Raw genomic sequence first — 1016629 nt, forward strand, 5'->3', positions numbered from 1 at the left:
GAACAATATACTGACGCCCCCCTTTTTTTAGTCCCCTGATGCCCAAAAAGCCTGCCCAATTAGACACAAGGAATGTGCCTTTCCTCCCCTGCCTGGAACCTTGTTTCCTGCAAAATCAAAATGCCCAGGCTCAAACTCTGGAATTCATGTGCTGGAAACCAGCTTAGTCAGCAAGTTTAAGCCTTTCACATTCATTGTTCCCACCTGGAAGTGACTCACTCCTTCCACTTGCCGATGGCCTATCCCCACCAATGTGAACCCCCCCATATATCTCCAAACCATTTCCATGTAATGAACACACCCCATGGCTGTACAACCTCCCTCAAATATTCCCCAAACAGCACTCTTGCCTCTCCCTCCCACCCAACACAACACCTCAGCTCCCCTCATTGAGACACCCATTAACCAATGTGCCCCTATGTGAAGCCTCCTATACCCCACTCCTACCCTTACAATATCTGTTCGACCCCGCTCATTTATCAGACATTAACTTCAACAACAAGACTTTAACCTACAATGCTGACTTCCATGTCAGAACTCTGCCCAAGCCCCCAGTGTCACTTTACCCGCAAGGGCATATCAAGCCTCCTGAACTTTCGATCACCCGGGACCCTCTTTCTGGGAAGGCGGCCCCTGGACGGATCTCACCTTCCCCTCATGGGACCATGTTTCCCTCTGCCTGCACTTGCTCCGTGAGATGTTGAAGAGCCTGCAATGCTTCCATGCCAGAGGTGATCCTGTAGTCCACTTCCTTTACCTCAAATATCAAGGCGAACGGGTAAGCCCATACTGTACCTGATCCCTTTTTCGTTCAGCTATGCTGTGAGCGGCCAGCATTCCCTCTGTCTAGACAAAGTCAAATTGGACAGGTCTTGATAAATGCAAATCTAAATATAGCGAAAGGTAGGAGGGTGGAAAAAGTCAGGAGGGTGGAAAAATTGATTAATGCAAATCACGTCCCCATCATAATGTATGTCGGGGAGGCATTGTGCTCTGTCCAGCACAGTAGAATTCTATACTTAGTGATGGAAAAAGACCACTACTGACCTGATATTTTTACCCCCACCTCCTCCTCTAGCATGATGTGCACTGTTGAACCTGACCTCTTTACCATCCTCTGCTGTAAACAGGACATTAACAATCCCTTTTTCCTTCAGTTCCATGCCGAGCACCGTTTCCCCTCTCTGCTCCTTAAGGCCCAGAACCCTCAGATTATTCCGCGCCTCCATGTTTTCCAGGTCATCCAGTTTCAACCTAACTTCTTCCTCCTTGGTCTCCAAACCAACAGCTGGGCATTGTATCTAATTTCCAATAAATCTGCACTGATTTGATTGTTTTCCATACCCTCTACCTTGTTTTCCAAGGAATCCACTCTACCCTTCAGATCTGATATAGAGGTCTGAATGTCTCCTCGCAGTGCCGTAAGTTCCTTCAATATTCCCTGAATGTCTTCCTTTGGAGCCACTGAGGGATCCCCCTTCAAACCTGCAAGTCGGGCCAAGTCCCCGTTACCACTCGCCATTACGAGTGGGTCTCTGAGGAACTGTTGTAGAGCCTGAATACTCTGAGAGCCTCTCCCCTCGAGTGTTCCATGGAACAGAACAGTACCACCACAGAGAATCAGGCCTGAGTGACTCACCCCGTCCAGGAGCCTCTCCCCCTCAGGGCCTCATCCACCCTTGTCTGATCCTCCTGTAAATTCTGTGCCACCAGAGCCGTTCCCCAGAACTCTTTCCGGATATACACAGCCTGGGGCCTTACTCCAAGATACCTTCCTCTCTGTCTCCATTTTATCTCTGAAGACTTCGATCTGGAGTCTTAGGGCCTAGGAGGCCTTTTCCCTTCCACCTGACTTCCTTCAGAGCCAACATCTTGAATAGGCCCATGTGGGCTCTGCTCTCCCAGCAACAAAGACCCTTGCTGTTGCCCTTCCCCACCAATATTCCACCACTGAATGGCTCTGGCTGACTCAACTCTTTTCTTTTGTCCTCTGTGCCGTGTTCGCGACCTGGTCCACTCCAACCTCTTTTCTCCCTTCAGAGCGGACCAGATGCCAACTTCACAATCTGGGTTTCCAGGCCCCTATGCTGGCCAATGAACTAGGATCCGGGTGTGCCAAGAGCCCTCACCAGACACATGCCTTGCGCTCCATATGAAACAATCTGGGCACAGTCCCAGTGACACCGGCCTCCGGGCCCCTTTGTTGCCCTTGCACGAAGATCCGTATGTGCCAGCAGCCCCTGGCACACCAACCTCGCCCTCTGATGGCGACGGCCCTTCCTCTGCCCAGTCTCTCCCAGACCACTGCTCCACTGCTCTGTGCCATCTCCACTGTTCTTGCACGTCCTAGGCCGGTACCAAAGTCCTCACACTACATAGACCAGGCTCATTCTGGGGGTCAAACACTGTATAGTCATTTTCTGGAGCAGGCTCAATCTCGCTGATAACGCCACACAGGCTCTTACGACACAGACCTCCAGGCCCCTGTGTCGCCCGTGTGCGATGATTTTTATGCACCAGGAGCCTCCTCAGGACACCCGCCTCACTCTCTGGACGCAATCCCCGAAACGCGGGCCTCTCAACCCCCGCGTCAACCAGTCACAAAGGCGCGTATCTGTCAGCAGCAGCAGCCCTCCAGACGCCAGCCTCGCACTCCATCGGCGTCAGGCCTTCCGCTGCACTTTCTCTCCCAGGCCACAGCACATCTCTTCCGTGCCGTCCCGTGCTACACGACTGTTCTTCCCAACCCTGCTCGGGTGCCAATATCCTGTCGCTGCCAATCCAGGCTAAATCCGGGTGTCAAGCGAATTAAAATTGCCTTCAGGAGCAGGTATTCTACAGAGCTCAGCTTCAAGCGTACATCTTGGGCCGCACCCATAGCGGTCTCGGACTCTCCTTTTTTTAATTGCAAAAATGTGTTGTGTACCAATGTCGACCTGTGGCCATGAAAGAAGGATACTAAAAAAAACACAGCCTAATGGAAAGGGTTATTAAATCCCCCATCAAATGTGGCCCTTGGAAGGCGACAGGACCCAAGGCTGCAGCATTATCTGAACAACCATCCTCGGGCACTGATTAAGAATTCCAGCAGGTGATGCATTGAATGCAGGTCTGGTTTGAATGTGCCACTTCAAAATCACAGGATCTATCTGTTTATTTAAATTCCCTTAACTCTTAGCTGATAAGGGAAAGCATAAGGATATTAGAGGCTGACATATAGGTTGGCATGACAGAGGACAGCATTTCATGCCTCTCTGTCACTGTAAAAATGTTGCTGGATGATCTCCCTGACACCGAAGAGAAGTGTGATGACTTGGGAACCAGGTCACAGCACGACAACCCGCACATACATGGAATCCTTGAAAATGCCACCCAAGGCAACACAGAACTGTTTGTTGAAGACCTTATGAGGAAACCTTTGCACATCCTTTGTACACCCACCCCCCCACAGTTTACTGTTGAGAATGTGCAACATGCCTTGATTTTCAGGCCTAGGCCTAGGCCTGTTCGTTCCTCTTACCCTATTATAGTATACCAAGCTCTGCATCCAACATGATGGCTGCTTCCTCTTCGTCGTATCTCTAACACATGCCATATGGTAGATTGAATCCAATATTCCACAGCCTGCACCCTGGATATCAGTCTGCACCCTCCATACCAGCGCTGTAGTGGCATAGGGCAGGTTCAAAGGGCATGTGCATTCCTGACTGCTGCTGGAACGCAAAGGTACTGCAGGCAGAGGTGTTTTTTTAAATCTTCTGCACCTTTGATAATTGCATGCCTTAGTCAGTCTAGTGGCACATAACTCTCTAAATATGTCATGTCTTGTTATGGCATGGTGACTACTAATAGCACACAATTATACAGCCACAGCAATTTTATTTCACACTAGTGGCAGCTCTTTGAGCCAAACCCCTGGAGTGGAAGTGCAGAACTGAAAGGCTAGCCTTGTCCCAGGAGACTATGGATTAGGCCTACCAGCAACACTGAATCAAGGAACAGCTCGGGGCCCTGATAGCCACATTAAGCTGCTTATGAGCTTCACTGACAAAGACCTTGCCTCCCTGTCCCAAAACTCTTTTTGCCATGCGCCTTTGATCGCACCTCCAAATCAACCAGCTCACCAACCTACCACCTCAGGAAGCTTCTAGAAGCCTGGCTCAATGATGTAGAGACCCCAAAGACAAAAAGCCAAAGGTACTGCAAAGAGGCCCTGTCCACCGTTACACTTTTGGCACCATTGTGACTTTTAGGTCCCCCTTCTCTACAAGACCATATGATTGAATTATTCGTATTACTGCCAAGTCTCCTGCCCGAACACCCCTGCTTCTCAACCCAAGGTTCACAGTCTTCTGTTTCACTCTTTTATTCTGGAATTTTATTTATTAATGTATTAATAAAAATCACAGGGGAAGCAATGCATTTTTTGGCACAAAAAGGCTTACAGAATTTACATTGATAACAGACGGGAGGACATGGATCCTTTACAATGGGGTGAGAGACTGTGACTTGAAGACCAGATGTTGCAGGGCAAGGGGAAACCTAAACCAGGGACAAGGACGGGGCAGAATGACATAGGAACGTGATGGTGGAGAAAGTGCTGAATTAGGGATGAAGGGGTGATGGAAAAGTACTGTAGGGTTTACTTTACTAATTTTGTTTGGGTTCTTTATATCCTGCGCTCGACCAAGATATGAACTAATAGATTATCACCAACATTGCTTGGCAGTGGTACATGTTAGGGATGCCCACTTTCCCCTACATTGGTTGCCCTGACTGTTGAACCATTTGCTTTGCTAACTTATTCAAAAGAGGGCCATAGGGAGTATACAGTTATTTGGTGTCCCAGAACTAAACTCCTGATATGCTAATGAGGTTCTTTTGTACATCCAATACTTTAATGAAACCCTGCTTCACATTATGCCTGGTGAACAGAAATGTGGAAGTTATTCTGGGTTTAATATTGATTGGACCAAATGAGAATTCTTCCCTCAGACCACATCCACCATACCCTGGTTCGTCTCTCCTCCTTGTTTCCTCTTTGCCACTTCTCCCGTGGTTCACCCCCCCGCCCTGCCATCCTAACTCGTCTCTCCTCCTTGTTTCCTCTTTGCCACTTTCACTGGTGGTTCACCCTCCTCCCCCACTATCCCTACTCATCTCTCCTTCTTTTTCCTCTTTGCCACCTTCTTCGGCGGTTCACCCCCGACCCCCGCCTTCTCGGCACTCTCTCCTTTTGGTTTGGTGCTCCGTTTTGTTGTACTTTCTCACCCATAGCCTTCCTTTTATCCATCTTGTGATCGCGCTCATCCGCTTGCCTTCTGTGGCTGACTCCCCCCTGATTTGTTTTCCTCCTTCCGCCAACCTGCCCTGTCTCCCTGATGTGCCCCTTGTTCCTTTCGTAGCTGCTGCCTCTGCTCTTGCTTTCTCCCCCTTGCTTACCTGCACCCACTGAGACTTAATTTGCAGCCTGGGCATCTTCGTGCTCTCTACCCCCCTCCAGCCTACTGACCTCGGCCCGCTTCCTTGTGCTGTGTTCTTCACTGCCTTACCTACCCTTGGCTTACCTCTGTAGCCTTGCTTTGGTTGCATTAAATACCTGCAACCGCCAACTGTCTCTGGATCCTGGCTTGTATGTATTGAATTTCCTGCAACCACCGTTTTGACTCTGGATTCTTGCTGTGCTTTGCATTGACTTACCTATAACAATGGATCGACTTTGAAACCTTGCCATGCTTTTGCCTTTCTGTGTGCCTAATGTAGCCTCTCAATCCCTGAAGCAAGGCTTTTCCATTCTGTAGTCACTGACCTGCCTTTGTCTCAATTGCCTGATGTAGCCCCACAATCCCTGAGGTGTGGCTTTCCTAGGCTGTAGTCCTTTTTACCTGCTTTTCCCCAATTGCATGACTGGGTTCTCCTTATGCAGTTTAGCTACTTTTTCCTGCACGCATTAACTGTTCGCATTCTGTATCTTTTACCTTCTCCCCCTCCTGCACTCCACCTCTCCCCAGTTTTATGTCTCAGCACTTGCAAGTTATGAATGGTCTCACGACGACCTAGTCAGAGTGCTTTTGTTTGTTTGCTCCCCTTCTTCTCCTCCTTGCACCTTTCCCCCTCCCCCGCTTCCCTGCTCTTATGCTAGTTCTAGGTCAAATTACCTTTTTTTTTCCCGACTTCAAATAAAATCGATTTAGAAAGATAGCTCTGTGACCGCACGGAGAGGTCTTTCTAAATCGAGGGCACGCAGGGGCTGACAGGCTCACCAGGACCCGGAAGAGAACGTGTGTGTAAATCTGTGTGAGAGAGTTGGTGTGTGTATTTTCGTTTGGCGGAATCTTGGGAGGGGGCAGGGCTGAGAGAAAAAAAGCAAATGTAATCAAACGCTGCCATTGACAATGCTTTAAAATGCTGGTTGTGCGAGCAAAAGAAAATCGATCATTGGAAATTGGTATTTTTCTCCTGAGACCTTTAAAATTAGGTCTTTTCACACAGAACCATCTTGCCCTTTCCAAATGTTTCAAGACCTTTTAAGAACGTTTTCGTTTGTTTTATCCTCTTCTCACCTTTCCACCCCACCTTATCTTGATGCACCTTGAAACACAATTCTGCTGTATAGTGTGCATAACAAATAACCAATTTATAAATACATTTGTCAACGGCTCATATCATGTATTTGGGAATTTAAATAGTTTGCACATAGAAATTATTTCATTCTCCCAACCTAAATTCTTACCTGACCCTCTTAGACAAATCATGTTCAATACACCCCCTTTATGGGAAGCCGTTCAGGTCAAAATTACACCTTTGAGAATGTGAAATTCTGTGACTATATAACCCTGTTTGTCTTACTGACAAAGATTTTGCATTCTTTTTTAAATGTCCAAATATGACCAGCATAATAGTGCTAGGATCAACAGGCAACTAGAAGCCAAGGTATAAAGTAAATGTCTTATTAGAAACGGAAAATAAGGGATTAAGTTTAACTTGAGTTCTTAAAGCAAAATACAAGTTGGCCAGGCTTTTCCTAGGATCCTGGTCATCAGTCCATCCCTCTATTCATTAAGCAACCCATCTTGACCATTCCTCTATTCATTAAGCAACCCATCTTTCTCGGCAGGAAAAGAGGCAATCACGGTTTTTGGGGTTAGAGTGCTCCACATGTCTTTCTTTGCCTTGTGTAGAGTCTTTCTTTTCTGAGTCCTCAGGATGTCTCTGTGGTTCGCTTCATCTTCAGTAACACCTGGTAACACCATACCTTGTGATTTGGATTTCCTGTATGTGGATTAGGCATCAGACTCTTAAACAAGTGTGGAACCATGGGGTTTTCAGGGATTAGCCCCCTTTCCGGAGCAGCCTGGACCTTATCTGGGTTTTCTCCTCCCACAATTTAGGAGTGTCTTCAGGAACATAGGTCTTCGCCAGCTCTCTCTCTTTCTGGCCCTTTTCTTGGGTTCTTTGTCACTTCCTGTAATCTCGTTTATGGTCTTCTCCTCCACCTTCGTCCATCCCACCTAGTCATTCCAGCATGCTCTATGTTCCTCCTCCTCCTTCTTCTCTATTCCCCTCTCCCCTTTCATTTGAACACTTGCGCCTTCACTTTGTGTCTCTTCTATTGCTCTTGGTCTCTCTCACCTCCACTCTTTTATTTATTATTATTAAATATAGTACGCGTACCACATGACCCGCGGATTTAAGGGCACAGACAACATGTAATGAAAGAACAACAGAACAGTACTAAATATAAAACATAGCCCATAAGATTCTGGACACCTTATCTGAACAGCAAAGTCTTCAGATTTTTTCTAAATACTGTGCTCGCTCTTACCTCCCTAAGGTCAAGAGGAATAGCATTACACACCCTAGGGCTGCCCTAAAGAATGCACAGTTCTTCACCTAAGTCAACTTGCCGACTGGAATTTTGAGTTGACTGGCATTATTTGATCTCAGGGCCCTGAAGCTCACTTTGCTCATCAGTACTTCACTCAAGTATAGAGGACAAGCCCAGTAAGGCATTTATATGTAATCAGCAGTAGGTGAAAGTTAATTCTTGCCTCTATGGGCAACCAGTGTAAATTACACCCGACATCAGATATATGGTCTCTTCTGTGTGGGCCTGTGATAGCTCTTACAGCACTATTCTGAAGAGTTTGCAACCTTGAACATTCTGTTTTTGCTATACCCACAAACAAACTGCAACAATAATCAATTTTGGAGCCAATTATAGCTCTTGCCACAGTTTCAGAATTAGCTTTGGAAATAAAAGGCCGAAGCTGCACTAGAAACTTAATATAATATGCTGTAGATGAAACTAGGCCATTCACCTGAGCCCTCATATTCAGTTTCTGGTCCAAATGGACACTTAGAGTTTTAACTTTTTCTTTAGCTTGGATGTTACATCCTGCCACTTGAAAGTTGGTATTGTTTGTTCCTAATTTACGTCCATATATTTTATTAATGATCTTCTCGTCATCTTTGCGCTTCCAGAGAAAGGGATGACACATTGCGTGTCATCCGCATAATTGGCAAAAGCAACAGTATTTTCTTCCACTAAACTAAACAGTGGCACAGTAAACAATATAATAAAGAGAGGGAGATAAACAGCCCCCCTGTGGTACACCAAATGTCAAATGTACCGGTTGAGCTTCAGCAGTCTTACTGCACGCTCTACGCCATCTGTTACTCAGAAATGAGTTAACCCGTTGAGCTGCACTGTCTGAGAAAACTGCATCTTTCCTAAGCCTGGTGACCAATATATCATGGTCCACCAGGTCAAAGGAGGCCGACAGCCCCAATAGCATGAGTAATGCCCTTTGTCCCTTATGCATAATTTGTAACAATCTAGATTTCAAATCTAAAAGGGCCGTTTCCATGCATGGTTCTCCCTAAAGCCTGACTGCCACTTATTAAATATCCCACTGCTTTTTAGATGGGTCCCTACTTGACTATATGCTACACGAACCAACATCTTTGTAAGAAAAGGACTATTTGTAATAGGTCAATAATTTGTTGGTGTATCTGGACATAGGATAGGTTTTTTTTATTAGGGGCATAATCCAGACATTCTTAATGCAAGTTGGCACATGATTTTCTCTAAAAGAGGTATTAATGAATTTACACAAAATTCCAATCAGCAAGGGAGAGCTTGCTTTTATTACCATAGCGGGGCATACATCCCCTCTGTAGAATGTAGGTTTTAGATTATTAATAAGTACGGTAAATTCTGGTTCTGAAATGGGTTTAAAATAAAACTGATTTTCAGCAGTCTGGGCCATGAATGTTACAGAAACTGCGCTACTTATCACCGGACCGGTGATCTTTTTATTCATCGCAATATTGAGTTTTATACAATTAAGTTTCCTACACATTTCTTCCTGTATGAATGTGCACCAAGCAACATCCTTAGTAACGATATCCGATTTAGTCAGTCCTAAATTTTCTAATTCCTTCAAAATTTTAAAGAGTTCATTGGACTCCGATTGAGCCTTATCTATCCTAGCATTGAAGGTCATTTTTTTGCCAATATGACTGCCCTTTTAAACTTTTTAGCTGCTGTCATATACACCTCTTTACTAAGGCCACTAGGCAAAGACTTCCGTAAGTGTAAACACTTAGATTTAGCAGCCTTAAGAATTTGCAGGTTTAGAGAGAACCAATAATTCCCCTGTCTCTCTAGCACCTGCTTATTTTTCAGTGGTGCCAGGATATTTGTGGCTTGTTGTAATGTTTGCTGATAGGCACAAACAATATAATTCGCCAAGTCCAGTTCCTTCACCTTCTCTGCCAAGGGTCTCGACCAGGGCTACAATGCATCTGGGGTAAGTTTTTTCAGATTCTTTGATAATGTTGTTGTTTTTTTTACCTCCTTTTTCTTTAAGGTCCCTTCACACACACAATGGTAAAATGTATGAGATGGTGGTCGGACCAAGGAAACAGAAAGGTCAGAGGATCAGTAATAACAGTGTTATATGTGGCAACCCAATCTAAAGTATTCCCCTTAATATGCGTAGGCATATTAATATGTTATGAAAAACCAAGATCCTCCGGTGCATCATCCATACGTTGAGCATGAGGGTCATTACTATTGCCCAGCCAGAGATTAAAATCCCCCCTAACCAGGACTTTACTATTCAATTTCAAGGTAGGAAGTATGGCATTATTCAATAGAGTTGGAAAATCTGGCATGGGGGATAGGGGGGGGGGTCTATAAACCAGAATTGTATTATAATTAGTTTCTGCATTTGTCATGATTTTAATCTGTAACACCTCACTGTCACTATTTCCAGGTATCTCAGTCCTCCATAGGTCAAGAGTGTGTTTGTAAATAAAAAAAACCCCACCCCCTTTGCTCTCAGGTCTGTCCTGTCGTAAGATATCATAGCCACGTGGCATAGCAAGAACCAGTGTCATTCCTGCTGCGGCATGACACCAGGTCTCCGTAAGCGCACAAATATCTATATCATGATCCATAATGCACGTGGCTACATTGGAAGCATGTTTCATGAAAGATCTCGTATTAAATAGACGAACTTTCAGGAGGGTGTTCTACAATTAGTCTTGGGCTGTAGTTCTATATTGTCTGATATACATATTTGTGAATAATTAGTAACAACGCAGTCAGGGACATTCTGTATCCTATCATCATCCTTCATTATAAGTGAGGCTGAATGATTTGATTCATTCGTGTCAATTACTTCTTTATTAAAAACATCGGTTTTGCTCTCCCTCCTTAACCTTTGCTCTCCCTTCTCTCTGCCTTTCTTCCTCACCCCGCCACACAGTAGTCTCTGCCACACTCTCTGTGCTCCTGACTCCCACACTTACAATTTTACTCTTTTATCCCCATACTGGAAATGCAGGGGGATGTATAATTGATTAAGGACTCTCAAGTGTGTACACTGTGTGAGCTTTCATTGTGATTGGGAGCAGGGTTTAGGGACTACAGATTCACCAGGTGACACTAATTGGCTAGTGGACCATATTGTCGCTCCACTAACTGAAGCTATATTACCTTTGCCTGCCATTTTTATTCATACTGCTCACCACTGCCTGTACATTCCAGACTCCTACTCCTCTTTGAAATGGGTAAGAATTCAGGTCTATGATAGATTTGGGAACCTGCAAATGAAAGCAAGCAGGGCCTGCAACTGAGTGGGCAAGCAACATATATGGACTTTCATCTTTCAATAAATCAGCTTTCTTCAATAGTGTTATATGTTCTGCTGTGACCCTCTGATGTAGGTTCGCGAATTACCAGAATATTTCTGCTATTTTCTATTGAAATCTCACTGGACATCCTCCTTCCCTATGGTCAAGGGGTTTCAGGGTTATCATGAAGGGTTACACTAGGAAGGTCTTGGGGGGGCCAGGCAGGATCTGCCATGTATCCCATCCAAAGTCTACAAAATGGAGCGGGTGTTGATCCACGACCTCAAGGGTCCCTCTAATCCCATAGTGTAACCTTCACCATAGGACTTTGTCACATGCCAACCACACTTTCCACAAAGACCCTCCATACAGGATGGTCGATCTTGTAAGGCTTCTCAGGAGGACCCCTCCCTTACAGATGTACAGGTAGTCTTTCAGGGATCCCCATATAAATTCCAGGGGCCATTCGCAGACATCCAAACTCCCATTCTTTGACCAGCCAGATTCGCCAGCTTTCAGGTATGTGTTGTCCAAGTTGATATTTTCTGAAACTGGCATGGTGGTTGCTTTCCTCCTCCAGACTTGATCCACCCTATGTGACAAAGTCAAAAGGTTGGTCCCAGCCTACGTTGTCCTGCAAACTGGGCATTTTGGCTTCTTTGACTGGGAATGTCTCATGTTCGATCTCTATTTGTGCCTTTGATTAAGTCTCTTTTTCTCTGTATACATATATGATGTGGACCATCCTTTCCCTCATTATGTGATCATGAAGAAATAGTCAGCTTGAATAGTCATGAAGTGTGGTTACAGCTTGGCCTGACACCGAGACCGGGATTCAGTAGTCACCCCCTATTGCCCCCTCAGCCAGCATATCCAGGTGTACCTCAGGATGTTCCTCTAGCTCCTACCCTTCCAACCACTCACATTTTGCAGGTGACTTTGATCACAAACATACTTCTACATCCTGTCCCCTTTCCTTCATACTTTTGGGAGTTCCCAACTGGACAGGGATAGGACTGCAGCCTTAGCCAGCAAAGCGCTCCCTTCCCCTTTAAGACCTTTCCAGCGATGGGGGTGAGGGTGAGGCGCTGCTGAGCGGCAACTTGAATGGCTGCCTGATTCTGTGCTCAGGCCCCGGCGACATCCTTATTGCTAATTAATCCTTTCTGGAGCCTGACTACCGAATTGGAGTGGTTGCATTGCATGGTGCTTGCAGCCCAGCACCTTAAATCTGGATCCTGTGGTGTGTGAGCTCCTATGGGAGCATAATGATGAAGTGACCTGCTGGGCGGGCACGGCGCTCAAAAGTACCCCACTGGCACATTCGTGGAGGCGGCCGCCACAGTGAGTGGGCCTGCAGCTCCTGGGCCCTTTGAGGGGGAAGGGCAGGCTAGTCTGCAGCCTGCGCTCGCCACACTATAATGATGAGGTATACGGACCCTGTGCTCCTTGGAGGTGCAAGAGTCCTGCATCCTGACTGCTCTCTTCCCTGAGCTACATGGTGGGGCTAAGGCTTGTGGGCTTGGAATTTTGCGACAGAGAGCGACCTGGAGCACCCATATTGGAGGCTAGCTACATTGATGGTGAAATAAAGTAAATTACAATTCCATAAATTCGGATTCATCTGGTGCAGTCAACGGTTTGTCTTCCCGACAGGCCTGGGTGACCAGAAAGCTTACAGAGGGCCCATAGGCCTCTAAAACCAGCCCCAGGTTTTCTACTTATTACATTTGAAGGCGATGCTCCTGCGGGTCCGCTGTGTACAATTGCAGTGAGGAGGACTCCTGTACCCTGGCGGCATGACATATTGCTAATTTCACACTGTGGGCTGGGGCTTTATATAATCCTTGCTGCCATGCACCGCAGCTGGGGACCACATGGAGGCGTTTCATAACTTGGCAGCTGGTAGGTGGGCAGAGGTGCCCAGTGGTCCCCATAAACAGCCATCCGAACTTGCATGTGCCATATTAAGTGGGAAGGTGCTGCTCCTGCTGGCTAGTGGTGTGCTATTGCAGTGTGAGGTCCACTGTGGGACGGCTTCTTGTGTTCCATCGGTGTTGATGGCCGGCCGGGTGCAGGAATGACGAAGGGCACAGGCAAGCAAAAAAGTCCAAGAGATACCTACTCCAGTTCTCCGCTGGGGGCCCTGAGGCCGACGACACATGAGTAGTGCTGAGGTGCAGCCGCCAGTGGAACCAACATTCGCAGACCCTCTTCTTAACTGCTATGCAGTCTGGCTTTGCCGCAGTTGGATGATATCTCTGCTAACGTTACCTCTCTGCGCTCCAAATTAGAGAAAGAAAGTGGTTGGATTATGGAGGCGGAAGCCGGGATTAGCAGCATGGAGAATAAAGTGGTACAACGCAACTGGGACATGATATGATATGGCATTTATAACGCGCCTATACACAAGTGTTTCAAGGCACGACGAGGCGGGGGGGGGGGGAGAACAAGGGGAGACAGACAACGATCCTACTAGGCCAGGTGTCATTCAGATCGTGCAAGTGCAAGGGTAGAGGGGAGGGGACAAGTGCAAGGGGGCAAGAGAGAGGGGAAGTGCAGTACAGGGTTAGTAGAATAACAAAAATAAATAATAAGGGCCAGCTGTTGGCAAGTGCAAGGTAAGTGCAGACAAGTGCTGGGAAGGGGGGTTGTAGGGATACAGAGACAGTCCCACAGTGCTGGGGTTGCCAGAGAGGCAGTGCATGGGAGAGTGGCTGGGCCAAGGACCGAAGTTCGGTGAGTGGCCCAGTTGCCGATTCAGTGCAGTTTCAGTAATTCTAGCAGGGGAGAGGGGGAGAGAAAGCAGAGGCAAAGAGGAAGGTTTTGAGGTGCTTCCGGAACCGGAGATGGTTCTCCTCAAGTTTCAGGGAGGCAGGAAGGCTGTTCCAGAGGGAGGCCCAACTATGCAGACATCACATCAATGACGACGGACCTGGCTGCGATCCTGAGTAAATGCGACAACTTGGAATCACGCTCTCTGCAAAATAACGTCTGCATAGTTGGGTAGCCCCACTGATGCATCACATACATCGAAGCCTCAATTCTGCTTCCCCATGTAGGGGTCTCTGGCGGATCCCTTCCCAAGGGGGTGCTCTGATCCTGGCCCCTCCAATGCTGGTGAATGAACATATGCACCACCTTCACTCAATCTTTTCTTGCAGGGTCCGGTCCCATGTTGAAAGGGGTGCTGGTTTGTGATTTGCTGGGGTGTCTGGCTGCATTTTGAAATCAGTTGTTGCTCGCATTGCTTCCTAAGAGATCTCAGTAGTTCTGGGTTTTGGGAATCGTTATCAAGTTGGGGGTGGCAGAAGGTGTGGCCAGTGGCAGAGTGATGCAGATGTGAGCCTGTAGAGCTCTGCGGCTGGCGCAATACAATCCTGCAGCCATCCTACACAAATTGAACTTTTCCTTAATTTAATGGGATACAGAACATATGGAGAGCCAGATCGCCGCTAGGAAATCCAGAAATGAGTGCAGAGACGAACAAGGAAGTTTGCATAGCAGGCAGGCTGCTGGGACGGTGTCGGCCATCTTGGCAGAAACGAGAGGAGACCTGAAATGGTGCCTGTTGGCACTGCACCATTCAGTAAGACCTCTTGCACACTGAAGGCACTGGCAGCAGAGAAGTGAACGGAGTCACCGCATCACACAGCGTGCAACAATTGAACCGATTCCAGCACACGCAGGGGAGAGCAGTGTATCGCGAGTTGGAGCAGAAGCTGCAGGTGGGGAAACAGCCTTGTGTAATACAGTAGGTGTGTGGGCTGGTCTCAGAGCAGGGAGCAAGCCCCAGTGGTGCAAGAGAGTCCGGGACAGGAAACAAAACATTTAAAATAACTGTTGCATGGCCCGGGGGCATAGCAGCAGAGAGGCAAAAGAGGCTTGTTCTCCACAGCTTGTTTGCATGTCAGGATAAGATAGGGGCCTGAGAGCTGGGCCTGCACCTGATGTCAAGGGTCTGAGGGCACAGATTGGGACAAGCACAGAGAGAAGTACATCTTGTATCCCCATAAAACAAAAGAGGATGGTGGATGAGTGTGGATTGGCCATCAAATATGTGCACAAGTTACATGTGTGCCCGCGCACGGACCAAGGAGTGAGACCCCAGCCCATGAGAGCGTGCAGCGACTGGATCTATAGAAGCAGGATCAGGCTGGGAGTGGAACACATAATGAAGCCCACAGCATTGGACCTGACCACGGGAGGGCAAGACTGATCCATAACTGTTGGGGGTGTATACCCCTAAAGAGGAGCAATGGTGAAGGGGCAGCAGAAGATAGAGATGTATGTAGGGGCATAAACCAAAGCAGCACAAGCCAAACTATGGACCAGCAGGAGGATGACACCGGTACCGTGCCGGCAGTAGGGGTGGTCACTATGGAGAGTCTTATGGCCGCAATGCAGGACTCGAGGAAAGCGCTGGAGACCAAGATTCAAGAGGTGGAGGTGGATATATCGTTGGTGCGAGCGGACCTGAAGAAGGTTAACAACAGAGTGTCAGAGGCGGAACAACAGGTCAGTAATTTGAAGGACACAGTGGCGTTGCTGAGAAATCAGGTTAAAGGCTTAGCACGCACGATGAAAGTTCTTGAAGACAGAGCGGAAGACGCAGAAGGCCACACCCGGAGATGCAATATCAGACTGGTGGGAGTAACTGAAAGAGAGGAGAATAATTGTACAGAAAAATATGTGTAGAAACTGCTACTGGAAACCTTGTGCCCATGGCGCCTTTCTAAATTGTTCATGGTAGAAAGGGCACATAGGGTGCCAGGTAGGCCACAGGGCAATAGTAGCCTAACTCCTAAACTTCTGAGATCGGGATGTGATCCTGCGGGAGGCATGGCGAGTCAGCAGTATACAGTAAGGGCATGCAAGAGGTGCAGAAATAAAGATGGTCCTTTGATGCGGTGAAACAGAACCTTTGTGAAAGCAATTTGAAATACATGATGTTTTTCCCGACAAATTGAAAGTGCTGGCAGATGGGAACTCATACATCTTTCTTTTGGCGTCGGATGCCTGGTCATGGTTGGAGTCTACGAAGCCCACGGGAGGAAGCTCGGAAGATCAGGGTGAAGGAGACGACTTACCGGGGCGAAAGGAATAGCTCAACTGACAATCCATGCATAGGTGAAGGGAGAGATGGGAGGCAGATTGTTATCGTGACAAGAATTATGCTAATGGATAGGACACTGGAGTGCAAGTGTTTTGGTGGCCGAGCCAAAGTAAGGCCACACCCCTGACCACAGTTCCATCGACCGTAGAGGATTGCTACTGTAGGGGCAGATGGTCTGGGTAGTTATACTACAATCTTCAAAGGCAACCCGCTGCATGGGTAAGCAGCAATTGAGCGAGGACAGTTTCTGCTACATATGTATTTTGGGGAAGTTAAAAGTTGTGGGGGCTGGGGGAAGAGGGAATTGCAAGGGAGAGAAAATGGGATGTATCCCAGTCTCCACAAATGTTAAAACATTAGGAGTAGTCCTGGATGATTTAACTATCTATGAAGCCCCACATATCTTACATCTGGTCTACATGCGGCTTTATCATCAAACGCATACATTATATTCGCCCCTTCATTACCACCGTCATTAACGAGTGTGGAAGAGTTTGGGTGGGGTGTTTGGGGGTAGGGGTTGGGGCGGAGGAAGGGAACAAATGGTTACATTCATCACAACAGTCCGATTGAATGTAAGATCAGGACTCTTCCAATCATGGCATGGACACAGAGGTTATTCAGGGTGGAGGACAATACACTATGGAACTGAGCAGGATTGGGGGTCAGGCAGATGTTCTAAGGCTCATGGATGGTGATTAGAATTGGGACATGGAATGTCCGGGGCTTGGGCAGCAGAGCTAAAAGGTCAAAGGTCCGGAAGTTCTTGCAAGTTCTTGCAACGACATAATATCCAGATGACACTTGCAGGAAACACACTTAACAAGACCGTATTTAGAGGAGGTGCATAGGAAATGTGGGGGGCATGGTGGTGGGATCCACATAGTCATCATACTCTAGGGGAGTTCTTATTTGGATAGGGGCAGGATCCATATGCAGATTGAAATGACCAAAGGGGATTTGGAAGGGCAAACCTTTATGGTAAGGGAGAGATTGGACGGACAGAGCATCTGTATAGTAAACTCCTATGCGCTTAACACGGACAACGAAGAATATGTTTGCTCGGTAGAGGTGCTGTCGGGTGGGGGGGGTTAGGGCTGATATTTTTATTTGCGGTGGGGACTTATAATACCTTTTCCCCATCTTACCACATAGGATATCCAAAACACTGCACCCCCCCTTTCTGACACAAACACTTTTGCACACCACGAAAGACAACGGACAAACACCAGAGCCGTCTACCTGACTTGTCTCAACACAAGGGTCAGGCAATTGACCAGAACCACACACACACCTGACGGCCCTTTCCCTTCCCCACAAGGATAAAAGCTGGAGCTTGAGAGCACAAGACGAGGAAGGCAGCGAGAGAGCTAACTCAGCACGGCAGTTCAAGAGGAGACAGACGGCACGAATTGAGAGGGTGACAAGGAGAGAAACAACCTTGCCCTTTCCAAGTCAGTCCAGTGAAACCTCTGTAGAAGGAATTGTAAACCGTGAGCAATAGCCAGCGTGTGTTGCAGCAGATGTCAACGGTACATGGCTCCTCCTCCGCTGATAACCAAGCCAGGGAGAGATGCTCGCCACCGTCGTACCGGCCTGGACTTCAAAGGACAAGAAAAGCCAAGTGGTTCATCACAGCTGGTGAGTTGAGGGGAGAGCTGATAAGAAACCGAACTGTGTTGAACAAAAGTAGCAAACGGCTAATTTAAGAAAGTCCAAAGAACTGTTAATTGGATACGAGAGGGGAAAACCAGCTACACAGGAGTCAGACACCACTTGGGTGTTCACTTGAGAAACACTGGGCGATTACCCTATGGTTAAAACTACTGTTACCCAAAGGTCTTGGGAACGGCACGAGAAAGTGGTGAAAGTGGTCATACAGGGGTCTAGTAAAATCCTCAGTACAGTCGAAAGTCTTTGACTGGCAGATGATTGTGAAGCTAAGGGAAGTGAATCCTGCATCATAAGAACTGTTAAAGAAGTTGTGTAACTGGCAAAGCTGACAAGAGTGAACCCGGCTGAGGGTTGTCCACAGTGAACTGTGTAAAAAGACATTAAGATTTGTCAATGTCATAGAGGAGATTGTGTTGAAAGCCATAGTGAACCCGGCAGAGGAAGGCTAATATTCAAGAGGGGTCTGAGCCTGGATGAGGGGGAACACCAAGGGTGAAAAGTCATCACTCAAAGTTTGTTAAAACACAGAAAGGAACTTTTTGGTTTATTATTTTAGGAAACACATCAGGTCATTGAAGGCAAGAGACTTTTTCATAGGAAAGAGATTTGGTGACCGAAGGTCCTGATATTTCAGAGCGGAATTGCAGTCTCATGCTGGGAAGGCTTGAGTGTGTGCTGAGCTCTGGAGTCTCGCCTTGTCCCATGTTCAAAACGTGAAATGACCCAGCTCTCGCTGAAGCTTTTCTACAAGCAATTCTGTAAGGAAAGGGCTTAGAAAAAGGAGGTCCTTTCTTCTTGAAACAAAGATTAGTTTATAGAAGTGAGACATCTACGGAAGGGTTAACCAGAACACAGTAATACCCAAGAGTCACCGAAAGGTTGTACTGGAGATCGCGCAATCAAAAACCCAGGCGCATATTAGTGGGAAGTTTTACTGGCTAGGTATCCACGCTGATATAAAAACCTACATACAGGGAGGCTGCTGTTCTGTGCCGATGAAAATGGCCGCCTGAGCGTAGAGCTCTGCACTCCACAAGATCCTGAAGACACAATCCTGCGGATTTAGGGACCATAGAAGCCAGTGATTGAAACGGCCGACTATCGGGACTTCTCTGCCCATAGAACATGACTTACCCAACAGACACCTGCGCAGCAGCCATGGGATCGGTCACGCACCAAAAGTGAGGCAGAAAATTCTGAAGCAGTTGCGGGCCGCCCGGGAGGCTAAACGCTGTCGACAAGTGCGCTGAGAACAGCAAGGGCTGAGCGACTCTCCGGGGGATCCCTGGGTCGCAGGGAAAATTCACCCATATCATCTGGCAACACGCAGATAACTGCTGGCATGCTGGCGCAGGGAGACGGCAGCCTCGGGCAGACCTGAGGGGAAAAAACACCAAAAAACAGGTACGTGGTTGGGCCCGCCCCTTCTCATACAAACTCCAGCACCGGTGTGGCTGACACGTGGTGAGTGTCCTGCCTCACGGTTGCCAGTCATTTGGTCGAAAACAATTGGCTGACTGGACAACCGGTCGAATCAATTTGGTCGAAAACCAAATGGTCGAATTTTTATTTTTTTTATTTTTACCCCCTTTTTTTTGGGGGGGGGGGGTCCCCCCAACCCCTTTTTTTTTCTTTCTTTTTTTTTTTTCTACACGAAAAACCCACAAAACACATATATAAATAAAAAAAAAAAATTCGACCATTTGGTTTTCGACCAAATGACGTCGACCAAATTGCAGTCGACCAGTTTGTAGTCGACCAAATGACTGGACACCCTGCCTCACGATAAGGTGGCAGGCACTGTACACTGTGCCCCGCCATAACTTTAAACAGCTGCAGGCAATCTTGGCTGGATCCACTGACTCATGACCACGGTACTTGCGGTATAGCGCAAGTAACCACATCTGGGGGAAACATCCACCGTCACCACAGCTTTAACTGCAAAACGAGGAAAAGAGCCTTGGGTGCAATACTGACAACCCACACTATTGTAAGGTCAGCACTGCCACAAGAAATAATACAGTTCCAGAATCAGCAGAAATCCTTACCTGGTAAAAATGACCCACAATGGCTCAAAAGGAGGGGAAAAGGAACCCATGGATGCGTACACAAACATGCCATGACCTGATGAAGAAGCTGCGGGCTCACAAGACCCCCTTAATACTACACAGGTGCTTACAGAAAAAGGCATGGATCCATACATGGTGGCAATGCAGGCAGAGTTTGCGGCAGTGAACAATAAGCTAGACGACATAGGCTGCAACATAGCCTCAATAAGAGCGGACCTACACAAAGAAAGTGCCCAAATTACTACAGCAGAAAATAGGGTGGGTGATCTTGAAGATGCAGTAACAGTACACAGAAAAGACATTGATGAACGTAAAGGTGGTCCATGTAAAATGCGAGGATTTGAAGTCCTGATCCTGCTGCAACAACATCAGGGTGGTGGGTATGGCTGAGAAACCCCTCAACGTACCCATGGAAACATTCTTAGAGGAGGCGCTGCGAACAATATTCCCGAGGCACAATTTTCAGCCCAGTTCCTCATGGAGAGAGTGCATAGGTCCCTGGTTCCACCACCCAAACCTGGAGCCCCACCAACGACATTCATCAACCGACTGTTGAACTACAGGGACCGGATACTCCGGCTGGCACGCGAAAAAGGATTTTGATTCAAACAGAATTCACATTTACCCAGACTTCTCCACGGGAGTACAAGCAGCCAGGTGTAATTTTGACCAAGTCAAGAAAGCCCTCTGAGAACGAAAGATTCCATATGCCATGATGTGTCCGACCATATTGAGGGTGCAACCAGCCGGCAGAGCCCACTTTTTTGAATCCCCTGAAGATGCTATCGCCTATATTGAACAGAATATCCTGACACCACCGGGCAACGGTTAACACCAGCGAGGATCTTTCGTTTATCCTTTATGATCACTATGGAACAACCCTGTCAGACATGACCTAAGAAGGTCCTTCAGATTCAAATAAGCACATAGTGCGGTTCGCCCATGTTAAATGTTGACTTCTACCAGTTGAGGCCGCACGTTTCCTCCAACTGTTTCAGAACTGGGTGTTCAAGAAGGGGTATACGCTGTCATGTTGGAGGGATGGTAGGGGAGGGACGTGGGAACAGGGAAGGGAAAAAAGGAAAAGATGATAGTCAATCATGGAGTAGCTGTACTAGTTTGGATCTCGTTTTGGAATCGCACTTCAACACAAGTCTTACCGGGATGATGGTGAGCCTGAACCATACGTTTAGACTCCTCACATGGAACATTAGGGGATTGAGCAATCCCATTAAAGCACAGAAAATACAAGCCTATGCTAAAAGACATACTATTCGGGTCTTGATGTTACAAGAAACTCATGCTCAGCATAAGGTGATGGACTCCTTTGCCCGTAACTGGGACCCTTGAGACTCGGAACAGACTATTCAATACAGTCAAGGGGTGTCATGACCCTCATACACCATTCCTTAGGTTTTCAGGTGACCAAGTCCAAAATGGACACAATAGGAAGACAATGGGGAGATACGTGATCATATGGGGGACAATACAGGGACAATCCATTATCCTGATCAACACATACAGACCGAACATTGATGACCTAGACATTTACCTACAAATAATACAATTCATGATCCTGCTGGACAGCGCCAGAGTAATATGGGTTGGGGACTTCAAGACCATACTTAATACACAATTGGACAGAACCTCCAAGGTCCCCCGTGCACACACCAAGGCCGCACACACTATCCTACAATTCATGAAATACGTGCCCCTTCTTTATGCCTTGAGGGAGACACATGCCCGGGGGGAGAAGTTACCTTACACTCTTCGGTTTACAACTCAGGCTCACACATAGACTACTGGCTGTACTCACCTGAATATGTCCCATACACAAAAGAATGCACAATGTTCCCACGTACTATATCTGACCATTCCACGGTGCTACTAGAGATTCAATTAGCCCACCCAGATCATGGCCCGAAGTTGTTGAGGATGCTAACAGTGCTTCTACCTGACACCATGATACTTGAGCCATTAAGGGTAGACCTTAATTAATACTTTGCCCGCAACGAGGGATATGTGGGGTCCACAGCCACAGTGTGGGAATCCTTTAAGGTATGGCTGCAGGGCCATAAATTGTCACTGGCACACAGGACATTAAAAGCTATAAGGCCAGAATTACAATGCATTGAAAACCAATTACGGACATTGGAAAACGTACATGCTCTCACACCCAGGGAGGCATCGCTTGCTCCACTACAGGTGCAACTAGATGAATTCAACAGATTGGCGGACAGAGCGATCCTATTTATCACCACCCCTGCTAGAGCCAGGAGATATGGGCAAGGAGACAAGGCGAGTAAGCTATTGGACAAGCTGATTAAATCTGAAGGCAACAATCACCCTATTACCAGTGTATACGGGAGGGATGGGGAAACACGCACGGAAGAAAAGGAGATCAATGAAGTGTTTCTGGAGTTTTACTCATCTCTGTTTAAAAATAGGAACACTGTCACAGAACACAAACTCACCCAGTACATAAACTCGGTCCCTCTCCCCAAACTCAGACCCGAGGCCAGTGAGGCATTGGAGCTCCCCCTGACAATGGAAGAGATAGGACAGATGATAAAGTATCTTGCCGCAGGGAAGGCCCTTGACAGAACTTGCCCCCAAGATATTAGCGGTATGGGAAGAAGCTATTGCAAATAGAACACTGCCTCCATCATTAAGGGAAGTAATAATCTTGGTTCTGCTGAAACCAAACAAACCTCTGCACGAGGCCTCATCTTATTGACCCCTCTCATTAATGAATGCAGACACAAAAGTGTTCGCCAAAGCCATAGCAAATAGACTATTACCCACATTACCCAACTGGTGCATCCTGACCAATCCGGGTTTGTCCCAACCAGATCCACCTCTCTTAACTTTCGTCGACTATTCGCAATAATTTCCCAGCTGGATCCCAGGAGCTGGGTGGTCACAATCTCCCTCGACGCTGAGAAGGCGTTCGATTCAGTGTCATGGAAATACATGTTAGCGCTGCTGAGATGCCTCGGTTTGGTATCCAGTTCCTAGGCTTTTTCCAACTTCTATAAAAAGACCCTTGTGCCATTGTCAGGACTAATCGCACCATTTCTCCCAGATTCCCGCTGCAGAGGTACACACGGCAAGACTGCCCTTTGTCCCCTCTCACTTTTGCTCTCACCATACAATACATGGCAGCATTAATACATCACAGACACTCTACTCGTGGGGTTAGCATAAGGGGCCCTCCTCAACTCATCGCGCCATACGCAGATGACACACTGCTATACATTAGGGATCCAGAGGTCAACCTAGCCCCCATCATGCAAGACATAAATGAATTTACCAGGTATTCGGGATACAGGATCAATCCCGACAAATTTGAGGTAATACCACTGACATGTGGGGCGGCACAGATGGACTCTACGATGGGCTTTCGTTTGGTCCCCCTGTTCCGTCCGATACTTAGGGGTGATCGCATCTATAGACAACTGTACTCTGTACTCAACCGATTATGAACCATATATAACCCAACTCAAAACAAAATTTAAACTATGGAACAAACTACCAATCTCGACCTATGGCTGAACAGAATTACTGAAAATGAATGAATTACTTTACCTCTTTACTAACATACCAATTTGGCCGGAGAACGCTTTCTTCACTAAGCTTAGCTCGATGGCGTCCACTTTTGTCTGGGATTGGGGGGCATACAAAATGAGCTGGACAAAATTATCTGAGAGATGCGACACAGGTGGACCTGCCGCCTCAGACCTCAAACTCTATTACAATGCAGCCCAGGCCCAATTCGCAAGATAGTGGTTTACTGACACTGGGAAGCATGCTCACCTATGAGTTGAAAAATATGCAGCCTCCCCCACTGATATACGCTCGGTACTATTCACAAGGGCATATGGTAAGACCACTGAAGTAGTACGATAATGGCTTGGTCCGGAATATTTAGAAGGGTGGGAGTCACTGACCCATACAGCAGTACTTCCCTTCTTTAGCAATACCCTGGTGTTTCCCCCCACATACAAATTAACATTACAAAGCACATGGGACCCCCAAAAACAATTGACTATTGGGGATATGTTCCCGAATGGATCATTTGTGTCACTAGAAGAGGTCCAGGCCAAGGTGGGACATGGATCCATCAAAGCACTGCAGTATCACGGGATGAGGGCGGCATTCAGACGTATATGACCCGCTTTTCCCTCAACCTGAATCTCACCCATTCATAAACAATATTATGTCACTGAATGGGATTACCTGTGGCACCTCTACACTGTACCAAGCAGTACAGTACCATACCCCTTTGGGTAATAACATGAAAGCGACATGGGAAAGAGACCTGGGTATGCCACTGGATGATTAACAATGGTCTAGGTACTGTCAACTCACGGAAACTGTCTCCCTCAATGCAAACCCGAGACTAATACAATTTAAGGTCCTGAATCACCCACATCTCACCCCCCAAAAAACGGCAAAGCTCAGTAGGAGTAGGTCGGACAGATCCCAAAAGCGCTAGGCGGCAGCAGCAGCTGACTCATTCCATATGTACTGGGCCTGCGCACCTATCCTCCAGTTTTGGGAAAAGTTAGTGGACACCCTTGGTGACATATTAGACATCCCCATCTCCCCCACTTCACTGAAATATTTGCTGGGTGATATTGGGAAGATATCTATCAAAGTGCAAAGATTATTTAATATAGCATGTGTAGTTGCAAAACGCAATTTACTGAGAAATTGGTAGGCTACGACTGCCACAATCACACAAGCATGTCTGAGAGATCTGACACATATCAATGAGTGTGAAGAAGGATTTGTTACGCTGGTCTCGCCCACAAATATACCCAAAGACATATGGCCCCCATTTCACTTATACTTAGCTGAACAGCGAGAAACTGCCCACTCGGGCACTAGAGCTCACACACCATGTTCATTATAATGATAATAATATAAATAATATAATATAAAATAAAGTTTTTAAAAAAACCTACATCCAAACAATTTGCCAAAAGACCAGCATGCATATCCCATAACCTGCCCCTCTAAATCCGTTGCCGATCATAGAAGTTCCCTTTTCAACAATTGGTATGGACATAATCGGACCTCTAGAAACATACAGGTTAGGTAAAAAGTATGTCCTTGTGATTGTGGATTATGTGACCTAATAATCCGAGGTAGTCCCAATGCGAAATAATATCTCCCAGCAGATCCTTTAAGCACCTTCTATTATACTTCTCCAGGGTCGGCTTTCCCAAGGAAATATTGACAGACCAGAGTTCGAATTTATGAGTAAGCTTATGGCCGAAGTCAAAGAGCTACTCCATATAACCACCTTGCGAACATTTGTGTACATCCACAAACCGATGGCTTGGTGGAAAGATTCAATAAAACCCTGAAGCTAATTTTCCAAAAATTGGTAGACAAGGACGGGAAAGACTGGGACCGACTGATAACTTGGGCCCTAATTGCAGTGAGGAAAACCGCCCACGCTTCCACAGGTTTCTCTCCTTTCGCGCTGCTCTACGGTATGGAGCCCTGAGATGTCCTAGACATGCTACGGGAAACCTGGGAAGAATGAGAGGAGTCCCCCATTCCCATCTCGCAAACCGCCACCAGAATAAGAGAACATATGAAATTGGTTTGAGACTTAATTTCTATGCATATGGAAAAGGCCCAGAGCCAACAAAAATCTGCTTATGATAAAAATGTGAATTTAAGATCATTCTGCAGAGGACAAAAAGTATTGGTCCTTTTATCCACCTCAGAAATTAAACTGGTCTCCAAATGGAACGGGCCTTATGAGATAGTAGTAGAACAAACGGGAACCTGCTCTTATAAAGTAGACCAACTGGACAGAAAGCATAAGGTTCATTTGTTTCATGTAAATCTCTTGAAAGAGTGGAAAGAGAACCCATCAGCCACCCATGCCAAAGTACTAGCGTGTCTGGTTCCAGAAGAGATAGATAACTTTGAGTTCATTCCTCCGATGCTATCTATCCAACAGGAAGATTTAAACAACGTAGTGGTCTCATTTCCCGATGTATTCTCAGAAAAACCAGGAACAGTAAGAGGCACATATATTTGAACACCTAATGGTAAAGTGGTTCATTTAAAACCATATCGACCCCCAGAGGCCCATAAACAGATAGTGATTGAGGAAGTCAACAAAATGTTGAAAGCCAATTTTATTGAACCATCTTCAAGTCCCTGATCCTCTCCCATCATGTTGGTCACTAAACCTGACCGTCTTTGGAGATTCTGCATAGACTTCCATCAAGTTAAAGGATAGTTCCGGGACTTTTTTTTTATTGTCCCTACGGTTCGGCCATGTGTTTTTAAGCATAAATCGGTAGATCGTAGAAAACTTTCCTATGGACCTTACCCGACTTTTCGTCCATTAACGCACTCGAAATCAGCCGCCATTTTCTGATAATCCTATCATTTCCCCCCATCGCCCTGGCTCACCTGCTTTTGCGGCACTAAATCAAATCCCCCGCCCCTGAAACAGACTTTATCAAAACATTCATATTCCCCGCCTCTATCCGTGACGTGACTGTGCTGCGTAGGCAAACGCGCCCAGGCGTCTTCTACGCGACTCCACACAGAACCCGGAAACCAACACAGATTAGCTCACAACACAGCGCGCCACAATTCGGAATATGAAACTGTACTTTTAAATCAAACCGCAAGATTGTAAATTTGGTAAAGTACATTTATTTGACATCAAATGTTTAGAGAATATTCAGCGATTTGCATTTTTATTTGCTCACGTTCCAAAAAGTTCGTTTTGAGGCACGCGATGTTCCTTTGCTGTACACAGGGTCTTAGATCATCTCACAATACAGCGCCACAATTCGGGATATGAAACTGTGGTTTAAAAGCAAACGGCAAGATTGTCCATTTGGCAAAGTACATTTATTGGACATCAAATGTTTAGAGAATATTCTGCGATTTGCATTTTTCTTTGCTCTCGATCCAAAATAGTTCGTCTTGAGGCAAGCGATGTTCGTGTGCAGTACACAGGGTGTTGGTTTACGATAAAATAAGCTCTTCGGTCGCACTGATAATCGCATGGCTGTTCCAACAACGAGGCACTAGGCCACCACAACGGTCTGTATGTTGCATCTAGCCGTTAGTACCGCGTAAGGGCATACTTGTACTTGGCGATCGTCCCATAAAATGGTCAGGGTGGTAACGTTGTTCACGCGGAGAAGCAACTGGCGGTTATAAAAGCCATCCGCCGGTGTCTGGTACTCGTGACACATACAATAATGAAGGATGTACCTGTTTTAAAAACATAAAAAATGAAATTAGTCTCACCATCAGATCTTTATTAAAATTATTCATTTTATATATTAGGTCGGGAAATTATTTCATAGCTAGGACAGTGCAACTGGGTATTATACGTCAAGGGGGGGCTGTAGGATACTGAGACAGTCCCCCAGTGCAGGGGTTGACAGGGAGGCAGTGCAGGTGGAGAGTGGAAGGGCCCAGGACCGAGGTCGCAGACAGTGGACCAGTTGTAGCAGGGGAGAGGGAGAGAGAAAGCAGAAGCAAAGAGGAAGGTTTTGAGGTGCTTCCGTAAAAGGAGATGGTTCTCCTCAAGATAGTGCGCGGTACAAAACAATATGCCACATAGAACGAACAAGTACAACTTAACCCGTCTTTAAAGCTACTGTATAGTAATTAAATTGCGGTATAAACTCATCTAAAGAGTTACTTACATTATATTTGCATTTTCCATTGTGTCTGTGCGTAGGGCAGCCCCGAAATACCACTCCTTCTATGCCGACGTTATTTCTTCTAATGAACGAACATTAAATGGCTTTCGTTTCTGAAATTATATTCATTATCGTTTCTTACGTTATTGCCCCACACCCCCAAAAAGAAGTCTTTCGGGATGGTCCCGGCCTGTCAAGGTCAAATAACAATAGAACCTTATACTGAGTCGTGGGCCATTCCGGCACCCGAGAAAAAAATCAAAGCAGCTGACCTTCACTTTGAACGAGCACACATTCCTAGTTAGCTACATTCAGTGTAAGGCCATCTCACAGAGCAATCACTTTTATTTACACAATACATAGCTACACATATTCAATGGGCCTGCGACATGAGGAGACTCGAGAGAACAGACAATCAAATTACAATCATTTAAACCGTGATGTGTATTTCTCAATGAGCTCTTCTTTAGGTGGACATGGAACAGAGGCAATGTTGGGTGGCAATGCAGTTGTCCCCTGCACAGGTTCGTTCACAACTCCATGTATGTGCCTATCTAGGACATCAACAATAAGTCTCTCAATAAAGTCATATTGCATATCCTCAAACACTGGTTTGATAACCCATTGTTTACTTCTTTTAGTGAAGGCCTTATTGTAGCGAAGCGTCCCTAAAGTTCCGGTCGTCCTACTTTGTTGACGGCTAACATTATGGTTATGTGCCAAGACTGCTAGAAGAGTCCGATTTATCATGCCCTCCATGCCAAAATGCAATCGTTTTGGCCTGTACTTTAGGCACATATTGTGGAACACCTCCAAATCTCCTGTGTGGCAGAATTCCGTGAGTCCCCTCAAATCTCTTGTTATAGTTTTATCAAATACAATCTTTTCAATGGCTTTGTGAGTGGGTGATGAAGGAATCAACCACTTCTTCTTCCGTGCCTCCTCTGTGGACAAATGGCCATGTTCACAATTTGTGGAAATGTTGGTTTGTGGTCCAGCGGTGAACGTTGCTACAGTGTAGCATTACTGACCGCCATTTTTCCAGTAGAATTTCCAACGACCCTCCACATGTTTTTGAGCTCCACCAAAGATGGTTGCTGATTGACTTGGACCACTGTGAAATACCATGCATATCTTTTTTTTTACCTGCAGCCGACATTTTTTTATTGATTGTTTTTGCAAGATGCCAAACGTCAAATTGGTGATTTACATTTTTGTACTCTTCTCTCATTGTCTTGGCAATTGAAACGTGTCTGTCCGTGGCTATCAGGTCGATCACCATTCCCCGCGATTGTAGTTCTTGCAATGATGCTACAAAGCCAACTTTCTCCATGGCCACTGAGGATGTACTTTGTGACACCTGCACGACCACCGAACTCACAATTTTCTTACTTTCCATGTCCTGAAAGTGGTAGGTGCAGTACTTGGCTGAAAATCCTGGGCTGTCGCACTGTCCATCACCGGCTAGCCTGAACCGTTTGCCCGCGAATGTACTATCAATAGACATTTTTTCCATTCTCCAAGCTTCGCTAATGGCTGGAAATAGATAATCGGTTTGGTATTTGTAGAACTGAGTTTTCGCAATGAAATGGATTCCCACAAACTGAAAGAAAGACTCTAACTTTTTAAAACTTGAACCACTAAAAAGTGCAGCCGCTGCACAAAGTAGATTGCCTGCTGGCAGTTGCCCCAGCATGGGTTGTGCAGACCATGAGAAAGGATGATATTTTGTACAGGTGGCATGTATTTTAAGGTTAGTGCCTCGAATTGCACGAGTCACATTAATCAATGGCTCCCCACATACTTCCCCACCAACCGAATGCCCACATTTCATCCGAATAATAATATCAATCAAACAACTATCGAATACAATGAATTTGGCCTCTTTCCTTATACTGTCACTCTGCATCCCAGCTGGTTCGGCCTGTAACGTTGAGGACATGTCACTCACATGAAAGGTAGAATCTCTGATATCGTCTTCCGCTATGTTCAGTGATATTGATGGTGTTTCATTGTCGTCCACTTCATTCTCTTCCATTGCAACATCTGTTCCTTCTCCGGCGATGGGTGAATAAAACAATTTCTTCAACTTTCTCGCGGTCTTAGTTTTTGCAGGTGTGGATTCTGTGAATTGATCTCCGACTGCATCCGAACTACCAGGAGTACATTCACTATCAATGGCTGGATGTGGTATAGCTCCGTTGTCAATCACTTCATATTCTTCCCATTGGCACGATGCATCTCCAGTCTCAAGTCCCTGCCAAAAGGTTTGACAAGCAACATCTCTCGTTCGCTTCACTGTCTGTGTAGATCTAGTTCGTACACCCACTCGCAACTAGAGGACAGATTGGAAAAGGGATGTTCAGTTTAAACACAACTTACAGTATTGAACTATTAACAGTGAAAAACAACATAATATAGTGACCAGGACACTAACCTTCTTTTGCTTTCTTTTCTTTGAAACTTTCTTGCCTCGAACTTCAACATCGGGACGCTGTTGCTCCGACTCGTGTCTGCATGTCTCCACTTCCTCTTGCGCTGCAATGACTATATTTTCATGATAAGCACATCCATCACGCACTGACGCTCCATCGACTCCCTGAAACATAGAACTTTCATTAGTATGTATAATGATATTGAAAACACAAAATGTACTTGGGGACCAATACCCACGTACATCTCAATAGCAAAACACGAATGAACGCTTTGTGTAGAACATTCAAACGATAATTATTCACGCATTGTTGATCTAGTTAGATGGAACTGTCAAGATCCATACCTCGGGCTCCTCATAGACTTCCATTGATGATATTATTGAAGATGATGCTTCAGTAACTCCCTGAAACACAGTAATTGCATTAGTATGGTTTTCTATTTTGTTAAAAAGAACATACACTTTGTGCAGGCGTCAACGGCTCATCTAAATAGACCTGCACAAATGATCAGTTGTCTAAAATAAATAATGGATATCTAAATATGATTCGATTTGCTCGATCGTTGGAAGTGTCACCACCCAGAGATCTGCATCAACTACTAGGGGTGATGTTCTTGTAGAAGAAGCTCCGTCATCTCCCTGAAACATAGTACTTGCGTTAATAAAGAAGGAAGTATAGCGGATGTAATCACGTCATATGATTTTGCTTGATCGAACTGTCAGTATCCATACCTCGAAATGCATAAGAACATCAAGGGACGATGTAACTGCGGTGCACACTTCTGCAAGCTGTTGCGCCGACCCGTAACTGCATGCTCCCCCTTCTTCTTGGACTAATGCTCCATCGTCTCCCTGAAACATAGGACTTTCATTAGTAATGAACACAATATTGAAAAAAGAAGACACATAGGAGGGCGACGACAGAAGGACATATCAATGGCTAAAAACGAAAGAAACATTGTGTGTAACAATCACGCTACAAGAATGCAAGATCTGATGATCTCCATCGATGGAACTGTCCGGAAACGTACCTCGAGCATCTGAGTGACATCAACGGTTGTCGTCAATGCGTTGGACTCCTCAGCATCTCCCTGAAAGACAGTACTTGCATTATTTTGGATAACAATAATTATAACTGAAAACAAAGACTAGAGGACGAGTACAAGGGTGTACCATTAGGTAAAATAATCACACGATAAATTAAAACTATTGATTTACATGCCTAAAACAAGTCAGTGGCAGAATAGCTAAGTAAGATTACCCGATAGGCACTTGAAGTGGCTGATGACTGCAATAACGACACGGATGGAGAATCTTCCGCCTTCATATTGAGTGGATACATAAATGGGGAAATTATTGTTAGCTAATGCTATACACTACCGCAAGGCCGAGAGATAAATACGTAAACTTGACTCACCAGTGGAGGGATGTGGACGAATAGAGTGGGAATAGCGGTTGAGAGCAATTTTCGCTTCGCTCGCGGTGTGTTCTTCTTTATTAGCAATGATGTGGAGTACATGTCAGAGGTAAAGTGCCTGCTGCAGATGCGGTATCGATCACCCCTCTTGTCCGCAAAGACTTCTAGGACTCTACTTTCAAGCTCAGACGGTGGATATCCGCAATATCGGACCCATTCTCTTATCTGATCTATTGTCTTAGGGAAAACATGCATTATAGTACCTTCAGATTTACTATGAGTCTTCGAAGGGCAACCTCCAATGGAACAGGCAGGCATTGTGGAAAGTTCTGAAAAGTAAAGATCAACAATTCTCTATGAATACCAATGTGTTAAAAAATGAAATGACACATAAAAGGTTCAATGCAAGGTTCGTTTTGGTTCTTGGAACTATACACGTTATTCACATGCGGATAAGTATTTGAATAACTTTAAAAAAATAGAAAAATAATTTCACTAAACTCAGAACATGTGACTAGTTCCTTGCATGTACTGTCTTGAACGAAAAGAAATTGGACGCAAAATGATTATTGTACATGGCCTTACCTTGACGAACAAACAGTTAGATGCAGGGATCAGAGTAGTTTCTTGTCGTAGAACAGGGAGCAGTTCACAGGTTGCAAACTGACGAGTTTCCTCGAAGTGGTCACGGAAGTTCACAGAGACGAAGAGCAGATAACCAGCACCTTCACGGGTTGACTAGCAAAGCGCAAAGAAGTTCTCATTAGAAATATGAAGTGGGTTATAAAGAATTCGAAACCGGGGTGTGTTTGTGAATGAATGGCGTGTATATGTCGTGGCATTATGCGGTTTGCAGGGGGGCGTCCAGCGTGAGGGGGGATGCTTGGCAGGAGACACGGGGTCTGGAGGTAGACATGGGAACAACAACCCATGCTCTATAGACCACTTTGAAGTGTACATGGTCTTTGGCACCTCTTGGCCTTTATCGCTCCCTGACAGCTCCACTTGCCAGCACAAGTACCCCGGTGCGAACTGCCTTTGATAGGGCGGGGGGTGGATTGGGGCGGTGGTCGTGCAGACAAGACACAGGAAGACTCGTGAATGGAGACACACTTATGTGGATTGCAGGGGGGCGTCCAGCGTGAGGGGGGATGCTTGGCAGGAGACACGGGGTCTGGAGGTAGACATGGGAACAACAACCCATGCTCTATAGACCACTTTGAAGTGTACATGGTCTTTGGCACCTCTTGGCCTTTATCGCTCCCTAACAGCTCCACTTGCCAGCACAAGTACCCCGGTGCGAACTGCCTTTGATAGGGCGGGGGGTGGATTGGGACGGTGGTCGTGCAGACAAGACACAGGAAGACTCGTGAATGGAGACACACTTATGTGGATTGCAGGGGGGCATCCAGCATGAGGGGGGATGCTTGGCAGGAGACACAGGGTCTGGAGGTAGACATGGGAACAACAACCCATGCTCTATAGACCACTTTGAAGTGTACATGGTCTTTGGCACCTCTTGGCCTTTATCGCTCCCTGACAGCTCCACTTGCCAGCGCAAGTACCCCGGTGCGAACTGCCTTTGATAGGGCGGGGGGGTGGATTGGGGCGGTGGTCGTGCAGACAAGACTCGTTTGCCGCAAGGCCTCACCAAGGGGAGGCCATCTAACTGCATGTAAGAGGCAGGCTGCAGGATCTAGTACATGGAAGGCAGGGGGGTGAGTTTATAAATACCTCACCCTCCCAGGAGAATATATGGGTGCAGTTCACCCTGGAGACCCTGGATGCCTAGGCAGTTAGTCAGCAGCAGGCTGGCCTGTGGTGGCAAGGCGGCACGGGTCAGAGGGGGTCATCTCTGTACCCGGTGCCCAAAAGGATGATTTATTATGATCAACTATATTGATTATTTACCTATAACCATGTTTTGTATCAATAAAATCCAACGGCCTTTTATTGCCAACGCTTGAACAAAGTGGTGTGGTAAGTATTTTTGGGGGAGGAGGCAAGGCCGGGAGGCTTGATGCCAACCCGCAAAATAACATATGTATGTCTGCTGCATATGGGTTCAACGGTTATGTGGATTGAAGGTGGGCGGCCAGCGTGAGGGAGGATGCTGGCCGGAGACATGTGGTGTGACAAGACAAGGCACAGGAAGACTATTCAATGGAGACACACTAGATTCATTTAAAAAATCAAAACAACCATTGTTAAAATATATGTTGGGTTTTATTTTAGATCTTAATTTCAATTGAACATAAATAATAAACATTACACATTGTAAAGTTTGCAGCACATCCAGGGAAAATCCGCGGTATTGTCCACTGTCGCTGGGGAAATGTTGTCTAATGGCAAGTACCGCACAGGCAGGTATTACTCTCCGAACGCGGTGTCCGAGCCTCCCGTGAAGCCACCAAGTGAAGCAACGATAGGCCACCAGCCTGTACCACCTGTGAAAAAGAAAGATGCAAACTGTATTAAAATGACAAAACTTTCTTATCACTGTCGATTCAGGTAAAAAATGTCATTCTGCTTTGAAAAAAATTCTATCTAGAAAATGCACAATATGGAACCAATTTACATGCATTCGAATGATATGTAGATGTAATTTTATATGTGGGAGACGACCATGAAATAGTAGTGGCATCACTGACATCACAACCAGAGTATACTTACTTGTTACTCGGATTACGCGGACGAACAGTGCCGCGAAGTTCGTGCATAAGCACCATCATCATCCTCAACACGGTCCGTGAGAGGCAGGCTTCCCTGAACTCTGGCAGCTCGGTGATGCATTGCGGACTTGGCTCGCCTTCCGAAATGTAGGCCAAGCACCCGGAATTTTCACAGCAGCAGCAGTTCTCCTCCTCAGTTGGCATTAGCTCGCACCGATTGCACGTGCACCAGGTGGAGACGCCGTCCATGCGACATGGTCCAGGCTCTTCATCCGTTGACTGGTCCTCCCAACCGCCGTCCGAATCCCCATCGTTTTCGCGTGCTTGCCTTTCCAGTAGTTCTTCCTCGGTGTACTCGGGCTCGTACATATACGGCATTATTGTAGCCATTGTGTGGTAAAGAAAGTAAAATAATTTACAGAGATGGTACAGGTGTTCACAAGGCCTAGAAGCGGCGAAGGTAGCTGACCAGAGCACAGAAACGAGTCACAGAATACTCAAAGTAACACAGAGAGAGTAATGGAATCAAAAATCTGCTGCTGTGTGTTGTGAAACAGTGTGTTTATACTTATTGAGGAAAGAGGTGTCCTGCCATTTCCATGGCGACACTTCATTAGCTGAGGCGCAGCGATTGTTGACAGGAAACGTGCTTTGGCGTTGGGAAATGGGCGGTACGCGTCTGCTGATGTCAGGCTCAGGGGCGGGGGATTTGATTTAGTGCCGCAAAAGCAGGTGAGCCAGGGCGATGGGGGAAATGATAGGATTATCAGAAAATGGCGGCTGATTTCGAGTGCGGTAATGGACGAAAAGTCGGGTAAGGTCCATAGGAAAGTTTTCTACGATCTACCGATTTATGCTTAAAAACACATGGCCGAACCGTAGGGACAATAAAAAAAAAGTCCCGGAACTATCCTTTAATGCCATCTCAGACTTTGGTGTGTAGTCCATGCCTCGCATCAATGTCCTAATTGATAAACTCAGAGCAGCCACCTTTCTATCTAGCCTAGATTTAACCAAAGGGTACTGGCAAGTCCCCGTGTATGGGCCAGATAAGGAACAAAAATGCGTTCTCAATGCATCTGGGACTATTTCAATTTAAAGTCCTACCTTTTGGTTTACACAGTGCGCCAGCCACTTTCCAACGTCTCACGAATAACATTTTACAACCCTACTCTGATTTCTGTGGAACTTACATTGACAATATCGTCCTTTATAGTAAAACCTGGGAGGACCATCTCTTCCATCTTTATACCATCATGAAAGTCCTCAGAAACACTGGACTAACTGCAAATCCAACTAAGTGCAGATTGACCCAGTCAGCCGTAAAATACCTAGGCTCCTTCGTATGGAATGGAAGTGTACAACCCCAACAAGAGAAGGTAAAAGCTGTTTTAGATACACCAACCCCCAAGACCAAGAGATACCTTGGATCTTTTCTCGGGTTAATAGTATATTACTGTAGGTTTATACCTGTCTTTTCATATAAAACAGCTCGGCTAACAGATAAACTTAAATGTCGAACCCCAGAAACTACATTGGAATGACAAGGATAAGATATGCTCCAACACCTTGAAACAGACTCTGTTGCAGAACCCAATCCTAAAGGTAGTCAATTTCTGTAAAGAATTGTTTTACAAATGGATGCATCCCTTACAGGGTTAGGAGCAGTCCTATCCCAGGTTTGTGATGGGCGGGAACACCCCATATTATTCACCAGCCATAAACTATTCCCACGCAAGAAAAAATACTCTGTGTTGGAACTAGATTCCCTGGCCATCAAGTGGGGCATAATCCATCTTAGATACTACCTATTAGGGTGAAAGTTCACACTCATCACAGATCATTCACCCCTAGTTTGGATTAGCCAACGCAAAGACTCCAACCCTCGGGTCATGCAATGGTTTCTAGACCTACAACCCTATTCTTTCATGGTGGAACAATGAAAAGGAAAAATCAGGGAAATGAGGAGGGGTATGTGAGAAACCTGAAGATGTCTACCTGACTTGTCCCCGGGGATCTGACATTCATGTGGCCAGTACACGGCCATCACTATTGGATCCAGGTCCTGGGGGTGGACCAGTGAGCGAGGATCACCTAGATGGGGGGGGTCCTTGGGGAGTTGAAGTGGGACACTGACAGGTGAGATGCAGTATCCCCCTTCTTATATTACCTTTTACCCATCCTACCATATAGGATATCCAAACACTGTACACCCCCCACCAGAGCCGTCCCAACACAAGGATCATTCAAAGTCAGGCAATTGATCAGAACCACACACACCTGATGGCCTTTTCCCTTCCCCACAAGAATAAAAGGTGGGGCATGAAAGCACAAGACAAGCAAGGCTGGCATGACAAGAGAGCTAACTCAGCACAGCAGTTCAAGAGGAGGAGAAAGACGGCACAAATCGAGAGAGTGACAAGGAGAGAAATAACCCTGCCCTTTCCAAGCTAGGCCTGTGAAACCTCCGCAGAAGGAATCGTAAGACTGTGAACAATAGCCAGCGTGTGTTGCAGCAGATGTTAACGGTACACAGGCCCCTTCTCCACTGATAACCAAGCCGGGGAGAGACGCTCACCATCATGGTACCAGCCTTGACTTCAAAAGACAAAAAAAGCCAAGCGGTTCATCACACCCGGTGAGTCGAGGGGCGAGCTGATAAGAAACCGAGCTGGGTGGAACAGAAGTAGCAAATGGCTAATTGAAGAAAGTACAAAGAACTATTGATTTGATTTGAGATGGGAAAACCAGCTACAGAGGAGCGAGACACCATGTGGGTGTTCACTTGAGAAACTCTGGGTGATTACCCTATGGTTAAAACTACTGTTACCAGAAGGCATTGGGAATGGCACAAGAAAGGGGGTCAAAGTGGTCATTCATGGGTCTAGTAAAATCCTCGATACAGTAAAAAGTCTTTGACCGACAGATGATTGTGAAGCTAAGGGAAGTGAATCCTGCATCGTAAGAACTGTTCAAGAAGTTGTGTAACTGGCAAAGTTGACAAGAGTGAACCCGGCTGAGGGTTGTCCACAGTGAACTGTTTAAAAAGACATTAAGATTTATGAATGTCACAGAAGAGATTGTGCTGAAAGCCATAGGGAACCTGGTAGAGGGAGGCTAACATTCGAGAGGGGTCTGAGCCCGGAAGAGGGGGAACCCCAAAGGTGAAAAGTCATCACCCAAAGTTTGTTATAACGCAGAAAGGAACTTTTTGGTTTATTATTTTTGGAAACACATCAGGTCCTAGAAGGCAAGATGCAATAATGGACCAATAGGATAGGGGATGACACATCAAATACATGTATCTTTTTATATATACCAATAAATGTCACAATGTAAATTTCAATTTGATTTTATTATCAAACACAATTATATAAATTCTTTAAAAAATGTTCAAAACCATCACCATCAATAATTAACAGGTGAGCCTTATGGGCCGGTACATGCCCACAGAAATCACACCTTGGGTAGAAGGGTTTGAGAGGTACCATGGTCACCAATCAGTGCACTCACGTTTTCTCATATCCACGCAGGAGCAGTGCCACCAATTGTCACTGCCCACAGCTTGTCCGCAGGGGGAGAGACCTGACGGGGGTGATCAAATTCCTGGTAGGGCTGTAACCGTGCCCCAATGCCTCCGCAGAGACCAAGTGAGCGTAACATACGTTTGATCATCAAAAGGCAATATTAAAGATGCCGGGACAACTTTATTTGGAGTGGTGTGACTCACCCTACTTAGTTGAATGGGAATTATTGAACCTCCCGTTGCGGTCCTGATGAAGGTTGCGTTACCAAGTAGACATGATTTTTGAAGTCCTAATAGACAACCTAGATTGTTGAGAATGACCAAGAGGTCATAGAGATAGGTGTGAAATGTGTCAGTTTTAAGAGAAAGTGAAATTGAATGGATGGTAGGAATGAATGTGTGTGAGTTGAATTTTGAAAAATAGTTTTGAATTTTTTTATAATTAATTTATAGAATTGTGTTTGATAACAAAAAATCAAATTGAAATTTACATTGACATTTATTGGTATATATAAAAAGATAAATGTATTTGATGTGTCATCCCCTATCATATTGGTCATGATTATTGCATGTTCTCAGAGTATCTAGCCTGGAGGACCAGGGATCTAAACCAGGCACCCCTTTGTTTATAGACCTAGAAGGCAAGAGACTTTTTCATAGGAAAGAGACTTGGCCACCGAAGGTCCTGATATTTGAGAGTGGAATTGCAGTTTCATGCTGGGAAGGCTTGAATGTGTGCTGCGCTCCGGAGTCTCGCCTTGTCCCATGCTGAAAACGTGGGGAAAGGAGACCCTGACTAACGCATCCTGACATTTATTGTGAACACTTCTTTCTTTCCTGTGATTCCCATCCCACACTCTTTGTTTGTATTTAGCGTAAGGATTGGCAATAGGTTTTTCTTAATATAGGCCTTTTTATTTGACAAGACACCACTAAGACTGTATTATTATTATTTGATGGTCAGAGCTTGATCCCATTTTAGATTTAGGTTTAGATAAGGCGTTTTTCCAACCTGCATATACAGTTTAATAAACCCCCTTGAACTTTGATCACTTGTGTCTGTCTATTCTTGATAGCATGCCTTCCTTACAGGACCATGTGGGAAACAAGAAGAGGCGCTTGAATCTCCAAGGTGGTAGGGGTACGAGGATGCCGTCAGAATCCTTGAAGGAATCTGAACAGATTAGGCATCTGGAGAATGAGCTGGGCATGGGACACAAAGTAGGGACAGAACTGGCAGAGGCCCTTCTTAACAAACAGGAGCATCAGAAAACGTTAACCCGGTTCGACAGGAACAAGTATAGGGAAAGGATACATGGAGAAGGGGATAAGGCTGGGCACCTATTAGCCTGCTTAATTTGGAAGGAATCACCAATTGGAGCCATTGTGCAGGTATTAGATGCTTCGGGGCGTGGACAGTCACACAGCAACACATCAACGAGGTGTTTCCGGCTTACTATACAAAGCTATATGCCATTGAGGGCACATACACGGAGGAGAAGGCAGTGGATTTGCTAGAGATAACACAAATACCTCCGCTGTCACAACATCAGACGGAGGAATTGTAAGCCCCCATAGAGGATGAGGAAATTGGGAGGGCTCCCCGTTCAATGCAAAGGGGTAAACCCCCATGCACAGGCGGACTGCTGGTGGAATTGTACCTAGCGTATGCACATATTGATCCCCCTGTTGAAACTAGTGTATGAGGCAGCCTAGTAAAAGGGAGCTCTTCCTGGGACCATGAGGGAAGGTGTGAATTACAGTGTTGACGAAACCCAGAAAAGACCTGCACTACTGTGACTCAGATAGACCGATTTCCCTCATCAATGTGGATGCCAAGATTCTTGGGAAAGTGCTGGCCTCGAGACTGAACACTGTTGTTCCGGACCTCATACAACTGGATCAATGTGGGTTTGTGGGAGCCGGAAACACCTCGATGAATATAAGGATGTTACATTGTATAATGTAACAGGTGCAGGGTTCAAAGGGCGAACTTGCTATAATGTTTCAACTAAGGCCTTTGATTCTGTGGAGTGGCCTTGGTGATTTTGAGTATTGCAGGCATTTGGGTTGGGATCCAGTGCACAGAGATGGATTCATCTATTGTATAGGGAACATGTAGCATGAATTAAGGCAGGGGGGTTGGATCTCTTCACAATGGCCATTGGAAAGGGGAATGAGACGGGGCAGCCCGGTTTCCCCGTTGCTGTTCGTCAATGGCTTTAGAATTTATGGCCGGGTATTTTAGACACTACATATCTGACGTGGGGATTAGGTTCTGAGGTATTATCCATTATTTTTATTTGTTTATTGGTAGATTTTGTCAGTCCAGTATAAATTATTCAGAATACATTAATTTCCGTGCAAGTCAACCAATATACTTAACAAAACAGTACAATACAAACAATTACCCAGTGCCTACTCGTGCAATTTGTATGGCATTAGCCTCTATTCATTCTCACAGTGCTTCTATTTAAGCTAAAGTAGCCAGTTTGGCAATTGACCGTTCAGTAGGAGAGTTTGAGTCTGATATATGCTTTATGGCTGAGGTTGGGGTGACGGGGCAAATCTAACAGTGTCCGGAAGACAGGTTCATGGTAGTCTATCATCTGAGGGGTAATAGTGAGAGTTAACAAGTACTTTCCATGTCTCGAAGTTCAGTGCTACTCCTCCCCCCCTGCATGTCTGTCACCCTGTTCCATGCAGTGGTCTTAGAATCGCACCAATGTATACATACCCTGTACCATGTCTCGAACTGTGGAACCTTCTGTGATTTCCGTGCCATTGCTATACATCTCTTGGCCAGTATGCATGCTAGGTCCATGAATTTATTGACATGTTTATGATTTCTGAGACTGGGATCTATGCCCAGGAGACATTCAAGTGGGTTCCAGCAATATCTATTAATCCCAGCACGTTCGCAGATCGGTTTAATCCCAGACCAAAAACACAGTATCACCACACACTCCCAAAACATATGCATTAAATGAGCATCGTCATGACCACACCAGGTGCAGTTAGTGGGTGTGTCCTTTTTACATTTAGCCACTCTAGCAAGGGTTATGTACATAAGGTGAAGCACGTTGACCCATATGAGCCTAAATCTGGCTTTTTATGGTATGTTCTTGACTAATCCCAATGCCAGAGTCCACTGCTTGTCCATAATATTTAGATTCAGGTCAAACTCCCAGAGTGCTTTTAGTTTAGTGAGTTTGGCGCTGGCACCATCTAATAAGCATTAATACCACCTAGACACGGGCCTCCAGCCATCTTCTAATTCGTACATCAATGTCAGGAATGCATTAGGCTGTGGTTCAGCTGGCCACTCGCACCAATTGCATCTAGCAGTTCTTGCTATCCTCATGTACCTCAGGAATTGCCCCCCCAGTAGCCACTCTCGCTGTATGAGGCCAGTCAGTTCTCTAAATGTTCCACTTTCCTATATGTTAACCCAGGTAGTTATACCAACCTTTTCCCAATATCGGACAGCTGTTTGGTCATCTAGGTTGGTACATGTGCCTGCCAGTAGTGGAAGACTGGGAGAGGAAGGGTGCTGAAGTCGAAGTAGCTTAAGTACTGTAGTCCAAATCAGCCTTTCTACACGCAACGCCAGGGACTGGGCTTTGTTCCAGCTTTCTGGGGACCATAAGGCCTCTCTGAGCAAGGTGAGTCTCATTAGTGTGCTAAGCAGCTCGTGTTCAGACGTGAAGTCATCTGATAGCCATTTTGTTATGAAGCTTAGCTGAGCAGCCAAGTAATAATATTCCAAGCACGGGAGTTGTACTCCTCCCTCTTTGTAGGGGAGAGATAAGATATTAATCGCTAGCCTGTGCCTTTTAGGGCCCAATAGGAAGGTTCACAGTATGCTTTCCAGATCTCTAAAGAAGGAGGCTTCTATATAATAAAGAACGCTGGTGAAGCTATATAGAAATCTGGGAAGGATAATCATTTTGGTTATAGCAACCCTCCCCATGAGGGAAAGAGGCAGTCTGGACCAGAATGTCATTGATTTCTTGACACCCTCCACCATCCATCGTGTATTGAGCGCATGCATTTCCTCAGGGAGATGTGTGATTTGTATGCTCAGGTATCTAATGTCACGCAGTTCCCACTTTAAGCACACCTGCGGCAGTGAAGCCACGTCCATCCCACGTAATCCCGCCAGAGAGAAAAGGTATAACTTTTGTTTGTTGAATGAAATTCCTGGAAGTCTGGCAAAGTCATCTAGCACCGCTAGTATTATAGGGAGGTTATGCTGCGGTTGACACAAGTATTTGTATTTGTATTTGTTTATTTGTAGTGCGCACCTTGCCCAGGGGCATCTGGGCGCATGTTTAAGAAGCAGTTACAAGTTACAACAAATAGATACAGTATACATTTACACATATTTACATAATGTTATGAATAACAAGAGACGAGAGGAAACAGTTGCAAGTTACAGCAAATAGATACAATATGTATTTTGCACACAATTTACACATATTCTGATCAGTCTATAGTCAGAGCCCGTATGGTGATGGGATTGTCAGCTGTAGGATTATACGGCGGAGGCTAAAGCATCCTGTTCGTGTAGCCACCGTTTAGTTTTGGCTTTGAAGGAATGGCAATATGGAACGTTTCTCAGCGCATTGGGCAGGGTGTTCCACAGCTTAGCTGCAAGAACAGGGAAGCTCGAACCCCCGGCTGTCAGTAGCTTGAAACTGGGAATAGCCAGTGTGTGTGCCTGAGAAGATTTCAGTGGTCTGGATGCTGTGTGTTGTGTGAAGCGTGAGGATAGGTAGGCAGGGGCTGCGTTGTTCTGGGCCTTGTGGGTTAGAACGAGTGCTTTGAGAGATATGCGATGAGAGATAGGTAGCCAATGCAAATTACGTCTGGTGTTGGAGATGTGAGAGCGCCTGGGTATGTTGAAAGCTGCCCTTATGGCATTATTCTGCGTGACCTGGAGTTTGTCAAGGTTTCTTTGACTAGTCCCTAAGTAGAGGGCGTTGCAATAGTCGATTTTGGACATGATGAGGGTTCTGGCGAGAGTCAGTTGCCCGTTGTCAGAAAGGGGCGACAAGCTGTAATCAGTTTACAGGTATAGGAAGACGCTGAGACAACTGCATTAGTTTGTCGATTGAGGGATAAGGTAGAGTCAAGATATATTCCAAGAGTTTTTGTAATTTTTGTAACGTTAGAGACTTTAATATCGTTCCCGTCAATAATGAAGGAATTGTATTTGGGGTCCAGTTTGGTGAGTTTAAATTGAGAAACTAGGATGATTAGATCTGTTTTTTCGTCATTAAGGCAAAGCCCATGATGAGCCATCGAGGCCTGAATGGCAGTGTAAACTGTGTTGAGAGCTTTGGTGTTAGTTACATAGTCACCAGTGATAGGGATGAGTTTCTGGGTGTCATCCGCATAATTCATGTAGGAGACACCCAGATAGTCAAGAATATCAAAAAGTGGTTTAGTAAACAGATTATAGAGTGTGGGAGATACACAGGATCCTTGTGGGACTCTGCACGGGACGTGGGCTGGGTCAGCTGCAGCTAGGGGAGAAAAGACCCTCATGGTTCTATTTGCTAAGAAGGAGCTGATCCATGATATAGCTGCGTCAGAGAAGTGGGCAGCAATCTTGAGGTGGTGGCAGAGGATTTGATGATCGACCAGATCAAAGGCTGCTGACAGATCAAGGAGGAGCAGGAGTGCCTGTTTGCCCTTGTCTTTCAGATCGTCGATTTGGGTTTTTAAATCTATTAAGGCTGTTTCCATGCCGTGTCTAGGACGGAACCTGGATTGTCTAAGCCTTAATAGATTGATGTTTTCAAGGTAGTCCTGGATTTGGAGATAGGCCACTCGGTCAAGAATTTTGAGAAGGTAAGGCACCCTGGTGATGGGCCTGTAGTTAGAGGGATTATTGAGATCATGATTAGGTTTTTTGATTAAGGGGTTGACCCAGGTATCCTTGAGGTTGTCAGGTACAGTTCCTGATTTGAAGGATGCATTAATGAACGAGGTGATTAATGGGGCGAGATCATGTGCAGATTCCATTGACTGGTGCTGGGCAAGCGTCACCTTGGCAATTGGAGGGCTTGAGCTTCGTAATGATATTTTCAACTTCCTTGATGGTAAGGGGTGAAAAGCTGAAAGGTTTGAAGGAGTGTATAGGTGAGGGAGTTTTTAATGATGAGTGGTTACAAGTTGAGTCAGCAAGGTAGCTTTTTTTTCATTAATTTTGGCTTGGAGCAAGGCAATTTTGTCAAGCAATGCTTTATGAATATTAGAGCACCACTCAGTGTCAGGGGGGCACGTGTCAAGCGAAGCAACTGGAGACTCAAGTTCCTTGAGGATCTTGAAGAGTTCCTTGGTGTTTGATTGGGCTTGAATGATCCTTTTATTGTAGACTTCCTTTTTTGCGGCTAGGATACCTTCTTTGTAAGTCGGGGAGGCTGAGGTAAGGTTATTTTTGTTGATTAGAGAAGGTGACCTTTTCCAGTGAGCCTCAGCTTTTCTTTTTTCTTTCCGCAGGTCGCGTAAGTGAGGGGTGAACCAGGAATTTAGGTGGAGCCGCGGTTTTTGTTTGCAGAGTTTGATGGGGGCGATGGTATTGAGGGCTATCAGCGTGGCGCGGTTATATGTGTCTACTAGTGCTGTAGGGTCAGAGCACGAGGAAGACGCCGAATTCAGTAAAGGAAGAATAAGAGGGAGTAGTTTCTCAACCGTGATATCCTTTTTGTTGCGTGTGTAAGTAGGAGGGGCAAGGTTAGGTTTAACTATGGGTGACGGGAGTTAATGGAGAAAGATATTTTGTGGTGATCAGACCATGCGCAAGGAGACACAGAGTTTACGTGGAGTGCGCAGTTCATGTCTGAAACCCAGTCGAGAGTGCGACCCTTGATATGGGTGGGCTCACTGACATTTTGGGTAAGGCCGAAGTCGGCAAGAACATTTTCTAAGTCAGTGGCTTTGGGGTCATTTTTATCCTGGTAACCTAGATTGAAGTTACCCAAAATAATAATTTGAGAGTTAGGCTTAATGCTAGTAGCTAGAATAGATAAGATGTCTTCAAGAAATGAGGAGGTAGGTCCCGGAGGCCTGTAGATAAGATGTACTGTGGCTGTGTGATTGGGTGAGATCGGCAGTTTAATAGACAGTAGTTTCGCTAAAGGCAGTTTAAGGCTGTTGGCATCTCTGAGGTTAAGTGAGCTCTTAAATATGAAGGCTTATCCACCGCCCTTAGTTTGGTTGGTATCCCTGTCGCACCTGATGATTGAATAGTTGTGGGGTATGGCTAGGGTCAGGGTAGGGCCGGAGGCAGCATGTATAATAGCACGTCAATAGCACGTCATCCGCGTACAGGGAGACCAAGTGTGTGGTCCCGCAATATTTATTCCGGCCACCCAATACTCCTGTGTTAAGTATGCGGCTATTGGCTCCAGGGCTAATATATAGAACATCGGCGAGAGTGGGCATCCTTGCCGCGTTCCCCTCTGAATGGTCCACTGTCCCGAAATTTGCACGGCCGGAGCATACTCTGGCGGTGGGGGAGATGTACAGCAATTTAACCCAGCGAATGAAGGTCGCACCGAACCCGAAACCCTGTAGTGCTGCGTCTATCCACTCCCAATATACAGAGTTGAATGCCTTGATGGCATCTAGTGACGCCACCACACAATGTTCAGTGCTGGTGCTGGTTTGGTCGATGATATGTTGTAATCTGCGAAGATTTAAGGCGCTGTTGCAGCCGGGTACAAACCCATTCTGGTCAGTGTGGAACAGATTTGCAATGCACCGGCGGAGTCGTGCGGCCAACATAGTAGTAAGCAGTTTTATGTCATAGTTAAGCATGGTCAGAGGGAGATAAGAGTCGTATTCCTCAGCCGGCTTTCCAAGTTTGAGGATGGGAACCACAAAGGTTTCCCGTATGGTGCTTGGGAGTATGCCGGTATCAAAAGCTTACTCAAAAACCTTTAAGAGTATGTGAGCTAGGGTAGATTGGTAGGTTTTGTAGAATTCTGCCGGGAGGCTGTCGCATCTGGCGATTTAGGTTATCCCTCTGGCTGGCAGTGAGCTTTGGGAAGTTGATTGTGGCAATGACCTCAGAGATTTGTTTGGTGGGTATTTGTGTATTGGGGCTATATAATTTAGCAGAATAATTTGCAAATATCTCATTAATAACAATCTGTGCCCTCCACAGGGCCCCGCATTCGTCCTATGGTAGCGTGGTTGGCAGTTTAGGGTGTTCCCGTCTGCATAGCCAGGCTAACAACTTCCCAGACTTGCCCCCCTCCATATGTGTTCTGGCTGTTTGGGTGGTGTAGTGGAATTTGGCCAATCTCTGCCTTGCCGCTTGACATGGTGTACCTGTGTCCAGCTTCTCAAGTTCGGTAACCTTGGCTTCCAGGATCTCAAGTGCCCCGCTCAGTTTTTTGCAGATATCTCCAGCACCCGCAATTATCTCACCCCTAGTGACCACTTTCAGTGTTTCCCATATGATCCCCCCAGCAACTTACACTACCAATACAAATGGGTATAGGAGCCACAACTCCCCTCTCCCCCCAGCCCTATCACTTTGCTGCAGATGGATGCTATCCATGTGCCCCCAATAAACAAGATTTAGTGGGCATTGGTGATAACTGATGTATAGTAAGGATGGCCAGAAATGTTCCCCTGTGCTGGAGATGATTGAATGCCAGTTGTCCATATCCTTGTAAGGGACATTGTGCCAAAATGGGCCTTTGCCAACAGTAAACCGTGACAGGGGTCCTCACTTTGATAATATGTGTATACAACAGCTATGTGAGGTACTGCACATTGATCCAAAACTTCACTGCTCAAGAAGGCCACAGAGTACAGGAAAAACAGAGAGACTAAATCATGATATCAAAGAAAAACTGGGCAAAGTGCATGCAGAGACTGGCCTCACATGGGTACAAGCCCTTCCACGTGTGCTCCTGAGCATATTGGCTGCCCATGGGGAAGCTGGGGTTGTCGCCTTTTGAAATAACAATGGGGCATCCTCTCCCACTAACTGCTGCACCCCCCAACTTCCCCCCGCCACCCCATGGCCTCATTTATTTGTAATGATGAAACAGTGATGGAACAAGTAAAGGCTCTCTCTAAGACCATGGGCCTCATTACGACCCAGGCGGAGGACCATGGTGCTATTAGCACCATGGTCCATGCCGGTGTCCGCCATGGCGGAATGGGGAATTACCACCCCATTCCGGGGTTGGCAGGGCGGTAATTCCCTATGCCGCCATGGCCCTTCCCCATTCCCATTTTTGCCCCATAGGGCTCAATGGGAATGGGGAAGGCGTTAAGTACGGTGCCGCAAATTGCGGCACTGTAATTACCACCGAGGTCCCTTTGCGGCACCCTACTTTAACTGCTGGTCTACACCAGCCGTTAAGGTCGGGTCCCGCAAAGGGACCTCGTAATTAGGCGCTAATAGGTTAACGGCGCCGCAGCCTTTTAGGGCGCCGTTAACCCATTAGCGCCTGGGTCGTAATGAGGCCCCATATCAGTTTTGCATTCTCAAATGAAAGCAGCATTTCCCGATCTACCATCAGAGCCACTGCATGATGTACAGCCTGGGGACATGGTATATGCCCAGAACTGGTCCAGAATGAATGCCTTGCAAAAAGATGGCTAGGTCCCAGAAAGGTGCTGCAGACAATTAATTCCGCTGCCAAGGTGACTGGTGAACGGATGTGCCTCCACTGCACCCATCTGAAGAAAGCCACTGACCCTGAACTGTATGCATTGCTGATTGCGACTTCAGAGGCCTCACCAGACTTGTCACATGGAACTGAACAACCCAAGTATAATCTGCATAGCTGCAAGGGTAAAGTGGGGGGACTGGACAACAAGTCCCCTGGCCATCTCCAGTGCTATGGTAGACATTTTCATCCAGTGTGCAACTGTCACTGGCTAGGACGCTATTGATGGTTCCATGGAACTCTAACAAATTAATAAATAACGCTACATTTTTTACGGAAAAATACTGATTTTTTATTGGGGGTGGGAGGGTCCCGGGTGGGAGGGTCCCCCAAGCCCTGTTTTCCTTTGTTTATAACCCCACTCCAACCCCCTCCCCACCACCCATATATATATATATTTAATACAAATTCGGTATTTTTCAGTAATAATGATTCGTTCAATTTTTTTCCTCATTACCTATTCGCTAATATCACTGGATGCCGCTATTGACCAAAACCCATGGGCTCGTAATACATTTTCATCCACCATCAAGTTTTTCAAACCTATAGCAAAGGAGCCATGCCATGAACATTTTGTACGTTACCTCACTTATCATGCATGCAAGTCAGGATGTTACAGGTGTGAGGTTTATGTGTACCGAGCTGTGGCAGGATTACAGAGGAGAGAGTGTTATAATGTAGTCTTGTCTTATGTCACTGGCCTGGAGTGCTTGATGTTAGAATGTTGATGCATGAATGCAGCTCAGGAGAATGTTGGTGTATCTGTGAGTGAATGTTCTGTGAGTGTCAGTTGGGGGCCTGAGCTGGAGTGAGAAGGATGGCCGGTGGGTTTTCTGCTCTACAGTTATGTCTTGTCTCCTGTCTACTGTAAATACCTTCAAGAGAAACTGGATGATGTACATTTGTAACTATGGGCGTCATTACGACTTGGGCGGTAAGGGATACCGGGCACCGTCAAGGAGACCAGTGCCGATAATCCCTTACCGCCCAATTCCGAGGTCCCTTAGCGGGAACCGTAAAGGACATGTGGTCTGACCGCATGTCCTTTACGGGACCCGTTAAGGGACCTTGGAGCTAATAACGGGCCCACAATTAGCGGGCCCGTTATTAGCGCCTTCCCCCTTCCCATTGAGCCCTCTGGGGGCTCAAATGGGAATGGGGAATGGCATTTTGTGATGCTGGAAATGCATCGGAGGGACAGGGCCTCCGTATCCTTGTCCTTTACTGCTTTTTATCATGTGTTCTGTTGTGTTTTCCACGCAGGAGTTCATGTGGGACTCCTGGCGTGCAGCTCTCTTTCTTTTGGTTTGGTGAACGGACCCGTGGGATACCCTTATGGCACCCATGGGTGGGGGTACAACCCTGTGCCCCTAGTGTATGTTTTTGGGCACCTGTGGGTGGCCCGCAGAGCAGGGTATGGGCTGGTGGCAGCTCCATGCTGAATTTGACAGGTGCGCGGAGTATCCTCCATTTTGGGATACCCCGGCCCTGCCATTGGGATCAGTTGATTCCTGATGGAAAACAAGATGGCCCCGGTGGCCTCTTGCTTTCTATTACCCATTACCTTGTTTTCCCAAAGTCCTGGGAAGCCCTGACTCTGTCCCTTCCCCCTGACTGGCTGTTGGGTGGAAATGCCATATATGGTGTTGTTGTGAAGGCCCGGCCAGACTAGCTGGAGCCTTCCCGGTGATGTATGTTGTGGGTACCTCCTGTGGGTGGGACCTGGGTGAATAGAGTGTGTGACGAATATGCATTTTGTGTTGTGGGTGTCTAGTATCTGGTGGTTGACACAATGACTGAGACAACCCTGCCCGAAACCGGTATGAATGCAGCTTGGAGTGTTGAATGGCTCGGTACTTGTCCCAATACACATAACTTGTTGTGAGTGTCTGGAGAGAAGTGAATGGCCTGAATACCTCGTGTGCCTGATTGGCTGCCTGCCTGCATGAATGCCCGTAGTCGTGATTGGATGCTTGAGTGTGACCCAGCGGAATGAATGGGAGATCAACAGTATATCTGGGGACCTCTCACTGCTAGGAATCGTGTTCAGAAGCTGAAGTCCACTACAACGAGTAACTGGAGAAACTGACGCTTGACCTTGAAACCCCCGCTGGACAAGAAGGAGTGCTGTGGCTCTCCCTCGCAATCTGAAGGCTGCTGTGTTTCCAAGGACTGACCCAGAGAGGACCTGGTAAGGTGCCCTCTTCCCGAGCTACAAGGGACCATCGTGCACAGCTGATCTTTGCCAACGCTCCCTGGTAGACAGACCTTCGACAGGCTGCCGACCCGATACGGGGACTGCTGCGGAACTCCAAGGAGAACACTCGGACTGTTGTCCGCCACTGTCGACGACCGCCGTCGCAGACCGAAGCCGCCGTGCTCCCGTTTGCCTAAGAACTTCAATTGATCATCGGACGCTCTCGTCTGCATCGTCATCCGCTTGTCTCCCGCTGGAGAAGGCCCGACCGTCGACGCGCCGAGGAGCATCCACCGGTGGGTTTCCCGCCACCCAAAGACCACAGAGACGCCGACGACTCGACGCCCTTGCTGGGCCACAGTTCTTCATCATCTCTTTGCGGTCCAGAACTATCGTCACCGAGGTGCCCCGCACGCCTCTTCCTTGCAGGACGCCAACGCTCTGTCGTCGACGAGCACCGCTAGGAACGAAGTTGCCACTTCCCTGCCGTAGTTCACCCTGTTCACTGTCGGACTTTCAACGACCCGTGACTCCTGTCTTAAAGGGAGTGCACTCAAGAAGGGCCGTTGATTCCCCGACACCGAACGCCAAGTTCCCCGACACCTCTCGACGATCCGTGGCTCCAGCCTGAAAGTGAGGCACTCAAGAAGGATCGATCGACGCATCGTCGGAGAACTCTACTCCACCAGGTACATTGGGGGGGTAAAACCTTAATAGGAAGAAGTAAGACTATCGAACATTATATGGACTGGGCTTGTGCTATATATCTTTATTTACGTGTTGCCCGGGTGGGGGGGATCTCCACACAGAACTGTGCCTAGGGGTAGGGGGTCAGCATTCTGCCTATTGTTTCAACCATCTTATGTTCCTGCCTATCTCTATTGCTGGTTTCATCGTTATTAATCTGTGTGACATTTTAACCATACAGTTGATGCACTTTAATGAGATTCGATAACATTAGTGGTACCACTTTAGAATTGTATATATTTATCATTATTGACTTCCGAGTACAAAGTGCGTTATTGTGATCGTGTACATACCTTTGAATATTAATTATATAAAGACTGTGTTTTCAGTAATACAGTGTGTGGACATTCCTTTGTGGGGGTTCGGAGACTACACTGTACTTAAGAACCAGCCTACATCACCTCCTGAGAAGCCAGGCCTTGATTGCTCGACCACGTACCAATAATAGAGAATCTTGTCTGGGGTCCTCTGTGCCTCTCCTCTACCATATAGAGAGCGGAAGTGCAGACACCCCCTACCAATCTTTTCACATTTGGAATTGGGATTTACCAGGTCTGCCTAGGTCGAAATGTCCCGGTAAGTCCCCACTCCACCAGACCGGGACCCGCACACGATTTTGGAGGCAGCCATGGCGCTATGGCTACCACAAAGTTGTAATGAGGCCCTATGTAAATAAAGCTGCCTGGATCAAACACAATGGGCCTCATTACACGTTAGGCGGTAGCCATGGTGCTATTAGCGCCATGGCTACCCCCTCACCGCATTCCGGGTCCGTGTTCCAGGAATGGGGACTTACCAGGTCATTCCGACCTTGGAGGGACCGGTAAGTCCCCATTCCGTGGACCATTCCCCATTCCCATTTGAGCCCCCATAGGGCTCAATGGGAATGGGCTTTGATTCTTACTTTTACCATCGGGTAGTGTGCAGCTGTGCCTTTCTAAAGTGTATGCGAGCTCAACTGGAACTTTTGAAGAAAGGACCTAGGAACGTCAAAATACGTGCAGCCATTTTGGAAAACAGGTCGGATCACCATGACAACATTAATATTGCTACGGAGTGTGAACGAAACAAAACGTCATTACACATTTAGCAATGCCACGAGCGGCTAAAGGGATACCGTGAAAATATTACAAACAACATGGAGCGGAATTAAATGGAACACAGCACGGGCACCGGTGTTAAAGCTTTGTGGATGCAATATTTTAATGAAGATTTATGATGGATTATGAATGGTTCCAACGGAGGTATCGTGTTTAATAAAGTGCAACTGACATTGAAACAAGAGAAAAGTAATGAAATGCACATTAGAATAAATGGAAAAGGCATGGTTTTAAATATCAGCAGATGATGTTGATTGATAATTATTTTTGTTACAGGAAATTACATTAATGTTGCTGCTCACAAGTTTTTGAATATATGTGGTAAATTATACATTTAAAGCGTGTGGTTTGGCCAGCCAGCATGTTTTTAGTGATTTGCAGCACTTTGTTTAAATGAAAAAAAGGATGACAATGAATTTGGTAAATTACTCAATATAGTTTTCATTGCAAAGACAATGGGATTTTGTGAATTCATAATGCATTTGGTAAATTGTACAATAAGTTTTGAATGCAAGGATAACATGATTTTGTGAGTTGATATTGCGAATGTTTCGGTTTTTTTTGTTACAATGCAAATTGGTGAGGTATGTTGGAGAAAAAAATGTCTGTGATGTTAATAAGGTCATACTTGAACTCAAGGGAGGTGACACCCTCAGTTATGTATTATACATTGCATGAATAATGATTTTGGATATCAATGATATACTATACAGGAGTATTTGAACAACCTGAAAGTTATGTTGGGCCGTTGTTTTGTCGAGTGTGTGTAGTGTAGTGGCCCAATGTAGAGTGGATATTGTCCTCTTTAGTACAACTTGTGCACCAATGTTTATACTTGAAGTCAGGTTGCACGTTATAATGGCTATTTGGTACACTCTCTTAGGCGGTATATTTGAAATAGGTGAACTTGTATGCTCAAATTAGAGGTATATATTGTAAAAGTATGTTAGTAACTGGTATACTCAAAAAGAGGTATGGCAAGTGGATTTCTTTTTTTTTTAGTACTATTCCAAACAGGTTTGGGGTTCCAAGGTTTAAAGGAAAAAAATACCAAACAAATATGTTTGAGGTTTCAGGTCAAATGGAAAAATGTTTATTGCATGCTGATGTGTAGATTGGATTACAAAAGAAAATGTACACATGTGTAAACTCCTGCAGGTTGTATTTAGTTTGTTTAGGTTTTCGAAGTTTAGCTCATATTTTAAGTTGCAGTGCTACCAGGAGCACGATATATATGTTTAAATATTGTTTCTTTGTGAGCGAGTCTGGTGTTGTGGTTTGGTTGTGTTTGATTGACGCATGCATGAATTCACTGGTAAGGATATACGTGGCGCAGGTGAGATGTTTGTGCTCTCCTGTTGTTGAGAAGTTGCACTGTATGTGTGTGCTTCGTTCCACTGTCACCGTATACGCATTTCTGCACTGAGCGAATGATGCGGTGTGCATGTGTTCGATGCTGAATTGGTTGGAAGTTGGGTTGCTTTTGATATGGTTGTGATCTGTGGGGTGGTGAGTGGTGATAAGTAGGAGCCGGTTGTAGCTGATTGAGTTTTGGTTGTGAGAGTGGAAGGAGCGTGATCAATGCATCCCTCCTGTAAACGTTGTCTGGGTATGGCAACACCCCTCTCCTGCATGTTAGTCTGTGGATTCCCAGGACTAAGTTCCGTTGGCTCTGCTCACTGTTTGTGTTGCATCTGGGTCCGTAGTGTGTCGACCCGTGGTCCCCCCCCTCCTGTATATTTGGAATGTTCTCCATTGGTTTGGTTTGCGCCAGAGCGTGGCAGACTCTGTGTCCGGATGTGGCGGGTTCGGACGGAAGGATGTTGTTGTGTCGGAAGTTTTGTGTCGTGAGAAAGGGAGATGTTGAGTCTGGTATGAAAGGAAGATGTTGTGATGGTGTGTCAGGGTATGAAAGGGAGATGTTATAATGTAGTCCTGTTTTATGTCACTGGCCTGGAGTGCTTGATAGAATGTTGATGCATGAATGCAGCTCAGGAGAATGTTGGGTGTATCTGTGAGTGAATGTTCTGTGAGTGTCAGTTGGGGGCCTGAACTGGAGTGAGAAGGATGGCAGGTGGGTTTTCTGCTCTACAGTTATGTCTTGTCTCCTGTCTACACCTTCAAGAGAAACTGGACGATGTATATTTGTAACTATGTAAATAAAGCTACCTGGATCAAACACAATGACTCCACAGCAGGTCTGTGTCTCGAGTCCAGCTTTACTACATCCAAATATACTACTTTATTACAGAGAGCTGGAACATGCCCGTAGAGAAGAAAAGGAGAAGGGGGACAATAGCGATTTGTTGGGAGATCAGTGTGAAATTTTGGTAGATGACCTTCTGGATCCAACTGCTAAGTATCCAATATTACATGAAGACACTAAGATATTGAGACCAGAGTGTGACTGTGTTGGTGAGGTGTTTGTTAACAGCTGTAGAGAAAGAAGTAGTGCGAAGGCATGGCCACTGGCAGGAGTTAGCAGAACATCACAAATGCATTGTGTGCACTGGTTATTGTGTGGTCATAGTCCCTGCTGTTGCTCAATGGACATGTATGATCTCAAGTGATGGGGTGCCTAGGAGAGATGAGGTGTGGCAGTCAAGGATCAGTCTACCCCTACTGAAAAGCATTTCTTTCCTACCTTGAAACTATTGCCATTGTGTGAACTTCTCCATCTCGAGGAACAACTAGACAACCCAGGTGTTTTAACGTTCCCAACTGACAAATATAGGTACACAAATAATTACCATACATAAAAACTGCATAAAGGTACTAGAACAGTGGTTGTGCATCGCCCCTATCTCCAATCTAGTTCGAGTGGGATTTTCACACTTAATATTCCGTGCCTTATAGTGAAATTACACAATGGGACATCTTAGCTTTATCCTGGCTGTATTTCTGGCATTTTGCCAGCAGCTTGCTTATGTTTAGAAAATGCAGTTTTTAACATCACTCAAATAGCATCAACCACAGCAATCATTTCAGATTACCTGGTCTATGTAAATGGCACAAAATACATATCACAGGACCTACCCTTAGTTTCTACACCATTGGGAGTTGCAGCATGGTTGGCCCCTCTAGGCGCTACCTTTTGGTTCACTTATTCAAATTCTACAATCCCTTTCCAAACAAGCCCCGGAGTGGCCCTTTTGTGTTACCAGTTTGGGAAAGGCTCTACTCGTGTGGGAATGTATCCATGCTGTAATGTGACTGCCCTGAAGCAACTGGGTAGATCTTTAGGACAAATTAGATGTGGGCAACAAACACAAACCTCCTGTCCTGAAAATAGTGGGTACCCAAGGCAGATGTATGTTCATCTTGGAGGTAATTTTTGGGTAACTGACTCTGGGGTTATTATGAATTCCACTGCTGACTGTGCCAGGAACAGGTCGAGACAGCTGTCATTAATGAGAGGCACACCAGCAGGGCCAATCATCATTTCTGCGGCTGTAGGCTGAGGGTACCCCAAATTGAGCAACACAGGGTGTTGCATATGTGGGAAATTAGCATTTAAAGAGTTGCCCTCCAATTGCTCAGGTACATGCACGATAGGAACATTGCGCCCAGCTATTAGCATTTATGCTCCTGTTAGCCGCCAGAAAAGGTCAATAAATCCTTTGGTGGAAAGTGGCGCTGGGTGCCATACATTCGTAAGAGCATCTTTTCATTCATCTTGGAAACATTTCTGCAGGTCTTGAAATATTTACCAATGTAACAGTTCATTCCGTTGCTATTGCAGGAAGAGATACATTTGGTGTCTGCTTATGCCTTTCAGTTCTGGATGGCCCTTGATTACCTGTTAGCAGAGAAAGGAGGTGTAGGTCATGCAATCAATGCGACGTGTTGGCTTTTGCTTGATAAGTCAGGAGAGATAATCACTGATTTATCTCGAATCCAAAAACAAGCAGCTTTGTTTCATGACTTTTCAGTTGATCAGGCAGTGGATAGGAATTCTATAACAGGAGGGTTCAGCTCCATATTGGGTACTGGATGGGGACAATGGATAATAAAGGAAGTATGACTAGTTATAGCAATCATTTTAGTTGTAGTGCTTCCAAAAACGTGTGTGAAAGGTACGAATCACGGGCCGATCTCACACTCAATGCCTCTGATTGAGGAGGAATTTCTCAGACTATACAATATTGACATATCTTGTTTGCAATAACAAACAGGTTGGAATGTTAGCATCTAGGCACTACAGTTGAACTGAAGCACAGCCATTTTATGTTTAGAAGCACAATTAGGTAGCTAAACAGTTTGCTCTGTGGAGCTTCTGCTGCTCATGTAACAGATGTGCTGATGGGTGGAGAACCATGGCACCTTGATTTACTGTGAAATGTAAAAGGGATAGGTTGTAGGTACATCCAGTCTGAGGAATTCCCAAGGAGAGGCACAAGGAGATGTTTGTGGTACCAACTTCTGTTAAGCGAGGAGACAGGCTGACCTGGCTGCATGGGGCCTTCTGACATGGCAAGTCTGGTTCTGATGAACATGCAGGATTCCTGTAATTTTCCTGCTATCCACATATAACGATGCATTTAGCTAAATATATTACATGCATATATGACGTCATTTGTGACGGGCGCTTCAAGCACACACCCATTTGATTTCTATCTATAACTACAGTTGTAGCTGTTCAAATAAAATGAGAAATTATAACGATTCCAGTGCACTGGTGTGGACATTATGATTTTTTCCATCCTGTGCGAGATGCAGGTGTCTTTTGGAAGAGTCAGTGGCCAGAGGCATTTACTCCTGGTTTGACCCGTTCACTTTTCATTTGTAACGTTTGTTACTTTTTTGATACATACAAGATGCGCTGGGGCAGTAACTCTTTTTTCCACCGCTTTTTGTTTTTCTCACGTGCCTTTTTAATGCACAATTCCGTTTTGAGTACCATATAACCAAAATGGCCATGCCATGCGTTTTTCGCCCCGTCCTTATCTCATCTTGATCTTTGGTCTTCTTCCAGCACTCTCAGGTCAGAAAATGCCTTATAAATTACGCGCTTCCCAAGGAAAACCCTTCAGCTTCCCGGGCAAAGCAGTGGTGTGAGCATCTGGCAGGACGTGGGAGCTGGGACTCTCTGGTCCCAATCCACACTCAGACCTCCGGTATGTCTGTTGCAGGGTAGATGTGTAACAAGAGGCTGGACAGCCATGGGCATTTTTAATGGTGCATAACCTTACCATTAGTGGGCTGGGTGCAACCATTACTCGAATTTAGGGTAAAAGGAAAAGCCCTGCAGCTTTTCTTTAGATCATTGTTTCGAGGCAAGACCTCTCCCAAGAGTTGCAGACTAGTGAAGACCCAAAGACGACCATTGAAGACATCCAGCATTTCCTCCAGCCAAGTCTGTTGAAGCCCTGATTCTCTGGATCGATTTCCTGAAGACCCTCGTTGGTGCTTCGACCCATTGACTGGTAGGACCAACCAGTCCAGGTGCCTGCAAAAAGATCCTGCCTGTTGGAACCTTCAGAGGTGTCCCCAAACGATCCTGTGGATGGACTATCTCCAGCTGGGGCATTATCAGTGCAACAATCCCTGTTCTGAGTTTCATCTTAGGCCACAGACTGGTGAAATGAGAAGTTCTAAGAACAGTCTTCCTGTAGCTGCGGCTCTACATCACAAAGAGGGGCTTTTTTGGAGCCGTTTTTTGCCATCACTATGTCAGTCGCCTGCTACAGCCTGACCGCAGTGTGCTTCACTGCTGCATGCTTCCACCGTGTCCTGGGGGTCTCCTGTCACTGTGCCACTGTGGTGGTCTGCATTTCGAGGATGTCCATCTCTAAAGCATCAGGAACAGTCTCAACGGAGCTCCAACCACTGTCTATCCTGACCCAATCTCAAACCCCAAAATAACCACTACATCTGCAGCCCCTGAACTGCCTTCAATGGATCCACTGATCGAAGAAGGCCCAGTGAATCTATCCTTGGGTGGTTTCTAGTGGAATCTGAGTAAAGGGGGGGAGCTTAGTTTGGTATGCCCAAAAATAATGTGTAAAAGAAAACTGACGCCTGAAGTGCGGACTGAAGACTGGCCAAGTGAAAGGATATGCATTGGGAGCCACTGCAGTTATAACAGTTCAAGAGTAAACATGGCGCAACAGATTTTGTGCTTAACTGTATTGATGCAGCAAAAGCACAACATGGAAACTGATGATCTATGGATGCAGAGGAGAAAAGTGTTCAACTTTCCTCTGTAACCAAGCATGGTTGTTGTCCCATAGATAATATCTTTAGAGTAATGAGATAACTATCCATGCTGTGAAAGTTTGAGCTTTACAATGGTGTGTATGTTGTGTGTGTTTATAATAATAATGTTCTAAGGGACTCTTATGCAGTTCTGGTAAAGATTAGCATTACTTGTCTGTGGCTCATCTTGCCAGCTGGCAGAGGACATTCAAATATATCTCGAGAATCCTAATAAAACTGCACTGGCTAACCCTGCAGGCCTATATCAACTTTAAAGCATGCATTATCACCATGACCTTGATAACTGGCAAATCCACCAGCTTAACTGGGAGAGAAACATCATTTTCTAGCAGACAGTGTAAACTAGGGACGTAATTTGGGGGTTGCTGCTGCGACCTCTGGCATGGCCTTTTGCGACCCCTATTGAAATGGGGAGCATTTTATTTTTAACAACTTTTTTATATAGTGTATTTATTATTGTTCAATATGAGAATTGGATTTGAGAATTCTGTTGTACTGTTGTATGAATTTATACAAAGCCAGTGTTTTGCTAAAAGTGTATAATTAAATTTTAAAACATTAAAAACCGAACCTCCATGGTTGCCCGGGCTGCGGGTGCCACCTGGTCTCATGCTTTAAAGAGTTCTTTAACTTCAGTGGGTTGCTTAGCAACCACAAAAAGTTAGGGAACTCTTGAAAGCACGAGTCTGTGCTTTCACTCAGCATGTCTCGTTCTAGGGCCTATCCCATCACTCACCCCCAGAAGGGCCCTCGCAGCCGTCAGCCTATGAGCACAGCCGTCCCTTCCCCAGGCAAGACCCGCAGCAGCGCAGCAGCTGGCAAAGGGGCATTGGGATTCCTGGAAAGACGTTTATCTGAGTCTAAAAGTGCAGAGAGGCGGCTGGCAGCAGCAAAGTAAGACTTTGAATGGCTCTACCTCCCCCTCCCCACTCCCCCGCTTGGGGTTTGTTTCACCTGGTCGTCTTTGCATGAGGCTGCTGCAGCAGGGAGTATGGGTGGGAGTGGATTAAATAGGACGGTGCATTTAAACTGAATTTGGGTGCCCTTCCACCCACTCCAGGTTGAAGTTGGAGCCTTTAATGGACCATGTGACTCATTTTCTGAACCAGAAAATATGACATTTGCACAATAAAAGATGTTCGCCACATGTGCAGTTCGGCTGAAAAGGGGGTACAATGCTTCAAGAAAGATAGGCCAACCCCAGTGGTTAAGGTGCAGGAACATGAGGCCATGAGAGAATTTCTAATTTTTGCTTTCCCCAAATGTGTGATCATGGACAAATCCCACCTCCCTCTGTGCCTCGTTTGTTATACATGGCCGAAATAAGAGTGCAGAAACAACATGGACATTTCCAAGAGTATTATTGCTGTGAAAAAAACATATGTACTATACCACCCTTGTACATGTGCAGCTTCTCAAAGCAGCCAACCACGTAGAGAGCGCTATACAAATATTTCCACTCTCTCGTTTATTCACGTGTTTCCCATCGTATAGTTGTGATCTACGGGGCCCTGAAAGTCAATGGGGGTCATTACGAGTTTGGAGGTAGCCATGGAGCTATTAGCGCCATGGCTGCCTCCAAACCCGGGTCCGGTCTCACTGAATGGGGATTTACCGGGACATTCCGACCTATGCGGACCCGGTAAGTCCCCATTCAGTCAGTAAACCATTCCCCATTCCCATTTGAACCCCCATAGGGCTCAATGGGAATGGGGAAGGCGCTAATAACGGTCCTGCAAATTGCGGGCCCGTTATTAGCTCCAAGGTCCCTTAACGGGTCCCGCAAAGAACGGCTGGTCAGACCAGCCGTTCCTGCTGGGACCCGCTAAGGGACCTCGGAATATGACAGTAGGGGCTTAACGGCACCACCATCCTTAACGGTGCCATTAAGCCCCTACCGCCATACTCGTAATGACCCCCAATATATTGTAGCATGTGTATAGCTTTTTATTGCAGTGTTGCAGAGACGCGCTTGAATTATCGAGCGCTGATGCAGAGTGAAGCACAGCATTTACTTTGCACCCTATGGATGGGGCTATGCGTGTGATTCTGAAATCCACGGTCATAAGTTTGTAATATTTGCGCCGTATAGTCAGGACCTATATGGATGTAAGCTTTGATTGATGATTTATGTAGTGACTTTGTGCTTCTTTGCACCATGCAAATTAGTTTTCTATAGAGTGCTGAAAACTACTGCACCAAGCATCTTAGCCCTCCAGTCTGACCATATAGACTGGCAGTACCTATATGGGGCCTCATTACGAGACTGGAGGTAGCCATGGAGGCTGCCTCCGTTCCGGGCTCCATTACTGGGTTCCTGCAATGGGGACTTACCGGGTTACTCCGACATAGGAGGACCCGGTAATTCCTCCTTGCAGGAACCCATTCCCATTCCCATTTGAGCCCCCATAGGGCTCAATGGGAATGGGGAGGGAGGTAATAACGGGCAGATTACACCTGGCCCGTTATTGCCTCCCTCTTCCCCTCGCGGGATCTGGAAAGCACGCCTGGTTTTACCAGGCGTGCGATCCGGGTCCCGCGATGGCAAGCTTGTAATCGGCGCTCCCGGAATGAAGGAGGCCGGTGCTGTACCGGCCCCCTTCATTCCGGGAGCGCCAGCCTTATAATGAGGCCCATGGTCTTGAAAGCTAATGTACTTCCCTCCCGCCCCATAGGCGGTACCTATGTGGCTAGAAAAAGGCACACACCATGCTATCCATTCACTTCGGTTCTCCGTTTTGTGAATAATTCTAAAATCCCAGAAGATACTGAATTCTTTCATGCATCCAGTGCTTAATTTGTGGGGGTATATGCCAGGGCTCAGACTTGGCACTTATTTTTTAGCCCCAACACATATTGTCTCAGCCTTAGTTCGAGTTTGATGTTGAGTTTTGGTAACTTTATTTTTTTTTAACTGTCAGTCATCAATAGTCATAAAACAAGCATCAGTGTGCACGGTCCAATCTCTGCATTCTGGGCCAGCTCATTGTAATTCATGAAGCCGATGACCCACTGTGGCTAGGCACTAACAATACGTTGGAAGGTGACAATACTGGTCACCCCAATACACTGCTCCAGTCAGCCTACATGACATTGGTGACGCTCCAATACTGTAAGTTCCACAGGTGGATTGACAACAGGAACAATCAGCAGCCCCAACACAGGGGTAATCCCAAGGATACGGCCATTGCAAAGGAGTGCCTGTTCTGAGTGCCAATCTACACAAGAAAATTGTGCTGCAATGTTTGCTAGGAAGGTTCACCAGTTTAATAATTCAGCCTGCATTTGGCCATGAATTTACCATGGGAGGATTTTATAATTATAATTGGCTACTTATAACGCGCTTAATACCAAGAGGTTTCTCAATGCGGACTCTGGGATGGAACCTGTGTTGCTCTACATCGTCTTGCTTCCAAGGCGAGCACCTTGCTCCTGAGCTATCCTCCCGAGCCTTGCATGTTTGCCCTATTTTAAGTGGATATCTATAAGTGCTACTTAGCAAAATGTTAACAATGATTATGTGTTTAAACCAGCACTTAAACATGTGTTTTGTTTCAGGACACAACTAGTATGTTATGTTTTATGTTATGTTGATTGGTATTTGTAAATCACATATATATAGTCAGGCATCTATCAGTCCCAATGAGCGAGTGCAAGTTTCAGCTTTAATTCCAAATATGTTGACATTATGGGGTGGTGGCAACAGTGGTGGGGAGCTGCCCGCCCAATGCATCTCAGGCGTGCTTGAAAATATTTGCCCCCTGACATTTTTTTTAACGAATTAAGCACTGCATGCATCCCTTGGTTGTAATCACCCTTTTGTTCTGGCTCAGTTTCTAAGGATTGAATTTGTTTCATTTCATGCAACAGCCACATGTTTTTTCTTTCCATTGCATGGCATCATTTGGCCTTGGACGTCTGCTTCCATTCACAGTAATTTGGTAAAATGAGCCTATACACACTGATATTAATGCTACATCTGGTGATCCATTCTTGTATGAAATGTATGATATGCATTACTCACCGAAATAACATTTCTGAGGATTGTATCTGCTTACATTCACATGGTGTGCATATAGTCCGACATCTAGTGGAAATCGCAGAGTATTGCATTTTTCTTTCGAAGATCGAAAGGGAAGTCGACATGGCCGTGACTGTAACACTATCCCTAACATGACGTGTAGTGAACCCAAAATCCCTTACGCGTCGAGGTCCCACCAGTTGTTTTTTCTGCTATGAGGGAGCCGTATAGAGTGCTTGAGCGAGTACAGAAAAGAGACGGTGTAAAAAGCCTATGTTCCTTCTACTCTACAAGGGGAGGAAGGGTGGGCGCATGTGAATCTAAGCAGATACCATCAGAAATGCTATTACGGTGAGTAATGCATGTCTTCTGATGCTTGTGTGAATCTGCTTACAATCACATGCTGTGCATAGACTAGCAAGCAGTACCCAGAGATGGTGGTGGGATGTGTGAAGGAACAGTAGCAAAGAGATGTCTTAGCACCGCTTGTCCCACCTGAGAATCAGACCTAGAGTGTGTATCCAGGCAGTAGTGTTGTGTAAAGGTGTGTAGAGAACTGCAGGTTGCTGCTTTGCAAATGGAATCTAGAGGAACATTTGCAAGGAATTCTATGGTAGCCCCTGCGCACAGAGTAGAGTGTGCTCTAGGCGTGAAGGGTAGATCTCTCTTGGCAAGAGTGTAACACAGTGTGATGCAGTTTACGTTCCACTTAGAAATTGCTGATTTAGAGACAAGGTCCCCTTCTCTACCAGCTGCCACTGAGATGAAGAACTGGTTTGTTTTTCTTAGTGTTTTTTGCTTTTCTGATAGTAGATAACCACTCTCCTTACATCCAGTGTGTGGAGGCTTCTTTCCGCCACGTTAGTGGGGTTCTGGAAAAAGGTTGGTAGTTCTATGGACTGGTTTACAGCGAAATTTGAGATGAATTTGGGCGCAAAGCAAGGGCGTGTGCACAAAACCACCTTGTCTTTGTGAATTGTGACAAATGGGTCCTGAACTGAAAGGGCCTTCAGTTCACTAACTCTCCTTATAGAGGTGATCGCCACCAGAAAGGCGGTCTTGTAGGTGAGTGCTTCAAGGCTATCCTTGTGCATTGGTTCAAAGGGAGGTCCCATTAGTCTGGTAAGAACAACATTCAGGTCCCACCCGGGAGCTCGATTGGAAATAGGGGGATGATGTCTTTTTACCCCTTCCATAACGGCTTTAATTACAGGAATTTTCCACCATGAAACCTTGCTCTGGGACTTGGTGTACGCCGAAAGCGTGGCTAAGTGGACTTTAAGAGAATAGAAAACCAGTCCTGAATCTAACCGGTGGGTTAGGTAAAGGACTATATCTTTAGGTGAGCAATAAATAGGATTGACGCCCTTGACATTACACCAGATAACAAAGCACTTCCATTTGCTGGAGTAGCAATGTCTGGTAGCAGGTTTCCGTGCCTCTCTGAGTACGTCCATGCATTCTTTAGGGAGCTGAATGTGGCCAACCTCTATGACCTCAGGAGCCAGGCTACTACGTTAAGAGTTTGAGGACATGGGTGTAGTGCCTCTCCCTGATCTTGAGACAGCATGTTCTACGGGCACAGCAGTTTCCTGGGAGGGGAGAATGACATTGCCATGAGATGGGAGAACCAAGGTTGGCGGGCCCACATTGGGGCCACCAGGATTATCATGACTGGTTTTTGGTGTATCTTGTGCACTATTCTGTTGAGCAGGGGAATCGGGGGAGGGGGGGGGAAGGCGCAGACAAATCTTCCAGACCATGTTATCCAAAGACTGTTCCCCTTGGAGCAGTTCTGTGGGTACCTGGAGGCGTAATCTGGGTATGGGGCGTTCTCCAGAGTGGCGTATAATTCGATATATGGGAAGCCCCATTCTGTGAAGACGCTGAGTAAAATGTCCTCCTGTAGTCACCACTTGTGCTCTACGGGTAGGGGGAAGTCTCTGCTGAATACATCTGCCAGAAGATTGAGTTCCCCTGGAACATGTTGTGAAAGAAGGAACAATTTGTGTTTGAGTGCCCACTTCCAAATGTTCTGGGACAGTTTGGACAGCCCTAGAGAGTGAGTGCCCCGCCTGTTTGTTTAAGTAGTACATGGCTGTAGTACTGTCCGTGAGGACTAGAACTGTTTTCCACTGGAGGTGTGTTTGGAAGGCATTTAGGGCCATGAACACTGCTAGTAGTTTTAACAGGTTGATGTGATTGGTGCTACTGCTGGTGACCATACGCCTTGCGCCTTCTGTTGAAGGAGGTGAGCTCCCCACCCCATCAAAGATGCGTCCATGGTGAAAGTGGATTCTACTGCGAGGGTGGTGAAAGTTTTCCCCTGCATAGGGTTTTGCCTGATCACCACTGTAGAGACTGAACGAGGGCTGCCGAGACAACACCCAGATTGCCCCACTGGCCACTGGCCTGACACCATTGGCGCGAGAGCCACTCATGCATGGGGCGCATGTGCAGGCGAGCGTGTGGAACAAGGTAGACGGAGGAAGCCATCGTTTCCATCAGTCGCACTGCTTTGCGTACGGTCAATTGGTGACTGGCTGCATAGTGAGGGATCTGACCAGCATATTTTGGACCCTCTCGTTTGAGGGTTAGACGAGCCCATCTTCTGTCTGAATTAGAGCCCCCAGAAACTGTTTGACTTGGCTGGGGGTTAGACTGGATTTTTTTCTTGTTGATAGAGAATCCTAGGTTGAAGAGGAGGTCTACTGTCTTCTGGGTATTTGTCTGGCATGTCCCGAACGAATCCCCTGTTATGAGCCAGACATCGAGATAAGGATAGACCGTTGATGGACTGCCTGCGCAGGTGAGCCGCTACTACTGCCAGTACCTTTGTGAACACCCTTCGGGCTGAGGCAATGCCGAAGGGGAGAACCTTGAACGGATAGTGGGTGTCCTCTAACATGAACCTGAGGTACTTTCTTTGCGCTGGCAACACCGAAATATGAAAGTATGCATCTTTCATGTCCAATGTGGCCATGTAATCCACCTGCTGCAGCAGTGGGATTACCTCCTGAAGTGTTGTCATCCTGAACTTTTGAGGTTTGACATACTTGTTTGCAGGGTGCAGGTCTAAAACAGGGCGCATGATGAGATCCTTTTTTTGGTACAAGGAAGTACACTGAATAAATACCCTTGTTTACCTGGAGAAGGGGGACGACTTTGAGGGTGCCCTTTTCCAGCAGGACCTGAACTACTTCTAGCAGAATGCGCAGGTGTTTTGGAGACAGGCGTCTGCTTCTCGGTGGGTGGTAGCGAGTTGGTCGGAGAAACTTGATACAATACCCCTGGGCAACAGTCTTTAGTACCCACTGACCTGAAGTCCTCCTAGGCTTGGATGAATGAAGACAAGCGACTCCCAACCGGGGAAGCGTGGGAGGGGACGTGAACCGGCAAGTCACTTTGAGGTGGAGGCCGGGGAGCCTCTAGGAGTGGAGTTTCTGCCTCTACCCTTGCCCCTACGAGAGCCTCTTTGCTGGTATTGGAAGTTACCAGAGGATCTTTGACTGGAGGAACAGAAATTATTTCCTAAGCCATATTGCCCCTGGGGCGAGCGGGAGAAGGATTGGCCACGAAAGGACCGGCGTGAGTTAAAGCCTTCACGGTGGTGAAGGGCTTATCCGTGATCTGGCTAAGTGATTTCAGGGTCTTGTGTTCTTTCTTTGCCTTCTCTAGGACGTCTTCCACCACTTTCCCGAAAAGATTTGAATCCTTCACTGGCTTATTAATTAGAGAGGCCTGAGTTTCGGGTTTGAACCCAGAGTTTTTTTTAACCAGGCATGTCTTTTAAGCAGGGTACCCTGCGCAAGGGTGCATCCAGCGGTCTGAGCTGAGTCCAGAGTGTTCTTTAGTATGTTTTGGGTTACTTGCTGCCTTCAGCCATGACCGCCAGCAGGTGTGATCGGGTGGGCTCTGGAACGTTCTGAAGACCATCCTGCACTAGGCCCCACTGGACATCCCTGTAACTTGGCAGTAGCGTGGTGGAACTTGCGATCCTTGTGGAGTAGGCCGCAGAGGCAGTGACCCACTTTCCCAGGGCGTAATGCTTCTTGCAGTCTTTGTCTGGAGGGGATTCTGAGGACAGAGGTACACCCTTTTCTGAGTGGTCATCACAACTAAGGAGTCAGGTGTGGCATGACACCTGATGTAGAGGGGGTCTGAGGGTGATGGGCGAAATAATTTCTCCACCCGGGGGTTAACTACCTGTGTAAGAGATGGGGACAGCAAAGAAGGGGCCAGGTGCTTCTTGATAGAATTCAGTAAAGGGATAGCTTGGCTAGTTGGAGTCTTCTCCTTGAGGATATCCTCCACGAAGTCAGAGTCTGGAGCGGCTTTGTGTGGTGCAATTTTAAAATGGTCAGATGCTCTTTTTAAAATGGAATTGAACAACATCTGATCGTCCACAGGTGACGACTCTCTTTGGGAAGGGGTAGCATGGTCCCAGTCTGGGTACTGATCAGCTGGGTCCTAATCAAAAGTGTTAACCTCTTTATAAGACTCTTCCTGGTTTGAATGATCTGGGACTTGCAAGATGTCTTCTTGGTGTCCCTGTGCAGAGGAGGGGAGTCTGAAATTTGGAGGAGATGGGACAAGAGTCCACTAACTAGTCTCTTGGGTATAATATACTGGTCTGAAAAGACAATGAACTGGGACATTTTGTCCATGTATTGCTCAAATCCTTCTCTAGTCCATAGAGAAGAAGCTTTATGGTCAGGAAGAGAAAAGAGTTCCTCAAAAGTGGGAGACGTTCCTAATAAGGCCTTAGAGAGAGGCTGGGGGCTTCAGAATAGTCCTCTTGATGAGAGGGGGTGCCCTTGTACTCCCTGGCCACCAAAATGACTTCCGAAAGGTTTTCGCAAAGTTTCAGAGGCTGTATAGAGGGTTTCGATGCACCTGAAGGCGCAGTGTGGTCCTTTGGCGCTTGTGTGCCCTTGGATGGCGAGTCAGCGACAGAGGATTTTTAAGAGGGAACGCCCGTTCCAGAAGGATGCCCAGTCACATGCTGCAGATGCGGTTGCATGGAGGGCGCGAACTGCGAGGTTCGGCAGGTGCAGCTGAAACTCGACGATCCTGCGGGCGTTGAGCGCTTCTTCGACGACTCCATCGAAGAGGCCTTAGGGGTTGTGTGCTCATGTACACATGGTGCATGGCTGACCTTGTTGCCGGGGTGTGATTTCCCCATAGCAGTGCCGGTGGCCTGTCTATCGGGGCCAGGGATGGGCATCTTAGAGTACACGTCGCCTGAGTCGATGTGGCTGACGGGGGAAAAGACCTTCGGCCTGCATAGCGTACGCCGCCCACCTTTTAGTCTGCCTGTATTTCAATGTTTTTCAGTCGAAAAAGCTTACAGGCCTTGCATGAGTGCTCATCATGGTTGCAAGGAAGACACTGATTGCATCAGCGATGGGTGCCCTTCCAAGGAAACCTGCCGTTACACGACAGGCAAAATTTAAAGGGAGTCCTCTCCAAAGCAGAGGGTAGCGGCAGCCAGACCAAGAACCGAAAGAGAGGGGTGAAGGAAATACAATCTCAGAGAGGAATAAAACCCAGGGCCCCACTCTCCCTACTGTAAAGGCATGGACGGAGGGCCGAAGCCACGCGGTTGACAGTCAACGAGCAGTTGAACAGTCGGCGAGCAGATGTAGATGTTGTCGGCGGCAGGAAACCCACAAAGCAGTCGTCGAAGATCGAAGTGGCTAGACGACCGTAGGCCGTGGAAATAAACTTTAGCAATATAAACTCTTACGAGCTCTGCATAAGCGACCAACTAGATTGTTTGAAAAAAACAATCTGGTGGGACCTCGACGCGTGAGGGATTTTGGGTACACTTCACGTCACGTTGGGGATAGTGTTACAGTCACGCCCATGTCGATCTTCGAAAGAAAGATGCAATCCACGATTTACACTAGATGTCGGATTATACGCACAGCATGTTATTCTAAGCAGATTCACAAACATCAGAAATCATATTACAGTGATATCATAACCATATTTTTCCTAGTGTACTGAGCAACAATGCTATGTGATGCCACTTCCTGTTTTGTCAACGGGTGAAAGGTTGTGTTCCATCACTTCACACGATATCACTTCGGGTGGGGTCAAATGACATCACTTCCTGTTATGTCATCAGGGGGTCAAGGGTCGTGTGATGTCACTTCCGCTACCTCTGGCATTTTGGTGAAATGACGTCCCTGTATGGAATGATTGAATAGTTTATCACCGCCAACATTGTTTGCCACGTACTATCATCTGTGTTCAGTGTACATCTCTGTTGCTGTGTACATCGCTTTACAGCTTTTCTAAGCTGGATTCACACACCATAAAAACCTAAAATGAAAATCACTCTGCAGTGTGACTGGGTAAAGCAGCCTACACACAAGAACTTGGGGTGAACAGAAAAAGACAATCCAACATTTGTGGTTTTTTTTAAAATTATATGTACCATACATACAAAAACGTATACAGTGAAAACGCAGAATAGTATCACAGTGAAAAGAGAATACTGAAGATGCCTTTGCTTAGCCAGTGTGGCAGAAATAATGGCTAATACACACAGCAAACTTGTATGTCTGTCTGTACAGCAACAACATTGTTATCGTAGCAGAATGAAAGTGGGCCTTGCCCTATGCTCAAGAATAAATAAATAAGAAATGTTAAATCTTGGTCAGCCCCACATAACAAAAACACTGAGCAACTGACAATACAAAAATAATTAATTTGGAAATATCAACAGAATTCAGAGAAAAGGAAACATTCATAGGCCTGATACTGCCGGCCGTTTTAAATTATTGCACCAAGTGAACTAGAGCATAGTAACTCCAAAACATCCATCATGGCTGCCAACGTATGGTCTTTGGTAAAATGTATCTTTTCTGAAAGTGGAAATAAGTCCAAAGTCACTGTACTCCCCCTCCCCTCTACCCCTAAACAATCTGGGATTGCAAGTTACGCTATGTTTAAATCAATTGTTTTGGTAAAACAATTTTTCTTTATAAATGACAAAATGTAGGTAAACGGCAATACTGTTAGGTATAATTCTCTTGATGCCAAATTATTCAAAGTCACATCTTAATGCAAATTTGATTATTGGTGCACTGGGATTTGCATAGCTTTGTTCGGTATTGAATTAGCTTCCATGGAGTAACTAGTCTGCTTGTCTTCATGTTTTTTTTTCCAACAGCTGCAGCAATAGAAAAATAAACGAAATATGTAGTACAAATTGCAATACAAACATAGGCCCAAAGGAAAGAAAAATACAGTTAGATATTTGCTTCCCAAAGGACGAGTATCTGTGATATCCTCAAAATAAACCAATTTCTTTGTGAGAAAGAAAGACAATGGGTAGCGATTCGTACAGTGTCCTGTTTTCAAAAAGATGATCAAGAATTAGTATTGTAATGGGAATAATTTGGCCAAAATTCTTCAACGCTGAATAGGTAAGGTAAGTGAACTTTCCTTTGCAAATGTCATGAAATATTACCTTACCCATGTGAAGTGAAAGCACTATGTGATCTTTCTTGATTAAAATAAATACATGTTTTTCAGTTCTGGGTTTGAAGGCAACCCTAGCAGACAAACCAGCAGCATGCTAAGGTTGTCATACTGCCCCAAGAACATAGTCTGCAAAGACGCTTACTGCAATATAATGGTGATTACTTCAACCTTTTCCTATGGAAGCCAAACTTAATATTCATTCCATGTTTTTGCCTAAAAATGTTTGTCTTTTTTTAAAACGGCACAGATTTTGACATTTCTGTCAAGGAATTACTGCTGGAATTCAACTTGTCATAAGAAAATGTTTTTAGACCTGTGGGGTAGGCCAATATTTTTCTTGGCTTTGAGCTTTGTGGAGGTGGTGGTGGCGGTGGACCTTTCCGAGAGAATAACGGCCCATGACTATTTGCGCCGGTGGGTACTGTGTTATCTTTTTTCATGTCAACACCACCTTTTGTGCCTTCTGGGTCAACATAGGAAAGAGAGCCTCCCTCGAGCGGCCGTGCCATCTCTTTTATGCTCAAACAATTTTGTCCTGTGGCATGCGCCACATGCAGAGGAGTGGTTGTTTTGATCACTTTGTAGGGGGTTGGTTGATCCTGTAGCACTGGAGTCGACATAGGTCGGGTACAGAAATCACTGGTCCGCTGAAAGGAGTTTTGCTCAAGAATATTTAAATCTGGCACACTGCCAGAAGGTCTTTCAGGGTAGGGCATTAGGTTAAATCTTGGAAGCTCTGTACTTCGACCTTGAGACTCCTGCAAATCTAAGATTTCAGAGAGCGATGAGGATTTCTGGAGAACCCGTTCCAAATCTGGTTCAACAGGACTAGGTTTTGCATCAGGACAAGATTGCATTTTGCATTCCCATTTGGATATGTTATCATATTGGGAAATGTTGGATGGATGACTTCTACCCTCTTGATCACGAAGAGGAAGACATGATAAAGATCCCAGCAGCAGACGATGATTGGAAGAAAGGCCTTTAAGTGGTAACAAGGAAATATCTGTACTTTTTAGCCCAGGCATTTGATTGGTGAAAGGGCGACTCAATTGTGATGGAAGGCTCAAAGGAAGAGATGGGGCAGGTCTTTTTTCCTGCTGGTCAACATTTCTATCAATTGGACAGACATCCAGAGATTTCAATTCTTCATGTGATGCTGAAAAAACTGTCTGGACTGGAATGTGTGGAATGGTGTCCGAAACGGCGTTGTAACGTTTGTTGTGCACTTCAGTTTGAGCGACATTGCATGTTGTGGCGTCACTGCCAGCAGTGCTCTCCATTGTCAAGTTAGACTGATGTCCCCGAGATAGCTCCTGGGAGGCGTCTGGCCCGATAGGGGTAGAAACATTCCGGATTGATAAACTAATAGGTTCAAATGAGAGCAAAGTATTTTTCAACACAGTTGGGCTGCTTTCCGCATTATGTGTAGAAGTGTCCAGGTGTAAAGTACTCCCGCTGCCACCTGACAACAATTTAGTGTTTTCAATTTTCGGTTCAATGTTATGATCTGTTGATGGAGCCTTGTTATGCACGGTGCATTCCTGAATATGTTCCTTTGGTGACCGATTTGGGCTTTCTCCCGAGGCAGAGATGCTTCCCTTTTGGGGAAGCTCTTGGTTTTCCATGCTGGGTAGAGGGAACATTGTGATAGGAGGCTTGTCTGCATGTCCGGATGCAGGCGAGGAAGGACCATTCTGATGTGATGTACTTACAGTACCCTTATCCAATAGAGCAGCCGAAAATGTGATTGTATTTGGACTAGTGGGATTTCCATCTGGAGAAGACTGCTTAGTATTGTCCCATATTTCAATCTTGCCATCCTCGTTGTTATCAAGAACTCCAATGACAGGCTTCGCTGGGAGGAGATTTATTGACTTTTCTTGGCCCAATATTTTTTGCGGGAATTCTTCGGGTTTTGCTGTGATGGAAATATAAGCAAGAAAGAAATACTGGTTTACTACTAGTTCTGTCATAAGGCACTCAAATAACGTTTACAATAAAGGCATTGAAAGAGTTCATTGCACACTATTCAGGGATGGCACACTATTCTGTTATTTCTCGTTTTTTAATGTCATACATTTGATGCGTTAACCCAGTGCAGACATTGATAATCGGTGAATCATTCTGACCAGTCTACATATCATTTGTCTCTGTTGTTAATAAACATCGGGCCATTTTCTGCAAACATGGTGCCAGATGGCCAAGTTTCAAACACAGCCGTCCTGTGACTCACAGCTTTGCCCTATGCCTCAAGAAGACATTGATGCCACGCGCAATGAGGCACAGGAATATGGAAAAAGCAGTCGCAGAGCGTGTGCCTCAGCATGCACATCAGCAAATGCGGACATGGAAGCCTACGAAGGTGAGCAGTCGTCTGTACTCTCCTTCACTTTTGCAGTGCACGAAAGTCTTGCATTGCATGCACAAACTTTGCTGATTGCTGGCTCCACTGCCACACTGCCGGCACCTGAACACAAGTGGGCCTGTTTTCCACGGACCAATTCCTCTTTGCATGACCGTCTACAAGCCACTGATTGCTGCATTTGTGAGGCGCAAGGAAGTGGGGAAATGCCCAGGCCCTTTCCTTACCATGTGAATATTGGAATCCAGTGTTAATTGCGGATTGCTATATTTATTTTGTCCATCGCGAATCCTGGTTTTGCACGTGGAGAACCAGCTTGCACTTAACTGCAATCAAGACAGTTGAATCATATAGGCGCATTGCCATACTCATCAAGACCAACAATCGACTGCCCAATATGTGTATGTATGGGATTGATAAAGCGTCAACCAAGCTAGGAAGCAAAAGAGTTCTGTACCTAGGGAAAGGGGCCACGGGATTACAGGAAAGGCGCAGGGGTAGCAGAGGTAGTTTGAGTGGGTAGCGAGAGCAGGAGAGAGGCAACTCCAAAGGGGGACATTTAGCGATGAGTGAAGCAATCAACTGTTGGCGAGATGTTCTTTGAAGCGTAGGGTCTTTGGGTCCCTCATGAAGTGTAAAATGAAGGGGGGCAGTCTTATCTGTTTTTTATAACTTGTTACAGATACAGGGTGCATTGTAGGGGGAGTCCTGAGAGAAGAGTGCTGGATTGGTCCATGGGGAAGATGACAATCTTTCTTATATGTTATTTGAGTTCTTTGGCTTTTTGAGACGGATCCCTAGGTGCGGCACACCTTTGGCTCCAGAAGGCAGAGCTTTGAAGGAGTTTGAAGTTATAGACTGTGAGCGATCATCCTTGCAATCTTTCATTAAAGCAAAAACAGGAGTGTGGAAGCCAGGTTCTGGGCCCAGGAGTAGCAACGGGGAGAAAAAATAGTCCACAGAGGATCTATTTGCATCTTGTATTTCATTGCTTTGGCGCTTCTCTGAATAGTATAGGGTCCAAAAGTGTCTCATGATTTGGGATAACAAATAAGGTGTGCATTTGTATCTAGGATCCATAGTTTGTTAGACCAAATTCTATGGTGTTTAAAAAGGTACTAAGGCATTTTGGGAATCATTTTAAAGTGTAAAATCTCTCATATTAGTTCCCAGAATGAGAACATCTCCATGGTGTCGATTTCGACATTGAGATCCACAGTATCTTTATCACCTGAGAATTATATCTGTGCATGGTTATCAGGTCTAAACATGCAGAAATATAGCGTCAATCCTGGGTAGTCATCCTACTGCATCTGCACGTTTATAGAAATGTTGCAGGTTTTCCAGGCTAGAACATGGTTTGCTGTATGAGCATATTTGCACATCTTGAAACTGAGAGCATAGTGAGATAGCACATTTGAGAACCATCTGATATGTTGCAACCCATATGAGTGCATGTGAGTTGAACTATAAAGAAAAACATAGGGACAAACCACGTGTGTCTGCATCTAGTGTAAAAACAGGTTTTGCTCTTTCATGCTTGTTTATAGACCATCTTGGGACTTTTTCTTATTATTTACAATTTGAGATTGCAAATAGGAGCCTCAGATTGTTATTACAGCTGTGCTGCCTGAGCTTTCCGTGTTTTTAAAGTGTTTTTAAGATTGGGATTTCAACACTAGCTTGGGAACAGTGCGTGCATCTATGTGCAAAGAGACACCAGTTTGTGATGGAGCTCATTTTAGAATATTCATTCTTTACTCAAGCAGCCGTGGCAAGACTTTCCACCTGGCAAGATGTTCTTTTTGGAGTCAGATGACATTCAATCAGTTGTCAGTATACAATCACCTGAGGTCATTAGGGATTTGTATTACCAAATATTTGTTTTCTGCTGTTATATGATTATTCAATATTAATACATCTGGAGATATGAGAGGGATGTGGACATTTTCAGAATTGGCCATTGGGACAAAGTTATATAACCCTCCTTTGTCCGTGGACAGGCCCTGAGGACCATAGAGGACCACCTGCTATGGGATGTACACCCTTTAGGAGAAGAATTAGGGGATTCCCAAGACCCCTTCACCCACTCGGTCCTCATATGTCATGATATCCAAAGATTATGTTGCCCAAATCCTTACCGTATGCATTTGAAAAAAAATAACTTTCCCACGTAGCATGAACTTTAGGGATCAGTGCTGCATACACAGTGGCACTGCACTCCAGAGCATAATTACCAGAGAGTCTGGGTGCCATGCAGCAGAGTAACGGGCCATGGTTCCTTTTATGCTTAACCCTTGAATACTGTCATGGAAGCACTAGTTGATACAAGTACTCACAGGAAAATATTGTGAGTGGCAAATAATGATCCCTACCAGATTAGGGAAAACACCTGAGTGAGAACAAGAATAAACTGGTAAAAGCCAATCATACTCTGAGGGAAAAGTTGAAATAGGAAATAGCAAATCAAAAACTTTATTGTCCAATCTAACTAATCAAGAACACTATAGAAGGCACAGACCTTGTCGAGGAGTAGTACATGCTGGAGAGCTGGAGTGGGAAGGAGACTGAATGCTGTCTGGCAATTCTAAACCAGAACCTTTTTCCATCTATGGCAGAGGGTGCAACAAAGGTTAGCTACGGGCTGGAAGAACACCAAGAAGTGGCTGCTCCACTGGTATGGTAGACTAACTAACCAGAGGGGGTGAAACTATCTGGCATTATGATAGTGATGGGTTCATCCACCCCAGGAAGGCAACCATTAGGTGGAGGGTGATAATATCAAAGCCAGACAAAAATAAGCCTACGCTGGGCAAAATCTCTGCTTGGTAAGAGTGTTTTGTGAGGATTTGGTACTGGCCCAGGAAGGTGAGAATATCTGAGCCTCACAATTACCCTTAGCAAAGGGGAGAGATGCATTTTCTGGTTGAAGGTTGCCAAGTAGCAAGCAAGTTGATATATACCTGGGTGTGAGATTGCCAGGAAACGTGCTGGATGCTATATCCAAAGGTAAGGCCCTTGAGACGATTAGTTGGCCCACCCTGAAACCCTTTGCCATGGTGAACTTATTTCGAGATTTGTGACTGGTAGAAAGTATAGGCATTAGTTACAAGCATCTGACAAAATAAGTAAAGGTGTTGAACTTTCATGTCTTATTCTGTTGTGTTCTGCTGATCATACGTCACTGTTCAGTTTACAGCCATAAATTGGGCTTACAAATGCAATATTTAGGTAAGCGCTGGCAGCATTACCATCAATTAAGGAACAATAAGGAACAGGAAAACATTGTCACTGTGCAACATGACCTTGAGTTTAACAGATGTTGCTTACTTTGGCTTCCAGGAGCCTAATTATAATTGCACAAAGGAAAGGATGCAGTGGGCACCCAGGTCTTGTGCCATTGTGCAAATGAAACATTTCGATGTATATCCATTTTGAGTCTAGTATTCAATGCTAGCAGCTTATTGATAAAACAGCCAGAAAAGCAGTATATCTTCAAAACCTTTAATGTATACAACATATAACCTCCAGACCAAAGACACTGAGGCAGGGGGGCAGCCAGAGGAGCACCACCCCTTCTATAACAACCCATGACAATCAGGATAAGGGGGTAGCTACAAAACCTTTGAGGCAGCCTCGTATGGGGGCACTCGTAATCATATAGCGCTATCTAAGTGCCTTTGCCAGTCCCAACCACCCAGTTTATGAATTAACACCTTTCCTTTAAGTGGCAACATTCCGAATGCACTGATAAGTGGGGAAGCACATTTCATCCGTCAGCACACCTAGCAGAGGACCCATTCATGAGAACGAAATTAACAAACAAATAGAAGGAAAGGAGATGTATGCTGGGAATTTGCGTGAGGGACAGAATAAACACACATTGTTCTCTCACTCCTGCTACCATCATGGGGACTAGTGTTGCCATTTCCCTGAAACGATTGCTTCACGCGAACAACGAACAGCCTCCCCCTGCTTACCAAAGATTTCACTCGGAGACCCAGTTCAAAACTGTCAATGCCAGCAGGGCCCCTACAGTAGAATCCAAGATGGTGCATACCTTAAAATAAACTCAGGCCAACCCCTTTCTAGGCCGCATGTACATGGCCCACTCACATAGCAGCATATCCCACACTATACGGGTATTACATGGGGGCATTACATGTCCCCAAGCAAGAGGAGGACAGACTATCAAAAACAGCTGGCACAACCAAACTCTGTGGGTTGTTCGAGAATGAGCAGAGTAAGCGGTTTGTAGAAGATTAGCAAGCAAGCGCTGTAATGAGAGGAGATTTGGGAGGAGAGTGCTGAAGGTTGGAGGTAGAGAGTTATACTGAGGAGGTTGGAGGGATAAAGTTCCACCTGGAGAGAATTACTCTGAGGAGGTTGGAGTGAAAATTATCACCATCTGGGTGGAGTTATGTTGAGGTGGTTCGGGGGAAAAATTTACAGCAATGGAGGAGACTTGAATTGTTAACATCAGGAGAAAGGATAATTGCAGAGGTTGGACGGAAAGAATTGAGGTGAAAAAGGAAAGAACCATTATCATCCGGGGAGGAGGACAATGAAAAGCTATGAGGGAGACAGAGTTGGGAAGACAGATGAGGCCCCTAATGGCCGAAACGACCTGGTAGGTTTCGGTGGACCAGGTCTGTTCAGGGCAGGCTTCAGAGGTGGCGAGAGGTACGAGATGGTGCAATCACACAGATAGACAGGGAGGATATGACAATGGTAGTAAGGACTGGAGTGTTCTGCAGACCAGGACAATAGAACAGGAAGCGTTACTGACTGTCTGATCAGAATAGCCTCTCTGGAAAAATTGTTCCAAACAATTGTAGCAAGAGATTTTATTGCAGCTTCTCCTAATGATTCCTTGTATTAGGTCGGGCATATTTTTTGGGGGGGGGGGTGTATTTCTTTCATGCCAGCACTATGTCGTAATGCCTTAGTTGAAATAATGCTTGAGTAATGGCTGTATCTTGGCCACACATAGTTGAATTTTTTAAAATTGTCTAATTGCTTGGAGGAAGTGCTCTGCTCTACCTGGGAACCAAAATCAGGGTGCTTCAAGATGCCGGGACAGTTCAGGAGCGAGTGTTTCTTGGATCCCTCCTCCGCCCACGCAGCTGCTCTATGAGACACTGAGATGGCTGGGGGGTGAGGGGCTGGGTTTGAATGTAGCCTGAGGTGGAACGCACTGGGGACCCAGAGACAGAACAGAAGATGGCAAGGACTCCAGGGGCCTCCCTACTGCTGTGACATACATGTGAGGGCTTAGTTTCCTCATGTGGCGGGCTGTCTGAGGGGAAGTCTTTCAGCAAGGGATTGAGGAGGTGGAGGTTTGTGGGTGGAGCTTGTTGGGGCCCTGCTTGGCTTGGCATCTGGCGGACTGTGCTGGCTGTTCTCTGCGCCTTAGAGGGAGACGCCGACCACAGTGCTGAGGAATGCAGCCCCATGTTGGGAGTTGTGGGCTGGCTAGGCATGGACTGATATGCTGCACCGAAAGAGGTGCTTTGCAGTGTGTCCTCTGTCCAGTATTTTGAGTCTGAATAACTAACAGGAGGCCCTTTTAGATACCCTTGGCAGTTAGACTTTTTTTTATCAGGTTTCATGACCTTCTGATTCTCAGTGCCTGCAGTGAGCTTGCCTGAAAAACTTGAACGTGACCGTTGTGGCTTCTGCCAGTCTTTAGATCCAGATTCTCAGATTAATCAGAGATTGATTAGCGCTGTCATCAGTCGCTCAGACTACTACCTGATCCTCTCCTCCAGCTATCTCTATAGCCAGGGGGGTCGGTACATGAAGCTAGTACAAGGGCAGAGACAAACAATGTGCAGCAATCAAATTGGACACATTTATGAATGCACAAACCGCAATGGTGAAACAAGACAGAGGTAGTGTGGGTGCAACCGTCGACTGATGAAGATGAGATTACACCTGGCGGACTTACTTTCAACTGGTCACAGTCTTTGCTGGGGGAGAAGTCAAAGGAATAGTTCAATCTAAAATGTTATTGTCGCAGAAGATGGGCAATAATCAAAAACATATATTAAACGTCTCTTTAAAGAAAGTTCCTATGTAAACTTTTGAGCAAACGAGGCTCAAAGGGTTTACATGGGAGCATCCATTTTGTCATTTCAAGCAGCCTCCTCTGGTCATGTTAAAGGAATAGTTCACTCTAAAATGTTATTGTCCCAAAAGATGGGCAATAATTAAAAACATATATTAAAAGTCTTTTTAAAGAAAGTTCCTATGTAAACTTTTGAGCAAACGAGGCTCAAAGTGTTAACATGGGAGCATCCATTTTGTCATTTGAAGCAGCCTCCTCTGTTCATGTTAAGCTCTGCCTTGGTGGCACTAATCAAGCAGCAAAAGCCTCCTGCTGGGAGCTTTTGCTTGCTGCAGCCAGAGCAGAGCTGACCATAGAGGAGGCTGCCTTCACTTTCATTTTACGTTTTCGGTGCTCCCCAAGTCCAGGGAAGCACAGAAAACATAAAATTAAAGGCAGAGCAATTATAAATACTTCGCCGGCTGCCAGCAGAGTTTTCATAATTGCTGCCACTTTCTTTTCTAGTTTCCCGTGTGGGAAACTAGAAAATAAATTTGCAGCAATTATGAAACCTCTGCCGGATGCCGGCTAAGTATTCATAATTGCCTCGAATGGCCTACAAGCAAATGCACAGCAATTACAAATACAACGTTGTTGTATTTATAATTGCGTGGCTTCACCTTTAAGTCTCCTGGGCTCCCCCAACCCGGGGGACCACAGGAGACTTAAAGCTGAAGCCACCGCAAACATAAATACAACACTGTTGTATTTAAGAATGCTGCGGTTTTCTATCTAAGTTTCCCGGGCCTGAGAAACTTAGAAAGAAAACCGCAGCATTTCTTTTTTTTTTTAAACTTTATTTATTCAACTTGACAACCCATTGAGGAGACAACAAAAGCATAACACAGAACTGATCAGAAAAGGTACATCACGGCATCAGCCGGCAATTCAGACGTAGCAGATTCCACAATACAATGCAACATTATTACACAAAACCTTTACAGCGGATACTGAAGGGAGGCTTACGCCAGGATTTGAGAGGGAGGCAAATCCCGCAAAGAGCTACCGAGAAGAGTGGGAAGGAGGGGGGGATCCTGAGTCTGAGCTGGGGGACAGAGCGGACATGTATTCGTGAAATCGTCTCCAGATATCCCTAGGTCTGGAGTGAGGGTGTTGCATAGCCCCCAGGCCTCCTCTGTGTCGTGTGCCCAAGTGACTGCCCGGAGCCATTGGGAGTGTGTGGGCGCATTGGGGCGAAGCCAGTGCAACAAAATACAGCGCACTGCCAGCAACATACATAGTCCAGCCAATTTCCTGGTGTCACGTTTCAGACCGGGTAGCTCATGAAAGAGGCAGCGCATGGGAGATGGATCTATGGAACAGTCTAGTATGTCTGACATGGAAGTGCATATGTCCTGCCAGTATTGTGTAAGGTGTGGGCAGTGCCAGATCATATGAGCATAAGTAGCCTGGTCGCTTCCACATCTGGGGCAGTGAGGTGAATACTCTTGGAACATGCAGTGTAATTTAGCTGGTGTGTGGTGATACCTGTGTAGTATCTTGACCTGTACTAATTTAAACCTGGAATTGTAGGACACCTCCTGGGTACGCGAGCACATTCTGGACCAGCGCTCATCAGTGATCTCGACTCCGAGGTCTTCCTCCCATTTGAGTTTTAGCTTGACAAAAGAAGGGGCGGCTCTATTCTGCAGCAAGTTATAAAGTCTAGATACTTTCCCTCTGAAGGCATCGGAAGAGCACAGTTCAGTTATTATGGGGTCATCCGGAGGGATTGCAGGAAACTTGGGATATTTAGCTTTGAGACCCTCCGGAGCAAGGAATATTGCAGCCACGCTGATGGCTTACGTCTAAGGAGTGGAGGAAGGTCCAACCACTCCAGGAAGTTGCCCCGGTCAAATACATCTCGCAGGGCCAGGAAGCCGGCTTCCGACCAGCGGGAGACTATAGTTTGAGAAATATATGGGACATCAGGAAAAGAATTCCAGAGCGGGAGGTCATCATGGAACGGATTAGGTGTTGCAATCATTACCCATATTTTTGTGAGTGCAAGTGATGTGCTAACCACCGGGTCCGGTGAGTCGGGATCAGGTGGAACGGGTTTAAGAATTAGGGAACCAATCGTGCGTTCGCCAACCTTTGGTTTTTCAAGTCGGACATGAGGTGGGGGGATCCCTGTGCTGAACCAGAAGGAGGCGAATTGGGATTGAGCAACTACCCAGTATCTGAGGAAGTCGGAGGCGCCAAACCCGCCTAATTCTTTGAGAGTGGTGAGTGTAGTCAGTTTGAGCCGGACTGCACTGGAGTGCCATAGAAAGGTATTGGTAATGCTGGCCTCTTGAAGAAGCTGTCGCCCGGCCATAGTGGGATGTTTGTAAAGCGGTATAGGAGTTGGGGCAGTACAGCCATTTTAAGGATACCGATTCTACCAGCTAAGGAAATGGGGAGTCTAGCCCAACTTGCAGTTTTGATCGTTAGGTTTGCTAAGTAATTATCGGTGCGCAACTTCTGTACGTGCCGGGAGACCGCCACTCCCAGATAGGTGAAGGTGGAGTGGGACCACGTGAACCCCTGAAGGTCGGTGGGTGGTTGTGTGTTGTCCGTGAGTGGAAACAAGGTCGATTTAGAGTAGTTTACTTTGAGTCCGGACATCTGACCGAATCGGGTCACGTCATGTAGAATTGGAGCTAGGTTGGCTTCTGGGGAGCGGATGTAGTGCAAAGCATTGTCAGCGTATAAGGAAACAATATCAGCTTGCCCCGCTGTGCGTAAGCCCCTGTGAGAGTGTGATTGGCGCATCATGTCAGCAAAGGGTTCAATTGCTATAGCGAAAATTAATGGGGAAAAAGGACATCCCTGTCGCGTCCCCCTGGCTATCTGGAAGAGGGTGGAACACCTATCCTCGGTACGGACCCTGGCTACTAGGTTGGTGTAAAGGAGCCGGACCCAGGAATGAAAGTTGGGGCCAAACCTACATTTTACCATGACTCTCCGCAAGTACTCCCAGGACACCGAGTCAAATGCTTTCTGCATGTCCAGGGTGGCTGCTACCGCCTGTGTGTTTGGATTAATTCTACTGATCACATTGAAGAGCCGCCTAAGATTTAGGGATGTGGATCTACCTGGGACAAAACCTGACTGGTCGAGATGTATGATGTGAGGCATGAGTGGGGCTAGGCGGTTAGCCAGTAGCTTCGCAAATATTTTAACATCACAGTTTATTAGCGAAAGGGGCCAATATGAGCCACACTGGGTGGGGGGTTTGCCAGGTTTGAGGAGTACTGTTATCATGGCCTCACGGAGAGAGGGAGGTAGTGTGCCTACTTCGCAGGCGTCTTCACATACTGCTAGTAAATGTGGGGCCAGGATAGATTTATAACGTTTTAAAAGTCCATAGGGAGACCGTCAGGACCAGAGGCCTTGCCCGCAGCGAGTGCATCGATGGCTTCGGTTAGCTCTTCGACGGTGAAAGGTCTATCTAGGGAAGCGGAGGCGTCAAAGGATAGGGCCGTAAGAGGGAGTTCCTCTAGGTAAGCGTTGATTTCTGAGATATGAGGCTCATCGGCTTTAGAGTACAGAGATGTGTAAAATGCAAAGGAACTCTGTGTTGATGTGCTGCAATGAGGTAGCTAGAGTACCATTGACCCTTTCAATTGCCGGGATGTTGGGAGCGCCAAACTCGTGTCGAATTAGCCTGGCCAGTACTCGACCCGGCCGTTCGCCTTCCCCATACCGTCTAACTGCCCAGGGATTGTCGAGGAACTTAACTTCTCGCTCTGCAAGGCTGCAGAACCTATCCAGCTCCTGACCCAATGCTGCAAGCGCTGTGGAAGAGTGGTTCAGAGAATATTGGGATACCAGGTCGGCCAGGGACGATTCACAGGCAGCGATATCCTCTCGAATACGTTTTAGAATGCCACAACCTTTAGATATGGCTATACCCCTGACGTACGCTTTGACTTACTCCCATAGGGTGGCTAGTGAGGGTACTGAATCTTTGTTGACCTCGAAAAACTCCTCAATGGAGTACTCGAGTTCAGAAGTGAAGGTATGGTCTAGGAGGGCATAGGGCCTCATTTTCCATTGTCTCGCTTTTTCAGAGTCATGTCCCCAAATTAGAGAGACTACCACCGGGGAGTGATCGGACAGCGTTCTGGGGAGGATTGCCAGGTGGGACAGGTACCTTATTAGTATGTCGGACACTAGCCATCTATCTATTTTTGAATGTGAATCATGAACCGATGAGTAATAGGTGTACATGTGGGAGTTTGGGTACATCAAGCGCCAAGCGTCGACCACAGCCAGTCGGGCTAAAGTTGTGAGGATCGTGTAGGCTGCCTTTGAAAGCTGGCGGGGTCTGGAGCCCGACCCATATAGGGTAACATCTAAAATCGTGTTAAAGTCTCCAACCCATATGATCGGGGTCTGGGGGTAACTTTAGAGAATCGAGGCCAATTGCAGGTAAAATTCAGGGTCGTCTATGTTAGGCCCATATACATTCAAAATGGCTACCTCTTGATTTTGTAATTTACCAACAATGAGTACATATCTCCCAAGGGGGTCAACATGCGAATGGGAGCAACTGAATTTAAGGTTCCTATGGATTAGGGTGAGGATACCTCTGCTTTGAGTAGAGTAATTTGTGTAGTACCTCTGGGGTCCCCATTGTTTAGCGAATCTCTCGCATTGTTCGGAGCGAGCGTGGGTTTCTTGCAAGCATAGGACTTGGATACCATGACGCTCAGCGTAGAGTTGTATTTGTCACATCTTTCTGTAGTTGCCTAGACCCCTAACATTCCAGCTCATGAAGGTTATAGTGTTATCCGCCATCTGTGTGGAGTGGTGGTCTGAAGTTTGTACTGTGTGCTCGTGTTGGTCCACGCCTTCTCGGCTTAGGCCCATGCGTTACCCCATCCGGGGTGCTGTGTAGTATTAGTATGTCACATGTGTCCTCTCTAGTGGTTGCCAAGATTTTTCCAACATAACTCCCAATCCCCCCACGCCCGCCCACATCTCTCCCCCAACTTGAGGAATGAAACCCAATACCCAACAAATCGTCAACAAACAATTCGGCATCAGCGCCTGGGGGGCTGTTAGCAGTCCTAACCGTGGCGCGACGGACTGGAAGAGGGTGAGGATAGTACAAAATACAGTAGGAGTAGCAAGTGCGTTCAGCTTAGGTTACATGAGTGGAGGATTTATGGTAAAGACAGGTGGGTCCCTGCAACATGTTTATGCATTACCAATGATTCCAGCCATGACACATCATGCCTGCGAGCATTTCGCTGAGCCCGGCTCCCCTCCAGGGGCGCTGGCCCACTACAAGCCCAAGAGTGACCGTAGGGTATCAATAATAGTCAAACAAAGTGAGATTCTTCTCCTAGGGAAGGTCAAAGCACGGAGGGTGAATCCAACAGGAATAATCAGAAGTGCATTCACAGTAGGAGTGCGTCGTCCAGAACCTCTATGAGTGAGCCTGTGGCAGCAGTGGATTAGCCAGGGAAATGCTCATCGAGGAACCTAGAGGCCTCCTCCGGGATCGTAAAAAAGAAAGTTATGTTGGAGTGTTCAATGTGTAATTTTGCGGGAAACAGCATGGAGTACCTGACTCCTAAGTCTTGAAGTCTCTTTTTTACAGCTATAAACGATTGGCGCTCCCGTTGCACCGCCACTGAGTAGTCCGGGTAGAGGTGGATCCTATTTGCACCAAGGAGAAGTTCTCCCTTGATCCTGGCCGCTCGTAGGAGGGCATCGCGGTCCCGGAAATTCAGAATCCTGGCTATTATGGGTCGCGGTGGTGCGCCAGGTTTGGGTTTTGCGGCCAAGGAGCGGTGTGCTCTCTCAATGGCGAATTGTGAGGAGAGTTTAGCGGCATCAAGGAGTGTCATTAGGATGCGTTCCACATAGTCCTCCATGGGCTCTGAGATATTGTCCTCGGTATTCCAATAATGCGCAAATTGTTCCGTCTCGAGCGGGATTCAAGGTCATCATTTTTCTTCTCCACCGCTGTCACCCGGTTGGTGAGCATGGAGACTGCAGCGCGTAGAGAGCCCAGGTCGTCTTCGGCAATTCCCAATCTGGTTTCGACCTCAGCGACTCTTCCATCCGTTTTTTCGATATGGGCTTTAACGGAGGAGATGGTCCCATGCTTGTCATCTAGTTTTGTATGGAGCGTAGTGAAGCCATCCCGAATATATTCTAGCATCTTCTGCGAGTCATCTGAAGCCAATGGGGCAGAGGTAGTAGGTTGCCCCTCGTGGTCCTCTAGGACAAGCTTGGATGGCGGTTTAGTGAACATGTTTAATGAGCCTTGCTTTTTCCCAGCACCAGCACCCTTGGTCATGTTGAGGGTCGGGATCAGGGTCCGGAATCCCGGACGAAAGTAGGCACTCAGAGGTAGTGAGAGTCCCACAATAGCTTTTCGGCCCTGTGGGTCAGGGTCAGTGTCCAGTTTGCAGCAAGGTGCGCTTTGAGCTTTTCCTGTTAAGCTTAGTATGTGTCCCCGAATGTGCAGGAGTCAGACACGTGGGTGGGCGACACCTAAGGCAGAGTCGGTGGGGGATGAAGGCACTGATAGTCCAGAATAGCCGGGTCAGCTCCGTGTAAGGCAGGCGCTGGAGCCCAAGGGGGCGTGTGGTGAGTGACTGAGTCACCGCAGCATTGGTGCATAAGGTGCAGGCACAGTGGCCATGGATTAGAGTGGGTAGAGAGCGCTCTATCAGGGATGCCCCGGTTGGTCCTTCAGTGGAACGTTAGTATGTTGGGTATGAAGAGGTGGGGGGGGAGTGGAGACCCCCACAGTGTCCGGGGTGATATGGGCTTCAGGCCCTGAGTCGCTCCCTCAGGGGCGGTCGAGTTGTGGGTGGCTTAAGTAGCTGAGGTGGGAGAGCTGAATGACGCAGCTCCGCACACTGTCGGGGGAGGAGAGGGCCCCAGGCCAGTCCACGGCCGCAGGAGTAGGATCCCTGCTTTCGAGCCCGCTCCATGCCACCCGCCCTCCTTACCTTGATATCGGACCGTGGCCGGAGCGCCGCAGGAGGGGGGAGCGAGGGAGACGGCCCGCACTGTGGCGCGGGGCAGCAGCGGCGGCTCCGGTCGTTCACAGCTCTGGTTCCGAATGAGAGGGGGAGCACAGGTCAGAGGCTCCGGGCACCATCCCGCGATGGTACAGTGCAGTTGCAGGTCCTCCGGGAGATTTGTTGGGCTGCGCGGTTGTTCAGCACGGGATGCGTGCTTCGATGCCCCTCCCCCACACAGGCCGCCCGCGTCGGGGGCTTGGGTGGCTTCACTGGTCTGAGCTCCACGGAGCTCTGTCCCAGGGCAAAAGCAGCCGTCAGCCGCGCCTCGTAGTCGGTGGTGATAGCGAGGTTCTCAGGGGGTCTCCGGAACCCAAATTTGGCTAGAGTGTAGAATACAGTTCAATCTTGCAGCCACGGCAACAATGGATGTTCCAAATGTATTTTACGAGGTTATATAGAAGGATATGGGCCCTCGTAGTCCGGGGCTATGCACTCAGGCGGCCATCTTGCTTCGGCGCAACAGCGCCCCCCAACCGCAGCATTTTTAAATACAACAATGATGTATTTATGTTTGAGGTGGCTTCAGCTTTGAGTCTCCTGGGCTCCCCCGACTGGGGGAGGCTCAAAGTGAAAGCCGCTGCAGACATAAATACAATGCAGTTGTATTTAAAAATGCTGCGGTTTTCTTTCTAAGTTTCCGGGGCTCTGAGGAGCCCGGGAAACTTAGAAAGAAAACCACAGTATTTTTAAATACAAAAACGTTGTATTTATGCTTGTGGTGGCTTCAGCTTTGTGTCTCCTGGGCTCCCCCGATCTGGGGAAGCCCAGGAGACTCAAAGCTGAAGCCATTGCAAACATAAATTCAGCGTTATAAATGCTGTGGGTTTTTTTCTAAGTTAGAAAGAAAACTGCAGCTTTTATTTTGCAGTTCTTTGAAAAAATAATGAAATTAAAAGCACTTAACAGCAGCAGCTTGTTTTAATCTCTGCTCTCAGGCAATAATGAAGCAAAAGCCACCTGCTGGTAGCTTTTGTTTATTACAGCTGGCTGGCTTTTGCTTCATTAGTGCCGCAAGGGCAAAGATTAACACAAGCACAGGAGGCTCATCAATTTCACAAAATGGATGCCTCCTAGTGCTTGAAATTTTTGAGTTTGAGCCTCATTTGCTCAAAACTTTACATAGGGACTTGGTTTAAAAATATTTTATATATATATTTTTGATTATGGGCCATCTTTTTAGCCAATAATATTTTAGAGTGAACTATCCCTTTATGCTTGGTAGTGACAGAGGTGTCTTTCATTCAGCAGGATCTTCAAAATGCTTGAGTAGACATGTGGAGGTGGAGGAACTTGTGTCATTCATGAAAGATGCTGTTAAGCTCTTGCAAACACAAGTACACACATCCATGCTACAGACTTGCCCATTGGAGGAGCGGGTTGTGGATGCTGAGAGTCAATTCAGACAACAATCTCAGAGCGATCGTTTACCCGATAAATGTGAGCGGCAGAGTTCTGAGTTCTTCTTGAAAAAGCTTCTAGAACCGGGATCACTTTCTAGTTGCTTCATGTTTAAAAGGTGCTTTGAACCACAGTTTAAAAGGAAGTTGCGTGCGCTCTCAGTGGAATACATATTCCAGCTAAATGAAAGATCGTGCAAGGTAGCCACTCCCATTATTTTCTATCTCCACAAGAAGTATCGGACCAAGCGGAAAGATTAGCCTCTAGCTCCAATGTTCGTAAGTACCAACTATCACTTGCTTGTGCCTCAGCAGGTTCAGGGACATGGACCCCATATCCTCGATAAAAAAAAGACAGAGGGTCATATCGAGACTTTATATATATATATATATATGTATATGTATATATATGTATATGTATATATATATATAGTATAAAGTAAAATTGATGTACAGCCAGGAGGTCCAGTAACTGAGTACCTGTCAGTACATTGATGTGTGTGAGATCATACATGGGTTATGTATTACATGGGATAATGATCTTTTCTGATGATCTTTACATGTGTTATTGAAGTACACATTGCCTGTTTCTCTTTGAGGTTTTTAACCTCAAGATGTGCACGAGTGGCGTTGCATGACATTTGTTGTGGTTTAAGTTGTATGTTGTTGGTCACTGATTTGAGGGCAACATCAGGATTGGAGAGGGGTGATATGGTTGAGTTCAGGATAAAAAGACTAACAGGGGTGGACCTTTGAGTATCTTTAATGTGGGTGTAATGTTGCAAGGTAGCCCTGTCAGGAAAGAGGGGTGGTGGATTGTGATTGTGATTGGGCAGAGAGGGGAGTTATGGCAGAGAGCCCTGTTGGCTCTACAGCAACACTGTATGTAGGTGCAATCACGCCAGATGGTTATATTGTGGGGAATGCGTTCAGATGGCACTCCTACAGGAAACACCCCTGATGCATGAGGACTGTATGAAACTAGCTAAGAGTTGGCAGTGTAAGGTATTCTCTTTGTGCTTTTCTTGTGGTGTAGGATACGTACTTATTTGGATATTGGCAGGGGTATTTTAGACTCTTTAAAGTATAGGCACCCAATGCGGCAAGGTAATTCATCTAGGTGAGCTAAACTGTTGTTGGAGACAAACATGAAATATCTATGTCAAATAAGACACCCAGAGGGCAGCCATTATTCATTTTATAACCCTGATCATATAATAAGTTCTCTCATTGATTTGATATTGATTAACAATGTGGCTAGCTTGCAGAATTGAGATGTTAGGTTTTGGGGAGAATCCTCTCTGATCATGTGCCCTCTACGTTTATCTGGGAGATGCAAGACTATAGGTCATTCTTTCTGAATAGGAGACTGAATGTGACTATGCTACGTGAACTCGATTTGAGAATGTCCCTGGGGCATAAGGTGGAGAAGCGTATTAATAACTTTGAACAACAGGGTATTGGAGTGATTTGGGAAGACCTAAATGTGTGTATTCGAGGGGAGTGTTTTGTGTCAGAAGTAAGAACATTTTTAGTACATTCCTTGGAAAAACTAGAGCGTGAACTGACCGATAAGTGCAAAATTACGAAAACATCTGAACACAAAGAGGGCAATGTGAGAAGACCCATGCACAAACGGTAGTGGCATTAGCAAAGTTGGAGTACACGAGGTATTTCATGCGATATCACGTGGAGGATAAACCAGGGAGAAATCTTGGCATGGTTGATAAAGGAAAATATGGGGCACACCTTCATCACAGAACTTAACAGGAGAGATGGAGTATTACAGTTTACTCAGACATGATTAATGGCATATTACATGGTTTTTATAAGGATTTCTAACTTTAGGAGGTGGCAATTGATTTGGACCAAATTTAGGATTATTTAGCAAAAGGCCACCTACAGGTCCTTGATCAAACAACGTCAGAATCATTGGATACTCTGATTACCATTGGTGAGATAAAACATTCCATTCAGTCCCTCAGAGCCGAGTATGGATTGGCTCCCTTTAGAGTACTATAAGGAATATGCAGGAGTATTGGCACCAATATTAGTTTATCAGGATGTATACAATAAGGGTGAATTGCCATCATCAATGAGACGGGCCATGATTACAGTCTTGCAGAATCTGGGAAAAGATGGTTTCATTACAATGTCTTGTAGGCCTCTCATTGTTAAGCACAGATACCAACATTTGAAGTGGGCTCTTAATGCAAAATGTTCAACGACTGATATAGGGGTTGGTTCACTATGACTAGGATGTTGTTTTACCAGGTAGGTATACACCAATAAATGCACCTAAATTATTTGCAAAATTGGAATTTAAAGATATGTGTGGCCCTTTAGCGGTGGAGAGTCTCAATGCCGAAAAGGAGTTTAATTCCTGGAACTGGGAATTTATTTTCACTACAATGCAGAAGTTGGGGTTTGGGCCAGTGTTGGTGAATTGGGTGAGGTTATTATATTCCAAACCGACAGTGAGGGTGAGAATTGGCAAGGCATATTCGATGCAATGGGACGCGGGGCACGTATCAGCGGTGTCATCTTTCACTTGTCCTTTTCGCATTCGCAATAAAACCACTGGTGTGTAGGTCCAGGATCCGAGTACCGAGGGTCTGCAACTTGCAGGGATTTTGGAATTCATTTTACTTTATGCAGTTAAAAGTTTGCTGTATGTTACGGACCTCGAGAATATCTTCACAGTGATGTTAAAAGAGTTAAGAGAATTTTAGGATGACGTCTGGGATATGCATAAACTGGGCTAAGCCCTACACATTTTCAGTGGTGAAGAATCGTATGAGACCTAATTTGACTTTCCAGTTCTGTTATTACATCAACAGTCTTTTTTTCGATGGTTTGTGCTTTTGAATGTTTATTATGAAAAAACAGCACATTTATTTTGTTTTGGGGCGGTTCCCCCCAAAACCCCTCCCCTATTGTTTTTTTTACCTATTCCTGACCCCTACCCCTTATATGCCCTTTCTTTCCCACCCCCTATACTTTTTGATTTGTTTTTTCATTAAACATTTTTCAAAAGAAAAACCATAGAAAAAATGACCGTTGATGTAACAACGTTGAACCGACTTCTTGAATAACACGGTCCTGCATATGTTTAAGTAGCTTGAAATTGAGATTTATCATTTGGTTTAGGGTAATTTATGCTGCAATATTTATGCCAAAGTTGAGACAATAAATGCTTTTGTGGAATTCTGTATTAAACTTCCTATATCGCTGATGGGTAAGGTTCCTCTTGCAAAAATAATTATAATACCCCGATCACCATATGTATATCAGTGTATTCCATTGTTGATTCCACCTAAGCATTTTAAGATTATGGACCACATTTTGGTAAGATTGATAGAGGGAAGGGTGAAGGAACAACAGAGTGAGCTTGACTACCCTTAAATTACCATTGGAGGGGTGGGAGTTCCTAGTTTTGAATGATACTATACTGCAGCACAGTTAAAATATGCAGGGGATTGATTGGGTCCAGAGGAGAGGAGGGAATTAGTGCAGTGGTGTTAAACTGCTTTATCGTTGAAATGCTAGCTTGAGGGAGTACACATGTAAAGGGGGCTGAGTTAATCAGAAATACCTCACGGATATGGAAGAGGATACATAAAAGGATGCATCTGTTGGGTTGTCGATAATGGTCTTAATGGAAAAGAAGGGTTTGCGTTGTGCGTGCCAAATTGGTGACTGGGGTGACAACAATGTTGCAATTTAGCATTTATCTAGTGTAGTTAATAAGGATGGATGATTGTTACTATAGTGTTACTAGGTGTATAGTTAATATATTTTAGATTCAATGCATGTTGCAACATAATGACAAGTTTGCTGATACAATATAAACATAATGTAGATGCGTGGCATGCCATGTAGTGCCTACAGATGGGAAGCTAGGGGTTTATACGTGAGAAAGTAGATTTGCGGATGGAGAATCCATTGCGAGGGGATGCAGTAGTCTTAAACATACATGCATAGCAATACATACAGAAGGGTCTTTTAGGGAAATGTGTTTGGGACAGTTGGGGGACACAGTACATGGTGAATACACACATCTGTATACTGTGGGCCTCCTCATAGCTATGGATTGTGTAGGCCCAGAAACCTGGGGTGGCGAGATAAGCTCTGTGGGACCTGGGAAGCTGGTTGATCGAGGTTGAAGGCTGGGGGAAGGCAGCTAACTGCATTCGGGCAGCTGCGATAACATAAACTGATCAGCAGCAGCCAGGCATGGGTTCTATTACTTGGTACTATTGTGGAGAGGAGATGCAATATTTTTAAGTACACAGGAGTTGTTATTCAATGATCAATGATGAGACCGGCCACCTGGTAGGGTCAGTTTGGTGCCAGGTAATTAACCCGGTGCAAGGGGTGTATAAGGGAAGTGTGGACAAATGGTTTATGGGTTTCGATCAGGTTCTCATGATGTGGCCAGAGGCGATACGTGCTGAAATGCTAGTTGTATAGTTTAGCATGAAGCAAGGATGCCAGCAAGTCTGGGCAGATGTGATGCTTATCGTCAGTTCAAAGGGAACTTGTTCGTTTCTCTCTCTCCTCATATTATTGAAGTATCCTTGGTAGAGCCATGTGCATCCCAACTGGGGTTAGAGGTCCCCAATCATAAATTAGGATTGCTGTGCGAATGTGTAACCATGTGATGATGTCATAACCTGCTACGGAAAGATCTTGAAAAGGGTGTGCTGTAAATATGAGATAGTGTAAATGTGTGTTGAAAGGGGATGGTGGTTAAATAAATGTATCCAATGAGAGTGTGGGAACCGAGGGGGGTTCGATTTTTTTTGTATAGAGTTGACCAATCATGTTTGGGGGATGACTTTGTGACAAAATCTCTGGGAGTATGCGAACTGTTGTAAAATGTATAGAATGTGAAATCTTTGTGTGTTTCGGAGAGAATCTGGTTCTTTCGGTCTCTAAAGAGTCGTCTAGCCCTTCCTGGCCATTTGTACAATAAACTTGCTTCACCGACAAACGTGTAGTCACTTCTTAAGAGGTGGGCCTATTTTGGGTTAAGGAGATCGGAGGCCCACCCCCACACATCTACGGATGTCATATGACGCAAATGGGAACTGGTCGATTGGATTAGAACTGTATGGGGCTATACCGAGGCGGGGTGCCAGCATACGGGAGATGGTGTGGTGCGTGGCTGCAGTTTTATGGGTATGTTCGGACTGTTTGAACATTTGAGTAGCAGGGATTTGATATTCTTACAGGGCAGTTTCTTGCGTATGGTAAAGGGTGATTGTTAGCATTAAAAAACTGGCCAGATTTTCCTGCTGTATCCCCTGTTACATTCTTTTTTATTGCAAACCCTTCTACTGTTGGGGAGTGGAACAATATTAGGACTTTATATAGGGCTTTGATATACTTCCATGGCTCTACTAGCCTAGACTTTGATTGAGAACATGAACGTGGCTGTGACCTTTCAGACGGAGAAAGTGAGAAAATATATTCTTATGTGGGGCAGGTTTCCTCAAATGGCAGTTTTAAAATGAGTAAATTCAGGACATTGCATGGGGTGCATCGTACACTGCGTACTGTAAGTAAATTAAAATGTGAACGATCCCCTAAGTTAGGGGTCTGAAACCTGCGGCTCTCCAGATCCTTTAGACTTCGACTACCATGACTTTTTACCATTGAGGCAGAAACAATGTTCTTCAAATGGAATGTAAAAGAGGGACTAAATAGATATCAAACTGCACACAATGGGATGATTTGTGTATGTTCAAGAATTGAGGAATGGAAGTGGGTGGCAGCCGAGTTGGCACTTTTAACTGAATGAAGACTAAGAGGTGAAATATCAAAGGACGGAAACATATTAAAACAGTTTTTAGTGGCTGTTGCGTGGGGACAGGGGTTTGGAGAGGGACACTATAAAGAAGGTGGGCCCAGTCCATCAATGGGCTCCTGAAAATGTCCTCTTGAGGTTACAGGACTGGCGGTATCCCCACAAATGTCCTCCTGTAGAAATAGGGAGATACATAGGGAGATACATTTGTATTCTGAGACGGTATGGGTATCCTATTATCTTTGGTTGAAATAGGTTTCCTGTATTATGCCATTTTCCCTTTTTTTGTTGTTGGTTATGAGATTTCTTGTATTCTATTTTTTAATTTATTTTTTCTTCTCGTTACTGCTTTGTGCTTGTACTGCATCGATGAACTAAAACTTAGTGCTCATTAAAAAGTAAGTTAACTCAATAATGTCATATGAAACAAACCACCTTGAGGCGCCGGTAAGCGAAAAGGCTGGAGAGGGATCCTGAACTTTAACATGGCCGATTCAACTATAAGATAAGGAGTGAAGATGTAGAGATTGTTTAAAGCGCTCTGATGGGGAGCAAGCTGGTTACATTGTATATCCTGGTACTCTAAACTCTCTTTCAACCCTGCTGCTTTTGCAATAGAATGGGATAGTCTCTAATGCGAGATCCACATACCTTGTGCATGGCTAGTGTCTTCAATTTGTTGGAGATGAACAGGGACTTCTCAAACAATGGCACGCGTGTAATACAGATTATTAGTACAATGGGAACTAGTGGAGTGGATGATTCAGTCGTGCATGTTTTTTACTACATAGGAAGGAGGGTCATGTACAGTGTAAAGCAGGAAAGAGTTTATGCATGTTTATATGTTGACACTTTATGTGAAGACATTTAATGAAGTTATAACTTTGACAGTTACCTGGAATTGGGAGATCAAGCTTCATTTTACGCAGTTCAGCCATGGACAATTGCAGCTGGTCAATCACCACATCGTCTTCATAGCTGACAGACCTTGCAATCTTCTCCTGCAGGAACTCCCGCAGCTGCTCCAACGACATTTTCACCAAGTGTTCTGAGAAAAGATTAAGAAGCAGAAAATTCTAAATTCTTTAGATAATGCATACTCAGGTAGGGTGAAAGGCTGCCGTAGATTCGTGGACTGGATTTAAAACAAAGCAAAGTCATTTGCTTGTGATCAGGCCCGCCGTTTGACGTTATTGGTGTATGGTGGGTTCACCAAGGGAGGTAGCTGCCGCCACAATCCAGGTGATGTCGGGCCGGAAGGAAGCAAGGGGAAGATTGTCCCTGGCTAACCCCATCATGTGATGTACAGAAGGTAGGTACTCGTCAGAGTGCCAGTGTGGATACTACCTAAGGAGACACACCTCAGTCTTTTGACATCAGAGAGAGGCTGGCAGGTGGGGCTAAAACCCTATAAAATGCAGGCACCTTTGCTAGACGGTGGAAAGGAAGAGCAGGAAAAGCTCATTCAGAACTATCCTATTGAGGTGAACATAAAGAGTTGGAGGCGGTAGTGCAGCATGGACAGAAGACGGGAAGTGAGCTGCTGGGGCCTGGGGAAAAACAGACTCTGGAGCTGTGCAGTTAAGAGAGCCAGATGGCTGTGGAAAGGAAGACCCGGGGGCTGGGGAGAGAAGGAGAGGAGAGTGATCCAGAATGTTTGGAGCGGAAGGACTCGGAAGCCTTGAAGGAAAAAGACCAAGATGGCTAGGAATATTTATCGCGCAAAGAGAAGTGAGCAAGAAAAGAAAAGGAGATAGAGAATTGAAGGAGGAGTTGTTGAAAGAGGTTAGAGGAGGGGAAAAAACATCCAGGAGAAGGAGGTAGTGAAGATATGTGGAAGAACATCAAGGAGAAGGTGAGAATGAGAAATGTACAGAAGGGGTAAAACATTGTTAAGGAGAAGGATGAGGAAGATTTTACTTCAGGGAAGTGGATGATCAGTAGTGAGAAAAAGAAGGCGGTGGACCCTAAAACACCAAGGATACACATAGGAGGGGCAGAGGAACAAGTTTGTGGGGAGGCATTGAGGACAGGCAAATCGAAGCTTAGAAGGAAGACAAGAGAGAGGACAGCCCACTAGAGACTCTTTAAGGAACATGACTGGAAGCAAGATGCCAAGGGGGAAATAGGTGTTGGAACAGGTAGGGGAGTTGTTAGAGGCTTACCGAGAACTCTGTCGCTCTAGGCTGAACCCTTTAGGACAGCCTCTTGACTTCCTGTGGGTATGCACCTTGTTGGCACGTCCGCCCCTCACAATTTATAGGAACTGCCAACAATAATCAGTCTAGAGCTTCTCTGGGAAGTCAGAAGAAGGGGACCCTTCAAACCAGAGACTGAGAGCCAAGCAAGAGAGACCCCCAAGAGGACCTTAGAAGAGTATGGGAACACTTTAAACCCAGGAGAAAGAACCAAGGAGAAGAGACCCCTAGAGAAGGGGATGTGTGGGAACCACTTAAACTAGAGACTTTAACCTACCAGTAATTGTCTTAACTTGCTTAGGAGAGACCTGGCACCAGAACTACAAAGTACTGGAAGAATGTTTTATTTGGCTACTGCAGCAAGCCAGAAGGACCCGGAGAAGAGGACATGTTTGACTGCAGTTTTAATTTAAATTAAAAGAGAACACCTCCCTGATCCGACTACAAAAAAGGGAGTTCTCTTCCTAACCAAACTTAACTAAGGTGCTTGTCTATAGTCAAAGTTAAAATGGTCTTCGGTTCAAACCTACCCACGAAACTGACTCTACAACTTAGCAAAAACATAAAAGAAATAGGTTCAGTGCCCTGCACTCTTGGTTCTTTGCAAAAGTATCTCTGACTGTCCCAGGTAACCCTTTCCCTTGTCTCATTCTCTCGTTTTTCTCTGGTGTCTGTGACCTCTTGCCTGCTTGTTTTTTCTTCTCTCTCTTCTGCGTCCCTGGACTCAGCGTATGTTTGCAGACTCCTGGCCCACCACGTCCTGTGCGTGGTTGTGCATCCAGGTTCAGTTTGCTCCGTGCTGCCTCTGCTTTTCCGGCCTTGTGCGCTTCCTTCCTCCTTGGCGTACGGCCTCTCCCTCTGGGGTCCTTCTTCTATGCTGAGGCAGGCTTTTCTGGTCAGGGTGGCTCCTCCCCTGGATGACGTTCTCACGTCTGAGATTTGCCTCAGCGTTGGGTTTCTCCTCCTCCATTCAAGGACTGTTGACCCTATATTCTTTCTCTGGTATTCAGAAGGGACCTATTGTTCACCACAGTTTGCCAAGCATGTGGAAAGTTCAGCATTACCTTGAGCCAAACAGATAGATGTATTGTCAGCATTTCTGGCTCCCATGTAGGCAGATAATACCTTGCATCCATGGAATTCCTCATGCGAATGGGAGTCCTTGTCCCCTAAAGGTGAATCACTCCCAGTGAGGTCCCACTTTCCCAAACCCATAGAGAGGGATTTGCTGAGCAGGCTCACCTACCTAGCCTCAAACAGGGTGGCTCCCCCTAGGGAAGAAGGGTTGAAGTATCCCGATTCATCAGAATGCTCTTTAACTTTCCAGAGAACTCCAACCTGTAATGCAGTATGATGGTCTGCTGTGTCACATGAAAGTTATCTGCCTAAGAAGGGATTTTGAAAAGTGAGACATTTAAGTATGTGTAACTGTTTATCCCTTCTCCTGAGTGGCCTTTAGTGAATACCAGTGGACCGGGTGTAGATAAATCTATGGGCCTCATTACAAGCTTGGTGGTAATGCCGCTGAATTACCGCCAAATGGAATTACTGTTACCACCACTTGGCCCTGTGGGTTTACTAGGAGATTACAAGTGGTGTAAGGTGGTGTTAATTCCCATTTTATGAACTCCATTGGAGATTTCTGGCCGTATTACCTCTGGCAGAATTACCGGGTGGTAATTCCACTGATTTTTGTAGGATCCACCTCCAGCATCAAGGTGGAGGTAAATCCTCCACTTTACCTCAATACGAGTTTGGCGTTTCTGTTACATCCATTTTTCCTGCACCGGCAAAATGGAGGTAACGGAATTACCTCCACTTTTTGCCTGCATCGCCAGACTCGTAAAGAACCTATAATTCTGAATCCTTACCTTCTCATAGACTTGCTCGAGAATCAAAAATACAAAAGGGGCTTAAATCTTTTGTCCTACATTTGAATGCTTAAATTGTTATATCTTTTACAGGGATTTCCTGAATATAGAAATGGCTTTCTAAATCTTTTCAGGCTAATGCAACAAAATTATCTAGTGAGGCAGGCTGATCCTGCATCCCAAAAGGGCATGGTGCTATATAATCCTCCCAATAAGCACCTTGATATAGATAGAGGGTGTGGTTATTCCCCCACCTAAGTGTTCAGGAGAGCAGGTAGTAAATAGCACACCTCATCATTAATGTCTGTTCTGAGTGTTCCCTTAGTATTGATTGCTGCTACTTCATTTGATGGTCTCTTGGCATATTAATCAACAATGTTCTAGCTGCACACACATTTGTAATTTGCAGATATGAGCACGTATGCATTGCAGAAGTGGAGAGTCCCGAAGGATGTTGGAAAAGGACTATTAAATATTGATAGTCAATTTACTGAGAGGCATCTTGAATCCTTAAGTTCTCCTACAATGGGAAAGCATGCTTTGGAAATGGACTTGAGCATGTTCTCTTTGTTAGCCTGATGCTCTGTTTGAATGTTCGGTTAGGGGGTTCCAAAGTGATGAAGGGAATGTTGTTTCCGGAAGAGGGTGTTTTGTATCGATGATGAAGTTCAGTGTCATTCCAGATGCCTTTTTTCTCCACCCCTAATCTCATTACCTCCGAACATTTAATGTTGGAGTCAGTAAGAAGATTAGATTTTTTAGGGAACTGAAAAGCTGAAATGTTGGAAAATGTAAAAGTTATTCTGGACTAACAATCAGAATAGGAGTGTTGGACTGCCAGTAGGTAAACTAAAAGGGGTCAGGTTTATGATGCAGAAAAGTCATATTATGTGTCAGGATAATTGAAAGATGTCAACAACAAAACTGACAAGGTAGAGTTGAACTTCTCCAATGTTTTCAAACCAGATGTGGCCTCCACCTTGAAGTTCTGAAGGATGCTATCAAAGAAATAGATAATGAGGATATGCTGTAGTAGCCCTTGATGATGGCGTGTACACATTTGATTTCTATAGATCAAGATACTTTGGGATTAAATGCAATTAAAATCTTCAGATTGAAGCTAAATAACCCAAAGGTTTTGTTGCCAACGACTGTACGATTTTGAAGTTGAGAGTTTAGCAATAGCATCAGTTCTGAGTACTTTTTTTTTAAGTAAAGTGTGCTTGTAAGTGAGAAATTGTGTATATGAGTTTGGGAAGCCAAAACCACCTTTTATTGCTTCAGGATGATGAGTCCCTAAAAGGTAGCATTCCTCTCTGGAATAAAGAACATCAGAAGCAGATACTGAGACCCACTTGTTAAGTAAGAGTGGCAGACATGTGATCCTCTCTCTACTACTATCTCCTCATCTGAGTATCATGTGCAAATTGTCCCAAGACCAGTTAGTCTATCTCGACATGAAGATACAAGTGACTCTTCCATGATTCCCCTGCACCACCTTTGTATTTAACCAAGAGGCAAGTTGAAATTTTGTTGGGTGAGTTTAGGGGGTAAACGCTTTATGTACAAAAAAAAACACAGTTGGCATTTGGCTTCCAGATCAAACCTGGAAAGCACCCAATCATGTATCAAATGATGAGTAATCCAGCAATGCTCAATGAATTAAGGACCATGCGTAAGCAATATAAGAAATGCAACACTTCTTCCTACCGCACCAGCAGTCTTGATCACCTCCTTAAAAATCAGGCAAAGTACAAGGCCATGCTGGTATGCAAAGTATGCTGGTTTTGAATACTCACAATGCACGGACCTTGAAAAGAAGAATGTTTACCACTACAGGTAGACATCTTGGATTGGACTAAACAGTTGATAACTGCACTACCTGCATGCACCCAAACCAAGCCTGCATGAGAGGTCAAGCTGAAGCAGCTGGCCTCAAGACCAGGTCTAACTCCTGGGACTGCAAACTGGACAAAGACTCATACCACGTCTCCCCCAATGCCATGAGCAGCCAGATGATTGAAACAAACATCATTGAGGAAGTATCATGATTCTCTACCATCACTCAAATATTCACAGCTAGCCAACATGTGTAAGTGCTTTTGGTATGTTAAACTTGGCTTGGCTTCCAGACCTTGCTGCATATGCCTGGAATGATCTGAAAGTGTTGACAATGTAAGACAGCTCTTCCGATCTGCATTCTTTTTAGAATTGAGGTAGCCACTATGCTTTTTTTTTTACATCAAAATCTACATTTTGCAGAATCTCTTCTGCACAACTTTGTTTCCAGTCTTGCAGCCCAAGGGTAAGTACAAGACGTAGGTGCTACCATTGATCACAACTGACATATGTGATCATTTGTGGTCTTTAAAAGTCTGTTTGCTCCAGTCCTAATTTGGACTTTGGTGAAATTTACCACTTGTGACTGACCCACTTGTACCTGGCTCCATATCATGAATGTATTCCTGAAGCTCTTTAGTGCTTTCATGCTTCCTGAGCTTCCATTGCTTAGCACGTTCTTGTTTCCTGTGTGCAGGAGACCCTTATTCGTGTACCAGTACAGCTTGGCTGTGTTATATAATTTTCTGACCTACCACTCATTTACAGTTAAGCCCTGTTTCTTGAGCTTACTTGAAGCATAACTCTTTCTTGAAAGGTTATTCTGTTTCCTGTTCTAGATCCCATTTTCTTTACCTTCCCTGAGGAAGCGGGAGCTAAAATGTAAAGGGTTTTGTACTTTGTCTTGTGCCCTTGTACCCTTGTTTTTCAGGTGCGGTGTGCAGTTTTGTTTGCTTGCTATACAATTGCCTAGGTTTCCTGTTCTGTACTATTACAGACTTCCTAATTTGCTCCTTGTCCAACATTAACATGCATGAAGTTGTACATATTTTGCTGTTACAAACATTGGTGTCCATGTATGGATAACAGGGTCTGGGTGTGCAGCTTCCATCTCAGGTGGTGTATCTTCTTGTTTGGAAATATTGTCTTCAGGTTACCTTTTATAACACCACTAGTTGTCAGCTTCACAAAGCATGTACTCTTTTGTGCCGTATAAGTGGACGTAGGGCATAATGTATTTGTGGATGAGAAGTTTACTGAGCTTTAGTGTGATGGTAAAGGACCTTATGAGTGTTTACTCCATATGGTTTTTAGTTTTTCCATAATAACAACCTTTTCTTGTAAAACATGGCAGTAATTTTCTATGTTGTACTGATTTGTGAGATATCATTCAGTGTGCCGAAAGGGAGGGAACAAGATAAGACCAAGATCAGTGTTGAAATAAGGAATTTATTAGAGGTTCTATAGGAGATAATGGGATTCGGACAGGGCAAGTGTTGGAAAAACTCACAATGAAAGGGGAATCGGACTCCAAAAATAAATTTCCTTTAAAGTACATTGTCAGCAAAAATCATAACGAAATCTATATAAAATATATACAACAAGATAAATTGGTCATAATTGATGAATACCTATTAAAAACCAAAAACATGCATCAGCAAGACAGCTTAAAATATTAAGATCGAATAAACCGAGAAAAGCTGAGGAAATTGGTAACATACACAATAACACCCGAGAGAGAAGCAGTTTATTAAAAACAACATGGCACCAAGCACTCCTAAAATCCCATAACAAAATATAAAAGGAGGAATCATTTCCCCCCTTGCTTGGACAGAGGACAAAAAAACAAAACATGCATTCCACAATCTTGCATATTGGGACAGTAAAAACATTTGCTTGAAGAATTACGATACTATTTAGATATGAATAGTATCAGTGGGAGGACTGTCAGCCTAAACTTAATGAAAAGCATTGTTTTTATGTGATTAACTAGGTGACAGATGCTGTGCTTCACTAGACTGTTTGATCAGCAGATAGTTAAACGAGAGGGCACCCCACAAGCTTATAGATGGAAAATGTCTCACTGCCCATTCGTTATACCTATTCAGGATAATATTGCATGCACTATCTGGAATAACTAAATCAGCATTCCAAAAGTAAATCAAGTCCAAATCAGTGGGACAGGAGTTAAACCCATTCTACAAGTTCCAATAAAATCCTCTTGTAGAAAGCTAAATCACTCCCTCAAAATAATAGCTGTCTTATGCAAACTTCATAAATATTAGCGTGCAGGCCCACTTCTAAACATAAAGCAGCGATAGGGGTGCTCTCTGGGAGCGATAATCATTATTTTTAAAGTACCCTTAAACCATGGAAAAATATGTAATCGACACGTAGCACAATATAAAATTGCAGTTTGGAATGGGGATTTGAAGACTTCTATGGTTGGTAATATTGCTGTATATCTAAATCTATATGCAAAAAAAGGGTTTCCCCAATTTTCTGTTTAGAAATACTCCTACGCTCGACTTGCCCTGACCATGAGCCATTGGCTACCAGTCTTATCCCCAAGTAGTAAATGGATTAACCTGTTTAATTACATCTCCATTGTACTTATGTATCACATTGACAGACCTGGGAATGTGGCAGATCACTGAGACTGTTTTAGACATGTTAACAGTAGGCTTCGGTCCATACAAAATTAATGAAAAACTTCTATTGGTTTCTTAATGCCATAAAAAAGATTCTAAAAATAGAACCACATTGTCAGCATAAAGTATTATCACAATTGTGGAGCCACCAATTGTAGGGGCATCACATCCAATTCTTGAATGAGCAGTGATAAGGCATTGATATATAATAAGAGTAGCAGACATGAGAGAACGCACCCTTGCCTTACACCCATGTTTACCCGAAAAGGATCTGTGCATTGCCCCCTCCGCCATACCCAGTGCTGATTATGTAAGTCCTTGGCTCGCAATGACGGGGGGAAAAAGCTCTAGTAAAATGGTATGAAACTTGTAGTGTCTTGATTCTCTATGCACCATTGCTTAGTGAAAGTCAAAACGCAGTAATATCCAGGCATTTGGCACTATCTGATCCTACATGACTATCCAATTGATGACTCTGGCCTTTGTCTTCGGGTTCCAGGGTGCCCAAACACTTGTCAGTTGAGTATGAGGATTGAGGCCTCTGTGGCCAGCACATCCTGGAATTCAGAAACGCCCAAATAAATTCTCTAGGGGACATGGGAGCTGGTTGTGCCTCCTCTTGGGTTCAGGTTAATTTGTCACAGGTTTCTGAGCCAAGCTCAGTAAGTACCCTATCCAATGAGAATCTCCATGCTCTAGTAACCTTGGTCGCCAGGACACTTCCTCTCAGACTGTCATGATGCCTACTCCCGGAGAACCAGTCCAGGACCAGCGTCCCCGGAAGCAGACATAATGTTCCCGGGGAAAAGGCCAGCAACCCCTAGTAGGGGCCCTTGGACACTGTCCTGGCGCCTTTGGCGCCAGGCTCATTTTGGACCTCAGTCCTGGCGCCATAGGCACCAGGCTCATAAAGGGAGTGTTTATGTGAACTTACCTGATGCAGACCGTGCTGCCAGATCCAGACCTCTTTGAGGCCTGAAAGGGACTATTTTACCTGTGGGACTATTTTGCCACTCGGGCGTGGCCGGGGAAGAATACGTACCTGGAACTATTTTGGGGGCTATTTAAGCCACGCCCAGACAGCAGCTCACGCTTCGCGTTGTTCTGCACCTAGCAGCTGGACGCTCACCGTGTCTGCTCCTGCATCCTGACTCCAGCCACGCCCGCCTCCATCCTGGAACACCTGAAAGGATAGAAGAGAAGGAAAAAGGTGAACAGAAGAACATTACCTGCTTCTACCCAGAGTCCGGAGTCATCACGCCGGCGATCCTAAGGGAAGACATTTATTTTAAAGACGCATCGCGTTGCTCGCTGCAGCGCCGCGTTCCACTCACCTGTTCACGAGGCATCTCCGTGCTCCTTAGCTACCATCTGCACGATCCGTCGCATACCTGCGCCTAAGGGGGAAGAGAAGAACAAAAGGAACATATTGAGGAAAGCCGGATTTTGGCCATAGAACTTACCTGATTATTGTTGGGAGAATCTTTCCTCATCTCGGGTCGGCGCCGCTTCTTCGGCAGTACCGTACCCCGGCCCCTATGGGGGAAAAAGACACACGCATTATTGGGTGAATATAAGGACATTAAAGGAACCACCCATCATAAACATACCTGAGTTTACCTTCAGCGAATTGTTTCCTCTATGCGAAATCTTCACTCAGCACCTATGATAAAAGGGATAAGAGACGGACTACTGAATATAAAGGCAAATAGAAAAGGAGGCCAACTCTTGAACTTTTACAACAGTATACTTACGGCACCTTGCCAGGAAAGTCAAGTAAGCTTGGATCCTCACCAATCCGAACACCAGTGAAGTAACTGGATATAATCGCACCCCTGCACCAGAAGCAGGATGGAGAGCTCGTCCTTTCAAACCTTAAGGTGAGAGTTAACGGGGAATTTCGGAGGTGGTCTGAGGAGAGTGAAAGAGGGAAGTGGGAGGCCGACGCGCTACTCCGCAGGTAGTTAATCCCCTTTCTCCATCTGCAGAAGGATTCTCCTGCGAGTCAGACAAGCGAGATTTGGGGGTCCTGTCCAGTCGGTCTTCCGAGTTCTGCGCATCACCTTAGAAGAGGCCGCAGCAGGACAGACCTGGTCAGCGTCCCTGTGGGAGTCAGGTGAGCGTTACACAGACCCCTCCACCCCCCTCACATTGGTATGCTCCCTCGCTCCTGGTGAGATTGCACCATCTCATTCTTCCTCCCACCAACCTCAGAATCTGCCCCGAAACCACCTAGTCTGTGGGAACTTCCCTCATTTCTCTCTCTTGAGTTCTCCTCTCACCTCCCCAGGTATAGCAGAGGTATCGCCCCTTCCAAGTCTTCTTTCTTTGCCTGGGCTGCCCCCTTCTACCGATGATATTTCTCCTTCGACTGCTCTCCACTCTGTCTCTAGATAGTCTCAATGCTCCTCCAACCTCCTAACAATTCCCCGCCTTCTGATGATAACTCCCCTTTTCCATGGTGTAAACTTCTCCTTCAACCTCCTTGATTTACTTCCTTCAACCTCCTCCCATCTATCTATCACTTTTCCTCTGATGGTCTGACTGCTCCAATTTCCAACTACCCTCCCCCAGATCGAAGGTGTTCCTGTGACTACCCCCTTGGTGATTCTGTATGTGAGCAGGAGGGTTGTTGTCAAGCATATCCTTCTGACTATCCCCTTCGTTATTCTGCAGTGCAGGGTTGTTTGCTACTTGCATGGACATATTTAAAATTGAATCATATTCATGGGTAAAGATACTGACTGGCTTGTTCAATGTTGTAGGACTTTCAGCTAAGGCACTTATTGTACCATTATACTAAAGGAGAGACCAAGATGGCATTGTCCAATATCACTCCTCAATGCCTCGTCTACAGTTTATGGGAAAGTGCGAGATCATAGACTGTCTGATTGGGCGGTTTCTAAATATATTTTAGCACCCAGGCATGTCAGGTTTAGAGAACGTTTGAGCATGTAGGAACAAAATCCAGCAAATTAATCCGGGAAATCAGAGTGCACTCTAAAGTGTAAACTTTACAGATTATTAAAAGAAATGCTAACGCTTAATCTAAATAAGAGTTGTAGTTCGTGAGCAACAAATCAAGTATATTATCACTTATTAAAAATTCAGTTTTTATTGAGTTTTCGAAATCACAATATGCGCAAGCACCAACTGATCCAACAAGCGGATCAACAACAATATAACCGCGGCTCCCAAATACAGTCTTTTTGATGAGAGGGGCGCAAACCGCTGCTGTTTGATGTCAGAGAGTGGTTATTCCCGGACACACGGTGTACGGGCACTCCAGCACCTGTGTTTGCCTAACGGGTGGTCACTTTAGTCGCTAGCGGTTGCCAGGGTTATTTGCCTCTTAGCCAGGCCGTTTTGGCACAGGTCTGACATGACAGCTAACATGGGTGCCCGAAAATGCAGAATCTCACTGTGTGAGGCGTGTGGCTTAATGTCGCCTCGTGGAGCAAGCCTTCTGTGGTATTTTGGCGGTGCGGGGGACGCTCTCCTGGGCCTCACCAAAGCGAGGGCCCTGAGCCTGCGACGCATGCCTCTCCTCTCCCTGTGGTGCAGTTGGATGCCGCCTCAAGCTCAACTTTCGCTTTCAGGCACCCAGCGGCAATGCAATCAATGCTTCTTGGGACCTCCTGGAGCAACTTTCTTTGGAGTTTCCGGCGTCAGGCTCTCGCTTGGTTTGCTGTCCTCGCCCGATATCACAGGGTCACTTTGGGGGCGGGGGAGCAAATGGGTGCACATTTGCTACTTTAGTGGTCAGGCTTGCGGAGGAGCTCTATCTCGCGTCCTCCATCTACGCGCCCCCTGGTGGCCACGATATTATCACTTTTAAGTAAATTCATTGAAATAATACAGCATTTGTTTAAGAAAATTCAACCCGACATGACACGATTTGTGTAACAAAATGATTTTAGTAAATCATCATTCTACTGTAAGCGAAAAACAATTACTTGTATACATTGTAAGTCACCTTTTTAACATTTAGCATACTGTAATGCACCCTTAACAAAGGGTAATTATTCAAACAAAGAATGTTTCAAACAAAGAATGTTACAGGAGTATCTATGTTGCATTCGTAAACTAAAATTAATCTCATCTGTTTGTTAAGGGTGCATTACAGTATGCTAAATGTTAAAAAGGTGAATTTCAATGTTTGTTTGTTTGTTTTATTTGCTTTTATAGCACGCTGAACCCAGGGGTAGCTAGGCGCTTGGTCTTGTGTGAAGGTTACATACATGTACAGTTACATAAAATACAGAAGTTTACAGTTACATAATATACAGAAGTGTACAGGTATGTTTGATGATGCTGGTTACAGACAGGATTTAGATACAGTATTAAAGTCATTTACAAAATTAAATAGTAGGAACACTGAAGGTGCAGGTTAGGATTTGAACTATATACAGGTATATACAAGTTGATGGCTGAAGAAATGAGTATAAGGTTATGTGAGAGGGATTGAGATTGAAGAAATTAGTATAATGTTATGTGAGAGGGATTGAGGAGAAGAACCATGCTTTGACTTTGAAACGGAAGGCAAGGAAGGAGTGTTCATCTCTCAGTGATGGGGGCATAGAGTTCCATGTTTTTGCTGCTAATACTGGGAAACTGGTGCTGCCTGATTTCTGGAGTCTGTATTTGGGGATGTTGAGGCAATGCCGTAGTTGGTTCTGGTGGGTCTGAAGGATGTCCGGGTGCAGAATTTGTCGACAAGGCATTTGTGAGTGATCATGTGGGTCCTGAAGGTGATTCTGTCTTTTATTGGGAGCCAGTTGGCAGTCTGTCTTGCATGGGAGATGTGGTCCGTACATGGGATGTTGAGGGCTGCCCTAAGGGTGTTATTTTGTAAAATTTGAAGTTTGTGGATGTTTTGCTTGCTAGTGCCTAGACATAGGGAGTTGCAACAGTCGAGTTTCGAAAGTATCAGGGCTCTTGCCAATATGATACAACTTTGAATGGATAGAAATGTATAGGTGTAATTGTTTTTCTCTTACAGTAGAATGATGATTTACTAAAATCATTTTGTTACACAAATCATGTCGTGTCAGGATGAATTTCCTTAAACAAATGCTGTACTTAAAAGAGATAATAGGGGGCGCTGCTGTGCAACTGGGAAATGGCTGCCTGACTCGGCAGCTCCGTTTTGGGCCATTTCCTTTATTACTAGATGTCCTGAAAGGTGCCACCATCCTTTGAGAAAACCAGACTCAGAGATACTGTAAGGGTCTGGTGCAGTGGCAATCTCACTCTGGAGCCCAGCCGACGTTTAGGGTGCAAGGAAGTCATATTCCTGAACTGCCGGTGAGATCAGAGGACGCGGCTCGGTTGTGTGCAGAGAACCGCCCCTGCCCCTATGGGAGTCTGACACTGTACAGCGGACCACACGACCGGCACCAGGATTTTGAACAACGGTCCCCGCAGCACATGTGAGGGGGACCGAAACTTGCTGAGACGCCGTAGCGCAGCATTTCCGAGGCGCTCCACCTTTATAGACGCGTGATACGGCTACCCGCCGGGCGGCAGCGGGAGACGGGGCCCGCTCCAGATCACACTCCCGGATGACCCGGCCTGCTTCATCCTGCTTGGGTTGAGACAACGCCATATTCTGCAGCAGCCAAGACTACAGAAGGTACGTGCAGCGCCCTGGGGCTGCAGGAGATGACATTGTGGATCCAGTGATTCCCACCCTCACATGTTCACGCTAGTCTGGGCGGCCTTACATACCATTAGTTGGGCACCCGAACCCTGTGTCTCCTGTGGCCCTGAGGACGGGGCGTGCACAGGACCCAGCATTTAACAGTGACTTTTCAGTGCTTAATCATCAGCCTTGCGCAAATTCCTTTCTGCAGCCACCAGAGGGTTCTACTAATGTGAACTCGGAACGGAGCGGAGGAGGTGGAGAGACTTGCCAGGACTCCAACGTGTGTTGGCGGATTCCTTGTGCACAGAAACCTACAACTGTACCCGCCTTGCACAGATTGAAGCGACGGTAGCACAGGCAATAATCCGAAAGTGGCATTGACGCCCATAGGGCTTCAGTGGCCATAGGTGCTGCACCCGGCCCCCCTGGTCGCTGCTCTATCTTCAGAGGAGGTGGTTGTCCCCTCAGAGGACTCCCTCACCTGCTTTACTCCCTAGATAAGACACCTCCCGGCCTGCCTGGAATTCACCCTGTGGAAGCAACCTTGGGTTCCTGTAACCTGAATACTTCTGGACTGGGTGGTAGAGGGGCTCTTGTGGGGGACTGAGGATACAGTGGTGGTGCTCCATTTACGGGGGAGGATACAACCCATTCTGTACCACACAGGGCGCAACGATCAAGACACCAAATTAGGGGTGAGTTGTGTCATCCAAGCCTGGTCCGTGGAGGCGACTATCCCACAATGTCTTTTCTGCATATCTGTTCAGTTGTATGTGGAGTAGGGCTTGCTGAAGGCATAGTATGAAACAGGGTTCGGAGTGCCACTGTTGCAGCTGCAAATCTTCGCTTCTTTGTGTATCTATGCAATAGTGTTTTGTAAAAGTATGCAATGAGCTGCCAGTTGCCACCTTGTAAATAATATTAAGCAGAACGTTGGAAGGCTAGTGTGGCTCCTCTACCCACGGCAGAGTGTGTCTTAGTGGTTAGTTAGTAGGGGTTTTGAGCCAGTGTATAGCACTTCCAAAAGCATCTTACAAACCATCTCGCAATGCTCGACTTAGTGACAGGATTGCCTTCCATCCCGCTGCAAAAGAAATGAAAAACTGAGCATTTTTGCGAGTTTTATTTGTTCTGTCCAGATAGGACAAGACAGCCCTTCAACTAGCGCGTTTAAAGACTTTATAGCTTGCGATTCCTGATTTTGAAAGAAAGCTGGGAGTTTAGTAGTTTGGTTGACATGAAAACTGGATATGCATTTGGATGAAAATTGTGGATGGGTTTTTAAAACCACCCTGTCCTTGTGCATCAGCACAAATGTTTGTACCACTGACCGGGCCTATAATTCGCTCCCTCTTCTATGGAAGTGATTGGAACTAAAAGGTCTACCTTGAATGTGACATGTTTCAGTGAACTTCACAGTGCTGACCATGAATAGGTTCAAATGGTGCTTTCATTAGTATGTGTAGGACTGTGTTTAAATCCCAGCTCAAATAGACCTGGCTGTCTATTCGATTGGTTAGTGACTGGGTCTCACTACCTCAACAAATGCCTTGACAGCTGGTACCTGCCACCATGGAACATTTTATTTGATGTGGCATATGCCACAAGGGCTGCTAAATGTACTTTAAGAATTGAACACCAACCCTCAGTCAAGAAGGTGCACTAAGTACATAACATCTTTAGGTGTACAGTCTATAGGATCAACCTCTTGTTTTCCGCACCAAACATCATTTTCCCACATATTGCAATAGCAATAGCATGTGCGACTGCTCAGTTTGCGTACCTCTTTCAGAATCTTTTTGCACCTTGGTGGGAGGCTGAAGTGTGTGAATTCTATAACCTCAGGAGCTATGCTTCCAAATTGAGCCTTTGTGGGTCTGGATGAGTTAAATGCTGGTGCTACTGTGCTAGCAATGCATGCATTGGGGTCAGCTTGATGGGAGGTACCACCGCAATGCACAGAATGTGTGGATACCACATTTGTCCACTTGTCTTGCAGACGTTGCTGCAATTAGTTTTAGAATCATGCTCTACTTTTGGAGCTTTTGCACCATTTTGTGGATTAGAGGTGTTGGTGGAAAAAGAGTAGAAAGTGTCCCAGACCAAATGTTCCATATAGCATTGCCTAGAGACCCCTGCTCTGGGTAACTCAAGGCAAAGATGGGGCATTTTGAGTTTGCGGTTATTGCGAACAGATCTATATTTTGTGTGCCTCTTCCTGCTAAAATTGGTTTAATTGCTTTTGTGTTGAGATAAGATTTGTGTTCTTGCTGACTAGATCTTCTCAGACTGTGCGAGACATTTGTCTACTCATGGACAGGTTGGATGGCTGACTATGCAAAACAAGGCCAGATTTAAATCTCTTCTCTTGTTTCACAAATCTATCAACGGTAAGGTACCACTGTATCTATCCTCCTCTATCCAATTCTACAAGCCTTCTTGTAATCTCTGCTCTGCCCTCTTAACTATCTTTGTGGCACCTCGTCATTCCTGTGCTCCTTCTCTCTTCTTGCTCCACTTGCATGGAATTCTCTTCCCACGGACATCTGAGTAACAGTCCACATGGATTTCCTAAAACCAAACTAAAAGCCTACCAGCTCGCCTCAAAGTTACCCTCCTAGCCTACCTCTCGTCTGCCTGCTAGCTAACATTTTCCCTCGCCTCCAACCTGCCTCTGTCCCTCACTTCCTCTTCCTCCAGTGTAGCACTTCACCCATTATGGTGACATCCCGAGCACAGCTAGCTGTACCGCCTAACAACACTTAGAAATGTCCAATGTCCATTGTCCTTAATCTATGTATGTCTACTTATGTAATTTCATCAGTGACTATTCCATGTATTCGCCTCTACAACCTGGTCAGAATGGCCCTCAAACTCACCCCATTGTAAGAAGCTCACTGTTTCCTGTCAAATCTGATTTCTTATTTACTGTACATTCTTTTGTGATCAAAAGAGCATTGTTCCTCTTGTAGATAAATAAATAAATAATGGGACATGCTGGGTTTGCAACCATATTTTCCAAGGGATGCTACACTGCCATCTTTTGTGATTTTGTTAAGAACCCATGGGAGGGCAAGAGGAAGTCCCTGGAGGATTGCAGTCCTTCTCCCCCCTTGTCCCTCCCGACTGCACCCCTGTAAACAGGTGACATGCCTCACAGCCAATCTCAGGAGCTTTGGGAAAACAGAGAGAAGAAATATAATTAGCAATTGACCCACTAGAAGGTTCCAAAGTTACCCTCCCTTTCGTACCTCACAGGGCTGACATGGGTAGGGTTAAAGATGCCAGGAATCTAAGTGGGTGTTCCTTCCGTTAAGGTGATTATAGTCCATATACTAGAAAGCCTACCAGGGTCAAAGTCCAACGCCCAGGAGTGTAAGCAGGTCCAAGAAGTAACCCTCAAAACAAAGCATGCAGGGAACTGACCCGGGGGTGGAACCAGGACATAGTGCTAAGGAGATACAAAATCCATGGAGAGTAAAAGTAGGAATCCAGGGTTTGATCCAGCGGAATTAATCCAAAAGAAAGTCAACAAAGTAAAGTGTTAAAAGGGTCCAAATACCAAGGAAGCCGCAAGCAAGGGGAGCAGATAGCAGATAAGATCCAGCCAAGAGATACCTCTTGCAATGCTGTCATCTTGAACTGTTGTGGTCTAAAGAATTTGTTTTCTGGATGTAAGTGGAGGAATGGACTCATGTGCCTGTTTTTTGGGGTACGAGGAAGTAAGTTGAGTATATGCGCAAGTTCCCTTTCTAGTGGAGGTACACCTTCTATAGCCCCCTATTGTATAAGTGCTGCAACCTCCTTTGTCAAGAGAATGATATGTTCTGGTTAAATGTGGTTGCTTCTTGGTTGTACACTCTAAGGCTTGTTTTCGAACTCCACACAATATTCCTGTGTTATTATGTCTAGCACCCATTTGTCTGATGTGATGCCCTCCCATGCATGGATGTAGTTTTGTATGCAGCATCCCACTGGGGTTGCAAGGGAGGGAAGTTAGTACTGGTAGTCACTGTTTTCGTGTGGTGCAACGTGCGTGGCCAATTCAGGAGCATCGTTTTAGCAGAATACGCATTATAAGAATGTATTGAGCCACTGGTTTTGGCTCCACAAGTTTGTCATCAATAAAAACTCTCTCTGCAGATTCCTGCTGCAGAGCTATATGAAAGCATGCTTCAGCCTGATTGAGTAATGCCCTATATGTTGTCTGATCTTCCATTGGGCAATTGGAGGGTGGAGGCTCCACGACCTCTGGAGAATCCATAGGATACTCTTGTAAAACTCATCATCAGGTGTAAGCCCCTGGGTAATGCTGTGTGTCTGAGGCTCTAGGTGTTCTTCAACGAGAGACTATTGGATTTTCCTACTTACTGACATTGGGTGTCTTGTCCCACACAAGACATCTTTTCTGGCCTCTCTTTCTTCCACAAACAGTTTTAAATTAGCACCAGTCTGTAGCCAAACCTGTTATTTGCCACAAAGAGGTGCCTTGCTCCATATTATACATTTCCTCATTGTCTTGATCCCCACTCTCTTGCAATGTCTTCCTAACTGTAGCCCTTTTCTTCCTCCTCCTACTTTGGGTGTTTACTCCTCCCCGCTGGGGTGAATATACCGTTGTGCCCTTAGCTGGGGTGTATTCCTTAAAATGTGGGACTGAGAGGGAAATGTAAGAAAGTTGAAAAAATGTGTTTTAAAGGGATCGCTCTCTGTACTAGGCATTTCAGTTTTTCTAGAAGTACTCTACTGAGGAGATTTGTATGGGATATTTGTCATGGCCATAAGAGTGTGTATGGCAACGGATTCCAATAATGTGGTGTTGTTCAGCAGTCTTAAGGGCTTACAGGTCCAAGATACAGGAGATGGTAGGTGGTGTCGGGTCAGCGTTGTTGGAAGACTTGGTGACCTCAGATGGGGAGAAGCAGAGACTTGCTTTCAGCAGCGAGTGGGCTCAACTGGCTCAACACAGTGACATGCTACTGCAGGGACAATGGCTTGGAGCTTGAAGTGACTGTTAACCAGGCAGGTTATAAACAGCCATCAAGTTGGGGATGTTAGAATGATTGCTGGGTCACAGATTCAGAGACAGCAGAGCTGCGCTCAAGATGTGTGAGGCAGCATTCAACCAAATCAAAGATGAATCCAGCGGTTCTCTTGCAGCCGGATGGATGCCGTCAACGGTGCCAAAACCAGAACAAGGCGATTCAGAGAGAGATGCAGAGAAACCCAGAGGTCACTTCCTCTGATCTGAGGGTGCTGGGAGACTCTTCCCAGGGTCTCAAGTGCCAAGGTGAGTCCTTTCTTCTGTCCTTCCCAACCAGGAAGGTCTGTAGAGAGCACTTGCAGTGTTCTGTCACCCCAGTGTGCAGGGTTCTGGGTACCAGTATCTCAGTGGCAATAGGCTGGACTTCACAAACAGGGCCTTGGGTTGGTTAGGGAGAACAGCATTCCTGTTCCTTGGAGCTTTCAGTCTTCACCTCCCTGACGGTGAAGTTTGGAATAGACTGTACTCACAATCAGGTTGCAGTGGATCCTTCAAGCAGTGTCCAAAAGTGAATCCCTAAGGGGAGGGTCTCCCCCTTACACGGTCAAAATGCAACAGCAGATTGGTCCACAGCAAGCCTATTGTTAATGGTCCAATCCTGCCTGCTAAAATAAGTGTAATTTGCTTGCTGTTCTACCCAGTGTGCCTTGTCTGCAGGAAGTGAAGAGTAGGGAAGTGGGTTTGGGAGCCCTAGCAAAATTTGAGATGATGATACCATTCTGTGGACTGAAGTTCTCTCCTGGGCAATTCTAATTTTACCCCTTTCCTCTGTCTGCCCAATTCAAAACAACCCCTGAAACCAGCACCCTTGTGGGAGGTGGCCACCTACCACTGGGTGTTCCTGTTACCTGGATGATACGATATCTCTTCTCAGAGGGATAAAAACAAAGACTTCCCGGTTGGGACCCACCCAAAAGGGTTGCGTTTGGTACAGCCAGCCCAAACAGCTTAAAACACACTAGGCCCTCTTGTGAATCAGTCACGTCCACCAAGTTGGTAAAAAAAAGACATCAAATGCTTGCAGCTATATAATTGTGTAATCTCCTTAGCCACCATGTCAAAATCAGACATGGCTTATATTTACTTTTTAACTGCCATGATACTGCCGGGTATTTTGTACCAGAAGTGCATACAGTGGACTTCCGCACTTGCCTGTTGGAACTTTGGGTTTCAGCAGCTTTGTTCAAGAATGGACATTGGGCATTTTAACTGCTCTGTTACTACTGCATGACAGCTGCTTGGGATGTCAGGTGACTGTCACAGCAATGTTTGCATCTATGCCTTTGATCAAGAAGCATTATGACAGCGAGGTTTGATTAGCAGACCTCACTTTCAGAAACAGAATTACCTGCATCACTTCAGAAGTAAAAATCAAAAAGGCTAAGGCTAGTTCACCCCTGCAGACTCCTTCATAGAGCCTAAGTATACTTAAGAATTGTGTGGAGATGGATCTGAAAGAAGAGCAGAGCATTTCTGCAATCCCCCAGTACCATTTGCCTCTCCAATTCTGTTGTTTTTTAGCTGCAATGGGGACGTGGCCGCAGAAATTCTGGGGCATGACTTCACAGTGCTGACCATGAACCACCCGCTTCCCAGGGCTTGCAGTCTTAAACAAATGGGTTGTGCAGGGAGATTATGGAGAAAGGGGGATAAAGTATAGGTGTGATGCTGCCATCCTGCCTCACCTCTCTAGGCAAGCTGACTATGGCAGTGGGACTGTGGAAGTGGACAGGACAGGAGGTATGGGGTACACCTGACAGGTTTGGCCACTGGAAAGTAAGGCACAGGATGAGGATGAAAGAGTACTATGCCTTGGTCTAATGAAGGCCCTCACTCTGGGAGTCCCTATTATGACATGACCAGTGGGAAAAATAATTTCAGATCCCAGACCTTTAAGAAAATAAAAGAAGCACAAAATAACAAACTGTCCCATGTCACATCTATCTCCATCACCAAACTTAAGAATATGGAAAGTTTATTGTTTTTTTCAGTTATCTTTTGATCATGACTTCTGGGGAAATGCCACAACTTGTAATACTCTTAATTGCTAGAGAGAGGGAACATAGGGAACTGGGTGTACATTAGGACAGGGTGTACACTAGAAGCCACACCTTGCATGTCTTACTTTTGTGCAGCCTGATGATGGTGTAAGCCATGCCGGTGAGCACACGCTCTCCTTCTAGGATATAGATGTCCCACAGCCGCAGCGTCAGCGTGAAGGGAGTCTGAAATAGAAAAAAAGAGCAGGGGGAGTCGAGGAGTTAGTCAGGAGGGTCACACTGCATTGTATTGTATTCCCTCATTCATGTATAACTCAGATCTCAGCCTTGGCCCACCCACACATGAAAGACACATCTAATAGCCTTCATTAGGCAAAGGGAAGGTGGTATACATACTGTTTCTCTTCAAGCAGCAAAAAAGGTATTTACTGAAATACCTTTAAGTACACGACCCTCGCAGAAATGTTCAGATCGTGTTAATTCTCACGTCATGGCAGTTGCAGGTTGCAGTGCCATTACCAGGGCCTTAGCATTGTGCAGTAATATTGGTTAACACATATTAATAACAAACCAGAGCCATTAATAATCCAAAACAAAAAGAATAAGTCAGTTACCTGCTGGTGTTTGTTCCTCCCAAGAAAAGCGTGTTTTTCAGTCTAATGAGGTTCACTCAAGGGTTTGTATTGCCAGTATAGCAAGCTGCTCAGAAATCATTTATAGGGGGAGGAGGTGTTCAGACACAATGACCAGGCCTGCTATATCAGGCTGATCCAACAGTATTCACAAGTATGGATGTTGCTATTCAAATAAAGTGGGCATATCATAATAAGAAGTATCAAAGTGCAATGCTCGCTCTAAAAAGGCAAGTCTGAACAATTGCCCTATTGCTGCCTCCAACCCTAAGAGACGGAGAGTTGTTAATTTCAGGAATAGATTAAAAACTTACATAACAGAGGAGTCCAGTAATAATAAAAGAATCAGTTCCAGGATTATGTGTCATAAATGTAAATAAAAGGCACTCCCCCCCCCCCCAAATTCACATAAGACTGTTTCAACCAGGGGTTAGTTACCAGAAGGAACACAAACACAATTATTTGTAAATGAAAGCTGACACCACATTGGCCTTACATAGCATGGGAAATTACTTATGATATGATCGTTTATTTATATAGCGCCTATACACAATGTGTTTCAAAGCGCTTCAAGGCAAGGGAGGGAACAAGGGAAAATACAACCACATTCTTACAGGCCATGAACAGTAAGGATGTTAAATTAACTATCGTATTCGGCCTGACGATATTTCAGATAGTGCAAGAGCTAAGACATAGATAAGGAAGGGAGTGGGATAGTGGGAAGGAAATGGAAACAGACAGGCGACTACCATACTAGGCCTGACAACATTTCTGGTAGAGCCGGAGAAAAAAAAAGGTGAGGGAGAGGGGTGCAGAAAGGGAGGAGAGGAACAAAACAAGCGAATATCATACTAGGCCTGACAACATTTCAGATAGTGCTGGAGGGGTGGTGGGGAGGAAAAAAACAGTAATGGGAGGGTGGAGGAAACAGACGAGGTTGCTATCATATTAGGTTCAGGGACAATTCTGATAGAGTAAATGCATAGAAGAAAGTAAGGGGAGGATATAGGAAAAGGGAGAAGGGAAAGGAGGAGAGAAAAGAGAGTAAGCAGTCAAAAAGAGTGGAGAAGCAAGAGTGGAGAGCGAATACAATTGCAGAAGTCAGTAGTAACACATAATGTTGCAAGCCAGGATACAAGATGAAGATGGGAACCGCATGATTCAGGGTCACCATGAGTACAAGATGCAAAGGAAGTCCAGCATGAGAGTTGAGAAAGAGTGACGCACCGTGAATGAAGTCCATAAAAGTCAAATCCAGCATTAAAGTCAAGACTGAGGGCCTCATCACGAGTTTGGCGGTAATGCAGGGGTTTTCCCGTCAAGCATTATTAGTGCTCACGCCAAGCCCCCTGGAGGATAGTCCGCCAGATCACGAGTTTGCGTGCACGCGCACAGGGACATGGCGGTAGCGCAAATAGCGCTTGACGGGAAAAAGGCCCAAGAACCCGTTAATCCAGCGCACCGTGCATCTTCCGCCATACCGCGCCAATAGCGCGCGCTATAAGCGCGCAGGAAACGCATCACCGCCGGAACGGGAAACAAAGTGGTGGCCATTTTGGAAACCACAATCCGTCGAATATCACAGCCCCTGCAAGCCATCCACCCCTGCGAAGAGTGAATTATGTCATAGGAGCGCACTAAGGGCATGTCAGCCCTAGACAGGGTCAGGAAACCAAAATTCAGTGACCTGGAGCTGGCCCTACTGGTGGAGGAGGCAGAGATCCACCATGATGAACTACAGCAGCGCAAGACAAGTGGGCAGCATCGTGCACAGATCTGGCAGAACATCAGCTAGAGGGTGTCTGCAATGGGGCGCGTGCCCTGGGATGGCGAGGAGTGCAAGCAGGGGCACTGGAGGAGGGCCACCACCACCCAAACTCACACCCTGGGAGGAGAAGATGACTGCCCTAATCGACATGGGCACCATAGAGGGAATAGTTGGAGCGAAGGCTGGCACTGGTATCCAGCCGACTACAGGTGAGTCCCACCCCAAATGCATACATCTGAAAGGACCACACATGCAGACCCTGAGTGAATGAATGTGCATGAAATGTGTGTGAGGCACTGCAGACACCCATTACTGAGCCCTTGAACCACTGAACCATAGTGCCCCCTAGAATCCCCTGCATGTGCACTGCATCAATACAAGGGGCAGGGGACAGACATCCATTGCCATGGGACAGCTACGTAGTGTGAGAGAGTGCATGAATAAAGCAACAGGACCATGTGCATGGTGCATACCCATCCCACATGTGATGATGGCACACAGACATTTCCATGCAATCTTCCTCTACACTCTCATATTCCACCAATAACTACATGGGGATTGAACAAAATGCAAGTGCCATGCATAATCGCTACTACCTACAATCCCACTTGATGGTATGAACTGCCTGATACTAATGTAGGTTGCCCTGAACTCAATCCACACCCTGTGTACCCCACAGGCACACAGCGATCTTCATGGGATGACAGTGAGGAGGCCACTCCATCAAAGCGCCCAAGGCAGCGTACCTTGACCAGCACAACCACCCCGCAAAGGGGTCCCCCGGAAGCAAACCGACACCGGACCCATCCCACATCACCACACCGCAGCCCAACCAGACCGCTGCAGCACCCACATGGCCGCAGGGTGTCAGCGCCTAGCTCATCCCAAGCCACCATGCAGATTTCCGATGCAGAGGGAGTCACCTGTGGGTCAGAGCCCAATGTGGGACAGACACCTCCAGCTGCGCCTCAGGCAGTACAGTTGCATTCCCCCAGAAGCAGCGACGCCGAAGGGATGGGCACACCACAGGGGAGCCCAGTGTCAGTCACACAGGGAGCACAAACCCCACGTATGCATGTGCGTTGTGTCCGCACGCCAGAGCCTGATGTAGACACACCATCATATGGCACCCCAGAAGACCAGCACTCAGACCACAGCAGCCCCAGCCAAGCTGCCAACATGTCCCCATGCAGCCCCCCTTCCCCCAAAACAGCGCACAACTGCCAGGCCGGTACCTGCTGCACCAGGGGTACCTTTTGTCATGGGAGCAGCTGTGATGGGACGTCTGGACATAATTGAGGCCAAACAGGCAAAAGTGGAGTACATGGCCAAAGTGCACAGCCGGCACATCAAGGCCATCAGCACGTCCATGCGGCATGGCTGCAAGTACATTGACCGAGAGAACGCACGCACACAGAGAGTGGTGGAGCAATGCACATCAGCCCTGACAGGTTTTGGCCAAAGGGTACGGGAGTTGTGGGAGGCAGTATATGCACTAGCTGAGCAGACAAGGGAATCGAACAACCTTCTCCGTCAGCATCTGCAGGCAACCGGGTCAGTCCCATCAACCTCCACTACACCCACGGAGGGATCCCTTGAGCCTTCACGTAGGCGCCGTTCATTACGACACCTGAGATCCCACACACCAGAGGAGCCAGGACATGGAAAGCGCCCGCGACCATCATAGATGGACAGGGCATTGTTGTGGATGCACTGAGAACATGCACCTACCTGCACTGTTGTGGGGAGTTAACTGGGGGGAGGGAGGGATTGTGTGCTGGGTGTTCATTGGGGGAGGGGGGGATTGTGTGCTGGGTGTTCACTGGGGGGAGGGAGGATTGTGTGCTGGGTGTTCACTGGGGGGAGGGGGGACTGTGTGCAGGGTGTTCACTGGGGGGAGGGGGGTTTGACAATCTTTGAATAAATCATGTTTAAAATTCATACAAAGCATGGACAGTTGTGATTGTGATTAAGTGCTCTTTAATGTCCAAGTGAAATGTGCAAAATGTAGCCATCACCCGTATCAAAAATAATTCTCAATCAAGCCCTGTCTGCCCAACCTCCCCTCCCTCACCCCATTCCTGTGTGCACGTGCAACAGCTTCTGGCACATCATCATCTTCACTCCCATCCTCAGGTGGCTGCACATGAGCATCGGGGGGCAGTGGCACATTCCTGCGACAGCAAATGTTGTGCAGCATGGCACATGTAGGTACACTTTTTCAGGTGCATACATAACGGCCCCTCCCGTACGGTCTAGGCACCGGAAGCGTGCCTTCAGCAGTCCGAATGCCCTCTCCACGCAGATGCGTGTACGTCCATGGGCAATGTTGTATGCCCGCTCAGCTGCAGTGTGTGGAAGACGCACAGGGGTCATGAGCCATGTGTACTGGGGATATCCAGAATCACCTGCAGGGGAGAGAAAGCAGGTATGGGGACAAGGCAGGTTCAGTGGGTGCACAAGGCTCAGTCATCAGTGATATTGTCAGCAGGATCAAGTTTGTGTTGAAGAGGTCATGCTATCTCATTGCAATGTTGACATCCACCCTTTCACTTGCAGGACATGCATGGTGTGAGGTTGCCATACAGCTGTGTATCTATGTATATGTGAGTTGTTATGTGCATCACACTCATGTATTACATGTGGCCTACTTAGCATTTGGTCACTTACATTGTGGAGTGTGCGGTGCTAGTGGCAGCATTGAATCAATGGAGTACTTACAACTTGCAATGCCTCTGTTTCTAAATGTAATAGTACTCTGTCCCGTGTCACTGGAGGAGGGGACCCTTCTATCTGCTAATGCATGTGACATGTGGTTAGCCCATGTGTCATTGGCATTCCCTTTGGCTGCTGTTGCATTTGCTGGTTGGCACTATTATGTACAGTTCTCCAGGCATGTGATTGGCCAATCAGGGGTCAGTGTTTGAGGGATGTACATTGTTCTTAATCATACTAGTTTTGTGTAGTGCTTTTGTGGATGTGCCTACTTTCGTGTAACATTGGCATGACTGTTGGGTGGCCAGGGTGGGATGTATGTGCTGTGTCAGGGTGGGAAGCTATAATGTAACACACACAGGAGGCTTTGTGGTAGTTGGGCTTCCATATGTGACTGTACTGCCACATGTCTTTGCCATCCAGACTGGGTATGTTCTGCTGTGTTGGACTTGTCCAAGGGTTCTCATGCAAGGTACATGCATGGGAATGTTGCAGTCCTGGTGCTGCCTATTGGCATGTAGGGATTTCACTGTGTATGACCAGCCCCATCAGATGTAATTCAACATGCATTACGGACTACATTTGTACTCACCCAGCATCCATGTGTTTTGGCCTCAGTGCCTTCCCATGTACGCTGGTAGGGTACAGTTGCGCAGGACCATGGAGTCGTGGGTGGATCCTGGGTAGCGGGCACAGCAGTGGCTGAAGGTGAGGTCAGGGCTACATGTCATCTGCACATTCAGGGAATGGTAGTTTTTCCGGTTTCTGTAGGCTGCCTCATGTGCCTGGGGTGGTACAAGTGCTAAATGTGTGCAGTCCAGGGCTGCTATAACATTCCGAACTTGGGCAATGGCATGGAATTGACCCTTCAGCTGGTTCACCTGTGCCTGTGTGGCTGGCAATGCAATGTGCTCATTCACATGGATCAACAGTGCATCCAGCACCTGTCCCAGCATGGCACTGAACGTGGACTGGGCCATGCCGTGCATCATGGCAACGGTGTGTTGGTAGCTGCCAGCTGCCAGTCCTGAGGAATAGCACGGACACAAGCTTCACAAGCCGATGTCATCCTGGATTGTGTCCAGCAAGTGGGTGATGGTTGCCCTGTCCAGCCTATATTCCGTCACCAACTGGCCATCAGTCAGGGCCCAGGGTGTTGGCCTGACCCTGGGGAGGGCTGGCCGCCTTGCTGGTGCTGCTCTCCTCCTCCTTCTCCTCATCTCCACCACCCCCTGCACTCCCAGTCCCCTGGCCTGGTTGGCTGGCCTCTGTAGCTCCAGGCGCAGCAGGTAGATGTCCACATCAAGGCTCCCGGCTCCTAATGGCAGCATGGTGTTTGGAAGTGTGTGTTGTGCATGGGTGGGTCCTTTGTAGGCCTCTGATTTGCATTGGTTACACCTGGGCCCTTATTGCTGTCTCCTCCCTGCTCCTGCTGGTGTACTGGTGTTGGGGAGGGTGTGTTGTGCATGGGTGTGTCCTTTGTAGGCCTCTGATTTGCATGGGTTTCACCTGGGCCCTTATTGCTGTGCCCTGTGTTCTTTTAACTCCAGCATATTGCTAGGGGTATTTTCGGTGGATCATTCGCCGCTTTTCTGGCGCTAATAGCGCCTACGCCAGACTTGTGATTAGCGCGAATGGAAACTGGCGCTTTTACAGCCGCCGCTTTTACCACCGGCTGTAATGGCGCAGGCAGTATTTGTACTTGTGATCCGACGCACCTTTAAATCCGGCGCTGATAGCGTTACCGCCAGGTTTAAGGGTTACCGCCAAACTCGTGATGAGGCCCTATATCTTTCCCCATCAACCTGAAAAGATGAAATTCATGCAGTCACACTGTTCGTGTAAAGCCCCATTTTCTACAGAGACATGATGTGCATATGTATGCTCACTTATTTTGCAAAGGAAATACAATAATCCACTTTAAAGTTATCGGGTCTGATTCATGGAAGTGCTTTATAATGGCGCAGTCCCATAGGAAAACATTCCTTGAATCAGGCCCATAATAATAGTTCCATTTAGCCCATTTCCGCTTAACGAAAAACAATTAAATCCCAAATAACTTAAGGCTTCTTTTCGTTTACTGTATTTTCGTCAGAAATAAATCTTTGGCTTTCATAGCTATTACAGATTGAGATGGTTTATATTAGCACAGACAAATCAAAGTTATAAAAAAGCTGTGAAACATTTAACTGTTAGATGGATTGTTCCCTACTAAAAAGGTATTATTAGAGTGGCATTGGCACCGCATGTGTCCTCATATTTTGAGGAATTCATATGACTATTGTTTTGCAATTTTTAAAGACTGCACATTTAAGTTTTACTGTTATTTGCCATTATGCTTAGTTACCACATTATTGTCGGTTTACATTATGCGGAGCTGGCACATGATAGACTGCTTCCATTATACCCAGCACAATATGGCCAATATATGCTATGTCTGGTCATCATATCATATCCAGTTAGCAAACATTTGCTAGTACCCATCATGCCAATATATCACTGCATTGCTACTTTCTTTTATGTCCATTTAGAATATCTTTTCCAATTTCTAGTATGCCCATTTAGCACACACTTGCAAGTTTCTATTATGAAAAGTTAGCATTTCATTGTAATTTTCAAATTTTGCCTATTTAGCAAGTTTTGATCAAGCTCACAAAGCACATCACTCAGCACCTACCAAATATATCTAGTATAAAATGTCTATGTTAATATATCCACTTAGCATATTTTTGTGAACTTTTATTTTGATTACTTAGCACATCTTTGCTAGATTACACAAAGGAAATATGTATTGTGAGGGGTCAGTAATGCAAGGCGGATAACTGTTTGATGATTTATCTACATATGTCGCCCTCTGAAACACCTGTGTATCAGCCCGATATAGATAAAATATATCATAAAATATATAATTTTATTCTTAAAAGAAATATGTTCAACAATGCCTCACTATCCCTACTCTGTCGAGGATGTGCCTACCTAACCAAAGCTAAGGGGTAACACTCTAACACAGGATATCTGGCCCTCACACTAAGCAACAAATACACAAAGACATTATATGACATTACATGACAATGCCTCACCTATAAAGCACTCAACGGCCTTGCCCCTCCCTATCTCACTAACAAATTTACACTAAGACAGAACACTAGAACCACTAGATCCTCTAATACACTACAACTGACTGTGCCCAAATTCTCCCTCAAAAGAGCTGGTGGTTCCAGCTTCCCAGCTCTGGCTTCACAACTTTGGAATACCATTCCACTGGATATCAAATCTACACCCACCTTCCAGCCTTTCAGAACTAAGGTCATCACCTGGTTACTCAGCAATTAACCTACCATGATTGAATGCATACCCTCTGCAAGAATGTATTTTGCACTATGTCAGAATATTATTGGCTATGCACTAATTGCTATCTTGTCAAGTATACCTTTGCTTCATCACTGTACAATTGTGCCCTACCTTGCCTGTAACTCGAAGCTTAAGCGCCCATATACCCTTGGGTCAGGTGCGCTATACAAATTAATAAACAAACAAACAAACGACATACATGAACAACATTCACAGTATCTGGATAACCTTATGTCCTGGGTGATTTCCCTTCCCCGGGATTCAAGGTTAATTCTGTTAGTGTTCAGCCAAAGAAAGAAACATCTCAAATCAGTCCTTGATGTTCCCAAGTTAATGTTAACCAACGTTCCACTGATAACAAATCTTTTCTCCTTGGTGAAATATCCACTTTCCACTTCCACCAAATAGCACCAAAGGTAATCCTCAGCCAGGCTGCTTTGTCACCTCTTCAAGACTTGCACAGTTTACATCGTTCTTGGTTAACAATTAGTATTTTCTTAGTTATAGTTTAGAATTCACAATGGTATATTTGTCAGCATGACTTTAGTGCTGCTGCTTCAACTTCAACAACTTCATTACTTGATTCATGATGAGAACAGTCACCTTTGTCTCACAGTACTCCACTTTGGTTAGACTACTAGAATGTTGCATCTACTGACAGTCAGATATACCTCCACAGCTTCAGTACTTTGGAATACTACCACAGCTTCAATGATTTGTATTTCTCGATCGGTTTTGACCAGATACACTTCAAAGCGCTTCACCAACATGAAGCAGCCAAGGCACTCTTCCTCTGAATAACTCTCTTCAAAAGGGGCAGCCTCTTTGCCTCTCTTGTCTGTCTGTCACAATAACAAACTGGGTTTGCCTTTAAGACTTACTTCCCTGTATCTTCCACAGTCTCCAGCACTACAGGTTGTGTCAACTTCAAAATAGTCTTTAGAAGCAGCCAGTTGAACTGTTATTAACTTCACAGTACAGTTAGATTGTTTCTTAACTTTAAGAAAGGCTGGTTTCACTGTTAATATGCCGAGACTCTTGGCTTGGGCAATCCATATTCTATTCAGAAATATATTCACTTTACTTTTTATATATGAAAGGTATGCCACGTTAGAACAAAGAATAGAGTTCAGTCTTTCTTTAGGAATCATAATTAGGCACACAACCACTCTTTGAAGTATTTGTCAGAGTTTAAAGTTTGGTATGAAGTTGTATTCCTGTAAAAGTAAAGGATAGTGTTCAGTCCTCCTTTGGGAATCACAGTTAGGCACACACGACCACTTCTTAATGTAGTTTTCACTAGTTAAAGGTTGCAATGATCATGTTGTCAAGGGTAGGTATTCAGAAATTATCGTTTGTAACGTTCACTACTCTCAATTAGGGACACACAACCAATCCTTAATGTAGTAATAGTCTTTTAAAGATTGAACAATGGGTTTAACATTGTTAGCTTCTCCCGCGGATAAAATGGCTTTCATGTTATACATTGATGCTACATTTCCATTGTTCTGGTATCTCGGCTTCAACAAACAAATTCTACTTGCTTTAAGTCTTACGCAAGTAAACGGGGAACTGGATACTGTTACTGGCAATGTTCGCACAAGGTGTTCGAACACTGTGCTTCACTCACCGGCTTCTTTGACACTTGATCTGTGGGCCACACTGCTTCCATGCCTTCTGTTAGAAGTTCTGCTGCTTCTGGCTTCTTAGGGACCCACACCCTTCCTCTGTGAAGGGGTCTCCGATCCGGCCAGACCTTTCCAGTGCCCTCTTGCACCTGAGACCCACGGCTTGACAACTGCTCCTCGCTCGGTCTCCAGCACGTTCTCTATGTGGCAACCAGGTTCATATAGGGAAAGGCTGCTCTCCTGTACTCCTTCCGCTGCGCATCCTCTGCACTTCAGAGTTTGGGGAAACAGGACCCTCTCAGAACAAGCAGGTGAAATCTGCTGTCTCCACGTTCCGGGGTCTCTCTTGTTCTCCCACTTCTGCTTGGTTTGCCAGCCTCATGCCTTCTTCCTTCTGCTACTACTGCTTCAACTCGCATTCCAGTCACAGTTCCATATCCTTTCAATTTCCTGCACCTGAGGTTGCCTTTTATGCCTTCCATGTTCTCTCATGTGTGTGCTGTTAGGCTTAATTAACTCACTACTGCAACTGCATGCCTCTTCAGCCCTCCTCCTCGTCCCAATACTTGAGATTTTGGGACTTCAACTTCTCCAGTTTGTCAACTAGCTATTAAAAGTATGGTATTATGGGGAAGGTTACACGGGAGGGGGGGTTCCCAGTCTTCCTGGTCTGTCCCCCCGCCCCTCCAGGTGATCCTCCTGCAGTACACCACCCCCAGGGTCAGGATAAGGGAGCGTCTGTCTGGCTCTCCCTGGCCACATGAGGAGGGTCCCAGATCTTGTTTCTCAGAGGAATCATCACTGATTCGTCACAGTATTCTTCACATTAGTCACATGCTACATGCCACAAGGAGCCTCATAGTGTGTGGCAAGATGGTAGGAAACTGAACAATTTTGGGGAGGGAGCGTTTGGTTCTGGAAAAGTAAAAATTGACCATTTCACAGTTGGTAGAAAATGGAGAGTTCAACAGTAGTTGGCACTGAGGTAAGGATAGGTTTTTCCTCCACAAGCCTTTTATTTGATTGTTAAGCTGCAGGGACGATTGGTTCTGGTTTAGTTAATGTTCCTAGAGGGTGCAGGTTTGGTGAACTTTTAAGTCAGGAAATAAGCACCTAGTCAATGCAAACATATGGACAATTAATGCATCACAGAACTATGGCCTTTTGGTGACCGGTAGCTAAAGCTAGAGTGGCATGTTCGCATTATTGCCACTAAGCACATCAATGTCCACTCACACACCATGTTCAGTTTGCATATAATTACCAGTATAAATAATACCAAGCTAGATACTTCCCATTTTGTAAGCCTATCACACCATTACCAGTTTCAATTTCATCCAGGTGACATACAATTGCAGGTTTACATTATGACAAGTTACCACAGCACATTATGCTCACTTAGCACACCAATGTCTGTTTATTTTACTCGATGCCCAGTTTGCACCTCATTGCCAGTTAACATAGTGTCAAGGTAGCACATCACATTAGGCTCACTTGGCACATTATAGCCAATTTCCATTTTCCAACTTTGCACATTATAGGCAGTTCTAACACGCCTAGTGTGACAGGGCTACTTATTCAGCCCTGTCAAGGGGGGAAGCCTGACCCCCATCATCTCCCAGAGTGCCAGAGAGGCAGTCCCTCTTCCAGCTGCTTCTTACCTGGAACGTTGGCGACGGGTCGAGGCCACAATGCAGAGAGCTGGAGCATTCGGCAGAGCACCAGGGGGAAAGTAGGGCCGGCACCACTACGTTGAAGCAACGGCAGTACGCAGAGAAAATGTTGGCGGCACCAGTGCCACAGCGGGATGCAGAGGCCTGGACAACACCGCCCGCAGCAGAGGGAGAGGTGCTGCGTAGAAGACACAAGGCAGCATACCAGGATCTTAAAGAGCAGGGTCCAAGGCGCAATGTCAGCTGGACTCTGTGCATGAGAAGAACCACCCCCTCCAACCCACCAACGATTTTTATATGAAATAAAGGCCCCCAGGATGGCCTTATCAAAGAAACAACACCCACTAAACCACCACGGAACATTTTATGTTAAAAGAACCACTAGCACACCAGGTGGCCTAATATTGAAAGTCCTACAGTTAGGTCTTAAAGAAAAGGGAGCAGCGTTCCTGGTGAGCCTCCATATTGCCCAGTCAGGAAAGCAGCAAGTTCATGAAAAGGGTGCAGGACCACCAAGCTTTTCTTAAGCCCTCCACAATCCCTTCCCAGTCAAACCCTCTGGGGACAGGTAAGTGATTGGTAAGATAAATTGGCCAATCCTAGGAGGGGGAGGATTATTTAAGAACGCGTGTGGGAATAGTCTAGTGTGGGTTAGTTGGGTGAGGGCAGGAGGAAGAGGAAGACGTTGCAGAGACTAGTGCAGGAGATTGCAAAGGAGTATAGAGATTATTATAGAGGGGTCTCTGGAGTGATTGTGCATGAGAGTAATGAGCGCATGTAGTAGCGGTAGAGTAAGAGGAGAGAGGCGGTAGTAATAATTGGAAGAGAAGATAATGGTAGCGGGAGTAGCAGAGTTGTAGTGGAGGGAGAGGTGGTCATAATAATAAGTAGTGGAAGAAGTGGCCATAAAGAGTGAGACTAGAGAGAGAGGAGGTAGTAGAGAAGCAGTAGAAGTAGAGAAGAGGTGGTATTAGGGACAGGTAGTAGTGGAACAGGAGTAGTGGTAAGAGGGAAGAGGTGGTAGTAGCATCAGAGAGGTACTAGTAATAAGGAGACAGAGCAGTAGGAAGGAGGAAAGAACAGCAAAAGACATAAACAAACTGAGAAGATCACATTTGTTCTGGAAAGACAAGAGAGAACAATGATTAGGTTCTCAAAAAGATATGGTAGCTGTGCCATTTCAGGCACCCTAGAAGTGTGTCGCTCCCAAGCACGGGTGGCAGCCTTGTATGGGGCAGAAGGGTGTTTTCCAATCAGTTCCATAAAGAGAACAGAGACAAAATAAAAAAATAAAAACACTGTTGGTGCTTTCTTATAACGCCCCTGATGTCTCTAGACTAGAATTGGAAATTAGGGGAACCGAGACAGACATTGGGCCTCATGATGAGTCCGGCTGTAGCTGTAGTTGTAAAAACGGCACAGCTGCGGCCAGAGTCATTTTGTTTCCAGCACCTGGCAATGGGGACTTACTGGGCATTACGGCCATGGCGGTCCCTACGGAAGGGTGCCAGAAAAAAGAAAATCCCCATTCCCATTCGAGTCCCATTGGAGGATGGATGCACCACCAGTGTGCAACAGTGCTGGTGCATCCGTCAAGGTCACAAGCACCCGCTCGCAGGACTCGTAGTTTGCCGGTACGGAAACAACGGTACCGGCAAGCTTACCACTACCATTGTTTCATGACCGGCAAACTTGTAATGAGGCCCATTAAGTTAAAACGTTTATTTTATTGGATTAGAGTTTGGTGCTCCCTGGCCCTAGGTAGGTTATAGGACAGCAGTGAAAGATGGTATTAGTACACCGGGGTTGTCGGCAGTGGTGACTGGTTAAAATTTAAATTGAGGGGTCCTTAATATTTTTCACAAATATGGGGGAGCAGCTGAGCCTAGCGAGGGGACCTGAACCAACCAAGGGAGTTTTCTGGAGTTTTTTTCCTCCGAAAAGAACATTTTTAAAGTAATGGGTTAACATTGTGCAATTTACAGCACACTTTGGGCCTCATTACGAATCAGGCGTTAAGGGGTTAATGGCGCCGTAAACGGCGCCGACCCTTAACACCTGATTACAAGGTCCGTTAGCGCCATGGTGATATTAACGCCTGCTTTTTGCAGGCGTTAAAATCCATGGCGCTAAGGGACGATGGTGCTAATTATGCCACCGTAATTTACGGTGGCGTAATTAGCGCCTTCCCCACTCCCATTATGCCCTATGGGGCAAAAATGGGAATGGGGAAGGGTAAAATAGGAAATGGGGATTTACCGCCCCACTCACCTTGGAATGGTGCGGTAAATCCGCCATCCACCATGGTGTAAACATAGTTTACACCATGGTGGTAAGGGTACGACCCAGGCGGTAACTTACCGCCTGGGTCGTAATGAGGCCCTTGTGTTTAAATAAATGGGTAAATAAACACACAGTTTGCAATTGGTTTTGTAGAGTAAAACATGGTAAAATACAATAAAATAGATATAAGTCCCCAACAATACACCAGAGGATTTTCCAACACATTTTAAAACATATTTTCATGCTGTCTGTGCCAATACATGCCAATGCTGTCTGTACCAATACATGCTAGTACTTCTGTATAAGAACATACTCACATTTGCCTTGCCAACAATGTCAGTAATGATGCTATAAGAAACCTTGTCCATTCTGGCTCCCAAATATATGCCAATATCCCCACGTAAGAACATACCATTGTTGGCTTTGCAGTAACAAAATGCCATGCCACGATGAGAAACCATGATGCGAGAAAACAAATGCCATGCAACAGTAAGAAATCATGCTCAGACTGGCTCCACCAAAGTAGGCCAGTATGGCCACATAAGAACACTTGTGTTGGCTTTGCCCTTAATGCTAATAAAAATACCATGCTGGAGCAAGAAAATACATTTAAAGTGGCTGCACCTATAGAGACCAGTAAGGCCCCATAAGACCAATTGCCAAGTTGGCTTGACCCTAGATTCCAGTAATGAAAAATAAGCCATTCCATGTTAAGAAATCATGTTGAGATTAGCTGCACCAATTTAGTGCAGTAAAGCCACATCAGATTTCTCATGTTGGCTACCTTTGATTTTATATTCATTTTTAAAGTCAAACCCTGAATATATGATGAATGCACTTTAAATATGGTGACCTAACCTAGTAACAATGTGTTTATATCCTACTTGAAATGTTTACGAAGGTAACTGTTGCTAAAATGTTTTACTGATTCTTGAATGCCTTTTGGCTATGGTTTACAACTGTCATGTGTTATACACATCCAATAATACAACAAAGTGCAACATCACTGTCTTCAGACCCCTCTACACAGCCCTATATCAAACCGTAGTCTCTGCCTTTGCCCATGTCTGCAAATCTCCCCACCACGCATCTATGCAGGAACCTGTCGCAGTTTTCCAAGCCATGGCGATCCTGCGCTTGGCTAGGGTGCAGATTAGGTCCTTCATCCTGGCAAGAGGCACCATATTCCTTTACCTCCTCCCCTGCGTGTAAACATACCCAATAGGCAGGCTTCGGGGGGCCATGTTCGCATTTCCACCTCACCCCTGGCCGCTCTATCTGCAATTGAAGACCAAAATCGTTTAATCACCGGGCAAGTCCAGAACATGTGTAATATGTCTGTGCTGTCCCGTTGCTTCTGGGACAACCCTGTTCGTTCACCCCCCTGAACTGGGATATTCTGTGGGGAGAAAGGTACGCGCGGTGAGTGAGGTGCAGTTGCGTGAGCTTGTATCTAGCATTTCTAGAGACTTTTTTGGTGTAAGGTAATACCCTTGGCCATTCCACATCATGGAAAGTCCTATTCAGATCTGTTTCTCAACTCGCTCATACCCCCAGGTCGCCTGCACAGCGCCTACTCAGGAGCAATTCATATAAACTAGATACAACATGACCTCCTTTCGACATGTTATACCTGGCCTCTAATGCTGGGTCACGCTCTATGCCATCTCTGAATTCCGGCAATCTGGTTTCAATCTTCCAGCCTAGTCCCATGTATGTTAAGAATTGCCCTATGTGTATACCGGAGTCCTGTGTCAGCATCGTGAAATCATCACCTTACCATCCCAGAGTAAGTCCCCCAGCGTGGCCACCCCCTTGCCATCACAATGTTCCTTGATGCCCTTTCCTATGTCTGATCGCCCCCCCCAGCCAATACTGCCAAGGGGAAATGAGGGAAGTATGGGGTCTTTATTGCCGATAAGCTTCCAGGCTCTGTGCCACATTTTTTTGCCTACAACCAAAAGGTGTGGCAGTTGGGGTAGGCATGTCTTGCGTGCCTAAAGCACCTCCTTCAAGTAATAAGGTCCCACTCAAGCCAGACAGGCAGTCAGGGATGATGCAGGAGGAAGAAGAGGAGGAGTACAACGGGAGATTGAAGAAAAGTTGAGTGTCATCTGCGTAACACTGGAAGTGAGCAGAGAAGGCAGAGATCAGGTGAGCAAAAGGAGCAAGGTAGATGTTGAATAGCCAAGGCGAGAGGACAGAGCCCTGGGGAACACCACAAGTTGAGAGAGAGGAGGAGGAGGAGAAAGAGCCCATGATAACCTGGGAGGGCCGGTCATTGAGGAAGGACGTCAACCAATCCAGTGCCCGGTCTGAGAAACCAAGGGTATCTTGGAGCTGCTTTATGAGGATAGAGTGGTTGACCATTTCAAAGGCGGAAGAGTGGTCAAGGAGAATGAGAACAGAGGGCGATTTAGAGTCAAGATTTGCAAGCAATTCTTCACGGGTGTTCAGGAGAGCAGTTTCCATGCCTCTGGATGATCGGAATCCAGATTGATGGTCATGTAAACAACCAACAAGTTCAGTGTGTTGGGTCAGTTGGGGGAAGACCAACTTCTCCAAGAGTTTCCCAAGGAAGGGTGCAGTAGAGATAGGGCGGTAGTTGGCCAGACACAAGGGGGTCGTCAGAGGGCTTTTTTAGAAGGTGGTGCGCAAGGGAGTGCTTGAAAGAGGAAAGGAAAGAGCCGCAGGCTAGAGAGTGGTTGCAGAAGTCAGCAACAGCGGGTGCGAGGGAGGAAATATTGTCCTTGATGGTATTGGATGTACAGGAAGATACCTGTTTGGAAGAGACCTTCATGGAGCGGACTACTCTAGTGACCGCATCCGCTGTGGTAGAAGAGAAGGGGGAGAGAGTGGGCGGGTTTAGGAGGGGGCAAGGGAGGCAGGAGGTCAGTGAGCGGAGTGGAGGAGGGCGAGGAAGAGAGAGAGAGAGACGTCAAAATGTCCTAAGTTTTAAATGTAAGATGGGTGGCCAGTGTAGTACAGAGGGCTTGAGAAGGAAGAGACAAGGTAGATACTGCAGATGGATTGGCTAGTTCCTTGCATATTTTGAAGAGTTCAGCCATGTTGTAAGTGGCTCCAGAGATGCGGGCCTGGATGTGGATCCTCTTTTTGGAGCAGATGGAGAGACATTATTGCCTTTGGAGCAGGCGACAGGCCAGTTTATCCGAGGATGAGCCCAGGGTCTGCCACTTCCGTTCAGAATCTCTACACTCGCGTTTCAGAGCGGCTAGATAGGAGTCGTACCAAGTGTTATGCTTGGAGGCAGGTTTCAGGCGTATCCTCATGACAGGGGCAAGAATGTCAAGAGTGTTAGTAATAGCGAGATGAAGATTGTCAATAACAGAGTCAGTGGGAGTGTCAACAGGCAGGGAAGGACAGGGGATGAAGGTAGAGGCAAACGCAGCAACTGACACTCGCTTTATCGGTCAGATGAACGTGAAGGTGACTGGCAGTGCTGGGGGAGGCTCGGTCAGGGGGCCGAGAGGTCCAAGGTGGGAAGAGAGGAGTTAGTGGTCAGACCAGGAGAGAGGGGTAGAGAGAGGGTTGAAGAATGGAAAATCAGTGTGAATGAAGGCATCAAGAGTGTGTCTGGCAGAGTGGGTAGGGCCAGAATGGAGAACAGTGAGGGAGAGAGAAGTACAGAGATCACAGAAGAGTGTGGAGGCAGGGACAGTAGAGTCAAGGTGGATGTTGAAGTCTCCAAGGAGGAGGAGGTTAGAGGAAGAAGTCAGAAGAGAGGAGGTAAAGTCGGCCCATTCCGAAAGGAAGAGAGAGATGTTACAACTTGCCTGCCTATATCTACTGGGACATAGTGGTCTTTTATCCTGGCTGCTTGGCCAACATCTCATGTGGTTTCACTGAATCCTCCTCTAGTTCCTTCCACTACTCCTCTATGTTGATGGGAAACTGATTCAAGTAGCAGTATCTATTGTCCATGGGCTCTTCTTGCATTTTGAGACACATGTTGTGGCCCATCTTCCCATCTTTCCACATGCATAGTATTTTGGTAGCAGTCTTTCCACTCAACGTGGTAGAAGCTGTTGACTTGTTTGTTAAGTCCACCACCCACATGTGGTGCTATCGCCCTTGTGCTATCAGATGTTACCCTAACCCCCACTCAGGAGGGATTTGTGGCTTCTATGGGGTGCCTCCATCACTCTCAATCCTGTGCCCTAGATTGGTTACTTTTTTGGATGGAACACACAACGTGACTGAATGTAGCTGGTATGTTTGGTATTATCCTGTGGCTTCTCCAGGGTGGGTCGATGTAGGTGCCACACTGCATGTTGGAAATATGGATGTAGTGAAAAGTTTTAGGGTGAAATAATCATTAAGTTCCTTCACCATCATGCCTTTGATCCACTTGTTAAAACCTGCTGTTTTCTATACAACAGCTGCCTTGGTGTTTCCATTGACTGTAGGTTAGATACAGTCACTAGGAGGGATCCACTGGGTCATGGTCAACTCACTACAAAATTCCAATTTTCAGGTTATCGCATCTAGTCTCTCCATCTGGGCCCAACAGCCGTTAGCTACCTGGCCACTAGTGGAGAAATGAAGTGGCCCTAATGCTCTTTCTCCATATCCCAGTTGTTATTATAACTTGGTCAAAGTTGAATAAAAAGGTACCCGGATCCGCCCCTTTGCAGTACTTTTGTAGGTCTGATAGCAGTGGGTGTGGTGTTCAGCAGGACTGGGCTATGGCCTCCTTCAGTTCTCTGATAACCTTCCGGCCAGGGACCATTTCCTGAAGAAGGCTCTCTATGGACAACTCTGGCTTGGGCATGGCTTGGGTCTTGAGAACTTCCTGGTTCTGTGGGTTAGATGCATTTTTTTGGACTGGGGCTGAGATTTCCCAGAATGTCTACTTTCTCTGACATGGTTAGAGCCTTGTTACTACATCTGGTTGAACTAGGTAGGAGGTTACTCATTGACCATTTTCCTGGTCAGTCACGATAGCTTGACTCCATTATATCTGGTGGGAAAAGGAGAAAATGTTGTATAGATGTTCCTTCTTGGGTTCTATGTGTGCTTAGTAGGACTTAAAGATAATCTTAAGAAGAGGTGATCAGCTAAACTATAAAGTAGGGTGAAGGATGAAACCTGGGTTTGGCTCGGATGGGGCAACGGGTGGTAATTTTCTGTCTTTGACCTGCCACTCTTTTTCCTTCAGGTAGGGGAAGAGAAAAAGAGGGGCCTTGTTTAGCTGAGCCAGATTCCAAAGTGTCAAATGTGGAGGCTCGGGTTAACCATTTGGTCAAGGTCTGTGATCCCATTTCTGAAACCCGGTGTCATGACCATTGGATCAGCAGACCAGGTAGAGCCAAATATGAATTTCATTTCTCCTTTTATTATTCTGCTTCCAAAGAACTCGGGGCTAGATCTTAACTAAGTCTGCATGTGAGTGTTAATATTTGGACACATTTTTCAAGTTCTATGGTCCTCAGTCCTACCTCCCCTACCCCTGCTTCTTCTCAAAACAGGTCTGCCTTTACAGCAGAAAAAAAATTCTCTTACAGTCTCTGTGATATACAGCATCCTGCACTTTGTTCTTGGGTTTCACGGTGCCTTGTCGGGATGCTTTAGTGGTCTTCCTAGACTTTCAGTTTACGTGGCACCACTACCGCTGGTGCCTCTGGTCATCTTGACATGGGTCAGGCGTGAGACATTTTCAAGGTAGCTGTATCCAGTGGACTTTTAGTGTTCCTCTCCTGTGGCAGTGGACGGCCTTGACTAACAGACTGAGGTTCGTGGCTGCAATCTCTGGCCTTTCCTCCATTGAATGATCCTTTCCAATGTATATACCTGGGAAGTGCCTCTTGGTTCCTCTTCTCTCCACCTTCCAACCTCCCTTTTCTCCTCATCTCTGTTTCTCTCCCTTTCCTATACCTCCTCAGCTGCTCACACCCTTTCTCCCCATCACCTCCTTTCCTCCTTTCACTCCCTCTCTTCCTCTCCTCCATTGGTCTCCCTCTTTGCTCCCATCAATTCCTCAACTCCCTCTCTATTGCCCCACATCTCTGCCATGCTCTATCCTGTCTCCCCTCCACCTCTGCAATTTCTTCTTTCTGCTGTCTTCTTTGTTCCTCTTCATCCGTTCTCTTCCTGTTCTCTACTTACTTTCTTCTAATGTATCACCTCGCTTGAACACCATACTCTAATCTGCTCTTGTACTACAATAGGATTCCTAACTACACTGTTTACCATATGCTCAGCTTTCTATTTGTATACTAGCAGGCTTGGGTATGGATTGTGCAACTCTCTGAGTTTGTTCAGTTGGTTTCATGTTGAGAGCATATCCTCTGATTGAGTAAGGCTTGCATGGACTACAGATTCCTCTGCTAGGATCACTCCTAACCCTTGTAGGTATAACAGTGCACCAGTATGCAGATGACATACTTGCATCTTAAAGTGAACTGTCCTCAGGACATCTCACACCTCAGGGATTTCCTCAAAGCCATCCAAACTTTGATTACAAACACTTGTGCGGGCCACGTGCTTGCTCAGCCTTGCTGTGGTAGCAGGATCGCTTATCCCCCTTAGGGGGGTCTTCGGCTTATCAGCCCTATATGGGCTACAGGCGCGTTCATCCCTGATTAGCTTATCATTTTGTTTAGCTCCTTCTGGAGTCGTCTGGCAATCAGCTCTCAGTGGTCTACAGGCTCATTCAGCCCTGCTGCATTTGCCGTTTCACTTGTCCTATTCAGGGTTTTTTGGCTTATCAGCCCTGTTGGCTTGCGGCTTGGTCACCCCCTTCTGGCCGTGCGTGGGCCTCTGCATGGTCTCCCTGCTCTCCACCCATCACTCGCACAGGTTTGCATACTTTCTCTCCACCAGCAGCGTTGCTTGAACAGTGAGATGGTCTCTTGGACCTTCACACATCTGCATACTCATGATGGTGGCAGACTGCGTGGTTGGTTTCTTGGTTCCTCCCTTTCGGCAGCAGGAGGATTTCGCACGGTGCTCCTTCAGTTCCTTCAGACTGTTTCCCTTCTTGATGTTCCCGGATCGGTCTGGACTCCTTCCTGTGCGGCAGCGGCCGTCTTCTGCAGGCTGCTGTGAGTTGCTCCACACTACACCAACTGTGCAGCTTCCCTCATGGGTTCCTCCTTCAGGAGAGTTAATTCATCCTCTGCACTTAAGGGAGATAAATTGAAGAATGGGGAGAATTGTTGGAAAGGGGTTTACACAAGATCCGAAGCAGGATGAAGACTGGTTGCAAGAGGGGGTAGGAATGTTGGAGGAGGTTAAAAAAAGCCAGGAGTAAGAGACTGGTTGGAGGAATTTGGAGTGTTGTTGGGAAAGGCCTAAATGAAGGAGGCATTGTTGTTGATTAATATAGGTGGGGAAAGGCGGTGCATTCAAGGAATGGGGTGGGCCAAAAAGGAAGAGGTTATACCCCACCAAGATGAGGAATGAGGCAAGAACAGGAAAGGAGGTGGAGAAACAGATGGTTAGTTTATAGGAAAAGAAGAGGAGCCAGGAAGGGAGCTCCTGAGCTGGGGCGAGACCCAGATCTGAAAGGGTCGAACTCAAGGTGGTTGGAGGAATGAGCTTGAGGCATGGTGGTGAGCAATGTATGTCAGGTCCAGAAATATAACAGGACAGGTGGCGAATTCCCTAGATGAGAGACCACCAAACCTGACCTTCCCACCTGGAGAACCAGAGATCTCCACCTGCGCCTAAGAACATGGGACTGAGCAAAGAGACAGCAAATGACAGTTCTGGCTGGGCTGATCATCCAGAAGGAAGGATGAGGGATTCCTTCCTCACCTCCTGGAAGAAGCCTCTCTCCTGTACTCTAGAGTCTTACCTGGGTATCAGGCAACATGTGGGCCCAGGTAAGCACTATTAAGGAAGGTACTGAGATAGGGATTTGGCCCTGCTCCAGGAAGCCCACACCTAAGAGACCTTTGAAAGAACGGTGTAAAGGTTGTCCACCCTCACACCTGGGGCCCGATGTGAATCCTTTAGGAGTTCAAATCTTAAATCCACATTTCTTGAAATTGGTTTCAGTTGTCCCTTTGCCCTGAAAATTAAGGGCCTTCTGTATGGTATTTTGCTTAATAAAACCTGTGGATACGATATTGTGGTCTAGAGTGGTGTGTGACCCTGATGACCATCTTGGCAGGACTGATTGGTGTCTATTAGCAAAGCAAGAGTTGAACCAGCTATTGACTGTGGCAGTGAATTTTATACTGGTCTACAGTAATTTGATTAACAAGGTGTGGTCTACTGTGTTGAATGGATAATTTCTTTGTAGCACGTTCTGCCAGCTCAGAGTTCCTTGTTGGCTTTAAAAGGCCAACAGCATACTCTGGGGAAACACTCTAAGGTCTACGTCTTTAACTGTTTCACCCTTGTGGATTGTCCCTCTTGTGATAAGTGTGAAGATAGGTTTGAAAACCTTCTATGAACCCTACTGCCACACATCTGAAATATCCTGCTTCTGAATGTTTCTTTGGATCTACGTTATAAAACCGAATCCCGAAAACTCATATTACAAAATTGCCAAGCCCACTTGTTCGCATTTTGCAATTCGAGTTTTGGGGTTTTGGTTGTTTACCCCACACTGGCCATGTAATGTATGGAGGGGACAACCCCACAACCCACGCAGTCCATAATAAAGAACTAGGTGAGCGGGCGACACCCCTGCAACCCCCACTCCCCTTGTTAGGTATTATGGGTTTTGATTTTTTATACCAGGTCGAAAGCACAGTAAACGAAATGAAACAAAATGTTGGGGTAAACACATTTCTTTGATACTGTACCCTAATCCTCCACACAACATACAAGGCTTGAAAAGAAAAGGGTGTTTTTGCTGGAATGTAGTTGTCCAGTGAGGGTATAATTTCAAGATGCACATGTAGACTTCCTTTCATCCCTTTTCAGAATAATGGCTATTTTTTTTATCATGATATCAAACTGAAATATGGATCAGTGAAGTTTTGTCTGCAGTGCTAGTCAGTCTGCTCTCTGCCCCTCTGCACTTGTTGCTGTGCCTCTACTTTGTTTGAGGATTTTTCTTCAATGGGGCCGTGTTAGGGGTAGGGTAGACTCCCTTTTTTAAAAAGAAATCCTGTGGCAAGGTAACGTTCGAAAGAATGCTGCATTAAGACAACCCGGCTCCTAAAATACACAAAGATGCGAGATACTTTTTCGACATCATAGGGGCCGGGCCTACGTGGCAACATTTAAACATGTCATACTAAAAAAACAAATTAAGAACGTGTTATGAGAATGTTGACACTGAAGCGCAGGGGCTGTTCTAGGCATACATAGAGAGATTCTGCAACTGCACAATGAAGAACTCTGGAATCATCAAAGAACTATGTGGGGAAACAGTCCTTACCCGGTCCAGAAAGCACTGCATGAACCATTTGGTGGTGTAAATTCCTGTGGACATCTGCTCTTTATCCTAAACAGAGACAGAAAATAAACGTACACTGCCATTTACCAAGTCTGTGCATCATTGTGGGGTAAACCAGAAAAGTTAATATGGCATACTATATGGACAACAAGATTGTGTATTATTTTTTGTTGATTGATAAGGCTCCAGCCACATTAGGTAGAATGCTTTGAGGATCCGCAAGAGAAAGAGCAGGAATGCACAGACAAAGGGGTGGGGGCAAATACAGGTCATTCACAGTTCTTGGGACATTCAGACCATGTAAGAGCAGGCACCAAGGTAGTGGGAGAAGCGCAGAACAGGAAAAGGCAGGAAACATATGCAAGTCTGCCAATCAGTAAGCGTAGTACATACAAGGGCCAGAGTCCAAGAAAAATAGAAGAAAAAGTGTTAAAAGGAATCCATGTAAGACGGGTTTGAGCCAGGGAGCTGGGGATTGTACTTGTCAATGGGATAGGAAGATTCCATTGGTGGTTTTCCCTTTGAGGGAGAATTCGTCAAATTATTTCCATCGCTTTTTACCACAAATGTATGTGGGGGTGGGTTAGGGTAATAAAGGTAGGGTAAATTCGGGAGGGTTTTCGGGGGTCTCCCCCTGCACACATTTACGCTAGAATGTCCTACATAAAACAAAATTCAATGAATTCCTCCTCGATGAAAAAAAAAGGATGAAATCATATAGAACCGTTCTCACTCAGGATGTAGTCCTTATCAGTCGGACAGGAGGATTAGGCACCTGGGTAGGCCAGTTTGAAGAGGTGTGCTTTTAACATTATATATTTCAGTTAGCTGGCCTCACAATTTATGCTCATAGGAAAAGTGCTCAAGAGGGTCAAACTACTTAGACTGAATGTGCAGAGACCAAGTCTATTTTTCTTGGAGGAGAGACATCTTAACTGCTTAGCTGTGGTGGATCTCAGCTCATGGCACAGGTTGTATGTGTCAACACAAAGTTGGGATAGTTGTATGTTTTAATGTATGATCTGGTGTACGAGGCACCATCACCAGTCAATGATACACAGGACCTTGAAGTCAGACTTTTCCTTTAAGGGATGCAGTTCACAACGTTCAATGGCGAGGAGATGCTATCACAGGGTTTTAGCCCCAATGTGAGCCAGGCTGCATTATTCTGAATAACTGGCAGAGTATATGGAGGGCCAAGTGCAGAGTGTTGCAACAGACCAGTCTTCTCAGGATGTGAAGATGGTAATGGAAGATTTAGATACCTCTATGAGTTGCCTATTGAAGGAAATCTCATTAAAAAGATTGTCTCAAGGTGTAAGGTCTGGCTAGGGTGATGGACGTCTGCATGCAATACTATCAGTGGCTGGATCTGTGCAGCCGCTTGCGTACAGATTAATGATCATTGTATGTAATATGGGCTACAATTGTGGTGTTTGGTTTTGCTGAATACATTTTATGCAGTGATCATTGCCAGTGCTGCTCCGAATCATCATTGACCAACTTAATGCCCAGGTTTTTCTGAAAGTGCCCCCTTTAGTTCAAACGTTTAAAATGATTTACGGTATCATTAGAACCATGTGTTGTATAATAGTACATTGATCTCATTTAACAAGGGCCCAATTGCAATGATTCAAATGAGGGCGGCAACGCCTAGGTGCAGAGTTTACAAACCACATTTGGGTCACACTGGAGTAGCATTGCTGCACAGCCACTATATCTATTTAGTGCCCACCAAAATAAATAAAGTAATAAAATGTTCATTCTCACCATGTGCTTTTTCAGCTTTGGGAAAAGTTTGCCCAAGATCAACTCGTGATGCGCTTGAAACCTCTGCAGCTTTGGGAACCCAGGAATGAAAAAGCCTTGCAATAGAGTAAAAGACAAGACAATGTCTTACCAAACTCCATAAAGATAAAGACATAAATCTGCTACAAAATGTAGTAACTAAACACATTACATGGTTAGCAATCATACTCCCTTTTCCCAGTCCATCGTACCCCTCTACTTCAACCGCAAGCAAATGCCATTTTCATCCATATATGTCATAAACGTCTGCATGCAGTGGCGTAGCACAGCATTGGGGGGCCCCTGGCGAGCCATGGCGAGTGCCTTCCCTCTCCCCTCCACCTCCAAGCTCCTTAAAGCACAGGGCACACCACACTCCGAGCCGGCCTGGACTTCCACCTCTCTGCAATGTCCACAATGATTATGCCGCTGCAAGGGCACAAACTACTCTTGTTATTTAATCAAAGCTTAAATGTTTCACATAGCGTAAAAAGAAGGGGGCAGTGCCTGGTCGCCAAATATATCAGCCACCATGAGTTGTTTTTATTGGAGGGTGTAGATATTTGCCACACGCATGCGATTGCCACCGAGTGTAGCAAGGGAGCCCGAACCAACGAAAACGGGTTTGGGGGGGATTCTTCCCCCTCCCCTGAGAACATGGTTTGAATAATGGGATAAAATGTTGCATTAAGCAGCACACTTTCTGCAAAAAATAGGGTAAAAGGCCAGACAGTTTGCCAACGGTTTTTTAGGGTAACTCATGAAAAAATACAAAAGATGCAAGTCACCAAATGTGCACAGGCACATTTCCCAATGCATTCTCATGCCTTTCCCTGAAATATATGCCAGTATAAAATACTTTTTCCTGCTGGCTTTGTCCATATATTTCCATGCTGGCTCCACCAACATTTGCCAGTATTCCCATATAAGAGCATACTCCCGTTCGCTTAGACATGGGTTTTTTATAGTATGATTACTGGCAATATGCACAAAGCTTGCTCTGTCAATGCATGCCAGTGCTCCTATGTACGAATATACTCCTTTTGGCTTGGCCACTAAAAACGACATGCCACACATGTTCAAATGTGCTCCAATGTATGCCAATCTAGACTCATAAGAGTCTTGCTTCATCATAGATGCTCAGTTAATAAAAAGTCATGCTAAAGTAAAATAGCTTCGCCGCTACACCAAAATGTCAGTCTAGAAACCATGCTTGCTTCACCAAAGACGCCCAGTAATACATGTCATGCTACAGTAAGAAATGGCTAGAGTGGCTGCACCAAAATGCTAGTCTAGCTATGTAATACCACATATGAACCTGGCTTTACCCGACAATACCAGTAAAGGCACTGTCCCCTTCTTTCTATGCCAGATGAATCATTGAAGCTTTGATTAAAAAACAGATGTACATCTTTCAGCTGGAGTAGTGCATGCCCCTGCAGCGGCATAATCATCATGGACATTGCACACATGTGGTGGTCTGGGATGGCCCAGAATGTGGCATGACCTGCACTTTGTTGAAGAGCTTACAGGGTGCCCCCCTCAGCATGGCTCACAGGGGGGCCCCTCAAATGTTGTGCTATGCCACTGCAGTGAGCCGAGCCACTTTGCAAACACCAACTCTCAGAGAAATCTCCTAAACCAGGGAAGTTATTCAAAGTCAGTAATGCAGTGGTCCTCATTTGCTCCTCCAGTGAGACACCTCCTCTCTATCTGTGTACTCCATACTTCCCTGAATTTATGCAAATTGGATTGTGCAGGGACTCCGTTTTTCACTTTGTTCCTGGATTCTGTGCCTGTACTGTGTCCAAGTGTAGAGAGCATGTTGCTTGGGGGTTCCAATATCTTGCCACACCTTGATTGGTCTTGTAACATGAAATAGGTGACCCACAGGGAGACACACTCTGCACTTTTTGACAAACTAGACAGAGTGTTCATGACGCTGTTCCAAACTGATCAGGTTAATCCAATTAGAGAAGGGTTTGTAGTGATTATGAACACTCAATATTCATGCAGAAATATTACATGCTATTTGTTTCATCCTTTGAACTGCTATCTGTTCTATTCCCACCCAATGAACGTGTACGTTCCATTTTGTATCTCATCCTCCCCAGTACTGCAGGTACTGCTAATCTTCACCCTGAGGTTTCCTCACAATCCTGACAGATGGGGCTTAAAGATCATAAGAGAGGTTCAACTTATTCGATCTTCTATCTGTTCCACCTTCCTTGTCTCATTGTCATCACAGTTATACCCAAACTCTTCAAGAATAAAACACTCTGATCTCGAGAAGTAGTTAAGGAAGTTATGGAACACCTAAAAGTGTGGGGATTCCCGGTGCTTCAGTCCCCCAAAAAATAATATGCATATTATTCTGGACGTGTCATTTATAAATAATTTTTCTCGTTGAAAGCCATCCACATGTTGAGAGTTTCCATAAGTCTTAGAGTCCCTTGAGAAGGGGTATGGTCAGCATCACTCCCATTCAGGATGGTAATTTTCACATCAGGATCATGAAGAACATTGTAAGATTGTAAGTCCCTTAGTCTCACAGTGGGAGTTAATTGTTTACAGTACAAATGTCTTCCCTTTAGTGTGAAAGATGCCCAGAGGGTCTTCACAAAGGTACTAGCTGTAGTGAACCGCAGGCTTTCCAGGATTCCCATTTTTGAAAAATGTGCACTATTCAAAAGTTGTGCAACACGCTGTTCAGTACTGGAAACTCAATAAACCTGAATACATCCGTCATGTCTCCAGTGTAGAGCAGTCAGTTCCTCAGCACAAGTGTTGACACTTCCGTACAGATGGCATTTTCTCACTCAGAGAGATCTGTAGCTATGCAATATAAGATCACAGCTTTCCAGGACAAAAAAGAAAATCAAGACATCATCAGGTTTCAACGGATTCTGAGTCTCATGGCATCCTGCATTCATGTGGGCCCTTTTAGGGAGGTTCAGGATACAGGAGATACAGTTTCAACTCTCTAGAAAATGGGGCCAACATTGAGATTCTCAACACATGCTGCAGAAGCCATGCCTGGCTGACAAAGACCCACTGACAACACACTCTTTAGGGAGTCATGTGCTGCAGGCATGGAGGAGAAGGTTGAAGGTCATTACGCTCTATATTAACTGTATGCACGAATCCCCATTGGCCCAGCATATTGTGCATTCACTTGAATATTGAAATCTCCAAGCACACTAATGTAATAATACTGATGCCAAATTGCAGCGGTGGAGTGTGAGCCGACAATTAAACACAGAGTTCTAATTTTTTTAATACCCTTTCGGCTTTTAGAAGGCATTTTAGGGGGTCAGCATATGTATACTTTTTTTTTAACATGTTTTTATTGAGTTTTAACAATTTACCATAAAACAAGGGAAAATAAAGACAACTTATGCACCCTTTTCCCTTAACTCACCCCCTCCTCCCTTTCCGGAAGGAGTCTCTGTGACGTTCTTTCATATCTTGGCTTATGGTTCTATTCAGTTTATTTGAACATATTGAGTATCCTTATTTTGTGTGGGCACCATTGTGCCATGTAGTCGCTCTGCAGATCAGTAAGGGCTGTGCCCCAATCTGTCCGGAATCTGTGATGCTCCCCCTGGATATTTTACGTGAGCCATTCAATTGCAACGAACAACCACACTCTTTGTAGCCATTCATAAATTGTTGGTGGGGTTCTTTGTTTCCAAATCTCGGCTATTGCAACCCAAGCCGCTAGTAGCAGACCCATGAAGTTCCGTTTCTGTATTTTGGTAATACGCTTCTTCCGCGGATCCCAGAGCCCACCCATCCACACCTCCTCCGCAAGCTTTCCCGCCACCAGGAACATCGCTTGCATTTGTGTTTTAACCTCTCCCCAGAATTGCTGTAAGGCTGGGCAGTCCCACCAGATTTGCCTCCAGTCTCCCACTCCTCCACACTCCCTCCAGCATTTATTCAAGGTCATTCCATACATTTCATGGAGTCTTTCCAGGGTGTAATGCCATTGCAATATAATCTTCATTCACATTTCTCTGGTCTGAATTGCTCTTGTGAGTTTGGGAATCACCCCCAATACATGTTCCCAGTGTTCTTTAGTTCAAGCTCCCCTGAGTGTTATTTCCCACTACCTCAAATAGCGCCATTTGACCTCTTGTGATGGGGCGATCTGGAACTTGTAGGTCTCTGAGATAAAAAAAAATTGTGCCTGTTTGTGTCATGAGGTATGTTTCAAACGGGGTCAGTTCCCTAGTCACCGCCTGCATGACTTGTGGGGATTGCAGCCAGTGGCGTAATTGTTCATACTTAAAACTGTCTTTCGTCGGCATTTCTATCTGTGCCACACAGTCTGTAAAGGATCTAAGTTCATGGGCCTGGTCCATGTCACCTATCATGTTACACCCGGCCCCTTCCCATTTATCAAACGTCCCCTTTTCCATGTCCGAAGGGAATTCCGGGTTTCTAAACATGGGCATTAATGGTGCAGGGTCTTTCGTTAATGTTTCTTCTTTTGTAGCTTTATCTCAAACTTCTAACGTTTTCATCACCTCGCTAATCTGTATAGTTTCCCTTTCCAGAGTATATGTCGGAGGGGGGGGGGGGGGTTGCTACTGCCTTATCTTGTGCGGCCCAGATCTTGTACCCGGGATCCATTCCTTAAGTACCCACAATTGGGCAACTTCGTAATACTTACGAAAATGAGGAAAGGCGCACTCCCCAACTGTCTCAGCGCGGCAAGGGTTGCTCTAGCTACTCATGGGGTCTTCTTCCCCCATCTGTATGCCATTATTATCTTGGATAAGGATTTAAAGTATGAAGGGGGAACTATTATTTGTAATGCTTGAAATAAATACAAAGCTCGGGGGAGGATGGACATTTTTATTGCTGTGATTCGACCCCACCATGAGGTTGACAGGGGGTTCCATCTCTCTATATCCCGTTTAACCTCCTCCAATTGTTGGGGGTAGTTTTCACCATAGAGTTTGTCTATCCTATCCGTTAATGTTATCCCCAAATACTTTACCCCCCTATCCGCTACCTTCAGTTGTAGTGCTGTGGCCTGTTGTGTAATTGCTCCTCTATTTCCGGCCAGTATGAGTATTTCAGATTTTTGTCTGTTCATTTTTAGCCCCGAGAGAGCCCCATATGTCTCTATCTCTCGCATGAGGAGTGGTAACGTTCTCTCCGGGTCTCCCACTGCCACTAGCATGTCATCCGCATATGCGGCCACTTTATGCGAGTAGCCCGCCATTTCTAGCCCTTTAAAGCCTTTAAATTCGGTATGCGCGCCAAAAGAGGTCCTAAAAAAAAAAAATCACTTATAGGAGTGAACGCTTGGGGTGACATAATTGGCCCGTATCATGTTGACAAACTTTTCCCCATCCCCATTTTCCCCATTATATGGAAGAGAAGCAACCGCTCTACACGGTCGAACGCTTTCTCCGCGTCAAAGGCCAATAATATGCCCAGTGTGTGAGTGATCCCTATTTTCTCTAGCAGGTGGATTATTCTCCTTACATTGTCGTGGGTCTGTCTATTAGGAACGAATCCTGACTGATCTTGATGGAGCCATTTCGGGAGGACCTGCAAGAGTTTATTGGCTAGGATTTTTGTATATAGTTTGGCGTCCAAATTGATCAATGCTATAGGGCGGCATGAACTGGGTAGCTTTGGGCTCTTTCCCGGTTTGTGGAAAACTAGCAATTTTGCCTCATTCATGGACTAGGTTATGTTACCTTTATCTTTGAAGGTATTAAAGAGTCCTGTAAGGACGGGAGCTAATACATCTGAATATGTTTTATAGAAGTGTGCGGTGTAGCCATCTTTTTGGGCAGTTCTCAAATTGCTTTTTTTACTTCTTCTAAAATGTCTCCGTCCAAATATTGTTTTTCCACTTCTAAGACTGTCGGGAGGGGAATGGTGCTTAAGCATGTTTCCTGGGCCTCCCCGTTGGGCACCGAGTTTTTATTTAGAATGGATATGTTCATGAAATGCTGATTTAATAAAGTATTATAAATGTATGTATTAAATGATTTTGTAATAGTCTGGCTTGTTGAGTGGTGTTCATTATCCAGAGGGAGTAGCAACATGGAAGCCACGAGATTCTGTAGTCTTGAAAATGTCGTGAGCCGTGCTATGGGGATGAATCTCGGGGCTATTTAAAATTTTCCCCAGTGTCTTTTCTGTGTTAATTGGTGGCTGATGAATATAGGGCCTGATAAAAGTCTTTAAATGTGTTCCCGATGTCTGGCGTCCGGGTCACTGAACCTTACCGTTTATTAGACTTTTTACCGTTTGCTTGTTTTGCTTCTCTTTTAGTTGTCTGGCTAATAGTTTGTCTGCTTTGTTTGCCTTGACATAATACCAGATTCAGATGTAGGAGGCTCCTCTCCACTCGTTTAGAGCGGATGGTTTCTAGCTGACCCTGGGCATGTCTCAATGCTTTCTTTAATTTAGTGAACTGTTTCAGGATCATTTCTTTCTGGATCGCAGTTAGTTTCTCTTCTAATTCAGTTTCCAATTGGCGGTTCTGTTCGTCCCTCATTGCCTTGATTGCTATGAGGTGTCCTCTGGTTACCGCCTTGAAGGCTTCCCAGAGGGTCTCCATTGACGTTTTGGGTAAATCATTCCGGGAGACGTACTCTACGATGCCTGCCCTGACGGTGTTTCCCAAGACCGGGTCCTGAATGATGTCTACTGGAAACGTCCACCTCCAAAATCATGTCTGTCGTTGGGAGAGCGATAGTTCTACCCAAAGCGGAGCGTGGTCAGAGAGTGAGATCGCCAGGAACCCGGGCGTAACCCATAAATAGTCTATTCTAGACATGGTGTTGTGAACGTGTGAGAAATTGGTATATCCTGGTTGTTGCCCCTTCAACCCCCGCCAAACATCTTTTAATGAGAGTATCCCCATGTTCTTCTCTCAGGGCTCTCGACTGAGCCCCCTGGCCTTGTGGGCGAGTGCCTGATCTGTCTACGTTAGGGTTCCATGCAAGGTTTTAATCCTCCCTCCCCCCCAGCATCACCACCCCGGTCGCAAAGTGTTCCAGTTCATCTAATACATCCCTGAGGAAGCCGTCTTGCCCCGTATTCGGGGCATATATTGCCCCAAGTGTCAGAGGGGATCCCTCAATTTGGGTGTTTACAAAGAGGTACCTCCCATGTTTATAGCTGTGTTGTGTATTGATACGTTAACGGAGTTATGGAAAGCAATCAGAACCCCTACCCTCTTTTCCTGCTCATTAGCCTGGATGATTAGGTTGTACCCTCTCAGTTGGAGCTTCCCTTTGTCCTTCCCCTTTACGTGGGTTTCTTGGAGCATTATGATCTCAAATTTCCCCTTTTGTAGTAGGTGTTCCACTTTTTTCCTTTTTACTGAGGAATTCAGTCCCCATACATTATACGTCAGGATATGTATCCCTTTCATCAATAGATATGTGTTATCCTTCTGACATTTCAGGACGTCGCGTGGGCGGGTTCCCGGTTTGCCAGTTTTACGTGGCCCAACTCAGTGACTTCCGTTTATTAGGATGTCCGTGTCTTCCTCCGAGGCGAGAATGTCTTTAAATACCTGTTGTACAGCATCTTTGAGGTTTTTGTCCTCCACAGACTCTACCATATTCTTGATCCTAATATTCGACCCCCGGGAGCAGTTTTATAAGTCCTCACACTGGAGTTCCAGGTTATGTGTCAGATGGACCAGGAGCTCCTGTGTCTCAGCATTTTGTTGTGCTTCCTCCTCAATGTTCTGCACAATCTTCTCCAGAGTGTCCGTTCTTTCCCCTAGGTTTACTACATCTGCTTTTATTTCCTGAACCGCCTGTTTCAAGTCATTTTTCATGGATTCAAATTGGGATTGTACCATGGCCATGAATTGTGCTTGGAGTTCCCCCAAACTAGGACTTCATATCTTCCTTCGTGGCCATCTCTGTTTGAGCCGTGTCGGGATCTGTTCGCGTGGGTTGGTCGCTCTGTATCTTCCCCCTTGGGTGTGCTGGGGGATTTGTACCCCACAGATGAACCAGACTGGATTCTTGTCTTGGATGTGGGGTCTGCGCTGCGGCCTGTGATTGTTTCCCCCTGGACTTTGACATGTGTGCCGCTGTTCGCAGTTTCGATCTCTTAATATGCTGTAAGTGGGCACTGGGTGTGTAACGATTGCATGCTAGAGTTGACACGTCTCCTGGTTGTGCTTTTCGCCTGGCTGGGGTTGGGGACTACAAGCCTGACGATTGTGTGGTTTCGCCGGGTAGTGAGTCTGACCCTCGATCTCTTCGGTCCCGCTGAGGATTCTTTGATCGCTGGTGAGCAGGGGATCTCGAAATGGGGAGGTTACCTTTGGCCTCTGTACCCTCTTTTGTTGTGCTGAGTCGCCCATAGGGCATGGATTTCACTGTCCAGCATCACCCGTATACACTTGCCCCGGGGGGGGTGCCATTGAATACATCTGACACCCCGCCTGGTTAGTCGCGGGAGGTATGTGGCCCTCACTGAAACGTATCTGGGCGACACGTGAGTGCCAATGTCTGCTCGAAAGGGCAGGCGCTTCGTGCTGCCTTCCCTATGCAGCACTGCCTATGTCGCAGGCTGCTTGTTTGGAGAAGTGGAGAAGGATATTAGGACCAGAGGAAGTCCCCTTACCGCGAGGCCGTCCTTGCTTCAGTACCTTCCGGGATCCGCAATGTGAGATGCTTTCTTTCCTCCCTTTTCCCTTTGCTCCGTGGAAACGTGCCGGCACTCCCGCGCAGACCGCGCAAGTCTAATCCTTCAGCACAGTGTGTCTGCTGTCAGACGCCGGTGAGAGTGTCTGCTCCTCCTCCTGCAGCGCCACCGGTGGTCCCGGCACTATTGGGAGGTTTCGTGTGTCTCCCCCTTTCCTGGGTATACTCTCCCGGTGCTGCTCGTTGTCGGGGGGTTGACCGTGGGCCGCCCGTCTCTGTTCCTCTCATCCACGGGGGATCTCGCAGAATGAGGTCTCCGTAGCTGGTTCGAACTTCGACCCTATGTCAATCTTGTTCCACCTGTTATCGGACCTGCTTGGTAAGCAGTGTTATGCCTGCCGATCCTGCACTGCTTTTGTCAGCTCCCATTCTCTCGCTGACTGTTGTGCCCTCTGGGGAGTGAGTCGCAGAGTTCTACCAGCGAGGTGGACAGGCAGCGAGGGCTCCCGCTCGGCTCAAACTTTCTGTCCTCTGTACACCACACACCGCCTCACTCAGCTACGTGGCAGTTTACTGTGTGCTCCACATATCCGCTTTACCTTCCTTCAGGGAATTTATGTAAGGAGCTCTGAATCGGCATCATTGTCAAGCTTTAATAGTGCGGCCTGGTGGGGGGGAGACGGAGTGGCGCTCAGATACGTCTTCCCCCCACGGCGGCCATCTTGTAATTGTATACTGGGTTTTTAACCAAAATCAATTGTATTTTATTTACCTTGGTTTTAACTGTTTTGCTCATGCCAATGGTTATATTTTGAAGATGTTTTAATCTATTTGTTGTATTTTACTTGTATGGCCTATTTGGACCAAAATAAAGTTAAAGGAAACGAAGAGGATTTTGCAGCCGCCATCATGTCCCTTTCACTTTCCTGAGTCATTCCCTTTATATTTAACTGACAGCAGATGCCTCAGTTTTGGTGGGACGCCCACAGTGGCATTGTAAAAGTGTATGGCCAATGGGAGCACATAACTGTGTTTGAAATGAAGTCTATCTTCATGGCCTTGAAGGTTTTTCTTCCTTTTTTGGCTGTGAAAGTGGTTCACTTTCAAACTAAAAACTCCACTGCTATGGTTTCATTTAAGAGACAGTGGGCACTCACTCCCCTTTGCTATGCTTGATGGCAAATGCATGTTAGCATTGAGCAATTACAAACACAATATTTCCAGTGGCTGTAAAGTTGTAGGGGGTGATCAATACAGAGGCAATAGGCAGAGTTATCCTCGCCACTCCCTCCTTTCCCGATAAGCTGACCCATGGCTTTTTTCATGCCAATTTTCTGTCGGTGGGTTTCTCTAAGACAGGCTGATTTGTTAAGAGACAAGTATTCTCATTCTTACACATCTGGGATGGCGAAGGTCAGTATTCCTTGTGATGCCTACCTGTTAGATTGTTCAGGTGCTCTATGCTTTCCCGCCAATGCCTTTGATTCACAATGTTCTACAGAATTACAGGCACATTGTGGACTCCTCAATGATGCTGGTTTCCCCGAACTGGCCGCACCAGATTTGATGCTACTGTTGTTGGACAGAGTTTTGTCGATCTTCCCATGATGAGAGGCCTTCTGTGATAAAGCGCAAGGGTTGATCCTGCATTGCTCCCCATCATTGGTTACGTTAGTAAATGAGGAGCTCATTTGAGGAGTCTGACATTCAATTTATATGTGCGGCCAAGAAGGATCCAACCAGAAATAAGTACGAAAACAAAAAAAAATGTGCTTTTGTCATTGGGCCCTAGATCACCCTCTGACAGCATCCCTAGACAAAATAATATCTTTTATTTCATATATGGCCAGCACTGGTATCAATGTTGGTTAATGTAAATACCATGGGTGATTGCACTGCAAAGTGTATAAAAAAAAGTGTTCAACCTAGCAAAAACATGTTAATGTTTGCCTTGACATTGCCACCTACAGAACTATGGGTTAGTTCCCTCCTTCTGGACTCACTCCTACCACCTTTGACTATCACTGTTCTTTCTGCTTATTACTCCAATGATGTCATCCTGATGCACAGTGCTTCTTAAAACCCTTTACTAACATCTGAATCCCTGACTGGAAAGTCAAATTTTGCTGTTTTTGCTTTTTGCTGGAAAGTCAAATCTTGCTGTTTTTGCTGGAAAGTCAAATCTTGCTGTTTTTGCTTTTTGCTAGAAAGTCAAATCTTGCTGTTTTTGCTAGAAAGTCAAATCTTGCTGTTTTTGCTTTTTGCTGGAAAGTCAAATCTTGCGGTTTTTGCTTTTTGCTGGAACATCAAATTTTGCGGTTTTTGCTTTTTGCTGGAAAATCAAATCTTGCTGTTTTTGCTTTTTGCTAGAAAGTCAAATCTTGCTGTTTTCCCTTTTTGATGGAAAGTCAAATCTTACTGTTTTTGCTAACTTCTCAGTATTTTGCTTGTATCCAGTTGCTTCTCTGTAACTTGCTAGCCCAGTGACCTCACCACTTTCTTTTGTCCCACATCTACCTGCCTTAGCCCACCCAGTTTCTCCATCTTCTCCTCGCTTCCACTCCCATGGCGCTTTCTGTTTCTCCTATCTTTTCCAACTGCTTCTCCATTGACTACCCTTCCCTTCTCACTAAGTCTGGCAGGAAGAAGTTCAAAAAGGATATCTTGGCCTCTAACCCTGGTCTTCCTATCGCTGACACCTACTCCAATACTTCCTCCAGACAAACCCTCACCGACATCCCCTTTGTCGTTCCTTCGCCAGATCTATGGACCCTTAATATGATCTCTGTGCTCTGTCCTATCTCCTCCTCTCCCATTAATGGGGCCACTCGCTGAGAAGTTCTCATGGCTTCCTTCGACTCCTCTAAAGTCATCATTAATGTCTACCTTAATGGCACTGTCCTGGTCCAAGGCCCTCAGGCCAATCGCCTCCTCTTTGATAGGCGCTTCCCTCACCTCATCAATTTCCTCTCATCTCCTGCTATCCCTTCCTCTCCCCCCTTGACTACCTTGCCCTCTCTATCTCCTCCTCCTCTGCCTCTAACTTTATCTTGCCTCTCACTTTATCTCAAAAACCCAGGACATCCTGCCCATCCTCTCTACCTCTCCCCCTTCTCTCCCCTCTCCGTCTGTGCTTGTTGACCCTCCTTCAGCCACCCCCCCACCCTCCTTCTCGTCCTTTCCTCTTTTATCCCCTGATAAGGTCGCTAGACAAGTCTGATCTATGAAAGCCTCATCAAAACAGGTTCATCCCTGTTCCTCTCAAACCATCAAGGACCACATTGACACCCTTGCTCCGGCCCTTGCTGATTATTGCAACCACTCCTTTACCTCAGGATCCTTCCCCTCCCCTCTGAAGCACTCCCGTGTGCATCCTCTTCTCAAGAAACCCACAGCTGATCCTACTTGTCCGGCTAACTATCACCCAATTTCCATTACTCCCTTTCTGAGCAAACTCCTGGAAAACTTGGCAATCTCTCAGCCTAACCTTCATTCAAATTCTGTTGGCTGTCTCCATGACCACCAGTCTGGTTTCAGAGTTGCCAGAAGCACGGAAACTGATCTCCTGAACATCCGTGAAGATCTGCTCTCCAACCTTGACTCTACCATTCCCTCTGTCCTCATACTCCTCGATCGCTCTTCTGCCTTCGACCCGGTCAACCATACCATCCCACTCAACCGTCTCCATGATAACCTGGGTATCACTGATCAGGCTGTGGCCTGGTTGACCTCTTTCTTCTCTGATCAACACTCACAGGTCCAACTTGGGTCCTTCCTATCATCTATCTTCGTCTCTACCTGTGGTGTTCCGCAGGGGGTCTAACCTATTGCCCTGGCTTTTCAACCAATACCTGGCAACTCTCACCCACAGCATTGCCATTTTCTGCTCAAATTTCCAGTGCTACGCTGAACTCATTTTCAGGCTGCCCTCAGCCAACTCCTCTCCCTCTCTCATCTCTGGTTGCCTAACTGCCATTCAAGATTGGTGTGCCGCCAATGATCTTTCTCTGAATGCCAGCAAGACCGAGATCCTCCTCATCGGCACACCTTCACCATCCTTTCCCCTCACTCTCTGGCCGGCCTCCCTTGGCCCTTCTCCTACCCCCACCTGCGAGGCTAAGAACCTCAGGGTCATCTTTGACGCCACACTTTCCTTCCCCGCCCACTTCTGTGATGTCTCTAAAAAGTCAAACTTCCTACTGCACCTCCTCAGAGGTACTGTGCCTTTCCTCTCCTTCCCCAGAAGCTCATGGTCTCCCAAGCTCTGGTTCTCTCTAGGTTGGACTATTGTAACAGCCTCTTTCTAAATCTACCTGCCTCTACTCTCTGCCCTCTGCAACTAATCCAGAACAGGACTGCAAGACTTGTCCTTGGCCTCAAGCCCTGGGATCGTATCTCTCCAGCTCTGAAATCTCTCCATTGGCTCCTGTAAAGACTGGTAGGGGGTGTCTGTACTTCCGCTCTCTATGTGGAAGAGGAGAGGCACAGAGGACCCCAGCCAAGATTCTCTATTATTGGTACGTGGTCGAGCAATCAAGGCCTAGCTTCTCAGGAGGTGATGCAGGCTGGTTCTTAAGTACAGTGTAGTCCCCGAACCCCCACAAAGGAATGTGCACACACTGTATTACTGAAAACACAGTCTTTATATAATTAATATTCAAAGGTATGTACACGATCACAATAACGCACTCGGAAGTAAATAATGATAAATATATACAATTCTAAAGTGGTACCACCAATGTTATTGAATCTCCTTAAAGTGCATCAACTGTACGGTTAAAATGTTACACAGATCAATAACAAGGAAACCAGCAATAGAGATAGGAAGGAATGCAAGATGGTTGAAACAGTAGGCAGAATGCTGACCCCTACCACGAGGCACAGTTCTGTGTGGAGATCCCCCCACCTGGGCAACCTGTAAATAAAGATATATAGCACAAGCCCAGTCCATATGTTCAATAGTCTCACTTCTTCCTATTAAGGTTTTACCCCCCCAATGTACCTGGTGGAGTAGAGTTCTCTGACGATGCGTCGACCGATCCTTCTTGAGTGACTCCCTTTAAGGCAGGAGCCACGGATCGTCGAGCGGTGTCGAGGAACTCGGCGTTTGGTATCGGGGAATCGACGGCCCTTCTTGAGTGCCCTCCCTTTCAAGCAGGAGTCAGGGGTCATCGAACGTCCGACGGTGAACAGGTTGAACTACGGCAGGGAAGCGACAGCGGGGCACCTCGATGACGATAGTTCTGGACCGCAAAGAGATGATGAAGAACTGTGGCCCAGCAAGGGCGTCGAGTCGTCGGCGTCTCTGTGGTCTTTAGGTGGCGGGAAACCCACCAGTGGATGCTCCTCAGCGCGTCGACGGTCAGGCCTTCTCCAGCGGGAGACAAGCGGGTGACGATGCAGACGAGAGCGTCCGATGATCAATGGAAGTTCTTAGGCAAACAGGAGCACGGCGGCTCCGGTCGGCGACGGCGGTCGGCGACAGTGGCGGACAACAGTCCGAGTGGTTTTCCTTGGAGTTCTGCAGCAGTCCCCATATCGGGTCGGCAGCCTGTCGAATGTTTGTCTACCAGGGAGCGTTGGCAAAGGGCAACAGCAATTCTTCTCATCCAGCAGGGCTTCAAGGTCAAGCGTCAGTTACTCCAGTTACTCGTCGTAGTGGACTTCAGCTTCTGAACACGATTCCTAGCAGTGAGAGGTCCCCAGATATACTGTTGATCACCCATTCATTCCGCTGGGTCACACTCAAGCATCCAATCACGACTAAGGGCATTCATGCAGGCAGGCAGCCAATCAGGCACACAAGGTATTCAGGCCATTCACTTCTCTCCAGACACTCACAACAAGTTATGTGTATTGGGACAAGTACCGAGCCATTCAACACTCCAAGCTGCATTCATACCAGTTTCGGGCAGGGCTGTCTCAGTCATTGTGTCAACCACCAGATACTAGACATCCACAGCACAGAATGCATATTCGTCACACACTCTATTCACCTGGGTCCCACCCACAGGAGGTACTCACAACATACATCTCCGGGAAGGCTCCAGCTAGTCTGGCCGGGCCTTCACAACAACACCATATATGGCATTTCCACCCAACAGCCAGTCAGGGGGAAGGGACAGAGTCAGGGCTTCCCAGGACTTTGGGAAAACAAGGTAATGGGTAATAGAAAGCAAGAGGCCACCGGGGCCATCTTGTTTTCCATCAGGAATCAACTGATCCCAATAGCAGGGCCGGGGTATCCCAAAATGGAGGATACTCCGCACACCTGTCAAATTCAGCATGGAGCTGCCACCAGCCCATACCCTGCTCTGCGTACAACATACACTAGGGGCACAGGGTTGTACCCCCATCCATGGGTGCCATAAGGGTATCCAATGGGTCCGTTCACCAAACCAAAAGAAAGAGAGCTGCACCGCCAGGAGTCCCACATGAACTCCTGAGCGGAAAACACGACAGAACACACGATAAAAAGCAGTAAAGGACAAGGATACGGAGGCCCTGTCCCTCCGATGCATTTCCACCATCACAGTGGATGCAAGGATTAAATTCAAAATCCTCTGCATTGTCCACAAGGCTTTCTGGGGCCTGGGTCCAAAATACCTTCTGCTATCCCTCTACAAATGCCTCCCCTCTCGAGCAGTTCGCTCCTCTACCTCTAACTCCCTCAGGGTCAATCGTTTTTCAAAAAACGAGTTGGGGTAAATCTCTGTCTTCGGCTGGGGTCTCCCTCTGGAACATACTCCCTGCCACTTTAAAACTTGATGAGAACCATCTCCAGTTCCTAAAGCACCTCAAGACCTTCCTCTTTGCTTCGGCCTTCGCTCCCCCTCCACCCTGCTGATCTGTTCTCTCTTGGCACCGTGCACCTGGCCATCCTCTGTCCTCTGGGCCCAGGTACCTGTTCACCCTGCCACCCTCCCGCACTGCCTCCGGGCAACCCCTTGTACTGCGGTCTGTATCTGTACCCATACAGATCCCCCACGCCCTTTTTTCTTCCAGTACTTATCAGACCTACCCTGTCTGCTGCCTTAAACCCAGCACTTGCCAATTGCTGGCTGCACTACCACGGTTTGTTGCCTTTATTATTTATTTATTATTTATCTGTTTCTCCTTTGCACCACACTCTCCACTTCTCCCCCTTCCATGCACTTTTCCCCTCCCCCCTCTCCCATGCACTTGCGCGTTATCAATGTCACTGGGCCTAGTAAGATCGTTGTTTTGTTCTCCCCTGTTCCCCTCCCTTGCCTTGTCGCGCTCTGAAACACTTGTGTACGAGCATGATAGAAATAAAATATCAATATCAATTCATAGTTTGCACTGCATAGAGCAAAAAGTGTACATTTCTCTCAACATGTATATGTACAGGAGACATTTACAATGCACTCTTAAGGAATCTCTGTGTTTTTAGCATTTGACAAAAACAGGCCGACTTTACTTGAAATCCAATGCATATATGCCAGCATTAAAATGACATGTGGGCGTGAATGCTATTTCTTTTTGCAGACTCAGCTTAAGGGGCACCTACAAATGGTTATTTCATTTGTGCCCCAACTCTGTCTGCAAAAACTAAACGAATGCCCAGTTTACAGGTGCACTCTTGTAAGGAGCTTTAAAAAGGTTTCCATGCTGATAAGGTCGTTCGATTAAGAGTTTTTTTATCCCCGGCATTCCTTAAATCTTGTATGATTTCCATTTGAACCAGGAAATTGACTTGCCTGTTTGAGCCCAGGACACAATTAGCCAGCTGAAAAGCATCTGCATAGTTTGAATGCGGACATGACTTTAGGTTTTTTCGCAGGTCAGGCCAACATTTTTGATTCTTATGGTAGTGTTTCTGATTTTGATACTTAGCATACTGACATTATGGCTGACAATGCGGAGCACGATGGAACAGTGTAATTATTTGATGAATCATCTGTGGAAACTGTGACACTGATTAATAACAAGAATACACTGCCTTCAGTTGGAAAATGTGACAAGGGCACTGATCATGTTAGCATTAACTTGTGTACATATGTTAAGTCAATAATACTGCAGACATTGGAGGGACCTCAACACATGTGTTTGGTTGGGGCCTCGAACAAAAGGGCACTTCAAATAAAAAGTCGCTTTTCTAACTATAAGAACTTAATAATGAATGGATCTGTAGTATTGAAGCTCCTGCACTTGTTGCCGCAGCTACGTATAAAACTCTGAAGGCATTGGTTGTGCCTGTGGAACAACTTGAGAATGTCGAGTTCACCACTTGTAATGTGGTATTTTGTACAGAATATATACTGGATTATGTTTTGAGTTATAGCAGGGACTTTAGGAAAGGGGGAAACCATTAAACAGCAATATGTTGGTGCCAGATGCGTCAAAACAACAGCATGCACTCACATTGAACATTTGCATCAAACACTGATTATGTACAAATATCAGCATCATAACACCTTAGTGGACAGCACTGATGACCTCTCAAACTCGGTAGGGTGTGGCTGGCTTCCCATGGCGCTACAGCCTAAGACCTTATCTCGACCCCGACAAGTGACATATTTTACTATTATGGAACACACGCGGACATGTCCATTGTAGCACGGCTGGGCTGAATGAAATAGGTAATACATTTGACATCATAACTTGGCAAGAAACCTGATCTACTTCAGCAATGGACTTTGAAGACCGTAATACTATACAGAAGCTTGATGAAAGGGTAGCCGTGTGAGGTCCACGGGTGGTTTAATAATTAGTGTGAAAAATGAACATACAATGGAGGAGGTAGAAACAGTTTGTAACAACATGTTGGTGAGCAAGATCACTGTTGGGGCCATTCTGGGGGATATAAATACTTTGATGATTAACATATATAATCCTCCAGAGAATACTGAAAGTAAGAAAGTAATCTCACCCATTATAGTGAAATTAGTCACTGATTGGGGGTTGAAAGAAGAAAAGCCCTCTATATTGGTACTCGGTGACTTCAACGCTAAAATACATGTGGATAATATCCTGCAGGACACGAATGCGGCCTATCAGATACATTCCGATACACTTTAAATTAACTCTGACAAAAAAGGCTAGACTTGGTTAGATTGTTTGAATAATTATGGCCAAATCATGTTAAATTGTAGGTGTAGTGAGGACATACCAGGAGAATACAGAACGGTAACTAACACCCCTGCCTCCACTTTGGGCCAAATCTTTATTGACATAGCTAATTATAACTATACCAATGTCACTAATATAGCACAACGTGAGGAAAGTGATCACTGCCCTATTACAGTTGAATGGACAGTTGTCAGACCAGCAATGGGGGTAAATTAAGACCAAGTTGGCACTGTTCATCTAACAAATCAGGCAAATCGTATAAAATTGGAATGCACCAAAGTTATGCAAAGCCAATGATTTTGGCTGATGAACATGAATGGTTGAGCCATGAAGTTACAAACATAGATGGGCATATAAATACACATGATGTTGAGGGACACAAAAAAAGTATTTGTCAATATGAACTCCTACTCAAGCAGTTGGTGGATCTAATTGAGGTGATGAGATACAATAAAGGGAAATACAACATTGGAAGACCTAACTCTTATCTCAAGGTGCAATTTGCTAAGAAAACCTTCAGGAAAGTCCTGTGAAAGAGAATTAGGGATATAAATAATACAAACACTATGATTAAGTTGTTTAATCAGAAAAGGGCAGGATATCAAAAATGGCTAAAAACATATCAGATCTGAACTAAAAGGTGCCAATCACTCATTGAGGCTATCAAACTAAATAAAACACACACATGTTGGGTCTTGGTTAATGAAGACAAGACAGGCAATAAGATTATACAGGGAGCCTCATGAGCAAGCTGGGTTTGTCACATTGTAAACACAATTGGCGCTAAGCCTGTGTCGAAGTGAGGAAACTGTTTGGATGGCTCCATATAGATATACAATTGGAGTGTGGCAGCCATTAGACAAAACATTAGTAGAGTTAGCAACTTCAGAGCACAGGATGGTGCATGTAATCACCTACTAAAGTTTAATGTTGAGATCTGAGGACACATACTACATACCTTCTTTAGGAATATAAGTATAGCTCAGCGGCAACGTGCTCGGCTTGCAAGCAAGACGACACAGAGCAACACAGGTTTGATCCCCGGGTCCGTGCTTAGAAACCTCTGGTTTTAAGCACGTTATAAATAACCAATCAATCATTTAATATATCAGAAAGCTGGAGACAAGAGTGTGATCGTACCAGTATATAAGCAGGATGAGCGGCCCGACCCCAAAAGTTCCAGCCAATTAGCCATTTTAGATGCTCCCGCAAAACATTTTGGTAAAGTTCTATTATCAGAACTGCAACAATGGGCCGAAAACTGTAAAATCATACATTTACCAAACCAGGTTTAGGAGGGGATCTACCATGATATATAACATCATGGCGTTGGTTATAGTGGTGGAACAGGCAAGAATTAAATATCAACAAGTTATATACACAACCTTTGTCGACTAAAGCTCAGTATTTAATACTGTGAACAGTAATATGTTGTGGTATAAAGTGCATAATTGGTATCATTGGGCTTCTTGAATCTGTTTATTGCCCTACATGAACATACTAAAATTAGGGTGAGATATACCCAGAAGGGCAAGACAAGTGACTGCATACCCCCGCATACAGGCCTTAAACAAGGGTGTGTTCTTGATCCTACACTTTTCAAACTCTACTTGGCTGACCTGAACACAGCATTTGAAGGGTTGCAGGTGTATCCACCTCGATTGATTACACTTTTAGACAGTACACCGGAGGGCCTACACACTCTTCTAGACGGAATAGTGACATACGCTGACATCAATCAGCTTGTATTAAATACTACAAAATCAAAAGTTAGTTCACTTCAGGAATAGGTTTAAGAAAATTACTAGCTACAAATGGTACCTCCAGGGTAGCAGAGTTGAAGAAGTTGACCACTACAAATACCCTGGTGTAATGATTGACTGCAATCTAACTTGGCATTAAAAAATGGAGAGCACAAGGCAAGCATTAAGACTTCACATGTTTGCGAAGCGTTACGCAGGCTACTCAGCCAACGCACCAAGAAATGTTTATTCAAGCAAGATCTTACCTTACCATATTATATGGGTCTGAGGTGTGGTCTTATGGCAAATCAAGAGAACTTTCCAAAATCGAGAGCTGTTGCCTAAAAACCATTACTTGTTTAGCCAAGCGCCTCCCTGTAGAATACATCAGTGTGGAATAATCTCTGCCCTCTGCACACTATATGGCCATACAGTGTAGGTACATGCAAGTGGCAGAAACAAATACATTAACGCTGCTTAATTATTTTGAGGACCCACTCTTGGAAAATATACACAAATACCACAATGAGCTACATAATTCAGCAAGCAAGATTTTGGAAGCAGATAGTCGAAACTAGTTCCTAAGGTAACTGTCACACGGAAAAAAGAATTAAGAAATGGGTAAAACGAGCCATTAAGATAATTGATTATGGACAACATGTGGTGGACCTAGCCACAAAAGTAGATAGTGGAGACTACATACAATACGTGCCCAAATTGGGACAACATCCTGTATATGTTATGCAATTCCCTAACCTTGACCTCAGAAGAGATTAAATGAGTGCCAAATCGGGGGCGGTATCTGGTGTTTGGCCAAAGACTGAAAGATCCTCAAGATAATGCAGATTTTGCAGTGCAGACTTCTTGGAAAGTACTCAATATCTCTTAACCAAATGTAGTGGTATGGAAGCACTTCGTAGGAAGTATCTGCCAGCACACCAGGGAGTGGAGAACACCAACATAAACAATGAGGAACTAAGGAACAGATACATGACTGGTAATGAGCCTCTTACTATCGAAATGCAAGAAAGCAACATTGACTCACTGACTTTAGAGGTGGCCATTCTTGATTGAATAACTGTAAAACCCACATGAAGATTTAGAACACAACATATTATTTTATTATCTTGATTATATGTATGGATATACTCAAATGTTTATATGTCAGAGTGCATGAAAGGATATTTTATTATGGCCATTTATCCACTATGCAAATACATAAATAAACTATAGATGAAGAGTACCTGAACCACAATGACAGTAATTATGTTTGTAGTCCACAAAGGAGCCAATATAGAAAATGGCCCGACCCTGTTCAGATCAGATGAACACAACGAAAAGAGCCTAAACATAATGGTAGTCAACACACCTATTGGAACTAGCACTACAGAAGTATTAACAAAATAAGTGCACTGCTCAAGAAGTATTAACAAAATAAGACACTGCTCAGGCATTCTCTTAAAGCGGTGGGCCAATACCTGTCCAGGACATCAACTAGGAAGCGTTTGCATCTGCTAGCCTAGATGGACTAAGTAGAAAGCCTTTAAGGTGACCACATAACATGTTCAGAGATGCCTTCCCATGCATCTCAACCGCTCAATAGCATGAAGGTTCAGGCTGCCAAGATTCAAGAGGAGGATGCCTTCTTCGGAACGAAAATCTCTTTGCAGAGAGAAACTTTCCAGTACACAGAAAGCAAGATCAAATAATTCTTGATACCAAAGCCTCTGGACTGTGTCTGAAGCCAAGATGATCATGACCGTCCCATACCTCTGAAGTCATTGCAGGTTAAGAGGAATTAGAGGAACTAGTCCGAATACATACACAAGAACGAGATGGTATTGCCCTGAAAATAGTGAGAAACAAAAGCTGAATGCCCATTTACCTCGCATTCGGCTTGCACGAAAAAAAGAATTGGATCCCATAATGCTGAACCTGGGGAGTATGGTTTCTGGGGGTGTCCCCCGCTCCCCATGTTCGCCATTATGGGCTTCGGTGGATGCAGGGGTGTCACACGCTTCCATGCCATTGGAAGCAGTGGGCAATAAAGAAAAAAAAGAAAAAGAAAAGAAACAGAAAACGGGACCCTGCAGCGGCAGTGCCGACCCACCTTAGTGGGTCGGAACTGAGGCTGTAGGGACAGAGGAAGAGTTGGTGGCACACTTCTGTGTGTACAGCAGAAAAGGTAAGTAGGGGAGGGGTAGGGTATGTAGGATGTTGGCAACCGTGATGTATGTGATCACTGTGCAGCTGGATTTTACGATTTTATATTTTGGGATTTGCAATTTCCCACTTTGCGGTAATCACGTATATCCGAATGAGATGCCAACTGATATCCAAAGCATCCCTAGAACACCCTTGGCAAGAAGCAGCAGAAATGTTCTTTTCATGCTGGACATGAAAATGTTAACCAAAAGGAGATTTCAATCCAAAAGGATGTCATCTTTCATCTCCCTGTGAAGCTCACACCTGGGACGAGTTGATATCTGCTGGCCTATCACGTCCACAATGGAATTCTGCTTCCCTATCAGGTCAGTGACTGGGAATGAATCCTTTGGAGTGTACATAATTCAGAACCAGATCAACAGTCTCTCCCTGACTCAAGTAAGCAATACCACATGCATTGTTGCGGGGTTGTCCCTGAGAAACTGAGTGAAATCTTCTCTATGAAAAAGGGTGATTTTACAGCTCCTGTCTGGCTGCTCCCAGTGTCTGCTCACTGAATAATCAAAATGCTTTCAAATAATCAGATTGTACGCAGGCATCCAACAAGCTTATGGTGAACTCAAGCGAGGACCAGTGCCAGATCCACTTTTAAGGAGATCACGAAGGGCCATGTCCTCAGCAGCGTTTCTGCCACCAGACATGGCATACAAAGGAATGTTGAAGCCGGGAAAAGAGTTTGGATGCAATAGATGATGTTTGATAGATGTACCTCCCGCAAAGTCTTTTGGATCAAGGAGGAGAGGGGGAAGGAATGTAGAAATTAATATCTCTTCTGCCGATTTAACAACCCCACTTCCGCCAACTTGTATTATCGTCCTGACAAGGAAATGAATGGACACTCGTCCTATGCACATTCTTTCTCTCATGACTGTGATGCCCATTTAAAGACCAATGGGATGGATGCCAGCTCAAAAGGACGTGAATTAAAATTGTAGTGTTCTCTCTCATTGAGAAACTGCAGGTACATATTGCGGTTCCAATGGATGGGTCTGGGGAATTGTGCATGTTGATGTTCTAGAGACACTCAAAGAACCCGGAGTATCTGGGCCAAGGTCCTCATCTTGAAAAACTTATTTGATCAAATATATTTGAACCAGATAATAAAGAAACAGCCAATGCAAAACATTATGAATAAAAAACACACAATAAGTACAATTATATTTGACGGCTGACTAGTTTCTTTCATTGCTGCTGCCTTCATCAGGAAGGTATCATTCTATTTTTAAGTTAATTATTTATACCTATTGTATACTTAATATATGCATTCCCACAGAGATCTGGTTCAAATATGTTTTATAGGAATTTCGTTCTTGTGATTGTGAATTATTGTACACAAACAGCACTGTGCAAGTTAATGATACATATTATGTGTAATCCTTCCTTATTTATTTGTTAAGTCACATAGTAATTCAGACATTAATTGTAGATTTGTGTGTCACAATATTTCCTATGTGTTATATAAGTTACTATATTTTTAAGGATGTATCTGTCTAAATAATAAACATTTAAGACATAGATTTGTTTGATACAGACACATTATTTGGGCTCAGCAATGATTTATTCTGCATTGATTACAGGTGACTTAAACTGACTGATATAACAAATAACCAAAATTAGCTTTGGGAAGGTTCTTTTTACGTACTTCAGAGAAGGACATAGGGCCTCATTACGACCCAGGCGTTAAGTTACCGCCTGGGTCGTACCTTTACCACCATGGCGTAAACTACGTTTACGCCATGGTGGTTGGCGGACTTACCGCCCCATTCCGAGGTTGGCGGGGCGGTAAGTCCCCAATCCCCATTTACCCTTCCCCATTCCCATTTTTGCCCCATAGGGCATAATGGGAGTGGGGAAGGCGTTAATTACGCCACCGTAAATTACGGTGGCGTAATTAACAACAAGGTCCCTTAGCGCCATGGGTTTTAACACCTGCTAAAAGCAGGTGTTAAATCCGCCATGGCGCTAAGGGACCTCGGAATCAGGCGGTAAGGGTCGGCGCTGTTTACGCCGCCGTAAACCCCTTACCGCCTGGGTCCTAATGAGGCCCATAGTCAGTGGCTGGGTGATTAGGTCCCATGTATATAGTCTCGGCCTCACAGTAAGTCCAGACAGAGAAGCTTGGATTATAGTGTTTGCTGTTTTCGGTATGTGGAGAAAGTAGTAAGAGGGCAAGAGAACATCCCCAATTTTGCAGAACATTCGGTGGCAGCAAAGTTCTTTACTGATGCATTTTTATGTTGTAGAAATAAAAACTTGCTATCCTTGCAAGCATTGTCTTTGGTCTTTTTCCCTAGAGGGTTGTATTTTTTCTGGTGTGAGCGTGCAGGGGTGTGCCTTCAAGACACTCAGGTTAACAGAAGATTAAACCAGGCCGAAATTCAATGGTTCAGACAGCAATACACTTACTGTGAGAAGAGGAGCAACAATCATTATTTTACTCACCAACTATAGCTTGGGAATTCAAAAAGTATAAAGAGACATGCCTATTGGGGATCCAGGTGATATAAGATGGCGGCAAAGCAATAATAGTCTCCTTATGGGCATCTAATGAATGCCAGGGGGTGAGCATTACTACAGGTCTCCAAACAATTGCTCATTTCAAGAGAAGACCCAGAATGTTGGGAGCGATGCCAATGTGGCCATGGATCCAGGCCTTCATAGGTCTGGAGGTTTTACTTGAGGAGATAGTTTTTCTACAGGGGTAACCCCCACGTTCTGGTGATATTCCCTCCTACTAAGTGAGGATAAATAATATGTATTTAAACAAAAGGAAGGAACATATAACAAACTACATCAACACAGTATATATCCTCAGACAGCAATTTCTTGTAGCAACCACGAAACAAATATGGGCTGCATTATGTGTTCTCAATAATCATCAAAAAGCAGTATTACCAAAAAATATCATTTTTAATATATTAATCTCTCTTCAGCACAAGAAATACACTCATTTGTTTAAAAAACATATACACATAACATAGTCATATACATCTTAAAATCATGCCACCTCACAGTGTACAGAATTAAATGCCAAAAATTTCATTAGCACAACACAACAATGGCAACTCAATTTTTCTCATTCCCCATTGTGTGAACCAGCCCAACTTATATAAGTTTCAGTCCTCCGTGTTTCAAAATAACCGGACATTCATCAGGGGCAGAAGTAATCCTGTGCTCCAGGTCGGTTCTTCCTACATATACACCAGGGTGCTATCTCCTCGGGTGTTAAAGCTGTTCTTAAGTTGGATACAGTCACAACTCAGTGGCATGGTCATCCATCATCTTTCTTTCCGATTTCCTAAACGAACTATCAGTACCTATTTAGGCGGTTATCAATACTCCAAAAAACACTACAGTAAAAGCCTGTATAGATAGGGTTTCTTCCTTCTAAAATTCCTCTTGCTCTTATCTATGCCAGCTGATAACCTGCAAACAGGCAGAGTACTACATCTCACGCCCGGGATAATGACTATTATGTAGATAAGAGCAAGAGGAATTTTAGAAGGAAGAAGCCCTATCTATACAGGCTTTTACTGTAGTGTTTTTCGGAGTATTGATAACCGCCTAAATAGGTACTGATAGTTCGTTTAGGAAATCGGAAAGAAAGATGATGGATGACCATGCCACTGAGTTGTGTCTGTATCCAACTAAAGAACAGCTTTAACACCCGAGGAGATAGCAACCTGGTGTATATGTAGGAAGAACCGACCTGGAGCACAGGATTACTTCTGCCCCTGATGAATGTCCGGTTATTTTGAAACACGGAGGACTGAAACTTATATAAGTTGGGCTGGTTCACACAATGGGGAATGAGAAAAATTGAGTTGCCATTGTTGTGTTGTGCTAATGAAATTTTTGGCATTTAATTCTGTACACTGAGGTGGCATGATTTTAAGATGTTTATGACTATGTTATGTTTATATGTTTTTTAAACAAATGAGTGTATTTCTTGTGCTAAAGAGAGATTAATATATTAAAAATGATATTTTTTGGTAATACTGCTTTTTGATGATTATTGAGAACACATAATGCAGCCCATATTTGTTTCGTGGTTGCTACAAGAAATTGCTGTCTGAGGATATATACTGTGTTGATGTAGTTTGTTATATGTTCCTTCCTTTTGTTTAAATACAGGTTTTACTTGAGGGCCACGATTATCAGCACTCGTCAGTGGAATTTGTATTTCAAATATTGGACAAAATAAACAAAACATTTGAATACTGAAGCCACACTATACAGACAATTTCATTTTTTCTCAACATCACATTTACTAAAAACATTGTGGGGCTCAGATATCTCTGCATTTAAAAATAAGCAACCCTTAAACTGTGGCTCTCTTTTTTTTAAAAGGCATATCTTTATATCAGTCTGTCAATATTTCACTAAAATCTAAGCAGGTTGAATCAAGGACCTCCATTCTTACCTTGTATTTCTGGACCAAGAAGGTTTTGCAATGAAGAGTGAAGAATTGGCTAATATTAGGAGGGTACTGAATACATTTATTTGGCAGTAAGACTTTCAGTATGATACTGTCCACGGATGCTGAAAAGGCTTTTGATGACCTGGAATGGAGCTTAAAGAAAATTGGATTTGGTTCATAGTGAATAAAGCTGAGGACTGGCTAGTAATGTCCAAGCAAGGAAAAAGGTCAGGCTTAATGTAATGGTAATTGTAATTGGTGATTTATAACATGCTTAATATCCAGTGTAGTGCCTGCTCCAGCAACGCCGCAGCAGGAAGGAGTCCTATGGGCATGTTTTTCCAACGCCACTACCTGTATCCAATTATCAGCAGGGAGACGGCATGAATATAATGAAAGAAGAAAAGTTCCCTCTAGTTCAAAAGGAAGAACATGAATTGGGAGTCTGAGGTCAGAAATGGATTGCCCATACTTACTTGAAGGACTATACGATTGAGAACACGTAATTCAAATAAAGGTCCTGAAGAAAATGCTGATACCCCTGATGTCATCGAAACCTGTCGACCACACTAGTTTTTGATATCCCAGAAGGAAACCGGGGATACGACATCAGGAATTCAATAACGGCTTATCGGAAATCCAACTTTGAAATTGTCGACACTCTCCAGATGTATCTGGTTCTTCTTTAACTGAATACAGAACTGGGACACTACTAGTTACCAGGCCAGATAAAAACTGATCTGATAAGACGGATCCAAAAACAATAAGTATACATTTTTTTAGCTTGTTTTTAGTTTTGTTGCACCACGCTATACCAACTGACCAATACAGACTGAACACACTTCTGTGCGGGTGAATAAAAAGAAAACGGCAATTGGCCGTAAGGAAATGCTTCCCCCTTGAAATGCTCATGAAGCAATAAGTCTGGCTCAACCACAGTTGTTATGTTTCTTAACCTTGTTGGAAGATCACACATTGCAAAGACAGGGATAGACCTTCTCACCCTTTCCTTTTAGATAGGTGGAGCACCAGCTGTGACCTAGGGACAGCACAACCCTTTAGAGATAGGGTGTGCTTCTCAGGGATAGTGCTAGTACACACACGAAAGGCTAATTTTTGAATAACTTCCAACACTCCGCTCTATAACTGTTCTTGTGTGATAAAGAGTTTCTAACCGCGGACCAGGGGATCGAACATGTGTTACTTCGCGTCGTCTTGTTACAAAGACAAGTGCCCCAGAGTTTTCGTCCCGAGACAATACATTGGTACAATTTGGAGTTATACATGATCTTATCGACAACATTTACAGAGTGGTAAATTTCATTGTAGACAAAACACTGGAAAACATGAACATTTTATTTTATTTGGGGGGTCTCCCCCGAAATCTCCCTTTTTTAACCCTTTTAAAGCCACCTCAGCCTCGGCCTGACCCATTTTAACCCTGTACCCCTGCACTCTTTTTATATGTATTTAAACTTTTTGGTGTTTTCCGGTGTTATTGTCCACTTGGTTATGTACCACTCTGTTTTGTTTCCGATAAAATGACTAGTTACCCAATTTGGCTATGCTCACTATTGCCGTTTGCATTGGCCATGGAGCTATTTGTTCAGGAATGAAGGCAGATATAGAACAAGCATGGCCTCTTTGCAAAGAATCTTGATTTTGATGGCAGGGACACAATAACACTATGATTATCGCGAAATTGGGGTGTTCCAGTAGATGTCTGGATTTTAAAAAAACAAGGTTAAATGTAATTTCCAGAATATAATGTAGGAGACAGTAGGGCTGGGCGATATGGACTAAAGTCATATCTCAATATTTTTGGGCTGAATGGCGACATACGATCTACATCACGATATTGTTTATGCGGGTTAAATGCTCCGTTATAAGCCACTAATTACATGTGAAGTGTCACAAACACCTTTATTTCTAAGACATTGATCAAAATAAAGTGCAAACTATGGGTTCCTCTTCCTGTTTGAGAATACACACAGCTGTGTAAATATCAAAATGTCAATACAAAATGTTAGTATATGTAATGTTTATATCTCGATGTTAATGATATTGGGCCTCATTACACGTTAGGCGGTAAAGGGTTTACCGGTACCGGTAAACCCTTACCGCCTTACTATGAGTTCCCTTTGCGGGACCCGACCTTAACGGCTGGTTTTTCCAGCCATTAAAGTAGGATGCCGCAAAGGTACCTCAGTGCTAATTACGGTACCGCAATTTGCGGTACCGTAATTAGCTCCTTCCCCATTCCCATTATGCCCTATGGGGGCAAAAATGGGAATGGGGAAGTGCCTTGGTGAATGGGGAATTACCGCCCCCGCTCACCTTTGAGTAGGGCGGTAATTCTGCCATCCATCAAGGCGGACACGGTAAAATACCGGCGGCAACCATGGCGCTAATAGCGTCATGGGTCATGGTTACCGCCTACCGTGTAATGAGGCCCCTTGTCTCATCCTATATCGATTTTGAAAATATATCGCTATATCTCCAAAACTCGATATATCGCCCAGCCCTATGAGACAGGAAATCATCTGAAACAGTTATTCCACTTTGGGTGGAAAAGAGATGGCACTACTGTGTTAAATGGCAATTATGGAATTTGACCCGGCTATGCAAACTAGGAATGGCCCTGCTGCGCTAATGGAATATAGCACTGTTGTGTTATGTGGGATTAACAGAATAGTGCCCTTCTGTGCAAACTGGTCCTCTTGGGATCTGATACTACTGTTCTCACTGGGCCCAATGTCAAGTTTGTGCTAGCACAACATTATGTAGTCTGCCCCTAGTGGAGAGTGTCCAAGATGTTTTAACAGGGCCTCATGACGTACATTCATGATGTGGTAACTCAGCATAATAAACTTTGCGCTTTTCAGTTGCATTCGATAAATCCTGGAGAAACACCCCAGGGAGAAAAATGGCCTCTTCGTTTTAAACTGAAAGGCACTGTTTTCCCCCTGCCAGTAGTGCCTTATTATGAGCAAGGATGGGAGGATGTTTGGGGTGGGGGAGGCTGAAGAGGTGGATTATATGGAACAAGAGGGTACTCCATACGAAACAGGAACTGAAGGGAGTAATCTAATATAGATTAACCTCAAGGTGTTCCCGTTGGATGAAGTTTAAGTGTAATTCAAAGCGCATTCAGCATGAAAACATGCAAACATGACTTAATCAACTAATTCATAGTGTACATGATATGAATGTAAATTATTAATGCAACGAATGGTGAAAAAAATGGACCCTAAAAATGGGAAAAAAAGTGATTTGTTTTTATTATTTGAAAAAGTCAAAGGAAATTGAATGCTTCACAAAATTCTAAGCAGACCAAACTAAAGAATATGCATGACCAAACATCACAATTACAAAAAACAGACAAACTCAATTATAACTCCAGTATAAATACACATGATTGCAATGACACAGAACGTTTGTGAATGATTTCTATGACCGAAAGAAAACTAATTGTCAGTGAACCAATTTCAGATGCTGCAATCAATCTTGCACTGAACCTGACTTGCCCTAACTAAGGTGAGTAGATTTCTCAAGGGTAGTGTTACTACAAAGAGTTATAAACACTGTAGTATTTCAAATAATAGCATTATTTTATAAATGTATTAACACTTTAGTATTTCAGATCACCTACATCCCACCAATTTTGTACTTATTGGCGCTGGGATTCAGGTGTGGTTAGAACTAAGTCTATTTGTTGGGACTAGAATGGACATAGAATGGACATATAATCGAAATGAAGTCAACGCCATTCGCCCTTGTAATCACAGGAGTTTACACTTGGTTCAAGATCAAAGTGAACAGCAGACTTGGCGTTTCGGCGGAATGTTGAGTTAGATGCCGCCTTCTTCCAGACAAGATGTCTCTTATCAGCCGATGGGTTGCTAACCAAAAAGGAGGCCTCCACTATGCGGGGGACTAATTTCTATTATCATGTAGATTGGCTAAAAAGGGATTTTTTGCAATTCACCCAGTGACAAGGAGCATCTCACAGAGTGTGAAGAGCCCATGCTACCATCATCATAGTACTTACAGGCTGCCAGTATCCCATCACCAGAAGAGACTAAATTACACATACGGGTGAAGAGACAACCACTTGCATAAATCAAGAAAGAAAGAAATCAATATAAAAGTGAGAAGTACAAAGTGCGGCTCTCAATTAAAGTACAAAGAGTGAATAAGAGGCCAAAGTGGAAAGTATACCCTACATAGCTAATGTTCCAAAAGCCCCATGTGTTGAAGAGGTGGCTTGGCATACAAATGCTCCCAACCCCACTCTGCCAGAATGCCTGTATTATTCCCCAATTGCTTTCTTCCTGTCCCCTAACAGTATTCAAAAACTCTGCACATTCTATGTTACACTGTTTTCTTTGTAAAAAAAACAAATACAAGACAAATATTTGGCAGTTATCAGGGGCTATTTTGAGGAATGGTAGACATATTTGAGCCATATTTATGGCTGTCAATTGACGTCTCAAAATAAGCCAAAATTCCTCATAATAGCGCTTAATCACTGACAAATATTTGTATTTACAAAAAATGGTTTAACATGGCTTTTTTAGTGTCTCTATTTGTGCAGCCAGACCCTCTTTTTTCCCCTCCCCCGAATGTTAGGTTTGAATAAGGCATGCAGAGACACCATCAAATGTATGTTACATCATTTTTTTGTAGGAGAAATTATTAGTCACTAAACATGTGCTACTTAAAGCAATTGTAGCTAATTGTGAGCCTTCGTATGTGACCATGAATTCATGCACCTGCAGAAATAAAGGTATCTCAACATTTTCCACCATTCCTCAAAATAGCCCCTCACTAGTGACAGACATTTTTTTTTTATTAAACAAGGATGCAACCTAAATTATTTGTGGCTATTTCAATCTACGTAGTTTTAGAATAAGACATGCACAGGCACAGCAAAATCGCAGTTCCATCCTTTTTTGTAAAAATAGCATATTTGTCAGTGGACATGGGCTGTTTAGAGAAATTGGAGCTAACATTTAGCCATTTCTACAATCACACATTCACTTTCCCCAAAAAATAAAAATGGCCTTGAAATTTGCCACACTTCTTCTAAAAAGCCCCCTACCACTGACAAATACCTTTACAAACAAAAACAATGTAACATTGTATTTGCAATATCTGCATTTATGCTTCCAGGCTGGTTGCGTGAGATAAGGGGGCAGTGGGTTTCTAAGGAGTTAGCAACAAGGTACTCAGTTGCACAGTATTGTTACACTTTTAAGGCCCTTCCTACTCCAGCGCATTGAGGCCCGGCCAACACTCCCTAGTCTCCACTTGAATGCCTGTGTAAAACTATGACTAAACCAGGTGATCTCACAAACATATTTTGTTGCACCCAAGTCTTCCAAATACATTTACAAAACTCAAAAGTCCTTATTTTGTCTGGTGCTGCTTTGCATTCTGATACAGTCTAGCTTCTTTTCAAAACGTCCTTTTTGCTTAAAATAGTTCTACAAGGATGTATATGTTTGATGGAGTGGTTTAGTATGATTTGTGTATAGAGTATTCTTGAAAGACAAAACACATGTTTCTACCAACTACACCCTGAAAGACCGTGGTCAAAATTCTATGTTTCGGACTGGGCTCAAATCCCTGCATTCATCACTGGACTGAAGTGTATGATCTTAGGCAAATCATTTGATCGCACAGTGACTTATCTGTGAAAAGTAGAGGTCCTTAGAACTGATTCTGTCCACATCATAATCTAGAAACAAGATGTCCCACTCATTCTATTGCTCCATAGCAATAATAGTAACCAGTCATAGAGCGCATGGAGACCATAAAAAAGGCTGTGGTGCATGGAATAAATCAACATAACATAACATATATTGCACATCACAAATTTTGTTTGCTTTTTGGATTACTCATGCCAATTTCTTTCCATGATACCATCAAGTATTGAAGCCTCACATAACATGTGACAAACTTCCTGTAGCATACTTTTCTACGATTTCATACTAATGTCAATACATATGCAAATTAGGGCCCCCGCATGTCCTTTGTCACAAAAGATCTCCCACATGTCTTGGATATTTATAAAAGGCATCATTCTGTACACAATATTGCTGGCATCCCTTCCAGGGGCATCTCACTGACATCTGTATTACAATTATAGTTGTTCATTAATAATGTGCTGAATACCAGGAGTGGTTTCTAAGTGCGGGACAGGGATTCGAACCTGTGTTGCTCTGCATTGTCTTGCTTCCAAGACAAACACGTTCCTCCTGAGTGAGCTATCCTTGTTCCCCCTATCTGTTGCTGGCTTTCTCAACAGAAGCATGCTGGCTACCCTTTTTGAGAGACTGTTCCCTCAACAGCCTGCCCAATGAGAACATTGTATATCACATGATGCTCCTACTCCAAAAAGTATGCAAGTAAATAAACGCATGTCTTTCATATTCACTGAAAAACACTGTTGCGCCCCATTATTTCCTGCAAAAAAGTATAAACACAGATTTTTTACATTTTGTGAAAACACTGGAAAAACATCACTGAAATTGGAAAAAAAAACACTGAAACCCAGAAACCCTAGGCATACTGCAATGTGGCCATGCTGTGTCAATCCCGTTTGATGAAATGTGGCCATTGCATGCTATGGAAACTGACCAAGACACGTGTATCTATTTGCACGTAAGGGCACATTGTTCTCCGAATGTGCAATACCACTATCGTTATCATTTAACTATATAATCCCCATGCTTGTTTATTGGGCTATACATGCATGTACTCTGCGCACTAGTTGCTCATTGATGCACATATGGTCTGATGCCATTGTTGCGTACACAGTTTGAGGTGATTATTTTATTTACATTCCAGGCCATTGATGCATGAACTGTTTGGTGCCATTGTTTTAAAAAACAATTTCATTTTCAAAGGAATTTATAAAAGGAGCCTTTGTTACTTACCTTCTTAGTCCAACAAGCTCCCAACTAAGTATTTTTGTCACTTATTAGGGCCCTCACACAATTTCTCTTCTGACTTAAAGCACTGACGAATGGGCACAGGGAATGGGGCTATGCCTTTTTAAGCAGCAGACTCCAGTGAACGACACAGCTATCAAAGACTTGCCTGCAGACCCTTACCATGCATTGCATGTCTCTGATTGGTCAGCAACTGAGCAAGTGCCCAAAACGCATCCTCTTCGTTCAAATACATCAGTAAGATGGCTGCAATCTGGCTCATTCCCTGGCAGTAGCTCACTTCCTGGAAACACACAAACAGAGTGGCCATTAAAGACATATGAAGTTAATGGACAGGGCTCTCATCAGAACAAAGAGGTGGTTTGTTATTAATAAGGCCGATCTTCCTACATCCAAACACATGGATGCCGCCTCCCAGAATAACAAATGGCAAGACAGCATTAGCAATGCCTTATGATTGCTGAGGACGTGTATGCTCCTCCCATTTGCACAGACATGCATAACATCCCAGCAGTTAAGGGGTTAATAATGAGGCAGTATGGAAAAGCTGTGTGTAATCCAGAAACCAGCCTTAGAGGAAAATAACAACCAAAATAAGCTCTTTTTGTATACTCTCATTCTTCTTAATTGCTGCATTTTAGAATTGCTTGTGGGCACGTGATGATAAAATGCATGCAGTTTATATTCCTCCACTCATTAACCTGCTGAGAAAGCGTTCGGACTTCTCTGTGACAATATAGTCAATGTCGTGTGTGTCTGCAGTGATGCTAATGATGGCTCCTACTTTTTTCCAGATTGTCTAGACATCAGTGCAATGATGCACATCTCAAGGAACACCCAGGAGCCGTAGGGTAAGTTTCCTGGTAAGATGCTTCCTCGTTTAGATCCCTTAGGATAAGTATTTCAGTAGGTGGGTCTACTGGGGCCATCTCCCAAGCAGACAAGTACAAACTGGCACTCTTAGACCTCTAGGTGGGGAAACACTATAACACGACATCCCTCTCGCTCATGACATCAACACACACATGCCGTTGGAAGCGGCAGATCAGACACCACACATCATCCTTCCTCAACAAACATCCAACCACACCAAGGATTGAAGGAGGGAACAAGTTTAAAGAACACAGGAGGAAAGGGAAATGGGAACAGAGCAGTCTCCACAACACGCTCGCAAGTGAGGACACACACATGCTCGCAAGTGAGGAAATGAAACCACGAGCTAAGGACAACCACCACACATCTCACAAGCATCACCAATGCACAGGTGCCCCCAGCCCAGGAGTAACACTTCAAAACAACTGGACCAACAGCAACGTACTCACAAGTGGTTCTGTCCCACAGGACCTCAAGCACCAACCCTTGATGTTAGTTACCTAACAAGCACCTGCTCTCACACAGACACCAAGCATGCACACTGAGGGTAGATAAACAGGGGAATGTGAAGTGGAGCCACAAGGACAGTAGTCACAAGTTGCTAAGAATGTCACTACATCTTTATCTAGTACCCATACTCAGGATGCCATCACGCAATCACACATCAAAGGCAGAGCGCCTGTCGCAGAAGACACCATTCCGTCCTCACCGGCACTTAAACACACTTGCACCTTTTTACAGAGAATATTCCGTCCTCACACATCCATGCACTTCCATCCTCAAAGATTTTTTGAACGGCCGAAATTCGGCCAAATCACGCATTCAGTGTTTTTAAAAAAAACATTTTGTGTAAACCTGAGAATAAGAAACTTCTCCATAGACAAGAAGGGTTCCGGCAGGCAGGGGCGTTGCTAGGGTGGGGGGGGGCTAAGGGGGCTATAGCCCCTGATCTTTTGGTTGTAGCCCCGGATAGAATCTCAGGAGCTACAGCCAAAAGACTAGCTAGCCCCCAGTCCCAACAGTTCCCACATCAGCTTAGCCCCGGGTCTTTTCCAGACCTAGCAACTCCCCTGCCGCCAGGGTGTATTTACGACTGAACAAGCCTTTCAGCTGACCCTGATCATATAGAAGTACATTTTTCAAAAGAAGATGCCATTGTACCTCCTGTTCATCGACCTTACAGCGACTTTTGACAGCATTAATCAGGACTTCGTGTCAGAAATGCTGCTGAAACAGAGTGTCCACCATATTTGTGTTCCTTATTTATTATTGATTTTGCCGCTACATTATTGACACGTCCTACAGACCATTAATAAAACTAGGTTGAATATATTATTTGAGGGTGATGTAGTTCTACTCTTTACATCAGCCCATGAGCTGAGAGAGAAAATAATTTAACAAATGTGTAAAGAAAAAGAACCAGTAATAAACCCAGAAAGACAAAAGTTATGTTTTGTTATAGCAAGAAGCTCCCCAATTCTCGTTGCGCTAAATGGAACCAACATAGGAAACATGCCCCACTTTTCTTATTTGGGGGTTCGTTTTAACTCCAGAGGTGATTGATGATCTCAATGGCTGAACAATCTTGAAAAGAAGAGCATGGGCAGCCCTAATCTTCTAAACAAGAATTGGAGGGAGTGTAGAAGAACCTACCTCAGGCGTTCACAAGGCACAATCTGTATCGACGGCCAGCTATGGTGCCGAGCATTGGGAACACTAGAGGAAAGCTCAGCTGGTAATACGTGAACATAAGTTCTTTAAAAAGGTTCAAAAAGTAGCTATGGAACCTCCAATTCAGCTGTGAAAATAGAGTGTGACAGTATGGTATTGATTATATTGCAGAACTTAAACCAGCCTTTCTATGGATACAACAGGAATTGATTGTTTACAAAGATTTCATGGAGCATGTTCCTTGCAATAATCGTATGAAACCATGGGAATGGTTCACACATGTTAAACGGATATTTTGCAAGATAGATCGTTGTTCCATATTGGGAAATCCAGAGATGATGGATGGCACCAAACTTCATCTTGTAAAGAAAGCTTATTTCGACTGGGTCCTAACTGACTGTCTAGACCGGCATAGCCACAAAGCCACTTTTAGAAAATAACTAAAGAAAAAATAAATATGGGCTTTGAGCCATACCTCGACTGGCCAAAATCACTTGGCGGGAGGAACTGGCTTGTCAGGTTTCGCTTTGGTATTTTAATGTTACATTCTTTCACTGGAACTTGGTCTGGACGGCTGGACCAATCTTGCCCAATGTGCGACTGTTGCTACGAAGACGAATGCCATTCTCTTTTCTTCTGTCCTATGCTCTGTGATATAAGATGCACTTGGTCTTTTCCCGTTTTGAAGTTTTCTAATATATGTACTGTGATAGAGGCCCTTGATTTTTCTAAACATTCCCTGAGAGTGCCCAGGGTTTTTGCTGTAATGAACTTTCTGATTAGAACATTGAATAGATGCTGTAAATGTTTATGATTATTAATTGGGCGCCTGTAAAAACTGCAACATTTTATTTGAACTTGTTTTTTTAATAATGATGTTATTGTTTTTGTGTTTTTATCATCATTTGGAAACCGAAACACAGTTGTTCTTATGTCTCATCTGATCCACTGCGCGCCTCACCACAGAGCTGTGGCCACATCATCAAGGAAATGAGATGTAACCACCTGCAAAATCCTGAAAGTTATTGCTGTTTTGGGTGGGGGGGGTTGACAGGGCCTTGCTAACAGTCTTCAGTAACCTGCTCCTCAGCAAACATTGTAAATTATACGCAGAGGAAAGTCACCTGTGGTGCTGGGTGCTTGTTAATGACCAAGTTACTTCATTAGATTTCTAATCTTTAGACATATATTCGGACACTGATGTGAATTAGAAACTATGCTGGAAGGAATGGATGAATGGGATCCTTGCCTCAGTTCTACCATTTATTGGCCTCTGTTGAGTGATACAATCAGGTGTAAGTGCCAGATTCCTAAGAGCAACAGGATTACCAATAATCACGCCTATTTCTGGTGTCGTCTTTCTGGTATTCTTTTCCCAGAATCTTCCTTTCTCGCAATAGCTCAAGGCACAGACTGGATTTGGAAACCATAAACAGTCCTCAAAGAGTACTGAAGTAACTTTAGCTTGGTTGTTTCAAGAATGCAAACTGTTGAAGAACACACCAACAAAATGAGCATCCTCACCTCCCTATGAATCTAAACAATAGCGCCTGCTTAAAAATGCAATGTGAACCAGGCTTCAGTTTGACATACATTCAACAGTGAAACACCCTCTACAATGTGGAACTAGTCACAAGACCCCAAGCAGTGTGGGTGAGGATACCCTCAAGGATCACCTTGTTAGCTAGCTTGTAGCAGGTCTAATGCACATGCCTTTTCAGTTGTAGATGCCACGTTGAGTCATTGCCTTTACATTACAAGGTCCATCAAAACCAGCAAAATGTGTTCCTTAATTCTGTACTCCTTGTTTATGCCAACATAGCAAATGAACACTCACTTTGGATCCAAACATTGGAAGCACACCTTGGCCTTCAAAGTAAATGGAGGGGAAAACAAAGACCCAGTAGACTTTGTGCTTTAATACATGTTTCTAATTCTCTTCCTTCTTTACTTTAGTTAATTTCTAATGCGCTCCATGGTACCCGAAGGCTTAGAGGCACACATATAATGGGGACAGACAGAACAACATAAATGTCCGGGGGTGTCAGTTAAAATTCTCTTAGTTGGTATGGGTGACTAGGAGAATAAAAACATTTTTAACTTCTTTTTAAATGTCTCCGTGGACTCTGTGTCTCTCAGATCCAGAGGGATAGTGTTCCAAGCCATAGGGGCTGCCATGCTAAATGCTCCCCTCTGGGCTTTGGTGGTTTTCCATCACTGCGTGTTCAGTAGGTGGGTGTTATTGGATCTCAGAGGCCTCTGGCTCTGTTTCTCCATCACCTCTTCCATCAGGTAGGTTGGCATGCGCCCCATGCAGCATTTGTGGATGATCAAAATCAATCTGAACTGGATACTTGCCTCCACCGGAAGCCGGTGTAGGCTATGGCTGTCATCGGACACATGATCACTACCCTGACTGTGCTGTTTTGAATTACATGCAGAAGATTAATCTCTGATTGTGGGGTTCCGATGAATAAGCTGCAGCAGTAATCGATCTTAGCACTGATTATGGCTCTGGCTATTGCTTCTGTGTTGTTTCATGAAATTAAAGGCTGAAGATGAGCCAATAGCTTTAGATAAGGGGTGGAAGATGAGATCAGATATCAGATTCTTCGCTTGAGGTTTGATGGTTAAGTTCTGATCTAAGATTATACCCAGAGTTTTGACTTTCCTTTGGGTCTCAAATTTGCAGTCTGCGCTCTTGAAGCTGTTAAAAGATGGTCTTAGCTTGGCTAATTTCTTGTGTGTTACCACCACCATAAATTCAGTTTTTTCGTTGTTCAATGCTAGGCCATTCTGTGCCATCCATACCTGGATGATATCATATACCTTATTGATCTCAATTTCATCCATGTTGTGTACCCCTCTGAGTGGTATTACACCTTGTGCACCATCTGCATAGTTAGAAAATGTGATGCCTTTATATTCTAACAGGTCAAAAGAAGGCACCATAAAGATGTTTTACAGGCAGGGGGATACACAGGCACCCTGTGGTACACCATGGACTGAAGCTACTGGTTCAGACTCTGCCTCCCCGATGGCTACACTGGTATGTCTATCACTTAGAAAGCATTCGACCCACTGCACCGCTTGCTCTCAAAAAGATGCAGTGTCCCCCAACCTGGTGGCCAAGATGGAGGGGCCCACCAGGTCAAAAGCCGCACAGAGATCAAGAATCATCAGCAGCAAGATTTGGTCTACATCCATTGCTTCCAACAGTTTAGATTTAAGGTTTAGAAGGGCTGTCTCCGTTCCATGATATTGTCTAAATCCCGACTGGTACTTGATCAATATCTGGTGACTGTTCAGGTGTATCGAGATTTGGTTATAGGCAACCCTATCAAGAATCTTTAAGAGAAATTGGGTGTTTGTGATTGGTCGGTAATTGGTAGGCGTGCGTGGGCATAGATCTGGCTTTTTAAGGATAGGTGGTATCCATGCTCTCTTTAGTCCTTCTGGCACATAATTGTGTGTGAACGAGGTGTTTACAAATTCTGGTTAGTGCTGGTATTAATGTGGGTGCACATTCTTTAATAATCAAAGCAGAACAGAGATCCCCCCTTACAACCGGTAGTTTTTAGTTGCCTGATGACCCCTGCGAGTTCTACTTCGGTGACCCGCGAAAATTTAAATTCCTGTTGTATGCTAGATTTACTAAGGATTTCCTTATGATCTGTTTCCTTAAGGTCTGTTCGAGTTTTAAGAGTGATTTATTTTTGCCTCAGTACTCTTTCTAATTTTTTCTAATTTGTCCGTCATTTCTGATTAATGAACACCATGCCTTATCTTTCACTAATGGATCTTTGCCAGGTCTGTTAGGGCATTCCTCTCAGTATCTCGAAAATCTCTCTGCTGTCAGAAGTGGCCTTTGATATTCCATTGCTAAACAAATCTTTCTTTGCCTGTATGATTGCGTGTTTATTGATCCTAGTCGATCTTTATATACTTCCAGGCTTGGAGAGTCCGGCCTCTTCCTCCAGTCATGGAAGTATTTGGCTTTCCTTGTTTTTAGTTCTTGAATGTCAGAATTAAACCATTTGTTGTTCTTGCGTTCCTCAGGGCAACATTTTTTCTTTGATGGTGCTACAGATTCTGTGATTTCCTTAAGTGAGGTGAGAAATAACATGGTCATCTCTTGTAGTGTGTCTACCCTCATGATTTCTTCAGTCAGTGTGGAAGCCCAAGGTTTAAGTTTATCAGATGTCAGTTTCTTCAGATTTCTTACCAGGATTGATACCCTGCTATGATCGTTTTTTTTTTTTACAAAACTTTCAGTTTTTATCTGAAGGTATATGCAAGGGTGGTCCGACCACAGACAGGGCAAGACTCCACTGGCGACAATGTTAACATTGTGGGCGGCAACCCAATCCAGTGTGTTTCCCTTGTCATGCATAGGGGTTGTAACTACTTGACTGAACCCCAAAGAGCTCAATGCAACCTCTAACGCGCTTGATATAGCATCAGAATAGTCATGGGAAGTCGGGTCCTGCTATTGGTGCTCTATATACCAATATTAAGTTAAGAGTTATTTCTGCGCTCATCGCTATTTTTACTGACATTAATTCAGTACCTGTTATGTCTTCTACCTCTACTTCCCAAATGTTTAACTCTGATTTAAAAATCAGTGCGAAAACCCCCTCTGCCCTCCTTTCTATCTTTACACAAGATGGAGTAACCTTCTAGCCAATCCTAAAGATGGGCCAGCTGCGGCATAGCTCCAAGTCTCTGTTAATGCACAAATATCTAGGTTTTGTTCCTGTATGTGTGCTGCCAATTCTGTCGCATGTTTGATGAGGGATCTAGTGTTTAGTAGCATAGTCTTAAGTGTGCAGGTGGGTTGCTTGCCTTTGTCTTCAGCGTTGTCACTAAGGGTGTTCTGGCCAACCTTGCTGCCCATTGTGCCACTTGTATTACCCCTTTTACTGTGTCTAGCTACGTGATGGCTGGTGGTGGTAGTGGGCATTTGTTTTCTTCCATAGCGGTCCGGCTCCTTTAACATCAGCATCCCTGATTCCACCTCCTGTGCACATGGTTCGTCCTCCCTGTGGGCCTGGTAAGCAACCTCACAGGAGAGCCCGATGACACTGGTAGGAGGGAGGGGCTGGTTTTGTTATAGATCCCTGTGGTAGTATTGGAATTTCTAGCCGCTTGCTAGTTGCGATCTTGTCTGTGGATGTTGACAGTAAACTAATATTATCTAACCTGGCCCTAACTGCATTGATTACCTCTAAAACCTCCATGATGCCCATATGGCTGATAGAATTAATTTACTGAGAGGTATAACGTAAGGTTACCTATTTCGGCTCTTCCCCACCCTTCACGGACTGCCACAGACCGCTTGGGTTCTCGCACCGGCGCTCTCACGTCTGATTTACAAATTTCTGCAGGTGCGGGAACTCAAGGGCTTCTGGGGATTGTGGTATGTGGTCTCCTTAAGGACTCTGCCTCGAAGCATGGTGCAATAACGGGCTGAACATTAGCTGGCAAACTTGCAAACTATCTAAAATTAATTACCCACCACTAATCTTGAGCACAATTTTGCAAATGTCAACAACTAAAAAAAACTTCTAAAAGCACAACAAAATCACAATAAATAAGGGGACTAAAATGATGAATCAGAAAATGGCTACAAAGTAACCGAACATACAGATGGACTTACTTATATAGTCGGTGAAGTATGTGCCGTTCTATCAGCAAATGCCAAAATCGAGCGGGCCCGGGGACACAGCTGCTTCTGGGGCTTGTGGTCTGTAGTCTCTTAAGGACTCTGTCACGAAGCACGGTGTAATTACGGGATAAAAATGACCTGGCAAACTTGCAAACTATCTAAAATGAATTACCCATCACTAGTCTTGAGCACAATTTTGCAAATGTCAACAACTAATAAAAACTCCTAAAAGTGCTAAAATCACAATAAATAAGCGGCCTAAAATGCTGAATCAGAAAATGGCTACAACCTGCCTGTAATAACAAAGTATCTTCTATCCTCATTCTTCTAGACCTATCAGCTGCTCTTGACACTTTCGATCACTCCATTCCCTGTTCCTCCCTTTCTTCCCTAGTTTATTCTCGTTATATTACACAGTGCTTGTTTATACATCTGGCGCAAGCCTTTGATTAAGTGGACAGAAGTAAATTATGGACCAAACTATCAAAGTGGGGATGCCCAGGAGACCTTCTAGAGGCTATCATGGACCTTCACTCAAATACAACTCTTCGAATAAGGTTGACTCAACAGGCATTACTATCGTCGTCAATACCAACCGCTGGAGGCCTGAAGCAAGGGTGCTTGTTGGCGCCATCCCTCTTTAACCTGTTCCTCTCAGACCTCCATGAAGCACTGAGCAAGACGAGCAGTTTCACCCGCTTCCATCGGTGGGGTGAAGATGGACCACCTACTACATGCAGACGATTTGGTCATCATAGACCAAAAGTACGTTGGCTTACAAAGACAACTAAAAGCCCTGGAACAATACCTGATTGTGAATGGCTTGAAGGTCAACGTGAAGAAATGCAAAAACGAAAACCTTTCAGAAGTACCATCTATGGTGTATTGGGGGGGGGGCTGTGCAAATGCCGCACTCCGAGCTCTCTCTCAAGAAGGCATGCTGAGGACCAAAATAAAATCACTGACGGCACAAGGAAGGCTGATCCAAAGGAGATTCAGGAACTTTTCCATCATTCCGGCCTTGACTTTTTATAAATCAAAAGTCGTACCCATAGTAATATATGGAGTCGAAGCCTTTTTGGCTCTTCTGGAGAGGATTTTGGATGTATAGGAGAGCATTTACTGGAAAAATGTGATTAACGTGCAGAAATGTGTCCCCATGGCGATAGTGAGACAAGAGTTGGGCTTAATCTTGCTCCGAGCACATGTAACTTGGAAAAACCTTGAACTCTACCGAAAAATAGTAGCAGCGGATCCAATAAGAGGCTATGAAACATTGAAAAAAGACCTACTGGCAGAAAGAGGAGGTGTATTACAGGAATGGACGAGAGGCTGTAGGAGCACATTGGATCAGTTAACAGTGTCAGAAGTACAGTTGGTCTCTAATCCTCACTCAGTGAAAATCAGGATCTGGCGCCAGGACTGGATCTTGATGCAAGAAAAAGCAATCAAAGCCAAATTATGCTTTCAAAAGGGAGTAATAAGGGGCCCTTATAACGTGCTTCCTAAATATCTGTCAAGATGCCCTAGCCATGTATTTAGAACGAAATTCATGAGATTCAGGCTTAATTTATACCATACTCAGGAGGTTTTGGCTTCAACAGACAAAGGCCCCAAGAGACACACTGGGTGCAGATTATGTAAATCGAAGGAGGAGAAAGAGACCTTAAAGCACCTGGTTTTATTCCGCAAATCCCTCACTCAGTTAAGAACAAGAGTATTGGGTGACTTCTTTGGAAAGCTGAAGACGTACTAGGCTGATGTCTGGTGGTCTGCCCTCCTGTCGGGAGAGAGAACCTCCTTAATAATTGCACTGGTGAACTTCCTGGATTGGACCTTTAAAGAAATAGACACTGTGGAAGTAAAGGAGGGCAGTGGGAAGGTTAGGTGATGTCAGAGAATGTTGCCATGAGGGCTGGCAGGCTAAGAGATGGGGTTTCTAGTGGAACTTCCTTATCTTAAAAGAAGTTTTAAAGCGCAGCTTGCGCCCAAATGCATCTTGTCGCTAAGCAAAAGAGAGGTCTGTCCAATCCAGGACCTAAAACAAAAAGGTCTTAAGCGCTCGTTGCAACAAAAAGTGTGGCTCAATACTGCGCAGAGCAAAAGGAAGCTGATTCCAGGCCTTCGCCGCCACTACTGAGAATGCACGACTGCCCATGTGAGCCCGCCTGACCCTGGGGGGCTGTATAGTTTTCAGATCCTGGCAACGCAGTGGCATGGCAGGTGTATACAACCCAAACTTCTTTTGAAGAAATTCAGCACCCACTCTGTAAAAGGCCTTGTCTACAATACAGAATGCCTAAAACCTAATGCGATGCTCCACTGGAAGCCAGTGAAGCTGCCTCAGGAACGGAGTCATGTGAACACCCCACGGGTTGCGAAGAATGTCTCTAGCCGCTGTGTTTTGAAGCAGCTGGAGATGCCGCAAGAGATGTTCAGGGAGAGCCAGGCACAGAGAGTTGCAATAGTTTTTTCAGCATTAGGTTTTAGCCAATTTTTTGACATCCACTCCCCAATGGCTAGTAGACAGTTTTTCAATTGATCAGCGGATTCAGATTTGGTAAGGTCCTGCCGCAGGATGATTTGGGTGTCATCAGCGTAGGAATAACATAACAGACCAAAAGCATGGATTATGGCCAAGAGGGGGCGGATATATATATTAAACAAAGTGGGAGACAGAGAAGAACCCTGGGGAAAACCACAGAAAAAAGCAAACTCCTGAGAATAAAAAGGAGGAAGAGAGACAGACTGGGAACGACCTGTCAGAAAGGAGGAAAACCATGTCCTTCCTTATGTCATGAGCATGGACCTATCTTGGAGGAGAGTTTCTATTGTTTTCCTTTTTCTCTTTTTTCTTTTTCTCCTTTTCCTTGTTTCACCTGTCTTACTTTCTTTCATTGTTTTAAACATACTTGAATTGGTTAAATGGAAGGTATAACACGTTTTTAACTTTAAAGTAATGATGCCTTATAAATAAAATAAAACATAAAATGATACAGAGCTTTCAGTCCTATCTATCTGATCGATCGTATTCTGTTTCAGGGGCTGGCAAACTTCCTTCCGCACGTTCCCTGCTTCATCATCTCTCTGAGGGTTCCATTCCTGGCGCTTTACTGTTATCCCTCTATACTATTCCTCTTTTCAATCTTATCAGCTCCTTCAATTTTTCTTGAGACTTTTACGCTGGTGCTACCCAAATATTTTGCTCCTTTTCCTCCTCCTCTGAATCCCTTCACTCCTCTGTTTCGTCGTGTCTCTCGGCAAACCAGTCCTGGATGGTCTCTCGCTTTCTCCATCTCAACCCATCCGAATCTGAAGTCCTTTACTTTCCTCATTCTTCCCCTTCCTCTCCTATCTGCTCTACTACTTTTGCTCCCCGCCCCCACATTTTCTTTCTTTTTCTTCTTGAGCTTGCAATCTTTGTGTCCCTTTTTGACCTCTCCCTCTCCTTTTCATCTCATATCACTAACACTTCGCTCATCACCTGTTTTCACCTGTATAGTCTTTGCCGGGTGCATCATACCTCATTCCCTTCTACTAAGCTACTCCTCGTCTCTCGTACCTTTTGTTATCTTAATTTGTGCTCTGCCTTAAAGCTTGGTCTCCCTTCCTGTCATCTGGCCCTCTTTGCTTTGTCCTTAATTCTGCTTTTTTTCTCCTTTTTTGACTCCCCATGCAGTTCTCTTACACTCCTTATCTTCTCTCTGCCTCTTTGTTCAATCTCAATCTACTTTTTCCTTTCTTTGCATTGTTTTTTTAAGTGTCTTCATGACCTTGCTCCTTCCTCTCTCGCTCTTCTCTAGCCTCCTTTTACCCCCCCACCTGTTCCCTTCGTTCTCAATATCTCTGTCTTCCCTCTGACCCCAGCCCCTTTGTGTTGCTTTCAATCTTTTACTTTACTGCCCACTAAGCACTGTAAAGCTGTGTGTTTCATAGACCACCTTCTTTCTCTCCCATGTAATACTTAATGATACTGTAGAAATGACCGAATACAAAAAAAAACGAGGTAGAAATTACAGAGTTTTTTAATCGAATTTGGTAAGGATTTTTGTATATTTTAAGTAAATAATCGATGGGAGGTTGGGTAAAGGTATTAGTTAAGGTAAGGGGAGTGAGGCGGTGGGGGGTGGAGTGGGTCTCCCTCTGTTTTTTTATCAAAAAATGCTGTGATTTCTCCTTTCGTTTTTTTCAATTATTTCATGCACAGCCATACTTAATATATAATTCTCTTGTTCCTGGTCATGACTTGTCATTTCCTTTCATTTTATTGTACCATTGTTTGTTTGTTAAGTGCTTTGGCGAATCTGCTCTATACATTAAATAAATACAAATGCAGCAAGACTGCACTCTGGATCATCTTCGTTAAATGGATCTCAGGGGAAATGTTAGACAGGCAGCTCTCACTCGAAGGGTAGCCTTCTGCTAATGAAAAACAAGATGTGATGTTCCAAATAAACAGTCAAGAGTTTACTTAATTCACATGTCAATATAATGGATGATGAGTAACATAGTCCACATCGGCAGAAGTCCAAGAGCATAACAGCATGTAGGCTCAAAACAAGCTGCCATCAGGAACATTTGCTCCAAATCAAACTCCTAAAATACAACCACAAAAGCTTTGGGCAAAATTGAAGTAACTTTACCTTTCATAAACATAACCATCATAGAATAGTTCAAACAGGAGCCTTTCTCAGATGACCACTCTAAAACACAAAAGTATGTACCTGTCCATAGGTCAATGCCATGCGTGGCTAGACATAACAGATATCCAACTAAACTGCTGTGGGTCACAAAAACACATTCATGCCCTACGGCACGTACTAACACAAAAGCACCCTATATATATATTGTAAACTCTGCAGAACATCCTCTGTAAGACCCCAATCGTGATGCCTCCTCAGGAAGCATAATTTTGGCCATAATTGGATGGAGGATCCGGGTGCAGGCCTATAACAGGGGGAATCAAGTGATCAAAGGACAGGTCCATGGCTGATAGATTAGCAGAGGCTCCCCTCACATTAAAAAGATTGAGTCTGTTACCTCATGACCCAGCTTCCACTTGTGGGTTGCCACCTCCTATCTGCTAAGAGGATCTGCTAGAACAGTCTCCTTCCCTACCATAGGAACAATTGAAACCTCATGTTCACAAATACAAAACCTGGTCGACATGGTTTCCCTCAACATAGATACAGCCACTACTGCACCTTTCCTTAAAATAACACATAGCATGGTAATCGTCAGTGAAATCTCAATGAACTTCCCTTGGATTCAAGTGAAAAATACAAAACCAGCAAGCGCTCTTCAGGCTCAGGGCTCAAGGTGTTTTATGTCACACTGCTGGTCTAGCTCCCTCCAGTGATTGCTCATCAAAGAGGAAGAGATGTATGCTCCCAGAGTATATGGTCTTAAGAGACTGCATACGAAAGACCACCGAGCCCCGTCCCATGCCACATACTAGCACGCAGGGGCTGACAGGCCCTTCTTCAACCTCCCGGAAGAAGCAAATCGTGGAAAGTAAGTGTGTGTGTTGTGTGTGTGTGTGTTGGTGCAGGGCACAATGTTTGTAGTGGGCAAGGGGATGAGGTGTGAAAGGGAGTTTCGGGGTTAAACACCTGCAATGAAAAGAAAGCCATTGCGAGAGAATGTGGGGACAGTTGGGGGAGTGGGTCCAAGAGGGTTCCGTGGTCTTACTCCCACCCCCACAATCGACATATCTGGTCCAAATAGGCCCAAAAAAAAGGCTTTTTTGGATGCAACCTTCCACAGGTGGGTTTCAGACATAGAACCATCCCCCAAACCGTACAAGGATACATCCATCACCACAGTTTGACGGGGATATGGATATCGAAAACACTTACTCTGAAGAAGTCTGGTGTGCTATGTCCATCATTAGCAGTCTCAGTGAATGCAAGCAGGTACAATGAGCAAGTCCTCAAAGATGCTTCAAAAGTATGACCTTTGCACCTTCAGAGACCACTGCAAAGAACATAACCTCAATTTCGTCTCTGGTACCTGCAGGATGCACTGGGTCACTTGCCCCAATAGGCAAATGAATGACAAGGCCTTTAAGGAAAGAGTCTGGATAACAAACGGACATGGTCTGAAGTGTGTCTCACAACCTCTTCGGGGAAGGGAATTCCTTGCACCCAAGGGTTGAGCTGTATCCTGTTGAATTTGGTGAGGCATGGCATCTTGTAATTCAAGGCAAATCCCAGGGAGTGAAGGAGTGAACTCATTCTGAGCAGATTTCTTGATACCAGTTCTGCCACCTTTGCCTTCAACAGCCAGTCATCCACATGCACGACTTCTGTGAAGAAGTTCCCTGTCTGAGGGAGGCTGCAATGTAGGCTGGATGCCATCGCCCCCTACGAAGTGTGGGTTCGAGGGGCAGTGCAGAAACAATCCCTGGCCTGCCTTATCATGCCCAGGTCAGTTGGAAGGGGCTCCTCGCAGAAAGACCATGCCTCTATCCCATCGTAGGTGGATAGAGTAGCAGAGAAGTTGGGCCTGGCAGTGAAATATGGTATGGACTTTGGGGATGGGGAGTAGATGAGGCCTATCAGGGTATAATTAAGGCACTACCCTTCAACCACGGAAAAGAGATATACATGGTACAAGAAGGGAACATGCTAGCTCAACCTTTATGCGATGTGTTTTCAAACCAGATTTGTAGGAAGTCACAGAGCTCGGAGTCGGCAGGGGAAAAGGGGTTTGGGCCATGTCACCCCCTAGCCCAAAGACAAAGCTCACCGGTCTTCCATCTCCCTTAATCTTGAAATTGCTGTCATCCAAAGTAATCATCAATCAGTCTGCTCTGTTTTTGCCCAACCAATTTTGGTATAGTAGGGCAGAAGCTGGACCATGCCCTATTTTGTCGAGATTATAGGGTTGATAGTTCAAGCAGAAAACATTGTGAAAGGTATTGTGCAGGCCTCTTAACAGCTGCTGATCTCCACCAACGTCTGCAAGAGAGCCAAGACAAACAAAGCGGCTGTACGATCAATCACTTGAAGTTGCACATGGAGATCAAGTGTTGGTGCTTTTCAAACACCCGATAATAAGCTACTGGCAAGATCACATGGGCCCAAGCAAGTTACAGAGGTCTGAACTACCATCTTCAAAAAGGTGACTGCCAAAAGACTTCCCAGTCTACCTCATTAACACACTCAAGGCTTTGAAGGATCCTGCAGATCCTGCTCTGATAGCCAGCAAAGAGTTCATTGTGGAGTGCAATCTCACTACCAACTCAAGAAAGACATTCTGTCAAGAAACCAAGGGGGACAACAAGTTAGTGACTTACATGACTGTTTGACCAATTTTAAAGATGTATTGGTCTGTACTTATCGATACCTCCTCATAATTCCAGATTTTAGCCAAACATTTGTTCTTCAGACAGACATCTCAAGGTTTGGGCTTGGCACATTCCTTGTGGAAGAACACAACAGGTGCAAGCAATCCTTTATGTAGATAAGCCACAAACGTTTCCCTAGATAAGGAATTATGCGGTTCTGGAACTGAAAATAAAGCAGCAAGAAGAAATGCGCATTGGCTGCCAGTTTCCGAGCGCATCATTTTTAAAACGCTAGCCATCACACACAAATGCCTCTCAAAGTCTGCACCTAGCTACCTATCACAGAAAATTATTAAAGAAAATTCTGCAAGGCCAACTCGCTTTTCGAAATCCCTTCGCCCCCAGATTTGGGCTAAAAAGAACACAGGTCCTAGTTTCCAAGCATTAACTACCAAGAACTGGAATGCCCTACCAACGGCGTTAAGATCGGAACAATCGTATTGGGTCTTCTGTGACAGTGGTGTCGCTAGGGAGGGCCTGGGGGGGCCAGGGCCCCCCTGTGAAACCCTGTGGCCCCCATGTGCCCCCCCTACCTAAGACGAGCAGTGACCATGTTCTCCCCTTACTTTTGTGTGTGCCCCCCTACTTTTGTCTTTGGCCCCCTCTGTGCCCCTCCTAAATTTGATTCCTGGCGACGCCACTGTTCTGTGAGCACCTCAAAACTCTACTGTACCACCACGATGCAACCTTGTAGAACTCGTTGGATGAAACTGTTACACTCTAATTATCTACTTTACGTTTCTTCTTGTGTTAAGTTTGCTAACAACGCATTGATGCCTATGGGTTTAGTGTGCTTTATAAATGAATAAATACGTAAACAAAAGTGTGTCATAGATGCACCCTGCAAGATCACATTTTCAGGTTGCACAACTACTTTAGTCAACAACCATGTACAACCTTTACCTAACTTGCCAGAAACAAGGAAACAAACACCTGGAACCTTCATTGGTGTCTGGCCTTACAACCATACAAGTTCACGGAAGGACGCTTACAAGCGAACAAGGACTTTGAGTAGACACTCACTATATCTAGTGAGTGTCTACTCAAAGTCCTTGTTCGCTTGTGGGTGGGTACACAGAGGAAGTGGGGAAGATATCTGATCAAGCCCACTTCCTGACTCTTGGTGTAAAGGGTGGACAGGACATGGGGGCTGTGGGCAATTCCCAGCTACTTGATTCAGTGACGGGGGCTGTGAGGGAAGGGTCTCCTTGCCCACCTGAACTTGCTCAAATCAGTTAGCAGGGGCTCAGCACAGAAAGAAAGACCGTACCTCTGTCCCCCGTTTCATCCAGAAATGTGAACCATGCAAGCTCAGCTGGAACCCCAGAATCCAAGGAAAGCTCTTGCAGACCACACCTCGCTTCTGGCTTGATAACGTTTGACTCACTCTGGAAGGTGGTGTGCCCTAACCTTGACTTCAAGGATAGTATGACAGATGGGAATAGATGCTACACTGCTGACATGGCAGGCCCAAGGACTGATAATGAAGGAGGGCCTTAGTGAGAATAAGGATGCACACCACTGTCCAGTGAAGCCACTGTGGGTTCCAGCATCAAATGTGAGCATGCTCTGCCTGAAACCCTACCCCTCAGCAGGCCAGCAGGAGTGGAAGCTGCAGTGTGGAAAGACTGCAAGATGGTTTTTGGTTCCGCCCCCACAGTGCTGACTTAAGGCTCTGGATTTGGGGTTTGGTGCTGCCATTTCTTGGAAGCCGAGGGGAAATAGAGGTATTTGGTAAGAGAGGACCTGCTGACTGATGTTGCTCTTGATTTTCTTCGCCAACTTTTTTTATTTATTTATTGGTTTGTAATGCGCCAAATGCCTGTAGGCATCGGGGCGCAGACATAAAGACAAGGTACAAACAACCACAGTAAGACAAGACATGTGATATGTTAGTCAGGTGCTACCTGGATGGGAGACTGGGTCAGTGCTTTCACTTGAATAACTGTCTTCACGTTTTTTCTGAAGACAGTGTAATTGGACTCCAGTCTAAGCCGTAACGGTAGGTTGTTCCATTTTTGTGCTGCCATCACATGGAACGCCTTACGCAGGCCATTTGAAAGCTTATAGGGTGGGAATGCTATCTGGCCCAAGTTCTCCTCAATCTCAAAGATCGCCTGGATACATATTGACTAACCTTATCCTTCAGGTAAGCAGAGGCTTTCCCAAAGAGACATCTATGGACTAGAGTCATAGTTTTAAACTGAATCCTGTCCTCCACAGAGAGCCAGTGGAGAGCCACTCTGTCGGCTGTGATATGTTCTCTTCGTGATTTTCTCTTCACTATTCTAACTGCGTTTTGTTGAATAATTTGTCATTTTGTTATGCATCCCTTATTTGCTCCTAGCAATAGTGCATTGCCATAATCCAGCCGGGACAGAATGGTGGCCCTTGGGATAGCTGCGCAGTTTTCTTCACTCAGGTATGGTTGGATGGCTTTGAGGAGCCGTAGATAGTACGAGCAGTTTTATTTAGGTACATAACCTGTGCTTCACCCCCATGGAAGCTTCCAAAAACAGGCCCATGGTTTTCACCTTCTCAGCCACAGAAATGACAGAATCTTTGATTTTAAACGATTCGTATTCCGGGCCTAGTTTTGCCCTGGCGTGATGAGATCCAAAGATGATCATCTCTGTTTTGCTTCCATTCAGACACATCCAGTTCTTTGCCATCCAGGCTTCGATGATGTTATATAGCACTGCCACCCTGGTGCTGTCGTTGATGTGACAGCCGCTCAGTTCCACCACCAGCTGGGTGTCATCTGCATCGTTTGTGAAATAGGCGCCAATATTATCGAGCGCTATGCAGAGACACCTCATGTAGATATTAAAAAGGAGTGGAGACAGACTAGCACCCTGTGGTACCTCGCAGTAGATGGGGATTTCTTGAGAGACTTCTTCTCTCCAATGAATTTTGGACTGTCTTTCTGTTAGAAATGAAGCTACCCATCTGGTAGCTTCTTTAGAGCAGTTTGCAACCTCATCCAGAGCCCATTGGAGCTGTTGATGGTGCAAGAGATCAAAAGCTTTGCGGAGATCTAATAGCACGAGTAGGCCCATTTTGCCTTTGTCCATGATACTTTGCATGTGCGTTTGCAGGTCCAGCATGGCTGTCTCTGTGCTGTGAGCCGCCCTGAAACCTGACTGTCTAGTGTGCAAAATGTCATTTGCCTCAACGTATGTTTGCAGCTGTGCCGTGGCCACTTTATCCAAGACTTTAAGAATAAAGTTGCAGTTGGCTATGGGGTGCATGTTTCCCGGATCCTTTTGGTCCAAGCCTGTTTTTTTCACTTAAGGCTTGATGGTAACTGTCTTAATGCTTTCTGGTGTAATGCTGTCTCTGAAGGACGCGTTCACTATCCCTGTGAGCAGTGGTGCAAATATTTCTTTATTATCCAAGATTATTTTGGGGGGAGTGGAGGGTATTTTCTGCACAGGTGGTTGGTTTCATGGCTGTCCGAAATTGTACCATATCCTCTATGGTGTTTGGGTGGAATTTACATTTTTGAGGTGATTCATTGATTTATCCGGGGGTTTCTGGGTCAAGCTGGTCTTTAGGAGTGGTTTGTGCTGTTGTTATTAATTCCCTTGCTGTCTTGATTTTATTAGCAAAAGCCTCATGTACCATATCACAGTCCTCCTGGGACGGAAGAAAGGGAGGTTATATGGCTTTTGGTTTTCCATTGAATTAAGGATTTGAAGTACCAGAACGAAACTGCGCTTGGGCTTGCACTGTTTTGAGTTGGATACCAACCTGCAGCAATAGGCAACCCTCCTTGTGTTTGGGAAGCAGAGTGGAACAGGGTTAGCATGCGAAATAGTGCTATGAAGAAGAGGCCTGAGATAAACTCCCCCCTTTCTGGGGTATTGAGCATGGTGAAAACCATGGGCGGTCCCTCGCATGCATCCATGTAATGGAGGGATTGCCAAAATGTCCAAGGATCAGTGTCGTAATCCAACTGAGACATCGTATGCGTCACTGGATTGGATCTAATGCCAACATTTGGAACCCTTGCTGCTTGCAAAGCTGGAACAATGAGGTATTTTGGCCTAGCATATCTGAGAAAAGGAACACCACGTCAGAAACACAGCAAGTGGCTCGCTCCCAATGGCATCGGTAGCATGCGTAAAAAAGCAACCAAGAGAAAAGTTCAAATGCTGCTCCGTATATACTTGGGATGTTACTTCCCGGGCCAGCTGATGCCATTCAGTTTTGACACAGCAAATTCTAAGCGTTTCTGAACCATCTAGTGGCTATTTAAAAAATCCAAATCGGGTCTGGGTTTGGAGGTATTTCTAGAGAGGAAGAGTCAATGGGAGGAAGGTATGCATCAGAATATAACCGTAATACATTAACATATCAGAGGCCAACGTTTCAAACTGCAAGCTTACAAGCCAGACCTACAAAGTTACTTGTTCCCTCCATTCTGCACATGCACACGTGGCACCATTTCTTACTCGCAAGAGTCATTTTTCAATAGCCAATGGCTTGTGGCGAGTGCAAATTTTGAGGCATTACCCTATCTCACATACCAATGTCATCCATACACTGTAGAAGCTTTAGAAGGTGTCACAAAGGTGAAGCAGCGTTAAGGTCCTCACAGTTCCACTATGCAAGTCTGACCACACTTGTAAAAAAAAAAAATGTTTTAAACACAAACACAAAATAATCACAAGAAATAAGCTACCTGCACCGTTCTGTGAATGTCCTGAAGCACTGAAGTCGGGGCACCACAGTAGAGATGGCGGGGTAGTTCAGAAGTCATGCTCATGACATCCTGGATTTCTCAGTTGAGACGAATACTAGTGCTGATGATTTTACTGGTTTTTGTGGGGGAGGGGCAGAGAAGCACTTGCCCAAGGGTACTGGGCAAAGACCACCAAACTAATACCGTAATGCAGCACAAACAGCCACCATAGGGTTACGCACCCTTGCGTAGGTCTTAAGTGATTGACCTAGAGAGGAAGTGCTCTCAAACCTCTTGCAAAGCCCACCTCCTCATCCAGCTGGTCAGAAAAGAGGCACAATGTGTGGCAATACTTACTGTGTTGTAGACAGAATAGGCGGAGAGCACATCGAACAACGCCTGCTGCCTGCAGGGAGAGAGAAGACAGTAAACGTTGGTGTGGCCGCCAAAAACCACAACATTGGACACAGAGAGCTGTACCCACCAGCAATGTGGTGGCAGATATATTCTCACTACGGAGTGAGGCTGCGCAAAGCGTATGAGGGGCATAACAAGGAGCGTGTAATGCCCAAGCCCACGTAAATCGGCGAAGAAAAGCGGCCTTTTTAAGTCAACCTCCTAAAAGCATCTATTGACCAACATGTAGCACGCACTGTTTGCTAAATAATGATGTCAAACGGACCATAGTAGGTACATTTCGGTGCATTTTCTTAACAGAATCAAAAGCTTCTGTGTCTAAGCCCCATTACCACTACCAGAAAGTAGGGCTCTACACGTGCTCATGCCTACATACCTTACATTCTGGGACTTGCAATGTGCCTGTCCCTGTGGGGATTGGTGCAATATAAGGGTACCATGGGTAGACCGTAGCCTGCATTTCTCAGAAAATGCCCACTTAGGAGATCAAATGGGTAACACACTAACACTTGCTTCTTAAATCGCCTGAATGCCCAGAGTCCTTTTAACCCCAGAAAAGAATATACAATCACCGTTACCATAATCATTATTATTATACTAAAACCATCCTGGGCTGGTAACACAAAACATTACACATGCTCTTAGTATTGCCTAGTTGAGAAGGATATTTTTTCTGGAATTATCTAATTTCGCTCGTTCCATATCCTCTATTGCTGCCTCATGCTTTGTATCCCAGAGCTGGTCCCTGCGTAAACTGCAAATGGTGTGACCGCCAAGCAGCCTGAACCCCATGCGGCCTCCCGCCTCCCAGGGAGCTCAGGAAATGCACAAACTGAAGAATCTTGAGTTCCAGAGGTTGTTTCCCCTTCTGTCACAACTCCACAGATTGGGAAACCCCACTGCATCGTTAACATTCACTGATGTTCCTGAATATAGTAAGCACACCACCGGGTCAATGCGTGAAGGAGGGGTGTGCAGGAGGGACATAGTGCATACACAGGCCCCCCTCCTCCTCCCTCAGAAAATGGGTTAAATGGCTTTGAGACAGTGTGTGCAGTCCAAAAGGGTGGGTGGTTGCCAATGAAAAGACCTAAAAGAACCCAAAGGCATGTGTAGCAAGGGCATACCATACAACCGTACTCCTTCTGTATGCACTGGACTGTGGAGGGTTCTCACCTATAGGGAAGCCCCCTCTCCTATCATCTCCACTGGATTTCACCAGGATAGAATGAATGCATTGAATTTGTGTCCAACCAGAAAGTAGTGTGGGCACCAAGGAGCAGAATCTCCCGCCATTTTAACATTGTCATGCAAGCAAACACACAAACTGTAAGGGTGGCTGCAGGAGGACTGGAGAGTGGTGCACTGACTTCACTCCATAGCGGTCACGGAACATGATGTGGTTGCGGAAGGTCCGGTTGACATCCAAGTCGATCTGCCTGATTTCGTCTGAAAATGTCTTGGCCTGATCTTTCATTCTCTGCAAGAAAGGAGCAAAGACACAGAGTCAAATACAGCGTATAGGGAAGAAAAAAACAACAGAGTAGAGTGAATGAGGAGAGCAAACTAGACTAGTGAGCAAGAGGAGAGATTACACCAGGAAGGGAAGTGAAAGAGCGCAATGGTGAGAGTGAGGAGGGAGAGAGAAAGGTAAACTAATGATCGAGAGAATGAGAGGGAGTGGGAGGTCCAGTCATCACACTGGGTAAATATTTTTACCATCTGGCACCCCCCTAACTAACATGTGAGGTGCACCAGCCTCTGTGGTCACTCTAGCAAATAACACAGAAGGCCAAGTGAGCTCTCTGATTCTTTCAATTGCTCAAATCGAAAAATGTAACATATATGTAAGAAGCTTCTTCGAAAGTTGATTTTAGAGGTGGGGCTCAGCTTATTTCCTTATAGAAAAAAAGCTCGACTTTACCTATATGGTGTGAGTTTACCCCAGGCTGAGGTGGTGTGCTGCCTATCTAAAGAGGGAATGTGGTAAGCATTTGATAAAAGACCCTGTTGCTAAAACAAATGTAAACAAAGCCCAGTAAAAGCTGCGAATATTCCCTTCTCTGGTTCAGGCAAGAGGCCATAACTGTCAATCTATTGAAAGGGCTTTTGGATTTTTTTGTGGATTTACAAAAATCATGCACATTGTATTTGAACAAGAAACGTGCATTTGTCAAACAAGATCAAAAAGCAGGTAAATTGGACACAGGCTCTGGGTTCTGTACATCTGAAAGTAGTACAACCATAAGGTATTTTTCAGACATCTCTAGCTGTGCTAACTCGGGCTTGAAGTAATAAACCAGTCATGGCTTTGATGCTCACAGCCGGTTGCATTCTGATAATGGGAACAACTGTTATTATATGTGCAGGAATATGGCTTTCACCCCCGGTAATGGCCTGCTGCTCGGGCCACGGTGTGGCCTGTGGGCCGTCACCGGCCATGGACGCCCCCCACACAGCGGGGGTGAAAGCCATTCGCACCCCGGGGTTTATCTACGGAGTAAATGTTTTATTTTTTCCTCTGGAGATTGGTGGCGCAAGAAACCAAGATGGCTGCCGGCAAAGGGAAAAGGTACTAAGACCCTTTTCAATTTTTATGGCAGCCGGAGTGGGAGTTGCGCTTGACCGGCACATAAATCTCTGGTCTTGCAGTTAAGTGGGGCGAGAGGGATGGGGTGGGGAAGAGGTTTGGTTTGGGTGGTTGGGAGGTAACAGAGAGAGGTTCCCTATTGGCTTTCCACATTTAAAAACAAAAATGACGCCACACGGGGGGAAGGGCAGGAGGGGAATGTATATTCTCGCCCACCGTTCCAGCCACCTGATAGCTCAGTGTCCTTCACCGGGTGCGAAAACCAAATGGCATGCCCTACAAACCCCAGAACTTGTATATTCAGCAGTTGCTTTGCATGGATTTTAATGTTCTATGGTAGAAGAGAAAACATGCATATGTTCGACTTCTGTCAGGACAATCTCTTTCATCGCACACAGTAAACTGAACAGCCATTAGTTGGCTAATATACATCTGCATTATGTGCAATGTTGTAAATCTACTGGTACTCTTTGATGCATTGACGTTTACACCTTTAACTGTGACAATTCCTGCAATGTATGTCGCGCCTAGAAACACTTGTGTACAGGCGCGTTATAAATGACATATCATAAGTGTGAATGTTAGACCGGGGGTGCATTGAGACACAAATCCCACCCCACTCCTGTTAACAATCTAATATTTCAAGACAACACATTGGGCCTCATTATACGGATGGCGGTAGGGATTTACCGGTACTGGTAAAATACCGGTACCGGTAAATCCTTACCGCCTTACTACGAGGTCCCTTTGCGAGTTGGGGGATTTAACGCCTGCTTTTTGCAGGCGTTAAAATCCAACCCGCTAAGGGACCTCGGAGCTAATTACGGCACCGCAAAATTGCGGTGCCGTAATTAGCTCCTTCCCCATTCCCATAGAGCCCTATGGGGCAGAAATGGGAATGGGGAAGGGCAATGGCGGAAGGGGGATTTACCGCCCCTCCAACCTTGGAATGGGGCGGTAAATCCCCTTTCCGCCAAGGCGGTGCCGGTATTTTACCAGCATGAGCCATGGCGCTAATAGCGCCATGGCTCACCAATCACAAAGTAAACCCCCTTCTTTTTCAAACTGCTTAGTTTATTTCCATAATGTTTTCCTATTAGACATGCAAAAAGTGTACTTATTGTCAGCACTTTGAGTCTTTTGACAGGTCACACAATAAACCGCTGCATGTTATTGTCAAACAATGACTAAATGTAGATGCCCTCATCAGACAGTTTCTTTAGTTATTTGCCTTAAAACACAGTAGTACAACTCAAAGGGTTTTTTTGGGCCCACAACACTTTGAGTTCCGAGTCAATGGAAGGAGGCAGGCTCTTGGATTTGTCTTTTAGCTATTTAGTCAGGAGTATACAATAGCCTCAATACAATAAATGCTTGTTCTTTAGTTGTGCAAAGCCCTGCCCTAGGTTCTTGCCTATACTGTGCAGTCGCCCCCCCCCCGTCTGGAAGACCTGGCAACACCACTGCTCCGAAATGGGAAGGGGACCCAATTGTGCCATGATGTGCCTGTGCACAGATATCCATGGCAACACGCCCCTGAACCGGTGAAACAACACTAAGACCGAGTATTTTTCTCCACCTTGTACCCATGTGACCAGATTGACAGCATATGCTTTGCTGCACAGGAAGCATAAGTCATCTGGGAGAGAAAGGTGATGAGGGAGAGGTTCCAAGCTGCTGTCAGAGAAGATGCTTATCCAGTAAAGGAGACAGAGTGGAGCCCGGATGAGGAGTAAAGAAAGGAGGGGTCACTGGTGCTCCCTCGCTTCAGCGGTACACAAACGCCTGGTGCAACTAAGAGAGGAAAAGCCCAATAGCAACCCTAGGGGGCGTGAAGCAATGATCACAGAGACGGATCCAGCCGGGATCAGCAAGAATAGCTCCCTTCAGATGCTATAAGTGGTATGAAAAATCAAGGAGCGCGGGCTCTGGCAATTGACGTGGCCTAGCAGGTGGCACTGGCCTAAATAGTGGTGGGCGTGCATTCCCGCAGAACACCAAATATACAGAAAGTCACAGAAAGCAACTGCTGGTTTTCAGTTCCAGAAGGTGTAACGATGCATTCCAGCCATGCCTATGTTTTAGAGGAGTTGGAATACTGTGTTACCAAGACAAATAGTGCAGATTGTTTTTAAAGCAAGAAACAACACAGGATCTTCAGATACCTTTTATACACTATTGTATGAAAGAAATTAAATGGAACAAGTTACTTACCTATAACTATTGTTCTCCAGCATGGGGTCTGGCATGGATTCACATGCTCATGAATACTCCCCGTGGTCAGGCAGAGAATCCTCGGTAAAAGAAGCAGTTTCACTTTCACATACAAACTGTATTTCTCCTTTAAACCAATCACTGTCCTTTGGATCATACTGCCCCCACCCAATGACAGCCCTCTCCCTAAGCCCCTCCTCTGGCAGCCATCTTCAGATTTGGTAAGCACGTAAAGTGGCAGTATGATCAAGAAGAGCTGCAGAGGGGTCGGAGGGAGGGTTCGCATGTGAATCCATGCCAGACCCATGCTGAGAACAACAGTTACAGGTAAATAACGTGTTCCTTCTCCAGCATGGGGTCTGGCAATGGATTCATATGCTCATGAATAACGAATACAAAGCAGTACAACATTACAAAACCACGGGAGGTGCCATGGCTCAACAGAAGCAATCAACTCTTACTTCTGGAACAGACTCATCTCAAGCAAACAGGTTGTGTAGCACTACCTGGACGACTCTGGTTCTACTGGATGATTCTGGACTCCTCCCTAGAATCCCTGTCGACACAGTAGAACTTCATGAAGGTGCGCGTGCACCTCCACAAAGAAGCCCTGCAGATGTCTAGCAGGGGTACGAAAGGAAGGACGTCGTCGCAGTGATCGCTCTGGTGGAGTGGGTTCTCGGACGGTCGGGCAGCGGTCGGTTCGCCCACCGATGACAGTGAATGATGCAACCGGAGAGCCACCTTGAAATGGAAGCCTTGAACAAGGCCTTCCCAAGGTTCACAGGACCAACGTTCACAAACCGTTGTGAAGTGTTCCGAAAACTCTTTGTGCGTGTCACGTAGAACTTGAAGGCACGAGCAACGTCCAGAGAGTGCGAGTTCCTTTCAACCGGTGACAAAGGCTTTGGGGAAAAAAACAGGTAACACCAAAGGCTTGTTGAGGTGGAATTCCGACAGAGCCTTCGGCATGAAAGAGGGGTCTGTCCGCAGCACCACCCTTGTTTTGTGGAAAGTCAGGTATGGGTGCTTGCAGGATAGGGCCTGAATCTCACCTACCCTCCTGGCAGAGGTGATGGCCACAAGAAATCCGTTTTCCACGAGAGGAACTGGAGAGGGGCCTGATTCATAGCCTCAAAGGGGGCCCCCATGAGCCTCATCAGCACCACATTGAGTTGCCACGCCGGGGTAGGAGCCTTTATCGGCGGGAAAGATAGAAAAAGTCCTTAACTAGTCGATGATACCAAAGTGAAGACCTTCCTGGAGACCTGGTGTAGCAGGAGATAGCCGCCAGATGTACCTTAAAGGAGGCGTGTGCCAGTCCGGCCTTGGCCAAGGATAGCAAGTATGGAAGAATCTGCAGGGTCTGTGACCCTCAGAGGGGTAATCTTCTGAGACCGGCACCACGTAGCGAAACGCTTCCACTTGTGACTGTAGCTCTTCAAAGTCGATGATGCCCTGGGCCTGACCTCCCTGCAGTCCACAGGCGACTCATATCCTCCAAACTCTAGGGCTGCGGGAGCCAAGCCCTCAGGTTCAGTGATCCTGGGTCGTGATGAAGGATTACACTTCCTTCTCTGGTGAGAAGATCTAGAACCACTGGCAGCTTGACCGAAGGCGACGCTGACAGGCTGAGAAGGTTTGTATACCAAATCTGCATTGGCACTGTCTGAGTGTGTTGATGACACGTAGCAGGAGAGGCAACAAAGTGTCCGGTCCAGTATTCTTCTGTCCGCGGAAGCTGCTGCGTCCCACAGTCTCCCAAGAAGGTGTGAGCAACAACTGATCTTATTAAACAGCTGAAGTTCCAACCCTCCTAAGGGAAGGGGATAAAACAAAAAAAGACACAGATGTTTATCTCCAGACTGGCATCAATCTGTAAAAGAAATACATTAATAATTGTTACTCAACCCTGCTTTCATTCCTGCATGCATTTCAATTATTTCTCACTGTGATCTCTCAAACCTGTGTTCCCTGTGCATACTGCTTAGAGGGTTTTTGGTGGCAGTTCTTGTGACTTTTCTGTCTTTAATTCAATTGTAATCCATAATGAATTATCTTCACAGTTCAATGTTTTTGAATGTTTTCTAGATTTCTTACTTCTTCACATTAGAAAAGTCTGAGAAAGTTCAAGCTCCCTTTTTCTTCAAACTAAAGTATTCTTCAATTTCTCTTTAAGGCAACTATACCTTGCTCAATGCTCTATTCCAGAGTGGAAAGTTGATTTCAGAACTCTGTAGTAATATTTAGTTGAATTGTTTCTTTAAAAGATTGTTCTGGATCTAAATTGAAAGTTAAATTGGATAGAAAACCGTTACAGTCCTTTTGCAGGATTTCCTTCTGTAGAAAACACTTTTTAATTTCTCAAGTCTATAGAGATGTCCTCTTTCTATTTTTAATCTTGCTGTTCCTGAAACACCTGATAGTTTTATTTGGTTTAGTATCAGCGTGTTTATATTTTGTAATTAAATCCATAGAATACTGAACTTAAACACTACTAAACTCATTCACATGTGTGCCTGACTTCTGGTTTGAAGACATTCTATCATTACGCATGTGCGCCACTTTATACTCTAACAGGCTTCCAATGCAACCTACAGTACACACGCGTCAGCATCTAAACACTGTAAAACAAAGCCAACCTTACAACAAAACTATCTTAAGAGCGCATGCGCCTGCCTGACCTCTCAAGACAAACAATAAATGCGAATGCGCGAAACGAACTAAACAAACTACGTAGTTTTACTTTAACGCACACGCGCGTAGACTTCCAAATGCTGGTCAACAGAATCTTTATAACGCATCAGCTCTAATCTCAGTCACTACCAAACACAAGCGTAAGTTTTAAAAAATGAACTTCCTAAACACCTTTAACTACGCAAGCCCGAATACTGATAATGACATTGTGATATCAGACAAAACGTTAGAGACTCTTACATTCTATTTTCAGTTTTTAGCTACGCAAGTTTTAACTTAAAGAATTTGTTTCACAAAGTTATTTTCTTCAGAACACTTGCTTAACTTAGCTAAATACCTAAACTAAATAGTCACTCTTAAAGGGAAAGTCACATACGATTACTGGTACAGTTAATTCCTTTTGCAAGAAAGGTTATCTCTACAATAATCCAAAGTAATTAAACGCTCCCACCGGGTGCTGCTGGTTGTCTTGTCCCACACAGAATTTGGGCAGTTTCTTCACCTTGGAGATTCAGGGGAAACACTTATTTTTACAGGCTTTACTTACTTCTTTGCGGAACTCTTGATAAACAGGACATTCCTGAATAAGACTGGACGATGAAAGGCAGTTTAGAATATTGCCAAGTCCACCAGGTGACTACCTGGGCCAATCAGAACTCTGCCCCTCTCCTCCATGTTTGATTGGGTTACCCTCACTCTGAATACTACAGTTAAGGCTGGAATAAAATTCTACAAGAAAACACATTCAAAAACCCTAACACAAATCCCCAACACGTTCGCACTCAGCACAATGCCAAACCTGACACAGAGGAAACGCGTACAGGAACATCCCGTCCCATAGGAAGGAGAATGCATCCCCCAAGCTCCTCGGTTGGTAGAATCTGCTAGCTGCTAGCAAACTTCTGCCATTTGGAGTTCGCCTCTGGCGCAAACTGATCAATCTGGGGCTTGCCCCACTTCACGAAAGTGCAGCCCACCTGGTCCTGGTGAGGTTCCCACTCGTGGCAGGAGTGCAATTCCCTGATGGGGAAGTCTGCGATGGTGTTCTTGACTCCCGCCAAGTGAAAAGGGGTGAGGAACATCTCTTGTCTGATGACCCAGCGCCACAAGTCCTGCGCTTCCTTGGAGAGCGCTGAGGATCGAGTGCCCCCCTGTTTCTTGATGTAGAACATGGTGGGGGTGTTGTCTGTGACAATCCTCATCACCTTGCCCTTGAGAGACGGGAGAAATGACTTAAGGGCCCAGAACATTGCCCGTAGCTCCAGGATGTTGATATGGAGATCCTTCTCCTCCGGCAGCCACAGGCCTGTGGTATGTAGATATCCGGTGTGGGATCCCGAGACCTCCAGGGAAGCACCGTGGTGACCGTCTCCTGGTATGGAGGGTTTTGAAATCCTGTGCCTCGGCCGATGTTGTAGCGGACGCCCCACCACCCTATCGCTCGACGGAACTCTTCGTCGAGCGGGATCTTGTCCACAAAGCTTCCGTACACCTGTATCCAGCAAGTTTCCAGGAATTCCTGAAGGGGTCACATGTGCAAGCTGTAGAGTCAGATGAGGTAGAAGCAGGACGAAATCATGCCGAGCAATGACTTCATGGTCCGCAACGTGGCTGGCTACATCGACAACGGCCACTGCACCTTCCCTTGAATGGCACTACCCTCACCTTAGAGGGTGACACCAGGCAGTAAACCGTATTGAGTCTGGCTCCTAGGAACAGGGCTTTCAGTAATGGTGTTAAGCAGGACTTGGATAGTTGATGGAGACTCCCAGATACGTCAGTAGCTGTACGGCCGCCTCCGTGTGTCTGACGGCCAACTCCTGTGAGCCGGCCTGGATGAGCCAGTCGTCAAGGTACAGGTATATGTGTATGCCCCGTAGACGTAGATGGCCGCTACCGGTGCCAGGCATTTTGTGAACACTCTGGGAAATTACTTTAATCCAAAAGGCAGAGCTTTAAACTGGTAGTACTGACCCTGCACCATGAAACGCAGAAACTTCTCGTGTTTCTTGTGAATGGGGGATGTGGAAATAGGCATCCTCCAGTTCCAACAACGTTAAGAAGTTTCCTTCCCCCAGCTGGCCAAGCACGTATTTCAACGTGACCATCCTGAACTTTTGGGACTTCCAAGTAGTTGTTGAGAGGTTGCAGGTCTAGGATGGGCCTCCAGCCCGCGGTCTTCTTTCTGACCAGAAAGTATCTGGAATAGACTCTGGAGCCCCGTAGCCATTGGGAACGAGCTCTATCGCCCCTTTTCGCAGCATGGCCTGTACCTCTTCCAGGATCTGAGGGATGTGCTGTTCCTGACAGGTAGTTGGATGGATCTGTGGACACCTGCTTTGAAACTCCAGGGTGTGCCCCTCGGCGAGAGAGTCCAGCACCCAACTGTTGGTGGTGATCTTCTTCCACTCGCCAGCAAATGTTCGTCAGCCGCCCTCCCACCAGGGTGCACGTGTGGGGGCCCGACATCCTGGCCGGTTCAGGCCTGTTTCGGTGCCGGCGTACTGCCGTGCGGGTGACACTGTCCTCCGTTACCGAAAGCCTGGGAATGGCCTCTTAAAGGTTTCCTGAGTTGTAGATCTGGAGGGCTGATGGCACAAAGAGGAGAAACCTTTGGCAGACATGCTCGACTTTCCCCTGGAGGAGCAAAAAGATGAGCGATGGTGCTGGAGAGTGCACAGGGAATGGGCCGTCTCCGTATCTGCCTTGATGGCCTGCAGTGACTCATCGACGACGTTCCCAAACAAGTTCTCTCAGTCGAAGGGCATGTCCAACACCTTCGCCTGCACCTTCTATGGAAATTTGTGGCCTTCATCCAGCCTTGCAGACTAAGGGAAACACTGTTCCCCATTTGCCAGAACCCTGTGTTGGCAACGTCCAACGCCACTGTAATGGCGTGATAAGACACTACTTACCCGTCCTGGGAATGAGCAATTTCCTCCATCTGTTAGTCGGGGAGGAACTCCAGAATAGGCTGCAGCTTTTACCACAGCTCCCTGTCGTACTTGGCTAGGATCACCGCCTTGATAGTTGACGCCATAGTGTAAATCAGCTTCCTTCCCATGGCGTCCATATTCTTCCCCTCGCTATCCAGGGGGACCGAAGACGACGAGGATGGGTTAGCTGACCTTGCGGCTGCCGAAATTACCGAATGCGGCGATGGTTGCAACCTCAGGCACTTGGATGCGCAGTCCGGCACTCGATACTTCTTCCCCAGCCTATCCTGTTTGGCTGGAGCCATGAAAGGGTTCTTCATGAGGGCCAGGCCCTCTTCCCACACGTCGGTGGGGACACCCTACGTGACGCATCCAAATGCGGAGACATGCCGTCTGCTGCGATGATATCCTTGTTGTCGTCCATAGTCATGGCCGTATCTGTCCCCGTACCCGTGTCTGGGTAAGGCATGACCCTGCTGGGAGCATGGGTCAGAAGCATTGGCGTTAGGCCACGCCGCCAATCTACTGTGCCTGTCTGTCAAATTCTTGGACAACCCGCGGCATATCTCGCACTCCACTTCCTTGTGGTCCGGGTGCAGGCAGTAGAGGCATTGCAGGTGCTTGTCTTCATCAAACACATTCTGTAGCCCGCACTTAGTGCAGCGCTTGAAGAGGGACCTTCCCTACATCTTCTCCTCTGTCATAGTCAGAGGGCACGAAGTAGGCCCGATGGCCTTCTGGAATCTTCAACGATCTTTGCCCTTCAGCGGCGCTGAAATTCACCAACAATGGATCCCAGCTGTCTACAGATGGAGAAGAGAGCACACAGGCTCTTTCAGAACAAAAATAGAACCGTTTTCCGTTGAAAACACGAAAAAACATAGAAGTAGCTCACAGAGCAAACGCGAGCACTCCCAACACTGGAGCTTGCAGTAAAAATCTGGCTGCCAGAGGAGGGGCTTAGGGAGAGGGCTGTCATTGGATGGGGGCAGTATGACCCAGAGGACAGTGATTGCTTAAAAGGAGAAATACAGTTTGTAAGTGAAAATGAAACTGTTTTTCTTTTACCAAGGATTCCTAGCCTGACGACCGGGAATATTCATGAGCATGTGAATCCATGCCAGACCCCATCCTGGAGAACTGAAGATTCTCTGTTGGTTTTTAAAAGCAAAAATAATTAGCAGTTTGTTTTGAAAGCATCGTATTGAAAATCTTTAAAAATTGAGACTAAGTTAACTTACCAAGTAAAACAATTTTCTTAAGCTAAAAACCATATTAATTGTGGCCTGCAAGTGACAAAGCAGGAACCCTAGTGGTGTAGATTACTCTCTGACGTGTTACTCGCCCGCCAACAGAACGCTGAGGACCTTGCTTTGTCTGCTGATGGCCGCAAAAAAATAAAATAAAAAGGTGAATGGATGTCTAGCAACCAAGACCCTGTAATCCATGGCTGTGTGCCCAGTGCTTAATTTGAAAGAAAATAAGTGCCACACATCGGGCAGGCAGCTCCCAGCCCGCTGACACCACCCATCCCTGCTCCATACAGTACCACATAGGTTGGTGTTTAGGCTGCAAATACCATGGTTCATTGAGGGCGATGGATGCATGGTGTTATTTACAGATACCAATCGACATAACATTGTGTCTTTAAATAATGTAAATATTTAAGTGCTTCTTTAAAACACATTGTTGTTAATATTTTGCTCTGATCCCATCAGTGGCAAGTGGATCTATCAATAGAAAATAAGAGCCAACATTCTTTACTTCTATGGTAAATTATTGGATAAATGCAGGCAAAATCATTCCTGAACTGATGAATGTGCCTGACCAACACTGCAGCAAGATCATCTCACTTGGTTTGGCACTCATGCTAGGCACTCCGCTTTGATATTGGCCTTTTCACTGACCACGCTAGGATTGCCAATAAGTGCTGTGGCTCAGAAATAAGTGCTAGGCCTGAGCCCTGGCAAGCCCCCCCACCACAAATGAAGCGCTGTGTGTGCCGCAGTCATTGGGGGTGAGTAGGGTGCGGACAAAAACGGCAGCACTTCTTCAGATAGACCTCAAAACAACTCCACCATATACATGTGGACTAGGATACAAAACCTAAGCACGATTCATATTTTAGCCACATGATGGCGATAGAAGACTGAGTATAACATTATGTTTTTAATAAGTCAGTAGCTGGAATCTGAGAGGAGCCAGGCAGAGCCCTGGCTCAAAAGCAGTTTGTTATGCCTGATGGGACTCTACCTCAGATAGCCCCGGCCCAATTAAAGCCCTGGCTATCACCTGATTGGAACTGAAGTCCACACGCTCAATACCATAGAGGGAAAAGTTGCAAAGCACTGCTACATTGTGGGCAGTGAATCGAACATTCACTTCCGCTGCAGAGGAAGGAAGCTGTGAACCTTGATGTGAGAAAGTGAAAGATTACTAAATTGTGGGAATTCAATTGTACATTCCTAAAACCCCTAAAGGAGAAGTTGTGAATTTGCAAGTGGAAAAAGTGAAACACTACTGCATTGTGGGAAGAGAAGTCTACACTCCCAATACTAATTACAGTGAGGATGTGAAATGCTGTTGCATTTTGGGAATTGAAGTCTACATTCCAAATACCCTTAAAGGAGAGGTTGGGAACCCTAAACTGAGGAGAATGAAAAACGATAAAGTTGTGGGAGTTGAAGTACAGAAACCAAACACCTCTATGGGTAGAGATGAACTAGTTACTCTTACCTTGTAACGTTCTTTCGATGGGATGTTCCTCCGACGTATTCCTTATCTTAGATAGAAATCCTTCAGCTTTGCTGGCCTCGGAAAATTTTTTCGCCAGAGGGCGCTGCGCGTCGATGATCGCCGAGTCGATGACCCTCGACGGCCTCCGTGCCGACGTCGACGTCATCCTGCCTATAAAGGCCGCGCGCAGCGTCCGTTGCTCAGTTCCGTTTTGTAGTCCCCAGTAATGTTTTTGGATTAGACTAATCACCTTGAAGGAGCATAGGCTGCAAACCCACAGGAAGTCATACTGCGGGGATGGATGGGAGGGTCGATAAGGAATACGTCGGAGGAACATCCCATCGAAAGAACGTTACAAGGTAAGAGTAACTAGTTCTTCGAAGGGATTGTGTCCTCCGACGTATTCCTTATCTTAGATAGACTCCCATAGCAGTGGTATTGTGACTGGAGGCGGGAGTAATAAAAGTTATGTTACCCTTCCAGAATGGACAGAGTGTAACACAGCCTTGCCGAATCTAGTTTCTTGACTAGAGGAGGAATCCAGGCTATAGAATTTGGTAAATGTATGTGCGGACGACCATGTGGCAGCCGCACATATATCTCGAATTGGCACCCCTCTTTGAAGGGCTGAGGATGTTGCGATACCCCTGGTAGAATGAGCCCTTAGATTTTGAGGAGGCTCCTTTCCTGCCAATTTGTAGCACTCCAGAATGGCTAAAATAATCCATCTGGAGATGGTTTGTTTTGTTATTGGAAGGCCCAACTTATGTCCTGCATAACCTACAAAGAGTTGGTCTGCTTGTCTGATCTTAGCCAATCTGCTGATATAGAAGCTCAAGGCTCGCTTAGGGTCCAGCCTGTGCAGTCTCTCTTCCTCCTTCCCCGGATGAGGAGGAGGGTAGAAAGAAGGTAATATAATCTTCTGAGTGATGTGAAACTCCGAGACTACCTTCGGGAGGAAGTTAGGCTTCACCTGAAGAACAACTTTGTCCTTGTAAAAGATTGTATGTGGAGGTTTACACGATAAGGCTTGCAACTCGCTAACCCTTCTAGCAGATGTCAATGCTATTAGCAAAACAGTTTTGAGGGTGAGAAGCTTCAATGAACAAGAGTGTAGTGGTTCAAAAGGGGCACCCTTTAGGAAGTTTAAAATTAGGTTTAAATCCCATAAGGGAACTTGAAAAGGTTTCGGGGGATAAACATTAGTTAATCCTTTTAGGTATTGTATTACCAATGGAATTTTGAAGTATGAAGGCTCCTCTGCAGTGCGCTTAAAGATTGATAGCGCTGCGAGATAGCCCTTAATTGTGCCAACCTGTAGGCCTGAATTAGCCAGGTAAAGTAAGAATGACAACACCATAGGTGTACCACAAGAAAAGGGTTCAATATTCTTTTCTCTGCACCAGCTGCAAAATTTGTTCCAACGGCAGCGGTATAGAGTTTTAGTTGCCGGCCTTCTGGCCGAAAGCAACACCTCCATAACATCATCCGGAAGGTCCCAATCCTTGTACCTCAACCTTTCAGACACCAAGCGTGAAGGTTGAGGGTCTTGATGGCTGGATGGAGAACCTGACCTTCCTTCTGCGAGAGAAGATCCTCTCTGTATGGCAGTCGAATTGGAGGGCAGATGGACATGTCTAGAAGGTCCGGGTACCACGTTCTCCTGGCCCAATCCGGGGCAATTAGGATCATGGTCTTCCGAAACCTTCTCAACCTCCTGATCATTTGAGGAATGACAGGGACCGGAGGGAACGTGTACAGAAGTGGGAACTCCCAGTCCACTACGAACGCATCTCCTAGAGCTCCTCTCGGGGGAAATTCCCTTGAGCAAAATCTGTCGCACTTCCTGTTGATACTGGTGGCGAACAGATCCACTTGAGGGGTTCCCCAAAGGGCGAAGATCTCTTGAAGGACTTCCTGAGCTATCTCCCACTCGTGAGAGACTGTGCTCTGCCTGCTCAGAGCGTCCGCTGTCAAGTTCTTCTCTCCGGCTAGGTGAATTGCCGATAGAGAGATTCCTTCCTGAATTTCCCAAAACCAGAGCTGCATCGCCTCTCTGCACAGTGGTAGTGAGCCTACGCCTCCTCTTTTGTTGAGGTAGTGCATGGCCACTGTATTGTCCGTCATTATTAGGACGTTTCTTCCCCGTACAGACGGCAGAAAAGCCTTCAGCACTAGTCTGATGGCTCTCAGCTCCAACAGGTTGATATGTAGTCTGGACTCCGATGGAGACCAACGACCGCTGATGGTCAAGTCGTTGGCGTGAGCTCCCCACCCCGTGAGTGAGGCATCCGTGACTACTGTTATCTCCGGCCATGGTTGCCAAAACATTTCTCCTTTCAGGATGTTCTCCCGACAGGCCCACCACTGAAGGTCTCGGGCTACTTTGACCGGGATCCGAAGGAGATCTGTCATCCTTTCTGAGAACTGTGACCACTGAGTTCTCAGTGCCCACTGGAGGGATCTCATTCTCAGGCGAGCCTCCGGCACGAGGAATATGCAGGATGCCATGAGGCCTAGCAACCTCAGAAAGTCGTAGGCTGGGAGATATTGGGCATTCTGAAATCTGATGACCATCTGCAGAATATCTCGAGCCCTCACCTCTGGTGGCAAGGCTTTTCCCAGGGAAGTGTCCAGGACTGCTCCAATGAATTGGAGTCTCTGTGATGGTATCATCTGTGACTTCTTTAAATTGAGGGAGAAGCCCAGCTTGTGAAGGAAGTGGCAAACATAATCTAGTTGTCTCTGAGCCTGTTCCGAAGATACAGCTCTGATCAACCAATCGTCTAGGTAAGGGTAGACATGAATCCCTTCCCTCCTTAGACTTGCAGCCACAACCGACATTAGCTTGGTAAAGACCCTCGGGGCGGAGGTTAGCCCAAATGGCAGAACTCGAAATTGATAATGAGAGCTGCCAATTGCGAACCTCAGGTATCTCCTGTGCCTGGGATGGATCGGCACATGGAAATAAGCGTCCTGGAGGTCTAGAGATACCAACCAGTCCTGAAGCTGGAGGGCCTGAAGGATCTGAGAGAGAGTCACCATCTTGAACTTGTCCTTTCGGAGGAATTTGTTCAATTCCCGTAAGTCTAAGATGGGTCTCAGTCCTCCGTCCTTCTTCGGTATTATGAAGTAGGGGGAGTACCAACCCTTGTTCCTTTCCGCTACAGGTACCAGTTCTATGGCACCTTTCTCTAGCAGGTCTAAAACCTCCTGCAAGAGGAGCGGATCTGGAAGCTTCAAAGGGTTGTTCCCCGGTGGATGACTCTGAGGGATATGTAGGAAAGGCAGGCAGTAACCTTGGGCTACTGTCTCCAGAGCCCAAGCATCTGACGTAATAGCCTGCCATTCCGTCAGATGGTGAGTTAACCTGCCCCCTACTGGTGTTCTGTGAGGGGAGACCTCAGAGTGGTTTTGAAGCGGCTGATGCAGTTGCCGAAGGTAAAGTGGCTCCTGCTCCTGCGGGTGCGGCTTTCTTTCCCCTACCCCGTCCACCACGGGTAAATCTTCCTTGGCCTCTTTGAGCCGGTCGTCCCCTGCCCCTTCCATATGAGGAATAGTAACGAAAGGACCGTCCTCTCCACGATGATCCCGAAGGACGAAAGGTATTCTGACGGATAGCAGCTCCCAATGACTTGGCTGCTGCCTTGGACGTTTGCAGTTTCTCCAAACTGTCATCCGCCTTCTTTCCAAAGAGGGTAGAACCGTCAAAGGGCATATTCAAAAGCCTGGTCTGCACGTCAGAGGCAAAACCAGACTTCCTCAACCACGCATGCCTGCGGATTGTGGTACTTGCCGCCATGGCCCTGCTGATACTGTCAGCAGAATCTAGGCCAGTTTGTAGGGTCTCGCACATCGCATCTTTACCATCCCTGATGATGTTTAAAAATGCGTCCCTTTCCTCTCCTTCTTGGAGGCAGTCAGCCGCTGATGAAGCGCACTCCCAAAGGGTGTGGCTGAACCTAGCGAGCGTACAGGTCGCGTTAATAGACTTTAACGCCATGCTACAGGCAGAAAAAACCTTCTTAGCCATGGCATCATATTTTTTGTCATCCCTATCCTGCGGAGCAGTGGGGTATGCAGATGTGCTGCCTGATGAGGTTGCAGCCTGTACAACCAAGCTCTCAGGAGTAGGGTGTTTTGACAAATATTCAGGGTCAGAACTAGCCACCCTGTATTTTGTTGACAGTTTTTTATTTACTGCCGGGATAATTTCTGGCGTTTCCCAGTTTGTCAAAATCCTTCTCTGTAGAGCAGAGTGAAATGGAACCACAGGATCCTCCTGTGGGCCCTTGTCCAGTATGTCAGTGAGGTCATCCTGCTGAAAGGCAGGAGAAGGTGCAGACCAACCCATAAATTCTATGATTCTAGACATCAGAGCTCTATATGGAGTCTCCGCATGTTCTCCTGGGTCTGGTTTGATAAATTCTGCTTCAGGAGAAGTGTCCAAGCCACTAGCTTCCTGAAGTGCATCCTGAAGATTTTTTAATCTTCCTTCCTCAGAGGCGAAAGTCTCTGGCTCTGGTGATGTGGTCCTCTGTAAATCAATATCTTGGTCTGAATCCTCCCTTTCCTCAAAAATCGAGGTTAAAGGGGGATACATTGGTTTTTGGAATGGTATAAACCCCATTTCCAATGCAGAAGGAGCCATCATCACAGGCCTTGAAAACGTCGATGTCGTCGACACCGACGTGAAAGTACTCGAAGGCGCCGTGAAAAGCGTCGAGAAATGTGTACTAGGCCTCGAAGAACTCGAAAGGATCGGAGTCTTGCTCGAGAACGACGTCGACGTTCTCGGCGTCGAGTCGGAGGTCTTTTGTCTAACCGTTGGCTGTGGAGTAGCCGTGGTTCTTTCCTTCACCGGCGTCGATATCGGCGTCGACGTCGGCGTCGACTCGATCGACTGATGCGCCGATGAATCCTTCGACAACGGCGTCGATGGCGCCGACCTCTGTTTCGAAGGAGTTTTCGACGATGGCGTCGATGATGCTTTATCTCCCGATGGCTCGAGGCGCTTTCGGGTTGACTTTTCCGCCGGGTACTGCGACTCGCGGCGTTTAGATTTTTTGGGTTTTTTACCCGGGGTATCACCCTCAGCTGTCTTCGAGGGGGACGAGGCCGCTTTCTCGAAGACGCTTAGCATCTTTTTCCTGAATTCCTCCCACTCAGCTTGCGAGCTGCGTTTTGTGGGGCAATGAACTCTCTCAGGAGAACTCGACGAAGATGACGAAGGGGATCTCCTACGTCTCTTCTTCGAGTGTCTCGATGTCGACGAGTGGTGGGAGCCACTTCGTGATCTAGATCGAGAGTGTTTTTTATGGTGAGGAGACGAACGTCTCGACTCTACCGAAGAAGCTTTCGAGGAAGTTAAAGTTGACCTACCTCTCTCGAGCTTCCCCCTACGCTCCTTCAAGGCTTTCGCCGTCATGGAAAGGCATTCCTCACACTCCGAACTCTGGTGCGTGATTCCCAGACACCACAAACAGACCCTGTGAGGGTCCGTCAACGACATTTTCTTCCCGCAGTCTCGGCACTTTTTGAAACCGGACCGAGGGGTCGTCGGGTCGGAGGAGGATGCCATCGATATCGAGGTAAATAGTAGTTATTATATACGTTATCTTGACGAGAACTGAGCAACGGTGTTCCGAGGCACAACGAAGCGCGGAAAAACGGAACTGAGCAACGGACGCTGCGCGCGGCCTTTATAGGCAGGATGACGTCGACGTCGGCACGGAGGCCGTCGAGGGTCATCGACTCGGCGATCATCGACGCGCAGCGCCCTCTGGCGAAAAAATTTTCCGAGGCCAGCAAAGCTGAAGGATTTCTATCTAAGATAAGGAATACGTCGGAGGACACAATCCCTTCGAAATATACCGCAAGAAAAGTGAAAAACTAGTATACATGTCAGAAGAAGTATCAATCCCATAGACCTGAAGAAACATACATTGAATCCAATTGCATGTCCTTAGGAAATGACTCTCGTTCAGAAAGAAACACCAACGACCAGGCTAACTAAATAACACAAGAGTACAAGGCAAAAAAGAACGTAACAATAATAATTCAAATGTATTCCAGGTCTTGTAGCATTATATTGAGTGACCCCTCTTAACCTTGGGAGTCCCCTCCACCCCAAATCAAGGAGCCCCACGACAATTTGCTTCCTTTTTTTTAGCGCTGGCCCTAGTGACGTCGAATATACAGCCACAGAAATCTCCCAACCCGTGTAAACAGTGAGCCAAGAACCAGGCCGTCGTATAGAAAGAGGGTTTACGTTACTTACCTATAACTATTGTTCTCCAGCATGGGCCTGGCATGGATTCACATGCTCACGTATTTTCCCTGTTGCCAGGCTGCGAATCCTCGGTAAAGGAAACAACAGTTTTACTTTCAAACTGTATTTCTCCTCTAAACCAATCATACTCTGAGTCATACTGCCCCCATCCAATGACAGTCCTCTCCTTAAACTCCACACTTGGTGGCCACCTTCAGATTTGGTAAGCACGTTACATGGCAGTATGACAAATAGGGAAAGGAGGGAGGGTTTGCATGTGAATCCATCCAGACCCAAGCTGGAGAACAATAGTTCTAGGTAAGTAACTTAAACCCTCTCCAGCATGGGTTCTGGCATGAATTCACATGCTCATGAATAACGATTACACAGCAGTACCTATACACAACCATGGGAGGTGGCAAGGCTCAACAGAAGCAATAAACACTCACCCTTGGAACAGACACACCTCAAACAGGTTGCGCAGCACCACTTGGCAGACTCTGGACTCCTCCCTGGAATCCCTGTCGACGCAGTAGAACCTCGTGAAGGTGTATGTAGACCTCCACATAGCTACCCTGTAGATGTTGAGCAGGGGTACACCAGAGAGAAAAGCTGTCATTGCTGCGATGGCTCTGGTGAAGTGGGCTTTTGGGCTGGCCTGGTAGCAGCCTGCTCACCTGTTGATGACAGTGCATGATGCAGCTGGAGAGCCACCTGGAGATGGAAGCCTTCATTAAGGCTAAAAGTCTGACCGTCAACCCCCCGGCGCTATTAGCGCCGGATCATGGGTTTGGCGGAAGGGTTATTGCCCATTCCCGATTGGGCCCATTCGGGAATTCGTCATTCCCCATTGGGCCCAATGGGGAAAATGTGTGCTATTACCGCCGGCGGATTTCCCGCCGGTGGTAATCACGCTGAAAATCGGCAATTTTGCCGTGGATTTCCCCCCAGCTAAAAGCTGGGGGGAAATCCGCCAAAGCCATGATCGGGCAGACCCTTAAATGTGGCGGTAATAGCGCTACCGCCACATTTAAGGGTTACCGCCAGACTCGTGATGAGGCCCATAGTCTAACCAGTGAGCTTCTTGAGAACCGAGAAGATGTGAAGTTTGAAGTGCAACTGTTTCTAATTAAACAAACATTGTATTATGTATTAGCGGTATACAACTAATGTTCACGGTGAGCCAGTTTATCAGCTCTCATCAACCAGTTCTGTAACACTACTGCTTGATTTGTGCTTGCACAGCTGTAATAAACAGTGTTACTTCTTGCCTGGCGTGTGCTACTTTTTGGACTACTACTGGCAACTTATTTATTACGAGCCTGGAGGACCCCTAATACAGATCAATGAATAATAATTGTACCTAATGACACATGCCACCTTCACTGTGGCAGAAAACAAAGCTTTAATTAGAAGAAAATAAAAAACTTTTAGGAGCTTACTTTTAAATGCACTCCTTCTGCATTTACTTTTGTCTCACAAACATGGAACACAGGCTAAATAACCGGTTCAACCCTCTTGTCACATTAAAGAATGCTTAGTAACATGACTAAAGCATAAACATCAGCACTTCTTGATAAGGGTGTACTTTGAAATCACATACACATTTTCGATTTTCAAAGCAATCTTACAGCAACATTTGTTAGGTTAATTTCCCTGCCCGCTTGAAATTGCTTGCAGTTTGGGAAACATAGATTTAAACAAATGCATGTGGCAAATTGCACCCCGTTTCCTTTTCACCCAAAAGTAGTGCAAAGGCCTTCTGCTATCAAGGTCACTTACTCACTCTCTGGAGAGAGTGTATATTGTTCACTGGAAATTACACGAGTTTCACTTTGCAAAACACTCTTCAGCCATGCACTAAAACCATGCAGCAGTGATATGCAACACCCCTCTGTTTTAAGGCCAGGGCTAGGGACTGGGGACAGTTTAGGAGTTTAATTTGGGGCCAAGGGCACCCTTTTATTAAATACAATGATGAAAGAGTGGTGACAATTGGAAATGTCATTTTAAGTTAAGTATACCTTTTATTAAAAGGTACGTTTTTGGGGGGGGCGTGGCTTGGAGCCATGGTGGACGGACAGGCTCTGTGAGAGCTCCCGGCCGCGGCCAAGCAGCCATCACCAATGCCCCAGTGATAGCGAGTTCACCGAGCAACTAAGCAGAGGGATCGACCGGCGAAGTATGCCGGCATAATGCGTCAAAGTTTCGCGGCTCACAGTGATGTGAAACTCATAGTTTGAAGAGGCCCTCCACGACGTGGGAAACGAAAGAGTACCTCCAGCAAAATGGCCGACATTAGCTCCGCAATCGATTAGAGCAGTTATCCGCCATGATCTGAGGAAGCAAGCACCCAGCCCATCCCGGCAGCCGGAAAGCCTTCCCCGGCCACCAGGGGCTGGAATACATTGACTGTGACCCCAGCCGCTCGCCTGCAATCCAGGAGCCTTGCCGACCCCCGTACAGGTCGGGGAACTGCTGCCGTCCGGGGGGGGCAGGCGCCCAGCCCAGCCCAGGAGCCAGAAAACTCTCACCAGCCTCCAGGGGCTGGAAAACATTGACTGTGGCCCCAGCTGCCCGCCGGCAACCCTCATCGCTCCCGGCATGCGCGCTTCCTCTCCATGCCCCAGGGACCCCTTTGAAGCTTCGGGGACCATGGCGATCATTCAGCGAGCCGTGGCGGACTAAAGAGTTGCGGAGCTGAACTCAGCGGAGGGACCCCAGCCTGATCCCACCTCGCCCAGAGGAACACGCTGAGGACTACCGCCACCCCCTGCAGCGGGGTACGTGCGTGCCGAGCGCCCCCCCACCCTGCTACACCGACGCCTACTCCCAAAATCTAAAAGCCGCGGAGAGGCCCCGGCAGTGCCTGCCAGAGTAAACCGCAGCAGGAAGCCCGCCGGCCACAACTGAGGAGGACCCTCTGACTCTGGCAAGGCGCGTGACAGGAGCCATTACCACAGGCCCAACCGATCGCCAGGGGGGCCACGCAGCTCCTCAATGCTCCCCCAACCTGAACCTTCCCAGAGACCAGCACCTCTGACCCAACAGATCCCGCCTGAACCTCCGTGCCTGAGAGGATTGGGCGATCTCAGTCTCCTCCCTGCGAGCCGTTTCCTCCTACCGCCCCCCCCCCGATCACCAGCAGTCCTGTAAGACCCGGGGGTCGGAGGCCTCCACCATCCAGCCACTTCTACAACGACTTAAGCCTGGAGCCGGTGAGGGTCCCACAGGTGTCCCGAGAAAACATCAAGACAGAGTCGGCCCAGCAGTACGAGCCTCTCTGCCCGCCCGCTCCTCCTCGAGGGGGCTGACACTGCCATGACGGGGCCGCAAGCGCCACCAAAGCTGAGGCCGCCCCCCCCCACCACAGTAACAAGCGGGCGAGAGCCGCAACTGAAGCCCAGCCAGAGGCACAGGTAGCACCGCCCGACCCAGCCCCGGGCCCCCTACCGCCAGTAAAACAGCACACCTGGGGTCCCGCAGGCCTGCCTGGCTCCCGCGGTCCTCAGCACCCATCTCCCTCCACACCTCGGCTCTGACAATCGTACCCCCCCCGCCCCAGGAGCCTGCTCCCTCCAGCGCCGCAGCACTTGGGACCTTTGCCGCTATACGGACCCCTCTCCCTCCCATGGGACTAAACACCTGGAGGCAAGGCGCACACCCACAGCGGCGGGCAAGCAACCCAGCCCCCTTGGGCCCCCACAGCAGCCAGAGCCACAACGTGGACACAAGGTAAAGCGGCACTTGCCACGCCAGAGCGTGTAAGGGGACCAAGCACAGGCAGCATAAACTCTGCGGGGCCCACACATCCACCCCAAAGAACACTGCACCCCGAACTCATTGGGGGGACTCCCTCGGCACCTGCAGAAGACTCGGTGCGCTGCCAGGTTGGGAGTTCCCGGGAGAGACCCAATGCAAGGCGCTCCGCCCCATCCTGAAGTGAAGCACCCTACCCGCCAGGAGTAAAGCCTTGTTCCCCTGGCCCCCACAGCCTGTGAATCCTGATATCACGCACTGACTGACCGCGGCAATATCCCTGTATCACGACCTGGCGACAAACGCAGCTAGCAAAACGGAAAGCCCTGAAGCCTATGGCAGAATGGCTTCGTGAAAAGAAGATAACATACCGGTGGGACTGCCCCACGGCCCTGACCTTTACCTGGGAGGGAAGAGCGCGACAGATCTCCTGCCGTAGAGAAGCAGAAAACTTCATGAACCCCGAAGCCAGGGAGGAGGAACCAAGCAGAGCAGAACCCGACCCCAGAGACTCCAGGTGCGAACCCTCGAACTCATGGTCCCGAGTCAAAAGCCGCCGCAGGGCGCACAGGCCCGCCTCCAAGAACAAGAACCAAAAGCCGAACAACCGATGAGATGAGCTACAGAACAACCCACGGACCTGCAGCGCCTCAACCCCCACTCATCCGAGCCCGGTGGGATGCCCTGCAGCCTGGGTCCCCACTGGGACCACAACACCAGGCAACAAGGTTCCCCTGACCTAACCAACAAAGGGGTTCTCCCCCACAAGAACAACCCCAGAGATCTAACGAAACCAGCACCCCAACCAAAAGAACTCAAACCCTAAATAAGGGAGAAAACCTCGCGTTTCACTGGAAACACTAGAGGCACAATCGCCTCCGATCTAGTTGGCTGCGTTGGCCCGGCCGTAGACCCCGTTGGCCGAAGGCTGGACCGTAAGACCAAGTTTTTGTTTAAGGTGGGAGAATGGAGTTGTGGAGATGGGAACTCTCCTCAAAGGGAAAGGGAACGGGAACCACAGAAACGTAAGTTAAGCTACGGGATACAAACACCAACAGGGGGGTTGCCTCAACTAGCAAATGCACTCAACCCAAATGGCTACGCCAGATAGGGAACTCACCATGTTGACCTGGAATGTGCATGGTCTGAACGCCCCAGGCAAGAGGAAATCGGTGGAGCAAAAACTCTCAGAATCATCTGCGGATGTAGTCTGTTTACAAGAAACGCACCCTTTAGCCGCCGATGAAAAGCGGATCTCCTTCCTCTGCTACCCAAGACGCTGTTTCGCTTCCTCCGGCCAAAAAAGAGAGGAGTGGCCATCCTCCTCAGCCGCAATCTGCCTCTGACCCAGATCACAATTAAAAGGGACCCGGATGGGCGTTACCTGCTACTGAAAGGCCTCCTCGTCGACCTCCCCATCACCTTAGCAGCAATCTACTGCCCGAACAGCGCCCAAGACCATTTTCTCCGCAAAATCTCCTACTAGTAATAGCGGCATTCTTCAAGGGTCAACTGTTAATCGGCGGAGACTATAACCTAACACCAGATCCGGACCTGGACAAAACACTCCCCCCACCAGGGAGGACTACATCAAAGCACTCCCCATGGCGTAGTTCTTGCCGGAAACCGGAACCATAGACGCCTGGAGACTGTTCAACAAGAAGGAGAGGGACTACTCATTTTTCTCGCACGTCCACCGAGGTCACTCACGAATCGACCTACTACTGACCTCCAGTGAGCTCTTCCCCTGTGTTGAGGCCATCCAAATTGGCCTGAGAGCTATCTCAGATCATGCTCCAATTGTTATGCGGCTATGGACCCTGGGAATGCCTGCAACGCCGAAATGACCCTGGAAACTGCAAGATCAAATCCTGGCGGACGTAGCTTGCAGAACAGAAATAGCCGAAGCTATTACAAACGACTTTGGGGAGAACTCTACCAACGGCATTCCAAAGGCAACCATCTGGGATGCCATGAAACCAGTGATCCGCGGGGTAGCGATCAACTGCTCATCGAGGCTCAAAAGATTCAACCAACTACAACAGGACAAGCTGGAGAAACGGGTCAAGGAGCGGGAGAGTTCCTTCAAAAAGCACCAGGCCAAAGCAACCGGCCGGGAACTCAAGAGAGCGAAATCTGAACTAGAAATGTACCTGGCGGAACGGTCAGCCAAGGCCCTGACCTACACAAAGCAATATTATTACTTGAACAGCAACAAAGAAAACCGCCTGCTGGTGCACAAGCTGTAAAGATTACACTCACGGAACAACATCCAATGCCTGACAGACCCGAATGGCACCCTACACTACACAAAGCCGGACATCCTCGAACTCATGGCACAGCACCACAGAGAAACCATGTCCGGACCCCCAACATCTAAACCGGCGCAACTGAGCTTTCTGGCACCCGCCCAAAGAGCGCCCCTATACCCTCAATTGGAAACACTGGAACACCCAATTACAGCAGAGGAAGTAGGGGAAACAATCCGAACACTAAAAAACATGGCGCCGGGACCGGACGGCTTCACAGCCCAATTTTACAAGAAATACACCAACATCTTGTCCCCACAGTTAGCACGTTTAATCAACTCATTCCTTGAGACGGGCTCCACAACCCTGTCAATGGAAGAATCAACGATGGTTCTCATTCCAAAACCAGGGAAAGACCGGACCCAGTGTGCCTGATACAGACCCATCACCCTGCAGAACAACGACGCCAAGCTGTTTGCAAAAATCCTAGCGAACAGGCTTGCACCAGCCCTCCCAAGCATAATACACCCGGACCAAGCAGGCTTTATCCCGGGCCGCAGCACATATGACAACATCAGGCGAACAATCCACACAAAAGAGTCTGCCAACAGAATGGGATTGGAACTGGTAGTCATGTCACTGGATGCCCACAAAGCGTTTGACATGCTGGACTGGGGCTACATCAAGGAAACACTTAGACAATTCGGATTCGGACCTAACTTTACCAAATGGATCTTATCTAACTACCAACATTCCTCCACACACCTCAGAGTAAACAGGATCAAGTCAGAGGAAATAACCATCATAAGAGGCACCAGGCAGGGCTGTCCCTTATCCCCTGTCATATTTGCACTCTATGGAACACTTTGCAGACAGAATACGAGCGAACCCAGCGATCCACGGCCTTGCGGTAGGAGGAGAGTCCGATAAAGTAGCTCTTTAAACTGACAATGTCCTCCTGCCCAACCAGACGAATGCATGCAAGCAATCTGGCAGGAATTAGAAATGTTTAAAGAAGAAGCAGGATTTTGTGTAAACTTTACAAAATCTGCAGTAATGAGCATCAACATGCAAAAAACACGCAAGGCTTCCCTGAACGTTAATTACCCAATCCCATGGGTTAACCAGCACCTCACCTACCTGGGGGTCCAAATGTCAAATAAAACTGAAAGAATCTACAAATCAAACTTCCGCCCACTATTCGCAGATCTCCGAAAGGACCTAGCCAGATGGCAAAAGCAAGAAATCTCATGGTTCGGAAGGATCACCGCCGTAAAAATGAACTCAGTCCCAAGACTGTTGTACCACTGCCTAGCCCTCCCAGTAACAGTCCAAAAGAAAGCCATCCAAAAGCTACAAGCAGACATCCTAAAATTCATCTGGGAAGGAAAGAAGCCGCGGATCCCAAAGCAAGTCATGCTCAGGGGCACCGTGACGGGCGGCCTAGAGGTCCCATACGTTAACAGATACTGCCTTGCGGCTCATCTATCCCACACCTTCGCGTGGAAACTACAGGGCCCTCGACTTCGCTGGCTGATACTGGAGGACAACTGGTGCCAGTCCCCTATAGAAAGCCTTCCACACATGAGAAGCCCGGGCTACCCAGCCAATGAGGGGCCACTGACAGCGACAAGAAACACAGTGACGAGCTGGAAGAAAGCAGCCCGCCAATGGAACCGCAGAACCACGACAGGCCCGCTCACCCCCATCTGGGACAACCCGGACTTCTCCCCAGGCATCATCCCGAACAATTTCAATAGGTGGAAAACGGGAGGCCTATGCGTCATTGCGGACTTCTTTGACAACAGCGACCCGCTGAACTTCGAATCCCGCAAGACCAAATTTCAGGTCCCGGAAACAGAAAGGTTTAGATACGCCCAGCTTAGGAACTGGCTATCAAGCGAAGCAGTCAAGCAAGGCGGAAGCAGAGCACTATCAGCCCTAGAGAGAACTCTCACGGCCGCCCCTTCCACCAAAGGGAAAGTGGCCACCTTGTACAAGCTGCTTGATACAATGGACCCAGACAAGAAGGAGCCCTACATGATAAAATGAGAAAAGGATTTCGGCAGAGAGATCGACTCGGCGGAATGGAATCGCATCTGGTCCCTTGCACACAAAAGCTCCAAATGCATAACCAACAAGGAAGGCGCCTTTAAGGTATGTTACAGATGGTACCGAACCTCGGAGATTCTCAACAAATGCAACCCTTCCATCCGCGGGCACTGTTGGAGAAGATGCTCGAATAAAGGCACACTATACCACCTATTGTGGGCCTGCCCCAAAGCAGCCCAATTCTGGAGGAATGTCCTCGACCAAATCAAACTAATCACAGGCCTCACAATTCCGTGGGACCCTGGAATCGTCCTGCTGGGGGCCACAGGCGAAGGGCAACTCCCGCTAACCAGCCGGCTAGCCGATCTTTGTTCGCACCTCCTAACGGCAGCAAAAATATCAATCGCCAGGGTATGGAAACACCCCGAGGGCCCTTCAATCCCAATGTGGTGGGCCAAATGCTGGGAGATAGTAGCAGCAGAAAAAAATCACGGCCACTCGCTTTAACAGAAGTAAATTCCACCAAATCTGGGCCCCCTTTCTAGACTACACGCAGCAGTTCCCGGGGGTGGCAAGACAGCCTCCAACCCTGCGATGGATGGAAAAGCTGGACTAACAGCACCCGACGGAGGCATCATGGACGCACATACCCCTGAGGATAAGCCGGAATCCAACACAGACAATCCTCCCACCTCCCTGACCGCAAGGCGATCTCAGGCCACGGATACGGCCCCCCACTCTAAGATACCGAGCAAGAAAGTGACTCCCGAAACAGCTTTCTGTGAAAACAGATGTTCCCTGTGTCTCCCCTCTCTCCCACTGTTTTCTTTTTTACTTTAGCTCTACTGTGTTACCAGTTCGACAAAACAAAGCTTCAATGTACCCTTGGACTCGATGATATGCCGGAAGTGTGTGTTTCATGCCTGTCCTTTTTTTTTTTTAAATTTAGTTTTTATTGACAATAGGCAGAAATAAGGTCGGGCCGGACAGCCGACCCGATCCATAAAAGCATCAGAAAGAATCACATTGTCAGCAACATTTTCAGTTACACTTTTCTTAACATCTTTTCCCAATTCGCCCCTCCCACCCCACCCCCCCAAACAATTAACAAGCCAAGTTTAGAGGAGTTACAAACTTATGAAATTTCGGGAAAAACACTTGCGAGCCATTCGGTTATTAAGAGTAGCACTTGAGACAGTGTGGTCCATATGAGAGATTGGTGAGCAGAGGCTGGGCCGGGTCTAAGAGGGGTATGTGGAGGCCTGCCGAATCTGCACAATTACAGTGGTCTGCATGTCCAACTATATAGCAGCGGCACAACACTTCTCCCAAGTTCTTCAGCTGCATGTGGGCCCAGAGTGGGTCCAGTGCGTACGATGCAACCAATCAACTACCAAACATAAACACAGCATAGAAGTAAAAAACAGGCGACGTTAGCCGCAGTAGATAACTCTGCAGGGTGCGGTGGGGCGAATGATACTAGTAATCAACAGATCAGGACCCCTCTGTTGTGGGCCAGCACAATGCCCCTTCTATAAGCGCATGGAGACACAATCGTCGTGCAAAAGGACTGCCGCCCATTCTTGTACAAAATCTGTCATGGTATCATTTGCTATTGCTGTAAGCTTTTCGTACGAGAATATCACCCTGAGCTTACGAAGCCATTCTTCCCTGGAGGGGGCCTGGCCGCTCTTCCATTTTTGGGCGAGCGCCAGCCTACCCGCTCGCAGCATGGCACCAATGACCTTGGGGTATACATTTGTTTCAGTCTCCGGCAAAGGGGTACCCAGCAAGACTTCCAGCGGGTGCAAGGATGGACCGAACCCCTCAATACCCTTGATCCAGCTGAGAAGTTCTGACCAGTAAACCTGTATAATTGGACAACCCCACCACATGTGAAACCAGGTTCCCCTCTGGTGGCAGCCCCTGGGGCAAAAAGGAGACACGTCTCGGAACATTTTAGACAGCAGGGATGGGGGGCGATGCCAAGAGTGAAGAATTTTGAAGCTGTGTTCCATGGCAGCCGTGTACAGAGAACCCGTGAAAATACCTTTAAAAACGGCCCTCCAGGTATGGTCATCCAATGGCATCCCCAGTCTCTCCTCCCATATGCGTTTAAAGGGCTGTCTGCCCTCTAGGTCGGACGTTATCAAAACCTTATAAAACTTGGACAGCGCACCCTTCCGTGATGTACTCTTGGCCAGGATGGATTCAAATGGGGTGAGGGGGCGGCTCAGCTGTTCAGACCATCGGGGTTGGGACAATATCCCCTTCAATCGTAAGTATTCAAAAATCGTGGGGGGCCTATCCACCAGGGCCTCGAGCAGGCCACCATACTCTATGAAGCCCTCCTCTCTTGACAGCTGGGAGACTCTTTCCAGGCCCAAGTCAGACCAGGATTGTGTGTCGCGGAAGCCCCTTGTGTCCAGGTCGATAGGGGGCCCCCAGAGTGAGGATAGCGGGGAAGGCCAGCTGGATAGGGGTTTGTTGGCTCTGCTAGGTTTCCATAACGCCCACAGGGCTGCCAAGGTAGGATGCATTTTTAGCTGGGGTGGGAGAACCTTAGGAGAGGCCCAGAAATAATCTCTAACCTTTTTCGGGTGGGCATGGATGTCTTCTACATACGTCCAGTATGTGCCCATGTCGTCTCGCATATGCTCCAACATCACCCTGAGCTGGGCTGCCTTATAATAGAGTCGGAAGTCGGGGAGGCCAAAACCACCATGTGTCTTTGGAAGGGTTAAGGTGGAGATTTTGATTCTAGGTCTCTTACCATTCCAAATGAAATGGAGGACACGGGACTGCAGTATCTCAAAGAAAGTCTCGGGTATCACTACAGGGAGCGCTGCGAAGAGATAGAGAAGGCGGGGCAGGACATTCATCTTGACTGTGACCATGCGACCCAGCCAGGAAAGCGTGAGGGGAGCCCATCTTTTGAGGTCGCTGCTGATCTGGGCAAGGATCCCCGGGAAATTGCACTGGTATAGCTGTGACAGGTCTCTGGGGATGGTAGTTCCCAGATACGTAGTGGATTCTCTTTCAATTCTGATCCCCAGAATATCGGGGTTGCTTCCAACGTCTAGATCGCTCTGGCCGATGGGCATGATGCTTGATTTGGAAGTGTTTATCCTCAACCCAGAGAAAGAGCCAAAGCTGTGTATGAGGTGGAACAGTCGAGGTAGGGATGTCTGAATATTGGTTAGGTAGCCCAAGATGTCGTCTGCAAATAGGGACAGTTTGAAGTCGCACTCTCCGCATCGTATACCCGTGATTTCCGGGTCGTTCCTGACCGCTATAGCTAGGGGTTCCATTGCCAAGGCATATAATAGGGGTGACAAGGGGCATCCTTGACGGGTGCCCCTGGTGAGGGAAAAGGGCTCCGAAGTGCCTCCGTTAACCAACACTCTCGCTGTGGGACTGTTGTAGAGTGCCGCTACCCACCCACAAAATTTGTCCCTGAGGCCCATCTTTCGGAGGACCTTGCCCATGTAAGGCCACTCGACCCGGTCGAATGCCTTTTCTGAGTCGAGTGAGAGAAGGTACCCTTCAACTCCCTGCCTGGATGACTCGTGCATAAGATCGAGGGTTTTTCTTATGTTATCGGACCCCTGGCGCCCCGGGATGAAGCCCACCTGATCCCCGTGTACTAGGGTAGGGAGGAACTTTGCCAGCCTATTCGCTAGGAGCTTAGCCAGAATTTTAACGTCCGTATTAAGGAGAGATATGGGGCGGTAGGATTGGCAATGCGCGGGGTCCTTGCCCTCTTTAGGCAGAACTACAATCACAGCTGACATCATTGTGGAAGGGAGGGTGCCTTGGTCTAGCACGGCATTGAACATCTTGGCCATGAATGGAGCAAGTGCTGATCTATAGGTTTTATAAAACTTGACTGTAAAGCCATCATCTCCCGGGGTGGTGCCACTCTTTAAAGAGGATATAGTGTCGACTATCTCCTCTGGGGAAATGGGATGTTCTAGTGCCTCGGCTTTCTCAGGGAGAAGGCCCGGTATGGGGAGAGAGTCTAGGAAATTGTCGATGTCTTTCCCATTCCCGGGATATTCCGAACAATACAATTTTTCGTAGTATAACCTAAATTGCTCTGCGATCTTGGCGTCCCTCACGGTAAGGTCCCCTTCCGGGGTGCGAATGGAGTTGACCCTCCTACTATTCCTAAGTTCCCGAAGTCTCCAGGCCAATATCTTGTCCGCCTTTTCCCCCTTTTCCATATATTTCTGTTTCAAAAAGGAAAGCTTCCTTTCCGTTTGTCCCACTTGAAGGTCGGCTAGCTTGGCCCGCAACCCCTGCAATTCCTCCCACTGCCCAGGGAACATCTGCGTTTTCAGCTTTCCCCCTGGTTGGATGGCCGCTATCTTGTCTTTCAGCTGTTTCTCCTCGTGCCCCCTCTCCCTCTTTCTCCTGGACCCAATACCAATAAGTGTGCCTCTGATAGTTGCCTTAAATGCCTCCCATACTCCCATGGTACCGACCTCTCCATTGTCATTCAGGGCGAAGTAATCTTCTATGGCTACCAGGATGGATTGGCGTATCTCCCTATCCTGCAAGAGGAGGTCGTTACACCTCCATCGGGTTTCAGCTGCCGGGGCGGGGGGAGGCCAAGCTTTATCATTACCATATCGTGGTCTGTCCAGGGGACGGTCTCCACTCCCGAGCTTGTGACCTCTCCCTGCAATGATGAGTCCACCAGAATATAATCTATGCGTGAAAAAACATCGTGAGGCTTGGAGTAGAAAGTGTAATCGGGGTTCCGGCCCTGTACATTGACATGTGTATCGCACAACCCCAGTACCCCATTCACTTCCTGAAAGGCCGTCGCCAACTTCCTATGGAGACGGGTGTTGGGACAGGGATTAGCTGACTTCCTGTCCCGCTCGGGGCAAAGCACCATGTTAAAGTCCCCTCCCACCAGTAGGGTGCCCTCGGAGAATGCCATTATTGTCCCTCTCATACCCTCCCAGAAGGTGTCTTGCGCCTCATTCGGGGCGTATATGCAAACCAGTGTGAACAAGCGGCCCCGCACCTCCCCTTTCACCATGAGATACCGACCCTCCGGGTCTGCTTTTGAGGCTTTAAACCTGAAGTGGGCCCCAGGGGACACCAACAGGGCAACTCCACGCTTCTTTGTTTGTGAAGAGGCCGTGAACAGGTGATCTATGGTTTTGGCCTTGAGCTTAGGCTCTTTACCTCGGACCCAATGAGTCTCTTGTACGAAGAGGAAATGTAGGTGTAGCTTCGCAAACTCCCTTAGGATCAGCGACCTCTTTGTAGGCGAGTTGAGCCCACGGACATTTAATGACCCCACTGTTAAGGATAGGAGTGGATCATCCATTAAAGAAGTTGTCAAGGCTCCTAACTCCTCTCCCTGAATCGCAAGCGTTATAGTTCCCACAATGCTTTTGCCGCCCACAGTAGGCTCGGGAGAGCCCCCGGGGCGCACGAGTAACCCAAAAACTTGGCGCGCTACAACAGTAACCCCAACACCCTAACCCTCCCTCGTCCCACCCCCCTCCCCCCTGATCGCCTGGTTGATTCGTGACATTGTCAGGACAATCCGAACCAGGCCACCGATGTCTCCCCCCTCCGGGCTCATAAACTTCTCTTGAATCATAACTCGAGCCCCCCCCCTGTTCCCGGATTCAATACAATTCACAACCTACTACATCCCCTTCCGTTCACCTAGTCAAGTGTCTCTTGCTTCGTGAGGCACCAGCGGCTCGTTTCCACCATTCGAAGAAGCTGGTGACGCTGGGGCCACTCTCCTGTACTTTCTTTGGCCTCGGACTCTGCGCCTTTCCTTCGGTGCTTTGTTCCCTTTCGGGCCTGTCGGGGATCGCACACAGTTCTGGTTCTCCGCCTCCACGCTAGGATTGTCTAATAGTTCACCCGACACTCTCTGGATATCGTCCTCAGTGATCAGTGCGTACTTGTAGCCCTCGAATTCAAAGGAGAGTGAAAAAGGATACCCCCACCTATACCTGACTCCTTTGGAGTGGAGCATCTTCGTCAGCGGAGCGCAGAGGCGGCGTCTTGCGAGGGTGAAGGCCGACAAGTCTTGGTATATCGAGATCCGGGCTCCTTCCCACTCCACCGGCCCTTTCTTGCGAGCCAGTTCGATGATCCTGTCTTTTTCCGAGAAGTAGTGAAAACGGACTAACACCGATCTGGGGCCTCTGGATGGTGCCCCTGCTCTGTGGGCCCTGTCGATGGTGGGTTCATTGGTGTTAGCCCCCTCAAATAGCACTCCTATTACCGCGTTGACGGCCCTGATGATGTCTGCTTGCGTTTCACCGTCGCGTTCTGGGAAACCAAGAAAACGTAGGTTGCAGCGACGTTCTCTAATCTCCAAATCGTCCATTTTTAGGGCGCATTTTTCTTCTCTTCTCTCGAGCTCCGACAAGCGCATGTCGAATTGGGTTTCAAAGACGTCGGCTGAGGCTGTGTTGGATTCCAGTGCCTGGACCCTATCGTCCAAATTATCCACTTTTTTATCTAGGGTGTCTAATCGTAATGTAATGTCCGCCCTGAAGCCCTTAATTTCTTCCAATAGGGCCGCCATTCCCCTGGTGACTGAGTTTGCATCCACCGGTTCCTATTGTGCCTGGGCCGCCATTGCGGGGGGCGTACGATGAAACTTCTGCAAGGATTCTCTCCAGTTCATAGGGCCTTGCCCCAGCGGACCCGGGATGCGGATCGCGACGTTAGGGGCAGGGGCCAGCGGCAGCCTCGGAGGTTAAAGCGGCGGCTCTGTTCTGGTAGGGTCGGGGGGCCAAGCAGCTTCCCTCTGTAGGTGGTGCGGAAGCTGTTCAGGCCAGGCCGTATTACTTGGATGATAGCCTCCCGTGATTCGTGTTCTCTGGGCCGCGCAACTGCCGCGCCAAGGGTTTAGCGGAGGCCCGCCCGCTTCCACCCGCGTTAGTCCTTTCGGTTATTGCTCGTGTTATGCGTTCGGTTCTGTGGGGGCCCACTTCCTGTGCCCCGACGGGGCTCGCCGGGTTCCGCTTGGTCCTGTGGGCGAGTCCCCGCCACTCCCGGCGCGGGCCCTGTCCCGGCCTTCCGTTTCACTATGCGTCTATCCTCTACTCTAGGGAGCGAGCCGCGAGTCACCCCCACCAGAAAGGCGGGGGGAGGAATCCGCCGGCCGGGGACGTCTAGGCCTCCTTCAGGCCGCGCTCGGGCTCGTCGTAGATTTCCGCGGAGCCGCGGTGCCGCGGGGAGGAGGGGCTTCCGTCCCGCGGGGATGCAGATGCTCAGAACTCTGGATCGGTTCCACCTCTGGAGCTCAAATTTGGGCTGGGGGTGCCCGACACCTTCCTACAGGCTTGGGTGGTGTCAGCTCCTCACTCCTGGGGCGTCAGGGGGGGGCTCAAGTCCCGCGATCTGTGCCCTGTCGAGGAGATGAGCGGAGATGCGTCAGTCCATCTCTGCGCCCCCTGGTGGATCCCTGTTCTTTTTTTTGCTGTTCAAAAATAATAATAAAAAGAAGTGTTGAAAAAAAAAAGTACGTTTTTGGTAATGGGTTTCAGTTGGGAATTTCGTTTTAGGGACAAGTATCTTTTGTTTTGAAGGCAAGATTTGGGAAGGATGTTGGTTATCAATTTCATTTTGGTGGCATGGATACCACAATTAATTTAATTGGCTATAACATTATTTCAGCTAAGAGTGAGGGTGAAAGTTTCAAATTCTTCCAAGCTCCCCGCTGCGTAAATATAGTTGGGAGTTAATTAAATTAATATACAGCCAAATATGCTAAGGGTCTGCACAATTTTCTCCCCACCCACTAATGGAAGGGAACCCACTAATTAAAGGGTATAGGTTAATTGAATAGATCCCCCTGCTGACATTTGGTTGGACAATCAACTTACTTTTGGAAATCTCTGGGCTTGGCACTCATGGAGACTGAGCAGGGCTTTGCTTTTAGGAAAAACAGGATTCTGGCCACCACTTCAGTCAATGGGATCCAACAGCAATCCTTCATCTATGGCTCCGGGGAAGTATCACAGCCTCTGGTTTTCTGGTCCCCCCAGCACTGACAATCTCCAGCCCTCTTCCAATATTTCCACTCAATATTTCCACTCAAATGATGTTTCAGCAGATGATTTTTTTAGGCAGCTGTCCCCTCTTCCATAGTGCAAGACCTTTTCACTCTCTATGTCCCTTCCATGGCAAATGAACATTAGGCAGTGATAAATTATGATCCTGCAACCAGGTTTGGACATTTACAGAAATCTTGCAACTCCCCTTTGACATTCACCTTTTTTTTTCCATGTCCAAGTTTAACACAAAAGTCACCACATGGCACATTTTTGTAATTTTCCAATAAAAGCCATTATATATAGATATTAATATGCCCCTCCTAATGACAGATCAGTAAAGCTTACTTTCATTTCGGCATCTCATTGCCCAAACGCGCGATGATTTTCCACCCTTTACACAAAAAGTATGATAGTTATGAACATGACATTTAATCTCCAGATACCTAATTTTATGACCCATCAGCTGGCCAATTCCTATATTCAGGAAATTTTTGGGGCAGCCAGAAACACATTTTGGCTTGCCATTGAAATTCTATAAACCGCATGTGGATAAACCTTAATTCAACAAAATCGCCTTAAAATTACCTTTAAATTACATATGAATGGATGCAGTGCGACTTATCGCTGCTGAGAAAGTCAATAGTTATGGTAGTCCATTACAACTAATGGGAAATCCAAACATGTTATACAAATTCAAAACCCCATTTCTCCATGTAAGTTTAATTTCTCTGCAAGCATGTGACAAGAGCCTCTTGGGCTGAATGTTGGTTTAAGGATGGGGTAAAAGCCACTAGCCTTTTGTTCATTGGAAGTTGATGGGCTGAGGAGATCCGTATCATGCAACAGACAGTTCATCTGTGCCCTGTGATGCCATGCCGACATCTAATCTTAGGTTGACCACAAGTTTGATCTCAAACTTCATATGCTTGGTCTGTGTTGATCTGGCCCTGTCATAAATACTTTGGTGTACATCAGCTTCACAGAGATTTCCCTTCCAGATAAGGAGCTAGGCAGGCCTTGAAAATATTCCCAACAGTAAGAAACATGGTCTATCTCGGGCCTACATGAGATTTACATGTCACCTATGGAAACAAAATAGCCTCTTCAATTATTGCCGGTATTTTGCATGTGAAGCATATTATACATTTTAATACATTGCATCTCCCTAACACACACCAAGTCTTTTCCCTGATATATTTTCTTTAGCAGGGGAAAAAAAATGTCATGTCTTGATTTAAAACTGTAAAACGCACATGCAAGGCCATTTTAGTTTTCAATATTTGAAAACTCTGCTTTTCATGTAGAATGGGCCTTTGATGTTCTCTTGCAAATGCAAATTAAAGACTGCTTTTTCAGTTTGACCTTTCCCTTTGTAATGAAAAATAGGCCTTTAGATTTCCAGTCCTTGCCCCTTCACATAGCATTTCCATTTGATCACAATTCTTCCTTGTGTTACTTGCAGAAACACACACAGTCTGAATTACTAGGCCCATTTTCAGTGTGGAAATTTTTGAAGGCTGGTAGGTCATTTTTTCAGTGGGTCTTTCAGTTATGTTTGTTTGGGCTGTGGTTAAACTCCACAGTCTAACATCATTATTTACTGAATCCCCACATGTAACAACCATCACAAACATTGTACAGAAAGCCAGTACTTAAGAGACACCTCAGATAGCACAGCGAGTAGAGCGCTTGCTTTGACATCTTGCAGAGCCTGCCAATGCAGGTTCGAATCCCAAAAGGGCCAAACTCAGCCTTTCATCCTTCCAGGGTCAATAAATGAGCAGCAGCGCTCAGATGCTTGAGGGTTTGTAGCACTATATAAATGCACAATTATTATTATTAGAAGGGGAGGCAAATGAAGGAACCAGAAGGCTATTGCATGCCACCACTAAGAGGAAACTGAAACACGTAAAAGAATACTGCTCTGGCCCCTCGGCAGAGCAGGTGCTGAAGGTAGCAGGGGAACTGGATACGCTGGAGTTACCACGTGCACTGGAGAAAGAGTAGGTGCCTGTGGAAACACTGCAGTATATGTAGTTTTGGCCCGACCGCTTCATAGAAATACAAGGCAGCATGGCACCCCGGGCCACAGGCTGTCTTGAATGGGGTTCTCACATTACTGGGACACAGTGCTTTAAATGGAAAAAAAGAAGTACAGGTACTCACGGTATAGGCTTTAAATGGGCCAGTGCTCAGACCTGGTAAGGTCCAAACATTGCTTGTGTGCCAGTGCTCTGCCAGATCTCCCTGACTCAGTTCTATGAAATTCACCCTGTCTCCCTATCCAGTCCGGTAGTTGTCAGTTTGTCTCACTTTCTATGCATGTCTTGCTCTTTGTCTCACTATTGATTTGTATCTCTTCCTACTAATTGTATTGTATTGTACCTTGTAACTTGGTTTCAAACCTGAGCATCCGAATGTAGCACTGCAGATTTACTGAGAGCAACATACCATGGGCAGGGGGTCATTTTCTTCCCTCTGCCCATTGCAGAGAGAGGGCTTCTCTCTTTAACATTGGTGTGTTAGCAGCCCCCCCATGCAAGTTTGATGGCTTTCACCATGAAGCAGAAATCATGGAAATGCATTCTTTGAACTTTGTAGTACAATCATAAATACCTCCTGCCATGTGTGACAATTTGTACAGCAAGTTAAAGGTTAAACTAGGTGTGTGCATGCAAATGATATGTTTTCAAAGCTAAAACCTGGCTAGTCAAATATGAAGGAAATACTGGGAATTGTATGTATCTGGAATTAATTAAATCTCATTATAGGTTATTAATGCTGATGACATTTCGGTAATTTGCGTGTTTATACAGGAACTTTCTTTATGTAAAAGTACCAGAAGGAGGCCTAAAATAATGTTAAATGAGAAAGGTTTTCCTGGCAGACCAAGATAAAATACATGCATTGACTGTCATTTATTGGAGATTTCTGCCTCTTAATTGCTCTCAATATTAAAAGGAATGTCTGTCATTTTTAGCACACATTTTGCTAAAATAAACGATGTATGCACTAAAGCCATATTATGAGAAATCCTATTGTTACATTTTACTGCAGAGATGATGTTTCCTTAACCAAGAGAATTTGAAATGCAAGAACAAAACTGAGTAGCATGCAGGTTTAATTTCTACTTTGCCTTGCATGCTGAAGAGGGAATCAGAGCCAATTGTGTGCATAGACTTCCAAGAATCACAACACATGAAGAGCACAAGATCTTCAGTTTAGTAGGGGCTTGTTAGAATATTATTCCATTTAATTGTCAGGCCAGGCAGTTTTTGTCCAAGCCCGAGCTGCTATCCAGGCTTGTTTTTAAGGAGATACACACTACACATTTACTTCAGGCATTCATTAATGTCCCCAAGGCTTTCGCTTTAAAGAGAATCTGCCAAATAATTTAGTTCACATAGACTCATAAAATGCATTAACTTGAGAGGCCAAATAGGGAGGCACTGAACTGCAGGTGTGCTGCGAACAGACATCTGCCTTGAATTGTGCAAGGTGAAATTGTATGGAAAATATGCACACCCAGAGACATTTCACTTGGATAGTGATAACATGAAGAGGGACTATTTAGGTAATGGATTGTCACTCCCTTCTGGTGGAGAACAGCTGAGAGTGCACACCAGAAAACAATTAATTTCACCTAGGGAAGAAAATCTCACATTAAATGTGCAATCACAAAATGTACTCTGCACAAGAAGAAAACCGAAAACATAACAATTTGTGAAATGTGTAATGAAACAGTTAAATATATGGCATCGATGGATATGTCAGATTCACTTATTGCAGTCATGCTCCCCCCAATATAATGTGATGGAGACTTGACTCTAATGAGAAATAATCGAAAGGAAAACAGCTTTTCAAGAGGTACAGATGGTTTACCAACCAGCAAAATGTTTTATGACCGTAAGAACCCTCAGTACCAAGTACGAAGGATGATGAGGGTAGAGGAAGAAAGGAGAAGATGGGCGGTCAGGTGGGAGAACTATAAGGCTAGAATGTAGAGTTGGAAGGCAACAGAGGATTGTTAAAGGCATGGATGTGAGGAGGAAGAATGTGCCTGCAACAGGGAGAAAGGGACAGAAGAATTTGAATAATAAATCTATGGACACCTAGCCATGCAGTACACGGATTCCACAGGTACAATTTTAGATTTCCCTTAAAAAGTGATTAACTGGGTCAACCAGAGTAAAACAAAATAAACCAGGTTACAATGGTCCAAACAAAAATGAGTGCTCTCTAGAGCACAGGGGAAACTACTTAATCTGTGTAAAAAACAAAGAAGAGAACAACCTTGTTGAACCAGTTAATGTGTGAATTTTTATTACACGGTTATGAGGAGCACCGTATAGGCAAACAAAAACATTTCTTAGTGTTGATTGATGACAAGTGGACACATCTCATGTGAATCCCTAGTCCCGGGTCCTGTTTTTTGTTGTTGCAAACAATGCTTTATACATGCAGTTAGTGGGCATCTACTTATTTGTTTTTCTCCAAATGTTTATTTGTTTTAGTTGTCAATTACAACTTTTTCAAGTGTTTCTACTTTTCTACATTTATACATTTGGGCACAGCCATAAGATAAAACACAATAGATCTTTTTTACACACAAATGCTAAAAATACCAGATATAAAATCTGATGCTAAAAGGAGGACGGAATCAAGTTAAACCAGGTGAAGAAAATTCAAGAGCAGAACAATATTGGATACAATATTACATACAAATTCCCTATAAACGCATACATTGATCTCTAAAATAACTTAGCGGATTAAAAATAGAATCATCTAAAACAACACGCATCATCATGAATTTTCAAGGCAAGAATAAACTTTACTACAGCAGTATTCAGAGAGACCGAATCAGCATTAAACATTTTGGATTTTTTTTGGGTTTTGGGCCATCTACTTATTACAAGGGCAACTGAACTACAAGTTCCTGTAACGCTCACCTAATTCCCGTAGAGGCGCCGGTCTTGACTGGGCTTATACCGTATCTTCAAAGGTGATGTGTGACACACGGCTGGCTCTTTGGGCTGGACCTCTGTGCACTGTATGTCTGGCTCGAAGGGTAAGATGTCTGCAGATAGAAAATGTGGGATTAATGAACTGGGTTATTGAATGTCTCTCTCTTCTTCCCTTTCTCTTCTCCTGTAGAACCCCAAAGGTTAACGCTCTCACCTTAGGTAAGTGAACGCCGAGCTCTCCATCTGCCTCGAGGCAGGGTGCTGTAACCAGTTTCTTCACTGGATAAGGGGAGCAGGCCTCTTGACTTCAGAGGACTGCTGTCCGTCGTTTACTGCACGAACGGTAAGTTTCGAGTAATTCTAATGTCTTTAAAGTCTTTAGTAATGATGTCTCTTGTTTTGCAGGGTTCCGGCGATGGCTGATGGCGGGCTGAAGTGAGTTGAAGATGGAGCCCGTGTGATGAATAGAAGCGCCTGGAAGCATGTAAGTAAGCGCTTGTTGCCTGCTTCACGATGCGCTCTAACTGTCTTTTTATTTTGCAGGTACAAGTTCGGGGCGGCTGCAGGGTGCCGGAATACCCACTGGGTTAGATGTGGAAAGGAATAATGGCACGTGAGTATTAAAGTTCCCCAATGTCTTTAAACGCACCTTGTTTTGTCTTTCAGATGCGGGATGCAGCGCCGAAGGCCTCCGGAGCGTGCGAAGAGTTGGTAAGCTTTTGTCTTTCAGATGCCGGAATGCAGTGTGAAGACCTCCGGAGCGCACGAAGAGTAGGTAAACCTTTGTCTTTCAGATGCCGGAATGCAGCGCGAGGCGTTGGTGACAGCCGATGGACCAGGTAAGTGAAGAGCTGTCACTGAAGACCGTAATGCTAACCTGTTCTTTCTTGTCTTTATAGGTGTTGCTGAAGACTGGATTCAGAATGGTAAGCCTTTTTCCTTAGGCCCAGGATCAGATGCAGAAGACACGATGAGCGTTCTGCTGCTGAGGATGCAGAATAACGCAAAGCAAGATTCATCCATCGGGTGTGGTTTAAATAGCCTCCTGTAGTGCTTAGGTGTCTCCTTCCACAACCACGCCTAGGTAAGAAAAGAGTTCCTGCTTTCCAGAAGAGTTCCAGTGTTCTGAATCTAGGGAGTGGCTCCTGCCCCACCCAACAGGAAAAGTAGTTCCAAACAGAAGAGGATCAGAGACTCAACTGGCAGGCAAGTAAGCAGCATGGTCTGCTGCAGGTAAGTCCACCCAAGCATTATGAGCCCGGCGCTTCCAGCGCTGGGACTGGGCATATTTATGAGCCTGGTGCCACTGGCGCCAGGACTGGGTCCAAAAGGTCCCAATTGGGACTGGTTGGCACTCGGAACCTGGGTTATGGATCTGCTTCCAAGGGAGTTGGGAAAACCCTGACCTTTTGGAAGCAGAGATCATGACAGTTCCATAATGTAAAGTGTTATTGATTAAAAAGCCAGCACTTGCTCAATGCTGACCACTTTGAAGTGCTGATTGCCACTTGTTAGAAATGTCTGCTTTACAAAATGAGGTAGTTTGGTATTGTGGCAAAATAAGACTTGGCTATACATTTAGAACTCTGTGTGGTAGCGTCCCAGCACTGCTCCGTTGTCACTGGGCGCTGAAGGTCCCAAGTCCCCCACTGATGTCCCCCTTGCATAAGACTCTGTGCCCCCCTTCCAGCCTCCCCGGAAGAGGAATACCCGAGACATCATCGGGTTCAGATTTAGGCTTCTAGCCCCAAGTGAAAAGATTTGCAGGTCATCTGACTGCTGAGTGGAGAGGACTGGGGTTCTGTTCCGCTCTTTCGTTCTAAATTGCTTGCAGGCGAGGCTGGGGATCGGCCTACCAAATGTGGGGAGCGGCCCATTGTGTCTGTGGTTGCCGAAGGGGGTCAGTTGGCCTGGAGTAGTCGTTATCCCTCTGGCATTTTGCCCACCCCACTGAGCTGGCATCCACAGTGTATCATGACTCGCCTTGGCCACAGAGCCGCTACGGTGGTGTGCTGGTAGGGGTGTGCCCGCAGCATGGTGCCTGAGTACTCCAGTGAACTGATGGAGTGTTGGGAGCTTTGGGGGAGCAACAACAGGTAGGCAGCAAAGGCCCCAGCACCGAACTCTGAGAAGGGGTCCCTTTCCTTCCAGACCATCAGAGATGCTGGATCACCTCACCACTGCAGGAGCAGTGGCAACTTCCATCATCTCAGGTAAGGCCAGAGCTGGTCTGTGATGCCCTTCAGAGCGATGTGTGACGAATCTACGTTATTTTCCTGATCAGATTCGAAATCTGCATTGTGCTCCTAATTTCAGCACAAGCTCTGTTAAATAATATTCATTTCACGATCTCTGCTATTTTTATGCAGAACTGCACTATTTGCCATGCCTCCATGCTGATCCACGAGGCTGACTACAGTCCAAGATGGCCGACGCCACCCTGATCCTGTGTGCATAGCCTCCATCTGGCCCGACGAGCTTGGATTGGCTGCTTTTCGGATTCATTTGGCCAATCCCATCGCCGGCAGGTGAACGCCAGCCCAACCCACTAAGGCCACCCAACAAGGCTGCCTGTCTGGAGCCTGTCCGGAGGCTTACGAGGCTTGAGGCACAGAACTTTGCCTAAATTCGGGTAAGCCGCTCATGACTCTAAAGCCTACCTTTGCCCCCATGCCTCTACCCAAACGTGATCTCGCCACGAGACCTCCCATGCATCGAAGTACCTCTGCTATTGACATTTCATTCTCCGAGGTAATTGTCATCTTACTTGCCAGCTCGTTTCTGCCAGTCATAGCTGCTTTACCGCTGTAATGCTTCGCTACGTGTAAACAACTTTATTACTTATTGCACTGACGAGAAACCAGGTGCCAGCATCCTCACATCATGCCATGAGCTTCACAGAGCCCCACAAACAGACCCACACACACTGTATCCCTGCCGTCATCTAAGTACCTGCTCACGCTCGCTTAATGCCAAGCTCGCAGCACCGCACTCATCTCATGCACATTACCCCGCCCCACAACTCAGTGACACGCCAATCTGCACCCTATCTGCAGATTCGTATTCCTGCATCGTCTTCCCAGCCGTCACAGCAACACAGCAACATTATGTTAGCAGCGCGCAATAGCACTCCACTGACTCACGTTACACAACCGTGCATGTGTTACTCGCCAGAACTAACTGTGCATCTGCTTCCTGATGTTTATTGACGAGAAATCAGAGGCTCTGAGAAAATTCAGTTGTATTTGCATTACTTTGTATTCAGTTGTATTTGATTATTGACAAAAAATCAGAGGCTCGGAGAACAATTCTGTCGTATTTGCATTACTTTGTATTACGCACCACTACCCCTCTTGACAGTGTTATAATCCTTCAAGCCCAGCCCCGATCCACTGCCAGCACAGCCCACCTAGCCTACCCAACCTTTAGATATGTTAACCTGGATCTTCATCATGATGTTTCCATTCTGCGTTATCCCACATGACATCCCATGTACTGGGTCACACTACCTACTCCAACCCAATGGCCTCAGCAGACTAGCTTGCCCAAGACATCATCCCATCCCCTGCCCTACCCATCTTACCCAACACTAACCCATTTCAACTACCATTCACCAAGCCGCTCAGCTTAGACATCATATCCAAAACCCAAAAAGGACTTCAGACCACCTCCCCTAGCACACCCACCCATAAGAACGCCACCACTAAGACTTCCCACCCCAGTACTGGCGCATTAAGACTCAACCGCCTCAGATCTAGAAATTACTTCCATCCGACCCTGCCAAAGCCAGACAGCAAAAACAGATCCAAACCCAAACCAGCCTCTCTACTCACACACCTTACTACCCAGAGACCAGACCTCCACCTGCCCCAACACCTCATCACCAGTCCACACCGCTGAAACAAAGGTGCACTTATCAATGCGAGATCCCTATTTGCCCACGCACTAGATATAGCCGACATCATCTCCAGCAACGACCTTGACTTCATAGCTATAACCGAGACTTGGCTCCACCCAGCCGCTGGCCCTGCATTAGCGCTAGCTATATCCAAGGACTACACAATCTACCACACAGACAGACAAACAACCAAAGGGCGAGGGGTAGCCATCATTGCTAAAAGCTCCCTCAACATAAGGTACATTCAAAACCAAGCTTTCCCATCCGCCGAACTACTCACCATCAAACTGTCCACATCCCATACAAGTACTATTACCACCCACCTTATCTATAGACCACCAGGCCCCATACTGTCCTTCAACGACGACATAGCTCTCTTACTCTCCAACAACACCAAACCCAACTCACGACTTCTCATTCTAGGCGATTTTAACTTAGGTCTTAATGACCAGAAATACGACAATGCAAACACCATAGCCAACATCATTTCCGAACTAGGTTTCACCCATCACATCTCACAACCCACCCACAATAAAGGCTGCATCCTTGACTGGATAGCGGATCTCAACTGCACCACCACCATCCTCTCCAATACACCATGTGCCTGGACCGACCACCACCTCATCACCTTCACCATCAATAAAGGCACCCAAACACCCGGCCCGGCTCCCAATGCACCTCCGACACTCACTAGAAATAGCAAAAACATCACAGTAGAGAAACTCCTCCCCTTACTCCAACCTTTCATCAACCTCTCACCCACCATCACCAACCCCACGGAATTAGCAGATCTCTACAACACAACCATCCTCAAGGCTATAAACACCATAGCACCTCTCAAACTCCGGAAAGCCAAACCACGTGCGCATCTCAACTCCTGGTTCACTCCTGAACTAAGAATACTCCGCAAATCTAAAAGACAAGCTGAACTTTCTTGGGAACAATTGCCCACCACCAACAACAAGACAGCATACACTCTTGCCTCCAACACCTACAAGACATTCATAATACAGACAAAAAAAAATGTACAATGAAAGAATCTGTAACGCCAAATCCAACACCAAAGAGCTTTTCAACATTCTCAGAGATCTCGAATCCCCCTCTCCCACTCCAGATACCTGTACCAAAGACATATCTTGGTGCACCAACATTCAAGATGCATTCCTAGGCAAAATTGCTATGTTACAAGTCAAAATTGTAACTAAGAAAGAAAGCCTCACCTTCTATGATAACACCGTCCCCCTCTCCCACTCACCTACAGCGGACGACGACAATCTATTTGAGTTCTCCTCCATATCCATCAAAGAGGTGGAAGATATAATTAACTCGCTGAAACCATTCAAGTGCCAAGGCAATATCTGGCCGGCGCCGATTATCAAAGAGGCAGCCAAACATCTTGCTCCCTTCATTACTTCACTGATTAACTCATCGTTTACATCTAGCAAAGTGACCAACAATTTGAAGGACTCCTGGGTTCTACCCCTACTAAAGAAGCCCACCCTCGACCCTAGTGTCCCAAACAACTACAGACCCATCACGACTGTCCCCTTCCTCCTCAAAATCCTTGACAGAGCTGCCTATCTACAGATACAGAACCACCTAGAGAAAAACAACCTATTAGGGCTCAGACAATCAGGTTTCACGAGACTAACTTGATTGACCTCAAGACACACATGGACAACATCAAAGACAATGGCAAACTTGCACGTCTCCTCCTCGACCTATCGGCGGCCTTCGACCTGGTCAACCATGACATCCTCTGTAAACACCTAACCTCAGCAGCCAAATTCTCTGACAAAGCCAATGCTTGGATCCAGTCCTTCTTGAATAACAGATCCATGAGGGTTTTTTCCCCCGACAGCCAAACCAGCCCCAGTCACATGTGGTGTCCCGCAGGGCTCCTGCGTCTCCCCCACGCTATATATGTATTCACTAAACCCCTATTCGACATACTGGACCTTTTGGGTGTCATCTACACAAACTACTCAGACAACACGCAAATACTTATCCCACTAACAGGCGACTACTCCACTGACAATGCAGTTCTCAGTAACATCTACTCCATTATCCAAGAATGGATGGCCAAGCACGGCCTCTGCCTCAACGACGATAAGACTGAGCTCCTACTCCTAGGCACCCAACCCAGACTCAAGAAATTGGACAAACTGTATCAGACATTCTCTATCGACGGGAACATCATCTCTGTATCCAACAATGTCAAAACCCTTGGGATTTACCTTGACTCTTCCCTCACTTTGACAGGACAGATTAACGCCATCTCATCTGCCACCGCTTACACCTGCAAGCTCATCAATGCCAGCAGACCATACCTCTCACCCTCCAATTGTATCACATTAGCCAGAGCGCTAGTCCTCTTCAAAGTTGACTACTGCAACGCTCTTTATCTGGGCACCAGCCAAAAAAACATCAACAAGCTGCAAGTTATTCAAAATAACGCCCTGCGAGCAGCTCTTAACATTGCCAAACATGAACACATATCTGACACCAGAAGATCCTGCAATTGGCTATCTATATCTCAGAGAATTGAATACAAAACGCTCTCGCTTACGCACAAGTGCATATCTAACCAAGCACCCACATACCTATCAGACAACTTCACATTCCACATCCCACCTCGCCCAACCAGATCAGCGCAAACACACAGTCTAAGCACCCCCAGATACAAACTCAAAAAAGCAGGCGACCCAAGCTTTCCAGTGCTTGCCTCCAAACTTTGGAACTCACTGCCCCTGTATCTCAGATCTGAACCCTCTTTTCATAGATTCAGACACAGCGCAAAATCATGGTTACTAACCAATGAAGCCTGAACTACTGTCACTATTCTACTAACTGTTCATACTGCCCACAACCTAGTAAACCGTGTATTATGACATGTTCCTGACCTTTTAAACCAAGTATTTTGACATAACCTATGCTTGCCATACCATGCATTAATCTGTACTTACCTGATAATGTACCAAATCTGCACTGTATTGTATTACTCTATAATCTTGTTCTCAATTTTAGGGCCAGGCGGCGCTATACAAATAATAAACTAAACTAAACTAAACTGGAGGTGGTCGGCCCCCTCCAGAGGAGTCAGTGCATCAGCCAAAGTGGTGGAGTGGCAGTGTGGTGGGTTTATCGGCCCAACCAACTTCAGGGGGGTGGGTTCATGACTCAACCTACCTATTACGTTTGGGGAAGCAACCATGTTCCTGTATTGAGGGGCTCTGGGGAACAGACCAAAGTGGAGTGGTGGTTCACCTGCTGCTATTGGCGAGCCTTGGAGGAGTGTCAGCTGCACCCCCTATCGTGGGTTGTACATGGGTGTTTGGAGGCCGAGGGGTCTTCGTGGGGGTGTGCCCCCCGCTCGCAGCTGCAAGATGCCAGTGGGGGTGACCCCATTCTCCAACAGCCCTTTGGATGGATGTGCCACGTGGATATGATATGATATTCTATTTGTATCGCGCTTGTACACAAGTGTTTCAGAGCGCGACTAGGCAAGGGAGGGGAACAAGGGAGAACACAGCACAACATAAAAACGATCTTACTAGGCCCAGTGACATTGAGAACGCGCAAGTGCATGGGAAACGGAAAAGGGAAAAAGTGCATGGAAGGGGGAGAGTGGAAAGTGCAGAAGCAGAGGAGAGCAGATAAATAAAATAAATAGAAAATTGAGGCAAACTGTGGTAGTGCAGCCAGCAAGTTGCAAGTGCTGTGTTTAAAGCAGCAGATTGGGTAAATCTGAATAAGTGCAGAAAAAGAAGAAAAATGGGGGGGGGCTGTATGGGTACAGATACATTCCCCAGTGCAAGGGGTGGCCAGGAGGCAGTGCAGGAAGGTGGCAGGGTGAGCAGGTACCTGGGCCGAGGGGACAGAGGGTGGCCAGGTGCACAGTGCCAAGAGAGCAGATCAGCAGGGGAGAAAGGGAGCGAAGGCAGAAGCAAAGAGGAAGGTTTTGAGGTGCTTCCCGAACCGGAGATGGTTCTCCTCAAGTTTTAGAGTGGCAGGGATCACTGTTGCAATTGGCTTGAACTAGGTCCTATATCCCGCTTCAGCATTCCTGTCGGTGGGGAGCGCTGGCTCAGGTTGTGGAGTACTTTGGATCAGAGTTGCTTCTTTGGAGGGGCAACATCTTCCTCCACTTGGTTGGACATTCTGAAACTCCAGGGGGGGCTTCTGTGATCCCTTCCACCGGTCCAGACCTGAAGCCTTGGAGAGGGTTCTGCCAAAAGCAGTATTTGGATTCTTGCAGTGTGCTGGTCCCCCTGGATGAGCTGGAAGGGTGCGTTACAGGGAATCCGATTCGGTATGACCCCTGTGGGACCGGAGGCACCTACCTCCTCCACAATGGTGGAACCGGAGGGGGATGCATGCCGACAAAAAGGGACATTGCTGCTTTGCTGGAGGAGATCATGGGAATTAGGTCTGACATTGGACACCGTTGTGACAAGTTGGACCGCAGAGTGGACACAATGGAGGATAGTATGCAAGGGTTGGAAACCAACCAGTCCTCGGTTGATATACTGGAAATGCAGATCAATACCAGATTGACGGCCATGGAGAGGAGGGAGCCCTCTAGATGGACGATTTTGAGAATAGGGAGAGGAACAACATTAGGTTTTTCAGATTTCCTGAAAATGAAGGTAGTGGTGGAGGATATTAGAGGAGCCATTGCGGACTTGGTGGAACCCCCCCGACCACTGTGGGTGGGGCAATGACCCAGATGAGGCCTTCCAGGGACAGGAGACAGGCCCCTGGCTTGAGGAAATTTAAGAAGTTGAACAACCGGCCGCCAATGGTCCCTGAGGCTCGAGCTGTTTTGATGTAGACTTTAATTATGAATTTGTTTATTAGGCGGCAGTCATGACCTAGGCTTCGAGCATTAGCCCTTAGTGGCTGGGTGTGAGTGGTTTGGGGTTTACGGGTGGCCTTAAGGGGATAGAAGGGGGCCCCAGTGGGATTTTAGGGGCCAGGGACGGTGGAGGGCTGGGGTCGGTGCTGCTCCCCTGTGGGGCCATACCTTTTGATTTGGTCGGGGGTCACGAGGGGGGGTTGAGGGGTGGGGGATTGGGGGAAGGATGCCTAAGAAGTGCTTTAGGTGGAGAATGGGGGCTCGGGAGGTGGACTTTGGGGTGTTATGTGCCCGGCATACAGGAGGTAATTGGTGGTGCAGCCTTTGATGTTGTGTTCTTCATCACGGGCTGGGCTCTGATGGGTGGGCAGAGCAGGGACAAGGGTTGGGGTTTGTTGTGGGGAGGGAGGACTGTTGGGAAGTTGTTATGCACTCTATGGTTAGGCCGACACTGAGGTTGGCAATGCCGAATCTTTTGCTATTGAACGACAACAGACTTTTGAATTACTAGGGAGAGCTTCTGTGCCTAAGGGTGAGCCCAAATGGCTGATGCGGATATTGCCTTGAGGGTGGGCTCTGTGAATGTGCGAGGCCTTAATTCCCTGTATAAAAGATCCATCACGCTGCGTGAGCTCAACTGCCTGAAATTGGACTGGATGCTCCTACAGGAGATCCACTTGCAGAAGGAGAGGGATCCCTCATTGAGGGCGAGGTCTGTGGACGCTACGTACCAGGCTTCGGATGTGTCCAAATAAAGGGTGTATCGATTGCGGTGGCCCATAAACTGAGTTTGGGAGCTCAAAGATCCAGGGGGGCGGCATATTTTCCTTAATGGATCATTCAAAGGGACGAGACTGATGGTGGGGTCCGTATATGCTCCTAACAATGGACAAGCAGCCTTCTGGGAATGGGTTAAGAGTAAGCTACAGCCATTTGTTGATGGTCTTCTGATTGTGGGCAGACACTTAACATGATCCTCAACCCGAGGATGAACAGAAAGTCTATGAGAGACGTGATGATATCGCAGTCGCAGATGGCGCAGGCCCGGTGGTTTCTCCAGACAAACAGTGAGCTGGGGGTGGTGGACTCAGTGAGTCCATTGGCGTTAGGGGCTTGCACGGGTCTTTGGATGTGCAATTACTCTCTTTTAAAAGATAGAGAGATCGCCCAGGGGCTGCTATCCAATATTCAAGAATACTTCAGCATTAATGGCAACAGGGAGGTCAGTATCCCGGGGGTGTGGAAAGGTTTTAAGGTCACAATTAGGGGCAAGCTGATACAGATCGGGCCTGGAAGAAAAGGTAAAGGGAGGCGGATTTGAGGTGAAAAATTGAGGGTTTCCGGGGATGTCTAATGTGCCACTGTCCCCGGCAGTGTCATCGAAGCTTAAGAGGTATAAGGCCTTAGTTCACCAGACAGAAAAGAAACTGATGTTTCAAAAACAAAAGTATCATGAGAAAGGGGAGAGAGTGGATAGGATTCTTGCCTGGAGGCTTCGGGAAAGGCAGTGGGCTAGGAGAGTGGCAGCCATCCGTCCTGGTGCTTGAGGGTCTGTCGAGGCCAATGACAAGATAGGGGGAAAATTCCACAAATACTATGCTCAGAGTACGGTGGGGATGGCTCCCAAAATTGACCAGTTTCTTGATGGTTTACCCATCAGGGGAGTGCTGTGTGAGAGGGTAGCTGTCTTTGAAACCCCTGTGTCGGAGGAAGAGGTGATTCGTACCATTATATCTGTGAAAGGGGGGTGCTGTTGCGCGGCTAAGAAAATGGCAGCTGCCTGAAAAGCTCTGCGACGGCACTAAGATCCTCTGAATTATCCTGCAACCAGCTGCCTCATTTTCCCCCTGGAACCTGTGCCAGGGATTCGTGATTATGGAAGGCAGCGCCAGAGCATGGTGTCGACTCAAAACAGAACCTCAGTGAGGCGAATGAAGACAAACACTGCAGTGAGCCACCGTCCCGGCCCCTGTGAGGCCTGGTGAGAGGGGAGCCGGCTCGGGACGGAGTTCGTGGGTGTGACAGGGACCTTCAGCAATGACCTGCCACTGATGTTGTGGCAGTGCATGAGGGGCGTGTAGTTCCGATTCCTCAAGGGCTGTGAGACAGTGATTCCCCAGGGGCGCTGAGACTGCCGTGTTGTGTGGTGCCCTTCCCCCGTGGTGAGATCTGGACTGACCGGTGTGGAACGTTAAGGGAGGCAGTTGTCGGCACAACTTTGCTGGAAGCGCCCAGATACATCTGAAGTGGACATACAACATCTGAGCCCACAGGTGAGGTTCCCTCCGGACACAAATGCACGGAGCGGGAGCCTCCTACATCGGGGCAGGAGCAGTAGACTATTGTCGGCATGGCCATGCCGCCCCAGCAGACCGCCACCTCCATGAATGGCTCCCCAGCTTCCCTGGGGAAGAGTTCAGCCTTGCCAGGAGAAAGCTGAATGCAGCGGCCGCCTGCATTCCGGAACTAGGTACCTTACAACCAGCACTCTGCAACACCCCACCACAAGATTAAAAGACACCCTTTAAATACAGAAAGTGAAATTTGGAACATTCCCCCTGCACAATTTATACTCTACAGTTCCTGGGCTGTCGGCTCAGTGCCCCTCATGGCCTCATTACATGAGGCCTCCCTGGAACTTGTAGACCTCCCAACTCGTGGCCTCTGTCTGTGCCTGCTGGGGGGTATCAAAATGTGACCGGTGGAGCAGATAAGACACTGCAGGATCCTGGGGCACAAGGCGGTGGATTCAATGTGGCTGGCACAGGACAATCTCATCAAAGGCCCTGCATTGCAGACAGAACAGAGAACAACTTGTAATCCATAAAGAAAGACGGCACAAAGCGCGTAGCTCAGAGCTGCAATAGAACTTGCACCACCTCATACTGCCTCTCTTAAGGCGACATTGCTGCCAATAAAGATGGCGCCACCCCAGTGGACAGTACACCGTATCCCCTGTGTGACCCCAAAGCAACATACTTGTTCTCCAGTGGGGGAGTGATCATAAACAAGGACCAACGTAGCCCTACGCCCATAGCTATATCCCGGGCTGACAAAGAATGTCATACCTGGGGTACACCCGACACGCAACACTGCAGCGACAATGGACATCGCCGGACCTCGGGCTGTTGACCATACCACCGCGCTGCTCAACTCCACACAGCGATCTGGACAAGAAGTGAGTTGCAGAGATGGCACTACAATGGTCAATCCCAAAAAACAGGCACACATTGACCAATTTGCACGGTTAGATCAACCACAGCCCTCTCCACCTCCATAGCAGATTCACGCACCAGCCCACATAGATATGACTGCCTTAAACCAGACCCTGCTGGCTTTGAAGAGTAGCACGGACAACCTGGGGCCAAAGTCGATGCCCTCACCTGCAAGGTCAATATCTCTGCCATACAAATCGATAAGTTATGCGGTCGAATGACAGAGGCAGAACAAAGCATAGGGGAGGGTGAAGAAAAAGTGGCCATACTATAGCGGGAAGTGGCAGAGCTCCAGCAAACTTTCAAGAAAGTGGTGGTGAAGAATGAAGACCTAGAAGGCCAATCCAGGTGAAACAATATTAATATCCTGGGAATACTGTGATCCACACCAATTCACAACATGGAGAAGTTTGTGGAGAAATTCCTGCTAGAGGTCCTGGCGGACCCCCCAATCACGAACATGTACATGGTGGAATGAGCACATTGATCACTAGCAACGAGACCCCCTCCTGGGACCCCGGAATGTCCCATCATCGCTAACATTTTTTGCTATTGTGACATGGACATTCTGCTCCACTCTGCCAGGGACAAGAAGGAGCTGCAGTGGGGGTCTGCCATAATTCAGCTCTTTCCGGACTTTAGCTCATCGGTTCAGGAAGAACGCAAGACCTTTCAGTCTGTAAAGAAAATCCTACGTAGAAAGGAGGTACAGTACTCAATGATATACCTGGCTAAAATCAGGGTGCAACACAACGGCTCGACGACCTTCTTCACCTTTCCGGAGGCAGCTGAACGCTTCGCTATGAATCTCCCGGATCTGGGGAGATCGCCTCGACACTCGCCCTGAAGGCACCCATGTATCCTTTCTTGAATCACTGCACAGCTGCCTCAATAGCTTACATCGAAGGTTCTGGGGAAAATGGACAGGACCACAGAACATTGCACAGCGGCTGTCACCACCCGGAGCGTACTGGGAGTTGTTGAAGGTTTGTTAATGAGGAATGTTTGGAAGGGGGCTATGGAGTTCAGTAGGTTTATGTTTCTGGCGTTGGTGTAAAAGGGTGGATACTATGGTTGGATATAGGGGAAGTTCATTTGAAATGGGAAAAGGGGGAGAGCTCTGAGTTCAGCGCAAGGGAGAGATTTCCGATCCACGAAATGTACCATGGTAACATACCGCCTATGGTCCATTATACAGACCAACTATGTTGGATCTATAATTCAAGCAACTCTGTTCTATTTTTTGCACCATGGGTACACCTAAAACAGGGAAGAAATCGGACAGCACATCGATAATGTCATGGAACATACCTAGGTTCACTAACCAGAAGACAGCCCGGTTAATAGTGAACTATAGCAAGAATCATAAAATAAACATACTATGCCTGCAGGAAACGCATCTGGCTTGGGAAGCGAACCTTCCTAGGCTGGCGGGCTGGGGTGTCCACAGATACTGTTCTTCTCACACCACACACTCTAGAGGGGTGGCTGTTTATATACACTGCTCCTTGGAATTCAAGTTGCATGAGCGGATTGGTGATGATGAGGGGCGATATATTTTATTAGCCGGGGAAGTCTCTGTATCAAAACTCCCGTTGATAAATTTATATGCACCAAATACTGACTCGCCTGATTTCTTTTTATCAGTGTGCCAATCATATCCACAAGTTCCCGGACTATGATATCATCTGGGTAGGCGATTTTAATATGACCATCACGTTAGAACTGGATAGGTCCTCCACAACACAATAATTTCTACCAAAAGCTGCCCAGGCATGGTCCGCTATCGCTATCACGAGTTGCATGATGTATGGTGAGAAAAGCACCCTACAGACAGGGTATACACCTTTTTCTCTGGCGTTTACAGTAGCTCTTCAAGAATCGATTACATTGTGACCACCCCCTCCATAGCCAGGAGTGTGGTGGAGGCTAATATACTGCCCAAACCCTTTCGGACTACTCCTCAGTGCTGACCCGCATTGCCGGTCTGACAGGCTCCCAAAACAGCTACAGTAGCGGTTCAGGGCCACGACTCTAGATGACGCTGCGTTCCATGGCAAAATTAGCCAAGACATACAGACCTACTTCCAAACTAATGTGGGCTTGTTACACAACCAGGGGGTGATCCAGGAGGCCTTTAAAGTATATTTCGGGGGATGTTGTATATATATCAAAAGAGGGGAGAGTGCTGAAAGCCCTGCCTAGGTCCATGCAGGCGTTGGAAAGAACCATTAAGGAATTCGAGATTCAACATGGGACTCAAGATACGGCTGAGGTGTGCAATGCCTTAAGAGTGCATAGAGAGGAACTGCATCAATTGGTAATTAGGAAGGAGAGATTTCTCAGAAACCCGATTGCTGAGAAAAGGTATGGAGAGGGCGACCACCACAGCAAGACACTAGCGTGGGGTGTTAAACGAGAACATCAAGTGATGTCCATTATGGAGGATGAGGAAACTGATGCCTCATTGAAGACCTTGTCGGGATCAACAGCACTTTCCATGAGTATTATGATTGGCTATATGCATCCCGCTCCAGCCTAAGGCACAATATTATAATGCAATACATATATGAGATAGCCCTGGGATGGTTAAACCCAAACTAAGGGGAGACTTTAAATGCAATTAAGAAATGGGGTGGGCACTGCTTTGTTTCTACTTATTCACTTTTCTGAAGTCAATTGCGGGGGCTCACCCTTGAGCCTAGGCACTAGGCTCTGAAACAATATCCATACAATAGGGCTGAACAACTTCCAACCCTGGGTGAGCTCACTCTCACTCCCCTCAACGGGTTTCAATTCATTCTCATTAGTAATTTGTATTTCTTCATTAAGTAATCCACCATTTCTGTTGTAATATTTCCAATATTTCAATTGTTTATTTATTCCTAACCAATCAGTGTTTCAAAATTATTGCCAATGCATTTCGGACATCCGTCCATCATCAGGGCTATCAACACTATTTGTTATCAATCAATAATATTTACAACACCATGACCCATTCCCAATGATTCACCCAAACGTGAAATCGTAAAGTAAATGCATGCACATACCCGGTTAAAGTTGTGTTCCATCATGGCGTTCACATCAATACAACAAGTCGAAAAAATATACAAAAAACATCCATTATAGATCATTGTTAAACCTCATTTCACAGTATAATATCATGATATACTTAACGCTTTTCTACCTGTTTGGCTTTTCGTCCCCAGAGTATATATTCACCTCTGTTGCCGGTATCCTTATCTAGCGCGTATCCTCTGAAACAGATATTTATATATATGTATAACTACTTCCTTATCTGTGGTCCCCCTCCTTCAGTATTCCCACTTAACCTCCTCTTCCGTTGTGCTTACCTTTACTCTCCTGCTCTTCGTACGCGACAGCTATTCCAAAAGCAGCTCTCGCCACTCGTACTAACATTTATCAACACTACTCATTCCCGCGCATGCGCGCCGCTGCGTGCAATGCCGTAATGTGTTTCACTAATCTCCTCCGCGCATGCGCGAATGTGTCTTTTCAACTCTTCAGAAATATTATACATATATCAGCTCGTATATTTATCTGTTATTTCACTGAGTTCACTGTTAGGCAGCGATTAGCTGCCTTACGTCCCACAGGGAAATTAACCCCTGCGGGATATACTGTGAACTCCAACATTAGACACATTATTACAATTGGCTCCATTATTAAGTAGTGTTAAACTGCCTTAAATTCCACAGGACATAAATTCCAGCATTTTTATCAGTCATGATTTTTCTTTGCATTTAACAAATCTTTCTTATGTAAGACAAAGTACAGTGGAAGGAAGGAGGACAATAGAACAACAAGCAGAACCTACCACATCTGCAAGAGAGTCTAGAGCAGCCCGGCCTTTTTTAGGACGAGAGACAGAAGGAAGAGAACGAGACGAGGGAAAAGAAAAAGGAAGCCAAAGAATAGAGACCCGGGGAGCGAGACAGAAGAAAAGTTAGTTGTGAACATATCATCCAGAATACTAACCAAAAGTGAAGAAATGTTACTTCAGAAAGGGCTCAGTTATGTACCTACGCATAGCACAACTTTATTTGAGACTAAGATTGATTTATTCAAATTGGTGAGAAAATTAAAATTAAAAGTGTTTTTTGATGAACTCGATACATCACAACTTAAAGAACAAGACCCAGAGGAACTACAAGAGTTTAGAAAGAAAAGTAATTTTATGCCACCCATAAATGTACCATCCATCGATATTTTTCATCGACAAGTACTCAAAGATCTTAAGAAAGTGTCATTCAAACGGAAGGGATATGGAAATTTGAAACCAAATGAGTTTAAGTTATTGAAAGATTTATATGGAGATAACAAGATAACTATACGCCCAGCGGATAAAGGAGGAGCACTTGTAATAATGAACAGTCAAGATTATCATGACGAATGCATGAATCAGCTCAGAAACACGGATGTATATTCTGAGCTAGATAATGACCCAACTATTGAGATAATGAAGAACTTAGAAGAACTTCTGGGGAAAGCAGAGGAATTAGAATGGATAAGTGCCAAAACACGATCTTTTCTCACAAATAAATATCCAAGAATACCGAACTTCTACACGCTACCTAAAATACATAAAAGTTTCACAAAACCACCAGGCAGACCGATAGTTTCTGGAGTAGACAGTGTACTACAACCATTGGGCCAATACATTGACCAGTTTTTGCAACCATTGATACAAAAGACAGATACCTACATTAAAGACACTAATCATTTTTTGGAAATATTGGAGAAAAATGTATTTACAGAAACCTCAATTATGTTTACAATTGACGTGAAGAGCCTTTACACTTCTATTCCACATAACCTGGGTCTAGAAGCAATAGAATGGTTACTTCTCCAAGAAGGTGATTTGAAAGCAATGAAGGAATTTATTTTGGTATTATTACAGTTCATATCTGAAAATTCATATTTTCAATATAGAAATAAATTTTTCATTCAGAAATCTGGGACAGCAATGGGGGCCTCAATGGCTCCCACATATGCAAATACTTTCATGCACAAATTCGAAAAGGAATATGTACTTGATCATGCAGTATGGAGAAATTATATAAAAATGTGGGTCAGATTTATAGATGATATCTTTGGAATATGGAATGGCCCAGAGGAATCTTTTAATGATTTTTTCACCTATCTCAACAACATTGATCAACGTATACAATTCACAAAAGAAACCTCAAGAACGCAAATTCACTTCCTAGATGTAGAAATACGTATTCACAACAATAATTTTTTGACCAGCATCTACAGAAAAGAAACAGATCGAAATAACTTACTTCATCGACTAAGTTTTCACCAACCGAGTCTAATTAGAAATTTGCCCTTCAGTCAAATGATGAGAGTAAAAAGGATTGTCAATGATCCAAGAACATGCGCGGTAGAAATTGAGAACATGGGGAGGAGGTTTGAAGCAAGAGGGTATAAACCAGCGGAGATAGAATTTGCTAAAAAACGAGTGATGGAACCTACAGTAAGTGGCACAAGGAGAGAGAAGAAGGAACCAAATATTGTATATGTGTCATGTTACTCAGTACAAAGCAACAAGGTAAAGAGTGTAATCAAGAAGAACTGGAGTACACTGACCAATGACATGCGAGTTGAACATTTGTTCAGGGAATTACCAACTTTTGCGTATAAGAGGAGTGCAAACTTGAGAGACAGATTGGTTAAAACGAGACCTGAAAAGAGAGCATTGGACACATTGAGAAAAGGAACTTATCCCTGCTTGCATTGCAGTAATTGTAATTTTATAACAAAAGGGGATACAGTTGATCACCCTCGTACAGGTGAAAAAATAAAACTTAAGGGATATGCGACATGTGATACCTCGAACATAATATACAGTATTAAATGCCCGTGTGGCATCTACTATGTTGGACAATCTAAGAGACCTGGCAAGTTGCGATGGAACGAACATAGATCGTGTATTCGGAATAACAATCCGAATTCGGCAGTAGCCAGACATTGGAACACAATGAAGCACAACATCAGCCAGATGAGGATTCAAGTCTTGGAGGACATTAGACAGAACAACGCACATGAGGATTTGGGAAGAAAATTGAATCAACGAGAATCGTTTTGGATCGACCGGCTTGACTCCCTGAGACCAGGGGGCATTAATGAGGAGTTGAATTTTATGTGTTTTCTATGATGAAAAATATGTGTGTTACATAAGAAAGATTTGTTAAATGCAAAGAAAAATCATGACTGATAAAAATGCTGGAATTTATGTCCTGTGGAATTTAAGGCAGTTTAACACTACTTAATAATGGAGCCAATTGTAATAATGTGTCTAATGTTGGAGTTCACAGTATATCCCGCAGGGGTTAATTTCCCTGTGGGACGTAAGGCAGCTAATCGCTGCCTAACAGTGAACTCAGTGAAATAACAGATAAATATACGAGCTGATATATGTATAATATTTCTGAAGAGTTGAAAAGACACATTCGCGCATGCGCGGAGGAGATTAGTGAAACACATTACGGCATTGCACGCAGCGGCGCGCATGCGCGGGAATGAGTAGTGTTGATAAATGTTAGTACGAGTGGCGAGAGCTGCTTTTGGAATAGCTGTCGCGTACGAAGAGCAGGAGAGTAAAGGTAAGCACAACGGAAGAGGAGGTTAAGTGGGAATACTGAAGGAGGGGGACCACAGATAAGGAAGTAGTTATACATATATATAAATATCTGTTTCAGAGGATACGCGCTAGATAAGGATACCGGCAACAGAGGTGAATATATACTCTGGGGACGAAAAGCCAAACAGGTAGAAAAGCGTTAAGTATATCATGATATTATACTGTGAAATGAGGTTTAACAATGATCTATAATGGATGTTTTTTGTATATTTTTTCGACTTGTTGTATTGATGTGAACGCCATGATGGAACACAACTTTAACCGGGTATGTGCATGCATTTACTTTACGATTTCACGTTTGGGTGAATCATTGGGAATGGGTCATGGTGTTGTAAATATTATTGATTGATAACAAATAGTGTTGATAGCCCTGATGATGGACGGATGTCCGAAATGCATTGGCAATAATTTTGAAACACTGATTGGTTAGGAATAAATAAACAATTGAAATATTGGAAATATTACAACAGAAATGGTGGATTACTTAATGAAGAAATACAAATTACTAATGAGAATGAATTGAAACCCGTTGAGGGGAGTGAGAGTGAGCTCACCCAGGGTTGGAAGTTGTTCAGCCCTATTGTATGGAGACTTTAAATGCACCCATAACGGACGAAGAGATCCGCAAACCAATACTCTCCCTCCCTTATTGAAAGGCCCCAGGTCTTGATGGAATAACGGACGGATTCTATAAAACGTATTTAGACTACATGCTCCCATATCTGCGCGAAATGTATGAAATTGCCTTGTCCACGGGTACCCTCATGGACTCTACAAGAACTGCCCTGGTAACATTGCTCCTTAAGCCAGAAAAGGATCCCCGAAGAGGCACATCATACAGGCCATTGTCTCTAATTAATACCGACAACAAAATACTTGCTAAAATACTGGCGGACCGACTTCTACCACACATGCCTGCACTAGTCCTCCCAGATCAGGTGGGCTTTATTCCCAGTTGGTCAACTCACAATAACCTGAGGTGACGGTTTACACTCATGCATAATGTCGACCTAGAAGTCCCTATGGCAGTGGCAGCATTGAATGCGGAGAAGGCATTCAACTCTGTCGAATGGCCATTTCTCTTCGAGATCCTTTGTCACTCCGGATTCGGCCTGACGTTCATACGCTGGATCTGCTTGTTGTATACTGCACCCAAGGCGGCAGTGTATACAAATGGGATGACATCAGAATAAATCTATCCAACGCGGGGTACACGTCAGGGGTGCCCCCTTTCACCGATCCTGTTTGCCCTTGCAGTGGAGCCTCTGGTTTGTCATACACAAGAATTCTACGCACACTGAGACATACGAATACACTTGCATCTTACTGTTTCCCTATATGCGGATGATATACTTACCCCCACTGACACAAGAGATAAACAGGTTCAGGGACCTCTCGGTATTAAGCTGGAATTGCTGTCCTTGACCCCATGCGTCCATCAGACAGATGTAGGAGAGGACTTCCGCTGGTGCCCACAGGGCATAAAGTATCTGGGTGTCCTTGTGGTTCCATGTCATTTCATCGTGGGATGTTTTTTCGTGGGTTTTTTTACCGTTCCCCCCCAAACCCTCATCCCCTTTATTTTTTTATATATTTCCGAACACCCATACCCAATTTATATATTTTTCTAACCCCCGCCCCAAAAAATGTGATGAGTTTTTTAAAATACCCGCGACAAAAACATCCCATGATTAAAGGAAGTCGTACCGTCCTTGTGCCTCTGTCATTGGCTGCTCTCTACAGGGAAAACTATGTAAGGGCTCTGGAACTATTGGAGCACAGAGTTGACTCGTGGATCCTCCTGCCCATCTCCCCGGCGGCCCGCATCACACTGGCTAAAATGGTTGTCCTGCCCAAACTGCTCTATAATTTCAATAACGTGCCCATCTGGCCCCCTATGCACTTTTGGTCTTGGGCCAAAAGCTTAATGATACGATTGGCCTGGGCTGGTAGGCAGGCCAGAATATCGTATGATACCCTCACGCTGCCATATGAGCGGGGGGGGGGGCTGGAATCCCGCTCACACATGAGAGTTTTCCAGATACACTTTCAGAAATTGGGTGTCCAGTTATTGGGGGATCTATTTCATGATGAGCAGTTCATAAAATGGAAAATCCTAAGAGCCAAAGGTGAATGGACCGCCGTGACCATGCTCCTGTACTTTAGGCTAAGAGAGGTACTGAGATCCAAATGGCTGTGTTCCCTCAAGCCCCCACCTCCCACCCAATTCTTCAATACGTGCTCAATATGTGCTCAATCCACTGTCCATTAAGAAAGTGGTGTCAACCATTTACAAGATGGTCAGGGGGATGAGGGTGGTGGGCGGGCGGACATATAGAAATACCTGGGAGAAGTCATTGGGGACTGTGATAAGTGAAGAGTACTGGAAACACATATGCATGCAGACACGCAACGTGTCCCTAAATAGCCGGTTTAAACTGATACACTATAAATTCCTACACCAAGCTTATTATTCTCCGACCCGGTTGTGCAGATTCTTCCCTGAGAGTTCTCCCTCCTATAGAAGATGTAATGGGGACTCTGCTGATTTCTATCATGTGGCCTGTTCATGTCCACATATCAGACCCTCCTGGGGGAAGATCGAGGAGGCAATGTCTGTGATGTTACTGACATCATGGAACTACACACCAGAGCAATGGCTACTGGCATTGGTCGGGGAGGGGCCTCACCCTGAAAGGAGGCTGTTGGGGATGGCCACGGTGACAGCTAGATACATGGTAGGTAGAGCATGGAGGAAACGTAATGCACCTTGTTTTTTGAGATGGCTGGAATTCATGAGTATATGCGAGCAAAGAGAAACTAGATATGCATCGACGCTCCCAAGCAGTAGCAGGCCGATTGATTAGTGGCCCCTATTCCGACAATATTACTCGGAGCTGAAGCAAAACATGCTAACAAAGGGGGAAACCATGTAATAAAGTGATCTAATCCAGTATAGGGAAGCTGCTCCACTAGTGAGGAGAATGTGAATTACGTGCAAAGGGGTATACAACAGGATGGAGCTTGCCCGCTGATTAACGCCACCCACTGAGCTTTAAATATAAGTGAACCTGGATAACGACGGAATGACTCATGACATGTGTATGAACTTAATGATGCTAGACAAAATAGAGTGAATAGACAATGATGTAATAGCCTATGCGCAGCACCAGGAGCCTGTTAGGGAGGAGGAATGGGGGAGTTTTTTTCTTGTTGTATGGTTTGGTGACTAATGTTTAACTGGTATGTAAACCGATAAAGAAAGTTTGAAGAAAAAGAAAATATCTGTGAAAGGGGGCACCTCCCTGGGTGATGACGGCTTTACAGTCTGTTTTTATTAAGCCTTCTGCCCCACCTTGGCGCCGTTCTTGGCAAAACTGTTCAATAGGGTTTTGGTGGGTGGTATCCTCCCCGACTCCATGCTCGGGGCAATTATTGTGGTAATTCCCAAAGAGGGGAAGAATCCTTCCCTCTGTACAGCCGACAGGCCCATCTCCTTATTGAATACAGACGTAAAGATCTTGGCGGAGCTGTTTGGCAACAGATTGGATCAGGTCCTGCCAACCCTTATTCACGGTGACCAGGTGGGTTTTGTCTGTGGTCGCCAGGGCTCTGAAAATAGGTGCAAAACGACTGACTTGATCCACTATGCCAAGGAGCATGACCTGGATGCCTGTCTGGTGTCAATCAACTCCGGGAAGGCCTTTGACCAGGTGGAGTGGGCATATATGCAGAGGGTGTTAGAGAAAATGGGATTTGAGGGTATTTTTCATCAGTGGGTAATGGCCCTTTTCTGGATCCCCGACAGTGAGGGTGTTGGTGAATGGACTGCTGCCAGCTCACAAGAGGTATGAAACAAGGGTGTCCCCTTTCCCTGCTGTTGTATGCCCTGGCTATGGAACCCCTGGCGATTGTTATCTGGGAGAACCAAACGATTAGAGGGATCCAATGCGGTTAGGTTGACTTTAAAATATCCCTGTTTGCATATGATATTTTGTGTTACCACGTGGATGTCCACCATTCCCTCCCCGAGTTGCATGGGCAGATGGCCTCCTTTGGCTCTTTTTCTGGTCTTAAAATAAACATTGCAAAATCTAGTGTCATGCCTTTTCGGCGCGCAGATTCAAGTGTACAGGACTGTGTGATGCTTATGGATATGAGGGTGGAGCTTGTAGAGATGACTTACTAGGGGATCTGCCTTCCTCAGCAGTTGTCAACGCTGTAAAATATTAATTATGTTCCCATGCTAGCTGCAATAAAATCGGACCTCGCTCAGTGGGTAACCCTTGCTCTCTCATGGTATGGTAGAATGGCGTCAGTGAAGATGAATGTTCTCCCATGCCTGTTGGATCTGTCCGGCACGCCTCTTCGAGTTTTTCTTTAAAGAGTGAATGCCATGGTAACCAAATTCATCTGGCAGGGTAAGACAACCAGAGTGAAGAGAGCCTCTTTCACACTCACTCTGGACTTCGGGGGATTTGGTTTCCGAGATTTCCAGTTATATTACAAGGCGGCCCAACTACGGGTTCTATTAGAGCATATGAGGGACGATCTGGGTACGTACTGAACTTATCTGGTGGATATGTACAAGCATCTGAAAAAAGTTAGGGACCTCTTCTGGTCTCCAATAAAGGCAGTACCCATAAAGATCATGTCCCACTGAGTTTGGGAGTATTGTGGACCTTATTGAAGAGGGGGGCAGGTGGGGGACAATGATAGATTGACATCCTGGCCGTCCCCGATTAGCTCTTTGGGGGGGCTCCCCTCTCAATCTGGGAAAGTGTGGCTTTCACCATTCACAGGAATGGTCAGACAGAGGGCTTGAAAGGGCAGGGCAATTGTTTGTGGAAGGTGTGTTCAAGACCTGTGTGGAGGTTGTATAGATATTCTGTTGCGAGATGATCAGTGTGTTTGAATACATTAGTTTCAAGGTCATTCTGGCGTACGCTAGATGGAGCGCGGATCTCGCGCGCCCCCTTACACCTTTTCAGAAAACGATTGACACTGCAGGGACCAGGAATGCAATACTTTTGAGGCCCTACAGGGTTCTGGTGACCGCAGATCTTACGGGGAGGCAAATGTTCAAGGAATATTGCGTGACACATTGTGGGGGGAAGTTTCAGAGGCAGTCTGGGAGAGAATTTATAAGGCTATGTTCCATGGTAACCTCTTTACTGCGACCATGGAGCATAACTTTAAGATGTTACATTACTCGCAACTGACCCCCTAAGACTCTCCAAAATGTATAGAGGAGTCTCACCAATATGGCCCTGAGCCAGTGGTCAAACAGTATCATTGTTTCACATGTGTTGGCTATGTACGCGAATCCAAATTTACTGGGCCGAGCTCCCGAGTTGGATAAACGATATAGTTGGAGTGCAGCTGGAGTTGGATCTACTACAAATGTTGATGGGTATTCTCGTGGGGGACAGAGAGGAATCACAGTTCTCCAGATTGTGGGAGGCAATTTTCTGGCCGGGCAGGGTGTCGTTAGTCCAGAAGTGGATGAGTGCAAGCGTCCCGACTAAGGTGGATTGGTTGAGCAAGCTCTGGGACATTTTTACAATTGAGAAGCTGATCGCGATGGTTAATGATTATATGGGGTATTTTCAACAGGAGTGGGGACTGTTCCTTATTAACTGCTGTTATAAGAAACCCGGCACATTGCTCTAGACATGGGTGGGCGCGGGTGGTGGCTTTTATATAGGAGTAATACCCTAATTGAGCCGTGAGCAGGGGAATGCCTTGGGGAGAATGTTGGTCTGTGTTCTATCATGGGAGCACCCCAGTGGGGGCACAGCAAAGAATCACGTGGTGGTGTTCTGGCTTCAATTTCCTTTTTGACCCACTTTTGGCACGGCGGGGGACAGGGGGGTAAGAGTGGATGTATATCAGGCCGTAGAGTGCACGTTGTTTTGTTGAGGGTGGGGGGAAGATACGTTCAAAAATTGGAGCGATTCTCAGGATTTATGAGCTGTTTGTATCGTTATGAAAAATTCTTATTAAATTACTTTTTCAAGTGTCCAATTCTTGAAACACTCCCTTAAAAATAGGTTGCCGTCTTACACAGACATGCTAACACTAACACTAAAACAGATTACCAATTTACGCGAACACAAATAAAGAAATGCACAATTCACCCCCCCACATTACAATTTTTCTAACATCACGACACATGAATTTGTAATGGGGTTCAATAAACTGCCACAGTTTAAACAATGCAATGTTCAGTGGAGTGGACTACCCAGGCAGGCACCGCAGCCAAAAGATGTCTGTTTTTAGCCTCTCTGCATCATGTAAAGGCCGTTCTAAAAGTCGAGTGTATCGATCACCAAGTGTCAGACAGCAAGTAAGGACTTGCCTACTAGTCTCCGGCCAAGTCTTCGGCCAAGTCTTCAAGTCCTTGCATCTGGCTGCAGGCCTATTCCTGGGCCGGTAACTGACAACGCAGCCAACGGATTAAACCTCAGCAATAACAGAAATCAGGTGATGGGGACGGTGTCAGCATTAGATATTTCTGCGGCTTCATCTATGCACATATATCCTAACTACGCTGTCATGGAGACTTCATTGGCAATAGGACTCTGATTTCTATTCCAGTCCCAAAATTCCAGTTTTGGGAGAAATAGTTTCTAAAGCGTACATTGATCTAAAGACATTCGCTTTTTTTTTGTTTTTATTGATTTAGTCGTAGAAACAACTTTTCAATATATTTCATTAAACAACGCTCATTAAAAAAATATGAAACATTCGCATTAAGGTGGTCCTTTCACATTGCGAAATACGTGTTGGCAAAGGTTCAATTAAAAATGAAATCAGTGTCAATCATGTTTCTTTCATTTTCATCCAAAAACATTTCCAAAAATCTGCAAACTGGATTATGGGACCCGATGTATGGGTTTGCTGAACAAACCTTTTAACCACTTACTCATATGGACATGATGTGGTTATTGCCCTTGAGAGTCATGTGATATCTGTGACCTTTTTGACCTCAATTACAGTTACCAGAAGCAGCTTCCTGGCCATCTAGGTCCCAGGCTGCAAGCCCCAATCAATACTAAACAATCAATGCTAAAAGCAGAGCTTCTATTTCACATTACAGACTGCCCGCTATGCGTGCCACTGTAGCCGTGCGTGGTGTTCGATCTCGGCTTTTCTCTATCTGTGCGAGGTTCATAGAGGTTACCTAACTAGTGCTTTCACCCAGTGTTTTAAGTGGGGTGGTAAATTGAGGGGGGGTTTGTTAGGGGGTGTGGCCTAAATCAGAGTGTTTAGCGCAGGTCCCCTAACAAGAGCCCACCCCCGCCATTGCATTCAAGGAGATGTGGTTAAAGAAATACCTACGGGGGTCGCTGACCCTCCAGGCAACCCTTTAACCACACAGCTCTTTACTGCGACCCTGGAGCATAACTTTAAGATGTTACATTGCTGGCACCCTGAGACTCTCCAAAATGTATAGCAGAGTCTCACTTATATACCCCCGAGCATGTGGTCAAACAGGATCCCCGTTTCACATGTGGTGGCTGTGGCCGTGGATCCGCCTCCTTGAATGCAATGGGCTGCCTGCTGCGTGATGTCTCTTCATAGCGAAACAGGAGGAGGGCTGGGTAAGCCAGGTTTGTTTCTGAGTTAAGAGCTAACATGCAGTCGAAGCCCTTTAACCAAGCAAGGTTAATGGGCTTCCTGCTGCATGTTAGCTCTTTACTCAGAAACAAAAGGAGAGGCTGGCCAACCCAGCCCTCCTCCTGTTTCTGAATAAAGAGACGCCACAGAGCAGCTTTAGCCGAGTTGCTGCTCGGTTACACGGCTGACATCATGTGGCAGCATTTCAGATTATTAAAATGAGAAATGGCAATGCCTTTTCTTTTTTCTAATCCAAAATACTGACACCTGCGGACAGTCGTGTAACCGTGCAGCGCTCGGTTAAATGGTTGCCTGAGAGGTCGGCTTGGCTGGGGCTAGTCAGGGTGACCCCCAGCAGCACCCTGGCTTGGAATCCCATATCAGAGACTGCCGGGGCTTGGCACCAACTGCACCGCCCCACTTAAAGCCCTGATCTCACCACTGCATTTTACTCTCACTCACCCCTTTCCTTCACACCACACTGTCACAATCTATTCTTGCTCTCCCTAATTCAGATTTGCACACCTCGCTCTGATCTTAATCCCCTTGAAAGGTCTGTAGAGAATTTACATGGGCTCCTGGAGGTGGAAGGCCCAGGGGCATAAAATGGGAGGTGGGAATTGCATTGGGAAGCTGACATAGGCAGCACCTAATAGGTGCCTGCCTATTAGCACCCAGGTGAGTAGGGCCAGCCACCAGGCTCCTGGGACAAAAGGGTCCCAGACTTCTGGGCGCCCCAGCCAGCAAGATGGTGACAGGGGCAGGTGACAGCCCGGGAGGCCCTGCCCCTGACACCCACATCAAAGGCCCTGCTCCCATCCGGGCAGATGGGAGAAATAGGGCCTTTGATACTTCAAAGGAGACTACCTGCCCTCAGGCCAATTTTGGCCTATATCTGAGATGGGCAAGGTAGCCCCCATTCATCTTTCCCCTCTCCCCAGCACTTGCAGGGGCAGTGCTCACCTCTGTCTGTCCTCTCAGTGAGAGGCGAAAAATATTTCAAAACCTCCCTCCCTCCGTCTAATTAGAGCAAGCCTAGGTAGCTCCTATTTAAACAACCCCAGCTATACTACCAACCAGAATAAAATAGAGAAATAGGACAGGCACCAATAAATCAAATTCTCAGAATAGAGCAGGCACCAATTGAAAAAATATAAAATGCACAGAAATGCTCAAAGAAAGAAGTTACCATAAGCCTCGCAGGAAGTAATTAAATAACCACATCACACGGGCAGGGGACCGAACTTAAGGTGAGTATGGTGAAAGCGGAAGCCCAGTAATCCACCATTAAAGAGGAAAAGACACAAAATAACCAAAAAGGAAAACGCCTCACAAAGTAGAAAAGTTTTAAGACAAGGAGAACTGGCCAAAAGGAGAAAGCCAGTTGCGAAGTATCAACTAGCTACTAACGCCTCGGAAGAGGCAAATAAAAATAGAGCCTTGGGAAACAATTTGAAGGAAACAGATCAAGGATCATGGAAAAATTAGAAACGCCTTTCATGGGGCCAATCCTAAAATAGGATTATATATGGAAAGGAAGGCTGTTATATGCCTCAAAATGGTGAAACATGCATAAAAAAACAGGAAAAGGGCAAACGCTTCACCAGGAAGCATGGAAAAATAATAACGCATCTCAAGGGGCCAATCCCAAAAGGGGATTATATATCAAAAGAAAGGCTAATAACGCTGTCACCAAAATAGTGAAAGACACGTAAAAGAAAGGAAAAAGGCAAACGCCTCACCAGGATGGCAAGTTGAAACAAATTTTGAAGGAAAATTCATGCAGTTGGCGAAGAAATGGAGTCATATTTTAAATAAAGATTGAAATTGAGAATGTCACTTGAAAGTAAAGAAGATAAACCGGACACAACTCACACGCTGGACACAACTCACACGCTGGACACAACTCACACGCTGGACACAACTCACACGCTGGGTTCACAGAATGACACAAGCTTTTGTACGATGGGCGGTAGGGATAAGCCTCGAGTTGGCCCTAAATGGGAGTAGGGTCCCCGCTCACCTGATCCCTTGTTCCCCAAAATATTTGTGTTGTTTTTCATTACGTTTTTGTTGGTTGGTTTTCTTTGCACATGGCTCATGATACAATAAAGCTTGTGGCCAACGTTGTTTCCACCCTATTTGGTTGCCAGGCCTCATCAATATGGTTACTGTCATTAATGTCATCTGTTACACCTTGCACCCCTTCCCCGCACTAAAACACTTCCAGGCTTATAGGCCTCAGGAGGTAGGAGTGCTCGAGGACTTCGGGCGTGGGGTGAATCTTAGCTTTGTTGCAAGCTGTTCCTGGTACCCCAGGTGAATATGGAGGCAAGTCCCCATTTTAATTTACTGGAAAATGGTCCATGCTATCACTATGCCACTGAACCGGAACGAATGTCCCTCACAATCCGAAGGCCAGACATTTATTGTTGCAATGGTGTCCATCTGTTTAATCTCATGGATCAAGCTCATGCAGAACACAAGAGCGTGTGGCATGTTACATTGCTGGCACCCTGAGACTCTCCAAAATGTATAGCAGAGTCTCACTGATATACCCCCGAGCATGTGGTCAAACAGGATCCTCGTTTCACATGTGGTGGCTGTGGCCGTGGATCCGCCTCCTTGAATGCAATGGGCTGCCTGCTGCGTGATGTCTCTTCATAGCGAAACAGGAGGAGGGCTGGGTAAGCCAGCAATGTAACAGCAGAACACAAGAGCGTGTGTCTTTCTGCTCCTCGTCCTCTATGCGGACTGTAGCCCCCCTTTCTCAGCCGCCATTTTGCACCTAAGTTGACATATATTTACCAGGGATGTTGCAAGACAAGCAGAGGGCCCAAATCACAATTCCATTACTAAACCCAAGTGAAGGGATTCGCTGTGACATCACATTCATTTGTATGAAAAAACGTTGTGTACGGTTCACAAAGGGAAGCAGAATGTGAGCTAGAACATGGCAATGTGGCCATCTCTTCTGTGTGGGCAGCACGCAAGTGGTTTCCATTTCATGGGCAAATCAATTCCGGTCGTGCCCGCTATGCACAAACCTGCATTCAGGCAGGAAGCTCCATTCCTGAACGTAAGCATAATAAAGGTACGGCTTCTCACAGTACCAGCGCCCGCCATGTTGGCAACTCCGAGGTGTGGTTCTGTTAGCACTCAGTGGCCGTTGAGTGGTTAGGATCCAGACAGGTGCCTTAAACATTATGCAAGAGTGGGTTCTGTCCTCATCACACCCATGCAGGCGGGTGACAGTAGGAAAGGGGGATAGCGAGAATCCGAGTACAGGTCACCGTGCATGAAGTGAGGCTTGCGCATGCCCACGCGCGAGAGGGCATGGTGGGCGAGGTGAGGAGACATGGCATGCGCGTCATGCTGGAGTATATTTGGGTTTGCCACCTCGCATCTCGCCTGCACAGATCTTTGACAACAGCATCATTGTTGACTCATTTTCTTTTTTACATGAAGGTTCAGAGATCAAGATTTCAGAAGCCGGATCTAAAAGAAGCAGCGGGCATCAGGGCCCTCCGCACCCAGTGTCCCCCCACACCAAGATGTGCCTTTCTTTACACATCCCCAAGCATACAGCGCTGATGTCACACATGTAGGCTGGTATGGCAGCAGTTGGCGTAGCTAGCTGTTGGTGCTAACCTCACCTCGCCATGCTCGTCTGGGCTACAGGCAGGGCCGGACTAACGCCCCCAGTGCCCTGCTGCACATGAGTCTTAAGAGGAAAGAGGGGCGCTCAGATCAATCTCTTGCAGCTTTCTTGATGTTGGCAGGCGACATGGAACGTTTGCTGTAGATAGTGCTCCAGGACGCCTTGCCTCAGCCCCTCTTAGCCTGATGGAGGGTTACTGATGAGTGCTGGGCTCCTGAACAGCAGGGTGCCGTAAACTGCAGGAGCTGGGAGAATGCCATTGCCTTGAAGAGTGCAGGGTGCTAAATTCATGACACATGGGGCCCTCCCATCACCTCTCCTGGTGTGACTGAGCCCACAGTAAGAGGTTGTTTAGCCCCAAGTCTTCAAGGAGAAAAAGCTGCCCAGCTGTCCAACTAACAATCAAGTTACTTAAAATGTCTTTCTGCTCCTCGTCCTCTATGCGGACTGTAGCCCCCCTTTCTCAGCCGCCATTTTGCACCTAAGTTGACATATATTTACCAGGGATGTTGCAAGACAAGCAGAGGGCCCAAATCACAATTCCATTACTAAACCCAAGTGAAGGGATTCGCTGTGACATCACATTCATTTGTATGAAAAAAAGTTGTGTACGGTTCACAAAGGGAAGCAGAATGTGTGCATCAATGATAAACTTAATGCATCTGGGTGAACAATGGCAACACATTCTGGCTCGTAGGAAGCAATAGCCTGCACAGAAAAGCACATCACAATTCACAAACGGTATACACATCTCTATGTGAGGAAACGCAATATGTGCCACAATGCATGTTGTCAGGGTGTGTGCAATGCACAGAAGGGTCATGGGGGATCCTTCTGCTAATTGTTTTAACTGTACCGGCATCGCTATGAACCGCATATGTGCCACTTGCATTGCTATCCTTCAAATGGTGATAGAAATGCTTTCTCATGTTGAAATGTACTCCCAGCACAAAAACACACATCTCCTGGTTATGGGGAGCTGCTTGGAGGCCTCCACTTTTTAATGCTAGTGGTTATTTCATGTAAGCTAGAAAAACATCAGCAGAGCTGGATTCAAGACACCTCGATTGGCAACATGCACTTGGCAACTTTCAGGTTTCCCCTACACCCACAAACCTAACCCAACCCTCGCTCTTTCAGAGCCATCAGAGTGCATGGGCACCATGCGAATGGCTGTGGTACGCGGTGTAAATGACAAATAGAATTTAGAGGAGTAGCTATCGACTCCCACAGAGGGGTTCAGAGTGACAAGGAGAGCGAAGCGTGAGATGTACATGTTGTTTGGAACCTTGAGGTGAAATGCTCCCCGTAGTTGAACGCTACCCATCTCAAACTTGATGCTGTGTAGGTCCCACTTGTCCCCTTTTCCCAACCCCTTCAATGTCCCTTGTGGACCAGCATTGCAGAGGATGTACGGAGAAGTCATGATGGACTATATAAAAAAAAAAAAAAATTAATCAAAGGGCTTCATTACTATTTTGGCAGAGTGGGAAAAAAGGGCGGTAACATCCTGGTATTTAGATCACTGCAACTTTACCACCAATTTACTGCATAGCCAAATTCCGAAGTTTGAGAAAAGTGAAGAAAATACCTCCAGCACTTTTTCTCCACTTTACCTCCAAAAAAGTGAGCATTTACAGCAGGCATAATGATTGCCAATGGTATACCGCCAGCAGTAAATCCTCGAAATCCAGCGGATCAAAACTGCCATTCTGCGACTCGTAATCCGGTGGATTTACTGAGCGTGGTGGAAATGGTACAGGAAAGTAAATACCACCAAACTTCTTATAAGTCTCCTAGTTCCCCCTCTACCTTCACCCCACAGCACCCTAAAAAGGGGAACACATGCTGTATTCCTCTGCTGGGGTTACTTTCACAATCCTCTATTAAAATGTCACATCGGGAAGCTACAGCATTTGCAATTAGAAATAGCTGCTAATGGCGTCCGATCAAATGACAGGCGACAATTCTCAACTCGGTAACCGAATGCTTGCGTCTCAATAAACCACATGAGGGCAGCACTGCCCCAGAAAAGCACAGAAAAGACAAGGAGTGAACGTTATCAACCTGAAGTATTTACCTGTAAAAAAAACATACGTTTTTTTCTGATATGACCGTTCAAAGCGTCATCTTGTCCAAGTCATGCCAATGGAAATCTCTTTTCTTATTCGGATAAAATGATTCAAGAGTCACCTTCGTGGTGGTGATCATGCGAATGGATTGCAACATGTAGGACCTGATTCACAGAACATGTTCCTATGGCATTGCGCCATATAAAACACTTCCGTGAATCAGGCCCAGTGTGTTGTGTCTGGTGGAGGGAGAACATTCGTGCGCATACTACCAGTGAGCAAAGGTCCCCTAGCCAGAGGCGTGCACGGGTCACTCTGTAACTTAGTGTGGGTGCAACGTGCAATACAGCGCAGTTTCCCCATGGCTGCTCATCCGCATGTTGTCATGTTATGTACGCATGAGCAGGCACCTACTGCCATCAGACACGTCAGATCTTCGGATCGGCAAAGAAGAGGACAGAGGACCGGTCACGAAAGGTACTACCAAGCAAGGCATGGACAGCGTTTCTTCTCCATCTGCTATGGTATTTTTGTGCAATCCAGTACCTATGCGCCATCTTAAGGCCACGTGTTTAAATATCCGCATCCCTGACGTTAGATCTAGCCTTCTGACGTCGCTACACTGCAGTGCAGGAAAATCCGCTTGAAGAGTTTCCGGGTACAGCGCGCAAACGGGCGAGCATCAGTTTACAACAAAAGAACCCCGCTGACCACCGATGAACTACAAAGGACATTGCAGGCCACCTGGACTCAATACCTTGTCCAGCTTTCCCGGGACCTCCTGCAGCCTTCTGGACCTGCAATAACATCCCATGGCTGCTAAAGAGGGGCCAGCCGAACACTGGAGCCCAAGCCCCTAGTCTAGGCGAACCCTAGCTGCTCCTGAAATAGGGTCCCAGATTAGCCCTGTTCAGGATTTGAGCCTTTTTCAGGGACGTAATTTCACTCAAATGCCACGGAAGTGATCACACGGACCCTGACCTCTGATAACATCCCAGGAAGTGATGTAATTTGACCCCACCCAAAGTGACATCACGGGAAGTGTTGGCACACAACCTTTCACCCCTTGACAAAACAAGAAGTAGCATCACATAGCATTGTTCCGCAGTACACTAAGAAAAATATGGTTACGATATCACTGTAATTTAATAAATATTTCACACAATAACGGATCATATGATAGGTCGTTTATAACGCACTTAATACCCAGAGGCTTCTAAGCGCGGACCCGGAGATCGAACCTGTGGTGCTCCGAGTTGTGTTGCTTCTAAGGCGAACATGTTGCCCCCTGAGCTATCCTCCCGAGACACCAAATGTAGCCTTAATATCAGTGTGTATTGGCCCATATTACCAAATTACTGTCAATGTAAGCAGACGTCCAACACAACAAACTGCACTATTGCACATCAGTTGGGCTAAACTGTAAACGGACAGAGCATCTCGAAGAGTCTAAACCCCAAAGCACAGAGTGTCTGGCCACAGACTGGAAACAACCAACTGGCCAACACAAGTCCAACCAGAAGACAATCAGAGGCTGCACCGATTCATGCTTTTACACTTGGACAATGCGTGCAGGGATTTTCTTGACAACAGTGCACTTTAAACCACTGCACAGCAAACCACTCCCACCAGTCACCCACAGCCTGAATATCCCCAACTGTTTTCACCACGGGCACCCCACCATCCACTGCAAGTCACTAAGGGCCCTCCCGGGCTTTAAGTGGGCCGGGGCCTGCTGGGCCTGGGCCCCGGCAGGCTCTGAAATTTCGTTTTGAGGTGGGGCTCTGCCGGGGCCCACTAATCTCCCCTAGAAGCCCCGGCCACTACACAAAAAGGCTTTTTTTCTACAGCCTGAAGCTCTCGCTCGTGTGCGAGTGCTTCAGGTTTCAGAAAAAAATGCCTTTCAGCCATAATGGTGGTGCCGCACCTACGAGGCCTCCCTTTAAGCAAGAGATGCCCGTGGGCCGGCGCCATCATTATAGAGAAAACATGAGACGCTGGAAGCAGAGGCTTTGCTTTCTAAATACTGAAGCTCCCACAGATTAGCGGGAGTTTCAGTATTTAGGAAAAATGCCTCTGCTTCCAGCGGCCTCAACGTTTCAGCCTCAATGGGGACGCTGTCCCTCCCAAGCGGGCGAGGGGCAGCGCCTCCATTAAGGCTGAATAGGCGAGGCGCTATCCCCTGCCAGGCAAGCCTATAGAAAATAAATGCAGAGATCAGCACCTTCTCCCCCAAGGTGAGAGGGTGCTGGTCTCTACAAAAGGCTGCCTGGCAGGGGTGCCAGTAGCCCATTGAGCCGAGGCTCGTCAGGGGGCGTGGCCTAACGGGCCAGTGGGACCATTGCTTTTAGGCCACGCCCCCTTGATGAGCCCCGGCTCATTTTGTAGTGCCACTTAAGGCACTGGGGCCCTCCCTCAACAGCTTTAAATGTCTGGCACCCACTCCCGCCCCACAACACCTTACACCTTCAATGCCTTGCTCCAACACCTTCATGTTTACACAGCGCCACCCTCTAGCATCTTAAGTCTCCAGGATTCTCCAACACCATCAACCTTAAGCAAACTAGCAATTTAAGTCTCTAGTACCCTCCTTCCACACCCTAACAGTGTGAGTCTTAATTACCCTCCTCAAACACCTTATATCTGCATTCAATGCATTTCAACTCTCTTACAACACATTATGTCTCAAACACTCTCTGTAAGTCACTAGTACAACATCTTAAGTCTACGGTACCAGCCTCCATAACACTGAGCCTCAAGCACACACTTCAAACCCTTCTTAAATCTTAACAACCTCAACACTGCAAGTCTCTGCTATCCGCCGCCAACATCTTCAAGTCTCGAGCACTCTCGGCCCTCATTACAACACCAGCGCTAAACCATGGTGCTATTAGCACCATGGTTGGTGCCGGTGTTGTAACGAGTCCGCCATGGTGAAATGGGGAAATACCGCCCCATTCCAAGGTTGACGGGGCGGTATTTCCCCATTTCACCATGGCCCTTCCCCATTCCCATTTTTGCCCCATAGGGCTCAATGGGAATGGGGAAGGCGGCAATTACGGTACCGCAAATTGCGGTACCGTAATTGCCTACGAGGTCCCTTTGTGGGTCCCTACTTTAACGGCTGGTCCAGACCAGCCGTTCAGGTCGGGTCCCGCAAAGGGACCTCGTAGTAAGGCGCTAAGTGGTTAACTGCGTTGCAGCCTTTTATGGCGCTGTTAACCACTTAGCGCCTGGATCGTAATGAGGCCCATTGAGTCTTAAGGACTTTCCCCAATACCTCTCTCAACTACCCTCCTACACCAGCTTCAGCCTCAAGCACATCCATCAAACTTTAAGACTCCAGCACCCCCAACACTTTTTGAATGAGAACAATCTCCAACATCTTAAGTTAAGACTCCAGCACCCTCGCCCAACAACTCACATCTCCAGCAGCCCTTACACACCGTAAGTCTCAGGCACGCTCGTTAAATGTATGAAGTCCCCTGCGCGCTTCTACCATACCTAAAGTATGCAGTAGCATCCGCCAACATCATTAAATTTACAGACCCGTGCCCCTCAGACCTCTTCAGTCTGGTGCACTCTCCTCCAAGCCATAAATCTTGCACACCCTCTCCCAACATCCCATGTGTCCCGTTTTTTTGTTAGATGAGAGATAGAGGGGAAGGATGTGTTACAAGTCACAGTAATTGCAGGTTTTTTACATTTTAAAATGTAAACACCAGCAGCAGCTCCATGACATCACCCCTAGAAAAGGTCAATTTTATTGTTTTCTTCTGTCCTTTATATCTTGCTTAATGCCAGCCTCCTCCAGCTTTTAAGCAGTGTAACAGGAACTGAACCTATGTTGCACTACGCATCCTCTTGTTTCCAAAGTAAGTGGTTGCCCCTGAGCTATCATTCCAAATATATTTTTTTGCTTGAGGAAGAAACAGATGGTTTACTTCAAAGGCGGAGGGCAACTTCATGTAAATTAATTATCTCACCATGCGTCTAGCTACAGTGTGCCTGTGATGCAGGTCTGGCAGATCTGGGTCCGGTCACAGTGTGCCCAGGCAAGATTGGTGGCAGAAGCCATTGGGGCACACCCCTCATCACAGGCCCAGTGGCTCACTGGAAGCGCAAATCAGAAAAGAAACACTGCTGAGATTTGAGTTGATGCTCTGCTTTCAAAAAGTACTACAGGCTGCTCTTGCCCATTCCCAGCTAGCCAGACCTAGCCCCCCTGCCATTCTGGTTGCTACAGTACTGGGTATGAGCTGCACAGACAGCCCTGCCTCTGAACCCGACCATGTAGGCATTCTTCACTAGTGGACTCCCAACCTGTTAGTGAAGGCGGCTTCATGGTTTTTCCTGCATCCCTGTTATTTCTCCAGCTAACGAGTACTAGATTCCAGGTGAAAAAAACAGTACCACATTTAGCTGCATTAACAACCACCTTTTTCAGGTGCAACACAGATATCTGCTCTTGGCACTGCCTCTTTGTCCAGTGGCCCAGAGGTTGCAAGGACCGGTCTAGGGGTAGCAGAGGGGGAGCCAGGTGTAGCAGGTGCTACCACTGGCAACCCCCAAAGGAGATCCCTGATTTTCATGCTTAGGCACCAAATAGGTTCTCTCAGTCTCTATCCTATCAGTGACTGCTATTGTACTACAAGCATCGAGCCATTTGCTCTTTGCAACCTGCAAGTGCGCACTGAAAGCAGAAACCGGGGGCCTTGACAAGGATAGAGACTTCACAGACTTGTATAGCAGACAAGCAATAGCTGCCCAATTGCCTCCTGTTTGTGATATGGTGAATGCTTCAATTGTTGTTTAACTCAATCTGTGATTTTACATTATTTGATAATAGCAATATAGTAGACATACATCACTTTACTGCCTTGATTTCTGAGTGTTTTGTTTTTTAACATTCTTTGATGAGACTTAATATATGTAAACAAGAAATACATTATTACCCTAGGACATCCCCTTTGTTAGCTTCTCCATAGGTTTCCCAGTTCCTGGATGAGTAGGGACACACCCACATGTACAAACAAATTGAGAATTATTTAGGCATTGCTCTGCACTGTTTCCAGTTACGAGCCAGTTGTCTAGGTAGGCGTATACCCGGATGCCATGTCTGCATTAATGTGCTGCAACCACAGAGTACTTTTTGAGTACACGTGGTATCGATGTTATCACAAAGGGAAGTACTTTGAACTGCTGGTGACAATGCCCCACTTTGAAGCGTAGGTACCGGCAGTGTTCTTGGAACATGGAAATATGCAAGCATGCATGTCCAAAGTTGCCATGTAGTCCTCTTGCTTTAATAACTGGAAGACCTCTTGCCCAGTGGCCATGCAAAATCATTGATGTTTGGCAAATCTGTTTGCAGGTATTAGATTTAAGACCCGTTTCTAAGCCTTTTCCTTTTTGGGTGCAAGTAAGTAGACTGAAAAGATACTTCCATTTTGCTCTTGCTGTGGCGCTCCCTTGATGGTCGCCTGTGTTAGAAGGCAGTCCACTTCTGCCCGCAGGAGCCTTAGCAGTCTTTTTGACTGCTGGCCGGCTATTGCAGGGTTCAGTTCTTTGTAATATGCTCGCCGAACCCACTGGTCACATGTTATGCCCCATGCATGGGTGTATAACATGTTTCCTCCCCCTACTGGGGAAGCAAGGGAGGGCACCTGAAACCTAGAGTCACAGTTTGGAGGAGGCACATTTTGTGGCAGTTTATCGCAAGCTGACTCTACCTCGTTGCTTGCTAGGGGCGATAATGGGTATAATGCTACTGACCTAACTATCTGGTTTTGTGGACTGGTGCAACCAAGCTTGGGATGTTTGACTGCCTTTTTGGGGTGTTTTAAAGCCATGAGCATCTTGGCCTTGAAACGTTTGTCTTGATGATGCGCTTCTTTGTAGAGAGGGGTTTCCAGTAAGCTGCCCCAGGACTTTAGTATCTGAGGTTCGTTTTTTGCTTTTTCGAGTGCCTCATTAACTTTGACTACCAACTAGGGTTTCCTCTTGTATTGGTTAGTTGATTAGGGTGGCCTGCATTTTAGGGCCGCAACCTGTGCATCCGCGCAACATACTGCAGCATTCACAACCTGCTGGTCAGTTGTCTCTACAGCATCTAGGCTACCCTTGATCGTAGCATTAGCTACACCTTCCTTAACTATGATCTGGACGGGTCTTGTACATTTTCTGGTGTGCCCTTGATCAGGGCCTGAATGTCACCCCACTGTGCAAATAAAGCCTTGGCATTGGCAACGCGTAGGGTGAATGTTTCTGTGGTGGCCATTATTGTCCAACTGTATGCTCTCCTTTTCAGGTGGAGCCTGTGAAGAGCAAGCCAGAGCGCCACATCTTTTTCTCTTTTTCTAACTGTTGTCACCACTAGGGAGTCTGGTGGAAACTGGCCATTCACAAAACCCAGGTGAGATGGATTTTCAATACGAACATTGACTGACCGACCTGTGGCAGGCTTTTGAAGAAGGACTAACTTGGTCTGTCTTTTGACAGTGTCTAAGAGAGAACGGCAGTGTGCAATTGGCCTTTGTTTTGGCGAGAGTCTCCACTAAGAAATGCCTTCCTTCTTTTTGCTCCTGCATCCTAATGGTGACCCTATGTGCTGCCCCTTTCATGAAAGGTGTCATAAAAAGAATTAAACTCAATTCAACGTAGATATCCACACCAGAGACAACCTCACAAGCAAAGCTCAACACAGAACACCAGCGGAAAGCAGCAGCAAGGCTCCCAAGTCAGAAAACTTCATTAAGAGAGCCTTTTAATATGAGCCAACAAAGGCTTGAATCTATCCAAGAAGCTTTTAGTTCCCTGCACACCACACCATCATTTATTTTGTGAGGAGCACCACTGCTACACCTCTCATTCTGGAACACGAGTCGTCAATGTAGTCGGTTATTCAGCCTTTCAATTTTAAATTCTTAGAGGTAGATTTCTAAGGCTGGGGGTATTTGAGTTAGGAGTGTCCCTGATTCTTAGGATGATCTGGTTGTATTTAGCATAATTAAAGAAAGCTTGTACTAAGCACATCAAAGCTCTAAGCAGGGGAGCGGGGGTGGACATGTATATGGTGAAGAGAAGTATAGAGGTTTGAGTGAGGTGCCCGGCTTTTGAGCTCGATAGGTTTTGAGGAGAAGGGTTAATGACTGTGTTCTACTGGTTAGGGAGAAAGTGAGCCAGGCTAGTGGTGTCTCTTGTATGTCCAGCTATTGCCATCTGATTATTAGAATTGTGTTGCACACTGTGTCAAAGGCTGAGGACAGGTGGAGAATGGGTATAGCCGCTCCGTTGTTGTCATATGCCAAATCAAAATGAGTGCTTCTGTGGTACACTGGAGTGGTCAAACACCCAGTCAGGATGGGTAAAGCAAGACGTTTTACTCAATGTAATGAAGCAGTTGTTGATATATGAAACAGATTAGGAGTTTTGCCCAAACACACTAGTAGTATGTCCAAGATGGGATGGTAGTTTAACGGATTTTCTGGGGTAAGGGATGTTTTTTTGTTGGCTGGTTTAAGCAAAACTTTTGAAAACTTTTGAATTCTTGCAGGGCATTTCCGGACTCTATAGATAGGTTGAATCGGGCAAGGTTTTACCCTAAGTAGCCCAGGGTAATCACGACGTGGACCCCTTGCTCACTGTGCCTTAGAGAGGGCCAGCTTCACCTCACTGAGGAGGTTCAACAAGGCCGAAACACATCTCTGGGGTTGCTGTTGGTACTCTTGAATTGGCTAGCATGTCGGTGCTGGACTGCCTTTGTGGGTGGTACCAGACTGATATGCAAACAGATATTTCTCCACTGTGACGGGTGCAGTGAGCTAAAACGTGGTTGTAGACCCTCCTGAGTGGAAGAAATTCCACAGAACAGGGTATCTGACCCATGTTAGTCTCAGTAGAGGGACCTTTTTTTGTTGGCTGGTTTTGTTGGCTCCTACATCCTTGCTTAATTTCCCTATTTGACCAGTTACACCTTGTTCAAGAATTAGGTTGCTGAGAACCACACTAAGCCCAATGTGAAGTGCTACATAACAACAGAAATTGTGGTATTTACATCATTGATTAGTGTTTACCACTCTCACGCTGATAACCAACCATCTGAGGGAACTTTCTGTGCATCACCAAAACGATTTCAAATCAAGGAGTGAGAAGTGCCTTTATTTCCCAAACGCTTGGATAGAGGCGATGTCCTCCATGAATAAACCGATCCGAGAAGAGATGTGATCTGTGATGTGATGCTTCCTGTCGTCTAGGAGCCCAAAACACTCCAGAATTTCACTAGCATTGCAAAGCATGGTAAAGAAGCAGTCAGTTATTTCTTCAAAATGATTAACAGACCTAAGATCTGCACTCTCAGAGGTCTTCATAGAAGGTTTGCAAGACTTCAAGGCACTTTCCCATCAGTCCTGTAGTCATTGCTGTGTCTCCAGCACAGGATGCAGATAAAGGTGGAGATTCCCTTCAAATTAATGACAGAGCCACCTGGATTTACTTGTCCCAGTTTCCACTGTGGTACTTAGGAGGCGTAGCTCTCATTTCCAGATCACCACTAGGCTGCAGACTAGTCTGCACACTATCACTCAAATCCTGTGAGTTACTCACAATCAAGTTACAAACTTCCCCCACAAGTACGATTACACTACACCTCATATACAGACCCCCAGGCCCCCCGGGGACCTTCGAGGAAGACATTACAGCACTCATCACTGAAAATTCCAAGCCACTAGCACAAACTATCATACTCGGCGACTTCAATTTAGGTTACAACGACGCTAAGGATGCACCAGGCACATCCTAAGCAAATGCCCTAACTGAGCATGGATTCGCTCAACTCAGTCTCTCACCGACTCACCAGTAAGGTAGAATTCTCGACTGGGTAGCAACTCTTAACTGCAGCACCACTTGTAAGGACCCCCAACCTCTTACATAGACAGATCATTACCTTATCCCACTTGTAATTCACATCAACCAGACCACGCCTAAGAAACACCTTCTGGCACCAGCCTGCCCAACCAGAAACAAGCATAACATCACTGCCGAAGCCCTATTACCCCTGGTCCTACCTACCCTTAACGCCCTACCGGACAACGCTGACCTTAACTTACTAGTTGACACCTTCAACAATTCCATGGCTACCGCCATTGATATCATTGCCCCTTTGAAACTACGTAAAAGCAAACCTATAAACCACCTGAACTGGTGGTACACTCCCGAACTCAAACTACTCAGGAAAAAGAAAAGCAAACTAGAATTACTATGGGAAACTAACCCTTCACCTGAAAACAAATCCAATCTCAAGAACATCGCCGCGTTATACAAAAATGAAATAATTTGCACCAAAAAAGATGCCTATAACGTCAGGATTGATCAGGCATGCTCTTCCACCAAAGAATTATTTAAAATTCTAAAGGAGCTAGAAGACCCCAACCCCCTCCAGACAACTGCTCAAAAGATAAACCCTGGTGCACCAGCATCCAGAATGCCCTCAACAATAAAATCACAGGGCTCCAGACTAAAATTGTGAACAAACGTCAACAAGTCCCCAGCAACAAAACCACTAACCCCACCTTAAGCCCACCAACATCTAACAAAGCCAACATAGGCTTCACCTTTAAGAAAGTGACCATCTTAGAAGTCCAAAAAATGATCACTTCCCTAAAACCTTCTAATTATAAAGGGGACAGCTGCCCTGCCCAAATAATAAAAGATGCTGCCAGAGACCTCTCCCCCTTTATCACTAAGCTAATCAACCTTTTGTTTGCCAACAATTCTGTCCCCAACAACCTAAAACAATCGTGGGTGCTCCCTCTCCTAAAAAAACAATCCCTACACTCAGCCATACCAACCAATTATAGACCCATCACCACTGTCCCGTTTCTGTTAAAAATCCTGGACAGAGTCGCCTACATCCAGATTCAGGAGTACCTGGAATCTAACCAACTGCTGGGTATACGTCAATCTGGCTTCAGACCTCAACATGGAACTGAAACCGCTCTGGTTGACCTCAAAAGCCAGATTGATGAAATCAAAGACAAAGGCAATGCAGCCATCCTACTTCTCTTAGACCTCTCAGCGGCCTTCGATTTAGTCGACCATGAAATCCTATGCAACCACCTTTCCATCGCAGCCCACTTCTCCTCCTCTGCCTCCGCATGGATACAATCTTTCCTGGCGAATAGAACCATGCGAGTCTTCTCCATAACAGCCGCTGCTGACCCGATCCCCATCACCTGCGGAGTCCCACAAGGCTCCTGTGTCTCCCCCACATTGTATAATATATTTACGAAGCCTCTATTTGACAAACTGGACCGTCTGAGTGTCACCTACACCAACTATGCAGATGACACCCAGATTCTCCTCACCATCTCAGGCAACTACAATGCGGACGTCACCCGGATCAACAAAATCTTCTCCATCATTCAGGCATGGATGGCCACTGACGGCCTCTGCCTGAATGATGAGAAGACGGAGCTTCTGCTGGTCGGCTCTCCTCATAACCTGTCTAAACTCAGTCCCAGCTACAAGAACATCATCATAGACGGTAACACCATCCCTATCGCTAAAAGTGTGAAAACCTTAGGTTTCCACCTTGATGCCAACACCAACCTCGCCAAACAAATCAACTCAACCGCCTCGGCCACTGCATATACAAGTAAGCTAATCAGGGCTAGCAGACCCTTCCTATCCCCCGACAGCTGCCTCACTCTGGCCAGAACACTCATTCAATCCAAACTAGACTATTGCAACAGCCTGTACCTAGGAGCCAACCAATCCATAACTAACAAACTCCAGGTTCTCCAGAACAATGCTCTGCGAGCAGCACTCAACATCCCAAGGCGTGAGCACATCTCTACAACCAGGAAAGCGTGTAAATGGCTCTCCATACAGCAAAAAATCGACCTCAAAACTATCTGCCTCACTTCCAAGGCCTTAAACAACCTAGCCCCACCGTACCTCTCCAACAAATTTACTTTAAAATCTTCATCCAGAATCACCAGAACATCCAACTCCTTAAGCCTACTAGTGCCCAGATTTGCCTTAAAAAGAGTAGGAGGCGCTAGCTTCACTGTGCTAGCCTCCCAACTTTGGAACACCTTACCACTCAAAATTAAAACCACTGAGTCCTTCCCGATCTTTAGGAAACTGGTTATTGGCTGGCTACTGAACAAAGAGTAGCTTTTACCCTAATCTCCAATATCTAACAGCCGCAACCACACCTGTATTATATGTAAATTGTCGTATTATGTAAATCTTTCTTTGTAAAATGATGTACCTTGTAAATGTTAATGCATATTTCATGACTGTAACCGTATCCTTAAAGCGCCCTTCTACCCACGGGTCCGGAGCGCTCTACAAATAAATTAAACAAACAAACTTAAGAAGGATTTATCACATTCCTTTGCTAGGGTCCTGGTGTATATCCCCTTCACATGCCTTCTACTCCTCCTTTGCCAGGCTATGATCTTGTTCCTCCTCCCACTATGATTGGAGACTCACCTCTACCTCGGGCTAGGTTTGACCTCTCGTTCCTTCCTGCACTCAATAGTTGCTGACCCGGTAGCCCCCTGTGCTTTCTCCTGGTTCCCAGTACATACAAAACCACGAGAACACTCCTTTGGTACTGGGCGCACACTTGTGGCAGAAATAAGAGATGGCAACATGCTGCATCTGAAAATCAGATGAAAAATACCGGATATCAGAACAATCTGTTCTTAAAAGCAACAAAATGTAGAAAGATCCGACTGCGCATTTTATTTTGCTGTGGCCAGCCATCCCTTCTTATGTGCTCATATTCTGTGACAAACACTACCCTAATGAAGCAGCATGTGGATCTGAAATACATTGGATTCCATAATGTGTGTCCTCATGCTATGTAAGAAGTGGATGTTCTTTCATTAAAGAAATGCAAATGGCACTCTACTTAACGCATGGCCTTCTTTGAACTTTCGTGAAGTATGCCGCTTGCCCTGACTCTGCCGCCAGGGTGCTTCCAGTAGCAAGGGAGAGTTCTCTATATACTGTATTTGGGAAAAAAAGTGCAGGAGTGGTAACTGGTGTGTACCAGACCCAGTTTGTTGAATACATATTATATCATTGGCTAACTCTTATTGAATAGAGTGGTGCCCATTTCTTGTTCTAGATTTTCCTAGTTACCTACCTCCTCCTGATGTCACTGTCCTACCACCACCCGATCACCTCCTCCAGCCACGACCCGAAGTCTTCCTCCTACCATCTCCTGGTGTTTCCTCTCTCCTCGTGTCTCCAGACTCCACTGCTCCTGTCTGTCTCTCTCCAAACTCCTTCCACAGTCTTTTTTTCTGAACAGCCAACTCACTCAGAGATCCTGCCATAACCCTGTTCCCTGAATGCCACGCCCCCTCTTCCTGGGTTGTCTTTTTTTTTATATCCTAGCAGGTTGTCCCTTTGGGCCAGTCTGGGTAATGGGCCTGGACATGTGCATCCTTATGAGTGCTGCCGTGTGGTTGGTTGTTTCCCCCCTCATCTGTATCATATGTTTGTAGTGTGGCATCCTAGCAGCACTAATACTGGCAATGTAAGAAGCTGGTCTACGGCCTTGATTGCTTGCCTGTGTCAGCCTTCACATGAATGCAGGAGTAGTGGACTACAACAGAGTCTGCAGCACAGCATCAGCATTAGGACTTGCGGGAAATGTTGTCAGTATATTGGAGTTAAGATAGTTTCTGGAAGTGGGCAGCGAAGAAGGCAATCACGACACAGAAGGCCCAGGAGGTGTGTGTGCAAGTGACAAGGAGGATCAGGATGTGAGCCGCTGCTATAGCAGTTGCTATAGTGAAGAGGACAGTTGCAGCACTCAGGGCGAATCCTAGCGGGCAGGATATGCACTACACTTTCGATCATCTCGTTTGGTCTGCCAGCCTTTCAGCCACTTCTCCAGCTCTCTGCAGGGTTGCTTTTGGGGCCTTTTTCTACCTATATGCGTACAATCTATTGAGTCAGTGGATGTTGTGCCAATACTGAAAGACTTTGTGGCACCCTGTGGATAGCTTTGCTGGCATGCTTGCATCATGTAGTGTACTTCGTCTAAATGTTAAAATATGATTAAATTGAGCATTTGGCAGCGGTTAAGGAAGTAATGAAGACAGCAATGGCTTAAAGGCATATAATCTGTGCTTCTGCCACTGTTTTGTACCCCTGTTTTGTGGACAATTCGGAAGTGATTTGAAACCGACTTGGCCCAAGTACATTTAAAAGTGACAATCAGTAGGCATTTCAGGATCTAGAGCTGCAATGACCTGTACCATTTTCTCTCATTTAGAGTGTGTGGCAGAAATTAGAGCATGCAGCCTCTGTCACTGACTCTTTGCTTGGCAGCATTCGCGTGCTTCTATTGCTTGAATGGTGGCATAATACAGAAAACCTTTGGGAAATTTCAAAAGTCTGTTCACTTGTTCCGCAGCATCCCCTACCACTGAATCTTACAACTGCGTTGATGGAACATTAACTGTTGGGAAGGGCAACCATTACCTTTGGAAACTTCTCTACTCCCCTTCTCTACTTTTCCTCTTCCTTTGAACTGCCCCTAATTTTTCTTTACCACAAGTGGCTCCGCTGTACCTCATCAAAGGTTGGATTCTGATAACAAAAGGAAGCCCAATTTAGTTCTGATTGACAAATACTTGTTCAAAGTTGTGGGAAAACTTGAGGCCTGCATGAACACCTGAGCATCTTCTATTAAAAAGAGACCTGTACCAATCTAGTGAAGGTCAATTTCAGCCATGCTAATGGTGGGAGAGGCCTTGTCAAAGCTCAAAAATGATACATCGGGCCTCATTACGAGTTTGGAGGTAGCCATGCCCTTAAACTCGGGTCCTGGTCGGGGTCCTGCAAAAGGGGACTTAATGGGCCATTCCGACCTTGGATGGCCCATTGATTCCCTTTCGCGGGACCCGGACCCGGTACGTCCCCATTCCCATTTGAGCCCCCATTGGGCTCAATGGGAATGGGGAGGATGGTAGCAGCGCTACCGTTCGTTGCTACCATCCTGGTCTGTTCGTGGGTGCCGCTCTGCACGCCTGGTCTGACCAGGCGTGCAGTGCGGCCCCGCGAGCAAACTCGTAATGTTGGGGCATGGCAACAATGGCACCGGTAGCACTACCGGCGCCATTGTTGCCTTACCGCAACATCCGTAATGAGGCCCATGGACTTTATTGCACATAAGCCAATTACACCAGCGTAAGACTCGTCCACCTTTCATGATATGCCCAATAATGCAACAGATTAACCTGTACCATCAAACACATTTTCTTGCTGTCAACATTTATAGGGCCAAGGGAAATACTTCAACCAAGGCTTTGAGCGTCAAAGAGCACCTCGCATAGATTTCAAAAAATCCAAACAGGTTTAAAATGAACCATTTGAAAAGAATTATATGATTAGATAACTTCAAGCTAAGCGCACTAACATAGATAAGAAATATTAACTTAAAAAGGAAAATATCTAATATTAAGATCTGTGGCTCCATATCTAGTGAGTCACAGAGCTGCCTTGTTGGTCTCCCTTTCCTCCAAAGGGGCGCTTATGGGACTGCCTTACAGAATCATACGGTGGGAGGTTACCCTTAGGAACAAATTTACAGAAATCCCTTACTCTTATTCACTCAATTATCTTGAAACTTACTGAGAAACTACCTCAAATTGACACTGTGTTGTCTGACTTAATGATTTCTGCATACACATCCTGCAGGTTGCAAATCCTTGTTAGCAGATCCTGTCCGTCTGCCACAACCCAAGCAAGGACCTGTCCTTGATAGATCTTACCAGCTCTACCAAAGTGGCCAATAGAGCCTCTAAATTAGGTAGGTACCCATATATCCGACTGTATGTCAATGGTAATGCCAAATTGGAGCCATCACCAGAGACTAGGGGCGATTACTTACTACTCAAAGCATTTTTATTCTAAGACTGGAAATTAGAGCAAATGCTTATGACAGAAATGCAGACAAATTACTTGAAATTCTCAGTACTAATGGAATTTGTACTTTAAATAGAAGAATCGAGTTGGATAGGGCAGTAGCCCTTCCTTTCATTTCCGGATCTGCAGAGGCCCTTATAGATTACATCAAAATTAACATGGAATCCTCACAAAGTTGTGAGATTTCAGGCAGTGCAGCATAATGTAATACAGCATAATGTATTACGTAATGTATTACGGCCAGGGATTGGCCGTAATACATTAGTTGCTCTATTCACATTTGGGGATGTTGGTCAATCCATTACTCTTTTGGTAGATCCCAGTGGTATGGATCCACTGGAGACCCAGGCTGATAGACAGTAGCAGATGGAATTAGGAGCTCCCCAATAATGTTCCTGCTAACAACATCCAGAGAGGCATCTAGCACATTGGAAAAAAATCCTAAATACTGCATCTACACAGAATTAAGTTTTCAGGTGGTACGAGAAATTAGGCAGGTGCATGGGCAAAATTTGCTCAAACAAAAGATCTGGTTATGTGGTTCATGAACCTTAGTGTGGGCATATCCTCAAAAAAGGATATTTTGATGAAGATTGCAATAGAGCTAAAACGACCATAAATGAGTGGCTTAAACGTAACTGATCCAACACGATGACAATGAGAAAGTCTAGGAAAGTTGACAAAGATTTGCTAGTAGTTAAAAGGTGCTTTTCATATGAATGGATGGAAAGTACTGTATGATACTGCACAGGCAGACAACTAGTACTGATTATGGAGAGTACCGAATAATATGTTGTGGGATTCAACTTTGTTTCATGTTGTTGCAACTCATCCCAAAGGGTAGACCCTTTTGTTTCATTGTATACTGCTGATCCTGGGAGTGCTGGCGATACCAGCTGCAGCATAAATCAACATTCACAATTGTTGCCCTTGTACCCCATTTTCATATTGAGGAGGTTTCAGTTGCCATACAGGTACAAGAGAAATGTCAAAGAAGGCTCTTTGCTATGGGGAGCAAGACTAACCCACGTTTAACAAAATATTAAACACAATCTAGTGATACCACATTCCTGGAAGAAAGTAGTAACATTGGGCCTCATTACAAATGTGGCGGAAAGGCAACAACGGCACTGGTAGTGCTACCGTGGCCATTGTTACCTCTCCGCCACATTACGAGTTCTGCTTGCACGTGCCGGACTGCACGCGTGGTCTGACCAGGCGTGCAGACTGGCACCTGCGAGCAGAACTTGTGATTGCACCGGCACCGTTATTAACGGTGCCGGTGCAACCATGCTCCCGACCCCCATTCTGCCCCATAGGGCAGAATGGGGATCGGGAGGCCGGCCATACCGGCACACGCGAATGGGCAATTACCGGCCCATTCATCTCGTAATGGGCCGGTAATGGCCCATTTGCGGGTGCCGGGGCCGGTAGCGAGTTTGGTGGTAGCCGTGCCTTTAATAAGGGCACGGCTACCGCCAAACTCGTAATGAGGCCCAATGTCTACTTCCAAGATGCCTGGCTAACGTACAAAACCGTTCAGCATAAAAAAGGGGCAAAGCAGGGCTCTTTTTTTGCACCCTTATTCTTCATAGTAAAGCTATGGACTGCTATTTCGAAGAAAACCCCAAGGAAGTACCAATAATTTGGCGACTGACCCACCCTGCTTCTTTTGCAAGAGGTTTTTTTGGTACTTGCTCAGTTGTTGTCCACTTCCGAATTGTTTTGTAAGAATCAAAAACTGACAGACAAATGCAGGACAGTCTAAGATAATGGTTTTAGGACAAAATAAAAAAAATACATTGAATATTATTAACTAGGCAAGTGGTTTGCAAATAAAAGTAAGTTGACTGCCCATAGGAAAAGGGCAGCACTATCTATGCAACAAAGTGTTGTTGAAATGTTAGCCTTTAGCGGACATCTGGATTACTCGTCGTTCAGGATAGCCAACATAGGTTTCAACGCAAATATACTATAGCAGTTTGATGAAGGAACTGTGGTTGGACCAAATGGTAAATCAGCCCACCTAGTTGATGGATATGAAGAAGAGATTGAAGGATAAAGACAAAGAGCACTAGTTCTGAAATTCAGAAACAATTCACCAAATCTCGAATGCCTCTTTAAAGACCATGATGATTTCGTATAAAATGGATGAATGTTGGCTTAATGACATAGAAAACACTACTATTGCCAACTCGTTGATGGGCAATACCATTCACACTATCTTGATCTTACCCTGAACACAGAGAAAAGAGTATTATTTTCTAGATTGCCTGCCACTTAACAACACTTCGTAGGGGGCAACACACCACAGATGGTGCCCCAGGTTCATAACAGCATGGATCAGGCTATTATGCCAGTTCCTTGTCTTTTGTGGCTTGTATACAAATCTTAGAACAAGCTGGAGGTTGCCCATATTTAGAATCCAAAAGAGACTTGCTCTCGGTGACCTGTCAAACATTATTAAAAAAAAGTTATTAACTTTAACAAGAAGGCTTTAAAGATTCGATCTAAAGTGATTCAAGGCTTCTAAATAATCATTGAATAATAAAGAGCTGAATGTTTATACTTATCCTCACCAGCTACAGAGTGTATATATGTGGTTTGTGGTCTTTGTATCTTAATTCACTATAGGTATATGGCTCAATGCTGATAGCAACATTTGTCAATCATATTGCTAAAATGCAAGTGACCGCCTCGCGATTTTGTTAACAACTAGTTTATGAGATTTTATTGTTATATTGTGTTGCTAATTATAAAACACTGGGCCTCGTTATGACCCTGCCGGTCCGGAAACAACGGTGGCGGTAAACCCGTCTCCACCATTGTCTCCGGACCGGCTGATTAAGAGTTCTGCAGGTGGGTGGTGTCACTCCCGCCAGGTCTGACCTGACGGTAGTAACGCCACCCGCCAGCAGACGTAAATGGAAACACCAGCACAGTTATTTATGGTGCCAGTGTTTCCATGGTCCCCATCCCCATGGAGTCCTATGGGGCTCCACGGGAATGGGGATTAAGGAATTCCACCTCTGGAATTACCGGGTCACCAGGGTTGTAATTCTCTGGTGATTCTGGCAATCACGTAGGCGGTAATTCACTACGAGTCCAGCAGCAGCCTGCTGGTTTTTCCGGCACGGCTACCGCCGGACTCGTAATGAGGCTCACTGAGTGCATTTTTCCTTCGTATATCAGACGCAAAGAATGCATTTCGATTATATAAGATAAAGGTATAGGAAGATAGTTTAGCTTTCTAGATAACACATCTTGCACTATATAGTTATGTACTTAGATGTTGGCAACAGATATTTCTACGAAATTGTTATATTTGCCATCTTAAGAGTTAAAGTTGCACAGTGCATTATAAACTATTTTACTTGTTATTCTTTCACCTTTATTCAAAGAGATGTTTTTATTACATTGTTTAATGTTTTTAGGTGTATTGTCCAGTTATTTGTCTATTCCTTTTGCACTTTAAGGCTACATGATTCATTAAGGTACTTAGTTCTATGTACTATGTACTTTAGGGGTCTGGTTTAGCTCTTACCTTTGCAACATAGATAACTGTGGAAGTGAGATTTTAAAATGCACCTATGTTTTGGTATTTTTGTATGAGTGATACTTTACATATGTAATTGTTTCATTGATTTGATATACGAAATACACATTGAGTGATAAGTTTTGGTGAGGCTTGCGCCTGCATCTTGTTGGAAATGAGTTTGGGAGGGGATGCACTACTAACTGCGAGGTTATGGGTCTCCTGGCAAGGCCCTTAACGAGGCAGTCACACTTTTGTCTGGCAAGTGACTTTCTCCAGCCTAGTGAGAGGCTAAGTGAGGGTTACCAGGGGATTCTATTTTTACTGGCTCCAAGGCCATCATCCTCCAGCTCTGGAAGGTGCCTGAGCCACTTAGTCACCTAATAGAAGTCTGTAGAATAAGGCAGATAATGTCATTGCATATCATCCCTTCTTCCTTTGTAAATGGAACAGTCATATTTGGAGGACTTCCCTAGGTAATTTGCATTCTTTCCCATTGAGGAGATCCTAATGACACTCCATAATCTGTTTAAGGGTACCAGCCAGTCAAGCAGGACTTTGCTCCAGTTTGTAGAGACCTCCACGTGGGCTTCCCTAAACCAGGCGTTGAGGTTATGTAGGTCCATCGCTAGGTTCATCTGTTCTGAAGGGATGTACGTTTAAAGAACGTTTTCCAAAAGATCGAATTACAAAATTATGGAGCCTACTTGCCCGCATTTTGTAATTTGATCTTTGGGGATTTTAACCGTTTGTCCCTGCACTGCCTTTAATGTATGCAGGGGACACCCCTGCTACCGCCGCAGCCCATGATACCGAACTGGGAGAATGTGGGACACCCCTGCTTCCCTGTTCAGTATTAAGGACTTCGATCTACTCTACTAGGCCGGATGCACACTAAACGTGCATTCAGCATTTTAGATGAAATCTTTTTGTCCATTTCCGTTCTGAAGGTCCTGGGAGGCTAGCCATCACTGCCTCATTTGTTTTTGACAGAGAATTGTAATTGGCCCTAAGCATGTACTTCTCTAGCCCACTGTTCACAGGTCTATGCTTAACATGTTCCGGGAACAACAGGTCTGAATGGAGGACAGCCTGGCAGCCTATTGGATTCAGAATGGACACAATCTCCTGTCTTTTCTGCTTGATATGGAGGTAATGACTTCTCCCGGGCTTCGCTTGGGGCGGTATCTCTGGTTCACCTTCTGTTTCAAAATCTTGGTATTCTAGCTTGTTCCACCCGTCTATGTTGGACCCTGCTTTTTCTTCTAGAACACAATAGCTTGTGTCCATGGGTTCAGACTGGGATATTGTCAGATATTAACAAGCTATATGACTGGGTTTTCCACAGGCACAACATTGGGCTATCCATTTCTCAGCCGCGATAGATGCTGGTTTCTTGGTTTCTCAGAGACTGGATGGTTTCCCCACTGGACTTGGGTGATGACCAGCTTTAGCGCCAACTCCAAGTAATCTGTGGTCCTGTGGCATTCCCCACCAAATAATTGGTCATCTATCCTGGCAGTCTCATGGGTGGACCTGTGTTTGCTGGTCTCCACTGTTATGACTGCTGTTCCCCAGTGGATGTGTTGATGGCTACCTCAAAGGTGTGTTTATGTAGCTGCCAAACAAGCAACTGTACCTGGGAAGACAAGGAGTTTATGAACTGTCCCAGAATCAGCTGCTCTTTCATTTCTTCAGTGTTTATTATCCAAGCAATGTTTCCTGCAGGAATAAAAGAAATTCAAACAATTGCTGCTCTCTCCCTAGTCTCTCAAGAATGGATTCTCTTAAATTGGTGTATATTGCTTGTCCATCGTCAATTAAGATTTGATAGGTGGCCTGAAGGTCTCCATCTAGGAGGGGTAAAACAATGAGGCTAGCTGGATTTTACTCATTTTGCTCCTTCAGTGATCCTCTCAAAGGTTTGGAAAAAGGCTTCAGAATGATCATCTGTGGTTGATCTCTGTAACAGGGACATGGGTGGGGCCAGTGTCTGAATCTGTAATTGGCCCCAGGAGAGCTAGGTGGCCTGTCATTTGCTTGTCTAGTATAGAGAGGTCATGGTTCCAACTGTTGCCACAGCCTAGTCTCTCTTTTGTCACATCAACAGGGAGATTGTGTTTTCCTGCTCCTTTGGCGTGGGTCCACTGGGGCCGAAAGCATTTAGCACTCCCTTTTCCACTCTAAAGAAGTTTACTGAAAATCTGTTTTTAGTCGGTTGATAGCCTGACATCTATTAGGTTCTTTCCCTGATCTCTGTCCAAAGTTGTTTTTGGAGATGAGTGTCTGAATCACTACCAGGACTCTCTTCGGGTGGGTTTAGTCCCTCTGTCTTCATCAGGTTTGCTCAGGGGGAAATATCCTCCCCAGGCTTGAAGGAAGCCTCTGGAAATCACTCCAGGATGGATTTAGATACTGTCATGGCTGTTCACTGCTCAGCCTTCACCTAGGACCGGATGGCCCCTTGTTTTGTTAGGACAGTTACAGGGTTGGCGTACCTTGACTAAGCCTGACACCATATGTCATATCAACAGTGAAAAACAGGCTACGGGTTGGAGGAGCTTTCATCTTAATGATTGCTATATAGAAAACCAAACAATTCAGTTACTTGGACAGAACTCATACCTAAATTCCCCTCTCCTAATTTCGCCTTAGAGGTTCGTGTTCTACCTTATGCAAAAGTCTTGGAAAAAATGTGTTCACATGATTAACAATCCTCAACAAATAGTTGTCCTCCCTGGAATGGTCAGCATACTCCTTTGAAATCTAATCAAATGTGGGTCCTTCTATCTCTCTTGCTATCTCTCTAGTGAGTACCTCTTGGCAGTCCCAAAGTTCTGGTTCACAAAACAGAAAGGATTTGCACTCTGAATGTCTCCTTCCCGTCTAAGGTTCCCAAGACTTCAGGACACTTTACATCAGTCACAATGTCTGCAGTTCCCTCTCTGATATTCCTCAAGCATGTTTCGGGTTGATGTTCACCTCTAAACACCTTGTGGGACCTGGAGATGTTGCTCTGTCTCTGCTACAAGCTGCAGATATAGGTGGAGTTTCTCGTACACTTGATCACAGAGACAACTTGGTTTGCTTGACTCAGTATCCACAGTGGAGCTTAAAGGGGCCTTATAGCCTCCCATTCCTACGGTCCTGCTTCATACCCACTTCACCTCATCCCTGCACCTCCCCAGGTCATGATCCTCCCAAATGCCACGCCATATGAGTGTTCGTCCTCCCACCTTGGGTTTAACCGCTTCTGATCGGGTCTCACCAATCCTCCCTGCCTTAGGCTAAGTGTGTTGCCTCAGTCCATCTTGCGCTCGCTAGCTACCATCTTGCTAGCCCTTTGTGCGTAACATTCTCCTTATGCCTTCCTCCTTACACCAATGGCTTTAAATGGACTGTGCTAGCAGGAACAGATCGCTGGAATTCTCAAACAAGCATTGGCAATACCAACGGTTTAGGCTTTAGAATTTGCATTGGTAAGGCACTTGCCAGCACTGCCGTAGTGGTATTAACTGGCCATTGATGGTAGCAGGTGAGAAAAGGGTGCAAGTTCCTGTGCATCTAATAGCAGTTCCTGGCAAATGCCTAATACCTTTACACACACCAAAACTCTTGGCTTTGCCAATGCAAATGCTTGTTTTAACAGGACTGCAGTAGAGGACATGTGTAGTACTTACAATTCAATTGGCTGAAGGCAGACCTTGTTCCAACAATTTTATCACATCAGAAGCTTGTGAGAGTGGACTGAGGGTATACGTGTTTAGCATAAGTAATACACAATGGTCATAACCTATTTCAAAGTATTTTGATTGCTTTGTGCTGGCGTTTACATGATGATTTGCCACATGCCACAAAAATAACTGTGTCAACAGTAATTAGAATAATTAAGATGGGCCATATCAAACAGAATTATTTAGAACTCATAATTCTATTGTGAGACTGCAGACACTTATAAAATGGCTTCCACACAGGTGTAGAGGTTCCTATTGAGCTCACAACCAGACAAGGACCTCACGTGAATGATTCACATGATGAATATCTTGTAGACACTTCAAAATGGCCACCAGACACCCTCAGTGTTTCGAAGGAACCTGTAACTAATCTAAGACATCACGTGAAAGGCTCAAGTCACCAATATGATCATTGAGACGTAGCTGTATGATAAAACTCGCTCAATGAGGCTCGCTTAACAGGAGTGAGGGGTACGGCACAAACAGGTAACTAGGAACGAAGTGTAAACCGAGATAGGTGATCATACAACGATTGTAGCAGTTAGATTGTTGCAATATAGACAGTTATGCAACAGTCATTCCTAACACAGATAGCTCACATTAGTATTGTTTTGTTTGTATTTTAGACCACGACCAAAACGGAAGTGATTCAGCATGCAAGGTGGTCATGTCACTTAACCGTGTGCCTTGTATCAACATACTTGAATACAAAGCAATTACCTGGTAAGAGGGATTAAGAAACTATGGAATTTAACATCAATTGAAGATGAGATTTGGGGTGTTAACCTTTAGAAGACAGTAGGTTGAATAGACCTCACTACGTAGGAATTATCTCCTAAAATGTTGAAGCTGGGATTCTTTTATTTTCACCCCTTGTCACTAGCTTTTCGACCTAATCTGAAGTTCACAAGTGGTTTTAAAAAGGAACAACACCACGTACTGTGATACAGAAGGACCAGTAAGTACTGGATTTCCTCGAAAATATGACTATTTAAAAAGAAAAAATGGTTTTAGAAAAAATCTTTTTACATACAATCTTTATGAAATGTTTGTCTATCAATGAAGTGGGAGATGTGTTGGACAGTGGAGTAAATATGTATGTTTGCTTTTTCTTCTAGGTGTAAAGCCTAATTGAAAGGTACTTGACACACCAGTACTACATGAAATACAGACTTCGTGGTAAGCAGGAGTCGAGTTATTAACTTACCAGATCATTGAAGTAAAGAGAATAAGTGGCACATCACTAATTTAGGCTGTTCTACATTGTGTTGCAGACAACTGAGAGACTAATTGTGAACCCATAACAAGAAACTCGAACTACTGAGAGAACATATGGCGAACAAAGTGTGAATAGTGTTCTGTGTTTAATATATTTGTTTCAATTATGGTAATGCTACTGCGCATAAAATCCCCTGAAGAATTTCCCATAACATTCTGAAAAGGTGTAAAGGGAATGAAACATGTTGGGTAATGTTACAAGCTATATGATATCAGCTTTACAATAATGTAATAAGTCCTTATGTGAACCACAGTGTAGTGGTTTTTCATCATTAACTGTATCTGGACAGAAAGTGTGTTACAGATGGTACTGTGACATGAAACCATCGTTAGCTAGGCTATGTTATCTATTTTTTTAATTTGGCCTAATATATTATTGATACACGAGTCACTTATGGGATGCACATGTCACTTTGGAGAAATTGAAAATAATGGGTCTCATTACGACCCTGGCGGTAGCTGTGCCGGTAAAAACGGCACGGCTGTCGCCGGAGTCATTTTTTTCCTGGCACCTGGCAATGGGGAATTACTGGGGCATTACAGCCCCGGCGGTCCCGGTAATTCCCCATAGGCAGGCGCTGGAAAAAAATTACTCCCCATTCCCATTCGAGCCCCATAGGACTCAATGGGAATGGGGAGGACGGAAGCACTGGCACCATTGATAATGGTGCCGGTGCTTACTTCAAAGCCTGCGAGCGGTTGCCGTTCCGCCTGCAAGGTCAGACCTGGCGGGAGGGATGGCACTCGTCTGCAGAACTCGGAGTATGCCGGTCCGGTAACAACATTGCCGGAAGCTTACCGGCACCGTTGTTACCAGACCGGCATACTCATATAATGAGGCCCTAGTCTTTAAAAAAGATGCCCTTCATCCACATTCGAACCCCGAATGGGGAGGTTGGATGCACCTGCACCGTTTATAACGGTGCCGTGCATCCGACATGCTGTGTTCGCGGGTGCCTTTCTGCCCGCCAGGTCCAACCTGGCGGGCAGAAAGGCATCCGCAAGCACAACTCATAGTTTTCTGGTCCAGGAACAACGGTACTGGCAAGCTTACTTGGTACACGGCAAACTTATAATTAGGCCCAATGTTTATATCAGAGGGGTCTATTATGTATTTGTAGTATAATTTTCAGGGACGACTCTTTCTTAATTATAGTGTAAAGTTTGATGGTAAGGCTTCATCAAAGCGAGCTCAAAGAGATCCCAGGAGGCAGTGTTTTGGGGCGGCAGGTGTAGGAACTGGTTGGGAAGGACCATAGGGATTAGCATGGCCACGGGCAGTCACTGGGTGGGCAAATAACCAAACACCTACAAGCTTCGTGTCCCTCCCCATATGCCATTTCTCCCTATCGGCACTCTGATGCAATAGCCCCGGCGTCATCTAATAGCCCAATTTAAAAACTTTGATCTGGGGATCCCCTCGGACCTGCACTACAGATTTCATTAAAACATAATGTGAAGCACAGTCTTCTGTCGCCATCTTCTTGTTAAAACTTGACATACACATGGGTTATATATCCTAACTCCGATTTATTGGGGAATGGGGTGATCTCAGTCTGAAGCAGTGCTGCCAGTTTGGCCCCACCCTACTCATCCCTAACAACTGCAATATACATCCGTGGATTACAGCCACTGGGTTGGTGGGTACCCACTCAACTGTTCATTATTTTACTGGTCCAAGTTTCATGTGATTTTCAGAATAAGACATTTATTTAATTTGGTAACTTAACTTAACTATTCTTTTAGAGAGGTTGGAATACCGTGTTATCAAGGCCAACAGTGCATCATTTTTTTGCTTAAAAAAACACATCTTCACAGTTAATACCTTTTGTACAAGGTGTTAACTCTGAAGATGCTGTGCTCTTTTTTGCTTTAAAATATAATCTGCACTGCCCATCTTGGTAACACGATACTCCACTCTGTTCAATTTTCTGAATCTGAAAACCTGCAGTTTGTTTCTATAACTTACTGTGTATGGGAGTTGGCAAGATAGCTCTGTGGGGTGAGCACTCATTGCTGAGATCTGTGTGTGATCTGTTGGTTCCAGGACTGAATACCAGCAAATCCCACTCAGCATTTCATCCTTTCGAGGCTGTTAAATAAGTGCCACCTTCTGCTGCATAATAAGAATGGTGTATAAAAATGTTCTATGTTCAGCGCTTTGACAAAAATCACTGTGCAATTAACACATTATTATAATAATATTATCTGGTGTGTTCTTTGGTGCACTCCCACCACTATTTAGGCCGGGCATTTGACACACCCCTTTTAACAGTCCCACCGAGATTTCCAATCCCACTTAAAACACTACGGCCTCTACCCAACGTTTCCCTCCTACCTCTTCCTCATATCTTCCTCTTACCACCTGCTGTGTCCCTCAAACACCTCCCGGTGTTTCCTTCCTACCACCTCCTGAATATTCCCCCATAACGCCTTGCGAAATATTCCCTTCTATCACCTCCAGATGTTTCTTCCTCCACTCTTATCAAGCCTCTCTCCAAATTCCTGCCACAGCCTCCCCCAACACCCACCTCTCCCATTCTAGCGACATCCCTTTTATGTTCTAGGGAGTCCTCCCTTTCGGCCGGTCTGCACCGGTGTATCCTTATTAGTGCTTTGGTGTGATTGGTTGCAGAGGAATTCCTTTACCACCACAAGTGCAGTCTATGCTTTAGTGTGTAATCCAAGCAGGCGCTGAACTGCACCTTTAAGAAGCCAGTCCCTCATCTTGGATTTCTTGTCTGCACGTGTTTGTGCATGCACAGAGGTATCCAGGAGCCTCAGCTGATCCTCAGCAGAACCGCGTTGCGAGCAGGAGCAGCAGTAAGGGCTGTTAGTGCTATAGAGCTATGATCATTTCTGGAGAGGTTGGGCCCTGCAATTAGTTGAGTCTGGTTTGTGAAGGGGGTGCACGTATCTGCATGAGGTCACAAGGCCCTTAAAGAGCCAGTAGCACTTTTGTCCAACATGTGACTATCTCCTGCTCAATAAAAGGGGCTTGGTGAGGATGACCAGAGGATCTTCCCTTTGTCACCTCCAGGGGCAATCATCCATTAGTTCGAGGAGGCCCTGGAGCCCCCTTGGTGACCCTACTAGAAATCCCCAGATTAATGCAGTGGACTTCAACCAAATATATATATTTATTAGATATAAACCAAAAAGCAAGATTAATGTTTCTGACATCAGAAAAAGATAACGGCCAACATCGTAAAACCATACAACCCTCAAATGTATTCCAACTAATTATCCAAGCGCACTTAGAAGCAGGAAACCTGCTTCTAAGTGCAGTTGTGAGGCATATCTGCAGAGAAGCACAAGCACATGTTGTGCATATAAGTGGGATACATCTTTACAACCAGAACTCCATATTTTTGCCGTTTACCAATACTGATGTGCATTGAGTGAGCAGTATCCCAATAAAACACATGGTGGCATGAAGTGACGATGGTGCACACTTTGAAGAGCTTCTCACCTCGTACTTTCCTTCATTCTCGGCCTTGAGAGTTTCGATATCCAGCAAGAGGGACCAGACCTGACCACGGACCTGGAGCGGGATCCCCTTGTACACCCTGCGGAACATCTGTAAAAGAGAGCAGGAACATGAGTGTTGCATGTGGCCTCTTCATGAGCACCCACAGGCACAAAGTCATCTCTGGCATTTTGATCCCGAGCAGCAGAAACAGAGAGATTGCATAACAGGATGTATCATACTATTAAACACTGATGTATTTTCAAACTTCCTTTTGACCCCTGGACCAGACTATCACATGAACACAGCCATCACACTGGAAGTGCTACTAAAGAAAAACAAGCACCTGCATTTCTTAAGACTTTTCCTTGTTGCCTGCAAACATTCTAGCTTGCTAATGTTGCCATTGATAATCATGAATTGGGAGAGGAGACAACTATCACACATCCTTTAAGTCCAATACCAATTAATACCGTCTTTTGGTTCTATGTGATCTGATCAAAAAGTTTTCACTGAAGAAGATTTAATCAATTCTTTTTTATTCTGGTCAATTTTTCTGCAAACATATGGGGGGGAAGACCCCCACAGCCACACCCCTTAAAAACCCTACATTAGTTATTCACCTAAACACACCCCCCACATAAATATTGGGCAAAAACTGTTGTAGAAAATTCAATTAATTCTTCTTCGAGGAAATCTTCTGCGGCCTATCCCCCATCTTTTATCTAATGAAAACAATAACGTTGCCTTACAAAAATGTTGTTGCAAACTGTTTATGTTGCAAACATGCAGATTCAAAGTATTATCTGTATACCAGTGGCACTGACCATGGCGTGGGCATATTTCATAATTTCCAATATATCGAAATTCAGAACATAATGGAACTCACAGCCACAAAACCCGACAAATGAGTCACATTAAACTATCACCCAGCCTGTCCGAGAAATGTCAACAAAGAAATGGCAGACTAGTGCCAGTTCACAAACGCAAGTTCCTATTCCCATATTTAAATTACACACCATTGACCACATGAAGGACGCCACTAAGATTGTCCAGCAAGTTAAGCACTCACCTCACAGGTGTGAGTATGACATACATACATTCAGATTCAAATCACAGCAGGGTAGAATCGGCTTGTCTTCTTTATAGGGTTAAAACATCATGTACAGTAAAATCAGCTAATGCTATTCCACCGCGTTTTGCCCCCCTGACTTTTTAATCTATATCTATCTGATTTAGGAGAATCTTTAGACCTTATTACGTTTGTGCCACCTAAAATTTCAAGTCAAAAAATCTCCTGGCTTTGTTACGCAGACAGTGTACTTTTACTGGATCAGACCCAAGTGGGTCTACAGCGTCTCTTATCCTGTTTTTATAATTATACTATTATGAATTAATTGAAAGTCAACTCGCAGAAGTTGATTGTAATGTGTTTTAATGACTCCAGACTAAGGTCTCCCAAAAATACTTGGACATTGGGTGATTGTAAACTGATGGTTGTTCAGAGTATAAGATGTCTGGGTTTTACTTTGACAAAAGTCTCTCATCGTGTATTATTATGCAATAAGCTGGTTCTCACGGGGTCTCCATTTGGGACACAGATTAATCTTATTGGGTGGAAATATTGTGGTTTTTCTTTGATTCCACTTATAAAGTTTTATGAATTGAAAGTTCTCTGAGCTGTTTTATATGGACTTGAAATTAGTTCCTTTTCAGACGATTTTGCTTTTCAAAAACTAGAAGGGAGAATTTGCCACAAAGCTTCGAACTTTTGCATACCAGTTGTTTTTATACAGTATGAATCACGGCTAATATCGATGTATCTGTGGCTATCTGGAAAGCCATCTCATAATATAGGAAAATAATCATGGGGAATGAAAATACTTTGTACCAGGTGTTACGTACGCAGATTAGGACGAGCTTTCCGGGCTGTTCCAGCAGTTTTAAGTGCAAATGCAATAATCTGCTGGAGAAACTGAATGCAAATAATTAGTTCCTTGTCGCTAAAACAAAGGAAGTAAAACAAATCTATAATAATGATTGGATTCGAACATGCGATTTAAGGGGTTCTTATTAACTGCTCCAAGTTATCAGTTCGGAGAATAAATGCTTGGGTACAGCTCCTGTGTGTATAAGATAAATGCCTTGAGGGATGCCTTCCAAGAACTTTTCTCGGGCTCAGGCTTAATCTTCTTCACATATCAGAAGACTCAGTGTGAATAATAATTGCAGATGTTGCCACCAAACAGTCCAATCATTGAAACATATTTGTATTCAATGTCCTGCATTACAGGTCCAAAGAGAACAGGTTTTTTTTTCAAAGTTTGTTCATGATGCTGCCTATTTGAATTAGCTTTCCTCTTCATACAAGATTCTTAGTGTCCGGCCAACGGCAGGGTTACTGCACTTTTAATTACAGTTGTTTCCTTTTTAACCAAATTGAAGTTAATTGATGAATTTTACCACCCATGATGTGTTTTACCTTTTTAAAATAATGAATGTTACAAAGGTCTTTTCAGAACCATTCTGTATAATACTACTAGCTTCTTTCTGATGTGTTTTTAATTTAATTTAAATTTGCTGGTTAAATGCTTTTATTATGCTTTGTTTCTTTTGTATACGTTTTTTTTTTATAAAGCAATACAGTAAAATTAAAAAGAAATATACACCGCCTTTTATTATAGCACTTAGAAGCAGGAGGAATCTGGCAACACGTGCAATATGAATTGATAACATTATTTTAATTCAGTAAATTTGGCGAGATTCTGAAGCGGACAAATCAGATGCATGCCGTTTGCTCTTTTCAATGACTTCCTGCAGTCATACACTTACTGCAGTGTTTCCTCAGATACTTCCAAACTAGAAATACATTGGCAGTGACAAAATAGGATTTGGAATGTGATAGTGCGGAGGCTAAAGGAGCAAGGCAGTTTAAAGACTGGCTCATGATATGAATCTGATGCTCCTGGTGAGGATGGCCATGAATGGGAATTCAAGGAGGCACTAAAATATTTGCCTAGAGCTCCAGCCCTTTAAGATGAGTAGCAACACCATGGAGATAGAGGGGATGCAGATTTTATTCATACATCAATAATACAGATGACACAAATAGTTTGGCAAAAGTTCATCTGTTTTAATGCAAGTCATTAAAACAGGGAGTACAACGAACATCAGCAATCGCTCGATACTCTGACTCTCACTCATTTATAAAAAAAACAGCATTTTTTATAGACCAAATGTATCACTACTGACGTTTAGACCTGCGTCACTACCAACGTCATCATACGTGGCAAACATCAGAAACTTATTAGGAAGCGGGATTGGTCCTAAGTGAATAACTAAGCATAGGTTCTATATCTGTATGGTGTAATGGAAAGCGGTAATAGAAAAGTTATCATCAGGTGGGGCAGCTAAGCCCTCCCCTCAAAATGGCCACTGTGAACATCACTAAATTTACGATGTCCCATTGGCTACAAAACTATAGGACCCCCAAACTACGTGGTCCCTTACAGTTGGTTGGCTGCTAACCCCTGTCAGTAATTTTCCACCTACGTGAGCAGCACACAGACCGAACAACCAGGTGCAGGTGAGCTCGTCTTGATACCAGCTTCCCACCAATTAAAAATGTGATCCATCATCACCTCAACAGTCCAGTGTCAATTAGTACTTTGAAGTTGAATCTGTACTGTTCTCTGAGAATTTTTAAGGAGTATGGGTACTATCCGGCTTCCGTTCGTAGGTGTGATATTCTCATCTGTCAAACTTTCTTCCATCACATGACTAGACCCCACAAATTGAGCCTTTTCGTGTATTTGATTTTATTCTTTAATAGCCCTCTGACGTCTCTTGTTTTTGCTTGACCTTCTTGAACAGGAGCTTCTGTTCTTTCACGTTAATTCTATCTAATTTCAGCCAATTCCAGTTTGATAAGACCTTTGCTCTCTTGGCTAGGTCAACTCCTTAGCTGAAATATATTCTGTTTAATTCAAATGCTTTTTCTAACTTCAACACTGAAATGAAGCCTTCCTTGTTGTTCAGTTCTGCTTTATACGTAGTGGAAACATTCATTCTTTATTTAATTCATATGTATCTATGAGGTATATAGGTGTATGTTGGCGCTTACCACGGTCTAATCTATTTAAGCATGTGGCTAGCTTCATGATCCCTTTGCTGCTTGCGTTTCATTGCATCTGTACACGTTTAAACTAACTAGGTTTCTTCATCAGGTTTGTGGCATGAGTCTCTTCATCTTGATCCCAAGATGTCACTTATCCTCAGTATTTCTTTGTTCTTTATAAATCATCTGCCTCTCTGGTCTAGTTATCCTTCTATATGGGTGTCAATTCAGCTTTGTATGATGTCACTATTCATCCTGGTCATTCAGTTTCTTTATTTCATCAGGAATCTTGTTCAAATGATCATCATATTGTCTTGGATGCACGTATAGTTTCCTTAATGGGTACTTTACCTCCCATATTCTCTTAGGTATAGGCACTCTTATGGGTACCGCCCACGCTCTTCTCTTTGCTGGGTTATCTGTTCAGTATACGTCACATACTTTGGTTCATATGTCTCAGGCAATGTAGACGGAGCAGGTGGAGTGGGGGTACTTGGCTCCTCCTCTACACTCGCCCCTCTGGGCGATTTATCCACCACTCTCACATCGTCTTCTATTCCTAGACATCCTGGTCTGAAGAAGTGCCGCTTAGGGACCCATATTTTTATGACTCCCTTCAGGCATCAAGCTGATTTCACACGCTCATCTTTGTTCCACGTCATGAGCATGCATTGTCCACTTGGACTGCAATAGATCCATCTTCCCACATATTTCTTATGACCCTTTGGATACAGGAACTTTGTCCCCTCTGGTGCGGGAATACTGGTCTTCACGAAATCTCTGATTTCCTCATCAGTCAGATCTTTAGGCTTCCATCCTTGTTCAACATCAATCATGATTTTCATCCCTATGGCTTTCTTTGCTGTCTTCTTACATTGTGAGATTATTATCTTGATCACACAGAATCCAAGCATTACTAATAATAATAAAGCTCCTAAGTGATCCAAACCAGCTGTCATCAGCAATGTCTTCAACCTCATTTATCATCTGGCCATGGAGCTTCGTCAGCATGTGTATGGCCTCTGTCAATGTTCCATTCTCTTCATCATGAGAAGGTATAAATGTGCAACAGGATTCTCTAATTTTGGCACAAACACCTCCAATTATAGCTGTGATCATGTCCAGGACATACCTGTTCTGGAGTGTCATCAATCTTAAAGCTCTCAGTTCTTCTCTGATGGCATTAAATCCCTTTATGGCAGTATTAATCGTCTGCAGTAATTCCCATCTGGTGATCTGAAGCCACTTGGTATTTGCTCCAACCTGGATCCTCGGCATGAAAATCATTGTGAACACTGATGAGGTCTGGCTGAACAGCCTCTGTTCATACGGAATGGAGTCGAAAGCTTCTATTGATTTGGCTGAAAAGTAAATCTCTCTCTCTTTATTTGTTGCATCAGCTCCACAGATCTTTTCCTCCTAAAATGTGCATCTGCTTTTGGGAAGCTATCAATGTTTAGGTCACCTTTATCAATCACTAATGCAGGAACATTGACATTCACTAATGTGCAAATTCCTCCCCAATCTTTTGGCAGTCTGATATAGGCTTTGGATCCACAAGCCCAATAATGATCATAATTACTGCTGTTCCGATATTCATTCCTGGTGCATCAAAGATTTGTCCACAGTTCTGATTTTCCCCCATTTTTCTTGTACCATTGTTCTTGAAACACAATTTAGAACTGTCCAATGGTACTATCTGCAAGGGTCCTCCTCTGTCTTCGACCCATGTCAGGAGTTTCGCATGTTTTGGCCATAATGGCTTGCATAACATTTGTGCATTTTCAATTGTTCGCTGGAAATTACCTATTATTACCCATGCTCTGCAAATTACTACTCCTTTTTCCCAGGCATCTGGTGATAGGACAGTTCTCCAAATCTGCATCTGTCCTCTATTTTTCCATTTGCGGATGTCTTCTGTAGAGTGTCCTGGAACTTTCAGTTTTTTATTCAATTCTCTCCTTATTCCGGTTCCTTTTACTCCAGGTTTTTCATATCTGATCACAATGTTTTTTGTCTTGGCATTATTTTGTGTCTTTATGTCTTGAACATAGTCATCTTCATTCGGATCTGTTCCTTCAGTTGCCCCTTTGAGAGAGGCTGTTCGAACCATGAACTGGCCTCTGGCACTACAGAAAGCTAGGTGTACGATGCAGTGTGCAGTTAGGACATCTACTTCAATAGGTATGAAGATCTTCGACTTCCCCATGCTGTATGGTAAGAATGCACATTCAAAGCATTCTTCATCTGACGTCCTTCTTCCAACTTCTTTCATGTGTTAGTACCATATGTTATTTGCCAAGTGTGCTGTGCTGTCCAGATAGTAATTTAATTCATAATTATCTTCTTGGGTACTTCTTTTAGTTCTCAAAGTCTTCATATAGGTTTTAATAACCGCATCTCTGAATGCATCAGTATAACTTCTTCTAGCTGGTCGAATTGCAGGAACATCCATCCGGGTTCCCTGCATAGAAGAAAGTTCAGCAAGTCTTTCTTTATTCATCTGTCTTTTTCTAGCAATGGCTAAAAATGGCCATATAGATTTTGCTATCATCTATGCACGTGATTTGTCTGTGGGACTTGTGCTTGGGCTTTTTGTTATTGGATCAGGTGTGTCTACATGCGTTATCTGTGTAGGCCCAACTTTTGTCAACCCCTTAGTTTACCTGTTCCACCGACCCTGTCTCCGGCGTTCAAAAGCAGTTTTTGGAGCAAGTGCTGCTTATGATGTATTGCTAATAACATCCATTTCGAGGTCAGGTATCTGCCCATTTTTTCTTGGGACAGGAATGACTATGTCTGGTCTAGGCTGCCTTGTAGTTGCCACGCTTACGTTTTCCTTCTGCTCAGAAACATATACAGGAGTACTTGCATCATGTGCTCCTAAATAAAAAGCAGTTCTGTCAGTGAAAGCAATATGAGTATGAATATAATACATGTGTAGATAATGCAGTGGTAAGTAAGTCTGCAGCATCTGCTTCTGGGACAGTATGTACGTCTGTCCTCACGGGGCAACAGAATATTGCTATTTTGGTTCCCCATCTCAAACATTTGATGCTAAGGAAGGAAAACATTTTTTTAATGGTCCTGCATTTAAAAAAAAAATTCAAGTAGCTGTTGTCTTCTTTCAGTATCCGTCCTTGATCAATTATCTGCATTCTGGATGCCTTATGAAGGGATTTTATCCTTTTCTTTCTGGAACCAGTGTTTTCATCAATCAGGATGCAACTGTTCCTTTATCATGAAGAAAAATGTCCTCAGCAAGCTTTTATGAAATCTGTATCATTTACTAGATCCCAATCAATGCCTCGAATCTGCTTCAGTCCAGATGACATGTTGCTTCCCTGTCAGCATGAACAAAGAGTTTTGCCCTTCATTTAATTCTTTGATCTGTCCCTCGGAGGAAAGTTTCGACACAGCTCTGTGAGTTTTTTCAGAATAGATTGCCACCTGGATGATGATTCCTTTCAGGATCACATTAAAATTTGCAGTATTTCTTGGATCTCTTAGGAAAGTTACAACGTCTGTTTGTCTTCCAATGAGATGCAGGTATTCTTCAATTAAACGAAAGAACACCACACTGACAAGTCTATGTGCTGCGTCCGTTGATAAGGGCATTTGTGTTTTCCTCACTGAACTCAGGCAACTTCAAAAACTCTTCAGTGATGATTATGAGCAATCTTCTAATGATCTTTTCATTGTCAGGATTACCAATAAAAGCTGGAATGCGGCAAGTTCTCTGCACCAATGTAGGATAAGAACGTAACACCCACTCAAGATACGTAAGCACAAACTTAGAAAGGTCATCACTGGGTAACACCATGAGTAACACCGAACAAGAGCTCTGTATAAAAGGAATCAGGGTACTGTACCCTCTTCCAACTACTGTGTCCATGATCAAAATTTGGCATATCATTATTTTTATCAAGGCTTAAGTGTGCCTTAAACCAAAGTCAATAAACTACTGTGGTTTTTTAAGCATATACATCTTCTTTTACTCTGCAACTATGATGCACAGAGTGTTTGAATGTGTCCTTTTCCCCTTTAATTATAGCTCAAAAAGGGGGAGTGTCCAAATTAAACCACAGTTCAATCAAAGAGTTCTTCACGCTTTCCACTTGTCAGGTTATGCGTCCTTCTTCCTTGTCATGGATCTCATCTGCACGTGCTATGTTTCTTCCTCGATGTCTGTAGCTTCTTTGCGATGGGGTGTAGGCAGAGGAGTCTCTCCGGCGTATATCTTGATATCTCCCAGGAAGATCCAAGTTCGCCTTCCCTGCAATTTGACAGCAGATGGCGTCACGTCCTCAATGATAAATGGACCGGTGAACCTGGGCTCGTCCCACTTTTTCCTTGTGTGGTTACGGATCAGGACTTTATCTCTTTGGTAGATTCTTGGACGTAGAAATTCGGGAGTTAGGATTGTTGAAGCATCTCCTTCTGTATTCTGTACTGCCTTGTCTCTGCAACTGTCCTGAAATTACAGAAAAACTAGATTTTAAAAAGTTCAAGTAGTTTTGCAAATCAAGCCCTAAAATTTCTGACTTTGGCTGAGCACCACTTCACAACTCTTGATGGCGGCAATAAAGTTATCCTCATTCGCCTGCCTGTCACAATCCCGTGCGGCATAAAATGGTGGTCAGAACCTGGTTGGTTCCTCAATGCATAAAATGCAAGTGGTAGGCAGTGCAACCACCCTTTTTTCAAAGTACACTTCAACTTAGCTATTCCTTCTTTTAACAGGCCATTGAGCTTTTCACAGATACCGTTTCCTTTTGGATGATAAGCCGAAGAAAACTTTATTAACAAAGTGAGGTCCATTATCCAACCACATTACTTCGCACACTCCCTATCTTGGAAACACTTTGTGCACTAAAAACTTAGCTGCACAGGTAGAGTCTGGGTACGTACATCGACCTGCCTCTATCCATCTAGAGAAAGGACACACTACAACTAATAGGTATCTATATCCATTACAAACTTGTATCATGTCGACATATAGTCGATATGCAAGTGCTGAATAGGGCCACTGGGTCTTGGGATGACCCTCCCTCACTATGTGCAGTGTATGCCCAGCCGTGAATTGTTGGCAAATAATACAATTTACCATAACAAATGCAACATGCTCCATTAGGTTCGGTACGAACCAATCCTCAGCAACAGTTACAGCAAGATTCTCCCTAGTTGTATGCGCGGGGTAGTGTAGCTGTTCTAGTGCTACCCTTAGTAAGGCTATAGACATCACTGGTTTACCAGTCATGTCTTGTCACCACAATGCTTCAGAGGGGTTTAAAGAACACCCTTTTCGTTTCCACAAATTCTTTTCTTCTTGCCGTGCCTCTCCTTTAAACTCCACTATCTGTGTTTTAGACATATGATTATATCCCTCATCCACAATTGTCATCACAGTCATTCTTTCATTCACATTCATGGTTTGGATATTCATCATCCCTATAGCTGTATTTACTATGCGCTTGGCTTCAGCGTCTGCCGCTTGATTTCCATGTGAGATAAAATCTGTCCCTTTCATGTGAGCTGTGCATTTAACGACTGCTATGCTCACCGGGTGTTGTAGTGCCTTAATGAGCCTGTCTGCTGCGTGCTGCACTGGTGTACCGTCCGCTCGGTGGTAGCCCCTCCTTTTCCAGCACGCTAATCCTGCATGCACCATCAACGTCACATAGGCAGAGTCGCTGTACACTGTTACTTCCTGGTCTGTGTGATTCTCGACTGCGAGTATCAGCACCAATAATTCTGCAGCTTGTGCTGAATAATGGGAAGGCAATCGAGTGCTAACGAGCACTCGAAATTCTCCATTTGCCATAGGTTTCACTATTGCGGCACCTGTATATCTTTGCCCATCATTTTGATCGATTTTTGAGGATCCATCAATGAAGACAATCTCTCTCCCTGCGAGTGCATTCTCCTTTACTCTATGGACCTCATCACATAACTCTTCATATGTTTCACAATTGTGTAAAGGCTCTCCTTCGGTAATTGGCTCAGCTATAAACATTGCTGGGTTCACTAGTTTACATCAAACTATCTTAATCGCTGGAGTTGATATGATTACTTCATAGGCAGAAGCCCTTTGAGTAGTTAACGTGCCTTTCGGTTTTTCTAAAATAGCAAATATTTGTATTCATTAATCAGTTCTATGGCTTTTTTAGATTCTTTATGAAAGTTTATGAGGACCTCCCTACTATTAAGCCTCAGGGTTCTCTTATTTGCGTCAATAGCCAAATCATACCTTATCAAAGAGGAGTTTGAATCGTGATTGGAGTCCTGTTGTGTACCCACAGGTTTAAAAGTAGCTGTCAAGAGTACAGATCCAGGCATGAATCTCTTAGATCCCACAAAGATCTGCTGGGCACTCATACTTTTACTAAATTGATCACAATATGTTCATTTAGTAGGCAAATGTTCTTGGATGTACATTTGAAACAGTTACCCTTAACGTTAGTAATTGTTGTCCCAATCTTTTTACTACCACCAGTCAATGGTAAGCCTGAGGCTAAGCATAGAATGATCACTTAAAGGTGTAGCCACGACAGACAAACCAGCGGCAATATCCAGAGGAGTTTCAGAGAGAAAGAAATAGTTCAATCTCATGCTTTTCTTTACCCTTCCCCAAGTAAGTGCCCCACGAATGTCGCCACAGATTCACCAGTTTATCATGATCAAACCATTCACTGCCGTGAAATGAAGACATTCATATCCTAATGTGTTGTCATGAGGTTTTATGAGTTCAACGGAGGGGAGCCTGTTGTTCCAAGTCAAAGTGTCTAGATTGTGTTCAGCGATCGCTGCGCAATGTGCATTGAGATCCCGACCTACCAAAATAATTAGCTCAATTTTGGAGGTTTTTGCTTCAGCGAGAATACTGTCAATGGTGGTCATAAACACACTATTACAGTAACCAAAGGGGGGGTGAATATACATTAATCAACAGAAATGCTAACTGGTTTTTAAGAAATATGATCACTGGTAGAACATACTGACAAGGATCAGTCTTGATTTCCATGACAGAAAAGAAAGAGTGAATACTGGTTGATAATCCTCCCGCCGTTCTGCCTATTTTGCACTTAAGGGCTCCTTTTTTTAAACAACTTGTACCCATCTACATACATTTCTCTTGATAGCTAACTCTCCTGTATAATGATAAAATCTGCTGAGTTCTATATTTCAAGGACTCCTCTTTTATCAAAGAAGTGTGGGTGACCACAAGAATTCTCGGAGGCGACGTTACTATAAGGATGGACATTAGGGAGGTTTTACACTTTTCGTTTGCAATAATTGGGGAAGCCAAGACAAATCCTGCTGGGTTAGGTCACCTTAGGAAAGGTCATCCATCCGGTATTGGGCATTCCACTTTTCTGCCATGATTTGTACATGAGACTTGAATATTGTACTCAGATAATGGTTTCCTAGTAATATTTCCCATATTTTGCCAAATTGGTGCTGTTCACTGAGGCAGTCATTTATGGTTGCAACTCATAGCCAAGTTTTAGGTAAAAAGAAGCAAAAGAAATAATAAAATTGACTATGTGTGATGTATAAACAACGAACTATAGGGTTCTTTCTCCCTTTGCATGCTGATAATTCCACATAATCAATATCCTTGGTAGAGATTGATCTTAATGAGGACTGTTCAACAAGGAGAGTGTTAATGTCAGATCTATTCAAGTATTTGGAGCCAGGAAGATCGAACATAGCAATCACTTCAAAAGATTTAGGTGCAATCGATTTGGATAGCAATGGATAAAACCTCATGTTATACTGCCAGACATGAACAAGGTTTACAACCAGTAGAAATGTATTTTAAAAGAATATCTGTATACCTGCACAATCACAATTTAAAACAGTTGAAATTACTGAGTTCACTCTAAATAGCATATCTTTCTCTTTGAGAATAATCTATTCCAAAAAAAACAAGGCACTGCCCTGGGTGGATTTCTTGTCCCTAAATATGCAAACGTACATAGAAGCTATTTTAAATACAAGCTCAATTGACACATATTGAAAATTGGGTTATACATAGGAAATATTGGTGCAAGTATTAGAAAAATCAAGAACAGCAAGACAGTTGTTCCTAGAGGGGGAAATAAAGGCAACCAAAATGAGGATAACCTTGTATGACCGATAATCACAGTAATGACATTTAAAAAGTATTACGTAGAAACTGCCCATTTCTATAAATTATGATTCTTCCACTGCTTATAGAAAAAAAGCAGAACAGAACATTGAAGCACATTTTCTGCCCAATAGTATTGCTATTGAAAGAATCATTGCAACAAACATGGCTATCAACATTCATTTAGTGAAAACATAATAAATCATATTCAACAAGTCACAAACATATTTGGGTTACATAATTATGACATTTGCCACATATGATCAGAAGTAAAAAATACCTACTTGTGATCTACCAGCAAGGCATTAAAAGCCACTCACCGGCTCAGTTCTACACACGCACACAGCAACCCGTTGCTTTCTTTGACAAGAGTCAATAATCACTAGTCAATGGCTTGTGGCAAATGCAAATTATGAGGCCCGCTATGATAATCAGAGTTTAAAATATGATTGCGGTTCAACGCACAAGCAGACAGAGTAGATTATGGAACATCTTTGGGCAATAACAAAAATGGGATTCGAAGCTGCCACTAGCAATACAACAGGACAAGACTCTTGATGATGGCTATATGGACAAAAACATTTTGAGGCCTGCAAAGGAAGCAAGAGATAAACAGGACCCATTGGGTATGACAGTAAGTGGCCATCTTGATCCATCACCTCCATGCAACTACAGGGGCCTTAAAGGGGACTATGAACTAGCATTCTTTATTTGAACCAAGGGTTGTGAACCAGTCCTTTCGCTGACCAAGAATCATGTTGTTAATAGAAGACACGTGTTGGTTTGGATGCTTTTTCATTATAAGTCTATTTAAATTTGACCTGATGAACAAGTGTTTATATGTGGATGACTTGTATGGCATTATTAGCCAGCAGCTTTCGTTGTGGCTCTTCTGATCCACCATCCAGCCACCCACAACAACATTCCCACGCAACAAGCGCCCGAACTAAGCCAGCAGCCTTCACTGTGGCCACACTCGCATCATACTCACCGCACCCCAGCCCACCAAGCCACATGAGACAACTAACAATGAGATAAGTGGCCCGGGCCAGCACACGCACACCATCAACCATTCACTGCCACTACTACCCCACATCACTTTCTCGGTGAAGCCCCCATCACTACCAATTGCCCTGCCACAAACCTATCCCCCAAGCTAGGTACAACAACCCATCGATGGCTGTGACATTACAGATTCTCACTCTACAATAGGCTGAAACCCACAGCCTATCAAGCCTAGGCCCCCTTCCAGCTACACAAATCTAGGGGTAGCCCCCTCCATCTGTCCGTTATACCTGGGCCGTATGCCCACCATACAGGACTCTCAATTTTAAGTGCAGCCTCCGCTTTGGTTTACTATATGAGGAATCATGTTGCAAGGTGACAACCAGGCCTCTCTCCCCGATACAGAACCCTCAAATTTAGGTATAGCCTCGAATTAGGTTTGCCAAAGGCGTAAACGTATGCACTGTGAAACATAGGCCTTTTTCCCGCTGTACAGGATCCTCGGTAGCCTCTGTACGCAAAGCCATGAGACTGCTAGGGATGATGGCCTCCTGCATTTGCCTAGTGCCACACGCATGCGCCCTATGCAAGAGTGGCTCTCGAGCCAATGGTGTCAGGCCAGCGGACAATGGGAAGATCTAGTGGTTGTCTCGGCAGCCCTCGTTAAGTCTCTGCAGTGGTGATACCGGCTACAGCATGAAACCTAGGTCCTCCACTGCAGGACTCTCAACAGGACTCTCAACCCTAAACCTGGACAAATAAGCAATCTCGCAACCTACGGTACGTATCGTTCACCCTACTAGCATGGACACAGGCCTTCACTACAGGACTCTCAATCTTAAACCTGGACAAACAAGCAATCTCGCAGTCTATGGTACGTATAGCTCACACCACTAGCGTGGACACAGGCCGCAGGCACGGCCAAACATCCATGCACGATAGAACACGTCTATGGCTAAGCACATCCGGCCTAGTTTCACACATAGCCGTCCACACTGAAACACCTGACGTACCCCCAACACCTCTGCCACTAGCATACAGCGACCACCACACGAAAGGAACCTGGTATAGCTGGCTTCACATAGACTCTCTTCGACAAAATCAATCTATCTCTAACCCTCCAGAGCACCCACCCACGTGTCTGACCTCTACTGGGCTTCCTAGTCGAGCCTTGCCAGCCACCCAAGACTTAGAACGGCAAACATGCACACATGCATCTAATCTAACCCCCCCTAGAATCTCTAACAGCATCGGCTACGGTCACCAAAAGCGTTCCAACCAAGGAAAAAGCGCATTGAGGCCACACAAGTGGGAAATGAGCGCTATATAAATAACAAAATACAATACAATAAACATCTCAATGCCTGGCTGCTACTTTAACAACACACTTTGCTCCTGTAGTAGTGACACACATTAATCTCAAGTATCCCGAAAACAGTAAATGAACTGTACCCCTGTGCAACCCATAAGGTTTCTGATCATATCAAAATATTGCTTCCTTATTATAATAACAAGTCCACAGATTGGCATGTTTTTAGTGATATGCAGACATACATATGTAATATTGCTCCTGTAACATGCAAGATGAATAATGTCATACCTGTGTGAATTTGAGTTTTGAAAAAAGGATTTTATTTCTTGTGACTTGGGCATGCCAAAATGAAAAGCCCCTTTCTACCAAGTACTCTTTTCCTAGTCGTTGTCACTTTTCAGTATGAATGTGATGTGGTGGTTACGTATGCATGACAGCATGAGATGCATCACATTACCATATGTGGCTGCTTCGGGGTATTTCTTTGCACGCACAGCAGTTTCTATGGTTTATTGAAACAATGCAAAGCTAGTATTGGCTCCTACTATTTCAAAACCATAGCCATCATTTATCACACAAGCACAATTGCCCTAGACATCAATAGTTCAAATGCTACACCCTCCCAGCCCTCGGTACATGCCTAACATAACATTCTCAACTGTTGGACTCAGTGACGATCTTATAATTCTAGTAAACGTTTCATGAATCAATTCCTAGAAAGTAGCGTTCTTTGTAGTGTGGGTTTGAAACCCAGCCCCAGACAAAAAGGAATTGGGGGTTGTGGCCCTTCACATTCGAGCCAAGTACTCTAATGAGAATCAGAGTGTGTTCTCTCTAATAATGCATACATAAATTTGGTCATGTTAGACAAGAGAGGAGGGAGGGTAGAGGGAGAGAGGAAGACAGAACATAAGATATATTCTATGGGAATCCCCCCTTGGATGGGGGCACATGGATGGTCTATGGTGAATCATGAAGGTATGAGCTTAACAATATGAGGTTGGGTGAGACTAATAAGTAAGTCTTTTGGTGTGCCGGGGAGGTGCCCCAAGAGTTAGTCACATGGATAATCCACAATTCTGTTAAGCTAAGGACCCTGTAAGAAGTGAGGAGGCGGTGAGTGTATTAAGAAGTTATACTCTGAAATGTGATGGTAGCTTCACAGAAAATGTCATGAAACAGAAACTTTGGAATATATTAGCTTATGGAAGTAAGGAACGGTGTGTACAAGTTGGTGATACTAACTTATATCATCTTTGGAAATCCACAAAAAAACGGTGTTCGAAACTACAACATCCTGCCATGACAGGACATATTTCAGCAAGTCCAGCCTGATGAGAGGAACTACAATATATCTATAATGTTATGCTTAACTGTAAAATATGAATATTTGTCAAGTGAGAGTTGTTCAGTGCAAATTTGAAATGTGTAAAAATGTAAATTCAAAGGGGTGGCCTTCTCCCTACGAAAATGTTGGCTTGGTAACTGAACGGACCAATCAAAGAAGAGACGGTCGGCCTGGAATAAGGGGATGGAAGATAGTTATCTAATCAAAACCTATGACCAATGAGCTGAAATGTCATTATTCAGACATTTTGGGGGAGGGGTGGTTTAAGATTCCTAAGGGGATGCACAATGGAAATCTGGGAGATTGCCTGAAATTATTGGGTTGGAACTGCTGATGTGATTGCTGAACTGACAGATGCTGGGATCTTTGACCAAGGAGAGGCAAAATAGAAGGACTGAGTCTGGAGAATATCCATGACTGATGTTGGATTATGATGGTCCCTGTCCTGTATCTGAGAGATGATCTGAGACTTGATGTCCTTTTTGCCTGAGCACGAAAAACCCAGAGATTCTATGTAAGTAGCTTGTCCTACCAAACCGAATCTTGTGGTAATCTCTTTGACTGAATAGTTTTCCCATGATTGATTGGGTGGTCTGGTTAAATTAAATCCTTAGCATTTTATTAAACAATAATTTAAATAATTCCCACATAGCCAAATTAAGCAGGGTGATTTTGCAGAACTTTGAAATTAACATCGCTCCCAGTGTGGATACATATATATGGGCCTCATTACGAGTTTGGAGGTAGCCATGCTGCAAACTCGGGTCCGGGTTCCATGAATGGGGAAATACCGGGCCATTCTAACCATGGAGGACCCGGTATTTCCCTATTCACAGAACCCGGACCCGGACCATCCCCATTCCCATTTGAGCCCCCATAGGTCTCAATGTGAATGGGAAGCATGCTAACAACGGGTCTGTTAATGACGGGCCCGTTGTTAGCATGCTGCCCCGCTCGCGGGACCCGCTAAGGGGGATCTCGTAATAGGGCGGTATGTGGATAATGTGATGATTGTGAGCTTCTTACAGGCCCATAGTCTGTAAAGTAATTGGGTAATCGTATTTATTTTGACCGTCAACCAAAACTCCCTACAAGGAGGGGTGCAATACAAATGAAATATCCTACTGCTTCCCACTCCCCTGAACCCTGCCTTAATGCAGAGGTGATCCAGATGATCAACTGAATAGCCAGGGTTTTTGTGCTGGGACAGAACAGTGTCTTCCCAAAGTTAAACAAAGTGGAGTCACTGATTTAAAAAGCATACCATATAGTAAAAGTAAGAAAGTGGCTCCTAAGAGAGGGGAGATTTTGCCTTGCATAATGGTGGAAGAGAAAATGTTGCACATATATATCAACAGTGTTTGTTCTGAAAAGCGTGTTGAGTTATTAAACTGCCAGCATTGCTTAGAGCACAGTGCCAGGTCAAATTAGTTTTTACATGGGATTAAGTTAAACAAAGCTGCTAGCATTTTCAAGTGTACAGGGACATTCAAAATACAAAGCAAAATGTGTGAAATTGTTCTTGCCAATAGATAAGCATGGCATATTATTTAAATTAAACTGCATATAAAATAGAGTGTCAAGCTCATGCTCTTGTCATGTTTCAAGGCGCTACATGCTAGTAAAAGTGAATCCTAGATGAAGTGTTTTGACTGCAAATATTGTGGGGTTATAGCGTCTGTGGTTTGAATTATCCAAAACCACAGTGATTGTAATTTGTGAAACTTGAATTATCAGGAAACAAAAACATTTGGTACACATAGTAAGGTGGCGTGATTGATGAATTTGTATAAATATAAATTCCTTAATAAATGTATATTCTTTGTGTATACCGGCCTGCTTCTTGACTTATCTGGGGAAGAAGGGTGAGGGACCTAAGCAGTATTTTATGAGCCACATACAGGGCTAGATTGAACTCAAAAGAAAATATTGGTGTGGCACTTTTGATTGGGGAGGGAAATAATTCCCTGCATTGATGGTTGCCCAATAACTATCTCTAACAGTAGAGTCCACACACATAAACATGGCATCAAATAATACCTGTCAAACCTTGAACAGGAATACACATTATTTGTATACAGCCGATTAGCCTATTAAGAGAATAGCACAACCGCTAAATAACCTTAAATTGATGAAGACTATGTGTGCATGCAATACAGTGCTTTTTTGTCAGCAGCAAGCAGTTCCTCATGACCAACAGGAATTTACAACTGCGAAATTAGTTATTGCCAAGCCATCCATACCCGATCTTAGAAAATATGTTTCGTCTTTTTCTGGCAAGTAGTGAACCTAGCCCCAAAGATTCAAAGAAAATCTCTGACCTATAGGAACTAAATAAATGTCAAGCTACTCAGCTCAGGCATTATGATCAATTGTTCTCTTGTACCACCACGCCTCCCTGCACTAACTGTCATGGTCTCTAATTTGGAGCCGTTCCCAACACTATTTAAGAATATATCAGTGAGATCTTCAGTTCCAGACATTAAGGTAAACTAATGAAACCTAGGAAGCTTCAAATATCTTCTAACGCTTTACCATGCAATCATACCAATTTGAAAACCTTTCAAGCAACATTCAACTTTGGGTCTGTGAACTTATAATCGCACACATCGACCGAACGCTTTCTGAAGAATAACACAATGTTTCGCCAAATCATTTGTTTTATCAATACGTTTTTTGACGAATCGAGCGATTGTCACTTCCTGTGAGGCTAGGGAGGTGAGCCCGCTACACAACATTCCCCCTAGGGGTGGCAGTAAGTGGGACCTCAAAGGGAGAGATTGGAGATAAGGAATCCCTTTCCAGTGCGGAACTCCCTTCTCATTATCCTCCAAAACCCAATACCACATCATTGACAGACCACTAAATTCCTCTTGCTTATCTTATTGTGATAGAATGACAGAGGAAAAGAATCAGCTTGGTACTGTGAAGTGTAAGAACATAAGAGGAATAAAGAATGCTTCTCTGTCAATCAATGAGACAAAGAATCCAGGAAGAGTTATGAATAACGTGGCCCAAACACAAAAGAAGGAATTTCCTGAGAAGCCGGGGAAGCCCCAGCACTGCGTCATAAAAAGAGGAGGGTCAGGAGAACAAGGAAGCGAGACGCAGGAGATTCAAATCGGCTGGATCGAGGAGACTGGGAGACTGGGGAAGTTGCCGTTTTACACGCAAAGGAACAGCTGCTGGAAAGGAGAAGTGCCAGCAGTCCGTGGTACATCCGACAGACTGGAGGAAGTCTGTCAAGGTCCGGGGCGGGGTGAGACGAACTAGCAGGGGCAGAGCAGAGCCATAACATTAGCATGTAGCGAGGCGAGACGCCAAACACAGACCCTGGGAAGTCTGTCCAAGGAACATGAACCTGAGTTGAGAACTTAAGCAGAAAGGCAGTAGCCTGGAATGGAAACAGATGAAACACCCTTTCATTGCCGATACCACCGTCGGACACCAAAGCGTGTCAGAAAAGAGGCTAGAGAAAATCCAGCAAGCAGTTTGGAGCGAATACGAAGAAGAAAGTGAGAACATCGACCCAGTGATGCAGACCACTTTCACCTCAGGTAACGGGGAAAGCAGGAGACCCATGGAACGAGGTGCAGATGTAAAAAGGACAGAGATATTATACCCTATAAACAAACCAAATATAACATTTGGAGAGAGACCCCTTGTCCCAGAGAGAGGTACCACAGTCAGAAGGGGGAGAATTATTCAAGAGTTCATCATACTCCTCACAGTGAATGAAAGGCCACCAGAAAAGTAAGGCACATTCAGGGGATCATCAAACTTGTCCCAGTGAAAGGTGAGATTACCAAAGGAGTGAAACTCATTTAGGGACTTATCATAATCATTCCAGTGGAGGGCAAGATCAAAAAAGACGAACACACGTCAAATAGAGACTTTACCTAGATATCTCAGTGTGAAAAAAACAAATCAAAGAAGAGAAGGTTGGGCCAAAACCTTGTGTGTGAATAATAAAGAAGAGAAGAATTGTGAAGTGGAATGGACATTCAGAGCTTCAGACAATCAACAGAGAGAAACACAAAATGAGTCTAAATAATCCAGGGAAACAGGATACAAGGGCCTGGGAAAGCCCCTTTAAAGAATTGAAGAGTTTGTTGCAAGAACTAACAAGAGACTACTTAAACATTTCATATTGAAGAACGCTTTGAAAAGAAGCCAACCAGGAGAGGGGAGTCATTCTCCTGGTTCTTTTGTTTTGTAGTTATAGTGGTAAGGTCAGTTAGACTATTTTCAGAAGGAGGACAGACTTGTCATTTGGACTTTAATCTTGATGACAAGCGCCCAAGTTTAGTTGTGTTAGGTAGGGAAACCTTAGGAAAAAGAAAGTTAGGCCTTTTCTGTATAGTTTTGAAAATAAACCATTTGAAAATAGCACCTATTGGTCCGTCTCCTCCGTCTGGCCTACCAGAAAGTGTATTTTACAAGTAATAGCCCCCAATTTATAGCTGCACAACTTCAGAAATGAAAATCTGGCAGATTAACCCAGTCAATGGAGTAATTATGATTCCAAATAAAGTGAGAGATACACGTGTCAAGCCACTCTATCTGCCCATTATCCAAATAGAGGTCAGAAGTCTATTCCAGCTCTGTAGCTTGTCTTTTACAACAGCCATCACTCCTTCAAAATGCCTGGCCTCACATCATCTGAATCTCTGTAGAGAATGGCTCCTGAGTAAGTAACTACTTTAGCTGTCCGTATCTGGTCATTTATAGGTGCTCCAACCCATGCTTGGTGTTTTTCGATTAATTTATCCAGTAAACCAATCCCTTCCCAAAGTCAATGGTTTGCAGAATGAGTTTAGTACCACCCTTCTCCGATTCTCTGCATAGTTTATAATGGTATCTGCATTTTAAGGGCACAGAAATGCATCAGTCATTGGGTCTATATTCTTCCTTGTCGATGGACACTTCTGTACCCAAGCATAATTAAATTGAGGGACTCTAATCATCTCCCATATAAAACAATATCTGGAACACACTGACATCTGATATATGACAATCTGAAACTAAAAGCTTTCTTTCGACAAGCTTGATTTTGTATTCAAGACATTCTGGGCATTCAACAACTGCTGAATAGAACTGCTTTCTTTTGATAGTGTCATTTTTGGATCAGAAGCATCATCTATTAAATGGGACTGCTCTATCAAATCTTTAGTAAATATTTGGTTGGGACCAGCCACCAAGACTATCAACTTTAATTGGTAAAACAATTGAAAGAGATCAGGATTGCCACTTGGTGGCTTGAACGAAGACTATGCCATGAAATATGGTAAAATCCTTGCCAAAATAAAGGTCTGACAATGCAAGAATGAATCATTTTAGACTCCAGTGGAATAACATCTTCAAAAAAGGAAGCATGTCTTGGGATACCTCCAAGATCCCTCCTTGGGTATCTGGGTCAACATAAATGACATGGATTACCTATACGTCAAAGTTAAAGCAAAGATTGCATGCTTTACTGGACACAATTTAGTGCTATTTTCTGTTTAGAATATATCAGTTTGTTTCTTTTTTCATATGAGGGTCCCATTATAGTATAACGATTTCTTAAATTATTTGATCCCTTTTGGCATCTTATTTAATGCCGATGTATAAACCCTCATTTTATGTTTAGACACCACCCACTTCATCCTCCTATTACTTGTTGCGTTCTCTGTTACATCTATAATTAATGTTTCCCGTAATGAACCACACTGCCATCCAAAGCTTAGGTGCTCCCGCCTTGGTCAATAAAATGCTGAGTAAGCATAGCAGTGTCAGGTTTCATTACCGTCAGTTAATAAAGGGGTAAGAGATTCCAATATGCCGAGCGAGCATGGTACGGCCATATACTATTATGTCAGTTTGGTTCGATTTGGGCCAGCTAACAGCCGTTTAAGGTTCGATCATGCCCAGTCAGCACAGTAAGGACAGTTTACACTATACCCAGTTTGCAGAAAATTGTTAGATTTCATTATGTCCAATTACCAAAGCAGTGCTGGATTACATTATGCTCAGTGAGCATAGCAGTGTTGCATTTCATTATATCCAATAGGGACAACGGTGCAATGTTCCATTAATCCCACTTAGCACGGTAAGTACTATGTTCAGGGAGTACAGCAGTGCCACAGTACTTTTTCCCATCTTGTACAGCTGTGATTGGCATCCCACTGTACCCAGGTAGCAACAGTATGGCTAGATTTCATTATTCCAGTGTGCCTGGCAGTACCGGTTTCCGATATCCCCAGGTAGCATAGTATAGGCTGAGTCCATTATGCCAAGTAGGCATAGCTCTCTCAGATTCGATTATGCCCCCTTAGCACAGAGATGGCAGGTTCTTTTATGCACACTAAACACAGTACAACCAAATAATATTCTGTCCAGTTAGTAAAGCAATGTCACGTTGCATTATGCTCCGTTAGTTCTGCAAGGAAAATTACAATAGGCCCATTTAACACAGGAGTGTTCATTTGCATTGTTCCCATTTTGTATAACAGTGCAATGGCACAGTAAGGCCAGATTCCATTGGCCTTGCTGTGCTAAATGGGCCCAATTGCAACATGAACAGTTACCACAGCAAGGCAATATCCCTTTATGCTCCGTCCAGTGCCACAGTAAAGTAAGATTGGATTCCGCTATGCTCAATTTGCACCATAAGGAAAGAATTCAGCAATCTCATATAGCACAATATAGGCAGAATTCATCATTCACATTTAGCATATTATAGCTAGAGGGGTTGCCAAGGCAGAAGAGTGTTACTGTATTCCACTGCTGTTTCTGGCTTGGTGACTTTGATAGCAAGTCAAGGTGGTGTGCAGGTGTGGGGGAGTGCCGGTAAATTGGTGTCCCGTTGCCCCCTTGACCTCATTTAGCTGTCTGGCCTTGCTGTCATGGACAGTGGTACCAGAGGGTGGGGTTGAGTGGGAGTTCAGGGACATGCACCAAAGTGCATCCTCCTTGCACTGCCAATGCCCCACCAGCACCTCCATCAATGTTCCATTTGAAAGCAAGGCTGAGGAAGCAGCCTGGGCGAGCCTATGCAGAGGGTGGAGGCGGAACAGCCCCAGCTGCTTCCACCCTCGCTGCGTGTGTGCTTGACTGGCCTACAACTCCCCCCACCACACACCCCGCAAGTAGATCTGGTCATGGAAGAACAGCCAACAACAAATAGACACTGGAAGTTGCAGCCAATATAAATTGGCAGCTCATGCTTGACCTTACTGTATGCCTCGTATTCGATGCATAGGCAAAGGCACTCGACTGGATAAATGCACAACATGTATGAAATACCTATGCAGAAATGTACAAAACGTACATTTAAACAAATAGAACAATCTGACAAAGAAAACTGCTTTGCTACAGTGCTCTTAATTAGGAACAATACAACATAGATTTGTAATATGAGGTACGGCTGATGATTACTGAAAAGGATTACGAGGGGCTCAATACGAGCTGGTTTAGGCGAACACATGTAAGGGGTGTTCCAGAGGCAACATCCTCTCTTGGCAGATACCTTCTCACTGTTCTTGTATTTGGTCCACTTCTTCAGCATCTTCAGCCACTTGTCCACTCGCTCAATTTCTTGCATTTTTTGCTGCAATTAAAACGACGAGGCATTGTTAGTGAAGCAGTTGAACTGATATCAAAGCTGTAATGCATATTTGATGTTTGAAAAATACCGAAAACCATAATGCAGGGCTAAAGTGCTACAAATCAACTTGTGTTCCTCTTCCCAGACTCCTTTCATCAGATCTACGGGCAGTCACAATATCACGACAACAATTACCCATCATCAGGCATAAAGAACTGCAAAACACAGATATTTTCAACCTAATTACTGCAAATCCCTTGAACTTGATTATGTAGGGGGAATTCTAACGGAAGAGCCAGTCGTCATTCCTTGATGACATCAACCTATCAGTGATGCTGTTTTTATGGTATAATCACTTGAGCTAGCACACCACTGGTGGTAGCAATGTGCTTGACAAATGAAGATAACTTTTTTTGCTACCTAGAAAACAAAACAAACCCTGGGTTATGGACCAATCTTGTCTAAGTCAGATCTCTTATTAATAGACCCATTTATACAAGATCCTACTTTGGAGCTAATCTTTGGGTGGGTTGGGAAAGACTGCTCTCTTTTCATTACCTACGAGATAGCAACCAGAAGTGTGATGAGTGCCACAGCGGGGAACACTTAGATATCAAGAATAGAGTGATATGGAGTGGGTGGATGAATGTTTATAACTGCCAGGGGACTTCTAACCAAAAGGGATGGTCACCTTAGCTGTACTATGGAAATTGATATGGGGGCACGGGGAGAAGAGACGAAACACAAGTGTGGGGAGTAAATTTCAAAGTATATGGACCAAAAGTGGTCTCTCCTATCCAGAATCCAAATGCTCATCCTAGGGTTTAGTCTCACCCTTTTGAACTCCCACAGGGTCTTAAGGTTCCCACTAGGAGAAAAGAAGAATAGCTCTGGCACAAGCTGGATGGAGGTATAACAAGGCAGATGGCCTAGTGTACAAGCCAAGATGACCTACTCTCCAAGTCCAATTCCCTATTCTACAAAACACAGATTCAGGGATGTATCCCCCTGCCACCCATTTCCAGGTTACTCATAACAGGGTTTTATGAGATCCAGCACACCTTCTTGGCCGCTTCATGAGTTGTTCCTGGACTCCTCTGTAGTCTTCCACATTCCTGGGATGTACATGTCTACCAGGCAATAATTTATGATTTACTCTGGCCTTAGGGAATACCTGAATTATACGCTACCAGCAGGTACTTATGATTCCACTTTTGCCTTATGAAATACTGACAAATGATTACCAACAGAAAATTCTCTCCCCTGCCTGGCTGCTTTCAGACTGGTGTTATTCTCACCAATCAGACAGGAGTGCCCTTCCTAGCCTCAGACTGACACAGGCTCAGATTGGTTTCCTTATCCTCAATGTTCTCCGACTCACTCCAAGCTCTGGGCTATGGTAGACAGAAGGCATATGATCAGCTTCTTTCACCTTCCAGACTCTCTGGTACTTGGCAGGGTGTATTCTAGAGCCCCCTGTTTGTTGTGTGTCGCCTCAAAGCCAGGTTCTCTAGCTCTTGTCAGGACCAGGATTACAGAAAATAGCAGACTCTTGGAAATGAGCTCCAAAGAGTAAGATGCAGGGCTCAGCAGCTTGCTCTACTCTCTCTTGCCCTTTGTGCACTTGCACCAACTCTCCTGATCTCCTTGCTAACTCCCACACCATCTGCCTAGTTTTACACTGTCTTAACCATTGTAGGTGATTCTATAATGTATGGGCTTCTAGGGATGGTTTCCGATTAGCCTTGCTGCACAGGATTGGTCAGTGTCCCCGAGTGCCACCTCCTCCCCGTGTGCTCTCTTTGATTTCCATCCTAGTTAATTACATGATTTCACAGAGGAGTGTGGGCTCCCGGTTCATAGTCAGCCACCACCTCTGGGTGGGGCCAGCCTGCCATTACAATTTATAAGCCACTTGTATTTTGACAATCGTGTGGGTGTTTGGATGCTCAAAAGGCTCTTTGATGAGAGTTGGAGGTTACCGTAGAAGGAGAGTGAGCAGGAAGGTGGAGGTTGGAGAAAAGCAACCAGAGGGAGAGAAGGGAGGTGTAAAGCAGTATTTACTTTCTTTATTTTAAAACCTGTGAATCGCAAACCATGGCTTGAAGGCAGCATGGTGCTGTGCAACAGAATTAAATATAACAAAATTAAGACTGGACCTCAAACAAATTGAAGGGGGCAAGGCATGCCGGGTTTATGGGGCAGCAGGGGGGAAATCCTGGGCAGACCAAAAGGAGTATTTAAAATTCTGTAAGGCGGTAGGATGAGAAAATATCAGGAGGAGCGAGGTGATTGGTGGGAGAGCTAAGGGATGAGAGGAAGGAGTTTAAAAGAGGTTGGAGGTAACATTAAGGGAGAGGATGAGGAATGTGTGTATGGGAAGGTTGGAGGTAACATTAGGGAAGAGGGGGAGGAGTGTGTTCAAGAGAAAGTTGGAGGTGATGTCAAGGGAGTGCCGGAGTGTGCTAAGGAGAAGGTTGGGAGAGAAGTTGGCAGAAACAGAGGAGAAATATCAGCAAGGAGGTTGGAATCAACAGTAGCAGAGGTGGAGTGTGCTACAAAAGGTGGTTAGAAGAGCAGAGGAGGAGGAGGAGAGGACTATAGTAATGGAGGGTGGAAGAGAAGACCAGAGGAATTAGCAAAAGGAGGTTCCCAAAGCTAGGTCTGCATTGAGTAAATACCCTAATAATAATTATTATGATAAGAAGCACACACACCCTCAGACTGATGGGTGTGGGTGGAGGAGGGTGAAGGTACAAGTGTTGAGGTAGGGGAAGTGAGAGAGGAGACAAGACAGCACGAGTTGCAGGATAGGCCACATTAGGCAGGAGGCCACAGCAGCTTGTTGAAGTGTTGTTGGATAATACAGCCAGGACAACAAAAGGGGGAGGTGAAGAAGACAGCCAGACCCGACGGACGTGTAGAGAAGTTCACGTGGTCAGCTTCTGGGTGACCCATAAACCCGGCATGCCTTGCCCCCTTCAATTTGTTTGAGGTCCAGTCTTAATTTTGTTATATTTAATTCTGTTGCACAGCACCATACTGCCTTCAAGCCATGGTTTGCGATTCACAAGTTTTAAAATAAAGAAAGTAAATACTGCTTTACACCTCCCTTCTTTCCCTCTGGTTGCTTTTCTCCAACCTCCACCTTCCTGCTCACTCTCCTTCCACGGTAGCCTCCAACTCTCATCAAAGAGCCTTTTGAGCATCCAAACACCCACACGATTGTCAAAATACAAGTGGCTTATAAATTGTAAGCTCTGGGGTTGAACTTGCTATTATCAGGGGTCTGCCAGGAGTTAAGGATGAAAACCATAGGACCTGAATCTCCAGATTGCAGAGCCAAGAAGAATGACTGAAAACTCAACCCACCAAGACTACTAGAGATTGAGAAATGATAAAATATCATGGGAGGAGACCTGGGATTGAGGGTTGAGAAACCCAGAGACTTGTTGCATAACTCTAAAGAGAACTCATTATGTGAATTGTTTGAGTTGCAAAAGGGAAAGTGCCCTGTTGATTTCCCTCTATTATTTGAGGGAAGTTTTCCAAGGATCTTGAAATTGATTCAAGGCATTTGTTTATTTTGGCCCAAAGTCTTTACTATGCTCAATACATCTATGTTCAGCCTATATCTGTATCTGGCTGGTGTTGATCCTTCTCAGCTTCATGACAGTGGGCAACATGGCTTATTGGTATGCACAAATTCTTTGGTTTGGGACTGTAGCAGAGCTACTGAACAAGAAGCTACCTTGTTAGCTGTCCTGATGTGCAGCTCATTGGGCCTGGTGGAAATGAGATGACATGGATGGAGGGACAGAATATTTCTTTGAATAATGATCTTGAAGTCCTTGAAGAAGAGTTTGCTTTTTATGCCCGATTAGCTTTTTTTTGTTTAGTCACTTAATTGTCTAATCAGTGGAGTGTTGTAATTGGGAAAGGTATGAAAGAGGCATATTTTGGGGGGTTATGGGCTGATTTTACTTTGGAAGACTCCATTTCACGATGGAACACAGCGCTCTTTGATAAATGACCCTTTTGTTCTAATTGTGTAGCATCTATTCAAGACTTATTGTTCCTTTGTCCAGCCTATTTGTTTATTAGAAGGAGGAAACTAATAGCCATTTTATTAAATCATGGAATAAGACATGTATGTAGACGTTTAATGTAAGAGTAACATCTTCCCAGACGTCACCTTTTCGGTACTTGACTTTCTGTACAATGCTTGGAGCCGGAGAACAAGATTTCTAAAGTTAGCCGGGTAATAGACCACAGAGGTAATAAATATGAGGGCTGTATGACAGAGCAGATATTCAGGGGTACACATTGGATGTTAGTTGTGGGGTGAAGGGAGTGGAGGTGCATCTGTGCCTAGAGACTGAAGCAAGTCAGAGTGGTGGTCTGTTAGAGATAAAGGCCATAGAGGGTAACTAGTTCATGCAGTGGCTTGAAAGAATCCCTTCTGGTTATCTAGGCCCAAGAGCTGAGTGCTAGGATAGTGGATGTTGGAGGTCCGGGAATCCAGAAATGGGCCGGGGTGAGACAGTGTGCTAAAATGAGGCTGAAGGTGTGTAGTAGATTGGTAGTGACTGCAGAAAGGGGACTACATTAATCTGTTGAAGGCTATGAACCATCATTCAGTTTTGATAGTATTCTACAACAAACATTGGCAAAGCCCATCATTTGGGCTTTTGTGTGGGCATGGGATAGTTATTTACTAGGCACTGCCATAATGGTACAACCTGTGCGTAAATGGCAACAGTTGGAAAATGATAGGATTACCTGGGCATGTGATAGCAGCACCTGGGAAATGCCTATCTAATACCTTTACATAAGCCGAAACCGTTAGCGTAGTCAATGTTTGTTTTACACAGTACATCAGTGCTACACATGATTTCAGTGCAAGGAAGTGATAGCAATCAAGAGGCTGAAGGAATACTTGTATAAGACATTATTATTACCCTGGTAGTCATTTACAGCTGCAATTAGGCCATTGACTCTCAGACTTCTTAGAAATAGCACAAGTAGGCCACAGTTTTTGTTACTGTTTGATGACGCTACCTCAAAGAGATTCCAGGAGGATGTGGTTTGGGTGGGGAGGGGCAGGTAGGTGATGGGTGGGAATGGCCATTGGGTTTAGCATGCCCCTGGGAAGTCAATGAGTAAATAACCAAACAACACCCACAAGCAGCGTATCCCGCAACACGTCATCTCACGCCTTCCTACCTGTACTCCATTGAAATAGTTTTGGCTTATAGACTGCGCTAAAGCGCCACCCAACTGCTCAAACTAAAAATGGTTTACAGATCAAGGTTATGCCAATAAATTCTGTAGTCATGTTGTACAGTCACTGTTATGTGGGGGGTATCATGTATTCGCAATTCTGGAAGAATCCTCTTCAGATAAGGGTGAAGAACCACATTATGCCAAAGCATTGTTTATATACGAAGCTGTACAGAGAAGGTGTGAGATTTTAGTAGTTTGCAGCTCAGCACTTGGTGGTGCAAATGGGGTGTGGGAGTGTGTTCTGACCGGCAGTGCAACGGATTTGCCATATACCGCTTCCTATGTGTGAGGCAGGCAGTGCAGTTGGGATCATCCTGGTAGCTTCAAGGGTTCAACATAGTTGTTTTCAGTGGTGAGCAGTTCAAGAGGATGCCAAGTTGCTTTGGGTGGGGAGTATACTATGCTGAGGGATGGCTGTCAGGAGCACTCAGTTGACTTGCAGTGAGAGTGCTACATTAGCTGCGTGTGGCATGATAGCAGAGTCTTGTAAGGCCACTGCATCACCACTCCTGTTCCTCCCAGTTGCTGTTCATATACTTGCAGCATTCCCAACAAATGAGGTGAGGGAAAGGAGTTTTGAAGCCAGGCTTCCTTGGCCCTGACGGGGGCACAGAGAGCTAAATTGTTGGGATTGCTGACATTCCTAAACCGTTTTCGCTACAGCATTTACATTTCTGTGGGGCTTAACGCTCTTGCTCATTAACTTGTCCATTTAAATTGACATCAGTGGAGAAACCCGTCTTACCTTTTCTTCTGCAGCACTGCGTGAAGGTAGTTCATGTTCACTGAAAGGGAAGAAAAGAGAAGCACTGAACGTCTGGGTAAGAGGAATCTGCACAATAGAGAAATGGCCTACAGGGATGGCTGGAGTTTTTCAGGTGGCCCTATGTACCATGAGCCTCCTGTGTGTGGGCATGGGGCCCTTTTCACATTGTCGCACGCTGCATGCAATAAGGATGTGAAAAAACCTTTGCGTATTCTACTGGCTCTGGGATAAGCAGAGTTCTGCTCATTTTTTGAAAATGGAATGTGGTCAGCGTTGGTGGGCCCACACAATGTGGAGACGTGGACCCTGGTATGGTATGCATTCCACGAGGGCATGCAGTAGGAGGTGGCTGGAAGATGAAAGTGGGGGCACGATAATCAACTACCCAATATATGCAACGTAACAAGGAAGGTAGTTATCCCAAGGTATTGCCTGACATGCTATGGTGGCGGTCTCTATTTCAGCTGTCCCTCGAGGTATTGCCTGACCTGCTATGGTGGCGGTCTCTATTTCAGCTGCCCCGAGTTATTGCCTGACTTGCTATGGTGGCAGTCTCTATTTCAGCTGCCCCCGAGGTATTGCCTGACCTGCTATGGTGGCGGTCTCTATTTCAGCTGTCCCCTGGGGTATTGCCTGACCTGCTATGGTGGCGGTCTCTATTTCAGCTACACCCGAGGTATTGCCTGACCTGCTATGGTGGCGGTCTCTATTTCAGCTGCACCCCCGAGGTATTGCCTGACCTGCTATGGTGGTGGTCTCTATTTCAGCTGCCCCCGAGGTATTGCCTGACCTGCTATGGTGGCGGTCTCTATTTCAGCTGCCCCCCCCTATCCCTGAGGTATTTCCTGACTGCTATGGTGGCGGTCTCTATTTCAGCTGCCCCCCCGAGGTATTGCCTTACCTGATATGGTGACAGTCTCAATTTCAGCTATCCCCCGAGGTATTGCCTGACCTGCTATGGTGACGGTGTCTATTTCAGCTGCCCTGTGAGTGGATTTCATGTTTTATGTTATCCAGAGCTTTCAGAGAAACTACGAATTGCTTCACCACTGTAGAACATACTTGTGTGGTCTAGTGCAGCTGCCAGTATTAAACAATCATGTGACACCCCCTTACATTCGGCATCTGGTATGCCAGAGTGCAACTACATTACAAACTAATTTGAAAACTGCAAACAGTATTCATTTGAGTGAGCTAAACTTTTGGTTCCTGCTTGCGGGAACAGGGCAGTGTAGCATTAGCTCCCTCACTGAACGGGAGGCCAAAGCATGCTAGTGTGACAGTGAGGAATCCCTGTATTGGGGGACCTTCAATACAGGGATTTCTCACTGTATTCGGCGTAGCCAGGGATATAGAGATAAGCCCTTCCATGTTCTAGAGGCACTGTCTGTGGCAGTAGCAGAGGCTATTCAAATAAATATACAATAATAACCTAAAGACCAATGTGATATATCTATGGAATCCCTTTTCTTACCGAATGGACAAGACCTACAGGCATGAGCTTAGATTTGCAGAAATTAACTGTACGCTACTGTGTAGTGCTGTAGGCCTCCCTGATGTAGAATGTGAGATTTCTAGGCTTCAGAGAAATTGTGACAAGGGTACATTGATCTGGATTTGACAGGGTAAAAACCAACAATTGTCCTAAACCCATGAAACAAAGCCCGAGTTGAGAACCCTTCAGAAAATCTAGTACTGAACTAGATACTCGGAAGGATTTGCAAAAGACAGACTGAAAAATCAATGCGCATCGATTTTCAGTCTGTCTAAGTCTGTCAGTCAGTCTGTCTAAATAGCCGACCAGCTTTAACCGCAATTGCGAAGCCTTCAGAGTACTTTTTGGGCATTGCCCCTTCAGCTTAAATTTCAGGCTCTATCCCCATTAAGCCTCAGATGAAGAGCAGTGGAAGGCTCGAAACATGTGTTAGGCTGTTGCTTGTACTAAACCTTGGACTTTAAAGGCTGTTCTTTCATACAAATCACTTGGACTCCTGATGTTTATATTGCTATACTTGGCGCAGTGAAACTGGGACTTGTTTGTGTTGCATTTGTACTTACCTCAGTGGAATCATACTGGCAGTATATCCACATTACCCAGATACCTGCAGCCTGAACACTCTTTGTCCAATTTATACATACAAGCGCTGTGGATCTTGACTTTTTCTGCCAATTTGTTCTTTCCTTAATCTTGAGGTACCTCTCTCTATAATCCTCCATGGTAAAGCGGATGCTAAAAAGGTATGAGAGAAGCGAAATCATTTGGAAAGTGTGAAAATGACACCGATAGCGGGCCAGAAAGTGACAGACCTTTTTCTACACTCAACCACTAGCACGGAAATTAGACCGAAGGGCCTACAAACCTCTGTTGTGGTGGATCGTTCCAGCATTAATGACCAAAGGATGACTGAGGCTGCAGAAAGAATACTAGTAACAGATGCAGTGCCTGTGGTGACTGGACCCTCTGATGGGTTGGAGAGTTTTGTAGAGATGTTTGCCCCGATTCGTGGGGAGCTCAGATCTGGGACTCCAACTATGCTGGCAGAACCAATGTCAACGAATATGAATGAATCTTATCAACAAAATAGCAAGGGAAATGAAGTCCCTTTACATCGTACCCTCAGAGAGGTGGATGAAAGAATTAAACTCACATCTCCTTCTAACTCTGCTCTCAACTCAGTGCTTAGCACCTTTGTGGAGCTATATGATAATATTCGGGTTGAAGTTCATGCTCATTCCATGTCTTAAGTGAAATTAATCTTTTACTGCAGCTGCTGGGGGGAATCATCTACTTGGTTCCTCCAAGTTTAATATAGAAGAAGTCCAATGATTGCCTCACAAATCCTACAGCAGGAGAGTAGCAACTGGCGACAAGATCTGTGATGAGCCAGAACTTTGAAACCTGAATACATTATCTGAAGAATAAGTAGATATAGGGCCTCATTACGACCCTGGCGTTAACCATGGCACTATTAGCGCCATGGTTGACGCCTGTATTTTACCAACTCCGCCATGGTGAATGGCGGAATTACCGCCCCATTCCAAGGTTGGCCGGGCGGTTATTCCCCATTCACCATTGGCCCTTCCCCATTCCCATTTTTGCCCCCATAGGGCTCAATGGGAATGGGGAAGGCGGTAATTACGGTACCGCAAATTGCGGTACCGTAGTTACCTCGAAAGTCCCTTTGCGGGTTCCTTAACGGCTGGTAAAACCAGCCGTTAAGGTTGGGACCCGCAAAGGGACGTCGTAATTAGGCGGTAAGGGTTTAACGGCGCCGACACCTTTTACGGTGCCGGTAACCCCTTACCACCTGGGTCGTAATGAGGCCCATAGTCCCAGATATCTTAGCAGCTGGGATGATTCCTGATCTTGCTGGTAATCCGCCCCAAAAAAAAAGGCTAGGGAATACATCTAGCAAAAGAAGCTCTCGTAAGTTTCCACTCTCACTACATACAACAGAGGCTGCAGCATCTCAAGCACTGCAAAAATATACTAATCATGAGCTAACACTAAGATCCATAGAAGGGGCTAGGAAACCAGGATATAAAGCGATTGGATGAGATCTCCAGGGCGATAATTTAGTACCTAAACCCTGTACCCCTTTATTGTCGAATTTAGGCAGTGAGTTACGATGTGAGTCGGAACCCAGACTGCCACTCCGACGACAGAGGACGCATATCGCCCTAAGCCTGTGAAGTCCCACATTAAAGAGACTAGTAACGCACTTACTTAATGCTTTGGACCTGGCCAAGGGGGCTCAACGCTCATTAGGAGCTATGACAAGTTCCCGGTTGTTGTGACTTTTCACCTGGGGGGAGCCCATTCCCATCAGGCCAGGAAGTGAGGCCGGTACCCAATAGCCCCCATGGGGTTGGTACTCAGCAGGTGGACCTCATTGGAAGGGAAGCCCTCATGGGATTAGTGACAACCTGGGGATAACATGGTATCCCCACAGCCCACTTTCCTCAGCAACCTTTACCAGTACCATTCCCACTGTTCCCAAGTGTTTCTCTTATACTTCCATTGTGAGAAGTACTGGTAAAAGGAAGAGCAAGGAATATCCGCATAAAATTCCCCTTCCTAATACCATGACGAGGGTGGACTCTATTCGTTCTTGGGGATACTGGATGCACTCGACCTCATTTCCTCCTTGCCAGCAGTGGCACTATCTCAGCTGCCTGCACAAGACACCAGGAGGCTGAACTACATCTCAGGAGACACTGCATCCATAAGGTAAGTTCTGTTGGGCTGTGGTGCATTTTCTGCTTTATTTTTTAATTCAGAACAAAGAGTGCCACTTTTTTTCACCACCTGGACTGACTGGGCCCACTTTTCAGCAGAAGCGCTCTCCCCGCCCCTCCACCTCATTTGAGGGCTCATTGTTCTTTTTTGCACTACTTGGTCATGAGGTGCTTGGCTTTGTGCACCTTCCAACATGGCTTCTTTTTTCTACAAGAACTGAACTGATGAAAGGCTGCCCTGCCCACCTTCTGATTGGTCCCCCCAGTTCTCATTAGGGCCTCTAGGGTGCTGGTAGGCGATAGCCGGTCCCCTGAACAAAGGCCCACTGCAAAGGCCCCTGTCTGTGCCTGTCCAGACCTGATCATCGCACTCCGTTCAACCCTCACGTGAGTGATGGATGGACTTCCACTGTCTATTTTTCCTCTGTTTCATTTTCTTGCCTCTCCTTCGACCATTCTTCTCATCACACTTGTGTGCCTCATTTCTAATGATTTGTTAGCTGTGTTATCTTCTTTCCCACACCACCTCATGCATTTCACTGTGTTGTGCCCCATTTTTAAAAATCGGATTTAGGTTTGTTTTACTCCATCTGTGAACCTCCTGCATTTCACTGTGTTGCTCCCCCATTTAAAAAAATCTAATTTAGGTGTGTTTTACTCCATCTGTGAACGTCCTGCACTTCACTGTGTTGTGCATCCATTTAAAAAAAATGAATTTAGGGGTGTGCTCATCCTACTTTTTTCTTGTAGTGCTCTGACTTGTTACTCCCTTTCCCACTGTTCTGGTTGTTTTCTGTTCCCCCACCCTCTACAGTTCCCACTGTTTCTTCTCAGTCCTGTTGTGTCCACTTGTTTTCCTACTCCTTCCTTTGCCTACTTGCCTCACACGCACCTCAACTGCTCTGCCTCGTTTGAGTATACCACTTTCTGTGCCCCTCTCTATGGTGCTTTCTATCTCTCCTATCTTCTCCAACTGCTTCTCTATCACCTAGCCTTCTCCTATCACTATATCGGGTAGGAAGACAATCAACAAGGGCACACTGCGCTCTAACAAAGGCCTGACCATCGCTGACACCTACGTTAGTGCGTCCGCCAAAAAAAAGAGACTCTTATCAGCATCCTCTTTGTCGTTCCTTCTCCCGACCTATGGACTGTTCACATGGTTGCTCTGCTCTCGCCTTACACTTTCTCACACATTAATGGTGGCGCCTGCTGGGAGGTCCTTCCTGCCTTATTCTCCACCACCTGGGTCATCATAAATACCTATCGAAATGGTACCATCTTTGTACGAGGGCCTCAACCCAGCCTCTTACATTTTGATAGGCTTCTTCCTCGCCTTATCAACATTCCACTTTCCTCCTCATGGGCTCCCTTGCCACCTGCTTCTACAGACGCCCGGGCTTCCTTACCAGTTGCGCCCACCTTGGCTACCTTGCCTCCAACTAACCTCACTGCCTCTCTCACAACTGCTGCCTCGGTGCTTGCACCGGTAGGTGCTCTCTTGCCCACTCACACAGCTCTGACAACCTATCAGCCTCCACCTCTCTGGTGCCCTTGCCAATCACTCCCTCTGCATCTGGGGCTCCCTTGCCCTCTGTGGCGCCTTCTACACTGGTTCCCTGGCCTAACTACTGTCCTGATTCCCTTGCTTACACTCCCCTCACCGACATCCTTGTCACCCTCAGCTCCTCAAGCACTATCGCCGCTCACTGGGGGACCACTATCCCCTGTACATCCCTCGCAAGTCCTTCAAAAACACCAATCTGTTCCACATTGCCACGCTTAACTCTCGCTCTGCTCTTAAGCACTCCTCTGATATCTGCCACCTCCTTGAATTCCTTGATCTCGATGTCCTAGCCCTTACTGAGACATGGTTCAAGGACAGCTCTGTCACAAGTTTTAACACACTTCTCCCTGAGGGCTACAAGATACTCTCTGTGACCAGGCCTAACAGACCAGGAGGGGGAGTAGCGTTGTTCCTACCTGAGTGGATCCCTGTTTCCATCATTCCCACTCAAGTCTACTCTTCTTTTGAATGTCTGGTCTGCAGGATCTCCCTCTCTCTCCCCTGTCTCCTCTCTCACTCTGGCCACCTTCTATCAGCCGCCAGGCCACCCTCTTTCTCTCTGAATGGGCTGACTTCGCCTCTTCTCTCCTTTCCTCCTCCTCCCAACTCCTCCTTCTGGGGGATCCTAAATTGCATCTTGATTCTCCTGACTCCCCAGTTCCCTTCCTCAACCTATGTGACTCTCTTTCTCTCTCCATTCTACCTTCTGGCCTGACGCACACTGCTGGCCACACTCTAGATGTTTTTATCTCTACAGAGATCCCTCTCACTATCTCACTCTCCTGGACTGATCATTCTCTTCGCTCTTCCCACATGAAGCTCTCTTCTCTGCTAGCACAGGCCTCCACCTACTCTCCTACTCCTGCAACTCACTCCCACCCTGACACAGCCCTCTCAAACTTTCACCTCTCAATCTCCAACATGACATTCTTGCCCCTGTCATAAGGATCCATCTGAAGCCTTCCACAAAGTGCAACTCTTGGTACGACTCTGAGCTGGCTGCTCTTAAACGAAAGTGCTGAGCAGCAGAACAGAAATGGGGATCTTTAGGTGCACCATCTGACAAACTGGCCTGTCGCCTTCTTCAAAGGCAATAGAGACTCTGCATCCGCTCCAAGAAAATAGTCTATATTCAAGCCCGCATCTCAGCGGCATCTAACAACATGGCTGAACTCTTCTAAGTCTGGAGCTGGCCAATCCTACTGCAGCCTCATCCTCCACTGCATCCACCAAGGCCCTTTGCTCGGCCCTGGCTGCCCATTTTACCGCCAAAACACAGGACATCCTGTCCGCTCTCTGCCCCACACCACATTCACCTGCACAGACTTCTCTTGGACCACCCTGCTCTCCTCCCTCTGCCCTGTCACACCTGAGGAGGTCTGTAGACAAGTCTGGTCTATGAAAGCCTCCTCCAAACAGGTTGACCTTTGCCCTCCTAAAACCATCAAGGACAACATTGACTCTCTTGCTCCGGCACTGGCCGACCTCTGCCAACTCTCCTTCGCCACTGGAGTTTTCCCCACTTCTCTCACGCACTCTCTTGTGCACACTCTGCTCAAAAAGCCCTCTGCTGGCCCTTCTATCCTACTATCACCCAATCTTTATCACTCCTTTCCTGGGCAAACTCAAGAAAAAATTAGCTTTCTCTCAGCTTACCCTCCATACTGAATTGGTTGGTTGTCTCCATGGCCATCAGTCTGGCTTTAATACATCTAGAGGCATGAAAAATGCTTGTCTGAACACCCGTAAAAACATGGTCTCAAATCTTCACTCTAACGCTCCTTCTGTCCTCATTTTTCTCGATCTCTCTTCTGCCTTCAACACTGTAAGCCACAACATCCTAATCTCCTGTCTCCGTGATAACCTGGGAATCACAGATCTGGCCCGTGTGTGGCTTGCCTCCTTTCTCTCTGACCGTCCTTCCCAGGTGGAACTTGGGTCCTTTTTCTCCTCTATCACTCTCTCCACTTTTGGCATCCCTCAGGGATCTAACCTATCCCTGTGGTTCTTCAATGGTTACATGTCCCCTCTGGCCCACTTGATCTCTACCTTCACATCTAACTTTCAGTGTTATGCGAATGACACACAGCTCTCCGTCAGGCTACCCTCAGCCTCTCCCTCCTCCTCGCTCGTTCCTGACTGTCTGTGCGCAATTCAGTCTTGGTGTACTGCTAAAGATCTCTGCCTCAATGCCAGTAAGACAGAGATCGTCCTCATTGCTGACCTCTGCCCCCTGTAAAGGAGGTTCCAGACATGACCTGCACCTCTGCCCCTCATTTCGAGCTACCAGGAAGGAACTCGCCAAGGTATGTGACGCATGAAGAGCAAATGAACCAGCAGAGAGTTGCACTGGGACTCTGCCCAGTGTACATTAGAAGATCTGTATCTGTTAAAGCGCCCATAACCAGACAACCCTGGGCAGCACGGTACCCTATCAGACAGCCATATCAGCCCATGATACGAAATGAGGAGAAGCTACATACAGTCCACAACGAAACCCCAAGAGCCTTAATGGAGGGCCAATGGAAATTACCATGGCACGACCCAGCTCGTGAGTACGCAGAGTCAACTGTTGAAAATGAGACGTCACAACAAGCTGTTATACAACTCGATATAATGAGCACAGGAAGGAGACGATACTGACAACAAGGAAACGTGTCACTAGACATGATGAGAACGACCGTCCTATCAAACGTGTGTAAATAGGCTTGGAACGCAAGATGCTAAGAAACCGATACTGTTTGCAAATGCTTGGTAGAAAATAGAGCGGCAAGCGCCAATATATCTACCTCAATAAGGCACATTATACAAGTGCAACTCCATTTTGTAAAGCAGAAATGGGCCTAGGCTGCCAGAGGCCTGACAGGCCAAGTTTCGCAACTCAGCCTGAACAGAGAGGAAGAGCGGAATCGTAACTCAACAGAGAACGGCTCATGCCTGGGAAATCGAGGTCACCCAGAGAAGGGGAAGAGAGCGTCGGCTCGCAAGAACCAAACTTCGGAGTATACCAGCTCGCCCATGAAGGTCAAGATAAGAGAGGCCCAGGCAGGTGGCAGGGCCGAAGCAGAATTAAATACAATAAAAGTTGGAAACTGAAGCAAATTCATGGTGAACAGACACGTGACCAGCCAGGCGCGGAGAGGTATCATCGCCTGATGTCATCCAGAACCCAGGATGCCATAACTTTTCCCGATAAGAGACTACAGTCTTGAGGCCAAACCCAGCCAACTAATTGACACATTGCCCTAAGATACTGATTGATGGAAGGGAGGCAGGGTGAAACTTGGTACACCAGGCCCTTAGGTGTCCATTCTGAATGCTGCTAATTAAAATGTGGATTTATGTCTAGGGGTGTAACCTGACCAATCACAATGGACCAAGTTATCTGGAGTCCTATAGATAGTTGAACCAATGAGACGTCGTACTTATAGTGACGTCAATTACGTGTGATGTAGTGGGATGGGCGTAGCCACCCACCAGATAAGAGTTATCCAATCCGCATGTCCTATTATCATATGCAGATATAGCACCTATACTTAAGTTACCTTTCCTAACCAATCATATTGCATGTCGAGTTTTGTAGTTAGGCGTCAATTATGACAAACATTGCCTATAAGAATTACTGTTCAACTCAAGTTCGAGGAAGTCGGAGCGAGACAGGTGATCGCACTACAGCTGATTCCCATTTGTTTCCCTGTTTGATGTATGTATCATTAAACGGACTTCCCTTTGCCAAACCACTGAGTCCTCGTTATTGAGTCGTGTCGGAGTAAGTGAATCCTGCACCCCCTGTCCTCACATGGTGCAGCTATCTTGTCTTACAAGTTCTTGAGGGTGAGTGCTGACTAATGGGCCCGTCAGCGAATTCCTCTCCTCCAGAACAGTTGGTAGCAGAGGATGGTTCTGGCCATCGATTATAGATTATCGATTGATATAGTGTAAGACACCCTTAGACCGAAGGCACGAAGTAACTCTGGGCCTTCGGTAAGATCACAAGTCCTTTCACCATTCCGGCTGAGTAGACTGAGAAGCTTCCCGTGAATAATGATAGAGTAAAATTTCAAATAATCTGCAGCTGATCTGAAGGAACCTGCCTTTCCAAGCATAACCCTTCTCATTCCCACGGGCAGCGGATCGGACGAAAACCTTAAAAGCAGGAAGAGGAAGGGGCGGTGATCCCGAAGTTCCAGAGAGGAAACAATGCGATCGGTGAGTGAAGCAATAAAACTTGTTACTTTGGCAAATGTCGTGTAGGCATTAGAGCCAGTAAGGGAAAGGTAACGGAGGGTGGCGGAGAAAAAATAAAGTAGTTAGAAGTAGAAGAAGACTGTATATATATTTAAGGGGTTAATGACTCGAGCATAAGAGAAAACGTAGAGCATACCGGGGGGATACCTGAGAGAAAACGTAAAGATTACCAGGGGGGCACCCATAAGAAAACCTAAGGATACCGGGAGGACACCAGAGAGAAAAAGTAAGAGGATTCGCCTTGTTCCTGCACTTTAAAGAGTGGTCAGAAGGAACGTGAACCCAGAGCCCACAGTGGGGGGACAATTTAGGCTACAATGACGTTTAAAGACGTCATTGAGGGGGTTCGTTCAAATCCCATGACGGGGTATTAATTAGAAGGCAGGTATACGTATGACCAGCTGGTGTTTGTCTAGTCTGTCAAACGTCTGTCATATGTGTTCTGTTGTATGTCAAATTTAAAATAATTGTATTGATGATTGTTTGAAATGCATTTTGCTTTACGCGATTCTGTAACTAAGAGGGACTCGCCACTGAATTGATGAGTTTTGAGTAAATTGCTGGTATAAAACTTTGCGGGAAAAAGATTGGATTAGAGCTTGCGTATTTGGTGCTCGCTCATACTATTGAAAGAGTGAAAGAACTGTATAATTATTGTTGGTGACGAAATTAAGAATGGAGAAAGTTACCCCGCTTGTGCATTTATGCAAGCAACTGCCCAAGCATGCAACAAATCTGAAGAAATATAGCCAGGAGTGTGTTAAGGGCACCGCAAATAAGATGTTTATGCCGTGGCCCGAGAACGGGTCACTCTCTAAGGCTGTTTTACAGCACATGACCACCTTCCTACATGCCACATATACTGGAAAAAGCTAGAGAAACGTCTTGGTTTGCTGGAGCTGTGGAAAATGTTTGAAGAAACGAAGGTGGAAGAACCACCCGCAGATTGGATATTAAATGTATGTACAGAGGGGGGTGAGACGCCTACCGCGCCACCTGCCCCACCTCAACCAGTGATAGAAGGGAGTAAGTCAGAGGGTCTTTACCCGCTAAAAGAACTTAAGGCATCCACGGGGTACAGAAACCCGGCATATGAGTCGCCTAAGTGCAGTAGTGACGACATCAAAGAAAAAGAGCAGGAAAGTAATCTTGCCTCCATAGTCCCGAGGGACAAAGAGAGACGCAGAGAAGAAGGAAAGGATCAGGCACAGAGTTGTGCATCTCTCTCGAGAGAGGGAAAGAAGCAGAAAGGAAGTAGTGAGTTAGCATTCGCAAAGGACGAGTGGATGGGAGGTCAGATATTGCTAAAACTTGATGGTAAAGGAAGTGATGACATAAGACCGAGGGAATGGTCTGATGAGGTGCAGAGAAAGGAAAAGGGGCAGGAGAAGGAAATAAGAGACGAGAGGGTAAGAAAGAAAGATAGGTTAAGACGAGAACAACTGTATCGCAAAGAGCAAGGAATACCGCTCAGTCGCACACAATACGCAGCCTATGAGAAGTACAGGCAGAACATGCTAAAACTGGAGGAAGAAAGGAGAGTGCATGAAAGAAAGGTAAAGAAGTGAGAAGACAAGGAAAGTAGAAGGGCAATAGAACGTAGAAATGAACGGATGAGGGAAGTAGATAAGGCTAGAGAAGAAGCAAAGAAGCGAAAGGAAATAGATGAGGAAGCAGAACATAAGCGCAGACAGAGGGCACGAGATCTAGAATATTTGCAACGGGAAGTTAAAAAACCCAATCCTGTTGTAGAATAGGAAGACATAGAAGAATTCTTTCCTGCAAGCGATGCGGTACCAGGTACAAGCGGGAAAAATATTGAAGATGACTTCGACACCAGAAGCATCGGGGAAACGATTGATAACATTTATGATGAGATGGGGCTGGAACTAATTTCCCAAGGGGGAAGGGAGGATGAGCGCTTAGAGAGCACTCAGCTATATGACACTGAGGATGTCACCTAAAGCAGTGGGAGCAGGGGACTGTTCCTAGACAGGCTAGAGATTGGGCAGAACGAAGAAGATGCAAGAAGTTGTGTAAACTGGGAGTATTCAGGATCTGACTCCGGCGGGGAAACGGAGGAAGTGGCACATGAAGAAGGGAGACGGTGCGAAAAACGGCTCCCAGGGGACTGAGGGGTATGATGGTCTGATACTAGCAGGTCCACAAGTAGGGCACCAAAGTCCACCCGATAGTCCAGCTGACATGAAGAAACACCCCATGGTCAGAGGGGGGCGTTAGCACCTGCCTATGCAGACAGATGAAGGGCATTGCCAGGTAGACAGCAAGGCGGAAATGCCACCCCAGCGGTAGATCAGAGAGCTATTGGGAAAGAGAAGGAGGACTGTGCATTCCAATTTCCGTTGCTAGAAAAGGGGGGAGCAAGACCACAAAATATTCCATGGCCACACATGGACCGAGAGAACCTTAAAAATAAACTTCCAATGTTGACATTGGGAGCTGGAAAGTGGATACATGAGTTAGAGAAAATGACGGGGGGTGTCACCTTAGCTATAGGGGACATAAAGGGCCTCCTAATTGCCATACTTGGTGAAAGAGCTGATGATGTATGGAAACGGGCAGGCTACCCTAGGGTAACCCCAACTAACACCTCCCATGATGGAGCACCATTTAATAATTGTAGGGCAGCAGTGTGGAAAGCGCTGCATACGCTATATCCAGACACTTCAGATATGGAAGCTATAATGACACGAAAAATGAAGGAATCTGAGGATCCGTTGATTTATATCCAGAATTTTCAAGACGCGTGGGTACTCGAAACGCATGAGTCTTGGACGAAATCTATCACTGTATTCTACCATATATTATTTCCAAGGGTTACCAGAACCAGTGCAAAAACAGCTCAAGAAATTAGTAGGAATAGAAGCTAAACCATGGGCCGAAATACAATTGACAATCGCGCACTATTGTAGATTGCTACAGGAAAAAAATCGGAAAAAGGAGGCAACTCATAAGGGAGAGGAGGCAAAGCTAGTGCAAAAGAAGCTCTCGAGGGAGCCATGCTCACCAGCCTAGCCGAACCATGCGCACAGCAAGCGACTAACCCGCCACAAAATAATCAGGGTAACACAGGACTTTACCCGAGGGGAAGAGGTTTTGGAGGTAGAGGATGGCAGAGCAATCAGGGAGAGTTTCGAGGTAACCATGGAGGTTTTCAGAATGTTCAAGGTGGCTTTCAGAACGCACGAATGGGCGGCCCAGCTATGCCGGATGGACAAATGGCCCGACTGCCGCCTGAGCGTTGGCTGTGTGGAGTGTCAGGACACGTGCCGCGCATGTGCAGAAGCCAAGGCATGTGGCAAAACAGCCAAGGGATGGGGACAGGCATGGTGAATCAACCTGCTGCCCCGCAGCAGAGCGGTGCACAAAATTACACAGTACAGCCGCAGGTGTCAGGCGCACAGCAAGGTGCACAGCAAACGGTTCAGCCACCGAACATGGGGAATCTGCCCCAGGGACAACCCCAGCAGGCACCGCCGCAGATAGCTCAGGGCAATAATCCCGGACGGGGAATTAACCCTAAAAATGGGGGAAACCCACAAGTGTACAGTGTACAGAACTTATATATAAAATAGGACAGCTCCCAGGAGACTCGGATGTGTTCTATCCTATCAGTGACACCAGACCCTAACAGGGAACCAAGGGTGAGTGTCACCATAGGGGGGAAAGAATATTCCTTCTTAGTTGACACGGGTGCAACGCGCTCGTGCATACGTGAGGGGAAGTTTTCCCTGTCGAGCGAGGCCATAGATACCCAGAGTTTCACTGGAGCACATAGCAGAGTTCCCTTTACAGACGCACTCCCAGCCTTAGTGGGAGAGCGCAAAATGAATGTACCTCTATTATATTCACGCCAGACTCCAGTAAATATTCTGGGTCGGGGCCTGATGACTAAATTAAACATGACCATCTTGTTTACCGAGAATGGTATAGTGTGCTCCACCCCAGGAATGCATTATTCAAACGTGTGCAAAATGATCAGAGCATAATCAGGACATGTAGCAATGAGGGCTACACCGTTAGAACCAGATGTTTTCGCATATGGCGTGTGGGTGCTCATGGCGGGATTGCCAGGCCTAGCAGACAAAACTATGAGAACCCCTGATGAGTTTCTATTCAGCCCAAGAATACCCATGCACGAAGAGGAGGGACAAGTATTTCCCTTAATGATACAATCTGCCGGAGTGCGAGGAAAAGTGATATTGATTGAAGGGTATGACGATGAAGGCAGACAATGGTGTGCGATTATTGCCATTGAAGAAGGGTATCGAATGACTGACGTCACCGATGCCGATCTGTTCGAAGAACACCCTGACCTAGAAGAGACAAGGGTGGAAGTGAGTCTCATATTTTGGGTCAAAATGATCAAACGGGAGGAGCCACAGAGAATGATGTTGACACTGGTATGCCCAGAGTACTTTGATGACGACATGGCCCAAGTGCCTGCCACAGTATGGACTACAGGGCCTTATGACGTAGGTCTCCTAAAGGGGGCAGGTGAAGTGAAGATTAAGCTGAAACAAGGAGCGATTTTGCCACGTGCACGACAATATCCCATGTCCAGAGAGGCGGATGAAGGGATCTCAAAGACAATTTCCGCCATGATGGAACAGGGCATCTTAGTGACGTCAGAATCACCTTGCAACACAGTGATTTATCCTGTCAAGAAGTCAAAGGGAGGGTCTTGGCGTTTAATCCAAGATTTACGAGCATTAAACGACATAGTTGAAGCCCCCTGCACCCCGGACATATACAAAACAATTTTCAAACAAGGAACACCTAAGGAATACCACAGGAACCTCCTCAACCTCTGAATCTCAACAGGTAAAGTACCACAGGCCTTCAAATTAGCCTACATCAAGCTGCTACTCAAAGACAACAGGAAACGTAAAGGACTTATCGAACTATAGACTCATCTCCAACATACCTTACATAGCCAAACTGCTAGAAATGTACGTCTACCAAACAACCCAAGAATTCATAGAAGAGCATGGCCTACTAGATGATGCACAAGTTGGTTTCAGACCCATGAGAGGAACAGAATCAGCTCTCCTCTCAATATGGGACGACCTAAAAACAAATGCAGACTTGGACAACAGTACCGCCCTGATTCTCCTTGATCTGTCTGCAGCTTTCGACACGGTCAACCACACCATCCTCATAAAGAGACTAGAAGGACTAGGGATAACAGAAACTGCCCTACTATGGATCAAATCCTTCCTAACAAACAGAACAGAAACAGTATGGATGAAACCTTTTAAATTGAAACCCAGAGAATCCACGTGCGGAGTACCACAAGGCTCATCCTTCTCTCTGCTGCTATTCAACATCTACATGTACCTACTAAACAAACTCATCAAAAAACACGGCCTCACATGCTACAACTACGCCAAGGATACTCAAATAATCTTCAACATACAAGATACCAGAGAAGAAAACACCACACTAGAGAATTGCCTTTGTGACATATTCAACTGGTAGCGCGAGCCACACCGGAAGCCTATAGTAATATGGGAAAGACTCAGCTAATGGAGCTCCAGGGGGAGGCACCACAGGAGGAGAAGAATTTATGGAAGCATCAAGGGTGTTCTTTAAACCCCTCTGACGGGCTGTGGAGGCAAGACAGCACTGGTAAACCAGTAATGTCTGTCACCCTCCTAAAGGTAGCATTAGAACAACTACACTACCTCATCCACATGACAAAAGAAAATCTTGCTGCAACGCTCGCAGAAGACTCGTTCACACCAAATTTAGCGGCACATGTTGCATTTCTCATGGTGAACTGCATTATCTGCCAGCAATCCACTGCTGGGCACACATTAAAAGTAGTGAGAGGAATCATTCCCAGACCAAATGGTCCATTCCAGCACTTACATATCGACTATGTCGACATGATTCAAGTGTGCAATGGGTACAGGTATTTAATTGTGGTGGTGTGTCCATTCTCTAGATGGATAGAAGCAGGTCCCTGTACACACCCCGACGCTGCCTGTGCTGCTTAACTCCTGTTGAGGGAAGTTTTCCCTAGATGGGGGGTGTGCGAGGTAATGAGATCAGATAATGGGGCCCACTTTGTAAATTCAGTGTTCGAACAGATTCGTTCATTGCTTGGTATAAAGCACAAGTTCTCGTCGGCGTATCATCCAGAGTCGAATGGGATATGTAAACGGATCAACGGCTTGCTTAAGGAGAGGATAGCCAAGTTGAAGCTTACATTAAAGAAGGGATGGCTGCACTGCCTACCACTGGCATTGTATGCACTTCGGAACGAACCAGGCTGCGACCATCACCTTACGCCGCACAAGATAGTTACAGGCAGAAGGATGAGGACCCCTCTAACCCCCAGAGATAGAGCTAGTTGTGATGCCCAGCCGACTAGGGAGGTTCTGGGATTAGAGATGCAAAAGTACCTAAACTGTTTGACATCCAGTGCCTCTGTCATTTCAGGCCAACTGCAGCAATGGCAAAAAGGGGGTGCCGCAGCACAAAACACAGCAGGAAGTCCTGAAGCAGACACCAAGCAAGGTGTACATGTGCCCCTCGTCTTCCCTGGTGACAGCGTTTTGGTGAAGAACTTTTCCAGGAAAAGGTGGGACGAGCCAAGATTTAATGGCCCGTTCATCATAGAAGACTGCACCCCATCCGCCGTTAAGCTCCAGGGCAGAAGGGCATGGATCTTCATAAATGACATTAAACCCTACACAGGAGAGAGCCTTCCTGCTGCATCCGACTGCAAAGAATCTACAGACATCGGGGAAGAACCTCAGCACGTGCAGACAAGATCCAAGGTGAGGAAGAAGGACGCATGAGCAGAAAAGAAAAGATGAGAGCTCTTCGTGAAAATCTTGGCCTTACGCTGAACATTTCCTTTAAGCACTAAAGGGTTAAGGACATAACAAACACTCTGTACATCCCAGTTGCAGGGTAAAGAGAAGCACATCCAGAGCCACAACAACATTGATAAAAATGAACTTTTGAAAGCACGACATATCCAAGTAGTACTGAAAATCAAGACTCTGATAGACTGCAAATAAGACATTTACGAGAACCAAACAATATCCTGAAGCATCCAATATAAAGACTCTGTTTGCAGAACTTATGGTATCCCTCAGTAGAAATATTACAAGAGATGTGCTTTCCTGTTTTCGGCTAGTATTAGAGACATATCCATCACTTGTAGAAAGAGAAACCAGCATCCCAGATTTCATTCAAGATCCAGCTAAGAGGAGGATAATACGGCAACTACTGACTGTCCTCGCGGAGGCTTTTGCCAAAGTGTACTGGGAATAAGGACAAATGCTCCCACCTCAAGTGATCATCGATGAACTAACATATACCTTATTTTTCCGAATCATAGAGGAGTGCCCAGGACTCGTTGGGAGAACCACAGATACCGTAACCTTCATCAGAGATCCAAGAAACAACGAATTCCTAAACCAAGTGTGGTACAAATTAAACTACGTGCTCGCGATCCACGCAGCAGGAAAGTGTAAAAACTGTTCACGTCACAAGAAAGGCCTGTGAGGTAGAGACCAGAAGATCAGAGCGAATGTCGTTGACACAAGAAGACAGCAGATCCGCATACCGGGTCTTCTTCCAACTCATTGAGAACTTTCCAGAATTAGTGGGCAGACCAAACAATGTTGACATACCCGCATTCCTCAGAGACCCAGCAAAGAACGCGCAACTAAACCGGCTCCTGACAGCCATCATAGCGCAACTGAGAAGTAATTATGGTCATTCACTGCTGAGGAGAGCCTTAGAAGGAGGAGATCCACAATAGGACTCTCCGCCGGGGACTGATCGAGAAGAGCAGGAATATGACATCTTAAACCTAGGTTATTTCTATTTTTTTCTATTTTTATTATCCTTTTTCTCTATCCGCCGTGGAGCAGATCAAGGAGAAAGACACTGTTCTTCAACTTGCCGCGAGAGACCGAGCGAAAGGAGTGGACACAAGAACTTCACCATCCTATATTCCTTTTTCTTAATTTTTCTCATTTTTTCCTATTTTTTCATAAGATCACTTTTATTTTTACTTTGGTTTTGTTTTTACAAAATTTTATTTTTGTGTAATTTTTAGTAGTTCCATCTTTTTCATTCTTTCGCATTGAGCAAGTTCCAGCATGTCCTCAGGACCAAAGCAAATTCGAGGCGTACATTGGCACCTCACCTATTATCGATATGCATAGATGAATGTGATGTATCAAAGTTGCTAGACTAACCTTTTTCCATAGCCTAGCAAACGAAACCGTGCTGCGCACCCAGAGACTATCGTCATCACCCGCAACAGGGGGGACACTTGAAAAGCACTCGACACTTTAGTAATAATAAACTTTTGAACTGTGAGATCGGAGCAAGAAAAGAAAAAATAATTGATTATGGACTCGATCGACATGGGGGCCCAGAGCAGTAACATAGTTTTACCCCCAGCAGAAAGGCGCCCCCGCTTTCCTGGAAGAAAATGCTGCAAACTTTCGCTCAGAACGATTATGTGCATATGTACAGTGATCATTATTGTTTTTCTATTATTAACTATCAGAACTGCTTTCTTTATTGGTGCACAAAGTGTCCCCCTATCAGTACACCCACTGGATAACGAACGTCAGGGGCCTACGAAAGCACCCAGATCCTATATAGTGATTCCAGTTCCAAGAAAAGCTAATGATGAAGCAAATGACTTAAAGTTGAATGTAATTAGCAGCGATACGTATACACATGAGGTGATGAATGAGAGAAAAAGCTGGAGACAGGGTCAGCACGGAATGAATGATAATGTAGCACTGGCCACGGCACGCACCCACACACAGAATGCACACAAACAAGGGCAAGTGTCAATGGCTACAAGGCCTCCAACGAAGGCAGCAGAGAAGGAGAGACTGCCTGCCGAACAATTAATTCCAGAGAATAGTGGAAATGACCAAGAAAAGCCAAGTGAAACACCAAAGACGGCGAGAATAGCAAAATCCCTCAAAAGAACAGAATTGGCCACAAAAGACCTTACAGAAAAGACACAAACGCTGATAGAGTAGGTGTTCCCCTTTATAGTCAGAGCAAAGAAACTGCACGAGGAGCTGAAAAGCAGGGCTATAGAGACCACAACAGCAAGCACAACAGCCCGAAAGCAAGAAATAAGCACCAGATCTATGATACAGCCACACATTGAAGAGCTGGGAAGCCAATGGCGGTTAAGGGAAATTTATGACAACGTACAAAGAGGAAGGAGAGAAAAAACAAACCCCTCTCCTACCACAGGGATACAGTTAAGGCAGCCAGCTCCACCGAGATACCTAGAGAGGAAGAGCAGCACAGACGCATTTAGAGACATAGTCATGGCAAACTACAGAAGAATGCTGAGAATCAAGAGAAGCCCTCACGAAGATAACAATGAACTTAACGATTGCCTGGACAGCACAGCCCATCTTGGAAACAACATATGGTACCAGCACATGAAGGAAAAGGGACAAAGCCAGTCAGAAGGAGAATGCTTTGTCTGTGCACTCCTGCCATACAGTATGGGAAAATCCAAGATCTTTGTGGCTGTAGAAATTGATGTCCAGACAGCACACTGCATGTCGCACGTAGCAATGTGCAAGACCAGAGGCCAGTTCATGGGCAGTGATGCCTCCCTGAAATGAACAACTGAAGCAACGGATCCGGATAAGGACGATTATGTTCAAGACATAAAAACAAGAAACAGAGCTAATACTAAGAACCATGTGATCAGGTATGAGAACCCTGACGTAAAAGGGGCAGGAATTAGATGGGAAGTGAATCAGAAGCTAAATGTCCGAGGAGAAACCCCAGAAGAGGCCCGAAGTTGGAAGAACAGAGGCCAGATGCAGATTTGGGGAACAGTGCTGTCACCAGACGGATGGGAAAAGGGAGTGGTGATCTGCAGAGCCTGGATGGTCACCGAACATTACAAACCTACCATCAACATAGTGCGGAATGGATGCAAGCCATTATGAAAAAACTTGCAAGATTACTCACATGGGTCGAAGACAGAGGGGGATCCCTGCAGATAATACCACTGGAGAACCCAAAATTATGCTTCAGAAACAATGGTACAATGAAGATGGGAGAAAATCAGAACTGTGGACGAGTCTTCGACGCCCCAGGAATGATACATGGGAACGCAGTAATTATGGATCATTACTGGGCGTGTGGATCCAAAGCATATATAAGGCTGCCGAGAAACTAGGGAGGCATGTGCACAATAGTGAATGTCCATGTTCCTGCACTAGTGATCCCCAAGAATGACCTGAAATTGGACAGTTTCCCGAAAGCAGATGCTCATCTAAGGAGAAGGAGATCTGTGGGACTAGTATCCAGGATGAAAAGAGAAAATTACTTTTCTGCCAAATCAGAAGAGGCATTTCGTGCAATCCCCTACGAGCACAGGCTATTCAGCCTTACCTCAACAGTATTCACAACATTACTCCTGCCCCACATCAAAATTGAAGTGAATGCTAAATGGTTGCAGATAACCAGGTGGGAGTTATTACAGACCATCAATACCACTATAAAAGGATTCAACGCGATCAAAGAAGAGCTGAGAGCAATCAGGCTGATGACCCTTCAAAACAGATATGTGCTTGACATGATCACAGCAATGGATGGAGGTGTTTGTGCAAAAATTGGAGAATAATGTTGCACATTTGTACCATTACACAATGAAGAAAATGGAACCCTAACAGAGGCCATAAGTATGTTGACAAGCCTAAAAAACCAGATGATCTATGAAAGTGATGAAGTGGACGATGACAGCTGGTTTGGAGACCTATTCTCGTGGGTCCCACAATGGATGGCAGACATATTCAAGTTTCTGTGAGCTCTCCTAGCAATGGTATTGCTAGGATTTTGCGTTATCAAGATAATCATTACACAGTGCCAGAAAACTGCGAAGAAAGCCATAGGGATGAAAATAATGGTTGATGTTGAGCCAAGATGGAAATCTAGAGACCTGAGTGATGAAGAAATAAGAGACTTCGTGAAGGCCAGCAAATTTGCGCCAGAAGGAATAAAATTCACATATCCTAAAAAGCGAAGGAGGTATGAAGGAAAATGGATCTATTGCAGTCCAAATGGACAATGCCAGCTGATGACCTCGAACAAAGATGAACATGTGAAAACAGCAGGGAGTTTGAAAGGCGTGATAAAAATATGGACTCCGATGACGCACATGTTCACACCAGCATGTGCCAACCCTGAAGACGATGAACAAAACACTGAAGAATCAAAGGAAATAGAGATAAAAAATGAAGCAGAAGTAGTCGATGAACCGACCAGAGGGGGGAGTGTAAAGGAGGTTCCAGACATGACCTGCACCTCTGCCCCTCATTTCGAGCTACCAGGAAGGTACTCGCCAAGGTATGTGACGTATGAAGAGCAAATGAACCATCAGAGAGTTGCACTGGGACTCTGCCCAGTGTACATTAGAAGATCTGTACCTGTTGAAGCGTCCATAACCAGACAACCTTGGGCAGCGCGGTCCCCTATCAGACAGCCATATCAGCCCATGATACGAAATGAGGAGAACCTACATACAGTCCACGAAGAAACCCCAAGAGCCTTAATGGAGGGCCAATGGAAATAAGCATGGCCCGACCCAGCACGTGAGTAAGCAGAGTCAACTATTGAAAATGAGACATCAGAACAAGCTGTTATACAACTCGATATAATGAGCACAGGAAGGAGACGATACTGACAACAAGGAAACGTGTAACTAGACATGATGAGAACGACCGTCCTATCAAACGTGTGTAAATAGGCTTGGAACGCAAGATGCTAAGAAACCGATACTGCTTGCAAATGCTTAGTAGAAAATAGAGCGGCAAGCGCCAACCATATATCTACCTCAATAAGGCACATTATACAAGTGCGACTCCATTTTGTAAAGCAGAAATGGGCCTAGGCTGCCAGAGGCCTGACAGGCCAAGTTTCGCAACTCAGCCTGAACAGAGAGGAAGAGCGGAATCGAAACTCAACAGAGAACGGCTCATGCCTGGGAAATCGGGGTCACCCAGAGAAGGGGAAGAGAGCGTCGGCGCGCAAGAACCAAACTTCGGAGCATACCAGCTCGCCCGTGAAGGTCAAAATAAGAGAGGCCCAGGCAGGTGGCAGCAGAATTAAATACAATAAAAGCTGGAAGCTGAAGCAAATTCATGGTGAACAGACACGTGACCAGCCAGGCGCGGAGAGGTACCATCGCCTGATGGCATCCAGAACCCAGGATGCCATAACTTTTCCCGATAAGAGACTACAGTCTCGAGGCCAAACCCAGCCAACTAATTGACACATAGCCCTAAGATACTGATTGATGGAAGGGAGGCAGGGTGAAACTTGGTACACCAGGCCCTTAGGTGTCCAATCTGCATGCTGCTAATTAAAATGTGGATTTATGTCTAGGGGTGTGACCTGACCAATCACAATGGACCAAGTTATCTGGAGTCCTATAGATAGTTGAACCAATGAGACGTTGTACTTATAGTGACGTCAATTACGTGTGATGTAGTGGGTTGGGCGTAGACGCCCACCAGATAAGAGTTATCCAATCCGCATGTCCTATTATCATATACAGATATTGCACCTATACTTAAATTAACTTTCCTACCCAATCATATTGCATGTCCAGTTTTGTAGAGTTAGACGTCAATGATGACGAACATTGCCTATAAGAATTACTGTTCAAATGAGGTTTGAGGAAGTCGGAGCGAGACAGGTGATCGCACTACAGCTGATTCCCATTTGTTTCCCTGTTTGATGTATGTATCATTAAACGGACTTCCCTTTGACAAACTACTGAGTTCTCGTTATTGAGTCGTGTCGGAGTAAGTGAATCCTGCACCCCCTGTCCTCACATGGTGCAGCTATCTTGTCTTACAAGTTCTAGAGGGTGAGTGCTGACCAATGGGTCCGTCAGCAAATTCCTCTCCTCCAGAACATCCCGGTTCCCAATTTCCCACTGGCCAGTCTCCCTTGGCCCAGCACCCTCACCTGTCAGTGAGGCAAAAACCCTGGGGTCATTTCTGACTTCACTCTCTCCTTCTCTTCTCACAACTCGGACATCTCTAAAAAGTCCCACTACGAGCTGCACCTCCTCAGAGGTACTTGTCTCACCTTCCTCCAAAGGCTCACCATCTCCAGAGCCCTGGTTCTCTCTAGGCTGAACCACTGCAACAGCCTCTTTCTCAATCTACCTACTTCTCTCCGCCAACTACAACTCATCCAGAACAGAGCTGCAAGACTTATCCTTGGCCTGAAGTCCAGGGTCTGCATCTCTCCGGCTCTGAAATCCCTTCACTGTGTCTTCTAAGATCAAGTTCAAGACCCTCTGCATACTCCACAAGGCTTTCTGGGGCCGGGTCCCACACGATCTATAATGCTCTCTTCCTAAAAACTCTCTTTCTGGAGCCCTCTGCTTGGCCTCCTCCAACTCTGTGGGTGTGGGCTGTTTTTCCAAGCAGAGATTTGGGGTTAGATCTTTATCCGCTGGAGGTGCCTCCCTCTGGACCAGCCTCCCTGCCTCACTCTGGCTTGAGCCAGAACTCCTTAAGTTCCGGAAACGCCTCAAGACCATTTTATCTTCATCTTTCCCTCTCCCTTGCTAACCTCCCCTCTCTTTCTCTCAAGCCACACTCCTCCATCTATCCCCTAACTTTGCTTAATTTTTGCCGACTGGTCACCTGGCTCACCTCTTTCCATGAGAGGGGTAACCCCCACTGCACTTCAGCATAAGTTCCATAAGAGAAGTAACATCTGTGCACTTAACCGTGGGTCCTGCTGGACTGGGCGCACTTGTTTCCCCCTCTCGCCTCCCTTCCTCCCTTACACCTCCGTCTGTACACTTGCATGGCCTGAATTTACTAGGCCTAGTAAGTTCTGTCTTGCCCCCCCTTTGTCTCCCCTCCCAAATCTGGTTGCGCCTGTTACACTTCATGCACTTGCACAAGGTGAAATGCTGTCAGGCGTAGTACGCTATTATCTTTGTGTTAGATCATTCGGAAACCTCAAGTCCTAAGAAGGACTACTGTTTTTCCCTTGCTCCCTTCCCGCTTTGAAGCCCTTCACTTGTGTATAAGTGCTATACAGATACACAATTACAATTTAGTACTGGGACGAGGAGGAGGCGTAGAGTACTAAGGAGTACCACGCAAGACCAAAGTGAGCAGTCTAGACAATCTAGACTTGATCAGTGTATAAAAACTGAGTGTGGACCCAAACTAATGCCGAGCCATCCCTGGAGGAACCACGAGTCCAGAGAAAGGAGTGCTGGAGAGAAGGCAGACCAGGACGCCACAAAGGGAGCACAATGCCACAAGGAGGGCCCTGTGTCTAGGGACCACTCCGCAAAGGATGAACAAGTAGCTCCTGTTGCCACTTTGGGATGGCAAACATGCAGAGCACGAAGCATGATCGCTAGAAGGATATTTCCTTTGAGGAACCAACGCAAGCAGAAGGGTATCGCTGACCAGCAAGGAAACACAAAGGCGGGTCAGAAGCATCACAGAGCTCTGAGAGCATCGCGGACCATAGAGACAGGTACATGAGTGAGAGGGGAGGTGAAAGGGGGCCAAGGCAATGGTTTAGAAGCTGGGAACCAGTACAAGGAACCTTAGGAGACTTTATTTTGTTGTTTTGCCCTTGACGAAGAACCTTTCGTTTTCCTATAACTGAAAATGGGGGAAACTGAGAAGATCATCCCTTTTTCTTTAGTTGATTTAGAATATAAGGGAAGGGAATACGTTTCTGACACAATGGTGGAACATTTACTTTTGACAAAACCTCCTGACAGAATCCTTAGTTTATTTGAGGCAGGGAAACCCCTCTTAGACATAGGGACAGTTAGTGGTTTCCTTTGGTTAATAAAAATCAATAACCAAAAACATAGCACCTGTGTGTCAGTGTCCTACTTCTACGCCCTTACAGAACATTGGTTTGCAATGCTCAAAGATGGACTTGGGCTGTTCGGGTCTTAGGAACCCTTTGAGTGCCACCTCCATAAAATCTTCTTCTTTGAAAGGGGGGAAGTGACTCTTTACTGATATTGTGTGGGGTGGAAGTTTTAAAATCCAAGAAAGTCATGATAGCTAGAACTGAGGATGGTATCTCTCAATACAATAACTCGACAGCTGAACTTCCTGTATCAGGGACAGGAAATCATTGCCTCCTATTCGTTGATATCACTGCGGGGCGGGAGAATTTTGAACGAACATGTAATAATGACTGTCAGTCTTTAGTACCTAGGGCACCTTTAGGGAGGGAGTGATTAAGTCTACTGGCCCTTTGAGGGATGTGCAGACAGGCCATGGATCTGGTCGTAACTGGGTAGACCTTCCTTCGCCTTTTGTCTTAGAATTTGTGTTGGGTTCCCATTTGAATGAAAATGTACTACTAAATTGTTCCAACATTTTAGCTTTGTTTAATGAAGTTCCCCATTTGAGATTAATTTCCACAAAGGATATTGAACTTGTTGAATTCTTTGATGATTATAGAATGGACACTCCCTTACCCTCTAAGGCAGTTTTGGCTCTGTTAATGGAGGCAGCAAAATCCCTAAGAGACATTGCATATGATTTACACCCCAATCCAGGGAACCTAGGCTGATCCGGCCTCCGTAAGCCCTCAAAAAGAAACATAAATAAAGGTCTGGGAAGTAATGGTTTCCCTAAAGGGAACCTAAAATCTCAAGGATGATCGGGAAGTGCACTTTGTAAATGTGTCCAGTCTTACATCTGCCTCTCGAGATAATTGGACCTGGCTTCCTGGAGTGTCAGAAGACAAAAATTAATTGAAAGCTAGTGGCAGACACTGCCTTTAACAATAAGAGTGAATTGAGTATTAAGTCCAAAAAATTCTCTGTGCTGTCTGGAATGTGCGAGGATGTGAAAAGTTGAAGAATGATAGTAAGCTTGTTAAATTGCTTAGTCAATGCTCAATTGTATTCCTCCAAGAGAGCTGTGTAATTAATCAATTATTATGAGATGGCTATCAGACTTTCCAACATCTTGCTGTAAACACTCATGGGGGTAGGCCTACACAAGGTCTCCTTATTGTGGTTGACAGCAAATTGGGGCATGTGGTGAAATGTTTGTTTATCAAAGGACTTCAGAGGTATTTGAGCTGTGGACTTTTGTTTTATTTACTTATTGGTCCTTTATATAGCACCTATACACTTGACAAGCGCTCCAATGCAGGGAGGGTGATTGTCAAGCTAAATCGACATTCTTAATAGGCCTTGGAACATTCCGAATGGGCAAGTGCTATGTGTTTAGAGGTACAACATAGAACAAGGAGGAATTCAAACTGTTTACAACATATGACATTATTATTGTACGTGCCTGACGGTCGTTTCAATAATGCAAGAGCTATACATAAAGAGAGGGAGAAGGGGGTGCAGTAGGCTAAGACAAACAGAATAATGATAAGTGCATGAGATATGCAGTAGGAGAGGTGGGGTGTGAGAGGTGTAGCAGGTAGAGGCACACTAGACACAAAAACGAAAGTGGCTGCAGATGTAAAGTCACAAGAAATCGAAATTGGGTGAGCTGCCAACTCACAAATAAATTTGCAGGGGTGCATGACGTTCTGGTGGGCCAGGAACGAGGGGTCACAGTCTGCCTTCTAAGTCCAAGAGACTTCATTATGATGTGCTGAGTGGGTGGAGGGGAAATCGGTCCAACCAAGCCCGGCCTGGCACAGACAGGGCCTTAGATCGCGGGCGTTGTAGTTCGGTCGGCATTCGCCTGCCGGCTCGCCCGATTGGTGGTGAAGAAGGTGAAATGCCCAATCACGGAGGAGAAGGCTCAGGCCAGGCCCTCCAGTGTTGCTGGTAAAAGCATCGGCCATCATGGAGAGGAGGCCGGGTTCAAGAAAGAAAGGTGTTTTGTAACACTGGCGTGCAGCTGCAGATGGATGCTGCTGTTTAAACAACAATGGAGACATTCTTTTTTTGTTTCTTTGAAAAATAAAGGAGAATTTGCAGAATGCCGAGATTTATATAGGCGCCCAGTGCGCTGCGTGTCCAGGCCCCATAATAGGCCTACAGGGCTTACCTTCTGTGCTGTAATGGGGGATCCTGGGGGTGGGGAGTCCTCAGGCCTCGAGGCCATGAGGTGGGAGAGAAGCCCCTGCATAGATGGAGGTCCTCAGAGAGTGGGGCCACTGGCAGGACAACCCAACATATTCTATTACATGACAAACATACATGACATACAAACATGACAACCCTACATATTCAATTTATTAACGTTTATTGGCATCCTTCTCACTCTTCAAACCAGGATTTTGCTCTGAATCTGAACAGTATCTTAGAGAATTTTATATCTAAAGCCACTGGAGGGATAATATTCTTGTGGGGGATTGGAACTCGAGTGTCTATCCCCTGACAAGTGTGTGGATTTGGGGAGGGATTGGCAAATTGATTACTGTAAACGTTTGATTGAATACAGTAATTATTGGAATGAAATAATGAATGAGTGGTGTCTTTTAATGCTTAACGGGAATGCCATTGGAGATATACCGACCAACCCAACATGGCATAGAGAGGGCTTGACATCTTGGATTGACTTCTTTCTTTCAGAGAATCTTTTCCATAAGTCTGTGTGTTTTTCAATTTTGGTGAATGTGCACAGTGAGCAATTTATGTTGAGTGTAACCATGAGAATTGATACTAGGCCTTGCACCAGAACTGTTTGTAAAGACTTACGATTAATACTAAGAAAACTCCTATTAATTGGAATGCTTGAAATTTAGCTTTCTTTAATAATGAAATGGACTACATACAGCTCTCATCCACGCTACATTTCAAGTTTTCGACATTCACATCTAAGGCGTTGCCCACTTTCATGATCCCACTGATACAATCTTGTAATAATAAACAGTGTGGGGTGAACACACAGCAGGAACATAGGTTCGAAAGGGTTGTTCAAGACCAAAAAGAAAAATTTGACATGATTTAAAGGTGATCCTTGGCTGTTGAATCTCAGTAGATCAAAGGATAAACTTAATAAAGAAGGTGAAGCAGAAATATAAGAACTGGATAGACGCTCATAGACTTTTACAATTTCAACATGATGGGGAAGCAATGCTGGAAGCGATCTTAATGCATGATGCTAAGAATTTCTTACTCCAGAACAAGAAGGGACCCAATTTGGACTGTTTAACAAACCCTATCCCAAAGAGTGTATTGACATTACATTTTGGGGCACTTTATTCCGCACACAATCTAGAAGTGCACGACTGTCAACATTCCTTAGGTCTGAAGTATCAGAAGACTGAATTCTGACTATTATCCAAGCCAGTTAGAATTCTCGTGCCCCGGGACCAAATGGTCCTTGTAACATGATGATGAAACTGGCTCCAAGTTTGTGGGCACTAATTTTGTTTGTCCTTCTTTAATAACATAATAAAAGCCAGAACCTTACCACATACTTGGAAATGTTCAGTAACTGTTTCCATATTCAAGAAAGGAGATTGTACGTCACCTCCCTGTTATCGCCCCATCGCCCTCCTAGATGCTGACAGAAATGTTTTTTCGCTGTTGCTACTAAAGGAAATCAAGGAATGAATAAAGCAGACTAATCGATTATCCAAATTCCTCACTTGCTTTAGGAGAGAGATGGGGACTGAATTAAATGGGTTGGTGGTTAATGCCCTTATTGAAGACTTGGGTACAAAGGGAGCAGATCATTTGTATGTGGTTTGTGTGGATCTTACCCTGACATTTGATATGGTAGATAGATCTAAACTTTGGACCAAATTAAGGAAGTGGAACATATCCTACTCACTTCTATCAATATTGGTACATTTACACACTAATACCAACCTTAGGGTGAGACTTGACATGCAGGGCACTGTTTCTGAATCTATCTCTATGGCGAGGGGATTTCAGCATGGGTGCACTTTGGCCGCTTGCTTTTTAATCTTTACATGTCTGACCTAGGTACATTTTTAGATTCTGTTGTCTTTGTTCCCCCGAAGAGAGGATGTTTTGCTTGCCCTTGGCTCAGCTACATGGATGATGTTCTTATAAAGGAGAGAACTCAGGTGGGCCTCCAAATTCTTTAAACTAGTTTTAACGAGTATACTTGTTTGGATGAGCAAATCCTTCAAAGACTGTTGTATTTTATTGGGGCGAGGGATCGGTCCCCTAATTATACTTGCCGACTAGGAAATAGGAACCTGAGAATTGTTAAAAGTGTTAAATATCTGGCCTTTACTATTATGAGGGCTACCAGTCGATCAGCTTGGCGTGACAATTTGATGGAGAAAGGGTCACAATTTGGGTCCCAGATGCTCACTATTTCTAGGACATACTGCTGTTTTTCCATGACTCCAATTGTCTCCTTCTAAAAGCTTACGGTTATGCCGGCAATCCTGTATGAACTAGAAGTGAGTTCATTTTCAGAAAAGTTTGAGTTTGGGAAACTGGAAGGTAAAATATGGTGGAAGGCCCTGAATCTACCAAATTGTGTTCCAGTGGTGATTATCAGATATGAGCTAGGATTGGTGTCTTTGCATTGTGTAATTTTGTGGAAACCCCTGTCACGCTATAGGAAAATTGTTATGGGAGTATACAATACATTATATTGAATGTTGGGAAACCAACTGGGAAAATAAAATTCAGCCTGTCTAATGAGTTTTAAGAACAAGTGCATCATGGCCTTTGACAGGGCATACATAGCCTTAAAACATTTAATTACAAATCCTGAGCGGGCGAAGAGGAACTCCTTTGATCTGGATTGGGCTTTAACCTGTGAAAATAGGGCATTGTATAAACTGTTTGGGGACCTCCGTTTGGAGAATAAACAACGGGGCACTACATTGAAATATGTCAGATGGCCGGGCAATGAGAACCTGTCCTAGTCTGAAATATAACCGTATTCATAGACAAGAGGTCTTTTGCCTGAGAAGTTCGATTGATCATGAATGTAGATTTTGTCTGACAGAGGTTGAACCCTTAAAGCATATTGTTATTCACTGCCCGTTGCTTCAGTTTTTAAGAGAACAATGTTTTAGTAAATATGTACATGATACAAAGTAACTGAATTAAACTGCTTTTTGGCATAGGATTTTTAGTGGACAAGCAATCTCTTTATTAATTACGACTGTTGCACACATGTGCTTTGAAATTCACCTTTGAGGCCCATTTATTTTTCAAGTTACATTTATTTTTCAAGTTATCTTGTGGGAAGAAAACCCCAAATCCTCCTTAGAGGAATTGGGCTACCATGCTACATTCACTGGCATTGTGATATATATATAAATAGGACCAGAGTCCCTTTTGGTTCCCAGTCCACCCCTGCATGTGTGATCATAACTGATAACAGGCAGACTTTTCAACAACTAAACCTCTACCTGTGAGTGTGTGTGTCCTGAGCTGCAGCTTTCCTATGGTAGCATATCATACTAGTATCACAATGTTCTACTAGAAGAGGAGAACTCACACCCTTTAATAGGACAAACCTTGGTGAACTGTTTGCGTCTGGTACCGCCTCTCCCTAAATGATGCATCAGGTAGGTCTGTAACATGTAAAATATGCCATGTGTTGACATGTCCAGCAATGTTGGTGGCCATAAACATATTGCATGTGTGAATCTTGGATGGGGTGGAAAAGCAGATTTTGCCTTCGGGCAGGCGAGTAGGCTCAGGGTGTTGCTGCCTGGTAAGTAAAACACCATGTCCTTGTATTTTGGGGCATATGTTTGGTGGTTCCTTCAGGACACCTGGTTTGGGGCGCAGAAGTCCCTTATGACAGAAAGGAAAACCAGGTTACTTATATCTTCATCTATGATGGGTCAGTTGGCTGTAGCTTGGGGGATATACCGATCAAATCAACAAGGTTGAAGATATCTAGAGTGTGTCCCCTGCATCAACCTTAATGATGCATCAGTGTATGCCTGAAGCCCATCTTAGAGCATGCCTGATAAAAATCCTATGATCTTTTAGTGCAATGAGCTAATGGCAGGAAGGTTTTGAAAGGCGAATTCAGAGGAGTTTCCCCAACTGCTATATTCTTGGGGTGCTTTTAAACTCTAAAGACAGGCTGTCCCAGGAAGAAGAGCTCTACTAATAGGGACCTCGCACCTACTGGTCATTCAAACAGATTTGTGATTTGAGAATGGAGAGTGACAGACTCATGGACATGGGCATCACCAGAAACTAGCCAACTAGTGAAATGTTGCCTCGTAAAGAGGGGACAGTTGAAGAGAGATTTGAATTACCAACTAAAAGACAACAAACTCACTGCAGGAAGCCGAACCGATCAGTGACCTTGTACAAATTGAAATCAGCATCTTCCCAGGGATCGATCTGAGCTCCTGCATGCCTGCCCTGCAAAAGAAAGTGATCAGAGTTTATGCAGTCTGGCTTTAAAAGGTAAACTTAGTAAGGCATGTCATCTCTCTAAACATGAAGGCTGGCAGAAGAAAGAACTACTTGCAAAAACAAAAACACTTCCAGTAATTAATGTGCAGAAAATCAAGCATCCATCACAGCCACAGACATCATTAAAATACCTCGTAAAAAGCAGAGTAAATAACACAAACTATGGTCGTCAGTAGTTCCTCATTTAGAAACCACAGACGGGCAAGATTTGCAAAGGATAGAGAAACAGGGTATTACAAGACATTGGGATCAGGATTTCTGAAGTTACTTGTCCTTTCATTGCTTGTCAAGGAAGCAGTTACAAAGATACATGATTGGTGCTAGAGTTCCTGGCACTATGCTTATTTTTTCTGGAGCTTTAATAGTTCTACAAATATACTTTAATCATGACATAGTCTAAGGACCAAAATAGGGCACCCAGCAAAATGTGCCTCTACACCCACGTACACTCCTTAAGCTAAAAGAACATGACTGGGTGTGAGGTGGGATGTCTACGATACATGAAGAAGGTACTTGTTGAAAATGAGGGTCTTGAGCTCCTTTCTAAATTGCAGGTGGATGGATGCGTGTCTAGTATTCACAGGAATGAGACTCTGCAGCCTAGGGACATAGATTGAGATTGCCCGTTTCCTGTTTTCTTTTCTTTTTTGTGGCTCTCATCTGGCCAGAACGTGGCTTCTTTTGGTAAGTTGCCCACCAGAGATGGTGACATTCTCAGGTAGCTAGGATGGAACATGCAAAGCGACAGCTTTGTAAATGATGCATCTGGTCTTGAAGGTGATGCATTCTTTTTGTGGCAATCAATGTAGTTCAGTAAGCGTGGGCATAATGGGATCAAATTTGCTGAACCTTTTGATGAGGCTGGCTGTGGCTGCAGGATGCTTCTCATTGGTACCAGAATGCATGTGGGTAGGCTGGTCAGTAGTGTGCTCTCACCATCCAGGTGAGAAAGAATGTGGGTGTTGGCTCATGTCTTAGCAGAGGGGAGAAGAACTATAGATTTAGGTGTGTATGTGGTTGTGTTCTGAGTTATTGGAGAGGAGGAATTCAGATTTTGAGGCATGCACTACAAGACGTACATGTTTTTATCATGGGAAGGTAGGTCTTGAACTGGTGAATATCTTTCATGGAAGACATTTTAAGGTAGAGTTAGGCAATGTCTGTGAGTTGGTGGGTGTGGATGTTGTTACTTGCAAGGAGGAGTCTAGGGTCTCCATGTAGAGGCTAACGATCAAGGGCAAGAGGATGGATCCTTGTGGGACTTCACAGGTGTGATTTGGAGGTATCCATCTGGACAAACTGATGTTGGTCTTAAGGTATGAGGTGAACACTAGAGGACAGTCTCACTGATTCCCTTGTGGTTGTACAGTGTGTCAATGAGGGCCTGATGATCTACTGTGTCGAAGGTTGAAGAGAGCCTGAGGAGTACCAGGAAGCAGGCATGGCCATCATTGAGGATACTGAGAGCATTGTCTATGATATGCCATTTATAGCACACATATAAACAAGTGTTTCAATGTGTGATGAGGCAAGGGAGGGGGAACAGAGGGAAGACAGAGACAACAATCTTACTAGGCCTATGACTTCGATGACGACAGTCTCTGTGCTGAATCTGTGTCTGAAGCCAACTTTGTAGGTCTTTAGGGCCTGTTGATGTTTATTGATTTATTATATTTATTTTAGCATTTATAGCAGCGCACCAAACTCTTGGGTAACAGGGCGCTAGTTACAGTAAGTGCAAAGAAGTATTCTTTCTTAAAAAGTGCAAAAGAACATATGCAGTGCATAATCTGACACAGCCACACCTCATGGTGCAGGGGGCTACTTCAGCTATACAAACAGATGAGACACAAAATTAGAGTACATGTACAAACTGGCAAAGCCACGTCTCATGGTGCGGGGGCTACATCAGGTAAACAAATACATGAGAGACAAAATCAGAGTACACGCACAAACTGGCAAAGCCACATCTCATGGTGCAGGGGGCTACAACAAGTATATAGATAAATGAGAGACTAGATAGGGGCTACATCAGACGTGCAGACAGGCATAAAACAGAAAATAGGCATGTGTGCAGACTGGCAAAACCTGAACTCATGGTGCGGGGGGCTACATCAGACATGCAGACAGGCATAAGCAAAGACAGGTAGTTACAGACAGGAAGGTTCATGTACAGTGCACAGGCTGCTAGGTCACAGTAGGTAGTTGCATACAAAAAAGAATCATGGACAGTGCACAGGCTGCTAGGTCACAGTAGGTAGTTGCATGCAAAAAAGAATGATGGACAGTGCACATGCTGCTAGGTCACAGTAGATAGTTGAGTGACACCATAGTATTGCAGCGATTACTGAGCATAGTGAGGGATCACGTGTGCACACACAGGTAAACCCGCAGCAAAGATATGGGGCTGCCTTTTGTGTGCATGTGGGACACAGCAGTATAAATTGGTGAGGCCGTACTTGGTGTGCGTATGGGTTACAGCAGAGGTGCGTAATCGTTCTGGGGAGACACTGATTTGCGAAAGTCAAAGAGTCTACAGCATTCGCACTGGTGAGTCATGTCACAAGGAAGAAGCTGGACATATACAGGTGTTAGCATCCAACCTATCAGCATGTTGATATGTGCATGAAGTTGGATGGCTACAACTCTATCAAGGATGCTGCCATGGAAAGGAAGCTATGTGATAGGGTGATAGCAGCAGAGGTATTTGGGGTCCAGTGTTTTTTTGAATTAAGGAATGGGAGTATTTGTACAGGTTGGAGGGTAGTTGGAAATGTTCTTTGTGTGAGGGATGCATTGAAGATAGCCAGGAATTGATGGGGCATGTCTTGAGGATGGAGCTGGGAGGTTGTCAGAGTAGGAGGTAGCTTTGTGGGATGCTAAGGTGTTAGCCAGGTCCTCCATCGAAAGAGGTTGGAATATTGTCCATGTCATGCTTTTACATGTTGGAATGAGTGGGGAAGTGTCTGTAATGTGGATGGTGTTGAGGTTTTGGCAGATCTTGCTGATCTTGTCAATGAAAACGTTTTTGATGCCAGTGGATGTCTTGTTGGAATGAGGGATTGGAGGGTCAGGCAGAGGGCTGATGCACTGTTTGTCTTGAAAAGAGCTTTGCTTTCATTGTTGGCTTTGCCTATGGTATTCTTGTAGTAGGCAGATTTTGCTGTGGTGATCAGTTGCCTGCTGGCAGTCTGGAGTTCCTTAAGTCAGGTTAGGTCAGATGAGGTTCTGGACTTGTGCAGGTTTTCTATTGTTTCTGGATGACTCTTTTGCTGATACCAAGTCCCTCTGCATGGGTGGGCTGATGGTTAATATCTGATGGTCAGATATTTCGCTGAGGCCTATATGTTGATGTTGGACTTCAGTATGCTTTTGAGTTCTTCTAGTATGTCATTGCAATGCTCGTTCTGGGGTGATGGTGAGGTCATCAATGAATTTTCCCACTGTAACTTGCTACCTTTGTTCTGTGTTGTTATTGTCTTGTGAGCGCCTTGAGGCCCATGGACGTATAGTGCAATATACAAATCGAATAGATAAATTGTTCTATAGGGAAGTCTTTGAAGGAGCAGAATGTCTACTTGATGGGCTTAGCTTGCACCCAGTGGGTTGGGCAAACACTGTTGATAGCAAAGCAAATGACAAAGAAATCAGACCAGTCAATGTGTATAGGTGTGTTGTGATGGAGGGTTGGCATGGCAGTGATGATGAAGTCTAGGATGTTGTCTTGGTTATGGCCTAAATCAGTTGTGTGCTTTAAGATGCAATGGGCCTCATTATAGGTTTGGTGGTAGCCTTGCTGGTAAAATTCTGGCACCAGCGAATGGGCAATTACCGGGTCATTACGGCCCTGCCACACCCGTTAATTGCCCATTCGCTGGCGCCGAAATGGAATGCTCCCCATTCCCATTGAGCCCAGTAGGGTTCAATGGGAATGGGGAGGTCGGGTGCACCAGCACCATTCAAAATGGTGCCGGTGCATCCGACATGCTCTGCTCGTGGGAGCCAGTACGGCCGCCAGGTCAGACCTGGTGGCTGTAATGGCACCCGCAAGCAGAACTCGTAGATTGCCGGTCCGGGAACTACAGTACCAGCAAGCTTACCGGTACCATAGTTCCCAGACCGGCAAACTTGTAATGACCCCCAATGTATCTGATATGCTGATCAGTGTTTCTTCAAAGTGTGGGTGACTGTGCGTCATGGGAGGTTGAAGTCCATGAGGAAGATGTTGGGGCGTCTGAGGGACATGGGGTGACCAGGTCGACAAAGCCAGCAATCAAGGATGTGTTTGGATTAGTATTAGTAGTTTTTGAAAGTGGAAGCAAGGGGATACACAGAGGATTGGCAGCGGGTGGAATAGAAAGCAGAGGAAAAAAACACAACAAAAAAGCAGGAAGGAAGGAGATGCAGGGAGAAATGGAAACAGATGGGGAAGAATACAGAAAAAAGCAAGGCAGAAGTGGGCCATTAGCCGAAGTCAAGTGACCTGCTAGTAATCTCTTCAAGGAAGCGAGAAGCAGTTTGTGCCAGCGCAGGGGCACAGGAGAGATGCTATTAAGGCCAACCCCTTATGGCTACTTGCCATCCAGACCCTAAACCCAACTAGTATCTGAATCAACACTGAAGACGGACTCCTGTTCCCGATGCAGCATCGCAGGACAGAGTAAAGGTACGCATTTCATTTTTTAACAATGTTAACATCGCCATTACGACCCACTTGTAGTTACTCGCGGGTGCTAAAGGCAGTATGGGGGTTGTATGAGGGAGCACGGACGGCACAGGGTGCAAAGCCATGGGGAAACTCAGAATGCGGGCTTATACCAAAGGATTTAGCCTGCATTCCGAGGTCCCTGATTGGCTCACCCAGGACAAACATAACCATCCTTATATGTTCATTTCTAATGATCTTTGGCACTGACATTAGCCACATGCCAACCTGTACATTACATTTTGCCACACAGCCATGCCTGGGCAGCATTGCTAACCATGCATTCTGCCTGTGCATTTGCAAGGGCCCGCTCAAGAGTCATGAGCATAGCATCATCAGAATGACCAATATAGACATGCTACAACGTTCAATATAACTCTTCATATGTGCTGGTAAAACCCCCAGCTGTGGATGCAAAGCACAGGAAGTGCGACCCTCTACCCCCTCACCTCCCCATACCCATTGTCCCTAGTGGCACGCTGTGTTATACCACGCATGGATTTTTGGAACCTGCATCAATCTGCTATGATTGCACTGCCATAATGCGGTTCTACATCGTTTTGCCGAAACAAATTAATCCTTTGTAATTTATTTCGACGGCATTACTGCGTTTCGTTTCTTGTTTGTTTTTTTAAGTGGGGGGGGGGTTCTTCCACAACCCCCTACTTCCACACAAAGTAATGCTATTGAAGTGAATTACAAAGGAGTTATTTATTTCAGCAAAATAAAATAACACCCATAATGCAGGTTACACATATTAACAGACATGGAAAACAATTACAGTCGGCGTCAACAACCCAATCTCATTGTCACTTAGTTAATGTTCTGGCAAACTATCATGACAGCCATCGACAGTATCTTGATTACCTACAGATTTGTTGATCACCAACTTTAGATCTTTGAACAATAAATGGGTTGGTGACAAAGCAAAACGTTGAGGTGCTTTAAAGATTCAATGACAAGTTTTGTGAGATCAGGATTAGTCATGCAATTCACATTTAATGTGGCTGAGCAAGGGTGGTTCAGGAATTTGCATATGCAAGCAGTTCGAGAATCTCACACATTTTGGGGGGTCTTCTAATAAGATAGTGAAGTTGGTAACCTGCTTCGGACCTAAATGCTGTTGATGTCCTATAACTTATACAATGGGTAATGTTCAAAAACCCGCAAGGTGAGATATTAGCAATGGAGGATCAGCGCAGGATCCCATAGATGGCTATCGTAAACACCAGACTAATTGAACTGACCTTAATGTAGAAGGCATACAGACATGTTCAAATTAGTGTAAAAAAAGAAAAGAATGCAGGACTCTGCGCCATCAAAATGTGTGTATATTTAATAATATTGCATAATCACACATTAAAAAAGAAGCCCATGTATGATAACATGTTTGAGCCGAAACATGTTATCATACATGGGCTTCTTTTTTAATGTTTGATTATGCAATATTATTAAATATACACACATTTTGATGGCGCGGAGTCCTGCATTCTTTTCTTTCTTACACTGTTTACGGTGACGGTGAGGCTTTATTACCGTCTGGATACAGTGACTTGCGACATCTTTGAATTTATCCTATGGCCTCAAAGATACGGCATTAGATTGCCAACTCAAATTGATACTAATTCAAGGAATTGTATGGTGTTGCCCTCCAGAGCAACTTATACTGAAGCCATCTTTTCAGTTATGTTCAAATTAGTGTATGGGAAACAAGTGTATGAGGTTAATTGAAGTAAAACTAGCCCAATGACGAAATCATATGTTATCCATGAATACAAATTTGGATCTTTGACATAAATGAATGCAATGGTCCTCGGGGGATGAACTTTCAATTTGGCCACTACCCACCTGGAAAACTAAAAGTACAAAGGGGATCTGTGCCTTATTAGGAATGGACTCTTGAATGAAATGGGCTTTCCACGGAGGATGTGGTCCATGTTCTCTAATCTTTACTCACTGTATTTCAGTGTTAGGAAGAAACCCTACATGTATTAAGTTCGCAAGTACAGCCAAGTAAATGCTGACTTTGCACATCTACGGGCAACCTGCAATCTCAATTTCCGAACCCGGCAGAATCAGCTCTGCCATTCATCCTTGGAAGGTCGATTAATTGACCAAGTTAAGTTATGTAAAAAATGCATATTGTTAAGTATAATATGTGCATGGTTGATGAAGGGATCAGTTGAATGCACACTGGATATTCACAGTTTGCTGTTTCTAAAGAACCCATGGCTCATATGACAACATCTAGTTTAGGGCATATCTACCTTTGTAAAACAAAAATCTTAAACTGTACTTTGGTATGTCTGACATGTTTCGTGATATTGGTGGAGCAATATATTGGTGAAGTTGCGTGTTGTGCAACTGTTTGGTGGGTGAAGGATGGATGATGGATGAATGCACTAAATAGAGGCTCTAGACAGTAAAACATGCTGTCACGTCTCAGTGCCTGCCCAGTGAGCCATTGAGTTCGGAGCCATGGGGACTGCAACCCCACATCCAGGGGTGTTGCTAGGCCTGGAAAAAATCTGGGGCCATGCTAATGTTGAGACTGTCGGGACTTGGGGCTAGCTAGCCTTTTGGTTGTAGCCCCATAGATTCTAAGACCTAGGGCAAAGGCCCCCTGAGCCCACCGCCTAGCAACAGCTCTGCCCACATCATTCAAAGACTGGGCGATCGGGCTACATAGCGCAGAACAGCAGAGGGCTTACCTTCTCATACTTGGAGATGATATCAGCTCTTTCTTGTGCTCTTAAAGCTTCTATGTCCTTCCTCATGTCAGAAACTGGAAAAAGAGAACAAATAACCATCAACCAAACCATGACTGGAAATAGGGTGATTCCAGTGTCTGTTGCAAGGGTGGGTGGATGTAAGCTGACAAAATTCAAGACTTGCATAAACACCAAACATAGGAAAATAATGTACTGTGAATGCATATTAGCAGATTGATGTTCGAATGTCACAAAGGCATGGCTTCATACATGATTTTTCTACAGTCATGCAACGTCAATGACACGTGTGCCATGATGGCATACATACTGGGATGTCACGGGCACACCCTAACAGCATAACCCCGTCTGAAACAGCAGATCCTCTGATGTAAATTATGTATGACATGCTGACTGAAAGAAAAGACTGCACTGCTTGTTATGTGTCATTGTGCTTTACAAAAGGTATGCAACTTACAAACAAGTCCCTTCACCCAGCATAGAAGGAACAATAATGTGATGGTCTATAGGGACCCCAAGGCTTGTGCAGTATACCCATTTCCAGCCAGTGCTTAGACTTTGAATGAGGGATATGCTCTTCATCAATTCTGTGTTTTAGGTTTGTGGTCTTATTTCATGTATATTTTAACTCTGCAACAGCATCATTGCAGGTTTACATTATGCCTGGTCCTAGTTAGCATGTCATTACCAATTTTCAATTTACTGACTAAGCACACTGTTACCACTTCAAATTATGCTCAGTTACCAAACTACATTTAGCCCAATTAGTAGATACTTAACATTATGCCCAGTTGGTACATTTTGGCTCGCTTCCCGTATATTCATTGCACATACGATTGCAATTTACATTATGCCTGCTTTGCAGATAATGTTCAGCTTTTGTTTTGGTTTGCTAGCAGGTGATGACAGGTTGCCATTATGTTTAGTTAACCCATCAATGCCTAACCTTAACTGACCTCAGCCAGAATATTTTACCTTCTGCCGACTGGCTAGGAAAGAAAGGAGGCCAGTCCTTCTACAGTTGTCTGGGAGGTGGATGTGAGGGAAAGACAAACAGCATGATGTGGAATCTTCAGTAAATTCTCGGCCCCTCCGGGATATTGATTTTCATGATGTCTATCTTGAGATGGACCGATAGGCATAGCCTTCCCTGGCCAGCCTGCAACCCATTAGCAGGCTAATGGGGAGCGCAAATATAGTCTTTGAATTGGTGCTAGAACCCAAAATATATGTCTGAAATTAAAAGTAGTCAAGAATTCTGATATTCTGTGTCCTAAGTAGCACAGACCCAGTTTATTCCAATATCACAAGCACAGTATACTTTCAATGCGTTAAGTCCAGTTTGTCACGCCCATTATACCCCATATTCACAATCCCATTATACGACCCTGGTAATTTCTCAATTTGCATAATCCTTTTATATTACAAGTTAATTCAACCAAAGGTTATCCTACTCCAGCAGATTCCCATTTTGACAATCCCAGAATATTTCAAGTTTGAAGAATCCCAATATATTCAAAGCTTATAGACCCCCAGAATACTCCCAGTTTCACACTCCAGTTTCACAACCTTAGAAAATGCCCGGTTTGCACTATGCCAATATATTGCTACTTTAACGAGCCTACAGTTATTTCAGTTTGCAGAATCACAGTACATTGCCATTTGGACAATCTTTGCATGTACACATTGTACCCAGTATCCCAGTATAAATATGCAAAATACATTACCAGTGTTCACATAGCCAATGTATAACCATTCCAGTTTAATCCAGGTTTCCATGTAATAATTTTTGGTGCATTTGCCTTGTGCAAATACACAATTCTTTGATATCTTCAGTTCACCAACATATTTCTTGTTTGACATTCAGAGTTAGAACATCACAGGATATTGACAGTCTGGCAACCATGTATAGTCCTAGTTTGATAATCCTAGTGTACTCCACTTGAAATCTGCAGTTTACACAATACATTACTCGTGTAATTATCCAAGTATATTCCAACCCCAGTGTACTGCCAGTTTGCCCAACCACAACATTTTACAAGTTCGACAAGAACATCATTTTCCAGTTTGACAATCCTGATAAGCTCCCATTTTTACAAAACCTTCATACTCAGACTTTCTCAGTATAAAGTGTCCCAGTAGATAACCAGTTTGAACATTCCCTGTAAGTTCAGAGGTTTCCACTGCATACATAATGTCAATATGTACAACCATAGTATATTCCTATACTAAGACTTTGCACTCTATCAGCATGTTGCAACTACCTGCTTGATGAATCCTATTAAAAATGAACACTGTGACAATCCCAACACTTCCCCATAATGCACGGACGCCTTGCAAAGAAACGTGCACTTTACTAATATGCAGTTCCAATTATCGAGTATATTTCCAGCTGGCACAATTTCAACATACTCCTAGGGCATCATTACAAAATGCCAATGTACGTGAAGTTTACTGTTGGACAAAGTCAGTATATTGCAAATGGTTCCAATATACAGAATGTTCCAATTATACCCTCAAACTGAAAGTACCTGAATACTCCACTTTTGACATTCACAGTTACCATAATCTCAGTGTCTTCACATTTTGACCATCCCACTATGCTTACTGTTTGACAACCCCACTACACTCCCAGAACGACAGCCGTACTACATTCCCATTTTGACAACTGTGATGTAGTCCCATGTTGGAGGCTGGGTGATGGCACTGGGGTGATCCTGGGGGGTTGGGCCAGCTGTTGCATGACATAGGCCCTGGAGGAGCTACACAGGGGATCTTACCATTTCCTGCCAAGGCTCTCTAATTGTTCGCAAGACCCCACAAGGGATAGGGGAATGGGCAGAGAAGGCCCTGAAAGGTAGTTTTCCCTAGGAGTGTAAAACAGACTAAGGGTCCAGGCCAAGGAGAAAGACGGGACAGGACACCATAACCAACCTCAATAACTATGATAGCGCCCTCTACTTCACAGGGAATGGTGGGATTCGGAGTAAGGTAGAGATGTCAGTCAACCGATGTAACCCCAGCTAATAAAGGTGACACCCCTTATGTTTGTGTCAAAGTGTTTGCTGCTTAGCTTGCACAAAAAGTGCCCCATCATGTCACCAGAGAAACTCTTGATACTATCTTTAACAAAGATCAAGGACTGAGTACTTTTGCTCAGAAAAGACACTTCCCCGCTTCTGTGGGTGTTCGTGGAACACAATGCACTAATTAACAAGTTGGTTTCGCCAGAGAGAATATGTGATGCCTGCGAAGCTCTCCCGCGAATCCAAAATCCGGAGTTCAGGAGCAAGCATACCAGTGAAGGAAACCCTTGCATACCTATGGAAAGGAACTCTAAGATAATGTCACACCTTGCGGTAAACACAGTCTGAGGACCCACTCACCCACGGAATACAGCTGGGAAAATGTTAGTCCACGGGAAAGTGGGACAATCACCAGGCTCGCTCTCTATGCCAATCCAGCTGAGACTACTTGTAAATACATTGACCAACCGGTCAAGGTATAAAAAGGGATATGGGAACTTAAGAGACGTAGGAGTCAAGGGCTGGTGATTAGAGGCTCTGAACAGTGGATTTCTGATTGACGAGGTGGAGAGGAGTATGTTAGAGGCCGGGAGAGGAGTCCGGGAGGAAGAGAGGAGAATAGAAGATTAAAGTAGGGAGTTGAAGGGAGTTTAGAGGAGCCAAGAAGGAGGAGTGAAGAGGGGAGGAGGAGACAGGGCAAAGTCAGAGGATAGGGAGTAAAAGAGAAGGAAAGGAACAGAACAAAAGAAGAAAAAAGGTAGAAAGTGAGGAGAGAGGAGGGGTATAGGAGCCAAAGGAGTGAAGAAGGAAAATCAGTGGCGAGAAGGTGGCAAGAGGGGAAGAGAAAGTGACAAGTCGAGATTCAAGAGGAGTAATCAGGAGGAAGAGACAAGAGAAAGAACTGGGAGTGGAGGTGGAGCTGAGAGGACTAAGGAGAAGAGCAATAAACCTGAGGAGATCATTAGGAGTGGAGATGGAAAGGAGCACAGAGAGAAAGAATTAGTTAATGAGGATGCGAACATAGGCCACCCTTCAAGAGGGAAAGATGAAGAAGAGTCTAACAATCAGCGTAGGCAGAGACAAAAGAATGGGAGGAGGAAGCGAAGAACCAAGCATTGCAGAATATCCAGGGGGACGTGCCAGTGATAACCAGAAATGGAAGGAGGAGGTGTCTAGGGAGAAAGAAAGGAAGAGAGTGAACTGGTTAAGAGCTGAGATCCTATAAAAACTCCCAATCTGTCAGAGAAGTGGAAAGGCATAGCACCAGACTCACTGCGATTCTGAAAAGGATCTTCAAGTGTCGGATGAGGGCCCATGTTCTGATGAACAAAAACACCAGGAGTGATGGCGTCTGCATTTCGTAGAGGTAAAGTGTGACATTGTCTACACATGACAAACAAGCATTAGCAGCACCCAAGAAAGCAGTGTGGGTCAATTAAAACCCCATGTATTGTGAGGTTTTGTGTGTCCTCTCAGAAAAGCACACTCTGCGGGAGAGAAGTAGGAGCCAAAGACCATAGTCCTTCAGAGAAAGTTAATGTGTGCTATTCTGTTGAATTACTGCCCAGTATCCTTGGAGATCTGCAAACCTAATTTTTTTTCAAATCTAATAAACACCCTTCATCATTACAGGTTCGCTTCAAGACATCTGTGGATTCTTCTACCTGTGACACAACCTTGGTATATTTCTGTTTGCATAGTCCCAGTGTGTTCAGTTTAGTAAATCCAATAAAAAACGCCCATTTTAGAAAAATTCAAATTGACTAATATCTGTGTGCTCCCGTTTGATGAACCCAGTCTACTGCTAGTACAACTAAACCAATATACATCCAGTTTCGCAATCTTAGTAAAATCAGTTTTCACAACCTCTGTAGATTCCCAGTTTCACAGTCAAAGTATGCTCTCATCATAGTATACTTAAGTTTGATAAACCCAGTACATTCTCAAATTCAAATTTATTCGGTTGTGATCACGGCAACCATAAACACATCAAACATAAGGCACACGTGAACAATATATTTCCATTTGCATGTTACAATCACCACAATTACTCTTGACAATGCCTAAAATGATCAAATAATATCTTCAGCTCCTTAAAACTCAAATTCATGTCATACATTATCATACTGTTAGAAGTGCCTAAAATAATCAAACAATGCCATAAGGCTCCATAACTTCCTATAATACATATCAAATACATAAAATGACCAGCTAATACATTAAAACTCCATAAAAAGGCCATTAAATGAAATTAGCAACATGCTTGATAATAAATACAATCTTACCATGTATGTATATATATGTATATTACATGGCCTGCGGTAGCGGCCATGTAGTTATGGTTAAATTGCTAAACCCGTAGGAAGAGCACTTTTTGGGTGGCTTATAACTTTGCTCCCCCTGGACGAATCCTTGCCAAACTTTGCAAGGAAAGTATATGTCCCACTCTGAATTATTTTGCAAAGTTTGATGACGTTTGGTCAGGGGGGCCAAAGTTATGGGGGGGTCCCAACATTTCTTTTTTCCCATAGATAAAATGGGAAAAAACTTTGCTCATGCCTATAGCCCAAACTGCTGGAGGGATTTTCACCAAATTTGCGGCAGGAGCGCCGGCTTGGTCCCGAAAGCGTGCTTTTGTTAATTTGGTGTAAATACATCCAGTTGTTTTTTTGAAAACGACCAAAACATAAGGCAAACAAATTAGTGATATCTATATCCGCTCCGTGGACTGGCCTCTGATTGGGCAGAAAAATTTGCTGACTTTTGCGTGGTCCACGGATATCGTGACGTGGCCCCTGATTGGGTGGTGAGAATATGTGAAATGCATTGGTTTTCCTGAAACGCCTGCCAGCTTGGATTCGCAGACTTTTTTGGGGTCCGCGGGCAGCGCAGTGAAAACATTAAAAAAAGCAACAATGCACTTGTCAAACTCAACAAACAATCTCTAGGGATGTGGGGGCGATGAGGATGGGATAAGGCCATTAGAAGCCAAAAAATGGGTTGTTTCACCCCCCGACAGTCCGAGAACGCTCCAGATGTCCTGGGGCGTTCGCGGACACTTCAGATGTCCTAGGACATCTGTACCTATTTCTGCATTACAGGGTTGGGGAAAAGCAGTTTTTGGATGGCTTATAACTTTTACGCCACTCAATGAAACTGCATGTCATTTTGCAATTTTATTCTAGAACTAATCCTGAATGGTTTTACAAAGTTTTGTGGGATTCTGTCAAGAGGGGGCAAATTAGAGTGGGGTCCCAAAATATTGTAGAGGCATATAAATATGGTGTCATTTGACAAATCTGCACAACATTTGGCAAAACGATTTTGGATCTAGATATAAATGGTTTTCTAAAGTTTGGTGGGATTTTCTCAAGAGGGTGGTGAAATTAGAGGGGGGTCTCCACATTTTTAGATGGCTTATAACTTTGTTGCTATTTGACGAATGTGGACAAAAGTTTTAAGAAAGATTATAGACCCAACCTTCAGTGTTTGTGTAAAGACTGAATGGATTTTGTCAAGTGGAGGCTAAGTTATATGACTATTGTATGTACATACATTTTGACACTTTTAAAAAAATAAAACATGGGCGGATTTCGAGCAAGCTCGTGAGGAGCATTGGCAAGGACATTAAAGCATGGGTTTGCAAATATGCCCGTTTTTTATTATTTGACAAGTGTCAGAATGTAGGTACAAAAAATAGTCATATACATTTGGTGACTGAGGTATAACCTGTGGCTGTGGGCAGATTGTCTGGGTCATGGCATAAGGTCATGACGCGGACAATCTGGCTACTGGTCATGACCGCTAGGGATGAAAAATTGTGTTAAAGTGGCTATGTCTACCTGGGACCGGCTATGTGGTAAAGTTATTCGAAGGTAGGATAGGTTTGAAAGGGAAAGAAAATTGCTTGTGGTAATATGTTCATAGGGTTTTGCAGGCTGCCATGGCAAGGGAAGAGGGGCTGTGTACAGAGCCCCGCCTTCTTTTTCCATGTTGGCTGACTTGGAAAAGGATTTTCCTTCCTACAGCGGGACGCTGCAGGCGTCCCGCTATAGGAAGGATACTCCTTCCTTCTTACAGCGGGACGCCTTTGGCGTCACGCTATAGGAAGTAAAATCTATGTTTTAGCACCCTGGGTTCACGCTATGGGAACCAGGGGTGCTAATGGACTTTATCCCCCATTACAGGGGCTGCAATGGACAATAATGGTCCGTAGTCCTCCTTATTTATTTATAATGTGCCAAAGCCCGCAGACATCAGGCTGTGAGGTTACAGTATTTGTTGAGGGAGATGAGGTGGAGGAAGACAGCTTACTACTTGCTGAGAAAGGAACAACCTTTCTGAGAGCATTGTGGTCATTGGATTTGGTGTGGCGGCGCATGGAGGTGGTCCCGTAGGAGTACTGTCCAGGTAGCCTGAAACTGAGTGCAAAATTGCACTAAGTGCATTTCACTTTGGTAGCTTTAGCCTATGGTACACTCCCAACATTAGCAAAGAACTGGCACACCCATGATTCGGTCTTGGTGCTAGAAGTAGGCACTTCCTGTACCTCATCTTCTTGGTCCTCTTTATTGTCTTTGAAAGTACTGCGCTTTTTTTGTTGTGAAGGTCCTCCAGCTGGTGGTGGTGGTGGCTGTTGGGGAGGAGGGATGGAAATAACTGATGCCATTTTTAAAATAAATAGCAGTTTTGATAAAAAATTCTTCCAAGTATGTACTGTGTTCTAGATTGGTAATGGATGATGAGTACGAAAAGGTGTAGGAGGTGTGCAAGGGAAATTTTGAAGTTGAAAGTTCCTAGATCAGTAGAAAATGCAGTTCCGAACTGTCTTCAAGCACAAATCCGATCACGAAGTGCAGGCGCCTTTGCGAACACGTCACCATGCCGCGCGCAAGCATATGGTCACGTGGCACTGTCCAAAAGGTCTGCGATGAAGTCAGATGTTCCCGGATGTCTACGGATGCAAAACTATTTCAGAAAGTTGCAAAAAGTGTACAGATGTGTTAAAAATGATGTTACAAGGTGGGAAATGGCAGAGTTTTTAGGTGAAACTTTGTAAATTGGACACAAATATTGCTTATTGGCCAAGTATGATATTAGTAGGTTGAAGGAAAATAGCATGCACTACTAAAAACCTATGAAATTCAATGAAAAAAGTTAGTTAATGGGACGTTATGGTTAAGTTGCATTAATAAAAACCTATGAAATTCAATGGAAAAACATTGTTACAGGGACGTTATGGTTCAGGTAAAACCGAAAAACCTCAGAAATTCGCCAGTTATGGTAAGCTAAGCAACCTTAACTTGTGCCACCACCGTGCACTGCTAAGACTAACACCCAGGACATCAAAGTTTACATCACAAATGTCATTGATGACATCACTGATGACATCACATATCTGGCTCACTTATTTTGGTTCACTGAAAAATCTAGGACAGGTGGTTATATTCACTGACAATCAGAATATTAAAATTCAAAAGGTCCTGTATTTCAAAACATTAACCTTGTCGGATGTTCTTAAAGTACTTTCCTTAGGGTTTGGTCTCAGCTCATGGTGCACATGCATGGGGCAATAGCAGGCCTCAAACACACAATTAATTTGTATACAGGAAGATAAACTTTAATGCTATTAACATTTTCTGATGATGCTGTTTCTTTCTTCCTTACTTTAGTTTCCCTGTATGTGCTTCTGATTTATATGCATTGTGGGTCTTCATATGTATTGTTTGTACTAGCACAAATGTGTAGTAAGTCTTGAATTGTTAGCTAGTTATTACATGTTTAACATTACACAATCACCCGTGACATCTTGTTACCGACATAATAAAAACAACCCCTTGTAGGTAGGGACTTTTCATCAACATTAACTTCACATGTGATGTCATCAGTGATGTCATCAATGACATTTGTGATGTCATCTTTGATGTCCTCAGTATTAGTCTTAGCAGTGCACGGTGGTGGTGCGAGTTATGGTTGCTTATCTTACCATAACTGGCAAATTTCTGAGTTTTTTTGGTTTTACCTGTAACAATAATGTCCCTGTAACCATGTTTTTCCATTGAATTTCAGATGTTTTTATTAGTGCAACTTAACCATAACATCCCCTTAACTAGGTTTTTTCATTGGATATATATATATATATATATATGTATATATATATATATATATATATATTAAAGAAAGAAATTGAAGACAGTCAGCTGACACAGCGGCACTCCTCCATAAGTATCACAAAATCACATCGACAACCAACAACGCTTTTCACCCTTGAAGGCTTCGTCAGATATATATTGTAAGGAAGGCATGATGTCAAAGTAAGACAGACACACAGGTGTTCACAGTTCAAGGGTGTTTATTAAACTGTAAAATGGGTGAGATAAATGCCTAATCTGAACCTAAATGTAAGATACAAGCAAGCTATGACCATCAAATAATAATAAAACAGTTTAGTCAAATAAAAAGGGCCTATACTTAAAAAAATAACTATTGCCAATCCTTACTGCTATGCCACAAAAGAGTGTGGGATAATGTACAAAAGAAAGAAAGAAGTGTTCACAAAGTCAGGATGTTATGGCCGGGATCTCCCTTCCCCACGTTTTTAGAACGGGACAACGCAAGATTCTCGAGCACAGCACACCCCTAGGCTTCTCTGGCACAAGCTTATAGTTCCTTTTCTCAGTATCATGGCCTTCTGCGCCGAAGTCCCTTCTCATGCAAAGTCTCTTGCTTCTGAGGGCCTGATACGCCAAAACAAACGTTCCTTCTGTTAACCTTTACATCGGGTGATTACCCTTCACCCTTGGATCGCCCTCAGCCGGGCTCCGATCCTTCTCTCAGTCATCAGTCTCCCTCAGTCGGGCCCAGACCAACCACTCACTGTGGACATCCCTCAGTCGGGTTCATACTTGCCATCACAATGTTGCTCATTTTTCAACAGAAAGTTCTTCCCTTTTACTGAAGTCTGGGTCTCTGCTCCCAGTCAGGCTTTCACTAAAACTCCCAGTCAGTCAGGCTTCACCCAGTTGTAAAACTCAAAAAGTCTTAATGTCTTTTAAAACAACCCCTTCAGTTAAGCGAGGTCCCCCTCATCCGGGCTCACACCTTCCAAGCACTGGCCAATCTTTAAACAGAGACTTCCGAAGGACAATCTCATCCAGCTGGGCCACTCTGTTAAGCCTGTGGCAAGCGTGGGTTAACAGAGTGGCCTTCACAGTTTGCAAAGTGTTTCCCTCAGTCGGCCACAAATGCCTGTTTCACAATATCAAAAGTCCTGCAATGTGTCAAGGACTTTCAATTGTACAAGGGATTTGGCTTGACCCTGGTATGACTACCTTAACACCTTATACTGTCCTTCCCTATGGCTTCTTGGTACTTGTAGTTTTCTTTAGATAAGTCACAATGTTCAACACAGTCTCTTTGCTCAGGATATGGGTACCAGCCAGAGAACTTTGACTGAGCGCCCACGTGGCGCTGGATCACTCTGACTCTGGTACCACGTTTGTTCACAAAAGGCCTCTTGTCTATTTATCTTCTTAATGTTGCCACTGCAACCTTGAGGCAAACACAGTCTGTGTGACTATCGGGTTCTTCTGACTCACCGGCTGTGCTGAACTCGTTGGCGGTTCCTTTGCCGCTGCAGTCAAAGACGGTACCACAATAGCAACCACGTCTCCCCACCCTGGCTATCAGTGCGGGAGGGTGCCATGTACCGATGACATCTGTTACACCATTTGCCAGCTGCGATTCCCAGTCTTATGTTGCTTTCACCGGAGGCTTCGCTGGTCTGGGTTGAAAAGGGCAAAGGCAACTCCCTCCTTGACGTCCTTTCAGGTCTTGCCGTCTTTCTCCTCAGTTTGAACTGCCGTCCTGGAATGGCTGCTTCCTTGTGCGTTCAGCCTTCATCACAGTGTGCTTTTGTGCTCTGCCTTTTATACCTATGGGGAAGGGAAAGGGTAGTCAGGTGACTGTAGTTGTTGGCAATTGCCTGACTCTGCCTGACCCTTGTGTTGGGACATGTCAGGTATACGGTTCTGCTGTTAGTCCGTATTGCTTCAGAACTGGGACACCATGGCAGGCTTTCATAAGGAATTATATTCCTTGTATTCCCCTGGGGATTCTTTCTACCTCCTAGTTTGTTAACCCTCGTCCTAAGGGGGTTGGTAAACTCGGAAGGGTGAAATTTGTAGGGTTTGTGAAATGAATGGGAAAAATCTGTAAAATAATAATTTGAAGGTTGGTTGAGGGAAGGAGCGGGATTACTGTTGTGAAATGAATAGGGGGGGTTGTGGGAACAGTGGTGTTTGGTTAAAGCAGATGGGGAGTTTGGGAAATAACAATCAGAGGGACAGAGAAGGAATTACTAGGAACAACCGGAAGATAGGGATTCTGGGAGATGTTGTTTATTGCTGCAACAAGGTTTGGGATGGTTATTGGTAAGGGAGATTCATTGGGCGGAAGGGAGATGGATTTGGAACAGCCTATAAATTCCTCAGGGACTTCATCCTCCTCGTCCTCTTCCCCAGTGTAATACCATGTCACACCTGGGGGATTCCCCCGAGCATTACTCCGGGCTCCCCTACCCAGGTGATCCTCCTTCGCTCGTCCAGCCCCAGGGTTGGGATCTGAGAGCGCCAGCCCTTCCCTGCCCACCTGAATAAGGGATTCTCGGGGAGCCCTGGTTTTTAGTCATCAAGTTTACTGCAAGGGTCCATCGGTTCCATGAAGAAACCTTTCCTGATACTCAATGCCCTTTTAATGGCTAATTCCAGTTCCCATGATATGATCTGATCCTGCATCATGAGGCAGTAGTAGAATGCATGCCTAAATTGAGAGAACCCTATATACTTTAACACATGTATTGGAGTTCCCCTCTGACATCGTTTGTAGGCTGGGCAGAAGAAAAGGAAATCACCAAGTGATGCTAAGTCCTTTGACCACAATGGACGAAGACCACTCTCAATCCCTGACGCCTGCTCAATGCATAGGACCGTGTTCAACTTGAGGAGATTGAATCTTATTTGCACCAGGTTCCTGCGATGGCCAATGCATTGGCACTATTCTAAGTAGGGTTCCAATTTTCTAAGGGATGACTTCTATAAGAAGGTTTGAGAAGTTCAATGTTTTCTCTACTTTCCAAAAACAGTTTACCTAGGAGTACCTTAATTTCCTCTTTACAGGCTTTATCAATCTTCTCAGGGTTATAGAACCAGTGGCTGGCATTCATTGAATCGAGTGTTGACTTAACGTGGCTAATCCAACAGATTTTGTTGGAACCGGTATGCAACAAGCTGACTAAAATTATGTCTCCTGAGAGAGTAGATCGAAGGTTAGCCCATGGCACAACCCACATCCGGGTTGGCGCTATGACATACTTGATGCAGCCTAATCCTAGCTCTGAATGTACCGCAAATGTTCGAGCACTCTGTGGCAGTGATAATACGGTCCTGCAAAATGTGTTTTCTATCATTTGTAGTTTAGTGGCTGGCTCTGTCCCCCAGATCTCAGCCTATTAAACTGCTATTCCACTGGATTTAACATTATAGACCTTAATCATTAAAAGCAGAGGTTGTGTTCTTAAGGATTTCTCAAAATGAAATATACCAGCTGTGGCCTATGCCTTTTTTATTGCTGGTTTGTCTCCATGAAGTTCATGTCGCTCACTGGAGGCCAATCCTACCACTAAATAATCAAAAACCTTTACTTTTTCTAATGGGGATCTGTTCACCATGAAGACACTAGAGTGACAACAGTCTTTTCCCATTGCTAAGACTGATGACTTTTTTTACATTTACTTTTAGTTTCCTGCCGGACATGAACACTACATAGTCATCCAGTAATTTCTGTAGGGCTCTTGTAGTCCATGTAATGACAACCACATCTGCGTATGCCAGTAATGGCAGTCTTCTCATCCGCAAACGTGGATTATCAGGGGTAGACAACTACAAGGTTGTAAATCATTTGTTTATAGATTGAAAAGAATCGACACTAAGACACAACCCTGCCGTAGGCCTCTAAATGACAGGAATGGGAATACGCAGGTTCCCCCAGGTTCATATCAGTACATTCTCAGTTAGACAATCGCAATTTGTAGTACCATATAGTCTTTTTGCCTATCCCATTATATCCCCAGTTTATCCTCCTGTAAAATCATGGTTTAGCTGAACTCAGTTTTCTTGCAGTTTTGTCCTATCCCAGTATACTCGCATTTTGACAACGCAAAAATAATCTCAGTTTGACAACCTCCACTAGGTCTACACCATCTGCAATTCTACTCCCAGTTTAAAACAGTTCAATCAGTCCAGTATATTCACTATTTGCCAAATCTCAAATCTATTATAACCCCTGTTTTACAATCCCATTATATTTCAATTTCAAGCCATTCTACTACATTCCCAATGTGACAACTCCAATATTTGACAATCAAATTCATAACCAGTCTGCGCAAACCCAAAATACTACTAATTTGTCATCCTATTATAGACACAAACCAGGAATGGTCCCAGTATGACAACAATGGTAGCTTCCCAGTTATACCCAAGCCTGCACAATTCCTGTACATTCCCATTTTACTCAATGCAAGTGAATTATTTATTTGCACCATTTCGGTTTGGTCCCAGTTTTTCATCTGGTTTGGAGATCTCCAGTAGTCACCCTATTTACTGTTACACAACTGTAGTACACTCTGAGCCAGAAAAATCCCAGTATAAATGTCTAGACTTGACAATCACATGCAGCTTGAGGAACCCACAATAACTATAGTTTTGGACAATCCCAGTATATCCCCGGTCAATGGTGGCTGGTGAATTGTTTAACAGGACGGGCGTTAATGTGAGTAAAATATGTGAGCAAACGAGTGCGCAGAGGGAGCCTGAAACAAGCAAGGGGGATCTGCAGAGTTCTTTAAAAATAGTGGGTTAAAATGGTGTAAAATGTACTAAAAAGCAGCACAGTTTGCAATCAATTTTGTATGATAGCACGTGAAAAAACCCATTAGATAAAAGTTACCAAGAGTACACAGAAACCATTTCTCAACACATTTTCATTTTGATTTTCCCCACAACATATGCCAGTAAATAAAACATTTTCATTCAGGCTGTGCCTATTACTTGCACCGCGCCCTTTCCACCCTCAATAAATCTTTGCAGTGAGTAAAAGATCTTATCTTTTGGTTATGATTCTAGGGCTCAGACAGTACACATATTTTAATTATTACGGCCTGATGTTACGTTTTCTTTTTCCATCAGTGTGCTGTTATAAGCAGCTAGCATACCAGTATCCCTTTCTAAAGTGGACCCGCATTTGCCATGCACGTGGGTACATCTCGCGCCAGCACTATGGAAGTTTTCAGTGTCACTAGGTGCGCATTTCTGATCATTTACTATTCTCTTGCTTCTCTGTGGATACGCACTATGGTTTTTATTTTGCTCTTCAATCTTGGGCTTATAAAGTGTGTTGTTGCATGTTGGGATTGAGAGTTTTTGACAGTCCATGTCTTATGTGTTGGTTGGACAGGGTTGTGGTAATCTAGTTGATTAACTGGATAATTTTAAACATCCTTTTTTTGTTCAGGTACTCTCAAATGCTCATCCTGAGGAAGGCGGACTATATCTTTAAGTGTCGCCGAAACTAGTTGGTGTTTTGATTTATATGAGAACTTCTGTTCCAAAAAGCCTGTATTGTGACGGGCATTTAAACTTAAAGTTTTGTATATTGGACCTGATTTTCGTTTGTTTGTACCTACATGTTATCATTGTAGCCTCTGTTGTGATTTGGTGGTGGTATACAACAGTCTCATTGGTGATATTTTTATGATTTGTGATGCTTTTTGTATTAAAGTGAATTTTCTTTATTATTTCCCTGTTGCCCATACCTACTGTTTAAGACTAGCCACAGCCTTTTTCCTGTATGCATTTGAAATTTAGCAGACCTTATAAGCAGTAACATACTGATTTGAATATTGTTATTTCATATCGTTCACACCTCAAAGTATCTCTCTTCTTTTGTCTATATATTTCTTGCAGGCTGCACAAATATATACCATTATTACCATATAATAAAAACTGTAAGCCAATAAAAAATGAAATGCCACAGACAGAAAGTAAATCCAGACTTGCTATATGAAAATAGGCCATTATTCCAGGTAAGCACACTTATGTTTGCTTTTACCCTTGATGTAAAGTACAAAAATGCCATTGCACACAAAAAATATAAGGCAAGACTGGATTCACCAATGTAAGCCAGTAAAGACACGTAATAACACTCATCATGTTTCCTTTACCCTTTATGCCAAGTAAAATGTAACAAATACCATGCTACAGTAAGAAAGTAAATGCAGACTAACACTATTAGTGTAGCTCAGCCTAGCCATGTAATAACATTTATGTTTGCTTTTCTCTTGATGCCAAGTGTCTTGGTGTGATATCTTTTGTCTGGCCTGGTGGTATGGGAAACCTTGCTCCTGAGACTCTGTACTTGTGATAGAAACTAAAGTACCACAGGCTCAGGAGAAAGATCAGGAGAGCAAACAAATTCTCTCTTGGCTGCAGGGAAAGAAAGGGCAAACATATTAGACTGAGAACAAGAGCCACTATAACACAAATCACATTAACACACAGAAATCGGTCTCGACTCTCCTGCTGTTATGGGAAAACAATGTCTAACAGGAAGGTCCAAACAAAAGATCCAAAAAATCATGAAAACAGGGGAAAATGCGGGGGGGCTAAGCCGGGTGGCACGACATGCATCTAGGGAGGGGAAGAGGAAGGGACTTTAACCCGGGCAAAATGATGGCACAGCTAGGGTGAGTTCAGTTCCACAGAATCCAAGATGGCAAAAGATGGTGATCCCATGAAAAATCTAAAGTCACCACAAGAGTTCCAGGTTAAGGGCCCAGCACAAGGTGAATAAAGGAACAGAAATCCAAAGTCCGAAGTCAAATAGTAACCACAGGCTTAAAGGAGTCCAGCCCCAAAGGGAATTGAAGACAATAGAGCCAGCACGGGAAATACAAATACACATCCAGGGGAAGACCAGAGATCGAGACCAGAATTTCCAGAAAATGCCAAAGCAGACAATGAATTGGCAGAAGAATTGCCAGGTAACGGGAGCCAAGATCGAGGAACATGAGAGCAAGAGGTGATAAAGGAAACACAATAGCTACTCAGAGGAATTGTTGAGAAGTACCAGTGTCTCAGTAGCAGAAACCTAAATGCTGCTAAGCGCAGGTGCAGAGAACTGCGCTACAGCGTTACGTGTTGCATCACACCGCAGTGCATGACGTGCCACATGGACTACTAGGGGTTGTAGTCCACAGTGAACGCCAGTGCCCAGGAAACCCCCATGATACCGAATGCCTCCAGCGTTCATGTCACACCAGAGGGCTGCGAGATGGACGAACCTGGCACAAAGTAAAAAACGCCATGCCACATTGAGAATGTGTATGATGACTAACACTAGTAGTGCCTGTCTGCATATACTTTCCTAATGTGGCATGCCATTTTTTACTTGGCATAAAGGGTAATACAAACATGATACATTTTATTTTCTGGCTAGACTAACCTACATTCAATATAGGCCAGTCTAGCCAGGTAATAACACTTAGGTTTGCTTTACCCTTGATGCCAAGCAACAAATGTCATGCCACAATAAGAATGTATATGCAGACTGGCACCACTAACGTAGGACAGTCTAGCCATGTGATAACAGTTATGTTTGATTTACCCTTGATGCAAGGTAACTGTGCATAAAGGGTAAAGCAAACAAGTACTATGACATGGCTAGAATGGCCTACATTCAATGTAGAAAAGTCTAGCCAGGAAATAACATTTATGAAGCTATATGCATACTAGCACTACTTGTGTTAGTTTGTATATATATTCTCATTGTGGCATTGTGTTTATTACTTGGCATCAAGGGTAATGCAAATATGATAAAAGTTTATACCTGACTAGACTGGTCTAAATTGAATGTAAGCCAGTGACACCATTGTTTGCTTTACCTTTGATGTACCATACGGTTTGTCAAGAGTAAAGCAAAAATAGTAAGTGGATTGTTATTAGATGGGTAGACTGGCCTAGAATGAATGTAAGCCAGTTTATATTTGCTTCACTCTTTATGCAATTACTATGCATTAAGGGTAAAGGAAACATGATAAGTGTTATTACATGGCTAGACTGACCTACCAATGTAGTTTGTTCCTACAGTCTAGGAATTTGAGCCAAAATGGGTTGTAGTGGCTGAGAGGAACTGGAAGAGTTTCAGGTTGCTGTCAAAGAGAGCCTCAAGGTTGCCAACCATGGGTGAGGGGTTGAAAGGACAAGTGCAATGGAGATATCTACTGCTATCTATCTGCTCCCTGAGCACTGGATTTGAATACACTGGTTTGACCTTTGGAAATTGAGGATGACACCCACCTCTTACGGGACTAACGGGTACATCTGTAGGGCGGATACATCTGTAATGTCATTAGGAATATAAGGGTGTTCTTGTGAAACTACAGGAGATCAAGTTTCTCCCCTTCTCAGCCACATGCATGGGAACAGTTCTGGATATCTTTAAACTGCAACATTGGCATTGTGAGCCAGTGGGAAAAGGAGTCCATTGGCATTGGTAGTGGATCGATACATAGTGTGATACTTTCTGATGACTTTGAATTTTCAGGCAAAAAGTAAGTTGCCCAGGGTGGGGGAAGTGAGGTTGAAGCTTTCAGGTACAGTCAGGTTAGCAGTTAAGATTGGGATAGAAAAAGCTGCTTAAGTGGGAAACCGGATGTATAGGTTACTGTACCCGTGACCGGGATCCTACCATGAGAAACCATTGAGCTGTGATTGTAAAGGAGTGGGCCTCACAATTGAGAATACTAGTGTTTCCCAGATACCATTTTTACCTAAGAGATGGATGATGCTGCAGTCATGGGTAAGCAAGTGGAGAACATATTTACGACATTGCCATTTGTTACAATTTACACATTTTGATGTACAAAAAAGGGGTGTGTATGAAAGGGTGTAGAGGGCTGGAGGGGAGGGGGAAACAGGAATCTGGGGGTGAGAACACCTATCTAGGACTGGACAGGAGGGTGATCATCAGCTCAACTCACATTTATGAAAATGCAGGTTAGGTAAATGATACTGGGTTTCTACAAGCTAACAGGGACACGCTTACATTGTTATCTCTAATGAAAGGGCAGTAGGTGGGGATTGGCGTTTTCACCTGGAATGGAAATTGATCAACATATATGTATTTATATATAGAGAGAGGGTAGGAGTCCAGCATCCAAAGTAGAGTGCTTTGGTCGCGAGTGAGATTGTAAAAATGATGCCAGAATGTGAGACCTGCTGGCTCACATTGAGATTTACCTTGGTTCTGCAAGGCGGATGGTGCTACTGGGGAGGGAAGATGGTATAAGCGAGCACCCCATTAGGAGTTCTTCAGCACAGCCTCCTGTACATTTGCCACAAACCTGCATCCAAACATAGGAAGCATGTCCTTATGGTGAAAGGGGGGTTTGGTGTGAGTTGGTCTCACTACATTCAGCTCCACTTCCCCTTGAACCTTTCATGCCTAATTGCAAGGGGGTTTATTTCTACTGGATGCTACACACTCTCCTCCTTTGCCCAGGGGCTCTCTGCTGCACTGTTCTTCCATCGGAAAGAGCTTCCCTGCAGAGTTGTGCACTCCCTTGGCCCAGCTGCGATCCAGCACAGCTCAGTGATTACCCTATTCAAGCAGAGCTAAGTACAGAGCAGGAGCACTTGACAGCCATTTTGTGGTGACAGTGGCAATTAATTGAACATGCCGGCGTGGCACAGGGCTACACTCTCACATTTCTGCCTCAAGGACAAGTTTAAAGCCTACACAACCCCCATCACTTAGTCAGATGTTCACTTTACGGATACATGATATTTGCCATTGAATGCGAGGGGAACATGCTGTTTTTACCAAAGCATATTTTATTCATCTTGATTTCCTAACATAATAATAGATGGTGACAGAGTTGTAAGTCTCACATTGATTTGTGCATAAAGAACTGGTGGAAAAGTGCTAAATCAAGTGTCTCCATCATTCTTGTGTCCATCCTTGATGGGCAAAGGGAATGGGGTCTAAAGGTCCATTCTGTACCCGACATCACAGAGATGTCCGTACCGCTATGGTGGATACATGTTCTATATGGTATGCAAAGATGGCGATATTAATTTATAAATCACGTATCTTAGGATAATGTTCTGCACTGTGAGTAAAGGGGCCCATATTCCTTTTAAAAGTGCTTATCATGTTCCACCCTTGTTTGGAGGATGGAACTGAATTTGATATAAACTGCTGCTGTACTGCTTGTTTAAAATGCTTAGAAAAGTCAATATTGACACTTCTGTGCCTATTTTCATAATGGTAGTGCAGAGGTGGGCATCACAGATGATGCTTTTCTTTTCCTGAAGTAATATGTTCCTCCTTTGCTTTGGGCCACTGCCTGTCACCACCTGGGAGGGACTGGCCCTTGCTGTAGCTGTGGACAGGCCCTCTGGGTACTCTTTCTGCCTCTGATAGAAGAGGGGTGGTACCACAACTACACAGATAGGGGCACACGCCAACTATCAGTTACTTCTGAGTGGATTTTGTAATCTCTCTACTTGAAACGTAAGCATCAAGATTGGTGTTATAGAAACTTTGCATCAGTGTAAGTGCAATTAGCTGTAAGGCAAACATTGCCCTAGTAAAAGACATAGGGGGTCATTATGACCTTGGCGGTAGCCTTGCCGGTAAATACCGCCATGGTTGCAGCCGGTGTCATGAATTTTCCCGGCGCCCGGGAAATGGGCAATTACCGGCCATTACAGCCCAGGCGAACCCAGCAATTGCCCATTCCCGGGCGCCAGAAAATATTGCTCCCTATTCCCATTTGAATCCCATTGGACTCAATGGGAATGGGGAGGACGGATGCACCGGCACCATTAATGAATGGTACTGGTGCATCATCCGTCAAGGTCTGCGAGCGGGTGCTGTTCCGCCCGCCAGGTCAGACCTGGCGGGCTGAAAGGCACCCGCTCGCAGTACTCGTAGTTTGCCGGTCCGGAAACAACGGTACCGGCAAACTTACTGGTACCGTTGTTTCCGGACGGGCAAACGTATAATGAGGCCCATATTCCCTTTTTGCACCATGTCAAAGGATTAGGACAAAGGCAAAGATGGCCCTGGTACAAAGAAACATTGAAATAATATGTTTTTTGCACATGCAGAACATTGCCTAGTTCGAATTCATTTCCACTGGTGCACATTTTCTGTAATATTGACTCAAGTGTTATTTAATTACACTAGGTCTGTGCGATGTCTCTCTGACAGCCCTTCACTTTTCTCTCTCTGGGTGCTTAGTCTTTGGACCCACTGCTGTATGGTTCTTGGTCAACAACTCTCTCCACCTGCTCGGCCTGTGTGGCCTGGTTTTTCTCCACTACTGGCTCCACTGGTTTCGCATCTCGTCCCATTGCACTCTCCCTCCTTTACTTTGACCCTCTTGACCATGGTGGTTTGCTATACTGTGGCCCTGTTGGCTTGAACAATGAGGAGTGTTCTACTTTGAAACTCTGTCCACCTTCTTTTCTCTTTCTTCCCCTTCTCCCTTCAGTATTTTTTTCTCTCCTCCAGTTTCAGCCTCCCCTCTATCTCCTTCTCATTACCCCCCCCCCTTCATCGTGTCTCCTGATCTTCTTTCCCTGTCCGTAACACCAGCTCTCAGGACTGCCATTCTATCCCTCTCAAAGCTCGTGAAAACTGGCAGCATTTTATACTGTGGGAAAAGGGTTGACTAAGACAATAAAAACTGATTGCCTTTCATGTAGCTTCCCAATTGACCCTGGGCTATGACTACCGCCTCCGCTTCTGGATATTCCCTCATTCCCTTTACCCCCAGTATTCTACAAATGTAGGTTGTGTATTCACCATTTTAGGATCAGGGCTGCTGCCTGGTCTTTTGATCGACCTGGGAAGTTCAAGTGCAATTGGTTAACATGTCTCAGAATACACACTTATAACTGAATGCCTGACTTCTGTCGCTGTTTGTTTGTGGGAACAGTGGTTCGTGAATTGCTGGTACTTAGGCAAGGGAAGGGAGGCTCTGAAGGACCTCCCATACACTGCCTTCTGATGTCATTTGGGGGGTTAAATCGTCGTTTCCCCCCTCATTGCTTCCCAAAGATGAATTTGTGACACAGGTCTTCCATGTATTATCATGGCTCTCTCCTGATTCCTATTTCTCAGTGTCCCCCTATCTTATACTATCCCAAGCTCCCCCTGCTAACATGAAAGCTCTTGTCCTCAATTAAGGTAATCAACCCTTTGGAGCACAGGGGTAGACAAACTAAAGCAGGAGTACAATCACTGATGCCAGGAGCCAAGTTCTAGAGACAAGCTAGCCCGTATGCATTGCAGAGGTGGATGCATGTGTTTATTCTATCTTCAACTGTACATTTGTGTAGTTAATTTGCTGACATATGTCGACATTAGACACTGGAATTCAAATCTGGATTGCAAAGGATCTTAGGGTTCCCTTACCCAAGCTTCAAGCACTGGTTTACAAAACAATGTTCCAAAGGAACTCAGGGCCCCCTTCCCCAAGCGTCAAGCACTGGTTCAAAAAACAACCTCACAATGTTCACCTTTATCTTGCGTCAGGGTTGATTTCACAATTCTCCTGGATTTGTTGGGGCTTCCTGGTCTAGGCGCGCAGTTAGCAGGCCACACGGCTAACCCATTACAGGTCATGCAACCAGTTGCCCTTGCTACAGCTTTCTGCCAAATTGACTTGGATGGGTTTAGGAATTCATGAAAACTCACAAGTTCAGAGATTACTGATTAATCTTTTTTGGCACTTCTTTGGCTCTCCTTTCCATACTACACTTTGATAGCTTTTATTTACAGCCTTCACTTCCACTTGTTCAGCTCAGTTTTGTTCGTTCAGCATTTTGCTCCTACTTCCTTTGCTCCCCTCTGCTGCTCAACCACAGCTTTCATTCTCTTTTCCAAAGCATCAACATTTTGAATTACATTCTCAGTATCCTTGATTGATCAGAGAACTTTGAACATGTACTACTTCCTCATACATGACCACTCTGATATAGTGTTTCTACAAAATCAATTTCTAACATTTTATTTGTTTCAGTTCGTTCTTCCACCTTGATTGGAGGCTTTCGAGAATGTGCCGACTGCACGCGACCACACCGATACAATGTAACAACGCCACTTTCATACATGCACCAGGTTTTTCCGCACACCAGTGGCAGAGCTCTTTTCTTTACCTTCCCTGTTGAGACAGTTTCTTGTAGTTGAGGTCAGGGTCTCACCGCATGCCCCTCAAACATCCCTGTCCTACACCCCTGGACTGGTACTTCCGTTCAAGTACTTCTTGGCCACAGCAAAGGGACTGACACGGTGCAAAGCTCCATTCTCCTGCCTTCACCGGCTCCCTGGAGACAAGGCTGCCTCGCCACGCGATTAGACTCTGCTTCACCATGCAGTCCTTCAGCGTCTCAGCATCCTGTTCTCCTTTGGCTTCTCACAGGTTGGATTGGCCTCCCTCTCTAGTCCAGCCCCAGGGTTGGAATCCAAAAATGAAGGCCCTTCCTTGGCCACCTGAACAGAAGATCCCTGAGAAGCAGTTGTGAGAGTGCCTTCAGGTTTCTCACACCACCCAAACACCCCCCACAGCTTGCAATGGCACCCAAGTCACATGATTGGATTTGGCGCAGGACGTTAATCACCTCAGATCCATGCTTCAATATTGGCTGGCATAACACACGCCATTCACTGTTTCCCCATACTGCCATACCCTCTAACAAGGCATGTTGCCATGTGTTAGGAGCACGAACACCACACGCCCAAGGACAGCCATGACTTTGGAACACGTCCACAACGCAAAGGCTGTCCACACATGGACATTCTGCCCTTTAATGAAGCCCACGTTGTATAAAGTTTGACCAGAGTTGAGTACAACACAACACCTGCCATTATAGGATACACCCTGCTCCTCCTGCGTGGTCACAAAACAAAAGTAAACAATAATGGAGAGATGATTGTCAGTGCTAACACAAGATCGGCACAACATGCTCCAGAAAAAGATGCACATGTTATAAAAGTTGTCCTTCAAGCGGCAGTTGATTTGAAACTATACAGTATTCATTTCAAAAGAACATTCCTAAAAAAAGAGGTTTCATAAAAGAAATATCGACTGCACGTTGATTACATAAGGACATTACTTCCCCTTAGAAGGTCAATACACACCCAACAACAATAAGAAAGTGGGCATTTTCTTAAAGCGTTGTGCTGTCTAGGTGCCTGCGCGAACTACTCTGGCTAGCAGAGCTATTTCTATGGCTTATGTGATAACAAATATGGGTTGCTGCGACCCTGGACTGGTGGCCAGCGTGATTCAATCATATTAACGACCCAAGCAAAGTGTTCTGTGCAAGAGGAGCAGAGAGCTGAAGTGCTGCCACGTTTATTATTAGTAGGTCTTGCAGGATGACATTTTTGGATCTTCTGCCAGCCCTCATCTCTGTCCTTAGGTGGGATCTGCCTTTGTAGCCATGGGTATTAGAGGTGTGATGCTGGAAATGCATCGGAGGGACAGGGCCTCGGTATCCTTGTCCTTTACTGCTTTTCATCGTGTGGTCTGTCGTGTTTTCCGCGCAGGAGTTCATGTGGGACTCCTGGCGGTGCAGTTGTCTCTTTTGGTTTGGTGTACAGACCCATGGGATACTCTTATGGCACCCCGTGGGTGGGGGGCAATGTTCCCTCTAATTATTTTTCTCTATGTGCGGAACCAGGTCAGCTGTTGTGCGTGAATTATTTTCCATGTGCACCATGTACTAATGAGATAAGCCACTTTGTGAGCTACTATCCCGTCGCAGAAGAGAGTTTGAAAAGGACTTTCCTCTTCCCAGCCACTGCAATTCTTTAAAAATCAAAAAAACACTTTTTCCGAACACATAGGCTAAAATAAAATATGTCATATGTGCTTATACAGAAAACTCATCAACCAGTCCAAATCTACAATATCTGCCACAGCACCTTGCAAAACGTACTTCTGCGCAGAGAAAAATGTCAGCCTCATTACGAGTTTGGCGGTAAGTGGTAAAGTTGCAATGGAGTTACCGCCAACTTTACCACTACGCCAAATTACGATCGCCGGAATTACCAATGCAGTAATTCCACCACAAATGCCACATATGGACTCAATATGATTGGGGAATTACACCGCCCCCACCAGTTGTAATCCAGCGGAAATTCCTCTGGACCAAGTGGCGGTAATAGTAATTCATTTTGCCTGTATTCTGTTGGATTTATGCCGGGATACTGTCCCAAGTCATAATGAGTCCCTGTATGTTTAATGCCAATGGAAAATCACTCATTTGTATTACAAAACACAAATATCTCTTAGTTCTCAGATATCTCACGCAAACAATATTTATTCTTAAAGACATTTTTCTTTGTATTCTGATTTTTCAAAAAAAGGAATTTTATTCTTGATGTGATCCAAAATTCCTGTGCCTCTGCTTACTATCCACATTACGTTCTCCTTTGGGTAGTGATAACACCAGCCTTAGAGCTAAGAGACATATGCACCATGCATGTTTACTCCCTAAAAAAGGAAAATGTGCCTAACAAAAACGAGAAACAATGAACATAGCATTGCTTTAACCCACAAAGCTCCACTGATATTTTTCTAATTAGTGACCAGTAGAGCAGTGGCATAGGAAGGAAGGAATGCTAATAATATTAATGCCTGACCTCAAAAGGAATTTTATGGGGAGAGAACATCTTTTAATAAGCAGAAAGTATCCCTATTGGCAAAGCTAATTACTTTGTACTGCCTAAAAAATCATTTGACTCCAAGTAGGGAGCAAAATCTGATTAGAGCCCTGCTTGTATCCCTGACATAGGGAGCGAAACGACAGGGCACATAATAAAGTGTATAGTTCTGCTCACCCTTCCGCACCACAGCCTAGATAAAATTAAATAAGAGTCTTACTGAGGTTTATTATGGAGCCCTGTTGAAGAAAATCACACTTATATGCTTTTTAAGTAAATAGCATCAATTCATCAGAGATACAACTAATTGAGTGCCTTGTTATCAGTTAAATAAGATGCAGGAGGATGCTAGAGACGATACACACAGAACACATGGTTATATTGAAAAGCCCTCAGCAGCTGAGCATAGAAAGAACGAGAAGGTGCTTTTGTCAAGATGGGTACAAGAATTTCCTATCCTTTAGCAAACATGCAAAACTATTCCTTCAGTGTACTGCCGAAACGTCTGACTTGGTTTTTTAAATGTGCTGCTTTGTTCATCACCCGCAGGAGTGATGCTTCCACCCTTACCCTTCCCCAGCCCCTGTGCTTGCCTCCAATATTAGTTGATAGAGCACTGTAAAAAGTGAAAGATTGTAGCAGTAAACATTCATTGGGATATTCGCAGACCCACAATATTTTGCAAGCAAGGCATATTTAAATGCATCAATATATGATGTGCATTTTAAGAATGTCATGACCCTGAATGTACTCAATTCTTTTGCAATGCATACAAGGTTGTTTGCAACATAAACCACCCTTATATCATTGTGTAGGATTACACAAGTGCTCAGTGAAACCGTTTTTGTATAGAAGTGAGTTACCATATAACGTGTGAAGGTCGATACCCAAAGGAACTCTGAACAGTTGGAAACAATGCAGGTTGTGTAAAAAGCATTCTCCTGTCTGGATATCTGGTGCCCTGATACTGGTGCCCTGATACTGCGGACGAGTAATCCCAGGCATAGTCCATACCCATTATCCCTTGTAGGCTAAGTAAATGATATTGCAGTGTTGCTCTCTACTTATAGGGTAATGTTAGTAAAGCTAAAGTAGGAGACGTAGAGCATCACATTTGTCTTTTCATAATCTTTTAGGGCAAATTCATATTTTAATTATATAATGCATTAACTTACAAGGGGGCCGCTTGAAAGCACTTGCGTGACATATGTACAAAGAAGAGGAAGTATGAGATTTGGTTCCACATCCAAGTATCCTGCTTACTTACAGTCAGTATCCGATATTTGAGCTGGTAGTTCGATTATATAGTGTGGGTGACGCTTTTGGTAAGGCACAATGAGTAACAGAAATGATGGCGCATGATCGTTTTTCATTTTACAACAAACATAAAACAAGTGGATGTAGATACACGTCTGCTAACCTGTCGCAGAGCCAAGAGAGGAAGTCAAAGTTGTCTGGTAGTACCTTAATGTACTCTGGAGCAGAAGTTAAAGTCATAAGGTAAAAGTGTGGTAGAGTCAGGTTTAAGAGTCATAGGTGGGGAGGGAAAATGTTTGGTTAATGTGTGCAGGCATATCTTGGTTAGATTCCTCAGTTCATGGAGCCAGTTTTTCATATTAGTTTTTAGGTGCATAGTAGTGTAATACAAATTAGCAGAGCATCAAGACTAGGTGCTTATTTTAAGAGAAAGAACATTTCAGGTAACTGCTGTGGCTTGTGCCTTATTAAATCTTTTTGAATAGGTGAGAATTGTCTGTGTGCACTGCTAAAAGCCTTCTGAGCGGCACCCAGAAGGAAGCTGGGCAAGCGCACATGCGCACAGTTTAGAGGGAACATTGGTGGGGGTACAACCCTGTGCCCCTAGTGTATGTTTTTGGGCACCTGTGGGTAGCCCACAGAGCAGGGTACGGGCTGGTGGCAGCTCTGTGCTGAATTGACTGGTGCCCTGAGCATCCTCCATTTTGGGATGCCCAGGACCTGTCATTGGAATCGGTAGATTCCTGATGGAGAAAAGATGGCCCCGAGGCCTCTGGCCCTCCATCGCCTGTTACATTGATCTTCCTGAAGTCCCGGGAAGCTCTGACTCTGTCACTTCCCCCTGACTGGCTGTTGGGTGGAAGTTCCTTATATGGTAGTGTGGGGAATCGCGACCAGACTGGCTGGAGCCTTCCCAACAACCGTATGTTGTGGGTACCCCTGTGGGTGGGACCTGGGTGAATGGAGTGTGTGACGAATATGCACTTCTTGTTGTGGATGTCTAGTTTCTGGTGTTTGACACAATGACTGAGACAGCCCTGCCCGAAACTGGTATGAATGCAGTGGGGACTGTTGAATGGCTGGGTACTTGTCCCAATATGCATAACTTGTTGTGAGTGTCTGGAGAGAAGTGAATAGCCTGAATGCACTATGCACCTGATTGACTGCCTGGATGCATGAATGCCCTTCTGACCGATTGGTTGCCTGAGTGTGACCCAGCAGAATGAATGGGAGATCCACTAGTATATCTGTTGGCCTCTCACTGCTAGGAATCGTGTCCAGAAGCTGAAGTCCACTACGACGAGTAAATGTAGTGAACCTGAAGCTTAACCTTGAAGCCCTGCTGGAAGAGAAGAATTGCCGTTGCTCTTCTTCATCAATCTGAAAGCTGGTGTGTCTCCAAGGACTGACCCAGAGAGGACCTGGTAAGGCGCCCTCTTCCCGAGCTACGAGGGACCATCATGCACCAGCTGATCTTTGCCAAAGCTCCCTGGTAGACAGACCTACGACAGGCTGCTGACCGGAGACTGGGACTGCCGCGGAATCCCAAAGAGAAGCACCCGGACTGTTGTCCGCCACCGTCGACGACCGCCGTTGCCGATCGGAGCGATGTGCTCCTGTTGCCTAAGAACTTTCGATTTACAGACGTGCTCATCCGCACCGCCGCCTGCCTCATCCCGCCGGAGAAGGCCAGGCCGTCGACGCGCCGAGGAGCATCCGCCAGTGGGCTTCCCCACCACCCAAAGACCACAGAGACGCCGACAACTCGATGCCCTTGCTGGGCCACAGTTCTTCAAACTCTTTGCGGTCCAGAACTATCGACATTGAGGTGCCCCGCACGCCTCCTCCTTGCAGGACGTTTACGCTTCCCCGTCGACAAGCACCGCTAGGAAAGAAGCTGCCACTTGACCGCCGTAGTTCACCCTGTTCATCGCCAGACGTTCGACGACCCGTGACTCCTGCCTTAAAGGGAGGGCACTCAAGAAGGGTCATCGATTCCCCGACGTGGAATGCTACAACACCAGGTACTTTGGGGTTGCTGAACTATTGGAAAGACTCTTGTGAACAATATATGGACTGGGCTTGTGATATATCTTTATTCTACAGGTTGCCCAGGTGGGGGGGATCTCCACACAGAACTGTGCCTCAATAACAGGGCCAGTATTCTGCCATTGTTCTAACCAACTGCTTTCCTCTTAAATCTATTGTTGGTTTCCTTTACAAACTGATTTGTGTGACATTTAACCGTACAGTTGATGCACTTTAAAGAGATCTAATAGTAATTGTGGTAACACGTAGAACTGTATATTTGCCATTATAGATAACCGAGTACAAAGTGAGTTATCGTGATATTGTACATAACCTTGAATAATAATTATATAAAGACTGTGTTTTAACTAATACAGTGTGCAGACATTCCTTTGTGGGTGCTTGGGGACTACACTGTACTTAAGAACCAGCCTTCATCACCTCCTGAGAAGCTAGGCCTTGATTGCTCGCCCGTTGCTACCACAATAGAGAATCTTGGCTGGGGTCCTCTGTGCCTCTCCTCTACCATTTAGAGGGCAGAAGTACAGACACCCCCCTCCGGTCTTTACAAGAGGTTATTGTGTGGTAGAGTATCAGAGAAAGGCCCTGCATTGAACACACAGCATCATTGATTGGCAAATCTTCCTTGCACAGTTGCACTGGAATGGGCCTGGGGCAAGTGAAAGGAATTGGAGATCCAGTGATAGACATTCTGTGTTAAGGAGCTATACATAGTTGCATGCATGCTGTGGCATGGATTGACTACCAAACCCCATCCCACACCCACCACTGACTACTGTGGGCCATGTGCGAATGGAGACGACTGGAAGAATATGTGAGAGAGCCAAATACTCATGCTAAGTCTGTGCAACCTGTAACATATCTCTGATGTCCAATCCCTGTGCTTAGAATGTATGTCTTACCAAAGGGGACGCTCTACTATCTGAACCTTTAAGATCTGTGTAAACCTGGCATTGCTGGCGCTAGATAAGGACATTCAGGACGACAACCTTGAGTGCCACCATCAGAGTGGCGCAAGGGGCACCATATTGGCCTTGAGGATATCAAATATAGTTCCTCTATAAAGAAGCAGGGGATGTGAAAATGGCACTTTACTTGAGGCACCAAAAACTCTTGCATGGACCCTGAACATCAGGGACATCTTTGCACACAGGTCCCTGAGCCTCTAAGATGCATGCAGCTTGGGAGGGATTGCTCCAGAGTAAAGGGAATTCGTTTGTATAAGTCATAACACAAGGGGCAGTTGTGCTAACTAAACCCTTAGGATCTGTGCAAAACATGAGCTCATAAGAGCTGGGGTATGTAGCGGGTACCACATTGTTTAGTTGAGAATATTTGTTTGAGTCCCATTTGCTCGAATTATCTTTATAAATATTTCACAGCAGAAAAAGAAGAGGGAGACACCCTATAACCCCTCCGCACATCCACCACCCTAATATATACCTAAACATAATCCCCTACATCTATTTATGCATTGAAATGTGTATAAAAAAGAGAAGAGCAAATGGGCCTGCAAGCAAATAGGCCAGTACCATGTAGGGTTCCACGATGTTTCATAAGAGAGCACAATTTGAGTGCCACCTTGGCTATTATCATAGGGGGCCTTTCCATGGGATGGGTGGGATGAAGTTGGGGAGAGGCGGAAGGGTTAGTCGAGAGAGGGAGGATGATGAGTAAAGGATAAAAGGTACAGATAAGATTAGTCTCAGGGAGAAGTATAGAGGGAAATTACTGAGGAAGTAAAAACATTGACAGTTCTTAGGTAAAGTCTGAAGAAATAAGTAATTGGAATAGTAATAGTAGTAGTTATGACTCACTGATAACCTTTAATTTAAACAGTTTGCGTGGGCAGAAAATGAGAGCAACTATCCTGAATGCAAATAATGATTCAGTGTTTGCTACTAGAGCCCCATATATTCAAAGAAGAAGCAGTGAAACTCTGGCCAGGCAGTGGGGTCGGAAATGTACACATCTCATCCCAAACCGTAATTGACAGATTCCGGTCGCCATGGAACGCAAGGGTCTGCTTGCCAAAGTTAGAGAGGATGAGTCACGAAGATGGGTATTAGCAGTTAGAAAGAAATGCAAAAACAGGAGGAATGCTGCAAGCTATGATGGCCAAAACAGCAGGTTGGCCCCTTTGGTATAACATTGATGGATGCACATTTAATACTGCCATTAACATATTATTGTTGCAGATGTTAACATCCGCCAAACCCTGAATCAGACAAAAATATAAAAAGGGGGCTTGAAAGATTAACCAATCTGAGATGGAGTATAAAAAGCCTACAGGAATAGATTTGCTGGTGGACTCTACAATATGATGGTGGAAAGGTCTCTACAAATGCATCTAAAAACTTATCAGTTCATGCTGTTGTTTTAATAGCAAATATTATTATTATATGAAAGGCAGCCATTTAAGGTTGAGGTGTTTAACTGGACACAGAGTTTGAATAAAGATAATCATCAGGGTGTGGCCAAGGCCAAAGTAATCAGTGTACAACCACTATGGCAAGAATAATGCCTGCTCACAAGCAGAGGGCAATACGTTGGGGAAAGGAATTATACTAAGCGATGATAACCCCCTCCCAGGCTCTACAAGGCAATCAGCACTTTGTCGTCAAATGAAATCAAATAGAGTGTAATATCAGCTTTACGCTGCTGCTGAAGTCAGAATGTTTAGAATGAGGTCAATAACAGAGATTAAGGACTGTATTGTAAGCAATAGGATGTTCTAGACAAGATGAATTTTGATTTCCATGCTAATCATGCCTATACGAGAAGGCAAACTAAAGAATGTTCTTACTAACTCAGTAGAATCCGGAGATTGGAAGAGACGAAGTTGTTGAGAGAAATTGGAGAAGGAGTTGAATAAATGTATTCAACTTGGTTATTTAGAATCTGAGGAGGTAGATAGATATTATACTAAAAATCGTAAGACAGAAATATCGGTCATATGGCAGATGGACAGGTAGTGGTAAAGAGCACAATAGAGCTCAGTTTGAATATGAAGAAAAGACAAGCAGGTTTCTCGCATTGCACGCTATTGTAGCAAATTCAACTGAAGTGATGTTACAGTGCTTTCATATATATGAAAGGCCGTCCGAGGCCGTCTCTCCTCCTCCTTTCCCCTGTTCACCACTGACAAAGTTTCTAGACAAGTCCGATCTATGAAAGCCTTGTCAAAGCAGGTTCTCCCCTGCTCGTCCAGAACCATCAAGGACATCGACACCCTTGCTCCAGCCTTGGCCGATTTCTGCAATCACCCTGTTGCCACTGGAACTTTCCCCTACCCCTTAAGCACTCTCTTGTGCACCCCCTACTAAAGAAGCCATCGACCGATCCTTCCTCTCTCGCTAACTATCGCCTGCTTAATCTACATACTGATTCTGTTGGTTGCCTCCATGACAACCAGTCTGGCTTCAGAGCTGCCAGAATCATGGAAACTGCTCTCCTGAACACGGGTGAAGACTTGCTCTCCAATCTTGACTCTAATCTCACTTCTGTCCTCATTCTCCTCGATCCGTCCTCTGCTTTTGACATGCTCAACCATGCCATCCTGCTCAATTGCCTCCGCGACAACCTTGGTATTACTGATCAGGCCTTGCCTGGTGGACAACCTTTTTCACCGACCGACCCTCTCAGGTCCAAATGGGGTCATTCCTCTCAAAAAATCTCTCTCTCTCTACTTGTGGTGTTCCCCAGGGGTCTAACCTTGCTCCCTGGCTCTTCATCCACTACCTGGCACCGCTTGCCCACCACATCGCTACTTTCTGCTCCAAATTTCAATGTTATAAGGATGATACTCAGTTCCCTTACAGGCTCCCCTCAGCCACCTCTGCTTCTTCTCTCATACCAGAATGTCTGGCCGCAATTCAGGAATGGTGTGCCGCCAATGATCTCTGCCTTAATGCCAGCAAGACTGAGATCCTCCTCATTGGGACACCCTCTCCCTCCTTTCCTCTCTCTCTCTCTCTCTCTCTCTCTGGCCGCCCACTCTGGGCCCTCTTCCTGCTCCTTCCTGTGGACTACGAACCTTGATGTCATCTTCGACTCCACCCTCTCCTTCTCTCCTCACATTTCTGACGTCTCTAAGAAGTCAAACTATCAGCTGCACCTCCTTAGAGGTAGTCTTACTTTTCTCGCTTTCCCTCAGAAGCTCACTGTTTCCAGAGCTCTGGTCCGCTCTAGGCTGGACTATTGCAACAGCCTCTTTCTAACTCATCCTGCCTCTACTCTTCGACCTTTACAACTTATCCTGAACAGGACTGCGAGGCTTGTCCTTGGCCTCAAGCCCAGAGATTGTGTCTCTCCAGCTCTGAAATCTCTTCAATGACTCCCTGTGGTTGCAAGAATCACGTTCAAAACCCCCTGCATCGTCCACAAGATTCTCTGGGGCCTGGAACCGCTCTACCTCCAACTTTCTCTTCCAAAACATCCTCCTTCTCAAGCTCTCCGCTCATCAACCTCCAACTCTCTGACGGTCAGACCTTCTCCAAGCAGAGAGTTGGGGGCAGATCTATCTCCTCTGTTGGGGCCTCTCTCTGATACAGCCTCCTTGCCTCTCGATTCTGGAAGCAACTCAAGACCTTCAACCTTCCTTTTTCGTTTGCACTTTCTCTCTTCCTCTCCCCTGCTGATGCACCTGACTGCTCTGCGCACTGGTCATCCGGTCACCCTCTGAACTTGGGCCCAGGCTCCTGCATGTCTAGTAGCTCTTGCACGGCCTCTGCCTCCCCAGCACTTAAGGGTCTGTATCTGTAACCCTACAGTCCCTTCTCTCTGCACTTATGTGCCACCCGCTGCGTGCTTTTGTGAGTTAACTGCACTTCCCCCTTCCCCTCCCCCCTGGCACTTCTCCCTTTCACCACAGTTGCGCGATCTGAATGGCACAAGGCCTAGTAAGATTGTCATTTTTTTCCTCCCTTTGTTTCCCCCTTCTTGTCTTGTCGCGCCTAGAAACACTTGTGTACAGGCCCGTTATAAATGCCACATCATATCATATGCCAAATCACCAATGTAGTGGTCTTTCGAGCAAATAGGCTTGTCTGGAGGTTGGCGTACTGTGCCCCTGGCCTGTGAACCCAGACCTAGTCTGCAAAGGAACATTTATAGGGAGAAGATAAGAGTAAGATAAGGGTAAGTAGGTTGTAAGCGCCACCGTCAAAGGGTAGGGAGGATGTAGAGGGGGAAAGGTGCGTTTTGTGATCGCCTCAGAGCATGTACATCGATTACGATGGACAATATTTTAGGGTTGCATAAAGCAAGGTATTTTCTAAAATGTTTGGAATTAAATGTACTGCTTACATGAGAAAGTTTCAAAGAACAATCGTAAAGTTAATAACGCTTAGTGTTTGGCTATGTGATGGGCTTGAATTCTGCACATATAGGCCATTGAAGTTTGGAGGCTTTTTGACCTGGGGTTATCCTTATATCTTCCCCAAGGGGCACACTCAAAAAGAGAAATGTTGGGACTGCCAAGCCTAGCCTAGCCTAATGGCCAGGTGTGGCCCAGTCAAAAATAGACTGTGTAAAGGGGAACATAGTTGGAGTGCAAAGGGGTGGAATGAGTTTCTATTGACCGACATGTTGAAAACCTGATACCCTTTAATTGGAGATGTTCCTGAGATTAGAATGAGCCAGTGCTCCTTCCCTGACCTCTTAGCTCATGTTGATGGTGCAGAATCAATGTCAGATCCTGGTGGCATGTTAAATTGTACCACCTAGCTGCTTATGGAATGTGCAGCCAGAGCCTGTGAGCACCCAGTTGCATGGTCACAGGCGTCTAAAAGATTTGGCATACATCTTATTAGTAGCAGTACCTTTCTAAACATCTTCTAAAGAAATTAAAATGGCAATATTTCAGATTACATTATGATGTGGCAAGGACATCAATGACAGTAGTGCTACACTGCAAAAAATTGAAATTGTATGATAACAGATGTTCTCCACATGTGTGGCTTTACCTGTGGTGTGGAGACCCCTCAGTAGTCTGCCAGTCATGAAGGCACACTCTTGGGCAATACACTTTTGTACTAGGATCAGGCTGTGCCTGCTTCCCAATAAGTTGCAGGAGGATGCCCACGAGATCTATCCCTCACAGTCATACCAGTCTATCCGCCAATAGCAGCACAGATGTTTGCCTCAGCGGCTTTGCAGATAAGTCTGGGCCAGGACAAAGCAGTAAGGGAGCTGGAAGGGGTAACAAGGGAGCACAGAGGGGGCTGGCGACAGAACAGAAGTGAAAGGGAGGAAGGCAGCAGTAGGGTCACAGTGGGAAAAGAGGTGACGGGAGCGGGGCAGGGGACGCAATGAGGTGTGAAGGTGGATCCCACCTTCAAAAGAAAAGGGTGCCTGAGCGGTGGGAGGGAGAAGGGGGGGCAACTTCCAGGGAAGAGGCACACTGCAGAAACTGGAAGAATGCCAAAGAGCAGTGCACCTAAAATAGCACACAAAACTAAACAAAGTAAGGCCATGGAAGTGGATTAGTTAGACTTGAGCTGCTTTAGAACGCCTGAACAGGTCAAAAAACTTTTAGTAACATAAATTACTTTCTTGAAAATGATGACATTTTCAAAAAACAATGTTGAGGAAAGCACCTCTCCCAAGTGGGCAGAGTGCAGAATTGTATAAGAAATAGTAGTAGCAGTAGTAAAAGGATTTTTATCAAGCTCAAACATTTACGAGTAAAAGAATAAGAAAAAAAAGGTTTCATGCCGCTAACAAATGTAATTACAAACACATACAATTACACAAACATTAAAATACAAATAACAAGAAGTTTTGAAGTAACATGAAGCCCGTGACAATTCAAGGAGCAAAAAACATACCATATCAGACCAAAATGTATGTCCCTCTGCAAGCAAAATAATAATCATAGTCATCATCGACAAAAACTTGTATCCGGTAGTAAATCTATAAAGTTTATAGTAAAATACAAATTACATTAAGAACAATGCACATTGGATGTTTTGACATACATCGAAACCAATTACACAGATTATCAAGCAGATAAAAAACAACAAGGGGAGCAAAGCTCGCAGCCATAGTAAATAAAACACCATAGGTAGCTAGTTTTTCTCATATTAACATTAAAACTTCTTTCTCAGCAACCACGTACGATGGCTACAATGGGCTGTACCAAAAATCATTGGAGGAGACGAAGAATACGCTTAAAACAACATAGCAGCAGTTAAGATATTAGATGCTGAAGTTTCATTTAAGTATTGCTTAAACCCTGCGTTATTTACAGCATATTCATGGCCAGGGTTCTTTTTGGCAGCATCAACAAAAAGTAGTTACATTGCTCTATGCTTTGCAGAGATTTTAGCTTTAATAAGAACAGGGCGACAACTACCCCTTGGGTTAAACCACAGCTCCCTTAACCCCTGATCGTGAAGCAATAACTTAATGTGTGCCACTGATTTAAGGCTTTTGCCTCCATTTAAGGACATGAGGTCCAGAAAGGCCTCCCTGGATTAGGACCAACCCCTTAACCAAAAGAAAACTGGATTAAACATGGCCCAGGTGAAAATGGGGATGATATCAAGTTCCAGGTGTGTATATCCAGAAGGTGCACTCTTAGGGGCAATACAAGTTGTTTCAAGAATTTGTTTTCTTTGTTATTTAGTTGACTCATGTTAACCTGACCCTATGGCTAAGACCCATATAATACGGCTGGTAAGACTTGTTTGTCACATAGGTTAAGAGCTGGGGACACAGCTCCACTGCCATGACTATGATAAAAAGATCTTGTAGTTCCACAGATTTTCCAAGTTGAATACTACCTTATCAACCCGAGCCCCCCAGCCTGGGTACTCCTGGAAGCTTACCCCAAGATAGTCGAAATGGGCCACTTGTTCGATTAACACACCTTGCACTTTTAGACAGACCAATTTGTGTTTGAAGGAGTGAGGGCTAAAGACCATTGATTTGGTATTGCTGACATTCAATTTTAGACAGAGCATAGAGGATTAAGCCAGAAAGATAAGAGATTTTTCTAGGCCCTGAGTAGTGATTGACATTAAAACTGCGTCATTCGCGTAAAAGAGGGCCAGATAATTACAAAAGGCTAGTTTTTGGCAGTCCTTGGCCCCAATCAATAGATAATCAATTATCTCTTAGATGTACATGTTAGAAAGGAGAGGGGCCAGGACACAGCCCTGTCTGACACCCCCAGAGACTTCAAACTGATCAGTAGTCTCTCCACCCAATCCATACCGAACACAAGCAGTTGTATTTAAATACAACTGGGCTAGAACATGGGTCAGGTTGGATGGTGCCCCTAGTCTAACACAATTTGCCACAACATTTCTCTTTAAACAGAATCAAAAGCAGTACTTAGGTCAAGAAAAAAACCCATATAAATTAATTTAAGAGAACTGTATACTTTTGAATTATCAAAAATAGAATTAAATACTGGTCAATTGTGTCCCTGTTTTTCCTAAACCCTGCCTGCAAATCTGATACGATGTTATTGCTATCCACCCAACCTTGAAGATGGTTTAAAATGATCTTACCAAATAACTTGTCCACACCATCTAACAAGGAAATCGGGCAATAATTTGCAGGGTTATCCCTGCCTCCCTTTTTATAAATCGGGACAGTCACCGCTTTACGCCAAGGTTCGGGAGTAGCCCCGGAAGAGAGGATGGCATTAAGAATGTTAGTTAGGACCAGCACCCAGATTGTACTCTAGTTTTTTAATAGGTCTAAGGGTATTACATCTGGGCCTGGTGCCCTACCACCCTTGGATGTAGCCAGAGCATTGTCCACCTCCTTAACACTAATGGTCAAGGGAGCTGGATCAGTCAGATGGATAAAGGCATCAGCAAAAGGAGGAGCAATATAAGCCAGAGGAATGGGATTTCCACACCCCACCACTAATGCAACATATCAAGGGCTGATCGAAATTAGAATCTCGGTTGGAGACCAGTTTCCAAAAAAGGGGAGTGTCCCCTGAGTTTAGGACGGTATGCAAAGCCCCCCATCTTTCTGCTGCAAATTCCTTTTAAGTGAAAGTGCAAACACTCTTCAATGTCTTTCTTTGCTAAGCGGCACTCATCATCATACCAGCCAGCCTTTCCAATGGTGCCCTTTCTTAGGGCTTTAAAGGGGACAGTAACAAGTGGACAAATGTTTGCCATCGTTGATTAAAATCCAGCCAAAATTGCCATATTGACAGTGTCTACCTCAAGAATTGATTCGAAATTAAGAAGAATGACATCATAGATATATGGCAATATGTTACAGGCAATTAAGTTATCGACAGAGGAAGGTGGTCACTGTCGGCCCTCTGAAGTATCTCAAATTCGGAAATTCTTGCCAATCTTTGGCTGAGATTAAAATGTAATCAATGAGTGAGCGCCCATTGAGACCATTAAAAGTATAGCGCGCGGGCTGGTCATTTGAGAACCGCCCATTGCAAGTCCTCAAATTCAAATTGAACATTATACAGGCAGACTCAACAGCAAGCCGATGTCTTCTGACAGGAGGATTACATATCGGGGATGGGATGTCCCAGGCTAAGTCCTGATTGTCCCAAATCCCTGAAAGTTACTTTAAGGGCTCCATCTGCAGATTAAAATCCCCAACAACAATATTATATTTTTCCTTAATTGATATTGGCTCAAACTTGGTATTTATTAGATCCTGAAGGCATTCCACAGTCACCAAGACATGCAATAACCAGGGCCTGTTTCATATGTTAATTAAGTAAATCAATTCATCATGGCCAACCCAAATAAGCAACATTTGTAGGTCTAAGCAGTTAGTTTGTACCGCCTCCAATTTCCAATCCACTGACACGTCAGTCCATATTAATAAACCTCCCGATGGCCTGCCTTTAGGACCCTTCATTGCCCGAATGTGAAAAGACTGGTATCCCTGGAGCATAACGGGATCGACTGACCAGGTCTCTTGGAACACAATTATGTGAAACCTGCAGAGAAATATACACCAATCCTGGGCATCCAGCAGTTTACAAATTCCCGCAATGTTTCAAGAAAAGAGATTGTAACTTTTAGAAGCCATAAAAGGGGCAATCAACACCACAACTTGTCGGTCAACTTCTTCCAGGCCACTACAGCTCCCAGCTTTCCCTAACAGGGAGACCATGATCCCAAGGTTTGGAGCACCCGCCCCTTCGGTTGTTACCCTGTGCAATCCTGGAGCATCGGGACTAGTGGGAGACATGTACTTGGAAAGAAAGTGAGCAAGAGTTCTAATTACGGTTTAACTATGTCACTTGGGAGGCATCTAAAGTCAATGCTTAAGAGGCCAAAAGCAAGTCAAGGTTTGAGTTTGGGATCGCACCACGCCGACATCTCACAATGTCATCCCTTATAATGGAAAGGCAGCCTTTTTTATGTCGAATCCAGTGAGAACATTTGTTTTAAAATGATTCTGAAGATTCAAAGGCCCCATTACTAGGTCTCGTTACATTCGCCATATAGACGGAGCAATCCTGCTCATTGACAACTTTGACACCCCTTTGATGAATACTGACTGGCACAAACCCTCTTTCCTCCCCTATTACTGTTAGGTTAGCATCGGAAAGACTGAAAGACTTGGGCTATTCATGACATTCTGGTCAAAGTCTGAATCCAATCAAATTCCACTATTTGCTAGGGCTCAGAAGTGATGGGGGCGCACAAAAGGTTGTGCCACACTAGTTGTAGAAGGGGACCCTTTCTTCAAAAGGTTAGTCGGCTAGAAGCAAAACAGCGGGTGGCCTTGACTGCTGGAGGATAAGTATGCAGAAGTGGCCCAGAGGCATCAACAGGCGAGCAAACACCTGGGTCCACAGTGATTTCATCCAGGGAGACGACCTTAGCCTTAATCTCCTTAAACAAATCATACACTTTGCTTAGCCATGTTTCCGCTTCCGAAGGACCAACTCTTTCAGGCCCTTAAACATTTCTCCACTTTTTGGAGATGGTTAGAGCCCGGTCGAAGGGGCAGCGGACTCTGCCACACAAGTTTGAATACTCCTGTCTTGAAGAGGCTTTGCCAAAAGGGGTTGGGCCGAAAACACATTTTTTAGATGAATAGGGTTCCCCCCAGTCTTCTGCTTATTTCTATGCAAGACAGTCGTCCAAGGAGAAGCACTCGGAGTAGGATTAGCAGGGTTGGTGGCATGCAATGCTGAATTGGAGGTGAAAGCCAGAGTGGATGGAATGCCTTTTGTAAAGCAGTCAAATAGATAAGTGAGGGTAATAGTGGGGGTAGGGCTAGCGCCACCAACGCCACCCTCGAAACCCTCAACATGGATAGACATGACACTCAGCGCAGCTAAATCCGTCCCCCACTGCATTTCTGCCCCCTCATGAACAAAATCTTCACCAGTGTGAGCGGCAACTGTTTCATTTAAGAGTGGAGCAGGCTCCTGATCGCCTTTGTGGTTGGCCAGCTCCAACAGGCGGGAGGGTGATAGCAAGAACTTTTCTGTCTTTTGAATTTCGCTGATGATGGGCCTGTTGCCCACCAAGGCAGGCCCCTTAAGATTCACTGGGATAGTGTAGTTACACCCTGCCTCTTGGCATTCGGGGGCAGTTTCAAAGGGAGCCAGGCGATCCAACTCCTTCCTCGGCCAATTGAGATGGCCTTTCTTTCCTGTGGCTTGCTCTGTGTCCATGTCGCCGAAGTAAATAAGGTTGCATCCACCGAGGGGGAGATACAGTTAGATTTCAAGATGGAGGCTAAAGAAGGGGCAGTAGTTAATAAATCTGGATCTCCTTATGTGCACTGTGAATTCAATTGCTATGCGGAATTCAGAATGAAGCTAAAGTTGGAGGAATATAATTTACTAATGTTTACTGATTGATTTGGGAATCGCTGTTATGACTAAACAAGTATGGAGCACTGTCCGGTAGAGATTGACGATCCCACTTTTCTACTGAGACGCTGTTTAAGGACGACTAGCCGTGGGTCGAAACTTCCTGATTAACCCCAGAATATTGATGGAAAACACCTGGCCTGGGAAATATCAAATGTCACACTTCCTATGCCCCGCTCCCTGAATTGCCCCCTCTGGGGGAAATGCAGAATGCTGCATGAACACAATGGGGCATTTTCTCAAAAATAAGCGCAACTGAAAGAAGCGCAATGTGCTTTTTTTTCTTCATTTGCGTTCATTGCTGAAATGCGTGGGTCACCTTATTCTCAAAGTTGACCTGCACCTTTCAGGACGGGTTGGACAACAGTTCGAATATATGCTCTCCTGTCCCTTGCACACATTAGTGTTGGGAGCATGCTCCCGAAACGAATGTATGACAGGCTCCCAGCAACTACCACGTGGTTACTGGAGGTGCATGTCACAGAGGAGGGCCCTCAAAAGAAGCATTCCCATACCTGTTGGGGGCATGGAAATGCAAGCCCGACAGCTGCAGTTTAAACCTTGACTGTCCCACTTACAGAAAAAACCATAAGAGGGTCAGAAATGATCCCGTCATGATTAGCGCCTCCCCCTGTGCCTGGGAGGCCCCTTATTTCTGCCCAGGTAAATGGGCAGCCCTTTCGTGATTTGAGGAAGTGCTTTTATAAGGCGTAAAAACTGCCACTTACTTGCCCAATGTGGGGGGAAAGGCATCTGAATGCATGCTTCTGAAATGGGCACATTCAGTTGCCCTTTGAGAATTGGGTTGCTTCTTTTTGGCGTAAGCGAAGCATTGGTCCAATGTCTCCTTTTATATTATTGTGAGGGCCTGCTCGTTCTGGCATGTCAAAAATAACAGTTGCGGCGGGTTGGAGAGCAGGCTTGTGTATTTTTATTTGGAGGCTACTGGGAAAAAAAGTCATGTAACGTGCCACACTGCCCAGCACAGGGCCTCCTGGGGCAGGCCTTGCAGAGGATGCCTCAGGGTCCGGTCGTGGGTGAACTTGAACTTTACGTTGTTAGACAGATTGCTCAAAATGTTGGTAGGACCTTGACCCACCCAAAACTCGCATGGGTCGAGTGTCGGCCATCTCTAGCGAGGACATGCAGAGAGAATTATTCGAGTTGAGACAAACACATTGGAGTTGTTCGTGTGTTCAGTCGGGGTTTTCAGTGTTGTGTGGTACGCTCCTAGCATAGCTTATTGCTTCTATATAGGAACAAGACAAAAAGTAGGGTCCTGTGGTTTAAAGGAACTTCTTCTAAAAGGGTCCTATACCCAGCCTTGCATATACATACTTGCAGAAAGGATTCCATTGTTAAAATGCGCAATGCATGTAATAACAGAAGACAAAAAACAAAATGCACATGCCCAGAAAGATGCAGGAGGCACTGGTCGCAAACAAAAAGGTAAATGAAAACAACATTGGTTAAATGCACAATGAGCTGAAATCAAGGACAATCAATCCAAGTAAAGTCCCCCTGCAGTGCCATCTCCATAGAAAAAGACTGTTTGTGTCCAGTGTGTGTGTATGACACAGCGGTGCTTGCTATATGGATTTAGACAGTTACTTTGTTTCACTTCATTTTAACTTGCAGGTGCATATGACTATCTGATTGTGAAGATCTACTCTGACCCAATTTGCTAAATTTTTGCTAAGAAAGCACTTTCTGATTGAATTTGCTTATTACTAACAGTTTCAAACCGTTAGCTGACCAAGACGTGAAAGTAAGGTTATTTAACTTGAAGGGATATTGTGGATTTTTGAGTGCTATTTTGATCGAGATTTAAGAGCGCAGGATATTTCTTGCTTGTGAACATCTCTGTTGGAACTACAAATCCCGGCGAGACCAGCGCACTCTTATTTCCGTTAGAGGTGAGTTAGCCCCGGCATGTTGAAGTCGGTTTGTGCCCGCTAGCGTCGGGTCACCTGGCAAGATCGCTGTCCTCATACCATCTTTTTATTGTGTTATTGTTGCATTGCGCTGCTTGTTCCATGTGGGGTTGATCATGGAAGTAGCAACAGTGCGCATCCGGCTCAGCTGCCACTTGTGTTCTAGCAGTCTGTTTAGATACAGGGATTGGTTCCTCTGTACCGCATCGTCCGACTTCTGAACAGGTTGCTTCCATTTTGCGTCATTATTTAGCGATGGAGTTTTGCCCAGCTTTGACATCGCTGTGCAACAGAATGACCAGATTGTGAATGTTCTTAATCTGCGAGGAGCTTGCAGGAGAGGGGCCATCAGAAGCTATATTTGGGGATGCTGTTGCAAAGTGGAACAGGCAAAGATCACTTCCCCTGTCCAAAAGGTTCGGGGTCAGGTGGGCACTCATCCTTGACCCATAGATCAGAAGACTGTTGTTAATACAATGTTACAACTCATGGCACATGAGAAAGTCGACCTAGTGGTGCCTCTGTCTGAGTTGCTGATGTACATAAAAACAATGTTATCGAGAAATTTGATTCTGTTGTCACCCAGAGGTAGGCTCAGGCCCCCTGAAGGGTGGAGAGATGATGGAAGCGAAGCCACTGTTCAGCTGTATTCTCATTTGATATCTCAGAATATGAATCAGTACATTGAGCTAGCTTCCGGGCAACACCCTCAGTCTAATGATAGCAATGCTATGTACCTAGCCCTTCCTCCGGTATCAATGTAAAACAGGTTGTTTCCAACACTTTAAAATGTGTTACTTAATAAAGGACCCTTAGTGAAACACTCTAGAGGAATTGCAGATGATGTTGTTTCCTATCAGATTGATGTCTGTGCTATCTCAGAAAGCTGGCTCCATAATGCTGCTGGGTCATCACTTTCGCTGGCTGCACCAGCGGGGAATAGTGTTTTTCACGCTGATAGGAACGGGTGCACTGGTGGGGGGTTGCTTTGATTTGCAGATCTGCATTGGATATTCATGAGGTGGGGTTACAGGGCCCTTTGGGTTGTGATAATATTCTTATCAAGATACTAGTGAACACACGCATAACTGTTAATCTGGTACTGCTTTACACAACCCCCATACTTATGACAGATTTTCAAGATCAACTCTCTGCCATGTTGATCCCTTTGCTTAAAGGAATGGTCCAGTAAAAATATTTATTGTCCCTACGGGTCGGACCAAGATCAGGGAAGCATATTAACTTCTTCTATGCTGAATTATAACTGCCTATTCAATCTAAGGTATTCCCGTTTGAGTGAGTGGGCTCTCAGGCATGTTGGATAAAGCCCATATCGAACAATGCAGAGTCAAGCAAGACTGCGGTCATATCTGCCTTGTTGGCCAGTCAGAGATTAAAGTCGCCACATAGGATAAATCTCGAACTGGGCTTAAAGGCATGGTCCAGTAAAAAATGTTATTGTCCCTACGGGTCGGCCATGTTTTTTTAAGCCTAAGTGGCTCGATTTTAGAAAACTTTCCTATGGACCTTACCCGAGTTTTCGTCCATTAAACGCACGCGAAAACAGGCACCAAGGAGCCGCCATTTTGTGATAATCCTATCACTTGCCGCATCTCCCTGGCTGACCTGCTTCTGCAGCACTAAATCAATTCCCCCGCCCCTGAGCCTGTCATCAGCAGACTCGTACCACCCATTTCCCAACGCCAAAGCACGTCTCGTGTCAACAATCGCTGCGCCTCAGCTAATGACGTGTCGCCATGGAAATGGCAGGACGCCTCTTTTCCTCAATAAGTATAAACAGACCGTTTCCCAACACACAGCAGCAGATTTTCGATTCCATTCCTCCCTCTGTGTTACTTTGAGTATTCTGTGACTCGTTTCTGTGCTCTGGTCAGCTCCCTTCGCCGCTTGTAGCCCGTGTGAACACCTGTACCATCTCGGTAAATTATTTTACTTTGTTTACCACACAATGGCTACAATAATGCCCTACATGTACGAGCCCGAGTATACCGAGGAGGAATTACTGGAAAGGGAAGCACGCGAAAACGATGGGGATTCGGACGGCAGTTGGGAGGACGATTCAACAGATGAAGAGCCTGGGCCTAGTCGCATGGACGGCGTCTCCACCTGGTGCACATGCAATCGGTGCGAGCTAATGGCAACCGAGGACGAGAACTGCTGCTGCCGAGAAAACTCGGGATGCCTGGCCTACATTTCGGAAGGCGAGCCACGACCGCAATGCATCACCGAGCTGCCAGACTTCAGAGCAGCCTGCCTCACACGGGCCGCGTTGAGAATAATGATGGTGCTTATGCACGAACTTCGCGCAACTGTTCGTCCCCGTAATCCGAGTAACGAGTAAGTATACTCTGCTTGTCATGCCACTCCTATTTCATGTTCTTCTACTATATCCAAAATTAAATATTTATATCATAGTAACGCATGAAAGTCGTTCAATAGTGTGCATTGTCTAGATAGCATTTGTCCGTGCAGAATGCCATTAGTTACAAGAATTGTCATTGACAACAAACGTTTATTAAACTTATCTTGGTCATTTAAAAACAATTTGTTTCATTCCTTTTCACAGGTGGTACAGGCTGGTGGCCTATCGTTCCTTTACATGGTGGCTCCACGGGAGGCTTGGACACCGCGTTCGAAGAGTGATACCCGCCTGTGCCGTTCGTGCCATAAGAGAAACGTTCCCGAGTGACAGCGGTCAGTACAGGGGATTTTCTCTCGCTGTGCTGCAACCTGACCTGTATAATCTTTAAAGTCTTGTATTTTTGTGTCATGAAAAGAAGATACAAAATAAAACACCACATATATTTTAACAATGGTTGTTTTGATTTTTTAAATGAATCAAGTGTGTCTCCATTCAAGGATGGACGTCAGACATCTGTGCTCCGAATGGGTGAAGGTCTGGTCGCTGTCAAGCAGGGTGGTCACTATCTATCTAAGCTAACATAACATATTCTCGATAATGCATGCACTAAATAATACTTGTTCAAAGTCTTTCAGTAGGTTATGCCTCTATAAAAGTCACACATATATCTATACTAACAATTACCATTGGATTATACAGGCCTTCGGTTAAGGGTCTTGACCACTATAATACACCGGTTGAAGTGTGGGTCTGTGCTCACAAGAATCTCTGGTATGTGGCATTTGTTATTGATAAGCAACGATATACTATCAAAGGCAGTTCGCACTCGTGGATGAGCGCTGGCATGTGGGGCTGTCTGGGGCGCGAACGGCCAAGGTGCCAAACTACATGTACACTTCAAAAGGTATCCCACGCCAAGGGGCCATCGGCATCGGTCACATGGCCTCCTCAGACCCTGTGTCTCCAGCCAGGCATCCCCTTGAAGCAGGCCGCCCCCCTGCAATCCACATAAGTGTGTCTCCATTCAGCAGTCTTCCTGTGCCTTATCTGCACGCCACAGGCCCATCCATCCCACCCCCTCTATCAAAGGCGGTTCGCACCCGGGGATGAGCGCTGTCAGCGGCGCGAAAGGGCAAGGAGCCAAACTACATGTACACTTCAAAAGGTATCCCACGCCAAGGGGCCATCGGTCACATGGCCTCCTCAGACCCCGTGTCTCCAGCCAGGCCACCCCTTGAAGCAGGCCACCCCCCTGCAATCCACATAAGTGTGTCTCCATTCAGCAGTCTTCCTGTGCCTTATCTGCACGCCCCAGGCCCATCCATCCCACCCCCTCTATCAAAGGTGGTTCGCACCCGGGGATGAGCGCTGGCTTGGCGGGTTGTCATGGGCGCAAACGGCCAAGGTGCCAAACAGCATGTACACTTCAAAAGGTATCCCACGCCCTGGGGCCATAGGTCACATGGCCTCCTCAGACCCCCTGTCTCCAGCCAGGCCTCCCCTTGAAGCAGGCCGCCCCCCTAAAACCACGACATACATACGTCATTCATTCACAAACACACCCCCGTTTCTAATACTTTATAAACCACTTGATATGTCTCATGAGAACATCTTTGTGCTTTGCAAGTCAACTCCTGAACGTGCTACCTGGCAACCACTGAGATCTACGCTAATCTGCTCGTCGTCGTGCTATCCGTGAACTTCTGTGACCGCTTAGAGCAAACCCATCAGTGTGCTACCTGTGGCTACCCACCTATTCTCCTGCAACATACTGCTCTGCTCGCTGAATCCAACTGTTTGTTGGTCAAGGTAAGGCCATGTATCCTAGTCATATTTCACAGATTTTTAAATTTCTATCTATTTGCGAGTAGAGTACACAATATTGCTATGTTCATTGGTCTCATTGCTATTGACTTGAGTTTCCATTGCTATGCTATCAATAGATCTATTTATTTTCATCTTTGTCTATTGTCATCGAATTGCATCCTTTGGGGGTCCAGTCTATAATGTAAGCATGTTTCCTTCTCGTGCAAGACAGACCATCCAAGGGACGAGTCACATCTTCAGATTTCAGTCACATCAATTATACATATCTGCAACTTATGCAAATACTAAGCCGCACATAATGAACTGGTATAGTTCCTGCGACCAAAACAAACCTTGCATTTATCATTGTATGATTAATTTACTTTTGTATCAAATCTTTATTCATGAAGATTGTATAATAATGTCGATATTTACTTTTCAGATTTATCAACAATGCCTGCCTGTTCGATTAGCGGTTACCCTTCGAAGACCCATGGAAATCTGAAGGCACTAGAATGCATGTATTCCCGAAAACTGTTGATCGAATAAGAGAATGGGTCAGACATTGAGGATATCCACTGGATGAGCTGGAAAGTAGAGTCCAACAAGTCTTACAGGACAAGAGGGGTGATCGATACCGCATCTGCAGCCGGCACTTTTCCTTGGACATGTACACCACATCTTGGGTAACAAAGAAGAATAAACGGCAAACGACACAGAAATTGCTCGCAAACGCTATTCCCACTCTATTCGTCCACATTCCGCCACTGGTGAGTCAAGTGTCCGGATTTAGCTTTAGGCCTTGCAGTAGTGTGTAGGTAGCCGAATGGATTAATTGATATTGTAGGTGTTCTATCCCTTGTAATAATTTCGATATTGATATGAGTGTATAGCTTTTTGAATAATGACATTTATCAATATATTCTTTTTCGATTTCATAACCCACAAACGAAATGTATATATATGGGAACAGGGAACTGTGCTGTATTGAGCATTTTTCAAGTATTCTGTTGCCTTACATGGCTATTTTTAATATTGGCATTTCATTATCAATCATTAATTTACCTTTACAACTTCTTGACTATCCCTTGAATCTGAAGTAAGAACATTCTACATCCTTGACGTGGTCGCAGTTATCAACCACTTCTAGCGCGTATCAGGTAATCTTACTAGGCTAATCCGCTACAGACTTGTTTTATGCATGTCAAGTAATAGTTTTATTCTATCGTGTAATTATTTTACCGAATGTTTGGTTAGTGCTTTCCTATTGATATACACCTTAGTTATCGTCCACTGGTGTTTGTTTTCAGTTATAATTAGTGTTATCCATACTAATGCAACTACTGCCTTTCAGGGAGATGCTGAAGCATCTGCCACATCTACAACATTTCTAGATGTTCTTCACCAGCAGGAGGTATGGATACTGACAGCTCCATCGAGCGTCATAATCAGAGCTGGAATTCTTGTCGTTTGATTGTTCTACACAATGTTTCATTCGTGGTTAGCCGTTGATATGTACCTGTGCTGTCGACCCCACGTGTGTGTTATGTTTTCACTATTGTAATCCTCACTAATGCAAGTACTATGTTTCAGGCAGTTGATGTAGCGTCAACCCCTGCACTTGATGCGGAGCCTGACATTCAAGTAATTCCAGGGGAAATGGAAGCGGGACCTTGCGTATACGAATCGGCGCAACAGCTTTCGGAAGTGCGCACTACATTTGCAACATCCATAGATATTCTTCAGCAGCACAAGGTATGGATACTGACAGCTCCATCATGCATGATCATATAATGTGATTCCATTTGCTATACTTTCTTCCCTATTAACCCAAGTGCTGTGTTTCAGGGAGACGACGGAGCTTCCACTACAATCACAACATCCCATTTAGATGATGCAGATGTAAATAAATCAGAGAAATAACTCGATGAAATGTGATCATATTTAGATTTTCCTTGATTCTTTTAGACAATGCATCATTTGTGGTTATCTCTTTATATGTACCTTTGCGTTCGACCCCACGTGTGTGTTATGTTTCCAATATTGAAAACCATACTAATGCAAGTACTGTGTTTCAGGGAGATGCCAATGCCTCTTCTCCAATACAACCATTCATGGCAGTCCATGCAGAGCCAGAGGTATGGATACTGACAGTTCCATCGAAATAGATCATCACAGGTCGAATACTTGTCGTTTGATTGTTGCACACAATGTTAAATCGTGTTTGGCTATTGAGATGTACCTGTGTGTTCGTCCTCACGTGTGTTTTATGCTAACAATATTTTGAGACATAGTAATGAAAGTACTATGTTTCAGGGAGACGATGGAGCCTCATTCCGTGCTGTCTATGCGGATACAGAAAATATAGCCGTTGCAGCGCAAGAGGAAGGGAGGACATGCGGAAATGAATCGGAGCTACAGCGTGCAGATGTTGAAGGTCGAGTCAAAAAAGTTGCAAAGAAAAAAAACCAAAAAAAGGTTAGTTACAAACAGTTCATAACTTTAAAAAATGTTTTGTGCTGGGGACTATTTTATGTTTTTTTCCAGTCAATTGGACTACACTTTATCTTGTTTTTAAACTAAACATCCCTTTTCCAATCTCTCCTCTAGTTACCCGTGGGTGTCAGAACTATACATACACAGACAGTGAAGCGAATGAGAGATGTTGCTTGCCAGACCATGTAAACTATGGAGGAACTATTAATTGAGGCGAGGCGTGTTCAGGCTCGAGATGCTCATGTCCAATGGCCAGAACATGAATTAACTGTGTTTGGAGAATACAGCAAAGTTGCATTGGACCATTGCTACAGTGCGACCGCACCACCACAAGAAGATGATATTGAATGTATTGAAGATAGCTCTGAAGTAGTTGCAGATCAATTCACACAATCTACACCCGCCAAAAAATTGCCACCCAAAAACATGTCGACATTGTTGTGTTCTCCCATCAATGTTGAAGTAGCAGATGTCGAAATGACAGAGAATGAACCAGCCGCAGCATCCATAGACGCATCAGACCTTGAAAGCAGCGATATTACTTTCCAATGTGTTGAAATCTCCGCAACGTCACAGGCCGAATCAACGTTGACGCAGGATGACAGTCTAATGAAAGAGAGCAAATACATTGTATTCGACAGTTGTTTGATGGAAATTATAAGTATGCTGAAATGTGGGCATTCAGTTAGAGGGAAAGTATGTGGGAAGCCATTGATTAATGTAACTCGTCAAATAAAAGGCAGCAACGTCAAAATAAATAGCGCCTGACGATTAAATCATAGGTTCTCATGGTCTGCACAAACGATGCTGGGGAAAATGCCAGCAGGCAATCTACTGTGTGCAGCTGCATCACTTTTTAGTGGCTCCAGTTTTAGAAAGTTAGAGGCTTTCTTTCAATTTGTGGGACTCCATTTCATTTCTAAATCGCTGTACTACATATACCAACGTGATTATCTGTTTCCGGCCATTAGTGATGCTTGGAAAATTGAACAATTGTCTCTAGCAAGTACATTCGAAGGGAAACGTTTCAGGCTAGCCGCGATGGACAGTGCGAAAGCCCTGGATTTTCTGCCAAGTACTGCACCTACCACTTTCAGGACATGGATAGTAAGAAAATTGTGAGTTCGGTGGTCGTGCAGGTAACACAATGTACATCCTCAGTGGCCATGGAGAAACTAGGATTTATAAAATCAGTGGAATATCTACAATCAAGGGGAATGCACATCGACCTCATAGCCACGGACAGACAAGTTTCAATTGCCAAGACAATGAGAGAGCAGTTCCCGCTTATTAATCATCAATTTGACGTATGGCATCTTGCTAAATCAATCAGTAAGAAAATCTCGGCTGAAGGAAAAAAAAAAGGTTTTAAAAGTATTTTGCAGTGGTCCCAGTCTATCACCAACCATCTTTGGTGGAGCTCAAAAACTTGTGAAGGGTCAGTGGAAATACTACTTGAAAAATGGCGGTCACTGATGCACCACTGTACCAACATTCACCGCTGGTCAGAAAACCTACATTTCCACCAATGTGAACATGACCCTTTGTCCCCAGAGGAGGCAAGGAAGAAGAAGTGGTTGATTCCATCTTCACCGACACACAAAACCATTGAGAAGATTGTTTTCGACAAAACTCTATCAAGAGATTTGAGAGGACTGACAGAATTCTGTCACACAGGAGATTTGGAGGTGTTCCACAATATGTGCCTAAAGTACAGGCCAAAGCGCTTGCATTTTAGCTTTCAGGGCATGAAACATCGCACTCTACTAGCGGTCTTGGCCCATAACAGCAATGTCGGACGTGAACAATCTAGGACTAGGGGTAAAGTAAGGATGCCTCGCTACACTAAGGTGTTTTCAAAACGAAGTAAGCAATGGGTGATCAAACCAGTCTATGATGAAATGCAGTTCGACTTTGTGAAAAGCCTTATTGTTGCTGTGTTAGAGAAGCACAGATATGGAATTTTGGACGTTTCTGTGCAGAGCAGTGATCCATTGACACCGAACATTGCAACTGTGCCATGTCCACCAGAAGCACAGCTGGTTGTGAAGTACAAATCCCGGTTTAAATAATTGCAATACGATTGTCTTTTTGTAAATAAATGTTATTGTACAGTGTACCCGTAACCCTAACCCCTACCTTCACCATCATGGGTGACGAACAAGCTGGGTGTCATCTTTGAATTCTCTCTATTCACCTCATATATGTGTATGTATATATTTTTCTCATGTCTCATCTCATGTAAATGTAAATGCTGCGCACTGTTGCGCACTGTTAACGGAGGGGAGGCTTGCATATTGCAAATAATAAAACAAACAAACAAACAATAAATCTCACTTTTAACTCAACTCCTGTGGTACTTTATACTTTCCCTGACCTTCCGCCAAAAATTAAATGTCTCCACAGTTATGATTCTTTGGGGCTTCAAAGCTCGCAGACAACAGGGACAAAATTGGGGGCCTTAGAATGCGCCAAGCGGGCCGTGGCATTTGGGAGAGAAGCCAGTTCGCATTTGCACATTGTGGCGCACTACATAGAGGGATTCTAAACTTCAAGTTCTCACAGATGCCTTTACTACAGGATGTTGCAAATAAAGAATGCAAAGGACAGCGGCTTTGATTTTCAGCTCGCGCCCAGAAGAGGCCCACAAGTCGCACTGGAAGTATAAGGGTCTATTGTTTTTTGACCTTGAGACAGGGGCCATGCCGAAAGAAAGTCATTTGAAGGGGGTGCGCAATGACGTAAGAGACGATAAGGCAGAAAATTCAGAAACTAGACCGAATTTCATTTTAGTTCAGTATACGAAAAATCGTTGTCAAGAGCACGGTCGGATTTACAGACTGCATTACGCAGAGACACAATGGAAATTTCAAATATAATGTGAGTAAATCTTTAGACGCTTTTATACCGGAATGAAGAATTCATGAATGGATGCATGAATAAATGAATGAATGAAGAGCTAGGAAAAGCAAGGAAAACGTGTTCGTAGTGGGCACATGGGCATGCAGGTCCACAGGTCTCACCGATCTCGGTCCTTGGCCCAGCCACTTTTCCCTGCACTGCCTACCAGCACTACGGGACTGTCTCTGTATCCTTCAGCCTCTTCTCCCGGCATTTACCTTGCACTTGCCACCAGCTGGCCCTATTATTTATCTTGTATTCTACTAACCATGTACAGCACTTTTACTCCCCTCACCCCTTCCCCTTGCGCAATCTGAAAGACACCTGGCCTAGTAGGATCGTTGTCTGTCTGCCCTTGTTCCCCGCCTGCCTCGTCGCGCCTTGAAACACTTGTGTATAGGCGCGTTACAAATGCCATATCATATATCATATCATTCCACACGCATGTAGACTAACTGTCGTTTCTCATTGTGTGTTGGCCTCGATTTATTTAGTTACTTTTCGCATTGATTTTAGAGCCGAACATACTCCATTGAACTACCTTGCAAGCAAATAGTTTCTGATCGGCCGTAATAAATAAAATATTTTTTTTGTTTTCATAACAGGTATTTCATCCCGTTCTGCTACTGTCATCGGTTTGAGACACCGGCAGACGGATTCTTCAATAGACACCTGCAGCTTCGTGTGGACAACTGGAGCACGTTAACCATATTATGGGACGATCGCCAAGGGCCCACATGCCCTTACGCTGTACTAGTGGCTAGAAGCAACATATCAACCTTTACGCTGGCCTAGTGCCTACTTGATGGAACAGCCTTGCGGTTCAACGTGCGACAAAAGTGCCTCTTTGAACGAAAACCAACACCCTGTGTACCATAAAGGAACAGCGTGTGACTCAATATAAATTTAGACGGATTTGCGGATACAGATAAAAGAAAATAAATGGCTTTCGGAGTTCATATGGCAATTGCTGAATATTCTCTAAACATTTAATGTCAAATAAATGTACTTCACCAAATGTACCGTGTTGCTGTTTGATTTTAAAGTACAGTTTCATATTCCGAATTGTGGCGCGCTGTGTTGTGAGATGGTCTGTGTTGGTTTCCGGGTTCTTTGTGGAGTCGCGTAGAAGACGACTGGGCGCATTTGCCTACGCAGCACAGTAACGTCACGGAGAGAGGCGGGGAATATGAATGTTTTGATAATGTCAGGCTCAGGGACAGGGGAATTGATCTAGTGCCGCAGAAGCAGGTCAGCCAGGGCGATGCGGCAAGTGATAGGATTATCACAAAATGGCGGCTCCCTGGTGCCTGTTTTCGCGTGCGTTTAATGGATGAAAACTCGGGTAAGGTCCATAGGAAAGCTTTCTAAAATCGAGCCACTTAGGCTTAAAAAAACATGGCCGACCCGTAGGGACAATAACATTTTTTACTGGACCATGCCTTTAAGCCCAGTTCGAGATTTATCCTATGTGGCGACTTTAATCTCTGACTGGCCAACAAGGCAGATATGACCGCAGTCTTGCTTGACTCTGCATTGTTCGATATGGGCTTTATCCAACATGCCTGAGAGCCCACTCACTCAAACGGGAATACCTAAGATTGAATAGGCAGTTATAATTCGGGCATAGAAGACATTAATATGCTTCCCTGATCTTGGTCCGACCATAGTTCCATACATTTTTCGACTGTGGTACCGCTGAGGGTGAAAAAAACGAGACCTTTGAAAACTACCATCACTTCTCGGAACGTCCGGAGTCTTACTCCTGAGGAAATGTTTCAATGTATTGCTCCATTACGGCATAGCCTAGGATCATGAGGCTGCATGCGATTTAGCAGCACCAGCATATCAGACTACTCTGGCAGAAGCTTTAAATTCAATTGCTCCTCTAAAATGTGCCGTTTATCAGTAAAGAATAAAACTAACACGTTATTCACCTGAAAAACATAACCTGAAAACTATTAAACAGAAGGTTTATGACAAATGGGCCCAATCTAGAACTCTAGAGAACAGGGATGCCTAACACTGCAGCAGCAAAAAATTACAAACTTGCTATTAGTAAAGCAGAGAAGCGTGATTATGACCTGCGGATTATGAATGCCCAGTCTGACCTCGTGGATTATGAATGCCAAGTCTGACACTCGTGAACTATTTAAAATTCGAAGGGAATTTGAGAACACAGCGCTGGATGAAGTTACTCTAACCAAGGATAGATCATGGTGCATGTCCATTCAAGATGCTACGGTTAGTAAAGTACAGAATATTAAGCAAGATTTAGGGCACTCATTCTGGCCCGCTAGATGGAGAATGAGAGGCTGCTGCACCTGCAGTTATCATGTCTGATAAATCAGAATTATTCATGTTTAGAGCGGTATCAGAACTGGAGGTGATGAACATAATGACACAGCTCAAACCAACAACAAGTAAAGGTGATGACTGTCCAGCAGCTGTGGTGAAGGCCTGTGCGCCATCTTGAATTCCGGTCATCACCAAATCCATTAACACCTCCTTCGGTGAGGACCATGTGCCAGATCTTATAAAGCAGGCATGGGTTACTCCCTTGCTAAAAATAATAAGTCTACCTTGGATCCATACAATACCTCCCACTATAGGCCCATTACAAATGTACCTTTTCCAGTAAAGAATCTTGACCAAGTGGCATATCTCCAGGTTCATGAACATCTTGTTAAAAATAACATTCTGGACAAGCAGCAATCTGGATTCAGAAAAGCACACATCTCTGGGATGTCTTTGTTCAATTTGAAGACCAATATATATGGATAACGGTAGCATTGTGACATTGATGTTACTGGATCTGTCTGCTGCTTTTGATTTAGTAGATCATACTATTCTCATTGACAGACTGTTATGCTCGGCCTCCTTTTCACCCGCAGTGGCTAAATGGGTGGAATCCTTTTTGTCTAATCGCTCAGCAAGGGTGTTCAGTTGTACTGCAGTGGCAGACGCAGTTAAGGAGCCATTTGGTGTTCCACAGAGGTGATGTCTGTCAGCAACCCATTATAATATATTTACTAAACCATTATTTGAGCTGCTGGACACAAAGGGTATAATAATCTACACCAATTACGCCGACGACGCACAGTGCTTAATTCCTATTTCAGGAAAAGGACACAGTACATCAATGAGATTTATTCTTACATTCAGCAGTGGATGACACGTAATCGCGTGGCCTTAATTGACACAAATACTGACTTAATGCTTGCTGGCACATCCAACCGACTCAATAAGTTAGGTATGAAGTACAAAAGCTTTGTCATCACTGGCTGTACTATTGCCACTTTGCAAAAAGTCAATAATTTAGGAGTATATTTGGACTATCAAGGTGCATGTAAACAGCATTGTATCCACTTCCGTCCCATCATCTTAATCTACTGAATCAAGTATGACCCTTCATAACAAAAAAGAACGGTGCCACTATTGCAAGGGCTATTACGGGATCCAACCTCGATTACTGTGGCAGCTTGCTGCATGGAATTAGTAAGGGTGAAACATCTAACTTGCAAGTAATCCAAAACAGTGCAGTACGCATGCTAGAAGGCTTAGGGAAGAGAGAGCATGTCTCTCAGGCCAGCCAAGCACTTCACTGGCTTCCGGTTGAGACCGGGATCTCCTTTCGGCTTCTTGTGTTGATGCACAAATGCCCCTTTTGTGATAGTGCAGGATATCAACCAGATAGAATCACCTGGCTACCGGCTCGAAGGATACGGAAGTCTAATGCAACAAATCTGTTGTCTGTTCCAAGAGTCAAACTGGTTAGTGTAGGTAGGTGTGCCCTTTATTACACAGCACCTACTGTGAAGGCCTCATGAAGTAAGACACAGACAACAGACTTAACATTCAAACGAAAGATAATTATCTACTTAAATGTCAGCATGGTTGAAGACCTAACTTTCCCTATGCTAAGGTGGGATTTCCCTACCTGAACGAAACTAAGAAAAGTCGTTTAACTTAAAAGTCTGTCTGTGTCCAAAACCTATCTTTGCCCTCACAACTACAATTAACCAATGTGTAGCGATGTCACAATCAAATTCAATAGTGTTCAACTTAAAAGTTCAGAGCTTCTTCCAGCTCACAGCTTACTTTCAGCTCCCTTTCCCCAAGTACAAGAAAGTTGCATGAAAAAGTCTCACAGTTTTACCTTCTCCCAGTTCAAGGCAGCACAGTTCCGAACCAATCCTTGGGGTTTACTTCCCCGAGGTTCAAGTAACACAATCCAAAAGAACAAGGGATCTTGAGACTTTGCTATCAAGACAACAAAGGTTGTTCTTATAAGCGTCAGGGTTCCCTTCCCCAAGACATCAATTATGCCACCTATATTTCTTATAGTCTTTCCAAAGGAAAAAGTCTTAACAAAACACCAGGTGAACTGGACCTTCTTCCTGGCCCACTTTGCCAGCTCGGATGCAGTGGTTTCCTTATGCTGTGGTTCAGAGTTCTTATGGTTAACCATGCAGGGCTCTCTGGTCTAGCCACACGATACACCCATCACAGGACACGCAACCAGGGGCCCAGGACTCCTTGGAACACACACACAGGTTTACTTGGCACTGGCTCCTGTGCACCAAGTCTTGCTCCCTTTGTTGGCCTCTTGGCTTTGGGATTATTCTTGCACTTCCTAGGCTCCTCCTTGTGGCCCTGCCACCATGTGTTCCCCCCACCTCCCGCCAAGCTGTGGCCTTGCTCCTTTTGTTGGCCTATTGGCTTTGGGGATACTCTGACACTTCCTTGGCTTCTCCTTATTAGTCGTGTGGCCCTGCCATCATGTGTTCCTCACCCCTTGCCAAGCTGTGGCCTTTTCACACTGCATTCACTCACAAAAGGTTCACTGTTTTCAAATGTACACTTTTATTATTCACATTGTTAAAGTTCTATTGAGTTCAGGATTCAGTGTGCACATTTTTGTTTCAATATTTAAGTGTCCCTTTTGTTCGGTGACCAATGAGCCTTTAGTTGTTCAAAGTAAAGTTTTTCTCTAGTTCGGTATTCAATGAGTATTTGATGGTTCAAAGCAAAGTTTTTCTTTAGCTCGATATTCAATGAGCATTGAATTTTTCAAAGTAACATTTCTCGTTAGCTCGGTATTCAAAAACCACATTGTTGTTTCTATACTTTGGACTGGAGTTCCTTCCCAGTCTTGTTGATGCGCCCCAGAGCCTCTCTGCCCTCCTGACATTACAGGCCCTCTGTACATTACTGGCGTGATTCCCCACCCCCCACCACCGGCCTTGTACTTCTCTCTGCATGCCGGCAGCTCCAGTGCCTCGGTCGGCACACGGGCAGCACAATGCATATTGAATCCCGACCTTTAAGAAACTTTGAAAACTACTTAAATCATGCATATTGAATACCGAACAATAAGAAAACTTGAAATCAAGCCGAACTATACACAGTGAAATACCAAACTGAGAACTCAAAATGAAGTTCATTGCATCCTAATTGGACAAAACTGTATGGGCCAAGCAAATAGTGATTAAAAGGGAAAGTGCCCATTTGAAAACAACCTGAGCAAAGGAGTGCCAGTGTGAAACAGTACCTCAAGAAGGTCGGGCCATGAAATAAGACCACCTTAAGTGAATGGTATGAACAAATGCAATTATGGCTATAACTAATGCTAAAAGGCCAGTAAAAGAGACTGAGTGAATATGACTTTCTACACAGGGCCAGCCCAGAAGACAACACAGGCTGTAGTAGAGGTAAAGTCTGCTATTTGATCAATAGGGACGGATAATGTTCTAATCCACCACTGATCCGATAAGGTGTCATCACTAGATTTTAATCTATACTGATCGGGGTATGGAATACACACACACACACACACAGGCCACAGGTTAATAAATATAGGTTCTGCCATATGTGGTCTGCTGAAGTCAGGCCAGCCCCCTCTTTTACGTTAAAATTGCATGTCTGTTCTTTTGGGTGAATGAAGTGACTTATTAGCAGGAATGTGATTATGTTGTCCTAAAAGTAATAAACTAATATTATGCAGTCTTGGTCCTATTCTTCTGCTATCCACTTTTAGATAGGCGGCACACCAGCGCAACCAAAGGATATTTTGAGTTAGGCAGGGACAGACAAATATTCTCTCTGTCCCCCTTTGGACACTTGTGTCCAGCACAGAGGACCATTGTACGCTGGCCACAACCTGTTCACTTCATTCTGAATGGAGAATGTGTTGCACTAGATATACATTTTTGTTGGTTTAGCAGTTTATTATGTTACAGTATCTCTGCTTGGGCTATACTGCCCTTAACTTATATAGGCCTCTCCTGTACTTTTCCAGCCCAGAAGAACCTGTGTGAGTCCACGAATCGTGGTTGCGTGACCTTTGATGGGTGGACTGTGGTCTGACAGCTGCGCTTAGACCGGTGAGGTCTAAATTGAGAAAGCCAAGAACATTGTAAAACAAGCCAAGGAACAAGTGGCTGAGTTAACGTATTGGGGAAGGGAGACTGAGACTTGAGAAATTATGAATATAGACTGGAGGGCAAAGCTTCAAGACCTGTTTCTTTTGAACTGTGGTGCTTGAAACTTGGAGAAGGGAACCCCGAAGATTTTGTGGAACTATATTGCCTTAAACTAGAGAAAGGCAATCTTCGACTTTTGGGGGATTGTTTTGAACTTGGGGAAGGGGAACTGAAGAAAAGTTTAAGAGCTGGAGAAGCTCAAAACGTTTTGGTGAACACTATATTTCTTTATTTACATCCCTGCATGCTGTTTAGCTTTATTTGTGATGGTAAGTATAGGTTTTGGACACAGACAGATTCTTAAGTTGAACTCTTAGACTCAGACAGACCTTAGTTCCATTCAGGTAGGGAAATCCCACATTAGCATAGGGCAAGTTAGGCCTTCTACCATCCTGACATTTACTTTAATCAATCAGTTTGTTTTGAACATTGAATCTGTTGTCTGTGTCTTACTTCATGATGCCTTCACAGCATGGAAAACAGACAAACACTTATGTGGAAAAAGGAGCTCAGGCTTCTATTGCAGTCAAAAATAATGTTCACATTACAGTGGCACGGAACACACAAAACAACTCTGATCTGGAGTTCTACACAAAATATTAAACGATTATAAAAGTTTGCCTGGTTGTGGATCCCGTTCACGGATGATTACGGAGTCCTGTAGCGATTGTCCTAGTATTCCTATTGTAGGAGTGTGGGGTCAGGCAGAAGTTCAAATTCACATTCTGGCCTCATCACGTAAGCATTTTTCACAAAATTATGTCAGCTATGCCAGTATATTTAGCTTTGGCAATTTACAACCCAAGCAACATTTTAATGCATTACCTCGTGGCCAGATGCTCTGCAACTTTATAGATTAGACTAACTTCTACAATACTTTGCTGAGCACACATTGCACACAGATATACACTAATCTACCCCATCCCTTATTTATTTACAATCATTTATATAACAATGTTATCCAAAATGCTGAACAAGACATAAACATCAAAGGGGCAAAAATAGGTAAATAGAAAATCAAGCATAGAACACAAAAGCAGGCTAACAACAATGATACAACAAAATTCTCCATGCTGTGAATAATCAGGAAAAAGCAGTGTCCAGCAGAAGTTGCTTTAAACACTTCTTAAAGACATTAAACTTAGGGAATATTCGAATGCCCAATGGAAGTTTTGAGGCGAAAGGTTGTCAAGAACAAAAGCGAGAAGGATCATACGGTGGGTGAGATGATGTCAGGAGAAATTGAGAAGAAGAAAAAAAAGAGACCCAGAGGGTCGATACAGGGGTGGACCAGGAACCAGAAGTAGCCCTTGATAAGTTTTCAAAGTGGCCCCATATTACACTGGCCGAGCAATCCCAAGTCCTCTAAATTGGGTTTGGGGAGTTAGAACATTTGTACAAAACAGCCCTGAGTAGTGCATTATAAAGCATATTTGTCCCCTTTATAGTGATTAGAAAGTAGAAAAACATAACTAAATGTGTCAACTAACATTTGATAATAGACATGAATAACATATTGGAGGATTTATAGCACATAACTAATTCTTTAATTCAAAGGGGTGTGTCAGAGTGAGGAGCGATGGATGGGAGGAAGGGGGTGCCAATCAGAGGAGCAGTGAACTTGGGACCCACACAAAGAAGGTCCTTGGTGCAGAGGTCCACCAGGAAATCTTCAGAGCTCCCTATGCACCAGTCGACCGCTGAGTCAATACTAAGAAACCAAAGAGTACAGCTAAACAAATAGCAACAAAGGCATAACTAGGCAAACCAATGTGAAGTGAAAAACCATAGTTTAGACTACAAAGAACCAAAAAGTATGTAACAATAGTTTACTAGAAGAAAAGGTTAACAAGTGACGAATTTTACAAATATAAAAAATCTGAGACTCACCAGTGTGTGCAGCAGAAAGAATTTATTCTGCACAGGAATGGTTGGAATCAAAAATAAAACCAAGTTTACAGACATTTTTTGGAAATCGGACGTTGTGATGGGGAGCGAGATAATTATGGGTTGACATAGAAGATGGAAAGAACATAGTTTCCGCTTTTTTGGGCAAGAAAGCAGGAAAACAACATAGTTTCAGCTTTTTTGGCCAAGAAAGCGAGAAGCCATCCAGGAATTAATAGAAAATAAGCATGAGGATAACTGTTGATGTAAATAATCAGTAAAGGAAGGATGCTTTGTAATGATTCCTTCCAAATGTTTTCTTTACAAAGACGACTTCTGACTCAGCTTCACTTGGCAGTCAGGCTGGACAGTTCTTGAGTTAGTATTTCAATGTTTGTTTGGGGTGAGTAATAGTAAGCTATATGAAATTAGCCTTCGTATAAAGGTCGGGCTCGAGCACATCCCGAGTCCATCACACAACTTCTAGTATTCACGGATTACCACACAGAACTGCCTTCATGAAGAATTCCAACACTAGCAGAGAGACAATATAATTACTATGCCTAACTTTGCAGTATTTATTCAAACTGTTAGGTGAACATACATCAAAAAGGCCACAAACATTACCTTTGCCCTCATCCTTGCACACCTCCAAACTCTCTTTGTTCGTCTAAGCCTCTGCACTTACCAAAAAGTTTTAGTCTTCTTATACTTTTATGTTAAAAAGAAACCGTTCCGGAATGATTCAGTTTTAAAATAAAAGTGTAGGAAGAATGTGAAACTTGAACTTCAGTGCACTGCACGGAACATTCCCTTAAACAGCAAGTGTGTTTATTTGGGGGGTTGGATTATGTGGGTGAGGGGGCATGGCAATGGGGTTTGTGAGGAACGGGGGCAGCCAAACAGGGAATATAGTTCCACTACGTCTTTTCGTAAACTTCCACCCCTGTCCTTTACTACCTTTGCCCCTTTGCCTTTTTCTCCACAGACCATGGTCTGGATACCTCTGGAGTGGGCGCAATACGCAAACACCTGATCAAGACTTGCGTGCTGTGTAGCCACTCTGGTGGTGATTTTGCACAGTAGAAAAGCTTTCCAACATAACAATACACACATTTGCTGTAATGTAAGGCTACCCCACGACTGTTCTCTCGGCACAGGCAGCATCTCTCATGGCTATCAACATCAGTGTGTGGCTCAGCTTTTTTGAAACATAAGGTCCGCTTAGCCCATCTAGGGTGACCATATGCTGTCTTTTCGTCATATATAGACGCAATGTCACCACCTAATGTCTCCAGCTTTAACTTTGCATTACTAGTTAGAAATGCTCTTGGTTCCACTCCAAGGCCTTCTTTTATTATTGTATATGCTACTTTTCTCCCACCACTTCTCTTGAAAGTCTTTTATGGGCATTTACAACCCTTGACCTTTAGTTTTGTGGTACTTTTCAGAAGAAAGATGCAGCAGCAACTTGCACAGAGGTTGGCTTTGCAGGAATGAGGGTCCCCGAATAGAATGACATTCATAGCGGATCATGTCAACTACGTCACAGTGAGCCCTAAACAAGGAGGAGCATGCCTGTGATTGTGGAAAAACATTGAGACCGAGACGCTAAATTTGAATTATATAAATGTGCTGATATATTTTAAACATTAGAGCTAAAAAGTTGATGCTCCCAAGTGGACATGTACATACTCAAAAAGTTGGCTAATTCTTTGAATTTGAGGCAAAATTCATCGATCAAGGCCTGCAGGATGCTGAGTCCATATCCCTGTAGGGCAGGCCAGCCATAGGTTTTCGGAACTACATTGGAAATAGGGATGCTGGCGGGTCTCCAGCACCCATGAGCAACAGGGTTAATGTTAACCGCTTGAGGGTTAGTAGGTTTGCCCCGAATTCCCATAAGGAATCACTGTTGGCTCTCCCCACTTCCAAAGTTTCGTGCTATTTAATCCCCCCAAGAGCCTTCTAACATGTTGACGCTATGATGACTTGTTTCTGGTTGTATATAAAATAAGGAAATCTCTTGGAAACATTTTGTTTTTCCAAATTTCACACTTTTTAAAGTTTGTTTTTCTCCCTTTATCTTTTAAGGGGAGGATACGGCGGCAACAGTTTCCATCTGCCTCGGGACCCCTCCCAATTTCCCCATTGTTCAGCCATTCAATTTTTAACCTTCAACTCCTTCCCCTGTGTTCAATATGTTTGTAGGTCGCAGCTATTGAGAAATATGTAATTTAAGAAGTCTTTTCAATAAGGCTTTTCCACAGGGTAACAGTGACACAGAGGTGCTGATTTCCCAATTACCGTTATATACACGTGTAATGGAAATTATTTTCTCTATAAATGTGACATTAAATAAGCTGCCATATTGAATATAAATTACTGTGGGGGAAATCCAGCCCCCGCAATGTGTTTATGAGACACTCCAATGGCAAATCAATATATTATGTGTTTATAATTGGAAGGAAACAGTACGCCTTAAGTCATACAAGTATAATACATATGTAGGTTAGAGCCCTGCCAAGCATAGTTGCATGTCTTCATAGAATGTGGTTATGGAGCACATTTGGCCTACATTTGTTGGGGTTTATTAAAGGTTGATTGGAAAGGTGCCCTCTGTGCAAATAGTCCCTCTGAAACCACAAGTGGAATGAGAGGAACTGAGGCAACTGATCTTCATAGCCTTGTCGCCTTCGCATCCGATAAGAGCAGGGGGAAGGAGGGTGTGAACTCTCCACCGACTGCAGAAATCCCTACCGGAGGTAACAGTAGAGCAAGCTGGCAAGACCCTAGTGGAGAGAGCAAAGCAATAGGCTAGCCCCAGAGAGAGAAGATTCAAGGAGGAATGGCTGGTTAGGCCAGGGGTTGACATGGAAAGTGGTCCCAGCTAAGGGTCAAAGATATCCTTGAAGAGGACAGTCCTGAGTCCTTTCCTGAAATGTTAGGGGATTTAATCTTCTCGGAGATCGGCTGGAAGAGTGTGCCAAACATGAGCCCTGGCAGATCTGGTGATCCCACCACCCTGCTTTCTTTTCCTAGAACTCCAGATCTCAAGAGACCTGGATGAGGAAAATCTAAAGGACCTGGGGCAGTACTTGCATAACAGTGCTGGAGGTACCCTGGCCCCCGCCCACAGTATGCCTAAAGCTCAGAGGTTTCAAGGAGATCCAGGCCTCAACTGGGAGCCAGAGAAGGGGTCTCAGAGCAGAGGTGATGTTGTCATGAGGTCTGCGGCCCAGGACAAGCCTATCTAATGTATTTTGGATAACCTGACGTATGTTGCGCAGATAGAGGCTATTGCAATAGTCCAGTTTCAAGAGGACATCCTTTTATGGGGTCAATTGAGGAAAGGTAAAATATGCTTGAGGGGGTTCATTTGCAAATAAGACTTTTGAGACAGTTTGAGGATTTGGGTGGATAATGAGAGAGAGCAGTCAAAGATTACACCCAGGTTCCTTGCAGGGGGGACAAGATAGAAATGGCAATTTCAGTCTATCTTGGTTGTCCTATGCAGATCTCATCATCCTAGATCCTACCCAAATAGGGCTACAGAGAAAACTAACTGCGTTTAGCATATAAGCAGAAGACAGCAATCTAAAAATAAATGTGAACATATCTAAAATTATCACATTTAGAAATTAAAAGGAAAGGGAGTTCTTCCTGGCATATAAAGTCCCATTAGAGGCGGGTCAAAATTCTAACGTATTTGGGTTTCAAAGTAGAAAACACCAAAAGTATCCAGCTATTGTGGGAAGATTTACTGATTAAAGCAAAATCAGTAAGAGTGCAGATGAAGCTTATAAACCAAAAATATTGTAGATTCTCCTTCATCCCATTAATGAACTTGTATAAAATGAAAAACATACCAAAGTTGATTTATGGGCTGTAACTCACACTGTCCAAAGTTTGTAAGGACCTAAACAAAAAGAAAAAAATAGAAGGTCTAGTGTGGAAACCAGTGTTCGGCCTTCTTCAGTCTCTGCCTGTATAAATACTGAGAAATATTCTGGGATTGTCCACATTGTCTTCTACGGTGTGGTTGCGAAGGTCATACCGCCACAGTATTCCATGTGTGAATTTCTGAAAAGCCTATAGCACGAATAGGGTAGTTGAGTCCGGCAGATTTATGGAGGAAGGTATGGACTATTTAAATCTAATCGGATCAATGTCTTAAGAACTGACAGAGAGGTTGAATATAGCACACAAAAAATTATTCCAAATGACTCCATTATGATTGGGCTTGGAACACAGGCCAAGTTGATATCTATATACAGTCAGAAAAGTTTATTCGTATGCAAAATCCATTAAACATACAAAATACAAATGCAGAACACATCACATTTTCACAATATTCAATTTCAGATTTTTAAAATATTCTCCATATGAACATATACAAAAGATCCATAGAAAAAATGCAGTGATATACCTATTTGCAATAAAACCTAATATCCATAAAAAACGCTGTTCCAATAACCTTTTAATCCATTATGGCATTCCACCTCCCTGTAATCTCATCAGCCCCTTTCTGAAATACATCGCTCTTTTCAAGAAGGAGAGCAATGCCCAGGCAGTAAAAATGGTGTCTGCACTCAAAAGAAAGATGAGTGCTGCCTTAAGACTGCAAATCTCTGACTTCTTTAGAGCCAATAGCAATGTTACTCTACGTATTCCAGCAAAGCCAGTACAAAACAGTAATACGTGTGAAAGATCTTCATGCCAGTAACCGCACCACCCATCACTTTTGTGTTCAGTTTGTTTCTCCTTGTGAGAGAGGGTATGCCCAGACGTGGGTCCCTTGCTCGCTGCGCCACAGGGAACCAGGCTGCACCTCACTGAGGAGGTCCAACAAGGCCGAAACATGTCTGGGGTTGCTTGGTTTTCTGTGCAGAGGGGACCTGGCCTAGCAGTTCGGGCTGGGCTGCTACCTTCGGTGGCAGCAGCTGCTGACTGATTTGCAAATGGCTAGTCCCCTTTTGCAATGGCGCAGACGGGCTAAAAAACGGTGGTGTGGAAGGTTGCCCAGAGCAATTGCCAGTGGTTTAGATTCATTCGAAACCTTCCACCCATCTCTTTTGTGGTCAGTTTGTTTCTCCTTGTGAGAGAGGGTATGCCCAGACGTGGGTCCCTTGCTCGCTGCGCCACAGGGAACCAGGCTGCACCTCACTGAGGAGGTCCAACAAGGCCGAAACATGTCTGGGGTTGCTTGGTTTTCTGTGCAGAGGGGACCTGGCCTAGCAGTTCGGGCTGGGCTGCTACCTTCGGTGGCGGCAGCTGCTGACTGATTTGCAAATGGCTGGTCCCCTTTTGCAATGCCGCAGACGGGCTAAAAAACGGTGGTGTGGAAGGTTGCCCAGAGCAATTACCAGTGGTTTAGATTCATTCGAAACCTTCCACCCATCACTTTTGTGGTCAGTTTGTTTCTCCTTGTGAGAGAGGGTATGCCCAGACGTGGGTCCCTTGCTCGCTGCGCCACAGGGAACCAGGCTGCACCTCACTGAGGAGGTCCAACAAGGCCGAAACATGTCTGGGGTTGCTTGGTTTTCTGTGCAGAGGGGACCTGGCCTAGCAGTTCGGGCTGGGCTGCTACCTTCGGTGGCGGCAGCTGCTGACTGATTTGCAAATGGCTGGTCCCCTTTTGCAATGGCGCAGACGGGCTAAAAAACGGTGGTGTGGAAGGTTGCCCAGAGCAATTGCCAGTGGTTTAGATTCATTCGAAACCTTCCACCCATCACTTTTGTGGTCAGTAACCGCACACCGGACAACAGGTGGAGTCTGGGAACCCTTTCCATTCTGCTGTATTTCCTTGCAGTAGGAGGCAATCAAACCTTGCCCTATTGATTAGCCGCCGGTCTTTTTTCCGGGACCCCCAAACTAAATATGGTTGCATCACCAAGGGCCTACTGATCGCAGAATGTAATTGACCTGATTTAATCCCATATTCTAATAAGATTCTATTCCTTGTGACAGCCTCCCTCGCCACCGATTTATGGCTTTTCCCCTCTGCCTCTGTTATTAACACCTCAGATGGAAAGAGAGTACCTAGATTGGCCTCCTCAAGGGCTTTAGAAATATAGTCCAGCCAAGGAATTTTTCGCCATTCCCCCTTTCCCTATACAGAGCGAATAATAAAATGGCAGAGGGAGGCAAATTCATTTGCCCATACCGGATCCAGAACAAAATCGGGGCCAACGCCCACAGGTCTTCCCAAAACTCCATTCCCAATTCACGATGAATTGCAATACTTCCGACCTTTATACACTTCAGTAATATTCGTAGGAAAAGGGATGTATTGATTTAATTATTGTAAAATTCCCATCAGCTAAACTTTGCACATTTCTGGTTCAATTCCACTTAAACCGGATACCTAAATTGAACAGGGTGGGGCCGTGGTTGAACCTGCATAAGGAAACGAGACTGTAATTTTTGTTGGGGAAGAAGAGTAGAATCAATCAAGAACTTATTAATCGAATATGAAGGGATGGCAGCTGGTGAGTCTTTGTCAGAAGTCTAGGCGGAGAGTACAGGGCAGAGGCTATCTCTCACTGTATGCAAGTAGATTCAGGGAGATTCCAGAGACAATGCTAGAATATAACAGATTAAAGGTACATAGCAAGCTGTTAGTTGAAACAGGTATTCACAGGAACTGCAGGAGCAGGCTGTAAACAAAGAGACAGAGAAAAGGCAAAGACAAGCAAGTACACTGGGCAACTTGGATTGATCAGAAATCAGGGTATACTGGAATATGATAAGGGGTCGCCAGGTATTAAGGAAAGCCCTTGGGATAGGTACCAGCATATTACTCTTAAAAACAGTCATACAGCAACGTCATGACTTAGGCGTGCCAAGGAAACTGTTGTACTCAGTGCAAGGGAAAAAATGAAAGACCATATACTGAGGCAGGTACGACTTCCCCGGACTAGGTGAAGGCAACAGAAGTCTTCCCTTATCTGAAAGGAGACCAACCCAGGGTCACACTGTAAAACGGATTCAAGTGGAGACACCACAGTGGACCAAGATGTATACAAGTAGAAAGCAGCGTTGAAAGAAATAACTAGGTAGAGGACAGGCCAGGATATTAGAAGCTAGAACAGTCAGGTTGCAAGGCAAGGAGCCCAGAGGAACTGGGCAGAAGGCAGAGGAGTGTGGCAAGACTGCCAGGCAGGGAAGCCCAGAGGAGAAGGGCAGAAGGCAGTGGAGTGCGGCAAAGCCGTCAGGCGGGAGTCCAGAGGAGCAGGGCGGAAGGCAGCGGAGTGCAGCAGAGCCATCAGGCTGGAGCCCAGAGGAGCATGCCGGAAGGCAGCAGAGTGCGGCAGAGCCGTCAGGTGGGAGCCCAGAGGAGCACGGCAGAAGGCAAGGTGGGAGCCCAGAGGAGCAGGGCGGATGTCAGCGGAGTATGGCAGAGCCGCCAGGTGGGAGCCCAGAGGAGCAGGGCGGAAGGCGGTGAAGTATGGCAAAGCCGTCAGGCGGGAGCCCAGATTAACAGGGCGGAAGGCAGCGGAGTGTGGCAGGGCTGTATGGATGGAGCCCAGAGGAGCAGGACGGAAGCCAGCGGAGTGCGGCAGAGCCGCCAGGTGGGAGCCCAGAGGAGCAGGGCAGAAGGTACAGGTGGGAGCCCAGAGGAGCAGGGCGGAAGGCAGCTGAGTGCGGCAGAGCCGCCAGGTGGGAGCCCAGAGGAGCAGGGCAGAAGGCAGCAGAGTGTGGCAGAGCCACCAGGTGGGAGCCCAGAGGAGCAGGGCAGAAGGCAGCAGAGTATGGCAGAGCCACCAGGTGGGAGCCCAGAGTAGCAGGGCAGAAGGCTGCAGCAGACTGGAGAGGGAGCTGCAAGCATCAACAGCAACAGGAATCAAAGGCCAAAAGAGGATTTCCCGGAAAGGTCAAAAACTGGTAACAGGAGCACCAGCACTAACTCCCAGTGGGAGCAGTTGACTGACAACTGCTCCTGTTCAAAGTGAGCTTATAAAGGCCCTCCCAGCCAGCAGGCCAGCAGAGTGGAGCTGATTGCAGACTCTGGCAGCTGTGTTTAATTAAGCCCAGCTCTGGCTTCAGTAGCCTGCAGCAGTAGCAGCAGTAGTTTCTAATCAAGTGCTCTCCAGCTCTTTGCAGCCTAGCCTGCAGTTCTTAGTAGCTTGCTGCAAACAAATGTATTTAGTATACCTCCTCCAGCCCTCTGCCTTTTGGATAGCATACATGTCTCAGAATGCATCTGCTGGTTTAACCCAAAAGCCGGAATGGAACATGCAATTAGATTAGTCCAAAAGGTCAGTGGTAAAACAAGTAAATAAAGGCAGAGGCGCATGTAGCTGTGCTGGGTGGCAGGCAAGCAGGATAGTGACAGTCTTATACAAATGTTATACAGTATGCAACAAGATACAGAATTGAGTGCACACCTACTTTGGAACAGGTTAGTCTCAACTGAACAACAATCACTACAGTTGAAAATAGCCAAGGTAGACATTCTTAAAATCTCAAATGCTGCCTCTAATACTTGTTGGTCATGTCAATCCCCATGCACTGATTTTGTTCACTCTGTAAAATGGAAATATGTTTTTTCCTTTTGGGGAAAAATATGGGAATGTTTACAGCTTATATTTGTTTTTCAAGAACCATTAACTTTATGTAATGTAATGGTTGGTATTTTAGTTAATCCATATACTAATTCACTGTCTTCACCAAGCTTAACTTTTTTATTTATATCGGATTTCATCTCATTGCCTCTAATTGGAAATTTGCAAATAATCTATCCTTAAGTGTGGTGGAATTCCATTTGTTCGTTACATAGAAAGGAAAAAATGTATGCTTTCTCTAATGGAATCCTTTCTATATGATATAGCAAATGCGAGGTGTTTACAACTTACTTGGATCAAAAGTAATAATTGGTCTTTAGCCCAATATGCTTAACCCCCTGCCTACTGTTTCTTTTAGTTTGTTTTGTTTGTTCCCCTTGCAAGTCTTATTACTCACTTTTATCATATTCTGTATCAATTCACTTTAATTCAATAAGTATGTGATATCCATTGATTCATGGTTACAGTTTGTAGTTCTTGTTTTCATTGACTGGATGTATTACATAATACCTGCTTAGTTTCATGATATAATTAACTTACTGTAATTATAATTAAAAAATGTAAATACAAATTATTTAACAGAAACAAAATAGCCAAGGTATTAGAAGAATTACAAAAATCTTTGTGGCAAATGAATCTAAAAAGGGGAATCAATAGTATAGTAGCAGGTCTGGTAAATATGCAGTGAGATGGCATTAGACGACCAGGAGGTGGTGCTTGTTTGGGCTAGGAATTGCATGTCAATGTGCACTGGGAATGCTGATGATGACTAACGAATGAGTGTATGAATTGCTTATTTTAATTGAATTTCTTAGTCTCCTTTTCTGAAAACATTCCTGAACTAAACAGTTTCTTTAAAAATATTTTGAATATATAGAAACATTTGTATTAATTGGAAATTGCATGTAATATGTTTGTATACCAAAGTTAGGAAATTAAATATGTCGAGAGGTTTGTAAAAAACTCAGCGCCTAATAATAAAAATAAAAATATAGGTATGGTGCCCAAAGACGAGGACAAAGGAAAAAGGTAAGGGAAGAGGAACCAGGGAGTCCACATACAAGATTTCAGTCTCAGCAACAATGAGACACAGATTGTTTGTGCACCTAGGCCTGGACACAGGAGAAAGAGGTTGAAATATGACTGGGGAAGATGACAGGTAACCAGCAAGTGTGACTGCAATTTGGTGTCATTAGCATAAGAGTGAAAGGAGCAGGAGAAAGGGGAAATACGTTTGTAAAGATGACAAGTAGGTGTTCAAGAGCAAGGGGGAGAGGGTAGAGCATTGGAGAACCCCACAGTTTGAGATATTAAGAGGGGAAAGAAAAGGATCAGACTTGCCCTGAACCTCTGTCCAGAAGGAAGGAGGAACTCTACCTTAGTGCACAGCCATTAATGAAGACCGTGTTTTCCAGTTGGTTAAGAAGAGTAGAACTGTTGAAAGCTTTAAAGGCAGAAGATAGAGCAAGCAGGATAAGGAGAGCTGGACAGTTATCACAAGACTGCAAGAGTTTCTTACTTCGCTCCCCTCATTAGCCAGTTAAACGTATGCAGGGCACAATGGCAGCTATGCAAAAAAAAATTCCCCTTATTCACCAATGAGATTTGATGTGCGTCATTGACAAGACAATCTGGTTACCTTTTACTGCCTCTGCACACTCAGGCCTACATGATGGACATGGATCCGGATCTAGATACAGCTAGTCTATTTGCACGTGGGGAAGGACCATTGGCCTCTCAGGTGGCTGGAACAGCGGGCGAAAATATATATTCTCTGCCTGCAGTTCCGGCCACCCGGGGCCAATTCCCAGATGGCACAATTTTTTTTAAATTATGTGGGAAGGCAACAGAGAGCCTCTCTTTCTTGTCTCCCCACCTCCCAACACCCCCAACCCAAACAAAAACTCTCCCCACGCTCTCCCTCCACACTTACCTGAGGGACTGGAGCTTTAAGCTCCAGTCCACCACACCTCCCGCTCCGACCGCCACCATAGAAATGGAAAGGGGTCTTAGTTCCTTTTCCCTATGGTGGCGGGCAACTCCCCCCTCCCCCCCTTGGGAGATGGCTCCCAAGCAGCACAAATCTCCTGATGGCAAAAAAGGAAAGCCATTCACAACCGGCTATGGCCACCCCCTGCCAGGGTGTGAACGCCATAATCGGAAACCCAGAAAGTGGGAGGTGGATCCATGTAGTATTCTGAGCGAATCTAGAAATCAATAACTGTTGTTGGCTACTTTTTGCTCAGATTGTTTTCAAAACGGCTTTACAAATGTGCACCAAATTTATGAAAGCATGTTTTTGGGACCAGATACCCATGCCTTGTGAAACCTAGGCACAAATACATCGAGCAGCTTGGGCAAAGCTTCCCCTATGGGAAATGGATGGAGAAAAATATGTTTTGCAACCCAGCTATGCATTCTCCACCTCCAATCCTGCACACTTGAAGGAAACCCCTGAAACTTTTTATCAAAATTCAGTGTCAGGTTTATATCTTTTTTTAAGGTTTTGCGACATTCGTTAAACAGTGCCAAAGTTATACGCACCTAAAAAGGGCTCTTTCTAAGGGTAGCCGAACTTAAACAAAACTACGAGGTCTATTGTTGACCATGTCATATATACTTTTATTTATAAACACTAAAAGAGATCAACATAAGCAGTCTGGTGTACTAGTGTTTTTCTTAACTGTAGCTGTTATTGTTACACATGGCCTGTAATAACTGTGATGCCAGGTAGGGACCCGTGGGCATTCCGCCCAACAGCTGAGCAGGAGCCAGCTTTACATCTTGCAGTACGGGCCGCGAGCATCCTCAATCATGGTCGCCAGGTGAGGCGCCTCATCAGCTGATCTTCGCCTCCGACGCCACTTGGCCACCAGATTGGCTGCATTCATCTTTTCTCTTCGTCATAGATCCCGGAGCCGGCAGGCTATTGCCAGCCCCCTTCAGGGTCCTCATCTAAGGGCCAAGTCCCTGCATGTCTGGGCCTGGAGGAGGCTGAGGATGCCGCTCTACGCTCTACTGGTATGCTCTCAATACCCTGCTTGTCATTTCTGGTCCAACTGCCTGCCACACTCCCAAGACGTAGTTGGGGTCACCTATTCCTGAAGTAATAGCCCACTGGACATGCTCTCTGCCCGCACCCCTGTGCTGTCTTGCACTCGGCATTCTATGTCATAAATGTGTACCTCCATTATGGCCCAACTCCCCTTGGCTTGCACCCACGCATGCCTTGACTGACTGGTGCCCCCCCACCCCAAGGCGATCACCTGGGAGGTGTGACCCCCATCAGAAGACACAAAAAGACTTGCTCTCCTCTAACCCCTGCTTGCAATTCACCACTGCAACTGTCCTTAGATGCCTACTCGATCTGCTGTCTATGAGCCTTTTTATGATGCATTTAAGTGTTTATTTGGAAATTCGAATATAGGTGTGCCTTACATCTATGCATCCTGTATTTCATGCAGCATTTAAGTGTTTCTTTGGAAATTCAAATCTAGGTGTGCTTTACATCTGTGCACCCTCCTGCCTCCCTCGGCTGCTAGGCCGCCTGGTGAGTTTGATTGTGCACTGTGCAGCCTCTCCGGTTATCCCTTTTCCTCCTCCTCAATGGCGCTCTCTATCCCTCCCATCTATTCTAACTGTTACTCTATCACCTATCCCTCCTCTCTCATGAAGTCTGGATTACTTCCAGACAGACTATTACTGATATTCTCTTCTTTTTCCACTCTGCAGACCTATGGACTTCCCACCCAATCTATCCCCTTTCCCCTTTTTCCTCTTCACCCATTAATGGCTTCAATAGATGGTAAGTACTTTTGGCACACTTCTCATCCTCGAAGTGCATCATTAATGTCTATCACAATGGCACTGTTATGGCCCAGGGTCCTCAACCCAATCTTTTTCTCTTTGATCGGCATCTGCCCGCCCTCATCAACTTCCTACTTTCTCCGCCTACCCCTCCTCCCTCTCTCTCTTCACTTCCTTAACCACCTGTGATGGGTGTACCACCCCCCTGCACCCATCCTCGGAAAACCTTCAAAGGTGGTGACTGGCTACCCTTTGCCACTCTAAACGCTCGATCTGCTGTCAAACACTCTTTTGATATCTGCCTCCTCCTTGAAGACTTTGATCTTGACATCCTCGCTCTCACCGAGACGTGGTTCAATGCAAGCTCAGTTAGTGCTTTTGACTCCCTCTTCCCGGGCGGCTAGAAGATCCTCTCCAAGCTCAGCTCAACCGACTTGGTGGTGGAGTAGCCTGGATCTTCCCTGGGTGGGTCCCCGCCTCTCTCATACCCACCCAGCTCTTTTCCTCATTTGAAAGCCTTGTCTGCAAGTTTGGTGTCTCCTCAACTGTCTCTCTCACCCATGCCACTATCTTCAGACCGCATGGTACTGTCTCTCACTTCCTCTCGGAATGGGCCGACTTTTACTCCTCTCTTCTGACCTCTTCCTCCAAACTCCTCCTCCTTGTAGCCGTCAACATTCACCTTGAGTCTACTGTCCCTGCCTCCACACTCTTGCTTGATCTCTCTACCCCCCCTCTTCTGGTCTGACCACTCCCTCCTTTCTTCCCACCTTGGACCTCTCGCCCCCTGACTGAGCCTCCCCCAGCACTGCCAGACTCCTTTGTGGTCATCCGGCTGATGTAGAGAGTGTCAGTTGCTACGTTTGCCTCTACCTTTACCCCCCCCCCTGTTGACTCTACCACTGACTCTGTCCTTGACAATCTTCATCTCGCTATTACTAACACTCTTGACATTCTTGCCCCTGCCATGAAGATCCGCCTGAAACCTGCTTCCAAGCGTAACAGTTGGTATGACTCTGATCTAGCCGCTCTGAAACGCAAGTGTAGAGTTGCTGAACTGAAGTGGCAGACCTCAGGCTCATCCTCTGATAAACTGGCCTGCCGCCTACTCCAAAGGCAATACTGTCTCTCCACCCGCTCCAAAAAGAGGGTCCACATCCAGGCCTGCATCTCTAGAGCCACTAACAACACGGCTGAACGCTTCAAAATCTGCAAGGAACTAACCAATCCATCGGCAGTCTCTACCTCACCTCTTCCTTCTCAGGCAATCTGTACTTCACCTCTTTCTCCCCCCCTCCCCATGTTCTCCCACCTCCCTTGGCCTGAACCCTCTACCCACCCTCTCCTCCTCCTCCTCTCCCATCACAGCGGATGAGGTCACTAGAGTAGTCCCCTCTATGAAGGTCTCATCCAAACAGGTATCTCCCTGTTCATCCAGAACCATCAAAGACAATATCTCCTCTCTTGCACCGGCTCACAACGACTTCTGCAACCACTCTCTAGCCTCCTGCTCTTTCCCATCCTCTCTCAAGCACTCCCTTGTGTCCTCTGTTCTAGAAAAAGCCCTCTGCTGACCCCTCGTGTCCGGCCAACTACCGCCCTATATCTACTACACCCTTCCTTGAGAAACTCCTGGAGAAGTTGGTCTTCCCCCAATGACCCAATACACTGAGCTTGTTGGTTGTTTACATGACCATCAATCTGGATTCCAAACATCCAGATGCATGGAAACTGCTCTCCTGAAGACCTGTGTAGAATTGCTTGCAAATCTTGACTAACTCTCCCGCTGTTCTCATTCTCCTTGAAATTTCACCCGCCTTTAACACGGTCATCCACTCTATCCTCATAAAACAGCTCCAAGATACCATTGGTATCTCAGACCGGGCGCTGGATTGGTTGACTTCCTTCCTCACTGACCGCCCCAACCAGGTGATCTTGTGCTCTTTCTTATCCTCCACCTCTCTCTCAACTTGTGGCGTTCTGCAGTGCTCTATCCTCTCGCCTTGGCTCTCGCCTCACCTCTCGCCTTGGATCTTCAACATCTACCTTGCTTCTTTTGCTCACCTGATCTCCGCCTTCTCTCCTCACTTCCAGTGTTACGCATATCACCCTCAACTGTTCTTCAAGCACCACTTCTCCTCTTCTTCTTGTTCCTCCATCGTCCCTGACTGCCTGTCTGCTATTCAGTCATGGTGCACTTCCAATGTTCTCAGTCTTAACGCCAGTAAGACTGCGATTCTTCCTATCAGAAACACCTGTTCCCGGCTTCCCCCCTGCACTCTGGCCACCTTCTATGGGCTCTCCTCCTTCTCTCTCAACTGAAGCCAGAAACCTTTGGCTCATCTTCGACTCTTCTCTCTCCTTTACTCCTCAAATCTTGGACCTTGCCAAGAAGGCCCAGTTTCAACTTCACCTCCTTAAAGGTATTCTCCCTTTCCTCACCTTTCCCCAGAAGCTCAATGTCTCTAGAGTCCTGTCCTCTCCCAGCTGGACTACTACAACAGCCTCTTCCTTAACCTACCTCTTTCCTCCCTCCGTCCCCTTTAACTAATCCAGAATAGGGCTGCAAGACTTATCCTTGGCCTTTCTGGGACCACTCTATCTGCAGCTCTCTCTTGCTAAATACCCTCCTTTAAGATCCCTTCGATCCTCTTGCTCCAACTATTTGCTGGTGGAAAACTTCTCCACGCATAGAGCTGGGGGCACATCTCTCTCCTCGACTGGCTCCCTCCTCGGGAACAGTCTCTCTCCCTCCCTCCATCTTCAATCGGATCTCCTCAAGTTGCGCAAACTACTCAAGACCTTTCTCTTCTCCTCCCTCATTCCCTCTTTCCCTTCAGTGCTAACCATCCTGACAATTCGCTGAGATTGGCGGCCTGGTTCCTCAAGAGTCCAATAAGGTCCTGGACATCTGCCCAATTGCCACCAGCTTCCGCCCTCCCCGGCACTCGCCATGGGCCTGCCCATGCCTGGGTGTTGTTTCAGGCCTGCACTCAGCTGGTGGTTGGTTGAATTCCCCCCTTTACTTGCAATGTCTCCACTCTTGCACTTATCTGTTGCCCTTGCAACTGGCACCTTTGGCACTACCCCCCGCGGCGACACTCCAGCACTTACCCGTCGACCCCTCCTCCCCCTTCTCTTTCTTTGGCCATGCCCCATGAACTTCCCATACACCTAATGCGCTTGCTTGCATTCCTATCAGCTCACAAGCTTTTGGTGGGTGTCACCCACCATGCAATCATTTCACTCATCAGCCAAGCCTGTACACTTCAATGGGCTCTCGCCCGCCAATTGCAAAATCTGCTGTTTTCACCTACTTGGGGGCACAAAAGGTTGAAAGGTATGCCACTTAGCATTACTTTTTGCCATGCCCAGTAGACATTTTCCCTGAGGCAGGGCTTTTGATCATGCCCATATACTTCCTAAACACCTACTGTGGTTACCTACCTTGTGGCCATTCCCCGTGGGCATAGTGGCCAAGCCATGAACACCTCCAAAAACAACATTATGTCTACTGTGCATGGTCTGGGGGTCAATATGCCAGGGGCAAGCCTCAGGCACTTGCAAGATTCCAAATGTACCCAGTGGGCATTGTTGTATCTTGGCCTGAGGGTGCCTCGGGCCCTGCGCTGCGCCGCGAGCACCCCCAGCCAGCAGAGCACACACAACATGTTGCTGCTTGTCTGGGCTCCACGGGCACTCTGGCGCACACTTGGCATGCCCCGTTTATTATCCACATGTGGCAGAGTTACGTCACTCTTCCGCGTGTGTCTGTTAAAAACACAGACACCACACCCCTCTTTCATCATAAACAACAAAACACAGTAAAGAGGAGTAATGCTCACACACCTCCCAGGGTAACTAATTGCCAAGCCACCCCCCCAACAACATGTGCATAACATTCTGGATGAACTACCACAACGGGTGGTCAAGTTCTTTATCTGACCCGGCTGCTCAACTCAGGAGCTCAGTACATAGTCATTGAGGCAGGCAGGCCACCCCCTACCCAGTCTCCGGGGATAGCTTCTGCCCCCTTCCTGGCACGAAACCTCCTCACCTGTGTCCCCTCGATCCAAGGGCACCCATTTGCACACAGGACCTCCACCTTTGTACGGTACCTCTGCACAATCTCTCCTCGGGATGGTCTCCGGCTGGACACCGTTCCCCAGTTTCTTGAAAAAGCAGACATTTCGCGTGACCGTCATATTTCCATCTGATGCCGTTATCAACGACCCTTTCACCGCGAAACTGTCCGTGGGATTGGGATCATACGTCAATGACATTTTTCCCTGTGGGTGTCGATTCCTTATCAGCTCTTCCTCCCCCCAGGGCCAACTGATGTTGACGAAGGCCCCTTCTCACATTTTCGCTTTCCGCCCAATGTCTTCGGACCCACTTCACCTGGTCAGCATCAATCATCGCTTGTTCTCTAGGCACCGTTTCCGGTAAGAGGCCTCTCTGGCATCTTTGAAACATGGCTTCAGCAGGGGCAACTCCGGTGGAGCCATGCAGGGGTTGCACAATACTCCCGAAGGAACTAATATAATGCTCTTCGTAGACCCTTACCTTGCCCGTGGGCGATTCTTTTTTTTTTTTAACTTTATTTAATTAGCTTGACAATCCATTGAGGACAGAAGAACAATACACAGAACTGCTCAGATAAGGCACATCACGGCATCAGCTTGCGACTCATACAAGATTTCACAATTCAGAGCATTATTATCCCATGAAACATTTAGCGTGGATGCTGGAAGAGGGATTGCGCCCCGGGCTTGAGGGGAGTCGTGTCTCACAGGTAGCTACTGAGGAGAATGGGTGGGAGAGGAAGTACCAGGGTCTGAGGTGGAGGACAGGGCAGACAAGTATTCGCGAAATCGTTGCCAGATGTCCCTACGTCTGGTGTGTGGGTGTTGCGTGGCCCCCCAGGCCTCCTCGGTGTCATGCGCCCAGGTGACCGCCCAGAGCCATTGGGCGTGTGTGTGCGCCATGGGGCAAAGCCAGCAAAGTAGTATACAGCGCACTGCCAGCAGCATACATAGTTCAGCTAACTTCCTAGAGTCGCGTTTGAGACTGGGGAACTCATGGAAGAGGCAGCGCATAGGAGAAGGATCTATGGTGCAGTCTAATATGTCTGACATAGAAGTGCATATGTCCTGCCAGTATTGTGTTAGGTGTGAGCAATGCCAGATCATATGCAGATAAGTAGCTTGGTCGCTTCCACATCTGGGGCAGTGAGGCGAGAATTCCTGGAACATGCGGTGTAATTTAGCTGGTGTGTGGTGATACCTGTGCAGTATCTTGAACTGAACTAATTTAAACCTGGAGTTGTAAGACACCTCCTGAGTACGTGAACACATTTGAGACCAGCGCTCATCCGTGATCTCGATTCCGAGGTCTTCCTCCCATTTGAGTTTTAGTCTAACAAAGGAGGTGGCGGCCCTGGTCTGCAGCATGTTATAGAGTCTAGATACTTTCCCTCTGAAGGCATCGGAGGAACACAGTTCAGTTATTATAGGGTCGTCCAGAGGGATTGCAGGAAACCCGGGATATTTGGCTTTGAGGACCCTCCGAAGCGAGGAATATTGCAACCACGCTGATGGTTTACGCTTAAGGGGTAAAGGAAGGTCAGACCACTCCAGGAAGTTGTCCCCTCTAAATACATCTCGTAGAGTTAGGAAGCCAGCTTCCGACCAGTGGGAGACTATGGATTGAGGGATATATGGGACATCAGGGAAAAAATTCCAGAGTGGAAGGTCACCATGAAATGGATTAGGCGTTGCAACCATTACCCATATTTTAGTGAGTGCGAGTGATGTGCTAACTACAGGGTCTAGTGAGTCAGGATCGGGTGGGACGGGCTTGAGCATGAGGGAGCCAATCGTTCGTTCGCTAACCTTTAGTTTTTCAAGTCGGACATGAGGAGGGGGGGTCCTCTGTACTGAACCAGTAGGAAGCGAATTGGGATTGAGCAACTGCCCAGTATCTGAGAAAGTCGGGGGCGCCGAACCCACCCAATTCCTTGGGAATGGTGAGTGTAGTCAGTTTGAGCCGGACTGCACCGGAGTGCCAGAGGAAGGTATTAATAATGCTGCGTAATTTCTTGAAGAAACTGTCGCCCGGCCATAATGGAATGTGTGTAAAGCGGTATAGGAGTTGGGGCAACACAACCATTTTAAGGATACCAATTCTACCCGCCAAGGAAATGGGAAGTCTGGCCCAACTTACAGTTTTGGTCGTTAGATTGGCTAAGTAATTCTGATAGTTGTCTGATCGCAACTTCTCAATGTGCCGAGAGACCGCCACTCCTAGGTAGGTGAAGGTGGAATGGGACCAAGTGAAATCCTGAAGGTCGGTCAGTGGTTGTGTATTGACTGTGAGAGGAAATAAGGTCGATTTTGAGTAGTTTACTTTGAGACCAGATATCTGACCAAATCGGGTCACGTCGTGTAGGATTGGAGCTAGGTTGGCTTCTGGGGAGCGGATGTAAAGCAAGGCGTCGTCGGCGTATAAGGAAACAATATCTGCTTGCCCCGCGGAGCGTAAGCCCCTGTGGGAATGTGATTGGCGCATCATGTCTGTAAAGGGTTCAATCGCTATTGCGAAAATTAGCGGGGAGAAGGGGCACCCCTGTCGCGTCCCTCTGGCTATCTGAAGAAGGGTGGAGTATCTGTCCTCGGTGCGGACTCTAGCCACTGGGTTGGTATAGAGGAGTCTGACCCAAGATTGAAAGTTGGAACGAAATCCACATTTTGTCATGACTCGCCACAAATATTCCCAAGACACTGAGTCAAAAGCCTTTTGCATGTCCAGGGTGGCTCTCACTGCCTGTGTATTTGAGTTGATCCTACTGATCACATTGAAGAGCCGCCTAAGGTTTAGTGATGTGGACCTACCTGGGACGAAACCTGCCTGGTCGGGATGTATGATGTGGGGCATGAGTGGAGCTAGGCGGTTAGCCAGCAGTTTAGCATATATTTTAACGTCACAGTTTATTAGTGAGAGGGGGCCATATGAGCCACATAGGGTAGGAGGTTTACCAGGTTTGAGGAGAACTGTTATCATGGCCTCACGGAGAGAGGGGGGAGTGTGCCTACTTCGCAGACCTCCTCCCATAGTGCTAATAATTGTGGAGCCAAGATAGATTTATACCGCTTGTAAAAGTCCATGGGGAGACCGTCTGGGCCGGGGGCCTTGCCCGCAGCGAGTGCTTCGATGGCCTCGGTCAGCTCTATGACGGTGAAGCGTTTCTCTAAGGAAGCGGAGGCATCCATAGATAGGGCCGTGAGAGGGAGTTCTTCCAGGTAAGCGTCGATTTCTGAAACACGGGGCTCATTGGCTTTCGCGTACAGGGATGTGTAAAATGTAAGGAACTCTGTGTTGATGTCCTGAGATGAGATGAGGTAGCCAGCGTACCATCAGCCCTTTCAATTGCCGGGATGTTGGGAGTGCCAAACTCGTGGCGAATTAGCCTGGCCAGTACACAGCCTCGGCGCTCACCCTCCCTGTATCGTCTAACTGCCCGGGGACCATCAAGGAATTTAACTTCACGCTCTGCAAGGCCGCGGAATCTATCCAGCTCCCGACCCAGTGTTGCCAGTGCCGTGGGAGAGTGATCTTGTGCATATTGGGATTCCAGGGTGGCAAGGGATGATTCGCTGTCAGCGATATCCTCCCGAATATGTTTCAGAATACCACAACCTTTAGATATGGCAATACCCCTGACGTATGGCGAAGGTTTGGTCCAGGAGGACATGGGGTCTCATTTTCCATTGCCTAGTCTTTCCAGAGTCATGCCCCCAGGTTAGAGGGATGATCACCGGGGAGTGTTCTGGGGAGGATTGCCAGATGGGATAGGCGTCTAATTAGTATGTCAGACACGAGCCATCTATCTATTCTAGAGTGGGAATCGTGGACTGAGGAATAATAGGAGTACATGCGGGAGTCGGGGTACATTAGGCGCCAAGCGTCAACCACAGCAAGTCGGGGTAAAGTTGTGAGGATCGTGTAAGGTGCCCTTGAGAGCTGACGAGGTCTAGAGCCCGACCTGTCTAGGGTGACATCTAAGATTGTGTTGAAGTCTCCACCCCATATGATCGGGATCTGGGGGTAACTTTCAAGAATCGAGGCTAGGTGCAGGTAAAAGTCAGGGTCATCAACGTTAGGTCCATATATATTCAGAACAGCCACCTCCAGATTTCGCAGTTTACCAACAATAAGTACATATCTCCCCAGGGGGTCCACATACGACTGGAGGCAACTGAACCTAAGGTTCCCATGAATTAGAGTGAGGGTACCTCTACTTTGAGTGGAGTAGTTTGTATAGTACCTCTGGGGTCCCCACTGTTTAGCGAATTTCTCGCACTGCTCGGAGCGAGCGTGGGTTTCTTGTAAACATAGGACTTGAACGCTATGACGCTCCGCATAGATTTGTATTTGCCGCATCTTTCTATAGTTGCCTAGACCCCTGACATTCCAGCTCATGAAGGTTAGGCTGTTATCCGCCATTAGTGTGGCGGGGTAATCGGAGTTTTGTGCCGTGGGTTTGAGCTAGACCATGCCATCTCGGCCTGAGCCGATGTGTTACTACGTCTGAGATCCTGTGCAGTATAAGTGTGTCATATGTGACCTCTCTGGTGGTTGCCAAGACTTTTTCAACATAACTCCCTATCCCCCTCCCCCCCACTCACATCCCTCCCCCAACTTGAGGAATGAAACCCAAACTCCAACAAAACATTAACAACTCGGCATCAGCGCCTGGGGGCCTGTTAGCTGTCCTAGCTGTGGCGCGACGGACTGGAGGAGGATGAGGATAGTGGAAATACAGTTGGTATAACAAGTATGTTCAGTTTAGGTTACATAAATGGAGGATTATATGGTAAAGAAAGGAGGGCCGCTACAACATGTTTAAGCAGTTCAATAGATTCCAGCCATGACACATCATAATTATAAGCATTTCATAGACACCGGCTCCCTGGCGGGCCGGCCTGCGACAAGAAACTCGAGCAACTGTAGGGTACTGATAATAGTCAAACACAGCATGATCCTGGCCCTCTAGAGGACCGGAGCACGGGGGATCAACCCAACAAGGACAACCAGAAAAACAGCCAGAGTCGATGTGTGTGGGGTAGAACCATTATGAGTAGGGCTAAATGCGGTTCATCACTGAACTAAACCGACATAATAGGTATCATAACAGACTGGGCCTGTGGCAGCAGTGGGTCAACCAGGGAAATGCTTGTCGAGGAACTTAGAGGCCTCCTCAGGGATTGTGAAAAAGAAGGTTTTGTTGGAGTGTTCAATACGTAATTTTGCAGGAAACAGCATGGAGTACTTGACTCCCAAGTCCCGGAGTCTCTTTTTCACAGCTGTAAATGATTGGCGTTCCCGCTGCACCGCCACGGAGTAGTCTGGGTAGAGGTGGATCCTATTCGCTCCAAGGAGAAGTTCTCCCTTGATCATGGCCGCTCGTAGGATAGCATCAAGGTCCCGGAAGTTTAGGATCCTGGCTATAATGGGCCATGGCGGTGCGCCCGGCCTGGGTTTGGCGGTCAATGAGCGGTGTGCCCTCTCAATGGCAAACTGCGGGGCGAGTTTAGGGGAATCAAGGAGTGTCATAAGGATGTGTTCCACGTAGTCCTCCATGGGCTCTGTAATATTGTCCTCTGGTATTCCAATAATGCGCAAATTGTTCCTCCTCGAGCGGGATTCGAGATCATCATTCTTTTTCTCCACCGCTGTCACCCGGTTGGTGAGCGTGGAGACTGCAGCGCGTAGAGAGCCCAAGTCATCCTCGGCAACTCCCAGTCTGGTTTCGACCTCAGCGACTCTTCCATCAGTTTTTTCGATATGAGCTTTTATTGAGGAGATGGTCCCGTTCATATCGTCTAGTTTTGTATGGAGTGTAGTGAAGCCCTCCCGAATGTATTCCAGTATCTTCTGCGAGTCGTCCGAAGTCGATGGGGCAGGGATGGTAGGCTGCCCCTCTGGGTCATCCGGGGCCGGCTTGGACGGTGTTTTAGCGAACATGTTTAAAGAATACTGCTTTTTCCCTGCACCAGCTCCCTTGGTCATGGTAAAGGCCGGGTTTGTGGTCCGGGATCCCGGACGAAGGAGAGAGCTCAGAGGTAGTAGGATTCCCAAGGTAATAGTTGCCAATTAGAGATACCTGGGTCTATAGTTATGTAGCTCCCAGGCCTGTGGATCAGTGTCCAATTTACGGCAGTGTTATGTTCCCAAACCTTCTTTTTAAGTAGTTTGTGTCTACTTCAATGGACAGGGCCCGCCCTCATGGAGGCCGTGGTGGGGGGTGACCCCTAGTGCAGAGTCGGTGGGAATGAGGGTGACGGTGGTATATTACAGTAGGACTGGCTTAGTATGAACCTGGTGCTAAGGCGCAGGGCGGCATACCCTCCCACCAAGTAGACGTAGAGCCAGCGCCGAGTGCAATGCTGTATAATGTTTACAGGGTTGGACTAGCCGATCTGGTAGGTATACAGTCTAGAGGGGGAGACCCAGGCAGCTCCAGTGTCAGGGCTTCTCAGATGATCCAATGATCCCCGGTCACCCCACAGAGCAGGTAGCACGCGGCAAATGAGGGGGTCAGGAGCCTGGGTAATAGTGGGTATTATAGCTCCCTCGGTAGCAGCTGCAGAGCAGGAATGTCCGGGTTAATGGCTATGTACTTTCCAGGCCTGTGTGCAGCGTCCGATTTGCAGTGAAGGTGTGATCCAAGCTCTCCCAGTAGGCTATATGTGTGTCCTAATTTGTGCAGGGCCCGCACCAGTGGTGGTAGCAGTAGGGTTGATCCCAAGGGCCGAGTCGGAGGGGGGTGAAGGCCCCGGTGGTGTGGGACAGCAGGATCAGTTTAATATATGGTGGCCACTGGAAACCAAGGGTGGCCCCTCTCTACCTCATGTAAGCGTGTGATGACCATCAAAATATGTGCTGCGCAGGTGCATCAGACGGCCCAGCCGGCCCGATGGTCATGGACTCCAGTGGGGGTGACTCCAGTGCCGCCCAGGTGTCAGGGCAATCTCTCCTAGCCCACGCTCCTCAGAGGGATAGGGAGCACTGACAAGGGTTTCCCTCGGTGGCCCCCCTGCTGGATAACAATGTCTTAAGTGTGTTGAGGTGGGGGGAGGGGAGAGGCGGCCCTCTGCAGAATCCAAGAAGATTCAGCCCTCCGGCCTCCCGAAGTGCTCGGGGAGCGTGTGACTCAAATTGCCGCGGATAGCTCGGCCCACCAGCGGGGAGAGAGAGGGCCTGAGGCCAGTCCTTGGTTGCAGGGGGCTGGATCCCCAGTCACGGGCGGGATGCAGACCTCCGGCCTCCCGAAGTGCCCGGGGAGCGTGTAACTCGAAGTGCCGCAGGTAGCTCAGCCCACCGGTGGAGGAAGAGAGGGCCCGAGGCCAGTCCTCAGCTGCAGGGGGGGGCTGGATCTCCAGTTACGGGGGGAAGGCTCCTCCCACCACACAGTCTCCTTACCTCGCCGGGAGACCGTGGCTGAAGCGCCACCAGAGGGGGAGCGGAGGAGCCAAGCAGACGATCAGCACGGGAACGCGGGGGCAGCCGCAGCAGTTCCGATTGCTCGCGGATCCAGCCCCGACCAGAGAGGGATCACAGTTCTCGGATACTGGCCACCAGCCCGTGATGTTTCACTGCAGCCACAGGTCCGCCGGGTGGTTAGGCGGGCTGCGCGGCCGCTAGGGCCGGCACACGCGTCCCGATGCCCCTCCCCCACCCAGGCCGCCTGCGCCGGGGTGTCGGGTGGCACCACCAATCCGAGCTCCACGGAGCTCCAACCCCGGGTGAGCTAGCCGTCCGCAGCGCTGCACAGCCAGTGTTGTCAGCGAGGCTCACAGGGGGTCCACAGGTCTCAAAGTTGGCTTGAATATACAGTAGAGTTTTACGTTGCAGCCGCAGCAGTAATAAGAGATACAACTGTATTTTGCGAGGTGAAATCAAGGCATCCTCGTAGTCTGGAGCTTCTCACTCAGGCGGCCATCTTGCTTCGGCGCAACAGCGCCCCCCCGGTGATTCTAAATACTTTATTTAGAGTACTCATAAATCTTTTGGCTTCGCAATTGGCTTGTGGCCAAACTGGAGTGATTTTCTGGTAATGTATCCTGTACTCTTCTATTAGCTGGTTGAAACTGCCACCCTGGAACAGCACCCCATTGGCAGGGCACACGGTCTGGGGTAGTCCATGCATCACATATATCTTCTCTAGGGCCACTGCAACATCATCAAACGCTACAGAGTATAGAAACTCTACTTCAGGGTATCTGACCACTGGTCCACCACTACTAAGAAGTGAACACCCCTTTCTGTGGATCCAAAATCTGCGTGCACCGCTTCCCACTGCCTTGTGCCGCGAGGCATACACTAGATCTGAGGATCCTTTTGCCCTGTCGAGACCACGTAGCACTAATCTAGGAGTGCAATATAGAGAGGATATTGGATTCCCTGATTGTTTAATCCAGTCAATATTAGGATGAGATAAGCTAAGCTCCTATATTTCGAGGAGTAGACTTTCCCTGACTCCACCTTCCTTATGAGCCGTATCCTTTATCTGTTGATGAGGATTAGTCGCGTCCATTGCTGTTGTCACCATGAACGATGGAGTGCCCCCAGTTTATTGGTGGGCTCTCAAGAATTAGAATTCATCATCTAATTGTCTATTTTTGACTGATTTATATAGTCTTTACAGTACGGGTTTCTTAAGTGACATCCTCTATACTCTTTTCAGATGTTGAATTACACTGCTGGTCAAGACGGACCCCCGTTAGGAGTTCACCTTCCGGAGGCCACCCGAATACGATACTTATTGTTGTATCTTGGAGAGATTGAACGTGCTCCATTTTTTCTGTTTTGCCTAATTTGCACTAATTAATTTTTAATATTGTTTTCTTAACCAATCCCGAATAACATATTATTGGGTTTTGTGCAGACATTCCCCTGATGAATTTCTGTTTAATTTCTTTACGACACACTCCAGAATTAAACATGTTGGGATGAATCTGAATGAGAATGAGTTTGTTTGAGTGACGGAATAGTATGATTGAAGTGAAAACGTGTGATAGATGTTTCAACTTGCACAGCACATGACACTTTTTCAACCAATAGGCATCTACTAATTTTGTCAAAAATTTGACCAGGTACTGTCTATTACTGTCTGCCTGTCCTTTTTTGCATATGTGTTTGTAGATTCTGTTATTTGGTGCTTATGCTTTTTGCATCTCCTCTAGATTGGTGTTCTGTTTTGTTTTGTTTTATTGCTGCAGTGCACTGAGCACTATGCTTTTAACTTTGGCTTGATGTTAATAAAAACGGATTGATTTATTTGTGTACAATAGTAGTCTTGAGAGTGTTTATAGAGACTAGAGGTGTATTCACTTGAACAGCAAGTTTAATTCCTCTTGTTTGAATTGAGACTATTTATCTCCTAGTGTTTTGTTGTTCCATGTTCAAGGCTTTGCCTATGTTGAGGATACACTAGAAATGGGATTGTACCTTCCTCATACCTCCCTTCTTGTGTTTATTCGTTTCCAGTATGGTCGCTGGACCGTGGAGTATCTAACCATTCGGTTGACAGCGACTTTTGACTACTAGACAACTACTACAAGGAGGACTCAGACGTATTGCAGGGTCCAGAATACAGTTTTTTCTTGTGCAGTGAACTCAAATTTGGGATTGCTTTTCCCCGGTCATCATTTGCTCAGCCAGGGTCTAAACATGGCCACAGACAGATGTAAAAGCTACAATGAAGATTATGTCAAAGAACTACTAGAGAAGGCATCGGGTCTGGGAGTCTTGAGTGAAGAAACTTCTAATATTTTCAACTGGGATGAACTCAGCCAGCTTAAAAAAAGATTAATTAGGACCGATTTGCATGGTTCCATTATGCTTGAGTATCTACGTAAGGGCACCCTGCCACAGGAACTAGTTGTAAGGAATGAACCTAGGCTATTCCTTGATAACAAAAATGTCATCCTCCAATGGAGCTACATAGCTAATAAGTGTGGCAGAGACTGGGTGATTCTAATAATCGACACAGCCACAGAGATGACTGAAAAAATCCTAAGTGACTTAGTGACTTAAAGACGTTAGAAGAAGAGATTCTAAAAGCAGTACCCATCGATCTATACAAAAAGAAGCTGGATGCTTTGATGCTTGAAATGACGACCTTTAAAGAGGACACATTATGAGAGGGGGTGCGCCGGATGAACAGAGATCTATCCATCTTTTCTCACTTTTCTACCATTAACTAACCCAAAGCGAAACCCCTACAGGTGGCCAAAAAAAGTTAGCTTTAAAAATACATCATACAGCTCAAGTGATAGCAGCTCACTTGGCGACCCCAGCCCGAACCGCGGACGACCTAATCTGCGATCTCGTGGAAAACGCAATAATTATCGGAATAGAAACAACGGCAATCGGGGAGCTCAATTTAATAGGGGCTCTGTACAGCCACAGCCTTTTTTTAGAGAGAGGCTAGGACAATTGGGGCTTCAAGCCGCGGGTAACAAGGAGCATGCAAGCATTAGGGTAAACCTCACTAGTTATACTCCAACTGAATTTGAACACTCAGTTATTGAGAAAGGGATGGGTTTTGTATCATTCAACAACCATGAACAGTTTACCTTCTGGCAAGAATTTTCGAAATTCATGAGAAAGATACATCTATATCAACATTTTCACGATATAGATCTAGATCCAGACCAATCTGACTCCGGATTACACAATAAATCAAATTTCTGTTTACCTACACAGCTGTAGAGCGCAGAAGCCAAAACTTATCAGAAAATTGTACTACATGATTTAGATAAACTTGAGAGAACCACCAAATTTAAGAACAAATTCAACAATATGAGCTACAAAGAACAAGAGTCTGTGAGGAATTTATCTACCCACAAGTATATTGTGATTCGCAAAGCGGACAAAGGAGGGGTGATTGTCCTACAAGACAGGGAAGATTATGTATTGGAATGCAACAGACAACATTTGGATCTTCAATGCTACTGAAAATTAGAAACAGATCCTACAAGAGATTTACAGAAAACCATAAACCAAAAAAGTTGTTAAGCCAAAGAAAGAGGTTGGATTACCAAAAAAGAGGCAGACTTTCTGATGAAAGATAAACCCTGAATACCTCAATTTTACACACTTGCTAAAATGCATAAGTCTCAATAGACACCCCCTCGGCGCCCTATTGTCTCAGGAGTAAATTCAGTACTCGAACCTCTGTCCAAATTTGCGCATTCATTTCTCCAGCCTATGGTTAAGAAGATGCATCGTATATACAGGATACTACCCAGATTATCAAAGAGTTGGAGAGAGCTCCATTTGATCCAAGTACTGAAATTCTTCTGGGCCTTGACATAGTGGCCTTATATACAAGCATCCCACAAAGGGCCTCAGTTGACATGTTAGAAGAAAAATTGCTTCTTGACCACAGTGTAGATAAGACTCCAATTTCATTCATTTTATGGTGTGCAGAGATGAGTCTAGTCGAAAATTATATCCACTTTAATGGAAAATTTTTCCAACAGATCCAGGGCACAGCTATGGGTGCTACTCTAGCACCGAGCGTTGCTAATTTATGTATGGAAAACTTTGAGATCAGTAAAATCATGAATAGCACTAACCCCTTCTTCAATAACATCCGTATATGGAGATGTTACATAGATGATATTTTTGTAATTTGGCACGGCTCAAATATAAAACTGGAAGAATTTTTGACTTGGATTAATATCCAAGACAGGTTTCTTAAATTTACCTCATACTCCAGCAAAGAAGCACTGAACTTCCTGGATATTACTATCTCAGTGGATCAAGAGACGAATAACATCTTCGTGAACCCCTTCAGTAAACCAACAGACAAAAATTCTCTGCTACACTACGATAGCTTTCACCCCAAACATGTCAGAGACAATCTCCCATTGGGACAGTTTCTTAGATTATAACCAAAACAGCACACAGAGAGTAGACTTCCGCATAGAGGCACAGAAAATGGAGACTAAACTCCTCCAAAGAGGTTACCCCACGAAAGACCATAGACAGAGCTCTCAAGAGGACTAATAACAATAACATACCTCCCGTCTTGTGTTTAATTTGTTACCACACACACAATGCAACAAACTACTCCACTCGCCTCTCCAGGTCAGGGAACCACACTTTTATACAGAGCCTGGCCTTGGTCTTGGCCATCCCTTAGTGTCCTTGGTGCACCAGCTCGATTACCTGGTGTATTTTGCTGGCTGGCACGACCATTTGGGTTCCACGTAGCAGTAGCCCCGACTCTACGAATGTCAGTTCCTCCCGTACTCTCCAGAGATGCTCAAAGGTCGTTCGAGCTTCCTGAGTCCTTTTTCCTAGGCCTTCCAGTACTGATTTCCACTCCCCCGTCAGAGTGCGTCTGAGGATCTGAAAACATTTGTCTCCCTAGGACGCCTTTTCCAGTTCTTGGATCGGCATGGAGTTTGGGGTGGCGGATTCCACTAGAAGTTGGACATATTTGTCTGCCTCCTCGATACTCGTCTCTTCTCCTTTGTCCACCCCCACTCGTGGGTGCCGTGACAGATAGTCACCCACGTCATTAGTCCCCGGCCAGTACACTAGTGACACACCATACTCCAACAGAGCCAGCATCCATCTTTCAATCCGAGCTGGTGGCTTGGACGATGATCCCGTAATGATCGGCAGCAGTGTTTTGTGGTCCGTCACTACCGTCTCTGGCCTGCCCAGCATGTATAGACGAAAGTGCTCGCACTCCCACAGTACTGCTATGGCCTCCCGCTCTATTTTGGAGTACCGGGATTCTGTCTCCGACAGTGCCCAACTGGCATACGCTATGGGCCTGTGTTCTCCTTGATGATCCTTTTGCATCAGGATAGCTCACACTCCGAACGGACTGGCGTCCACCACCACCACTGATGGAAAAGAGGGGTAAAGAAATGCCATGGTGTAATCGGCTGTGAGCGCACCCTTCCCGTTATCAAATGTTGCCTGTTCCAGAGGGCCCCATTGCCAGGTGGAATCCTTCAGGGTGAGGCTTCTCAGGAGCTCTGACCTTGTGGCCAGGTTCCTAATAAACCAGCCACAGTATGTCAACATGCCCAGGAAGCTCCGAACCTCTGTCACCTCTTCCGGGGGCTTTGCCTCCATAATTTCTTTGACTTTCCTGAGGTCTGCCGACACACATCCTTCTTTGAACACGAATCCAAACAATTCAATGCTCGTTCGCAAAACTTGCATTTTTCCTTGTGTAGCGTCAGGCCCAATGCTTGGGTGCGTTTGAGATTCACCAGGCGTGACGTGTGTTTCATTTCTGAGTTGGCGAACACCAGTATATCATCACTGATGTTCAGAACTCCATCTAAGTTTGCCAGGGCTCCATGTATTAGATTTTGAAACACCTCTGCTGCCGATGACACCCTGAAACTCAGGCGCTTATATCGATACAGTCCGCAGTGTGTGGTGAACGTTGTAAAATAATTTCGCACCTTGCAGCTCCGTGATGATGTCAACTATTGTCGGCGTGAGGTGCCTTTCCCTTTTTATGACCTTGCTAGGTAGTCTCATTTCTATGCCCTGACCGATTGAGGCTGCTTGGGTTTGCGGGCGACCACAATGGGAGATACCAGGGTGTCAGCCCGTCCACCTTCTAAATGAAGTCCAATCTTACTAGGTTCTCGAGTTCCTTGTCTAACAAGTCCCATAGATGGAATTGACCCCTTCAGTGGTTCAGGCCCACTGGCTGAATTGATTAATCAGTGTGCAGTCTTACTGGTTCACCATCTGGCCGATCCCCTCAAATAGCTGCCCAAACCTCAGCAGAAGGTATTGTACATCCCTGACAGACCCCGTAGGTGATGCTGAACATTCCCAAGGCTTCCGCAGCTGCACAGCTCAACAGGGCGTTATGATTCACAACCGTGACATAGAAGCGGGCTTTTATATAACTGCCACCATGCTCTACTTTAGCTACAAAGGCTCCCACCAGCGGAATAGGTTGTTCACCCCTGAACATGAGAATACGTGCTCTTGGTTGATGCAAACATGGGGGCGTGTCCATTGCTCGTAGTACACCCTGGCCATCACATTGACAGAGGCGCCAGTGTCCACTAGTACCACCACTGGCGAACCATCCATTTGTACAGTGCACTTTGGCTGTATTCTGGCTTTTGACTTTAGCACATTCACACTCCTCCTCTTCCAATTTGTGAGTCTTTCCTCGTCTTGGTCCACGAGGGCTACATTGGACGGTCGCTGTTGTCTGAAAAAACATGCCTGAATTGGTCCTCTCTGTACCATCAGCGGCAGTGGTGCTCGGCACATACAGGCATAATGGTCCATTGTGCCACACCTTCCGCATGCTTTTCCTTGTGCGGGGCACTCAGCAGGGTGTGGCAGGTCACAGCCACATTTCAGACATGACTCGGGTGCTCTGCTGCCTCTGTTCCTTGGCATGCCTGCCAGCCGACGTGTCCCTCTCATGCTCTGGCCACGCCCTACGTCATACACCTCTTCAGTCTTAACGGGCTGAAGGGCAGCGTCCATCTTGGATGCCCTTGTCTCCGCCACTTAATGTGACTGCACCAGCTCCAGTATTTGCGGCAGCGCCAGGCCTGGCTTGTTCAACACTTGACGTCAGAGTTTTCCAGATGTGCATCCCTGGATGAGCTGTTTACTTATCGTGGCCTGTTTGTTATCCCAGGCACAGGATACTGCCATGCGTCAATGGTGACCATGAAACATGTCTAGAGACTTGTTGTCCTTCTGTTTTGCACTGCACATGATAAACCATTTATAGTCTACATTTGCAAGGGGCATGAAGTGTTCTCGCAGTGCCCTTTCTGTTTCGCCGTAGGACCCAATCGGCCAATTGAACAGATTGGCATATTTGATGGACCTCTGGTCCAGCAGAGTGCAGCAGCGTGGCCACCTTGCTCTCCTCATCGGACTTTCCTGTGGCTTTGACGTATATGTCCATACGGTTGATCCATGCCTTCCACCTAGGGCCTAAACTCGATGAGGCCCCTGACATGTCAAATTCTAGCATGGGCGCTAATGACGCCTGCTGGCGCGGGGCCCGGGCCCTTCCTGGTGCCAGAGGTGCTGCTGCCACGGGTGCCCCTCTTGCCTGCTGGTCATTCGACATGGTGGTGAGCGCACGAGCACCCTTTTTGTCAAAGGCGGGCTAAAAAGGTGTGTGAGCAACTGTTCTAGTAACCCACAACATCTGCTTCGTCACACTCAGGATGGGTGTGTCGGCGGAACACAGGGACACCACTCTCAATGTTCAGCTAGCAGCTTCTCCCTTCTTCTTTGATGTTGTGTCCCTCCCATTATCTCATCTCTCTTCGTGAACTGTTTTTTTTATCTCCTCACCTTTTGCTTCTGTGAGGGTCTGGGTTATTATTTCCTTGATGCTTTCCCTGCTGCAGTGACGACTCCAAAACTTGTGCTGTGGAGGTGCAGGAGCACTCCAAAGAGGAGCCGCAACCTCCCTTGCCACATTGCACAAAAAGGCGGCTGATCGGGTCACAGGCGCTGACCCTGTGGCGTGAGGAAAGCCTTACCACCAGCATTATGCTTTAAACTCACTGCCGCTTTGATCCTGTAGGTCAGTCTGACAGGATGCAACCTCCTCGTCGCCAATGTTGTATCTTGGCCTGAGGGTGCCTCAGGACCTGTGCCGCGCAGCGAGTCCCCCCCAACCAACAGAGCACACACGACACGCTGTTGCTCATCCGGACTCCACGGGCGCTCTGGCGCACACATGACATGCCCCGTTTTTTATCCACACGCGATGGAGTTACGTCACTCCCCTGCGTGTGTCTGTTAAAGACACAGGCACCATAGGCTTGACAGGCAGTAGCAATTGGCAATTATATTCAGCGGTTCTGAACATGAACAGAAGACAATCTTCATGTAAGAAAACTAGCAGAAGTGTATTTCAGGTTTAATTAACAGGTAACAAATAAAAGACACCAGCGCAAGACTAAGTATGTCCAGGATAATTGCAACTGCCCCCCCTCCCTCTAATTTGAATCTTAGTGATGTTATTCCACACTCTCAAGTGCCCCAGGGAGGAAGAGGTTTACTATCCAGCATCAGCCTCTTACTTTATGATGTCAAATATACATACATGTATGCAGAGTCTTCCAACAATACAAGAAAGGGTATTAGGTAAGGTGTACAACACTTGCCAACAGTGAGAGAGGGTCCCTTTACTGGAAACAAACAAGACCATATAGCCTGTTCTATGTGATGATGCCCGTGCAGTATGGCTGTACAATCATGTTTTAGCTCACAGAAACCTATCAGAAGAGAAAGACTGATTGCAGATCAGTCTGGTCCTAGCCACAAGGGCAGTCCACCAACGAAATGCCAGGCAACTGTCCTCTGTACAAGGGTACCAGCATCGTCAGACTTGTGCTTCGGCTCTGTGAGGTGCAGCATTTATTGAATGGTCTTATCCATGTATATAATGTTTCTTGAGGGGGTGGGGATTACAAGGTTTAAGTTTCTAAACACTAACAGTTTCAAATCACACACTGACTGGAAAACAATAACCTTGTGCAAAATGGCGCTTGGCTGCACACGTGTGTGGCGTTTTAAAAAGACAGCTTGTCTTATTACTCATTATACTCTTCGGAAGAAGGAAAGGAATGGTTACCAGAGATTTGAAGCAGATGCCTTGGCCGGTTATGCTATCTAAGGGCAGAATATGACGATAACTACATCTTTGGAGGCAGGCATGGCTGGTAACGCACCCCCCCTGCTAGACGGCTCAAGCTGTTAGCCCCCATGTGTGCCCCCAAAGGTTATTTCTATTAGCGAATGCCCTATATACCTCAAAGCAAAACTACAACATTAAAATGGCCACAGCTTGTCCGACAGCACATTAAACCTCCTCCGTCTTGTAGCCAATTGTCGTCCTTGTATCGGTTTGTACCGCACGCTCAGCCATCATTCGTGTAAAGACATGGAACACTTCATGTTACTGGCTTCCTGGACCACTTTAGCTCCTTAATTATTTGATGGATCTTTGGCATTGCAGAATAAAGAGCGTCCCCTGTCCTGAAGACTGTAGGTTTCCAGGCCAGATGTAAACTGTTGACATACAAATAGCTGAGAGGCAGACATCTTGCAGCAGGCAGATGTGTTCTGTCTTTCCTCTCCTCGGGTGAGAATATTTTCCAGCTCCGTCCAGCACAACATCCTTCTTGGCCAGTAACCTTACTTCTGCACAGAGTGAGAATAGTGATGAATAAGGTTTAGGCGAGGATAATCTGAAATATTTTAGGCCAACAAAACACGCGGCTGTCAGCACAATGACCATGTTTCAACTAATTCTCTATAAAAATGATTATTGCCATACCCTAAAAGAGCAGCCAGGTAACTGATCTACATTTTGCAAGTCGTTCATCAGAAGTCCGGACATCAAATGTTTAGAACCTGACTCTGGTTCTAAACGTTTCATGTCCCTATTGAGGTCGTTTTTCAACTTCATAAAACATTTGATCGTTCGCATATATTTTCAAGGGAAATACGTTAGTTGCAGGGACGTTAAGGTGAGAACTTAATGCAACCTGAAATTCATCTAAAGCCACTTTAGCTTTGTGCCCCCTGTTGCACAGCCTTTGACCAAAATGATGCCAACACTGTGGGCCCGGTCTTCAGCCGAGCCCACTGTCCCTTTCAGCCATGGGCAGCTGTATTTTTAAATCACTGCCAGACCACTAGCTATGACCTTCAGCCATGCTCATTGTTAATTTTAGAACAATACCAGACCACTAGTCGTGGCCTTTGGCCATGGCCAGTGGGCACAGCTTCCGGCCATGCCCACTGTATTTTTTAAATCACTCCCAGACCACTAGCTATGGCTTCTCCGGCCGTGCCCACTGTATTTTTTAAATCATTAGCTATGGCCTTAGGCCATGGCCAGTGGGCCCTGCATTCTGCCATGTCACTTGGCCATTTTAGAACACTATCAGACTGCTAGTCATGGACTTCGGCCATAGGCAGTAGACACGGCTTCCAGCCATGTCCACTCTCCATTTTAGATCACTTAAGACCTCTCGACATTCAATGGTGACATTTACGGGGGTGACTCAGAGTCAAGGTTGTGTTCACTTTCTACCCTAACAAAATTTTATAGGCTTTGGTGCGATAAGTAAAGTTTGAGTAAAGTTTTATCACTGAAAAGATATATACAAAACACCAATAAAGTTGTGGGTTTTAAAAGGCTTGAAAAAAAAATGTTTTCACCTGAAATGTCAAAGTAGGATAATCCGTTTGAGCCAAGTCACACATTCCACAAGGTCACCCAGTAGCCATCGCTGGTGGGTCACTTCCAGTTCAGATCCACATCAGCTCGGCACTATGGGTACACAAATAAGCTCAAATGCAATCCTTTTGGCTCCAGAAATGTGTCGTTGTCTTAGGGGGCAGTGCTACTTTCTACATAGCCTAATCAACCCAAGACAGACATTTTGCAAGGCTCTGAACTCGAGGTGAACTTCCAGTGATGGCTAATAGGTGACTTTGTGGAGTGTGTAACTTGGCTCAACTGGATTATCTTGCTTTCGCAAAATATAAGTAGGGTAGTCCATTTGGACCAAGTCACACAACGCAACCTAGTAGGCATCGCTGCAAACTGACCTCCAGATCTGAGCCACATCAGCAAGGCATTGTGGGTATGCAAATTAACCCAAACACAAAGCCCTTTCTCCAGGAAATGGTCTTTGTCTTAAAAGGCAGTGTAAGGCCTACCTTCCCAAACTTCGCATTTCGAGTAATATTAAGGAACCTATGTGTTCCTTAAAGCTTTCCTCAAACTGTCCCTATGTTGAACTAGGTTGGTGGCACAAAATACAGATATTAGAGTCTTGTTGTATTCCCTGGTCTCTTCTGGTTTACCCCTACCCGCCTCTTTGCCTTCTCCCCTTGCTTACTTTGGTCTCCTTACTTTTTTTTCCTTCATCGTCTCAGCTTCATTCATTCTAGTCTCTTTGCTTTCTTATTTTCTTTATAATCGTGGCTCCTTTCCTTCTGATCAGCTCTCGCTCGCCCCTACAAGGTCCCTTTCTGACACAACTCTTTTCATCTCACTCCGTCCATCCTCTCTGGTCTATAAAGCTTTTATATTTTGGGCAAAGTGTGAATGCTAGCGCAAACATTTACACGATTAAGTAAATCCTTGCTTGCTGCATCGCAGACTTTCTCATAGACAGAACTGCATTTATTTGTAATTAAAATTCAAGATGGATTTTCATTCATTTCTGTGGCAGACTAGTATAAATTAAAACACACTAGTCGATATTGGTACCACTTGCTTGGCTCTGGAGCAGAAAAAAGGTCGGAATAACTTTACTGAAAATGTTGGGGGTGACATGACATCTAAATGAAAAGGGCCCCTGCCAAGTGAATGGGACAAAATGGTGTGCCAAGGTTGGGGGGTACAAATACACTTGTACCTCCCAAAAAGTACGGCCATGGACTGGGGCCTTTAAATGACAGCAGTGTGAAATGATCTGCACTCGGGAGCTCTTCCATGGGAAAGAAGTGCCTCTGCCAATGGGAGTTTGTTTAATTTTCTCTCTTAAACATTTTGCTCTGAATCAATGTGCATGGCAGGCCTTGATGAACAAAAAATGGAATTGATAAAAAATGTAATTGATAATAGTTATTGTCTTTTATATAGTGCTTTCGCCCCTGATTCACAGTACCAGTGTTAGTAAATGGTACACAATTTGGCAACCCCAGAAGAGTGACAATCTAAGTTGGCCCCTATGGGATTTCAGTGTATGCTTTGCAGTCTGAACACAGTTCTCAGCAACAAGCCTTAAACCCACTGAACTATCTGACGTGTAATTGAACCTGGGATGTGTAGTTCTGGCTCACTAGTGGGTCAGTCATCTGTTTGCCATGATGACACTTTGAGAGAGGTGCTACAGACTGTAGTCTGGGTCTTTTAGCTACACTAATCTCCGATTGTCTTGTCGGCTCTGTGGAGACAGCCCATTGGTAGATGTGGAAGGGAGGAGGATAGGGGCTAATAGGCAGTCTGAAACCAGCGGGGGACTTTAATGCTACAGGCCAGACCAGCCTTTAACCCGCTCTATTTAATGGCCAGTCGGCCCATGCCACTGGCAACATCGGTGTTCCTGGCTGACCTATATGGGATTGTGCATGGGTTTCTGAGATGCATTACTCAGTCTTCGAGCAGGATTCATTTTCTGGTGACAAATGCACTGATTTTTTAAATACTTTGCGCCTCGTGCAATTAGTACAGTATGTGCTGATTGTGTTTGCTCCAATGCCTCATGCGCTAATGTTGTTGGGAAGCTAGAATGTTTAAACGAGTCTCGAGTAGGGTCGCGAGCGGTAAGACATGCCTGCCATCGCTCTCTGTAAATGTGGCCCTCGGGATTCCGTTTAGGCTCATGGTTGGTGCTTGGCTGTACGTCACCTCCCTATTGGCACCCTTGATTGCATGATAAAGTACACTGTTTTTACTGCGATGAACCGCACTTTCTCAATTCTGTTATGTTGTACTACCTACACTATTTCAATGGGAGAGTGACACAGAATGTTGGGCAGCGCTGCCTCAAAATCAGTGTTTCACGTGGCATGAATGGCAAAGATGAAAAACGTAGGTGTGTTGGTTTGGGAACTAATGGTTAGACGCTAAATACCACACGATACTTATACACTGTCAAACATACAAACACAATAATAGAAGAAAAAAACCGTACCTGCTCTGCTTTCAAATGGCAGCACTCACACGTAGCTCGCCGGCTAGCCTTGCACTCGCGCGCCTCCAGACAGAAACCAGGAAGCTGTATGAGCTTCCTGAGCTTCCTGGTTCCTGTCCGTGTAGCGCACGCGAAGCCGGAAAGCAACGCTCACGCTCTTCGGCTCGTACGGCCCGCTGGGTCATACTCTTGATATCATTCCTCTCCCTCATTGTCCTTCCCAACCAACCAACGACCAGTAAAAACACCTCTTGCCTCCACTTTCCACGCCATGGATTACTGTCTCGACTCGCTCACCTGTCCTCATCAGATGCCGCCACATTTTATTTCTCATTCCTTATGAGTTGCCTATTGCACATTTGCACATTTCTTCCCTTTCAAAAAATGCAATCTGTTACTAGCTCAAGAGTTCAGGCATGGCATCACCACATCAAATGGTGGACCCAAGTATGCAAGAATGTGAAATGTGGCAGCATAATTGCCAAGTCTGGTTTGCACATCACAGCTTCAAATTCCTGGCCTCGAACAACAGTGGCGCCCAGCAGGTATGTGATGCATAATGCCTTACCACTCATGATGCGTAAGGCCTGAAGGCACATGCCTCATCTGTGCACCACCACACTCCACAAGCGCAGACCTTTCTTATAAACGCTCTTTGGAACACGCCCTCACAGAGTTTGCCTCCTTACACAGAAAATAGGTTCTCTTAGCCTACACTTAGAAGGGAACATTAAAATATCTGTACCATATACCGTGCTTTATTTGCTTTTGTCAACTTGACCTTCTTAAAACCTTTATTACAGGTCAAGCCACATTGCTTTACTTCTCAACACAAGCAGTATGTTTTTCCCGCTAAACGTTCATGCCAACTGCATGTCTGTTCCCTTCAATTCATTGCGTCAAAGCCAAAATACCCCCGCCCCCACATACTGTTGTTATCTTGTATTAATTCCGTGCAAATGCAATTGTCATTTATATAGCGCCTTTTACCATTATTATAGTCTCAATGCGCTGGTAGTGGGAATGCCCTTGATGGACCAAAGTCCAGAGTGTTGGAGAGCACCGTGTAGGATTAGAATGCGCCTCAATGTAAAGTTTAAAAAAATTCTGAATCTTCAATGGCATTTCCTAAATTAAACACCCCGAGGGGAAAGCCCTATAAACTGGCACTGAGAAAAGAAATCTACATTTTGACACAGGTAGTTACAACAGAAAATGATGGTCAGTTTTCTTCTAAGCACCATAGATACACACGAAAGCAACTCGCCTATTTATAGAACACTACTCTTAATTAGGGAACTAAAGACTGACACAGCACCAGGGTCAGCCGGGATGCCTTTTAAGATTTTGGGTGTGATAGTGAGAAGCTGGGGATCCCACTAACATCCTTGTTTATGCACATAGTCATACGTTTTGAGATAGAGATAGTTTTGTAAGACCAAGCATAAGGGCCAGCCCAAGGCATGGGCAGTAGGTGCAGATGCCCAGGGATCTGCGATCATAGGGGCCTTGCAGGCACCAGCTACCTGCCTCCAGCATGTAAAATAATATTGTTTTCAAGAGGGATTGTGCTGCCTCTATGTACAAGGCTCCCTTTTTGTCTGAAATAGTGAGGCAACTTGTCACCTCTCAACCTCCTGCTGCAATGCTCTTGGGACAAATAACCCCATCCCAGCAGCCAATCAGATGCTGCGGGCATGTAGGCTCTGCATATCATTTTCTTTCTTCAAGCAGAGGATTCAAGGTGGGGGTGATTTAAAGTGATGGCTCATTTAAGAGACCATTGTTTTGGAGAGGTTCTTAACGTTTCTGTGTTAAGAACTGTAAAGGGGCATTTTTATTTTTAAAGAACACACAAAGCACCAGATAACTGCCTAAATCTGTGCCCTCCTCCAGGACAATTACATACATCACACAACATACATCACACAAAACAGTATAGTTTCAAAATCCATAGGCCAGTTTTTGGTTCTGGCCCTTTGCTGATTTTCAGGGCACAAGTCAAAGATACATGCGAGTTGACAGCATCTACCCAGTTTTTTCAGAGGGTGGACGCAATCCCCCGTTGAGTGTTTTTGAGACCAGCATTAAAAAAAAGTTTGCTTGCTCAAGAGTTTGGCTACGAGGATTTCACACCAGGTTGTCATGTTTCCAGTGCAGATGCTTACCCACAAGACCACACAAAAGTGTCATTAAAGCATACATCTCAAGTTTGCATTTTGTTTTCTTTGGAATATTTAATTATCAATCGTTGGGTTTAAAAAGGTGGGCACTTTTTATACTTTGCCAGCAGACTTATTTGAAATTCTGCTTTAAAATTGAAACAATTGGGAAACAACTGCAAAAACAGCAGCAAACTACAGTCACCATATTTTTCAATGCCTTCCGCAGTTAGATGGTGTTTTCAAAGAAAGGTTTAAAAAAAACGTTCTACAAACTCTATTTATACCAATTACATCTGGGAAGATATGTGTTCAAGTTCCTGAATTGCAGACTGGTCTGAAATCCCTGCTTCTCCACTTTTATTCCACTATGCTTTATCTGCCAAAATTAAAAGTCTATTTAAGGTATTCAGATCACACTCTCTGCTACTTCAAAAAAAGACTCACTACTGATATTTCCATATAGGTCAATATTAACAGTGGGCCTTATTACAGGTCCGGCGGTAACCCTGCCAGTGCTACCGGAGAGTTGCCACGATGGGTGAGGGCACAAAGGGTAGTTGTTCCAGGTAGCACGTGAGCGTAGCTGTCTCTGGCTTCTTTACAAGGAACCTCTCCAGAGGATTGAGCTGTTTAGGGTCTAATAATTCAGGCCCTGCGGGGGTCTGCTTCTTCCTCCCCCCTGGCATGTGCGTGCAACCCTTACATTCACTTACGTGCCACAGTCCGCTCTGTGAGCACTTACTGTCGTTTCTTGGATGCAAAGCCTCCCTTCCTTAGGCCAATCCCCCTGCCGGCCATACCCACCAGCTAACGCCAGAAGCTTCGGTAGGGTGTTTGCCACTGAGCTTATGCTTATGCCTCCTGCCGCACCCGGCACTTGGTACTAATTCTCTACTACGGATGCAATGAGCCTCTCATGTCACACGGGCGCCTCCCTTATTGTCCCTCACTGGTACTCGCCGCTCATGCCGCTCCAGTGGCTTACTGTTATTATGGGTGTCGTCCCAGGAGGGTCTTCTCTGGAGGTGGTTTCTGCCTGAGGGAGATATTCCGCTCCAGGGCCACACCTATAGCTTTTCATTGCTCAGCTCCTTTACCGATCACTGTGTGCCACCCCCAATGCATGGGGCGCCATCCTCACCAGGTCAGAGGACAACAATATTTCACTTAGGTCGCCTCTGCGGGACCACCAGGGGGTCCCGCCAAATTCCTGAATGTGTAAATCAGCTCTCAGAGGCCTTATCACCTCTGCTTTTTACGAGCTGGGCACAGAGAGCATGCACGCACGACCTTACTGTACGGCAGCCTTCTTGGATCCCTAGACCACTATCAGACTTCATGAGGCACAGAGAGGAGACGGTAGCCTATCATGGACACACGAAATGACTGAAGCATTTAAGGAGTAGTGATGGCTGCGGTACTCACACAGAAGACGACCTTAGGACACAAACCAATGGCCTACTATAGTGGATTTGTAGACCCAGTGAAGAGATGAAATTACCCTAGTGAACAAGCTTTGGCTGCTGCGGTGTTCGCAGTAGAAAAGTCGGTGATTATCACAATGGGTGCAGCACCACACTTTATGTGGAGCATGCCCTCTTTGCGATGCTCGAAAAACCCAAAAGCGCATTGACTACCCAGAGAGCGTCGGGACATGAAGTGATCATTTTGAATCCGGCGATAAAAATAGTGAGATGCAGAATTGTAAACCCAGTGACATTCATAGCGGAACCAGTGGAGGAAGGAGACTATGTCCACGACTGTACTGCGTAAATGGAACAATATGATGACATCCCTAAAGTGCGGGAGAATGCCGTTGAGAGGGGAGAAACACTTTTTATTGATGGTTCATCAACGATAAACCAGGCGACAGGAGAAAGGCATACTTGGACAGCAGTGATGAAAATGAAATCAGACGGGACAGCCAAAGTAGTAGCAAGCGTGAGATATCCTTCAATTTTTTTTTCAAAGCAGGCATCAGAATTGGTGGCTCTCATAATGGCATTAGAATCGTGCAAAGATGAGGAGGTTGCAGTGTATTCCGATTCGGCCTTTGTGACGTCTACAGTACATGCTGGACTGTCACGATGGCAGAGGAGGGGCTTCTGCCGTGCTGACACAACACCAGTGCAGCACGCGCCCCTATAGGGCAGACTTGCAGACCCACTACAACTCCCATCAGCCATAGGGGGTTGTGAAGTGCCAAGCACACACTAGGAGCGGGGAATTAATCTCCCATGGCAACTAAGCCGCAGACGCAGAAGCGAAACGCGCAGAATATTTCACAGAAATAAATGAGTTTGCACTCCATCTAACAAACCAATATGTGTGTGTAATATTATACTGAAGGATGGGGAAAGTTCACTACCCGCCACACAAACAATGGAGTTTCAGGAAAAGGCACCATTAGAAGAAAAGGAATTAGGAATAAGTGGGAGTTGTTCAATATCGCCTACAGATGTATGACGGCGACAAGAGAGTGCAGGCAATTTAGTGATTCCAGTAGCGTTGTAGCTCACACAATTGCACCATCCCACTAATTTAAGTCGGGATGTACTTGCCGCACACATTGGGGAAGAGTGCTATTGTCCAAATTTGGCAGAGCATTTAGACGCATTCATGAAAAATTGCACTGTCTGTAAAAGGTATAATGCAGGCCATACTTTGCACGTAGTGCGAGGAGCAATTCCCTGCCAGATTGGGCCTTTCCAACATCTCCACGTTGACTATGTACACATGATCCAAGTTTGCCAAGGCTATTGTTACATGATAGTAGTCGTATGCCCGTTTTCACAGTGGATCAAAGCTGATTTGTGTTCACTCCCCAATGCCCTCAGAGAGATGTTCCCACGAAGGGGGGTGTGCAAGGTCCTGAGGTCTGACAATGAACCTCATTTTGTAAATGACACCTTTGAGCGTATAACAGCTCTAATGGGGATTAAGTACAAGCAATGTGCATATCACTGCAATCGAATGGAATATGCGAGCGCCTCAATGGCCTGTTATAAGAGAAAATAGCCAAAATTAAAGGCACATTGAATAAAGGATGGCTTCACAGCCTGCCCTTAGCTTTGTTCGTATTGTGCACTTAACCTGAATCCGACCACCACTTAACCCTTCATGAGGTGGTGAAAGGCCAATGCATGCGACTTCCACTTGCTCCTCCCACTAGAGCGCTGACAGATACCCACAGATCTTCTGTTGTCTTAGGTGACAAAATGCATGATTACATTGCTTCGACAATGGCTAGTGCCTATTTTATCACTCAACAGCTCCAGTCCCGGCGGGAGAGGTAAAAAAAGATTGAGGAAGACAACACAACGGAAACAAACTCTAAACTATTAAAGCAACCACTACCTTATCCAGGAGACCCTGTGTTTTTACGCACTTTAGTCCGTCCTTGGTTCAAACCAAGGTTTGAGGCACCCTATTTTGTAGAACAGGCCACTGAACGCGCTGTGAAGCCGAGTGGCAAAAAAGCCTGGAATTACATTGGAGATGTCAAGCCCTGCCCAGGTGAGACCTCCTCCTGTTAGAATGAAGACGATTTCATGCAAGAAGAAGACCAAGACAAAGGAGAAGCAGCACACAAAGATTGACTCGAACCAGGACTAGATCTAGGGAAGAACAAAACACAAAGGTTAGAGTAGGCACACCATTTTTTCTCACACTCGGTATTTATCATGAAAGTAAAAGGACTACCTTAAATAGATGATTCCGTACCTGCACACAACCTTTGAGAAGCACTTCATTAGATTTGTAATTGAAACCGAGACTGAACGGATGATCCCGCCTAGATTTTTTTTACATGTTGTTCTGCTTCATGTGGCACAAGCCTACCCACGTCTGACCCATGGGAATCCATCCATCATCACGTTGCTGAGCAGTGCTAGGATTCTTATAGTGTGGGAACGATTGTTTTATGCAGCACTCGCACAGTATTTTAGACAGAGAGCTTAACTAACACACTAAACAATATCACTTGTTTTTTAGGCTTTTCAGGTGACTCTTTACGGACTTCTAGAACAACACACATGACATCCGGTACTACAAAAAATGGGAACTGCAATTCAAACTGCTTTATTGAGGTTTGGTGCCTTCTGTTGTCTCTACTTCCTTACTCTCTTTGGACTACGAAATATTTTATTTTTGCATGCACATGCTTAGACTCCTACTAACGCAACCCATATCCATATTTCAATGGAAGCCATATCTGGTAAAATGACAAATGCTGCCAGAGAAGTAAAAAGACTTAAACATAGTGCAGACGTACACTTTGAACAGGTAAATTCATATTTAACTGATTCTGCCCATATTTCCAACAATATGTAGTATAAGCACATGACCAAGGTGGGGAAAGAAACAACAAAGGAGAGATGTTATGTATGCTCTCTCATCCCCTTTGCCATGAGTACATGCAGAACATTCGTAGTAACTGAAATTCCTGCCGCCGGAGCACTATGCCTCATGCACCCATCGATCTGCACCAACAGAGGCCGATTTCAAGAAAGATGGGGAACACTAAGATGGACGTCACGGAAGACGTTCCCATATGAAGACGACTATGGAGCCCTAACAAGTACAGTACATTCCTGATGGACCACACAAAGGAGAAGCCAGAATACTGACACAAAAGGAATTACAATACCCCAAGATAGGACAAAGGGAGGTACAAGGAATGCCAGGATGCTGGGAAAGACCACTGCCATTAGTATATGCTATAACATGCGCTGTCACATTGCAAATTGTGATGAGTCACGATTATACAAAACAGTATTTTATTTCTGTGATCAATATGACTGTTCTCCTATTGCCACTAATTGCTAATATCACTTTTTCCACTATGTGCGAACACGTGTTTCGACCTGTTTGGCCTTCTTCATCTCACAGCTATGGAAGAAGGCGTTAGAGCCAAGATCGGGCATTCTTGCTGTACATTCATACCCGCCCACGATGGAGAGAATGGGACCCTGACAAGGCTATCACTCAACTATCAGACCTGCACGCGAAAATGGAAGCAGGGACAAATGCTGTAGGAAAGGTTGATGACTGGTTATCATACATATTTTCCTGGATACCATCATGGATGACCAACGGATTGAAAGTACGCATAGCAGCGTTGTTACTAGTGTTATTCGCCTTCTGTGCCATCAGAGTAGCAATATCACAATGCAGGAAGACTACTAAAATGACTATAGGGATGAAAGTGCTACTGGACATAGAGACAGAAGACGAAGACACAAATATGTAATGCGCTGAAATCACAACTGACATAGTGTCCTCTGTTCACACAAGGCACAATGTTCGAGTTTCCTGCCAACCCTAGGGACTATTGGGGAAAATAGGTATGGTGCGTCCCTGATGGAGATTGAAGCTACATGACCTGGAGTTTGGACGACCATGCAAAGTATCATGGACATCTATGAGAAGTAACAAAAGTTTGGGTCCTGCAACTATACGTGAATAGGGAGGGTTATTTGTGGAGTCTGGTTGATTTGTTGATCAGAGGAGGGGATTGAAGATGGAGGTCCAAGTATGGCCCTCGTGATCCCCACTCGACTTGCAGATCGAAGGTAGAGAAATGAGAGATGTACATCGCTCTTGGACCCTCCATCACCATCATCGATGCATCACAGATGTGAGAAATGTTACTTGAGCAGACAGCCATTCAAACCATACCCAATTGACAATATGGAGGAGATAGAGTCATCACTGATCGAACAAGTCGACTACGACCTCGAAAAGCTACTGACGTCACCTCTGACATCACTGACACTATGACATAGATACGTTAGACATGAAGCATATAGGCATCCATGCAAGAAGCTACACAAACACTTTTATTTTATTTGCAGACATGAAGCAGATGCTTATGACCCATAAGTGTGAGAGGAGTGACACACACATATATCCTCTGCTATGCGGATAGAGCAAGATGTCAAGACTACATATACATGCCTTGCTTATGCTTAATTGCAACTAATATGGACGCCATAAGAACAAAGACGAAAGCCATAGGTGCATTGAAGTAAACGCGGAAAGCAAGGCGAACTTCAGAATACAGGGAGAGGCTGACAGTCTGGTTCAGCTAAAGGCAGACAGAAAGAACTTCCAGCACAGACATGGTGCACTAACTAGCCAATGACGAGCAGAGACAGAAAGTTTCCAGTTTACCAAGGCGATAAGCACCTGCAAGGAATATAGCTTAAAATCCTCATAATTATAATCATGAGAGCTCCATTTCATGGTCAGCGCAGTTGTGACCTGGAAGAAAAGGACAGGGCTTATTAATTTGAGGCACATGTGAGAAACGTTATTCGCTCAGACACCCATTCAAACCATACCCAATTGACAATATCGATGAGATAGCATTGTCATGGATCAAACAAGTCGACTGACTATGACCTTGAAAAGCTGCTGATGTCACCATTGACATCACTGACAGTATGACATAGATGCATTAGACATGAAGCATATAGGCATCCATGCAAGAAGCTACACTAACACTTTTAGCAGTTAAGCACCTGCAAGGATTACAGCTTAAAATACTCATAATTACAAGCACAAGAGCTCCATTTTGTGGTGCACACAAATGAGACATGGAAGACTAGGACAGTGGCTATTTATTTGATGCATATGGAGGAAAGCTGTTCCCATCGAACCTGATGTGGAAAGCTACAATTGCTACAAAGGTTCAAAGTTGTATGCACGCTCTCAGGGCTTGTGCGATCAGAGACTGCAACATGATGGGAACATACAGCACCTTTGTCATCGCTCCCATTGCCTTGAGTGATTCCACTCAGCCTGGTAGCTGTCGAAGGTCCTAAGGCTAGGAAGACCTGTTCTGTCCAATCCTCAGCTACCTTTCATGTTAAGGCACACTATGTTTCAGTGGCCAATCATTTCCCTGTTAACCTGCAACTTTCTATTTGTTACATTTAGAGGTGGTCCTAGGAGGAACCACCAGACATTGCTACCCAATAACTAAACTAACATACATAGGGATTAATGTTAATGTCAAAGGACATTTATAGCTTACTATCAACACCGGAGTGGTCCCCTGGCGCTCTGGCGGATCTCAAAGATAAGATAGTTTTCCCAAACTGACCAATCCCTATCCCTGACGGGTTTTGGGGGATGCAACTTGTTTTTGTGGCGTCACTCATGGTTAAAACAGTGTGATAGACGTTTAGAGAACGAGAACCTGTGGACTGCTATGCTGTTCTAGTGTGATCTCTGTCACTTTTTTTGATAATAAAGACAGTACACGTTGCCCTATGGTTGAATCTTTCCTTCTTGCAGCAGGGATTTTGTTGGGATCCAAGTGCCCTCTTAGTGGTAATCGGGGTAGCTGCTAAGAGTGCTACTACCGCACCTTTACACTTGGGCGCCAGCTTTTGATTTTCACTATGGGGCAAAAGTTCACACACTGAGTGAAGCGAGGGAGCCATACTACCCCTGTGTCAAAACACCACATTTTACAGCACGTTGCCGTAGGAATATGAAAGAAGACATATGATTTACAGGAAGGTCTAAACGTAGAACATCTCAGCAACTGTCTCTTAACCCGCTCAGTTGCCTTTGCAACGGTCTGCTTTAGGATACCCTGCTAGTCTACACCGGCAAACAGTTATGCCTGCTCATCCCCTCCAATCAAGGCTCAAGAGGTACATTAATGAGGCTCCCTTCTCATTTTGTAGTGAGCAGCACTTGATAAATGTAGTGATTAGTTGCTATTTGCTTTTTTTTTTAACAGTTTTACAGCCAAAACAATCCTTATCTGTAGCTTCTGAAATAAAAGCATATTGCTAATGTGGACTATATATGGGATTCATTACTCACCGTAATCGTATTTCTGATGCTTGTATCTGCTTAGATTCACATGCTGTGCATAGGCCGACATCTAGTGGAAGCTGCGGAGTATTACAGTTTGTTTTTTCGAAACTCGAAAATGGGCGTCGACACAGGGCGTGCCAGTAATACTATCCCTAGTGTGACGTCCACTGTACCCAAGATCCCTCACGCGTCTAGGATCCTCAGATTGTATTTTTTCTGACATGAGGTAGCATGAGGAGTAGCGTGAGTACAGATAATCCAAGCAGATAGACAGAAAGGTAAGACTACAAGCAATCATGCGCCTTCTCTCGGAGGGGAGGAAGGGTGGGTCGCATGTGAATCTAAGCAGATACAAGCATCAGAAATACGATTACAGTGAGTAATGTATCCCTTCTGAGGCTTGTGGAATCTGCTTAGATCACATGCTGTGCATAGATTAGCGAGCAGTACCAGAAGAAGGAGGTGGGATGTGAGAAGGGTCATGAGCAAATAAATGTCTTAGAACCGCTTGTCCCACTTGTGTATCTGTCTTGGAATGGGTGTCAATGCAGTAATGCTGAGTAAAAGTGTGAATAGAGCTCCAAGTAGCTGCTTTGCAAATGGTGTCAAGGGGAACATTTGCAATGAAAGCCAGAGTGGCCCCAATGCCTCTAGTAGAGTGGGCCCTTGGCGTAAAAGGCAGAGTCTTTTCAGAGAGTGAGTAACACAGCTGGATACAGTTAATAATCCACTTCGAGATGGCTCCTTTAGAGACGCGATCCCCCTCTCTGCCTGTAGCTACGGAGACAAACAGTTGATCTGTTTTCCTTGGCGGTCTTGTTTTATTTACATAGTAGAGGACCGCCCTACGCACATCTAGGGTGTGTAGTTTCACCTCAGCCGAGCTTTGCGGGTTCTGGAAGAAAGCCGGAAGCTCGATGGACTGGTTTACATGGAATTTTGATATAAATTTAGGTGAGAACCTAGGGTGTGGGCGTAAAACCAGTTTGTCTTTATGGATAGTAAAGAAGGGATCCTGCACTGACAGAGCCTGAATTTCACTGACCCTTCTTATAGAAGTAATAGCTACTAAGAAGGCAATTTTATAAGTCAGGTGTTTGAGACTGCTTTTATGCATGGGTTCGAAACCGGGGCCCATGAGTTTGGCTAGCACCACATTAAGGTCCCACCCTGGCGGTGGGTTTGAAATAGGAGGGTGAAGTCTCATTACTCCTTCCATGAAGGCTTTAACTACTGGTACTTTCCACCACAAGACTTTGCTATGGGAAGTGGTGTAAGCCGAGAGAGCTGCCAGGTGTACTTTCAGTGAGTTAAAAACCAATCCTGCATCCAGCAGGTGGAGCATGTATGTAACAATAGTGGAAGGAGTGCAATCAACTGGGTTGATTTGTCTACTCTGGCACCAGATAATGAACCTCTTCCACTTGTCAAAGTAACAGTGCCTTGTGTTTGGCTTCCTAGATTCCTTTAGGATGTCCATACACCTCTGTGGCAATTTGAGGTGTCCAAACTCTATGACCTCAGGAGCCATGCTGCCAGGTTCATTGAATTGGGTTGCTGGTGCACTGTTTGACCTTGGTGCTGGGACAGTAGGTTGTATCAGGCTGGAAGTTTGATGGGCTCGCACACCGCCATCCTGCGTAGGTGTGGGAACTACGGTTGTCTTGCCCACATGGGAGCAACTAGAACGAGCATCATCGATTCCCTGTTCATCTTGTTCACCACTTTCCTGATGAGAGGAGTTGGTGGAAAAGCGTACGCAAACATCCCTGACCAGTTCATCCACAGGGCGTTCCCCTGGGAGTCTGGTTGGGGGAACCTGGATGCAAATCCTGGGCATTGTTTGTTTTCGCTTGTGGCAAATCAGTCTATAGTGGGAAAACCCCACTGAGAGAAGAGATCTTCTATGACCTCTCTGTGAAGAACCCATTCGTGTTCCTCTGGGAGGGAGTCTCTGCTCAGAGCATCCGCTAGGGAATTGAGCTCCCGTGGAACATGTTGTGATGACAGGAAGATGTTCCGTCTGAGTGCCCATATCCAGATTTTCTGGGCAAGCTTGGACAGATTTGGCGAGCGAGTCCCTCCTTGCTTGTTCAGGTAGAACATGGCTGTAGTGCTGTCCATCCAGATTTGCACTGACAGGTTTAGTAGATGGGGCTCGAACGCCTGAAGCGCTCTGAATACTGCCAGAGGTTCTAGCAGGTTGATGTGGTTCTTGGCCATTGAGTGAGACCAGAGACCCTGAGCTGTGAGGTGGAGATGGTGAGCACCCCACCCTGTCAGACATGCATCTGTAGTGACTACTGCCTGTACTTCGGGATCGTAAAAGGGTTTCCCCTTTGCGAGATTCTCTCTTGTCCACCAGTGAAGGCTTTGTACCAGTGTTGGCGAAACGACCACTAGATCGTCCCACTGACCACTTGCCTGAGACCACTGTTTCGCCAACCATTCCTGCATGGGACGCATGCGCAGGCGCGCGTGGGGGACCAAGTAAATGCATGACGCCATCATGCCCAGTAAACGCATTGCTTTGCGTACCGTTATTTGTTGACCGGACTGATAATGCGGAATTTGCAGTAGTATATTCCAAATTCTTTCTTCTGAAGGAAAGGTCAACCCCTCCTGGGTATCCAGGATTGCTCCTAGGAATTGTTTTGAGGTGCTTGGCACCAGGCTTGACTTCTTCTCGTTGATTGAGAAGCCTAATTCGTGGAGGAGGTCGATAGTCCTTTGAATGTTTGTCCTGCAAATTCCTGGGGTTTCCCCCGTTATGAGCCAGTCGTCCAGATAAGGGTACACTGGGATTGCCTCCCTGCGTAGGTGTGCAGCCGCCACCGCCAGTACCTTGGTGAATACCCTTGGTGCTGAAGCTATCCCGAAGGGCAGTACCTTGAATTGGTAGTGGCGACTGTCTACCTTGAAGCGCAAGTACTTTCTGTGCGCTGGGAACATGGAAATATGAAAATAAGCATCTTTCATATCCAAGGTTGCCATGTAATCCCCCTTTTTTAGGAGGGGGATTACCTCTTGTAGCGTGGTCATACGAAATTTTTGGGGCTTGACATACTTGTTGGCAGGCCGTAAGTCCAATACTGGGCGCATTGTCAAGTCTTTCTTTGGCACAAGGAAGTAAGTTGAATAAATACCCTTGTTTACCTGGTGTCCCGGGACGAGTTCTATCGCGTCCTTTTGTAGAAGAATGGCGATCTCCTCGAGGAGAATCTTCTGATGTTCTAAGGAGTGTACTCTTTGTCATGGAGGATGGTTCCGGGGACGCTGCAGTAGCTCTATACAATATCCCGTGGATACTGTTGACAGCACCCATCTGTCTGATGTGATCCCTTCCCAAGCCTGGGTGAAGTTTGAAATGCGTCCCCCTACTGGGGTTGCGTGAGAAGGGACCCTGAACTGAGCGTCACTGCTTTGGTGGAGGCGTGCCGCCTCCCTTGCTGGGTCTGCCTCTGCCTTTACCACGACCTCTCCTATTACCTCTGCCGTAACCCTGGGTAGACTGTTGGTTGTTGTTCCACTGTGTACCCTGCCCCCGGGAATAGTTAGATCCTCTCTGTGAATTTTGGCCGCGTTGGCGACGAAAATTACTATTCCCTCTCTGGTTAGGGGGTTTATTGGTTAACTGGCCAAGGGATTTGAGAGTCTCGTATTCGTCCTTGGCATTTTTCAGTGCGTCCTCGACCGCCTTACCAAACAACAGATCGGCTTCCACCGGTTTGTCTAACAATGATGCCTGAGTTTCTGCCTTAAACCCAGACTGCCGTAACCACGCATGTCTCTTGATAACAGTACCTTCTGCTATCAATCTGCCTGCGTTATCCGCGGCGTCGAAGGTTGCTTTCAAAATGCAACCAGACACGGCTCTACCCTCTGCGGAAATCCGAGCTAATTGGCCCTTTAACGGTTCAGGAGCAGAGGCTATGAGAGCCGCGACTTCTTCCCACTGATGGCAGTTGTAGCTGGCCAACAGGGTGGTGGAGTTAGCAATCCTTGCTTGATAGGAGGACGTTGAGGCTACTTTCCTGCCGAAACCGTATAGTTTTTTGCTCTCCTTGTCGGGAGGAGCTTCTGACAAAGACAAGGGTGTTCCAGCCCTCTTACGAGTGTTGGTAACAACTAGGGAGTCTGGCTTTAGATGCCCTCTTATATAGAGAGGGTCAGACTGAGCTGCCCTGAAACGTTTTTCAACCCTGGGATTGACTGCTCTAGTGAGGTTTGGGTTCACCAGGGACGGATCTATTCTCCGCTGAATGGATTTAAGGATAGGGATGGTCTGGGCAACCGGCCTCCTTTCTCCCACTAACTCTTCTGCGAAGTCCCTTTCCTCCTGTACACTGTGGGTGTCAATGTGGAAATGTTCTGCTGCGCGAGCGAGAACCTCATTTAGGAGGGGCTGATTATCGACCGGGGAGTCGGTAACCGGGTCTTCGTTCTCTACCGGGGAATCTACTCTGTATGTTTCTGGGTTATCCTCTTCTTCTTCCTGTTCCTCATCATCCCCATAGTAGCCCGTCCCGGTTTGCTCTTCTATCATACCAAATTCTTGGTCTCCACAAAAGGAAGCCTCCTCTTGATACCGTGAGTATGGTGTTGCGTAAGGTTGTACCTCGAAGGGTTCAGACCTCATCGGGGTTTCAAACCGGGCCTTCTTACTCGGGGGGATAGGATCAGTAGAGCCTGAGGGTGTGGCCCCCTGTGGATCATACGAGAGGAAATGTTCTGGATTTTTATCATAAAAATCAGCCAAAGAAGACATTCTTGACATGACCCTATCTATGTCTTCACTGGACCATTTTTTGGAACTGGGAATGACTCTCTCAGCAAGTCTATGGGAATTGTCTTGAGTAGCTTTGCTGGTTGTGGACCTATAAGCAGACCTGGGCTTGTCTGTCTGTTTAGGGGGGGTGGAGTGTTTACCAGGTGTGGAAGAATGTACAGGTAGTTTCTTCTGCTGTTTTCCTCCCTCCCCGTGCGTAGAAAAATGTTTTCCCTGTCCCTTAGTGGCTCTGGAGTTTTTCGACGCCTGGTGTCGATGATCGGGAGAGGTGTCCCTGTCCTTCGAGCGTGGGGCCTCGCTGGCTTTAGTTGCGGGCTCCGTCTCCTGGAGCGCGGCCTGGGGGTGGAAGTCGTCTTCGTCTTCCGACGATCGAACTTCTGTTAGCCTAGGGAGCGAGGCACTCTTGGCAAGAGTGGATGATTGCCTGGAGTCATGCGGCGATCTTGATCGAGAGCACCCAGAGGACACCAAATCGGACCGTTCTGTCTGTGCCTCTTTCCGAGAACTCGACGTCGTCGAGTCTCGGTTGGACTTAGTGTATTTAGTGTGTGTAGTATGTGAAGCGCTTGCGTCGCCGGGGGTCTTCCCCATAGCCGCCCTGCCGGACGACCTTCCGAGGTTGGGGACCTGCGCTCGGCTGTCTTTCGACGCCGTAATGCCCTCGCCGTCCTAAAGTATGGCGTCGCTGCCATCGCTGAAGGCGCCCTCCGCTGCCATGGCCGCCTGCCTGGCGTGGTGGGCCCAACGCTTTGTCGAACGGTCCTTAAGTGTCTTAGGTTTAAACCTACTACACGCTCTGCAGTTCGCTTCGGGGTGGTCCCTCGGCAAGCAGAGATTGCACGTGGCGTGCCTGTCGACCCAAGGGTATTTGCGGTTGCACTTGGGGCAGAATTGAAAAGGGGTACCCTCCATACGCACCTTGAGGCAGCGGGCTGTTAAGTGTAGGAAATGTATAGGGTGTACCTATATACCAAGAGTGTAGAGTATGTACCACCCCCCACTCTCCCTACTTGCAGGGTCGAGGCCAGCGGCCTACCAGGCCCGGGCCGAGGCCAGCGGCCTTCCGAGGCCCAAATCCGTCGTGCAGCAGCCGACGGTCGATTTCTTCTCCAGCCGGCGTCGAGTGTCGAAGTTCGACGTTGGGGTGGGGAAGGATGTCAATAGATTAATAATTTTAAATTTTAGCAAAAGTATGGCTAAGGCCAGGGGACTCCGCAAGATGCTTCTGACCAGTATGGCGGAAAAAAACAATCTGAGGATCCTAGACGCGTGAGGATCTTGGGTACAGTGGACGTCACACTAGGGATAGTATTACTGGCACGCCCTGTGTCGACGCCCATTTTCGAGTTTCGAAAAAACAAACTGTAATACGCCGCAGCTTGCACTAGATGTCGGCCTATGCACAGCATGTGATCTAAGCAGATTCCACAAGCCTCAGAAATATATATATATTTTCCATTTGTAAAGCATATTAAGCCTGTAGGCATCTAGGCACTTGTAGTGCCAAGACATACACACAATAAAAATAAAAACAATCGCAAAACTTCTGCAAAAACAGCAGTTCGTTTCAGTTAGCAAAACACAATCACCATATTTTTGGAATTCCTTCCACAGATGTTTTCAAACCAAAGTTTCAAATACTTTGTTAAATTATGTTATTAAATGCGAAGTGTGCAGGTCTGTGGCGTTCACGCTGGGCTTGGGTTGATATAGGAGAGTTTACTGGAGAGATCTCCACGGTCTAGCGCTGTTATTTCATATTCATCGATAACGCAACTGAAGGGATGTATAGCGCCAATAAGGCACGACCTTTAGCCCATAACACAAATATTCGCAAAATGGCTGATTCCGTGAGAGAATGGTGCAGCGGCAGGTCGCACATTACTCACACTATCAATAAGGGGATCCGATGTATTTGATGTGTCTTTCTTTCCCAGTAGTGCACTGAATTGCAGACTTCCCGCCGCCCACCATCGCACGCTCACCTCGACGCACGCGCGTAGCAGTTCAGCCAGAACCGTCCTTGTCGGACATGCTCGGCGGACGTAGTCAGAGGCGCTGAATCAGACACTTGTCCTGTGGGCGGGAAACGCTGCAGCGACCTGCCATGGCAGCCTTTTGTAGTGCTTTACAGTTGCGCCCTGGTCGAACTGCAAGGTCTGCTCCTGCAGTAAATAGAAATCACCGCCTTTAGTTTACCATGTGCAACCGCTGTGCTCCAAGTTATTATTGCAGATAGGAAGTGGAAGCTCTTTAATACAAACCGAGGTCTCCTTGGCAGAGGGCCTAATATGAATGCATATTGTGCAGTCAGCATGGATTTCTGTGAAAGGAGAAAGAGGAATTGTATGGGGACCTTCTAGACCAATGTGATTTAAAAAATACCCGTGTTTTCCTCGTGTATCTCCATTATTATTTTTGGATAGCGTTTTATTTAAATCTATAAGTATATAGATAGATATAGGTCATTTGAAAAAAACACCGGTCTATACCAAGGTAAAATCTACACAAATTGGGAATGCCATCATTAAGGATACTACAAATAGTCCATCACGCTACAGCACTGTTTCACAAGACTCACTTGGTCAAAAACATTAATGTAAGGTACCCAATGTTGAAAGGGGACGGGTATTTGACATTATCTGCATTTTGTGCAAGTGGGATGAGTTATCGCATTGGTCACAGTGCTTGAAAAATTCTGCAATTTCAGTATGAACATGTCATTTATCTGGGTCCTGTCTGTGCATTTACGTTAGCGTCTCCAGTACGTTTTTTAATCAGCACTCATAAAATCACCCATAATGGTATTTTGACTTATTATTATGTATGGTGTTCTGCTCTTTCTATGTGGAAACATTATTTGGCTAAAGCGATTGGTTTGAAGCATCTGCATGTCTTTATTGCTTTTCTGATCTGCTCTGTGAGCAATAGACTGAAATGGATATGACAGAATTGCCTATTTTTAGCAAACTTTCATATTCTGAAACTTTTTCTTTTCCATTCAGGACCTACAGGCTGCTATGAAATATAGATACATTTCTCAAAACTTAAAAATGGAATACCTCGTGTTTGGCTGGTGAGGTTTTCATGGTGTTAGTAGCCTGCCAACTTCCAGGCAAGGGCTGGTTGTGTGCTGAAAATCTTGAACATTGAAGTGGACAATTTTGAGATATTTTTTACAGTTAAGCTCTTGACAAATACTATGTTACACAACACCTCTTGCTGTGGAAAGCGTCTCATTCGGGAGTCTATTTTGGAGCAAATTAATGTGTGTTTCGACAGGTTTTACCACCATTTTGTGGGTTTTTGAAATAGTCTTAAGTGTTTGCAAGTATATTTACTGCCCAGATCATAATTTCTTTTGGCTATGGAAAATGTGCCTTGTTTGGGAGTGAATTCTGGAGCAAATTCTGGTGCTTCAATCACACTTGCTTCCCATTGGGCCCAAAGTCTTTCCTGCTTATTTACCCATTTCCAGCTATTTTGAAATGCCTGAACACAAAGAGGTCCAATTCAGTCCTGCACAAAGAGCAAGTTGCCAAGTAAACTGAGCTGTTGTACAAAATATATCATGCCCCTCCATGCCTCTATCTGTTAAAAGTACCTAGGACACAGCAGCTCAGGGTATTAGTTGGAAAGGGGTGGTAAACATGTAGATTATTCCCAGTGGAGGTAGCATCGGCTAAAGAGAAGATTAGTATCCACAATGCCCCACGAATCTCCATAGGTTTGTCATCAGGGATCAAATAATGGCTAGGAAGCAGCCAGATGGCTGTATTCTCAGCAGGGAACCTACACACTGACATGTGAGAGTCATCGGGATCACCCACTTATTCCTGCTGCAGAACTGCCCATTTGGGACTGGAGGGCCCTCCAGAGCTAGACATTTTGGAGCACTGGTTTTACATTGTTGTCCTCAAGTATCAAAGACTCCCTCCTAGCAGCTCTCCCTTAGCACTGGTGGTCATGTGTGGCATAAAGCACTATAACTGGGCAAGGGTGACAGGCAATTTCAATTTCCTAAGGTTATTCTCCTTTCCTTACGGTTGGTATTTGGGACAGTCTTACAACACTTGACATGGTTTATACTAACATTCTACACCACCCTATCCACCTTTGCACTCATTCTACTAGGTATTCGTATTGTATTTTGTTCACATAAAAGGTACTCACTAAAATATTTCACATAACAGAGTGCAAGGCTTTCACTGCATACCGAAGGGTGGACGCCCATCCTACCCCCTTCTGCTATCCTGTAGGTTTCCCTTCACATATCACAGTCCATTCTTAACCTGGCCATTCTTAGCCTCCAGGCTTGGCAGAGGAGTTTGATTGGGTGGTGAAATTATACTAATTCACAGAAAACATAAAAGTCTCCACAACAAAAGAGGCTGGCTTGAGTATATCTGAAGTCCATCACACTGATACACTATACACATGCTACGCCTATGTCCCTTTCTAAAAACAGCACCTAAGTAAAAACTTCCTGCTCCTACAGGCACCTTCAAATTCACCCATTGCCCTCTGGATCCTCAATCCACGTTGGTTGGATTAACATGTACCCATCCTATCACAAACAGCATTCCTTTCCCTTTAGTAGGCCTCACTTCTGATGGAAGCCTTGTTTGTTTTATCTTTATTGTCTTTCCCCTACACCTCTATTCCTTTTCCTCTGGGTGGGCACAAGGGCTCACCTCAACCCATCACAAGAACGGACACAACACCACAATGAGATATCGAGCTCTGTTACATCCATCGTCCATGTCGGCCTAATCAATATGGAGCTCGTGGAACAGCCCGATGGGGCAGGGCAAAGGGCCTGGCAATGTGCAGAGGGTCATTCCTGTGCTAAACACTTGGCAGCTGGTGCACTGCACGACCATCGTTGAGAGGTGTTCTTGGAGATTTGGTATGAACCAATCTTCCTGTATGGTTGCTGCAATGTGTTGTTTGGAGCTGTGAGAGGGGTAGTGCAACTGCTCAAAAGCTGTGTGCAGTAGTTCCACTGGTATAACTACTTTCCCAGTACATTGTTGCATCCATAAGAGTTCAGTTGGAGATGGCACGCACCCCCGTTTGAGCCAAATTTCTCATTCTTCCTGCGGTGCCCTACACTGAAGCTCTATTATCTGTGCTATGGCCAATGCTGTGTACGGGTTTGTGTCTGGCCTCGTGGTGATGGCTGCAATGACATACTCAGCGGGTGTGGGAACTGGGAAACATGCTGCCGCCTTTGCTGCGACGTCGGCAGCTGCGTTTCCCAGCAAAATGTCGTCAGTTATTTGTGCGGGCTGTGCATTTTGACGACCGCAACCACAGATGGCTATGCCAGAGCGGAAATTAGGGTATTGAGTAACAGTGCATGTTGCACTGGTGATCTGTCTGAACGTCTAAAGCCCCTCCTTTTTACAGCTTGAGAGACCCGCATTCACCGTAGGGGTGATGTTTGCAGTCTGAATTAAATGGTGGCATTACACCCCTTTGACGCCTGAAGCGCTTCAATGAGTGCTATGAGTTCTGCCACCTGTGCCGAGTAATGCATGGGTAACCTTTTCATTACTAGTGCCCCAGCATGTCTCTGCTCTGTGTCCTGGTCAATTGTCGCTGAACCATCCACGAAAGGTATCTCACCCTTCTCTAAAGGGCTGGCTTTGGGGATGTCATCCTCCTCACCCTCATAAGTGGCGCATTCATGCTTCTTCAAGTCTTCGGGGGTCATTACAAGGTAGGCGGTAAGGGGTTAACGGCGCTGGTAAAGGTGCCAGAGCCGTCAACCCCTTACCGGCTCATTACGAGTTCTGCTCGCGGGACTCGCTAAGGATGCCTGGTAGAACCAGGCACTCTTAGCGGGTCCTGCGAGCAGACCAGGGTGCTAACAATGGGCCAGTTATTAACAGGCCCATTGTTATCACCCTCCCCATTCCCATTGAGCCCTATGAGGGCTCGTATGGGAATGGGGTTGGGTTCCTTGAATGAGGAAGTACTGGGCCCTCCAAGGTCGGAATGGCCCGGTAATTCCTCATTCAAGGAACCCAGACCCGGTACCCGGTAAGGGGGTAGCCATGCCGCTAATAGCGGTATGGTTACCACCTACCTCGTAATGACCTCCTTCGTCTGTGCACAGTTCCATTAGGAACGTAGCAGGGTTCACTATCTTACAACATTGATATGTGGGCTTGAGAGGATAATCTTGTATGCTGATGCCCGTTGGGGGGTGAGAGTGGGCTTTGAGCGTTCTATGATAGCGAAGACTGAGTTCTCCACGTACAACGGTACTGAAGACCCCATCACAATTGTCAAGCTCTTCTCAATTGCAAACGCATCTGTAGCGAGAGTTTATTCGCATGCAAATTGTCCTTGCATCACTGAGTCTAATGTACCGCTGTAGTAGCCCAGGGCTTGTGACCCATTGTGGTCTTTTGTGTTAATCGCTGTCATAAGAGTACCATTTGAGTGCAAAAATATGTAGAACTCCTGCGTGTAGTCTGGGGTGGCAAAAAAGGGAGCTGTCGAAATCACTTGAAACTCTGAACCATGTTTGCAGTCTACTCTATTTTACTGTTTTCTTTTTGCACTTCATTGAGGGCCTGTAAGAGTGGCCTTGTATATGCTGTGTAATCCAGAATCCACGCCCTACAATAGTTACATAACCCCAAGAATTTCTGCATGTCATTTACTGTAACTTGTTTGGGTTGTGGCGCATACTGTTGCTGCCCTGTCAGGGATAATTCTTTTGCTGTCCGCAGAAATTAGCTGTCCAAGACAGAGGACTTCATGCTGGCCGTACTGAAGCTTGGCCTTGTCGACCTTATATCTCTTATGGGCTAACAGTTGCAACAGGGCAATGGAGTTTCTGCAACAGTTCTATTCGCTGTCACTGCACACCAATAAATCATCTACATACGGTATTATTGTGCTGGGTACCTGAATGTTGCCTAAGTCTTTGTGCAGTATCCTGTTAAATATGCTGGGACTCTCACAGTACCCTTGGGGCAAACAAGTATGTTCATAGCACTTTCCGCCATGTGTAAATGCTGTGAGGTACTGTGAGTCTGGGTGCAGGGGTACCGAAAAGAAGGCATTCTTTAAATCGACCACCATGAAATGGGTCGCTTCCTTGAGGATGCTGCACAAAATGGAGGCCGGGTTTGGGAAATTCTTTCTGCACTATGTCATTGAGGGGGCGGACATCCTGGATCATCCTCCAACTGCCCCCAATGCTTTTTTAATGAGGTATATGGCCGTACTGCATGGTGAGTTGGAGGGCACTATGGTCCCTTGGTGTCAGGACTGGGGCTGGTAAGGACTCTGGAAGGGTGGTAGGTGCCCTTATATTGTGCAGGACTCTTCCCACACGGTACTCCAGGCGTGTTCTTCATCCCTTTTATAGATTCTTGGCTCAGGGACGAAGAACAGCCCGAGTACTACAATTCCCAGCAGGCCGTGCGCTGCACAGGCCTGCTGGGGTGAAGCCAGCCACGCCCGCGCTAACGTGCATGCGCGAACCGCACCCAAAAACGCACGCTTGCAATTCCGGCCAGCAGAGAGGAAGGACATGCAGATCCAGAGCTCCTGTCGGCAAGCCTACGCGGGACACGCCCGCCGCCTGCAAGACTCACCCCAGGCCCCGCGTGACTATTAAGATAAGTGCCTCTCCATAGTACGCGCCCCAGCTGTTCATCGTAACGGAAGATGTCACTTAAACGAAGTCGCGTTTTGGACTTCAATGCTTACAGGAACCGTGACCAACGCGCTTAGGAAATGTATGGCGCTCCATCCATTAACCCAGCATGAGACACACTCATTAATACGCGATTGTGTTCCTAGATGAAGCGTGTAACCCGCATATATTCTAAACTGTGAATCTGTTCAGAGGAATAGTCAAACCAGATTAACCCTAAACAGTGGCCTCACCGACTCCGCCATGGAGAAAGGGGCAATTACCACCCCATTACAAGGTTGGTGGGGCGGTAATTCCCCCTTCCTCCATGGCCCTTCCCCATTCCCATTTTTGCCCCATAGGGCTCAATGGGAATGGGGAAGGCGCTAAGTACGGTGCTGCAAATTGCGGCACCGTAATTAGCACCAGGGTCCCTTTGCGGGAACCTACTTTAACGGCTGGTCTACACCAGCCGTTAAGGTCGGGTCCCGCAAAGGGACCTCGTAATTAGGCACTAATAGGTTAACGGCGCCTCAGCCTTTTACGGCGCCGTTAACCCATTAGCGCATGTGTATTAATGAGGCCCAGTGACTCCGCATGTGTATGCGCTCCAGTACTGACTTTATCTTTCTTCTTGCAGCGCTAATGAGGTTGTGAATGCCGCAGTGGTCAAAACAACACGAAAAGGCCAGAAGACTTGTCCAGCAGCACCAAAGCTAAGTGCAATTATTATTATTTGTAAAGGGCACGTACAGAATAAGGGGAAAAGTGTAAAGCTTATTCTTTTCTGCATGAGGTAATGCAGGTGTTGTTTTCCTTCATGATGTAATGTGGGGATATGTAATGTGGGGATAGTGTTTTACATGACTGAATGTAAAGGAGTACACAAGACTGGTTTAGGGCTCCAGTACAAAGGCCCCATCTATTCTGGCATATAGTGTGAAAATAAGTGAGTGCAGGAGTGTGAAGGCGGAGAACTCCGGATTTGGAGCCGGAGCTGAGGAGCATGTTAACCTGTTCTTCCCAATTCCTATCCACAACTTCTCCCTCTCCCTCTTCCCGGTCTTCCTAGTCACCCTCTACCCATCCAACCAACGGACCCTAACCCTCTTTCCCCGAAGGGTCAAGGTGGCCTGAGTTAACCACTCCCAGGTGCCAAGACCTAACGGGGAGGGAGGTGTTTGTGCTGCGTTTGTGCTGCTCCTGCGCCAGAGAAGAAACAAGTCGTGACACTTGGTATAGTAAGGCCTGTATCGTGTTTTATTCCCTCTTCTGCCTCTCTGGATAATGGATATTGCTTCACCCAGGATAACACTGGCCTGTTTGTTAGGGTGATTCTTAATGGGGTCGCTTCTTTCAGCATCCCTACATCGTGTGGGTTGGTTGTCCATAACTGTGTGGGGACCTGTTGTAAGTTTGTCTGGCTGAACGGGGATGGTGTGACAACAGCCATGAGCGGGGTCTGGACTTTTCGGTACTGTACCATGATCTCACAGGGGATGCATATTTCGAGTATGATTTCCCCGTCATCGTTGTTATCATCAAAAAGTTCGGCATCTGTCAAATGTTTGAGGGGTATAGTGGGAACAATGCATAACACTGTGCGCCATTGCCATTCCATGGCATGTATCATGTATTATGAACATTGCCCTCATTGAGCACATGCCAGGTGTGGCGCAGATAATACCACTGTCTGTGATTGAGATTGTCATGTTCAGTTTGCTAAGCAAATCCCTGCCGAGCAAGTTGACAGGAGAGCTCTCAGAATACAAGAGGGGCACTCTTACGACCTTCCACCCTACCTTTACATTACAGATGGAGTGGACGGAACAGATGCATTGGACGGAACAGATGGAGTGGATGGAACTGATAACCACCATATTACACTACCACGCTTACTCTCTCCTATATACACCAACACGCAACTAGAACACAGCTAAGCAATCCGCTAGCTTAAGCGTCTCCTCAGGCCTAGCACAGCCGCAAATCAGTCTCGGCGTCATCCCTCCAGAATGAACACATATACCTGACCTCTCAACCTCTACACCTACCGCTAAGAAGCAGCTATCATGCAACTACCACACTGGCTGCACACATAACCGGTGCACACACGCACCTTATGACTCTTTCTCTCTCTACTGACTTGAACTACGGTTCCCGAGGGCGTTCAACCTACCAGCGCTTTGAGATGATACCAATGATACATAAGGCACTATATAAATGCCAAGTAACATAACATAACATAAATCTTATGTGTATGGAACCGTTAAAACAGCCCCAGAGAATCCCTGCATGTTGAGAGTTTTGCCTGATAACGGGAAGTCACCTTAGCTAATGCACGGCTTCTCGGCTCCTGAGCCCACCATAACGATGAATTGTTTCTTCCCTATCTCTGCCCCCACCAACGGTTTCTCTTCTAGGTTTAGGGTCATTGACAGCACTGGACACACAAGTGCTCTCTGCAGGCTGTCCTAGTCAGGGTATGTGTCTGTCCCAGGAAACGAAAAAGGGTTTCCCCCTACCACTGTAGCGCCCTGAAACGGGGCCATTGTGCGCGCCTTCAAAGTTGTCCGGTTACTTGCTTGCTGCATGTTGGGTCTGAGTTGATAATGCTGTTCTACCTGTTGCGGGAGTCATGGTGAAGGGGGCCGGGTATCTGTGGGGGCAGCTGCGTGTAGGCTTGATGGAACTCATACAGTATCGAGGGCATCCTGAGGGGCAGACCCTGAGGGGTCACTTGTGGCGGGGGGGCGTCATTTTGCTGACTGGGATACCCCATACCCTGCCTGCTCCGGCATTCTCTCGAAAAATGTCCCCACTTCCTGCATGTCCAACACTGCCCGGTCCTCCTCCTCTTGGCCCCAAACCCACCTTTCCCTCATCCACAAAACCCACCTCATCCTCACTGCTGTCCTCCTTGCCACTGTGGGCTAGAGAAGAGTGGGCTTCTGCCCCACTGTCCTTGCCCTCCTTCAGCCCACACTGCGGCTATTCTGGTATTTGTACCATTAGAGGTACACCCTCCCTCTACTGTCTGTGTCAGCATTGGCCCCGACGCCACCACGGTTACTTTGGCTAGCCTATTTTGTACTAGTTTTGCTTACTCTGCCTGTCGCCTCTGAATCGTTTACTTCTCGTGTTCTTTTATTCTTCTGCAATGGTGAACTATAATGCTTTCAATTTCGGGCCACACTTTCGCTTCGATCCCTGCTATTTTGTCGAGCGCTTTCTGCACTTCGTTGGGTAGGCCCTGTTTCACTATAAAATAGAAAAAGGGGGTTGACTGGTCCAAGGCGTTGCTCGTTTCTGCCCTCCACATCTCTTGGACCCTAAGGATAAATTGTGCAGCTTCTTCATGACCCCCATTGTACACTGCATGATGGAACTGTAAATCTGGAGTGTCTGGGAACGCTCCGCTGCAGCACATCCCAGACCTTGGCCCTAATGTTATTGAATGAGGCTCCATCATGGGCGTCATTACTCAGTGTTACTCCTGGGTACCCTGCCTTCACCCACACATCTGCAGCTTGGTCCCCAACGGTGGCCACCAATAAGCTTTTAATGTCTCCTATTGCCAAGGGCAATCCTGCTGTGTTCTTTTCAAAAGCATATATCAATTTCCCTGCACCAGCCGCAAGTGCCTTAAGGAGTTTATGATTTTTCTTATCCATCTAAGCCCATGGTACATATTGCGGCCTCCCTGCCCGGTTGTGTATAAGGGGCATCTGCATTCCCATCATGTTTTTTCTGCCCTTAGTTGCACTTCCCTTTTTCCTCGCTACTGCTATCCGGCCAAACCTCTCCCTCAACCTTCCGTCCCACAAACATTCCACCCTCGTGGTGCGTTGAGGCACCTGTTCTGCGTCTCCTTCCTCCTCATCCTCAGCCTCATCAAATTCAGTCCACTCGTCTTCATCTCCCCTCCGTGACCCTACATTCTCGTAACCCAAGCTGTCTGTCTCTCCGTCATGCTCTACGTGGACGGTGCTTTTGGGCGCGTTGTGTATTCTAAATAAGAAGTCTCCAAACTTCCACTCATCCCCCGTTGGCTGTACTGGTGCGTCTGTCTTTGTTATGTCACATTCTGCTCAGAGTCTGGCTAATTCCATTTGTTTCGATGCCAGTGCTACTTCTAGGCTCTTGCGCTTACCCCGGTGTGTGTGGTGATCTCCGGAGGGGAAACATACGGGGCAGGTGAGGCTGTGGCTGGTGTTGCTACATTTGTGACTGTTGGCACATATGTTGGGTTTGTATTCCCCTCTGCAGGACGGGTTGCTAGTGGATATATTCCTTTTGTCCCCACCAGGTTCTTCACACCTTCCCCCGGGCATGGGTCTTTGCTACCGTCGTGTCTCACTCCTTCCCCCTTATGATCCGCTGTATCTTTGAACATTTTACAGAGGTTCAATACTTCCCTTGTATTCTGCAACAGTCTCCCCTTATACTTTGCTGTCAGGAAGGTGGACATGTGTTCCAACACGTTTCAGTCAAAACAGCCCCGTCTGGCCAGGAGCGGGGCATCCCTCCTCCTCCAGTCTCTGTCACCCACTGGTTGTGATAATTCTTGATCTTTTCACCATACAATGGCAGGGTCTTGCGCATGTGCTCTCTGGGCGTTTCTGACGCCATAGTTGTGTGTCTAGTAGTGGGGCTATGCCTATGCTGTTGCGCCACAGTTACACAATAGTTAGTCCAAAAAATGCAATTCAATTTTGTCAATAATGCAACTTAATGTGATCCAAAATATCTTCAGTTCAATTCCCCCACCCCTCTATTCCCAGTTACAGCTTTTTGTATACACACAAATACAACACAATCTCCTCACACACCCAGAGACAACACGCACATGCCCCTCCTGGGCCTCTTCCCTACACCATAGAATACACTAACAAAACAAGCTAAAATAATAAACTAAAGCAACCACCACTACTATTCCCGAGCTCTGTAATTATACAGAGCTCCTATGTATGTCCTCTTTTCACTTATTGTTTAAAGAATGGTTGTGGCGCCACCTTCCCCCCTAAATTGGGGAGGTTCCCTCTCTTCTGTTTTCCTTTTCCTTAGTATCCGGATAGCACAAGGGCAATGTGATGGTCTTGGAAGCAAGACCACGCAGAGCAACAGAGGTTTGAATCCCGGATCTGCGCTTAGAAACCGAACTCGGGTATTAAGCGCGTTATAAAAAAACAATTAAAATAAATTAAATAAATCCTTAAAAAATGTATGAAAACCAAAAAAATCAACACACTCCACAAGCATGCCACACTCCCAATTTCAGTCAACTCTTATTCACACTGCTCCATACATCCAACCCCACTTTGTTATCCCTTGCAGGCTGTATTCACGTGTGCATGCTTACCTGAACTCCTCTGTTCACGGGGTTCCAACACCGGCCTCTATCTATCTATCTATCTATCTATCTATCTATCTATCTATCATGGGTCTTGTATAGCGCACAATCGACTATTGGCCTCACAGGGACAAACAACAGAGAACATATAAGCAAGTATTGCAGCAGTTTGTAGGTTCACAAGGTTCTAGTATTCTTCCTCGTCAAACAGGTGTGTCTTGAGTTGTTTCTTTAAAACAGTGAGGGACACACTATTTTTAATCAGGGGGGGGCATCGAGTTCCAAACCATTGGTGCACAAAAGGCAAAGTTTGTGCTGCCTACTCTTTTAAGATTTTGTTGTGGTTGATGTAAGTCATAATTGTTGTTTGAACGAAGGTCTCTTCTGAAGGGAGCTCTCATTCTTTTTTTGACAAGACAGGCCAAACATTTGTAGACTATGACGGTACCCTTGAATTTAATCCTTTGATGGGCTGGGAGTCAGTGAAGCTTTCTCCTAGCTGCTGACATTTAGTCTCTCCTCCAAAGAGCAGGCAGGAATCTGCAAAGACGGCTCCTGCAGGGCCACTGTGGAGCACGTATTTTGGGGCTGGTCACTGAAGGGGAGCGCAGCCTTTCTGGCAAAGTCACCTGATACCTCTGCAGGTACGGGGGCACTGGGATCACGTTGGCAAAGTCACCAAATGAAGGCAAGTCCCTTTACGGGCGTGCCAGAAAAAATACAACCCTCTAGGGAAAAAAGGCCAAGAGATTGCTTGCAAGGATAACAAGGTTTAATTGTACAAAATGTAAGAAAATGTCAGCAGAGGACTCTGCTGCTCAAGAACGTTCTGCCTGAATTATCATAATCAGTACCTTATAAGAGTTCACAGCGTCAGTAAGGGCGACATCATAGGGCCTAAACTTGCACAACTGATTGGTGAGACTGTATACATGGTCCTGTTCCGTAGGGGATGCCAGGTTATGATTGGTTCCAGTCGCAGCCATCAGTCCTTTCCCACGTGGGTCAGCTGGGCTCATCTCTCCAGGGACTGAAGGTTAGACGCTTCACATGTTGATGTTCCAAGGCTACTATTGTGAGCTAATGCTACTACTACATCATTATGGCATGCACCTGGGCGGCTCACGGACTGGCACCATGGGGGGAGGGAAGGAGTACAATAATGCTGACCCACACATTCTGTGCTCTGTCTATATCGCACTCCTCACACCCGAGGCTTCCACACTCATTGTGATCTATAATGTATCCCTCCCTGTACCTTGTACTACAAAGGGTGTATTTATGGGAAGAGGTGACATGGTCATGCATGTTCAGATCTTTTATGACCCTTGGTTTTATCACTGGTGGGCTGAGGTCACTCACTATCGTGGAATGCAGGTTTTGGACTGGGTCAGTGGTGGGTGCCATTACTCCTGGTAGGCTGGGTGGGGGTTATAAGGCCTGTTGTAGGCCTGGCTGTGATGAATGGGCATTGCGAGGGCAGGGTGCTATTTCATGGCCTTGCAGGGCACATTCCTTTCTGCGACACTAAATCATTGCAACAGTCAGGGGACAAGGGGACATTTCTGTGAGAATTAGCAGCGCAAGCTCATCTGTCCTCAGCATTTGGGCCTGTTCCAGGTTTCTCCATCAGGCCTACGTTTACCATGCAGCCATGTAGAACGGCATTTGTGTCTCCCATAACTATAAAATGGCATCTCTTTATATGCATGCACTAAGTCTATGCACCTATGATGCCTGTGATATTGTGTTGGTGCCGGGTTTCTGTCGCACGGCCCTCCCCCCCCTGCACATTTGCGGGGCTGCTTATGGGATTTACCTCACTCTAAAGCACCTAGGGCGGTGGGATAGACTAATTTCCATTGCAACAAGACTATGGTCTGGATACCCACTTCCCGACAAGCTTTGCCGTTCTGAGCAGTGGTCGAAGTGGGCGGGAGCGGTTGGGAGTGGTGCTCCGCTGCTTTTTATTTTTTAAGTTTTACTGTTCTTATACATTTTGAAAAGAAACAGTTCAGAATGGGTTTACTTTGAAAATAAAAGTGTCGGAAGAAGTTGAAACTTGCAGTTCAGTGGCCTGCACTGAACATTCCTTTGAAGAGCTGGTATGTTTGGATGTTTTTATTGCGCATGGGAGGGTCATGGAAATGGGGTTTGTGGGAAGTGGGAAATGGGAAGTGGGGGCAGGCCAGCAGCGAGCATAGTTCCACTACTTCTTTTCTTACACTTCGACCACTTGTTCCAAGACCACTACGTTGATAATTTTGTGCAGTATAAATGCTTCATAACCTAACATACATATTTAGTCTGGGTCGATGGAATACCCACTGCAAAATATGTTTATTGAAGATTCTTTTTTTTACATGAAAAACTTTAATGGAATTTCACCAAATTCAGCGTGCAAGTCTGGATGTTGCCAAATAAATGTTTGCCAAATTTGGAAAACCGTGATGGGGCCTTTGGAAATTGTTCTCTTGTTTTCAGATATAAAGTGTAATGTAACTAAGTAAAGTATCGTTTCTTCAAACCTAGAATATATAATGACATTACACAGTTTTGCGACCTAAAAATATGAATGTTTTGTAAAGCCCTCATTCTAATAGGTATTTGTGTTGTATTTTAATGACCAAAAGGATACCCACTAAGACATTTTACACATATACTATGTAATAATAATCTCACATTTCTATACATTACTTAATGCCATATTCCGTCCAACTTACAATATAGTAATACGTGTTATTATTACTGCAATTTAATTGTACTCTATCAACATCAGTAATGTGAAGAATTGACTCGGCCCGGCCGGGATTTGAAACTGCACCGTGCAAACTGAACACAGTTGTCTGAATCGCGCGTGTAGCTTGTTTAGCTGCAGTGTGCCTCCATGACCGTGGGGGAAGCCAGTGCTTTTCAGATTCGTGCAGTAATGTCACAATCTAGACCAGGGGTGGCCAAACCTTACTCAACCCCCATCCGCCCTAGCCAACATATTCAATTACATTGAAAGCAACCACAGGAGTTATACTAGAAAAACTCTGGAGTGCCACAGGTTGCAGACCCTTGATCCAGACTGTCAATCAGAAGATTCTCTTTAATCCACAGATGGTCTTAACTGCAGGAGACTGCACATCCTTCAAATTAGGTTCTATGTGAAAACAAAATCATTTCCTATCACACATAATAATACCCTAAAAGGGGAAATGGAAGATCCAACAGGGTGACCTGAGGCTGTTATCTGCTCTTGCTTCGCTCGGGCTGATAACTTGTGCTGCCGGGCCGTTATCCTCCGTTCCAGCCCCTGGAATGGGGGATGAACGCTGCATTCTCCAAATCTGCCTTGGAAAGAGCGCCCAATTATTACAATACTTAGGACATATCCACCTCCTCCCATTTGCAGAACTATGGTCCACCTAGCAGGACTCACATGCACCCATGCTATCACAAAAACATATTTCCCTGCTGCATCACTTTCCCCCGAGGTTTGCAGCGTCTATTGCCCGCTTTCCCAGCCTCTTATCACCCTGTTGCTCATTTTGTTTTCCACAGCTGCATAGGGTCTGGAAGCATAGCGTTGGCGACGGCAAAGTACAACACTCCACAGACGAACCTAGGTTGTTATTTGGCACAGTATAAAAGCATGTTAACATATAACATTTCAAAGGCATTATCATAAAATGGCAGGTATTTTTCTTCAAATAGTGAAGAACATGCATTATATGCCAGACGTTGGGATTGTATGCCCAGATAACAGATCATGTGAAAGGTATTGCCATCAAATGTCTGCTACTGGAATCTTATGTAATTTGTAGCTAGTTACTCACATGATTAATAGGGGCTTGGGTGGAGATGGCTGTAAGTACGAAGGAAGTCAGGCAATGGCAAACCTGGGTTTCACAAGAATGTCCAGTAATCCTGAATATTTTCTGCAAAAACTGGCTTGTCTAATGGGGAGCATGGGTGGCTTTCATCCGCTCGAGTAAATTAAAGGGTGCAATAGTCCAAACCCAAACTTTCTCATCCTTTGAACATCGAACACTAAAAGGTCAGGGGTTGCTTTTAATATTTCAGCGACTATTCTTTATCATCCCCTCAAGAAAAATGCTTTATTTTTATCTAAATTTCAACTAATATGCAAGAAGCGTCAATCCTGCACTCCCAGGAATATAATTCTTGGTGCTTTTAACTTGCATCTCGATAACAGATTCAATTATAATGCAGGACTTGTGTTTTAAGCAACGTACATAAGGTCATATTCACACTGCAGTACATCTTTTAGATTTAGTATTAGATTTTGTTCTAACACGTAATTATCCTATTTGTTTACCTATTTCATGGTCTAACCATGTAACAGCTAAGTTTTCTTGCGAATTTACACAGAGCAATATGACAGCCCCTCTAGCTCCTTGGGACATTGCCCTGCCCGCGGGACACCTTTTCAGTTGGGCACCCTGAAGGAGGTGCCCAATGGGAGATGTGTGATAAACAGAAAATAGGGTAGTCCCTTTTTGCTAATGTGGATTTTGGGACAGTATACAGTATTTGGACAACAAAAAAGAATTCCACATATATACTCCAATCTGTTTTGGAGGTAATTGTCATAATAGTTTGGAAAAGACCTGTTCTTGTGGTCAGGCGAGTCATCAACAGGAGAAAGAAGAGTATACAGGTGTGTCTCCAAGCTGTCTATTTTTATTGCAAAGACAAATTATTTCAAAGTAGTAAATATAGGAACAAATAAATAATTAAGAAAAATTAATAGCAAATGAAGAGATTATTACAAAGAAAACATTTTAGTAATCACATAAGAAAGTTACATTGAAAAGTACAAAATAGTTAAGCATTAACATCCCCAGGTTGCATTTACCAATTTAAAAACAATTTGATTGGAGATGCGTCCCACTGACAAATGTCCTGCAGCTACTCTCCCTCTGTATTCCACTGGGCCTCGATAATGCAATGTGCTCTCTACAAGCGCACTGTGTGCACAGTGATTTTGCATGGAGCACATTACTTCATGCCCAAGCGCACTGTGCACAGTTGTTTGGCAGGGCTGGGTCAGTGGCAAGCCGGATCCCGAGTTTCGGCTATAGATCTGATGCCGGATCTCGGATCCAGCGAGAGTCGGCCTATCAGCCAGCGCTGAATGCGCCTATACACAAGTGTTACGAAGCACGCGTTAGCTTTGAAAAATACAATGGTGGGGTGCAGAGGTTTTTCACCTGATATGGGAGAGGTGCCATCACCTCAGCCATTGAATTATACAGGAAGCAGGCACTCACATCTGCCTCAGATGGGGCAGATATGTGAGGCTGTGTAAATGCCCCTGTCCTAGAATAAGCAGAAAACACATTTCTGAAGAATCTCCTAATGTTAACCTCCACGTTGCTTAATGCCTTTATTCACATGGAGGTTGATTTATGTCCCATTGGCGACAGGCTTCTAAATAAAACGGTCTAGTACTGGTAAAGACTTCGGTACACGCCTGGTGTTCAACTATACTGCGAAGCTGTTATGCAATTAATTAACCTGCAGGGCGGATCGGACCTACCCTGGGTCAAGCATGTGAGGAAAACCCTGCTTGAACTGATCGAACTAGATCTTTGGTTGCACCCTATGACAATTAACAAGTCCGCCTCCAATAGAGTCACAATAGGGCTGAACTATGCATGTTCAGAACATCATCATCGGAGGCGGCTGCCTCGGCATTGCGGCTTGACGGCTGGTTACGACGCAAGGTTCCTTCCTCTAACCGGGAAGAGGGTGGTCCAAAAACAAGTGAGCTCCAGCGTCTACTGTGCTTCGGGACTTGGCCTGGAACTGGCCGTTGTCATGCCTCTGATATCCGTGCCTCTGAAGTATGTTGTTGTCCTGGAATGCCGGCTCTGACTGCGGAGTGAGAAGGAATAGCTTACTCAGGAGATTTTTTCCAGGCTTGGTGGGGGGACTGTATGGCCATGCGATACCTTGTAAGCTTCCTGTAAGTTTCCTACCTTACCCACTTTTGCGGTGTCATTTTCGGCTTGGAAGCGCTGTTACGCGTTAATTTGGATAAATCTTGTATAATGCCTGGCACAAGGGTGCAGGCACTTAAAGTTGCATCCGATTCTCCTCATTCCTCACAGGGGCGAGTTGGTGCCCCCTTGTCTCCGGGTGATCGCCGTCTATTGAATGTTTTGGGCAGAAGTATTCGGCACAGACAGCGTCTGCAAAAAGAAAAAAGTGAACTGAGGAATCTAGAAGTTTGTCATTTTTTAGATTCCTCTGCCATTTAATGAGGGGTTAATAAATGTCCCTACGACAGTAGTGGGGCATACAAGTAATATCATAGACAAATCGCAAGGTGATAATACCATAGACTTTATTCCTGACATAGATGCATTGCAAGGTAATAATACCATAGACTTGACTCCTGACTCTCCTCCTAAGTCTCCTTTGCAAGTCTATCAGGATGAACAGGAGGAAGTCACTAGTGTATCACAAAAAAGTAAAACAGATAGTTTGAATCCAGTAGTGAGCAAAGCCACAGAATGCTCCTTTAATAATATGGAGACCGTTATCTCTGAAGCCCTTGCTAATTTGGATCAGGATATGAACGGTTGGAACTTGGCCACTAGTTGGAAGTCTATTATAGAGAAGATTGCCCATGACCTTGATAATTGCAAGACAGTTATGGACTTCCAAACCTGGATTGACTCTTTTGATTCTATAACTCCTCAGTTAGGTAGAATGAACAAAGAGTGCCAAACAGACAGTTCAACTGTCCCAATAACTGTTACCAAGGCAGAAGTAAGTTGCCAAACAGAATGGGATCCATCCAGTAACTCTGCATCTGTGATTGTTGAATCAGCCGTAAGTCATACCATCTCACATGGCCTTGATGCAGGGTTGGAAATTGAGGAGAGCTGGGAGCTATTTAGCTCCTGCTTGTAGCCCAGAAGAGCCTGGTTAGCTTGATACCAACAGCCACCAGGAGCTACTTATGGCTTCCTTGAGTCCCTGCAGCAAAGGCTTCGTGTAACTACAATAGTTGAAAACCCATGCCCTACAATAGTTACACAACCCCAAACACTGCTGCATTTCTTTAATTGCAGTTGGCTGTGGTGTGTTTTGTACTGCCGCTGCTCTCTCTGGGGGAACTCTTTTTCCTGCAGATGATATAACCTGACCCAAATACACCACTTCCTTCTGACAGTATTGCATTGTGTCCTTGTGTACTTTGTATCCTTTCTCTGCAAGCAGGGTCAGCAATGTTACTGAATCTTCTCTACACTGGTCCTCTGTCGTGCTGCACACTAGGTCATCTACATACTGAATGCTAATGCTCTGTACACATATGTCACCCAAGTCCATATGGAGTACTCTGTTGAAAATGCTGAGGTACTCACAGTACCCCTGGGGAAGTCTGTTGTATTGGAAACTTTGCCTGTGATACGTTAATACAGAGAGGTATTGGGAATCAGGGTACAACGAATCGAGAAAAAACATTTTTTTCAAGTCAATTACAGTGAAATATGTGGCCTCAGTGGGTATATTGCAAAGAATCCTGACGGGATTCAGTACTACTGGAAATTCAACATTGTCCTGACCCTCCAAATCTTGGCCCCATCCCTCCAAATCCTCCTCCTCTACCTCCTCGTCCTCCTTGAAAACCCCTCTCCCTCAATGATAATCTCCCTGATTCTCTCTTTTATCTGGATAACTTTGGTACCTTCCATCCAACTGATGCCATCCTCGTGTCCACCTGCCCTACAGTCAGGCTCGTAATCACTGATCCTTCTATACTCATCTTTGCTAATTCATTCTGCACTAACTTAGCTTTAGCCTTCTGTGTGTTATCCAACACTTCCTTTATCTTTCTCTTGCCTTCGCCTACAATGGTATACTACGATTGCCTGAATCCCTGCCCATCCCTTAGCTTCAGTCCCCACTACTTTGTCTAGATCATTGTGTACATCCTTTGTGAGTCTGTTCTTTAACATGTGACAAAATATTGCTTTGTTTTTGTCACATGATTCCCCAGTCTCAGCCCTCCCCATCCTCGGAATTCGGGTTATATATTGTGCAGGATCATCGTCTGATTTCATAGTGTGCGCCATAATCAAATTTATTCCCAGTGCCCTCCCCTTCGGCACACCCTCCCTAACGCAGCCAGCATCTGATATACAAACGTGCTAACCTGCAGCTAAAGCACTGGCTGCCTGTGTGTCACCTACTCAGCTCACTAGATGTCAGTTGCTGGAGCCCTTACTCAACACTCTGCGACCCGACATCCTGACAGCCAAAAGAGAACCAGAATATCTGCACTCCACTAAAACACTGCCTACCTACCGGCTTGCCACTCTGACATTCTTGTTCTCACCACCTGATTCGCAACAAAAAACGATTAATCTCTACAGTGCTCCTCACGTCACCATTTCTCCTCCCACACCTTTGCTACCACCCCTCCACCTGAAGGCCCCTACTGTCACACTCAACTGTGTCTCAGCAGGAGCGATGGACGAGCCTCCCTTGACCCCGAGTTTCACCCAGAGGAATACCTGTCAAATACAAGGTGTACACTCAGACCTGAATTCACCCGATTCTCCTGGGCCCTTCCCTTCTTTTTACTGTGTGCTGTGATGTCCCCCTATTGGCTTACCTTGTTCTTTAGTAGGGTGTGCACTCCATCCTACATTCGCAGGGTCACGATTCACTCATGTGATTGGTGCCAATGTCTGTAGGCTGAGTTCAGATGCCAAACGCTGTTTTATGCCTTCAGAGAGAGGCCGAGAGTTCGAGGCGCCAGTTACTTCACTGGCTAGAAAGTCCTTCCCACAAGTGAACATTGTGCAGAGAATGCCGAGTGTCCAAAATTGTCCGTAATGTCTTTGTTTGCCGGTATTTGTGTGGGTGAGTAGCGCTGCATGTAGAAGCTAGCTGCTGGTAGGTTTGCGCAGCGCCATCAATTCGAGCATGCCTGTTAATGTCTCTTCCTTTCCCTTGCAGGATTATGTGGTATTAGCGCCTCAGGACCGGGTTCAGCGCCACTGGAGACTTGGTGGTTAGGTAAGTTTGCACAGAGGCTTTTGGTAAGTATGCACCGCGTAGAGAGAGAGAGAGAGAGAGAGAGCGGAGTGAAATAAGTGTCTGCGTTATTGGGGCGAGCGCAATGAATAATGTCTCTTCTTTCTTTTACAGGGGTTTGTGCGCTCATACAACTGACCTGGATTACAGCGTCGCGGGAAGATTCTGTGAGTATGCGTAGCGTTACTGATGTGCGCGTGTTAACGCAGTTCTTCTTTGTTCTTACAGGTGCCGGTGTAGAAGTCCCCTCTTGACTGGAGATAGCTGTGGCGTGGAGTAAGAACGGAGTTTCTTCCGGAGCAGGTAAGCTGAAGCAGAATGATCTGAAGCGGGTAAGCAGAAGTAGGATGATCCGGAGCAGGTAAGCAGAAGCAGGATGATCCGGAGCAGGTAAGCAGAAGCAGGATGATCTGGAGCAGGTAAGCAGAAGCAGGATGATCCGGAGCAGGTAAGCAGATGCTGGCTGATCCAGAGCATGGCAAGTGTGTTGCTGATACAGCTCACAGTAATCAACACGAAGCACTGGAAGAATCTTGGGTGTGGCTTATATAGCCAGCCACACCCAAACACTAGAGAGCTCATGAAGTATCATGCACTTCCTGTTTGGCAACAGGAAGTGGTAACCAGGAAGTTACTACAAACACTAGGAAGGAATGAAAGGAGGGATTTGTTATGGGTTCTTTGTGTGCCTATGCCAGGCCTGCCAAGCCTCCACCCAGCTTGCCCCAACTACCTGCCTGATACCCATGACACCTACTGCCATAGCTCATGTTGTGTCTGGTTGCCACCTATGCCAGAGCTATGTTCCGACCCATGATAAGAGTGTCAGTGGCTGCCTTTGCCTCCACCTACTCTCCTCCTTCGACTCCTGCGGCTGACTACCACCCTAACACAGCCCTCACTAACCTTCACCTTTCCATCTCCAACACTCTCGACATTCTTACCTCTGTCATGAGGGTCTGACTGAAGCCTGCCAAAAAGTGCAACACTTGGTACGACTCTGATCTGGCTGCCCTTAAACGCAAGCGCAGAGCAGCAGAATGGAAATGGAGATCCTCAGATCTATCCTGTGACAAATTGGTCTGCAGCCTTCTCCAAAGGCAATACCGACTCCTCATAAGATCCAGGAAGAGAGTCCATATTCAAGCCTGCATCTCAGCGGCATCCATGGGTGTTGCTAGGTCTGTAAAAGATGTGGGGCTACACTAATGTTGGAACTTTTGGGACTCGGGGATAGCTAGCGATTTGGTTGTAGCCCTTGAGCTTCTATCCGGGCTACAACCAAAAGACCCAGGGCTATAGCCCCCTCAGCCCTCCTTAGCAATGCCTCTGGCGGCATCTAACAACACAGCAGAACTTTTCAAAGTCTGCAAGGAACTGGCCAACCCTACTGCAGCGTCATCCTCTACTGCACCCACCCAGACTCTTTGCTCAGCCCTTTGCTGCTCACTTCAACACCAAAACACAGGACATTCTGACCAATCTCGCCTCTGCAGCCATTCTTGCAACAACATCTCTTGTGCTCCCTTCGGTCGCCCTCTCCCGGGACCTTCTCTCCTCCCTCTCCCCGGTCACACCTGAGGAGGTCTCTAGACAAGTCTGGTCTATGAAAGCCTCTTGCAAACAGGTGACCCCCTGCCCTTCGAAACCCCTCAAGGACAACATTGACACTCTCACCCAGCTCTAGCGGACCTCTGTAACCTAGCCTTCCCCACCAGAGTTTTCCCCACTCCTCTCAAGCACTCTCTTGTGCACCCTCTGGTCAAGAAAACTTCTGCCGACCCATCCATTCCAGCAAATTACCGACCAATCTCTATCACTCCCTTCCTGGGAAAACTCTTTGAGAAGTTGGCTATCTCTCAGCTTACCCTCCACACAGAATCTGTTGGTTGTCTCCATGACCATCAGTCTGGCTTCAGAGCATCCGGGGGCATGGAAACTGCTCTTCTGAACACCCGTGAAAACCTGCTCTCAAATCTTGACTCTAGATCTCCCTCTGTCCTCATTCTTCTCGACCGCTCCTCTGCTTTCAATACAGTAAACCACAACATCTTGATATCTCGTCTCCATGACACCCTGGGGATGACAGATCAGGCCCTGGCATGGCTTGCCTCCTTTCTCTCTCACCAACCTTCCCAGTGGAACTGGGGTCTTTTCTCTCCGCCATCACTCTCTATACTTGTGGTGTCCCCCAGAGACGTAACCTATTCCCCTGGTTCTTCAATGTCTACATGGCCTCTCTGGCCCGCATGACCTCTGCCTTCACCTCCAACTTTCAGTGTTATGCGGATGATACACAGCTCTCTTTCAGGCTACCCTTGGCCTCCTCCTCTTTGCTCATCCCAGACTGTCTGTCCGCAATTCAGTCCTGGTGTGCTGTGAACGATCTCTGTCTCAATGCCAGTAAGACAGAGATTGTCCTTATTGAGACCCCTGCTTCTGCCTTCCCACTGTCACTATGGCCGGCCTCCCTTGGCCCTGCGCCCTCACCCATTACTGAGGCAAAAAATCTAGGGGTCATCCGAGTTTCCACTCTCTCCTTCTCCTCTCACATCTCGGACATCTCTAAAAAATCGCACTATCAGCTGCACCTCCTCAGAATTATTCAACCTTTTCTCACCTTCCCCCAGAGGCTTACCATCTCCAGAGCCCTGGTTCTTTCTAGACTGGACTACTGCAACAGTCTCTTTCTCAATCTTTCCACTCTCCAACCTTTAAAACCCATCCAGAATAGAACTGCAAGACTTATCCTTGGCCTCAGGCGCAGGGACTGCATCTTTCAGGCACTGAAATCCCTCCACTGACTACCCGTGGCTGCAAGGATCACATTGAAGACCCTCTGCATAGTACACAAGGCTTTCTGGGGCCAGTGCCCGCACTATCTACAACTCTCTCTCCCTAAATACTCTTCTTCTAGAACCCTCCGCTCATCCTCCAACTCTTTTCGGGAGAGCCTATTTTCAAAAACAGAGATTTGGGGGTAGATCTCTTTCCTCTGCAGGTGCTTCCCTCTGGAACAACCTCCCTGCCTCTCTCCATCTTGAGCCTGATCACTGTAAACTCCTCAAACCCTTCCTATTCTCTTCCTCCTGTTCTCTTCCCCTGCCTTGCTAAACACCTCTCTATTCTTGCCGACTGCCCTCCTCCCTCTCTCCCTAACTCAGCTCTGTTTGCTGACTGGTCGTTTGCCGCACCTCCAGAGCCAAACAGGTCTAAGGATCTGCTGCCAGGCCTCGCACTTGCCCCAGGGCTCTGCACTACACCCACCATGTCTGTACTTCTTTACTCATTCCTTGAGAATGGTAACCTCTCAGCACTTAACCCAGGGCGTTGGGCTGGGCACACTTGTCCTCCCCTCCCTTTCATTCCATGTCTGGCAATTACATTACCTAGGATGTATTGGGCCTGGTCCGCCAGGCTTAGTACAGTAGTTTTTTGTTTTTGTATGTCCTTCTCCTCCCACCTCCCCTTATCGCCTTACCATCTGTCACACACTTGCACTATTTGAAACGTCGTTGGCCGGACGGTGGCTTAAGGACTGTATGTTCTTTTCTCTCTTCTCCCCCTTCGCTCCTTCCTTTTTGTCTTACACCTGCACTTGTAGTAAGGCCGTCAGACAAGGTTTGCTAGTCATTTTTGCAAGATCATTCGGAAATGTCAAGGGCTAAAAATGACTCTGTATTCCCCTCCTGCATTGAAGCATTTCACCTGTGTATAAGCGCTCTATAAATAAACAATGACAATTTCGTAATTTGTATTTTATACATTTTAAATCAATTTACCCAAGGTCCTTGATTGGGAATTGAACCAGGTCTCTTTACATGGGAGGTAACAATTCTACCACTGTGCTATTTCAGCTGTGCTGCTAGGAGGCTGAAGCCTTTTTTCCTGCAGATAATACATGTTTTTCCCTCTCTGACAGCACATCTCGTTGCATGTTGTCGGCTTGACCAGCTGCCCCTCTTGCCCATAGTGCGCAGTCAGGCCACGTCCAGTCTCCCACTTAACCACCACAGGGTGTCAGAGATATGCTATTTGTGTGAGTTGAGGACACACCTTGATTCATCTTAGGGGAAAGAACATCTTCTCATGAATAACAGTCCAGTTTCTGAAACTGCTAACCTGTTTATACAGTAAAAACGTCTTCAGCTTGGAGATGGAGGAATGCCAGTTTTTCTAATCCTATTGGATCTGTCAGCAGCTATTGATACCATGGATTACAGAATCTTGATTAATCAGCCACAGAATAACACAAAGTTCCAAGCTTCTGCACTAGCCTGGATTGTCTTATTTATGAAGGATAAATGTCAGAGGGCGGATATCTTGTGGGGTTCCACAGGGGTCTTAACTATATCCTCTTTTGTTCAATATTTATATGCGTCGGCTTGCTCAGGTAGTGGAGACCTTTGGGTTTGAGTGTCAGATATATGCTAATGGCACACAAATCCTGGTTCATCTTCATGGGCACTCAGATGATGCACTGAGGGCGGAGGATTGTCTTGGGGTACTCCAATGCTGGATGCAATACAATTGTCAGGAATAAGGTGGTTTGGGGAAAGGCACAGCGCTCATCTTCAAAAAACGGGGCTGAAGGAGCAAAAACTACACTTCCCAGCATGCTTTTGGGAGTGTGTGTAGTTCTATGGTTTTCGCGCGGCTCTCCAGCTGGTAATTAGGAAACTGCTTAAAGTCCCAAACCGCCCGTGCCTCTGTGCAGATAATTACAGATTATCAGCACGGGCGGCGGCGCTGGTGGACGTGAGGAAAGCAGGAAGCATTTTTGGGACGCCGAAGGACTGCCGGGCTGCGACGGTGTTCAGGATGCAGCTGGAAGCATAAAGTAGCAGGAAGCGGGCTGCGGCGGTGATTTACGAGTGGCTTTGTTCACTCGTTTGAGGCTTCAGTCTTCAGGGTCGTTAGATAAGTGCCCTAAACCTTTTCTTGTTGCAGCAGGGGCATATTTAATACGCTGCTTATTCCTATGAAAAGACATTGTTTGCGTGTGAGGAAACACGTGGCTAATTATGTATTGCATAAAACTATGCCAGTCAAATCCGTTGGTTCAGATTTCAATGCAAGGAGTGTGTTTGAGGTGCTAAAGAACCATATTTGAGTTTAGTTGTTTTTGGGGGCAAATACATGATTCCCCTCAGCCAATGTAATCAAGTTTGCCATATTTGTTTGTCGCTTCACTGTGCCCACTGGGCCATGAGTCTTGTGTTGTCATACAGGGGAGAACCCCTTTGTTTGTGCCATCATGCTTGCTTACAAAACTCTGTTTTCCCAAGGGAAACACTCAAATGTTTGTTTTTGTATTATGTCATGTATGAGTACCTAACATCTTGTTCTGTGTGATTGATGTGGTGTCTTTCAGGGCAACATTTAAGGGTAAGCTGAGTTATTAGGATTCATCTCTTTCTATTACAATTGGTTCACAATATGTTCATCTTGGGTTTAGGAGGTCATGCCAGGTTTTCAGGCACTAGGGTTCAGGTATAGGAGTATTGAATGTTTCAAGGTAGTTACTGTTATATCTGCATGTTATGTTTCCCCCTCCTTTCCTTTGGTCATTCCACCCCTTTCCTTAACTCCGTCTTCCCCCCATTGGCTGCCACGTGGCTTCCTGTGTTACTCAGTTCAGGCGTCTGTGCCAACCAAGGTGGAAGGGTCGATCTATTTGGCTTCTGTGGTTCGGGAGAGGGGGTTGAGTCCCCTATCATCCCTTTTGCTAATTTTGACAACAATTGCATGTGTCTAAATGGCGAGAAGACTGAAGTAATGCCTACAGGATGCTTACAGGATGTTCTCCTAGCCTGGGCTGTCCATTAAATTGACCACATAACACAGAAAGCCACGCAGGGAAACTAAGAACATAGAAGTATTGCACATAGCATTCCGTTACTACAGAGGTTTGGAAGAGAACATTGAGAAATACAACCATGAAGAATGTTAGATCCCAAACTGTCTATGTACTGTAAGGAAGGCATGGTATCAACAGTAAGATAGACACAAGTTACCAAAGTTCAAAGTTGTTTTTTGAACTTGAAAAAGGGTATGATAAACACCTATCAAATCCTAAATCTATGGATGGGAGCAAACTACGACCATCAAATAATAACGCAGTCCTAGTAGTGTCTTCTCAAAATAAAAGGGCCTATACCAAAAAACCTATTGCCAATCCTTACTGCTAATTACAAATAGCGTCGGTAAGTGTTCATGAAAAAGAAAGAAGTGTTCACAAAATGATATGTCAGGATGTTCAGGCCGTTGGCCTCCCTTCCCCACGGTTTCAGCTTGGGACAAGCAGTTCACTCGAGCAAAGCACATACTCTGGCTTCTTCGGCACAAGGATACAGTTCTATTACGAGCATCACGGCCTTCTGTGTACAAGTCTCTTTCCTCTCAAAAGTCTCTTGATTCAGAGGGCCTAATGTACAAAAACAAAACACAAAGTTCTTTTCTTCTTATAAGTATTCAATTTGGGTGAATCACCCTGGATCCCCATCAGCCGGGCTCAGATCCCTTTTTTATCATGATCGTTACTGTTGATCCCCCTCTTCCCGGCTCAGATACCCCGTTTTACAATGTTCAGAGAATATTCTTTCTCGGGTGACTCACGGTTCACCCAGGATCCCCCTCAGCCGGGCTCAGACCAACTGCAGTTTGTATTAAACTATCGAAGACTTTTGATTGTGCACAGGATTTAGCTTGACCCGTTGCAGGACCACTTCGATCTCAAAATTCCCTTTTCAACAGTTGCCAATCAGTTGGATACCTAACAGAGACCTTTGAATGAGCACCCACTCTGTCTACAGTATCTTTCTTGGCCTCCCAAAGTTCAGTCACTCCTCCAGTTTTCAATCATATTTGCATAGCTCGTAACATACGTTTCACACACTGTTCCTTTTAGATTTCTTCATATACTGTTGCCACTTGAAACCATGGTTCTATCACAGGCTGGTTTGGTATCAGTCTCTCCGACTCACCGGCTGTGTTGTCTTACTGATGCTGCTTTGTTGTAGGAGCCAAGGACAGTGCCAAACAATCCTCCCCGCATTGGTTATTGATGGGGGAGAGCCCCGGGTACCTCCAACACACAATGCAGGTTTGTTCAGCTTTAGTTCCCGGTCTTAGGCTTCTTTCTTTCCAAGGTTCACGAAAGTAACAGTCTGAAAAGGTCAAGGGCACTTCCCTCCTTGCAGCCCTCTCTGGTCTCAACGTCTTTCTCCTCGTGTTCAACTACCATCTTGGAACTGCTGCTTCCTTGTGTGCTTTGCCTTGCTCAGAATGTGCTTTTGTGCTCCGCCTTTCATCCGTGTGGGGAAGTCAGGAGTGTGTAATGATCAGTAATTGCCTGACCTTTCCTGACCATTGTATTGGGACATTTCAGGTACACGGCTCTGGTGTTAGTCTGTTTTCGCTCACAGTGACCTGTCTGTGAGAAAGTGCTTGTGTCGGGAAAAGGGGCTTGGGGGGGTTTGAGTTCTTAGGTATCCTACCTGGTAGGATGGGGAAAAGGTGTTACAGGGAAGGGGATACCGCGTCTCACCAGCCGGTGTCCCAATTCCACTCCCCAAAGACCCCTTATCCAGATGATCCTCCTGCACTGGATCCAAAAGTGATGGCCGTGTCCTGGCCACCTGGATGACAGATCCCTGGGGACTAGCGGGTGAGACACCTTCTGGTTTCTCACAGTACATAAATTAAATGTCAAAGTCTTTTGTCATCTCTGTTTTTTGCAGTGAAGGCTTTAGGATGGACCAAGACAGAACCAAGCTCTGGCAAAACTTGTCTTGTTGAAGCTCCATTCCATGGAGCACCGAGCCCCAAACCACCCATGTTGTGTGTGGGGGAGCTGCCACGATTCGCTATATCACCCATAGAATTAAGCAACCCAAAAATTTTCTCCTGTGCGCGTATCCTTAGGCTTGAGGCACGATTCAGGTACGCTTCATTTAAGCAAAGGGAACTATGTGACTGATTTACAAATTCTGTGAAGCATTTAGGGAAATGAGACATCCTTCAATCAAGCAGAACAGCGCAAGCCTGACATCCATAAACAGGCATCACATCCATAAACAGGCACTGTCTAAAGAGTGCATAAGACATTTTACTGTTAGAGTGACTGTTGTGACAAATGTAATGATCAGAAAGCCCAGTTTGCATTTCTGGCTCTTATGCTTGAACCACTGTATCATACATATTTCAAATATACAATCCGGTGCTCATTCTTATGTTCCAAAAATGCTCTTTGCATTTATGCAAATTGCCAGATAGAACATCAGTGATATTAGTCTTCCTCTCCTTTCTTATAGGTTGTTATATGTACAGAAATTCACTCTGTTAGTAAATAAACAATTACATCGTGAGTATATACTCACTGATTGAATTGTTTATTTACTAAGTAAGAGAGCTAATTGATTTACAAACAGCAGACGAATATACAAATATACAAAATGCATACTGGATGCAAACACCCCCTTTTGAAACCATGCTGAAAGACACTCATTGTCTTCATTGAGTCTCCTTGGGCTCAGTACCTCATGCAAGTACTCCCCCCCCCCTCCCCTGACTCCTTCCCATCCCCCCAGCTGCACATGATTCGGTTTCGTTAGGAGATCAGGCACTGCTCACTGCTCAACCTGGTCTGGAGCTTTGAGTTTCAGCCCACCCACTCATTGTCCTCCACCACATGCGCAAAGAGAGCATGCTTTCGCAGAGTCAATTTTGTCCATTTCCAGCACTGGTTTTCAGCATCACAATCTCAAGGTGGAGGGCCAAGAATTTCAAAATAGTATTTTCATGCCAAATTTGACATATTCTGGTCTTGCCTACACAATTAACAAATCACCTTCTTTACACCTGCATCTTAAACACGTGTTCTTGATTAGCTAGGCCTGTACATGCAATGAGATCTAGTGTAGGGTACCCTGGCAGCTGAAATCATGTTAAGATGTTAATGAGAAAGAGTCGATTGCCAAAGGTTATGATCGCAGGTACCATGGAGACACATTCATCCATTATGGTAAGGGATGAAGGACCAGGCCTCCAAGGTGGCTGTGCAAGTCACTGTGGAGCGACAGGAATTGCAGGCAGGCTGGATTGGATCAGAGAACCAAAGTCTCTCTGGCTAGTAAGGTGCCACCAGAATCAGAGTCCAATTCCAAAACCTCCTGAACTTGGAGATCACTCCGTAGATCAGTAGAACAGGATAAAGGCATATTCTGCTGGGTCATCTCAGCGCCGTCGACCACAAACCCCCAGGGATCTCAAGAGTGATGTCCCCCATGCTTGTATATGTATAACGAACGGGCCGACAGTGATTCACCGGACAAGCAAAGCTCTCAAGAGTGCTCCAGCCCCAAACAGAGGAAGAGGGCTGAAGGAATGCAAGACGAAAAGCACAATTTATGAACCACAAGCAGATAGATACCCACCACACTGAAAATTAGTGTAAGCATAAAAATAAAGAAAAATGAGGAAAAAGGGGGAATACAAAAAAAAAAGAAACAAAACCCCAAGATCATCTTTTTGTTTCGCTGTTAGTTGTGATATGGTAATGTCTGCGCTATTGGCCCATGACACCGTGCTGCTCCTGTACACTTATTTGCCTTTGCGAGGCAATTACAGTGTTGCGCGCACAAATAAAAAAAATAGACAATTGCCCTATTCTAAGTGGGAAACAGCGCAACATCCTTTTTCTTTTTTCAACACTTATATTTTCTTTTTGCTATTATCATTACAAAGCAGCTAAAGCTTAAACTGGGGCAGTTCTATACACCATATATGGAACGGACAAAAATAATCATGCACGTGGCATTTGCGTGTTACAGACACGGCTGGCTGTGCAGGAGATGGAGGATCTTCCCTGTAAGGTAGACATTCATATAATTGACTTATTCCTCTAGTCGCGTTGGGAGCAGGAAAAACCTCTGAGCGGGTATGGACTGTGGAGTGTGAGGACCAAGGGTGGCTGTGCGCATCTCTATCATTCATACTTCCATATTGCTATTGGAAAAGGACTCTGTTTGCCTCCTCGTGGAATAGGCAGCCCACTGGTATGGCAGAAAGGGGAAGGGACGTAGGAGTAAAAATACAGCAATTAAAACACCATTAAAATTAAACTTAACAGGACACTGTGTTGACTGCTTGGATGCTTTTGTGGTACTGTCATTGCCTCTTCTATTTAGGTCCAGTCTATTTTATCGAATCCAATGAACGTAAGGTTTTTCTGCCACAGACAAAGCCACGGCCACGGCCTGGATACAATCCTTCCTTGACAGCAGAACAATGAGAGTCTTCGCTCGTGCAGAGTTAGGGGATCCAGCACCAGTAACCTGTGGAGTTCCACAAGGGTCCTACGTCCATCGGACATTGTACACCATTTTTACCAAGCCTTTGTTTGATGATCTGGACCACTTGGGTGTCACCTACAATAATTATGCAGATGACACCTAAGTCCTCATTCCCATCACCAGGAATTACGACCTGGACATAAAACTACCAAACAAAATATACTTCATCATTCAGACATGAATGGCCACTCACGGCCTCTGTCTCAATGATGAGAAGACAGAACTATTTCTTACTGGCTCCCAAGCCAAACTTAACAAATTGGACACCACAAATTCTTTAACATTGGCGGGATTAATATTTCAGTCACTAAGGAAGTAAAGACATTAGGATTCTATCTTGACTCAACTTCAACATTGACCAAGGAAGTAAATGTGACAGCCTGCGCTACAGCCTACACCTGCAAGTTCCTAAACGCCAGCAGACCTTTCCTTTCAATAACAAGCTGTTCCACTTTAGCTAGAGCACTTATCTAAATTGGATGATTGCAACGCCCTCTAAATAGGTACTTATAAGCAAAACCTGAACAAACTTCCAGTATTGCAAAATAACGCATTTAAATCTGCCTTCAACATACCGAGATCACACCACATATCAGAAATCAGACGTAATGCCTGCTGGCTCTCGATAAAGAACAGAATTTCCTTTAAAACACTCACCCGAACTCACTCACAAGTGCCTGTCCAATTCAGCACCTAATATCTGACAGATAGATTCACCAAAAACCAATCAGATGGGCCTACCTGAGCCGCTCAACTACTCTGCCTTAGAGTCCCGAGATTGAATTTACAAAATCAGGGGGTAGTAGCTTCCCTGTCCAAGCATCCAAATTATGGAACTCCTTACCCACAGCTCTAAGAGCAGAACCTTCATTTTCCCGATTCAGGATTCTTGCAAAAAATTGGCTTGCCATCCAGGAGACTCAATACATTTCTTTCTTACCTTCTACTTACTAGACGGACCTTATGATACGTATAACTGTATAGTCTAACAATGTATCAACATGTATATCACTGTAATCTGCTTGCATTGCTGTATCTCTCTGTATATAACTGTTATCCCCACCACATCCTGATACCTGTACTATATTGTATCCAGTTATTATAACCATTTATTGTAACCTTGCTATTTAAGCAACGCGCCCAGTTACCTGAGGGTTAGGTGCGCTATACAAATAAACAATTCAATTCAATTTACTAATGCCATACACAGTGAGGGAATGAACGATCTGGCAAAGACCTCAATGCCTCCTTCTCCTCCTGTAGCGTAAAACACCAGATTTTTGTACCAGGCTTGAAATGGAGACAAAGTAGTTAGTCCCGGAACAGTGGCCAGCATGTGGTCCACAGTTTGAATACTGTTATCGTTGCAGGCACAAGCTGATTGCTCCCAAAAATTTGGTTTCCAAGCTGCCTTGGGAGCTGGCCAGTTCAAGCTTTGAAAAATAACCCTTTTGTGCAAGGAATAGGGTGGAAATCTAAGTGTGGCTAGCAGTCCATGCACAGCAAGATAGAAAGGCAGGTGCCAAGGAAATTTGAACATGCTTTGGATAACTGGTTCAAGGCAGTTCTGCATTCTAACTCTTGATCATATGCACCCCCCAAAAACTCTTGCAACGGCTCTACTGGGTCATTTGGACATAGTAGTTCAGTCAGAGGAATTCCAGTGATTACCCTAGGCAATTCCTTCTTTGGGTGGATCTCTTGGGGAGGGAAAAGACAATGGATCATCGTAAGAAGCGAAGCAAGTAGCCTTGTCAGACTTTGTTGTACAAGCAATGGCGTCAAGCTCAAATTCCTGGTGAAGTGCTGCTACCGGTGTGGTCTCTGAAACACTGCTCACGCAGCACTCAATTTTTCTAACTAGGCCGTGCGGTCGAGTGTCACTAGTAAACAGTATACAGAAGGTCAAAACTTAGCAGTGACTGAAATGTGGTTTTAGCATTTTTGATAAATTGGGCTGAAATGTCACTTTTCTGTCAACACATTAAATACCCAGTTCACATGTACGCCGATACCTAGTAGAATGGCACAGGGTGAAAAAAGCATGTCACGCAAACAGCCAGTTGGTGAAAGAGCATTTCCTTTGTTTTTTCAATGACGCAGTTTCTTTTGCATGGTTGACCCATGGCCTCCTGCTTCGTTCTACACCTATTTTCATTGATTGACAATTACATCGTCATATACATACCTAAAACACAGTTTATCTCCTCCTTTCCAAAGTTAAAAACAGCGCAAGAACATTTTTGTAAAACTTCTATTTTAATTTTGGTATCATCATTGCAAAACATGAGGAGGTTTATCTGGGGCAGATATGTACAGTCTATGTGGAACAGGCAAACCATCATGTGTGTGCCAGTCAAGCTGGATACTGGTGGATATGCAAGAAAGCGAGGACCTTATCTGTAACATACACATTCACATATTCTAGTTATTGTTCCTTCATCTTCTATGTAATGAAGTCCTTTGCTGCTATAGATCACAACATATAATGTGTGGCCCAGTGGCACCTTTAACAGGGACATGTTTTGCATCATCCCTGGTCTGTAGAATATTGGTCCTAGATCCTGCTAAATCTTATGAGGGGACCATGCCTTCACATATTTGGGGTATGGATTAGAAAGCAAAGCAGTTAACCATTTCATTGCTTTCTCAAGTCCCATGCTTTCCCACTCCAAATCGTTTTCGCTGGTGAAGCCGCTAGAGAACCGATAGTTTTAGCTCCAAGACCCAGCTCTATATCAATCCAGTGTGTGTGGATAAACTACTTTTGGTCTCTCCCTAAAACTTGCATGGATTTGAGCTCAGGTATCAGCGGGGGCTGGGGTGGGGGTATTTAACCCTCTTAGTTCTATTGTCCAACAAGGATCTCCAATTTCCCCCCAAAGGAGTACTCTGTGAATAAGATCAAATTCCTCCTTGGAAGATATGACAGGGTGAAAGTAGGAATTTGAATACCTACTCCAGTCCTAAATCCTGCCTGGTGCAACAGTATTTTCAGGTGACCCGATTATTCGATTAGTCTTCATAAATGAATCAAGTAGGGAGATGAGCTTATAGGACGCTAGGTCCTTCTTGTTGCTATCTTTTATGCGGGACGATTGCCCCTTGTCTTCTTGTAAGAAGAATTTCCATGTAGTCCACTCCTGCCTGAAAGGGGCATGTACATCAGTCCACCACCTAATAAAATGGACTTCTGCCCATGGACACACTGATCCTTCGTAGTGTATACCTTTTCCAGGAATTATATCCACGTTTCAACTCCAATGTGATTGTCTAATTGTCAGGGGCAGCTTGATTGTTATCTGACCCCTTTAAGACCAAGGTTCACAATGGACCTCATTTCTCTTTTGGCATCAAAGCTCACCCAATTATTAACACCTAATATTAAAGTGCTTCGAAGCTATAGTAATCAGGCAGGAAGCATCATATAAAACATGAAAGTATTTTCAATACTGGTATCATTATTATAACAAGGCACTGCCGTTCCGGTTGGTTTGGTGATTTTACAGCTCTTCGGCCCGGCCATCCAAGGACCTGGAATCAGACACATAATTGGACTACATAGTTTGGTATAACCGCTGGTTTATGGGGGATACATTAAGAGAATACTCACTTGCCAGTTTCTTTCAAAATAATCTAGCTGCAGCTGGCCAGATCAATCTATGCTTGTTATTAACGATATTATGGCGCATAGAGTCATTACAAGAGAAAGATAATCACTACGATTAGCTCGGCCTTTATCATAGGGTTTGGTGCAAACAATGGTAAAGTCAATAGGACTAGTGGCTGTGTTCAATGAAAACGAGAGTTCTGTGGATGGTCATAAGGAATCCAGTCACGTAGACATTCAAGGGCCAGTTTTTGCAGTTCATAATACACAGCCATGCTCCTTGGACAGTCTTGTGACTTAGGGGGAAGGAATGTACTGGGCATGTTTCCTGTCTGAACTCAAGAAACCTTTGACAGAGTATAATCAATGTTGGTACTAAAATCACCTGTTATTATTAAAGCCCTGTCCAGATGTTCCTGTCAACAATCAAAAACAGACCCTTGTGGCAGCTGGGGCATTGTACTTTAGGTCTGTGTACATACATGAGCTTCAGATGGTGATGAACGGCAACCATCATTGCAGCAGTGACTGCCCATTTCCGCACAGCTGTATGGAAATAAACCTTGCCTCTACCTTTGCTGCTGCCTCCCTATTGGATTATTTGGTGATGTGCTGCAGGTTTCTGCCTGCTGCAAACAGTTTTATAATAAAGGTTTACAGAAGGTTTTATATAGACTGCCACTGTAAAGTTCTCACAAAAATGTGATAAGGCCACATTGGTCTTGATTTGTCGTTGAGGATGTTCATGAAGAAGGTAAAGATTTACCATAGCCTATTTTCACTGCCATAGCTGGCCCGCCACTCGGATGGCCTCTACTTGAACAGTGGGCTGGCTGGGGCATCGCATCGGAATAAACCATTAGTGTACCACGTTCCTTGGAAAATAAGATGATTGTTAAACTCAATTATACTTGAAAAATATGGATCCCTTGAGTGCCAACAAATCACCTGCAACCCAAGAAAGAATGGTCAATTGCACAACAGGTGGCATCCAAACACCAACACCTTAAATACCAGGACTATGGTTACACCTGGGGACCAGCTGCAGCAGCAGCCAGGTGAATTACCTGAATCTATTGCAGTCCATAAGAAGGAGAGGAGACGGCTTCAGGATGACGATCTGTAACTGCTTTCTGGTGTCCTCGTATTGTCTGAAATGAAGAACAGTATATGCTTTAGTTTCCATTAAGCGGGCCTGATAAATATGGTCATACGCTCAAAAATAATTCACCTGAAATAAATAAGGTTATTAGCGCATAGCTCTTTACACCATTGCTGCTGTTGTGCGTGACAAACTCCATTCCAGAAAGTGCCATCTCCTTCTGCAAGCCACATGTCCCTTCTCACCCGCTCCATTCCAGGTGCCACGTCTCCCTGATTGTACATCAACAGCCACCTTTCTTTAACTGCTCACACTGCACCTAAAGCAGAGATAGCCTTACAGTCCACAAAATCATCTCCACCTTCCCAGAATCCAATTTCCAAGCAACCATCCAATCCCTAATCGTGTCCTTACTAGACAGAACAAGTGCCTTTCTCGCCAGCCAAAATGCCAATCATTTCTGGTGTCTCAAGGCAGTCCTCCACCAATCAGCACCGCTGCAATGGTCATCACAGGTTCAACGACTTAATCGTAACACTCTGATGCCCCTCCACTTTTACTCCTGCACAATCAATATAAAAGAACTGCGTCACAACACATTTGTAGCAAGCTGGTGGAGATTCTCACTATCTGTTGTGGCCACTGCTATACCAGACACTAAAGTATTGCCAGACTACAGATTTGCAAAAGAAAAAGTAGCGAGATGATCCATAAGGAGTGAATGCACACTGCTTGCCTGGGCTGAGACCGCCCTTCTCACTGCCAGAAACGAGACTAACAGATGTTCTCCTGACCAGCCTGAAGCAGGGCTCAACTCTCCAGTGTCAGAATGCTACTCTCCGGATTGACTCCATATGAACAAGGATAGCAAATTCCAACAGTGTAGGCTTTTGTGCAGGTATGGATAGTCATTTGCCAGGCACTGCCGGAATGGTAACAACTGACCAATAATGGTAGCAGCTGCAAAATAATGTGTGTACCTGACATAAAATAGCAGTCTCTGGAAAATGGTCAGCTAAAATGTATAAACAAGCCAAAACTGCTGGCTTTGCCAATGTTTGTTTTAAACAGAACTTCAGTCAAGGACACCCATATTGCTTATAAATCAAGTGGCTGAGAGCACACTTGTTTAAGCCATTTGTATTACACCAGTAGCATATTAACAACTTACATTAAGCCATTAAATCTCACAAGACTGCTTTGAAGTAACACTGGCAGACAGTTTGGTGGTAAATCTGCCAACTATCAACAAACGGATTACTGTTACCGCCACTCGGTCTCTCAGATTTACCGGGGCATTGCAAGTGGTGGTAGGGCAGTGTTAATCCCCATTTTTGGAGTCCATAGGACTCCATGGGGATTCCGGTGGAATTATAGCTGACAGTATTTCTGTCAATTATTGGCTGAAAAGTGGAGGATTTAACCTTCAGCTAAAAGCTGGACCTAAATATCCCACCTTAACACCAAACTTGTAGTGTGATAATGTGACAGTAACTGAATTACTGGCGCATTACCACCATTTTTACCTGCACCGCCATACTGTAATGAGGCCCAAAGTTTGATGTTACTGCTTGATAAAGCTAGCACACTGTGATCCCAGGAGGATGTGTTTTCAGTGGGGAGGGGCAGGAAGTGGGTGGGAATGGCTATAGGGATTAGCGTGGACATGGCAGGTGAGTCCACCACAGAGGGTTAAGGTGTGGAATTGGTGCCCACAGACATCCTAGGGAGAGACTCCGGTTTGTTTCACCTTCCGCGGCCCCCAGGGCTTATCCTCTAGACAAACGAGGTGGCAGAGCTCAGTGATCCCCTGGGAGCTCCCGATGACAGAGGAATATAGGATCGCAGGCCGGGGTGAGAACGGCCACGATCTGCAAGAGGTATGGAAGTCTACACAGCCAGCCATGAAAGGAGATATAGCGCGCTTACTGCAATCTCTACAGCAAGATATTATGTCCTCCATGCAAGAAATAAAAGAATCTCTACATGACCTCAGCGACAATTCTCATGTCACGGAAGAACGGCTTACTTACCTGGAAACAGCCTTGTGTGAACACACGGATAACCAGACCAGCCTTGCACAATGGGTCCTGGAGTTAGAAACTCAGCATCGCCAAATAGAAGATAAAAAGGAAGACAATGAGAACAGGGCATGGAGGAATAACATCAGGATCCGAGGAATGCCCAGAGGAGCCTCCAATCAGGATCTTGAAGACTATGGCCCTCATTATGAGTTTGCCAGTATTACCAGTGGGATAAGGGCAAACTGCAATTAGTGTTGCTGCTGCCCAATAACCCGCTAATACCGGAATATTACAAGCAGCAGAGAGCCAATAAGTTTCCATTCCCATGGACTCCAATAGGACTCCATGGGATGGGATTGCCTCAATCACTGCTGACAGTGATTCAGGCATTTCTTTGCTGGTAGGGGCCTTAAATACCGGCAGGTCAGGCTAGCCAGTAGATCACTGCCCCCACCGGCAAACTTGAAGTGTGCAGGTGCGGAAGAAATGGCAGAACCGGAATTACCTGCATTTTTTCCAGCATTTTGTCGGGGCCGACTCGCTTGTAATGAGGCCATATTGCCTTTCTATCTTGCTGTGCATGGACTGCTAGCCACACTTAGATTTTCATCCTATTCCTTGCCCAAAAGAGTTATTTTTCAAAGCTTGAAATGGCCAGCTCCCAAGGCAGCTTGGAAACCAAATTTCTTGGAGCAATCGGTTTGTGCCTGCAACGATAATAGTATTCAAACTGCTGACCACATGCTGCCCACTGTTCCGGGACTTACTACTGTGTCTCAATTTCAAGCCTGGTACAAAAATCAGGCGTTTTACACTAGAGGAGGATAAGGAGGCATTAAGGTCTTTGCCAGATCGTGCATACTCTCAGTCTGTATGGCATTAGTAAATTGAATTGAATTGTTTATTTGTATAGCACACCTAACCATCAGGTAACTGGGCACGTCGCTTAAATGGCCTTATTTAAGTCATTTAACGGAGACTCCACTGAGATAGATCTGATGCTGGACCAGGACCACAGTATATTTACGAACTATCAACAACGGAAAGCCTTGGTCCCAGATGTATTGACAATGGGTGCATTTCTTTAAGTTGAAAGAACTCGTCTTGTAAAAGGCGAGATCGCAGGGAGATCATTGCTTCAGGGAGTCGTCCATTCAATTGTTTTAGGACCTAGCCTTGGCATCTATCTTTTGACATTGAAAAATGAACCCCTTAACTGGCTGGTTGCAGGAGAAGTCGATACATTATCGATGGGGACACCACTTTAAAATCAACTTCTCCTTTGAGGGGACGCAACACCAATTCTCTTCACTGCGAGCTGCAGTGGAAACACTAAAAATCCCCCAAACTGAGGTACATCTACCTGAGTCAAAGGACCTCTCTAAGTTACATCCTGAATGGTCCATAGCAAGATCTAGGAAGGAGAAATGCTGGCATCTCCAGCGTCCCTCATTGGATAGATGAGAGAGGAGGGTAGACTCCAATGAAACCTCCTCAATCTAGAAATATGTGTTGATTTAGAAATCTCCGATTTTATATCGAACTCACTGGGTGCAAGGTTGGTGGTTAGATCTGTGCTAGACCCCGTTACTAGTTAGTAAACGTTTGGTAGAGTTGATCTTCACCAATCGTTTCACATTATAGTTGTGCAGTGCAGCGTATGCAAGCATCCCTAATTGGGTTATGTAGGTGAAGTGTCCCCATAATTGGACTATGTTATTTTTGGTCTTAGAAAATCCAGATTTTACTTTTGGGCTGTTGGAATATTGGTTTACAGTCACAGCGGCTAGGTTTCTGAGGAGTGAGGATGAGGAACAGGTTTATATAGGTTCTCAATATATATATATTCAGATCAATGACAAAATCCGCTGGGCCACATCAGTGATGTGTAATGGGTCTGACAACGAGGTAGTTAAAAGTGTATCCGAGATACGTAAACAAACTCCCCTTCATGGGGCTATAGGTATGTCTCTCTTTCGTGGAATTACTAAAAGGACGAGAATGCAAGATATATCTTAAAATCGTCTCCCTGAAAGTCCAAGGTTCAAATTCACAAAATTCACAAAAACCACAGACTGCCTTACACCCTTTCCTATGCACTACGAGTTTTCCCACTATGAACTGATTATGCCCATTCCGGGCTCTAACGCATTTAGCCTTTAACTCATTACCCTTAGCCCTAAATTGACTATGCCTAGCTGTGAATTGATTATGCCTAACCCTGAATTGACCATGCCTAGCCCTGAATTGATTGTGCCTAGCCCTGAATTGATTGCGCCTAGCCCTGAATTGGTTGCGCCTAGCCCTATGTTGCTTATGCCTAACCCTGAATTGATTGCACCTAGCCCTAAATTGATTGTGCCTAGCCCTGTATTGATGGTGCCTAGCCCTGAATCGATTGTGCCTAGCCCTGAATTGATTGTGCCTAGCCCTGAATTTACTGCGCCTAGCCCTGAATTTATTGCGCCTAGCCCTATATTGAATGTACCAAGCCCTAAATTGACTGTGTCTAGCCCTGAATTGACCGTGCCTAGCCCTGAATTGACCATGCCTAGCCCTGAATTGACCATGCCTAGACCTGAATTGACCATGCCTAGACCTGAATTGACCATGCCTAGCCCTGAAATGATGGTGCCTAGACCTGAATTGCTTATGCCTAGACCTGAATTGATTGTGCCTGTCCCTGAATTGAATGTGCCTAGCCCTGAATTGAATGTGCCTAGCCCTGAATTGAATGTGCCTAGCCCTGAATTGACTGTGCCCAGACCTGAATTGACTGTGCCCAGCCCTGAATTGATGGTGCCTAGACCTGTATTGATGGTGCCTAGACCTGTATTGATGGTGCCTAGACCTGTATTGATGGTGCCTAGACCTGTATTGATGGTGCCTAGACCTGTACTGGTGGTGCCTAGCCCTGAAGTGATGGTGCTTAGCCCTGAATTGATAATGCCTAGCCCTGAATTGAGTATGCCTAGCCCTGAACTCAGTGTGATTAGCCCCGAATTGACCATGCATAGCAATGATTTGAACACGCCTCGCTCTAAATTGATTGCGTGACCCAAACCCAGCATTTGGGACCAACAACCCACCACAGCCCCTGAGCAAAAATTGATACCCAGCCATAATAACTTCACGCCAACGCTTACCAATCCCACTGTGCCCAATGATGCATTGAGCCTCACCACTCAATCCCCACCACACAAAACCCCAAAAGACACTCAGGCTGCCACAGTCAGCAAAACTACCATCAAGGGTGGTCTGATCAATGCTAGATCACTCCTAGCTCATGCCCTTGACATATATGACCTCATAACCACCAACCATCTTGATCTCCTAGGGGTCACAGAAACCTGGCTGCACCCTGCAGCAGGCCCCACACTCTCATTGCCATACCGGAAGGATTCACAATTTACAGAAAAGATAAAACCACCACCAAAGGAGGTGGAGTTGCCCTGATCGCTAAATCCGACCTCTCCATCAGAGAATCACATGAACAAGCTTTTCCATCTGAGGAACTTCTCTCAATCAAACTATCCTACCCCAATACAGCAACTACCACCATGCACATCATATACCGACCACCTGGACCATTACAAACCTTTGACGAGGACATAACTCTACTACTCTCAAAAAACACTAAACCATCTACTCAAATCATCATCTTAGGTGACTTTAATCTTGGCCTCTATGACAGCCTAGATCCCAGTGCCAGGACCATTCAAAATACAATGGCTGCTCTTGGACTTATCCAACGTCTTGAACAAGCATCCCATGACAAAGGCCGCACCTTAGACTGGCTTGCCGATCTAAATGTATCAAACAGCATTATTGCTAATTCCCCTTGCCCCTGGTCAGACCATAACATCAACACATTCACGATCCCCAGACAAACCCAAAATAAAACTACTCCACACTTAACCCCAGCTACCCTTGCAAGAAACACGCGCAACATGAAACGCATTAACCTTCTCTCTCTATTAGGCCCCATCACTGAAGGTACCTACGCACAGGCCAACCGGTCAGCTTTGCTAGATCTCTACAACACCACCATCCTTCAAGCCATTGACAAAATTGCCCCACTCAAACTCTGCAAACATAAACAGACAGCTCACCTGACCTCAAGAATCTTAGGTCGAATAAACTTGCAGCTGAATCAACCTGGAAAGCCTCAGCATCGAAAAACAACAGAGATCTATTCATCTCCTCCGCTAAAAGTACAAACCAGCAATACTGCTTGCTAAAAACACTACTTACAATGAGCGCATAGCAAATGCCAAATCTAGCAGTAAGGAATTATTCACCATCCTGAGGGAAAATGAGTCCCCCACCAGCCCACCCGATACCTGTCAGAAAAATTAAACCTGGTGTGCTAACATACAGCATGCACTCCTCAACAAAATAGCTACACTCCAAAATAAAATCACAAACAAAAAAGACAAGTTAACACTGCCAGCCATTAACACTGACCCACCAATCACCAGAGAGCCTTTACCCCCTCCTTTCGAATTTAGGCCAATCTCCACTACTGAGGTCATCAAAATTATCTCCAGCTTAAAACCATCAAGATGTCAAGGTGACATATGCCCTGTCGCTATAATCAAAGACTGTTACAGAACTCTCCCCATTCATCACCTCTCTCATCAATAATTCTTTCTCACAAGGTACAGTCCCTAAGAATCTGAAAGAAGCATGGGTCCACCCACTTCTATAAAAAAAAATCCCTTTACCCCAGCATCCCTACCAAGTACCGTCCCTTCATGATGGTCCCCTTCCTCTTGAAAAACGTCGACCGTGCCGCCTACCTCCAGATTCAAGAACACCTGGAAAACAACAATCTCCTTGGCGTACGCCAATCAGGTTTCCGACCTAGACACGGGACAGAAACGGCACTCCTCCACCTAAAAAACAAATGGACACCATAATTGACAATGGACACTTAACCATAATACTTCTCCTAGACCTCTCTGCAGCATTTGACTTAGTAAATCATAAAATACTATGTCACCATCTACACTGTGCTGCACACTTCTCACCGAATGCCATTGCCTGGATAAAATCATTCCTTTCCGAGCATACCATGAGAGTTTTTTCAAATCTAGCTAACACCACCCCTGCCTCCATTCCCTGCTGGGTTCCTCAAGGATCTTGCGTATCACCAACGCTTTACAACATATTCATCAGCTGCTATTCGACTGCCTTGATGAACGTGGATTATCCTATACAAACTACGCGGATGATACGCAAATTCTAATTCACCTAACTGGAGACTACAACACTGACTCCACCATCCTCAACAACATTTACCAGATGATCAAATCCTGGATGGCTCAACATGAACTTTGTCTAAATGACGACAAAACTGAGCTTCTTTTGGTAGGCACCCAAACTCACCTCAAAAAACTTGACTCCAAATACAAACACTTCATAATAGATGGAAATACCATTACCATCTCGAAAGAAGTTAAAACACTGGACGTGTACTTTGATTCATTCTTAACCTTCTCTAGACAAGTTAACTCCATAATCTCATCAGCAGCATACATTGCTAAACTCATTAATGCCTGCAGACCCTACTTATCTGCAGACAGCTGCCTAACCTTAGCAAGAACCCTCCTTCTGTCGAAACGCGACTATTGTAATATCCTCCTGGCTGACACTGCGACTGCCAGTATTAAAAAACTACATGTCACCCACAACAACACGCTACGGGCAGCACTAAACATACAAAGAAGAGAACATATCTCTGAAATCAAATGCAAAGTGCGCGGGCTACTGGTTCAGGACCGGATCAAATTCAAAACAATGGCTAACACACACAAATGCCTTACTAACATAGCTCCTAAGTATCTTACCAACCTACTAACTCCAACTCAAAACATCAAGACCACATGCTCTGCCTCAGCCTTTCGTCTCTGTTCCAAAATTCAAAAGAACAAAGTCTGGGGGACGTAGTTTCCCAGTTGTGGCAGCCAAAGACTGGAACACCCTACCTATAGACATTAGATCTAACCCTTCCCACATCTCATTCCGCAGAAAACGTAGAGCCTGGTTCCTCGCCTCCAATGTGTAGCAGTTCACCCTTATAAAATATGCTCCCATGAATATATCTGCTCTACCCCGTTTGTAAATTACCTATGCTAATAAGGTTTCACATGTAAATATTACTGATTATGTACTGAAGTGAAAAATGTTTATGTAAATATCCTATGTCTGTAAATATACATCATATGACTTATGTTTTCTATGGTTACATGTGGTAACCCTGTAATGAGTAGGACCTGCTCTCCAGTGCCCAGATACCTACGGGTTTGACACGTGCTACAAATGCTAACTAAATAAATAAATAAGAGGGGGAGTATCCTTGCTAAATTAGTACACTTGGGAACTGACATAGCGTTACTGCAGGAGACTCATCTTCGGAGGGACTGGCCCAGACTGCACTCACCTTGGTTCCCCCATCAGTTCCTAGCTTCTTCAATGGATAAGAAGGCAGGGGTGGTGATCCTAATTAATAAATCAGTAGAATTTGCAAAATTGGCTGTGACCAGGGATAATCTAGGGAGATTCCTGGGCATCACCATTCATTGCGGGGGAACAGAGCTGACTATCTTTTGCGTCTACAGCCCCAATCAGCATCATAATACATTCTATGCTTCTTCATTCCCAAGTATAGTACAGTTCCAGGGTGGTGAACTTAGTTTAGGTGGTGATTGGAATGTGATAATGAATGACAACCTAGATGGAGCATTTATCTCCCTCTCTTCAACATGCTCTAGAAGATCTACAATTAGCAGATGTATGGAGGGATTTTCATCCAACTCAAAAGGAACACACACATTTTTCATATGTACACCGAACATACTCAAGGCTAGGCTACTTTCTGGTTACACGCCCGCTACTCCCATTAATGACTGGTTCCTCGATCAAACTGGCCATGGTCTCAGGCCTCTCCCCCATTTTGCTACATTTAGATTTAGGTTCCCAGCCAACGCATAGGCCATTCTGGTCGAGTACAAATGACACCCTCCTTAAAGATCCAATATACCAGGCTGCAATCTCCACAAGAATCACCCAATATTTTGAAGAGAATACTACCAATGATACCTCCATTGAAACAATATGGGAGGCCTTTAAACCTAAAATTAGAGGGGAACTCATTCACCAGGCTTCACAGAGGATGCAAGCTTTGTTAGTACATCAAGAGGAAATAGAGGGGCAGGTTCGAGACCTGGAAGCTCGGTATAAGCAGCGGAATTCGAGATTACTTTATAGACAACTACAGACCAGAAGAGCAGAAATGAAGGCTTTATGGACAACTAAAATGTAAGCATTATTATTTCAGTACATCCAATAAAGCGTCACGTCAGCTAGCCTATAAATTGATAACTCAAAGGGTAAGGAATACAATTGCAGCACTTCTAGGTGAAGAGGGGAGGACACAAACAGCAGAATCGGATAAGTTGCAGAATCTTGTTCAGTATTATAAGGACCTGTTCCAAGCCAAATGCCTGGATGGGGATCTACAAGACTCCTTCAAGGTGGCTCCCAAAATATCAGACCAGGAGAGGGAGGACCTAGAAGCTCCTATTTTAACAGATGACATTTTGCAGGTTACACATGGCTTGTCAACAAACAAGGCATCAGACCCGCACGACTTTTCGTCGGCTTTCTATAAACAGTTCTCGTAGGTACTCTCCCAGCGCTTACCTGCACTGTTTAACAGCTTTTTTGAGAGTACAGCGGTAACCTCATCCATTGGGGAAGCGACTTAGTCGCTACTGCTAAAACCTGGGAAAGATGCCACTAAATGCCCATCATACAGACCTATTGAGGTACTCCATTTTGATGCCCGGATTTACTCCAAAATATTGTCAAACACACTAGCACCAATTCTCCCAGCCCTCATTCACATTGACCAGTCTGGCTTTAACCCTGGAAGGCATACATATGATAACATTTGAAGAGCGACTGATATTATAGACTGTGCACGACACCACAAGACCTCTCTGTCGGTAATATCGATCGACACTGAAAAAGCCATTGACCAGGTCGACTGGTCATACCTTCAAAAAGTATTACATCAATTTCGGTTTAGGACCAACTTCACAAAGTTCATACTGGCTAATAGTGTCCATCCAGCTGCTAAGATGAATAGTCCGTTATCAGAGCCAATTCCACTGGCAAGGGGTACCCGATAGAGCTGCCCCGCATCTCCCTTATTGTTCGCATTAGCCAGGGAACCGGTAGCTCAAAAGGTCCACTCCCATGCGCATATTAGAGGTATAGAAATCGCCCAGTCTCATCACAAGATTGCTCTCTATGCAGATGATTTATTGTTTTGTATTCATAATTCAAATGCAACAATATCGCATATAGTATCTCTGTTGGAATTATTCCACAGAGTATCTTGGTTTAAATGAATTATACAAAGTCAAATATCCTAAACATTATAGAACCAGAGCAGGTAGTGAACACTCTGAAAGCGCTGTATAGCTTTCATTGGAACCAGCCCACTCTGGATTATTTAAGGATTCATCAAACGACAGCTCAATCACACTTATATCAACAGAACCCCCCAGCTGTTTGTAAGGAGGTGAAAGAAAATATGATACGAAGGGCACAACATGAGTTTTCCTCACTGGGTAGGATTATGGCCATCAAGATGACCCTACTCCCAAAGCTTTCATATGCGATGGGAGCACTCCTTATAATAATCCCAAAGAATATTCTACAGGAGCTTCAAACACACATGTTTTGATTCATTTGGACCAAGAAACATCATAGGGTTTCTCGCCACACATTAATGGCCGCGAGGTCAAGAAGAGGACTGGGTGTTCCAAATCTTGAAAGTTATTTCTATGCGCCCTAACTAGCTCGATTTCTTGATAGCAACTCTTCCTCTAATACTAAGCAACAGGCGATAATAGAACAGATAGGGTTGGGGTTACCATTACAGGAATGGTGTGGGTTTTCCCCGAAGGAAAGGCACCACCCTAAAGCGATATTGCCAGCCACAGCCACAAGGAAATTGGTCTATAACTGGGATAGGGTAGGTAGGAAATAGAAAACAACTACTGTGCCTTCACCTCTTACACCAGTTCTACAAAATTCTGCATTGCCAGAAGGCCTACATTCTCATCCCTTTAACGTATGGTCCAAGGGAGGATTAAAGACGATTGGCTAATTATGTATCAATGGATGGGCTCTGTCCTTTAATGAATGCAAACAAACGTTCTTGCTCCCAGACTCAGTCAGGTATGCCTACATACAATGGAGGCATTGGAGTGGCAGTTCTAAAATGACTTGGGGTGGGAGAAGAGAGACCACAAAATTTGAAGATCTATTTATTGGGGACCCCCCTGGTCATATGATCTCTTTATGCAGGATCCTTCATGGCAACCGCTATGGGCCTCCTCACACCTGCATAACTAAATGAGAGGAAGAGTTGGGGGCCCCTATAGATGACATAACATGATATAATATTTTAACTAGAGCATGCAAGTCATCACCATGTGTGAATTTGAAAGAAAACCTTTATAAGTTGATGTACCAGTGGCTTTATACCTCCAATCACGGTACCATCAATAGACATATTTCAGAAGCGTGTTACTAAAGATCTGGAAAGAATAAGCTACAAATCACCTCCTCATAAAAATCTCAAACCTCACGAGATGAATTTGATTAAGGAACTTTACAGCAGCAAAAACATCACGATACGCCCAGCTGACAAAGGGGGTGCATTAGTCATTATGAATACAATTGATTATGATGTGTAATGCAGGAGGCAACTACAGGATCACACAATTTATGTCCCTTTAGATCAAGACCCCACTATGTCAAATAAATTAAATCTGGAGATGTTACTGGATAAGGCCATGGAACTTGAATGTATCAATGAACATACTCGCAAATACTTAAATAACCAGCATCCAAGGATTCCTAATTTATATACCATACCGAAAATTCACAAAGATTTCATTAAGCCACCGGGAAGGCCAATTGTGGCAGGTATGAACAGCATCAACCAACCATTGGGCATTTACATTGATTTCTTTTTACAACCGTTGATACAGAATACAAACACATATATCTGGGACACCACGCACTTTTCACAAAAATTGAAGACTACTGCTTTCAAACAAGATTACTTCATGTTCACCATTGACGTTGAAAGTCTGTACACATCCATACCGCACAATCTAGGAATGGAGTCAGTGGAGTGGATATTACTGCAAGCACCTGATATCCAAGCTCATACTTACTCTTTTACAATTTATAGCAGAGAACTTGTATTTCCAAATCAAAGATCAGTTCTTCCTACAAATCTCTGGTACATCAATGGATGCCATTATGGCACCTATATACGCAAACTGCTTCATGCATAAATATGAGATGATCACGCACTTAACAAAAACTAATGGAGTAAGAACATCCACCGTTGGGTACGTTATATCGACGATATCTTTGGAATCTGGACAAGTACCGCATCTGATTTTAATATCTTTTTTGACTACCTCAACAATATTGACAACATAATTCAATTCACCAAGGAAACATCTAGCAGCATGATCACTTTCCTCAATGTAAAGATAGAGAATAAAGAGACAGGCTATAACACCACTCTCTTTTGCAAATCCACAGACCGTAACAATCTGTTACATCGCTTGAGTTTCCACCAACCAAGCCTGCTAAAAAACTTACCATACAGTCAGCTACTACGAGTAAAGAAAATCGTTAGTGATCCTGAAGTTTACCTATTGCAAGAGACTGAGATGAAAGACAATTTCCTTGCAAGAGGATATACGAGAGATGAATTGGATTCAGCTACCCAAAGGGTGAATGTTTTGGACCGGGATACATTACTAGGAAGTACTCAGAAAATGAAGAGAGAACTTAAGTCACCTGTATACGTCTCCCAATTTTCTATTGAAAGCAACAAAATTAAACATACCATTAAAAAACACTGTGGTATTTTCAAGAACGACATCAGAGTACATTTGTTTGACGAACTACCAGTTTTTGCCTACCACAGAAGCCAGAACTTATGTGATGAGTTAATAAGAACAAGACTGCCAATGAAAGAACCCATCACACAGCGCACTAGAACATATCCTTGTTTACATTGTATTAACTGTAATTTTGTGATTAAGGGCGATGTAGCATATCACCCACGTACAGGCAAGAAAATCTTTCTTAAAACATATGGCACTTGTGACAGCATTAACATCATTTAAGGAATTAAGTGCCCCTGCGATAAGTATTATGTGGGGTAGTCTACTAGAGCAGCCAAGATACGCTGGAATGAGCACCGCTCATGCATTCGTAATGCGAATGTAAACTCTGCAGTTGCTCCACATTGGGTTAATAAAGGACACAGCCTAACACAGATAAGGTTTCAGATTTTAGAAGTCTTAACCAGAAATAATCTGCATTAAGATTTGGGTTCACGACTCAACAGAAGAGAGACCTTCTGGATTGATAAACTAGGGAGTTTAACTCCCAATGGTCTTAACGAGGAGATCAATTTCCATTGTGTTATTTGAATAATCTATTTGTTTAGTTGTTTTGTTCATTCTCTAATCAATCATTGAAATGACACAAAACATTGGATCGATGTGGATATATACCTTGTCCAACATAGTATGTTTCTCTAATACCACCAGAAATTCTTTATGTGAATATAGTTTGTGAATACATTGATAACCATGATGTTTGACATACAATTTGGATGTGTTGTCACGCTTTTACCTGAGCATCCATCAAATTGCATTTATGTGGTATTTCATCTGGGCTTAAATACCGTGATTAAGCACCATCAACACTTCTCCCGGACCAACCAGTCCGGGTCCCGAGGTGCCTCCTGTGGCGACACTGCCTGTGTCTTTGGGTGCTTAATGCTCTCACATTTTCAATGTAACAGCATTTAATTTCCATAATATCTCTTATTTTATTTTATTTTGTTTTCATTTTGATTTATGGATGTGGTTTGAGGTATCACTAAGAGATTTGTTTCAGTAATATTCTTTCTATTTCTATTATTTACTTTTATTTACATTTTCCATCTCTTCACATCATACACAATACTACAATTTCCTAGGCGCAATATACCTTTTTTTAGGTCAATATGGGAACCTATCCATATAGTACATCTCTGTAGTCTGTGCCGCGCTGTTTGTTACGTGACACGGCTACGTGTATGAAAGTATTTCTGTAGTCATGACAATGGACTAACAGGAAAGTAACATGCCGCACAGAGACAGAAGCTGCATCCCCGCCGTCAGGTGGGTTTTATGTATAGCGCTCATCTTTTTTTGCATTACACCCAATACGGCCACATAGCACTTACACATCATTCTCTTGTTCTACAGAACACAAAGCTGGGGCACTAATTGCCACCTGCTTATGTTTTACAAAGCGGCTACGTTGCTTTAACACGTCCTCACAGCATACCTCAGGAAACTTCCTGGTTTACACACGATCAACTATCTCACAGGTAATTCATTTCCAGATATCTTCTCTACTTATCACGAACCACTCACATTTAACTAATTTTCCTTTTTTCATCATTTCTTATCGGCACATGTACTTTGATGGCATTTGACAACATTTCAACATGGTATGTTGGGTTATTTTACATTTTGTATATTTGTTCATGTTACTCTGATGATTTAACTGTATCGTGCAAGATTCGCCCTGATGAAGGAGGAAACTCCGAAATGCATTGGCAATTGAGTCTAATTTTATGGATGTGTGGACTGCTTCCCCACTAAGATATTATTAGTGACTACTTTTGAAGACACACTTTTTGGATATAAACTTGTTAAAAAGAATCAAGGCACAGACTTATCATTATTTTTTTTAAATTTAAAATGTAATCTTTTTACAAGATAAGTTACATTTGCGACCTATATACTTTGAACCTCTACATCCCAAGTTGGGACCAACAGAGAGCGACTGTGTGGCTTGGTATTATTAACCAGCCTTTTGCTACAAATGGACCTGTGAAACTATACAGCAATAATGTAAAGAGGTGCTTTCACACATTTAGAAGATCACAGGTATTGACCTACCAAAAATCACCAGCTGACTTCATTACGAGCCATGAGGCCCGCAACACAAAAGATGGCCGCTGCTGCCTTAGTCATGGCAACCGCCACAACGAAAGCGACTGGAAGGCTGGATTGGGCCCCACACCTCGCTGCGCTCTCCTCTCCTGCTTTAAAGGGAGAGGAGGCATGCCGCGAGGCAAAGCTGCGAAGGGAAGGCCAGGAGGAAAGGCCGACATCCCTCTCTGCATCTCTCCGCTGCTCGAAGGTGCAGAAGGCTGTCCACCAACTTCCACCACTAGGGAAGCGCCATGCCACTGCCCATGATCTCTGCATCCCCGACATCATCATGAGAAATTAACGACTGCGCGCATTCATGACCTGGTCACTAGCCACCACCCACTGCCCGAGTATACGGCTACGATTATCTCATCTCAGGGCAAGACTAGGAATGCACCCAGGCCCATCCCCACTCCCTCAGTTGATAGCAAATACGTGCCTGTACACTTATGCACGTTCTGCACCCACCAAGCCTGCCCACATCCACCCTTGTACTCCATCTCTGACCAAGCCCCTCGAAGGCTACACACACCCCCCTACCTGGCTGCCTTCTCACACCCATCTAAATCTGCTCATACCCACGCCTTACAGGCCCGAGCACAATGCGACTCACGTCCGACCCTCTGCCGTCAAAGCACCATTCTGAAACAAAGTTGCTCCGCCTTCCGGTGCAGCCTCAGCACGGCCGAAAACTGCTCACCTCAAAACATTAACAATGATTCTCTGAATAATGCTGAGGCCACCAACAGCCCCCAGGCAGAAATCCACAACTCTGCCAGGAGTCATGCATCTCCCACCTGCAGCATTCCCACCCCAGTGGCATGTACTACACAAATATCTGCGTCCTTTCTCTATACCATGCCTACATTTGTAATGCCTTGTACCATTGCTGCATGTACTGCTCAACCATGTATTGCTTCCAACACCGTTTGTAATGTACCCCCACTAGTCCCCGGCGCCCCACTGCCATGCAATGCTCATCATGCTACCCTGCCAACGCCTGAGGCACCCTGTATTGTCCTGCCAGCATGTACTATTGTGCCCGGCACCAGTCTGCAACCATGTATTGATGTACCCTGCACTGATCTGCCACCATGCATTGATGTACCCTGCACTGATCTGCCACCATACATTGATGTACCCTGCGCTAATCTGCCACCATGCATTGATGTACCCTGCACTGATCTGCCACTATGCATGGATGTGCCTTGCACTGATCTGCCTATATCTACTGTTGGGAAAACTGCTTGCAATGTACACACACCTGTCGCATACACTTCACAGTCATGTGACCTCAATCCTAACCTCCAGCGTACTACTGCGTTGGCTTCTCCTAGCGTTTTCCCACCCTCCCCACATTCTGAACCCCACCTCAAATGTGCCCTGATCAATTCTCGCTCTCTATCAGCTCATGTACTCAACGTGCATGACTTGGTCACCAGTAACAAGCTCGACCTCCTCTTTCTCAGCGAAACCTGGCTAACAGAGACCTCCGGACCCGCCCTTAACCTGGCAGTACCCAAAGGGTACATTATTTACAGACAAGACCGCTCCTCCCACAGAGGAGGTGGTGTAGCCGGCATCGCCAAAGACTCCCTATCCATCAGGACCATTCAGAAGGACCTTGATCAGAATTCTGATTATCTCCTACTCAAACTCAAGCTCTCAGAAAATTGCACCTACACCATCCACCTCATATACCGTCCTCCCGGCCCCTCCAATGAATTCCAACATGCTCTTTTCCACTCCCTCTCAGACAACCTTAAAAACACATCTAAAATTCTCCTCTTGGGGGACTTCAACTTAGGTCTCAATGGGCCTCATTATGACCCTTGCGCTCCCGGAATGAAGGGGGCCGGTACGGGACCGGCCCCCTTCATTCCGGGAGCACGTATTACGAGGTTCCCTTTGCGGGACCCAAACCAGACGTCTGGTAAAACCAGACGTCTTTTCCGGGTCCCGCGAGGGGAAGAGGGAGGTAACAACGGGACACTTATAATGTGCCCGTTGTTACCTCCATCCCCATTCCCGTTGAGCCCTATGGGGGCTCAAATGGGAATGAGGAATGGTTCCTGCAAGGAGGACTTACCGGGTCCTCCTATGTCGGAATGACCCGTTAGGTCCCCATTGCAGTAACCCGGTAATGGAGCCCGGTTTGGAGGTAGCCATGAAGCTAATAGCTCCATGGTTACCTCCAAACTCGTAATGAGGCCAATGACCCTAAGGACCCACAAGCCAAAAACCTCAACAAATCTCTGCGCACCTTGGGGTTCGCGCAAGCCATCTCCAGCCCCACTCACACCAAATGATGCACCATAGACTGGGTTGCCCATCATAACTGCACACTAAACCTCCCTGTGATCACCCCAAAACCATGGTCTGACCACCACTGTATTTTCTTCAACATCCTCACCTCCAGAGCTCCTCAACCTCCCACCATCCCCCTTCCTGCATCCATCTCCCGTAGCTCCAAACTACTCACCCATGCCAACCTATCTAAGTATCTCGGTGTACCTGCTCTGCTACCTCCCTTCACTGATGACCCTGATCGCCTTGCTGACAACTTCAAAAAAGTCATCACCCAGGCTGTCGACCTGGCTGTACCCCTCACCCTCAAAAAAGCTAATAAATCCAAACATTCCAATGCCTGGTTCTCACAGGATATCCTAAAATTGCGTGGCGAAAAAAGGTCCGCTTTCACCACTTGGCTCAACAACCCCACCAAGGTTACCAGATTCGCCTTCAAATCTATCTCAAAACATTATTAATCTGCCATCACCAACGCTAAAGCTTCACCATACAATACTAGGATAGCTAAAGCTAAATCCGGAAGAAGAGCCATTTTCAGAGAACTTGAGACTCCCACCTCTCCCCCCTCACCGATTGTGAAGGACGAAGCATGGTGTAACTCAATTCAGTCAGCCATGCTAAGCAAACTCGAAACCCTGCAAGCCAAAATACTCACATACCAACAAGAGCTCACCAAACTGATTCCCAGCACTCAAGAGGACCACACGCCACAAGAGAAGCCCACCCTCAGCCCTGTGTTTGACTTCAAGGATATGAGTAAGAACAAGGTTATCTCACTTCTCCAATCCATCAAACCCACCAACTGCAAGGATAACGCCTGCCCGCACAAGTCATCAAGGACTGTGCCCCATCCCTAGCTCCCATAATCGCAGCATTCATCAATGCCTCTTTTCGCTCTGGGCACATCCCAGTGGGACTAAAGGAAGCATGGGTTTGTCTGCACCTAAAAAAGCCCTCCCTCAACCCCTCTATCCCGGGGACCTACAGGCCCATCACCACCGTCCCCTTCCTATTGAAAATTCTGGATAAAGCAGCCTACCTGCAAATTCAGAAATTCCTAGAAGACAACCACCTGCTAGGACTTAGGCAATCAGGATTCAGACTTCGTCATGGGACTGAAACAGCTCTCCTTGTCCTCAAAAACCAAACTGATGATCTCAGAGACGCAGGCAAACCTGCACTCCTCTTGCTACTGGACCTCTCAGCGGCATTCAATCTAGTAGAACACAAAACCCTCTGCTAGCACCTTTCGTGAGTAGCCAATTTCTCTGACAGGGCTTGCAACTGGATCGACTCATTTCTAAAAGACAGGGCAATGAAAGTCTTCTCTGACTCTTCTCTGATTCATCAAGTGCTAACCCCAGCACCATCAAATGCGGGGTCCCGCAAGGCTCCTGCACGGCCCCCACCCTCTACAACCTCTTCACGAGGCCACTGTTCATAATCCTGGACTCCCTGGGCATCTCATACACAAACTATGCAGATGACACCCAGGTACTCATCCCCCTCTCGGGTGATTACCAGGCAGACCAGAACACCCTGAATCCCATCTACACAACAATCCAATCTTGGATGGCAGAAAACTGGTTATGTCTCAACAGTGACAAAACCGAACTCCTGCTAGTTGGTTCCCCCTCCACCTTGAGCAAACTGGATAACCAATATTCCACTTTCTCTATCGAGAACATCCCCATCACTGTGTCACCTTCCATCAAAACATTAGGTGTCTACCTCGAACCCAACCTGACTATGGATAGGCAAGTCAACGCCATAGCCTCCTCCTCTGCCTATCACTCTAAACTCATCAATTCAGTCAGACCCTTCTTGTGCCATCAAAACTGGCTCACCATCGCCAGGGCCATAACTGGTTCCAGGCTTGACTACTGTAATGCACTTCTCATCGGCACTTCTGCCAAGAACGTTGCCAAACTCCAAATATTTCAAAATAACGCACTAATAGCCGTCACCGGCCTTGCGCGTAAAGAACACATCTCGGAACTCAGAAGACAGGTCCACTGGCTCCCAGTTAAGGAGAGGATCACTTTCAAAGCACTCGCCTTGACTCACAAGTGCTTACATGACCTTGTCCTCCCCTACAGACCAGATCTCCCTACTCCAATCTCCTATCCTGTACCTAGAACCCGTAAAGCCTGCGCGGGCGGCTCCAGCTTCCCCACTGTCGCACCCCTTCTCTGGAACTCCTTACCGCCACACATCAGGAACATTGAATCCCACTCAGCCTCCGCAAAGCCATCAAAACCAACCTCTTTGTCTGAACGTTTCTACCTGCATTTTATGACAATCATGCATAACCATGTTTTCTGTGATACTATGTAATCACCCTGAACTGTAAACAAGTACTCTTGGGCGGCTTCATTGTAACCCTTTATTCAAGCCTTCTTAAGATCTTATATAGCGCCTCGATGCCTGCGGGCTGTAGCACGCTCTACAAATTTAAATTAATAAAATAAAAATAAATTAGGGGGAAACTATAAACTGTCTAGTCAAAATGCAAAATTAGTAAGCCATCACCTAGTAGCAGCCAGAGTTAGATTGGCCCACAATTGGAAGGCACCCACAGACCCGGCCATGCAAGAGTGGTGGGCGAGGATATGGTTTGGGATAGCCATGGATAAAATTGATGCAGCTAGGAGTGAGATGCCAAAATATTTAGACACCTGGTACCCATGTATTCGTTTTGTACAACTAAATGACTTCCCGAATGTGCGCCATAAGCCCATGCAAGCATTCATGTTGATATGATAAATACCCTACCTCTAGGCCCCTTACATAAAACATGTTGGAGCATAACCTCAGATTGGTGACCTGACCTTTTTTTTCTCTTTCTTTCTCTTTTCCCTTGCCTTCAGAAAAAAAGAAAAAGAAGTGAATATTATTAATGTCGTCCTGCAGAGAAAAAAATGAAACGTTCAATTGAGAGTTGCTTTTTTATAGTCAGTAAACACGGACATAGAAAAACGTATGGTCCCGGGAGGATAGCTCAGGGGCAATGCACTCGTCTTGGAAGCATGATGATGCGATGCAACACAGTTTCGATCCCGGGTCCGCGCTTAGAAACCTCTGGCTATTAAGCGCGTTATAAATAATCCATTACATCACAATATGGTCGGGTCAAGGGTTGCTAAATGATTTTCCCCCTTTGGGGTGCACTGGGGTATTAGATGGGAACACCTTGGCTTCTTTTCTCAAAGCAGAAGGCGTGAAGGTAAGGTATGGCTGATGCAGACCCAGGCATTTGACAGTGCAGTTAGGAAGGTCTGTTTGTTGTAAACTCACTAAAATTGAGCTTTATTGGGAGCACAGCTGCAGAAACGACTTAACCCAGCCTTTCCCTCCCTAACCTGTATCCACTGCCTGTAGAAATCTGTATATTTTATCTCCATATTCCTGCATCTGTACCCATAATATTCAATCGTTCTAACTGTATACTTGCTATTTGATGGCCGCTATGGACAAGGGAGGAGGGAACTACACGTAGTCCCCTTCTCCCTTTCCATGGTGGCCTTTTACAAGGTGGGGATGCGCCAGGATCTGCAAGTATTCCCAATGCGGGACAAGGAGGCTGCAGATAAGTGGGACAGGAATGGGTGAGGGTTGTGGAATTTGGGGGCAGGGTTGCAGGGGGAATGCGGGAATCACTTACAAGCTGCCCCAGATGGGAACATGGCAGCCTCCCATTTCTGAGGAGGCTTGGAACAGGGGCTTTGCCATTCGGTAGCCCCAAGACCGAACCTCAAGTAAATAGGTTGTACCATCCGGTACAGCCAGGAGAATGTTTGCATTATGGATATTAGCAACCCATGGAAAATGTCCAGGGTACTCAGGGTGAGGTAACAGAGGGAAAACAAGGGATGGGGCAGGCCTGCGACCAGTGGATTCTGTTTATGGGAAAAAAGAACCACGGCTGCCATGCAAATGGAAAAATTGCTGAGTCCCGCTGCCTTTCACATGGCATTAGTTTGGAGGTGCCTGTGAGAGACAGGGGGTTGGACTTTGAAGAGTACACCAGCACAGTACTTCATAGGGAATAGGGGGAAGGGAGTGGGTGAGCAAAAGGAAGCAGCAAAAGGGGCTGTGGGTTTCAACTGCAGCCCAACAAATGAGGTACTGGGGATCACCAGTGAGGCACCAGCCACTAGCATTGAACATGGACAGTTAATAAAACTTGAATGACTGGCACGAATTCCCCAGATACTCATAACACATGAGATCTCAGCCTTCCATTAGGCGATTTCACATAACTGCGTGCCATTACATTTGAGAAGTTGGCACTGTGAGGAGCCAGGAAAGAGACTCTGACCATAACCATGGATCACTTCTGTCTAAGACTTTTATTAAAATTAAAGTGTGTGTGGAAATGCTTCTCTGTCCCTGCTCTAAGCAGTGTTTCCCTACCTAAATTCAAAACTAAGGGTCGGTCAATGTCAGAATATCCAAAGCCAAATCATCCTGTGTCTAAAGTGAAAAGGGTAACATCTTTGGCCTTGAGAGGTTTGTAAATGTTCAAAAAGAAAAATTAGTAAATCCAGCACACAAATCCCATAAGGATAGAGTTCCTTATTCCAGAGGGTGGTTTACTTCCCCTGGATTTCTCTCCCATTTGTTGTATATTCAGAGATAAAAGTTCCTTGGGTTTATCTTGTTCCACAATACAACTGATACACAAAAAGAACTTGGATCTTTGTCTTTATCTTGTTAGGATTCCTGGTGTACTCTCCAGCCAGATTTTCACTCCTCTTCTCTTTGGATTCACACAGCCTTTTGCCAATCCTGATACACCTTCTCAGCACCCCTTTAGGTGATGTATTCCTTATATACAGTTGTTTGTCCTTGCTTGGTGCGTTTCCCTACTAAGACTTTCTTATGTGAACAATTCCAATTGCCTGGAATACTCTCCAGCCAGGACTTTCGTAAACACTATTGAAACCTACTGGTATATTCTCTTGCCAGGAGTTAAGGACACGTGTAACTGCCTGGTATACTCTCCTGCCAGAGCTTTCTTAAATACACAAACTGGCATATTTACTTTGCTTGGTGTCTCTCCTTGTACACTATCCTGCCAGGGCTTTCTCTATATGTGTATTGCATACACTTAAATATTTTAATGTTTTACTTCTCTTCTGTTTTCCTTTCAACAAACTGCTCACTGGCTTCTTCACTTTCAAGCAATTTGTTTGCTTCTTTCCCATTTATTTGCATGTGGCATGGCTGCCAATACGCCCTGGTGTCCCTGCTTCCCTTTCGGGGGCTCACCGGCTCTTGCTGGCATATTTCCATCTTCCTGCGGCAAGCCGGTGGCGGGCGTTCCATGTCTCTTCTTGTCTCGTCGCCTTTGTTCCTCGGCTTCTCTGCCTCTCGCGGTTCCTGCTGGGCTCTTCTGTTCTGCGTCTGGCTTTGATGAGGTAAACATTGCTGCTTAATTCCTGTGAATGGCCAGGAGCCCTGCGTTGGCTTCTGGCAGTCTAGTAGCATATCTTCTCTCGTGGACAGCCTTCCTTGTCTTCCTACTCGAGTCAGATGGCTCCACAATACACTTCGCAGGCTCCCGGTCTCCCGGTTGAAACCAAGAGAAGCAACTTTCTCTCTCCAGCAGCGCGCCCCAGTCAGCTGTGGCTGCTGTTTAAATCTCCCGGCTACAGGTATGTGCTCACAACAACTAGAGCGTAACCTGTACGCTTAGTCTTTTCCGCTCTGCATTACTCGGCTCATCTTACTCATCCCAGTATCCTTGTGGTTATGGGACTGATAGTCCATTCTTGGAAACTATGTGATCACTGCGCCGCCCGTAACTGCGCTGATGAAAATGTTGACGCCAATTACGGCACGGCGCAGTGATCAGATAGATCACTTTGCCTGCATCCCTCAGGCCTACATTCCGTTACCTGATCCCCCACCACTTACCTTTACGGTGGCACACTTCTGTGTGCACCGCCAACTCCCTGCTATCCCTGTGGCATCAGTTCCTCCCACTTAGGTGGGTCGGAGCTGACGCAGCAGGGTCCTTTTTTTATTTTTTAAACTATCTTGTCCACCGCTTACCACAATGGTAAGCGGGACACTCCTGCAACCCCCAACTCCTGTTACTATCCCTAAGGAAACCGGGGAAAACCCCGGCAACCCCTGCTCTGCTTGGGCGCAGTAATGGGCGTCGGCAAAAGGAAATGTACCAAAGTCACTGTAACTGCTTAGTCTCAGTTTCGCAGTTACGTGGTGGACATTTTGGTACATTTCCCATTCTTGGTGTTTTACATATAAAGTCTGGGTAAGTGTTCTTTAAGTGCAAGTCAGCTCTGGATGGCTTGCAGGTAGAATCTGAAAAGGTGTTTTCATGAGACGTTCAAACAGATCTTGAGAAAATGTCTTCAGTATTCTTAGATGGGTGAAGGGAGTTGTAACAATATGCCATTAAGGCATTGGGTATGGATGGAGTATCCTCAAGAGAGGATGGGTTTACCATGCCTTGTCCAATGGTACCCTGCTACTCCCCTGGAGGTTGTCCCCACCCATGTGATCCATCCTCATATAGCCATCCCTAGGGTCTGGATTAGGTAGCTGCTGTCATCCCCTGGCCACAAGAGGAGAGGTCACCACTGGTAAAGGAGTGTTCACACCATCGGATTCATCACATACCCTTCTCCTGATGCTGCTGGTGCTCTCAGCATCTTTTGAAAAACGGAAAGGAAGTCTACATTTCCCTGTTCTCTTCCTTTTTGGTGTTCTACCTTAAAACAATAGGGCTGCAAATCTAATAACCAGTTCCTGACATGTGCATTTGTGTCCTTGCGGAGGCTCATCCATGTTAATGCAGAGTGATCTGTGACCAATCCAAACTTCCTGCCGGCGAGGTAGTTTCTAAGGTATAACACTGCCCACTTTATAGCCAAGGCCTCCAATGCAATAGTGACATAGTTCTTTTCTCGCGGGTATGGTTTCCTACTGATCAAATTAATGGGGTGTTCTATGACATCGTGATATTGTGAAAGGACAGCCCCCAACCCTACATGTGCAGCGTCTGTCTGTAAAATGAACTCTTTGTTAAAGTCTGCCACTGTCAACATTAGTTCATTGCACAGAATGTTTTTTAGTTTGTCAAAACATAGCTGGCCTTCATCTCTCTACTTTATATTTTGGGGTTCTACATTCATACGTTTCTTAGGCTTATCTGACCTTGCTCTAGGAGGCGTTTCCCTATCTAAAAACAAAACTAAGGGCCTGTCAATGTCAGAATGTCCAAAGCAAAATCATCCCGTGTCCAAAGTACTATTCTGGCCCTCACACTCTAACCAAATAAACTCCAAGGTGAAAAGGGTAATGTCTTTGGCCTTGAGTGGTTTATAAATGTTCAAAAAAGGAAAATGCGTAACTCCAGTACAAATGTTCCAGGAAGATAGAGTTCCTTATTCCAGAGGGTGGTTCCAATCCCCTGGATTTCTCTTCCCTTTGTTGTATATCCAAAGATAACAGTTCCTTGGGTTTCTCTTGTTCCACAATGGGCCTCATTACGAGGCGGGCGGTAAGGGATTACTGGTACCGGTAAGGGCACCGGTGCCGGTAATCCCTTACCGCCCTATTACGAGTTCCCTTTGTGGGTCCTCCCTTAACGCCTGGTTTTACCAGGCGTCAAGGACGGGATCCGCAAAGGGACTTTGGTGCTAATAACGGTACCACAATTTGCGGTACCGTTATTAGCGCCTTCCCCATTCCCATTGTGCCCTATGGGGGCTCAAATGTGAATGGGGAACGGCCCTGGTGAATGGGGAATTACCGCCCCCGCCAACCTTGGAATGGGGCGGTAATAGCTCCATTCACCAGGGCGGAGTGGGTAAGGATTTGGAGGCAGCCTAATAGCGCCATGGTTACCTCCAAACTCCTAATGTGGCCCAATATAACTGATAAACAAAACAACTTGGTTCTTTGTCTTTATCTTGTTAGGAGTCCTGGTGTACTCCCCAGCCAGGTTTCCACTCCTCTTCTCTTTGGTTTCACACAGCCTTTTGCTAGTCCTGATACACGTTCTCAGGACCCCTTTAGGTGATGTATCTACTAGTTCCCTTTCAATCTCCTGGATTTCTGTGCTCAAACTACCAAATTTTTAGAAAGTTCCTGGATGGTGAGTAAGATCAAGTCTAGGGAGCATTTGTTTAAGATGGCCTCCCATCTACGAACAAACTCCTTGCTTTCTTTACAAAGGGTTGGACGCAATTGTATGCGAAGCCCCCTCAAACACGTCTGCAATTAAAGAAAACTTAGTCATGAACATTTCAGACAGAATACTCAGTAAACAGGAGGAAGATACACTGCAAAAAGGATTGAGTTTTGTCCCTACCTACGGCACAACATTGTTCAACAGTAAGATTGAATTGTATAAATTCTTAAGGAAGCTCAAACTGAAAGTATTCTTTGAGGAATTGGAAACTTACGAGAAACCCACCAGTAAGCCTGATTTCCAAGAATTTAGGGCCAAGAGTGGATTTGTACCACCCATTAATGTACCTTCGATTGACATCTTCCAGAAATTGGTCACTCGAGATCTCGAACGGATCAATTACAGAAGTCCACCCCATAAGAACCTTAAACCCCATGAAATGAGACTGTCACGGCTTGCTCCCTTCGCTCCCGTTCCCGCCACTTGGGGGCATGTTTTGGGGTTTCTTCCCTACTGGACATTTCCTCCGACCCTTATGCTACAGTGTCCTGATGAATTGGGAGCGCTAAAACCTTATTTCCCAAATTACTTCCCTTCCGGATCCATTCCAGGTTTTTGGCAGTCAGCATGCTACTGCTACTTTAATCAAATGACTATGCTTCCCAGAATGCCTGGCTCACTGCCTCACCTCCTCCCTTGCAGGACAAGGCTGGGTGGAGGATAGGCAACACCTGTGGCTGCAGGTGCAGCTGGCGACACGCCTGAGGGGTGTGCTCGTTAAGCAGCTTTAAAAGCCTCAGTTTGCTTCAGTCCAGCGCTGGTCATTGTTGCAGCGTTCCTGTCGTGACTGGTCCCTTGTTCCTGGTTCCTAGTTTTTGTGCCCAGTTTCTAGTTAGTGTTTCTTGTTCCTTGTCCTGGAATTCGTATTTGTATGCCTAATTGATTTCTGCCTTTTGGAAATCCCTGTCTCTGTCTGCAGGCAGCCTTTCTCTGAGCTTTCCTTTTGCTGTAGCCCAATTGCCTGTGTTCACTGTTTCCTAGAAATTGTCCTTTGCTACTGAAAGACTTGTTGCATTAATCTTTCCTTTACAGGTTTAGTTTCCTGCCTTTTCACCTTGGATGGGTGGGAAGGTTTCCCTTTTGATATTGTTTTCACTGCTCCTAATCCTTGCCTTCTATTGGGATCCATGCCATGTTTTCCTTTACACTTTTACATTTATTTCCTATTTTATTATTAGGTGTGGGAAGCTGTTGTAACTAGCTCCTGTGTGATTATCTTTTGTTTTCCACACTGTACTATTCCTTCTTGCCTCTTGACTTGGGTTTAGGTATTTAGTTATCCTCACTCTTTGCCTTTACTGCCTTCTAGGTTCTTGTTTGATTTACAGGGTTGTGGGTTAGTACTGACTTTTGAGTGGTCTTTCCGGTCCTCGTGAATACGGACATCCAAGTGGTCTTTCCGGTCTTCGTGAGTACTGGCATTCATGTGGTCATTCCGGTCCTTGTGAGTACTGTTTCCAAATTCTTTATTCAGTACCGTCTAGAGTGTCAGCTTACAGATTCTGTCCCTGCTTGCCCTCTACGTGGGCTTAGCGCTGTCAGTATCTGTAATAGCATAGTGGGTAAGGAGTTTGCCGACTTTCCTTTCAGTCATAAGGAGGTTCTAAGTGCTTACCCTACATTCCTTTTCATATAGTGGTATACACGAGTCTTGGGTATTGAATGCACGTTGTTAGATTCAAGGTTGTTTACTGTGTATTTTGTGCACATTTCCCCTGCCATATCCATCGCCTTCTTCCTTTCCTGACAGAATGACCAGCTGTTGTTCCCGTTTGAACATGGCCAGATTACGAAGGAAAGGCAGCAAGGCCTCTAACAAGCTTATACAGAAAGCTTCCCTTACAATTACCCGTGAAAATCGAATCTCTGCTCCTGACTTAAATGAACTCCTTGACACGAATGGGTATTTACGTGCAAAGTATTTTACCCACTGGGTGGCCCATCCTCCATTGCCTGATCCCAGCTCTGTCTTTAATTTTGATCCAGAGTCTATGTCCGCACAAGCCTTAACAGTGGAAAACAACACACTGCTAGAATTTATACACACAAGTACCTCTGTTATTGAACCCCATGACTCCGGTTGTGCTTTACCTCAGATTGAACAGTTTCATGATTCAAGCATGAAGAATGGAGGGGTTCCTTGCATATCTTCTGTTTTCTGCCCTCAGTCTACAGCTTACTCCTCTGCACAGGTTCTTACTGTGGTCTCTAATGTCAAGGGGGCTGATGCCAATAGTCTGCTTAAAAGAAACACAGACCACGTCGGTAAGAGAGAGTATAGATCACAAGACCTGCAAGCAGTAGATGACAATATACAATCAGTGCACTTCCAGATGGCTAGGGCAGGATCCAGCCCTGATGCCACCATGCCTTCCCCTGTGCCTACTGATAGGGATGTACAGTTAATGCGGGACATGCTAAAAGCAGAATTTGAGGAGTTAAAACAAGAATACATTTCCTTAAAAGAGGAGAATAAGATGTTACAGTCTTTTCTGAATACACCTCCAACTTTATCCGTTAATGAAGTGAATACTGTTCAGTCCCTGAGTGCGGAGACTTTTGTAAATCATGATACTTGTCAATATGTAAGATCTATTGGGAGTGAAAGTCTTTTTTCAAGCACAGCGCTTATTCAGGGCACAGGTTCTGACAACTGTCCTACCATTTGTCAGGAATTGCTGTTAGCTGAAGATTCACAAGCCACTCCTTTACCTGAGGCTTCCTGTGTAGCAGTTTGTCATAACTCTGAGCTTGAACACATACATGCTTCTGATTTCCAAACACAATCCACAATGGTGGCATACACAGAATCAGTCACAACTGTAGGCTTAGGTTCTGCCCTTGATCTAGCTGCTGAGACTGAAGTAGACATTCAAGCTGATGTGGAAAACGATGCTACCTCTGTGTTCGCTCTTCCTTCTGCCAATTTCGGTCACTACCAGCAGTCAAAGACAGTGCAGAATTCATGTTTTGATGGACTCATTCCACAGATTACTGAACCAAAGACCCGGCAGGCAATCCCTGAACTGTTGATTGTTAATCAGCCACTTTCAGAAGCTAAGACAGAGGAATGGTCAATTGACAAAATCCTGATTAACAGAGACTTTACTATGGTGATTCCTCTGGTTGATTTTGACTTCTACAAAGGAAGAGACTCAGTGTCATCCACTAAGGAGAGGGACGGCAGGGGTACAGCTCAGACTTTGGCTACTGGTGCCAAGGGGTCAACTGCCTTAAAGGGACTTTCCATTCCTGAACCACAAGTGTGTCTGTCGAATTCTGGGACTTCAGACTGTCCTCCTACTACCATTGACTCTTCAATAATCCTGTCCACAGCTCTGCAGTCATCGTTGGCACACGTATCTTCGATCAATAAAGAATTGCTATGTCTGCCAGTCACCCAAGAGCCTTCACCATGTACGCAGTCAGAGCCAAAGACCTTGACAAGTTTGTCTTCAGCTAACAAGATGGCTCCAGCTTGCATGCCCTCAGCCTCAGAATTTCCTCTGGCATGTCTGTCTTCGGCTACAGTGACTCATCCAGCGGATTATCCTTCAGCCATGGAACCTCCAGTAGCACATCCTGAGTGCCTGTCTTCGGTCCCAGAGCCTACTGCTAGTTTGGCTTCAGTTCATGAAAGACCTGTATCCTGCTCAGCCTCGAAGCCAATATCAGAGGTGCACCTGTCTGCTCGGTTTGATTGTGTTGCAGATTCATCTACTTCAGAGCTACCTCCTAAATCCCAACCATTTATTACGGATGAACGTCCAATCTGCCCTTCTTATGCTTCAGGAGGATCACCAGAAGGCCTGCCTCTTACACAAGCTAATTCTCCCAACTGTTTGACTGTAGAATCAGCACCTCCCGCATATGTTACATCTGAGTCTGAGACTTCTGCCAGAAACATCAAACAGGATCACGACTTGGGAGGGCCTTACATGCAAGGCCGTTGGACTTGCCTGGAGTGTTACAAGGGGGAGACGGATACCATCCGCCATGGCCCAGACATCGAACAAGTAGCCAACCAGGATAACGGGCTGGACGGTTCACATTTGGGGGCCGGTTTGGATCAGCCGCTTGACAGCCTTTTTGTGGCCGGATCCCACATGAGCCTGAAGGAAGGGACGGGCACGGCCCCCCAACTGCTGCACCATTCGGGTGCTAGTAGCCAAAGGAAGGATATGACTGCTGCAGTTCAAGATGTGCCCGTTATTTCTCCTGCTGCGAGTGTGCCTGATGTACCTTGTACTGCGTCTGTCACTCCTATCGGTATGTCAAACGTTCCTGCGGTTGTATTCCATGAGCAACGAGGTAGCTACATGACTGACACCCAGAGTGCCAACCTCGTACAACCCATTGGACTTCCAGGCCCCCAAGGCGTGGGACAGATGCAGTCGAACCTTGGTCACCCTCAACCACAGGCCTTTAATCAAATGGATGATGAGAGAAGATCCGAACCTCTACCTCGGCCGCCACCTTCTTTGTCTGAACATGAACATTTCCTGAAACCTGCTGTTTTCTCACCTCCTATGTGTCCACTCTCAGCAGGGGGGCTACCAGAGCATCAATCATTGTCCAAAGCATGTTGCACCAGCCTGCCTCCCTCCACAATGATGTATGAGTGTTCGCTCCCAGAGACTGAGCTTCCTGGACCTTCCAACTCTGCTTCAGGTCCTGCAAGTCCTTCATGCCTTTCTTCGACCCATGAGTCTCTTCCTCACCGAAAACCCGCCTATGGCTCTTATAGACTGCGGCCTGATACTATTCATTCCAGTCCTTCTGCTTCTGCCCGTGAGTCATCATTTCCGTCAGTGCCACTTCTGAAGACAAAGCGCTCCTGTCATGGAAAGAAGATGTTTTGTGCGAGTAACGGCCGCCTGGAGTCGGCCGTGGGAGGGGGTATAGTGTCACGGCTCGCTCCCTTCGCTCCCGTTCCCGCCACTTGGGGGCATGTTTTGGGGTTTCTTCCCTACTGGACATTTCCTCCGAACCTTATGCTACAGTGTCCTGTTGAATTGGGAGCGCTAAAACCTTATTTCCCAAATTACTTCCCTTCCGGATCCATTCCAGGTTTTTGGCAGCCAGCATGCTACTGCTACTTTAATCAAATGACTATGCTTCCCAGAATGCCTGGCTCACTGCCTCACCTCCTCCCTTGCAGGACAAGGCTGGGTGGAGGATAGGCAACACCTGTGGCTGCAGGTGCAGCAGGCGACACGCCTGAGGGGGGTGCTCGTTAAGCAGCTTTAAAAGCCTCAGTTTGCTTCAGTCCAGCGCTGGTCATTGTTGCAGCGTTCCTGTCGTGACTGGTCCCTTGTTCCTGGTTCCTAGTTTTTGTGCCCAGTTTCTAGTTAGTGTTTCTTGTTCCTTGTCCTGGAATTCGTATTTGTATGCCTAATTGATTTCTGCCTTTTGGAAATCCCTTTCTCCCTTTCTCTGTCTGCAGGCAGCCTTTCTCTGAGCTTTCCTTTTGCTGTAGCCCAATTGCCTGTGTTCACTGTTTCCTAGAAATTGTCCTTTGCTACTGAAAGACTTGTTGCATTAATCTTTCCTTTACAGGTTTAGTTTCCTGCCTTTTCACCTTGGATGGGTGGGAAGGTTTCCCTTTTGATATCGTTTTCACTGCTCCTGATCCTTGCCTTCTATTGGGATCCATGCCATGTTTTCCTTTACACTTTTACATTTATTTCCTATTTTATTATTAGGTGTGGGAAGCTGTTGTAACTAGCTCCTGTGTGATTATCTTTTGTTTTCCACACTGTACTATTCCTTCTTGCCTCTTGACTTGGGTTTAGGTATTTAGTTATCCTCACTCTTTGCCTTTACTGCCTTCTGGGTTCTTGTTTGATTTACAGGGTTGTGGGTTAGTACTGACTTTTGAGTGGTCTTTCCGGTCCTCGTGAATACGGACATCCAAGTGGTCTTTCCGGTCTTCGTGAGTACTGGCATTCATGTGGTCATTCCGGTCCTTGTGAGTACTGTTTCCAAATTCTTTATTCAGTACCGTCTAGAGTGTCAGCTTACAGATTCTGTCCCAGCTTGCCCTCTACGTGGGCTTAGCGCTGTCGGTATCTGTAATAGCATAGTGGGTAAGGAGTTTGCCGACTTTCCTTTCAGTCATAAGGAGGTTCTAAGTGCTTACCCTACATTCCTTTTCATATAGTGGTATACACGAGTCTTGGGTATTGAATGCACGTTGTTAGATTCAAGGTTGTTTACTGTGTATTTTGTGCACATTTCCCCTGCCATATCCATCGCCTTCTTCCTTTCCTGACAGAGACTTATCAGGGATTTATACAGTGATCCCAAAATAACAATTCGCCCAGCAGATAAAGAAGGTTCCCTGGTCATCCTGAATACCACGGATTATGACTCTGAATGCTTGAGACAACTGCAAGACCAAACTACTTATGCTACACTGGACCACGATCCAACTATCTCCATTAAACACAACTAAAACATTTTGCTAGATAAGGCATTAGAATTGGATCGGATAAATACCCATACGCATAAGTTCCTGCTCAATGACCACGACAGGATTCCAAACTTCTACACCCCTCCAAAAATTCATAAAGATCCCACCAAACCCCCTGGTAGACCAATAGTCGCAGGGATGGACAGGACAGCATTAATCAGCCACTTGGAATTTATATTGATTTATTTTTGCAACCACTCATACAAAAAACTCCCACCTATAACCGAGACACAACTCACTTTCTACAAAAACTGAATTCTTCCACTTTCCAACAAAACCAGCTGATGTTCACTATAGACGTAAAGAGTCTATACACTTCCATACCACATGATCTTGGAATAGAAGCCGTGGAATGGCTGTTACTCCAATCACCAGATGTTCGAGCACAAAAGGAATTCATACTTGCTCTATTGCAATTTATTGCTGAAAATTCTTATTTTCAATATGGAAACCAGTTTTTCTTACAAATCTCAGGTACCTCAATGGGCGCCACCATGGCGCCGACGTACGCCAATTGTTTCATGTATAAATTCGAGCTTGATCACATCTTGAGCAAACAACAATGGAAGAAAGATATTCATCTGTGGACTCGATATATAGATGATATTTTCTGTGTTTGGACAGCCACAGAGACAGCATTTGATGCCTTCTTCGAGCACCTCAATAACATTGACCAACATGTTCAATTTACCAGGGAGATATCACTGACAAGATCACTTTTCTTGATGTACAGATAATAAGGAATGACAATTGTTACAGTACTACTCTCTTCCGGAAGCCAACTGATCGAAACAATTTGCTAAACCGCCTTAATTTTCATCAGCCAAGCCTATTGAGGAACGTTCCATTTAGCCAACTCCTGTGAGTGAAAAAAATCATTAGTGATCCTGATGACAACTCACAACAATTAGCTATGAAGGAGAAGTTTTCAAAACGAGGATACCACCAAGAAGAATTGGATTGTGCGGTTGGAAGGGTTAGTTCCCTTGAACGCAAAGCTCTACTATCTGCTCCGAAGAAACCAGCAAGGGAGCTCAAATCACCAGTATCTATATCTAAATATATCTAAATTCTCCATTCAGAGTAATAAAATCAAGAAATCCATCAAGAAACATTGGAGCATTTCTAAGAATGATACGAGAGTACAAAATCTATTCAATGAGCCACCTGTTTTCGCCTATAAAAGAAGTAGGAACCTCAGGGATGAACTGGTACATACAAGACCACCCTTGAAGAAATTGATCACACAGCGTACCAGTACTTTTCCCTGTTTACACTGCATCAATTGCAGCTCAGTTATCAAAGGCAATGTTATTTTTCATCCACGAACAGGTAAGAAGATTCTTCTCAAGACATTCGGTACATGTGACAGTACGAACATCATATACGGCATCAAATGCCCATGTGGGAAATACTACGTGGGTCAGTCAACCAGAGCGGCGAAGACACAGTGGAACGAACACCGGTCTTGCATCCGCAACTCCAACCCTAATTCAGCTGTGGCCCGCCATTGGGCCTCGAACAATCATAACCTTTCACAAATCAAGTTTTTGATCTTTGAAGTTCTGACCAAGAACAACCCCCCCATGAGGATTTGGGCCTGCGCCTTAACCGCAGGGAGACATTTTGGATCGACAAACTGCAGTCTGGTTCCGAATGGTTTGAATGAAGAAATTAACTATCACTGTTACATTTGAGATACATTACTGTTTGTGCCTCCAGTGTGCTCCCTATTGTGTATTTGACTACATGTTCCGAGAATTCATACTATTTGTTCTAGTTAGAAACTTCGCTTTGTGTCACCTAAATCAGCCTTGCCGCACGTCCCGGTCACAGTCTGGGACCCAAGGTGCCACCCAAGGGTGTCACCTTCCGCGACGAGGCTGGACCTTGATCATTTTTAGCATATGAGGTTGATTTCGATACTTGTCTGCTTTTTATATCAGTATTTATGTACTTGCTCACATGATATGCATTTGAAGTCTCATGGAGTTTATGAATTCCCCCTTTTTGCTGCCTTTACTTGCGCTTCAAACATGGAGTATTTCTTCCATTTTTATTACTTTTGCTCTTTCCTATTTTTTGTTATCACAATTGTGGACATAGATAGGGCATACCACATAAATATTTTATGTCTTCATCTCCGCAGGCTAGACCTGACACATAACTCATCTTGTGACCACTCGCAGATACGAAGCGGTCACGTGTGCTATAAAAGAACCTGTATTTTAGCAACGGTTCAACGCAGCAGTCTGAGTTACTGCAGTGAAGCCACACGCAGGAGGATTCACACTCTCTGTGTGCTTAAAGGTATTTGATTCATGCTCAACACACCGCTCCTATCCTATTGCATCCACTCGCATGCCAGTAAAGAATGAGGTATCTGATTTGATCCTCTTTTCTTTTGACTACTAGATTCAAATTGCTACGTGTGCTACAAAAGAACCGTTGTCCCGGCAACAGCTTAACACGGCAGTCTGTCTTACTGCAGTATAGCCACACACAGGAGGATCTGCACGCTCTACGTGCTTAAAGATTTGTTACGAATATTATTTACCTCTGCTGTCTACCACATTGCTGTTGGCCCATCCCTGTGGGCACACACGCTTGGTTCTATACCATTTGCCACACCAATAAGGTAAAATTAAACTACATTGCCTTTTTGTTGCTATTGATTGACATTTCATATAACTTATGGGGTATTCTTATTTTGTATTTTCTATTCACCATCCATTGAAAATACTTCTGATCGGTATGTTACATTTTCTTTTTCTTCTTTTTGCAACAAATGTGCTTATTATGATGTTAATGTGTTTGTACATGTCCACTTTGATGACTAGACTTGCCCTGAAGAAGGAAATGATTTTGGAAATGCATTGGCATATTTCAGTCTGAATCATGTATGGATTGTGGCAATTGCTTCTTCACTAAGAATTAATCAGTGACATTTTTTGTTCTCGTTTTGAATTTCTTTTGGATATATAATCACTTTGGATTCTCAACCATGAAACAGACTCATCTATATTTATTTTTTTGACTAAGCATTATACATTTTGGATACCTATCTATATCGCTTTGAGCTTTGAATAACTACGTACCCAGATGGGGCCCCAAAGAGAGCGGCTGTGTGACCTAGTATTGCTACTTGGTCTTGAGCTTCCGTTGTATTTTTTAAGTCAGGGTGTCTTCAGACTTATCACAGCCAGCTCCTTTACAACTACTATTTTGAACATCCAACTTTTCTTCTTTTTACATTGACTCTAATGTTTGGAGCAATTTTTGAATTTTGTGGTGCCCACTCATCTCTCCATCTGGGAGAAGGAAGCCACACCGAGAACCTCACACAAAGCAACAGGATATTACCCTGCAATTGAGGACCGTCAGATAGCAATTGTCCCTGTTCATCGGACGCCGCTCATACCCGACCCCATAAACACCCTGTGTTCACCTCCTGGCGCACACAAGAAGTCTCCCTGGGGCTGCTACCTGGAACCCATGTATAAAGATTAGCGCCCCAGTTGGTCCCCAGGAGGCAGACACCAAAATCAGGGAGGTGAAAGCAGACATGATGCTGATGCGCCAGGACCTACGCAATCTGACAGACCGTGTGACCCCCACTGAAGCGGCACAAAAGGAATCAACTGAGACCCTCAAGGATATACAAGGTAGAGTCCTAGAACTTGAGAAACGCAATAAGTTCCTAGAGGAGAGGGCAGAGGACGCCTAAGGGGCGTTTCAGACGCAACAATGTGCGCCTTCTCGGAATTCCCGAAGGAATGGAAGGCTCCAACCAAACCAACTTTATAGAAACCCTCATTCAACAAGAAATAGGCGCCAACCACCTCTCGCAAGGCTTTGCGGTCGAGCTGGCACACAGGTCCTTACAGAAGAAACCACCACCTGTATCCCACCCACGCCCAATAATAGCCAGAATCCTGAACTTTCAAGAGAAGAGAAGTTATTCTGCACTTTTCACGTGAGGGAGGGAAAATCAAGAGAGACAACGCTAGGAGCGCCACCTACCCGGATTACACGCCACTGGTACAAAGGGCAAGGAACTCCTTTGTCCCAATCAAGGCTAGACTGCGACAGCTCAACATCAAATATATGCTAATGTACTCCTCGAGGCTCAAGATAATACACAAAGGAAGAGCAATTTTCCTGGAATCGCTGGCGGCGGCCACCATGTGGCTACAGCACAATAACATGGCGGATGGTACGGAGGAGACACCATGACCTGCACACCAGCACCACAAGCCAGGAAAACCCAACACCAAACAGACGGCCGCCCTCCATTAGGAAAGTCTTTGTTGTCTTCTGGGCCGGACAAAACACTGGCCCTCATTGGCTCAGCAAACACCCGCATTACGTCGCTCCTACGAGCCACGTAATGCGTGTGTGCTGCACCAATGGAGGGCCAGCACTACGGCTGGCGTGGTCCATAAGGCTTGATGCCGGAAGGCATTTCAGCCTTGGACCACGCCAGCCGTAGTACGAGTCCAGCGTTCCTGCTTACCTGCCGCTTACCTGCCTGCCTTCCAGCACGTCTCCGGTAAGTGGTCTGTTTGTGTATGTGTGTCGGGTCTGTTTTGCTTTGTGTGTGTATGTTGCGAGGGGGTGTCGGATGTGTGTCGGATGTGTGTCGGATGTTTGGATTTTAATGTTTTTTGTGTGTATGTTGCGAGGGGGTGTCGGATGTGTGTCGGATGTGTGTCGGAAGTTTGGATGTTAATGTTTTTTGTGTGTGTGTTAAGATGCAGGGGTGGGGGGTGTCGGATGTGTGTCGGATGTTTGGATCTGAATGTATTTTGTGTGTATGTTGAGATGTGGGGGTGGGGGGGTGTTGGATGTGTGTCGGATGTTTGGATTTAAATGTATTTTGTGTGTATGTTGAGATGCAGGGGTGGGGGGGTGTTGGATGTGTGTCGGATGTTTGGATTTAAATGTATTTTGTGTGTATGTTGAGATGCAGGGGTGGGGGGGTGTTGGATGTGTGTTGGATGTTTGGATTTAAATGTATTTTGTGTGTATGTTGAGATGCAGGGGTGGGGGGGTGTTGGATGTGTGTCGGATGTTTGGATTTTAATGTTTTTTGTGTGTATGTTGAGATGCGGGGGTGGGGGGGTGTTGGGTGTGTGTGGGGGGTGGGGGTTTGGGTCTGTATGTTTGCATGTTTGAGAGTGTGCTGAGTTGGGGGGTGGGGGTTCGGGTCTGGTTGGGTGCTTGTGTGTGTGTGCTGATTTGGGGGGTGGGGGTTTGGAGTTGGGGGGGTGGGGGGTTCGGGTCTGTATGGGTGCATGTTTGTGTGTGTGCTGAGTTGGGGGGTGGGGGTTCGGGTCTGTGTGTGTGCTGAGTTGGGGGGTGGGGGTTTGGGTCTGTATGTTTGCATGTTTGTGTGTGTGCTGAGTTGGGGGTGGGGGTTCGGGTCTGGTTGGGTGCGTGTGTGTGTGTGCTGATTTGGGGGTGGGGGTTTGGAGTTGGGGGGTGGGGGGTTCGGGTCTGTATGGGTGCATGTTTGAGAGTGTGCTGAGTTGGGGGGTGGGGGTTCGGGTCTGGTTGGGTGCGTGTGTGTGTGTGCTGATTTGGGGGGTGGGGGTTTGGAGTTGGGGGGGTGGGGGGTTCGGGTCTGTATGGGTGCATGTTTGAGAGTGTGCTGAGTTGGGGGGTGGGGGTTCGGGTCTGGTTGGGTGCGTGTGTGTGTGTGCTGATTTGGGGGGTGGGGGTTTGGAGTTGGTGGGGGGTTCGGGTCTGTATGGGTGCATGTTTGAGAGTGTGCTGAGTTGGGGGGTGGGGGTTCGGGTCTGGTTGGGTGCTTGTGTGTGGGTGTGCTGATTTGGGGGGTGGGGGTTTGGAGTTGGAGGGGTGGGGGGTTCGGGTCTGTATGGGTGCATGTTTGAGAGTGTGCTGAGTTGGAGGGTGGGGGTTCGGGTCTGTATGGGTGCATGTTTGTGTGTGTGCTGATTTGGGGGGGTGGGGGTTTGGAGTTGGGAGGTGGGGGGTTCGGGTCTGTATGGGTGCATGTTTGAGAGTGTGCTGAGTTGGGGGTGGGGGGTTCGGGTCTGGTTGGGTGCGTGTGTGTGTGTGCTGATTTGGGGGGTGGGGGTTTGGAGTTGGGGAGGTGGGGGGTTCGGGTCTGTATGGGTGCATGTTTGAGAGTGTGCTGAGTTGGGGTGGGGGGTTCGGGTCTGGTTGGGTGCGTGTGTGTGTGTGCTGATTTGGGGGGTGGGGGTTTGGAGTTGGGGGGGTGGGGGGTTCGGGTCTGTATGGGTGCATGTTTGAGAGTGTGCTGAGTTGGGGGGTGGGGTTCGGGTCTGGTTGGGTGCGTGTGTGTGTGCTGATTTGGGGGGTGGGGGTTTGGAGTTGGAGGGGTGGGGGGTTTGGGTCTGTAAGGGTGCATGTTTGAGAGTGTGCTGAGTTGGGGGGTGGGGGTTCGGGTCTGTATGGGTGCATGTTTGTGTGCTGATTTGGGGGGTGGGGGTTTGGAGTTGGGGGGGTGGGGGGTTCGGGTCTGTATGGGTGCATGTTTGTGTGTGTGTGCTGAGTTGGGGGGTGGGGTGGGCCAGGGTGAATACTGGCAGACTTGCCTGGTGCCCTGTAGGATCACACAGGCAAGTGAAATGTGTTTCTCAGTGCGAACCCTGGCCACTGGCCTGATGTATAGCAACTGCACCCAGTGTGTAAATCCCGGGCCAAACCCAAATCTGCATCACCATGTAGCTCTGTTCCCATTTAGTGATGCTCTTTGGCATTCGCTGCAGTCCCCTAAAGATCATACTCCTAGGTCCAGATTTGTCCCTGGACATGGTATGATAGTAACAAATGTTTGCCCCCAACCCCCACTTACTATCCCCTCTCCCTCTCCAGCACTATCTGAAATGTCGTCAGGCCTAGTACGATAAAAGCTTGTTTTGTTCCTCTCCCTCCTTTCTCCTCCCCTCTCCCTCACCTTGTGTAATTCTCCGGCTCTACCAGAAATAAACTATCATAGCATATCATTAGAGATGTTGGGCCGGAGTGTCAAGGGTCAGCAGTGGGTGTGGTTATTTGTACATTCCTAAAGCTTTCAAAATCGGCTGCAGACTTTTCTAGTAAGGTCCTGGATGATGTCTGCTCCTGTAATTTTGCAACTAAACCTCGATCAAGCGTTTGAGACCCATTGAGTGTGGGTAATTGTTACCTTTCTACAACCCCATCAAGCATTGTTCAGGGGGATAGAAGCACAAGCAGAAACTATTTCTCTGGCGCTCCTGCCAGTTTTGCCCTGCCCAGGAAGAAACTGAGATCACTTTCTTTGTATGTTCACTAAAGTAATTGGTCATACTGTGATAATTCCTTTCAAAAGCTCATAATTTGGCAACAGCTTGTGCTTTGAAATGTTATTTTTTTTTTAAAAGTATGTCCTCAATTTCCACCTTAATCTCAAACATAGCAGGTTGATATGCTATGCAGCCCGCTATTCCTCAAAGTATCCATGAATAGGTGCATGAAGAGGTATGCTGGTAGGGCTATGTTCTTTATCTGATCTTGTTCTTTTGTCGCTTCTAGGATTCTCCAAAAAGTATATAATTTGTATATACTGTAGACTTGGACCGTCGTAGTGGGAGCATAACAGTGGATTTCGTATCTTTATCCAAAGATGTCCCTGCCAATGTTTAGTGCAGTAAAAAAAAGAAAGATTGACCAGGAGCACCATCAATTTAAGGATGAGTGGACTGAGAAGTTTTTTTTCATCGAGTCCAAACCTGATGTGTACTCGTGTCTCATTTGTCTCGAACGCATAGCAGTCCCCAAGGAATATAATATCCGCCGCCATTGTGAATCAAAACATTCACAATATAAGGATTTGCAGGGGGAAGCGAGAATTAAGAAAGCTGGGGAGCTAAAAACACAGCTGGCTAAGCAACAGGGTGTTTTTGCCCAGAAGAAAAAAGAATCAGAATGTGCCACCTTTGCGAGTTATAAGGTTGCTCGGCTTATTGCAAGGTCAGCACGTCCTTTCACAGATGGGGATTTCGTTAAAGACTGCGTGATGGAGATTTGCGAGGCAGTGTGTAAAGAAAAAAAAGATGTTTTTACAAATGTTCCCCTTTCACGTATGAGTATCCAGCGGCGTATTGTAGATATGGCTGACAATTGTTACAGCCAACTGAAAATGCAGTGTAAGGATGTCAAGTTCTTTTCAGCTGCCCTTGATGAGAGCACAGATGCAAGTGACACAGCCCAACTCTTAATTTTCATTCGGGGGGTCGATAATCAATGCAAAGTATTTCAGGAACTGGCTTCCCTGGTATCTTTGCATGGCAGGACTACTGGTGCTGACATTTTTAATGCCTTTCAAAAAGTCATTGATGATTTAAATTTGCCATGGGATGCGTTGGTAGGCGTGACGACTGATGGGGCGCCAGCCATGGTTGGGGAGCAAAATGGGTTTATTGGCTGCTTGAAAAGGCACTTAGGTGAGAAGGCTGTCCACTTAAAAAATTATCACTGCATAATCCACCAGGAGGCATTATGTGCAAAACATTTGAAATTCACTCAAGTGATGGACTTTGTTGTGAAAACGGTTAATTTTGTCCGTGCACGCTCTTTAAATCACCGATTATTTCAGGCGTTTCTAGAAGAGGTAAAGGCGGATTACGGTGATGTCCTATATCACACCGATGTTCGATGGCTTAGTCGTGGCAATGTGCTGAAGCGATTCTTTGCTTTACGGCACGAAATAAAAGCATTCCTTGATGAAAAGGGAATGGACACTTCTGTCATGCTAGATATTGACTGGGTAGCCGACTTTGCTTTTCTGACTGCCCTGACAGGCCATTTCAATGATTTAAATTTACAGTTGCAAGGAAGCCAAAATCTCATATCGGATCTGTTTGAGGCAGTTTGTGCCTTTGAAATAAAGTTAAGGCTTCTGACAGCCCAACTGGAGAAAGGGATGCTGGCACACTACCCCGCATGTGCAGAGGTTTTCCCCCATGACAAGTATGGAGGGTGGTATCGGCATGTGAAGGTCCTGAAGGAACTGCAAAATGTTTTTGAGAATCGTTTCTTACAATTCAAATCCCAGCGAGCCTCTTTTAAACTTTTTGCAGACCCTTTCTCAGCTGATGTTGACAGTGTGCAACCTGAACTGCAACTGGAACTGATTGAACTTCAGTGCTGTAGTGCCCTCAAAAATAAGCACAGAGAGATGCCTTTATTAGTCTTCTATCAGTCTCTGGACACTGCACAATTCCACAATCTTTCACGGGAAGCATTAAAGATGGTTTCTATGTTTGGCAGTACTTACATTTGTGAGCAAGTTTTTTCACAAATGAAACTACATAAATCCAGCCTAAGGACAAGACTAACTGACCAACATCTCCATGCTATCCTGAGAGTAGGAACAACCTCACTGGAGCCCGAGATCCAGAAACTGACAGCTGAGAAACGCTGCAATGTTTCTCACTGATCAACTATGTCTGGTTCACTGTTTCATCCTGTATGATTTGGGGAAATGTATAGTACAACGTGTACGTTTTAAATACAAATAAAATGGTACACCTCCAAAAAGATGTTTTTTCCAACTGCCATAGTGTTTGGTTGGGGGAAAGGGGGCCATGGGGCATAATGTTTGGTTGGATGTGAGGGGGCCATGGGGCATAATGTTTGGTTGGATGTGAGGGGGCCATGGGGCATAGTGTTTGGTTGGGGGTGAGGGACATGGGGCATAGTGTTTGGTTGGGGGTGAGGGTGCCATGGGGAATAGTGTTTGGTTGGGGGTGAGGGACATGGGGCATAATGTTTGGTTGGGGGTGAGGGAGACAAGGGGCATAGTGTTTGATTGGGAGTGAGGGGGCCATGGAGCATAGTGTTTGGTTGGGGGTGAGGGACATGGGGCATAATGTTTGGTTGGGGGTGAGGGAGCCATGGGGCATAGTGTTTGGTTGGGGGTTAGGGGGCCATGGAGCATAGTGTTTGGTTGGATGTGAGGGGGCCATGGGGCATAATGTTTGGTTGGATGTGAGGGGGCCATGGGGCATAGTGTTTGGTTGGGGGTGAGGGACATGGGGCATAATGTTTGGTTGGGGGTGAGGGAGCCATGGGGCATAGTGTTTGGTTGGGGGTGAGGGTGCCATGGGGCATAGTGTTTGGTTGGGGGTGAGGGGGCCATGGAGCATAGTGTTTGGTTGGGGGTGAGGGGGCGATGGAGCATAGTGTTTGGTTGGGGGTGAGGGACATGGGGCATAATGTTTGGTTGGGGGTGAGGGGGCCATGGGGCATAGTGTTTGGTTGGGGGTGAGGGACATGGGGCATAGTGTTTGGTTGGGGGTGAGGGTGCCATGGGGCATAATGTTTGGTTGGGGGTGAGGGAGCCATGGGGCATAATGTTTGGTTGGGGGTGAGGGAGCCATGGGGCATAGTGTTTGGTTGGGGGTGAGGGTGCCATGGGGCATAGTGTTTGGTTGGGGGTGACGGGGCCATGGAGCATAGTGTTTGGTTGGGGGTGAGGGACATGGGGCATAATGTTTGGTTGGGGGTGAGGGAGCCATGGGGCATAGTGTTTGGTTGGGGGTGAGGGGGCCAAGGGGCATAGTGTGTGGTTGGGGGTGAGGGACATGGGGCATAGTGTTGCACTCCAAGAGTGAACCCAATAATAAAGCTAAAACAGGCACAGTTGGGAGATGTTCATCTTTGGCTTTTTGAGGAAACCTGACTCAACGAAGGCCATACTCCTCTTGGGCAACCCAAATAGCAAACTGTAGCAGTCCAAAATGACGGCATGTCCAATATAGGGTCAATAAAATATATATAAGTTAACTAAACATGCGAGATACAATAACTAAATAGAAATAAATTATAACAATGGAAAATGTGTAGTATAAAATGTAAGTTTGAAATGCAAATAAAAATTGTTACCCCTCAAAAACATTATTTTTCCATGTGTTTAGTAGAAATTGGGGGTTTAAGAAGCCTCCTGCCACGCCCCGCGTACAGCCCCGCCCACATTTACTTTTCGGCCCACTATAGCCCTCATGTAAGGTACTTTCGGCCCTCTGTCAAAATCAGTTGTGCACCCCTGGGCTAATCCAACTAAAATGTTCTCCATAGAACATACATGACCCGCAGCAGAATCACTAAGTTCAGCAAACCCCCTACACTGCTATGCCCTAGGTGCAACTCAGAGGATGCAGGAATGGCACATATGTTCTGGAGTTGCTCAAAGATACAGCACTTCTGGGCCAAAATCAAATAAGCCTCCAAAAGAGCAGGTTTGACCAGGTATGAATGGACACCAAAGGAATGCCTGCTGGGGTCCTATCCGCGGATAAGCAAAATCAGGCACAGCATCAAATTCATGGCCATGGCCTGTTTTGTGGCCAAAAGAGCTATTGCCATGATGTGGAAAACCCCAACCGGCCCCCGCTATGCCAGCTGGTCCGAGGCAGAGACCAGGATATGGGGAGAAGGAAAAGCCAAGACAGAGGAAGGCCCGAGCATGACCTATGAAGAATGGAAATCATGGACATGGGACATGTTCCATCCATCCGACGACAACCCCCCGTGAACATTTGCTTACAACCCACAAGATTAGAACACACAGCTGGTACAAAACCCCACGATAAACTGATTTGCCCTACCCAGATACTGCAACATCCCTCTGCGGCTGATCCCACAACGATTCTACCCCGCCCTTGGACTAGCCCCTGAAGAAGACATGGAACTGTGATGACCTTTATTTGTTTGTTATTTGTTTAAAGTTTAGTTATAGGATAAAGGAGTTTCTTTCTTCCTTTCTCCTCTTTCTCTTTGCTGTCGGCACATGGTACTTATATCCCAGCTACTTTTAATGTATATTTGAAATGCCAATAAAAACACTTTAAAATAAATGGGACTGGTAGTCCATTTTTGGTGTTTTACATACAAAGTCTGTGTAAGTGTTCTTTTTTTTTTTAACTTTTATTTATTCAGCTCGGCAACACAGATACAGGTGAGTAACAATAAAGCATATGGAATCAAAACAGTGCAATCGACACAGATTCATATGGTACATATAAACAAAATACATAAGGGAAAAGGAATCATAATATGCACATGGGGGACACATAGAAGGTCGGAACAAAGGCAGGTGGAAAATAAATCAAGGACCAACTAAGGATGAACTAGGCGAAAGAGCTGGGGATGAAGGAACTGAGTCGGTGTCAGTGGGGGACATAAATGAGCGGAACTTCAGCCAAATATCTCTAGGTCTGGAACGGGCGGGCTGTTGTATCGCCCAGGACTCTTCGATGTCGGAGGCCCACGTAACTGCCCTGAGCCACTGTGCGTGAGTAGGGATGATAGGCCGAAGCCAGCAAAGTAGAATTGTATGCACAGCTAGTAGCATACAGAGGCCAGCCAGTTTCCTGGAGTCACGGTGGAGCTCGGGGTAATCGTGAAATAGGCATTTCATTGGGGATGGGGGATTGGGCATTCAAGGATGGACGACATAGTGGAACACGCTGAGGTCCAGAATTGAGTGAGTCGGGGACAAGACCAGATCATGTGGATATAATCAGCATCTTCATAGCCACATCTAGGGCACCAAGGGGAGGAGTCGCTCGAGATGCGATGTAGCCTGGTCGGGGTGTAGTGGTACCTGTGGAGCACCTTGAATTGAATTAATTTGAATTGGGAGTTGAAGGAGACCCCCTGGATACGTGCACACATATGGGTCCAACGCTCATCGGACATTTCGAGGCCGAGATCTGTCTCCCAGGAGCGCTTAAGTTTGGAGAATGTGGGGGGTGATCTGGTTTGAAGCAAAGTGTATAGTCTGGTAATTTTGCCCATCATAGGGAAAGGTGAGGACAGTTCGGTGATTGCAAGTTCATCAGGTGGCAGTGCTGGGAAACTTGTGTACTTGTGTTTGAGTACTCTACTGAGGGATGAGTATTGAAGCCAAACGGAGGGTCTCCGTCTAAGGGGCGCCGGGAGGTCAGGCCATTCTATGAAATTACCCTGTTCGAATATATCACGCAGCAATTCATAACCCGCCTCGGCCCATGTACGAACCGCAGAGGGAGGGACTCGTGGGACCTCCGGAAGAAAATTCCAAATTGGGAAGTTACCGTGGAAGGGATGGACGGTGCCCAATATTTGCCAAGATTTGGATAAGGCCAACGATGTGCATGTCGCTGGATCCAGTGAGTCCGATACCACTGGCATGGGTGTGATCACCAGAGATCGAATGTCGCGGTCACTGACTGATAGCCTTTCTAGTCTGACATGGGGAGGGGGGTCCGATATATTAAACCAGTGCGCAGTGTGCTGGAGTTGTGTACTTGAGGAAGTCCGGTGCCCCAAAGCCGCCAGCCTCCATCGGGGCGGAAAGGGTCTTGAGCTTAAGGCGGACCGCACCAGAACGCCAGAGGAAGGTGTTAAGGGTGCGTGTCAATGCCTGAAAGAAGTCCGCTCCCGGCCACTGCGGAACATTAGCAAATCTATACAAGAGTTGGGGAAGCACCACCATCTTCAGTACACCTATCCTACCCGCCAGTGAAATCGGAAGTTTGTTCCAGCCCTGTATTTTTATCATAAAGTTTGTAAGGTATGCCTGATAATTCTCTTCCAAGACCCGTTCAGTGTGACGAGACACCACTACGCCCAAATAAGTAAATTTAGATTGGGCCCATGCGAATCCCATGGTATCGGGAGGGGGGAGTGTGCTGGGAGTGAGGGGAAAGAGGGTTGATTTAGAGCAGTTCACCGTGAGACTAGAGATACGTCCAAAGAGAGCGATGTCCTCTAGTATTGGGGCCAGGTTAATTTCGGGGGAGCGAATATAGAGGAGAGCATCATCAGCATACAGAGAGACTATATCTGAGGAACCGGCAGTACGTAGACCCCTATGTGCATAGTTTTGGCGAAGCATGTCCGCAAACGGCTCCATTGCAACAGCGAAGATCAAGGGTGAGAAGGGACAACCCTGTCTAGTGCCCCTAGCTATATGGAAGAGGGGGGAACAACGGTCCTCAGTGCGGACTCTGGCAACGGGGTTGGAGTAAAGTAGCCTGACCCAGGAGACAAAGGTGGGGCCAAATTTGCATTTGTCGAGTACCCGCCAGAGATACCTCCACGAGACCGAATCAAAAGCTTTTTGCATATCAAGTGTCGCGGCCACCGCTTGTACACCTGGGCTTACTCTACTTATAATGTTGAAAAGGCGCCTCAAATTCAAGGAGGTGGAGCGGCCCGGGATGAACCCCGCCTGGTCTGGGTGGATGATATGTGGCATGAAGGGGACAAGTCGTAGAGCGAGTAATTTTGCATAAATCTTGAAATCACAATTGATCAATGAGAGTGGGCGGTAAGAGCCGCATTGAGAGGGGGTTTATTGGGTTTTAGTAGGACTGTTATGGTGGCCTCGTGGAGTGAGGGGGGGAACTGGCCTACCTCCACCGATTCCTCCCAAAGAGCCGGCAGACGTGGGAGTAGGAGTGATTTGAAATGCTTATAAAACTCGACAGGTATACCGTCCGATCCTGGGGATTTGCCTGAAGAGAGGGCCTCTATAGCCTCCGAGAACTCCTCAGGGGTGAATGGATTCTCGAGGGATCCGATGGTATCGGGAGAAAGGACCGAAAGGGGAATTTTATCAAGATAAGCATCGATTTCTGCCGTAGTGGCGTTGTCTGAGTGTGCATATAGGGATTGATAGAAGGAGAGGAATTCGGCGTTGACATCTCCAGGCGAGGTGGCCAGGGATCCGTCAGGTCTCTCAACTCCAGGAATGGGTGGGGCACCAAATTCACGGCGGAGAAGTCTATCCAGGAGACGGCTAGGGCATTCACCCTCACCATACTTCTTCGCCCGCCCGGGGTTATCAAGAAACCTCAGCTCGCGGTCCGCGAGCATACGAAAGGTGTCCAATTCCGTGCCAATTAATGCAAGGATTTCAGGGGTTTGGTCTACAGTATACTGGGCTTCCAGCGCAGATAATGTGGCCTCACTCTCGGGGATTTCCCTACGAATAGTTTTGAGGATACCGTTTTCCTTGGAAAGGGCAATGCCTCTGATGTAGACCTTAAAGGACTCCCAGAGAGTGGCCTGTGAAGACACGGAGTTGGTGTTGATCTCGAAGAACTCCTCGATCGCCGACTCCATCTCCGAGCTAAAGACCGGGTCGAGGAGAGAAAGTGACCTCATTTTCCAGTGTCTGGTTCGGTCCCGGTCTGGGCCCCAACATAGGGTGACAGTCACTGGGGAGTGATCAGAGAGGGTCCTGGGGAGGATTGCCATAGTAGATACGCTCCTTATCAGAACATCAGACAACAACCATCTGTCAATCCGGGAAAAGGAATCGTGAACCGAGGAATAAAAGGAATAAGAGCGGGAGTCGGGGTAGAGGAGTCTCCATGCGTCAATCAGGGCCAAGCGGGGAAGGGAGGAAAGTGTAGTATATGCAGCTCTGGAGAGTTGACGGGGTCTGGAACCAGATCTGTCAAGATCCACGTCGAATATCGTGTTAAAATCGCCCCCCAGAGAATCGGTATCAGCAGGAAGCCATCTAAGAGAGTTATAAGGTGTGTGTAAAATTCGGGATCGTCAATGTTGGGACCGTAGATAATTAGGAGGACAACTTCCCTATTCTGTAGGGTACCATGAAGTAGCACGTATCTGCCCAGGGGATCAATTACCGTAGCAATGGGGTTGAATCTAAGGCTCCTGTGAATAAGGGTCATAACCCAGCGGCTCTGGGTAGAGTAGGTGGTAAAGTACCTTTGGGGACCCCATGTTTTAGCAAATTTTTCACAATACTCTGTGCATGCATGCGTCTCCTGGAGGAACAGGATTTTAGTCCCGTGTCGCTCGGCCTGAAGCTGTAGTAGCCTCATTTTCTTGTAATTGCCCAGCCCCCGTACATTCCATCTCATAAATGTCAAAGTTTCCTCACTCAACACTCCAGGGGTAGCCATAGAGGAATACGGGTGGATGGAAATGTGCCCCCCATGGACGGTGCCCAGTGCGGTCAGACCTGTAACGCCGTCGGGACCCTGGTGTTTTGAACTCTACCTTCTCTGCGAATACCAAGCTTTTTTTAACATATAACCCCATTCCCACCTCTCCCTCCCACATCCCTCCCCCAAACAGAGGGATGAACACCCCATAGCCAAACAACCACAACCTGTAACGCTCACCTGATTCTCGCAGAGGCGCCGGTCTTGACTGGGCAACTACCGTATCTTCAAAGGTGATGTGTAGCACCCGGTTGGCTCTTTGGGCTGGACCTCTGTGCACTGTATGCCTGACGTGTAGAGTAAGATGTCTGCAGATAGAAAATATGGGGTTAATGAACTGGGGTTATTGGGGTGTCCCTATCTCTTTCCTCTTCTCCTCTCCTGTAGACCCCCAAAGGTTAACGCTCTCACCTTAGGTAAGTGAATGCCGAGCTCTCCATCTGCCTCGGGGCAGGGTGCTGTAACCAGTTTCTTCACTGGATAGGTAGCGCAGGCCTCTTGACTTCAGAGGACTGCTGTCCGTCGTTTACTGCACGAACGGTAAGTTCCGAGTCATTCAAATGTCTTTAAGGTCTTTAGTAATGATGTCTCTTGTTTTGCAGGGTTCCGGCGATGGCGGATGACGGGCTGAAGTGAGTTGAAGATGGAGCCCGTGTGATGAATAGAAGCGCCTGGAAGCACGTAAGTAAGCGCTTGTTGCCTGCTTCACGATGCGCTCTAACTGTCTTTTTATTTTGCAGGTACGAGTTCGGAGCGGCTGCAGGGTGCCGAAATACCCACTGGATTAGATGTGGAAAGGAGTAATGGCACGTGAGTATTAAAGTTCCCCAATGTCTATAAACGCACCTTGTTTTGTCTTTCAGATGCGGGATGCAGCGCCGAAGGCCTCCGGAGCGTGCGAAGAGATGGTAAGCTTTTGTCTTTCAGATGCCGGAATGCAGTGTGAAGACCTCCGGAGCGCACGAAGAGTTGGTAAGCCTTTGCCTTCCTTTGCCTTTCAGATGCCGGAATGCTAACCTGTTCTTTCTTGTCTTTATAGGTGTTGCTGAAGACTGGATTCAGGATGGTAAGCCTTTTTCCTTAGGCCCAGGACCGGATGCAGAAGACACGATGAGCGTTCTGCTGCAGAGGTTGCAGAATAACGCAAAGCAAGATTCATCCACCGGGTGTGGTTTAAATAGCCTCCTGTAGTGCTTAGGTGTCTCCTTCCACAGCCACGCCTAGGTAAGAAAAGAGTTCCTGGTAAGAAAAGAGTTCCTGCCTTCCAGAAGAGTTCCAGTGTTCTGAATCTAGGGAGTGGCTCCAGCCCCACCCAACAGGAAAAGTAGTTCCAAACAGAAGAGGATCAGAGGCTCAACTGGCAGGCAAGTAAGCAGCATGGTCTGCTGCAGGTAAGTCCACCCAAGCATTATGAGCCCGGCGCTTCCAGCGCTGGGACTGGGCATATTTATGAGCCTGGTGCCATTGGCGCCAGGACTGGGTCCAAAAGGTCCCAATTGGGACTGGTTGGCACTCGGAACCCGGGTTAAGGATCTGCTTCCAAGGGAGTTGGGAAAACCCTGACCTTTTGGAAGCAGAGATCATGACAGTACCCCCCCTCAAGGCCCCTCCCAAACCGGGCTTCTCCGGGGGTTTTGGCTTGTCAGGAAATGTTCGATGAAATCTTTTGATTAGGCGAGGAGCGTGGACATATTCAGCAGGTTCCCATGATCTCTCTTGGGGGCCGTAGCCTTTCCAGTCAATTAGGTAGAATAGTTTAGATTTGGAGATCTTGGAGTCTAGAATGCTTTTGACTTCAAACTCGAGTTCTCCATCAACTAGGATAGGTTTTGGAGATTTGGTTAGTCGGGTTTGAGGTTGCACGGGTTTTAATAGAGAGATGTGGAAGACCGGATGTATCTTCATGTGCGGGGGCAAGTCCAACTTGACCGCTACTGGGTTTACTATGGTAGTGATGGAATAGGGACCAAGGTATCTTGGGTTGAATGTGCGTGGCCCTTTTAGAGATAGATATTTGGTGGATAACCAGACTTGATCTCCTACTTGATAGTGAGGGGCTTCCTTCCGATGTTGATCTGCTCCTTTCTTGTATTGTTCTTTAGCCCTTTGAAGGTGAGAAACAGCTTCCTTAAAGGCTTGGGTGATTGTAGAATGCAGGTAGTCTACTGCTGGTGTTTCAAGATCTTGGAGGGGATCCAACTCCGAGGTTCGGGGGTGACTGCCGTACAAAAGAAAAAACGGGGTTTTCCCAGTTCCCGAATGGACAGAGTTATTGTAGGCATATTCGGCTATCCAAAGGATATCTTTCCAAGTTTTTTCAGTTTGTTGCAGCATGCAGCGTAAATACTGTTCCAGAGTTTGATTGGTCCTCTCGGTTTGTCCGTCGGTCTGAGGGTGGTGACTGGTCGATAGTCTCACATCAATTTGAGCCGACCGACAGCAACTTCGCCAAAAATGAGAAATAAATTGACTACCTCGATCCGAAATTAGAACCGAAGGAAAACCGTGCAGTCGGACGATGTTTTCGAGAAATTCTCGGGCCAGAGTTGGTGCTGTTGGCAAGCCTTTGAGCGGAATGAAATGCGCCATCTTGGAGAATAAGTCCACGATTACTAGAATCGTATTGTATCCGGAGCATGGAGGTAGATCGGTGAGTAAGTCCATAGAAAGCGTATGCCAAGGGCGAGGTGGGATGTCAATAGGGCGTAAGAGGCCGGCTGGTCTTTCCTTTTGACTCTTGTTTTGGGCGCATACTCCACAGGACATTATAAAGTCTCTGATATCTTTCTTCCAAGACGGCCACCAGAAGTAGCGCTTGATCTTTTCTGAGGTCTTGGCCATACCGGGATGACCTTCCATTAAAGAGTCGTGATAACAAGAGATTACCTTTTTCTGTAAATCTGTGCTGGGTAGGTATAATCGTTCTTGGAAATACAATAAGTTGTCCTTTACTGCAAAGTCCTTTCCCTGCAGATGCCAATTCTGTATGTCTGCTGGAGTTACAAGTTGCCTGGCTTTATCCTTAACTTCCTCTATGGATTCGGTGGCGATTACACCCAGAATTCTTCGTTCGGGAATGATTGGTACAGGTTTAGGGTTGATCAAGTGTTCTTCCACTCCCATCCGAGAAAGGGCATCAGCTTTACCGTTCTTTGTACCAGGTCGATAGGTAATTATGAAGTCAAACTCGGCAAAGAATAATGCCCAACGGAGTTGTCTAGAGGATTGGGCTTTTGCGGTTTTCAAATATTGCAGGTTTCGGTGATCCGTAATCACAGTAACGGTGTGTCGGGCCCCCAGCAGATAATGCCGCCAAGCCTTAAAGGCAGACTTGATAGCCAGAAGTTCCTTGTCAGTAATCGTGTAATTGATTTCAGGAGGCGAGAATTTGCGGGACCAAAATGCCACGGGATGCAACTGATTGGTTACCGGGTCCTTTTGTGATAGAACTGCCCCCATGGCAAGGCTTGAAGCATCAGTTTCCACGATGTAGGGGAGTTCGGGGCGAGGGTGTTTTAAGATTGGTGCAGAGATAAATTTAGTCTTCAAATCCTGGAAAGCTTGTTCCGCCTCGGTAGACCATTCAAAACGTTTGTTTTTCTTTAACAAGGCAGTGATTGGCTGGACTATTCGAGAGAATTCGGGGATAAACCTGCGATAAAAGTTAGCGAAGCCTAACATGCTTTGCACACCTTTTACGGAGGATGGTGATGGCCATTTGAGAACTGCATCGACCTTCTTTGAATCCATACGCACTCCGCCAGGTGATAATATGAATCCCAAGAATTCAACTTCAGTCACGTTGAAAACACATTTTTCCAACTTAGCGAAAAGTTTGTGTTGACGCAATCTTTCGAGGACCATTTTCACGTGTTTCCGATGTTCAGATTCCGATGAAGAATAAACGAGGATGTCGTCAATGTAAACAACAACACATACATCTATGAGCTCTCTGAGGACATCGTTCATAAAATATTGAAAGGCGGCCGGGGCATTGCAAAGTCCGAAGGGCATGACCTGATATTCAAATAGCCCGTACTTGGTGCGGAAGGCCGTCTTCCATTCATCGCCCTCTTTTACTCGTACCAAGTGGTAAGCTCCTCTAAGATCCAGCTTTGTATATATGCATGCTTTTCTGACTTGGTCCAGGAGTTCAGGGATCAAAGGTAACGGATATCTATTCTTAACGGTGATCTGGTTCAGGGAGCGATAATCGATACAAGTTCTAAGGTCTCCTTCCTTTTTTGGAACGAAGAACAAAGCTGAAGAAGCAGGGGACTTGTAAGGACGAATAAACCTGTTTGCCAGGTATTGATCCAGGTATTGTCGAAGGTGAAGGTTCTCAGGCTCGGTGAGGGCATAAATTCTACTACAAGGAGGAGTAGATCCAGGTATCAGGTCTATCTGGCAGTCATAAGACCTATGAGGAGGTAGAGAGTTAGCCTGATCCTTCTGGAAAACATCTTGGTATTCTAGGTATTCGGGAGGTAACTGGGAAGTCTCTGAAGAAATTGCGGCCAGTGCAACACCAGGTGGAGGGTGACAAGTTGAGACACATTCTGGAAACTGGACCGTTCTTGCTCGCCAATCGATCAGAGGATTGTGTTTCTCTAACCAAGGTATTCCTAGAATAATCTGAAACTGAGGGGCCTTGATCACATCGAACACGATCTTCTCATGGTGTCCATCTTGACTTACTAGCGTCACCTCTTGAGTGGTATGCGTTACTGGCCCGGAGGCTATCTCCGTACCATCCACCGTAGTAATGACGTCCTTTACAGCCTTGGGACAAAGAGTTAGATTCATCCTCAAAACCATTTCATGATCCACATAATTGCCGATGGCACCGCTGTCGACGTAAGCTTCAATTGCATGTAATCGATCCGGATTATCAGGGCTAATGAGGACCATAGGTATCACGAAATGCGAGGTCACGGAACTGGTTTTCACGCTCGGCAAGAGGACCTCTATTCTTGTCGGGCGAGGTCGTTTCCCTGCTCAGAGTTTGTAACTTTGGTAACTGCAGCTCCTACTGCCTTCTTGGCAGGTTTCACCGGACAGTCTCGAAGAAAGTGCCCTGAGTTTCCGCAATATAGGCATAATTGCAACTGTTTCCTCCTTTCCCGCTCCCTTTGTGTTAGAGGACCTTTCAGACCCCCTATTTGCATGGGTTCCCCGGAGTCTACTCCTTTGGAAGGAGTTGACGGTTTGGAAAGTACTCGAGCATCAAACTTGGAACGATCGGCCTTCCTGTTCTGCAGCCTGTGATCTATTTGAACGACCAAGTCTATATAATCCGAACAGTCTTGTGGGGGATTCACTACTTGGGCTAAAACGTCTTTGAGCTCTCCACGTAGACCTCTATAAAACAGCGTAATCCTTTTGTCCTCAGGCCATTGAGTTTCCACTATTAGTCTATTGAAAGATGCAATATAAGCCAAAAGGTCTTGATTACCCTGTCGCAACGAAAGAAGCTCATTGTCCAAGGCCTGCCCCTGTGAATGTCTTACAAACAGTTTTTCCATACTAAGCTGAAAGGCTTGAAAATCATGGAGAACCAGATCATCTTGATTAACTAGAGGGATCGACCAGTCTGCCGCATTGCCACTAAGGTACGAAAGTACAAAAGCTACTTTAGCTTGATCAGTTGGAAAGGCTGCTGGCCGGCATAAGAAGTGCAACCGGCACTGATTGATAAATACTGCAAACCTCTTTGGGTCACCAGAAAATCGTTCGGGCGGAGCCAGAGGTACATTCCCAGGTAGGTTGATCTGCACTGGATTCATAGAGGCTGTTGAAGGAAGATTTGCCCCTGATGCGGGTAACGGGGTCTGTCCGGCTTGTGACTGTAGCACTTCTGGGCGACTACCGTATCTTCAAAGGTGATGTGTAGCACCCGGTTGGCTCTTTGGGCTGGACCTCTGTGCACTGTATGCCTGACGTGTAGAGTAAGATGTCTGCAGATAGAAAATATGGGGTTAATGAACTGGGGTTATTGGGGTGTCCCTATCTCTTTCCTCTTCTCCTCTCCTGTAGACCCCCAAAGGTTAACGCTCTCACCTTAGGTAAGTGAATGCCGAGCTCTCCATCTGCCTCGGGGCAGGGTGCTGTAACCAGTTTCTTCACTGGATAGGTAGCGCAGGCCTCTTGACTTCAGAGGACTGCTGTCCGTCGTTTACTGCACGAACGGTAAGTTCCGAGTCATTCAAATGTCTTTAAGGTCTTTAGTAATGATGTCTCTTGTTTTGCAGGGTTCCGGCGATGGCGGATGACGGGCTGAAGTGAGTTGAAGATGGAGCCCGTGTGATGAATAGAAGCGCCTGGAAGCACGTAAGTAAGCGCTTGTTGCCTGCTTCACGATGCGCTCTGTCTTTTTATTTTGCAGGTACGAGTTCGGAGCGGCTGCAGGGTGCCGAAATACCCACTGGATTAGATGTGGAAAGGAGTAATGGCACGTGAGTATTAAAGTTCCCCAATGTCTATAAACGCACCTTGTTTTGTCTTTCAGATGCGGGATGCAGCGCCGAAGGCCTCCGGAGCGTGCGAAGAGATGGTAAGCTTTTGTCTTTCAGATGCCGGAATGCAGTGTGAAGACCTCCGGAGCGCACAAAGAGTTGGTAAGCCTTTGCCTTCCTTTGCCTTTCAGATGCCGGAATGCTAACCTGTTCTTTCTTGTCTTTATAGGTGTTGCTGAAGACTGGATTCAGGATGGTAAGCCTTTTTCCTTAGGCCCAGGACCGGATGCAGAAGACACGATGAGCGTTCTGCTGCAGAGGTTGCAGAATAACGCAAAGCAAGATTCATCCACCGGGTGTGGTTTAAATAGCCTCCTGTAGTGCTTAGGTGTCTCCTTCCACAGCCACGCCTAGGTAAGAAAAGAGTTCCTGGTAAGAAAAGAGTTCCTGCCTTCCAGAAGAGTTCCAGTGTTCTGAATCTAGGGAGTGGCTCCAGCCCCACCCAACAGGAAAAGTAGTTCCAAACAGAAGAGGATCAGAGGCTCAACTGGCAGGCAAGTAAGCAGCATGGTCTGCTGCAGGTAAGTCCACCCAAGCATTATGAGCCCGGCGCTTCCAGCGCTGGGACTGGGCATATTTATGAGCCTGGTGCCATTGGCGCCAGGACTGGGTCCAAAAGGTCCCAATTGGGACTGGTTGGCACTCGGAACCCGGGTTATGGATCTGCTTCCAAGGGAGTTGGGAAAACCCTGACCTTTTGGAAGCAGAGATCATGACACAACCAAAACAATGGCATCGACGCCTGGGGGGCCTGCGAACTGGCCTGGCGGCGATGCTCCGATCCAGGAGGCAATTTTAGGATAAACATAATGCCCGACAATAATAACCATTCCCACCCAGGGGAGGTCCCCTGGGGGGAGGGGCGGGCATGGTCAACAGATAATGAGGTAGTGCAGGGGTACACCACTGTATGAGGCAGCAAGACGGTCGGCACTCGGCCTAATAGATGGAGGTCATCAAGGGCAAGTGGAGGGGCCCGGAGCCCAGGAACAACCGTAGCAATAGGCCCAACAGACGGGTGGTTCGGTGGGAGACAGTTGAGGATGTCTCCGTATCAGTTTATAAGGTAGTCAAACCATCTGCCACAGCGAGAAGGTTCAAGGAGGAACTGGCCACAGGGACCCGGAGGGGGTCCCCCATTGGGGTCAGGATAGAGCTGGTGGCCGGGGGATAGACCCACCGGGGGGCCACTCCGAGCCGGCGCACCAGCGCCAGCGGTTTCCAGGGGAGAAAGAATGGGGTCGTCGTGACCAGCCAGGCCCGCATGCAGTGCCTACAGTCAGCCACGAGGGCAGGGGTCCAGTGTGGAACGCGGGGCACCCCAGGACCCACCGCGTATCTGAGGGGATCAAGCTTCACCCAGGGCTTCCGAAATCAAGGAGGAGGAGGGCAGGGTCCGCTGTAGTGTGGCGGGCGTAGAGGAGATCGGACCAGGACTACTCACCGCCCGGAGCCGGATCGATGTGCACTCGATCTTTGGTCAGCACACCGCCCAGGACGGGGCAGTGGAGCAGGTCGCTCTGGGATCCAGTGTAGGTCTCAGCACCAATGAGGAGGACGAGGTTTCCAGGGGAGAAAGAATGGGGTCGCCATGACCAGCCAGGCCCGCGTGCAGCGCCCACAGCCAGCCACGAGGGCAGGGGTCCAGTTTGGAATGCGGGGCACCCCAGGACCCACCGTGTATCGGGGGGGGGATCAAGCTTCCCCCAGGGCTTCCGAAATCGAGAAGGAGGAGGGCAGGGTCCGCTGTAGTGTGGTGGGCGTAGAGGAGATCGGGCCAGGACCACTCACCGCCCTGAGCCGGATCGATGTGCACTCGATCTTTGGGCAGCACACCGCCCAGGACGGGGCAGCGGAGCAGGTCGCTCTGGGATCCAGTGTAGGTCTCAGCCCCAATGAAGAGGACGAGGTAGCGGCGCAGGCCAGCCCCCTCCGGTGTAAGCCGCGGAGGGCAAGTGGAGCGCCCCTCCCCCCACAGCAGGCCGCAAGCCGCGGGACTCAGGCGGGATCACCTGGAGCCGAGAGCGGGGCCTGAAGGCGTCCGTCCCCGTTCCTCTCACAGCGGGCTGTAACTCCGAAGCAGGAGCGGCCCAGCGGGCGAAATTCGCGTGGTAGACTCCCGGTCCCGCCAGCAATCCCTGTTATGGGTCGGTTTCACGCAGTGCTGGGGCAAACAGGAGAATTTTCGGGTGAAAAGTGCCACACGGGACGGAGCTGGGAATCAGGCAGCCATCTTCGCTGAGCGCAACAGCGCCCCCTTGTGTTCTTTTTTTTTAACATATTTTTATTGAGATTTTAAGCCAAAATATCAGAAAGTGCAAAGAAAAGGAACAGGTGAGCACAAAGAATAAGCACCATAAATATAAGTATATGGGACAGGCTTAATTGTGTCCATTGTTCATTGAAGAATGTCCCCACCCCAAAGAGAATGTCCCCACCCCAAAGATCCTTTAGTACCATTCCAATATATGATCGGTTATAAACCAGTACACTTCCCAATTTATGGCATTAATTCCCCAAAAACCTGTTCCCCCTCCCGCGCAAACTAAGTTACATAACAAGCACAGCAAATCCAGTTCTCAATATTCGTGCAGTGAAGTCATCATCATCAAGTATCACAGCGACCCAGTGCATGGCACTTTACAATTTCACTGAAAGCCTAACAGGCAGGCTCATCGGGCAGAACATAGGAGAACTCAGGAGCTTGTCTCGTCTTCACTGTTCGGAGAGGATGATAGGTAGTCCCGCAGGGGGGGGGCACAAATATCCTTAGGTCTGCACACCTCCAACACGGATCGAACATAATGTTCCTCAGACTCTTGGACATACATTAAATCCCTTAGCCAGGTCTTATGACTGGGGGCTGTTTTAGCTTTCCAAGCCTGCAAAATGTTCTTCTTGGCCACCGCACCTGCAACAGCTACAAAGCGACGTACCCTTACTGTTGCCTTGCCTATATCTCCCAACAAGTACTTTAGCGGTGTTGCAAGTATAGACAGTCCAACAATATCACTAACTGTCTCAGCATCTTCCTCCCAAAATGCTCTTACCGGGGGACAGTTCCAATACATATGGATAGAGTTTGCCATAGTGGAATTTCATTTGGGGCAACATGCTTGTAGAGCTGGATTAAATTTAGAAGCTCTGTGCGGTGTAATATGTAAGTGATTAAGGATCTTAAATTGTGTTAATCGGAAGTTGGCATTGATCGAGATGGCTTTAGTGTGTTGACAGTATTTGGACCACCGAGCATCCTCTATGGTGATTCCCAGGTCTCGCTCCCATTTTAGTTTCAAATAATACTTAGAGGAGGTATATGACTGTGCTGTCCTGTAAAGGCTAGATATAGTGCCAATAAACCCGTCCTGTGACATGGTAGCCGTAATGAATTGGTGTGATTCTGGGGCATCTGGAAATGTAGGCCACAATTTCTTACATGCTGCTTTTAGCCGGTAATACTGTAGAGTAATGATAAGACCGGCGCCCAGTCCATCATGTACCAACTGTAATGTAGCAAACTTTCCCCCAGGGTAAAGGTCTCCCAGCCTCATCTCTTTATCGGGGTCCCATCTTTTTTGAAATGCAGTTTCAATCGTGGGTTCTAACCCGGGATAGTGCCACAAGTAAAGAAACTGCCAAAAAGGGATCTCACATCCTACTCTAGTGAAAATTGACGACCAGGCTTGGACCGTAGAGGCCACCGGATCTATATCTGTAACATTCCCTTTGACAGTAGTGAACGGCATCGCCTGAATATTGGAAGGGGCCGCAGCAAACTTCTCGGCACGCACATGGGCATGCGGTTCGGCTGTGGAGGCCCAGGAGCGCGCAAAGTGTGCCTGAGCCGCATGATAATACAGCAGATAGTCAGGGGCCGTCAATCCGCCAGTTTCAAATCTCTCACACATCTTCGGCCACCTGAGCCTGACCGCCCCCCCACACAAAAGCTGCGGAAAGTTTCTGCAATTTTTGAAAAAATTCCCTCCCTGGCCAGACGGGGACACCACAAAACAAGTAGAGAAGTTTAGGGACCACCACCATTTTAAGTAGAGCGACTCGGCCATATATAGATATTGGTAAAGCCCCCCTAATTTTTAGTTTATGTTCCAAGGTATGCAAATATGCTTTGTGGTTATTTGTAAGCAGTGTTTGTTTGTCTGTAGACATTATTATACCTAGATAGCGCGCAGTGGTGGGGGACGACTTAAACCCAGTTAATGCGGGGGACTGCTCGGTGGCTGGAGCCAGCGGAATAACCTTGGACTTTGCTTGGTTTATTTTATAGCCCGAGTATGTGGAAAAAGTGGAAATCGCATTCATAAGAGCGGGTAGGTGTGTCTCAGGGTACCGTACATAAATCATTGTATCGTCAGCGTATAAGGAGAGGAGCTGTGGGGAACCTCTACCACGCATACCCCTCCATGTGTGTTCATGTCTGATCTTGGCCGCCATACCTTCAATAGTGAGTGCAAAAATAAAAGGGGAGAGAGGACAACCTTGACGGGTGCCTCTTTCCAGTGTGAAGGGAGATGATATAGTATTGTTAGTTCTGACCCTTGCAGTCGGCTGCCTATACAGCACTCGAATATACCCCAAGAATGCTGGACCAAATTCCATTTTGGCAAGAATCAAAAACATATAGTTCCACGAGACAGAGTCAAATGCCTTCTTGGTGTTAAGGGTGATGGCAGCAATTTTGGCTTTAGGATCTAACTGTGATGTGATAGCAAAGAACCTCCGCAAATTTAGAGCAGTTGAACGTGTTGGAATAAAACCTGATTGGTCATTGTGAATCAATTTATTCATGTATGGGGTCAGGCGGTTGGCTAAAGCTTTGGCGTAGATTTTCGTATCCGTATTAATGAGGGATAACGGGTGATAGGATGAGGGATGTTGGGGGGACTTGTGGGGTTTAAGCAACACAGAGATCACTGCTTCCCTCATTGTGGTTGGGAGCTTACCCCTCTCTAGTGTTTCTTCCCAGACTGCAAGTAACCTGGGGGCCAGTTCGCCCTTGAATGTCTTGTAGAAGTCGACTGGAATCCCATCTGATCCCGGAGCTCTCCCAGCTCGCTAGTCGGCAATAGCCTCTTCGATTTCCTCAATTGTCAGTGGAAGGTCTAGCTTTAACCTGTCGTCTTCATCTAGACCCGGTAGTGGGATAGAATCAATATATCTCTTGAGGTCCCCCAACTCAGCTGAGTCTGCATTGGCATACAGTGAGGTGTAAAACTGCTTGAACACTTTGTTAATGGTTACAGGAACTGTTTGAACTGAACCATTAGAATCGACTATGCTGGTGATTTGTCTGGCCCACATCTCTGCTTTAATTAGCTTCACCATGAATTTGCTGGATTTATTCCCTTCTCCATATCTCCTTGCCCGGATAGGTTGTGAAATGAAATGCAATTCTCTGTCAGCTAGTGCTTTAAATATATCCAATTTAGCTTGAATATCGAGGAGGTGGTCTTTCACCAAATTAGCGGGCTGCAGGACCTCAAGATTGCGGAGTTCTCTCTCAACTTGGGTGAGTTCCTTTCTAATATCCCTTAGGACACCATAGGATATCCCCATCATCTGGCCTCGCAGCCACACTTTGAACGCCTCCCAGACCGATTGCAAGGATCTTACTGACCCTTCGTTACGGAGGAAGAATTCTTCGATTTCAATTCGGAGAAGTTCCACCACTGAGTCATCTTTCAACATATTAGGGGGAGGTTCTGATAGAGTGAGTCTCGTTTCTAGTGGTCAGCCACAAGAATGGTCTGATAATGTTCTGGGAAGGATTTCACACTGCTCCACTTCAGCAATCAACCCCGGTGAGCACAGCCAATAATCAATCCTCAAACTGGAGCCATGAGCACCAGAGTAAAACGTAAACTCTCTCTCTATTGGGTGCGCTTCACGCCAAGCATCTACCAGTGGTAAAGTGGCCATCGCCTGCCTCAGAGTCAGTGCCGCTTTAGTGTGATACTTGTGTTGGGCCGCGGAGCGATCAAGCCCCAGATCAAGGACTAGATTCAGGTCCCCTCCCCACAGCACGACTGCGGTGTCCATAGGGGACAAAAGCTCCACTATCCTCAGGTAAAATGCCGGAGTATCTACATTAGGGCCGCAAGTATTGACAATAATAACCTCCTGATTATTCAGTTGCCCCCATAGAATCACGTACCGCCCTTCATCATCTATGACAGACTTAGTCAACTGAAAACTCAGCCGTTTATGAACAATAGTGAGTACTCCCCCCACCATCGTAGAGTAGTTTGTGGCCACCTTCAGAGGACCCAGTTTCGTGCAAATGTGTCAATAATCTTCTTTGAGACGCGAGTTTCTTGCAAGAGGAGAATGTCCACCTTATGTCGATTTGCATAAGCTAATACCTTTCTAGCCTTAATCGGGTGGGCTAGTCCCCTGATGTTCAAGGTGAGCAATTTAATTCCTTGTCCCCTCGTTGCCATCTGGGTCGGCGTCTGTGATCCCCAATGGATTAGGCTCACTTGGAGGTAGCCCTGTCTTATTGATATTTCTAATGTCCATATTCATATTGCTGTGACAATGTTCTTGATGTGAACCACCCCGCACAATGTCATATTCCGGATCAACCATTCTACGTCGCTGTGCCATAAGTACCACATCTTGTGGGCAACAGGCCCAAAAGTTTCTCCCCCACCCTCACTATCCCCTCAACTGGACAGTGTACGCTCCAAACTGAACTTCAACATTTGAAACAAGCAGTCTGGTAGCACTAGTTGGAGGGTTTATCTTCGTCACCCTACCGACCCGACCAGACTGATGGTCACCGCGCCATTATCGTCTGAACTTAGGTGGCCAAATTTCCATTATTTGAGCTGGACTGTGCGTTCTTGTCTCTCTGGGCCTCATTACAACCCTGGCGTTAAGGGGTTAACGGCGCCGTAAAAGGCTGTGGCGCCGTTAAACCCTTAACGCCAGATTCACACTTTCACGCCTGCTTTTTGCAGGCGTTAAAGTCCAAGGCGCTAAGCGACCTTGGTGCTAATTACGGCACCGTTATTTTACAGTGCCATAATTAGCGCCTTCCCCAACCCATTGAGCCCTAAGGGGCAAAAATGGGAATGGGGAAGGAGCAATGGTGAATGGGGATATACCGCCCCGCCAACCTTGGAATGGGGCGGTAAATCCGCCATCCACCATGGCGGAATCCGGCATGGATCATGGTGCTAATAGCACCATGGTCCTACGCCAGGGTTGTAATGAGGCCCTCTGTGTTTGCGGAATGTTGAGTTCTATATACTTCATAGCATCTTCCGGTGATTCAAAGAATTGGGTCTTTCCTTGATACTGAAGACGTAATTTGGCAGGAAAGAGCATCGCGTATGGATGGAACAAGCTCTAAGAGCTTTCTTAACATGATCGAAGGTGCGGCGTGCCGCTTGCACATTGTTAGAAAAATCTGGGTATACATGTATCTTGCCTGAATCGTACAGCAGCGTGCCCCTCTCCCTAGAGAGGCGGAGGATCAAGTCCCTGTCGCGATAATTGAGGAACCGAGCAATAACTGTGCGCGGTGGGGCCCCAGTTTTAGGAGGAGCAGTCAGAGATTGATGAGCCCTTTCAATTAAGAAGTGTTGTGAGAATTGGGCCTCTGGAAAGACAGTGCGAATCACCTCCTCAAGGTACACTTCCACTGAGGTGCTAATCTGCTTCTCAGCCAGCCCGACAACCCTCACATTATTGCGGCGCGACCTCGATTCGAGGTCATCGCATTTCATTTACACCTGAGAGAGGCTCTTCTTGAGGAAGTCAATCTCCTTGCCATGGTGTGCTGTCACATCTTCCAGCGTACCAACTCAGGTTTCCGCCTCAGCCATTCGAGCGCTCACTTTATGTACGTCTGCCTTGATTAACGCCATTGTGGACCCCATATCATCCAACTTGGAGTTCAATGTTGCAAAGCCGGCTTGGAGGGCTGCCATATACAGGTCAGGCGAACCCTCCGCCGGGCCCGGGGGTACAGGCTGACTGTTATGCAGGATTTCCTCATTTCTATTCTCTTGTGATGTGTTCGTGAAGACATCCATTGGGCCTTTCCTGTTAGTTTTATTGCCTCTGGTCATGTCCTCCGCAATGGTATTGAGGGGAGTGTCAGGCTGCCAGCAACCCACTAACAAGTCCGTGACAGTGTAAAAGGGAGGCTGATGTTGCCAGGCAGTTATTACAGAATACGAACACTGTCTGCGCTATCCAATTTCTGCAGCTCATTTCGGCTCTCTGCAATGGTGACCACTGGTGGGCGATCCCCCACCCGATTAATGCCCAGTGTACTTCAATGTGAGTGCAGGTGGACCACCCCTCAAGTCCTTTCTATACAGAAATTCCACGTACCCGGTCAGCAGCTTGCAACAGGTGTCGGGGGAAGGGCGCACCCCGCACACAGCAGGCCCACCGCTCACTCACAGCGCACACGGTGACCGCCGGTGCGGGGATATCCAACACAACTGCATTCAGATAACCAGAGGGGGGGTTCGACCCTCAGGTGCAAGCCTCTCAACCCCCTGCACAAGTAACAAGTTCCAGGAGACAAGCGCCAAATTCACTTATAGAGGGATCCTCCAAGCCCGGGCTCTCTGCTGTGTTCCACCGTAACCAGGCAGCTCGGGGCAGGATCAGGGCCACCCAGCGCGAGGCCGGCAGCAATGTCACCAGTCCTCGCGTCCGCCCTGGGATCAGGCGAGGGGGGGGGGCAACCCACCGCAAAACCGACCCGTAAGTTGCGAGCCGCAGGCCCTCAGCAGGGCCGCCGATATCTCCAGGAGGAGCCTGTCACACCACCACGGAGCCCCTGCTCCGTTCCAACTGCGGGCACCGAGGCGGCGTCACAGACCTGGCCATCCCCCGCTCCCACCCGGCAGTCCTCCACTCGGGGACGGCAGCCTCCGATCGCCCCTGACATTCCGGGGGGTGCAATCTCAGACCAGGCCCAGGCTTCCCCGTCCAACCGGCAACCCGCGTCCGATGACCGAGTCCACAGCAGGATCCCCATAGTACAAGATACGATAGTCCGCAGCCACGCAGCCAGGCCCCGGAGGGGGAGGGGAAAGAAACACAGTACGGCCACGGCTCGATCACAAGGAGCCCGCAGCTTTTTTTTCCGATGATGAATCTCCTCAGAAGTCCAGATCCAGGCAGCCCAAGATGGATCAACGGGTGCACCAGGAGGTTAGCCAGACAGTCCGATCCGAATGTAGTGTTCTGTCAGCTAAATTCATAGGATTTCAGGGCAGATCTTTCTGGTAACGGCGCAGCTTCTCAATCAGGCGGCCATGTCAGTCGGCGGCCAACAGCGCCCCTCTGTGTAAGTGTTCTTTATGGGCAAGTCAGCTCTGAATGACTTGCAGGTCGAAGGTGAAAACGTGTTCCGCACAGATCTTGAGAAAAGGTATTCAGTATTCTTACTAGATGATGAAGGGAGTTGTAACAATATGCCATTAACACATTGGGTGTAGAATGGAGTATCCTCAACAGAGGAAGGGGAATACCATGCTTTGTCCGATGCCCTGCTACTCCCCCGGATAATGTCTGTCCCCCATGTGATCCTCCAGCTGTCCCCCAGGGCCAGGATCATGTAGCGGCTGCCGTCTCTTGGCCACATGGGGAGAGGTCACCGACAGGAAAAAAGTGATGACACCATTGGATTCTTCACAGCAACCATAAGCAAGACAGAAAGAAGCAAGCCACCAAGAGGCCACTTGCTCGTCATTCAAGAAACCTACACTTGATAGCGGCCAAGGAAAGGGCCACTTTTGTGACTATACCCGGATGGGGAGCAGATCTTAGAGCACAAGGTAGGTAATGACCGGAGAAATGAAATTAGCAAAGACACCCACCAGCCATGATCAATAAACTTGAGATGTAACTGTTCCCGTGGGTCTATCAGAATGTCCCAGTGTATAGGCCTGTATAACCTATTACAATTACCTATCACCTCCGAATCAAATCTCAGATGTATTGGTATTGTAGGAAGCCACAGACTGGTGTACAGGAAAGGCGATGTCAAAGCACGGGTAAAGACCCACTAATCATTGGATTGGGGCTAATGTAGTGCCACACTACTACTTACCGCATATGCACTGCAGGAGAGCAGCTTGAACACTGTCCACGATGCCCTCGTGCAGTGCCCCACAGAGGATTCCCACAATCTGGCAACATTGCATTGCCTTAACACGCCTCACACCAAATTTCCAACAGCAAGCTATTTATAGCTAGACTTTTCCATTAGTGTGCATTTTTTGTGTCTGTATATAGTGTGCAGATGGGCTGGGGATTCAGAATTAGCGCTGTTCTAAATTTAGCAGCCTGAAAATAACTGAGTGGGTAGGGCAAGGGCTACCCGCGAGCACCCATGGGAACCTTGGCCACTTGGGGAGTGAAGCGGTTTCCGTGACATCATCACTTTGCCCAGAACGATAGCCTCTGCATTCCAGTGAGCTGAGCTCCAGGGGCAGAGAGGGGGGGAGGCAGGGGGTGGAGCTGCGGTACTAAGCATCCGAGTCCTTATCTGGACATTTTAACTCAAAACTTTTCAAAATGTTTTCGTTGAGAAGCTCTACATTTTAGTGGGTAAAAGTCGTGGGATTCGTGCACACAGTATTGGCAGGAGCCTTGTAACAGGCAATGTAACAGCATACACCAGCATTCAAAGCTAAGGGGATAAAGGCGTGCTCTGGAAAATGCACTGTAAATGGCCCATTTCCCCGCCACAGAAACGCAATTTAAATATTCTATAAGCGAGCCACAGGACTGTATAATGTGGTTACAGGAATTTAGTGGGCTGTAAATACATAGGTAACTGCTCCGATGCAATAGGGTGATGACTGATCCTTTCTTGGCATTGCTCATCAGAAAAAAGTTAATAAGATAGCTCAGCAAGTTAATCACTCAGCTCAATCTCTGTGCAACCTGCAGTCAGTGGTTCAAAATGCAGCAGGGCCGACTCAGCCATTGATTCTTCCAAGGCCTCACTATGACCCTGGCGGAACGGGTTAAACGGCGCCGTAAAAGGCTGCGGCGCTGTTCAACCCGTTCCGCCACATTACGAGGTCCCCTCGCGGGACACGTTAAGCGCGCCTGGGAAAACCAGGCGTGCGTACCGGGTCCCGCGAGGGGAAGAGGGAGCAAACAACGGGCCATCTCGTAATGGCCCGTTGTTTACTCCCTCTCCCATTCCCATTCAGCCCTATGGGGGCTGAATGGGAATGGGGCTGAACCGTGTCCATGTCCTCGAGTGAGGAATTACCGGGCCATCCGAACTCGGAATGGTCCGGTAAGTCCTCATTCCGAGGACACGGACACGGATGCGGTTTTGCCGGCAGCCATGCCGCCAATAGCGGCATGGCTACTACCGGCATACCTCGTAATGAGGCAAAGGTACTATTACATTGAATAATGTTAACACCAGTCATCACAAAGAAATCTGACATGAAGTGCTATATGGAAATAAGGTAATATTAGGGCACATCATGTATGTTGCCTCCAGAGAGAAAAAGTGGAGCGTGATGGCTGGAATGTGTTAGCATAACCACTGGCATTTCTCTGGACACAAGATGTGCCCAGCCCTGAGAGAAAAGCTTTATTTGCCTAGAGACCCACACTGAAACTGACCGATCATGACCAATTAGACCAAAACGTGGCTAGCGTTGCATGTGGTCTCATGCAGAAGGGGTGTGGCCTAGCTGTTCAGACTAGAGTGACCCATTTGGGGGCGGGGCCCAGCATTATTTGCACATGGTATTACCCCTTCTGTAATGGCATGGAGGGCTACAAAACTATGGCCTGGAAGTTTGCAGTGGTTTTCATTCAGTTCGAAACCTTTCAGCCACCTAATCCCCTGATTATATAAATTCCATTTTTAACTGTAAATTTGTAGATGGTTTTTGGTAAAAGATTTGGGAATGTTTACTAGATATTTTTAACTTCAATTAACCATTAGCTTTGGCTAATTTAATGATTTGAAGTCTTTTTAACCCTGATATGGATATAATATCCTCTCATTTTTATTGTTTTGACATTCATCTGATTTCTTTTATTGGACTAACACAGAATTATGCTAAAATGGATATTCCGAAGTCCCAGGGACCTCTTAATCATACGGTGGCCATTTGCCTTGTGACCACCATATGACTAAGAGGAGTCTGGGACTTCAAAAGCATATGGAACTACTATTTTAGCATAATATTTTGATATTCCATTAAATATATCAACACCTGGATTTTGATTGTTTTTTAAATTAGGACTTACACAGTGCCAAATCATTTCTAACATATCTCATTTCTTCTAATTGGAAGAATTCTGATAAATTATCGGATGTGATCTGGCAGAATTTAACTTGCTCTATCCATAGAATTGAAAAGTATTCTGCTTACTCTAGTAATAGCGTTCCTAAATTCATTAATACATGGAATGTATTCCTGAACTATCTTAGTAATATATAATTATTACTGCTACTTACTGTATATTTTGATTTTCAACAGGCTAGATGAATTGCTCCCCTTGCCCCCTATTGTTTCTTTGTCTGTCATAATAGCATTCCTTAACCTATATTATTGATGTTATTGAATCTTCTTTGAATCGTATTATGCCTCTTAATTTTGTATTGGTTATGCACCACGTTCATGAAAATCATTTAACAAAAAAAACAAAAAAACATTCCATCCACCGCTCAGTTGTGGGGTTGAACCCATATGATGCGCATTTGCATAAGTGTGTATGATGGAGATGAAGGTGCCAAATGGATCCTAACCCAACCAAAAGCACTTCATGACCCATCTTCTGACCTCTTTATCAAGACCTCCCCATGCCCCTACTCTTCACATAAACCGCACTTATGATGCCAAAATGCATGCTAGATCCCTTATAGGGGTCAGAATCAGTTGTGCTACATTTGGGCAGAGGCATAGCCAGGATTTTCTAACAGGTTGGGCCTGAAGCTAATGTACTTGGGCCCACTGCAGTCACATGATCATCTGTAAATGCTCACACGGCGCTGCTGAGTGGGCATTTACAGAGAGTTTGGGTGGGCTTTGCCCTGCTCAGGCTTGACCTAGTCTATGCCTCTGCAGTTGGGTAATAAAAAGGTGTACATGCTTACAGCTGCTCACGATTATCTTGAGAAGTGGCATGTAAAAGATGGGGACAGATTTTGGGGCCTTAGGGGCGCTCCATTGGATGACCATCACATCCACCTGATTGGGCCAGCATATGTATATGTAACGCACTTAATCCCAGGACGTTAAACATTGTCAGGGCTGAGTGCATGCTTCAATGGTATGTCCATATTGCAACATAATGTCCTGAAATGCAAAGGGCAGAGTCTGCTTCAGCACAGAATGCTGCAGAGGCAGCCGAGTTTAGGCATTCCTCACTGTTGCCTCTCTTCCAGAAAAGTCTTGGGTTAACAAGGTCAAATCAAAGAGGACTTCTCATATGAGAGCCAGAAAGAGACACTATTGCCATTCTCAAGACCAAAGGAGATCAAGATTTCAATCACCATTTTGGGAGAGGAAATACTAAAGTCAGTTGTCTAAAACTGTGACTGTCAATTCATTTTTGAAGTCTAAATTGTAACTTGCTTAAGAATTAGTGTATGGTGGGACTGTGATAAAAAAAGAAAGTAGGCCCTAACAACAAACCATAAGCGATGGTACAGGCAATTGGTTTTGCCTGTCATTTTGAAGAAACCACATGATAAACATCCCAGCAAACTACTGCTCAGTTTCCTTCTTCCCAATTACTCAAAAGCCCTCGAACAGGTAGTCCTCAACTGGATCACTAAGTGCCTTGAGGACAATGGCCTTGGAGATCCACTTTAATCTGGCTTCCGTAGTAAATGCTCTAATGAGACTGTACTCATAAATGTGTCAGGCATCCTCTCTAGTGCTCACCACTCCAAACTCCTTTCTATACTTATCTCAACACTGTCAACCACTCCTCTCTCCCCAGGACCTTGGGCTTCACAAATCTGCTCTCAGGTCGATTGCCTCCTACCTGATGAATGGTTGCTCCTTTACAATCTCTTAGATCTCACAAGCCTCTTATCTCACCCCACTCCCTGTTATCCCCAAGGATCAGTCCTTGGACCTTTGCTCTTCACACTCTATACCTCTGCCCTATGAAGACTTATCTCATCCTTTGGCTTTCACTTTCATCGCGGTGCTGACGGCACTCAAATAATCTTTTCCTTTCCTTCCTATAGCCATCTTGAAATGAATTACTAACCATCTCACTACAATCCGTCACTGGCTGGCTTTCTGCTAACTCATGATGAAGTCTTCAAAAACTAAAGCCATCTTTCTCCCAGCTTCCAAAGACATCCCTACCCTCTCATATCTCCCTCCTGCCTGACCTTCTTGCTCCCTTGCCTAAAGCGTGCAGCTATTCATCACTGTCTCTACTGCTTGTATTAATCTTCTTAACATTCAGAAACTGTATCCATTTCTGAACACTCTACAAAAACTCTAATCTTCATCCTCATGAACTTAGAATGCTACTTGTGCCTACGTCTTGGCATTCCTTTCTACTCCTTCCTCTTTCTTGACAAAGTCCACAACTTCACTACCTGCACTCTCTACAACCTACCCAGATCCTCCCCCACCACCTACCTACCAACACCATGCTGGTTGCCTCTCCATACACTAGCCCACCCTTTTCAAATTCCTTCTTCTAGTCTACAAAGCTTTTTGTGTTGCCCCCAACAAAAGAAAAAGGGTGTGGGCTAGAGCAGGCCCACGGAAAGGGCTTTCGCTCAGCACCAAAATCGCACCCAGCGTATCTGGTTTCAGCAAAAATGGCCTGCTGGGACACATGGATCCCTTTTCTTTAAACCCGACATGGTGTAAGTTATTGACCTTGAAAATGGGTGACCCATCAGTGTTTTGCTTAGTGTAAAATTCAGCTGACTCACCAAGACCTGCAATCAATGCCATGTAACTTTCTTGGTCATTGCACATATGTGTAATGTCTTCAGGCAACCTGCTCACACCCACTCCAGATTCTAAATCAATACCTAATAATGTGACCCTTGTCCTCAATGCATCAGTCATCACATGAACCAACAGAACCCCCAAATCACTCCTCATCGCAACTGTAGATGACAACATTCTGCTGAAAGCCCCTTAGTCAAGTATACCAAACGCAACGCTTCAGAGAGATAGACATACGACAAGAAAACAGATGCCCGTCCATTAATTACGATATTGGTATCTTCCACTAAGTGAATGGTGGCAGGTTTTGTGCACCCTGGGCAAAATCCAGATTTTTCGCTATGAAGAATGCTGTTTGCTGAAGCATGCTCCTGTAACTGATTGTCAACACATTTTTCCATAAACTTTCCAAGCAAGTGACATTTGTTGACTGACGTAATATTGACATCTCCTTGGTGTCCATTGAAAGCGTTTTTTAAAAATCAGTTGGACATTCCCTCTTTGTCGGATGGTGGAAAGCTTCTTTACAAGGAGTCTGGCGCGATGAAAAGCCAGCCGCAAGCTATCATATTAGGGACCTCTTTCGCAAGAGTTGCTGGAAACGAGCTCCAGTAATCTGTGGGTTTTACAAATGCCAAGAATTTGGCAAGTTCAGAGCAAGAAGGAATAGAAACATTAGACCTCACAGTAAAAGATCCAGAGATGTGGAAAATAGAGATACTGTATTAAGAGATTTACAAACCAGGCAATTTCATCTTCTAGGAAAATAATGTATAATATTCAAGCGCGTTTGCTACAGTTTGACAGAAAAACCCAAGAGACATTTGTTCTCATAGCAACTTCTCGCCTTCAGGTGATTTTCTTTCCATTTTTGCAATATTAGTTTTATGGTTCAGATGTACCAATTTAACTTGAATAATATATTCATGCAGAGTGGCCAGGAATCAAAGTTTAGAAAATTTCAGTGGAATTGCATCTTTTCATCCCACATTTTCAATTTTAAGGATGACATATTTTTCAAGCTACCAAGCTTGGGCGTATACAGCATGGTTTATGTGGTGTACTGGATTTATGTGCAGGGTGACCAATAGTCAGGAAAGTCTTTGCATTGTACCAAGAAGGCCACGTATCAACACCGTTCAACGCGGAAGAGAAGAGCGGACCTAAGATTGAATATTGTAGGCATCTACTGTAGTGCTAAATTCGATCAAAAAGGTTGGAAAAAATGCAAATTTGAAAGTAAAGGTTGGAAAAAAAAGTCTAAAATATAAAAGTTCCACATTGATAGAAAAAATCCTTTTTAAAAAAAAAAAAAAGGAGCACCTTAACGAATGGACGGAAGGGGTTAAGTGGCTGCTAGTTGTTAACATGGGGTGCCCCCCTTTACACTGATTATAGAAATTCTTTACAACGAGAAAAAGTGCATATGGCCACAGAGAAAGGAGGAGGTGTGAGAGAGTACCAAAGTTACAGTGACCTGTTATACAAAGAGCAGTATTTTCAAAATGAGACTTTTGATATTTTCAAATGCAGTTTTCAAACTGAAAACATATAACCAGGGCTCCAGGCAAGATGCTGAAAAGGGGGTTTCCTCCCCGTGTTTTAAGGTGGGATTGAAGTGTGTTTTAGGGTGCAAACAATTCACATTCCAAATATGGTCGTTTTTAGGCGAGAAAACAATGTTTTTGTCATTCATTACTTCCTTGCACTTAGCAATTCATGCAAATTAGGAAATGCGTTTTTACCTCAAAGCTCATTTTCAGCTCAGACAGTAATAATAGCATTATTGCTGGTACCGCTGATCCAAACAAATTAGTGGAGGCGTGTGGGTGAAAGCAGGTGGCATGCTCTCATGCAGGGGTTGGGTCCTCATTTTTTGTTGGGAGCATTTTTACTCTGCATTTTTTTATTCGAAGTTATTTTCTAAGAGGGTCGGACTGTGGCATAACATTGTCTCCGGCACCAATGAAAAAGTGCCCCACAGTTGTAAATGGCAATTCATTCCTTTTGTGACAGACAGTTTGCATAGCACCCAAGCGGGAGGTTTTGGAGAGGTTTTTGATAAAATGTGATGCAAATTGTCAATTTTAAAGAATATTCATTCAGTAGCACTGGTCAAAACTACTAGTCGCATGGTGAAGTAACTCATCAAAGTGGCCCACATGGGCCAAAAAAGTGGCCTAGTTTGACCCAAAAAACTGCCACACTCTAGCATTTTGCATTTTTGGTTGGGTACTGCCCTATTGGCCTATAGGCCAGTGTTAAGAAAGATTTCATTCATGTGCAATTTTACCCCCATTTATGGACCCCCCCCCAAACGTTTTGCTTTTGTTTGGCTTTCCTATCCTGATTTTTGCAAAAACAAAGAGGTGATGGCTGGAAGGTTTAGACTTAATCTTAACCACTGGCAATCCTCTGGGCAACCCTCCAGACCACCGTTCTTCGCCTGCCAAGCCATTACAGAAGGGAAAGACCATATGCAAATCAGGCATGGTCCCACCCCAAAAGGGGCAGTCCAGCCCGAACTGCTAGGCCACATCCCTTCTGCACGAGACCACAAGCATCCCCAAACATGTTTCGCCCTTGTTGGGGCTCATCAGTGAGGAGTAGCCTGGGTCTCTAGGCCCAGCAGGCACGGGACCCACGTCTGGGCATACCCGTCCCACTCGGGGTGACATAGCAAAAACAAAGAGGTGATGGCTGGAAGGTTTAGACTTAATCTTAACCACTGGCAATGCTCTGGGCAACCCTCCAGACCACCGTTCTTCGCCTGCCAAGCCATTACAGAAGGGAAAGACCATATGCAAATCAGGCATGGTCCCACCCCAAAAGGGGCAGTCCAGCCCGAACTGCTAGGCCACATCCCTTCTGCACGAGACCACAAGCATCCCCAAACATGTTTCGCCCTTGTTGGGGCTCATCAGTGAGGAGTAGCCTGGGTCTCTAGGCCCAGCAGGCACGGGACCCACGTCTGGGCATACCCGTCCCACTCGGGGTGACATAGCAAAAACAAAGAGGTGATGGCTGGAAGGTTTAGACTTAATCTTAACCACTGGCAATGCTCTGGGCAACCCTCCAGACCACCGTTCTTCGCCTGCCAAGCCATTACAGAAGGGAAAGACCATATGCAAATCAGGCATGGTCCCACCCCAAAAGGGGCAGTCCAGCCCGAACTGCTAGGCCACATCCCTTCTGCACGAGACCACAAGCATCCCCAAACATGTTTCGCCCTTGTTGGGGCTCATCAGTGAGGAGTAGCCTGGGTCTCTAGGCCCAGCAGGCACGGGACCCACGTCTGGGCATACCCGTCCCACTCGGGGTGACATAGCAAAAACAAAGAGGTGATGGCTGGAAGGTTTAGACTTAATCTTAACCACTGGCAATGCTCTGGGCAACCCTCCAGACCACCGTTCTTCGCCTGCCAAGCCATTACAGAAGGGAAAGACCATATGCAAATCAGGCATGGTCCCACCCCAAAAGGGGCAGTCCAGCCCGAACTGCTAGGCCACATCCCTTCTGCACGAGACCACAAGCATCCCCAAACATGTTTCGCCCTTGTTGGGGCTCATCAGTGAGGAGTAGCCTGGGTCTCTAGGCCCAGCAGGCACGGGACCCACGTCTGGGCATACCCGTCCCACTCGGGGTGACATAGCAAAAACAAAGAGGTGATGGCTGGAAGGTTTAGACTTAATCTTAACCACTGGCAATGCTCTGGGCAACCCTCCAGACCACCGTTCTTCGCCTGCCAAGCCATTACAGAAGGGAAAGACCATATGCAAATCAGGCATGGTCCCACCCCAAAAGGGGCAGTCCAGCCCGAACTGCTAGGCCACATCCCTTCTGCACGAGACCACAAGCATCCCCAAACATGTTTCGCCCTTGTTGGGGCTCATCAGTGAGGAGTAGCCTGGGTCTCTAGGCCCAGCAGGCACGGGACCCACGTCTGGGCATACCCGTCCCACTCGGGGTGACATAGCAAAAACAAAGAGGTGATGGCTGGAAGGTTTAGACTTAATCTTAACCACTGGCAATGCTCTGGGCAACCCTCCAGACCACCGTTCTTCGCCTGCCAAGCCATTACAGAAGGGAAAGACCATATGCAAATCAGGCATGGTCCCACCCCAAAAGGGGCAGTCCAGCCCGAACTGCTAGGCCACATCCCTTCTGCACGAGACCACAAGCATCCCCAAACATGTTTCGCCCTTGTTGGGGCTCATCAGTGAGGAGTAGCCTGGGTCTCTAGGCCCAGCAGGCACGGGACCCACGTCTGGGCATACCCGTCCCACTCGGGGTGACATAGCAAAAACAAAGAGGTGATGGCTGGAAGGTTTAGACTTAATCTTAACCACTGGCAATGCTCTGGGCAACCCTCCAGACCACCGTTCTTCGCCTGCCAAGCCATTACAGAAGGGAAAGACCATATGCAAATCAGGCATGGTCCCACCCCAAAAGGGGCAGTCCAGCCCGAACTGCTAGGCCACATCCCTTCTGCACGAGACCACAAGCATCCCCAAACATGTTTCGCCCTTGTTGGGGCTCATCAGTGAGGAGTAGCCTGGGTCTCTAGGCCCAGCAGGCACGGGACCCACATTTTTGCCAGTGGAGCCCAGCCTTCAGCTGAACTCCCCTGGGCTTTTGCTCACTTCTTATGGGAAAACTGACAAGTCCTTCAGACTGTCAGTACTGGTAAACTATGTTTCCCTTAGTCTTTGACTATGTTACCATTTCTTGGTAACATTTTAACAGTGCACAATGTACCTTCCAGTACGTGCGTTGGGATCCCTTTTTGTTTTATGCCTTAGACACCCTCGAAGGATTTTCTGGTGATTAGTATGAGTGTGCCTGGGACGAGCTGGTGACAGCAGTTACTTTTTATGATGTTTTACTTCTTTTTACTGAATCACACCGCGTTTACCGCGGTTTGTCTAGGACTGTGGCCACGTCTGAAAATGGTTGAGCCACAAAGTCTTTCGTTCTATCCCGTGGCCATTTTCTCCTTTGTCTTTACCCAGATCGAGTAACCTGGGTAATCCTTATTTGGGTATGCAGCCTCCCGTGAAAACCGATCTCTTTCGCTGGCTTCTGCCTGCCACATGTGTGTGCGCAGGAAGCGGGTTGGGACTCTCTGGCCCCAATCCACACTACTGGTGCCAGGATGTCTGGAGTACCTGAATGACTGAGATGACCGTGAACCATTATTGATCCACGACTGGGATGCCTGCAAGAGAGCAAATCTTAAATTGGAAGTCTTCGATTTTGGTGCAAAGCTAATCTTGGATAAGAGAAGGGGCTCTGTATCCTTTCCAGGTCGATCACCTGAGTTCTCAGCGAAATACAGAAGGAGCCAAGCCTCCTACATGAAGAAACTGACTCTTGAAAACGCCTGAGACGCTTTGGAAGGTTTTGGCACCCTTTGCCCTCTGCTGTCCCGTCGAACCCCTGCTTTCTTCTTCGATTCATAAGGCCGCCTCTTTGGAGTAGTGGGACCAACTACTCTTGGCGTCCCCTGCTTACCTACCGAACAAGCTCCTTCTGAAGTCTTCCTGGGCCATCCAGTGAACTGTCCAGCTCTATCTCAGAGTATCCCACAGAACCGCCACCGCCTCGAGTGCAAACCTGAGACTTGGGACATCGCTTGTTTGTGGTCCCATGCATTCTCCCACCAAGTTTTGCAGGCCTAGCTCCTCTGGGTCCCGAATTAGGAGAGTGCGTAATGATTCCCACGCCACTACCTGGTGGTGATGGTCGCTGTAGATCCCTTGCTGTTCTGATCTCCTGTGCCCTGAAGCCTGCTGCACCAGAATTTTCTCCATACCTCCTTCGGAAGCTGAGAAAAGGCAACTGTCCCGTTATGGACGACTGTTCTCCACTGCAGCCGCTGAGAGCCGGAGCACCACGAAACTGCAGGACTCGAACCTACTAGCGACCTTGACTAAACTGGCAAAGTTTGGTCCGGACTGTGCTGAGAGTCGGTGAGTACTTGCATCACTTACCAGTGGCCCCCTGGCACAACCGATCACCTTTACGCAGGAGTGTCCCTTTAAAGGTTTTAAAACTTGGCTGGGTTAGCCTGCACTCCCTAGCTATTCTCCCCATTTGAACACTGCTTTCCCACCAAGTGCAGGGCCTACTCGAATAGTGGGAACCAATTCTTCATCACCTCAAGCCTCTTCCTGACTTGCTACACCCCTCCCAAGAAGACCCGCTTTTTGCTTCACCTGCGCAATTGTGCATTTTTACACACAACTGTACTGTTGAGCGCAAAGCTCCACTCTTCTTAGGGTTGAACTCGAAAGTTAGGGAACGAACTCTGAAGAATTGCCTATTGCTCTAACTGTGTTAATCCACTCTCTCTTTACAGGTTGTGGGTAGATTTCTCCACTGTAGTGTACTAGGAAACGTAATGTATATGTATTGTATAGTATAAGGATTTTGTGTGATAACTGTTTTCACATTGCTAAAGTTACTTGTGTCTATTGGTCTGGCCGACAAATAATGTATACATATTTTTCATATACACTTGTCTAGGAGTAATTTGTGGTTTGTTGGAGTGTGTGTTCATTGTGGGCTTCTGATCACTGTCACCCCTCCTGAGACTTATTCTTGACGGCCTGCCAAGCTACCTAGATTGGTCTGGCTTGTCCAGAAGGTTAGTTCCCCTGTTTCACTAAACCAGGGTGGCCTCCTAAACTTCTGCCCAATAGGCCAGAGTTTAGAAATCCATCTTAACAGCCAGTCCAAGTCACAGGGCTAAGTTATTACTATGCGCTTACATGCCACTTTTCAGTAACTTCAGATTATGACAATCTACAGGCTGGGGAGTGGAAAGTCTAGTCCGCGCTGTCTGAGAATGATCTGCATGCTGGGAAAGGTTTGGAGCTGTTGAATCCAGGCTCAGCTGGCTGGTCGTTGGAGGAAAGGACATTTAATGGTGTCTGTGGTTGTGCCGTGGCTCCGGGGCCTGCTCCCTGGTAGTGCGAACAAGTGAGTGCAATGACATCTCTACTGGCCGAAGGCTTACTCAAAAAAGGTGTTACAAGCTCTGTTCTGTATTTCGGCACTTCCATTCATCCCTGAAAGATGAGTTGAGATTGTTCCAAAGCTGGGTGTCTCAGAACGCTAGTATCTTTCCTGTATGTTTCATTGATCTTGCTGCTTGGCGGTAAAATAATGCCGATAACCCTGATGTGAAATCGCTCGCCTGACTGTAAAGGGGTGCCAATCTCTCTAGGTGGGTATGGCCTTTGTTTCAATGCACTCTGCTGAATTAAGTGAAGGGAGCAAAGCACAGAGAAGCCAATCAATCCCACAATTGGGAACGGGTATAGCTCCGAGATCTCTTTTGAGTCAATTTAGGGTGGATTAGACACACTCACCGACGAGGATGGAGAAAACTCAAAGTCCATGCTTGCAGCTGTCTCCTATCCCACATGGAAACCTGGTGACATCTTGCCCGAATCCCATGCATGGGTGAAGGAGCATGCCAGTAACTTGCCTACTGAGCACTCCTCGTCTTATACTATCTATGGCTACCATTGCTGACTCAGTCTCTCATAGAGGACACGTAGGGCACATATCCACCCTGTGCTGCGCTCTAACGCTTCCCCGCGCCAACAAGATTGAATGACACTGCACACTCCTGCGCCCCTCACCCATGCACTCAATATGACTCACATAACACCTACTCCAACCATGCACCCAGGCTCCGCCCTACAAGCACTCGACAAACCAACAGTGATATGAGGCCACACCAGTGGCAGATGTGTGCATCACTAATACTGAATTACAATCATGTATGAGCCAATGAGTCTTAGATGTTGCAGAATGTATGTTTAAAAAGGTGTGTGGGTGCCCTGTCTTGTTCTCTGTGAAATTGTTCGGATGTACATGCACAGGAGTGGCAGGACTTTAAATGGGCTGATTATACCCACTTCTCACTACTCTGACCTGAAACACTTGTGTATGGACATGATACAAATACAATATATCATATCACTATCTGCATTTCTCATTTTTGCCAGTTTTGATAAACAGCACTTCTCCAATCTGACGTGCAGTACGAGTACTCAAGTGTGTGGCAATCGGCAGGATATGCCCATCCCATTCAGCTGCACAGGAGGAGGCAGGGGGAATGGTTCTTCATGCTGGACTGTGGGAAGCGGCCGCCCTTCACTCTGCTCTCTCCACTAGCTGGACCGACCCACCCTACATTTCTCAACCTCTCCCCGCGCAGGAGGACAAAAGTAGAACAGAACCAGCACCTCACAGAACACTATGTGCTGACCTGACCCAACACACGAGGGACCCTCCCATGCTCTTTTTAATAGAGAGATATGTAGCGACGCTTCTAAAAGAATTTGCTCAGAATAATATCTGTAATCGAAAATCGGCACAACTGGTTAGGATAAGGCGGGTTGGAGCCAAGGTCGAACACATCTCTCTCGCTCGCGCTCTCTTTGTCCCTCTTTGTTTGTGGCTTCGTGCCCCTGACAACATTGTGATTTTTCCGTTTGCCCCACTCAGACATTGCTAAAAAGAGGGATAGTTGGAGCACGGTGGTGACACTTAAACTGCTTTGTGGTACACAACTTCCTCCCCAAAAAAATTCAGAAAAGGGTGCTTATTTTAAGTGTAAACACAGAGGTCTGCCTCCTTGAAAACCCAACAAAAGAGTATTTCTTTTGTATTTTTTGCATTCTGCATGTTGGCACTAACCAGGGCTTTGAAGTACATGATGGTAAAAAGCTCCAGGTCAATCCCCCGTGTCTGCTTCTTTCAGGTCCTATATATTATTATTGGGCTGGGCAGAAACATGTGAAATGGAGAGTGCTAATGGCCCCTTTGCCTGACAAGTCTCAGCTCACTGGGAAAGGGCCATTGGCATTCCAAAGCCCCTCATTCTGTGTATTCCCCACAGTAAATGCCTGCATCACATAAGCCTGAAACAGTGTAATGCATGCACATTTTCTTCAGAAGATGCTTGTGTGAAACAGTTCTGTGATGTGAAGACAAGTAGGGCAATACACAGAGATGTCCGGTTGTCTTGTGCAGGTAGGCAATATTCAAGCATCAGGGTGTTGTAATTGTTTACAGAATCCTTGATTTCAGGAGTAAGGGGTGTTTCAAATGAATGCTGAAAACAAGGAAAGAAGGTGTTTTATAAAAGTGGGGAACGAGCATGGGTACAACTTTAAACTGAGAGTGCCATCACCCTGATTGGGAGGGACACAGAGTGACAACAGTGGAGAGTAGGACAGCAAGGAACAGAAATAGAAGGGGGCAAAAGTGTGAAGCGAATACAGAGGGTCACAAGGAGCCAGAGATGCAAAGAGTGAGTGACAATTACCTTCTGATACACAGAGAGATACACAAAGAGGCAGGCACGCAGAGTCTGTGAAGGTATGAGAGATGCAATTAGAGTTTGAGCATTTGCGCGAAAGGAAAGTGTGCGTGTGTGACTGTATCAGAATGAATGGAGAAAGTGACTCTGGCTGTAAAGAAATAGATTTTGTTAAAGGAAACAGAGATATGAAGAAAGGAGTCAGAGATAGAGAGGCATGAAGAATGAGAGGCACCTCCTTTCTCACTGACCGACCCTATCAGTTCCAACTGGGGTCTTTCTTCTATCTCTCTCTCTCTACTTGTGGTGTTCCCCAGGGGTCTAACCTCTCTTCCTGACTCTTCAACCACTACCTGGAACTTCTTGCCCACTGCATCACTACTTTCTGCTCAAATTTTCAATGTTACGCGGATGGCACTCAGCTCTCTTTCCGGCTTCCCTCAGCCACCGTTGCTTCTTCTCTCATACCAGACTGGCAGCAATTCAGGAATGGTGTGCCGCCAATGAGCTCTGCATTAATGCCAGTAAGACTGAGATCCTCCTCATTGGGACACCCGCTCCCTCCTTCCCTCTCTCTCTGGCCGCCCGCTCTGGGCCCTCTTTCTGCTCCTTCCTTTGAGGCTAAGAACCTTGGTGTCATCTTCGACTCCACCCTCTCCTTCTCTCCTCACATCTCTCACATCTCTAAGAAGTCAAACTATTAGCTGCACCTCCTCAGAGGTATTCTTACTTTTCTCAATTTCACCCAGAAGCTCACTGTCTCCAGAGCTCTGGTCCTCTCTAGGCTGGACTATTTTAACAGCCTCTTTCTAAATCTGCCTGCCTCTACTCTTCGCCCTTCCAACTCATCCAGAAAAGGACTGCAAGACTTGTCCTTTACTTCAAGCCCAGGGATTGTATCTCTCCAAGCTCTGAAATCTCTTCACTGGCTCCCCATGGCTGCAAGAATCAACGTCGAGACCCTCTACATTGTCCACAAGGCCTTCTGGGGCCTGGGACTGCTCTAACGCCTTTCTCTTACAAAGCATCTTCCTTCTCGAGCTCTCCACTCATGCACCTCCAACTCTCTGAGGGTCAGATGCTTCTCCAAGCAGAGAGTTGGGGGCAGATCTATCTCCTTGGCTGGGGCCTCCCTCTGGAATAGCCTACCTGCCTCTCTCAAACTTGAGCAGAACCACCTCTGGGTCTGGAAGCAACTCAAGACATTCCTCTTTGCTTCCTTTTTCTCTCTTCCTCTCCCCTGCTGATGCACCTGACTGCTCCGAGCACTTGTCACCTGATCACCCTCTGAACTCTGGACCAGGCTCCTGCATGTCCAGTTGCCCTCGCAGTGCCTCCGGGCTCCCCAGCACTGAAGGGTCTGTATCTGCAACAATAAGGTCCCTTGTCTCTGCACTCATGAGCCACCCTCTAGCTGCACTTGTGAGTTAACTGCACTCCCAAACACGTGTTAGCTTTTCTCTTGTGACCAGCACCACAAGTGCCCAGCTGCCACTGGCAACAATGTACAAAATTAAATCAAGACTTAACACACAAACACTGTGTCTAGACCATTTGTTATCAAAACTGAACAGAGGTGATTATACACTCACAGATCCAGTGCCAATACATACTGGGTTCCTGCTTTTTCTCTTACCTGAAACACATGGGAACACGTGAGCTGGTCCCATTGAAAACCTGTATACGCCAGCAGGAAGATAATAGGATTCTCCAAGAACCTTGTGAGCGTAGGGGTCCGTCTTTCCTACAAGCTCACACCACCATATTTACATAGATTGAGACACTTTGGTTTGTTGCAAGCAACTTCAAATATGGTGACTTGTTTGTTTCCCATTGGTAGAAGACTACATATATAAATATGTATTTACTTACATTGCTTTAAAAAAATGTGTTGCACCACTTTCAGCTACCCCTAACTGCTGATCGTGGTGGGGTTAGAGAGGGTAAGCAGGGGAGGGAATAGAACGGATCAGTATTACAAAGCCAGAGGTACGCAGTCGTCCTGTCCCAAGGGCGTTGAGAGCACAAGCCTCAGTGATCAGGGTTAGGGTAACCCTGGTAGATAAGATGTGGAGGATTGATGCATCATTGATGAATCCCAGGGTTGTGATGGGCCACACTGTTGTTGTTCATGAAAAGAATGGAAAGGAGGACAATCTTAGTCTTCTTTTCGGAACATTCAACTTAATAAGTGTTCCTTCGTGAAATACTGGCCTACAGTGGGGCAGTCAGTATCGATGTTTTTTTAACAGTGGAATGGCATGCTTTATTGGCGTTACGGCAAGCCAACATGAGTGTTCTTACTTGGCTATTCTGGCCTACATTAATGCACCAAGTCTGGCTATGCCATTTCTTTACTGGCATTATAGGCAAAGCAAATATGAGCCTGTTCTTATGTGGGAATACTGACATATATTGGTGCAGCCAGTATGGACATGTATGGGCACACCATCGTATATTGGGATAAGTGTGATAAGTAGCCACCCTATTCCAGAGAGACCCTGGTTAGAAAAACAGCCCAGTGAAAGAATGGGCCTGAAGCGAGGAGATGGTTGTTCTGGTATTCACTCTTCTATGTTAGTTTGTGGGGGTTGCTGGGAAGAGGCGGTCATCACTATCCCCAGCTTTGAAGACTTAAGCCCTCAGTGAACCTTGGATAAATTGAAGGCTTCACTTCAGATGTTTTGCGATTGCACAATCCCATTTTGGGCCTTTAGGACCTACACATATAGCCTAGAAAAGTGGTATTTTATTGCAACATGGGATATATGCACATCCTGGCACTCTTAGATCCAGGGAGATGGACATTGAGAATGATAAGGAAGGTCCCATCAGTGAAGGTGGAGTTAGGCTGGTCTGCTTGTGTCCTAGGTTCACATGGCAAGATCTTCAGATTCAGACATTTTCCCTATGGGAACTCTATTGTTGGGGTCTTTTACATCCTGAGGGTCGAGAGGGGGAATGCCCAGATAAAACTCTTCCATTGGTGCACCTCTACACATTAAGCCCCAAGTCTCGGAACCAGTATGGAAACCATTGAAATGTGTGCATCTGTAGTGGGATGCCTTCGGAATCAGAAGAAATGACCGAATAAAAAGTTCTGACCTATCAAAAAGGTTGTAAATGCATGCCATCACAGGTTCAAACACCAAAAGTTCGAACCTTTGGTGGCATGCATTTTAGGTAGGTTAAAAAAAAGATTGCAGGGGTGTCCCCCGCAACACCCCGCTCACCATACTATATAGTATAGGTAGTGGGGGTTCTGGGGGACACCCCCGTAGCACACCTGAGGAAAAATAAACGGGGGCTGCGGGTGCCGAAAAAATAAAATAAAAAAAAAGAAAAGGACCCCGCGGCACCGGTTCCCGATCATGGAAGTGAAAGGGAACCGGCGCTGCAGGGACACAGCGTGTCTTGAAAGGTAAGTTGGGTGTCCGTGGGGGCATGTTGGGGATGGGTGGGGGTGTGGGTGTGTTGTGGGTGGGGGTGTGGGTTTGTAGGGGTTTTAAATGCATGTTCGCATGGGAAATGTACAAACCTTTTGTGGTGCGTACATTTCTCATGCAAACTTTTCCGCGACTGAAAAATCACGAAGATCCGATACCTTCATTTTGTTACCAGTAATACAGGGTCTGCAACTTGTTTGGCGATGTCCTGTGTTACTGTTCGTGGGCACAGACGTTAGAGCTTGCATAGCAGTTTGTCATGTCCGACCTCATTCTCGAAATACCCTAAACATCTTGAGGCTCTGCCAAAACGAGTGGCAGTGGCTTTAGAGAGAGGGTTTGCCCTGTAGACCACAGCTCATCCGTTGCCAGCCTGACGCGTCCTAATTGGGATGGGTTTGAAGTTAGTCTTCTCTCCACCCCCTCACATCAAGACCACTTGTATAGCATTGCATTCATTGTGCTGTGCTTCTTTTACTTTTCATTATTTACTTTTTTTCTGTGCCTCGAGTGTATGCAAAAAAGCACCGTTAGCCATTCCAAGTTGTCTGGACTACATTGAAATATTCCCATAATGTAATTCATTAGACATCCTACTTTTGTTGCAGTGATTTCTTCCTAATCTTTGATCTTTAAGATAGCTAAAGTCAGTAACGCATGAGGGGGTGATTTGTTCCAGATCTATTTGAAGCAAAGGAACATTGTAAAAAAAAAAAAAACAGACCTTGGCACAGTGCCCATATAATGGATTCCAGATTTCCCTACTGTACAGTGACCCTGTAGCCCACAGGTGGGTAGCAGGAACCATCAGGCGTTTTGTAAAGATTGTAATATTGAGATATAGCTTCTACATTTGCTCGCCAAAGACATTGCTTCATTGGATTCAAGCCCAATTCTTCTTGTGATTGGAGCCATTTTCAGGCGTTATAGCATCCACTAACAAGCAGTGACAATGCCAACAATTTGGAGTTTTGTGTAGGCATGGGAAAGACACTTGCCAGGAACTGCCATAGTGGTATTAACTGGCAACCGATGGTAGCAAGTGCAAAATGGTTGGAGTACCTGGGCATCTTAAAGCCTACTACTTATACACAAGCCAAACAGTTGGCTTTCCCAATGTTTGTTTTAACAGGACTTCAGTGAAGGACACGCATAGTGCTTTTAAATCGAGTGGCTGAGACCTGGTTAAGACATTGGGGGTCATTATGACTGTGGCGGTAGCCGTGCCGGTAAATACTGGCACGGCTGCCGCTGGAGTAATGAATTTTCCAGCACCCGGCAATGGGGACTTACCGGGGCATTACAGCCCCAGCAGTCCCAGTAAATCCCCATTGCCGGGTGTCAGAATTATTACTCCCCATTCCCATTGAGTCCCATTGAGTCCCATTGGAATGGGGAGGACAGATGCACCGGCACTATTCATGAATGGTGCCCGTGCATCCGTCGAGTTCTACGAGCGGCTGCCGTTCCATCCGCCAGGTCAGACCTTGCGGGCTGAAAGGCACCCGCTCACAGAACTCGTAGTTTGCCGGTCTGGAAACAACGGTACTGGCAAGCTTACCGGTACCGTTGTTTTCAGACCGGCAAACTCGTAATGAGGCCCATTGTTATTATCCCAGTAGTAGGTTTACAGCTCCAATTAAGTCATTCATTCCCAGAAGACTGCTTTGAAAAATCACTGGCAGGCACTTGAGTGCAAGTTTGATGGTAGGACTCGAGTAAAGCGAGCTCTAAGAGTTCCCATGAGGAGGTGTTTTGGACGGGGCAAGCAGGAACTGGGTCGGAATGGCCATAGGGATAAGCATGATCATTGGCAGTCAATGGGTGAGCAAATAACCAAACAACACCTACAAGCTGGGTGTCCCTCCTCATATGCCATTTCTCCCCAACTGTACGCTAATGCAGTAGTTTTGGCCTATAGGGGGCACAAGCGCCACCCGATAGTCTAAGGGGTGCTTCTCCCTATAAGCCATTTCTCTGTTTTAAGGTTGAAGCCAATGCCACCAAAGCAAATCACCATCATCCACTGTTGATTTTTATCAGTATAGGGCTTCACATTCTTGGGGAAAACGGGAGTCATCTAGCACACTGGTGCCTGAAGTCTAGGAGGGCAAATTATTATTATTTTTTTATTTGTGTTTAGTCAACAAAGACTTTTCACAGTTTATGGTAGACAATTAAATATTACACATAGAATACACATACATATCAAGGAAGAAACATTAAAAGAAATAATAAAAAAATCCAGACATCAATATCATCAGTGCTTACAACATACACCCTCATCCATTTGTGATAGTGCCTTCCCTGTTATTCAATAGCAGGATTCAATTCATTCAGTACTCTTACAACTTCCAAGGATAAGAACGTTTGCCTTCCGGCTGATATTCTGTTCCAGAATTCATCTGAATCTATCCAATCAACAGTATGGACAAAACGGGAGAAAAATGTCACCCTTTTTCTTTTAGTGACCTCACGTGAAATTAAGAGATGTTTCACACTCTGTTGGACTTCAGAATTGCAGAGGTTGCATGAGCCCTCCCCATCCATTCCTTTATTCCTCATTCTTCGCAATTCTCTAGTGTCAAAAAGGTTCAAACAAAACCTCAAAAATTCTGCACGCCACATGGGATCAGGAAAGCGCCTAAAATAGGGTAGCACAAAATCTCTAGGTTTATCACAGATTGGAAAATTCTTAAAGAATTTCATTTCTGAGACGCTAGTCTTCGTCATAATCCTGTCATTCTGCCTAAGAATTTGTTTTACCTTCAGGGGATTCTCTGTCAGCATCTTTTCTGGCAAATCACAATTAGCCAACACCTTGGTAACTTCTTCCTTCAATACCGTTAAGAACATGTTACCACCCACTTGAGAAGGCGCCCAACATCCTCATACAAGGAGTTTTTTTAGGAGGGCAAAAGTGACCAAAACCTGCCAGAGCATTTTTGTAGGGAACCTAGTGAATTTTTTGCAAGACATTTCGCTTTTCTGCAAAATCTTGAATTTTATTTATTAGCCAGGTTTTGGCCCAAAACACCTGCAACCCAACTCTACAGATTACAAACTCCAAAGGTTCTATGCCAATGAAAAAAAAGCAGCAGCTTTTTCGGCCACAGAGAAATGGAGAACCTTAGGACTACCAGCCCTCTGTCTAGCAATATGTGACATGGCACACATGGTGAGCTATTATTGGGATACAAAATGGCAGCGATTTTTTAGTTTGAGATTATGGTTACAGCTTTAATAACGGCTGGACTTTTTTTTACTAAAAGTAAATTTCACTTAGCCAGCTTATCTTTGCATATTGGCAAGCAGAAAGCCATTTCACGTAACCTGGAGAGCATAGTCTTTTGTTTTACAAAGTGTAATTTAATCATATAGCATAGTTCTTGCCATTTTGGTGGCCTTCTGGTGCAGGATTGAAGATCAGACGAAATTCCTTTGAGAGCATTGGACCCACAGCATGCCATTGTGTAGCTTGCACTCCACCCTTTGGCCTGGATAGGACAGGGACTATTTTAGGAGTAGGCTCGCAGTTGCGTGTCTTTTGCTAGGAGGAGATGGAGAGTATAGATCGCTATAATTTCCAGAATGCCTTTCAGGGAAGCCAATTCTCTGACCACGAAAGGAAAAACAAATCCCCAAGCATGTGGAAGGAAAACGTTGAATTCAGTGATGTGCCCTCCTCTTTAGCAGAATAACTTTGGTACACGTTACAGATTTTATTTGGTCCCTCTCGGGGCTAGAAGTCCACAGAATCTAGAAACACAACTCTGACTTTTCTATAAATGTTCAATTTTTTGCACCCATCCACAGAGAATTTTGCTTATGGTAAAGACGACGGAAGCACTTATAGGCTTATGGACTTTGCACCAAATGGATTCTTAAAACCCTTGTAAAACATGCAGGGTCTTGGCACTCGGCTACTATCTACCGCATAGTAGTAAATACACAAAACACCCAGAAAAACCAGGCCTTCAGGCCTGACTTAAGAAAAGTAAATTAGAAACAAAGGTGAGCAAACAGTCAGAAAATCATCTGAAAAAAATTAAAAGCAGGAAAAACAAACATACCCTAATAGAAAAATTGAAAAACAAGGCAACTATAATTCCAGAAGTGCCAATCATTTCCTTACTCTGCACAGACAGACAGAGCATCATGAAATATAAGGATATGCAATATGAGATTCACCTTATGTGGAATAAACAAAAACAGAAAAACCTCCAAGCAAAGCTAGATGTGCTTCTGGCTTTGCGGACTCCAGATGAGCTTCAAGGAAAAGCCAATGTTAGCATAATGTAGGGACTTTAAAGCTTCTGCAGTTAATGTAAGAGATTAGTAATAAAAACATAACAGAGAGAAAACACCAAGAAGAACCACATCACGGGCCAGAATGCGATAGTTCCTGTGAAGCCATAGATGCAGCAAGCACACAGACCGCAAGGAAGAAAGTAATTCACAACAGAACGGATCAGGTCCAAAGGTGGTTAGTAACAATGATCGCTCCGGGAAGCCAGCTGAGGAGCCACATGTGCAGCAAGCACACACACCATAAAGGAGAAAGTCACCACAGTATGGAACAAGTCCAAGGGTGGGTAGTGACAGTGATCGCTACTCGGACGTTTGGCGAACCAAGTATGACTTGGACTAGAGGAGATCATTCAACACATTTCTTTTAAAATTAAATTAAATGCCTGACTTATTCTACTTCCAAAAGGGGCATTTCTGTCCCATGAAGCTAAAAACTAATTCCCATCAAAAAGTTTAAATAACCAAAAAACAGTCCCCAGTCCTAAACTGTCCAACTATCTGGACCCACCACCTCCTCCCCGACGCCCCTCCCTCCAGTCAGTTTCTTAATATCATTTCTTCCCAGGACACACCTTGGTCTGGATCACGACAAAAGTTCATTTGAAACAAACCCAGATTTCTCTAAATTCATCCTATAAACAAAAAAGTATAATGTCACTCAGTCCTTGATCACTCAATTCACCCAAGATTCCTTTACTTGTTTCTAGAGGAGTATTCATCTATGCTCCTCCACCAATGTCTTATCTCGAAGTCCACCTCGCTCACTCGAGATTTCCACTCTTAGGTGGTGTGGACTTTACACTTTGCAAATCAGTATTCTCAATGCTATCAGTTCCTGCGTGCCTAGGGACCCCTCGACGAGGATGTTGACTATGCACAGGTTCTCTAGCTCCTTGTTTATCCTCCTCTAAGCTTTCTATCAGAGATTGCGTCCCTTTCTCCTTTTGGAACTCGGTACCCTGATTCTCTTATCTTTCTACTAAATATTACATCCTTTCTCCTATTGGGTTTTGGTTATCTGTTTTTTTGTGCCTTTCTACTGGAGATCACCTCCCTCTCTCCTGTTGGGACTTGGCAATCTGATTCTCTTGGTCTTCTATATCTTTATTTTAGGTTATATCAGTTATGACTTGCGGGTCCATATTTAGACTGCTTAGTCTGCTATTGAGTTCCTTATTCGCAAAAGTGTTCTGGGTTTCGCTCTGCCCTTTGGGGTGATCCACCACCCCTTCCCTTCTTCCTGAGTAACCCACGAACATGCTTTTCCACAATACTTCTGCCAGGGAGGGTCAGCGATTCCTGTGTCGGGGCGTTAGTCTCCACTTGCCTTTTGGTTGGTTTTCATTGTGGCGGCCTTGACAGTACTAGCATATCTCACTTTTGCTCGGTCGGTCTCATAGGACAGGATTTGAGGAGCTCTTGTCCCCGGCGTTCCTAGATTCAGCAGCATTTTGCAGACTCTTGGACTAAACCCCTTGGGAGGGTCTTGCACAGCAGATTTATCTCCTTAGTCTCAATGGGCTGGCTCTCCCTTGGTGAGAAGGGACAAACACACCGAATTCGTCACATAGCCCCTCTGTTAAATGGTAGTCACTCCTTAATGACCAAGGGGAAAAGGCTAAACAAATCTACATTTTCTGATCTTCCACCTTCTAGTGCTCCACAGAAAAGCAAAAGGGTTGTGCATCCAAAATCCACCTCATAATCCAGGAGTTAGATCATTCACCTCTCCGGAAAGATAAAGCAGGCTAGTGACAGCCCATTTGATGGCTAAGGATTCCAACTCCACTGTGGCATAGGCCGGCTCTCTGGGAAACAACTTTCGGCTGGTATAAAGGATGGGATGTTCTAACCAATCATCATGTGCTTGTGAAAGTACTGCCCCCAAATCTACTTTAGAGGCGTCAGTTTCTAGAAGGAATTCTCTATTAAAGTCAGGCATTTCGGTACGGGCACATTTGGGCCTCATTACAAGTTTGGTGGTATTTCAGTGGTAAATCCGCTGAAATACCATCAAATGGATTTACTGTTAACGCCACTTGGTCTGGCGGAATTACCACTGTATTACAAGTGCTGGTAGGCAGTGGTAGTCCCCATTTATTGGAGTCTAATGGAATTTCGGCAGAATTACCACCAGCGGTAATTCCGGCTGCGCTAATTCCACAGAGTTTGCTGATTTTCAGCACTAAAGCAGCAGATTTACCTCCAGCTTTTAGTTTTCGGAATAGGAATGGATTGCACCACCTTAAACTTCTCTGTTTGGGGTTGTATTAGCCCATTCCCTACAAAATACCCCAGGCACTTGAAAGCTTTTTGGGCCAGGTGACACTTCTTGGGGGTAGCCCGAGCCCGAAGACCCGCTTTCCAAAGGACTCTGGTGATTTCATACAGGTGTCTGATGAGCTCAGGCCAGGTTTTACTATGTGTGATGAGGTCGTCAAGGTACGCACCAGCAAAGGCTGGTTAAGGTCAGAGCGCTTTGTCCATGAGTTGCTGAAAGGTGGCAGGTGCCCATTGTAGTCCAAATGGAAGGACCGTAAATTGGAATAACCCTTGGGGCATGGTAAAAGCAGTTTTCTACTTCTCAGCTGGATTAAGGGGGACCTGCCAATATCCTTGTGTTAGATCTAAGGTGGATATAAATTGGGCCTTGATCACTCAATTCAGCCAAGCTTCCTTTGCTTTTATCTAGAGGAGTATTCGCCTTATGCTCCTCCAGCAAAGTCTTTTCTTGAAGTCCATCTCCCTTGAGATTTCCCACTCTGCGGTTCTGAGGACTTTACACTTTGCAAATTAGTATTCTCAATGTTATCAGTTCCTGTGTCTCCCGGCACCCCTCGACTCGGATGTTGACTATGCACAGGTTCTCTAGCCCCTTCTTTCTCCTCCTCGTAGCTCTCTGTCAGACTGTGTCCCTGTCTCCTCTTGGGACTTGGCAATCTGATTCTCTTGCCGTTCTACTTGAGATCGCCTCCTTCTCTCCTGTTGGGACTTGGCAATCTGATTGTCTTGCCTTTCTACTGGAGATCGGCTCTCTCTCTCCTGTTGGGACTTGGCAACCTGACTGTCTTGCCTTTCTACTGGAGATCGCCTCCCTCTTTCAGGTTGGGACAAGGCAATCTGATTCTCTATATCTTGATCTTGGGTTATACCAGTTAGGACACCCTGGTCCTGCTTTGGTGTGCTTAGTCTACTTTCGAGCTACTTGGTTGTAAAAGGGTTCAGGGTTTTGCTACACCCCTCCCCCCTTTGCAGTGATCCACCTCCACCTTCCCTTCTGCCTGAGCAACCCAAGTACCTGCTTTTCTGCAGTGCTTCTGCCAGGGAGGGTCAGTGATTCCTCTGTTGACAGCATTTGTTGTGGCGGCCTTCTCAGGACCCTGCCAGTCCTCGCTGTTCTTTCTCTCATTTGTTCTCTCAGCACTGGGTTTGAGGAGCTCTCGTCCCCGGCGTTCCTGGACTCAGCAGTGTTTCGTGGGCTCCGGGCCCGTCACGTCCTCTGCGTGGTCCCACCTCCAGATAGTTCCTCTGTTCTGCTCTCCAGTGGCAGCGAATGCTCTGCACGTCTCCTCCCCTGCCAATCAGCTCTCCATCAAGGAGTATCCTCCTCCAAGTGAGGACTACAGTGCTTTTATAGTGACTTCTGGGCTTCTGATGATATTCTGTCAAGTCTACAATGGGAGACAATTAAATCTGAGGCAGGTTATATAGAAGCGCTCTCTTCTGCCAGGGCACCACTCCAAATAAGGCTGTATAGACAAAGTAGGAAATGTCATATGGACTCTATTGAAGGGTTTTCCACAATCATTGGTCATTCGTCTTTTTTGATAGATATCCAGTAACCTTGCCTCGGCCTTCATCCTACAAGACCTATCTATTGATTCTGGCTGATGGAACGAGTGGCTCTCATTAATGGGGGCCAGGAAGGAACTAACATGATCTAGCCATCTGGTCATTATCCAGTTGTTACTTCCCATTATTTCACTAATAATCTGCTTTCACAGAGTAGCACTTGATTTACCCAAGTGGAGAGCCACATCAATGCCAGAGGTACGATCTATCTGTCCTCAGAATGGCTCATACCCACTTCCACATGGACAGATTATCTTAGTGCCCCCTGAGGGAGTGCAAGAAGGTTCAAACAAAAACTATTTTCTATGCGTTGTAGCACAGTCGTGGCCTCCATCCCGATATCTCGTCTCCATAAAGTCCAATGGCCACAGTTTTGGCATTATACACTTTTTCTTCAAAATGTCAACGGGTTGGGTTCCTATGCCCATACCAAACGGAAAGATGCCACCTATTTCTTGTTTCATTAGAATAGATTGTTTGAGGATGTGATTATTGCCTGGGCCAAAAGTGGAGAAACTGACACCTAAACAGTCGAAGTGCCACACTCTTTCCAGTGGGATCCCATTAACCAGGAAAACTCTTAGTGCAGCGACAGAGCTTTCCCATTGTTGGGACAAACTCCCAGGTATGCCAGAGGGCCACTAGGAGTTTGCGGACTCTCGGAAGGCCCAACACCTTCCACAGGACAAACGGAGGACTCAGTCTACAGCAAGTTCAAACTGTGGTTTAATACAGACAAAACCAACAGGGATCAGCACAGGAACAGAAGAAATGTATGGACATCTCACCTTCTCCTGGCTTGCAGGCCAGTTTTGTACCCTAATGACATCAGAATGATGTTACAACCTGGGCCCTTCTCCAGAGAAGCGATCGGACCACTGGATTGGCCATCAGGAGCCTAATAACATATATGATCGCAGATATGTGTTAGTCTACTGGCTCTCCCATGTCAGGTGGCTGGCCTGGCACATCCCCAAGTCAATATCTATAACAATGTTGCATTATGAGGGTCTTACCATTGGTTCTTGCCCATTGCTACCCACCCGTAGAATACTAAACTGTGATTGGCTAGAGCTGACGTCCTCAGGCCTTGGATTTGCAAAGGTTCTCAGCTCTTGGTGTACCTTTTCAAGGTAACAAGAATGACTTTGTGTCTGCATTGTAACTTGTGTGTACCACCTTAAGCTACGAGAGTGCTTGTTCACTCTGTGTAACACTTGTCTCACATTGTAACATTTTTGTTGCAGTCCTCTGTCTGGTAGTGTGAGATCGGCTCTCTTTCCCTGCACTGGTCGCTGTCCATTGTCTGCGTCAGCCGAGTCATGTGTTCGGAGACCATGATTTAGAGCTGTGCAGCTATGAATTATGAGAATGTATACGTATTTATTGCAGCTGGTGCTACTGTCGTTCTGGGAATGGAATGCCATCCGTATCTTGTGGCTTTGGCAGTGGGTTCTGTCTCACACGTTTTGCTCTTTGTCCAGCCTGAATTCAGCTCAGTTCAGCTCTGGCTGAGAGGCCTGTGGCCTGCTGTAATTTTCCTAGATCATAATGCGGCGTGTACAGTGTTTGTGCTATTCTATATTCTCCATAGGTTAGTCACACTTGGTTCTGTCAGGTTTCCATAGGTACTCCTGCAGTTCCATAACGTTATTTGCATGTAAGCATCTGCAAGCTTTGCTTAGGATCTCTTGCTTCTTGCGTTTTCTGCGTTGCTGCATTTAGCTAATGGCAAAATAATAAAAGCAATGACAGTATGTATATGTATCTGTCCTCTATCTATAGAACTGTATGTTCGTGTTCTTTGTGCATTTCGAGCGCATGTTTGTGTCCCGAACTGCGGATGGCACGTGTGCTTCATGTCTAATGCTGCTAGGTTGTGGTGTCTCTAACGTCAGCAACATGGAATCTTGGCGCTTTATTCAATACTGTCGATTGAGGTGTCTTTAGTTGCAGCCTGGGGATCCTCGTCCACTCTGGGGTAGATTTGTACCGCACCTGGCCGGTAGGGCTGGCGGAGGGGGTACCTCTCGACATATTTGTCAATCATAGGTCAGTTGGGAATTCGTCCAAAATAGACTGGGTGGTTGCAATGTTTCCTGGTCTTTTTCCTTGTCATGTATTTCATAGGAGGGGGATAGCGTCCTCATCCCTCTTCACCATTTCCATGACTTCTGACTTTGTCATATACATTTTCAGCTACCTTTTAGACCTAAAGCTTGCATACGAATAAAAAATCAACTGAAAGCAAGAGGTGTCTGTGCTAAAAGTACCACATAATCGGCGTAGGCCAAGGCGAGCAATCTCCTTGTTCCTATTCTTGGTACGCCAGGGTTTACCGTTTCCAACACCTCTTGGAGCTCATTAATATAAAGATTAAACTGGATTGGAGCCAACACACACCCCTGTCATAATGGCAGAGGTGTATACAGGGTAGGACCTGAGTGGGCAAGGCCCATCCAAAAGCTGCAAATGCACATTCTGCAGCACTGAGTGTGCATTTACAGATGCCAATGTGCAACCTGAGAAGCAGGTGTCCCTCTCTGGCTACGGATGAGCATGAGAGAGACCCCGTGCGTGCAGCCTGTCTTAAATGTCAGTATGAACAAGTTGAATGTTCTAAATATAATAATTTCTGGGTCAGTGTAAACCCTTCACTGCACAAAAGAACTGATATCTCAGATTTTCTTTTAGATTCACTAGAACACACTAGTTTGGGCCAACAGGTTATTACAAATTTATTTGTTGCCATAAGTAGAGCAACCAATTGTGTGTGTTTTTACATTGCTTATGACGTCACACATTGCATTTCTTATGCAGTTCGTCTGACACATTTTTCCAGAAGAAGGCTGCCCCAGCTCTCAAAATCAACCATCAGCTGCATGTTAGGATTGTGGTTATCCTGTCTGCTTTTAGATAAGCACCACATCAGCGCAACCTCGCTTTAGAGGGGTAGTAGGAAGGGATAGCTAGAACTTCTTTCTATCCTTCTGTCTCCCATTTGTTTGTTGTAAGCTGCAAGTTGGGGCACCCCCTGCTGTGTTCTATATTGGTTCCCTCTCAAGGGTTCCCATTAGAACAGCGTGTTTCTTTTGTTGCAATTTTTAAAAAAATGTTGTGGCACTATTCCTGGATTGTGCGATTATCCTGAAAAATAAAACACACAAAAACAGAGAAATAGTCACATATGGAATTGATGCAGTAGTTGGTCAGGATTAGACTCTCGAGAAGTGAAAATCATTGGTGTTTTATTGACAGTCTTGAAAAACATGTAATAATTAGGCAATTGAACTTTCCCACATACAATATCAGTGATGTTAATTAATTTCCAGTTGCAAAGAAACTGACATAATTAGATTTTACAGTCATCTAATGGTGACCCTGTGGGGTAGAAACCTGTATATGTAGTGGCATACTACTATTGGCCGTTTCAAATAAGGATTTAATATGAGAATGTGAAATGTGTTCAAAGAAATTAAAACAATTAATTAAAAGATTTAGCAAAAGTTAGGAGGCTGTTTGCCTGTTTATTGTCTCACCGCTCAGGAAGTATATTCCGTTGAGTCTGCCACAAAGAAAATCAAAAGGGCAAGCTGGTCAATGGAAGAAAATCCAAGGGGAAATCCAGGGAAATCGATTCACCAAAATGCTAGGGGTAGCATAAGTGACATTACAGACCCGATGACATCACAGGAAGTGATGTCACTTGACCTTTGACCCGGCTTGGCATCTGTTCATCTTTAACCCAGGTTATATTACCAAAGGTTGCTTGCAAGAGTACAAAAAGTACATAAACCTAAAAAAATATAAAATACCAAGTACGAACTGAAACAGACCAGAATATGTTAGATACCAACCACATTTTAACAAGGGTGATGCCTTCAAATGCCATGGATGGGGTCATGATATAATAGGGATAGACCCAGTAGTAAAACATAGGCCGAGGCAATATTGGTTCTACTACCGGGTTTGCTATTTGAAGATATGAATGCATCTTTAAGCAATAATTATGACAAAGCATTGAGCAATTTTGGGGAGTACTGTGACCCGATTCTTTCTGAAATGTTCTCAAACAAGCTTACATTGATGGAAAGCCTGGTGAAGATGTATAACAAAATGAAAATTGTAAATTGGGGAAAGATATACAGAGAAAGTCATTGTATAAACTACAAAGGGAGCTAACCACACACATGAGGACATATAAGTAGATGCAGTCCTCCGTGATGAGATTCCCAGGGCCAAAATATCATTATGTTTATATGAGCTTTCATCTTAACCTACTAGGCTCCCTACAAAGGTCGGGTCCCATAAGAGGGATCCCTTGGCAAGAAAGGCATTTCTGGCTCTGTAAAAAGCCAGAGGAAGCAGAAACGCTAAAACATTGGCTGATTGGCTGTAGCACAACACTACGGCGAGGAAAATGTGGTTAGGAAAGTTCATAGGTAGATTATAGGATTTAAACAGTGAAGTCAAGTGGGCTAGGCTCTGTCTCAATGACCGTTGTTTTAATGAATATTTTAATAGTGATGCACAAAAAGTTGGGGGGGAATGTTTTTCTCGATTAGTTCACCACAATGAAGTAGGGAAGGGAGTAATTTGTCGGATAGGTAAGAAAATGTAATTTTGGGTGTTAGAAAGGGAGGCCCTGATAGGTATATAGAGTATGATATTATATTGTATTTTGTTGAATTAATTAATGTCTGTAATGTGTGCTTTGGAACGTTGTGCCTAAAGTCATTTATTGTCATTTGTAATGAACTAAGAGTTGTGAAGTATATGATTAAAAATGTATTGCATTGTTAATAAACTATAAAGACACACAAAAATAGGCCCTGCCATTGATATGCCACTTCAGCATTGTATGGCCAGTTACCTCCATAATATGCCAATTATAGCTGCATGTCGGGTATTGTCATTATATGGAAAGTAGATCCCCTACATTGCATGTTGCTGCGATAATACAGTAACCAAACATCCAACAGATGCAAGCCACTTTCAATGCACAGGAGTATTAATGCTTTAATGATAATGATTTGTATATTTCGTACATAGCTCATATTTACATACCATTATCATCTCAAACGAAGTTGGTGCTCGTTTATCAACCTCAGAAGAATGAAAGGCTGAGTTGGCCTCACCAGGATTTGAATCTGCAGATCACACACAGGTCACAGCAGCAAGCGCTAAACCCGCTGAGCTATCTTAGCATTTGCTATTAAAAATGCAATGCCATCATAAGAAAGCATGTAAAAACTGGCTGCATGATGTTGGCCAGACATGTAATAACACTTATGTTTGCTGTAGCCTGCACAGTAAAAAAAATGACATGCCACTGTGGGACATACCTAGACTGCCAGCACCAAAATGCCAATCTAACCATGTAATAACACATATCATGCTTACTTTATCATAGCTGCCCAGAAAAATAGACAATGCTACAGTAAGGGCTGGCTGCATCCAAATGCCAGTTTAACCATGAGTTACACTTATCATGATTGCTTTATCAGAGATGTCCAGTACAAAATGTCAAGCTGCAGTAAGAAATGGCTAATCTAGCTGCAACCAAATGCTAATCTAGATACGTAATAACACTTATGATGCTTAATTCATTATAGATGCGCAGAGAATTATGCCATGATGCAGTAGGAAATGGCTAGACTGGCTGCCCCCAAATGTCAGTCTACACAGGTAATAACACTTATTATGCTTTATCTATTAGAGATGGCCTGTACAAATGTCATGCCACAGTAATAAATGACAATACTGGCTGACCCCAAATGCAAGTCTAGACAGGTAATAAACACGTGTCATGCCTACTTTATCATAGATGCCCTGTAAAAATATCATTCCACATTAAGAAAGGACTAGACTTGCTGTACCAAAATGCAAGTCTAGACACTAATAACAAATATCATCCCTGCTATATCACGGATGCCCATTACGTGACAGCACGCCCCCACCTGCCCCACCCTCCTGACACGTCCCTTATGCCTCCAATCCTCCTTCTCCAACCCCAAGCTCAGCCCCTTGGCCTAGCCTTACCTCCACGTCCCTCTTCCTTGTCCCAGTACTTTCGTATGAGGCAAGGTGCTTCATAGGCAAGTATAGGGACGAGCAAGAGTAGGACTAGGAATCATGTAAATTACAGGTAAGTAATATAGGTATTGAACACAAGCACACATATACACATGCTCATTTATACTGCACCCATCCACCATTCACTCATACATCATGCACTCACACACAATACATAATATCATACACACACCCTTTCATGCACGCACGCATGCACATTTACACACACAAAAACACGTTCTTACCTTTTCCAAATCCATTGTTGCTCGGACGAGGAACTCCTCTGCAGACAGGGCCTACCTCCCATGCTCCATGCATGCAAGGAACCAGCTCCGGTTCCTTTCATGTGCAGAGCAGTGGAGACAGAGCCTGCGTCCATGTCCTGTGGGGGAAGGGTGTAGAGAGTTCTTTTTGAAGTCAGTCTAACTTCAAAAACAAATTAAAACCGTGACGGAAATCATTTCTTTTTGAAGTCAGACTGACTTCATAAAGAAATTAATGTAAAGAGGGCTATCGTCTGAGAGCCCTCTTTACTTCCGGTTTCTCTCTGCCTCAGCAGAGCCCAGTGGTCGCAGAGGCAGAGCCAGGGGTTGCAAAGGAGTTGCCTGGGGTTACAATTGCGACCCCTTGCGACCCTCAAGTGACGTCCCTGGGGAAATCGTGCAAGAAAAGCAAAGCTGAATGATGAAGAAACTTTGAAATGTGTGTGCTTCACAGTAGTAGTCTGGATGAGTGGGCAATGCTCGTTTCTAAATATTGTATAAAGTAAAATGATATTCCCAAAGTTATGAATTGTTATGCGGTCCTCTAGCCAAAATACCCTCACTTGCACTGTGAGATATAGACGCACGGTGAGAATGGTTCCTAGGTTGGGCTGTCCTAGGAGTTTGGAAGGACCTCGTGCGAATTACTGACATATAATTCAAAAATAAAATTCACATGTGTTTTCAGGATTTCATACACAAAAATCAAAATACAGTTATGTAGTTTTTTGTACAAACTTCGCTGAGTAGTCGACAGGATACCCATAAAGGAAAGTTTTATTTCAAGTCTTCTGTGTCTAAAGAGTCATATTGAATGTTAATCTCGCTTGTGGCCCAGAAAGCACAAGCGTAGTAAGGAAAGCGACAAGCATTGGTAGGAGAACTAACTAACTCATAGACACATGGTTGTGGGCATTCGTGAGACACACAGTACAACAAATAAGGCCTGGTTCACAGAGTGGCAGAGGATCACAACATTGCTCGAGAGGTGACCCGCAGACCCCTTTCACACGTGGGGTCCAGCACATATCAAAACAACGTAAGCAGAAGACTTTTAAAATGACGGCGTAAATTAGGTTGCAACACTTAGAAACAGTTGGCGAAGCGTAGGGCAGTGACCAAGTACTTCCAAGATGGCATACACAGGTAGTATGGACGTGGCTAGCTGAGCAGTGGGGCGTTCCACTAGCCAATCTCGGTCAGTTGGGAATTGAGCAGCACATTGAGTGCCATACGCAATCACTGCCCGCACACACACACCCACCCCCAACTCCACACCAAAGCTGTTCACTCGTATACGCACAGTTCTGGCCCAATCCCACTAAAAGATTATAGTGGAGCAGATCCCAGGGAAAACGAGAGTTAGGAGTATGGAACTGGAGGTGCACGATGGAGTGACAGTGTAGCATACAGGTGAAGGGAAGGAAAGAGTGGATAGGAGGAGAGGAAAGAGCAGAGAGGAAGAGGAAAAGAGGCCCTCTATGAATGAGGAGAACCACTCTACAGCTGCTGGCCAAAGTCGACCATAATGAAGACATAAAGAGATCCAGGAGAATCAGCAGGGAGGCCTGCTCTATCAGCATCCCCAAGCATATTATCCCATACATCGGGGAGGACAGTTTCAAACCATGTAGGGGTCTAACCCCAGACTGGACAGGGCTCAGCCGATGGCGACTAGTAAGGTAAGCTTGACGTTTTTCCCCTACATTTTATTAAAGAGTAATTCATTACATCTCTTGTATAAGGAGTAATAGCCTTGTTATGCTCGTGGACGCCAAGGTCAATATGAGATTGACAGCAAACATGCTTTTCTTTGTCCACTCATCTTACCTTTAGCTGCAGGGTACTCTGATAATGAACTAATAAAAACGGATAGCTTAATGGGCAGGTGTTCCAACACTTATGTTTAGGATTAACAGCATGCCTCCTCTGTCTGCTCATCAGACTCCCTAAGGGGGTTGTGGGACACCTACCTCTAGGGTGCTGCTATAGGCAGCCGGATAAAGGATTTAGGGATAATGAGACCAGACCCTCATTGGAGGAAAGTGGAAATGGCCATACGCTGTGGGTTTCTTAACTGTAAGTCAATATCGATACATGTCCCTGTTTTCAGACAAGCAGTTGTGAATGGGAAATGCGTTCTCTTTTCTGCTTGGCCGAGACCTGGCTTAAAGAAATTGCAGTAACCAGAGGGGTTGGTTTTCACCCTCCTGATTCCTCTGTAACCAAATTGGACAGTCTGGACAAAGTTTGATGATATATCACCCTTACCCATCACCTTTCCTTGGTAGTCTCTTTAAAGGTAGTTTGGTCCATATGTTCTACGAATGCTTACCAATGACACCACAACTAACTATCTGTATCTAAGCCTTATATGTGGTGTTCTTACTACCTTCCCTTGGTATGAATCCTGCCTTCCTCACCATTCTATCAGGTTTTATTGGTAGATGCGCACATCAACAAAAAAACAACCCATGTGCCATTCATATGCATAAGCAATTGGAAGAAAAAAAAACAATGCAGGCGCAGCCATTCAGAAAGAATTATCAATATAAAATGTATTCAACAAATACAAAGAATCGATGTACCATAAGGGAAAATGAGACAGAAGATTTAGTGTGAGCAATTATCATAAAATTGTGTCAAAATGATAAGCAAAACACATTTTCCTTTTAGCAAACCACCCACCAAAACCATAATGCAAACATCCATCCACTTTCTAACTTTAATCATCCAACATAATTTCCAAATAACTCAAACAGTAAAAATGCATAAATCCTGTTAAAAATTATGAAAGGTCATTATTGCCCATTGCGCCATTAATGTATATGGTGCACCATTATTATGCTGCTAGTGGCAATACATGTGCTGTAAACCTACATACATATTACTAAACAACAGACAAAAAAAACAAAGGAAAAACAAATAGCCGATGGTTACTGGCACGTGAAATATTTGATTGTGCCAAATATTGATGTCAACTCGAGTTTCGGCCTAGGGCTATGACTTTCTGAAGAGCCCGGCCTTCTTCATGGCAAAAACATTGTCTTGATGAGGTGGACAGTCATTTTCACGATGATGTGCTCACTATGTCGTTGGAGCCGCGCTTGGCTACCGACTGATGTTAACTTCCAGACTGTATTTTGATCACTTGATAGAATGCACCATTCCTAGCTATGCAATACACCCTGTTTCACTTGGTGTCTAACAACAGCATGATTTGGCTTGAACAAGTCTATCCAAATGGAATTCCTTGAAAGTCACCCGACTATGGAGCATGGGTCAGCAACAGTCTGAAACGAGTGGGGGCACGCTATGCCGTTTATTAGTAGATTCGGCCTAGTGGCCTCATACACTGTTCTGTGGGTGACTTTAACCTATGGGCAGATATCTCTTATGAAAAAATGGCCTCTGGGTTTCTGGAACAGCAAACCACACTTGAATAGTTTTAAAAAGGCACTCTCGCAAAGCAGATAAGGGGCTATTAATGGATTTTCTCTTTGCTTTAACACGTTGATTTCTGTTCTGTCAGTCACCACCACACAGTAGTCTGATCATTCTTCGTCACTTTTCTGTCTCATCGATGATGCTAAAACAGGCAATATTTTCAATTTACCACCTGTTTTTACATGAACCTCATTACTAGCATGAAGGTATGTACCTTCGCTGCCTTTCAAAGAGACTGCCATTGTTGGTATTTCATTTGAAAATGCACCTATTGTCTACTTCCAATGCAGAGAAGAAAATTGTAAAATGTCCCTGGAGGTTTTTAGAGCTTATTTTATGTTCATGGGAAAGCAATAGTACCTCTCTTCAATACGGTGAAAGCAACTTTTTGAATGCACACATTGGAAGAGGTGAAAATGTGTCCCCCCTCACCAGCTTTTCTGTATAATGCATTAAAAAGTTCAGTTTTAGTGGAATGAATCACTACTGTACACTATCTTTTTACAGTCTCATTATGATGGTGAAAATGGATGGGAAAAGTATTTTTAAAATAATACCAAGTAGATTATTGTAATACTATTCCGGTTACCGCTGCACCAGTGGAAATGCTATTGGGTCTGACTGCCCCGTTTAGCACAAGGCGGTAGTGCTGTTTTTCCTCTAGCTGAAGTTCTGCTGGGGATACCGCCTAAGCTGTAATGAGATCCTAAACGACAAACATATTACGTTCTCTGGTTTACCGATGATCTCCACTTGTTGAAACAACTCTGCTGCGGGTGGAGTGGAAATGGAGGAAGGATATGGTCAATCACATTGTTTATAAAGAGCATCTCAAGCACTATCAGGAAGCCACCTGGAAGGCCAAACAATCGTTTTGCTGTGCTACCCTTTTCTCCACATTCAAAAAGTACAGGAACGTATATAAATTGGTTTAAAAGCTTCCCATCCATGCTTGTCTGAATATAATCATTCCCCCTTGGAGGATTTTGTCAGCAACTTGCTGACTTCTTTTACCTCAAACTGTAAAAAATAAGAGGCCATTGAGATGACCAATTCCCCATGCATATCAAATGTGTCGAAACCTGCCACTGCGTATCCTTTCATGTTCTCCTCTCTGCTCCATGTTCCTTTTCAATGGGATCAAAATCCTGGTACCCATCGAGTTGGCTGTCAATCTCATACTGACTCGTCAGATCATGCACATATATTTTTGATTGCCTTATGATATCATCATACAAGCAGGAAATATTTGTCCACATTTCTAATATTATTCATTGCTCTATCGGGTTTGATCACAAACAAATTCGTTTTTTAAAACTAATACATAGTGTCATTTTCACACACATTTACAAAAGCAGCTCTTGCTTTTGATGTGACTGATTATTGCCCATGAATGGCTTTCACCAAGTGTTCACAGTGTTGTTAATTTGATTGCTGAGTTTAGACAAACGCGCATACATGAGCAGATTTTTCTGTTAAAGTGACTTAATAGGTGTAGGGTTCTATAATGATAAACTAGAATAGATTAAACCAGTGGTCTTCAAACTTTTTTGGCCTGGGCCCCCCCCTGAGCCAAGTTTGGGCGGGCCGGGCCCCCCTAAAAGTGCCGGATGGACAATATGTAGAAATCGCTATGAACTTTTGCGTGCCGTCACCGCACCCTACTCCCAGAACAGACCCTGGCCTCTCCCCCACCCTACTCCCATTTCCCAGTGCTGCCGCCCATCCTGCTCCCACCACAGTCCCATAACACAAACATACACACATCCAAAAAGATAAATCGCCATAAACGTACCTTCTGCAGGAGCCTGCGCATGGTTGCTAAAATGCCCCGCTCCAGGTTGCTCTACCCGTATGTGCGAGGAGGCGCAGGAGCACCCCCTCGCACATACATACATGCAGTGTCCCAGCCAGCATTTCCAATGAGCTATGCACGGCTGGCAAAGCAAAACACCCCCAACGTTGCATGGCTCAGTGATCATGTGCGGCTGGGGAAATGAACTGTCAAAGGCAAACAGTGTTTCCCTTTGACAGTTCAGCCAGCCCAGGAGCACTCCCTCAGCTGGAAAAAGCAGCTGAGGGAGTGCTCAGTGTTTCACTGGGTTGGCTCCTCGGTTCCTCCATAATGGGTGAGGTGGCCAGTGGGTGGACGCCCCCTCATCCATTATGGATAAGTCGGCAGGCTTGGACTGGCCTATAGGGCAATAGGGCGATGACTGTACCAAAATGCAAAATGCTAGTGTAGGCCAATCAAAATGGGCCACTTTTATGGCCAATGTGGGCCAGTTTGAGGAGTTGCTTCACTATGCAGCTAGTAGTTTTGACCATTGTTGCTGAATAAATATTCTTTAAATATCACAATTTGTTTACATTTGAATAAAAAACAACCCCTTGGGTACTATTCAAACAGTATGTGACTAAAGGACTGAATATCCATTTGCAACTGCTGGCCATGTTTTCATTGGTGCCTAAGACCGTTTTATGGTCCAGTCTGAACATGTGAGCTGCCCCCTCCCATTTCCTCCAATCTAAAAAAAAAAAAAAAGATATATATATATATATATTTTTTTTACATCTCATGCTGGGCTCTGGTGCCCCACCCTAGGAGGCGGCCGCGCCCCCCCTAGGGGGACGCGCCCCACAGTTTGAAGACCTCTGGATTAAACATTTAACAGGTAGATTCTTCTTTCTTTTTCTCCTTTTTTTTAATTCAATTGTTTTTGTTCATTGGTTTCTTCTGTCCATTTTAGTTAAAAGGCTTCAAAGTAGTACTAATATTTCACTTCACACTTTTCCTTTACCAGTGCTGGTGACTGTCATTAGGTTCCTTTTTGGTCGTAAGATTAGCAGTCTCCAGTCCAGATTGTTCTTGTTCGGTGAAATGTCTCTTATATCCTATTACTGTACACACTTAGTGCTGAATCCATTTTCATCCATTCTTATTTTGACATCAAGAAAATGAATCTGGGTCGTAGATGATTCATGAGTAAACTGGATCCGTGGGCCAATGCTGTTTAGGTAGTCAAAGAATTGAGTGAGTTCACTGATTGTACCAGTCTGAATGCTAAAGATATCATCTATGTATCTTTTCCACAAATGTATCTTGCTTTTCCTTTCTGCGTGTGTTAGAGATGGTTGGTTTCCAATTTAAACATGAAGCAATTGGTGTATGTTGGGGCCACTGTTGCTCCCATTGCTGTCCCTGAGTCTTGAAGTAAGAATTTGTCTTTAAACTAAAAATATGAGTACCTCAAGATGAATTAAAGTAATATAAAAATAAATTCCTTTTGTGCTCGAATTTCTGGTGTTCTAAGGAGCATCCATTCTATGCCGTCTTGCCCGAGATCATGTGGAATCCATTGTGAATAGAATAAAATTCTTGTCAAATGGTGTTGATTTCAGTAATTGTAAATAATGTATCTGCACATTTCTTCAATAATATGTAATGAGCGCAAATATACCTTAAATGATCAGTAATACCTGAAAAAAAATCAAATCACAAAATAATGAGGCTGAAACGCTGAGTTTTTTAAATTGAATTTTTCTCCCCCGCATCTAAAGTTTAAAAAAGTGCAAAAAAAGAAAAGGCATTTTGAAAATTTGGTTACAAAAAATTCTGCATGTTCGGCCTCGTTATTTTAAATATGCCATTTCAACGTAGAACCAAATGATCAAGGCTTGTCCAGGTGCAGGTAATGCTTACATTTTCTAAGAAAAGTTTTTATCTAAAAAGTGAGTGAGTGATGTAGATATATTTGTACACCGCAGTACATACCACATACATTTGTGTAGCCATATATTCCTTAAAGGAGACTTGTCCGCACACAGGAGTAATTGAGCGGGGGAGGCTCAAACTTCATGGAGGTGCTAAGCACACAGATTTAGAAATTCTGGGCATGGATGAAGGGTCTTCCCACCAGCAGACAGGAGGTCCATGCAAAGAGAAAGTCTTGGGGGTTTCCTGAGACATTTGCTAGTTGTTTGAGAAACCTCATTTGTGAATGTGGCTATCGGAAGTAGTGAGGTCCTGTAATTTCTGAACTTCCTGAACACTTTGCGCATTTAAGACACAACGTGAAATTCATACAAGGCATATCTGGCCCCCTGTTTCAGGAATATATATATGGTCTACCTTTGATGCAGTGAAGAGCAGAGTAAACATTCTGCTGTCATTCACAAATATTTCAGAATCTACAAAATCCCCTATGCTCAAAAAACAATACAGCCTTTGTATTCCTTCGGTCATTAGAGCCCTGTTCTTCGGCTCAGGTTGTCTACATGTCCACTGTTTCCCTCAGCATGATGACAATCCAGCAAACATAGCTCATGTCTTTGAGTCCAGGAGTGGGTGATGAAGTTCGTCAGAGGGAGGCTAAGCAATTTGATCAATCCTTATTTGTTGATAGAATACCAGGAGATATCCAGAGTCTTTATGTCTGAGTTTTTGCAGTGATGAAAACATTGGCTGCAGCATTCCCACTCAACCCCACATACAGGGTGAACGGGATGAGGCATAGGTTGGAGAGCAAGGGGTAAAATGGTCACAGGGGCTATTACCCTTTAAAGCACAAAAAAACAATACAGGATTGCTGGGCCGGTTTTGTTGACAGGGGCAACACAAATTGCAGTATCTCACAGAACCACATGAGAGCTTGCTATGTAAAGGACTGGAGAGCTTGATAAGTGACAGCCTAGGAAACTAGATAAGCAAAGGCCAGAAAACTAGATAGGTAAACATTCATGAGCAAGATAAGTAAGGCAGGAGGAGCTAGATAAGCAGAAGAGCGGATAGCTAGATAAGTAGAGGAGTGGAAAGCTAGATAAGCTGTGGCCAGAGCATGAGGTAAGTAAAGATCTATGAAGTGGTGTCTAGGCAAATGGTCGACAGACAAATGGTCGACACAATTTGGTCGACAGGTCAAATGGTCGAATTTTTTTTATTTATATATATATATATTTTTAGGTTTTCGTTTAGGGAAAAAAAGGGGGTTGGGAGGGGAGGGGAGGGACGGGACCCCCCCAAAAAAAACTAAAAATATGTGAAAAAACTAAAACAAAAAAAATTCGACCATTTGACGTGTCACCTTTTGGTGTCGACCATTTATCCTGTCGACCATTTATTTTCAACCAAATGCAGTTCTACAAAACCAAAGGCCTGGAGAGAAGAAAAGGGTTGGCCTGGAAAGCTAGAATAAGGACATGCCTCGAGAGCAAGATAATTAAAATATTACAGTGCTAGATAGGTGAAGGCCCATGCAGTTAAGTAATTAAAGACCTGGGCATCTAGAGAATTACAAGCGTGAAACTAAATAGAGGCCTAGAGAGCTACATAAGTAAAAGCCTGCTACGATAGATAATGGAAGGTCTGGGGATCTAGATAAGAGCATGCTTGGAAAGCTAGATGAGTAAACGATTGGAAAGCAAAAAAGTAAAGAATTAGGGAGCTAAATTTGTAATGTATTAGCAGAATTGATAACTAAAGACACAGAAAGCGAGAATGACAGGGCTTTGATCTCGATACTTTATACAAAGCCTTTTCTTTACTGAACTTCTGGAAGACTTGGTTATGATGAAATTTTGTCTGATGTCTGTCGAAGACCTCCTCCAGAGTAAGGGTGCGTTTTCTCCACCACTCATCGGAGGATACCAGATAAAGATGATCCCAACACAAGGCTGCTTTAGTGATTACCTTCTCCTTTGCGTACCACAGGTCTTGTCGCCTGTTAGTGCATCTGCAGTTGGAAAGTTGCTGTGGAAGCCATTTGGTAGCCCTGTTGGGGTTTTAGCACAAAGATGTCTGCACTTGGAAGACAGATTGAAACTTCTCTTTTTGAGAGAAAGTCCATCATAGTTGTGCATCTAGGAGGATATAATTGTCAGGGACTTTGTTCGGCTCAAAGGATTTTATGAATTAAGGATAACCGTGTGAGCGAACCAGACCCAAAGTCACCCGGGGCTTTATGTAGTCCCTGCAGCTACAGAAATCGCAATTTTTGAGCATGCTGAAAAACAGTTGGTGCTCAACATACACAAACATTTTACTATTCACTCAATCAAATCTTTTGGCTTTGTGAATGTTTGTAAGCTGTAAGCTCTGCCCGGCTATGGTCAGTACATAGAAACCCTTGGTGGGGTGGTATGGGACCAGAAAGAAAGATATTCCTCCAGGGGAAGGAGAAGCACAGCTCTCAAAATGATTCCGTTTGGGGAAGAACACTGGAGTTTTGTTCTATTTTTCAGTCAAAGTGGCCTGTGAACTTATTGTTATTCAATATGTGTCACTGGACCCTCACGCATGCACCTTTAAAACAAAAAAGGGCCCTCACCACAATGTTCCCAAGTTGAGAGCTAGAGAGGCCTTCTGCCAGGACGGAGATTGATCACACTTCTAATTCTGCGCCACTGTGGGGGTAATGGCGCAATGGCGCTGCTCAACCAAAAACACACCTCCGCCTTCAGTGGCGTACCGAGCAGGTGGGGGCGGGGGACACAGCACACGGCAAACAGGTGTCCATGTCCCACCCCACTCTGAGCCACTGCAGCAGCTTCAGCTTGGAGCGGTGCGGGATACGGACACCAGACAGTGCTGTGTGCTCTGAGAAAAAGAGAACCTATGCTAAATAGCCTTCGGTGTGGGCCAGGCACCCTTAAATCCCACTAGGTTTTTTTTTTTCTTTTGATGCGTTAAGACTATTTTCCTTGAATAAATGCTCAAAAAAACTTTTGAGTATATTTTGTGATCTGGTTGTTTAATCTTTTGCAGTATGTTACCAAGATCACTATCAATTCTTTAAGCAAACGTAAAAAATGGCACGGAAATGGCCAATGCATTTCGGAATTGCATCCTTCATCACGTCCTTAATAATTTTTAATTCCACTAAACACACAAATACCACATTATGGATAAAAAAACAGGATTGTACAGATTCAGTTACCGGTTACCCACAACATATAAGGAAAACATATAACGTAAAAGAGAAAACATTGTAGACAGAAAAGAAAAGAGAAAAAAACACAGCATCATTATAATTCTATACTGATCTTGCTGACTGTCTCACATTCATTTTAGGTAACTCATGGTACGTGGTGTTTTCATCTGCTCTGCCTTCAGCTCCAGTCCTGCACACATTCACTAGCCTGACTTCAGAAATATGTCTGGTAATTTCTTTCTGGATTCAGAGAACATCTGACTCCAGAAATAAATTATCTGACTTCTTTCTTAGACTATTGAATGCGCTCAAGGACTTAAAGCAACATTCTAGTTGCAGATCGCGTACCGAGCTGCATCATACGCAGGTGCAGGAACGATTGTCAGTTTAGCATTAATTTTCCAAGGTGCATTTGGGGTGAATAGTAGCAGGACTGTTTACGTGGATTGCCTCCTGGCCCCCCCACTCTTGCAATGCTGGATATTCCCCTGTCCGCCTTATGTCTGGATAAGAATATGTGAAACCTCGTTCTGGAGCAGCAGAGAGAGTCACATTATTTAAATTCTCAGTACATGTCCTGCCACCCAGAGCTGGCCTAAGGGCAGGGTGGGCCGGGCGACTGCCCGGGGCTCCATGCCCCCTAGGGCACCATTAGCCCACGCCAGTTCGGGGGAGTCTTTTAAGGGCTTATTAAATGCGGCCGCGATGGCGGGGCGCATTTAACAACAATAGGGTGCGTATAGCACCCTATTCACATGATCACCTCCCTGCTCAGACGTGAGAGCCAGGAGGTTTTTATTGGAACAGGACACTCATGCTTCAGCAAGAGCGTCATATTCCAGTGATTAACCCCCTGCGAGGCACCGGAGCAGGGAGGGACAAAACAAATGAGGCGCTCCTGAACCCGCCCCTAATCCCCCCACCCCCTCACCCCCTGTTGAGGGAGGGGGCGCCAATTCGACCAGGGCGATGCTGCCTCTAAGGCCAGCCCTGCTCCCAGGGTCACACTAGGTGGTGCATGCGTGCTCCTCAGAGAGTGACTACTAGAACCTGACTCAGGAGAGTTGGGTGCACTCACTTGCTGTATTCCAGTGAAGCACGGGTGCAGCCATGCGGCACGATGCAGCATCTAGCACGTACCATCAGGGCTGCCTTTATAAAGGCCAGAGACCTTTTGGGCTAGAAGAAACAACCAGAAACCGAGCAGGCTACATCGCCCACCATTGTATAACATGTTTTCCGTAGTCACTTTGGCTTCCATCTGTAGTCTAATGTCTGGAAATAACGTACACAAAGCAAGACCTCCCCACCCCACAGTAGGAGCCCTCTTACGGAAAACCGCAGCCTCGGGTACACAAAACAAGTTGCCTGGAGATGGGAGGAACGCGCGGGTCTGCTCTCTTTTGGTGGAGGAGGAACTTGCTGTAATGCGGCTTTGGACGCCGCCCAGGGGCAGTCAATGTAACATCTGCAAAGGCTTAGGAAAAAGCGCCGTCAAAGTATGCGAGAGGTTCATGCTTGCAACTCTGTCAGCGCAGCCGCAGAGCGAACCCGGTCATAACTCAGCGCTCCCTCGGCAAAGGGTGACTCATGTAGGCCTTTTTTCATGTAGCGCGTCTCAGCTGTTTTCTTCTCTTATTTTTAACTGCCTGCACCCAAGAGCACTGCGGTCAGGGTGACGTGCGGGGAACAGACAGCTTTCCAGGGCGGGGAAGGGCCCGCTGAAGAAACATAGCATCCAACAGCGGGGCGCAGCACAGTTTGGGACTCAGCACTCCTGCTGGCAACTGCACAGGGCCTCCTCGGAGCGTGAGGGAGCAGAGGAGAACCACTAACACGAGTCTTCAGTAGAGGCCAGCCAGATGCGATCAGACTGGGGCATAACATTGTCTGGGGCACCAATGAAAAAGTGGCCCACAGCTGCAAAAGGCAATTCACTCTTTTTGTGACAGACTGAATCGTACCCAGAAGGGAGTATTTTGATAAAATGTGATGCAAATTGTGCAATTTTAAGAATATGTATTCAGCAACAAACACTAGCCGCATAGTGCCTCATCAAACTGGCCCACATTGGTCAAAAAAGTGGCCCACTTGGACCTAAAAACAGGCCCACACTAGCCTTTTGCGTTTTTGGTTCGGGCATTGCCCTATTGCCCTATAGGCAAGTCTGAGCCTTGATGTGATGTTACGGCATGCTATGAATACCGCAAGGTTCTCCAAACATATTCTGCTGATAGGCACCAAATCAGCAAAATGAAAAGGAGTGGGGGGGGGGGGGGAAAGGGGCAAGTTGTATCCCCTGTATCCCATTCCTACCTGTAACTCCAGTGATGCCTCGCACCCCATGGCCACATGTATATATGCAACGCGGAGACACCCCCCCACCCGAGTACCATCGCCATCCATCTACAGATGCCAGTGCAGCAGGAGGAACCCTCTCCTTGCTGTGCCACCCTATGTCGCCCCCCCCCCCCATGCTCGTGTCACATAATGAGCAGCTATTTCACCAGCCTGTGCCCGTTGCCCCACCAATGCTGAACGTGGGGTGGGCCCAAGGTCCCCTATCCACCTATTGAGGTATGCCCTCTTCCATTGTCCAACTCCAGGCCTCGAGGGCTGGAAACCTGGGGGGTTTTCAAGACCTCCCATTAATATTCATGAGCCACAATCTGCATACATTTATAATCATTGTATGCACATTTATCTCATGAATATTAATGAGGGTATACTGAAAATCTGCTATGGATCTGGGCCTCGAGGCCTGGAGTTGGACAACCCTTTACACCATTCCATTGAGGCCAGTGGTCGAAGCGGTGCTCCTCTACTTCTTTTAATTAGGTTTTACCGTTCCTATACTTTTATTTTAAAAAGAAAACGTTCCGGAACGGTTTCGTTTTAAAATAAAAGTGTAGGATGAAGTTGAAAGTTGCACTTTCAGTGCACTGCACTGGACGTTCCCTTAAACAGCAGGCACCTGTGTTTTGGTGTTTCTATTGTGCCCTGGAGGGGGTGTGGCAATGGGGTTTATGGGGAGCGGCGCAGACCAGTAGGGAACATAGTTCCACTACTTCTTTTTGTTCACTTCGACCACTGATTGAGGCACCCACTCACGGCACCCAATCCCCCCAACCCTCATGACGTCACACATTTTAAGAGATTAACTGTTTACAATAATCTTTACGTTTACTGCATGAACGAGAGAAACCAGTGACTTGCCATTGCAAGATTCACTTGCAACGGCAACTGGCAGAGGTGTGGCACTTTATCATAAATTGCCTTCCACGTGTAAGTAGCAACACCCAGTACAGTGATGTCATTGGTATACGCCGGGAGGGATATCTTTGTTTTTATTACGTATGTGTTACGCCCTGGGGCTTTAGTGAAAAGGTTAACCAATCCCTGCATCCAGGGGCGTTGCTAGGGGGGGGGCAAGGGGGCTATAGCCCCTGATCTTTTGGTTGTAGCCCGTGATAGATTCTCAGGAGCTACAGCCAAAAGGCTAGCTAGCCCCCAGTCCCAACAGTTCCAACATCAGCTTAGCCCCGGGTCTTTTCCAGACTTACTCCCCTGCCTGTATCCTCCATGCAGGGAAGTAACTTTTCTGAAAATGTTGGGGGGGACATGACATCTGAAGAAAAGGTGCACCAGCCAAATGAATGGGGACAAAATGGCGTGCCATGAAAGTTGGGGGGACAAACACCCCTGCCCCCCCCTGAAATTACCCCATGCCTCCATGAGCTTTAATGATTTAATCAACACAATTGTCTCTCCACATAATAGGGTGCACAAAGTGCGTAGAGGTTGCATGAAGATTGATGATTCAAAATAATAACAAGTGTTTGCGTCTTCCCATCATTCGTTGGGAAAGTGTTCAAATAATGTACACGTTGTATGGAGCTTTGATTAACACTAAACGCAGTGCGATTTTACAAATTGGAGCCATAACAGAAACCCACATGGAAATAAATACGTGCTTCATTAGAGTAGGAAAATGGCTGACTAAACGGACACTGCAGAACGTCGTGGCAGCTGTGCCGTCAAGGCATGGCTGGCGGTTGGAGGTGGTTTCCTACTGGGTGGCAGTGAGCTGGAGCCGGAAATGCCCGGGTCCCGTTTTCTACAGCTGTGATGCTTCAGCACAACTCACGCCCCCCCCCCCTCCCCTCAGCACTGCGTTCGGTGTCCTTATGATGGATACACAGCTGCGCTGGGCTGAGAGCAACGCATTGAAAGGAGTGGGCCGCAGGGCGGTACTCTGAATGCCATAAAGGTACGACAGCAGTGGATTAAATGGGATGCTAAATAGAGGGGGTGGTGGGGGGGGCTCTCATTAGGGGCCATAGCCCAAGTATGCGTGTACTTAGGCCATGCCCTCTAGAGAGCCCCCCATCACCAATGGGGTGGAGAGCCCCCCATCACCAATGGGGTGGGGGCAGAGGCTGGTGAAAGTAGGGGGGCTGGGGCGGCAACGATGTTTTGACACCAATGTGCCCCAGTGTGTGACCAGTGTGCCCCAGCAGTGTGGCTCACATGCAGCAGGCAGCCCTTTCAATTCAAGGCGATGCGTGGTTAAGAAAACCCACAGACTCCTTGAATAAAAGGGCTGCGTGATGACTGTACTCTGAAACAGGAGGAGGGCTGGCGGGCCCATTCTCTCCTTTGGTTTCTGAGTAAAGAGTCATCACACATCAAGAAGCCTCAAATAAAAGGCTTCATGCTGCATGATGACTCTTTTCTCTGAAACAAAAGGAGAGACTGGGCACTCCAGCCCTCTTCCTGTTCCGGAAGTTCAGAATCATCTGGCAGCCATGTAGCCGAAGCCACAGTAACACTGGCTGTTTACAGATGTCAGTACTTCTGAAGTACTGACACCTGCAGGCAGTCTGCGTAACTGTGCAGCGCTTTGGCTAAACGGCTGCACAAGGTGTCAGCATGGCTGGGGCTAGTCGGGTGGGCTCCAGCAAGGCCCCGGCTCGGGAACCCTTTCTGGAGACTGCCAAGGATTGGCCCCATTGAACCCTTGCCCACTTAAAGGCTTGTGTGACAGCATCAGTGCGCTGTGCTCTCTGAATTCCTCCCAGTTTTATTTCAGTGGGTACAACAGCACATGATGTGAATCATTCGGTTGTAATGAAGGGCTGGCGCTTCTTCTTGTAACTTTACATAGGAGGCTGCATGTTTGTTGACTGCCTCACCATCATGACTGCTGGTAAGATAGCTCAGCAGCTGGAGCGCTCGCTGCTGTGCCCTGCAGGTCAAAAAATCGAATTCCAATAAGACCAACTCAGCTTTTCACCCTCCCGAGGTCAATAAATGAGTACCATCTTTGGTTAGGTGATAACTGTAAGTAAATTTTCTATGTACAGCGCTTTGACAAAAGCGCTTTATAAATGGAAAATCATTATCAAATCATTATCATGAGTAACTGAAATTAAGGCTTATATAATAAAGGCATTGACAAAATTGTAATCCCTACCACCCAAATTCAAAAACTGAACCCCTTCTTCCTCAGAGCCGCCATTTAAAGCTGACCTTTGGAACCATTTTCTGAATATTCGAAAATGCTCCCTAGCATCTTCATTTTGCTTTACATTTATCAGAATGTATCCTCCTAAATCCCAACCAGATTTTGCAGCGCAAGTCTCCTTTGCACATGGGCTCACTGTGACTCTGGGCAACTTTAAAAAAAAAAAATATTGTTATGTGGTTAAAACATTCAACCTCTAATAATAATACAATAAATAAGAAAACATGTATAAAATGACATTAAAATCCATGTGAATACAGATCAAGTCCTATCTTAAAATCTTAAAAATAAAACAATACAAACACAAGAAAAAGTTAGAATTTCATTATCTAAAGGACCATTATACAGTGTTGCTTTGTAGGTTCAATGATTTTACAGAGCCTACTACAGCAATTGCAATGGAAGTTTTCCATCCAGCCAAACATGAAAGCCACAATTGCTCGGTTCAAACAGGGAAAGTTGTTGACAAACATTTTTCTAACCAGTGCAGCCGAGCACTCCCCAGAGGCATGCATTCAGTTATTCAGTGCCCAAGAGATTCAAATGAATCTGGTGCATTACAGACACAACATGTAACCTGTCTGTTTGGAGGATAAAATATCATATCTGGCAAAAATGTGTTTGGTGAGCAACAAGTTCCATCAAAATCGTAGAAAATGGCCTTTGTTAGTTTATCTGGGTAAATGTTTAAAAAAAGGTGCTAAGATGCCCAACCTCTTATAGTCATTGCACAAAGGATTCAGTGAAGAGTAAGAGTGCATAGAATCCATCGTTTTAATCCAATTATAATTGTACAAGGATAATTTAACCTTCTGTGGATTATGCACCAAATCTTCAATGGAATAATGGATGGCATCTAAATTAATAGTACATCTTTCTGAAATAGTATAAATCCAAGCACACCCTTGAACCTGAAGGATTTTGTTTAAATCTACAAACAAAGATCCCTGAGTTGCACACAAAATCTTCTGGAATAACGATAGGATTCTCCATTCTGCTCTTGCTTGTAATGAGACTATACCAAGTTCATACTTTATGGGATCAATTGGCAGAGAATTACGGAGTCAGTGTTCTTCTCCAAAAGAGTGTTGCAAGAGCTGATAAACATTTAATCACACTGGGAGGATAAGTTTCAATGCCATAAAATAATGTTGCCCTCATAAAATGTTATCACCGGTTTTAGAGAGAATTTGCAGTATTTTTGATCAACCCTTATTAATTGGGAAGAAAGAGTATGAGCACGATCCTTATACCACTGTCTTAAGTTTCGTATACAAGGCTTGAGTTAATCACAAAACCGAGATAGGCCAGGGAAGTTGCAGCATTCAATTTGGTAAACTGAATCACTTTTGGCTTTTCGGGATTAACCCGCACGGAGTGAGCTTCAATATAACTGACAAAAGAGGTTACAAGGCGCTGAATTCCAACGGCAGTACAATCAAATTATAAGGTGACAATTCGGGTGAAACACATATAGCAGATTTTCAGCAATCATCAGCGTCAGGCAAATATACATTAAATAAGCAGGAGGCCAATACGCACCCCTGCCTAATCCCACATTCAGTGGGAATTGTTCTAGAAAGACCACCAGTGTGATTGAGGCGAACTTGTATATTGGTATGAGTGTGAAGTCCCACAATGAGCCTGAGGCGACCAGGAGGAATACCCTATGTCTGAAGCTTGAGCCAGAGTTTGTTGCAATCAACTGCGTCAAACGCAGAGCTAAGATCAAGAGAAGCAACAAAAATGGATTCATATTTCCATCCCCAGGGTAGGTGTTGTAAGCAATTCACCATAAAACCATTTAGAGACATCCCTAAATGGTGCCTGAATCCCGTTTGCCATTTGCCCAATACCTGTGAGTCAGCAATCCACAACTCAAGATGATTCAGTAATATTGGGGCAAATACCTTGCTTTCTGCATCTTGGATTGCAATTGGTCGGTAATTTAGTGGACATGTTCTCTCACCTCTTTTGTAGATTGGTTATTACCAAGGCAGAGGACCACAAAGATGGCAGCTCACCAGTGATAACTATGTTTTGAAATAGACATGATAGCGCATTAGCCCAAAGATTTGGGTTAATCCTAAACAAAAAGTTAGAGAGACCACTCAGACCCGGGGCACAAGAAGAGCTAAGATGCAAAATGGTCTGATGTACTATCTCGGGCCCAGAATCTTCTGGATTCAGGCACTTGTAGTTATTGCCTACTAAAAGCTTGGTACCTAGCTCGTGGTCATCTCTAACAGAGTAAACAGTTTTGAAATGAGCAACCCATACCGATTCAGTCACTGCATTCGGTTGCATGCTAGATTGTGGCAGATCATTGCTGTTGACCAATCTCCAGAAACCTTTAGAGTCCTTGTTTCTTAGACAGTTTAGCATCACTTCGGCATGAACCTGAAGTATTTTTGCCTGTGAATTTCGCGTCCAACTTTTGTAGGACTGGTATATCTTTTTGTTGAGCAGTTGAGCCTCTTCAGATGAAGGGACCAATTGAGATCTGAGAAGTCTTATATTTGATCAATAATACCTTGATTTGACAACTTACTCATCTTCTCACCTTTACTTATGGCACAGGAGATTGTCATGGTTGTAGGCCAAGGGATCGAAAAAAAAAGGATCGAATGGTAAAAGGATGGATTCAAAAGGATTGAAAACAAAAGGATCGAACATATTTTTTTTTACATTTTCTTATGGCACAGGAGATTGTCATGGTTGTAGGTCAAAGGATCGAAAAAAAGGATCGAATGGTAAAAGGATGGATTCAAAAGGATTGAAAACAAAAGGATCGAACATATTTTTTTTTACATTTTCTTATGGCACAGGAGATTGTCATGGTTGTAGGTCAAAGGATCGAAAAAAGGATCGAATGGTAAAAGGATCGATTCAAAAGGATTGAAAATAAAAGGATCGAACATATTTTTTTTTAACTTTTTTTGGGGGGAGGGGGTCCCCACCTAAACCCCCGTTTTGTGGTAAAAACCACTTTTTTTTTACTATACGAAAACCAAAAAAAAATATATAATAAAAAAAAAATGCAATCCTTTTGTTTTCAGCCCTATTGCGTCGATCCTTTTACATTCGATCCTTTAACTGGACACCGATCGTCATCAATGAAGTAACAGAGGAGGCAAATTTGTCAGAGGCAAGGGTGATGGACTTCTCTTCCTCCGTAGAGAGAAGCAGGAGGTGTGAGAGATTATAATGAACCCAGGCAGCAAGGCCTGCGTTCCAAGAGATCCTGTTACCGGCCCAATTACCCGACAGATCACAGAGTTTCCATACTGATTCGTATTCACTATCCATTTTAATGTCAAACACAGCCTCTAGCATGGCATGATCAGGATAATTAGTAAATGTGAATATACACTTTGTGCATAAATTAATTAATGAAAATACAGGACTCTGCGCCAACAACTCAAGTTGAGAATCCGTATCCGTGAACATTTGACAATTGGCAGTCAAGACCCATCACTTCCGTTAGCTGAACATTGGCAAAAAACACATCAGCTACATCTCAAATCGGAAATTAGATTCATTGGTCTTAAACAAGTATCCTTGAACAAAAGAGGTGGTGACAGAGTGAAGGCGTTACGACAAGCGGAAGCAAGAGCAATTTGTTACTTCAATTCGACAAATACAGGACTTAATACAGATAATGAAATGGTTTCATGAAAATGCCTAGTTGCCACAGGCAACCTTGATATACACAATTAATGTATATTCTAAATTGGACAATCAGTTTTATTTACCTTCGCTACTTACATTTTTTGTTTAGATTGATATTGGGGATTGTACCCCGTTACTACTACATGGACAAATAGTCATAAGAACTGGTTACATCAAATTTCGGGTAAGGACATCCACCAAGTTGTCAGTTTGTCTCAAGGGACCATTGCAGAATTTGGTTATATTATTCAATGAATTGAAGAATAATGATTACTAATGGGTTCTTTTTTCTTTTTTTTCTTTTTGTTTGTGTTTTTGTTTCTGTTTTTTGTGCTCTTTTTCTGTTTACTCAAACATAACAATGTATTATGATATGTTTGCCTATTTTTCTACACCCATGAACCCTTCCCTTTTGCCCATCCTTGTTTTTCTGTCTAATTTCTTTCATGTTATTATGCATATTTTGTGGTCACGATATTTGAAAACTGGTATTATGTTATACTTTATGATGTCGTTCATACAAATTGTTTTTTGACTATGATATATTGTATGTCCTATATTACAATTATGGGTAGCCCGGATTTGAAAAAGGCTCAGTGGAGCCGAAACATGTTATCAATTATGGGCTCAATGGTCATGGATGATCAATAAAGCATAATCTAAGATTTAACTCAACTTGAGTTGTTGGCGCAGAGTCCTGTATTTTCATTAATTAATTTCTTCAACGTATGGGACGGTTAGGCTTTTTACCGTCCTTATACAGTTGACCTGCGACTTCATTGACCGGATTTTGAAACTTTTAATCTTGCACGTATAACTATCGGGATTGTAAGGAGTCGCCCTGGTGGAGCAAGGTTTTTCAAAGCCACAGTTTTTCAAAACTACACTTTGTGCATAGTCCATACATCCAGATGTTGACAAAGATATAGTCTAAAATAGAGGATTTGTTACCGTCTGTCCATGTAGGTGCTACAGCAGCTAGAGAAGAGAAACAGTCATTAAAAATATATAAGCACAAACCACCTAAACAATTCAACCACTGCCTGCCATTTCCCCTTTAGTTGGAGGTCCGAACTCCTCTCCTACAAACCTCTCCCAGCGATTCTGTGTTCATACAGTCAGAGTTAAGATCTCCAACCAGCACTATGTGGTCCCCCTTAAAAATTGGTGAACCAAGAGGGACCACTCCAGTGGTGACAGTGCGCGGTACAAATGTCCTTTAACATTAACATTCCAACAGGAAACTAGTAAAACGGCTCAGTATCGAATCCAAATCCCTCATTTTGTCATGCCAATAAACATTTAAGATCATAAAATTCATTTGTCCCTTATTGTTATACTGAATGTGGGTTGCCAGTATTACAAAGCACAGCTCATATGACCCAGTTATTGATATGGTGGGGGAAGAACGCACACCTCTGATTAGGCCACCATGGGGGCAACTTTAATATTTGGAGCAAAGTTCACTCCATCTCCAGTGCGGCTTGCCTCCTGAACCACCTACAAATGCTCAGTTTACCTTAGCTGGCCTCCGGCCCTACTCAGCGGGCAGGCCACTTAATGCATCCTATTTACAGACCTCTTCGCCTGTTTTGAGTCACTACTCCACTTACCATGAATTGGACTGAATGCATGTCCATTCCTTTTCATTTGCCAACTCCGCTGAATGGCTGTAATCAACCTACCAGCCTTCTGATTGGTCGGCTGGGGCATAGCACTGGATTGGGCACCAATCCAAAAGTGGCCACAGCCACAAATGGCAATTCTTTCCTTCTATGACAGACTATTTGAGTAGTACCCAAACTTCATTTTTAATAACATTTGGTTTACCGTTAATATCTTGACATGTGTGTTACGGGTGATTCAACAACCATGCGCTGAGGACTCAGGTGTGTGGCCCACACGGAGGGTGTTGGCTGTCTTGTGTTGCCCCCATTGACCTGGTGGCAAAGGTAAGTCAGCTGGCCAGGGAAAAAAGACCTGGGTTACACAGAGGGAATGGTGCACCTTGGCCTCCTGGCCTGGCTCTGAGAGAAGGGGGCCAGAGAGCCAATGGGATTTTCTTTCTCGACATCCTTCAATGTATTGCACTTTTATTAAATTGGAAAACGTGTAATGTTCTTTGAGCAAGGGGGCAGGCAGAACCTCTTGAATAGTTGAAGAAAGCGAGACCACAACAGAAATGGAAACGAGGGAGGTGGTTGTAGAAGGAAGAAAGTAATTGTCGGGTCCAGAAACTATTAAAAGGTTAGTACACTTGTGCGCCCTAAAGCGGCCACTCCACAATCGAAAAGTGTTGCTTGTACAAATTCATTGTTGTGAGTTTAGTGGCAAAATAAATATGCGGAAATAATGAAACTATGATCTTTCAGCAAATTCTCTGTCGGTTCAATATTATTTCGGTTTGGGGGTGGCACTGTAGCTGGACTTGTTGACTGATGTTCCCATGAACCTTCAATGGCCCCAATTTTCATCATACTTGGGTTTCCTGGGGATGATCACATTGATGTTGCCAGTGGCCAACACAGCAGCAGTGGCAGACAAACAGGGGCTCGAGTGGGGAAGTGGGCACGTCAGCAGGCGGAGGAGAGCTGGTCAGGGAGCTTGTTGAATGGTAACCAGGCGTCCGTCTCTGAGGTTCAGGTGCACCCCATCACTATATTAGAAGGAGTGGAGGATGGGTTGTTCGAGGAGCAGAATATGCAGAAAGTCCAGGAGCAGGGGTATGGGGCGGAGTTTAGGATAAGTGATGGGGGTGTGCAATCCTGGAGGGGAATCTATCCAGGGAAACAGAGAGACACTAACGTCAATAGTATAGGCAAGCAGCGAAAACCCAAAAATAGAGGGTCGATGGGCATCGCTACATAGACCAAGTAAAATTGATGGCAATGTTTGTCTCAGATGTGTGGCAGATCGGAAAACCTAACAGCAAGGACCTTCATTTGCCTTTCAAAACAGCATCATTGTAAGAGTTCAGAAGACGAAAACTATTAATATTATGTGTGCACAAAACATACTATAAGGTAACCAAGGAAATACAGTTAAGAGATGAACAATAGGACAAGCTGTCAGGGTCTCCAGCGAGCAGGAAAGGAAGATGTGAGCAGTATTCCTAAGGAACCGATGTACAAGAAAGTTTTAAGAAGTGAACAAAAGGTGTTTGCTGACAGTGAAGTGAACATTACAGGGTGTCACGGTTGCCTCGTGTTACATTTCCTGTATAAATCAAGGTTGGATCATGTCTTTAACTGAGACTCTGGGTGACATAGAAAACGGGCCTAAAGGCCTATCGATTAGTGGGGACTTCCACCTAGGGAAAGACCCCAAAATAGACAAAATGGTGGAGGGACAGGTGAGTGCAACCTCTCACAACTTTCATGACTAACAGTGCTAATTGTTGCCTGAAAAGAATTAAATGGAGATCCGAGAGTATATACTTTTTACTCTCAAGTCCAGAAAACCTTCCAGAATGTATTGTCTGCTCATGAAAATTATATCAAAAAAAGGGCTACTGGTGGATGCAACCCTATTCTGCCCAGGAAGGCTTCAGTTGCTAGAACAAAAATGAATGGGTTGGAAAAACAATCTTACTAGGAAAACCTCCTCCCTTCTGTTTCATCCCACAGCAAACAGCACGTACATGTGTAAATAATCACATGGGAAATTTCCAAAAAGTTTTATATTTGGATATAGTTTTAAGTTTCTATATTATACATTTTGAACATAACGTGAAAGAACACACACATAAGCAAACACAATTTGCATTGTCAGAACAAAACAGAAGCAAGATACTCTTCTTGAATACTGGTATGGTTGAACAAAGGTAATGCAATCACTACTGTCGCTGCTGAAAGCAGACGACCGGCGTCGTACACAAAGGGAACAAATAGACAAAACAGGTCAGTAGTGCAAATCTACATGGGAACAAACAATTAACATTGGTAATGTTGTGAATTGGTGAAAAGCGTCTACACCAGGTGTTTCAGCCCTATAGTCGAGCACCGAAGGGAGGAGGTTTTCCTAGTAAGATTGTTTTTCCAACCCATTCATTTTTGTTCTAGCAATTGTCTGCTCATGAAGAAAGGAGTCAAAGTTGGTTTCAACATTGTGGACATATCATGACCTGGTCTATATGGCCCTTAGACAGACCACAATTCAAGTTAGAAGGGGTTTATGACACCTCTTAATTAAAGAGAGACCTTTTAGGAATAAAGTCAGGGAGCAGATCAAAGCTTCAATTGAGTTGAATGAAGGCTCCTTGGTACCAAAATCCACATTGTGGGACATAGCTATGGGAACCTGCACATTGAGGAAAAGGGAGGGGAATTTAATAGATCCTAGATTGTATGCAGATAATCTCACGAAGAGAATGTGGGCAGGGGTGAAGACCCCTAGGAAGAGATTAAGCTCAAAACGCATACTTAGGGGGAGAAATTAAAGGCAGTGACTATAGGATTGTTTTTTTGAAAGTGGTGCTTCCTAAAGAGCTACTATGAAATAGGGGACAAAGCAGACAACATGTTAACCTATACAATATTCAATAAGATGCACGAGAAAGCTATCTGGCCAATAATATGGGAGGGTAAAAGGAAATGGGGATAGAATAATTTGCAAAGTTCGATAGAGAGCTATAAAAGGAAAAGTTAAGTTGTGGCTGGAAGAATACCTTGAGGGACCTATGTGCCTCACGCTCTGGGAGAAAACATGGTAGAATTCAATGGCCCTTTAAATGATGAGGAAATTAAGGTGGGCATTAAAGAGATGCCAGTCAGTAAGGATCCAGGCAGCAATGGCTTTACTTGCTGCTTTAAAAAGGCGAAGGGGTTTATTAGCTCCAAGCGTAGATGTTGTGTGCCACAAGATTTCAAGGTGACAGAATTCCACAGACTCCACTATCTGGTCCTACAGAACCATCTCATGGTTAAGCATGGATGTAAAATTCCTCACCATGAGATTAGAGAAGGTGCCATCAGTCCTCGGTCCCACTGATCTGGTCAGATTTATTGAGGGGAGGTAGGGGGCCAGACAACATATGGAAGACCTTCAACACGTTCTCAGAGCCTGTGAGGTCGAGCAATGGCATATGACACAGGAACGTTGTGGTTCAAATAAGTGATTTTATTTACGTACGTTCTAGGGATAGGGTTAAAGAAAACACTTGTAGGAACCAAGGCTATATCTAGAAATGACAAGGGATTTCCTAGTACAAACAGTGTTGATTGTGGAGCAATTTAAAGTGGCCTATTCTTCAGAGGTCTGAGACCTCCCGTGGAGGAGTTCCAAATCAAGTTCACCTAATCTTAGATGTACAGCCCCTCCAGGGACTCCCTAATATACAACACAATAACCAAATCTTTGGCCAAGAGAAAGTTCCAAACCTATGCTAAAGAAGTCATTAGACTTCAGATTAATCCCCAATCTAAAAATCAAAAATATCCCAATTGGTATCAACATGGGAGAAGAGAGAAAAAAGGAACAGAAACAAAGGACAACGCCCCCCAAGGCAGTCCTCTCAGGTGCTTGCTGTACAGGATGCCTACGGATTACTCTCAGAATATCTTCGAGAAAGGGCTGAGTTGGGAAAGTCCCACCAACCTTTCTCGACATAAGACACCAATACCACCCCTCAATCATAATAAATCGGAATCCTGGGTAGTAAGAACATTGCATTCCGAAAAATAAAACAAAAGAAACTTCATTTTCAGATCAATGGCACACTGGAACTCTAGGGGCTCCTTCTAGCCATAAAATACAATCCTTCGACCCATCAACTGCCCCAAGTCCCAACTTCATTCACTAACGACTCAGCTCACAATCTACAAGCACGCTATACACTACACAAATGGACACCCAAACACACAGCAGCTTTATGCCCATTACCACCACACCCACCACATTTACCTTGGCAGAGCAGATCAGAGCACATTGCACGACTCATATCTGTAACTCTGTCCAAGCTCCGTCATTAAACAGATTCAGGGTTTTCCCCTTTGACTAAAATATATAGCCAAGTGCCACTGCAAAAAACAAGTAGAACTGCAAACGTAAGATGGTATCCAGCCCATACACCCATGCTGTGCCTAAGAGACCTGTGTTGCTCTCTATTAACATGACAATATAGCAGCCCGCCAGGTTTAGAAGAGTAGACAAGGCTGGGTTATACAGATTAAATCCCAGAAGAGCCCCGTCTCGGTCCTGGAGGAAGCTTACCTCCCACACCACTATAAACATCTTGATAAAGTTCCTGAGTTCCTAACAGGCCTCAATAACTCCTGCTCAGAAGTTCTGGTGCAGGACTGGTCTCCCAGAGGAGGCACAGTTCAAAGCCTGAGCTCATTCAAAAGGGCCCATAGTTCTCCTAGATTTTCTGTGTATAGAACCTGTATAGAACCTGGCATATCATGGCCGTTAGAGGGCTTAGGGAGCACTCCAGTTCCACTATGCATTGTTTCTACACACCCAGATTCACAATGACGCCTTGGCATTGGGAAAGACTTAAAAGCCTGACCGCTCTAATCCAAAACAGTCACATCATCATTTCACATAAAAGGGTGACAGACTGACACCGCAAACCAAAGGGCAGACGACTGACGCGTCCCTTTCTACCCCCCGTTTATCGTTCATCCATATCCTCCTTTCATGCAGTCTAACGAGTACAGCATGAAAAGGAGGCCTAGGGTATATTTTCTCATTCTAGATGGGTAGGCATTTCTGTACTTTGATAGCCTACTCCCAAATAAGGCACCATATAATGCACTGTGAGCAAAAGTCGAGAATGTTATGATATGCAACAAACTTTTGATAAAACCCTTTTGAGGTCAGCTTTTTCAATTCACCTTATTAGTTTGACCACTCCATCCCCTCCTTCTATTACCCACAACATTCGCCTTTAGGCACAGTCTATTCTTGAATAAGCTTTTTTTTTGGCTCATGTTTGGCAGTCCCAGAATTAACATTCTGGAGTTTGGACCTGGGGTACAACGTGTAGAGATAAATCGGGCCAATACGCCTGAAAACCTTCAGGATTCCCCAAGCGCGCTCTCATGACCCTCATGCATTCAACATTACGTTGCGTACTAATTAAGTTACAATTTTCCAAATCGGCCTTGGAAACCGAGCTCTGTTATTGCAACACTTAAGGGCATATCCTGCTCCTCTCTTTTGCAGCGCTGCGGTCAGCTAACATGAATGACATGCATCCATACTATCACAAAACATTCTTCACCACTGCATCCTTTGGCTTGTTGCATCTACTTTCTGCTTTCCCATCCTCTTATCTTCCCCTTGCTCATTTTCTTCCCTGCAGCAGTCCAAGGCCTGGATACCCCAGGTATCGGCACAGTATGCTACTCCATGGACACGCGTAGGCACTCTGAAACTACTACGGTGATGAGTTGTTGCAGTATAAAAGCATATTAACATAGCATAACAAAGCACGTAGAAACATATTGCTACTCAAGACTTAAGTAGTCTCAGTCATTTTAGAATGAATCTTTGCCAGAACGCAGAAACGTTTTCAAAGTAACAAAAATAGAGTGGTGAATGGGAGCCCAACATTATTCAGCGAAGGCAACATCCTTTCTAAAAAGCAAGCACGTGCCACATTGTATCAGTGCCACGTTGTACCAATTCCCTTTAAATTGTCAGCAAGCAGACAATAGAACGGGAATTGACGTTTCAATCTCAGTCCATCTGCCTCACACTCCTACAGAGATAGAAACGCCAGTTTCAGTGATATGGTCTACTGTATACCGTAGAGATGTAATGTGGCCCTGTGTCTTGTATTCGTGAGGCAGCAGCCTCAGCTGAACGACGTCATTCTTCAAGTCATCAATCTGTTTATGCTACGCAGTAAAAACGTGCAGGAGAGTGGGAAAGATGCGTTCTAAAATGGCTCTCCTCAGCGCCCCGCTGAGGTACATTTCAGCATTCATTTTGGGGCCTAATGTACACATTACATGTGGTCCAATGCATTTCTTCGAGATGCCACCAATGATTATTTCAAGGCTTTGAATAAATATGACGCATGAAAGCCCCCCTTCCGCCACTCCCTCCTCTTCATCCTCGAATGCACAATACGCTTGAAACCTTGCCCAGTTCAGGGCTGGCAGTGGCTGCGCACCGTTTTAAGTATCATGTTAGAGCACCACTCCCTCCGTGATCGCCATTTTAGAGGCTTGACTCGGTCATTCAAAGCCCACGGCGCACATCGTTGTAAAGTAAATGAGCGCTCCTTTTGTTTGACTTTGGTCTGTGACCTGAAAACACCTACTGGAAAATACTTTTCTGCGGTGAATCACAAAACACACTCCAACATGTGCTCGTTCTTCGTGTCTAGGGCCGTGCTCCTGCAGGACATGACTGCAAGTAACCTTTTCTTTTAGACAGCAGTCCACGTCATGGACATATTAATCTGCATAATAAAAAAAAGAACAAACCTCCCTTTTCTATGTTCACGTTTCGCTCCAGACGCCGTAGGGGATTACAGCCAACTGCCATCACAGCCTACCTCCCCCACCCCGCCGTACTTTCACTCGGGTCCGTAAACGTGGGCTTTGCACGAGGTACCGGCGTCGAGACGTCACCCACGCAAAGAGCTGCCCGCGGCGGCAGAATAATGCCTGCTGTGCGCTCTGCGTGGATGAAGGCGGATGTTAAGATGGGTCCCAGTCTGAGAGCAATCTACCCACCGGGCGGCTGCGCCAACGGCCTGCAGTACTTTCCTGTCCCGAGAGACCCACAGCACTTGAAACTGAGATTGGAACAAGGGGGTGAGGTCACAGACGTATCAAAGCACTCTAGAGAATGACATACCTTCCCATATCTGGCTTCCTTGCCCTGCGCCTGAACTTGTTGCGTAATGTTAACTGACTACAGAGGCGCCTGACTCAGACATGGGACCAGCCTGCCTTTTGTAAGTTTGACTCCAGACAGGGTCAACTATATATATGCCCTTCATCCCTTAGCGGCTGATAACTAATGTCGTAAAAACACCTAGAATGAACGGTGTGTTACAGTCTAGTGTCCATGTGTGCTGTTGGACAGGACTCCCAGTGTTGAGGATGCGTGTGCCTGTGGGGTCTGAATGGAATGTGTGGTGTGCTGGGTTCCAGAGGTTCTAGGGATGACAGTTGGAGAGAAGGAGCTGGCTGGAAAGGTGTGGATGGCCATTGTCGCTGTCAATGTTACTTATGGATGTACCTTACCTGCTTGTATTTACTATGCATGTCTGGCCACTAATGCTGTCGGGATCACCCTACACAGCAGGCACGCTGGGGGCACCCAGCGGACCGAGGGTAGGGGACACCCTACGATGCCCAGATTACTGAGCTGGATCTGCACAGTCTGGGGGTCACCCCAAATATCAGCAGTTGCGGCTCCAAGAGCACTTGGGCCGTGCTGTAGGACCAGGCCTCAATCACGTGGCAAACAATCACACCAAGCACTGACATAGACGCAGGTTGCCGTTTCCTGGGGCTCTGCTGCACTGGCTTGTGCGTGCCAGCAGAGCCCCTTTTATTATAGAGTCATTATGACGAGGTCATGACGCTCTCTAGCAAAAGAACTAGACCCACACATACCACTTGGTGTACGCAACCCACATCACTTCACAGTGCTTTAGACTGTGGTACACTCGGGCATGCATTGTTATGCAGCTGCCATTCTGACAGTATATGCACAGTCAATCAAAAAGCGTGGACATATTCCACCTGTATAACCTTTCTCCCCCAAGTTGTGCTAGTTTCACTACATTCACTTCAATATGTTGGCTCCCTGGTCCCTGTCTTGCGATCGCTTTCCAAAACATGACTTGGTCTCGCTCTCCAAAGCATGTGCACAGTGAGTAGGGGGTGCACACCACTGCACACTGCACCACCAGAAAATATACTGTGGTAGGGAGAGTGCTGCACAGGCAATTTGGTCAGGTACTATGATGATTGGCCAGCCAAACCAGCTGGTCTGACGACATTGGGCTGACAATCAGCAGAGACAGCAGAGCTGCCTTTGGTAATCTAGGCTCCCATTGGAGGTTTTCCCCGTCCATTTCCTATGACTTGTAGCAGCTGGTTACTCTCCACATGTTTCCTGACCACAGCCAGCCTAACTTGTTGATTTTTGGAAGGGATGTCAGATTGTCAGCAGACCTCTGGTTCGGCATCGCTGGAGAAGGATGTGGATGAAGCATACACTTTATCTACCAGTGGTGCTCGTCTAGTAGGCACTGATCCGCTAGAACCCTTGATCATTATGGAGGAGCCGAGACAGCAAACTCAGTGTAAACACTGAGCGCACCCTTGGCTGCTTTGTGTAGCTGAAGGAGCAGCGCTCCTGGCCGACTTAAACTGTCAAAGGGAAACATGGTTGACAGTTTTTGCTCCCTGGTGCGCATGTTCAATAGACTAGGGATGACAGGGGGTTTTGATTCCTCTGCCTTTCATGGCTCATTGGGGATGCGTGTTCCTGCACCTCTCCACACATACAAACAGATCAGGGTGCTATCAACGGAGTGCCCCGGCTCCTGTCTGCATGTGCAGGAACCAGGAAGCACTCTTTGCTTCCTGGTTCCAGCAAGGATAATATGTGTTATTACGTGGCTAGCCTGGCATTTTGGTGCAGCCAGCCTAGCTATTTCTTACTGTTGCATGACATTTTGTATTGGGTATCTTTGATAAAGCAGGCATGACAAGTGTTATTACCTGGCTAGACTGGCATTTTGATACAGCCATTTTGTACATGTTTTCATGTTGTGGCATTTTTAATGGCAAAACCAACTGCAGTATGTTGTTATATGGGCACACTGCCATATTTTGGCAGAACCAGCGAAGACATGTTTTCTTATAATATCATTGCTGCCATTAATTGCAAAGCAAACATGAGTATATTCGTATATGGCAACACTGGCATTTATTGGTGCAGCTTGCAGGGACATGTATGGGCACAGCCAGCATGAGCATGTTTTAAAACTGGCATATATTGTGGGCAAAGGCATCATGAGAATGCATTGGGAAATGCTCCGGTGCACTGTTGGTGACTTGTATCTATTGGATTTTTTTCATGAGTTACCCTATAAAACCATTTGCAAACTGTCTGTTTTTTTTAATCCAGATTATTCACTTAAAATTTGCTGTGAAATGTACCAATTAACCCATTATTGAAAAAACAATTTTGTGGGGAGAACCACCCCAAACCCCCCTTGATTGGTATCGGCTCCCTCGCTATGCTTGGTCACTATGGCATATTTGTGGGAAATACTTACACCCCTCCAATTAAAGACTGTACCAGCTGCCACTGTTATCTACATAAAATAATCAAAAGTGGTACCGGAAAGGGCCTATGACCTTCCTATGGATGCTGCAGTGCAAAACTAGAAGAAACATGGCACGCTATCACGAAAGAGTGATGTGTGAGGAACTGCTGTCCAGAGACAGTGTTAGTGAGATGGTTCACCCAAAAAGGGACAAACAAGATTGGAAATATCCCAGTGTATGGTGTTCACAAATAGACACGCTTAGTGACTTCTGGGACAGTATCAGCAGCTTGTCCATGCCCCCTGTCCATGCCCCAGAGTTACTACAGTTGGATACCCCAGAAGCAGGGCAACCAACCGGCTACAAAGCCCAAGGTGACATTTCTCTCCTTCGTGACACCACTAAACCCTCTAGTGATGAATCATTATTCATGGTACATTAGATGATCAGTGTAACTGATGTTGGGACAGACACCTAGGAAGATTGGGAAATAAAGCTTTAGAACCTGAAGAGTCTCATTATGACACAAATGTTAAATACTGTTAGCGTGTTAGTTCTAGAAGGAGAAAGTAATGTGAAAATGTTGATTGTTCCCCCAGGACCATAGGAATAGTTTTTATTGATGACATTATGGTAAAGTCATTTCCAGAGCACAGGCAATGGGACAGTGTAGAGGTGGCCCATGGCCCTGGCAATGGAAAACCACTGGTTCAGCTGCTCCTCTTTCTCTACCGTAGGCCATCTCCAACTCACAGCCTTAGTGCAGGGGTTGGAATTAGCATTTGTTGACCGGGAGCAAAAAGCAGCTCTTGAGTATCAGGCATCACCCGTTCGGCAGGAGCTGCATCTTGGGAACCAGGAGCTAGCACAGCAACTCTTACTTATGTGCAAGATGCAAACTAACCTTTTGTCCATTATACATTATCCTATATACTTTAAGTGTCTCTTAGGTGTGTCCTTTATTATCTTTTATACACATCCCCAAACCTATAATTAATATCACATAGCTGTGCTTGTATGGCAGCACTTGCCTGGGGAGTCACACATAGCTCCTAGTAGCTATTAGTTTCAAGCTAACTGGGCTCCCCTTGGCTATAACAAGAATCTAAATAGTTCCAAGTTCCTAGCAATGTCAAACCCTGCTTAGGGGAGTCTTTGTTAGCTGGCCACTCCAGCACTTCACTTCTCAGTTATTGTTGTGCCACAGTTTCGACATGGGAGCCCCAATCCTTCCCTATGCCTGGGTGTACAACCATTTTAATTTACTCCCTGGCCTTGGTATTGATGATAAAAAGGAAAGAGTAGAGCTTAAAGGTATGCAGATAGACCACAGGGATGCATAATTCCCATTGGTAAGTCATGCCAGGTGGTCTCCGACATCAGACGGTCAGTCTTGCAAATGTGGGAGAGTTTCCCCCAGGAACATTTGGAGTCCAATCAAGGAGTTTTCCCTCCCAGATAGAACATGGGAGAGCTGAGAAGATCTTCAAATGGGAAGGACCTAGCTGCTGCCTGTTCTTCCCAGTATCTGGGAGGAGTTTGAATCCAGCCCAGTACTGTAGGGAGAGAGGGGGAGAGAGAGAGAAAGAAAGAAACAAAGAAAGAGAAAGACAAAAAAAGATAGAGTGATGGTTTTCCTGCCACTTGCCAAATCCAGTAAGATTGTTACATTTTGGAGGAAACCCAATATCCGAGAGGAGAGTGAATTGGAGGACCAAGGAGCTCCAATGGGTGGGATCTCACCTTCCAATGTAAATATATTCACCCAGAGAGTTATATGCAACTCCAAAGAATTCCAAAAGGGGCAAACAAAGTACAAGTATGTTTGGTTGTGAGGTAACCCAACTTTCTTCTTCACTACCTGTTCAATTGTTGGGTGGAATCCATGCTCAGAATTGTGGGACAATATTCCAGAAGCACGCCGTCTTTGGCCACCCAGCACGTACACTGTGTTGGAGCCTGCACTGCCACCTCAGCCCCAGAGGACTGTCTATCCACAAGTCATGGAGCCAACACCCTGACATTTATCGGTCCAGTAGTTGCTCGTCTGTGCAAACCATCTTTCACTCTGGTATTCTCTACCTCTGTGGCAGCAGGAAGCTACCACTACTGGACCATGTATCCCTCCATTCTACACAATCACTCTCCTGCTTGCCTCACTTTCCGCCTTTCCAAGACAAGGGAACACCAGTGTCTAAAGCATGCCCATAGTCCCAACATGAGTGCATTATTGGGTTGGGAAAGGGTGTGTTCAGAGTAAATGTATTGGTATGATTGACCTTTTATGCTTTTCTCATCTTTTTATTGACAATTGGAACCACATACTCATGTTTAACGTGTTTCACTTGTGCTAACAGTATGTATGCATGTTATCAGTCTTAGTGCACTGGCTTTTGTTCATGAAACACCCCTCCCCCACCCCCGAGCCCCATAAAGCATAAGAACAGACCAATTCTGTTTTGGTACTCTTGACTTTTTGGGTGAATGAAAACAGAAATCCCCAGGGTTAAAAGCTATTTTCCATTTAATTTGTGATTCTGGCAAGATCTAATAATAAGTCCTGACGGCCTAAAATATATAAACCATGCGAATGGTTTGCTCTATGCTTTCTTTTAATCACGTAAGAAATTGTATGGAATCAAATTAAACAGTAGAGTTGAGGGACAGTTCCTCCTCTCCTACCCCCATTAGATAGGCAGTGCACCATCTGTCACCTAGGGCCAGGCACGCCTGTCAGGGATAGGGTGTTCTTCCACTAGGGACAGCCAGGGCATCTTTCTCCAACTGTTTTTCAATCCATGTAAAGAGTAAAAACTGCACTGATTTTTTTCTCCCAAAGAGCCGTTGTTGTTTATACTACAAAGACTGTTATTTAACGGTGAGGGAATGCAATTAGTTCCTATTAGGTATTAATCCCAGCTCTGTTGTTGTAATCCTTTTGTTCACGAAACACTTGTGTATCAGAGGGCCAGCCACCAGCCTCCATGTTAGTAGTTAGCATTTCTAACAAATGCATTTCCCGGTTTGTGACTAGCAGCCTTCCATCAGAGTTTAGAGGAATACGGAGATGGCAGCTATTTTTAAAATGCCTCCAGAGTATTCACCAAGCTTGAAAGATCCTTGTCTTCAAGAGGGATTTCATGAGAATGAATAATGTGGTGAGTTTGAGAAGCTCCCCATCCTTTTTTTTAATGAGGGCTGGAGCAACAGGGTACTGGGTTGCTCCGGATGCTAGCCGATGTGCCTCGTGGAGCGTGGCTGGAGCAGAGTTCTTTGGGCAAACCCTACCCCCAGAGATGCAGTATTATAACAAACCTTTAGGTCTGCCTTTACTTAAAAGGACTCAGTGCTACAAGGCCCTACATACCCCAGGATTGTCAAAGTCTATTGATAGAGGACATGGAAAATGCAACTGTCGTACAAGAGTTGAATTAAAATGTTTAAAAAACCACAGTGTGCAGGAAGCGATTGCTGCAGTGTTTACTATAACAGTGAATTCTCAGTAGAGCTGAATAACAGAGGAAAAACACCAAACGCGTAGAGAAATCATTCGGCAAAGAAAGCTGGGAAGCACATAACCTCGGAGGCAGTCAGATCGTGGTCACACAAAACCAAAAGGACCCGCTTGGTGGGGAAACTCAGACCACTGGAGTGCCGCAGAGCTCTGTAGTTCCAGGATGGTGCCCAGTTTTCTGCCCATAGTTAAAGTCTCAGAACCAATCATTGAAGGATAAGCATACCAATTACATCCTGGGCAATACAAAAAGGTGAATAATTAACTACAATTTTAAATGAAATGGCACAAAAGGCAAAGCCAATTACAGAACTCAAAACAAGATGCCCACTGGAAACACCAACCCCAGGCTGCCTTACAAAGACAACCCCAGCTAACAACTATAAAAGAGGCTGGGGTAAAGGAGGAAAGCAGCAAAGACTGGGAGGAAGTAGACATGCTTCTCACCTAATGGATGGGCCACTGCTTCCTGGAAAGAGGTAGTTCACTAATTGTGAGCCATGCAGCAGTTACGCTGGCAGAAGTATGCCAAAGGGCCTACCACAAGATTTAGTCATACATTGCAAAGAGAAGTTATATGCCCACCCTGCAACAGAAAGAAGGCCTGAAGACGCAGTGGATCCTAAGGAGCCTAACAATACAAATTCCTGTCAGGAGGGAGAGAATATTGTCTGCCTGAAAAGGATCCTGAACGAAAGGAGGATAAATACTTGTTAACATTGAGAAAATCAGGGGAGAATTAGAGCTCATAGAGGATCTATATGTTCTCTCTGAAACGCATCTCCCTGAATCAGCTACTGATGACCTTCAACTCACCGAAACCCACTCTTCTACTTACCTCTTCACTAAATCACCAAGTGATTTGACTCCTTCCCCAGCCCATCCTTACCACCCTCGCCCTGACCCCCTGCTCTCTGTGCCATCTTTGCCTCCCCCATGCCTTCTGCTGTATTACTGAGCCCGCACCATGCCCAATCTTCGCTTTACCTCATCGGCCCAATACTCTTCCAAACTTCCTCACGGTGTACACTGGCCATTGAAAGTGGAGCATGAGTTCAGGTGCATCAGCGGGCTTTCATTCCAGGTTACCCATATCTGGCACGAATGGATTCAGTGAATCCATCTTTGCCGAATATGGATACATCTATTGTCGCTAAAGCTAAGAGAATCCTGAGAGAACCAAAGGTCATTGTTATTTCCTGTCCCCTGCGTGATCAAGTGAGTTTGTTTGTTTGTTTGTTTGTTTATTCATTTGTTAAGCGCACCAGACTCGTAAGTAAAAGGGCACAGCAATATGGAGATGCAAAGCTTACAAAGTTACAACATAAGCACGGAGTACAATAATTACATACTTACAGGATAAATACAGTGTACAAAAATAGTGGCAGCGAATAAAATATCCTAAAATTACAGAAATAAACACTCGGCACTATAACAAAAATTTATATTACAAAATAGGGCTCTTCATATATCACTTCGATTCACTTGTAGTCTAGATAGCGCACAGGAGGACTAGAGAGCACGTTATCTTTGGAGGGTGGCGCTGAATATACAGTTAATGCAGGTAAAGGTCTCTACGGAGAGCGGTCAATTCACAACTGGTACAGGAAGCTAAGGATCCGTGTGGATAATGTGTTTTATACCCTTTTTTCTGAAGTGAGTGTAGGGTTGGTCGGCTCTCAACTCTTGAGGCAAGGAATCCCAGAATTTGGCCGCCTTTACAGTAAAGCTATTGCCACCGATGGTAGTGAGCTTATATTTGGGAATGATCAGACAGTTAGCATTCCCCGTTCTGATAGGTCTGAGGGAGGTTCTTCTTTGAAGATTATCAATAAGGTAGCTAAGGGCTACGTTATTAAGGGCTTTGTGGGTCAAGGAGAGTGTTTTTAGCTGTATTTTATTGGATGTAGATAACCATTTATGCTCGCGTCTCACAGAGGAGATGTGAGTTTTTTTATTTATGCTTAGGGCTGCTCTGAGGGCATTGTTCTGTAGTGTCTGCAGCTTTTGGATAGTGGATTTATTAGCACCACTATAAAGGGCATTACAGTAGTCAATTCTAGAGAGTATTAAGGCTCTGACTAGCGCTACGAACCCTCAGGTATCTGAGCGCTGCTTATTATTACCCATGGTGTGTGGTGCTCATTTATCGACCTTGGAAGGATGAAAGGCTGAGTTTGGCCCTGCCGGGATTCGAACCTGTGTTAGCGGGCTCTGCACGGATGTCAAAGCGAGGGAACTCTATGAAAAGCCATGGGGCGCAGGAAGAGTCAGATGGAGGGCATTCTAATGTTGTGTGCCATCAGGTCTGACCCCAGCAGGGTTCCATGTTTCCTGAGACACTGAGGACATTTTATCTTCATGTGATGCAGCGGCATTGAGTGAGGAAAGGCACGCTGGAGGGAACTGTTTCTCTTTACAAAGAAAAGCCCAATTGAGCGTGCCTCTGACAGAAGTTGAGCACAGCAGTGTCAGAAAATGCTCAGCTGTGTTAAATTTGTATACCTTTATTTTTTCTTACGAAGTAGAGCCTGATTCAGTGCGGCAGTGACAGAAAAGTGTGCTGTGTAATATATGGACATTACACGTGTCTGGGGTTGCTGTTGGTACGCCTGTTCAGCCGAGAATTGCCTAGCATTTCAGTGCTGGACTGCCCCATGGCAGGACAAAGACTGATATGTTTGGGATATTTCTCCTCTGTGAAAGATAGAGAGCTAAAAAAATCTGGGTAAGACCCTTGTAACCAGGACTAATGTCTGGCAGCGGGACTCCCAGGACCCCCCTTGTTTTTTGCATAATTTAAGTAACTTTGGGTCTCTGCCTAAATTACTAGGGGAATCCAGACGTGGTCCCCTTGCACACTATTCTTAGAGAGGCACAGCTCCACCCTACTGATGAGGTCCAACCAGACCGAAAGGCGTGTCTCGGGTTGCTTTGTTCAGAGGAGAATTGCCTAGCATTTTGGTGCTGGACTGCCCCATGGCAGGCCAAAGACTGACATGTTTTGGATATTTCTCCTCTGTGAAAGATAGTGAGCTAAGGAATCTGGGTAAGGCTCTTGTAACCGGGACTAATGTCCTAATGTCCGGCAGAAGGACTCCCAGGACCCCCATTATGTTTTGCATTACAGTGGCAGGCCATTAGTATCGGAACAGTGTCCTTTGAGGTTGCAGGTTTGTGATTGTTAACAGCATTTAGAGAGATAAGGCGATGTGTGCGTGAGCACGGAAGTCAGAGAGTAGCGTACAGAACTGGATGAGCAGGTGAATTGAGTGTATTTAAAGTTTGTACAGTGTAGGCAAAATGTTAGAATATTATGCTTTGAGTGACTTTTCAAGATTTTAGTTTGCATCCTGCAAGATGCAACATGGCCTTTTAGTATTATGGTCACAATATTGCAGCTTGGAGAGTGATATAGCTGTGGAATGTGCTGTTGTCCAGAACGTGCTGAGGTATGGATGTCTAGGATTTGTTTTCAAGATGCTGGTTTAACATGTTTCAGGAATTGCAGCAATAAAGTTGCGGAAATATGCAACATGGACCTTTAGGGTATTATAGAATTCATTACTTGAGGAACTGTGAGAACGTACAGTTCTAAATGTTGCATTAATACTTTGTCTAGTGTTTGACTGAGACGTGGTGAGAGTTATGATGGCTGGTGTGGGTGGGATGCTTCTCATACTGCAGACATATTTACTATGTGGCCTGGGTTTAAAGCACAGAATTTGTGTGTTGACAAGTATCCAGTGGTAAAAGGCTGCGGCTTGCTGGATGGGAATGTCTGTGTGTGTGTGTGGTGAACGAAGTATTGAGTAGAAAGGGCAATTTTAGTGGATGTCGGAATTTTAGAGAGTGTATTGTACTTTAGAAAAAGAAGTATCCAGTGGTAAAAGGGCTGCATGGGTTGCTGGATGGAGAGAGTGAAGGTGCAGGTGGGGCGCGTTGGTTCCCTGTGTGGTCGTGAATGACTGATTGGATATTAGCAAGTAGGTTCTGCCCCGTCTAGAAACCTGGAATATATTTAAGAGAAACTTTTCAGCATCATTGGGAATATTATTCAAGATGTGCTGTGGGTACACCTACAATTTGGTGAATGTGACAACTATTTTCGTCATCAGTTAGTCGCTGCTGTTTAATTGTATCAGAGTGTGATTTTGTCCTCTGACCGAGTTGCCCGATGTGTTTGGCCAACACACTGGAAAATGGCAGTAGCATTGCAGTGTTCTGGGGGTCCTGAGGGCACCCAAGTGGGTAATCACAGCATGCAGAGGTTGTCACAGATTGTGGCACCCAAGTGGGTAATCACAGCATGCAGTGGCTGTCAAAGTTTGTGTGGTTGGTGAGAATGAGACAGTTGTATGTTTGTGTGGTGGTAGTGGTAGAGTGTGTTATATGAGTCTAGATCCCTTGTTAGCATCTGCTGGGTTATGTTACCATTCCCTGGACACAGTTGTTTTTGGAAGTTAGTCTGGTTTATAATTGTGATAGTAGGTCCGCATACCGTGCCCAACGTTGGGCAGTTTAGCACTTAAGAGTGGCAGTCTTGAGACTCACCTGTGACAGTGGTGAGTAGGGGGTGCTTTGTGCAGTCATGTTGGATTTGGATTGCTATTGAATAGGTGAGACCATTTAAGGGCAGGACTCGCTGTTGACAGAGGTGAGTAGCATTCATGTTATTTTGCTGGTTGTGTATGTAGCAATGTCGTGTGGGGTCTATTGCCAGATCACCAGTTACGCTTGGTTGGACAGCTGTACTCCTTGGTTTGACAAGCAGAGGTGTGTGTGTCTTGTTGGTGAGATCTTACTTTGTAACAGTCATGTAAAGACCAAAGAGAATATACTGAGAGAACTAAAGGTTGTGGGGAGACCAATGAGAATCCCTAGAGAACCAAAGGTCATGATGAGACCCAGGATAATCATGAAAAAGGTGGCAGTGAGAATCCTGAGAGGAACGAGACGTTGGGCAGCAAGAAAGACTTAAGAGCAACTACAGAAGCAAAGGTTGTAGAGAGACCTGGGAAGACTGTTCTCTTAAGAAAAACAATAAAAGAGGTATATTGAAAACCAGAGGCCGAGGAGAGACCATGAGAACATCTGGAGTGCATGAAAAGATACAAGAGACTGGTGGTGACAAGGAGAATCCAGGAAGAAGACTTGATAGAGTGGGTCTAAACTAGGCAACTGGTGCTGAGAACAGAACATCGAGAGGGTCCTAAAAGGCGGTCTGATGAGAATTAGATGTTGCAAGGAGCGCTAAGGGAGTTGTGTTACATGTGGAGCTCGGAGGTAGGGGATTTAAGAGTATTATGTTGTGAACCACAGCAGTAGAGAAACCTACAAGAAAGTGAGGTGGAAACCCAAGGCCTGGGAGAGGCCTACATGAAGTATGGCTATGGAAAACACGAAAAGCCAAGAGGAGAACCATAACTGTGAGTAACCCTGGAGGGGTATATTGAAGGCAAGAGCTTATGTTTATTTGCTGCAATAGGTTTGGACTTTTTTGTTGGTCCAAATTTTGGGCTAGAATAGAGTTTCCCACAAGGGACAAAGAATCATAACATTAGGTTCAAGGCTTTTGTGTTAAGAGATCGCCATCCTGGGGAGCAGGGAGAACCAGGAAAACAACATTTTCTGTTATTTGACTTTTGACGCTGTTTGACAGATCTGCCCCTTATTCTTTATATTATCATCCCTAAGTCCCTATAGATGTTGGTTTAAACTCTACTGAAAGTTACTCAGGGAAAAAAGACATTGGCCCTCATTAGTACTCTGCCAGTCCGGAAACAACGGTGGCTGTAAGCTTACCACCACTGTTGTTTCCAGACCGGCAAAGTACAAGTCTGCGACCTGGTGCCGTGCCGCCCGATAGGTCTGCCCTGAGTCCTATGACTCAAATGGGAATGGGGATTAACAATTGCCGCAGCCTGACTTACCGGACCGCCGGGGCTGTAATGCCCCGGTTATTCCGGCAAGTCAGGCGGCGGTAATTCATTACGGGTCTGGCGGCTATCTGCCGGTTTTTCCGGCACGGTTTCCGCCGGACTCGTAATGAGGGCCATTGTATTCAACAACCCGACTCTCACGGGTCTTAAATTCTCAGCATTTCTACAAAAACCACATTCTAGGGGATCCGAAAAGATAAGTTAGTTCACCCAGCAAAAAGAAAGTAGCAAACTCAGCAAAATATGCAATTTATTTTGCAGTGTATAGAATCTATTCATCTACCTAGTCACCAGGCGACACTGAATGAGGTTTACAAAGCTGCAAGCATGAAGCAACACAAGCTATTGCACAGTGCTCGGTTGCATTTGCGGACATATTGGTACCCTGGAAATATGGCCCGTATCCCAGACACCCTGAAATTGGTCTAAAATCAGAAGAGACTGCAGTTGGGCTACAACAAGTTCCAGTAATATAACCAAACATTAAAAACCCAGAGAGTTCCCAGGCACGCCACTAGCACTTCCCCTATAATACAGACTTCCAATTCTCAGCTGCCTCTGGTCTATCTGGTTTCCTAGTCCTCTCCCAGTTCAGCCTGTGTTTGGGTGGACTATGCACAATCTCATTGTCGACACCTGACCTGCCATGGGCATTCGTATAGGACTCCATGTAGGCATGTGTATTACATTGGATAGGGGTATGCTTTGCAAGTGGTAGTAGTGATTGAAAGACAGTAAAGGATCCAGGTAGTGGAAGGGAAAAAAAATCAAAATCAGTGAAGCCATATACCGGGGCCAGGCTAACCACATAAAGAGGGTACATAGGTACTTCATAATTTAAAGTACAATTAAGAACGAGATCAATGGAAGAGATAGAAGAGGAAATATTATGTGTGGGTGCGGTGCCCCTTCCAGGAAGGGAAATTCCAGAAATAGTGGGAGACAGTGGGCCTCATTACGAGGTTGGAGGTAGCCATGCCGTTTATACCCCCAAACTCGGGTCCGGGTCCTGCGAAAGGTGAATTGCTGGGCCATTCCAACCTTGGCGGGCCCGGGAATTCCCTGTTTCGCGGGTCCCGGAGCCGGTACGTCCCCATTCCCATTTGAGCCCCCATAGGGCTCAATGGGAATGGGGAGGATGGTAGCAGCGGTACCGTTCATAATGGTACCGTTGCTACCATCCAGTTCTGCTCGCGGGTGCCGCTCTGCACGCCTGGTCTGACCAGAACTCGTAATGTGGTGGTACAGTGATAACGGCGCTGCAGCACTACCAGCGCCGTTATCACTGTACCGCCACTGTTATAATGAGGCGCAGTGAGGTTGATTAGGGCGCTGAAGCGGACGGTATGAGGTGTGACGTAATGGGAGATTAAGTAAGGCAGATAAGAGGAGATACTAGCCATGAACTGATTTAACTACTGTTAGTAGTTGTTTACTAAATTCCTGGTAATACATGGCGAGTCAGCTGACATGGAGGCAGTGGGCTGATGTGGTAAAAGAGGGAGAGAGGGTGTAAGCGGGCATGTTGCACATTTTATTAAGGGCAGGCACAGGAGTACAGAGAGAGGCCCAGGAAAAGGCTAGCACAGTTGCCAAGTTGACTGGGTGCCAGTTGGAGATGAGATTTTTAGTTAAGTGGTTGGTGAGAGTGGAGTGAAATCTGCAGGTGTGAAGTTGGTTTAACCTGCCATGGTTCCAGTGTGTGTTTTGATTGTTATGAATTGGTTGCATTTTGGACTGAGAACAAATAGAATCCCAAGGTTGCAGACCATGGGCTGGGGACAGAAGTTCAGGAGGAGGGAGAGGGGGGAAGGAGCAGCGGTGATACATGATGTGCCAGGAGTTTTTGAAGAGATTTGAAGAGATGAGTACAATACAACAAATAGCCACCCAGTGCCAGATTGCCAGGTGACAGAGCTATGAAGAGATAAAGATCAGAAAGGATAATAACAGGATAAATGGGACATCTGGCCATGTGCTTATACACTGATCAGGACTTATGCAACCACCTACTGCGTTTCTTTAATGAAAACATGTTCTTCTTCACAGGTAAACCTCTGTCAGCACCTTCAATCTACTACTCCTTAACTTCCTGTTGGCCTTGCCTCTACTTCCGCCTTGCCTTGACTTCCATCTAGCCTCCTGAACAAACGTATTTTGCCCCAGCAGCCAGCTCTATCGCCCGTGCGCCATCTGGTCCACGGCTAGGAGCTAGCTGGAGAGGATGCTGGCAGCACATGAGGAAACCCCCTTTCTAAGTCGTTCATCTATTAGAAATTAGCGCTGGGTTTGATTAATAGGCGTTTGGACCATCAGCACTGGTGTATTCAGGTTAATGGACAACTGAAATACATGAATAACACTGTTCCCTACCAGTGAGCACAGAAGAACTCCCATGAAACTATGGAACTCGTTCTGTGCCTTCAACCACAGCAATGTTCTTAAACCAGGCAGGCGTTACCTCAGAATCAAGTAAACAAAGAAAACTGTTTGTTTTCTCGATACGTGGCCGCAAGGAGAACTTATCTCCATTTATCAAGGCACACAGATTCTACCCAGTTACAAACTACTGCACAAGAATATATTCCCAAAAATTCCAAGATACTTTACTTTGCTCATTAATGGGTAAATGTCTGGTTTTGAGGAGGGTCAAAGGCCGAAACACGTGTCAACTGACAGACAAATCTAATAAACTGGCGCAATCTGTGTGGTGGCATTGATTTGATGTGCTGCATTTAAGTAGTGGGAATACTCTAAGCCGGTACACAATGCGACCGAGCTACTGCTTTTGAATACAGTCACTCAGAACGGAATCACTGATCCTTGTCACAGCAGGAACCCCCCACCGAAACCCACAATTAGAATTCTAAAAAGAAGAGGCATTCACCTATTATCTGGAGAACAGGAAAATTGCGCCACATACCCATGTTGCATAGCAATATAAGATATTTTGTAACTTGTTCATTGGTTTAGTAATTTGGTTGGTTCATTCCTGCACTTGGCATTACTCATACAGCACTCTGTGATGTATTGCTTATGTACGTGTTTCTACTTGAAACACACGCATCCTGGATTAGCACAAAATACAAAAACACATGTTAGCACCTAACTTTATGTTTCCATGTGTTAAAATCGCGGCAAAAATGTCTGTGGATACAAAATATCATGGCAAAAATGCTGTGGTTTTGCCGCCACAATCATGTAAACGATGCGGGGGACACCCACGCAACGCCCAGACCCATTATACCATTTAAGGGGAGCGGGGGGGACACCCCCGCAACCCCTGCTCCCCTTAAATGGTATAATGCGGCACACCTTTACTGGGTCAAACCACTGCATTTTTGCTGCAATTTTTTTTACCGGTGACATTTTTGCCGCGATTTTATTACCTGATACCAACTTTATCCAGACCCACCTTTATCCAGAAGACCAGGCTTACCTGTGGCCCAACATCCTGAGGTTGAATTGCCCTAGCGTCACCTCCAAGATGTGTCATAGTCACCTCCTACATTTCTGGGTGATTATGAGAGAGTCTAAAATCCATATAAGTCACATCCCTTCTCAATAAACCTCCATGGGCCCATTGAATCAGAACAACCTTAAAGTTATCACCACACTCCTCTTTTCTGAAGAGGGAGAGAATCCATCCCCCACTTTCATCTTCAACAGCAATGTCTACCCTGTGCTCCCCATTGAACTGTATGCCACGTCTGTCAATGCCCAGCGTGGAATCCTACCCAGCCACCCACAGTGACGGGGCTGGTCTTCAGGGAACCATGACTGGTTTACATCTTCGAAGGTGACTCCATGCCACCTTCTGTGTTTCTTCAATTACCCATACTGTCCTGCAGGGCGTTGCTTTATCCCCAGTCCCGTTCAACATATATCAGATGACATTAGACCTTTCAGTCTCCCTTCCTACAAAGATGCTGATGAAACCCAGGCAATGTTAAGACCAGGCAAACATGGGTGCACTGTTCAGCTGGCGTTTGCCTTCCAGCAATCAGTGGCATCATTTAAAAAAATAGCTGTCTCGAACCGATGCACACAAAACAGGGCGTGCGCTTTTTAAAGATCAGGCTCGCCCGTGAAACGATATTTGTTTGCCCGGCAGCATCGGCATAGACCCCTTCTTCTGCGCATGGGGTTCTGGTCCTCAGTTTACTGAGTCGTCTGTTTTTCTGTGTGCCCCTGCACAAGGTGTACATTCTTAATGCCATATTTCAAAGCCACATTCACTAGTGCAACACCCTACATTGCCATCTCGGCGCGCTTCCACAGATTCAGACGCCTGCGCTGCCTTTCCTAGGCCACCTGTCCTCAATTCTGTGCACACAAACCTCCTCCAAATCATTTAGCTCTGCACATCAGATCCACTAAGGTCAGGCCCACATGTTCCCACGCCTCTCGCCGTTAGTCCACTTCCCCTCTGGTGGGTTCTCGCTTCTGCAGAGCAAAAGTTGCGGTCACGTCATGCCTGCGTGGGGGCCTTTCCTCTGGAGCTCTCACGCCACCTCACAGCACCAGACTGAACACCACTACCACTTCAGGAGACACCTTAAAACAGGGCTATTCACCCAATAACTGCTCCACGCCTTAAATCGTGTGTTGTTTTCTTGCTATCAGCACCTTGGTACATCAAGTTAGCAACATAACGAAGGGAACTAAAGTCCCGCTACCCCAAACGAGAGAGAACAGTATCAGTTGCTGGACCTAAATTATGCAAGTTCCTACCACCCACTCTCTAAAAGACTGCCTGTGATTGAGAAAACCTCTGAAGCCTCCCCCCTTCCAAGACGCGCTGGCCCATGGCACGACTGTAACAAGGGCGTTGGACCCCAAACAAGAATGAGAGAGAGAACAATGATCCTTTGGGGTCTACATGCTACAGAAATAGTCATCCTAAACCGGGGGGCATCATATACCACTGCCGGTAATAAGAGTTCAGCTCTCACCTCAATGTCTTAATGCACAATAAAATCATTATTTACGTTTACACCAGATGAACTCTGTTTTGTACTTTGGTATTTGTCCAGCACATTTAAGCCTCATTATAAGTCCAGATGCCGTACACATACCTTAAAATGATTGTTCCCCCAATGAATACAAATGAGCCTTTTATAATGGACGGCTACGCTGCACATGGCAGACCTGGTGTCTGCGGCAACCGAGCCATCTATCCAAACAGCAGCTTTACTGCGGCCTGGGACTAATGGGGTCTCCTTGGATAGGACGCATCATCACGGTTTCTGGGCTCTCAGCAGTTTCTCCAGCCCTGTCCTCCGTTGATCCGTCCGTGAGGCTGGAGCCAGCCTCTGATGCTTTCTGTGCAGTGACTCCCACCTTGGGAAGGCTGTGGCAGGAGCACAGGAGGGGATCCAAGCCACGTTTCCATTCAATGCTCATCCCACATAATCAGAGCTTTAGCGATTGGCAGGATGGGGAACTTTAACTTGTTCAAGGCCACATACTTTATCAAGTCAGCCCTTTGAATAGGAGAGGAAGTCTGCGTAACTAAGATGCCAAAAGTGTAGTCAACGTTCACGGGCAGGTCCTGACATCAAATCCTCCCCATATAGAATGGACGAGTCTTGCCTCCCATTATTAGCCAGCCCTGGTTCTGGCCACGTGACTATGCAGCGGGAACCTTTCACATAATGGTCATGCGGTGACATCATTTCACCAAGTGCACAGTGGGTCGAGAAGCAGTTTAAAGACCCTAGATCAGGGGTGAGCAACCTTTCACTCTCCAGATGTTTTCAACTCCAACTCCCATCAGATTTTGTTAACATGGTCAATGATGAGGGACCACGGTAGTTGCCAAAACATCTGGCGAGCAGCAGGTCGCAGACCCCTGCCCTAGATGAAGTCCAGGATTGATAAAACGTATGGCTAACTGGCATCAGATGAGCAGCCGAATTCCGCTTTACTAATAGGCTTTTCCGCCACCCTCCACATCAGAGTATGCACTCTTGGGGGGATAGCTCAGGGGCAACAGGCTCGCCCTGGAGGCAAGACGACACAGAGCATCACAGGTTCGATCCCAGCGTCCGCGCTTAGAAACCTCTGGGTATTTAATGCGTTATAAATAATCAATCATATCATATATCATGCAGGCATCATTTTTTCTACAAAATTGCGAAAATTGAAGATATTGCCGATTTATTTTATGTAAATAATTCAATGATACATACATGGAGTGCTGTGGACAAAAGCATACAAACACAGAACATCATCAATACAATTGAATAATTAATGTTAAACTAAAAATGACGTATCACTGGTGGGTCAGCAGAGATTGATGGGAGACTATCAAAACCTCCCACGAGTCCTAGGGGCCAGGCCGGCTGCCTGCGGAATGGAGCTGAGCAATAAGGCGAGCAAGCCACAATTCATAGAAACAGAGGTCAAGCATGCAGGGAGATCTGTATATCTGGATGGAGAGTCAAGATCCGCTGGGAGGCTGCAGGGGCATGAATGTAATATGCACATTTAAGGGACGAACACACGTTAGCAAAAACTCAAAGAGAACTTTAGTGAGAGAGCTTTCTGATATTGTGGATGTGAATGACATAACTTGCAAAATCTTCTCTTCAGTGAGGATCCGGACTGACTATGTTTTGCCGGAGTGTAGTGTGCGGGCCAGTTTTAGGAACCCATTCATCAGATTATGCATCTTAAACTGTAAGGAAGCACTCACCTTAAGAGGGATTACAGTTCATGAGTACCAGTGCTCCAAGATTTGCCACCTCCATGATGCCTGGCACATACCAATTATAAGATCGGGGCCACCAAAGACACCTTGTGCGGACCCATGTACACCCCAAATAGCTCTGTCTTCCAGGGGTTCACTGCTAGATTTCCCAAGAATAAAGGGGGGGGGGGGAAAGGTGGTCCTAACTGCTTGTGTCGAGTATTAAGGGTACAAGCTTCTCCCCAACATAGAGGGCCAAGGAAGGGGGAAGGGGGCTGCGCAAAAGCAGGTACTCTGAGGCTGATCAGTTGGAATATAGCGGGTATGAAGAATAAAACGTACAATGTGGGTTGGATACAGTGGCTACGATCATTTGATATTATATGCCTGCAAAAAACCTGGCTAGAGGAAGACCTCTTCCTCAAGGACCTACTCCCAGGTTTTGAAATCTTTGTAGAGAAGGCACTTAGATCACCAATAGGGAGATGTAGAAGGGGGCTCACACACAATGGTGCGTAATCCCCTGCCAGGCCTTATGGCGAAGTACACACAGTCTTATACCATAGTGTTAAACATGGACATCTCTAGAATGGATCTAAGGGATAAACAGGTCCTTTCAATAATTAATACATATATTCTGCCAAAATGTACTCAACGGGGACAGCCGACGCAGCCCTTTAAGATGAGGTAGCAATACTTTGAGATGAATGGGGACGCAGAAGATACTCAAACATCAATAATCAAAAAGACTCAGGAAGTTGGCAATGTTGACTGTTTTAATGTCAATTCTCTAAAACAGGGAGTACAACGGACATCAACGCACGTCTCACAGCATGATCTCAACAAAATTCATAAAATACATCATCTTTATAGCAAACACTCGTCACTACTGACGTCAACCTACATGGTTGCCAACGTCATCCTATGTGGCGAACTACAAAAACCTAATGGCAAACATGATAGGCTTAGAGGGAACATTTAGGTATACGTTCCATACTAGTCTAAGAAAGTGATAGGGTCTCTAACATCAGGTGGGGCAACTAAGCTTTACCCTCAAACAGGTCAAAATGAACGTCACTAAATACACAGCGTCCCATTAGTTACACAAACTATAGGGCCCTTAACTACGTGGCCCCCTATAATTGGCTGGCACTCTCATCCGTCAGTACTTTTCTACCCACGTTAGCAGCATGCAGGCTGGACTTACAAGTGCTGGTGAGTTGGTCATAACCATTGCTTCCCACCAATTAGCATATCATCACCTCAGTGGTCTGCATATCAATTAAGGCTTTGAACTTGGCCTTGGAAATGTCCTTTGCGTTGGAGAATATGAGGGAGTGTAGGCACGCTCTGTCTCCTTGCGTAGATGTGGTTCATCATGTTTGTCCTGCTTCATTATTGAATGAACCTCTGACATCATCCTTGTTTTCTTGCACGTCTTCTGAACAAGAGTTTCATTCTTTCACACGATTGTAACTACTGTCAGATCCTCCCAGCCTAACAGAACCTTGGCTTTTTGGGGCTGGTCCAGCCTCGCCTTTCTGAGATTCACTTCTGTAATTCAATTGCTTTTCTTAGCTGCAACACACTGGAAAAGGCCTTCCTTTCTTGGTCCAGCTCTGCTATAATACGTAGTAGAGTCATCCATATCTTACTTGCTCATATATATATATATATATATATATATATATATATATATATATATATATATATATATATACACACATACACGTTGGCGCCTGCCGCAGTCTATTCACTACATAGCTAGCCTTAAGAATACTTTGTCTGCTTGCGTTTCTTTGCATCTGTACACATGTAAAATAACTTGATATCTTCATTGTTTCTGTACCATAAACCTCTTCATCTCGAGCCCCAGATGTTGCTATTCTTTGACACTTTCTTGATGCCTTATAGAATATCTACATTCTCTTGTCTCTGCATCTCTTCTAGGTGCATCAGTATTACTTCATGTGATGTCACCAATCTGCTCGTTTGCTCCTTTTTCATGCTTCCTCTGTGATTTCATTCAAATGGCCATCATACTGTCTTGTATGCAGGTATGGCTTTCTCAATGGGAACCTTGCCTCCAAGATTCTCCTTGGCATCAGTATATTCACTGGTACTGCACGTGTTTCACACTCTGGCTCCCAACATATAGGCAATATGGGCGAGATGCTTGAGGGGGGGGGGTACTTGGCTCCTTCTCTACAGTACCAATGCAGGACTGGTTGGGGAAGGAAATTTAGTTAGAGATGTACCTCCAGCGGCTATTCTGATAGTTCTTGGGGATACAATGTTGTGTTGGCTTCGTCACAAATTGACGCTGATGAATCTCTTGCAGACCTTTTCCGCATTCCACTCAGGAATTCATCCAACCCAACTTATGATGCGCGGGGCAAAGCCCTTGCTCGAATCATGCACTCACACCATGCACTTGCACCATCTAGTGGAGTTAGATGGCTGCTTTAACAGGTATAAGCCATAAAAACATACGTTTAGGTTGGGCAGCAAGAAATCATTTATTGACTATGCTATTGTAGATTGTCTATCCTTCAATAGGGTAAGGTCATTTGAGATACTGGAGAGCGCAGACAGTAACCATAATCCATTGATAGTGGAACAGCAGATTTCTGACTCGGGGAGACACATTCGCAGGCACAATCACGGGTGGTGTAGATCCAACACACAAGGACAGTTGGGAAAGAGGAAGCGGTCTGCATTTTACAGGATTCAGAACTTCAAGGATGGTGTACTACATCACTGAATGAGAAACAAGGATTATAGCTCAGTCTGAACATCACATGTGTTGTAGTCGAGATAAATTATCAGTGCCACCAGCATAATTACATAACATGAAAGTAAGAGAGGCTGGAGATGCTTTCTGGTTTGACGTTGAGTGCAGACAAGCGACGTAGCTATTCATTCAGGACGCAAAGGAAGGCACTTTAAAGGACACAGCCAGCCATGAGAAAAAGTGTGCATTTAAAAAGCTTTTAAAAGATCAAAACCGCCAGCGCATAGAAAAACAATGGGACGAGCTAGATGGAGCAGTACAAGAGAACAATGTCAACACGTTGTAGCTGAAGTAGATGCTGGTTCTGTTATGGCATTGTCTAAGACATGCCATCGTCACCTGAAATATAATATCCAATGTATGTAGAGTCATCAAGGATTTATATTTCTCCTCCCCAGTTGGAATCTTAGCCAACTGGATAAATGACACCCTGGAATTTATACAGGAGAAGCGGTTGTAATCATTGTGTGAGGTTGTGATATGATTGGACCCATCGAAATGTACATAAACGTGGTCATAATGTTACAATTACAATTATGCTACAATTATATTTGACTGCAGTAAAATGTAGTACATGTTTGGGGGTAGAGGTAAGGGGCTGCCCGTGTTGCAATTTAAAGTGAGAAAATATGCTCTAACTCTTTGCGTCATGATCACAAGTGTGGCCTTCCTGGTACACCTATTCGCACACATGTCCCTTAGCATTTAGAAAACGTTGGTGGGATAATCTTTCTGAATTATTCGAAAAGATCTACAAGGGCCAGGAATCTCATTATCTGAGGAGGCGTCACCTTCCTATTGATTGGTTTTTGCAAGGTCTCGAACTAGAAAATGGCTCAAACGCCAACCTGCATATATTAAGAGTGGTTCCATGTGGTACAAATAAGCACTGAAATTAACAGAGTATGTTACAGTACCATGGACTGTTGAGCCACTGGAAAATTTGCTTCTGAGATCAGTGGTTTTGTTTGTGGCAAAATCAGTCAATCGTTCTGCCGTGGAAATCCTATATTCTAAGAGGGATTGGCCAAACTCTAAATAAGGCACCAGGTGGCTTGAATGCACTATAACTTTCTACAGATTATGGTCAGAGTTAAACATTTTGCCATTCGGATAATTGCAACGTGAGCAGAGTTCAATCGCCTTAACTAAGTCCGAAACACCACATTTAATTGAAGATTTCTTTTCACCACTTTGTTGTCCAACTACAAGCACAGTGTGGACAAGATGAAATGGCCGAAATGTAAATTGGATGAGTGTTGATCTTGCAGTGTTAGTTGGACAATCTGGGTGCACTGTTCTAAGAGTTGCTAGAACATCTCAAATCCTAACTATGTGGACTTATAATGAGAATGGATTGCATCCTTTCTGAGGCAGTAGAGATTGGATGCTGAACTTAGCACCTCTCATCTGTTGGCATGTCAACCTTTCCTGGAGATGGCCAGAGAAAAGGGGGTTCCCAAATAGCTGGAGTCTTGGCTTGTGGGCATGAATTCCTTTGATAACCACACATCTAGGTGCAGGGCACACATCAATCTGTCCTGCTCGATCAGCATGAATATATCTGTGTCCGTTGGCAATACTTATCACCAGACCCTGTTACAGTTGCTAAAAAGGTGAAAGGAGGAGACACCAATGCCATGAAGTGGTTTAAAACAATAATGCAAGAACAGGATGCACCAGGTCGCCATTAGTATTGCGCCCACTGCTCTGTCTGTCCCCTAGGGCATAGACAGGTCTTCGAACTGTCAGCCCTTATTCATTGTACAATCAAAGCCAAAAGCAACAGAACAGCAGTATGATGAAAACAGCTAAATCTGCACATTAACTATGAGTGCTGGATTCAGCTATCCTGACACACTATACTGAGTGGCTAACGGGGAACTGCTGAAGAGGAATCCAGGCAGGATGCAGGCAGGCCCCGTGGGATCTGAATGCTGCTACAAGGGTGGTGGGAGGTCTGAACCGCCAGTCATCATCTGTTAATGTTAATTTTAAAAATCATTTATACCACTCACTATCACCACCGGAGTGGTCCCCTAGCGCTCTGGTGGCTCTGAAATGAAAGAGTGTGGGATGTGTTGGTAGGAAATAGCGGGAAAAGGTAGAGCGAGAGTTGTGATGTTCTGTTGACGGCTTCAGTTCGGTTTGCACCACTCGCTGAGCTTGGGTGTGATTTACGGCTCGGTAGACTCCCATGTGATTTTGTGCGGGACTGCATGTGCTTTGTTTGTGCGGCACAGTTAAGTGAACGAAATGTGAAATTGCTAGTTGCTTTAACATACAGCTACAAAATTAGGCTATGGCCGAATGGGGTTTATGTTCTATGGATTTAAGATCTTTTCATTATAATTAAGATGGAAGCTGAATAAAATCCAAGCGCAATCTGCTCTTTTATGGAGGTTACTCCTTTCACTTTTAATAACCTCCTCTTTGGCAGCTTTCCATTTCCGGTCAGATATTTTGTACTCTATCTCCTCCACGGGCCAAGCAAACATTAGAATGCTCTGTTGAAGCAGATCGTTTGAACTTCCCATAGGGTTCTCGCTCAAGGTTTACCAGAATTAGGAGCTGCAATGATGCGCAGGCCATGCCTGTGCTGCTCAGATCATCAGGCCAGTCTCTTAATCAAGCGGCCATCTTTAATTTGCAAGGGTGCCACTGGGTTAACTTCTCAGGTGTCCCTGTGTCTGGAGTAGTCCAGTCAGTTTATGGGGCCCTGGTTAAGCAGTGGCCCTCTGACATTTTCTCTTCCTCCGCTCTCCCCGCCCCCCATGTGTTATGCCACCCCATCTGCTTCATTCGGCCATGCTGTGGTCATCACAATATGGCATCCAGCTTTTAGAGCAAGCAGAGAAATGCCAAAGGGGTCCCAATCAGTGACTGCTGGCACACTCCATGTTGTAAGCCAGCGTTCCGGTCACTGCACCACCGGTCCGGAACCTTCTCTACTGCTTCAGCAGTTTCAGCAGCTCAGAGATTCACAGGAGCTGCAGGAACAGCAGAGCATGTGAAGTATTTCCAAAAAGAGAGTGGAAAGGGTGGCCCGTATGGGCCTCGGATATCTCCACCCCGAGTTTATGACCTCTGAGTGAGCCAAGGGTTGCACCTGCTTCTGTTCCAATTGACTCTCGCAACACTTGGCCACACCTTTATTTCAGAAGAACTGGAGTTCAGCAAGTTTCACTTGGATCATTGAAAAAACTCTACTCGGACAGAAAGTCACAATGCACTGCTTTTCTTTATGCATCTCCAGCCCGCATTGCTTTATTCGCAGGTTTCATTTCTTACTCACAGCACGTTTCCATCAGAACCTAGGATGACATATGTCTGCCTCCTTGATCCATAGAATTAGTACATTTAGGGAGCCATCCTTTAGAACATCTAACGTGCATAGTATTCAACAGTTTATTACTTCATGAGAGATATTTTCAGTTGAGTGCGAGGGTCTTGTTTAAACATGGCTAGTGAGAGCTTGTCTCACTGATCACAATTTAACATAGTAGAGTATATAAAGTTGTTTTAGGAGGGAAAGAGGAAGGGAGGGAGGGAGGAGAGAGGGAAAGAGGGAGGCAGGGAGGGGAGAGAAGGGGAGAGGTGGAAGGAGCGAGAGAGCGAGCACAACAAGGAAGGCTTGGCATATTGCATGTTCCCATTGCTTCAAGCAGATATTTAACAATAAGGCTGAGAAACAATAAATTACCCTTTAAGTTGCTCTAGAGAGCAAAGAAGGACCACATTTTGACTTCACCCCTTTCACTGCCCTTAGGACATATTTATAGGCCCCAATTTCCACAGGAAATCAATAAATAACACCTATTCAAAAATCCCCATTTCAATGCATTACACAAAATAATATAAGGTGAATGTTTATATGTTATAATACTATGTGACTTATTAAGCTGTTTAAAGATGGCTAAGTGGATTACCTTGTATACTGGGGAATCATTGCTCAGTTTGCTAATCACAAAATTTGAATTGGAGACGAGCGCCTGTTATTTACAAAGCCATAAGGACAATATACATGTGTTTTTCATTATACAATCGCTCTTCTTAGGTCCGATGCTTGCTGCTGAGTTGCGAGCGGAAATTCAGGGATGCAAATTGGAATACAGACAGGTAAAGCATTTCGTTGAAGCTGATAACAAGAGTCCCCCTTCTGTTTGAAAAAGCAGCTTTCTGAAATGCAAGGGTTAACTGCAGCTATTAAGCTGCTCCATGTGTAATTAAAACTTCTTACCCAACCATGCCTTAAAGCCACTTGATTAATAAGAAATACAACAGCCCAGTAAAGAACTCAGACTCAGATGCATTCATTGCTGTGTGCCAGGGACAGGTGGCCAACACACTCATTTCCATTCGAAGTACTGTGCTTCTTCCTCAGAGTACATTTCACCACACTTGGAATGCAGCAGCTAGAATATGAATCTGACTGCGGATAAGAGACCACATAGCCCCTCCCCCGCCCCCAGTGTTGAACTGGTTGCAATGGTGCCCGGTGCATTTCTTTTAAGGCTACGGTGCAGGACCATTATTCCTAGAGAATAAAAGGGGCATCTCCCTTTTCCAGGTCCCTTTGGTCATCCTCTCACATTACCCTAGAAATGCCATTTCATTACGAAAGACAAATAAGGCAGCTGCTTTCTTGACACTTGCGCCTACACTTTGGAACTCACTGCACCACCCATATAAAAGATATTTCTGAGTTACCAGACTTTTAAAAGGCCACCCAAACTTGTCTCTTTCCTTATTTGTATTCATATTTATTGAATTTAAGGAAAGAGTTTTGAGAACAAACTGCACCAAATACAAATGGGCACAGGGCAGTCCCAGGAGAGGGTGCCTTATATCACTGCAAGTAGTATGACACAATGGAACCTGGCTGTAGTACGTGAAGCTGGTAGGGTGCTTGCAGAACTGCATCCTGGTAAAGACAGAATGGATGAAAACAGACAAGACATTATTCACATGGGGGGGCCAATGGGGATGTGTATTTTCTACAGTACATACTTTACATATAGTTCAACAGAGTTTTTTTGGGGTGAATGGGAGAGGGTGAGGGAGTAGGTAGGGGAGAAGGGCTGCCCCCTCTTGGGACAGGCGGTGCTTGTGCAAGGCCATTTTGAGAGCCACCACTGTGGGGATGGATTTGATGTCGCCTGGCAAAAAGTCCAGGTGGTGTGGAGCAGGTACAGAAAATGTGTAAAAGCGTGAAGTAACACAACGGGGTGAGGGGCAGAGAGGTGGAGGATGATTGCAGATTAGAGAGTGCGTGGAGGGAAGCGTTGAGGGGCTAGAGGCACAAAGCTGTGGATGGGTTTGAAAATAAGGACAAGTTTAAAGAGAGAGCAGTTGTGCATGGAAAGCCATTCTAGCTGGAGTCAGTGGCTGGAGGTAGGAGCAGGTAGAGGAAGAAGAAAGAGGTTGTCGATGGCAAAGTTGATGATCTTATCCAGAGCAGTAGAGTTGAGTTGGAGGCTCCTGAATAAGCTGGAGCAGTAGTGAAGATGAATGAGGACAAGGGTGGAAGTGGGAGTTTTAGCAGAGAGGAAGGTTAGGGGGGAAAATTCTATGGATGTTCAAGTGGTTAAGCATGGCTGCCATCAGGTTGGAGATGATCAACTGCCCAAGTTTGAGGTTACGGTCAAAGAAGACTTCCAGTTTGCAAACCATGGGGAATGGAGTGAGTGTATTGGGAGGAAAGACTAGAGGTGAGAGGAGTCGAGGAGAGCCCAGGGAGGCCAGGAGATCGAGGACTTCAGTCTTTGATGAGTTCAGCATGAGAGAGCAGAGTGCCATCCTGTGACTTATAGCTGTCAGGCAGGGATTTTTGGTGGATTTTGGGGAGCGGAAAGAGAAAAAGATCTGGGTGTCATCGGCAAACGGATTGTGAGAGAAGACAAAAAAGGAGATGGGTTTGCCCAGTGAGGAGGTGTATACAGTAAAGAGGAGGGGCCGAAGTACAGATCCTTGAGGCACCCCAATGGGATGCGAAGGGTCTGCTGACGTTTCTCCATTCCATGATCTGGAGAATGATCCAACTGACAGGTTGAAGGAAATTTAGATGATTACCTTGGCATGGAAGCCAAGGACAGCAAGAATAGAGAGAACAGATGAGCGGTCCCTCTCAGTGAAGAATCAAAGCATTGTTTAACTCATTGGTATTTTTACAGTTGCTATTTTTAATAACACAAGAGCTCTTCTATTGATTTTCCAATAATTGTGTCAATCCCTCCATCTGTGTTGTGACGTAATGGCTAGTGTGATGTATGGGTCACATTGTGTATAGGCACTATATAAATAAACTATCATATCATATCATGGGTGATCTCACGAGAGTTCTGTTGAATGAGACATTGAGTGAATGCTGTTATGTTACCAATTTGTACCAAGGTACAGCGCAACCAACACCAAACAGCAACCTGGCGCTAAAACTGGGTGGGCACTATTGGGAATGAAGAAAGGGTTTAGAAGAGTAAGGTTTTCAGAGCCTTTCTAAACTGCAAATGGGCGGTCAGCAAGCGAAGTGCAATGGGTAGGGCATTCCATATCATAGCTGCCTTAACAGAAAATGAGCGCCCGCCAATTCTAGCAAGGGGAAACCTGGGGACAGCAAGAAGGAAGCAATCCTTACAACGCAGCACTCGGCTAGGAATATAAGGTCGAAACTTCAACTGCAAATACTCAGGGCCATCTGTGTGAAAAAACCTGTGCACCAGACAGAGAGATTTAAAGTATACACTTTTAGCCGCTGGCAGCCAGTACAAAGCATTGAGAACTGGAGAAATATGCTCCCTATAGGAAGAACCAGTGGCAAGCGGGCAGCTGAGTTCTGAAGAATTTGGGGGCGGCGAAGCAGATAGTCAGGCTGGGCCCAATAAAGCGAATTACAGTAGTCGATCCGACTAAGGACCAAAGCAGAAACCACCGTGGTCCACAAGTGAGAAAGAAAACAACTGCAGAACCTTTCTGAGAATTTTCATGTGGAAGTGACCAGCCTTACAAACTGAGCTGATCTGGGAAGACACAGAGGGAAGCAGAGATACTTACACCTAGATCCTTGACCACAGGATCAGCAACAGGAAAGGATCCAAAAGAGGAAGGCCAAAAATATGTGACAGCAGTAGAGCCCACAACCATAACCTTACTCTTATCCCCATTCAATTTGAGCCAATTGTCGCTCATCCAGCACCCCACAGCGGACAGTCTTGCAGCTGAGTGGCATGGACCAGATGGGAAAAGTCAAGCCAGAAAAGAATCTGAGTATTATCAGCGTACAAGTAACATCTGAACCCATGGGAGCGATTAAGAGCGACCAGAGGATGGATGTAGATATTAAAAAGGGTAGGAGACAAGGCGGAACCTTGGTAAACCCCACACACCAGGGCAGAAACAGCAGAAAGAAAGGGCTGGAGTGAAAGCAGCTGCGAGCAATCAGAAAGAAAAGGCAAAACCATGAAAGGACAGAGCCAGATACCCCAGCCACTGACAAATGACTGATCAGGATGGAGTCATCAACAGTATCAAAAGCGGCAGAGATCAGTGTCGCCATTCCACCCTGATCAGCAATGAGTGTTAGATCATCAAGCACCAAGACCAAAACAGTCTCGGTACCACGTCCTGGCCTGAACCCCGACTGGAAAGCATCAAACAGGGATGTATCTTAACAGAGCTGTCCAAGCTGCGGGGTGACCAGGGATTCCAACAACTTCATAAAAAATGTCAAGAGTAAAATAGGGTGAAACTTTGCGAGAACTAAAGGATCCAAAGAAGGTTTTTTTTTTTTTAACAGAGGGATCACTGTGGCACATTGTAGTGCAGAGGGAATAGTTCCGGTCGAACAAGAATAGTTAACCGCATTTGTGATCTGAGAAACAATCAGAGGCAGAATGGCTTTCACCATAATCAAGGGGACAGCATCAGTAGGAGAAGCAGACTTCATTCTCTCTACCGCTGAAGTGATATCTGCGGCCGTGAAAAGCGGAAAGGAGTCCCGTAGAGCACCAGCAGGTAACAAAGGCCCGAGCACAGAGCAGAGGATAAACCAGGCATCACCCCAACAGGATTGCAAGTAGCGGAGATATGGTCCTGAATATGAACTATTTTACGGACAAAGAAATTAGCCAGAGAATCACACCATTCTTGGGTCGGAGGAGTATAGTCAATGGAAGACTCTTTGACAGACAGAGATCAAACAACCCTAAACAGCTCTTTAGGCCGAGTGATAGAGTTATCAGTTTGGGAGCTGAAAAACCTTTGTTTTGTTTGTTTAATGGTCAAATGATAGTTGAAAGTAATAGCACAAAAACAGTCATGTACCCAGCTGAGTAAGAGGAACACCATTTACGGTCCACTTGCCTGCGTTTAAGACAAAGAGCTTAGAGGTCGTCACTAAACCAGGGCTCAGACGGCCGGCCACGTACGTGGATCTCCACCAAGGGAGCCAGTGAATCTGCCACTGTAGTAAATATCTCAGAGAGAGCACCAAGATCCAAAGAAGGGACAGCACTACAGCAAGTGTTAATATGGGCAGCAAGAAGAGAAGGATCGACTGCACACCAGTTGTGCTTCCTTACTCTCTGATTACCAGAAGCAGAGGGGCAGTCCATAAAATCGTACACAAATGAGATAACGAAGTGTTCAGACCAAGTGATCCTAAAGGGAGTCGGAAAAACCACCAGGTCGGGTTTAGCAAACACCAAATCCAGACGATTGCCAAGGATGTGCGTCGGCCTAGTGACAAGTTGCACCACCGGAAGATCATCCATGACAGCAATGAACTTGGCAGCAACTTCATCAGAACGGTCATTGCACCTATAGTTAAAGTCACCAGCGACAATCAGATTTGTATATTGAAGCTGTAATGAAGCTACAAGCTCAGCAAACACATCAATAAAAGTGGAGTCAAAGACTGGATGGTGATAAGCCACCAGAACAGGCACAGTCCGGGTCGCAGAGAGAACCATGCACACCAAAAGTGCTTTAATCTTACAGTGAACCGACAAAGGAATCACAGTAGATGCAAATCTAGATTTGAAAATAAACACAACTTCCCACCAGGATGACTGGCAACTCGATCAGATCTCAGGATATTGTAACCCTCAGGAAGCATTGCTTCCACAGCTGGTCCTGAGGACTCAGAGCCAGGTTTCACTAACCAGTAAACAATCTGGCTTGAAGTCAGATAACACATCAAAACAATTCGCAGCATATGCCACCAAGGACCTGGCATTGCATAGCAGACAATTAAGCTGATAGGGATCAAGTACAAGCTCAGTATCAGTAACGGCTAATTTAGGTAAAAAGCCGCAAGGCCAGAGGGTGTCAGGCTGGGCCAGGGCAATGAGTTGTTCCCGTCTGCCAGAAGTGGAAAAAGCAAAGTCAACCTCGCCAGGTAAGGAGGGAGGTCCCTGACCCAGCCATCCTGCCGGAACCCGCAGAGGCCCAGACGGGCTTGCCTTAAGTGCACCTTTGGCACCCAACAGGCAAGCCCACTGCCCCCATCCGCTGCGCTGCCGGAATGGGCGACACATAAGTGTCGTCAATGAGGGCCATGTGACCGCGTGATGCGCGGCAATGAAGAGCAGACTAATCAAGTACCAAGTGTAGGAAGAAAGACTACGATTTTAACACAAACATTGCTGTGTCAAAGTAATTAAAATATACAGACAGGAAGTTTAGGGAACGGGAGACGCAGGCACACAAATCAATAAAATACACACAAAACATGGTAAAACCTATTAAAACTAGGAGCAGCAAAATAGCAGCGCCCACAGTCAGCCTGTGGGGGAGTGTTCCACTTCCAGCCCTGTCTGCATTATTTTGCTGCCTTAATACCATGTGTCCATGCCCCAGTCTATTATGACGGGGTTGAGGTGTTGGGCACGGTGTGAACAATCTATGCTCAATTTCATCAATGCACTACGAATCGTTCTGCGTGTGTTCTCACGTCTCTATTTTTTCCTGCAGAAGGGAAGGTGTGTTGTATTGCATTAGGAGTGCATCTGGTAAGATGGCCAGATTGTGCCAAATTCCTATGCATTACCCACAAATGTCTGTCCATGGCACGGCTAATGCCTACTTGAACCACAAGTCACAGCACTACATTTCACCATTCAACTTCTCCTCGAGGTCCATAAACCCAGACACACTGGCAGAGAGGGCCAAAGGTTTCCAGTAGCTGAACTCTCTGCTCTCTCCATCCGCCAAGCCTTGATGCTTCTTCCCTTCAGGAAACTCCCGAAGAGTTGGTTATTCCGCCAAGCCTTGATGCTTCTTCCCTTCAAGAAACTACCGAATACTTGGTTATTCCGCCAAGCCTTGATGGTTCTTCCCTTCATGAAACTCCCGAAGACTTGGTTATTCCGCCAAGCCTTGATGCTTCTTCCCTTCATGAAACTCCCGAAGACTTGGTTAGTCCGCCAAGCCTTGATGCTTCTTCCCTTCATGAAACTCCTGAATACTTGGTTATTCCGCCAGGCCTTGATGCTTCTTCCCTCCATGAACCTCCTGAAGACTTGGTTATTCCACCAAGCCTTGAAGCTTCTTCCTTTCCGCCACTATTTCTTTATGCCCCCGTCAGCTTGTGTCTGCTCTAGTTGCCTCCTTTCCTCTGTAATGCCAAGTAACAAATAAGTTTGCGCTCAGCACAATATTAGCCGTTTAAATAAAGACATGTGTGTGAAACCTGCAACTGGCAGTACTCACTGAGCCCTTCATCCTTCCAAGGGCCATAAACTGAGCACCACTGATGTGGGCAATGAGAACATCAGAATCTAGGGCCAAGGATTACTCAGTGTGTGGAAAGCGGTGCGTTATTTTTCATACCCTCTTAGATTTTTGCAAATCAATACATGGATATTTCGGAGGTATTGGAAACCATTGAGGCTGCTAGGGCCAGGCTGGATAACAATAGTCACATGGTTGCATAGCGAGACAGGATTCCAATGAGCAGCCGGTAAACAGATCTCGCACCCCCATCTGGGACTCACAACAAAGTTAGCTCTCTTCCACTACCTGTGCTCCCGGGCTCTGATCATTCCTGTGAGGTTGCTTTCAAGGCCCACAGGGAGGACGAGCCAAGTACAGAGGAAATGGAATTAGGGATGTCACAGGAGGTGGACCATTCTGGGAGAGAGCAAATCCACACCATCATACAGCAACCAGCCAGTCTTAATAACATGGGAACCACAAATGGTACACTAGGATGTGAGGCTGTGCTGACGGACCTTAGTAACAATCCTGGCAAGCAACCCACATGTACACTTACGACTGTGCTGTTAAATACCAGGTCTCTCATTAAGCATGCTGCAGAAGTAGCATCACACATACAGGAATACAACTTAGACATCTGCGCATTAACGGAAACGGAAGGAGGGCAAAGGGGGGGTTGTTGCTTTGATTTTTAAATCAGACCTAAAGATTTTGGAGGCAAAGGTAGAAGATATATCAGGCTCTGAACTAATGCTAGTGAAATAGGCATTAGTGCTGAAATAAACCTTAATATAATACTGGTGTATCTAGCGCCAACAGCAGGGTCTGATTTCCCTGACCAGTTGAGCAATCGCATTCTACCGCTGCTCAAACCAAATACAAAATTGTTAATACTGGGTGATTTCAACTACTGGCTCGGCAACATTTCAGATGCCACAGCAAGTGTTTTGGAGGCCGCTTTGAGCGCCTTGGGGTTTCGGCAAGTGGTCACAGGCCCCACGCATTTTAAAGGACACACATTAGATTGGGTTGCTGCCCACAATCTGAACACTTCTGCTATTGAAGTCCTGCCATATCCTTGGTCGGACCATTCATGGATCTATTTTCAGATCAATAATGAATGTTTTACAACAGAAAAACAATTATAGCATGGTACCAATCTTAGTAAGAAACCTTGGGTATCCACCCTTACTGCAGAAATTATGGAGGCGGACACATTACAAGAGATGACCACGTCTTTTCTCCCTTCCTTTAAGGAAATCTCAGAAACCGTAGCGCCATTAGGGAAAGATTCTTCTTTGAAGAACGCAATAACAAGAGGTTGTTCAATGCAGATATTCAATAGCTAAAAACAAGGAAAACCAAATATTTCTTTGATTGGAGAAAGAGGCAGGACACTCCAAGCCTGGAGGTGTATACAGACGCTGCTAGGATTTATAAAAATGCAATTCTACAGTCTAAAAAATATACGTTTAATGATGGAATATCAAAGGCTACCTCGGATAGTAGAGAACTATTCAAGATTCTAAGAGAACAGGAATGCCCTAAGGGGCCCAGTAAGGAACCAATAGTGAAAGATAAGGCATGGTGCTCATGAACCCAGGAGGCCATGACGGATGAATTAGAAAAAATCAAAAAAGGCACTGAGGCAACAAAAAAACACCTTTAATAAATTATTAGAACTAGACCATGAGGATGTCATTAGTAAACCCAGCATGCAGCAGGAATTTAATTTTTCGCCTATCACAGAAGTGGAGCTAGTCATTAGGCAGCTAAAAACCACCAGCTGCAAGGGGGACCCTCGCTCCGTCCTGATCATTAGAGTGTGCATCCACGTTAATACCGCCATTAACTAAATTTGGGAACACTTCATTTGCATATAATCATGTACCAGAAGGATTAAAGAAAGCATGGATAACACCCCAGATTTATGCCCACGCACACCAACTAACTATAGGCCGAATTACAAACACCCCATTTCTCCTAAAGATTCTTGATAGGGTTGCCTATAATCAAATTTCATCACATCTGAAAAGCCATCAGATACTGAATAAATATCAATCGAGCTTCAGACAATACCATGGGACTGAAACAGCTCTCCTTAACTTGAAATCTAAACTGTTGGAATCCATGGAGATTGGTCAAGCCTCGCTGCTGATGATTCTCAATCTTTCTGCAGCCTTTGATTTGGTAGATCATTCCATTTTGATCACCAGGTTAAAGGACGTTGCCTCATTCTCAGAACAAGCTCCTCAGAGGATCGCATCCTTTTTTAATGAAAGGCAGGGTAGTGTAGCCAGTGGGGAAGCGGAGGCTTATCCGGTAGCCGTAGTCTATGGTGTATGTACCACAGGGTGCATGCGCCTCCCCGTCCCTGTATAAGATCTTCATGGTACCCTTTTTTGACATGCTAGAGCACAAAGGCATCACATTCTACAATTACGCGGATGACACACAATGTGTAATACTGCTTACAGGTTTACACAGCACAGACAAATTCAGATCAACAAGGTATATGACTCCATCCTGATTTGGATAGCACAGAATGGCCTAGCATTGAAAAATAAAAAAACTGAATTGATGGTGGTGGGAACGAACAAGAAACTGGCCAAGTTAGGACCTTTGTTCAATTGTTTTAACATTGCAGACTGTAAGATTGAGGTTCAAAAGAAAGACAAAACCTTAGGCATAACATTAGATCAGAATCACCAGTGAGCAACCTAATCTCCTCATCCCCCTACTACCTAAAGCTATTAGCTCATCACCGGCCTTTAATCTCACAATAAAATGCAGAGACAATAGCCAGAGCCATAATCGGCTCAAAGATGGACTACTGTTGCAGTCTGCTCATTGGGGCCCCACAATCCGAGATCAATCGTCTGCAGATGATTCAAAACAGTGCAGTCAGGGCAGTGAAGGGCCTGAAATGGAGAGATCACGTGTCCGATGACAGGTGCAGTTTACAATGGCTCCCAGTGAAGGCGAGAGTTAAGTTTAATTTGCTACTGGTCATCCACAAGTGCTGCGTGGGTTGCATGCCAATCTATTTGATGGAAGGGGTAGTGGAGAAACAGAGCCAGGGCTCTGAGATCCAATAACACCCACCTACTAAGAACAGAGATGTAAATCCAGTAAGCTCTTAAGGGAGCATTTAACATAGCAGCCCCTATGAGGCAGAATCTATGGACCTTTTCAAAAAGAAACTAAAATCATTCTTATTTTATTAGGCCCCTTGAGTAGTCGAGAGAAAACTGTGTCAAATTGGAACATGAATTGAGACTCGCTAAATTGATGTTGTTCTGTCTCGTTTGTTATGGATGTGCCCGTAATCCTTCGGGTACATGGTGCGCGGTAGTAAAGTGTGTTGCGTGCTGCATAGTGGTGAATATCACTATTACGCATGGCAAGAGTGATGCATTGATTGGTGAGCTCACATGTGTTTTGCAGAAGGGAATGCAGAGTGAACGTTGCGGTCGAGTGTTCCCTGAGTGATATGAAATCTGTCTCAATGGAGTACCAGTGAAACAGTGGGCGTTCCCATATTTCTACTGGACGTGGATACTGGAAAAGGAGAAGTCATTACGAGTTTCCTTTTTACAGCTGCAGCACTTGGGTACTCATTGAAGAGCGCACGTTTTTATAAAGGCACCACTCCTCACGTCACTATTGTGATTTTTACTCAAATGTGTTTGTTGTATTACTTTTACTGCATTTCCGCTTGTGAACACTTTCTCAGGATCTGGCACACATTCTCAGTCACTCTTAATTTCTCTTTGCCGTCGGCCATACACTTCATAGTTTTCTGGTCTGGTAAGGTGTCTCTTGTGTGAATGCTGAAAATGCCTTGCTGGGAGTTTATTTAGGATATTAGGCATGTGCGGTGTGGTTTGGGTGAAAAAAGGGTGGGGCGTATTTCACCACTGGCTCCCCTCTTCACCCAGGCTATCTGAGTGATGGTTCGGGATTTCTCTTTAACGCCCTGCCCAACATGGCGGGCAGACTTTCAAAATCACTTCCTCCCCCGCCTTCTCACCTCTCGGGGCACACCTGGCATACACAGCTTGGGAGCACTTTTCTTCTGGGCCCGACCTGCCTGGCCTCTGGATGGGCAGATAGGGGCACGGCCGGGTTACACGGTTCGGACCTCCCCACACAGTATTACCCAATTTGATTGAATATTATTGATCGAATGGTACATCTAATTGAATTCGTCCAGTACCATTCTATCGATTTGATTCGATCAAATTGGGTACTAAATACTGAACATGGGGATGTGGGTGTGTACCCCACTCCCCATGTGTGGTATTTTTGTCCTTGGGGGTTACAGGGGTGACCCCCACTTCCTGAAAATTGGAGACGGGGGACGAAAAAAAACGGGGACCCTGCAGCGTCGGATCCGACCGGCGTTAGCGTGATGGAACTGATGCTACAGGGTCAGGAGAGGCAGTGGGCATGGAAAAGGTAAGTGGGGGTAAGGGAGGATGTATTGGGGTGAGGGACATAGATTGGGTGAGTTTTCAGCAAAATTGTATTTGCGACAAAATTGACTACGGTCAATTAAGTCATGAACAATTCTGCCACAGCCAAACAACACAGATCCTCCCAACACACGTGCCCTAGACAGGGTGACTCTTTTTTTCTTCACCTGACCCACTCCGCACACACAGTTCAGGCCTTTAGTAATGGGCCCGTGGGGTCTGGCCCCCGGGCAGGACTACAGCCATCCCAGCCCCATGGGTGCCCGGGACGCCCTTGACACGCAGACCGTGCCTATGGCAATGATTCAAGACCGCTCAAACACACAACCTATTTTTTTCAAAAGTTATCAGGGCCTGGAGGGCTGCTCGAGGCCACAGCCCCCAGAGATCTCCTCTTCTGTCTCTCTCAATTTTTTTTGTTATCCTTTCTCCCTTGCCCAGCTCACTTCTGGGGAAGGGGAGTTCTGTTCTTTGTTCCTTTTTAATTTCAGATTCCATCAAGCCCAAAGGTGGGCTGGTTGGTTCAGTCCAGGCAAGAGAGTACGTTAAAACAGAAACACTACACATCTATACACTAAATAAAGTATTTTATTTCCTACACCATAGTGGCTGTCTTTATTTCTATATTTCCCTGTCCTGGCCAATTTGGGCCATGGACTACAACCTGTGAAGCACAAAGTAACAAACAGCCACAAAAAACACAACTAGGTCTGTCCCGTTTCGTTTAAAAGGCCAGCATTAGACCAATGAACGGCATAAAACAGAGGGATAATTTGAAACCTTCCAGGAGAGCACGTGAAGCATGAACGTCTTATAAAAATGCCTGCGTAAGTTCCCTACCAGAAAAGCTGAATCCTTGAGTGGCATTAGGACATATATACATACATATGCACACCCCAAAACAAGTCTCGTTGTACCATGATAATGTTCACACACGTCTTACTTTGGAGAAGGGGCATCAGTAAACCCGGGAGGGTTTTAAGTGGGCCGGGTCTCCAAAAAGTGGGGCTGAGCCGGGGCTCTGCCGGGGCACCCGGTCCCACCACAATTTTGGCAGGAACCATTATCCCACCGCAGCCGCGACGGGAGATGCGCCCGCCATTAAGTGAGGCGAGATGTCTGAAGTGCCAGCCAGTCTAACCTAAATCAGGTTAGTTCCCACTTTTTTTGTTTCGGGGGATCAGAACTTAAAGGCATGGTCCAGTAAAAATTTTTATTGTCCCTACGGGTCGGCCATGTTTTTTTAAGCCTAAGTGGCTCGATTTTAGAAAACTTTCCTATGGACCTTACCCGAGTTTTCGTCCATTGAACGCACGCGAAAGCAAGCACCAGGGAGCCGCCATTTTCTGATAATCCTATCTTTTCCCCGATCGCCCTGGCTGACCTGCTTTTGCGGCAATAAATCAATTCCCCCGCCCCTGAGCCTGTCATCAGCAGACTCGTACCGCCCATTTCCCAACGCCAAAGCACGTCTCGTGTCAACATTCGCTGCGCTTCAGCTAATGACGTGTCGCCATGGAAATGGCAGGACGCCTCTCTCCTCAATAAGTATAAACAGACCGTTTCACAACACACAGCAGCCGATTTTCGATTCCATTCCTCTCTCTGTGTTACTTTGAGTATTCTGTGACTCGTTTCAGTGCTCTGGTCAGCTACCTTCGCCGCTTGTAGCCCGTGTGAACAGATACCAGTACCACTGCTATAAATTATTTTAGTTTGTTTAACACACAATGGCTACAATAATGCCCTACATGTACGAGCCCGAGTATACCGAGGAGGAACTACTGGAAAGGGAAGCACGCGAAAACGATGGGGATTCGGACGGCAGTTGGCAGGACGAATCAACAGATGAAGAGCCTGGGCCTAGTCGAATGGACGGCGTCTCCACCTGGTGCACATGCAATCGGTGCGAGCTAATGCCAACCGAGGACGAGAACTGCTGCTGCCGAGAAAACTCGGGATGCATGGCCTACATTTCGGAAGTCGAGCCACGACCGCAATGCATCACCGAGCTGCCGGACTTTAGGGCAGCCTGCCTCACACGGGCCGTGTTGAGAATAATGATGGGGCTTATGCACAAACTTCGAGCAACTGTTCGTCCTCGTAATCCGAGTAACGAGTAAGTATACTCTGCTTGTCATGCCACTCCTATTTCATGGTCTTCTACTATGTCCAAAATTACATCTACATATGATTGTAACGCATGTAAGTCGTTGAATAGTGTGCATTGTCCAGATAGCATTTGTCTGTGTAAAATGCCATTAGTTACAAGAATTGTCATTGACAACAAACGTTTATTAAACTTATCTTGGTAATTTAAAAACAGTTTGTTTCATTCCTTTTCACAGGTGGTACAGGCTGGTGGCCTATCGTTCCTTTACATGGTGGCTTCACGGGAGGCTTGGACACCGCGTTCGAAGAGTGATACCCGCCTGTGCCGTTCGTGCCATTAGAGAAACGTTCCCAAGTGACAGCGGTCAGTACAGGGGATTTTCTCTCGCTGTGCTGCAACCTGACCTGTATAATCTTTAAAGTCTTGTATTTTTGTGTCATGAAAATAAGATACAAAATAAAACACCACATATATGCCGCCCCCCTGCAATCCACATAAGTGTGTCTCCATTCAGCAGTCTTCCTGTGCCTTATCTGCACGCCCCAGGCCCATCCATCCCACCCCCTTGTATCAAAGGCGGTTCGCGCCGGTGGTTGCGCGCTGGCATGGGGGGCTGTGACGGGCGCGAACGGCCAAGGTGCCAAACTACATGTACACTTCAAAAGGTGTCCCACGCCAAGGGGCCATTGTTCACATGGTCTCCTCAGACCCCATTTCTCCAGGCAGGCCTCCCCTTCAAGCAGGCCGCCCCCCTAATGCCACGACATACATACGTCATTCATTCACAAACACACCCCAGTTTCTAATACTTTAAAAACTACTTGATATGTCTCATGAGAACATCTTTGTGCTTTGCAAGTCAACTCTTGAACGTGCAACCTGGGAACCACTGAGATCCATGCTAATCTGCTTGTCGTCGTGCTATCCGTGAACTTCTGTGACCGCTTCGAGCATACCCATCTGTGCGCTACCTGTGGCCATCCACCTATTCTCCCACAACATACTGCTCTGCTTGCTGAATCCAACTGTTTGTTGGTCAAGGTAAGGCCATGTATCCTGGTCATATTTCGCAGATTTTTAAATTTCTATCTATTTTCAAGTAGAGTACACAATAGTGCTATGTTCATTGGTCTCATTGGTATTGACTTGAGTTTCCATTGCTATGCTATCAATAGATCTATTTATTTTCATCTGTGACTATTGTGATTGAATTGCATCCCTCGGGGGTCCAGTCAATAATGTTAGCATGTTTCCTTCTCGTGCAAGACAGAACATCCAAGGGACGAGTCACATGTTCAGATTTCAGTCACATCAATTATACATTTCTGCAATTTATGCAAATACTAAGCAGCACATAATGAACTGGTATAGTTCCTGCGACCAAAACAAACCTTGCATTTATCATTGTATGATTCATTTACTTTTGTATCAAATCTTTACTCTTGAAGATTGTATAATAATGTCGATATTTACTTTTCAGATTTATCAACAATGCCTGCCTGTTCGATTAGCGGTTGCCCTTCGAAGACCCATGCGAAATCTGAAGGAACTACAATGCATGTATTCCCGAAAACTGTTGATCGAATAAGAGAATGGGTCAGACATTGCGGATATCCACTGGATGAGCTGGAAAGAAGAGTCCAACAAGTCTTAGAGGACAAGAGGGGTGATCGATACCGCATCTGCAGCCGGCACTTTTCCTTGGACATGTACACAACTTCTTGGGTAACAAAGAAGAATAAACGGCGAACGACACGGAAATTGCGCGAAAACGCTATTCCCACTCTATTCGTCCACATTCCGCCACCGGTGAGTCAAGTGTCCGGATTTAGCTTTCGGCCTTGCGGTAGTGTGTAGCCGAATGGATTAATAGATATTGTAGGTGTTCTAACCCTTGTAATAATTTCGATATTGATATGAGTGTATAGTTTTTTGAATATTGACATTTATCAATATATTCTTTTTCGATTTCATAACCCACAAACGCAATGTATATATATATATGGGGACAGGGAACTGTGCTGTATTGAGCATTTTTCAAGTATTCTGTCGGCTTACATGGCTATTTTTAATATTGGCATTTCATTATCAATCATTAATTGACCTTTACAACTTCTTGACTATCCCTAGAATCTGAAGCAAGAACATTCTACATCCTTGACGTGGTCGCAGTTATCAACCACTTCTAGCGCATATCAGGTAATCTTACTAGGCTAATCCGCTACATACTTGTTTTATGCATGTCAAGTAATAGTTTTATTCTATCGTGTAATTATTTTACCGAATGTTTGGTTACTGCTTTCCAATTGATATACACCTTAGTTATCGTCCACTGGTGTTTGTTTTCAGTTATAATTAGTGTCATCCATACTAATGCAAGTACTGTCTTTCAGGGAGATGCTGAAGCGTCCGCCACATCTACAACATTTCTAGATGTTTTTCAACAACAGGAGGTATGGATACTGACAGCTCCATCGAGCGTCATCATCAGAGCTGGAATTCTTGACGTTTGATTGTTCTACACAATGTTTCATTCGTGGTTAGCCGTTGATATGTACCTGTGCTGTCGACCCCAGGTGTGTGTTATGTTTTCACAATTGTAATCCTCACTAATGCAAGTACTATGTTTCAGGCAGTTGATGGAGCGTCAACCCCTGCACTTGATGCAGAGCCTGACATTCAAGTATACGAATCGGAGCAACAGCTTTCGGAAGTGCGCACTACATTTGCAACATCCATAGATATTCTTCAGCAGCACGAGGTATGGATAATGACAGCTCCATCATGCGTGATCATATAACGTGATTCCATTTGCTATACTTTCTTCCCTATTAATGCAAGTGCTGTGTTTCAGGGAGATGACGAAGCTTCCACCACAATCACAACATCTCATTTAGATGATGCAGATGTAAAGGAATCGTTGAAATAAGTCGATGAAATGTGATCATATTTGGATTTTCCTTGATTCTTTTGGACAATGCATCTTTCGCGGTTATCTCTTTATATGTACCTGTGCGTTCGACCCCAAGTGTGTGTTATGTTTCCAATATTGATAACCATACTAATCCAAGTACTGTGTTTCAGGGAGACGACGGAGCTTCCACCACAATCAGAACATCTCATTTAGATGATGCAGATGTAAAGGAATCGTTGAAATAAGTTGATGAAATGTGATCATATTTGGATTTTCCTTGATTCTTTTGGACAATGCATCATTTGCGGTTATCTCTTTATATGTACCTGTGCCCTCGACCCCAAGTGTGTGTTGTGTTTCCAATATTGAAAAGCATACTAATGCAAGTACTGTGTTTCAGGGAGATGCGGATGCCTCCTCTCCAATACAACCATTCATGGCAGTCCATGCAGAGCCAGAGGTATGGATACTGACAGTTCCATCGAAATAGATCATCACTGGTCGAATACTTGTCGTTTGATTGTTGCGCACAATGTTTAAATCGTATTTGGCTATTGATATGTACCTGTGTGTTCGTCCTCACGTGTGTTTTATGCTAACAATATTTTGATACATAGTAAAGAAAGTACTATGTTTCAGGGAGACGATGGAGCCTCATTCCGTGCTGTCTATGCGGATACAGAAAATATAGTTGTTGCAGCGCAAGAGGAAGGGAGGACATGCGGAAACGAATCGGAGCTACAGCGTGCAGATGTTGAAGGTCCAGTCAAAAAAGTTGCAAAGAAAAAAAAACAAAAAAAGGTTAGTTACAAACAGTTCATAACTTTAAAAAAATGTTTGTGCTGGGGACTATTTTATGTTTTTTTTCCATTCAATTCTACTACACTCCATCTTGTGTTTAAACTGAACATCCCTTTTCCAATCTCTCCTCCAGTTACCCGTGGGTGTCAGAACTATACACACACAGACAGTGAAGCGAATGAGAGATGTGGCTAGCCAGACCGTGTACACTATGGAGGAACTATTAATTGAGGCGAGACGTGTTCAGGCTCAAGATGCTCATGTCCAATGGCCAGAACATGAATTAATTGTGTTTGGAGACTACAGGAAAGTTGCATTGGACCATAGCTACAGTGCGACCGCACCACCACAAGAAGATGTTATTGAATGTATTGAAGATAGCTCTGAAGTAGTTGCAGATCAATTTACACAATCTACACCCGCCAAAAATTTGCCACCAAAAAACCTGTCGACATTGTTGTGTTCTCCCATCAATGTCGAAGTAATAGATGTTGAAATGACAGAGAATGAACCAGCCGCAGCATCCATAGACGCATCAGAACTTGATATCAGCGATATCACTTACCAATGTGTTGAAATCTCCACAACGTCAAAGGCCGAAACAACGTTGACACAGGAGGACAATCTAATGAAAGAGAGCAAATACATTGTATTCGACAGTTGTTTGATGGAAATTATAAGTATGCTGAAATGTGTGCATTCCATTAGAGGGAAAGTATGTGGGAAGCCATTGATTAATGTGACTCGTCAAATAAAAGGCAGTAACGTCAAAATAAATGCCGCCTGTAGATTAAATCATAGGTTCTCATGGTCTGCACAACCGATGCTGGGGAAACTGCCAGCAGGCAATCTACTGTGTGCAGCTACATCACTTTTTAGTGGCTCCAGTTTTAGAAAGTTAGAGGCTTTCTTTCAGTTTGTGGGACTCCATTTCATTTCTAAAGCGCTGTACTACACATACCAACGTGATTATCTGTTTCCGGCCGTTAGAGATGCTTGGAAAATTGAACAATTGTCTCTAGCAAGTACATTCGAAGGCAAACGATTCAGGCTAGCCGGCGATGGACAGTGCGACAGCCCTGGATTTTCTGCCAAGTACTGCACCTACCACTTTCAGGACATGGATAGTAAGAAAATTGTGAGTTCGGTGGTCGTGCAGGGAACACAATGTACATCCTCAGTGGCCATGGAGAAACTAGGTTTTATAAAATCAGTGGAATATCTACAATCGAGGGGAATGCACATCGACCTCATAGCCACGGATAGACACGTTTCAATTGCCAAGACAATGAGAGAGCAGTTCCCACATATTAAACATCAATTTGACGTATGCCATCTTGCTAAATCAATCAATAAGAAAATCTCGGCTGCAGGGAAAATAAAAGATTTTGAAAGTATTTTGCAGTGGTCACATTCTATCACCAACCATCTTTGGTGGAGCTCAAAAACTTGTGAGGGGTCAGTGGAAATACTACTTGAAAAATGGCGGTCACTGATGCACCACTGTACCAACGTTCACCGCTGGACAGCAAATGAACATTTCCACCAATGTGAACATGGCCCTTTGTCCCCAGAGGAGGCACGGAAGAAGAAGTGGTTGATTCCATCTTCACCGACACACAAAGCCATTGAGAAGACTGTTTTCGACAAAACTCTATCAAGAGATTTGAGAGGACTGACAGAATTCTGTCACACAGGAGATTTGGAGGTGTTCCACAATATGTGCCTAAAGTACAGGCCAAAGCGCTTGCATTTTAGCTTTCGGAGCATGAAACATCGCACTCTACTAGCGGTTTTGGCCCATAACAGCAATGTCGGACGTGAACAATCTAGGACTATGGGTAAAGTAAGGATGCCTCGCTACACTAAGGTGTTTTCAAAACGAAGTAAGCAATGGGTGATCAAACCAGTCTATGATGAAATGCAGTTCGACTTTGTGAAAGGCCTTATTGTTGCTGTGTTAGAGAAGCACAGATATGGAATTTTGGACGTTTCTGTGCAGAGCAGTGATCCATTGCCACCGAACATTGTGACTGTGCCATGCCCACCCGAAGCACAGCTGATTGTAAAGTACAAATCCCGGTTTAAATAATTGCAATACGATTGTCTTTTTGTAAATAAATGTTATTGTACAGTGTACCTGTAACCCTAACCCCTACCTTCACCATCATGGGTGGCGAACAAGCTGGGTGTCATCTTTGAATTCTCTCTATTCACCTCATATAAGTGGATGTATATATTTTTCTCATGTCTCATCTCATGTAAATGTAAATGCTGCGCACTGTTAACGGAGGGGAGGCTTGCGTATTGCAAATAATAAAACAAACAAACAATAAATCTCACTTTTAACTCAACTCCTGTGGTACTTTATACTTTCCCTGACCTTCCGCCAAAAATTAAATGTCTCAATTTGGGCTGCAAAGCTCGCAGACAACGGGGACAAAATTGGGGCACTTAGAACGCGCCAGCCAAGCGGCCCGTGGATTTGGGAGAGAAGCCAGTTCGCATTTGCACATTGAGGCGCACTACATAGACGGATTCTAAACTTCAAGTTCTCACAGATGCCTATACTACGTGATGTTGCAAATAAAGAATGTGAAGGACAGCGCCCAGATGAGGCCCACAAGTCGCACTGGAAGTATAAGGGTCTATTGTTTTTTGACCTTGAGACAGGGACCATGCCGAAAGAACTACATTTGAAGGGAGTGCGCAATAACGTAAGAGACAATAAGGCAGAAAATTCAGAAACTAGACCGAGTTTCAGTTTTAGGTCAGTATACGAAAAATGATTGTCAAGAGCACGGTCCGTTTTACAGACTGCATTACGAAGAGACACAATGGAAATTTCAAATATAATGTAAGTAAATCTTTACACGCTTTTATACCGGAATGAAGATTTAATGAATGGATGCATGAATAAATGAATGAATGAAGAGCTAGGAAAAGCAAGTAAAACTGTTCGTAGTGGGCAAATGGGCATGCAGGTTCACTGGTCTCACCGATCTCGGTCCTTGGCCCAGCCACTTTTCCCTGCACTACGGGACTGTCTCTGTATCCTTCAGCCACTTCTTCCGGCATTTACCTTGCACTTGCCACCAGCTGGCCCTATTATTTAATTTGTATTCAACTATCCATGTACAGCCCTTCCCCATGCGCGATCAGAAAGACACCTGGCCTAGTAGGATCGTTGTCTGTCTGCCCTTGTTCCCCACCTGCCTCGTCACGCCTATAAACACTTGAGTATAGGCGCGTTACAAATGCCATATCATATATCATATCATTCCTCACGCATGTAGACTGTCGTTTATCATTGTGTGTTAGCCTCGATTTATCTTGTTACTTTTCGCATTAATTTTAGAGACGAACATACTCCATTGAACTATCCTTGCAAGCAAATAGTTTCTGATCGGCCGTAATAAATAAAATGAGTAATATTAATGAAGTTCGGCTAGCGAGACTAATTATCATTTTTTTGTTTTCATAACAGGTATTTGATCCCTTTCTGCCACTGCCACCTGTTTGAGACACCGGTGGATGGATTCTTCAGCAGACACCTGCAGCTTCGTGTCAACAACTGGAGCCGATCACCATATTATGGGACGATCGCCAAGGGCCCACATGCCCTTACGCTGTACTAGTGGCTAGAAGCAACATATCAACCTTTAGGCTGGACTAGTGCCTAGTTGATGGAACAGCCTTGCGGTTCACCGTGCTTCCAAAGTGATTCTTTTTACGAAAATGAACACCCTGTGTACCATAAAGGAACAGCGCGTGACTCAAGATGAAACGGAACAGTTATTGCGGATACAGATAAAAGAAAATAAATGGCTTCCGGAGTCCATATGTCAATTGCTGAATATTCTCTAAACATTTAATGTCAAATAAACGTACTTTACCAAAAGTACCGTGTTGCTGTTTCATTTTAAAGTACAGTTTCATATTCCGAATTGTGGCGCGCAGTGTTGTGAGTTGATCTGTGTTGGTTTCCGGGTTCTGTGTGGAGTCGCGCAGAAGACGACTGGGCGCGTTTGTCTACGCAGCACAGTAACGTCACGGGGAGAGGCAGGGAATATGAATGTTTTGATGATGTCAGGCTCAGGTGCGGGGGGATTGATTTAGTGCCGCAAAAGCAGGTCAGCCAGGGCGATCGGGGAAAAGATAGGATTATCAGAAAATGGCGGCTGCCTGGTGCTTGTTTTCGTGTGCATTCAATGGACGAAAACTCGGGTAAGGTCCATAGGAAAGTTTTCTAAAATCGAGCCACCTAGGCTTAAAAAAACATGGTCGACCCGTAGGGACAATAAAACTTTTTACTAGACCATGCCTTTAAAGGGAACTAAATGTAAAAGCAAAACACCAAAACATAAGTCTGATTATCCCCCCTTTCCAATGCCTGAAAGTTTGAGAAAAGACAAGTGTATACAAACTTAAAACAAATGCAGTTTGTTGTTATGCTATGTAGAACTCAAACAACAGAGGTAAGATCAAAAAACGATTTATTGGATATTGTATATGATTAAAAGAAAGGCACATAGTGCCACAAATACAAAAAACAATTGCTGTTGTAAAGGAATATTCTAAAACCTTTTAGACAAAAGATATGTTGTATATAACAGACATAACCAAAAAGGGTATGCACAAAACAAGTTGTACATTCGTGACTAATTTGTTTGCATTAGTAATCCCACATACAGTTAGTATGGGTATTATAGATAAATGTCGACATGTTTCGGCCTTATAATACTTTAGACACTATCCCTAGTGCCTTCAATTCATTCTTTGGGCCATCTTCAGGACATAATTTCTTCCACACAGGTCAGTCAATGACTCTATACCCCACTTGATATTCAACGTGGTAAATTCCTCTGGTTCTGTCTTTACAGTTCTGTGTCCGTGGACGTTGGAACACCCAGTAGTGTATCAATTCGGGATATGTCTATTTGTTCATCCTCACTTGTCTTGTTGTTTGTTCATGAAGTAACCTTTCAAAAGGCTTTTTGGAGGTCTGCTATGCGCACTTTTTTCCGATTTTCACTCGCATCGCTGTAGCTGGCTGGCAGTTCTGTTAGTCCCTGTAACTTCCTCTGGTGACCCCTCGAAGTTACTGGCCCTTTGTTTCCCCAGGTCGCTGAGGCATCAGCGAACCTGGGCATTCCATTAAATATTTTGAGTTTTATAAAAGATGACTTGAAGAGTACTCAATTCAAGCGATCTTTTATAAAGCCTTGCCGTCCGACGAAGACGCCTCAGGCTGTGTCCATCGTCAAAGCTTTATAAAAGATGGCTTGAATTGTGCACTTTTCAAGCCATCTTTTATAAACATAGAAATGTTTAAAAAAGATGGCTTGAAAAGTATGCAAACCATAAGGTAGGCACACAAATATATAAATGTTATATATTTGTGTGCGTGAGTTTTATAAAAGATGACTTGAAGAGTACTCAATTCAAGCAATCTTTTATAAAGCCTTGCCGACCGACGAAGACGCCTCAGGCTGCGTCCATCGTCAAAGCTTTATAAAAGATGGCTTGAATTGTGCACTTTTCAAGCCATCTTTTATAAACATAGAAATGTTTAAAAAAGATGGCTTGAAAAGTATGCAAACCATAAGGTAGGCACACAAATATATAAATGTTATATATTTGTGTGCGTACCTTACCAAAGCACAGTAAGGCACGCAAATAAATATATAAATGTAAGCATTTATATATTTATGTGCGTAGGTACTTTTTAGGCCACTCCCAACCCATGAGCTACACACCCAAATGAGGGACCCCCTCCCCAATTTCTTAACCCACTTAAAGCCCTGAATCCCGGTGACCCTTCCCCCAAGTCGCAGGGGCAACCAGCATTTTCCTTTTGTCCTGGCACGCTGGGTGTTGCTGAAGGAGAGTTATTAACTCAAATGCTGAAAGGTTACATCCCCTCACGAGGCTAGGGATTGGTTAATTTAACTTGCCCTAAAACCCCAGAACAAGTTGCCTTCATTGGAAGGTGTTTTGTATCTCTATCTCTCGTAGGCTTCTAAAAAATGGCGACTGAACTCCGAGACCCCTGCGTGCCGGCACTTTACTGCCAGGGGGCTTCTCGGGAGTGTTGTGCCGTGTATTCACGATGACGTTCGGGAAACTGCAGCAACACTGCCATAGAGGGCATCAGAATCCAAGCCTTTCTGTTAGAGCATTCTTGAATCATACTGGATTTGAGAAACGTTTACGATTCTAGCTTCCACAGGCGTGGCACCCTGCCTATGCAAAGTAGCTCATTTCGGACATGAATTCAGGAATTCCTCCAGATGGCTCACCTGAAATAGCTGCGGCTGCACGCAGTGCTTTAAGTGGGATTGTAAATCAAGGGGGGACTCTAGTTAGGGGGTGTGGCCTAAGGACACACCCCTAACAAGCGCCCCCCTTCGATAAAGGGGGGGCAGCTGGTAAAAGTTGGAGCTGGGGCACACTGGCTTTATTACCTTTGAAGGGTCCAGCCCCTCCTTTTAAACAAAAGAAGGGGCTGGGTGCACCAAAAGGTGTGACTCCAGTGTGCCCCAGCTCGCACGCAGCAGGCATTCAATTCATTCAAGGAGACAGCTTTAACCATGGGCTCCTTGAATGAAAGGTCTGTACTTGAAAATGGAGGAGGGCTGGAAGGCCCAGTCTCTCCTTTTGTTGTCGAGTCACTAGTCAACACCCAGCATCATGCTCTCAATTCACCCAATGACAATACGAATATGCTATTCCACTGTATTCCAGTGGCTCAAGACATTGTCTTGGATACCATCTCTAAACTCAAAGCGTCCACCTGTGAAGGGGATAGTTTTCCGGCACACTTGGTCAAACAATGCACTCCTACTTTCACACCTATCATCACTAACTTCGTGAATGCCTCGTTCATCATGAATACGGTTCCAGCCAGTATAAAAAAAAGCATGGGTGACCCCACTTCTGAAAAAGCCATCATTGGACCCAACAATCCCCACCAACTACCGTCCCATAACCACGGTATCTTTTCTGTTCAGGATCGTAGATAAAATAGCGTACACCCAAATTCAAGCCCACCTAAAACAAAATCAGCTCCTGGCCGCCAGACAGTCGGGATTTAAGCCTGACCATAGCACCAAAACACTTGAAAATCCAAATGGATACCATTGGGAACACAGGTAAACTGTGCATACTTCTGCTGTTGGACCTATCGGCAGCATTCGATCTAGTGGACCACGACAAACTATGTGTTACATTGACGAATGACTTCAGCTTTTGAAAAGATGCCACCCTCTGGGTTAAATCTTTTCTAGCTGAGCGCATGTCTAAAGTAGCCATTGGCAAAGTGGCCACTGATCCCATCCCAGTCCCCATTGGGGTACCCCAAGGATCCTGCCTCTCACCTACTCTATACAATGCGTACACTAAGCTTCTTTTCTCGGCTGTGGACACTATGGGTGTCATCTACACTAATTTTGCAGATGACACCCAGATACTCAAACCGATCACAGTGAACTAGGACCATGACCCCTTGATCATCAACAAAATATATACAATAATACACAATTGGATGGCATTGAACAGCCTATGCCTCAACGATGAGAAGAAAGGGATTCTCATTGTGGGCTCCCAACCTAAAATCAACACTCTCCACCATTAGTACACATCATTTAACATTGACGGTACTCTGATTCCAGTTTCAAAACCAATGAAAACACTAAGAGTCTATCTAGACACCAGCCTAACCATGACAAAACACGTAAATGCACTATCCTCATCCACCTCCTACACCTCCAAACTAATTGTCCCAAGTTGCCAGTATCTCACGCCCACAAATTGCATTACCCTAGCCAGGGCATTGATATTATCAAAGTTGGATTACTGCAATGTACTCCTACTAGGTACATCTAATGATAATTTAGGTAAACTGCAACTTATGCAAAACAAAGCGCTACGAGCAGCCCTAGGGCTAAAAAAGTCTGATCACATTTCTAATATGAGGAGGGAGGGAAACCCACTGGTTACCCATTAAGGCAAGAATTATCTTCAAATCATTGTGTATCACCCACAAATGTCTCGCAAAGAAAGCACCTACCTACATCAACAACTCAATAAGTTAAAAAGAATCCACCAGAACACTCAGATCTAACAAAAATGTTCTCCTTGTGATCCTGCGTTACAAAAGTTCCAGAGCAGGTGGAAGCAGCTTCCCAGTCATGGCCCCTAATCACTGGAAGTCCCTACCTTTAAAGATCGAACAGGAAGACACTTTCCAGAGCTTCAAAAACTACTCAAAACTTGGTTGTTTTACCAATTTTAGTACTATCAAACAAAGAGGGGGCTTATGTGGTTGATCCGATAGGCGACTCCTGTAAATCCTAATATACTTTGTAAACAAAATTGGTTGGCGTACGTATACAAGAACATGGATCCTTCTGTATCACATTTCACTGGAATTAGACGGTAATAAGCCTAAACTGTCAATTGTATGTTGAACAAAAACAAGGAAACTCCAGGACTCCGCGCCATTAGATGTAGAATTGTGTTACATTTATTACTTGGTCTTAAGAGACCCAAAAACAGGTGAAAAAAGTAGGTGAAAAAAGTGCACCGTATATTGGGCGCACTTTTTTCACCTGCTTTTGGGTCTCTTAAGACCAAGTAATAAATGTAACACAATTTTAGCACTTAGATACATAGATAGCTACAGTGAGCCACCCTTCACTTACCAATAAACCACACTGATCTGTAAATAAGCAACCTGACCCATGTAATCAATCAATGTCTTTCCTCATTATGTTCAGATTGTAATTGTATGATTCATGTATGTAGTGGTCGAAATATAACTAAGATGTCTGTAACTACGCCGTGATACCCGAGGGTGTGGGAGTAAAATAAATGCTAAAATAAAAAAAATAATAATAATAATCTGCGCTGTGCTCCTACTCCAGCCGTCCTTCGCACATCTGCGGGTCTTATTTGCTTAGCCTGTTTTCTTTCTTCTGGCCTGAAAGGGACACCATGGGAATCAAAGGGCCATGAATTAACTGGGAGGGGGCATCATTGTTGAAAGCAGGCTTTCTACATGTTGGGCACACTATTGTATTCCAAATGTGCATTTTACACTTACATAGAAAAACAAGTAATTTCCAAACTGAAAAATGCTGCTTGCATTCATTTGTTTTCTTTGAATTTTATTTTTTGTCGGAATACCTCACATACTCTGTAATTTGTGTGCCCCTTAGTGTTTTATCACAGGTTATATTTATAAAGATATTATATGCTTGTCAAACTGGTCAATCACAAAAAATGCTTTTTTTGTGCTGACAGCTGTTAGTTTAACTGTGGGTTCATCGGTGCCAACTTTGGATTTTCACTACAGGGGCAGAAATACCCCCACCTCTGCCCTGGATATAAGCAAGCGGCCAGCCCAACCCATCCCCTGCCCAAAAACATTTTATAGCACTTCCTTTTTTATAAGGAATTGGAAAAAGTCATACGATTAACAACCAGTTTTGAATATATAACATCTCAGCAGTGGTCTATAAACCCTGCTGAGCTACCTTGGTAGCCTTCTACTGTAGAGCGTGTCTATGGATCCCTTAATGCACTAAAAATCACTGCATTACCAACAGTATTTTGGGTGCACCACTGCCATGGAAGTGATTTAAAGTGGAATTGATGTAGAGCGTGGAGTTTGGAAAGAAGCAGCATGAAAGAAATTCCACACTTTTTAAAAATATTATTTTGAATATTTCCTTTTAGTGAGTCCAACAGCCATCTCTGCCTCCTCGGAACTCCTCCCTGACCCCCTCGGGTTTCCGCCGCTACTGCCAAACTCCACCCCCACCACGGCCCCCGTGGGATCCCCTTTCCATTTTTTCCATTTCCACCAATGCATATGAACTGGTCTCAAAATCCCCTAGCGGCTTTTATGGATGCCTTTAGGTCATCCGACTTTACATGAGAGCACATAGGTTTACACAAAGACCTCTTTTGGGAGGTTGGAGTTACCCTTCTACAGGGCAGGAGGACATGACCATTTAGAACTCCTTTGATAGATTCTAATATCTGTCAGCACTCTGGCCCATTATTGACCCTCACCTAGGAGTGTCATATCTAAAACCTTTTTAAACCCTCAGTCAACTGACTCGTAAGTACAGAGACCTCAGAGGGGAACATCATTTTCTACTGGGTAGTGGTGTGAAACGTCTGATCTGAGCCCGCATTCCACAGAACTGGCAGGCTGCGTTCCCCACCCCGCTATGCCATATTCTAGCCACCCACACTTTCCTAACCGATTGTGGCGGCGGCAGCGCCTGCCGCAGCAGCTTCACTGCATCTCGTTTTTCTGGCCGCCATTGTAGTGGAAGAGATGCTCCGTACGGAGCCCTGCTTTTTACAAACATGGAGGCCATCTTGGCAATGTATTTTCATTTATTTAACAGGACGCGCGTAGCGTCCATTCAAATGAAGGAAAATACTTTTCTTTTTAGCACCCCTGGTTGCCCACACCCCGGTTACCGCTTTGGTAACCCAGGGTGCTAATGGCATTAATAACCTGTTCCACGGGCTACACCGAGGGGTTGGGGGGTAACATCCCTGAGCCCTCGATAACGGCCCTCACTTAGCTTGGGCCGTTAAATGGGCTGCTGGGCGTTACCCCCAGATATAGCCCATGGAACGGGTTACTAGCGCCACATTGAAGAGTATTTTAGTGTAATGCTTGGGGACTGATTCTATCATCCCAGATTCTCGTTTTGTCAGCGCTTAGGTGGCACTTGGGCACCAGAGGTCAGAGACGGATCTCACTATTGAAACCTCAATCTTTCTTTTTAGAGGCATACATACATTTCAGGGGTGTCATATCATAGCTCTCTGTTTAGAGGGCATGTTATTGTGTGCAGCCCCCTCTCCACACTGCAGGAAAGGGGCCGTAGAGGGTTCCCTTCAGGAGGGAGCCCCTTGTCTGGTGTGGAGAGTCACTCCTCAACAGACTCTTCTGACTGGCCCTTCTGGACTGTCTGCCAGGGTATCTTTTTGGTACCAAATACCAAAAGCCCATCATTCTACAGTAGGATTGTCTTGTCATTTATTTCCTCTTTTTTCTTCGTGTCATTTTCTAGGGGCACCACCCCCTTCCAAAGTCTCAATGGCCTGCCACCTCATATAGACAGCCCCTCATCACAGCCCCCCTCCCTCATCAGAGATGGTGTGGCGCTAAAGCCACCTTCAAGAATTACCTGCTTGGTACAGCTTGGAGAGTTTCAAGGATTCAGTAAACATCTGGCTCTCAATCACCTCTACACACTCACTGCCGATTTACAGTGTATGGCACAGAAAAGCTGCTCATAACCTCAAACAAAATGAATATTTCATTCTGTGGAGTTTCCGTCATTTTAGAATGGAGGGGCATGACAACTATGCAATCGTCTCCTCCCTAATTTATATCATCCTACTTTGCTTACCCTTTATAATGGTTTCCTTTATTTATCTCATAAGCAATACGTATGCTTAAGACATTTGCCTTCGGCCTTTGGCATTTTTAAGTACACAGACCATTTAAATAGACAGGTGCCATTCATTAGGTGGAACCTGGTCAACCAGGCCCACAATATACTTAGGGTCGACCAAACACATCTCGAGCCCCTCGTGCACTCAGACTTGACATATATATTTATTTAATATACAGCAATCTCCATCTATTTATCACCTACATAAATGCCTATTCATGCTCTACACCATTTTTTAATTCTACACATCTCTCTCATCTTCTATCACACTATTACAGTCAATTCAGACTAAGGTGCTGTTGACACTGGGTGGGACCTAATGCACCTTTACTCAGACAAGGTTTACGGGCTTTGAGGCCACTTGAGTGGCGCGCTGGCGCAGTACGAAAAAAACAAATAATAATATTAATGTGCAATACAATGCTCCACCACAGTTATTATCTCAGGCTGCCTACATATGAACTCCTATTGAAATTAGTTTAGGGGTCGGCACCCCAGATGAGCATGCAATACCAGGGCAAACAATAATCAGTGCTGCATACCAATTTTCTATGCAGTTCTGTAGGTTTGCTAATTAAATTGACACTTGTATAGCACAATTAGCTATTTAAATTACCCTGTTTGGTGAAAGCAAAGCTGAAACTGCAATCCTCTCTTGCCCTTAGGACTCTCTCCACACTTTTTTCTCTCCAAGTACAAAGGGGCTAACTGTGAAAGAGAGCAGTAGAAATCATCTCCACAACTCTTAAAAGTGGCAAGGTCCTGTGTGTGAGTACTAGGCAAGAATGGGACATGCGGATAGCTCTGTGACACGCACAGGTCTTGGAAGCAAGACCACGCTGAGCAAACACAGGTTCGAATCCCAGACCGCGCTTGTAAAAAAAGAAAAAAAAAAACAACAGTAAAACAAGTGTGTTATAAATAACCTAGCCTTACACAATGAAGCTAGTGCCTGGATACCTATGGTTTATGTGTGCTGTAAAGAATGTAAAAATAAATAAAATAAATAAATAAAGGTTATTTCTTTTTCAAATAATTGCAAACCAGAAGTAATCGGACTATATCCTGTCTGGCAAAGACCAGAATGTTAACATTATTTTTTTAAAGACAGTCATTCTATTCTCAAAAAAGTAAGTTGATACATAATGCATAGTTACACGTTTGCTACTGTAAAACACTGCATTGAGTTGTTCAGTAAGATTTAGGTTAGTGTATCGAAATCTCAGAATGTCAACTATATTTCATTTTGTTGGGGGAAGGCGTGTCATATTGACGAGTGAGCACTTTTTAAAGTGTACATGATCACATAGCCAAATGCCTTTGAAGGCAAACCCAGTTCTGTTACCTGCTGGTTGCATTCATCTGTGCAACAGGTGCTCACGCCATTAGCCAATTCCAGATTCCTTGACATTCTATCGTATCCACCTGTTGCTTTATAACCAGAAAGTGAGATGGCTGCCAACTACAATATTCCACCTAGTTTGCCCAGCTCTTTGCCTGCTACGCCATCCACTCTGCTTAGTCTCTTTCTTTCCTCTTACATAATGTACATACAGAGCTAACTAGATGTTTATGCAAAGTAGTGATCAATAGTTCCAACCAGTCTGCACATCTACATATCTCCTGCAATACCATGCACCATAGCTCACTTTGCTCTAAGATTATGATTGCATTATCACCTGCTTGGAGATGCTGGGAACGGAAGTCGAATCTCATGCTGGGCCTCTGCCCAAACTTCACCCTGTCCACACAGGTGGTGCCCTAGGACAGGTCTCCAATGGAGTGCCACACCTCGAACGCCCTTCTGCTGCCCAATCATCTGTGCACCTCTTGCCTCACATACATGCCCTGGAAATAGTTATTTCCAATTGTGGACATGTGTAATTTCTTTTTAAGGGAAGCATGAATTGCTCAAAGCCTTTTTCCCTTAAGAACTAACAAAAAAAGTATCAGCACCCCAAAAGTGGATACGAGTGCTAACAGCGATAAATACTGCTTTCACGGGCACCTGGCCTGGAATTCTGGGCTAGGGCCTACCCGGCTGTGGCTTGAGGACCCTTAGAGGCCCTGCCCTTGCCCAAAAGTGGTATTCAATGCTATATTCAAAATAGTTAATATCAATGACAGGCAAGGGTCCTCTTTTCCACCTGAGTTGAGTTACCCTTCCTGCCGCACCTCCATACTATCTACTTGGTCTCAGGCTATGACTTTTCTTTAACATTGTGAACTTTTTGATTTACGAAACTTCTAAACTTCTCTTTACACAGACATGATGGGTCAAGCATATATTATATAGAGCACTGCCCTGTTCAACAGCGACCACACCCAGTCACACAGAGTCTTGCACTAAGAAACTGTTTTCAGAGCATTTTCTCATATCTATTTATTTTATCCATTCATGCAGCCAACCTTTACATTCTACAAACACTCATTAATGTCTTACTTCAGTGGTACACAAACATGCTGTAATGTTGCTCCTTTTATGTCTTGGGTACAAATAACATCTGGTGACATTAGAAATATCAGTACAAAATTGCTAATAAAATAAGTTTCTTTGCTAATCAAGAAAATTTGAATTAGCAGACTCTGTTAATCAAGTTTTGAAAACTAATGTATGCCTTGCAACACTGAGCTTGACACAGTCCTCTTCCTTTAGAGGCTCAGAGATGGCAAACCTTCACCCTAGCAGACCTTATGCTATCCACCTCCAGAAGCTCAATGGAATCTCAGCTCCCAAATGAACTGTGCTGCTCCTGACCATTCCAGGAAACAGCGCCTTTTCCCGGGGAGTAAAGGGAAGTGCTGACAGGCTTTTTAGCCACTAGGAAAAACTAAACCGGGGTGACTTAACACAAAGAGCCCGGGGCACCTTGATGTATTTAAGATTTAAGGGTGCATTTAAGTGCACCAGCGGGATTACAAGTATGTTCAGCATGTAAAAGTGATTCATAAGTAAGAAATCTGCTCTCATTGCGAATAATAATAACTCACAGAGTCGTTCATCATTTCGAGCAGCTTTTAGGCGCCATTCTAGAATGGCCATATATGGTTTCACATCAGATGTTTCCATTGGCACATGAGATGACATCACAGCAGAGTCTTGATAGTCGTGGGCCCTAGCCTGCCAACAGATGTCTTTCTTTCACAAATGGCGCGCTGCGAGAGGAGTCTCAGGCGCACACATTAGACTCCGCTTTCCTGGGTCAAGGACAGCGGAAGTTTATATAATCAGAGCTCACAGAAAGAATACCTGCTGGATTGGGACTGCGGCGTGTTAACAACATTCCACTTGTAGTGGCCAGACATATTGCGGTTTCTCCAAACTCTGAGCACATGGAAAACTGTGCCCCAAGGTTGAAAGAAGCACAAAGCGTGTCCATCTGAAATGTTCTCAAGCCAGCATGTTCGCCGAACGACGGTGCGCTGCTCTATAGGACATGAGCAACACATAAGTAGCAAGGCCTATTCTGACAAATATCTCTGCATAAAACGAATGGACCGGGCAATAAAGGGATAACACAAATAAGGTGCCAGACACACACGTTCCGTGGATGGCCACTGGTGAAAGGCAGCCTTTGTGGGCGGGTCATGGATACCGAACACCTTCCTGTAACTGTTAATATAGCAGTCACTGACAAACCAATGACTGTCAGATGCCGCTCCCCCCTCCCCGATCCTCCAATCAGAATTAAGCAGCATCGTGCAGGTTTAAGAAAATGCTAAAAGGTGTCTTTGCGCCCCTGGCGGGCTGATAGCCCTCTCGCACCCACTCGGTACTTCCGGGAGCTTGTAAACAACAGCCCTGGTCTCCACACATGCGAGCAGCTGTTCTGATCCTTTTCAGTTTACCTGGAGGCCTCGGATTGGATGGAGCCAGAATTACACGCGAGTTAACTACAGTGTTCGCTTATGGAAACATATGATTGTATCTCTCTCAGTGGCGCTGTGTTGTTCTGATCTATAGTTAGTCATTTTTGTTTCTGCGTCATTGCGGCTAACGTGTCTGGGCTGCAATGGATGGCTTAGTGTGCATTGTTCGCTAGTCCCATAGGCCACTTCCGACCCTTTCACATCTCAAGCCCCCCTGCCCGTTCAATGCACACAATAGAGGCTCCGTAAAAACCAACAGGCCCAGTAGACGGCGGTGCCCTGCAGGCCTCGGCGAGCTGCACTGGGGTTGACCTTCATGGCACCGCTGCTTGTGGCGCCTGACCTCGCGTCGCCCTGTGTTCATTGACTCCCCTGTCAGCTCACATCTCTTCACAGCCCAGAGAGCTTAGAAAGTCGTTTCTTTTCACCCAGCCAGGGGCTAAATTGGATCTTTGCTTTCACAGTAGCCGATGAGTGTTTGTCTGCCCTGGGGTAGGCAGGAAGTCCTGCTGTCCTGCCGCGGTGCTCGAACACGTGTTCGTGCTTAAACGATGTATGAACCACCGGCCGGTGAAGCAAAAGCAGCATGTGTTCGGACACTTGCATGAAACCGGACTGCAAGTGCCAGCTAGCATGAAACCGGACTGCAAGTGCCAGCTAGCATGATACTGAAACCGGACTGCAAGTGCCAGCTAGCATGAAACCGGACTGCAAGTGTCAGCTAGCATGAAACCGGACTGCAAGTGTCAGCTAGCATGATACCGGACTGCAAGTGTCAGCTAGCATCCACTTTCATTTAGATTTTCTATTCTGCTTCCCTAATATCCACTGCTTTAAGTGGCATGCCAAATTGAGGAGGGGGGCGGCCCAAACGGGCACTTGCAGCATGGGCAAGTGCCAACCCACGCTAGGCACCCCTTTGTAGTGATCACCCTCTCACCCCTGGTGCGAGGGTGAGGATCCTTGCATCTCCAGGTTAAATGGGATGCTTGGTGGGGGTCTGCGCCACAATTAAGGAAGCCACGGGGTCGGGGGGGAGGGGGTGCCACTAGAAGACAAGGCCTTTTTTCTAAAGCCTAAAAAAGCTCTATTTTATGCACGAGATCTTCAGGCTTTAGAAAAACAACCTTGGCATTAGTGGCCTCGTCTTTTGTTCATTAATTGTGGCACCAACACTCGCAGGCATCCCGTTACAACAATCATCACCCTCTCACCCACGGAGCGGGGGTGATGGTCCCTGCGTCTCTCAGTTGAAGGGATGTCTGGCATGGGTTGGTGCTACAACTAATGAAGTCGAGGCCTCTTTTCTACAGTCTGAAGCTCTCTCCCATGCACAAGAGCTTCAGGCTTTAGAAGGAAGGCCTTGGCTTATAGCGGCCTAATCGGCCGGGAGAACCAGGGGACGCTAGGGAGCCCCAGCAACGCTCTGTCTCAGAAGAACTTTGTGACCCTTTGGGGACATCACAGACCCAAGGATGAACTAGCAGGCCAGGAGAGAGATGCAGTAAGTCTGCTCGAGTCAACAGTTACCAAGTCCTGTCTTCCAGGCCTACTGTAAAGTAATGGGAGCTTTGTAAGTCATTCCGAGGTCTCCAGTAAAACGCTCAAAGTCTAAGTTCCAGAAAGACATCTAACATCAGAAAGCTACAACTCTGCAACCAATATCACAATCCTGATGAGTGCGTGCATCCTCGCTCTAAGAGCACAGAATACTTAGCCTCTGGACGAAAATAGCGCAATTGCTTTTGATACACAACACCTAGAAACTGACCAACAGTATGTGGGTAATACCAAAATGCATGCATCAACGTAACAGCAAAGCTATCTTGCATTTTCCTACTTTCCACAATTGCCAAGCGCAGGCCCCTTCTCTTTCAGTACTGCCAGAGCTCCAAGAGCTCATGCAAATATCAACACAGCATGGAATAAAACCCTAAATAACATCATAACATATGAAGGGTTAATCCAAGTCCGGTTTCAGATGCAGAGCCCAGGTAGGGAGGTGAGCCAGGGAAGGCATGCTGCAGTGTGAATTCTGTGTGAACCAATGGGCTAGCTGGGTATATCAGGCCATGTGGACACTCAACGCTTGGAACAGTGTGGCTTCATGTGGTAGCTTTCGTGTGAATATCTGCCACGGTGAGCACGGAAGAAGCCATGAAGCAGAGTATGAGGGTGGTGCACCTCGCAGCAATGTATATCTAATGTACTGCCCCCTGCAATGACGCGCTTGTAATAGGATTAAGTGCCTGAGTTAGGAGTCAAAGCTTATCAAGGATAGTTAACAAAGGGATGATGATGATTCAGGCCGGTAGTGGAGCTTGAAGTTGGGACATCATATTATTTCTCAGGGACGTCATTTGGGGGTCACCAGGAGTCGCAACTGTGACCCCTGAGGTCTCCCTTGCCACCCCTTAAAAAAGTGAAAAAAATGTGTTTGTTTTTTTAAATGGAAGTTCCCGGGCTGTGGCCAGCACTCTGTTTCTGGAGTGGCTGGTTTTCTTGTTCAGGCTTGGGGTTGCACAAGTGTAACACTTTGAACAGTGACCATAAGTAAGAAAGAATAGGAATAACAAATAATGTGTCTTTCTGGAATTCTATACAATAATTGTTAGACTCATTCAAGGTTTGGTCTGTTCTTAAACAACTCCATTTCACAAAGCAGAAAAAAACTTTCAAAAATTATTCAGAGTAGAATAAGCATCCATTTCAGCCTAAGTAGTTTCAGTTGTAGCATGTTTTTTTCTGCCGTTGTCTCTGTTACGATCATTCCAAGACATTCCATATCGGAGTGCTTGGTCACTTGACAAAATCTTGGTGCCTAAAAGCTTGTGTACAGTGTAGAAATGTTCGACCATAGCACATAAAGTGACCCTTGATTTCATTGTGCCACAATTAATGCTTTGACTTAATGTGTCTATCTCCCTGGCATGCTGTTCAGGAGGTTTGTTTGCATGTATGAGGTAACGAGTGCCCAGAGTACGGGATGCCGTGTGAGTGTGCTGCTTGCCCAGCGCTACTCTAAATTCTTTAATACACAGTTATGAACCCTCCCAATGGTATGTATTTTGCTAACCTCTGAACCCTGAAAATTAGACCCATGCAGGCTTGACATGTGACCAACTTTGCACCAGATCTGCAGATGAACTGGCCTTCTGTTAAATCTTAGTTACCAGTTTAATGGTATCCACTAGAGAGTATAATTTGCATTCTGACTAAGAACATGCAGACATGTAATTGCTCATTTTACTATAGACGATAAGATAGCTATAGCCGGTACGATAGCTCAGAGGGTTGAGCGTTCACTGCTGTAATGTGTGTGTGATCTGCAGGTTGAAGTTTCGAATCCCAGCAAAGCCAACTCAGCCTTTCATCCATCTGTGGTTGATAAATGGTTGATAAATGAGTACCAAATATTGTATGATATTGTATGTATATTTGATCTATATAAAGCGCTTAAGCGTAAGTGCTATATAATAACCCATCATTATCATTTGGCCTTGGACGTCTGCTTGCATTCACAGTAATTTCGTAATATGGGCCTATACACACTGATATTAATGATACATATGGTGACTTGTTCTTGTATGAAATGTATTTCACATTACAGTGATATCGTAACCATATTTTTCGTAGTGTACTTAGGAACAATGCTACGTGATGCCATTTCCTGTTTTGTCAAGGGGTGAAAGGTTGTGTTCCATCGCTTCCCGTGATGTGACTTCGGGGTGGGGTCAAATGACATCACTTGCTGTGATGTCATCAGCGGTTAAGGGTCATGTGATGTCATTTCCGCTACCCTTGGCATTTTGGTGAAATGACGTCCCTGTTATTTCTTTGAGACTTGGTGCAATATTGATAGATTTGTAGTTCTTATATGTGCACTCATAGGTCCTAGGTGCAATGTAAATGTGTCCCTGAGCTTGGAAGGAATGTGTTCCCCATTCTTGGTTTCCTAAGCGAGATAGATTCAGTCAACACTGGCTCTCTTCACACTATCACATTTCTTTTCATTCACCCACCACTCGCTGACCCATAGCACATAAATACATCTGACACGCCCTTCACACAAGCAAAATACACATCACATAAAAGAAACCTCCTTACCTGTTTTTCCAGTTTCGTCCTGTCACTCCAGGCCACGTGCCACATGTCATGGTCAGCTCACCCTACTGAGTGCTTCCATTTCACGCTGCAAGCCCTGGCCCAGCCTTCACCCTAATTGGTGCGGACTGGATCGGAGCCCCCCCCCCCAGAACTGGTGTGGCTCGGCCCCCGCTACTTCAGTGCCTAGGAGCTTCCATTTTTAATACAGGGGTAGCAAGGGAGACCACAGGAGTAGCAAGGGACACCACAGGGGTAGCAGCTGCAACCCCTGGCTACCCTCAAATGACATCCCTGGATGAAGCCCGGAAGAGATCTACGCTAAAATACTAAATATTAAGGTAACCTTGGTTCTCAAGAGTTATTTTCGAACTTCCATTCTGCTAGGCTTCCTGCATCAATTTTAACTCCTGGACACAGAGTGTATTGGATACCTCCAACTGAAAGGAAGTGGGCTGAGAGCAAACATTTAACAAAGAATAAGGGCATACACTTAGTGATGTAATCCCAATCCTAGTCCTCAAACCATCTACGGTCACTGGCCATAACTGCTTTCAAAAGGTGCTTGGAGTGCCAGTCTGGGAGCCACGCCTTTTCAAAACAAATTTATATGTCTAATAAGTAGCTTGGGAGCTATTGGCTGCTTGTAGGCTGCCAATGAGTAAGTAGCCACCCAGCTACCTTAAATAGCATCTTGGCATTGCCAAAAATGCACTTCAGTGAATACTCTCTCAAAGTTAACCATGGCTAGGCTCAGCCAGAGGGGAGAAGGGAGCACAAGGGTAGCATAGGGGGTATGCAGGGAAACAAGGGAAGAACCAGGGATAAAGAAAGGTGGGAGTACTGTGGCCCCCAGGCCCTAGATCAAGAAGCATGCCAATTAGACATTGAAAACAACAACTGTCACACAGGTAAGTAAAACTGCTGCTTACAATCCTTTGAAAGTACAATGATAAAAAAGCAAGACCTATGTAAAAGAAACACATTACTATAAAACACAATTTGAAATATTTTTGGATCTCTTGTACAGGCAGCCAATTCGCCTGGATCAAATATTATCATTGCAAATCCAGTTGCACCCAAGATTAAATTGTATGACTGGGACTGGTGTAACATCTGTGACATAAGGGGTCAATATATTTTACATAAGAATATAGCACCATAAGGGGTCAATATATTTTACATATGCATATAGCATGAGAAAACAAAAAATATTGTCTTCTACCAAATTACTTGGAGAGATTTCCCGATGGGTTCTATAGGAACATCTTTCTAACTTTTAGATTAAATATTTTCTCGACTAGGGAAACAGATTATATTAGGAAGATAACACCAGTAGATCGTGTGCTATAAAACAAGTAATCAAGTCCCTTTATCACAATATGATAAAATGCCCAGCCTTACAAACACTAAGACAGGAAATATACATAATATTTGTCTATGAGGAAAATTGGTTAACCACTGACAAATTCGGGGAACGACTATTTAACGGAAGAACTGCTGCTCTTACGGATAGTCGTAGTGATGTTTTTAAGAGAATACAAAATGGTTACTATCTGATGAAATCTGTAAATAAGTAAATGAAATACGCACAATTTTTAGATGTGAATTATTACTGAAAGGAACACATTTTGTAAAGATTGCAATTTTATGTAATTCATTTGTATGAATGTAATTTTATGGAAGCCTCAACTTTTCTTTTACCTTTTATCTTTGAATAATGTAATTATGAAATTTAGGATGCTGATACAAAACAACATGATTGCTTGTTTGATTTAAAAATGGAAAAATGTAAAACTTTTTTGGGTTATTTACAAATCACAGAAAAAATAACAAAATCCTATTTTTTCCAGTCACTGCTTGCAATAAGTATTATTGAGTAGTAGTCTCGGTAGGATAGCTCAGGGGCAACGTGCTCGCCTTGAAAGCAAGACGATACGGAGCACCACAGGTTTGATTCACGGGTCCACGCTTAGAAACCTCTGGGTATTAAGAGTGTTATAAATAACCTATTATATCATATGATATTATTTGTATCAGTCAACCCTGAACGAAGGTCAATCGCAAAGTTATTCACACTTAAGATCAAAGACTCAGCCTATCTATATCAAACATATCAGTTGTATCATTAGTTAGCCCACAAATTGGTGGTCTATCAATAAATTGTCTCGCTTATGCAGATGCTGTGGCCCTCTTAGATATTAAACCAATTGGCCTGCAAAGTTTGTTAGTGTCATTGATTGTGTATGCTAAGAAAAATGTATTGATAATTAACTACAACAAGTGCTGCATAATTCAGTTCAGTAAAAACGGGGGAAAAAGACACATTTAAACGGATTCTGGATGGTGTCAAGATCAAAGTGATGAGCAAGGCCATTTATCTTCATTTTTATCGGATAGACCATTCAAGTAAGGAGATAATTATTTAGAGGATGGAATAGAAAACTGACCAGCTGATATACCAAATGAAAAGAACCTACTGTACATTTTCTCCATTCTCCATTAAACAGTTGATAGGATTTTGTATAGGAAAGGTAATCACCCAAATAATATACTGGATGGAGATTGACGGTCTATCACTTGGTTTGCTGTGGGAGAGATTTGAGTGCAGGATTTGGAAGAAGGTCTTGATCCTACCACCATCACTCCCCATGGCAGCACTAAGATATGAGTTGGGACTTTTTATCGCTTGAATTCCGGTTCCATTGGTCAAATTGCTCCCAAATGAGCAAATTATACTCGCCTATTGCAAATTCATTATACAAGTGCCTCCAACTGGCACTGAATAACAAATCTTCCAACCTGTTAAGCATGTTGGATTCCAAAACCAGTAACATATTATATATTTGTGGACACAAAAAGATTTGTTTGAAAATCCAAACTGGGTTGAAAAAAACATTAAGACCATGGAATGGATAGAAACGATAAGAAAAGTACGAACCTATACAATTCATTCAACCTTCTCATACTTGAATAAACCAGTGAGTAAGCTTCCTAAATATTCTGACCAATTTCCATGCTCAATTGTTAGAAGTCAATTTCTACGCTTTCGGTTGAATCTTTTGCCCATGGGAGAAATTCTACATGCTCGCTCTAAGGTCAGGATTTGAACTTAAGATACTATTTGCTTTGTAAATATTCAAATGTCATCCAAACCCTTAAGCACATTGTTATAGAATGCCAGAATTTGAAGGAAGTGGGAACAAAATACTCAGGGCGTTTCGTCCAGCATAGAAATGATGCTTGTATTGACGATGTATGTAACTGAATAAATATGGGAAAATAAATATGTTTAACAAATGAAACGGTGAAGATGCTGCGTGAACTAGGAATGGCACTTTAGCATTGTGATGAAATAGATACTTGTGGGACCAAAAAAGGGCATTATCAAATGAAATGTTGTATATATGATAGCTTTTATTTGAACATTTTGGAAAAATTCAAGCTGATATTTTTAGAAACCACTCAAATGTTGATAGGGAAAAAGTTTAAAAGACATTTGGGCCTCATTACAAATCGACCGGTATGGAAACAACGGTGGCGGTAAACCCGCTGCCAACGTTGTTTCCATGGCGGGCGATCACAACTCCTGCAGGCGGGAGGTGATGTTTCCGCCAGGTCTGACCTGGCGGTTTTAACACCGCCCGCCTGCAGGCGGACGAGGAAACACCGGCAGCAATACGAGATGCTGCCGGTGTTTCCATGGTCCCCATTCAGGACTCAATGGGAATGGGGATTAACACCATTCCGCCTCCGTGATTCCCGGGAAACCGGGGTTGTAATGCCCCGGTAATTCCGGGAATCATGGAGGCGGAATGGTAATACGAGTCCGGCGGTAACCAGGCGGTTTTACCGCCGGACTCGTAATGAGGCCCAATATTGACTGGTTTTAAGACATGTGTATGTATTCTATTAATCTTTATCCACATTTGTATTATTTTTGTATAATGTTCTTAACGTTTTATCAAATCATTATTTTTATTGTCCATATGTATTAAACGTTATGTGAAAGGCCAGGGTTTGGCCATAACCAAATTAAAAAATGTTTAAAAAAAATATCAGATTCCTTGTTGTGCCAGTGGATAATTAAAAAAGCCATCCACAATCCCTACACTGGTAAATGATCAGCAGGAGACTTTGCTTTACTTACTAGGGCAGGACAAGATATAATTCATCTACGCCAAAATGTTCGTTGCCGAGGGAAAGGCATTTCAACAATAGCAATGTTTAAAGGAATCCATCCTGTTCACATACACTACATTTTTGCGTGAAAAAGTAAGTGTTGTTACAGTTTTGGTTAGCAACAATACATATGACCCAATATGAGCAGTGTAGATAGAAATGGACATCGATTCATAGATGCATGACAAGGCCCAGGTTTTCTTGTCACGGTTCAGTAGTGACAGTATGTGTCAATCGGAAGAACACTCAATACCTTCTTTTGCCACTCACTCCTTCAAACATCCGTATTCTCTTTTCCATATAGGTAATTGCACTGCTAGGCCCTTTATTTCATACGAGTATTCATACATTCTTTTTTGGCATCATATGCAGATTTTTGGACTGTTCATAACCTCTACATTATATCAATGGTGAAGATCTGCTGGGTTTTATCAGTACTCTTAGATCACCCAACTAGTTTAGGCCTAAAAGATAAAGCAGTTTCTTTGGTAGTCATGTTCTCCATCAGGGGATATTCTCCTAGTCAGGAGGTGAGGATACTATCTCGAGTGCATATGACATATTAATACAGCTGGATTTATACATGCTCTGCAAGGCGATTAATACAGTCAAACCATGTAAGCGAATAAGGAGGAGGTCCATGCAATGATATTCACTGTCCTGGGTTTCCAAACAGTGATAGTGCAAGGCACCAGGTTTGGAAGGCAGATGGCCTGTCACGGCGTGATGAAACGTTCCACAGATATTTTCTATAACTTGCTTCCCTGTATGTTGGGAGCACGGTAAGTGGTGAAACGTCTCATGAATCATATACCTTGCTTCTGAGGATTACACAGGGTTAGAGGGAAGATGGAAGAATTGAGTGCTTCTCATACAGAGTGCCCTACTATGGTAGAGTCGCATTCAACCCTATATCCAGGCAGGTAGTGGTGGATATGGCGTTCCTTTCGGTGCGTAGCAATTTTGAGTGGATCACTAGCTAAGTGGGCTTAAAGGCAGTGGTTTCCCCATGGCCAGTAGCGTCTCATTTCACAAAGCTGGGACAACCAGACCAAGTGTCTACATTTCGCCGATCAGCAGTAGCTCCTATTACAGAAAAGGTTGGAGGCCCCTGATCTACATTATAAACAGGTTCCATGCAAGACTTTCAATCCTGTCATAAGCCAGTGCTTATGCCACTACTTCTATAATTCGGACAAAAAGACATTCTCATGGGAGGGACTGGCTTTCTTACCTGCAAGCATTATCCTAATCCTGGTGGTTGATTGGTGCATGCAGCTGTGGCGGCAGCCTCATGGCTGCTGTTCTCGCTGAGCTAGATGTACCTGGAGCATACAGAAGGACATTCATGAAATGGTTTGGTCTGATCCCAGCTGAGATTCACACTGGAAAGAGAAGACAAACAGTGATGGCCCATTGTGAGCAGGGAATGATACACAATAAAGAAAATCAAATCATTAACCCAGCAAATATGATTTTTTTGTGAAAACAGTTTAACTTCCCGACAGCCAACGAATGAACACAAGCACTGGACTCCTCAGCTTGTTGATGCACCTCTTCACGGGTCCCGCCTGGCATACAGCAAATTCAAGATTGCAACACAAGATACGCATCCCAGCTAAACCACTCACACATGGCAATTGAACAGCCCTGCCTACAGTCATTAAACAGGAGAACACTACACCTCTACAGCCAACCTACAAGCCACAGCCTGAGCCAATTTATCCTAGCACATAATGGACACAAATGCCTCTATGCTCTTGACACAGAACACCTAGAAACTGATACTCACAGACAGCTCATGGTACTTCCGGTCTGCATGCAACCACCCAACAGCACAGCTATCTTGTATTTTCCCCTCTCTCCACACTAACTTCACCCACCCCACTCAGTTTCTGATCTGCCAGAGGTTCAGGATACCATGCAATTGGCATGGATACGTTGCAGGACGGTGGCCTATTACATCAAGCTTTGAGCGAGTTGCACATGACTCCGATAATTAAAGAGGAGCAGATTAAACTTGTCAGATTCACAGCCTACATGTATGTCCATATGGGAGTGATGCAGACAAAACATGAAGAAAACAGAACCATTGCGCTGGGGGGCGGGGTCGTTGTGCAGCAGTGCCTTTTAGTCCTGATTATGTGCGTCTTTGGCCAGTGTTTTATCTATTACAGCTATTCCTAAAAGTGAAATGCCCACTTGAAGTAGCATGCAGGGTGCTTACAAGTATTTTGCCAAGATCCTGTGCTTTTTTGTTTTTCCAAAAAAAAGCCCAACATGCTTCATTGTTTTTCGTGGCAACAATGTATTATAAAAACATTCCATATGTTTCAAAGTAAAACTCTTTTCTTAAACTAAACTAAAAACTAACAGTTGTTTTCCATAATTTACTGTAGGTTTAGATGTTTTTATGGAAATGCAATTTATATTCACAACATGCATAGCAATAAGAAGCATGACTATCAAACAATGACTAAGAGCAGGTGATACAGGTGCAAGATTAAAGACATCTCGAGTTGGCTCATGTTAAGAGGGGAATTCTTAGACAGTTTTGGTTTTAAAACACCCATCACATTGCATTCTAGAATCTGTTGTCCTGCATTTATAGTGGAAAAATTAAGCAAATAATACCGAGTCAGGAGAGCTAAAATGCCTGTATTTGCAAAACCTATTAGCCCTAAACCAGGACAACATAAGAGATCTTATCTGTATATTTTTTAAAGAATGTGCGGACATGTGAAATGTTTTCAGCAGGCTAATCCTTAGTTTCAGCTCAGGGTATGGGGATGTCTGAAACTGACAGTATGGGGAACCAGAGGGCATTTCATGACAAGTTTACAAAGGAATACAATTGAAACACAGGCCATGTCTGGTTGTACTTTAGGATTGACCCCCCTCCACCCAACTCGGTAAATCGAAAAGTATTCACCTACGGACAGGGTACTAATTTAACACATGCCAGAATGATATGCAGACATACATTTATGTTGGTGCAAACGTAATGCTGCAGTGGGGGAATGTGTAATCTGAAACCTATACATTTGCCAACTGTACAACCAGAAATTCTGAGCTTACAGCCAGGTTTCCCCTCCTGACCAATCTATTCAGTCCTGGGCAAATCCCTTTACCGAATGGGTCTTATTGTCTTTGGCATCCAAAACTGGGGTCACCAAGAAGTGAATCTGTTAAATGTGCACTACACAAAAAGCTTCACCCAAATATGGTTTAAGGAGCTAGAGGGCTTGCTCCATGTATCATAATTTGTGGAGTGAAAAGACAGCCCCAGAGTGACAGGGATGGAGAGGCCATGCTAGGCCCATATTGTGAGAGGGTAACCTGGCTAATGTGGAGTTCCATTGAAACATAAAAGCGAGTACAAAACAGTGATTTCTGACATAAGGCTTAGTGAAACGGAAAGAAATGGGCCTAGTCAACTCCACTAAAATGGACACGTGTGCAAGTGAAGGGGAATCTACCTGGGAGCTTGCAACTGATGGATATGTCCAATGAATTGGACATAATATGTGGTGCTGCAGATGTTGAATTTGTGTAAATTGGGAAAAGGCACCTTTTAAAGATTTAAAACGGCAGTAGTGCAAGTGGAAAGAAAAGGTAAATTTGAAATGCGGCGCATTTGGAAGATAAAAAGGAGGAATGATGCCTGACATTTAAGAAATAAAGTCAAGTGACAGATTGCATTATCAGGAATAAAGAGACTTAATTTTCATCATATAAAATCACAGCATCTAAAGTGAAAGGCCTATTTCGTTTTTGTAAAAGTGAACACTGGTTTCCTATGTGAACTGTGGCCTATCTGTGTGCATAAGATTAATAATGAATCTACCTCTGCTCTAATATAGCAGAAAAGAAAGATTGTATTTATGAACATCAGGCCTAGATATAATGCTAAAATGTTACATGTAAGCACATCTTGTCGATGTAAAGCTGTATTTCTTTGAAGTATGGGTGAAGCTGGTGTTTCCCCTATTGAACTGAAAGGTATGTGCCTCTGAAACCTTGACCTCAAGACCTTTGGCTGTGGACCACTAGGAAAAGAAGGTGTGTTTTTCAGTTTAAATGCTAAGATATACAGAGGATTAGATCAGAATTGTGGTATTTGCAGGTAACACAGCCAGCAGAAATGACCTTTAAGGTCAGGTCTCCCCATTAAATGTGCATTAGCTTCAAACAAAAACCTTTAAAGCCCAAAAGAGGAGGGCATGCTCACATGGGCCAGCCAAATGTCCTGAGCAGGTCATAGAAGAGAAATGAAACTTAAAATATGGTGGCGGCTGGTGTGAAACTCAGGGACACTTGTGGTGTATTGCCATTGACAAACATTGAATATATTTTCTTGAATATAAATGCATCATGTGTTCCACTGAGCTCATCCCGGGTTCATGTTAAAGGGGATCAGAAGCCCGTCGGGGCCATGTAAAACAAATTTTGTGTTATGGATACAACTTGGGTTATGAGAAAAATGATGATTCCGCCTTCTCATAATTCCGAGGGTATAGAAAGTTGTGATGATAGGTTATGGAAGTACTGTTTGAATCAGGAAGGGGCAGATTTGTGACTACTTCGGCTCAGGAGTAAATCGATAAAAACGGTAGCTTGTCCCAGGAAGTGCGTGCCGAGATACAATTAGTATTTTCCGCGACTTGCCATGAAATATAGAACTCAAAAATATATATGTGCTGACAATTTTCTGAAAAATAAGGGTAGCTGCCATGTTTTTAGATTTTAAGGACACTGAAGAAGTTAGAACCACTTGTCATTTTGGGATGATGAATCTTTCTCCTCCCTCAGCCTCCATCATTCACACCCCCTAACTCCTTGACCTTTTAGCAGGTAGTGGGTGTATTGAGGTAGGGAGAGGGAGAGAGCTGGCCAGTAGGTAGCGTGGGAATTATGATCATAATGTAGTGTCACCACCCCTATAAGAGATCAGTTTTCAACCCGAGAGGGACTTGATGATCTTTCTTTGACTTTTCGACTCTTGGGACCTTTCTTTGGACTTTTGATTTTCCCTTGACTTTCCCACTCTATTGCTGTAGGTAGTCTGCTGCTGGACTCTTGCAAAGAACTAGCAGATAGACAGGAAGAGCTACCAAGGCCTTAAACATTGCATGGGAGACAGAGACTGGGAAATCTAGAAACTAGCTGGGCCTGCCATTTGAGGAGCCAGAGGAAGTCTGGGTGCTGGGGACTATCCTTGCCTGAAGCCTGTGACCAGATCTATGCTGTCCTCAGAGGAGCCCTGCTGTTTCCCCTGGATGCCCCATTATCAAGACCTCCCATGTAAGTAGATTAATCCAAATGCCAACAAAAGTGTTGGGGTGGGGGAATCTGCCAGCCTTAATCTCCATCTCGAATAGCTGGTAGGGCGGTAGAACTGGGGGAGACCCATGGCACATTTTATTAAATCTAACTCAAATTAATTCCACTATAGAAAATCACCCTAGCCATTAAAACTGAATTGTGTTGGGAACAGCCTGCCTTAATCCTTTTCGTTAAATTGTGGGGAGGGGGGAAGCTGTGTAGATCCTTAGCGCATTGAATTGAATTAAATCATTTAATTCCCATATAGAAAATTACAGGATGAGTGTAGTTAGAGTTCGAAACTAACAAAGTTCATGCCCAGTGTGTTAGAGCCTGTATAGAAAATAAAGTACTTGGGTGACTCCACCTTTCGGAAACCCATGTCTTCTGTACTGAAGGGGGGTTTCCACAATCCCAAAATAAGTAACCCTAAAACGCTACCATTCAAGTGAAAGTAAAGTGTGCAAAATGTAATTTCCCATTCATTTACTTGCATCCCAAAACGATTTTCCCAAGGCCCTGCATTTCATGCAAATTAAAAGCCCAAAACGATTTTCCCATTGAGTTCCATTCCTGACTTTGCCTTTCAAATATAAAACCCGAAATGATTATTTTTCCATTGTGTCTATTTGTCAAACCGTGCCTTTTAATAAAAAGCCAAAATGATTTTGCTTCTGTATTCTCACTCCCTGTACCTTGCCTTCAAACCAGAGGGGTCATATCGAATGGATTCCTGTGGGTGGGGGTGGCTGGGAGAAAAGAGTGATAACCCAAGCAATCACTGGGGAGGGGGGTGGTTAGAACTTTGATAATTGTTAATGTGCAAGAAATCCTCTGTGTGTGTCTGTTGTACAGTCTCCAAATGTTACCTGTGTGTTGTAGTATCTGTAAATTCATTAGAAATACAAGTCAGTCAATTGGCACAAGTAATTTTAAATTGTGACATTTGGCCTCATCCTAAGTTTGCCCGTCCGGTAGTAATGGCGCTGGTAAGCTACCGGCGCCGTTACTACTGGACCATCAAACTACGAGTTCTACTTGCGTGTGCCTTATCGCCTGCCAGGTCTGACCCGGCAGGCGTACCGGCACCCGCCAGCAGAGCATGTCCGATGCACCAGCACCATTCACGAATGGTGCCGGTGCATCCGACTTCTCCATTCCCATTGAGCCCTATGGGGCTCAAATGGGAATGGAGAAGAATATTTTCCGGCGCCCGCGAATCAGCAATTACTGAGTCTGGCAAGGCCGTAATTACCCAGTAATTGCCCATTCGCAGGCGCCGGAAAGAAAATGATACCGGCGCACGGCTACTGCCAGTATCACAATGAGGCCCACTGTGTAGTGCCACAGCGTTGGTGGCTGACGTTTTGGTTGCTATTCTTCTTTGCGAAACATTAAATAAATATATATTCTTACTAAACACCGGCCTGGTTTATAGCTCATTGGTGGTACAGAGGGTATTTGTTGAGGTGGTGCAAGACATGTTGGAGGCCTCACTAAAGTTGAATCTGTATAAGCGCTTTAGGTGTGCGCCACCTTGCTTGGGGGGGGGAGGAACTCCGAGTTGAGAGTGACCGTTTAATTAATTGTGACAAAGCAATAGAGCTTGCCTGCCTGGGGTATGAGCCTTGACTGTGTAGGGCGACCAATGGTGGTCAATATGCTTCCCCCTGGTACACAGTTTGTGAGTGGGGTGTTGGTAGAGGAGGAAGCACACTGGTGTTGGTCATGGGGGATGCTTAGACTGGTGGCTTGCAACGTGCCACACATTGGTTCACTTTTTCTCTCAACCCATTCACCATCTAAGGTATGTGATGCTGATTTCTGCTCCTCCTTTCATCCATGGGGATTTGGAAAAGCTCATCTAGGCAATAATCTCTCCAGCAGCTCAGTTTGCTGCCCCCATCCCTCAGATAAGAGGACACAAGCTATCTCAATGGTATTCAATTTATCAGCCTAAAATGGATGACATTCTTGCAAGCTTATCCAAGATACAAACGTGTGACCCTCAGCTTGCACACATATCTCTACAGCAGGTTTAACAACCAACTGAGGTACCTTACACATTACATTTAAATGATCTACTCTGTGGGTTACCTATTAAGGATGAGTGAATAAAATATGGGTTGTACTTGAGAAATGTGATTCTGGACATGAAGGTACAGTAAAAACAAGGAGTGATGGACATAAGGCTTTGAACTAAATCAATACCATATCTAGGCTATCCGGTTTTCAGTTGAATCCAATAAACCCAGGAAAATGTCCACCTGGAGAAAAAGGTGCCTCCTTGGTTTGAACCTAAAAACACGGTTTACCCCCCTCCCTTTGGTAGTGAGGAAGGGAGGAAGTTTGGGAGGGTGAAGAGGTGGCAGGAGATGGTGCTTAGTATACAATAGAAGAAGGGCCCTACTCGCCCGAGTAGGCCTGTATGCTTTCTCTCATTGCTTCCTCTCCTGTCCCCTAACCTTACTGAAAAACACTGCACATCCTGTTACATCATTGTCTTTGTAAAAACAATAATATTTGGCAGTGGACAGGGGCTATTTGGAGGAATTCTAGACACATTTGAGCCATTTTGGTGCCAGCCGATCACGTCCCAAAATTGTCCAGAGATCCTCAAAATAGCCCTTTATGTACGACAAAACCTTTCTTTTTACAAAGAATGGTTTTATGTGGATTTTTCAGTGTCTCTATTTGTGCCACAAGACCCTCTTTTTTTCCTTCCGACGAATATAGGGTTTGGATAAGACATGCACAAACTCCCAAAAATGTTATGTCATTTTTTTGTAAAAGAAAGTATCTGTCAGTGGTTAGGTGCTATTCAGAGCAATTGCAGCCAATTTTGAGCATTTTTGTGTGACCACGAATTCACCCACAACCCCTCCCAAAAAGAAATCGCAAAATGAGCGACAATTTCTCAAAATAGCCCTGAGTAGAGACAAATACTTTTTTCAACTAAACAAAGATGTAAAATAGATTTTGCAGCATACGTAGTTGTGCCTGAGCCTGTCTTTCTGGCTAATCCAATATATGTAGTGCTCAAATAAGACACACGCACTGCAAAACCCTTTTTGTAAAATACAATATTTGTCAGTGGACAGGTGCTGTTCTGAGCAATTGTAGCCAAAGTTTAGCCATTTTTGCAACCATGCATTCACTTGGCCCCAAAAATAAAAATAGCCCTGAAATGTGCCACACTTCCGCTAAACAGCCCCCGACCACTGACACATACTTTTCTTCTTTTACAAATAAAAACAATGTTACATTGTATTTGCAGTGTCTGCGTTCATGCTTTCAGGCTCTTTGCTTCTGCTCCTGCACACATGTTGAGATAAGGCATGTGAGAGGGAGGTGGTTGTCTAAGAAATTGGTGACAAAGTACCTTGTTGCACAGTATTGTTACACTTTTAAGCCCCTTCCTAGTCCAGCGCATTGAGGCCCTACGATCACTCCCTAGTCTCCACTTGAATGCCTGTGTTAAACTAAGACTAAACCAGGTGACCTCATCAACATATTTTGCTGCACCTAAGTCTTGAAAGTACATTTACAAAACTCAAAAGTTATTACTTAGTTTCACGCTGCTTGGCATTCTGAGGCATTTAGGCTTTCTGTAGTATAGTTTTTTATGATTTCCCACTGATGTCAATACATATGCACATTAGGGCCCCCTGTGTGTCCTTTGTCAAACAGGCCCTCACACATCATAGAACCTGCCCTGGATATTGATAATGATAAAGGGCATCATGCTGTACTGAAAATGTCCTACATCCTGTCCAGGGGCAGCATTTCACTGACATCTGTTGCCGGTTTTCTCAGAAGTGTGCTGGCTACCCATTTTGTAAGGCTCTTCCCTCAGTAGCCTGTCCATTGAGAACATTGTATATCTCTACTCCAAAAAAATATGCATGTTAACAAATGCATATTTCTCATATACAGTGAAAAACACTGCTGTGTGACATAATTTCTCGAAAAAACATGCAGATTTTTTTCAATTTGTGAAAACACTGGAAAGACACTACCGAGATAGACAAAGCATGAACACTGAAAACCAGAAACCCTACTCATATCATTGCTCCGGGTAGCCTTCTAACCCATTAGTCCATCTGCGCCATTATACAAAGGGACCAGCCATATGCAAAACAACTCTTGCTAAGAAGTGCTAGGCCAAGTTTCCTCTTCACAGAACCACAAGAAATGTAAGCATGATGCTTACATTGGTGGCAGGACAAAGACTGCTTTGCCTACAATGGAATGGAAGGCTGACCAGAGACATGACAAGGGTTAGGATTGGTTAAAAGCCTTCCATCTTTTATCGCATTTCTGGTTATAGTTTCTTTCCCTATATGAGACTGTATGATCAGATGTGAGTGCCTTGCATCCTACTGCTAGGCACTCAAGCTGCACCTCACTGATTAGGTCTAACAAGATGAAAGATGTCTGGCGGTGCTGTGTTCTGCTGCAAGGAGGAGGTGGCCAAACAGTTCAGGCTGAGATGATCCCAATGGTGGCTATCCCAAGGCTGTCTTCCAAAGGGCTGGTCACTTTCTGTGAGGATGTGAGTGTGATGGGCTAAAATAATTGCGATATAGTGGGCTGCCCAGAGCAATTACAGTGGTTATGATTAAACAAAAACATTCCATCCTTTTTTAAATTCTGGTGGAAATCGGAGTGTCAGTAAAAAGACCAGGCTTAGCCATTCCACTCTCACTACCTGTGACTTGACTTTCCATGACATCATCTGTGTCACAAGTTGCATCGTAAGGCTTAACGCCGTCAGGCCACTTTAACAGAGGGCAGCCCAGGAACCACTGTCTGGATTGCAATAGAGCCCAGTTGTTTTTTTTGCACTTGATCCACGATTCAGGTCTTTCCGCCATCACCACCATCGTGTTCACAGCTGCTTTGCCATCCATTGGGCTTCTTCAGACCATCATGAGGATTGGGGTAAGACTGCAGCCCAGCCATTTTCAGCCATAAATAGCGCTTTCGCCAAAGTGCTCTACATGGACAATATTTATCATCCAAACAAAGCTGGTACTCATTTTATCGACCTCGGAAGGATGAAAATCAGAGCTGGCCGTGCCGCGATTCGAACCTGTGACCTGTAGAGCACAGCAGCAAGCGCAATATCCACGACGCTATTTTACTGTCAATAGTGGCCTGTGGGGTCGTGAGCTAGAGGGCTAAGGAAGGCGACGATCCATCTCCAAAAGACATGCAAGAGAAGAGAGGGGATCCTCACAGGACAGGAAGAGGGGTGTGATGGCACACATCAGGCGGTTCAGAAGGAGCAGGATTCTCTCCACTCTTTCCTGATGCTCTGAGTGGCACAATAAAGGACGCAGCGAAAGAGCTAGCCGAGGGCACCACCAAGCAAAGATGACACACTGCCTGCCTGGTTATCGGCTCCGTCAACCCCTCTGACCTAATAACCCTGTTTAAATAAAGGATCCGTGGAGTGAAAAAAACGGCGCCCAAGGCAGTCGTGAAATCGAGTTTGGATGTCATAGATCATGGCGACGCCAAAGTGGCTCTTAATGGAGCGGCACCATTAAGATGGTTTTAAGACCTCGTTCGGTGAAATACTAGACACAAGTCTCCTGGGATTGTGCACTGATAATTGCCTCTCTGCGCAAAAAGACGTTTAAATGACTTTTTCATTATCTCTCGTCGAGCTAAAACAAAAAGGCGCCACTTAACGGAATTGGCTTTCTTTTTGCTCTTCCATACATTTTGCAGCCGTCGCGGTTGCCATGTATCGCGAGGGTGGGGGAGGGGACTGAGCATAGGAAAAGATGGGGTCTTCTTGTGTATGGGGCAGATTTACACTTCGCAAAAGACCGAGTTTAAAACGCTCTCCTCTTAAATCCACATCACATTAAACTGAGGAAAATGGAGCGGGCACCACGAAGACATTCAAAAGGTTGCAACAGTCAGCAAGGCCGGCCTTTGGGCAGGGTGGGCTGGGCGACCGCCCAGGGTGCCAGGCCCCCCAGGGTGCCATTAGCTCTCTGCTACGCCAGCTCGGGGGAGTCTTTCATGGGCTCACCCGAGCTGGCGTAGTGGGAGAAGGCGCGGCAGGTGCCATTTTGTTATTAAATGTGCCTGCGGCGGCGGGGCGCATTTAATAACAATACACTGCTGCTGCTTTGCCTGAGCACCATATTCAGATGATTATCTCCCCGCCCCAACGGTTTTCATTGGACTAGGGCGCTTATGCATTAGCATCAGTGCCTTATTCCAGTGATTAACTCCCTGGCAGGTACCAGAACGGGGAGTTAGACAAAAAATGTGGTGCTCCTGCCCCACCCCCCTACACTTCCCATTGTTGACCATTGGGGCGCCAATTCTTTTTTAACCAGCCCAGGGCGCTGCTGCCGTTAAGGCCGGCCCTGGCGGTCGGCAGGTGAAAGAACTCAATGGACCAACAAACCAAGGGGACCACACTGGCTGGTGGTGACAGTGCGCGGTATAAATATCCTTTAACGTTAACTTCCGGAGATCCAGGAGCAAGCCACAACATTTTCAGGTGGCTGGAGGTCTCTTTTAAAAAAATGGGTAATGGGTGGGGCCCCGAATTGATCAAACACCAATGCACCTCCAACTGCCTCCATGCTCACTCTCTTTTCTTTTGTTAAATCTGGTCTTGATAGTCCTTAAACATAAGCAGCCTTCAGTGCTTAATTTGTAAGAAAATAAGCGCCAGGGTCCATATATTTTCTAGCAAGCGTGTGACACTGCAGGCGGCCAGTTCCCACCACTGCTGCCACCACCCAGAGCTCCTCCCCACAGTGTCAACACAGTTGGGGTTAAACTACAGCTCGCACCTGCTCATTGGGGTTGATGGATGCTCTGGCTATCATCACTTCATAGTCAATATGAGCCTGAGACAGTAAGTGCTGGGGGTCAGAAATAAGTGCCAGGGCTGGGCCCTATCAAAAAAACGCCCCCACAAATTAACCAATGGTCGTTCTCCTCCCAACTGTTATGATCACAATTGAAGGGAAAAAGTGAGTAAAAGGTGTCAGTGTTCAAATTTACCTAGGCTAAAAATCAAAGAGGGTATGTTTGTGAGGTGATGTGAGGTGATTTCATGTGCAAGCACAGCAAGAAAACATGTATCAGCATCTCACCAGGAACGGGATGTGGTGCCTACAGGCTAGACGCAGATAGCTGCAGTAGGTGCATTAACCCATTGTGCTCTTAACCCCCTGCCCCTTTTTCTGAGACCAAGAAGCTGAATATCTATAAGGCCTTCCTTTGGCACACTGGATCCGTCTTTCACCCCATAGAAAGGATATTGACTTTCATAAAGAGATGCCAATCATGGGGAGGTGTGAATCATCTAAAAGCTGAATAGAATGGGCAAAGCGGATATGGACAGGGCAGGCTGCCACCCTCTACTGCCGTTACTAAACACTCTGCTCTTACTGGTGACAAATGTAACAGGATTTTGCTGCATCGCCCCTTTTCCATCGGTGCCACAGGCTCAGGGTCAAGGAAGAGTGATGACATATGCTTTCAAATTCCTTAATTTGTGAGGGATTCAGCTCCCAAACCAGTGGCTGGCTCTGCTGCTGCAGAGATCATAGGCCCGCATCCCGGATGCCCACTCGGACTGGGCACTGCCACCTTTTGCTACGAACTTTGACACTTGGATGGTAACGAGCATTCTGAGAATGCAGTCATTATAACATTATGCACTGCATATTTTCTGTATGCTGATTAGCCCCAAGTAGCATTTTATGCAAGCAGGATGGCAGATAGTGACATCAGACCGCAGGAGCAATCTAGTGGGTTAGCCATCGCAGGCTGCGTGCCCCTTTTCGTATAACTTCATGATGGAGAGAAAACCCCAAAGGAAGAGGAATATTTCCCATACCTTCCGATCGCACCTGCTCTCCATGCAGAGCACTGATTTTTAGTGAATATACACTGCTAGTATGAAAGCCAGTGTACACGGGCCAAAGTGTGTGAGGAGAGAAATGTTCAGAGTGTTAATATTTCCTGTGGTATATTTGATTGCAATTGATTGTCATTCATGTTAATAGAAAATAAATATTCGTTAGGTTTTCATTAACATAGTAGGAGACTGTATATTTCTAAGGCAACAGCTCCCTCTAGCAGTGACAACAGGCAAAGCTATGCAAATTGGCATGGTCTCTATATATCCTAAGGCAACAGCTCCCTCTAGCAGTGACTACGGGTGAAGCCACTGCATCAGGCAAGCATATAGGACAAACATACATCTGGCCTCTCATTATATTGTTAGATTAGATGCTCTTGAAACTAGGTCCCAAATATGAAGAACCTGTGCCCAGTTCTCAGACACTCTGCTGTGCACCCAGGTTAATGCGGGTGGCCAGAATGTATTGCAAATAATAGTGCTTGATGGTGGCCCATCTTTAGGGCAGAACTGATAAATGAAGAGGGTCTAGAGAAGAAACAGCACATCTTGGAAGAGTCAGAGGCTAGTTAGAGAAGGGAATAAGCTAAGTGGTGTTCCTCAAAGTTAAGATAGAAGAGAGACATAAGAGTATTATTGGTGGAAGACAAGGGGTGAGGGGGCAAGGCAACAGTGACGGGGTAGGTGACCAAAGCTGCCTCCACTTAGAAGGTTCTACAAATTGTCCACAGTTCAGGCCCCTTTCTAGTTTGCAGCCCCATTATTGGATGTCATCTTCACCGATCCACCTCTCTCCATGAAGTCAGGGGATGCCTCTGTAGAGACAATAAAGTACAATTCTTGCTTTATTATCATGACACAAGATACACATTACAACAGTAACTGTACTGAAGAATCTCCCTACCACAGACACCACATAAACTTAGAGCTATCTCCACGACATCAGCCACATCCGCGCAGGTCAAAGGCCAGGCTGCAAAGCTGTCTTGGGAGATGGAAGCAATGAAGAAGGAAGTGGGAAAAGGGGGTAAGGAAGTAGTGGTAAAAAAGTTGAAAAGAGGAAGAAAAGAGTGGGAGGGTGTGCCGAAAATGACTACTGCTCTGCTGGAGCACAGGGAAGTGTAGAGGTTTCTGAACTCCTACTCAGCACCACACTACTACTAATCCAGAAGTGCTCTTAATCATAAAGGTGAAACAGGCACAACATGAACGGTACACATGATTCTCCTTTTTAAAGGTAGCAGTGGCATGGGGCAGGATATATTATTCAAGAGGGGTGGGTGCCAGGAAAGAAGCATCCAAACAATAATGCGATGGTATCAAAATAAAATAAATGTCCAATCAAGATTCTATACAAAAAAGAGCCTTCATTTTAAGTAAAAATACACACTATTAAAAACAATAACAACCCACCCCTGTAAAGAAATAAGACAGAATGCAGACTTTAGATAAAATAACTGTCAAACTGTCACTAAGGCCAGTTAAACCAGGCCTGGGGACAGAACCGCTCCAAATATCTTTCAATCTTGTTCTGGGGGCTTGAGCCGAGCTTCCAGGTGCTTTCTAGCTGTTTGAGTTGGTGTCGATGCAATCAAACCGGGAGCATCCAAAGGTTCAAGTTGGTGTTGAGATGGTTTGAGTTGGATGCTTCCCAGTGGGTCGAGTCGGCTTTAAGGGGGTTCGAGTCGGATGCTTCTCAATGGGTCAAATTGGCTCCAAAATGGATCAAAGCGTTTGGAATGTGTAGATGGTCAAAGGCAGCTGCATGGGTTTCACAGCAGCTCAAAATGGCTCAAAAGCAGTTGAGCCAGCTTAAAAACTGGTTTGAGGTGGGAATCAGAGCCCAATGCTGTTTCTTTGCTTCTGGGTTACTTTGGTGAGCTGTCTGGGGACTCAGAGGATACGGTAAGTCCTCCCTGTGTCCTTCCCAGCCAGGGAGCAGTTGCATGGACTGCCACTTCCAGTACGAAGTGTCCAATGTACTAATGTCCAACCAGAAGGCCTTGCCCAAACAGCAAGACACTTCAAACATTCCTCTTAAGTGGTTAACGGCAGAGTCTGACTCCCTCCTTGGAAAGTTTTATCTCAATGGCTGAGGACTTTGGGAAGACTTTACCCCCAGAAAGTGCAATAGTAATCACTCCGCGCAGACTTGTGAGGGTCCCGAGGGTTTATTCATCCAGCAGTAGATCAAGCCACCTTGCCAGTCAACAGTAACGGACCCCAACAGAAAGTCTCTCGCTAGAGAATGTTCTGGAAGTCAGAGCCTGTGAGCTGGCACATTCTAGTGTATCTCCGACTACCAGTGCCTGCTATAGTAACAATGGGTATGCAGTTTATGATGGATGAGTGTTGGCAGGAAGGGGCATGAGAGTGAGGGTTGGCAGAGTGTGGCCTAAGTGGAGAAAGTAACACCTCCCCACCCCTGACGGACGGATCAGGTCTCGTATCTGGGCAGCCTTATGATGGATTGTTGTCTTCTTAAGATTCAGGTTAAGATGGGTTCCATCTCTAGTTGTTAAGATACTTTTCAGGGTAGGGGCACTGTGTCCTCTACCTTGATACGACGGACAGTGGAGCTCTTTTCGGAGTATGTTTGCTCATATAATTTGCTGGGTCATGGCAATTGTCTGCCTTACCACATCCCGGGAATGGATGGATTCTCTCCTGCAAAGCAAGGGTGATGTTGTTAGGTGTTCTACCTCTGATAAGCTTGAAAGGGGATTCTCATTTAGTGGCATGTGTGAAACCTCCAACCCAGGAGCCTATTCCATATACCCGTCTGAAGGGGTAACTGCATTTAACCAAGAATTGAATGGCATCCTTGAACACAGGGTTGAATCTCTCCACCTGGCCGTTGCCCTGGGATGGTAGAAGGCCGCAGTGTGGTGCTCTAGGCCACTTCTACACAGACATTCCTTCATGTCCCTACAGAACAACTGTGTCCCAATGTCAGTGATCAGTGTTCTGGAAATTCAGTCCTCTATGAAGTCAACGGCTCTTTCCGCAGTGACCTCGTTGACAAATCTGAACTCTGCCCTGTGAGAGCAGCAGTCTATAACCATTATGCCAAACCTCATGTCAGGGGGAAGTATATGAAATGGTCCTAAGAAGTTCAATGTTACCTTCGGCCAGGAATGTCCTAAGATGCGCCCTGGTGCATAAGATGGGCCAGGGTTTGTAGTTTTGCTAAATGGGAATTGGACTTGTGACTTATGTTGTATCAGAATCCAGTGAGGCGTGACTTAATTGGGGGGCGATGTGAGCTGAACCCTTGGTTGCTCCACCTTCCTTGGGAATGTGGATGAGTGGTGTGTGATCAGTTACAAGATAAAATAAAGTCAGCTCCCTAACCGAATGGGTGGAAGTGCTTTGCAAACCATGCCCAAGCAAGGTCTTCCTGCTCAATGACGGAGTAGTTTATTTTTCGGAATCGGACATGCAGAGGGAGGCGAACATCCCTGTGTGTTCTCCAACGCAATCCTACTGGGAAAGGACAGCACTGAGGCCCTTGCCACTGGCATAGACCAGGAGTACAGATGGCTTTTCAGGTTCCAATGTGCACCAACAAGGATGCATTTATATTATTATCCTCGCTAGCTGGAAAGCCTTTTCCTACTCTGCCTGCTAAAATATGATGACATCCTTTTTAAAGTAGTCATCAAAGTGGTTCAACTGTTGCTGAAAGGTTTACCACAAATGTGCCATAGTACTCGCATCATCCTAAAAAAGAAAGGACTTCTTCCCTGGCAGTGGCAGAGGGTGCCTCCCTGATGGCTTGTACTAAGATTTTCTTGGGCTTTATTCCCGTTCAACCCGTGTGTGTCATCAGAGCGTAAAAATCCTACAGGGTCTTCCGCAAAACTCTTAAGAAGACATGGCTATTCAATTTAAATGATCCCATGCTTCATCACCAAACTATCACTTCTGAGGTAGGAAGGGTACCCCCATGGATGTCACCTCACCTAAACTGTATCTGCAACCTTTTGCGCTCTGAACCACTTGTGTACGAGTGCAATATAAATAAAATATCAATATCAACCTTGCCAAGCTATTTTTTGTATATGTATATGCTCCCTGTAAACTGTAACTATACGCACACCTCTGCCCACCTGGGGCCCATGTAACTGGTAAAGTGCTGTGATTCCCATGGGTATGTGTGCTCGACAAATGCAAAGATAAATAAATATAATTGATGTACATTTTACACTTTTTAGCTCTAAGAGTGAGGCCCTGTAGGTCTAACATATGTAAATGTTTGTGTAGGACCTCTATATGTTTACTTACTGAATCTGTGCAAATCAGGATACCATCTTGAAAGTACAAGAGATTGGGTAGGTCCTCATAGATCTTTCCCATTAGCCCATGAAACACAGATGCTGCAGAGATTAAGTGGAATGGCATGCAGTTAAATCTGTAAAGACCAACGGGCATGATGGAGGCAATGAGGTCCTTGGTTTCCTGTGCAAGTTCGATTTTATGGTAAGCACTTTTTAAGTCCAAGCTGGAGAAGACTTTGACATTGCTGAGCTGGTATAGTGACTCCTTTATATTGGGCAATGGATTATGGTCTACTGGCATGTTGGTGTTGTGAGGGGTCAGAAATCTGAGGCGGACAACTTGGTTTTTCACAAGTAGTCATTTTATGAACTCAAAAGGGTCTGGCAAATCCCTCGCTTTCCCTAACCTAAAGAGAATTTCCCTGCCTATCAAAATGAAACTAAAGGAAAACGCTCTAATAAAATCAATCTGTCCCTCACACTTATACATACAACAAACTCATAAAGGTAGTATATGGCAATTCAAATGTAACATAAATAACAGTTCTATTCAACATAAACCTAATAAATGTATATCCTTGTAACCTGGGTCGTATCCCCTTCCTCAGATTCAAAGCAGGATTTTCAATCAAAGGTCAGATAAGAAAGTTCCTTTTTTGTAGCCAAGATCTGATCATAAATAATTCTTACTCCATCAGTCTTTCACTTGGAATTTAACAAAGATTCAATCATACAAAAAGTATTTTTCTATTCACTTATAAATAAAAGTTTAACACACCTTCTTCTTAAGAAAACAAAAGTACTTTCGCAATTCTTCTGTATCAACAAAAATGTTTTGTCAGGATGATTCCACCACAATTCATAAAACACTTTAGTGGCCTTGCCACTTCTTCGCCACATACTTCAACCACAATGCAGTACTTCAATGATTTCTTCCTGGTCTACTAACCGGCCAGGACTACCACTAAAAGATCCATATCCTGGTATATGCGCCTGCAAGGACAAAAGCTCCTAACACTACTACAAGTACTCTGTGGTGAGGTGTACTTCAAACCTTTTGGAAAAGTCTTTGACTTTCAACAACATCGAAATTCACAACTTCTTCTGGTAAGACATACACATTGGTGCTGTTTAGTCCATTGTGGTATTTGCCATACGCAATGCAGGTTATGCTCCTCTCCACCTTGATACTTCCTAAGAGGAGGGTTTCCCTCGTGCCACTCTAGTTTTCCCACTTTCACATCAAATAACTGGTGACAAGGTTTCTTTATTACACTTGACCCTTTTTTACTTAGGCGATGCTTGTTGATATCTTGCTCAATTATTGTCTCTTCCTCACTTTGGGCAATAATGGTTAGACATTTTCTTCAATAATTGTCACTTGTTATTTTGCCAATGTCGATTTTGAAGTATTGCCCCCTCTTTATTTTGGCAATGGTTGTTACATTTAGCTTGCTTCAATATTGCCCTCTCTGTCTTGGCAATAATGTTGGCTTTGGTAGTAATGATTATAACCTTTCTTTTCTTATTACGCCAATGTAAATTTCTTCTATTAGTTTGGTATTACGGTATAAAAAATTGTTATCAGCAGCCAAGGGTCAATTACGGAGCGTACCGGGATTACCTGACAATGGTAAACTCACTGGTTTCTGCACACGTGCCTGCTGCCACTGCTCGTTCTGTCTCTTCCGCTGTCCCCTGCACAGCATACTGCTTCAGTCTGTTTCCCATGGCCTGTGCCAATCGGGTAAGGAGCTTTTCTCTCTCCTAGTGCACTACAGTGCTCACCAGCCACAGCACGCAATAAGGAGAGCCTCTCTCTCCAAGGGGAAAGCCTGCTACAACACAGCTTCCTGCTGCGCAACCTCTGCATTAAGGCCATCAATCTCGGAGACCCTCTCAGGACTGCTTCACAGATAGCGGTGGCTCCGTTTCCTTTCTTCTTCTGCAGCTGCAACTGCATTCGGCAACCTCTGCAACTACTTCACCTTCTTGTTCTAATGGCCTGCACCTGAGGAGGCTTTATATATTCAAAAGGCCCGCTCAGGTGTGGGTCATTAGAACCACTAGACTGCATACTGCTGTTTAGTGCCTCTGAGCACCTCTTCTGCGTCCCAGTACCTAGAGCACTGTGGGACTTGAAGTCCTCAATGTTTTGGGGACGTTTTTCATTAAAGGCCTATATTTTACAATAGGCAATCAGAACTTGAGTGTCTCTAGGGAAGTTAGAGGGTTCTCCCAATTATCCTGACCCGAGTATCCTCTCATGTGATCCTCCCGCAGAACACGACCCCCAGGGTCAGGATCAGGAACCGTCTGCCTTTCCTTGGCCACATGAGAAGGGTACCAGGCAGGGGTTCTTGGGATAATCAGCTCTGATTCATCACAGTGTCGAGTCCTCTTCGATCAACAAAGAGCCTAATGGAGTTGTCAGGTTTGACCACTTGTACAATCGGCAATAATCATTCAGAGGATTCTGCATCTTGAATAACTTTACCGTTGACCATGTCATTCAAAACCTTCTTAAGTGCATCATCTGTAGTCAAATTAGCACCTTCCCCACCGGGAATTTGAGAGGAGTGGCAGCAGTTTTGAGTGAGTGTCATGCGCTGCCTGACAATGCCAGCTGAGAATATGAGGCACTTTACCAGACCCTCAATTGTGCGATCTTTGTAGATCATTCATGCTCTTAAGTGTCCAGTAATGTCAATTTTGTGTTTTCCGAGGAGGCTCCTGGGGATAGGTCAATGTAGTTTAGTTTTCCTACTAGTGTTTCAAATCTTTCCTTATACAGTTCCAAGGGTATGATAGTGTGAAGAGTACCAGAATCAGCGATACGGCGTAAGGTCACACTTTCTTCTCTGTTCTGAAAGACAGTTCTTTGCAAGTTCTCAAACTTTCCTCAGGTTTTCAACCCAAAACAAGGAGATTAACTCAAAGGAAGGCACATAGCTTGTTGACTGTCGCAGCCTCTTCTTCATCTTCCTCCACAACCAAAACAACCTTCTCTTCATTCCTGGGCCTTGCTCTGTGAGTCTTGGACGTTTTGGAATTTCTACAGAACTTTGTGAAACTCGATTAGCTAAAGTCTTTGCATACTTTCCCAATTGCGGGACAGTTCTTTTAGGTCACAATGGGACTGTTGTCGCCATAACGAAAACATTATATACCTTATTTGGACCAGAAACTCTGGGTCCCTTTTCCATGGAGTTTTTCTTGTGTGGCACAGACAGGATGGGTGCCTCACTTTTTAAAGATTTGTTTACACTTTAATAGTTCTTGGCACTTTTATGATCCTTGCCAGGAGAATAAATTGTTCTAGGGTGAGCTCAGCTCCCTCCCATAGTCCTTCTCTGAAATGGGGTTATTAGTGTGTACTACGAGTTGAACTGATTACTTCTTCATGGAACTGGCCAAACTTGCCCACCCATATGAAAATGTTTGCCTAACCCAGGCCAGTCATCAATTCCATGGTCGGAATGGAAAGAACATTGGAAAAATGATCTCAATGCTGTAGAACATGAGGATCTGTCAACAGGAAGAAAATCTATGTTGCTTCACGTGTTGGGTCCGGAAGGACAAATCAAGTACAGAGAACTATCTGCACTGCCCACAGCTGTTGCAGAAAGAATGGATGAACATGAAAAGGCGATCAGACAGCTGGATTTATATTATGCACCTGAATTTAACATAGGTATGAACATATTTAACGTTTATTTAGGAGCTAAAAAAGCAGAAGAAAACATAGAATAATGTGTCTGCAATAGAAACCCTGGCCTTATCGTGTAAATTTGGTGAAGGAATAACAATGAAAGAACTAATTAGGGATCACATTGTCATACAGAGAAATAACCAACTAGTACAGTAAAGACTTTGGATGTGTGGTGATTTATCATTCGTGGAGGCAATAGCCAGTGCAAAGAAAATAGAACACTCAATTGTGCTAAAGGGGGCTCAAGCAAAAGAAAAAGGAAGTGGTTCAAGACAAATATGAGAAAAAATTGTTTCCCACCATCAGTTGGACTTACTAAGTGTAATAAATATGAAACCATGGCAACATAACTTAAGGATGCAAGAAGAGAAAGAGAACAAACATTCCCGGAAATTGACAGGGAACGTAGAAGACCATGGCGCACAAAAGGTGGAAATGATTCCGAAGTGGGTGGAAATGATTCCGAAGTGGATAAGAACAGATGCTATATATGTGGCAGAATAGGCTATTATGCAAACTGTAGATAGCGCCCTGCAATACATTATTCCTATGTTGTCAGGAGATTTTCAAAGGGTCCAAGATGGAAACTGATCAGGGTTCTATGGGTGGTCTCTTGGGCACTCATCGGCTCACTCAGAGGTAGCAGGGCTAGAGCCATGAAGGCCAAGTGCTTAGGATTCGCTGGACAAGAATACAGGATAACATTTCTGTACTTTAAATACATCATTGTCCACATCAGAGTTAGTTTAGTTTATTTTATTATTTATAGAGCATGCCTAACCCTGAGGTATCTGGGCGCTTACACATATTTGAATCGTTGCAAAAATATATACAAGTACATTAATCAAACAGATATGGGATACATTACTCACCGTAATCGTATTTCTGATGCTTGTATCTGCTTAGATTCACATGCTGTGCATAGGCCGACATCTAGTGGAAGCTGCGGAGTATTACAGTTTGTTTTTCGAAAGTCGAAAATGGGCGTCGACACAGGCGTGCCAGTAATACTATCCCTAGTGTGACGTCCACTGTACCCAAGATCCCTCACGCGTGTAGGATCCTCAGATTGTATTTTTTCTGACATGAGGAAGCATGAGGAGTAGCGTGAGTACAGATAATCCAAGCAGATAGACAGAAAGGTAAGACTACAAGTAATCATGCGCCTTCTCTCGGAGGGGAGGAAGGGTGGGTCGCATGTGAATCTAAGCAGATACAAGCATCAGAAATACGATTACGGTGAGTAATGTATCCCTTCTGAGGCTTGTGGAATCTGCTTAGATCACATGCTGTGCATAGATTAGCGAGCAGTACCAGAAGAAGGAGGTGGGATGTGAGAAGGGTCATGAGCAAACAGGTGTCTTAGAACCGCTTGTCCCACTTGTGTATCTGTCTTGGAATGAGTGTCAATGCAGTAATGCTGAGTAAAAGTGTGAATAGAGCTCCAAGTAGCTGCTTTGCAAATGGTGTCGAGGGGAACATTTGCAATGAAAGCCAGAGTGGCACCAATGCCTCTAGTAGAGTGGGCCCTTGGCGTAAAAGGCAGAGTCTTTTCAGAAAGAGAGTAACACAGCTGTATACAGTTGATAATCCACTTCGAGATAGCGCCCTTAGAGACGCGATCCCCCTCTCTGCCTGTAGCTACGGAGACAAACAGTTGATCTGTTTTCCTTAGCGGTCTGGTTTTATTTACATAGTATAGGACTGCCCTACGCACATCTAGGGTGTGTAGTTTCACCTCAGCCGAGCTTTGCGGGTTTTGGAAGAAAGCCGGAAGCTCGATGGACTGGTTTACATGGAACTTGGATATGAATTTAGGTGAGAACCTAGGGTGTGTGCGTAAAACCAGTTTGTCCTTGTGGATAGTAAAGAAAGGATCCTGCACTGACAGAGCCTGAATTTCACTGACCCTTCTTATGGAGGTAATGGCTACTAAGAAGGCCGTTTTATAAGTCAGGTGTTTGAGACTACTTTTATGCATGGGTTCGAATGGGGGTCCCATGAGCTTAGCTAGCACCACGTTGAGGTCCCATCCTGGCGGTGGGTTCGAAATAGGAGGGTGAAGTCTCTTTACTCCTTCCATGAAGGCTTTAACCACTGGTACTTTCCACCACGAGACCTTGTTATGGGATGTGGTGTAAGCCGAGAGGGCTGCCAGGTGTACTTTCAGCGAGTTAAAAACCAACCCTGCATCCAGCAGGTGGAGCATGTATGTCACAACGTTGGAAGGAGTGCAATCAACCGGGTTGATTTGTTTATTCTGGCACCAGATAACGAATCTTTTCCACTTATCAAAGTAACAGTGCCTTGTATTTGGTTTCCTGGACTCCTTTAGAATGTCCATACACCTCTGTGGTAATTTGAGATGTCCAAACTCTATGACTTCAGGAGCCATGCTGCTAGGTTCATAGAGTTGGGTTCCTGATGCACTGTTTGACCCTGTTGCTGGGACAGTAGGTTGTACCAGGCTGGGAGTCTGATGGGCTCGCACACCGCCATCCTGCGTAGGTGTGGAAACCATGGTTGTCTCGCCCACATGGGAGCAACTAGGATGAGCGTCATCGATTCCTTGTTCATCTTGTACACCACCTTCCTGATGAGAGGAGTTGGTGGAAAAGCGTACGCAAACATCCCTGACCAGTTCATCCACAGGGCATTCCCTTGGGAGTCCGGCTGGGGGAACCTGGATGCAAATCCTGGGCATTGTTTGTTTTTGCTTGTGGCGAATAGGTCTATAGTGGGGAAACCCCACTGAGAGAAGAGATCTTCTACTACGTCTCTGTGAAGGACCCATTAGTGTTCTTCTGGGAGGGAGTCTCTGCTTAGAGCATCCGCTAGGGAATTGAGCTCCCCTGGAACATGTTGTGATGACAGGAAGATGTTCCGTCTGAGTGCCCATATCCATATTTTCTGGGCAAGCTTGGACAGATTTGGCGAACGAGTACCCCCTTGCTTGTTCAGATAGAACATGGCTGTCGTGCTGTCCGTCCTGATCTGCACCGACAAGTTCAGTAGATGGGGCTCGAACGTCTTTAGCGCTCGGAATACTGCCAGAAGCTCTAGCAGATTGATGTGGTTCTTGGCTACTGAGTGAGACCAGAGACCCTGAGATGTGTGGTGGAGATGGTGAGCTCCCCACCCAGTCAGGCATGCATCTGTAGTCACCACGGCTTGTACTTCGGGATCGTAAAAGGGTTTCCCCTTTGCGAGATTCTCTCTTGTCCACCAGTGTAGGCTCTGTACGAGTGTTGGCGAAACGACCACTAGATCGTCCCAATGACCACTTGCCTGAGACCACTGTTTCGCCAACCATTCCTGCATGGGACGCATGCGCAGACGCGCGTGGGGGACCAGGTAAATGCATGACGCCATCATGCCCAGTGACCGCATAGCTTTGCGTACTGTTATCTGTTGACCTGACTGATAATGCGGAATTTGCAGAAGTATATTCCGAATTCTCTCTTCCGAAGGGAAGGTCAATCCTTTCTGAGTATCTAGGATAGCTCCTAGAAACTGTTTTGAGGTGCTTGGCACCAGACTTGACTTTTTCTCGTTGATAGAGAAGCCTAATTCGTGGAGGAGGTCGATAGTCCTCTGAATGTTTGACCTGCAAATTCCTGGGGTTTCCCCCGTTATGAGCCAGTCGTCCAGATAAGGGTACACCGGGATTGCCTCCCTGCGTAGGTGTGCAGCCGCCACCGCCAGTACCTTGGTGAATACCCTTGGTGCTGAAGCTATCCCGAAGGGCAGTACCTTGAATTGGTAGTGGCGACTGTCGACCTTGAAGCGCAAGTACTTTCTGTGCGCTGGGAGCATGGAAATATGAAAATAAGCATCTTTCATATCCAAGGTTGCCATGTAATCCCCCTTTTTTAGGAGGGGGATTACCTCTTGTAGCGTGGTCATACGGAATTTTTGGGGCTTGACATACTTGTTGGCAGGCCGTAAGTCCAATACTGGGCGCATTGTCAAATCTTTCTTTGGCACAAGGAAGTAAGTTGAATAGATACCCTTGTTTACCTGGTGTCCTGGGACGAGTTCTATCGCGTCCTTTTCTAGCAGAAAGGCGATCTCCTCGAGAAGGATCCTTTGATGCTCTAGGGAGTGCACTCTTTGTCGTGGAGGATGGTTCCGGGGACGCTGCAGTAGTTCTATACAATATCCTGCGGATACTGTTGACAGCACCCATCTGTCTGAGGTGATCCCTTCCCAAGCCTGGGTGAAGGTGGAAATGCGTCCCCCTACTGGGGTTGCGTGACAAGGGACCCTGAACTGAGCGTCACTGTTTTGGTGGAGGCGTGCCACCTCCCTTGTTGGGGCTGCCTCTGCCTCTTCCACGACCTCTCTTGTTACCCCTGCCGTAACTCTGGGTAGACTGCTGGTTGTTATTCCATTGTGTACCCTGTCCCTGGGCATAGTTGCCTCTTTGTGAATTTTGGCCGCGTGGGCGACGAAAATTACTGTTCCCCCTCTGGTTAGGGGGTTTGTTGGTAAGCTGGCCAAGGGATTTGAGAGTCTCATATTCATCTTTGGCATTTTTAAGTGCGTCTTCGACCGCTTTCCCAAACAATAGGTCGGGTTCCACTGGCTTGTCTATTAAAGAAGCCTGGGTTTCTGTCTTGAATCCCGACTGCCGTAACCACGCATGTCTCTTGATAACAGTACCTTCTGCTATCAATCTCCCTGCGTTGTCAGCGGCGTCGAAAGTTGCTTTTAAAATGCAACCAGACACGGCTCTCCCCTCTGCCGAGATCCGAGCCAGCTGGCCCTTTAACGGTTCTGGAGCAGAGGCAATGAGCGCCGCGACTTCTTCCCATTGATGGCAATTGTAACTAGCCAACAGGGTGGTGGAATTCGCAATCCTTGCTTGGTAGGCGGACGTTGAGGCTACCTTCCTGCCAAACCCGTAAAGTTTTTTGCTCTCCTTGTCGGGAGGAGCTTCTGATGAAGATAAGGGCGTGCCAGCCCTTTTTCTAGTGTTGGTAACCACTAGGGAATCTGGTTTAAGATGTCCCCTTATATACAGAGGGTCAGACTGGGCTGCCCGGAAAATCTTTTCAATTCTGGGGTTGACAGCTCTGATGAGGTTAGGATTCACCAGGGAAGGATCTATTCTTCGTTGGATGGATTTGAGGATAGGGATGGTCTGAGCGACCGGTCTCCTTTCTCCTACAAACTCCTCTGCGAAGTCCCTTTCCTCCTGTACACCGTGGGTGTCGATGTGGAAATGTTCCGCTGCTCGAGCGAGAACCTCGTTAAGGAGGGGCTGGTTATCGACTGGAGAGTCGGTAACTGGGGCTTCGCTTTGTACTGGGGAATCTACTCTGTAAATTTCCTGCTCATTTTCTCCCTCCTCCAGGTCCTCATCCTCTGCGTAGTAATCTGTCCCGGTTTGTTCTTCCATAATTTCAAACTCCTGGTCCTCTACAGGGAAAACTTGTCCCTGGTAACTGGGGAGTGGAGTAGAATATGGAGTGGAGTAAGGCTGAACCTCGAAGGGTTCAGGTCTTTCGAACCGGGGCTTTTTACTTAGCGGGATAGGATCGGAGGAGCCTGAGGGTGTGGCCCCTTGAGGGTTATATGAAAGAAAATGTTCTGGGTTCTTATCATAAAAATCAGCCAAGGAAGACATCCTAGACATAACCCTGTCTATGTCTTCACTGGACCATTCCCTGGAACAGGGTATTACTTTAGTAGGTGATGATTTATGGGACTTTTCAAGGGTAGACTTGTGTTTGCTTGTCTGCCTAGGGTGAGAGGATGGCTTTACAGGAGTGGAAGGCTGTGCCTTCCGCTGTTTCCCCCCCTCCCGGTGCGTGGAAAAATGTTTTCCCTGTCCCTTGGAGGCCCCAGAGACTTTCGACGCCTGGCGCCGAGGGTCTGGAGAGGTATCTGTGTGCTTTCGTGGGGCCTCACTGGTGTTAACCGCGGTCTCGGTATCTTGGAGCGCGGCCTGGGGGTGGAAGTCGTCTTCGTCTCCCGACGATCGAACTTCCGTTAATATGTGTAGCGAGGCACTCTTGGCAAGAGTGGATGATTGCCTTGCGTCGTGAGGTGATCTCGATCGAGAGCGCCCAGAGGACACCGAGTCGGACCGTTCTTTTTGTGCCTCTTTCCGGGAAGTCGACGTCGTCGAGGTCCGGTTGGTCTTAGTGTGTTAAGTGTGTGTTAGGTGTGTAGCGCTTGCGTCGCCGGGGGTCTTCCCCATAGCCGCCCTGCCGGACGACCTTCCGAGGTCGGGGACCTGCGCTCGCCGGCTGTCTTTCGACGCCGTAATGCCCTCGCCGTCCGAAAGTACGGCGTCGCTGCCATCGCTGAAGGCGCCCTCCGCTGCCATGGCCTCCTGCCTGGCGTGGTGGGCCCAACGCTTTGTCGAACGGTCCTTAAGTGTCTTAGGTTTAAACCTACTACACGCTCTGCAGTTCGCTTCGGGGTGATCCCTCGGCAAGCAGAGATTGCACGTGGCGTGCCTGTCGCCCCAAGGGTATTTGCGATTGCACTTGGGGCAGAATTGAAAAGGGGTTCCCTCCATAGGCACCTTAAGGCAGCGGGCTGCTAAGTGTAGGAATATATAAAATGTAACTATATATCAAGAGTGAAGAGTATGTACCACCCCCCACTCTCCCTACTTGTAAGGGCCGAGGCCAGCGGCCTACTAGGCCCGGGCCGAGGCCAGCGGCCTTCCGAGGCCCAGATCCGTCGTGCAGCAGTCGACGGTTGATGACTTCTCCAGCCGTCGTCGAGGTTGAGGGTCGACGTTGGGGTGGGGAAGGGAATGAATAAGAATTATAATTATAATAACAGCAAAAGTATGGCTAAGGCCAGGGAACTCCGCAAGATGCTTCCGACCAGTATGGCGGAAAAAAACAATCTGAGGATCCTACACGCGTGAGGGATCTTGGGTACAGTGGACGTCACACTAGGGATAGTATTACTGGCACGCCTGTGTCGACGCCCATTTTCGACTTTCGAAAAACAAACTGTAATACTCCGCAGCTTCCACTAGATGTCGGCCTATGCACAGCATGTGATCTAAGCAGATTCCACAAGCCTCAGAAGTACAGGTACATTTATCAAGCATGCAGGAAGGAATGGAAGTGAAGACCATGTTACAGATTGGTCAGTAAAGCAAAAGTGATATTACAAGCAGGAGACTGAGTAAGATTGAGTGACAGTCCTAACAACAGTGGTAATAATGAGATATGCGGAAAAACAGCTAACCTAGTTAGTCACATAAGAACGATGATGAGGAAATTGAAGTGTAAGCTAATGTTGCTGGGAGAAGAGCTAGTCTTTCACCTTAGATCTGAAGGTCCAGAAAGAAGGCCCAGCTCTGATAGTACCTGGTAGAGCATTCCAATGCTTAGCCGCTAGAACCGGGAAACTGGTTCCGCCTGCGGTTTTCAAGTTAAACATAGGGATTTTTAGGATATGCAGATATGAGGACCTGGTAAGTCTCAAAGGAAGGTTCCTCGAGAATTTGTCAGTCAAGTATTTGAGAACTGTGTTTGAGAGGCATTTGTGCATATTGACTAACGTGTGCAGCAGAATTCTGTCTCGTACTGGAAGCCAATGTGTGTCACGTCTGATGGCAGATATGTGGTTGGTGCGAGGAATATTCAAGGCAGATCTCAGAGCGTTGTTCTGCAGAACTTGTAATCTGTTCAGGTTACGCTCGGAAGTGCCAATGAACAAGGTGTTACAATAATCCAGCTTGGATAAAATCAGGGCCCTGGCTAGTGTAAGGCAGCTGGGCGTTTGAAGAGTTTGCATGCATTGATTAGTTTGTTGGTGTAGGCTGTCGTGGAAGCTGTAGTATTAACTTGTTTTTTTATGGTGAGTGTGGAATATAAGTAGACGCCTAAGGTTTTGACTTCCTTGTCGACTTTGATGATGTTTCGATCGATTTTTATGGTTTTGTAGCGTGGATCGAGTCTGTTCAGGCGTGAAGGTGATAAGAAGTTCAGTCTAATCATTGTTTAGGCAGAGACTGTGAGCCGCCATCCAGGCCTGAATTTCCAAATAAATCTCATTTAATATTTTGGCGTCTTTGTCGTAGCATCCAGTGAGCGTAATGAGAACCTGGGTGTTGTCAGCGTAATTCGTGTAAGTGACACCCATGTTGTCAAGACGATCAAAGAGAAGCTTCGTGAAGATATTATAAAGCGTAAGTGACACGCAGGATCCCAGTGGGACTCCACAGTGGATAGGTATTGGGTGAGCCAAAGCTGTGGGGGCGAAGACTCTGGTGATTGTGTTAGATAAGAAGCATTGGATCCATTTAGCAGCATTGGGAGAGAAAGCAGCGGCAGTGGATAGATGTTTAGTCAACATCTGATGGTGAACGAGATGGTGGTCTGATGGTCAACGAGATGAAACGCTCCTGAAGGATAGCCAGTTTTCCCTTATCTTTGGCTTCATCCATTTGGATTTTTAAGTCCAGGAGGGCGGTTTCTGTGCCATGCCTCGGTCTGAAACCAGACTGTCGCAGGCACAGGAGGTTGTTATCTTCCAGGTGTTTTAGAATCTGGAGATAGGCTGCTCTGTCTAAGATTTTTAGGAGGAATGGGACAGTTGTTATAGGCCTGTAATTGGTGGGTACGTTGGGGTCAAGGTTAGGTTTTTTGAGTAGGGCATGACCCAGGCCTCTGAGATTTTTTGGTACTGAGCAACTGTTAAAGGAGGAGTGGATCAGAGCAGTGATAAATGGTGCTAGGTCTTTTGCTCCGCCCTTGATGACTGGAGCTGCGCAGATATCGCCCTGGCATCATGAGGGTTTAAGCCCCAAGATGATATTTTCCACTTCTGATATGGTGACTGGGGAGAAGGAGAATGGCAGACACGGCAGGGGTTGGCTGTCCTGAGGATTGAGTGATCAGCACTCAGGGCTAGGCTGTTCTTTCTGGCGTTGATTTTGGCTTGTAGCAGAGATATTTTGGGCCTGATCACGACTTCGGCGGTAACCCTTAAATCCGGCAGTAGCGCTAATACCGCCAGATTTAAGGGTCCGCCGAATCAGGGCTTTGGCGGGTTTCACCCCAGCTCTGAGCTGGGGGGAAATCCGCTGAAAATTCACGCTATTACGGCCGGCGGGAAATCCGCTGGCGGTAAGAGCGCGAAAATTCCCCATTTCGCCCAATGGGGAATGGGGCATTCCCGAATGGGCTCAATGGGGAATGGGGAGTTACTTTACCGCTGAACTCGTGATCCGGCGCTATTAGTGTCGGGGAGTTCGGCGGTAGGGCTATTACTGCCGGCAGTAATACCGCCGGCGGTAACGGCCAAGTCGTGATCAGGCCCTTTGTCTGGTAGGGCTTTCTGGATGTTGGCACACCAGGCCTTGGCCTTGACACAGACTTCAATGGGAGAGGTTGGTGACTCAAGCTCCCTCAGAATGGAGAAGAGCTCTTTACTGCCCGATTTTGCGTTTTGGATTCTAGCATTATAGATCTCTATTTTGGTATTGATGGTGGCTGATTTGTAGGAGGTGGCTGCAGAAGAGAACTTTTCCTTGTTTAGGATTGATGGGGTCTTTTTCCCAGTTGGCTTTGGTTGATCTTTTGGCGCTACAAAGTGCTTTTAGGTTGGCGGTGAACCACTTATTTAAGTGGGCTGCCGGCTTGGCCTTTCTGAGTTTAAGAGGGACAATTTTATTGAGAGCTTCTTCAATGTATATTTTTCATAATTTTTTTTTAAATGAGGAAGTCCCCGCTATGCCCCCACTCTAGCCCAAACCCCCACCCCCATGACCCCACACACATAACATGTATCTTTTATTTTTAAATTAGGTGAAAAACAAGCGAGGAAAAGGGCACGAACTAAGTGCACACGACTAAACAAACAACAAAAAACAAACGCACTACTATCTCCCTTATTGTAACCAGCAGAGAAGGATTAAGTTTTAATTGGATTTGTGGGGAATGGTTGTAATGCTGCACAGTCAAAATGGGGTGAATAGAACCCATGCTTTGGACAATATGGCGTTTTAGGAGCTGTCAGGGACCCATCACTTAACGTTTATTTGGACTTTTCCAGCTGGACTGTCAAACCCTCGGGAACTTCACAATCAAAGATATTCTGGTATTCACCAGAGCTGCTAGTAAGTCTGCCCCACTGCAGGTCAGAGTTTGCAGAATTCCAGTCCACTGTCCAGTCCCAGGGATTGTGATCATTCACAATCTAGAAGCTTTTCAAATAATACATTGAGAGTCGAGGAATGACGCCTTGCCAATTAAAGGGTGGTGGCAGGGGAGCAGTTGGTAGCTATGAGTTGAATAACAGCAACAGCTGGGTGCACCTTGAGGCATGGAAGCTCCCAGTTGCGAAAAGAGGCAAGGCCAGATGGGAGGGAGCCCACAAGCAGCAAGTCGTACTCTGGGCGGGTGACAAGTGATGGGACAGATAAAACCTCGAACCAAGATTGCCAAGCGAAGCCGGGAGAAGTAGGAAAAGGTGCCGGGAGATCAGAGAACACAGGGGCCAACCCGGGTTCCAGAAGGGTGCTGGTACCCTGGGAAAAGCAAAGAAGGACACATGGCCGACAGACCTGGTGAAACTCTGCAAAGCAGACTAAATGTAAATCTGTGATGCAGAGATGAGCCCTTAAGGATGGTCACCTGGTGATAGAAGAACGCTGGTAGAAGTGCTAGAAAGCTAGGTTGAATGCTGCGAGGGACACATCATTTACCACTTACAATTCCTCTGAGAGATGTCAAGAGAGAAGAGAAATGGCAGGCGGATGCCCCACCAGTAGAGTGAGGGGGACCTCTGCCAAAATTCATCACTCCTTTCCCTGGAGTAGCCTCTCCTTGTGTGGCCAGGGGACGTCAGCCGCCACCTAATCCTGACCCTGGGGTGGCTATACGAGGGAGGATCACATGAGGGGAGGTGACCCTCAAGGGGGGGGGACATCTTCAGACGAGACATGGCATCCCCCCTTTCCATTCAGGGATACCCCCTCCATTCCCATGCCATAATGGCATATTGTGATAAGTCCTTTCAATGCCCAGCCAAAGTTGATAACAGTACTTGTGAGCATTTTTTTATCTTTTCAAATAACATGTACTGAAACGAGGAAGAGGACTGCAATGGACAACAATGTGAACCACGACATTCAGTCTAGTGTTTTGGAAAATGTGATTGGTCCAAATCATCTTCCAGTTTGGAAGAAGGAGTTTTAATCAGCTGCCGTAGGAAAATGGCTGAAGCTTCCTTTTTCCAAACATTGGCTTGGCAGCGGACATGAGACGCAGTGTACAGTGCGGAGCAGACAGTGTTGTGACCTCGAGGCGAACTTTGAGGGCAGGTGGGAGGAGGTGGCGAGGAAGGGAGCCAAACTCATCAACCTGTGCCAGCCGGGGAACCCAAGGAGTAGGCAGAACCAAGAGCCGTTGATGCCAATAGCTGTGAAGAGGCGAGCTGAAGACCAGTTCCGTAGTACATCGGTGCCGGTCAATTAGAAAAGCCAACAAAAGAGAGAAAAGTTTTGGCAGGAACTGGAAGCCAGGGCGGGCTTTGTTCCAGCACCAGGAGCAAGAATGCTCCGTACCGATAACAGGGGAAAGCTGTAAGACAACATACATCGAGGCAAGTACACGAACGAGTGTGAATGGTCAGAAAGAGAGCAGAAGTTGTCGGAACACCCGAGGGGAAGAAGGGAACACCGAAAAGACGCTGAAAGAGTGAATTTGTTGCCAAAGTTGGGGGGGGAACACGTAATCCTCATTGGAATCAATGTCATCTTCATTGTCCCAATACTTGGCTATAAAGTAACTAAGGGAAAACCCATACACCTTGTGATGAATGAGAAAGAGAGAGACATTGCATTATAAAGCCTGGTAGGAGAGTATACCAGGCAAAAAGTGAATCTGGGATTCACACCCATGCAGAATAGCCAAAGTAACTTGGGGAAGACCCATGCCCCCTTCTACTGAATGAGAGACATTGGGCCTCATTACGACCCTGGCAGTAGGGGGTTAACAGGGCCGGTAGAGCTGCCGGCCCAGTTAACCCCCCACTGCCTCATTACGAGGTCTGCTCACGGGACCCGCGAATGACGCCTGGTAAAACCAGGCGTCCTTAGCGGGTCCCACAAGCAGACCAGGATGCTAACAACATGTCCGTCATTAACGGTATCGTTGTTAGCATCATCCCCATTCCCACTGAGCCCTATGAGGGCTGAAATGGGAATGGGGATGTACCGGGTCCGGGTTCCTTGAATGGGGAAATACCAGGCCCTCCAAGGTCGGAATTGCTGGTATTTCCCCATTCAGGGAACCCAGACCCGGTACCCGGAATGGGGGTAGCCATGCCGCAAAAAGCGACATGGTTACCTCCAGGGTCGTAATGAGGCCCATTGTGTTATAAAGTCCAGGGAGGGGAGTATATCAGGTGAAGAGTGGATCTGGGATTTGCACTCATAAGAAGTAGTAAAATAAAACCTGGCAGGGGAGTACACCAGGTGGTCTGAGAGTCTGGGACTCATACCCAGATTATGCCTCTATAAAAAGGAGAATTCTAAGGACGATGCATGCCCTTAAGAGTTGAACTGTACTGAATGTGGAATCCTGGGGAATGGAGTCATTTTCCCTGGAGGGAATTACAATACAAGAGGGGAGAAGTATCCTCTTGAACATCAGAACTTGGTTATTCTGTGAACTTTTATTTTTTGGTGAGAATCCTGGGGAAGAGAGTCGTCCCCTTTGGAACTGTGAACATGCATCATTGGAACCTTTTGATGGAGTTATACCTTTTGATTGAACTTTCATTTGGAGCAAAAGACAATGGGCCTCATTCAGAGTCCGGCGGTAACCCTGCACGTGCTACCGGCGGGTTGCCGCTGGACTCGGAATTAATTACTGGCGCCTGACTTCCCGGTAACACTGGGGGATTACAACCCTGGCGGTCTGGGAAGTCAGGCACCGGCAATTTGTAAGTTCTCATGGGAATGGGGTCCACGGAAGCACCGGCACCATTTTTAATGGTGCCGGTGCTTCTGTGGCAGCTTGCCTACCGTGGCTGACGTGTCCAGCAGGGTCAGCCCTGTCGGGCACATCGGCTCCGGCAGGCAAACTCGTAGTGTGCCTGTCCGGAAACAACAGTGCCTGTATCTTACCGGCACCGCTGTTTCCAGACCGGCACACTTGTACTGAGGCCCATTGTCCCTTCACACTTTAGACTTGGTTATAGAATGTGAGGGCTAGGATAGAATTACAGACACAGGGCGGATGTTGCTTTGGACATCCTGATGCTTGATAGACCCTTCGTGTTGGTTGAGGTAGGGCAATACCTCCTAGATTAGGGACATTGAGCCATTTTACAACCCCTTTCGTGTTTCAATAAAAGTATATAGCAATTAATATGACCTCTATGTGTCCATGTCTCATTCACAGGACCCAGATCTCTAAAGAGTTCAGAAATTAAACCATGGATGGGTAGTCCAAGAAAATAGAAGCAAGTGTGAAAAATTGCATTCTGGAAACTGTAGTAAGAAATCCTAAAATGTCACAGACATATACACTGAAACAACAAGTGTTAAGTGCTGCATTGCGGAAAATGGAAAAATAAATCCTTTAGTGTAACAATCATGAACAAGGCAATTAGAAAAAAGTATGAAACGCTGCATCCTGGGAACTGATGTTTTAAATCCCAAAGCATCTCAAATACATAAGCTTGAAATGCTGCATTTACTAAAGTAAAATGTCCCTACATGTCACACTTGTTTACAAACATAAAGGATACACGTGTGAAAAGCTGCCTGCCTGAAAAAGTATTGAGTATCAAAAAGCGTTTCAATTTGGGGGAAAAACCCAATTCCAAGGTAGAGGAAAAAATTTTATATGTGAAGCCAGAAAAGCCAAATTCATGTTAAAACTTATGTAAACTCGATAAAGATCTGCAAGTCTAGAAAATCCAACTAATCCTATGGAACCTAAGTCGATCAGTCCATCAGAGGAAAAGAGTGCCAAGCTAGAAACCATTCCGAAAGACCTGAGGGATTGTAGAGAAGATAATCCTCAGCCGCTTTGCTGGCAACTCTGAGACAAAGAGAAAATACGTCAGATGCTGCCAGATTGTGAAAAGCGCCAGGTGGTTGAAAAGCCAGAGGAAAGGAAAGAAGAGGAGTTCTGAGACTCAGATGATATTTGAAGCGCGAGTGAAGGAATTGTACAATATGATAGATGGTGCCTTAATTGAAAAGAGTAAGATAAAAGGATTGTGGTGGACAACTACAATCCTGACAACTGTAGACACAAAGATACTGAATAACCTTTCTACAGTTTAACTGTGACCCTCTAAAGTGACTCTGTTATGCATGCGCTGGTTACAAAACTTCAAATGAACTCTCTCTCTGTAATAGGTTTATGCCAAAGAGGTGCCGCTGTGGTGGTACAATGCTGCAGGAGGACTGCAGTGGCAACACTGAGGTGGGCATACACTCCTCAGAGTGTAGGCACTTTTCTTCTCTGTCGTTCTTGCTTGATTCTTTCATTGTCTTTAGTAGCAGCTGGTCTCAGAATCTTCTGTTATCAGGTGTCTTGATTCTGGTATTCTCACATCTTCTTTGTCGGATCATGCAGGGAATTGGCAAACAAGGTACCCTAAAGAACAGACAGTTTGAGGGTTAACCCTTTTAATCCCAAGACTTCAATGCTTTCCCATGGAAGTGTTGACGACATAAGTCTTTGAACACCCGGAAGAAGGCCAGGAACCTGGGTCGAGTCTGTCAGTAACTACTCAGTTTCCAGCCTTTCTTCAGCTCTTGCCCCAGTGTGACCCCTTCCACCACCATCCCACGCCCTGGTAAAAACATTAGAGAAGACCAACTAGTTTTGGCCATGCATGCCAGAACATGGTACAAGAATGGGATCTGCCGTACTGAGGAGATATTGGACAGACACGGTCTTTCAACTGCTAATGGGAAATTTGGTTCATGACATGTGTAAATCATTTGAAGCCAGATATCTGGAGCAAGTCTTTAGGGGAGACAGACAACTTTAAATATGCACGGGATTCTCTACTACAAATAAAAAAATATTCACATGCAGGATACCTTTCCTTTACCTCTTCTTTCCAAATATACTCTGTCAGGGAGCGGCTAGGCATCACCCAGCGACTTTAAATCCACTCTGTATGCGGCTAATGAGCTTGTTGGCACCTGCCCTTATGGGACACAGCTGTGAGATAACATTGATGGGGATTGCTGTATCAAAATGGAAAAGACGTAAGCCAATGCCTTCCCCCGATTGGGCGAAATGCTTGCTTAGCTATCCTTTTCCGCTGTACAGGAGATTGGGGGCATCCGCAGCTGCAGCCCCAAGACTTTGTGAAAACAGTCATGTAAATCATTTCATGTCACCTCTGTACCATATCTGGAAACATTCACAGACATTACTAGTTTAGTGCCCCTGTGACGAGAAGTACAGGGATGAGTAGTGACTAAAAGCGTACTCAGTACCACACTATTGCTACTATACTACTACTCAACCAGCAGAACACCCAAACATAGAAGGTGAAACAGGCAGAGATCAAAAGATATACCACCTTCACTGTTTGGGGTAGCAGGGGCAGAGGGCAGGCTATACTCTTCGGGAGGGTTGTGAGCTGGGTCAGTGGCAATCCAAACAACAACAATAGTTCTTTGGTGCCAAAATAAAAGACTGTCTAACCAAGGATATATAAAAAATAAGATCTTTAATTAAACTAACAAGAACACACATAGTAATACAAACACTACCTGCTCATCCCTGTAAGAGACAACACAGAGAAAGCAGACTTTAAAGAATAGCACACTCGGCGTTGGTAGGCAGGAATGCTCAGGCAAATGATTCCAGCAATCAATGGCAAATTTAATGACAATGTCTTTCAAATGGTAGAAAAGGTGGACCTACAAGTCATGAGAGCCCTTTAAGGTGAGCCAGAGGGACACAACCAATGTTCCCTCTAAACTGTGCGCATGTGCGCTTGCCCAGCTTCCTTCTGGGTGCCGCTCAGAAGGCTTTTAGCAGTGCACACAGACAATTCTCACCTATTCAAAAAGATTTAATAAGGCACAAGCCACAGCAGTTACCTGAAATGTTCTTTCTCTTAAAATAAGCACCTAGTCTTGATGCTCTGCTAATTTGTATTACACTACTATGCACCTAAAAACTAATATGAAAAACTGGCTCCATGAACTGAGGAATCTAACCAACATATGCCTGCACACATTAACCAAACATTTTCCCTCCCCACCTATGACTCTTAAACCTGACTCTACCACACTTTTACCTTATGACTTTAACTACTGCTTCAGAGTACATTAAGGTACTACCAGACAACTTTGACTTCCTCTCTTGGCTCTGCGACAGGTTAGCAGACGTGTATCTACATCCACTTGTTTTATGTTTGTTGTAAAATTAATAACGATCATGCGCCATCATTTCTGTTACTCATTGTGCCTTACCAAAAGCGTCACCCACACTATATAATCGAACTACCAGCTCAAATATCGGATACTGACTGTAAGTAAGCAGGCTACTTGGATGTGGAACCAAATCTCATACTTCCTCTTCTTTGTACATGTGTCACGCAAGTGCTTTCAAGCGGCCCCCTTGTAAGTTAATGCATTATATAATTAAAATATGAATTTGCCCTAAAAGATTATGAAAAGACAAATGTGATGCTCTACGTCTCCTACTTTAGCTTTACTAACATTACCCTATAAGTAGAGAGCAACACTGCAATATAATTTACTTAGCCTACAAGGGATAATGGGTATGGACTATGCCTGGGATTACTCGTCCGCAGTATCAGGGCACCAGTATCAGGGCACCAGATATCCAGACAGGAGAATGCTTTTGACACAATCTGCATTGTTTCCAACTGTTCAGAGTTCCTTTGGGTATCGACCTTCACACGTTATATGGTAACTCACTTCTATACAAAAACGGTTTCACTGAGCACTTGTGTAATCCTACACAATGATATAAGGGTGGTTTATGTTGCAAACAACCTTGTATGCATTGCAAAAGAATTGAATACATTCAGGGTCATGACATTCTTAAAATGCACATCATATATTGATGCATTTAAATATGCCTTGCTTGCAAAATATTGCGGGTCTGCGAATATCCCAATGAGTGTTTACTGCTACAATCTTTCACTTTTTACAGTGCTCTATCAACTAATATTGGAGGCAAGCACAGGGGCTGGGGAAGGGTAAGGGTGGAAGCATCACTCCTGCTGGTGATGAACAAAGCAGCACATTTAAAAAACCAAGTCAGACGTTTCGGCAGTACACTGAAGGAATAGTTTTGCATGTTTGCTAAAGGATAGGAAATTCTTGTACCCATCTTGACAAAAGCACCTTCTCGTTCTTGCTATGCTCAGCTGCTGAGGGCTTTTCAATATAACCATGTGTTCTGTGTGTATCGTCTCTAGCATCCTCCTGCATCTTATTTAACTGATAACAAGGAATTACAACAGAGGGATCCATAGTTACAGAAGAAGGCACTCAATTAGTTGTATCTCTGATGAATTGATGCTATTTACTTAAAAAGCATATATGTGTGATTTTCTTCAACAGGGCTCCATAATAAACCTCAGTAAGACTCTTATTTAATTTTATCTAGGCTGTGGCGCGGAAGGGTGAGCAGAACTATACACTTTATTATGTGCCCTGTCGTTTCGGTCCCTATGTCAGGGATACAAGCAGGGCTCTAATCAGATTTTGCTCCCTACTTGGAGTCAAATGATTTTTTAGGCAGTACAAAGTAATTAGCTTTGCCAATAGGGATACTTTCTGCTTATTAAAAGATGTTCTCTCCCCATAAAATTCCTTTTGAGGTCAGGCATTAATATTATTAGCATTCCTTCCTTCCTATGCCACTGCTCTACTGGTCATTAATTAGAAAAATATCAGTGGAGCTTTGTGGGTTGAAGCAATGCTATGTTCATTGTTTCTCGTTTTTGTTAGGCACATTTTCCTTTTTTAGGGAGTAAACATGCCTGGTGCATATGTCTCTTAGCTCTAAGGCTAGTGTTATCACTACCCACAGGAGAACGTAATGTGGATAGTAAGCAGAGGCACAGGAATTTTGGATCACATCAAGAATAAAATTCCTTTTTTTGAAAAATCAGAATACAAAGAAAAATGTCTTTAAGAATAAATATTGTTTGCGTGAAATATCTGAGAACTAAGAGATATTTGTGTTTTGTAATACAAATGAGTGATTTTCCATTGGCATTAAACATACAGGGACTCATTATGACTTGGGACAGTATCCCGGCATAAATCCAACAGAATACAGGCAAATTGAATTACTGTTACCGCCACTTGGTCCAGAGGAATTTCCGCTGGATTACAACTGGTGGGGGCGGTGTAATTCCCCAATCATATTGAGTCCATATTTGGCTTTTGTTGTGGAATTACTGCATTGGTAATTCCGGCGATCGTAATTTGGCGTAGTGGTAAAGTTGGCGGTAACTCCATTGCAACTTTACCACTTTACCACTTACCGCCAAACTCGTAATGAGGCTGACATTTTTCTCTGTGCAGAAGTACGTTTTGCAAGGTGCTGTGGCAGATATTGTAGATTTGGACTGGTTGATGAGTTTTCTGTATAAGCACATATGACATATTTTATTTTAGCCTATGTGTTCGGAAAAAGTGTTTTTTTGATTTTTAAAGAATTGCAGTGGCTGGGAAGAGGAAATTCCTTTTCAAACTCTCTTCTGCGACGGGATGGTAGCTCACAAAGTGGCTTATCTCATTAGTACTCACATGGAAAATAATTCACGCACAACAGCTGACCTGGTTCCGCACATAGAGAAAAATAATTAGAGGGAACATTGGACACAACCACTTCAAATACCTTTAGTTCTTAGTCTTGGGGTTCAAAAGCATAGAGCCAAGCCTTTGAGCATTGAAGCAGGAGTTTTCGGTGCTGACAAGCGGTCCATTCGAGGAGCCGAGGAGATGGGTTTCAAAGATGGTGGGCTGGTCAGCATCGGCGACAGCTTCTAGATCGAAGATGCAGGGAATGCTAGGCAGTGTTGGGTCGTTGGCACTGCAAAATTCGATAACATTGGATTTGGAGAAGCAGAGACTTGCCTTCGGCAGTGAACAAGCTCCAGTGGCTCACCATGACATTGTGGTACTGCAGCAGTGATAGCTTAAAGCTCAAAAAGCTGGGCACCTGGCAGGTGGTGTAAGAAGACTCTCGAAGACTCTGAACATCTCAGATGTGGACAAAGTGGAGCTTTGGTGTCTGCATTGGCTGCCATTCAGAGATGCAGAGGCAGTCGAGTATCTAGGTCAAAGATGACTTTGGCGGTTCCCTTGCAGCCGCTTGGTCAGCATTGAAGGTATCCAACCTAGTGTCAAGGCAGTTTGAAGATGCAGGAAGAGCCAGGGGTCACTTCCTTAGTTCTTTGGTTGCTGGAAAACCCAGTCCAGTGTCTGAGGGGCGAGGTGAGAACCTTATTCTGCCCTTCCCAACCAGGGAGGTTTGTAGAGAGCTTTTACAGTGTTCCTTCACCTCCAGTGAGCAGGGTCCTGGTGCCTAGAGACTCAAGCTACTACTCACTGATGACACCCAACGAGGCTGAAACATGGCTGGGGATGTTTGTGGTCTTGTGCAGAGGGGATGTGACCCAGCAGTTCGAGATTTTGGGGTGGGACCAAGCCTAATTTGCATATGGTGTTTTCCCTTCTGTAATGGCTTGGCAGGCTGAAGAATGATGGTATGGGGGTTGCCCAGCCGAATGCCAGAGGGTAGGATTAATTCCAAACCTTCCAGCCATCACCTTTTTTGTTTTGCATACAGTTAAAAAGCCGCCTGTGTCTGTTGGAACTTTGGGTTCAAGCAGCTGGTTTAGGAATGCACATGTGATCTTTGAACCTGCTCTTTTGCCACTGCAAGGCAGTTGCTGGGGATGTCAGTAGACTATAAAAGCAAGGTACATGGTTGCTTTATGCTTTTTTGAGTCTAGCATTATGTTATGTTATAGAACATTTGTACCGTGCACTCTTTTAATGGGTTGTCTGCTATGTCTGAGAATCAGAGCGGTTCTATATCTAATAACATAGGTAAGAGCCCTATAGATACACAGACTCTAAACACTCAGGAGATACATGAAAATGCATTAGCAAAACCATCTCTAGGCAATGCTAAGATGCAGCCTGTTCATTTACAGCCCTCTTTAACGATTAACACAGGGAAGATCCTGGGTTGGATTAATAACAATAAGACAGATTCATTGGTCAGTTTGAATAGAACAAACCTATTAAACTTGTTCAAAAAAATTCCTTTACTTCGTGCAATAACTACAGATGACATAGATGCTATAGCTCTTCCTAGACATAATAATCACCGAATGGTAAGTAGTTTTCACTCGGTGATGGTGGCAGATATGGTTCGTGCCCAAGAAAAAAACCTTGAGTCTTTGGGTTTTGGTCTATTCACACTAGCGGACGACAAAGAGGTTGATAACTTTCTGCAACATAAGGAACCGACCAATATTCAAATGGAACAAATTGTACATTTAGGTTCCAAAAAAAACGTGAAAATTCAGATCTAGTACTGTCTTTAATCACTAGTTTATTTAATAACGGCCAGGATTGGTCGTGGTTACAGCCAGCTCTTAAAACTCTGGAGACCCTTGGGGTCCAGGACGCTCCTAACAATATGAATATTGATGTTATTTCTTGGAATTCGTGTGGGGGCTTACACTTGAATACATTCTTGACTAAAGGTGAGATCTATACTTGCCCCTGTATTTATTTTTTCCAAGAAACTATGATGCTTAGTGAAATCTATATGGAAGTTTTCCATACTTTTTCCTCCTTAGCATCTAGGGGGCCGCAGAGAGGCCTAGTGGTGGTTTGACTATTGCTGTTGATCGCAATCTGGGGCTCCAGGGTAGTGTGATCTACATGAGTGAATGGCTCCTGAGCATTGCTTTGTCTTCGGGGAATGACGTAGATCCAATCCTCTTGTTGAACCTATACTGGAATCCGCTGAGGGTGCCTCTCAACATAGTAGTGGTCTCTCTAGGAGAGATTCTGGGTGGATGGTTTGAGAAGGGCTTTGGTAATTGTATCATCATTGGAGGAGATTTTAACTCCTTCTGTGCAGAGGGTTCCATGTGGAACGAGAGGGGGGCTACCCCGAAGACGCTTCATCCTAATCTTAGGAGAGGAATATGGTGGGATAAACTCCTGGAAAATTGGGATTTGGGACTCTTAGATCGTTCCTCGGATTGGAATTTATCCAAACATACCTGGAAGAGGGGAACCAATCGCTCTAGGATTGATTTTTTTAATGTTTCAAATGGCTGGAAGCAAGCGTGTGGCAAATTGACACTTATGGATGTAGATTTGGGTGAGCATATTCCTCTACTTTTTTCATTGACGTTGGCATGTCCCGATTTTCATATAAGACCAGAGTTCATGGGCCTTAAGGTGGCGAATCATGGGAGAACGGTTATTTGGAATAAGAAAACGTTTATGAAATTTAACTTCCTCATTCTAGAGAATCTGACCCTGGCCTCCTACCGAAATTCGAGGGAGGAGGATCTCCCATTGGGGGGGATCTTATTACAACAACATCATGATCTTGTGTGCCTATAAAATTAGCAAGGCAGGTGGCACCGTTGTACACAGCCCTATTAGTATTGGTTGGGAGTCCAGAATCCATAGGTCCAAGTTAAATAAACGTAAGGATTTGAGGATCCTGAAGAAAGTACCCATTTCGTTTGTGGAATTGCAGGTTAGGAAAAAGAAAATCATCCTGAAACACAAAAACTTGGTTAAGTCTTTGAAAATGGATCAATACCTTGCAGTCCATCAACAGATGATGGAAAATCTATGTAAGGGTAGGGATGTTAAATTTTGGGCTACTGTTAATAATAGCCTTACCCCTGTTAAGGATAGACTCAAGTGTTCTATTCAAGCAGAGGCGTGGTGCGCTTACTACAAGAAAAAATGTGAATTGCCATCCAAATTTGTTACGGAACAGGACTCGGATTTGGGTCCTCCGGTTGTGGGATAATGTTTAGGCCATCAATAAATTTAAGCCGTCCAGAGCGCCGGGCCCCGATGGCATACCCCCGTTTGTTATAAAGGCGGCACCGGAAATATGGGCTAAATTGCTTAAACCGATATTTGACGACATCTTTATGACCCATGTTATCCCTGAATCCTGGGCTCAAAGTATTATAGTACCCATATTTTAAAAGGGCGTTGTTTTCAACCCAAACAACTATAGACCCATAGCACTTTTGGACGCGGCCAGTAAGGTCTTTGGTATTTTGCTTCTAAGAGACCTTAATAAAGTGATAAGGATGAATGCCTGTTTTAGTAAATTTCAGGTCGGATTTAGAGAGGGCTTGGAAACTAATTTGAATGGGAACATCCTGGCCCACCTTAGAGATACGGTCCATCAATCTAATATAGGAGATATTTTTTTGGCATCTTTAGACCTTTCCAATGCCTTTGACTGAGTCATTAGAGCAAGACTATGGACTAAAATGTTAGCTATGAGTATTCCTCGTAAAATTGTCCAACTCTTGGCTCTGCTTCATAGGAATACCTCAGTCAGGGTTCGTTTGACCAACGAAGGTGTTATCTCAGAGGCCATTGCTACCAAAGTAGGGGTCAAGCAGGGCTGTTCGCTCGCGCCAACACTCTTCAACCTATATGTGTCCGACGTGGAGGGCATGTGGCAGGGACCTTCCGTTGCAGCTTGGGGAGTTTGGCTATCGAGTGGATGGCTTTTGCTGATGATTTTATTCTATTTGACCATACCCCCTGTGGCCTTCGTAGAAAGATGGACCTCTTTTATCATTATGCTGTAGCAAACAATCTCCCACTGAACGCATCCAAATCCCGGATGATTGTGAAACAAAACAAAAAAAATAACTATTAAAACCAATAGTTGGAGGATGGGTGAGGACCAGGTAGAACAGGTTCAGGCTATCACATATTTAGGCTATCATTTTACTAACAGATCAAGCCTGAGGACGTGGAAACTGAGCCTAGAGGAGAAGGCGACAAAACTGAAAGTGCAAATGAAATTCTTGAAGGTCAGGGTGTGTAAATTCTCGTTGTTATCCTTAAGGCAATTTTATCTTGCAAAATGTGAGCCGGTCCTCTTATATGGTCTAGACATCTGTACCTTATATGGTCTAGACATCTGTACCTATGATATGAGTTTGAACCTCAATGCTGTTGTTCAGGGGAAAATGTGGAAAGAACTTCTTGGTCTATCAATGGCAATCCCCAATGCAATTATCCGTCATGGTTTATGCCTCATATCACTTAAAGCAAGATACCTTTGGAGGCAATTATCCTTGTTTAGGAAAATGAATGATCCACCTACAAACCCTTTGTATGAATTGTTAAGTGAGGTTGTAAAATCTGGGTCAGTGGTATCTACCAAAAAGTTCTGTGACAAAATGATTCTGTTATTAGGTACACTGGGTCTTTGTTTAGAGGATCTGGTCCAGCGTCCAGGGCTGGTTAAGAGGCTTCTATTCAAGGCTGATTGGGTAGATACTGTAAATGGGGTGGACTCATATTCCTCTTATAAGGAGTACGCTAGTTATGGTCACGCCAGGGAATGAGTGCCCATTTATTTACAAAGGTTCCCCTGTGACAGGGCGAGATCCACGTTCATGCGCTTTAGGTTTAATCAGATGCCGACCTTAGAAAGGATACGGTACTGGTTGTACAATAATGCGGTACTTAAAATGGAACAAATGGATTTTACATGTCGATTTTGTGGAGAAACCAGACTGCAAGAGACAATTAAGCACCTTGTATTATCTTGTGAATATTTTGAGCCTAAACGCGCGGTCTATCTGAAAGATGGATTCAATAAGGATCTCAATATGTCTATGCATCTGTTTTGAAGCCGTTGTATATGGGGTGTAAAGATTTCTTTAATTTTAGCTTCGAACTTGCTACTCCAGGATATTATGGAGGAATTGGAAAAAATTAACTTAATACGCAATGATTTTAAATTAAAAAATTAAGGGTTGTGATAGATTTTAATGTAGGTTGAATTGACATTGGGGAATTAAGGATTTATTCATATGTAGGTCGTTGATTTTCTTGTATTTGTACAATGTATTGTGTTTTAGAATGGATTTAATATTTTTAGAATGTATACTATGTTGTATAAGGTTTCTTGTAAACTAATAATGCAACAATAAGAAATAAAAAAAAAACATTTGTACCGTGCACTATCACCACCGAAGTGGTCCCCGGGCGCTCTGACGGATCTGAAAACGAAAGGGGGTAGGGTGAGCTAGTGGGACCGAGTGAGAGAAAGAGCAGGAGGGCTGTGACATGCTGGTGGCAGCTTAGGTTCGGTTAGCGCTGTTTGCTGAGCTTAGGTGTTCTTCCGGTTGGTAGCCATCATGTTCTGTTGCGCAAGGCTATGTGTGATTTGTTTTGTTGTTGCAGTGTAGGGAAGTGCATGCGGTTTGGTGTGCTTTAAAGGTGTGGTTGTGTTTAGTTAGAGTGTGAAAGTTGTATGCAGAGGAGTAAGATTTATTTAGTGGGGTTGGTTAGTGGCATCGCTATCTAGATGGATGGGATGCATGCTAACCTTCTAGAGCTGGTGCCTGCTAATTTCCAAATTTTATCTAGATGCGGCTCCTGAAAACCTCTCACATTTCTGTTTAATTGTGCTGCTGGCCAATATTCACAGTTCTATCTAGATGTGATGCAAGCTAATATTCACAGTTCGGTCTATATGTGATGCAAGTTAATATTCACAGCTCTGTCTAGATGTGACGCAAGCTCATTCTCACAATTTTGTCTAGATTTGACGCAAGCTAATATTCACCAATTCTGTCTGGATGTGACGCAAGTTAATATTCACAGTTCTGTCTATATGTGACGCAAACTAATGTTGACAGTTCTGTCTCCATATAACGCCAGCCAGTATTCACAGTTCTGTCTAGATGCGATGCAAGCTACAACTCACGTCTGTCTAGATGCGACGCAAGCTAATATTCACAGTTGTGTTTAGTTGTGATGTAAGTTAATATTCACTGTTCTAGCTAATTGTGATGTGGGTTAGTGCTCCCAATTATTTCTGGAGTAGCTAGCGCAGTTAGAGTACAGTTCATCTAGCTGTGAGATATTACCAACCACAGTCCTCCTAGATGTGATACAAGGCTAGGCAACTCAGTGGATCTATATGGGGTAAATGTTGCTAAATAGAGATTGGTACATGCAGGCTACAGGCTAATGGGGAGAATGGGCTAAATGCGAAATATGGCTATCTGGTATATTCAGGCAATCTTGCACAATCGGGCTAAATGGAAAATGTGGCTATCTGGCACAGTCAGGCTATCTGGCACAATCAGGCTATCTGGCACAATCAGGCTATCTGGCACAATCAGGCTAAATGCAAAATATGGCAAAATATGGCTATCTGGCACAATCTGGCTAAATATGAAATATGGCTATCTGGCACAATCAGGCTATCTGGCACAATCAGGCTTAAGGCGAAATATGGCTATATGGCACAATCAGGCTATCTGACACAATAGATATGGTTAACTTTACCTTTAAAAACTCTTGGCTATGTACTATTAGAGAATTAATGGAGTGGAGTAGGTCAGTTTAGTGGGGGGCAGTAATGGCTGCCCGTAACCAAACTTAGTGGCTGCTGCGTGACGGCTGCAGGTCCCACAGGTCCCACAGGCTAACATGGGCCAACATGGTCTGGAGCGGTTAATTCTTCCGGTGCTGTCCCTATGAAAATTATGAAAATGTGTTCCGATTAGCAGATGTTCAGCAACAGAATTACTGGCTTCATTTTGTTGCTAAACATCAGAAAATGTCATGCTATTTCACCTTCGCAGATCTGCGTTCCATCACAAACCCATATCCAAACTGGTGACCCGGCTAGATGTGGGCCCCCAGGGATCGGATTTTTCCTAATGCCCAACTAAACACCAGTTCCCAATAACCAATGTTCACACAGGCGTAGGAGGGAACATGAACTGTTAATTCCAGATTTGCAGATTCTGTTCACATCTTCACATTTCTTTACCCGGCCCCTAACAATGGATGGGGTCTGGTGCCATTGTTTCTCATTAATCAACAGCTTTATAATCACACAATTTCACATTCTATTTGACAAGTCTTCGATATTGTTCACACATCTTCTAATTACCCTTCATTTCCCCGTGGGGTGCCTGTCTTGAGCTAATGTGAGAGCTCCTACTCAACCACCGTGAAACTCAGCCAGGGCTGCATCTAGGTCTCCCCAATGCTTAGACTCAGAGTCCCCTGTCTAGAAACTAAGAAGCCATGGCCACTCTACTCAACTCAGGACTAAGAACAACATGAAGGCCTTTGCCAAGCCCGCTTAGAACTAAAGCACATTTCAAATACACGCCAAACTCTTAAGAAGCTTCTCTGTAATGTGCTCTTGTGGTATCACATGAACAGTGTGATGACGTGTGATGTCATCACGCGCACAAGCAAATAAAGAGGCCAGCTTCACGCTCTTTCAAGTCAGAGCGAAGCGGGGCCTTTGAGGTAAAGACAACAGCGTCTGTCGTTATTTATGCGTGGCTCGGCGCCACATGAGGCCCTTGCTCAGAGCTCCATAACATTGGCGATGAGGAGTCCAGGGCGTGCACCTGCCACTCGGGCAGTTCAGTGGCGCCTGGGCTATTGATCCACACAGCCTGTTGTCCCTCAGCCCGCCACAGGGTTGCCACGTGCTCTGTGCATGCCGGTTAGGAATCCTGTGCTCATACACTCCTCTTACCAGTGTAAATTGGCGATTGCCAACATTTTTGGACACCCCAGGTGTCACCTGGCTACTCACCCCAAGGAGGGTCACCACAGTCCGGTAATTGGCACGGCCCTCGCTGAGGGTGCTTGTGCGCCACCCCTCGCCCACTACATGCAGCAGGGTGCGACTCCCCTTACAAGGAGTGCCTGTGCACCGGCTGTGCTTTTGTGGGCAAACCCATCGCCCAGAATGGGTAGCAGCTCCTCTTGGAGTGCCTGTACACCCCCAATCTGTGCCCGTGTCGAACCCGTAAGCCTGAGGGAAGATGTCAGCAGAAGACGCTGCTGAACCCACACAACCACATCCTCAAGGGTGGACGTTGCAACAACATGGGTCGCTTGAACATCTGATTGAGTTTGATGTCAACGGGGCCCCAGCGACTTTGGGCCCACGGTGGGAACTGTGGCAAGAACGCCTAGGCATGCACATTAATGCCATGGGGGAGAAAGATGACCTAACAAAAAAGTGCACGCTGATATATAAAGCAGGGCCAGCGATCCACAAGCTTTTCAAGAGCTAGCGCCCCACCGATAATTCATACAATGCAGCTATAAAAACACTGTCGGATTACTTCGCTCCCATGGTGAATAACGGCTATGAGAAAATCATCAAGCACACAGCCATGCTACAAAAAAGAGAAAAGCCTGGAAAAATATCACAGTCACCTGAGACAATTGGCTGCAAACTGTGCCTGGGAGTATGAGGAAGAAGAGGTGAGATGCCAAATCATTATTGGGTGCCACTCTGTCAAACTACGAAGGCAAATCTTTCGTGAACCAGGTATTACGCTCCGCAGGATCCTTGCGCTGGAACAGTCGCACGAACTCCAAGATGGAGTCGGTACTGAAGTCAGGAGGTGTGTTCATTGGGGAAACAACCCTTGATAACCCAAGGAGCACCGGGTGACAGAAGAAACACTGAAACCCACTGAAACCCCACAGCCCTAGCCCCCTTTCCCACAGTGCAGGTATGATCTCCCCCACAAGAAAGACTGCCCAGCAAAAGGGTACACCTGCCCAAGGTGTGGAATTCCACCCCACTTTGCCAGGGTATGCCAAGCCTCAGCCCTTGCCAGTGTACCAAGAGGAAAGGAACGTCCCAGAGGGTTCCCACAAGTCAGGATGGCCCAGTCAGACAACACTACGTCTGCAAAGTCTCAGATGGAACCACCAGGTTATAGGGTTAGGGGATAAAGATGAAGATGTTTTCTTCATATCAGCCGTACTCACAGTTGGTGGCCAGGGAAAAGACCAACCCCGATGCTCAGTGACTATTCTCAACACCCCCATCCACGTACTATGCACTGGTGCCTCGGTCAATGTCATGGCCAATGAGCAATACCGCACGCTACCTGGTCCTCTGTCACTCCAAGAGATCAAAGTGCGCATATTCACATTTGAGGGCAAGGCCCCGCTTCCATTAGAAGGGGCCTTCATTGCTGCTGTCCAGCACCATATTCTCTCCATAAGAGCCTGATTCTACGTGACCAAGATAAAGACCCAAACACTACTTGGCTGTACTGCAGGTGAAGCCCTGGCACTCATTCAATTCGCCCATGGAATGTTCGTCGAAGACATACAGATGCTGTTACAGAGGTTCCAAAGTATATTCACAGGAATAGGGCAGATGGAGGGCAAACCAATCCAGCTCCACATTGACAACACAGTTCAGCTGGTGTCGTGAAAAACACCAAAGAGTGCCTTTCCACCTTCGTGATGAAGTGGAGAAGGAAATATAGAACCTAGTGAACCTCGATGTCATCGAGCAAGTCGAAGGGCCCACCCCATGGGCGTCCCCAATTATCATTGCCCACAAACCAAAACAGCTAGATAGTGTCTGCATTTGCGTGGATGTGTGACTGCCCAACAAGGCAATAAGAAGAGAAAGACACTTAACCCCCACACTGGATGACATTTTTTTCGCAGAACTAGAAGGCACAGCAGTTTTTTCTAAACTAGACTTCCGCTCAGGGTACCACCATCTTCTGCTCCACCAGGACAGTTGAGACAGCACAACATTCACAACCCACGTCGGCCTCTACATGTATAAAGGTTTGAAATGTGGCCTCTCGTCAGCTGCTGAGGTGTTTCAGGACGCCATACGCCGAGCACTGGCGGGACTGCCGGGAACCATGAATGTGAGCAATGATGTTTTGGTGCACACCAAGTCAGAGAGTGAACACCTAGAGCGGCTAGAGAAAGTACTGTCAAGGATCCAGTCCCTGGGCCTAACTATTCATCGCAAAAATGCGAGTTTCTCAAGGATAAAAATCAAGTTTTTCGGTTTCATCTTTCAGAAAGCAGCGAACATCAGAGCCATCCAGGAGGCCAAAGCCCCAGAATCCGTCTCAGAGGTCAGGAGTTTTCTAGGGATGGTCACCTACTGTGACCGTTTTATTGAAAACCTGGCCACTCTATCCGATCCCCTGAGAAACCTCACAAATCAATCCACATTGCTGGAACAAAACTTGTCTGAAAACATCAAGAAGGCCCTGTCAGACAAATGCATTCTGGCCTTTCTTGACCCACAAAAAGTTACTGAGATCATCGTTGACGTGAGCCCATTCGGCCTTGGTGCCATCCTCATGCAGACAAACAAAGACGGCACCCTGTGCACCGTTGCATATGCCAGTCGAGAACTCTCTCCAACCGAGCAGAGGTATTCCCAGATGGAGAAGCCCTATTTCAGAGGTGCCAACACACGTTTCTACCCGCACTGGAAGGGAGGACTCCAAGAACAATAGACAATGAAAGCGTCATGCCTAGAGGGAAACAGCTATCCAAAAGTAGAACATCCGGCGAGGCCTACGAGACCATGACAAAGCAGTAAACAACACCGTTTTGGTGAGAGCTTGCCACCGAGCAGGGAAATTGTCTCTCCCACATGAGCCTTCACCTCTCAGCGGGAGCAAGGATCGCAGGTAACAGCGGCAGATGATCACGGGCTAGTGTCACAGAACTCCAGTTTCTTTCAGAGACTCTCGGGCCGACCCCGACTGCAAACTGACTAGTATTAGGGGAGAGTGGACAATGCATCCCAGCCCTCAGAAGTGAGTGACATGGAGGACGACAACATAAGAGATCTGTAGCCAGAAAGGATGATGGATCCAGCACTGAAGGGAGACAGACATTGCCTGGAACCTTCCCCAGCTGTTGAGCCCGAAAGATGATATCCAACCCATGAACTAAGAAGTCCCCTGGTGCGACTGAGGGACTATGATCTGAGCACTTGAACTCTGGATGCTCAGGAAACCTAAAGCCCAGCGAATTACCACAGCCCAGGGTAACCGTGAGTTCTTCAACACGTTGCATTTCTGTTTTTCAATATGTGCCTTACCCTTGTTTATGACATGTTCTACAAGTCAAAGTTTGCTGCTATAAAAATGGGGAGGAGTGTGGTATCACACACCTGAGCGAATAAAGAAGCCGGCTTCACGCTCTTTCAAGTCAGAGCGAATCAGGGCCTGTCAAGAAAAGACAACTGCGTCCGTCATTATTTATGCGCGGCGCTGCGCGACATGAGGCCCTTGCTCAGAGCTCGATAACAGCAACAGCTCTCAAGGCACTCCCCCTGAACACAAAAAATGTGCCAAAGCGCCTCGATGTTGTAGAGGGGAGTGCAAAGTACATAGCAATGTGTGGCCGACTCAATCGAGTGCCAAACCGCCTTCGAAAGTGAAACCAAAATATAAACCTACTTAAAATGTCCGACTTGTCTCCAGTTAAACATACCTTGCTGATAAGTCAACGGCAACTCAGCCTCACAACCTATCCCCTGCCCGATGTCCCTGCAGTAAAATGAAGTATATGGAGGGACGGGTAGAGGATTACATAGGGTGGGTTTTATCGGAGGCGGCAAAGAGGAGGTGATATGATGGTCGGGGGGCTGGTTCTTCATTAAATAAGCACAGTTAAATGCAGTTACACGGTAAAAGATCTCTGACATTTCCCCGCGTCACTAACAAGAGATTCGACAATCATTCGCAAACCCCAAAGGTCAACACCAGTCAGCCCATAACATTTGCCACAAAGACTAATCATTCAAGTGCAGTAAAACGAGAGGTCATTCCCCCAGCATGGAGGTGCATCAGCGAACATGGGAGTTTACAGCATTAACATGATATAATGCATTTTAGTACCCGGCGAGGGTCAACCAGAATGTAACAACCATTCAGATTGGCCCTCGCCGGGGCCTTACCTGGCCGGGAATCCCTCAGCCGGGATTCCACTCCTTTGTTCCCGGCAGGGGACGTGGCAGCCCCTCAGCCAATGAGGAGGCTCAAAGCAAGGCCATCCCCGCTCTGAGCCTCCACACGGCTGGAGGCCGCCATAGCCCCCCACCGGGGATTCAGGCAAGTATTTTTTCCCCTCCCCTGCACACAATCCCCTCCCAACCCCACTTACCTTCGTATTTCTCCTTTTCGGGAGTGAACGCGCTGGGAACACTTCTGTCTCTAGCGCGCCCGCTCCCGACGGCAGCCATTTCCTATGACATTTTTTTTTCTGTTCCGAAGCGCTGCAGCGTTTCAGAACAGAAAGAATGCTATTAGTACCCCGGTCTGGCGGGCCGGGGTACTAATAACTATAAACCCCTCACGGCAGGGGCATTACCGAGTCAGGAAATGCCCCGGGGCCTTCGTTAAGGCGCGAGCGAATTACCTGACTCAGTAATGCCCCCGCGGCTCTGGGTTTATTGCTTAAAAAAAACACACAGCATTTCTCCCATTTGGAAAACATTGCTCTCCCTCACCGAAAGAAAACATAACCCTGTAAATGACTGCGGGGTTGCACGTGTGCAGTACTTCACAATTTAGAAAGAAAACCATTCAGACCCAGGACTGAATGCAGCAAAGTAAAAGTTCCAGAAATATGCAGATTCACCTGCAGTAAACACCATTAGCCGAAGCATGCGCAGTTCATTAGTCCTCTTTGCTGAAGAAAAAAGTGCGTTGTGACAACAGAGTGCATCATGCCCCACGGCTCTATGGTGCAGATACCCTGGCATCAGAACAGGTTTCGGTGTACCTTCACCTTCTCTATGGCTTTCCGGGTGTTGCAAACGGAGTAACTAAGACTTCATATTTAAAGATTTGGCATTCCCCACAGATCTTCTTGGATAGAGATCTAATTCCCCAGGGAACAAATATCAGATACTGTCACAAAGATGAGTGGGAGTCAATGAGACACAGACTAGGTGATGTTCCTAAAGAGGCTTCATTAATAATAAAATAAAAAACACAAAAGAAAAAGTCTCAACTCAAGCACATAGTGGGGCACTTCCTCTTCCGGTTGGAAAGAAGGCAGGCCAATATTTGGATGGATTCTCCTTAGCTAATAGAATTAGGTATTAAGGCCCTGATTCACAGAACGTTTTCCTATGGGATTGCGCCTTTATAAAACACTTCCATGAATGAGGCCTTAGTAACTGGCTCTAGAACAGAAATTGAGAGTCTTTCTAGAGTCTCATCATCTGGGTGCACTGTCCCAGCAGTGCATGGGGGATAGTGGTCTTTTCACAGTCCCAGGTGGTTTCAACACTTCTCCTCACCTGCCCTGTAGGAGTTGTCTTCTTCTGCACTAACTCCAGGTGAGCGGGTTCCAAACCCTACCTGAGATAACAGCTCTCATTTCGAGGCATACAGAAGGATTTGAACTCTATGGACTAAAAATTGCCTTTGTAATATTAGAAGGATCAATAGATACAAACCCAGATGGATCTTAAGGTTATAATTTTGTGAAGTGGCCACAATAAGCTGTATCCGCTTCCCTCTTTGGTTTTTTCAACTGGATTTGAGTTTGAACCTAGTATTTGTCACTTTGTTTTTCTTTTCTATCCCCTCTTTTGCTGTCTCTTTTTTTTCATATCTTTTTACAAAGAAATGTATATGTATGTACTGACAATTTCACAAGTTGCCGTTTCCTTATTTGTTTTTGGATATGTTGATTTGTCTCATTTTTTTGATGTAACTGCACACTTACACTGTTTGTTGTAAAAAATATACACACATTTTGATACTTCTGGTTCATTGGTGTTTTTTCTGAGAAAATGTGTAAATGATTCTCACAACGTCCTCGGCGTAGTGAAGGGTTGGTCCAAAGAGTTGTCAAATAATTTACCCAGGTGTACCAACCCTACACATAACAGTACCCTCTCTTTGCTGATATTGACTATACATGCCCAATACTGTTATGCTTTCCTTAGGGCAAACTGACCCCACCACGTAGTGGTGATGTTTTGTTGATTGAGCAGGGCTCAGAGGCATCTCCCAACTACTCTCCAGATGCAGGCAAACACTGAAAGGAGTATGGTGGTGACCAAGGGCAGACTTGCCAGGTTCTGCTCTGCTTTCAGTTGGTTGGCTGGGGTGTCAGAGGCAGGGACCTCGGACTCAGATTCTGGGGCTTGCTGGCACTCCCTAACCTTCTGTTCTGGCTACACTCCGCCAGGCCCTGTGGCAGCCTCACTGCCTATGCATGCTCGTCTCATCTTTCAGTTCTATCCCCTATCTCGGGCAGCACTCCGTTCACCCATCCCATGCTCCACTCTGTGCTCGTACCTCCTACGGCCTCAATTTTCTGCAAGATGTAGGTCGTATGGACAGCAGTTTCCCCGCTACATTTCCAGCTGCCCAGGTTTTCCTGCTGTTCTTTGCCCTTTCTAACCTCCACTGGTTCCTTCGCCTCGGTGCTCTCCTCCCCTTCTGCTTCCTCCTTGCTCAAAGTCCTCTTACCTACAGGTCTTCCTCCTTTCTTATTTGCTTTCTTTGATATTAACTCTTACCTCTGCTTTCCGGAACTTCCCTTTGCCTCCCTACTTGGTTGCTCCTCACCCACCCCCCCTTTTCTCCTCCACTTACTGTGGCTATCTCCCTTCGTGGTCTCTATGGCATATTGTCTCGGGGGAAGAGGTGTCCGTCTGTCTCTCTCTCCTCTCTCTGTCTCTCTCCCTTTTTCTCTCTTCTCTCTCAATTTCCCCAAGGGGCACTCTTGAGACTCTCTCTCTCTCTCGCCCAAAACCTGTGGGGTACCTCTCTTCCCCAATTTCTCCCTACCAAAGCACTGCAGTACTTCTCTCGCCAGCTTCTGTGGTACTTCTTTACCCATCCTTTAAGATTCCTCTCTCTCCAATCTTTAGGGTAGTTCCCGGATCCACTTTCCTCTGACGTTCTTCTCCTCCTCTTTCCTGCATCAAACCAACCTTCTATATACTCCTCCAGCTCTACTCTTCATCTCTTCTCCCAGGAACCACCTCTCATCCAGCCACCCCAGAAGCACTCCCTTCCTCTCCTTTAAAGTGCTCCTTTTCTTTGGCTCTGCTTGCTCTAAACTCCGACACAACCCAGTTTCTAAATGCGCTTCTTGTACTATCCCAACCCCACCCCAGTATTTGTCTTAGAATGTGGGTTGTAGATGTACAGAGCCTGGACCTTGTGTTATTACTCCTGAGTAGTGTTTCCTGAGTGTTTGTGTTTCTGGCACGCAGACTGGGGCTTCTTCCTGCAATCTCCTATGTTTGGTTCTTCGGAACACCTGTGTAACCAGTGGGAGTGTCTGGCAGTTAGTGGGGCCTGGCCATGCTCACCTTTTCCTTCCTGAAGTCACTCCAGAATGTATGGGGTTTCTGGCTCCCAGACTGGGGCTTCTTCCTTCAATCTCCTATTTTGGATCCTCAGAACACCTGTGTACCCAGTGGGAGTGTCTGGCAGTCAGTGGGGCCTGGCCATGCTCACCTTCTCCTTCCTGAAGCCACTCCGGAATGCATGGGGTTCCTGGATCGCAGACTGGGACTTCTTCCTGCAATCTCCTATTTTGGGTCTTCGGAACACCCGTGCCCCCAGGAAACTGCATCATGCAGCGGCTGCCTGCCACTTTGATCCCACATCCTCCAACACCAGAGCAAGGCAGAACACTGTCACAATGCCCAAAGTGGTAGCGCGCTTCCTTTGGGCTGGGTCGGGGTCCATACTCACATTAGCCTGCTGCTCCCTGGCATGGAAGTGAGCCGCATGTACAGGAACAACATATCAGCATCATCCTCATAAGGGCTGATATGCAAGTGCACGCTCTCCTACGCATAAATGAAAGCACGTTGCCCTAGGCATCATCCCGAGAGCAAGGCATGGCTGGCAGCGTCCTCTTCGTGTAAAAGAGGAAGCATGTTACTCCTGATCTCGGCCTTCTAAAGAAGGCTTAGTGCCCCAGGGTCTCTTCATACAGATCTGTGCCCGCCGGGCTAGTGCCACTTTTGCCATTTACACTGCAGGCAGTGCGGACTGCTATTACAGCAAGGCTGAACGTGTGCCTGCACCATCTGGGCGGGGCATTCCTCCGTTTGCATGTGCCAGGCCCGCTGGAAATGTAGGTTATTCCATTACCATGCACATGCTTTGCATTATGAAAGCATGCACACAGGCCCCCAGGCCCTGTGTATGAGGACATGCATAGCACACGCCAAACGGGAAGCATTGAAAGGAGAAAGGCGAGTTGACCCCATACACACAAAGGGTAGTAGGTTTCACCCCCACCCAACCTAACTGGTGGTCCCTGGTCTCCACTTGGCTTGATCTTGCCTAATGTGGCCCGCGAACTGGCCAAAGCTGAATGTAGGCAAACTGATCATTCTACTGGATGGGGGCACGGAGGAAGTGGGGGAAGGCAAAAGTCAACATTTAGTCACTGGGCTAATTATCCCACTCAATGCACTCTTGCCTGAATGCTGTTGCCTAAGAAACTGATTTGAGCTTCAAGACAGAAGCTGATCTATCTGTGCATTAAGTGTTATGTTATTTGGCATTTATATAGCACTCTATATATCACTGGTATGACCTCAAAGCGCTGGTAGGTTGAATGCCCTTGGGGACCGCAGTCCAGGTCAGTTGAGAGATTATGGTGGCGTAGGGTGCTTGGGTGCACCAGTTAGCTGTGCAGCTGATGTAAATGGTAGCTGCATCCTAGCAATAGGTGTGGGGGTATTGATATCATTTGAATGTGTGCAGTCTGGCGGTGGACACCAAGACTGGGTTCTGGCTGCGTTAGGCCTGTTGGACGCCTATGTGTGCAGCTAGGCCAGTTTGTCACGGGGTATAGCTGCGTTTTATTAGAATGATGAGGTGTTTATGTGTTAATTTTCATATGTGAGCAGCTAGGCCGAAATTGATCGAGGTGTGTAGCTGCACTCTAATTGAGTGATGGTGTAGAGAAGAGAGTAAGCATAGTGATATGAGAGGTGAGAGTTTGGGTTGAGACATGATCTAAAACATAGGTAAATAAATTACAGAACTATCTCAGGCGGCACTTTCTAGTTGGGAGTCAAATGCAATGCTAATAATGTCTAATACGTTTTCTAAGTGTGAGTCAATGTAATGCTAATAGTTTCTATTAATTTTCTGACTGCGACGAAGACTAGTAAATTCACAGTGTTATCACAGTACTATCACTGATTTTGAGAATCCTGCATGGTGGGGAGAGGCCTAGGTCTCACGATACACCACGTTTGACCATACAATAGACAAAGATGTAGGTCACACCTAGACTTGAGTGTCCTGCAAAGTCGTGAAGAAGCCTAGGTTTCATAAAACATACGTTTCACCAGTGCTATGCATTCCTTTAGTTTCAGATTGTTCATCCCATGCATAAGCTACTGAGCCGCCACCTGCTGGAGCACTGCGGTGCCTGAGCTGGTCTCTTCCCACCTCCATTACCAGGGCTTATTGCACTTGTGATTGGCTGAGAGTGCCATCAGGCGACTGCAACCGATTCAGAATGTGGCAATCCGGCCATGGACTGATTTACATTTTATGACCAAGTATTCAAATCTATTTGGCATTTTCACCGATTGCCGGTTGGCCACCACATCTAATTTAGGATACCCATACTCAGGACTCGAAATTGCCAGGAGTTGGAAGCTATTTAGCTCCTGCTTGTAGCCTGGGTGATCCTAGCTGGCTTGAAACCAACAACAACCAGGAGCTACTTTTGATGATGATGGGCAAGTGGTATCATACAAACCCAACAGTGTTAATAAACAGATAGGTTTCCCTGAGTGCATATTGGAAAATAAGACACACCTAAGTGGCATTTAAAGCTTAATGGATTGCATTTAATGGACAAAAAGTTGGTTTACATCTTGTGCACAGATTGGATTTGCTGTTCACTATGTACCTAGCGCCTGGATCCCTAGCGGTAGCTCCTGCCTTATGGGTGACGCATCCTATCCAGCAGGTGGTATTAGTTCCTGCTCGTCAAATCCCAATTTCATCCCCCTGCATACTATAATAATTTGTTTTTTATATAATAATTAGATTTTTATATAGTGCTTTAATCTGAAGCGCATTACATAGGACATATTTACATACATTACTATTATTACCCAATCAAAACTGGTTCTCATTTATCGACCTTAGAAGGATGAAAGACTGAGTTGGCCTTGCTGGGATCAAACGTGCGACCTGCAGATCAAACGCAGATCACATCAACCAGCGTTTAACCCGCTGAGCCATTTTACCGGCTACATATATACGATTTTCATCGTAGCAGTCTTCCTTCCCTACCAAGGAACCAGCAAAGCCATAGGTTAGGCTGAGCTGTCCACAACCTTTGAACCATTTACTGCTTTCGCCAACCCTAAAGAGAGTTCTTTACCTTCTTGCTCTTGGTTTCGTCATTCTGGAACTCTCGGTGTCCTCCGTTCCTGTACACAAATAAACTCCTCTTATTAACCCCTGGAGTGCTATGGGTGAGCGTGTTTGTCCTGAGTGGTGTAAAAAAAATCAGTGTAAGACCCATCCTTAGCAGCAGTCAGAAAGAAATTGAAGACTTTTTGGGCCTCATCACGAGTTGGGCGGTAGCCCCGGCGCTATTACCGCTGGGGCTATTAGCGCTACTGCCAACCCCCCCAGCGCTATTAGCGCCGGATCACAGGTTTGGCGGAACGGTTGGGGCGAATGGGAAAGTTTTGTGCTATTACCGCCGGCGGATTTCCCGCCGGTGGTAATAGTGCCGAAAATCCGCAAATTTGCGGCGTATTTGCCCCAGCGCATGATTTGCGCTGGGGGCTTGCCCCCATGATCTGGTGGACCCTTAAATGCGGCGGGAATAGCGCTTCCGCCGCATTTAAGGGTTACCGCCAGACTCGTGATGAGGCCCTTTGTAACAGTGTGCATCTGTCTGCTGGCCAGGGGTCCTTTCTGCACTATAAGACCTCCTGGTATGATTGGGCTTGGTATGTTTTTACACCAGAAATAGCACACACTCCTGGCTTCCCAGCTGGCAACCCCAAGATCAATTCTATGCAAGTATAGTAAGGGGTAACCTGGTCTAAAGCCCCAAGGGGTAGGAAATCAAACATATGAGTGGTGCAATGTTTTTTTTATAATTTAGATAATTCCCATTGTGAATTTTAGTATTATTAATCAGCATGTTTGGTCTTCCACGGACCCCTAATAGCAGACCAAGAGCAGCCTCTGGGTTCTGGCACCTTATTTTTATTTTATTTGATATATTTGTTTGCTGCGCCCGAGACCCAAAGGTATTACGGCCTTAGTACAGTTAGAGTAGAAAAGCAGCATACGAGAAAGTCCAAGTGTCAATGGCACGAGCGTTGGCAGCCGGTGTGGAGTCGGTAACAACTTAGTCACACTTGTTGAAGAGCCAGGTCTTGGAAGGGAGGGCTCATTTCTGATAGTTGCGGGGAGCGAGTTCCAAAGGGTAGGGGCAGTGACCACAAAACTTGTGCCGCCGGTCCGTTTTTAGTTGAATCTGGGCGTTTGTAGAGTCAGGGCCGATGAGGATCGTAAGTGGAGGGCAGGAGTAGGGGGGTTGAGGTATGCTGGACCCGTTTTGTGGATGCAGTGGTGGGCAATGGCGAGTATCTTGAAGTCTATGCGTACACTGATGGGGAGCCAGTGTGCGTCCCGTCTGGATTGACGTTCAACAACCAGGCTGGATTGAGAGCCTTGGCTTGGCAATGAGACGTTTCCAGAATAAAATGCACGGACCCCCTATAAAGAAACTACAGGTCGGGCTGCTCCATCTGCACACTCGAAGTACCCCCCCCCCCCACCCCCATTTTAAGAAATGTAATCTCCATTGCCCTATTCTTATTCCGGCCCTACTGGTTTAGTGTTTTGCCCTTGGGTGCCTCTGCGGGCGCCCCCACAAGACAGTGTGTAGTTGTTTCTGCGCAGACTCAATGTCAGGTCCGGTCTTGCTTACATGCACTTTTCAGTGAATTCGATTGGTGCTGTTTACTTTTCACTTCTAAACTGTACGGAAAGCATAGCAGCCGGTGGAAACCGCCTGCGTGAACAGACACAGGATATTAGGCTTGTGACGCAGACAGAACAGAGCAGATTTGTTTCCGGAAATGTCGGCCAGTCAGCGCCGCCTGAGGCATGGCCCAAAACCGCCAGCTGGGCGGGGCTTTGAATTCAGAGTGCTAATGATGGGGATGTGCGCGGTGTCAAAGGGGAGGGAGGAGATATTTAGGGGTGGAGTTGCAATTAACAGAAAGGCATGGTGACATTAAACAGTGATAATTCATCACTAGAATGCTAGTATGGGCCGGCCATTCATTCGCCCAAGTGAGCTGTATACAGATGTAGTCATTGGCTCTGCTCCAGTCAGTGCTTTAAATGGAAAAATATAAGTGCAGGTTACTCGTCAAGCTACGAAGCTGGACATTCCGGCGCTGCGATTTTGGCGCCAGCTGTTTCAGCGCAGCACCTTATTGGGCACAGGTTGCTTTTAGGCGCACCGCGTTACTTGCTAGGAATGGCCCATTGGCCAGTGAGATTAAATCTGGGATCCTTTCACACAAACGTGCAGTTTGTTATGCATTTTGTTAAGAAAGTTTGATTGTCCATATTAAACGAGACTTTCATTTTTGCGTATCAAACTAGCAGATGTCATAGCTGTAAACGGTTAGAAGGGTTTCAGTCGCAAACGTTCCATCACAACTCCCTTTACTTAAACATGTACATATTAGAATAGACACTGCTAATAACAAAGAAACAACTTAAAAAAGTAATTGACCAGGCTTTCCATATCAATCCCTGCTCCATCAAGGTGAAGTAAAAGGTGAAGCCCACTTAGCGAAACAGAGTTCAGTGCTTGGTGTGCTGAGCGCGCCGTAACTGCATGCTGGTCTCCCCTTTTGTACTGCAGGGCAGGCTCTGGAGATGACATTATGGGCACTGCACATGGGGGAGAGGAGGTGGGAGAGGGCGCTGCTTTCCCCAGGAAAGGCCGCAGAAGCTTAGTCCTTTAAGTTTCCATACAGTGAAAGGAAAAGCTTTCATTTTCACCTCGCCCCATAGGCGAGTACCGGTACTCTTTCAGGTGTTGAGAAGTGCAGGTACTCAAATGCTCAAAAACAAGAAGTGCAGGTACTGAGGGCAGATTAGGACCAGCCAATTTAAAGCACTGGCTCCAGTGGCTCCACGCCGCTCTTATTGCAGAGTTACTTGACTTCCAAAGCCACTGCTTCTTCCCAAAGCAAAGTTCGCATTTCTCCCTGGATAACACTGAGGGAATCGGTAACCTTTCCACCTTCTGGATGAAGTCAATAAGATTATACAGCTATGTCTGTTTTTGCCTGGAGGCACTTCCCCTTTGTAATACTGCAACATGGGACTAGAATTGTTCTGCCACAAAATGGCAGCTGTATAGGGTTTTCTGCAGTCTTTTTGTGGTCAGGTGACACAGAATGGCAACTGTATAGGGTTTTCTAAAGACTTTTTGTGGTCAGGTGCCACAGAATGGCAACTGTATAGGGTTTTCTACAGTCTCTTTGTGGTCAGATGGACTTTTTATACGAAAGTACTCTTCCACTCCAACACTTTCCCCTGAGGTTTTGCCTTACTAGCCTATATTGCTAACAAATAGGGGTGATTTGTAAGTACCCCACTTTGGCCATAGAGCTATGTGTTGGGGATTAGGCTGGTGGAAACTACTATGGTTTGGATACACCATGGAGACATGCTTACCAGAGCACTAGCCAAATGCAACTCCACTGTAGCCATTTGGGTCTTCAGACCTTTTCCTACTTCCTGCCCTCCCCTTCCCTCATACCTCCGGTTTTTCCCCGCAGACTCTGAGTTTTTAGCCTCTTCTCCGGGTCTCTGAGGAAGACCCTGGAGTCTCCGGGTTTTTGTGGGCGGGACCAAAAAGAATGCTGACTGGAGCAAAATAAACGTGCAATACTGTTTTCAAGCTGGTGTCATGAATGACACCAGATTGAAAGCAGTATTCCGCGTTTCTTATTTTTTCAGCTTTCATTCTTTTCGGCCAGTTTGCCAGGGCTCAAGTTGAGGGTACACGCGGGTGGACTGAGTCCACCCACTTTTTTCAGCTAAAGTGAGAAACATTGAAGGTCCTCTTTGAATTCATGCCGACCTCAGGGATTGAACCACAGCCGCCAGGTTTGCAGGCTGGACACCTGACCACTACGCTGATGAAGAAAAAAAAACAACTAAGGTGAAATGTCCAATTTCGGTACTTTAACTTTTTCAAAAACATTTGAACAAAATATCCTCTCCTGGTTTTGTGTGTGTGTTGATTTTGTGGAAGGCGTATGCCATTCGTCCTATGCAATTTGGGTGGTTATGAATAGCCAATTTAATAAAACGTATTGCATTCCACTGTAAATTGCAAACTGCACATTTTAACATGTGTGAGGAGCGTGTGCAAAGGGGCAGAGTCTTGTGTGGCTGTGGGCGGCGCATGCATATCAGGGTTTTTGATTTTCAAATGTAGGCAGGTATGCCTCCCCTGCCCTTTTGTTTTGTGGACTTTCTTTGGTTGCGTGGATCATGAGAAAGGCTTAAAATGGCCGGTGTGTTGCCATAAGATCAACCTGGGCCCAAACGTGCACCGCTTGTTGTGCTTTAAACGGGTGTAGACTGGTTTAAAGTCCCTCAGGCTTCCCGATCTATTTGCCGTGTAGGAGTGCCGGTGTGTTTGGAATTTTCTTCATGGATAGCCTGATGGGCTGTTCTCGAAACCTTTGTGTGCTGTCTGGAATGTGATTGGTGTGCTGGCTGAACCATCCTCTAGGTGAATGTGTCTGTTAACCAGTGGGAGACGTGTAACATTGCTCAGATCCATGTTTTAACTCAACCCAAGATGACATGGGTTTGGCTGGGGATCCTGGTGTGGCTGGCAAAAAGGCTGGGCCTTGGGACCTTTGTCTTTTACATTTCTGGGCTGGTGGAATCCCTTGCTGGACTTCTTTGGTTTCGTCCAGCTGCTCTCCACTGTGGACACATGTGCAGGCTGCCTGGCTGCACCCTTGCTGTAGCTCAAGTGCTCCTCCAGGTGTCTTTGCGACTATAGTGACCTGACCTCATGTGTTGCCATCCAGGATCTTCTTCATCATCAGTATTGCCTTGTCTGATTGCTGACTACAACAAGGGTTCAAGTCCCACTGACTGTAAGCCTTAAGCAATCGCTAGCCAGACCTGATCCCAACGGAAAGCCACCTCTGCCGCTGTTATTCCGAGGCCAGCCTCAATAGAACCAATGTCGTGAATTCTCTGCACCGGGTTCCTAGATGCCGACTGAGTGGTTGGGAACCTTCACCCCCTCCATCCACCACAGCATCACCTGGCTTTCGGGGGGAAAAGAGGTGCTTCTCTGCCCTCCTAACGTGTCCGTGTTGTGTACTTGTGGACCTGTTCTACTGCTCTAGCAAGCTCTTCCTGGCCAGTTGGTTCTCGAACCTTCAGCTGGATCTCTTCAGATGAGGTGGGGACTTGGGCTGAGGGGCTTTCAGGCTCGAGTGTGCCACTTGTATCCTCTGTATCCTCTGCTGCAACTTTGGGCTGTGAGCTATACTTATCTCGTTTTAACCAATAATCGCAGCAGACCTATCGAGTTTGTCCCGTTGATTTCTATGGGAGAAACTTTCATAAAACTTGAATCCTCCTCAAAAGTGACTTTGGCTTACTCACCTCTAACCCTCAATTTTTCTGACTGTACCCCTTGGGGTCGTGGAAATATTAAAGCAATCTCTGTCATTTTAAAATACTCTGATAAATCACTGGACATGTTCATGTTTAAATCACTACATTGCACTCGGTTTGAATGCTAGCTGGTGGCTAGGTTTGTGTTTCACTGTCAACTTTTTATTCCACATGTATTTAGGGGTGGACTGGGTCCGGATCATACCCAATATTGTGGAACCATTTCATTTATTTCTTAGGATTCCACTTTCTTTCGGTTTTCTATCTAGGCTGTCTGTCTTCTTCTTGCTGATAGATTTTAACCATCAGCGGTGATTATTGGATACCGAGGCTTGAGCCTCCTTACTCTATCTTCTCGGGTTGAGTGCGTAGTCGTGGGTTAGAATTCTTCTTGGTCTGTGTGGACTTGTCACAGTAGGGCTGGTTTCACAGAGTCTTCGCTGTGGTAGGCCGCGGGTAGTGGTCGGAAGGTTTGCTATCTAGGCGAATTATACAAGTATTTATACCACTGAGGAGTATTTTGTGTACTGTGTACCTCTTGTTTTTACTTTGAGTACTTCTTAGAACCGTGTTTATTTTGCATGCTATACTTATAATAAAGTGTGTATATTTTGCATTTTGTCTGTGCAGTGTCTTCTGTTGTGTAATCTGCATGGAACTAACTGTACTTAGCTACCAGACTCCCCCACTCCTTTGAGAAAGGCCAAGACAGCTCTGCTCCTTTACCATATAGAGAGAGTTTGGTCTGTGTTTCTCGGCCACCCCTTGGACTCACTTAGGATGGGTGTCTTCATATTCCTCCAGAGAGACCTGTGGAAAACCCTCCCTAATGAAAGCCATGATGCATTTTTCAAAAAATATGTTAGAAGATTGAGAATTAGCCGTTAGCACCATGCTACCAATTGTTGCAGTACAGGCCCCATGCTACCAATGGCTGCAGTACAGGCCCCTGTGCACATCGCCGATGAGGAAAAACAATTTCCAAAACATTTCTGGAGTGGTATGCGTTTCCAGAAGAGAAGGTGTGGTCTAACAGTTCACTGTTGAGGGTCTCCCATTGGTGGCAGATTAAAATTGATTGGCATGTGTCCGGTGCCTTTTTGTAATGATGCAGACGGGCTTACAAATCGTTGGTGTGAAAGGTTGCCTACAGCCAGGGGTGGACTGGGAACCAAAAGAGGCCCTGGAAATAATGTTCAAAGGGGCCCCATATTACACATTTTCAGCAAGTCCAACGCTTTTCCTGTTAGAAAATTGCAAAATAAAGTAGATTACCACACAAAAGAGGCCCAGGGTGCAGATACCTACTGGGAAATCTCCAGAGTTCCCCATAGGTCAGTCCACCCCTGCCTAGAACAATGGCAGTTGTTTTGATGAATTCAGAACCTCCCATCTATCATTCTTAACTAAAGGAATGCGCCACCATTAAGGCTGAAGACATGTGGCAGCTGTGCACCCAGAAGGCATCTCTTTAGGTAAATGCAGAAATCACCAGGAGGTGTGGGGAGGTGCTGATCTCTGGGGCTCGTCACAGGGGCGTGGCCTAATGAGACAGCAGGCGAAACCCCATTAGGCCACGCCCCTTGAGCCACAGCTCATTTTCCCGTGCCATTTAAGGCACTGCTTAGCGTAGTACATCTACTGAAATAGAGGCTATGTGGGGGCAAGGAAACGATGGCAGCTAAGGAAGAAGGAATACATTTATTATTTTTTGGGAAGCGTGCTGGATGTATGGATCAGCCCACCAGCAGAGTAAATGGGGATTCCACTGACATCAGAATTGAAGAAATCATGAGATAACCACAATGGAAGCGGATCATACATCCCATTGTATCCCTCATCCTATCAGAATGGGATATGCCAATCACATTACAGGGCATCTTAGCTTGTGTAGAGATGGCTCCTTGTACTGCACAATTGTCTCAACATTCCAATCCATCTGTGGCTGGAATGAAAGCTGCCTAAGACATTTTGCACAAAGGAAACAGACACATTCAGCACACGGTACAATACACCATACACCTATAGATGCAACCCTGAAAAATAAACATTCATATTAATAAATGTCGCAAGTTTTGAAAGGCAACTAGCAATTCCAATTAACAAGCCTAAGACTGAAACCCACCGGCTGGTACCAAACCTAAGCAATCCATTTTAAACCCCACCTGGTTACATTACACAGCTCTAACATTATACTGAAACAATTTGGTCATTCTACAGTACTAAGGCAACACGCAGATAGCAGATCGCGAGATCTACGTTTCGCGCGTAAGATCATGAAAGGGGGGGCACGTAACCCGGGTGAGGTGGTTGCAGGAGGAGCGGCAAGTGGGGAATCAGAGGTGGGAACCAGACTGGAGATAGGTGGGGGGGGAGAGGGCAAGCATTGTGGCAGTGGTTCTGGGGTCCCAGGATAATGACGGCAGAGAACCAGGGAACAGAACCGTCCCGAGGCATGTGCAGTGTGTGCGGTGACCAAGGGCCCGGCTCTCAGGGGGGTGGGGCCTGCAGGCACCAGTGCCTGCCTCGACTATAACAGGTCACATTCATTTAAATAAGGACTGTGCTGCTTCCTTGGACGATTCCTGCTTTTTCCGAGCGAGGCCACGGTCTCACCTCCCAAGCCATTGTGATGCTCTTAAGAAAAAGAACCCCTCCCAGCGGCCGATCAGATGCTGCAGGCCCCATAATTTCTGCTAATCCCTTTATTTCCTCTAGCCTAGCCTAGCTTTTAAAGCAGCAGTGATTTACACGCCATGGCTCATTTATGAGACCATTGTTTTGGGCAAGGCGTTTCCGTGTTAAGAAATGCAAAGGGTCATTTTTATTCTAAAAGCACACACAAAGCACCAGTTAGCTGCTGAAATTTACACCCCGCTCAAGGCCATTTAAAATATATCTCACAGAGCAGTTTTCAACTAACTACATTATTTTCAGATGTTCATATTTAACAAACCGTAGTATGTAATATTTTCATCTCACCATATATAAAGCCTGTATTTGTCAAACATTGAAACACAAACAGGTAAGTAACTATTTCCCACAATAGTCTAATTCTTGAAAATACATTTTCAAAACGCAAAGGCCACGTTTTGCCTTCTGCTGGATTACATTCTGGCATTTAAGAGGAGGAGCAAAATGCCAACATTGAGCAATCTTTGCCTAAGATGTTTCTACAAGGATTTATTTATTTGTGTGAATACCTTACTACGGGTTGTGTGCTTTTAAGTCATATTTATAAAAACAGCACCGTTCAGAGCCAAACATGGGGTAAGGGCAAACGATGGGTAGACAAGCAAGTCATTTATATGCACAGAGGTTGAAATCCAGGAGATGTGTTTTCACTCATTGTGGCAATGTGTTGTTATTTAGGGCATAAGTAGAGGATACATGTGGGTGGGCACACTATTTCAGAAGGTGGCCGCTACCCTGCTTGGGTATTTTTGAGTCTGGCAAACTTGCTCAAATGTTCGGCTACAAGGATTTCACCCAGGTTATCGAAGTGCAGACACGTATCCACAAGATCACATAAAAGTGTCATTAAAACACATGTCTCTTAGTGGATTTTTGTTTTCCTGGGAATTTTTCACTGTAGATTGTTGGGATTAAAAGGCGGGCACCTTTTACACTTTGCCAGCGTAGTTATTGGAAAATCTCCCCTGTCAGGACATTTTCTGGTGTTGATTAATGTTTTTTAAAAGCCAATGCTCTTTTGTCTGGTGCACTTTCTTCTAAGGGGAAAGGTCAATTGAATAAAACTTGTGTAGTTGACTTTAGGATATATACACTTACTGTGAGTATATCCATAGGTGCCCGCTTTTGATTTTTGCCCCACCTAGTGATGCAAGGGAGCTGTATCTATCCCATAGTCAAAACACCACGTTTTACAGCACCTTTTGCAGCAGCAATGGGAAAAAGGCCATAGGATTTACAGGAAGATAGCTAAGGGGGTACTTTGATGAGGCTCCCTTCTCATTTTGTCTGCTACTACAAAATAAAGCATCACTCCTGATATTGCCACATAGGTAAATGTTAACAGTGACAAATCATATAATGGACGTCACATTGTATTTGTCTGCTGCCTTACTAATGGTAACGTGTTTTTTAATGTAACTGCCCACGATAGTTTGTATACTAAAGACAAATTCTGTGAAATCATTTTCTGCAATATCACGGGTCACCATTTATGCAAATAAGGGGGCCCGCACATCTTATGCCGCCCAGGGCCCCGCAAATCCTAGGGTTGGCCCTGCAGGGGAAGGTAGTGGGTTGAGGGGGACCATCGTTGTCTTCCTGAGAGTTTGGAGTCTGAAGGGGAGGGGAGAGGGAGAGCGAGAAATCCATTTAGAAAGACCTTTGGTGCAGAGAGAAGTGTGCAACTGGAGTTTCAAAATAGATAATTTCTCAAAGGGCAGCCCTGGCCATTCTCAGCTCTTACACGTCCTTACTGCTCCAGATATTGTCGGCTAACACCACACCACTAATTTCATTGATATTTTTCATTGACATAAAAAAAACCAGCGCAAGCAACATTTCCATGTATAAATGTCCTTAGGTTGAGATATGCTCCTATGTTTTTCTCTGGCGAAAATAAGACTTGCTGTGTAGACAGAACTTCTCACACTTGGTGTGATGGACTTCAGACATTTCAACACAGTGAGAAAAAGCACACGCTGCATCGTCAATTTCCTGTAGTTCAAGCTGGAAAAAGACTAATTCACCTTTCAACCAGCTGAGCATCCTCGTTTCCTTCTTGTTTTGAAGTTTGTCCAACCATACATACTTTGTTGACTGCAAGTTGGGGGGTGGGGTAAAAGAGTGAAACTTATGTGTTTACACTAAGTTCCGCAAAAAACCCATGTGTTCATACTCTCTGCAAATTGTTCCCCTTTTTAACGCTCACTATAACCAATGCAGAGCATGCATTGCCAACAGCAAAGGATGTTTGCTTGCCATTTTTTGTTATGTTATGTTACAAAGCTCTTATGCTGTGCTAAACGCTACCCTGGTGGTCTTGCAGTGTCACTACTTTGACTGAGAATTTGGAGTAGTGGGACCCCGATTCGGAGTACTAGATTGTAGTCTATGGAGGAAGGGGAAATGGTCAAAGTGAGGAAAAGGGAGAAGCAGGAATAGGAAAGAGACCCAAGAACTAACAAACTGGGAAAATACGATGGGGTTGAGGAAAGAAAATGTGATTGTATAGGTAGGGGTGTGTGTTTAATAGTAGAAAGTGAATCAAACAGAAAGTGGATCACGAAAGAGGGAAAATAATAATTCCTGTGGTAATGAGCAATTGATAAGAGATGGCATTTTAGAGTACCTTGTAAGGAACTACCAGTTATTCGTGAAGCGTGGTTGTGTGATGGCCCCGAAATGTGCTAGGGAAGCCCCTGAACTGTGGAGGCCAACATTGTCAGGTAGAGTTTTTAGGCACACTCGAAAAACCATTAGGGATATAATCTGAGACTGCCAGGCCAACTGTCAGAAGGGACAGTGCCAAGGATTAGCTGTGTACAAAAAGGTGAATGCTGGGGAATCCAAGTGGGAGTGAAGCAGTGGCGGGTGGTAAATGTTTTAATTGAAGGGGAGCAGATATTTGCCATACATATTCGAGAGTGGCTAAGCATGGCAAGGGAGCCCGAACCAACCAAGTTTAAAATCGGTTTTGTAGGGTAACTCATGAAAACATCCAATATATGCAAGTCATCAACATTGCACAAGAGTATTTCCCAACATATTTCCATGATGCATTTCCCACAATATATGCCAGTATAAAAATAATTTTAATGCTGGCTGAGGCCAACTATTTTGATGCTGGCTGCACCTATATATGCCAGTATTCCCATTTAAGATCATATTCATGTTTACTTTGCACATAATGACAGTAATGAAACTATAAGAAAACATGTCCAAGAATGTGCTGCCAATATATGCCATTATGTGCACCTAAGAACTTATTCAAGTTGGCTATGCCATTAGAAATACCATGCTAAAGTAAGAAAACATGTCCAAACTGGCTGTACCAATGTAGGCCAGTCTAGACATGTAATAACACCTATCATGCTTACTTTATCATAGGAGCCCAGTGAAAATGCCATGCCACAGTAAGAAATAGGTATTCTGACTTACCAAATGGCAGTCAAGCCTTGGCATGACAATGATCATCCTTGCTTTATCATAGATGTCCAGCAAACAATGGCATGCCACAGTACGAAATGCCTAGTCTGGCTGCACCAAAATGCCAGTCTAGCCACATAATAACACATTTGCTTGGTTTATCGTAGACAGCCATAAAAAAATATATCCTCTGCCCAAATTAGCATCCCAGGCTGGCAGAAACCCAACACAAGCGCACACATTAATAATAATAATAATATTCACTTGCTCATTCAAACTCACATTCACACGCTTATTGAAACAACAGTCACACAGCATTTACTTGCACATTCACACATGCACCAATACACCATATACTCGCTCATTCAAACACACATTCAGGCAGCATACAAACAGCATTTATTCACTCATTCACATGCGCACCCATACATTTGATCATAAACATGCACACCCATACATCATACACTCACTCATTCACATATGCATACATACACATCATACAATCAAAAAATTCTCCAACTACCTTCAGCCCCGGTTCGGATGCTGCTCCTGACAAGACATCAACTCCCTTGACAAGGGTTCTCCAGCTTCCGTGCACAAGAACAGGAGCTAGGTAGCACAGATCCCTTTCTGGTTTCGTCACATGCACGCAGAAGCTGGAGTGCCACATTGTTAGCACCCCGATGCGTGTGGAGGCACACGTGCAACCCCTTGCATTTTCAAACGTGCAGTTCCCCAGTCTGCATCCACAATGGGCCGTGCAAGGCTGGGGAAGCAAAACATCCCCAGCCCTACATGGCCCCTTGCACATACACGCGGGGGAACATAAATTGTCAAAGGGAAACCGCGTTTCCATTTGACAGTTTATTCCACGGCTCCTCCAGAATGGGCAAGGGTACGCGCGGGTGGGTCGGCGCCCCCTCGCCCATTAAGTATGAGCCACTAATGGAGGGAGTGAATAGGGACAAAGAAGTAAAAACCTGGAAGAGGCATAACTGCATGATCTTGCCATGAGGGCAGAGTCACTGATGAAAGTTGTGCGAGTTCGAGATATGCTGGCTGTGTAATGTCATGTTTGCACCGCTTTCGTTTGCAGTCTACCACAATCTTAGTGATGTAGTAATTCATGGCTCATTCAATTAGACTCCTATGGCACAAGGTGATATTCACTGGGAAAGAAATTGATATGGAAGTAAGGTTGTAATATAGTGCGTGACAGGCTAGCTATATCAGAGGAAATATGCCCTTACGGAAAATACTCTTGGAGAGCAACAGTCTGTTGTAAAACCAGCATGTAGTGACAATCTGGTACTCTTTTGTGTGAAATGTCCCAGTGAGGACTCTACATTTGGCTCAGGGGCTTTGAGGCCTCGCTGTATCGCCTGGTAGTGACCATACAATGCACAGTGACAGGAGAGCAAAAGCTCTTCTACTTATTCCCAAGGTCCCGAATGGCTAGATTCTATAGAAAGAAAACTAGGAGGAGTTCAGGAGGCCTGCTAGGCATTATATGGGGGTGGTAATAGTGGTATGGTAGGCTTGATTGCTCTTGTGCCGAGAGTGGGCTCTGCTAGTAGATAATCTGTATAACCCAGTCATGCATAATTCTCAACCTTGGCTGCAGCTGTATTGTTCTGTTAAAGGAGGGCAGCAGAGGAATACTGGGTTCAGCAAGGGTGTAGCGTATGCTTACCTGATTACATTTGCAGGTCTACTGTGAACTGTGTACCGAAGGTGTGTGTTTATGTATTTGGGAGTTTGTGGAGTGCTACATGTGACTTTCCTGCTGCTTCACAGTGCTCATCTGCCCTATATTGTAGATCGGCCATCGAAGACCATTCCTAATGCTTCTACTTTGTAAAAATTCTGCCTGACTGCCAAGCTCTTGGTTTTCAATACAGCCCCCTTCTTGTTTTAATCTCACAAACGAGCACCTATATCGCAAATTCCAGACATCACTCTTAGAACCTTCACAGAACTTAAAGGAAGTCATTGCACTATCTTGCAGAAACACTAAACTGTTAAAAAAAACATGTTAACCAATCACATAATGCAGAGATTCATTCACTATAACATATGTTTACATTACAAAGACATGACGCACAAGGAAGCCGTACACTGAATAGAAACATTGGGGGTCATTCCAAGTTGGGCGGTGAGGGTTACCGGGCACCGGTAAGGATGCCGGTGCCGGTAAACCCTTACCGCCCAATTCCGAGGTCCCTTAGCTGGAACCGAAAAGGACGTGTGGTCAGACCACACGTCCTTAGCGGGTCCCACTAAGGGACCAAGGCACTAATTATGGGCCCGCTATTTGCGGGCCCGTAATTAGCGCCTTCCTCATTCCCATTGAGCCCTAGAGGGGCTCAATGGGAATGGGGAATGGTTTACTGAATGGGGACTTACCGGGTCCTCCAGGGTCGGAATGACCCGGTAAGTCCCGATTCAGTCAGACAGGACCCGGACCCGGTATTGGAGGCAGCCATGGTGCTAATAGCACCATTGCTACCTCCAATCTCGGAATGACCCCGATTATCATGGAGAACACACACACGTAAACGCTAATATCGTCAGGGATATCCAACCATTCCAAGATGGCACCTATGAAAATACTGCCGTCAAGAAGATGTAATGGGCCGATAAAAGGTATTGTTATGAATTGGGAGCCTTGCAAATTATATTCTTTAATCACACAAACAGTGGTAGCCATACATAATCAAAAGGCAAGCTCAAATAACATAAAATAACTAAACCATGAATGTATCAAGCAGCATAAAGAACAGCAAAAACAGGACAAAAAAAGAATTCAGCACAAACGTGAAAGAAATATATAAATGTACCAAGCAGCAGGGAAACAAAAGAATCTCTTAAAGAAACATTTGACAACTTTATCTCCAGCTTACATAGTTGGACCAGCTTCTACAAAGTGTCCGACATGGACAACCTAACAGGTGTTTCACCATGTTGGATATGTCTGCATCACGGAGCCACTGATTGACTGACGCCAGGGCCCCTCAACATTCAGCTGCAGGAGAGCCAACTCTCTCTTACATAACCTAATAAAAATGAGGCACCAGATAGGCCTGGCTTGGGGTTCTGGGCTCATCCGATGCACATGATTTGCACACATTTGAAATGAACTCTGCAGCAGAACGCAGTAGGTTAGTTTAAGATAAACTTCCGAGTAATCGGAGTCTGACTATCGAGGGCAGAGGGGCTTCAAAATGGCTCCGACAGATGTTGTGCCCTCTCAATTAGTGCAAAAACAAATTTGACACCAACATAAAGCATGAACTTTCACTACTCACCGCCAAAGTCATATCTTATATACGAGTCGACAAAAATGTCTAATTGCATCCATTCTCCTTTTGGATTCAAAGTATATAGTCAATAGATGGTGCCCATGAAAACAAAAGTTGCAATTTTTGTATTTTCCTACACAGCGAGATGTTCCCCTAACCCCTGCCCCACTGCCAATATGTACACTACCACTTGAAATAACACTCAAACATACTTGTTTATGCAACCCCAGGAGTTGGATTAGGCCTTCAAAATGGAGTCCTGCCGAAAGCACGGTGCAATGAGGCCTAAAACAGAGAAAAGAAAAAAACACCCAGGCATGCAAGGAGCGCAAATGCTTCCACATGTACAAATGTGGCCAACTAATCGCCATGTTTGCCATAGCAACTAAAATAGAAACCAGCAAGGAAAGGGGTGAGGTGAAGAGTCTGTGGTCTAATTGTCTCTCACTTCTGCTTTATTGCGTACAGTGAACTCACTTCCCTACACAAAGAAAGCACCAGAAAATGCTTACAATATCCATACACACAACCGCAACCAACCCTGCCCATGTCGAGTAGCCAGTGACACGCAGTGATATGATATGATCTGGCATTTATAACGCACCTGTACACAAGTGTTTCTAGACGCGACAAAACAAGGAGGGGGAAACAAAGGCAAGACAAAATAACGATCTTACTGAGATCTGACAAGTGCGGGGAAGAGGGAAGGGGAGAAGTGCCAGGGGGAGGGGAATGGCGAAGTGCAGTTAACTGACAAGTGCAGCCAGCGGGTGGCTCATAAGTGCACTCAGAAGGTAATGTAGGGTTGCAGATACAGACCCTTAAGTGCTGGGGAGCCCTGATGCAGTGCAAGGGCAATTGGACATGCAGGAGCCTGGGCCCAAGTTCAGAATGTGACCAGCGCACAGAGCAGTCAGGGGCATCAGCGGGGGAGAGGAAGAGAGAAAGCGCAAGCAAACAGGAAGGTCTTGAGTTGCTTCTGGAACCAGAGGTGGTTCTGCTCAAGTTTGAGAGAGGCAGGGAGGCTGTTCCAGAGGGAGGGCTGCCCCCAAGGAGATAGATCTGCCCCCAACTCTCTGCTTGGAGAAGCGTCTGACCCTCAGAGAGTTGGAGGTGGATGAGCGGACAGCTCGAGAAGGAAGATGTTTTGGAACAGAAAATTGGAGGTAGAGCGGCCCCAGGCCCCAGAAAGCATTCTGGGCAATGCAGCGGATCTTGCTCCTTGCAGCCACGGGGAGCAAGTGAAGAGATTTAAGAGCTGGAGAGATACGATGCCTGGGCTTGAGGCCAATGATAGTCCTGTTCTGGATAAGTTTTAAAGGTCAAAGAGTAGAGGCAGTAAGATTTAGAAAGAGGCTGTTGCAATAGTCCAGCCCTTGAGAGGACCAGAGCTCTGGAGACAATGAGCTTCTGGGGGGAAAGTGAGAAAAGGAAGAATACCTCTGAGGAGGTGCAGCTGATAGTTTGACTTCTTAGAGACGTCAGAGATGTGAGGAGAGAAGGAGAGGGTGGAGTTGAAAATGACACCAAGGTTCTTAGCCTCACAGGAAGGAGCAGGAAGAGGGCCCAGAATGTGCAGCCAGAGAGAGAGAGGAAAGGAGGGAGCGGTTTCGCAAAAGCACAAAATTCTATAACGTACTCAACGCTCGAGTCATAAAAACAAAAGTGGGAGGGTGGGGGGCTCTGGCATTCCCAATGGGAAATGACATCACAGGAAATGAATATATCCCAAGGGGAAATATGCAGATGTCATTAAATGTGTCTTTCCTAATTAAAGAAAGTGCACCGCACCAATAAGCATGTTCCAACAGATGTTCTTATAACATTGCTGGCTATGAATAAAAGGTACACCTGTTAATATCCAAGAATCTGCAAAAAAAACATGCCATATATAGTAGAGTGCCATGCTACAGCTTCATGATGAGGAGATTCTTGCGGTCTTGTATCTCGAACCACAACTTTAGTTTCAATCCCGGCCCTGCGATTCTTTTACTGCTAACGGGTGTAGCAATTTAAAAATAAAATGTCTTGAAAATCCCAGAAGCGTCCGGCGTCCGCCCTTGTATTCCCACCACTTGTGCTGTGGAACGTACCCATGTGTCACAGGCCCGCTACCTGTGCACAGGACAGCTGATGCCTTAAACAAACTGTCCTCTGCTCCCTGCAAAGCCTTATCAGAGCTTTTCCTGCTGCCACCCCAAGAATGAGGCCCACAAGCATTAAAAAATAATGAATATCTCTATGTTGGAGTGGATCCCAGAGCTCGCTGTCCCATAAGGCTTCAGCTCAACTTGATGCCAAACAGGAGTGGAAACATGCCTGGGGTAACTTGTGGTTCCATTCAGAGAGGGGGCAGCCTGGCAGGTTATGTTCAGTGCTGGAAATGGAAAAAAAATTACTGGGGGAACCCTCTCCTCCTTGGGAGAGTGGGGGCGAGGGGAAGAGGGGGCAGGACATGGGGCGTGACCCCAGGCCAGAAAGAGCATTATGGAAACCGAAGAATGTCCACAATTTCAAATTTGAAACATGTCTGATAGTGATTCTGCAAAAAACCCTTTTGAGCGGGTGATGGAAGTTGGTCTCTTCATTAGTCACAATACTCTACTAGCAAAAAAACATCTGCAAATTGCAAGACGTGTATATCAATTTGGACATCTGCTAAACAGTGCGTAAGGCTTTGGCTGTTTCTGCATTCCGTCTTCTGAAGCACCGGCTGCGAGAGCTCTGCTTGAGGACATATCAGAGTTTCCTGGGCTAGCCCTAGGCCTAGGACGCAGCAGCGCTCTGGCAAGATGAACCTTGCTTCTGTTCCGTTCCATCTAATTTCTTATACTGGGCCTTATGTTGTACTCCTTCCTCGAGGATGGAGTTAAGTATTGTGGATTAGTAAAGTAAAAATGCTGCATGGCTATTTTTCTTCAATACATTAGCCCACGTGGGTCTAAACCAGGTGCCCGAGGATCCCAGCGCTGCGGTGTGTGCATAGAGAACCAGGCGGCACGTTACAGCAATCCAGGAGGCGAGCACATGCTCAGGTGAGGGAGCGTGTAAGGTTTAAGTTACTTACATGTAACTATTTTCTCCAGCATGGGTCTGGCATCGATTCACATGCTCATAAATATTCCCTGTCGTCAGGCTGGGAATCCTCTGTAAAAGAAAAAAACAGTTTCACTTTCCCTTAAAAACTGTATTTCTCCTCTAAACCAATCACTGTCCTCTGGGTTATACTGCCCCATCCAATTATAGTCCTCTCCCTAAGCCCGCCTCTGGCAGCCATCTTCAGATTTTTAGCGCAAAGCTTCATGGTGGATGTCCTCGAGTTTTCTCTCTGAGCTATTTAGTACGTTTTTCAGATTATTTCACAAAAAAGTTAAATTTTTGTGTACAAGAGTCTGTGTGCTCTTTTCCTCATTGGCCGGCAATGAGGATCCAGTGTTCGTGAAGTTTCACACCCCTCAAGGGTGAGGATTCATCGAAGTTTCCAGAAGGCACCTTGGGCCTACTTCGTGCCAACCGACCATGTCGGAGAAGAACAAGGTTAGGACTCTATTTAGGCCCTGAACCAAATGTGGGCTACGGAATGTCTTTGTGGAAGACAAGCATCTGCAGTGTCTTTACTGCCTGCACCCAGACCACATGGAAGTGGAGTGCGAGATATACATGGGCTTCTCGAAGAAGACAATGAAAGACAGGCACGGCAGGCTGGCGGCATGGCTCAATTCGAGCAAGGCCTTTGCCCTGTTCTCCGAGCAGAGGCATGCCTCACCCACAACCGGCCAGTCCGAAGAGCGCTCTGCTAAGTCTTTTGAGGTCGCCCCATCCGTGGGGGTCCAGGATAAGGATAAGAGTCGCAAGTCTGAGTCCACCAGGTTCACCGCTGTCACAGGTCCCAGGTTTGATAGGTCACGATGACCAGAAGGCAGTGCAGCCCAAACAGGCTCCACAGGCTCAGCCAAAGTCCTCATCGGCCACTTCCTCGCTGGTTACAGTGAGGACCACTGCGGCGGAAGGAACCGATCCTACGATGGTGGCTCCTGAAGCGCAGGGAGTGTCTCTGCCCCCATAGTGAGACATAGGCGCACAGGCATCAGCGAAGGCTGCAAGTACCCCTGGAGGGGTAAAGACAACGGTCCAGGTCCCGGTTCGATACCCTCAAAGTGGAAAAAAAAGGTGGGGCCAAAACACAGACATCGAAGGTTGACGTTCAACCCATAGACATTTCATCCACGGACAACGACGACCAAGAGTCAGTTCATGCGGTCCACAAGGGCGAGGACAGCGCCGAAAGGGCATATCGCTCCATCCCTCCATCCTCAGGAAAGGGACATTTCAGTGAACATTCTCTTGACTGTCCACGCTCTGGTGACGGAGATTTAACAGAGGTTGCCACCAGCGCCATTACCCGCGGTGCAGCAAGCTCCTGACCAGCCTCCATGTAAAAAGAGAAAGCGTCATCCGACACCTCTGCATCAGCCTCCACCACCACGTCGGGACCCGACTCCTCCAGTAGACCCGGATACGGATACTGATACGGAAACTGCAGTGGAACCAACAAAGATGAGTACTTCGTCCTGGTGGACGATGAATCGCCACACCTGGATGCTTCTCATAGAGTTTCTCCACCGGACAAGGTGGGATTGTTCCATTCCATGATCTCCAGGGCCTCCAAGCTGTTCCAGCTGGCACCCAAGGAAATAATGAAGGAGGGTTTCTCGTATCAGCAGCGAGAATCCAAGAGGAAGACTATCATAGCAGTACCTTTTCTGGATGACATTTGGGAGGAGGGCCTGGCCCTCATGAAGAACCCATGTACGTCTTATCCAGCCAAGTGAGACAGGTTGGAGAAGAAGTACAGGATGCCGGACTCTGCACCCAAGTGCCTGAGGTCTCAATCATCGCCGGACTTGGTAGTGTCGGCTGCCGCAACGAAATGCTCGGCTAACCCAGCATCATGGTCATCAGTCCTCCCAGACCGTGAGGAAACGAGGATGGACACGATGGGGAAGAAGGTAATTTACACAGCAGCATCCACAATCAAGGCGGCCAATGCCCTGTCTATCTTGGCCTGGTACGACAGGGAGCTGTGGTATAAGTTGTGCCCGATACTGGATTTTTTGCACAAGAACAAGAAAATGGAAGCTCTCGCCCTCTTTCGGGAAGGGGAAGTGGCATCGGACCATGCCATTTCGGTGACAGTGGACATCGCTGATACGGGTTTCCAGCAGATGTGAAATGGAGTCTGCCTTTGTCAACAGGGATGGTTGAATGCCACTAACTTTAATCAGGACGTTCATGCGAAGGTGCTGGACATGCCTTTCGACAGCGAGAATATGTTTGGGAAGGCAGTCGACGAGTCCCTCCAAGTGATAGAAACAGATACGCAGATGGCACGTTCCCTTGGCACCCTTCAGCAGTATCGCTCGTGTTCTTTTTTCGCTCCTCCAGGGAAAATCGAGCAGATTGTCCAAAGGTTTCTCCACTTCTTACAGGCAACCACCCCGATCCTCCACGCAGGAAGCCTACAGGGGGTGGTCCCAGGCCTACGGTAGCGGAGGCCATCATTGCTGTCGACTGCAAGGCAGGGCCCCGGCGTCCAAGCAAGCCTGAACTGGCCAAGACGTTAGGCTGCCATTCATGCACCCCGGTGGGAGGCCGGCTGATGAGGTTTGTCAGCGAGTGGAAGAAGATCACTAGACGCTCCCGCCCAGGAGCACACCTTGGAGTACCAATGCAGGTGCCCTCGTATTCCACCAGTTCCCTGACAGGAGCAGCACATTCCTCAACTCCTGGAAGAAGTGCGAGCCATGTTATGGAAAGGGGTGATAGAGCTCGTTCCCCAATGGCTCCCGGGCTCCGGAGTCTATTCCAGATACTTTCTAGTAAGAAAGGGGTTGGAGGTCCATCCTGGACCTCCGCCGCCTGAACAAGTACCTGAAGTCCCAAAAATTCAGGATGGACATGTTGCAACACGTGCTCGGCCAACTGGATGAAGGGGATTACTTGACGTTGTTGGACCTGGAGGACACGTACTTCCATGTCCCCATTCACAAGAAACATTGAAAGTTCCCATGGTTTGTAGAACAAGGGCAGCACTTCCAGTTCAAGGCCCTACCATTCGGCTTGAAATTGGCCACAAAGGTGTTCACAAAATGCCTAGCCCCAGTGGGAGCACATCTGCGTCTGCAGGGCTATATGTGTACCCATAGCTGGACGATTCGCTGATATGCACCCGATCTCGAGAGCTGGCCGACGAGCACACAAAGGAGACGGTCCAACTACTGAAGGAGCTGTGATTCTCTGAACTATCCGAAGTCCTGCTTAACGCCATTGCAGAGCGCACTGTTTCTCTGCAGCAGACTCAACAGAGTGGCTTGCATGGCATCGCCATCGGAGGAGAGGCTAGAAGACATTCAAGGGAAGGTGCAATGACTGTTGTCGGTGAAGGTAGCCACAGAACTTGCCATCAAGTTGCTGCTGGGCATGATGTCGTCATGCATCTTCCTCGTCCGTCTCTGCAGGTTGTAGATGCGATCGCTGCAGGAATTCTTAGATGCACGTTGGATACAACTGTCCAGAGGTTTTGTGGACAGTATCCCTCTCAACGAGTTCCCAGGGAATGGGATTTCAAACCCCACCATACCAGTAGACGGTCTCCGCGGACGTCTCTCTGGAAGGTTGCGGGGCTCACATCGGATGTCTACACGCCAGAAGTCTGTGGCTTCCACAGGAGAAGCATATGCACATCAACATCCTGGAGCTGCAGGCAGTGTTCTGGGCCCTCAAGTCTTCCCTACCATCTCTGACGGTCAAGCTGGTGAGGATCTTCACGGACAACACCACCACCATGTTCTGCATCAGGAAGCAAGGGGGCATTCGGCCTCCAGTGCTCTCCAAGGAAGCTCAAGACCTCTGGCACTGGGCCATCGGACAGGGGGTGTTCCTCATCGCTCTCCACTTGGCAGGTATCAATAACACCATTGCATACTCCCTCAGCAGGGCACTGCACTCCTGCCATGAGTGGGAACTTCATCACGATCAGGTGGACTGACTGTTCGTCAAATGGGGCAGACTCCATATCAATCGTTTCACCAAAGCGGTAAACTCCAAATGCCAGAAGTTTTTCCTCACCTGCTACATGTCATCATCAACACACTCATACAGTGTCAATACAAGACGATACTCATCGCTTCGGTGTGGCCGAGGCAGATATGGTATCCGGATCTACTCAGTCTGTCAGCGTCGCTTCAGTCAAGTTGCTGGTAATTCCAGATCTGCTCCCCAGAGATGGAGGTGCAATCCTTCATCACGACCCAGGATCGCTGAACCTGAAGGCGTGGCTCCTGCAGCCTTAGAGTTTGGAGGTTTATGAGTTGCCGGCTGTGCCGGCCCGGCACACTTCAAGGAAGTCCTCGCAATAGCCAGGGCGTCATCAACTCTGAAGTGCTACGGCCATAAGTGCAAGCATTTCGCTACGTGGTGCTGGTCACAGAAATTTACCCCTCTGAGGGTCACGGCTCCACAGATCCTTCCATACTTGCTGTCCTTGGCAAGAGATGGACTGGCTCACGCATCTATTAAGGTACACCTGGCGGCCATCTCCCATTCCACCAGATTTCCGGGAAGATCCTCGCTGTGATCCCACAGATGCAACAAGGAGTTCCTCGTGGGGCTTTTCCGATGTTTCACTCTGGTGAAGGCTCCTGCCATGGCATGGGAACTCAACGTGGTTCTAAGAAGGCTCATGGGGGCACCTTTCCAACCTGTTCTTGGGTTTCAAAGTTCCTTTTTCCACAACGCTATATTCATCCCAGTCTTTGTATCAAGGTATGGGTTTCACTGTTAATAAAAGAAAACTGTCTCGTGTTGTGAACATTTCCATTCCTCCAGGATTTCATATAAACAAACAAAAAAACACTTCCTTCTTTGAAGTGTTGGGTTTTCCCCAAAGTACTGTTATCCTCTTACAAGCTCTTTTCTTTCACCCAAGTTGTTTTACATAGGGCGGCTGTCCACTTTGTCCTATCAGAGTTCTGTACCTTCTGTTGCTTTCTCAGCCTTAATTCAAAGTGTTCATACCTCTTCCTCAATCCTCCTTCCATAGGGTATTTGCACACTCTGGTTTCTCAGGCTCCTGTAAACTTGATAGCTTTCCCAGCTGTTATTCACAATGTTTGTATTTTTATCAATCCCCCTTTCTTTTTGTTTTAAACTTACATTGTATTGATTTTTATTAACAAGCTGTCAGTTACAACAAAAATGATCTGCATAACAACCACCACAATAACAATTTACAAACAATAGCCCCCCAACCCACTTTACTCAGGAAATGTTCACCCCTTCAATCGACACTCGAGAAAACAGAGAGAACAATGCCAACAACATGACCAAGAAGACCAATATGCCCAGATGTGGTTCCACTTACACGGCTAGACCCACACACTCGAGCACTCTCCACCCCATGTGCCAAAACCTCCCCCTTCTCCTCACCCCAGTATCAGGGGGCTTCCACCAGCATCTCTTGGAACATCTCTGCCAGGCGCCACCACTCACAACTCCACCCAGACCCCTCTCTGTTACCACAGTGCTCACCCCCACCCCCACATTCCTCTCCCAGTCCCTCTCCTTTTCCCCTCCAGAAGTCTTAACAGGACCCACTTAACAATTAGCAGGCCGCCCCATTTATCCCAAAATTATCCCATATGGTAATTTACTATGGCAGTTTGTTTTTCCATCGTGTACATTTCCCTACGTTTCTGTTCCCACGCAGTCCTGTCCAGAACCTCTGTGGACGTCCATTTCTGAGCCACAGAGATCCTACCCACTCTCAGCATCACCTCTCATAGTCTACGGAACCTATCCTCATCCCTATCCACCAGAGGACCACTGAACAAAGTCTGGAGGTTGTCTAGGTCCAGCTGAACCTCTGTCACTTCCTTCATCTAGCTCAACACCAGTAAATCTGTATTTTGGCACACTCTCACCACATATAGAACAGTGCGACCTGTTCACCACATTCACTGGGACAAAAAGGGTAGGAGCCCACGAAACATCTTGGAGATCCTAACCAGTTCTCTATGCCATCTGTGCAGGACCTTGAAGTTATGCTCCATAGTGGAAATCAACAAATTCCCATGAAAGGTTATCGTAGATATTTTGCTCCATGTCTCCTCTGGGGTTCTCATTCCCACCCAGTTCTCCTACCTTTGCTTAAAGTCCTGTCTATGCCCGACCTTGCCCGTAATCATCACCCTATACAGTCTCGCGAGAATCCCTCTCTGACCCTCCGCTGAGGCCAAGACCTCCTCGAATTGCGTCAAATTCCTGGATAACTTACCCTCTCACCTTTTATCTGAAAACAACCCTCTGAGTCTCAGCTATTCAAAAACAGGAAGAGATTTCTGCTCCAGGACTGCACACAGGGCTTTGTAATGAGCCCTCTGAGAAAAGCTGCCTGGCCCTCTCCAGACCGTTATCTGACCATTCCCAGGAATGACGGAACCCTTCCTTCCAAATCTATGGAGGGGGGTCGGCACCGAGGACAGCGGAGATGGCCAGGACAACAGGGATAGATGTCCCTTCTTTTCTTTCCATAAGGACCATCAGACACCTAAAATCGGGTGCCCTCTCAATTTCTGGGGAACCCTGTGTAGAGGAGTCCACAAGTCTCTTATCTTTTTAGGGTCAGCCGCAACAGTTGCCCAGGTCATCCCTAAGGTGCTCCAACAGAACCCTCAACTGAGCAGCCTTGTAGTAGACTTTCAGGTCGGGTTAGCCAAATCCCCCCGGACCCTCCGGTCCCTAGGCAGTGTAAGCATTAAGTGTTCATAAGGGAGCATAAGGGGGCGAGGGAAGGAGTGAAGTCCACCTATCAATGGAAGGCCTGTCTAAATTGGGACATCCTAACGCCAGTCTTATGTGACGCAGGCAAAGCAGTCAAAGCCGAATCCCTGTTGCTTGACTTTCCTCCCAAATAAAGAGAAAGGTGAAGCTACATTTTGAACTGTAATCTGTCACTCACTAAGCAGTGAATTAAACATACCTAGTCTACATTCTGAGTAATTCGAGTCCCCTACAGTGGTAAAATGACTTACCCAGATATACATTCAAGCCAGGCGGGGGCCCTCAGTGCCCGCCCTCATTGAACTTCGGTTGGAGGGCCCGAGGTTACATACGCGGTGGACTATACAGAGCAGTTGACGCAGGAGCAGTGTGACTTCCTTCCTCCCCACCACAGGTTTTTTTCTATGATTGGCACGTCAAGCAGGAAGTGGTTCCTATCGGCCGTCTCTGAAGAAATCGCCACATACTGCCCCATATCTCACATTCTAAAAGGTCATTTCACTCTGCAACCTGATAAACAAAACAGTGATATAAGTGAGGGTTGGTGGTGGGAGGGGCAATGTATGGAGAGAGGAGTTCAAGTGGTAATGGACAGAAAATAATTGTACTTCAATTCTCTTTATTAAAATAGACATTTGGCATATCATTGGAGAGGAGCCTAGTAAGGTGTACATGCTTCTTTTGGTTTGCAATGTCTTCATTTAAAAGTGAGATTGTTAGGACTGGCTTCCGGGTATTGACTGGCATTTATGCACAGAGCCTTTTGCCTATGCCAGGGGGGCACCAATGATCTTGCCGTGGGTGGGGGGGGGGGGGTGGGGCTGAATGTACCTTACAAGCTGCCTACAATGGGCTGTACCGTTCACGTGGGGTGGCCAGAGGGGTTATTTGCGACCACCCTGTCACACATTTTTAGTAAATATAGGAAAGTTCAAAAGCACTGACACAAATGAAGCGTGGTATACCCACTCCTAACATGGCCAAGCAATTCAGTAATGTTCTCTCTCAAGCGCTCTGCTCACAATCAGCATACAAAGGCAGTGCCAACATGGCATGGCAAACATATACACACACAGTCTTTTTTCTATGCTTCACAGCACTGGTGTTAGTACAAGTATTTCCAAACCTAGGGGATTTGGCACTGGGTCTGCACAGTGTGAGCCCGCACCTCTTCCCCTACAGAAGCAAGAAGGCGACACAGAGAGCGGCCTGTCCCTCATATGAGCAAGAGCTGTGTCCACCACAACAAGTCCAACTCAACACTTCCTGGAATTGTTGCAAATTAGACACATACATATGAAAAATTGCAAAGTAGTTAGTGTACGGAAAAAGAAGGGTAAAGCAATGGCCTGGTGTCACCAACATTATGCATAGGAAAACTAAATGCATATGATCAAGTGAAAAATATACAATAAGCTGCGAAACTGAGAACATAATCCGAGAAGATGTGAACGATCCCCTTGAACACCAGGGGCCTCAACACGACTTTGGCGCTAACCCTTAAATCCGGCGGTCGCGCTATTACCGCCGGATTTAAGGGTCTGCCAAATCAGGACTTCGGCGGATTTCGCCCCAGCTCTTGGCTGGTGGGAAATCCACTGAAAATTTGCGCTATTACAGCCGGCGTGAAATCCGCCGGCGGTAAGAACGCGAATTTTCCCCATTGAGCCCGATGGGTAATGGGGCATTCCCGAATGGGCTCAATGGAGAATGGGGAATTACATTACCGCCAAACTCGTGATCCGGCACTATTAGCGCCGGGGAGTTTGGCGGTAGGGCTAATACCGCCAGCAGTAATACCGCTGGCGTTACCGCCAAAGTCGTGATCAGGCTGCAGGAATGGGGAAAGGTTAATTCAGTAAGCATCCGATTATGCAGTCTGCTGTGCTGTATGCACTAGAAACCAGGATACCCAGTATGGCCTAAAGGCATTCATGAAAAGTGCATCTAAACCCGAGTTCAATACCGACAATGAAACATTGCGCAATCAGTAAGCAGAAAAGCCAGGGTACTGAGAGACCCCAAAGCAGCAGAAATGAACAGTGTACAGGGGAGGGCGAGGCCTGTTGCAGGCAAACGCCAAGAATAAGGCACCAAGCCTGAGCTGCAAGCCGCCCGATGGACGTGCCACTATGCCCTGCAAATAGGTGCAAAGACGCGTAGCGTAAAAACACCCAAGAAAAAGTCCACTTGCAAACAAGCAATGGGTAATACAACATCTTGAAGATCCATGGGGGGCCTAGGTAAACTATATTCACAACTTACTAAATGAAAGGATGTGTTACTAGGCTGCCAGCAGTAGGTCTACTGTGCTAGAGGACATCAAAACAGGTTCTGCCCCAACACCTGAGGAACACGAGGAGAGTCTGGCAAAGGAACTTAAAGGAACGATTGAAACTCGGCAGTGTATCAATGCTTGTGTCGGTCGGGAGGCTCAACAGTATTCACAGTGTAATAGAGGCATGCAAGTGTAGACCCGTAGCGCCAACCATTCATGTGGGCAGAAGGAACCATCCAAGAGCAGGAGATGAAGAGGCTGGCAAAGGAACTTAAAGGAATGAGTGAAACTCGGCAGTATATCGATGCTCGTGGCGGTCGGGACGCTCAACAGTATTCACAGTGTAATAGAGGCCTGCATGCGTAGACCTGTAGCACCGACCATTCATGTGGGCAGAAGGAACCATACAAGATCAGGCGATCTGCTACTGCAGCTCCACTCCTGTAGTGCACCGCGGCCCCATAAAGACAGCATAGAAAAAACATGAGTTGGCACTCTGTAATAGACGCTCAAAGAGTTTCACCGGGGTGTAGACGTACAGCTGTGACATCGCGTATGATGTGCATCTCTGACGTACTTGTGGGCAATTGCCATATTGGCAACTTGTTGCTGCGTTCCAGCAATGGTACCACTGGAATGAATTTCATCTATCTGGCAAGAGGAACCGGGCTAGGGCAACGCCCATTGCGGCACAGCTCCAATAACCTACAATGACTCAAGGAAGAAAAGGAGACAATAACTCCCATTGGTCCGCGCACCCAACACCACAGACAGGTCTCCTCGTTCCTCAAGGACTGCTTCATTGGGGCAGGCACATACTTCATCTGAAGGACATAGGAACACCCAATAGCTCTTGAGGTGCTCCAGGGTTCACACTCCAGTTGCATGCCGCCACCATAGATGAATGCATCAAGGCACCACAGGGAGCACCACACCAGACCATCAAAGTTGCAGAGCCAAAACTTTCCACCCACCCCTTTCATCCATGTGAGTAGACCAGGGGCAGCAGCAGAACCAGAGCAGGACATTTCATCCTGGGGAGTAGCATCTCTACGGGAGAGACATCTCAGGCGAAAATCTCCAGACACTCGACAGCAGCAGACTCCATTTTCAGTCTGGAAGGGCCAGTCTTATTGTCAATTTTGGAGGGAGACAAACCAGTCTTAGGGTGGTGGCTGCGGGGCTGTCCACCCACACAGCGCAGTGCAGGTTCGTCACCAATTGAAGTGCTATGTTGAGGTAGGAATGAAGCATGTATATTGAGGTATTAACGAGGCATGACTCCAGTGCTGTACAAAGGGAAGGCTTTATTGACGAGGCACAGAAAACAGAACAGGTAAGAGAATCCATGTTGTACAACCACCGAATAAGATGTCTTTTCCTTTCTCCACTAACCGTCACCAGGGGAGGAATTGGGCCGGAACAAGACAGAGCTGCACGCCAGCAAGAGTGCTCTTCCCCGAGTGCCGTTCCGTGGAGGCACGAGACCCAACCCCCCAGACTGAGGAAGCTCTCTGCAACGTATAACAGATTTGCAAGCTGCCTCTGACATTGGTTCTTTACTCGATGGAGCAGCCAGATCCTGAACAGCAAAACAGTCCCAAACTGTGTCTATGTCTTGTACTTTCTTTCCATGACATGCTCAGAAGGAATGCATGTTTGAATTACTATCACAGATACACTGGCTGTCATTCTTATGTTCCCAGACTGCACTTTGTTTGTATGCAAAGGAGCCAGTATTAGACATTCAGGAAACCTGCATTATTCGCCGCCTAGCTCCACCCCTCAGTCCCACCCACACCACTCTGGTAATGCCCCCCCCCCCTAGCCCCTACCCTCCAGGGTAAATACTGCACTTATTGGGGCATTGTGATGGCCAGCACTTGGAGCTGCCCAAACCACAAAACACTTGAAACTCGCAGGGGGGCGCGCCCTTCCCCCCAACATGAGGAAAGCGGGACTTCATGCACCGCTTGGACTCTGCCAGGAGCCTCTCAGAAGGGAGGCGCCAGAGGTTTCTAACGTTACGGAAAAAGGAAACGACGAGTGCCAATGACGCGGAAAAGTGTCCGGGGCGATGTGAAACAACCATGCTTCAGGGACTGGCCCGTTCCTTCTGAATCGTGCCCCCCCCCCACCCCACAGGGATCAGGATATTTAAGAAAAAAAGAAAAAAATCTGAGAACGCCCCCATTTAAACCTGGTTTACAGTAAACGTTCAAAATAAAAATGGTTTGTTTGGGTTTTTTAAATCCTGCATATTGTAGAGCTGAGGTGTCGGAGTAGCTGCATGATTGGCGGAGGCACCCCGCATTCTAATCCAGGCTTCCCCACTTACACGAGTAGTGTGATTTTTGGCACATCCCTTTATCACCCCTAGGCTTGCTGTGCATTTTCTGCCACACATGGGGGTGCTCGAAGGCAGCCAATCTTAACATTAAATGCCGTGAACACGCGTGCTTAAGACATGCATTTGCATGTTACTTTAGGGCGGGGGGGGGGGGGGTTTGCACATGTTTTTGCAAAGACTGCTCTATGGGCTGGAATTACAACTCCTAAATGCGGGTGCTGGGAGTACTGTGGGGGAGGTGAGCATGCAGCACCCCAGCACACGAACGGATGGATGAGTGGATGAACGAACGGATGAATGAATGCGTGAGTAAGTGCCCGGTAGCAGCGAGGACCATGCTTCTTAGCAATCTGTCTTCTGAAACCCTGGAGGGGGCAACTGGAGTGCATGGACGTCCACAGTAGGGATTCACTAGACATGCTGGATGGATGAGAATTTGGGGGCATTCTTATGTTCCCATAATGCTCTTCGTTTTTATGCAAATTATCAGGGTTTGGGTTCTATAAAGAGATACTGTGTTGCGACCTGGCCTTGGGCCATACATCTCGGCCCACCCCTTTCTACAACAGAACCCTGCCCCTCTTTCCCCCGCCCACCAACCCCCCGCACCCCCACCAGGAGGAGAGGGTTTCCCCAGTGATTAATTTGTTTCAGTTTCCAGCACTCACCGTCTCGGTCGCAATACTTATCTGAACACACTCACGCGCGCACACACACTCGTGCCATTTGTCTTCTATGCTTAATTTTAATTATCAATTCATCCCGACATGTATATCTCTTGACTCCTGGCTGCTTTTTATCCTTCAGAATACCTTATTAAAGGCAAACGACTGACATTTGGCCTCAATCGCCATCCATACCCCAAAGACTCAGCATTAGCTCGAGTGTGCAGAAGAGCTAATGTGGAATCTAGGATAAGAGATAGTAAGGGCCCCCACCCCAACTTCCTCCTACCATATTGAACCCAACTCCAGCACCGACTCACGCTTCATTATGCAAAGGTAGACCCTTTCTCGTATATGACGTCCAACAAGAATCTTCATGACTTGGCGGGCAGCAGTCAGCATTAAGTGCAATAGGTTTGCAGAGTGTTTGTTTAAAGAGACCTCTAAAAATAGCAGCTAATTGCTGGTTGGAAATACAGATGCAGCCAAAACCCCATTTCAGTAGAATCTGCTTTCCTTTCTACGCTTTCAGACTCAACATCCTTTGTTAGTGGTCAGCAGCACATCTGCCGTTATTCTCTGCTCGAGTGGTGACCAGCGCAACTGCTGTTATTCTCTGCTCGAGTGGTGAGCAGCGCATCTGCCGTTATTCTCTGCTCGATTGGTGAGCAGCGCATCTGCTGTCATTCTCTGTTTGAGTGATCAGCAGCATATTTGCCGTTATTCTCTGCTCGTGTGGTGAGCAGCACATCTGCCGTTATTCTCTGCTCGAGTGGTCAGCAGCACGTCTGCCGTTATTCTCTGCTCGATTGGTGAGCAGCGCATCTGCTGTCATTCTCTGTTTGAGTGATCAGCAGCATATTTGCCGTTATTCTCTGCTCGTGTGGTGAGCAGCACATCTGCCGTTATTCTCTGCTCGAGTGGTGAGCAGAGCATCTGCTGTTATTCTCTGCTCGATTGGTGAGCAGCGCATCTGCTGTCATTCTCTGTTTGAGTGATCAGCAGCATGACTGCCGTTATTCGCTGCCCGTGTGGTGAGCAGCACATCTGCCGTTATTCTCTGCTCGAGTGGTGAGCAGCGCAACTGCTGTTATTCTCTGCTCGAGTGGTGAGCAGAGCATCTGCTGTTATTCTCTGCTCGAGTGGTGAGCAGCGCATCTGCTGTCATTCTCTGTTTGAGTGATCAGCAGCATGTCTGCCGTTATTCTCTGCTCGTGTGGTGAGCAGCACATCTGCCATTATTCTCTGCTCGAGTGGTTAGTAATACGTCTGCCGTTATTCTCTGCTCGAGTGGTCAGCAGTGCATCTGCCGTTATTCTCCGCTCGAGTAGTCAGCAGCGCATCTGCCATTATTCTCTGCTCGAGTGGTGAGCAGCACTCTCTGCTGCTATTCTCTGCTCGAGTGGTCAGCAGCACATCTGCCGTTATATTCTGCTCAAGTGGTCAGCAGCACGACTGCCGTTATTCTCTGCTCGAGTGGTGAGCAGCATATCTGCCGCTATTCTCTGCTCAAATGGTGAGCAGCACATCTGCCGTTATTCTCTGCTAGAGTGGTCAGCAGCACATCTGCCATTATTCTCTGCTCGAGTGGTCAGCAGCACATGTGCCGTTATTCTCTGCTCGAATGGTGAGCAGCGCATCTGCTGTTATTCTCTGCTTGAGTGGTCAGCAGCACGTCTGCCGTTATTCTGTGCTTGAGTGGTGAGCAGCGCGTCTGCCGATATTCTCTGCTCGAGTGGTGAGCAGCGCGTCTGCCGATATTCTCTGCTCGAGTGGTGAGCAGCGCGTCTGCCGATATTCTCTGCTCGAGTGGTGAGCAGCGCGTCTGCTGTTATTCTCTGCTCGAGTGGTCAGCAGCACGTCTGCCGTTATTCTCTGCTCGAGTGGTCAGCAGCACGTCTGCCGTTATTCTCTGCTCGAGTGGTCAGCAGCACGTCTGCCGTTATTCTCTGCTCGAGTGGTCAGCTGTACGTCTGTCATTATTCTGTGCTCGAGTGGTGAGCAGAGCATCTGCCGTTATTCTCTGCTTGAGTGATCAGCAGCACGTCTGCCACTATTCTCTGCTCGAGTGGTCAGCAGCGCATCTGTCGTTATTCTCTGCTCGAGTGGTCAGCAGCATGTCTGCCATTATTCTCTGCTCGAGTGGTCTGCAGCACATCTGCCATCATTCTCTGCTCGAGTGATGAGCAGCATGTCTGCCGTTATTCTCCGCTCGAGTGGTGAACAGCACATCTGCCGCTATTCTCTGCTCGAGTGGTGAGCAGCACATCTGCCGTTATTCTCTGTTCGAGTGATCAGCAGCAGGTCTGGTGTTATTCTCTGCTCGAGTGGTCGGTCAGCAGCACATCTGCTGTTATTCTCTGCTTGAGTGGTCAACAGCATGTCTGCCGATATTCTCTGCTCAAGTGGTCAGCAGCACGACTGCCGTTATTCTCTGTTCGAGTGGTGAGCAGCGCATCTGCCATTATTCTCTGCTCGAGTGGTGAGCAGCACATCTGCCGCTATTCTCTGCTCGAATGGTGAGCAGCACATCTGCCATAATTCTCTGCTAGAGTGGTCAGCAGCACATCTGCCATTATTCTCTGCTCGAGTGGTCAGCAGCACATGTGCCGTTATTCTCTGCTCGAATGGTGAGCAGCGCATCTGCTGTCATTCTCTGCTCGAGTGGTCAGCAGCACGTCTGCCATTATTCTGTGCTTGAGTGGTGAGCAGTGCGTCTGCCGTTATTCTCTGTTCGAGTGGTCAGCAGCGCGTCTGCCGTTATTCTCTGCTCGAGTGGTCAGCTGTACGTCTGCCGTTATTTGTATTTGTATTTAGTTTATTTATAAAGCGCAGCCAGGCCCTGGGGCATATGGGCGCGTAAGGTAGAGCTGGTTACAGGGTTAAACAGAGTTACGTTACAGTTACAAGAAGGATACAGTTACAAAGGTATGCAATCAAAACAATACAATATGCAATCAAAACAATACAGTCGGCCAGGTTCCAAAATAGTTACAGGTAGGAGCTGGCATAATAAACAAGTGCATGCGCAGAAGTTAAGCTGTCAGGAGTCCGTGTTATGGAGCCAACATTTCGTGCTATGTTTGAACCGGTTGAATGACGGTTCTGCGCGTAGATGCGAGGGGATGGTGTTCCATAGTTTGGATGCTTGTACCGGGAAGCTAGCTCCACCCGAGTTGAGGAGTTTAAATCTCGGTATGGTCAAGGTGTTAGTTTGGGCTGCTCTAAGAGGTCTCAAGGCGGAGTGTGGTGTGAAGTGGTTAGTGAGGTATGCTGGAGCAAGGTTAGCCCTGACTTTGTGTGTGAGGGCAAGCGTTTTCAGGGATATTCTGTGCTTGACAGGGAGCCAGCGTAGGTTACGTCTGGTCTCAGATATGTGTGCTTTTTTGGGGATGTTCAGGGCAGCTCTAATTGCATTGTTTTGGACTACTTGTAGTTTATTAATATTTTGATGGCTGGTGCCCAAGTAAAGGGCGTTGCAGTAGTCTATTTTGGAAAGGACTAGAGCTCTCGCTAGAGTGATACAGTTGGGTGCGGAGATGAATGGTCTGCATGCAGTGATAAGCTTGCAAGTGTAAGCAGCTGATGACGCTACTGCGTTGGTTTGTTTAGAGAGGGATAAGGTAGCATCAATGTAAATACCAAGGGTTTTAGTGTTATTAGAGACTGAGATGAGATTGCCATCAATGGTAAATGCTTTGAATGAGGGATTGAGATTTTTAAGTTTGGCATGGGTGCCCAATATAATCAGCTCGGTTTTATCGTCATTGAGACACAAGCCATGGTGTGCCATCCATGCTTGTATAACTGAGTAGATTTCATTGAGGGTCGTACTGTCTATTTCGTAGACACCTGTGATAGGAAAGAGTATCTGGGTGTCATCCGCGTAATTGGTATACGTGACACCCAGATAGTCTAGGATATCGAAGAGGGGTTTCGTGAATATATTATAAAGTGTCGGGGACACGCATGAGCCTTGCGGGACACCACAAGGTACTGGGGCCGGCTCGGCGGAATCTGTGGGAGTGTCATGATCTCTGCTTCCAAAAGGTCAGGGTTTTCCCATCTCCCTTGGAAGCAGATCCATAACCAAGGTTCTGAGTGCCAACCAGTCCCAATTGGGACCTTTTGGACCCAGTCCTGGCGCCAGTGGCACCAGGCTCATAAATATGCCCAGTCCCAGCGCTGGAAGCGCCGGGCTCATAATGCTTGGGTGGACTTACCTTCAGCAGACCATGCTGCTTACTTGCCTGCCAGTTGAGCCTCTGATCCTCTTCTGTTTGGAACTACTTTTCCTGTTGGGTGGGGCTGGAGCCACTCCCTAGATTCAGAACACTGGAACTCTTCTGGAAGGCAGGAACTCTTTTCTTACCAGGAACTCTTTTCTTACTTAGGCGTGGCTGTGGAAGGAGACACCTAAGCACTACAGGAGGCTATTTAAACCACACCCGGTGGATGAATCTTGCTTTGCGTTATTCTGCAACCTCTGCAGCAGAACGCTCATCGTGTCTTCTGCATCCGGTCCTGGGCCTAAGGAAAAAGGCTTACCATCCTGAATCCAGTCTTCAGCAACACCTATAAAGACAAGAAAGAACAGGTTAGCATTCCGGCATCTGAAAGGCAAAGGCTTACCATCCTGAATCCAGTCTTCAGCAACACCTATAAAGACAAGAAAGAACAGGTTAGCATTCCGGCATCTGAAAGGCAAAGGCTTACCTACTCTTCGTGCGCTCCGGAGGTCTTCACACTGCATTCCGGCATCTGAAAGACAAAAGTTTACCAACTCTTCGCACGCTCCGGAGGCCTTCGGCGCTGCATCCCGCATCTGAAAGACAAAACAAGGTGCGTTTAAAGACATTGGGGAACTTTAATACTCACGTGCCATTACTCCTTTCCACATCTAATCCAGTGGGTATTCCGGCACCCTGCAGCCGCTCCGAACTCGTACCTGCAAAGAGCGCATAGTGAAGCAGGCAACAAGCGCTTACTTACGTGCTTCCAGGCGCTTCTATTCATCACACGGGCTCCATCTTCAACCCACTTCAGCCCGTAATCCGCCATCGCCGGAACCCTGCAAAACAAGAGACATCATTACTAAAGACTTTAAAGACATTTGAATGACTCGAAACTTACCGTTCGTGCAGTAAACGACGGACAGCAGTCCTCTGAAGTCAAGAGGCCTGCGCTACCTATCCAGTGAAGAAACTGGTTACAGCACCCTGCCCCGAGGCAGATGGAGAGCTTGGCATTCACTTACCTAAGGTGAGAGCGTTAACCTTTGGGGGTCTACAGGAGAGGAGAAGAGGAAAGAGATAGGGACACCCCAATAACCCCAGTTCATTAACCCCATATTTTCTATCTGCAGACATCTTACTCTACACGTCAGGCATACAGTGCACAGAGGTCCAGCCCAAAGAGCCAACCGGGTGCTACACATCACCTTTGAAGATACGGTAGTCGCCCAGTCAAGACCGGCGCCTCTGCGAGAATCAGGTGAGCGTTACAGAACGCAAAGCCTACCGCAAAACTCTCGCCCAGGCGCTATGGAAACCTCGGATACTGACCCCCTAGCCCGGTTACTTGGGGAACTAAGGGCAGAAGTGCATGCAGCTCGTCAGGAAACGAATGCTCTAAGAAGGGAACTAATTATTTCCAAGGAGAGAACAGACAATCTTGCTAGACAAGTGCTACAGTCACAAGCCGGACAGACCCCGTTACCTGCATCAGGGGCAAATCTTCCTTCAACATCCTCTATGAATCCAGTGCAGATCAACCTACCTGGGAATGTACCTCTGGCTCCGCCCGAACGATTTTCTGGTGACCCAAAGAGGTTTGCAGTATTTATCAATCAGTGCGGTTGCACTTCTTATGCCGGCCAGCAGCCTTTCCAACTGATCAAGCAAAAGTAGCTTTTGTACTTTCGTACCTTAGTGGCAATGCGGCAGACTGGTCGATCCCTCTAGTTAATCAAGATGATCCGGTTCTCCATGATTTTCAAGCCTTTCAGCTTAGTATGGAAAAACTGTTCGCAAGACATTCACAGGGGCAGGCCTTGGACAATGAGCTTCTTTCGTTGCGACAGGGTTATCAAGACCTTTTGGCTTATATTGCATCTTTCAATAGACTTATAGTGGAAACTCAATGGCCTGAGGACAAAAGGATTACGCTGTTTTATAGAGGTCTACGTGGAGAGCTCAAAGACGTTTTAGCCCAAGTAGTGAATCCCCCACAAGACTGTTCGGATTATATAGACTTGGTCGTTCAAATAGATCACAGGCTGCAGAACAGGAAGGCCGATCGTTCCAAGTTTGATGCTCGAGTATTTTCCAAACCGCCATCTCCTTCCAAAGGAGTAGACTCCGGGGAACCCATGCAAATAGGGGGTCTGAAAGGTCCTCTAACACAAAGGGAGCGGGAAAGGAGGAAACAGTTGCAATTATGCCTATATTGCGGAAACTCAGGGCACTTTCTTCGAGACTGTCCGGTGAAACCTGCCAAGAAGGCAGTAGGAGCTGCAGTTACCAAAGTTACAAACTCTGAGCAGGGAAACAACCTCGCCCGACAAGAATAGAGGTCCTCTTGCCGAGCGTGAAAACCAGTTCCGTGACCTCGCATTTCGTGATACCTATGGTCCTCATTAGCCCTGATAATCCGGATCGATTACATGCAATTGAAGCTTACATCGACAGCGGTGCCATCGGCAATTATGTGGATCATGAAATGGTTTTGAGGATGAATCTAACTCTTTGTCCCAAGGCTGTAAAGGACGTCATTACTACGGTGGATGGTACGGAGATAGCCTCCGGGCCAGTAACGCATACCACTCAAGAGGTGACGCTAGTAAGTCAAGATGGACACCATGAGAAGATCGTGTTCGATGTGATCAAGGCCCCACAGTTTCAGATTATTCTAGGAATACCTTGGTTAGAGAAACACAATCCTCTGATCGATTGGCGAGCAAGAACGGTCCAGTTTCCAGAATGTGTCTCTACTTGTCACCCTCCACCTGGTGTTGCACTGGCCGCAATTTCTTCAGAGACTCCCCAGTTACCTCCCGAATACCTAGAATACCAAGATGTTTTCCGGAAGGATCAGGCTAACTCTCTACCTCCTCATAGGTCTTATGACTGCCAGATAGACCTGATACCTGGATCTACTCCTCCTTGTAGTAGAATTTATGCCCTCACCGAGCCTGAGAACCTTCACCTTCGACAATACCTGGATCAATACCTGGCAAATGGGTTTATTCGTCCTTCCAAGTCCCCTGCTTCTTCAGCTTTGTTCTTCGTTCCAAAAAAGGAAGGAGACCTTAGAACTTGTATCGATTATCGCTCCCTGAACCAGATCACCGTTAAGAATAGTTATCCGTTACCTTTGATCCCTGAACTCCTGGACCAAGTCAGAAAAGCATGCATATATACAAAGCTGGATCTTAGAGGAGCTTACCACTTGGTACGAGTAAAAGAGGGCGATGAATGGAAGACGGCCTTCCGCACCAAGTATGGGCTATTTGAATATCAGGTCATGCCCTTCGGACTTTGCAATGCCCCGGCCGCCTTTCAATATTTTATGAACGATGTCCTCAGAGAGCTCATAGATGTATGTGTTGTTGTTTACATTGACGACATCCTCGTTTATTCTTCATCGGAATCTGAACATCGGAAACACGTGAAAATGGTCCTCGAAAGATTGCGTCAACACAAACTTTTCGCTAAGTTGGAAAAATGTGTTTTCAACGTGACTGAAGTTGAATTCTTGGGATTCATATTATCACCTGGCGGAGTGCGTATGGATTCAAAGAAGGTCGATGCAGTTCTCAAATGGCCATCACCATCCTCAGTAAAAGGTGTGCAAAGCATGTTAGGCTTTGCTAACTTTTACCGCAGGTTTATCCCCGAATTCTCTCGAATAGTCCAGCCCATCACTGCCTTGTTAAAGAAAAACAAACGTTTTGAATGGTCTACCGAGGCGGAACAAGCTTTCCAGGATTTGAAGACTAAATTTATCTCTGCACCAATCTTAAAACACCCTCGCCCCGAACTCCCCTACATCGTGGAAACTGATGCTTCAAGCCTTGCCATGGGGGCAGTTCTATCACAAAAGGACCCGGTAACCAATCAGTTGCATCCCGTGGCATTTTGGTCCCGCAAATTCTCGCCTCCTGAAATCAATTACACGATTACTGACAAGGAACTCCTGGCTATCAAGTCTGCCTTTAAGGCTTGGCGGCATTATCTGTTGGGGGCCCGACACACCGTTACTGTGATTACGGATCACCGAAACCTGCAATATTTGAAGACCGCAAAAGCCCAATCCTCTAGACAACTCCGTTGGGCATTATTCTTTGCCGAGTTTGACTTCATAATTACCTATCGACCTGGTACAAAGAACGGTAAAGCCGATGCCCTTTCTCGGATGGGAGTGGAAGAACACTTGGTCAACCCTAAACCTGTACCAATCATTCCCGAACAAAGAATTCTGGGTGTAATCGCCACAGAATCCATAGAGGAAGTTAAGGATAAAGCCAGGCAACTTGTAACTCCAGCAGACATACAGAATTGGCATCTGCAGGGAAAGGACTTTGCAGTAAAGGACAACTTATTGTATTTCCAAGAACGATTATACCTACCCAGCACAGATTTACAGAAAAAAGTAATCTCTTGTTATCACGACTCTTTAATGGAAGGTCATCCCGGTATAGCCAAGACCTCAGAAAAGATCAAGCGCTACTTCTGGTGGCCGTCTTGGAAAAAAGATATCAGAGACTTTATAATGTCCTGTGGAGTATGCGCCCAAAACAAGAGTCAAAAGGAAAGACCAGCAGGCCTCTTACGCCCTATTGACATCCCACCTCGCCCTTGGCATACGCTTTCTATGGACTTCATCACCGATCTACCTCCATGCTCCGGATACAATACGATTCTAGTAATCGTGGACTTATTCTCCAAGATGGCGCATTTCATTCCGCTCAAAGGCTTGCCAACAGCAGCAACTCTGGCCCGAGAATTTCTCAAAAACATCGTCCGACTGCACGGTTTTCCTTCGGTTCTAATTTCGGATCGAGGTAGTCAATTTATTTCTCATTTTTGGCGAAGTTGCTGTCGGTCGGCTCAAATTGATGTGAGACTATCGACCAGTCACCACCCTCAGACCGACGGACAAACCGAGAGGACCAATCAAACTCTGGAACAGTATTTACGCTGCATGCTGCAACAAACTGAAAAAACTTGGAAAGATATCCTTTGGATAGCCGAGTATGCCTACAATAACTCTGTCCATTCGGGAACTGGGAAAACCCCGTTTTTTCTTTTGTACGGCAGTCACCCTCGAACCTCGGAGTTGGATCCCCTCCAAGATCTTGAAACACCAGCAGTAGACTACCTGCATTCTACAATCACCCAAGCCTTTAAGGAAGCTGTTTCTCACCTTCAAAGGGCTAAAGAACAATACAAGAAAGGAGCAGATCAACATCGGAAGGAAGCCCCTCAATATCAAGTAGGGGATCAAGTCTGGTTATCCACCAAATATCTACCTCTAAAAGGGCCACGCACATTCAACCCAAGATACCTTGGTCCCTATTCCATCACTACCATAGTAAACCCAGTAGCGGTCAAGTTGGACTTGCCCCCGCACATGAAGATACATCCGGTCTTCCACGTCTCTCTATTAAAACCCGTGCAACCTCAAACCCGACTAACCAAATCTCCAAAACCTATCCTAGTGGATGGAGAACTCGAGTTTGAAGTCAAAAGCATTCTGGACTCCAAGATCTCCAAATCTAAACTATTCTACCTAATTGACTGGAAAGGCTACGGCCCCCAAGAGAGATCCTGGGAACCTGCTGAATATGTCCACGCTCCTCGCCTAATCAAAAGATTTCACCGAACATTTCCTGACAAGCCAAAACCCCCGGAGAAGCCCGGTTTGGGAGGGGCCTTGAGGGGGGGTACTGTCATGATCTCTGCTTCCAAAAGGTCAGGGTTTTCCCAACTCCCTTGGAAGCAGATCCATAACCCAGGTTCTGAGTGCCAACCAGTCCCAATTGGGACCTTTTGGACCCAGTCCTGGCGCCAGTGGCACCAGGCTCATAAATATGCCCAGTCCCAGCGCTGGAAGCGCCGGGCTCATAATGCTTGGGTGGACTTACCTTCAGCAGACCATGCTGCTTACTTGCCTGCCAGTTGAGCCTCTGATCCTCTTCTGTTTGGAACTACTTTTCCTGTTGGGTGGGGCTGGAGCCACCCCCTAGATTCAGAACACTGGAACTCTTCTGGAAGGCAGGAACTCTTTTCTTACCAGGAACTCTTTTCTTACTTAGGCGTGGCTGTGGAAGGAGACACCTAAGCACTACAGGAGGCTATTTAAACCACACCCGGTGGATGAATCTTGCTTTGCGTTATTCTGCAACCTCTGCAGCAGAAAGCTCATCGTGTCTTCTGCATCCGGTCCTGGGCCTAAGGAAAAAGGCTTACCATCCTGAATCCAGTCTTCAGCAACACCTATAAAGACAAGAAAGAACAGGTTAGCATTCCGGCATCTGAAAGGCAAAGGCTTACCATCCTGAATCCAGTCTTCAGCAACACCTATAAAGACAAGAAAGAACAGGTTAGCATTCCGGCATCTGAAAGGCAAAGGCTTACCTACTCTTCGTGCGCTCCGGAGGTCTTCACACTGCATTCCGGCATCTGAAAGACAAAAGTTTACCAACTCTTCGCACGCTCCGGAGGCCTTCGGCGCTGCATCCCGCATCTGAAAGACAAAACAAGGTGCGTTTAAAGACATTGGGGAACTTTAATACTCACGTGCCATTACTCCTTTCCACATCTAATCCAGTGGGTATTCCGGCACCCTGCAGCCGCTCCGAACTCGTACCTGCAAAGAGCGCATAGTGAAGCAGGCAACAAGCGCTTACTTACGTGCTTCCAGGCGCTTCTATTCATCACACGGGCTCCATCTTCAACCCACTTCAGCCCGTAATCCGCCATCGCCGGAACCCTGCAAAACAAGAGACATCATTACTAAAGACTTTAAAGACATTTGAATGACTCGAAACTTACCGTTCGTGCAGTAAACGACGGACAGCAGTCCTCTGAAGTCAAGAGGCCTGCGCTACCTATCCAGTGAAGAAACTGGTTACAGCACCCTGCCCCGAGGCAGATGGAGAGCTTGGCATTCACTTACCTAAGGTGAGAGCGTTAACCTTTGGGGGTCTACAGGAGAGGAGAAGAGGAAAGAGATAGGGACACCCCAATAACCCCAGTTCATTAACCCCATATTTTCTATCTGCAGACATCTTACTCTACACGTCAGGCATACAGTGCACAGAGGTCCAGCCCAAAGACCCAACCGGGTGCTACACATCACCTTTGAAGATACGGTAGTCGCCCAGTCAAGACCGGCGCCTCTGCGAGAATCAGGTGAGCGTTACAGGGAGAGAAGACCCTCATGGTTCTGTTCGCCAGGAAGGAACTGATCCATGCCGTGGCTGCATCTGAAAAGTGGGCTGCAGATTTCAGGTGTTGGCAGAGTGTTTGATGGTTAACCAAATCAAACGCTGCTGACAGGTCAAGCAGTAAAAGGAGTGCAAGTTTGCCATGGTCTTTCAAGATTTGGATCTGGGTGGTAAGGTCAATAAGTGCAGTTTCCGTACCGTGTCTTGGTCGGAAGCCTGATTGCCTGAGCCCTAAGAGGTTGTTGGCTTCTAGATAAGCCTGTATTTGTAGGTAGGCTGCTCTGTCCAGTATTTTTAATAGGAAAGGTACCGTCGTTATTGGTCTGTAATTAGACGGGTTAGCTGGGTCAAGCGTAGGTTTTTTGAGGAGTGGAATGACCCAAGCGTCTTTAAGATTGTCAGGAACTATTCCAGATTTGAAAGAGGCATTGATGAGATTGGTAATGAATGGCGCCAGATCGTGTGCAGCTGCTTTAACAATCGGGGCAGGGCAGGCATCGCCTTGGCAGTTTGAAGGTTTCAGTTTCCTGATGATGTTTTCTACTTCTCTGCTCGAGTGGTCAGCAGCACATCTGCCGTTATCTTCTGCTTGAGGTGTCAGCAGCACGTCTGTCATTATTCTCTGCTCGAGTGGTGAGCAGTGCATCTGCCGTTATTCTCTGCTCGAGTGGTCAGCAGCACATCTGTCGCTACTCTCTGCTTGAGTGGTCAGCAGCACACCTGCCGTTATTCTCTGCTTGAGTGGTCAGCAGCATGTCTGCCACTACTCTCTGTTCGAGTGGTCAGCAGCACCTCTGCCATTATTCTTTGATCGAGTGGTCAGCAGCACATCTGCTGTTATCCTCTGCTCGAGTGGTCAGTAGCACGTCTGCCACTATTCTCTGCTTGAGTGGTCAGCAGCACATCTGCTGTTATCCTCTGCTCGAGTGGTCAGTTTCACGTCTGCCGCTATTCTCTGCTCGAGTGGTCAGCAGCACATCTGCTGTTATTCTCTGCTCGAGTGGCCGGTCAGCAGCACATCTGCCGTTATTCTATGCTCGAGTGGTGAGCAGCACATCTGCCGTTATTCTCTGCTTGAGGGGTCAGCAGCACATCTGCTGTTATTCTCTGCTCGAGTGGTCGGTCATCAGCACATCTGCCGTTATTCTCTGCTCGAGTGGTGAGCAGCACATCTGCCGTTATCTCTGCTCGAATGGTCAGCAGCACATCTCCCTTTATTCTCTGCTCGAGTGGTCAGCAGCACGTCAACAAGTGCGCTCTCCTATGTCTTTGCTCAGAATGGCCATGTGCAACCCAGCTACTGGGAAAGGGGAATCCCTTTGAATTCATCCCTAGGCCACAGTTTGGAGAAACATGCGTCTTTATTGCAGCATCGACCAGGGGGAAATTTGCAATAAGGACCACTAAATGGCTAAATAGTTTTCAACGTCTTTTTGTCGGAGGTTGATCAAACCCTAAAGGAAGCCGCCACATTTCCTCCTAAAATCAATGGCTGTCATATTGGCCACATGATCTATGCAGACGACCTTTATCTTGGTTGATTCAACTCCGATTGGTCTGCAACGCAGCCTGAATGCCCTCCAAAAATATGTCGAAAACAATGCTCTGGTCATAAATACCACCAAATCTGAAATCATAGTTTTGCAAAAGCTACAAGGGTCTCATGCCCAACCTCAACAAAAAGTTCGTTGGCATTTGGGCGACAAAATGTTAGCAACTACATTGCAAAATAAATACTTGGGCACAGTATTTAACCCGAACAAAAATGATGCACCCTGGGTTAAAGGCATGGTCTAGTAAAAAAAATTATTTAAAAAATAGATAGGCAACATAAAGCTCAAAATTCGCAAAAGCAAGCACATGGGCGCATCCATTTTGTGAAATGGATGCCCTCCTGTGCTGGCTTTTGCGGCACTAATGAAGGAAAAGCCAGCCAGCTGTAGTAAACAAAAGCTACCGCTGGGTGGCTTTCCCTTCATTAGTGCTGTACGCGGAGGACGGGGACCGGAGACCAGAGCAGGAAAGCTGCAGCTGAATCTCGGTAAGTGCCATTTATTTAAAAAAAAAAAAATAAGCACTAGCTGAGGTTTTTTTTCTAAGTTTTCCGGGCTGGAGGAGCCCGGAAAACTTAGAAATAAAACTGCAGCTTTAAAAACGTTGCATTTATGTTTGCGGTCGCTTTTGAAGCGACTGCAAACATAAATACGACGTTATTGTGTTGGAAAACGCTGCGGTTTTTCTTTCCAAGTTTCTCAGGATCCTCCGGCTCAGAGGAGCCTGAGAAACTCGGAAAGAAAAACTGCAGCGTTTTCCAACACAACCGCGTTGTTTGTGCCTGAATCTGCTTTCCCATTTGGGGCTCTCGGGCTCCCCATGGGGAGCCCGAGAGCACCAAATGGGAAATCAGCTGTAGGTAGAAACACTACGCGGCATGTAAACACAACCGCATTGTGTTTCTGCCTGCTGTGGCTTTCACTTTGGGTCTCCGTTGCTCCCCTAGCACTGGAGACCCAAAGTGAAAGCCACAGCAGGCAGAAAAACAACGCAGTTGTGTTGGAAAACGATGCGGTTTTTCTTTCCGAGTTTCTCAGGCTCCTCCGAGCTGGAGGAGCCCGGAAAACTTAGAAATAAAACTGCAGCTTTAAAAATTTGCATTTATGTTTGCGGTCACTTTTGAAGCGACTGCAAACATAAATACAACGTTATTGTGTTGGAAAACGCTGTGGTTTTTCTTTCCAAGTTTCTCAGGCTCCTCCGGCTCGGAGGAGCCTGAGAAACTCAGAAAGAAAAACCGCAGCGTTTTCCAACACAACCGCGTTGTTTCTGCCTGAATCTGCTTTCCCATTTGGGGCTCTCGGGCTCCCCACGGGAAGCCCGAGAGCCCCAAATGGGAAATCAGCTGTAGGTAGAAACACTATGCGGCATGTAAACACAACCGCGTTGTGTTTCTGCCTGCTGTGGCTTTCACTTTGGGTCTCCGGTGCACCGGAGACCCAAAGTGAAAGCCACAGCAGGCAGAAACACAACGCGGTTGTGTTGGAAAACGATGCAGTTTTTCTTTCCGAGTTTCTCAGGCTCCTCCGAGCCGGAGGAGCCTGAGAAACTTGGAAAGAAAAACCGCAGCGTTTTCCAACACAATAATGTTGTATTTATGTTTGCGGTCGCTTCAAAAGTGACCGCAAACATAAATACAACGTTTTTAAAGCTGCGGTTTTATTTGTAAGTTTTCCGGGCTCCTCCAGCCCGGAAAACGTAGAAAAAAAAACGCAGCTAGTGCTTATTTTAAAAAATAAATAAATAGCACTTACCGAGATTCAGCTGTAGCTTTCCTGCTCTGGTCTTCGGTTCCCGTCCTCCGCGTACAGCACTAATGAAGGGAAAGCCACCCAGCGGTAGCTTTTGTTTACTACAGCTGGCTGGCTTTTCCTTCATTAGTGCCGCAAAAGCAAAAGCCAGCACAGGAGGGCATCCATTTCACAAAATGGATGCGCCCATGTGCTTGCTTTTGCGAATTTTGAGCTTGAATAGCTCAAAATTTTACATAGGAAGTTTTAAAAAAGAGAATGCTAGTATTTTTTTTTATGTTGTCTATTTTTGAAATAAAATGTTTTACTAGACCATGCCCTTAATAACAACAAAACAAAATGTAAGAAACTGGCAATAGAAGCCGCTTGGCTTAACAAAAAATATGGCAAGTTTACGCTTCTACCGGTGTTAACGTTTTATAAACAAAAAGCTGTACCTGCCCTTTTGTATGGAACTGAGTGTGCTCTGGGATGCTCTGCTAAATTATGGAACAACTTGGAAAACATGTTTTGGTCACGTGTCCTGTCTCTTCCATGGGGTACGCCTACAGCATATATCAGACATGAGCTTAGCCTGATCTCTCTCAACGCAAGAGTTTGTTGGCTTACGCTCAACCTATAATAATGCAGTCGTCGATATGCCCACAATTTGAGATATTAAATCAAGCAAATCAGACGATGACTGTGTCAGTACTCTCTATGTGGGTCGAGCGCTCAAAAGAAATGTTGGCGGATCTGGACACTGACTTTCACACACTGCAAACAAACCCTAACTATGTCAAGACAAAGCTGTGGAAAAAAGACTGGATCTTAACCGCGTGCAATGTCAAAAATATCATATAATGAGAAATGTCCCTCCCCAGAAAAGAAGCGTAAATAAAATCCAAAATTATTTAGCAAAATTTCCAGATCCAGATTTCCAGAAATGTATTTTGTCTAAATGCCTTTCAGACGAGAGAACGTACCAATTTATGGGTGAACGACACTCCCATATTGAAATCACGTAGATTGTATAATGGACCAGATGAAACGCTTAAACACCTAATAATGCTGTGCCCGGCTCTATCTAGTGAAAGATGCAACCATCTAGGGAAATTCAGCAGAGCACAACCATCCCTAAGCCTAGAGGACTGGTGGCAAGTACTTTACGACGAAAGCGACAGAAGGCTTACGATAGCACTGACTTTTTTTTTGGAAGTGATATTTGCACGGACCGTTTTGTCTCTGATCTAACTGGTGATGGATAGAACCACTTACAACTACTGCAGTTGAAAACGTTCTTGTTTTCAAAATTGCTGTGTTCTTTTTCCCTAGGATGGATATTGTGTAATGTGATGATGTGAATTTCTGTTTTTTAAAGGTTTGTAATAAACCAAATTAAAAAATAAAATAAAATAAGGACCACTAAATGGCACAATGTTCACCAGCGGTAGGTTCAGACAATGCCTGAAGGGCCGGCCCAGCATGCAGTCTGGGAGAGTTTTGGGGGCCAAAGTGGGGTCGTTTCATGACTTGCTGCTGTGTTCAGCTGGTAGTTTTGACCGCTGTTACTGACTAAATTTGCTTTAAAATGCACTAATTACAGCAGAAGTAATCAAAAATGCCCCCTTAGATAGCACTCAAAAAACCCAGTTGCGCTTGCAACTTTGGCTGTCATTATTCTTGGTGCCTTTGCCTATTGTAAGCCCCAGTACGACCCTCACTTGAGGTCCTGAACCTCCACAATTACAGTTGCTGTCTGCATGCGGTTATAATATTTATCTAGTGCACTATGCAGGTGGTCCTCTCTAGGTGCTGATCCGGGTTCAGGACCACCAGACGAGGCAAAGGGAAGAAACTCCCTGGGCCCAGGTGCATTCAGAAAAGTCTCTAGGGGCGTCCTGCATCTTCAATGACCACCCTCTGATCACAGGTACTTGGGGTGTTGGGTGTAGAGTGCAGGTGGTAAAGTACTGAATACTCGGTCTCCTCTGGAAACTAGTTTGGGCCTTGGGATCGAACCACACTTGGCTTCAGAGTCCCTGCCGTAGAAATCTGGTGGGAATGCTTGCTGGGGCAGTTTTCAAGATACATTTGTCTATAAGACAAAATACTATCCATGTTACTATAACTTAAGCTATGAGTCAGTGTAGTGTCACTTTATGTTCTCGGAAGCACCTTGATGTTTTTACAGGGGATCCCCAGATTAACACTAGTAGCATAGTGTAGAGTTTACCACAGAAGCAGGCTTCCAAAAAGATTTGATAAGCAACAAATAAAAGCAGCTTCTCGGCTTCAAACACATCTAGGTACTACGCAAAGCTACCTCAGAAAACAAGGAGCGAGTACATAGCACGTGGCAGATTTAACGTCCACGTGAAATACACGGTCAAACTTTTTTGTTCATAATATATGACTCATTGTGCTTTAAATGTCTTCTGCATGTCTCCAAACACATCATTGTTGAGGTCGCCAACATATGTTTCTTTCGCATCAGTTAGCCATGGGAGTCAAAAGTACTGAAGGTCCTGTCAGCTGTAGGGGTCAATTTAACCAGGAGTCAAATAGATCCCGCAATATCGATTCCTGCAAAAGCAATGATGAACTTCTTAAAATGAGACACATAAGCTTAAGGATTCACCGACGCTTAGGAATCTGGAAGGAGATATTCTATACAGAGCTACCCGGAATTGCCAGATCTGCCAGTCACAGACAATGGGATGATGAAAAGAACTTCATGAATCCACTGCCAGCACTTCTTCGCCATGTTTGTGTTGAGTGGCTTTGCTGGTAAGTCACTCCTAGTTCTAAGGCACGGAGGTGGATGGCCATTGTCCAGTCGGAGGATACACCCGGGTTGATCGAAGTCGACCTCTCATTCACAGAGACCATTCTGGAGAGGGTGGCATCAGCTGAATACACAAGTAAATCATACAGGGCTATGGCCGAAGCCCTTTGCCAGTTTCTAGGCTTCTCGTTTCATCAAACGAGAAGCTTCCCCAAGAGTCATGTATCCCTAGTTCCACAATAAATTCTGGTGGCAAAAAGGACACTGGCAAAGTGCGCCAAACTGGCCACAAGTCGTAAAATTGGCAGAGGGGATCTACACCAAGCAAAAGGGGCATAAAAGATACCCTTCTGTGAGACAAAGTGGAAGTAGCATCGAAGGCCTGCCAGGATATTTTTGTATGGCGATAGTTTTGCGGGGATATTAACGCATGGAACCTCTAGTCCTGTGCACTACACGCTTTTTTCATGGTATTTGGGTTTAGGGATCCCTCAATTCCCCTCTGATGTGACATCTGTTATAGATTTTGGTGTAATTCAATCTTCCCTAAATACCGGAACGTAATGTGTGAGGTGATCAGAGAGATATTTATGAGCAGTGTTCAGGACACATTTATGAGTCAACGTGAGAAACTTATGAGTAACTAGGAGCCAGTGAAGTTCCCGTCGGGAGGCAGTAATATGCATTCGTTTAGAGAGACCCGTGATGGCGCGAACTGCACCATTTAGGGTTTTCTGGAGAAGGGATAGATTAGCCTGAGAGAAACCACTCAGGAGACTATTACAATAACACAAGCGGGAGTTAACAAGAGCAGAGGCTAGGGTAGCTGCATTCTGAGATGACACGAGGGGCCTTAATATTACTAAGTAGCTTATGAACAAGCCCACAGGGGCTCCGAGTCTGGGCGACATACTGATTCATAGTTAAATCTGCGTCGAAAGTGACACCGAGGGTTTTCACTGTATTAGCTACCGTCATAACGGAGTCAAGAATTGTAAAGCTAGCGTATTCGCGTGGTAAGGATTTAAGTTTATGGCTAGAGCCCACAATCAAAAGTTTGGTCTTTTTTGTGTTACGATCTAATGACTTGGCAGCCATCCAGTCATGAATTGGGATATAGATGTTGCTGAGGTCGGAAACATCTTGTACATACCGGCCTGTAAATTTCATCAGCATAATCTGTATATTGGTCACCCAGCCGTCTAATCTCAGAAGTGATATGTTCAATGCAGAGCAAGCTACTTGGGCAATGCATTGTTAAATGTGTATGGTGCAAGTACAGGAACCCCTCCCCCATATCACGGAGGGGTGCAGAGAATACCCCGATCTTTAAAAAGGGTATGGCAGCCATCCAGAGAAGTTTTGGCTGATCTCTTTAGTTGACGTTTGGAGGCAGGTTTATGGCAAATTGTTTTGTTGCATTTACAGGATGGGCCAGATTCAATAGAGAACCTCTTGCCCATGGCTCTAAAGTGACTCAGGAGAGATTCGTTGAGGGTGCGCTCAGAGGATTAGTGGGATAAAAGAGGGTGTCCTTAGGGTAGGTGCGACCCCAGAGCAATGACTGCGATTTACGGATGATACACTTACCCTGCAATCCCTCCTTGCAACTTTCATAACCTACTGCCAGGCCAAGAAACTGGTCATCAGTGTTGCAAAATCTAAGGGGATGCTATGGGGAAATCAGAAGCTGCTGAGGTGCATGCTGAGAGAAAAGGGGTTTCCACTAAAGTAGTTACTTGTTATGACTACTTGGGAGTCCAGTCTGGTGCAGTGAGTCTGTGGCAGGAGTAGGTGACAACGTGACCTTGCCTTAACATGGGCTGCTAAGGGAATATTATGCTCACCCAATTCTTTGCTGCAGCACCCATTCTAATTGAATATAGCTGCGGCTGAATCCAGAGGTGACTATGCAAGGAGAGCATTTGGGCTGGAGAGGGTGTGGACTTTGCCCCCAATGAAAACATGTATGTGTTCGGTTCACTGATGTGGGATAAGCCAGAGGGGCTGCAGAAGGTAAATGGAGACATTATTGATATTGATATTTCATTTATATCGCGCTCGTACACAAGTGTTTCAGAGCGCGACAAGGCAAGGGAGGGTAACAAGGGAGAACAAAAACAATGATCTTACTAGGCCCAGTGACATTGAGAACGTGCAAGTGCATGGGAGAGGGGGAGGGGAAAAGTGCATGGAAGGGGGGAGAAGTGGAAACTGCGAAGCAGATAAATAATAATAAATACATAAATAAATAATAAGGGCAACAAACAGTGGTAGTGTATTATAAAGGAGATTGTCTATGAAGCCAGAACAGAATGCAGTGGGCGAGGGGGTTTGGCTGTTGGGAGTGCATATATGGTAACGTGCTACTGTAAAGGTAACGCGGTTTGGGGTAGAGAGGAGCATCTCTACTTGCCTGAAGTTGAACTGTAATGTAGTTGCGACCACCTTTCCAATGGGGCATTTCTCACTTTCATCTGTTTTGCCCCTGTTCTATATCCCATTGAAAGGGGTGTCTCTTTCCCCATGTTCTGGAAGGCAGGGGTGAGGACAGTCATTGTGGCAGGGCAGGGTGGTGGAATACCAGTGGCGTGCAGGCAGGATGCGCAAGAGGGGCAGCAGCCGATAAGAGACCTAAGGACTTTCTGTGAGAGTGGGGCTAGCCTAGCTCAGAGATGCTGCGAGGCAAGCACAATCCTACCACATGTATCCCGGCCTTGTTTTATTTATGTGAAAGGCATGAATTGTTTTTACTTCTTTATTACTGTGCATGGGTGGGCAACTGCTTTCTTTTAGCGATCCTTCGGAATTTGTAACAGGTCTACTTCTGGGCTACCTATGGAGGGCACGTTCACAACAAAGTAGTTTCTTGGCACCAGCCCTGAAGAGAGTAAAAGCAGAAGACTAGTTGGGGGAAAGCAGAAGAAAACATCCAGGATTTCAATGTACACTTAATTCCAAAGAACAGGTGCGGAAAGAGAGAACGCACAGCCACCATTTTGACTGTGTTGGAATTTGGGAATTGTGAGAAGACAGAGGTTAGAAGAATGGAGGCTTTGCAGGGGAGAATAGAGCGTAATCCTTGAGGAAAGAAAGGGGGACCAGAATTGGAATGCAACACAAAGCGTTTGTGTTTAAAGGTAACCCATTGTTTGATGGCTAGCCAAGCGAGTTTCTCCAGTTAAGGGGTGCTGCTTCTGGAGCGATGGGATGCGCAAAAATTAAATAAGTGAAAGAGTTCCAAAGAATATGAAGATGCTTAAGTGTGAAGCAGGAAGACACAAGTAGACATTGGCTGCTAGTTACTGGTGCATTTTTTAATTGGCAGTATGTAAACATTTCCCATGAATGAGAACGATTGGCTGATTGTAGTGAGTGAGTCTCAACCAACCACATTAGGTTTGGGGGTATGTGGATTCTACTCCCACCTACCCCCGAGAAACATTTTAAAATAATGGGTTAATATAGTGCAGTTTACAGCACACTTTCTGTGAAAAGTCGAGTAAAAGCCACACAGTTTACAAATGATTGTGTAGTGTAACACATGAAACTTTCCACTAGACGCCAAGTCCCCAACAGTGAAACAGGAGCATTTTCCAATACATTGTCTTCATGCTTTTCTCCACAACATAAGAGCCAGTGTTCTGCCAGTGCAAAAAACATAGTCATGCTCTGCTGTGCCCAGACAAGTCCATGCTGGCTGAAAAAATATATGTCAGCATCCCAACATAAGAACATACACATCTTTGCTTTGCCCATAATGCCAGTCATTATACTAAAAGAAAAGGATGTCCATTTTGGCTGTGCCAATATGTACCAGAAGAACATAGTCATGTTTGCTTTGCCCATCCTGCCAGTAATGATACTAAAAGCAAAAGATGTGCATGTTGGCTGTACCAATAGCCCACATAAGAACATAGTTCTGTTTGCTTTGCCCATCCTGCCAGTAATGATACTAAAAGCAAAAGATGTGCATGTTGGCTGTACCAATAGCCCACATAAGAACATACTTCTGTTTGCTTTGCCCATCCTGCCAGTAATGATACTAAAAGCAAAAGATGTGCATCTTGGCTGTACCAATAGCCCACATAAGAACATAGTTCTGTTTGCTTTGCCCAGTTTGTTTGCATGCCAGAAAAAATGCCATGCTACTGTACGAAAACATGTACAAAAACATGTCCATATTGGCTGCCCTACTGTAGCCCTCCCCATCTAGAATCAGAGGCTTGGGCCCCCGGCCCACACATTCACACCTGCACCCATGCTTCATATGAGTGCTCTTTCATTCTAAGGTTCACCCATACAACATATAAAGTGCTCTCTCATTCACACGGACACCAATACAATGTACACACTGACTGCATGCCCATTCAGATGCGCACACATTCAGATGTATACTTGAAGACACAACCACTTGCATGCAAACATGCATACACACACATATACAAACACAAACGTGCACTTTTTTTTCTTGCCCTCACTCCAGCTCTGGACTCCAGATGCCACCACACACGCCGACAGGACGGCCCTCTGGCTGCCTGTACACTATGCAATGAGGAACCAGGATGAAGGAGGAGGTGTCAAAATTCTCTTCCTGGTTTTTCACATACACAGTGGAGCCAGAGCACAACTATCTCGCTGCTACAGGAGAAATGATTGACACCCATGACACTTTTGACTCTGCTTGATTTCAGCCTGAATGCTCAATGGGCTATGCAAGGCTGGGGAAGCAAAACACCCCAGGCCTCAAATGGCCAATTGGGCATGCATGGCGGAGGTACTATACTGTAAAAGGAAAACCATGTTTCCCGACAGCCGAAAGCTAGCTCAGAAGTGTGTCCTCAGCTGCTTGCTGTAGCAAAGGGAGTGCACAGTGCTTTCACTGAGGTGGCTGGCTTTGCCTGGCTTCTCCATAATAGGTAGTGGGTTAGGGCCCCACCGCTCATTTGTGAAGAGCTTCCACTGCAGGTGGAGGGAATTAGAATAGACAAGCCATGACTGGATGAGCACGCAAGCAGCAGCGTTGCAGGATGTGAATGAAAGAACAGGAAAGATCTAGTGACGCAGCATGAGAAAAAGCGACAAGAGGAGGAGACCCGATTAATATTGGGGATAAAAGGGCGGTCAAAGCCAAACTTGACGCCGTGATTTTTGATAAAGGGGACAGCCGTAGGACAAGTCCCATGAATAGGGGGCCAGACCGTGGAACATCACAGCGTATAGGTTAATTTGGTTTTATCGGAATCCAGACAAAGGGAATCCAGGCTCATCCAGACATAAAAGGAATACATAGAGGGACGAAATCTATCTGCTGCCACTGTCTGCTCCTAATCTAAACGGATGAGGAGCTTGATGGCATCTGCATAAGGGAAAACATAGAAAGAAAAGGAGCAGTCAGAGAAGCTCAGGGTTTCACATAGAGGCTGGGCCGCACGGGTGCAGGTGAAGAGCCCTGAGGAAAACCTCAAGCGAGACACCGTGGAGCAGAAGTGAAGTGGGGGAAAGAATCGGATTCGATAGGCATTGTGAAGCAAGGAGCAGAAGGAGGAATGCACTGCCCCGGTGCTGGTTTTGGTGTATGATGCTTGGCGTGCTAATGGTGGTGTGAGGTGCATTTTATATTGCAATGCCTATGCAACAATGCATTGGACTGGACGCCTCCACACACATGCTCCTGAGCGGTTGTTGCGTTAGATCTTGATCTTCGCCTCCTATATTAGTGGACCGTAAACCTGCATGACTGTTTGCCTCTCTCGCACCGCGCTATCCATGCGGCACCGCCCCAGAGCTCCAACCGTGCCTTCCTCAGGCTGCCCAATCTACCCCTCGCCCCAGGTTCCCACACCTTATATGGCTATGTGCCCCTTGCAGCCGTTTCAGCTTAAAAATGGAAATGCATATATCACACAATTATAAATAACCCTTTGAGCTCTCTCTGCCCATTCGTATACACCAGCAGAATCCTGGCCTTCCTCTCCGCCTTTCACAGCCTTAGGGACATGCTTCAGAAGAGAGAGCAGACATGAGAGCATTTACACGACGGTAGTAGCCCAAGCAGTGCGCGAAGGATAAAGAGTTTACACCACCATGTATGTATTCTTCCAACAGAACCGACATCTTAAGTACATCCCAACAGCAGGGGTGAGAGTGACACATGTAAGCAGGCCCTAAACACACTCTTGCTTAAAAAGCAAACAGCAGCAACATATATCAAACCTTTCCTCCATTAGCAAGATGAGAGAAAAGTAATACTTTATGAGAGACAATCAGAGGTGCCCAAACATAGTAATTTACAGTACCCCTGGCAGTAGGGAGGTCGGTGATCCTGAATCCTGGTAATACTCAGTCATATGTTTTTGTGATCTAATGCTTGTATGTAACTGGATCCGTAACAGCACCCTGATGCCCCCGGGCAGCGGCGCTTTACAAATGGAAAAAATATATTAATAAATTAAACAACCTACCTGACGTAATAGGCCATAAACTGCCAGACGTTCTGTTAAGTCTTGACCTTTCTTTCGCGTAACTGCTTATCTGTTGACTGTCGTGGCACTCTGGATCATGACATCCTATGAAGTCAAGCTTGAGACAAGATGGGGGCCCACCGGTATCAAATTAAGGGAATTACAGCTGAAGGCGACAGGATACTGACCCACTACTCTACTAAGAAAATACCATGACCCGCCAAAGGGGCGATGCTGTGTACCTCTATTGCATAGATTATACAAATGGCCACTGACACAAGTGAATGCACAACCCAATCCTAAGCAGCCGTAAATGATCCACACCAAAACCGCACAGAGTCTGAACCATATCCATTACCTGATTTAGAAGAGCTCCTTCCATCGGGGCGGCCCCTGGAACACCTAAAGACCCTTATTCCAATATCCACAATGCACAGCAGCAAGACCAGTGATGAGAGTGTAGAATTTAGACTCACTGTTTCTACTTCAGGCTCTGCTTTATGTCCCAGATACATGCAGTATTTAGGGGTGCAGGAATTACATCTACTCTAGAGCAACCATAAGCTAAGGCAGCCTCAACCCCTTAACATTGGCCAGAATGGACTATAGTAAAATACCCCGTTTAGGGCTTTCCTAAAACATATATAGAAACTAAAAAAAGTAGAACATCAGAATGTCGTAAAGATGTTAAACCCATGTACCCGGTTGCTGCCCGCCATGCAGCAAATCAAGCTCAACGCCCTTTGTGCTATGCAGATGGTTACCGATCCTGGCCCCATTGCACTTCCACAAAAAACTTGAAGCCACGCCCAACCAACAGTCTATCAAAATACAAAGGAGACATAGAAGAAGAACATTAGGGGTGAAAAGACACCCACTATGGAACTCCCTGGACCCCACTAGGGTCGGACTGGGGCATTGAATTGTCTTGGGAGCCAATGAAAATGTTGTCCGCAGTTGCAAAGGGCAATTCATTCCTTTTGTGACAGACTGTATGAGAAGTACCCGCGGGGGGAGGTTTTTGATTAAATGTGATGCAAATGTGCATTTTAAAGAATATTTATTCAGTAACACTGGTCAAAACTACTAGCCGCATGGTGAAGTAACTTGTTAAACTGGCCCACAAAAGTGGCCCACTTTGACCCAAAAAACTGCCCCACACTAGCATTTTGTGCTTGTGGTTCAGACATTGCCCTATTGGCTAGTCCGACCCTGGACCCCACTATGAGTGCCCAGATGAAATAATGGCTGCCCAGACATCAGCTGAAAAGCTCCTTCCAACAGGCCTTCAACAGGAAATTGCGGCACCGGTAACAGGATTTCATATCAAATGTGAAGGATTGGGTAATTTTTAGGAGAAGGAGATGGAAGTGCTTTAGCCAGGACCGGCCTTCGAGCAGGTCCACCTGGGCGACGGCCCGGGGCACCATTAGCCCTCTGTCACGCCAGCTCGGGCAGCGGGGGGATCCTTCAAGGTCTCCATGGCAGGCGCCCTATTGAAAGTAAATTCTCCCAGCTCTTGTGCTGGCGCCGGGCATTCCAGCATGGGAACAGGGCGCATTTAACAACAATAGGGCACTCATGGTTTTGCATCAACGCCCTATTCAAGTGCTTACCTCCCCACTCCGGCGTGGGAGCAGGGGTTTTCATTAGAATAGGGCACCAATGTATTAGCATCAGCGCTCTATTCCAGAAATTAACTTTCTGCCCTAGCGCGTGAGCGGCGAGTTAATAAAAATGCCTCCCTCACCCCCGCATTGACCAGGGACGCACGGGGTCGGGGCACCAATTTTTCATTTCATTGCCCGGGTGGGCTGCCGCCTCGAAGGTCAGCCCTGGCTTTAGCACGTGGCCGTACCACAAAACACGTCACGAAGTGGTCACTACGTCTAAGCCACAGAATCTGGACAGAGCATAAAGAGTGTATGCCCGCGTGCAATCAAAACCCACGAAATAAAGAGAATAGAAAGTGCAGCTGCCTCAGCGCTCCCTTTGATTCTGCGGTTGGTGCCAGGCCTAGTCCAGTGGCTCTTGCATCTAGCAGCCCTTCCCTCCTACAGCTGTCCTTGTTAAACCTGCTGATCAGCTATTCCATTAATGCACTGTTCACCTGCTCGGCCCAGCTTACAGCCTGGGCATTTCTTTTCCAAATAATTCCTTTAATTTCTGAACTCTCCAGCAGACATGCACACTGCCATGATATGGATGCGCACCTGTCCTGTAGCACATGGCACTCAGAGGACACGAATGTACAGGCGCATGCGTGAAGTTGCCCTGCACGAGCCCTCAGCTCACGCATGCGTGTGGATTCTTTCTCGCTGGATGCATTTTGAACACACGCGAGGACAGGAGTGAACCTCAGACCGGAAGCATGGTGTGCACGCTTAATGTCCGACGCTGCCTCTGCCTGGAACTTTCGGTGCATGCACGTTGCGTGCTTGTAGCCCCCTTTCTTCGCAGGCTCCGTAGATTCAGCCGAGGCTCTCCACCCATCTTAGGCCTGTCTCTAAAGCGGAGCCTGTGCCAAGCTGACACAGTTCATTCGGGAATGTTCCGATCTCGACAGGGCACCACAGGCAGAGCTGCAGAGATAGCAGGTGGCGCGCCAAGAACCTTATCGGTTTTATCCAAGGCAGCTTTCCAGCGGGCAGCTGCGGAGGCACTGCTGCCAGGCCACGGTGCTCCAAGCAGCATTCGCCGCTCGCATTTCTGACACTACATGTAACAAGCGTAGGCTCGGCTCGCTAAAAGCAGTGATAAGAATAATCACGCGGTGCAAACAACTTGTGGGGCGTTATACAGGATAGCAATAGACGCCAGACTTGTGCTGCCTTCCACCAGGGCAGAACTACTCGGAAAAGTCTTCATCTCGCAAAGGACAATTGGAGTAGACTGGGCTGTAACAAGCGACGTGTCCTAAAATGTGTCAGATGTGGTTTAAAGGGGGGTGTCATCAAGTATGTTGGGGGCCTGCTAGGGGCATCCAGCAGGCCCCCATGGTGCTATGGGCATCGGCACCACTGAGGCCCATTGCCTCTGGGGGTTGGGACCTGCAATGGACATCCAGCCTTTCCCAGGGTGCTATGGGGCATCAGCACCATCTGGAGTGGGGGGCAGGGCGAACCACAACATGGAAGTGCTACCCCTTTCACCGGCGTGCGGGCTGGGATATCCCTGTGTTGCTGGCTGCTGTATTTCCTGTTCTTCCCCATCCGATGTGGGACACTTTGGGATGCCTGTCTTCTCCTCTCATAGCGCCAACCAAAGTGGAAGTCCTGTACCTTGCCTTCCTTGCCCCAACGTGGAGCTGGCCACAAAGGCACCTCCATGGCCCCGGTATCTGAGGAGGGGGCCCATACATTCCCTTAACTTCTCGCTGACACGCAGCGCCATATTGGTTTCTCTCGGCATCGCCTATGGGCCCGGGGCAGGCCCGGCTCTAGCAGGGGGGCCAGGCCCCCCCAAGGCCACCCTCTGCCCCCCCTAGAGAGTAGGGCATGCCAATGGGACCTGAGGGAATATGGGTGTAGGAGTGGATGTCCCTCTACACATGAAGCAGCAACCTCAGAGAGATCCTTCTGAGAGGCTGAACTGCAGGAGGTTGGCCAGAATTTGTTTTCATGCCCTAGATAATGATGTAGTGCCTGGATGGCTGTGGCCGTTGGCGCTCTAGAAATATATAGAAATAGAATTGTATGCCCCACAGCCATAAAATTACCAGGGAGATGAAGGGCCATTCACACCTACGTGTGAGGTAGCACACTTGTTCAAGCTGGCTGCCTACAACTATTTTCTCAAATCTAAAATCACAGTTTTGCTTTCTGTAATTTAAAGCATGTTTATCTTTTGTGGGAATATAGCGGTTTTTCGCATCATGCTTAATAAAATGGTTAACTATATCAAACAATAAATGACAGATGATGTTGTTTGAACACAGATATTTGAAGGTGCATCATCTGACTGGGGAACTTACAAATTACATTCAAAGTATTAATTCTGCTGCATTAACTACTTGAGTATACGTAAAAAGATAAGGTTGATAGTAACACAAATATAATTCTGGAGTGAAGGCTTTGAATTAAACATTACCACTACTGCTGCTCTGCGCAACATTCCATGTCATAATTCTGTAGTATGTCTGTGCCATTACAGAAGGGGACAAGTCATTAGCAAATGACTCTTGGTGCTGCCACCAAAAGGTGCAGTCCAATCTCAATTGCTGGGCCATGACCCCTCTGCACTGGAACACAGCAACAACATGCAGTTTTAGGCCTTGTGGTCTAGCAGTTTTGGGAAGGACTTCTCGCATTGGTGAATGGGCCAAGGCTGATTTACAAACAATGGTAAAGCAGGCTGGTCCGTGCAATGCCAGTGGTTATAATTGACTCAGACTTTTTCCTATTAGGTTCAAGCCAGAACTCATGCAGTCGAACATAGATAGGATGGAGATAAAATGTAAGGAGAAACACACAGCCTATGGTTGTATTTGGTCATTTACCCACCCAATGACTAGCCATGGCTATGTTAGAGCCCATGGTATTACCACCAATTACTGACTTCTGCCACCAAAACGTAAACTTTCTGGAACTCTTTGAGCAAGCTCTATCACAAAGTAACACAGAACGTGTTGCTATATAGGGCCTGCCAGTGTTATATCTAAACATTCTTTTAGTGTTTGATTACTTAATTGCTACTGTAAATGTGCTCCTGGTATGATAAAAAAAACCTCTTAATGTGTGTCTTCAGCCAGTTGATTTTATAAGCAAAATCTTTGTCAATGCCTCTGCCTGAGTACTGAAAAGTAATTGCAAAGCCAACAGTTTTTGTTTGTCTATAGGTATTAGACATTTGCCAGCCATGACATCATATGTCCAGGTAACTTCACCATTTTCCAGCTGTTCCCATTTTATGGCCAGGTGGTTCCCTTATGGCTTTGCCTGGCAAATGCCTATCCATGCCTAATCAAAAGCCCAAGCTGTTGGCTTTGTCAATGCATGTTGGTTTCAGTTTGTCTCCCGAAGTGAAAATGTATATGCCCAGATGTGAGTGCCTTGCTTGCTACGCCTAGGTAATCAAGCTGCACCTCACTGAGTTGGTCCAACAAGGCCCTACCTGAAAATGATAGGATGGCAAGTAGGGACCAGTTTCAGATCTTCTCATGCATACTTAACAGTGGGCAGTAGAGCCCCGACCTAAATAGAATGTATCTTTGTCTGTGTGGAAGCCTAGACTACTCTGCCAGAACGTTTCATGATTCAAACTAAGTACCGACTTGATAAGCTGATACTGTTTGAGTAACTTAACAGAGTTTGCATTTCAACAGAATACATAATGTGCATTGTGGGTCTTATTTGGAAAGTATAATGTAAATCCAGGGTGCTGGGTGTTTAGGCAGTGCCGGTATCCCTTAAAGAGCACCTTTAAGCGTTTCCTAAAATGTTGCGTGCAAAAGTATAAAAAGGGGTACATCTTTTAAAACTAAAAAGCAGTATTTAAATATTTCCTAAAGAGTGCAATCAGAGGTGGATTTAACATTTGGACCTTTAACAAATGCCCATGCCCCCCTGCTCTGCCTCTCTCCCCCAAATACAATCAGCCAGGGCTGCACAGGCCCTCCCACTGAGGTCATATCTTTTAACGTGCCTCAGAGGCAACTTATTTACAACAGGAAGTGATTAACAGAAAGTAATTAGAGATGAGAAAAGGTAACAGGTAGTGACCATTGCTGTGGCATTTTTCTTCTTTAAATTGTATAGGGTTTTAACAAGCTATTTAAATGTGATTGTTGGGTGTTAGGAAAAATGTCATAATTGTATGTAATTGTCCCTCCATGTGTTAACCCCCAAACTTTTTGCTGCTGTTTAAACACCATTGACTGACTTTGCCGGAGAAGCACAGCCTTCAGCTGCACTCCACTGGGTTTTCGCTCACTTTTTATAGGGAAACTGACATGCCCTTAAGACAGTCAGTACTGGGAGACTTTGTTTCCCTTGGTCCTTTCCTCATGTTGCAGCTTTTGTGCAACATGTAACAAGTGTGCAAGGTATCTTACCATACAGCACACTTGGGTCTCTAGTCATGTCCACAGGCCCTAGAAACTCTCGCTGGACTTTTTATGAACTGTGCAGATGTGTCATGGACAGGACTGGTGGCAGCTATCTTTTTTTACATTATTTTTAACCCTTTCCTGCCAGGTTAACCATGTTAACCACGTTTGGCACAAATAGGTGGCCTGGCACCAAAATGGCCATGCCACGAGGTTCTTTGTCCTGTCCTTTGGCCATCTTGCCCCTTCGCCTTCCTCAGGTCGAGCTGACCCGGGCCAGTCCTTATTTGGTCATGCACTTTCCCACGAATCCCAATGCTTTCACAGGCTTCTGCATGCCTTGTGTGTGTGCCTCCAGGATGTGGGCTGGGATGTCTGATCCCAATACACATCCTGGGTGCCAGAGAGTCTGGAGTGCCCTGAATGCCTGGGGCCACCATGGTCCGTGAATGGTCCACGTATGGAGTGTGTGTTTGTGAGCAGATCTCCCATTGGGTCCTCTCCATTTTGGCGCGAAGGGAACTTTGGATAAGAAGAGGCTGAAAACACCACTACCAGGTCAATCTCCTGAGTTCACATCGAACAAAGGATAGGAGCCAAGTATCCTGCAACACGAAGCTGAGTCAAGGAACCGCTGGTGACCCGCCAGAAAGCTTGGCACCCCGAGCCCGCTGTTGTCCCGTGGGACCTCTCTGCATCTGGTCGTCCTAGAAGGGCTTTGAAGACGCTTCAACCCACTGGAATAGTGGGACCAACTATTCTCTGCACATTTATCAAACCCTCCAAGTAAGCTTTCTCGGAAGTGTCCCTGGGCCAACCAGTAAACTGACCATCTTACCCAGTTGCTTTGCTCTGTCACGGGCGTCGTTTCGGGGAGGCCCTCGAAACTTGGTATACTGCTAGCTCTGTGTCCCCGGCACCCTCACACCGAATTTCGTACACTTGGCATTCCCAGGTCTGAAGTGAGACGAGTGCACCAAGACTGGAGTAAACGCGGTCACTGTGTTGCCCTGACATGGCAACAGTCTGTACAAGTTTGCTGCATTGGTGACCCTCTTGCCCCTGAAGCCTGCTGCAGTGAAACTGTGTCGATTCCTCCACCTAGAGCGGAGAAATTGCCACTGTCCTGTTTGGGAATCCTCACTGAAAAGTGCCGAAACTTCCTTTTTGCCGCATTCGAACCTGCCAGTGACGTGGACTGAACTGGCGAAGTTTGGGTCTGCCCGCATCGGGAACTGGTGAGTACTCCTTACCCCAACCGGTGGCCCCTAGCACAGGTGCCCATTTTTACGCATGAGTGGCCCCTGAGGGTCTCTTTCCTTTCCACAGCTATTGCGAAATAGCGACTCCATCCCGTAACCTCGAACTGCCTCTGCCTTCAAGTGGAGGTCCTTCTTGAATAGTGGGAACTTGTTCTGCATCGCCCCATCCACCTTCCTGAGCTGCTAGAGACCCTTGAAGAGACCCTATTCTTCCCATTGGCACAAGCTTGTGCATGTACTATTGAGCACAAGGCTCCTCTCTTCGTAGGGCTTGGACTGCCTCTTAGTTAGGTGTATTATTGATGTTGAACTGGGCCTAAAGAATACCTGCACTGCCTGTTTTCCCTCCCCTCTAGGTGGTCGACTTATTTCGTGCAGTCATCCCTTTAGGCCCCAATGGTCTTGAATATATATATATTGTATTGAGTGTGATGTATTGGTTTACCTAGTGTTAGTGTGATTCTTTTCTATAGTCTATGTTACAAAGGCCTTGTAATAAATGTGTCTATATGTTTAATATAACACCCGTCTGGAGTAATTTGTAAGTGTCCTTGCTTTGTATGCTCATTGTGGACTTTTAGTCACCCTCACCCCTACTGCGACTTAGTCTTGACCGCCTGCCAAAGCTACCTTGATTGGTCTGGCTTGTACAGAGGTTACCCTGTTCCAAGAAACTAGGCTGGCCTTCTGAACCTCTACCCCCCCAGGTCAGAGTTCAGAAATTCTTCTTAACATTGGGTAATTAGGTTACAGAACAAGCGGTGTGAAACAATGATCTTGTTATGCATTTCATTTCACTTTGTGTCTGTACGAGATATTGTTCTAAATTCTCATTAATGTCTATGCTGGAGCATATATGCTTCCACTCAGGATGGGGAAAACAAAGCTACAATCACATGGGCTCATTTTCCAAGCGAAGCAGAGTGCAAGAAGTTGTGATAAATGCATGTTTTTATGATTAGGCATGTGAGGTTGAAGACCAGAGGTCCCGCTGCCAAATCAGATTGGTTGTCTACCAGCATGAATTTTTATGTTGGTAGAAAACCAATGGATTCCTCTGGGATCCGTCTGACATTTATACCTGGAAAAAGCAGGCAGATTCCAAAGGAATCCATTGTGGTTGGCTCTCACAATCGTTAATTGTGGAAGTGATTTACTCTTTCCCAGACACGTAGTGGAAATGTAAAGAGCAAAAATTAATGACTTGCCCGTTTTGCAAAAAGTGCAAACAGGAGTGGTCCCTTCCTGTGAAATTTAGGATTCAAAACAAAATGCCCCTGTTAGGCTTTTCATCAACACATTTCTAACATGATGAATACATTGTCAGGTTGATTTAGCATTTGATTTGTGCATTTTTAAAGTAATCTGCATAACCATTAAGTATTATTGTAGGTATTCAAAACCAAACTTCAACACATATTTGTACCAAGTTGAGTTTAGAAAATGCATGGTCAAGAATCTAAATGTCAGGCTAGGCTCACATTCTGGCTTTACCACTTAACCAAAGTGTGTGATCCTGTAAAAATCATTTAATTTCACTATGTCGTACCTGCTAAAATTAGGTGGCCCTAGAAATGATTCATTTTGCATTTTGAGCTATTCCAAATGCCCCATTCATGGTTTAATAGATGGGCAGCAAAGCATTGAACTCCACCAAGAACACAGACACACATCTTTCTTTGAAAATATCAGGCTGCATTTATTGAACAAAATGATGTTATTCAATAGCAAATCAAAGTAAACACATCAAACAAAAAGTCATCATGGACAATTGCATTTTATAACCAGTATGTACGAAACAATGATGTAAAGGGGCATGGCAGGGGGGCAAGGCCCTCTCCTCCCTGCCACACCCCACCAGGAGTGATACCAGGAGGCCGGAAACCCCCTCAACCTGCACAGTCTGCCTCCTCATGCAGCTCTCCCAGCCCTAGCACTCTCTCCTATATGCTAGCATTCCCTTACACCCTCAACGCAATTAAAATGTGCTGCAAAAATGCAACATTTTCTAAGAAACAAAAAATCGCCTATTCCTTACTTGAGTATTCTGGGGGGGTCTATCTTTCACATAAGATGGAGGTACCAGAAGCACCTCCTCTGGGGCCTCTTGGGAGTAGTCACAGTGTTCAGGAAGGCATTGTTGGGTGAACACCATCTGAGATGGTACAATACTGGGGGCCTCACTGCTCACCCCTCTCAGAGGAGGTGGAGGAAGCAACACCCTCGATGTTCCCCAGCCAGGCTAAGAAAGACATGCTGGGGGCTGGTTGGAGTAGGTGGGAGTGGAGGTAAAAGGGAATGGTGATTAGGGAAGCTGAAGGAAGGTGAATGGGATGGAGGAGGATAGGACATACTAGCAAGGGAAGAGCAGATGAGTAGGGAAGATGGGTAGATTGATAGTGCAACACTATTTTCCTTCCTTCTACTTTTGCACTGCACTGCTTTTTTATATAGGGGTGCACATGCATTTTTCCAGATCTGGGAAGAGATTTTTGCTGGATCACGGATCTGGGAAATCTGGATTGACGCCAACACTTTCTTTAGGGTGCTCCTAGACCCAAACCCAATGGAATTTGGGCCCCCCTTATCACAAACCTGGGCCACCCAGATGAATATTCCTGGAGCCGGGCCTGGTTCGGGGAATCAGAGGGTCACACTTATGCTCTGAGGCTGCAGCAGGTACATTTCCCACCGCCACGGCCCGGGAGATCATGGAGCCTCACAGGGAGCTCAGTGCCTTTGTGGCCAAGGGTCTGCAATGGGCTGTACGCTTTATTATACGTGCGCCACCCTGGAGCGCTCCTTAATTACACTGCCTTCAGGGGCCCAGGGTCGGTCTGTGCCTAGGGGCCTCTTCTTCATGAGCTCTGACGCCGGAGCCCTTGAAAAGCTTTCACCGTCAGCCGCTCGGATGCCTTTGCTGGAACTCCTTGGGGCTTGGCATTCTGATGGTGCTGGTTGTGGGTGGCATTCTGATACTGCTGGTTGTGGTGCTTGTGGTCGAAGGGATGGAGGCAGGCCACACACACCCAATCATTTCTGTTTTTCATCGCTCCAAGTTGGAGCATTTCTTTTCACTGCTGACAGCCCAGATCTTTGTGGGGGGCCCATACACCTTTGTTTAACATGTGTCGATGCGCAGCTCTTCTTTTCTCCTGAAAACTCAGAACATAGAGCATTTCCCTTCACCACCACATTGGGCTGGGTCTACTCTGCTCTGATGTGGAGAACTTCCACTTAAGCTCAGACATCGAGCTGCAGAAATCACCAATGGCGGCCCGGTATTGATGCAGCTGGGGCTGCCGGCACAGCAGAGTGCTGCCCGCTTTACTTGTGGAAGCGGGCAGCCTCTGTTAACTATATTCACCGCCCGGCAAGGGACATCTCTCTTTACCTCCCTCTACCGACACACTCCGGTGTCAAGAGCACACTGCCGGTGAAAGGGAGGGCAGCGGGCACTCACCTCTGCATTGACGGCACGGATGCTCCAGCTGCGGCCACTCCACTTTTCCTTGAGGCTACGGCCGCTATGCTGCTTTGTTGCGGGAGGCCTCTCCTTCCTTCTGCGGAGAAAGGGCACTCCTCCTCATCTTCTTTTGCGGCAGATGCTGCACACCAGGGTGCAGACAAGCCGCACAGCCAATGCTGCTTCTGGTGGGGTGGGTATTCCACTTCTTTTCGCAGCGGATGCCGCAAGGGGGGCTGTGGGTAAACTCCCACCCCGTATGTACGAGCACCCTCCTCAGAGGGCCGCGGCCGGGGGAGAATTGCCGACAGGGCTCCAGCATTGTCTCTGGATGCCGCTCCTGTTTCCCTCACATTTGCAGCGATGGATGCCGCATGCTGCTTCCTCTCCCCCAGTGGGCACAGCTCCTCTCCTTCCTCAAAACAAAAAACATAAAAGAGAGAAACAAACTCAGGAATAGGGGGGGGGCAGTACTGCAGGGGTTCTTCCTCGTCACCATTGTTGTGGGGGCCTGTAAGGGCATCCAGCAGGCCATCGTGGTGCTATGGGCATCAGCACCATTGAGGCCCAGTGCCTCTGAGGGTTGGGGTCTGGTATGGACATCCATTAGGCCCCAGGGTGCTATGGGGCATCAGCATTATCTGGAGGGGGGGCAGGCCCAACCATGCCTACGACCATGCAGACCTCGGCCACCTCTGCCACCGTCCTGGCATGAGGGTCCTATGGCATCATGGCCTCCAGGCCCGTGCTCACACAGTGTGGCCTGCAGGCCTAATGAAGGAGAGACCGACTCAGTCATTCCTCTTTGGGAGTCTGCAGCCGTTCTGGAGCACATGTCTGCAGAGGCTCCTTTTATTAGCTTGGGCCATGACACAGTCATGGCCCCTGTTAAAGGGCAATACACAGGTGAGGGACACATTCCCTTAAATGGGCAATACACTTGGGAGGGTCACACACCACATCAAGGTGGGTTGGAGCCTGGGGGATGGGGGGAGCAGGATAGTATGGCAATCATTGCTTTTGTGCCTCTTCCTTTGTTTCATAGTTGTAGGAGCGCCGACACCCTTGCTGGCAGCCTGCGGCTGATCAACAGCCTCTGTTGGGTGGGGAGGATCTCAATGACTTTCAGCCCTTCCCACCCAACACATGCTGTTAACCAGCCACTTCAGTCCAAAGGCTGCCTGCAGGTGAGTCAGCACCGCTACTGCTACAAAAAAAGGAGAGGCAGCGCACAAAAGAAATGATTGTGGAGGGGGCGCACAACTTATGCTTGCCTAGCTGTGTGCTTGTGGCATGTGAGGTCCAGAAAGTGACTGGAGCTCCCACTTCTGGAGCCCCCCGGGGCATGCAACGCAAAAGGCAAACAGTGGGAGACCCCCCTGTCCCCTGAGCCCCACAAACAGGCACAATCGGTTTAGGAGAAGAGGAACACGGGTCGGCCGCGCTGTCAGCGGGAAAGTAAAAGTAACTTTCCCCACCCGTAGCAGCCGGCGCATCCAAAGGAGTGCGGTTGGGGAGCGCTGTGAGGGACTCACGGGGGTGCAGAGGAGACCACACCCTGCCCAGGACACCACAAGCAGCAGGTGGGTGGCCCCCACAGGCAGACCCAGGTGGACTGCCCCCTGTCAGCCTGACATCCCGCGAGTCACGGCCAGCGGCCCCGCCCCTCGCAGAGCGAGACAGAAGTGAGTCCTCCCTCCCCGGCAACCACAGAGGTCCAGAGCCTTTCTCCTAGAGGCCCCATCACAGCTAGGGGCAGACCTGAGGGGGCCCTGTGGGACCAACGCATCGCCCCACCTCCTGGAGAGGAGCAACATACGGCGCAGGTCTGAGCCCCAGATATCAAAGGTGCCCCAGCACACAGGGGTGTGTGGGCCCCCAACACTGGGGCATGTGCCCACCCCCCAGGATATAGTGGGCAATTAGAAGCCCCTGACCCCAGGCCGGGACATAGTGCGCACAGAGGTACGCGCTGTAGAGTCCCGGGTGGGGGGGGGGGGCGGTTCAACACAAAAGGGGGGAGCGAGTCCCTAGTGCACTGGAGGACTGCACCCTGGAGCAACAAAGGGGGAGCGGGCTCCAAGAATATTGGACAGGGAGGAGGATCTGATAGCTCCCTCATATTATCTATAGCAGAGGAGAGTCCCCCCTGTACACTCGTGGCAACCCACCCTCCATCAAGACCCGGGGGAAGTACATAGGCCCAACAGGGAGCGGGCACCCTGGATAGGGGCGCCCACCCACCTTCGAATGAGTGGCCTAGGAGGATCAGCCACAATCCAGCTGCAGAAGGAGTGTCTACTGATCGGTGCAGACCTCAGAGAACTTGCCTGAAGAGCACAGAGATCCTCCATACCTGGGACTGCCCTAGGAGATCCCAAGGGCTTTACCTCCTAGACACCCACTACGAGTGCACCCCGTGGGTGGTGGAGTCACATGGACTGGTCGTTGGAGCTGGCATGCTATACCTACACCCCTAAGGCTGACTCTAGAGCAGAGGTCCGCAGAGAGAACATGGCAGGGAAAGAAGAGAACTCACTGGCAACAGAAAAATATGTAGCCTCCATAATGGACAAAATCAGAAGCATGAGAGCAGACATAGGCAAAAAGGTGGATAAGATCACCCAGAGGATTGACAAGAAAGAGGAGAGATTGCAGTACCAGTCCTCACTGGCATAATGGAAACCCAAATTGACGTGCAGATGACCGAAATTGAACACAGAGAAGCCGAGATCTCCCTGAAAATGGATGATTTTGAGAATAGAGAGAGTAGAAACAATCTCAGGATCTTCGTGATAACGAACAGGGAAGGAGAGATGGAGGGGGATATGAAAAGGAATCTGTACGAAAGCATAAAACTCATTCCGGGAAACGACTCCATAGATGAACTCAAAATTGAAAGGTACACAGAGCAGGTAGCCCCCCTGGGTGCCCCAGATCTGGACTGGTCCACTTCCACAATTATCCAGACAAAGTCAACATTATCGAGAGGGCTTAGAAGGTGGGACCAGTCGCCATGGGGAAGCCAACATCACAATCTTCCAGGATCTATCATCCCTGACCCTCGCCAAGAGAAGGCTCTGCCAGCCCCTTGCCAGGTGGTTCAACGAAAAAGGCATCCGATACAGATGGGGGTTCCCATTCTCAATTTCCTTCCAAATTGACGGATTTAGGCATAAATTGGTGACTGAGGAGATCAACAACGGAGCCAAGGTCAAACTCCTGGCTGACACAGAGGTTCCCTCTGGCTCGCAAGAGACAGGCGCCAAGGGAAGACAGTGGCAACTCAAGGGCCAAAGAAGGAAGCAGGCACTCAGGGCCCAGAAATACAGTAAATTGAGTACATCCCCTGCAGCCGGAACTTGAATTCCCCAAGAGGTGGGCACATAGAACTGTAAATCAGCCCTAGGGTCAGGAGAGGGTGGGGTGGAAATGTCAAAGGATTTGATCGCACTCTATTCACTGAGGGGTCAAGTACCAGGGACTGGGGGAGTTCAAGGGGGTTGTTGTGTTGAGATTATTGCATGCTGCAGGTGTTAAATGTAGAAACCGGGGGTGGGGGGATTGGGGGCTCCAAGATTCAAAGATGCTACTGGGAACAACCTGCATGAAGGTTCAAGTTGGTGGTTCGGCCATATACTGGTATGTAGCTTGGGGGTGGGCCGAGCGCCAAGGGGATGGGGGGAGGTGGGTGGAGGGAGTTGGGAGGATGTTGGCTCATAGTTAGGTTGAAGTGTGGTTTGGTTCATGAAACTGTGTGCACATTACAGCGTCATAGTAAGTGGAGTGGAGGAGGCATTGGCAGTGGGATAACATGACGACAGCGCGTACTGATGGGCAGCAGCAAATGGGCATCCTGAGGGTCGGTGCCCTGAACGTAAAGGGCCTCAACTCCCCTACGAAGAGATCATTGGTGGCTAGAAAATTCCATTGGTCGGGGCTTGATGCTCTCTTCTTGCAGGAAAGAAAATTCATGAAGGGGGAAGAGAAGAAAATTCCGAATGGGGAGGAGGGACACGAAATCTGGGGCTCAGGCCCCTGCAGGAGACTTGGAGTTGGTATCCTGGTATGTAGGCCACTCAGAATGGTGGTCTCAAAGGTGTGGTCAGATGTGGATGGGCAGACCCTCTTGGTATCAGGCAGCATCCGAAAGGTGAACTTTACGTTTTCCACAATCTATTCGCCCAACCAGGGACCACTGAGATCCATGAAGGGTACACTCCCCAAGATACTGTGTGAGAGCTCAGGACACCTGGTTCTGGGAGGTGACTTTAACACCTGAGTCGATGTGGAAATGATTAGGCAGAATACACAGGAAAGGGGACGGGGGCTCCCGAGGCCAGGCCCTGGGGAGATTGGGGAGACCTTAGAATTACATGGTCTGAGAGATATATTGCGTCACTTCCACCAGCAGGGGAGGGGCTACACGTTCTTCTCCGCCCCCACAGAACTTTCACAAGGATAGACTACCTATACATTTGACGAGATCTATGGGACGTCGCCCAGGGGTCAGAGATTCACCCATTTTCTTGCACTGATCATGAGCTGGTGACGATGGACCTGGGTTGGTTGGGTATGAACCCCAAGGGCTCGAGGTGGTGGTGTAATGAATCCTTGCTTAAAGACCCAGTGTACCGGGAGACGTTGCAAACAGAGATTAGAGAATTTTTTATCATAAACAATACGGGGGAGGTAGCTAAGAGAATTGTATGGGAAGCGGGGAAGGCAAACTGGCATGGATTATGGATAAGAGAAGGGGCACGAAAAAAGAGCGGACTATTATTGAACGGGGATTGCGGGAGGAGATTCTCAGACTGGTGAAAAAGGCACAGTTAGTGGTCGAGGGCAAGAAAGGATTCCTCGCAGATGCAAGGGGTAAGAGCTAAGACTACCTGAGGAAGGGAAAATAATTCGGAATTTGCAATTCCTCAAGCAAAAATTCTATGAGAAGGGTGACAAGGCGGACAAGGCAGACGCACTGCTGGCGGCCAGGTTACGGGGACAATGAGCGGAGAGGTGGGTTTCTGAAGTCTCTGGGAAAGATAAGGTGCCAGTGTCAAAACCTGAACAGGTACTAGAGAATTTTGCCCCCTTTTTCGAGAGACTCTACAAGTCGGATTCGACTCAAGAGGAAGGAAGAATTGACACATACTTGGAAAACATCCAACTGCCCACACTATCCAGAGCGGTGACAGGGAACTGGAGACCCGCATAATGGGAGAGGAGATAAGGCGGGTAGTGGCGCGAATGCCTCAGGGCAAGGCGCCGGGTGAAGATGGGTTCTCAATACATTTTTATAAATCCTTCCTTGAGGTTCTTTTGCCCTTCTTGACTGACTGAACTCTTCAATGATATACTTGAAAAAGGGGTGGCCCCTGACTCGTTATTATCGCAATCTCTCTTTACGGTAATACCCAAGGAGGGGAGGGAGCCCAAGTCACGTGGGTCCTACTAGCCCATCTCCCTTCTATATATCAATGCCTAAATATACAGAAGGGTTCTTATGGCCAGTCTGGAAGAACATATGCCTCGATTGATACACCCAGACCAGGTGGGTTTCATCAAAGCCCGACAGGGGGCTGACACAATGAGGAAGTCCCTGCATCTAATACACAAGACAGCTGGGGCAGCGGGGGACCCCGCCTTTCTCTCAGTGGACACCGAAAAGGCATTTGACAGGGTAGAGTGGGATTTCTTGAAAGCGGTCCTGGTCAAATCGGGCATGGGGGACAGGCTCCTATGGGGGATAATGGCAGTGTATTCATCACAAAGGGCATGTGTCATGGTTAATGGTGGGTATTCAAGGTGGTTTAGCCTGGGGAGAGGAACCAGACAGGGGTGCCATCTTTCACCGACCCTCTTCGCGCTTTCCCTACAACCGCTTGCACAGAGGGGAACCCAAAGTGGAGGGACTCCATGTGGACGGGATGGAGTATAAGGTAGCATTATATGCCGATATGTTCCTTCACGTGGTGAACCCCCCCGACCTCAGTACCTATGGCGATCCAACTGATTGAACAATATGGCACCATATCCGGATTCAAGATTAATCGGTCCAAGTCGGTCCTCCTCCCCTTAGACAAGACTGGAGACTGAAACGTAGACAGATTTGCACACCTGGGAGTGCAAGTTAGTCCAGGGCCCTTGAGGTACCTGGGGATTAATGTAACTAGGGACCCTGGAGAGCTGTTTGAGGATAATTTCACCCCATTGATGGGCAAACTAAAAATAGACCTGGAGAAATGATGCAAAATCATTGTCTCTTGGCTGGGACGTATTAACGCTCTCAAAATGGTTCTCCTACCAAAGATTCTTTACCTGTTCCAGATGCTCCCCATCTAGATCCCGCATTCGTTCTTCGGTGATGCTAGGGGCTCCATGCTGAAATTCTTATGGCAGGGGAAAAAAGCCAGGATCCCCACAGGGACCCTGGGCCTCCCTAGAGAGGAAGGAGGGATGTGCCTACCAGCTCTTAAACTTTACTATAAGGCTGCTCAACTTAAGAATCCTGATACCCCACCTAGGAGCACAACGAGATCTCCAATGGATCGCCCTAGACAACACACACATGCACCCAGCGACTGTCGGGTAATGGCTATGGGTCCTGAAAAATAAGATACCACGTAGGATTCGGGAACACGTGATTCTGGGAACAATCTGGCATGTTTGGAAGAAGGGCACTGAAATGGGAGGGGTCACGATATGGCCATCTCTGTTGGGACATATTTGGGTACCAGGTTTGAGAGATGCCATACAGAATCCTGAGAGATTTCAGTCTTGGTTCAAGGTGGCACTAGAGAGCATTGGACAGCTGTGGAGAGAGGGGAGATTTATTACTATTCAAGAACTCGAAGAGGCCCTGGGCATTGGTAGACTCCCGGTCCTTCTCTATCTCCAATTTAAGGGGGTATTGATGGATGAGGTAGGGCTGGAGGGAACATATCCAGAGGGACACCCCTTTTCAGAGGCTCCTAGACACCCGGACTGAGGGGAAGGGGCTGATTTCAGCCATGTAAAGAGCCCTAGTGGAAGCGGGCAAGGGGTCCATGGACAAACTAAGGGAAAGATAGGAGCGGGACATGGGGGGGGGGTTGAACTAGCCTCTCTGGGATAAACTCAGCAGGGGGGCCTCCTGGTTCTCAATATCCTGCCAATACAAACTCCATGCAATCAAGCTTCTACACAGATGCCTGTACGACCCTGTTAGACTCTCCTGGATGTGCCAGGATTTCAGCCCCTTATATTGGCGTGAATATGGGACAAGGGCAGATTACGGGCACATGTGGTGGGTGTGCCCCAGGGTCCAGCTGTTCTGGGATTAAAGTCTAGGATGGATCAAGGAGCTTGATGGCATCCCTAGAGTGAAGGCTCCTTTGTTGGTCCTGTTCGGCCTGGAAGAGGTGGAGGGGGAAGTGCTCTAGGCTCCCTCTGATGGCAGCTGCCTATTATTGCCAGCCAGGGCATGTTTGACGACTCAATGGAAAAATGTGCACACCCCAAGCAAAAAGGAATGGATCAGTGTGGCTAAAAGTATGTATGTGATGGAACGAATAACAGCGGCGCTCCACAGGGTTGGTGGATCCCTGGAAATGGAATGGGCAGAGTTTGTTAATAAATACGTGTCATCCGAGGTAACCTGAATCGATATATTGCCAGAGAGTTGGACTGAAAGTACCGGGACCACCATAGCAAAAGTACCAGGTGCCAGGGGGAACGCCAAAGATCACAAGGGACAAAGGGACCGCCCGTAAGTGCCCAAAATCATACAGGACTCTGATGCAAGTGAACACTGCCGTGGTATGACATGCCAAGCATTGCAATGGGGAAAGAGCCATAGTTGTGGGGGGCAGAGAGAGGAGGAGGGACGGGAGCGGGGGTTAATGTTCAAGGTTCCATGATGAAGGAATTAGACTACCTAGCATGTGCTACTGCCCTTGCAACATTAATTTTACTTTGTCTGTGGCCTCAAAGGAGGCCGTTTGGTTGTAATGCTCTCAAATTATGTTTAATAAAGTTTAATTGGAAAAAAAGAAAGGATTGTGTTGTGCCCCAGATCCACCCCCCCATCCCCAACAGTCCCTCACCGGGTTCAGCATTCTAGCGCATACGGCGCTTTAGCCTGTAGGTGTGATGCTTGTGCATCCGTTTGGGGGGGGAAGGTCTGAAAGAGAGAGGTTTGAGACCCTCCCCACCAAGCAGATGCGCAAGCATCACACCTACAGCTTAAAGCGCCATGCGCATTCGAATGCTGAGTGCTGGCTACGGCTAGTGACAGGCTTATGTGAGCACCGGCTCAACAGCACTTTTTGGAGGCTGCCGGGGCCCCCGCTAGACTGGCCCACTTAAAGCCCTGAGAAAGAGACCATTAAGGGTCTTATGACATATAAGACTGCCATGTTCTGCAAACACCTTGTGCGTGAAAATATGTAGTAGACTGGCAACCACAGACCAGTAAGCCAGGCCTCGGTCCAAAGTGGGGACATTAATGGAAGCACATATGAAATAAATAGTCAGTGGACCATCTAGAAGACATAATAACATTTTAGGAACCACAGCAGCATGATCTCATCAGAGAAAGGAGGCTCCTGCTTGCGTGTCTGTCTGCAATGCTCTTTATCAAGTGTCCTGCAGTATACTCTTAGGCAAGCACCTCAGTAGCCAAGGTGGGGAGTTGCTGGATTTTCTATTTGAGATGTGAGGTGCTGGCAAATAGCGTTCACCGTGGAGAGGGGCATGGTCAATGGGGTGCCACACATATCAGGACTGGGCCCAACAGGGAAGGAACAGTAAGAACTGGAGCCAAATTGAGATTTTGGAAAGCGCAGAAAACCATGAGGGATTCCAGGGAGGGTGGGGGGGCGGACTTCGAGGTGGCGACTGTCAAGTGTAGCGAAGTAAAGCCATGCGTTTGGGCATACAATGGTTTAGGAGCAGCACAAGCTAGAAAACGAGGGTGCCCACCCAATAACTGTTAAACCTCCAAGCCATGTATGAATGCAATCTGTGCACAGGGAAAGGTACAACTAGCAGAAATCAATGGCTATTGGATCACTTTGGAGCTTGTTGATTGTGAGGCTTTACCTAGCGCAGTTATCGACCAATAGCTGGGGCAGATCAGGGTTGAAAGCTTGAGATGGAAATGTTCGAGGGAGAAAAGACTGAGGACTATTTTTCCGAAATAACCTTCGGTCTTTTCTCTGGTGAACATTTCCAACTTGGCCCCCATCCCCACCCAAATCGCCACCCCCTACTTACCTTGCTGCCGACTAGCTGTGTCCCTGCGACACCTGTTCCCTTTCACTTCCGTGATCGGGAACTGGCGCCACAGGGTCCTTTCCTTTTTTGTTCTTTTTTTTGTCTGGACCGGCTGTGGGGATGCAACTCCCACTCACAATATAGTGAGCAAGCGTGCGGGGGACACCGCCGCAGCCCCTGCTACCGAATGATGAATTTGGTCGAACTTTTAGGCCGTTCAGTATATTTGAACGGCCGAAATTCAGCCAAATCTCCATTTCGTCTTTTAATCTCGGTCTTTTTGGCTGATTCCAGCTGGGACATCCAAAGATGCTGCCCACTGTCTGGTGCTGCCTCCCCTACTCTGCACACAAAGTCGGAGCTCAGGAAAGAAGGTGTGGAAGGGGTGAGATAGCAATGTCTGGGTTGGCAGAGTCAGGGCATCACAAGAAGGAAAGTCAATCAGCCTGCCATGCCAGCCTGTGTGCTGAGGGGTGGAGGCGGAACCATCTCAGAGAGCTGCAGCCCATCACGCATGTCCTATCACGGATGGAAGGCCCCTGTGTTTGTCCTGCACAGGAAGTGCATGCAGCAGCTGTGGAAGCCAGCATGAAGGCTGCAGGCTACTGTAGCTTGGCTCTAAGAAGACTAGGCTAACACTGCTGTATTCAGTGCACCAACCATCCGGAGGTGCTCCCGCACAGCCTGTGCCATATGCATGTCCTATGCGCAGGTCCATGCACAAGGAGCTCGTCAGGCCGGGGCTCAAGGGAGACTTTTGGCTGCAGACTGGGCCAGCCCAACAGTTCCCTGAAAAAACAACAACTATACTTAAGTTGTCCCATATGTGGCGCACTATTAAACCCCAGGAAATAAATGCTGGCGCAATCGCACTGCCTGTGCTCCATGGCTGCACATTGCATATGTCCATGTGCAGGGAGTTTATGCGCCAGAGCCTAAAAGCTTGTCAAGGACGTCACAGGAAGACACTGCTACTGCAACGTCAGCGGTGCACCTAGGCAAACATTTCAGGGGGAGCTAACTAGGGGCAGAGGCAGCTTCAAAATCAGGGGGGTCGAGGGCTAGACGGCAGTTTTGAAAGCCGGTAGTGAGTGCAGGCCATTAAACCCATTGCTATTTTAACCCCCATCCCCTTCCTTTGAGCCCCGGAGGCTGAAAAGCTATTTCAACTTTTTTTGGCCCATTAGATGCATCTTTCACCTCATTTTAGAGGCTATTTAGTTGAACAAAGATGCTAATCATGGGAGGCACGGGCCATCTAAAAGTTCATCCCAGCAGTCAAGCCTTTAGCTTCATCGTAGGGCAGTGGTCTTCACACTTTTTTAATGACAACCCTCCTTTGCACATTTCTTTTTTTACAGTTGGCTCTCCCTCACCTATCCCTTGCCATGGGGTTAGTTGGCACCTTACAAAGAGGCTGGCTGTGGGTGACCGCATGCCAAGATTCCACCTTCAGCCACTCTGATGCATGCCAGTAAATCTGGCTAGCCTTGAAGGGGAGGGCAAGCTTGAATGTTTTTGAGGGCTATCCTACTGAGGTGCAGATGATATTTGGTATGCCAGGAGGGTGAAAATGAATACCATTGAGGACGCCACGAGAATTGAATAACATGCTTCCGCGGCAGGAGGAATGAAGAGGGGTCGAAGCCAGCTCATGGAACCAACTGGCTCAGATTGTTTCATTGCAGGTGGATGGGCGGGAGCACATGTTTCCAATGTAAAAGATCCAAAGCCTGAACGGATGGAATTTCCACAGCATGGAACAGGCTCGCTCAGAACATATATGTCTTTTTTGTTTGGATTCTAAATGTACACTGCCTTCTATTCTCCCTCATCACTTGCCTTCCCCTGCTCACTCTCGCCACTATCTCGAAATTCTTTACACTCCCTCCTCTGTTCTTTCTGTCCATGCCCTGTCCTCTCACCCTTCTTTCTCTGCCGGATGTCTGGTCTGTTCTCTTACTCTTTCACACTCCCTTTTGTGTGTTCATATTCCCTCTTGCATTCTTTTTAAAAAAAAATGTATACTAATGGCATTTATCAAGAGTATACATAATTTCCATACAATCTCAAGACATGTATTCACGTCTTGCCACAGGAAGTGCCAACAGGAATGTCAATGCAATAACGTGTCCAACTCCCCGCCCTCCCCCCCAGTTCAACATCTTATATATGCATGCACATAACCCCTGTCAGGCCTATACAACCTACTATAAAGCCATTCCGGCTATCCATCTAAGTTGCCCTATCAACCAAGGACAAATTGGAGTAACCAACCATTTGAGAATTCAAGGGGGCCCGTAATCGGAAGGGTAATAAGACACCCAGCAGTGTTGCCCATTCCGTTCTATTGGACATATTTACATTGGCATATGTCAATTCTAGTATCAACACTGACGGCTCTGCTCTCGCTCATTTCAGTAGGTCTCGGTTCCAGTCAGCGATCTTGGGTCCCAGTGGACTAAACCATGACATAGCCTTGTACCTGGCAAAAGGGGCGTAGAGCTAAGTCAACCATTCTATTCAGCTTTTTTTGGGGCGTATTCCTAAGGAATTGTCCCAGTAAGCACATCTGCAGTGTCAGGCCGATCCACGTGGGCCCCATATCGCGCACCTCTTCCAACACTGCCTCCGAATACTGTTTCAAAAGCATGCATTCCCATGCCATATGAAGAAAACCAGGCGTCTCCTTTCCCAAACATCAGTGATTCTGTTGGCCTGTTGGGGTTCATTTTATGAAGCCTTATGGGGGTCAGGAATGTCCTCTGTAATATGTTGTATTGTACTAGGTTTAGTCGTGCATTGCGAGACACTGCATTGGTGTAGGTGCATATTGCTTCCCGTTGTTTGTCCTCGAAGGGCATCCCTATATCCCTCTCCCAGCCTTCATTTATTTTGAGCTCAGGCTTCGCCACTTTACCTATTAAGAGATTATAAATGGTGGAGATGGGGTGGCGCCCATCACCCCTCTTTGTGAGAAACCTATAAGTATTCTCCTACCTACACCCCAGTGGTCTTCAAGTCAGGTGGCCAGGGAAGGGCCACTGCTTTTGGATCCAGACCCTGGGGGTGGACAAGCGAGAGTTGATCACCTGAGTGGAGGGTCCTTGGGGATTGGGAAAAGGGTGCCTGAAGGCGAGACATGGTAGCCCCCTTTTTGCAACATTGATTTATCCTACTCTCCCTCAACTTTTATAGGGTATTGCTATTCCTATCCTGTCCTACCCTCTGAAAATACGCCAAGTACTGGGACGAGGAAGAAGCCTCAAAGAGTAATGCATAACTTCCTTAGGAAACACCAGTATAGTACTGAGATGAGGAAGAGTGCTATGGAGGAATACTATGACTCAAATAAAACATGTCCCATTAATAGGTTCAGGCAAAGTCAGGCAATTGAGTTTGATACCTCGCACCTGCAACCTATTATTGACTGACAGCTGTATAAAAGGGGAAAGCCCCAAGAGCAATCAGAAGGCATTGGGAGAGGAGCAGAAAGGAAGCCAAGCTGGTCTGTAGTGGAGCGAATGAAATTGGATTGCCAAGACACTGTAGTGAAGCCGAGAGAGGTCGTCTGCAGGAGTGTGGTGAGAGAAGTGAGACTCCGGGGAGCTGACAGCAGTAGTGAAAGGAGGCCGTGTGAGCAGGCGGTCCCTTACTGGCAGCTTCACAGTGTTCATTGTTAGGAAAGATTTCATTTAGGTGTAATTTTCCCTCCATTTGTGGACCCGCCACACTTTTTGCTTTTGTTTTCCTATCCTGACTTTTGCCAGTGGAGCCTAGCCTTTAGCTAGGCTCCCCTGGGCTTTTGCTCACTTCCTTATTTGGGCATGCAGTTTCCCGCTAAAACCGATCTCTTTTGCGGGCTTCTGCCTGTCACGTGTGTATGCCCAGGAAGCGGTTTGGGACGGTCTGGTCCCAATACACACTACTGGTGCCAGAATGTCTGGAGTGCCTGAATGACTGAGACCACTGTGGACCGTGATTGGTCCATGACTGGGATGCCTGCATGAAAGCAGATCTTCGATTGGAAGTCCTCGATTTTGGCTCGAAGCTAATCTTGGATAAGAGAAGGGGCTCTGCATTCATTCCAGGTCGATCACCGGAGTTCTTCTTGAACTACAGAAGGAGTCAAGTATCCTGCACGAAGAAACAGACTTGTGACACTGCCAGAGACATACTAGAGGGTCCTGGCACCTTTCGCCGTCTGCTGTCCCGTCGGACCCCTGTTTTCTTCATCAATCAAGAAGGCTTGCCAAGGCGCTTTTGTCCCTTTGGAGTAGTGGAAAGAACTACTCTCGGCGCCCACTGCTTACCCACCGAACGAGCACCCATGGAAGTGTTACTGTCCCATAAAGTGAACGGTCCAGCTCTCCCTCAGGGTATCCCGCACAACCACCGCCATATCGAGTTGAAACCCAAGGCTTGGGACATTGCTTGTTTGTAGTCTTGTGACCTCTCCCGACAAATTTTGCAGGCCTAGTTCCTCTAAATCCTGAATTAGGAGAGTTCATAACGCGGCCCGCATCTGTGATTCCTGCGTCACTACCTTTTGGTGACAGTCACTTTAGGTGCTTTTTTGTTCTGCTCTCCTGTGCACTGAAGCCTGTTGCACTGGAATTTTCCTCATACCTATTTCGGAAGCTGAGAAAAGGCAACTGTCCTGTCACAGATGATAGTTCTATCCCACAGCCGCTGAGAGCCGGAGCAGTGTGAAACTGCAGGACTCTAACCTACTAGTGACCTCGACTAAACTGGAAAAGTTTGGTCCTAACTGTACCGAGCGTCAGTGAGTACTTGCATCACTTACCGGTGGCCCCCTGGCACGACCAATAACTTTTATGCACCAATATCCCTTAAAAGGTATTCACACTTGGCTGGGGTAGCCTGCGCTCCGTAGCTTTTCTCACCTTTTGAAAACTGCTCTGCCGCCAAGGGCAGGGCCTACTCGAATTGTGGGAACCAATTCTTCATCGATTAAAGCCCCTTCTTGACTTGCTACAACCCTCCCAAGAAGACCCGCTTTTTGCTTTGTCTGCGTGAGCCTGCATTTTTACACACGACTGTAGTGTTGAGCAAAAGGCTCCCCTCTTCTTAGGGCTGTACTTGAAAGTTAGGGAACGAATCAGAAGAATTGTCTAATGCTCCTAGTGTGTTGACTTGACCCTCTCTTTACAGGTTGTGGATGTGTTTTACTGCTGTGTTGCATTAGGAAACATAATGTATATATGTTATCCAATGTAAGGATTTTGTGTGATAACTGTTTTGATAAAACTATAAGTTTACTTGTGTCTATTGGTCCGGCCGACAATAAATGTATAGATATTTTTCATATACACTTGTATAAGAGTAATTATGGTTTGTTACGGTGTGTGCTCACTGTGGGATTCCGATCATTCTCACCCCTCTTGAGACTTAGTCTTGCCCGCTTGCCAAGCTACCAAGATTGGTCTGGCTTGTCCAGAAGGTTCCCCTGTTTCACTAAACCGAGGGTGGCCTCCAAAAAGTCGGCCCACCAGGTCAGAGTTTAGAAATCCATCTTAACACTCGTCCCCCCCTGGGTGGAGAAACGACCCAGGAGCGCCTAAGGGCAGAAACCGTGGAAGCGAAGAAGCAGCAAGAACCCACAGAGCGGCCACGAGGGTCCAATGGGGTAGCTGCCGGTCAAGAGAAGGGTGCCTCCTGGGATCACCCCGCAACATAGGGTATAGCAGTGAGGTCCCCAACAGCATAGGGGAGACCTCACAGCTGTACAAATGCAGAGAGGGGGTCACTGGGAAAACTAAATGTTAATATGATTTATGTTTAAATATACGGATACAAAATGAGAGTTTGGGGTAAACTATTTTGGGTCGCGTTTAATGATTGTAATGCAGTGATGATGTTTAGTAATGTTAATTAAACATGGCCAGCTATAATTCCAGACAAAGTGGTTTGCGTCTTTTCTCCGTTCTGGTTGGCTATGCCTCCCCGCTGAGCCCACTAGGAGATGGACCGCCTTAGCTGCCCGGAGCAGACGCTCAATCTGAGCGACAGTCGCTGTATCCAAATAGTTGTCCTTTTCCACATCTGAACTCGTGTAGCGCGGCTCTTCGGTAGAAAGATCATCATGACGCAGGCCTCAAAATATGCACTCGCTACTCGCCATTGTCTAGTGAGAATTGACTCTTGTCGAGTAAGACACGGCAGGCAGCAGGTAACCTTTTATGCCTGGCCAGCAGCTTGCAACTTTGTTATCCTGGTATGAGCTTTAAGCGAACGAGCTAGGAAGGCATTTGCACACTGCCATTTGTAGTGAACCTTTGACTTTTGAGGTTTTGCATGGGTAGAAAGTGAATAGATGTCAAATTAGTGGCATGCTTGGCCACTGTCAGTGATGAAATAATTTGCATAAGTGTCTTTTTTGCATCGGAAAGACTTTAGCTTGAAACATATTCCACACGCATCGCATGACCCTGGGTGCAATAATTCCCTTCTCTGATACTAACAAGGGCATAACCGGGAAAACATGGCATGCACGCCCAATTATCCCTGAGTAATCAAGGCCCATTGGGCTTCAGTACCTGCAGAATGGAAATGTACACGGTGGCCACTTATGAAACGCATGTAATCGTGCCAAGGTTCAAGCCGAGTGTCCAATTTCACTGGCAAATCGGTTTATAGCGGCACAATTTGCCACTACATTTGTCGAAAGTTTGTTAGAGGAAAACTCCCAATTTCTCTTTATCTTGTAAATTGTTGCATTACCAACAGTGTGCCGTCCTTCTGGACCACAAGCGGGAACACGCACCATGTGTCATTACATGTCCACAAAAAATGTTGTGGGGGGGCATGAGAGGAAAGGAAGAAACTGCACACACACTGTAAAACAGCAACTTTATCTCAAGTGACACTAGCCCTCGTCTCTGCAGAACGGCGCGCTTTTCGGGGTACTCATTTTGGCTGCTTTGGGAGCATTCACGGATACTTGGAAAGATGTACTGTGTGTTTCTTCTAGCAAGCAATGGAAAAGCCTGTAAAGGGCCGCTGTGGTGGGCATTAGGAAAAGAGCCGGATTTCTGAAAGTCTAGTCTTCCTGGAAAAAGGTTTAGACAACCGCTAAAGCATGTTGAGATGGCCCAGGGATGAGGATAGGAGACTGTCCTTCGAGAGCCTGGTGCTCCTCCAGGCTGCAGTCCCTACCACAGCTCCTTTCTTGCACCCATAGATGAGGTTCTGACAGCAGGATAGGAGGCCACCTCTAACCAGGACCTTCAATAATAATATAGTATGTATATAGCGCTATGAAACCTCAGGCACCTGAGCGCTATACCCACGGTGTGTGGTGCTCATTTATCGACCTCGGAAGGATGAAAGGCTGAGTTTGGCCCTGCCGGGATACGAAACTGCGTCGGCAGGCTCTGCATTGATGTCAAAGCAGTGCTATACTCCCTGTGCTATCGACCAGCTTTAACCCGCCCTAGTCTGTCAGACCGACTATTATCCCGCCCCAGTCGTTCTAATATTGGGGAAACCCCCTTCCGCGTAGTTGTCTGTGTGTGACGTCTTGCCTGCTTAGAGTTTTTCTGCTAGGACTAGGGCGACTTTTAAAGCTTGATACTGGAGACATTTTCCTGGGCGCTGATCAGTGCGTTCTTGCCGTTCCAGGTGGCTTGGTTTGGGGCATAATAGAACCATAACGGCATCATCCTATTATTTCAGGACAAGGAGTACCCACGTGCTGCATGGTCACTTTCACATTGACAGGCCGATGAAACAATCGACTCGATGCTCTTTGGTCTTCTCGTGTAATCTACCTCAGAATCAGAATACACATGTGACCCAATGCCCTCAAAGCCATCAAAAATCCACCTGGATCAAATTTGGAATAATATCACAAAAAGGTTGTCATTTAAATGAAGTGTATGACAATGGTGATTTGGGTTGCAATCGTTTTGTCATCAGCAGCATGCTGGAATGCACTGTTACTGTTATGTCGTGGAGCGGATGTTGCGCGCCATTACCTTTGATACACGTTGCACACTGCCAATACAAGCGCAGTGTAGAACGCATCGGATACAGGGTAGTGTGAGAGTAGAGATGGAGTTGGAGACTCTAGAATGCATTGCGTTAAAGCAGGCAGGGAAACGAGCAAGTTATGCATGTGCAGAAAAAAAAATGTTCTAAAGGAAATAAGCTTGCAAACAAGTTGGCAGTGGCGGCCAGGGTACAGTGGGCGTTGGGGCACAGTCCCGCCCCTGGGCATTGGCAGTCACTCATCCGGACATGCGCAGCACTGAATTGCGTGAGCACTGTGCAGTAGACAATGGTTGAACGTTGCCTGCAGGAGACCCTAAAAGTACACATTCACAGTGCTGTCCCAAGTGGGGGCCTGTAGTGCCTCGTTCTCTGCAGGCAGTGGGGGTCCAAGTGGGCACAGCCTATCGGAACGCCTGCAGGACTGCTGTGATGTATTCCTATGGGCAGCGCTGGAGGCGGAACTCATGGCGGGAAAGAGCAGCCTGACAAGGGGGGTCCTGGGAGTCTCTCTGCCAGACATTAGTCCTGGTTACGAGAGACTTACCCAGAGTCTTTAGCTCACTATCTTTCACAGAGAAGAAATATCCCAAACATATCAGTCTTTGTCCTGCCCTGGGGCAGTCCAGCACCGAAATGCTAGGAAATTCTCCTCTGAACAAGAGTACCAACTGCATCCCCAGACAGGTGTTTCGGTCTGGTTGGACCTCATCAGTAGGGTGGATCTGTGCCTCTCTAAGAATAGTGAGCAAGGGGTCCACGTCTGGATTCCCCTAGTAACTTAGGGTGAAACCCAAAGTTACTTAAATATGCAAATTGAAAAGGGGGGTCCTGGGAGTCTCTCTGCCAGACATTAGTCCTGGTTACGAGAGACTTACCCAGAGTCTTAAGCTCACTATCTTTCACAGAGAAGAAATATCCCAAACATATCAGTCTTTGTCCTGCCCTGGGGCAGTCCAGCACCGAAATGCTAGGCAATTCTCCTCTGAACAAGAGTACCAACAGCATCCCCAGACACGTGTTTCGGTCTGGTTGGACCTCATCAGTAGGGTGGACCTGTGCCTCTCTAAGAATAGTGAGCAAGGGGTCCATGTCTGGATTACCCTAGTAACTTAGGGTGAGACCCAAAGTTACTTAAATATGCAAATTAACAAGGGGGGTCCTGGGAGTCCCTCTGCCAGACATTAGTCCTGGTTACGAGAGACTTACCCAGAGTCTTAAGCTCACTATCTTTCACAGAGAAGAAATATCCCAAACATATCAGTCTTTGTCCTGCCCTGGGGCAGTCCAGCACCGAAATGCTAGGCAATTCTCCTCTGAACAAGAGTACCAACAGCATCCCCAGACACGTGTTTCGGTCTGGTTGGACCTCATCAGTAGGGTGGACCTGTGCCTCTCTAAGAATAGTGAGCAAGGGGTCCATGTCTGGATTACCCTAGTAACTTAGGGTGAGACCCAAAGTTACTTAAATATGCAAATTAACAAGGGGGGTCCTGGGAGTCCCTCTGCCAGACATTAGTCCTGGTTACGAGAGACTTACCCAGAGTCTTTAGCTCACTATCTTTCACAGAGAAGAAATATCCCAAACATATCAGTCTTTGTCCTGCCCTGGTTACGAGGGGAATCCAGACGTGGACCCCTTGCTCACTATTCTTAGAGAGGCACAGATCCACCCTACTGATGAGGTCCAACCAGACCGAAACACGTGTCTGGGGTACTCTTGTTCAGAGGAGAATTGCCTAGCATTTCGGTGCTGGACTGCCCCAGGGCAGGACAAAGACTGATATGTTTGGGATATTTCTTCTCTGTGAAAGATATTGAGCTAAAGACTCTGGGTAAGTCTCTCGTAACCAGGACTAATGTCTGGCAGAGGGACTCCCAGGACCCCCCTTGTTAATTTGGGAAAGAGCAGCCGACTTCCCTCCATGCTTGCTGCTGATAGGAGAACTCAAGGAAAGGAGAGGGGCTGAGGGAACCTGCCAAATAACGCAGGCTTGAAACAAAAAAACTGCTTTGTGCCCGAGAGTTGTGTGTTTGTGTGAGTGTCAGCGTGTCTTTGTGGGTCTGCCGCAATGGATTTTATAAGTCCACGGGCGGGGGTGATCTGCCCACTGCTGGCATGGGATGGGGGAGTGCATGCCCTGGCACGGTTTGATGGTGCCCATTTTCCATATTCCAACAGTTGCAACTAATTATGTTCCTGAAGCAGCAAATACTACCATTATTGGGCACAACCAACACCACACGTGTTTCCTTACAGTGGCAAATACTGGCATTATTAGGCAGAGCCATCATAAACTTGCCAACTTACAACAGGAATACTGGCAATAGTGGGCAAAGCCGAACCACATCTTCCTACAGTGGCAACTACTGGCATTATTTGGCACAGCCGTCATAATTGTGCTCTTACAGTGGCAGATACCAGCTTTAGTGCAACATGGGCACAGCAATCATGAGTGTGTGTTTACAGTAGCAGTGATAAGAGCACCAGCATCAACACATCTTCTTACAGTAATGTCCGGCAAATACAACACAACTGTGCTCTTACCGTGACAAATTGTGTCATTATTGGACACAGGAAAAAGGAGTATATTCTCACAGTGGCACATACTGGTATTACTAGAACAGGCACTGTGTGTGTGTTCTTATAGCTGCAACACTCGCATATATATCTTGGATGCAAGCATCTTAAAATGCGTTTCAAAACACTCCTGTTTACTGTTGGTAGCTGGAATGTTCGGAATTTGGTATGGGTACCCGGTACCCTAAAAACATATTCTAAATTGTATGGCTTTTCACCCCAATGTTCACAAAAAGTCAGCTTTAACTGCATCATGCTAACCCATTTTTTTAAAAAACATTCTCGGGGCAAAGGGAGCCCATCCCAATATCCCCAATGGGTGTTTTGTGTTGATTCGCTCTGCAGTCACTTGCTGATTACTGTGAAATACTTTCGGCCCTCCAGTGGAAAACATAAAATAATCACCAGTGCCACCGCCGAGGTGTCACATGGAAAGACAAAACCAAAGCACCTTTAAGAAATACACGCAGCTGCCTTCAACATTTGCAAGGTTGAATTGATATTGAATGTGTAATTCTTCAGTCAATTTCTCGCCTTCAGTTTCTCAACCTGTTCTGTGTGGGTGGCCTCTGCCCAGCAAAGAAACCCTCACCGGAAATCCTGAAAAGCTAACCGTTCTCAATAGTGTCACCCAGCCCGGAAGTGCTACAGCCCCTGTGTGGCTCGTTTGCATGCATACATGTGGGCACAGCTCCCTGTTACTCTATGGCCGCTAGAATTACAACAGGAACCGTGGCGATAGGTTAGGTACTATAGTATTAATGAAGGCTTACAGGTGCGCAACGCAAATGAGCTGGCTGGGCTTCAGCCCCCACCCCACCCCCAAAATGTGAGCTGACGGGCGGGGCTTTTTGTTACTCAGAGAGGGGAGCGAAGCCTTTCCTAAAACTGCGGCTTTAAAGTGTTGCTGTGTTCGTGCAGAAACATTTATTTGCACAAATGCAGCAAAACTTTAAAGCTGCTAGCTAATGAAATGCACACATCAGCCCCTGTGGTGTGTGACCCTCACTAGTGTGTTGCCCCTTTAAGGGAATGTGTCCCTCCCCTCTGTATTGCCCGTTTAACATGGGCCATCATGGCCCAAGCTAATAAAAGGAGCCCCTGCGTGCACCAGAACGGCTGCAGACTCTCAAAGAGGAATGACTGGTCTGTCTCTCATTTAGGCCTGCAGGCCCACACCGTGTGAGCACGGGCCTGCAGGCCATGAGGCCATGGGACCCTCGTGCCAGCAAGTTGGCAGAGATCTACATGGCCATGGGTTTGGCTCGCCCTGCCCCCACTCAAGACCGTGTGTCCCCCGGCACCCCTCTACGGTGCCGAGTCCCCATAGCACCCTGGGGCCTGCTGGATGCCCATAGCAGCTATGCACCAGACCCCTCCCCACAGATGCAAGCAAGCATATAACAACGTTATGTGTTCTTTCACATCCGAGAGGAGGGGGGCTGATGTGCACACTTGCTTTTTGTTAGGCAGAGAGGCAAGGGAAGCCTTTTCTGAAACTAGCTACGTGAAAGGGTGTTGCATGTGAGCTCATTAATGTGTTTGTAATGTATGCATGAATGAAATAGTTTGTGTGAATGGGTGTATGGGGGCTGGGTGCGCATGTAAATGAGCGAGTGTATGGCCAATGGGCTGTTTAAATGAGTGAGTGAATGTGTAAGTGTGAGTGTGTGTGTATATGTATCTATGTGTGTTTGCTTATGTGTAATGCTGGACATAGGAGCTGAGTCTGGCAGGTAGAGGGTGGGAGGTGGGGACGTGTGGTGGTTGGTAGGAGAGTGACGGGTGGGGAAAAGAGGGATAGGATATGTGGGCTCCCCGCCAGACATCCCGCGAGGTATAAAAGAGGGGGCAGAGACTCTAGGTTTGCCCCGCGCCGTTTCTAAAGTGGCCCCGCCCACACCCAGTTAGCCCCCCCCCCCTGAAATGTAGGTTTCGCTGCACTCCTGAGGCTCTCTCCATTGCACTCATAAGCATGATGCTGAAGACACAGGTTTTCAATCATTTTGGAACAGTGTAACCTATGGAGATGCTGCGCTGGACCAAACCACTTTGCCCTTATGTGCTAGGATGTACACAATAGCACGTTTTAACGTGCTGGCGTGTCTTAGATTTGCTCATCGAGTGTTCAAGTTGCACTTGAGAAAGTGTCATCTGGCAATCTTCAAACTTCAAAGGAAATCTTAGAAAATATTGGCCTGGCCTAATTCTGGCAGGCTCCAACTGTGAAATCTGGGCCCTAATCTGTAAAAGCCTTCCTTGCCAGAGGGCCAGAGGGCCAGAGGGCCTCAGGAAGAAAGTACGCCTCCTTTTTTGGTCCATATAGAGGCAGACTGACCTAGAAGGAAATCGATTGGCAGCCTGCACTCCTCTGGTGACCAGATTGCCCTTCTCCAGGCCTTTCAGCCCGTGGCCGGACCAAAATCGTCCGTGGGGAGTGGGAGCCGGTTTCTGGCCATGCCTGGGCCGGTTTGAAAGAAAAAACAATGGAAAAAATATATAAATTTTAGAAAAAATTTTTTTAAGCCTTTCATCCTTCTTAGGTCGATAAATGATTACCAACACAGGTTGGGTGATATTGTATGCATATTTGTTCTATAAAAAAGAGCGTAAGTGCTATACAATAACCTATTATCATTTGGCCTTGGACGTTTGCTTGGATTCCCAGTAATTTAGTGTACTTAGGAACAATGCTATTTGATGCCACCTCCTGTTTTGTCAAGGGGTGAAAGGTTGTGTTTCATCGCTTCCCGGGATGTCACTTTGGGGTGGGGTGAAATGACATCACTTCTGGTGATGTCATCAGAGGTCAAGGGCAGTGAGGCGAGGAGTGGGCCACTTTTTTGAGGCGACGAGTGGTTGGCCACTTTTTTTTGGGTGACCGGGCCTATTTCTTGTCCCTGTCCGACCCTGCCTCCAGCTGCAACAACAAGCCCCGTTTCTCTCTGCTGTGACAGTAATCCCTCCTGTGACAACTAGTGTGCTTCTGCCTGCTCAGTTAGCCAGGTGACTACTTCCTACTGCTGCAGTCAGCCCGGCCTGCTGTTGTGTCCAAGCAGGTTTTGCCTTGTCTTGGTACAAACCTTGGTCCCGTCATCTATTCCAGATGAAGCAGCACAGCTAGCCCTCCCCCCCGCCCCATCCCTCGAGCAGCAGACTATGCGACCCCAGCTTCTTGCAACTGCCACCTAATCACGGATCAATTTTTCACGGTTATCTGAATATCGCCAAACACATGGTCAATTTTAAAACAAGCGGACGGCCAGTACCTAAACCTAAACAACATCCGATCTATTTTCTTTATTGGGTCTTCACCTACACTCAGCGGAAATGTGAGTCTTAAGTTGGGGTCAGAAGATGAAGGCCACAACTCAAAAGGTAACACCGTAGTGAAGAACTGCCCCCTTCTTGTGTCACATTTACTGTCTTTGTTAACTTACAAGGGGCAGATCTGACCCCAAAGTACGACAAGAGACGTGGGCGCGAACTGCCATCTGCATGTCCCTGCACTGCGACGCAACACAAACAGGGCTGAGCCTTCCAAGAAAGCAATTTCACTCCACATTCTGCTTCAAATTAAAGCCCAGCGCCGAAGCACCGCGGGCGAGTCACACTTGGCACAGCTCTTCACCGGTTGTGTGCACACGATGTACCAGAGGATGGATTCTGTATGTGAGGCAGTCGAGCAAAAATCCAGCCTTTTGGCTGGGAGAATGACAAACATGAACATCCTTTGGCTCCTGGCGGTGCTTTATTTAAGCATGCAGAGCCCTTCTCAAGGGGTGCTTGGAGCGTCCCCAGGCCTGGCTTTCTTCCTGGAGCTGAAGGTGGGTGCAAGCTGCAGAGATCGGTGTGTAGCCTGCAGGTTAAGCTTTAGAAAAGGAACATCCAAAGGACACAATTTACAACAATAGAAACATTATTTAATTTATATTGAATGAACCAAGAACAAATCAAAGAACCATTATTCAATGTACGAAAATGAAAAAACCACAATGATCATCTCTCACATTCGTACTGGGCAGTGTGCCTCAGTCCAAACAAACATGTCCATATCTGCATTCACTCTACACAATTATACAGACAGAGGGCTAACATTGTAAAAACCAAAGCTGTTTAACCATTTTTTGAAAAGTTATATTTCTCTCCTGGAATAGATCTTAATTCATTTTCATGTTCTCATTTCCATGCATTTGAACGGGACCGAACCGTTTCGACATATTGGACACAATTTAACCACGTCTTCATCAGGGAACATGCAGTAATCCTAAAAAGATTGCATATAAAATCGATAATCGACCTACATAAAGCATATATTGTAAAACACTTAACACGCATGGATGTCCATTACCATCCTTGCTAATTAAACCATGTGCTCAGGAACATGTGGTGCATTCCAAAAGTCCCGGAGAAAACCTGATGTTCCACAAAACCAAGCCGTGATCCACAGGGCAAGCGCACCACAGCATGGCTCCCAACACAATATCCCAGTTTAAACAAGCAACGCCACTGTTGTTGGTGGAAAAAGGTGTTTTATGCTTTTTTACCCACGGAGGTAGACATCTATTCCTTATTCATGGGTGTTGGCTGCGGCATTGAATCTAAAGCCACCTAAGTGAACAGTAGAAAAAGCATAACTGTTAACCCATACCAGTATGCTAAGGAACAAGACACGCTTCATTGTGCTTTAACAGTAAACTCAATCTCTTGTAATTTTGGTGATTTTACACACCACAAGCTTCCTATTTGCCACATGAATGTTTTTCTTAAATTGCAAGGGGAACATTAATGCTTGCCCTCAACTTTGCCAAGTCAACGTACAGCAGGTTAGATTCACATGGAGCGATTGGTGTTTGTGATACTGGGCCTCCGTATCCTTGTCCTTTACTGCTTTTTATCGTGTGTTCTGTCGTGTTTTCCGCACAGGAGTTCATGTGGGACTCCTGGCGGTGCAGCTCTCTCTTTTGGTTTTGGTGAACAGACCCATGGGATACCCTTATGGCACCCATGGGTGGGGGTACAACCCTGTGCCCCTAGTGTATGATTTTGGGCACTTGTGTGTGGCCCACAGAGCAGGGTACGGGCTGGTGGCAGCTCCGCGCTGAATTGACTGGTGCCCTGAGCGTCCTCTATTTTGGGTTGCCCAGGCCCTGTCATTGGAATCGGTAGATTCCTGATGGAGACAAGATGGCCCCGTGGCCTCTTGCCTTCCATCGCCTGTTACCTTGATGTTCCCAAAGTCCGGGGAAGCCCTGACTCTGTCCCTTCCCTCTGACTGGCTGTTGGGTGGAAGTTCCATATATGGTAGTGTGGGGAAGTGCCGACCAGACTGGCTGGAGCCTTCCCAACGACCGTATGTTGTGGGTATGCCTGTGGGTGGGACCTGGGTGAATGGAGTTTGTGACAAATATGCACTTCTTGTTGTGGATGTCTGGTTTCTGGTGTTTGACACAATGACTGAGACAGCCCTGCCCGAAACTGGTATGAATGCAGTGGGGAGTGTTGAATGGCTGGGTACTTGTCCCAATACACATAACTTGTTGTGAGTGTCTGGAGAGAAGTGAATGGCCTGAATGCACTATGCACCTGATTGGCTGCCTGCCGGCATGAATGCCCTTCTACCCGATTGGTTGCCTTAGTGTGACCCAGCAGAATGAATGGGAGATCAACTAGTAAATCTGGGAGCCTCTCACTACTAGAATTCAAGTTCAGAAGCTGAAGTCCACTACGAAGAGTAACTGGAGTAAAACTGAAGCTTAACCTTGACGCCCTGCTGGAAGAGAAGACTTGCTGCTGCTCTACTTCATCAATCTGAAAGCTGCTGTGTCTCCAAGGACTGACCCAGAGAGGATCTGGTAAGGCGCCCTTTTCCTGAGCTACGAGGGACCATCGTGCACCAGCTGATCTTTGCCAAAGCTCCCTGGTAGACAGACCTACGACAGGCTGCCAACCAGAGACGGGGACCGCCGCGGAATCACAAGGAGAAGTGCCCGGACACTGTTGTCCACCACCGTCGACAACCGCCATTGCCCACCGGAGCTGCCGTGCTCCCGTTGCCTAAGAACTTTCGATTCACGGAAAGAGATCTAATAGTAATTGTGGTACCACGTAGAACTGTATATTTGCCATTATAGATAATCGAGTACAAAGTGAGTTATCGTGATATTGTACATAACCTTGAATATTAATTATATAAAGACTGTGTTTTAACTGTGTTAATACAGTGTGCGGACATTCCTTTGTGGGTGCTTGGGGACTACACTTTACTTAAGAACCAGCCTGCATCACCTCCTGAGAAGCTAGGGCTTGATTGCTCGACCACGTACCAATAATAGAGAATCTTGGCTTGGGTCCTCTGTGCCTCTCCTCTACCATATAGAGAGCAGAAGGACAGACACCCCCCTCCAGTCTTTACAGTGTGCTTCTCAGCCATGTTTCTGTCAACATAAAAAAGGAACTAACAATTGTTTGGTTTTAATTTTAATCTGTGGGCAACCGCTAGAAAGACGCCACTAGAGTCGTCCAACTCCTAAAGATGACTATTTTCTGCAGTGTAAGGGTACAGCTATGGGCTGTACTTTTGCCCCTAATTTGGCCCTCATTTAAATGGCATTGATTGAAGAACAGCCCAACTCCTATGTGCAACTAACTGTAAATGTATGGATTTTTTATTTTGTTCTATTAGCCCAAAAAGAAGTCTACCAGGTCCAATCCATGTATATATCATCACATTAAGTGATCCATATTACGGAGCTGCATACATGGATGAACGTTAGCCGGCAAGTCCCCTTAATGCACAAATCCCCAAAGCACATGAAAGATACAAGAAGGACGCTTGTTCGAGTAGTCCACACAACTTGGGAAGGACCCCCTGTTTAAAAAAGCAAGGTCAGTGTGTGTGGCTGCCATGTTGGTGTTCTCGCAGAATTGCTTGAAACATTAGCATATCCAGACTTTTATCGTTCTCAAAGTCATACACTGGAGTCACCTCAGTCAAATACAAAATAAATAAAGATGAATAACATTAAACTCATCATTGTGAATTTATTAGCATTTGGAAAGCAGAGTGTGCTCATTAGTGCCACTCAGGTAGACATTACATGTCCTAATGTCAAACTTTACATGTGGGTATTTATAAAACAAAAATGGACAAAAGTAATGACCATGAATGTATATGATTGTGCACAACAGTGCCCACATACTTCTACCAAGCGCTCCATGCTGGTGTAATAAAGCATGGATTGACTGGAGTGGTTACCAGGCTGACTCAAGGTGTAAAACAGGAGCTTCATGATGATATGTGGATTTTAGGGGAGAAACTATGTTCTAAAGTCCCATTCTTCCATGGAATTTAAATTTCTCTCAAATGTCTTGAGATTAAATATCCACATCTGTTCTTTATAAGCCAATTTGTGGGCTTCTTGAACTGCTGTCACCTCTTGGATTTTATCTACACAAAACCTGTCCTCCAAGTTATGTCCCATTTCGGAAGTACTAGGACGAATTATCAATAGCACCCTCAAAGAATAGGGAACAACCATCCCCTATCTCAGAAACCAGAGGCTGAGGAATACACATACCAAATCACATTATACAAAGCTCATTAGGATACAGCTGAGAATGCGCCGGGCCATCACACATTCAACAACCGAAAAATAGATTTTAAGGAAGATACTCCACGACATACCGAACGACTAACTGAGAGATAGCCATAATAGGAGGACACACTAAAGTCTGAATCCATAGGCTGACCACCGAGTACTAGAACGACTCATCAGTAGCACCCTGGCCCTGAACCATAGCTAGCGCCAACAGACTAATGTCACAATAGATAACAAGGGAATAGAGAAATCCCATCCTCAGCTCCCACAACAGAGGGATAGAATTTAGACATACGCAATCACATTATACAATGCTCCTTAGAATACAGCCGGGACCACGCCGCACCATCACACACTACAGTCAGACAGCCAATAAGAAATCAGTAACTACCCCACTCACAGGAATACAACTCAAATTAGAACCAGGATACAGAACCCACTAACTCTACTTTCAACTCTCTGCATGCCCAACCCACCGAAAACTCACACAACCATCTCTCACCCAGCAATCCGCACGCACTTTACAACACTGCACCAACAACATACAAACAGCACCAACAACACACAAGGTCTCACCCGGTTCGATACTTGCATCAAAGCTCAGTGCACGGTGTATACCGAACTGAAGCCGCCAACAGCACACCCCTACTCACACTCTCCTACTCCCTCTCCTCCTGACTAACCCACCCGCCCTCCTTCTTGTTTACAGTCTGCCAGAGCGCCTGGGGACCAATTCCATTGGTGACTATGCGCTATATAAATACCTTTAGCATAACATAACATTTCTACAAAGTGAGTTACCAAAGGGGTCCATGTTCGAATTTTAGAGTGGTGTTTATTAATTCTTAGACGAACCTCCCTTGACATCTTGCCCGCTATAAATCATTTTACATGGACACAGTACAGCATAGACAACATTTTTACTTTTACAGGTTGTGAAAACACATATTGCCACACTTTCCCCTCATGTTCAAAAGACTGAATCTTCATTGAATATTTACATGCTACACATGAGTTGCAGGGGTAATGTCCAACCACTTGAGCATGGTGAATGTTAAAAGTGGTTGCACGTTTGACCGCCAGTTGACTAGCTTTTGTAAGCTTCTGTTATAAATGTTGCTTTTTTTTTTAAAGCAAATAAGGTTTTCTCTATTTTAATTCCTGTTGTGCTTGAAATTCTCCACTTTTTCAAAATTGCTCCCTGAATTGCCACACTATGTTAGCAATATTTGGAGGAATAGACAAGTCGATCCATAGGGGTTGTCTTTGTTTTGGGCAGAAGTAGATTGTCCCGATCTGGGAATCTCACCCTTTTTCTACAATGATGAACCCATTTTTCCCTGAGTCTAGTTTGAAGGCTATCTGCATAAGCATTACATTCGGAAATATCTGTGCATTTCCGTCATAAATGCAAAAATATCCCGTCGGTTAAGTTTCGCAATAAACGTCTTGGATGTTGGCTGCCAAAATGTAGAGTGGGATTTCTCTCAGTGGCCTTTCTGAACAATTCTACTTGAAGACTACCTTCTTTATGAAAGATTAACAAATCCAAAAAAGGTATTCTAAGTGGTGAATAATCATATGTGAAATGTACATTCAAATCAATATGATTCATCTAATCCACAGATTGGCTGATGAATGAAATGTTGTCTATATTCTGACGGTATTGAAGAATGGATTGGAGAAAGAATTTGCATTATTCAAGATGAGCTGGTCTTCAATCAATGCCATATAAATGATGGCCAAATTTGGGTAAAAGTACCGCCCATAGCCGTATCTATACACTGCAGAAAATAGTCATCTTTAGGAGCTGGGCAACTGTGGTGGCTTCTATCGAACGGTTGCCTACAGATTAAAATTAAAATAAAAACAAACTAAAACACATGAACCGAATGGGTTGTTTAATTAGTTCCTTTTTCATGTCGACAGAAACATGGCTGAGAAGCTGAGAAGCACACCAATCGCTACATGTGAATCTAACCTGCTGCATGTCGACTCTGCAAAGTTGAGGGCAAGTATTCATGTGCCCCGTGCAACTTAAGAAAAACATTCATGCTGAAAATAGGTAGCTTGTGGTGAGTACAATCACCAAAATTACAAGAGATTGCGTTTACTGTTTAAGCACAATGAAGTGTCTTGGTCCTTAGCATACTGTTATGGGTTAACAGTTATGCTTTTTCTACTGTTCATTTAGGTGGCTTTAGATTCAATGCTCCAGCCAACACCCATGAATAAGGAATAGATGTCTACCTCGTTGGGTAATAAAGCGTTAAAAAAACTGTAGGGGTGGGCCTTTGATCACCGTAATCCAAAGCAGGCCCACCCTTTGTCTGTAAATCAAGTTTATTGTACAAATGGCCGGGAGGGGATCAGATGACATCAAAGAGTCAAACTAACCTGTCTCCCTGAACCACACAAAGAACAGACATTTCTATACAACTTGCAACTGTTAAACGATCCTTCACAATGCACCTACCTTCTGATATTCATTGCAACTGCTGCTATTTTTCCCCAACCTTGTAAAACTAGTTTCTCAGTCACAAAGAGTTCAATTACCCAACCAAGGTTTTCAGGCAGCACAATTCCCAACTTATCAGAGAACTCTGCGGCAAAATAAATCTGTATATTCACACTACCCAAAACCTATTTTCCTAGAGACCCCCATGTATGTGTACCCATACATGTATGTTCAGGACTACTGCATTCGCTCACACTTATTTTCCCATTTCAAATCTACCTCGCATGCACATGTAGAGCTCCTCGCTGCCTGATTGTTCAGCGCTATGTGGCATGGCACAGCTATAGTGCGTTTAAATTGTATCAGCAGTTTTGACATTTATCTTGCTGCACACATGCAATTCGGAAATGTATCAACTAAAACACAAACACTAAACATAACACATATCTCATTCCCATTAACTACAGTGGATTCATGCTAAATTGCCACAACATGTCAACATCGCTGTCACCCCAGCCACCAATATCCCGTTCGCAATATCCACCTCTCTTTTCCCGTGGGACCCTTATCAACTACCCCAACAAAACTATTTTCCACCCACAGCACTGGTGTTGCTTGATTAAACTGGGATATGGTGTTGGGAGCCACACTGTGGTGTGCTTGCCCTGTGGATCACTGGTTGGTTTTGTGGCACATCAGGTTTTCTCTGGGACTTTTGGAATGCACCAAATGGTCCTGAGGACATGGTTTAATTAGCAAGGATGGTAATTGGCATCCATGTGTGTTAAATGTTTTTTAGATGATATGCTTTATGTTGGTCAATGATTTATTTTATATATAATCTGTTACTGCGTATTCCCTGATGAAGACGTGGTTAAACTGTGTCCAGTACATTGAAATCAGTCGGTCCTGTTCAAATGCCTGGAAATTAGATGATGAAAATGAATTAATATCTATTCCAGGAGAGAAATATAACTTTTCAAAAACTGTTCAACAACTTTGTGATGGTTTTTACAATTTTAGTCATTTATGTGCATGATTGTGTAGAGTGAATGCAGATATGGACATGACTGGACTGAGGCACACTGCCCAGTACGAATGTGAGAGATACTCCTTGTGCTTTTTCATTTTGCTGCATTGAATTATGGTTCTTTGATTTGTTCTTGATTAATTCAATATTAATTAAATAAATAATATTTCTATTTTTGTAAATTGTGTCCTTTGGATTTTCTGTTTCTGAAAAACTACTTTGTATTTCCCCAATCCAGAGAGCAGGGTTCCTTGCTTTTCAGTTTTCAGTAATATTTAGAAAACAACTGGCCCCAAACCGGCCAACTCAGCTTTCAATCCTTCTTGGGTAAATTACCATCGAGTTGGGTAACACGATTCAGCCATCAATCCAGTCTGGGCTGTCCACTATGATTCGTCAATATTCTGTTATAGGAGGAGAAAGCGCATGCACCTGCCGCATTAAGTCCCGCCCTGCCATGGGCAGAGCGGGCAGGTGCTGCATCTCCTTGATCTGCACACTACCAAAGGAAAGGGCTACTGGAACCCGCATGAGAGAACCTGCTGGGGCAGAAAGCTAGAATATTGTGCCTGCCCACTCTGCGTCGCAGGTGCATGTTGGGTATTAGAACATGAATTCCATTGTAGGCCTCTTCTCAGCCAATCAAAAAGTTCGGAATGCACTCCTAGTGTAGCCCTCATTCCGAATATTCTGATTTCAGCCACAGCTTGCCAAGCAGCACAGAAACAGCTGTGTAAAGGCATAAAACAGCGCGTGCAGTTATATTCCCCAAAGAGCAATTAAACACACAATATGTAAAGTGTGTCCTTGGTTCCATGTTCATTAGATGAACATTCCAAGTTACTTTGGGAGGGGAGGGATCATCTTTTTCCAACAATAAAAACGTTCCCATTTTAGTTTCCCAACTACTTTTTCTAATAACCTTATAGAAGGCTTGGGATAATGACCCTTCACCAACATATAGTCCTTGGCTTTCGTATCAGGCAATAGCCTGAGAGCAGGCCATTATCCTGTTATAAAGACCCCTCTATTGGTCTATAAGGCTTACGTTTGACTATCTGCTCCTCCAGTGCACGTAACAAAACAAAACAGGACTGCCAGCAAGGATGTGATGGCATAGGGAGATGCCACAAACGCAGGCCAAATATCGAATGCCGTAGGGGCCTAAACACGCTATACTGCAAAGAAAGCCTTGGAAAGCAGAGTCGCTAAAGGCATGTGGCTGAAAAAGAGGGACTTTTGGCTGCACACGGTAGTACACCCACCCTGGAACCGCACCAGAGGGTGAAATCCCGCAAACACTGCTAAACAGTCCTGCTCTGATAAGGATGGGGGGGGGGATGTCTGGAACTGGAAGAAGCAAGGGTGGAGGAGAGGATGTAACTCTTCCGCAAAGCCATGCTTCTATGACCACTGAAGTGCCTGCAGCAGAGGCCATTGCCCTGGCTCCCGCGCCCACCACCAAACTCCCCCGATCTGAAATCACAGGACTGCAATCAGTGGCTCCAACAAGTGCTTTCCTGAACATGGCACCAGCCATTTCTACACTCTGACCAGGCAAAATAATTACCAGGACAAGGACATAGACTTATATTAACCCCAATCACAGCCCCCCCCCCAACTCCCCGCACTCTCATTTTAGAATCATAGTCCCTTGATGTTTTCTATAAAGGATGCATCTGCTTATTCTGACTCTCTCCCTCAGTAGATGTGCGCATCCATTTTCTCGGTAGTACCCAAATTGATTGTTCACAAACAATTGTATGTTAAATCTGGCCGAATTCGGCCAGTACCATTCGATCGTTTGTAGTAAACGACCAGTTTAGTTAATCACTACCAAACGTGGGGAGAGTAGGTTAGAGGTGTGTTCCCCGCTCACCATGTTTGGTAGTGATTGCCTTTGGGGGTAGTGGGGGTGTTCCCCCGCTTCCAGAGGTTTGGGGGCGAGGACGGGAAAAAAGAAAAACAAAAAAATGAAAAGGGACGTATCGGACCCCACAGGGTCAGAAACAAAGCGGTCATGAAAAGGGTGAGTAGGGGGTGGGTGGGGGAGTGTTTTGGAGCAGTGGGGGGTTTTAATTCCGCCCAATTTGGCCGGGAAAATTTGTCTTTGCGGCCCGAATTGACCACGATCAATTCGGCAATGAACAATTGTGCCACGGCCAAATCGTATAGATCCATTTTCTCCAGGGTTCCAGGTGAAGGTTAAGGTTAGGCCGGGTCTGTGGCAAAGTGGGCAAATGCATCTACTAGAAGGGGCCGTGTTTGACTTTGTGGTCACAGCTTTGAATCCCGGCAGGTCCACTCAGACCTTCAGGATTCTGAGGTCGATAAAACTAGTACTATTAAGTTACCCCTCTGGGGGTGAATGTGCACTCTACAAATACACCTGTTAAGTTGGGGTTCTTGAGAATGAAAAGGTTGGGCTAGGATATAAGAACTCTGGAAATGTGTGGCGTTTAGTGGGAGGATGAGGAGCTACTTTGTGCTCAAGAGATGTACACATCACTCCAAGCCATTCACATTTTTATTGAGGGCCATCTGCCATTAAAAAGCTGCTCCCGCTTCAACGTTCTGTGAAGAGGCATTGCTCTGGAGGATTATCACTGTAGGACTCGGTTTTTTTCTGTCACTTTTTTGATTGCTCTTCCTACCTCACCTCCTCCTCCTCCTCTTCCTGATCCCCAGATCCTATTTTCACTCTCTAATCTACCCTCCCCGCCCCTTCTTCCTCTCCCTCTACAGTGCACTGGTCATGGTAAGAACTATACAAGCAACTTAACATTTGAGCCATGAAGGATCATTCTCCCCCTTCGGTGTACTTTCAACGCATTTGGGTAGTTTCCAACTTCCAGCCTGCACACACGGGAGGGGCCAGCCCTTCAGATAAGGGCTGTATACCACGTTTACTCCATAAAAATAGGCAGATACTCCCAAAAGAGAAAAATAGGCAGTAAAAATACTCCCAACAAAAAATAGCAAATCGCCACATAGGACCTTGTGCCGCTGCTTCCATCCACACATCTCCATGGATATATTTGGATCAGTAGTGTACGTAGTTCCACTGAAACAAACTGATATTACTGGATGATACAGAGGTGAACATACATCTTTTAATGGGCACGAATAACTTGATACAAAGAAATAATTAGTACTACAAAACATTCCGTTTTCCAGTTAAAACATTTTGTTACTCACTTACAAAGTACTCCCATTGGGAATTTGACTTACATTTTTACTACCTAAAAAATCATTTTACTCCCAACTTTAAAACATAGAGAGTAACATACTCACATCAAAATCTTTTCTGGAGCACTGGGGGCAGCAATTCTTTGGTAAGCTACAACTCATCCACGTGCACGTACCTTGCCAAGGAGAGTGTGGCCGGTGTGCAGTGCACAAGGGGTTGTTCAATGAGGACTGCGAGACAACGATGGGGGAAACAAATTGCTGGAAGCTATTTAGCGTCCGCTTGCCGCCTCGAAGAACAGGTTAGCCAGACACCAGAAACTATTTATCCAACTGAGGATGTACAAACATACTTTCTGTGTGACATTACCGCTGTCTGTGTGGGAATGTATATATAGGTGCCTTGAGATGCCATTTACAGCATAGTGTGTCACTCTATGTAGTGAGTTTGCCTGGCATTAGGTACTAGCTCCTTGTCCTCCGGTGGTAGCTCCAGCTTACTGGTGATCCCAGACACCCGGAAAAACACCAAAAGACCGAATGGCATATCTGACCGAATTTAGGCTGTGCGAAAAGTTCATACAAGCAAAAATTCTATCAAATATGCCATTCGAACCCATTATAGCAAACAAGGAGAATGGGGGTTGCGCGGGGGGTGGTCCCCCGCTACCCTTGCTCATTATGATGGGAACGGATGTTGCGGGGTGTCCCCTGCATAGGGGAATAAAGTTTTTTAAAAAAGCAAAGGACCCTGCAGTGCCCGTTCCCAAGCATGTAAGTGACGGGAACCGGTGTTGCAGGGAGTCAGCAGCACACAAGCTGTTCTGCCAAAAGGTAAGGGGGAGAGGGGTATTTGTAGCGTATGCTTAGGGGGGCATTTACTTTGGGTTGTTTGACCGTAACAATCAAATTAGCTACGGTCTTTTCGGCTGCAACCTTTTCCGTTACGGGCAGGGGCGTTGCTAGGGGGGGGGCTAAGGGGGCTATAGCCCCTGATCTTTTGGCTGTAGCCCCGGATAGAATCTCAGGAGCTACAGCCAAAAGACTAGCTAGCCCCCAGTCCCAAAAGTTCTGACATCAGCTTAGCCCCCGGTCTTTTCCAGACCTAGCAACTCCCCTGGTTACGGGGAAACAGCTCAAATCACAGACTCCCAGGAGACACTTATGGCTCCTGCTCGTCAAAACTTATATTTCAATCCTTGGGTCACTGTATAAAACACACGTGCAGTTGCAGGATAATGTTGAGTATCGAGCATTAAAGATTCTCCAATATCTTGCAAACTTGACTGTGTTGCTTGCTTTTCCTCTTGGGCACCCCGGCTTTTAAAAGTTTACCGATTTATAACCATGATGTGAACAGCCATGAGGTCCAAATAGTTAAACTGAGGCGCATCTGGGGGTAGTATTTCCGGAGACAGTAGAGCTGTGGCTCAAGGATCTCCTGTCGAGGGGTGGCATGCACCTGTGAGCATCTTGAGCTTTAGGTAAAAGTCTCGCACGTTAAGGACTTTTTCATTATCTCATTCCTTACCATACAAAATCCGGCGTCACTCCGTTCAAACCGCGTTACAATATGCATAGCTAGTCTGCGGAGCAGTTTTACGCCAGGACCCCTCAAAGGGCGAGAAGAGCTGTCCTTATGACTCATGCATTCACAGATAGCAAAGTTGCCAAGTCAAAGCCAATTGCAAAAGGGAGAACATTTGCATTCATGAGTGTGTTGAACCAGGGTTTGTTTCAAAGCTTTCACTTAAACACCCAAGGTAGCTCAGTGAGTTCAGGGCTCACCTCGGATATCAGTGTTCAGAACCTGGGAAGCCTAAACATTCCGTCATCCTTTTCAGGTTGATAAATTGGATCCCCTTACATTGGGTAATAATTAAGCCTTATTGACTGACAGAGGGATCATCCTTGCAGGATAATGACGCGCTTCCAAGTTATTGCGTGAGGCAAAGCAGAGGACTATAAATCGGGGAAGTGGCATTACCCCAACCATTCATGACACTTCCCGAGAGCCAACAGACTATTAGCACATGGAGTTGTGCCACTAAAACGTCAAGTACATGATTTTTAGACTGCTGCTAAAATCAGAGTGTTTGGATTGAATTCTTTACCAGAGATTACAGACTGCATTCCAAGCATCCTGATTGGCTCAGAGGAGTTTTATAATGGAATCCATGTGCTAATAGCAATGACTAAAATGGGGAAGACTCTGTTGTATTGGGAGGGGTAGGAGAGAGGGGACGGGCAAGAGGGAAAGGGATACCAGTTTGACTAAGAGGATGGGCCTAGTTGGAGCAGACAGCTTTTTATTTCTGCAGGAGCCGTGGACGAAGCAAAGCTGCAGCCATCATTGTTAGTGGCCCGCTACCAGTCACCAGGGTGGGCTGCAGCATATGCTGGCATCAGCTGGAGCACCTATGTACACTGCAGGCTCGCAGTGAACGGAACGCAGGGAGCACCCTGTCCAGGGCCCCCACCTTGGAGGGGGCCCCACAAGGCCACCGGTAAGGACACCAGTGCCGGTAATCCCTTTGCGCCCTATTCCGAGTTTCCTTAGCGGGTCCCTTCCTTAATGCCTGGTTTTACCAGGCGTTAAGGACGGACCGGCTAAGGGACTTTAGAGCTAATAACGGTACTGCAATTTGCGGTACCGTTATTAGCGCCTTCCCCCTTCCCATTGAGCCATATGGGGGCTCAAATGGGAATGGGGAATAGCTTTTCAATGGGGACTTACCGGTCCCGCAAAGGTCGGAATAGACTGTTAAGTCCCCATTGAACGAGGGCGGACTCGGTACCGGTATGGGAGGTAGTAATGGCGCAAATAGTGCCATGATTACCTCCAAACTCGGAATGAGACCCATAGACTGATAAACAAGTAGTATTTGAAGGCCAACATTATCGGTCTGATTAGAGCAAGAATGAAGAGAGTAAGGGGCCTTAAAGGGAGTAAACATGCTTATTTCTAATGCTGTGAGGCAGTTTATCAACCTATGGGTTGTGATTGCGGCGGGGGGGTTGTGGGTCAGATATTCTTGATCACTTAATTCCTTTGGTTTGGTGGCGGGGGGCCCCAAAGAAGTCTCTGCTCAGGGCCCCAAAGTGCTTAAAATGGCACTGCTCTGGGGGCAACCAGGCCGGGGCTGCAACAGTAGGCCGTGGTCACACAGCGAGACAACACCAATAAACACACAGACACAAGTTACCACTTCCTGGGGCCCTGCTGCACTGCTCCTCACATGCCAGCAGAGCCAATTTTATTGAAGAGTGTCATGACGAAAGGGGCAACGGGCCCACAGTTAAAAGGGCCACAAATCACATCGATGCCGTGACCACAGCCATGTTCAGGGAGGTAGAGTGGTATTACCGCCAGCTCTGTCCAGGACACACGTGTGCCCACCTTCCTGCTCAGTGTCATCATTTTACAATGCAATCAAAAAGCTCTCATCTTTCTTGGAAACTTTGAAAGAAATTGGGCGTCGCTGAACCATATTTGTATAAAGCCCCTTCCCCACAAATGCGCATGGCAATCACAAGGATGCGTCTAAACTTATGGAGCACGAGAGAGTGGTTATGCGTACGTAAGCAAATAACTAAAAGTGAAAACCTCTCCAGATTCTGTAATAAACAGACAATTAAAGAAACCTTAGAACACCTGGTCATCGAATGTTCAGCATTGGCCCTATTGAGATCAAAATATTATGGGAGACATATGTTGGTGGTAGCAAGTGTTCCTTCAGCGCTCAGATGGTCTTTTCTAATTAATTCTGCGAAGATGAGCTTAAAAATTGCAAGTTAATTTTCTCAATGCGTTAGCCTTGACGGAATGAAATATTCTATACTGAATGATGAATTTTATAATGTAAATGATGTACCTAAACTGTTCCTGTGATACAGATGATGTGAGACGAATCCCATACTGTAAATGATGTATTTAAACTTTGCCTATGCTACAGATTATGTGGGATGCATTCTCTTTTAATTAATAACTTAGACAAGCGATTAAGAAAATGACCATGGGAAGATTTTCTACCTTCCTTAATCGTGTTATCTAATGCTATGTGGTTTTAAAATTATGTTTGTGTTAGTTTAACAAAATTTAGTCTATTGCACCCCAATTTTTGTAATTTTGTAATTCTGTAACATAGGATTTTATGGAAAAATAATGAAAATGTTTTATTCTTTCTTTTTGTAAAACAAACAAATTTTGTTGAAAAAAGTTGATTGAATTCAGCTAAATTTCAATAAAGAAAAAAAAAAAAGAAAGTATTCCCAAAAACGTACTGCTTAAATGATTTTGTCCGTGTGGTGGACAGAATTACTGCGGCACATATGTTGGGTGCTTGTGATCCCAGGTCTGGATTTCTTTTTTTTCTGCCTTCATTTACGACCCACTGAAACGGTTGCTCTCGCGGCCTCCAGAAGCACTGTCAGCCTGCAGGCCCCACCAACCGCCCTCCTCCGTCTCCCCTCGTCAGACCGCCCTTCCCAGCAACAGGAACAGAGTCCATCAGTGCCAAGCAACAAAGGACAAAGGTGCAGTGACAATATATTTTTTCTTGTAAAAACTGTTGAAAAATACAGTTGAATTAAGTATAAAATATATATATATATATATATATATATATATATATATTTTTTTTTTTTTTTAAAGCATGGTCATAGCGAATAGATATGGCTTTTGAGTATGCATTGTATTGCCATTTCCAGACCTAGTCCTCGGACGTACCCTGCAGCATACTGCGGGCAGAGGGCTCAGAGGTTAAGAACCCTATGTGTTCACAGCTGGCCTGGGGGAAAGTGGGGAGGCAGGACCATGCTTGGGCATGGCATCCTTCCATCGGGGAGCATGCACTTGCAGTATTCCATGCTGTGTTATTCCACTGGCATTGCACTACTTGGTACGCAGAAGGCCACAGCCAACATGTAGGCCCTCATTACGACCCTGGCGGAAAGTGACTGACCGGACCGCCACAGCGTAAATAGCGTTTCCGCCATTGCACGAAGGAGCAAAGTGCGGCCCATTCCGACCCATCGGGCACGAGCACCACGGCATGGCGGAAGTGCAAAGTCCGCGATGGCGGAAATGACCCCAAAACGGCCCACACCGCCGCCGTACGGCGCCCTAGGTGCAATACCGCCACCCATCACAGCGGACACCGCAGTGTGCGCCTACCGGAAAGTACGGTGACTGGAAATATACGGAAACGGAAGTTAAAACATGGGCCCGGAACGGGAAACATCCCGCCGTACACCTATAAAACCACTAAAACCACACAACCACTAAAATCACTACCCTGAGACACACCCCAACCTGTCATCCACCCTAGCGAAACCAAGAAAAATGGGAAAAGTAGCGAAGAAAGCGTGCGACCGCAAGCGGCAGGTCCACTTCTCCCGTGAGGAACTCACCGTGCTAACAGAGACCCTCCAGGAGAATGCTGCCGTCGTCTTCTGCACGCAAATGACCAGGACGGCACTTGCAAACAAGAAGGCCATATGGGCTCTGGTGGCACAGCGGGTAAGTGCGGTGGGGACCGCACCCCGCACCCCACAGCAATGCCGTAAGCGATGGGACGACCTGCGGATACGCGTCCGCAGCATACTCTCTGCCAACCGCAACATTGCCACAGCCACCGGGGGAGGTCCTGAATCACCCATCAAGTTGACCCCCTGGGAAGAAATCTGTGCCTCCACCATCGGAATGGAGAGCATAGAGGGAGTCGGAGGGATGGAGAAAGGAGTGCAGACATCCGAAGATTCAGGTAGGTGGGCCAAATAAAACAATGCCAAATCCACAAAGTCCATCCATGTGAAGTACCATGCGTCCACATAGTGCAACAGAAACACATGTCCAGGAGAACGTCCACACACATCGGCCTGATAGCGCACGTTAAAACCCACAATAAATACATAAATAATTAAAAACCCCTAAAACACGCACTACACGTGCAGCAGGCACACCCTAACTGCAGGCTGCCAAACAACTGCACCCTCACTCCACACACAAATGAAAGCACCTCCAAGGCCCCGACCCAAATCACCCTCAGGTACCACCCCAATGCATGTGATACAATGCCATTCCAATTCCCACAGACCCATCAATAACCCTCGCCCTCCTTTACTCCACCACAGGGTCCGATCCAAACGACGAGCTTCAGGACACCCCTACCAGCACACCTGCAAAGAGGGCCAAGACCAACGGCCAAAGACCCTCCACCTCAGCTGCACGCATCAAGACACGGCAGCAGCACAAATCAGGTGGCAGCACAGAGGAGGGAACATCAACAGGCACCCCAGCAGCCAGCATGCCCACAACACCACCACCACAGGTCCCCCCAACGGATGCCACAGAAGGCACTGCCTCCGGTGGCAGCAGCACCATAGGTGACACCCCATTGATGGCAGCATGCTCCGACACAGAAGACGGGGATGTCGAAGTCAGATCCATCCATGACCTGTCCCAATCCCCCTGTCTGTCCCATCCCGTACAACATGAGGATACCACGCAGGGGCACCCACAAGACGACGACTGGCCATCCCCCACAAGCCCTGTGGCAAGGCAACATGAGGACAACAGCCCCTCTGTGACACCCCCGCAAATGGCCATGGCCCAGCAGAGGCAACAGTCCCTCGACCAGTTAATCGTGCAACAGCAGCAACTGGCCACGCTCCTCAAGGACCATGCCGATGAATGTGGGGGCACTAAGGCAGACATAGAAACATCAACTGAGACACTTAGGGCAGAAATGGAGAGAGGTACAGAGACACTAAGGGCACAAATGGAGAGAAGCACCGAGAGCCTGAGGGGGGAACTGCATGCGACGTCCAAGGACGTATGTGCCGAACTTGCCGCAGTGCGCCGTGTGCTCACTGAGCTCTCGCAAACCCTTAGGGACATGCATGGACGTGAGCAGGCAGAGACATCATCCGTTGCAAGTTCCGTCCAGGGCAGCCCCCAACGTAGATCTGGGAGGAACCTGCGCTCCACAGGCAGGGGTGCCCCTGATACCCGCAGAGGGGGCTTGCAATAGCGACTGCCCACTGACAATGAGCATCTTTGGACACTGGTGTTCGGGGGGGAGGTAGGAGGGTGGAGGGGGTGTGTTGGGCTCACTTGGGTGGCGGGTCGATAGGGTGTACAACATGATATCACATATGCCATAAAAAGTGCACGATCAACCAATGAGATGTGTGGACATTGATCTTTGTGTACTAGGCCATCATAGGCGTACAGTCCATATTGTGCATGTCCCAGACACACACAGTGCCACGAGTCCCGTGTCCATGTATCAGCCACCAGGCGTGAGTGCTAGAAGCATACATCAATGAGATGCTGACGAATGCCACGGCCCTCCGGTGCCTCGCAGACTCCTTGAGGTGCTGCCACATCCCCACCCTCATCATGACCATCATCAGGTGCTTGCAGTTCTGCGTCAGGGGGCATGGGCACATTTCTACGTACGCACATGTTGTGGAGCATGACACATGCCATCACCATCTTTGCAACCTTCTCATGGCGGTACAGGAGTGCCCCGCCAGACCTGCTGAGGCACCGGAAACGAGTCTTCAGTAGGCCGAATGCCTGTTCAATGACTACACGGGTACGTGAGTGGGCATGGTTGTAGTCCTCCTCATGCTGGTCCCGTGGGTTCCGGACTGGTGTGAGGAGCCATCTCTTCAGTGGATATCCAGCATCACCTGTATGTGGACGAGAAACGTATGATGTGGAATGCCATTGCTACGTACGCACACCCCCCCCCCCCTTCCTGCCAGGTCATTGCCGAATCACATACCCCACATTATCATGCATGAAATGAGACTCACCGAGTAGCCAGGATCTGTTCCCTGCGTGTCGCTCCATGTAGCGAGGTATTGTAGAGTTCCTCAAGACCATAGAATCATGGGTTGATCCAGGGAATCGGGCACAACAATGTGTAATGATAATGTTGGAGTCACACACCATTTGTACATTCAGAGAATGAAATTGTTTTCGGTTGCAGTACTGGGCCTCCATGGCATGTGGGACGACCAATTCCACATGGGTGCAGTCGATGGCACCAATGCAACCCGGTATGCCGGCAAGTGCATGGAATCCCACTTTTGTGTTGGTAATTTCCTGCTCCGAGCGTGGTAGGGAGATGTAGTCGTCTGCGTGCTGCAGGAGGGCATCGAGCACTTGCAATAGTGTCCGTGAGAACAGTGGCTGAGAAATGCCATGCAACTGTCCGACTGTGTGCTGGTAGGTGCCTGTGGCCAGGAAGTGGAGTACAGACACCACCTTCAGTAGGGGTGGGATGGCGGTTGGGCTATCTATCATGCTGACAAGGTCAGCCTGTGTCATGTCCACAATGGCGGCTATGGTGTCCCGGTCCAGAAGGTAGAGGGTGTGGATCTGCTCATCAGTGAGGTTGAACGGATGTGCTCGGAGGCGTGGGATTGCGGGCTGCCTGCGTGGTGGTAGTGGCTGTGCTGGCGGCCCTTGCTGGCCCTGCCTTGGCCTCCTCCTCCTCCTGCGTCTCCTCCGTGCGGCCGGTTGTAGTTGGTGTTCGTCTTCTTCTTGGAGTTGGTGTACTTGCAGTGCTATCAGGTCCCCCAGGGCCAACATCGCGAGTCCTGCCGGTAGCATTTCGGTGTGGTTGTGGGAGGAGACTGGCTGTGCAATTTATGTGTTTTCAGGCTGAATGGCCTCCACCTGTGGTGATTCATTCCACCTGTGCAAACTGCTCTCCCCTTTGGCCGAGCACGTCCCGCGCACAACGCTGCAATTCGTGGAATGGCATCTTGCTATTGCAATCATGTATTTGTACCCGATGGCCGTGTAACATTGGTTGATATGTTCATTCTGCTGTGGTCCCATTGTTTCACATACTATCTGTGCAGTCGCGAACAGAGTTGTGAAGGGTCAGTGGAACGTAGTACTCGAGTAACGGTGGGCCCTCATTCATCACTGTACCGAGTTGCAACGACGGGCGGGGCGTCCCATTCGTGGGTGAAGGCAGTTGCCATTTTCACACACAGCCGCACTCGATGGATTAATTAGTGTTTTCAAACGGCCACAGATGCCTCTTCGACGTGATGTTGCAAATGAGGAATTCGAAGGGCGGCGCTTTCGGTTTTCAGCTAGCGGCGAGGAAATGCCCACAGGTCTGACTGCAAATATAACGTTCTATTGTTCAATGTCCTTGAGACAGGGGCCATGGCGAGAATGCAATGATTGATATGAATGGTTTGGGATGCGCAATAGCGACGTGGGCGATGAGGCCGGACGTTCCCAAATACATGTTACTTCACTACACTGGAATTACGGGCTGGGGCACTGTGGATTTTGCAGGCTGCATAACGCACAGACTCAATGGATATTTCTAATGTTATGTGAGTAAATATTCAGGCGTTTTAATCCCGGGATGAGGGAATGATGAATGGATGCATGGGCAGGTGATTTGATACAGAGTTTGCCATGTACAGGGCTTCTTGGGATCTATCCGCCTCCCCTACGCTATGTGATGCAGGGCTGCCATAGTGGGACCATCGTCTATCTGGCCTTGTTGAGCCCTCCCTGTCTCGACGCGCCCTCAGACACTTGTGTCCATGCACGTTACCAATCCCATCAGATGGATTCTGTTTTCACAGGCGCATGCACAGGTACACTCGTTTGTGATGGTGTTTACACCTCGATATAGATAGTTATGAGTCGCAAGTGGTTTTTGGGTGGTGATGGACCTTTGGAGTGGGCTAGCATGCATGTGGCTGTGGATTTAGTGTGATCATTGCAGTGAGTTGTTGGAATGTAGTACTGATGGCCATTCTGTTCTTTTTCTTTTCTTTTGGTTGACAGGTATCTCCTCCCCTTTTGCCACTGCCATCTGTATGCCACTCCTGCAGATGGGTTTTACTCCCGACACCTGCTGCTTCGTGTTAATCAGTGGAGCAGCATTACGATCTTATGGGACGATCGCCAATGGGCCACATGCCCTTACGCAGTACTGGTGGCTCGGAGCAACATTTCGGCCTTTCAGCTGGACTAGTGCCTCCCCATTGGGACGGCCCTGCGGTTCTGTGCGCTTCCATGTTGCCTTTTCGTACGTGAATGTGGCTCTGTGTACCATGAGGGAACAGGGCGTCACACAAGTAGTGGCTGGTCATTTCTTGCGGATGCAGCCCACAATGGTGAAATGTGTTTTGGAGTTCATGGCCTGATGGCTGTATGGGCTTGGTGATTTTGATGTGCATTAAATTTCTATTCTGATTTGGCCCGTGTAGCGTTCTTCTTTGCAAGTGATGTGGCATATGCCTATTTGGGGGGCGATGTATTGTGAGGAGATCTGCACTGGGTTCCAGCTTCGGAGTTTAGTTGCGTGGTACTGTACTGGGCGCGTTTGCCTACGAAGCCCGTGAGGTCAGGGATGGGGGCTGCCAATATGACAGTTTGAATGTTGTCATGCTCAGGGGCGGGGGATTGGGTTTTGTGTAACAGATGCCGGTCAGCCAGGTGGACTGGTGGAATGATATGATTTTCGGAATATTGCTGGTCACAGGTGCCTGTGTTTGCGTGCGTTTCTTGGTGGGGGACTGTGGTCATGTCCATTGGGATGGCTTCTGTATTCGTGCCATCTGTGCCCTGCAGCTCCCATTGGCCCCTGTTGTGTTTCTTTTGTTCGTTGGCATGCATGGGTGACTTGTACATTTCACTGGTTGCATTGTGACTTCATTGCACCTACGGGGAGTTGTACTTTGTGGGCAGGGAGCGGTGTACGGGCACTCAGTGGGGCCGTTTACGGTTGATTCGCGATGCCGTACTTCTCACCATGGCGGAATGGTGCATTCCGCCATGCTTGATGGCGTTAGGTACATGTCCGCTAGGGTCGGAATTGGCGTACCCTTGCGCCATGGTGGTGTTTACGGTTTGGCATGGTGCGCGCGCGCGTGCTTGGTGCAGTTAGCGTTGGCGTTCACTACGGTGTCGCTAATGGCATCGTACTTTGCGGTGACGGGTCAGTGTCGCACCGAGCGCTATTCGATGGCGGTATTGCATTTCCGCCATCGTTTTCCGAATTCCGCCAGGGTCGTAATGAGGGCCGTAGTGTTTCTCATGCCGTCCTCAGTCCAGTCAGCGCCTCACCTCTGCATCACGTGGCATATGATGACATCAGTGCTGGCTCTGCCGGCAGCCAGTCGTTCCCAAAGAACACGTTTGGTTTACTGGTTCCAGCCTCCAGCAGAGCAATCACTGACAGTCTGCTTCATAGTTGTCCTTAGAGCGCTCCTAAATCAGCCAACATCATCGTGCAGCCCTTTGAAAGTTTCATGTATCGATCAAAGTCAGCAGCAGGAGCTTTACTTAATCAAGTACTAATCAATCGGCCTATTGGCTAATGGATTCCCGGAAGTGGCCCTGAAATAGCTCTAGTAAACGGTTGCAGTCCCAGGTCAAAAGGGCGCGCCCGAGGTCAGGAAGAGAAGTGGCTGGGTCCTTCATGGCAAAGCGCCACTCTCCTCATGCCATCAAACCCGCAGAGTAAAATGCATCAGGGCCACCCTTCATCCTCTGCAAAGGGGCACACCAGGGCATGATGCAATGCTTTGCAGCAGTGGTCGAAGTGGGCGGGAGCGGTGCTCCTCTACTTCTTTTAATTTAGTTTTACCACTCCTATACTTTTATTTTAAAAAGAAACCGTTCCAGAATAGTTTTGTTTCAAAATAAAAGTGTAGGAAGCAGTTGAAACTTGCACTTTCAGTGCAGTGCACTGAATATTCCCTTAAATTGTAGGTGCATGCGTTTGGGGGTTTATATTGTGCATGGGAGGGGATGTGGCAATGGGGTTTGCGGGGAGCGGTGCAGACCAGTAGGGAACATAGCTCCACTACTTCTTTTCGTACACTTCGACCACTGCTTTTCTTCGCAACCTTCCCCGGTCTTTTGCCACACTAAGCATGTTCGTGATCTACAGCAGAAGGTGGACACAAGCTGAACACTGTTTTACGATATCTTTTCGGTGCGACTGTTCGCAGCGTCTCACGAAGATGTACCGCGGCCATCTTTGGAAGCACCGAGTTTCCCGTTTGCAAAACTACCTATTCCGGGGTACAAGCCGACGTGAAAGGCCACCTGCCTGCAGTGCCCCTCAAAAGCACTTCAACCAAGTTGCCAAGGAATTAAGAAAGCACACGCATAATTATAGATCGTCTTGTGACAAAGCGCAGTACACACGAACGCCACTAAACAATATGCCTGTGACAGTGCCATAATTACGCCAAGCTCCATTTCAAGCCACTGTCAACGGTGTTGAGAATAAACAGACAACCCACCAGTGGCTGAACACAAAATTTACCCCCCCCCCGACGAGCCATGCTGAGGCCCCTGCCTCACACCAACTCTGCAACAAATCACAGGCCGGTCTAGACTACCACGCTTGTGCAATACCTACGCACGTGTTGTTGCAGGGGTATGCCGCACACCGCACTAGGAGAAATATAGAAATATGTGTTTTAATGCAATATACAGCACACTTTCAGAGAAAAATTGGCTAAAAAGCCTGAGTGCTTGCAATGGTTTTTGTAGGGTAACACCAATCATGTCACCAACAATGCACAGGAACATTACTGCTTTGCTATTAAAAATGCCATGCCACAATGAAAACATGTCCAACTGGCTGCACAATGTAGACAAGTGTAGACACGTAATAACATATTACAGTAATGCATGCCAGCCCACATTTAGACGTACCTAGACTGGTTGCACCAAAACGCCAGCGGAAGCAATAACACTTATCATGGTTATTTTTATCACAGATGCCCAGAAAAATATACAATGCCGCAGTAATAAACAGCTAGACTGGCAGCACCCAAAATGGCAGTCTAGCCAGGTGATTACTGCTTTATCAGAAATGCTCAGTTAAAAAAAAGTGAAGCCAAAGTAAGGAAGGACCAGGCTGCCTGCAACAAAATGCCACTCTAGCCGCCAATACCACATATCATGCCTGCTTAGCCTGGACATGAACAACCATTATTATTTATCGCACAAACTCGCCCCCTCACATCGCCCTCTCCCTTCCACCCCATACCCCAACCTCCAAAATCAGTTTCTTTTCCCAGAATTACCTCCACGTCCCTTCATTGCCCCAGTGCTTACCTATGAGGCTCCTTTCCTCATTGGTAAGTGCTGGGATGAGGAAGAGTTGGACTAGGAGTAATGAAGATTACAGGTAGCTAAGTCAGGGATTAACTCCATGTACCTCTATCTCATCCCAGTACTTGTGTATGAAGCAGAGGGCCTCATACACAAGTACTGGATGAGGAAGAATAGGGCTAGGAGTACTGACGATTACCAATAAGTAATGAAGGCATTAAACCCAAGCAGTGGCACAAGACGTTGAGCTGACTGGACGTCAGCACCCCCACCCCCTGACATTTTGGGCTATGTTGACTTGACCTCGGTGACCTACAGAACAGGACACAGATTTTAAACGGTACCTGGTGGGTTTTGCTGTTAAAGGCCCAGCAATTACGAACGTAAATCGTTTCACTGTTAGTATCTGCATTCAAATGCATAATGTTTTAGGCAATTGAAATTGTAATGTGGGTTTAGTACTTGCATGCCAGGGGAGTGATTGGAATGGTAGAGAGGGAACAGGATACCGCTCATTCCCACAGCAGTCCATAAGTGGGTGCGTTCAGACTTAAAGGAGAGAGTTAACTGCTTGTAACATTTTCAGCTGCACTAGAAATGTCTCATTAAAATGTGTGAAGAAGTTAGATGCCCCCACAGAAATACATTTTCCCCTCCCCCACTCCCTGTGAAGTTAGCGCCTCTCCCAGCATTTGAAGGATTGCCCCCGAAATGTAGGTTTTGTTGCACCCCTGAACACAAGCACATACACCATTCACCATATACGCACACACGCACCCAGCCATCCATACAATTAAGTGTGCACTCTTTCACCATAAAGGCACAGCCAGGCAGCCACCCATGCATTTAAGAATCTGGGAATCTCAAATCTAGGTGTGCTCTCCCTTTGTCTACCAATTTGTGAAACCTAGAGCTTTTCTCCCACTATCTAGGAATCTCAACTCTAGGTGTACTCCAGTGGCGTAACACAAAATGTGGGGGCCCCCCTGCGAGCCATGCTGAGGGGCCCCCACTTGCTCGGCAAAAAATCATGGGTCGTGCCACACTTTGGGCCGGCCTAGATTATCACGCTTGCACAATACGCATGAATGTGCTGCTGAAGGGGTATACCGCACACTGTACTAGGAGAAATATATAAATATGTGTTTTAATGCAATATACAGCACACTTTCTGAGAAAAATTGGCTAAAAAGCCAGAGTGTTTGCCATTGTTTTGTAGGGTAAAACCAATCCAATACATGCAAATCACGCGTTGCTATTAAAAATGCCATGCCACATTGAAAACATGCACAATGGCTGCACAATGTAGACCAGTGTAGACACATTATAACATTACAGTAAAGCATGCCAGGCCACATTTAGACATACCTAGACAGGTTGCGCAAAAATGCCAGTCGAAGCAATAACACTCATCAAGAAGAGAGCACACATTGAAGTCTGGGTCTCTGCTGCCTCTAACAACACGGCCAAACTCTTTAAAATCTGCATGGAACTGGTCAATCCTGTTGCGGTCTCCACCTCTCCTGTTCCCTCCCAGACCACCCTCTGTATGGCTCTGGCCACTCACTTCTCTGCTAAAACTCAGGACATACTGTCCACTATCTCCTCTTCCTCTCCCTCTCTTGGCCCCCCTTTGGCCATCTCTACCTCTCCTCGTCCTTTCTCCTCTTTCTCTCGGACAACACCTGACAAGATTTCTAGACAAGTCTGATCCATGAAAGTGCTGTCCAAACGGTGCTCCCATGCTCCTCCAGAACCATCAAGGACCATATTGACACCCTCTCTGCACCTTGGCCGATTTCTGTAATCACTCTTTCACCACTGGAACGTTCCCTCTCCCCTTAAGCACTCCCTTGTGCACCCACTCCCCAACACGCCGTCTGTCGATCCTACCTGTCAGGCAAACTATCGCCCAATCTCCATCACCCAAATTCCTGGGCAAACTCTTGGAAAAAAGCTGGCGATCTCCCAGCTTACTCTCCACATTGAATCTGTTGGTTGTCTCCATGACCATCAGTCTGGCTTCAGAGCTGCCAGAGGCACCAAAACCTCTCTCCTGAACACCTGTGAAGATCTGCTCTCTAACCTTGATTCCAGCATTCCTTCTGTCCTAATCCTCCTTGATCTTTCCTCTACTTTCGACACAGTCAACCATTCCATCCTGATAAATCGACTACGTGAGAACCTGGGCCTCAAGGATCAGGCCCTGGAGTGGCTGAGCTCCTTCCTCTTGGACTGCCCCTCCCAGGTCCAACTTGGTCCCTTTCTCCCTGCCACCTCTCTACCTGTGGCATTCCCCAGGGCTCTATCTTCTCACCCTTGTTTTTCAACCTCTACCTGGCCTCTTTGGCCTACCTTCTCCTCTAACTTTCAGTGTTATGGGGATGGCACTCAGCTTTCCTTCAGGCTCCTCTCATCTCTTGCTCATTCCTGACTGTCTATCTGTGATTCAGGATTGGTGCACCGCCAATGATATCTACCTTAGTGCCATTAAGATGGAGATCCTTCTCATTGGGACCCCTGCCCCTGCTTTCCCTCTCTCACCCTGGCCGCCCACCTAGGGCCCTCTTCCTTCACCTTCCTGCGAGGCAAAAAACCTTTTGTGTCATCTTCGACTCCACTCTCTCTTTCTCTCCTCGCATCTCGGACGTTGCCAAGAAGTCCCACTACCTACCAGCTGCTCCTCCTCAAAGGGACTCTTCGCTTTCTCACTTTCCCCCAGAAGCTCACTGTCTCCAGAGCCCTGTTTCTCTCTAGGCTGGACTACTGCAACAGCCTCTTTCTCAAGCTGCCTTCCTCTCTCCACCCTCTGCAATTAATCCAGAACAGGACAGCAACACTTATCCTTGGCACAAGCCCAGGGATCATATCTCTACAGCCCTGAAATCTCTCCACTGGCTCCCGGTGGTTGCAATAATCAAGTTCAAGACCCTTTGCATTGTCCACAAGGCTTTCTGTGGTCGGGCTCACACTACATCCAATGCTCTCTTCCAAAAATACCTTTTTTCTCGAGCCCTTCCCCTAGCTACCTCCAACTCTCTAAGGGCTAGACGCTTCTTCAGGCAGAGAGTGGGGGGTAAATCTCTTTCCTCTGCAGATGCCTCCCTGCCCCTCCCAAACTTTAGCGACCACCTGATGTTCCGGAAGCAGCTCAAAACTTTCCTCTTCTCCTCTGCTTTCGCTCTCTCCCTCCCCTGCTGAGCTACCTGACCTACCTGTCCGCTGTACCGACTGGTTGCTTGGCTACCCTCAGCGTCTCACTGAGTCCAGGCTCTTTCTTGATCAGTCACCCTTGCACTGCCTCCGGCCTACCACACTCTTAGGGACTGTAACTGTAACCCTACAGTCCCTTGTCCTCGTTGCACTACCTAGAGCCTCACTGTCCTGGCTGCACTTACTCAGAGCATTACAGCCCTGTTTTCCCCCTCCCTTTCCCCTTGCATTTTTCATTCTCGCACTTGCACGATTTGAATGACACAAGGCCTAGTAAGATCATTTGTCTTGTCCACCCTCTATCTTCACACCATTGCTTGTCACACCAATTAACACTTGTGTATAGGCATGTTATAATAGACTTATATCATATCATTTTATCACAGATGCTCAAAAAAATATACAATGCTGCAGTAAGAAATGGCTAGACTGGCAGCACCCAAATGACAATCTAGCCAGGTAATTGCACTTAGCAGGACTGCTTTATCAGAAATGTGCAGTTAAAAAAAGGTCATAATAAACTGAAGAATAACTAGACTGGGTGCACCAAAATGCCTCTCTAGCCACTAATACCACATATCATGCCTGCTTAGCCTGGACATGGACAACCATTATGCTTTATCGCCCAATCCCACCGCCCACACATCCCCTCTCCCTCCCATGCCCTACCCCAACCTCCAAAATCAGCTCCTTGGCACAGAATTACCTTCAAGTCCCTCTTCCTTGTCCCTGAGCTTACGTTTGAGGATTCTTGCCTCATAGGTAAGTACTGACATGAGGGAGAGTGGGATTAGGAGTAATGAATATAAAGGTAGCTAAGTCAGGCATTACCTCCATGTACCTCTACCTCATCCCAGTGCTTGTGTATGAGGCATGGTGCCTCATACCCAAGTACTGCCTCATACACAAGTACAGGGACAAGGAAGAATAGGGCTAGGACTAATGACGATTACCAATAAGTAATTAAGGCATTAAACACAAGAAGGGGCTTAACAATATTCAGTTGACTGGGCTGCAGCACTCACCCCCAGAAAACTTGGGCTATGTTGACTCAACCTGGCTGACCTTCAGAGCAGTTACCGGATAGAACAGGACACAGATGTTGAACAGAACAGAACAGGCACCTGGGTTTCGCTGTTAACAAGGGCCCAGCCGTAACTAATGTAAAGCATTTCACTGTTAGTACCTGCATCCAAATGCCACATTTTTTAGGCAATTGAAATTTGATGTGTGTTTAATACTTTCATGCCAGGGAAGTGATTGGAAGGGTAGAAAGGGAACAGGATACTGTTCATTCTCACAACAGTTCATAAGTGGGTGCTTGTACACTTAAAGGAGAGAGTTAACTGCTTGTAACATTGAAGCTGCACTAGAATAGTCTCATTAAAATGCGTAAAGAAGTTAGATGCCCCCACACAAATAAGTTTGCTTTCCACACCACCCGTGAAGTTAGCGCCTCTTCCAACATTTGAAGAATCAGCCCCCCGAAATCTAGGTTTTTTGTGCCCCTGAACACAAGCACAAATACCATTCACCATATACATGCAGGCACGCCCAGCCATCCTTACATTTAAGTGTGCACTCTTTCACCATACAGGCACACCCAGGCAGCCATTCATACATTTAAGTGTGCACGCTTTCACCATACACGCACACCCAGTCACCCATATATTTGTGTGCACCCTTTCACCATACACTCACACAGGTAGCCACCTCCACATTTAAGTGTACACCCTTTCACAATACACTCACACACCTCTTTGGTTTGAGGGTCGCCCTATTACTAAAAAAGAAATTGGGCCTCAGTATAAGTTTGCTGGTCTGGTAACAACGGTACCGGTAAGCTTGTCGGTACCGTTGTTACCAGACCAGCAAACTACGAGTTCTCCGCCCGGGTGCCTTCCCCCCGCCAGGTCTGGCGGGCATACCGGCACTCGCGAGCAGAGCATGTCGGATGCACCGGCACCATTCTGAATGGTGCCGGTGCATCCAAGCTCCCCATTCCCATTGAGCCCTATGAGGATCAAATGAGAATGAGGAGCATTTTTTTCCGGCCCCCGTGAATGGCTAATTACCCGGTAATTGCCCATTCGCAGGTGCCAGAAAAAAGTGCAATTTTGCCGGCAGACTACCGGTTTTACCGGCAAGGCTACCGCCAAACTTTTAATGAGGCTGATTGTCTCTTTTTGAAATCACTCTGACTTCATAAAGAAATTATTTCTGTTAAGGACTGAACCATAACGGAAATCATTGAGTGACTTAAAAGATAAACTATTTCTTTTTTAATTCATAGGACTCCCCCAACCCATGACATGGAGGCCTCCAGCCTGGGGTCTTCCATGTCATGGGGTAGGGGGAGCCCTCTGACTTCAAAAAGGTTTCTTTTTGTAGTCACTCTGTCTTCATAAAGACATTATTTCTATTACAGAAATAATTTCTTTATGAAGGCAAAGTGATTTCAAAAAGAAATTAAAAAAAAAATATTTAGAAAAATATATTTTTTTTTCATTTTTTTTTCTCCAAGTGGGGCCCCCTCCCAGGAATGTGCTAGCGGGGCCCCCTGCACCACAGGGGCTGCGGGGGCCCCTGTTACGCCAGTGCTGTACTCTCCCTTTGTCTGCCAGTTTGTGAAACCAAGCTAACTAGGAACCAGTCACCCACTTCCCATATCCAACTGTGCAGCCCTCTTCCAACGTGTAGTATCTCACCAGCGTCCCACTTAGACTGTCCATCCATAGAAAGGGGAACACCAGAACCTAACCCACTAATTGGACAACCACTCATAGAGGGCATTCAGCTATCACATCGCAAGAGGATAAGAGACGAAACCAACCAAACCACACAAGGCCCTACAGGCAGGCTACCGCCCCTGTAATCTCAATACTCTAACCATCCTGCTACCAAGGACCACAAAATACCCCGACACAGAGTTGGACGCTGCCAAAGAGAATCAGAACATGGAACCAACCAAACAGATCCAAACCCTCATCCTCCTCCAGTAGAAAATGTCACGAATACAGAACGCACCCCGACAAACAGCCAACAGAACACACATCACGAGAAGAGAAAAATCACTCTATCTTACACTGTACCTCGCCTCAACCGCAGCACCATGACACTCACGACACTCACCACCGACAGGTCCAGACACGCTGAGAACCAACTGAACCCTGCAAAAAAAGGAGAGGACCACAGAAGAGAAAGGTACGAAACCAAAGCCCTCACTCCGTACATCACAAAAACACAAGGGCTCCACCAGCAACCCCATCAAAACATAGAAGACGACGAAGCACAAGAATTCATCAACCCAACCATCAATATAACAGACTGCCTCAAAGATGAAGCATACTTGATGGATCACCAACCAATCTATGACAGCAACACAGAAGCACTGTGGAGTACAACCTCCTCTGCGACGCAGGTATCGACATCTTATTGATAACCGAAACATGGCTAGACGACAATTACAAAATTACACTCCATAACTGCCTCCCTGACAACTTCAAGGGCTCACAAGCAAACAGAAAAAACAAAAGAGGAGGAGGACTGATGATAGCATACAAGGAACACCTGAAAATTGAAACAGAAGAAAGCATCAAAAGATGTGTGAATCCCTAATCCTTCGCCTAACAGCAAACCCAAAAACAAACCTCAAATTCATCCTGGTATAAAGACCACCGACATATGATGCAACCTTCATGGATGCCATCACGGAAGCCATCACCAACCTAGCCATAGAGCAGGAACACCTGATAATCCTTGAAGACGTCAACATCTGGTGTGACGAAGAAACCACTAACACACAAAATACGCTAGCCAAACAACTGAAGACAATGAAACTACATCAACTAGTCAAAGGAGCAACTCACGTGGCGGAACACTAGATGTAATCTTGGCAAACAAAATCCTCATCACCCCGGCGCCACCAATACAGATCTTCTGGAGTGACCACCTCATCATCCCCTTTGTGATCACGCTAGCCACATCAACAGCCAAACAACCCGACAAACTGCCGACTATCATGAAAAGAAACTAGAGGACCATCAAAAATAGCAGCTTAGTAGAACTACTTGAAATCAACAAACCACTGGCAACGACTCTGGATGAAGTTGACCTTGACAGAAAACAGAACTACTGCACAAATGGATCACCAGACCAATAGACAAGATCTGCAAGGAAAAACCTTTCACCCCATCGCACAAGAGAGCAACAACAAAATGGTTTACCCCGCTACTCAACACCATAAAAAGAAATAAACAGAAAGCTTGAACTAGAATGGAAGAAAAATAATGACCTGGTGAAGAAATTACAATTCCAACAACAAATCTACTCATACAAAAAGGAAATCCATAAGGCCAAAACGAAATACTACAACAGAATCACAAAAGCTGCACACACCCAGAAAGAACTGTTTAAAATCATAAACAAAATGAGAAACCCCCCTGGCGGCAACAACACACCGATACCTTCACTGAAATTATGTAACGACTTTGCAGACCACTTTAAAAACAAAATCAGCACCATCCAACAGATCATACATAGCAGACCAAGCAACTGCAACATCCGAGTATTGCCAGAACAAACTCCGAAGCTTCCCCCAAATATCAGCAGAGACATTCGTCAAGCTGATAAGCAATACCAACAAAGCTGGCTCCCCCATGTATCTCTGTCCCCCGAGACATGCACAAATCAATCCTCACACAAGGAACACCCATGGAATACTACAGAAACCTTTCCAACCAATCACTTTCAACAGGGAAAGTAGCGAGATCATTCAAATCGGCATACATCAAGCCGCGCCTCAAGGAGACCGCAGGAAACCTGGAGGACCTCTCCAACTACCGACCCATCTCAAACATCCCATACCCAGCAAAACTACTTGAAACATACGTCTATAGAATAACACAAGAATTCATAGAACACCTACTGCTGGATCAAGCCCAAGTATGCTTCAGACTGATGAGAGTAACGGAAACGGCAGTGCTCTCAATCTGGGATGATCTAAAGGCTAATGCAGGCTCAGACAAAAGCACATCTCTATTACTTCTGCATCTCTCAGCATTTGACACAGTCAACCATGATAACCTCACCGGGAGATTGGAAGAAACAGGACAATCACCAGCATAGCCTTACTATGGATTAAATCCTTCCTAACAAACAGAACAGAAACCATATGAATCAAACCTTTCAAATACACTCCAAGTGAATCCACCTGTGGAATACCACAAGGATCCTCCTTATCCCCATTTTATTTCAACATATAAACTTACGCCACTAATTAAAGCTCATTAAAAAACACAACCTCACATGCTACAACTACGCTGATGATACACGGATCATCTACAAAATATAAGGTAAACAGGAAGGAAACACAAAGAATATACCCAAAGTCAACCACATCACTGCCCCACGTCAAAGTGTCCACTGGCTTCCAGTTAAAAACAGAATAATCTACAAAACGTTATCTTTGACACACAAATGTTTTGCCAACTCTGCCCCCAAATACCTCAACTGTAAGTTCACTAAAAACCACTCCAGCAGACCCACCAGATCCGCCAAGCTGAACCAACTCGCCATCCCCAGATACAAACTAGAACAATTGGGAGGAAAGGACTTCCACATTTTAGCTGCCAAAACGTGGAACACACTTCCTCCTGACATCAGATCCGAGACAGCTTACCTCTCCTTTCGAACTTGGCAAGCTGCACAAGAATAAGCTACCTCCCAGCAACAAGCCCCACTGATATTGAGACCTGCCCTGTTTTTAACCTGAACACCTCCATCCACAACATGCTAAGTTTCTAGCTTGCTTCTGGCCACTTATCCCACTGGCATTACCAACTGCCATGTAACCCACTAGCTCCGACAACCCTGCTGCTGAACCCCTAACTTGCAGCACTGACCTGTGCTGGTTTCCACTGCAACATCCTTCCTGCTCTTCTTGCAACCTGCTAGGTCTAGGCCATGCCAAGTCTAATGTTTGTTCACCTATACTTCTTGCCTGATGTAACTACTGTATGTAACTTTGCCTTATGTAACACTGTATGTAACTTGTACAACTGCACCCAGATACCTTTGGGTTAGGAGTGACATACAAATAAAACAAAACAAACAACGCTGGAAGACCGACTACAAAAACTCTACGGCTGGATGAACACTAACAGCCTCAAACTCAACCCGGCCAAAACAGAAATAATGATCATATCCAAAAGCAGGGAAATCAATCACTACATCCCAGGGCCGATGGACTAGGAACAGCACTGACTCCATCAACGATAGTAAAGAACCTGGCAGTCTTGATGGACAACGAACTAACACTTGAACCAAAAGTAAACGCTATAATCAAGAAATGTTTCTTCCTCCTACACACGGTAAAAATGATCCTACCATTCCTCGCTTTCACCCACAAAACACTCACCATCATCGCACCCATCAGTGTCCAGGGTAGACTATGCCAACAGCCTATACCTAGGAATGCCAGAACATCTATTAAAGAAACTTCCGCGGATCCAAAACGCTGCAGCCAGACTCCTGCTCAAAGGACCACAAAGAGAACACATTAACCCAGCGCTGAAACTGTTACACTGGCTACCAATAAAACAGCGAATAAAGTTCAAAACGATGTGCATAATGCACAGAACGATCCACGGCCAAGGACCAGATTTCATAAATGAGAAAATAACTGTCTACCATCCGACAAGACCACTCTGATGAAGCAACGACATTTGCATAGAACCAAAACCATACAATAAAAGAACATTTGGAGGATCATCTTTCTCTCACCTGGCAGCAATAACCTGGAATGACCTACCAAAAAACATATGCAACACAAGGGATCATCTGGAATTAAAAAAACGACTCAGATCGTTATCCTTGCTGAAAACAGAAGGAAACGACTAGGAAGCATACACCCAGCGGGAAACAAGCATCCTAAGGAGTAACCCATGACCCCTAAAATAATCTTTCCTAACTGGAGGGTGGGGAGGAGTCCACAAAGAAAACCCAGGTAGGTAAAGATTGCCCACGGGACAGGCAGGGAGTGACCAGACCCCTCTAACCCAAACATCATCAATCCAGTGCAGGGGAACCAGCCTGCGTCAGCTAGATACACATACCATTAGAGTAACAAAGAGGAAACTGCCACTCCTCAACCTGCGTGCCAACTAGTCAGACAAAATACAACACCAAACACACAGGATAATCATAGATGTTGAGCGCAGAAATGCAAAGTTAAAAAAGTAATAAAAAACCTGCTAACCCAACTCTAAAACCTCAACATTCCGCATACACTTCTCATACAGAAAACTCACACAACCACTTCTCTGCACAGAAATCCGCGCATACTTCACCACATTGCATCAACAGACACACAACATATAACTCGGCACAACAGCACACTAGTAAGTCGCACCGACCCGGAAACCGAACTTAAGCTCAGCGAATGTTGCAAACTGAACTGAAGCTGCCAACAGGACAACAAAACTCTCACTTTCCTATTCCCATTACACCCTACTAACCACACCACTCCCGCCCTTTTCAGATCCGCCAGAGCACCCGAGGACCACTCCGGTGGTCACAGTGTGCAGTACAAATAACTTTAACGTGAACGTACACAGGCAGCCACCTATACATTTAAATGTGCACCCTTTCACCATACACTCACACAAGCACACGTCATGGGTTTGAGGGGAGTCCTATTTATTCAAAAAGAAATGGTTTCTTTTTTAAGTCACTCTGACATCATGAAGAAATTATTTCCGTTAAGGACCGAACCATAATGGAAATAATTTCTTTATGAAGGGAGAGTGACTTTGAAAAGAAACTATTTCTTTTTGAAGTCATAAGACCCCCCCACCCCGAGACATGGAGACCTCCAGCCTAGAGGGCTCTATGTCATGGGGTGGGGGGCCCTCGGACTTCAAAAAGAACGTTTCTTTTTGTAGTCACTCTGCTTTCATAAAGAAATAATTTCTGTTACAAAAATAATTTCTTTATGAACGCAGAGTTAATTCAAAAAGAAATATTTTAACTCCAAGGGGGGGCCCCGTCCCAGGACATGTGGTGGCGGGGCCACCCACAGCGCGGGGGCCGTGTGCCTCCCCATTACATCAGTGCAACCCACATTGATGATACAGTAACGCAATGTTGTAATTGTATGCTCCCAATGTCTGTGGCACGTGCACGCATAGCAATTTTCCTTGGCTGCGTCACCACCCCTTTTCGCCTTTACCCAACTCCACTCTCCAAACTATTTACCTCACTCAAATCGCAGCAGGGCGAGCAGGGCCAGAGAGCTGGCACTGTCTGCTGCTGTGCTGGCAGAATCATGGGCACAGACGCACAGTGCCTTCGAGGGGTGGTACTACGCATCATTCTTTTAAAAAATCATGAACTTTTTTTTTTCAAATAATCACCCGCACCTTGAGGAACAGCAAAATTGTGTAAATTTGCTCCTAAAATGGGCCCTCAAATTGACTACTATGGGGAGCCATTTTAGAATGAATCTGCAGGTTCCATGTCTCTACACCGCCATGAGGTTTTTCAAAATATTTTTTTTCGAAGAAATGATTTAGAAAAAACGAATCGAAATGTATTTTTTTATTTGGGGGGCGGTCCTCCCCAAGTCCCACTCTTCCCCAATTATAAAACCTACCCCAACCACTTATACCCCCTTATCCCACCTGTCCATATATTTAGAGATTTTGCAATGTACATTTTTCGAAAACAATTACATTGAAAACACTCCTGCTGATTAAACAATGCAATGTCAATCGGCCACTCTACTGCACCTGTTACAAAGTAACAATACCCGATGACATTGTTAGTTTGAGGCTACATACTCTCTGAAAGTAGACACAGGCCCACATTGTATCACCACACTGCAAAGAAGGCAATATAACTGGAAATGTAATGTTTAGACTGGTCTATTTATCTCTTTCTGGAGAAGTATCTTTGTGTGTGTGTGAGAGAGAGCACCTAAGGTTGCATGTGTGGAGGTATGAGTGCACGCTCACGCACCTTCCGTACATTGACCCATGCATCCTGCGTGCAGGGGGTGGGGGTCACATGCCATGCATCTAGAGGCAGGTGTCTACACGCGTGCATGTGCACCCACCCCTGTTGGTGCTCATACACCTCCAATGAGAGGAAGATCTAGACCAGGGGTCTGCAACCTGTCGGTCTTTAGATATTTTGGACTATAAATCCCATGATCCCTCACCATTGATTATGCTAGCTAGGACGGGTGGGAGTTATAGTCCAACACATCTGGAGAACCAAAGGTTGCAGACCCCTGATCTAGACACATATGTATTTTTACAGTCACGTCACCTAATGCAACTTTCAGGGAGGATGTAGTCTCAGCTTAATGTTAGAATTGCCGTCGCAAATCGATCCTTGTTACTTTGTAACGGTTGCTGCTGCAGAGTGGAAAAGATTCAATCTAAAATCCCGCTCCACAGGAGTCAATTTGAGGGGACATTTTGAAGGATAATGTACATATAGTATATTTCTGTTCCCCAAGTAGGCACTAAAGATTAATGTTAAAAAAAAAAGAAATACTAAGAGGCACGGTAGCCGGTTTCAGTTTCCACTGCAATTGCCTGCTCTGGCAATCTCCCAGGCCTCTGGCCCTGAGCAGGTGAGTTGCAGCAGGGGACTGGCCTTTTGAGGATTTCACACCACCTAAACTGCACCACCAGTCAGGGGGTAGGGATAGGGCTGGGCTGCCAGCTTATTGAAAGAAATACACCAGAAATGTGGTCATTCTCAGGTCCCTGGACGGGTGCAACTTGCTAGATCAATAATAGTTGGTAGGTAGAAACCCATGCTTCCTCAGTTAACAATAAAATACTCTTCAGGTTTTTCCTATTTGGATCTCTGACTTTAATTTTTTTGGTTTGAAAGTTGAACAAACCACTCCTACATGCTCAAGTATGTTATTGCGGATACAGCAGTTCTTATGATGTCATTCACGTATGGCTCTTTGTCGCATTTGATGATGTAATCAATGTAGCCGAATGCCTTCCAAATAATATCTGTGTCTGGTGTCACTCACTGGCCCTGCCGCCTGCATCGCCCAGATGTAGTCATGCCTTTTAGATGCCAGTGCTGGATGGAAAAGACTGCAGCGTCTTTCCTGCCACGGCCCGTGTCGCGGCGTGAAGTATGAACGTGCCTGCACATCCTCTGTTCACAAGAGTGAGTGACGATCGTGATGAAGAGACGTGGGCAATGTGAAATGCACAGTTTCACCCTTCCGCTTTCACACCAGTGGAGCCTACCCACAAGAGAAAACAACTATTGTTGCTGCCTGATCCGAAGTGGTAAACATTTATCGTTTAATGTTCATGAATAACTAGGTGCAAGGAAACGTTTATTGCATAAGATTTCTCTTCCATAGTTGAAACATACTTTTACTCACTTATATAATACTCTCATTAGGAATGGGACTTTTTCTTTTTTAAAGTTGGGACTAAAATAAAAATGTTATGGAGTCAGATACTCCCAGTTGGAAATCTTACCTGGAGCACTGACTGCACCAGAGAGTAGCTGCAGCACCTGACAACAGTGAGCGATATAATGATATAAGGTCATAGCAAGACCCGAGAAGAGATCATGAAATGCCCCCAAGCGGTCAGGAAACCACCATCAAGGCAGCATCAGGTCGTTTACTGGCACCACCTAAACGATGACATCATATTTCAAGACTGCACCATTTATGCCTCCAAATATAACCTTATGAAAATGCATGCACGGTTTCCCCGAATAGCAGCTTTCATTTTTAATATACAAATGAATGTTGCTTCCAAACTTTTACTTTATAGCATTTGTATGGCGCACCATAAACCCATAGGTGTGAGGGCGCAGACAAAAACATAGAAGAAAGGGGAAATAGAGAGGCTGAACGATCTAATGGAAAGAGTAACTGTAAACCAGGGGCAACTATTTGAAGAGGAAGGTTTTAAGGCCCTTCTTGAATGTATTCAGGGATGATGAATTTCTCAGTTGGCCTGGCAGAGTGTTCCAAAGCACCAGTGCAGCAGAGGCAAAAGCACCACATTGTGCCTTTTTGCCTTTGACTCTGGGCTGCTGGAGCAGGTTCCGGTTGTTGGACCGAAGGTTTCTGGCAGATGATTTTATTCCAATGTACCTTTGCAGGTAAGAGGGCATCTTGCCCTGAAGGCATTTAAAAGTGATGACCATAAGTCTGAAGGAGATTCTTGATTCCACGGGCAGCCAGTGTAGTGCTCAACGTGCCTCCGAGACATGTACCCTGTATGCAAGACCAGATACCACTCTAACAGCTCCGTTCTGAACCACCTGAAGGCGTTTGATGATTTTTTTACTGGAGCCTGCTAATAGGCTACAACAGTAGTCTAGTTTGGAGCCGATAATGGCTCGGGCGATGGTCTCAGCATTAGATTGGGAGATGTATGGACGCAGATGGGACAACAATTTAATATAATAGTTGGCGGAAGAAACGGTACTGGCCACATAAGAATTCATCTTGAGTGATTGATCCAAAACCACGCCTAGGATTTTAACCTTGGGAAGAGTGGAAATTAGAGCATCTCCCAGCTGGAAATGTTTGTAAGTTGAGTCTAATTTTGCTATGATGCTATCAGATCCTACAACCATGAGTTCTGTCTTGCTGCGATTGAGTGCAAGATTATTCAACCTCATCCATTGTTCTATCATAGCAAAGATGCGATTAAGTTCTTTTTCATCCTCCGAATGCTGGCCTATAAGAGGGATGACACATTGAGTGTCATCAGCATAGTTGGAAAAGAGGATGCCCTCATGGGGCAGATGGGCAAAGAAAGGAGACATGAAGATGTTATAGATGCAAGGCGACAAACTGGCGCCTTGTGGCACTCCAAACAATGTCTGAATTGCAGGTGCTTTGGCATTGTTGGTACATACCCTGCTAGACCTGTTGGATAGGAATGAAAGTATCCAGTTGGTAGCGGCCTGCGAACAGTTAGCTACTGACATAAGCCTGTCTGCTAATATGGCATGATCGACGAGATCGAATGCTGCCGATTGATCTAGGGAGATCAAAAGAGCGATCTTTTGAGAGTCCATTCTTTGTAGTAACTGTGACTTAAGGTCAAGAAGCGAGGTCTCCGTACCAAACCCTTGTCTGAATCCTGACTGAAAAGGATTAAGAATAGGGTGGGCATTTAGATGTTGCGCTATTGAATATACGCTACTCGATCCAGTATCTTGCGCAAGAAAGGAGTGTTAGTTATGGGCCTATAATTTGTAGGGACGTTTTTGATCCAAGCTGGGTTTTTTCAGTAAGGGAGTAACCCACGCTTGTTTCAAATCGTCTGGGACCGAACAGTTCTGCAACGAGGCATTTACAAATGTACATATGGCTTGAACAAGAGAGGGGGGACAGGTTTTGATAATTGTCGAAACACAGGGATCCCCTGTGCAGTTTATTAATAATGGAAGCCAACTCCTCCGCTGATATAGGTGTAAAATCAAAGATGGGGATCCCTGATGAAGGTGTTACTAACTAGGTCGATATCTGGTGTGTCAGAGGCTGCTTTTTTGGTTGCTATAGATTCCCGGATACCGTCCAATTTATTAGCCATGGCGGTCTGGATATCCAGACACCACTCGTCATTTTTAATAATGGCGGATAGTGCAGGTTCTGGGACGGACTCTTGTTCTTTCAATATTTTAAATAGTTCCTTAGTGTTCGATATAGCCTGGGAGATTCTGGAATCCAGGTAGGATTTCTTGGCATCAGTAACCGCCCTTTTGTAATTTTTTGCAGCTTCCTTATAGTTTATAGCTTCCATCATCATGTCATTTTGGATTACATTTTGAAATGTGTATATTGCGCAAATACAACAGAGCCGACTGCACCTGGGCTCGTGGACATCATTAATAACACTAATCAGAAGGCCTTGCACCACGAAAGACATTAAAAGGCAGAAAGAACATTTTAATAGAACAGGAAGGACTTCAGGGCTTTTCTTTTTTTTTTTTTATTATTAAGTTTATTGAATTTTATAGAAAACATACAAGCAACAAACTTATCAGCATTGTAATCGTAGAACTCATTGCATAGAATCCACACCCCATATCCATCCCCAACCTTCACAGAATCTAAAAAGCAAAACAGGCCAACTTATTATCACATGTCATCCAAAAACCCACCCCACATATCATCAAACAATTTCAACTTTTTGTTCCTGCGAAGGATAACCTTCTCAATTCTGGCCACTTGCCTCAAGTCCTCCACCCATTCTGAACAGGTCGGTCTCTCATCACATTTCCATTTTCTCAAAACAATTTTTTTCGCAGAATTTGTAGCCCTAAAAAACCAGCATTTCTGTGGATAAGTGAGATCTTCCACTTTATCATCCTCACCCAAGATGATAGTGTTATAATCAAAATCCTCTTGCAGTAATAGAACCTCATTAATCTTTTCAGTGACACTCCTCCAAAATGTCCTCAGTTCATAACAGTCCCAGATCAAGTGTTCAAAGGAGCCGACATCATGCTTACACCTCCAACAGGACTCTGAGTCAATCATCCCTCTCGCATAAAGTCTCTGGGGAGTCCAAAACACTCTATTAAGAATTTTGATTTGGCGGCATTGTTCTCCAAGATTAATGGATGTCAGAGTTACGTTTTTACAAATAAACCTCCACCTCTCCACAGTCATATCAGAGCCAAGGACCTCAGACCACTTAGTTAACAACCCCTCTGCTGGCGTGTACTGTTGGCTCAGATTTCTATATACTTTGGACGCCATACCACCTAATGTCTTATATTCAGGTAGCCATAACTGCCAACCACCGCCATCAACAGTTCTCTGGTTCCGCAGCAAACCTCTCAATTTTCTGTATTCACCCACTGTACAGTCTCTGAGATCTTTAATTTGTGAAAGTCTTCTATAGCTGATCCATTTGCCGTCTTCCATCAGATCACTCAACCATAGTACACCACTCAGGAGCCAGTTCAACCACAATAGCGGCCTCCCATTCAGCAAAATACCTGGATTCAACCAGATAGGGATGTAATCATTATCACATACCTTACGCTTACTTTTCTTCCATAGTTCCCTCCAACAAGTTCTCAGGAATCTTGTCGGCGGAAATGAGCAATAACCAGATCCATCCACCGTGGACAGTATGGCCCTAGGCGGCAACGGAGAAGAACTACTTGATTCCGCTAGCGTCCAAACATCCTCCGAATCTTCAATAAATGGAACCAGATGCCTGGCTCCAAAGGCCAAATGATAATTCTCAAAGTCAGGAACCCCCAAACCTCCACAGTCTTGGGGCAGCTGCAATTTCCACAAGCTGAGGCGTGGCTGTTTGTTCTCCCAGAGAAAAGACTGGATTAAACTCTCAATTTTCCGCCAATGGCCCTTCTTTACGTCCAGGGGAAGCACACTGAGCACATAGTTGATTCGCGGTGTTGATGTCATTTTGATGGCATTCACTCTCCCCCAGAGACTCAATTTAAGTGCATTCCATCTCTTCAGGTCCACCTCCAAAGATTGAATCACGTGTAATATTGACATCCATTATTTTCGAGACATCATTCGTTAGCCAAATCCCAAGGTATCTCATCTTATTCGGACACCACTTAAAGGGAAAACCCTGCATCTTCAAAACAGTGCAAGTGGTTGATGCCGGCAGCGCTTCCGACTTGGTCCAATTGATCTTGTATCCAGAAACCTTGTTGAACACATCGATCAACTCCATCAGCACAGGAATTTCGACCGTATTGAATGGACATATCTTTTAAGTACATTGGGCCTCATTACACGGTAGGCGGTAGGGACATACCGTTACCGGTAAGGGATTACCGGTATCGGTAAATCCCCTCCCCAATCACGAACTGGACATACCGCTATTAGCGGCACCGCAAAGTACGGTGGCACTATTAGCGGCAAGTCCGTGAGCGCGCGGCCCCTCAGACCGGAAATAGCGGCATAGCGCTAATATCACGGCATCACGAGCCATGCGTACATGGCAATACCGGCATGTAGTAGACCCAAAGAACCCTTACCGGCAAGGCGCTAATACCGGCATCGCGAACCACACGTTAAAAGAGCACAGCAGAGTTCCCACCTGCCACAGGTGGACAAAATCAGCACAGGTGGAGGCAATGGAGACTGGCAGCACAAAAGAGCACACCACACCCCTCCCCACACCCATTCCCACACCAAGATGGATGCAATACTAGCAGCATTACATGGGCTAGAGGACATGATTGCTGTGCAGCAGCTACAACAACAGGCAGCACAGAGGAGACGCAGGAGGAGGAGGAGGAGGGCAAGACAGGCGCAGCAAGCACCACCAGTGCACCTAGTGATACCACAGAGGCAGCCACCAATTCCCAGGATCAGAGCCAGTCCAGTCAACCTAACCCCTGAGCAGATACACACCCTGTACCGTCTGGACTGGGATACCATCACCACCATAGTAGACATGATATACAACGACATTGTGAGTCTCATTGACATCCGTACTGCCATCCCCCCTCTACTGAAGGTAGTAACAGTGCTCCACTTCTTGGCCACAGGCACCTACCAGCATACGGTAGGTCAGATGCATGGCATATCACAACCAGTATTCTCACGCACACTGAACCAGGTGCTCGATGCCCTCCTGCAGCACACAAGTCAACACATATACATGCCACGGACTGCCCAGGAGATCTCCAACACCAAAGTTGGCTTCCATTCACTGGCAGGCATCCCAAGTTGCATCGGGGCCATCGACTGTACCCATGTAGAACTGCTGGTCCCACATGCCAATGAGGTAGTGTACCGTAACAGAAAGCAATACCACTCCATCAACGTCCAAATGGTATGTGACTCCAATAAGATCATCACACATTGCTGTGCCCGATATCCCGGTTCAACCCATGATGCAATGGTCCTGCGGAACTCGACAATACCACGATACATGGAGCGACATGCTGGACAACGTTCGTGGCTACTTGGTGAGTAGCAGGCCGACCACATGTCAGTGTGATGTGGATTGTGAGTGGGGGGGGGTGATGCATACTCCAACTGGGCGTGAATGGGGGGGGGAAATGCATACTCCAACTGGGCGTGAATGGGGGGGGGAGATGCATACTCCAACTGGGCGTGAACTTGTGTCATGAGAAGAATGGACATACATATTTGCATCACTGTACAGTGAGGCAGCCCACAATGGACCAGAGACAAAACCACGTGCCGGAAGTGAGTGCCACGGCAAACATATCAATCCATTACGCCAAACAGGCCATTCCAAACAACATGCACACCGCACAACACACCATTCCCCCATTACACAAATCAGCAACATGCATATCAAAATCACAACTGAAATGTACGCTGAACAACATCAGAAATGGTCCGCGCACATGAGTGCATACAAATGGATCCCCTGTAGCCATTGTGGTGAGGCACACCCGTACCCCACCACAGAATTGCCATCAAACAGCATGGGGACATCAACTAAGGAATGGCAGTGTACTAGCAGTGTGGCACTAACGTTGCCAGGGCCAGGAAACACAAATCACTTAAACTCTGGCGGGACATGGGAATCCCTGCTGTATGCATGCATGGTGCATGTCCACTTGCAAGGACCACCTCACCTTCCCACATTGCAGTTACCCTGATTGCCATGCGTGCTTGGATCAGTGGATGTCGTTGAATATGCAATGTTTGTTTGTGTGATATGTGCACGCTCCACATTATGTAGACACTTACACATACCCATTGTTGCACCCATGCAGGTGATGCAGGTTATCCCCTGAAGAGGTGGCTCCTTACCCCTGTGCGGAACCCACAGAACAGGCACGAAGAGGACTACAATCATGCACACACCCGTACCCGCGTGGTGATCGAGCAGACATTCGGCCTATTGAAGGAACGCTTCCGGTGCCTCAGCAGGTCGGGCGGGGCACTCCTGTACGGGCATGAGAAGGTGGCCAAGATCACCATGGCATGTGTCATGCTTCACAATATGTGTATCAGACGGAATGTGCCAATGCCCCCTGACATAGAACTGCGACCACCGTCTGAGGATGATGACGGGGATGAGGATGGAGGAGAGGGGGCTGCAGGTCATGCAGGTGGCGATGCCCATGAGGGACGTGCTGTGCGGCAGCACCTGATAGACCATTGTTTCTGATGCACATGGATTAGGAGGGTGCAATTGGTGTTCAGCTCAGGGCACGGGGTGTATGGAGGACATAATCACAGTGCACCCTTCAACAATAAAGCACACATACACAATTATCAATGTCCAGTCATGTGATTATCCATGCCATTACGTGTGTATTGAGCATTATGACATTCAAACGTGCATGTACCCTCCACCCCAACAACCCTCACCCCCCTCCCCCCACAACTCCCCCAAACACCCTCACCCCCCTCCCCCCACAACTCCGCCGAACACCCTCACCCCCCTCCCCCCACAACTCCACCGAACACCCTCACCCCCCTCCCCCCACAACTCCACCGAACATGGTGTGCACATCAGTGCTGCATTAGTTCCCAAGTGTCAACAGGGACAGGCTGGCCCTACTTCCCTCCTCCACTACCACCATTGGGGGGTTGTGAGTCTGACCGCCGCAAGGACCGGCTGGACCTGCGCAGGATGGTTGTCTGGTCGGAGCTAGTAGACGAGGCCGTGGCTGGTTGGTCTGCTCCCTGTGAGTGACGCATGCTCTCCATCGCCTCAGCAATGCGCGTTAGGACCTGCCTCACAGCGGCCATCTCGTCACATAGGCGCGTCGTGTTGCTGTCCATGGCAGCTTTCATGTCCCTTGACAACACCCGGATCTCCTCCCTGGTCGAGGCAGCCTCGCTCACTTGCCGGGCAACCAGGGCATTGAGCTCCTCCTGGCACTGGCGTATCAGGCTCATGGTGTCGTCTGCGGCCCTGCCCCTGTTACTCCTCGGCGCAGCTTGCTGCATGTGGCCGACATCAGGTGAGCTCGCCACGGGACTGAATGACCCATCCATTGCATCTCCGGCATGCACCTCATGGATGCTGCCATTGGATGTGTTGCATGGGCTGTGGAGTGGGGACAGCTGGGGGCTGGGTGTACGCTGCCCTTCCGGTGTCGGACATGGGTCGTCCACATCACTCATAGGTGCCGTGGCTGCTGCTTCCCCAACGGAGCTATTGGCTGCGGACGGCGTGCCTTCTGGCACTGGCTCCTGAGTGTTGGGGGTGGGTGGTGGGGGTGCTGCCACAGTGTCGGATGGCATTTCGACCCTTGGTGTGGTCGTTGCGTGGGTGGCTTTTGAACGCTGGGCCACTCCAGATATCCCAGTGCCCCTCGATGTACTGGGCCTGGTGCCTGCATCCTTTCCCTTGGCCTGCTTTTTGGGTGGTGGGGCCTGCGTTGCAGAGTCCAGCTCCTCACTGTCAGATTGTGACCCTGTGGGGGAGCAAGACAGGGATAACATCAGTGATGGGTCAACGTGCATCATGCATATGTTGTTGTTGCTGCAGTTCTTTGGATTTGGACATCTACTTTGGGCCTGCAGGTTGTTGGCCAGATGGGTGGGTCATCCGGACATGTGTCAGGGTGACACGTGTGTGAGGTGCTGCATGCATGTGGTTGTGTGGGGATGTGCAGGGCATATATGCAGGGTTGTGTACATGTGTGTGTGATGACCCCATCCATTAGCTGATTCCCAATTCACATTTGGGGGAGGGACTCATGCTTGGCATTGCTGTGTCTTGCGTGGTCACTCACCTCCGTCTGACGTTGTTGCCACACCACACTCCATTCGGCCCACTCCCTCGATGGATTCTATGCCAATGGTGCTGGCACATGTCTCCTCCCACTCCTGCATCTTCATCGGGGATCCACCTCCGCCTCCTGTGCCCATGGCCAGATTCCTGTTGGCCGATAAAATGCTGCGTACACGGAGGCGCAGATCATCCCACCGCTTGCGCACGTCCTTTACGGTGCGGGGGGTGGAGCCCACCGCACTGACTTTCTGCGCCACCTCGGCCCAGATTTCCTTTTTTCTCAGGAGTGCCGGGCGCCGCATGTCGCTAGCGAACACTACGTCTGCATTTGCAGCCAGGGTGTCTGCCAGCATTTTCAATTCCTCGTTTGAGAAGCGTTCTTTGCGCTGGCGCGCATCGGCTTTATTTAGGGCCTTGGGCATTGTTTGTTCTTCTGGGATGTGGTTTTGCCAGTCGTGGTGTTGCTGCAGGTCCTGAGTGCAGGGGATGGCAATGGATTGTGTTTTTAGAGATGGCCGCCGGGCTCTTTCCCGTTCCGGTGCGATGACGCTATTTCCGGTTCCGGTGTTTTACGGTGACCGCTAATAGCAGTGACCGCTAACAGCGGTGACCGCTAATAGCGTGCAGCATGAGGGCGGAGGTGCTATCAGCACTTTGGTCGGAGCCGGTAAGGTGCTTTTCCGCCATGGCGGTAGGGTCATTTACCGGCATGGCCCTATGCGCGTGTCCGCTAACTCGTAATGGAACGCTATTAGCGGTCTCCTACGATGGCGGACACGCTAATAGCGCCATGACGGTAAATCACATTTTTTAGCGCCTACCGTGTAATGAGGCCCATTGAAAGGCTTTGGTTTTGGAGATACCATGATCGGATGGATAAGACTGCTGTATTCCCGGCCGACTGCTTGTGTTCGGACTAATGGCATGGACTCGGGCATTTTTGAACTTGGGAGAGGGACGAGGCAAGGCTGTCCACTGTCGCCAATTCTGTTTGTGATCGCCATGGAATTGCTGGCTGTGAGGATAAGAGAAGAGGATAGAATTGAGGGCGTACGCTTTGGTGCAGCCTCCCAGAAAGTTTGGTTGTATGCGGATGACATGCTGGTGGTGGTTCAGAATGTGGAGAGCTCCATTCCTGTGCTGACTTCAGGGCTTTTCAAAGTCGATTAACCGGTTCATCTTTCTTACTTCCGGCAGAAGACAGTTCCACAGATGTGTTCCAGCCTCGACTTACAATGAGATGTTGGATCGGTCAGTTGTGGATGGTTTTCTGAAAGGAGGTTTCTAATGGGTTGGCAGCCTGTCAGTTCTTCTGCCAAATAAGGGGGAGCAAGCCAGAAAAACCTGGGGTGAACTGGAAGCCAGGGTAGGGTAAGTCCTTCTTAGAGATGTCACCTATTAAGCATAGCGCGGCATTGTGTACTACTTGAAGTTACTGTAATTCATATGCTTGGAGTCCAATACACGGCATTGGTGCACTCCAACCTAGAATTTATCAGAGAACCTATAACAGCTGTGTGCTGTCCCTGGGAGACATAGGGAGGGCTGCAAGCAGCTGATGACTTCTAAAAGGTTGCTATAAAACAGAGCCTCTCAATGAGCTTTCAGCCCCAAATCTGCCTGCTAGGTCTGGCGATATGGACTAAAAGTCATATCCTGATATTTTTGGGCCGAATGGCGATGTACTATATATAACTCGATATTGTTTATGTGGGGTCAATGCTCAGTTGTAAGCCGCCAACTACACCTGAGATGTCACAAACACCTTTATTTATAAGACAAAATGAAGGGCAAATACAGGGTTCCTCTTCCTGTTTGGGAATACACACAGCTGTGTAAATATCAAAATGTAAATACAAAAATTGCAGTATATGATATAGATAGTACCATGCTCAGAGACCTTTCTTTCTAAATCGAACTGTCAGCCTCTGCCACACACAAGTGTGTGCAGGGGCCGAGAGGCTGACGGGCATGCCGAGACACAGAAGAGACTTCACCAGCGAATCAGGTAAGTGTGCCTGGCTGTGTGTGTGTGTGTGTGCGTGTACGTGTACATATGGTGTGTGTTATGTGTTATGCTGGGAAAGGGATGGGGAAAGGGGAGGTTTCCTCAGGGGTGAAACTCCCGATTTACATAAGAACCAGCAGGAGATGGTCAGGGTGGAAAAAGGATCACCTTGAGGTACGGGGGGAACAGGTACATGTGATTTTGCTGCATTTTAAGACCGACACAAAAAAGGCCAAAGAAAACAGTATTTTTTGTGTTCTGTCTTTAAAATGTGGTAAAATAAAAAAAGAACCATAGATATATATATCCTATATCGATTTTGAAAATATATCGATATATCTCCAAAACTCTATATATCGCCCAGCTCAACTGCCCGCCACATAACACCTAGGTTTTTTACCTTATCCACATAGGCACTGCAAAGTGCAAACATCCTAGGTGGAGAAAGGCAACAAGGGGATTTGCACACAACGTGGCGAGGGCCAAAGATCATGACCTCCTTCTCGGAGGTATTCAACTGCAATCTGTTATGGACAACTCAGAACCCATCATCCTCCAGTCAGTCTGAGAGTCTTGCAACATCTTCCCCAGGTCCACTCATCCTGGGGTTGACCTGGGTATATTCCTGGGTTCACTCATCCTGAGGTAGACCTGGGTATTTCCATGGGTTCACTCATCCGGAGGTAGATCTGGGTATCCTTGGGTTCACTCACCCGGAGGTAGATCTGGGTATCCCCGGGATCACTCATCCGGAGGTAGACCTGGGTATATCCCGAGGTTCACTCATCCAGAGGTAGATCTGGGTATTCCTGGGTTCACTTATCCAGAGGTAGACCTGTGTATATCCCCAGGTTCACTCATCCGGAGGTAGACCTGGGCCTCATCAGCATATGAGCTACAAGTGAGGCTGTGTTTAGTGAAAAATGCTCATCAAAGCGTGCAGCTAAATGCTAAAAAGTATGTGGATAAGCAAGGATTACCATGGTATTCCCCAAGTAATGAAAGACCCCAATTTGACATCTATTACCAAACAAGCATGGCAAAGCCAACAGTGCTGGCTTTGATGTAGGCATGGAATAGGCCTTTGCTAGGCACTGCCATATTGATACTATTTGGCCGGAAGATGGCAACAGCTGGAAAATGGCCTGGCACAGATAGCACTGCTTGACAAGTGGCTATTTAATATCTACATACAATCTAAAACTGTTGGCTTTTTCATTGCTGGTTTTTAACGAGACAACGGTGCAAGGAGCAGATATAAATCAATTTGCTGAAGCCACAGTGGGTTAAAGATGTTACCACACATGGGGTTCATTACAGCTGCAATTAAGCCATTATCTCTCAGCAGACTGCTGCTTGGAAATAACACTGGCAGGCCAAAGTTTGAAGTTGCTGCTTGTTAGAGCTAGCTTAAAGGGATCCCAGTAGGATGAGTTTTGGGTGAGGAAGGGCAGGTTGTAAGTGGCAATAGCCAAAAGGTTTAGCATGGCCATGGACTGTCAATGGAGGGGTAAACAACTGAACAACACCCACAAGCTGTGTCCCCCCCTCTTCACATGCCATCTCCCTCTTAGCTGTATCCCAAAGCAATAGTTTTGGCTTATAGGTGACACGCACGCACCATTGAATAGCCAAAACTAAAAAAGGACTTGTACCAGATAGCGGCCTGTTCTACACCCCTGCCGATAGATCGCAAACACGCCTTAAGAACTTAATTGTCCATGGTATCGAACACCGCAGAGAGGTCCAACTTACAAAGCAGAGATACTACTGTTCTGCGTTCCCTAGGATTTAATCTCAAACTGAGGTCAAGGGTAATGCTGTGCCATTTGTAGCCCAAAGCATGCGGTGTAAGATATCCAAGATTCTGTACTCTTCCACAAAGGACCCTTAGCCCCATGTAGACCTTTGTATGGCCAGGTAACACCATTTGTCTGGGAACAACCTTAAATACCACAGTTAAATGCTCAGTGCTAAAAGAAAGGGCCATCAGGAGCACAGGGCAACAAACCCAGCAGCTCCAGTCACCTCTGTAGACGTGAAAAGAATGAACGGCTGTTAACCCGGAGCTGGCCAATCACAATGCAGCTTACTGCCCACATACAGTTTTCAATGCCAGGCCAGGAAGTAGCCAGCCACTCGATTCACTTGGATTGACCCAAGATCGTTCACTGTTTAGAAGTTGGGGTGAGGTCCTTGAGGTACAAAACGCAATCCCCTCAAGGACACTCAAGGAGCCACCCGATTTCACTCTTCTTACCTCACATCTCCAGCTCCTCCAATGCATACTGTGCATGAGCACCAAAGTGGGCACATTTACGCAGCTCTGCTGCTAGGATAAATGGATCCAGCCATGGCAGAAAGAACAGAAGGGGTGGTCTGGTTGCCCGTCACGAAGGCACAGTCTTTGTCTGTACCCCACTAAGGGCCAGCTGTGCCCGATTGCACCACAGGAGGCTAGAATGGAACCAATCTGCTGTAGTAGATTACCTATCTAAGGGGGTGTGCCCCCCCACCACCCCGTTGCATCAACCTTGAAGAAGGATTACATTTGAATCTTTGTTTCGGGTACAGTCTGCCCAAAGTCCTCTTCCACAGAGGTGAGAGAAGGCTTTTACATTCACAACCCCAGAGGAACATTTAGGGTGATATGCTGGCTAGGAAAGGACAACTCCAAGCTGAGACCACTGGTACTGAGGAACCTACTGACTGGAGGTGACAAACCCTGCAAGTGCTCTCTAAAAGAAGTCCTGGCTCAGAAGTGCAGATCAAACTTGCCATGCCCCTGGAGACGCTAGAAGGGGGCCCCAGCGGCTAGAAGTCAAGGAACACCTCTGGACCCTGTTTTTCAGCTTCAATTCATTTTCAAGCTAGCACGACTGTCTCAAAGTGCTTTTTGAGCAGCAGCAAACACCGGAGCTGCCTTTGACATTCACCACTTCGATCCACTGTGGAGTCGCTGACTTGACCCCTTGCCTGACCGCATTCCAACCGCGTGAGGGGATTGCTACTGAAGAAACACCTGGCATCAATGGGCCTCTTCAGCCGACTTCACAGATTCTCTGCACCAACTCGACCCATTGCCTGCCTGTTCTTCACCCAACTTGAGCCAATCATAGCTACAGCACCATACCTCATCACTGGACCGTCTTGTGCCAACTCAATGGTCTCTACGCCCATGATCCAGTGGGAACAACCCACTTGAAATGCCGAAATGCAAATTCAACGCACTTAAACTGCTTAGAAGTCTGGCTCGATGCTCTTGAGCGCCAAGAAGAAACATTAGGGTAAATGAAGTGGTTTTGTCTCCTTCACCTGCCTTAAAGGGTCTAGTAACTAGTAAATTCTGACCCGCTTCCTTTTTTTTATTTTTTAAACATCTTCAGTGAACTGGCCATTGCTGCTGAAATTATTGCCAGTGCAGCCCTGTCTCCAGAACCAGTGGCCTCTTTCATTACAAAGTCTGCATATTACATGTATTTCCTTACAGGAGCGGGTTACAGGGTTTTTGATCAGTGCATTTGTACTCTTAGTTTAATTAAAGTGTTCTATTATTTATAGAACATTGATGACATTCTTTTATTTTGTTGCTATAGTACTGTTGCTGTTTCGGCTGATTCTGTACTAGCTCACATCCCTCCTGGAGAGTATAGCCGGCCCTCAGGCCATGCCAACTTAAAAAGGCAAAAGAGGTATCCCCGTCAGGGTATGACAGTTTCACCTTCATGACTGGGATCACTGTTGGTTTAGTAGTAGTTGTAGTAGTAGTAGTGTGGGGCCGAGGAGAAGTCTCTTCCCCTACTCATTCCTGTACTCTTGCGAAGCAGTAGTCATTTTGTCACACCAGGTCCTTACAGGTCCTTACAGTATTGCCGGACAATGCTACTATTTGCCAGGTATTGCCATCAAGTGTCTGAGTACGCCATTTAGAGGGAGTGTGATTAGTTGCCAGGCCCTCCAGGTGTTGCCCTCGTATTCCCAGCATGTGCACTTTTAGAAGTGTGGAAAAATATGCGGTGTACAGGATCTCCAATAATGTTTTTCAGGCCTGTGATACTACACTTAGGAGTTTATCCACTTAGCAATGGGTGAAATTCCAGACAAGACAACGCAAGCAGGAATTACCAGAGAGTTCAGGTGGCCAGTGGTGTGACAATGTCAGGAGAAAAGACCTCGGCCTAACATGCTCCACCACAGCTCTCACAGCACCAAAGCACAGGTGTTCATGGACAGCGGTGAGCCAAAGGCTATTTTAAGTACCCGGGGTGCACCGTTAAGAAGAATAGTTGAGCTCAAGACTTTACTCTGCAAGGGATTGTAGGGGGGTGAGCCAAACCAGAAATGCTAGTCAAAAGAATCATAGGTAATTGTCAGAAAATCGCCTACCTGCAAGGTTTATGGCGTACCATCTCGTAGGCTGTTATCTCCCTCCTCCAGACGTGTTGCATGTTATCCCTGTGTTATACGCAGACCACCCGTACCCAGTACCTGTAACTATGCTCCAACACCTCATCAGACATTTCGGGAGCGTTGGGGGGGCCCTGGAAACGCTGGCACTCTGTTCCGTGGGTCATATGTTCTAGCACGTTTGACTCGGTCTTCCCGCTAGTCATGTGATCTTCATTCATTCATTCTTAGCCCCGCCTGTAATCTCACTCGCTGCTTCTGAATTAGTTTTCTGCAGCGTTCCATTCATTGTACTCAACTCTTTATTTACTGACTTGGCTACGTTCTACGACCCTTCTTGTGCCTTTTCCCTTGGTACCGTCACATCTGAACTGGTAAACTGACCCTGGCTCACTTTCCTGACCTGTTATTGCCCACGGAATCTACCTTGTCTGTTGCCCGCATGTTGCCGAATCCGGACTGCATCTGACCTGTTTTGCTTATGGAGTGTGTTTTGTCTTTGCCCGCACATTGCTGACATCGGACCGTTCCTGGACTTCGTTTTATTATTTCTCCTTCCCGCATTTTGGATTGCATTCCTGGTTTTTATCGCTACTCATCTAAGACTACTCTCTCCTATCTGAATATTCCGGGAACTCCTCCTCTTCATCACCTCAGCTCTCAACATCCCGAGCTGCACCAGCCTTCAGTGTTCCGAACTAGAGACTGCCTATTGGAACACACTCAGGCGTCCTCGTGCCGGCGGGTGATAGGTTTTGCAACATTCTTGAACTAGAGACTTTCTGGGGATTTTCAAGTGTCCTCGTGCCATCGAGGATAGGAGAACTTTCACCGGAGTTTTCCCTTATCCTGTTTTGTTACACCCTACTTCTTACTAGTTCTGTGGTAAGTCCTTTATTATATCTTGCACCTGCTTTCTACTTACCTCATCATTTTTCTTGGTATCCTCATATGAGCTTTATGTTGTCCCTATTGCAGGATAACGTCTCCCTTGTTAGGAAACGGTAACTGATGATATCTTGTCCACATCTTCTATCACTAAGGTATAAGTTACTATGGGCCTCATTACGACTTTGGAGGTAGCCATGGCGCTATTAGCGCTAATGCTGCCTCCAAAATCGTGTCCGGATCCGGTCTGGTGGAGTGGGGACTTACCTGGACATTCCACCCTAGGCAGACCCGGTAAGTCCCCATTCCAAATGCCATTCCCCATTTGAGCCCCCATAGGCCTCAATGGGAAGGGGGAAGGCGCTAATTACGGGCCTGCTAATAGTAGGCCCGTAATTAGCACCCTGGTCCCTTAGCGGGACCCGTAAAGGACGTGTGGTCCGACCACACGTCCCTTACAGTTCCCGCTAAGGGACCTCGGAATTGGGCGGTAAGGGAATACCGGCACCGGTCTCCTTACCGGTGCCCGGTATCCCTTACCGCCCACCTCGTAATGACCCCCATAGCCTAACTTAGGGCCTCATTACGACTTTGGAGGTAGCCATGGCGCTATTAGCGCCATGTCTGCCTCCAAAATCGTGCCCGGGTCCGATCTGGTGGAGTGGGGACTTACAGGGACATTCCGCCCTAGGCGGACCCGGCAAGTCCCCATTCCAAATGCCATTCCCCATTCCCATTTGAGTCCCCATAGGGCTCAATGGGAATGGGGAAGGGGCTAATTACGGGCCTGCTAATTGCAGGCCTGTAATTAGTCCCATGGTCCCTTAACGGGACCCGTAAAGGACGTGTGGTCAGACCACATGACCCTTGTGGTTCCTGCTAAGGGACCTCGGAATTGGGCAGTAAGGGATTACCGGCCCCGGTCTCCTTACTGGTGCCCGGTATCCTTTACCGCCCACCTCGTAATGACCCCCTATATCCTTGTTCATTGTTTTTTTGGCATTATTGAACTACCTGGTTGTATAACTGTGCCTTCTTTTGCAGGGCAGTGGTTTCCTGTGGCGTTTTCCATCTTTGGGTCAATAGACCTCTCAGTTAGTCCTTATGTACTACTGAGAGGTACATTGGCAGAAAGAATCCCTCGGCAACTGCCTGAACAGACCTACTCGGAATACCCAACCAGTTCTTACAGTAATACCAAATGTTAGGCCCAGACAAAGTTAGCCCCAAAAAATTGTAAATTGTTTACAATTAGAACATGCCAGTTAAGGTTAAGGACATAAAAAAGGAGCAGAAACGGGTAAAACAAAGTAAAACGTAATCTGAACACAATAAAAGGTTTTTGATAAGGTCACTGGACACATTTGGGGCAAGAGGCCACTCTAAGGGCCTGATTCACAGAAGTGCTTTACAATGGCACAATCCCATAGGAACACGCTCTGCGAACCAGCCTCTAAATTCAATAGTAGCTAGCAATGAAGGTTTAAAATGGACTGCAGGCGTCCCTTTGGATTGTTTACCTCGGGCTGGGGCCACAGTTGGTAGCCAGGCTCGGCAGGAACTAGCCAGCATACAGGGGGGAGGGGCATGGTCTGATGCATGAAGTGGCCAGTGCCCTTTCGTGGAGCATGAATCTTCTGAGTGGAAGCAGGCCCAAGGAGAGAATGGAGGTGCAAGTCAGGAGCACAAGTGGAGGGGCTAGCATGCAGCTCACACGCAATACACGCCTTAGGGACCCACTGCTTCTTCCACTAGCCCTTGGAAACAGCACAGTGAAAAGGTGTCCCAGACCCTCTGCGAGTTCTGCGTCACATCTGCTTTGGGGATGTGACGTCTCCGTATAAGCAGGGGATTCCTTCAGGTGTGAGGGAGCGGGCGCTGCCCCTCTATCACAGCCACTGGCCACTGCTTCAGGCACGTGGGCCTTCCAGTGCACAGCTACACCCACCCCTTGCAGATGGGTCACAGTATGGTTGGCCAAATCCGGGGGCAAGCCTTCGTGCCCTGCAACAGAATCTTCATGCGAGGTAAGGCTCTTGCTGATGGGGGGACTCGATCGCAAAGAGGTTTCTATTCCTGAAATTAGCCTTAAGGCATCGTTCTAAACTGTGCCCTCCCCCCTTCTAGTACACCTCTGGGTAGAAAACATCTGTCTTTGTAAACTCTGGTCTTCCATTGCTTGACAGGCTTTTCATGAGGCATGAGCAGACTGAGCTATGATATGATGGGTTATTTATAACGCGTTTAATACCCTGGGGGTTCTAAGCGCGGACCCGGGGAATCGAACCTGTGTTTCTCTGTGTCGCCTTGCTTCTAGGGTGAGCACATTGCCCCTGAGCTATCCTCCCGAGACTCACGAGCTATAGGGTCTTCCCGTTTCCCCTGCCCTTGCCTCTCAATGCAGCGGCTGCTCTAACCCTGTGAAATATAAATCAGTCGGTGCGTCACCCACACCAGTGTTGGCTTGGTCATCTGATGGTGCACGATGGCTACAGCCGTGCTTGCGTAATCTGTGCCCAGTCCCTTTTCTTGGGGGTCCCATAAGCAGTGCTCCAGTCTTGGCCAACTGTTAGGTCACTTTTGGTAGCAACCAAAGGTGGTAAAATCCGCCTCAAACTCTACCACGGGACAAAGTGCGCTGACCTTAAAAAGAGCTTAGCACTTTGAGTCCGAGAGTCTCGCCTTTCTTGAGAGTTTCAGCCTTCTGAGGAAAGCCCTGTTTTTTTCAACCAAGAAAGCACTCTTCTGTGGCACAGCATCCTGCCATTCCATAGTAGGCACACACATTTGTTGACAACCCCATCCTCCGGACAGGTTTTATGCATAATGTGAAGAAGGGTGTGGTTACCCTATAGAACTGCAGCATGCATTGCACTCCTCCTATCCGGGTGCGCTGCTGTTTCTGCCTCACCCCCACGGCCCTTAACAGTTCTTAATACCTCAACAGCTTCAAACCATGCCTTACCTGGCAACTTAAAAACGCACAGCGTGCTTCTTTAAAACAGTAGCAGCAAAGCACTGGCTCAAAGAATGCCAAGAATAGGTTTCCAAGGGCCAGGACTATGCACATACCTTAAAACAGAACAAAGAAAGCCCAGATTTACTGTTTTAGGCTCCATGGGTCAGTCTAACTCCATTTCACCAAAAGAAGAAAAAGCCTCAAGTGTCACTGCCCGCTAAGCTCTCATGTCAATGCTGCGTGCCAGGAATTAGATGACCAATGAAAGCAGTGAAGGAAGTTGTGCAACTGCAGATACTAAACAGTCAATCATTACAAAGCCCACTGGTTGCGTTGTTTCTTACGTCCATCATCATAGGGGTTAACCCTTAAACCACAAAAAGGCCCTGGAAAGAAGCCCACCTGAAAAGGATATCAAAACAGGTCAAACTATATAGCCAGGCTCCATGCTTTCATCCGGCGAATGCTTGACAAACCCTAGTAAATGCACAGCTAGCATCAATTTGAAAATAGATATTTCTCAAAGCAGATGGCCTCTGCCAGTATTTATAGAAAGCTTGCGTACTCTTGACAGAGCACAGTCTCAAAAATAGTCGATTCTGGTGGATATAGAAAGTATTTTGTGTGTCAGCCTGTTGTAGTTGAAAGGCGCAAACAAATGTGTTGAAGGAGGGGAGGTTGAGAAATATTTTCCATTTTAGGGTTGTAGTTTTAGTCACCCAACTGGGAAGGACCCGTTCCTAGAAATGGGTCTTGTGCCAAGTCCATAGAAGGACTTTCCTGACATATTTCTGGCAAAGAAATAGGACTCGTCTCTGTAAAAAAGGTTCCATAATAGGCCAATGTATTTTAGTTGGCTATTTTTGGATCCTGTCCTTCAGAGCCCCTCTAGGTATTTAAAAACTCCTGGTGCGATCTCGGAGATGGAAAGCCCACAGACTCATTTTGGTGTTTTCCTCAAGTTGCATCCGGGAGCATCACGTATACACAAGATATACACGCAGTACAAGCAGCAACTGTGCCCTCCTTCTCATAAAGAGATACCTCCGAACAGGTACGGTCAACTGTGCAGGCTAAGCATGACATCAGAGGAGAGAGATGTTAGGGTGGAAAGTGACACTGCCAAAAGAATATGACGCACACACTGTGAGCACAGTGGAAAACCTCCCTATGAAAATCACAATATACAACAATAAAATGTTATAGTACAACACAAAGAAACGATTCACTGTGACTAACTGGTAACCAGGCCTCCATATAAGTGGTGTACCATGGCATTTCTATGCATTCAAATCTTGCAAATACAACACCTTTTAATCTTTCTATGCATACATTTACGCACCAGTTCAGCGCAGAGGGCACTGCAAAAGGCAGGTGCCTTGACAGAAAGCAGAACACATGTTTTGATTCTTATCTGCATATATGAAAATGCAGACCATGAAAGAGAGCAGTAAAGCCACTTTTCTGTAAACTATGTTCTACGAGATTGTCAGAAAGAACACTTAGTGAGATGAGAAATGGTTTATTTCTGTTCAATTGCTGCTGTGTTTTGTGTCTGGACCAGGGCATTATGCATGCATAATTCTTTTCCTAGCATTGTAGCAGTACTAAGATATACAATTGGGAAGCATCCTTTTAACAAATATCCTGTGTTGCGTACATTTATAATAAAGTTACATCTATGTGGTGTGTTCATACACAATGTGTTGGAGAACATTTCCCACGAATATAATAATCTGCTTGAAGCCAAACATATTTCGTACACAACAGTTTTGGTTATGTGTTCTATTAATTTTTAAGTTAAGTAATGCTCTGGGTGCTTGTCGCATACTATTTACACCCCTGCTGAGGCAAAGTAATGCTCTGGATGCTTGTCGCATACTAATTACACTCCTGCTGAACCAAAGTAATGCTCTGGGTGCTTGTCGCATACTATTTACACTCCTGCTGAGGCAAAGTAATGCTCTGGATGCTTGTCGCATACTATTTACACTCCTGCTGAACCAAAGTAATGCTCTGGATGCTTGTCGCATACTATTTACACTCCTGCTGAGGCAAAGTAATGCTCTGAATGCTTGTCGCATACTATTTACACTCCTGCTGAACCAAAGTAATGCTCTGGATGCTTGTCGCATACTATTTACACTCCTGCTGAACCAAAGTAATGCTCTGGATGCTTGTCGCATACTATTTACACTCCTGCTGAGGCACATTATTTTTACCCCTACAATTGAATGTTATTAAAACAGTGTTATGTTATTGTGATTTATACCATGCACCGCTGCCATGGTCATTGTCTCGAGGCGCTCTGGCGTATCTGAAAAGAAAGGAAGTCTGGAAGGGCTTAGTTAGTGGGATTGAGGGGGAAAATTGCAAGAGTTTTGCTGTGCTGTTGGTAGCTTCTCTTTGGAAAAACCGGTCACTGTGTGCTGGTTTGTTTGTTGCGGGGTCGTGTTTGGTGTATGAGTGTTTATATGGAGATTTATATGTGGTTGCTTTAATTGCAGAGTATGTAGTTTGTGGTGGTTTTAGGTTTTGTTGCGGTAGAGGTACGAGTGTGTTTGAAGGTGAATGAGCAGGTTATTGGAGAATTAGTAGGGTTGGGGACAGTTGCATCAAAATCCGGCTACAGCTACACGCAAATTCCGCTAAATGCAATACATTGGCTACCCTCAAAATTCATCTAAATGCAATACAACGGAAACCTTCAAAATTCAGCAAAATGCAATATATTGGCCACCCTCAAAATGTGGCTAAATGTAATACATTGGCTACACACAGAGTTCAGTTAGCTGCAATACAATGGCTAGCTTTAGAGTGTAGCAAGATTCCACATAGTTGCAACAGTAGTATGGTAAGTCATAACAAGTAGTGGCAGGATTTCAGAGGCACAGCACTGGGCATGTTAGCATTCCTGACACCTTACCTGGTTGTCGCAGTAGATGGCTTCATAAGGCACACATGGCAATCAGGTGAAACAGGGCTGGGAGCTGTGTAAGGGGTCTGCCCTTTGCCTCTGGCCCTTTGATGGCTGCTCGGGCAAGGCTGCCCTAAGAAGGACATCCAAGTAAGGCACTTCTGGTCACGTGTGCAGGGGGCTCTGGTCTATCGGAGCACAGTGTGGGCAGCCGGGGAGGAGTGGTTGAGGGGATGCACTACGATGGGCATGGAGTGGTAAATAAGTGATTTTAAAAGTTCTCAGGCACAGAGGACGAAGCCTTACCACAGAGTTGGGGCCTTTAAGGAAAGAGGGCAAAAGTGTGTAAAATACTCAGCCAACCTTTGACCATGAGATTAGATATAGATTTTAGTATTGAGCACTTGCCTCTCTGCGCCATTGTACCCCAACATTTGCATACCATTAAGCACTACTAGTTCCAGTAAATTTGGACTTTCATTAATCACGAGAGACAATTCTGCTATCAAACCTAAAAAAAACACATAATGCAAGTCATGTTTGCGTTACTGTGTAATTGGCCAAGTGGTTTGCATCTTAAATATTAAAATATATACTGACAAGATCAAATGTGCAGACCTTTGTAGAGGAAAAATGAAGGGCATATTGAGCGACATAGCCTCCTGTAAGATTGGCATCCCCTTCTGCCACATGCTTTAGGAAGTGGACCAGCTGTATAGTGGCCAGGAAATGGTACACACATCGTTTGTGGTTCTAAAGTTGCAATCCTTCCAATTACGTTTACTATGATTCCAGAAGCAGAGCTAGCCTTTGAACTAGTCGCTATCCATGCTATGTTAGTTCTATCTGTGAAGAGTTTGCACTGCAGAGGCAATTCACATTTCCTGTTCTAGGTGGGTGGTGCTCCCACTGCTGTTATGGTATTCCTATTCTACTTGAGGAGAGCTTGGATCACTTACCCACTGCTTGGAAAGTTATTTGCGAGGGAACTATGGACTGCTAAGCCTATGCAAGTATAGCTTGCATTTCTGACACCCTTCTTTTACCTGTTAAGCGTGTGGGTGCTTGCACTCCTCTAGCCCATGCAGTTTTTTCTCTGATTGGAATCTCTACTGCTGTGACCATCTTCTCTGTGGTAATCTTGTACTGCTGAGACCCATGACATTCATCTTACATGTGAGTAGAGAATACTATACTGAGGTCCATGGCATAGCTTTTGTATATTAGATGGAGAGCGTGCACTCCTGAATCCTATGTTGCACCTGTTCTATAGACCCATTCCTTATCTGTTCTCTGGGTGGGTATCTTCTGCCTTTGCTTAACTTGCCCTGATCAGCTCCACCTGTTCTACACAATGGAAACTTGCATTGCTGTTGCCCTGATTTTCCTTTTTTCCGTTTCTGTGAGGGAAGCCTGATTGGCTCCTACGCAAGAGGACCTGTTTTGTGTCAGTGAAACGCTAAAAAGTGTATGCTGCTCTTGTACCTTTTCTTTGTGTGCAGGGAAAGTCTGTTTTAGGGCTGATCTGTTCCATTTGTGAAAGGGTGTGTGTTCTACGGCACACTGTGTTATCTGTTAAATGCGAGAGAAACCCTTTCTGTCATGATGTGGACTGCTGCTGCATGATGATTTCCATACAGTTTTACTCCTTGGATGAGTTGGCTGGATTCGAACATACGTTTTACACTGTTGTGGAGGACTAAACACATTTTGATTCCTTTGAAATCACATTTATTCTCAAGGTTTAAGAGTAGGGAGTAAAAACTCAAAATCTTATCTGGAGCACTGATAGCAACAATAAAAACACACAACTTCGTGTGGTGCCAGAAATAAGAACACGCATAATGAAAACGTGCACCACAATAGCTGACACAGATCCACATTAATGAAACATACTACGTGACCGTTCTCTGGTCTATTCCTTCTTTCCACACGGACTTGTGCACTGTGTTCTGTACACCACACACCCAAATGCACACTCTTTATTTCCTCACTCGCACAAACTCCAGCCCGCATACACCTACTGCGACCGCCACTGCTTTTCACCCAACTGGCACTGAAAAACACTGCGCCACAGAAAATGCATCATACAACAAGTCGCCTGCAGAACTTGCATGGGAACTGAACTAACAAGTGCTCCCTCACACTACTACTAAGCACCAAACAAACGCTTAATCTAATGCATAAACTGTCCTGACAAAGCATGTACAATCTTCACACACTCTCATGGACACCAAGACTGTTTTCACGCGCCTGGTGCCTTTGCGCAGTAACTGTACTAACAGAGTCTGCATGTACTGCCCCTTACACCCAACATAGCACATCCATTGCACTGAATCCGAACTGCTAAGGTGTTTCCCTGGCATTTCAAGGGACGCCTTTGGTCACAGCTGTGCACAGAACAATGTAATTACCTGCAGCATATTACTGTCTCGGGAGGATAGCTTAGGGGCAACGTGCTCGCCTTGGAAGCACGGAGCAACACAGGCTTGATCCCCAGGTTCGTGCTTAGAAACCTCTGTATTAAGCGCGTTATAAATAACCTATCATATCACATCATTTCTTTACAGGGACGGAATTGCTATAAAGACTATCAAAGAAATCCCCCGTAGGCCAGCTGCAAAGCGATGGTGACTTTGTAAAGCTGTTGATAAAGCCAGGCAATTTCAGCTTTGCTTTGAAAAAGAAGTGCATTATTACCGTCAACACCAACACCAACTGTTGGAAACTGGGGAATTGGAGTCGCACCGCCAGTCTGTCTACCCAGGGTAGTCAGAGTGGCCACTTTATACGTGGTACACTTGAATGGAAAGTGGGATCAGCTCACCCATTACACGTGGTGAATTTCAGTGAGGTGTAAGGAGAAGGTTTCACACCTTGAAGGAACATTTGAATGAGGACCCAGGGTAAAGCCCTTCACAGAGAGCATGTTCTGCATTTTCCTTAGCCCCTCAAGCACCCAACATTAATTTGATACTGCCTCAGAAGTTTCCAGAGGCGCTGTTAGGGGGGGGCTATAGGCCCTGGTCTTTTGGTTATAGCCCCAGACAGAATCTCAGGAGCTACAACCAAAAGGCTAGCTAGCCCCCAGTCCCGATAGTTCCGACATCGGCATAGCCCCGGGTCTTTTCCAGACCTAGCGACACCCCTGGCATGTGGCGGTCACTCAATTTGCACGGTGGAGTGAAAAAGGGCTGCATACAAGCATATCCACTCCCTTTTTGCACTCGGCCATGCAAATTAGGACAATCTGGCAGCAGGGACCGGTCTACGCCTATGTGTAAATATAGCAGGTCCCTGCCACCAAATTACAGGGAAACTCGAAAATGAGTCCCTAAAATGCTCAACAAATTCATGTGGGCAGGACGATTTCTTGGGATGGGCAGCTCTCTGGGACACAAGATCAGCAATTCTCAAAAGGTGCTGGGTGACTAACTTATAAGCACTGTTTTTATTCGTCTGTGTTTTCACTTTGCATTTCAAGTACAAAGAAATAAACAGAGCTGTTTTAATATTCCTGTTATCACCAGGGCAATTTAAATGAGAAGTGTTTAGTTGTAGATTACAGCAAACATAGTAGTGGATAGATAATTGGGAGTGACTATAATTAGGGTTTCCTGTTTTAGGAGTTTATTTTTGTTTAGTTCCGGGGGAGTTTTTCCAGTGTTTTCAAAAATGTTCAGCATCTATGTTTATCTGTGTTTTTCCGTTTGCCCCCTTCAGAAAAAACGTGGATAACTGTTTTTTTTTCAGTGTAAACGCACACATATTCTTTTATTATTTCATTGCATGCACAAGTAGAGTAAACCTAACAACGCCTCAATAAACTCAGCGCCCAATACAATTCATTCAATATCGACGTAAACCTTATCAAGTTCTCCAACAACGCCAAAACACTAGGTATCTACCTCGACTCCACCCTGACTCTCTCAAGACAAGTTAATGCCACGGCCTCCGCATCGGCCTACACCACTAAAGTAATAACAGCCTGCAGAACCTTCCTATCATCACAAAGCTGTGTCATCTTAGCTAGAGCTTTGATACTTTCTACACTGGATTATTGCAACTCACTATACTTAGGTACCAGTAAGCAAAACATCCACAAACTCCAAATTGTACAAAATAACGCTCTTAGAGCAGCCCTCAACATCCCTCGCACTGACCACATATCCCAGGCAAGACAGACGGCCAATTGGCTCCCAATAAAAGACAGAATTACCTTCAGAACCCTCATGATCACCCACAAGTGCCTCAACAACACAGCCCCTAAATACCTCGTTGATAAATTCTGCTCTAGGACATCCTCTAGACCCACTAGAGCTATCTACGCTCACTGCCTTAACATCCCCAAATGCAGACTCCAAAAATCAGGCGGTACCAGTTTCCCAGTCCTAGCGGCTAAAACATGGAACTCCCTGCCCCCGGCGCTAAGAGATGAACACTCCTTCCTTGCCTTCCGTTTCAAAGTCAAAGCCTGGCTCTCCACCACAACCTAACACAACTATATCAACACGCATGAGCCAACAAAGTCCGAAACTGCCTATCCCAGACCTAATGTTTGTACATTTTATTTTACTTCCTATTCCTCGCACCCTGTCTATTGTTTACTGTTGTGAATAACTGAGTGTATTTTTGTATCTGTATGTATCTTCTCCGCAAGCCGAAAGCGCCTAGCTATCTCAGGGTTCAGCGCGTTATATAAGCAAATAAAATGTTATTTTATATTACCTCCACATAATGTATAACTGTAAATTCTACTTATACTGTACCTTCTGTAACTTGTCTTTAAGCACCCTTTTACTCCAGGGTCTGGCGCGCTATATAAATAAAATAAACAAACAAACAAAACGAATAAACAAAATATCTCAGCGCAAGATGTTATGAACTCTTTCCAGAGTATAAAGATGAATGTCTTAATCCAGTACATTTCTAACATTTCTACAAGTCAAAATGACTGTAGTAAATCACTCAATACTTTTTCAGGGACTCTGCCCACCCCATAGGTATTGCAATTTGACACCCTGGGTATGGCAGGATGTATGGCTACACAAGCTTCTATCCCACATCATCGTTACTCACTTCCACCAAGTATGGACTCCTAACGCCAGATCCTTACATTGCCATCTACTCCAAGAAATGTCCATCTGACCCCCCATCCCAACCGCCCCACCTTCACATCACAACAACCACATCACAAGGTAGAGTAATTTGCACCACCCACATAAAAACCCCAGACATGAGCATCTGCCCCCACTCTGTGTCTTGTCTCTGCATTCCCAGGAACCTTCCTGCTTTACCCCTAGCATTTCCAGCACCAACGCCTGCGAAAACAGTCTGAGGCGCCCATAGGGTGCACACATTACAATGAAGACAAAGATATGTTTAATAGCTGCCAATTATCACGAGACGACCAGCCAGCTGGGAGCTTAAGCACTAAATGCCCACTGAAGAGCTCTAAACCCTGATAGTGAGGAACCAGTGTTGCAGAGCAGTGAGGTGATAACACTTCTGCATATCCCGTGGGAAGAGAAAAACCCTTCACAAGAATGCTGCGTGCCTAAATCAATAATAGGCGCATAAACCATTGAGCTATCTTTACTGCCTATGGCTATGGCGTTACTCCTACATTGTCCTTTTAGTAGCCTTGGGAAGGTGGAGGATACAACTCTTTGAAAATGTGTACACCAGGTAGCACAGCCCTCTTGTTAGGGTGCATTAGCACATTGCTGCAACAAACCCCTTCTTCTCTGTAACTGTTTGTTGGACCCTCCAGAAAAAAACAGCTTGTAATGCACACATTTTAAGCCCCAGAACGAAAAATTACTGGGGGACTCCCTGAGGCTCCTTTCATTTGAAAAGTTAAAAGGCCCTGACGCTGTCCATGTTCTGGTAACTCGAATAGAGCCCCGCAGCATTTCTCCGACAGCAGCTGCATCAGTGTGCCTTGCAGAGTACACAGGCACAGCTGCTGTAGCAGAACCAAGGCCGCGAGAGCTCTGGTTCAGTTCACAGGACACATCACTCATGGCACTCGTTTTCCCCATGATTGGGGTGCATTATGCGAACGTTGCAAAGCGCACAACAAACAGAGAAATAGCAAACGCCTTTTGATGACTTCATTTCGTTGCCGTGCTCTCTTATGGTTAGCCTTGAGTTGTACGGCGTCTGTTTGGACTCTTCCTACATCTTCTTCTGTTGTGCCAATGTGATGCTCAGCTTCAGACTTGCATACTCACAATGTCTCCATTTGCAGAGAGAAGGTTTTAACCATGTATGCAGCACCCTAGTCAGATTACCCTGTACCTCACTGGAGGCATACCTCGCTTGCTACAAGTCACTGGGGAGCCCTACCACACGACTGGCATTTGTTCATATTTTCATAATAATATCAACTTCGATGCGTTCTGTGTCCTAGTAAACATAACCGGCTTTAAGAGGCGTGAACATGACTCGCAGGGTTTTATCAGGCACACCCATTGGGCTGCTGCTGTAAGCATCAATACTCGTGTCCACCGTGCAGCTGTTGTCCACTGTCATGTGGTTCGGATTGTATGCTTCACGACTGTAATACTCATGGATTAGTACCGAATGCTCCGTATTATGTCCGGTGGCATACCACACGACAATCTGTTCATTGGATGACGGATGTAACCTTGGATGCAGCTCGCACATGTTTTTGGCAAACTCCATGTCAACAGCCACCTCATCTTCCGACTCGTGTGGAACTGAAAAACAATTTGTACAGTTTGTAACCACAATTGAATGTTTATCAACATTACCCCATAGAGAGGTGTATTGTGTAATCTTCCATGACCTGTGACAAATAAACCTCATACAGAGCAAAGAAGAGCCAAATACTCAGTAGAGGACTGTAGTCCCTTTTCTATGTCTAGTGACAATGCTGGCAAAAACAGAGAAGAGCGACTACATCGATCGGTTGATTGTCGGAGTAGTAGAGGAAGTTGTGGAGGTGGCCAAATGAGTGAAACAATATAGAGAGAGAACTAGAGGCTTCGGCCGGATACAGGGCAGCCAAGGTTGACAGAAGGCAACCACCACGGGACTGGGGGGCGGGGTTGTTAAGGCCATAGATGGAACAAAACTCAGAAGAGGCACGCCAGAGGTACTGCAAGTGAGGCAATCCACAATATAATATCTGCAGCAACATGGAAGGCGAACTTCAAAGAAGCCGACCGGTGGCAAAGGAAAAGGAGGTGAAATGTATCTATCTGGACATAAACGGCTCTCAGCAACAAAAGTGGTACTCTAGTGAAGACGCAGGACACTGTTTGGGGCCGCACTGGTGGCGTGGAAAGGATACCTGTCAACGACAACTCAGACAGGATCCAGATCAAAGAGGAGACGTCAATGGAAGTTTTACGGGTTGGTGTCAACAGCGCCAAGCAGAGAGGGAGCCTGAACGCCTCGCGAGAAACCCGTTGAGAAAGACACCACTGCGTTGAAGGAAACAAAGCCACTGAGACCATTAATCAGGAATCATACAGGGAGAGTGGGAATAGACAAATTTAGCTAATAGTTAACAGTTTGCTGCACAGTGAATTTTCAACTATAGAGAATAGTTTTATAGGAAAAGCCAAGTGCTGTTTACAGTGAGCTCCGTATGCTGGATCAATGATATACAGACCTTGGTAAGGGAAGTACGCAAAGGTGATAACATAGTAGAGGAAAGAAAAAAATCCAACATACTGAGCTGTGGGATTAAGTCAAGTGTATTATAACAGATACTGACAGTTGTGCACGTGGTGGGAGAACACACTAAGTGTACCCTAGGGAAGAAACGCATATACCCAGGCTGTAAGCCAATGTGAGAACCAAAGAAGAGCCTGTGTCAATGCCAGGTTCATACAGGGAGCAGAATAAAGAAACCAAGGAAAGGTGGATAATTAGTTGTAAAATACTACACATAGAAGAGGAAAGACCAGGGGACATGGATTGTCCCTCATGGCATGACCACCCTCTGAAAAGGGCAATAAAGCCCCTTTCCCTGTAAAAGACCAACCTTAACAAGTAAGCAAATATTACCTTTGGGGCTTTCTCTTATTGCAATTATCAAAATAACCATACAACAACAGACAGGAAAGACCAGGGTTGTGGCTTTTTCCCTTGGAATTTCAGAAGGGCGGTTGAAGTTTGAGGGGCAGACTAAAGTGGTATATTGAAGACCACCCAGTTTCAAAGAAAAAGCTGAGTACATCATTATTTTCCCTTATGGTTTTGGTAGCATATTGATAGTGAAGGTCAGAGTAGGTTTTTGGACACAGGAAGTGGAACATATTATTTTGGACATCCTGACAAAGACTGGTCCATTAGTTCATTTTGTTGCAGCAGGGTAACCCCTCACAGCATTAGGTCTAGTGAGGCATTTTTCCCACCCCCTTTATTATTTGAATAAAAGCATTCATGAGAAGTAAACAACCCTGTGTCTGTCTCCTCACTCCGGCCCCTCACAGTCCACACACAATGAATATGGTGAACGTTGTGAGTTACAGGCAAAACTGACAGAGAACGAGGAGGAGATCCAGAGACAGAGAGGCAGTCATGGCAATAGGGAGGAGACGGTGGTTGCCCTGAATGAATGGGTGGGAGGACAAGTAATGCTTAAAATTAGATGGAAAAAGTATGGATGACTTTAAAGAGAGAAAAAGGCAAGTTAGAGAAAGACAGGAGAAGGAAGAGAAAAGAGAACAAAAGAAGAGAGAAAGTGAATGGGGAAGAAGGTATGAAGAAGGGAAGGAAAAGAAATGAGAGACAGACAGGAAGTAGGAGAGAAAATGAGACGAGGAAAGGGAAAGAGAAAGGTGAAGAGATGCAGAAAGGGAAAAGAGGAAGAAAGAGATAGGGAGAGACAATTAGAGATGGAAAGAAACAAGGAAAGACAACAAAGAGGTATACAAGATTATCAGGGGACGTATAGTCCCGGATAAAGAGAGAGTCAAAATGCAGGATTTGAGAGAAAGACAAAGGTAGTTGGGAATGGCAAAGCAAGAAAGTGGATCACATACTCAAAAACCATGCTCTTCCAGATGAAGATGAGGGAGGAGCCATGCGAAGGATTAGCAATTTGTACAGAAGCAGAAGAGGTGGGGCAAGTAGCATTACAAAGACTAGAAGGGCGTCTCCTACAAGGTGAGGGAAGGAACATATTGGAAGAGGTAATGAGTGGGACATATGTGACATGTCCCCGTAGAAGACTAGATTTTGAGGACATGTAGAACAATGAAGGAGGTGAAAGTGATGTTAAAATGTTTATAGATAAGGAGGAATATGAAGACGAAAGGGCTGCACAAGCCTCCTTTACAAGCACAAGGAAAAGAGACAGTGTGGTCAGATTTGGAAGACCCATAAGGGAAAAAGCCAGAACATGTAGAATATCCCAGACGTCCAGAAATGTGATCAAGCAGCTTAGAAGAGAGAACCTCCTTTGTGCATAGGTTGAGAACTTTACGGGGTGAAGAAAAGTTGGCATGACAGTCACAGTTATAAAGACGAAGGGTGCAGCTGCAATCGGTTAAGGGACAGTATTGACACAGCTCCCCTTGTTGGAGAAGGGGTGGGGAGCGCAATATATTCCATGACCACAGATGGACAAGTACAATTTCGTCTGTAAGCTACCAACACTGACATCAGGAGCGGGCAAGTGGATTTATGAATTAGAAAGAAAAAGCAGCAGGAATGACGTTAGCGGCGGATCACATAAAAGGCTTGCTTGCTGCCATAATAGGAGAAATGGCAGATGACATTTGGAAACAAGCAGGTTATTCCAGAGTGACGGCCCAGAACACCACTGATGATGGAGCACCTTTGAACAATTGTAGGGCTGATGTATGGAGAGCACGTAGGGTACAGTATCCAGATTTGTCAGACATGAACGCAATCATGACACGTAAGATGCCTGACGACGAAGACCCGGTTGCTTATATTCAGGAGATTCAGGAAAAATGGCAGCTCGAAACGAGAGAGCCATGGGACAAAACAATATGTATTTTTTTACTGTGCCAGAGGCTGCCTGAGGCAGTGTAGAGACAATTGAAGATAGTGGGAATGGAAACAAAACCATGGTCAGAGGTTCCGTTGACTATAGTTCACCACTGTCAGCTAAAACAAGAGGAAGATAGAAAGAAAATTGAGGAAAGAAAGCTGGAGGAAGCAAAGCTATTTCATCAAAACGATCAACTTTTTCAGTGGAAGGAGCAGTGTTAACCAGTCGAGAGGGGGTGATTACACAGGAAGTACAGCAGGTACAGCCAATAGCTAACAGAAAGTTTGCAGGATAGCGCAAGTATGATTATTTCCCACGAGGAAGAGGGGGTGTTCACAGAGGCAGAGGGATCAGATATCAGGCTCTACATGGAGGAGGATTTAACAGTGGACAACCCGGGTTTGGAGGACAAACCCAGCAATGTTGGACATGTGGAGAAATGGGGCACATTTCCTGGGTGTGTAGGAGCATGGGAGGGATGCAACAGAATTGGCCAGATCAAAGAGGGGGTGTAGCATATCCCCCACCTTAAAGTGTAGAACCATAACACGCAGTGTCAGACACAAGCACCACACATACAAACTACTCAGAATGGAAGGCAAATGCAAATGCAATAAGCACCAATGCAAGAACAGCAAGCCCCCATACAGTCACAGCAGATACTGATGCAAACCCAAGCACCTGTACAACAGAGTACAGTTGCACCATGGAACGCAGACATATTGTCACAGAGACCCACACCCAGGATAGGGGTGTGTGACCGTAGTGGGAGGGAAAACTTTCACTGGCACAAGACTGAACTTATACCCACAATAGGACAGCTCACAGAGAGACGTGATGTGTTCCATCCTATCAGTTACACCAAACCCACAAGAGGAACTGAGAGTTGGGGTAACCATAGGTGACAAAACATTTTCCTTCTTTATAGATACAGGAGCCACTCAATCTTGTTTTAGAGAGGGAAAATACCCAATGTCAGGCATGGCGATTAATGCACAAGGTTTTTCTGCGGTGACAAGTATGGTTCCTTTTACTGACGACTTACCTATTACTATAGGAAAACACAATCTTTCCATTTCATTACTATATTCCCACAAGACATCAGTGAACATACTGGGGAGAGATTTGATGTTGAAACTGAAAATGACAACATAATTTACTGACCAGGGTAATAAGTTCTACTCCATGGATTCACTATATAAATGCACAAGAATGTATATCAGCAGTTTATGGCCAGAAAGCACAAATATACACATATTGTTAGCATAGCATCCAAGAATAAAAGGGCACACTCTTACAATTACCCAAGGCATAAAATAAGCAGTGTTGCATAGCAATTTGCTATGCAATTCTGTATGTTTGCTAAGTAAATTGGCACATGTGCAGCAAATACAGCTATTTAAGTTACCATGTTCAATGAAAGCACAGCTCGCCCTGCATTCCTCTTATTTTCAGGGCTCTCTCCAACGTCTCTTCTCTGTTCACTGCAATATTAAAGGGGCTAATGTAGAGAGTGCAGCGGTTCTCCTCTCCTCTATGCTTGAGTGCCAAAGGCACGTGTGGGATTGCTAGGCAACATTTTTTTCTTCAAATAATTGCAAACCAGAAGTAATCGGGATGGTACTTTTGTTAAGTAATCTGTCTGGCAAAGACCAGTATGTGTTAACTTTTTTTAAAAGTGTCTTGCAATTCCATTCCTAAACATTTAAGTTGTTACATAATACATAATTACAGTATTGCTACTATAAAACACTGCATTGTCTCAACAGTAAAGTGTTGGTTAGTGTATCTAAATCTCATAGCGTCAACTAGATTTAATTTTGTTGGGAAAGATGCATCATACTGAGGAGTGAACACTTTTGAAAATGTACATTATCACACGGCCAAATACATTTGATAGCAAACCTAGTTCTGTAGCTTGCTGGTTGCATGCATCTTGCAACTGGTGTTCAACACGTGAGCAAATCCCATACTCCTTGACATATCTGATCGCTGCAAACTACAATATTCCACATAGTTTGCTAGTTCTCAGACTGCTATGCCATCCACTCTACTTAGTGTATTACTTTCCTTCCTCTTCTATAATGAATACATAAAGCTAAGGTTTACACAAAGTAGAGATCAAAGGTTCCATCCAGTGAGTACATGCACAGATCTAATGCACTGCCATACACTGTAGTTGGCCTACAGAGATCGCTTTGCTCTATGATTATGATTGCATTATGTATTAGCACCTGCAGAAGAGAGCTAGCCAAACTGTTTTCAGAGCCTTTTAATCATATCTATTTATTTGTGTCCATTCATGCAGCTAAACATTTACATTTTATAGACACTCATCCAGGGCTAGCAAAGTCTTTTTGCCCACTTGCATAGTTGAGCAGATTTTATGAAGGGCGAGCACCGTTTTCAGGGCAGGGTGCGAAATTGAGGGGAGCTGGGAGCTATTTAGCTCCTGATTGTTGCCCATAATAGCCTGGTTAGATTGGCACCAACAACAACTAGGAGCTACATTTGGCTCTCCCAGCCAATTGATGCTGAACAAACATGTAATTAGCAAACTCTGCTAATCAATTTGGGAAAATGAATTTATGCCTTGATTATTCCTGTTCAAACCAGAAGTACCCATGGGTGAGGACGAAGGCCAAGTGATTACAATAGAGCTAGAATCAGCAATAGTGAGAGAAGACAAGAGTAATTTTACATCGGTGGGTGATGAAGGAATACATTGGAGGACAGTAATAGCTCTTTATGAGGGACACAGAATGACTGATTTGACAGATGAAGACTTGTTTACAGATGATGACTCAGATGATGAAGTAATGTTTTACATAAGTCTCATTTATGAACTTAAAATTGAAAACAAAGAAGTGCCTCAGAGAATGGCATTGGTAAAACAGATACTAGACTTCATTACGAGTTGGGTGGTATCGCCCAGCTGAATTACTGTTACTACCACTTGGTCCGCCGGAATTACCACCGGTTTACTAGTGGTGGTGGCAGTGTAATTTCCCATTATTTTTAGTCCTTTGGAGTCAATGGGGCTTTTTTTGGCAGAATTACCGCAGTGGGAAATTCTGCCACTGAAATTCTACATATTCTGCCGATTTATCAGCAGGGAGTGGCAGCATTTACCTACAGGATTTTCCTGGGGGTAAATCTTCGTCTCATAATTTGGCATAGCGGTAAAATTAGTGGAAACTTACCACCAATTTTACTGCTTACCACCATACTCTTAATGGGGCCCACTGTACGTCCTACAGGATTTGGCACAAGTATCAAGCATATTGTGGACCAGCAGTCCATATGATGTTGGTCTATTAAAAGGAGTAGTGGCAGTCAAAATTACATTGAAGCCAGGAGCAATTTTCTCGGGGTGAGACAGTATTCCATGTAAAAAAAATCAGATGAAGGTATTTATGACAGCATTGCTGCTCTAGTGCGACAAGGGATGTTGGTGCCTTCAGAATCCCCATGTGTACCCACTAAAAAGCAATGGGGTGGTCGTGGAGAGGTATTCAGGAACTACGCCCCTTGAACAATATTGTTCATGCAGAGTTCCCATTGGTTCTGAACCCAGCCACAATATTGTGTAATATTCGGTCAAAATCTAATTATTTCACAGTGACTGAATTAAATAATGCCTTCTTTTTGATCCCCCTCCATGAAGACTCCCAAGACTTGACCCACTTTTCCTATCACGGGACCAAGTTGAAACATACTCGTTTACCTCAGAGGTACTGCGAGTCCCCCTCAATCTTCAACCGGATCCTCCAGATGGACCTAGGAAACATACATCTTGACAGCACAGTGATACACTATGTTGACAACACTTTGGTGTGCAGTGAGACAGAGGAATAGTGCAGGAGAGACTCAGTACAGCTGATGGCTGTCTTGTCAGAGAAGGGGTACAAGGTAGACAAATACAAAATGCAATTTTGTCAGGAAGAGGTAATATATATATATATATATATATATATACGTCGGCTAATATCCCAAGAAGGAAGAAAGGTGACCCCTGAGATAGCAGAGGCGATTATGAAAACAGCCAGACCAAACACAGTGAGTAAATTGTAGCAATGTTTGGGCCTTTGCAGTTACTGCAGGACATGGGTCTTTTAAGACAGTACATAAGTCAGACCACTTTTAAAAGAACTCAAGGAAGCACAGGAGGACAACAGTGACATAGCCTGGGCAAGTGAAATGATAGATGCCTTTGAGGAATTAAAAAGGGCAATAAGCACAGCACCTGTGCTAGGGATCCCTGATTGCAATGCAGAATTATTCCTATTCTCCCATTCGAACTGAGTAGTAATGATAGCAGTCCTCACGCATAAGACTACCATGGGACACCAACCATTTGTATTCTACAGTGGGATCTTAGATCCAGTGATGAGAGGCAATTATCCATGTGAACGAGCATTGGAGGCAGCAACCTTTGCAATCGAGAAATCTGCTTGCATCACAATGGGTTGTGCAGTAACATTATATGTCGAGCATGCCCTGTTTGCTATTTTTGAAAAGCCTAAAAGCACATTGACCACACAGATAGCCTACAGTTATGAGGTAATTATATCAAACCCATGGATCAAAATTGTCAGATGCAGAGTAGTGAATCTAGACAGATTAATTGTAAAGCTAGTAAAAGGAGATCATGTGCATGATTGCATCAATATCATGATGAGATACCACACGTTACAACAAAATGCCCTAGTAAGAGGGGGCGACAGACAATCCTCTTTATTGACAGGTCCTCGTGAATTGATCAGAGCATGGGCGAAATGCACACTGGGACCGCAGTGGTAAAAGCAAGAATGAATGACAGCTTTGAGACAGTGGTATGTGTAAAATTGCCACTACATTTCTCAGCACAAGCAGCAGAAATGGTAGCACTCATTTTGGCACTTGAAACGCATGAAGACGATGCAGTAACGATGTATTCTGACTCTGACTATGTGATGTCAACAGTACACGCAGGATTGTCACGTTGGAAGAGGCGTGGCTTCTTACATGCAGACGGCACACCAGTGCAGCATGCGCTGCTATTGGACAGGCTCATAAACGCACTTCAACTCTCCTCATCCATCGCTGTGGTGAAGTGTGCACCACACAATAAAGGTACAGATTTAGTTTCCTGCAGCAACAAGTCTGCCGAATTGGAAGCAAAAAGAGCAGCATATTTTCCTAAAATATCTGAATTTGACACTGCACCAAATAAGTACACATGTCCATGAAACATGGTAATGAAGGAAGGCTTTAATAAATTACTGAGTCACAGGGAAGAGCACCACCAGAAGAACAAGAATTATGGAATCAAAGGGGGTGCTCGTTGTCCCCCACCAATGTGGTGACAGGACAGCACCGGGAAACCAGTAATACTCTTAGGATTACTTAAAGTAGCATTAGACCAATTGCATCATCCAGCGCAGACACAACACAATTATGTCTTGCAGTGTTTATCTCTGAAAGCTTTGTTAATAATTGTCAGAGCATGTTGCCAAATTAATTGTGAACTGTCTAACTTGCCAGCAGTTTACTGCTGGGCACACGCTGCAAACAGGGAGAGGAGCAATACCTTGTCCTACTGGAGTCTTCCAGTATTTGCATATAGACTATGTAGATTTGCTCCAAGTTTGTAACACCTGCAGATATATGCCAGAAGTCATATGTCCTCTATCCCCATGGATTGAAGCAGGTCCATGCACCCATCCTGACACCACATGTGCTACAAAGTTCCTCCAGGCAACTGCATGAGCTGCACAGGAAATTGCATGAGCTGCACACATAACTGCTGCACCCAAGCACCCTATGACACCCTAATCTATAAACTGTCCTGGATTACGGTCCCCGAGGGCATTCAACCTACCAGCGCGTTGAAGTCATACCAATGATGTATAGAGCGCTATATAAATGCCAAATAACATAACATAACGTATATGAGCTATGAAACACATGTGTATAGGCGTGTTATAAATGCCATATCATATCATATCCCTCCCAATGAGGGGAGTGTGTGAAGTGCTCAGGTCTGATAATGGACCACATTTTGTAAATGAAGTGTTTGAGCACATCACAATTATGTTGGGTATGAAGCATACATTCTCTTCTGCTTGCCACCCACAAGCAAACGGTATTTGCGAGTGCCTCAACAGCCTCCTCAAGGAGCACATTGCCAAACTAAAAGTGACCCTGAAAAAAAGATGGCTTCATTGCCTACCATTAGCCCTATTTGCATTATGTAATCAGCACGGCTCAGACCATCACCTCACTCCCCTTGAGTTGGTGATTGGATGCCGTATGTGTGCACCTCTTGCTACGCTCACTTGAGCACAAAATGATGCCCATGGTGTTTCAAATGCATTGGGAATTGAAAGGCATGATTATTTGACTGCTATGACAGCGAGGTTTACTTTTATATCTCGACAGCTTCGAGCACGGCAGGGAAGGTTGAAGAAGACAATGAACAAATTGATGTTACAACAGTTCTGAAACCGCTTGCTCTATACCGAGGGGACAAAATCTTCTGCAGATGATTTACCCTTCGCTGGAACAAGTCGCAGTTTGAAGGACTTTTCATCATGGAAGAAGTGACACCAACAGCTGCAAAGGTGCAAGGAAGACGGGCGTGGCTGCACCTCAGTGATGTCAAACCCTACCAAGGAGAGACCCCCTGCCACAACCCCCTAAATCTGAAGATGAAGAAGAGATGAGATGAGTGCAGACAAGATCAGTAACCAGAACCATAAAGAGACAGTATTTCTTTTCATTATATACAGCAACAGAGGAGAAGTAGTGGACATGTTTTCCAACCATACCTGCATGAGACAATGAGAAGAACTAACGAAAAAAAGGGGAAAAATAAATGCACTAAATGCTTCCTCTAATAATTATATTTTCTATGGCCTTATTTTATTTAGTAGACATGTTTCCTGCTCTAGGATTGAGAAATATAACCCTTGATGTTCTTTTGGTAAACTTCAAGATGTATTTTTATTTTTGAAAGGATTTTTCTTGCTGTATTGACACAATTGTTCCTGTGAACACTGACCTTTTGAAGAAACAGAAAGAAACCTTTGTGAGGGCAAGGGAAAATGTGACTTTTTAATTTTGTTAGATTGCATGTAGACGTAATAACGCTCATAGTTATTTGCAAAGAGTTGATACATTGCCAATAATGCTCATAGATAATTTTTTTTTTCTTAATGCAGCCCCTGTTTTATTATTCTCATATCATGAAAAGTATTTGTCCTTTATAATGTATCCAAACCAATATACAGCAATATAACTCATGTGACCACGACAAATGAAATGGTAACCAAAGAATTTCCTGTAGTCACCATACAGATAAAAAAATGTAAACGAAGTGTGATGGATGACTTCAAGCACATGAACTCATATATAACCAATTCCACTCGAATCACTAATAATTTGTGGTACCAGCACATGAGCCGTGTGGGGAGGGAGACCTCTGAAGAGAGATGTTATGTATGCTACCTTGTCCCATACTCCATGAACCCTTCCAGAGTGTTTTTAGCAACAGGCGTCCCCACAGACATAGCACACTGCCTGGCACATCTTGTAAAATGTATGACGACAGGGCAATTTCAGGGTGCAAAAGGCTCTATGCAAAAGAAGATTCCCCGCGTGTAGATAATTTTATAAAGGATGTGTCAAGGATAAGAAATGTTTAAAAAAAACATGAGGTAATACGTTACATATTATCAGGCATGAGAAGAGGAGATAACAAATTCTTGAATTGTACTGACAAAATAGGAAGAGAAATTACTGGATGGTGGAAAAGGGGCCAGTTACAAATAGTAGGACAGATTCTTACCCCGTAAGGCTGGACCAACGCACTGATTGGTTGTAAGGCAGAGATACCTATAGAGCAACCACGGGTGATTGTCAACAAGGTAGACAAAGAATGCCTCCAAACATTAACTAAATACACGAGAATGCTAACGTGGGTAGAGAATGAAGCAGGCCCGTTGCACATACTCCCCTTGATTAATGCCCCTCTATGCATGAGAAATACATGCACAATAAAAAGTATGGGGAAATAAAGGGTGCAAAAAGACTTAAGACTTCCCCGGAATTAAGGTAGGCACGGCAGTATTAATGGATTACTATTGGTCCTGTGGTTCAAGAGCCTACATGAAGCTCCTTCCGAATTAGGGAGGTCTATGTTCCATAGTAACAGTAAGGACACAAGCTCTAGTAGTATCCCAGAGCAAAGTACAAATTGGTGACTTCCCCCGAATGGATGCACACGTAAGAAAGAAAAGTCCCTTAACGTCACACGCAGGAGACGAGAGAACTATATTTCCATTAAATCAGAAGTGGCATTTGACGTACCAGATCAACACAAATTGTTCATTAGAGCAACAACGTTCTTTACATATCTCTTTGTTCCTGGGCTGAAAACCAGCACAAACGCCAAATGGTTGCTCAGAGCTGTTGCAGACGATAAATACAACTGTGAAGGATTTTAATGCCATAAAGGAAGAGTTGAGAGCATTGCGGCTCATGAATCTCCAGAATGGGTATGTCCTCCATTTGATAACAGTCTTTGAAGTTGGCGGGCATGCAGAAATTGGGCCATCCTGGTGCACTTACTACCCTCCCACGATGGAGAAAGTGGAACCCTCAAAGAGGCCATTGCCACCTTAAGAGACTTACACACAAGGATGGTGGAGGAGGTGGGTGAGCCTGAATATGACTGGTTAAGCTAACTGTTCTCATGGATATCCATCTGGCTGGCTAATGCATTCTAAATATTAATAGCAATAGCAGTATTGATACTACTGGCTTTAAGCGTTCTAAGAATGGCAATAAGTGGTTGTAAAAAGGCTGCCAAAGGAGCAGTTGGAATGGAAATAGTGAAAGACCTGAATGCTCCTGCACACGAGCATACCCAAACAGACAACCTATTCATGCCCAAGTGAAGGAAAACCCCATTACACCTACAGGATCAACATTTATTTATCCTCAGGACCCTTGCAATTACATTGGGTTGTGGGTTTTCTGCATTTTCAATGGGGAGTGCTGCCAAATGACCTAGAGTGTGGACTAACAAATAAGATGTGCAAGCAACCTGAGGGGGTGACTAAAATATGGACTCCCAAGGTACCTTATGTGGGGGAGAGCACTGAAGGGGGTGTGTGGTTGAGGACTTGAAAAGGGGGGGGAAGGTTGACAGGCAGATGAATACGTAATTCATAGCTACTGCCCCTCCCTCAACCCAATATCGCACTGGTGAAAAACGATACTCATTAAGGTGACCATACCACCCTTATCCCAGCCAGGTGCAGCAGGAAACTGACTTAATATAACTAAAGGTGGTGAGAACGAACAAACTTAGTGAGATAACATCCATGCATGCAATAGACACGAAGCAAATATGCACTCACCATGAAGAAACACGGACACTAGGTCAAATATGCATTTTAGACATGAAGAATATCAACTGCAACCATAAAGACATGAAGAACATAACATAAGCAATGTATAAATTGAATGCAACATGAGCTACCTACGTAAATAGCTCACTAACATAGAAACGTGACAGTCCTGAGCAGCCGTCTTTTTCAAAATGGAAGCAGCAGCATGCATTGAAATGAATGAAAGGCCTTGAGGCTTCAGGAAAACTCAAACTGCTGGATTTACTGAAATACAGACCCGTGCGTGGCACATACAGCAGCTGCGCTGACCCAGCTAAGGCTACTGAGAAATTAGGGATGGTCTGGATGGCTCAAGAGAACACAAGATAATAATTCCCAAGGCAAAAGACATATTTTCTTAAGATGTATTAAAGAACCAGCCTTTGAAAGCCAGCTGCAGAATAATTAGAAGCTAAAACCTTCATAAGTAACGGATCCACTAAGTCCCTAGTGGCTAAGAAAGTAATAACACTTGCACGTATATCAGCTAAAATCCCAATAAATGTAGGGTGAAATAATTCAAAATGCGGTCCTCTCACAAGTGACCCATAATTCAAGAACACTGTCTATTCATTAGCCCTGGACACAGATAGGGCACCTACCTCGACTCCCCACATATTCTCAGAAATGAGGTGCCTTACATGGTTAACTATAAAGAAGTTGCTCTGGCTCATGGCTAGGAATAAGAGATAATATATTTTCTAATTGAAAGGAAACCAGTTCCTGGGCCTCTCTCCCCCTAACTCCTGTCTGGTTCTTGTGCTGACGACCTGTCAATTGCCCAAGGTTGGCCGGCAAGACGCCAACCAATGAAAACCCTCATTGCTAGGCCGCCCAGTACATGTTGCACTAACCAATCATATATTGTCGAGATTACATGTATTCACCATTATCAATTTAGAGGTGGTCTCAGGTGGAGCCATCAGATATGTAACGCCCAATTAGAAAATTAACCCCTCCACAATACATATATAGTACATTTCCTTAACCAATCACTTCACTCCATATGTTTTTATAACTCAAATTGTAGTATGAGGTCACTAGGGGTGTGTTTTTGATTCATAACTCGTTGTTTTGCATGAGAGCGCTGAGAAATACGAAAATTCAATGCTTGTATGCTGTCCCTGCTTTATGTTGGATTGTTAATAAAGCAGGTTTTGCCTTTCACTTTGACTATTTCCGTCATTGAGTGCAGGATTTCCCGGCCTCTCTCTCGTCTGCTTAAACAGGGGTTTTCCAGACCATCTTAACACTATGGTCATCCCAAGTTGGATGGGTATGCCCAGATGTGGGTCCCGTACCTGCTGAGCATGGAGACCCAAGCTACCCCTCACGGATGGTGCCCAATGAGGCAGAAACATGTCTGGGGATACTTGTGGCCTTCGTGCAGAAGGGATGTGAACAAGCAGTTTTAGCTGGACAGCCAGTTTTGGGATGGGACCAAGCCTGATTTGCATATGATATGATATGGCATTTATAACGCGCCTATGACCACAAAAATGATGGGTGGAAGGTTTCGAATGAATATGAACCACTGGCAATTGCTCTGGGCAACCTTCCACACCACCAATTTTTAGCCCGTCTGCGCCATTGCAAAAGGGGTCCAGCCATGTGCAAATCAGTCAGGTGCCGCCACCAATGGTAGCAGCCCAGCCCGAACTCCTAGGCCAGGTCCACTCTGCACAGAAAGCCAAGCAACCACAGACATATTTCGGCCTTGTTGGACCTCCTCAGTGAGGTGCACCCTGGTTCCCTATGGCGCAGTGAGCAAGGGACCCACGTCTGGGCATACCCTCTCTCACATGGAGAGACAAACTGTGACCACAAAAGTGATGGGTGGAAGGTTTCGAATGAATCTGAACCACTGGCCATTGCTCTGGGCAACCTTCCACAGCACCGTTTTTTAGCCCGTCTGCGCCATTGCAAAAGGGGTCCAGCCATGTGCAAATCAGTCAGCTGCCGCCACCAATGGTAGCAGCCCAGCCCGAACTGCAAGGCCAGGTCCCCTCTGCACAGAAAACCAAGCAACCCCAGACATGTTTCGGCCTTGTTGGACCTCCTCATTGAGGTGCAGCCTGGTTCCCTATGGCGCAGCGAGCAAGGGACCCACGTCTGGGCATACCGTCTCTCACATGGAGAGACAAACTGTGACCACAAAAGTGATGGGTGGAAGGTTTCGAAATGAATCTGAGCCACTGGCAATTGCTCTGGGCAACCTTCCACACCACCGTTTTTTAGCCCGTCTGCGCCATTGCAAAAGGGGTCCAGCCATGTGCAAATCAGTCAGCTGCCGCCACCAATGGAAGCAGCCCAGCCCGAACTACTAGGCCAGGTCCCCTCTGCACAGAAAACCAAGCAACCCCAGACATGTTTCGGCCTTGTTGGGTCCCGTGCCTGCTGGGCCTAGAGACCCAAGCTACTCCTCACCGATGAGCCCCAACAAGGGCGAAACATGTTTGGGGATGCTTGTGGTCTCGTGCAGAAGGGATGTATCTTAGCAGTTCGGGCTGGACTGCCCCTTTTGGGGTCGGGCCAAGCCTGATTTGCATATGGTCTTTCCCCTTCTGTAATGGCTTGGCAGGTGAAGAACGGTGGTCTGGAGGGTTGCCTCGAGCAATGCCAGTGGTTAAGATTCAGTCTAAACCTTCCAGCCATCACCTCTTTGTTTTTGCTTTGTCACCCCGAGTGGGACGGGTATGCCCAGACGTGGGTCCCGGGCCTGCTAGGCCTAGAGACCCAAACTACTCCTCACTGATGAGCCCCAACAAGGGCGAAACATGTTTGGGGAGGCTTGTGGTCCCGTGCAGAAGGGATGTAGCCTAGCAGTTCGGGCTGGACTGCCCCTTTTGGGGTGGGGCCAAGCCTGATTTGCATATGGTCTTTCCCCTTCTGTAATGGCTTGGCAGGTGAAGAACAGTGGTCTGGAGGGTTGCCCCGAGCAATGCCAGTGGTTAAGATTCAGTCTAAACCTTGCAGCCATCACCTCTTTGTTTTTGATTTATAACGCACCTATACACAAGTGTTTCATGGTCATGGTCATGTGGTCTTTCTACTTTTTTAATGGCTTAGCAGATGAAGAACGATGGCCTGGAGAGTTGTCCAGAGCAATGTCAGAGGTTAAGATTCATTCTAAACCTTCCAGCCATCACCACTTTTGTTGTGAGAAACAATAACTACAAGCAGGTTTCCCCATCAAACATTTTCTTTCCCTGTAGCTCCATAAGTCTTCGTGGTATAGTTATAAAGCTGACATGAGATTGGTTTAGCCTCCCATTAAAACATATCTATATCAACTATAGCTGGGAAGCTCTGTGTTCAAGTGGCAAAATTGCAAACTATGATTAATCCCAGCTTCACCACCAGGGCAAATCATTCAATCTTACTTTGTTTAATCTGCCAACATTTAAAGTCCCTAAAAGTGATTCTGTTGGCACTGTACACTATCCAAAAAAGACTCTTCATGGTTTACTAGACTACGGTTATGGCTTGTGGGTCATAAAAAGGTCTTTGTAGCAATAATTTTCAAATGTGTGGGTCGCCCTGATGATCTTGGTTACAAGTGCTGTGGCTAAATATTGGGAAGAATTTCAGTATATGAAAACTGATAGGAACATGCCTGCGGCCTTTAATGGCTAAAGAGAGGAAATTGGCTCGTGTTATACTTTGAAAAGAGAGCAATGGAAAAATATATTACACAGCAGCAAAATATAGAACAGCGCGCTTTAGACAATGAACTCATAAATGCAATAATGAAAGTAATTGTTTTCAATATTTTTTTTCTTCCCTTTTTCTTCTTATTACTTTTAAATACATCAATGATAAGTCAAAACAAGCTGTTGTTTATATTGTCATGATTTTACAATGTTGGGGCAGGATAGTGGTGCAAGGCTTGTTGTATGAGGGCACATTGTAGTGTATTTACCTAGGCACTATATCGTCCGCACGTGGGGCCTCAGGTTCGGCCTTATAGTTAATTGTGTGCACTGAGAGAAGAGGGGCTGTGTTATTGTGTGCATTGCACAATGATCTGTGTGCTTATGGGGCATGTTTAAAGAGTTGGATCTGGGCACAAAGAATCGTGAACATATATGGAGGATAAGTGCTGAGGGGTTGCTGCGCGCAGAGGCTCAAGTACACAGGGTTGCATGCACACACAGACTGTGCACATGGGAAGGGTTTATGGTGATACAATCGAATCTATTTGGTCGATTTTCTTTTTTTGACAGGTTTATTTTGCTGCATACATATGTGGGGGAGAAGCCCATAACCCCCCCTCCCACCCTACAATAATTTCCCCAAACCCACCCCCACATATATATGAGGCAACATTCGTCTAAAAATGTGCAACAAACTCTCCTGCCACCAAATAGGCTGCTCAGTAATCTGCCAATACCCATGGGAAGTGGGCTGTATCCCCAAAAGCGTGTGTTCACAAGGGACCATGTGTTCAGGAATAATTCTTGCAAAGTGATGATTGTGTAACAGACTATGTGCATGGGACGAGTGTCACCACGGCGACTTGTGTGCACTGGAGGCGGACTGTGCAGCAAGGGTATCCTAATGCAGGCGATGCGTGCGTCACAAATGGGCATGCCTGTTAGGGGGGCGGAAGGGCTCTGTAGAGTGGACTGATGTGTGCACACACAGGGGTGATCGCAGGTGAAGCACACATGGTGCATCACAGTGGATTTCGTGTTCGAGGGAGGCTTGGGAAGCTGCGTAGGAGTGTGTGCAAATGCGGCAGTGTGTACTCGGGTTATTATTGTGCCGGAGGAGGTGCTTGTACTGTGCGTTCACGTGTGGTCTAAGTACACACGGTGCGACTGTGTACTCATTAGGGGAACATGTGCGCGCGGAGCCTTGTGTACATTTGGATGCATGTGGGAAGGGGAGATGTATGCACAGTTCAATGATTCAATACAAGGTTTAATCTACCGAGGGGCTGTGAACAAATACGTATGTGATGATCTCTCGAGTAATACGTGCAATTACAACCGATAGCCATTAAAGACCGTAAACATGATCCCAAGGTTGCATATACTGGGGGACTGTGAACAAAGATGTATGTGATGATCGCACGAGGGGTGTGTGCATTCAGGGTTGTATGCAACAAAAAAAATGATTGGGCAAGAGTTTGTGGAGAATGGGTTTAAGTGCACACGGGCGTTTACTAACATGAATGATGACGTATAAATGCTACGTAGGCGGGTTAGTGTGTATGCAGGGCTGGAGTCGAGAGTTATGGGTTATGGGAAGCGATGTAAGCCGTATAGATTTGTGCAAAGCGGTGTTTGCTATCTGTTTCAATGTGCTGTGTGTAGCAGGCTTAGCACACCCATGTGAAAGTGTACATGGGGTTCTACGTACGGGAAGTTTTATTGCCCTAGGGGCTATTGTGCACATGAGATGGGCGGAGGTGCAGCTGAGGGTTGTGTGCACAGAGTGATGTGAGGGCAGGAGTTCTGTGCCCACTGTCCACGGGAGCACATAAGGTGCGTGCAAGGGGCTGTAGGGTAGGCACAGACAACTCTCACACAGTGTAACGGATTGGGAGGGTCGGGTCTCTCCTACCTGCAGACGCGTTACTGTTCCGGGCGCTGCTTACAATAGGTGCCGCTACCCCCCTCCGCATCCCTCAGCATCCTCCAGATCCAGAGCAGCTGAGCGCACTCACAAACCACTGCGCGCGCCCGAAGGGGTGGCTGTAGCGCACAGCAGGCGGCGCGCGCTCACAAACCACTGCGCGCGCCCAAAGAGGTGGCTGTAGCGCACAGCAGGCGGCGCGCGCTCACCGCTGGCAGAGCACGGAGGCCAGGCGGAGCAGGCGCGCTACTTTTTTTTTACCATCACAATAGGATGGGAGAAGAGCGCGTGCCCGCGGGATCTCCCTGACGCCAGAGTTCACGGGCTTTTCGGTGGCGCCCCTCTTTCTCCCATGATACATGCCCGGCCCAAAATGGCACAAGCACGCTGGGAATTTGAGTTCGTTATTGAAGCGGAGAGTTGCAGTGTCGTCATAGCCCGCCCTCTAGTGTCCCATTAAGATAACTGCGCAACAGTCAGGGATTTGTTGGTGTGTTGAACGGTGTATTCATTTCGACGGCATACAGTTAACGATCTTGAAAGAGACATGCACATATCCTATTGTAATCAACGTTCACTACAGGAGATGATGTGGAACGTTTGTTCCTAGAGGCTATGCCTGACTTTCATATGGGCGTCTAAAGTATGACGCACATGCGCACTACACATGGGACAGCTCTTTTCAGAACTATATCAACGCATTTCCTGCAGCGGGGAATTAGCTCAGATGGTAGAGCGCTCGCTTAGCATGCGAGAGGTAGCGGGATCGATGCCCGCATTCTCCAAAAGTTTTTGCCTTTTAATGGATTTATTTGGAATGTTACATTTCGATAAAAAAAAGAAACACCAGACGACTTTTTCATTAACTCTGCAAGCAAAACCTTTTGAAACGCTCCTATGCGTGAAACGACATCATACACAAACTCTACTGACATATCGGCGTTGTTCATTTCAGTATTTATTCATCTATTTCCAAAAACATGTTTTATGAATAAGCCAGTGGAAGTAAGCGGGACACAGAGCATAAACTCCCCTTTCTAGCCATTCGTAGTACACGCCTTTTAACTCGCTCCTGCCCAGTAGTTACAAGACACCAAGATGGAAAAAACCGTCCAGTAGTTACAAGACACCACGATGGAAAAAACCGTTTTTATCTTGGCACACAAGTATCTTATCTTGACACCAAACATTTCATGAAATTAATCTAGCTTCCCTCCATTGTGTTTGTGTATATATCTGATATATATAATTCAGCTCTGAATCTACGGAGGGGAATTAGCTCAGATGGTAGAGCGCTCGCTTAGCATGCGAGAGGTAGCGGGATCGATGCCCGCATTCTCCAATTATTTTCTTTAAATAATTTAAACGCCCTATTGTGAGAAATATCATAAGCCGAGATAAAAGCAAAGCGCTTTTATTATATTTACAAAAATGGGTTTATGAATAATCCACTGGGAGTCGTTCAGATAAATAAGGGGTGTGCTAAGTGCAATGCAATAACTAAACACTCCGTTTTCTGCTTACCCTACGTAGTACTGCTGTTGTAGAGTCGCCAATTAATAGGCGTCAGTCAGTTAAGATTACAACTCATTGCCATGGAAAAAAACACTTTTCAAAAGACTATTTCTTTTAGCTATGTTGACTAATTGGCACCAAATATTTCCCAGAATTTGTTTGGGGCATATCATTTTTCCCCCACTTTGGTGCAGATCGGGGCAACGTTATAGGGAGATCCCAAAGTGCGTTGTGTGTGTTTACGTTATTTCTCAAATAAAAGACTCAACACATTGTGCTTGTCAGCATTTATTCAGTTTATCACACATTATGGAGTTGCAGGTCTTGGGTAGAGCAGCAAAGAGGTTCTTACATTAATGGTGCAATGGAGAGCAGACTCTGGCACAGAGCAGAGCACCTCTCCGTGCCCTCGCTCGCTCCAATGTGCCCTCGCTCTCTGCACGTGTGCTTTCTCCACTTTCTCGTCTCGATCAAGTTCCCGTGAGATGAGGAGCTTGCACAAGTTAAAACACCACATGCGCGTTTGTGTTAGAAGGGCCATAGGATTTTGTTTGTGTGCATAAAAGAAAACCCGCTGAACACGTTTACCAAATGTGCTCATACGCATTTGAGCACGTTGTGCCTGCTAGAATTATAGTAAAAATAAAGGAGCCTCACACAGCAACTTGGTGTAGCATCGGTTTATTCAGGAACATATCTACCACTCCACAATGGCAACGAGAGGCTGGAATAGAGAACCCTGCACACCAGTTCGTCATGAAGAGTGCGCAGCCAATTACCAGCACACACATCCAGGGGTGCAGGGTATGCTGGGGCTCTCTGCCTAGGTTTGGGGCTAATGCTCGCCCCTCCCCCAGCACAAGAGCACAACATGGGGCTACAAGTGATGCCGCCCATTTGGTCAGTGTTAAAAGATTTGTATATTTAAAGGGCATATGTTATGTTAACGGTACTTATATAGCGCACCTTCACCAAAGGAATTGGTCCCCAGGCGCTCTGGAGGATCTGTAAATGAGAAGGTGGGATGGGTTAGTAAGGTGAAGAGGGAGTAGGATAGTGAGAGGAGTGGTGTACTGTTGGCAGCATCAACTCGGTAGACACCGGGTGCTGAGCTTTGGTGCGAGTATTGGATCGGTGTCAGTCCGTGTGTGCTGTTGGTGCGACTTATGTGTTGTTGCAGTGTGGTGAAGTGCGTGCAGCTTGTTGTGTGAGAGATGGTTGTGTGAGTTTATTAAGTGTGCAGAGTTTGAGTTTATATTGGTTAGTGGGTTATGTGACATTTAACGTGCAAGCATTCACAGTTCTATCTAAGTGTAGCACGTGCTGGCCTACACAATTCAGTCTGAGTGTGGCACTCACCAATCTTCACAATATTATCCACATACCGCTCAGGCCAATGTTCATAATTCTATCTAAGTGTGGGACATTTTAGCATTCTCATTTCTTTTTAAGTGTTGTGCTTGGTAATCTTCATAATTCCGTCTAAGTGTGGCAAACGTTAACATTCACAATCCTGTCTAGATGCGACGCAAGCCCAAGTCAGGAATTACGTCTAAGTGTGGCACATGTAACATTCACAATCCTGTCTAGATACGGCGCAGGCTGATGGTCTCAATTCTAAGTGTGGCACATGCTAACATTTAATTCCATCTAGGTGTGGCATATGCTAACATTCACAATCCTGTCTAGATACGGAGCAGGCTAATGTTCTCAATCATACGTGTGGCATATGCTAACATTCTCATTTCCTTTTAAGTGTTGTGCTTGGTAATCTTCATAATTCCGTCTAAGTGTGGCACAAGCTAACATTCACAATCCTGTCTAGATGCGACGCAGGCCCAAGTTAGGAATTACGTCTAAGTATGGCACATGCTAACATTCACAATCCTGTCTAGATACGGCGCAAGCTGATGGTCTCAATTCTAAGTGTGACACATGCTAACATTCAAGTTCCATCTATGTGTGGCATATGCTAACATTCACAATCCTGTCTAGATACGGAGCAGGCTAATGTTCCCAATTCTAAGTGTGGCATATGCTAACATTCTCATTTCCTTTTAAGTGTTGTGCATTGTGCATTAAATCCTCTGAGCAATCCAAAAAGGGAACATATCTCCCAGGCCAGGAAAAACGCCCACTGGCTGCCAATAAAAGAACGCATACGCTTCAAATCCATGACCATCACCCACAGATGCCTCTCTGCAGACGCCACGCACTATCTATCCGAAAGGATCACCCTCAATGCTTCCACCAGACCGATTAGATCTCACCTGACAAACCAGACAGTTGTACCCACATTCAAAAGATGCAAAGCTGGAGGCTCTAGCATCCAACACCTGGCACCCAAAAACTGGAACGCCCTTCCTACTGCACTAAGGAATGAAAAGTCATACCCTGCCATCCGCAAACTGCTAAAAACCACGCTATTCAACTAAAACTACACCCACACTCCCCATATGCACACACTCTGCTCGACGCTTATTCCTGCAGGGGAGCGTCTATGTGATGCATCGCCTAAACGCACTGACACTTGTTAACTTCTGTATGTACTGAATGCAAACTAGGTGCATCTATGTTGTGTATCGGTTATTTGCGCTGACCTCTTATAATTTCCGTATGCTCCGAATGTAAATCTTCAAATACCTACCCGTTGTATACTAAGCAATTATGCATGACATGTACAAAGTAAGCCTACCTTTCAGAGCCACGATGCCCCCGGGCAGCTGTGCGATATACAAATAAAATAAATAAATAAATAAACCCCCATCAGTAATTTTCCACCTACATGATCAGCATGCAGACTGAACAACCAGGTGCGGATGAGCTTGTCTTGATACCAGCTTCCCACCAATTAAAAATGTCATCCATCATCGCCTTGATGGTCCAGTGTCAATTAGGCCTTTGAAATTGGCCTTGAGTCTGTACTATTCTGTGAGAATTTTTAAGGAGTGTGGGTACTATCCGGCTTCCGTGCGTAGGTGTGATCTTCTCTTTCGTCCAACTTTCTTCCAACACGTTACTGGACAGCATGAATTGAGCCTTTTTGTGTATTTGATTTTATTCTCCAATAGTCCTCTGATGTCTTTTGTTTTTTACTTGACCTTTCTGTACAGGAGCTTCTGTTCTTTCACGCTTATTGTATCTAATGTCAGCCAACTCCTAGTTTGATAAGACCATGGTTTTCTTGGCTCAGTGAACTCCTTACCTGTAATGGATTCTGTTAAATTCAATAGCTTTTTATAACTGCGATACTGAATTGAGACCTTCTTGCGTTGTTCAGTACTGCTTTATACGAAGTGGGAACTTTCATTCTTCACTTATTCCATATGTATCTCTGAGGTATATAGGTATATGTTGGCGCTTGCCGCGGTCTGATCTATTTAAGCATGTGGCTAGCTTCATGATTGCTTTGCTGCTTGCTTTGCATTGCATCTGTACACGTTTAAACTAACTAGGTTTCTTCATCAGGTTTACGGCATAAGTCTCTTCATCTTGATCCCAAGATGTCACTTATCCTTGGTACTTCTTTGTTCTTTATAAATCGTCTGCCTCTCTGGTCTGGTTATCTTTCTATATGGGTGTCGATTCAACTTTGTATGATGTCACCATTCATCCTGATCATTCAGTTTCTTTGTTTCATCAGGAATCTCGTTCAAATGGCCATCATATTGTCTTGGATGTAAGTATGGATTCCTCAATGAGTACTTTACCTCCCATATTCTCTTAGGTATAGGTATTCTTATGGGTACTGCACAGATCCCTCGCTCTTCTCTTTGCTGGTTTAACTGTTCAGTATACGTCACATATTTTGGCTCATACTCTTCAGGTAATGTAGGCGGGGCAGGTGGAGTGGGGGTACTTGACTCCTCCTCTACACTCCGGCTGACTACTCACCTGATTTAGATGTATCTCAGAACCGTCTAACATCCAGAAACAGACATGAAGATGGGGGTGCTGTTGCACGGCTGGGAAATGGCCGCCGCCTGAAAGTGCTCTGACACAGGAATCCAATATCCTGCCTATAATTATGCTTCGCCGGGGACCTTCCTTGATGAACAGCGACAGTTGTGGATTGGAGGCAGCTGGGGAGCGGAGCCAAGATCCTGGTCCTCCTACATAAAAGTCTGGATCTAACTGGGTCGGATGTACATTGTGCACTGAACAACGTACTTCTGACCCAGTTAGATCCAGACTTTTACATAATACCGGTCATAGCAAACAACTAACAATCTTTCGCAATCTCCCATAATGTTTGGACACTCAATTCATAACTCATCAACTCTTTCGTTATCGTTCACACATCCCACACACCGCAAGATGAATAGTGTATCTCAGTTACCACTAGTGCTCAATCAGCTGGACCTCCATTAGGACTCTTGAACATTACACTAAGTGCAATGAACACAGCATTAATTTCACTGTCAAGCGGGGGCAGGGTGCTGTTGCACGGCTGAGAACTGGCCGCTGCCTGAAAGTGCTCCGACACAGGCATCCAATATCCTGCCTATAATTCTGCTTTGCCGGGGACCTACCTTGATGAACGGCGACAGTTGGGGACTCGAAGCAGCTGGGGAGCGGAGTTCAGATCCTGGTCCTCCTACAGCCTGCTGTCTGGTGAAGTTTGTGACTGGCCTCCTGGGTGTGCAGCTGTTGCCTTTGCTGCAGGGGCAGGAGTCCCATGCTCCCATCCTGATACGTTTGCCGGCCAGCTTTGCCCATTGCATTGTGGAATCACCCCCGGGACTTTCCTTCAACAAGCCGTCCTCGCTGAGTGCGGAGGTTGCCTGGCCGCCCACACTGACACGACCGAGGGCCTCGCCACGAGTCCCTCCTTGCAGCTGCTCAGGCATCAGGCATCACCACTAGTTGCGGCGGATCATTCCCCGCTGTGCTCCTCCCCGCATCCGGGGGTGGGACCCCCCGGTGTGCAGAGCGGGTGCAGTAGGAACATTGGGGGCTGATCCCCAGCACCATGCCAGCTGCGGCTACATCCTGAGCCCCTCCTGGGCTAATCTACGAGAAATGGCCAATCCCGGGTCGGAGGGAGTGCTGGCCTGGTGCGGCCACTCACTGCCACAGGGATCTCTGCCTTGCTGCTTTGCCCAAAGAGCCTTGTCACCCAGACCACATAGCCCGACTGCAGCATCACTCAGGAGACGCTCACTGCAGCACCTTGCACCCTGGAGCTACCGGTGCCCGGATCGACATCCTTCTTCTACAATCTACGCATCCAGATGAGGCCCCCTCCATGAATGCGTACCCAACCATCTGGAATAATACATTTTTGGCCCACATTAGGTCCCCAGCGTGGGCTTGGCTCCCGGCGGACCTGGCCACCTGAGGTCACCCCAGATCTGCAAAATACGGCTTGCTGTTAGTATCTGGGTGGAGATTTGAACCTCTCTTAAACACCTTACTACATACTGACACCTCTGTAGCCGCGCTGTCACTGGGGTGTCATCTGCTGGGGGCCAGAGTGCGGGAGGCACAACAACGACCCCTTAGAATCACCACCCTTCCCCGCCTGATGTGGATCCGGCTTGCCGTTACCCCAACTGGCCCTTGTGGCCCTACGCCCCAGCTACTTACTAGCGTGCGAGGTGCCCCTTTGGGAGCTCCTCTCTTCAGTGGAGCCCTGGGTTTTACTTCTGGAATGGCTGGACCGCCTTGGCCCCCTTATTGACAACCTGGCGCACTCCGGCACTTTGCCGGCGCGACACTGACTGAGTGAGGGAGTTCTGAACTTGGTGTGCTGAATCGTGGGCAGTGCCTCCCCTTAATCGACCACTTACGAGGAGGCAGATATACTAAACTTCAGGAGGATGTGGTGAAGCACCTATCGCCAGAGCAGTTGTAAACTCACCTGGAAAGCCAATAGGCCCATCAACATCCAGCTGTCAATAAACTTGCAGACTTGTGCACAGGGGCCTAACGTGGGAAATCCCAAGCGACAGGTGAAACTGGGCCAATTTTCTAGATAAAACCAGTCCCCCCCCACCTCCTGCTGACCTTCCAGGGTGTTCACAATTGGACGTCTCCACACTCAGTCACTGTTGGCCCTAAAGGGTAGTACTGACAGTCTGGGGGCGAAAATAGACATGCTTACCTGTAAGGTAGACATTTCTGCGGTCCAGATCGACAAATTATGTGGACAAATGTCAGAAGCGCAACAAAAAATCAGTGATGGGGAGGACAAGATAGGAACTCTCCAGCGAGAGGTAGCATACCTTCAGCAGAACAGTAAGAAAGTGATGGCCAAGAATGACGATCTGGAGGGGAGGTCCAGGAGTAACAATATATGGATAACAGGGATACCCAAGTCCACCTCCATTGACAACATGGAGACATTCATAGAAAAACTGCTGCTGGAAATCCTTGACATCCCACCAGTCACACACATCTATATGGTTGAGCGGGCGCATAGATCCCTGGCAGTGAAACCCATTTCGGGGACCCCAGAAAGGGCGATTATAGCCTGCATCTTATCGCGACAGAGATATTTTGCTTCGCAACGCCAGAGAGAAGAAAGAACTCCGTTGGGGTTCAGCTACGGTCCGTCTCTTCCCCGACTTCAGTCGGCAAGTACAGGACCACAGAAAGACTTTCTAAGAGGCCAAGACTATTCTGAGGAAATAATAGGTCCGATACTCTATGCTGTTCCCGGCCAAGCTTAGGGTGGTACTGGATGGCAAGGTGACATTTTTTACATCCCAGCAGGCCGCAGAACGCTTTGCAAGCAACATCCCTGCTGCAGCAGAGTCGCCCCACAGGGCAATGTGAGGTTTACGTCATTTGACACCTTCTCAGTGGTTCCCCCCAATTGAACCCACCTTCAGGATGCATACCTGGAGGGTGTAATCAAGAGGATAAGTGGTCCTGGGCCTCCCTTGCGGGGCTATGGCAAAGCACCATATGATATGACAAGCCTGTGTGATACAGAGCGTCCCCAGCTGTCACAAACCCCTGTGCCTGGCGGCAACCCCACTCAGTTGTCATTTATGGTTTATGTTACAAGTCTTGTGATTTTCTTTCTCAAGGTTTAGGGTATGGGTAGGGTGGGGGTGGGGTATCGGGTGCCGGTAAGTTGTAGTTTCTGGCATGGGTGGGTGGATACTGGGGAAACGTTGATTTACTAGGAGGGTTTCCAGTTTCTGTTAGGGGTGTTAGAATGTGCCAATCAACGACCTATACCTATAAAGGTTGTACTACTGAGTGGTGGACCTTGCTCCTTCACAATGCAGAGTATCCCGCACACACAGGTGACAAATGTGATTATATAATAGGAAAATTACACAATTTACAATATGTGTCCCCCTGAAGCACCACATGCTAGCCATGTAGCCCTGACAGTATTAACCTAGAACATACATGGATTCACGAATGCGAAAAAGTGCGACTTGTTGCAAATTTTGCCAAAAATCATGGGACAAACATTCTATGCCTTCAGGAGACTCACCTTGTACGCGAAGATAAACTTCCTAACCTGGCGGGGTGGGAGGTCCACAGATGTGGCTCACCCTATTTGACGTATTCCTGTGGTGTCGCCACATATATCCACCAATCTCTGAAATTCAAACTTCATACTAAAATTGGGGATGAGGAGGGCCGAGATCTAATGCTAGCGGGGGAGATAGCGGGTTGGAGGGTTCTTGTTATCAATGTCTATGCCCCGAACAATGACGACCCAAGTTTTTTCCAGCGCTGTGCTGCATACCTACACACATGTCCAAACTATGAAATACTCTGGGTGGGTGACTTCAATTTAGCCCTTTCCCAAGACCTCGATAGGTCCTTCCTAACTCAACACCGTCTCTCGAAAGCAGCCCAGAAATGGGCAGTCATAGCCGAGTACCACGATTTGCACAACCCCTGGAGAATAATGCATCCCACATCCAGGGAATACTCCTACTACTCGGGGGTGCACAGCAGCTCCTCCAGGACCGACTATGGCATGGTGTCACCTGGCCTCGCCCACGACATCAGAGATGCCCGCATTCTCCCCCGCTACTTGTCTGACCAGTCCCCTGTGTTGGTGGAGATCCAAAGCCCCACGTGCCCTCCCAGACACATGCAATGGCGCTTCAGGGCTCGTGCCCTGGAGGACACTGCTTTCCGTGAAGAGATTAGGCGTGACATCGAGACAATCTTTGAAGTAAACACAGGCTCGGTATCAGATCCTGCAGTGGTGTGGAAAACATTTAAAGTGTTCATTTTGGGATGTTGTATTGCAAAGGAGGGGTGTCCTGAGCTCTATACGGAAATCCATCTCCTCCCTTGAGCAAGAGATTAAGCTCCTATAGTCACAACAGTGTCAGCAGGACTCCCGGGAGGTGTGATCACAACTCCAAACAGCTAGGGCTGAGTTGTCTCTTCTTAAGGATAGGGAGGAGTGTTACTTGGGCAACACTATGGCGGCTGCCATGTATGCCGAGGGTGACCGTCTGAGCCAGACTATGGCCTGGGCGATCAAATGCAAACGTCAGCTGGAATCTATACTTGGAATAGAGAATCAGGAGGGTAACCTTGCCAGAGATAATGAAGAAATCAATTATGTGTTCCAGAATTATTATGAGACACTTTATACCTCACAGACCGGGGCTAGTCATGAGTCCATTTCACATTACTTATATAGGGTGGCCCTGGGCTGGCTGACCCCGGCGCTAGGGATGGCACTGAATGGAAAGCTATCCCCACCCTCCCCAACGGTAAGGCATCAAGTCTGGACGGAATTACAGCCGAGCGCTATAAGGCGTATGTCGATTTGTTGATTCCCCAGATGCGCGTTATGTACGAGGCCACCAGGTCAAGTGGTGCTCTCCTGGAGTGCACTAGGACCGCCCTCATTACAGTCCTGTTGAAGCCTTCTAAAGAACCAAGTAAATGCGCCTTCTACAGGCCGTTTTCATTGATCAACACTGACAATAAAATGTTTGCGAAGATCCTTGCAGATAGGCTCTTGCCTCATATGCCGGCACTGATCCTCCCCGACCAGGCGGGCTTTGTCCCAGGACTCTCTACTCAGAATAATCTAAGCCACCTCTTCTCTCTCATGGACAATGGTTTTTTTTTTTATAACACATTTTATTGCATTTTGTGCGATAATACAAAAACATACAAAACGTAACCATATAACTTTGCATACAAAAGGCAGAGTAGTACAATCTGATATGATCTCGATATAAGCAGACACAGTTGTTGTGAGAAATAGATGCAAACAAGTCAGCAAATGGCCGTTTACGGATTAGTCTTTCTCAAGCAGCCTCAAAAGTGACGTTATCGTTTGTGGCCAGAATTGCGCAACAAAGCTTGTTGTCCATTCTGGATCTGAGTTATAATGTCGGATCCCATTTACCTCAGATTCTATCTGCTTTGCCAAGCCTCTAGCTTGGTAGACTCTGCGTTCCATTAGGATATTGGCATCCACATCTGACATCCATTGGTCATATTTCAGGGTAACTTCTGAGCCCCACAATTGCGCAATGTTCCTTTTGGCAATTCCTGTTGCTGACGAGAGAAGAAGCTTTTCAAAGCTAGACATGTCTACTGCATCTTCAATACCCAAAAGGAGGAGTTTAGGGTCTGGGTGGATCGGACGGCACATTACTTTAGTGAGTCTTTCGCTACACTTATGCCAGAAGTGTTGTATACGTGTACATTGCCAGAGGATATGATAGAAGGTCCCTTCTTCCTGTTTGCAGCGTAGGCATTTGGGGTCGGTCGTTTTGCCCCAATTATACAAAGCCACTCGGGGATAATATATCCTGTGAAGAATCTTCAATTGAACGAGTCTGATTCTTGCGGAGATGGCAGAGTCTCTAGGATACATCAGAGTCGAGATCCAGTCTTCAGGTAATATTGGGCCCACATCGCATTACCATTTCATCTTCAGGTTCAGCAGCTCTTTTGTGGCAAATGAGGAGATAGCGTTGTACATAGTAGACGTGACCTTGTTATTCACACTGTCTATGACTATATTCCTTTCCATAGGCGTACATTCCGGCATGTCCGCCATTTGGGCCCTATGTATGGTGAGGGCATGTTGTAAGTGTCCATAGTGGAGGTGTTCGGTGTCCGGGAGACCATATGATGCCACGAGCTCGGGGAACTGTATCAACTGATCGTTCACGAATACCTGCTGAATGGTCAGTATGCCAGCTGTTACCCAGTTTGGCCATTTCGGGAGATTGCTGAGGCTCGAGAGGTGAGCATTGTTCCAGATGGGTTGGACTGGGGTAATTTTGTTGTCCCATCCTAAGTGTTTGTGTACTTCCTTCCACACCAGGGCTGTATGTGCCACTATTGTGCGTTCAGGAGGGCGAGTCTGTTTACAGTAGAGACTTTCAATCGGGGACATGCCGTATCGTGCAGCTAATTCAACTTTTATATGGGGAATGGACGCGTCTCCGTGCAATACATCATTGACTGTCGCCATCTGTGTCGCCCAGTAGTAGATCTGGATGTTTGGAAGTCCTATTCCCCCCTCCCAGACTGAGCGTTGGAGAGTTTTGAGGGCAATGCTCGGGTGTTTTCCACCCCAAAGTAGTTTACATGCAGTGGGAGGGGGGTACTATTGACCTACCCTTCCCTATATTTCCCCCCTTGCGTTACTTAAGTAACAAATACCTTAGCTCCCCCAGTCATTCGCGCTCTTTCTCAGCCAACACTGCCTCCTCCCAGGCTGACGTTCCTTTTATTGGCATCCAGACTCTGCACACCCCCCGGAGGCTTTCCCCCCTTCTAGCATACTCATCCGGGTGCAAGTCATATATATACATCCCATATCTCCCTCCAGGTCCACCCATACCGCCGTGTACCACTCTAGTTCCTGGGGCTCCTTGATTGTGGTATGATATAACCTGTCCTCTATATACCCGTAATAATATTTGGGCACCATTCTATACTTGGATTCTGAAGCCTCTCCAGTTTGTACGTGTGCTTCCTGTTGCGCCCGTGTCCTTCCTCCGGCTTTGCCCATTGTCACCATCATCATTGTTCCATTGGGGACTACATTTGCGCAGCATCGAAGACCCAACTGGCACACACAAAAAATCACAAGTAAAAACACGATTAGGGGCATTAGTAGTTTCACAGCGAGCCCCATGTAGGAAGGTACCCAGGAAAAAAGGTTTTCGAACCACGTGCTTGGGTCGGTGCCACCTTCCGTCTTCATTCGTTCCCTTAGGTTGTGCACTGCAGCGATGACGTGAAAAAAGTGTTCCATTATCAGCATCTTCAGAAGGTACTTACGATTTTTCGGCAAACACCTCCATCATCACTGTCAACAGGTCTAGGACATACCTGTTTTGCATTGTCATGAGTCTCAGTGCCCTTAGTTCCACCTTGATCACATTGAACCCTTCTTCAGTGTCGTTGGCCAATTGAATCAGCTCCCACCGCGTGATCTGCAGCCATTTTGCATTTGCTCGGGCCTGAATGCTTGGAATGAGGGAGGCGAAGAAGCTTTCCGCTGAGCTGAATAACCTGTACCTGTCTGGGATCTGTGCCAAAAGTTCTGAGGAGGCCTTTGAGATATAGTTTGATGACCTCTGTTTTCTGGACATGATTCCGTCGGCGTTTCCTTCTGATAGGGCGTAAAGTGGTGCCTCTTCAGTGGGTGAGGCGGCGGTTGTAGCTTGGGTCGTTTTCCGGCCCCCTTGGCCGAGGTAGCTCTCCGGTATTACCATTAAGGCTGAGTGCAGTGTCGCCAGGGAACACGTGCCCCTCCGTGATGGTGGGAGATGCATGTATGCCTGCTTGCCACAGACCCAGTAAGTGTCCATCAGGGCTGCTGTTTCTTTCTTCATATCTGGGATCATTAGGCTCTTGCTGCAGTTTGTGTTTCTTCCCATGTCGATTTTCCCTTCTCCCAGGAAGCAAAGTTCATTTGAGATTTCTTTCTGTAGTTTCAATGCTTTTTCTATAGCGCTCACCTAGGTCAATTTTGCCACATGTTCTGACCACACTCCGGCACACGTCTTTGCAATCCATTGTAGTTTTTCGGTAGGCAGCCCTCGCAGTGCTTTAGCTTTGCACGCTCCCACATCATCTTTCCATTTGTTTTCTGAAAATAGTGTTCCTTTTATTACTAAGAATGGTTCTTTTAAGCATACCACTCCTTTTGCTCTTGAGTAGCACGCTTTCTCGTTCTGCAGCATTTCAAAAGATACCGTGTGTGCCTGGAAGGTGTTCTTAATTCTGCACAGAGTGAGATGGAGGAGACACTGGGCGTCTGCAAGAGGCAATTCTTGCGGCATTAAAACTTTAGGTGTGCCTAAGGCATGGGGGATCAGGGAGCACATGTAGCAGCTTTCATTAGTTGTTCGTTTGGCTGTGGAGCTCATGTCTGCATACCATTTATTCGACTGGTGTGGGTGCCTGGGATCCTCTATTGTGTCTAGTCCCAGGCCATAGTATTCTTCATATTTCTTCCTAACTATTTCCCTCTTCCTCCTGTTTTTAAGGAATGTTTTAGCATGCCTGGCTGCGTGCAATAGGGACTCCCTCTCTCCGGCCCCCTCCTTCTCCCATTCCTCATACAGAGTAATACATTTGTTAGCCATTTTAATATTCTCTTTCATTCTCTCTGTGGCGTAGTCATTTACTCTGGGAGGACTGATTGTCATTGTGGGCGGGGTAGCAGTGGTGCCATATAACCATGATATAACATATGGGTGTCAATCATTTAGTTCACTTACACTAAAATTTGTAGTATGGCTTTGGGGCTTCAAATGGGTGGTCGTCTTGTTGTTAGTATCATTCTGATGTTTTGCCTCATCTGGATGTGGGCCATACCCCCATAGCAGCTGAAAGCCATCCCATATTAAATAGTTACCCTCCTTAAACGGTTTGCTTACATTTTCCATGTTAGTTCCATTACCTCCCCCCTCATTTATCTCAATGCAGATAAATGCTATTATGTAATATGTTGTTAAGCCAAACATGAGTGTAAAAAATATAATAGCATGGGCAGCCAACCCACATTCGTAGGAGTATGTTCGCAAATCAAAAACATTTCTACTCCTAGTGTCCCTATTGCTAATCGTTGCAAGTGGCCTGCTCGTTGCCATGGTTACTCCTATATGTTGAAACATAGAAAAGGGTGCATTAAGCATACAGTGCAATTATTTTTTGCTTTTTCCACTTTCCAGTAATCATCTAGAGTGAGAGAGAGAGAGAGAGAGAGAGAGAGAGAGAGACATCTCATAGTCATTTTATGCTGCTTCACATTTTGTCATAAACATTGTTATAATACAGTTGTCAGTTCAATTAACCTCGCATGCTCTTGTTTTTAAGTTTCCTTTATTTGTGCACATTTACCCCGTCAGGGCCCTCTGCACCTTCTGCTGGTGCCACGCTGTCATAGACTTTTCGGACGTCTGTCAAATGTATCCACTATCTCAAGCCCTTCACTTTCACCGCTGTGGGTGTGCAAAACACCACCTCATATGGGCCATGAAATCTTGGAGCATTCCACCTACGCATGAAGCTCCTGACATATATCATTTCACCTGGTTCCAGCAGACCTGTTGGGCTTTCTTTTTCTGGAGTGTGCGTTTCATTCTCCCCATCACTTATGAATGGTGGTGCAAGTTGTCTCGCTATCATTCGTGCTGCATTAGTAAGTTTTGTCAGGTAATCATTAAATTCTTCTCCTAGTACAGTTGCACTCTTGTGTGCATCTGAATGTCTACAGAGGGGTGAGTGTGCTGTGTGCATTCGTCTCCCTGTGACGATCTCATGGGGCGACAAATGGTGGTCCTTGGTTGGCTGATTCCTCAGCTCAAAAAGGGCCAAGGGTAGACAGTTCACCCAATTTTTCTTAAGGGTGAAACACAGTTTTGAGAGTCTGCCTTTTAGTAATCCATTTATCTTTTCTACCATACCGTTACTTTGCGGGTGATAAATCAAGCATAATTTATGTTTTATGCCTAGCAATGATGTCACTTCTTAAAGAGATCGTTCACAAAATGTGTGCCGTTGTCAGAGCGAATTACGTCGCAAATTCCCCAGCGGGGGAATACTTCCCACACGAGAAACTTTGCAGTGCATTTCGCATCTGGGCGGGCACAGGGACCTGCCTCTACCCACCATGAAAAGGGGCAAACTACCACTATCATGTACCTCGCTCCGTTGCATCTCTCACCCATATCCGCATAGTCGATACGCAGCTCTCTGAAAGGTCCTACCGGCTTGTGTATCGCTCCCCTGAGTGTTCTCAAAGTCATGCCAGCATTGTATATCTGGCACGTTGTGCATTCCATTGTTAGCTCAGAGAGTTGTTCCTGTAACCCTGGAATAAACAAGTTTTCTTGTATCTCTGCCGTGATGTGCTGCCTTGCGTTGTGTGCTGGGAAGTGTAGCTGCTGGAATGCTACTTCTAATAACTCAGTTGGCATCACTACTTTACCTGTGTTGTTTTGCCGCCATAATAAATCAGTTGCTGACTGGCTGCATCCTCCTTTTGTCCACAACTCCTTTTCGTCTTCAGCTGCCTCTTCCTGTGGCTCCAGTATTTGAGACACTGGCATGGCATTGTACCCGTCCAGGATACCTTCCTACGCTTCTCTTTGCATTAAGTACTCACCTGTGTTTTCCTTTCTTAAATATGATGCCTCCTTGGCAGCCGCGTCTGCTGCCGCGTTTCCCAAAGAGACAAAGTCAGAGTTATTGGTGTGGGCCTGGCATTTCACTATTGCTACCATGGTGGGTTCTTTAAATGCTTCTATGAGTTCCCTTAATAATTCTGCATGTTGTACGGGTGAACCATCTGCCCGGTTGAACCCCCTTCTTCCCCACCTGGCAAGCCCTCCATGTACTGTTGTGGCCATGTATGCTGAATCTGTGTAAATCGTTACTTCGCATCCTTTTGCTGCTCGTAATGCTTCAATTAATGCTACCAGTTCTGCTGCCTGTGCTGAGAAATGAGCCGGCAGTCGCTGCTGTATTAGGACCTCGTACTCACCTTCTTCCATTCGCACGATGCCACCCCCACATGTTTTTCTCCAGTTTCGGAATTTATGGAAGCTGACCCATCTATGAAAAATATCTCTCCTTCCGTCAGTGCGTTCTCGCTCACCACAGTTGTGCCATTATCCTCTCCCTGATAGGTTGCACAATCATGTGCCTGGATATCCTCTACAGTGCATGGTTCTGAGATGAATCTTGCGGGGTTAACCACTTTGCATCTTACCACGTGTATATTGGCGCTTGACAGTATTACCTCATACGCGGTGGATCTTTGTGTGGTTAATGAACATTTTGATCGCTCGAGTATGGCGAACAATGAGTGTTCTACATACAGTGTCAGTGAGCACCCCATTACTATGGTGGCTCTTTTCTCAATAGCGAACGTGGCGGCTGTGAGAGCCTGTTCGCATGCGAAATGTCCCTGTATTACGGCGTCCAGTGTCCCACTGTAGTATGCCAGAGGCTTGTGACCTAGTGACGTTTTCTGTGTTAAGACTGCTGTCATGAGTGCCCCCTTGTAGTTCGAGAATAGGTAGAACTTGCGTTCATAATCTGGGGTCGCGAGCACTGGTGCGCTTGAAATGTGTTCTTTGAGTGATGTGAATGCATTGCATGTCTCTGAGTCCCACTGTAGTTCTGTTTTTTCCTTTTGTGCCTCTTTGAGTGACTGGAGCAATGGGCGTGTGTATGCAGCATAGTCTAATATCCAGGCCCGACAATAGTTGCACATCCCTAGGAATTTTTGCATGTCTTTCACTGTCTTTGGTCTTCCCATGGCCGAGATAGCTGCTACTCTGTCTGGGATTATTTTCTTGCCAATCTTTGAGATTAATTGCCCTTGGTACAGCACTTCACGTTGGAAGTATTGCAACTTTTCTTTGTCCACCTTGTACCCCTTTTGAGATAGTAATGTTAAAAGGGCTATGGAGTCTTTTCTACACTCTCCCTCGTTTTTGCTCCAAATTAATAGGTCATCCATGTGCTGTATTATTGTGCTGTCGGCAGTCATGTTTCCAAGATCTTCATGCAATATTCTGTTGAATATACTGGGGCTTTCGCAATATCCCTGGGGCAATCTGCAGTGTTCGTACCTCCTCCCCCCTACGGTGAATGCTGTCAGGTACCTGTACTCTTCTGTGAGTGGTATTGAGAAAAATGTGTTTTTTAAATCCACCACAGTGAAGTGAGATGCGTCTTTAGGTATGCTGCATAGGATGGATGCCGGATTCGGGACCAAAGGGAACTCTTTCTGGATGATGTCATTTAGTGGGCGTAAATCCTGGATCATCCTCCAGGCCCCTCCTTTCGCTTTTATGATTGGGTAAATACAGGTGTTACACAGGGAGTTCGAGGGTACTATTATCCCCTGTGCGAGTAGAGCATTTATTGTTTCTTTTATCCCTTCCTCTGCTTCCCGGGACAGGGGGTGTTTGACCCGGGGCAGAATTGCTCCAAGCTTGAGATTGATCTTTACTGGTGTGACCCCACGTAGTAGCCCTACGTCATGGGGACCGGTCGTCCACAATTGCCAGGGCACTGACTGCATGTCATCATTAAAGAACGAAGGTGGGGCGCCCACTACTGCCATTAGCTGTACTGGCACCTACCTTTGCTGTATCATTATTTCACAAGGGATGGCTATTTCCATGATTATTTCTCTGTCACTCTCTGAATCTGTGAAAAGCTCCTCATCTGACAGCTCTTGGAGTGCAATGTCAGCGTTTATGCATAATAACGTGCGTCACTCGCAGCCGTGCATGTCCATTGCAATTACAACTATTCTTTTGGCTGTGATTTGTACTGCATGTATGTCCAATGACATCACTGTTCCTGGCACTATCTCGGGGTGGGCTATTGGGCGAAAGACAAATTCTGGTGGTACTCTCCATTCTAGCTTTTTCAACTCCGGGACCACTCTAGCTAATGTTTTTAACCCATGAATGAACATATCTGGATTCACGGGTATGCCGCGCACCTCTGGGCATGTCGCTCTTGAATATATCACTGGCATCGCCGCATAGAACATATCCCTGGGGTTGAGCACACAATCCCTCCCCTTTTTGTGAATGAGATAGTCATTTTCAATTTGCTGAGGAGATCCCTTCCCAGCAGGTTCACGGGGGATTGTTCATAATACAATAGGGGTGCCCTCACTGTTTTTCCCCCCACTGTCACGTCCAAATCTTCTGTGTAAGGAACTTCGACCACCCCCCAGAGAATCCCTGCATCTCCTATTTACGATTAGATAGCGGAAACTGGCCTTCGCGTAGGCACGATTTTTCGGCTCCCGAATCTACCATAAAGATGAATTGTCTATTTCCTATCTCTGCTCCTATCAATGGTTCCTCGCTTGCATTGAAGGTTGTTGATAGGATTGGACACGCAAGTGTTCTCTGTGGGCTGTCCTATGCTGGATGCCTAGTTGTTCTCCCCTTGGCTGAAAACGTTACCTGAAACTACTGCTACTCCTCCATACGGGGCAGGCGCACCGTTAGATGTCGTAGCGAATGGGTTGTTTTGAGTGTATGGTATGTGTTCACTGCTTTGTGGATGTTGTTGAATGTGGTGTGGTCTTTCCCTGTATTGCTCTTGCCCCCTTTGGTCTTGCTGTTCTCTTCCCCTGTCCCGGGGCAACCCGTATGGGCTCCCTGGATGGGGGTGCCTGCAATACTGGTCATCTTGGTAACTCGGGTTAGGCCTGCTTCTGCATTCGCGCGAGCAATCTCCCCACCTCCCACAATTCCAACAATTTCCTTGCCCCCCTCTGGGTCCTGGTCCCCCATTTCCGCCATTACCTCCATATCCCTGTCCACCTCCTCTTCGCCCCCTGTACCCACCTCTTCTGTTGCTGGGGTGCCACGTTTGCCACTGTAGCCCTCCGTATTCCTCCTGTCCATTCCACTGTCTCTGCCCGTTGTCTGCCCAATTTGCAGCCATCCTCCCCTGTATCACTACCAATCCCCCCTCCTCCTCCTCCGGGTCTCTGTCGTGTGGGAGTGCTGCTACAGCTGCTGAGACCTTCACCAGTTTCGTTTGTACTAACTTGGCCTCGTCTGCCAACCTCTTTTGTGCCACCTCCTTTTCTCGTTCCTTGATTCTTTATGCTCTGTATCAATGGCCATCCTTTCGCTTCAATCCCTGCTATGTTGTCAAGTGCTTTTTGCACTTCTTTTGGGAGGCCTCTCTTTATTATGAAGTAAAATAATGATGTTGATTGGTCATATGGTGTACCCATTTCAGCTCTCCACATCTCCTGTACCCGAAAAATGTAATCCGTAACTTCTTCCCCATCATTCACAGTGCATTGCATTACTGACTGCAAATCTGGTGTGTCTGGGAATGTTTCCCTCAATGCGTTCCAAACACGCGCGCACATGGTATTGAAGGCAGCGCCATCATGTCTGTCACTATCCAGCTTTATTCCCGGGAAACCTGCTTTTGCCCACACCCTGTCTGACTGGTCCCCTACTGCTGACACAAGTAAACCTTTGACATCTCCTATGGCCAGGGGCACCCCTGCAGTGTGTTTCTCAAAGGCGTATATCCACTTGCTAGCTCCACCTGATAGCGGGGGCAGAGATTTTAATAAGTTTGCCTTATCCATCTGTGCCCAAGGTATATAATTTGGTCTCCCCACCCCCCGATGTATTAGTAGGAGTTGTAGTCGTCCCTTACATCGTTTCCAAATACCTTTGTTCCCTTTTTTCCTACCATGGCTATCCTTCCCGTCCTGTTTCTTAACCTCCCTGTCCACTCCTGTTCTAGTGTCCTCCCCAGTGGTGTTTCCCCTAACTCCACTAAACTTCCTCCTGCCGCCATTCCCAATCTCCCAGCTTCCTGCTCGTCTTCTTCTAGGTCACACCACAGTTCTTCTCTCCCATCACCTTCCGCTCCTTCTCCCTCTACACTTCCTCCTATATTGTTCGCTCCTAGTTCTACTATCTGTGTGGGCTCCTCCTGTATTCTGAATAGTATCTCCCCTTTTTTCCACCCTTCCTCATTTGACTTATCTGAGGGGTGGGACCAGGACAATCGTTCTGACCTTGTTGTACTGGGCTCACCTTGTTCACAGACTTTGTATCCTTGACAACTCTTCCCTGGCTATCGAGAGCCTGGCGTCTAAGTCTTCTGTCAACTTGCATATGTTTACTGTGGGGGTACTCACCTGCCCATTCGATCGGGGGCACTCGTATGGCGGTGGTGCGGTTGGTCTTGCTGTGGGTGTGGGGGTGCTATTGGGCACGTATGTGGGATCACTGTATCCTTCAGCGGGTGGGGGCTTATTTAGAAGTGGGTACAATCTAGTCGCCTCTATTGCTCCCTCTTTTCCCTCGTCCTCCTTTCTACCCTCTTCTCGAGCTGATGGGGTAGCCGTGAGGGCGGGTTGATCAAGTGTTGTGTCTATTTTCTTTGGTGGAGGTATTTCCTCGAATAATCGCCATAGATCTAGTATCTCCCTCCTATTATGAAATTGTTTTCCCTTGTATTTTAGGAATATGCAGGTGGCTACCATGTCCAGAACACTTCTATCAAAGGACCCTTCTTGTGGCCAGACCTGGGGGAGACCCTCCCCCTTCAGTTCCGTTACCCACTGGTCATGGTACTTAGTTATTCTTTCTGCATGTCCTGATAAACTTTTACAGATGTGCGCTAGGGGTGTCTCCGCTCCCATGCCTAGACCGGTGTTACTCTATTCTCTTGTATTAGTCTGTTCTGTCACTATGTGTGGGTCACTGTACATAGGACTTCAACCACTTTCACGTTATAATAAACAATTCGCACTTTTACTCAATGAAAAAGCTTCTGGTTTGTCAAATCTTACCAGGCCATACTTACACTGACCGTACCCACCTAGAAAAGTACTTGAAACAATGCAATTATATAGTGTCACGTAATTACAGAATATCACAACCATACAATGTGCACAACACACCACAGACATTCATCATACCTCAGCATACACATATAGCATTTACCCTCCCTGCCTTGCCCTCACCTTCTACGGCTACCCCCTCTAACCCTTACACAGCTTCTTTTGTTTATATATATATATATATATATATATATATATGTCTTTTTATTTTTTTATTTTTTTTTAAGACTTTATTTCTACCCAGAGTGAGAGGAATTTAGAGAAGAAAAAGCTAGTCCTAACGTATTTTCCATGTCTCTTCACTCAGACACCCTTAATTTATCATTTCACAGTTTTACTTATTCCCAGCACTAGTCGAGATAGCACTATGTGGCGCCGCCTTCTACCCCTTTGCAAAGAAAGAGAAAGCATTAGAAGTAAGAAAGTTCCCCTTATATCCCCCACTCCTTTCCTCCTGTTTCCCCTTATCCTCCAAAAAAATTTCCCTTTTAATATCAATCGCACTTAAAGGCATGGTCTAGTAAAAAATGTTATTTAAAAAATAGATAGGCAACATAAAAAAAAATACTAGCATTCTCTTTTTTAAAACTTCCTATGTAAAATTTTGAGCTATTCAAGCTCAAAATTCGCAAAAGCAAGCACATGGGCGCATCCATTTTGTGAAATGGATGCCCTCCTGTGCTGGCTTTTGCTTTTGCTGCACTAATGAAGGAAAAGCCAGCCAGCTGTAGTAAACAAATGCTACCGCTGGGTGGCTTTCCCTTCATTAGTGCTGCACGCGGAGGACGGGGACCGGAGACCAGAGCAGGAAAGCTGCAGCTGAATCTCGGTAAGTGCTATTTATTTTTTTTTAAAAATAAGCACTAGCTGCAGTTTTTTTTCTAAGTTTTCCGGGCTGGAGGAGCCCAACACAATAGTTTTCCAACACAATAACGTTGTATTTATGTTTGCGGTCGCTTCAAAAGCGACCGCAAACATAAATACAACGTTTTTAAAGCTGCGGTTTTATTTCAAAGTTTTTCCGGGCTCCTCCAGCCTGGAAAACTTAGAAAAAAAAACCGCAGCTAGTGCTTATTTAAAAGCATTTTTTAAATACATTTTTTTACTAGACCATGCCTTTAATACTCACGTGCCCGTCTTGATCCGAGACTCTCTGGATTTGGTCCGTCCAAGCGGCGAGGCCTCGCACTCAATGGCCACACCCGGCTCCGGCGAGCGGTACTAAGGGTTTTTTCAAACGGGACCCGTACCCTCTCGCCCTAACTGCGTGCGCACGTCTCTGCGTACCAGTTGCCGTAGGTGGGCGGCTCTGTTGAGCGGGCGCGCCATGCGCCTCCACTGCAACCGGGACCATTTGGTGCCAAGGGGACAGTTTAAAGTTAACAAAATAAATGACGTCTATGGGGTCACCACTGAATGTAAGTGTCCCCAGAAACGCACCCCCCTTAGTGAGAGGCAATAATGGACACACCCCAGAAGGGGAATGAGGCCAGGACCAAGTGCGGGTGAGATCAAAAGAGCTTTATATAATTCAATATAGGGCATGCAAAGGACTCTGCAAACTCCGAAAGCGCTCTGTCTGACAATAGCAAAGACAGTTAGTTATATTGCGAATACACGTCATGCATGAGGTAAGCTCTAGGGGCCACAGACTCTTAGGGATTGGGTGGTGATGGCTAGGTGGTGGTATACAATGTATACAGTTGCTTCTCCAGGATTGGGGGACGTTGGTGCTTCGCCACGTGGGGTGGGAGGTCAGCTGGGCTCATCGGGGTGGAGCGCCGGGCCGGACATGCCTTGTAACGACGATTGATAACTAAGCTAACATTTGCCCTTTTGGCCACACATTCCCACCCATTTGTCACACTTCATGTTTTCTATTGATTTGCAACTCTTGTAAGCGCTGACCTTAGATCAGTACACGGCCAGGAACATTGATATGCAATCTGGAGTATCTCAATACATCAGGTTGGAGGATACCTTAGGTTCAAACAATCCGGTCTCATGGGCATAGTCAGGGACATGGGCGGGGGTGCTTGACTAACCAGCCTTGGCAATTTCGGTGAGGGATGGTATTACGATCTATTGGTACGCGTGTGGGCACCCCCCTTTCTGGGGTCATTAACTCGGGGTCGATGGAGGTACTACTGGCCCGTGGGGGGCATGTGACTGGTGCCTGAAAGGCGGTGGGATTTAGGACCAGGTAGCTCGTAAGTCATGGAGTCAGGCTCTGGCGGCCTCTGACACGGGGGCGGCGGGTGGATGCTTGAAATGGGTCCAGCAGGATCGGGAGGGAAGGCAAAGCTGTGCTGTTTAAACAACGGCTATCTCGAGAGGGCCTGGGCAGGAGGAGGGGGGAAATGGCCTTGCAGCTCTGTGCGTGGCATCTTGCACAAGGCTGTTTACAGTCGTATGGGTGAGGGGCGACTAACAACACCTGGGGTTTCTAAAAGAGCTCATATGTATTTGCATTAAAATGGAACACTAGCTGGGGATCATACTTTTTTACATAGCATTTCACATCTACAGTTGACATACGAACATGAGGTAGTGTCAGGCAGGTGTGTGTATAAAGAGAGCAACACATGTTATTGTTCACTGTTATCAGCTGTCCAGTCTTTGTACATCTCTTCATTATATACAATATCGGTTGCATATTTTTCTCTTTACCCATTCTCCTTTACATTAGCAGCGAACGTTAGTCAACAAGGCACATATTACATAAATGGTTTCTACATGTTGCAAGGGTTTTCGGGGTGGGTATGGGTGTGAGGCGCCATGCCGTCTATAGTTGGGGGCTTGGTGCAGGGTCAGGGCCTGCAGGGTTTGGGCTGGTCTCAGTTACATCCTAATGTTCCCTTCATGGCTCGGGCAATGATGTACTGCGGAAGGTTAAAAGCTACAGTGTTTTATTTTGTTGTTTGCTCGCATCTGGTGACTCGTGAGAACGAGTCCTCAGCGGATCTGCCATGCAGTGGGAGGTGGGGGAAGTGTGGGCCTCTGTGAGCGCGGTCAAGTGGGGGTCACTCTGCAGCGTTCAGTGTCTCTGCCTTGGGTTAGATCTGCACATTTCTAGCAAGATGGGGATGGCTTAATACAAGATGGCGTCTATGCTCTGCCACATAACGTGGTGGTGCAGCCCCACGTGTCGGTTGGCAGCCGCCCTGCCGCCTGGGACCGGGGGGCCGGTGGGCTGCCGACGAGTCATAGGTCTTAACCAGGGTGGGACATGCAGTGGGAGGGGGGTCCTATTGACCTACCCTTCCCTACATTCCTTTCCCTAATCGGATATTACGTGAGGGCCACCCATTTACTCTGACCTCCGCCGTTGGATTTTTGTAGAGGAGTTGTACCCATTTTATGAACGGTTCCCCAAATTGCATCTTGTGCATTATTGCCCATAAGGCCTCCCAGTAAACTGAATCAAATGCTTTTTAGAAATCTATGGCCAACAATGTGAGTGATTGTTGCAAAGCAGGTGCTCTCTCCAGCGCCAGGTGCAGCCTCCGAATGTTCATTCTCGTGGACCTTTGAGGCATGAAGCCGCATTGGTAAGGGTGAATCAGTGACGTAATGACCAATAATAGTCTGTTGGCTAGTATTTTGGCTAGTATTTTGGCTTCACTGTTGATTAGGGATATGGGTCGGTAGGAGGTGCATTCCTCCAGGGGTTTGCCCTTTTTGGGGATCACTACGATGGTGGCTTTACAGAGGTCTGGTGGGAGTTCGCCCTTGGCTAGGGAGTCTTCGAACATGTTGAGCAAGTGCGTGGGTATATGTAGATGGTTCAGCTTTTTCCATATGTCAAGTGGGAACCCATTGGGACCTGGGGTCTTGCCTGTTTGGAGTTGGGCAATGGCTGTTGATATTTCGTCAGCCGTAATTTTGTTGTCTAGAGTGGTAGCTTGTTCTGTGGTAAGTGTTGGGAGGTCAATGTCGTTCAGTATGGTGCTGACTGCAGTGTTGATGGGGGGTTTGTAAAGGTCCTCGTAGAATTCTGCAAAACGCTCTGCAATCTCCGCATCGGAGTAGACAAGATCTGCATTCGAGGTTCTGATGCACTTCACCTTCTGTTGTCCTTCGTCGCGCTTTTCCAGCCACGCGAGCATTTTGCCTGCTTTTTCTCCCGTTTCCTACAGCCGTGCTTTCATAGCAATGTGTGCCTTTTTGGCACAGTCTAAGGCTAAATTGTGGAGTTTCTGCTGTGCCATTATAAGGGCTCTGTTCGTCTCCGGGGTGTCTCTGGCAATGTGATCTAATTCCTTGGATGTGACTTCGCTTTCGGCTTCGGTGATTCTCTCGCGTTGTACCTTCTTTTTTGCCGAGGTCCATGAGATGATTTCACCGCGTAGGACTGTTTTGTACGCTTCCCATAGTGTATTGGGATCGTCAACCGAGCCTGCATTCAACTCGAAATAGTTGGAAGTAGCTGCCTCCATCTTTTCCTGAAGGTCCGGGAACCCCAAGTAGTAGGTGTTCAGCTTCCACAAGGGGGGCGGTCGTGGTCTTGCCGTTTCCAGTTAGAGTACCAGTGGGGAGTGGTCGGAGATCCCCCGCGGGAGGAAGAATGCGCTGGATACTTTATGAATATTTTGGCATGGTAAGAAGAAATAGTCTATTCTGGACATCGAGGCGTGGGCCCCAGAATGAAAAGAGTACTGTCGAACCTCAGAGTGCAGGTCTCTCCACGCGTCACACAGGCCCAATGCTGACGCGAAAGAAGCCAATTTGGTGGTGGTGGCGGGATTCCTGGCTCTCAAGTGCGTGCGATCGAGGATATTGTTCATGACTTAATTGAAGTCCCCTCCTAACACCCATGTGTCTGCGGGGTTTGCTGCCAGGATGGGGGTAATTTTGGTTAGCAGGTCATTAAGGAGAAGTGGCGGGGTTTGGCTCCATAGCGTTGCTTGGATGTGTACATAGCGGCCTCCTCTATCTTGTAGCATGTGCGTGATCAAAAGCGGAAGTCTTTTATGGATCAGTATGAGCACCCCTCTCGCACCCATGGAGAAACCAGCGTGCACTGCTGTGCGGTAGTTTGATCTTTGGAAGAATTTGCACACATTTCCTGCAAGGTGTGTTTCGGACAGAAAGACTATATCCGGGGAGTCTCTATTTAGGTGCTGCAGTACCAGTGTTCTTTTGATGCTGGATCCCAGCCCATTCACATTCCATGACAGGAGTTTGAGCCTTCTCTGGGTTGAATTAGTCTCAGGTACCATTGGCTGTTTGGGGTGTAGATTTGTGCATGTGTTTCCTCGATTGTATACCCGGCAGTTGTACCGCGTTTGATCTGTACAGCGTACTCATCGTGCCCTTGCATGCTAAACATTGAAAATAGAAAAAAACATCATCCTCAACTCCCCCCACCCCATACTCCACCCCCAACTGAAGCATCTGCCGACCCAATATAAACATTCAACCAATTAAATCTTTAACTTTTGATTTGTTGCCTTAATCGGGGGGTGGCTGTTTGGTCGGCCGCCAGCCTAGATATGCCTTATGTTTCGGTTTCCATTATGGAACGTGAGCTCCGTTGCATTACTTGTGCGATGTTTCAGGCATCTTCACTGGCTATTGTAGCTCCTTATGCGTTTTCTTGGTGCTGATTCTCAATTTGTTGTTGCTTTTGCAAATCCATGTTGGGTGGGTGCTCATGATGTGGTCTATTGCGTTCTCTTCTCCCCCCACCCCCCTCCAGGGCCCCAGTCTCCATCTATGTGCCTCTCGGCTCCAAAACTCCACGCTTCCTTGGGATCTATAAAATGCACCGATGTCCCCTTATGGTAAATCTTAAGCTGGGCCGGAAAGATTAGTCCGTATTTGACACCCAGTGAGTGGAGGTGCCTCTTGAGCAGATCGAATGACTGGCGTGCCTTTTGCACCTCCTTGGTAAAGTCAGGGAAGAAGGCGATTTTTGATCCATTATACGTGATTGTCCCTTTCGATCTCGCCAGCTGCAGCACCGAATCCCTATCTCTATAGTTTAGAAATCTTGCGATAACTGTGCGCAGCGGTGCTCCCGGGGTTACCCTGCCAGTTGGCATGAGATGGGCCCGTTCGATGGAGAAAAATTTCGAGAAGGATTGTGCGTCATATGTGTCCAAAAGCCATTCCTCGAGGAATAGTTCTATACAACCCCCCTTCTCGGGAAGGCCAAGTATGCAAACATTGTTTCGCCTGGATCTGCCTTCGCTATCATCCACTCTAGCCTCCAGGAGCTTGATGCGTGCCATCATGCCGGACACGTTGCGGTTTATCCCTCGTAGGCTGTCTTCGGTTTCCGAAATTCGTGCCTCCGCCTCCCCAGTGCGTGAGGTCAGTTGTTGCAAGTCATGTCTTAGTAGGGACACGTCTGCACCGATACTGTCCATCGTTTTTTCCATTAAAGTTCTGGAGCTGGCAATGGCACTCATTATATCTCTGAGGGAGATATCCTCTTCCATGCAGTCTGACTCAGATATTTGCGACCTCTCCGGGGAGCGAGTCACTGGCGTGGTAGCGTATTGTTCAATTCTGCTCTGCGTAGAGGTCTTCCTAGGTTTATCTTTCCCCATTGCCGGGTATATGGTCCGACACCGGCCGGGGTTCGTGCCGGGTGGGGCGAGAGGGGACAGCAGCGGGGCACAAGGCTGGTAGTGCTGCTGGGCCAGGAGTGTTGTCACAGGCGTCGCATGGGCGGAACACCCAGGAAACTGCGCCAGTTGTGATGTTGTTGGCCCAAGGATACTTTGTGATCAGTGCGCCCACCAGTCACTGGGACCCACCCGGATCTGTTGTGTCATGGTTCCTTTCACTCGGTGGGGCAGGGTCGGGGCAAGGATGTTAGTCCGCGCTCCGGGGACAGGCCCGTGGGTTCCTCCAGTCTCGAGCCCCTGCTCGCTTCGCAGATCCAGGGGGAACACCAGGGCTTCAGCAGGGCCGCTCCAATGAGCAAAGGGGGATTCGAGGGGTCGACAGTGTCTTGAAACTCGAGCCCCCGCCTGTTGCCGCCCCCTCTCCTTACTGCACAGTTGTTCTCCGGAACGGAGCAGCAGGTGTCAGTGACTGCAGGGCGTAGATGACTCCGCAGGCGCTCTACGCGATGCGGAGCGCCCGTGCCATTGCAGGCGGTGTATCAGGTAGTGGCCGCTCCGCTCCCACGCCACCGCAGCGACCCGATGAGCAGGCCTCAATGCGTCTCAGTGTGTGAAGGACGCCGCCAGGGGTGGGTAAGCTGTGCACAAACGTGTCCCCTCTGTCGCAGAAGTTGGATCAGCGCCGTATCACCCCTCGCCTCGCAGAGCAGCCAGGGCACAGTTGGACGTGCAGTGTCGCCTCATGTGCGGGAGCGCTGGTACCACAACACGTGCGCCGGTTCTCACAGGGGGCCCGTCCCTCATGTTCACAGGCACCAGGAGGATCGGTGTCTCGCTGCCACAGGCGGTCCCCAGACACCGGGGCAGGCTTGTTTATACCTCACTGTAGCTCGCCTTCCGCTGCCGCGTCTCGATCCCTCCGTCCACTGCTTACATCGGTCTCATGGAGGCCATCTTGGGAGCGCTGCCCGGCGCGGGGACCGCGGCCACAAAACTACAATTCTACAGGATTTTACAGCACATCTGCTCCGGTTTTCGTCAGAGGTCGATGCAGCATATAGTCACACAGCTGTAGGAGGAATTTTAAGCCATCTGGGGTGGATAGATGCGCAGGGTGGATGCAGGATTCGGCTGGCGGCACAGGAGCAATGGAGGTTTACGTCTCCATCATTAGGCAGTTAGCCACGCCCGCCTCATGGACAATGTTGACCTGGAAGTCCCAATAATTGAGGCCGCTCCAGATGCCGAGAAGGCTTTTGACTCAGTAGAATGGTCTTTTCTCTTTCAGGTTCTCCAGTGACTGGGTATAGGTAGTGTATATCTGAGTTGGGTCAGGTTGTTGTACTCAGTCCCCAAAGCTAAAGTGTATACCAATCGCATGTTATCAGATAATATCTACCCAACACGAGGAACACGGCAGGGGTGCCCACTGTCCCCAATCCTATTTGCATTGGCGATCGAGCCTCTAGCGTGCGCCATAAGAGAGTTCCATGCCCACAGAGGTGTTAAAATGTACTCACATCTCTCCATAATGTCCTTATATGCAGACGACCTGCTTCTGTATGTGAAACACCCCAAAGTCAATCTATACCCTAGGTAGAGGAAATTACCCAATTCGGTGTCCTCTCAGGTCTGAAAATTAATTGGTTCAAATCCGAAGTCCTTCCTTTGACCCCGAGCGTGGTGCAAGCCGGCATTGGCGAAGAGTTTTGCTGGTGCCCTGACAGCATTCGTTACTTGGGTGTGCTGGTGACCCACTCCCTGACGAAACTGTTCAGAGCCAACTATATGGACACCCTAGTAAAACTAGAGCATAAGATTGATGCATGGATTCATCTGCCTATCACGCAAGCAGAACGTGTGGCATTGGCCAAAATGGTAATCCGGCTCGTAGTTGCTACCTGTAGAGCATGTAGCAAGCTGCAAGGGGGTGCCACGCGTGACGGATGGTTCTCTCCCCACCTGACTATATATCGGGCTAATGGAATCCCCCTCACTCATGAGAATATTTTCAGGCAACACTTTGAGAGATTGGAGATTCACACGCTGGGTGATCTTCTGCAGCACAGGACATGTATTATTTGGGAAGCCCTGAAGGGTAGGGCTGAATGCATGACCGTTACAATGCTATTGTACTTCTGACTATTAGAGGTGATCAGGACCAGATGGCCACATTTTCCAGTAGCCCCAACCCCCTCCCAAATTCTTCAACACGTCTTTGCCCCCCCCCTCGAAGAGTCATCTAGTCTCGTCCCTGTATAAATGCATCAGATCTCAGAAAATGCTTTATAAATGTACCTCTAAGGTTAGGTGGGAGAAAGCGCTTGGGAGGGCGCTGACTGAGGCCCAATGGAACAAGTCTGCCTTCAGACACGTAAAATCTCCATGAACAGTCGCCTCCGGCTGATACACTTTAAATGTATACATCAGATGTACTACTCTCCCGCCTTACTACATAGCTTCTGCTCAACCAGATCCCCCCAACGCATCAGATGCAGATTCAACACTGCCGATATTTTCCATGTTGCCTTGAACTGCCCACAGATAAGCCCCTTTTGGGATTATTTTGAGAAAACCATGGGTGAAAAATTGAAATCACCAGGACAATGTGCCCCGGAGCTTTGGTTGCTCGCTCTGACTGATCCGGGCTCGAAGTGTGAGCTAAAACTACCATCAATGGCCTCTGTGGTAGCCAGATCTTTGATTGATAGGACATGGGGGAAGGGTAGAGCACCCGGCCTCCAGGAATGGATTAACATGAGCACGTATGAGAGGAAGGAGACCCTATTTGCCTCTTCGCTTCATGAGGGCAGTAGACCGATAGATTACTGGCCCCCAGAAGCTACTTGAATCAGGCACGAGAGAGCTCACATCCTAGCACCACCAATAGCCTGGACTGAGTGTGTCTTCCTCTCATATGGTTATTATACTCTGTCAAGAAGGCTCTGATGGAATGAAGGATTGACTCTGTTTTAGGATTGACTCTGTTTTTTTCTTTTTGGTCCAATCATTGTACTGGTTGTCCCCATTGTAACAAATAGGTCGGGCAGTGGCACGTTAGTTATGGGGGCATACGGGGGGATTGGTTGTTGCTGTTACTCTCGGTGCATCTGTTTTTTTCCTTTTTGGATTGTTGAGCAGAGATTGTACCCTTTACTGTGTTTGTTGGAATTTAAAATTCAAATAAAGAAAGTTTCACAAAAATAATTTCCCTGTCAAGACTCTTCGAGACTTTAGATGCAAAAATTACCGATCAGTCATCCCTCACCGCTCAATTGTTAGAACACGATCTAACTAATGGTGTTAATCTGAGAGACAATCTTATTAAGCAACCCTTCCAGCCGCTTGCTTTAGTCAACCAATTATGCCACTTTACGTCCATTTTGACTGACAATCAGAACCTCGTATCAAGAGAAAAAAGAAATCTAAAGAAATGTGCCCTGCCATCCTATTCCTGATCACTTCCTCATTGCTTCAGGCCCCATCAATGCCAAGTACATTAAAACAAATGTCCGAAATGGAAAAACGCCCCTATACCATTTTTACTTCTCATAGGAAGAACAAAAGTTAAAAAAAATCAACAAACGTCCTTCTCAGCTAAAAAAAATAATAAATGAACTTGATGCATTTGCCCTCGAATTCAAGCTCAAAGCAGTTTATCAAAGCTATTACACTTCCTAAAAAAACAAAGTGTTAGAGCGTCATCCGCAGTAATTAAAAAATACTTTAAAATGTCCTAAACAAAAAAAGACAATATAATTAAAAAGGAAAGTCCAGCAACAGCGTATGCACCCTTAGATCAGTTAATCTCTGCTGTTGAAGAACAAAAAATAGGACTGATGATCCCTCCATTCGGCCCAATCCAGCTCAGGGACCAAATTCCACTGCACTTGGGACACTGGTACCCCAGCTGACAAATCTGGATTATCTCACCATTGAAAAAAGACAAATAGAAATACAAAAAGCAGTGGATCTATATTTGCCCTCACAACAGAACCAGTACTCAGTTAATGCGCAAAATCAAAATATGATCCAACAAATGCGCAAGAGTGAGATCCCTCATAATATAAACTCCAGTCACTTGCACTGGCATAAGGAGGAGCTCCAACTTTCTGAGAGAAATTCATCTATTTCAGCTCCAACTGACATTAATAATAACAATTGTATGAAACCTGAAAATCGATTCAAACTTTGCTTCCCACAGTATCACCAGCTAATTACGAAGTGTCGCCCCTCCCCGTACACCATGTACGATCTTCACAGAACTAGTGCTCTGGCCATTTTTGCAGATATTCCTAGTCTTGAGGACATAACCTCCTCAGATGTGGAACAAGTTGAATTCCCTAATGAAACTGAATTATCAATAGCAGGACTATGGATTCGATCAGGAGTTGTTCTAAATACTATTTGGAAGGCAAGAATGGAACTCTTTGCCTTAGGCTTCATGGTCGTTCAAGACTCTTACACCAAACCATTACTCAGACGAAGGGAGGACTCTATGCCACTGAGCATCTCCACGCTACTGCCCAAACCCACACCTCTAGAGAATTCCAGGTCTACATATAAGCAGATCAGCGATAAGATCTTAAATGCCAGGATGATTTGCCCCTGCCAGAACATCCAAGCATAACAACCAACAAGACAATTTCTAAATCAAATCTCCTTAGCTAGCTGGAATACGCAAACCTTCACCCACCTAATGGGCAACCCTGAAAACCTTTTAAACACATATGATACAGTAGCTCTACAAGAGACATGGTTGTCAGAAACTCCTTCATGGAATGTCCATGAGCTCATTTTACATCCACCTAAACATGTCTGGCATTCTTGTGGCGGTTAAAATCAGCTCTGGACTATCAGTTCAACCATGGGTAACTCCTAACCAATATATGCAGCTAGTTAAGATGCAATTCATGAGGAAAGTAGTTGCACTTATCAATATTTATTGGAATCCCGTGGGGTGTTAAACCTTCCACAATGCGTACCAGTAGCCATGGTCCGATTTGAACTGGGCCTGATTTCCCTCAATACTTTATATGCATGGAAACTATGTGCCCTGCTAAGAAAATGTATTTTAGCTCCAAAATATAACATGCTACTAAGCATATTAGCAACGTATGTATTCCCATCTACCCACAAGTTTGCAACCACATGGAAGTCTGCCATGCTAAAAATTCTAGCTATGGCTGACATAACATTAGATCTTTTGCTAAGCAACCCAACACGCGCCAAACTAAAATGATATCAATTTGATTGGATCAAAACGCAACAAACATGCCAATTGCATATTGACTTCAGAAATAATTCTTTTGGCAACAAAAAATGTCACGTGTTGGTTAGTTACTTAGCAAAATGCCCATCAGCACGACATAGGAATGCATACTTGCGAGTCAGACTTAATTTGTGGCCAACCTATGACGTATTATCTAGGTGAAGAATTATTAGCAAGGCTGACAACATATGTCAATTTTTTGTGGAATTGTGGACCAACGAGAAACCTTGCAACATCTAATTGCCGAATGTCCAATGCTTACCGAAAAACGTAACCTTTATTTGAAGCAGTGCTTTAAACATTTTAGAATTGTACACTTGGCTAACCTCTGGTGTCGCATTTTCTGCACTAATCAAACATCTGTTAGAATTGCAACAGTAAAATTCTTAGATGCATTGCAACTAGATGATAATACATGAAGTATCCATGACTATGATTAAGGAAAACCTGTTTTCTGTTCTTATTAAGTTTATAACTGTACAACGAGAACAAACTTTTAAGAACTATTAAATATTGGTTTTATCCCAATTTTTCATTAAAACAATATTGTCCTTGTACTGCTGATCAACTGTTTTAATTGACATAGAATTGTATGCATGTTGATTCATTTTTATAAGACATTTTGAATTGTCATAGTTCTTTTTATGTTGTCATGCCGAATTGTTTAATGTTATCTTTCATTGTCAGTTGATATGTAAATATTTTTTTCGAAAGTTTATTTCAAATCAGCAAAATAATCAATAACAAAAAAAAAAAACAAACGTTTTCTAACCAGGGCGATTACCACTGCTTTTCCTAAGCCATTTCAGATGAGTTGATAAACCTCACAAAGCCTACAACAGCAATCAGGTCATATGTAACCATCCCTCCCAAACATTGATTCCCACAGATATTCCAAATCAGTCAGAATCAAGCGGTGGAAAAAGCGCTTAAAGTATTTTAACAACTAGATTGATGCATAGGGCATTCCAGCAACAAGAGTCTAATTGATTAATGCCAACCTTACAAAATCTAAAATTAATCTCATCAATTCTTATTTTGTTATGCCTGAGAAGAATTTCTTTAGTTGGAATTTAATTCCAATGAAATCTCAGAAAATAACCCTGTACCAACCTACTCGGATAGATTAAAAGAAAGGGAGCCAAAAACCCCTATTTTCTTGTGATATCCTGCAAGATGTGAGAGGAAGGAATAGCTATACATTTTTTCAGTTGTAGCAATCCAATCCCATATTCCCAAATGCTTTTTGGAACTATCAGGTCTAAACTGAAGCTCAACTCGACTGGACCCTATTTCTCTTAAAAAAACACCACAGAGGATACTTTTCATTACTGTATTTGTACTACCGTTCTGTTCACGGTTCATCACTTCATTTAAATTCTTATAGAGAGAGTCCACTTCTGCGTTAACATTTTTTTGTAGTAAATTAAGAAAGTTCCAAATGCCCCTACTTCTTAAGGATCAAATCCCCAGTTCAAATCTATTTGCAGCTATGGGAAAAGATTTTGGCAATTTCAGAACTCTTCTCCAGATACGCACCTCAATTAATGGTAAGAGATTTAAAAAAATATATTATAGTTCAATAACATAAATTAATTTAGGTACAATCTTAACTCCATAAAATTTAAGAGCAGGCAAGAGGGAAAATGTACCATACCTCCCAACCACCTTGCTAATCTGGTTTGCCGATCCAGAAGTTTTGTTCAAAAGACACTGGGCCTCATTACGAGCATGGCGGTAGCTGTGCCTGTATGGCAGGCACGGCTACCGCATGTTCGCTACCGAGACCGCCTTCCAATGATCGGGCAATAACCAGCCCATTACGAGATGAATGGGCCGGTAATTGCCCATTCGCGGGTGGCGGTATTGCCGGGCTCACAATACCCATTCTGTCTGTCAGAGATTACTTCCTTAGGAAACCCGACCCTGGTAAAAATACCAAGAAGGGCCTTAGCCACAGCCGGAGCTGTAACAGTCCTCATAGGAATTGCCTCAGGATACCTAGTAGCATGGTCTACTACAACAAGTATAAATCTGTTGCCTGAGGAGGTTGGAGGATCAAGGGGGCCAGCAATGTCAATCCCCACTCTCTCAAACGGGACTCCTACAACTGGGAGAGGCACTAAAGGTGCCACATTCTTGGAGCCAACCTTACCAGAGGTCTGGCAGGTGTGGCAGCTCCTGCAGTGTTTTTCTACTTCGGCCCCCATCTTTGGCCAATAGAAGTAGAGAGATAGCCTTTCCCTAGTCTTCTTGAAACTCAAGTGACCAGCCAAAGGAATCTTGTGGGCTAACTGCAAGAACTGTGGTCTGTTCTCTTGGGGTACTACAAGCCGCTTGTAGTCTCCAAGTGCAGACTCGGTCGGTTCACTGTAGAAGAGGCCATCTTCCCAGTGCAACCTGTATTTCCCAGGCTCTTGCCCTTCAGCCTGAGCTTCGGCCTGGTGGCGAAGACCTTCCAGAGTTGGACATTCTCTCTTCCCTTACTGAAGTCTGCCCTGCTGGGTGCACCTTCTGCCAGCAAAGACTGCAGCTCAGGATGGTCAACAGGATCCAGATCTCCAATGAGTTCCTGGCCTTCCATTAGCTCTTCGTCAGAGTCTAATTCTACCACACAGGGTTGTACCTCCCTCTCAGCCTCAGCTGGAGGTGGAGTTACAGGTGTATTTTTGGACAACCGCAGGGAAGTCCTTGTGGGCTGCACTGAAATGCCAGCTGCTGGTTTCGGGGTAGAAGTCTTAGGTTTCCCTTTCGCTTCTGATTTCTTTGAGACAGCAGCGGACAATTCCAGTGGAGCAGGAGTGATTTCTTTCTTCATCATCTCCTGTAGAGTACCACGCATGGTTCTCTCTCTTGCAGGTTTGGTTAGCTCCTGTAACCGTTGACTAGGAGGTCTGGGAGTATGCGATACAACTCCGAGAGTTTTCAAATCGTTACCCAACAGTACGCGTCCTGGTACCTCACTCTGTATGCTGACAGGTATCTTCACAGTCATGTCGTTACACTGGATGAGAACTGGTAATTGGGGAAGCATCTGCAAAGGCCCTCCAGCTAACTTGGTGAGGCGTTTGGGTGCCTTAGCAACATCCTCAGCCTGAAAAAATGATTTATCCACCACAGTTATGCTGGCCCCAGTTTCCCTAATGGCAGGAGTCTTCTGACCATTCACCTGGACACTGTCCTTATAATACTCTTTAGTATTATCGGGGATAGAATTATAGACGTCTAAATTCTGTTGTTCCCATAACCCCAGAGATACTAAAGAAACGCTGGCTTAGACTCCAATGGGTTCGTCAGCTAGCAGTAGAAACTTTCCACTTGCCATTTGGACTTCCTCCTCTGGAGCGAAGGCTTAGGAGACAAGCTGGACCCATGAAGGTTTACCCTTACATCTGGGATCTCCTTTCACGTGGTCAGTCGAGCCACAAACAAAGCATTTACCGAATGCTTTTTGGAATGGTGGCTTGTTCTGGCCTCCTTCCGGTTTTGCACCCGAAGACACACTATTCTGCTGTGGTTTTCCTTTCCTGGTGGCTTACCCTTCTGGTTTTGTTTGGGGCCCTCTTTGGAATTTGAGTTATTTGAATTCTCTTTTGAGTCTTTTTTAGGCTGTTTTCCCTCATCCTTTTTCTGAGTTGCCCCAGAATCCTTATCAGTAGCCCTGTTGGCAACCCATAAGTCAGCAGCCCTAGCTAGGCTCCGGGAATCCAATTCCTTTGAATCAGCCAAGCGCTGTCTGAGCTCGGGAGAACAGGCATCATAAATCGACTCCAACATAAAAAGATTCTTCATACCCTCATAAGTGTTCACTTTGTAACCCTTAATTCATCCCTCTACGTTTTTCAACCCTTCACTCACCCAGGTAGCCCAAGGGGTACCGTCATGCTTTTTGAGGGTTCTAAACCTCTTAAGATACTGGGAAGGGGTCTTCCCGAATCTAGCTATCAAAGCTAGTTTCACACTTTCGTAATCTGTCTTATCCACCTCCCCCAACTCCATTACCACATCAGTCGCAACAGGGGGGAGCCTAGAGAACAACCAGGGAAGTAGATCATTCCCTGTGATGTCCCGGAGCCCATGATTGTACTCAAACAGTTTTAACCAATCCAACACATCCAATCTCGGTTCATACATACCCACTAATTCCTTCGGCATCCGTGGTCTTTTGGGACTGGAGCTCCTAGAGGAACCAGAGGAGAGAGAAGCATTTTCCACAGACAACATTTTCATCTCTAACTCGTGATTAAGTTCTATTTCCCTGAGCCTTAACTCAGCTTGCTTCTGCTCAGCCTGGGCATTTATCCGTCTGAACTCGAGTTCTTGGTTTCTTTCAGATTGAGCCAAGAACCGTTTGTATTCTAATTCGAGCTTCATTTTTTCAAGTTCAAAATAAGCAGGGTTACATGTGGGACCTGCTATGGGCCCCGTAGGTACAGCTGGTAAGGCAGGTAGAGGAGCAGGGGAGACAGTTTCGTTAGCCTGTTAAGAAAGGAAGAAGGCAATGTGCACGGAATCTCACAGTGTACAACTTTGAATCTAAATATGTGCATACAAAACCCAAGACTTGTGTATACTAAAACCCAGGAGAAACAATAATACCTATATATGAAAAGGAATGTGGGGTAAGCACTTAGAACCTCCTTATGACTGAAAGGAAAGTCGGCAAACTCCTTACCCACTATGCTATTACAGATACTGACAGTGCTAAACCCACGTAGAGGGCAAGCAAGGACAGGATCTGTGAGCTGACACTCTGGATGATACAGAATAAGGAACTTAGAAACTGTACTCACGAGGACTGGAAAGACCACTTGAATGTCAGTAAACTCACGAACCCAGTTGATCAAACAGGAACCCTGAAGGCTATAACAGCAATGGGTGGAGGAAACTAAATACATAAGACCCTAGTCAAGGGGCGAGTAGAAATAGTGATATAAAATAGTGAGGAAACAAAAGGGCATTTACACTGGGACTAGTTACAATAACACCCACACCTAATAATCCATGGGAAATAAATGCAGAAGTGAGATGGAAAACATGGAATGGATCCCAATAGAAAGTAAGGATCAGGAGCAGGGAAAATGATATCACAAAAGGAAACCTTGAGGCAGGAAGCTAAATCTATAAAGGGAAAGACTAAAGCATCAGGTTTTTCAGTAGCAAAGGACAGCAACAAAGAAACAGAAAACACAGGCGAATTGGGCAGCATCAAAGGGTAAAGCACAGAGACAGGCTGCCTGCAGACAGAGGAAGACAGAAAGGGAAATCCAGTGAGCAGAAATCAATTAAGCACAAGAATCCGAAATCCAGGGCAGAGGAACAAGAAACAGGAACTGGGCACTAGGCACAAAAGCTAGGAACAAGGAACAGGAACTAGGAACTCGGCACAAACGCTAGGAATGGAACAGGAACTAGGTACTAGGCACAAACGCTAGGAACAATGAACAGGAACTAGGTACTAGGCACAAAAGCTAGGAACAAGGAACAAGAACTAGGTACTAGGCACAAAAGCTAGGAACAAGGAACAAGAACTAGGTACTAGGCACAAAAGCTAGGAACAAGGAACAAGGGACCAGTCACAACAGGAACACAGCAACAATGACCAGCGCTGGACTGAAGCAAACTGAGGCTTTTAAAGCTGCTTAACGAGCACACCCCTCAGGCGTGCCGCCTGCTGCACCTGCAGCCACAGATGTTGCCTATCCTCCACCCAGCCTTGTCCTGCAAGGGAGGAGGTGAAGCAGTGAGCCAGGCATTCTGGGAAGCATAGTCATTTGATTAAAGTAGCAGTAGCATGCTGGCTGGCAAAAACCTGGAATGGATCCGGAAGGGAAGTAATTTGGGAAATAAGGTTTTAGCGCTCCCAAGTCATCAGGACACTGCAGCATAAGGTTCGGAGGAAATGTCCAGTAGGGAATAAACCCCAAAACATGCCCCCAAGTGGCGGGAACGGGAGCGAAGGGAGCGAGCCGTGACATAGCCTCTCCTTCCTCTTCAGCCTCTTCATCACTATCGTCAGAATTACGATTTAGATCAACACCATCACCGTTATCTACATCTGCTGGAGAAGTTGGTTCCTCTGAACCAGTAGCCAGACTTTGGTTTTCCAGCAATCTCGCTATCAGTTCTAACTTCTTGCCTCTTACAGAAAGATTCTCTTGCCTACAGAGAGCTCGTAAACTCTCAGTATTTTCACCTGACAAGGATTCTTGACTGTAACCTTCCATAGTAGACATGTTTTTGAAAGTTGCTTTTTAGTGCTAAGCTTTGTGGTGAGTTATCCTAAAGTGTCGAAAAGCACTCTAAACTGTATACTCGATACAAATCCCACCGCTGTACACCAGTGTTAGGCGGAAACCTGTGCAGTTCCCTCTGGGACCACTGCAAAAGATTTAGGACTACAGGTGTTTGGCAGTAAACCCACTTGGTAGCAGTCTGTACCACACAGATTCACTTGGTAGCTGTGGCTGAGCAGTCAGAATTCCCTCAAGAAGAGTTAGGCAGTATGTGGAGTATACAAAATAGGGCAATCTACACAGTAAGGCAAGCAAACACGCAACAAGGCTTCGGTGTAAAGATATATAGTTATTTATTTATAAGAACACATCTATAGAAAACACTCTGGCACTCAATACGGCAAACGATTTCAATCACAATTACTCTACGAAGAAAATATCAATCCCCCTAACAATAGTTCGACAAGTCTAGGTTCAACGGCATCACTTATTTGCAGACAGAGGTGTATGCTTTAACCTAGATGGCACTCTAGTATTCGTTAGGACGGGAGAGAAAAGGCAGGTTAAGAAATCAACTCGATACCAATATTTTTAAGAACAAATGCAAGGCAAGAAGACAGGAACCACTGTAGATTCCAAAGATCAGAGGCCAGGCCCACTCGGAGAGAGGCAAGGCGATGTGTCCCAAAAAGTATCTTAGTGGAAATGCGCTTTGAGTCTTTATCGCAAATTGTTATGGAAAGATTGGGCCAGTTCAGAACAACAAGTTAAAGAAAGCTTGGAGGCGACCCAATGAAAAGGCGAGGATTAAGACACCTCACTCTATCCGGCAGAAAGGGAAGCCAGGTGGACACGGTACCTTGTTTGTGGAGAGACAGCTCCGGCAGGGGCAGTTGTTCCTGGTGGTGAATGCACATCGGGTCTTTGCCAAGAGTAGAGATGATCTCGTCGTCGAAGAAAAGTGAAGTCCGGTGCACCACCAGGGAAGAGACCAGCCGCGGAGTGCTCCGTCACAAGGCACCACCTTTTGGTCGCGGTACAGGGGTAGTGGCTATCCGGTTGCTGAGGTGCTCTGCACGGGCAATTCGACCACTGCGTCCTGGAGCGAAGAAAAAGCAAAGGGGACTGGTTGTTCCCACCAGTCAGGGGAAGGGACTCTCCGGCAGGGAGAGCTCCTCTGTCGTCGGGAAGTGGTGAGTCGGTTCCGCAGGGCTCCACCGGAGGTGTCGTCATTGCAGGTCAGCTCAGCTTTATCCTCGTCGGATTCTTAGGTCCTGTGGCGACTTCTCAAGATCCAGTCCAAATAACCCTGCTTTTATGCAGAAAACCCCCATTCATTCAGCCTAGCTGTCAATCAAAACACGCTAAGTGGTGAGCGGGGTGGCTCACCACTTGGGCCAATCACACTAGAGTGTGACCGGAGTTGGCAAGACAACTCGGTCCAGGGTGCCTAAACCCCCTCCCACGCCCCTGTGGTAACCCAGGCAGAATGGCACTGTGATGCTGGAAATGCATCTGAGGGACAGGGCCTCTGAATCCTTGTCCTTTTTCTGTTTTTACCGTGTGTTCTGTTATGTTTTCTGCCCCGGAGTCCATGTGGGACTCCTGGCAGTGCAGCTCTCTCTTTTGGTTTGGTGAACAGACCCATGGGATACCCTTATGGCACCCATGGGTAGGGGTACAACCCTGTGCCCCTAGTGTATGTTTTTGGGCACCTGTGGGTGGCCCACAGAGCAGGGTATGGGCTGGTGGCAGCTCCATGCTGAATCTGCCAGGTGCTCTGAGTGTCCTCCATTTTGGGACACCCAGGCCCTGCCATTGGAATCAGTTGATTCCTGATGGAAAACAAGATGGCCCCTGTGGCCTCTTGCTTTCTATTGCCTCTTACCTTGTTTTTCCCAAAGTCCTGGGAAGCCCTGTCTCTGTCCCTTCCCCCTGACTGGCTGTTGGGTGGAAGTTCCATGTATGGTATTGTTGTGAAGGCCCAGCTAGACTGGCTGGAGCCTTCCCAGTGACTGTATGTTGTGGGTACCTCCTGTGGGTGGGACCTGGGTGAATGGAGTGGGTGACCAATATACACTCCTTGTTGTGGTTGTCTGGTTTCTGGCATGTGAGACAAAGACTGAGACAGCCCTGCCCGAAACTGGCCTGAATGCAGTGTGTAGTGTTGAATGGCTGGGTACTTGTCCCAATCCACATTCCTTGTTGTGAGTGTCTGAAAGGGAGGAGTGTGGCCTGAATGCACTGTGTGCCTGATTGGCTGACTGACTGCATGAATGCCCTGCAGTATGATTGGCTGCTGAGTGTGTGCCAGCAGCGTGGATGAGAGAGAGGATAGTATATCTGGGGACCTCTCACCACTGGAAAAGTGTTCAGAAGCGTTCAGAAGCTGAGTCTCCACTCAAGAGTAACTGGAACTGCTGATCCTCGACGTCCAGCTGGAAGAAGAAGACTTGCTGTGGCATTTGCTTCGACCGATCCGAAGGCTGACGAATTCGTCGAGGGCTGACCCGAGAGAGGACCTGGTAAGGCGCCCTCTTCCCGTGCTCCGAGGGACCATCGAGCACCGCTCCATCTTCGCCGAAGCGCCCTGGAAGACAGACCCTCGAAAGGCTGTCGACCCGAGACGGGACCGCCGAGGAGATCGAGGTGAAGCACCCGGACATCGACGCCGTCGAAGTCCATTGCCGTCGACCAGGGTTCGCAGGTTTGTGGAACCGCTGGAGGCCCGTCGAAGTTGTGTTGCCCAGCCGTGGGAACCACTTGACGCCGTGCCGCCGACGACCGGAGCCGTCCGCTCCTTTGCCTAAGAACATTCAATCGAAGGACTCTCTCGACCGCATCGTCGACCCCTTATCCTGCCGGAGAAAGTCGAGGACGACCAACGCGCCGAGGAGAAACCTGCCGGTGGGTTTCCCGCCACCCGACGACCTCAAAGACTCGGATGACTCGACGCCCTTGCTGGGCTCCCGTCCCTACAATCTTTGCGGTCCAGAACTATTGTCATCGAGGTGCCCCGCACACCTCCGCCTTGCAGGACGCCGACGCCCCGACGCCAACGAGCACTGCTCGGACGAAGCTGCCGCCTCTTCGACATCGTTCTACCTCGTTTGTCGACGGACGTTCGACGCCCCGTGCCTCCCGCTTGAAAGGGAAGGCATTCAAGAAGGGCCGTCGATTCCCCGTCGCCGAACAGCGAGTCCCTCGACGCTTGTTGACGCCTTTTCGAGGAACTCGACTCCACCAGGTACATTGGGGGGGTAAAAACATTATAGGGGAAAATAAGACTTGCAGAGCAATATATGGACTGGGCTTGTGCTATATCTTTCTTTACAGGTTGCCCAGGTGGGGGGATCTCCACACAGAACTGTGCCTAGTGGTAGGGGTCAGTATTCTGCCTATTGCTCAACCATCTTATTTCCTCTCCTCTCTCTATTGCTGGTTTCACTCTATTGGTCTGTGTGACATTGTACAGTACTGTTCATGCACTTCAATGAGATCTAGGGTGGTACCACTTTAGGATTGTAAATATTTGTCATTGTAGATTTTGCCGGAGTACAAAGTGAGTTATCATGATGAATGTACATAACCTTAACTATTGATTATATAAAGACTGTGTTCTAACCAATACAGAGTGTGGATATTCCTTTGTGGGGGCTTGGGGTTACACTGTACTTAAGAACCAGCCTGCATCACCTCCTGAGAAGCTAGGCCTTGATTGCTCGACCATTGCTACCGAATAGAGAATCTTGGCTGGGGTCTCCTGTACCTCCCCTCCACCATATAGGGAGCGGAAGTACAGACACCCCCCACCGGTCATTGAGATCCGTTCTCTCACACTGGTGGCAAGCGGTGGGATGCTTATGGTTTTAAGAATCAGTGTATAACCGTGCCACTTACAAAGGATATTTGCCCTTTATTGAATTAAGGTTTAGTTGTGTACAAGGTAACTGCATTACAAACAATGGAGTCTATTGCGAATGGCAAATTAACTCGGATGAGCTTGGAGGCTCTCCAGAGTGCTTGTGAAGCTAGGGAGTTAGACTTTGTGGATAAGTCTAGGGCTGAGCTGATAGCTGCCCTGGTGGACTACCAGACTGATAGTGAAACTCTTGATGAGGGGGGGAATGCAACCAATGAGGACTCTGCCCCTGGGGTTTCAGCTGAATCTGTTTCTGGGAATGCCGTCATTCCTGCTGCCTCTGTTCCAAACTCCAGCAATTCCTTAGAACTTGAGTTATTAAGGATGAAATTGGCCTTTGAATACCGCAAGTTGGAAATAGATGCTGAGCTTAAGAAAGAGGAATTGGCTCAACAAGTGGAGCTCAAGAATAGGGATCTTGAACTCAAAAATAAGGACCTTGAACTCAAGAGCCAGGACACTGAATGTCAGAGGATCCAGCTAGAGAAAGCTAGAGTGGAGACTTCAGCTAGATCCAGTGAGAGTGTCAGGTCCCCAGCCACCAAGTTTATGAAAGATTTGGTGGGTGTATTTGTGGAGGGTTCGGATATCCTCCAATGGATTGAAGCGTTTGAAATGGCTTGTGAGATTCATGATGTGGATAAAAGAGATTGGGCGAAGTGTTTGTTAAGCAGAGTGCCTCAAACTGGGTATGACTGTATTCTGAAGCTGAGTGTGGAAGAAAGGGGTCAGTACGAGTGTATGAAGTCTGCTTTGATTGCCAAGTTCGGCAAGACACCTACCCAATACCTTAGAAGGTTCAGGGATTTTAAGAAAAAGGAGAATATGTCTTGGGTTGACAGGGTTAGTGCTGCGCACATGAACATGATGGGGTGGATCGATGGATACAAGGTTAAGACTTTTGTTGAATTGTCCCACCTCTTGTTTTTTGAGCATTTCTCTGAAGCCTGTTCACCAGAGCTGCGTCAGTATGTGGCTGACCAGAACATTTTGGACCCCTTTAAGCTGGCTAGGTTGGCTGACAAGTGGGTCTCCCACCGGGTGTCCCCTAAGGACTCCAGTGGGAAGGACAAGGATAAAGAGAAGGGGGCCTCTCAGAAAGCTGAGGAGTCCCCCAAGCAGCCACAGTCGGGTAAACCAAAACCTTCCTCTCCTAAGACCCAAAAATCTAGTGGGGATAAGTCATCTGGGGGTGGGAATAAGAGTAGTGGTCCACCTGCTGCAAAGCAGGCTCCCAGTGGTTCCAGTACCGTACCCCGCACTCCTGGCGCTTGTTGGGACTGTGGGGCTCTGGATCACAAAAGGGGTGACCCCAAGTGTAAAGGTAAGGCACTTGGAGTACAGGCTGTCAGCCTGACCTACCCTTACCCCGTGTCTGAGGTGGAGGCCACTGTCCTCCCCTCCTCTGCCAGTATCACATTTGGTGCTCCGGTGGAGATTTCCTTAGTGTCCCTTGGGGCCTGGGACCAGTACGCGGAAGTACTGGCGACTATCCCACAGAACACCCGTAGATTTTTGAGAAGTGTCCTCTTGAATGGCCAGCCTTCTACTGGTTTGAGAGACACTGGGGCAAGCATGACAGTGGTGGACAGGACCCTGCTCAGGCCAGAGGACTATGAAGGTGCTCCTCTGCAAACCACCAGGTTAGCTGGTGGGCCTCCCAAATTATCACCTGTAGCCTTAGTCACACTCATGATTGGCGACAAGACAGCGAAGCTTCCTGTCCTGGTTCAGGACAATGTCCCTGCTAACATTTTGTTAGGGAATGATCTAGTAGAGTTGGGGTTGATCTCGGATGGTCTTCCCATGACTGTTGCTGCCGTCACTAGATCACAGGTGACATCGGGTCTGGCTGTGGGTCAGATACCCGAGCCAAAGGCGAGGCCTAAGGCAAGAAGGAGGAAGACCAAGAAGGCCACCTCTGTGGAGGGAGCACCTTCTCTTCCTGCTGCACCCATTGGGACCCATGCTCCGGACGGGCTGGGTCCAGTGGAAAGCCCCAACTCAACTCCTTTGGGAGAAGAGGCAGAAGACTCTCCTGTGGGAGAGGTTCTTAACCCGGAGGATCATCCCGACCTTCAATGCTTGTTAGCTGAAGGGGGACCATCCCGGGCGGACTTCTGTAAGGGACAGAGAGAGTGCCACTCTCTCGAGGGACTGAGGAAACAGGCCCTGGCCCAGGCACAAGGAGAGGTGCCTAGGAATTTCCGGATTTATTGGGAGGGTGAGCTCCTTGTTAGTGAGCCCACTAAGCCTGAACCTGGTGCCCGCAAGAGGTTGGTGGTACCCCAGGTTTACAGGCCCTTCCTACTGCAGTTGGCGCATGAGGTGCCCTTGGCTGGTCATCTTGGGACCAAGAAGACTAAGCAGAGGCTCTCTGCCCATTTCTACTGGCCACGGATGGGAGTAGAAGTGGAGTCCCACTGCAGGACCTGCCCAACTTGTCAGTTGTCTGGCAAGACTGGAGGCAGTGTCATTGCCCCACTGCAGCCGTTGCCAGTGGTTGGCACCCCATTTGAGAGGGTGGGCATTGACCTCGTCGGTCCCCTTGACCCTCCCACTTCAGGTGGACATCGGTTCATCCTGGTCTTGGTAGATCATGCCACCAGGTACCCTGAGGCGATACCCCTTCGGACGGTTACGGCCAAGGTGGTTGCCAGGGCTCTCCTGGGCATTTTCACCCGTGTTGGATTCCCCAAGGAGGTTGTCTCTGACAGAGGATCCAACTTCATGTCGAGTTACATGAAAACCATGTGGAAAGAGTGCGGGGTAACCTACAAGTTCTCCACCTCTTACCACCCCAGACCAATGGTCTGGTTGAGAGATTTAATAAAACTCTCAAGGGCATGCTAGGGGCTTTGGAAGAACCCCTAAGGAGGAAATGGGATCTCCTCCTGCCATGCCTGCTGTTTGCTTACAGAGAGGTACCTCAAGAGGGTGTTGGTTTCAGCCCCTTTGAGTTACTCTTTGGACATCCCGTGAGGGGGCCCCTCGCCTTGATCCGAGAAGGCTGGGAAGCCACCCTCCAGGTCCCGCCAAGCAAGTGGGGGACTATGTGTTAGGCCTCAGGCAGAGGATGACACAAATGATGGGTCAGGCAACAGCAAATCTCAAGGCCAGCCAGGAATTGAATAAGTACTGGCATGACCTTAAAGCCTCGCAAGTGGATTGGACTCCGGGACAGGAAATCCTTGTGATGGAGCCTACTAAGCCTAGGGCTTTGGCAGACAAGTGGACTGGACCCTTCAGGATCATCTCCAAGATGGGCGAAGTCAACTATCTGGTTGACATGGGAGCCCCTGGGGTAGCTCCTCAGCTATTCCATGTCAACAGGCTCAAGCCTTTCCACAGGCGAGCGGAAGTCTCATGTCTCTTGCTAGCTTCTGGGCAGGAAGAGGATGAGAGTGAGCCCCTTCCTGACTTGCTGCATAGCAACCCTCAGGATGGCTCAGTGGAGGGAGTACATCTCTCTCCAGATTTGACAACAGAGCAACAGAGGGCCTGTAGGGCTTTGCTCCAACAGTATGCCTCTCTGTTTTCACTGAAGCCAGGCCTTACACCGTGGTGTAAGCACGAAATTGACACTGGTGACAGTGTACCTGTCAAAAGCAGGTGCTACCGTATGTCAGATACCGTCAAGAACCACATCCAGGCTGAGGTCGCCAAGATGTTGGATCTGGGTGTTATTGAACCCTCAACCAGTCCCTGGTCCAGTCCAGTGGTCCTTGTCCCCAAGGCAAGTTTCCAGGCGGGTACCAAGGATTGGAGGTTCTGTGTGGACTACCGAGGAGTCAATGCCGTCACCAAAACTGACGCGCACCCATTGCCCAGGGCTGATGAGCTTGTGGACACCATCGGTGCTGCCAAGTTTGTGAGCACCTTTGACCTCACTTCAGGCTATTGGCAAATAGCTCTGACGGACCATGCCAAGGAAAAGACGGCCTTCTCAACACCTGAGGGACTCTACCAGTTTAGGGTCATGCCTTTTGGGTTGAAGAATGCCCCTGCCACCTTCCAGAGATTGGTCAATCATGCGCTCAGTGGGCTGGAAGCCTTTTGTGTGGCTTACTTAGACGACATTGCCGTCTACAGTTCCACCTGGGAAGAGCATTTGACACATCTGGATAGGGTGTTGCAGGCCTTGAAAAGGGCTAACCTCACTATCAAGGCCACCAAGTGCCAGATAGCTCAGGGGAAAGTTACCTATCTTGGTCATGAGGTAGGAAGGGGTCAAATCCAACCTCTCTCCAGTAAAGTACAGGATGTACAGAACTGGGAGACTCCCACTACTCAAACCCAGGTGAGGGCCTTTTTGGGTCTCACCGGGTACTATCGCAATTTCATGGCAGACTATGGGACCATAGCTGCACCTCTGACAGCTCTAACGTCACCCAAGCAGCCAAGGAAGGTTAATTGGACCGAAGACTGTCAGAGGGCCTTTGATGGCTTGAAAGAAAGTTTGTGTAGGGCACCTGTGTTGAGTGCGCCTGACTACAGCCGACCCTTTATCGTCCAGACGGATGCCTGCGACACCGGAATTGGAGCTGTCTTGTCCCAGTTAGATGACAAAGGGAGAGAACACCCTATCATATTCATCAGTAGACAACTCAAGGGTAGAGAACTTAGGTGGGCTACTGTTGAAAAGGAGTGTTTTAGTATAGTTTGGAGCCTTAGGCATTTTAGGCCCTACCTTACGGGGTCTACCTTCAAGGTCCAAACAGATCATAAGCCCCTGAAGTGGCTTATGCAGATGAAGGGTGAGAACCCGAAATTGCTCAGGTGGTCCATTAGCCTGCAAGGGCTAGACTTCACCATAGAGCACAGACCAGGGAAGAGTCACGATAATGCAGATGGCCTTTCCAGAAGGTATGTTGACCGTCTGGATGAGGGTGTCTATCCCGTGGGAGATTAGACACCCTCCACCTCAGTCTGGGGGGGGCGACTGTGATGCTGGAAATGCATCTGAGGGACAGGGCCTCTGAATCCTTGTCCTTTTTCTGTTTTTACCGTGTGTTCTGTTATGTTTTCTGCCCCGGAGTCCATGTGGGACTCCTGGCAGTGCAGCTCTCTCTTTTGGTTTGGTGAACAGACCCATGGGATACCCTTATGGCACCCATGGGTAGGGGTACAACCCTGTGCCCCTAGTGTATGTTTTTGGGCACCTTTGGGTGGCCCACAGAGCAGGGTATGGGCTGGTGGCAGCTCCATGCTGAATCTGCCAGGTGCTCTGAGTGTCCTCCATTTTGGGACACCCAGGCCCTGCCATTGGAATCAGTTGATTCCTGTTGGAAAACAAGATGGCCCCTGTGGCCTCTTGCTTTCTATTGCCTCTTACCTTGTTTTTCCCAAAGTCCTGGGAAGCCCTGTCTCTGTCCCTTCCCCCTGACTGGCTGTTGGGTGGAAGTTCCATGTATGGTATTGTTGTGAAGGCCCAGCTAGACTGGCTGGAGCCTTCCCAGTGACTGTATGTTGTGGGTACCTCCTGTGGGTGGGACCTGGGTGAATGGAGTGGGTGACCAATATACACTCCTTGTTGTGGTTGTCTGGTTTCTGGCATGTGAGACAAAGACTGAGACAGCCCTGCCCGAAACTGGCCTGAATGCAGTGTGTAGTGTTGAATGGCTGGGTACTTGTCCCAATCCACATTCCTTGTTGTGAGTGTCTGAAAGGGAGGAGTGTGGCCTGAATGCACTGTGTGCCTGATTGGCTGACTGACTGCATGAATGCCCTGCAGTATGATTGGCTGCTGAGTGTGTGCCAGCAGCGTGGATGAGAGAGAGGATAGTATATCTGGGGACCTCTCACCACTGGAAAAGTGTTCAGAAGCGTTCAGAAGCTGAGTCTCCACTCAAGAGTAACTGGAACTGCTGATCCTCGACGTCCAGCTGGAAGAAGAAGACTTGCTGTGGCATTTGCTTCGACCGATCCGAAGGCTGACGAATTCGTCGAGGGCTGACCCGAGAGAGGACCTGGTAAGGCGCCCTCTTCCCGTGCTCCGAGGGACCATCGAGCACCGCTCCATCTTCGCCGAAGCGCCCTGGAAGACAGACCCTCGAAAGGCTGTCGACCCGAGACGGGACCGCCGAGGAGATCGAGGTGAAGCACCCGGACATCGACGCCGTCGAAGTCCATTGCCGTCGACCAGGGTTCGCAGGTTTGTGGAACCGCTGGAGGCCCGTCGAAGTTGTGTTGCCCAGCCGTGGGAACCACTTGACGCCGTGCCGCCGACGACCAGAGCCGTCCGCTCCTTTGCCTAAGAACATTCAATCGAAGGACTCTCTCGACCGCATCGTCGACCCCTTATCCTGCCGGAGAAAGTCGAGGACGACCAACGCGCCGAGGAGAAACCTGCCGGTGGGTTTCCCGCCACCCGACGACCTCAAAGACTCGGACGACTCGACGCCCTTGCTGGGCTCCCGTCCCTACAATCTTTGCGGTCCAGAACTATTGTCATCGAGGTGCCCCGCACACCTCCGCCTTGCAGGACGCCGACGCCCCGACGCCGACGAGCACCGCTCGGACGAAGCTGCCGCCTCTTCGACATCGTTCTACCTCGTTTGTCGACGGACGTTCGACGCCCCGTGCCTCCCGCTTGAAAGGGAAGGCATTCAAGAAGGGCCGTCGATTCCCCGTCGCCGAACAGCGAGTCCCTCGACGCTTGTCGACGCCTTTTCGAGGAACTCGACTCCACCAGGTACATTGGGGGGGTAAAAACATTATAGGGGAAAATAAGACTTGCAGAGCAATATATGGACTGGGCTTGTGCTATATCTTTCTTTACAGGTTGCCCAGGTGGGGGGATCTCCACACAGAACTGTGCCTAGTGGTAGGGGTCAGTATTCTGCCTATTGCTCAACCATCTTATTTCCTCTCCTCTCTCTATTGCTGGTTTCACTCTATTGGTCTGTGTGACATTGTACAGTACTGTTCATGCACTTCAATGAGATCTAGGGTGGTACCACTTTAGGATTGTAAATATTTGTCATTGCAGATTTTGCCAGAGTACAAAGTGAGTTATCATGATGAATGTACATAACCTTAACTATTGATTATATAAAGACTGTGTTCTAACCAATACAGAGTGTGGATATTCCTTTGTGGGGGCTTGGGGTTACACTGTACTTAAGAACCAGCCTGCATCACCTCCTGAGAAGCTAGGCCTTGATTGCTCGACCATTGCTACCGAATAGAGAATCTTGGCTGGGGTCTCCTGTGCCTCCCCTCCACCATATAGTGAGCGGAAGTACAGACACCCCCCACCGGTCGTTGAGATCCGTTCTCTCACAGGCACCACTTTGGAGGGTCTCTGTACAGGAGCCCGCCAAAAGTGGAACAAAGGGCTCAACCTTTGGTTTAGGAGTCACAGAGACGAACACAGACGCCATTTTAAAAACCGAGTTCTGGCAGAAAATACCATCCGATAGACTTATTTAAGATAAGTAAACCGGTGGTATGTTAGAGATTAACGAGAAAAAGTATCAATCTCCAACAATGGGAAGAATCCCATAGGGTTATATTCAGGGTCGAATATAAGAAGTAGTTTCCACTGCCACCAGCCAAAACTCGACGAGGGGGGACGGGACAGTGCCCCCTCGAATAACAGACCCAGGAGTAATCGAATTACCCCTACTAGTACGCCCACAATAGGATGGTTTGTACTAGTTCTGTTAGTAAATTTAGGTCTAGTAAAGCCAATGGTGACTTTACATGCCCGGGGAGACAGTAGTCAGTCCCCGGGTATGGAGTCTATGATGGAGGTCCGCTAGGACGCCCCAGTGCTACGGCACGGAGGGTGCAGTGTAACACACATAGCAAAACATATGAGACCCTATGGAGTAAAAGACCCCATAGCCCATAGAACACATTGACATTCGAAGGAATTACACACATTCATGTCCAAGAGTGGGAGAAAAAGAGTCTCTCTCTTGGCAGGATGGAAAAAAACTAACTCCAGAAATCCAGCAAAGCTGCTGGGGGACTCACTAGGTTAGGAAATTCAGCCTAAACAGAGAATTCTCCCTAACAGGGAAGAACAACAAACCAACAACGGTTCTCTCTTAAAACACCTGAGTATATGCGCCGTAAATGCCATATCATATCATATCATATTTAGAAAAAATCATTACATTTCGATCGCTCCCTTGAGCTCACAACCTCATGCACTGTAGTAGGAAGTTCTACCATTGCACCGATGCTTTATATTCAAGGGTGGGTGGGTGGGATAATACTCGCCTCCTTGTCTTTAATAGAATCTAAACCCCCTTCTCGCGCTAGTGAAGGGGATTAAGCATTCTATGGCAAGACAGAAGGCTCCTATTATGCAAGTTTAAAGCCCTTGCATCACCTTAATTACCACATGATCATACAATAGTGACAATACAAATAAAAAAGGAGAAAAATGTTTAAAATTTTTCTATTTTGATCAATCAAATGATTGCAAAGACATTTTTCTCTAGGCTAAGTCCCTTCCTGGGGTGGGAGCTAGGGGGGGGGAGGGACACTAGACAAAAAGATCTGTCTACAGGAATAGTAGGCAAAAGGCATCAGGAGCACTAAGCTCCTCTGTCTTCATCATAAAACCATTAAAACTCTTAATGTCATACAAACTTCTGGTAAACCCAGATAGTAAACATACTTAGCCTAGGTGAAGCTTAATGCAAAGGACTTGAGGGCCTTGTCCCCCCAGAAATGTCTACCCCTAGTCCTGTTCCCAACTACACAATTGACTCGAGTCATATGTAACACCTGTGTATTAGTAAACCTTTCTAGACCAAGAAAAGTATTACGTCTTCTGGAGGCAGAGACGATTGGAAGAGTGGGACTGCACCTGAAACCCAGCAGATAGCTGATGAATAATATCCTCACTAAGAGAAGAATCCAACCAGGGGACAATGATGACAAAGAAATATTCCCGAAAATCCTTAAAAAACACCAGGAAGAGTTAAATCCGCCCAGTCGTAAGGACGGGGACTCTCAGACCTCCTGAGCCTTTGAAGAAAAAACTCTATCATGATAATAGGGAGATATTTTCAAAGTTGACAAAACTTGGCAAAGAAAACTCATTTTATATCCAATCGCGCCCATCATAGCAATGCCCAAATTCCCTTGCTAGATGCACTAGGTGCTTGGACCTATCCCTTCCCCATGGTTGATAACCCCCTAGGGGAAAATACTAACCGAAGGAGGACACACTAAATTCTATAGTTTTGAGAAAAACTCTAGACTGCAATGAAACTGATCACTAAACAGTTAAAAAGAAATTGCTTACCGGAGGAGGACTAACCTCCGTCTTAGTAAATCTCCACCATCTTGACACCCCCAGCACGGTGCTGGCACTTTATTGCAGAACAATCCCCAGAGGGAACCAAAAGGTCCACCCGCCATGCAGGCGGTTAAGTGAACCCCAGTCACTAACTAGGTGTCCCCCTGCCCTCGAGCAATGGCACTGACAGACCCTAGCAGGGATGGCTAACGCTGAGCCATTGAACCAACCTGAGATAGAGAGGCCATAATACCATGGATGGAAAAATGAACACCACTCCCAGACCCCTCGATCCCACTCAGGGATATAACCTACTCCACTTATCTAAGGAAAAAAAAACACACACAACCCAGAATGAGAAGGATGCCACCCTGAGGTGCACACTGAAGGCCAGAGGTTGATCCTCTTACACCTCTTCAATATATATATACACTTTTGCCCTTATAACCAACCCCAGGACCTTAGAACGGGGGTCCTTTGAGGTGAGCTCGCAGTGGCTCTTCTTAACTGAAAGAAATATCAGTAATTGGAGAAGAGGGAAGCAAACAGACGGGAGGCAAATGCCGAGTGCGAGCTCTGCACTAGTCACAAGCAAGAACTCTTGTAAAATAAAAAACAGAAACCATGATGTGTTCATCCAAAAGGTGTAACTTTATGTTGCAAAACTCCTTCCAAAAAGGTGGAGGGGGGCCAGAGGGGAAATGGTGAAGGGCAAAGACCTTGAGGCAATTATGGTGCTCAGTGAATGAAAAAACTGTGAAGGAATACTGGGACCACCGTCCCTTCAACCCTAAGGCCTAGGCCTCTGTATGCATGCAAGGCTGACTGGCCTCTTCAGAGATCGGGGAAAGGAAAGAAGCACATTGCACATAATAAAATAGCATTTATATAGTGCTATGAACCCTCAGGTATCCGAGCGCTGCTATTATTACACCCACGGTTTGTGGTGTGTGTGGTGTTCATTCATTGACCTCAGAAGGATGAAAAAATTGAACAGATGTCAAAGCAAGTCCTCTACTTGCTGCGCTGAAGGGAAACAATGAAGAAAATAAACAGGCAGCTATAAACTGCAATGAGAAAACACTCCCTTGGGGGCAAAACTGAGCTGTATTCCTCGAGCAGAGGAGAATTTGCATACACCGCTAGACGTATTAGCAGGAACAGTCAAAGCCTTGGGAGGAAAACTATAGGGGTAGCTCCCGAATGTTATTATTTGGTAACCTTATTCTCTGATAACAGCAAGTGTTCCTAAACACTACAGCCAGGTCAGAAACTGTGTCTTCAACGTTGTCTTGCTTACAAGACTAAACAACTACCTTTGATCTGACCTTGTTCCGGCCAATAGTTAAAATTGGATTTATTAATGCCATAATGGGACAAACAGTAAGAGAAATCACGCCACCCTTTAAAGAGTGGAAATGGTGTTGCCGAGCAGGCAAACCTCCTCTGCACATCAAGCCCCACATCCCCTGTACGTCAATGGGGACATTAGAGATATTTCCCTCTTCAACCTGTCGAGAGAGAAAACTCAGTAACAAGCTCACACCCGGATACCATCATTGCAATCATAATCTACCCCATCTATGGGGTCTTTCTCTTTCCTGTGAAAAGAAGGATACCAGAACTGCTTGATCAAGAGGAAAGAAGGGGTGTTCTAATATTTTTAACGCCTTAAGAAGGCGAGTAGAGTAGAGATATCCAATTATATTTGTATAAGAAATAGGAACTGCCTAAGGAAGCAAAAGGACTGAGTTGTCCTGTAACAAACTAGTGTGTGGGGCCGACCAAAATTAAGAAAGACTAAGTTTAGCGCCTGAGTGATGGCTAGAAGGGGAGGTAGGGCCCCCCTAAGGTCCTGGTAACGTCCTCTTCCAAACACTCTTTTCTTTGAAGTATGTAATAAATAATTAATAAATAAAAAATAAAAAATACAAAGTGATCCATGTCTAGGAAGTGGGGTTACACGCGAAAGGGGTCTGAACCCTGAGCCCTAAAGGCTGATGCTTACTGAGCCAGTCGGGCTGCTGCCCAACAGGAAACGTCAAACTGCTCACCCTAGCAGGGTGTGTCAATCAGCAGTACACAAGGGGGCAACCTTGCACTATAACACAGGCAGAGCCTGCCACCGAGCAAGTCATGGCACTTACAATGAAGGTAATGACTTATGCCATATGCAGCATGTAAGCAAAGCTGCCGGCTTTAACACGGAATACACTGAGCAAGTGCACCTCAACTGCTCATCCTAGCAGGGTGTGTCAATTAGCAGTACACAAGGGGGGCAACCTTGCACTAGAACAGAGGCAGAGACTGCCACCGAGCAGGTTATGGCACTTACAGTGAAGGTAATGACCTATGCCATATGCAGCACCTAAACAAAGCTGCTGACTGTAAGCGAGGCTACAGTGAAGGCAAATCATCCATACCATGCGCAGCGCTTAAAGAAAAAACTGCAGACTGGTAGCGCATCAGGCTCTTGAGAAGGCGGATAATCGCCCAATATAAACTGAAAACTATATTAATGTAAAATAACACATTTTAAAATATCAATTTCACCCATATACCTGTAATATATGTATATATAAATATTAATACACAGCTGGAAGAGAACCCAGGTCCTCCTGCATGGGAACCCTGCAATACCATTGAGCTAACTGGCTTCTGGGCTGAAGCAAAAGCTTTTCCCTAAACTTCCAGAACAACTAAGGTCCACATGCAGTCAGCCTCAATCCACGACATATATATAAAAAATACACAACCTAATATAAATAAAATAAAATTATTCAGCATAATAACGCCCAAGCAGCGTTCAATCATAGAGACCCGTGCTATAGAGCGTGTGAAACTAAATGAGGGTTGTTAAGGCCGCGCGCGCCTGTAAATACACTCACTCCTGCCACGTGTTAATGCAAAGAGAGCCGCGCTGCAGAACACTCAGCCATGAGCATGTTAAATTAAAGTAAATTACATTAATTTAAATTACAGTAAATGAAGGCATCGCGCGCCGGGTCTGAAGCAGAAGCCTCTGTCAGACCGGCGTGTGTCACTGCAGAACGCTCCATCATGAGCGTGTTAAATTAAATTAAATGAAGGCGGCATGCGCCGGGTCTGAAGCAGAAGCTTCTGTCAGACCGGCGCGCGTCATTGCAGAACGCTCAGCCATGAGCGAGTTAAATTAAATGAAGACGGCAGAACGCTCAGCCATGAGCATGTTACTCAGAGGTATCCAACATTCGAACAGAACACCATCAATAAATAGCCACGGCCGCACGCGGCCACCCGGAAACAAAGATACCAAAGCAAGAAACTCTCTTACCACATGAATGGTAGCATAAATTACATATTTTCAATATACGTTTTACAAAATACATTTACATTTAAGGCCAATATACTATCAAGGCCTACTACTGACTAACATGCAAGGCACAACTAAATTAGGAGTGACTTAGCTGTGGTGTCAGCAGCAAAGAAAGAGGAGTTGGAATTGGAGTAAAGGACTTATACAGAGGAGGGTCCCTGCCCATTGGTCTCCTGCAGGGCATGACCTGTCCTCCATGATGGATTGGGGAGTTCCCCTTACATTGTCATGAACTCTATTTAGTTCCGTGTTTCAAACTTTTTTGCTTTTAAAAGTTTTTTTCTTTGCTGCTGTGGTTTCAGAGTAAAGATTGAAATGCATAATAGGAGCCTCCTGTCTTGCCATAGAATTGAAATTAGCAACACAGGCGTCTGCAGGGAGCACCATACGCAAACATAAGAGCCGGGTCGTGAGCCTTGAACCGGCGGCTGAGTGGCAGCAACTTGGCGACCTCAGGAGAACTACAAAAGTTTGTAAGGGACAATCATCAAGTTGGGGTAGATGATGTGGGTGGCGGGATGGAAGGGTGGGAAAGGGGATGGAGGTTAACTGGACTGTTAAAAAGTTGTAAAAGTTTTCTTAACCATGGTCTCGCAGATACTTGCACTATGCACACTAAACGGTACCCCTATACCAGAAAAGTACTGTATAAATACAAATATGAATAACACCACCACAGGGAACGGATTGAAGGTTAAGCTCCTATCTTGGAATGTCAGAGGACTAAATAACCCCTCAAAGGCCAGGAGAACTGGGGCATATGTGAACAGAATCCCCCCCACATAGTTATGCTACAGGAAACACACACACAGGGGACCAGCAATATGAATATACTGGCTTCCTGGGGCAAGCAGAAATACCATACAGAATATTCCACCCAGGCTAGAGGGGTGATAACACTATTGCACCCATCACTGGGATTCCAGACCAATGGACACACAGTTGACCCCCAAGGTAGATATGTAATAATATGGGGGGAGATAGCAGAGAAATTGGTTATACTAATTAACACATATGGTCCTAATATAGATGACCCGGACTTCTACCTAAACATATTGCAATTGCTCTCTACACTAGACAGTTCCAGCGTCATATGGGGTGGAGACTTTAATCTAATACTAGACACAGAATTAGACAGATCCTCCACAACCGTAAAATCGCCAACCAAGGCAGCAATCACACTGGGACAGATCATGCCACAACTGGCGCTGCAGGACGCATGGAGGGCACTCCATCCGAATAAGAAACAATATACATACCACTCAAGTGTGCATGACTCAGAATCATGAATAGATTACTGGCTGTTATCTGATGATATGTTAGAAACACTGGAGAAGGGCAAAATACACACCCGAACATTGTCAGACCACTCCCCGGTGGCGCTCGAGTTGATATTCAGAAATGCCCGAAACCCCAAAAGAGATGGAGAATGGCCCCAAACATACTTAGAGACCCCAATGTAGCTGAACCCCTCCACATATAGATGGAGGAATTCTTCAATAAAAATGTGGGAATGGTAGATAAATATTCGACACTCTGGGAGACTTTCAAGGTCTGGGTGAGGGGGGCACTGATTTCTAAAACCACGGGACTATTGAAGTCCATAAGACGCAAACTGTCCGAAGTGGAGGCACAACTCTGAAACCTGGAAATCTCGTATAGCGCAACTCATAATAAAGACACCTTAGCCTACATCAATAAACTCCTAAAGGACATTGATAGGTTGGCCATGAGGGAAGTTCAATACATGGCAGCCCCAGCCCGAGCACGCAGGTACGGAGAGAGCAATAAGGCGGGAAGGGCCCTGGCCAACCTCATCAAACAGATTGCTATCACACACCAATTACAAGCATCAACACACAGGAAGGGTGGGTGTTTACCGGGGGGCAGGCCATAAACCAGGAATTCTCCAGGTTCTACCAGAAACTATACTCTAACAGTGATGAAAAATCAAAACCAGAAATACAAGCATACCTCGATAACCTGGAATTTCCAACACTCCCGTTAGAAGCTAGACTGGCCCCTGAACAACCAGTAACTGCAAAAGAAATTAATGAGGCAATCAAAGCATTAAGTTCTGGGAAAGCACTGGGATCAGACGGGCTAGGGGTTGAATTATATAAGGAATTTCAAAAAGAACTGGTCCCGATCATGTTGAAAGTCTGGGAGGAGGCACTGGAACAGAACAAACTTCCCGATTCAATGAGAGAAGCAATAATAACAGTCCTCCCCAAACCCTGACGCCCTCCACAGGACATGTCATCATATAGGCCACTGTCTCTAATAAATGCAGATGCCAAGGTATTCACGAAAATATTGCCAAACAGACTATTGCAAACATGCCGACACTGGTCCACCCCGACCAGTGTGGATTCATCCCCACAAGATCTACGTCCCTGAATTTAAGCAGGCTGTTTGCAATAATGGCGCAAATAAAACCAGAAGCACAAGCGATAGCGGTCTCCCTAGACGCCGAGAAAGCATTTGACTCAGTGTCATGGATATATCTCCTTGAGGTACTTAGAAAATTTGGACTAGGCACTCATTTTATCCAATACGTGAAATTACTATATACAGAAACAGACGCGAGAGTCCTCACGAACCACATGATCTCAGATTTGTTCATGCTAGGCAGAGGCACTAGGCAGGGCTGCCCGTTCTCACCCATATTGTTTGCATTAACCATAGAACCCATGGCAATGCTTGTTAGACAAAAACATGGAGACAGAGGGATACGAATGTCAGGCCCACCCCAAACGATCTCACTATAAGCTGATGACACCCTGTTATACATCCGTGATCCTGAAACTAACTTAACACCCCTCATGGCAGACATACATACATTTGCAGAATACTCTGGGTATAAGGTCAATAATGAAAAATCTGAAATCCTCCCTCTAACACCCACCACAAAATGCCCGACGATAATAGAGAACCTCAAATGGGCTAGCGGCCATATACGATATCTGGGAGTACTGGTGTCTCGAGACAGTCAGACACTATATACAGACAATTATGAACAAGCCCTACAATCACTTAGCGCCAAATTCCAGACGTGGACTAAACTACCCATATCCCTAAATGGCCGGGTCGCCATTCTCAAGATGGTAGTTTTCCCCAAGCTGCTCTATCTGTTCGTAAACATACCCATATGGCCGGGTAGAACCTTTTTTGAAAAAATACAATCGATGGCAATAGCGTTTGCCTGGGATGGAAAGACCCTCGAATGAAATGGGAAAAAATGACCGAACCATACAGCACAGGAGGAATTTCAGCACCAGATTTTGAATTGTATTACCTGGTGGCGCAAGCACAGTTTGCAAAACACTGGTATGATCTGGAAGATCGCTCACCGCATATGTGGCTAGAGAAATTTGCCGCATCCCCCATAGATCTCTGTTCTATTATCTTTAACCTCCATTACAAAGACTCATGCCCCTACGACCCGGTGGGAAGTACTGTCCGAGCATGGATAACACTATATAAAAAGTTAAAATTAGATACTCCATATGACCCCGATGTTCCATTATGGAAATACCCTGATATACCACCCACAATGGATAAGGTGATGCAGCGACTCTGGGACCCAAACAAAGAGGTTAGAATGCAAGGTATGTTCCCGAACGAAATGTTTGTGAGCATGGAAGAATTCGGTAATGCGGTGGGAAGGGGACCACTCAAAACACTCCAATATTACAGGATGAAGTCGGCATTTAATGCACGCTGGCCACTCTTTCCTGATGAACCACCTACACACCCATGCTTACAGGCAGCAACATCAGGCACAGGACTGGGAATCTCTAAATTGTACTCATTAACACAGTCACACATCCCCACAACGAACGAAGTTAAAACCAAATGGGAAAGAGACCTGAACACTACTATAACAGACGAGAAATGGACCAAGTACTGTATGCTCACAAAATCTGTATGACTAAATGCAGGCCTATGTCTAATACAATTCAAGGTCCTAAGTAGGCTCCACTATACCCCGGGCAAACTGGCTAAATTTCGATCGATCAAACTGGAGAATGCCCTAAATGTAAAACAGCCCAAGCAGGGTCCTTTGACATGTACTGGGAATGCCCTCCGGTAGCTGACTTCTGCAGAAAAGTGGCAGAAATTATAGAAGAAATAACACAGATCCCAGCAGCTCTGACCCCTCAAAAATACCTGTTTGGGGATATTGGTAAAAATGTGGAAACAATCAGGAGACCATTTAATGTCTCCTGTGTAGTAGCCAAAAGATGCATACTGAAATGTTGGACAAACTCTCTCCCACCAAACATCGAGAACTTTCTCTGAGATTTAACATATGTCAACGAATGTGACGAACAATACACACCAACTCTACCAATAAGCAACCGTCCAAAAGACATGTGGGCCCCGCTCCGGGTGTACCTATGCGACATGGCCTCAGACGATGAAACACCCATGTAACTGTAGAAGTGTTCTCTGAATGAATATATAATAACATGAGTAATGTATGTACTGTGTGGAGTAATGTGCTATAAGTGGTATCTGCTATGACCATCAATAAAAAGAGTTTTAAAAAAAAGGATTATTAACAAATTGAGAAGCAGACCTAAATGTGAATTTGGCAGTAAGTACTAAAAAGAAGTACAAAATGGAGGATGCACAGTTGGGAAGCACACCAAAATTCGAATTTGCCAGTAAGCACTAAAAAGCAGTACAAAATGGAGGATGCACAGTTGGAAGGCACAACTGAGAATAGAAATAGTTATTTTTGTTTAGTTTTTTGAAGCAGGGCATTCAGAAGATAGCAGTGAGCCTTCGGAAAGAGGCAGAACAAGATGCATAATTCAGTAGGTGCAGAACTTATAGTGTATAGTTAGGTATGGTTAGGGAAAAGAGCAGGAAACAACCAAGGCAGTCAGTGCCCCAGGGAGGTGTGTCGTCTAGGCAAATGTGATCCATATTGTTTACCAGAGCAATTGTCAGAGCAGGATTTTGAATCATGGGCAAAGCGGGCAGTGATCCCAGGCAGTGAGAATCAATTGGGAACGTTGTCGAATGGCAAGGGGTCAATGGAGACATGGCAGGGAGAAGTGCTCCCTCCAGCTCCAGACAGCGCCAGACAGGGAGACTTGGTGTTCTCTCTACATCATGGTTGGTTCGGTGCCCAGTCCACTGTGACAATAAATATTCAGTGGTTCTATTCCAGAATTTTTTTGTTAGAATTAGGGCTCTACAGACTCACAATATTGAATTCCAAATTGTCTTATTTTATCCCTGTTGTTATCAGTCTACCTATAATTCCATCTTAAGACCTTGAAATAGTCCGACCAGATTTCCTTGCATTAGGCATTCAGTTCCGGAATTCCTGAGATTTGAGCACTGTGTGGAATGTGTCCGCTTTAGTGCTGTGGGTACCCCTCAAACGCCCAGGAAACATCACCATGGCCTTGGCCCTCAACACACTAAACAGGCAGATAAGATTGCCCGTCTTTTACTGCCTGTCATAAGTGGTTCGACAGATATGTTCATGCACGTGAAGCCTGTTGCAGTACATTCTTTGCTTTACAGAGGAGTGATATGAGACATTTTCTTGTAGAGAAGCTTAACATTTGGCAAGTTTTGGGCTTATTGGGATTCCACTTGACTGGCTCTTGTGCTTTGCAATATCTTGTTGATGTTCTTTAAAGCGAGGTGCGGCTAACAAATTTATCATATATTTCATCGCTCAGTCTGCTCTGGTATCCTCATGAAACACAAGTTATTTCTTTGCATTAGATTCTTCATAACCTCCAGGTGTTCAGCTAATGTTTCCATATTCTGTTACTCTACATCCTGCATCTTTTCTGTGCTTGTTGCATTGCTGGCGCCATCCATTGCAATTATATCTGAGGGCTGCTATAGCAATGTTGTTTGCTAACTCAAGGCTGTTACAAGATCTACTGGCCTCCTCATTTTCTTGTGGTGTTTTCTGATATCGAAAACGCGACCCTCATATATATATTACATATTCTGTACAACATCTGCTATTGTGTCAATTTGTTGTTGAACATTGAAAGTTCTATCAAGCTGTGCTTGATATTTTGTCTGCAGATGCTGCCCCTTTCTTTCTTTTATGTTTGCTACTTGTCTCTGCTCCTCTGCATCCATAACATTGTCCTTGTCGTTCTTTGGCGTCCGAGTGACCTGATAGTTCACACTGTGATGAGTTCTGTGAGAGGCTTACTAATGAAAACCTGGGCTTGTATCACTCATCACTTTTCTCTCCTTATCTTCAATCATGTAGGGTGTCATCATTTAGGCCCCCCAAAAAATCTGTAGAGCTGCTCGAGAGGAAAGCTATTCTTTCTTTTCTATTGAGCTTGGGCTAGGAGGATAGCCTCAGGGGTGACGTGCTTAATTTAGGAACAAATGCTGTGCAACAGGGCTTTGATCACCAGTCCAGCACTTTTAAGCTAAACGAGTCTGGTAAAAAGAGTCTCAAAGATCTCCAATATATATATATATGAACTTTCATTACCCTCTTGGGCCATCTCTACTAACCTCCTGATTGGGGAGACATATTTATTCACTTTGAATCATATATTATGAAAGCTAAACGGTAAAAAAAAACAGCTTGAAGCGTCATAGAATAACCACCATACTGAAAAGGATGCACTCTTGTATGTTTTGTCGCTGCCGTCATTCGGAGGGCGCGTCATTCGGAGAGCGCGTCATTCGGAGAGCGCGTGGAGGGTTTTGTGTCATTTTTCCAACAGTAATCAGTTTCGAGGTAACACTTTGAAATATCCCTTTGATTTTTTTTCATTTGGGCCCTTCCCCAAGTTCCCCATTCCCCTACACTAGTAGCCCTGCCCCTTTTAACCCCTTAACCCACAACCCCCTATGCAATTCGAAGCGTTTTCTAAGCAATTACTTCAAAGTAAAATACTTCAACGTAATTACTGCCAGAAAAACCACGGGATCCCCACCTGGAGACCATGCAAAAGGTAATGGTGTGCGATATAAATCCTTTTATCAGAACAGTGATAATTAAAATAAAAATAAATAGGAGCAGGCCCTAGTGTGATAGATTAAAGTTGTGTAGAAGAATAGACAGCAAGTAACCCTGTAGGTACTAATATGAGTTACTTTCATGTGATATCCATGTTCTTTTTTTACATTTTTAGTAATTATTAAGATTTGTGAAGTCTAAACATGTATATCTATTGACAGGAGTGTGAATGTGTTCCATATATTTAGCTTTATGGTGTATATGTGGTGGAAGAGTGATTAAGGCTCGTGTCAGCCTGGTGTATGTTCCAGCACCAGACTAGGTGCGTGTCATGTCATGTCATGTCACCCCCCCTCCCCCACCCCCCATATGTAACAACGCTAGAGATGGTCCCAATGGACGATTGTACATCCGATCTACAGGAAACTGTGCATTTAATGTGATCACATGATTTGAATTCACACATTCGCACATCCAAAATATTTGTTTAAAAAAAATACATATTTATATATATGGTTCATCTTTCCAAAAGCCTTATTGTTAGGTTCATTTTATTTATGTTTTCAAGGACAAACCCAGTGTGCATTATCTGTTCAGTGATTCAGTCGTCCAACACTTTATCACAGATATATTTTTCAGCTACAAATAATTGTGGTCCTTCTTATGTTCCCAAAATGCTCTTGGTTATAACCGGCAGTCGGAACGCGCGCGCTGGCTTAATTTCTGCCCCTATCCATGCACAGTTTATTTTAATGAATGTGCACATACTCTCTGCTAATTGCTTTTCACATAATAATGCTCATGTTGAAACACACGACGTGGCATGCATTTTTAAAACTATTGGAAAAATGAGCCCTTTTCCCTCCAAAAATGTAAAGTTTACAAATGATATACAAAAAACAATCAGGGATTCTGATTCGGAGTAACGAGTGGCCCTAAGTGTTAGTTAAGGTGACTGTTTTAACACACAAAAACACTTTGAGGAAAAGACATTTCTTAAGAGCTCATTTCCATTAACAATAAATGTGTAAACTACCAGTCCCTAGGCAGAAGAACACCATTTCCCTGTGTAGGGGGCCTGTCGTTAGGTAAGAGGTGGCGGACCGCCTATCTAATAGGAAAAGGAAGGAAGAGCTGGGTCTAAATTTATAGGGGTCTGATAGCACAGCAAGTAGAGCGCTCGCTTTGACATCTGTGCAGAGCTTACAGGTTCGAATCCCGGCAGAGCCAAACTCATCCTTCTGCGCTCGATAAATGAGCACCACACACCGTGGGTAATAATAAGCAGCACTCAGATACCTGAGGGTTCGTAGCACTACATAAATGCTAAATTATTATTATTATTATAAGGTTTTCTCACTTGATATGTCTCTCGATGAGTGAACAGATGTTAATCCTGTTGCTGAATAGTGTCTACTTTAATTACGTCAACATTTCAAGGAGGAACTATTTCCATAGGGCACCTGGGCCCTGTATTTCTTTATTGACCTTCCAGGAAGTGTGTCAACGATATAGTGTAGATCTGGTGGTGGGTTGTGGGGAAGCCCAACCAATCTAATAAGATCTTGTCAAAAGATCATACTTTAAAAGGTTAATTGGTTAACAGGAGGGGGAGAAGGTGTGTTCTCCACTACAGTGATATCAGTTGTATCCCGTATCCCATATTTCTTCAGGGGTATCGTCCATCCAGGTGGCCAACCAATTTTGATGACGTTCTGGCGTGTGTCATCTTCATCCGAACCTGTTACTTGCTGCGTCTGATTAGATTGTCTTCTCCATATGATATGGCGGTGATTACCACATCCACCTTGCACCCAGGTGTTGATGGCTTGTATCTGGATGGTGTTGGAGAACCCCGGTCTCTAACTGTTGCGAGAGATCCCAGGTGTCGGGTCCCCATAGTCACGGAAAATCCCAGCCTGCAGTTCTTAGAGACTCAGTCTCGACACCAAAACAGGTGGGCAGTAGGTTTGTGTTTAGTAACAAGCACTATTTCCCTTAGCTAGCTCACATTTCTGAAGTCTGTAGCTGCACAAAAGGAGAAAACCTAAAATAGATTGTGTAGAAGTTATGATGGCGAAGGGAAAATCTAAATGCACAAATGCATCAAGAAACCTTTGAAATGATGTGCAATGCTAACACAGCAGCAGTAACATCCCATTAGAATCAGGAGGTTTGTTCTTTTTTTATCATTTTTTTATGTGCTGGTATCACCAGCATATATTTCACATGGAAACTTTACATTTGACAAGATCAAATGTAAAAAGTTATTTACTTATGTTGTCTGAACCGTTCACATTACAGACCAGTCCAGAAGCTGCCTACATGGTGGCACTGGCAGCAAGTGACTCACGAGAAGGCAGGTCTTGGCATTGGCACTGAAACACAACGTCCAAGCATCCCTTACTTGGTTCCAGTTGGCAGATGACTCATGTTCCAATCACTTCCTCTAAAAGATGCTGATCTAACCTGAGAAAAAGTAGGTAATTGAGCTCTACAACTTGCTCACTTGGTGTACTCAACTGCGTCTTCAAATCCTGGGCATCAGAGATTTGGAAAGACACTTTCACCTAACATAGCATAGATGATGACATGCTTGAATGAATAGTCAGAACAATTACTTTCAGTTGTAGTTTGAATGTTCTGTCATACGTGATTGCTGTTTTGTGTGTATGTCCATCTATTCTTTTTGATGTGCGTGTGTGAGTGTCTGTGTGTGTTCTGCTATCTGTCATTGTGTGGGGTTGTGTGTGCTGCAATCCATTGTTGTGTCCTTCAGATGTCATCCGTTAGTGTTGCGCATGTGTCTGTTGCCATTTCTTGTTATAGTGTGTGTGTGTGTGTGTGTTTATGTATGTGTCTGTGTATGCTGCTATTTGTTGTTGATGTATGTACATATGCGTGTGTGTGTGTGTGTGATGCCGTCCATTGTTTCTTGTGTATGTGCTGCAATCCTTGGTTGTGTATTTGTGACATCTGTTCTGTGTGTGTAATTATTCTTCCATCTGCTGTTGGTGAGTTTGTGAGAGAGCATGCTGCCATCTGTCATTGTTGTTTGTGTGTGTTTTGTTGTACATTGTTGCGTGTTTGTGTGTGCGTCAAAGTGTGTGCTACCATCCATTGTATGTGTGTGCTCTTCCATCCATTGTTGTTGCATGTGCTACCATTGTCCCTAGTTTTGAATGTGTGTGCCGACATCCATTGTTGTGTGTGTGTGCTGCCATTTGTGGGTGAATGGGTGTGTGCTGCCATGTGTGTGTGTGAGTGTCTGCCTCACTGTGTATGGTGTGCATGTGTGTGTTTGAGTGATGCCAAACGGTGTGACTACTGCCATACATTGTGTATGTGTGTGCTACCATCCATTGTTTTGTGTGTGTGTGTGTGCTGCCAACCACTGTTGTTCTGGTATGTGTATGTGGTGCCATTGATTGTTGCTGTTCTTGCTCCCCAATCTGCATAGGGGCCGAGTTGTGGATATCCCTAGAGAGGGCCTGCTGTATGTGGGGGGCTGAGCTTGCACAGTCATCCTGGGCTTTGTGTTTGTACAGAGTCAGATACATAGAGTGATTTGCCAAGGGTTATACAGATTGTTAAGTGGGGAAGTCTGGTTGTAAGCCCAGGTTTCTGGTCACACAGATACAGTAAGCCGACACATGTTTCGACCCCGTGGGTCTTTATCAAGGCTAGTGGAGATGGGGTATGACATCATCTCCACTAGCCTTGATAAAGACCCATGCGGTCGAAACACGTGTCAGCTGACTGTAACTGGGAAAATGAACACACACAACAATTTGATGATTCAAAATTGTAATTAGCACCAAACGCTAAACAGTGTGGCAAATCCACTTTTTAAAAAAACAAACAAACTGCGAGGTATCCAGGATAACCCCCGATCTTACAAGACACCAGAATAACTATCAGAACTTCCAATCCTTGGGCCCCATCACACTAAATGTTTCTGGTTACACAGTTTGCATGGTTTTAGGTGTAATGCCGCCCATTCTCACACTGCATCTTTAGTTTTGCACCAGCATACAATGTTGTCAGCATAGTAGTCTGGCAGGAGGTGAACTGTTACGCCATATGTGGGCCCCAGCTTCCGGAAATGGTGTTAAGTTCATAAGGCGCAGCCTCTGATTGAGCTGGAAGTGACATCCCAGAAAAGGGGGATTGGCCTGGAAAAGCGAGGGCAGATGGAAAGTGGGGCTTGGTGGGCATGTGTACTTTGCTGTGAAATTCTCCCCCATTTAGACTAGATGTAAAAGTGCACCCTGGCCCCCCTTGCTGTAATTCCCAAACATCCCAACCCAGTAGTCCAAACTAAGGGAAGCTATGGAGTACCCCCACAGAAGGCCATGCTCCTTACACTAATTGTACCAGAAATGTTCAGCAACAAAGCGTTCAAGTTTACCTGGGCAGGGGTTGCGAAGGCTTTCAGCTCTCATCCTTCCATGTTAATGTGTAGTATTTTTAGTTTTACGACTTTAAATGCAGGACTACAACACCAGAATTCCTAGTGAAGGATGCCTAAATGCTAGGACTGGCTTAGCATCTTACATTTTTGATGGGACAAACTGAGAGTCTTTCCTCTCTCTTTTGGGCTATGCATGCGTGATAAAGTCCCACACCCCTAGTCATTGTTTGATACAGTCATTTATCTTACCTTTATGTATCATATACATACAATCTTCCATTCCACACAATAAACCTGAAATCAAGTTATGGTTTCACTTAAGGAAAATGTTTCACCTAGTAACTCCGTCTGTTTTGCTAGAGATGTTGGGGTGTATGCTAGCAAGGGGTAGACGAGATATTGCCATGGTGATCCCTGTTACACACGTGTAAGCCTTCCGGTTGAGCAAACAGCACTGTGCTCAGCAGGTAGGAATGTAACCTTAGGGTGACAAGGCCCTCATATCCACTGTAAACAGCGCCATTGTCTGCTGTGGCGTGAAATGAATCGCCTCCCGAAAAAACAAACGATCTGTGAACAGAGAAGTGTTTCTGGCCCCTGAAAGCCCAGCCCCTGCCCTGCCACTCAAGGCTTTGAGGCGTCCATTGCCAGAGGAGGCCCTGACTCCCCTGGATTCTTTCCTTGGCAAATCCCCCAGCCGCTAGGTAGTGGTCACGCCTGGCACTCACCTTTCACTCTCTATATTTCATCACTCACAAGCAGTGGTCTAGGGGCAAACAAAAAAAGTAGTGCAACTATGCCCCCCCTGCCCAGCCCAATTCTACTCCCCCTCCACCATACCTGCCTACATTTGAAAATCAAAATTCCTGAAATGTATGTCCCGCCCACAGCCACACGAGACTCCGCCCATTTGCACATGGCTCCGCCCGCACACCCCAGCCACCTGTCAAAAAGGTAAGCTCGGTTGTTGTAGCTGTTATTAGAAGCATTTTCTCCACCTTCGTTTTGCTTACTATAGCACTGAAAATCATTCATTCATTCAATGCTAGTAAGCAAAATGAAGGCGGCGCCTGTTAAGACGGATTTCTGAACTCTGTCCTGGTGGCGCAGAAGTTCAGAAGGCCAACCTAATTACTTGGAACAGGGTAACCTCTGGACGAGCCAGACCAATCAAGGTAGTGATCGCGGCGGTCAAGACTAGGTCTCAAGAGGGGTGAGGGTGACTGAAAGCCCGCAATGAGCACACAAAGTAAGAGCGCTTACAAACTACTCCAAACAGTTGTTATATCAAAAATATAAACACATTTATTTTAAGGCCTTTAAAACAATGACCGTAGCGAGAAAATCACAATATCACAATATTAAACCAACACATACCATATCAACACAATATATATACAAATACACAGTCGCAAGCGTTTAAAGCACGAAATATGTAGTCCACCTGAAAGGAAAGGAAAACAGGCAGTGCGATAACGCTTTAGACTCAGTTCGCCTTCAGAGGCACCTAACTAGATGGAAGTCCGAGCCCTGCGAAGAGTGGAGCCTTGTGCTCAAAGTGCCTGCCACGCCGGTGCCAACGGGCAAAAGGGGAAGCTCTTCGGAGGAAGTCAGGCAGTTCGGGTTAGTGCACAGCAGAAGGAGAACAGGTTCCGCAACTCAAGCGCAGCCTCCACAGCGGGCAGAAGCAGAGCGCGAGTACGGCCAAAAGGGTGCTGTTTTTACACAGCAGGGAAAAGCAATGGGATACTGCAGGAGGGCGACCAGATCCTAGCTAAACTACTCACCGGTCCCCGAAGCAAGCAGACCCAGGCTTCTCCACGTTAGTTTCAGCAGCTGGCAGGTTCAGAAGAGCAGGGAACGCCTCGTAGTCGTGTAGAGCAAAAAGACGTCCCAATCGACGAAACCAGCACAGTTTGTTGCCGCAGCAGGACAACGGAGCGGCCGTGTGTATTCGAGCCAAATGTACACTCCTCCCTTCAGACCTGGGGACGCCAAGCGTACGAAGCGTGGGAGAGTGACAAGGACTCGAAATACAACACAACCTGGCGGCGGTTACAGAGCAGGACTCCCTTGTAAGCTGGTCAGTCAACTGGATGGCCCAGAGACACTTCCGAAGGCTTACTTGGCAGGAGTTGATGAAGTCGCCGGGAATAGCTGTTCCTGCTATTCCAAAGGTCGAAGCACCAGTACAGGCCTTCTGGTTCGATCAAAGGAGGAAAGGGTTTCACAGGACGACAGCAGTGCAAAGGAGGATTCCTTCAGCGGGTCACCAGCGATTCCTCGGTCCAGCCTCTTGGTTGCAGGATACTTGGCTCCTGTATTCCTTCGTTCGTGAGAACTCAGGAGATCGACATGGTAATGGTGTTTCCAGCCCCCTCTTATCCACGGTTCCCTTCGCGCCAAAACGGAGGGGAGCCAATGGGAGATCCGCTCATCAACACACATACCATACGTGGACCAATCACGGACCACGGTGGTCCCAGGCATTCACACCACCCTAGACTCTCTGGCACCCAGGATGTGTATTGGGACCAGACATCCCAGCCCACACCCTGGAGGCACACAAACGACATGTAGAAGCCCGCGAAAGCAACCACGTTTCGCGGGAAAGTACATGCCCAAATAAGGAAGGCCCCGGGTCGCTCGACCTAGGGAAGGTGAAGGGAGCAAGACGGTCAGTGGACAAGACAAAGGAGCCTCGTGGTCTGGCCATTTTGGGAGCCAGGCCACCATTTTGGGTTCAGTGCGAAAAACGTGCTCAGAACGCCAAAAGGAGCTCAAAATAAACAAAACGATCGCTGCCACCATTCGAGTCCCTGAATGACTTGCACCGATCAAATACCATCCTAAAAGAGTATCTAGGGCCTGTAGAAGGCTAGAGACCCAAGAGAGCTGTAACTTAGCTTACAGTGCCCTCTTGTGTCATGTTGCGCGAAAGCCGCAACATGATAGAAGAAACTACGGGAATTACAGAGTTCCCCGGTACTGACTGTCTTAAGGGCATGTCAGTTTCCCCATAAGAAAAGGAGCGAAAGCCCAGAGGAGTGCGGCAGAAGGCTGCACTTCTCTGGCAAAGTCAAGAACAAGGTGAAAAACAACAGCAAAAAGTTTAGGGGTTGCCACATGGAAGGAAAATTACCTACAATTACGAAATCTTTCCTAACAGCGCCGCAGCCGAAATAATGCTGCTTTCAATCCAATGACATGGATCGAAAGCAGCATTATTACAGCGGTCGCATTGATGCAAAAAGGGCACGAACATTTCGCGCCGTTTCTGGGTCCCGTCATATTCTCCACCTGATTGGCTACCGGCGGCAGCCAATCAGGTGGACAATATGATGGGACCCGGAAAGCCGACAAAATTCCTGAGATTGCAGGGTCTTTTCCGGAAAACCGGAGAAATGCCTAAAATTCCGGAGTCTCCGGAAAAATTCCGAAGGTTAGGCAGGTATGCCCTCCACCCGCACTCTGCACTGACCCCATTCTCAGACCCGCCACAATTCAAACACTGTACGGTACCTTCCTCTTCTCCACTCACCCCACGAACACACACAGAAAGCAAATGCATCTAAAGAACCGCCTTTGTTCATTCTCCCAAAGCCTCCCCCTTCCAGTCACCCGACGTTCACACCTCTTATGGGACACGGCTAGGGCTACAGCCCCACACCCCTCGCCCATTAAGCAGACCTTCCAGGATTTTGCAGCATGACATGGCAAATTTTGCGGCATGAAATGGCAAATTTTGCGACATAAACCTTTATGTATTGCGGCATTTTTGCGGGACATTTTGTATTAACTGGAGGGTGTAAGATTGCCACATTGCAGGAAATAGGCAGAGTGCAAGGCTACAAGAGAGCCAGGGTATTATTATTATGTATCTTTTGTATTAATTTAATAGGAAAAGTCCCAGATGTCTCTGGCATGGCAGAACAGTGTTTGATTTGGCTACATTTCTGGTTTAATGTTCATGCCTATTTAATAGTATTAACTAAATTGATCATTATCAATTGTAATGCTGAAAATATTCCCCTTCTATGTTCTCCAATCCCCCAAACACCCACACACCTCTCTCACCAACACACATCTCACCAACTCTCTATTACAACTTACAATACTTAACCTCTCACTCTGTCATACAAATACTCACGTGCTAGGTCACACTGTCAAGTCACAATTTGCACTACCCAGCCCTTGCCACACTCCAAATCATACTCCCAACTCACACCTTACACTCTACAATTCCTCCTGCAATATGCAGTCCTTCATTCTTTTGTGCTGCTTCTGCATCTTGCATCCTTTCTCCCATGCTATCGCATTCTTCCCTCATCCTTTTTCCCAATCTGCAGCTCACTGCCTCTTTCTGGCCAACCGTTTCCTCTCTGCTTTCTGGCTCACTGACCACACGCTCCCTCTACTTTCTGTACCTCTGCTCACTCTCAGATTTCTCGCCCACCGCAACACTGCTTCCTCTGCTCTCTTGTGCAGCGCTTCCTCCTCTGACCAACTGCTCTCCCTCTGCTTTCTTGCCCATCACTTCACATCTCACCCATCACTCTCCCTCTCTCTCATAGTGTAACCATTTTTTATTTTCTTTAAATGAAGATTTTGACCCCGTTCCTCAAATAAGGGGCATTTAAAAAAGAACAGAGGATATTATATTTTTAAACAACCCATTTTTGGAAATGAGCAGGTCACCTTATTCTCAAAGGTGACCGGTGCATTTCCACAGGCTTGAGCTGGTGCGCAAATTGTGCGCTGGCCAGCTGCCTTGAATGGTGTTCTGGGTTGTTTGACCGAAGTGTAATTATTTGCGGCGGAATTGACCGTAGTCAATTTCGCTGCGAATTGATTTGCACTTCAGCCAAACAACCCAAAATGTACCTTTCACCACCACCCCACTCCCTCCCCTACTTAACTGCTTGGTCGCTGCCGCTTCCCCTGCAACCCTGCGGTGCCAGATCCGTCCCTCAAACGCGGGTTGGATCCGACTCTGCAGGGTCCCTTTTCGTTATTTTCTTTTTTTTCTTCTCCCACCTCCAATTTTGAGGAAAAAGGGGAAAACACTTCTGCAACCACCCTAGACCAAAAATACTGAACATGGGGAGCAGGTGACACCCCCGCAACATATGTTCAGTATTTATCAAAATCGATTGAATAGTACTGGACGAAATAGGTCAAATTGTATCATTCGACAGATTTTTGTCATCAAAATGGCCAGTACTTTGAATAGAATCGCTCTCCCGACAGTATTCTGCAAGCTCCCAGCGCCTTTCACAGGGGAAGGCCCTCCAGGTGCCTGCCGCTGTAAAATGCGACCCAAAAAATGCATTTGTATCCTGTTTGAGGAACAGAAATGCAAGCGACAGCAGCAGTTCATACCTTAAAAGAAATGCATGACAGGGTCAGGAAAGACCCTGGGCCTCATTACGACCCTGGCGCTAAGGGATTACCGGTACCGGTAAGGGTACTGGTAATCCCTTAGCGCCTGATTACGAGGTCCCTTTGCGGGTTCCCACTTTAACGGCTGGTTTTACCAGCCGTTAAGGAATGGACCCGCAAAGGGACCTTGGTGCTAATTACGGTACCGCAATTTGCGGTACCGTAATTACCGCCTTCCCCATTCCCATTATGCCCTATGGGGCAAAAATGGGAATGGTGAAGGGCCATGGTGAAATGGGGAAGTACCGCCCCCCCAACCTTGGAATGGGGTGGTACTTCCCCATTTCACCATGGCGGACTCGTTAGAATACCGGCAGCAACCATGGTGCTAATAGCGCCATGGTTTAGCGCCGGTGTTGTAATGAGGGCCCCTGTCATGCAGTGACAGCCCCACATCCCGTGCGCGTAGGGTTGCCTACAATTTCTGCACATTTAAAAGTGCATCTTGCTTGGAAATGAGGGATGCACTTTTAAATTGACAAACGCCACTTTATTTGATCAAGGAGGTGAAAAAGGCCATCTGAATGGGAGCGCATATAAAATGTGCCCATTCATGTATCCCTTGTGGATTGGGCTGCACTTTTTTGGGGCGCAAGTGATGAGATGTGTTAGCGCATTTCATTTCTTGTGTAACTTGTGTAAAAAAAAAAAGTTGAGAACCTGGCACCCTAAGTATTATTTTTTTTTAAAACAGTAATTTTTGCAGATGACTTTAAAAAAAAAATGTAAAAAAAAAAAAATGTATTCTTTTTTTTAAAAGATGCTGTTTTTGCACAAAACGGCCGTTTTTGCGGCATTTTGCACAAAACGGCCGTTTGCGTGGCATTTTGCGGGATCACAAAATAGCTATAGGCTGGAGGGTCTGATTAAGGTGTCAGCAGCAATCAGGGGAATATCCAGCATTGCGCGGGTGGGGGCTGGGGGAAACACAAAAAGTCCTGCTACTTTCCCCCCAAACGCAGTGTGCGCAATTCCATACGGTCTCATTCGCACCACCAAACCGCCCACCCCTGCGCCAATCTACTTTTTTGGTAACCTTAGTGGCAGATGGCATTTTAACACATAACAAAACAAATAAAGCTGCAGAATCAAACCAGGTGCAGGAAACTCATTAGAGCTCTGTCCAGGCGCTCTGGGGCAAAATACATGCAAACCTCCTCATTTGCATATGAATTGCACCAACAGAATAACTTCACAGAAAAGGACATTGCAAGGAGCATCATCAGTCTTTGATACTTGGAGGCACCATGGAAGTGACTTAAAAGTAAGTTGCCATAAGTAAGCCACGTGGTAAATAACTGTGGTGTAAAATTCCTAATTTGCACTATTATTACATATGGAGCAACTCTCTAGTCATTAGGCTTTTAAAAAAAATAACAGTATGATATATTAGCATAAGCTATGAAGTGAAAACTTACAAAGCTGCAGATTAGACACAGTGCGAATAAATGATTTGCCCAGGATCACACACGTTGGTTAAATGGTGAAATTGGGATGTGGGCAATTTAAGCAACTGAGCACATCTTCACAGGTTTAGTTGATATAGATATTTATTAAGGCTTTGCTTTGCATTTCATGTGCTTAAATACTACTTTATTTATAGCAATGCCTTGGAAGCAAACCACATATAACAAACTAGCCTTTCATAGTGAACTAACTATGCACTATATACACTGCCATATAAATATGTTGAGCAATAAGACTACAGCTTTAGTTTTATTCTCCCCAACCTGCATGCAAAATCACAATGGCATCATCCAGATTAATGTGAGCTTAACAAATCCCCTGTGGGTTTTAAAGCCATAGTCATTAAAAGAATGCAGCATTATGCACCCTTATCACTTATGATGACTAATGGCCCACAGTGACATGCTCTGCTGCCACAGAGCAGTGTGAGAGCCCCTCTGCTGCCTGGAACTCCTTGGGACATTGTCCTGGCAGCGGGACACCTCTCCCGTTTGGAAAGAGTAAAGTATCCTGCTGCCAGGACAATAAGCGTGTTGAGCAGGAATTGCTCAGCACACATTGTCCTGCCAGCGGGAAATGTTTGCCGTTGGTCAGCCTCATTGAGGTACTGAACAGGAGAGGTGTGCCACTAAATGTCCCGGTGAAGTGCCCCCTCTCACCTCCTCACTCGGTACGCCACTGGCAGCAACCCATGATTAATTGCAGAGGATCAGTGGCCAGCAGGGCTTTGCGACAGCTGGGAAATTAGCGCTACGTCATAGGCAGTCTATACAAATGAACAAGAACACCCCTGCACCTACAAGATAGCGCAGCGTGGTGTGAGACTGGGGTGTTATCAGCACAGTTCAGGTTCACGTCCCCTGTAGTAGAGAAGTTAATACAATAATTATTAAAGGTGTCCTTTACTGCCATCCTGGAACGGTGCCCTGGGTCGAATAAAGTAAGGGAACGTCGGACCCTTTAGTTCCCAGCCACTCTGACCTCTGCTCTCAAGGCATGTTAAGGCAACTACAGGGGTACTAAATGAGGTGCACTACATCGCTGATAGATCCGCATGTTTTAAATAAATCTGTTTATTCTATAACCAAGTTTAATGTAAACCTGCATCACGATTATCATCACATTGTTCTGAGCTTGAAAATGCTGAAGCGAGAAATATCGTTTCCCAGTTAAACTGCGATGACCCTGGCGGAATGTAATGCTTGCTGAATGGTTCGGGGAGCAATATCTCGATAAGGAGCGGAATGAGGGGGTGTGTGAGGCGCAGATAGACATGGGAGCACTTCTCCCCTATTGGCAGGGCAGTTTCTAGTCCATTTGGTGCCCAGGGAGGAAACACTAAAATGCCCCCGACCCGCTGGGCATGCGTGCCACTCGCAAACTACACTCCAAGGTTAAGTAACTCCTACCCAACGTCAATAAATCGCTGCTATATAAACGAGACAGATAGCTGCGCCCCATTACACCCGGTTACCAGCCTCCATGACCCTGCCTCCTGCTCATTACCAGGTTTGCTGCTCAGGGGAGTTGCTAGGTCTGGAAAAGACCCGGGGCTAAGCTGGTGTCAGAACTGTTGGGACTGGGGGCTAGCTAGTCTTTTGGCTGTAGCTTCTGAGATTCTATCCGGGGCTACAACCAAAAGATCAGGGGCTAAAGCCCCCTTAGCCCCCCCTAGCAACGCCCCTGTTGCTGCTACTCTCTGCTCGTCTCCATTCCACCCCATAGGTTGGTCCACCCTCCATAGCACCAGGCCACTAGCCTCCCTGTACCTAGGTACCATAGCTTCCAACTCCCGGGACTAATCCAGCTGAACTGCCACCGTCAGCTGAATGATCAGCCTCTGTACCTCCACCTCTATAGACCTGGCCAGCTGCCGTATCTCCCACCTCTATGCTTCCCACCATCCCGGTACCAATCACTGCCCACATTACCAGCTTTCTAATCTGCTCTCCCTGCAAGCCAATGATCAACTCCACCTTGAAATGAGGGGACTTTTTGTTTCTAATCATTGTCAGGCATAATTGTGGGTAATGTATCAACGGGCGGTGGCTGGTCTAAAGTCAGAATGTGTGAGGTTGTAAGTTATACGGGCAAATAACATGGAGATCAAAGGAACCGATGGAATTATAGCCGCTTTCAATACTTGTCGAGAACAACAATCTGATTTGCTGTAATTCTATCCATTTTATTCAAAGGACGTTTGGCCTAACCACATCTATATCAAATCAGACTTGGGGAGGTTGCTGACCAATCAGGGACTCCTACAAAATATGGAGAACCTGTGTTATTGTTCTACTAATTCGCAGAGAATTGGTTTAAACCTGTCCATTCAATGGAAATGTTGGCTGAAAGCCGCACTAAAAGTCAATCAGGAAGACAACCATAAACCCAGGGAGGCTTGCAATGTCTGCCGTAACCAGTCCACTTTAGCAAGCCTTGGTTCTCCCCATTACCAGCACTCTTCCCTACTTCCACACAACCTCAAATCACCCAATCCACTATCACAAGCCTGCATGCAGCACCACAGACATGTCACGACACCCGGACCCTTACCAACACCAGACTATGAATCACTTCCTCTATCACCCCCTCCATGTACCATCCACGTCGCTGTTACCAGGCCCCTATTACCAGCAACCTGAAAGCCGCAAGTAACAGTCTCCCTCCATACCATATCTATCATAGTGTCCTCAGTGTGATGATTACCAGAATCTTTCAACCGAGGATGGAGGCAGGGCAAACTCTACAGTGACCCTTTCATAGTGCACACGCTCACCCGCATCACTTTCCTTGTGTAGAGGAAAGGATAACATGCATAACCGCGCTCCCTTTTAGTCTGCACTAGTACTGTACAAGAGGGCCTGGGTAGCATCCCGTCCAGCTTGTTCTAGCAAGAGGAAATCAATCAAAATCCTGAGCCGTTTGGCTCCCCAAGTCATCATCCCTGCGTGTTTGTGTGACCCTGGGCAGCGCTCCACCCATCATTTTCCTTCTGGTCAGAAATGGAGGCCTCTTAGAAATAGGTTGCATTCTTGCGCCTAGCTCATACTGAATAGGAATACCTGTGCCTTTACGTCTATAATGCACCAGATACGCTATGCTAAACCCGGAATGGTGTTTTAGCGGTTCCGGAAATTGACTAGTATTACATTCATGGGCACCAAATTGACTAGACATTTCCCTGCCAATGTCTACCCATTTCTCCACGAGGCATACGTCAGGTCCATTCTGCATGCAAATCTCTGTGTAAAAGATGCTCATAGCTGAAAGTAACAGAAGCAAGATCACGCGCCCCCCAAAGAAATCTAGGAAATGGGGGGGAATAGTGAAGACGTCTAAACCAGGAATTGCTCTGCCTTCGTGCCTGCACCTGTAGGACACCTAAGAACGAGTGAATTATTGATCATAAAATAAATGGGTCAGAGGTCAATCGAACCGCAGCTGGATCCTCTGGATGCTGCATTAAAGTCCAGCAGCAGAGAGACCGAATTCTTCAGGCAGAGAAAATTGTGTTTTTGGTACTTTTGAATCTTGGTGTAGTAATCTGAAAGGAGTTCAATATAAATTATTATTTGTAATCAGCGATCGATATCAGTAGGCAACACTGCTGGTGAACAGGCATTGCAGTGAAATGTAGTTTGTGCTACAAGTGAGCAGTGTGGAAGGGCAGGAGACGCACATGGTGTAGAGGCGGCCACAGCAATTGCTGCAGACGTGGCCGAGCACAGGACAGGAGGACGCCCCTGGGTGAGCGGCAACCAAATGCCGAAGTAAAAACATGAGCTTGAGAACATGTAATGTGCTTGCTTAGAAAGTTTGGAGAACAAGTGTCTGCACCTGGGAGAGGAAGGGAAAGCCTCGGATGGCAATTCGGCTGGAACAGGCGCTGCATAGACGCAGAGACACTGCTCTGACGTTGCTGCACAGTTTCTGAGCAAACATAAGGCTTCTAAGCTTTCGGTGTTTGTTAAGAAGGATTTCTGAACTCTGACCTGGAGGGGCAGAGGTTCAGAAGGCCAGCCTAGTTTCTTGGAACAGGGTAACCTCTGGACAAGCTAGACCAATCAGGGTAGTGATGGCGGCGGTCAAGAGTAAGTCTCAAGAGGGGTGAGGGTGACTGAAAGACCTCAATGAGCACACAAAGCAAGGACACTTACAAATTACTCCAGACAGGTGTTATATTAAAAATATAGACACATTTATTACAAGGCCTTTGTAACATCGACCATAGCAAAGAATCACAATAATACTAAAGTAAACCAACACATCACAATCAATACAATATATATACAGTTAGGAGCACAAAATATGTAGACCACCTAGATGGGGAGGAAAACAGGCAGTGCAAGTAATCATTAGACCCAGTTCGACATCAGAAATACACCTAACTAGGAGGCAGTCCAAGCCCTACGAAGAGAGGAGCCTTTGCTCAATAATACATTCACGTGCTTGTGCCAATGGACAAAATAGGGTCTCTTCAAGGATCTCTGACAGTTCATCAAGGTGGATGAGGCGATGAAGAACAGGTCCCCAATACTCAGGCAAGACCTCCATTTGCGGGCAGAGGCAGGGTGAGAGTACGGGATAGATCCGCTATTTCGCAACAGCGGTAGAAAAGAAATGGGTTCCTGCGCTAGGGGCCACCGGTTGGGGTATGGACTACTCACCGGTCCCCGACGCAGGCAGACCCAGACTTTGCCAGTTCAGTTCACGTTGCTGGCAGGTTCGGATGCGACAAGAAGGACGCCTCGACACTGTGTAGATTCCGCTGTCATGAACTACAGAACATGCCCCTTTTGGACTTCCTGGTCCTTGTCTCAACGGGGCTCACACTCCCTTGTACTTCCAACATGGCCGTCCACTGTGAAACACCTTCCTCGCTCTACACCTTGGACGTAGCGTGTTCTATTTATAGACCACGCCTCCCGCGGCTCCGCGCGTCTCAATGCTATTGCGAAGTAGCGACCAGACGTGTACTCTGTAGCTCGCGGTATTGTTTCCCTTGCTTATTCCAGCCTACCCCATTCCTAGTCCCTTTCCTTCCTTTCTTGATTCCCGGACTCGTGTGCTAGTAGCGCACTCCGTTCATTTCCCGGATTCCTGGATCCTTGCATCCCAGAACTTTGAACGCACGCTGGAGTCGGAAGAGACTCGTGCAGCCTTATTCAAGACTCGATCAGTCCGCAAGAAGGCATCGATCAAGAAATCCAGCAAAGATCGAACTCAGGTGAGAAGGGGGGAACTCCTTGACAGTTTGAGACGCCAACCGACCGAACTCGATATGGACATGGAAGCGGCCGTCCAGGACCTGATGCGTGGCATGCAAGAGCTATCAACCGAGGTGCAGAATCTAAAGGCAGAAAACGCCGCTCTCAAACAATTAGTTCTATCCCGTGATTCGGCCACAAAAGAAAGTGTGTTGCTGGGCGGCATGGTGGACAAATATGATGGGTCGGCAAAAACCCTTCGCGGATTCCTGGATTCATGTTTGGTCCACTTTACTTTTCAGCCCTACTACTTTTCAACTCCCAGGGCTAAGGTGGGGTTCATAATTTCCCACCTTTCAGGAAACGCCTTAACCTGGGCTACGCCCCTCGTTAATTCCGGCGATGCTCTCCTAGATGACTATGATGGCTTCATACAAGCCCTTAAGACCATGTTTGACCGTCCAGAGCAGGTCTATAGTGCCCAGGAATGCCTGTTAGACTTTCAGCAAGGATCCCAGGATATGCTCACCTATGTTACCCGATTCAAGCAATTAGTCAAGGAGCTGATTGGTCCACTGAGGTGAGTTTTACCCTTTTCAGGAGAGGACTGAATGAGGAGATTAAGGATGAGTTGGCCAGAGTGGCTCGCCCAAACTCATTCCAGGCACTAATGGACCTTGCCATGCAAATAGATTTCCGTATCCAGGAAAGGAAGGCAGAGAAGAAGAAATCCAGAGGTAATCCTCCGAAGCTGTCCTTTGAGAGTACCACCAAGACGGACACAAACCCAGGCTCAGTCTCTGAACCAGAACCCATGCAGATGGACCTATATCCCCGCAAGAAAGAATGAGAAGGATTCATACGGGGTTGTGCATGTATTGTGCCTCAGACAAACACTTGGTTAGGGAGTGTCCTCTAGCCCCTCCTCGGCATTCGGGAAACGCCAGCTCCCGATCCTAGATGGAGCAGAGCTTCGAGAGAGAGATGTTTGCTCCACATCAATTCCATCCTTGAACTCTCCTGGACAAAACAATTTGGTGATACTACAGGCCTTCCTGTCGCCCTCCAAGAATAAGACCTATCCCTTTCTGGCCTCGGTAGACTGCGGAGCTATGAGAATTTTCATTGATCAAGACTGGGTTGTTAGTCATCATATTCCGTACGAGACACGAAGCACCATGCAGCCGGTGGAAGCAATCGACGGAAGACCCCTCACTTCAGGACCCATAAGCCTGCAGACAAAAGAGATCCAGCTTTCCACAAACCATCACTAAGAGCGGATTACATTTGACATCATTAAGTCAGCTCATTACCCCATGGTATTGGGTATGCCCTGGTTACAGAAGCACAATCCGTATATCAATTGGACAGCAGGATCACTATTCCTAGGCTCAGAGTTTTGTATGTCCCACTGCCTATTCCTGGATCCCTCCTCGACACCCTCTAAAGAACCACTAAGAGACCAGCAAACACCACTCATGCTTTCCAATATCATACAAGTCCCAGAGGCCTATCAGGGATATGCTGATGTATTTTCAACTGCCATAGTCCAGGCCTTACCCCCTCACAGACCTGAAGACTGTGCCATAGATACAGATCCCTCAGCAGTGATTCCCTTCAGCAGAATGTTCATCCTTTCCGAACCAGAGAAAAAGGCCCTCCGAGAATACTTGAAAACGGCACCATAAGACCCTCAAAATCTCCAGCGGGTGCTTCGTTGTTCTTTGTTCCCAAGAAGGATACCAAGGAACTCAGACCTTGCCTCGACTATCGTGGCTTAAATCAATGCACCCTCAAAGATCGGTACCCACTGCCCCTGATCTCGGATATCCTGGAAGCTTTGAGAGGTGCCGTAATATTCACGAAGTTGGATCTCTGGGGTGCCTATCATTTGATCCATGTCCGGGAAGGAGACGAATGGAAAACAGCCTTTAAAACACCCTTTGGTCACTATGAATATCTAGTCATGCCCTTTGGACTAGCTAATGCCCCCGCAGTTTTTCAACGTTTTATGGATAGGGTGTTTTCTGACATGTTATTCCTCTTCGTCATTGTCTATCTGGATGATATATTGATCTTTTCCAAGGATCCTCTAAAGCATGAAGAGCATGTAAAGGCAGTATTACAACGACTCCGTGAACACAAACTTTTAGCCAAACCCGAAAAATGCTTGTTTCACGTTACTTCTGTTCACTACCTAGGATTCATCCTTAGCCCAGAAGGAATTGGAATGGACCCTTCAAAGGTAAAGGCTATACTGGCATGGCCCCCTCCCACGTCCGTGAAACAAGTTCAATCCTTCCTGGGGCTTGCCAACTTCTACCGGAAATTCATTTCTACCTTTTCCGAGGTCGTTCAGCCGATCGTTGCCCTCTTGAAGAAAGACACCCCCTTTGTCTGGTCTACACCGCAAGATAAGGCATTCCAACGTTTAAAGACAGAGTTCACGCAAGCCCCCATCTTGGCCCAACCCGACATAAATTGGCCATTCCTAGTGGAAACGGATGCCTCTAACTATGCCATAGGAGCGGTCTTGAAGCAGGAACTTGAGGATAAACTGGAACACCCCATTGCTTACCTCTCACGAACCCTGACTCCCAGTGAGACACACTATTCTGTCCTGGAAAAGGAACTGTTAGCCATCCGCCAAGCCTTCACTGAATGGCGACATCTACTTCTGGGTGCTAGATATCCAGTTCAGGTCCGCATGGACCATCGGAATCTTCAAATTCTACAGTCGTTGGAGTGCAGGAACAGTCGTCAGGCGCGTTGGGCCTACTTCTTTGCCCAGTACCAATACCAAATCACTCATGTTCCTGGATCACAAAACATGATTGCTGACGCCTTATCTCGACATCCTGACTATGTAACTAGTGAAGACAAGGCCTATCCTAAGATATTTCCCCACACAATCTTTGTAGCTCAAGCAGTCAACCTCCTGGAAGAAATTCTAGTGCAAACCCAATCCTCGGACCTGTGGAAGGATATTTCAAGGAAGAATCCATGGAACCTAAGAGTTAAGGAAGGATATTTATTCAAGGACAATGCACTGGTCATTCCTACACAGAAATTACAACAAAGAATAATAAACCTCTGTCATGATACCTTTCACTCTGGACATCGTGGCATAACCAACACCCTCCGTCTTATACAAAGATAGTTTTGGTGGCCTGGAATGAAGACCAACGTACAGCAGTACATCAAAGTTTGTACTGTCTACAGTCAAAATAAACATGATAACAAGAGACCGGCGGGTCTTCTACTGCAACCTACACTGCCAACAAGGCCATGGGAATTCATTGCTACAGACTTCATTGTGGAATTACCACCTTTCCGAGGATACATGACCATCATGGTTACCATAGACTTGTTCACTCATATGGCTCATTTTACATCCATGTGTAAGCTGCCATCCTCGTCCGAGCTTGCTGGAATCTTCCTGAAACACATATTCCGTTTACATGGACTTCATTCCAACATCATATCTGATCGAGGACCTCAATACGTCTCTCAATTCTGGAAACATCTCTGTCGCATTTTGGGAATCCAACGCGCCCTCTCGTCTGGTTATCATCCCCAAATCAATGGGGCCACAGAACGTGCTAATCAGACCCTGGAGCAGTATCTTCGATGTTTTGCCACCAAGGTTCAGGATGACTGGTCGCTCCTGATACCCGTGGCTGAATTCGCCTACAACAATTCCGATCATTCAGCACTTAAGACCAGTCCCTTTTATTGTAACCAAGGTTTCCATCCATCGGTTCTACCCTCTGTTCTCCCTCATCCTACACCAGTACCTACTGTCGACTCCTGGATAGAAACCCTCATCAACGTACACCAGGAGGCCAAAGAAAACTTAGAGAGGGCCAGAACACAGACTAAGAGGTATGCGGATTTCAAAAGAAGACCAGGTCCTTCTTATGCAATCGGTGATCAAGTCTGGTTGTCCTCGAAATTACTACCCCGACATCTACGGCCAAACAAGTTGGCCCCTCGGTACTATGGTCCATTTCCCATCAAGGAAATGATCAATCCAGTTTCATTCCGGATCAGACTACCAGACTCCTGGAAGAAAATTCACCCAGTATTTCACACATCCTTATTAAAACCCTACACCCAATCCTCCCGGAAATCCGGCCGACCTCCTCCTCTGCTGGTCGACAACCAATTGGAATATGAAGTATCCCGAATATGTGACTCCAGGTATAAACGGGGTCAGCTTCAATACCTGGTTGAATGGAAAGGATATCCTCCTAGTGAAAGAACCTGGGAAACACTTTCTAATCTCAAGGCCCCTCGACTACTCTGAAGATTTCACCTTATACACCCGGGCAAACCCGGAGGAACGGATCTTCGGAGGAGGCATGCTGTCATGAACTACAGAACACGCCCCTTTTGGACTTCCTGGTCCTTGTCTCAACGGGGATTACACTCCCTTGTACTTCCAACATGGCCGTCCACTGTGAAACACCTTCCTCGCTCTACACCTTGGACGTAGCGTGTTCTATTTATAGGCCACGCCTCCCGTGGCTCCGCGCGTCTCAATGCTATTGCGAAGTAGCGACCAGATGTGTGCTCCGTAGCTCGCGGTATTGTTTCCCTTGCTTATTCCAGCCTACCCCATTCCTAGTCCCTTTCCTTCCTTTCTTGATTCCTGGACTAGTGTGCTAGTAGCGCACTCTTTTAATTTCCCAGATTCCTGGATCCTTGCATCCCGGAACTTTGAGCGCACGCTGGAGTCGGAAGAGACTCGTGCAGCCTTATTCAAGACTCGATCAGTCCGCAAGAAGGCATTGATCAAGAAATCCAGCAAAGATCGAACTCAGGTGAGAAGGGGGGAACTCCTTGACATCCGCGGTAGCAGGATTCAGGGTCGAGGGGGTCACCAATGCAGCGAACGTGCACAGGTCGTTACAACAGCAGGGTAACACGGCAACCACGTCTCAATTCAGACCTGGGAATGCCAAGTGTACGAAATTCGGTGTGAGGGTGCCGTGGACACAGCTAGCAGTAGGCCAAGTTTCGAGGGCTTCCCCGAAACGGCGACGGTGACAGAGCAAACGTCCCGTGTAAGCTGGTCAGCCCACTGGTTGGCCCAGGGACACTTCCGAAGAGGCTTACTTGCAGGGTTTGATGAAGGTGCCAAGAATAGTTGGTCCCACTATTCCAATGGGTCGAAGCGCCTTCGCAGACCTTCTGGGATGATCAGATGCAGAGGGGTCTCGCAGGACGACAGCGGGCTCAGGGTGCCAAACCTTCCAGTGGGTCACCAGCGGTTCCTCCACTCGGCTTCTTGTTGCAGGATACTTGGCTCCTTATCCCTTGTTCGGTGTGAACTCAGGAGATCGACATGGTAGTGGTGTTTTCAGCATCCTCTTATCCAAAGTTCCCTTCGTGCCAAAAGGGAGAGGACCCAATGGGAGATCTGCTCACAAACACTCACTCTATACGTGCACCAAACACGGACCACGGTGGTCGCAGGCATTCAGGACACTCCAGACTCTCTGGCACCCAGGATGTGTATTGGGAACAGACATCCCAGCCCACATCCTGGAGGCACACACACAAGGCATGCAGAAGCCCGCGAAAGCTTTGGGTTTCGCAGGAAAGTGCATGACCAAATAAGGACTGATCTGGGTCGGCTCGACCTGGGGAAGGTGAAGGGGCAAGATGGCCAAAGGAAAGGACAAAGAACCGTGTGGCATAGCCATTTTGGAGCCAGGCCACCTATTCGTGCCAAACGCGGTAAGCGCGGATAACATGGCAAAAAAGAGTTCAAACATAAGATAAACGATAGCTGCCACCAGTCCTGTCCGTGACACACCTGCACCGATTATAATAAGTCCAGCGAGAGTTTCTAGGGCCTTTGGAATGACTAGAGACCCACGAGTGCGGTAAAGTAAGTTACATTGAACTCTTGTTACATGCTGCACAAAAGCTGCAACATGAGGAAAGGACTAAGGGAAACAAAGTCTCCCAGTACTGACTGTCTTAAGGGCATGTCAGTTTCCCCATGAGAATTGAGGGAAAGCCCAGAGGAGTGCGGCGGAGGGCTGCGCTTCTCTTGCAAAATTTAG

At 46.0% G+C, this 1016629-nt stretch overlaps 1 protein-coding gene, 1 long non-coding RNA gene, 2 other non-coding genes and 1 pseudogene across 10 annotated transcripts; 3 read left to right on the plus strand and 2 right to left on the minus strand.

The window, feature by feature from the left end:
- Positions 1-68152: 68152 nt before the first annotated feature.
- On the minus strand, positions 68153-931385 carry LOC138503953 (uncharacterized). Of its 7 annotated transcripts, none has more exons than XM_069624082.1 (17): positions 931061-931384; positions 783861-784119; positions 701591-701741; positions 509009-509092; positions 360097-360170; positions 352541-352626; positions 321194-321233; positions 315085-315165; positions 291662-291769; positions 193545-193654; positions 192115-192163; positions 171670-171790; positions 138405-138499; positions 136617-136682; positions 113334-113433; positions 92854-93006; positions 68153-71159 (listed from the first exon to the last, which is right to left on the minus strand). In XM_069624082.1, the coding sequence occupies exons 5-17, from the start codon at positions 360160-360162 to the stop codon at positions 69472-69474; spliced, it is 2763 nt and encodes a 920-aa protein (XP_069480183.1). In that variant the 5' UTR covers positions 360163-360170; positions 509009-509092; positions 701591-701741; positions 783861-784119; positions 931061-931384; the 3' UTR covers positions 68153-69471. The 7 variants fall into 7 exon arrangements, with proteins under 7 accessions (XP_069480183.1, XP_069480184.1, XP_069480185.1 ...); XM_069624083.1 differs by lacking the exon at positions 783861-784119 and adding an exon at positions 910822-910869; XM_069624084.1 differs by lacking the exon at positions 783861-784119 and having other exon boundaries at positions 701591-701681.
- LOC138504797 (uncharacterized) lies at positions 625510-626185 on the plus strand. The gene is made up of 2 exons (XR_011279978.1): positions 625510-625683; positions 626075-626185. It is a non-coding gene; the product is annotated as an uncharacterized lncRNA (long non-coding RNA).
- Positions 912257-942599, minus strand: LOC138505077 (eukaryotic translation initiation factor 3 subunit F pseudogene; annotated as a pseudogene).
- TRNAA-AGC (transfer RNA alanine (anticodon AGC)) lies at positions 931785-931857 on the plus strand. Its single transcript has one exon. It is a non-coding gene; the product is annotated as a tRNA-Ala (tRNA).
- TRNAA-AGC (transfer RNA alanine (anticodon AGC)) lies at positions 932342-932414 on the plus strand. Its single transcript has one exon. It is a non-coding gene; the product is annotated as a tRNA-Ala (tRNA).
- Positions 942600-1016629: the final 74030 nt, after the last annotated feature.

This window comes from Ambystoma mexicanum, chromosome 11, assembly GCF_040938575.1.
Source record: "Ambystoma mexicanum isolate Mex_15411 chromosome 11, UKY_AmexF1_1, whole genome shotgun sequence".
NCBI classification, from domain to species: domain Eukaryota; kingdom Metazoa; phylum Chordata; class Amphibia; order Caudata; family Ambystomatidae; genus Ambystoma; species Ambystoma mexicanum.

What these genes read in the sequence shown, in the direction of transcription:
- LOC138503953 (XM_069624086.1), bottom strand. Translation starts at nt 360,162, where the DNA reads ATGAGGAAGGACATAGAAGCTTTAAGAGCACAAGAAAGAGCTGATATC. An exon ending in TCATCTCCAAGTATGAGAAG is followed by an intron (nt 352,627 to 360,096) that starts GTAAGCCCTCTG and finishes TTTCTTTTGCAG; the next exon opens with GGCAGGCATGCAGGAGCTCA. An exon ending in AATACAAGAACAGTGAGAAG is followed by an intron (nt 291,770 to 315,084) that starts GTATCTGCCAAG and finishes TCTCTTTTACAG; the next exon opens with ATGTTCCGCAGGGTGTACAA.